This window comes from Lontra canadensis, unplaced genomic scaffold (genome assembly GCF_010015895.1).
Source record: "Lontra canadensis isolate GAN:19392208 unplaced genomic scaffold, GSC_riverotter_1.0 scaffold50, whole genome shotgun sequence".
NCBI classification, from domain to species: Eukaryota; Metazoa; Chordata; class Mammalia; order Carnivora; family Mustelidae; genus Lontra; species Lontra canadensis.
In genome coordinates this window covers 547,976-1,701,408 of record NW_022631044.1, presented here as the reverse complement: position 1 = coordinate 1,701,408, position 1,153,433 = coordinate 547,976, and the positions used below count along the sequence as shown (strand labels likewise).

General features: G+C 43.2%; 6 protein-coding genes and 1 pseudogene across 13 annotated transcripts; 3 read left to right on the top strand and 4 right to left on the bottom strand.

Moving 5' to 3' along the window:
* Positions 1–102,799: 102,799 nt before the first annotated feature.
* Positions 102,800–102,901, top strand: LOC116877257 (annotated as a pseudogene).
* A 152,097-nt stretch (positions 102,902–254,998) lies between these two features.
* Positions 254,999–273,767, bottom strand: LOC116877145 (cytochrome P450 26B1). Of its 3 annotated transcripts, XM_032873655.1 has the most exons (8): positions 273,499–273,767; positions 272,644–272,722; positions 271,146–271,824; positions 267,381–267,605; positions 258,708–258,983; positions 258,280–258,435; positions 256,531–256,815; positions 254,999–256,164 (listed from the first exon to the last, which is right to left on the bottom strand). In XM_032873655.1, the coding sequence occupies exons 3-8, from the start codon at positions 271,347–271,349 to the stop codon at positions 255,772–255,774; spliced, it is 1,539 nt and encodes a 512-aa protein (XP_032729546.1). In that variant the 5' UTR covers positions 271,350–271,824; positions 272,644–272,722; positions 273,499–273,767; the 3' UTR covers positions 254,999–255,771. The 3 variants fall into 3 exon arrangements, with proteins under 3 accessions (XP_032729546.1, XP_032729548.1, XP_032729547.1); XM_032873657.1 differs by lacking the exons at positions 271,146–271,824; positions 272,644–272,722; positions 273,499–273,767 and adding an exon at positions 270,336–270,356; XM_032873656.1 differs by lacking the exons at positions 271,146–271,824; positions 272,644–272,722; positions 273,499–273,767 and adding an exon at positions 268,516–268,625.
* A 27,639-nt stretch (positions 273,768–301,406) lies between these two features.
* EXOC6B (exocyst complex component 6B) lies at positions 301,407–908,993 on the bottom strand. 4 transcript variants are annotated; one of them, XM_032873651.1, is made up of 23 exons: positions 908,758–908,993; positions 829,827–829,992; positions 822,725–822,772; positions 820,290–820,380; positions 820,133–820,178; positions 801,410–801,614; positions 663,531–663,707; positions 648,344–648,412; positions 607,417–607,500; positions 607,015–607,061; positions 605,570–605,690; positions 593,514–593,585; positions 592,703–592,800; positions 591,107–591,212; positions 590,013–590,122; positions 580,879–580,990; positions 569,246–569,380; positions 555,008–555,187; positions 481,313–481,454; positions 453,328–453,401; positions 306,227–306,339; positions 305,101–305,112; positions 301,407–302,027 (listed from the first exon to the last, which is right to left on the bottom strand). In XM_032873651.1, the coding sequence occupies exons 1-23, from the start codon at positions 908,868–908,870 to the stop codon at positions 301,901–301,903; spliced, it is 2,448 nt and encodes an 815-aa protein (XP_032729542.1). In that variant the 5' UTR covers positions 908,871–908,993; the 3' UTR covers positions 301,407–301,900. The 4 variants fall into 4 exon arrangements, with proteins under 4 accessions (XP_032729542.1, XP_032729543.1, XP_032729544.1 ...); XM_032873652.1 differs by lacking the exon at positions 305,101–305,112; XM_032873653.1 differs by lacking the exon at positions 663,531–663,707.
* Positions 908,994–940,652: 31,659 nt separating this feature from the next.
* Positions 940,653–947,143, top strand: SPR (sepiapterin reductase). Its single transcript, XM_032873650.1, has 3 exons — positions 940,653–941,013; positions 941,628–941,918; positions 946,348–947,143. Exons 1-3 carry the CDS (start codon positions 940,692–940,694, stop codon positions 946,536–946,538), a joined length of 804 nt encoding a protein of 267 aa, XP_032729541.1. The 5' UTR covers positions 940,653–940,691; the 3' UTR covers positions 946,539–947,143.
* Positions 947,144–972,915: 25,772 nt separating this feature from the next.
* EMX1 (empty spiracles homeobox 1) lies at positions 972,916–990,559 on the top strand. The gene is made up of 3 exons (XM_032873649.1): positions 972,916–974,694; positions 980,436–980,620; positions 989,994–990,559. Exons 1-3 carry the CDS (start codon positions 974,163–974,165, stop codon positions 990,159–990,161), a joined length of 885 nt encoding a protein of 294 aa, XP_032729540.1. The 5' UTR covers positions 972,916–974,162; the 3' UTR covers positions 990,162–990,559.
* A 10,675-nt stretch (positions 990,560–1,001,234) lies between these two features.
* SFXN5 (sideroflexin 5) lies at positions 1,001,235–1,111,950 on the bottom strand. 3 transcript variants are annotated; one of them, XM_032873646.1, is made up of 14 exons: positions 1,111,737–1,111,929; positions 1,099,210–1,099,278; positions 1,087,946–1,088,023; positions 1,073,274–1,073,300; positions 1,072,745–1,072,799; positions 1,070,782–1,070,807; positions 1,051,519–1,051,572; positions 1,050,676–1,050,732; positions 1,049,208–1,049,273; positions 1,038,525–1,038,615; positions 1,024,244–1,024,359; positions 1,022,169–1,022,254; positions 1,016,500–1,016,617; positions 1,001,235–1,001,364 (listed from the first exon to the last, which is right to left on the bottom strand). In XM_032873646.1, the coding sequence occupies exons 1-14, from the start codon at positions 1,111,836–1,111,838 to the stop codon at positions 1,001,287–1,001,289; spliced, it is 1,023 nt and encodes a 340-aa protein (XP_032729537.1). In that variant the 5' UTR covers positions 1,111,839–1,111,929; the 3' UTR covers positions 1,001,235–1,001,286. The 3 variants fall into 3 exon arrangements, with proteins under 3 accessions (XP_032729537.1, XP_032729538.1, XP_032729539.1); XM_032873647.1 differs by lacking the exon at positions 1,111,737–1,111,929 and adding an exon at positions 1,110,598–1,110,783; XM_032873648.1 differs by lacking the exons at positions 1,016,500–1,016,617; positions 1,024,244–1,024,359 and having other exon boundaries at positions 1,111,737–1,111,950.
* Positions 1,111,951–1,115,123: 3,173 nt separating this feature from the next.
* On the bottom strand, positions 1,115,124–1,149,916 carry RAB11FIP5 (RAB11 family interacting protein 5). The gene is given in 7 exon segments (XM_032873644.1): positions 1,115,124–1,115,750; positions 1,116,010–1,116,199; positions 1,119,506–1,119,843; positions 1,119,845–1,121,480; positions 1,128,532–1,129,231; positions 1,129,344–1,129,780; positions 1,149,203–1,149,916. Coding segments are annotated over 7 exon segments (3,936 nt in total). The 5' UTR covers positions 1,149,634–1,149,916; the 3' UTR covers positions 1,115,124–1,115,546.
* Between the last annotated feature and the right edge of the window lie 3,517 nt (positions 1,149,917–1,153,433).

Genomic DNA, 1,153,433 nt, shown 5'->3' with positions numbered 1-1,153,433 from the left:
TGCCCTGAAAGCCGGAGCCAACCAATGAAGCATGGTGGCAAGGCTCCAAGTGTCACCATGAACTGGCACGTAGAAAGAAGCTTGAACTGTAGCCAGTAGGGTTTGGGTGAGTGCAAGGAGATGTCCTGAAAAAATGGATGGGCCACTGGTAGAAATGGGCAACCAATAGCATTTTCTCTGCTTCTCTTTTAGGCTCGGGTGTCTTTAAAGGTAGGAGGGCTACTTAGGAGACAGATGTGGAATTGATGCTCTCTTAAGCCAGATGCTAGAATTAAGTGACCTCCTTCCCCTCCTGCCCCTCTCCAGGCCTGGAGAGGGATGTCTGCCCTCAGTCTCAGTTCTGAAACACCAAGGATGAAGGGTTGTATGGCGTGACTCTTGTTTACTGGGATTTTCAGGAAACCCAAATGCAAAGCAATTGGAGTGGGGGCTTTTTATTGCTCCACATGAAAATAGTTTCCAATTTGGCAAATTCCTTTGTGGGCTCACTTGCTAGCATTTTTCTCTCTCTCAGTTGTGTTAGAAGTTTGGTCATCAAGTTTCATGAACACACACAGAAAGACAAAGGGAGCTACAGTTCTGTGTATGCGCCTCAATCTCTGGCAGGAAAAGTTGAGAGGAAGGCAATGGTGAACTCTACTGAGAGCTGGACTCTGGGAAGAAGGAGAGAAAAGCTGGGGGAAGGACCCTCATGGGTGTTTAGTCATTTAGGTGGGAGAGGAGCAGACAGTGCTCACCTTAGACCCATGGCTGGTCTGTGTTCTCATGACCCACCTAAATCGTCTCGGGCTGAATTTTATGGAGAGCAACATATTTCCTCCCCTTGGGAAACCCTAGCCTGACAAGGGAGTCATCAAGGAGCTTCCAGGTAATCCCTGGGCTCAGGGGGTTTCATGTGCATTGGCTCAGATATAAAGCAGAGAAAGGAGTACAAGACAATAGTTCTAATACTTGCACAACTAAGTCTTTGGACCTAGATTCTCAGGATCCCTTTTGAGTAAAAATTCCAGTGGGCACCTGCCTCTCCAGCGCTGCAGCCTTGCTGATGAAGCCACCACCCAGCAGCCTGTCACCTTTCTGCCCCAGGCCGCTTCCACTGGACAGCTGGGGAGATTTTTCAGAACACAGATCAGATCAACACCCTTCCGGATTTCAGTGCACTGGTCCCTGACTACCCTCTGACCTCAGAGACCGGGTATCCCCTCACTTACCACAGCTACACTGGACCTGACTCATGCCAACTTCCTTACACCTTCACACATGCTCTTCCCGTGCCCATCACACTTGTCCCCATCCCCCACCCCATCCTCACTCTCTTCTTTTTGCCAACTTGTACCCATTACTAGAATTTTGATAGAAGTGTCTCTTCCTTAGAAAGGGATCTCTTACTTCAGGTAAAGGCCTTCAGGTAAAGTAAATTCCCTACCATATGCTCTTAGCATTACCCTGAACATCATGATATTTCCATAATCATTTAGGTAATCATGGTATCTTTCCCTCGACTACAATAAGTACCTTGAAAGGAGGCCCCCGTCTGCTGGCTGAAGTTGCTGGGCTGACTTGGCTCACTCTAGGCCTTCACAGAAGAAAGTCCAAAAGACGCTGCCCGTTCCTTCTTCTCACTGACTGGCTGAGGCCTGTGTGCCCTGTTGGAGCAATGGAGATGGAAGCAATCTCAGCCGGAGCTGATCATCTAAGCACATTTCAACCAGAACTCCAGCTAGACTGCTCCGTGCCTCTGTGGGATTAGGAAAAGATGTTCCTTCTTCTGGGAGGGTGCAGCCCAATCGCAGGGCACGGGCCTCCATGAGCAGAGTCTGGCCTGGCTACATTTCAGCCCCAACTCATGCCCTGGGCGAGCACCTTTTAATAGGGTATGCTGTCCCTAAGACCCAGGTACAGAAAAGAGTGAATTTTCAAGCTAGCTAAAGACACTAACCCATGTTCCAAAACTGCAGCTTTCTCAAGACCCAGCTGGGCCTCAAGAAATTGGTGTCTTCTCCTCCCCACAGGGCCTTTGAAGCATCTCTTGGAGTTTTATTTCCTTATCTAGTTCTGCAGACATCTCAGGGTCTTCCACAAGTTCTGGGCGCTTCCCATCCCTTAGGCCCTCCAGGTCAATTACTCACCCTCCCCTACTTTCTCCCGACTTCCGCTGACACCTGTCTTGGGCCTGTTCGGGATCATGTTCAAGGAGGGGTTTCTGCCATGGGGACAAGGTATCCCCAACACAGCATACTCCCCTGGGTTCCCATCTATGCCTCTGTGTTTAGTGACAGCTGCAAGGTGGGTCCCCTTTGGTCAGAGGGAAACATGGGTGTGCATTCACAGAGGAGGATCTTGGGAACCAGCAGAGAAGCCAGAACTGCATTCAGCAGACCAGCAGGAGGGCCCACATTCAGTGATAAAACCACCACAGCCCTCAGTAAGGTCTGGATGACCGGTCAGGGAGCAGCTGCACTACAGCTGGGACAGCTCCGGCCCACCCTGTCCTCCCCATGTCTGACCTCCACATGGCCCCAAGGATCACACTGCCCACCAAGCCAGCAGTCTGTCGTCAGCATCCTATTTCACTCTCTCCCCATCCTCACGGTGCACTCCACGGCTACTCCAGTGTGTCTGGGGCAGAGCGAAGTCACAAGTGGGTTCCTCCCAACTCAGATGGCAGATGATAAGCACACCAAGCCCCATCAAGACTGAGCCTTTGGCCCCTTGAAGCCTTCGCCACACACAGCCATAGGCATCCACTCTGGCCATGTTCTCCTTGTCCATGCCTGTCTCTCGCTAGCTGCTGGGCTCTTTCCAGGGCAAAGGAGCATGCTCTTGGAGCTCTGGGAGACCCATATCTGTGGCTTCTGGCCTGAGGTGATAGATCCATCTTCTCCTCCCTCCACCAGCTGTCCAGCCTTTTGTGCGCCCTGCATGGTTTTTCTCTCATTCTGCCTCCGAAGAGATAGCCAGTGCTGATAGCTGAGATGCCCCAGTCCTTTTCCACTTTGATCCAGGCTCTAGTTCAACAGTTCTTATCAAATAAGGAAGTGAAGTCTAGGGTTCTAAATTTCCCAGCTCATAGGATGATTTTCTCAGAAACCCCCCTTCCCTTGGGAGCTAGGTTTTGGTGTTATAATGGGAAAGAGAAATCCAGGCCATGGGGCTTGCTCACCATAAAGGGCACATCTGTATCTTATTGCCATTCAAACTTCCATCTTCATCACCATCACAATGGTCATGACAATGATCACCATTGCCACCATTCAGTAAATATCAACTGCCATCATCATCCCCATCTTTGTCAACTTCTCCATTGTTTTCACCATGACTATCTTCACCATCACCACAGTCACAACCACCACCACTACACTCATCCTCAGTTATCATTACTGCATATTGCCACCATCATTACTGTACATTGCCACCATCATAATCACGTTCACAAACATCATCAGATTCCCTATCACTGTCCTCAGTGCTAATATTCTCATCTATACCACACCCATTACACGCTCACTATCACAAACATCACTGCACACTGCCAGCCTTACACCCACCACTGCTATCCCCAGAAATCCCACCACCACTAATACCATTACTAGCATCAACACCCGTGACCACCACCCAGCATCACATATCCTCTTCACCTGGGTGATTTCCTCTATAGTGAATTCTACAAAATTCAGCTCTGTTTGCAAAACCTTGACTGAACACATCTATGAGTTCAACACACAGTGAGTTGTTGAGGTTGAATGAGTTGGCTTTCACTGCATGATGATCGAGCCCCAACATGAGTGGCTTAAAACAATAATCATTTAGTTATTGAGCACATGATTCTTCGATCAGGTGGGAAGTTATTCTGGTGCAGGCAGCCTCAGCTGATCTTCACTAGGCTTCCCTGTGTGTCTGTAGTCGGCTGATAGGTCAGCTAGCAACTGGATGAACAAAGATGGCCTCGCTCGTGTCTGATGGGGTGCCTTGGTCCTCCTTCATGTGGCCCCTCATCTGCCAGGAGGCTAGCTCAGGCTCAGTCACACAGAGGTCTCAGGGTTCTAAGCTTAGCACTCCTGTGCATGGGGGGCTTGCCAAGCCTCTACTTGTATCAAGTTTACTAATGTCTCAAGGTCTAAAGTCAGTTACCGGGTCAGTACAGATTCAAGAGATGGGGAAACAGACTCCGCCCCCTGATGGGAAGATCAACAATGTCACATTGCAAGGGCCTTGGCGAGGAGAAGAATTTATGGCCTTTTTACAACTTACCACATGGATGAGCATAAGAAAAGAAAGAGAAGACTTTTCTTTAAAACTAACAGGAAACACTGGCCAAGAGAACTCTAAAATAATGTGCTTTTATATCCAGAGAAATGCCTTTGGAGTAACTTCCAGAACTGGAGTAAATTTACACCCAGAGTCACAGAGTCCTTCTACTTGGCCTATTTCAACTTCCATGAAATCTTCAACATACTACTTTGTCTTTTCTATCCCAGATTTCCTTCTGCTCTGACTTTCCCTGATCTCTAAGGCCCCTGGCTCTCTGCAGGAACCCCTTCCCATCCTCCTCTTTAAGGACTCTCCCTTGCCACTGGACACAGGTTGTGAATCTTCTCAGATGCTCTCAGACCTTCAGCCACTTTGTCCTCCTCGACTGCCTCCAGTGTCAGCTGACTGTTCACGTGCCTGCTCGGCCCTACCATCCGAGGCTGACCAGTTGCCCTGCTCCTATTGCAGCTTCAGACTTGGAAGAAGCATCAATATGCACAATGCAGGATCTGACTTTGTAAGTAGCTGCTAAGGAAGCCAAGTGATACAGTCAGGAAGTCAGTTACCTCCACATGAGACGGATTTTGAAAGACAGAATATGGAAGAGGGCTTCAGATAAAATTATCTCCCCTTTCCCTTTCAGATGGCACTGTTTGGAGGTACACTTTTTCTGTATAACCTGTCCAGAGATGTCTTACCTGGATGATGAGAACCATCTACGTCTTGATAAGCTGTGTTTTTTGCACCTTGTTAAGAAGCAATGGCCAGGGCAATAATTTATCATCTTACCTTGTTCCCTATCCTTTACTGCTTCCCTTTTACTTTGCTTTACCTTGCTGCCCTGGATTTGCATCTCCCAAATAAAGCATTAGCACATAAGCCTTGCCTCCAGCTCTATTTCCTAGGGAATCCAAACAAAGATATCACCCAAAAGGAGGTCACTGCTAGAGATGTCTTAGAAGGAAGCCAAGGACATCAGGGGGCTATGTCTTTTAGCAAAAGAAGGCTCTCAAATAAACAGAAATTTGTGGTGTTACAGAGAGTAGAGGTGGTGGGACATTCCTGCCCCCTCCAAAAAAACTCTGTAACCCATTTCTAGGATGCCAGGACTTGAAGATGAAGGTCCAGAAATTTCCTGTTGTTCTAGCTATCCAGGTAAAGGACCTCTTCTCCTGCCTTCACCCTGCCACAGTCTTCCATACCCCAGACCTGGGAGGGACCAGCTTTATCCCTGCTCAGACTTTGTCTTGGGCGGGGATCTCTGACTCTACTTTAGAAGCATATTTTTAAAATGGAGAAAAGGGACAGAAACAGGAAGAGCCTGACACTTTGTATATTGCAGGGTCTTGCTCCATATTTGACAAATGAAGGGATGGTAGAGACACACAAGGCAGTGTCAGGGAAAAACAGCAGCACAGATGCCCCATCTTCGTGCAGTTTAATGAAGCTCTGTACTGGCCAGGGTGGTAGAGATACAAGGTCATTATGGAGAAGGGAAAGAAGAGTCTTGACTTTGCAGAGGAGTGTGCATTTAAAAAGATGATTATTGGGGCACCTGGGGAGCTCAGTCAGTTAAGGGTCCAACTCTAGATTTTGGCTCAGGTCAGGATTTTGGGGAGCATCAGGCTCCATGCTTAGCCTGGAGATTGCTTGGGATTTTCTCTCTCCCTCTCTCTCTGCCCCCCCCTTACCTCCCACTAGCACATACACACTCTCTCTTTCTCAAAAAAAAAAAAAAGAATATTATTCAAACAAATCCATAATAGGTACATTTTGGGGCCATTGGGGCAAGGGGAAGGAGAGAGCAGGGGTAAAGACATGAGGTGGTTGGGACTCTGGCCACCTCTAGGCTCACCTTCCCCAGTGTTCCTGTCCCAGGAACCTCCGGTTCCCCCACTGTGCCCTCCACACCCCCAGGAGCTCCAGGGCTTTCTCTCTTCATATGCAGGGGAGGTGGGAGTGGAGGGCATCCAGGGTGGTACTGGCCATTCTGCAGCCAACATCTGCCTGGGACCCTTCTTTCAAGCTGTCGAGGCCACTCTTTGGACCTCTCCCACCAGAAACCCAGATACATCCAGAGAGACAGGCCATGACTTAGCACATTGAATTTCAGGAGCCACACAGGCCTCGGGGATGACATAAGTATGTAAGAAGTATCCTCTACACTCAGACGCAGAGTGCCGCTGGGGACCCAGGTGAGGGTCAGGGGAGAGACCCAGAGCATTTTTTGTTTTCCTCCAATGCAAAGCTTACTTTAATTGCAAAGCCTTCATTTATAGCACATTCCATAAGGAGCACACAGGAGAGTTGTGACTTTTGAACACAGGAATACATAAAAGTCTCATGAAATTCAGGTAATCAAGATGAGAGCATTCCACAAGGAACACACCCCTCATTTTTCTGAAGACTAACTCAGAATTTCAAAGTAATAGGATAGACCTTGAAGCCCAGAGAAGAAGAAAACCTTTTTTTTTTTTTTTTTCATATTATTAGACAAATACGTATCAGCAGCTCCGCTTGATGAAGCAAAATGGATGCCCTCCTTGGATCAGGTGAAGGCAGGACACTGAGTGAAAGTTGTGCTGGGTGTGGATGGGAAAGCAGGAGAAAGGGAACACCAGATACCAGATACTGGGCTGTGGGCCCTGACCAGGAGGAAGAGGGTGAGGAGGCCTTGCCAGAGGTTGGGGGAGGGGTTGTGGAGATCCAGGCCAAGATTCTTGCAGGTGATTTAGAGCCAGAAACCTTGAGAGGTGACTGGAGGGCAGAGTGGGGTGGGTGGGGAAGAAGGCATGCTGTTCCTGGGAGCCTACACCACCTTGGTGGCCTCCCTGTCACTCCCTCTGGAATGCAGTGGAAGAATATGGGGTCCTGGCCTATTCCTGAGGTCTGGAGTCTGGGGTTAAGAGATAGTGGCCACCCTGTGCTCTGGGTGCTGGCAGCAGGAAGTGACCTTGCATCTGACCACCTCAGGAAGGGGGTGCAGAGGACAGGAAGAAAGAGGCAAGGCAGTGGAGATGCAAAGGCACACATGAGAGAGGCCCAGGAAACTCAGTCCCTCTGCAATAGTCATTAGGTTTTCAGAGCTGGGTCCAGCTGGGACTCCTCGCCCCTGAGGGTCTCCAGGATAGGGCCAAGCTCTGAGTGCCCACAATCCAGTCTGGGAGGATGGAGCCACCTGATGGAGCCTGGCGAGCTCCATATAGCTGCGGAGACTGTAGTCTGAAGGGTCGGGGGACTGTCCCCAAGGCTCTGGTGACACTGGGCACCCAGGAGGAGAGGAAGGGCTGAGCAGCCAATCAGGAAATGGAGGGCTGCAGGACTTGGGCTGGTGGAGTAAGGTCGTCCTCCAAGTGATGGTCTGAGTCATTTCAGAGATGGGGCAGACTCTGATGAGGGACAAGGGAGATAAGCCATCAGGTGTCCATTGCACAGTGAGTGCCTTTCCTTGTGTTTTCCATCACGTTATGGGCTCTACTTTCTCACCAGTCCTTTTGTAGTGGGTTCAGGCCTCTGCACAGATGTTTGCTGTCTCCCTTGTGCCAGCACTGCTTGAAGGACTCAGGATACATCAGTGAACAAGAGACACCAAGGTCCCCACTCACACAGGCTTCACATTCTAGTGAGATCCCATGCAGTCTGGAGGAGCAGTACTGGGGAGGTGTGGGGAGCTTGGGAGTAGGGAGGGGGCTCTGGCCTCCAGAAGGAGACATTAGAGCAAGACCCAGGCCTGGGCTTCAAAACAGTGCTCAGAGGATCTCAAAGTGGAGATTCAGACTTGGTGGATGGGTTTGGGAGGACCCCGAGTCTCAGGTACAAGGTGTTTATGAGACTGCAGGTGCAAGGTCAAGGCTGCCAGAAGGTGAGCCTGCTCTCTGTGTGCTCCTCATTCCTCTGGCCCAGCCTGAGGGTGGGTGCTGAGCTGCTGGCTGTCCTTGGAGCACAATGTTCTCTCTTCTGTGTGGTCCTCAGTCTTCCTACCCACCCATGGAGAAGCTGGACCAGGTAGCTCCAATAGCCTGAGACCAGGCTGTGACAGAGTCAGCATTTTCCACAGAAGATCCTCAAAAAGAGGCCTTTCTCCTGGAATGCCTCAGATGCCTTAGTTGACTTCCTGAGTGCTCTGGCAACTACGGTTTCATGTCAACCCCTTACTGCCAGTGAAGTGAGGGGTTGGGATTTCTCTCTCTTTTGCATATGGTTATATTGAGTCCCTGACCACTGGTGGTAAGCTTCTGGGAGAATTGGCCTGGCTGCTTTCCTCACACAGGTGGGATCCAGAGCAGGATCCCAGAGTGGAACATACCTTAGATCCTCCAGATGTAGAGGGAAAAGGAGGGTTGGTGGGCCCCAAGCCCTGAAGTCTCAAGATGGTGCCTCTGGTGTGAGGGACCCTAAATGTACACTTTTGAGGAGGAAGTAGAATGTGTCAGGAAATCCCATGTCTTTCTCTCACTCTCCTTCCCCATGTTCCTAGGGGCTGGGGTGAGCTGAGAATGGAGACTGAGGGCCAGGGCTCCTTGGTAGCCTGCCCCATGGTAGAGGTAAGGGTGGGACATGCCATGGAAGTCCTGGTCAGGGCTCTTGAAAGAACAGCGGTGTGGTACACTTGTCCAACTTTGGCCCATCAGAGGCCTTCTGGTGTGTCAGAGCTCTTGGGCAAGCCCAGCATAACCTTGACCCTTGGCCACTTGTTTCTCTGCTCTGCTTCTCAGCCTGAAGCTGGTCACCCCCTCCCTGGCACTTTGTCTCCTCCCTGGGACCATCTTTGCTTGCTCTGTATTTGCTTCTGACCCTCTTTTTCTTTCTGATCATGATCTCTCTGGCCAATCAGTGGTCAATCTGTGTGATCATTGCTGCATCTATGCCACAAAACCAGTCTCTAGAGAACACTGGCTAGATTGCTCTAGAAGACCCTATGTGGCCCCACTGAGATGAACCATCTTTCTGTGTCAAGGAGGCCCCCCAGCCCGGGGGTGCAGCTCTCTCTGGTGGGTCTTTGCCCTTCTCTGGAGATGCAGTGGCATTGGATGCCCCCAGCTTTGGCCCCTTCTCCTTGCTCTTTGCCTCCGATCCTTAGCCCTGGCTGCCTGGATCCCTCCCTCTGCAGGCAGCCTCCTGGCTGACTTCACTCCATGTCACATTCCTGGCTGTGAAAGGGACCTCTTCCAGGACCCTGGGGAGATGACATGAGTTTGTTTGTTTTTCTCCTGTCTCCACTTCAAGGGCTCCACTGGCAAAAACAACACCCTGATGACTTCCAGCTCTTCTCCTCCTTTGCCCTGAAGATGGGAAAGACGGCCTCCACTCTCACGTGTCATCTGAGGAAAGAGGAGCACAGGGGCTGGCTTTAGGAAGGTCACTTGCTCCTGTTGCCTTTTTGAGGAGCAGTCATAGAATCACATGTCATCCACAAAGATTCCCCTGTGGGTCCAGCCCCAGGAGCCCCTCAGGGCAGACAGGAATACCATTGTTTAAGAAGAAAGGCTAGAGGAAGACAAACCTCAACCCAAAGGAATAAATCTTATGGGAAGATACAGATTTGAAGATCAGAACACTCCCCCAATACCTCACACAAAACTGCAGGAACAAACTTCCTTATAGCAATGGTGTGTGTTCCTGGAGTGTGCTAAACATCTAAAATCAGGAGTGTAAGAGCCTTCCCTCTAATGGGAGGGCTGTCACACAGAACCAGTGAGAAGGGATTGGGCATGGGGCACAGTGTATGTCTACCCTCTAGGTGTCAAAGATGAGCTTGCTGAGAACCAGACTCTCTTTTACAGGACAAAGAGTAGTCATAGTTCTCTTTAAGGGACAGCTTTTGGTTCCAAGAGGTTAATGTTGAGAGCACACTGGAAGGACAAGGTGAGTGAATACAGACATTCTAAATACTACATCACCCTCCACAACTTTGGCATTGACGGGGCTGCCATCTGGGGCCTCAGGCCTGTTGTTGAAAGTGGCCAAGGTTCTAGGGTGAGGAAGATATTGAGCTATCTCCAAGGATAGAGCAGAGCTTTACTACCACTTTGCTGGCGCACCAACTTCAGGCAAGCCCAGAGGCCACAGAGAAATGGGTCCAGGGCCAGAGAGCCCCTTCTGATGGCAAGTGTGTTTCTGTGAAGCAGTGAATACAGGGGTAACTCAATTAGGAACTCTTAAAGAGCCAAGCCAGAGCCATAGACTGGTCTGATTAATCCCCCATGGATTCTCAGAGAACAAAGAAAGACTATGGGACTCCAGGTGTTGAAGTAGCAGCTGAGAGAGAAAAACAGGGCAGTGGGGGAGGAGAAATTCAGCGTCTTCAAATCCTCGAAGTTCAGGCCTGTGTCCCCCACTTTGCCCAGGGCCCAGCCACTTGGCCCGCAGAGAAACTGTTGTATAAAATTCACTTGTGGTTGTGGAAGAGAAACAGTGTCATCTTGAGCTCCCTTAAGTACTTGCTTTTGTCTGCTCTGGTGGACAAGATTCTGGATTAATTGTTCCCATAAGACCAGATCTCATGGTCCTTCCCTATGAGTCCTTTGCCTGATGAGAAAACAAGCAAGAGCCTTTAGGGAGTCCCTATCTCTCCTGATCATTAAAATACAGTTCTTGTCCCTGGAAAGCCCAGGTCTGACACCCCTGGGATGTCACCCCTGGGATCTGTTGGTCAGCTTGAAAAAGAGAGCACTCATGGATATGAGGCATATACATGAAAATACAAAATGGACTGTTACCGCAACTGTCAAGTGGAGATCCTTGAAACTGTGCTGGGGGTGCTGGCAGACTGTGGAGAGTGGGACAAGAGAAGGTAAGTCAGGAGAGCCTTCTGGGAGGTGGGGGTTGCAAAGATAGTGGAGCTCATGGATTTGTAGAGAGGCAAAAGGAGGTATTGCAGAGGGGAGGCTGGAAGGAACAAGCAGTCCTATGCAGCTATGCACCAACATAATGGGGTACCGAAGGACAACAGCATTCTAGTGTCTTAGGACACAGAAATGTCCCCCTGCCCATGCTGAGTTGTCTTCTCTGTCTTTTCCCTACATATTTTCTCCTGGTGCCTGCTTTAAAACATACCGCATATAGGCCATCTGTATTCCTCTTGACATGTGGTGTCCAGAACTTCTCTCCTCCACTCACTCAATCCATACATACTTAGCATCTCCTATGTTCTAGATGCTATGCTGGGGTACAAAGGTTAGTAAGAGCCAGTTTGGTTCTCAGGGAGCCCTTAGCACTGCTCAATAGAATGCAGCACGGTTCAATAGAACTTTCTGTGATGATGAAAATGTTGTGATGTCTCATAGGAGTCACTGGTCACTTATGGCTATTGAACACCTAAAATGTGGCTAGGGTAGCTGAAGAACTGAATTTTTATTCTATTTAATTGTAACTTAAATTGAATAGCCACATGTGACCAAGGTGAACCATACTAGACAGCACATACATCACTGAAAAGAGAGACAAGTAATCAGAGTGTTATACTCTTAGGACAGTGCAGTTAGACCTGCCATTGTGGTCTGGTCAAGGAAGTAGAGGAGAGGGAGTGACTGGATTTGCCTGGGAATTAGGAAGTCTTCCCAGATGAGATGAACTTTGAGCTAAGTCAGGGATGATGAACAGGACATACGTGATGATGGGGGGGGGGCATGTGTGGGCAACAGGCTCAAACTAGTGATTGCTGCATTTTTGCTAGACTTCCCAGCTGGGCTCTTCCATAGATTAACCAACAAAGCTGGACTTTAACAAGGAGATACAGATGTGCTCTGCCTGCTGGCCTGGCTCTCTGCCCTCCTCAGTTCCCAGGGAGGTGGGTGATGACAGATGGACTCATGACTCTCCCTAGATTGAGGGATCCAAGGGGCTGAACTGACCCTAGGAATGATGATTGCACCCAGGGGAGAGGGTGCGGGGTATCTGGAGACCATATGGGAAGCTGGGAAGCATTTAGGGGAAGAGGACTGACGCAGGGGGAGGAGGTTGCTGGGAGCCAGTTTCCCAGTAGAGGCCAAGAGTTACTCCCAGGGTCAATTCTATCCTCCTGTCCAGATGGAGAAATGGAGGAGGGGTACTGGGACCCTATGAGGCTGCTGGAGAACTGTCATTGTGGGGCTGGGGCAAAGAGTGGGTAATGAGATCTTCCAGGTCCCTCCTGTGTTTGAGTCATTGGTGGTTGGCTGGTAGTGGCCCACACCACTCTCATCAGACTAGGGTCTGCCAGGGGTAAGGCCCAGTGTGTGGTCCAAGAGAAAAGAGAGTTTGGAACGTAGATATTTAACTTCTACATGACTGAATTAGGGCTTTTGATTTACCTTTACAAGACTTACCCCTTCCTAGGCTCTCCTATCTTAAGATGGTATCACCACCCAATAAAGTTGCTACATCTAGAAACCTGGGAGAATTTATGGATTCTCCATGCTCCTTTATTTCCTACCTTGTCTTCATCATCACTTTCTCTTGATTCTCCCTTCAACATACATCTCTAGTCCACTTACTTCTCTCCATTTCCACTGACACCATTCTGGCCCAAGTTTCTATAATTTCTCATCTGGAAATCTCCTTTAACTAGTTTCCCTATTTCCTTTGCTGCCCTTTCCTACTCATTTTACATAGAAGTTAGAGCAAATTAAAACAAAAAGGAAACTGGGTTACTTTATTTACCTGCCTAATGCATTTCACAACTTACTTAGAATAAAACCCATACTCCTTAACATGGTTAAAGAGGATCTGCATGATTTGGCCTTGATACTTGTTCAGTGTCATCTCACACGAATGTACCCCAGCACACAACGTTCCTATTGCACTGGTCTTCCAGATCCTTGAGCAAGTCAAGCCCTTTCTTACTGCCAAGACATCACCCATGTTGTGGCCCCCTTCCTCTTCATTAAGGTGGCTTCTTCTCACCCTTGACACCTCCATGTGTGTACCTGCTCTACTCCTCTTCATAGTACACTCTTCTTTTCCCTCATAGTAGAATTTGAAATTTATTTTCTTGTTGACTGTCTCTTTCATTAGACTCTAAACTCTGTCAAAGTGAGGCAATGTCTACCATGTTCACTGGCAGCTAGTTGGCTGCTTTGCACACAGAAGGAACTAGGTATGTATTTATCGAAAACACGAATGAATGGTATTTCTCCTTATGTGGGCCTATAAAATCACCACTCTTCTCTGTTAGGAAGAGCTGGCTAGCCCCAACGTTGTCTTCAGCTGTTATTGAAGTTTGCCCTACGTTTTTCCACTCTCCCTTTACCATATCTAAGGTAATAAATCAGATTTTTCAAGAATCACCAAAGCCCCCTGGGTTTCCAAGGATTCTATTCATTTTGATGTCCAGTCTAGTGTTTCTAAACATAAGCACTATTGGCTGCATGAACATTATGATGGGGTCAATCTTTTCTCAGCTTGAGTCTGGCTGGGATTTCCATAATTTTTTCCTTTTCTTAGAAACTCTCCCTGTCTAGAAGAATGTGGGTGGTGTGAGAATAGGAGGACTTGATCTTTGAGAACCATTTAGGCAGCAGTATTGGAGGCAACCAGGCAGCTAATCCTAGTGTAAAGGACTCTGCGACCCAGAAGAGGCCTCAGATGCAGCCAGGAACAAGGGGATTGGTGTCTTCCTTCCCTGAATTTTCAGTTCCAAGATATTTTTAGCCCAGTTATGAGCAGTTATGAGCAGACCAGCCTCCAGGGAAGTATAGTGGTGAGGCTGAGAGCTCAGGTTTGGGAGGTAGACTGCCTGAGCTCAAAACCTGTGTATCTATGGGCAAGTCACTGACTATGAGCACCGGTGTCTTCATTTATCTTCTGAGTACCTCTTCCTGTCCATCAGATCTTGATCCTGTTCTTCATCTTTCTAGAGCCCATGTGGAAGGAGCAATTGGTGAATTGGGCTGATCTGAGTATCTGACTCTTACATGGTTACTGTCAGTGCCTTAGGTCCAGGAAAGGCAAAAACCTAAAATCTGGGCCTGAAAACAGAGCGTGCTACCATATTCTTTTTCTATATCCTTGAATCTTGGCTCATATGTGCTATCCACATGGAGTCAGTAATTTTTTCTCCCTTAACCAGGAACTCCCCCTGAAATAGAAAAACATCACAACTTACTTCTTACTTTTTATAAGAAAGTTTGTTCTTCCCCCCACATTATAATAGCAATTTATAGAAATACAGAAACCATCTAATGTTAAGAAATTTATTCATGTAATTCATTACACAAATAAAAGAAAAAATGCATAATCATAGCCATAGACATTTAATAAAATTCAACACATATTCTTAATTTAAAAATTTCAATTAGTTGGGCCTATAGTGGTATTTTTCTTACTTGGTAAAGAGTGTCAAATGTTATCCAAATCACTTTGTTCAGAATGTTAAAATACTAGAGGCACTCCCATTAAAGTCAGGGAGTACTATTGCTACAAATTTTCAACATAGTTCTGGACAACCCAGATGATGCAATAAGAAAAGAAAAATTGAGTAGCATACATATTGGAAGTGAAGAGAAAAAAAATTTATTATTTTTAGATAATTAGATTGTCTCCATATTGAACATCTGTTGCTTCTCCAGCACCTGTTGCCTCTACTTCTGAAAAACCTTACAAACTTCACTTGAGGGTCTACTCCTTCACACACTTTCAACCTGTGTGTTCTCCATGGAGCTCCTTCCTCAGCAACAGCAGTCAAGCATGTGACCCTAGCCCAGCCAATCGAAACACTCCATTCTCCTGGGTTATTTGGCAATGGCCATGTACCAACCACAAAAAACCTGAGAGTGAATTTTATACATCCCAAGATCAAGGGTAAAGATGGAGAAAAACCATGTCGTCCTGATGTTTGTCTTTGTCCTGGAGTTTCCATTGTCAGAGCAAATAAATTTCTTGTTCACTTAAGGCAGATTAAAAAAAAATAACAGCATTATTGAGATATAATTCATGTATCATGCAATTTACCCATTTAAAGTGTACAGTTTAATGCCTTTTAGTATATTCCCAGAGTTGTACAACCATCACAACACCTCTCCACCCCAGGTAACTACTAATATACTTTCTGTCTCTATAGATATGCCTATTCTCAAAATGTTATAGAAATGAAATCATGTACTATGTAATCTTTTGGTAGTGACTTCTTTTACTTAACATGTTTTCCAGGTTCATCCATGTTGTAACATGTGTCAGTATTCCATTTCTTTTTATTGCTGAATAATATTCCACTCTACGGGTATATCATATTTCATTCATTCATTCACTCACTCACTCATTCATTCATTAGGTGATGGACATTTGACTGTTTCTACTTTTTGGTTATGAAGAATAACACTGTTATGAACATTCATGTATAAGTTTTTGAATGAACATCTGTTTTCACTTCTCTTGAGTATTTACTTATGAGTGGAATTGCTGGATCACATAGTCACTCTATGTTTAATATTTTGAGGAACTGCCAGACTATTTTCCAAAGTGGTTACACCATTTTGTATTCCCATGAGCAGTATATTAAGGTTCAAATATCTCTACTTGTTATTACTAGCATTTTTTTTATTATAACTATCCTAGTGGATAAGATGTGATATCTCATGGTGGTTTTGATTTGCATTTCTCTCCTGGTTAATGATATTAAGCATCTTCTCATGTATTTATTGTCCATCTGCATATCTACTCTGGAGAGATGTTTATTCAGATCCTTTGGAGTTTTTTTTTTTTTTTTTCATCTAATTTTGGGATGGGGAAGACCTCCCTAGGCAATACACAAAACTTAGAGGTCTTAAAGGAAAACATTGAAAGATCCAACTACATGAAAAATTTAAGTATCTGTGTTTTCAAAGACAAACACAGTTAAATGAAAATCACTTTTCCTCTGTTTTAGAGGAGAAAATAAAGTGAATGTAACAAGGGTCAGTGTTAATAATATAAAAAAGAAATTCTACAAATCAATAAGAACAAAAGCAACTGAAAAGCAGACAGGGCAAATGGTAAGAATGAGCATTTTATGGACGTGCCCACAGCTAATTAACATATGAAATGGTCCCCAACCATTCTGCAGACCAGGGACTACAAATTACATAAACAAGGAGTTACATTTTTTTTTCACCAATAGTTTGGCAAAATTTTTTAAGATCACTGTTATCCAGCATTAACAGTGGGTCTCAGGAAACAGGAATCTCAAACACCCAGTTGGCATGTACATCATTACAACTTTCTTGGAAGTCATGGCAAGATCTATCCACATTGAAGTTAACAGGACAAATCTCAGGATAGTTAAGTTTGAAGTTGGCTTTGGCTTTCTGTTTTTTAGTTTGATGTAGTCCCACTTGTCCATTTCAGTTTTGCGAGATGAATAAGTTCTAGAGATCTCCTCTACAACATCATTCTTTTTTTTTTTTTTTTATAATTTTATTTTTTATAAACATATATATATATATATATTTTTTCCCCCAGGGGTACAGGTCTGTGAATCTCCACGTTTACAAACTTCACAGCACTCACCATAGCACATACCCTACCCAATGTCCATAACCCCCCCCAACCCCCCTCTGCCCAGCAACCCTCAGTTTGTTTTGTGAGATTAAGAGTCACTTATGGTTTTACAACATCATTCTTATAGTTAACAATACAATAGTGCATACTTAAAAAATTATCAAGAAGATAGATCTCATGTTACATATTCTTACCATGATTATATATAACATATATGAAAAATAACAAATAAACCAGAGATAATCTGCTTTTCAGCGATGCTCAAATAGAAAATGATAACCTACACCAAAAATTGGTAAGAATTAGTGTTCCTGATTCCTACCAAGATGTAAATACTCATGATCATGATGGCTCCCTCCCTGAGCATCAGCCCCAGAAAATTTACAGAAAGAAATACAGAATCTAGTAAATAAAAGCACAACCATCACCACACACACACACACACACACACGCACACACAAACCAAAAACAATCCCCAAAGCTAGAATCATGTAGGGAGACCTAAGGCTGCTTTGAACTGCTATGTTGAGTGTGGCAAAGGCCAAGATGGAGAGTGTCTGATGATGACAATGAGAGGTTAAATTAGAGAAAAGTGGTTTAAAATCTGTTCTTGTTTTCCCCTAGATCACACTTGGACAAACACTGCGTACCTCTTATTACAAATTTTGGAGGCAGCGGTCCAGGAATGTGGGCAAGTGTCCATGGGGATAGTAGCAGGGAAGTGCACAGACCCCTCTGGAGGGGGTAATTGGGGAGAACAGGTTGGGACTGACTCAGGATTCTAGTCTCCCCTCTCTTACCCCAGACTGGTGGATGGCCTCTAAGAGACCATCTCCTGATCTGAGGAGTTGCTTTGTAGTATGATGATGAACAGAACAGGTGCATGGGGCTCTCTGCATATGACTAGGGGGTGTCCTTTACCTTTCATCCTTCCTCAGCTCTTCTCAGAGAGTAGCTGAGGCTCCTGGAAAATATGTGCCAAAATAACTCAACTCCTGGGGATATGCTACCATCTCAATAGGAAAACCACAATTGGATGACAAATTCCCTCTGAAGCAGAAATTTTAGAAAAATAGATAAAAACTTAAATACATTTAAGCAAAATAGAGCACAAAATATGTAATATGAAACAAGAACAAAAAAAATCTTAGAAAGTAGCAACTAGAAATATTAGCTAAGAAAAACTTAATAGTTGAGATGAATATAACAGATTAAATAGTGGGATGGATAGAGCTGAAGAACAAATCAGTGAACTGGAAGATCAGATTGAGGAAGTCTCCCAGAAGGTAGATGGGAAGGATAAAGAAATAGAAAATCTACAAGAAGAATTAGGAAATACAGAGGATGGTAGTACAAGTGTTAACATCCAGATGAGAGGGTCCCAGGTGAAGTTAAAGATATGTAGAAAGAATATATTTGATGAATAATAGAGATGTATTTCTCCGAATTAAAAACAATCTAAGATAAAAAGGATTGATAGAGTGCAAATACTGGAGAGAAGGAAAACCTCACCCCTAGATACACTGTGGCAAACTTTAATAATATCAAAGACAAAAACAACATTTTAGAAGTTTCTATAGAGAAAGAGGTGAACAATTACAAAGGAATGAGAGTCACAGCATCAGACTTCTGAACAGAAACACCAGATACAAAAACACAATAGAATAATATGCTTCAAATATTGAAAGGAAAACTTGGAACAAGGACTTTTGTATCTAATCAAGCTGACATGTGAATGACAATGCATAGTTAAAATATTCTTCATGATACAGGCCTCAAGTCACCAGCCACAAAAGACCCACATTGAAGACTTTTTGAAGTATTCTTTAAGAAAATGAATTCAAGCAATGCAGCAAGATATAGTAGAAGCAAAGATAATAAAACATCTTGGTAAGTTTATTTGTTTGCTTTTATGGACAGGATCAAAGGAAAAAAAGGAAAGAACCTATACAACATGGATGAATCATAGTAGCATAATTTTAACTGAAAAAGGGGTATTTCAGAAAGTGCTGGTGCTCAGCCATTATTACCCAAGTTTGAAAATGAATAAAACTAACATATATGTGCTTATATTTGTGTATATATGTAAATATATATGTAAATATGATGTATTTGTATTATATATATGTAAATATGTATATATGTAAATATGATATATTTGTATTTAATGTATATGTGCATACATATATATTTAAATATACATATACATCTGGTAAAACTACCTATTTTTAATAGGACTACCTATTTTTAGTAAAAACTACCTGTTTTTAAACTACCTATTTTTTTTTAAAGATTTTATTTATTTATTTGACAGACAGAGATCACAAGCAGGCAGAGAGGCAGGCAGAGAGAGGGAGGAGGAAGCAGGCTCCCTGCTGAGCAGAGAGCCCGATGTGGGGCTGGATCCCAGGACCCTGAGATCATGACCTGAGCCGAAGGCAGAGGCTTTAACCCACTGAGCCACCCAGGCGCCCCTAAACTACCTATTTTTAAAAGTAAACATGATATTCAGCATAGTTACTCTGAGAAAATGGGGTCAGGGGCAGGATGGGAGAGGAATATAGGTAGTTGTAAGTTATCTGTAATGTTGGGTGGTGGTCTGTGATGTTCAGTTTCTACAAATTAACAAATATGTACATAAAAAGTAATGGAGAGCCATGTATGAACCATGATCCTAATGGGCCAGGAACTAGGATCAGTATTACTGTAGCTTTTGCACCTGAAGTCCATAAGAACATGCAGTTAAGGGAATTCGTGATGGTGCTACTCATTTGTCTTCTAGAGGTTGCATACTGTTTCCCAGCCAGTGTGAGCTTGCCCACAAGCCCCCTGCATGAAGTCACCCTGGCCAGAGACAGGCCCCAAGGTTCCCATGTGGCCACAGGCTAGGGTCCCTCACCTTAGGTGCCTATAAGGATGTGTTTGTTGCAAGGAGGGGTTTGAACACGTGGCCAAAGAGAGGAGAGCTAGAGAGTGATCAGGGCACAAGTTTTGAGGTCAAACAGCCTGGGTTCAACTCCCATCCATGCCCCAGAGGAACAATTGTCATCTGATTACTGAACCCCCTCTAAGCTTGATGAAATGATACACCATCACATCTCAGAGCACTTAGCACATGGCACGTGCTCAAAAATATTAGCAGAATATACAAAGAGAATGAAGATTAGAACCATAAAATAAGAATAAGAAATAAGAAGCACTTCTCTAGAAACAAACAAACAAAAATCTTGGGGGGATTTGGGTCAGGTTCTTTGACCTAAAATTGTTGATGAATTCTGGAATTCTGTGATCGTTCCTCAACCTTTGTCATTTGCCTTTAGTTTTGCTTTGTTTGTTTCTTAGTTTCCTAGTAAACATTTTGAAAAAGTCCAACCTTATTTTGGCTGAGTGAAGGGGGAAAGGGACTTGGCTGGAAGAGCAAGGAGGAAGCTATTTGCATTCCTGCTGAAGGGGGCCACCCAGGCCTCTTGAGCTGCAGGGTTGGGACGGGGACAGTAAGTGGACCTCACGTTCTTTGAGCCCCTACTCAGAGCCAGGCACTGTGTTCCATTGTTTTCGTGAAGGTCAGAGCAAGGTTGGGTGGTGTTGCAGCCGCTCCTAAAATGCCAGAATTCTATACGTTAGGTTTCCTAGGTCTCAGTGAGTGAAGGTGAACTCAGAGAAGCAGTTAGCAGGTTTGTTCTTCATCACCTCGTTCAAGGTGAGGATGTGAATGGCAGAGCCCCTGCAGGCCATCCCTGCAGGAGTCCACCTGCCTATGGTAGCCCCATGAATGCTCTAAGGTGCTTCACCCCCTCCAGGCCCCCAGGGAGGCCTGAGCCCCACCCCTGCCCTCCTCCCTACACCGCCACTTCAGTTGCTAGTAAGGACCCAGAGGTGTAGAGGTGCATGCGATCTACTTGCCCCCCTTTTGGAAGCCAGTGGCCTCTGGGCCTTCCTGAGGTCATGTAGGCCTCTATGATCACCCAGACTCTCCCCGCAGCTTGTTCTGGGGTTTCTGGGAGTTTCCCGGATTGTCTCCAGTTTGCCTGAAATGTAGCCTCTTTTCTCCATCCCGCTGCCCCTCCAGCTCCCTTCCGGCAAACCCTTGGGAAGGTGCCAGCGTTCCCTCTCCCAGCGTGCGAACGCTTGGATCTCTGAGGGCCCTGGGTCCTCACTGGTAGCTGGCACTGCACACATAGACAGCCCACGGGTGGGGCTGGTCCCAGGGCGGAGAGCAGCCCTGAGAGGTGGCTGTCGATAGACCGCGGTCTCGGCCCCATGCTGACTTCTCCGTGACATCTGAGTCTTCGTTGCATTCGACGCTTCATCTTTTGTCTTCCTGCTTCCCTGAAATAAGGAATGACAAATCATCCCAGAACCGGAGCCACATGTCCCCAGATGCGTGTGGCTCAGCATCAGTCATGTTTTTCCAATTATCCCTTGTTCCGAATGCCATAGTTAATACGCGTGTGCTCACTCACACACATACCCAGGACAATTTTTAGCTAGACATCCAGGCTCCTCTTTTCCCAGAACCCCATGGCCCTTCAAGGCCGCGCCCCATCCAGTCCCTCCATCTCTGCTCCACACCCCCTGGAGCCCCCTGGCCTCTGGGTTCACCCCTGCTCTGGGAAGGCCAGTGTTTCAAGACAGGATGTACTTATTTTTGTGTTGTCTGGAACGCCCTCCCCGCACCCCGCACCCCGCCTCTGGATTTCTAAATCCTGCCCATCCTTAGGACCCAGGGCAAGGCGGTCTGTCATGACCGCTTCCCGAGGCCTGACACCCACGCCCACACCCCAGAAACCCCAGGTCCTTCTGCACTCAGGCGTCCAAATGAGCACCTCCCAGACTTTCAGAATTGAAGAGTACTTCCTGTGAAGTTTTTAAAAATGGTATTTGGGACTGATAACAAAAGGAGTATAGGTTGAACGGAAATATAAATAAAAAAATAAAAAATGGTATTTGGGACTGATAACAAAAGGAGAATAGATTCACCGGAAGTACAAATAAAAAAATAAAAAATAAGTAAAAATCACTCTGTTCCTTTTACCTAGAGGTAACCACCAATCACATCTCCGTGAGGGTCTGAAAGAGAGACACACACATGCACTCACACTATTTAAAGAAAAAGAATTGAAGTCATAATTACATATGGCTTTAGAGCTGCTTTTTCTACCTTAACAATGTAACAGCTTTCCACAAAGATTCCCTTTCTACGAAGAACCCCTGTCAAAAGATTCCATGCATGACCACAAAAAAGCATTTATACTTTTTAGAAAAAAATGATTTATTATGGAAAACTTTAAACATACACAAATAGAGGCAACAGCATCATAGCCCCCCATGTACTCATCATCCAACTTCAATAATTATTAACATTCTCTCCCAGTTTCGTCCACCCCCTGCCTTTTTCCCCCTGGAGTATTTTAAAGGAGAGTCCAGATATGATTTTATTTCACTGTAAGTAAAAGTTGTCTTTATAAGGTCCACTACTGGAAATGAGGCTTAGTAACCTACAGGCAGTTTGCCTGCAGGCCCACTTTCTAGCGAATCTGTTTCACTCATGACAGCAGCATCGATGATTTGAAAAATAGTCACACATACACGTGCAAGTTGTATTATTTATTCAGCCTTCGGTTGGTGCTTGTAGGGCATATGGATGTACAGCTCCTTTGCAAGAGTTCCAGCCCGCAAAGCAGGCCCTGCTGGTCTGATCCACTCACCCAGGCATTCCATCAAACTGCCTAGCATTTGTCTCTGGTTGGTTCCCACATGTGAGTTTTCTCTCTCAGCCTCAGCACTCTGCCATTACGGTCCTTTGGTGTCTGTGCTGTGCACAAGGCGGCAGGCGTCAAACTGAATTCTGACCATCAAGATGCTCGGGGGTCTTCCAGACCCATCTTCTTAGTCTGCATGTGGGCAGACCAAAGACCAAATGCAGGAGGAAGGATCCCCTTGGGGGCAGAGCCAGGACAAAATTTCAAGTCTCCTTTCTCCCTGCCTGTTTTTTGCACCTTATCACTCTGTCTGTAGGGCAGAACTTGGTGGAATGGCCAGGACATGGGGAAAGTGTGACCTTGAGAATGACATCTTTAGCATCTTAGCTGAGTTGCTGTGGCGTTGGTCCCTCGTGGGGGGTTCCAGGGACATTTGGAGCCTCGATCCTACTGCTTATCTCCCTTCCTTCTAGGTTTCCTGCCGAGGAAGGCTTGAGGAGGAAGATAAAATCCAAAAGGGAAACAAAGTAGTAGCTTCCTAATCTCCACCCGAGTGCCCAGCATCTCCTTACACCAGGGCTGCTCTGATATACTAGGCTGGAAAGGAGGCTCAGCCTGGAAACTGGACGGGAACGTCCTTTTCCCAAGTCCCTGTGTCTCCGTGTGCCAGCCCCGTGTGGCAGATTCTGCGTCTGTTCCCCTGACCCTCTGTAAGCTGGGCATACCTTGTGCACCCAGCCACAGGCAAGCCGTGAAGGACACAATTGTTTTTGCCCCTGGGAGCCACACTATAGCATCACAAGTGAGAGCTGGCAGGAGGCTGGCTGGGCCTACCCAGGAGAGCTGAGTCCCAGGAAGGAGGGAAGTAAGTGGCACTGGGGTGAAATCTGGCCAGGGGAGTGTTAGCTCTGACAAGACCAGCAACTCTTTGAGTAAGGAGCAGATAAGAGGGAGATGAGAACAAGGTCTTAGTTGCCCCCTGCTGACCTTTCCTGGATTGGAGAGAAGCTGGGGTGAACCCCTGCTCCGTGAACCAAGCTGAACTGTGGGGCTCTAAATCTTGCGCCTCCCCATGCCTGTGCAAAGGCTAAATGTTTACTGTTTTGCCTATAACCTATAGTCACTTGATTAAAACTGCAATCAGTTGTCTTTGTGAGCCACTGTGCCAGCCAGTTGTGCGCCTCAGTCATACCAAACTGTGCTACAGAAAGTCAAACTATTGTATTCCCTATTTTTTTTTTTTAATTTACTCTTCTTCTACCAGAAGTTTTAGATCTGAAAGCTGATTTTCTTCTCCCGTCCTCCTTCTTCCTCTCCCGTCCTTTCTTGCATCCATCTGCATCTTTGGGGTACTTACTGAGGGTCAGATTTTTCTGCAAGGCTCAGGGCTTCTGCCATTCAAAGACTTCCAGATGGGAAGGAGGCAGCTGGACAGCGGCAGTGGGAAGGAGAGGGGCCTGCGAGAAAAGTCGTTGTAAAAACTTGGCCAGCCATTAGGCACACCCTCAGCTCCATGCATCCTCACCCCTGGTACTGAGGAACAGATATCAGTCACCATAGCAGCAACTGAACCAAAGCCTCTGCTTTGGAGTCTGGCCAGCAGAGCTCCTGGGTCTTCAGACAAAGCGAGGAGGCTCAGGGTAAGACCTAGCCTGTGTAGCATAAAACCTAGGGGCACTGGCTCCTCAGAGCATCCAGGGCTGTTTTGAGAACCCCAGGACTTAGTCATCTCAAACAGTCTAGCTCTTTCCTTTAGGGTTAGTACAGAGTCTCTCATGCGCGGCATACAGGGAGCAGGTGCAAGCTTGCACACACGCGGACACACACCCACACGCACGCAGTGGGATAAAGCTCCCGTCCCTCACCTAGTCAACATACCCCTCAAGTTTCCTTCCCACCCTCTCATTCCTATCATTAAGAAGCTGGGCATGTTCCAGTGTACGAACTCTGGGGCATCTGGGTGGCTCAGTCGGTTAGACGACTGCCTTCGGCTCAGGTCATGATCCCAGGGTCCTGGGATGGAGTCCTGCATCGGGCTCCCTGCTCAGCGGGAAGCCTGCTTCTTCCTCTCTCTCTGCCTGCCGCTCTCCCTGCTTGTGTTCTCTCTCTCTGGCAAATAAGTAAATATAATCTTTTAAAAAATGGATGAACCCTTTCTATGTATTGGATTGATTACAAACATTTATTAAGCACCCACTATGTGCTTAATTTTAGACTGGGTCCCTTTGGAGACAGAAGGAAAAAATATAAAAGTCCTCCTCTCCTTGGCTCCATGAGAAGATTTTATTATGGCTTTATAAGGCGTCAGTCTAACCTTCAGAAACTGAGGGAAAGACCGGCCATCCAATTGTGTGGTTCAGGTTCTTGGACTGGGAGCTCCAAATGGGAAGCGGTCTTGGGGGTTTCCTGGAGGAGGTTTGAGGGGATCTGTGACATGAGTCCTGGACAAGTTGGGGGTAAACGCTCTTCCAAGGGTGGGAGGAGGAGAGTGGTGTCCAGGTGGAGAATAGAATGTAGGCGAAGGCCTGAGGCAGGAATGAGCCCAGCCTGCACCTGGGATGGAAAGGAGCCAGCCCAGGGTGGAGGGCAGGTGCGCAAGCCAGAGAAGAATGTGAGGAAAAGGCTGGTGTGGGAACAGCCGACAGCAGGGGCCTGCGTCACACATTTGTAGGACGCTCTGCCTGGAATTTTTCCGGAGAGGTAGAGAATTTGGGTCTGCATGTATTTTTAGCCTCGTCTTTTCCGCCCTCTTCTAAGCAACGATCCTGAGAGCTTTCAGCCTGAGGTCATCTGTTTTCCTAGTCCCTGTTCCAGGGAAGCAGATGCCAGCACCACCACCTCACAAGGAGGCTGCTGCCGCCCCGGCGCTGACCCCAGGAGAGCGACGTGTCCACTGGACCACAGGAGCAGCCTGTGGGAGGCCGCCCCCGTGGCCACGGGCTCTGCCAGGATGGCACCCCTCTGTTCTGGCATGACCCTCTGTGGTGCTGAGAAACCCTCCCTTGCCTATACCCACTTCCCTTCAGAGCTGACAGGGTGGGAGGCTGTGGAGGGACCTGGGGTATCAGATCTAGCTTTCGCTACTCTGCTGGTTATAGGGGACTCTGCCTTTCTTAGCTCCCTGCCTGCCTGCTCGCTCCCTCTCTGTAGCTGGCTCAGCAACTCCCTTCCCTGCCCCCCACTGTGGCTACTTCCCAAGGGCCACTGGCTCCATGGAAGCATCTGTAGCACACCCCCAGTCACCCTTGGAGGAAAGCTCATTTGCTTCTTTGCCTTCTAGACCCATATTTTCAAGTCCTGGGTAGACATGACTACGGGGGAAAAAAGAAAACAAAAACAAAACAAAAAACAGTACCCAAACCTACTCATAATCTTCCCTCTGGAGCGTTAACTCCTTTCAGCCATCTTGTTCCTGTCAGAGGTAACAATCTCTAATCTCCATACTGGAAGCCCCTTAGGCAGGCCCCTTGCCTCCTCTTTAATGCTTCTATCCAGTGAAAGGACAAGACAGATTCATTCTTTCTTGATCTGTCTTTTGCATTGATGCTATACCCACCCCTTCAATCTTGGCTCTCATCGATGCTTGGTTGGATGAGCCCCACAGCCTCAGTCTCTTCCCTGCCAGCCATGCTTACCCCACTGCTCTACACGGCCACTTCCGGCCCGATGGAGGGTCTTCTGGGTCACCTCTTTTCTCGTCTCATCAAATCTCAGGTCCTCTCCTTGGCTTCCCAGTCCCCACCTCGGCCCCTTCTCCTTCTCCTGTTCAGCTTTAGTTTCTCCCCTCCTCCACTCCACTCGCTGGGGACTGCTCCCCAGGCCAGGAACGTATCAAGCTCATCCCTCCTCAAGGTCTTTGTCCTGGGCTTCCCCCACCTTCCTCCCATCTCTCCACTCCATTTCAAGTTCCTAGCAAAGATTCAGTCCTGTAGAAGGGAACTTTACTTCCTGGCTCAAAGCACACAACCCATTCCAGCCTGGAAATGTCCTCAGAGAAGGTTTGCAAGTCAGAGAGGAAAACCCATCTCATTGTTAAAATGGTTTCTCTATTTCTGTTTCTATCCCAGTGGTACAAATCATTCACTTTTATGAGTTTGGGTCTTCTGCAAAGCTTGCAAGACATGAGTAGACACGAAAGAGATTTCTTGGGAGAAATGCCTGTGAATGATAAAGGAAAGGGAGCTTGAGAAGGTGAGATGAGCCTTCACATGGCAGTGCAGATCTGCCCCTGGTGAAGGACAGAGGAATGGAAGGATGACTGGGGAGGAGGAGCCTGAGACCTCGGTGCAGTTACAGCAAAGTCTCAGTCGGGATGAGGAGTCTGATGGGGCATCCCTTGGCTGCAGTCAGCTGGCCAAAATGTCCTCCATCTCCAGGAGTGAGCCAGCCTCAGTGCCCCTGCCGGATCTCATCATTGGCTGCCATTGCCCCCGGGAAGTACGGCCTCAGCACAGATCCTGTGACAGGTCTAGCAGGCAACGCCTGGAGCTGTCTTCCCATATGCTTATCAAATCAGGAGTTCCAAGCCATGCATTTGCTTGTCTGCCTCTCGAGGCTTGATTTCTGCTGCCGAAGAAATATTCGAGTAAGGCCTCAGATACGGAATTGTTCCAAAGTTGAAGAGTAGAGCCAAAGTTATTGGAATGAGCTGGGCATTCCTAAAGAGAATTCCTTGAGAGAAGGGAGATCTGTCTTCATGGTCACATGAAGCCATCATTGCCGTGATTACCGTCATCACCACCACCATCACGACCATCATCACCACCATTATCCCTACTGCCACCACCATTACCACCATCGCTACTCCTGTTGTCGTCGTCACTACCAACAAGTGTCATCACAAGGATGAAGTCAGAGAGTATGGCGTGGGGGAAAGGATTCTGCTTAAAGACTTAACACCTGGGCTTTAACCCTGTGTCTGCCACTGGTTTTCTGTACGACCTCAGGCAACACTCCCTGTGAATCTTTATATCATTTTTCCATGTAGCAGATAACTACAGTGCATCTTCTCTAAGTCAGGCAGGCCTGGGTGAAGCAAAGCGTAGGCTGAGATTGTCATAAGTCTGATTAACTGCCAATTCTGAAGCCAAAGAATCAATGGCATTGCCTGATGATTGACCACACCCAAGGTTTTGTGAAAACGGTGGTCATGGTAGCTGCCGGATGGGATGTGACCCTGCCCTGGTTAGAGTACCCAAGGGCAATAAAAGAGGTTTTATATTTTATCCAGTTCCTGTGGGGAGCCAAAAAATACATCAATAAACTCAAAGTCCTCAGAAATGAGGAGGAAATTCAGGAGAGGACTTGGGGCTTAAACTTCAGCACACATCTATTGAGGCCCAGGGAGGGTAAGGCCTCCCCCACGGGAAGCACAGCACGGTATGGCTGAGCTGGGCCTGTGATTCTCGGCCGCCAAGTCTTCTCTGGAGCTGCTGGAGGAGGTTGGTGGCTGGGGTGCGGCCTGTCTGGGATGGGGACAGGAATGTTGCTAGAATACAGCTCGAGGGTGAAATGAAGGCCATAGGCCCTGGGTGATGACAGAGGCAGCTGCCGCAAGCCAGAGTCCCAGCCACATCTGGGCTGCTGATTGCACAACCCAGCTGTCGGCTGGGCCTCCTGACTCCCCAGTGGGATGGGCTGGCTGGGGGACTGGAAGAGGGTGGGCTGGAGGCCTTGGGAAAATTCAGCACCTGCAGATGGGTCTGGTGAGTCCCTTCTCTTTTCAGAGGATTCCCTGGCTAAGGATGAAAGTTGGGGGTAGGGGCAGGAAGCCAAGGGGTCCTTCTCAGTTTTTAGTATTCCCTTTGTTTCCACCAGCCTCTGCTCTCTAGGTCACCCCCATGTTCCTGAAAAGGGAATTTCCATAGTTCCCTTCCCACCCATCCTAGGGACTGGCAGGGGTGGAGGGTGAACCGAGGGGCAAAGGGGAGGTGGAAATTCCCTTAGAGTTGGCAGTAGTGGGGATGCCATGTGTAGGACTGAAACTACTAATCTGTGACTTCAAGTTCATTCCAGGAAGGATGTGTTTTCTGCTCCACCCCCCTCACCCCCCGCCTGGAACCCCTGTGTTCCCTGGAATCTGAAACAGGTCCTGATCCTGCTCAAGCTGTCCACCTTTTCATCAATCTGTGCCCCTTGTCTGCTCCCTCTTCATGCAGATGTTAAGGCTGATACCTGGCAAGAGGAAGACAGAGTCCTGTATCCTCAGCAATCTGAATTTGGCTGTTTTCTTTGACCTTGATGTAAAATTGTGTATTAAATCTATATTTTTAAATATTTTACTTTGTTAAGCCATCCTACACTTTTTCAGCAAATTTATTAGTTTTCTCTTGCTGCTGTAGCAAATTATTACCATCTTGGTGGCTCAGAACAATATAAATTTATTATCTTATAATTCTGTGAATCAGAAATCTAAAATGAGTTTCATTGGACTAAAATCAAAGTGTAGGCAAGGCTGCATAATTCTGGAGACTCTAGGAGGAAATCAGGTTCCTTGCCTTTTCTAGCTTCTAAAGGTTTCCTACATTTCTTGGCTCATGATACTTTCCCCCAACTTTAAATCCAGAAGCATAGCATCTTCAAACCTCTCCTTGACTCTCCTTCTGTCATCACATCCCCTTCTTCTGCTCTTCAAAGGATTATTTGATTATGTTTGGCTTAACCAGATAATCCAGAATAATCTGTCCTTCTCAAGGTGTTTAATGTAATGACATCTACAAAGTTTCCTTTCCCATGTAAAGTTACATACATATTCATAGGTTCCAGGGAATAGAACTTGGACATTTTTTTGGTGGGAGGCATTGTTCTGCCTACCATAGTTAGTCAAGATTTTTGGTCCTGATTCTATCATCTAATGCACTAGTTAATTTTATTATATAGCATCTGTCATGTTAGCATTCAGTCATTATTCTGATCCTAATTATTGATTAAGAAAAACATTGAAGAAGACAGGATTTTGAACACTAAAATCCTTCAGCAGGCTGACACTGATTTATTAGCTAAATCTATATATAGCCTTCTTTTCCCCCTCCCTATCTTTCTTTTTTCTTCTACCTTCCCTCCCTTCTTTATGTGAATCCAAACTGCATAAACACTGCACCAAGTTTCATTGTATGGGAGGGAACAAAATAGAAATTGTTCCTTCCAAATTGGATCTTTATGGTAAACTGGCGAAGAAATATTACTGAACAATTCTATCAGTTAATATTAGATATGGCAGTGCTTACTAACAATCCAACTTAAATTCCTTAAACAAAATCTGTTAACTTTCCCGCATGAGAGAAGCCTAAAGGTAGGCAACCCAAAGTTGGTACATGTGCATTTATCTTATTTGAAAAATACATATTCATTTTTGTTTTATGAGACTTACATTTTCTTTACGTTAATCTGTGACAAAGTCTAAAGTTACTCAATCCATAAACTCTTTTTCTAAGCAGTACGAAGACCAAGCACTCCCAAAATTTTATTAACATTGTTTTCCAGTATTTCATTCCCACTTATGTAATTGCCAAATTTAACCATAACAATAATTATTGTTTTATAGATTTGATACTTGTTTAGATTCACCTACATGCTGATCAATTTCTTTGCTCATTATCATTTCTCCCATCCCATTGCTGAGCTCTGAGAAACTTTCTTTCCTTCTGAAAAACACCCTTCTGTAGTGTACTCTCTCTACCTTTGTGAAAATATTATTTCATTTTCATTTTTTACTTTTATGGTAACTGAGTGTGGAATTGTAGTTGACACTGAATGAGTTGCAGGGTTTATTACTTTGAAGATGCCCCACTTGTTAATTGACTTCTTTTGTTGCTGATGAAAGTCTGCTAATTGTTTAAATGTTGGTCCTTTGTGAGTAATTTCTTTCCTCTGGCTACTTTTAATATCTCCTCATTATTTTTTGGGTTCTGTGATGTGTCTAGATATGGATTTATTTTTATATCTCCCATTTGAAGTCGTTATTTCTTGAATGTGAGTTGTATCTTTCAACAAGAACTTGGAAGGTTCTTAGCAGTTATCTTCAAATATAACATCTCCTTCATTCTCTGTTCTCCCATTCATAAACTTTTATTAGAAACATGTATTTTCTCATTCTATCTTCCATATTTCTTGAACTCTCATTATATTGCCCATTTGTGTTTCTTTCTGTCCTGCAATTTTTGGGTACTGCAATTCAGAAATGACTTCCAGTTTACTGATCCTCTCTTCAGGTGTGTTTAATATACCCATTCACTGAGTTTTTAATTTTGATGATTGCATTTTTCATTTCCAGAAGTTCTACTTGGTTTTTTTCAAACTCATCTGATCTTTCTTAGGGAGCATTTTGTTCTTTTCTCATATATTTAATTTTTTGTCTTTGATAATTAAGATGTTTATTTCACACTATTTATTTGGTAGTTCTACTCTCTGAAATCTAAGGAGTATAATTCAGTTACTTGTTTTGCTTACCAGCTCTTACTCATGATAGGACTTTTTCCTTCCGAGTTTTATCTTCAGAAGGTCTTTATTTATAGGCATCATGTGCAATCTGGGTTGAGTATTTGCTCTTTAAGGATTTTGTCTGCTTCTGACAGACATCCTAGGGATATGCCTGGGATGGAACTTTTTTTCATGAAAATCCTGCAAAGTATGCAAACATGAAGCCCAAACTTGCATGAGGGCAGGTGAATGGTTAAATATTCTCAGAGGTTAATTTTTTCCACATCTAGATCATAGAGAGACAAAGTAGGTAGTTGAATAGAATACTATTCTATTCTTATACTAAGGATATATCCCAAGATCCTGGCATTATGAAGGTTGATAAATTCCAACTCCCTAACGTTCATGGGGCCATGTTTAGTCTCTTATTTCCAGTAGAGCATTAAAACTAAAGCATCTTAATTTCTGAGTTTTAGAAACCTTTATGTATATGAAACCATCCAAAACAGAATCTCTTCTCTTGGTGGGAACCCAACTAACCTCTTTCACATAATGGAAAAACAAACAAATAAAGAGAAACAATTGTTTTTGAAGATAATCCAGGCTTTCTGCTGAACACTGTATATCGACTGAACATTGCATCATCTCATTTAATTCCCAGAGCAATCCTAAAGACAAATATTATCTTCATTTTTACATATAAGAAAACAAATCCTTGGAGAAGTTAAGTAATTTTCTCAAAGTCACATAGCTGTAAATTTCATAGACAGGCCATAATCCTAAATTTAATAGATGTTACAGCCCAGGCTTTCTCTTCATTATATACACATATACATATGGTATATTAATATAATAATATTAATATAGTGTTGGTATTATAATAAACATTATAATATTATTATATTATTAATATTAAATATTATCCAGTATATATTAAAATGCTACTTCCTTCCATCTTTAAAAAAAAGTCTTCCATTATCTGTGCTTCCCTTCAGTTAATGCCCTAATTCTCAACTTAATCACAAAATGGAGGTTTTTGGAAGATTGGTGGAGCATGACCCTATTCAGGAGTCTTTGCCATCAGACTTCCCCTCCCTCTATATCCCAAGAACACTTCTGTTTTTGTCTCTAATGCTGCATCTGTACCCTTTGTCCACCTTGTCTTTGGTAGAATATTTTATTGTTTCTCAAGTCCTTGTTAAAAGCACCTTCCTCCTTTAGCTTATTAAATTCTGCTGATTCTTCATTTCTTTCTCTGCTTCATATCTCTTCCTTTTTTTCATTTCAAAGTGTATGCATTTTCCCACTTTTCCTCATATTCTCCTTGACCTTTCTATTAGTCCCCCCCTTTTTTTTTCCTGGTTGTCTCACCAATCCCATGGCTTTGACTTCTGCCTATAAGCAGGTGACCCTTGAGTCTCCCCTCCAGCTCAGGCTTCTCACTCCAGCTCAGGCCCACATGTGAAACTACCAACTAGACATCTCTGCCTGGATGATTCACAGAGAACACAGATTCAATGTACCCAAACCTCTACTCATCATCTTTCTCCTAAAACCTGCTTTGGTCCTATCACAGACAATACCACATCAGTTTCCATTCAAGCCTAGATCTCTGGTCTTCTCATAACTTCCTTGGGTTGTATATCACCTTGAAAATTTTCTCAACCCATGACTCTTCTAAGATTCTACTATTCTTGTGGCCTCACTTCCACAAACTTACTCTTGTTTTCCCCTATCCACGAATGCCTCTTCTCTGTTTCTGGCATTCAGACCTTTCCCAGCCTTCAGAATCTACCTACATTTAACTCTTATAGGAGACATTCATGATCTTTCCCTCCTTTAAACAAACTACATAGTACATTATAACAGATGCAGTTGGTATCTTCTTGTCCTTTCCATTTTAGTGCATCCTTGTTCAACTGCCAACCAACCACACTCACACTTACTTTCCTGCAGGGTTTATCTGGTTACCGGTAGCTTTGTTCTCTGTATAGTAGGCTAGAAGTACCTGGGAGTATTAACGCTCCCTGAAAACAGTTCTCAACCAATAAATATCTAGTTCCCTCACTCTTGGGTAAAATAGATGAGTGGGTGTCTTATGGTGGCCCCCAGAGAATCTCCAGTAGAATTAGATTCTGGTTGCTGGCTTGTTGGAGCACCCGTTGACCACACTCTATTCCCTGTCCCATGTTCCTGCTCCAGTATTGGTGTTTCTGGGAAACACCTTACATATAAACTACTCAGCTCAGATCCTTATTTCAGGGTCGGCTTCTGGGGGACCCTAATTAGGAAGCATGCCGTCTCTGTCTCTGCTAGCACACTCAGGTCTTGGAGGGCCAGGCTGGGCTTGATCTCTCTCCGCAGGTCTGGTTGAGCCTCTGCCCATTAAGAGCAAGGGAATGGTAGTTTAATGAAGAGGCTTTGGAGACTAGGGAGGAGTAAGCTATGGCCTGCTCATGATATGTCTGTCAGAAGGAGGATACTGGACTCTCATCAAAGGGTGGGGGGAAGAGGGGTTATTACTAAGCCATATGAAGAGAACACCCAGAAGAGAGAGGCAGGGGGAAGTAGAGTCCTTAGTGCTATGGAGGCCAGCCTGGGAAAGCACCAATGGATGTTCCAATAAGCCAAGCTGAGACAGGTGAAGCTGAGGGTCATGAGTGGAGAAAAGGGGAAAGATTTACTCTAAAAAAAAAAAAAAAAAAAAGCAAACAATGAAACTTGAAGGATATGCCACTACTCAGGCATGACAATTCTATCCTAGGTAGGTCACACTAGACTACTGTGGTAGTCTTCTGTCCCAGGTAGGTCGCATTAGACTACTGTGGCCTCACGGGGTTTCTCCAGGCCAGTAGCTCCCAGAGCCCCATGCCCTGGACACCTGCCTGGCCGTCAACAACTATTCTTAGTGAACCAGTGCCCCTTCTGGGAGCCTAGGGCTCCTCCAGGGCCTAGATAGCAGGACCCAGCCTCCTGAGTGCCCTCACCCTTATGTCAGACACTTCCCATGTATCTGCTCTGCTATTAATCCCAGCTTTACCTCTGAGTTGTTCCTGACTCACTCTGGTCCTTTCCTCTCTGTCCTTCCAAGACAGGCCTGGGAGCCCAGTGAGCCTGGGGACTGTTCTGAGAAGGGAATGTTTCAAGCCTTCATTGCCTCCCTCCCCCTTCTGCAGGCTAGGACTGTGCCAATAGGACACTTCTTCCAGTAAATGTCCCAAACTCATCTGCAGGCACCTCAGCTAGAACCACAGAGGTGTGGCCCTGGAGTAGGTTTGGAACGTGTCAGGATTCAAGGGGATAGGAACAAGACCAGAAGGCCCCACAAGGTCATGCCTTAAGGCCAACATTTGGCTGGGGTGCCTTCCTACCTGCCTCAGAGACAAGGACCTCAGGCAGCACTCACCCAGCCTGCCCAGGGAAACAAATGGAAGTTCTGCAGAAAGTTTCAAAGTCTGTAATGATAGGCAGCTGTTGGAGGGAGATGAAGAGGGATCAGCATGGAAAAAAGAAGGTTGTCAGGCTTTAAAGAATTGTCCCTGGCAACTCTGTTCCAGAGATTTAAACTACGTGGGAGCTGCATGGATTCAGGTTAAGCACCAAGAAAGGACATTATTGAAAATCAATTTAATAAAGAATGTTGGCCACCCCACCCTCACATCCCTGTGGTCAGAGGCAGAGAAAACTCTTCTGGTAAAGGTCCGTCTTTCCTTCCATGTTCCTTACCGGAGCCACTCTGGCTTTCTACCATCCCATAGGTCTCTGCTCTGGTTCTGTCTCTTCATAGGAGCCCCAAATCAGGTCCTCCCCAACACTGTGTCCTCTTATCACCCTCAGAAATGATATTACATATTTACTTGCTCATTCCATCCTCCCCTTCTTCCTCCTCTTTACTTTTAAACCAGAGGTCAAGCCTGATCTCCCTCTGGCCCTGTGACTAGACCACACCTAGGGAACTTGGGCCACAGGTCCAGCAGAGAAAGCCAGAGGGGACAAGGCACCCCAGATGAAGGGAGAATAGGCCTGGGAGTGAAGGGAGGGGAGGCAGAGGTCAGAAAGGGCTGCAAGGGAGGGTAGGGGGGTGCTGTGGTAGGTGACCCAACCAACCCAACTGACTGTCTCCTTCTAGTCCATCTTCTGGAGTATCCTCTCAGCATTAGCAAGGTTTGGAGGAGATGCCCCAGGGCAAGGAGCTGAGGCCCAAGGTCCCAGGCCCAAGTTCCACAGGCCTGGAGTGAAAACCACTTTCCTGACAGAAGTCTGACAAAGTCTCCCCTGGTGCTGACTGTGAGGCTGTGGTAACTCAGGGCTCCTGGTGAACCCTGGCAGATATCACAGGAAGTGACTGGTATGGTAATTAGAGTGACTGAGTTCAGATCTAGGGCAGGCTGTTTCTCATCTCTCCTCAGCCATAGACAGAACCTCTCACAGCCCCAGCAGGCTGGAGTTTGACCCCAACTCTGCTGTGGGCAAGATCACTACTGTTTCCCAATATCTGGTTTCCTGCCCTTGAGGTACTTGGGGGATTGTACTTCCCCATTCCCTAGACATTGAGTGGTCATGTGACTTGTGTTGGCCAATCCAATGTGGGTGGGGGGGTGCACCCCTTTCCAGTGGAAAGATTAAACTGGCTGTGCACCCGGGCACCTCTTCCTCTTCCAACACGGCAGCTGTGGAGGCATCTGTTGGTGTGGAGGTACAACATTAAGACATTACATGGAAGGAAGGCCCTGCCCTAGAGAGATACCCAGACTCAAGTACTGTTATTTGAGGATTATTTGTCCTTGTATCATCACCTGGCCTGTCCTGACTGACACCAAGCTGTACGCGGTATTCCTTCTGTGTGGGGAATGGGAAGTGGAGAGAGGACATATGAGCCACGCAGGTCAGGGAGAGGGTTGGATTATTCTTCTGGATTTAATTCTGATCAGCAAGTAGAAGTTAGGAAAGTAAAAGACAGAGGAACCCTGTTGAATGGGAACCATTCTATAGCCAGAGAGGTTTCCAAAAGTTCTGAGAAAAATATTTGTTCAGTCATTGAGTCAGTCAGTCAGTCCTTCTCCATCTAGTCACCCAGCAGTTACAGAAGGCCAGGCCTGCTGCTGTGACTGAGACGCCAACATCAAATGGAAGGCTGCTGCCCTCGAGAAGCTCCTGGAGAGCAGAGGCCTGGATGGCCTTGACCCCTAAGAGCTCTGCTGCCGGGAGAATCTTGAATGAGCATGATGACGAAAGGGAAGACAAGGAGCCCAAGCTTAGACATGAGCAACACGGCGGGAAGCAGAAGGTGGAAAAGAAGATGGCAGCTCAGGTTGAAAAAAAACCAGTTCCATTGCAATCACGAGTTCTGCTGATGGTAACTGAGTGTCTACATGTGCCAGGCTCTGTCCCCAACGTTAGGAGGGTGAGGCCACAAGCCAGGCCTGGAGGGAATAAATGTGCAACAATGTCATATGTGACAAGAGTTAGAAAGAAGGGGTAGATCTGGAGTGAGGGAATCTGCCTTAGTGTGTGGGGAAGGCCTTGGTGTGTGAGGACAGAAGAGGAGTTTGCGGTTCACCCTTCATGCATTTATTCTTTTGTTGATGCTCCCTTTTGGACCCCTGGAAACCTGGGTCTGGGCAGGCTAAAGAGGGGCAGGTGCCTCCCCAGGCCAAGGAGAGCATGAACGATGCTCCCCAGTTCCAGGAAGGAGTGAACAGCAGGTTGCGGGGTGAGGTGAGAGCTTTGGAAGGAGACAAACCACCATGTCCAAATCTGAAGACCAGAATCAGGTCAGATAGAGGAATAAGTGCTGCCTGTGGGCTTTTCAGGGAGAAGCCTGAGCATGACCAAAGCCTCAGTGGGCTGGTAGGATATGCGGGGTAGAGGGAGTTTCCCACCACAATGTGTTGAAAATTTGCCCAAATGGAAAAAATCATAGAAACAGACCTGGTTTTGCTAAAAAGAGAAAGACATGCTTGAAAGGAAGGTCAGCTACTTCTCCAGAATGAGCTTTGCTCAGTACCAGGGAACATCAGCCCTCATTGCCTTGAGATGGGCAGGGAGTGGCCATGTTCCAAGGTGTGAGCTCTGCCTTCTGAACACTGGGGCTGGCTAGCTTGGGGGAAGTATCTAAGATGTGGACTTTGCTGACTAGGGCCACCAGACTGCCTGGCTCATAGCCTAGGAAGGACTGAGGGCCCCCAGGGCCTTCTGAACCTGCTGCAGACAAGGTTGGCTCCCATAGGCTCCGTTTCTGGGGGCCCCAGAACTCTGTGCCCAGACTTCCCACCTCTCAGGCCAGGACTCCAGGGCCAGCATGCCACTTTTCACATGTGTGTGTGATTTTTTGGGTTTCTGTTGGTCTTTTTCTGTCTTTAATTAAATTCCTTTGGAAAAAATCCATCTCCACAGAATTAAGGGATTAAAAGTTTTCAGTTTTGTTTTTTGATGTTTGTTTTCACCCGATCTGTGCCATGGCTTAAGGCCCTGAGTGACTGATTTTCCTGATGGGGACAACAGGTACCTGGACTGAGCTCTGTTTGTGTGTGGGGGTGTGGGGAGGGAAGGGGCTCTTCAGTGAGGTGACAGCGTGAGACCAGACAAACAGAAAGCCAAGGGAAATGTCTTGCTCTTAAGCTTACATATACCTACTCTTAAATGCCCATCCTTGGGGAGCTTCCCAAAGGATTGGAGCCCCCAAAGCCCACGACTGTGCCTGACCACCCCCAGCTTGGCCCCCCTCTCTCCCAGGCTGTCCCCTCTCCTCCTGTGTGGCCAAGGCCCAGCCTGGACACTTCATCTTCAAAGGGAGAAGACAAAGCCTGCTTGTTGCCCTGTATTTGTCTTGGGCGCTCCTGTTCCTAGGAGAGCCTCCTGGCCTCCCAGGCCAGGAATAGTGCCGAGTCTACATGGCCAGCCTGCCCGCCCCACCAGACCTTCTGAATTGCTTGTTTTTATTAAAATTCTTCTGCACGCGCAATCCCGGACGGTGTGTGGATCTTGGATGAGGTGGTGTGGGGGACCCGGGGAGAGGAAGGCCTCGGGCTTATTCGGCTTGGTGTTTATTCGGCCTGCCTTTCCAGAGTAGTTAAGAATGGAAGTCCTAAAAGCAACCCAAGACTGGTGCCTCAGAGTGTGGCGGGGTGTGACCCAGAGGCCGTAGCAGGCCTCAGCCTGCCTCTGGGCTGCCAGCCCCCAGACGGTACAGGAAACGCTCTGGAGAGCTGTGGGGGCAGGAAGAGGACAGGGCCCCAAACGAACGGTGGGGCAGAGCTCATAAGAACCGCTCCGTCTCGCCTCGGCTCCTACCTGCAGGCTCCCTCAGGGGGACCGGTAGCTTGGCAGCTCTCCCCTGACCACAAGCTGCGCTCTGGAGCAGGCAAAGGCTGCCTGGGACAACGTCAGCAGTGTAAGCCTGCTGGGAGTGGGGCTGGGCTCCCGGCTTCCGGTTCTGCTCAGGTGTGGGCTGGTCGCAGTGCTCCTCTGGGCTTCATGGATCACCTTACCGGGCCTGGACACTCTTCAGCATTCCCCCTTCTGGTCCTGGGGCCAGTACTGGCCCCAGACTCCAGAGGAAGATTGCTCTGTATGGCTGGAGTTACACACAGAAACGATTCCCATCATTCTAGCCCATTTACCTGGAGATTGATTTCCTTCTTGCCCCACTGCTGTCCACTCTGCTGGACCTTGAAGCCTGTCATTCTCCCAGGAGGCCCTCGGTGAGCCAGGCAGATGATGGCAGACCAGGGCACGGGAGCTCCCAGCCCCGGACTGCACGTTCCAATGTCACGGTTGAAGACCCAGGCTTATGCTCCCAATAGTCTGGGCTCCGAGCTCCTGCTGGGGTGACCACCCCACAAGACCTGCGGGGATGCGGTGGAGGGCGTAGGAGTGGGGGAGCAGTTTTTGAGTCAGGAAATTGCAAAAGTTCCAGTGTCTGCAGCCAAAGGCTCAGTGTGGAAAATTTCAGGCTCCAAGCAAGGTTCCAGAGGAGGGGGAAAGGAGCCCAGGGGCCAAGATGCTTGTCCCAGGCTTCTCAGACCTGGGTCCTCCCCCGACAGGCAGGAGGGATGGTAACGGCACAGGGCAGGAGTCTCTGGCAGAAAGCAGGGAGGCTGGGGGTGCGGGCTCAAGACTTTTGCTGCCCATCAGGGGCTCACACTGGTCAGAGAGAGAAACAGATAAGAGGGTCCTAGTTCCCAGGATGGTGCTAGAGAGGAAAACCAGCCCCAGTGTTCAGAGGGAAACTGAGGCACAGGGAAATTAAATTTGCTCTAGACAAGACCTGAGTTTCAGCATGGAAACTGTCTCCCCCACATAAGGGGCAAACACCCTAGTAGGACATAGGGAGAGAGGTGCCTTCATGGGGGAAGTTTTAGAGTGGGAGGGATGATCCGGTGGGGAGTACCTTCCCCTCTCCCCGGATCTATTGCAGGGGTTTTCTCTAGGGTCGCCAGGACAATGAGGGGTGGAGATGAAATGGGAATGGGGGTGCCAGGCATAGAGGCCAAAAGAGGCTGCATTCCTAGCCAGGCTGCCCCTCCAGACTTCCTCTTGCCTGGGCCAGGCCTCTGTGCAGTGGGGCCCCCCACCCCTGCCCCGCAAGGGCCCCTGCTCTGCTCCGCTGAGGAGCTCCAAGTGGCAGGGCTCCCACCTGTCATCGGGAATCACTGGGGCCCCACAAGCACCCTGCTGACCCCGCATCCAGGCCAGGACCATTTGACTGGGCCTGGGGTAGCCGCAGGCCGCCACCAGCATCTCTGCTGCTTGCTCGGGCCTCCTCAGGGCTCCTGGAGCAGGGCCGAGAGTGTGCAGCCCGCCGGCTTGTGGCTGGGGATTTCACTTGGAGCCGCTACATTTGGAACCCATTATTTAATCATTAATTTCCTCCTCTCGTCGACCCCTTCCACCCCGCCTCAGCTCTGCGCCCCCGCCCCAGATTAGATCTCCACGTGGTGCTTTGCAGTGATCCCTGACAGGGCTTCTGTGCTGGGGATGGGGAGGCAGGGAGGGGAGCAAGGAGGCGGCCGCAGCTCTCCCAGGCTGCTCTATCTTGCAGGCTTGGGAGAGGAGATGCGGCAGCCCAGGGCCTGGATCAGCAGTAGTGGAGGGTGCAAAGTTTCCCAACGCTGACCCTGGGAACTGAGGGTACGAGCTGTGCCTCCCTGGAGGGCATCAGAGCAGGGAGGGCCTTCTCCCAGACTGGTTAGGGTTGTTGAGCCAACCAAGTGCTGGTGCTTTTGGAGGCCAGGGGCTCCCCAAACCCCTCTAAGCCTCTATGGAAGGTTGAGACACAGCTCCTGTCCTCTTCTGCCCTGGGGTTCACGGAGGAGAGGAACCATGTGGGGAAGTGAGACCATGCTTGGTAAACTGAGTCAGTGCTTGCCCCTGTTCTGAGGATCAATCTCCACCCTTGGCCCCAGGCCCAGCCAGGTAGCAGGCACGTCCCCCTTCCCTGGGGAGCTCCCAATCCATGAAGAAGAGACTGCCCAAGAGGGATTAGACCTCAGCCCCACATACGGAGCCCTGGCCCAGTTCAGGGGAGGCCAGTGGGTTGGGTGGGCCTCTGCTGGGCTTTGCAGGATATAAGTAAGGCAGGCGAGGCTAAGGGGACACAGCCTCCCTCTGCTCTCTCCACATGCTCAGAAAGTTGAGGGGTGGTCATGATCTGAACCTGGGGAGAGGCAGCCCCACATTCACTGGGCACCTGGGGAGGGAGAGGGGGCACTGACATCAGGGAAAGAGGGGAGGAACAGGTTTCTATGGTGCCAGCTCCGTACTTGGCCAACATGATAGGTTCTTCCCTGCACCGGCATCATCAGCAACACCAGCAGCATGACTAACCCTGACATCGAGCTTTTCTGTACCAACAACGTTCCCAGGACTGTACATGTGGTGCCTCACTGCAGTCCTCCTAGGAGGCCTAAGACAGAGGTTCTACTCTGACGCTGACCTTCGAGATGGTGACATGGAGGCTCAGGGATATGGAGTCACCTGATCTAAGGGAGAAGAGGCAGGACCAGATCTGAAGTCCATGCTCTTTCCCATAGCTGGATGGTGTCTAGCTATGGCCTCCTGGTCAGCTGGGCTCCGGTCTGAGTGTTGCCTACTTCTACCCTCCCCTGCCCCCTGCCCCTTGGCCCTGGAGGAGGTTGGCCAGCCCTGGGATGCCGCGGCTCATCTCATAGGAGATGGGGGAGGGGATGGGAAGCTTCTCTGGCTCACAGCAAAATACCCTCCCTCATGCCCCTATTCTGAAACACCTACCTTCTTCTGAGGCCTGGCTCGGTGCTAAGCCCTCCCTGACATTCCCACCTCTTCTCCAAAGTCTTAAGAACTCCTAAAGTCTGAGACCCACCCCTTGTCTTGTGCTGCTCTCCAGGTGTTTCCTGTGGGTGAGCATTTTCCCTCCCCGGCCCAGAAGCCCCTGAGGACAGAAAGGGCATCAGCCTCTTGTTGAATATCAGTGGACCCCAGCGGCAGGGGTGAGGCTCAGAGGCCAGGATGCTGCTAGGCTCTAGCTCTGTGCCCCACTGCCTTCCTACCAGAGTCCTTCCCTGAGAGAGCACAAACAGGGGTGGAAAGCTAGGGGTAGGTGGACAGGCTCCCCTCCCTCCTTTTCTTCCCCATGCACTGACCATATGAGTTGCTGGTTGCTGGCTAAGCCTGGTTGTTCTTTTTGGTTTAGTTGTTGTTTTGTTGTTTTATTTATTTATTTGACAGAGAGAGGTCACAAGTAGGCAGAGAGGCAGGCAGAGAGAGGGGAAGGGAAGCAGGCTCCCTGTAGAGCAGAGAGCCCAAATCGGGGCTCGATCCCAGGACCCTGGGATCATGACTTGAGCCGAAGGCAGAGGCTTTAACACACTGAGCCACACAGGTGCCTCTGGTTGTTTTGTTTTATTTTTGCTTTGTCCTTAGCCTCTGAACTTTTTTACTGTGCTAACTGAACGAGTCCTAAAGGCAGATCCCACCTCTCACTACAGACCTGGAAACCAGATACTTCCTCTGCAGATGGGACATGGGCATCTGACCTAGCCCAGGCCAATTGCAGGGTCTCTAGCTCAACTTTAAACCCGGGACAAGGAAGAATTATTCTGGTGCTGGCTGTGGCTGCAGCAGGGCCAAAAAGCGTTAGGACTCCGTGCTTGGGGCTGTGTTCTGGCTTTTCAGCCTTCCCTCTGTTCGCGTGTCTTCTGAGCCCATCTTCTTATCCTTGGTGTAATTCTGGGAAATACTGAATAGCTTTCTCTGCTTAAACCAGCCAGACTAAGTTTCTGTTTCTTTCAATTGACAATCTGGATTCTCAGAGCCTCTCTTCACTGCCCCTCCACCCATATCTTGAGGCCTACGTGGCCTGCAGTCAGATACGCTGTGACACAATACCAAGCTGACATTCCATCCAGTGCTGGTTTCCCAAGTAAGACACTTGTTCTTTCCCAGAAGACTCTAGGGAAAAAGTAAGGACACATGATGTAATGAGTGAAAAGAGGCTTCAGTCCAGCCAGAACCAGGGTTGAGATCCTGCCCTTCCCTTTCACGGGTGTTATATGACTGAAGCTCTTTGACCAATAGGTTTTGTAAATGTGAAAAGTAAGTTTAATAAGATCTGTTTCCTATCAGCTGTTGCAAAGGTGAAATGAGATTAATGAACACAACGCACCTGAGATGGTGTCTGACACATAAGAGGCACCAGGCATTCGTTCATTTAGAAAGTATTTTCTGATTATTGGTTCCAATTCTTCTCTCCTGTTTATACCCTTTGCCATGTGAATTTGCCGTTCCTCATCAGAGGTAGAGTGTACTTGGTCAGCCCTCGACTGTTTGGGCTCCTCTATGAGACTTGCTTGGGCTAATGGGATGTTTGCAGATGTGATGCAGAAACTTGACATGTGTTTGCCCATCTGAACTTGCCCCCTTGTCATCCTCCTTCCTGTTGGAAAGAGGAAGAACATGCTCTGGGCAGGTGCTAGACCTAGGAGGATGAAAGACACATGGAGCTGACCCAACCTACAGCATAAAGCCCAGAACAGCTGATTCTCAGATGCAAGAGTAAGAATAAATGGTTGTTGACTTTGAGGATGATTTGTTCTGCAATGCTGTTGAGGCTGTTGCTAACTGACACACTCACTACCAAGAAGTCCAAAGACAGATAATCCTGGGATAGCAGACTCTGTTTATTAGAGACCTATGCTTTTTCTACCATTCTGCTTTGCTATCCTAGTGTCAGCTGATTCCTCCTTGCTTCCTGTACCTCTGAATATCATGTCCATTTTCTAAGTCAGAAGAAAGATGGAAGGTAAGGGATGAAGGGTGAGGACAGAAGCTGAAAAGGAATGTGTCACTTGAGTCTGCCCCTTTAACAAGTTTTCCCAGAAGCCCTACCCACTATATATTTTATATATTCTATTCTATTCTCTTATATAATATTATCCCACTTTTATTTTATTAGCCAGAACACTGTTTTAATGCCACCCCAGCCTCAAGCATTTCCAGGAAGCTGAGTAGTTTTAATGAATTGCATTGTTTTCCTGAACAGATTTGAGCTTCTGTTAATAAGGGAGGAGGACAATATCTGCTTCAGATTTATTGAGAACCTGCAATGTGTCAGGGAGTGTGCAAGAGCTGGAGATGCCCCTGGCCTAGGGCTCCTGGCCTTGTGTGGAAGAGAGATGAGTATAATAGGGACGTGCATTCTTCTCTACTGCCCTGTATTCAGGAACATCTTGAGTGGGCTCTGTTCTTTCACATCTGAAATGGGTGTGGGGAGTTCTTCTTTTCCCAGCACCCCACATCCCTCTTCCTCTTCAGAGCTCCACATATCTGAGATATTGCAAAGTTGGTGGGGCTCCCCCCTGGATGAGTTGGATGGGGATTGAGTGGATGTGAAGCACAGAGAGAAGCATCCTTATCTCTGGATACTCAATAAGCAACATTCTGGCTGCTGCCCATCACAAATGCATTGAGCTACCAGGGAGGGCACCATAGGGGATCCATTTAAGTGGAGATCAGGGAGTTTAGGATTGTACCAACTTGGCTTCTGCATGGCTGCCTGCTATTGGTAATGAAAGATACCTACTAAAGAGAGACCAGGCATTTCCAGATGCTGATCCCATCCCTGGTTTCTCTGGATGCAGTGCCTTCCTTCTTGTCTGGGCCGACTCCTCTCTTCACATCTCCCTTTCTCTCCCTTTGTCCTAATCAGGGGCATCCTATCTACACTCATAATTTATTCCATCCTCTCAGGGTCTATGCTTGGAATATCCAAAGTCTATCTCTGCTTTTCTACTGAAACAGACTTTCCTGGAAGCATACATGCTTTACAGTCCAAGTTGAATGGGAGAACGCCATGGGATGAAAATAAATACTGAAATGAAAAAGCACAACAACAAAGATGCTAAAATCCCATCATATATGTAAATGGTCAAGCTAGTTCACTATAACTTGAAAAAAAAGCTTGGGAAGCCTAACCCAGCTAGAGGTGCCTCACCTGGCTTGAAGGAAGGGAGGGAGGGCAGAATATGAAACACTCATTTGTTCATCATTGTTTATTGGCACCTAGTTGGTGCCAGTCGCTGTCCTTGGTGCTGGGACAAGACATCTTAACCAGGTGCATGGCAGAGGGTATTGTCTTGGCAGAGGGGGCAGCCTGTGTGGGCACAGGAAGAGTGCAGAACACTCATGGAATTACAAATGGTATGAAGTGGGAACAAGAATTTGGGCAAGGCAGGGGTGTCAGGGTATGGTGTTACAGTAACAGGAGTGTGCCCGGTCAGGTAGGATCTTTGGGGACAGACTTGGGAACTTGACCTCTGTGATGAAATCTGAGGAAAAACATTGATGAATTTTAAGGCAAGACAGGGGTTCATATCTAGGAGAGGTAAACGACTTGGCTGTGATCTGGAGCATGGCTCTAGGGGGGCTTAGAGTGCATTCAGGGGGCTCACATCCCAGATGGAAGCAGCAGGCATGGAGAGAAGGGGACAGATGTGAGTTTTCTCCTCTCCAGGAAAAGTCAATAGGGCAGAGTCGCTGCTTCCTCCTGTTAGACTGCCCCCTGGTAGCCACTGTTACCACCATAGTTTCCTTCTCGAGACCAAGCCTGGTGTTCTTCAGGGGAAGACTCTGCCAGCATGGGGAGGTGGGAGTGAGGGGAGGTAGAAAGGAGCTGTGGGCCAAAGTGAGCTCGAGGCTGTAATGAGCAGGGACACAAGATGGGAGCAGGTGCAAGTACTGAATGACTGACCGACCACCTTTTCCCTCTTGCCCACCACCAAACCTGGAGACCTCCTGCTGCCTGCAGGCCCCTCAAGGAGCCTTGGACATCTCCAGCCAGGAAGGATCACCCATGCTCTAGCTGCTCGTGTTCTGGCTCTAACCTCCTCACGATGATCCCCCATCAGCCCACTGTGGGGAGACCCACCCCTGACTTTCCTTCATCCTCTGCTCAGAGGCTAGACAGACCACCCCCTTTCTTGGCCCCCTGGTCCAGGGCCTCCTGCAGATCCTGCCCACAGCCTCCATCTGGCCTTCAAGGCACCGCTTCATTTTCTTTGGCTGTTGCTTTTTCCTCTTTCCACATACCTGGTTGGCTTCCAGGATCAGCCGAAGCTCAGACTTGGCTATATGGAAATAGAGATAGACACAGTCCCTCCATTATTTAATTTAGTGAAAGAAAAAAAGAAAGAAAGAAAGAAAGAAAGAAAGAAAGAAAGAAAGAAAGAAGAATTCTTGGCTAGGGTGGTACCTCTCAAGCCAGGAGACCCCACAGAAGATCCTAGTAGCTTGGACAGGAAGTAGCCAGCAAGGATCTCCCTTCCAAGCTCAAATGGCCTTCTCACCCCACCTCAGGTCCTCTCTTCTGGCAGGCTTCAGGCCACCCGGCTGCCCTCTGCCTCCTACCTCCCTTGTTCCCAACCCCCCAGGGCAGTAGCCCCTGCCAAGCCCTGGCAGTGACACATTGCTCAGTCCCCGTCTGGGGCCCTCCCAGCTCCAGCGACCTCTGGATGCCTCCCCAGGCCCACCACACGCTATGGGCTGTTCCAGCTGAAATTCCCTTGCACTGTGGAAAGAGGAAATGAGAGCAGGGGTGGGGGCAAGGGATAGCAGAAAAAAAGAAAATGAGATGGAACCAAGTCCTGGAAGGAGAGAGAACTGAAGGAAGAAAGAGGCAAGAGTTGGCTTGCTTGGTTGGGGCTACTTTGGGGCCACGACAGTGGGTCTCATCAGGTCATCCTCAAAGGGAGCCTGGTCCACACTCTTGTATGACAATGTCTAGAGATGGATCTTGTCTTGGCCCGGCTGTGGTAAGCCTTTTGCCCTGCCTTTTCCTAAGTAGGCATTACTGTCCACCAGAGTGACCCAAAGTAGCAAGGGGGCATCTGAGAGCCCTCAGGAAGCAGGGGAAGTATCTGGGCTGGCTGGTCTCACAGCAGGAGCTCTGGGACAGCAGTCCCCACCCTGCAATGTTCAGTGGGCTCGGTGTATCCCTTCTTGGCCCCCCCTTTCTCACTTTCTGACTCCCGACTCCCAGCACCCTGTCCAGGGCCTTTCCCTACTCCACTACCTACCCCCTGCCCCGAAAAAAGCATCCCATTCAATAGATTTCACAGCACCCTATTGTTTCACACTTTTATCAACCCACTAACTGCTTTCCAAAATGCATCATGTTGATCGTGTAACTACTGTATTGCTTCTACAAAGCTCTTTGGGAATGAGTTCTTAATAACCTGCTTCTCTTCCCAAGTGTGGGGTTCCCTAGTATAGCTGCATCTGGGAACAAGCCAGGATGTTCTACCTCTTACCTGGGTCAAGGAAGAGCCCCTGGAGAGTGACTTGATTCTTGGCTGAGGTGCCTATATGACATCAGTCTCTCACCAGTTTTGCCAATGGTAGAGGCAGTACTAAGTACTTGATTAATGAATTAAATAAATTTATAAAGGCAGTACATTAAATTAATCCAGACTAAGGTATATTCTCCCCAAACAAGGTGTTCCCATGTATGATGAATCTGTTCATTAAACTAAGAACAGCTCTCTCAAGCTGGGACACTTAATAGAATGATGAAAATCTTCTAAAACTGGGCTGTGGTGATGATTGCCCAACTATGAATCTCCTGCAATCATTGACAACATTGCATTACCAGTGAGTACAGTGGCATGTAAATTATACCTCAAAAAAGCTGTAAAGAAACCAAAAAGATAATTCTCCTTTATCTGTGTCCTTTATGCCAGGGCTGTGGAGACATGGGGATCAGATGGGGGGCACTGTGATGAGAGCCTGGTGTTCCCTGAGCTCCTCAGCTAAGGTCCCTGCAGGCAAGAGGTAGGATCCTGCTCTGTTCCTAATCCAACTATACCAGGGGATGCTACACTTGGAAATCACTGGGATTCTGACCTTGTGTTTTGATCCCTATTTCATTCTGAATTATTGGAAACAGAGGGTGTGTGTGTGAGTATGTGAGTGCACATTTGCATGTGAGCACATGAGTGCATTAAGGGTATATGCCTGTGTATGCACACAAGGGTGTGTATGAATACCTAGGAGTGTGTGTTCCTGTCTGTGATCTGCACCCTGAGCCTCTAACAGTGGCTCTCCACCCTGGGGTGATAGTGGATGAAACAGCTCATGGACCGGCCAGCAGAGAGGGGTGCAGCCTGCAGCCTGCAGCCAGCTTGGGAGAAGAGAACCACCGGAGGTTTTCTCCATGTGCCACACACCTTGCCATTTGCGTGCGCACACACACACACACACGAGCGTGCACGCATGCATGCACGCACGCACACACACACACACGCACACACATACTGTTCTGGACTGAGACTACAGTCAACAAGATAGCCACCACCATTTCCGGGCCTGAGACACTAAGGAGTGGAGATGATCCTGAGTTCTCCTGTTGACCCTCTTGCTGTCATCACACCATCATGAGGAGGACAAAGTGGAGGGAATAACAAATATGTGGTCCTCAAATCTTTCAACTTTGTTTCAGGATCTACTTCTCATCTAGCACAGGGTGGAGAGAAAAGGGTGGACGCACCATCCTGAGTGGCTTTTAGCCAGAAACTCTTGCTCCCACCCCCCATTCCATTAAATCATAAATCATAAGGTCCAGACCCCTTTTCAACCATCGCTCTATCCACCCACTTGTTTTCTCAGTGAATGTTTACTGGGCACTTACTAGATGCCAGGCACCCAGCCAGGCCCCAAGAAGGCAGTGGCAAGAAGCCCAGCTTGCTGCCCTTAGGGGGTTCACAGTCCACTGGAGAAGACAGAAAAGCTACTAGGTCTGTACAATCACTGAGACAGAGTTTGCGTGGGTGTATGTGGGTGAATGTGTGCCATAAGAGGGGTGGGTAGCATATGAGGGTTCATGGAACAGGGTCACCCAATTGAGCTTCTGAGAAGGGAGGCTGGTTAAAAGAAGATTCCAACGGGAGATGATACAAGATGAATAGGAGTTGGCCCCACAGACAAGGGGAAAGCGTGTAGCAGGTAGAGGGAGAAGCTTCTGTAAACCCTGCCAGTGAAGCTGACCCTGACTAGCACTGGGACTGCAGGTGTGATAGGAGACAGTTGGCCTCCATATGTTCCTCGACATGCTGGAGGAAGAGGACAGGCTTTGGGCTCAGTACTGAGGCTACAATGCAACCAAGTATCCCAGCCCCACAGGATTCCCAGCCATAATCCTGCTATGTGTGTGGAGGCTGGAAGGTTTAGGATGGAATAAATGGAAGGGCGGGGATGGGGGAGGACTATGAAAGCTCGTAGAAAGCTTCCCTGAGCCTGGGCTGTCTGTGGACTGGAGGTTGAAAAATGCTGGGCTAGAGGGTCTCCAACACTCCATAAAGCTCATGTTCTAGCCTTCCTGGTCCACAAATGGCAATGCTAGACCCTTTTCTCCCAAATGTCCGAGATCTCTGGATGAAACCATGCCAAAGAGTGTAGGAGAATACAGGCCAAATACCTCCTCAGTGGAGCCCAGATGATGGCTTCATAGTCTGTCCTCAAGGCATTGCCACCTGATGGGGAAGGCAGGGGTCTCTCTTGCTCCCTCAAAAGAGCCAAGAAGATATAAAAGGCAAGGGAGACCCCCTCTGAGGTATGAGGTCCTGGCTGAATGGTGGCCCTGAGGAGCTGGGCTCAGGGCCAGAGGCACCCACACAGTCCCACTCTCAGCCACCAACATGGTCACCGATGTTCAGAATCTTCTAATCCCATTGAGTGTGTCACCAAAAATTTCATTTTTTGAGTGTTCCTTGAACACTCACAACATCTAAAGCACTATGTGAAGGCTGGTGAAGCTTCTTGGAAGAAGAGCAGACATGGGGATGTGAGACAACCTGCCCCGCACAGGTGTCTTTGAGCAGCGGAGCAGGAGGTGAGCAGAGACCCCATCATGGCAAATGCATGGCTATACCCTGAAACAAGAGAATCCAAATGTCTGACCTTCCCAGCAAGATGAAAGCAGGCAAACTCAGCCCTCCTTGGGGCTGTGAACGGTCAGCACTGCCCTCATCTCAGGTCCCAATCTTGGCCCATGTCCCTCATTCAGCTGGGACACCATCCCTGCTGCAGACCAACCTACCCTTCCAAGGTCAGGTTTTATTCTGTTGTCTGCAACTCTGTGAGGCTCCACATGGCTCTTACCACCTTATGTCTCTTACTAAGTTGCTTGGAAGCTGTGCCAGCTCCTCTCTAAGAGTTCTCGGAGAGCAGATGGTCTCTTGCTCTATGTATCCCTGATGTCCACCTGTAGCAGGTCCAGTGCCAGGACCTACCCGTGAGGCCCAATAAATGTATGGCTGGAATCTTTTGTTCTCCAGCCCATGCAATTCAAGTTCCCCTCCAGGTGGACCAGTTGTTTTGTTCTCTAGGTTGCAAGCCTTACCTTCCCAGGTAGAATGGAAGCAAACTAAGGTCGATGTGGCCCCCTCTTTTGCTTCTTAGAGTCCTGGAAAGTCTGAGCAGGCACATTCTCTCAGGCACCCCTGATGGCTCCCAGCTTTACTTGGAGAAAACTTGGGCCTGGGTGCAGGAGAGTGGTGTGGAGGGAGACGTACTTTTGTGTGTAGCATTATACCTGGTCTTGAAAGGGAGGTATATCGTGTTTGTAGGACGTGGGTCTCATAAACGTATCAATCCTGCTTTATTAACTGTATCATTCAGATGCTCTGTACGCTTTCTTTTGTAGTTATTTTAGTAATTAAATGGTGACATGAGCATGTTAAATCTCCCATAATGCCATGCTCCTTTCAATTTCTCCTTATGTATTTGAAGTTCAGCAGTGTGTTAATAGACACGTAAAGGTTTATGAGTACTGAGGCACACATATCCTCTAGCATTTGTCAAGTGACCTTTTGGCACATTGTTTTGTTTGGTATTCTCATGCCTCCCACTATCTTTTTCTTTTTCCTCATTTGTCAGGCCTCCTTTTACTTCTGAGTCTCTGTCCCACTTCGGTATAGGTATGTCTTTTGTGATTGGCATATAATAATACTTATTATCATATTTTTTTATCATAGGTCATCATATTTCATTCACGTTGTTTACAGATCTATGTAGGGCTCTGTTTCACGTCCTTTATAGGTTTCATTTGCTATATGCACTACATTGCCTTACACTTCACCCCAGTTGGTATCAAGTTCATGTGGAAAGAGAAGAGAAGCCATCTGGGGATGACAGCTCATATCTGCACACTCTGCAGGTTTTGTCTAGGATTTTTATCCTTCAGGAGAGTACCCAGACGTGGTGCAAATTACACTGTCATCTGAGAGTGTGTCCTCAATACCAAAGCCAAAATCTTGATGCCTGGATGAGGGACTAGCCCGTGTGAGCTGCCGGGAGCCCTAGAATCTATGTCAAAGTTGGAAGGAAGCTGGAAAGCTCTCTGAACTTGATTTACAACCTGTGGGGGCAGCTTGCTCGATAGTGGATGCCTCAGACAGAGAACTGAGGTCATGCAGGGTTATGTCAACTCACTAAAGTAAGTCTAACAGGGTCCCTGGTGAAAACAGTAGGCCTTGATAGATAAACAATTTCTTTAAAAATTAGAGTCTTTCCTGGAAGGGGAAGGGAGATTCCTGCCAGATTCCTTTTCACTTCCACGACCCTGATTCACCTGCTGACATGCTTCCCTGACCCTGGGGCTGTTTTGAAGGGTATGTGCTTCCAGAAATCTAGGGTCCCTCTGTGACTTTCATGGACCCTGGGTATCAATGCCTTTGTGGGCCTCCTCCTCCTCCATAAAACACACACACACACACATACACACACATGTAAAATTACATGTTATAACGTGCTAGTGTAAAGAGGTATTCTATTATTTTATGTCATTATTATTATGTTCCTTTTTTCTTATGATTGTAATAGATAAAATGAAAACATTCTCAAGTGCCCCTAAAATTACTGTGAGCCCTCATGCCTAATAAATGGGATAAATGGGCCCTGCAGAGAAACCAGGACCATGTGTGGGGAGCCGCTAACCCAGAGGGACAAGGGCAAGGATCTCAGGCGGTGCTCAGTACCTTGGGGAACCAGCCAGAGAGCTCAGACTGAAAGGAAGTTTTACAGGTAAGTCAGACAGTAGGAGCATATGTGGCCTCAAAGCCACCAAAGTCTCTGCATCTGCGATAGGCACAAGGCCTGCCAGCCCTTGAATGGGCATGTGGTGGTGTGGGAAGGTGCTGGAATGCTCCGGCCACAACCAACAAGCAGGAGGAAAGGCCTCCATGTCTATGCTGAGACAGGAAAGGTTTCGTTTGAAGCCACGGTCCAGGGCTAAGGGGGAAATACTCCATAATTCCATCCTTCTCCCAGAAGAAGCTGCTACCAGAGAGAGTCCCGGGAAGCTTGGACTGCATCAGGGGAGACCCCATTCCCTGAGTGAGGCTTAATGATGGTTCTCTTAAAACAGACTCTCAACCTCAGCATGGCTGGGTAATCCAGGGAGAGGGCACCATCTTATGTACTGTGGGCTGTTCAAGAAGCACCCCCCAGCCTCAGCCTCCCTAGAGACCAGTAGTGACCCCCTCCCCAGGGCATGACAATCAAAGATGTCTCCGGACTTTGCCAAATGTTCCTGCCAGCATACTCACCCCTGGTTGAAAAGCACTGTTTCTAGATCGACAATAAGGAGTACATTTTAGGACACCAAGGAGCCAAGATGGGTCGGGGGTTACCCTGAATGTTCCTTAACACGTAGATTTTACCCTAGCCACCTGCTGGCAAGTTTTCCTCCCTCCCTCCCTTCTTTTCCCACTTTCAAATAAGGTCTAAGCATATCTTTTAGATGCCCCAGGGTCTGTGGGACCGGATGGATACAGACGATTTTGCACACCGCTAACCATTTGCTTAGCTGAACCTTAGGGAGGTGCGCTGAACTTTTTTAACTTACTTCTCCTGGGGCTGAAATTACTGGCTATTGTGAGCATCAGTCATAACCCTACTATCTCGTTTGAGAATAATGGGGGAGTCTCTCTGTGCCCTGTAGTAGTAACCTCTAACAGACATGATTTGGGAGTCATTTCTCACAAGAATTTTGTCGGTCATTATCAACGTGTACTTGTTACAACTTGTGAAATTCACCCTTAGGGAAAGGCACACAAAATTTCTAGTGCCACTGATCTCTTTACAATAGAAAGCTATTACATATTTTTAATCTTATTTATTCTATGAAATTAATTAATTATACGAAAAGAATTATGGGGCTTAAGACGTGTCAAGAGACATGAACACTACAAGTTCATGAGAACAACGGTACCTTCAGATTCTTGTAGTCAGTATCATTAATTCAGAGAGAGAAAGAGGAGATGGGGGACAGACTCAACAGTAAGCCTGGGAAGGGGGCGGGTGGCATGGAGGCAGACCTGGAAAGCTTGGAAGAGTGAGTCTTCCCAAAGGAAGCCTGGGGCCTTCTGGAGATTGTGCTCGTTCGTTTATCTCCATTTAGGGTGTCCAGTTGCAAATGGGACAAAGTGACTAACTCTCAGTTCACCCCCGGCCAGTCGATGGGGCTAGGTTGATTTAAGAAAAGACAAGGGATTTTTGAGCAGTTCTAGGAGCTTCGGGTCATTTGTTCATTTCTAGCAAGGCATTTTACAGCGAGCTTATGACACATCCTAACACAAAATTCCTTGTGCAGAGAATCTAGCATTTTACCAGAGAAATGAAGTTTGGAAATAAGGAATGGGTCTGTGTTGATGAACTTGGCCAGTGAGGCAAGAAAACAGCCCAGGACCACACAGCATGTGGCCTGTTCTGATGGGCTCCCGCTCTAGGTTGATGGGGGCAGAGGCTGTGGTGGAAGGGGTAGAGGAAGGCAGCACTGCTGAGGTGAAACCAGAGTTTAGGCAGGTTGTGGACTGCACAAGCTCCCCATAGCCAAGGCTATTATCATTGAATCATAACCATGAAAGATGTGTGTATTTATTACCACAATTTTTAAGAAATGAAAGGAAAGGATTTTGGGAAAGTGGAAGACATTTTCCAATGTGCCCAAAGACGTCATGTGAACAGCGAAAGGGCACCCAGTTAATGGTATTTATTCTCAGGGGTGAGAATTTGAACGCTTTTGATATAGTGGATTTGGGAGGAGTCTTTCATTTTGTCTACCTATGTGAACATCACTCACATCAAAGTAGCACATTAACGGGCTAGGGAATTCCTCATGGTCAAAGAAGTATCATGTCCAGAAGAGAAGCTACACGTAGAAAGGCCGGTTAGGTGGTGGATATCTCCTCTCCAATTTTGGATGGGAGCAATCATTTTTCTTTAAACTCTATTAACCACAAAGTCTGTATTTAGCAGTGCTCACTGTCCTCCCATGTTCTGCTCTTGCCGTTCTTGGGTTCTGTATTGGCTGGATTATGTCTTCAAGTAGACTATGTTGTACAGGTATTTGAAATAAATGCATTGCTTACAAATGTTATAAATGTATCTATTTCTTCCAAGAAGAGTATGTAGGTGTGATACTCTGAGCCCTTTCCTATCTGACATAGCCTTCCCACATAGAGGGCAACGTGGCTGGTTTGTGCTTTTAATCCCAGACTTTCTTGAAGCTCCTCCATAAGACCTTATTCCTGTGCCTTCTATTGTAAGTGACCTGTGTTCTTTTTCATCATAATGCTTTTCATCTTTGAGTTTTAGATATTTCACTAGAGGTATATCCAATGGGTTGATTCCTTTTCAGGTCATTGCTCAACTCAGGAAACTTCCGTTTCTGTTGTTATGTCAATAGATGAACCTACACTGACTCCTTATTACCACCCAAGGTCCAAGGTTTACCTTGGGGTTCTCTCTTGGTGTTGTGCATTTTAGGGGTTTTGACAAATGTGTAATGACATGTATCTACCATTGTAGTAAGATTTTATTATATATCACAGAACAGTTTCACTGCCCTAAAAATCCTCTTTTGTTCTGCCTCTTCCTTCCTCCCACAAGCTTTGCCTTTTCTAGAATGTCATATGGTCAGAATCCTACAGTGGGTGGTGTATTCAGATTGGCTTCTTTTACTTAGTGATATGCCTTTGAGTTTCCTCCATGTCTCTTTTTGGCTTGATGGTTCATTTCTTTATAGCACTGAATAGTATTCCATGGTCTAGATGGACCACAGTTGTTTACCCATTCATCTACCGAAGGACATCTTGGTTGCTTCCAAGTTTTGGCAGTTATGAATAAAGCTGCTCAAACATTCACATGCAGATTTTGTGTGGACATATGTTTTCAACTCATTTGGGTAAGTACCAAGGAATATAATTTCTGGGTCACAGGATGAGAGTATGTTTAGTTTTGTAAGAAACTGTTAAGATGTTTTCCAGAGTGGCTGTACCATTTTACATTCCCACTGGCAATTAATGAGAGTTCCTGTTGCTCCACATCCCTATTAGCCGTTTTCAGTGTTCTGGAATTTGGCCTTTCTAATAGGTGTGTGTAGTTATTTTAATTTGCATTTTCCTGATGACATAGGATGTGGAGTGTCTTTTCATCTGCTTATTTTCCACCTGCATGTTTTCTTTTGTGGGGTGTCTGCTCAGGTCTTTTTTTTTTTTTTAAAGATTTTATTTATGCATTTGACACACACAGAGAGAGAGAGATCACAAGTAGGCAGAGAAGCAGGCAGAAAGAGAGGAAGAACCAGGCTCCCTGCTGTCTGCTCAGGTCTTTTGCCCATTTTTTTTTTATTAGTGTGGATATTTTAATAATATTCTTCCAACCTATGATCTTTTGACCATTTTTTAATCAAGTTGCTCATTTTTAAAAATTTTAAGATTTCTTTATATATTTTGGATAACACTGCTTTATCTAATGTCTTTTGCAAAAATTTTCTTCCAGTCTGTGGCTTGTCTTTTCATTCCTTTACAGTGTCTTTCATGGAGCAGAAATTTTATTTCAATGTAGTCCAGCTTGTCAATTATTTTTCTCATGGATTGCCTCTTGGTGTTTTTCTAAGAGGTCATTGCCAATCCGAAGTCATCTAAGTTCACTCCTGTGTTACCTTCCAGAAGCTTTCTAGTTCTGCATTTTACATTCAGGTCCATGAACTCCATTTTGAGCTCATATTTGTAAAGATTAAAAATTTGTATCTAGATTCATTTTCTTTGTTTGTGTGGATGTCTAGTTGTTCAGCCCCATTTGTTGAAAAGGCAATCTTTGTGCCATCAAATTGCCTCTGCTCCTTTATCAAAGATAAATTGTCTGTCTTGATGGAGGTCTGTTTCTGGGTTCTCTGTTCTGTTTTACTGATCTGTATGTCTATTTTTTCACCAATACCACACCATCTTGTTTACTGTAGCTTTATAGTAAGTCTTGACATAAAGTGGTGCCAGTCCTCCAACTTTGTTCTCCTCCTTTAATGTCATGTTCGCTCTCCAGGATCTTTTGCCTCTCTAAAGTTTGTAAACTTTAGAACCAGCTTGTCAGTATCCACAAAATGACTTACTTCAATTTTGATTGGAATTGCCTTGAAACTATAGATAAACTTGGAAAGAACTGACAACTTGACAATACTGACAATGGAGATCCATTACCTTTTAAAATCATTCTATATTTTTTTTGTTCTTTTCCTTGGCATTCTGAGAAAAATTATCAAATAACCTTTATGTCACTGACTTTGTTTTCTTTAGTGTCAAATCCCTCTTTTTGCTCTAATGAAGATTTTGACTCTTCAATGGTATTTTCAGTTTCCTTCCTCTCTTTTCCCCATCATCAAACTCCCTTTTCTCTTAAACCCTGAGTCTTATCCCTTTCCATCTCAGTCTGACATTTCATCATCTCATCTGTTACCTCTTTTTTTTGTAGAGTTCACATTTTCTTGAATTATTTGAGAACACAAAGCAGCTATTTCCCATTCTTCTATTTTCTGTACTAAGTAATGGAGAAAAGCATATTTATTATCTGCATTGTGGTTATGATACTTTATTTTGCAGAATCTTTTTGGTCCATGCTGGCTTCTTTGGCTTCCTCTCAAAGACAAATCAATAAGACCTAGAGTTTGCCCAGCCACTTCAGCCATGGAATGGCTTGTTCTTAGTTCCTCTCATGTCTTTTTTGGTTGCTGTATAAATCCTGCTGCCAGATCTTAGGCTACAATATAATAATTTACACAATCAATTCAGAGTACAAAGAAGGCAGATCTGTGAACAGTGCTACCAGGGGACTGTGTGTCTGGGAGTTTGACTCAGTGTTGGGAGAAGTTATTTTCTACTTCCACTTTCTTGTTAGGTCTGGCCTTCAGACCAGGTATAAATCATAGCTGGACCCAGCCTCCTTTTGTGATGACCGTTGCCCACTCCACTGGGGGCAGCTCTACTTCCCTGCTGACTTGCTATGAGAAGTTGCTGCTACCCAAGAGCTGTGTTCCTTATCTGTTCTTAGTCCTGTCTGTCTTCTAATCCTCAACCCTCAAACTAGGAAGTGGAGGTAGGGTCTGTAGTCTCTCTTCTCCTCATTTTCCTATCAGGGTGCTGCTCCTCAGGTAAGGCTACTGCAGATTGGCTCAGCTACTGTCCTTCAGTCTGTCCTTGCTTAGAGGCCCCTTGGTTTTTTGGATGTGAATCGTACTCTTCCATATTAACAGTGATTCTGCACATTCCTTATTTCCACATTTCTCATATTTTGGACGTTTTCATGAGAATCTTGGGTAACGTGAATGGGTGGGAAGAAGGATAGAACACCTGTGCTCATATCATTATCTTACTCAGAACTCAGTTGACCTGTCCATCTCTCCATCTATCTAGTTAACAGTCCAGCAGTTAAATTTGGATTAAGCCTCATCACCCTGCTATTTCCTTCTGACTCAGCTCTCTTAGTTTCATCCTCCCTTTCCCATATTGGGAACCTGAACTCTTTGCTCTAGACATGTTTTCATGTGTTGAGGGTTATCTGATATTATATTTCTTTGTCACTGGCCAGCCCAGAGGAACTAAGTAAAAGTTATTTGAAATCAGTAGGTATGGATGGACCAGAGACATTTCCTTAAAGAGGAAAAGGCACAGTCTTAATGGGCCTCGGGTACTGGTCAAGCTTCTAGTTTCATGATTAATAAACTGGGCTGTCTAGAGAGTATGGTTTCCTTTTATAGGGTCTCAACTTTCCTCCTTTGTTAAATGAGAGCACTGAATTTCCAAGGCCTCCCTCACTGTGATATTTTTGGATTTTTTAGTGAGCCAAATTCTGCTGAGGGAGAGACAAGAGAAAGTACAGCTCAGATTTCTGGTTAATGAGGCAAGACTTACACTTGCATCAGCTTGAGAAGCCCTAAAATTGCAGGTGAAACTAAACTTTGCAAATAAGTACAAGATGTTTAATATTTTGCTGAGAAAAGAAAGGGGAAAGAACCAGAAGATGGATATAGAGAAATTGGATGGAAAAGAGAGATGATGTGAAAAACAAGAGAAAGGCTGAAAATAAGAAAATATGAGTGAAGAGGCGCCTGTGTGGCTCAGTGGGTTAAGCCGCTGCCTTCGGCTCAGGTCATGATCTCAGGGTCCTGGGATAGTCCCGCATCCGGCTCTCTGGCTCAGCAGGGACCCTGCTTCCCTCTCTCTCTGCCTGCCTCTCTGTCTACTTGTGATCTCTCTCTGTCAAATAAATAAATAAAATCTTAAAAAAAAAAAAAAGAAAATATTAGTGAAAGAGAGAGAGAGAGAAGGGGGAACAAGAGGCAGAGGGATGGAGAGTGTGCAAGATGTTGCAGGATGGAAGGAGGTAGGAGGAAGTCCCAGCAGAGGGCAGGTGGTTGTGGAAATGAGGGCCTAGACTGGACAGGGTGTCCACTGAGGGGGGTTTCACTCCTTCTGGTCACTGTGGGAGGTGACAAACAAAGCTCCAGTGGTCTGACATGTCCTAGTGGCTGCTTCCCACTCACATTACCGCTCAGATTCCCAGCTCATCCCTGCTCCCCGGTGGAGGGAGAGACGACACTGATGCAGTGACATCCGGGCCCCACTAGGCGGCCGTGGGCCTCCTTTGAACTCCAGGCTTAGCAGAGAAGTCCTCCTCGTGGAATGGGAGATCCATTTCCTATTTCCTCTGTTCCCGGGAGAAGATGGGATGGAATTGTGATGAAAGGGATTCTAAATAGAATAAAGGAAACACACACACACACACACACGCTCATGTGCTCATACTTCTTCACAGAAGCAGCTATTGTATGTGAAAACCCTAACCTCTGCAGAGGGGCTGAGGCTGGCTGCCACCATTTCTTGCCTGATTTTCCTTAGCAGCCAGTAGCTTTTCTCTGAAGGTCGGCGGGTTAGAGTTGGGTGTTGAGTTTGAGCATAGGGTTTGGATCTACCTTTGGTTAGGGTTAGATTCAGTTCACAGTCAGTGTTAGGATTATTATGAGGTCAAGATCAAGGCTCTGATTGAGGTCAGAGTTGGGAGTTATAGTGGGAAACAGAATGACTATAAGCTTGCATAAGAAATGAAGTCATGCTGGGGCGCCTGGGTGGCTCAGTGGGTTGAGCCTCTGCCTTCGGCTCGGGTCATGGTCCCAGGGTCCTGGGATCGAGCCCCGCATCAGGCTCTCTGCTGGGCGGGGAGCCTGCTTCCCCCTCTCTCTCTGCCTGCCTCTCTGCCTACTTGTGATCTCTGTCTGTTAAATAAATAAATTCAAAAAAAAAAAGAAAGAAATGAAGTCATGCCATTTTGAGCTCTGCTCTCTAAGGGAAAAAAACCAGGGATGATTTCCTGGATGGACTAAACTTCAGGTGAGACTCTAAACAAGAAACCTGGCAAGACAAAGTGAAACCATAAGGGACTAGGAAGAATGGCCAGAAACAACTGAAAGTAATGTTTAAGTCCCCAAAGTGTGGTGGGTCTTATTAGGGCCCAGCTCATCTCCAGATACCTGAATTCTCAGATCATCTTCCCCTTCCCTGTGGGGGAAGAGAACTCTCCACCGGCTTTGGCCAAGGGCGCTTCTCCACACATTCTTGGCTCCTGTGCCACTGGGTCCTGTGTCTGCACTTGGGGCTGCTAGGGCAGGGGCTGGCGCCAGGCTGGGTAGACACAACCTGGAAACAGGGAGCGGCTGTGGAAACAATGTGAGTCTGGCACACACCACTGGCCACTCCCAGGCTGGAGATGGACTGGGTCATCCCTGGGGAAGCCAGAGCCTTGGGACAGCTGCTGCAAGGTACTTACTCAGTGTAGAGCCCCCTTCTTCAGGAGGCCTTACCGTCATGATCACTCTGGTTAACAGGTGTGAGATTCATTCCGCTGGGTTACCCAACAATTTTTAGTAAGGATTGTGATATGCATCTTAGCTCTTTTCTCAAATAATAGTCTCAGTAAGGCGTCTGATCTCTTCTCTCCCTGCTCCCTTCCTTAGGGGACCCTTGAGTCTGTCGGCAGTCTTTGACCTCCATGAGGGGACGGCCTTCTCCCGTTAGTCAAAGGCTTCCCTACAGAGGGTCCACCTCAGTTAGAACATGGCCCTCTGAAAGGGCTCTTTCATCATTATGAGGTGGGGACTTCCTCAGGAAATGCCTTCTTCAGCCATCTGGGAACCCCTGAGGAAATTCCTCCCCCATCAGTCTGGAGACTCTTCTCCCATCAGTCTAGGGGATTCGTCATTATGGTTAATTAATGAGGGACCCTCTCCAGTGTGGAAACCAGGAGAATATGTTTCCCGCAGTAGTTTGGGTCGCTGGGGTGGGGGGGGATGACATCACTCCCAGCAGGCTGGGCAGCCCCTGTGCGTCCACGTTCTGGAGCAGTCACAGCAAGGTGGAAGAACCAACTAAAAACCCAAGTCAGGCTCGAGGGAAAATCGAGATGAGATGGAAGCCCACGTCCACGTCCACGCAAATTCTGTAAAGGAAATGATGGCAGACATAATATGCTTGTGGTATTGGTGATTAAGGAGGCTGTGTTGGTGTGAAGGCAGCAGTGGTCCTATTGTTGGTGGTGTTGATGTCAGCACTTCTAGTGGTGGGGGAAGCCGCAGAGATGGTGGGGGCCATGAAAGCTAAGGACATGGCAGTGATGGTTGAGGATGCAGTGGGTGACAGCAGGGACAGGGGGCATTGGTGGTAGAGGGTGCGGAGGCTGCAAACCCACTACCGCCGTCCTAAGAAGGAAGGGTCCGGGGCAATGGGTGCATAGAATGGGGAGAAAAGACCTAAAAGAGCTGGAAGGAGAATCTCAACCATAATTAAAAAGGGCAACGGAAGCTGTTTTCAAAAGTGGTTCAAGTGAGATCTGAAACAGGGCTACCAATTACAGAGTACAAAGCTGTGGGTTTTCCAAGCACTGCGAGATGTGAGGGAGAAAGCCCATAGGACCAAGACCATGAACCTGAGATAGGAGAAAGCCCACGTGGATGGAGCCCCTAGCCAGGGGGGCTCTGGAAGGTGAAACCCAGAGGCTTCCATGCCTCCGGATGGTCCAGAGGAGGTCACAGTATCCAGGGCTGCCTGGATGGGGGAGAACTGAGACCAGATCCGTGGACTTCTCTGATCTCTCAGCCTCTTTGTTTTCAACTCACGGCGGGAGGGGGCTGGGGAAAGGATGCCAGAATCAACTGGCCCATGTGAAAAATATAAACATACCTCCTCACAACATGTCCCAGGGAATCTGACTCAGTTTCCGGGGTGGGTCCTAGACATGTGTATTTTTAATAAGCTCCCAAGGTGATGATACAAACACACACACACACACACACACACACACACACACTCTCAGGATACTTGACCAGATACTATATTCAGCACCTCCCCACCTCTGCCACTGGGCCTGGGAGGGTATTTATAGCTAAAGGCAATAACATTTCCCTATCATCATCACTTCATAGGCCCATCCACAGAGTCCTGAAGGCCACTGACTGGATGATAGAAGAGGCCGGGTTTGGCGGGGGAAAGAGGGTTGGAGGCAGGACAGCAGCAAGGACAGAGGACCAGCATTTCTCAGTAAAGAGAGCTGCTAGCCTCAAAGAGGGACAAGAAGTGTTGGTGACAACCATAACTCCATACCCGGGCCCCAGGTTTCTTAGAGATGTGGGGGTCATGCAGGAGTTTGGGGGAAGGACATGGGGAGCTCTCAGAGGATCAAAGCTGAAGGAAGAGAAGGAAGGCTGAGGCTGACGAGGTGCTGAGAGGGAGCAGGCCTAGGCTGCCATCCTTCTGAGGGAGGCTTTTGCTTGCCCTGCCCTCTGCACTGCTAGTCAGGTCAAGCCTGCCCCAATTCCAGGCCAGCTTACACCCACCTGGTCCAGAAAGCCCTCCCAGGCCCCAGAATCTGCAAGACCCTCTTCCTCTGCCAGGCTCTCAGAGTGTGTTCTTTGTCTTTGGGATTAGACACACTCAGGTCTTGTATTTTACCCTTTCTATGAGGTTTTGAGGGGGGTTCTGTGTTAATTTTTTTTTCCCTCACAGCTGTCTTCCTTTCCTTCCCCCACCTAACTGACTTGGTCATCGGCCACCAATGCCCCATGTTGAGCATGGGAGAGTATTTATTAAAATGTGTGGACTTGATTTGAGGGTGGGATGAGCCCCCGTAGGAAGTCAGGGACCTTGGGTTCTAGCCCCAGTCCTCTACTTTCTCAGCTTCTGGGATCCCACTCCAATGGCAAAGACATGGGAAATAGCTCCTTCCCATGTTTTCCCTCTCTTCATCAAGCCCTGGGGATCCCGTGTCCCTTGTTCTAACATGACAGCCTGAGCCTACCAGCAGCAGAAGGATGAATCCCTCCACCTGGGGCTTGGCACAGTTCAGATTGCAAGCAGAGAAGGGGAAACTGAGGCAGCTTTTGAGACGTGAACAATCCTGTCTCTCTCCTCAATGTTCTGCAAGGGGATTCACTTCAGGTCATAGGCCTTTGAAAAGGACTAAGGGTTGGCAAATCAGGTTGAGGGAGTGACTTGAGCTGATCAAAGGAATCTTCTTGAAGGGGAAAGTTAGAGAAGCCTTGGGAGCAAGGCCCAAGGATAGGAATGACTTGCTTTGAAGATGGGAGGCCCTGAGGTAAAAGAAGGGGATGTCCTATGGCAGAGAGGCTGGAGGGAGGGAGGGTTTTAAAGACTGCTTTGTCAAAGTGGTGACCCCAGCCAGGGTTTGTGGGGTGGAGGTGGGGTGTGGGGGCCGGATGTAGAGGGGGCGTGGGAGAATGCAAGGAGGACTGGAGTGGGAGGTTGAGGGCCCAAAGGATTGTCTGGCTGAGGTCCAGGAGGAATGGGAAATGAGCCGCAGGATTAAAGGCAGCTCACCTACTAAGGGGGCTTTTCAAACTCCCCAATACCTCAGCTGCCCCCTCAGTGACCCCACAGTCACCTGAGGCCAGGCCAGAGCAGCTGCTCCCATTAAGGAGATAACATGTGTGAGCTCCATTTCTCCGCCAGGAAGCCCACCTTTGGAGTCTAACGGAGCTCTTACTTTCCAGGCCCTCAGCCCCACAGCCCCTAGTTTCTCTACTTCCCCAGGAGCTGCAGAGGAGTGTGTGTGTGGGGGGGGGGGGCGCGCGTGCACGCGTGTGCACACACACGTACATGCTCTTGGGAGAGAGGCATCACTTGTGAGGAGGGAAGATTTCCTGCCCCGTCCCACTGGGAGTAGAATGTGCTGGTAGCACCTTCTCCACTCTAAACAGAGCATGTGTGAAGAAGTCTCTGATGCCTGGTCTATCATCGGCCGCCTGCAGAGACAGCTAACGGCGAGTCCAGAACCCCCAGTGAAGTCTGGCGCCTGCTGAGCAGGCAGACCCACCCTCTCACAGCCTCTGGGGACCTGTGGCAAGGGCTTAGCCCACCAGGCTTATGTTCACTCCTGCTTGCTTCTCGCCGGCCCCCCTCTTGGGATGTCTTCCTAACCAGGCCCCTGTCCTTGCAGTGGAGGAGGTCATGCATGGAGGTGGTGGGAGATGGAAGCTTACATCCATACGAAGGTTGTACAAAGCCTTAGACACAGATGCCAGGGGACTTTATCCGGAGTATCCCCAGACTGAATACAACCCAAACACCCACCAGCAGGTGCATGGCTAGACCAGTGGGATGAGGGTGTGGGGGGCAACCCTTGCGGAGGACTGTCAACCGGTCCTACCCAGGGGGCCCTGCCGGTCCCTGGGACGACAGGAATGAAGTAAGAAGGTTACAGCTTATACATCCTTCCAGGGGAACACCAGTCAGCTATAAAAAGGAACGAACTACTGCAACCCTTTGGATGAATCTCAAGGTAATTGTGCAGAGGGAAGGGAGCCTGGCCAACAGAGAGCGCACACTGTATGGTTCCATTGAGAGCAAACTCTGAGAAATGCAAACTAATCTGTACTGACAGAAAGCAGAGTCGTGGCTGCCTAGAGTCAGGGAGGGGTAGGAGGAGGGATTACAGGAGGCAGAAGGAAACTTCTGGAGTGACAGAAACGTTCATTCTCTGGCTGGCGGATGTGAATGTCAGAAGTAGATCTGCCCCCACGTGTTATATAGTCTGTTTATTCTACGTTACTTACACCTCCATAAAAGGCTTGAAGAAGTGGTGCGGGGGGGCGGGGTGAGCATGATGGTGGCAACAAAGCCACAGCCAAAGTTGCCGACAAGCCCACTGCAGGCGTGAGTGAGGCCACTGTGTTAAGTGTTTTAGGTCCTTGTCTCTCCCTGTAAGCTGTAGGGATGGATGGGACACCTATGTCGCTAGCACCCAGAGTAGGGCTCAAAATGCAGCGGGCATAAAATAAATAGTCTATTTGTTCATCTCAGCGATGACAGCCAGCACAATAAATGCTATAATATGAGAAACAGGGAGGGAGCACGGATTGTGGGAGCATGGAGGAACGTCACCATCAGACAGCCCATGAAGGCTTCCTGGAAGAAGTCAGATCTGAGTTGGGACTGGATGGGCAAGTAGGGGCTCTCCAGGTGAAGAGGGCTTCGGTGGGGAGGCATGCCCCAAGCGTAGGAAACAGCTGTGTCAAGGTCTGGAAGCTTCACATAACAGGGGATGTTAAGGATGTTCAACATGGCGTGGCGGGAGCCAGAGTAGGGAAAGGGAGAGACAGGATGTCAGATGGGTGGGTGGGTAGATGGATGGATGGGTGGGTGGATGGGTGGATGGCTGGATGGGTGGATGGATGCGTGGCTGGATGTGTGGCTGGATGGATGAGTTTGTTGTGTCTACAGAGCCACAGGGAGCTCCTGAAGTAAAGTGGGTGTAGAGAATGACACTGGAGCATGACGGTGGTGTCCTAGAGATTTTCTTCCAATGTGAGAGAGGCCTCTGCCATTTGTCTATCTGGTCCAATACCCATGTGCCTGTCCTGGTACTGGCCCATCGAAAGCAGGGACAAGAAGATACATGGGTTTGTAGAGACACCCCCAATCCCTACCAGCTGCCTCCTTCACTGAGGAAAGAGTCTGTGACTCGACGGAGGGTGGACGAGTGGGTTTCCATTCAGGTGGTGCTAAGTTCTGCCTCGGTCAGGTCTGGAGTGAGGCGGTGATGTAAACAAGGCCAGGCCAGGGGTTTGGGGCGGGGTGGGGGGGGCAACCCTTGCTGAGGGCTGTCAGCCGGTGTGACCCGGGCTGGCCCTGCTGGTCTCTGGGGGGCGACAGGAATGAAGTGAGAAGATTACAGCTTGTGCTGGGCTCTTCCAGGCAAGCCAGCTGTGCTCTCTACACTCAGGGTGGCCTTGGGCGGCACAGCCAGATCTGCCCTGCAGTACTGGGGTGAGCCAGAGAGGCGAACTCCTGCCCTGGCTCGCGCCCACCCTGTGTGTGTGTGGCCGCGGCTTCCCCGGCTCATGGCTCGCCTTGTGCCCCAGCTCAGCCTGGATTTGTAGGGTGCAGCCCCTTACCAGGGCTGAACCCTGCCCCCGATCCTGAGGATCTGTCATTGGAACTCAGTGACTGGGGGCCACAGAGACCACCCGTTCCGGGGGCGAGGAGATCCCAGGGGACTGGATTTGTCTTGACATTCTGCAGCACCAGCCTTTCCCTCCCGATGCAGGGTTCCAGAACCGTTGTTCCTTCTACATGACAGTCCCCCTCCCACCCCTGACACTATCAAATGCCCTTTTCTGCCCACCCTAGTCCCCGCCCCTACGGAGTAGCATAGCTCCTTGTCACCTCCCAGCTCACGCCCAAGCCAGGGCCACCGGCCCTGCCTTGTGACCGAGACCCTGACCGAGCTGGAGCATCAGTTTACAACTTCGGTGACTGTTAAAACCGCTATCGGCTGTGCCTGTGAGGGGTGCCACACGAGAAAGGGCTGCCTCCTTGCTTTCCTCGGGGCTGCTGGTTCTAACGGGCTCTGGGCTCCAGGGTGAGCAGTCCCAGGGATACTGCCACTACAGGGATGGCTCTCGGCTCTTCCTGGCCTACCTCCAGCTTCGACAAATGCCATGTGAGGGACAGGGGCAGGTACCCATCCTGCCTACCCCGGCCCATGCCCAGCTGAACCCCGCTCCCCTGCCTCACTGCAGGTACAGCTTTCAAAAGGCCTGCCCTCCCATGGCCTCAGTCACTCTCCAGTTCTGGGGAGGCGCCGTGTCCCTCTTTTTCCAAGGTGGCCCCACCAGGGTCCATAAAGTAGTATATTCCAGGCTCTGGTTCCTTCCAGCTATTCCATTCATGAGTCACAGTCCCGCAGGGGCCACATGTCCACCACGTTCTTAAAGAAGAAAAGGAGAGAGGAAAAGGGAATGTCATGGTGACTGCCACATCCCCTATTCCAGGGACCTTGAAGTCTTTGGGGAAAACACCAATGTGACTCCCAAGTCAGCAGTGGCAGGACTAGGATAAGGAAGGTCTCTACTCGTTGTGGCAGAAATCACGTGACTTCAACAGAAATCAGTCTCTCCCTCCTGTTGCTTCTTTCTCACCCTCTGCAGATGCCCAGAGAGGCCTGGTGGCCTTAGCTACCCCTTCCCATATGCCTCCAGAGTACAGATCGCAAAAGGAACTTAGGGATAGAATAAACATCCGTTTCAGACTCAAGCCAAAGCCATGCCTGAAAAGAGCAAGTGGTGGGGCACCTGGGTGGCTCAGTTTGTTACGTGTCTGCCTTCAGCTCAGGTCATGACCCTGGTGTCCTGGGATTGAGCCCTGTGTGGAGCTCCCTGCTCAGAGGGGATCCTGCTTCTCCCTCTGCCTGTTGCTCCTCCTGCTTGTGCTTTCTCTCTCCCTCTCTCAAATAAAATCTTAAAAAAAAAATGAAAAGAGGAAGTGGGGTTCGGGAGGCAATTCATTTAAGTAGCTGGTTCTGGAAAAGCTGGCAAGCAGGTTTGGACGCTAATAGGCCGAGTCCAAATGTTCACCTTACAGATGGGGAACTTGAGTTCTGCCCAGCCCGATCGGGAATTTCTGAAGGCAGGGCCCGAGGACCCCTAGGGGATACTCAGGCGGGCACACCCCGGAGCCCTTAGTGTCTACACACGGATAAGCACACACACGTGTGTACGCATACATACACACGCATGCGCGTACCAGCATGGTTAATTCACAGGTGGCTGACTCCTCTATGGCCTCGAGATTGTGAGAGTGCCTGGAAGCATGTGAATGGCATGTCCCTTAGGCTCGCACCTCACGAGGTTCAGTGAAATCTCTGGGCAGGCTGTGGGCAGAGCTGGCTGCACCAGGCTACCTCCTGACCTGGGGTTTTCCCTCTGAAGCAGTCTGTAGCCTTAAGCCCTCTGACTGGATGTTGGGGAGACCAGGGGTGGGGGATGGGTAAAATGAGAGATTTGGGGAGTAGGTCCAAAAAAAGGGACTCTCCAAACCCCATCCGGGTGCCTGATCAGCACTGGTAGGCCAGGCACAGGGACAGGGAAGCCGGAGGCCCTGTCCCACGCTGCAGAGCCCAGGCAGTCAGACGCAGAGAGAGCTGGCAGCCAGGGAAAGGTCTTGGACCAATTTTTTTCCACTGGTGAATCAGAGGAGAGTGGTAATGGGGGCCAGGCTGGCCTGACCCTGGTCACCCGTGTGAGTCAGAGCTGAGGTCCCTGTGCTAATCTTAGCCCCTCTGAGAGGACTTGTTGGGACTTGTCGCCGAGTCCTGACCACCAAGCTACTCTGGGAGCTGACGTCATCACCCTGGGAAGGCCTGGCCCATCAGGGCAGGCTCTGAGCATGGAGCCAGGGTAGAGAGGGGCTGGTCTGGCATGAGATCCACTCCCAGCTCACCTGGTCACAGCAAGCCACCCAGCAAGATGAGCTTCCAGTTCCTTCCAGCTCAGACATTCTGCCAGACCAGGGCTGAGCTGGGGCTGGCAGGGAACGGTGGCCAGGACCAGGCAAGCAGGAGGCCTTTGGGCCAGACCTGGCCCTGCCCCTGTCACAGCTATTGCTCACTAAGGACCTGACTACGAAGGATGAACAACAGAGGATATAGCCTGGGCCCTGGGGCCAAGGGCACTCTGATTTTTTTGTGTGCTTTTTAACAGATGGCTCCCCAAATCCCTTTTCTACCCTGGAGGCAATACAGTTAATGATTTAAGGCATTGGAGTTTGAAGTCAGACTAACTTGGGTTGGAATCTCTGTTCTAACACTTTGAACATTTTGTTCTAACACTTGAATGGGTCATTTGACTGTACCAAGTCTCAGTCTTCCTGTCTATAAAATGGAGAGAGTAACAGTACTTTTCTCAGGAGATTGTTGGGAGGATTAAATGAGGGAATGCTTATGAAATGCTGAGCCCGAGATCTCTCTGTCACAGAGAAAATGTTCAGTAAATCCTCATGACTGTCATTAGCCACTATGACCTCTGGACTTCACTTACACCCCATAAAGAGTGAGGACAATATTGAGGATGATGTCTGAACCCTTCTCCCCAGTCAGCAACTCCAGCCTGCTCGATCGGTCCAGCACTGGGACTTGCAGGGAATGAAAAGTGACAAGTTGTGGGAAGATCTCCAGGGCTGCAGAGACGGGGTTTGAGACGCTACAGAGGGACTGCGGTGAAACAGGGGTGGGCTCCGGAACACTGGGTGTGGGAGCCGAAGCCTCGCCCAGTTCCGAATCTTGGGGTCGGCAAGTCCAGGGGGGAGCCCCTGGTGTTGGAGAGGAAGTCTCCTTGTGCTCAGGCTGATAATCAGTTTCCCACTGAATTCCAGCAGAAGGATCTTTCTTTTCACGCTGTTTCCCTAGGCGGTCTTTTCATCATGATCTTAACCACAGTGGGTGTCAAATGTGTGTTGAAAATGCTACTTTTAGAAAAGGTTGGGGTCATACTCCCCCCACCTTTTCTCCTAGCATGCTGGTGTGTGTGTGTGTGTGTGTGTCAGAGAGAGAGAGAGACAGACAGACAGACAGACATTCTGAGATGCAGAAACACACAGAGAGAGAGAGAGTCAGAGAGAAGGGAGAGGGAGAGAGAAAGAAGAAGAGAGGTTGCATCTATGATCTGAACTCACAGATATGAGCTCCCTCGCTGTCTACCAAAGAAGCTGGGGAAGCCATGGGACTGTGACCTGATGCTAAGGCTGGACCCACATCTCAAGACTCCTACACAGGCCAGAAAGGGGTCCTGTCCCCTTCCTACCCAACACGAGGACCTACCCTCCAGCAGTCCTGGGGGCCAAGAAAAAACAGAAGCTCTCTTCTCTCTGGGGGAATGGTTGCCAGGTTGAGAGGGAGCCCAGGAGTGGCGAGGGCCAGGGCAGAAGGAACAGAGGTGACCCCTCTGGGGAAGACGAGGCCATGTGGAGACCCTAAAAGGATGGCGGTGCCTGGGAGGGGCGAGGCACTGCTTCTGGAGCACCTCATGTGTGCAGGACTTTCCGGACTATCTTCCCTCAGTCAGGAGGATTCGGGAGCATTTGGAGGACCTGAACACCTGGTGGTGGAGACCAGCCCTGCGAATCTGGGAGTCACGGTGCAGGGGGCATGAGAAAGGCATGATAAGGGTCCTTTGTCTTGTTGCAGAATGTTGGCGTCTCCAGGGGCTGCTAAGGAGCTGGGGCCCAGAGAGAAAACTGCAGTTAGAAAGGCAGCCCTGGGACCCTCTCAGTTCCTGCCCCGGTCAGATGGTCAGACGGTGGGGGGTGGGGGAGAGGGCTAATATAGAAGGAGCGGGGAGGGCCAGGGGCAATCCCTTGACCTAGAGTGCTTTGACTCAGGGGTCAAGGGAACAGCTGTGAAAGCCACGGCACATCTGGCTGGGGCTGGGCTGGAGGAGGGTGAGCCTGTGGCCGGCAGGGAGCCAGGGACGTGGTGGAGACAGATAGGGCCGTGTTTACTGTGGGACTGAGGTGTTGCAACAGGAAGAGGACTGGGGGAGGATGAGGCAGCTCAGGCGGAAACAATTTATCTGGAGCACGAGGAACAGCTGGGGAGGGAGGCCAGCTCTGCTGCTTTCCAAGGCCAAGTGGGACGTGAGGAAGGGATGCTGGGTGCCAAAGCAGCTAGTGGTCCCTGTCTCCTGCCCGCCACCTCCCTCCACCTTCCCTGCAACCTTGGAATCCCGCCCTCCTGTCCTCACCCAGAACAGAGCCCATTGTCAGCCATCCTCACTCCTAGTCCTCAGGCTGGGGCTGCCCTTCCCAGTGGGACACCACACCAGACCATAGGTTTTCCCTACTGCTGAATGTGTAGGGGCTTATGGGATGACTTCTCCTCCTTAGCCTAGCCTCGGGACCCCTCACCTCCACTCAACTCACAGCCCACCCCCAAGAGATTGGCAGGCCCCACAGATACCCCTCTCCCACCAGGGACAGGTCAGGAAGCCCTGGCTGTCACCTGCCTCTCCTAAGTCTTGGCGCCCACAGTTGGACACACAGAAACAGCAATAGCTTCCAAGCGATTTATGGAGCACATGTGGAAGGGAACCTGTCACTGGCAGACTTCTCCGGACTTCTCTCTCATCTCTTGGGGTGGATTTCCAGAATGATCTCGACAGCTGCAATAGCCATGTTCCACTGGCTTCCCTCCTAAAGGACACCTGGAGAGATGGGGGCAGGCACAAAAGAGCAAAGAGGGCACTGCTTAGAAAGATCCATTTATGAGATGGGGAAAAAGAGGCTTGGGGAGCCCTGCCAAAGCAGGAACAGCAGACCTCACCTCATCCCCCCTTTTAAAAAACCCACCAGCTGAAAAACGGGAATGGAGGTTCCAGCCCCACATTCAGCCAATTCTCAGGGAATGTCATTTCCCACGCAGAAAGATGTCACACAACCTGTCTCACATTGTGCCCTGAATGAGACTGGGACCTCCTTCAGGTCAGGGTCTTTGCCTCCTACTTCTTTGTGACGTGTTCGTGGCAGAGGAAGTGAAATGAACAAGATGTGTGTGTGTTCCATAAGGAGCCATGCACTGTCACATTCCATCCTTACAACAATCTTACAAAGCAAGTGTCACTGCCCCCATTTTTCAGATGAAGAAACTGAGGCCCAAAGAGGAAGGGACTGGCCCAAAGTCATAAAGGCAGCAGGTAGCTGTAACTCAAATGGATGGGTATTGAGTGCGTACCATGGAGTGGTAACAGTAAGTGTGGTTGTGCTGCCGTGCCTGAGAGCCCCTAAATCTTAATATGACGAAGACTTGTTTTCTACTCCCTAAAAGCCTGCGGTTAGAGTCTTCAGCACAACCATCTTCCGCTCTTGTTTCCGGCCGCTTGGCTCCTGGACTCTGTCATCTTTTTTCGGAAAACTTCTTACTCCTAGGGCAGGTAATGAAACGGTTGACTATGCAACAGTCTGAGCCAGCCACATGGTCCTGCTCCCCCACGAGGTGATAGGGGCCAGTTGCAGGGCAGGTGGGATGTTGGGGGGCACTGCTGTCTCTCCACATCCAGGCAAGACGCTAGCCCAGGCCCAGGAACCCATGTCCCTAGGGCAACGTGCTCACCCTGAACGCCCCCCAGGACCCCTGGGTTTTGCAATGGGCCTTTCAGGCTAAGCACCCTCAGCTGGTGTGAGAGTAAGGCTCAGACTCAGGCAAGCTCAGAAGAACTCTGTGATATTCTCCAGGTCCATTCTGAGGTCGTCCTGCCTCAGAGGCTACTTCTCTAGGTCATGTTCTGTGGCCCTATGCCCTGGGATGGCTTCGTAAGCTCTCTGCCTTCACTCTGTCCTCCAATCCCTTCCCTTCAACACCATGGGCAGCGGGTTCCCCATCACGTGCCACACAGATAGGGACCTGAGTTACAGGACAAATCCAGCCCATTGCCCTAACATAGCCTGTCCCCTGACAGATGCACCACTACTGTCCTGGGGCAGTCTGCTTTCTCCCTCTGCTCAACACCCTGGCTATTTCTCTGATCCCGGATTCCTGGGGAAGCACCCTTCTTTGCATCTGTGCTCCAGATCTCCCCTGTGTCTAGGGCTGAGCTGTGTCCCTAAGCGCCTCCCCCGGACTCTGAGGCTCCCCTTTTGCTGCCTCCAGAATTCCACGAAATCAGGCTCTGCTCTCCCCTACAGACACAGGCATAAGAGAGGAGTAGAAACCGCCTCTCTTATGAGGGTGTTTCTACTCCTCTCTTCCATGAAGATGTGGGAGAGGCCCCACAGGAGTGCTGGAAGCCTCAAAGACCTTTTCCATATGCTCCATACAGGAACAAAACCGAACATGTGGCTTCAAAGAGCCTCTGGTTGCCTGGGATTCAAGTTCCTCTAGGGTATTAGGAAGCTTAATGAGTAATTATGTAAAGTGCCTAGCACAGCATTCAAAAAATATTAGAAAAACATACGTCACGACATTACATTTAAAATCTCTGACATGGGGGCGCCTGGGTGGCTCAGTGGGTTAAGCCTCTGCCTTCAGCTCAGGTCATGATCTCAGGGTCCTGGGATCGAGGCCCACATTGGGCTCTCTGCTCAGCAGGGAGCCTGCTTCCCCCTTTCTCTCTGCCTCTCTGCTACTTGTGATCACTCTCTGTGTCAAATAAATAAAATCTTTAAAAAAAAAATCTCTGACATGGAATGTTCTCCTAACCTGCGTGTGTGACTGCTTGCCGTCCCCACCTGAGGGCCACCCCCACCTGAGGGCCATTTCTACAGGCAGCCTAGCTCGAACCTCCTCAACAGCTGCTCTTCCCTCTGCCCTTTCTCTCTGTCAGAGCCCACCTCCCACACAGGGGCTGAAAGCCCACATGGCTGTTTCCTCAACCTCCCTTGTTGTTGAGGACAAGGACCTATGACATTTTGATCAATGGACCCGAGGGCTTGGGGGAAAGTTTTCCTCTCTACTAAAATAGGCTCATAAATGGAAACTCTGCTCTTTGCAGGCTAGAAGTCAGCCTGTAGAGGTAGTGCCTAGAGCTCCAGCAGCCGCTTTGCGACCATAAGTCTAACCCAGTGCGCTGAGGTTGGTGGAATAAAAGTACTGATGACTTTTGCATCGTGGACTATATGATTGAACCAGCAAACTGACCCTGGGACCGCTGAACTCATTACTCCTTTAGTCAGGAATTCTGTTACCTGTAGCTGAAACTGTTCTAGCAAACACATGTCTCATGATCAACAAATCCACAGACAGACTCATCAACCCCTTCCAAATTACTCTTCCTCCAAAGTTCCTCACATCCACCAACGACAGTTTCCTTTGCTAGAAATTCCAGTCATCTGTTTCTTTCTCCCTCATCTCTCTCATCCAGACTGTCGCCAAACACCTTGCCTCTTTTTCTGAAGTCTCTTAGGTTGCTTGCCACTGCCAGGATGGTGTTATTCTCTCTGAGGACCTTTCATTAACTTGCCCCAAAAAGAGAGCTACTTGAACTTGCTGTTGTGTTCTACCCATAGCTCTGTTTTAGCAGTCAGCAGATTCTAATGACCTCATTGCCCATATATCTCCCCTACAAAACTGCAGACAGCTTGAGGTGACAGGCAGTGTCTTAGTGACCTCTGAACTGCCAGGACCCAACAAGGCGAGACAGCAGTGGCCTAGAAATTCTTAACCCAGTGAATGAACAGCTGTGTAGAAGAAATTGACTTCCTCTTGAACGTGGGTACCTGTCCTGGCTATCTATGGTCGTGACACAAAACTCTGTGGCTTAAAACAAAAGCAGCATTTATTTTGTTTACAAATCTGAAATTTTGGCAAGACTCAGGGGAAACCGGTCTCTCTGGCATTGGTCGGGCTGGGTCAGAGGCTGGAAGCTCGAATCATCCCAAGGTCCATTTGCTCATGTGTCTGACAGTTGGTGCTGGCTATTGGCTAAGACCTTAGCTGAGGCTGTCAGCTATGAACTTGTATGTTTCAAGTCTCTGATGGGCTGGGCTTCCCCACGACATGGCAGCTAGGTTCTCCAGGTGAGCCAGACAGAAGGTGTACTGACTCTTCTGGGTCGACCTCAGGAGTCACACAACACTGCTGTCGACACATTCCTTCCAGCGAGGCAGTCGCAGAGGCCTGCCCACGTTCAAGGGTGGGGAAATGGGCTCTGCTTCCTGATGGGGGAGGGATAAAGTTCAGGAAGAGCCTGTGGGAGCAGAAATATTGCTGTGGCTGTTTTTTAAGAAAATACAATCTGTTTCAGGACCCCTTTAAATATTTGAAGGCAACTCTATTGTCTACCATTCTCCCCAGACTGACTTTAGTCTTCCTTGTGAGACCTGGCATGCAGACTTCCTTGGTGTTCTCCTCTGGATGTGCTTTTCTGAAAGTAATGGGATGTGTTTCTCCAAACATGGTTTAGTGAGCAAATTACAAGCTGTTGGAAAGCTGGGTTTGTAACCCACCTCTGCCACAGTCTGATTCTGTGACCTTGGATAAGTCATTTGAATTCCATAGGCTTCACTTTTTTCCTTAATCAATGAGTTGCTGAGGATACCTGCCCCTCAGCCTCATAGGTCCCACATAGTGGGAAACTATACCGTTTCTTTGCCAGTCCCCAAATGGGAGAAGCAGGGATTAGGACCCCCAGCAGCGTGGTGTGGGGATTATTTGGTAGTAGGCACCATGTAGGCCAGCCTGATTGGTGCCACTGAAGGCTGGAACATTGCCAGCCCTGATCATGCTTGCTCAAAGCAAGAGCTGAAGTAATGGGAAGATGGCCCTTGTCACAATTCTGCCTTCCAAATTCCATTGCCTATTGGCCAAACCTAATTACATCCAGAATCATAGCTTTTGGAGAATCTAGGAAATGTCATTCTTAGCTATCCAGGCTCTACAACACAGGAAGGCATTATCAAAGGATGGCCTCTGAGACCCAGTGTTTACCCACCAGAGTAAACACACACTGGAGTTCTAAGGGCGCTTCAACTCCAAGCCGGGTGAAAAGAACCTACAGCCTGATAATGGGGCCAAACAAGGCAGGATGAAGGGAATGAGGGCATAAAATCACATGTGATGGGCTTGGGAGGGCAGGTGGAGGAGATGGAGTCCATATTGTCTTCTTTTTTTTCAACTTAATATTGTTTTTTCAGTGTTCCAAGATTCATTGTTTATGTACACCCAGTGTTCCATGCAATCCGTGCCCTCTTTAATACCCACCATCAGGCTCACCCATTCCCCCCACCTCCTCTCCCCTCCAAAATCCTCAGTTTGTTTCTCAGAGTCCATAGTCTCTCGTGGTTCATCTCTCCCTCCGATTTCCCCCAACTTACTTTTCCTTTCCTTCTCCTAATGTCCTCCATGTTATTCCTTATGCTCCACAAGTAAGTGAAACCATGTGATAATCAACTCTCTGCTTGACTTATTTCATTCAGCATAATCTCCTCCAGTCCCGCCCATGTTGATGCAAAAGTTGGGGATTCATCCTTTCTGATGGCTGTGTAATATTCCATTGTCTATATGGACCACATCTTCTTTATCCATTCATCTGTCGAAGGGCATTTTGGCTCTTTCCACAGTTTGGCAATTGTGGCCCTTGCTGCTATGACTTTCTTCCTCAAATGAAGACCACTCTGGTATCAGGATATAGCATGTATGTGAGTCCTGAAAATATTTCAAAGACCCCAAGCCCAGCTGACTGAATATATTTTTGCTTTATAAGGATTGCCTTATAAATCATGACATGCTATGCAAAATACCGCATAACACGGGATGGCGTGAGCCTGTGAGCTATGGATATACAGGGAATGTGTCTCCTTCGTCCATGTGCACTTTGCCCCCAGCACCGTGATGGACAATTAGTAGGCATTCAATAAATGCTTGATGAAGGAGTGAATTTGTCAGTGTTCCACCGAGAAACTGACTTAAAGGACTTGACTCGATGTTCCCGGTGTGGTCTGATGAATCAGCCTGGCGGGAACGCCCCCTCCCCTGGTCTTAATATTAGACTTCTCTTAACGTGGCCCAAGATTCTATTAGTCTCCTTGGCAGCCACACCACACAGATGATTCACATTGAGCTTGAGGTCAACTATAGTCTCTGGGTCTGTTTCACATGAGCGACTATTAAGTAAGGCAGGGCTTCCCCATCCTGTCCATATGCAGTTGATTTTTGGAGCGGAACGCCTTATGTAACATTTCATCCCACGGAGTTGTAACCCATCCTTCTAGCTTCTCAAGACCTATTCAAGTCTTAAGTCTTTTAACTCGGGGCATTATTCATCCCTCTTAGAGTTGCTTCATCGGTGATTGTGACAAAATACAAAAAGACAAAATAGGACCAGAGATGGTTCTGGGCTGAGACAATGGAGTATAGAGAATCCCCCCACCCCCCCACCCCAGCCCGCCCCAGTCTCTGGTACCGAAGCCGAATGGGAGAATGGACAGTCTGTTGTTACTCATTCTTCACAAAGTGACCCTGGCTCCTCGGCATCTTGGCTTTTTCCTATAGGCTGTTAAAGTATGTATTTTACTGGTATGTATCCAGGTGTTCAAATCTATAAGGGCACCTGGGTGGCTCAGTCAGTGAAGCGTCTACCTTCGACTCAGGTCATGATCCCCGGGTTCTGGGATCGAGTCCCGCATTGGGCTCCCTGCTCAGTGGAGAGTCTGCTTCTCCCTCTCCCTCTGCCTACTTTCTCTCTCTCTCTCTCTCTGTCAAATAAGTAAATAACTAATTTTTTTTTAAATGATGTTCAAATCTATAGACCTGATAACCTTACCAGGTTGCTAGCTGATGTGATCTGAAGGTCTAGATGTAGGGAAATGGCAAAGTTGATGTGGTACGAACTCTCCATGGAACAAAATGAGCACTATTAAAACAGGAATTATTTAAAAAAAAACAAAAACAAAAACAGGGGGTAGGGGGGACTTAGATATAATGTGAAGTCAAAAAACCAAGCTATAAAATAATGAGCACCCCTTGAGGGTAAATATGTTAAATCACATGCGTGCATGAGAGGCACCCAAATATTGTAGAAGTTGGGTAAAGGAGACAGGACTAAGGGTGATTTATTCTATTTTCCAAACTTTCAGTAACCCCATCAAAAACGGCTTCTGAGACAAAGGTCAAGTAAAGGCATTTTACTGAGGACCATATCCAGAGAGCAGGAAGGGGGGACAGTGAAGTGAGGGGAGGGAGAGAGTTGGCCTTTAGAGAGGGCCCCTGGGCTCCACAGGCCCGCCCACCAAGCCTCGCGAAGTGCACCCCAGGGCTGTTGGTCTGTGAGGGCAAGTGGGGAGCACTCATCAACTCCAGCTTCATGCCCTGGGATCTAACTCCCCCACACCCCCTGTTTGTACATGAAGGCACCTAGAAGGTTCCCGGGGAGTTCCTACTGGGCCGTGGGCCATGCAGCGGTGCCCACGGTGAGTTGGCCGATGGCACAGATCTAGAGCATGGAGGGCAAGGTTGTGGGGTCAGGGAAACAGGACTCACAGAATCTGGTGCGCCACTGGGTGGGTTATGCCTGCTCCTGGTTACGCCTGCAGAAGCCTGCTCTGTGTCCGCTAATGTTGGACACTGGCTTTGCTGTCTCTGGCAAATTCCATCCTGATGACCAGGAGAGCCTTTATCCACTTCTGGTTTTCATCTTGCCTCCTTTCATCCAGGGGTGACACTGTCAATTTCTTTCAAAACCTAGCCCCCAGAGCTGTCAGCCACATGTACCCTCCCGCACCTGGCATCTCCTCACACTTGTCTGGGTGTCAGGGTGCTGCTCCGACGTGTGCACGGGGCCCAGAGATGCTCACCTCCCCAGGACAGTGGGAGTGTTTTCAAGAGGGGACGGTTCAGACGTCTCTCTCATCAATGTCCCTTTTAAGCTCTGACATATTCTGTAGTGACCCTGACAAGTTTGCATCATCTGATCTGAGGAAATCTTTTGGGGGGGGCGCGTGGTAAATCGTTTTCCCACCATCTTATTCCTCGTTTGTTGTGGGTGATAGTTTTTGTTTTTCTTCCTGGTTTTGAGTTTTTCATGGGGCCACACTGATGTTTTGAGTCATCTTTTCCAGGCCACTGTGTTTCCTCCATTTGAAAACTATCTAGCGGTCCACCCTTCACAACGGCTCTGGCCCACCGCTCCCTTCCTGTGACACTGGGAATGCTAAGATGATAAAGTCCTTTCCTTCCTAGGTCCCCATCCTCTTGTTTTGCCACCGCATGCCTCTTGGTTGATCAGAATTTGCTGTATCCTGCCAGTTCTGTGTGTTGCTTTTTCAGAGATTAAATTATCAGGCCAGCAAGAATGTAGCAGGCATCCTGGCTTCGGCAGATGTCCTTGTAACTGGAGTCCCATCACCCAAGACCTGGCTTCTGCCAACTTGAGGACTCTGATCTTGGACGTGGAGAAATACTCCTCACTCTCCACAGAGGGACAGGAATCCTCTGAGCCCCCAAGGAGAGGCCTGGGAGACGGTTGTTGGTAAACATGGCAGGGTTCTCGGAGCAAGTCTTACGATTCACTGGAAGCAGAGGAGAGGGGAATGCCAGGCCTCAGGCCTCAACTCCATCACTCATTGGCTGTGTGACTTTGGGAAAGTGACTAAACCTCCCCAAAGGTTAGGTTTACTAAACCTCTCTGGGCATCAGTTTCCAAATCTCTAGATGCTGGAACTCTCTTGATCTTTCCAGAAAGTGTCAGAAGAAGGTCTTCCATGTGTAGCCACGATGATGGTTGCCTGACAGGGATCACAAGATGCCATTGACTATATTCTGATTTCAGACTACATTCTGATTTCTGATTTCAGAGAGGCTTGGTATAAAAAAAATTATGAGTCTTGGAACCTGTGAAATAGGGTGTTGCTGAGAATTACATGATTTAAAAGATGCAAAGCAGTGAGAGCGATGGCGCTGTGTGTGGGTATGGGTGCCTGTTGTGTGTTTGTGTGTGTTAGTGTGTGTTAGGTCTAGACAATGAGGAGACTGTTAAGGATGAACGCCTCTGAGGAGTAGACAGCGAGAAAGCTTACTCTCCATTGTCCCTTCCAGTAGAACAGAGATTTTTGTTTTTCTGAGAATCAACTGCCCAGTGAGGTACTGTCCCTGGTCCCCCCTTTCTTCCAGGTGTCCTCTGTGCTATGTGACTAATTCTCACCAATGGTGAATGGAAATGGTCACTTTCCTGCTATGGAGTTTCAAAAAGGAGCATGTCTTTTCCATACATGACCGATCACTGGACATACAGGAAGGCCTCGGGCCCTGTGGGATGTTGGAATCACAAGATGGAAGAAGCTGGTGATTTCTGAATCACTACCTGGAGAAAAGTCACAGGCTAACCGGGAACACCCACATGGACTCTGCCACACAAAGGAGCAACAAGCCACCGTTAATGCCACCACGGACATTTGGGGGTTAACTGAGGATGGCGCCTAGCCTGACCTTGGCTAAACAGACGGTCAGTAGCACCTGTGGAGAGAACTTCGAAAAATGGGAGAATGCTTCAGAGAATTGCGAGAGACTACAGAATCAGGGTCTCCCTCATCGTATGCTTGTGCCTCAGAGAACAGTTGACAGCATCCAGCCTTCCCCTGCCTCCACCACACAGTGCCGACTTTATACTGAAGTTTTCATCAACGGACCATTCATTCAACAGGCAGTGTGTCTTTCCCACACGTTAGCACGGTCCCTGCGTGACGGGGCTCTGCTGGGTGTGGTCTCGGCCCGGCCCCCCATCCTGTGGTCAAGCCCACTCCCGCAGCCCATTCATCATCCTGACGTCCAGAAGAGACCCCATCCATCACAACACCTCATTTACTAATGTGACTTCCCCCAGCGGCGCTCCGCCAGGGAGGGAAAGCCAGCCGGCCTGCGGTGGGTGGGGAAAGTCGGGGACAGCAGTCTGCACCCCCGCAGACCTGCAGCAGGGCTTCCAGACCTCAGTTCCAGGTCCTGGGGTTAAGACCCCAAGGGCTCCTGTCTGTGGTGGGGTCACCGCGGCTGAGCCCAGCAAGATTTCCTCCAGGAAGCTTGCAGGGGGGCGCTGGGGGGTGGGGGTTGGTGAGCAGAGACCACTCCAGCTCCGCCTGGAAGACTACACAAATTCCAGCGCCACTACCTGAAGTCGGCTCTGAGTTTTATTTCTTTTTTGTTTGGAAATGTAAATAAAAAAATCCAAATGTGAACGGTTCATCTGCATTTTCGTTCAGTGTGTTAGTATCAAGATTAAATAGTCTGTGGCTGCTCCCCAGCTCACCTCTCAGATCATAAAACCTCTATAGTGACTGAAAGCAGGAGTCCATCAAGTGGCTTTCTGTTCTCCTCCTCTGCGCCCCCAGGGCCAGTTACCAGGAATCCAGATTACAAAGTGCAGGCACCCCCTGGCCGGGCCCCAGGTGGCCTCCAAAGTCACCCTGCCTGGGATGAGTTTCTCATAACCCCCTGGCCCGCAATGGGGTGTGACAGGTTGACCCACAGGTTTTCCGAGGTACCTCTCCCAGACTCCTGGGCAGCCCCCCCCACCCAACCCTGGCTCTTGCCTGGTCCGGTGGGTGGACTCCGGCCTAGCAGGCAGGGCAGCTGGAGGAAGGACCATCCAGAAGAAAGTGGCCCAGCCTGGCAGGTGAGTGAGACGAGCCTCCTGCCTGCGAGCTCCATCTCCCTCACCCCTTCCAGCACTGCTTTACTATAACCCTTTCACAGGAAAGTCAACCCTATAAAGTATTTGCAACCCATGAGCTCTACTCCTCAAACATTGCAACCTGGGAAAAACGAAGTTGCTCCAAAACACAAAAGAGCAAAATTGGAAATAATAAAATTTTAATGAATACATTCAAACATCATTAATTGTTCAATTTGATACTCATGAAAATTTCCTTCCATTTGAAAACAATTTGTACCTTTTATTTTCTTGCCTTGTACAGATTCCTGCGTACACGCGATGATGGCTGGGAAGTTGGAGCCCACTGTAAACTAAATGAGTAAACTTCAGCCAAATAATTTCAAAAGCAAAATTATAAAAATTCTTTCCAAGTATTTTATAGCAAAATAATTCTATTTAATGTGGGATGTGGGTACATTTTAATTCTTTTATATACTCTGGGGTGAAACCTACAAAAATAAGACTGTCTGGTACCCCGGGAGTCCTGCCCCCCCTCCTCGGCCCCTCCTCTTCTCACCCTCCCTCCTCTCCTCCTTGTTTCTCTTTTCAAAAGCCTCCTTCTCTGGAGTTTCAAGGAAGCACCAACAGAGTCTCCTACAAAAAACATTAATTTTTATGAAGACACCATTTCTTAAAATTCGGAGGCCTCTTCTTGGGAGTGGTAAATGTTGCATGAAAGGATTGTTATTTCTGTCTCTCTCTCTCTCCGGCCCCTTAGCTACTCCTAAGGACAACACTCTCTAATGGAAGGGACATTTCCTCCCAGCAGAGAAACTGAGGACACACGGCCACTGGCTCCTCTGTGGATGGTCAGTCCCCTCTTTCCAGCTGGCTGGGCCCTGGGTTGCCATCATGGCGCCGGGATTCGGGAAGGAGCCGGAGGTTTAGCCCACAGCAAACAGATGCTTCCAGCTGTGGTTTAGCTCAAAGGGCCCTTTTCCACGAGACAGGCAGGCCACCCAGCAGCCTGGCACCTTCCTGCCCAAATGCTCCGACCCTCAGGATTCACTGGTAGCCTTCCTGTCTTCTGGGAAAATAGCCTTTGGCACCTGAGTGACCCATGGAGTCAGGGTGTGACCCCCAGGTCCCCCAGCAGGAGCAGCCGTTTGTGGACCCCAGCAGGCTGCTGACGGAGCTCCTCGGTCAGCAGAGAGGCTCCAGGGACGCCCTCTAAAAGCCCCCAGGGACCCTGAGTTGGGCCACTTGTCTCAGTCTGGGGAATCCTATTCCAGAAGGCCCTCTGAGGCCCTTGCAGAGGCTAGCCCCACTTAGTTCTGCAGCTTCCCTCCTTCCTCTTCCCTCAGGCCCTGCTCTCCAGATGGCAACCCCCAAGCGGCACCAGTCCTGCCTCCTCAGTGCGGCGTCCATCCATGCATGGCCCATGGCCCTGGGTCCGCACCTGATTAGCTCCCCATCTCCTTCAAGACAGAGCTAAGGTACCCCTTCTCCCGGGAAGCTTTCCTGGACTACTCCCCCTGCCCAGATGCTCTGCTCTGTTCACCGCGTCAGACAGATAGATGATAGCTTATAGATAATAGAGGGAAGACATGTTTCACTGTTGCTCCATCAGACTGAGCCCCCCCCCCCATTACAGTGCCGCCCCCACCCCTAGCACAGAGCTGGGCACACACAGTTGTACTGAACGCGTGCATGGACGGTTGGGCAAGGGCTAGTCTTGGGGAAGCAGGACGTCGAGACAGCTTTCCAGGATGTGTCTAGAATGAGCTGCCAGCAGCTGCTGTCCCGCATGCTCCAGGAGTAGCATGGGGTCCTGTGAGGCCCGGAGACCAGGGTGCTGCCCTCCCTCCCTCCGCAGCCACAGGGCGGGGCCCACCGTGGCAGGTGAGCCCCAGCTTCGGGGGGGCCAGACCACCTGAGCTCCCTCCCCACCTCTGCTGCTTGCTCCCTGTGAACTGCGGTAGAGAATCTTCCGTGCACTGGGCCTTGCCGAGCTGTTGGGTGCATTTAAATGCACAAGTCCCCCCACCCCCCACCTCCCTCAGCAGCCTGCACACAGGTCGGGGTCAGTCTGGATTCAGGGGTGGGGTACAGTTGCGGTTCCACTGCACGTGGTTGGGGGGCTCCTGAACACGCTCACCACAGCCCCCATGAATCAGGGGAAGGGGAGCTGCAGGAAGCCTGCTGCCGTGCTGCCCCAGGGATGCAGGGAAAGGGGGGTTTTGCTCTCAGGGTCCGGCCTCCCGCATGCGGCCCCATCACAGAAGAGCTTCCGCCCAGCGCTGTGCGGCGACGAACACTACGCCTTGTCCAGGGGAGGCGGGGCCCTGGCCCCCAGCGTGTGGGAAACACTATGCCTATTGTCACCCTCCCTGCCTCGGCTCCGAAGCCAAGGACAACAGGGCACCACTCCCAAGCCCTGTGCCCAGTGCCTGCCTGCCAGGAGGAAGCCTTCCCAGGGTGAATGGGAAGCAAGAAAGACACCTTCTATCCTGGAAATGTCAACTTGCCTCCCTGCCCCTTTCGCTCTGCGCTGTGTAGCGGCTTCCCCCAGAGACCCCGACAGCCCTGTCACAGACCTTGTCCCACTCACTTACCTCCAGGGCCCAAACCACGAGACTGGGGCCTAGTCAGAAGTGTAGCCTCCTCTGAGTTCGTCTTTCCACCCAAGACCGGCCAGAAATTTGGGAGATGCAGAAAGGCCCATGGAAGACAAGGACATGGTCACACAATGAGGGGTGGCTTTTCTAAGGTTTGCTTTATAGAAATCCAGGGGGGAAAAAGGTTCCATCCAGATGTCCAACCTGGCTATAGGTTCAAGGCCCAGTTTACCCCCTATTCCAGAGAACCTTCCCTGACTGTCCCAGTCCACAATCCCTCCCTTTTCTCAGTTTTTCTGCAGCTATTCTAAACTGCTCCATAAAAATGCGTCTGAGGAGGCTGGTGGCCAGCCCGAGGGGTCCTGGGGCCTGGGAGCATCAAGGCTGCCCCCGATGGCTCCCGTGTCTGTGTTGGGCCTCCCCACGATCTCTCATCTTACCCACAGCATGCTTCAGGGAAGAACAAAAGGCAGCTGCCTGCCTAGCTCTGCTGGGGTCACACATCCAGAACCACTTACTTGTCAGCACTGGAGGTTTCCAAATGCAGAACTCAGGGCTGGGGGAAGGTGCTTGGGAACCCAGGCTGTTCTGCAAGACACCAGGTCTGTGGCTGGTCTTCGCTCTGCCCCCCTAGGCAAGACCCCCTAGCTCCCATGCTTTGGGGAGAAGCAGGGCTCAGGGGAGCTCCCTCCTCTTTTCCCTGCCTCCTGACGGTCAAAATCCAATCTGTGTAGGACCAATGAGAGCTGCCCCGTCTCTTCTAGAAGACTGGGCAAGCTCTTCCACCTGTATCTGCTGAACATCCAGACAATGTTCTCCTTTATCTGACTCATGTCCTCAGGTCCCATTCTCCAGAGAGGCGGGGAACCACGTCTTCCTCCTCACGGGGCTGTCCCTGAGTCATCCCTTTTTAATTCACTTTCCCCTCCTGAGCCCTCCTGTTGCTGGCCACCTCCCCACTTGTCTGTGGCCAGTCCTGGTTGGCCAGGGCCACCAAAGGACACCATTGGCACTTGCAAGCCTTTCCCTCCTCCTAGGGGAGACGTGAAGGACAGCCACACCCGCTCCTCACTGGACTTCAGCGACCTCACAGGACATCCCTGTTCCTTCTGGAGACCCTGCAGGGACCTTGGAGTTTCCGAGGGGCCATGCCTACCTTCATCCCTTTCTCTCTTTGCTCTCTATCCCCTACCGGTGATACCAAGAAATAAAGGTTTCATCAAACTGTCAGTTTCATACAAACTGTCGGATGTATGTGCTTCATGAGGTGAGGAGTGAGATACACTGGGACCCCCTCACAGGCCCTAAAACCTAAATGGGCACCACCATTACCCAAGGGACTGTTGTCAAAGCATATTCCCTGATACCCTTGCCCAGTGATTCTGTTTCGTAGATCTAGAGTGGGGTCTGGGACTCTGAATTTTTAATGAGTGCCCAGGCCATGTGCCTCTTGTCTCTGACCCCTGCGTTAGCTACACTGTGAGGGAATGGAGGAGCATGGGGTCGGTAGCCCCAGGAAGCTGCCTGCCCACTGCCCTGGTGCCCCATGGAGCGGGAATGGAGAAGGAGGAAATAGAGAAGAATGGGCTCCAAGAAAGGTGGGAACTGAAGGTTTCAAGTATCTGGCTGAGCCCTTAATTCTGAGTCCTAATGTCATTTCTGTCTTTCAGCCCCTAGTCAGGGCAAGGGTACAGATGAAGCCAGACCCGGGATGGAGAGCACAGGCGGGTGAGGGTCTGGACCCAGGCAGGATGTTCCAAGGCCTCACGTCACCCTAGCTATGGCCCTGTACCCAAGCCTCAGCCTCTCCTAGCCAAGAAGCCTGTCCTCTGACCACGAAAGCATCTTGAAAGTTCGCTGTCCTGGTTTGAGGCCAGCTGCTGCCCACCTCCCTGCCGTGGCACCTGGCTCGGGGACTGGCCTTGACCTCCTCATGAATGACCCCACACTGGCTCCCCACAGCATTTCATGCTCACTGTGCTTATGCGTGCAGGCCGTGTTCAAGAACCCCCTCTCCCAGGCAAGATGAGGGAGCATTGAAAGCCAGCGCCAGCAAGGAGTAAAGCATGAAGGAGACGTGATGAGGAATGACCCCAAGACCCCCAGGAGAGGGAGCTCTGGTCTGGGAGACTGCACGCCTAGCTTCTGGTTGGGGTTCTGTTGGGCGGTCTTGGGCTGGCCATTTTCCTTTCTGGGCCTCAGATCTCCCGGCCCAGAAAAACGAAAGGCTTGAAAGAGTTTATCCTGCTCCCAGGTGCTATATCAGGAGGAAGACCTACAAGGAGAACATTAAAGAGATGTTAAACCAAGACCAGGCTTGTGAGGTCGGCAGCATCTGGGAGAAACCGTTTGGATGATCCAACGGAGGGAGTTTTGTCTCTGAGATGGAGGTCACAGCCCAGACGGTCGTGAAGAGAAGAGACACCAATGGTGTTCACCACAACCTGCTAGCAGGCGCTGTGAAGTGAGTTTTGACGGATAATGAGCCCTGTTTGGACATGCAAGGGTTACCTTCATCTCAGCTGTGAGGAGACCAGCTCCAAATGCTCACATACACCAGGTCGAACGGCTCTTCCAGGGACGCACCTCGCGCTGGTCCAGGCAGAACGTGGTCACCAGTCAGGACATTGGGAGGCCACTGGGAGAGCTGCTTTGTGCGAGACACCTTGCTCTGCTGGGGGAGGAAGCTGCCCCTGAGCACCCCCACGCCGCCCCTCCCCCCGGCTCCAAGAGCCCCTCCACCAGAGCTGCCTCTGGGCCTAACCTGTGCCCACCCTGGCTCCCACAGAGCCAGCCTCTTCACATTTTTGGCCACGAAGTGGGCTCTGTGGATGTGGAAGGGGAGCTGGACCTCCCAGAACAGAGGCTCCATGAACACTCCAGGCCAACCCAGTCAGTCACTGGCTAAAGCACAGCTGGGGTGTTTCAGATTAAACTGGCCTCTTCTCTGAGAAAAGGAAATGACAGAAGAGAGAGGCCCAGGAGGGCTAAACATGGTTCAGCTTCTTTACTGATAGCTGAGCTCTGGCAGAAGGACTGCTGGGGACAGGAGTGAAGCTTTGTGTCTTTTTTGAAACAGCTTTTAAATGAAAATAGAATTCAAATATTCGTTAATATTTTTGGATACTTTGTGCCAGTAACTGTTTTAAATGCTTCAAATGAACTAGCCCAGTGAATCCTCACAGTAGGTCTCTGAGATAGGTATTGTTGTTATCAGCTCACCTTACCAATGTGGAAACTGAGGCACAGAGAGGGAAGTGACTTGTCCAGGGTCACGAAGCAGATAGGTGGCAGGGCAAGGAGTTAAGTAGAGCACTGCTACTCTCCTGACCCGGATGGCACAGGCCAGGTACAGGTCTGACAGTCCCACCAGCCCTCAGGGCCCCATCCTCTATGGGTTTCTGCAAGGATGCGGCGTTCCATCTCCAAGGGCACCTGGGATCTTCCACAGCAATCAGGAAGGTCAGCCCTCACTTCAGGAACTACCCTTGTTCTGAATGGCTCCCAGTCTTCAACAGGCAGCACTCGGCTTACAACACAGAATGGCTGGAGTGCCTGGGTAGCTCAGTCATTAAGCCTCTGCCTTCAGCTCTGGTCATGATCTTGAGGTCCTGGGATTGAGCCCAGCATCAGGCTCCCAACTCAGTGGGGAGTCTGCTTTTCCCTCTCTCTGCTGCTCCCCCTGCTTGTGCTCTCTCTCTCTCTCTCAACTGAATAAATAAAATCTTCAAAAAACAACAACTGGAAAAAGAAAATAAAACAGAGAAGGACTGGCTCATTGACTGTTCCCTGCAAAGCCTTCCCTAATGCTTGAAACCTTCCCCTCAGCGTCTCCTGTCTGCCTGCTGCTTTATTCCCAAAGAACATGTGTGTCTTTGTATTTTTCCATTACAAATTGCCTGTTTATGTTTGTCGCTCATTTTTTTCTTTCAAGGATCTCATCTTTTTTTTACGGATGGGCAATAGTACTGTCATATCTGCACACTCTCTTTCACTGTCATGGCCTCTTTGTGCAAGGCTTCCATGTACTTGGGGGATTACACTGCCCCGTGGGTAAGGGAGTCAGCTCCGCAGCTACCCTGCATGGGTTCAGATCCTGCCCACTCTTCATTAACTGTAGAACCTTGCATGAGTTATTTAAGCTCTCCACATCACAGTGTTCCTGTACATAAAATGGGGATAACAGTAGTAATTCCTTCCAAGGGTCATTGAGAGGATGAAGTGACACACTCAATGTGAAACGTTTAGCATCATGTCTGGCACAACATACATATTCAAACGAGAAGTTCTCTCTAATGTGAATGGGTAGGAAAGACATGCTCAGTAACTGGCTTGAGAGCAGCACTGGCATTCAGGAAGGGCTCGGGTTATAGTGAATTTAATGATGTACTAAGTGTTTATTGTTGCATCTACGGTTTAGGTATACTCACACTAGATTTTAGGTGCTAGGTGAAACATCATATGTACAGATGTCTAAAGTCTAAAAAGAGAAAATATAATGTACAATAAGTTTTCTCCTCATTTCCTTACTTTCTGTCTCTGCCTTTCCATATCCTGCAGGTCTCAATGAATAATCTTAAAATAAAGAAATGAATAAAGATTCGAGGGGGAGCTATTATATTAGTAGGAAGGATATTGACCCTCTGGCTGCCATTTGTCAGACACGTAACCAAAATCGACTGCACCCTGAGATTGGAGGATCCTGTGAGGTTGGCAGACTCTCCGTTCTGCAGAGCTCCTAGAAGGACAGGGGTATGATTGCTCCTGAGATAAGACAGAGTGAGAAGAGCTGAAGTGCTCCGCATGACAGAGGGGGGAGAATTTGGAGCTGGAGGAATTCTGGGATGTAGAGAGGAAAGGGGAGATGGGAGTAGGAGAAGAGGGGTGTGGGTGTAGGCAAAGTGTGGGTGGGTTCTAGCATATGGCTCCCGACCTTCTGAGAAGCCCAGTGGGGTAATGTTTGGTCTGAATGGGGTCCCTTTGGTCTGAATCTGCATCCCTGTTGACATGAAATAACTGTCTTGGGCCAAGAAGTCAGAGCCCAGCGGAGCCAGTTACCCCCTTGCTCCCTGACCTGGCAAACCCGCACCATCGAGAGGGCTGGGAGCACTGGGAATGATATTCCGATTGCACACGTCTTTCTAAACCCAGTTTATCATTTGGCTGTGTGTTGGAATGGACACCATGATGAGCCAACCAGGTCTCTTTTAAGACTGTGGGGCTTGATCTCCCCCTTGCAGGGAAATGTTGAGCAGGGAGCCGCCATGCCTAGGATCACAGGTCTAACAGTCTGATGCTCAGAAATAGATCACTCTAAATCATGGGAGCTCAAAACAACATTTACAATCTTGCAGTTTCTGTGGCTGAGGAATTTGGGAGCTGCTGAGTGGGTGGTTCTGGCTCTGGGTGTCTAATGAGGTTGTAGTTCAAATGTTGACCAGGGCTGCTATCATTGGAAGACTTGAACGGGGGACTGGCTTAGAGAGGTGGCTCACTAGAATGGCGGTGAGCGGGAGGCCTTGGGTTCTCACCATGGGGCCCTCTTAATGGGCCTGCTTGAGTCTCCTCACAACATGGCAGCTTTCCTTCCTTCCAAGAGGGAAGCCCAAAGAGAAGCTGTGATGGTCATCATAACCTAATCTTGCCATCACTTCCGCCATGACCCGTTTGTTAGAAATGAATCCAGGCTTCATCCAGAAGGAGGGGAACTAGGCTCCACCTTTTGGAAGGATGAATGTTAAACAATGCATGGACATTTTTTTAAGCCACTAAAACGCTCCACTCCTGGAGGAGCCCATATCCAAGGATGCAAAACCCCCCGCCCCCACAATGTGGGACAGCTTTGAAAGACCATCTCAGCTTCAGAGTTCCTTGTGGGGTCAGCCCAGCCTTCACTGAGATGCAACAGGGCTCATCTTCTCCCTGCCCAACCCTGTCAGCACATGTGATATTCCCAAGAACACCAATAATAAATCTCCCACGCTCTTCACCTCAGAGCTGGCTTCCCAGGGAACCCACCTGTGAACATGGTGTGTTTTGTTACTGAGCTAAAGTTTTCCTATGTCTTCTGCCTATCTATCTCTTTCTTTGTGCATTCTGCTCTTGTGAGCGTTCTTACAAAGGCCTTCTAATCCCCAGATGAGCTAAATACCTAGATCTTGTTCTATGTTATCTATGATTTCAAACTTTACTCTTAATTAAGTAAGATAATGGGAATTTATTTCATTTATTTATTTATTTATTTGAAAGGGAGAGAGCGTGTGGGGGTGGAGGGAGAGAGAGGGAGAAACTGAATCTTAAGCACACTCCACACCCAGTGTGAGCTGGACCCGGGGCTTGATCTCATGACCCTGAGATCATGACCTGAGCTGAAATCAAAAGTCAGATGCTTACCCAACTGAGTCACCTAAGCGCCCCTAATTGGAGCTTATTTTACCCTATCTTGTGAGATATGGACTTTTCTCTGATGCTTCATCAATTGTCTTAATACCAGGTTTTTTTTTTTTTTTTTTATCATTTTTCCCCCTTGGCCGCTGGCAGAGAAGTTTCCGAGTCGCAGTCCCTGGGGACACAGGATCTGCTTGTACCCAAAACCATGGCAGTGGTGGCTGTCTGGGCAGCTCCAGACCGCCAGAGAGGTTCCAAGCAGCGATCGCACACTGAGATTTTCCCACTGGCTTGGGCTGGGAGTGCCTGGTCTTTCCGGGTCCGAGAGCACCGGGCTGGCGCCTGTGTGCACCTCTCTCAGGGGAGGGTGCAGGGCGTGACTCGGACTCTGATAGCATGGCACTCCCATGGGGACTGCAAAAAGGCTGTGCTTCTGCCGGCTGGCGAGGTTCCCAGCCCCTCACGGGAGCTGGACCCCACGCGCTGGTGGCTCAGGGACCTAGCAACAGCAATCAGACAACAAAGAGAAATAAAAGGTACCCAAATTGGCAATGAAGAAGTCAAACTCTCTCTCCTCGCAGATGACATGATTCTTTATATGGAAAACCCAAAAGACTCCACCCCCAAACTACTAGAACTCATACAACAATTCAGCAACATGGCAGGATACAAAGTCAATGTACAGAAATCAGTGGCTTTCTTATACACTAACAATGAAAATACAGAAAGGGAAATTAGAGAATCAATTCCATTTACTATAGCATCAAGAACCATAAGATACCTGGGAATAAACCTAACCAAAGAGGTAAAGGATCTGTACTCGAGGAACTACAGAACACTCATGAAAGAAATTGAAGAAGACACAAAAAGATGGAAGACCATTCCATGCTCTTGGATCGGAAGAATAAACATTGTTAAGATGTCTATACTGCCTAGAGCAATCTATACTTTTAATGCCATTCTGATCAAAATCCCACCGGTATTTTTCAAAGAGCTGGAGCAAATAATCCTAAAATTTGTATGGAATCAAAAAAGACCCCGAATCGCTAAGGAAGTATTGAAAAAAAAAAAAAAACTGGTGGCATCACATTACCTGATTTCAAGCTTTATTACAAACCTGTGATCACCAAGACAGCATGGTACTGGCATAAAAACAGACACACAGACCAGTGGAACAGAGTAGAGAGCCCAGATATGGACCCTCAACTCTATGGTCAAATAATCTTTGACAGAACAGGAAAAAAATATACAGTGGAAAAAAGACAGTCTCTTCAATAAATGGTGCTGGGAAAACTGGACAGCTATATGTAGAAGAATGAAACTCAACCATTCTCTTACACTGTACACAAAAATAAACTCAAAATGGATAAAAGACCTCAACATGAGACAGGAATCCATCAGAATACTAGAGGAGAATATAGGTAGTAACCTCTTCGATATCAGCAACAGCAACTTCTTTCAAGATATATCTCCAAAGGCAAAGGAAACAAAAGTGAAAATGAACTTTTGGGACTTCATCAAAATCAAAAGCTTCTGCACAGCAAAGGAAACAGTCAACAAAACAAAGAGGCAACCCATGGAATGGGAAAAGATATTTGCAAATGACAGTATAGACAAAAGGTTGATATCCAGGATCTATAAAGAACTCCTCAAACTCAACACACACAAAACAGACAATCATATTAAAAAAATGGGCAGAATATATGAACAGACACTTCTCCAATGAAGACATACAAATGGCTATCAGACACATGAAAAAATGTTCATCATCACTAGCCATCAGGGAGATTCAAATTAAAACCACATTGAGATACCACCTTACACCAGTTAGAATGGCCAAAATTAGCGAGACAGGAAACAACATGTTTTGGAGGGGATGTGGAGAAAGGGGAACCCTCTTACACTGTTGGTGGGAATGCAAGTTAGTGCCGCCACTTTGGAGAACAGTGTGGAGATTCCTCAAGAAATTAAAAATAGAGCTTCCCTATGACCCTGCAATTGCACTAGTGGGTATTTACCCCAAAGATACAGATGTAGTGAAAAGAAGAGCCATCTGTACCCCAATGTTTATAGCAGCAATGGTCACGGTCGCCAAACTGTGGAAAGAACCAAGATGCCCTTCAACGGACGAATGGATAAGGAAGATGTGGTCCATGTACACTATGGAGTATTATGCCTCCATCAGAAAGGATGAACACCCAACTTTTGTAGCAACATGTATGGGACTGGAAGAGATTATGCTGAGTGAAATAAGTCAAGCAGAGAGAGTCAATTATCATATGGTTTCACTTATTTGTGGAGCATAACAAATAACATGGAGGACAAGGGGAGATGGAGAGGAGAAGGGAGTTGAGGGAAATTGGAAGGGGAGGTGAACCATGAGAGACTATGGACTCTGAAAAACAATCTGAGGGTTTTTAAGGGGCGGGGGTGGGAGGTTGGGGGAACCAGGTGGTGGGTATTGGAGAGGGCACGGATTGCATGGAGCACTGGGTGTGGTGCAAAAACAATGAATACTGTTATGCTGAAAATAAATTTAAAAAATCTTTTTTCTATTAATTTGAAATAAATCTTGTACATAGGTACTAAATTCTAACATTTAATTAGGTTGGTTTCTGAGCTTTCTATTCTATTCTGAATCCCAGCCACATCATTTTATCATATTTCTGAAGTATGTTCTAACAGTACAGGCCACTCTTCCTTTTTCTCCTTTTTTTTGATATTGCCATGAATTTATTCTTTAGGGATACTTCTAGAGTAAATCTGACAGCTGTCCTACTTCCCAAAATTATCCTGAGATTTTGGTTGAGATGTGCTAGGTGTTTTGATGTTAGTTCTCCCAAAATATCTTTACAATATTAAACTTCCCATTTAAGAATATAATATGTCAGGGAACCTGGGTGACTCAGTTGGTTAAGCATCTGCCTTTGGCTCAGGTCATGATCCCAAGGTCCTGGAATTGAGCCCCACGTTGGGCTCCCTGCTCAGTGCGGAGCTTGCTTCTCCCTCTCCCCGAACTTATGCTAGCAGTCTCTCTCTTTTTCTCAAATAAATAAATTTAAAAAATCTTTTTTAAAAGAATATAATATGTCTATCTTTTTAGTAAAATCTCTTTTAAAGTTCTTTCTGGGTATGGCTATATGCATAGAGGATATATGTGGGGAAATGTGTATGTATGTGTGAATATGGGTGTGTGTGTGTGTGTGTGTGTGTGTTTCCATGTAGCTTCCACTGGGCTTAGAAAACCTATTCCTAAATATGTAATAGATTTTGTTGCTGTTGGTGATTTTTTTTTTATTATGTTTCCTAGTCGGTTATTTATGAAAGCCAATGAAATCTGTATACCTATTTTTTAATAAGTCACTGTTCACTCTTACTATTTCTAGTACTTTTCTAACTGATTTGCTTTGGTTTTCTTAGACAAGCAATTATATCTTCAAACAATAATTTTCTTTTCTCCTCCAATCTTGACCCTCAAGATTCAGAGGAAGAGCACATTCCTGTGTTGTGCTAGCTTTCTTTTTCATACATGAGTAATATATGAGCACAGTACAAGTGTTAGAAAAAAATTTTTAAAATCACACATCTGAAATAACACAATGGTTTGCTACTTGTCCATGTATTTTCTTTTTAGATTGTTTTCTGTGGAAATATATATGGGTGTGTGCACTTATATGTGCATATATGTAAAACAATATATGAATTTATAAATATTATAAAAAGGAACACTATTTGTATTGTGAATCTTAAACTTCCTATAGCATGAAAGTATTTTCAGGAAAATAAATGTGTGTGTCCTAATTTTATATCACTTTTTGTCATTTTGTCATAATCTACTCACTCAAGCTTCTAATTTATGACATTTAAGTTGTCTCCAGTTTTTAATATTCTCAATTGTCTTGCCATAAATCCTTTTTAGAATAATCTGATTTCTGCCCCAGCTGCACTTGGCATAAATTCCTGAAAATGGAACTGGTGAGTCAAATGATACATGTTCTTAAAACATCTTTGATTTATGCAGTATTGTCCTACCAATGGTCACAGGGGGATTTTAATCCTGTTCATTTCATTGGGTCATGCCTGTCTCCATTCTCTCCAATGCTGATTTTATCACTCCTTTCCTTCTTTACACTCTGAAAAGAAAAAGAAGAAAAGATGTGTTGCATTAGAGTATAAGTTTCTTTTATTAGTAAGGAGGTTGGATACAATTGGAAATTGTATCCTTCTTTCAAGACTGCCTACCTAGATAGTTTACCTAGATTTGGATTTTGAGAGGGGTGATTTTGTAATTTTGTTATGGAATGTCAAATATCCATATATAAAAACAATATTAACCCCCTTTGTCATACATATTTTGCAAACATTTTTCACAGTTTACATTGTGAACTATAATATCCATATATTTTTAACATGAAGTATTGATTTGTCAATCTGCCTTTGATTTTTTAAAAGAAATAAAACATTTTATTACAACTGATATACTTTGTGTTTCTCTCCATAATTGCATTCTACTTCCTCTCTCACTAAATCTGATCATTATCCCACTTCTGGAGGGATATTATTCCCATGCATGTTTTAATAGCAATGCTATGTGTGTGTCCATAAGTGATGTACATGCTTCTATTTTGCACATTAGATTTTGAAAATTTGCATGAATTGAATCATACTGTAGATATTCTCTAATTGGTTTCTGCTCGATATTTTGTTCAGAAATATATTCATACTGAAATATAGACCTAGAATACATTCATTTTAATGGAGGCATACTATTCTATTTTATAAATATGTGGCAATTTATCCATTTTCCTGCTGTTGGGCACTTAAGATTTTTATTTTTCTAAACTTTCATTATGAGAACATTTAAATGGCTATTACTGTACATGACTCTTTCTGGGCTTGTACAAGAATCTCCCCAGGCACACAACGAAGTGGGGAGTTGTTCAGGTCACTGGTGTGCACAATTTCAGATTCTTTAGATGGTACCAACAGCTCTCATAATCAGGTACCATTTTACTCTCTCTTGGATATTGTTTCTCTATGCCAACTCATTGTGGTATCAAACTTATAATTGTTGTCAGTGTTATGAGTAAAAAACTCACTGTTTTACTTTTATATTTTCCTGAACAGGTCAGTTTGTTGTCTTTTCACACATTCATTGGCCCCTGGGGTACCCTCTTCCGTAAATCTTTATATACTTTGCCCATTCTTCTATTTCTTTTTCTTAAGTAATTTTATAGTTATACATGTTACAGATTGCTTCGTAGCTTATGATTAGTTGAGGAATTTGTGTGCTATTTTTGTTGAGAAATATCTGAAACTTTAATGGAGGCTCACTTACCGATCTTTTCTCTTTTTTCCCCCCAGGTTTGGGCTGTGCGTGTGAGTGTGCATGTGCGTGTGCATGTGCGTGTGTGTGTGTGTGTGTGTTTTGAATCTTTCTTATACAAAAATCAGAAAGATGGTCTCCTATATTTTCTTCTAAAAGCCAAAAACTTTTGCTTTTTATATGAAGTTCTTTAATCAACCTGGAGTTCATTTTGTATATGGAGTGAGGTGAAGATCTAAATTCTTTCCCATATGGATAACTTGCTATCCCAGGACTGTTCATCAAACAGTTCATCCTTTTGCTGCTGGTCTGTTACTGCCTTTTCTGTCACATCAACTTTCATATATGAGTGAGTTGGTTTCTGTGTTCTCTGTTCTGTGCTACTGGTGTCATTGTTAGTCCCTCTACCAACAACACATTATAATAATTATATCTTTGAAATGTTGTGATACATGCCCCAAAAAGTCCCTGTACCAGGTTTTTCCCAAAAGTTGTTTTTTAATGTAGTTAAATATATCATTATCCCCGTCTTATTTCGTTTTATGTTATAGAGGTGCACCTACCCAACATTATATGTCAGAGTGAGAATGTATAAATATTTGATAGCTTCCCCACCCTCACCATGCCAAACAATATTTGTATCTATTTGCTTATATCCCTGATTTTCTGTTATATTTTAAAACACTTGGTACAGAAAGCTGTAGAACAAGAAAGATTTAAAAAGGGGGGGGGGTACATATATATTTTACATATACAAAATGCATAGCCACAGGAGAGGAGTGGGGAAGTTGAACCATACATTCTCATTTTCTGAATGAATTTTGCTTGGGAATTTAAGAGTGGAATAAATACCAAATTTTGTAGCCATCCGCTGTTGTACATGTGGAAGATATGGAGAATGACAGAGATGGGGAGAGAATTTTTTTAATGTTTTGTGGTTCATTAAAAATGTACTTCTCTCTCTCTCTCTCTCACACACACACACACACACACACACACAGTCACCCATTGGCGTTTACTCAAGAGAGTAAAGATTTAAACTCCTTTCAGTTCTGTTTTTCTGTGTGGTTTCTGTTTAATGGCAATTCCATGGTAAGAGTAGATGATGTACCTACTTAAATTTTATTTCAATAAATTAATAATAATTTGTTTTTTTGCTAGTACTTTCATAACTCAGCAATTTATTTTAGTAACAAATGCACATAGTAGAAAGTAGATGTCTCTTCCCTACCTGTTCTCCAGTCTCTCAATTGTCTTTTCAGAGGCAAATTATGTGACCAATTTCTTAGGAATCTAGAAATACTCAAGGATTATCCCCCTACAGAGTAGCATACTACCTAAAGTGAGCTATTCCTTACCTCTATCCCTACTGAACGCATTATCTGGAGATCATTCCTTATCTGTGTATAAAAATCTCCCTGGTTATTATTTTTTTAAGATTTTATTATTCATCTGACAGACAGAGATCACAAGTAGGCAGAGAGGCAGGCAGAGAGAGGGGAAGGGAAGCAGGCTCCCTGCTGAGCAAAGAGCCTGCTGCAGGGCTCGATCCCAGGATCCTGGGATCATGACCTGAGCCAAAGGCAGAGGCTTTAACCCAATGAGCCACCCAGATGCCCTGGGTCTGGTTATTTTAACACCAGCATGATATTTACTATACAAACACATCAGTGTGCTTATCTAGTCCTTTTTTTTTTAATGTTTTCCCAGTGTTTTACTGCTGTAATCGGTATGTTGAACAAGCAGACCTAATGATAAAATCGAAATAAAACTTTTTTTTCCATTATCATTTAAAAGTATTTGTTTAGGATACTACTTCTTAGCTTTGTTTGAAAACACTAGCAGTTCTCATGGATTTTCATTTTCAGTTAAAAACACAGCCTCAATTCAGAAATTATAATCTTTGTTCTCAGTGATAGACCAAACCCCTGAACTTGACTTAGTGTTGTATCTTCTTGCCCCAGCTCTGGCCAGCTACCAGTAGGAAGACTGTTGTGGGGAAACAGTCTGCCTCTTTTTCTTACACCAACCCGCTGCTAGTTGTGATTTCACTTCCCATGAGAGCCAGGATGGGAGAAGGGGTAAATGAGCAAGGAAAGATAAAGGGATGAAGTGGTGGTTATCATTGGTTGGGTGACTTTGGGTTCTCTGCCCCTGGCTGATGGTTCATGCGGCATCTTTCTCTTATGGAGCTTTGTGTGGTTGTGGGAGGTTCTCTAGAAAGCTGCTCTTCCCTGCAGTTCTCCTGACCTGTTCCTGATTGTTGTTTAGGACTCCTTTTGTGGCATGACCAGCCTTATTTTACCAAGCTCTCCTTGGCCCTTGGGGCAGCCCTACTGAACCACACCCAGGGACACACTATGCTGGTTCTTGGCACATATCTTTCTTCAGAAACACTCATATACCCCTTGTCCTAAAAAATCCCTGATCCCAACACAGGTGCAATTGCAGGGTTCTGACACCAAAGCCGCAAGGCAGGCCCTCTCTGACTTCTGGATTTCTGAGGACAGCCAGCCCCTGACCCCAGGCCAGTTTAGCACTCCCATAGCTGGGGCAAGCACTGGTCTTCCTTTTCTCTCATTGCTGGAAAAGTCTCTTGAAGCTCCCCAAGAGACTCCTTGAAATTCTCCTTCCTAATCTTAATAGCTGTCTTCTCTACTGGCCCCCCAAATTTGGGGTGAAGACCCAGAAAGGCAACAGCTCTCTAAAGAATCCCCTCCCCAAAGTCCCACTCTTATTTTCTTCCTTGATGTGGCTGAGCAGTTCAAGAATCATCAGACTGATTCTTGGCCAAATCCCTTGGTCAAGTTGCAGAAAGGAAGGAGTCTATGGCACATTCGCTTTGGTGTCCTGAGCCAAGAAGAGTTCTGTTCTAATGTTTTTTACACTATCATAAAACAATACTGCCATTAATATTCTTGTCCAAGGATATTTATTTGTGCACTTGGACCAGTGTATCTACATAAATTGCCCAGTGAATTAACAGAAAAAGAACTGTGGGGCCAAAGTATATGGGCATCTCTGTATTATTAAAATATTGATGTAAGATTTTTTTAAAAAGATTTTATTTATTTCTTTGACAGGCAGAGATCACAAATAAGCAGATAGGCAGGCAGAGAGAGGGGAGAAAGCAGGCTCCCTGCTGAGTAGAGAGCCCGATGCAGGGCTCCATCCCAGGACCCTGGGATCATGACCTGAGCTGAAAGCAGAGGCTTTAACCCAATGAGCCACCCAGGTGCCTCCTTGATGTAAGATATTGCCAAATTGTCCTCCAAAGGGTTATACAAATTACTGTGCACTAAGAATATATAAGTGTCTGTTTCCCACCTTTTGAATAAGCTTCATAGTTTACATTTAAGCTTTTAACCTACCTGAATTTATTCTGACACAAATTATGTTTTAAATCCTCATACATCCCCTGCCCCTAACTGTATTAGATAGTAAATGCAAATGTACTTATTGAAGAAATTCACCTATTCCCCACTGACTTAAAATGCCACTCTTATTCTGCAATACATTCTTGAATATTTTTGGACTTGTTCTGGGCTTTGTCTTTTTGCTCCACTGATCTGTTTTGTCTATTCCTGTTCTAGTTCCATACGATTGTGATTATCGTAACTTTATTATAAATTTTAATATCTGGTAGGGATACTCCCATTTCATTAGTCTCCTTTTTTCAAAATTCCCTGGGTCTTATCAAACTTTATTCTTTCAATGATTTTTAGAAACATTCTGCCTAGTTTTAAAAAATCCCATATGGATTTTGATGAGGATTACAAATTATGGTTAAGTATGCGGGAAATGGATGACTTTCTAGTATTTAATATTCCTGAATGAGAGCACAATATTCTTACTAGTTATTTAAAGAATTCAAGTGAGCTTTGTAATTTTCTTTATACAAATTTTTTCTGTATATTTCCATAAACCTAATTACATAAATATGTGGCATTGCATATATTTGTTGCTATTATAATAAAGCTCTTTTTTCCCATTATACTTTCTAATTACAGTTGATCCCTGAACAACATAGGTTTGAACTGCACTAGTCTGGACTTTTTGGATACAGTACTGTAAGTGTATTTTCTCTTCCTTGTGATTTTCTTAATAACATTTTCTTTTCTCTATCTTATTTTGTTTTAAGAATACAGTATATAAGCATAAATACAAAATATGTGTTAATTGATTATGTTACCATTAAGACTTCTGGACAATAGTAGGCTATTACTAGGTAAGTTTTGGGGAAGTCAAAAGTTATATGTTGATTTTCTACCGCATGGGAGTTGGTGCCCCTAAACTTCATGTTATTCAAGAATCAGTTAATATTGATGTATAAAATTAGTTAGTTAATATTATATTAGTTAATATTGTTAGTAGTGATGTATAAAAATTTTCATTTTGAAAACTACTACTATTTTAGGTCATTTTAGTTTATCTTCTTGGGTCTTCTAAATAGGTAATCATATTATCTGTAAACAATCATAAAATTACTAGCTCCATTCCAAGATTTATACTACTTATTTTTGTTTGTCCAGTTGCCAAGGCTTCACCATCCACTACAAAGTTAAAGTTATGAACCCATACCTACAAGCATCACCAGGTATAGACAAAAGTTGCAAAGACATATGACAAAATACTAACAGTGGTTATTTACTTTGTCATAACCTCTGTACTTTGGTAATATTTTCAATAAACATGAGGAAAATCAACAAAGCTAATTTCTGCAATTTATTTAAGTCTGTGTTATGGTAATTATCCAAGTCAAGAAGTAAAAGAGTACTTACACTTCTAATTCCAGTGATAATGGATTAATGGGGATGTGCTTACTTTTCCAATTTAAACAACTAGAAATTAGATAAATACGTGAAATAACTGCTTCCAGATAGTGGAATATCTGGAATAGGTAGCTCAGGAAATATAAACAAACAGACAAATGAAGGATTGCTTTGGCTTTCTGCCTGGAGGCACCTTCTGGACACAGAACAGAGAGAAAATCCCAAGCTCTGTATGGCAATCTCACCGAGTTGAGGAAATGGAGATGGGTGTTCAGGGATTCTAAGACAGTTAAAGTATTGACGGGAAGAATTCCCAGGTGGAGCAAACTATTTAGAAAAAGAAGTTGAGAAATATGCATAGGAATCCTTTTAGGAATCTTTGATTAATACCAAAATGGCTGTGTGTAGAATAAAGCTCCATGAGAGTAGAAAAGAATAATCAGTGAGTCAGAGGTGAATAACTCTAAGATCTCAAACGGGGCTGGAAGAGTCCTTATTGACCATGTAGTACATTCAATAGAGATCCAAAGAAGAATCACACGTTAACTAACAGTAGGACTAAATCACTGATTCAAAGCCCACCAGAAAAATGCTTTTAAAAAGGCCTTGAAAGGATCAAACTAAATCACTGGTACCTTTGCTGCCTACCACAACAAAGCCCAATGCTCTTGGAAAAAAGATAACAAAATCTTGAATTTCAAGAATGTATTACTTATAATTTCCAATCTCCAATCTAAAATTTCTAGAGATGACTAGAAGCAGAAATATGTGACCCATAATCAGGACAAAAAACATTCAACAGAAAGAGATATAGACGGTAGAGGTGAAGGAAATATCACCTTAATACTTAAATATTTACTACTTAAATAGCTATTATGAATATGTTCAATAATTTAAAGAAAACTTGAGACATATATACATACATGTATGTATGTATATGTATCATACATAATCCATAAAGCGGTACAAGGCCATTTGAAGGTAGACTGAGATTATTTAAAGATACATATAAAAAACACTAGAACAATCTTTAAAAATAAAACAAAGAAGCTAATAAAGCAATAGTGGAAGCAAAACAGAATGAAAAATAATTCAAAGGAGAAAAAAATGAATAAATGGGACAAATAGAAAATAATTAGAAAGATGGTATGTGAAAAGGTGCTCAATGGCACTAATCATCAGGGAAATGCAAATCAAAACCCCAATAAGATGTTACCTCATATGGGTTGGCATGACTGTTACAAAAAAGACAATAGATAACAAATATTAATGAATATGTGAAGAAAAGGGAATCCTTATACACTGTTGGCAAGAATGTAAATATGTACAGCCATAGTGGAAAATGGTATGATGATTCCTCAAAAAATTAAAAATAGAACTACCGTATAATCCAGCAATCCCATTTCTGGGTATTTATCTGGAAGAATTGGTATTGTTGTCTCAAAGAGATATTTGCATACCCATGTTCATTGCAGCATTATTCACAATAGCTAAGATATGGAAACAATCAAAGTGTCCTTTAATGGATGAATGGATAATGAAAATGTTATAAATATAGCACGTATATAACATATATAGTGTATGTGGTTCTACATAATGTGTGTGTGTGTATATATATATGTACGTATATATCTCACATGATGGCATATATATGGACTATATATGGCGATATATATGTATGTATATATCTCACATGATGGAATATTATCCAGCCACTAAAAAAAAAGAGAAATCCTGCTATTTGTGACAAGATGCATAAACCTAAAGCCATTATGTGAAGAAAAGTCAGACAGAAAAAGACAAATATTGTATGGTATCACTTATATTTAGAATGTAAAAAAAAAGACAATTTTATAGGAATAGAAGAGAATAGTAGTTTCTAGGGGCTGGGGGAGGGGAAAATAGGATGATGTTGGTCAAATGGTATGACTTTTCAGTTATAAGAAGGGAAGTTCTGAGGATTTAATGTGCAGCATGGTGACTATAATTAATAATATGGTATTGCACACTTGAAAGTTGCTGAGAGTAGATCTTACGCATTCTTACCACATACATAAATAGTTAAGTCTGTGAGTTGATGGCTGTGTAAATTACCTTGATCTGGGTAATCATTTCACAATGAATATGTATATCAAATCATCACATTATACATTTTAAGTACATACAATTATACTCCCCAATTATACCCAATTATTCTTCAATTAAAAAAACAGAATAACTAGACAGAAAATCAGTAAGCATATAGAAAAGTCAACACTATCAAGCAACATGACCTAATTGAAATTTATCCTAAGAACATAACATCAACAGCAGAACATTTATTCTTTTCAAGGTTACCAGATAGATCATATGGTGAGTCATTTTTTTCAAATCTCAAAAAATTAGAAAAACACTGAAATCTTACAGAATATGTTATCTGAAAATAGTTAAACTGAAAATCAATAAAAGAAAGATATTTGGGTAGTTCCCAAGTGTTCTGAAATTAAACAAGACATTTCTAAATAACAAATAGATCAAAGAAGAAATAACATAAAATTTGAAAGTATGTTGAGGAAAATGAAAAAGGCTTATCAATGGTTCATCAAAGTTGTGGGATATAATTACAGCAATGCTTAGAGGTAAATTCATATCACTATTTATGTTAGAAAAGAAGAAAGGCCCAAAATTAATAACATAACTAACCAATCTAAGAATTTACAGAAAGAAGAGAAAAATAAGCCTAAAGTCAGTAGAAAAAAAAAAAGAAAGAAAAAAAGGCAAAGCAAGAGCAGTAAAAAATGACATAGGAAATAAACAAATGAGAGAAAATTAACAAAAACGGAAGTTTGTTCTTTATTTTTTTAAATTTTTATTTATTTTTAAAATTTCTTTTCAATGTTCCAGAACTCATTGTTTATGCACCACATCCAGTGCTCCATGCAATATGTACCCTCCACAACACCTACCACCAGGTTCATCCAACCTCCCACCCCCCTTCCCTCCAAAACCCTCAGATTGTTTATCAGAGTCCACAGTCTCTCATGGTTTGTCTCCCCCTCCAATTTCCCCCAACTCCCTTCAAAAAGAATGATTTTAATTAGAAATCTTAGCTAAATTTATGAAGAAAAAAAGGAAGATGAAAATGGCCAATATTAGGAATAAAAGACAGGGAGTCAATTTAGATTCTATTTATGCCAAAAGGTAATAAAATAATATTAAGAATTAGTTTATGATAGTAAGTTTGATAAATTACAGAAAATGCCTAAATTTATTTACACAATGAATAAAATTTCAAAATTTGAATTTGTAATTAAAAATAGTACCACAAATAAAACTGCAGACTCAGATGACTTCACTCATAAATTCTATTTCTATTTCTATTATTTCATTTTCTACTTAAAAAGAAATAATACTAGTCTGATATAAACTCTTCCATAAAATAGAGGAGGAAGTCAATTTTATCATAATATTCAACCATATAAAAACATTGTAAGAAGAGAAAACAGCAGACCAATATCCTTCATGAATATTAAAAAATCCTTAACAAAATACTAGCAAATTGAAACCAGTAATGCATATATAAATCATGACCAAGTGAAGCATTTCCTAAGAATGCAGGATTGGTTTAACATTCAAAAATCCAATCAATACATCTCACCATGTTAAAAACAAAGGTGATTGCTTCTCAGTCTTTTGGCAGGGATCAAGTGCAGCATCTGTTCTTATCAGTTTAATATCTGATAAATTCTCTAATGATTTAAAGGCTTATTATACTATACTGGAGAAAAGAAGCCAGATACAAAAGAGTACATAGACAGTTGTATTATGTCAAGTGTTTTTCCTCATGTATCAAATGTTTTCTTTATTATTTTTTCACCTTTACATTTATTTTTATTTTATTTATTTATTTTTTTAATAAAGTGGGGGGTGCATCATTCCTAGAGGTACAGCAGTACCAGGTTGATGAACAGGGTAGACAGAGCAAGCTCCTATTGTATCTCCCTGCTCCAAAAACCCATTTATCCAAAAGAGTACATATTACATGACTCTGTTTATATTAAACTCTAGAAAAACTAATCTAGAGAAATAGCAAACAAGTTAAAGGTTTTCTGGGATCAGGGGCAGGGGTGGAGGACAGAGATTAACTGGGTAGGGGCAAGAGTGAAACTTCTAAGGCAATTAAAAGGTTCCATTTCTTGACTGTAGTGGTGGTTATGAGGTTGTATAAATTTGTCAAAACTCATTGGCCCATATGCTTAAAATATGTGCATTTTATTGTAAATGATATCTCAATAAAATGTATCTTTTAAAAGAGTATTAATAGGACATCCCTGTGAGTGATACAGAACCAGTATATGTTTACATCATACTTCTCCTAAATTCCTCCTCTCAATTTTTGCCATAATGATTTGACATTTTTACTTTAGTTTTATCATTATTATTTTTATATTTTTAAATGTTTCTAAGAAAGTAATCAGCTTCACAACAATAATTGTAATAATTTAGATTTAGTTCTGTATCCATATTACTTTAATGTTACCAGTTTCTTTCATAACATGACTCTCCCATTTGTGAACTTTCTTGTTTTATCTACTTGTTAATTGGATTGTATTCTTAAGGTTTTTTTTTTTCACAGAATATCAGTATGTGGTATTTTTCCTGGAGAGATATATAAATAAAAATGTTTTCTATTGTCTTAATAGACAACGGAAACTTACCTTACAAAGAGAATTCTTGAATCCTTTTTTTTTCCTTCAAAATTCCGGATAAATTTCTAGTTTCTTCAGTTACCTAATGTGACAAAGAAATATGGGCCCAGCTTGATTACTTTTAATCTTGAAAAATCTCTTTTCCTGTGGTTCCAGACTCTCACAAACTTCTAGTTTTCCACATTTCTCAGGATTCTCCTTCTCAATACTCTTATGTAATATTTCTTCCTCCTCTGTTCTTGAATATTGGTGCTCCCAGCGGCTCTACCTAAGGCCTTCTTTCTCATCCTATACCAAGGGTTACAAATCCAGTCAAGTCTAAACTTTAAGGAACTCAATAAAATAAATAATTTTCTTGGAAAATACAAATAACCATAAGGAATTCAAGAAACAGAATGCCTTCAAAGACCAATAATTAGGGAAGAAATTGAAAAGGTTGATATAGAACTACTTCAGAAAATGGTGCAATGACTGTTTTATCACTTAAATGTTCATGAAATTGAGGATTTCCATGATACATAAACATTTACAGAGAATAGAAAGATATAAAAGATCCAGTTGCTTTTATAAACCTAGATTAATCATGACACCAAAACATGAGAAAATAGTAATGAAACAAAATGGCCTATCAATGCTAGAAAACCAAAATAGCTCTACAATAAAAGAATAATACAACATGATGCAATGGGCATTATCAAAATAATATAAACACAGTTTAATAGAAAACCATTAAAATAATTCACTACATCTTTAGATCAAAGGAGAAAAACCTATGATCTTCTAGACAGGGGTGAAAAGGCAAGAATATTCTACTTTCTCTTAGGATGTAGTAAGTCACAAGGCAACATTGCTTCCCCACATAACCATGTTTTGTTTTGTTTTGTCTTGTTTTAAGCCAGATGATCTACAAAGTTATGAGTTTCTTAAACCTATCAAAGAGCTGTTGTCACAAAGGTACCAGATGAACTAGATTTCAGAGTGAATAGCCCATTTAAGGAGATGTGGATCACACAAACCATTTCACTTTAGCAGAGCACAGAAGAAAGAATAGTAAGTAGTGGGAGGATAGTAGTATCCCACTGCTGGAGGAATTTGCAAGACATGTGAAAATAACTATGACAACAACAATACTCAAACCCATTTTAAACATCAACAAGAGCAACTCAACAACCACACCCACACACCCACACAGATGAATGGTCTCACAGAAAAAGAATCATGCCCATCTCCAGGCAAAAGTACTATTTACCTCAGTCTCTGCTATTTTTCCAATAACATGTTCAACATTCCACATAAAGTTACAAGAAACACAAAAAAGAAAAAAAAAAAAAAGTCAAGAGATAAGGCAGTCAATAGAACTAGACCCAGAAATGACCCAGATATTGAAATGCTCAAATAAGAACCTTAAAATAATTGTGACTGATATTTTAAAGGATCTAATGGGAAAAGTGGACAACAGGCTTACACAGGTGGGGAACTTCAACATTGAAGTTAAAACTATTGGAAAGTCAAATAGAAATACGGGTGGGGGATGTGATATCAGAGATAAAGAAAAATTCTTTTGGCAGGTTTATCCATAGGTTAGATGCAGAAGAGAAAAGAATCACTGTATTTAAAGGTAGCTTAATAGAAATTTTTTAAACTAAAACACAAAAAGAAAAAAGATTAAAAATACAGAAGACCCAAAAGCTGTAGGACAATATAAAATTGGAGTCCCAGAAGAAGAGAGAAAAAACTTGGAAGATGAAATATTTGAAGAGATAAAAGCTGATAAGTTTTCCAAAATTACTGAAGGATAACAGACCACAGATCCAAGAAACTCAGAGAAGAAACAAATATTAAAAAGAAACAAGTAAAATCTAAACATTAGTCAAACTGCCAAAAACCCTAAAATATTCCCTGTATTAGTTTATGCTTTCAATGAAAGCCCAATAAAACCTGTGAGATTTTTTTTTAAAGATTTTTAAAATTTATGTATGTATTTATTTAACAGAGAGAAAGAGAGCACAAGTAAGCAGAGTGGCAGGCAGAGGGAGAGAGAAGCAGACTCTGCTGAGCAGGGAACCTGATGTGGAGCTCAATCCGAGGACCCTGGAATCATAACCTGAGCCAAAGGTGGCTGCTTAACCAACTAAGTCACCCACGTGCCCCCCCACAGTGATAACTTTGATAGAAATTGACCAACTACCCCTAAGCTGTATATGAAAAAGCAAAGGAACTGGAATAGTCAAAATAATTTTGGAAAAGAAAGTTGAAAGACTCATATTATCTGATTTCAAGGCAATATAAAACTATAATAATCAAGATGGTGGTATTGGTAAAAAGATGCATAGATTAATAGAACAGAATAAAGTCCAAAAATAGACCCTCATGTATATGGTTAATTGATTTTTGACAAAGGACCAAAAGAAATTCATTAGAAAAACAATAATTTTCAACAAAAACTTAGACACCTACATTAAAAAAAACAACAACACTAACTTTAATCCATCTCTCCCTCCATGTAACATTTAACTCAAATGTATCATAGATCTAAATGTAAATCCTAGAACTATAAAACTTCTAGAAAAAAATTCTGGGGAAATTCTTTGTGACTCTGAGTTGGACAAAATTGTGAAACTCTGAGTTAAAAAATACAATCTACAAGGGAAAAAATAATAAATATTGGACTTCATCAAATTAAAAAATTCCGCTCTTCAAAAGACATTTAAAAAAATTAAAAGACAAGACACAGGTTGGGAGAAAATATTTACAAAACATATGTATGATAAAGAATTTTTATCCAGAAAAATTGTAAAGAGTTCTTACAACTTAACAATAGGAAAACAAATAACCCAACTTTAAAATGTGCTTTAAAATTATTTAGACACTTAGCCAAAGAAAATATATAGGTGGCAAATAAGCCCATGAGAAGAGGCTCAATATCATTAGGCATTAGGAAAATGTAAATTAAAACCACATGTGATACCACTACACTCCTGTTGAATGGCTAAAATTTTTTAAATGGACATTACCAGGGTACCTGTGTGGTTTAGTCAGTTAAACGTCCAACTCTTGGTTGCAGCTCAGGCTGTGATCTCACAGTTGTGAGATCAAGATCTGTGTCAGGCTTCACACTCAGCACAGAGTGTGTTTCAGATTCTATCTCCCTCTCCCTCCTCCTCTGCCCCTCCCCCCATGCAGTCTCTCTCTCTCTCTCTCTCTCTCAAATCAATCAACCAATCTTTTAAAAAACAGACATTACCAAGTGCTATCGAAGAATGTTATTGATGAGAACTCTCAAATATTGTTTGTGGAGATGCAAAAACAGTTCAGCTTCTTGGGAAAATAGTGTGGTAGTTTCCTATAAAGTTAAACATACAGTTACTATCTAAACATAACTCGGTGATTCTATTCCTAGGAATTTGCCCCAGAAGAATGAAAACATGTGTCCACCAATGACTGGCCTGTGAACTCTTAAGAGCTTTAATCATAGCAGGCAAATTGGAAATAATCCAGAGGTTTGTCAACTAGTAAGTGGGTAAGAAAATTATTATATCCATATAATGGAATACAGCACAGCAATAAAAAAGATTGCAGAAACGACACATGCAACGATATGAATGAGTCTCAAAGCATTTTGCAAAGTGAAAGAAGCCAGACACAAGACACTACACAATATATTCCATTTTTTTGATATTGTGGAAAAGGCAAAACTCTCGGACTAGAAACCACCTATATCCCTGTAAACTCATAAACATAAATATTCTCCAGGTTAATTCTCTCCCATGCAAAATAAGTTATGCAAAAGGATACTTAGGTGAAAACAACTGACTCCAGCTTGAACCCCTTTAGAATGCAGAAAAATGTCCATCACATTGTTATTTGTAACATACACTTAAAGGAAGCATGGGATGAATTGCCTACGACAAGAATGTGGCCCTTCAATCGTGTGATGGAGAACGTTAGTAACATAGGAAGCCTGTGGCATAGATACACAAAGAAAGACAGGACACTAAATGGAAACACTACTAGCTAACAATGGCTGTGTGGCTGCTATACACTGGGCATTCTTCTAAGTGCTTTATGAATATTATTCCATTCAGTCCTGCCAAATACCATGTTGTTATTATTATTGCTATGTTGTTGTTGTTGTCAGTGGTGGGTTCTGAAGTCTGGGAAACTTGATGTAACATACAATCAATGATGGAGATGGAATTGAACCCCAGGTAGTCTATTCTAGACTCAGAATTCTGACTAATAACTTTACCATCTCTATTTTGCGTGGCCATAAGGCTGTATGTTGTAAAAAGCGCACAGAAGCCTGGAAGGGACTGATCCAAAATGTTAATAAGTCACCCCCGGGGTGGGGGTTACAGATAGCTTTTATTTTGTTATTTTGCCTCTCTGTGCTTTTACAATGTGTTCTCTAGAAAGAGCATGATGTTTATAATAAAGTAAAATAATATTTAAATAGATTTAAATAGGTGAAGACTTAGTCTTGTCTGAAAAGTTGCTTCCTCATGAGACGTGACATTCTAAGGCTGGGGTCTAGTCCCCGCCAGTCTGAGTGTGGCACCCTGCACTCTCTCTGGCTCACCCCTCCTCCGTGTCACCCCACTTCAGAAGTCTAGGATGAGCAGCGAAGCACTGACTCCAGAGAAAAACCTTCCAGCTGCTTCTGCCAGGCATCCTGGACAGCCGCCGGAGGGGGGCTGGGTGAGTCCAGCTCCCCCTGAGTCTGACGCCGGCGGGCCTGGCCCAGAGTCCTCAGCAGAGCTCAGGCAGCAAAGACCCAGGTCTCCCCCGCTGGGGGTGGGATTGGGCGAGACGGGAGAAGACAGGGAGCCTTGAGGAAGTGGTGGCAAACATTAACAGAAGAAAAGAACTGTTTGATTAAGCCACGTCTCTCCTCCCCAGAACCCCCCTTCCCTCCCTCAGCTGTATTCAAACCCCATTGCATTTGGAGGGAAATCCAACCCATGTGTTTCTGATTCATTTACACTTAACTCATCAAAATCCTGTTTTGAAAGAGGCCATTGGATGGTCTACAAAGTCTGAGCAAAGATCCCCGCCGCTGCGGGCTGGTTGTGGACTCACCAAATACCCCTTCTAATCCACCAGGCCTGTGGGCAGGTTCTGCACCACGGTACAGGCTGTCTGAATGTCTGCTCCCCAGCCTCGGCCCCCCTTGTAGCCCTTCCCCAATGCCTTCTGCCTCTTTACGAGTTCTCAGCCTGCCTGCAAGGGCCTGGGAAACTCACTCTGCCCCCAGGGAGAGCCACAGAACGTGCGCCCTTCCCGGGCAAGGCTGGGTTTGAGATGAACCCCTAGAGGAGAACACAAAGGAAGGGAACTAATAGGTCTCAGGCCCAGGGAGTGTATTTTAGGTCAAAAGGGTCTGCACGGGGCCCTCCATCACAGTGGGTGCAGCGCTCATCTCAGAGTTGGTGATGAGAGGACTAAGCAGCCCACCATGTTGCCAGGCCTGCCTCTCCCACCGGAGTTTGAACCTATAGCCTCGGACCTTGGATTGGATTGCAACAACGAGCTGATCTTCCAGCAAGAGCCGGCCATCGAGTCCCTTGTCAGTGCCCCGCAGGTGTTCTTGGGTCAGCGTGGGGGTGGTGCTCGGGCGTCAACCGCTGGTGCAAAAGCGAGCTCTCTCAAACAGACATTTGGAAGTCATTAAATCAAAAAATGGTTGACTCAGATGCAAAGCACGCCCAAGCTAGAAAAGACCTTAGAGAACTTTGTGGGCCAACCCCCACGTTTACAGATCGATCCTCACGAGATCCCCTCCAGAAGGGTTTGGAGTAAGCCAAGCTTCTCCAGATTGCTGCTTTGAGAGAACATGGGGTGTGGTCAGAAGAGACAAGGAAGGCTGGGCCCCCTCCAAGCAAGGCTTAGACGAAACACATGGGAAGCAAGAACAGAACAAAGAGAGTGGGGACGTGGGTCCTTTTGTGTCACCATCACAATGGGTTTTAACCTTGAGATAACCTTACCCTACCCTGTGTGCATGTTGCTCCCTTTTCCCTAGCAGGGATTAGTAGCAGGGAAAATTCTCCAGAACTTGCCATGAGGATATGGACAGTTGGGAACCAGAAGGCAAGCAGTGTCTTGTTGGGCACCAGGAGGAGGACAGCAGGAGCTGACTGAGACAAGGGGTCGGAAGATGAATAATGAGAGTAGTGACTGTTTACTGGGGGAATTCTTCAATCATGAAGCTCAGAGAGGTTCAATAATTTGATCCATGTCACACAGCTACTAAGTGTTGGCATCAGAGTTCAGATTTCAAATCCACATCTGCCTGGCTCTAAAATCCATGTAACCAAAGAAATAGGGAATGGGCGGACAGAAGGGAAAGCTAGATTTTGCTCTGGGCTCCCTGGCATGCATACTTGATAATTAAGGAAGCTCCCAGAAGGAGGTGCTGTTGCGCAGAGTCTGGAAGGATAGGAGGAGCAGGGTTGCCTGGGGTGGGGTGGGGGGTGGGGGGTGCTTGGAGAATGGTCCAAACAGAAATCAAGGTGAGTGCCCGTTGGGGCGCTCAGTGGCTTGGGGCGCTAACTGGTATATGGTGGTTGCACCTGGAACTTACCAGCAGGTGGCAGTATTTCAGAACAAGAAGGTGACCAAAGTAGGTTAGGCCCATAGGTTAGGAGTTACTGAACTCTTAATATGTGCCGGGCATTGTCATAAATGTTTTATGCGGAGCATCTCATTGAACCTTCACAACAACTCTATGAGGTTAGTGTTATTATCAGCCTTGTTTTACACACAAGAATGCTTTAGCGACTTGTTCAAGGCCACAGATCCAGGAGGTACTGGACCCAAGACTTATAGGAGCTTAACTCCAAATTCAGAGCACGGCGTTAGCAGTCAGATCTCAGTCCGCCAGCTCTGCTGAATCTTCCATCATGGGTGCCCCCTGTGCTGGGCGCTCCAGACCCAGGAATGGTCTAGACATCACCTCTGCTCCGGCTGTTCCACTGATGGTTCCAGTGCCCTGGGGTGATGGAGGAAGGTCCTCACAGGCAGCCGGTAAGAGGCTAGCCACCGACCAGGTCCTCAGACCTAACTCAGATCTGGCTGCCCCGCTCACAGTTGGGTGGACTTGGTTATACTGACGGATGTCTCAGGGCCCCGGTTTTGTTCAACTGTTGATAATTGGGTATAAGGTGAACCTCACAAGGAACAAATGGAATAAGAATCAGGCATGGTGTAGGTAGGGTGCTTTACGAAATGAACACAAATACCAAACACCAAAGGCACCGGCAGCCCAGAAGTGGGCCATCTAAGTGGGTTTCTTTTTTTTTTTTTTTTTATAATTTTATTTTTTATAAACATATATATATATATATTTTTCCCCCCAGGGGTACAGGTCTGTGAATCTCCACATTTACAAACTTCACAGCACTCACCATAGCACATACCCTACCCAATGTCCATAACCCCCCCCTCTAAGTGGGTTTCTGGGACCTGAACAGCAGGCTGCAAGAGGGTGAGCCTGAGAAAGCATAAGGACTTGGGGTGGGGGGAGCTCAGTGAGCATCTCCCCAACCATGGAACCAGGCCATGGGGAATGGTAGAAGATGGGGAAATGTGATCTTCAGAGGGCTTCAAAGTGAGCTAGATCTGAATAGGGAGGTAAAGGATTCAGAGCACCCTGGTCAGCACGCTGCCATCCATCAGGCATCTATCTCATGGATGTGCCAATGGCCAAGCACCTGTCCTGAATTGGCTCAGCCTGGGCCTTCCTTCCTGCACTGTGCCTGCGTCCTGGCACTGTCTTGCCAATGACTGAACTAAGCCCCACCTAGAGCCACCTCCTAGCTGCCCAGCAGGTCTGTACGCAACCTGGTGCCAGACGTCCCCTACATGCTCTGCATAACCCACTCTACCTGTGATCCTACCAGTCACACCCTCAGAGTACCCCCATCAGGGCAGGAGATGGCAACACAGTCTCCATGCTGGGAGTGGTTGAGTTGCTCCAAGAGGGTGCATGCTCCAGAATGTGGTGATAGAAGAGCAATTGGGGGCAGACATGTAGAGTTGGGCCCCATCGACGGGCAAACACAGTGCCCCTTGAGGTTGCTCAGGCAGCAGGGCCCATCTCTCCTCTCTGCTTGCCTTTCTGACTTTCAAGTCTTCAGAAGCAGCAGTGAGGACAGCCTCTCGCTCTGCTCCAACACCACCATGCCTTCCCCCACCACCCCTACCATGCTTCTAGCCTTCCTCCTCAAGATATTGCAGGAACAAAAGCTACAGGCTCTTCGGGGTGGGCAGGGGGTGATGGGAGCACAGGTCTGGCTCTGGTCTTATCTGCACAGAGGCGCATTCCTTCCCTGGATCACCCCCCACCCAGAAACCTCATCATTCATTCCATCACACACACAGCTGGGGCTGGGGGAGGCCATGACTGGTGGGCCAGCCCCGGAGGTGGGGATGGGGCGCTGCAGCCTTTTCCCCAACCCCCAAACAAGACAGATATGTCCCCTCTGAACATGCTGGGGGAGATTATTTTAACAAGCACTTTTGTACCAGGAAATCAGTGTGTTTAACCTAACAAGCAAAGAACAGCCCAGTGGGGCCCATAAATCTCGTTCCCACCTATTAATTTTACGGCCTACATAAAGCAGTGTTGAAGTCCAAAGTAGATGTGACCTAAAAAGGCATTGCTCATTCTGACACATATACGACGTGGCCAGGACTCGAACCCTGACCCTGACCCTCACTCCAGGAAGCCAGCTCCCAAGCCTCACAGGGTGCAGGGGCTCACACTGCAGAAACCCGCCTAGCTTCCTCTCAGAACAACAGGACAGCTGGAGGAGATGGCCAGGGAGGAGGCTGGAGGATGTAGCTATTCCTGAGGCTGGGTCAGTAGGAAGCCCCTGCCCCGAGGCCCCCGAACGCCCCCAGGGCTGCTATGTGGAGCTGTGCAGGTTGGTCACTGCCCAAAGACACCCAGACAAGAGGACAAGTGAGGGCTGAAATCCAGCCTGCACCCCCTTCCCCATGGCTCTCCCTGGGGCACGGATGAGTCTTCCAGAGCAGGGCATTTTTTGAAAACCCACTGGATTGGGAGCAGGGCTCACAGCCCCCTTGGATAAACCCTGATCTCCAGCCTGACTATTTCAAATATTGATCACCAACTCCAATGACTCCCTGTTCCCCCAAAGCAAGTACATAGTGCTCTTTCCAAGAAATCCTGGTAGGAATTGACTGTTAGTTGTTGACTCCCAACTTCAGTTACATGCCAACCCCTCCCAACCCTCAGCAGGCTTCAGTTGTCTCTCTCACCACATAATGACTGACCCTGGGTCACTCTGGCCACCCCACAGGGACTGTGTAGTGTCCCCCACAAACTCACCAGGACAGGGGCCACCCCAATGCAACTTAAGCCTAAGCCAAGCCACCTCAATCCCTCATGGGCCCCACAATAGGAGAGGAGCCTGAGGACCCCCAAACCCAGTGCACGCTTACTGCACCCCAGTCATATGCTAAACTCCCAAACTCAAGCGCACAGCTGTGTTCAGTACCTTCTGTTTGCTCCCCCCTCCCACCCTAGCTTCATGCTCCATCCTCTCTGTGCCTGGAAGGCTCACCCCTAGGGACTTGCCTTCCGGTTTCCAGCCCAGTTAACAAATTAGAGCCTCTATGACTGAGGTAAGGGAGGGGAATCCTGTGGGCCAGAGACATGCACTCTTCTTCACGGGTTTTGCTTCATCTTGAGAAGTCATGTGGAATTTCATGCTCTCATAATATATCTTTGTTGGCTTTATTATAAAAATGTTTCTCTTAGATCAGTTTCCCCAGAAGCAAACCCGAGACAAGGATCTGAAGGCAAGTCATTTGTTTGGGCCATGATCCCAGGAAGCACTCTAGGGGAGGGAGGATGTGAGCTGGGGAAGGGAAGGAAGCCCGCACAGGGTGTATTAATGAACAAGGTATGACTGTAGGGAAGGGACGCAGTCCTGCTGAGAACCCGCAGCCGGGGTATTTATCCAACTGTTCCGATAGTGTTGGGCTATCACTGAGGGGGTGGGGGGCAGTAACTCCAGGTCCTCCTGGGGTGCCCAGTGAAGATGGAACCTGGGCACAGTCAGACAACATCCCCAGGAAGAGTTGCAGGTGCTGTAGCAAAAATCTATGGGCATTTCAGGAATTTCAGCTACTGAGGGGATGTGGGCAGGGCAACGTTAACATTTGCTACAGAGTTTTCCTCAAATATTCAAGTCAATTTGACCCTGAAATCTCCCCTGGCCTTCACATTCTCTAAGAATCTCAGTTTGAGAAGCCTGCATTCAGAACTCTTCACCCTAAAGAGGACACCAAGTCCCATACATGCTCTTTCCACCAACTCCTATAACCTTTCTCACCCCCAGGGCCACACGCTGGCCTGCTGACCTCTAAACCCCACCACACGTGGAACCCAGGTCCCAAGCCTCCAGCAGATCCCAATTCAACCTTGGAGTCTTTGCTTATGGGGCTCCCTTCCTCTGGGCAGAAACCACTTGCTCACCCCCATCCCTTAATGCCATCTATGCTCTACCACCTCCATCTGAAGGTCCATATGTCCACCTGATCCCTAAACATACTTTGACCCTCAAAACCCCGGCTGCACCTTGACCCTCCAGTCCAATGACACAACCGACAAAGACCCACACACTAAACCATATCTTGAATCCTCAACCACAGGTGACCCCAAATCACACTGACCCTCCCCCCAGCCATGCCAACCGCACATTGATACCTCAGCTCCATCTCTAGCCACACGGTGACCCATGCTGACCCACAACCACACTGGAATACACAGTATGAGCACATACTTAACCCTGACGTCAGTCACACGTGGTGATACCCAGCCTTTAATACACACCAGGTCCCCAGGTCCAAACAGCACAGCTGCTAACTGTCTAAATGCAATGAGATACCAATCAACTGAAGAACAAAGAAGGCGGGGCCACCATCCAACCCCATCCCCAATCCCACCACCGTCTGTCCCTCCTATCTCAGGTCCTACATGAATGCCCACCACCCAATTTAGAACCGCTGGCATAGACCCCACAGCCTGAATGGCCATTGACTGTGTGAACTTCAGCCAAACAGTGACCTTGGCCCCAGCCATGGACCTCAACCAAATAATGGCCTTAATCCCAGCTACCCCATGATCAGGCGCTCTGACCCCCCAAACAAGGCCAGATCTTAATCCCAGATCTTCCCCTCACAATCAGTCCCAATGAAACTTAACCTCAGAGTGATCCTGTCTCGGGCGTGAACTGACCCTGACCCTGAAGCCCTATCCATGCTCTTACACTTAGCCCAAAGTCATATTGATCCCCAAAGACGCAAGCTGTATACCCTCTGCCAAACTCCCCCACTCCTTCCCCCAGAAAGAGGGTACTCTGATGGCAGCCCCAGTCCAGCCACTGTTCATTGATTCCCCTCAGCCGCGTTGAACCCCGGCTACACTGGGCCTTCACATCCTGTACACACACCAACTCACCACAAAACATTCCCAATCCAACCTCACTCTGACCCTCCAGCTTCCCTACACCCCACAGAGATCACACAAGTTCAACTGCACCTTTGTTCTCTAACACAACCTCACCCTCCAGACCCCGAGACCCACACAGCGAGCACCCACAGGGATGGTATTCACAGAGGGATCATCTCCAGACTCTAGCAGGCAGCAGCCCCTAGACCTGGCTACTGGACACTGACCCAGGGAAGGCACAGGAAGCTCTTGCCGAGCAGCAATGGGACGACCATCTACATTCCTTCCTCCTATTATTTGTATATCCAACTTGACGAAGCCTCAAATTCCTCTCCAACTTTGAGCATACTGACCTCTTCCATGGGGCACAATTCCCTGGTGCCAAGTTCAGGTTTCCAGGGAACCATCCTGGACCTCGGTCAGCTACACTGAGTTGGGTCACACAGGTGTATGCAGCCCACTGGGCAAAGGGGTCGGGAGCATGGGGGATGGGCCTGCTCACTCACCCACAGGGTGTGTGACCTCAGCTTGTCTCTTCACCTCTCCGGGACTCATTTGATCCCATATATGAGAGGTCTGCAAATTAGCACCGACAGATCAAATCTGGCCATGACTGATCTCATTTTCGTGTTGTGTGTGGCAGCCTTCTCAAAACAATGGCAGACACGAGTAGTTGTGACAGAAACTGTGTGGAGCTCAAAGGCAACAATATTTACCACCTGGCCCTTACAGGAAAAGTTTGCCAACTCTGCTGTGCATCCCCTACCTTCCTCCCAGAGGGTTTAATCACACTGGAAAATTCTGCGGGTGAAGGTGTGGACACAACATACCTCCCTTTCTTCTCTTCCCAGTGGGCTTCTCCAGGGAGTTGCTCCTTAACGATGTGGGGATTGTCCACTACAATGATACTAGAACCTGGGATCGCCTGCCCCGCAACCAGTGGAAGAGGGGCCAAGGAAGGATCACAGGGTCAGAGAATAAGCTGTAGGGCTTGGGGAGCAGAATTGGGATGTCCCAGTCTCTCTGTTTATTGTGGAGGTTCTTCCAACATTATTGCTTTTGTTTATTGAAACCAACCCCCATGGCGTTTACCACCCTTGGCAGGAGGCCCAGACCTGCCCAGGCCCCAGCCTGCCAGTCCTGGCCTAGAGGGCTGGGGGTGGAGGGAGCACTGGCCAGGCCCCATTCCAGGAGCTCTGCTTGCTTACAGCCTGAGGCACTAACCCCCACCCCCTTCTTAACGTCTTGCTTACAAGACAGCATTTGGAGACAATTTCTCATCAGACCTTCTTGTAAACATCCTCCTGGACGAAGCAAGCCTGAAGGAGCCCTTATTAGAAACACCTGCGCCAGACAACGGGCCTGGTGAACGACAGCTTGCAGAACCGCCACTGGCCCCCCTGCCAATCCTGGGGGTGGTGAAGTGGGAGGGGTGGGAAATGGGAGTGAGGGTTTGGGAGGGGGACAGTTTCTTCCCTCCCTCTCCCTTCCTCCCTAACCTCCCACCAGAGGGCTAGTGTTTGCTGAGACAGTGCCCTTCCCGCTGCAGTGTAAAGGCTCAGTGAGCAGGAACCTCTCAGCAGTGGGTTCTCGTGGTGCCCCCAAATGCCCCCCCCCCCATTACTCACTCCTTGGATCTCAGACTTAGTCATTGCCCTCTTCAGGTTCTCTAAGCAAGATGGCAGCCACACTTCTTTGTCCCCCCCCCACACACACACACCCAGAAGTGTTAAGACACTGAGTTGTGTACCACTTGAAATGAATGAGACTATTCAACACTGTCCAAGTTGGAGCAGAGGGAGAGGACAGGCAGATAGAAGTTGCCCTATGTGGAATTCCTAGGCTGGAAGTAACCTTGACATACCAGCAAAAAACAAAAACAAAAACAAAACAAACAAACAAAAAAACCCACCAAAAAAAACAAGAAAAGCAAAAAAGCAAAAATCAGAATCCAAAGGCCATGTCTTCGACTGTAAGATAGTTTCAAGTCATCTCCCTCGCTGCCACCAAACATTTTGGCGGGTGGACCCAAATCCCCATTTATCTCAGAGAAAGCAGCAAGAGAGGGAAGGAGGAGGAGGAATAGGGACTATATAAATTGGGCCCTGAACTCCAAAGAAATCAGAAATTCTAGTACCATGAGCGTCAGTCTGTGATGGCATCTTCCAACTCCCTGCGCCCCTCCCCCTTCCACCGCACCTGGGACTCCCGGCCAAACCCCTCTGCACCTCTTCCTGCAGTCCTGCTCACCCATTCTCTCTGCCACTTGTCTATAGACATATCCCAGGACCCACCAAGGCCAGACCCTGCTCTGGGCTGTCCCTCGGCCCTCATGGAGCCTGGAAAAGAATCTTCTAGTTCTGGGGCTGCAAAGACTACACTTTCAGGCATCATTTCTACAGTTTGTTACGACTTCTGGGGCTGGACACCCTGTGGAGGCGCCCTTGCTAAGGTGAAGCAGATAGTTGTAGAGGGAGCAGAGGCATGAGCATCTGTCTGTCTCTGCCCGAGAGCCGTGTTCCCACCACCCTTTACTCCGACCTCCCTGCTGGCAGGCCGCAGAGCTCCAAGTGGGACCGAGGCAAGGGAGACTCACCAAGGACCGGTCTTTAATGAGTTGGGCAGAAAGAGGAAGCACTAGGCTCCATGAAATAAATTAGTGAAATCTCAATTCCGATAAATCCAGTTTCTTAAAAAAAAAAAAGCCAGCAACTGGTAAGAAAAGAGAATGTAATTTATGCCTATTGAAAGGAGGCCAGGTTTAAATTGATGAAGTCTCCTGTTTATGTAATAAATCCATTTCCATTCATGTCACCAATATATTTATCCACACATCCTGGTCCAAGTCAAATCTTCATTATTTTATTATTCAACGGAGGGCAGAGGGGAGGGCAGGGGAACAGAGTTCTGTGTCGAATTAATAAAGTCTCACTCTCTCCCCCAGATCCCTCCTTGCACAGGGACAATTTATTCCTAAGAAGAAGGCAGAAGAACTGGATGCAATTTATGTGCTTTGAAAGAGACCCAAACGTAATTAGGCAAAGTCTCAAGTTCACCGAGAAATAAATCCCAGAGAAAGTAGCCGGGGGTAAAATTTACGTTCCCTGAAAGTCTGAAAGCCTCTCTCCCACCAGTCTCCCGCCCCTCCCCCAGGCCACCGTGCTTGGTTCCCAGTTCCCAAAGCCCGCCAGGCCCCAGGGGTTCTCTCCAGCACCCCACTTCCTGCAGGGCCCAACATGTCCACAGGCGCCCCCCTCATCCTGCAGGTCCCCAGGGATGCTCACCCTGCTTGTCCATCCCCCCCTTTGGCACATACACACCCGTCAGACCACTGTCAGGACAGTTATAGGACTGAGGGACTTCTTAGCTTGTCAGGGCATTTGCCCCAGAGAAATGAAGACCGTATGGAGGTGCCTGTGCCCCCACGCTGAGTCAGAGGCTCTTCCTGGAGTGAGGTGGTTTCCCTGACACAAACTCCACAGGGAGCCTCTCACCAGGTTTGGGGGCTCTCACTTCACTCCTGAGACCCCAGCTTCCTTCTTTCAGGAGGGAGGCACAGGGGATGGTATGCCCTTTCCCCAGAGGGTTGGGTATTTGGTATTTGGGCCAGGGTGGTTCAGGTTTTTAAAGTCATCAGTTTGGAGAATCCAGAGTGGCTGGGGGCGGGGGGGAGACAATGATCTGGTGGGAGGTGTTTTCCTGAGGGGGAAGGCTTTGAGTGGGGTGGGCAGAGCAGAGCACTATGCTCCATGGGGAAACACAGAGGTTGCCTGGAGCTCTGTGTGGGGAGGGCACCTCCATAGGAGGTTTACAGTTGGGAAACCTCCGTTCTCCTCCTCTACCCACCAGCTAAGTCCCTGGGAATGTAGCTTTGTGCCACCACAAGAATAAAGATGGCCCTAGGACTGATTTTGCCTGGCTGAGAGGCTTCTGGGCACACACAGCCAATGAGTGAAGGCTCCTGTTGCTCCAGAAAGATTGTGGGAACTTCACCTAGGTCCAGCCCTACTTAAGGTCCCCCCAGTGAGGAGCTAGGCTCATGGCACATTCCTAGCCCTGCCTGTTCCCTTAAGAAATGGGCCCGAGGGGAAGCAGTCTTTGAAGGCAGCCTTTGATCTTGCTCCTGGTGATCAGGCAAAAGCACTTGGGAAGGTGCTAGAAGGTGAGGTTGAGGGTTGCACAGAGCCCAGACGCAGGCCACAGAGAGAGAGAGGACAAACATAGCAAGTAATGGGTAGAAAAAATCAATAGGATGTCATGCAGGACCACAGAATTTCTGATAGGAGCACCTGGGTGACCAACCTCCCCACCAGAGGAGGGCTGGGGAGAAGGAGCCAGGTGGGTATAAAAAGATGATGAGTTCACCTGGAGAAGAGTGGGTTTGGGGGGAAAGCAGGGATTAGATGGGTTCAGTTTGGAGCAAGTGAGTTGGCCAAGACTTTGCCATCCCCAGAGAGATGTCTGGTGGAGACACAATCGAGCGTTCAGGAGACAGCATGGAAGCCTCTGGCACACAGGTAGCTCCTGACCAGGGAGGTGCACTTATCCAGGGAGAGTGGGGAGGAGTGAGAGAGGGGCTGAGGCCATGTGCACGGGAGGAAGGCCCTGCTGGGGACCCGGGAAGGCATGGCTAAAGGGAGGTGGGAGGAGACAGAGAAGGTGATGTTAAAAAGGGGGACACCCCAACAGCCGAGAGAGGACAATGCACTAAAGACTGAGAAGCCTCCATCACTGGTAGCAGAGAATACTGAAGACCTCGGTGAGAGCCCTTTGGGTAGAGGGAGGAGACAGAGCAGAGGTCAGACCTCAGGAGGTGGAGGCAGGGAGCCCCACCCCATGTGATGCTCTGAGATGGGATTAACCTTACAGGCTGACTGACAGGGCACCCACCACAAAACCAAGTCTTGGGAGAGGGTGTCCAAGAAGGCATTAGGAGGCAGGTTCTCAGAGCAAAAGGCCACTGCACCCCTGAAGACCACACGGGGCACTTTTCCCTCCAAGATGGAAGGGAAGGTGACTCGACACGAGATGGAGGGCTGTGCCCAGCTCGGGGAAGGGCAGGGAAGGGCCCAGTTAGAAGGGGAGGTGGGCCCTTCATTTGGAGCCCTAGACCCAACCCCTTCCTTCCAAGTCAATGTTCCTTCTAAGAGTCCTTTGTTCTAAGAGCCACTGGCTGACAAGGGGGCCAGCATGAGGCTGCCACCTTACCCCTGGAGAACATCAGGTACCTGACTGAACCTGACAGGACCTGACTGAACCTGACAGGACAAGTTCCAGAGCCTACTTCCTTTGTTTCTGATAAGGGGTTGCTCCTCGGGTGTAGGGTCCCAGCTGGAGAAACTTTTGAGCTTCCTTACCCAGCACGTCCCTGATTGCTGTGCTAATTGGAAGTGATCTCGATGCTGGGAATGCTGATGCCTTTCTCAAAAAGGCCCAGGCTGGGCTTCCTTCAAAGACTGCTTCCCCTCGGGCCACACCTCTGGGAAAGTCATCATGACTGAAGGGGGCCGTCTCATCTGACTGACACACTATTGCTCAACAGCAGCCCCTGGCATACATTGACGGGAAATGGGCTTGCAGTTCAGCCAAAGGGCTAGTGTCTTGGATGTTGCAACAATGGCTGTATCTGTGAAATGGGCATTCTAGAAGGTTCGGAAAGGGCGCCCTTGCACCCTCAAACTCCTTCTGCCCATAGGCAGCTTCAGGTCAACTCTGGGCAACCTGAGCAGGTCTGGCAGGTGGTTTTGAAGACACCAGAGGGGTTAAGACCATCCCATAGGCCAAAGGGTGGCCGGATCATCACTGCTGTGCCCCTCCAAGGGTGCTTTCCTTGCAGTGACACACCACTGATGGGGACTGCTTGATCATGGTCTAACTTCCCTGATTAGGGCAGAAGAGACTCTGCTTATAAAATTCTTGTTTTATAAGGTCCTCTGGGAAGCCAAAACTCCCCTGGCAAGCCTACCAGGCAGCCCCGGAGGAACGCAGCAAAGGAAGCCCTATTGCCAAGATGCACTGTGTCTCAGTCACTCCAGGAACTTCTTATGTCTCAAAAGCCCAAACATCCAGTCACTTACCATGGATCTCGAGGAGGTCTCTGGCTCCATCAGGAAGGGTGGACTCTAAACAAAGACCCTGGGGTCCTACTGTCCTTGACCCAAGTGTGGTGAAAGGAATAGGGAGTGGGGGAGGTGTCAGCGCAAGCCCAGGACTCCCCCTTCATGGTGCCTCGGGCCCTGGAAAGCCCCCTTAGCAGACCTGCCATCTCCGAGAAGCAGACCCTGAGAAGGGGATTCAAGCCCAAGTGATTCATCAACGAAGTGCTCCCAGGAGAAACCAGTCAGGGGAATGGGGGAAGTGGGACAGGGATGGGGAGAATCCAAGTCACGCTGTGATTTCAGGTGAAGTTCCAGTGTCTGTTTGATCCTGCAGGAAGCTTCTGGGGCATAAATTACACCCAGAACTTATCCCCCTGGAGGCAAGGACACTGGGCCGCATTCCTTCATCAATCAGGGGAGTCTGCCCCGGAGGGATAGAAACTCAGCCATTTCCAGAGCTCCAGGAGTCTAGATCAAGTGGCTGCAGTGACCGGAAGTAGCCTGGAAAGGTGCAAACTCTCAGGAGCAAAGCTCACGAGAGCCTCGGGACGGGCACCCACAACCTGCCAAGGAGGAGCACCTGGGAGGAGCCCAGGAGCATTGTTCCTCTTTGGTAATCTTCAACTTGGGGATGACAGCTATTGCCTGTGCTGATCCCTATCAAACCATTCCACCTAACAAAGGCAGCAACTGAAAACCATCCACCCTCTTCCCAGCATAGGTTCCACTGTCCTGGTGTCTGACTCCCAGCCAGGAACCATGGTGGGGCCAGCTGTGTGGTTTTATATGGCTCAGGTGTGTCCTAAAAATCTCAGTGACCCCGCTACCACCTTGGGAACTGTAGGAGTAACTATCTGACGGAGTCTCTTTTTGCAATGGGGTAAAGGAGGACTGGTTTCAAGATCCTTCCTTACTCTCTGGAACAGGGAGCACTTGGTTCAGGCACACAGCTTTTGTCACAACCACTAGAAAGACAGGGCTAAGGGACAAGGCAAGTATTCGCTCCTCTGGGGGCTGGAAGGTTTAGACTCAGGAGCCACCAAAGCTGTCTTCTTGGATCGTGACCAGGACATGTCAGAACTGAAGTCTGTAAACTTCTACAAAGAAGCAATATCGGAACTCCACATGGTCATTGTCCATTTTTCTTTTGGCTATAAGGAAGCTCTCAAAATTTTGTGATTAGAAATGAACCACAGCTTGCATTTTTGTGTATTTTTTTAAAAAGTATTTTCTCTTATTTACCTATACCTCTTTCTCTACATGCCCCTGGATTGGGGTAACTACCTATGTAGACACTGCTCCTGGTAAAGACACCTCAGTTTTCATGAGAAGATAGCAGTTTTCTTGCCTATGGCAATTTTCTTTGCCATCAGCAAAGCTCACGGTCATGTCTTAAATCAACAGCAGAGGATATTTTCACTCTGGTTGTTTGCCTGAAATTATCACCTGAACTCTCTGCTACTCAGCTGTATTTAAAAGCTTCGTTTGGAGAAATGGTCATCATGGAGTGGGGGTGGGGGATGGGTAGGGAGGGCTCCTTTTGATATTAAAAATCTGATTCTAGAATCAAGTCACCCGAGAGCTAATTCTTGGACTACACAGCTTTGAACTCTCCTGTAATTGCTGTTACTAAATTTCCTTCTTCTCTTCAACTTGCATTTCATCCCTAGAATCAAAAGTAAGTTTCAGGTAACAGTATATACATTTTGAAATTTAGTAAGTTGCATACAATTTACTATTAAGGGGATTTTGCCTAAGATTGTGTCTATTTTTTTTAAGATTTTATTTATTTATTTGACAGAGATCACAAGTAGGCAGAGAGAGAGAGGAGGAAGCATGCTCCACACTGAGCAGAGAGCCCGATGCGGGGCTCGATTCCAGGACCCTGGGATCATGACCTGAGCTGAAGGCAGAGGCTTTAACCCACTGAGCCACTCAGGCGCCCCAAGATTGTGTCTATTAAAGTACACATTGCTATCAGGAGAAATCCACAGTACAAAATTTTCTCTGACCTCATGGCCAGAAAGCCAGAGGCACAGATCTATTTTTTTATTATATGGGTATTGAGAATTTTGTATTAGATGGGCATTAATCATCTGCTCCTTTTGGCTTGGCTGCTAGGAAGCTCAGAGCCAAATTAACATGTCGTCTATATCCATTGTACATATGTGTGAGACTTCCTATAGAATAGCCGGGTGGAGGGAATGCTCATCTTTGACTTTACTAGCTATTATCAAATTATTGTCTGAGGAGGTTGTTGTCAAGTGACCCAGGGTTCCTGTTTCTCCCCCTCCTCAGCAACACTGGATATGATCACAATGTTCAACTTCTGCCAAGCCAAGGAGTTTGAAGTGGTCGTCTCTTTCCATTGCATTTCCCTAGTTCCTCAGGAGCATCTTTTCATGTATTTATTAGCCTCGAGCTTAATTTACTTGCAAGCTACCTATTGAGAGCCTTTATCTCTTTTTTTCCCATTAAAATATTATTCTTTATCTTACTGACTTCTGTAAGATTTGCAAGACCTGCAGACTTCTTTTACCCCTGACTTCATCCTATGTCCCTAATCTCTTTGCCCCCATCTTGATTTCCTTAGCTATCTCTATCTATATTCTTGAGAGAGAGAGAGAGAGAGATATAGATATATATCTATATATATATAAGATAGGAGATATTTATAATATATATCCTATATATATATATATATACACATATATATATATACACATATACATATATGTATATATATATATATATATAGGGTAGGAGATATTGTGTGTTTGGTAGGGGGAGTGGTTCTCAGGGCTAGGCGTGGAGTGCCCTCTGTCATTTCTGCACATATCCCATTGGCCAGAACTCAGTTCCTACAAAGAAGGTGGGAAATGCCAGGCCCAGGAGGCAGAGAAAGTGAGTTTTGGAGATTATAACCACCACCTCTGTCATTCTATGGACATGAACTCATATTGACTTTGTCTTTCACTTCATGTTGATGGCTCACTAAGATTGTGCCTGCTTTCAGGCCATCTAGACTGGTTTATTTGACAACAACAAAGCATAAGTATGTGCAGACAGGGAGTATGAAGGTCCTGTGAAAGAGCTCAGACTGGTGTTGGAGGGACCTTTCTCCGAACTTTCCTGAATTGGAATCGCCTTGAAGTATTATCTGTACTAAACTTTGCTATGAAGAATAGAGAAAGGGAGTGGCCAGAGCACAGACAAAACTTGAGAAAATAATGACACATGCAAAAGGTAAAAATCATTTCTAGAAAAAAAGAGTGGCCCACATAATTAGGCAGACAGAAGGAGAAAGCCAGCAAAATAAAGACTAACAATCGGGGTAAGGGGTGGCCACCTCGGCGATGAAGAAGCAGGTCTTAAGGACGGGGGGCTGAGGAGGCCTTGAGAAAGTGGAGCATTGAGATGGGAAGCCTCTCCTTCAAGAGGAAGGAGCCAGGGAGGACATGGCCGGAGGGCAGGTGTTTGGGGACTGCTGAGAGTTGTCCCAGCAGCTGTCCCCTCCTGAGCCAGGAAGGAGCAAACAGGTGAAGTGAGAGTGCACAGCCCCTGCCCTCAGGGGCTCACCGTCTGGAAGGACAGACGTCTCATCGACTAATTACAGCCAGATCGTGATAAACCACACAATAAAGCTGTTGCCAAGCTTCTAGCTGGATAGAAATCAGGGAAAATGGATTCTGCCAAGAGGCATGAGAAGGCATTCACACCAGGCTTTGAAAGATGAATGGAATGTGTAACAGGTGGACAAGGGGACACGGCAAGAACTCCATAGATAACGATCCTTGGAACTAAGGTACCCACTTCCAAATGCAAGTAGCACCTGTTTTCTCATTTAATGGCTCATAACCACACTCTGTTGTCATTAGCCCCCACTTTGCTGATGAGAAGACTGAGGTGTGAAGATATGTGAGGAGACTGGCCTGGACACGGGGGCCATTTCAGGCATGGAGGGGTGGGGCAGTGGCAAGGGGGATTCTGGAGTCAGACAGGTGACTGGGAGTCTTCCCAGCACGTGGCCTCCAGCTGTTGCTAGTTCAGCTCTGGGTCTCCTCATTCAGGAGATGAGACTGATAAGACGAACATTACAGGGCTGTGAGGGTTATGGAAGGAAACTAGATGCTGTGTTTCACACAGTCCCCTGAGCTTTGCAGGAAGCTGGAGAGGAGAGTTGAGGAATCTTAATTATCTAGGGTATTTCTGGGCAGAAGGTTCTCCCCAGAGCCCCTCTCACTGCCCCTAGTCAGCATTGTGGCTTTTAGAGGGATTTCCAGCTCTGGCCTTCTGCCTACCCTCCTCCCCTCAGCCTGTGGGGGCAGAACCACTGCTCTCCCAGGCCTCCCACATAAGGACCTTGCCAAATCCAGTGTATCTCACCTGAGTGGCCGCAGGTCAGCGCACGGGACAGCCATCACAGCCCACCCTTACTCACAGCCTGCAGTGGTTCCCTCTTACCCATCACCAGACTGAGCTCCTCTTTCTGGACCACAAGCATTCATACCCTGTCCCTCCAGCACATCTCCACACTGCCCCTTCTCCCCAGCAAGGACCTGGGTGCTCACCTTCCCACTGCCACAGTAATGCCCACGGGATTCCTCTGCCTGGAATGTTTTCTCCCACCTCAGCTGATAGTGGTTCCCTGGATGCCCCTTCCATCTGAGGCCCTTCCCCACTCAGAGCCAGGCCCAAACATCTGAGACCAGGAAGGATGAACTAAACCACCTGGGCCACCAGCCAGGAGGAGGCTGGGTCTGGCAGAAGCACCATCTTATTCTTACATTGCTCTAGGCTGAGGCGCTTCTCAGCCAAGAACCAGAGGAGTCCGACGTAGGAGGCACCTACCTTGAGGTTCATTTGACCCACTTGCTTATTCTGTTGAAGCAACTGTGGCCCAGGAAGGACCAGCCACTGGTGAGTCCCCCACAGCCAGCGGCTCTCTGCCAGGCCCTGGGGCTCCTCCGACTGCTGCCAAGGGAGCCCACATGATGGCGTTGGTCTGGCTCTTTGTCCCTAACTCTACTCCAAAGCTGAATGGAAATGAGCTGCTTGGGAGGAGGCAAGAGTGGGGGTGCGGCAGTCATGGCCTAGCCTGAACCAAATAAAATTTTATGTTCCTTAAATACATGAAGTCACCCTGAACAGCCATCAGCAGAGCGAGGTCCAGGAAAGTTACTGGCTGCTTCAGAGCTGAGGTCAGAGTTCACTCGTGATGGGCAGGCTAACTGCTCCCACGCAAGCGGGCATTGCCAAAGGGGCCAGCACTCTCTCTGCCATCTGGAGTGCACCCCCCTCCTTGCAGGCTGGGAGCTCCTGGTATTACTATCTTGTTCCCACTAGGAGTTCACTCGGTGCGCGTTCCCAGCAGCAGGGTCTGATTCCTCTCCAGCCTTGCAAAAGCATCACAAATTTCTACATTAGAGGTGTCTGAGCTGACAAGGGCCTCTCTCCACTCTCCTTCCATTTCTTCCATTGTGCGTTCCTCATCTGTGTCCCCAGCCCCTGGCTAGGTCTGTGATTCCCTGGAGACCGGGGGCGGGGTGGGGGGCGTGTGTTCTGTTTCATCCATTCAGCAAGCTTTGACTGACCACCTGTCGCGGGTTGTGCCAGGTACTTTGGGGAATATAAAACACGGGAAAGCACCATCCCCACCTTCAATGAAGACAAGATGACCCTGTTGTGACTGCACTGCCTGGCTTTGTGAAACCGTCAGGATCTTCAGATACTAGCTCCCTTGGCTTATGCACAGGCTCGTTAAGGGGGGCAGAGCTAGCATTGTTCCCATTTGTCAGACACGTAAACTGAGGCCCCCAGAGGCTCCCTGATTCCCTCGGAGCCACTGTCTATGGGTGGCAGAGCTTGGGCTAGGACTCCCAGTTCTCTGTTCCTGCTAGTGGGCAGCTAGGCCCGTGTGCTCACACGTAGAGCCCCCGGGGTCTGCTCTTCTGAGGGGGCTTGCATTGTGCCCCCCTTCTTCTGGCCCCGCCCAGTCTAGCACCAAACGCCCCACTCCCACCCAGTCTGCACAGTTGAAGCCGACATAGCTTTATAAGTCATTGGAGATGAAAACCAGAAAATGATAAAAGGCAATGAAAAAACTGCCATGAAAAGATTTGATGTTCGGCCAAGTGCTCATGAGACAGGAGGGGGCCTCACTGGGAGGAAGGAGCCCTGCACCCCACTCCGTCGCTCCCACAGGCGCTGCCAAGGGCCCCGTGTAGCAGGAACTCCTTGAAGGAGGATGTGTTCAGTGATGATTCTTGCCTGGAGTTTTAGAGAAAACGGGGGCCCCTAGTTAAATAGAACATTGTCCTTGGAGCTCCCTAGGGGCAGAAAAGTCGTGCCTTCCCCGGGGACGGCCAGCAGACAACTGATTCTGTCTGCCGGCCACACCAGCCTTTCGTCTCTCACCTCAGGGAGTCAATGGCAAGGCCACTGGCTTGGTGTTGCTTCTCTCCACTGCTAGGGACAGGGTTCTGGGGTGGAAAGGGGAGCCCAGTGGACTGAAGGGGCATCACCCTGCCCTAGTTCCAAGCCACCCCGTTCATTCTGTTGCCCATAATGTTCTCCATGGATGACACCGGTCCCTCTGAGGACACCGCACGAATGTGGCAGGCCAGGCTGGGCGTGGCAGGGGAGGGGGGGGCAGGCGGCAGATGGGGCCACCTGGCCTTCACTCCCAGAGCCCCCCGGGGATGATGGGAGCAGCAATAAGCTTGAAGAGCTAGAGTCCAGATGGATGAAAGGACTTGTGGGGGCGAGGCAGTGTTCTGCTCTGGAGGGGCCGCTGGGGCTTCCTCTCAGGGAGAGCTGCTGAAGAGAAACGTCTCCTTTTTCTGGGGAAGTTTGGTGCCAGGACAGCCGAGGCTCCACAACTTGAGTGTGCATCTGAGTCCCCTGGGCTGGGGGATGGGAGAGGGGGAGGGCATGCTCACAAAAACGTGGATTCTGATGGCCCAACCTCAGAGCTTCTGATTCAGTGAGTCTGGGATGGGGCCTAAGAATGTGCATTTCTTTCTTTTCTTTTCTTGCCTTTTTTTTTTTTTTTAAGATTTTATTTATTTATTTGACAGACAGGATCACAAGTAGGCAGAGAGGCAGGCAGAGGGCGAGGGGGAAGCAGGCTCCCTGCTGAGCAGAGAGCCCAATGCGGGGCTCGATCCCAGGATCCTGGGATCATGACCTGAGCTGAAGGCAGAGGCTTTAACCCACTGAGCCACCCAGGTGCCCCTTTTCTTCCTTTTTTTTTGAGAGAGAGAGAGGGCGAGCACACAAGGGGGGTGGGCAGAGGGTGAGGGAGAGAGAAAACTCTAAGCAGACTCCCCGCTAAGCGCGGAGTCAGACGCCAGGCTCCATCTCATGACCCTGAGATCATGACCTAAGGTGAAATCAAGAGTCAGACGCTCAATTGACGGAGGCCCCCGGCTCCCTAAGGGTGTGTGTTGCTATCAAGTTCCCAGCTGATGCTGATGCGGCCTGTCTGGGGTCCAGGCCTTGAGAGCCATGGCATTTTCTAGAGACCCAGACGAGCTGACTGTCTCTGAGAGGAAGATCAGAACAGAGGGTCAGCCCTGGCTGTCTTAGAAGGCTCTTTTCTGGAGGCAGTCGGGATGGTGAGGCAGGGAAGTGGATAAGTGACCACTCAGTCTTCTTTCCGCCTCATCAGGGGAGAGGGAGATATGAAGGCTGCGGGGGGAGATCAGGAGCAGGCCAGCGAGACCTCCAGGAAGTGTGCCTACTTGAGCACACACGTGTGTGCACGTGTGCTTGAGTGTGTTGGGGAGGTAGAGCTGGCCCTTCCCTGCCCCACGAGTTCATTGGAGCTGCTGACTCTGCCTCCGGTTCCCACGATTTGACCTCAAGTAAGTGCCCACAGCTTTCTAGGACTCTCTTTCCACCACGCTCCCTGGCTGTGTGGGCCCTTCCCGCTGCCCCAGCTCTCCTCATGTCGCCAAAACAGGACCACGTGGGCTCCTCCCGTTTCTCCCACGGTGGCCTTCACGTGGCTGGGCCACAGCAGGTGCTTGGTAAACAATATGGAGCTGGATTTGATTTGGAGTAGAGCTGAGACAACCAGGAGTGGGAGGCAAGGAATGGCAAGGCCATGGGCTCCCAACTGCTGAGCTAAAAGTGGAAAGTACAGTCACAGCCGCGGAGGCTTGGCCTTCTTCCTTCCCTCACCATCTGCTCTGCAAGGAAGGGAGCAGGGAGAGGCCACAGCACATGTTACTCACTTGCTGGAGTCACGGGTTGAGGCAGTCAGGGACGGAGGTTAGGGAAGGAAGCTGACATTCCTGTCCCGGCGAGCAGCCCCTCCAGCTCCCCTGCTTATCCAGACCCTGGGCTTAGGACGCTCCCAGCCCCTCACCCCCGTACCCCATCCTGCAGGAAATCAGGGCAGGTCTCTTTCCAACATGTATTCCAATCCATCCGCTTCTCTCCAGCTAACTGACGCCTCCCATGTCTTTCTTCGCTTACCTGGACCCCCAAAGAGTCTTCTCTGTGCTGCTGTGTCCTACTTTTGCTCCCTCAAATTCACTCCCGTCAGCGATGCTGCAGAAATGTCAATTAATCTCAGCATTTCCCTGCTTAAAGCCTTTCAAAAGCATCCCTACTGCTCTTTGAATAAAATCCTAACCCTTGGCCATGGTCTTCCAGAACCTTCCCAAGCTGATCCCTGCTCCAACATCATTTCTCTCAAATCTCCTGCTGCCTTCACTCCTCGCCCCTCACTGTGGTACCTCTCAGCCCCCCTTGCTGAACCTGCCATGCCATCTCCCAGCCTCTGGGGCACTTCTGCTTCTGACCTCTCTGTGCTGGCTCTTCCTGTCAGGACACCCGGTTTGGGCCTCTCACTTAGCACATGTTCACCTACAATTCAGGCTCCTGCTGCAAGGTGCTGGCCGCCCTTGGCTGAGTGAGTAAGTGACCAGTTGTTGGAGGCAATGCTACCCTAGTGAGACAACTCTAACCCCAGGAGGGATTAGCGAGGAGGGATCTTGAGCCCCATGACAACCCAGAAGAGGACAGAACTCAAAGTAGATGCCCAATTCCACCCTCCTCCAACTCCTAGTAGGAGATATGGATACCTCTGAGGCCCGGACAAGCAGGAATTCCTCACTGTGCCCCCAAGGAGGCCAGAAGTCCCATCTCCTGCTTGGGTGGGCCTCAGAAAATCTCTAGGGGCCAGCCAGGGCTGTCATTCACATCCTGGTCCCTGTGAACACTGCTCCCAGAGCTTTTCAGCTCATGGCCTGCAGGGCCCTATGTCACCCTCCTAAGAAGTGATTGCTGGAATCTATTTCTCAGGGGAGCAGGGAAAAAGACCGGTGAGTGATGCCTTTTTGAGGGGAGGAGAGGTCAGTGAGAAAAGGGAATCCTTGTCCCCCTGCATGTTTTTACACAATGGTCTCTGCTGGGAGGATGATGGGCACTGCTTGGATTTCAGTAGCTCAAGTGGGTCTGCCCCAATCTCCTGCATGTCCACTTTAGGTCCTGCTTTTGTGGTTACAGGATCTCTGGGTAAGATACGAAATCCTGAGTGGTCAGTAGAAGCAAAATGTCAATATCCGACCCCCATCTCCCCAGCCTCACCTCCAGCAGTCCTCCATCCCCTCCTAGGGGAGACCGAGCCTCCCTGCTGGGGTGTTGGGACAATTGTATAAGCAAGCAGACCTAAAGCGCCAGGCGCCGTGCCTGTCACAGGTGGGTCACGGGTTTTCTCTGTGGGGCCGGGGGCAGGGACATGGATGGGGATGGGGAGAGAGACTTGGAAAAAGGGCGTCCTTCCTGGCACCCACAAAATCATACTGCAGAGAGAAAGAATTAGAAGAACGGAAAAGGGGGATGACAGGACTGCTTCTCGATATGCTTCTAATTTGGAGATTCTGGCAAAGGGCTGGGAGACGGCGTGGCAGGCTCAGGGGAACATGGACCAGCAGCCAGAAGCCTGGGGTCTAGAAGCTGCTCTGTCGCAGCCCCAGGGCCTGCCACCGCCCTCCTCTGTCTCCATGTCCCCGTGCCCAGGAAGGGGCCAAGGGGAGAGCACTCCGGGCCGGCTCCCACCCAGCACTGCGAGTCTGGGATTCTATTTAAGAGCACGTAGCCCATCTGGTTCCCATTGAGAAGGCTGCGTTTTCTCAAGTGCCGCCAGCCCCCCCCCTGCAATCCAGATCCCCACCATGTGACCCCATCTTCTCCCAATGGTGTTCCGTTTTATGGCTTGTTGTTCTGTGTGCGTGATTTGAGTTTGGGGACTTTTTTTTTTATCCCCCACACACAGATTTCCCTCCCTCTTCCAGAAAACGTGGAGCCTGAACTTTTGACTGCCTGCAACCCTCAGGGGGATGGTGATGAGGACAGAGGGCAAGAGGAGATGGATGTCTCTGCCTGTCTCCTCCTGCCGATTTCTCGGCTTCTTCGTTTGTTTCTTCTCCTCCTCCGTTTGGAGCACGGCTCCTCACGGCCCCTCACATGAATCAGCCTGAGCGCTGAGGCCAGAGAGGAGGCTGGAGAGAGAGGAGCTGGTTCGGTTCAACAGTTCAAGCCCGTTGACAGAGCTGCCCGGGCCTGTGCGTACCGGAGCTGCAGAGGGGAGAGGCTGGGCTCGGGGCTGGAGGAAGCTGTGGGCTCGCGCACAGTGGGAGCACACAGGCCCCCAGATCACCTGATTGGGGGCCGAGGGTGCCCACCCGGCTGCTCACAGGGTCCCCACCAGAGAACATGGATGTGGGGGGACCTGGAGCTCGGCGGGGCAGGGAAGGGGCACCATGAAGGCCCCCTGGAAGCTTCCAGGTCCAGTCCTTGGTTCATTCCATCATTGTGCATTGCTTATCAGGCCTCCTTGCAGGTGGCAGGCCCCGCACTGCATGCACCGTCACTAGAGTGGCAGATACAACAAACGTAGTCCCTGTGCTCAGAGAAGGAGCTTCTAGTCTCTAGGAAGAGAAAGACATCAAACAGATAACAGCAAGCACGCACGCACACACACACACACACACACACACACGTATATGTACGTATATATAAAGTGTGAAAATGCTGACAGCAATTATAAAGCGGGCTCAGTGAAAAGCACTGATCTTTAAGGAAGTGACATTTAAGCAAGGTTGAAAGAAAGAGTAGGAGTTGGTAAAGAAAGAGTGTTCCTGGCAGGGGCAAGTGGGTGCCTGACCGGGAACCGAGAGCCAGGAGCCAGAGGTGCTGACACCGGGAAGATCTTTACTCCTTCAAGCAACTGAAAGACAAGCAACGTGGTGGGAACATGGGGGTGGGTTGTGGGGAGCAACAGATGATCCGGGGAGGGAGGCAGGGGCCAGGTCATGCAGGCCCTGGGGAGGCCAGGACTCCGCCGGAGGTCAGGGCCTGGGGTCATTCTGAGGTCAAGTTTAGGGGCCAGTTTGAAGCAGGGCTGAGTGCTCAGGCACTAGCAGAAGAGGCTGCACTCAGGCTGTGGCCAGGATGAGACCTCTGATGCCAGAATTTGGGATTGGTCTGTGGCCAGGTCGAGTCAGTCTGAATCCAGGGCCAGAGTCATTCTGAGGTCAAGTTTAGGGGTCAATCTGAGGACAGTATTAGGATCAGTCATTCATTAAATATTCACCAAACTCCTCTCTGGTTGACTCCCTAAGAATATAGTGATAGCCGGACTGTATTCCTTGCCTTCCTGGAACTTAGAGTTGAATGGGAAAGACCGTCATTAATGAAGGAATTTTCTGAATAGTTAGTTCATTAATTACCATTGCAATGAGTTCTATGGAGGAGAATGTTTAGGTGCCTGTGGTCTCAGGGCATCTGTTCTGGTTACTACGACCATGGAGCAAACAATCCCACGACGTCACCACATGAAACAGCCATTTGCTATGCTCACAGAATCTGTGGGTCAGGAATTGGAAAGGGCATGGTAGGGATGGCTTATCTCTGTTCTGGGTGGTCTGAGCTTCTGCTGGGAGGACCTGAAGGCTGGGAGTGGCTTGACAGCTGGGGACTGGAGTCATCTGAAGGCTTCTCATTCACACATTTGGCACGTGGACCAAGACGGATGGCGGGAAGAGCTACATGTGGCCTGTCCATGTGGCTGGGCTTCCTGACAACATGGCAGCCTCAAGGTATCTGGGCTTCTTACATAAGCACAACTGTTATGGGGGAAAGGCAGAAACTGCCTCACCTTCTAGGACCAGGCTCAAAAGTCATACCCCATCGCTTCCACTGCGCTCCATTGTTCAAGGAATCAGTGCCACCGTGAAACAAGGAAGGAGAAGTAGACTGTACCCGACAATGGGAGAGCAGAACGCACGATTGCAGATCTTCAGAAATCTCTGGAAAATACCATCTGCCACAGACACCAGCAGAGGGCAGGTCAGTTTGTACTGTGGTAAGGAGTCCATCTCTGAACAGCCTCAGAAGGAGGGGGAAAGGGTGTGCTTCTGGAAGGCACACGGGCTTCTGACAGAGTGGGAGCTCATCTGTTAGCTCAGCAGCCCGGAGCCTGGGGGTAGCTGGGAGGCTTCAAGGTTGAAGGCGCCCTGCAATAGACCGGGTTCCAGACACATCCTCCCCGGCACCGAAGAGAGGGCAGACAGTTTCCAAGTCTTGGCTCTCATTCCTTACTGTGGCATCAATTTTTCCTTTATAAAATGGGGTTAAATTCTCCTGGCCCAGGCAGATTGGAGGCTGGCATAGTCCAAACTGATTTTGGGTTCCCTGACGCTTGAGGAACCAACCGGGGAGCCCAACTTTGATTGTATGCCATATTTTAAAAACCTTTGGTGCCTTACAGATGGTAACTGTTAATAACATTTTGTTGAAATTAGAAGTTTTGTGAATCAAATTCCATATGAAATACACCAGGGAACGCCTTGTCTTAGTGGAATCCTATGGTAAAATTTTCTCTAAAATGAAGAATAGTTAGTAAAGTGAAGAATTTCTCCCACTCCAGTTTTTTTTTTTTTTTAATTTTAATTTTTTTTAAAAACCACAGATTCGTGTTGACCTGGTTGGAGGAAGCAGAGGCTCCCTTCCCAGGCTCCAGAACTCAAATAAAACCTTTCCTTTGTTCACACTGGTCTCTCTTTGCCATCTGGAGCTTTGTCGTCTGTCCTGGGGGTGAGAGGAAAAGAGACGGGTTCCAATAGCAGAAAGGATTTAAATCAGAAGTGGACAGAGCCTGAGTTATGTGGGTCTCTAGGAAAATAAAAACAGCTGGAGCGTGCACTAACCTGGAGACTGTGAGGCTGAATGGGGACAGCACTGCCTCCGGGACCCATTCAGGAGGGAGGCCAGAGGGCCTTATGCAGTAGCCCAAGCTCTGTTCAAGTTCAGGTTCAGTGGCTAACTCCGTGAGCAGACTTGGGGCCTTGCGCTGTGGGCCTCAGTTTCCCGCATCACTCCTGAGGTCCCTTCTGCAGCTCTTGGGCTCTGACCCTAATAGCACCCCATCCCACCCACCTCCATCCCCTTCACAATGGCTGCGCCCCTGCAGCAGTCGGGGCATGACCCCCTTTCTCACTGGCCTTGGGAAACTCCCTGAACTTGGCCCCGTGGCTGGGGTCAGGCGGGAAGTATGGCCCAGATGACCTCATGCTGGGTTCTTGCCCCAAAGTTCATCCCTTGCAGGCAGCTCAGTGACTCACCTCAGGACGGGTGAGCCAGAGCCATTTGAAAACTGAAAGCCCTTGTGGGGCCCTTCCCTTCTAAGGGCTCTGAGAACAGGCTTCTGGCAGCTCCTAAGCTCTTCCCTTCCCAGGGACCCAGCATGAAAGGCTAGATGTGTCCCAGCCAGGACTGTTGTTCCCCAAGCAGAGCTCGAGCATCCTGCCTTCCCCAGTCTCTCTTGTCTGAGCCAGGACCTCAGGATGCTAGGCCCAGCCTGTCTGGGTGGTGGTAATTACACTCTTCGCCCTCTCTGGGCCTGTCTTGGCATCTTGAAGCTATGATCTCCTTGCTCTGTCTAGACCTTCTGAATCTGTGTCCCCAAGCCCCATTCATCTCAGCCCCAGGAAGGCTTAAGGGGAGCTCTGTGGTGAAGCTATTTCTCGCTCTCTAGGTACTCATGGGGCCCCCACACTTTCCAGCTGCCTTGCAGTTAGGTGGGGCCTGCTGACCAGCTCTGACCAGCGGTGACTTCTTGACCGAGCCCAGAAAAGCAGGCGAGTTTCTCCACATGCTCTCTTTGGCCGGTACCCGGGACAGGGATGTGGAGACCTCATGTTACCCACCTGCATGGCGAGTAAAAGTTGTTACAGTTCAATGAAATTCAACATTCTGCTTCTCAGTCACTCTAGTCACAGAGGTCATATCCGACAGCACACGTGAGACATTCCATCACTGCCAAATGTTCTATGGGACAGCACCGTTCCACATGGTGAAGCTACAAGATGTCAGGTCACCATTGGCCTAGCTCCTCAAGCGAGAAAGGAGCAGGTCCTCCCGCCAACCCATGGTGGACACGTAGCATGAGCAAGAAATCAACTTGCACCATGTGAAGGGACTGAGTTTTCAGAGTAGAGCAATCGCTTCCACAGAGCTTGGCCTCCCCTGACTGGCACGGCCCACCTGTGAGAAATGAACAGGAAGCCATAAAATCATACAGGAGAGAACCAAGTTCTAGCTCGCTAGGCCAATGCCATATGCAATCCAGACCATCTGCAGGATGGAGTCAATGCTTCACTGGCATTCCAGGGGGAGCTGGCTGAGGTGTAGTCATGGGAGAGCTTCTGGAAGAGGTGAGACCGGGGATGGGCCTTAGAGAGTGGGCAGGCTTCACACAGGCCTGTAGTCTTCAACCTACAAGAACTCTTGGCTGTGCACCTGGGAAGGCAGAGATAAGCACAAAGAAGGGCAGGCACTCTAGTGGGCGCGCTAGGAGGGGCAAGACACAAGAGCGAAAATATTGTTGAGAATACAGAAGTCGTGGGCCGCACAATTTTTCCTTGGGGTTGCCAGGAAGCCTTTGGGGAGCTCAGGAGACAAGCCAGATGGGAATTGTGAGGTGAGTCTTCTTGGTGTTTCCACCCAGAGTTGGCCAAGAGTAGGGAGTAGAGTGTGTGGAGAATGGATGAACTCATGTTATCATTATTGATAGTCAAGGGTGGGGTTGACCTCAGGAATGACAGGCTGGAATTCCATAACAGGGGTTGCGGAGTTTGACTGGAAAGTATGGGAATTCACAGAGGCGGCATTTTGTTTATGGAATAATTGGTTAATTGGTGATTAATTCACACCAGAAACTAGTTAATTCCAGAGTTCCTCCTTCCCTCTGAGTTCCAGATTCAACTCTCCGACGCTCTGCTGGGCTTCCCCAGCTGAGAGTCCTCCCAGCACCTCAACCTCAGCCTGGCCAGAGAGACCCACACATACACCCCCCCACCTGGCACCAAGCGCCATGATAATCCAAGGGCATGGCCATGCTCTTGGAATTCTCTGGAATTCTCACCACCACCACCAATCCCACGGCCACCCACGCATACACACATGCATACACACACACGCATGCACACGCACACAGCTCATCTCTCAACAAGTTCTGCTGGGGCCTCTGCCAGCAATGCCCCAGCCTCTCCTCCTGCCCCAACTTTTCTGACTCCCCCATAGTCACACTAGACTATTCTAGACCCCAGCCACCTCGGGACGGTAGGTTCCACCTCCGGCCTCTCTGCTCCCTCCAACCCACCCTGCATTCCAGCACCAAACAAGATTTCCAATATTTCCCTGGGTCATGCCTCTGCTCAAAAGCCTTCAGGGATCTCCAAAGAAATCAAACCTCCTCCGCCTGCCGTTCAAAGTCTTCCGTTTATTGATCTCAACGCCCATTCAGTGTGATTCTTAATGTTCCTTTGGCACAACCCCCCACTGGGTGACACAGATCCCCTTATCACTGCCTCTGCCCTTTGCTCTGGGAGACCCCTCCAGCCCTGTGAAGACTTGCCCTGTCCTCAGCTGTTCCCGGGAAGGCATTTCTGGGTAGAGGGAGGTTAAGTGTGATGAGATGAGGTGGCATAGACTTGTGTTTCCACTTCCTGACTACAAGTGCCCCTATTGTTGCTGACAGGGGCCTCATACCCAAACCTGGGCCATGGCAGCCAGCAGCTTCCTGTCGACCCTACAGTCTGAACTCTGTGCTCTCACTAGCAAGGCTATATGTGACCTGACCCCTGGCAGCCTCCCTAGCCTCAGACTCCTCCACATCCCTCCCTCCCTCTCAGTTCTGCACCATAGAGGTCCCGGCGTCCCCAAAGGCCCTTCTACAAGAGGTTCCCTCGAATCCTACACCATCTTAGGCTGTAGGTCCCAGTTCAAAGATGGCTTCCCCAGAACCCTAACCACCACACTCCCCTGTTGTCTAGATTCATAGTCCTTTTCTCTCTGTAGCACCTTCACAGTGTGTAACTAGAGCATGGCTTATTTAAGCTGGAATGTAAGCTCCCTAGTGCCAGGACCAGGCCTATCAAACCCACCTTGGAATCCCCAGCAATCAACCTGGCATATAGTAGGTGCTCAATAAAGGCGTGGGGACTGAATGAGTGAATGAATGACTGGAGGAGAACCATGCAGAAGGCCCTTAGCACCATGGGAGCACCGCCCTCCAGGCCCAGCTCTCCATCATCACCTCTACACTCCTGCCTTTGCCCCACTCATTCTCACTGGACAGGGGAGGGGGCCGCGCCACATGACTTCAGCTGGCTTGGACCTCACACCGAGCCTGGCTGGGCCTGCACTTGCGGAGAATAAACAGTTCTAATCCAGAAGGGCCTTTCTTTTCTCAGGAACTGGGCTTAAGACACATAGAATTCTGTGAATCTGATTTCCCCAGACCCCAGGGCCCTCCAGGAGCAGCAGCCTCTGCTCCCCTAGCGGGCCTCTGGATAGAAGCCAGGACGCTGCACCCTCTAGGTCTCCTGCCTCCCACAGCTCTTGGGCCCCCCCAGATCATAATCTCTCCTCCAAGATGTAAAAATATGTTTCAAGGCACTAACTGGGGAGGTCATTACTTCAAAGACCCTCTTGGCAAATTCCTTTATTGGCCTCAGTTTAAAAAGCCAGAGTCTTCTTATAATGGGGCTCCGTAGAGCAGGACCCACCTGTGAAAATACTGCCCTCTTCAGGGATTGAGCGGAGCAGGGAAGGGCAGGCGCCAGGCTGCTCGGCTGCTCCCAGAGGAAGGGTGGGGAGGAGGTTCAGAAGAGCTTAAGAAATGGTCTTTTCCTGAAGAGAGGGAAACTCCTCCTGGCCAAAGACTCCAGATGGGAATTAACGCTTTCAGGGCCTAGTGGAGAGACCTGCGGTTCTGGCCTCAGGCGGCCCTCTTGTTTGTCCTAAAGGGACTGACATTGTGGAAGACGAAACAAAACCATTCTCCCTCCATTCCCAGCCCGCTGAGCAGGTGGCCTCACTGCCCAGCTGTCAGTGATGGGAGTCCCTGAATCACCAGTCCTCAGCCATAAAGGGTTCCCTGTACCCAGACTGTTATGATCTCGGTCCCCTCCCCTCAGTTAACACGGGGAAACTGTCGGCTCCAAGCCTCCCCTGCCCTGAGCTGTATCTGCAGTGAGAGTCACCCAGGCCTCTCCTCCTGCCTTCTCAGGACACCCTCCTGCTGTGAGTACCCCTGCCCCCTATGATTTGGTCTCTCCCTCCCTACTTGCCCCTCCCACCAGCATTTATGATGCCCAAGAGTCCACCATGTTTACATGGCAGGGCTCTCGCTGCAGCCCCAGCATCTCCTGCCATTTATGACCAACCATGTTGGAGGTGCCCACACTTGCTATCTTTCCTTCCTCACCCACAGTAGTGTGGCTTTGGTCCTCATCACTTTCCTGAAACTGCTCTCTGCGAGTACCCCGAAGGCGTCCTTCTTGCTAAGCAGCCTGTCTCTCCATCTCGAAGTGCTCCTTTACCTTGTCTTTCTCAGCACGGCGTACCTGTGTTGGCTCCTGCCCTCTGGCTGCAGCTTCTTCGTCTGCATTGTGGGCCCTCTTCAGAATTCTGACTGATGTTCCTTGTTTTATCTCCTCTCCACACTGCCCAGGTGATCTGATCTACTTCTATGGCGTCAGTGACCCTAGAATCTTTTATCTTCAGCCCAAAGCGCTCTCCTGAGCTTGGGACCGATATAGTAATTCATTCATTCATTCATTCATTTGTTTACTCACTCAACAGAAGGAACACCTGCCATCTGCCAGGCACTGTTCTCAGTAACAGAACAGAAGAAGCCCCTGCTCTCACTTGACAGCGTAGTGGAGACGAACACCAGACAAGGAGACGAGGTCACTCCATGTGGGATAAATGCTAGCAGAGAAACAGGCCAGTGTGGCTGGGGGGGAGGCACAGGGGTGGCATCATTCAGGGTTAGGTCAGGAAGCAGAGACTCGGTGAGGATGAAGAAACAGGGGACATATTACAGGAATAAGACATGCAAAGCTCTGGGGAAAACTAGGGGAAGCAGAAGTCCTAAAGGGGGAGTTGGAAGAGCCAAAGAAAGTCATGAACCAGTGCCCTGAGCCAGGTGTGCCCAACCCGAGTGGGCCCTGAGCAAAGTCAGTGGAAGACTATTTCCTCTATAGCTGGAGGTGGGCAGGGCTGGAAGCAGGTGATACCCATTCGGAGAGGCATCCGGTTGCAACTGGATTGTGGCCAGTTCTCCCAGTTGGGCTCCCTGATGCTCTTCTTTCCTTCCAATGTGTCCTTCACAGCACAACCGAAGCAACCTTCCCGACATGCTGTCCTAACCCGCCGCTCCCTTTCTTCAAACGCCTCCTGCTCCCCATTACCTTCCAGATCCCTTTCAGACTCTTTGGCAGGCTGATCCTGCCTACCACGCTCTCCCGCACCCCTCACCCGCATGCTTCTCTGCTTGGAGAGCCTGCCCCACTCCGGGCTCATCCTCACTCTCCAGACCCTCGCCAGATAAAACTTCCTGCACGTTCTCATGCCCTCACTCTCTTCGAGACTTCAGAACTCTCTTCCCTCACATTCTTTTCCTGCCAACTCTTACCCACCCCCATAGGACTCAGCTTACACACCTCCTCCTCCAGGAAGCTTCCGTGATACCCACCCCATAGACAGCTGGGCCCCTCCCATGGGATCCTCCAGATCCTGTATTTCTCTCTGCCCTTGTCTCATGCTCAGGTACCTGAAAAGCTTTTTTTTGTCCTTGTGCTTCACTCCGCCATGAAAACCAAGAGGAAAGAGGCCCCATTCTGACCAGCCCAGGCCTGGGCACTGCAGGTGTGTGATAAGGTGTCCATTGAATTAACAGAGGTTTACAAAACATAAATATGATTTATTGTGTAATGTTCTTGTAAAAAGCAGAGCACAAAATTTTGTGTATGTTAAGATTATAATTTGTCAAATAAATAGAAGGAAAATGTACGTACACTTAAAGGGCGGTGGAAGGAATGAGATACGATTGTTGATAAAGGCTTACCTCTGGCTGGCGGAACTGTGGATGACTTTTCTACATTTCAGTTTCAAACTGTTCTGTAAAGTAAAAAAAAAAAATTAACATTAAACATTTTTTAAAAGCAATAAATTGCTCTCTTACCACCTCCTTCTATTTTTATATTCACATTCCTTCCTAACCACATTTGTTCTCTACTTCTAAGAATGAAGATTTCTGTCTTGGGCAGAGAAAGCCAAATTTTCTCTTTCAGTAGGAGTTGACTGACCTGTCTTGTCCATGTCATCTGTTCCCAGATACCATCTGCCAGAAAACATGTTCCCATCCCTTTCTTACTCTTCTTGCTTTGTGAGACAAAAAGTAATTATGAGGATTTTGATTTCTATCAGAACACCATACGGATGGATATTTTTAGATACATAAATAACCCAGGTGTCGGGTCCCAAATCTGACTTTCAAGAACAAGCTTTCCCCTAGATTCCCCAAAGGGAATATAAGCTCAGAAGACAAAATATAAGGCCAAGGAGCCCTTGTTCCTGGTGGAGGCTTTGCCCCAAACCCCACTGCAGAGCCGAGGCAGATCTCCCTTGGCTTTGTTGGGTGACCTTCTCCTCTCCAGGTAAGCCCAGCCTCAAATCCTAGAGCTGCTGCCCTGTGAGGAAGGGTGACCCTGAACACTCCTACCCAGGGGAGTGGAAGGGAGCACATGAGGAGTATGTTGGCCCTAAAACTCAGAGCCCCAGTGGTCTGGGAAGCCCACCTAGAGTGGGACTACCCCTAGCCCAGTACAAGTAAGTAACTACTAAATGCAGGAGAGAAAGCAGATCACACCCCTAGCACTGTGGACCTATCTTTGACTCTAAGCATCCCCATTAAGGAGGGAAAGGGGAGGAGCAAATCAGATAGGAGGAGCCTGGTCCAACTTGAGACCAATACGTAAATTGCCATTTGCATTCTGAAATTTAGTTTTCCTATTTAGATGTACCACTCACTCCACCTTTGTGCATGTCTTGCATCTGTGTTCACAAGAGAATCCCCTTGGGAGCTTTATAAGCAACCATTTGGGGTAATTTCCCCTGAGGAGGAATCAATTTTGTCACTTTGGGCCATGTTAAAATGTTTGGATTCAATGTGGTAGGAAAAGGGTGAGCCTTAAAAATTGCCAAGCAGTGGATGGGCTTGGTGGGTTTAGTGCCCTGAAAAGAACTCTCTAACATCCATGTCGGAAATGGGTAGGTTGTACTCGTTCAGTAAGAGTAAAAGCCTTAACTATGGCAGTCTGAGGAGGCGGGTCTGAGGGAGGAGGAGAAGGTTTGAGAGCCATTCTAGGAAGAGCTAATGGGATTAGAAGAGGAATGAAGGTCATGTCCAAGGTTATAGCTTGGGAAACAAAGTGCGTAGTGACAGCTGTAATCCAGACATGTAACACAGATGGAGAAGTAGCCTTTGAGGAAGGGATAATGAGTTTGAGATGCCTGAGAGATATCTAGGCAGGAATTTTCAGTATATATTTGAAGATATGGGCCTGGAGCTTGTGATAGAGATCGGGGGTCTAAATATGGTATAGAAAATAGTTATAGATGTGCAGATATAGATATATGGTAGATATGTGTGAGAGACATAGGCAGAGATTGAGGTAGATCTAGATAGATCTTGGCACATGCCCATTAGAGTCCAAATATGGATGACTCCAAGAATTTTTTCAAGGAAGAAATAATGGTAGTTGGTAGTAGATAACCATTTAAGTATATGTGATAAAACCATTGTAAGCAGTGAAAAGTGACTCCAAACATCTGAGTCTGGGTGTCTGGAAGGACAGGGGTCCCATGGGCAGAGAAAACAAGGACAGGTTGTAGGAGGAGATGATGACCAGTATCGGAGTCACTGAGCTGGAGATAATGGCAGGACATACAGCTGGAAGGGCCAACCAGGCAGATGTAGGAGCAGAGCTCTGGTGGGGTCAGCCTGAAAGTGCAGAATTCAGAATCATAAAATCCTAAGATGTTAGTGCTGGAAGGGACTTTCGACTCCATCTCACCTGATGCCTTCCTTTTATACCTGAGGAAACTGAGATAAATTAAAAGCTCTACTCAAGCTTACACAGCTTTTGCTCGCAGAACCAGAAGCAGAAACCTAGTCTCTCCATTCCTAGTTCAGAACTTTTGAGAATATGAAGATGGAGAAGACAGCTTTCTGAGAGAGAACGGCAAAGGGCTGTTGCAGTGTTAAGTAAGTCATGGTGACTCTGAATACATTAGGCTGTTAAGTTAGAACATATGCATGGTTGGAAGGGATGGAAATTCATTGTACCAAGTCACAGTGAGGCTAGAAATGGTCTTCAAGGATAGCTGGATCAAGGGGCCAAATGCCATCTGGACTGTTTCTTTTAAGCATCTCTCTTCTCCGTATGAGGCTGATGCTCTCAGATTAGGTTTCACTCATAATAGCGGACGCGGCCACTGGTGTACTCCAGACTCTTCTTCTACCATTTGGCCAGAGAGGGAAAAAGGCTTGCCTTTTTTATTTTGATTGGGTTTTGATTGGCCAGTTTACATCATGCCAATATCTGACCAAAATGCTACGATCCACAAGACATCACAAGACTACGACTGGGAAATTGTTTCTAATTGAAAGAAAGGAGGTAGGGGAGGAATGCTGGGAAGAAGGAGTCAGCAGGTCTAGTGTACTTGACAAAAACTTGGAGCATAGACAGGAAAACCTGAGCATCAAGGGATCAGCCACATGAGAGAGATAAAAGAGGGAAGGCTTAGGGCACAAACCAAGTAATCTGAAGGTTGAGGATCCGGGAACCAGAAGAGGTCTCTGTCTGTAAGGGATGAGGTACAAGGGAGGGAAAATAGGAAAGGATTAGGTGAGTGGAGCAGGATAGAGAGGTAGAGAAAGTAGGCAGTTAGGGTGTCAAGCACCACTTGGATTTGAGGTCACACTAAATCCAGGAGCTGTGCCTAGCAAAGAGCCGAAAAGGGCTCTTTCCTCAAGGACAGGAGGGGACACAGAGGGAAACATGGCCCATTACATAAGCAGTCAGAAAGGGTAGATGAGCCAATGAGAGGAGCCAGAACACAGATCCCCTGGATTATGTCTTCTAGGAAATAAGGCTTAATTATGACGACCCATAAAAACATGGACCAGTTTTTGATAGGGTTACTAGACCAGTAGATTAGAAGCATGAAGAAAACATAGAGGCTCAAAAAGAAAAATAAGCTGTAATCACAATTCCCAGAAGTAACACTATTGAATTTCACATGTTACTTTATATAAATGCTTTTCTTTTTTACAAAAATTGAATCTTACTGCACATATTCTTTTAAAACTTGCCTTTTCACTTAACAATATAATGCAAACATCTTTTTGTGTCAACACATATATTTCTACAATATTTTTATTGGCCACATAGGATTCTAATGTTTACATATATCATCATTTATTTAACTCCTTACTGGGGCCACGTAGGCAATATCCAATTTCTTTTTTTTTTTAAGCTTTATTTATTTAAATCAACTCTATACCCAATGTGGGGCTCGAACTCGTGACCCCGAGATCAAGATCACATGCTCTTTTGACCAAGCCAGCCAGGTACCCCAGCAATATCCAGTTCCTTATAATTTTCTATAGCTAAACCTTTATGTACACGACCTTCAACTTAGAACAAATTCCTGGAAATATAATTTCTTCAAAGAGAGTGTGCATACTATAAAAAAATTACCCTTCAGAAGGATTGTACCACCTTCTCTCCTTCTCAACGATGGTAAGGAAAAAACTATTTTTTTCTTTTTTTGATGGTAGTTTTCTTTTCCAACTATTACTGGTAAGAACAACACATGTCTAGTATTGGGAATATATTATAAGGGTCCCTGTTCAAATATTGGGAAACCAGATGAGAGACAAAGGGAAAAGATGATATTTTGTAGGTTTTTATTTGGTTGTTTTTCTTCTAATCAACAGATTCTAAGTGTTCTTTATATATTGTCAACATAAAAGTACTTTGTCAGACAGTGTATTACAAATATTTTTCCAAGTCTGTGGCTTCTCTTCTTATTTTCTTAAATGGAATTTTTTAAATAGCAGTTTTTCATTTTGATGAAATTTAATTTTTCAAAATGTTTCTTTATGGTTCATGCTTTTTGTGTCCATACTAAGAAATACTCACTCACCCCAAAGTCATAAAGATTATCTATGATTTCTCCTAAAAGGTTTACAGTTTTAGCTTTTACATTTAGGTACCTGATCCATTTTAAGTAATGTTTAGTATGAGGTGAGGTAAGGGCTAGGGTTCTTGTTTTCCACATGAATCTCCTTTTGATTGAGCATCATTTGTTGAAAAACACTATCCTTTTCCTCACTGAATCAGTTTGCCCCCTTTGTTGGAAATCAATTGGTCATATTTGTTTGGGTCTATTGCTGAACTCCTTATTGTGTTTGATCGATCTACCCTGGTGCTAATTTGACATGGGCTTACTTACTGTGACTTCATAGTCAGATTTGAAATTACTGTTAATTTTTTAACTTCTTGATTTAATAACTTTTTAAATATTTATTTTTAATCTTAACTTGTTTAACGGTGAAAACATTTAGGAGCACAAATTTGCCTCTGAATAACACTTTGAGTAATCTTTGCTATATGGAATGACCTTGGACGACCACACATTAAGACATATTTTAAAGCTAAGATAGGAGTGCATGGGTGGCTCAGATGGTTGGGCGTCTGCCTTCAGCTCTGGTCATGATCTCCAGGTCCTGGTATCGAGCCCCACATCGGGCTCCCAGCTCAGTGGGGAGTCTGCTTCTCCTTCTCCCTCTGCCTGCCGCTCCCCCTGCATGTGCTTATTCTCTCTCTTAAAACAAACAAACAAACAAAGAAACCAAGATAATTAAAACTTATGTTAATGGCACATACACAAAAAAAGATATGAAGTACAAAAAAGAATTTAGGAAGTGACTGCTTAAAGAAAAGTAGTAAAAGAACAATAAATTTAGTATAAAAGTCCCAGACCTTTAGGTTAAAGGCACCAACCTGCCTCTTAGGCATTCCTAAGAGACAGCCCAGCCCCACCACAACAGTACCAAATATGTTCCCATGAATCTTTTCAGGCTGCTGGTCACTTCTGATCTTGCTTGCTCTAAAAGACACAGCTACAGTGGCCTCCACCACTGTGCACTACCCCTCACACCCCGCCACCATTGACACCGGGGGTTCCTGAGGGTTCTCCTCTCTTCTCTCCAGTCTTCCCTTCCCCCAAGGACTTTTCCCTGAGGATTCACACTGACAACTTAGGTGCTCAGGCAAACTATACTGAGGTAGTTCAAAATCTCTTCCAGGGTGAGAAGAATGAATGCTCCTTCCTGGGATAGTGTACTGGGTAGGTAGGTGGGTGAGGTCCTCATCAGGATCCCTTGGGCTCCTGAAAAACTACACGGTTTTGTGAAAATGGCTTACTTCCTAGCCAGCTTAAGGCTTTCACAATTTTGTTGTTCTTTTAAAACTACACAGTGTTATAAAAGTAATACATACTCAATGTAGAACATCTGGGACACAGAGAAAAGTAGAGAGACAAAAATCATCTGTAATTCACCACTGGTGTGAACACTGTTAATATCCTTCTATGTATATTTTTAACCTCATTAAGACTCAACTGTTTCTACAGTTTTATATCCTGCCATGATAACTTAATATTATTTGGGGATTATTGTCTTGTTTAATTTTTTTGAAAACCCTATTTTAATGTCTGTATATTTTTCTATAGATATATCATAATGTAACCATCAACCATTGTTGATTATGTAGACTATTCCCATTTTGCTCTTATAAATAACATGTGATATGCATCCTTAAACACATCTGCATTATTTATTATTTCTTTACAATAAATTCCTAGAAGTAGAATTACTGGTTGAAAGAACATATATCTTTATAAGGCTCTTGATACATAGAGGACAAATTTCTTTCTAGAAAATTTTTATCAGTTCATACTCCCACCAGCTGTGAATAACAGTGTTATATCACACGCTGGCAAGCACTATTTTTTTTTCAATCTTTGTTAATTTGATGGGCTAAAAAAAAGACATTTTGTTGCCTTAATTTGCATATTTTGATTACCAGCCATGTTAAAAATTTTTATATGTGTTTATTAACCTTTCATAATTTTGTTTCAAAGCTCTTTACATTTTAAGACCATTATCTCTCTGCCATATTTGCTGGAGATATTTGAGGTATTGTTCAATGTTCTTAATTATCAATGGTCATTTGAAATAGTACAAATTCTTTTTAGCTAGGATGCAAATTTTACATTACTGCTTAAACTATTTAGATGGATAGTGGTTGGTTAAAAATGTCTCAAGAAATCTTGCTTTTATAAATCTCTTTCTACCATTCTAATAGGTTTTGCTTTGTGCCTTTTGATGCTATAATGTTGGAGTATTAAGCATCAATCAGGTTCTGAAAGGAAACAGATGGCCCACTGTAAGTGGATAATTTGAGGAGAGCCTAATAAAGAAACTAAAGGCAAAGGTGTGATTCTGGTACAGTGAAACCACCATGGTAGTATAGTACCCTATGGCTAGAATAGCAAGGATCCATCATCTTCCTTAGGTTGGAAGGAGCAAAGGTGAGAGCAGATCTGGAAACCTGAAAACAAGGAGGGCCATGTGGAAAGGGCTCTCTCCAGTGAGAACTATGACCTCAGGGGAGGGACAGAGTCAACCTGTGATACTTTTGCAGGAAGGCTACTGGGGAACTAAGCATCCCAACTCTACCTTTCAACCTCCCTTTAATCTGCTGCTGGTGTTCTCCATTGGCCAAACCCAAGTAGAAGAAGAGAGCAAGGGAGCTGTTCATGTAGTCCCTACAGGTTCCCCTGTTGTGGCTCACAGGACCCAAGGGGATGAAGGAAGAGCAGATCTGGTAGGCTACATGAAAAGTGCCCAGCACAAAGACTTCTTACTGTTCAAATGTCCCTACGACTTTTAACTCTTATCCATAGAAACTGACCTTTTATGATACTTTTTGTCTTAATTCTGCTTTTTCTGATATCTTATTGACTTGTTTTTCTAATGTGATTTAGCCTGTGCACTTTCTGCTGGTACAAGATTAATTTGACTTGATTTATGTTCTACATAGTTTGCACTGAGCTAAGAGAAAGGGGAAAATGCACAGACACTGGGCAGAGGCTGCAGGCTGTCCTCTAATACCCATTTCCCTCTCCTCGGTAGTACGAACATTCTCAATTGTCATCTGGCCACATGGCTGCTCAGAGCAAAGCCTGCGTTTCCCAGCCTTCCTTATGGCTCAGGTGACATGGGACTAAGACCTGGCCAATGGGGTGTGCAGAGAATCTATGTAGGCAATACTGGTCATTTCCCTGAAGGATGAAGCATGAGCCTTTTCCCCCCTCCTCCACACTGCTGCTTGAAGCATAGATATGGCAGAGAGTCACCGGGATGATAAGGGATGCTGGAGCAGTGGGGTCCCTGGACTGCCTGATTGTTTATCTACAGACCCTAGATGAGAAAGACATAAACTTCTTGTTTAAGTTACTGTTGCTTTGTGTATGACACTAAAGCCAAGCCTAATTCCTAACTACCATAGATTCCAAGGAGCAGAATTTCAGCCATCTATTCAAAGGGGGAAAGAGAATGGAGATAAACACTTTCTGAGCACCCGCTGTGCGCTTTCACCTATATTACCGCACTTAATCCTCCCAGTAATCCTACTATTATCACCATTTTCACTCCTGAGGAGACTGAGGCTCGGTTTGCTTAGGAAACTTGTCCATAGTCACACAGTTAATACCCTGAATAGGTAGGAGTTCCAACAAAGGTGTGGCTACCTGACTCCAAAGCCCTAGTTCCCTTCACATCAATCTTCTATAGACGAGTGAACAAAAAAGAGATTCCCAACTGGGCCAAGAGCGAGCTCATGTACAGGCTTTAATTGCCTCATATCCTCTTGTGTGTTTCTGGGAACCAAACAGATAAACCATAACACCTTGTCATCATAGCAACCGTTGTTAACAACTGGAATTCATTCTTCAGCTCTGAGGAATGGCGAGGAGCTCTCAGCTCCGGGGATTTATGAGTAATAGGAAATGCTAGAACTCCAGCCTTCTGCTGTCAAACAGAGAGGCCTTGGAAGACGAAAGTACATACTACACAACGTCAAGCATTTGTGACTCACATGCCATCGCCAGCATCGTCCTAAAAACTCTCTTGGTTCAAAGAAAATCAGTTTCCCCAGCGAGATTCCCATTTCTCTTGTTTACATACTAAAGGTGGGCAACAGGAGGAGAAGAATTATGGAAGCTTGGATCATTTTTATACTTATCAAGTGTAGTAAGAAAAGGAATTGGGTTAGGGAATGTGCCTGGTGCCCGGGTCTTATCGAGCTGTTACCATAACTTAATGAAGTCTCCACATTTGTACTTTCCTGGGCTCTCTTTCAGAGAGCTGCTTTGGGCCAGAACTTTGGGGGGCGCGCCATGAAGTTAGTTCATCTCTAAAAATAGTCAAGTTCTCTCTGTTGCGATGTAGCAAGAGCTCCCCTTATCCATACTCAGGTATGTATTCCATGTGCTACTAAAGCTTCCAGTCCTTGAGGTGACAAAACTGGCCTGGGTCCAATGTAAGAAGGAAGAGAATGACCCCTGCTCTGTCTCTTGACCATTTGAACCCAAACAAACACTCTGGAAGCTGGCATTTTCTCCAAGTTTCTCTTTAAACTAACTTATGGACTTCTTTCTCTCTTCTAAGCCACAGACTGAGATTCATCTTTCTTGCATATGAATGTTACAAGACCATTTGTTGAAAAGACTATCCTTTCTTCATTGAAGGGCTTTTGCATCTTGGTAAAAAATCAACTTACCAACCTCACACCATATACAAAATTAACTTAAAATGGACAAAAGACCTAAATATAAATATGTAAGAACCAAAATTATAGAATTCTTAGAAGATGGGTATGAACCGCCATGATCTTTGTTTTATAGATATGACAATAAAAACATGAACAATGGGATGAAAAAAATAGATAAATTGGCCTTCAACAAAATTAAAAACTTCTGTGCATCGAAGGACACTGCCCAAAAATGACAAGACAATCCAAAGAATGGGAGAAAATATTTACAAATCATCTATCTGCTAAAAGTCTAATATCCAGAATATTTTAAAACCTTTACCACTTAACAACAAGAAGACCATAACTTAATTAAAAAGCAGGTAAAAGATGTGACATTTCTCCAAAAATGTACTAACAACCAACTGACAGCTCATGGAAAGGTATTCAACATCACAGTCCTTAGGGAAAGGCACAAAGCCACAGTGAGCTCTCACCTCACACTCACTAGGATGGTCACAATAAACCAAAACAAAACCAAGGAAGTAGGAAGTGTGGTGAGGATGTGAAGAAATGGAAATCCTCATACGTTGCTGGTGGGAAAGTGAAATGGCACAGCAGGTGTAGGAAACAGTTTGGTTGCTCCTTAGTAAGTGAAACAAAGAATTATCATATGACCCAGCAATTCCCTTTCTAGACGTATGCCCAAAAGACTTGAAAACAGGTGTTCAAAGAAAAATCTGTACACAAAGATTCATAGCGACACTACTCACAATAGTCAAAAGGTAGAAGCAACCAAAATATCCATTAGCTGATGAGAAGATAAACAAAATGTGGTATATCCATACAATGCTATATTATTCAGGCATAAAAAGGAATGAGGATTGAAACATGCTATAACACGGATAAATCTTGAAAACATTATGCTAAGTAAATGAAGCCAGACACAAAAAGCCATGTACGGTATGATTTCATTTATACGAAATATCCAGAATAGACAAATCCTTTGAGGCAGAAATCAGATTAGTGGTTGCCCAGAGCTGAGGACAGAGGGGAAAGTGATGTGATTGCTTGATGGGGACAGTGTTTCTTTCTGGGGTGAGTTTTGTTTTGTTTGTATGTAGAGTCTACATATAAGTAAAATCATATGGCATTTGTTGTTCTCTGTCTGACTTATTTTACTCAGCATAGTACTACCCTCGAGGTATTATTCATTCATGTTGTCACAGAAGACGAGATTCCTTCTTTTCTCTCTTTCTATCTTCCTTCCTTCCTTCCTTCCTTCCTCCTTTTCTTCCTTTCTTTCCTTCTTTCTTTCTTTCTGCTGAGTAGTAATCCCTTGTGTGTATATACCATATCTTCTTTATCTATTCATCCATCGATGGACACTGGGTCACTTTCATATCTTGACTATTGTAAATAACGCTGCAATGAACATAGGGGTGCATATATCTTTTTGACTTAGTGTTTTTATTTTCTTCAGATAAATGTCCATAAGTGGAATAGCTGGATCATAGGGTAGCTCTATTTCTAATTTTTTGAGGAGCCTCCAAAATGTTTTCCACAGTGGCTGCGCCAATTTACATTCCCACCAACAGTGCATGAGGGTTCCCTTTCTCCACATCCTCTTTAACACTTGCTTCTTGTCTTTTTGAAAACAGTCATTCTAACAGTTGTGAAGGGCTATCTCATCGTGGTTTTGATTTGCGTTTCCCTGATCATTAGTGACATTGAGCATCTTTTCATGTATCTGTTGGCTATCCATAGGTCTTCTTTGGAAAAATGTCTATTTAGATCCCCTGCTCATTTTTTTTTAAATCAGGTATTTTTTTGCTGTTGAATTGTTTGAGTAGCTCTGCCTCTCTACCTGGTCATGATGTCGCCCTTCTCTCCATCGCTGTTGAATAGCTGTTTCATTAGCTTGTCAGGTTTTTTTCAGAGGGCACTGATCCTTGCAGCTATAGATTCAGTTTGTCCGTGGAAAGAGGTGAGCTCAGGATCTTCTCATACCATCATCCCGCACTACGTATATTTTAAACACTGAATCTGTAATTGGAAACCTTTCCACAAAGAGAGTTCTGGCCCAGAAGTTTACATTAAACACTAAAGGAAGAAATAATGCCAGTGTTATACAAACTGTTCCAAAGAATGTAAAAAGAGTAAGCACTTCCCAATTTATTTTATGAAGATAGATGGAAAAAAATAAACAAATTGTGAGCAAAGCAAATCTAGTGATGTGTTTAAAAAACCAAGTTGGGTTTATTCCAAGAATGCATGGTGAAAGGTTAGTTTAACATTCAAAAACTCAAGCAATATAACTCACTATACGAATTATAATTGAGAAGAAAAATCAAATAATTATCTCAGTAGATGTAGAAAAATGTATAAAATTCTTGGGAGGTTGGGTGAGCCTGGTGGTGGGTATTATGGAGGGCACATATTGCATGGAGCACTGGGTGTGGTGCATAAACAATGAATTCTGGAACACTGAAAAGAAATTTTCAAAATAAATAAAAAATTTTTAAAAGACACTATTAGATTAAAAAATGTATGAAGTTCTCTCTCTATATATATAGAGAGAGAATATATTATATATATGTGTGTGTGTGCATGTGTGTGTCTGTGTGTGTGTGTGTGTGTATGTTCATGATAAAATAAATAAATAAAAACTGTTAGCAACTAGGAATAAAAGGAAACTTGCTGAATCTGGTAAATTATATATATAAAAAACTTAGAGCAAACATTGTACTTAATAATGAAGTATTGAAACCTTTCCCCCTGAGTTCAGGAATAAGACAAAGGTATCTACTATTACTTCTCTTCAATGTTTAATAAAGATTTCAGTCAATGTGTTAAGGCAAGAAAATAAAAATTACTAAGATACAGACATTAGAAATAAAAAAATAAAAGTCATTATTCACAGGTGATATAATAGTGTTCATAGAAAACTCAGAACAATTTCAGATAAATTATTACAACTAATAATGGATTTAACAAAGTCACTGGAAATAAACTTAATATAGGATAATCAATTGTACCTCTATATACTAGCAGCATACAATTAAAGAGCAGAGTACTGCTCTTTAGGATACTACTTATAGGATACTATTTATGATCTATCAAGAAAACCAAATACCTAGGACTTAATCTAATAAAATGTGTATAAGAACTCTACAAGAAAAATACAAATATCATTGGGAGAACGTTGAAATATTTAAAGAAACAGAAGTATATATCATGTCAAAAATTAGAAAGCTCAATATTACAAAGCTATCTGGAGTCCCCAGACTATGTCCACACGGAGAGACTCACACATACACATCGATTTAGACAAAGGTGACACTACAATGCAATGCGGAAAGGATGGCCTTTTCAGTAGATAATGCTGGGTAAGCTGGAATCCCACATGTAAGTAAAAAGTCTTGACTTTTACCTAACATCACAGGGAAAAATTAAATCCCAGGTGGATTGTGGATCTAAATGTGAAAGGTAAAACTACAAACTTCTAGAGAAGTGGTTAGCAAATATTTTTCGTAAAGGGCCAGATAGTAAGCACTTAATGCTTTGTGTGCTATATGGTCTCTGTTGCAACTACTCAACTCCATGACTATAGCACACAAAAGCAGCCATAAACAATATACTAACAAACAAGCATGGCTGTGTCCCAATAAAACTTTATTTACAAAAATAGGTGGTAGACTTTAATTTGCAAATGCCATTGTGTGAATTCTCAAAGGAACCAGTATCTCCCCAGGGAGTGAAAATTCATTCTTGGGGGGGAGGGGGCAGACATGTTTATTATTATTATTTTTATGCAGATAAGTACAGGTTTAATGATCCATTGTTCTTCACACAGGTGGCTACAGAGTCTTTATAATCCCAGAATACACAACCATACAACAAAGACCAATCAGCCAATACTAAAATAAACTTAGCTTCTTACAACTATCCTGTAAACACTGCAGCCCTTCTTCCATCCAAAATGACCCTCATCTCACATGTAAGGTTCTTATAGGGGAACCAGAAACCTAGTTTTGTGGCCAACAGTAAAAACCAAAGAAAAAATAGTAATTCAGTGGTTAGTTGGTGAAAGAAGACATCTGATGCCCTTCCCTGTGCTCTTTTGCTCTTCTTATTTTTCCTCTTTTTGTTCCTCTTCTTTAGCCTTCCCATGTTAGCTCTCAGTAGGATTGAGTAAGCCATCTGAAACTCATTCACCTCTTTGGAGTTCGCCACAGTGCTGATCTTCTTTTTCCCATCAGTAGCTCTTAACAAACACTTGTTGTCTGAGGGCTCAAAGCTCTCTACAAAGCCTTTCCTTGGAATGGGTTTAGTTCAACCATCACACATCTTCAGGGTGATGAACATGCTTCCCGACAACCTTCTGAAAGAGTCTGATCAGCTCCATCAGGAACTGCTCACTCTCCAGCAGCACCTTCCCGATGCCTCTATCTCCCCTGGGTCATCATAAGGCCTATGATATTTATGTAGAAAACATAGATATATATACAGCACATAAATGGATAGTATATGTCTAGTATTAAAGCTTTACAGTAGAGACAGCAGTGATTAGGAAAAAAATATTAAAGAAGTCTCCTTTGGGAGTAGGATTTTTAGTTATCCATTGCTGCAGAACAATATTACTACAAACTTAGTGACATAAAGCAACTCATCTCCTATGTCACAGTTTCTGTGCTCCACGAATCTGGCCACAACTTAGCTGAGTCCCCAAGAAGACTATTATCAAGGCATCGGCTAGGGCTAGGTCATCTGAAACTTTTCCCAAAGAAGGATCCACTTCTAAGCTCACATGGTTATTGGCAGCACTCTGTTTCTTGCAGGCTTTGGGCCTAAGGACTACAGTTTCTTCCTGCTGTCATCCAGAGGTCACCCTCAGATCCTTGCTACATGGCTGTCCTCATCAGGAAGCTCACCATATGGAATCTTTCTTCTTCAAAACTAGCAAAGGAGAGTGTCGCCAAGCAAGACAGCTGTTATAATTTCGGTTAACATAATGGTGGAAGTGACAACCCATCACCTTTACTGTGTTCTATTAGCAAGAAGTAAATTGCAGGTCTCTCCTGCACTCAAGGTGGGGGGGGGGTGTGTGTGTAGATGATGGGACCCACCTGTCAAACACAGGTGATAATAAGAAAGGTTAAGAAACCTTGTTCTAGAACTAGAGAATGTCTTCATAATCTGAAGGTAAGCAAGGATTTCCTAAGCAGTACACAAAAAGTACTAAGCACAATGGGACAAAATGATAAAGTAGACTGTGTTAACACAAATAACTTCTATTCCTCAAAAAACACCATTAGGAAAAAGAAAAGACAAGCAACAAAGTGGGAGGAGACATTTAAAATACACACGTCTGACAAAGATGAAAAAAACTTGTATCCAGCATGTAGCCAGAACTCTTGTAAGTCATGAAAGACAGATGTACCACTAGAGAAATGGGCGAAAGACTTGAATAGGTATATCTCAAGAGAGGATATCTAAATGCTCAATAAACAGATGAAAAAGTGTGTTGTCATTAATCATCAGGGAAATGCAAATTAAAAACATACCCAAAAGGGTAAAACTAAAAGACAAAAATACCCACAAGGATATAGAGCAACTAGAATTCCCCATCACTGCTAGACTAATGTAAATTGGTAAAAATAATTTTTGACAGTGGTCTTTGACAGTAGATCTTTGCCAGTATTTAGTGAAAATGAACACACAGATACCCTGTGGTCTGGCAATTCCACTGCTAGGCATGTACTCAACAGAAGTGACATGTACCAAAATGCTCTCAGCAGCACTATTCGTTAGTATCCAAAACTCGAAACAACCAAGATGCCATTAATGACTGAATAGATAGATGGTGCTGTACTTACCTAATGTAAATCTAGATAGCAAAGAGAGGAAAAAGGCTTACTGCTTCATGCAACAACATCGACGACTCTCACAAAATAATACTGGGCAAGGGGACAGAAGGTGTGACTTACTCATATAAATTTCAAAAATGGGAAAAGCTAATCAACGATGAAAGGAAGTCAGAATAGAGACTTCCCCTGTGGGCAGAGGAGCCAGTGACTGGTAGGGTTCACGAAGAAACTTGTGGGGAGTTGGTAATATTCTCTCTCCATCTGGATGCTGGTTATAATGATTTGTTCACTGGGCTGCACACTTATAATTTATGCACTTGACTGTGTGCACGTAAAGCTTCTAGAAAAGTTTACTTTAAAATTATATTCACTGAATTACTAACACCCAAATACAAAATCTAAATCACTAGTAGACAGAGAAATACAGATTAAAGTAATAATGAAATGTCGCTTCATCCAACAACATCTATTCCTAGAGGACATGTGGAGGGAAAGGAACTCTAACATATTGTTGATGCCGATATGAACTGTTTTAGCTGTTTTGAAAAGCAACCTGTAAACACCCATAAAATTAAACTATATAGATATATGTATCCACCTAGCCATAATATTAAAAGAACTAGGATATATATAAGACATATATTCAAGGACATTTATTGCTGCTTTGTTATTGTGGGGGAAAAACCTGGAAGCAAAATTAATGCCTATAAACAGGGGAATGGCTGAAAAATACGTTTTGGCCGTACCATGGAATATTAGGCAGCTGTTTTATAAAAATGGGAAATATACTTTTTTGCCCTAGAGGGATTTACATGAGGTTCGATGAAGCAAGATGTAGAGAAGGGTAAATAATATCTGGTCTTTATATTCTGATAAAAAGTGACAGAGAAACGAAGACTCTTATGTATATGAGTGTGTGTATGTGTGTGTGTGCCTGCATATGAAATGACCACATTAGCATAGAGAAAAATACAGAAGGTTCCATACTAGTTCACTAACATGGGTTGGCATGCGGCTTTATAGAGGGATGAGCCATGAGAAGGGGGAAAGACATTCCAAAAGAAAAAAAGGGGAAAGCAAAGCAAGGCATTTATGTGAATTACCTGCATGTGTGTAAAGAAACTCAGTAACTTAAAAAACAAAGACCGAATAACAACTTTGTAGTCATTTTATGAAAGAGGAAATAAACGAGTTCTTTTGCCTCTTCCATCTTTCAAGTCATTTCAGTCATACAAAAAAGTTAATCCACAGTTAACGAACCCCATTATTTGCTTCTAAAATATAACTGAGCTGTTTTTCTTCATTTTATATTTTTATTTTATAATTAAAAAATTTTTACTTAAGATCATTGTCTTAAAAATGCTCAGTGCGATAATTATGGCTTGCCCTACCTTTCCTTGCTTTTTCTTTTTTTTTTTTTTTAAATAACACACAGTGCCTACTGACGGCACACCATCTGTTCATTTACCTTCTGTCCTCCACACGGGAATGAGCATGCGCCGAGGCAGGGCCAGGCCCCAGGGTTTGCCACTGTGTCGCGAGTGTCTGGATGGGTATCTGGCAAACAATAGGTGCCCAAACAATGCTTGACTGGATTTCTGAATGAATACCTTTTCTATTTTGCCTCCCCTCCACGTGAGTCTGTTTCACTTACTCATGAATTTCTTTAGCACATGTTTAAAGCACACTTACCATACACAACATAGAAGCAAACAAAGGAGGGCGACATGACCCATTCCTCCCCAAACAGCATGCATTCCAGTGGGAGAAAAGGCCAGAAAGTCACTAACTACAGGACACAATGACAGAGATAAGCTTGATCTGCTAATGGGGTGCCAAGTACTGGGAGTTCAATCCTAACTCAGCCTCTGTGCAAGGGTAGGGAAGCTTCCAGAAAGCAGTCATCTCATGAGGGAAGGTACCAAGGCTGGGGAGGAAACCACTCTGAGGGCAGGGAACAGGCCATACTGCAGGAGCCAGAGTGTCCAAGAGAATACCCAGGAAGCTTGGTTGGAAGGGGCAGGAGGGGCCAGGCAAGGAAGGGCTGGGAAGGGTGTCTGGATAGTATGAAGGTCGGTATCAAGTCTTCCTGATCCAGGCATGACTGTCTACTGAGGGATCCAAATAGAATCGCAGTATAAATCTTGTCACCTTTGCCAGAGTTGAGCTTCAGGGGAATGGATCAAGGCAGGTTGGTACTAAATTCTCACTGCTCTTTTCTGGTGGAATTTGCTGGGTTAACATGCTCCTTTGGCTCATCTCTGGGCCTCTGCCAGTGGTTTTCTGCCACTGTGACTCTGCTTAGGGAAGGTGAGGTTCAAGGCTTCGAGATGCTGCTGTAGGACCAAGTTCTCCAGTTCAGTTGGTCTGCAGACCAAGAGGCAGCCTGAGGGCTTCCTGGGAGCCCCTTGGTTCACCGGATTCCCAGATCAGGATTATTGTGTCCTCCCTGACTCAGTGATGAGCTAAGACTTCCTCTTCTCTATGCAGCCGTTCTATCTACGCACTTGGTGTGAATTCCCTTGGCAATTAGTTGTACTGATGTTTGCTCAGTACACTCATTCCCTTTTCCTGGCACCCCTAGGGTTAGCGATGATAACATCAGAAGTTGCTATGAATTGGATTACTACCATGGCCCCTTTAATCTTCACAGGAATCCTATGAGGCCATCATTATTATTATCCCCATTGCCCAGATGGAGAAACAGACTTGCAAGGATAAGTCACTTGCACAGAGCCTAGCAGCCACAAGGCAACACAGTTGCACACCCTGACATTCCAGTCTTTACCAACTTAGGAAGCCATGCATCCCCATAACCCCTGATTCACAGAAGACTGAGCTTCTGTTCCTTCCCAGCTCTGTCTGGGCTTCCTGGGGAATGTTGGCATGTTCACCAAATGCCTCCTAGGTTCTTCCCACCTTGGGGCATCATCTGGCTCTGAAACATGGCTTACACTTCTGAATGTTGCCTTTGTAAGTTCAGAATCAGTTTCCCCTGATGTGTTCCTCCTCTCCTCAAGCCAACTCTTCCCCAAATGTGGGAATAGCCCCCTCCTGCCTTTCCTCTGCTGATTGGAACTTAACACAAGCTGGCCAAAGGGTTGGCTCTGAAGACAGGATTACCACACAAAGGGTTACACTGGTTGTTAGTGATGGTCACCCTGGGTCCACAGACTCACAGGGACCCGTTACTGCCCTCCTCTTTCCCTTGATGTTGCTCACCTCACTGGGGGATAGGCTGGCCTCCCTGCCTTACCCCAATCTCCTTGTCTCTACTCCAAGGTCTACTCCAAAAGAAGCCTCCTTGAGCATAACAGCCCAATCTAAAATCCAGCTGAATCATATCCCAACGCCCACAGACAGGAGCCAGTTTTCTCTACTTAATTCTTAGGCCCACCTTCCAAGTACTTATTTTCCAGTCCCATGATTAACCTCTTACAAGTATGAATGACAATGAGAAATCAACTTCCTTCAAGAAAACCCCAACCCTACCCACAGGAACACAGTCTTTCCCTTTGGTCCTTAAAATATATACAAACCCAAATTTACAAATCAAGACATTTCCCAAACTCTAGCTTTGTCTTGAAAAATACCATGTGTGAGCTATCAACAGTCCAAGCATGCTAAAACCATTCCTTTTTCCTCTTTCTTCCAGCAACAGTGTTGACCAGACTGGCCCAGGGTTTCTGTCACCCTCAGGATCTCCTCCAGAAACTTGTGACCAAATGTCTGAAGAGTAACATAGAAATACCTCCCAAGAGCAAGCATTATAATACCAAGAAAGACAGCCTAATCCAGTAGTTGTGAAAGAATATAGGAAGTATTTCTGAGGAGGTGCAACTCGGTCCACCCCTCCCCACCTCCAACACTATCATTCAAGGTGACCTGTTAGCATTCTTATGCATAGACACTTTTTTTTTGGAAATCCACTGCATTTGTTTTGCTTAATCAGATGGGGACATTGCCCAAGAATGAACCCAAGAACCCACTCACCCCCAGCAACAAAGAAAATCACTTGAACTTTTGAACTCACAGTCTGTTTCAGCTTTGACCTTCCTTGTCAGGACTACATAAACCCCAGGACCAATTTTTGGCTTGAGGACCAAACTTAGAATGTCTTGGCTTTATCTTCTCTCAACAGCCTCTGCACAGAGGAAGTTTCCAAAGCAGATGGTCTAAGAGTAATAGTCGCTGACATCCCTCTGCACTGTGTGTCCTGTACCACTGCACTGAGCACCCTTTCTCATTTTCCAGCAAGGGCAGTGAAATCCAGAAGGGATAAATGGTAGGCCCAAGGTCCCATAACTAATAACTGGGAGAGGCACCATTTGAACCCAATCAGTGTGGCTCCAGCCCTCTGAACTGTGACTTTCAGGTGGGGTATGAGAGCCCCAGCTAGGGAGGAGAGCACTGAAGATACTTCCCCTTCCATAGTAGAACGTGGGTATCATGACATTCTCTTGGTGCACACGGAGAAGTCAATGCCGCTCCATGGTACATACCTCCAGCTCTGTTGCAACTTCTGCTTTTCCACTATCAAGAACACTGAGTGTGGTCCCTTTGGTTCTCTTCTCAACATTGTTATTTGTTTTAGGGTTGGCTCATTCTCCAGGGCCAACACCTGCTGCAGATGCTCACTGGTTCCTGTGGGTCACTGTGGGTCCTTATCAACAAGCTCTCTCTGCTGGCATGCTGCAGGGATCAGTTGGGGGAAGGGATTGCTCAGGGGGAAGAGGAGACTGGAACTCAATCTAATTCAGGAGAAGTCACTAGCTTAATTCATTCCTCTTTGTTTTTCTTTCTCCGCAGAGTCCTTCTCATGCCCTGTGGGATCTCCAAGGGTTCTTTTCCCCCTTAGTTCACCAAACATCCCAGCTATTTGTTTTGGATGCAGAGGTGGAGCCTGACAACTCTTCATGGTGTTTCTTAATCAGTCCCCGTGTTTAATAGACACTCCTTTGCCTCTGTGGTATTTGGTTGTGTAAGTACATTGGCTCCTTTATTTAAATTCTTCTACACGAAGGGTGATTTATAAGTGAAGTTCATGTCTTGCATGAATGAAGCCTCAGAGCACCAAATATTGCAAATGTGATTACTGAACCATTGTTGATAATGTTTGAGAGCTTGTAGAGAACTAGAGAGAGGTCACAAAAGAGGAGACAGACAAGCGCTGAATATTTTTCGTGTCGACAAGAATGGAAGGCACGTGGGAATTGCAGACTGATGAGTGTGACACCTCATACCAGCAAAACACTAGAGTGGACTAATAATCAGATGGTTTCTGTACACTAAATCACCAGGCACAAACACGGGTTTTCAACAAATAGCTTACACCAAATAACCTGCTCTCTTCATACTTGGTTATTTGCCTAATGGATCAGGGACCACTGTGGGTCAGTCACTGTGAACCATTTGACAAGGTCTCTCTGGGAATCTTAATAGATAAGATGAAGAAATGTGAGTTGACTGCTGACAAATGAGGTGAATTTGTAACTAGCTGAAGAACTACACCCAAAGGATGTTGATAAAATATTTTAAATCAACTCAGACAAGAGTATTTATGCCATGCTTATCAGATTTGCAAACAATGACAAACTGGGAGAGGTAACTAATAATTGAACAATAAAATTTGGATTCCAAAGGCCCTTGATAGACCATTACCTGGACTAAAGCTAGCAATAACAAAGTGAATGGGGGTAGTGTAAAGTATTTCACTTAGGTACAAAAAAAATTCAATAACACAAGCCCCAGAAAGAGTAGATATGAGTTAGCAGTAATTCCTGTATTAGAGGTGGATGCTTTGGGCTGCAAGTAACAACAATACCTGATTCAAGATGGATACAGCAGTTCGTCATCTCCTATAACAAAGAAACTGAGGAAAAGTAGCTTCAGATGTGAAAGCTTTACTCCTCTGAGACACTCTAGGCTAGTGGTTCTCAACCATGGTGGAAGGACGAGGGAATGATTTGCTACTGGGAGGTGCTTGGCAATGTCCGAAGACAGTTTTGGTTATCACAACTGAGGAGAAGGGGGTGTTTCTGGCAACCAGTGAATAGAAAAAGGCCAGGGGTGCTGCTAAGCTTCCTACAAAGAACAGCAAGCCCTCCACAACAAAGAACTAGTTGGCTCATAATGTCAATAGCACTAAGAAGCCCTGGTTTGGAGTAAAATCTACCCCTGAGGGTAGGGGTGTGAATGGATTGCCTTCCTCAGAGTCTCATGGGAGAAGAGTAGATAGCTGAACAAAACTGGGGTTTGTTAGGAGGGAAGAAGGGAAGAAGTGCATTGGAGAGTCCACCATAAAGACAAGGCACCCATATTAAAAATATTGCTTTTAATGACCATGAGCCAGGGTCATTTTTAGCACGTGGAAGGTCTTTGTATGAATTTTAAAAGGCACCCCCTTCCTCAGACATTTTATTGCCATCTACTGGAAAATTATTATAAGAACTATATAAATCTACAATATGTTGTAAATAGAGCCCCCTAGAGTTGTGCAGTACATAAACTCACAATAGTTAAGAGCATCTCTTCTGTGAATCTAATACGATCCAGCTATGGGCAATGACAGTCAAAGAGGTAGCTTAGGAATTTATAAACAGAACTGTACATCCCACATAAAGAAAGAAAAAAATATAAAAATCTGACTATATTCTACATTTGTCAGACCACGGCTAGAATTCTTAATCAAATTTTTGGTTCCATAGTTCAAAAAGTGACCAAAGGAAATTGGACCAGAAGAGGAAGAGCCAAGAAGTCGTAATATATAAGAAGTGATTAAAAAAATAAAAAAGGATGTGGAGCTGTAAGCTGTAGAGAACACCAGTAGGGTCCTCTACAATTATCCGAAAGGTGTCAGGTGTCAGGGGAGGACTTTTCATAGAGTTGGATTTGCTTTAATAAGGAAGGTTCTGCAACCAGGATTTCCACTCAAGGTCTTCCAAAAAATGATGGACCGATATTTGTCAGCGATTAGGTTTCTCAGCTATAAAATGGGAGCATTAAATCTAGATCTCCAGGTTCTTTTCTGGTGTCCAAGTGGAGCATGGCCTTGGGGCTACAAAATTAGAGGTGTGATGTGCGAACATAGAGCTAACTATGTGGCTGCCAAGCTTTTCCTCCCAGTTCCTCACCCTCCTTGTACACACTTGCACAGCTGGGTGCTTGGATTTACCTTAATTAATTTAATCAGTCCCCAACTGATAAACCTTCAGGTTGTTTCCAATTTGTCATGATTATAAACCTTACTGCAATAAACAACCTTATATATAACTTTTGGGCACTGATGTAAATATTTTTGTAGGTTAAGTTCCCAGGAATGGAATTGCTGAATAAAAGGGACGGACACTGCAAAGTTCGTCCTCTTTAATGATTTCCTTCAATTTATACTCATACCCACACTAAAACAGGACAATTGCACTGAAACTTATCTGTCAAACTGAAAAATTTGAATTTGAATTTCTTTGACTTTTAGTAAGGTGGAGCATCTTTTCTTATGCTCCTTGATTTCCATGAATTATGTTTCATAATCTTTGCCTATCTTTCTGAGTTATAGACATTATATAGAATGTTTATGTATTGTGGATATTATGTCCAGTTTTGCCTATGTCTTTTTAAGTCTATTTAGGTCTTCCACTTGGCAGAAATCATTAACAAATCAGATTTAATGCAATCTGACATTGTTTTATAACTTTCACGTTTTAAGTTATGATTAGAAAGGTGTTTCATATGGAAAAATTATGTAGATTTTGCCAATATTTTATGGCAAGATGCTTTATACTTAATTACTTAATTAGTCTGAAATTTATTTCTGTACGTGGTTTAAAGGAGCTAAAAACAACATATTTTTTTTCAGACAGATATCCACATGTTCTGACTCCATTTATTTTAAAAAATCCTTCACACATTAATATGATTGTAACCTTTTTATATACTTTACATAGTTTTTTATGCGTGTGTACGTTTGTCCGTTATTATACTCCATTCTCTTCCATTAACCAAGTTTTCTTTTTTGTATCTCTTTCACATGATTTCCATCACTGTACCTTTATGGTCTTTTTTTTTTTTTTCCTGTATAGTTGGTATACAATGCTGTTAGTTTCAGGTGCATGAAAGAGGGATTTGACAATTCTATGCATTGTGCAATACTTCCCATAAGTGTAGTTATATCTGTCACCACACAACATTACGGTATTATCAGCTATATTCCCTATGTGATACTTTTCATCATTGTGATGTAGTCCTTTTTTTATAGTTCATAAAACAAATTCCCTTTTCTTATTTTGCAAAATTATACTTGATTTTCTATGTTCAAATGTTAAAATCCCATTGGGCTTTTTAACGGAATTATGTTCAATTAACAGCCATTTTGGGAAGAATTGATATTTTTACACAAGTACATCTACCCACACAAGAATTTTTTGTGTCTCTCCATTTATTAGTTCAAACATTGCTCTATATTTTACAAATACATTTTTTTCACATACATCTTATGCATTACTTGTTAAATTTGCTCCTGGTTATATTGCAGTTAAGCATCCTCACTGAATTACGTTTTTTTTTTTTACATTTTATTTTCTAACAGGTTGGTGGTGGTCTTTAGGAAGCCTATAGATATTTAGTTTTTTATATAGATTTAATCTGGCTGCCTCACAGAACTTACTTACTGTCTGCATACTTGATGGCTGATACTCTTGGGTATTTCAGTTACTCATATCACCCATAATAATGAGTAATAAAAAGTGTTCCCTTTCTATTTACTGTATGTAATTATTTATTTGGTTTTCTTATCTCACTGATTGGGTTAGAACTTTCAACATGATGATAAATTCTAGCAGTGATGGTTCCCATCTTTGTCTTGTTCTTGGCTTTAATGGTGTTACTAGTATTTCACCATTAGGGATAATGGTAGCAGTAGTTTTTTAATGACTAATTTTTATCCAGTTAATAAACTTGCCTTATTTTTCTGGCTTACTATTTTTTCTTGTTTGTTTTTTGTTTTTATCAAGGACAGAATTTAGATGTTGTCAAATGACATTCTGGCATCTATTGAGATGTCATAATTTTTTGTTTAATCTATTAGTAGAAACTAATGAGCAGTCTGATACCTAACTAGGTTTGAATTTCTGGAATGTTAATCATTATATATATATATATATATATATATTAAGATTTTATTTATTTATTTGACAGACAGAGAACACAAGTAGGCAAAGAGAGAGAGAGGAGGAAGCAGGATCCCCGCAGAGCAGAGAGCCCCATGTGGGGCTCGATCATGATCTGAGCCCCTGAGATCATGACCTGAGCCGAAGGCAGAGGCTTTAACCCACTGAGCCACCCAGGTGTCCAATATTTTTATATTTTAATACATTGCTTACATGGAAATTTCTAATGATTTACATAGGGCTGATTTTATTGCTATCTTTGTTAGAGTTTAGTATCAGCACTAAGTGAGTCTCCTAAAATTATTCCAGAAGGACTTTATTGCTAAGTATATATAAGAAACCTATGTCTTTTGGAGATCCAGTAGAACTCACTTGTAAAACCATCTACCCTATGATCTTTAGGGTGTTAAGTATTTTATTACATTTATAATTTCTTCTGTGGTTATTGATCTTTTTAGAGATCTGCCGTCTCTTGAGCCAATTTTGCTATTTATATTTGTCATGAAAAGAGCTCATTTCATTTAGAATTTCAAATTTATAGACACAAATCTGTACATGATTTTGAATGTTTAAAACATTCCTCCAAATATATGATTATGTCCACTTTCCTATTTATAAAATTATACATTTATATTCTTTTACACTCTTTTCTTTTTTCTTTTCCAGTCTTGAAAGAGGTTTGTCTCTTTTTAAAAATCTTTCCAAAGGAACCCACAAGAACACTAATCATACCTGCGGTACTCATCTGAGGATTACCACTGGTTATGTGTAGTACCTGGCCCACACCTGGCACACATTAACTGTTTACTGACAGGGTAGTTATAGAGTCTTGTTTTTTACTTCCTGCATCAATTCTTTTTTTTTCCCCTAATGCATCAGTTTCTTCCACCTACTTTCTGTTGGTGTTTTATTGTTTCTCCTCCAGTTTCTGGAACACACCTTGCAGTCAGTCCCTTTCAATCTTTTATTTTTAAGAAAATAATTAAAGCAATGAATTTTACTCTGAGTGCAGCTTTGGCTTCCCCATGTAAGTTTTGATATATTCTGTTTCCTTTGCTGTTCATTTTTTGCTAGAAAAGAATTTTAAAAAATTATTTTTAGTGATTCCATTTTTAGAAATTTTTTTGGTTTTATTATTGCTACCTTTATTCCACTATGGCCAGTTTTGGAAATTTATTGAGAATCTGTTTAGGTATTTGTACATGATCAATTTTTGTAAATGACTCACCAGTATTTGAAAAGAAGTTATTTTTCTATGTGTTAGGTATAAAGTTCTATTGTGATCATTAAATCAAACTTAATAATTGTGTTATCTTAATCCTTTATAATGCCTGCGCAGTTCTGACAAAAATGTAGTAGAACTTCCCACTATGATTGTTGTTTCATTAAGTTCTTGCATTTTTAGCAGTTTACACCTTTCTGTTACTAGCCTTCAATGAATAAAGCTTTATGAATATGCATAAAGCTTCATGAATTGCATATTTTCATTGATTATAATTTTAATAAATATAAATTATCCTATTTTTCCAATCTAATCTTTGCCTTGAATTCTAGTTATTCTGATATCAATATTGTCATCCCTGATTCTATTTTCCTAATTCTCATTCATCCTCTTCTTCCTATCTCTCTCTCTCTCTCTCTCTCTCTCTCTCACATGCATTTCCCAATATATCTTTGTTCATATCATTATTTTACACCTTTTGTATCAGTTTGTTTTATGTGTTTCCCTTTAGACAGCACAATACTGGATCTGGCTTTTATAGCCAATCTGAGGTGTGTTTGTTTGTTTGTTTGTTTTCAATAGACTTAGTCACACTTATTGTTGTTATTTTTATGTTTGATCTGATCCTTGACATTTTATCTTCTGGGTTCTATTTATTAATAGGAGACTTAGAACTTTTCTAAGTTTTACTGGAGAAGTTTCTCATTCCTTTCATTCTTTAATAGTTTCAAAGTCCCATGTCCTACTTCTAGCCTACCATTGGTTATCTCTAAATTTTATCAAATGAATCTGAATAAAATATGCACATGAATAACCAGTATCTTAAAAAAACAAAATGAAAATTTTAATATGCTTTTTTAATTGTCTTCTTCCCCTGTCTCCCTATTCCCTAGATTTTTACAGTTATGTTTTTCTTTTTATAATCCTTCAATGAAAACTTGCATTAAGTTTCCAAATCCTATTATTAACACATTTATTTGGGTTAAACTGTTTCTTATATCCTGGATCTTCCTGTTGCCTAAGTTTATTTTTCTCTGATTCATTTTCATTTTGTTTCTCTCTAAACCTTCCACCCTCCCCTTCCAGAAAAGGCATACAGGTATTTTGACTTTTGGGTTCAAGGAATGCCTTTCTCTGTCTCTCACATAAAAACATCAGTTGGGCTGGTATAGATTTTCAGGTACCCATCATTTTCCCTAGAAAATGTAGGTTTGCACTAGCTTCTAGGGGGTTGCCTAGGGTGGGAACTGAACCACCAAACTAATGGCAGCTTCTTTTCAGAGTATGTGGGCTAGGAGTAGAGCAGCAGGCCAGAGTTCTCAGTAAAAGATCCATGGCTATAAGGGCTCCCATCTCATGCTCAAGTGCTATGCATTCTGCTTCTAGTGGGAGTTTGGTGGCTTGGAGAGCATTGGCCAACAGCTGGGGTGAGGAGCTTTGGACAAACCCTAGAGACCATCAGGTTGCTCCCTGCTGATGGCTTCTTGGCCTCTAGCAAAGCCATTGATGTCAACAGTTCAGTGTCAACAGGAAGAAGGAAAGGAATTGCCTCTGTGGGTGCTAAGGCCTTAGGGGATTTCACCATCCTTCAGATTCCTTTCAATTCTCCATATTTGTGGTACTGCTCAGAGTTAACTGGGGCCCTGCTACACCCTCTTCATTCTTCAGGCCACACTGAGACTTGGTAAGGAACACACACAACATGAACTTGCCACTCTTGCCGGGGTGGAGGGGGTTACGGTGGGAGGGATGACCCAGTTTCCAGTTCATGTCTACTCAACTTGCCAAGTGAGACTGTCCCACCACATACCCATTAGCTGTCCCTATGGCTGCAAACTTTGGGTCCTTTGAAGTTCTATAGGGAAGACCCTTGCCCTTACTTCCAGGGAGTATCCTCTTTACCTGTAACACCTGCTCACCTGTATATAATCATCTGTCCCTTCAGTATGACCCTGTCTACTTAATTTCCTCCAGAAATGCCTATAAATGCCTTCCTGGTCTGGACTTTTTCTAACTCTTATTCTCACTAGTGTTTTTAGTATATCTTTGGGAGATGGAAGACTCAACCTGCCAACCTAGAGCTGTATCATGAAGGTCCAGAAGGAGTGGTCAGAGGGAGCTAGGGAGTGGGCACCAGGCTGGGAGAACAGGAGGTACAAAGGTAAGTGGTGTGAAGGGGCATGGCCTGACAGGGGGTGGATAGGAATAGCTGGGCCACTGACATTGTTTGCAGGCTGGAGGGGTGTGGCCAGGGTTAAGGTTGGAAGACGCCAGTGGCGGGCAGGGAACACATCATGAAGAGCCAGCAAGCAATGCTGGAGTTTGAACTGTGTTCTGCAGACTCTGGCACTTGTAGAAATGGGAGTGGAGCAATTGATTTTTGTGTTTTAGAAACCTCACTGTGGTGACAGGGTGGAGAGAGATGGATGGTGCTAGGAAATGAGAGGTGGGGAGAAGGAGACAACTGCACCAGAGGGGGCAGGAACTGTGAGCACCGGAACTAGGGCAGTGGCCTGGAGCACCAAGGAGCAGATAGATAGCAGAGATAATAGGGAACTCTAGTTACTCAGACCTAGCGACCTATTGGATAGGGGGGTAAGGCAGAGTCAGGGATGACTCAGAGGTTTCTGGTTTGGGCAACTCAGAGGATTATGTTGCTATTCATCAAGATAGAGAATACAGGAGGAGAAGCAGGTTTGGGGGGAAAGATAACGAGTGCAGTCTTAAACTTATCCTTTTAAGGTGCCTACAAAAGGACAGTGTTGATGTCAATAGATTGGGCCAGCAATTGGGTCTGCGGCTCAGGAAAGAAGATGCGTGTGAGAGTCATTGGTGTGTGTGGTAGTCAGTGGATGCATGTGTGAGATTGTCCCAAGAACATAGAACGGGCAAGGCCAACTTTGTGGCTGTGTGACCATGTGGAGCCCTGGGCTCAGAAGGGAGCTCTGCTGTCGCCATCTTGAATCTCTCAATTTTCACATTTTCATTTGCACTGGGCCCCACAAATTGTGTAGCAATTTTTGAGGGTAAGAAGGACAAAAAGCTGATGCTTTAAAGTGCCAAGCTGCCCAGGGTGGGTGATGCAAGAGAAGTCTGGTCAGGCTGCGAGAGAGCCCTAAGCCAAGTGAAAGGAGATACAGGAGAGGGAGGTTGTGGCGGTGAAAGGGTTGAGGGTCCCAGGAGTGCCATGCCATGCAGAGGGGAGTTGACAAGCTGTGAGGGAATGAGGGCCACAGCCAGGTTGCACTGTTGGAAGTAGAAAAGGTCGGGACTTGGGCAAGAAGAGTCAACAAAACAGACATCTATGTCGGTGAGAGGATATGGAGAAAGTTTCAGAATTGGACCATTTCTTACCTCTGGAGCTGCCACTATCGCAGTGTAAAGCCCCACCAGCTTTCGCCCGGACTGCCGCAATACCCTCCTCACTCATCTTCCTGCTTCGTTGTCCTTGCCTCCAATGGTCACGGCAATCATGCCGAAGCTTAAATCAGGTCATGTCATGTCTGTGCCCAGACCCACCAAGGCTTTTCATCTCAGCAGAATATCACGTCTTTATTGTGGCGGGCGAAGCCCAGCAGGATGGAGTCCCAGCCCCGGGTGGGCTACCACTCTACTCCACATTCAGTGAGCCCTAGCCAGGTCTGCTTCCTGAGCTCCTCCGACATTCTCAACTTTGCACTAGCCAGCCCCTCTGCCTGCCATCCTCTTTCACTGCGGATGTCTGGATACGTCCCCCTCTTCTTGGGCTCCTCTCAAATATCCGCTCTCAGTGAGATCGCCCCTGGCCAGGCTGTCTGTGCCCTCTTCCCCCTACCCTGCTTTATCTTCATCACAGCTCTTAATGTCTCCAAGTTTTAGTTAGTTACTTGCTTTTGCCTCCCCCCTACCTCAGAGAGTGGAGACTTGGCTTTGTTCAATACAGGCTGGTCCTGTAGAGGAATGATGGCTCTGGGGACAGTGGGAGCTAGACAGACCCGATTTCCCATGCCAAAAATTGTCGTTATGTTGTCTAGTGGTGAGAAAGAATATGCATTTATTTGTTTGTCTGTTTGTATACATACCTCTTTGTTGCACACAAGGATTTAAGGCAGCTTACAAAGATGTATCGAATTCAGCAAGATGACATAAATTAGAAGCAGGTGAGAGAGAAAAAAATGGAAAAGCATGGGTAAAGCCATAAAATGGAGCCAAGGATGGGACTAATACAAAATAAACATACCATAAACTTTGATCCACTTGCTGGGGGTGGGCCACAAATTTGGCTCTGAAACTTCTAACAGTCAGTGCCAAGATGAAACCCGATCAGCTTCATGGCTCCCAGGACCCTCAAGATTAAAGCAAACCACTTGCCTACGAGAAGCACCAGCATTCCTGATGTCCCAGAGAAAGCAAAGCAATGTCTCCTTAACCCCTCCCAAAGAGGACAGTGGATAAGATCGTGAGCCCCAGGCTCAGACGTTATGTGTCTTTGCAGCCGGCCTCAGGCTCTGTCCTGCCTGATGGGAAGTGCATTTAACGGAGTGTGGGGCACGTGAGGTTCGGGGCAGCTAGGGGAGTCCTGGGGGGCCTAACGTGGTCCCATGGTAGATGTTAGAATGCATGGTGGAGGGTGTTGCCCACCGATCTCTGAAGTCATGCTGTAGAAGGAGAGCATCTCAAGGCCAGGTTCAGGCAAATGCTGGGCGGCTGCAGATTCTCATGACGGGCACCTTGCATGAAGCCCTTTCTAAGTGATGAAGTTTCGCATGAGACCCAGTGACCTACCAAATGTCAAGCTGGTGAGAGGCTGGACATGTCCTTGTGAAAAATCAAAGGGGCCTGTCGAGGGCCATGAGTCTTCCCCAAAATAAGGATGGGCCCGAGTGAGATCTCTGGTTAGCCACTCGAGCCTGGGAACATTTCATAGCAGAGGCAGCCAAACATCAACCCACTTTTATTTAAGTGTCAATAAAGTCTCCAGGGGTGCCTGGCTCTGCGCAGTCTCCTTCCTGCTATCCCTTCCAAGATAAACCGTTTGTGAAATGCACTTAAGGTCGTTGTGAGAAGGCCTGTGTGGGAGGAATCACTACCACCAAAACCAATGACAGTCACCTCAAAAAATGACTCCACCGATGGCGTATTTGATCTGAAGTCTTTCTTTCTGGCAATAATTAGACTGCAGGCCCGCTGTCTCCTGGGCCTGAATGCGAAAATCCAGCTGCGGCAAGAACCCCAGCCACGGAGCGGAGATGGAGGCACCCCTCCCCAGCCCCGCGCCCTGCCCCTGATAAGGATCCCAGTTGCCTCCCCGCCTCCCTCGGTGTTGAAAGGCTCGGAGATAAGGAAGCGCCCGCCCCTCGTCTGAGTTCCTGGGAAGGAAGGTGCTAGGCAAATAAAAACCAAGGCCTGGGCACAGAGCACCAGGAAGACCTGAAGCGCAAGGCGAGCTCCAGGCTCGCCAGCCCCTCCACACCCCTCAGAGCCCCAGGTCATGAGAACTAGGTTCTCAGCACCATGCCCAGGTCAAAGAAATGGATTGGTGGTTCTTCTGGGGATCATCCCTGAACTTTTCTTGACAGGGAGTAAAACACCCTGTCAAATCCACAAATCTGGAGCATACCGCACAACCCAAGTCCGGTGTATCCAGAGCCCTAGGAAGTCCCCACCTCATTCAGGGCCGGCTTCTAGCTTCCTGGCTGTGTGACAGCAGCTTCTGGAAACTCCATCCACGTCCCCCACCAACCCCTTGTACGTCTCACTTCTCTCAGCGGCCCCGTGGCAGAATTGGCCCTGTCAAGGCTCAGCCCTGCCACCCTCAGCTACGCACCCCCCAGCCTCCTTCGTCCTCTGAACTTTGACCTGCTGGACTCTGTCATTCTGCTCACTGCCTTGCTGACTCTTTGGGGTTGGTCCTAGGGACTCATCATGTTAGCAGGGCAGGAGATCGCCCCTCAACCTCCCCCACAACCACAAGAAGGCAGGTGGTTGGAGGTTAACTGTTATTTCAATTTCACAAAAAAAGAAGCTCAAAATTGATGTAGTTTTTTGGAGTAGAGCTGTTGGGGTCCAGAGCCCAGAAAGAACCCTTCTTCTTCTTCTTCTTCTTCTTCTTCTTCTTCTTCTTCTTCTTCTTCTTCTTCTTCTTCTTCTTTTTCTTTTTTCTTTTTCATTATGTCCTGTTAGCCAACATATAGGACATCGTTAAGATTTTGTTGTAGCATTCCACAATTCGTGAATTGCACAGAACACCCAGTGCTCGGCCAAGAAAGCTGAAAACATCTTCGGTGCAAAAAGGTGGCTTCATGAAAGCACTGGGGCAGGACCTGTGAGCAGGAAGAGCTGCTGCCCTGGGACTATGAGGCCAGATGATAACAGACTTTGGGGCTGGAGGAAGTAAAGACAAAGGGAAGTTCCAGAAGGATTTTCAGACGCTGAAGAAGACTCACTGGATGCTGGAGGCCTGGCTCTTGTCAAGCTAAGGCAGTTTTTCCCTCCAGCAAGTCATTAAGGTTAAGACAGTTGGGAGTTTCCTGGAGGAATTATTACTCCGCTTGCCTCAAGGGTTTGTCAGTGGGCCGAAGGTTTTAAGGACATTTGATTTTATCTACATTTCCTTCTGCCTCTGTTTCCCACATCAGACTCATTCCCTGGTTTTCCCACAGACAGGTCACTAGTGAGTATCTACAAAGGGAGCCAAACTCAAAACTCAAGGCTCCCAGCCTGGAAGTCACCACGCAAAGCCAGGTGAGGAGAGGGAGGCGTGAAGCAAGGGGGTGGGGAGCTCCACATCTCTCGCTTCATTTCACGGTACCAGGGAATGGTAAACCCAAGAGTTTACCAGGAAACCCAAGAGTTTCCCCATTGTAGCCCTTCACTTCACAGACGGGGAAACTGAGGCTCAGAGAGAGGGATGGGGATACAAGCTTGAAGCTTCTACGAAGCATGCCCACTCCGTGATCAGAGCTGGACAAACTGCAGGGCTCAGTCAGGAGCCGGGGGGTGGGGGCGGGGGGAGACTGAGTGCCCCCTGCTGAGGGCTGGGGTGCCAGATTCTCAGTAACACTCTCACGACCACCCAAACACCTCCCCTCCACCTTCCACACGTCTAAGCTGCCCTGGACAAGTTCTGGCCGCTAGATCTTCTGGAAAGAATAAGAAGTTGGGCATCAGCAGCTCCAATTGGTAGCTGTGCCTCTGGGTGGCCTTGGTGTTGGTCTTGGAGCTGCTGAATACACAGCTCATGAAGAGAGGCTCGGAATCTAGGAAGGCTTCCAGTCAGGAAATCAGAAGGGTCCTGCCCCAGATATCAATATTTTGTGTTCAATACTAGACTCACCCTTCTGCTAATCTTTCGATTCCTTCCACTCCCCTTTCATGTGTCCAGGTTTTCGTGCTACACAGTAGTTTCACTGTCTGTTGAGGGCAGGGGCTTTAAAATGATCTTGCCTGTTAGTGTTATGGGGCCCTTGAGTGTTGCTGGAATGTCTGGGGGAAAGGGCCCACCCCCTCCCCAGACCCGGGGCCCTGAACCCCCAAGGCCCCGCGGAAAAGCCGTGTCCTCAGTTGCGTCTGTGGGGCGAGGAGTGGAGACTGTGGGAGCCGAGAGGAGGAGGGAAGAGAAAGAGCCTGAGAGAGCTGTAAAAGTGAGGAGGTAATCACGGGAGAAGTTCCTCTCCATCATTAAAGAGGCTCTTAATTAAGGTCCCCGAAATAGATACTGAAAACAAGCAGCAGCTGTGGGAACCAGATCTGGCAGGGATAGCCAGGCCGCCCAGAGGTGCTGGGTGTTAGCTGGCCGGCTCCTCACCTGTCATTAGGGAGTGGGAAATCGCCCCACATCAAAGCCAGCCAGGAAGGAATGTGACAAATGCCATTCACCTTTAAATGGTGATGAAAATAAGTGCCGAAGTCTGCCAACCATTGTGTGCGAAAACTCCTCAGGCAGAAGGACAATCCCCAGAGAGAGAGAGAAGGAGAGAGAGGCAAGGTGTGTCTAGCCAGGAAGCAAAGACAGGATGCCTGGATCTGGGAAAAGAGTCCTCCTCCCTCTGCTGTGGGTCTTGTCCTGGATACGCCTCTCCTGACCTTTGACCTTTGGGTGACTTGGGGCTGAGACCCTGGGTAACCCTAGGGGAAGAAAAAGCAGTTGAATTGCCCCTTTCTGCCTGTGGTCCCACCACCCTGCCCAATCGCCTGCCCACGCGTGTTCCTTCAGTTCCTGCCCTGTCTGCCAAGTCAGAGTCTTGGTGGGAGAGGCTGTCAGGGGACACCCCTGACTGAGACTGACGCTGGGTTGCAGCCACTCTGTCTTGGAGTCCCTGATTTCCATCTCTGGGGAGGCAATTATTTTGTCTTTGTTGTGATTGTAGATAATCCCAGACAAAAAAAATAAATAAATAAAGAGAAAATAACCTCTGGACTGAGGGTGCTTCATTTCGGCATAATCCAGAAAGTGAGGGAATGGCGGCAGGTTAGCATCTCCAGGTCAGTTGATGGCTGACGATGACAGGAATTTGCCAGTGTCAGCCTGGGAAATGGATCCCTGGGAGTCAGCCGATCAGTCTTTTGTCCTGATACAGTCTTAGATGGGGGTCTGGCCACAGGGGGTGGAAGAATGTTCTTTGTGCCAAGGCTGGGTCTACACAATCACCCAGTTGCGGGAGAATTGTCGATCCCAACATCGTTTGAGGCTGCCTTCAGTAGAAAGCAAAGCAACAGCAGCACAGAGACCCGGAGATAGAAGTAGGGACAAAGAAAGATTCAAAGAGAACGAGGAAGGCAGGGCGGGGCACACCGGCAGAACAGTCTTGACTGAAACCCTGGTTTTCCCAAAGAGCTTTCTCTTGGCACTTGACTTCCAAATCCAGTCCTTAGAGAGAGAGGCCAGCCTGTCCTCTCCTGTCCCAGCCTTTCACTTTGAATCCTTTAAGCATCCCATGGCAAGTTCAAAGCAAGGTCCGATGACTCTTCCTTTCCCTCCAGCGGCAGGTGTGGCCAGGGTTCCCTCACAGTCTTGTGCAGGGGAGAACACTTGAGCTCCCCAAGGGCAGGAACACAGGTCTGCTTCTTGGCTTCTGAAGAGACAGAAACGTACAGGAAAGCCAGAGGTGTGTGTTTTCCACCAGGTGCAGAGAGAAGGCCCGGCTGTTCAACAAGGCCAGAGAGAGCAAAGGAGGGGGCCTGGCCAGACCCAGGTACTAGGAAGATGCTAGATCTAGGGCTGGCAGCTCCAAACCCCAGTAGAGGCAGGGGTGGAAATGAACACTGCTATCTTCCAAAACAGGTGGCCTTGAAGGTGGCTTCCCCCTCTACAGGAGAATTCGTGGGGCTCAGACTGGCACACACTGGCCCATGCTCTTGGGATCTCACCATCTGGGATGGATGTAAAAGAAAGCAGCAGACAGGTAGCAGACCAAGAGCCTTAAATCACACTTCCTCAGGACGACATCCCCAAGGCCTGTCACTGGCACTCTGGCTGCGAGCCCACCCCTCCTGGTAGAACCCCAAAGAGAGGTCCTGAGCCCAGCAAAGAAATGGGTCAGCCGGTCTCTTGCATCCTCACAATCCAACTGTCAACTTTTCCAGTGTGAACAGAAGAGGAAAGGGACTCAGCCATGCATTTGCAGTCACTCATGCAGCAAGCCAAGTGTTAACTCCACCACACACCACAAGTGTGTGTGAGAGACTGAGGGGAGAGGGGGAAACTGGGCCAGTATAATGGAACAGGCTTCCTGGCAGAGGCCTCGAGAACCTACTTGACAAGTGGAATTTCCACTCCCATCCTGGGAGAATGGCACACACACGGGCATGATTAGCTCACCTTGTTTTAACGATCCCGAAGTTTCCCCAGCTCCGAAATAACAGCTGGGCAAATCCCCAGCTGGGTGAGTGCGGGTGAGAGGGTGTTTGTGGTGGGTGGAGGCCCTGTCCTTTCTCCGGTGGAGAAAGCCATTTATGACCTCACAGGATGAAAGGAACCAACCCAGGCCCGCTGAGCTGTTATTATAACAATTATCAAGACCTATCGCCTCCCTTTGGGAAATGTTCCCTTTCAAGTTGCAGTGCCCTCGTGTACCCTGGCTCACAGCCGCTCACGATCATTACTGGGTGCCCAGGGCAACTTATTAATAATGCTTTCTTTCCAACATGGATGGACGTGATCTGTTTAAAGGGCCATAACTTCGCAAGCGCTCATTAAAGCCACGGCAAGGTGGTGGGGAGGAAGCGGGAGCCTGCCTTCCTTGTGACATTCGTGACAGCCTCCCCCAAGCTCGCCCAGGTGACTAAACATGCTGATGTCTTGTCCCGGGACATGTGCATGGCTTTGATCCTGCTCAGCCTCCCTGTCTTGCTCAGGAGCACAAGATGGGGGAAAGGAGGAGGACAAGGGGAATACTTTCCTAATTTCGTCCCCCCAACTCCCACTCTGGGTAACTCACTGCTACCCTTCCGGCACCTGAGCCGCAGAAGTCTCCAAATATTTGGGTTTGGGGCCTGCACAGACCCTATTTCCTTCTAGAATTTGACTCAGAACCACAAGCTGACTCCCATCTGGGTCTTTTTCCTGGATTCAGGTTCTTCTCCCCATTCCCGTTACCCTGTTTCATGGTCCCCATTGCCATGGGCTAACAACAAAAAACAGGGACGTTGGATTCTTGAGGAAATAATGTCAAACCTGTAGGAACTTCAGAAATATCTATTATGGGCTCCTCGTCTTACAGATCGGCATGCAGCAGGCGAGCAAAAGAGACAAAGCGGGATCCAGCGTTTCCATTCTGGGAGGCCAAAGGACCGTTGGACCCCGTGTCATTGCTTAGGATGCTGTTCACGCTTCACTTACAAATATTTTGAAATGGGGCACTATTTAGAAATGTGCTTTCTTTAAAGCCAAAATGTATCAAGCCCTTTGAGACTTAGTCCGTAAACCTCACAAACACTATGGGATTGGTATGAAAATTATTACCATTTTAAAGATGAGAAAACCAAGCTTCAATGAGTCACATGTTCAGGGTCACACAGCTGGGAAGGATGGGGCTGGAACCCGGTGGGTCCTGGGCCTGCCCCTCCCAGACCTGCCCCCCACACCTTGGCACTAGGGCTCCCAATTCCTCATGTTCTAGAGGCAAAACAACCCTTTCAAGAAGACTTCCCACCTTTCAACCCCTCTTCTCCCTTCTCTCCCCCCCCACCCGCGGGAACTGAATTATTTTTCCTCAGCACCGGGAGCACACTTCATAGCCCTCAGGCATCTGGTCTACTGACAGGAGCTCTAGAGGATGGACAGGGATGGCTGTAGCTCCTTGACCCTCCCAGAGCCTGTCAACGCCTTTTATCCCTCGTAATGCTCACAGACCAGAATTGACAAGGCACACAAAAACCCGCTCTCCATTTCTTTCCACACCAAACTTCCTGTCCAAAACTGTCCTTTCTAACTCATCTTGTTCACCTTCTGGGTCATAATAGCTTTGAATTTTGTCATTGTTGTTGTTGTTGGAGGTCACTTCTGTCCTTAAGGAGGAGCAAAAGATCTACCTTAGGAACACATGCCAAAGAAAGTACCACAGGTCCCCTGGGCTTCTGAGCGACATTTGTGTCCTCTACTGGGCACCCCTGTACTCCTCTGAATGGCTGAGACCAGCAGCTGCTGCCTACTCAGTCCAGACCCTCAGCCTCCTCCCATGTGCAGTCTAGAAGCTTCTGTCCCCTGCAGGTGTAGGGGCTGTTCCTGCCTCAGGGACAGAGATGCACTGGTGAATGGTGGTGGGGGGGCGGTCTGGAACAGTTAAGGGTACAGAGCAAGGGTGGGAAGTATTTGCAATCAGAAAGACAGTTTATGGGAGTAGGCACACAGGAAGGGGAGGAAGAGAGAAAGAGCAAAAAGCAGGGAGGGGAGGGAAAGAACATGGATGGGGCAGGCCACGGGGTCCCAGGAAGGGATGGAGCTATGCAAGGGGCTGGGGTGGGATTGGTTTCCTGTACCCTGGGGCTGCCAAGGCTGTCCTTGGGAATAGTACCTGCAACTGGGCTGCCCCCGAGTGAGGCCTGGGAAAAGCAAGTCCCAGAGTGGGTGAAGAGAGGCAGAGGAGGGCAGAGAGCCCGCATAGGAAGCCCGCGCACAGGAGGAGAAGGAAGCTGGGGTATGGGGCGGCGGAGGCGGGGGAGGGAGGGGAAGAGAGAAGAAGGGACAAGGAGGCCATGCCACACCATGTCTCAGCTGGCTTCTGTGGCTCCTGTGGCCCCCTTGTGCCATCTTCACAAGTGGGCCTTTCCTTCTTCCAGGCTCAAGTTCCACCTAACCCCCTTGGCCAGCCCAGGAGACCCTGGCAGACACAGCCCCTCTTTCCATCACAGTCCAAGAGGAAGAGAGGGTGTGCTGAGAAATCCAAGTGCAATGCCCTCTTTGGCAGCACCTCCCTCTGGCCCCATAAAGCGCAATTCCCCATTAAGGATTCTTCTACCCATTCTATAGATGGGGAGACTGAGGCTCCAAGTGGTGCATCTCACTGCCTATTATTGACAAAGTGCTTAGGACAGGGCCTAGGCAAACAGTCAATGCTCAATCAATGTCAACTACAGTTGTTATCACAAAGCCAGGACACCTGTCTTGTTTGGAGCCATCCCAGAGCATGCCATCTGCACACTTTCCTGGTCCAACACCCAGCTCTTACTTTAAGGGAATGGGCATCCAGGAAAACCCACTGGAGCACCAGCCAGAGGGGTCGGAGGGCAGATGGAGGGCTCCTGCTACCCCAAGCATAGCCAACCTGTGGGGTCTCGGTTCAGGCTTCAGGGGGGTCTAGATATATAGGCTGCAAGAGAGAGGGAAGATGGGATGCTTCTCTGCCCAGGCCCCAAAATGCACATATCACAATACTCTTGAGGATTCAGGTGTCTCCTGGGGTACAAGGGAAAATCACAGGGTGGTTGAAGAAGTCCCGTGACCTGAAAACCTACCCTCATCGGGGTATAACGCATTCCAGTCCTGTTCCTGAGGGACCCAGGCAAAGCCAGCATGCAGACCCCAGGGAGCAGGGAACAGGGATCACCTGGCTTAGGACCATGTATACCTGTCTCTTGGGAAGGAAGGCATGGCATGTTGGAAGCAGCACAGGCTTGGGCTGCAAACCCAGTGCTGACCCTCTTCCTGACCAGGTGAACTTGGGGCAGTGACTTATCCGCCCCGGGTCTCAGTTTCATCATCTGTAAAATGGAGATGTTGAGATTCAAGAGGGAACCACAGGGCCAGCGCCTTGCAGCCGTGGGTGCTCCACAAATACGAGTTCCTTCCCCTTCCCTGAAAGGGGACCCTGGGAGCCTCCCTTTGCCCAGTTAATGGTGGAGGTCTCCATCTTGGAGAAGCTGTGAGGAGGGCTATACCATGTGCAAGACACTCGGAATTCAGGCTGCAAGTCTGGCCTGGGCCCTGCCACAGACGGCCAGTAGGGCTGCTCAGGCATCCCCATGGGGGCCCACCCGGAGAGCAGAGGCAGCAAAGCCAGGGCTGCAGGCAAAGGCGTGCCAGGCCTGTCTTCCCCACGGTCCCCTGGTACCTAGCACAACGCCCAGGCTGAGGAGAGGAAACCCCATGGCCTGGAAGTGGATGAGGCTGGGGCTGAGCACAGGCATCCCTTGAAATGCAAGTTGTGAAATGTCAACATAATTATGAAAATGCAAACACAGGAACATTTGCTTATGGGAACTAATGGTTTTTAATGAAGGTAATCAGCTGACTTAAATCAAATTATTAGCTTTGACAATAGATGTGTAAACAGGAACCTAATGAATTTGTTGATTGCTCTTGCCTGCCAAGAAGACATTACAGTAGTCTCCAGTCTAGCCTGGGTACATGTACCTGGGCTTCCCCTCCCCTGTGTGGTCAATGCCCCCCCCACCCCCACCACTGAGGCCTCCCCCACCCCACACATACCAGAAGCTCCCCAGGGAGAGAATGCATCTCTTTCATCAGCTCAGAAGTCCACAAAGGGTGGGGCTCTTCTCCTTTATTAAAAATCTTGTGTTTTTGTTTCTCTTCCGTATCCTCTGGACACAGCTGTTGCTCAGGAGACAGTCCCTGGAGAATACAGGATTGAGGGGACAGAGTCCGGAAGAGAAAGAATGTTAAGACACCGGGCACCTGCATCCCAGCACTTGCTCGCATGTGATCTCCTTTAGCCCCAGAGGGACTCTTCCTACTCTTATTCCCATTTCACAGCTTTGAAAACTGAGGTGCCGTGGGAGGGGTGGCTGGCGTGGTGGTTCACACGGCTTCTGGGGAGCTCAAGCCGGGCTGGACAATTAGTTCCTCGTCTTCTCTGACCTCGGGAGGGACTGGGGGCCAGGAAGGGGAGAGAGCAGAGAAGAAATCTCCCATGGGTGTGGAGGACAATATTTCGAGGCCATTTGGGAATGAGAGCCAGATGTCAAGGCTCAATGCTGGAATTCTTTGTGAACTAAGAAATGGCAATGGGGCCGCCCGTCTCTGGAGACACCCGGCAGCCAAGATGTCCCCATGGCTTCTACATAGGAACTCGTCCCAGGAGAAATGCTGGGGTCTATACCTCAAGAGGAGGTATAGAGAAGACCCTCCCTGAAACACACACACACACACACACACACACACAGAGCCAGTATCAGCCAGACAGGGGTCTCCTACCGCTGGGGGCAGGGCTGCTGGTCCTAGGGTTCCATGAATACGGTAATGAGCTGGGGCAGGGACTGAGGTGAGGGCCAGGTGGGGGCTGAGGCAAACAGCAGACAGACGCTCCCGAAAGACAGCTCACCAACCACCCTCCGAGATACCATCAGGCAGTTATACCGCAAAATGCTCGTTGAAGCAGCCGCAGGAGACGCTGCCCCAGCTGTCTCTCACCTGGGCCTTGCAGATGGGAGCATTAGTCAGACAGAGAGAGGGAGAATGTGCTGAAACCACCGCAGGGCCCTGGCCGGGGTTCTCCCCATAAATGGGCCAGCCTGCAAGGCTCCGTGAGCTCATTGCTGCTCTGGAGCTGGGGAGAGAGGAAGGGCGAGGCCCCAGCCCCTGCCCGCCCCAGGCTGCTGGAACAGACACAACCCTTGCCATCTGAGCCCTACAGGGCGAAGGCAGCAGCCACCATGTCACAGTTTGGGGGAATCTTGTCAGGGGAAGCACATTTCAAGAAATGCACCCTGACCCTTGGAGCCTGCAATTAGTTAAAGGCAAAATGGTCATTCCCCACAGGGACCCCCAAGATGGAGAGCCATTACTAAGAGACCTAAACCAAGAGCCAAAGGGCAGGTAGGGGTGGAGGGTAGCAGAGTAGAGGGGTACAAGAGGGACTTCTGGGCCACTGTCCACTGCCGTCAACAAGAAGGAGTGGAGATAGCTTCAAACTGGGTAGAACAATATGATATCCATGGTCTTGCTACTCCGGTGGTTGGAAGTGGATTGGACACTATGTCCGTATCTCCCTGAGAGAGTCTTTATTGAAGAAGAGAGCCTATCTCCAGAGAATGTGGCTATGACCTCAGGGTGCCTGACCCAGTGTGATGGACTAATTTGGTAACTTCAGAATTCCTTCCCGGAAGGAACAAGTCTCTTCTCAAGTTGAACCCAGTGATTTAGAATCAGGAACCTGAAAAAATAGCCTGCCGCTAGACCCATCTTTAAGACAGGGGTTGCCCTGGTGGCAAGGGCAGAAGAGTTAGCCCAAGGAGAGAAGGAAGAGGCCTCCTTTCCAGCCCCCGGCCCCAGCCATAAATGGTCCCACCCTCTCCAGAACTCTCTTTACATACTGTACATTCTTCTGCTAGCACAGTGTGTTGTAATTAAACACGTACCTCCTTCACTACACAACAAGGTCCTTGAGGGTAGAGATGGTGTGTCTGACTCAGAGCGTGGGTTCCCAGTATGTGCTACAGTGATGGATGGATGAATAGTTGAAGCAAGCAGATGGAGGGATGGCAGATGGATGGATGGGTAGATGGATGGGTGGCCTGTAGAAGCAGGAATGTATGGATGGATGGTTGGCATATGGATGAAGAGATGAATCTTAAACCCACATCTGCCGGCACCCCTAGTGGCCATGGTATGCTTCATCTTACTCTTGGGTTGGAGTCCTATCCAATGGAGCCCTTCTCCATTCTAGCTCCATGATCCCAATGTCCACACAGATGTCCTCACATGCAAAATTTCCTTTCATGTAGACACCAAGGCCTATTTCTTCCCACTCTTCTAAAACCCCACTCAGAATTGTGGTTGTATCAAAGAACTTCCACAGTCCTATTGGCATAAGGGCAGAGAACTGGTTGAGGAATGGAAAGGCTTCCAAGGGAAAAGTAAGACAGAGCCCCACATGCCCCATTCAATACTGACCTGGTCTCCAGAGATGGAGCGAGGGAAGGGCATCCCAAAGGAGGGGAAATTCTGGTAGCCCCCCCTCCCCAGACCCCCCTTGACCATGAGGTAGGATGTCCAGTAATGGGTGGAATCATGAACCAGAGTCACCCTTACCCCGAAACTAACCCATTTCCCACCCCAATAACATTAAATAACAAACACTTACCTAGCAACTACCATATGCCAGGCACCAGTCCAAGAGTTTTACATTTATTAACTCATTTAAACCCCATAACAACCCTGTGAGGCAAGGGTTCTTGTTCTCATTTTGCAAATGAGGTTACATAACCTGTTTAAGGTCAATAGCTAGTAAATGGTAGAGCCACAATTTGAACCCAGAAATCCTGGGTCTGAGTCTTTGCTCTTAACCACTAGACCATCCTGCAGCTCTGAATTCAGACCTGGACCCAATGTAACCCTAACATCACCCTCCCCAATATTACCCTAACCCCACCCCCAATGCTCACTGGCCCATTCACTCTTTATACCCTGACCTCACCAGATAGAATCTTCTAGAAATAAATTCCACAGCCAGAAAATGTAGGGAATAAAGGAACAAAGTAAATAATTCCAGAAGGAGGCAAACAGACAAAATACAGAACGTGGGACATTTCACAGAGTAATTGACCCAGTATCTGCAACAAGTCAATGGCATGAATTAAACGGGGAGGGAGAAATGCTCTAGATTCAGAAGCTTACGAATCATAACAACCCATTTCATATTGGGTTCATTACAAATCATAACAACCATTTCATATGTGACTCTTGCTTGTATCCTGCCCAGTTTGAATAAATCAACCATAAAAAGACATTTTTGAGACAGTTGAAATCATTTGATACCAAGGAATCTGTGTTAATTTTGTTAGGTGTGATAACAATGTTGTGGTGTTGTAAGGAAATAGTCATCATTCTGACGTACAGTTGATTTTCCCTGTTCTTGGAAGTTACGTTATATAAAAAGTCACCACAACACTGAGTTATCCAGTACTGACCCATTGCTCCCAGAGGAAATATAGGATAGGTCCCTGTGAATTTCGGGTCACGTTTTCATCAACTGATCAATACACAGCCTTATTTTATGTCTGTGTCTATTTAAAGATATCTTATCTTATTTGTAGTATGGTTTCATTAGCCTTGAATTTGGCCAATAGCACTATAATTTATGAAAGTGAATAATTCATACAAGCCTGAATGAAGTTTCTCTAACTCATGCATTTTTTGTTTTTTAGATTTTATTTATTTATTTGACAGAGAGAGACACAGCGAGAGAGGGAACACAAGCAGGGGGAGTGGGAGAGGGAGAAGCAGGCTTCCCACTGAGCAGGGAGCCCGATGTGGGGCTTGATCCCATGACCCTGGGATCATGACCTGAGCTGAAGGAAGACACTTCACAACTGAGCCACCCAGGCACTCCTAACACACGTATTTTTTTCCAGAAGTTCACTTCATAGCTTTCTTGAACCCAGGAGCCCTACACAGCATGGAGCACCACAGTTGGGGCCCATTGTAAACAGAAAAACCACCCAAGAAAAGCATAAAAAGGTAAAAAACTATGGCACTAGATAGATGGCGTGAAGGACGCTTATTATGGTATGAAAGCTGAAACAAAAAGGCAGAACGAAGTCCTTATGAGAGTAGATCTTAAATGTTCTCCCCACAAAAAAGAGGTAGTAATTATGTGACGTGATAAAGGTGTTAGCTCACGCCACGGGGGTAATCATTTTGCAATATATAAGTGTATCAAATCAACACCTCATACACCTTACACTTACACAATGTTATATGTCAATTATATCTCAATAAAGCTGAGGAAAGAAATAAAAAATGAAAAAAAAAAGGCAGAACACTGGCTTGTTTCACCTCCGCTAAGAAGAGCTGGAGACACGAATTTTTTATCACTCTGCATGTCCGTGAATGACTGCGGAAACACGGCCAGGAGTGATCTGGGAGTTCTAAATTTTAGCAGTAGATGAACTCACAAATACAGAATCCGTGAATAACGAATAACAACTGTTTTTAGACTGAAATGGCCTGGTGTCCAGGATTTGCTTTAAATCACTTCAGGAGGGGGGATGAGAACGGATGGGGCAAAGCTAGAGGACACAAAAGTGACAGAATATTGATAACGGCTGATTGCAGATGCTGGGTCTGTGAGCCCAGGAGGGACCTGGAGGGACCAGAGGGAACTTAGTGTCTGAGAGGCAGACACCAAGATGGGATTAAAGGTTTTATCTTATTAGAGGAAACGCCTGCAAGAAAGAAAGTAGAGAAAGAACCAGAAAGGATGGGAAAGCCATCATCCCAGATGCTAGTCTGACTGTGTGGGATGAGGGAAGAAGGAAAAGGTTGGGCTGGGACACCCCGAGACTACAGCGCTGTCGTGGGGTCTGAGGACACTTGGGCGAAGCTGTGGGGGTGTCCTCGAGGGGAAGTCACCGGCAGAGGAGCCCATGTCTCCCAGAACAAGGTTGCCTTTGTCTCCCTGCCACACTGGCAGGGTCCGGGCCTGGGGTGGGTGTGGGCTCTGCCCTCGTCAGTTAGGGCCCCTACAGCAGGCCGTCCTCTGAGCATGCGCTCTTGGCTACCACATGAATAGTTCATTAAAGTATTCTCTCTCTTTTTGAATATGTTTGAAACTTTTCTCAATGCATACTCCAAAAAGACCAAAGAATGGAGAAAGCAGGAAATCCTAGGCAAGAGGAAGCATAAGCAATTGAGCACAGGCTATAGACTGATTGATGGCGGGGAGTCCTTGCGAACAATCCTTCCCATTTTAGTTCTATGGGTTTGTGCCGCAGGACAACACGGTTTCCAAATCACCTCCACTCCTTTGCCTCGAACCCTCATATCTACCTCAAGAGACGACAAGGGAGGGCATGGAGTATTGTTATACCCATTGGACAGATGAGTAAATCTCTCCGAGCACCCAAAGCTCACTTTGGTCAAGACAGTTGCCCGTAGTCATCCTGCTGAGTGGGGGCCAAGGAGGAAGGCTGGTCCTGATTCCCAGTCCAGTGGCCTTCCACGGACTTTCCATGGTCCACCCTCCAAGCTTTAAGACTTAGGCTGTGAGCTGAGTCCTCTGAACCCACACGGTGCTGCCCCCACTGCTGTGCCCAATCTCTCTTGGAATGAAGAATGCTTGCTTTGTAATATGGATGGGGTTCAGAGATGAGCCTGGGGGAGAAGCTTCAAGCTGGGTCTGAGGCCAGGGTTGAGAATTCGTCTGAGGCTAGAACAGGGTCACTTTGAGGTCAGGGTGAAGGGATAGGTCTGTGAGTGGGGAGTGACACTCCTCAGCCCAGGGCTGACCTCTGTGGGTGGGGATCACCCCTGCCTGGCCTGGCCCTCAGCCTTCTAACCGTGCTCTTCTCAGCCCCCCTGGCCCTGTGGACAGGAGGGGTGACCACACCTATGGCGGATGTGCCCAGTGTTTGTCCCTCAGGCTCATTAGCATATGTCGCACCTTGGACTCACCCAGGACGATTTCTCAGGAGCATTTCGTAAGACACCTGCCTGCGTTTAAGCCCATTGACAGCAAGAACAGCTTTGGGACAAGATCTGTCCGATCCCCCGCCCATTGCTACAGACTTAATTACAGAGCCCGGCCGCAGTAAGTGGCCACCTTCCGCCCCCACACGGGGCAGGGGAGGGGACAGGTTTGGGCTCCACTAGGCGGTATCAGAGAGAGAAATCAAGGAACCTTTCCCAATAGTGTGATCAGCCTGGGCAGAATCTGAGCATGGTGGTGACATCTTCTCAGATTGCTTCTCATTCCCCAGGCCTGGGTTCCCTCCCCCATTTCAGCAATATTCTCCCCAACGTGTTTGGGGAGCCTCTGCCTTCTTTAGCCCTAAGAGGGAAAGCCTGGATGCCCTGCCACCTTGGAAAAGGAATCTGAAGAGGCAGAGCTTAGGACCAAAAGAGGACCACCTGCTGGTGGGACCGCTGTCCCTAGTGACCCGCCAATGTCAAGGCCCTTTCTGGCCCCGGCATCTTCCTGGCTGCCGGTGGCAGTAAGGCCCTGACAGACTGTGGTAGAAGCAATGTCCTTGACTTCTTTAGTGTCTAGACCCCTAGCCAAGGGTTCCCAGTGTGCTCCCCGCAAAAACATCTGCAAAAGGAGGGGGCTGGGGGTGCCACCGGCTTCAGGGAGGACACAGTGCTTCCCTGTGCCAGGTTGTGACTCCCCCTGACACTGTCTGCGGGGCCCTCTCCCTCTCCTCGCGCCTCATCACCGGCCCCCCCGAGCCCACCTCACAAGACCTAGCACACCTGCCCTGCCTCCCCACACACACTGCCCTCACCCTGAGGTGGGCCGCCTCATCTCCCCCAGGACCTCTCCCAGGACCTCTCCCAGGACCACAGGGCTAAAGCAGAGCTGGCGGGCGACATTCAGCCACAAGCCAAATCCCACCCACCATTTGTGTCCCTAAGGCCCCACAGAAGGAGAGTGGTCTTTACAGGTGAACCCTTGCCATCAGGGAGATGATAGCGACCACTAACGTTAAGCTCCAATTCAGCAAAATGTTATAGCCCTCAAAAAATTTCCACTTTTTACATGAGAGACCTGTATTCTTTTTTTTTAATTATACTCATTACATTTTAAGTTCCATCGATTAAAAAACTGGTGCAAATTTGTTTTTTTCTTTTGTGAATTTTAAGCACCTATGATTTCCTCAATTTGTCTCTTGGCCTGCGAAGTCTAAAATATTTACTATCGGATCCTCACAGGAAAACTTAGCTAACCACTGGTCTAAATCCTTCCTTTGGACGTTGGAGTTCCTTAACCATAAGCACCTCTGCTTCCTCCCAACCCAACCAGACTTCTTGAGTTCAAATCCTAGCCCTTCTGTGTTCCATCTTGGGTAGGTTATTTATAGTCGTTGGGCCTCAGTTTCCACATCTATAAAATAGGGATAATAATAGCATGATAATAATTCAGTAAGTTATTATGAGGATTGAATCAGTTAATATTTATGAAGCTTGAAAACAATGCCCGGCACATAATGAGCCTAGGTACAGGTTTGATAAATAAAGCCCCTCCCAGCTCAGTGTAACCTTGAGCACTCCAAGTTTCATCTCCTTCACGCAGCTCCCTTCTCCTTTCACTGAATCCCTATCTGCATATCTTATCTCTGGCACACAATGAGAGCAGGATAACATAGGCACTGTACTCCTTCTGTTCTTCCCTGCAAGCTCCTTGAGGGCAGGAATAGTGTCTTCTCTTCCTTGTTTCCTACATGATTACAGAGCTGAGTTATAAAATGAAGCCACACATACATACACACACACACACACACACACACACACACACACGATATTCAACCTCTAGAGCAGGCAGGCGCATCTTAAAAGTGAACGGAGCAGTTGTGAAGGAAAAAATTTTAATTTAAAATTAGTTAGAATTAGTTAGAATGCAAGTATGTCAAAAAAAATTGAACAGAATGTAAAGTCAAGTAGGAAATGTAGAAACAGTATTTGAAACAATTTTGGCCAGTAGAGAGAGAGTTAGTGTCCTTGCTATATAAAGAGTGTTTAGAAATCAATACAAAAAAAAAAGCTAGGAACAAAATAGATAAATGGTAAAAAGGACTTAAGTAGAAAAAAAGTGAAAACATAAATAGCTAACAAAACTGTAAAAATGTTTGTAACCATTATTATCCATAAATGCAAATCAAAAGAATGACAAAAAGTAATTTTGCACATTGAATTCATAAATAGTTTTTAAAATAAGAGTATCTAGGCTTGGGGCGCCTGGGTGCCTCAGTGGGTTAAAGCCTCTGCCTTTGGCTCAGGTCATGAGCCCCACGTGGAGCCCCACGTCAGGCTCTCTGCTCAGCAGGAAGCCTGCTTCCCTTCCTCTCTCTCTGCCTGTTTCTCTGCCGGCTTGTGATTTCTGTCTGTCAAATAAATAAATAAATAAAATCTTTAAAAAAAAAAAAGAGTATCTAGGCTTGGTAAAGAAACTGCTAGTGGGCCTGTAAATTGATCATTTCAGTAAATTTGGCAATATGAATCGAGATTTTAAAAAAATCTTACCTTTTTACATGTTAATTATATCTCAAAATGGGGACAGAGAAGGAGGGGAGATTTACCCTTTGACAGCATTGTGACTCCTGGGAACTCAGCCCAAGGAAATCATCTGTTAGGTGGATAAAGATTTATTAACAATCTTGTGAAAAACTGAAAGTAGCTTACATGTTCAATAATAGGGGGTTGGTTGAAGAGATTTTGGTCTGCCCATATGACAGTAGCTTATGTAATGATTCAAAATAATGTCTACAAAAAGCATTTCAGGACATGAGATACAAAATTATACAAACAGTTCAACTCCAAGTATGGTTTGTAGTGCATAGAAGAGATTGGAAGGAAATCTGCATGACTGCCCACCTTCCTGGATAGTCGCGAAGCTTCTTGGGGAACTGAGCCTGCCGGTGGAGACTGTTCCATGTCTGAGGACTGTCTGTCTACCTGGCACGGAGGGCTCTGTGCCTTGGTGCATGGGAGCCTAGTCATACCTGCCATCATATGAAAGAATGTCTTCATTTGTGAAGATGAGTGGGAAAGCCCTTGCCAGGGTAAGCTCTGGATTTGTACACATATGTCTTCTGCTTCGTGGTAAGCAAATTATTTAGCAAATGATATGGACATTTCTTACCCTGCATGACCTGAGCATAAGAGGACAGTAGCCACTGTCCCCATAAAAAAGCATCGGAAGCACTCAGTCCCCAAGCTGGCCCTAGCCAAGGGTACAATCACACCCAAGCTAGAGGTAGGACACCTCAGGGAACCATGACTGGAGCTGGTCCATGGCAGCTAGGTCTGATCTGAGGTGATCTTGAAGACGCCTGAAAGCCTACGAGGCTGCCGTTGCTCGCCAAGGCTCTGGAAGGCCAAGTTCTACACAGCCTGGGACTAACCTTCAGTTCACCTTCACCTGGTCTAAGCATTGTCCGTGTGAGGGTTCTGCAGGGAAGAGGCCCGCCACCTCCAGGCTGAGATGGGTCTAAGTGCCCTCCACAGACCCAGATACTTGGTGGCAGCCCTCTGGCCCAGTGTCTGCCAGGCCCTTTCTGTTTCTATTCCCAGGAAGGGGCAACACGCTGAGGTGATTTTCCACTGAGAATTTCCTACGTGATTGTCATCTCCCCAGAGCCAGGCCAGCTCCGCCCGTTGGCCTGGTTGGCGATAAGTGAGCCCCACCTGCTTCCCCGGCCCCAGGAGCAGGTGGGAACAGACGGCTGGGGCTGTGCCGGGATCGTATCTGGAGCACCCAGCCCAGATCACAGGGTGTGAAACTCCCCCAGAGTCCCCAGCATCTTCCCTCTGACCTTGGCCTGCCACCTAGCCCTGAATCAAACCCTGACCTCAGGCACCTGGTCCTCAGAAGGGCCCACCCTCCTCCAATCAGGTCACCCTGTCCATCCCTCCGCCTCTAAGCCTGGCTGACGCCCAACTCGGCACACGTCTGCTAGCACCTTCTTGGTCTTGCGGAGCTCCCTTGGAGTCAGGGCCAGTCACGCTGAGTCTGAGTCACCGGCCCTCGCCTGCAAAACCAGTCAGCGATGACTTAGCCAGCCAGGGCGGAAATAGCCTCTGAAGCCCAGCTGGGGGTGCCCAGACTCCGGAGAGGCCGGGAAGGACAAGGATCATGGGCACAGAGAACTTGCTCCTCCCATCACCCCCACTGAGTGGCAGGCGCACCAGAGATGCTGGGCACTGACGGATACCACTTGCCTTCTCAGGACTTACAGTCTAGATGGGAAGATCAAAGACAAGTAGAACTACAACAGCGTGAGGGGCTTTAGACCAAAGTTTCACGGTGCTGGGAGAGCCCAAACAAGCATGGTGTACGGCTCATGGAGGGGGTGGGGGCTGCCTCTGCCGTGTGCCGCAGGCCTATGGACGCAGTGCTCCCAGCTCTGTGTGAGTTCCTAAAATGAGGACCCATGAGCCCCAAGCCAGAGCTCTCCCAGGGCTGCAAGGTCCTCCCAGGTGGCAGGACGGCACCCCGTGGTTGGCATCGAAGGACCTCCACCTATCCCCAGGGTGAGAGGGAAAATGCACGCTCTAATAACCCATCACTGACTGGGGCAGCCAGCGTGGACGGGCAGCACTGAGGAGAGCAGGGCAGGTGCCCGGACAAAGTCACATCTTAAGGAGAGTTGAGGGCTTCATAAGGTGTGGAGCTGAGCTGGAGAACGACCCCCCCGCCCCGCCCACCCCAGCAGAAGGAACATCCAGGGGTCAGGCTGGGTGGACAGCATGAGGCTTGAACCAGGAAGTGAAAGGTGGCAAATGTGGGTAAGGAGGGGCCGGTGGGAAATGAATTTGGGGGCAGCCATCTGGGCCCTGGGGGCCAAGGTCTGCCTCCTGTTCCCATCCTAAGCACACTTGGAAGCCCCTGAAGGATTTTAAGCAGAGTGGAATGAGGACCTTTGCATCCTGCTGTCCCCTTGGCAGTCATATGGAAAACCAAGGAGTGGGCAGCTGACAGGAGCAGGGAGCCAGTCTGGAGGCTCCGGAAGCAGGCCAGCTGGAGGCCCCGGCTCAGAGTGGGCATGGAGGCAGGCAGACATAGGCAGAGCGGGGAGCCATGAGTAGCAGCTGTGAGGGGAGCCTGTGGGGAGGCGAGACACAGCCGCAGACCAGATGACCATGAGGTCTGTGGTGGGCGGTGTATAGTCAGCCCCAGAGTCTCACCCTCCAGCCATTTGCATTGTGGGCTTGGGTTGAAGCATAGCTTCCAAGGCCAAGATCCTTATCCTGGGGTCCCTGGACCCCTTGGGAGTCTGTGGATAGGATGCAAGCTTTGAGAATTGGATGACCAAAAAAAAAAAAATTACCTTTCTTTTCATTAATCCCTAACTGAATTCTCTTTCAGCTGTGCGTGTAGAGCGCAGACCACGGCAGCACACCAAGTGCCTGGGACTGTCACCCATAGAGATCGGATATTTTCATATCACATCGCAGTTAGGAAGACTCCTTGAAATAGCACAGATGCTCATCACTGCGTTGGAATTGCAATAATTATTGGACTTCCTGCTAGATCTGGTTGTTTAAAGCACTTAGAGGAAGCACACATATTATTATATGGCAACCTCGGACCTGGGTCGTTCCCAGCTGATGGCTTTCCCACAGGCAGCCTCTATGCCGCCAGCCATCCTTGCCAGCTGAGAAAAAAAGCACCCGCCAACCCAAGAAAGCTAATAACTAGTGTCCCAACGACCCATTAAAACTGTTTGGTGTTCAGCTTTTATTTAGTGGAAATGGAGAAACAGATTTTCAATTAATATAAATTATATACTTTTTTATGTCCGAAATAAATCAACTGCTTGCAGTAAATGTGATACATTTTTATTGACTTGGAGTTGTCTTTATTTCAAAATCTTCCCCTTATTTATAACTGGCCACGACTAGCCGCACCCTCTAACTCACACACATGCCATTATCGAGTCTTATTCACCAAGTATTTAAACATGACTTGTATTCAGGTTCACGGTCATCCTCTGGCCACATTCCTCAAGTTCTCAGTTCTCCTTTTTCAAAGCTGGACCTGTTCAGAGGGTCATGTCCGAGCCTTTGAACTTTATACAATAAAACAAATCCCTCCTTCCCAATAAAAGTGCTCCGTGCATCATGCATTCTTTGGTGGCAGGATTTCGGGTCGTTGACGTTTGAAATGGGTCCCAGGTCAGAGGCTTGTCATGTAACTTCATCATGCAACCTGTACTTGCTTATTGCAGACATACAGACAAGATAGGGTGGCATGAAATTGCCTTAATGTTACTCAGAGGCATTGCCTACTCCAGTGGGAGAGGAGCTAACTGGCATATATGGGGTCATAGTTATAGATGGGGTCACAGGCAGAAGTCTCAATTAGGTGGCACCATTCTCCTGCTTGAATCTTTTGTGTCCTCTACAGACTGGTTCCTGTGGGATACCCAGGTTCGCTTTCCCTGAATTAGGTTCTGCCTGCTAAGGGGAACTGGGCTCCAGGGCAACCCCTTATGGTCGCCCCAAATCAGCCCCTATACCTGCTATTCAAAGAGACCCACAAAAGTCTCACTGAAAGAGGACGAGTGTTGATCTAGCTTTGGGGCACTGGAGAATGTGGCATGGGTTACTGCGAAGCTTCCAAATGGACCTCATCCTCCCATGGCACAGATGTGAAGTGGCCCGAGGTGCCTCTAGTACCTGGCCAGCCCACGAGGTTCTCAGGCTGCTCTCCTTTTCTCTGCTCCCCCATCCTGCCCCCTTCACCCACCTGGGGAGGAAAGTGTTAGGTTATGGCATCCATGGTGCTGGGAACAGTGATACTCCTCTCCAGGAAATCAGTCTGTAATAAGGGGAGGTGCCTTAGTCCAAAAGGGTGAGTCTCTACCGCTCAAACTCTGGGCAGCGTAACATTTGGCTAGAGCTATCCAGAGGGAGGCTTCTGGACTTACTCTGGTAAAACACAGTGAGGTCGGCCTCTGAACTTGATCCTTCTTGGGAAAGTCTCTGGCTTCCTGCCATCTCACAGGTTCTATCGGATGTAGTATAGACATCCTGTGAGCTGCCCCATGACCTGCTCCCCGGGAAAGAGGGCACGACCCAGGAAGTCTCGTGCTTCTCTTCTGAAGTACAGTCTATACTAGGGAAGGAAGGAGAGCCGGCTGGGGCTGAGGAACCAGCGGAATTAGCACAGGAAGCCTTCCTGGGGGAAGAGGCACCTCAGCCCCTCACTAGTGCTGCCCAGAACATTCCACAGGGATTCACAAACTTCTGCAATCTGACCCTCCCCTTACTCCTCCCCTACCCACCACCCACACCCTCTGATTTGGTCCTTGAATACAAATTCATTCCATTCCTCTGGCTATTTCCTTGCTGGGAGTACCTTCTACCCCAGCTTGCATCTTCTCTGATGGTTTTCGTTCATGGCACTGCTGCTAAGCCCCCCACCCACCAAGACCCACTACCCACAGCCACTGCCCAACCCCTGCTGCAAAGCCATCCCTGAGGCTGTTACTCCCTGGCCTCTGTCTCCTTCTTCTCCCATTGCCTAAAGTATCAGTTAAATCAAATCATTTCCCCAAGGTCACATCTTGCGTCCCTAGGGCAGAGAATCAGGGCCAAGAGTTAGGAAATGGCAGCCAGGCTTAGGGCCAGTTAGTGAGAATAAATGGAAGAGCTCCCGGGGTCGGACAGGTTGTCCCTTATTAACTAGCTAGCTGGGCACTCTCGAGCCTTAGTCTTCTTATCTGTAAAACAGGGCTATTTGAAGGCTGTTTGTGACCCGCACAATGCTGAGCACCTGAACAGAGACGGTTACTCAGGAACTGCTGGCCGAATCGGTGACAAGTGAGTGAATTCCAGGCTGGGGCAGGGATCTGGGGCAGGAGTGGGTGGCTGACCGCCTCACCTAGACACAGGACCAACCCTGGGCCCGAGTTCCCATTCCTCCCCGCTGGATCCAGGGATTTGCCAAACAGGCAGCTCTCCCCTGGAAAGAAAGTGACTCAGGCCGCCAGGAGAGCTGGAATGAATCAGGGAGGCAGGGACCGAGTGTGGGGCCCCCACCCAGGGGCCTGGGCCTCTCCCAGCAGGAAGAGCATGAGCCAGTCCCCAGAGCTCACTGGGTGAGAGGGCGATCCTGCCGAAATGCACCCCTGGCCAGCCAATGGGGCATAATAATAATCACCGCCACACTCACTCCCACATTCCAGACCTGTCGGGGCGCTTCCACCAGTGCTATCTTGTCAGGCACAAATCTCCGAGCCTCGCGTCAGGGAGGCCTGGGTTCTAGCTCTGCCACTTGTCCTCGCCAGCCCAGGCAAGTCTCACAGGCCTCAGTTCCCTCTCTGTTAGAGGGTATGGTGGGCTCAGCCAGCCCTAGCCCCTTCCTGCCCTGGCTATTGCCAGGAGGCTGTGGATGCAGGACCCAGGAGCCCCTGTCCTGGGGAATAGCACAGGTATGCATCCCAGACCTGCCACCCACCTGCCACCTGGCCAGACCTGTTTCCTCTGCAATGACCATGCTCCTGTTCTGTCCTGACAGAGGGACCATCGGAGCCAAGTCCCCCGCCTGGACCCCTCCCTATACCCTAGACCCTGCAGGCCCCACGGCTCTGGGGATGCACCATCACCCGCCCGAGACTGTACTCTGATCATCCCCCAAACCACAGAAGAACCTTCTATGCCCTGTCGTCCCCTAAGTGGGAGCTCATCCTCCCCATTGTTCAGGCCACAGGACTTCAGGTCCTCTAGTTCTCAGCCACCCCACATCCAGTCCAGCAACAAATCATTTGGCGGGACCCTGAATCCCACTGTTCCTCAACTCACCTCTCCTCCCACCCTCGTCCCCTTCGAGTCTTAGCCGAGATGAGGTCTTCCCTGGCCATCCCACTGAAATTGCAGCCCCCTCCCCCAGCGTCTGCAGTCCACTTTACTCATCTTTTCCCATAATTCTTATTACCTTCTAACATGCTCTATAATTTACATGTCTACTGTGTGTCCTGTTTATTGTCTTTCTCCTCCTTCTGGAATGTTAGCTCCAGGTGGGCTGGGCTTCTTGTCTGCCTCACTAACTCATGGATCTGACACAAGGTACATACTCTATAAAAACTTCTGGAATGGATGGACGGGTGGATGGATGGATGAGTGGGTGGGTGGGTAGAAGAATGGATGGATGGGTGAATTAATGAATGAGTCTGTAGATTGTAATGTTTAAGAAAACTTTGGTAATCCACCATTTCCTGTGTGACACAACCTCTTTGTGCCTCAGTTTCCAAATTTATAAAAATTAAGCTAATAAAAAAGGTACCTGACTTATGGGGCTATTATGTGGATCAAATAAACTGTTCCCCTCAGCTAAGGGTACATGCCTTGGGCTCAGTAAATGTTGGTGTGTCCATGATGTCGTCTGCACAGCGTCGTTGGAAGCCAGGTGAGTCAAAGGTGCACTAAGCCCATTTCCAGACCAGGAGCTGTTCCTAGAAGCTCCTCTCAGCCCAGTCAGTAGGTTCCCCTTGTTCAGAGCCTAGGGAGGGTGCCCCCAGTGAGAAACAGACTCCTGGTCCAAGGGAGTCAGGCAGCTCTGAGGCAAGCACTGGGTCACCCTGAGATTCTGGAACTGTGACATACAGGGACCATAACCAGTGGAAGAAGCAGTGGCCAGAGACTGAGGGTACCAGGCCTCAGGTGGTGAGTGGGTCTCTCTGCGCCCAGGAGAAGATATTCCTATAACACATGGATTCTCCTTTTAGGCACTGGGTACAGGGGGCCTTTTGGGTCCAGGAGTCTAAGCAAACCCTCCTAGTTTCCTTTGAGCAGCAGGAGAAATGTACAAACCAGCCCTGATCAGGGAAATCATTAAAATCCACCCCCGGGCTCAGGGGAGACTTTGGGGAGCCCAGTGAAAGCCAAGGTCAGGCCCCTCGTCATCTGCATCCTACCCTTCACCATATCCAGAGGCCCACTGAGGCAAGAGGATCTGCCCCTGGCGCATGGGGTCATTGCTGACCTTGGCACCTGTCCTGGTGTCTTAATGAATCAGGCCTCACTAAGGAGAAAGCCCCGAGGGGCCAACTGGAGTCATTCAAAATGACTTAATTGATTTACTTAATTGAAAAGAGAGAAAAAGAAGCCAAACCCTCTGTTTGGGTCACGAGGGCCATGGAGAGGTCCCCAGCACAGTGACTTTGACTCTGGGGACTCACTCCACCACCTCCCACCCCAGCTCTGCCTTAGAATCCTTGGTGGGAGGGGCAGTTTGGAGCCTGGATCCTCACTGTCTCCAGAGAACCAGGCAGCTGAGTATGATTGGTAAGACCATCTACAGCGAAGGATCACCCCTGGCTTTTGTGACCTAGCCTTAGAGAGCCCGGCCCTAACAGATGTCAACCCAAGAGACTGCCTGGAGGGGGTGGACTGGGTCTGGCAACACACAAAGAATGGTGGATGTAGGGAAGTGAGGACAGGAAGGAGGGGCCTTCTCATGGGGAAGAGCAGAGAGGGACTATGGAGAGGCTAGACCAGGCCCTGCAGGCTCAGAGCCCCTGAGGAACCTTAAGAAGCAAGAGTGACAGGGGAGGCCAACTTAGGCACTGCCATCTGATCTCCATCCAATGAGAGAAACCTGGTATGCATGTGTTGGGGTAGGGGGAGGGGGGCTCTCAGCCTCACCACTTCTCCCTGACCCTTGCAGAAGGCTGGCATGGCAGAGCTACGGTCGCCATGATGGCTGACGTCCACAGTGCGGTCCCCAGTACAGGTACTACATCTGGGGCTCCCTGCAGCCCCTCTCATTGAATCCTCACGGCCCTACCAGCCAAGTGACATCACTGCCCCACCTCACAGCTGACGAAGCTGAGCCACAGGACACAGAGCTACAGCAGGATGGAGCCAAGATGTGAACGCAATTTGACAACTCTAGTACCCCAGCAATTCATTCCTGTCCCCTCCTTGGAGACGTTTCTCGGATGGCTGAGACACAACTCAGACTGTCAGGGAGACCATAATCTGATGGAAGAAGCACAGTTCTATCCTTAATAAGCCCGCTCCAAGTGGGGAGCCCTGTTGCTGCTCTTAGGGAGCCTCTGGGCTAATGGGGGGGTGTCAGTCACGTCTGTCTGGGAGCTGCAGTCAGAGGGGGTGGGAGGAAGGACACTTCTCAGTGGGCATCACTGATAAGTAGGCTAAGGAGACAAAGCTAGCCTCTTCTCCCAGGCTGAGGTCCCCTCTCCGCGTGACCACTCCCAGCAAGGGGGAGGAGGCAGGCATTGGCCTTCAGAAGCCCAGGGATCGGAAGGAAGGACAAGTGGTACAGTGAGAGGAACTTCATCCCAGAAACCCCGTGGGTGCCTTCCTGTCTGGGAGTTGGGTCAGGATACAACCAGGGCCAGAGCTTAGCCAGAGACCAGAACAGGGACTGTCTGAGTCCAGAATTCCATCAAACGTCAGGACCACACATCAGTCAGAAGGCAGCCTGGGGTCCCGGCCAGAGGTAGGGTCGATGATGCATCTGAGGCTGGGGATTTTCCTGTAAGCCGCTGGCAGCCTGACAGAAAAGAGGAACCAAAGGGTCCCATGCATTAGGTCTGGATCAAGAGGAACTGGGGTGACCCCTGGAGTCCTGCTGCCTTTTGGTCACCTGCTAGGGAACAGGTACAAGACAGGGCTGGGAGGGCCCCGGAGCAGGCAGGGATCTACACCCAGCCCTATAGTCTCCGCGCCCCTCATTCCTCCCGTCTGAGGTCATTTCACGGGCCCAGCCACCCCAGGCCTGGGAGGGGAAGCAGAGGTTCCGAGGCGGCTCCCCCAGAGTACTGTGAGTCATGATTCCTGGGACTACGGCTCCTGGGACAAGCAAAGGATGGGGGTACCCCATCGCCACTGCCTCTAGCCCCTGAACTTCATGTGTCAGCTACCAAGAGTCAACTAGTGGCCAGACCGTGCTGTGCCAGCCACAATTATAAAGCTTTACATAATTTGTTTCTTTTAATCCAATGCTGTGTAATCACCTCATTTATAAATGAGGAAACTGAGGCAGAGTGTTTGAACACGTGGCTCTGGCATTTCAATCCAGGCACTGTTCTAGACCCAGGCAGTCAGTCCCATTCTAGCTGGTGTTCATGGCCTTAATGCATCTGGGGTTAAAATACAGGGAGGACAAGGGCTTGTGAGGGCAGGAAGAGGAATCAGTAAAGATAGCGAAGGTATGTGGGGCCCCGGGGCATAGCAGTGCCCTTCACCCTTCTGGGGGGCATTCACAGCTCCCTGAGTTCCTCTCACAGGGGACGCGGTGACCACAGCTGAGATAACCAACCCATTTCACAGATGAGCACACCGAGGCCTCCCGTGGGTTAAGGGCTGCAGATACAGCGTTGCCTTTCCAGCTGACTCTCCGCTCTGCCTCCTTCTCTGTTGCTGGGAACCCCCATTTCTGTCCTGAAATTCATCATCCCAGCTGCTCAAGGAAGATGCCTGCTCTCTGCCCCAAGGATGAACTCTCTTAGCCTAAGCCAGCGGCTCACAACACTTTCCAATCCTATATCCTCTTTTGACAGCAAACTTTTTAATCTATTCTCTTTTCTATTCTGTACCATAGATGGTACAGTGTCAAAGAAAAAAAAATTTATACAATGCCACGCCTAGCATAAAGGAGGAACACAAGGAAAGCAATTTCTAAGAGGATAATAAAGATAATAAAGAGCAGGGGTTTTGCCCCTACGAATGGCGGGCATGACATTCAAAGGCCATGGAAAATGCCAGCCACCCCACATGTGGGAGGACACCTCCAGCTTCCCACCCCCGGACATCACAGCACACCGTGACCATGACAATCACAGCACACCCACGGTTTTCCTCTGAGAGCCAGTCGTGCAAGCTGACGACAGGGTCTCGCCCTTCTGGCCAGAACGTGCCCCACCACCCCAACCTTGGTCAAGGGACCTGAGGGCCATAAGAAAAATCTTTCTAACTAATGAGAGAAGAGGGGGTCTCCCTGCGTTCTTACCAGACGCCATTTTAGCATTCACCACCCTGAGGGCGACACTGCCAACTGCTGCATGAGGCAGGGGAGGCTGAGTGTTCCCCAGGCCCTCAAGGGTTGAGGGGATCCTTGGCCTGCCAGGTCAGTCAGCCCTGGATCACCCCTACATCGGACTCCCTACTGTGTGGGAAGACAAACCAGCCTCTCCTTTAAGCTGTTTTGAGGTGGGCCTTTGGGTACCTGTTGCTTATTTGCTTGTTCAGCTACAAGAAGCGATTTTTTTCAGACCTCACAGCCGTCTGGAAATCGGAGGCCTGATCTTCTGACCCTCCACTGGCTCCTCCCTCTCTCTCATCCTGAGGGACAGAAACAACCAGGACCAGGGCACAGGTCCGGCGTTGCTTCCTGGAAAGGGAGTCTCCTGGGGCCCAGCCCGTAGGTGCAGACCCTGAAGGGGCAGATCTCCCCGAGATGGGAAGGAGACGGTCCAGGAGCTTCTCGGGGCTGTTCCCTCCCCAGTTCCTCCTCTGACTCAAGAGACACTGGGATTAGCAGCTACATTCCTCCCTGGTGTCATCCTTTATGCTTCCAAGTACTTTACAGGAGACAATTAGCAGCAAAGCGCCCCACCCGAAGGTGCCTCCTGAGGAACCGTGAATGTGACGCAGGACAGACCATCCCTCATCTGGGCAGTGGGGAGGCCTACAAGTGGGAAAGAGCAAGTAGGCTGAGAGAAAGCACCTGAGGAGATGGTCGAAGCCGGCTCTAGGAGATGAGGGAGGATGCGGGCTCTGGGCCACACAGAGTGTGGCTTTAAGCTTATCCTAGCGACAGGGGAGGCCACGAAAATGTTGAGCGCAAGTGCTGTAGTCATTACAAGCCCTTTCCCTGACCTGCCAAGTTATATCTGTCCCACGACAGACAGATGCTATGGGCTGGAGTATGGTCCTCAGTGGGGACACAGTTGCCTTCGTGGACTGGGATCATGTCCCTGGTCCAAGCCCTTTGGTGCTTGGCATCACGGACAGAAACAGTATGCGCTGCAGACTGGGGTTGCTTCCTGACACATAGTTTGAGCCCCAATATCCCCGTGTTCAAGGAACTACTTCCACTCCCTTCTGCCCAACAGGTCAAGTCCAGGATCATTCTCTGGGCTCAAGCGGCCCCTCAGCTTTCTCCCATTTGTCCACAAGCTCCATCATTGAGAGCCCGGCAATCTCCCCTCCCAGGACCCTGGCTCTGAGCAGTTCCCACATCTGTACCACTGTGCCCGTGGCCCCAGGCTGGATGTACTGCCCCCAGCCTTCCGCATGCACGCCCCTCACCCACAAATCCCACCCAGCTCTCAGCAGCTGCTTCTCCCCCTCCAGACTCCATATGGATTTGCAAGCCCTCTCAGCCCACCAGAACGCCTGAGTCCTCAAAACAGGAGGGGCGATGCAGCTGCACATTCCACAAGAGCTCCCATCATGGCCTTGAATGGTTGCTGTCACCTTTCAGCATTTGTGTTCTCCCCGCACACATTCCCTCACCCCTCCCCCACCCCATCATAAACTCCTGGATGATGCCCAGCACAGCGCGGCCACCTACTAGGGAGCTCAGAGAGTGTTCCGTGGTTTTGAATGGCCTCCGCTCCAAGAAGGGACTCACCACTGAGGTTTCCTAAACAGGGATGGCTCGATGGGGGGAGGTTGAAGGGGAGTGACCCTCCCCCCAAATTATTCTCACCACCAACAGGTATTTGTTGTAGGACTCTCTTGCCAAGTAATTGGGGGATGAGACCTGCCTTTCCAATCTATGACTGATGGAGAAAGAAGCCCGCAAGTAGGATTCGCAGACAGAAAAGGGGAGAAGCAACAAGACAGATGGAGACCAGGCAGAGAAGCAGAGATAGAGCATGGGAGCAGGACAGTGACAGGGACAGGGACACACAGAAACAAGGGTCAGGGCAAGAGGAGGAGAGGCTCAAGCAGGGACAGGAAGAGACAGGGGCTGGGTGGGAGGACCCAGAGAGAACAAACCCAGAGAGAGCTAACAAGGAAGACAGAGAGGGAGAGAGAGGCAGAAGGGCAGCGGGAGCTTAGCCCCTCCCTCCCTGGCTGCCTCAGTGCCAGGCTGGCCTCTGCATCCCCAAAGCCTCTCCTGAAACTCCGGCGTGTTGGAGCATGAAGGTGGAAGGTAGCCAAACTGGGAGGCAGCTGAGGGCCAGCTGCTGGGGAGGCGTGCACCCAGGAGGGTGGTGGTGGGACAAGGAGACACCGTGGCCCCCATCATCACACCTCCGCCCCACCCACCCGAGCCTAGGGACAGCTCCCACACCCCGCAGGCTGTGGGCTGGATGGGGAGTCCTTCTCCAAAGTCCTGACTCAGGTGTCTGCTGGGGACAGTGAAAGGGAGTGGCTGAGACCATGGCAGTTACGGGGGTCAGGAATAAAAGAAAAGCCAGGATTAAAGTTTCAGTAACCTGTCTTGAAAGCACCCAGACATTGTGTGGGCCAGGATTCCTGGGCACTGAGTAAGGAAGGCCGTCATCCCGACATCAGACGCTGGTTGGAGAGAGGTGGGCAAGGGGATGGAGAGCCCCTCTACCCCCCACCGTGCAGGCCTTTCCTCACAATGCAGGCCAGGCACCCATGGCCTGGGGTTCGGACCCAAGCTAGTGAGAGCAGGGCATGGTGGCAGATTGGGACTCAGGGATGGCTGGGCCCAGGGAGGTCTGCAAGAGACTCCTGTATGCATGTGTGACGGGGAGACAGGAAGCCAAGGGAAGGGACCAAGAAAGGCAGAGGTTGAGGGGCTTTGAGAATAACCAAGTCAAATTTGCAGTTATCCGTGCACTTAAGCAACGTTGACTGACACAGGGGGAAATGGGATCCAATCAGAAACCAGCATCTGCTGACAAACCCTAACTCTGATCGCACCATGAACCCTAAAGTCGGCCTCAGACTGAACTTTACCCCTGGCCACAGACTCGCCGCTAAACCTGTCCTCAGACTTACTCTAATCCCAACTCCTCCAGCTTCACTGAGCCTAATTTTGGCTACTGGCCACCTCCAAACTGGGTGTTTCGATCTCAGAGGTACAGGAAAAGAGCATCGATGTTTCTGGAGAAACCCCACAAAGTGCACAGCTGCAGGGACTGGCAGGGGTGAAAATTGGCGGCATCTTGGGAACGACCACATCATTCCTTCAAAGCCCGGGGTCCTCAGCATCGCCTTAAGGACCCCAACTGGATCTCTCCTCCTCCCCATATCCCATCCCCGCCTGCCAGGCAAGGGTGCCCACTCCTCCCCTGACCTTGGCCTCCTGCCGTTCACCGTGGCGGCGGAGGGGGGGGCTTGATAAGCCCCCGCCCCTGAGGCCACTTACCAGCCCAGCTTTCATCTCCTTCCCCAGACCGATCCCAACCAGAAGGCTCTCTCTCCTCTGAACTCCTGCAGGGCTGTGACCCGAACATTCCATCTGGCCACTAATCACAGACACTTCTGCTATTGTCTTCTGTGGCAGTTACTCTCCTGGGCACATTGATTGCACATAAGACCTACGCTCAAACGATCTCCCCAAGCAGACAGTGATTTTTTTTTTTCACGATCCTAATCGATGCTGAGATGAACATCCTTGCAATACATCTTTATAGACTTGGATTCCTGAAAAACATCTCTTGCACCGGAGGAATAACCCTGAACCTATCTTAAAATTTTTTTTTCTTTCATGGTGAACACGAGCAGTGCCTGGTTCACTCCTACCCTCCCCTGAGATATTTGTGGTGTCTTTGACCATTTCTCTGGTCTTGAACTGCATACGTCTGAATTGTTTGTTTATATTCTGCTTTCTTAATTAACCAGGTTGGAACTGTTAGTAGATTAAAGAGGTGGTGACTTTGTGCTGTGGAAAGAGAGCACACTTCCAGTCACACACAAATACTGCCCCCAGTTTCTGTGTGCTATTGACGAACTGATGAACCCCGGGTTGGAGCCCTGTGGTGTACTATGATGACATTGCCTTTCCTGCATCCTTCCTGGAGTTCCGGGCCAGGGTGTCGTGTCGCAAAGGAAAGCACTTGATTTGCTAATGTTTTATTGTTGTTTTATTCCGGGAGCTTACTATTCAGTACCTTTCTGTTTGGTGCTGTTCTATAAAGCTTTTGCATTAGGATAGAATGGATTTCATTAAATAAATGTAAAACTTTTCCTTCTTTAGCTAGTCACCACAGCCATGCAAGTTGCACAGGAATTCTCGTAGGTTTGAAATAAATCACTGGCAAATAGATCTACCGTCACTCCCTACGGTACCACTCTTAACGGATGGAGAAATGGGGCAAGGTCCCTGACAAGCTTCTTGATTTAGTCCATGTTTTGTCTTGTTTTGTTTTGTTGTTTTGCTCTTGTCAGACTTTCTTTCTCTTCCTGACTCAGTTTTAGTTGTATTTTCCCTAAAACTCCACCAGTTTCTTTAGGTTTTCAAATTTTCCTTAACATAAGCTTTGCTGAAGTGGAATTTATATTAAAAAAATTTCACCCATCTTAAGTGTTCTGCTCAATGGGTTTTAACAAATGAATGCATTCTTGTAACCTCTACCAAAAATATAGAGCATTTCCATGGTGCCAGAAAGTTCCCTCATGCCCCCTTGTAGTCAACAACCACCCTGGCCCCAACTCTGCCCCAGGCAAGCACTGATCCGCTTTCTCTCAGTCCTAGAATTTTGTGTGAATAGAATCAGAAAGAATTTGTGTTTTCTGACTTCTTCATAATATGTTTTTGAGACTCATGCATGCATCAGGAATTCGTCCCTTTTTATTACTGATCAGTATTCTTCTGTATGGATATACTAAAATTTGTGTATCCATTGATCAATTGATGACAATTTGGAGTATTTTCCAGTTGGAGGCTATGGTGAGCTGAAAAAATGACCCCCCAAGAGATATTCACATACTGATCCCTGGAATCTGCAAATGTTGCTTTGGATGGAAGGAGCATCTTTGCAGATGTGATTAAGAATCTTGAGGGGCAGCTGCATGGCTCAGTGGATTAAAACCTCTGCCTTCGGCTCAGGTCATATCTCAGGGTCCTGGGATAGAGCCCCGCATCGGGCTCTCTGCTCAGCGGGGAGCCTGCTTCCTCCTCTCTCTTTCTCTGCCTGCCTCTCTGCCTACTTGCCATCTTTCTCTGTCAAATAAATAAATAAAATCTTAAAAAAAAAGAAGAATCTTGAAATGGGCTCATTATCCTGGAATATCAGGGTGGGCGCTAAATGCCATCATGTGTATTCTCGGAAGAAGGAGGCAGAGGAAGCGTTGGCACACACAGCGGAGAAGGTGGGTGGAGACTTAGCAGGGAGAAATTTGAAGGTGTTACAGTGATGAGGCCACAAGCAAAGGCAGGCAGCAGCCCCTAGAAGCTGTAGGAGGCAAGACATGGGTTCTCCCCCTAGAGCTTCCAGAAGAAGCAGGCCCATGTCCACATTTTTATCTCAACCCAGCGAAACTTTTGGAGATCTGGACTCTAGAACCCTGAGAGCCTGAGAGAGTCAAGTTGTGTTGTTTTAAGCCACCAAGTTTGTAGTGATTTGTTAGAGCAGTTTCCGGGAGCTAACACGGGTCTATTACAAATAACGCCGCGACGCAAACCTCTGTGCGGACGCGTCATTCATCTCTCTCGGATAAATGGGAAGAAGATTGCTGGAATATACATTTAAATTTATAAGAAGTTGACTGTTTCCAGAAGTGGCTGCACCATGTTGCGTTCCCACCAGCAGTCTAGGAGAGTAGTTTCACTGTTCCACATCCTTGCTGACACTTGATATCGTCAGTCTTTTAAAATTTTAATACGTGCATCGTGATAACTCATTGCGGTTTTAATTATTGGACCCCTGTCGTCTTGCGGTGCTAAGCATCTGCTCATGGGCCTCTTTGCTACTTGTGTATCTTCTTTGGTGACATATGTATTCAATGTATGTGTGACATATGTATTCATACATTCAATGACATATGTATTCAAATCCTTTATCCACCTTTTACCCAATGGTTTTCCTTCTCATTATTAACATATAAGAATTCTCTATATGACAAATATAGTTACACATATTTTCTCCCAATCTTATAACCACGTATTTTCAATTTCTTAAGGGTCTCTCAGGTAATAAGAGTTTTTTTATTTTGATGAAGTCCAATTTAATAATTTTTTCTTTTATACTTTGTGGGTTTTTTGTGTCCTAGGAAATTAGCCTAATGGAACATCACAAGGATTTTCTTCAGTTTTCTTTTAGAAGCTTTCTAGTTTAAACTCTAACATTTAGGTCTATGATCTATTTCATGTTAATTTATTTTATGGTGTATGGAGGTAAGGATTGAGGTCACTTCTTTACATATGGATAGCTAACTGTTCTATTACCATGTTTTATTTTTTTAATCCCTTTTTAATCCTTTGGCACCTTTGTAGAAAAACCAACCTGACTGTGTATGTCCCATTGATCTGTATCTCTGTCCTCACACCTCTATCATACTTGATGTTGGTAGCTTTTTTAAAAATTTTTTTAAACTGAATCTTTTTTTTTAAAGATTTTATTTATTTATTATTTTTAAATATTTTATTTACTTATTTGACAGACAGAGATCACAAGTAGGCAGAGAGGCAGGCAGAGAGAGAGAAGGAAGCAGGCTCCCCGCTGGGCAGAGAACCCGATGCGGGGCTCGATCCCAGGACCCTGGGATCATGACCTGAGCCGAAGGCAGAGGCTTTAACCCACTCAGCCACCCAGGCGCCCCTAAGATTTTATTTATTTATTTGACAGAGATCATAAGTAGGCAGAGAGGTAGGCAGAGAGAGAGAGAGGAGGAAGCAGGCTCCCCGCTGAGCAGAGATCCCGATGCGGGGCTCGATCCCAGGACCCTGGGATCATGACCTGAGCCGAAGGCAGAGGCTTAACCTACTGAGCCACCCAGGGCCCCTGACTGTAGCTTTATAGTCATGAAATCAAAGTTTAATTAGGTCCTCCAACTACGTCCTTTTTAACAAAATTGTTTTGTTTTTTCCAGATCTTTTGCATTTCTTTTTTTCTTTTTTATAATTTTTTAAAATTTTATTTTGTTTACATTGACATTCAATTAATTAACATAAGGTGTATTATTAGTTTCAGAGGTAGAATTTAGTGATTCATCAGTTGCATAGAATACCCAGGGCTCATTCCATCATGTACCCTCCTTCCCATCATCCAGTTACCCCATCCTCCCCACCGCCCCACCAGCAACTCTCAGTTTGTTTCCTATAGTTTAGAGTCTGTCGCAGTTTGTCTCGCTCTCTGATTTTTGTCTTATTTTTCCCTCTCTTCCCCTATGTTTTATTCCTAAATTCCATGATTGAAATCATATAATTGTCTTTCTCTGATTGACTTATTTCACTTAGCATAATATTCCATCCACGTCATTGCAAATGTATGATTTTATTTTTTGATGGCTGAGTAATATTCCAGTGTGTGTGTGTGTGTGTGTGTGTGTGTGTGTATCACATCTTCTTTTGCACTTCCGTATACACTTCAGAATCAGTTTAGCTATTGCTATCCTCTATCTTCTCTCTCCCCAACACACACACACAAGGCTTGCTGGGGTTTTAATTTGTTTTACATTCATAGACAATTTGGGGAACAATTGAAATTTTAATAATATTAAGTCCTCCAGTTCACAAACACAGTATATCTCTCTTTTAATTTCAGCTCTATTCAATTTCTCAGCAAGGATTTCCAATTTTCAGTGTATATGTCATGCACATAATTTGTTATATTTATCCTTGATTACTTTAAGGCTTTGATGCTCTTACAACTGGCATTTTGATTTTTTTAATTTAAATTCAATTAATTAACATATAATGTATTATTAGTTTCAGAAATAGAGTTCAGTGATTCATCAGTCTTATATAACACGCAGTGCTCATTTAATTTGAATCTCCAATTGTTTATTGCTATCGTTTTTTTAGAAATCACTTTTTCTAGGGTTTTGCTGTTCCTCACTCATAAGATTTTGTGTGTTCTTTCTTTCTTTGATTGGCACTGTTGAAGATTGTCTTATTTTATTACTTTCCACAAATGAACACTTGGGTTTGTTTAATAAGTATATTGAGTCTTTATTTCCTGATTTATTGTTTTGCTTTTGTCTGTATGAATTTTTTCCTTTTACTTTCATTAGGTTTGCATACTACTGTTCTCTAAATTATTCAGTTAACTGTGGAATGCTTTTGCTTTCTGTCTCTGATTTAATTCTTGTGATGGGTTTCCACTGAGACCACTTGGCTAAGCTGGAAGCCCTCCATTTTGCGGAATTCCTTCCCTTATGTGGCTGTGAGTTGAGCAGGCCCCCAGAGAAATTTATGTGGGATTTGGAAGACAGAAGTGGGGGAGCAGCTATTTTTTTTACACCAAAGGTCAATGCTGGGCCAAGGACTATTGTTGCTACCCAGTGCTGCATGTGAGCTGAGTGATCTTGGTGTGGACATTGGCCCTCAGCAACCCTGGATCACTCCTGCTTCTGAGAATGCTGGTCCTGTTTCATGTTCCATTGGTGGCAACTGTTTGGATGGTGAGAGACAAACATGGTTCTTGTGTGTCCTAGTGGGTTCCGGTTTGCTTTTACTCTCTCCTACTTCACCTGCAGCCTCTTTCCTGCCTTCACCAAATCTGAGGATTTTCGTTGGAATAACCAGAGGCTTTTTGGTGTAGATTATTCCTACAAACTTCCTTTCACTTTGGTTAGCTCTCTAAAGAGTTTTGTTCTCATTTTATTAAATTTCTAATTCCATTACCAGCCATAACTTCTATATTAACATAAGTTTTACAGTTTTATTGCTTGCCACCGTTTCTTTTATGGCATAGCTTCCATATTGAAGTTCTTATTTTGATTCATTGCTCAGTTATAGTTCTTCAAGCAATTTTTCAGAAGGAGTAATGGGTGGTTTACTTTCTGAATCCTAGCGTATCTGAAAATGCCTCTGTGTTGCCTTCCACATGTATAATTATTAAGTTGGGTAAGTGAACAGTTGTTTTTGCTGGCCCAGTACCCAACTCTTCCTCTTAGGAACCAACTCACCCTCATTCTCCATTCATGTAGGCTGGGTGGAGTTGATGCCTTCTCCAGAGTGCAGTGGTGAACAGACATATGACAATGAAAACATGGCAATCCCCTGGCCATATGATCAATAGAGCAATAGCAATGACCAAGGACTGGTCAATGAGACTGACCCCAGGGCTGCCAATGGCCCATTGAACCACCCTATAGACATCCCACCTAAGAAAGAAGCCAACCCAAAGGAACTGCAGAGCTAAGGGATGACAAGAGACAGAGTCTTAAGCACCTGGATCTTGCCAGAAAGGAAAATGTATCGATTAACAATTAAAAAACCCAAAGATAGATTCAATTACTGCTGGATCCTGATTTCAGATTCCTCCTTCATCTCATTGGTAATATGAATATAGAGTATTTCTGTCTTTAAAAAAAAAAAAAAGGATTTATTTATTTATTTATTTGAGAGAGTGAGAGCAAACAAAAAAAAAAAGAGGGAGAGAATCCCAAGCAGACTCCCCGCTGAGCATAGAGCTCAAAGTGGGGCTCAATCGCAAAACCCTGAGATCACAACCCCATATTCTGAGATCTTGAACTGAATTGAAATCAAGAGTCGGATGCTTAACCTGCTGAGCTCCTCAGGCATCCTGAGTGTTTCTTTTTTAATTTGAGTTTTAATTAATTAATTAAGAATTAATTTGTTTTATGTTTTCTTATGTATTTTCCTGTTTCTCTGAGTGATCCCTTGTTTACAGCTGCTTTATTTGTTTGCATGTCTGGTGATTTTGTTTGCCTAATCAGACTGTATATGTATTTCTCCAGGATTAGGATCTATAAAATAGTCTGGAAAAAAAAAATTGATTCCTATTTAAATTGTTTAGTCCTGGATAAAATATAACTTTTCTGTGCTTTTATTCTGCTAGATTTGGGTTGGAGGTGGCTTTCAGTTGCCCAGGAGGATGGAGTAGGAGAGGACCAAGTGATCCATACAGAGAGATTTCTGTTCCTATGATTTTTGTGGCATCCCAAGGTTAACCAAGTCATTGGCTCCCTTGTCTACTTGAAACAGTGATGTCGAAATGTTCCCACTGGGAAACCTGCCTGGCTCAGTCGGTTAACTGTCTGACTCCCGGTGTCAGCTCAGGTCATGATCTTGCAGTAGTGGGATCAAGCCCCGCATTGGGCTCTAAGCTCAGCATGGAGTCTGCTTCAAATTCTCTCTCCCTCTCTCAAATAAATGAATAAGTAAAATTAAAAAAAGAAAAAAAGATGTCCCCACCAAATGCAGGTTGTGGCCTCAGGCCTTGGCCAAATTCTCGCCTCACTGGTTCCTGCCACATCTTCCAAAACATTCATGGGGTTGAAATTCCTGCCCCTTCTCCATCTCCTGCCACCGTACTCCACAGTCACCCCAATTGTTCTATAACTAGTCTTCAATTCTGCTCCAGTCTGCTCAAATCTTGGGCTTTCCGTAGGTTTTCTGGGTAACCTGTACACTTACTTCTCATGCGAGATGTATACTGGCTACACTTCTCTCAATCCCAATGGTTCTCAAGCCCCGAGAGGCATACTTCCTATGGGGACCCAGCAAAACACAGGTAGGGAGAGGGGTGCTGCGGTGAGGGCCACGTGCAGTGGGAAAAAGAAGAGTCTGTATTCTTAAATTCATACCAAACTCAAAGCAAACTTCAAATCTTTTTTTGTTATTTATTTATTTATTTATTTATTTGACAGAGAGATCACAAGTAGGCAGAAAGGCAGGCAGAGAGAGAGGGGGAAGCAGGCTCCCCGCTGAGCAGAGAGCGCAATGTGGGGCTCAATCCCAAGACCCTGGGATCATGACCTGAGTTGAAGGCAGAGGCTTTAACCCACTGAGCCACCCAGAAGCCCCACAAACTTCAAATCTTCTTAATTGGAGACACACAGGCTGGGGCAAGAATAGTGTGTAGGAGCAGAGACATTGAGAAACACAGCATCCAGGAAGTTCCTAACTGACTAATGGCTTCTTTCCTTTGTTTTAAGAGCTAATGTCAGATATATAAAGGTGGGTGGCTGGATAGGTGGATCAATGGATAGAAATCCCACAAAGAAAACAAATGTTATTTCAAAAATTCAACTATGGTTTACGATCCCCTGCCTGTCAGAGGACAACATTCCATTTAGGAAGACAATTTCCATTTTTTCCATAATTTCCATTATTTTATGAAGATATGAAGATACTTTGATTGTTGTAGCAGAAACAATTAGCTGCCACCAAAATAGCATCTCCCTTTTATCTACAGTGATAGTTCCATCTGAGAAGCAGCTATGCAGGCTGACACCACACTTCCTAGTGTTCTTTGCCTCCCCAGGCAAGGCCACCTGACCAGTCCCACAAGAGAATGTGAGCAGCTAAAATATGTACCACTGCCAGGCCTGACCCATAGTCCCTGCTCACTTCTCCACATTCTTCCAGCTGACTAAGACAGCAAGGACTAGAACACACTGGGAAGCCATGTTCAAGCTGGCAGAGCTGCCATCAGTCTAGTTCCTTGAATGACTGGAGGGAGCATAGACTTCCACGTGCTCCCCTTAAATGAGAGAAATAAGTTGTTTTCAACCATACAACTGTGGAGTGTCTTCTTTCCAGAAATTTACCATTTTCCCTTAACACAATGAGATTCTTTGAGTCAAAATCAATCCCTTCCCACCCCCATCTTCCTTCCATTTCCATGGTATGAAAAACATAGGAAAGAAATAGCTCAATCATTCCATAGAAAATTGTGAGAGAAATTTTGAGTTTTCATGGGCAGCTTGAGAAAAGGAGAATGAGGTCACCCAAAATGTGGAGAGACTAGAAAGTAGAAAGAAGACCAGAGTGGGAGTATCATGGGAGCCAAAGAAAAAGAAGTAGTCAGTGATAAAATCCCAGTGGTGGGAATAACTGAGTATTAAAACATCTAGTACTCAGTGTTGAGTTATGCTATATGATGTAGCCCTCCCTCCATTACTTCCCTGGAACCTTCAGTAAATCCTACTGCACAAAACTGTCTGATGATAAATGATCATTGGAGAAATGACAAAAGGGTGGGTCAAGCAAGTGTGGCATGGTAGAAACAGCACAGGATTTAGAACCAGATCCCGGTTCAAGTCCCTTCACTACTTCTGTGTCCTGTGATTTTGAGTTTCCTCACTATGAAGTGATTGACTTCCAATTAAACATGGAAGACTGAACCCCTCTCTCAGAAGTCCCACTAAAACAAACATGAAATAAACTTTTAATGTACAAACCCACAAGGACAGATGGAATAGAAGAGGAATAAACAGTCACGAAGTATTGGAAGGCAGGGAGTGGATGACCAAATGGTAACTGACAATACACAAGGGAAAGCTGAGACCCCCAAAATTGCTGGGGAACACCAAAGATAAGTTAAATAGGCTTTAGTGCCCCCTGAAATCTGACAGTTAGAAGTACCAGTTACCCCTGAGAGGGTGCAGGTGAGGCTGAAAATAAGAGGTTTCTTTGAAAGCCTTTGGAAGGGTAATTAAACCCCCCAGTGCACTCTCCCATCCTGGCACAAAACTAGAGTTTTCCCTCTCTAGGGAGATTGAAACAAGAGAAGCTCTGAACGCAGAAGCACTAGGAGCAGCCACAGATGGCTCTCAATAGGGAACTAGGGGATGGGAGCATGCAATCCATTCCACCAGCCCCACTGACTCCCAGGTTCCTGCAACAGGATTTATGGAACACTCCCACCCTTGGGCAGGAGATTGTGGATCCCCCTCTGATTAAACCAACCAGTCCTGGAGAAAAAGCCTGTAGATACTGACAGTCAGTGGTATCCCCAACAAATCAACCCACAAAGATTCCTGTAGACTATCACATACACTCAAAAAGCTTCACCCATGCAGTTTCCAAGTAGGTTTTTAGTGTCCCACTCTTAAATATGAGCAGAGAGCCAAGGACTATCAACATATGATGAAGGATATTGACAAGAATAAAATGGAGTTGATCAACTATCAGTATTAATTACAATATGTCTGAACATATTGAGAGGATTTTTCACTTCCTTTGGAGAGTTACAGGATTAGTAAAGTGATAGGTATGAAATCTAAGCAACCGAAAATAGAGATTTATTAACATCAGGGAAAACAAAAAGTTACACAAGGAAATGCGATCATAGTACACTTCATGGTTCAGCCGTGAAGAGTGGATTATGTGGTTCTAATGTCAAGACTAAATAATAGTCCAATCAAAAAGCTATCTAAAAATAAGATATAATTCTATGGCAAGGCTGGAAAGAGAGCAAGTGTGTCTGTATGTTGGGGAAGGAGTGGTAGCTAAAATCTCACTTTTATAGTAGGAACCAACAGATAATATCAAAAACTCCCTAAAAAAACCTATATACGCATAATAGTTTTAAAAATGGAGACAATCAGAGAAAGACAATTCTATGATCTCTCTTATAATTTGAGAGGCAGGGCAGGGAGTTGTGAGGGGTAGGGAAGGAAAAATGAAACAAGGTGGGATCTGAAGGGAGACAAACCATAAGAGACGCTAAATTTAGAGTCTCATGAAACAAACTGAGTGTTGTTGGTGGGGTGGGGGGTTAGGGAGAGGTGTTTGGATTATGAACGTTGGGGAGGGAATGTGCTATGGTGAGTGCTGTGAAATGTATAAGCCTGATGATTCACAAACCTGTACCCCTGGGGCAAATAATACATTATATGTTAATAATAAATAAATAAATAAATAAATAATAAATAATAAAAAATGGAGACAGAGTTAAAACTGGCTATATCTAGGACATGGGACTCAGAACTGGGGAGGGGCAGTACTTCTAGACTTTTTTAACTATGTATATAGATAACTTTGTCAAAATAAAATTCATGTTTGAGTGAGGTGCTGAAGTTCACAAAGACATTTGTAAATTGATGTGTGCTGCAAGTCATAAATTATTTTCTCTTTATATGCTTTAATTAATGGCGTTTGTCTCTGCAATTAATAGTGTTCTTGAAGATTTTCTTTTTCCTCTTCTTTCCCTCTCCTCCTAGTTGGAGCCTAATGATTAAGGACAATATTGACAGTAATGACAGCTACTTACCTTCATTATCTTATTAAGTCCTTGCAACAGCATGCTCAGATAGGGGCTACTTCCTGTTCTGTCTTCCAGAAAAGGAACTGGAAGCTCGGGGCCGTGCAACAACTCTGTCCAGGTTGCCTAATAGCAAGTGCTGGGTCAGGGTTTTGAATGTAGGCATGCTGACCCCAGGGCCTGTGCACTGACCCCTCCTGATGTGAGATGCTTCAGTCTGACTTTCAGAGGTGTGCCAGCCTTGAACCATCAGCGGCCAAGAGCCCAGGAGTGAGAGTTGTCATTTTTGAGACAGCAAACGTCCTGCCCATTCTAGCCAGGTGGTGGTTTCATCACCTGCGTGGGGCCCCAGATCACCACTCCCTAAAATAAGTCCTCTGAGCTGCGATATCACAGTCCCACACTTGGACCTGGTGTTTGGAAGGCAGCTCCTGGATGGCATGTGTCATCGACACGATGGTTGACTTAGGTGACCCCATTCCAGGGAGTGGGGGCCTCTCCTGTTGTTTGTGTTAAACATCTGCTAGGTATAGCCTCTGCCTGCAACACGGGGCCAAGACTTCCCTCTCCTCCCTCCCCAGGAGAGTGCGCCCCTGGCTAGGAAAGCCAAGACCATCGGGGACCCAGAAGAGTTACAAAGGGTCAATATTATCTGTAAAAACGTGAGAGAGGCCTCACAACTTTGTGAGATGCTGTGGTAGATAAAAGAGGGCTTGAAAGTCTTTGTTAGTCCCTGCCACTGAGAATGGGAGCTAATTCCCACCACCCGGAATGTGGGGTCAGGGCTGTCACCCAGAATGCCTGCCTGTGAGGTACTACTGGAGAGGTTGCCAGCACACCTCAGCCCAGCAGCTTCTCTCCTGGCTTCCTGGACCTCTCATATCTGGGAGCACCAGAGGGATGAGGAAAAATCCTATACCTCCAGACCGGCCCTCTCACCAGCTATGGACTGTTGAGTGATTTGACTTAACATCATGAGCAGAAGCATTGCCCGGCTGAGCCTTGTCCAGATTCCTGATCCACCATAGGGTGAGCTGTAATGAAAATGTTGTAAACCTCTCAAGTCTGGGGGATGGTTGTTACACAGTAGTGGAGAGCTGCGGCGGCCCACTCAGGGCCGGGATAAGCATGAAAAGACTTGGTGGGTTGGAGCAAATCAAGACATGGCTTGTGTTGACATTAGGGGAGCACAGGGAATTTGCATGGGAGGGGACACAGTCAATGTCTCTGATGTTGAAGTGAAAAATGGGGTAAGGGCAAAAAGAGGCACTGAACTGGGAGATGAGGAGCCCCAAGGTTGGTGAAAAGGGATGAGGGCTCATGGTTGGTGGAGGAGTCTGAAGGGCAGGGGGGCCAAGAGAGCTCCCCTGAATGAAGGGGTTAGAGGGAAGGAGGCTCAGGGAAGACAGCTCCCTGGGAAGGAGATGGAAGGGGGCACTAGCCCCCCGAGCCCTCGTGGGGTTCTGGGCACACAGCCTGCTGTGCCCCTCTGCCTAAGTCAGCTGGGGAGGGAAGTGCCACCTCTGTCTACCACAGAAGCCTTCCCAGGGCCAAGAGCCATTGGCAGTGGGGCCCACAGCTCCCTGTCCTCGCAAGGATAGGTTCCGCTTCCAGGAAAACCAAGACCCAGAGAGAACAAGAAACTGCCCAGGGCCACACAACTAGTCCAAGGGTGGGGCTCGCTGCCTGGGCCCTTGGATTCCCAGTGGTTCTTTCCCCCAGATTGTACCTAGCAATCACCTCAGAGGAAGTGAGGGGAGGAGAGGTGAGCTGAGGTGAGGCCATTCACATCCCAGCCCAAAGCTGGTTTCCAGAAAGCACCCTGGTTATTCACTATTCAGGGAGGGAATTCAATGCTCTAGTGAGCACGTGCACTCGCACACACAATACACACACGCACACACATGTATCAGACTGCAAGGAGCTGTGAGTCACACAGCATGTTCCGCTCCGGGATAATGCAGGCTGTGAAGGGTGGAAGGAATGACACACAGGCAGCCAGACTCCAAACGCAGCTCTCTGCCCACCCTTCATAAGCAATGCTAATGCCCTGGGGCCCCAGGAAGGAAGTAGTACCTGGAGGGGTTTCAGGCAGGGATGGTCCACTCCCAGCATCTGCCCTCATGCTGGGACCCCTTGTGGAGCAGGGCAGCTGTGAATCCCTCTAGGATGGGGTGAGGGTAAGCCGGGGCCCAAGGAGCAGTTCCCCACCCCGCACTGTGGCCCCCGAGCCCACGAGCCACAGGTACGCGAGTGCTCACACACACTAGCCCATGAGCTCTCTGTGTCTCTGAGGTTTGTGGGACTTCTTAACTCTCCTGCAAACCCGAGTGACTCAGAGTTCTCGGGTTTCCAAACCCCCTTCCCTGGAGCTCAAATGGCATAGCTTAGTAACTAGAGGGTTGCAAGGGTCAGAAGCACTGGTTTCCCAACCCTTAGGCCATTCTGGAGGGCCTCAAAGACCCCCGTCAAAAGGGTCATCTTTGTTCAGAGCCCCAGGCCTGACCAAGCCACCACTCCCAGCCTGGACCCCCACGCAAGCGCCTCAGGCCCACCTCTTGCCCCTTCTTGGTCTCCATCTTGGCAGGCTGGCCTGCCCCCACCTATTAGAATTCTGGGAAAGGCAGAGAGAAATGGAACAATGGCCTAAAATTAGAACCCACAACAGAAGCTGGAACTCTGAGTCATGCATTGTTCTTTTTCGGCTGCTCTGAGTGCCGCTGGTAACCACGGCGTTTTGGCCCTCACGGATGCTGACAACAGGATTACGGCAAGCCAGGCCTCAGGGAAGAGGGGCTGAGGAGGGTGAGGTTGGCCCCACGGAGCTCTGGCTACTGGATGTCTGAAGCCAGTGGAGGACAGAAGGCCAGTGTTGCTCTCATGTTGGCCCCAAAGGACATGGAGACGGATGCCAGGCTACCCTCTACATGCCTGGGCCCGGGGCTGTTGGCCTTGCCTCCCCTCAGCACCTCCGTGCAGCATGCAACTTCGAGGGACAATCTCAGCTGTGCACACGAAACAATGGTTGGCTTAGAAGCTGTGTGGGCCGTGCTGGTGATACCCTGGGAATCACTGTGCAGCCGGTTCTTCTCCCCCACCAACACCCCCGGCCCTTGCTCCCCAGGCCACACATTTGTCACCTCAGAAAACATTGATTCATTGGTGTGTTCTCATTCCCAGGATAGGAACGGTGTCCTTCCCCCATTAGGTCAGGAACATGGTCAGTCTGGGGAACCCCAGCATGGAGTCTTGCCCCAAAGACTTCTTGTCTATCTTCCTGCCTCTTTTTAATGAAGGAAACCGGTGTTTTGAGGTTCCCTCTTGTGTGTGGCCCCTTTGCAGTTGCTAGTGACATGAGCGTGTCCAGCTGCACGCAGGCCACCCCGTGGTGGGTCAGGCCTCACATGGAACATGGATTCCTAGAGCTCCATCTGCACTGGGCTTTGTGTGAGGGATGAAGGCAAGAGAGTACCCCACCACTTTTCAGTTACCCCCTAAAAGTCCCACAGGGCTCCTCAAAAGTCAGCAAAAGCCAAAACCACCACCAGGGCAGCTGGCTAAAGAATCAGGTCCCCATTCCTCAAGGGTCTGAGTCTAAGGGACCTGGGAGGCCATCACCCTGCCTTCCTACCCAGGATCCCAAGAGAGTCCAACGCCGGTGGCGGGAGAAACAGTTGGAGAAACGTGAGCTGAGGCCTAGGTACCAACGGCCTGATTCCAGGGCAGAGAAGGCCGGGCTCACTGCCCCTTGAGGGGACGAGGGGAACCCAATAGTCAGAGGAGGGTGTGTGCTGAGCTTGGGAGGTGGCAGCCCAGGGGGAAGCAGGAAGTAGAAGTTAAAATTAGGAAGATGGTAAAGAGCCTTGAATGCCTGCTGGGAGCTTGATTTCCACCCCTTGAAATGGGACAGTGGGGACAGGCACACAGAGCTGGGTGGGGAGGGGGCTGTCAGGGTGTGGAGGTAGCCTGGCAAGGAGGCAGGGAGAAGGGAGCACAACTTTCCCGGGTGCTTCTGGGCATCTGATAGCAGCGGCCAATAGATGCTTGTGGGACCAGTGAATCCCTGCTGAGGAGGACAGGAAGTGCAGTGTGGCCCAGGTCACTGAGGTGTGAGGCCAGCCTTGAGGTTTTGGAGTTCAGAGGGTAGGGGCTGGAGCTGGGCCCAGGCGACCCTGTGCTGCCACAGGCAGGGAATGGGGTAGGGAGAGAGGATGGGGGAGCCCAGACCAGACAGGGAGGTCAGGATCCCAAGTCGAGTCCTGAAAAACATGGTAACACGGCTCTTCCAGGATGACCTCTGCCCCCGACATGATGTGGCCAAGGGAGGGCGGGGTGTGGGAACCTTCAGCCTCACTGTCAAGCTTCCCATGTGTTCCGGGTCTGGAAGGAGGGAACGTGCCTCTTAACCTCAGTTCCCCTGAGGGGCACGGGCCACATCGGCTCCCCCTGTCGCCGTTGGCGCTGTGAGGGAAGCCACCGGCCACTGGAAGCATTTCCCACAGCTGGAGAGTCCCCGGCACGTGGCTGGGCTGCGGGAGAGGGAGGTGCAGGCGGCCCCTGGCATCCAGGCCTGGAGGAAAGTCAGGTCTGGGGCCTGGGGAGTTTCTGTTTAGATAGAAAATGGTCAGCAACCCAGAGCTTCGGTTCCAGTTCAGACCGGCTCGTTGGTTTGTTCTCTACTGAAGACGCTGGCTTTGTTTATAAAGAGCGTTCGTATTTGTTTCCATTTGGGATTCGGTGGAGGAGGGCCGCGAATTCCAGGGTCTGCTTCACGGATCAGCTCCCCTTGAACACACGCACATTCCTCACTCAGACTGTGCCGTCTCCTGTCTGTCTGCTGCCAGTGGCCCCAGGATGGAGGGTGCACTGGCAGGCGGGAGCCAGAGGCTGTGGAGGCAGAAGGCAGGACGCAGAGGCCCCACAGGCCTGGAAGGACCCCTCACCCGCCTGCGGTCCCCTCTCGATAACTCTTCATGAGGTCTCTGCCCTGAAGTTCCAGCAAACAGACCCCTGGGGGGCTGTCCAGCCACAATCCCCCAAACTTCCCTCCTACCCAAAGTGGGCCTCCAAGAGGAGGGCTAGTCTTAGGGGCAGTAGCCATCTTCATGGACAAGGCACACCCCTGTTCCAGAAATGCCAAGTTCAGAGCAAGGATTAAAAAAAGGGATGATATGAAGCAGCCAGGCCAAGTACAGGGAAGCAAGGCTGCTGGGCAAAGCTCTAAGCTGTGTGGGAGCCCACCAGCTCCTCACCAACCTGGGAAGGCTGCCTGAAGGAAGCTACCTTCTGAGTGCTGCTGGGCATCCCCGAGAGCTCTGGGCTGCACTCCCAGAGGCCTTTAGCTCCCAAAAGCACCAGGGACTGGCTGGCTCCCTCAAGCTCCTCAGCCCACGCTGAGGGGACAAGAGGAAGAAGAGAGGGAGAAGGTGCTTAGCTAGGGAGGAGGTGGGAACGCAGAGCATCAGAGGACCTGTACCATCTCCAAACCTTCAATTCTGTGGTACCCTCCCTGCCCACAGCCTCACCCCTACCCAGCTCCTCACCCAGAAGCTGACTCTGCCTAATGCAAAGAGAATCAGGACATAGGACCAGGCCACACACACACATTTCCTGCCTCGCCTCGCTGGGTGGGCAGCGTGTGTGCATAGCCCCCACAGCTTCAACATGCTCAGGGATTCATCTGGTACCCCTTCTTCTCCCTCAGTGCTCCCAGAGAGCAGGGCAATGAGGCTGAGTACACCCCCCTCCCCCCAACCTCCTCTCTCCTGCTCAGGGCCTGAGCCTTTCCTAGACCACAGCAGTGGCTCCCCCACCAGCCAGGATGCCTCTGGCCGCCAGATCCAGGATGGCCAACCAATAGACAGAGACTTAATCAGGTAAGACATGGAATACTGGCTCTTATTTACCTGCTGTGTAGACTTGGGCATTCTCTGTGCCCAAGTCACTTGGATTCTCTGTGCGTCCCTTTCCTCCTCTGTAAGACAATAACCTACAGGGGTTATGTGTATAGTAATAATACACACACGAGTTCTTTAATTTCCTGACGAGGTTCTTAGGAGAAATTAGACTCCACACGTGTGACATTCTTGGGACAGCCCTCCATAAAGGTTAGCCACCACTGCTCCACGATGGGCATCCAGGAGGCAAGCAGCCCCAGCACCAGCTAAATCAGCCCCCAAGTGATGTCAGAGCTCAGGGTCAGCCTGCCTTGATCCCTGGGACTCTCCCCTGGAGTGTTGAAGAAGACGGCCATGGATTTCTGGCAGCACACTCTTACAAGGTAAAGTCTAAAGGCAAATAAGATCCTTACCTCAATTTTCTCTTTTTCTCAGGAAGTTTTCTTCCTGGAAACCCCTTCCCAAGGGGGATTCCCTCGAGTTCCATCATCTAATTAGGCTCACGTGGCTATATCTAGTCGCAGAGGAGGCTGGGAAGGCAGGTACCAATATTTTCAGCCCTTTACCCAGAGAATGGTTTCTGCCAGGAAAAGGAAGGCTACCATTCTGGTTACCTGCCCTTGATTCTCTGGACACAAGCTTCTCTGCAGAACTTCTTCCGCCTCCTTGTTCGCTTGTGAGGCCACATACCCACCACGGTGGCAGACCAGAGGCGTTCAATCAGTGCTTGATAAGGAGAGGAGGGAAGAAAGGAGGAAGGATGGGAGGACAAGGATGGCGCCCTGGGTCCCACTGGCCTCTTACCCCTCCCATGAGTACCCACAACTAGAGCAGCCCTAGGAAGCCGCCTGGGGCAGAGATCACACTCTCTTATTATAAGACTTGAACATTTTGGCTTTTCCCTGTGGGGCAACTCCCTCACCCTGTGAACTATTTTCCTGTAGTCAATGAGCTATGCGAAGTATTTTTTAAGAGCTGTAGTGCCGCAATCTGGTTGGAGGGGAGCATTTTCCATTTGTCTTTTGAGTGTCATGTTTTGAATTTGGCCCATCTCTCCAGCCTGATGCTAGGTCTCTTTGACCTTTGACCCTGACACCATTCTTTATTCCCCTCTGTCCTAGTTACACCCTCGTGTGATAAGCCTGTCAACTATGGCTTCATCTCCTTCGCTACTAAATCGTTAAACAGGACAGGACATTCTACTGAAACCTCCCTCCCTCTGACCTCAATCTTTTCCAAAATCAACGCCCTTTGGGCGTGGCCGTTCACCCCTAGAGAGGCGAAGTAGGGACATAGCCTGGCTCAAGGTAACCTAGGGAAGATGGGAAAGTGAGGAAAACCTGCCTCATTCAAGTCTGAGGGAAGGGGAAGGGGACCAGCCGGATACCCAGGAGGCTCAACATGGCTGCAGAGTTGTGTCTTCCCCATCTCTGAGGCAAGCATCCCTCCTGCCCCTTCTCTGCCTTTGCTTCTCCTTTTTACTGCCTGACTCCTATGAGTTTACCTCATTTTTGAAATTCCCAAGAGAAGATCTGATTGGGCCAGCTAGTCACTGTCCAATACGCCACACTCCTGTGGGCAAAATCTTACCCCCTGGGTAGCTCACAGGTGGCTCATCTCCCCTATGTCCAGGCGATACATGGCCTCTGTGGACTCCAGTCTCGATTCCTGGGCCAACTCTCCGTTGGCCAGAGAGGAGCATGGTCCCAGACCATAACACCTGGCACTCACTAGCAAGGAGCGGCCTGAGGCCACTTTCCCTAGAAGGGGGGAATGCAGATGGCAGGTTTCTGGAGCTCCAGCGACCAGCCCAACCTGTGAGAACAGGGGCTCCAGGCTTCTAGGCTGTGGGAGAGCTGGGTCTGGAAACGAGACATGACCCCAGAGCAGCCGTGACGGAGAAACTGGCCGTCATCAGGGGCAGGAGGAACAGCTGGGCGGGGGGGGGGGGGAGAAGCGACAGGCAACAGAGACTGCCTGGGCAGGCCAGCCTGACAGGCCCAGGGCAGCGGCCGGAGAGCACTGCCTCGGCCCTGGCAGGTGGGACTGACGGCATGGGCCTCCCTGGGAATTGGGACAGAGCTGGCTGGTAAGGACAAGACATAGACCCAGGACTTGGATGGTATGGAGTTCCTACAAGGACTCGGGGAAAAGAGAGAATGCATGTGAGATTGGGTTTAAGGCAGGCCCTAGTCTCTAGATCTGGGGCTTGAGGTCATGGCAAGCCCCCAGATAAGACAGAGCAGTGCTGCCTTATCCACTTCCAGACATACCAGATTCCTTCCATTTCCCAAAACCCCCGCTGGGACTTACTCCTGGATCAACCTTCCAGGTAGCTAGACATCCACCAGGTCTTAATTGTAAGGAGAGGGAAGCAGCAGGGTCAGAGAAGGGCAAGATCACCCCAGCCCCCAAGTCTCCAGCAGGCACCACTCAGATGGTATGAAACAGACACATCCCCCCTCCAAACCCTCTCTGTCAACACCTCCCACTTAACCCATCAAAAATGAACATGAAGGAAGGTGCCCAGGAGGCTGAGTGGGCTCAGCAACCGATTCTTAGTTTCAGCTCAGGTCATGATCGCAGGGTTCTGAAATTCAGCCCCTCATCAGGCTCACGCTGGGTGTGGAGCCTGCCCAAGATTCTCTCTCTCCCTCTCCATCTGTCCCTCCCCACCCTCTCCTCCAAAAAAAAAAAAAAAAAAAAAAAAAAAAAAAGGAAAGAATGTCACTGAGTCTTTCTATAATGAAGTCCGGGCACTTCCCAGCAGGGACCACTTGCCTTTCTACAGATTTGCAAACGCGTCATTACCCATCCAAGCAAAAAGCCTCCTTGGGCATGATACCTTCTGCCATGATCCATCTTCTCTCCAGTTTTTTAAATTCAGAGGAGTGACATTTGCCCCAGTTTCCTGATCCTCTCCCAGCTTCCACGCTGACCCAGAATTGTGCAACACACAGTTGTCTCCAGGCAGGCCGGTCCTAACCCCAACGTACCAACAGGCTATCAGCATGGCATTGATTACCCTGGGGCCATTGTCAGTATTGTCTGAGTAATCAAGTTCAAAAGGGCAGTGATGGCATTAAACATCTGTGTTGGTTCTGGATCATTCACCAGAGGGAAGGAAGATTCAGCCAGGGGCAACGGGAGGAGGCCCGCTTACACTAGGGGGTGGTTAGCACGGAAGTCAATTTCTCACTCATTTGTAAGATCAAGTCCAAACTCCTCACCCTCACATGAGGAAATGACTCCACTGTAGGCCAAGGATTTCCAATATATTGCCACTGCACATTTTGAAACATGAATATAAGAACAGTGATAAGATTCCCAAAAATGTTCTCACGTGAGAGATGAGAGGGAGGCCCTGGGCTCGGAAAAAGCTACTGGCTTCAGCTGAAAGAGCTTACTCATCGTTCTGCCTTACGCATCATTTCCTCCAAATGTGCAGGGGAAATCAGAGGGCTCCCTGGGCTTGAAGCACGGGGCTCCGAGGTCCCGGGGGGACGGTCAACTTGGACGGGGGTGTCTCATTCTCTCCTGGACCCTCAGCTTCTCCCCTGCCCTAACTCTCCCTCAGCATGAAGGTTCTGACCGTCTTAATAAACAAAGCAAAATAACTTCACCAACAGAGAAATAGTGAAATAAATTACAAAATGATTTAATATATATGAATTTTATATGCACATAATACATCCATCAACTCTGGGACACCTGAGTGGCTCAGTCAGTTAAGCGTCTGACTTTGGCTCAGGTCATGATCCCAGGGTCCTGGGTTTGGTGCCGCATCACGTGGGGCTCCCTGCTCCGTGGGGAGCCTGCTTCTCCCTCTCTCTCTGCCCCTTCCTCTCATTCCCCTCCCTGCTTGTGCTCTCTGGATCTACCTCTCTGTCAAATAAACAAAATCTGTTAAGAAAAAAATTAAGGCTGGAGTTTTAAGTAACACATACTGCTTTTACAGAAGAAAACGCCAGATTACTAAACAAAAGCTAAAATCATCGGTTTAAGAGCACTGCCTTTTTACAAGTCTACATTAACACTCAATTTCTTTTCCTTCAATAAAGTCCTGCATTCATGTAATTGTCTAACTCAATTATTTGGTTTTTAAATGTCATAGAAGTAGCTTTCACATTTGCCTGAACCCTCTGTCTGTCCCATCTTCCCTCCCGCCTGCCACCATCTGGTCCTTCTCCCCGGAGGGTTTGACTCGCTGCTTACCTCACCCGGCCTCCCCGATCTCCCGCGTTGGTAATCAGACCTCGGAGTCATCAGTGCAGGAAATGTTCCCAGTGTCACAGCAGCTTCCAGGTTCTTCCAGGCCTACCTTACTCGACTTCCCCGTACTGTCCAGTCTGATGCCGGGCAGCTCCCTGCTTCCCCCGATGAGGTGTGCAGCCCCCCACCCCGAGGTCTCCTTTTCGCCCTCCATCATCTCTCATCCTAGCCTGTCCTTGGATGTCAGCATTCTCCAACTTTCTCTCCTGAGTGCCCTTTCTTCTCCCTTTCAGTTCAGACCCCTCCACTGATACAATTCCATTGATTAGATGATGATGGCCCGAGGTCCAGATTGAAACCCCACCTACCATCTCCTGCCCACGTCCCTCCCCCACACCCCCATCCCAGCCTCCACCCCTGAGCTTCATCTCTTTTGGTGGTTCCACCATCCAGTCAGTAGTCTGGGTTAGAAATGTGAAAAATATTCCCACTCCTTCCTTTCCCTTGCCTTTCTTACTCAACCCATCCCCAAATCTTCTGAGCGCCTCCTTCTGAGGAGCTCTCAAACCCATGTCTTCCTCTCTACCCCCTTCTTAATCCCAGGGGTCATCTGGCCTCATCCAGGGCCCAGCTGTAGTCTCCTAACTGGTCTTCCTACCAGCCGTCCCACCCCTACCAGCCCATCTCCACCTTTATTCCAAACCATCCTCTACACATAAAATGCAAATCTGATGATATCAGTCCTCTTTTGGATCAAAGGACCCTCATTACCTGTGGGAGCAGATGGCCATCCCTGGCCCGGCCTGCAGCCCTTGTGTCTATGAAGCTAGCTGCCCACCTCTCCAGCTCCTGTCCTGCCTAGTCCATCCTCCCCAACTTGGGAAGGAAATGGTACCCAAGCCTCCAGGTCTTATTCCAAAATCCTACAACTCCAGCCAAGACCTCACTGACCCCTGGGAACAAAGGAGGTCACCCTTTTGATAGTAACCCTGACTTTTCTGGTCCGTGTTTTACAAGAATTTGGCCTCTTACCATCTGCACTCCAAACGTTTCTGGGAGTCCCCAGGAGTGTGTCACCAATGTTCCCATACAAGTCCAGTTGCCACCTAGTGGTCTGCCGGGCCCATGTGGAGGGTGGCGCTCTGCCTTCTCAGCCTGCATTTCACCCTTCCTGCATGTGTACTAGCCAAGCAGTTGGCATGGTCTTGCCTCATCTCAGTTGCTGGGGGTGGGGATCCCAACAGGTTCAATCCAGGATTTCTCAACTTCAGCACTGTGGAACATTTTGGGCTGGCCAGTTCTTGGTGGGGAATGGGGAATAGGGCTGCTCTGTGGCTTGTAGGATATTGCAGCATCTCTGGCCTTTATCCACTAGATGCCAGTCACGCACACTCACCCATTGGGACAGCGTGTCTTCAGCCATCGCCAAACGACTGCTAGCAGGCAAAATGGCCCCTGGTTGAGAACTGCTGTCTGAGCTAATTACATAAGGCCATTCCCTTCTGCAGTTACTGGTTTGGATATGTGACCTAAATTGGTCCAATGGGAATGAAGTTCAAGAACTGGGTTCAGTGTTTCTGTTTTCTCACCCACTTGATGTAGCCTCAGAGTGGAGGCAGCCATCTTGCAAAAGCAGGGGAGCCAACTGTAGGATGAAGCCGATCTCGCAGATAGAAAACAGAGGTGAAAAGAAATCAAGTCTTGAGTGACCTCCTTGGACCTCTAGATTAAATTGCCTGAAGGTCACCGCATTGCTGGACATTTCCAGGTACTAAGCCTATAAATTCCCTTGATTGTTTATATTGTTGATAATCCTGTTACTTGCAACTAAAACCACCATTGCTACATTGTCTGCTCAGGCCAGATCCACAACCTAATGCAGGACCCTGAACCATCATTTGCCGTTTCTACTCATGCCAGTTTCTACCGGGCTCTGTCTGATCTCTCCCCTGAGCACAGCCCCTGTGGGCTGTACTTCCCAATGGGCTCCAAACCCTCAAGATGCAAAGGCATCTGTAAGTCCAAGGCAAAGAGAGATAGAATCTCTCTCTCCCCTTAGTGTTACATTCTGGGAGAGGATCTCAGAGCTCGTTGTTCTATCCACAAAATTGTTCAGTCTTAATGAAATGGATATTTTGCTTTTATTAGCATTGCCGCTCTCTCCCAAGGGCAAGATATGAGTTCATGGGACATGGCCAAGGACATGTTTAAGTAGTAGATAGCACCCCGTATTAGACCTTCTTAGCCTCTCCAAGGCCAACGAGGAGCTTTCTAATCTTAGTACACATTCCTTCCCAGAAGGTCTCTGAGTCTCTCACTGAAGGACACTTTAATTTATTAGACCAGTATTGGTGTATCAATTAACCTGTGCCAGCTCAACCTGCAGTAACCAGCAACCCCCAAACCTCAGTGGCTTGCAGCAACAGGAATTTGTACATTTTCAATATTATATTTGAAAAATAAACATAATGGTTCTATAGGTAAATTCGTTCAAGATTCATAACCCACCCTTTCGTATATACTGGTTTCTCCATTCCACAGTTCTTTATTTAAATTCATCTCTAGATCAGTTGGATTCCATGATCAGGGAATACTCAGGGATGCCAGAGTCTCGGCATATTTCCATCTATGTGAATGACTATTGCCTTTCGACTTTGCCTGAACAAGAACCTGTCGTGGTACACGTCCCTCAGAACTTGTAGACAATACTCCACTAACTCACTACTGAATGTTACCGGGGATAAGCCTCAGGCCAATTGACAACTGTTTTCTCCCTTGTGAGTGACCTGCTTTTTCTGCCTGTATGCCTATATGATTTTTTTCTTTGGCTTTAATACTTAATTTCTTCACTGGGATGCGTTATTTCTAGAACGTGATGTGCCCTTTCAAACTGTATACACAGATGTCCCTTTATGGGACAGTTTTCTTTTCTTTCTCATTTTTTTTCGACTCCATTTATTCTGTCTACCTCCACTGAAACAGTAATGGCACATATGCTGGAGAGCTTCGGTATATCTTAAACACTCCCTATTTTTTTCTCTGTTCTCCTAACTCATTTTATGAGATTTTTCTCATACTTATCTACTATGCATCTTACTCTGGCTTTTAAAAACCTGCTCTGTTTTTCTGATCGCTAATAAGGTTTTTGTCTTTCTTGCACATTTATTGTTATCCTACATTTCTGGCTTTTGATCTTTATCCCTTTCAAGCTCTCTCCTGTCTTAATGTTGCTTTTTCAATCTCTTTGCTCTGAGCTCTTCCGTTTCCCCTTGAAGAGTTCATGTTCTCATTAATTTCTTTGTGATCATGGACAGAATATTTTTCCAAAGTGTTCCTCTGTTTCCTGAAGTAATTCTTTTTCTGGGATACATTCTTCACCAGCTCCTTACTTGTTTTATGTCTTTTCTCCTTTATCTGTTGTAATGGAGTTCTTTTTCTTTTTCTAAGATTTTATTTATTCATTTGAGACAGAGAGACACAGAGAAAAAGAGTGTACAAGCAGGGGAAGAGGCAGAGGGAGAGAGAGAAGCAGACTCCCCGCTGAGATGGGAGCCCAATGTGGGACTCGATCCCGGGACCCCAAGATCATGAGCTGAGCCAAAGGCAGATGTTTAACAGACTGAGTCACCCAGGCATCCCTGTAACAGAGTTCTTGATGAGTCCTTTCTGTTTATTACTCACCTTTGGGGGAAGTGTTATCTAGGCCAACATTTTTCTTGAGAATTATGTTGGGGAGGTATGGACAAGGGCATCAGGACAGCCAGCCGTCTGGATTTAGGCATGACTTCTTCACCAAGAGCAAGAGTTCTCTCTCCGGGGTCACAACATCCCTGTTTCCTGTGATCCTCAGATTCCTTCATCCTACCTTGAAATGCACAGGAAATCTTTTGGCATTTCCCTCTTCTTTGAACGTCCCTCCTCCTGTGTTTCTATTTTCTAAAATAATTCTCAAAATCAGCTGTACTTAAGTAATATGTGCTCAGAGTAGAAAATTTAAAAATTCATACAAAAAGAAAAGAAAAAAAAATCTGTAGTCTCACTGCCCAGAATTTAATGCACTACCCAGAGGTCTCCAAGGCTCTATTTCAGACAGTCCCCCTCAAAAACAGTTCTCAACAGTTCTCTTTGCCGACCTATAAGTGAACCTTACCATTTTTTCTATTTTGGATTTATTTGATTGGTATTAAAGTTTTCGTATGTTCATTGGTCATTGTATTTCTACTTTGTGAATCTTCTTGTCTTTCCCTGATTTTCTCTTAATATGTTCATATTTTCTTAATAACGTGTGCAGGCTCTTTTATTTTTTTTTAAAGATTTTATTTATTTATTTGACAGAGATCACAAGTAGGCAGAGGCAGGCAGAGAGAAAGGAAGGGAAGCAGGCTCCCTCCTGAGCAGAGAGCCCGACGTGGGGCTCGATCCCAGGACGCTGGGATCATGACCTGAGCCGAAGGCAGAGGCTTTAACCCACTGAGCCACCCAGGCACCCCAGGCTCTTTGTATTGTAAGGATTTTGTCTTGCAAGATACAAATATTTATCTAGTTTATCTGGCTTGTCATTTGTTTTGTCTTCATCTACTAAATCATGTCACACACTTACTATGCACCAGACACCTTGTTAGATACAGAAAAATCATCAGTGAACAAGATAAGATTAAAAAAATATGCCCTCATGAGCTTATACTCTTAAGCAGGAGCCCATAAACCTTTTCCAGAGAAGAAACAGAATAAATCATTTCAGCCAGCCGGCAAATTCCACATAGATTCTCACGTAAAAGAGAGAAAGTTCTCACCCTTCTCCCCCCGACTGCTGGGGCATTGGGCACAATTTGTGCTGCTGGTTGTCCACTGCACACACTCTTGGGAGGAGGACTAACTATCCCAAGGGTTGGGGGGGGGGGTGCGTAGCCACAATGGTCGCAGGAAAATATATCTGTAAAGCAGGAAAGAGGGACAAAGAGTGTGGGTAGGGAGATAGGGATTGTAAGTCTGAACAAGGAAAACCTCACTGAGAAACACCTGTCTGAGGAAGACTTGAAGGAAGTGAAGGAGCCAAGCTATTCAAATGTCTTAGGAAAGAGGTTCTGGGCAGGAGGGAACAGTATGTGCAAAGGCCCTGAGGCAAAAGCATGCAAGGTATGCTTGAGAGCAGCAAAAAGGCTTGCTCTGTTGGAATGGAGTAAGCAAGGAAGGAAGGAGAAGCTTGTAGGAGATGAGGACAGAGAGGTAACAGAGCAGATCATGTAGGCCAGGAGTTATCCATCTGTCCACACTTTTGGACCCTGAGGAGCCTACCTACACTCCCAGAGATTGACGTTTACTTGGCCCAGTTCCAGGCATCTCCACTTCTTTTAAAGCTTCCAAATGATTCTGACACGAAGCCCAAGTGAAGAACCAATGTTGTTGGGCCATGAAAGCTGTTGTGAGGACATGGGCTTCTTTTCCAAGACGTGTGAGAGCAGGGAATGGGGTTAGGGTGATTCTGATGGACCGATGGTGTGAACTGAAAAAGCTGGGGAGGGAGAGAGATGTTTGGGAGTCACAGTGGCTATCTAAGTGAAGATCTTGAATGGGCAGCTGAACATACTAGTCTGGGGTCCAGAAGAGAAGCCCAGGCTGAGGATGTAACTTTGCTACTCATCAGAACACACAGTCCTCAAAGCCATAAGATTGAATAAGATAACCAAGGGAAGAATTGTGGGCAAAGAAGAGAAAAAAATCTGAGAAATGAGTCCTGAGGCCTCCCAGCATTTTATTTATGATGAATTCCTAGAGATGGCCCAAAATTTGTGCATGGTTAAATCTGTGGGTTTTGACTTTGATGTCATATTTTAAAGTTCTTTCTTACCCAAAGATTATATAGCTGTTCATCTATGGTTCTTCCATGATTTAACTTTTTTACATTTAAAGATGCCCAAATCTTTATTCCTCCACACCATCTCCCAATCAAAGGAGTCAGAATTCCTTCGAGAAATGGCTGATTCCACATCTGGGGCGGAGAAAGTACAAAACAATCCTGGGACGTGTTGTTGTGCCAGAATGCAAAGAAAGGCTCAAAAACTGATTGGAACAAGTCAAAGGGCATGGGACCCACTGGCTAAATCAGAAACAATTTGAGCATCAAAATGAATAATGACAGTAATGGGTGATGGCCCAGTGAGTGATAGAGTCCATGAGTCCACACTGATAGGAAAGAAGGAGAGAGGGGGAAGAGGGCAGAGAGAAGAGAGAGGGAGAAAGCTCTTGCTTACAAAAAAATGCTAACTAACAAACAAAGAAAGGTAGAGTTAGAAAATCACCATCTTACAGCAGCCTTACTAACAATTAACTAAGGTAAAAAGTGTCACAGATATTTACAGAGCCTCAAAGTATCCAACCCCCTATAGATTTGGTATTAATCACACACACAGACACACACAAATAAAGTAACTTCACAGTGGAGAAATCTGTTGAACACTACCTAACCAAGCGATGGAGCAAAGTTGACACCATCAACAATGGAAAAAACCTACATTGTATATTTCCCAAAGAGATACACTGAGAGGCCCACAATGTGTCCCACAAAATGCAGAACCTGACTCCAATCATGAAGAATATACACAAACAGAGATATGAAGATATACACAAATGGAGGAAGTTTCTTTGAAACTACTGGCCTGTATATTAAAAAATATATATATACCAGTAACATGAAAAACAAAGAAACGCTAAGGAATTATGCCAGGTTAAAGGGAACTAAAAACATGAAAAGTAAATGCAGTGGATGAACTTAGCTTGGATACTGCATGGATCAGAGGGAATGCTTGTAAAGGTTATTACCGGCAAACCTGGCACAATTTGAATATGGATTCAGTATTAGGTTAAGAATACTGTATCCATGTTAAATCTTTTTTTTTTTTACGATTTATTTATTTATTTATGAGAGAGAGAGCATGAGAAGGGGTAGGGGCTAGAGAGGGAGAGGGGGAGAATCCTCAAGCAGGCTCCCTGCTGAGCATAGAGCCCCACACGGGGCTCCATCTAAGGACCTTGAGATCACAACCTGAGCCAAAATCAAGAGTTGGACACTTAACCAATTGAGCCACGCTGGTGCCCCTCAATCTTAAATAATTTTAATTTGATCCTTGCGTTGTGGTTACAGAAAAGAATGGCCTTGTTCTTTGGAGAATCTCACTGAAGTATTTAAGGATAAAGAATACATGTTACTTGAATCTTACTCTCAATGGTTATAGGAGAAACAAAACAAAACAATAGTTTCCACCGTTAGGAAACAAAAAGCCAGGGTTTGAATGCATATGCTATACAAATATGGAGAATAAAGCCATTGTACAGCGTTAACTGTTGTGAATCATTATGATGGATATGATGGAATTTATTAAACTACTTGTACACCTTCTCTGAAAGTTTGATATCTTTTCATAACAAAAAGTCAAAAACAGAAATATGCAAATTAGGAGCTGAGATTTGTTTTCCTGTGCATTTTGAGACAAGAATCTAAATTAGCCATTATTTATTGACTGGTCTTTGAAATACCTCCATAATCAATAATAAATTCTCACGTACACTGGGATCTGTTACTGCCTTCCTAGTCCATCTGATGAATCCACCTGTTTTTATGTACCAGGGAATGTATTTTAATTGTCAGAGTCTTTAATTATATTTAGTATCTGGTAGGGCAAGTCCATCCACCTTGCTGTTTTCCTCAAGATTTTCCTTTCCACACTTCTAGTCTTCCAGAGAAATGTGCAATCATTTCGTCAAGATTTCCTTAAGAAAACAAATCTCATTGAAATTTGGTTTGGAATGTGTTCATTTGTAGATGATTTGGAACAACAGAAAACTTGAATGTTGATTCTTCTTAGAAGAGTGTTTGTCTCTCTCCTTTTGTTGGTCTCATTTTTAGTTTTTCCATAAAGACTTTCTGTTTTCTATATATAAACCTTTCCCACCTCTTGTTAAGTTCACTCCCATGAATTTTGTTGCTGTTGTCAATGTAATATACTTCCATGATGTGTACTAACGGCTTGCTCATTATTGGAGGAAAAGTCTTGGTTTTTAAGTGCCTCCCTACTGAACTCATTTGCTAGCTCTATGGTTTTTCCATAGATTTTTTTTTGAGATGTCCAAATTACTATATATATATATATATGTATATATATATATATATCCCCCAAAACGATGATGATAATATTTCCTCCTTGGGAATATTTATGACCCTTATTTTATCTTCTTGTTTAATTCCATTGCTAGACCTTCTGCAACATTATAAGTAATAGTGGATAGATTCTGAACTTAATTGGGATGTCACTAATGTTTTCACAGTTAATTATGATGTTGCTTTGGTTTGAGAGAGATTATCTTAGTAATATGAAAGGAGTGTTCCTCAGTTCTTGCTTTATTTACAAAAACATCACCTGGAATGAATGGCAACATCTTGGAATTTTTCTAAAACTCTCATTTACTCAGTTCTTGATTACATGCCAAGCTCTGTGCCAAGAGTCTTGTCGTCCTTATGTAATCCACACATGACCCTGACTTTAGACATTATTTTCCAAACTTGAAGATAGGGGAAATGTCCAAAAGTCCACAGTTAAGAAGTGAAAAGGATGATTTGTACTGGGGCTTTCTGTCTTTAAAAACCTAAGCTCTTCAAACAGTGATAATGTGGTTTTTCACTTTACTCTATTAACATAATTAATCGCATTAAGCCATTTCCTCCTATTGAACATTTGCATTGCTGGCATTGGCCCTGTTTGTAAACAGGGAGCCCTTATTTTGCCCATACGGCTGCATTCAATTTTCTAATATTTTGTGTATTTGTGAAATTGGGCTGCCATTCCTCTCTTGGCCATCTGTCTGGTTGGCTTTTGTGTCGTGGGGGTGACACTCCCTCAGGAAAGTGACTTGGGATGCTGCCCTTGTAGTTGCCATTACTAACCCTGCCTAAACACCACTGAGGTGATCCGCTACCGGCAGGTCTGAGAGAATTTGGCTCAACAACTCGGAACCGGTCTGGACTTAATACTTTCGTCAACAGTTTTGTTCAGCGTCTTCTGGGGTGATTGATCTAATTCAGGTTTTCTACCGCTTCTTTGATCAAATTTGGTAATGTGTCTCTTCATGGAAAACTCTCCACTTCACTGAGATTTGCAAGTTTATTAGCATAAAGTTATAAAACCCATTTCTTTCTGTTTTTCGTTTACTCCTTATCATTTCTCACGACGGCATCTCCCATTTTCTTCTTCTTGACTGAGCTCGCCGATGGCTTCTCGAAGTCATTGGTCTTTGTAAGGAGCCAGACTCTGAATGTGTTTATCACTTTACATTTCCTATTTTCTAACCCATTAATTTCTGGGGGGTTTCATGATTCACTCCTCCTTGTTTCCTTGGGTTGTGTTGGTGGTGATGGTGGTGGTTTGCTTTTCTCTTTTTCTGGGTCTGGAGAGAAACGCCTGGCTCATTTATTTTCCTGTATTGTTATCATTAGCATTCTGTTCTATACTTCCTGTTATGGATGTTTGTATTCCCTCTCAGACCCAAGAGTGACTTAGAGAAGTGATTTTTAATTTCCCAAGTGGTTCAGTGTTTTGTTCTTTGCTTCTCCTTTGGTTTTTAATTTCTAGTTTTCTTGAATTCCAGTCAGAGAATGTGACCTGTACAATTTGTACATTTTAGAGGCTATTGATAATGTCTTTATGACCTGGCATAAGAATACGCTTTTAAAATATTTTCAACGGCGATTGAAGGGAATTTCTATCCTCTGTAGAATTCTCTGAGATGACCCCTGAGAAAGCTGGAAGGATGGAATGCCATATGACTCTAAACTGTCCCCACGGGCCAGTCAAACCCAGTTTTCTCAACACCAGAGAGAAAGAAAAGAGGATGAGGGTGGGGTCCTGGGGATGGCAAAGGCACAGAATGGAAAAGCGAGACCACCCTACCCTGTCATACTGTCCATCTTGAGGCAGGACCTAAGGGTGGCCTGGAAGCTCTCCCTTGGGACACTCGTGGCAGGCAGTGTGAGGGGGCATGGGGACCCCTCTAGGGGTACTGCTTAGCAGCTTGGGATCCCAATTTTATCTGCTTTTTATTTTTTCTTAAGATTTTATTTATTTGAGAGAGAATGAGAGAGAGAGAGAGAGCAAGAGAGGGGGAGTGTTGGAAGGAGAAGCAGACCCCCCACCAAGCAAGGAGCCCAATGTGGGACTCGATCCTGGGACTCCAGCATCATGACCTGAGTCAAAGGCATTTGCTTAATCAACTGAGCCACCCAGGTGTCCTTTTATCTGCTTCTTCAATAGGAAAAGGCAAAGGGATCCAGTAACACCTCAAGGTGTCATCTGAACCAGCCAGACTTGCCAAGAACAGGCCTGCTTCTCACTGGCCTTCTCTCTCACGTGTGACATTAGAGCTGGGGGAGGAGGGAGAGTCATTTAGTCCTGACACAAACTCAGAGAGAAGAGAACCGAATTATTGTTGGCTCCATTCATGTTGAAAAAGACAAAATGCGATAACAAGTTTCCAGAAATCAAAAGGTGCGTGAGCGTGGCCAGCACAGAACCCTCATTCATCTTAGAGGAGCACATCCCAGCCTGTTCCAAACCATGGCCCACACACCATCCCCTGGCTCCTCACCTGCCTCCGGGCCTCTCTGAGACCAACCACCTGCCCTTTCCTTGCACTCCGAATCCCTCTCCCCACCTCTCTCTTTTTCTGCCCCTCATCCCTGGCCCCTCCTCTGTCTTCTCCATACTAGATTACCCAGAAAGGTCTAGTTCCTTTGGTGATGCCCCCTTTCCAGACTGCGCCCTGGGCCTTACTTCTGTGGCTGGTTCACAGGATGGCCTCAGAGGCTCCTTTACCTCTGTCCCTCACTGTTGTCCCCTCACACTTCGTTCAGAGAGAGACCTCATTCTGTCCCTCCACCCTTAGGTTGAAAATTGGAACAATGCTTTTTTCTCTTTCTCACTTTTGGATCCTAACAATTGCTTGACATCCCAAAACTGACTCAGTTCGGTAACTGAAAGTGTTCAAACCTGTGAGGTAATAAAATCATCAGACCTGAATTCGATTTTCTCTCCTACCTCAGCAAGGGCAGCCCGCACCCTTGTGGGGGCGTCTATAGAGAAGGGTCGGAGGGGCATTGGGCATAAGTCACTGCCTGGCATTTCTCTACCTCCCCCAGTTAACAGCTGTGGCATCTGCCTTTGCAGGGCTGGGGGAGAGTGAGAAGAGATGGAAGAGAAGGAAGCAGGGAGGCGAGTTCTCTCCTGACAGGCACCGCTAGTGCTCTTTTTTAAAGATGATTTTCTTACGGGGGCATTTTCACGGAACCTTCAGAGGCCACACAGGGAACATCTGACTGCACTTGCTGTGAAGGGGCCGACACATTCTCTCCCATGGCCCCTTCGTATTTTCCCTGTCCCTAGAGGGGTTCCCTTGAGCAAGATTTTTTTAACAGCTCTGGGCCAGGTGATGAATTCTCTGTCTCTGGCCCATAAGAAACAGGTGCTCCCAGGCCAGGCCTGCGTGGAACAGAGAAAGCCAGGCCCCCTCTACCCTGCCATTTCACCTGACAACCACAGCCTCTCCAGCAGGGGTTGGACCCCAGGCCACTGAGTTCCCCAATGCAGGCCTTGCAGACCAAGCTCTCCCAGGGGCCCACTCAGTGGCCGTGAGGTAAAGGGAGACCAAGTCTCACTCACACCCACACTCTCCAAGGGGACCCTCCCTCTTGAATCCTCTCTACCCCCACAGCCTGGCCATCTCACACTGGTTTATGCCCCTGATCTGAGAAAAGGGCCCAAAAATCCCAGCACCAGATTTTTTTTTTTTTAACTAAGTCCTTTGTAATTTCCACGTATGCCCTCAAACCGCTGTTCACAACTTGGGTGCACATTGAAATCACTTGAGGTGTTTTGTTTTATTTTATTTTATTTTATTTATTTTTTTAGGATTTTATTTATTTATTTGACAGAGATACAGTGAGAGAGGGAACACAAGCAGGGGGAGTGGGAGAAGGAGAAGCAGGCTTCCTGCTAGGCAGGGAGCCCAATATGGGGTTCGATCCCAGGACCCTCATGACCTGAACCGAAGGCAGATACTTAATGACTGAGCCACCCAGGCACTCCACTTGAGGTGTTTTAAAAAGAGGAATCCCTTGGGCCTCAGCCCCCAGATTCTCATGTCATTGGCCTGTGCTGCGGCCTGGGCATTGGAATTTTTAAAAACTCCGCAGACGATTCCAGGAAGCAGCCAAGAATGAGAACCCATGTGTCAGCCCAGGGCTCCTCAAACTTAAATGTGCTTGTTAAGTGACCACAGTGTCCTAAGACAGCAGGCTCCTGCTCAGCGTGCCTGGCGTGGGGTAGAGATCCGGCATTTCTAACAAGCTCCCAGGTAATGCTGATACATCAGAGCCTAGGACCACTGAGCCTCAAAGAGCTAGAACATCTATGTGGCTTGGTGAAACTCAGCTTGCTTTCTTTCCTCTTTCTTTCTTTCTTTCTTTCTTTCTTTCTCTTTTTCTTTCTTTCTTTCTCTTTAACTATTTTATTTATTTATTTGACAGAGAGAGAGAGCACAAGCAGCCGAGCTGCAGGCAAAGGGAGAGGCAGGCTCCCTGCTGAGCAGAGACACCCCCTGCCGCCCCCCGCCGCCCTCTCCCAGCCCCATGTGAGGCTCGATCCTAGGATCCCGTGATCATGACCTGAGCTGAAGGCGGACACTTAACCAACTGAGCCACCCGGGTGTCGCTACTTTTTTTTTTTTTAAATAGATTCTATTTCTTAGAGAATTTGGGGTTCACAGCAAGACTGAGCAGAAGGTACAGAGTTTCCCCCTCTATCACCTACCCCCACACAGGCCCGTGCTCCCTCACTATCAACATCCCCCACCGTCTGTGCAAGTGCCCCTTGGGGTTCACTCTTGGTCTTGTTCGCTGCATGGGCTCTGACAAATCTGTCATGTAAATGCGGCTGTGTGTCCCCTACTCTAGTATCCTACAGAGTAGTTCCACCGCCCTGTAAATCCGTGTTCAACCTACTCTTCATTCCCTCCCTGAGGGTTTACCTCCAACCACTGAAAACTGCTTTCTAACATCTTCTCCCATATGGATGATTTTTACAACCCTAGCAAGTCCTCTTCCTAAACTAAGAAGGCGGTACTGACTCTAGAGCAGAGTTTCCCAAACTCAGCGGTATTATTTGGGGGCAGATGGTCTCTGTGCTGGGAGCTGTCCCGTTCAGGGTGTAGGACGCTTACCAGCACCCTGGTTTTTACTCACTGGTTGCCGGGACCAATCCCCCCACCAAGCTGCGACAAGCAAAAATATCTCCAGACAGTACCAAACATTTCCAGGGGGCCAAAATCACCTCCCCCTCCAAGTCCAGAACCACTGATTTATAGCAACACAAAGAACTTGTTTTTTTTTTTTAATTTAAATTTAAATTTAAATTTAACATTTAAATTAAAATTTAAAATTTTTAAAATTTTTGTGTTTAAAATTTCATTCAGACGTGTGTTATATTCTTGAGCCAATACTATTGTGTGCCAAATGGAGTTTCAGTGGTGAGGACAAGAAGGTGAACAAGCCAAATGCTTATATAATCATATAACATCAAGTGGTGAGGATGGTGTACAGAGAAATAAATGAAATATAAATAAAGCAGGACGAGAGAATATTGATGGCCCGGAGCGGAGGCCAGCCAGCAGGGAAAATCCCATCATAAGGAGGCAAGGAAAGCCTCCTTGAGGAGGTGACTTTTGAGCTCAGTTGTTAGGAAAATGAAGCGAAGATGAGTCAGAGAAATATGGGTGAGAACAGAGACCAGGTTGTTCCAACCTAAGAGAAAAGCTGATGCAAAGGCCCGGAGGTGAGAGTGTGATTTAATCCCAGAAAAAAAATCTTAGGCTGGGCTGAAGATGAAGTGTTTGTGCTCCTTTCTTCCCCAGCAGACTGTGAGAGGAGCAGGGTGGTAGAAGGTGATTCTGCCCTGTTCAGGTGAAACCTCAGGAGTTGGCACTTTTCCCCTTTACTGTTAAACTTATGTTATTCAACTTCCCCATAGCTTTTCTTAGTGGCCTTGATCTGTCAAATACAAGGATTTATATGTTTAAAATCCTCCCTAATACCATGGATGTGTGCATTTCTTCTTTTGTTTATAATATTTTTGTTTTCTGTTTTTTAATGAGCTGCTATTTGGTTCACAAAATTTTATGATGGGGCACCCGGGTGGCTCAGTTGTTAAGTGTCTGCCTCAGGCTTAGGTCATGATCCCAGGGTCCTAAGATCGAGACCTGCATCAGGCTCCCTGCTCAGCAGGAAGCCTTCTTCTCCCTCTCCCACTCCCCTCTGCTAGTGTTCCCTCTCTCGCCATCTCTCTGTCAAATAAATAAATAAAAATCTTTTTTAAAAAAAGTTTATGATGTATCTTTATTGTGAAGTAACATTTCGATCAATATAAAATAGCACTCTTATTTGTATTTTCCCTTAAATTCTGCTTCATATACTTCTAATATTGTTACTTCTGCTTCTTTTTTGTTTGCATTTCTTGTGTGTAATAATTTCCCATTCAATTATTTTTCACCCTTCTCTAACACTGTATGTTTCTGGTAAACAGAATGTACTTTGATTTTTTTTACACAATGCAAAAGTTTTCATCTATTAACAGTAGAATATCATACATTCATATTTGAATGAAACTTGTATGTTTGACATTATTTTTGCAATATTCTTTTGTGGTTTGTTTTTTCTTGCTGTTTTTTTCTTCCGAATTTTGTTTAGGTGATCAATTTTTCTTGGCTCCCTTTTCTATAATAATTTGAAAGTTATGTACCTATAGAATAAAACAAAATATTTAAAACAAAAAATGTCTACCAATATCAAGAATTAAATTATATATATATATATATATAATGACACTGAAGTTACATGAGACATTTAGGGCCCTTTCATTTCCTTCTTGGCCTTCCCCTCATCTTAAATTTTTGTTGGAATAATTTTATATTTGGGATTTACACTTCTTTTCCTTAAAGAATTAACCATGTTCCAAAACATAACCATGGAACATAACCATGTTCCAAACAATGATTTAGACATTATCCTTTACTGGCTTCATTACTCATGGTTGTTTCTTTTGTGCCGCTCCTTTCATTTTTGGGTTCTTTATTTTGACTCATTTCTCTGTTGATTGGTGAACCTTTGGGGGCATTGTTTTTCAGACAGATTACGTGAGTCCTTACATGTCTAAGAATATCTTTCTTTTGACCAGTACATGAATGACATCTTAGCTATGTACAGAATTTTTCACAACTATTGCTTCTGAAAATTCTATAGAAATTGTTTTGTTCTCTTCTAGAATTTAGAATTACAGAAACATAAGTAAAGTATGGGACGAGTCCATTTTTTTTCTGCCTTTGTGTTTCTACCCTACTTAAACACTGAAAGTGTTATTCTTTTAACCTTGGAACTAGAGATTTTATGAAGCTGTACATATACAATATCATATAAAGTACGCATAGGTCCCTTTATTTTAATTTTGTCCCTTAAATCTGATGGCTCACGTTTCCCTTCACATCAGAGAAATTTTCTTCTATTATTTCTTTGATTATAGAAATAGTAGATTACAGAAAATCATTAACAAAATCTTTAACTGGAACCTTTCCTTTTGGAATTTTTTTGTTCAGTTTGATTGAAATACAACTGACATGCTACTCTGTGTAAGGTTAGAGTGTATGGCATAAGGACTTGGTTTGCAAGTAATGTGAGATGGTTACCAGTATGTTCAGTTAACATCCATCACCTCGTACAGTTACAAGAAAATAGAGAGAGAGAGAAAATGTTTTTTTCTTGTGATGAGAACTTTTGAGATGTACTCTCTTTGCAACTTTTAAATATACCACACAGCAGAGCAAGCTATAATCGTCGTTTTGTACATTACGCCCCCAGTACTTACTTATACCTGGATGTTTACTTTTTTGGACCACCTTCCTCCAATTCCCCCCTCCCCACCTCTGGTGACCACAAATCTGATCTTTTTTTCCTATGAGTTTGTTTTTAAGATTCCACATATAAATGAGATCATACAGCATTTCTCTTTCTCCGTCTTCGTAAGAAACTTTAAATGAGTACACAAAATCTCCATTACTGGTTGGCTCATAATAGGATCAATAAATATATGTTGAATGAATAATAAGTGAATGGATAAATGCATCTTTTTTCTCCTTCTTTGTTGCCTTCCTCATATACAAAGTTTGAGTCACCTGAATTTTCTGTTTCTTATGTTTTCCCTCTTCTCTTTAGTCCTTTTCTAGTAGGTACTTGGTCGAAATTTGCAAGCTGGTTTTCTAATATTGTTTGGTTTCATGCTTTTCATGGTTTATACATTTTAAATTTTCTAGTAGTGATTTTTCATGAAAAAGCATTTTTGTAATTGAGATTATTCTTTTCCTATAGGTACAATTAAGCTTGCAGAAACTATAAAGAAAGATATAATATTTCTTTGCATTTCATTTTGTTTTCTCTTATTTCGTGCAGTAACTGTGCCACAGAGGAACATCTGTTCAGTTTCCTTGGTGTAGCTGTCCCCAGGTAGCTAGCCTCCAAAATGTGCCCCCCACAAAAGCCCCACCTCCTACTATCCCTGCCCTTGTGGGTTCTCCTGCAGTGAGCCAGGGATGACCTGTGAGACCAATAGAGTCTTGCAACTATGCAGATGTGATGGTGTATGACTTTAAAGGCTAGACCATAAAAGGCACCTTGGCTTTCTCCTTGTGCTCTGCGATCTCTCACTCTTTGGGAAGCCCACCATTGTCATGAGGATGCTCAAGAAGCCCAGTGGAAGGGCCCACCTGGGAGAGAAATAAGGGGTCCTTCCAATAGCCAGTGCCAACTTTCTGCCTGTGTGAGGGAACCATCTTGTACCCAGGTTGTCCTAACCTGTCTAGCTTTCAGATGACAGCAGCCCAACCGAAATATTGGAGGACTACCCTCATGGGAGACCCCAGGTCAGAGCCATCCCACCATCCCTCTCCCAAGTTCCTGATGGACACAGATCGTGAGAGATCATAAGTGTTGGTTATTGTGTTAGGTCACTAAGTTTTGGGGTAATTTGTTAGGCAACAAGAGATAACCAGTAGAGTCCCCTTCTTTTGAACTACTTGCTCATTTCAATAAACATCACTTTCCCTCCCTTTACCTAGTATTGAGATTTGAGATCCATTCTGCCAGAGAGCATGTGGGTCTCTCTATTCAACTCTTCCACTCCTTGGGGAGGGAGAAGAGAATGTCTGAGCTGTGCTATAGATTTATTTCTCCTGTGTAAAGGTCTAGCTGTTCATGATGAGCATAGAGGTTTCGGCCCCTTGGTAAGTCCAATGGAAGAGTTCTCTGTATGGGTATATTTGAAAGCTGGTGGTAGTAGGGGCTTCGCCCTGCTCCCAACTGTTACAGCCAGCAAGCTCCCCAGTCCTCTCTCCATCTCTGCCAGCCGTGAAGCCACAGTGTTGGTCTTCTTGCTCACTTGCCTAGGTCTCTCTGACCCCTACATCGAGTCTCCCAGGGACAGTTCCAGGTCCCGGTGAGTTCACACTGCAGGACATTCAAGAACCAAATGCCCCCTTTCCCACCATGAAACCCATCTGTCCCCATCCAGTTAGCTCTGCAGACCACAGAGTTGAAACTATATTCTCAGTGGAAGCATGAGGGCCAGAACAGAAATGAGGAGCTACACAGAAAGAACAAGCTTTGGGAGATAGTCAGGCATCATCTTGTAATGTTGAACACTCACACTCACGTATCTTACGACCGACCTCTAAAGAAACTCTGGAATTTGTTCATCGGGACCCAAAAACATTCATAGCAGTCCTGCTTCTGGCAGGAGGAAAAAAAAAAAAAACCTTGGAAACAATCCAATGTTCACCTACAGTAGAACGGATAGATAAATCAAGGTAGGTTTACCACGTATAATGAGATATTATATCGTCGTGAAAGAATGCGCTCCAACTCCACACATCAACGTCATCTTGCGGAATCTCGGAATTCATAATGTAGAGCGGAAGAAGCAAGTGGATGAGGAATGACGCCATTTACAAGATGGCGGGCGACACGAAATACTGTTCTGCAAGTGGATGAGGAATGACGCCATTTACAAGATGGCGGGTGACAAGAAATACTGTTCTGCTTAGGGCTATATTTCAAGGCGGGAAATAGAATAATAAACTCAAAATTGAGAAGAATGGGATGAAAGGAGGACGCAGCTGAGGCGAGTGTCACTGGGTGGGGGACAGGCCTGGCAGACTTCATTGGCTCATCCTCAGGGCTGGTTGCAAGGCACTTGCTTTACTGTTACTCTTTAAACCTCTACACATGTTTACATGCTCTTCACTATGTAAGAAATACTTCACAAGGTGACAAATCAAAAAGAAAAGATTCAGTTCTAAGAGCTCCATGGCTCAGGTCTTTCCAGGGGCTGTCCTTCTGGTCTAGACATTCGCTCCCCTCCTCCACCCTCCCTTAGAGTCCTGAAAGCAGCTGCACCTCCCCCTCCAGGGAACCTCACCTCTTCCTCAGGGTCCTCAGTCTCAAAAAGCCCCTCAGTTGGTCAGATTGGCACCGGGTCAGCATCTCTTGGGCCCGTGCTCAGCTTGTCCCTGGACTGTCTTAAATACAAGGCAATAAATTCCTTCATGTGTGTGAGCTAGTATGAGTGGGATTTCTGTCACTTGCAACTAAAAGCATCTGAATAATACATAAGGTTTGTTCATTGAGCTTTTCTCCGAAGGTACAGGATCTGTTCTGACATATATAGGAAGAAGGTCTGAGAATTTTTTTCTAGATCCTTCGAGGGTCTGGTTTCTGAGTAGGGGACTCATTCACTAATTCAGTTGTCCGGGCAGCAAAGGCCACTGGGCAGCTAGCTGGCCTGAGAGCCAACACAGCCAGGTCTGTCCAATAGCTGGGGTCTGAACCAGCTGGCTCGTTATGCACCCCTCAGCTTTCCTTCCCGGGCCTCAGATGTTTCACCTGTTTGGACCAAACGAAGCTCACATTTCTTTTTAACATCACAGTCCCTAGATTTCTACTTGTAAATATTTACAGAGTGTGAGGCTCCCTGATGAGTGACAAGGTACTTCAGTGCTGAGGGTAATCTCCTTGAAGAAACAGGGCCACACAACACACAGTCAGAGAGCAGCGCCAGGGAGGCTGAGTCACGCACCCAGATCCCCGGCACCGAGGGCACCATACACAGAGAAATCACCTGCGGAGGGGGTGGGAGCCAGGGATGTCCCCTGGATCCAAATGTTTTGTGGATTCAGAGAAGGCTAGAAGGTTCTCCCTGCCTGTTTCTGGAACAGGCCTGAAGTCTCACCTAGAACCAAGGGTAGGCTTGGGAGAGGCAAGCCTCAGGGCTTCGGATCTGGAGGAACATGGGCAGGTTGAGCGCCGCCTCCAGCAGGGATGGGAAGTTGTGTGGAGCTGCGGAGTAGGGGAGCCAGTGAAGCAAGCACTCTCTGGAGGGTGACCGGCACCCCCTCCTTGCACATGAAACTCTCTTGCTGGATGCAGGGGTGAGGGTCCCCCTCAGACCTTCTCCGGTGACAAATGTTCAGTCTGTAGAAAGCTTAGAGTTGTACAAAAGGCCTCCAGCAGCTGTGCTGAGTGTGACCCTGATGGGCATTGGCAAAATGCAGGGCAGGCCCTGCTAGTGGTCTCGTGCCCCCTGCCCCATGCCACCTTGCACCTGGTGTTTAGAAAATTTGGGAGCTGGTGATTTGTGGCTGGGCCAAGGGAGGGAGGTGGGAGTTAAGAATGAACTTGTTCTGTGGCTGATATCAAAGAGGTTACTGCCTATGTTCTCCTCTAGGATTCTGATGGATTCCTGTCTCACGTTGAGGTCTTTTATCCATTTCGAGTTTATCTTTGTGTACGGTGTAAGAGAATGGTCGTTTCATTCTTCTACATATAGCTATCCAGTTTTCCCAGCACCATTTATTGAAGAGACTGTCTTTTTTCCACTGTATATTTTTTCCTGTTTTGTCGAAGATTATGTGACCATAGAGTTGAGGGTCCATATCTGGGCTCTCTACTCTGTTCCACTGGTCTATGTGTCTGTTTTTATGCCAGTACCATGCTGTCTTGGTGATCACAGCTTTGTAGTAAAGCTTGAAATCAGGTAACGTGATGCCACCAGTTTTATTTTCCTTAGCAATTTCATTAGCAATTCGGGATCTCTTCTGATTCCATACAAATTTTAGGATTATTTGCTCCAGCTTTTTGAAAAATACCAGTGGAATTTTGATCGGGATGGCATTAAAAGTATAGATTGCTCTAGGCAGTATAGACATTTTAACAATGTTTATTCTTCTGATCCAAGAGCATGGAATGGTCTTCTATCTTTTTGTGTCTTCTTCAATTTCTCTCATGAGTGTTCTGTAGTTCCTCGAGTACAGATCCTTTACCTCTTTGGTTAGGTTTATTCCCAGGTATCTTATGGTTCTTGGTGCTATAGTAAATGGAATCGATTCTCTAATTTCCCTTTCTGTATTTTCATTGTTAGTGTATAAGAAAGCCACTGATTTCTGTACATAGACTTTGTATCCTGCCACGTTACTGAATTGCTGTATGAGTTCTAATAGTTTGGGGGTGGAGTCTTTTGGGTTTTCCATATAAAGAATCATGTCATCTGCGAAGAGAGAGAGTTTGACTTCTTCATTGCCAATTTGGATACCTTTGTCTCCAAAGGCAAAGGAAACAAAAGTGAAAATGAACTTTTAGGACTTCATCCAGATCAAAAGCTTCTGCACAGCAAAGGAAACAGTCAACAAAACAAAGAGGCAACCCACAAAATGGGAGAAGATATTTGCAAATGACAGTACAGACAAAAGGTTGATATCCAGGATCTATAAAGAACTCCTCAAACTCAACACACACAAAACAGATAAGCATATCAAAAAATGGGTGAAGATATGAACAGACACTTCTCCAGTGAAGACACAAATGGCTATCAGACACATGAAAAAATGTTCATCATCACTAGCCATCAGGGAGATTCAAATTAAAACCACTTTGAGTTACCACCTTACACCACTTAGAATGGCCAAAATTAGCAAGACAGGAAACAACATGTGTTGGAGGAGATGTGGAGAAAGGGAACCCTCTTACACTGTTGGTGGGAATGCAAGTTGGTGCAGCCACTTTGGAGAACAGTGTGGAGATTCCTCAAGAAATTAAAAATAGAGCTTCCCTAAACCATAAGTGACTCTTAATCTCACAAAACAAACTGAGGGTTGCTGGGGGGAGGGGGGTTGGGAGGGGGGCTGGGGCTATGGACATTGGGGAGGGTATGCGCTATGGTGAGTGCTGTGAAGTGTGTAAACCTGGCGAGTCACAGACCTGTAACCCTGGGGAAAAAAATATATTATATGTTTATAAAAAATAAAATAAAAAAAAAAAATAGAGCTTCCCTATGACCCTGCCACTGCACTACTGGGTATTTACCCCAAAGATACAGATGTAGTGAAATAAGGGCCATCTGTACCCCAATGTTTATAGCAGCAATGGTCACGGTCGCCAAACTGTGGAAAGAACCAAGATGCCCTTCAACGGGTGAATGGATAAGGAAGATGTGGTCCATGTACACTATGGAGTATTATGCCTCTATCAGAAAGGATGAATACCCAATTTTTGTAGCAACATGGACGGGACTGGAAGAGATTATGCTGAGTGAAATAAGTCAAGCAGAGAGAGTCAATTATCATATGGTTTCACTTATTTGTGGAGCAGAACAAATAACATGGAGGACAAGGGGAGATGGAGAGGAGAAGGGAGTTGAGGGAAATTGGAAAGGGAGGTGAACCATGAGAGACTATGGACTCTGAAAAACAACCTGAGGGTTTTGAAGGGGCGGGGGGGGGTGGGAGGTTGGGGGAACAAGTTGGTGGGTATTAGGGAGGGCACGTATTGCATGGAGCACTGGGTGTGGTGCAAAAACAATGAATACTGTTATGCTGAAAAGAACTAGAAAAAAAAAAAAAAGAATGAACTTGTTCTTAACAGATTCTCCTCTGCTTGGCATCCTAAGGAGGGAGCTGACCTCCAGCAGAGCCCCCTCAAACTAGCCCCACAGCCTTTGGTCCTTCTGCCACACGCCATGGCTGACCTGACCAGATCTGTGAGAGCTGCCTCCAGATAAATGGGCTACAAGGACCCAAATGTCCCTGCCTGCCCCATATTCAGCTGCCCTGGAGGACACAGCAAGCGGGTACAACCTGGCCCTTGTCTTCTTTTTCTGGACTCCAGAGGAAAAGAAGTTTCCCTGTGGGATGTTGCCACCTCAGATTGGCTTGAAATCCCATTATTGAGACGAGGGTTCTGCCACAGTCTCCCACCTGAGTCCCCGAGGGTCCATTATCCCCCTGAGCCATTAGCCTCGCCACAGTCATACAGGTCAGAGCTGCAAAGGCCCACGAGCAAGCCCACCCCATGTCACCCCCACAGCTCTGCAGCCCCCACTCCAGCAGCCAGAGAACCTCCAGACCCAGGAGCAGAGGCCCAGATGCAGGCTGGGGTGGGTTGCCTCAGAGCACAGCTGCTGGCCTCCAGTGGGAGCCAAAGTCCCCTCCTCAGGAACGCAGATTTCTCCAGAACTGGTCCATAGTGTGTCCACTCAGAGGCTTACTCTTTAGCTTGAAAGTGTGTGTTGTGTCTCATTCAGACAAAACGTGAACTCCGGGCTTGTGATGGGACTGTTTTTGAACCACAGCACAAAAATTAGTGCAGCCCTCCCAACCTTGGGGCGTTGAGGAAGCCAGGGTCTGGCAGGGGCTGGGGAGGGCTCGAGTGTCATTTTGAGCCAGCGGTGAGGATGGCTGTCCTGAGCACAGGCAGGGTTTGCGTCAGGCTCCAGAGCTCAAGGAGGCCCACGTCAGAGCCCTGCAGGCAAGCTGCGGCCCCAGGCACAGGGAGCAGCCTGTCCGAGACAGACACCCCGGTGCCCCTTGCTAGGAGGAGCGGCCTGGGAGACAGAGGCCCGTGTGCTTCCCCGGCCCTCACCCCCTCAGCGTGTTGTGACAGGGAGGGGCAGAGACTGGGGAAACCAGTCAGCCATTCTTCGTGAGTCAGGTCTTTGGCAGGCAGCCCCCAACCCCAGGGCATCTCTGACTCAGCCTGCTGACTGACAGACAGGGGACTGACAGACAGGAGGCAGTGAAAGTGCCGGGAAAGGGCGTCACTGAGGGCAGACTCTGCTCCCAGCTTCCCCAGAAAGCCTGTATGAGGCGCCTCCCCCAAACAAGGCCCAGCCCTGTGGGGCCCTCCATGTCTAGCCTCCCTTTGCTTCTACTCCTCATATCCACCCCCTCAACCTGAGAGGCTAACCAGAGGCGTGAATCCTGAGGGACAGACCAAGGCACCCCCTTCACGGTGGTCACCTAACTCCAAGGAAGACATCAGTCTGCCCTTCAAAGGACAGGACACTCCAGTGAGGGTGGGGTTGATGCTGAGAACTGAGGAAGATCACTTCCTGGCCCTCAACCCTTCCACACCCTGCCACGAGCCCCACCCCACAACCAGTTCTCTAGGTGCTGCTCACCACCGGTGTGGGGCCAGCCCTGACCCCGAGGTCATTTTCTTAAGCATGAGTGCCTCATCGGCTTCCCCCACCCTGTATTCATGCCGCTGGTTTGGCCCCTCAGGACACACCTTATGCTCACTTCTCCACTGTGAGCCCACACATGCCCCAACTCTTCTTTACGCTCAACTGTCACTCCACCCAGCCTCCCAGGTACACATCCCAGCCTGCCACTGCCGAGGAGCCCCCCAGGCTCGCCCTGAGCCCCAGGGCCACCTAAAAGCCAGAGAAGGGGCTGCTGCAGGGAACTGTTCTTCCTCAGGCTACCTCAGAGCCTGAGGAAGGGACTGTTAGTCCTTTTATTCAGCTCTTTCCCTGCCACCTCACAGGAGGAAACAGAGGAGGCCATGCCTGGCCTGACAGCTTCTACACCAGCATCCCAGGCTCACAAGGCAGCCATCCCTTCCAAACCAGGAGAGGCCCAGGCCTCCTGCAAGCTGCACATGGGGGCCCTTCCTGTGCCTGCTCTCACCAGGAGAAAACCCCAAGAGATAGCAGCTGTTTGAGTATTCCAGCTGTCTAGCTGTGGGAACCTGGACAAGTTACTTAGCACTCTGGACGTCAGTCTCCTCATCTGTGAAAAGGGAGAAATGAGGCCCAAGATAGAGATGAAGATGAATAAAGACTATCTCTTCTTGTTTGACTATTATTGACCCAATGCAGAGCCCTGATTCGCAAGCTCCCTACACATCCCTGGGTCCCTTTGGAAAGTTCTGGGATGCTACGAACTCTCACCCCCCATGAAGGCACATCACACAAACTTTATAAATACAGCATTAGGGGCGTCAAGACTCCCAGAGCCTTCCATGGAACTCAGGTCAGAAACTTGCTCTATTCATGCAGTCTGGGATGGAGCTCAGGGCTCAGGGCTCAATCTGAGGCTCGCGATCGTGGTCACTCGGCCTGCAACACAGGGCTTTTTCTGTACCTCTGATCATCCACCCCGAGAGCAGCAGCCTCTGTCCGTGCAAGCCAGAAAGGAGATCCCAGGTGGCTTTGGTCCCTAATCTAGCCTGGGCCTGGAGACAGCCGAGCCAGGGGAGGTCAGTGGGGTGTGCATCTCCCCCTCCCGCATATCCTCCCCCCAGCAAGCATCTTGGCACAGGCAGCTCCAGGCGGTGTGGATGTCCTCAGAGGGACATGGTCCCATGCGAGTCTCCTCACCTCTTTGTCTCTCTTGCTGAAGCCAAATCTCCTGTCCGTTTTTACATCAGAAGTTCTGTATGCCTAAAATGCAACAGTGCATACGAAGATACCGATGTCTAGTACAGAAAACATTTTATAAGCAGACACTATTGTAACTGCCTGTATCACTGGGGTCAAGAAAGAATATTCTTGCTTCGTGGCTGTCCAGGCAGAGCTCTCGGGTGACTCGAAGCTTCCTGCCCTGGGTGGACCACACACGTGTGTGAGTGGGACGGTGACCACCTATTTCACCCTGGCCATTAGGCTATATTACATAGCAAAGGTAAAAGGGGCTGGCAAATGCGATTAAAGCTCCAGATCCACTAAATTTACATTAATCCGAAGATGACCCTGATGTAATCAGAGGTCAGAGGTCAGGGACAGGAGAAATGGCTGAGACGCCATTCTGTGGCCTCAGACAAGCCAGCCGCTGTGTGGTCAGGGGGCCACGTGGCAGGAGTAGCAGGTGGCCTTCAGGAACTGAGGGCCTCCGCTATTCCAGGGCTTCGAGGATCAGAATTCTGCCAACAACCCTTGGGTTCTTGCCCAAGCTCCAGGTGAAAATATAGCCTCGTGAGACCCTGGGTGCAGAATCAGCTGCACGGGGCCTGGGCTCCTGACCCATGGAAACTGTCAGACTCTGACGTCTGTCTCCAAGACCCACATGCAAAGCGACTCCAGGTAATCCCCGGATGAAGTGGCCAGTTGGCTCAAGGAGCTTCTGCCAACCCATTTTCCGGAGTGCTTCACCATCTCACGTTACCCTCACTGTGTGTAGGAATTCCCATTGTTCCACTTTCTCACCAGCACCCCTGCCCCTCTTGTGCATCCCTTCACCAGGCACCAGAGGTCCCCCAGGAGGGAAAGGTAAGGACTCTGCCAGCCCCGAGACTCCTCCGGCTGGAGTTAGCCCCTCTCCAAGGAAACTCTGCTTTGTATTTCCTTTAAGCCTGCTCAGTCTCATGCAATGCCTGCTGTTTTGTGGATGAAAAATGGAGGCAGAGATACACTAAGTTCTTTGCTCAGTAGAATTGGGCTTAAGGTCACATCAGACACCAAAGTTATTTGTGAGACAAGAGAATTCGGGGCCTCCTGAGTAGACATCAGGCCCTGACCTAGTACTTGAGGGTGGCAAGGATTGGGGTGACTTGAAGAAGAAGCCAGGGCTGGTGCTCTTCCAGACAGGCCATCTACATAGGACCATGTGAAAAAAAAATGGAACTTCTTCCTTCAGGAAGCCTTCCCTGATTTACTCTATCTGAGAAACTGAAACATCAGACTGGAAGACCCACTGCCAAGGAGCCCCTGGGGCTGTCACCATAGAGAGAAGGCAATTCCACAATGCTCCCTTCCCCCCACTGCTGATATCTCCAGGACAACCTTGCTTTGCTCTTCCAATGGTTTGGGGTTCAGGTCTTCCTCGGAGTCTGTGACACAAACTGGCCTCCTCCCTATGAATTCCCCTTTGTGCCAAAGCTACTTCTGTTTAGTCTCTTGATGCAGTAGAAAGAATCTGAACTGAGCTAACAGTGGGGCAGGGAGGAAGCCTAGAATCCAGCACTTCGTTTTCGGGTGGGAGAACAGAAGCCCAGAGAGGGAAGGCTGGTGGTCATGCATCTCTCACAGGTGGAGAGCGATCGAGCTTGGGCCAGACCTTAGCCCCAGGCTTCCCGTACATGGTCCGACACATACAGTGTTGACTCTGAGAATCGCAGCGGGGCTCCCTACCCCTGCCCCCGCCCCCAGCAGCAGGCGGCTCGAGCTGGGAGTCAGGTCAGGCAGAGGAGAGGAACGCGGTGTCGGGGGAGATCTGGGGAGGAGGCGGGTGAGAGTCAACTGCAACAGGGAGTACAGATTTGTACTTGGAAGTCAGCATTGCTTTTTCAAACCAACTCCTGCCCGAACTGGCATATGGAGTTATTCACAAGTTAGGGAACTTCATCGAGACTTGAACGATGAACTTAAAAAAGAAGAGGCATCTGGCTTACGATGGACACAGGTGTGTAGGTTGGGACTCGGGTCTGCACAGCACGCTCAGCCTCTGTGGGTGTGAACACCTTGGCAGGTGTCACTAGGTGACAGCCTCACAAAACGGGTTGATGCATCTTCCCACCGCCAAGCAGGGGGGACACAGCAGAAGGGCAGGTTAGAACTTGAGGATGATTTCTATGTTTGCTAACTCCAGAAGATATCCCAGTTTTTTGTTTCTTGGGTTTTTGTGGGGGTTTTTGTTGTTGTTGTTGTAACTGGAACGTGGCTTCATGGACTTTGCTCAGGTAGGGCCTGGTGGTCTTGAAGTTTGGTTGGAATGGGCGGTGGTGATGGACTGGGTTAGGTGCCTCCTCTCTGCCCCCTCTCCAGGGCCACCCATCACAGGTCCTTCCCCAAGAATGAACCCAGGACACAGGTCGGGCCAGAATCCTAGCGGAGGGTTGCCATGTGAGTACCGCAGTACCAGGTTAGGGTGAGACCTTCTCGCCACACACCCTCAGGGGGTTCCAGTCACAGTGTGTTCTATGGCACACTCGGGTCAGAGGGCTGGAATAAGTCTCTTCCTGGACACCAGGGTCCCCAGGGTGGGGGTGGGGGTGGGCAGAGCAATCTCTTCTGGGACAAGAGAGGTCATGTAAGAGTTGAGGCGCCGAGCCCACGTTCCTGCCCGCTGTTTGGTCCCCCGGGCTGCTATGCCATGCTCAGCCCTCCAGAGCCTTGACCAGGCTGGCCAGGCCCAAAGACTCTGAGGCAAGCCTGGTTTGTTTTTCCTTTAGCCCCCAGCACAGACACACAGTCATTCTCCCACTCTCCCACTTCCCCACTAAGGCACGTCGAAGCCGCGCGGGCTGGCTCTGAACCAATGCTGTCTCCGGCCTCACCTGCTTACCTCACACTGCTGGCCCGGCCCCGAGGCCCCGCTTTCCCCTGCCCTGTTCCCGGCTCCTGGGCCCTGGCCACCCCGGTCAGCCGGGCCCAGCCAAGACCAGGCTGTTTTGGAAAAGTGCTGGGAGGCGGCAGAATGTGCGGTCTATGAGTTCCCTCCAAACCGGCGCCCCGATCCCTGGACAAACAGCGGTCATGTTGGCCTGTCCACAACAGCCTGCCTTCAGCTTCCAAGCCAGGAGATCCCAGGGGGGCAGGAGGCTGTGTGGGGGACCTCAGTGACCCGCTGGGCCCACGGGGGAGAGGCACAGACTGACCGGGCGATGACAGGCCAGCCACCCGCCTGGCGGGGCCCTCCCACCCCGTGGCTGGGCGGTCAGACAGAGGGCAGCCCGAGGCCCACGCTTCCTTCACCTCTGCTGCTACACGGGACCCTCCCCCAGGAGACGTGGAATGGCCACTTTGAAAAACCATGACCTTCTGCTGGTGTGGCTCCTAGTGGAAGCTGGGGGTGTTCGCTGAGGGAGCCCTGAGAGGCCACAGGCCGGGTGATTCCCGGTCGGGGACTACCCTGCCCTCTGCTTCTGTGTGGCCATGGGAGAGTCGCTGCCACTTGAAAACTCTGCTTTAGCTCATGGGAAACAGAAGACTCTCCCTTGCTCTCTCCCTCCCCAGGTGGAGGTTAAGACTGGGGAGGGCAGACTTCAGCCCTGCAGGGAAAGGTGAGGGAAGCAGCAGGACAGACTGACGGACTGACAAGTGTGGGGGACAGGGCTTGCTGGGAGCCCTGTCTTGGCGGCGTGGTTCAGGAGATGTTGGTGACCCTCTCCGGGGGTGGCCAGGCTCTGTGCCCAGGTGGCCAGGTGGGGAGGGGCCCTGCACCCAGGTCTGGGCCTGAGGACTCTGAATTGAAGCTGAGTCTGACTAACTAATGGGAACCAAAAAACCCCAAACAAACAAATAAACAACACCCAGAGCCACACAACACACACAAAAAAGCCTTTCTCAGGCCAACTGGGAGGCAGTGGGTCCCTCCCCAGACAGTGGGGAGGGGACTGGGCACTGCCAAGGACAGGACCAGCCTGGGCACTGTGAGGCCCTCTCTCCCCACCCCTGGCGCCTTGGTCCTGGAGACCACGCCAGATGTTCCTTGTCCCTGCCCTGGACGTCCTGCCCTTCCCTGGCCTCACCTCTGGCCTCTGTGAATCAGGTTGCAGATCACCTTTTCACAGAGTGTGATAAACAGGAATGAGGACATGATTTCAGTCATCAAATGGGATTGAGGAGCCCCACGACCTGTGTCAACGCCATGAAGCCCCTGAGTACACACATCCTTGGGCTCAAGGTCCTGGCAAGTCCTGCAGTAAAGGAAGCTGCCCAGCTCTACTTAACCCTTTCCCTAAACTTATTTGATCAGGGAACCCATTTGCTCCTGTAACACCCATGTAATAGGCTTTGAGAAGTGCCTTGTGGGGCACAAGGCCAGAAGTCAGGAGAACTGAACTCTGCTCCCTTATTTGACCCTCACCATAGACATCAGTGTCCTCGTTCAAGAAAACAGGATGGACTCTGAGGACAGGCCCTCAGCACTGGGTTGCCTCATCCAGCACTAAGCTGCCTGGCCTGGCTGGTTATGGCCACACTCGGCCAGCGGAGCTGGTTCCCAGCTGCCCCAACACCCAACGGCCCTTGGGGATCAGTGGTCAGACAGTTACACCCCCCACCCCAACCCAGGGGAACCGACTACTCGCAGGCCATTGCCGTGGACTTCTCTGTGCCTACACACAAGGAATGGTGGGCATGTCTCCCAGACAAACCTTGTGAGGAAAAATTTCCCGCCTGACAGATGGGCATCTTGGAAGGGAATGTGTGGGTGGCCAGGAGATGATGATGGTGATATGGAGAAGACAGACCAGACAGCCAAACAAGGGTGAGTCCCCACGGTTTATTATGGAAGCCTATAAAAGAGCCAGGTTGAGTATTTCCAAAATCACAAAATGCACAACATTCATTTTTTTAATATGCAACATGGAATATTATATACAGATTAAAACCACATGACGGCAAAAACACTCACACGGCACCAGTTTCATATCAAAACAAAACACACAAGTGCTTCTTCAATATTAAAACAACTGTGATAAAAACATATTAATATTTTGAGCCATGTTTACAATAGAGAAAAAATTCATATTTTACTAAATAACAAATATTTAACAGCAAAAACTTTATACTAAATATCTATTTTGAATTATAACAAAAATAGTACTTATAATAGTTTATAAAGACAGACACAAAATTATAACATTAATGAAAAAAAAAGTTTTGTGTATAAAATAATATTATAGTGACCTGGGCAGGGTCAGGATGGTGCCCAGGTCACAAACACCAGCGCCCAACATCGAAAGTGCTTCAATCTGCAAGCCCGTGGCAGGAAGAGTGTTGTGGGGTTTTATCTTTTTAAGGTCAAGTTACAAGAGTTAGGAATGGTACGTGAGGAAACGTCATCCATCTAGCACTACCTGTACAGACCTGCACACAGACACACAGGCACGGGTGGACAGAGACGGCCACATTTCAACACTGGAACCCTCCTGCCAGCCAGTCAAGAGTCAAGAGCGTCTTTCAGTTCTCTTCTTGTTGCCTTTGAGACCCAGCGGGGCAAATAATCCTTCCTTCCTCCTCACAGGGACCCCCTCAGCCTTTCCCTCGGCCCCTCCCAGGCTGGTCACCCCAACGTAAGGTGCCTCCCAGAACCCACCATCTCCCACCCCACCCCAACCCCCTCACCAGGGCCAGGCCTGGTGGGCTTCCTGTCTGGAATAGCACTTACTGCCTTCTTAGAAAGTCAGTCAAAAAAAAAAAAAAAAAAAACGACTGATTCAGCTGGGGGCAGCTTGGAGCGTGAACCTTCCAGACACTGGGCTTTTCTTCTGGGTAACCAATTCCAGGGCACCGGGCAGCTCTTTTGCAAGCTTTGATGAGTCTTTACATGTGTTTGCCTGTTTTTTTCAGAAAATTGTGTGTGTGTGTGTGTGTGTGTGTGTATGTGTGTGTGTGTTGTGTTGGGGTGGACTGAGGGATTTTGCTGATTTTTTAAAAAAATGTCTTTTTGCCAGTGATGTATGTTCTGCATGGATTCTTTAGTGGTGGAAAAGTAGGGACCAAACGAAACCCTTGAGAACAGGGGTTACAGAGCCGTTGCCGGGCACGAGCCCATTCACCTAACACCAACCACCAGAGTGTGTGAGTGGGGGTGGGGGGTGCCTGCAGTCCTCCCACGGAGCACCATGGAGGGGGCCGCACAGCTGCCCACAGTGGTCACTGCTATGGAGAAGGACTGGAGAGACTGGTCTCCTGCACTCTTTGTGTGTTTTTGATTTTCTTACAAAGAGGATTCGTTGCTTTTATAACATCAAAAGCCAAAAGAGAAACACAGAAAGCAAAGAAAAATCCAAAAACAGACAAAATCACTTAGAGACTCACCAAAGACCCCAGATCATCCCGGGAGGCATCCCAAATTGCCAACACTCAAAATGCCAGTGGCAGGAGCTACTCCTCTTTCCCCCAGTCATCCCCTGACCAGCCAGTTTTCCACCAAATCACTTCTGACAAATCGCACATTCCCTCCTCCTCGGCTCTGCAGCACGCGGCGCAGCTGCCTCAAGACCACAGCAAAGGACCTGAGTCAGCACATCCAAAGGGCTGCCTCCTATGCTCACCTCCCTTTGCTCTCATCTTGTCCCCACACCCCTGAGCTGGGCGAAGCAGACAGTGGCATAGAGGTGAGAACGACTTCAAGGACATCTTTCCAAGGGCAAAGGGCCAAGGGTGAAGGTCAAGGGAGGGACGACAGAAGCCCTTGCTCCCTGTCAGAAGAAAGAACCCGTATACTTCCCCATGCTCACTAGCAGGAGTGGGGGGCACCGGGGTGAACCGTGGCCAAGCAGGAGCTTATGGCAGTCTCCAAATCCTCATATGTTCAGGGCTTTTGACCAAGCAGGGAGGGAGGCAGTGGGCCATTTCCCCATCTCCGGTGAAAGGCAGAGGCACTGGACTTCACCCAGGGAGTGAGGCTCTGAGGTTGAACCCACAGAAGGTCTGGAGCCTAGGGGCAGGGAGACAGCATCATTCGCAGAAGTCCCGCCCTGGAGAGCTGGGATGGAGGCTAGGGGACAGATGAGAGGCTCGTTCCAGTCTCCAGGAACGCCAAGATTCGGTTATGTCAGTGAATAAATATGGGAGGGGGCGGGCAGGGGTGCGGTCCATGAGTCAAAGGCCTTGAGTATGTGTGTAACTCAGGAGCTCCTTGAGTAAAGGAGCTCAAGATTGCCTGGCAGGAAGGTGGGGACATCAGTGCGCATGCCCAGGGCCACCAGGGAACATGCTGAGAGGACAGGGCCTGGAGCTCCTTTGCCCCAAGGTCAGAAGAGAGAAAAAGTAGCAGCAATAGGTAATTTCAAATGTCCAAACTGGCAAAGGGGTGGGGCCCCTCCAGGCTGCTTGCAGTCCACCCCCCCACCAAGCAAGGGTGACTTGTGTTCTATTACCCAGGATGCTGTTCTTCGGCAGCCACACCAGGAGGGACATTCCACCAGTCTGGGTCAAAGCCGGAAGGGGGGTGGTGCTGAAGAGAGAGCCAAAGGGGGCCCCTCCTTGCGTCCCTCCCCCACATCAACCACCCGCCCTCAGACTAAAAGGGTCCAAAAGAAATGGAGAGCTGGGACCAGTTGGGAACATCACAAGCAAATGCTGCAGCTGAGCCACTGACATTTAACACTGTAATGGGCATGCGGAGTGCCCGGCCCTGTCACTTCCCCCAGGGGGCTAAGCCTGTGGGAACTGGAGGGACTGGGTAGAAATAAGAGCCAGGGGAAGGGCCCTTCCCCCGGAAGGATGGGGCCCTTCTGGCTTTGGGTAGGGTTTGCCGGGGTCGGGGTGGGGGGGGAACAGGGGAGGGCAAGGTATGGGGGCGCCTCTCCCCCTTCCCCAGGTTCTCGCCCCCTCCCCCACACAGGTTTCGACCCTTCTGGTGCCTCCCACCACCCCCGGACGCCCCAGGCCTGGCTGGGCTGAGGTGGGGGTACGGGCTAGGCGCCTTTAGACTGTGGCACTCAGCATGGCCTCCGTCTCTGGCAGGATCTTGTTCTGGTTAGAGTCCAGGCCAAAGAACTTGACGCTGAGGCCATCCACAGGGTGCAGGACAGGGACCAGGGTGATGCGGGGAAAGGTCCGGGTAGCCAGCTCAAAGCGGCTCGTGCTGGCCAGCTCCACCGCCAGCACCTTCAGGAACAGCTTGGCCAGGTGTTTGCCCAGGCAGGTGCGGACTCCACCGCCGAACGGGAGGTAATGGAAGCGGCCATCCTTATCTTCACTCCGGGCCTGACCGAAGCGATCCGGGTCAAACACGTTCACGTCTTTGAACACGGGCGCCGTGTCATGGGTGTCTCGGATGCTATACATGACGCTCCAGCCTTTGGGGATCTGGAAACCCTGGAGACAAGAAGGGGGGGCAGGAGTAGAGGAAGGTGGTGAGAGCCAGAGGAGGTCTAAGAGGGCCAAGGACTTCCTACCCGCTGGCCCCCCAGCCCCCTGTCCCCGGCTATGGTCCCTCAGTCCTGGCCAGCATCCCCTCCCCTGCCGCAGCCTGTGAGTCCTCCCTCCTGTTCACAGATGTCCACATGCAGCTTCCCATATGACAGCCCGGTCGGTTTCATCTGACCCAGCATCTGGGGCCGGCTCTCCACCATCGCCACTGTGGCACCCCGACAGGAAGGCCGGCCTTTCCCACGGGCCAGCGCCCACCCTCCCCAGGCAGCGTTCCCACCAGAGGCCCAGCCCTGCAGGGCCCAGCCTCACATCGAGCTCAAAGGTCTGCAGCACGGTCCGGTAGCCTCCGGAAATGGGTGTGAACAGGCGCATGACCTCCTTGATGACGCAGTCCAGGTAATGGAGCCCACTGAGAGTGTCGAGGCGCAGCGTGCCCTCGCAAGGGCAGCCACCGCTGTGCAGGATGCCCTGGGCCCGCAGCTCCTCACGCAGCTTCTCCAGCACAGCGGGGTGCTTCAGCAGCTGCATGATGAGGGACGTGCTGGCACTGGCCGTGGTGGCATAGGCTGCGAAGATCAGCTCCAGGGTCCCGTCCTGCAGCGGCAAGTGGGGATCCAGGCTCAGCCCCCCTCTGCCAGTACAGGGCCCCCTGTCATGCCCCAAGGTCATCTAGCTGGGCCCTGCCTCGGAGAGCCTCACGTTGCTGTGGCCACAATGGATACAGGTCACAGGGCCAGTCCCCCTGCTGGGCAGACAACATAGTGCCACAGCCCAGGGCAGAAGCACTAGCCTGGAAGTCCCTTGGGATAGATAGGGCCGCTTCTCACTCACTGCTGGATTCCAGAGCCTGCCTGAGCAGGCCTCATCAGGGCAGTGCGCTCCCAGAAGGAAAAGAAAAAATCCCGGGGAGCCAGGACCCGTGCAGGCAAGGAGGGTGGGTCTGCCCCTGGGCTCTCTACCTGGCAGTCCCAGCCCCTTCCTCCGTCCCCAGGACATTTGGTGGGAGGGCAGCAGCGTGGATGGGGTTGGAGGGGCAACCTGGGACCATAGCCGTGGGGACCTCTGCTGGGACAGCAGTGAGAAGGCTGAGGGGAGGGGGCCCCCAGAAGACTCAGACCCCACCAGGTTTCTCAGGAGAGCAAGACTTCTGGGAATTGGGAGCCTAAGGGCAAGGTCCCAGCAGGTCATCTCATTCTGAAGCCTGTATTTTACAAATGAAGGCCCAGAGAAGAGAGGGAAGGCACCTGAGTCCCTGACTTGCCATGGCACCACCTAGAAGCCATAATACTTCTTGTGAAATGGGAAGGCCATTGGAGCTCCTCCTTGCTCAGCAAGGGGAAAGCCAGAGTCAGACCAGGGGTAAGCACAGACAGGGAATGGAGAAGTCTGTGGTTAGACCCCCTCGGGAACGACAGAGTCTAGACAAGGATGAGTTAACAAATCCCCCTCAGGTGGTGCACCCAACCCACAAGAGGGTGGGCAGAAAGTTCTTCTTGGAGCCTAGTGTGGGTCATCCTGGTGCTGACAGCCCAGCTGGGCTTAACCAGGGACCTGCAGGCCGGGAGAGAGTGTCAAGTGTTACCAGCTAAAAGAGGCTGGCGGGAGGGGAGGAGACCAGAGTTAGGTCAGAACCCTCTGCTCTTCCCCCAAGGGCTTAGGCTGCCTTTCTGAGGACCATGAAATGCGCTGAACTGGTGACTATTGAGGGTCGAAGGGGGTGAGGGGGTCCACAAAGCAACTGACACAGAGTCTGTCCTGAGGTTCCTAGAGGCCAATATTCAGCGTCTTCACTGTGGGGACCCACTCACTCCCAGGACTGGATGCATAGAAGCTGTGGTGGGGGGAAGCCCCACCCATCATGGCTGTTTCTCAGCCTCCCCATCAGACCACCCACAAGAAGCGGGCCGGGACACAGCCTCTTTACTGGCTGCGTCCCCCCAGCCCCCAGTGGGGTTGGCCACCACTGCCAAACAGAGACAGCCGCTGTGGGAGGGGAGCAGGATGGGCAGAAACAGAACCTGGGACACTCGTGCCACCCAATGGGGAGGCCGCCCCCACCTTCAGCTCCTGCATGGTCATCTCCTTGCCGTGCTCCTTGCTGCTCTCGATGAGGATGTCCAGGGCATCCGAGTAATCCTTGCCCTGGGTGCACTGAAGCTTCTCCCGGATCGCCTTTTCCAGGCCCTTCTGCAGGATCTGCCGTGCCTGAATGCCCTGGGGTGGGGGGAAGGGGGCGATGTGGCCACCAAAGACAAAGGGTAGGGTCACCAGAGGCCCCCTCCCAAGGCCAGGAAGGGCAGGGAAGGGACTCCTCTGAGATCTTCCCATCCAAGCTGCTGAGACCAGCGGGTGAAGGCTCCCCTCCCCCGCCCATGGCCCTTCTGCTGACACCTCCTCTCTGTCTGTGTGACCGGTGAGTGACTGAGTGGCCAGCCACCCTCTCCCACAGATGCCCACCTCCCTCCTCCCAGGCCCTGGGGGCTCACCCGCCGGTAACCGGTGAAGGGCAAGTCGACGGGCAGGGAGAAGACATTCTCCACAAACTGCTGGTAGACTTCGAAGAGATGGCCCAGGTCCTCTTCTGGGATGCTGAAGCCCAGGAGCACCCGGATGGCCATGCGGAAGGTGAGCTTCTGTGTCTCCTGGTACACGTTGATGGCCTCTGGGTGGCTGCTCCAGGCACGAAGCGTGTCCTGGATCACCAGCTGGATCTTGGGCAGGTAGCTCTGCAGGGCCTCGTGACTGAAGACCTTGGATAAGACCTGGAGGGCAAGGGGGGAGTTGGGAGGAGCTTGCCCCTGCCCACGCAGCCCCCACGGGGCCCCACTGAAGCACGCGCCCAGGACTGCGGCTACAGAGACACCGGGTCCTCACCACAACCGGGCTCCACTTTTCACCTCCGGTCACAAACCCCCGCTGGTGCTCCAGCTCCGAACCCCCTCCTACTGCCTGCGCCTTGGGGCAGAGGCAGGGGAAGGACAGGAGTAAAGCACAGTGTACAGGCACTTCTATTCTAAGTCGGGACCTTCCGTGTCGCTCACAGAGAGATCGGAGCTGCCCTCTCCTTTCCTGCCCCTCAGAAAAGCATGAGCTGCACACAGTGGCAAAGCCCTGGGGACTATGCAGCCCAGCTGCCAGTAGGTCTACCGAGGAGCTGGTCCCTCCACTGTAGGGACCCCTTCCCAAATTCCCAGGCAAAAGTGCCCAGAAGGAGTGGGACACAGGTGCATAGACTGGACAAGGAGGTGGAAAGCAGTAGGTGGCTCGTATCCTCTAATGGAAGAACAAGAGAGTCTGAAGCTAGACTACAAGCAGGACTTCCCGAGAGGCCCCTGCCCCCATCACCAAACTGCTCTCAGTCCCCAGGAAACACCTAATGGGTGGAGACCCTAGGCAATCTATTAATAGATGTGCCATCAAAATGTCTTCAGTGTGGCAGAGTCTAGAGGCAGGGGGACGGGGGCAAGATTTTCCACCCTGAAAGATCACAATGCCAAAGAGAAGCCCTTTTAATTCCTTGCATCTCCCTGGTCCATTTTAAGTAAACGGCAAGTCCCTATTTCCACCTTCTCTGCTTTCCGTCCTCCTGCTTCCTCAGTAACCCCCTCCTGCCTCCTCCTTACCCAAATGCCCCAGCACAGTTTCATGCTGCTACCCAGGGCAGACAGGAGAGGGGAGAACATGAGTTTATTTACTGATACCTCTGCATGTCCCTCATAACCAACATCCTCTATCCACCCCCCCCAACCAGAGGGGCCACCAAAGCGAAGGGGGCCACCCCCACCAACACCAAGGGGAAGGTCACTGGGGAGGGCAGAATTGGGAGGGACAGCTCAGAGGAAGGAGATGCATATTCCCCCTGCTCCACTGCCCTGCCCCATGCAAACCACACACACGCGCCCGCCCTCCCCTCCCGTCCCCCCAAACACAACCACCGCACAAACTGTAAATGTGAGAATTTCCCCTGCAGTCAGCTTGAGGAGGAAAAGGTAACATTTTCCTGGCCTCAGCCCTGCATGGCTAATGGGAGGGCTGGTTTGCAGAAATAACAGAGCTGGCCCTTCAGTGGCCCAGCCAGGCGTTCACAATAGCACTTTCATTCCCAAATTCCCAGTGGGCAGATGGAGGGAGGGAAGGAGGCCGGTGAGGGGCAGAGAAGCCAGTGCTGTTTGGGGCTGCTCCTGCGATTAAGGGACAGCTGAAATGTAGAAGGATGGGAAGTGGCTAAGGGCAGCCCAGGTCTGGATGGGTCACTCACACCTTGCTCAGCAGCAGGGGTCCCAGGAACTTCCAAGGGAGACTTCAGCCACCACCCCCCTTCAGAGGAGGCTATATGGATATATGGATATAGGTGGGGCTCTCTGCTTCAGCACCCCCTCCCTGGTGTCCTTAGGATGCCAAGGTCAGCTTCTGATCGGAGTCTATTGGGGTGGGAATGGGGCCTCATCCCCAGAGCCCAATGCTGGCTAACCAAGGGCCCTTACAAAATAGTAAGATGCTCGTGGGGGAGGAAGAAAGATACTCTGTGGCTCCCAGGCCTCGATGGGGAGACTGGGAGTAGGGGCTGGCAAAGATAGGGAGGTCACACCTGACCTAGAGGAGGACTGCCAGGGAGGGGATGGGGCAAGGGCTGGCCAGGGCCCCCAGCGAACAGGAAACCCAAGCTCAGAGGTGGGCATGTGGAGGCGGCAATGGGGCGGAGGCCACGCAGACCTAGATTGGTCAAAGCCAAAGCCAGCTAGGCTCTACAGGGCAGCGGGGTGGTGGGACAAGGCAGGCTGGGGACCCAGAGACCTAGGTTTTAGCCCCGGATCATACACCAGTTTACTGCAACACTCTGGCCAAGTCATGCCCCCCTGCCTCAGCTTCCTCACGTATGAAATGGTGAGGAGGTGATCTCTGTGGCTCCTTTCTGTACCTTTCAAGGTACAGAGCCCATAAACTAGGTGTCCCAAAGTAGATGCTGTCCCCTCAAGTCACCCAATGTTTACTAGACCCCCAAATATACACCCCACGCAGGCTACAGTGACCCAGGAAGGGTTCCCAGGGTCACCAAAGGAGGCTCCCTGAGGACCCCCCAGCACTCTCAGAAGGGGCCAGACATGACCCACCCACAGGCCCTGCCCAGCCCTGCCCTGCCCTGAAGGTTACATTCCCTGCGCCCTCTAGTGATGACCAGCTGAATCACTCCTTCTCAAGCTTGGGGTCCAAGGAGGGCAGGAGGACAGAGGGAGACTTGGGATTGAGTAGATGGACTCCAAAGGTGGGGGATCCACATGTTACCTCCAGGTAGTCAGGGGTCCTGAGCAGGAGCTGGAATGACCCCAGGAAGCCCTCTGTCATCCTGCACCTGAAGGCCTCTGGGCTGGGGTATCTGGAAAGGTCCAAGGCTCTTATCTTGACCCAGCCCCTGACTCACCAGGGGCAGCCAGCAGGTCACTGTCCTCTCTGGGGCTCAGCTTCCCCACTGGTTTCATGAAGGGTCTAACTGGACTTTCTTGGGTCCCTTTCCACCTAGCTGTCCTGCCCATGATTCCTCTCAGAGCCCCCCTGAGGCAGAGAAAATGACCACAGGAGAAGCAAAGCAAAGCAAAACAGCAGGCACTCTGAGTCAAGGGAGTCCGCTCAGAGGTCACCCCGTCCGTGCCCCTGCTTCCAGCCCTGCTATTCCCAGGCATCGGGGCCTCCCAGGCACCAGGAAAACTCCAGGTCCTCATCCCTGGGTTGGTGCCCAGGATTAACAACGAGGGCACTTCCCACAGCCGAGGCAGCCCAGAAACCACCACCCACCACAAAGGCCAGGAGGAAGCAGAGGTGCTGGCCCAGAGCAGAGGGAGGCCTGGGCCATGTCGGGCAGGCGGGGTCAGGAGTCGGGCACATGGGCAAGTGCCCAGCTGAGCCGCTCAGTGTGAAGAGAGGAAGGGTTCCCAGCCCCCAGAGCCGTCTGCCCTGACCACAGCTGTAACAGGAGCCAAAGCTGCTTTGTTTCCCTCTGGGGCTTCCCTAGGAATTCCCAAAAGTGAGCCAAGAATGTTGGACAAAGGTCATTGGGAACCAGCTTGGGCCCAGGCAAAGCCCTGCAGAGGGAGCAGCAGGTACGGACTTCCCTAGGGTTGGTGCCCAGGGAGAGAAGGCAGAGTATCCCAGGAGGACCAGGACCTCCCAGGCACAGGCTGGGCTCCCGGCTTGAAGGCTGTGCTTGGAAACCCTCCACTACCCCACATCAGCTTCTCCAGCAAAGCGACTGGCCCAAGGGCCCACTTCCCTGGTTCTCACCCTGAGTGGGAGGCGGTGGGACACCAGGGGGCTTGCCAAGGCTCTGATTCTCCATATCTGTCTCTACAGACACTTGCCCCTCCTGCCTCTTGCACCACCGCACCCCTGGGAAGAGAGCGGCTCACTGGAGCCCCAGGACCCTGGACTCTGACTGCGCAGCCAGGTGCCCTCCCCCTTCTCAGCTGGTGCCTGTGGATAGACAGATGGACAGACAGCCTCTGAACAGACAGTCTCGGGAGTCGGAAGAGCCAGAGCAGGAACCTACTCTTTGGGCCAGTGAGTCAGACTGGGAGGAATGGAAGCGGGTGCCCAGGAGGGCGGGGGCCCAGGCAGGCTACCCGCTGAGCCAAGCCACCAGAGGAGAGCCGCAGCTTCGGAGTGGGAAGAGCAACAGAGGGCGGGCAGCGCCGCGGCAGCTGTCTTCAGGGCACACGGGGGATGCCGAGGTGTGTATTTTATACTCAAGTAAGGGGGAGGACGAGAGATAGCGTCATCTTCCCAGGGGCCTGGCATTTCCACTGGGTCTCGACTTCACCCTGGCTGCCTCCCGAGCCAATCCCACTCAGCCACTCTGGCCCAGACCCCCCAGCCTGTGCAGAAAGTCGAGGCCCAATGGGGAAGGGCCCTCCCAGGGTCACAGTCCTGGCCGTGACTGGCCACACCCACCAATGGCCCTGAACCCCATCTCCCACCACTCCCCAAGCCCCACTGAGCCACCATGTACCTGTCCTGGGGCTCTGAATTTATCTGAGAGCCCCAAGGGACCCTTATTTATGGCCAAACTTCTCAGGAGAAGGCCAGCTGTGTGGCTCCTCTGTTCCTGCTTCGGCATTTCCCACCCCTGGAGGGACACCCCCAGCTCCGGCCCTTCAGCCTGGGCAGACTGAATGGATACATTGGTCGGCACAGGGGGCTCAGGGCCAGAGTAGACCCCCGCCAAACCTGCCCCCACTCTCTGTCAAGGCCAGAATTGTCTCCCAAGGCTGGAAGAGTGAGCAGGTGCATCAGCATCACAGCCTTGGACCCCTCCCTGCCCTGGGAGGACAGAGAAAGGAGGGAAAAGGGAGAAGACAGACCCTAGGCCTGGCCAGAACCCCCACCACTACCCCCACCCACTGCCTGGCACCAGGCGCATGGAGGGAGGCACCCACTCTCAGGCGCTCTGGTGGCTGCCTGGCCATGGGCTCCCTCCCACATTGACCTTCAGAGAGATCCGCTCCCGCCACCCTCCCCCTCAGCAGTCCCTGCACCCACTGGCTGGTGCTACAGTAACTTTTGAGTGAAGGACTTCTTGGGCTGGCAGAACAAAGGCTCTGTGCCTATGCCAGGGGGGGCTGGGCAGAGCTCTCAGGGGCAGGGCTGCCTGGCTGGGCCACCCACCTTCCTAATGCAGGTGGGAGGGGCTGCCCTGGGCTGAACCAGAGGCTGTGCATAGGTCCCAAGACCATAAAGAGCCAGGCTGGGCTGGGCTCCCTAAAGACCACCCCAGACCTCCTGGCTCTGCTCTCCTGCTGATGCACTTCTCGGACTCTGCACCCCAACACACACTGCAGGATGGGCAGGGTTTCTGAGAGAAGTGTAGTGATCCTGAGCCTGCCTTCCACCTCCGCCCCAGACAGAGCCCCAGGGCCAGGCCCGTGAGAGCTAGGATGTGTGCAGACAAGGCTTCTTCATCCTACCTCCAAAGCCTGGGGAGCTGTTCCCCCACCTTCGTCTTGGGTTCAGAAGTCCCTGTAGCCATGAGTCTGGGTTGGAGGGGCAAGAGAGCCATGCCTGGAGTCTCTAGGACACTTTTGAGTGAAGGACTTCTTGGGCTGGCAGAACAAAGGCTCTGTGCCTATGCCAGGGGGGGCTGGAGGCACAGGAATCCAAGACTAAGTGCATCCTCTGGGATGTTCTCCAGGTTTGGGGAGGGCTACTGTCTGAGGCCCCCTGAAGCTGTTGGCCTCCCCATTTCCAAAGGAAAAGAGGAAATGCCTTATTCTGGGGTGTGGGGCTGTGCAACAGGGATTCTAGAACCATCTCCCCTCCCACTCCTCCTCTGTGTCTCTGACAACCTCCTCCTACCCTTCCCTACCACCCTCCTTCCAGGGCAATTCCCTAGCCTCCACCCACACAAAGAAGGATGACATCCCTCTCCCATTCATCAGAGACACCCCAGGCCGCTGGGGGAAGGAAGGTTACAAAAACGAGGGGACAGAGTCTGGGGTGGTGGCTATAGGGACACAGACAGGCCTGGCTCCTCGAGAAAATTTTGTTAGACTAGGCAAGACTTTATGGATTATCTCCCTGGCAACCCCAGCCATCTTGGCCCTAGACCACCAGGACAGGCGGAGCAAACACCTGGAGTGCAGCGATGGCTGTAAGGAGCCCCTTCCCAGCACATCTGGTCAGACCTCCCAGAGAAGGGGCGGGCTACCAGCCCCAGTGGAAACAGTGACGCTCGCTCCTCACGCTCCTCGTTCTCCCAGCACACCTGGGCCTTACTTCCTGTGAGTACATCCCAACCAGGCCTGGGCCTAGCCACGAGGTCCCTGACTATAGTGCAAACTGGATCAGGCAGTGTGCATGGCACAGCCCCGACCCTGGCCAGACTAGGTCCGCTGGGCACTGGGGTCTAGCAGCCTGGCCATTTTTTCCAGGACATAAACAAGCCCCTGAATGTTCTCTTCTCATCCCTCCAGCTAGACTCTACTTCTTGAGGCAAGGACCAAGTGTCCCACTTCTGGGTCTACCTCACTCAAAACCTTCAATTCCCAAGCCTCTGTCAGGATGAACTGCTTTCTGTCTGCTTCCTATCCCCCAAGAGCTAGAGGATAGGGTGTCCCAAAGAGGGAGATCATCGAGGACTGTTCTGTGGCTCTCAGCTTTGGCCCCCGCCCCTGCCCTACCCCCAGCTCTCCCTGGCATTCCTCTGGCAGTGTGCTCTGGGGCATCTCCTTCCCTCCTTCCAAATGGACCATGTGGGCCCAAACCATGGGGCTTTCCAGGTGGGCCCTCCCCACCTGGAGACCCACAGCCAAGTCAGGAACAGGGTGGGTGGAACCACAAGGCAGCCCTGCCCCAAAGCCCTCTCCACCCCCAGGGTCTCACAGTCTGGTCCTGATCCAGCCTTCCTTTTCCTCCCAGCGCCTCCTCCCTACTCTCACCACCAGCTCTGGCAATCCTAGGTCGGCAGGACTAAGTAAGGCTCCCCTTCTGCTTTATGGGTAGAAACAACTCTTCCCCACGGATGCCTGTGTTGCATGCCCTGTCCTACCCTTTCTTTGCTTCCTGACCTGATTCAAGTCTCTCAAACTCCCAAGCCTCAGTGTCCCCTTCTGTGAGAAGGGGACAATGACTATTTTCTTGTCAAAGTCTCTATAAAGATAAAATGAGGAAGCAGATAGTCCTCGTAGCTGGGTTTCTGAGTCTCGGGCTGTCTCCTCACTCTTTGGAAAGGGGTTTTTGGGTGGAGCCCTAAAGACTAAGAAAAAATAGTGCCGAACACGTTTTAGAAGCCCCCCGTGCTGAGCCCATAGCCCCCTTCCAGGCACTTCCCATCTCTCCTCTGGACCTGTTAGCTGCTTCCTGCTCTAGTGAGGCACATGGGGGAAGACTACTCTAGAAGCCCCTTTCCAGTCCCTGAAACCCGTGCTTTACGAGAGCGGGGGGGGGGGGGGGGTGTGCCTCCTCCATCGGATTTTGCCTCCTTTTGTCTGCTATGGAAAACTACTCTTCGCAGGCCGTTCAAAGACATCAGATACTACAAGATGAATACCTACGTTCACAAAGACCTCTTCACATAGACTCCTGGAGGGGGGAGCCGCTCACCGTTGCCCGCGCCGCTCCCCCCCCCCCCCCCCCCATACACACTCTGCCACTGTTCTGGGCAGATCTGAGGCTGCCTCTCTCTTTCCTTAAGGTTTCAAACCTGGATGAGTCCTCTGACCCAGTGGAAAACGGGGAGGGAGGGGAGGTCGTGCAGCGCCCCCTCACTGGCCGCCTGAAGCTGGAGGCCCGCCGCCCCGCCCGCCGGCGGCCCAGCTTTGGGGTTACTGCAGTTCAAACAGCACGTGCCGCCCGCGCTCAGAGCCGCGGCGGCGGCTCGGCCCTGGGAGGGGGCGGGGAGGCTCTGCTCGCTCCGTGCGCTTTGGCTCGCCTCCTCCGCGCCTCTTCCAGGCGCTCGGGAAATCCACAGGATAAACACCCACTTTCTCTTCCTCTGTACCGGAGGGGGTAGGTGCGCTCTGATCCCCCGCAGCGCCTCCGCTGCTCTCCCACCCTTCGCCCTTCCTCCGCCGTCCAGCGCTGAGCGTCAGTGCCCCAAACTTCATCTCCCCGCCACCTCCACCTCCTCCTCCGCCCCGCCAAGGCAAGGCCCTGCTACCGTAGTGCACGGGGTGCTCAGCTCCCCGAGCCTGCCCGCGTCGCCCTTAAGGAACCAGTGGCAGAAAGGCTAGGTTTGGTTTTCCAAAGATCGGTTTTCTGTCCTCAGAATTCCCGAGGGAAACAGGGCGAAAAGGAGAGCGGGGACCACCATCTGCCTTTATCTTTTCTCGGTTTTGTGGAGTGCGCGAGGACAGGAGTTGTATGCCCTACTCCCTGCATGTTTGAGCTCTGTCCAAACAACCTCCCCACAACAGCCACCGATGGGTCTGGCCTGGTAATGGGAATGGCACAGAGGACCGATAGTGGGGCAGACCCGGAGGAGGCCTGCGGGCTCTGGATCCCGGACCGCAGTCGTCTAGGCACGGGACTGTGGGATCCTCTAGCATGGTGTGCAAATGGGGGGCGCAGATTCGTGTGGAACTGTCCCGCTCCTTACACCCGGAAGAAGAGGTGCACGGAAGAAGAGATTCAGAGCAGGGCTGCGGGGCTCTTAGACGAAAGAGAGCTCTTACCTTGCGCTTATTGCGGTGGATGTCCCCGATGGAGTTAGCCACCGTGTTCGGGCCCAGCAGCATGCGCGTGCTGCGTGGCCACTCGGTGCTCACCAGGTGGTGCTCGCCCATGAGGATCTTGCGCACGTTTTCTGCGCCTGTCACGCGGATCAGCGGCCGCCCCAGCAAGTGCGTTTTGAACACGTTGCCATACTTTTCCCTCCGCGACGACTGGAAGCCGGAACCCTGCGGGAACCAGGGAAGAGACCTCTCTCAGGGCGTACATCTCCGGATGGGATGTCCCAGAGGCCCAGCCTGGAGGGCCCGCGGCGTGGGGGACGGGGGGGGGGGGGGCAGAAGATTCAGCCCAGGCCACCAGTCCTCTGTCACCCCACCACCACCACCACCACCAACACACACACACACACACACACGAACGAAGGTTTTATTTTTCATAGCATGCACGAGAACTGGGAAGTAGGGCCTAGAGGATAATAAATAATGCAAGAAGGCGGGAGGCCAGGGACACCCCTCTGGAGGGTGTTTTTTGGTAATGACTTGCGGGAGGAAAAAGGTATCCCGGACGGCGGGACCCGAAGCTACAGCCTCCACCCCCCTCCTCCTCGCTCCCCCGCCTCACGCTCCGGAGACTCTCGGAATAAATATTTCCAGGCTCCCGGCCACGGGCTGGCGAGACCCCGCGGGGTGGCCGCAGGCCAAAGATTATTTATAGCGGCGAGCGGTCCGTGCCCGGAGGCAGTCACTACAGAAGGGGGTTGGGGTTTCCTCCGTTCTCAGGGGTGGGCCGCGAAGGGACCCGGCGGCCCTCTAAGGGATCTGCAAGGTAGGGTCACGGGGCCGCGAGCCGCGATTTTCCTAATGCAATCCGCCCTGGGAATAACTGAGAAGGAGTTTCGTCGCCGCCCTGGAGTTTGGAACAGGAGCTCGGAGGAAGGCGCTTCCCGCGGGGCGGGGCAGGGCGGGGCGGCCGTCACAGGTAACCGGATCCCCGGCGGCGGCAGCGACGGCGCGAGCCCGGGACGGCTAGGCCCCGACCCCGGCCCCGCGCGCGGTGGAGCTGGCTGAGCCGGCCCACGAGCGGGTGCCGGAAACCGAGGGGACCTCCGAGGGGCGGGGGCAGGGGCGTCCGGCTCACCTTTGACGTAGGCGCTCGCCACCCCACCCCGCGTTAACCCTTCTCCCGCCGGGGCAGCGCCCGGTGCCAAGGGGAGAGGCGCCACCTGTCCCGCACTCTTGCTTGGCCGGCAACGACTTGCGGATGCGGACTCCAGACCTACGGAGTCCTGTACCCCCGAAGGGACACCTGGACATCCCCTTTTCCCGGGTTGATCCCTCTGCTCACTTCCCTTTCTTCTACATAAAAGTATTCTCCAGCTAAATGTGAACACACCCAGCACCGCCGAAAAGTGACTCTGCAGAACCCGGAGCCCTAATCACTTTTCCACATGCGCCTCCGGCCCCGGCGCGCGACAGGGAGCGAGCCCAGAGCGGCCGCGCCTCCTAGAGGGGGGCTGGGCCGCGGGGGACGCCACCCCACTCCCAGGTTGGCGGGTCGGAGAGAGCTTCCCCACCCCACCGCAGTTCTAGACGGGGTCTTCCCCTTTAAGAGAAGTCTAGGCGAGGGTGGAGGTGCGACCAAGGGGGGGTTGAGGAGCGGGATTCCCTCCCTCCGTCTGCTATACCCGTCTCCCTCGCTCCGTCTGACTCTCCGTCGCTCCTCTCCTTCTTTTCCTCTGTTTTTCTTTTCTTTCGACACAAAAGTTGGGTTGTGAATTTTCCGAGGTCGCCGCCGCCTCTCTCCCGCCGCCCCCCTCCCGTCTCTGATCTGCCTAACTATAATTAAAGTGCGTTTTTTTGTGGCATTAATAAAGAGTTATTTGTCCGCCGTTTCCACGGTCTTCACAAAGAGGACTTTCATAGGGGCGGCCGCTCGGGCCGCGAGTCCAATTTATACAAAAATGTTGTATTTTTAGCCCTAGGCTCTGTTTAGATGGCGCACGGTGGAAACGGAGAGCCCTTGGAGGTCTCCCCGTAAAATCTGATAAATGACTCCAAAAAAATAAAGCTGGGATTCAGAGGGCTCACATTAACCCCTTCAGCGCTCTTCTACAGGCATCCCCCTATTTCCCTCCCACGGGGGAGTCTAGGGCCCCGCGGGCTAATGGAAGGGGAGGCGTAGGCCTGGTTCCCTTTCCCCAACTTCAGTGCGGGTTGGGCACGGAGCCCCAGGGGCCCTTGTGGGATTCGGAGAAAAGGTCAGGGGGATGTTCGGGGGTAGCAGAGCCAGGTCAAGAAAGGGGGGGGGGCGATACACCACGGATTCCGCAGATTGGCTCTAAGGAGACGGGAGCTGATGCCCGCGTGAGTTATTTTATTTCCTAAATTCTCGGCCAAAAGCCTAGACCACCTCCGCAGTTAACTCTTTAAGTGTGGTGGTGGCACGGGAGAGGCTCTGGGGACTTCTTTACGGAGGGTAGCCCTATTGGTTAAAGCGAATCCCACCCCACTGCATGAGCATCCCCAAAAGAGATGGGCCGATTCTGGAACTTGGGAAGACCACAACCTAGAGGAACCGCGCGCCCCCCTCCCCGCCCCCCGCTCCTCTGTCACTCCGCGCGGGGCGGGGCCGGGCAGGGTGTCCGTGTGCGAGCTCGCGAATTGCACGCGTCTGTTAATTTCAAGCCATGCTCTCGCACTTCTAAACCCACAGGTCTCTGCCGTCGCCTCCCGCCTCACCTCACCCTTGCCGGGGTTGTCTTCAGGACATTCACCCTTCTCTTAACTCCCACCAGCATCCTCCCGACAAACACGGGTGTTCACCGGAACACAACACACCTCCCGCGGTTAACCAGAGGCGCCCCCCACCCCCCAAAAAACCTGGTGTATATCAAGTTGCAAAAGCGTTTGTCTAGCACTTGACGAGGTTAATTCCAGGTTAATCTCCCCATTACTTACCTGAGTCTGGTCCCCAACGCACCCACCCCCATTATCACCAGCAGTATGCGGTTGTGTGGCGTCTAGCAACACACACACACACACACGCACACACACATACACACGCACTCTTTGGATCTCATACACCAATCCCAAGTTTCTCTCCCCTGCTCAAGTGTCCCCACCCAATAAGTAAATAGACCCCTTTCCTTAAAAGCCAAGAACTCTCTGGTCTCGGGCTTCTCATCTTCCTTGGGTTACCTCCTTCCTTCCCCACCACTAAATACACACACTTTCTTGGACTGTAGACCAGGGCGGTTGTACCTAGCGCAGCAGACGACGCGGCGGGAACACACAGCCGGGGTCTTAAGGGGGCAATTCTGGCTGCCATTGGCTCCTTCCCCTCAATTTTCGGGTACCAATATACCTCCCAAGCCCTGGCAGCCGACGGTGACAGGGGCCTGGAGCGAGAAGGTGAGGCGAAAGCTGCTCACCACCCGACTCCCCCTCCGGCTGGCATCGCGCGGGGAAAACCCCGGACGGCCCACGCACCCCTGCTGGGTCGCCCGCGATTGGGGAAAGTCAATCTTGGGAGTCCAGGGACCTCTCCTACCAGCCCCCCAGAATTTGCGCACCCGGCGCCAATGGGCTCCGAACCACGCGGCGGGCTGGCAAAGGAAGCCCCGGCTACACCCGCAAAGAGGAGGGAAGGGGCGGGGCGGGGACCTGTGCGTTCAGGCTCCCGGCGCCCCCTGGCCGGCCCGCTGCTCCAACTGCCCTGCGCTCGCCGCTAGCGGACCCCGGGGAGCAGCGGAGCGAGCGCGCCCTTACCTGTAGCAACCAGTGGCCGGTCTCTCCGATGAGCGGGAAGCCCATGGAGCCTTTGGGGATGGGCAGCTTGCAGCTCTTGTCGCGGGTGGCAGCCCAGCGCAGCTGCCACAGCTGCTGCGACACGGCCAGCAGCAGCGTCACCGACACCAGGCACGCGGCGAGGGTGGCCAGCGCCGACACCAGCTCCAAGCCCTCAAAGAGCATGTTGGCGGCCGCTCGGGGGATTGGCTGTGCAGTCCGCAGCGGGGGAGGGGAGGGCCGGATGAGAAGGGACGCGAGCGGCGGGGGAGGGGAGGCTGCGGCCGGGGGTCCTGGCACCTCCAGCCGAAACAGAGAAGGAGGAAGGGGCCGAGGGAAGGGGCTGAGGGAAGGGGAGTGGAGGCTGCGAGGGGAGCGGAGAGAGGGAGGAAAAAAATTGCCTACAAGAAGAGAGAGGAGACAGGAGACGACTCGGAGTGTAACTTTGTTTGTTTGTTTGTTTGTTTGTTCCCTTATAGCGGGCTTAGGGGCTGCTCGAGGGGTGGTGAGATGAAGCCGTGAATCAAGCTGATGGATTAGCTCTCCCCGAAACCATCACACTCGGAAAACTTTGGAAAACTTTGTCCAGCGGGAGCCTCTCTCGTAAGAGCTATCGGAGAGAAAGTGCGATCGATTTGTCAAAAGTTCTCCCCTCAAATTCCTAGGTGGAAAAAAAAGGGAAAAAAAGATTTCTGAATCCAAAAATTCCAAAGAACCCAGAAACTTTAGGGGTGAGGGGGAAGGCTCCCCAGCCGATGCGAGTGGAGAGGCCCGAGCCCAGCGTCCCTGGGCTGCCCCGGGAGGCGCGCCGGAGCCGCAGAGCTGCCGCTGCACCCCCGAGGCGGGCGCGGCGGACGAGGCGGCGCGGCGGGCGCTGCGCGGGTGCGGAGCCGGCGGACCGCAGCCGGGACGGGACGCGGCCGGCGACAGAGCCCCGGGCGGGCGCTGGGGCGGCGGCGGCGGCGGCGGCCGGCGGGCGGGCGGGGTGAGGCGGGGTGGGGTTGGGGGAGGAGGTGAAAACCCGAGCTGGGCTATTGTATCAATTAAGAAAAGGCAATCCGTCCCGGGACGCGGTCTCTCGGTTCTGGAGTTGCTGCTGGGGGAAGAAAGAGGGAAAAAAAGAAAGGAAGGCAAAAGGAATGAAAGAGGGGGAAAAGCAGGAGGCAGGATTTCAGGGCTGGTGGTTTTAAAAGCTTCTCTCAATGTGAATTTGAGTCCAAAGCGACGCGATGCGTGTGTTTATATAGAGGCGGGAGGCTGCGCCGTGGGCGCTCCGCCAGCCCGCCCCCCCACCCCACCCCCACCCCACCCCCACCCCACTCCACCCCCACCCCCACCCCCCCCCGCACCCCCCCCCCCCCCCCCGCGCGCTCACAAAGCCGGAGGCGTGGTGAGAGGCCGGCGGCCGGAGCGTGTGAGCGCCCGCCGGCCTCCCGCCCCGCCCCGGCCGCCCGCCGCCGGTCGCCCGCCCGGGACCCACTTGTAGCCGCCGCAGGATCAAACTCAGTTCACCTCTCGCCTCCTCTTCCTTCTCGCCGGCGTCTCGCTGAGCCAGGCACCTACAGACGGACGAGAGGAGACACACACACACACACACACACACACACACACACACACACACACCGTGCGCGCTCGCACAGTGCCCGCTTGGCTGCTAGGCTACTTCCCTCCCTCTTTTCCTCCCTCCTGGTCCCCGGCCCCCTCCTCCCGCCCCGGGCAGTCCCGTTTGGGCCGTAGCCCCAGAGGCTGAGGTCTCCGCCAGACTGCCCCTCCATTGAGGGCCACCGAAAATCCCTGGACCTGTGCTTGGGGTCCCAAGCTCCAATCCCGCGGAACCCCGCGGGCTCTTATCTCCCGGGACCCCATCAATCTTCCCAATTTGCCCCCTCCCAATTACTCCTAGCCGGGGTCCCCTATCCCGGATCCGGGCAACCCCAAACCTCGGATGCCAAGGTCTTTCCACCACCGCTGCCCGCCCCCTTCCGCGCAGATGTCTCTCATCCTCCAAGACTCCTATGTTCCCCTCTCCCCCATCCGCATCCAGGGAGGCTCACGCTACAGCCCTTCCTCTCGGACGCCCTAACTTTGTAGTCCCCTTCGCCCCCCGCAGCGTCGGAGGAACCCCAGTGGCGGTCCTGGTGAGTGTCCCGCGCCGGGGACAAATGCGGCAGCCGGCAGCCCCGGCACCCGGAGGCGGGAGGAGTCGGGCACAAACGTTCATTGATACAAATGAGTAAATAAACACGCTGGGAGAGCGCGGCCACCTTCTCTGAACGGCCGCAGAGGCCCCGGCGCGCGTGCCTGTGCGAGGTGTGCGTGTGGCCCGGGGCCGCACCTGTGTGTGCGCGCGCGTGTCCTCGGGTCGCCCCGACATCTGTGGAGCTGGGTGGTGTGTCTGCGGGTCTGTGTGTTCTCTCTGGAGCTATACGTGTGTCTGTGCATCCGTGCATCCGTCTGTCATCTGGCCTCTCCTCCTGCGTGTCTGTGATACATGGAGCTCCGCGTGCCAAGCCCGGCATCATCTAGCTAGTGCCTGGCTCGCCCTCTCCCGTAGGTCCTCTTTTCCCCCAGCCCCCTGGTGTCTGTCGTTCACTCTCCCGCACTCCCAGAGCAGAAGATTGGATATCCCACCTACAGTTTAGGGTGGTGTGTGTGTAAACGAAACTCGACTCCCCTTTTAACACCTCCCCTGCACCCAGTACGTGTTCTATTTTAGAGTTCACTAGAAGAGAATGTGTGTGAGCGTCTAAGGTGCGAGCATATGTGCTGTCCCTCCCTGTATGAGCGCTTGGGAGGTTGAAGTGACGGCGGAGATTTGAAAGCTGGTCTCTCGCTGCTAGAGCTCTGTCATCGCGACTCTCACTCTCTGCCTTGGAACCCCACCTGGTGGACAGTTAGAGTACTACAGATTCACGGGGAAGCCATTCCTGGGCCTCCCGCCCTCAATGTCCCTTCAAAGTGGGAGATCAGCCCTAAAAGGGCCGGCCTGCCAGCTCCCAGAGGGCTCCTCTCCACCCCACCCCACCCCCAGCCAGTGCCCTCATATTTCCATTCCAGGCAGCTTGGGGCCCAGGTATTCACAAAGTTCCTGTCAGCACTACTGTGGCCCCAGAAATACAAAGCTGGGGCACACCCTCACAACGGGGAGGTCTCACAGAACAGTCCACTGGACTGGGCACCGGCAAGTGGCGAGACCAGTGCCGCCTCCCTCTCAGCGTGGGGTTGAAGCTGGGTGAGAATGGGGCGGGGGTGCAATTGTTGAGGCCCCACTATTTTGAAGAGCCCTAAGACTCTAGCCCAACCCCCAGACACAGCACTGGTCTCAAGGTGGGGAAATGGCCAAGATGACCTTGGGGAACCCACCTATGGAGACCTCCATCTCTGAAAGGATAGATACACACACACACACAGACACACACACAGACACACACACACACACATCTGTGAAATGATGGACATGCAGCCTTACTGAGCTAGACAGATCCACAAATAGTGAGCACACACACATATGTAGGAATGCATGTGCACTCAGAGAATCATCATTAACAAATTCACACAACACCCACCTCCCAGCCACCAGCCTCAAAAGTCCACAAGGGCATCTGCTCTGTGGGGATCACAGCCCCGGAAGGCATTGCTTTCCCCTTCCCTGCCCATACTCCGGGAGGTGACTTTTGTGCATTTTCCTCCTCTCCTCCTGTTCCACCACAGAGTGGGAGTTGGGAGGGGGCATGGGGAAGTCATTCTGAGTCCTTTTTGCTCAGCCACCAAGTGGGGTCCTGGAGAATGTCCACAGGGACAGCCCGGCCCCACAACAATAGTTGCTGGATTTCCTAATTGGAACCATCTCTTTGCTCAAATCCCCAAAAGCACTTAGGACAAAAGAGAAGAAAGTCGTGGTGGTATAATTTTCTAAGACATGCCAGAGATGCTGGGAAAAGTAGGAACGCTGGGTCTGTAGGGCAGGCTGGCCAGGCAGGGCCAGGACAGAGAAGGGTCAGCAACCATCTTCACCAGTCGGATTCCATCCCGAGACATTCCTTCATCCACCTCACATGGACTTCTGACCCTGGCCCTGGACCTCAGTCTGACCCATCACCCCAACCTAAAACAAACCCCGGCGCCTAATTTCCAGATCGACCCTTAATCCTGGTCACAGATCGACCCTGCTCCTGGCCCCAGACTGAACCCCAGTCCTTTCGAACGTCACCCAACCCCTCCTTTGACCAAAGGAATGTGGCTGGCCCCTGGCAGACTGCCCCAAAGGTGGGTCACAGCACAACCCGTGAGGCTCAGGGAGCGGGAATGGACTATGGGACAGAATATTTTTCTCATTCTGGCCTGAGAATGATCTACCCCCTTCCATCCCCGTCAGCATCAATCTCCCTACAGACTGGCAGCAGCTGGTATCTCAAGGAATCCTGTGGACTCTCCCCTGACACCCCTCCCCACCACCACAAGCCCTTCTACAATCCTTTCCCCTGGGTCCCAGGCCACACCCAGCCTCCAGCTACTGCTTATAGTGCTCTGAGGCCTTGGCTCACAACTTGTGTTTCATACCCCTGTGGGCCTTCAGGTACCTCGAAATCAGTCAGAACAGACAGGGGATCTGTCCTGAGGATGCTGGTTCAAATGGAGCTCTGGATGGATGCACTTGGCAATGCTTGGCAGAAGGGGCGGGGAGAATATGGAGGTCAGACTGCAGACACTCAGAATATGCACACGAAGGGCAGGGCACAGCCTCTGGACCCTCTCTCTGGGCTGAGAAAACACCCATCCACAGGGGCAAATCGGCCTTCATGCCTGTTCCTCATCAAAGCACAGAGCTCCCAGGAGTGTCCCAGAATTTCTATGCCCAAAGGAAAGGAGGCATTGCACCTTTCAAATACCTTCTATGCTCATGGTCTGTAAAGCCCGCAGTTCTCTTTGGCTGCGCTGTTTTGGTTTCATCTCCATACAGCCCCATGAGATAATACTCTTTTTAGGTATTAGTTATACATATTACTTTTTGTACTAATGAGAAAACTGAGGCCCAGAGGATCCCCCACCCATGCCTACTGTACTGTCCTACTCTCTCTTCTCCCAAGCAAGCACGCAGCCCCATGAGACCTGAGATCCTATCCCACATGGAAGCTGTCCCTTTGTTTAACGTCCGTTCTGACCGTGAAAACTGACAACAGAGTCGTCAATTTTATATTCGAGTTTGCATAGTTTTGGCCTGGATTTTTAAATACTTAAACTTATTTACTTTCTTTTCCCTAAAACTGCCTCTGCTTCTTCCAACCAGAGCCAAAGGGGAATGGTGACCAGAAAACAGAGACCAGGAGGCGTTGGGCAGGACACAGAGCTGGTTTTTAGGGGTCTATACTGTATGTAAGGTTTTCCAGGTCTCTCCCCTGGACCTGGGTAGTCTAGCTGGAGGGATAGAGCTCAGAATTTGACCTCAGGAAGTCCTGTCTGCTCTTTGCCCCATTCTGTCTTGCTGGCAGGCAGAAGTTCTGAGAAATCAGCTCTCCACTCCCTCTCGACCCTCTCCAGGCCTCAGGCTGGTCCTCATTTCATTCTAAGACCTCTCAGTGGCAAGGCCCCTTTCCTGAAAAACCCCAAGTCCAGCAGGGAAGCAACCTTCTGTTTCCTTCCTAGGAGCTGTGTAGGAGAGGTCCCACCCCGGGACTCCGGCTCCTGCACAGATTTGTCCCTCCACCGCTTCTCTGCAATCACAGGAGGAACTGCTACTCCCATGTGTGCCCCTTTGGCCCTGGATCTAAACTGACAACCCCAGATATTCATCCCAAAGGCCTGCTTGTCTACCTTCTCCAGCTCTACGCCCTCCTTCCAGAACAGGCATGCCAAGGCCGGCAGTGCCCCTCCAGAGGAGCCCCATCCTCAAGGGCAGTTTAGAGGACGCTCCCCGACTGTGCCCTGGATATCCTGGGGGTGGGGGGAACCCTCCTTGTCCCTGGCTGCTTAGGGCTGGGGAGTCACACTGGCTCTGCTTGAAAATCACCACGGTGATATGATTGCTGCCTTTCTAGAACCCCAGGAGCTAGATCTTCCTCCATCCCCCTCCCTTGCCTTTTCAGATGCCCCGAGGCTGTTGTTCAGAACATTTACGGACCGCTTTGAAACCGTCACCTACCAGACTCCCACCCAGCCCACCCACCTCTTGGAGGGTGCCGTCCTGCCATTTGTGATGCTGTGGACCCGAGCTGATTTCCCGATTCCGGTTATTTATTTCTCTTCTTCTTCTTTGTCCCTTAGCGTTACTGCTCCTGCCCCACCCCCCAGGTATCCTGTCATCATTGGCTGTCTAGATTTTTTATTTTTTATTTTCGTTCTGGTTTATAGACAAAGACCCTTCTCCAAGTGTCAGAGGCCGGCACAGCCCGGCTCCTTACTCCCGACCTCCCTGAGACCCCCAGCGAGGAGAGAGCCCCTCACCCACTCTTGCCGCCCTGGAAAGGTGGCGGGGGGCAGGGGGAGGCCCTTGGGAAAGAATTTTGCTGCTCTCTCCTTTGCCCAGATAAGGAATGAACCTTACCCCAAACCTCATCTTAGAAATCTCAGCTTCAGAGACTTGCCCCGGAAGGAATCTTACAAAGAAATAGACATCCCCCCATCCTCCCCTGTCGAAGCCCCCATACCCCGTCCTTCCCCTTCCACCCCACACCCAACCCAGACGAAAGCAACCCAAAAAGGGACTTGCCGATGGTCTAGGTAGGAGGAACGCAGCTGAGAGCTGTGTCCAAATCTGGAAGAGTAGCCTGCCTCGTGGCGATGGGGCACCGGCAGTGCCCCAAGCTGGCTGTGGCTGCCAGGGACACTGCCGCAGCGATGGCGTTCCCTCTGGCCCGGGCAGCCAAGAGCCCTTTATAGCCTGAAACCTGCCCTGGCACCGCCCACTGGGCGGCTGCAACCAGGCCTGCAACTGGGGGAGTCGCTGGTTGCTGGGAGGGCATCCGCCCCGGGGACCCCAGGCCCAGGCCCCCATGCGCCAGACTCTGGGATTCCACCTCCTCCCATCCCGGGCAACTCTATGTCCTGGTATGTGCATGAGACTCTGTGTGTGTGTGTGTGTGTGTGTGTGTGTGTGTGTGTGTGTGTGCGTGTGTGCGTGCGCGTGCGCTCGTGCTTAAACGTCCATTCAAAGACCTCAGATCTCTTTTCCTCAGCCTCTTTCTCTGGCGGTAACAGTTTTTGAAAGGATGGGGAGAGAGCAGTGTGTTTCTGCTCAGTTTATCAAATTACACTCAGTGACAAAGGACTGAAGTGCATTTTCTTGAAGGCTTGACAATTGGGACCCAGGAAGAAAAAAGAAAGCATGACAGAGAACCCAGAGCTTTTGTAGAAGGTAGAACACCGCTATGAAAGGCAGGGGATGTGGTTCGGTGGCTCTGAGTGAATTTGCCTTCATGTGGTTTGGGGTGAAAAACTGCTGCCCCCACCCTCAACCCAAGCGGCAAAAATCCCACGGATCCCAGAAATTGCAAGATGGTTGATTTTTAAAAGGAACACTGTTCATTGGCACATGGGCTGAGTTAGACAAGCTGGAGCACGGCTTCCTCCCTCCCAGGCTCTCTTCCCAGCCCTTGGGCCAGGGAAACCCTCTCACGGGGTGGGGGGGGGCACTCAGAGAGGTGCAGTGCCCTCTGAGACCCCCACCCACACCCCCCTGACTCAGCCTGTGCAGCCGGCTTCTCTTTAGGGGTCTGATGAGGAGAGAGTGGATGGACAGGGAGGCTTTTCCTTGCAAACTGTTGTCTGGCCCCTGAGCTCTGAGGACTGTTAGACAGGGAGGCACTGTGGGGCCATCTGGGGCCTGAGGCAGAGCACGCAGGGGCATCAGACTGCTCGGTTCCCATTCTTGGGAGGCAGAGGGAAGGGTAGCAACTCAAGTCACCAGCTTTAGGGCCAGAAGAACTGAGAGGGAAATATGTCCTCATCCAGAGATTGGAGCCGGGGTCTGAAACCAGCCCACCCCCTACACTGCCTTCCCACTCCCAGCTGGCTTTTGTTCAGAGGTCAGCCTGCAGGCAGGCCGGCAGACTGACCAGCAGCCTTTTCTGCAGAACTCAGAGAGAGAGCTAACCTGAGCAGCCTGCTGACGGAGCTCCCCGCCGCCCCCAGAGCGCACCCCCCAACATGAGCCATGGCTCCTGCTGATGCTCTCCCAGGAGAAGAAGGAGAGGCAGAGCGGGACGCTATGTGGTTGACCTCTAAAACACCCCCTACCTCTCTTCTCACACTTAAACCAGCTCCGCTCTAACATGGGCGGGGGCGGTCCTGGATGCTGCCGCTTCCCTTAGTTTCCTCCCCAGCTACTGATATGGTGAGCAAAAATAAGAGATGCCCCTTGTCTGACTGTTCTGATGGCCGAGGCTATCTAGCCCACACCTGTAGTCCCTCCAGTCTCTCATCTGGTTCCCATGCTTGGGCCTGATCCCTCTGGGGGTACCAGGAGGTTCTTGGGAGGATTTTGGCCCTCTAACCCACTCTGTCCATCAGCGTCCCCACTAAAACTCGATGCTTCCTCTTCCAATCAAGCTTCGGTACCAGGCCCCATTCTTACCTCCTGCAGCTAGATGGCTGCCCAGAAATGCCTAATGCAGGGAAACTCTGGACTGCCTCTGCCTTTCTTAGTTTTCCCTCCACTGGTTTCATTGCTTGCTCATTGTCCTGCTTTCCAAATCCCCGCATTCTTGGTACTGGCAAATAGGCAGAGGGGCTTGGTAGCTACAAACAAGGGTTCTGGAGTCATTAGACCTCAGCCCCAAATCTGTCCTGCCTCTTAGTAGCCCATCACCATACTTAACCTATGTGAGCCTCAGGGCTTCTCCAGGGTGGTGGGTGAGTTAGAAGGGAAGAGAGCTGGGGCAGGGAGACCTATCAGGAGACTGGGGACAACTCAGGTAGTAGTAACAGTTATAACAATAGTGATAACAATAGCACACCAATCATAGCCAACGGCCTTTCCTACCTGTCCGGCCCTTCTTTAAGTGGGTCACATGTATTATTTCATTTAATCCCCCCAGTGACCCCAGAAAGTGGAGACTATTACCCCTATTTACAGAGGAAGAATCTGAGTTGCCAAGTAGTTCAACAACTTGCCCAAGGGAACCCTGCTGTATTTGAGGGGTTAGGTATAATCGCCTCTGAACTTCAAACCCAGGAAATCTGGATTAGTCTGAGCTGTTAGCCAGGATACTAAGGACTAAGCCAACTGGTAGTAGGAAAGATAGAGAAATGTGGAGGACAGATTTTAGAAATATTTAGAGGTCCAATCACAAAGGGGATGGGATGAGGAAGCGGGGGTAGGATTTCAGGTACACAGTGGTCTTATCTACTAAGCCAAGGAACTCAGAAGACGGGTGAGGCATGAAGGACAAGATGAGTTTGATTTTGCCCCAGAATGTTCCAGGTGATTAAGGGATATTCAAATGGAGCCGTCTGGTGGGCTGTGGGCTCTGGAAGTCTGGAGCAAAAAAGAGAGATCTGGACTGGAGAGAGATGTGTACATGCTAGTGGACGATGTGGAAATAGAGAAGCCTGCAGAGAGAAGCAGGGCTAGGAGAGAGTCCCAAGAAGCTCCAGGTCCAAGAAGAGGAAAAGGAGTCAGGAGAGAGGAGCCTCTTTCCTTTGCTCATCACACACGTCCTAGTTAATTTCACTTGACACTGATTACTCTATTTGTTTGTTTCCCTTCAGCACTTAAAATCTGTGTTTTCAAGAACTCTGCTTAGCCGTTTCAGACCACACAACATGGGGGGGCGCACACACACACACACACACACACACACCCATGCACAAATGCTCACAGGCCTGTGGACGCATATAGAGCTTCCAGACCTACTGACTCCCATCAGTAGGATTCTTTCTCCAGCTGCCTTTTTAGGAGTTTGTTTCGTTATCTTGAAATTGTGTATAAAGCCATCTACTTCACTGAGGTACTTCACCCCATTACCTAGTGACCTGAACATTTTAGGGGTCCCTCCTAAGCGGGTAGGGTCTCATCTGCCTCCAGGTGGGGAAACTCTGTCCAGGTCACCCATCTTGCCCCAGGGAGAGGTGCCCATGGTGCCATGTTCTCTCCCAGTCCCTGGCTTCCTGGAGAACACAAGCAGACTCTACGCCTTCTGCCACGTGCTGGGGAAGGAGACAGGAAAGGGACCTCTGAACAATCAGGGATGAGGAGGACCCAGTGAGCTCAGAAGAAGGATGTCACCTACAGGTCCCGTTCACACAAAAGCCCCCTGTGGGAGTGGGGGATGGGAAAGTATGGGAAGAGAAGCCGACACATAATGGGGGGAGGTGCAGTCACTCCCCATGCTCTCTTCCCAACCCCCGCAGGTCAGCCCATGTGACAGAGGAGAAAGCAGGGGTGCACACTTGGGGAAGGCCGGGGGAAGGCAGGAGAGAAAGGCGAGCAGCCGGTGACGGAAGAGGAAGAGGACGGGGAGCTAATTATTAAAGCACCAGCTCAGGCAGCGCTGGGCAAGGCCTGCCTTCCAAGAGGGGACAAGGCATTGTCGGGGGCAAGCGGTGACCGTGGGGAGGAGACCAGACGCCACGGCTGTCACACACGGCCCACACAGGCAGAGCATGGTGCCTGACGCTTCCTCTCCTGGGTGGGCACGCACATTCTGTTCCCACAGAGGCTCCTACTGTGCTAGCGCTGCTCAAGGACAGTCATGCGCTGTTCCCTCACACGACACACGCCCACCCTGCTCTCCATTCTCCACAAGCTGGGTGCGACGCTGAACTCCACGACCTTGCTGCCTCAGCCTGGCAGGAGGGAAACCGGGCCCGCCATCCTCTGTACCTTAGTACCCGGCTGAGCCATGAGGGCCACACTCCCATGAAAAGGATCCCTCATGGCCTTCTGCCTAAGCCCAGGATATAGGCTTCTGGCTTGGCTCAGCAGATGAACTCCCTCCCCCGGGGACCCAGCTCAGCTGGGGCCATGGTCGGTTTTGTGGGGGAAGCGAGATTCACTGCTGTAGGGATGGGGCAGCCCTGAGCTCACAGTCCCCATGGCTGATTCCTTAGGGCCCACTGTTACAAGAATGCCCTAGTCCTGGGACCCACAGGTCCCTCTCAGGCCCCCCAAGACAGGTGCATCCTGGGGGACGGAGCAACAGTGGAGAGAGGGAACACCCTGTCCACAGTGAGAGAGCAGTCTGGAAAGGAGACATTTGAGCTAGGGACCCCTCTCCGTCCACCACATGATCAGACAGCTCGACTCAGGCCAAGTGGGGGTGGAATGAGCACAAGCGGGGCTCAGTCCTGCCATCCACAGTTGTAGGGTCTTGGCCCAAGTCACTTCTCTCTGAGGCTCAATTTTCTCATAAAAATGGAGAGAGTAAGTTCTTGCCTTTTTGAGCGGTTGCGAGGCTTAAAGAAAAAAAAAGGTGCTTGTGTAAACTGTTGATGTCATGGCCGACTCACAGCAGGGGCAGATTCGAGGAGAAGCTGAGGAAACTGAAGCTCTGGGGTCTCGGAGAGACAAGGTCTCTCCCTTGTCCAGGCTTCTTCTGAAAACCCAGGAGTGGCCCTAGCAATTCATATTTTGCATAATTTTCTCACAGATCATACAGACTTCGGTTTTCCTAAGCCCTGGGGCCTAAATGGCAGTTTTTTCCCTTCTCATTCCCTCTCGTTCTCCACCCTTTCCAGGTATATTCCAGGTGCAGAAGGAGAATGGCCCAGGCTGGCTGCCAGAGCTGACAAGAGCCCTGGGCCAGGTCTCATGAAGATGAAAGGTCTAGGTGAAACCACCGCTCCTGAGGAGCTTGCCCCAGGACCCGTCCCCTTGCTGAGTGGGGCTTGGACCTGCTCCTCCCCATCCTCCACTCCCAACAGCCGGCCCAACCCAGGGATCCAGTTAAATGGATTCCCTTGGTTCTCAGAAGTCATGGCTGACTCTGGGCATCGTGTCCCAGTCTGGCTGGAGCTTTGCTCCAAAAATTATGAACTCCTGGAGAAGCTAGTTGTAGGGCCGTGTGTGCTAGACAACCCAGGGGCTCAGGAATGGGCCTTCAGGAGAACAAAAGCAACTTGGCTGGCTTCTCCATTAGCACCCGTTTCCCTAAGGAGCCTTGTAGGGAGTGGGGACACAGGGCTTCCTCCTCAGTGTCTGGGAGATGGATGGGGCTGATTTTTTTCCACGATTCCTCCCCATAAATCTGATTTGGCCCCTCATCCATCTAGGCCAGTCTCCATGGAGGTGTGCGGTGGTGATGAATGGGCTGCTTGACTAATGTGACTGGGGTGGCAGGGACTTGGGGAGGGGCCCTGCTCTGATGGATGGTCCTCATGAGGACATATTACATTAGACACCCATAATGCAATCAGCAGGGACATTACAATCCCAATTTGTTGCTCCTCCTCACCAGGGTGGGGCAGTGGAGCCAGAAGATTGAGGAGGATGTCAGGACTTGGGAGACACCTGGGGGGATGTCAGGAGGGGGCAAGATTTCCCTGTGGGGGGCTATTGCTAGGGGAATAATATGAAGCCCAAGAAAGTACTTGCTGGAAAGGGAAGAGAGAGGGAGTGAGGCCCAGAGAGAAGGTGTGACCTGTTCAAGGTCATTTCTGGATCCAGAGGGAAGAGCTGGAATTAGCACTTGAGTCTCCCGTTTTCCGTGCCAGAGTGAGCAGGGATAGAGGAGGGGGGGGGACTAGGAGAGAGAAATGCACCACTGGCCTCTATGTGTCTGGAAGCATATACACTCCTCCGAAGAGGTCCCCAAATGAGCGACACCCAGGATGCCTCCGTTAAGAAAAGGGGTGGTCCACTGCGGGCTCCCACACGGGCCTTAGATGGCCCCCACTGGAGACCAGCGTCTGCCCACATTACTTGTGATCCGTGTCTTTCTCTGTGATTAGAAGTAGTCGCCTGAACACTATACTGTCTCTGGTCTTGTCTTGTCCTCCAGGTCACCGGAAGAAAACCTTTAAAACAAAACATTCCTCCTGGCTTGAAAGCTGTCAGCAGCTCCTAGTCATCCTCAGGATGGTGCCCAGGCTCGCTCTCTGACCCCAGCCTTTCTCTCAGCCTCAGACCTAGGGCTCCCCTCCACTCCGCCAGCCTCTTCTGTGGTGAGAGCAGACCCCCAACTTTCCTGCTCCTGGATCCTTTTTTGGGTCTCTGGGACAGAAAGCAGGGCCATGTGCCCTTTAGTTCTGGGGATGTTCGGTGAGTCCTGGCTTCATTCCTACTGCCTGTGTCCCAGCCCTCCCCTGGGTCCCCCTCTTCACCCCCAGACTCACACTCCACTGCGTTGCTCCCCGCCCTTGGTGAAGTACACACGTATCTTGGAAAACCATGCTATCTTATGTACACAGGTGTTCTTAGCTATGAATGATCTTGTGCTACAGATCTCGTTTTGGATTTCTAAAGATTTTAAAGCTATCTTTGAGATCCATTTATGTGGCTTTATGTGTGTCTATTTTGTTACTTCTGACTGTGACAAAGTACGTATAAAACGCAGTAAACACGCATTTTACCCTAGTGACAGACACCTAGATTGCTTCCAGCTCCTTATTCCTACAAACGCTGCTCACTGGATGCCATTTTCTCAGGGTGGCTGACCAAGAATGAGGCTATGAGGTCCTCAAAGATGTGGCTACTTGGTCTGAGCTCTGCTGCGGGGCTGGGACTCTGGAAAGGCTGCATGAGGCCACACTCACATAGAGGCCCCCAGCTGCCCTCGTTCATGGTCAACAGCACTTCCCTCCTCCACTCTGCGGTCCTGTCAGTCGGAGAGATGTGAGGCCACCAGAGCCTTAACATATTCCAGGAGCCACTACTCTGAAGAGCCTTCCTTTTTTATATTCCCTTTAATGGCCTCCCGCTTTAAATATTCTTTCATTGACCGGTAACTACTTATCTTTTAAAACCCAATTCCAATGCCATATTCTTCGTGGTGTCTCCCTTTCGTCAGAGCTCCAGAGCATTCTGTACATTCCATCCTAGCACCAATTGTATCCTTGTGATTTTTCCTCTCTTTCTTATTAAGGCAGATGCCGTCCCCGCCTCTTGGAGCTGTGGGGGAGGAAGAGGAAGGAGAAGAGCGAGGAAATGCAGTGGGTGGTATTGGTGTGAACTGGGAAAGCGGGAATTTTATCTTATGCATCTTTCTCTTGATGGATTGAGATGACATCGAGGCAAGAAGCTGCATTTTCTTCCTCTTCAGAGCCCCTGTGTCTATATTCTCAGTCAGTAGTTTTCTGAATGAATCCTCTCACATATTCCAGGACCTAGCTCAGTTCCATCTCAAACAACTTTATTCTGGCCATTTCGAAATGTTTCTTCCCTTCTGCCCAGAACCAAGCCAATATCTCTCTTAGCCTGAAAAAACTTTCCCTCGATGCCAATGAACTCTAGGCTGACAGCTCCTAAAGGATGTGATTAAAGGGCATGACTCTTAGGATCAAAAGAACTCAAGCCTTCCTGGGCCTCTGCTTCCGGATCTGTAGATTGGAGATAGGGTAGTTGTGAGGTTGTATATACCATTTGATGGCACTCTGTGCCCAATCTCTTTCCTTCATCAAACTTCTAAAAGATAATCTTCTCCAAGTGTCTAAAAACAGAATTCCTCACCTTCTCACAAACCAACACTCCCCTAGTACCTGGCAACCCCATTTCTGGTGACTCATTTTCCCCAGCAAGCCAAGTGAACGTTAGCTTACATCTCCCACCTCCAAAGCTGCCTAGTTAACCAAAGGTCAACTGGTTTACCATTTTGATTCTTGAGTCCACCCCTCATCTCCATCCCCATTTCCATTGTCCTCAGAGGAGAGGAATCTTCAGGTTGGGTAAGAGTTTGTTTAGAGACAATCTGTACAGTTAAGTGTGCTGCTATAACCCTATTTGTCCAGGTTACTTCCCACCCTGTTTCTCACTCATCTACACTCACCTGACGGCTTATAGGAGTCACAGACAACAATGACCAGCACTCCAGGTGCCTCCCCCTGCCCCAGACGAAGATAATTTTACAAGTTATGTTAAGGAACAGATAACCCTTGATATATCACTGCAGAGAATAAAGATAAAATTTCTCCAAAAACTACTTTCTGCATACCAAAACAACACAAGAACAGTGTTAGTCCAGACAAGTCTTAGTTAGAAATACTTATACAAAAATCTTGATCAAATGCTACCAAATAAAATTCAGAAGTTCATCAAAATAATAAGACATCATAATCAAATGGGGTTGAACTCACAAGGGAGACAAAAGATGTTCAACATTAGGAGTTGCTCTATTAATAGGTGAAGGAAGAAGACTGACCACTTCAGTCTGTGCTGGAAAAAATACATTTAATAGAATTTAAGATGAAATCCTTATAGAAAGCTTGCAGTAAAAGCTAGGAATAGTACAAAACTTTAACCTTAGAATTCACAACTTTAAATTAAAACAAGGGACGAATTCTAACCATGACCTCTATTTTTCAACAATGTGTGGTTGTCTTAATTTTTTTAAAAAGTCAGAAATGCAAGGAAAAATCAAAAGTATGAATATAAACAAAACAGATGAACAAAGAAAGGAAAAAGAGACAAAAGAGCAGACAAATACAGAGAATAAACTGGTAGTTGACAGAGGGGATGTGGGAAGGGGGAGGGGGTGGGCAACATAGATAAAGGGGGTTGAGGGTACACTTACAGTGATGAGCACTGATAATGTATAGAATCATTGATTCACTGTATTGCACACCTGAAGCTAATATAACACTGCATGTTAATTATATTTGAATAAAAAAAATAAGCCAACAATAGTAACGCAAAAAAAAGTATGAATATAAATAAAAGAGACAGCCCTTGAACAACTTTCTGATTTCTTTCATGATTATTGAACTTTTGGGGTTTTCTCTCCCTTTCTGGCTCAGTTTTGGCAATATGTATTTTTCTGGAAGCATCAGCCATCCTTAGGTTTTTGGATTTATTTCACAAAACTTACTTATATTTCAGTTATTTTTGGAAACTAAACGTTTCCTCAAGTCCGTGGTTATTTCCATTTTCTGATTCCCAATTTTGTCTAGGAATTAGGAAAGAATTTGTACTTTTTTACATTGCTTTTCCTTGATGAGGTTTGCTTAGTAATATGTCTGTTTCATTCCCCAACCAATATATAGCTCTTTGATTGAGAAAGGAATAGAGCATTGTCATTATTACAGCTATTAGGAATGTCTACAATACAATCTCCCAGGGAATCAACTAAAAAACCTATTAGGTCTAATAAAAGCATGTAGTAACTTGTTCAGATACATGACAAACCTATAATCAACAGCTTTCTTATATGTTAGCATGAATAAATTTAAAAATATAATTTAAAATGCATAATGAATAATATGAATACTCATGTGAATTTATGTGAATAATGTGAATTCATGAATAATGCAAGACTTATGGGAAGAAACCATAAAACTTTATGAAAGACATAAAAGAAAGCCTAAATAGAGACTTACCATGTTGGGATGTCAGTTTCTCCAAAATTGGATAAATTTAATGTAATCACAATCAAAATCCCTATGGGATTTTATAAATGAAATTTCACAAATTAGTTCTAAAGCTCATCTGTGAGAATTGACATACAAGAATAGCCAAGAAATTTCTGAAAAATATCAATGATGGGAGACTCCATACTAGATATCAGAATATATTTTATGGTATCAAAAACTAAAGTAGTGTCCTATTGGCTCTGAAATAGACAAACAGACAAGTAGGATGAGTCTAGAAATAGACTCATGTATTGCAAATCAGTAAGGAGAGGATTGGCTAATAATAGGCATTTAGGACCTTCAGATAGCCATTTGAGAGGGAAAAAAAGTTTAGAGCTTCAACTTATATAACCCCAAAATAAAATCCAGATAGATTGAATATCAAAATGTAAAGCAAAAATATTTTTATAATCTGGAGGTTTATGATGGCTGGGAAAGCTTTTCTAACCGAGATACAGAACTTAGATGCTTATAGGAAAAGACCGACAAACTACATTAAATTTCAAAATTCTGTAGGATCAAAGCTAGTACAAACAACTAAAGATAGGTGAATGTGAAGTGAAAGGTTAGCAATTCTGAAACTGAGCAGTGGGCTTGGATACATAAGTAAATGCCTGGTTTGATACATTGTGGGAACCAGGTTCTCGTTACTGGAGAGAAGGAAAGGTTAGAATTATCCCTGTGGTACTAGACTGGAGTTTGAAACATCTGTATCAATTCACTTATATATATACCCCTCTCCCCCACACAGATGTACAGATACAGAAACAAATATAGATATGCATGTATACATGCATTAGTCTATATAATAAAATATCTAGTCCTACCTGTTGAGAGCCCCTAAACAACACCCCAGTAGCAATGAGCACACCAAGCACTCAGATCTTGGTTTCTAAATATCATTCTACCATAAAAGGAGCTAAGACTCTGTGGAGAATTGGTTAATTCTATGACTGGAACAGGAATAGTACAAGATAAGCCTGGAGCATCTTATAGTTCACACATCTAGGCAACGTCAGAATAAATGAAAGGATGGAGGTTTTTCAAAGTAGACAGGAGCCAACCTGAAAGAGCTTCCCAATGGCCAAACCTGAGCAAAGAAATAAATAACATGGTGTTGGGTTTAACCTGAAGTATAAAATAAATACACAAGTCCAAAGATAGACATATAGACTCAAGAGTGGAATAAAACCAAGAGCTCAGAAATTGTCACTTGATTTCAACAAGGATGCCAAGACCACTCAATGGGGCAAAAATAATAAGTCTTTTCAATGAACTATTCTGGAACAATTAGACCTCCACACATAAGAGAATGAGTTAGGACCCCTAACTTATACCACATGCAAAAATCAAACTCAAGATGGATGAAAGACCTAAATGTAAGAACTTAAAGTATAAAACTCTTAGAAGGAAATAAAGGTATAAAGCTTCACACCTTTGTATTCAGCAATAGTTTCTTAGATCACAACAAAAGCACAAGCAACAACAACAAAAGGTAAATGGAGACTTAATCAAAATTTAGGAACTTGGGCCATGAAAAGGCCCCGTCAAAAAGTGAAAAGATTCGCAGAATGGGAGAAAATATTTGAAAATCATGTATCTGATAGGGGTCTAGTATCCAGACTATAAAGAATTCTTTCAACTTAACAATTAAAAAAACCCAATTTTTAAAAAGAGCAAAGGATCTGAATAGACATTTCTCCAAATATGATATGCAAAAGGCAGTAAGCACACAGAAAGAGTCTCAACATTTTTAGTCATTATGGACAGGCACATCAAGGGCTCCTGGGTGGCTCAGTCAGTTGAGCATCCAACTCTTGGTTTCAGCTCAGGTCACAATCTCAGGGTTGTGAGATCGAGCCCCTGTCAGGCTCCATGCTTAGTGCCTCATCTGCTTGAGATTCTCTCCCTCTCACTTCTCCTCTGCCCCTCTCCCCACTCATGTGTGCTCTCTCTAAAATAAATAAATAAAATCTTTTTAAAAAAAGAATGCACATCAAAACTATGAGATACCACTTCACAGCCACTAGGATGGCAATTTTAGAAAAACAAGCCAAAAGCCAGAAACTAGCAAGTGTTGGCAAGCCTTGGTGAGTGTTCACACACTGTTGGCAGGAATGTCAAATGACGCAGCCACTTTGGAGAACAGTCTGGAAGTTTCTCCAAAAGTTAAACACAGAGTCACCATATGACCCAACAATCCTACTTCTAGGTATGTATCTAAGAGAATTGAAAATACATTTTCCAAAAATCTTACCCACCAAAGTTCATGGCAGCATTATTCATATAATGCTGGACAAAGTTCCATCAAACCTGATTGGATAAATGAAGTGTAGTATAGCCATACAATGGAATATTATTCAGCCCAAAAAGGAACAAAGGACCAATACATGCTATACACAAGGAGAAACTTTGAAAACATTATGCTAAGTGGATGAAGCCAGATGCTGAAAGTCACATATTAGAGATTCCATTTATATGAAATGTCCAGGATAGGCAAATTAATAGGGACAGAAAGTAGATTGGGGGGACAGGGGAAGAAGAGGATTGGGAGTAACTGCTCATAAGTACAGGATTTCTTTTGGGATGATGGAAATGTGCTGAGATTAAGGATGGTTGCATGATATTGTGAGTATAGAAAAATCCCTTGAATTGAATGCTCTGAATTTTATGTTGTGTGAGTTATGTTGCAATACAAAATTACAGAAAGAAGAAAATAGCCCCAAATTTGTGCAAAAATATGTGCATGAGTCCCTACTGAGATAAAGAAATGATTTAAATAAATTTAAATAAATAAATTTAAATTTAAATTTTTACATAATTTTAAATAAGTTTACTTAAGTTAGAGCCAAATTTTGGCAGAGCCAAAACTTTCCTATTGAAGAATTCCAAATCGTTCTTTAGAGACCCTTTCTAAAAGGTAAAGCTTAACCCCCACCCCTCTCTGTCATCTTCTTAGCGGTGCACTGCAGTTAGTGACTTGCTTCTAAGAATTGAAATATGGAAAGGGATAGTCACTTTACAGTGGAGAAGCATGGCAGACATTGTCATACCCCAGTGTTCGACGTTTACATCACTAGTGATGTCAGATGACTTCCGACATAGAATGAGGACACTTCACCTCTGCAGTGTTCTTTCAAAAAACCCATAACCCCTGTCTACTCAAGAGAAAACTAACAGATAAAAGCCAACTGAGGACCTTCTACAAAAATGCCTAACCAGAATACCTCAAAATTGTTACAGTGATGAAAAAAATAAGGGAAGAAGGAGAAACTGTCACAGACCAAAGGAGACTAAGGAGATATAGCAACTAAACGCCCTGTGGTATCCTAGATTGAATCCCGGAATTGCAAAGTGGGTGAAATCCCACAGAAGTCTGGGTTTACTTCGTACAAATGTACCAATGTTGGTTTTTAAAATTGCCACAAACGTCCATGGTAATACGTTAACAGGAGATGTAGCTAGGTGAAGGGTAGATGAGAACTCTGAATTTCTTTGCAACTTCTCAATAAACTTAAAATTATTTCAAAATAAAAGGCTTATTTAAAAAAGAAGTGCAAGACTAGAAGAAAATATTTGTCCATGTATAACAACCGAACAAATACATAGTTTGCCTCGCTTGGCTCAGTGGGTCAAGGATATTGTGACAGACCTGATCTCCTGATGACATTCACTTCCCCCTGGTTCCTGACTGACGGGACTCAGATCGGCTCACATAGTGGGCAGATCTCTGGATCTCCTGTCCCTCTCCCAGCTCCACTTATCTTTCCATTGATACATGCAGTCAGTTCACTCAATAAAATGCAATGAGCATATTTTAGGTGGCAGAACCTCTTCTAGACACTGAGGATAAAGCTGTGCCCAAAATATTCTGTTCTCATGGAACTTACATGGACTGAATGAATCATAGTTGGTCTAAACCAGACATAACTTCCTTCCCTTTGGCTGTGATTGGTGTTGGCGGTGGCCATGTGGTTCCATTCCCGCCAGTAAGATGTAAGAGGAGGTAATATAAAGAGAGAATTTTTAATAGGAATTTAAATTTAATAATTTTGAGAATACTTTACATAATTTTAAGGAAGCAAATCTGTAAACCTGAAGAAAGATAGAAATCACGGTCTCCTAAGGAAGGACCAGATTTGGCCCGCACAGGCCTTTAGCTCTTTGACTTTCCTTCTTCCTCCTTCTCCTTTCCTCCTGCCTGGAAGGTGATGTCATGTGATGCCTAGAGGTGAGGCAGCCGTCCTGTGCCTATGAAACGCTAAGTATGCTAAGCGTGACAGAACAGAAAGACAAGAAAATGCCTGGGTCTCTGCTGCTCAGCTGCTCTAGTCCTGTATTGCTTATGCTTAACCCTCCAGAATTCTTACGATCGAGAGCATTATGTAGAATACAAATCTATGTATTTGTAAAAACATTTCAACATTTGGCCGTATTCATTTCAGATTTTTGAAAAAAAAAGTAATTAGACTTATGGATAAAGCAAAAAAGCCTGCTGTGTACCCTGGGGGACCTCATTTTCCCCCTCATCCTGCAGAGACTGGCTACTATACTGAGTTCGGGGTTTATCATTCTCATGCCTGTTTTCAAGCTTAAATTGTATTGCGCTGTTACTGTTCTTCCAGTTGCTTTTTTATTCAACAAATTTTAAAAGATTTGTTCATGTTGACATATGTCGTTCATTTCAACCACTCTTCAGTCTCTCTTAGATGAATAGATCACAATTGATCTATTCTCCCACTGGTGGACATTTAGGTGATTTCTAATCTTTCTTTCTTTTTTTTTTTTTAAAGATTTTATTTATTCATTTGACAGACAGAGATCACAAGTAGGCAGAGAGGCAGGCAGAGAGAGAGGAAGGGAAGCAGGCTCCCCGCTGAGCAGAGAGCCCAATGCGGGGCTCGATCCCAGGACCCTGGGATCATGACCTGAGCAGAAGGCAGAGGCTTAACCCACTGAGCCACCCAGGCGCCCCAATTTCTAATCTTTCATCATTATAAACGATACTAGAACGAACGATCTTAAACAAGTCTCCCTGTGGAGAGATTTCTCTCAGGAATTGTGGAGTCTTAGCATATTCACATTCAACTTCACCGCACACAGGCCCACTAATCCTTATCCACACTTGCGGGACCAAACGTGTTTCAGAAGAAGAGCTATTCGGACTTGAGAGAGGCAGAAATGTGTGTGTGTCACAGGTCATATTCTAGCAGGGTGTGGGGAAAGTGTTCCATAATCAAATATATAACTTGTTCTGTGGTGACAAGTAAAAATATCCACATCGAGTGGGATAAATAAAAGCCATAAATAATCTCACATCATGTCCGGTTTGCCACCAAACGTGTGAGGAAAGAATTTCCAGTTTCCAGGTTTGTTTGGTTTTGCCTTTTTTTTTTTTTTCTTTTTGGATTTTTGAATTGCAGATAAGGGGTTTGAATCTGCAGCACAAAACTGCTCTTAAAAGTTCTTTCATCCGTCTTTCCACCACTGTTTCTCCATAGCCTCCTCAGCATCTGTTAATATGGGCCCATAGGACTTGGCCAATCTGACAGATGTTCACATATTCCATCAGTAAAACAGAACGGAAAATGCAGAACACGGAAGGAGAGATCTTGCTTCCAATAGTAATGAAAATGTTAGAGATCCGTGGTCGTACTAGACAAGAAATGTGAAGAATCCAAATGCAGAGCATGTTAAAACCGCTAGAGAAATATGGCTGTGAGGAATAAGGGGACAGATCATTTTCATCCATGCAGGTAGACTGTGTCATAAAGATGCTATCTGTCTGCAAGTTATTCTGTACCATCAATGGGGTTCCCATCAAAATCACAACAGAACTTTTGAAACTTGAAAAAAAATTATAAAATTACCATGGAAGAATATCCAAATATTCCAGAACAATCTGAAAGAGAAAAGCACGATGTAGGAAGGGATTAGTAGATAGTAAAACAGGTCCAAAAGGTATGGCAGTTAGAGCAATTCGGTAGTGATTCAGGAACAGAATGATCATGGAGCCACAAATAAGTCCAGAAGTAGGCCCAAGGATAAATGGGAGTTTAATATATGATAAATATGATATTTACAAATTAGCCAGTGATGCTGTGGGACAACTGGTCAGCCACTTGGAGAAAAGAACCATCTGGACCCCTGCCGCATTCTTTACCTCCAAGTAAACTTCAAATTGATAAGTGATTAACAAGTTAAACATGAACTATCAGAAGAAAACATGGGTCAATAGTTTTATTATAATTTTGAAGAGAGGACAGTCTGACATGAAGTCTAAACATCATAAAGGAGAAGACTGATAAACTGATGTTTCAAAAATGAAAAACCTTTTCTATGGCAAAAAAAAAAAATGCCAGGGGGTGAATATTGTGGCTCATCTCTTCAATATTCCTTTCATCAGTTCCCCGGTGTGTAGCTGCCCTGCGGTTTGTTTGGGGGTGAGTAGTAATACCTCTCTACCCCAGAGTCCCAGGGTGAGAACTGATCGTTTTAAACCACAGGAGTAATTCCACTGCCCTTGCCACAGTGTTGGTTCAAGTGACCCACGTCTCAGCAGTAAACCCACGACATGGTCCTTGTCAAAAAGAAGGACACGTCATCCCATTCAGGGCTCTGAATATCGGAGGCCATGGGTCAGCAGGTGCCTTACTCTTCTCAGAGGGCCTTTGGAAGAAGTTTCTGTACAGCGTAGTGTGGAGGTTTGAAAGCTGGAAGAATGACAGCCATGTAGCTACCAGCAGGGACCTGAACTTTAGGACAGCCTTGCTCCTAGAAAAGGCAGAGCAGACAGAAGGAAAAAAGCAGGACCTTGACATTTTTTAGTCATTGAGTCAAATCAACCCTGAACTACCTTTGGAATTTCAGTCAGCAAATCTCCTCTGAGTTAGGTTGTTTGTTACTCGCAGAATCAGGAGTTCTAAATGATATGGACCGTGAACAAACCCAGAAGACAAACTGGGGAAAAAAATCTGCAAATGCAGATGGCAAATAATTAAAATCCCTAAAATACAAACAGCTACAAGTCAACATGAAAAGGAAAACAACCGATTTTTTTTAAAGAATGGCAGAATATATGGATCGCTGTTTTATATAAGAGGAAATAAAAATGACTAATTCAAATGGATGCTTAAGCCCACTCTCAATTCATGTACAGAAAACAAATATTGATATTAAATGGGGCTGAGGATAGATAGAGAAACAGACTATCATATCCTGTAGGAGACAGTGTAAATGGGTGATTTTTCAGAAGAGTAAGATACAATTTCTATTAACGTTTATAATACTTTCGATCTTTAACCAATCAATTCTACTCCTGAAACTTTATACTACAGAAATACCTACGCGAGAAGGCAGAGGTGTACACAAGTGTCTTCTAACACTGTTCACAGCGAAATACCAGGAACATCCCAAATATTGACTAGTTCAGAATCAAATAGACCCCAGGGACACCCATGCCAGAGAAGTATTCATGGGCGTCATAGAGGAAGAAATCCTATCATATTGCCATGAAAGACGTCCCAGATACATTAAGTGGGAGAGAAACCTGTAATGTAGTATATTATAATCATATCTTTTGGTGAAAAAAGTATATACACATTCAAAGGAGCAGGAAGAACATCACCCTACTGTTAACAATGGTTCCATGTGGGATCAGGGCTCCATGGGGGGAGGCCCGAATTCTTTTAGATACCCACATATGCGTACACACGCCCACGTACACATGCCTTCACCAGCACCACCACCGGGACTCGCACCCTGCGTGTCCGGAATTAAACTGCTATTTTGGTTTCTCACCTGACTCAATCTGATTTCAACCTGTTCCTTACTCCATAGCATGCCAAGAGGCAGGGGATACATGGTTGTAGAGAATTTTAAAACCGTAGTAAAACTGACCATAAGTTAGTTTGCTTTTTATCCTCAATACCTCTCCTAAACAGTGTCAGCTGCAGGACATTCCTCTGGGCAGGGAGTGCTGCTCTCCCGGCCCCTTCCCTTGGTAGCGACTGTCCCCACTCCAAGTGGGACTCAATGGGTCCCGAGGCCCCAGGTGCCATGCGTGGGGCAGGATTCGGCAAAAGATTCAGACAGGCATATAAGGTCATTCCTGACTAAGAAGAGCGTCAGACAAGGTCACAGTTACTAGAAATCCTCAGTGTCTCCGGCATGACCTGTCTCCCCATAGTAGCATCTCTTCCCCCTGCCCCGATGGGGTCTACCCTCACTCCTTCCCACCTGATGCCCTCATGTGCCTGCACCTGAGGGCTTCCTGTTTCTCCCCAGCCCCAGCCCATGGGAAAAAAAGGAAACTCTCTGATCCTTGGCTCTTACTTCTCCTGAGCCCATCTTTGCCTCTCCTTGTCTCCAGGGTCCAGATCATCCCTTAACCCCTCACTTTGCTCCTGAGGGGGACACCCTGAAAACTCCTTTCCTAAAGCCTTGGAAACATACCTGGGAAGAAAAAGTGAAATGGTTGCTCAGAACTTGTTATCTGAAAAGCCTTTAGCCCGGCAGAGGCCGCTTTCCCCGGGCCCTCGGAAGTGGTGTTTCCCCAGCGGGCTTCTCTGGAGAAGAGGTTCACTGGAGAGGGCAAGGCCTTACTCCATCAGCTTTAAAAATGAGCACTCCATGGAATAGAAAGAAAGAAAAGCCATCCACCCGGCTTAACCTGAGCCTTGTAACAGAGAGGGGAGTGTGTAGGGAGAACAAGAGGGAGATCCAATTAATTACCCTTAGAAGCAAAGGTAAAAGTTGAAGATTACGAGACCCATTTACAGGAGGAAATAGACCCATCATTGAGCCTAGAGAATGGGAGGATTGTTTCGGGCCAGAAAAGCGTCTCAATGTTCAGATTCCATTCCTTTTCTGGAGCTTTGGAGAGAGGAAGGTCATGGCTTGGGCCTGTTGTCTTGGGCCGGTCCTGGGCCCACATCCTGCCCCCACCCGGAGGGAACAGGAGCTTCAATCTTCTCTGGGAGTTGATGTGGGCTGGCTGGCAAAGGGGAGCCAGCACACCCCTCCCTCCCTGTGAGAGAGGCCCCTCCATTACCATCACAACGGCTGATATCACAGACCCCACAAAGCAGCTGAGGCCCCAAGTGCATGGTAACCCTAACCCCAGCAGTGACTGAAACAGATAGAGGGGTGGCTCTCCCACACAAAGCCCAGGCCCCCACTTCTCTCCTCCTCCTCCTTGCACTTCCTCAAGAGCTTTTGTCTTCTGGTCCCTTGGGCCCTGAGGCTCTCTCATTCCCCGGCAACCACTGCCCATTAAATTCAACGCTGAGGCCTCTGGGGGAAAGGAAAGGGTCTGGCACTTTCTCTCCCTCCCCTTATCTCCCGCCTGCTAGTCCCGGTCTTCATCTACCTGGTGAGCAGATACGCCTCGCCCATGAGCAAAAGGGCAAGCTGGTGATGGCCTCACATCCGTCCCAGGTCCCCCCCTCCCTCTCTGCCACCTCAACCCCACCAGGGCTGCTATTCCCTCTCTGGATAAGGCCTTGGGTTAGCCCCTTCGCCGGTCAGTGCTCAGAAGCTACAGAGAATGTTCTGGGGTGAGTCAGGTTCAGTTTGGCTTTGCAGGCTCCCATGTCCGCAAAGCCCTCTGGTTTGCAATCTCCCCAACCGGCCGTAAGTCTCTGCGATCTCAGAGATGCAAGGTCCTCATGCCCACCTCAGCACGCTGACCTGGCTGGGTAGAGAAAGCTAGGAATGGTGGCTGTACTGGTTTTTAAGTGTGACCTGGGGATCATGTGGGGAGCTCCGGGAAAAGGCTGGTGGCAGAGCCATAGGTGTTGAAAAGTCTGCCAGAGTCGTAGGAGGCAGAGAGGGGAGGTAACGGCTCAGAGCTTCTGGCTTTCCCTCAGGAGAGCTGTATTTCCAAAGAGGTTTGGTTACCATTCAGTGTTTTAGTCCTGAATCTTTCCTAGACACTGATGAAAGCCATGGACTTTCATGGCTTTCATCAGTGTCTAGGAAAGATTCACTGGGTGAATGCGTGCTGGGGCATCCACGTGACCATGGACACTCCCACACACACGGTCCAAGGGGTCACCAACCCCGGGTTAAGAACTCCTGAATGCTAGTAGAAGTTTTGGCACCAAAGAGACGGCAGAGAATGTTCTAGGTGGTGGTGACGAGGAGATGCCCTCTGGAGGACTGGCTCTACTCTGAGCCAGGCAGTTGGTTGATTTGAAGGGCTTGTACCTGGTTCATGAACATGTGCTTGTCCCAAGGGGGCAAGCGCAGCGGGTGCTGTTACCCCATTTCTGGCCTTATGCCCCATGGTTCTGTGTGTGCCCCCCACCCCCCGACCCCCGGGCTCTGTACTCATCCTCCAGACCCCGGCCAACTTTTCACTCTAGCGTGGTCTGCCCCTGCGACCCTCCCACAGCTTAACACAATCTGAACTGAACTCCAAGGCCCAGGTAGTGAACACCCAGTTGCCTCCACACCTTCTTGCCTAACCAGACCCCCTCCAGCATTAGGCCCTGAGGCCCGTCCCCTTCCTGCAAGGGGCTCTAAAACAGGCTTGTTCCTCCCCTTCCCCCACTCAGCTTTATTCTGGAGAATGCTACATCCTCCTTCTGTTTGGACTAGGAGCCCTTTCGCAGCAAGGGCTGCTCTTCAAGCCACAGGAGGGCTCAGGCTGCCCAGACCAGCGCTCCCCTCGACAGCGAAGATACCCGTGTTAACTGGATCAGCGGGAAACCCAACCCGGCGGTTCAGGACGTTTCCAAGGGCTCCTTGCCTTGCGCAGCAGGTAGGCTTCCTCCCCCCAGTGGGTCTTTGCCTGCTCTAGTCCTCAGTCCGCTCCGGGGGGTGCTATGGCTGCTGTCCGGCTTGCCCACAGCAGCTGCAATGTGCGAGAGGGGCGGAAGAACCAAAAAACCATGAGACAACACCGTGGCTTTTGAAACAGGTACATAGGCTCCCTTGTTTAATAGCAGTTAAGACAGGAAAATGTACAGGAGGGATCAACATGCTCTTTCCACAGGGGAGGCTCCCAAGAACCGCGAGGCCCATCTGAACTGGTAGCTTTAGGAGTGAGTCTTCAAGAAAAAAAAAGTTTCCTTTAGAGTTAAAAATGGACTCTCCTAAATTTCCTCCGTAAATGTGCAACTATTTGTGCAAAATAAAAACGCTATTTCCAACACATTAGTGAAAAGTAATTATGAACGCAGGCAAAGGAAAAGAAAAAGGAAAAAAAAAAAAGAGGCAGTTGAAGCAGCCAGGAGCAGAGTCCTGGGAGAAGGGAGGCGACGGGAGGGGAGCTCCGTAGCAGGTCCCAGGGAGTGTGGAGAGGCTTTATGAGGGAGGTCATGGCCATTGCCGATTTTGGGGATAGGAGAGCCCTGGGTCTGGGGCTTGCTGAGCAGACCCTTGTCAGGTATGCGATGGAGCTAGGCTGGCTTTGAGGCCAAGAGACCACTAGGCCTGGTATGCGATGAAAACACTGGCAGCACTCCTTGGAAGCTGGACACTCCTTTTGTCAACAGGGACTCCACTGGTTCCAATCTCTACCCCCAACAGCTTCAATCACAGTCCCAAGAGATTTCCTATGAACGTCCGAACTATAGGAGCTGTCTACACTACTACTGAAACCTATGAGGGTCCCAACCCAGAAGGTCCCTTTAGAAACATGGACCTGGTTTCCCCCAGAACTTGGCTAAGAGTCACACTAACCCCAGGCCGTAGGCTTCTAGCCACCGCTGCTCTTGCTCTGCTACTGGGGCCTGCTGGGGCACTTCCGTATCTCTGGGCGCCTGAGGCCGGGTCTTAGGAGTCTAAGGGGCATGGCCCCATGTGCACAAGTCCTCTCAAGGCCTGGCCCAGCTAGAGGCCTGGAGAGAAGACTCAAAAATCCGACTTCGCCAATTCAAACAACTTGGACATTGCCGGTCCCTGTTTTTTGACCTTCCCTTGCCCAACGAGAGTGTGTCTCTAGACACAACTCAGTAGCAGCATGTTGATTTCGTCAGAGAAGACTGAAGACAGACTGAGAGGGAAGAGAGCCACCGAAGGGTCCTCCCCTAAGAGTCTTGAGCTGGGTAAGTGTTTTCTTTAGAGGGAGGTCGTGAATGAGGTGCAGAGGAAGCCCCATTCTGCCACTCTGTCTGCTTTTCCTCTACAGTAGTCTTTCCAGGGTACAGGCTTGAGACCAGCCCAGCAATGATGACTCGGAGAAGACAAAAACTGTGACATGCTTAAGGTTCTCTCTGTCCCATGTCCCATGTCCCAAGATCCATCTGAAAGGATCTTGCTGCAAATGGGAGACTAGTGAAGGAGTGTGCTGGGCCCTTCTTAAGCAACAGGACTTTAGATTAGTGTAATCATTTCTTGCTCTCTTTCAATCAAACCCAGGACTTGGGTGATGGCATCCGGGATCTCATTCCCATGGCCCCCCACTTTCCCTTGCCTTTTGCAATTCTGGGTGGCAGGATTCATCCCTGACCCTCCTCCTGAGACCCTGGGCCAAGCACTGAGGCCTCAAGGTAAGCCTTAGAAAGCTTCTCTAGAGCGTCCACACAGCCTGGCCTCTCCAGCTTTGAGGAAGGCTCACGTCTGTTGTGTGTAATCTCTTCCCCTTGGTTTGCAAGTTGGGATGGGATTCTGGGGGGATTGGGGTGGGGAATGAAAAAGGAAGCATTGATCTCCCCAGAAGCAGCTAAGTAGCTGACAAAGGTAGTGAAGAATTCTGTTTGATGAGTCTCTCCTCCCACTAATCCAAGCTGGAAATGCCTGTGTGGCTTATTTGTCATTGTTTGGTGATGCACAATTACACGTTTGCCGGTAGCCACAGGAGCACCTTCCCAAAGAGTCTTAAGAGTGCAGGTTCCTCTGGCTGACCTCACAGCAAAGCCCTTGCGCCAGGTGTCAGGAGCCCATCTGCGACAGCGGATACAGCCTCCCAGCTAGCTAGTCCAGGCTTCCTTGGCACGTTCCAGAATGTGCAGGATGAGATTATAGACAACCTTTCTCAGATGAGGCCAAAAGATGGCTATGGGGGTCTCAGGAGAGGACAAAAGGCTTGGGCTTGAGTAAGAAGAGCTTCACATCAAGGATATAACTTAGTAACGGACTGCTGGCCAAAGGCGACAAACTACTAGCCACGACTGGCCCTGTCTGCTTCGTGGGGACAATGGTTCCATCCCAACAGGCATGTTGTCCAGCTGCGGCTGTTGCCACAGTACAGAGCTGATAATGTTTCTTGTAAAGATGGTGGCCAGAGAGCTGGTTTTCAATCACAAGGGGCAGTCCCCAGTAACCTTCAGGTTTTACTGAAGGGTTAAGGAAGGGCCATTTTCAGGCTTCTAGAATCTGACTGAACCCAATGACACTACTGAAGAAGATCAAGTCTGAGACTCTCTGTGAAGATCTATGGAAATAACTGTTGATCTCTGCTCTGAATCCAGTGCCTTGACCCTGAAAGAAGATGATGAGATGAACAGGGAAGGGACCAAGGCTCTGATTCCATTCACACTGGCTTTCAAGAGCTAATAAAACTCTTCCTGGTGTGGAGCAACCTGCGGTTAGTCATGGGGTCCAATTATCACCACTGTATACTCAGCTCTATCTTGCCCCAGAAAAGTCAGCAATAAAAGCACTGGGTCAGATCTGGGCTGAAGAAACGGCCACCCTCAGGGGACTGGAGTGAAGCTGTCCTCTGGCCACACGCCATGCTTGTCCCCCTGCTGATGAACATTGGTGGACTGGGGAGATACGAACTTCCAGAACCGTGTGTGCTGGTCTTTCATACACTAAACAGTAACGTTTTCCAGGTCCTCTTCTTGCATCAGGAAGGACCAACCTCCCCTGTGTGGTGAATGGGGCGCTGGGAACGAACAGGATATACTTTGTTATCTTTTCGCCTACTCACCTTACCTCCCAGCACCAAGGACCCATTACGTCTGTGTCATTCCTGAGCCCCAGACCGAGGTTCTAGGGCAGCAATGAAAGGTGGTTCATCGTCCCGGGACTAGTGACACCACCATCTCTAGGCCACTACAGAATACAGTATGAATTCCCCGGAATCCCAGCCTAGCAACACCTCATGTACTTGCTTTTTCTTGTGCCTCTTTTACTATAGGGAAAGGTTACGTGAATACTGTACACAGGTTATTAGAAAAATACATTTGCTCTCTTTGAAGAAGAATGCACAAAGGCAGGGCCAGCCGGGCCTGGGTCCCGGCCTCCGGGGCTGGCGTGAGCAGCCTCTGCAGGCCTGAGGCTAGCTTTCATGAGTGGTGGCTGCTGATGAGTCCCCGGAGCTGCTTGGCCACAGTATCAATCAATTTCTGCTTGTCTCGCTCATTTTTCCGGAACTGTGCAAACATGTTGTTCTTGCGGCTGGTGTCCCTCATCCTAAACAGAGGAAGAAAGAAGGAGAGCAAAGTGTTTGAGGAGACAATGGTGGAAGGAGACCGGGCGGGAGGTGGGATGGCTCCGCACCATCTCCACCTCCTCCCAGACCTGAGAGTCCAGAATATTTCAATATGTCAATATGTCAAGCCCCTACTTACCTACTGTTCAGGAAGCTGTCTTGTGGCACCCACTGCCCTCCCAACCTCCGTCACCTCTGGAAGAGAGTCCAAAGCCAGTGATGGAGGGGCCAACCTCCTGATCACCCACACCCCCCTCCCCCCACTGCACCTCTTTCCTTCCCTTCTAGCTCCAGGTGTGCAGCTCCCATAGGAATCTTGGGCGTGCTGAAGCCCTGAGGGTCAACAGGCTCTTACAGATTATCTAGATCTAGGATCCACTTATCATCTCCTGAGATCGTGAAATCCTGCTGCGACCTCAGAGCTGGTACTTGAAAGAGAAAGCAGGAACAAACTCTCAGCTAGTAATTCCAAGAGGAGATGAGTAACTGAAAGCCACTGTGTATTTCTAAACTTCACCGGCCAGTTGCTCTGTCCCATCCCTAACAAAACTAAGGGCCTGACCGATCTCTTTTGTCTCAGAGTAAGGACCAAGAGACGGTGAGGCAGTTGAGTGCACCGTGAGAAGGAGAGCAGACAGACCATCCTTTCGCTTGTGGAGCCAGAACTTCAGCCAGGAGAAGCCCCTGAGAACCCGAGGGTTGTCCATACCCTCACACCTTTGACCTTCACAGAGCTTTCTATTACCGGGTTCCTCCAAAGCTCCAGAGATGGCATATTCCTAGAGGGCAAACCATGGGCAGTTCTGGCCAATGGTTGTGGCCAGATGGAAAGACCTAACCAGGAAGCATAGGTAAAGTCCTGACCAGGCTATGGTGTCACAGAAAGGCCCAAGTCTGGGTAAGCCATTGTGATAGAACGTGGGAATGTGCTAATCCCCGCAGAGTCCACACCTCTGACATCTGACTGTGACCTCTGGCCTCAGTCTCTGTGCACTAGACCTCCAGCCCACTGCTAGTTCCGGTGTCAGAGAATTAAGAACACTGCCCAGACCAATTTCACCCTGGTGTAGGCATAGGCAGTCTTCACCACCATCCCCCAGGATCTGGGCTGGCTTTCTGGCTTCACAGCTCCCTGGGCTGTACGTAGACAGATCTGAAGGAGGGGATGGAACCTGATAAGCCTGGTAATCTATGGCCAGGCATACTTCCCAGGGGCCTTTGGACAATCCTAGCCTTTTTTTTTTTTTTCCCCCCTGTGTGGTGGTCTTTGTTCAGAGGGGCAGATGTGAGGCCAATGGGTTAAAGCTAGAGATGCCACAAGGGCAGTTATATTCATGAGGCTGGGAGATTCTGATGAGCACCAAAGCTGTGTGGTTGAGGCCGACACTGACAGCCACAGATGAGTTGTGACTTCTTTCACAGATCTAAGTTTAAGGGTCTTCAGACTGGAATTACTCAAGTAAACTCAGAACACTGAGTATAAGGTACAACCACCCACCTGTATAGGACTGAGCTTGGAGGGGAGGAAGAAGAGGTGACAGAGGCTGTTGAAAAGAAAGCACATGGTCCTCAGGCTCTGATGATTACTGTATTTGGTCCCTTATGCATGGACTGGACAATTATGTCTGTGGAACTGGCCTGGCTTTAGATTATTTATCCCAGAGAAGGATTCCTTTTCCTTTGCTGAATATACTATGAATCTAAAGAAAAACAATGCAAAACAAGGAAGGAAGAAAGGAAGAAAGGAAGGAAGGAAGCAGAAACACACTCCCTACATGTATGGGGCATTCATTTTAATGTCCTTTGTGATCATGAATTTCATGACTCCTTGAAGCTGCCCAGAGATGGGGAGCCAGAGTTGGCTTTCAGCTCTCATAAAAGAAACTCTCCAATAAGGTAGGAGAAAGGGAAGAAGAAGGTAGTCCCTGAGCCTCAGAGGCTAGGAGTTCTTGGCAATTAAGGCCCAGAGTTGGGATTACTCCAAAGATAAACTCAAGTGCCTTGACGGCTGATGACAGCATGCCGGTTTGTGCCCTGGGAAGCACCCAAACCAAAGCAGGGGGTCCTCCTCCCCTCCCCTCCCATTCTGTAAGCCTGGGATCCTGATCTACTTTGGCTAGGGCCACATCTCAGTGACACAGGCGCCTCTTCTGTTTCCTGAATGTCCTTGGCATGTTGAAAAGGAGAGATAGTCAAGCTCTGGTGGTAGATCTGGCTGGGGCGAAAGCAGGAAAGGGTCAGGTAAAGGGGCTGATTCCTATGAGGCTGGGAAGTAGGGATTTTGGTGATCCGGGTGGCCTTTGGCCCTCCTGGGTTTGGGAGGAAGCCTTTAAACCCTGCTGATGGCTGGGGATAAGCACATGGCTTTGTTACTGTCAGGCCTCCAGAATGCCACGGAGAGGCTGACTGTTTCAGCCCATTGCTGATCCACAGAAAGTGGAAGAGACAATGCCTCTTAGATCTAGAGATTCTTAGGAACAGACAAGCAAAGGACTGTTGAGAGAAGGAAATGGAAGGGAATCCCACAGCCCATTTGGACACAGAGTGAATACAACATTAAACACCACCTGGAGGGCCCAAATGTCCCTCATTTCAGCTGGGATTAGGCCTTGCCTCTAATAAAAAGGTTTCTCCGGGAGACGTAGGTTCCAGAGCTTATTGCCATGGGCTTCACCACCAGGAGGTGGCGGAGAAGGGGAGACTGCTGAGCAGCTCCCTTCTGTCAGGGCCGAGTTTCAAGCTTTGCACTAGCAAGAGTATGGAGCGTGCCAGGAAGCTGAGTGGGAACAAGCTTTTCCCTGGCACCAATGGGGGAAAGAAAATCCCTGCCACCACCTCCAGCCCCATAGGGATTGGTATGCCAAGGGTCACTCTAAGGACCGAGGACAGAGGAAACAGCCAGCCAGTTGGCACCAGACTAGTTTAGTAGATTAGTACGTCAGGGGGGAGAAAACTCAGAGAGTAAGGATTTAGTGTAGTCGTTAGTGTCAGTGAGGAAACGAGAAGGACTTGCCTCAAAGTGATGGAAAAGGCCCAAGTGAATAATATACTTACTCTCTAGATATCCTAGGGAGGAAGGTCATCAGGAGAGAGAATCATGGGAAACAAAGTTAAAATGGAAACATCAGTCTGTCTTGGTCTGGCGAAAGCTGCACCCTGGGCTCTTGGTTTCTTGGCTCCAAACACTTTCCTCTGCGTCCCGTTCTTGCTTACTTTCCACTCCTCCCCTTCCCACTCTTCTAACTGCATAGTAGGGAGGATGTACCTTAGCCTTTCCTCTGCTTACGGCTGCACTCTGACCTCCTAGCTGCTGGTCCATGTACCCAAGCTCACACAGGGTCACATATGTACTTGCTGTACTGCTTAGATGCGGGGTACTGTTCTAAGAAGCTTCAAAGAAGCTGGCCCTTAACTAGTGTGATGACAGTAAAAACCCTCCCTTTTACGTGGATCCTGGTCTCTGGCCTGCCAGCTCTCAACTAGGTTAGGAAAAGCCAGAGCTAGGCTGCATAACAGATTCCAGCATCTGGGTGATGTACTGGTTAACCATGAGACGTTCTGGAGCTGTCTAACCCGATCTCAGTAGGAGCACCTCTGCTGGCCAGTGACTGCCCAGAGCAAGAATGAGATACCATGTCCAACAGCTTTCTTGGGACAGTCGGCACAACAAGGCTCAATCTGGCAGGGAGTTTGGGGGTGGGGGTGGGGGAGCTGAATGGGGATGGCGCTGCTGAAGGTTTCAGGCATTCCAGGAGCTTCTCTGCTAGAAACCACAGAAGCCATCTTTCATGGGGCTCTTCTGCCCATTGTCCCCAGATGACTGGGGCCAGTCTCACTCTGTTCACCAGGTGGCCTGAACCCAACCTTAAGGCATCTTCCTTTCTTCTCTTGTCATCTTTAGCTAAAGAGATGTTGCCCCATTCAGCTCCAAGGGCTTGCCAGAGTCCACCTGACCCATACTTGGCCTCAGCTTCTTGGGGCTCAGGAGCTAAGAGGCTACAAGAGGAAGGCCAGCCTGCCCAATCCAATAGCGGAGACTACGGGTAGCACTTACGGCAACTCCAAGAACAGGCCTCTCTGCTGTGTCTGGAAGGTATTGGCCAAGAGAAAATTATCCCTGACACTGATCCCCATGCCCTTTCCCCACCTCCCAACAGAGACCACCGGACTGTGTACTCACTTTTCAAGCAGGGTCAGAGCTGTCACTGGGTTCACGCGCAAGTACTTGCAGTTGGGCTGACCATAGTCAGCAAGGTAGGTCGACCAGTCCCACTGGATGAAGAGATCCAAAAGCTGTAAAATATTGAAACCCCACCCCAGGGATTAATCAGGCAAGACAAACCAGGACTTTAGAAAACCCCTAACATCCTCCACTACCAGCTAACGGTAAATCTGAAAAACAAAAATAAAAATGTAGTAAGAGAAAGAATGGCTGAAGATTGTTCATGCAACTACAGAAATCAGTGAGTCATCAGTAGAAGGCCGAGACGTCTTGGCCATAAGCATTGTGATGCTGCTAAGACTACGGGCCCAGCATTTAGCTCTCAGGGGTGGGCCCGAGAATGTCATAATTACTGGTCACTTATTCATTTAATAAATACTTGTCAAATGCCTCCCCTGTGCCAGGCACCACTCTAGGAGCTCAGAATTCAATAATGAACAAATGAGGAGGAATACAGTCCGTGGCACATACACACTGTACAAGCTTTGAGGTTAAAAGATGTGGGTTCAAGAACCAGGGGACGCCTGGGTGGCTCAGTGGGTTAAAAGCCTCTGCTTTCGGCTCAGGTCATGATCCCAGGGTCCTGGGATCGAGCCCCACATCAGGCTCTCTGCTTGGCAGGGAGCCTGCTTCCCTTCCTTTCTCTTTGCCTGCCTCTCTGTCACCTTGTGATCTCTGTCTGTCAAATAAACAAATAAAAATAAATAAAATCTTGGGAAAAAAAAAAAAAAGAACCAGTTTCCTGAATTGCTGCATTGACTTTGCCCAAGTTGCTCAACGGATACCCTGAGATACACTGAGAAAATATATATCTTGGTCTCTGGCCCTCATTACCAACAAACAAAATTACAAACCCTTGTAATTTCCCAAGTGATAAGAATACTAGGAACATCTCTTGTCCTAATATTGGCCTGTGACCCCTGTTCTTGATACCTATCTCTTCAAAAGCATGTGATTTCCTGGGTGGCACGAGTGTCTTTTGTTCTAATGAGGTGATCCTGGGTGGGATCCCGGATAAGGGTTGGAAAGATCAAGCCATGATTAGAAGCTTGGAATTTTCGGTCCCACCACCCATTCTCTTGAGAAGGGAGAAAAGCTGAAAATAGGGTTCACAATTCATCGTGCCCATGTGGTGACATTTCCATAAAATCCCTGAAGTACAGGGTTTGGAGAGCTTCCGGGTTGGCGAACGCGTGGAAATTTGGAGAGTGGTGTGCCTAGAGAGAGCACGGGAGCTCCTTCACGCCCTTTTCCCCAGACCTTGCTCCACGCATCTCTCCCACCTGGTTCCTGAGTTATAGCCTTTTCCAATAAACCTGTGATCTAGTAAGTAAGATGTTTTCTGACTTCTGGGAGCTGTTCCAGCAATTCAGCGAACCTGAGGAGGGGATCAGGGAACCTCCATCTGCAACAGGTGGTCAGAAGCCCAGGTGGATAGCCAGGTGGCTGGTGTCTCAACTGGGGGGAGGGTCTTGTGGAACCGAGCCCTTAACCTGTGTGAGTGGATGCTGTCTGCATGTAAACAGTGTCAGAATTGAGTCAAATTGTAGGACATCCAGCTGGTGTCGCAGGGAACTGCTTGATGTGGGGAAAAATGTCCACGCATTTGGTGACCAGAAGTGTCAGAAATGAAATGTTTCATGTGGGTAATAAAGGAGACTTGGGGGAGAAACACAGTAGGGAAGAACGGAGTTTTTCCCTACGTAGAAAGCGAAGAACTGAGTTTTTCCTTTATACATCGACATATACACATGCCTCTAGTATGTAAACAGGACACAGAAACAACACAGAAACACGGAACTAAGGCATGAACGGATAGCGTCGCATTACATGAGGCCATCTGTGTTGCATCTGTGTGAACACTGGCTGAGTAGATGAAAACAAGGGCCACAGTAGGTCAGGACTCAAAAATGGGCTTAAGTCCATGCTTGAGGGCACAGAGCCTGGCACTGTCGGGAGTGTCTGAGAAGAATGCCACGGAGTTAGGAGTGCCAAGAACTAGATGGGTCTAAGAAGATAATGAGAGCACTCTGAGGGTAGACTGAGTTCTGAGTCTGGGGGTGATCCTGACTTAGAGAAACTTAAAAGAATTTTGTCAAAGGCTTTGGTTTCCAGCTGGATTTAGCCTAAGGTTATCACTCTAACAAAATACTTGAAAACTGTACCTGAGTAAAACTAATAAAGAAATCGGTGCATTTCAAAGGCAGTTGTGACGAAAGGGAAACTGTTGGCTGCCCTCTGTAAGCTTCCAGAGGGGGTGAAGTCCTGTTCTCACATTGCTGCATAGGCAGAGGGCCCCTAAGCAATCTTTTTGGTAATGAGATACATGTAAAGGCTTTTGGGACTCAAGACATGTCCCTGCTTCTCCCTTTCCAAGCAGTAACTGCTGACAGAGATGAGTGGGTGGCCATCTCTCTGTGCAGAACAAAGACCAGAGAGGCCTAGAGTCAAATCCAATGCCAGAGCCTGGGCTCCAGGCACACCTTCTTCCCCTGTCTGTCTTCACTGTGCAGCTGGGCAAACAGGCACTGTGGGCCTTGCCCTGCTTGGCCAAGCCTCCTCTTCCAACCATTCTTTTAGAATAGTTGTTATAAACCTCCTCAGGCAGGACAGGAATTGGCTGACATCCTAAGCCTAAAACTGAGAAAAGCCCCTATCCCCTCAGCCAAGAAAGGGGCGTTACAGATGAGAGGAGACAGGGAGAGAGCAGACATGTCGGTTGGTCTAGGCTGGCCTGGCCCCAGAGGGCCGTCTCAGGCCTCTTTCAGGTCAGGCCTATTTTAGTTGGCAAGTAAAAGGCCTTCTACCACTTCCTTTCACTGCCCCCAAGGCCTCACAGAGCTCTGCTTGAGGAGAGAATTTTCCCTGACTTCCCATTCTCACTGTGGTGGTTCTGTGCTGTAGTGTCCGAAGACCACGTGAGACAATTCTCTTTCCCTGTTCCTAGGAGTGCGAGAGACACTCGGGGTGTCCTTGGTTCTGCGCAGTCCTCCCACTACTGTGCTTTACAAACACAATTATGCCTTTCCCTCAAATCCCAGGAGAAAATTATGAAAAAAGATAGCATTCTTTTAATTAAAATTTCTTCTCGGAAAAAGGTGAAAAACCTGGGGGTACCCCCAGCAGGGAGTGAATACCAAAAAAAATAGATGAATAACAAGTTGAATTGGAAGATTCGGAAAACCCAATTTCCTAAAAGTTATTCTAGGTATTTTCAGGTGTGCACACGCACGCGCACATTTGATGAAACTACCTTCTCTATTAACGAATTCCTAATTTCTGTGATGGAATTAGTGGTATGCGTATTTTCTGATTTATCGCAAAGAATGCCATGTCCTTCTGGCTGCTGACACCTGGGAAAATCACCAGTGGGGTGTGGAGGGAGGTTCATGATTTAGCTCCTTGGTTTTCTTTTTTTTTCTTCCTGCCCAAGTCTCTCAATGCCAGTATCGAGCCTAAAAGCTCTGGGACGATGAACTTAAAAACTTAATCCCACTCTGGGCACGAAAACTACACAGCTCTATTAAGCTCAACAAGTCTGAGCCTGTTGATCACAGTCTGGATCTGTGTTGCTTTCCGTGGTCCCTACAGAGGCTGGTGCCCAGATCTTCTGGCTGCCCTTGAGAGAGATGGACATAGACTACTAGAGTCTGGGGAGCACTCAACCAAGTCAGCGGCATGGGGCATGGTTCCGCTGGATTCCACGGAACAGTGTTAGGAGGCCAGGAGACCCGCAGGCCAGCACTGATCAACAGCACCGATTCCACACCAACTCGCAATGGTGAGTTCGCCCCTCCGAGCCTGGACTTCCACATACAATGGCCCTCTTGGGGCTCAGTGAAGACTCTCTCAGGGATGCAAAACATTTGGTCACCACTAGTGAGCTCATTCTTCTTAATTTCTAAGATTTTTCGTTTGGAACTAATTTCAAACTTATCCCAAGGTTGCAAGAATAAGCAGAGAATAAAGAACATCATATGCCTTCCTCCCACACCCATCATCAACATTTCACACCATATGCTCCAGCCTTCGTGTGCTCCTTCTCTCTTTACACACATGGGCACACAAGAGCTTCCTTTTCTGAGTCGCTTGAGAGGAACTTGAGTGTACCATGGCCCTCTATTCCCAAGTACTTCAGCATTCCCAAGTATCAGGGATATTCTCTTGCATAACCATAGTAGTTTCCAACTGCAGAGAATTTAATACTGACATGGTCCGTATTCTAATTTTAGAAATTGAGCCAATAATGTCCTGTATATAGACTTCGGCTTGGGTTTTGTTCCAATATATCATATCGCTTAGGATGCGGTATTACATTTAATTGTCTTCTGTTAAGTCTCCTTTAATCTGGACTATTTCCACAGCCTTTCTTATATTGACATTTTTGAAGAACAGAGTCCCCTGCCACCTTTTTCCCCACTCAGTTTTGTTTTTTTCTAGTGCTTTTTCATACTTAGATTTAAGACCTGCCCTTCTGGCCGGAATTCTACCTCAGTGCTGCTGTGTACTCCTCAGAGGAACCCTGTCTGGAGGTGTACACTGTTTATTTGTCTCTCCTTGGTGGTATTAATTTTGAGCACTCCGTCAAGATGTCATCTGATCTCTCCCTGACAAGGTATTGTGTTTTCCTTTGCAACTAGTAAGCAACTGAAGACACAGTTTAAGACCATGTGAATATACAGCTCCCGATTAAAATTTCCCCTCAGCTTTAGCGTCCATCGAAGATTCTCGTCGGCTTCAGCTTCACTGTCGTGGTTGCAAACAGATGGCATTCCAACTCCACTCTTCCTTGCACATTTATCACTTGTTACTCAGCATTTCTCCCCCATTAACTTACGTATTTATTTATGGCATGGACTCATTGGCTCCCATTTTCTCAATGGCTTATAGTCATTACTCTACCTAATTCATTATTTTGGTGCTCAAATTGTCCCTGATTTGACAAGTGGGAACCCTTCTGAGCTGGAGCCTGTGTCCTTATGCCCCATATACTTTCTGAGGACATGCTTCCTTTCCGACATAATTAGGTGTTTCAGGCTTGTCTTGCATCGACCATGCCCCAGCCATTTCTCTGAGGAGCTCTGGTTTCTTTTAGTGGTAATGTTATAGAGACCAGGATTTGGGGGCTAGGTGTGGCCATTGCTCCTGGAGCGTCTTTGTTCATTGCTACTGGGGGGGCAAACCGTGGGAAGTTAAGCCCGTTCAGTGCACGGTGCTAGGAAACACATGCATGTAAACATACACATACATATGTGAGCACACGCACATACACTTGTTGTACATGGGTGTAAGCATGTACACATTCATGCTTTAGAAATGACGAGTTTATACCAACACCTCCAATTCTAATCATTCTCCCAGAGTTCTTTCTTGCCTTCCTCCATTCTGTATTTGTGCGTGCTTTCTTCCACAGCAGGTAACCTGGCTCTCAAGAGCGTCATCTCAGTTACTAATTTGCTCAGGCCTGGAAGATATCTAAATAGGTTCGGAACTGTTTGTAGAGGCCACGATAGAAAAAAATGCACAGTTTTTCCCTCCCAACTTAAGACTTGAGTGTACAATCCAACACCATGTTTCTAAGTCACTTGGGCTCATTCTTAATTCTCCCTTCAGTGTAGTTATGGTATTCAGCTAAATAAATGGGTTCATTTGTGTCCACTCGCTTTTAGTTTTAGGCTCCTCCCTCCCATCCTTGTTAATTTCTTAAATATGCAGGACATTAACATGCTTCCAAAAGTCAACTCAGAGAAGCATTGTTCCCTCCCTTGCAGTATCTCTTTTACCCCAATCCCTTCCATGGCTCACGGGTAACCAGCTCCCTTGGTTTTGGATTTGTCCTCCTTACACTTCTATTTGTGAAGAAAGGCAGAGGCACCCATGCTCTCTTATTTCTCTTTCTTTCTTTCACAGAAAGTAGCCCATTATATATGCACTTTAAGAACTCTTACCTCTTGATGTTCAGAAGTAGGTGGTAGATGGAGGAGAAGAAAGGGGGGTCGGGTTGGAAGACTGAAGTTAAGATCACTTCCACAATCTTTATGATCTGAACATCACCTTGCAACTTTTACCATATCCTCATGCTTTGTGTTCTTATTTACTTAACATTTTTTTCTTTGTTATCAATTCATGTTTGGATCTTAAGAAACATGTAAAAAGAACACCTGACGTCACTATCACAGATGGGAAACCACTCCTATTTCCATAAATGGAAGATATTCCAAATACTAGCACCACCAGGAGGTGTTGCCCCTGCCACAAAGACTAAAATGGAATGGCTTAGGTCGTGCTTTCACCTTTCATGGTACCTCTAGGTGTTATCTAAACCTGCATCGTGACTACCGGAATGCCTTCTGTACCTCCAGTCTTTCGTCCACCCTATGTTTCGGGTTTAGGCTGTGACTTTTAGCCAAGAGTTCAGGGAAGCCTGTGTGACTGGAACAGAGTTAAGTGACCTGTGTGTACCAAGGAGCACGCAGGACAGAAATTTTAGCCAAGCGTCAGTCTTATTATGAGAGACGATCAGTGTATGCATGACTTCTGTGTGCTGGGCTGGTCAAGAAGGGCCAGAGCCAAGGGTCTGCTTTGGCTGGTGAGGCCTACCTAGCAAGCCTGGCTGGGCTGGGAAACTTGTTAACACAACCACAAGGGTAGTTCACTTTGCTCACAATCAGGTATCCTCATTAGAGTGTTTCTCTATAGTTGGCTTTTGGGGAGTTCTTACTTCTGCATTAGAACACTGTTACAATTTCCGATTCTGCATGGGATGTCTTCTGATAGGATTTACAGAACCACACTTTTGGGCTGCACTATGCTCATTCTATTTATATTTAAGAGGGGTTTTTTTCCCCTTTTTAAAAAAAATTATTTTTAAGCAATCTCTACACACAGCATGGGGCTCAAATTTACAATCCCAAGATCAAGAGTTGTATGCTCTACTGACTGAGCCATCCAGGTGCCCCTATAGTTCTTAAAATTATAAAAATTATAACCTACTAACATTTAAAAAGCTCACATGAAGTAACCTCTTCTAACATTTACTCAAAGGATTTGAAATAGTAATAATAAAACACATTTGCTTGTCTCAGACGTTCTCAATGAAGATGCAAGCCCATGGAATGCGGCAAATATTTTTAAAGCATCCACCATGTGCAAAGAACAGGACTGGGCCTTCCAAGTGCCATTAAAGGAAACGGTTTACCTTCATAGAGGAGAATAAAAGAAAAGCAAGAATAACTGTAATCCAAGCCAAATCAGTGAAATGCTATATTACATGACATACTGACAATTACTCCTTTTGAACTATCAACTGAACATTTTGCAAAATTTTTACTTATCACAAAATTTAAAATTTAAATTTAGGACAAAATTTAAACAAATTGTGGTGCAAACCACAACTCACCCACTCTCTTTCTCCACGTGCTTCAAGTTTAATGCCTTAAAGGTGGTGGGAATCATCTCAGTGATATTAAATGCCAGTTAGACTTATATCACGGTCATAGAGTTCAATATGGAAATGTGCTTGCATTTTATTAACACCAGTGTCAGATTTTTAAAAACTTTTTCTTTTGAAATAATTTTAGGCTTATGTAAAAGTTGCAAAAATAGTTTAGATAGATAGTCCCTCTGTACCATTCACCCACCCTCTCAAATGTTCACCATTGCTATGGTATAATGATCAGAACCAAGAAATTAACATTGGCACAATACTAGTATCTAAACTACGACTTTATTCTGCTTTCACTAGATTTTCCACTAATGTCCTTTTTCTTTTTTTTAAATTTTTTATTTATTTTCAGCTTAACAGTATTCATTGTTCTTGCACCACACCCAGTGCTCCATGCAATCTGTGCCCTCCCTAATACCCACCACCTGGTTCCCCCAACCTCCCACCCCCTGTCCCTTCAAAACCCTCAGGTTGTTTTTCAGAGTCCATAGTCTCTCATGGTTCACCTCCCCTTCCAACTTCTCTCAACTCCCTTCTCCTCTTCATCTCCCCTTGTCCTCCATGTTATTTGTTATGCTCCACAAATAAGTGAAACCATATGATAATTGACTCTCTCTGCTTGACTTATTTCACTCAGCATAATCTCTTCCAGTCCCGTCCATGTTGCTACAAAAGCTGGGTATTCATCCTTTCTGATAGAGGCATAATACTCCATAGTGTATATGGACCACATCTTTGTTATCCATTCGTCCGTTGAAGGGCATCTTGGTTCTTTCCACAGTTTGGCAACCGTGTCCATTGCTGCTATAAACATTGGGGTACAGATGGCCCTTCTTTTCACTACATCTGTATCTTTGGGGTAAATACCCAGTAGTGCAATGGCAGGGTGATAGGGAAGCTCTATTTTTAATTTCTTGAGGAATCTCCACACTGTTCTCCAAAGTGGCTGCACCAACTTGCATTCCCACCAACACTGTAAGAGGGTTCCCCTTTCTCCGCAACCTCTCCCAACACATGTTGTTTCCTGTCTTGCTAATTTTGGCCATTCTAACTGGTGTAAGGTGGTATCTCAATGTGGTTTTAATTTGAATCTCCCTGATGGCTAGTGACAATGAACATTTTTTCATGTGTCTGATAGCCTAGAACTCATACAGCAATTCAGTAACGTGGCAGGATACAAAGTCAATGTACAGAAATCAGTGGCTTTCTTATACACTTACAATGAAAATACAGAAAGGGAAATTAGAGAATCGATTCCATTTACTATAGCACCAAGAACCATAAGATACCTGGGAATAAACCTAACCAAAGAGGTAAAGGATCTGTACTCAAGGAACTAGAGAACACTCATGAAAGAAACTGAAGAAGACACAAAAAGATGGAAGACCATTCCATGCTCTTGGATCGGAAGAATAAACATTGTTAAAATGTCTATACTGCCTAGAGCAATCTATACTTTTAATGCCATTCCGATCAAAATTCCACCGGTATTTTTCAAAGAGCTGGAGCAAATAATCCTAAAATTTGTATGGAATCAGAAGAGACACCGAATCCCTAAGGAAATGTTGAAAAACAAAAATAAAACTGGCGGCATCACGTTACCAGATTTCAAGCTTTACTACAAAGCTGTGATCACCAAGACAGTATGGTACTGGCATAAAAATAGACACATAGACCAGTGGAACAGAGTAGAGAGCCCAGATATGGACCCTCAACTCTATGGTCAAATAATCTTCGACAAAATAGGAAAATTTACAGTGGAAAAAAAAAAAAGACAGTCTCTTCAATAATGTCCTTTTTCTGATCCATTCTTGGATCCCGCCTTGAACTTATTCGTCATGTCTCCTTTGTCTCTTCCAATATGTCACAGTTCCTTTTCTAATCGTTCAAGACCTTGATACTTATGAACAGTGTACCTTTGGTCTTTTATTTTATTGACTGTCCCTCAATTTGGGTCTGCCCAATATTTTCTATGGTTAGACTGAATCAGTAGTTCTTAGCCAAGGGGGAGCTTACTTCCAAAGGGACATCTGGCGATGCTTGGAGACATTTTTGGTTGTAAAGAGTCTGGGGGTAGAGGGGGTGTTGGTGGTGATGCTGCTCTAGTGGGCAGAAGCCAGGGATGCTGTTAAACATCCTACAATGCTCAGGACAGCCCTCATGACAAAGAATTACACAACCCAAAATGTCGTTAGTGTTGAGGTTATGCATTTTCTTGCAAGAATACTACAGAAGTGATACCATGCCCTGTTCAGTGCGTCAACATCAGATCCACAGCAAAGTTACTATTTTCACCTTTGGAATTCATATACTCCTGGAGGGAGCTCTACTTTGAGGCTATGCAAATATCCTGTTTCCCCTCCAACTTTTGTCCACCAACTTTAATATCCATTGCCAGATCCTGCCTGCAACAATATTGACGGTGGTGGCTGACTAGTTCTCTCATTCCTTTGGTAGTTATTAACTGGAATTCTTCTGTGAGGAAAAGTACTGTCCTTTCACCTCCATTTTTTATTGATCCAATTATTTATATCAGTATTACCTCATGAATATTTATTTTATTTCCCAGGTTATAATCTACTACGATCATTATTCGTATTTTTTTTTCAAATTGTTCCAGTTTTGATCAGTAGGAATTCCTGCAGATTTATTCCCCAGTGTATTTTCGGCCGGTCCTACCTTTTTCTGAACACTTGCTTACTTTCTGGCACGAAGACATTGCCAGCTCATCTTGTACCTTCCCTGCCCCTGCTCTGCAGTCAGTCACTTTTCCAAGAAGCTCTGGTTTCTTTTACCGAAGAATGGTTTTTAGAAGCCAAGATCTGGCAATTAGCACACTCATTTCTACTAGGGTGTTACTGCTTTGAGGGTATCTCAGTGGATAGAGCTAAGAGATCTCTGTGTGTTTACTAATTTGCGTGTCATCTATATTTATTTCTGTAACTATTTATGTATCTGTATTAAAATCATGAGTTCCTCTCTGATGTCTCCAATTGCAGTCCCAGCACCACAGGGTTCATGCTAGCCTTTCCCTCTTTCCTCCTTTATTACTTCTTTCTCCGACAGTGAGGAACCTGGCTCTCATTATCTAGAATATATTTTACTTATTTGTTCAATCCTAGCAGAAATTTTGGAATTGCTAATCCATGCTCCTGTGAGAAGCAAATTTACTAACTAGAGCGTACTATTTTTTTGTTCTTTTTGTCCTTAGGCTTATAATTTCCTCTCAAAATACTGGTTTTTAAATTACTTGGGTTAGTTCTTTTCTTCCTTATTCCTTTCAGTGTGGTTATATTATTCTTTCATAATTCAGTTAGACTTATTTTTCACTGCTTATGTTCCATTTTGGATTCCTCCCACATTCCGGTTGACTTTTATTATTTATTTATTTGGGGGAATGAGTCAGAGCCATATAAAATTGTATGCAGAAGAATGGCTCCCTCCTCATCCCAACTAACCTGTTCTAGTTTCTCCACTTCTTTCTACATCTTTCTAGCCACCTATTGCATGTACCCAGTTTCGCTTCTGGTTTATCCTTCTTTTATTACTTTTGTATAAATGAGAATATACATGGGCATTTTCTTATATCCTTTTCTTTCTCACTTGAAGGATAACATACCACAGATACTCTTCTGTGCTTTGCTTTTTTCACATAATGATGTGTCCTAGAACTCTCTCCCTAAATGCTAATTTCTTACTAATGATCATATTCTTGACGTATTCATATAAATGCTATTTTTGTAAACCCAGGTAAGTCATTTTTTAAGGAACAGGCCAGACATTATGTTTGGGGGCATTTCATTATTAAACTGGTGGCATAGGAGAGTTTTCAGTACTCACCGAGTAGGACATACTGATAAATAATGTGGCTACTTCGATCAAAAGCACTCAACCGATCACTAATGAGGCTTCGACTGCAAACAGTTATCTGTCCGTGTTATTTATCAGAAGAGGACAACTCAAGTAGTGTAGTAGTTGATGTGACACTTTACAAGCCACACAGGTTAACAAAAACTGTAAATTATATCATTACTGGTTATTATACAAAAATATGTCCAAGTGGGAAAGGACAGGACAAGGAAAGACATTTGAATCATGTTATACCAAGCAGCTACTATAATGGACTCTCTCTCTTTCTCTCTCTCTTTGCCTCCTGTATGACTTTTAATCTATATAACTTTTATTTATTTATTTTTTAAAAGATTTTATTTATGTATTTGTCAGAGAGAGAGAGTGAGAGTGAGCACAAGCAGGGAGAGCAGCAGGCAGACGGAGAAGCACACTCCCGGCAGAGTAGGGAGCCTGATGCAGGACTCGATCCTGGAACCCTGGAATCATGACCCAAGCTGAAGGCAGACGCCTAACTGACTGAGTTACCCAGGCGTCCCTCAATATGACTTTTAATTAGAGCTTTGGCAGTTCTAAAGTTGTCTCTACTATATTTCTTAGTTATTTCAGAACACGCCCATGGTTTAATAGGATTCAAATTAAAATTCTGATATCTTGGGGGATGTGGTGGGGAGGACCAAGACCCGGAAAGGAGAGGCAAGTTGCTGAAAATCATGGGATAAACATGTGGTAGAGATGGCTTAATAGCTTACATTCCCCAAGATGCCACAGGTGTTTATTTTTAAAAATCCTCATTGGTCCAGGGATGCCTAGGTGGCTCAGTCGGTTGAGCGTTCAACTGTGGATTTCGGCTCAGATCACGATTTCAGGGTCGTGAGCTCAGTCTCCATGTTGGGTGTGGAGCCTGCTTAAGATTCTCTCTTTTCCCTTCCCCTGTCCCCATGCACGTGTGAGCACACATGCAGGCTCTCTCTCTAAAAAAAAAAAAAAAAAAGAAAAGAAAAAAATGTCCTCCCTGATCCAGGCTCTGGGTTGGGTTCTTGGCTGAAGCTAGGTCAAACTTCTAAACAAACTTTCTTTTTTGCAGGGTAACTGAGAAATACTAGAAAAATCCAAATGACTCAAAGTGAAAACTAGTCCAAGGCCACAGGGTGAGTTAACTAGACAGAGCACAGATAGCATCGTTATAGCAGAACAAATGCCAACTTCCAGAAAAGGTTTTTGGAATGAGATTTTAGGATAAAGGAGGGCCCTGTTAATCTTTGTTAGTTCGTACCAACATATATGCTTCTCTAGCAGAAAGTGTACAAGTATTTCAAATGGATGAGTTATGCATGGGTAAAGGAATAGAAGGAAATCTTCAAGTAAGAATTATAGATTAATATTTAAGCAAACAACTCTGAGGGTGTCCCTGTGAGCGCACAGGCAGAAAGGGCTGCCCGAAGAACTCAGAAAATAGAGATGAAGAGACTGGAGAAGAGTGCCCTGCCTGTTCCCGCTACTGGACTAGTGCTTGTCACCCACACCAATTCATATCATGCCTACTCTTGGGGAAGAAAGCTTACATACTTTTTGCCTTCCTTTCTAATTTTGTGATCTGAGCCTCATCTCCCATGTAGATAGGGAGCTCGCCAAGGATGGGGATCATGTTTTCTCCTTCTGACTGCTCCACGGTGTGGATGAGCATAGGGCTAGATTCCTAGCAGTCACCAGAGATATGTTACGTGGAATTCAAATAGGGGAACTAACATTTTATAGGTACGATATTGGCTAGATGGTGCAACAGGCCTGTAATGTGTTTTGCACAGGAAACTTTCCAATGGACCAAACCCAAGGCCCTCTTGACCAGCACTAGAAGGGTGGCTGAATGAGGAAGAAGGAAACATCAAACAGGAGAGATAATTCCTGTCAAACGTGAGTGGGGACCCAGCCCTGGATATGTGGCTCCGAGGTTCCAGAGGAGAACCCCCATGACTACCGAATGGGAACTCGCAGCTGTTTGGCTCCAAAGTGACATGTGGGCTGGCTCCTAGTGGGCAGTGTGGGGCCTACCCCGCATTAAGGAGAGCCTCCTCTTTCTAGAATGTCTGCAAAGATTCCACGGGAGTAAAGGATCGTAGGAGCTAAGGTACACACAGACAGACACAGTTACAAAGACACAATGACGACAGCCATACCTCTTTCCCCCGGGGGTGCTTTTCTTTACATGTTTTCTCTTGAACAGGCACACTGAGTCTTGTAGAGAATTGTGCTCCCAAAGCAGGTGTGTCTGTGAAGTAAACTTGCGGTACAAAACCCTGAATTTGTACTTTATATATATCCCAGAAGAATTTCTTGGGTTAAAGAGGAGAGACTACAAAACGAGTCCATATAAGTTACTCTTCTGAGACATTTAACATATAATCTCACTGACAAAATTCTCAATACGCCACCTCTTCAGAACATGGACGCTATATCAGAGTAAATTTACTCAAAAGAATAGGAACATACAGAACACTAAGCCAGGCAGTTTCTTTTGTCTGTTCCCTGACTTGGACAGGATGAAACCAACTGCAATATTATACAGTATTTTTCATAATCACTGATTCACAGGTGCCTTTTAGGAGGCAGGTTAACACAGCAAAAAAGAGCCTCAGGCTGGGGGTTCCCTGACTGACCATGTGACCTCAGATAGGCCACTCAATCTGGTTTCTCCTTCTGGTGATGGAATCAGAACAGCTCCTATCAACAGCCGAGGCCAGATCAAGAGAGAGGAGCATGGAATTGACTACTGGTCCCTTCGTGTTCACTGCCCAAGATCTCCCTCAATTCCCTGGCCCTGACTGAAATCTGGGCAAACGGAGGAAAGAGAAAGCGGGAATGATTTTAACAAACATAAACTGAGTACCAACAATGTATCAGGCACTCTTTTGAAAGGGTAATCAGATATCTCCAGGCTGACAAGTCATAGATACAGAATGATGGGAGCCTCTAAGGGGTACGCTAACAGAGAGGACAGAAAGTTCAGGAGAAGGGCATCTAAGCCAGAGCCAGGTAGGTGGGGACTGCCTTAGAAGTAAGCAGGACAAATGAGCAAGTGATAAATGGCGTCATATGCTTAGCTAAGGAGACTGAATTTTAGCCTCGAGCCTTCTCTCCTTGTTTTCATCAAAGCTGCTATCTGCTCTCTTCTAGATCATGGGATGGAAAACTACAGTCACCACTTGTTTATGTAAATAAAGTTTTATTGGAACACAGCCATGCTCATTGGTTAATGATCTAGGACTGTGTAGGCCTTAATAGCTCAGTTAAGTAGTTGTGACAGACCAAAGGCTTGAAAACCCTAAAATATTCTCTATCCAGTCTTTTATAGACAAAGTTCGCCTTCAGATCCAGGCCAGGGAGGGCAGTGTGCTCTGAAATTTTCTCAGACGTGAGATGATATTAAACACCTAAATTAAAGAAAAGACAGAAAGAAACTGGCTTCGTGGAAATCCTTTCGATTGTAATGAGGGGGCAAAAAACTTTATTATCTTAACATCTGGCATCAGAATTCTTTTAAGGCAGAAAAATGGGTTTGTGTCTCACTTTGTAAGGAGAGGGAAGGAATTTGTTCCACTGGCTCTCGAGAGGCAGGGAGCTGATCTGAAGAGGGGGATTTCACCAACCCGTGTAAGAAGGGCCAAGAGGGAAGTTCCTACTGGTATTACGACCCCAAATGACTTTGAAGAGCTGGGATGTCTGATAAGTGACTGTTCTAAAGCTGTTTGCTGTGTAGTATGGGATATAAATCTCTCTTAACAAGCCATGTCCTCAATCCTAATCTTTGGTCAAATCAACTCTGTTCTCAATTGCTTGAGTGGATGGGTTATTTATTTCTTGGCGGAACTCAAAGAGGCTGAGTTTCACACCACAATCTGCACAACTGCGCCATGGAAATGGGAGCCCAGGAAAGAAGACTGGAGGTTTCTAGCGATTCACAGAAATCTGAAGAAGACTGCAGGATTTTCCACAGGCCAAGGAACTGGAGTGGGGAGAGGCACCGAGTTTTTCTGGATCTCTACAGGCTAAAGGGACCTGGCTTATACCTGAGTTTTACCACAGTGGCCACTCAAGAGGCTTCTTGGGCCTTCCAGAAAGATCTGACCTCCTGCTCTTTTTTTTTTTTTTTTTTTTTTTGCCCCCTGGTTGAGTGAGGGGAGGAGAAGGGGCCAGTAGTGACCGTGAGGTCCCCCACTCTCCCGCCAGCCCAGCTGCCAGGCACGGGGCAGGGGGAGGGGGAGGCATCATTAAGCTCTTTATCAGAGACCCACTGCACATCAGCAGCTTCTCCTGAAAGGGAACGTCACTCTGAGAAATATTTATATGCCTCATAAATGTGGGTTTATAGGTTTGCTATCTAAACTCTTCACCTCTGAGACTACCTTGGTGAAGAGAAAAAGAAAGCCAGGGAGGCTTAAGCCTTTCCCATTGTCATCAGCTCGTGCCTGGGGGGAGACTCCCAAATAAAAAGTGCCAACACCAAGCAACCTTTGTCAGAGACCGTCCTGTAAGGCCATTTCTCATGGATGACAGCATCTGTCCTGCTGCAGGGGCAGAAGGAAAACCTACTATCAGGCTCGATCACAACCATACTGTACATCCATGTTCCAGGAGAGGACAGGAAGCCTTTGCCACGGGCTGACAGACTTGCCCCTGGTCGGGGTGGGGAAGGCAGGCGGGTGTGGGCTTTGGATGGAGCTGCTGCCCCAGATATGGTGGGAGAAGGAGCCACGAGCCATGGGCCGGTGGTCTCTCTCCTTCAGCATACTGTGATTTGTTCGAGGTTCTTAGGTAAGTGGATTAGGACCCATACAGTTGAGTTTTTATGTAAACACCCTCCCTCTCTGGCCCAAATGAGTAAGTGGTTTAAAGCTGCACCCCCTGCAAGGGTACTCTGGACTGAAGGTTTAACATTAACAGGGTGAATATAAGCAAACACCAAGGAAATGGCAGGGCTCACCAGTCTCTGTCCTGTGCAAGCTCTTCGCATCCACATTCTAAAGTAAACACGGTGATGAGCTAATCAGGTTTGATAAAGCAGCCCTCCAAATTTGACATTATTAAAGAGGCTATTTAACATAGGATCTGCATCCCCTATTGTAAATAATGAACTTGACTCAGCCTAAGTACATATTGTGCCTTGAAATATTAATGACAGGAATGAGAGTGTACACTCACATGGGCTTACGCACAAGCCGACTTCCGAAGGTAATGATGGGGAGGGGTGCGGTAGGTGTGGGATTCTCCTTTTGTAGATATTCAGCATCTAATTGTAATAAATTGTTCACAAATTGTTATATACACAAATATAAGGGGTGAGTCCTTAAGACTTTTTGCCAGGAGTGGCAGCCAATCAAAAAAGTTTGGAGACACTGGTTAGGTCACCTGCAGGAAACACTCTCTACCCAACATCCATAATGACAATGGTCTGGGCTTTCTTATAAACAGATAAATTAAGAAATTTTAGTTGTAAAAAATTACTTCTTGCCTTATATGAGTCATTACAAATTACAGCCCGGGAACTTTATGGTAGGCATAAAAAATAGAATTAACACTATAGGGCAGTAAAGCTGGGAATGTCCTGATACCCTGGGCAAGTTTAGAATACACTAGAATCTCAATGGTCTGGGAAACATGCTTGGGTCTGGACAAAAGGCTTGGCCTAGAGAGCCAACTTCTGAAGACCCTTAGTGCAATCAGATACGCATTTGGTTAATACCTATTTCATCCTGGGGTTGAGGGGCAGGAGATGGAATAAAATTACCACTCAGAGTCCACTGCCAAATTGTAGAAGTAACCAACAGACCAAGCAAAGAAGCACGAGAAAAGTGATTCTCAACCACCAAGGGGTCCTTTCTGTTTGTTTTCCCTCTAGAAACTCCAAATTTCAGAGAGTTCTTCTGCCTTCCAAAGACTGTGTTAAGTAAACATTAGTTCCTACGAAGGACACAGTCCTGGTCCTCTTGGGGTTGGTATTTGTTATTTCCCTTGTCTTTAAATTTCTTTCTTTCCATTCAATTCTATTTTCCTAGTTATAGTAATGTATCATTTTAATGAGCCACCTCAAGACCATTTTGGAAATAGATGGGATTAAATAAATTTGATAAAAATTGCTAGTGAGCATGGTACGGGCCCTTGAGAGCCAAATGAAGGGCCCAGAGAGTGAGTACAATATGTGCTCAGAGCAAGGGAAGATGGGCACAGTTTAGACAGAGAAGAGAGAATTTCAAACAAGAGATTAATGGATACCACGGTGCAGAAATGGGAGTAGATGAGACTTGTTTAAAGGCAGAAGAAACTGGACATTTCTTGAATACTTACTATGTGACAGATACTGGGCTGGGCATCTTACCTATTTCATTGAATCCCCAGGAAAACAGCCTGGACGGGTAGGTATCTCATTTTACAGAGGAAGAAATGAAGGCCCCCAAAGGTTAAAAGAAGGGGTCAAAAGGAACATTATTCAGAAAGTGATAGAGTCAGGACTCGGAGGCAGGGCAGTGTGATTCCCGAGACGGGGCGCTTCTCTTCATTCTCTTTTGGGCCTCTCTGCATGGCCCACTGGTGTACAACCTGGCTGAGCAGAGGTGTCCCATAAAGGAGTAGCAGTGGGAAGACTGAAGAGGTAGTAGACTATTGACAGTGTAAGGATTTAAGAAAATTTTTTTCTATTCCAAGGAGAGTGGTAATATTTCATTAGCAATCTATTCTCTGGATCAGTAGCCTCAAGGAGAATGTTTTCAGGCAGGAAGATGTGAGGTGAAGAGGACCTGGGCTAGGACAGCAGCAGCAGGACAGCAGAGAAAAGGTTGGCCTCGTATCAGATCCGACGGGAGGATGGGAGGCTGATGGATTGTTGCAAGGAGGCAGGGAAGACTCAACCATGAGCAAGAGGCAGTTTTCAAAATCCATTTCCCCGGGGACCAGGCAAGCAATACAAGCGGACAAATCAGGCAGGTGGCCCCATGACTGTTCTCATTCCCAACAAAAGCAGCTGAATAAATATGGCTCCAGGTTCTCGCACCTATCTTTTGCTTCAACTCTGCAGGAGGTAGAGAGATATGTCTTGCCTTTTGCATTGTCTTGGCTCCCATGAATTTTGTAGACAGGGAGGAAGGGTGGCCGGAGGCCCACAGCAGGTCCAATGTGACCAGAATCAGTTACGGCTCACGAAACAGTGAAACCTTAGAATTACTGAACTCCACCGCAAATATCCTCCCTCTTCTATCAGAATCTCCTTCTAAAATTGTCCTCATGTCAGAAACTATCACGATATTACTTCTCAGAATTCTCATTCGAGGGAGGAACAATTTTTGCTGGAATTCGGCCTGGCATTTCATAAAAACAGTCTGGACACCCAACTTTTTCAGTTTGTTCTGTGTTATCTCTTGGCTGGTAACACACCTTTCTTGATCCTGCTTTCCTTTGCTAGCTTTAAATGTATTCCTTTGCCTTGTGAGGGGTTTTCAGATTCCAAAGTAGAAGATAGAAGGACAGCATTAGAGCCTGGCTGTGTCACCAGCAGTCAGTCCTACTGCCAAGCGCGACTCCTCTCGAGATAACTTTTACCGACTACCAATGGCCATCAGTGTCCCTTCCCGCTCTAAATTCGTAATCTGGAGAATTCGTTATTAGGACGTACATAGCTATGGGACACAGAGAGTCGTTCTCATCACTTAGCAGGGATGAGGCTGCTAAAGTGGAAGACTGGGAGGAATTGCGGAGAACAGCACCGCTCCTTCACCTCACAGAGGAGGAAATTGAGGTCCAGAAAGATTCATGATAATGTGCAGAAGCCACCATGAATGGGGCTGGGGTTAGAACAGAAGTATGTGACTTGTAGCCCACTCTTCTTTCTACTACGAGCAGCAATTCAATCAGCTGGTGGAGAACCAGAGTCCCTGAGACCAGAATACAAGTCAGACGCACAGAGAGGTGGAGAAGGAAAGGGAGGGTTTTTTTTTTATTTAAAAAAAGTAAAACAAGAATATAAAATCTATTATACCCCTAGTGAACAGATTTGTCTACTTTACTTTCAATCCTCCTTTGTTTTAAAGGACTGAAACATTGTAAGCGAAGGTGAAATCCCCCTTCCCTTCCTCCGTCCCTTTTGCCTGTCTGATTTTGTTATGCATCCCCTACAGGATTTTTATGCTTTTGATAGAAAAACAATATTTGGTAAGGTTTTGTGCTCTAGTTTACATACACGATATTGTAGGCAATGTTCACAATTTGCCTTTTTTCACTCAATATTATGTTTTCAAGATCTCTCCATGTTGATCCGTGGAAACCTAGTTCATTGGTTCTACCTGCCAAATGGCATCCTCCACGCTGGAAATAGACTTAAATATACTACGATGTACTTTATCGACTCAGTGATGGGAATTTGTATGATTGTGTGTCCAGCTGACCGGGGAGTCTCCCAAGGGGAGCATTTGCCTGTACCCAGGAAGTGGCAGCATGCTAGGCAAGCATGCTGAGATCTTTAAACGACCGGCCGTATCTGCAATGGCGTACAAAAGGCCACGTAGTGGGCCCACTTCAGAAATACCCCGGCATTCGATACCACAGCAAGCAGCACAGAGAGAACTCGTATGACCGGTCTAGGCCAAGATTCTCAATGAAATAATTCTTCTTGGGAAAGAGCATGCAGAAGAATAAAGAAAGAGGAACAGTAAAGCTGAGGTCATTAAGCCCACTCTGACCAGAATTAAGATAAACACAAAATATTTCCTGTCTGAATAGTGAGCACAGAAAGTTACATCTCCATTTCGGAGTCTCCGGGAATGGAGCACGAAGTCCCTGTAGGATTTTCAAGGGGATCTGAGGTGGACCGGGGGCGGCAGAGAAGGACCAGCTCTGCTTCTATAGCTCCTGTCCTCTAGTTCCCAGAACGGGAAGAGACGCTCCGAAATCTTCCAAAAAGCACCCAAGTGCCCATTAGTTAGTGTGCGAATTGGGTGGAAGGAGACATGAGGAGAAGAAAGAAGCCTCCTTGGGGGGAGTTAGGTATCATTCCTGGGGGTCCCAGGATGGAGAGATTACTTCTCCCACTCTGCACAGACAAGCTTGGTCTTCCAATTCCTTGTCTGACCACAGCAACAAGGCCTTTCGTCTGCAATGGCCTGGGAGCCTTTAGCCAACACGAGGTCCTTGTTTTCATCTCCCCTGGGTCAGAGTCAGGCTTGTCACGGCGCTCTTGAATCTGTATAGGTTTCTGATTCATTTTCTCAATCAGTTACGTGCCTTTGTTAAGAACCTGCTCCAATTTATTACATAAGGGTAGGAAGAAAGATAGAGTCAGTGAAAGCACTTGGAAATTTCGCAGTGTTATTATACTTACTAGCACTATTATCACAGGGAGTATTATCATTCAAAGAGATTTTTAAAAAAGCAACTAAACATTACCCTTTGTGAACTTTAAAGCAATCAAACTTATCGGCCTTTTTGCTTCAATGTTGTCAACTAGAGCCCCTGGTGCTCTTCCAAGCTACAACTCCCCTGTCCTGACCCCAGAGCCACCGTATCCATACTCTCTGCGAGCCGGGGCAGGGGACAGTCTCCAGTTTAGCATTTGTCCCTGTGGCTTGCTCCTGGGAGCAGAGTTCCTGTGGGGGGACCTTAAACAAGGGCCAGATTATAAGCTGTGGTTTTTTTTTTAGAGGGGACCACCCACAGTTTACATGCCACGATCGAGCTGGGGGAAAAACAATTTATCCTTTCACCTGAGATCTCTCCCACGTCTACCAAAAAATCCCCCCAAAGGAGGTACCATGGGGTACTGGCAAATCACCACCATCTGGTCACCCAGCCCCATTCCTCACCTGAGGGCATGCTCTGTAGCAGCGAAAGAGTCCCACACTTGCCCCTGTCCCCTCTACGGATCTAAAGGTTAGAAACTCTACAATGCTGGGCTTGGGGCAGGGGGCGAGCTGGGGAATCTCCAGACACAAAGTCAAGTGTAGGGCAGGGCCGAGTCCGCCCCCAGTCGTTCTGCGTTCTGCCTGGGAGCTTTGTACAGCTCAGGGTTTCCGCAGGCCTGTCTTCCTCCTGGGCCACCAGGCAAGACACCGACCTCTCTCCAAGGTGGACAGAATAACAGCTACCCTGGGAAAGTGCTCAGCACAGTGCCTGGCATGTAGTAAGTGCTCAGTAACTGCTAGTGATGAGGCAGAGAAGGTGGGGGATGACGGAGACGAAGGAGGATGAGGAGGACTAGGGGGAAGAGAAAAGGACAGGCCCAGCAACCTATTTCGGCCTTCACAACTCCACCCGCGCTGCTCTCTGATTTGGAATACCTGCCCCTTTCTCTTTGTCCAATCCAGATCCTTCCCTTTCTAAAGAGATCCTTAAGAAGAAGCCCTTTTTTTTTTTTTAAGTGTTCAATGATTCATTAGTTGCGTATAACACCCAGTGCTCATCCCTCCTGTGTCCTCCTTAAAAAAAAAAAAAAAAAAAAAAGTAGAAGTGGCAGCCTTCTTCAATCGAACCAGGCATGGCTTCTCACTGGGTAGTATCACAGCCCCTCTTAAACTCCTAATCATTCTACTGGTCTTGCCTCCTCGGGGAGATCCTAAGTTTAAGGGCAGGATCTAGCTTTTCTCTGCCTTCACCTGGCACAGGTCTTGTCCTACATTAACTATGAAAAGCTCAGGGCTGAGGAGAGTCATGGAAGCTCCTATTTCCTGGGCTCAGAGTGGTACAGAGCAAAGCACAAAGGGAATTCCATAGCTCAAGGCTGTCTTCCTGGCTGCTCCGTACGCCTGGACTGTCTCTACCGCCCCACACGGTTAACATGGCCCTGTGTGGGGTGAAGGGGGGAAAAGTCCACCTTCTCTAAATATTCCTCGAATGAGTAAGGGATTCTAGAAGCTGGTTTGAGAGGTCACACTTGCCACAGCTAGTTCCCTAAGCAATCATTCCTGCTCTGGCTGCTGGAGTACTAATTACATCCCACATTTCCAAGAGGGCTGCCGAGGTACAGTGGAGGCATGTTCCCAGAGCATGCCTGCACCGGTCCAGAGGCTCTGGACTGCCAAGAAATTGGGTTATAGCAAATCAGAGTTGCTCGAAATCATCAAGTGGCCACTGCTCTGTAACCTGTGGAAGCCCAGGCTGTGGGCCCCCCTCCTGTTCATACTAAGTGACTCTGGAAGCTTCTGGAATTCTCTGGCCCAGAAGCATCTCTGCAAATGGGATGTCCCACTAAAGCACAGCTGGACAATTGAGGGCAACTTGGGACAGGCTTCCGTCCCCGAACGGTCTTCAGCTTTGTCTGGATACCAGCAAAGTCCCTCTCCTTCACCCCCTTACCTCGTAGGCCAGATCAAAGGGGCTCGCACGTCTCAGCCTGGAAGCACCTTACAGGCTTGTCCAGGTTTACTTTCTCGAGTGTTTAGACTGTTTGGTGGAGCAGAAAACATAAATGTGTGCTGACTGACGGCTGTGAGACAGTGTCTCGGGAGGCCTGGGTCCCGGGGCCCTGAATGCATCAGAGCAAGCACGTTTGCCTGAGGTCTTCCTTCGGGCCTCCCCTGGGGTCCCTGCAGCTCTTGGGGGCACCCGGGCTGCCTCCACAAGGCGCTGATCTCTGCCTTTCTGTGGGTGTTTCTTCATGCTCTCCAAAAGGCAGAGAATGGGTGGAAAGGCTCAGCCACAGGATATTGGACTGTTTACAGTTGGCCAGGCCAAGATTAGCGTGAGCACAACATATGCCAAGTTCATTGGAAGTTACATTTTCCCTTTGTTTACACATTAAAAGGGAGAAGACCAGAAGGAAAAAAAAAAAAAAAAAGCAGGTGACCTCCTGTTAACCTCACTCGTCTGCGAGAGGCTGCTGCCCTCACCTCTGAATGAACTTTCAGATTATCTCAGACAAGATTCACCTTGCGCTGAACTTGTACGCCTGCTCTGAAGCCCCCAGTCACGTAGCTGTGATTAAACATTACAGAGTGGCCATAAATTTACAGAAGTATTATTGTGGCTTGCTTTCCTCTTTCTTCTTTGGGAGAGGAAGAGAGCAATGGGTTTAGGGTGGGGGGAGCTCAAAAAGGGGAAACTCGTCGTCAAACAAACAGTTCCTTTTCACAGCTCGGAACAAAAGAGAACACATTGCATAGGTGTCCCAGAAAGAAGGGCAAAGAAATTTGGCCCTGGGAGAGAAATTAAAGCTCCAGAAGACTTCTAAAGCCCCAAACTCAACAAAATGGCCGAGGTGTCCCCAGTCCCATTGCCAGGCAATCTCAACGTCTGCAGGTGAAGCAACGAACATGTTCTGCCCTCGCTCCTGCCTCTTCTTGAAGGGTATCCCTGCCTGGGAGAGAGAGGCGCCCTCCCCGGGGTTGGCCGCAGGGTGTGGGGCAGGCTGACGGGGTGGCTGGTGGGGGAAAGATGGCTGCGGGAAAGCCTGGTTCATTTTGTTCTTTGAGCAGCTATGAGAGATGAGGACGGCCTAACATCTGGGATATTTAAATGGAGACTGGACAAAGACTAGACCGTATTCGAAGGAAACACCCTGTAGCTATGCCCAGGAGACTGACCAGATGACTTCAGAACATTTCTTTCTATGATGCACTGTTTTATGCTGAAAGTAGGGGGGGAAATGGATGTTCCACTGAAGTAACGTTTGCTGAAACCTTCTAGGATCCCAAAGCCAAGATACGCCTGCACAAGGCCTGTGCCGCCCCTTAAACAATGAGACCTCTATAACCAGAAAAGGCCACGGAGTGCTCTATTTGATCCAAAAGAATTGTAAAAAGTGGTCAGGAAGCCCAGACTGAGGTGATAGGCTCTGGCCAGCAGAGTCACCTTTGGAAAGGAACCGTTCGGTCTCTGGTTACCCTATGGCAGGGACAGGGGCGCTAAAGAGGCTCATTGTTTCTCCAGTTGGCAAGGCCTCGTCCAGAAAAGCAGCAAAGCACGGGGTCCCTCCAATGAGGAAAGCAGCCGAGGGCTTAGCTCGGCTTCTGCTCTCACGAATCGGAATCAGCCAGGAGTCAGACAACAGCCTTTAGGACTGCTCAGGCGTTCCCTCTGACACGCAGAACCGAGCTGGGAAGAGAAGAGGCCACAGAGCCGGGACGGTACTGGGGACAGTTAAGTCTGGCAAAGGAATTCTGAAGGCGACCTCTGGTCCCGGGGCCCACCAGCATTCAAAGCTCTGCTCAGGACTTAGCGAAGGGAGAGAACAGGTGCTTGTTCTCCCTGCGAGTTCCGTGTGTGGCGGCAAGGCCAGGAGCTGGGATAGGGTGGTTAGGGGAAAGCTGAGAGCAAACAGGAGCTGTACTGAAGCCAGCAGTCCGCAAGCAGGCAAACAACCGTGTCGTCACCCAGGTAGCACCGAGGGCAATGACACAGAGACTCCACCGGGCAGCTAGGAACCAGGAAGGCAGGCGCAATAGGAAGAAAGGCAAATCTGTGCCAAGAGTTAGAAAATACGAGATTAGACTATTGGGTGGAAATTTAGGGTGGGTGGTGGAGGGAGGAGCACAATAAGTTAGATCTGTTGAGAGCTGAAAGCCAGCCAGATACAAGATTCAACGCTTTACTGGCACCCTTTCATTTAATGCTCTTCTGGGGGAAGAGACTACTATGCCCATTTAAAAGATAAGGAAATTGAGGCACAGGGCAGGCGAACCACTGCTTAAACTGCTCATGAGCAAGGAAGTCAGAATTTGAATCCAGGCCTACCTGACTCAGTGATCTTGAAACGTGAGAGCAGAATTGAAGAACCACAGAATTAAGGAAATCTACAAAAGTTCATGTGGGCAAGATTGAATGGAACGTCCTCCTCCTTTTCCCACTATCCTTCAAGGTTTGCGTAAGCCCTCACCCCCTCTAGGAAACCGTGAATACTGCTATCAGCCTCTGAGATTTTCCCCTTCCCCTGTCTCCGAACTCTGTTTGTGCTCACTGTTTACGGGGCACAGGAAGCTCTATGTCACATGTTTTTCTATTCTTCCAACTGTTTGTCCCTCACAACTGAATAGCTGATTATGTCAGTAAGCCAGATGTTGATATAGAGAGAAACCCAAGTGTTTTATGTTTGTACATCCCAGAATAGAAAGTCAATTCTCTGAGGTCTGAGATTCGCAATGCTTAATATATTGAACGGCACACAGTGGGACCTCAGTACCTTCATGACCAAGCCCCCCAGAAGCCAATGAAAGCTCTCCATGTACAGAGCAAGGAAACATTTTCTAAGGAGGAAAGCTGTTCCTTAGTGGAATGTGCAGGAGTAAAGGGTGTAAGGAATATGTATGTAAGTTAGAGTACATGAACTTGACTTCTTTTGTGCATATTTTTTCCCCTCAAAATGATGGAGCTTTATTGTGTATTTTCTGTATGAAAACTAAATATGCTTTTTCAAAAAAAAAATCAGGAAAAACTTCCTTAACTCAAAAAAGCATAATGGGCCAATTATCACCCATAATCTCATCTCCTAGTAATACTAATTGGCAAGGATTTGGAATCGAACCTTCAAAGACTTTTTTTCTCACCAAAAATAGAGCACATTAGACATACTTTCAAAAACTGATTTTTCTCCACTAACAGCACAGACATCTTCTACATGTAAACATCTATATAGATAAATGTCATCATCTAAAAAGACTCGACAGCGTCTATTGCCATACGAAATGAACAAACCCCTCACTGGTAGGTATTTTGGTTCCCTCCATCCCCAATACTTCCCCATATCACCCAATGCCTTGATGAAATATTTGAACATGCATATGCATCTCTGTGCATTTCTTCACTGTCTCCTTAGGAAGTAACACAAGTTACAATATAGTACCATGGTTCAAAGTGTTGACCCTGGATCCGGACAGCTACATTCTTAGCTCTTCCACTTACTAACTTTGTGACCTCGGGCAAAGTATCTAACGTCTCTATCATCCAGTTTCATCATCGACTTAATGGGGACGATAACAGCACATAGGGTTGCTGTGTGGATTGAAAGACTTGATTCATGCACAGCCCTTAGAACAGTGCCTTTCACACGGTGAATGTACGACAAATGTTAACCACAATGATGCTGATGATGATGGAGGAGAAAATCCTGGAGGCAGAATTCCAGGTGACAGCTTTTGCCACTCACTGATAAACCGCACTCCAGAATGGAGTATCAATTTATTCTCCCCTTAGCAGGTATCAGAATGTTTTTGAATGGAAATGCCTAAACACAGCGGAGATGAGCATTTTCCAGAAACACGAGTGGGGCTATCTCACGGAATAAAAATCTTTACATTTATTATCTTGATGGTTTCTATTCTACCATGAAATTCCATCCTTCTCTGCCCTCCTTCTAATCTCATAAACGTAATGCAAATCAGGAGAACATGTTGAAAATACCTGGAACCCTTTGGAAGGAGAGTGATAACTTATGTTTAGATGGTGCTTTGTAATTTACAAAATGTTTTCAGCTATATTCTCATTTTGTGGAACAAATATCACCTAACTTATTGGCTGTGAGTTCTCCTACTTTTCAACTGGAACAATCTGAATGAGGGATGATTGGGTTACAAAGTAACCAAAGGGATGCCCGTTCCCATCTTAATCTTTTTCTAGATCCTAAGACCCACCCCTGCACCTCAGAATGAAATGGGCCCAGGGTGCCTGTACCCTTCACCCCACCACCCCCAGATGGAAAGCTCTGTACACGTCTCTTATCTTCCACTGTCACTCTCCAAGCATTCAGATGCTTTTCTCTTGGATTTTAACCTTGCAACCATAGCTCTTTCTTTTTCCTCTGTGGTAACTTTTGTGTTGAATGAACACACAGGCAAAGAGTTAAAGATACAATCTTGTTACCTGAAGTAGCTTGAACAATTTTAGTCTGCTCAGTTGTTTCTCCCTTCATCAATGGGGAGCAATGACTAGAAATTGACAAGTAAATGCCCCTGAACTCTTTCTATCCTACTGTTCCCCTCTCCCCACAAAACCTTCATTCTTAATTTTTCAGGCTTCTAAAGAAGCAAAGTTCAGCCTGGTATCTTCAGAACCTCCCTAGATTCTCCATTTCAGCGCCCTGCCCTGCCCAGAAGAAGAGTACTGTACTTTGTTGGAAGTTCTATGTGTTTTAGCCAAAGACCCTCAGCAGAGACATGTTCGTGGCAGAAAAGAACAAGTGACTTGTTTAAAAACTGGGCTCTAGTTCCATGTCTGATCCCTGCAGTGTTGGCTGATGTAAAGGCTTATGTCTACATTAGAGAAGGAACACCGTAACTTGTACCTTTAATGTTAAAATCAAGAATGTGCTTAAAAGGGGCGCCTGGGTGGCTCAGTGGGTTAAGCCTCTGCCTTCGGCTCAGGTCATGATCTCAGGGTCCTGGAATTGAGCCCCACATCAGGCTTTCTGCTCAGCGGGGAGCCTGATCCCCCACCCCCACCCCGCCTGCCTCTCTGCCTACTTGTGATCTCTCTCTCCCTCTGTCAAATAAATAAATAAAATCTTAAAAAAAAAAAAAAAAGAACGTGCTTAAAATACAATGGTGGGGGTGCCTGGGCAGCTCAGTCGGTTAAGCATCTGCCTTCGGCTCAGTTCATGATCCCAGAGTCCTGGGATCAAGCCCCGCAATGGCTCCCTGCTCAGCAGGAAGCCTGCTTCTCCCTCTCCTTCTCCCTCTGCTTCCCATTCCCTTTGGTTGCGCTCTCTCTCTCACTCTCCCTCTCTCACTCTCTGTCAAATAAATAAATAAAATCTAATAAAAAATAAAGAGAGAAAATACAACTGTGGGCATTAAAATATGCTCTTACATAATTACCCATGGCCATAATCAGGGCAGTCCCTCTATCTTAAAATATATGGTATTTAATTTTGGTCTTCAGTGATGACATTTTTATATTGTTGCTCTTTACATTCAATTGTGATATGACTAATGAAGATGCTAGGCACAGATTACCCAGGCACACATTAAAAAAGAAAAAAAGTAGAAAAAAAAAAAAACTACTGCAAATTGTAAGGTATCTGCAGCTGCCATCTCCAGGGTGTGCTGTTCTTTTGGGTCCTAAGTCTTTGCTTGTTATCAGCCTCTTCCTTATTCTCTTTGGTTGGTCTGCAGATATTATCAACCACCCTTTGCTGAGTATTTTCTCTCATTTGCCATCGTGCAAAATGCTATAAGGACTACAAAGAAAAGAGCAGATACTACCTCTCCCCTCAAGGAGTCTATAAGTTAGTTGGGGGTCCAGGCCAACATATTTAAGTTAATAAATATGCCATCATTTTTTTTTTTGGATGGCATATTACCTTTCCATTAATGCTAAATAAAGTGAGCATATCGAAGTGCAGTAAGGTATGGGTGACCACAGGAGGTTTAAAAGAAAGAGCGGTAGAGAATGATAATATTTTGTACATACTGTATTCCCATTTCCTAGGAGAGCGGCTGACATGTAGAAGATACCCAATAAATATTTATAGAACAAAGTCTCTCCTCTCATGACCTGCCGTCTATTTTAAAGCTAAGGGACCAGGTGTTTTCCAGGACACGTCCCGTCCCCAAAGGGCCCCTGAGTCATTACAATTTCCATCAAGTTGTGCAGTTTTCTGGCAGTCATCCCAGAGGGCGCGATGCCTCGTCTCCCAAGTTCACGTGTGCTCCTTCTCTGGAGACAGTGCCCCCGGAGCTTGGTCTACACTTCTAATGAGACTGGGGGGTTTTGGTGGGTGGTGGGGAGCAGCAAGGTGGTGATACAGGTCTGCAGTGGTGAGGCTGCTTCCTCAGCAAAGCACTTACCCCCACCCCCAGCGGCCGCCCCATGGCCTGGAAAGGGCATTCCGCCATGCCATCTTGGATCTTAGGGCTGGGTGACAGGAGAGCCACACTTGTTTACAAAGGCATCTCCACAGTGTGCTCTCACTTAGCACTTCTTTGAGGGTGCTGATGAGGAAAGAGAACCTGAGGCTGAGTCAAATGGTAGAAGGCAAAAACACCACCTTGCCCTCTCCAGGCGGTGAAGCTTCCTCCTGGGAGAGCCGTCCAGGAAGGTTAGCGTTGCTCTGTTCCTCCCTCCACCTGAAACACCTTTGGTCCTTGCCGCTGCCTGGGCACCTGCAACCTCGAAGACTTAGGCCCCCGTGGCCCAGTTTGCTTGCCCCACTGGCGGAGATTCAGTTAACAGATGTGCTGACAGGGGACGCTGGAAAAAGTCCTATTTCTGAACTCCATTTCCCCACCTATAAAATGAAGTTTGGGAGCTAATTGATTTCTCAGGGCCCTTTTCCAGCTCAAAACTTCATCTTTAAATGGGCCATGTTCTCCAGGGAGAGGCTGAGGTAGACAAAGGGGCGCGCCTCTTCTCCTGGAGCCTGGACGATCAGGGAAAGGCCAGCCTTCAGAGGGGTCTGGTGCAAGGTCAGGACTAAGGCTGGCACCATTCCTTCCACGCAAGTGTTCACGTTCTCACCTCCTCATTAATGAAAGTCTACAATGAATGCTTAACATGTGCCTCAAAGAGTGCAAAGCCATAAGAGAAACACAAGCTTTGTCCCTGAGTGGAGTGAAACAGCCTACCTCACCCACCATAGGCCAGGTAATGGAGATTTTAAGGAGGCACCATGAATGGTGAGGTTACGAGAAGGTGATGGGCAGACTTATGAATGATTTCTCATCACACAACTCCTCACTTCTCACTGTAAATTTAGTACATAGTCAGGTAGCATAATCTGGGATTACTGCAAAACCAATGTGATTTTGGATAAATGTATGTTTTGTTTTGTTAACCCCAGAGGCTGTGTGAGGAATTGAGAAGATATCTATAGGCTGGGTTTTACCCATTCCTTTGATTTGGCTTTCTCTACCACCCAGTGTTACCTCATGCTACTTAAAGTTTTATCCCAGTGATTCTCAATAGTGGACTTTTCCCAAACCACAGAGCCCTTCACTGCCCTAATGAGCCTCTACACTGATAGGAGTGTGTGAAATCCCTTAGGTGTGTTGAGGTGGGGAAAAAAAAAAAAAAAAAAGAGGCTCCATTGCTTTGGGATATGCTGAGGGCATTTCTCCCTTTGGCTCAAGAATGCTCTGTCAAAAGGAGTGCTGTCTCAAAGGTGACTGTCTGGCCCAGGCTGGTGCCTCTCTTTGTAGAAAGGTGACGTCTTTGCCCTCGGGGGACCTCAAGCATGTCTAGAGGTAAGGAGCAAAAACAGTGTTTCCAAGGGTGTCATGGTGCTTATCAGTCACCAACCCAGCTTTTTGTCTCTGTCTGATTCAGCTCCCAGTCCTCTCTGTAGTTCCAGTTTCTTGGGGCAGGGCAAGCTGTTTTATGGCTTGCTATAGAGATTTGCTTTAATTACTAACATATCACAGAGATAAACCCAAGTTTCCAACACACACAGGAATAGAACAGCCCTAGAAAATAATAGCCCTATAAAAGAGGACTTGGAGTGGCTGGAACTGAGAAGGAATAAAAAAAGAGTAATAAAAAAAATTAAATGTCAGTATCAAGCATATTAGTGGAACTGAAAATCCCTGTGAGAATAATAAAACATCTTCAACTTAATAAAGATGCATTTGACTTAATAATGGGGGAGATGAACCAAGAATTTGCATCTTGTTTCCTTCTAGGTTTTTCTTCACAAATTCTATTTTACTTAAGAGAAGAGAAGTTCAAGCCTACTGGATAATCAGCCTTTCAGGGATGTATGGAGGGTAGGGACTCCCATAGCCTCTATATCCACTATGAAGTGAGCAAAAAAGCATGAATGCTAATTGCAGTGCATAGAGCTCAAGTTAACTATAAAACAGCTCCTACCAGAGCAGAATTTGAGCACTGGAAGGGTAGTCTGAGGTGGTGTAGTAGATTGTGTTTCAAAAGATGGCTGCGACAATCTCTTCCATCAAGAGGTTGAGTCTGTTTCCCCTCCTTTTAAATCTGGGTTAGCCCCAGGCCTTGTTTTTACCAAAAGAAGATGATGAGTGGTGGTATGCACCTTCTCACGCTGGGCCCTAAGAGATCATAGCTTCTGCTTCACCACCGGGAATACTCATTCTTGGAATGCAGCTGCCATGTAAAGAAGCCCCAAGTCAGCCAAGTCAAGAGGCAGAGATGGGCCCCAGCCTCCTCGCCAACCCTGCTAAAGGACCACACGTGTGAGCGAAGCCATCCTGGTCCTCCAACCCCAGCTGTCATCCGAGAGCAGCCTCATGAAAGATGCCAGCTGATACCGTGTAAAGCAGATGGACGATGTGTCCAACTGGGCCCTGGCCAATGCCTGACCCCTAGAGTTGTGAACAAATGAAATGGTTCTTGATTAAAGGCACTAAATTTGGGAGTAGCTCGTTAATGTAGCAAAAGATAATAAAAAAAGTTGAAAACCTCCATTTTAGGAACAGGTTAGTCACTTATTTTGAGAACTCGGGCAAAGACAGTTTAAGAACTCAAACCCACCTTTCTGGTTTTTAACAATCCACTGAACATGGGGAAAGAGGAGGAATTAATTCCCTTAGAGTCTCCATAGTGAGTCTTATTAGCACTTCCAGATGGGACTTCCTAATAGGAAGCTTTCAGGAGGGAATTGGTGCTTCTCTGTAAAATCTTGAAACAGAAACTCTTCATTCTCTTTCAAGAAGGGGCTTCACTGATGCTCTTTTGCCCACTACCCTTACAGCCTTTCCTGCTGTGGAAAACTAAAGTCATTTTTGTTCATATAATCACTTGATATTACAGGGAATTATCGCTGGTGTCTGGGGTACAAGATGTGTTCTAGAGTCTCCTCCCTGGTGAGTGTTACCACACACCACACTCCTCCCTGGTGAGTTACCAAAAGGGTAAACCCAAGCCCCTTTTCAGTGTCTGATTCTGGCTATGATTCCCCAGCCATTCAACACTGCCTCTATGAAATCATCTCTTCTATTTCCTTCTGGCTAGCCATACTTTGTGCTCTTGGGTGATCTGCAGTTAGAATGCATCAGGTATGTGGCGAGGAGGCTGCTTGCTGGCTTCTTCCTTTTAGACCACATCATTGCCACTGATGGGAGGTTCCCACCTACCATAAAAGGATTAATTTGATTTAATGAACAGAAGCACAGGCTGAGGGCTTAGGAGAAGCTTTCCCAAAGGTTTAGTTGATGCTATGTTTTTGTATGTGAAAATTTTGCTTTGGGGTTGTGAACTCTTTAAAACAAACAGTTGAGGTCATTGTTAATGGGAGACAGGATGACTCGCATAGCTTCTGTCAAGACTGCTTTTAGGGAGGAAATGCAGCAAACAGGGTTGGGCCTTTTCACAATGATCCATCTTTCAAAAGCATGAGTGAATGCCCCATCTCATTAATCATAAGACTCTGGCTAACACTGCAAATAGGGAGCAAGAGCTACTCATGAGGCCATCATATCTTTCCTCTTGCTGAGTAGTGACAGAGGGCCAAATAATCTCATCTTCTTCCTACTTGCTATTAAAGAACACCTCTCTGGGCAGGCTGCGCACAGAAAAAAGGGGTGGACATTCAAATTATTATGTCCTATTGTTCTATGTCTCTCTTCTGAGGTAAGACGTTAGGGAGGAAAAAATCTTATTTCATTCCAGGATTGCCCTGGGCTAGGCACAAGTTCTATCACGTCTCTTCAATTTACCATCCGACTGTCACCTGGTAACCAAGAAGGCCAAAGCAGATGCATCTTCTGCCTCACATGATCTCCCCAACATGTCTCACTCTCCTACCTAACACAATGTTTATTTTACCTAACCTTAACTTTCAAGAAAGAAACCATTACCCTTCACAAAAATGACCAAGGAAATCAAAGCAAAATAAAAACTCTGCAGGAAGGAACAGCTCTTGAACTTACCAGACAGCTGAGGTTGCAAAACCAACTAGCCTAAAACTCAAAGGAAGACAAGTACTTTCAAGCAGACATGAAACAGGAGTGCTTGCTTACCTGGGGCGGATGCTGGGTACCAGGCAAGCAGTCAGCTAGAACTGTTAACAAGTTGCTAGTGTGGACTAGCATGAGTGTGGACTAGCATGAGAGTATAGAATTTTGGGGAGCAATACACAAGAGGAATCTGCACACAAAAGGAGACTTTCTCACAAACCTCATTGTTCAAGAGATTGGGAGCAGAACAAGAGACAAGAGAAGGCTTCCTTCATGGTGGAGGCCTGGGGAGATGTACAGTTGCCACTTTAGGAAAGGAACAAAACCCTGTCCCAGATGTTTCTACTCGTTCTCCACTACAAAACAAAGGCTTAAGCTGCTTAGGAAAACAAAACGAAACAAAAACAACCCACAACCGTGTATCTACAGAGGAGAAACAGAAAAAGGACATAATCATCCAGATCATTAAAGATCCCTTACTGCTGAGGGAGAGACAGGATCACTGAGAATAGAAAATGTGAATACCTCCACTCATCACCAAGCTAGCAAGCAACAAATAACCAATGTCAGCAGTAAACTGCTGGCGGAGAGATACTCTGAGATGAAGCACAAAGTGAAGACCTAAAACAAGGAAGATCACTCTTATTATGCTCTTCAACATTGTAGTGAAGGTTCAGGTAATGCAGTAAGGCCAGAAAAAAGGGCTCACAGAATAAAAAGGGAGAAATAGCACTATTCACATATGATAAAATTGTCTAGATAGAAAGTCCCTCCAAAATCTACAAAAAAGCCATTAGTACTAATAAGTAAGTTTAGTTTAGTAAGATCACAGGATACAAGACCACTATATGAAAATAAAAAAAAAAAAACCCACTCTATTCTAATGCTATATACTAGCAACACACAATTAGAAATTGAAGAAGGTTAAAAAAAAAAAAGCGTCATCTAGAACAATACCAAAAACCATGAAATACTTAGGTGCCAGATTTGTACGCTGAAAACTACAAAATGATGAAAGAAATCAAAGACAACCTAAACAAATGGAAAGATATACTATATTCATGGATTGGGGAACTCAAAGTCGGTAAGATGTCAAATTTTCCCAAACGGATCTACAGATTAAACACAATCCCAATTAAAGTACCAGCAGACTATTTTCAGTAGAAATTGACAATCTGATTCTAGAATTTATATAGAAAGGCAAGGAAATTAGAAAAGCCAAAAAATTTTGAAAAAGAAGAGCAAAGCTGGAGGATTCACACTACTTATTTTCAAAACTTACTTCAAAAGTAGTCATGACAAAGTAGTATTAGTGAAATTACAGACCTATAGATCAATGGACCAGAAAGAGAGTCCAGAAATAGATGTAACACACATGTATGATCATGTTTTTGACAAAGGTGAGAAGGAAATTCAATGAAGAAAGGAGAGCTTTACCAACAAATGGTGCTGGAAGAATTGGATAGCCTTTATATTAGTATCCTGTGACTACTGTAAAAACTAACAAACTCCCTGGCTTAAAATGATAGAAATTGATTCCTTCTCAATCCTACAGATGAGAAGTACAAAATCAAGGTGTTAGCAGGGCTGCATTCCCTCTGAAGGCTCTAGGGGAAGCGCTTCCTTGCCTCTTCCCACTTCTCACGGCTGCAAGTATTCACTGGCTGTGGGCACATCATTCTAGTCTCTGCTGCTGTGGTCACGTTGTCTCCTCCTCTTCTGCATGTTTCAAAAATCCCTCTGCTTCTCTCTTATAAGCAAACATGGGATTGCACTTAGGGCCCATCTGAATAATACAGGATAAGTGCCTCCTTTCAAGATTCATAATCATGGGGCACCTGGGTGGCTCAGTGGGTTAAGGCCTCTGCCTTTGGCTTGGGTCATGATCTCAGGGTCCTGGGATTGAGCCCCGCATTGGACTCTCTGCTCAGCAGGGAGCCTGCTTCCCTTCCCCTCTCTCTGCCTGCCTCTCTCCCTACCTGTGATCTCTGTCCATCAAACAAATAAATAAAATCTTAAAAAAAAAAGATTTGTAATCAAGTTTTTCACCTCATAAGGTAATATGTATAGGTTCTATAGATTCGGGCATGGACATACCTTTTTGGGGGCCACAACTCAGCCCACTAGAGCCACATAAAAAAAATATACATTATCTCATATATAAAAGTTAACTCAAAATGTATCATACACCTAAATGTAAAATCTAAAACTTGAAGAAAACATGGAAGAAAACTTTTGTGATCCTCTCTTAGGGAAAGATTTTTTAGCTATATCACAGAGTGCGCAATACACAAAATTTTAAAAAATTGATAAAATCAGACCTCATTGAAATTAAGAACCTCTTGTGCTCGCTTCGGCAGCACATATACTGAAATTAAGAACCTCTGCTCTTTTAAAAGAGGATGACAAAACAGCACGGACTAGGAGGAAATATTTTCAAACCACATACATGATAAAGAACTTGTATCCAGGATATAAAATGAACTTTCAAAACTCAGCAATAAGAAAAAGAGCCCCACTTGAAAAGTGGGAAGAAGATTTAGATAGATGCTTCACCTTAGAAGAGACAAAGATGACAAACAGGCACAGGAAAAGATGATTAGCGTCATCAGTCATTCGGGAAACACAGATTAAAGCTGCAATAAGATCACTATGCACCTATTGGAATTGCTCAAATTTAAAACAAAGTTATACGCCCAGTTTAGAAAACACTTTGGGAATTTTTCATTAAGGCTCAGCACACAACTCAGCAAGTTCACTTGTAGGTATTTATAAAGGTTAAATGAAAACTTATGTTCACAGCAAAACCTGTATATGAATGCTTACAGGGGCAGGACTCATAACTGCAAAAAAACTGGGAACAAACCAAGTGTCCTTTAATTGGTGATGAGTGGATAAACAAACAGTGGTCTGCCCATACAAGTGAATACTACCCACCAATAAAAAGGCACGAGTTACAGATCATGCTACAATGTGCGTGACTCTCAAATGCAAAGAGAAAGAAAGCAAACTGCAAAAGCTCCATATTGATTGGGGAGGGTATGTGATACGGTGAGTGCTGTGAAGCGTGTAAACCTGGTGATTCACAGACCTGTACCCCAAGGGCTAATAATACATTATATGTTTATAAAAAAAGTTAAAAAAAAAAAAGCTCCATATTGTATTGTAGTATTCCATTTATATCACCTTCTGGGAAAGGCACTATATGGGAACAAAACTCAGATGAGTGACTTTCTGAGGCTGAGCATGAAGAGAGGGTTTGACTGCAAAAAGGATGAAGGATTTCTTTAGCATGATGGAACTTTCTACATCTTGGTGATGATGATGGTTGCATGACTGCATGTACCTATTAGAGCTGTACAACACAAAGTAAATTCTGATGTATGTAAATATGGAAATATATCTCGATAATAAACCACCACCAACAATAAACCAACAATGACAATAAAAGCGGTGCTAATTTATGTCCCAAGTAGCAGTAGATGTCAAAGCCAGTCTATACCTGTTCCGGTAATGCATATATATATATATATATATATATATATATATATATATCTTTTAAAAAATGTACTACCTTGATAGAAATATTATCTTATTATTGCTTTTATTTTCACATTCTTGGTTATGGAAGAACCACATATTTATTGTCTTTTTGTGGTATTTTGTGGGTTTCCTCTTCACACCTGTTGTCTACTTTTCTATGGGCTTTATCTTATTGATTATTGACTAATGGGAGGTCTATATATATCCTGGATATTAATCTTCAGTCAATTATAGATATTGAACATATTTTCTGCAACTCTGCCACTTCTATTTTAACTCTGTTTAATAAATTCTTATCAAATATCAACAAACTTTCTATTTATTCTTTTACATTTTCCTAGCAATTATTTATAATCACTAACAATTTTTTCTTTTCCTTATCTCTTATATCTGCTTGTCTTATTCAATAGTCAGAATATACAGTACCATAATACTGATGACAGTGAGCATTCTCTCACCTTTTTAAAGATTTATTTGAGAGAGGAACAGAGCCTGTGCGTGCACACCGCATGGCAGCAGCGGGGCGAGGGGAGGATGGGCAGAGGGAGAGAGAATCCTCCACTCCTTGCTGAGTGTGGAGCCCAATGTGGGGCCCACCTTGGGGCTTGATCCCAGGACCCTGAGATCATAACCTGAGCTGAAATCAAGATTGGGACGCTTAACTGACTGAACTACTCAGGCACACTGGCAGTGAACATTCTTGTTTAATTTTCTTACTTTAGTGATTTTTTTTTTTCTATTTTCATCTGCTGGTAATGTTAGATAGCCTGGTGTTTCTCAGATAAACCTTATTTGGTCAAAACAGATTATTCTTTTAATATGCTGTTGAATTCATTCACTAGTATTTTGTTTGAGATTTCAAAATCTATGTCCTAATTCAAAATGATGTATAGTTTGCTTTTTTGTACTTTTGGAAATGCAACTTCCAGAATTAGGCTAATTTTATTAAGTGAACTAAGAAAATGTTCTGTTTTTTTCTTAAGTTCTGATAGAATGTGAAGAGATTGTACAGGAATAAATTAAATAGAATTATTCACTACAAATGTGGGGGAAAAACCCTCATCAGAGCATTGTTCAGTCCTCAGTCCTCTTCACTTATTTTAAATTAGTCCTTCTCTTTCAGTAAAAATTTTTGTTCCTAATTACAGTAATATGTTTAGCTGCTTACCTATAAAATACATAAGATGGGTTCAAAGTGTAACACCAATATTATCAGACTATAATGAACTTGAGTAAAATTAAAACTTTTTTTGCAATTCTTTTGTGTTAAGAAAACTTAACTGTTTTTAAAAATAACTTGAAATTATTATTTGTTCTTCGTGTCATGTTATCAATTTAATATATAATTAGGTTAATTTATTTCTGTTTTCATGCAATTATTGTCTGCTTTACTTCTTCCCTTTTGATTTAATTAAAAATTTTAGACTTTGAAATAATCACAAACTTACAGAAAAATTGAAAAGTGTGGTACAAAGAACTTTAACAACATTTTTTTCCTAAGCCCTTTGAGAGCAAATTGCCAGTCTGATGCCCTACTATAAGCACAATACAATAATCTAAGTCAGGAAATTAACACTGATATATTACTATCATCTTGTCCTCAAATCCTATCCAAGTTTCTCCAATTGTCTCAGTGTCTTTTAGAACCAAAGGATCCAGGTGAGAATTACAAATTGCATTTAGTTATCATTTCTTTAGTTGTCTGAAAACTACAACCGCTCCTTGGCTTTCCTGATCTTGAGACTGGAAGATTACAGATCAGTAATTTTAAAGAATGTCTCTCAATTTGGATTATTTGTCTCATGTTCTCCTATGATTAAATTCAGATGATTCATTTTTGGTAAGAACATTACACAAATGATGCCTTTTTTTTCCTTCACTGCATCTTATCAAGTGGCACATTATCTCAAATTGCCCTGTCCCTGATGATGTTCACTTTGATCACTTGAGTAAGGTGGTATCTGCCAGGTTTTTCCACTATAAATATATATTTTTCTTTCTCTTAGTAAGTATTTTATGGGGAAGTCCTTTGAATGTATGTAAATATCCTTTCCTCATCAAACTTTCAGTGTATTCAGTTATTTATTCATATCTGCGTGGACTTGTGATTTTGATATAAATTGTTACTATAATAATTTACTTTGGTGTTCAAATTATCCCTAATGGAGCCAGCAGGAGCCCCTTCAAGCCGGCTTCTATATCCTTTTACAGACCCCCATCATTCTTTCACCACTCAATTTTTGGTACAAAAAGATGTTCCAGGATCATCTGTACTTTCCCTCGAAACAGCATTTGTCCAAAATGTCCTAGTTCATTTTAGTGGAAAATTATACTAAAAAGCCAGGATATAGCATCAGACAAGCTTGTTCATTGTCATTGTAGTGTTACTGCTCCCAGACAACTTAAGGGAATACATACGCATTACATATGTTGCTATGTATGTATATTTAACACATAGATATCACTATACACATATTTACCTCTATATTTAGTTATTTTTTAAAATATTTTATTTATTTATTTGACAGAGAGATATCACAAGTAGGTAGAGAGGCAGGCAGAGAGAGAGAGGAGGAAGCAGACTCCCTGCTGAGCAGAGAGCCCGATGCGGGGCTCGATCCTAGGACCCTGAGATCATGACCTGAGCCGAAGGCAGAGGCTTACCCCACTGAGCCACCCAGGTGCCCCTACCTCTATATTTATTTCTGAATTTATTTCCAATAAAAATTATGAGTTTACACCATAGGGTTCATTTGAGTTCTTCCCCCTTTCCATATGTAAACCCCTTTTCTTTTCTTTTTTTTTTCTTAAGATTTTATTTATTTATTTGTCAGAGAGACAGAAAGAGCACAGGTAGGCGAAGTGGCAGGCAGAGGAACAGGGAGAAGCAGGCTCCCTGTGGAACACGGAGCTTGATGTGGGACTCGATCCTGGGACGCTGGGATCATGACCAGAGCTGAAGGCAGCCACTTAACTGACTGAGCCTTCCAGGCATCCCTGTAAACCTCTTTTCTGACAGAAAGTGGCTTCCATTATCCTTCATATACTCACTGATTCAATCAATCTCCCTTTAGATAATGAGTCTCCTATCTCAGCTGCTACCTTCTCCCCCCAGTACAAGCCCTCCTTACGCTACCTCTGAGCTCCGAGTCCCCATGCCGGACTGTCCCCCTGAGTGTGTGTTCTTCTTGGCCCTCACTGGCTTTGACACTTGGAGCTAGACTGGCCCCACACATGCCAGCCTGCCTCACCATTTTTGGGACCTGACGCCCTAGGCCACGTCACTTCTCTGTGGGGATGCGCTCCTCACCAATGTGGGCACCAGGCCACCCTTCACACACAGACACCTTCATCCTGCTCAGACTCTGACAGCCCATGCCACACCATTCCTCTGAAGATATTCCTCACCCTTACTTTAATTGTTTTCAGTATATAAATGTTCAAGGGCTCCTGGAGGAGAAGTAGAATGATGGAAGCTTAGAGTTGACCAATGTCTCAATTTCCAAAAAAGGGGAAGAAAGTGGGTTCTGAAGACTAAAGCAAACATCTCATATAACTACCACTGATATTCTTTGACATAGTAATTTTACTGCTGTACTGAATTTTATTCAGTTTATATTGAATCATCTGATATGCTTTTAAAGAAGCCTTATATACTGAAATGATCACAACAGATTTACTTGTAAGAACTTAAAACTGGTAATACCCAGCAATAGGGGAATGATAGTGTAACTTACAGTACATCCATGACAATTTTAATTATGTTTGCAAAATACAGGAGAAAAGTTTTTTATAGAGTTATTTATTTATTTGAGAGAGGGAGGGAGAGGGAAGGAGGGAGGGCAGGAGTGGGGGGAGGGATAGAGGGAGAGGGAGAGAATCTCAAGCAGACTCCCCACTGATCACGGATCCCGATGCCGGGCTTATTCTCACAACCCTGAGACCATGACCTGAGCTGAAATCAATAGCTGGAGGTTTAACCAACTGAGCCACCCAGGCACCTCCAGGAGAAATTTTTAAATAGTATATAAAAATCATATAAAACTGAATATACAGTATAAGCTCAATTGGGCAAAAATATACCAAAAATTTACAGTGATGACTCTGGGTTATATGACATTGGGTATTTTTTCCCTTCTGAATTGTATCTTTTATATTTTTCTAAATTTATTTAATAAGCATGTATTGGTTTTTATAATGGGGAAAATAAACTTTAAGGTATTAGCCAGTATGTCTCTTCATGACACTCTAAGGCAGACAAAGGAAGGCTACATACTGCTTTTAATGAACTAATATGGTAACAGCTATTCATACCCATGACCAAAGAATGACTCTTCTGGATAGGAAGGTCATCTCCTTACAAGCAAGTATGGAACATCAGAAGCCAAGAGGAAGGGCGCTGTCATCTGACTATAGTAGTAGCAGCAGCGATAGCCACTAACATTTGTTGAGTACTAACCCTATGCCAAGTATTGTCTGTGTCTCTCCTTCTAACCCTGGGTAGTTCCAAGGGATTCTGTTATTATTTTCTTTTTACAAATGGGGAGACCAAGGCACTGAAAGGTTAACTCCCTCACGGTCAGACAGCTAGCATGTGGCAGAGCCAGGATTTCATAGACTAGTCCAGACCAGGCAGGTTGTAGAGGCATGAAGTTTACTAATCAGGGAAAGGCACTGCAGCTCAGAGACCTTGCATTGTTCTCATCTGGTACACAATTCCAGACGTCAGGGAGAGAGCACTTACTGCCATGAGAGAGCAATGGTTATGGATTCTTGGAGAGGGGAGAGAGGACTTCCATCTCACAACAACATGGGAAGTCAGCAGACCTTGAGACAGGCGGCAGGGAGACCAAGTAAGGAAAGCTTTAGTAATTGAGGTAGGAGAAGAAGGTAGCCCCAACCACGATGTCTTTCTTCTGGAGGCCAGCTCAGTGGATTAAAGGTTGACTCTCTGTACTTCCCACGGACTCCCACTATTATGCCCTATTTTCCCATTCCAGACCCGCCCTGGATAATACAAATATTTGCAGGTCAGGAGAAGGTGAGGGTTAAAAACCATTATGCATTTCTGGTACCTGAACTTCACCATCCCTCCCTCTGAACTACTTTTCTTCCTCTTTACTCAAATTAGGATAAGGAAAGAACAGAGAGAGGGGGATCAAGCAGCAGGATTTCCTGAGTTGATACAGCTTGGATACCCAAGTGGGCTTCTAGACTCAGTGGTATGGAATGAGGGCGCTGACCACCTCTGCTACATACAGTCCCTCAGCTCCAAAAAGGAGATGTACATTCCAAGCTCTCACTGTCCATAAGACTCACTCTGCACCCAGCACCTGCCAGCCAGGAAGTAAAAGTCCCCTCAACAGGGGAGCTCCTGGTCGAGCAGTCAAGACACAGTCTTCTAATAGGGACATTCCTTGTTCAAGGTAGGACAGAGGGAAGTTGGCTTCAAGGGGTCAGACAGAAGAGTGCAGGTTAGGGGAAAAGACATGAGACAGTCACGTGTGAATATGGATGCCCGAGGGTCACAATCAGAGTCTACTTCAAGGGACTGGTCCAGCATTTTTAGTCGGAAATTGCCAGGAATTGAAGAGAGGATGAATATCTTGGGAGTCTTCTTGATCATGCTTTATTTTCTTTGTGCCTCCACTGCCTTGAACAGGACTTGGCACACAACAGACATTCTGTAAGTAGTAAATGCTAATCTAGTGACTGAATGTGCCACGTGTGGAGATAATACTTTTTCTATCATTTTAATCACCTCAAAACAACCCTATGAGGCAGGGTTTAGTAATGAGCCCACTTTACAGATGACGAGAATGAGGCTAGAAAGGTTAAGTAATTGGTTCTAAATCACTCATGGACTCTGGAGAAAAGAGAACGTGTGGTATTAGGAACCATGAAGAAGTACAATTTTGTGAGTTTGTAGGTCCTTGTGTCAGACGAAAAATATCACCTGCCTTCTGCCGACCAAGAGGATCCCTCATAAATGTGTTATGCATGGATGTGGACAGCAAGGCCTGTGCAGTGGCTATCTACCGTTCACGACACTGGCAAGGCAAATTCTTCAAGCCTGGGTTCTTTGATTCTGCCTTAATTTCTAGGGACTCGAGCTAGAACAAGGAGGCCACCCAGCAAAGGTCTCAGAACACTGTATGTGTGTATAAGTTTGTGCGCATGCGTGTATCTACGTGTGTTTATTTGTGGATGTGCTCATACCTAGAACAACTACTAATCACGTTAACTCACCAAATTCAGGTGATTAGTAATGATTTATCTGTCCACTGTCCTCCAATGCTATTCCTCACTTTGCTGTTTTCATTTGTTCTCAGGACCTCTTCTTTTGCCTTTATCCCTCACTACCTATTCCAGCTTTTATATTTCCTTAAAAATTCCATTAAAAAAAAAGGAATGAAGAAAAACTCTGGAGAGTATGGGAGAAAGAACCAATGTTTTAGCAACCTGATTGCACCTGCAGTTGCTTGTATCTGGGGGGCTTGCTTTCTGCAGGCAACAGGAGGCCCGGATGTTCCCCGAGGATATAACTGCTGAAGCCAGAGAAAGAAGTGAGAAGGGGATGCCAGTTGCAAACATCAGGTGGTCCGCTGGCGTGTGGATCCTGACAAGCAGCTTACTGGTCTCATTTCCTAAAGCAGGTGGGAGCAGGTGGTGGTGTGGACGGAAAGAGTACAGGACTAATGTGACCTTGAAAGGTCATTACCAGAGCTGGGACACAGACCAATGGTTTGGAACACAGAATCCAGCTACGGAAGCATCATCCACCCTCGTATTTTCAGCTCCTTGGTCCAGGCCGCCATACTGCTGGAGTGCAGACAGTGCTTCCGCTGTCAAGATCAGCAGTTTATAGCATGGCTATACACAATTTTACCTCTTTCATTTTTCTCCTCCTAGCATTACTCATTCTTTTAATTGTTAGTTTACTACTCTTGTGTTCCTTCTCTTCCCTCCTCTAATCTAAGCTGAGTCAAATGAGGGAGAGGACTTGGTTTTGCTAGAGGGTCAGCCACAGGCTGTCTTCTCCTCCTGTTTTCTGCTCGGGCCCCAAACCGGTAGTACTCCCTAAATATTAAATAATGAGGCTGCTGATTCCTTCAGCCTCAATCCACTCCCTAGTTGTAACTGGTATTATCACACTTCCGGTGTGCCTCACTGTATTTTCGTAATCATTCTTTGGGATCGGTAGGACAAAGATCACTAGGATCTCATACATCTGTGAAGAAACTCAGGCTCAGAGAGGTTAAGGGATTTATACTGGTGGAGCCACGGCTGAATACTGGTTCATGTACTGTGAAGTTACCGGGGACCTGACTCATGCCACAGCCTCAGGTAAAGCCACTTACCCCATTTGTGTCTAATCTCTAATATGGGGATAAAAGTACCAACTTGCTTCCCAGGGAAGCTGCAGGGATTAATTAGCCAATTAAACAATTATCAAGGGATTTGGAGATTCCAAATGTTACATAAATGTTTTAATAAGCTTTTAATGTTAAGGTTACATTAGGGACCCATGGGTGGAAATGAAGTGAATTTATCTGTGAGTGCTTCTATTTTATAGGGTCTACAAAGTGCATAAACTAAACTGAGCTGGTGTAGGGAATATGCCCAGCTCTTTCTAAATGGCTCCTAGGTGTTGGCCCAGCTACTTGCAAGTCCTATCTCTGCTCTCCCTCCTCTACTTGAACCCAAGCAGATGGCGACTCTCTAGCCGGCCAAGGTAAAACACGGAGAAGGGCTGGCTCCCCATGCCCCCTGGGGCAGCTGAGATAATCACAAGCAGACTCCTTATAGTCCTTCCAGATGGGCACTCTGACCTCCAAGAAAACATCCCAAATAATTTCCAGGGCATTCCAAGCATGTATGGTGTGGCAATGGCCATTAAGAAATGACCCAGACGTGTCTAGGGTCTTTATGCTCTGGTTTCCCTCTCTTCACTGAAATTCGTTTAACTTGGATTATGACAAGTCTGTACTATTGTGTAGGGAAACTAGCGACTAACTTAACTCATAGCAAAGAAAATATCTGAAGTCAATTTTACTTTACAAGGCGAGAAAACGCTAAAACCCAAGGAAGACAGGGTGTGTGATGACACATGAGTCCAGTGCTCATCTAAAAGACGGTGGCCTGCTCCCCATTGCTCAGGTCATGACTTTACCCAATTAGCCCCCCCTCCCTTTCTGTGTCATAGTTCTGCCAATCTGTAAACAAAGACAATGGCCTCTGTCTAAAAGCTGCCTCAACTGGAAGTCACTTTTAGCTAGAACAGATATTCAACTGGTATATTCAATTTCTTCTTGAAAAGGAAGGATAAAAGAAGCTACCCACAAATTTTAAATGATAAATCATGCCCCCCATCCCCTGGAATGCTACTCTTCTCTCAGATATCTGCTTGAATAACTATGTCATTTCCTTCAAGGCACAGTTCAAATCTCATCTCAATGAGGCCTGCCCGGTCTCATTTAATTCTGTAACTTGTCCCCCAGCCCCCACACTTTTACCCCTTTCCCCTGTTACCCTCATTTTACTTTCTTATTCTTTCCACAGTATTTCCCCCCTACCTAAGACTATATTGCTTATTAAGTATTCTTATTACTTAACTATCTCCTCTCTCCTCCATCCTCAATCAGAAGCTCCCTTAGTCAGGAATTTTTGTCCGTTTTGTTCAATGATGTATCTCTATTGCTTGGTACACAGCAGAGGCTCAGCAAATATTTATTAAATGAATGAATGACCCTCAAAGAATAATTTATTTTTAAATTACTCGAGGGTGAGAGGTTAACTTTTTTTGAATAGTCACCATACACAACTCAGGGCTTGGGCCCAGAAGATATTTAAAAACACATTCTAGTTGACTGACATACATATCTGAAAACCAGAAATACTTTGTCACTGTCTTCTTTTATCTGTTTTCTCTTTGGTTTTGGGAAACCCTGAGGATTAACCAGCCAGGTAAGAGGGCCAAGCAAGGGAGGTGAAGCTGGGTAGAGTCAAGGGATATGAAGGAAAGACTAAGCAGACATCCAGAGTACTCTCAGTGCTAAGTCATTAAGAGCTTCACAGAACCTGGGAGATTCACTTATGGTACAGTTGGAGAGAATGGGGGACTTTAAAAAACATTTACAACTTCTGTCCTTTTGCTGGCTGGACCCCACTACCTTCTAGGCACTGGAATAGTGATCCTGTAAGATATAGGGAATACTAAGATTGCCACTGAAAAACAGAGAGCCAAATGACACACCACACAGATGAACACTTAACACGTTGTAGCGGGGAAAGGCTCCATATGAGAAAAGTTCATGAGGCCATGTGTGTGTCCAGAATTTATCATAGAAAACTTTCTATAGGAAAGGCAGACCTGAGAGAATGAAAGGAAATGTTTTTGTGTAGACACAAGAACAAGTACGGAAAAATTTTATTTTTTACAGGCAGAGGTGAAGGTACTGAACAATTCATTCAAGAAACTTCTTAATCATTTTTTATAATAAATATAATTCTGTTTCACCATAATCCAATTTAACTTTTATTATTTCCAGAATCATTTTTAAAGACATCTTTACCGTGTATTTGAGTGTCACTGAACCTAGTTATGGAATCTCAAAAACAAACAAACAGCCCTGGGCTAGAAGCTACTAAGCGGGTTGTCAGCTGGGGAGAGCACACAGCCTTTCTTCTTGTGATTAAGTGCTTTGTAATTGGGTCCTTTTGGGGGCACTGGTACAATTCTCAGCAAATATCTAATACTCATCCTGGCCTATCCTGAAGACAGGTCATGTGGCCAGCTGGGCTACATGAGTAATTTTCCTGGAAAATACTATTATCACACCATGAGCTAGGTATTTCACTTAACATATCCCCAACACTTCAAATACCTCATCACAGGCTATGCCAAGCCCTAACTGGGCAGGGGAAACTTTCATGCTGGGGGTCCCCTCATATATTTATTATTCTTCCTTAGTAACTGAACCAATCAGGGAAGGCTGACAGCGAAGACACCAAGAGGAGAGGAGACACTTGCTTTCATGTGAGGGCCTGAAGTACATTTTCTCTTCAGAGACTAAAGCTTTCTATGTGAGTCACCAGCACTGAAAATGTGTGGTGGTGACAGCATCTGTGTTCAGTACGTCTGAGACCATCCACTCTGTCCCGAACCTCCCAAAGAATACTGCTGTGTTTTTCTTGGTCACCAGCCCCCACTTTATCTGGCAAGAAGGTAGAAAGGCAGAAGAAGTTATAAGGGTTCACTGATTTCAATAACTAATAGCCACTGGGAGACCACTATTCAGAAAATGTGGGGAAACACACACACACACACACACACACACAAACACAAACACACACACACACACACTCCAACTTGTTTTAAATCATTGGCCCAAACACATTTCAATTTTGGGAAAGTGAGTAAGGCACCAAGTTATGAGTGCAGTTTATAAAAGATAAAGATCTGAGTCATCCCTTTGTGGTTACAGATTATGAAACCACTTTGGGCTCTCTCTAGACCATGTTCCCCGTGAATGTTAGGCTGCAAACAGAGAGAGCAGAAGGGAAGTGTCTCTGACTACGACCCCTGCTGAGGTTTTGTCATAAGCATCCTTGTGTACTTTATGATTTGATTTTTTGCCTTTGTGATCCTTAGCCCTTGTGTGTATATATCATCTAATGAAAAGGCCTTTTTTGAATTAACATGGAATTTAGAAAAAGAACATGTGCTTCTGGGGCGCCTGGGTGGCTCAGTGGGTTAAGCCTCTGCCTTCAGCTCAGGTCATGATCTCAGGGTCCTGGGATTGAGCTCCATATGGGGCTCAGTGGGGAGCCTGCTTCCCCCTCTCTCTCTGCCTGCCTCTCTGCCTACTTGTGATCTCTGTCAAATACATAAATAAAATCTGAAAAAAAAAGAACATGTGTTCCTGTTCTATTATTAAATACATTTATAAAGAGAGAAAATGTCCTCAGACTCTAGTAGATGCCTGGTTTGTTTGTTTGTTTGTTTTTGTTTGTTTGTTTGTTTTAAAGCAAGAATCCTGTAACACTTCAGGAAAATAGAGTCCTTAACATAAACGCTCAAATGGTGTGGGCCATGATAGGTTTTTGGGCAGAGAGTGACTGTGGAGCTTAGGAATTCAGATTTGCCTCATCTGACCACCTTAGGGGTAAACACACTGCTCTGCCTTTTCCCAGCTAGTTGGTGATCTTGGCATCTCTTAAGCAGAACATTCTGGGATACAGACCATTCCAATTACCACAATGGTCTTGTGTTTCAAGACTGCTTGTTTATAAACACAGCCACTTTCTAGTTTAATTTCTTTCCTTTTTCAGTTTGTTGAAGCTCCAAAATCTTTTCAGAGTGCAAAAGCTTAAATAAGGATTTTTTTTTTAGATTGCCTGGCCATATGCATTAAAATAATAAGACACCTGAAACGTGCACTGCATAAACTAACTTCCATTCACTAGTCATCAAGAATATGGACATTAACGCAATGAGGTGGCCATTTTGCACCTAAGAATCAACAAGTGTATTAACCACATTAACTCTTGATATCTGCAAGGTTTTGGTCAAATCAGTATACTCATGCACTGCAAACAGCATGATAACACAGACGATGGCACTAGAAGATACATTACCTTCTGTTTTGTTAATGACAACAAGATTTCTATCCTCTGGCACAAAGATTCCACCCTTAGAAATTTACCTGAGGGGAATAATTGACTAAACTAAAAATGTTACATAAAGATGTGTATTACAGAATTCTCAGGGGAAAAAAAAAAAAAGAGAGAGAGAGAGACAACATATATAAAATTAAAAGCAAGCTGACCAAAAGGCTCTCAATAAGGGTGCGAGTGCCCTTTTATGGGGGAGGGAAGTGTCTCAGAATCTTCCTAGGGAAAAAAGGAAAGAAACAAATATACGTTTAGTTTAAAAGCATACTGAGAATTACCCATTGCTTTAATTTTCTTTTAGACACAAGGTTGCTTTATTTTATAATTTTAAATAATATTATATTATTCATGTTCATATATATATGAGCAATATATTAGAATATTCATGTTCATTAAAAAGAGGTATGGGTAAATAAAGTTTGATACATTTCAATAGCCAGTCTAACAAGCAGAAAACTAGAAAAAGCAACTTAACCCATGACAGTTTGTATTTGTTGAGTATTTTATGTGTCAGCTCCTGAGCTAGGTTCTTGCATTATACTTTCTGTAATTTTTGTATCCCTAGGTGGGAGAGGATTTGCAACATGTGAAAAATCACTATCAGAACCAGGTAGTAAAGGGAAGAATTCATGTGGTTGTCCCAGAGGGCAGGGAGGTGTCTGAAGTTTGGGTTTTTAAGCCCACGTGGGGCCTGGAGACAACTCAGATGTGTCTATGAAGTGGGGTTAGAATTGGAAGTTGCTGTGTAAAGATAAGACCCTTCATGGGCTGAACTTCAGTGAAACCACAAACCAGAAAACAAATCTATCCTCCGGTATAAGAGGATATAAGGAAATCTATTTATTTATAACAAATGAAATACACTGTTCTGAATTTTCCTTTCCTGGAATATTTTCCCAATATTTCCCAATATATTCCAAACAATATATTGGGCATTAGTTCATAGCAGTCTATAAAATTTCTTCATTAGTATCCTTTAAACAGTTATAAATCGCAATGCACTGAATGACTTCATATGTATGTACAAGTACATAAATCTGTAGGACCGAGTCCTTGGAGGGGAACTCTGGATCAAAAGATAGGCACCTTATTTTCCCTCCTTAGCAGGTGTACCCATCTATATGACTACAACAATGCATGTGCCAATCTCTTTATATCCTAGCAAACACATTGTGTTGGTAACTTCTAAAAGAATAGAAATAGAACATAAAACCATCAGACGAAAGAGAAAAAGGGCAAAGGAGATTTAAAAAAATCAATCAAATAGAAGGAAGGCAAAGAGACCAGAGGTACAATGCCCAAATGCAAGGGAGTACCCTGGATGGGATCCTGAAATAGAAAAAGACTTTGGTAGAAAAACTGGTGCAATCTGACTTAAATCTATGGTTAGTTAATAATAATATACCAATTTCTTATTGTGATAAACGTACCATGTAATAAAAGAGATACAGGGCAACTGGATAAGGGCATATAGAAACTCTCTGCATTATCTTTGCAACTTTTCTATAAATTTAAAATTATTCCCCTCCAAATTTTATTTTAAAAAACAACAGGGATCCCCTTTCTCCACATCCTCTCCAACAAATGTTGTTTCCTGTCTTGCTAATTTTGGCCATTCTGTGTGGAGAAAGGGGAACCCTCTTACACTGTTGGTGGGAATGCTGTTGCAGCCACTTTGGAGAACAGTGTGGAGATTCCTCAAGAAATTAAAAATAGAGCTTCCCTATCACCCTGCCATTGCACTACTGGGTATTTACCCCAAAGATACAGATGTAGTGAAAAGAAGGGCCATCTGTAACCCAATGTTTATAGCAGAATGGCCATGGTCACCAAACTGTGGAAAGAACCAAGATGCCCTTCAACGGACAAATGGATAATGAAGATGTGGTCCATATACACTATGGAGTATTTTGCCTCCATCAGAAAGGATGAATACCCAACTTTTGTAGCAACATGGACGGGACTGGAAGAGATTATGCTGAGTGAAATAAGTCAAGCAGAGAAAGTCAATTATCATATGGTTTCACTTATTTGTGGAGCATAACAAATAACATGGAGGACAAGGGGAGATGGAGAGGAGAAGGGAGTGGAGGGAAATTGGAAGGGGAGGTGAACCATGAGAGACTATGGACTCTGAAAAACAATCTGAGGGTTTTGAAGGGGCGGGGGGTGGGAAGTTGGGGGATCCAGGTGGTGGGTATTGGAGAGGGCACGGATTGCATGGAGCACTGGGTGTGGTGCAAAAAAAATGAATACTGTTACGCTGAAAAAATAAAAAATTAAAAAAAAAAAAACAACAGGGAAAAGAAGAAGGCCATCCCAGCAGGGGAGGAGGGTATTATAAGCAAAGATATGGAAGGGAGATATAGCACCAATCATGCAAGGAACTAACTACACGGTTTGGTGTTCTGAAGAGTAAAGTTGTATCTTTGAATGCATGAGTTCATTATTATTTCTCTTCTCCAACATCCCTTTAACAATCTTGATCTATGTATATGTGGGTTTTCATGTTTTAAAGAAAATGTGTGAATTTAGGTTTTGCATTCCCTTTGATTAGATCATAGCACCATCACCAAAGCATTGCCATTCTGGTAGTAATGAGGGAGGAACTAACTTCATTCATGAAGTCAGTAGACTTGGGACATCAATGAATTGGTGTTCAAGTTATGTAGACAGCCAAGTGGTGATGGAAATATTAAATTGGACATCCCCGTCAACTAAATAATGGCAAAAGCAGAATAAATGCTTTGAAATTAGGGACAGCATGTTTCCTGCCCTCTTAATCAGAAGCAAATAGTCTGTATATTGGTCAGGTAGATAGGAAACAGGGGGATGGTAAATAGTGTAGAGATTACTTCAAAATAAAATCTTTAAAACGAAAAAGAAGCCATAAAACAAACCTCAAGAAACACCATATTCTTTGAATTAGGGCAATAAAATTACAAATACACTCATCTGTGTGTCTTTATCATCTTCCTCATTTTTCTTTTTAACAAGACAGTCTTTCACCAGGTAGCTTATAATTTTACTCAACTTACAAAAAACCAACTTGGTGGGGCAAAAAAAGCTAAGTGGGTGATACCTTCGTTTCAGCTTTATATAACTAATATTGTTCACTCATGGTATTCATCAGGCCAAGAAGACCACTGTTGGTGGAGGAATAGTATTTGCAAAGGCAAAAAGATATGAAGGAGCAAGGTCTTCCAGAGGAAAGTATGACTGAGGCATTGGGTGAGAGGGAAAAGCACAAAACAAACTATTAATGGGGGAAAACTGAGAACTTTTCCCCTGAGGTCAGGAACAAGACAACGATGTCCACTCTCACCATTTTTATTCAACAGAGTGCTGGAAGTCCTGTCGTAATGATTAGACAACAGAAAGAAATAAAAGGCAGCCAAATTGGTAAGGAAGAAGTAAAACTTTCACTCTTTGCAAATGACGTGATACTATATTATATAACATGCTAGAGATTCCACCAAAAAACTACTAGGACTGATAATTCGGTAAAGTCACAGGATAGAGAATCCATGTATAGAAATCTGTTGCATTCCTATACACTAATAATGAAGCAGCAGAAAGTGAAATTAAAAAAACAATCCCATTTATAATTGTACCAAAAATCAGAAAATATCTAGGAATAAATTTAACCAAAGAGTTAAAAGACATGTATTCTGAAAACTATAAAACACTGATGAGGGGTGCCTGGGTGGCTGAGATAGTTAAGCATCTGCCTTCAGCTCAGGTCATGATCTCCAGGTCCTGAGATTGAGCTCCATGACAAGCTCCCAGCTTAGCAGGGAGTCTGCTTCTCCCTCTCCCTCACCCTCTGCTTATGTTCTCTGTCTCTCTCTCAAATGAATAAAATCTTTTAAAAAAACTGAGGAAAGAAATTGAAGATGGCATGAACAAATGGAAAGATATCCCAATACTCATGGATTAAAAGAGCAAGTAATGATAAATGCCTGTACTACCAAGCAGCTTACACATTTAATGCAATCTCTATCAAAATACCAATAGTATTTTTCACAGAACTAGAACAAACAATCCTAAAATATGTAGGAAACACAAAAGACCCCAAATAGCCAAAGCAATCTTGAACAAGAAAAACAAAGCTGGGGTATCACAATCTCTGGATTCAAGTTACATTACAAAGATACAGTAGTCAAAACAGTATGGTACTGGAATAAAAATAGACCCATAGATTGATGGAGTGAAACAGAAAACCCAGAAATAAAGTCACAGATGTATGGTCAATTAATCTTTCACAAAGGAGGAAAAAGGGTACGTGGGTGCCTCAGTTGGTTAAGCGACTGCCTTTGGCTCAGGTCATGAACCTGGGGTCCTGGGATTGAGTCCCACATCGGGCTCCCTACTCAGCGGGGAGTCTGCTTCTCCCTCTGACCCTCCCCTATTTCATGCTCTCTCTCATTCTCTCTCAAGTAAATAAATAAAATCTTTTTTTAAAAAAAGGAGGAAAGAATATTCAATGGGAAAAGAAAAAAGACAGTCCCCTCAACAAATGGTTTTGGGAAAACTGGACTATGTTCCTACACCATAGACAAAAATAAACTCAAAATGGATTAAAGACCTAAATGTGAGACCTGAAACCATAAAAATCCTAGAAGAGAGTGCAGGCAGTAATTTTTCTGACATTGGCCATAACAACATTTTTCTAGATATGTATCCTGAGGCAAGGGGAACAAAAGCAAAACTAAAGTACTGGGACTACACCAAAATAAAAAACCTCTGCACAGCAAAGGAAACAATGAATAAGATTAAAAAACAGCCTACTGAATGTGAGAGGATATATGGAGATGACATATTCGATAAAGGGTTAGTTTCCAAAATACAGAAAGTACTGACACAACTCAATACCCCCCAAAAAAACAAATAATCCCAACAAAAATGGGCAGAAGGCATGAACAGACATTTCTCCCAAGAAGATACAGAAATGATCAACACATACATGAAAGGATGCTCAACATCACTCAGCATCAGGGAAATGCAAATCAAAACCACAGTAAGATACCACCTCACACCTGTCAGAACCTAAATTCAAAATACTTTGGAATATTACTCAGCCATCAAAAGAAGAAATCTTACCATTTGCAACAACATGGATGGAGCTAGAGGATGTTATACTAAGTGAAGTCAGTCAGAGAAAGACAAATACCATATGATTTCACTCATATGTGGAATTTAAGAAACAAATGAGCAAAGAGAGAGAGAAACCAAGAAACAGAATCTTCACTATAGAGAACAAACTGATGGTTACCAGAGGGGAGGCGGGGGGAGAATGGGTGAAAGAGGTGATGGAGGGAAGGAGTGCACTTGTGATGAGCACTGGGTGACGTGTGGGAGTGCTGAATCACTTTATTGTACGCCTGAAACTAATTTAACAGTGTATGTTAACTATACTGGAATTAGAAGAAAAAACTTAATAAAGAAAAGAAAAAAGAGTCTGTTATGGTAGACTGGAGTCAGCAAGTTTACGTTCCATCCAGGAGCAGAATATTTGGACTTTGTCATTTAGGCAAAGGGAAGTGATCACAGGTGTCTAAGTGCGAGGTTGATAAATCTGATCATTCTACTCCACTGTGGAGGATGGACTCACTCAAGAAACCAGAGATCACTTGAAGGAGCTTCAACTGGGGCAGAAGCAATGGAGATACAGAGGGACAGACTGGTTTGAGGTTCTATGAGGTTATGGAGTTGACATCACTTGATAATTTACCTGAAAACCAGGGGACTGAGCAAGGGGGAGGAAAAGAGGAATCAAGGATAAACCAAAGATTTCTTAGTTGGAGGGCCTGACTGGGTAGTGATTCCGCTAATGGGGAGAAGGAATGGAGAAGAAAGAAAAGCAGGTAGAAGCAGAGGAAAATACAACACAGGATTCAGGACATGCTGCACTTAAAGGATTGGTGGGACAGCAGCGGGACAGTTTAGAGGAAGCAATAGGGAGCCGAGGGGAAATAGGTAGCGATTAGTGACTGAAAAGATTCAAATCAGCAGAAAATCATCAACCAGAATCCACCTGCCATTTGCTATAAAATCACAATCTTTATGACAAGTTTGGTCCTGATAATTTATGGTCTGTAACAATAAATCAGACATCTATTCCAGACCTGGAAGAAAGCACATAATCATCAGAGGGACATTAGGCAAGGAATTCCCCAAATGGATGCCAAAGAAGGAAGGATGCCACGAAAGGAAGGCAGAGACAATTCACTGATTCAAGTATCTGTTCCATTTTCATTCTTCTATAGTTACCACTTATGAAAATGTGTTATGAAGTCCCTTGATAGCAAACTTGAGAAGCCATGTAAATTCCCAACGAGTCAAATCACTAAATTATAGCACATTAACTCAAAATATTTCTTTGAGAAAAGCTGCCTGTGTTCAGAGAAATAGATACCACATGCCACCCAGTAACATTCCTTGAAATGGTAAAGCTTTGGCTGTTTGTGTGGGTCCTGGATGTAATTATATCAAGGTAGGAATTCTCTCCGACAGGCTGTCCCTCTCAGAGCATCTTACAAAAGGCAAGATCAACTTCCAGTACAATGTATACTAGATAGAAAACCAAAATCAGAATATAAGAAGCAGGAAAGAAAGGGATGAGTGCAGAGGGAAAGGAGTAGAACAGCAGGATTTCCCAGAGTATGTTCACAGATTTTCTGCAGGGGGCGGTGGGGAAAGAGCTCTGTAGGCAGCAAGTTTGAATCCCTGCGGTAAGTACCATAGGATGGGTTCTTGAGAAGTTCTGCTGTAAAGAAACCCACTGGAATTCATTTAACTCAGCATATCCAAAATTTATTTATTATGGAACTCTTTCACTGCTAGATACTTATTAGCATGGCATGGGACTACATCTGTTCTGTTGAACACACTTTGAGAAATAGCAGCTAAATTAAAAAAAACTATTTGTGAACAGAGTAGCTTTGGAAAGGGAAGAACTAGTAGAAAGACAGAAAGATTGAATTTGGGAGGTCTTCCTTCTGAGTGATGTCTTTTTGTGTTATAATTCCTTCTTGGGTGAAATGGGGATCATTACTTTCAGCTCTGTCTTACAGAGACCCTGATACTTGGGTCTCTGTAAAGTGGTAAATATATAACACTGGGTCCTCTCCAGTCTCCTATTTTAGCTAATGACCCAATCCACATATTTAAATGAGATTTTAAAAAATTCATAGTGTTGGGTGCTAAGGAAGAGAAGAAACAATCTCTGCAAGAAGCTTATTTGGTAAAACAAGATTTAGTATGGGGTAAAATGAATTTCAGTGCTCAATTGGTATGTGCAGATTATTAGTCCTACTAGAATTCAGAGGATCCAACAAGGCTAGCTAGAAGAATTAGTATTTGAAGTCCTGCTGAAAGATGGCTAGAAAGAGGGCATTTTAGGCAAAACAACAACAACAACAAAATAGTGTGAGTAAAAGCAGGAATAAAAGTGACATATTCCTAAGCATGAAGAAACCATTATGTGTCAGAGAACAGTGGTTTAAAAAAAAAAAAAAGAAAGAAAAAGGAGTCAATAAAGAAACATTTAAAGTGCTTTTCCCATCCATGAGAATAGCTGGCGATAAAGATAAAACAGTTAACATTGATTTGATCAAATCAAATTCATTGAGAATGTTTGATTCCAAAGTTCCCACTGAAAACAGAATCTAGTTCTGGTTGAACATGGTGGAAGATTTTCCCAACTTTCCCAACTTCCCATTTCCCATGAAATGACAACACACACACACACACACACACACACACACATACATACACTCTCTCTCTCTCTCTGTCTCTCTCTCTCTCTCTCTTAAAATAGTAAAGGCACTGTAAATTTAAAAGATCTGGTTGCCAAATCTGGGGAAATGGATTAATTGACAACAGTGCTGGGAAAATGAATTACATCAGACAAAAATAAACTAAACCCTCATTTCAGACCTTTGTCCCAGATAAATTCTACATGCATTTTAACCTAATTTTAAAAATGGACCAATAAAGAAGAAGGTATTAATATTCTTTCCGACTGTGGAAGGACTTGCAGTAAGAGAAATTACAACACAAAGTTACAGATATGACTACATACAAATTTAAAGCTTCAGTAGATAATAAGACAATAATAAAAGGCAAATAAACCAGGAAAAATATCTTCAGTAAACATGATAAGGGAGTAATAACTCTACCATGAAGAGCTACAATTGATAAGAACGTTATACTCTTAATGAGACATGGGCAAAAGACTGTGAATGTTATTACAGAGTTCACAGATAAAGAACTATAAATGGCTAATAAACTTCAAAGAATATATAGCCTTAGGAGCTATCAAAGAAATAAAAATAAAAATAATGAGATACCTTTTGCTTATCAAATGACCAAAGATTTTTAAAAACTGGGAATATTTAATACTGGTCATAGCAAGATTAAAATGGGCCCTCTCATGTAACATACAGGCAAGACTACTCTAGAAAGCAACTTGTTAATATACATCAGGACCCTTAAATGTTTACAATGTTTAACACAGTAGTTCTACTTCTGAGAATTGATCCTAAGGAAGCAATCAGAAAATCTAGACAAAGATATATGTAGAGGATGTTCATCATAGTGTTACTTACACTAAATGCCTAACCACAGGGAAAAATTTTTTAGATTATATTCCTGAAGGTGGGATATAAAAAAACAACATTTGTATAGTTCTGATCAACATGAGAAGATGCCTTTAAGGTACTATTAAATGAAAACTATAAGACACAAATCTATGCAAATAATATATCACTATTATTTCAAATGTCTAATTTTCCATATTTTAAAAATGTTCTATAATATGTAGGTATTACAATTTTATAATCAGGGAAACAAACCCACTACATATGGTAACCTTTAAAAAGTGACAATGGAACTAAGAATCTCAAAACATCACCTGCCTGTGGAACCATATTTTCTTGATTAAGCAAAAGGAACTAGGACATTCAGGCAGAATTGATAAATATGGCTTCTGAACGGTACTGTCTAGAAGCTGAGTGAAACAGAATAATTCCACTTCACAGGCGTAAAGGGCTTTTGGTTTATAACTGCCTTTACTCTAGCCCTCTTTCCCAGCCATGCTTTATGGCTGTGCTGTGCTTCTTCTGGGGTACAGTCCTGCCTGCCCCCTTGCTGCACGGTGAAGGCCCTTGGTCTCTCCAGTCACCTTCCCATACCACTGCAGCCTCTGCCACCACTTCTTGCCACTGCTTACACCACTTATTTGGCCCCCATCAGACACCATTTTGTATTGTGGCTTACATTTTTGTAGGTGTAGTTTGCCCCCTTATTAAGGCTAAAGCAGCCATACAAAAGTGCTTAACAGATGTTACTTGGGGCGCCTGGGTGGTTCAGTGGATTAAGCCTCTGCCTTCGGCTCAGGTCATGATCTTAAGGTTCTAGGATTGAGCCCCACATTGGGCTCTCTGCTCAGCAGGGAGCCTGTTTCCCCCCACCCCTTCACTCTGTCTCCCTCTCTGCCTACTTGTGATCTCTGTCTGTCAAATAAATAAATAAAATCTTCAAAAAAAAAAAAAACAGAAGTCAGTTGATGACAGAGCTTAAAACATCTAGTAGATGCTGTATTAATCATTCTGACAATGCCTTAGAAGAAAGGATTCCTACCCACATTTTATGGAAACTGACATCTAAAAGAGTCAAGTTTCTTTCCTTAGATTCTTGAACTGAACCAAAATGGACAGAGAACGTTCCTGTCCTAACCAGATCAGGCAGCCTCTTGGCAAATCAAAGGACATAATCCCCTCAGTAACACAGCTAGCTTACCAGCATAGCTGGTATTGATTTATGCTTCCAGGCACACGGCCGTTGGAGAACAGGGCTGTAATATCAGGCCAATGCATATACAAGGGGAGATTAAATGGTTTGAAATATTTAGAATCTTGGTTTTCTTTGAGCTTGGAAAATAACCTTCTGGGTACACACACTATTCTGGGGGCAAAAGGAAGTAAATCACATCCTGGCACTGACTTGTCAAGACTCTCTTGAATTCAGACTTTCAGAATCAGTAAATATTTGATTACCAAATATAATAAACTTTCCTTTTTTTTTAAGATTTATTTATTTTAAAGAGAGAGACAGAGCGTACAAGCAGGGGGAGGGATGCGGAGAGGGAGAGAGGGAATCCTCAAGGGGACTCCCCACGACACGGGGCTCGATCCCAGGACCCCGAGATCATGACTTGAGCAGAAACCGAGAGTTGGCTGCTCAACAAACTGAGCCACCCAGATGCCCCATAATATAACTTTTAACATGCTTTCCTGCAACACAACTACCAATAAATTAAAATATTCTTAGGTTCTGCCGAATTCCCTGGAAACTTCATGCCAGCACTGTCCTGGTCTCTGAATTGTTTTGACATGTTTGACCCATAATGACTCAATCAATTAGTGATGCTAATCCACAGGCAAAGTGGCTGGGATTTCTGTGACTCAGCAGAAGAGTCTTGAAAGACATGGTTCTTTTCCTGGCAACTTTTGACTTGTCATTTACCCAGATCTAGGGCAAACAGATAAATAGTAGAATTGCAAACAAAGAAGGACATCAAAATCCAGGGGACTATGGGTAGTCTCCATTTCCCCTACAGAGTTTCAAGGGATTCCACTGGTCTTCGGCCAAGTCGATGTCACCTCTGGTCACTATCAACACATTACAAGCCCCGTATTCAAACACAGAGAAGTAGTAGTCATGTTTTTCTCTTCTTCTACTTGTTGGATAGAAAGGTGACATGGCTATAAACTCTAAAGAGAGTCAATACTTCCAGAGACTTCAAGACAGAAAGGTAGGTTTGGAGAAGAAAAAGGCAGTGGCCCATGGAGAATCAAAGAATTTCTACCAGTGCTAGGTAGAGACTATCCAGATAGTCCATTTGTAGATTCATTCATTCATTCATAAATACTTATGGAACACATATGAGAGGTCAGGCAGTATGTTAGTGGGAACGTAAACTGTTAAACTCTCCAAGTTTAATGAGTTAGGTATTTGGTTAAGCTAGGAAAGTTATGTGTGCTGTGTGACAGGTTATCTGGTAATTGGGATGCTATCTCCTTTACTTCTGATCAATGATTTTCATCATGGGCCAAAAAGGCTTTTCTTTCTTGGAATATAATCAGGAAGTTGAAAATGTACACATGTAAATTTCAAATCAGATATATGTGATAGAAGAAAGGCAAGCACTAGAGAAGAACAAAGCATCAGTAGAGTGCCTAATAAAACCATGAAAAGAACCCAACACAAAGATTATGAACAAAACACAGCAAATTGGAAAACTGACTATACTGAAGGAAAACCTCTAGCTGACAATATACAGCAAGCTACATGGCAAAGAGAATTTAAACATGTTCCAGAGTCAACTCTGTCCTTCTTCTTACCCTCGCCCTCTGCCTGACCTCTCAATCTCTGTGTAATTGCCAGTTTGTGTGGAACTTCACATACTATGACTTTTTGATTTCTGCTCTGTAGAACATATTTCTACAGAGTTTGACATTGTGGCAGCAGGGACTGTAAACTGAGTGCTCCTTGGAGGCTACTGACTTGAAGTGTGGGTGGAGAAGAGGCAGGAGAGAGCCAAGGCCAGAGAAAGAAGGAAACAAAAAAAATTTCTCGCACTTTTGGACTTGGGGGAGCATTTGCTATTTTTTTTCTCTTAACAGTTTAGTTAAGACACAATTCACATACCATATAATTCACCCACTTAGAGTGTACAACTTAATGGTCTTTAGGATGTTCACAGAATTGTGCAATGAGCACCACAATCACTTTTATAACATTTTCATCACTCTATAAAGAAACCCTGTACCTATTTTCAGCATTCAACTTGAAATACACCCAGAGCATTCTGTTCTTAGCAAGCCTTGCTCTAAACAAAACCTATTTTACAAGAGCCTAACTGGGGTTTTAACAGAGCCTAACTAACCTGGGAAAGGGAAATACTCAGGTCCAGACTTCCATGTAGGGGAAGGAGACTTCAGCCCTCTTTTGCCTTCCTATCTCATCAAAGTGGGTGGGGGGAGCTGAGATGCACTTGTGAAGGTAATATCCTGGGGCAAAGGCTCACTAAAAGACAGACCAAACAATAAAACTATAGAATACTAGCCCTCTCCCCTCATAACATATCAACAGAGCCCCGGCATGATATGAGGGGAATATAGCCGAAAGAACAGCATATCTCAGACATTATTTTTCTTTTAACTGTTTAGATAAATCTGAAGATAACAAGGGAGACAAAAACAAAGACATCAGAGGAAATTTTAGCCTCAGAAACACCTAAAGCAAATGGTAAACACAACATAACTCCTATCAAGATAATCATAAAACCTCACATTAAAGGAATATTTGTCGCAGTTTCTTTTACCCAATATACATCACATCTGGCTTTCAACAAAAACATACAAGACATACTGAAAGGCAAAACACAAAGTCAAAAGTGATAGAACAAGTACCAGAACAAGACTCATATATGACAGGGTTGTTGGAATGATCAGACTAGGAATAAAACTACTATGGCTAGTATGCTAAGGGCTCTAATGGAAAAAGTAGACAACATGTAAGACCAGATGGGTAAATTAAGAAGATCTATGAAAACTCAAAGAAAGAATTAAAAAGGAGATGCTAGAAATGAAAAACACACTGTAATAAAAATCACAAATGCCTTTAATGGGCTCACTGTTAGACTGGACATGGCTGAGGAAAGAATCAGAGAATTTGAAGAGATGTCAACAGAAACTTACAAAATAGAAAAAAAAAATGAAAAAGACATAACAGAGTATCCGAGAACTGTGAGACAATTACAAAAGATGTAACAGATCTGTAATTGGGAATACCAGAAGGAGGAGAGAGAAAGGAAATAATAATGGCTGAGCATTTTCCAAAATTAAAGACAGATATCAAATCACAGATCCAGGAAGTGCATAGAACACCAGCTGGATAATTGCTAAAAAATCAACAGCTAATAAAAAAAATGATTAAAAAAAAATCAACAGCTAAGCGTATCATATTCAAACTTCAGGAAATCAAAGACAAGAGAAAATCTTTAAAAAGACAGAGGAGAAAACATAATTTACCTATAAAGGAATATGGAGAAGAATTATTTCAGACTTCTCTTTAAGTATGCAAGCAAGAAGAGAGTGGAAGGAAATATTAAAGTGCTGAAAGAAAAAAGCCCACCAAGGTAAAATTTTACACCCAGCTAAATTAACCTTCAAAAGTGAAGAAGAAAAAAAGCCTTTTCCAGAAAGATAAAAAATGAGGATATTTATGGCCAAAAGATTTGCTTTGCAAGAAATTTTAAAAGAAGTTCTTTAGAAAGGAAGAAAACATATACGTAAAAAATCAGATCTAAATAAATAATGAGCATTAGAAAAGGAATAAATGAAGGTAATGTAAAATATATTTCTTATTCTTAAAATTGAATTAATGAGTAAGTCTGTTCAAAGCAAAAATGAATTTGGCAAGTATATACAGATTATGATAAATGGAATGATTGACAGCTATGTTTTAAAGGATAGGAGGAAAGAATTGAGAATAGCATATTATCATATACTTGCATTACGTATGAAATAATTTATTTCATTTGAATATGGACTCCCAAGTCACTATTATGGTTGGGTGACCTCAACACACCACTATCAGTAATTGACAAATCCAGCAGCCAGAAAATCAGCACAGAAACAGTTGAACTGAACAGCACCACTAAATTAATCTAATTGACATTTATGAAAATTTACCCAATGAGAGGAGGATACACATCTTCTTGAGGTCATACGTATAGAACATTCACTAGTATTGATTACTTTCTGAGCCATATAACATATCTTAACAAATTTAAAAGAATAGAAATCATACAATAGTGTTCTAAGACCATATTATATATGAAAAACTAGATACTAAAAAGAGAAAGATGGCTTAAATACCCCCCAAATACTTGAAAATTAAACACACTTCTAAACAACACACGAGTCATGTAAGTCTCAATAGAGAAAAAGTATTCTGAACTAAAAATAAAACTTCTGAAAATTTATAGGATGCAGCAAAAGCAGTTCTTAGAGGGAAATTTATAGATAGAATGCATATATTGTGGGGGGGGAGATCTAAAATCAATAATCAAAGCAACCAGCAAGAAAAACTGGAAAAGCAAGAGCTAATTAAATCTAAAGCAAGCAGAAAAAAATAAAAAATAAAAATTAGAAAAGAAACCAATAAAATTGAAAACAGGAAATCGATAAAGAAAATCAATGAAAATTTGGTTCTTTATAAAAATGAGTAAAATTGATAAACCTCTAACCAGGCTAGAAAAAAAGACTGAAGACATCAGAAAGGAAAGCAGGACCGTCACTCCTGATACCATTGGCACTAAAAGGTCAGAAAAATGGAAGAGTAGATGGTCCCTGACTTTATTCACCAATATATAAAGGCCAACTGGCAACCATCCATAGACATTTATTCACAACCTTTGTGAAAATCCCGGAATCTGAGGTAAGGCTGAAGTACCCCCTTGGATACAGAGACCAAGAAAGACTGTATTAGAAGAGTAAGAGGAACAGTTTCACTTTGATTATAGTGCTCCTCCCCCAGGCTGGCACAGTTTCACACTGAGAGGGCCCACCTGGGCCTTTGGTTTCCACTTCTTCAGTGGGAAAAAGAGCCCAAGGTGGACATCTACCTTCCCAAACATTGATGGATGATTCCCAGAAGGCCCACCTGCATCCAGCTTCAAAGGAATCACTTGGGGAGTAAGTGGGGGCTGGATAATGGGGGATTAGACAGACAGTAGAGGACAGAGTTTAAGCAGCTGGTGGATGGATCTTGGAAAACTGTACTCCTGCTGGCAGTGGTAGCACTCAACAGACTCTAGCTAGTGGCACTGTCCATTTGCATAGCTGTTCTGGTGTGCCCGTGTGGCCGCGGAGATTGTTCAGCAATTCTCCCTGGTTTGGCTCCCTGGTAAATGGATAATACCAGCTGTGGAGTCCTTTTGGCAGCACTGCCGAAACAGGGAAGCAAGTCAATAGCCCTACCCAACCTCTGAACTTAGCCTTAGCCCTGTCTAACAAGGAAGGCTGGCCAGATACCCCAGGAAGTCACAGAACAAATGCTACAGCCCTTCCTATGAGAAGAAAGGGCCAAGCCAGCAGCCCTGCCCAACTTATGAGCAAACCTTCCAGCCCTGCTTGAGTAGGTAGCCTGAATAGTGACCCTGGGAAGTCTTGGAGCCCAGCTTATAGCCAGACCCAATTGCTGAGCAAAGCCTGCAGCCTTACCCAGGCAGAGAGACTAGCCAGTGATCCTGCCCAATTGTGACTACCCTGTGATAGGTCCCACCAGATAGCAATACCACCTGATTGTAGAGAACATTGTCCATCCCCACGCAACTGCCACAGTATTGCTGGAGGCCCTGCCTGACCAGAGGCCTGCAACCTCATCCAACAGCAGAGCACAGCCAGTGGCCTATCCTATCCAATGGTGGAACCCAGCCTGTGGCACCTCCTGATCATGGGTCACAGCCTGAAGCACTCTATTGTGAAGCCCTGTCTCTGGTCCTGATTGAATAGAATCTAGCCTGTGGCACCATCTGGATGTGGAGCACAGACCGAGGCCCATGACCAGGAGTGATTAAAGAGCCCAGCCTGCAGCCCTGTCCAGTCACGGAGTTCAGCTAGTGGTGCCACGCTGCTAGGAGGCACAGTCTGCTTCCCTGTCCAAACACAGGTGATTGCAGACTCTAGCTAGTGGCCTTACCTGACCACAGAGCACAGTTTCACGTGACCAGAGAGCAAGAATAGTGGCTCTAACTGAATGTGGAACACAGCCAGCATGTCCCTTCAGTCAGAGCCCATCCAGTGACTCCCTGGGTAGCAGCCTCACCCAACTCAACCCAAACATCAATCCTAGCCTTCTTGTGGATGTTATCAGATGACCTGTCCAGAATATCATGCTGAGTTGAGTTGTGAAGGTCTTTCCATGCAAAAGCAAACCCATAAAGTCTGGAAGAAGAAACTGCTTCCTCAAATGTGCAGATATCAACACAGGGTACAAGGATCACCAAGAATTAGGTACCTGTGACACCATCAAAGAAAAATAATAAAGCTCCAATAATTGACCCTAAAACAAATTATTAACTGTCTAACAAAGAATTCAGAATAAACTTAAAGAAATTCAGTTAACTGGATATAGGAACATATAGATAACTACATAGGAACATATAGATAGACAAAATTAGAAAAACAAAGCAATAACGAAATAGAAAGTTCAACAAAGAAATAGAAACCATAAAAAAGAAAGAAAACAGAAATCCTAGAACTGAAGAATTTAACACAGAGTTTCATTAGAATACTTGAGCAAGCAAAAAAAAAAAATCAGTGAACTTGAAGCAAGATCACTTGAAATGAAACAGCTGGAGGAACAAAAAGAAAAAGGAGAAGAAAAAGTGAAGAAGCCCTACTAGACTTATAGAATAACATTAACAGAAACAATACATGCATTATGGGAATCCTAGGAGAAGAAAGAGAGAGAGAGAGAAAGTCTCTCCAAAGAAATAATATAGGGAAACATAGGGAAAAGAAATGGACATCTAGATTCATGAGATCCAAAAGTCACCAAGTAGGTTAAACCAAAAAAGGCTTCAATGAGACACATAATTAAACTGTCAAAACTAAAGGCAAAGAACTTTTTTAAGTTGAAATATAGTTGATACACAATGTTATTTTAGTTTCAAGTGTAAATCATAGTGATCCAACAACTTTATCTGTTATGCTATGTTCAAGACAAGATGAAGAGTTTTGAAAGAAGCTAGAGAAGAGTGACTTGTCACATACAAGGGATCTTCCATAAGATTATGAGTAGATTTATCAGCGGAAACACTGACAGACCAAGAGAGAGTGAGAGGTTATATTCAAAACAATAGGCTATATCCAAAATAAGATAGAAAAAACTAGCAAGCAATAGTACTGTTCCCAACAAAGTTGTTCTTCAGAAATGAAGGAGAGATGAAGACTTTTCCAAACAACAAAGGCTGGGGGAGTTCATTACCATTAGACCAGGCTAACAAGAAATCCTAAGGGAATTTTTCAAGCTGAAATGAAAGAACTCTAATTAAAAATGTTAAAAATGGGCGCCTGGGTGGCTCAGTGGGTTGAAGCCTCTGCCTTCGGCTCAGGTCATGATCCCAGGCTCCTGGGATTGAGCCCCGCATCGGGTTCTCTGCTGACCAGGGAACCTGCTTCCTCCTCTCTCTCTCTCTGCCTGCCTCTCTGTCTACTTGTAAATCTGTCTGTCAAATAAATAAATAAAATCTTTAAAAAAATGTCAAAATATAGGAATGTTTAAAACTCAACGGTAATGGTAAATATATAGTCAAAGTCAGACTCTAATATTGTAATGGTGGTGAATAAATAGCTTTCAACTCTAGTTTAAAAGTTAAAAAAAGTACAAAAAGAATTATTATAATAATAATTTGTTATTGGATAAATATATAAAAGATGTAAATTGTCACATCAATAACCTAAAATGTAAAGGGTGGAGAAATGAAAGTATAGTTTCTGTATGCTACCAAAGAGAAGTTGTTACCAGCTTAAAATGGGACATTGTTACTATAAAATATTTTATATAAAGCCTAATTGTAACTGCAAAGGAAAAACCTGCAGCAGATACACAAAAATTAAGATAAATAACTCAAAGCACACCACCACAAAAATCATCAAATCACAAAGGAAGAAAGCAAGGGAAGAAAAAAGGAACGAAGGAACTACAGAACAGTTGGAAAACAATTGACAAAATAGCAATAGTAAGCCTTTATCAATAATTACTTTATTTTTGAAAAAGATTTATTTATTTGAGAGAGAGAGAAGGAAAACACAAGTCAGGGGAGGGGCAAAGGGAGAGAGAGATCCTGGAGCAGACTACCTGCTGAGTGCAGAGCCCGAGGCTGGGCTTGATGCCAGGATCCCCAGATCATGACCTGAGCTGAAATCAAGTTGGATACTTAATTGACTGGGTCACCCAGGTGTCCCATATCAATAATTATTTAAATGTAAATGGATTAAATTATCCAATCAAGAGACACAGAATGGATAATAAAACAAGATGCAATAGTATAATGCCTATAAGAGACTCACTTTAGCTTTAGGTTCACACATAGGCTGTTAGTAAAAAGATGACAAAAGATATTCTAAGCAAATGGCAACCAGAAGAGAGGAGAGATAGTTAGACTTTTATCAGATAAAATAGGCTTTAAGCTAAAAATGGTCAGAAGTAACAAAGAAGATCCTTATGTAATACTGGAGTCAATTCATCAATAAGACAGAACAATTATAAATATTTATGCACTCAACACTGGAACAGCTAAGTATGTAAAGCAAATGCTGAACTCCCATGTACTCCAGCAATTCTACTTTTGGGTATTTAAGCAGAGAAAATAAAAATACTAACCCCAAAAGATATATGTACCTCTTTGTTCACTGCAGCATTATTTACAATAGCCAGGATATAGAAACAACCTAAGTGTCCACAGATAGATGCATTGGCAAGAAAAACTTGCAGAGTGTGTCTATCCATCTATCTATCTATCTAGGCATTATGCTAAGTAAAATTAGTCAAAGAAAAACTCCATATGATCTCACTTATGTGTGGAATCCAAAATAAACAAATAAACAAAAAGCCCAGCTCATAGATATAAGGAAGAGATTGGTGGTTGCCAGTGGCAGGGGTTGGGAGCTGGACAAAAATGAGTGAAGGGAGTCAAAAGGAACAAATTTCCATTATAAAATAAATAAGTCATGGGGATATAATGTACGGCAATAACACTTAATAATACTATATTTGTATATTTGAAAGTTACTAAGATAGCACATCTTAAAAGCTCTCATCACGCACATAAATTTCTGTAATTATGTATGCGGATGGAGGTTAACTAGATTTACTGTGGTGATGACTTCACAATATATAAAAACATTGAATCACTATGTTGTATACCTGAAACTAATATAATGCATGTTAATTATACCTCAATAAAAAAGTAAATACTAACAGTACTAAATAGTAATATTAATACTATCAATACTGAAAGGAGAAATAAACAGTAGCACAGTAAGAGCAGAGACTTTATCACCTTACTCTCAGCAATGGATAAATCATTAAGACAGAAAATTCATAAATCAGAGTAAATTTTAACAACACCATAGACCAGATATATATAGAACATTCTATTTCACAGGAACAGAATGCACATTCTTCTCCAGTGCAGACAGGACATTTTCCAGGACAGATCATATGTTAGGCCATAAACTAAGTCTCAACAAATTTAAGAGATCAGAAATTACATCAAGTATCTTTTCTAATCACAATGGTATGAAACTAGAAATAAAATGCCTGAACAGACAAAACAATCTAAAGAAAGAAGAAAAAAGCTGGAGGCATATCACACGTCCTGATTTCAGACTATATTGCAAAGCTGTCATAATCAAAACAGGATGGTATTCACATTAAAACAGACACATAGACTAATGCAACAAAATTAAGAGCTCAGAAATAATCCCATGCACATATGGTCAATTAATATTTGACAAGAGAGCAAAGAATACTCAATTGGGAAAAGAAAGTCTCTTCAGTAAATGGTGCTGGGTAAACTAGATATTTACATGCAGAAGAATGAAACGGGACTCCTATCTCACACCACTTACAAAAAATAACTTGCAATTGATTAAAGACTAAAATGTAAGACCTTTTAAAGTTTCAACTTTAAAACTCCTAGAAAGGACCGAGGAAAAATCTCCTTGAAATGCCTCTTGGCAATGATTTTTTTGGATATGACACAAAAACCATAAGCAGCAAGTAAAATAAACAAGTGAGACGATATCAAACCACAGCACAAGAAACAATCAAAATGAAAAGGCAACTTATGGAACAAGAAAAAAAATCTGCATACCATCTATCTTATGGGGGTTAATATCTGAAATACATAACATACTCATACAACTCAACATCTAAAAAACAAACAGTATCATTAAAAAATAGGCAAGAGATCTGAATAGACTTTTTTTTTCCTAAGGGCGACATACAAATGGCTAACAGGTATATAAGAAGGTGCTCAACATCGCTAATCATCAAAGAAATGTAAATCAGGACCACAAAAAAAGTATCATCTCACATCTATTAGAATGGCTATTATCAAAAAGGGATAACAAGTGTTGGCAAGGAAGTGGAGAAAAGAGAACCCTGTATACTGTTGGTGAAAAGAGAAATTGATACAGCCTTTAAGGAAAACAGCATGGAGGTTTCTCAGAAAATTAAAAATAGAACTACTGGGGCGTGTGGGTGGTTCAGTTGTTAAGTGTCTGCTTTCACTCAGGTCATGATCCCAGGGTCCTGGGATCAAGCCCCATATCAGGCTTCCTGCTCAGTGGGGAGCATACTTCCCCCTCTCCCACTCACCCTGCTTGTAATCCCTCTCTTGCTGTCTCTCTCTCTCTCTGTCAAATAAATAAATAAAATCTTTTTTAAAAAAAATAGAACTATCATACAATGTGGCCGTTGCATTTTGGGTATACATCTGAAGGAAATGAAATCACTGTCTTGAAGAGATATGTGTACTCCACTGTTCACTGCAGCATTATTTACTATAGTCAAGACATGGAAATAATCTAAGTGTCTGTTGGTGGATGAAAGGACAAAGAAAAAATATGTGTTTAATATATAATATTGTATAATATTATTTAGCCATAAAAAAGAAGAAAATATTACCATTTGTGACAACATGGGTAAACTCTGAGGACATTAGGCTAAGTGAAATGAGTCAGACAGAGAAAGGTAAGTAATGTATAATCTTACTTAGATATAGAATCTAAAAAAGCCTAACTCACAGAGAGTAATTTTGTTGTTTTTCAGAGGCAGGGGAGTGAGGGAAATGGGGAGATGTTGGTCATGGATACAAACTTACATATGTAACATGAATGACTTCTGGGGTTCTAATGTACAGCTCAGTGCCTAATACTATATTTTACACTTAAAGAGTAGATCTTAAATGCTCTCACTGGAAAAAAAAAGTATGTGAGGTTATGAATGCATTAATTAACTTTATATGTATATTAACATACAAATGTAATATCTACAGACTATATATCTTAAAGATACAGTGTTATAGAAATATTACGGAAACTAGTAAGTACTTACTGAAATGTTGCAGGCACAGGGTTAAGATACAAAAGTAAATTTCTTTCCTATATGCCAGAATTGAAGATTAAAAATTTGAATTTAAAAATATATTAAGGAGTGTCTGGGTGGCTCAGGTGGCTAAGTGACTGCCCTCGGCTCACGTCATGACCCCAGGGTCCTGGGATTGAGGCCCGTATTGGGCTCCCTGCTCAGTGGGGAGTCTGCTTCTCCCTCTCCCTCTACCTGCTACTCTGCCTGCTTGTGCTCTCTCTCTCACCATGTCAAATAAATAAATAAAATTTAAAAAATACATTATACTTGCAATTATATTAGCATTCCAAAAATGAAATGCTTACATACAAATATAACAAACCACGTACAAGATTTATATAAGAAAATCTATAAAACTCTGATAAAAGAAAGCAAAGATGTTAAGAAATGGAGAGATATTCCATGTTCATGGATAGTAAAACTCAATTATTACCAAGATGTTCTTCCTAACTTGATCTATATATTCAATGCAATCCCAATCAAATTCCTAGCAAGTTATTTTGTGGATATCAACAACCTGGTTCTAAAGTTTATTTGGAGAGGCAAAAGACCCAGAACAGCCAACATAAAAGTAAAGAAGAGCAAAGCTGGAAGACTGGAACTATCTTACTTCAAAACTTTTTTATAATGCTACAGTAAACAAGATAGTATAGTATTGATTAAAGAATATGCAAGTAGATTAATGGAACAAAGTAGAAAGCCCAGAAATAAACCCGCTCATCTGATCTTTGAGAACAGCAAAGGGAATTTAACAAAGAAAGGATAGTCTTTTTAACAAATATTGCTAGAACAAGTGAATGTCCACATCCAAAAAAAAAAAAAAAAATCCAGACCCTCCATAAACTTAAATACCCTATAAAAATTAATTCAAACAGAACACAGATCTAAATAGAAAAAATTATATATATAAAACTCCTATAAGATAACATGGGAGAAAATCTAGATGACCTTGGGTTTGGAACCTTGATATTTTTAGATATCAAAAGCAAAATTGATAGGTTGTACCTCATTAAAACAAAAAGCTTCAGCTCTGTGGGGTGCATGGGTGGCTCAGTTAAACCTGCCTTTGACTCAGGTCATAATCCTAGGGCCCCTGGGCTCCCCCTGCTTGTGCTCTCTCTCTCAAATAAGTGAATAAAATCTTTTTTTTAAAAAAGCTTCAGCTCTGCAAAAGACATTGTTAAGAGAATTAAAAGATAAACCAGAGACTGGGAGAACACATTTGCAAAACACATTTCTGATAAAGGACTTGTATCGAAAATACAAGAAGAACTCTTAAAATACATCAATAAGAAAATAATCTAATTTAAAAATGGACAAAGGGTATGAACAGACACCTGACCAAAGAAGATAAATAGCAAATTAACATATGAAAACCACCACAGATCACATTTGCATACAAAGGTGCTATTATCAGATTATCAGAAATTAAAACAATAATGAGATACCAACATACACCCATTAAAATGACAAAATCCAAAACTGACAACATCAGATGCTGGTGAGGAAGAGGAGCAACAAAAACTCTCACTCAGGGTCAGCGGGAATGCAAAATTGTACAGTCCCTTTAGAAGATTCTGCCAGTTTCTCACAAAACTAAACCTACTCTTAGCATATGGTTGAGAAAATGTGCTCCTTGGGGTTTACTCAAATAGGATGAAAACATATAGCCACACAAAAACCTCCACAGGAATGTTTACAGCAGCTTTAGTCATAACTGCCAAAACTTAAAAGCGCTTTGAGGTCCTTCAGGAGGTGAATGGAAAACAAAAGGAGGTACATCCATACAGTGGAATATTATGCAGTGATAAAAACAAAGGAGCCATCAATCTACAAAAAGACGTGAAGCACCCATGAAAGCATATTGGTTAGCAAAGAAAGCCAATCTGAAAAGTCTAAATGCTGTATGAATCCACGTGTCTGACCTTCTAGAAAAGGCGAAACTAGGAAGATGGTTAATAGATCAGTGGTTACCAGTGGTTTGGGTGGAAAGAGGAAAGGAAAGATGAGTGGAACGTGGGATTTTGAAGGAAGTGAAACTCTTCTGTATGATGGATAATGACACATATATGTCATTAGGTTTTTGTCAGAACCCATATAATATATAATATAGAGAGAACCCTAAATTGTGGACTTTAGTTAATAATTTACCATTATTTAATTTAACAAATGTAACATACGGCAGGGAGGGGACGGAAGGAGGCATCTCTGTATTTTCAGATGAACCTTTCTGTGAACCTAAGTCTCTTAAAAAAAAATCTTAATTTTTTAAAAGGCGAAATATGTCTTAGATCTACCATAGCTCTTTTAATAAATCAGACATGAATAATCAAGGAACTGAACTCATATTCCTGTTAAATATTTCCCCTTTTATGTTCCATATTTAAATAAATAGCACACTCTTAATCCAAATGTTCAAGCTAGAAATCTTGATGTATGATTGTGTATTCATTTATTTAATTCAAAAAACATTTAAATACCTCCTATATGTTACATACTAAGGATACAACAAAAACTTAACACCTTAACAAAACCGAGCCTTCTCAGAACTCCTGGTTTATGCACTCTGTATCCTTGATTCTTTCTTCTTTGCATCTCAAACTTCTGTCAAATATTGGCAATTCTACTTCTTTCTAACCTACCCACTTTTCTTTATTACAAGTGGTTCAAGGTATCCTCCTCCCTTCCTTTTTTATTTTTAAACATCTGAACTACTGCTAAAACCTCCAGATTGGTCTCTTCCATTGATTACTTTTTTTTTTTTTTAGGATTTATTTATTTACTTGAGAGAGAGAGAGAACACAAGCAGGGAAGAGGAAGCAGAGGGAAAGTGAGAAGCAGACCCTCACACTGAACAGGAGCCCGGTTTGGGATGCGGGACTTGATTCCAGGACCCTGGGATCATAACTTGAGCCTAAGGCAGAGGCTTAACTGACTGAGCCACGCCCCCCCTCTTGCATTGATTCTTAGATTTCCCTACTGTGTAGTTAGGGTGATTGAAACAAACAAACAAACAAACAAACCCCCGGTTACATCAACGCTTTGCTTGAAACTGATCAATGGCTTATTGCTCTTTGGATAACATTTTTTAAATATTAAAAATGTACTTTCTCCTTCAAAGCCATGATCCAGCCTGTCTACAATCTCATCATTTATCCACCTCAGGAAGCTCCAAAGATATTGCATTTTCGGAGTTCCTCGAAAGCACCAGTCTTTGTCAGCCTTCATCTTCAAGGCTCAGTTTAGGTGTTGCTTTTTCACAAAGGCCATCTCTAACTCCTCCAGTTTAGGCTTCGTCCCTATAAATTAGGCTTCCATAATTTATACTCTCCCTTTCATAACATCTGTCACACTTTGTCACATACTGCTTGTTAACTCTGTGAAGGGAGGGCCATTAGTCTTCACTGTTGCACCTGCGGCACCTAGCATATGGTGGGTATTCAGAATTAGTTGACTGACTGACTGACTGACTGACATTCCAGAATAGGTTTATTTAGGAAGCAGTTGTTACCCTATTCCTGGAGACAGAGCTAAACAGATCTGGAATGCTCATTAAGAGGTTCGATGACGTTTCTCTGAGATCATTTTCTGTTGTAAATCTATAAAAGCTGGGAGTTGAAAGAGATGACCTTTGAAGACCCTGTTCTGTTGAGGTTTTTGAGTTTCCACAATGAAGTTCCCTGTGGTGTGGTCCAAATTTAACAACAGTTATCTGCCTACAGAGGAAAGTGGCCCACGTGGTACCAAATACACATTTCTAAAAGAGGGTAATAAAACTTGCTACTTAGAAATAAAGGCAAACGTCAAGAAGATATCATGGAGAAGGTGAAGAGAATTTTTCAAAAATTGTATTTATTTATTTATGGGAGAGAGAGAGAGAGCACGCAGGAGTGAGCAGGGGGAGGGGAAGAGGGTGAGGGAGAGAGAATTTCAAGCCAACTCCATGCTGAGCGCAGAGCCCGATGTGGGGCTCCATCCCAGGACCCTGAGATCATGCCCTGAGCTGAAGTCAAGAGTCGGATGCTTAACCGAATTGAGCCACTCAGACATCCTGGGAATTTTTCTGATCGATGTTCTGTATTTAAAGAAATGCCGGTTTTCTTCTGTGGCATAGTTGTTTGGTCAAATCTTATGCCTGCCTCAGGAATGAAGACACAGAAAGGCAAAGACATGGACAGACATCAGGAATTCTATGATACCACTATGTGTATAAGACAGGGAATTACAACCCCTCCCTTGAGAAGCCAGAAGTCTCTGAAGGTATAGCCGTAGGATACTGAAGGTAGTAGGGGGAAAATTCCAGCAGAGACTACTGCCTGAGAGAAAAAGGACACTTGGGGATGCTGTCATTACCACGCAGATGCTGTTGTTTGCTTAGTGCCTTTTACAAGTTTCAGATCTTCCTCTAGCTCTTCTTTCCAGGGTTTCCCAAGGATAATACACTACGCTGACCTGATGGTGTACCTCTGGCCTTTCCAGCTCCAGCCAGATGTCAGAAGTCCTCCCTCGTAGATCTGCTATGAAATTAAGACACTTTTTGGCAGCCTGAAGTCTGTGACTGTAACTACTCATGTAAACTCCCAGCAACTTCTCTACAGCTGCCTTGGAAGGCAAACATGGGAAATTTGCAGATTTATCAGAACATGATGACTGGCTCATGGATGAGATTCTTTTTGTGGGGAGAGGGGAAGGACAGTTGATTTTTTTTCAGAGTTGAATACTGTTGGTCGTTTAATGATTTGTTTTGATTCATCTTATGAGGAAGTTTGGAAGGCATATTAAGATGCTCTGAATCTGAACTTGGATCTCTTTCTTGAGAATCCTGGGGAGCTGGAAAAGCTGTCATCTAACTTCTTATGGTGTAGTAGATGTCTGGAGAGGGGCGGATGGACTAGCTGTCCCTGAAGAGCCTCTCTCTGAGATTCTCTAGTAATATACAACCAAATCTCAGAGTGATTCTGTTGATGGCTGTGCTTGCCAGTAGCCCTCTAGTCCCTCTCTGAAGCATTTCTCCACATTGCCCAATTCCCTCTTCCAGAACCTGAATGACTCAGAGAACACAAAAACAATGGTAACAACCAAAAATAGCTTAGAGATCTTTTGTTATTTTAATTCCATTTCCCATGGCAGGTATGGGCACCATACCTAGACTGGCAGTCTAGTTTGATAAATCATCATTTTAGCATAAATAGCACTTAGAGACACGTAAGAAGTAATAGTTATAGGTAGATTTGTTGAGCTTTAAGCTCTTTGTAGGCAGAGGCATTTTAGCTTAAATTTGGCTAAGCTTTCACCATTTCACCATGTGCCATATGCAGTGTAGGTTCATTCGAAGATTATTACCTGACCCTGTCTCGGGTTCCCAAATGTCCATAGAATTCCACCATAACATCCAGCTCTAACTGTTCATTTCTTTGGGCACACCAAAAATCCACTTTCACCTGTAATTTCCTTCTATGGACCTTGTCTATCCTGTTCATTGCTATCTCTCTTATGCCCAGCATAGTAAATGTTCAATAAATATTTATAGAACAAATGAAACATGTTATTAAATTACTGATTAAATTATTATTTGTTATTGTTTATACCCTACTACCAAAAAGAACATAAAGTTGCTTGTGATATTAAAACATATAAAATAAATAGAAAAAAGTTTAAAAATAGAAAATAAGAAAAAATAGAAGAAACTAAAATACATAAGAACAGAAATACTAAAAAACATATTATAAATATATGTTAATATAATAATGTAGTATAATAATAATATAATAATGTATTATAATACAATAGAAACATATAGAAAAATATAATAAAATTTTAAATGGACAGAAGTAGAAAAAAGTTAGATTAAACCCCTTCTCCCCCACCCCACCTGGGGTGCCTGGGTGACTCAGTCAGTTAAATGTCTGACTTTTGATCTCAGGGTTATGAGTTTGAGTCCTGGGTTGAGTTCCACAATGGGCATGGAGCCTACTTAAAAAGAAATAAACAAACAAAACCCCCAAAAAATAGGAAAGAAAGAAAGAAAGATGAACTGAGAATCTGGGCAAATTTATCACTATAATGGAGGACTAAAGATTTTTGGCTTCCTGGCCACCAATCAAAAAGAGAAATACACTGAATTTCTAGTTTCAATAGAGTTCATTTGAAGAGGCAAACATTTTCCTGGCACTGAATTCTAGGAGAAAAAATATTTTTTTTGCATGATCCTTCTATGACGGATGGTAGACAAAAAATATAGAGGGCCTTTATCTTTAATTTTATAAAAGATTTGTAAAAATTTCTCCCAAATGGATATTTCTTATATCAACAGCCAAATAGTCAAATGTATATGGTTTATTTTCATTTAAACTGATCACTACCTGATAATTTATTATTTATTTGTATGGTCACTTGTTTACTGTCTGTCTCCATCAGCTTGCTTCAATAATTGAATAATTTCATACCGGGCACCTGGGTGGCTCAGTGGGTTAAGCCTCTGCCTTCAGCTCAGGTCATGATCTCAGGGTCCTGAGATCGAGTCCCGCATCGGGCTCTCTGCTCAGCAGGGAGCCTGCTTCCCCCCCACCCCCTCTGCTGGCCTCTCTGCCTCCTTGTGATCTCTTTCTGTCAAATAAATAAATAAAATCTTTAAAAAAAAATCTCTTCCTTGGTTTGCCTTTCTCTCTCTCTTGCTTTAAAAAAGAAAAAAAAATTTCATACCTGATCAACATTGACATTTGATAACTATTTTTTACACTATCTTATTACCACCAAATCTATTTGCACCTTTGTATCTACACCTGTATCTTCTACTTCTTCCTCTATTACAGTGAATGAACTATCCTTCACTTGTACTCTAATCCCACTCCTTTTTGTCTACTCCGGGCTCTGTTCCTGAAATTATCTCCTCTTTCTCCAGAATCAACTTTTCTCTCTTTATCGATACCATCAACCCATAAAAATGTTGTATTATCTACCAAGCTGATAACTTCTGAGTATTCGAGCACAGGAAAAGGAAGAAGGGCATCGGAGCCATGGAAGGGGCTATAGCTGTTTTTGGGAAAGTATACAATTTTATTTAACTGAGTTTATATAAACAAAGGTAAAATGTCTGCCATTATTCCTGTATATAGACATTCTTTCTTCTTGGGGTGTGTGTGTGTGTGTGTGTATGTGTGTGTGTGTGTGTGTGTGTGTGTGTGTTGGTTGGAGGGCTGATGGAATATATATCCTTACTGCCTTCAAATATCATAGGAGAGATATATTGCTCCTTATAAGCTATAGTCTGATAAAGATATTGGGAGGCAATATAAAAAGTAAAAACATTCAGCTTTGTCATCCGACAGACTTAGATTCAAATCTCAGTTCTGTCATATACTTTGTGATCCTGATGAAGTCAGTGCTCACTTCTGAGCCTCGGTTCCTCAACTGTACAATGGCAATACTAATACCTGCTCTTTAAGTTGTGAGAGTTGAATAATACACAGAAAGCATGCTGACACAATTGCAAACACTATTAGTAGTTTCAGTAATGAAAATACTTGAAAATCACAGATCGTAGTTCTAGAAGGGAGCTTTAGAAATAATGAGCTCTCCTTAACTTTTGTCAAGTGTAGTGGGTTGAATGGTGACCCTTAAAAGGAGGGTCCCATCCCCCAGTGCCTATGAATATGACCTTATTTGGAGCAACAGTCTTTGTAGATGTTATGAAGTTAAGGATGAGCTGTAACTTAGTTAAGGATCCTAAGACAAGATCATTCCTGGATTAAACAGGTGAGCCTTCAATCCAGCGGCATGGAGAGAAGTGAAGGCCATGTTAATAGAGGGGCAAACAACGGAGCTGTGCAAACCACAAGCCAAGAAACCTCTGGAGATTGCAGAAGCTGGGAGAGGGCAGGAAGGATTCTCTCCTTTAGGCTTTGGACGGAGCACAGCCCTGCTGACATTTTGATTTTGTAATTCTGGACCCCCAAACTGTTAGGAAATAAAATTTTTGGTTTAAGTCACCAAGTTAGTGGTAGTTAGTTGTGGTAGTCCTAGGAAAATAACACAGCTACCAGAGACCTCATCAAACCATTTCGCAGAGATGGTACCTAAACGTTACAGAACTTCTGTGATTTCTGTTCAAAGAAAAAGTATTACACAGATGGTCTTTGCAACTGCTGCTACAAGGGAGAGTGAAAAGACACTGGACTGAAAATTAGGAGCCTGGAGTTCCAGCTCTGGCTTTAGCTGTGTGACTCTGGGCAAGTCCCCAACTTCCCTGGGCATTAGTTGCCTCACTTGTGAAACGAAGAGTGGGGTACTGGTGAGTATAGCTCAGAACTGGCTGACCAACCAAACCACACGAGAAGCTTACTTAACACTACGGACTCGCAGCTCTCACTACATCACTCCTGTCCAACCTGCTAACTTGGAATCACTGAGCTCTCCCAGCTAATTCAGGACCCACCGAGTCTGGGTATCACAGGGCTAGATGATTACTAAGTAAATCCCTTCTCGTGCCAGATTTTATATTATATTAGAGGTCTATCCACCTAGTTTTCAGCACTGATATATCTGCCTAACTTAGACTGTACGTATTTGTGAACACGAAGAGGCTGAACATAAAATCAAGGATCTGGAACCTATTTATTCAAGCTTCCAGGGGCACGGAATTTGGGCCTACAGTCACCCTTAATATTCTTTGTTCTATGTAACCAGTCACTGTCCCTAGGCCGACTCCCTCCTGTCCCATCTCATCATGTCCTGGGAACAAAATGACTGCACAACGTGTTTTCTCTCCACAAAGGGAAAGCACACATGTGATGTGACACAGGCCGACTTAAACAGGTATTGTTCAAAGTGTCTGCATATAAGCCAGTCTTGCCAGCATGGATCTGTCACATCTGAGAATAATATTCACAAAATCTTTTCCATCTTTCAGAAGTCACACGGTTTTAAAGAAATAAAATAAAACACATCTTCTTTCTTAGAAAAGGCCCAGTTTGACTAAATACGGTTTTTGTTTGTTTGTTTTCAAACCTAACTTGGGTTGTCTTCTTGGCTCTCCAGATTAACTTTCTTTCCCCCCACCCCCCTCCTGAATTTAATCTCTAACTGCAATATCAGGGTTGAGAAAATCACATTTGTATTACAGTCTAAATTTAATCATTAAAATTGGTTGATCCTGAGTAAACCAAATGTTAGCAGAATGAAAACTCACTATCAATCTTTGATCATTAAGTCAATACTGAAGGAAATGTATTATTCTGATGTTTACTAGCAGAACACAGGGTGTTAACAAGGCCTGTTAACACACAGAGCCTGAATTACATGTCTGTCATCTGCTAGAAGAGCCTTATGAAGACAGGATTTGTGAATTTTGCAGAATTAGGAAGACCTAAAAAGATCAGTGAAACACTGATGCCTCCTTATCTCCAAGAAGATCAAAGCAGGAGTTATTTCTTCTGTTCCATCCAAAGCACCCCATATCTCAGGGCTGCATTAGGCCCCCACAACCTCCACAGTCACGGAACGATAGGAGGTTGATGGGAGGGATCACATGGTCCCAGACAGTACTCGGATGCCTACAACTCCAGGCTCTTTGAAGACTCTTTGATGAGCTGAAGTTAAATGGGCACAGAAATAATCTCAATCAGGCAGCTGGGGCTCTTCCCACGGTTCTGCGTTAGGTCCTGGAAAAAGGACACCCTCTGGGAACTTCCTTCCTGAGATTATCAGGAGGTGGTTGGCTCACTCACTAAATTTCACATTTGGAGTCTTTAAGTAGTTTAAAGCGAAGAGCCTATCTGTGGTTAGATTTTCATATATTCTTTAAACCTAAATGGCCTAGCACTCTTTCAGTTGTTTCTTTTTTTTTAAATTTTATTTTATTATTATTTTTTAATCATTTTTTTCATTTATTTTAAACATAACAGTATTCATTGTTTTTGTACCACACCCAGTGCTCCATGCAATCCGTGCCCTCTCTAATACCCACCACCTGGTTCCCCCAACCTCCCACCCCCGCCCCTTCAAACCCTTCAGCTTGTTTTTCAGAGTCCATAGTCTCTCATTGTTCACCTCCCAGTTGTTTCTTTTTAAATCCTCAGACTCCTAAGACATAGACAGAAAGGAAACAGAGCTGTCCGTCATGGAATGTGAAGCGTGAATACTGGGGACATATCTCTGATGTTGCGCGTTAGACTGTGAGCTCCTCAAGGGCAGGATTTAGGTTTCTTTCGTCCTGGCATTCCCAGCACCTAGACTAGGGCTTGAGGCAGAATAGCTCTAGAAATGGTTGTTGAATGAATGAAAGAATGAATGAATGAATGATAATAGTATTAGAAGGCCCTGATAGATACAGACTAAGATAATAATTGTTCCACTGAAACTTTTAAGCTCTGCTTCTCTTGTCACTGCAGCTGTTACTGCTCCCGACCAGCCCCCCAACTCTGCCACCAACATTTTAGGAAAAATTTTAGACACACAGAAAAACTGAAACAATTTCACAGTGAACACCCATATATCTACCCCCTAAGTTTTACTATTTACATTTTACTATGTTTGCCACACATATTCATCAATCATTCTTTTTCTGATGCTTTTCAAAGTGAGTTAGAGAGCATTTCGTCCTGTGGATCATTAACTAGCATTTGATATTTGTTTACCAATCACCTTTTCCTTTTGAGGTAAAATTTACTCATGATGAAGTGCACAAATCTTAAGTGTACATTTCAGATGAGCTCTGACAAATGCACAAATGTGTAACCCAACCCCTCTTGAGAGAAAATATTTCCATCATTCAGTCCCTACCCTTCAGAGGCAAACACTGTTTTGATCTTTTTCTACCTTAGATTAATTTTGCTTGGTCCAAGAGTATTATACAGTAGAGAGTTACCTACTCTAAAATTTCACATAAACAACAGCATAAAATTTGTCCTCTTTTGCATAAGATTTCTTTCAGTCAGTATGATGTTTTGGATGGAGCTGCCATCCATGCTATTTTATGTGTTAACAGTTTTCATTTTCATTCTATACACATACAACACTTTATCCATTCTCTTATTGATGGACACTATGGATATTTTAGTTTTTTATAATTATGAATATGGTCACCATGAACATTCTTTTAAAAGTCTTTTTGTAGACATGTTTTCATCTCAGATAAATACTTAGGATTGGAATTGGTGGGTTATAAGGTAAATACTTATGTACTTTCACAAGAAACCACCAAACCATTTTCCAAAGTGGTTGTACCATTTTATACGCCCATCAACAATGTATGAGAGTTCTGCTTGCTCTACTCAGCCCATATTTTTTTAAAGATTTTATTTATTTATTTGAGAGAGAATGAGAGAAAGAGAGAGCATGAGAGAGGGGAAGGTCAGAGAGAGAAGCAGACTCTCCAAGGAGCTGGGAGCCCAATGCGGGACTTGATCCTCGAAGTCCAGGATCACGACCTGAGCCCAATGCAGTCGCTCAACCAACTGAGCCACCCAGGCGCCCAACTCAGCCCATTTTTGACTGAACAATTCAGCTCCAGCTAGTGTAGCCCCCCGCAGCATGTCATTCTGGGTTCTTTTGACTTGGAAGAGTAGCAATGGTTGAACTCTCCCTTCAAGTTTATATATAATAAAGTTTATATATACAGAGAGAGCAGTATTATAGATTACACATTATAGAAATGTAGATATATGAAGGAAATTGCACTCTGTGTACATATCTAAGGGGAATGGTGTGGCCCATGGAGACTGGTGGTCTCTCATCTGTATCACAGGGTGAGAGGAGCCTGATTCCGGCATTAAGAAAGAATGGCAATTTACTTCTGAAAATTCAGGCTTGGGAACTAGCTTGTAGGATAACAGAAGTCATATCCAGTTCTGAGTACGTGAGGCAACAATTATGAACAGGGAGTCACCAGCACAACTTCTGTGAAGTTGGAAGAGATTTAAAAAAAAAAAAATATGTTGCCACACAGATCAAGTTCAAAGATTCCCTTTCTCTGCCCCATGGCCAGTGATCTAGACAGGATTTCAAACACCCTGAAAGTGTCATAGAAAAAAATCTTATATAAAACACGGGTTCCAGCAGATTTCAGAAAGGGGAATGGGGCAAGTAAAAGAGAAAAAAAAACCAAGCACCCAAAACCAACCCCTCCCCACCAGCCATCCAGATAATTTGATAAGAGAACAGAGAAGATCTTGGCAATTTCCTCATAATAGCTGCAATTCTTGGTAACTTAATCCTTGGGGGGATGGTAAGGTGAAGATAGTCCCACATGCAAGAGCCTATTTCAACAGATTTCCAATCAGAGACACCATCCACCATAACTGGTCTTATTTTCTATCTGGTGATAATCTACGGCATTTCTTTTCCTTAGACCATGGGCTTCGAAGCAGAAAAGTTATTAAGTTTATCCAGTTTAGAGCCTACTATAATTCTGCTTGAGTCTGTACGTGTCTGCGTGACATCTGTGACATCCTGAACCACCTCTGTCTGTTCTTCAGAGCGATGGGGAGATGAATAAGGAGTCTATGTTGACAAGGACTATGCACTAAGCAGCTCCAAATACACTCCCCCAGGCTCCCAGAACACAAAGAAAAAAGTAATCACTCCAAATGACCCCCAACTATTTAGAATTTCATACCATCAAGTCAGATGAACCAAAATTGCTACCACCTGTAAAGATTCAAAGAAATACAAAAATCACTAGGAAGGGGAAAAGTGGCAGATGTGCGTGGAGGGGGGCAGAAAACAAGCAGAGAAAGAACATGCTTGCAGCACCCCCTCCAGGGAAGTGGGGATCGTATCCGAGACGGAGAAGTTCTGCCAGACTGGAAAGGAATAAAACAACATGCCTTATCTATTCTTCTCATACTTGGGCTTTTAAGAAAGGTTTGTTAAAACTTATACATCTTTTTTAGGGTCGTAGAACTGAAGGCTGGGAGGAGTTCGGGTTTGTCTATGCACAAAATCATAGACCTTTAGCTTTGGAAGGGACCTTGGGAATCATTTAGTATAATTTGCTACCCAATATGAAACATCCTTTATAAATGCGAATCTGTTTTCTGCCTGCATGGCTCTAGTTATAGGAAATGTAGTCTGCTCCAATTTTTGAGAGCTTTAGCCGTTGACAAGGTTTTCTCTGATATTGAGGCAATCTGCTTCCCTTTAACTTCTAATCATGGGTCCTAGTTAGCAAAACAGCAATAAGGCTCTATTCACAGTTCTCTACAAGTTAGGTCTTTCTAAGTTTGAAGCTGGATATCATGAATCCTGAGTCTCCTCTTTTCCAGCTCTTTAAACAGGGTTTTCAGATCTCCTGATAGCCTGCTTAATTTTTTCTTCTAAATGCACCTTATCAGTGTCTTGCTTAAAACACGGTGCTCCAGGTCAAAAACAATGTTTCAGGTATGGGCTTAGTATCATCGCATACAGCCTCCAGTTACAGTTGACAGGGAAGGTGAGATTACTTTCTCATATTTACTCAAGCAGATTGTAGCCGAGTGAGAAATAGGAAGTCGATCTCCTGATTCTCAGGTGAGTATTTCTATCTCAGCATCACGCTGAACATAGCCTATTAGACAGAAAAAAAAAATACATTTCTTCACCATGGATAACAGAGTTCTGTGATAATAAAGGGAATGAATGGAAAATGATGAGTCTTGGGATTAAGAACTTCCTTCTCCCAGGCCAGGTTAATTCCCCCACTGGGATCTCCACTCCTGTCCACAAAGGAAAATGAGATTCATTTATAGGCAGCCTCTCTGGGTAAAGGTCTTTTAGGATCTAGTAACAGAGGATGGAAGCAGAGCAGTACCCTCTGGTCTTTGTTGAAGAGGTCCAGCAAGGTCCAGACATGTTCCCTGCAGTTCCCCACTAAAATCCCAACACTTCCTTGTCTAGGCAGTAGTATCCCCTGATGTCACAGGCAGCTTACAAACAAATCACAAAGAAATCTGATCCAATGAAATAGTGGCCTGGGCGGTGATGGCCGCGGTGGTGGGATGGGGGAAAGCCCTGGCATATAAGCTGTACTCACCTTTTAATCGGAATTTTGAACATCAAACTGCAGATAGCAAAGGCGTGAAATGAAGTGATGTAGTGCTTCTGGAGTGGAAGTAAAAATTTAGGGGGAGCACTGGGCAAAACAGGCATTCTGGTTGGGATTTGGCTTTCTTTGCATCTTCAAGTTCCGAATTCAGCCCTCAAAATACATATGGAATTAATTCAATATATACTTACTGCAAATCAACAAGACAAAAGGCACTGAAAAGTGAAATTCACACACGAAAAGAACAAGGCCTGCCCTGAAGTTGCTCGGCAACTAATGTCAAAAAGACAAACACGCAGACAGTAAACAAGCTATGCTGATATGAGAGAAAATGGAAGCCCACAATATAAACATACCTCAACCCAAGCCTCTCCTCTGAAAGTGAATTCCAGAGTTGGGGGCTAATTTAGAATGGGGACTCATTTACTCTTGACAATCAGATCGAATATTCCATGAAATCTGGGTATCGCAGAAATCGCAGAATAAAAATCCCACATGAAAGACCCAGGAGCTCTTCTTCTGCTGATGAAATAACCTTGCCCTCTGAAATTACGTGGCCCCTCCAGTGGGCAGTTCTGTATAACGAGGTTGCAGGAGCAGGTTAATGGGAGGATGGCAGCCGGTGCCACACTTGGCACGGCCCTGTGCAATACTTGGACTCCGATATACTGGAACTTTCCAGGACTGAAGATGGGCTGCTGGGAAGAGGCTGCTCCATGGTTAAAAGTGACCCTCAATCCTTGTTTGTTTGCGAGTGGGGCGCTGCTATATTTGGAGCAGAATATGCAAAGAACAACTGAGATCAGGCCAGGGTAAGCCACGTTGTCCTTCCCCGCCTGTCACTGGGTAGACTAGTAAGCAAGAAACTATTATGCTGGATGCGAGCCATTCTTATCCCCAAAGCGATGGATTTTATAAGCCAAAGAACAAATAGAAACCAAATCTAGGAATGCTGAATTCACTGAGAAATCCAGAAGAGAAATATCAATTGTCAATGCTTTCCCAAAGGGGTTGGAAGGAAAGGCCGAATAAAGCAATTCTATAAAATGCAATCCAAAGGCCCTCATTGTTTACTGCACGGTAAATCATAATGGCAGGAGTGGTCTTATCCTGTTACGCTGGAAAATGAGCTAGAAGAAGATAAAGTCACAGCCTTAGCCACTAAATAAAGTAAATAAATACTTTACACGTACAGGAGGATGCCCAGACAATGCCGAGTCTCACTGTTCTCAGCCACTCCTGCGAAGGGAAATTCTCTCCCCGTACGGGCTGCGCTGCAGGCACCACAATAAAGCATTCTGACAGGCAGTCTCAATGTTAGGAAGATCGCGAAGGCTGTCTGCTTAGGACACCATGGAGCTGGCTGATGTCTGATTTCTGGGCAGAAGATATTTTATTTCCTTTTTCGGAATTAAGAACTGGGTCTATCCATCAATGTGAAAAAGAAGGATAATGTACCGATAAAGAGGAGATGCTGCATGTAATCAACTAAACCACGTTGATCTCTCCTGACTATAGAGCTGAAGACTGCCATTCTGTCTGCTGAACGGGAACAATGGCAGAGACAGCCAGGCGGCCCGGCGTCTCTCATTTCTCTATTCTGCATTGGCATTATCCCCACTCTTCTCTCTTCGTAAACATAAACCTATGGTTTCACTTAGGGTCATCTCAACAAATAAAAATCTCATGTGCATTAAGGATACAATGAGCCAGTAATTTTACTTCTAGGTAAAAAGTCTCAAGAAACAGGCATATGCATGCACAATGAAACAAGCATAAGAATGTTCCATGAAATGCTACTTGTAACAACACCAACAAAAAGATGGAAACTATTTAAATGTTCTTCAATAGGTGAAAGGATGATAAGATGTGGCATATGAATATAATGGAATACTATACAACAGATAAAGGGAACAAATCGGACCTCCTTATTGGCAGAGAGAAATCTTAAAAATACTATTGGATGAAAAAGAAATTTGCAGAATGATACAGAGTGTGATCTACATACATAAATTTAGAAAACATGCAAGGTAATGTTGTGTATTATTCATAGGTACTCAGATATGGCTTAAAAGTATAAAAAAAATAGGGGGCGCCTGGGTGCTCAGCGGGTTGAACCTCTGCCTTCAGCTCAGGTCATGGTCTCAGGGTCCTGAGATCAAGCCCTGCATGAGGCTCTCTGCTCAGCAGGGAGGCTGCTTTCCCCCACCCTCTGCCTGCCTCTCTGCCTACTTGTGATCTCTCTCTCTCTCTGTCAAATAAATAAATAAAATCTTTTTAAAAAAGTATAAAAAAATAAACTGAAAGGATAAATGGCCAAATTCATGTCAAGAATAGGCCTGCCTAGAGCCACTGTGGAAAACACTTTGAAGGTTCCTCAAAAAGTTAAAGATAGAACTATCCTCTGATCCAGCAATCATACTACTGGGTATTTACCCCCAAAATACAAAACCACTAATTCAAAGGGATACATGCACCCATATGTTTATTACAGCATTACTTATTCAAATTATGGAAGCAGTTCAAGCACCCATGGATAGATGAATGGATATATATACAATGAAATATTATTCACCCACAAAAAAGAATAAAATCTTGCCATTTGCAGCAATACAGATGGCTAGAAAGAATGATGCTGAGCAAAATAAGCCAGAGAAAGACAAATATGATATGATTTCACTCATATGTGGAATTTAAGGAACAAGCAAAGTAAAAGAGAGCAAGAGAGAGAAACCAAGAAACAGAATCATAAGAGAACAAGCTGATGGTTACCGGTGGGGAGGTGAGTGGGGGATGGGTGAAACAGGTGAGCACTTAGCACGATGAGCACTGAGTAATGCAAATTGTGGAATCATTATACTGTACACTTGAAACCAATGTAACACTGTGTAACTATACTGGATTTAAAATAAAAAACAATAAAAGTTTTTGTTTTTGTTAAGAGAAAAAAAAAAGTGGGCCTACCTAGGCCTGGGATAAAATATACTCCAGTATTTTGCTTCTTTTGTTTCCATGTAATTCTTTCTTCTTTCTTTTAAAATTTCTTCTTGCCTATTGTGTAGATTTTAAAATAAAAAATGAAACAAACTCCAAAAATGTTGAATTTTTAGGTCTGGTTAGCAGAAATCTAATATTCGTTGTATTTAAATTTCTCAGAAAACATGAGGTCTCAAAGGGGTCAATCACTTGACGATATTTACTCTGAGGTATGAAAAATTCTATCTATTGGAATGTCAAGGCCTTCTGAAATAAGTAAAGACTTAGCACTGCCTCATGTTTCCTCTCAAAGGCGGAGAACCAACGGCCGTCTGAGTGAATGTTTGCTACCTCAGACACGAGCCTGCTGCTCAGCTAGTCTGGTTCCCGGCGAGGCCGAGACAGAAGAGCATGACCACAACTGAGTAGCTCTGGCATCAGACAGATCTAAGCCACTTCGTGGGAGTTTGGCTAAGCTGCTTAACCCCTTTGAGCACCAATTTCCTCAGCTATAAAATGGAAATAATTCTTACCCCACAGAGTCTTTGGAAAAGTACTTGAGAGGAGATATGGATATGGCTACACTGCTTAGTTTTTGCCCAGCACATAGGAAATACTCGAATGCACAAGGAAAATGAAAGGGAGGAGTTCGAAGATTGATTGAGGGCTTTTAAAAGTTAACCATTCTTTTATTAATTCTGTATACACGATGAAGATGGGACATGGCCCTCATGATATGGGGGGTATACGAAGAGGTGAACAGTACAGGATGTGAGGTGGTGCCCAGGGACAGGAGGCCATGTGAGATGTGCCCCAAACCGCCATGCCTTCCCATCATCACTGAGAATCACTGTTCTAGTTTAGGAGAACGAAGACCTGGGTATTTTAGGCCCCGTAGAATTGCTGAGGTGTAGCTGGTAGGTGTAGCAATTCTGGATCATGGCTCCCTCTGGGAACCTGGCTTCCAGAGATCACAGAAATAGGAGGCTTCCTGCTGGGAGCAGCTGCAACCCCTGGGTGGACAAAATTCTGGGGCACCAGAAGGGAAGGATGGCTGCTACTCAGTGTAAGCAGCCTGCAAGCCATGTCAGTGGTCTCAGGGGACCCTGTCCTGAATAAGAGCCTCTGGGGGTCCCAAATGAAGGCCAGCAGGTGGTTCTAAGATACATGCCTGCTCCAAGTCTCGCTTCCTTAGGAAAGAGAGACAACACTACACGTATCTTTCTTCACAATAGCGATAAGGCCGCAGAACACAAGATGATGAAAGATGAACTCTTCAGACACATTCGGTCACAAATTCTGAAGAAGGAACCCCACGCGGAGTCCACATGCACACCCCGTCCTCCCTTCCCCACCTCCTCCCCCACACTACCCGGAACATGTCCTATGTTGCTGGTGCAAACACAGAACTGCTTTTCTTAGCTATTTATGTTCCTCAAAAACATTTCCTGTCCAAAAGTGTATCAGCAGCAGATACCTTCTTTTCCTACGGTTATTAATTTTCAAAATTCACAACGATCGGAAAATGAGCGAAACTAACTTCCCTTCGTATTGAGCCTCACCCAAATGGCTCCTTCCCTAGACAGATAGGTGGCAGGGCACTCCTAGGCTCCTTGGAATGTTTCTCACTGAAACTGAAATCTCTGCTCTCTTAATCTTCTTGATGGGCACGGAACAGTTTGGAAGGAAGAACTCAGCGACCCGAACAGTGTTCTCCAGCAGTTCCCGAGTACGCAACTGCTCCAGGTGTCCCCCTCAGTCCAGAGACAGTGCCCATCACTTCAGCAGCCAGGTGCTTTGACATGTTTCCTATTATGCTCAGAAAAATGGTGAAACAGATGGTGGGAGGGATTAAGTGACATGACTGAGGCCAAGAAAAGGGTTTTAAAACACTCCCCCTTTCATTTATTGGGAGATATTCTCTCTGTACTCTGGTCTGCATTCTCTCAAGAGTTTAAATTAAGTAGGCGAAGATCACAGGGAATGCTCTGTCTACTTAGAAGTAAGAGTTAAAAATCCCAGCCTCTTGGGTATCTTGCCTGTCGCTGAATCCTTGAGTGAGTCTGCCTACGTTAATCAGTATCTCCTAAGGGGATGCCTGGAGAGTCAGGGTTAGTCAAATGAGGTTTTTCAGGACAGAGAGATGTACTGAAGGAGGGGGTGAAGGCGGTAGGCGGTGGGGGGGGGGAGCAGGAGAGAGAGAGAAAGAGGGAGAGGAGAGATTAAAGGAGGAAGGGAGGTAAGGAGAGAAGAAGGTAGAATAGAAAGAGGAAGGGGACAGCAGGGAAGGGGAGTTAAGAACTCCACTCTACCCTTCCATTTTGGGGGGCGGGGGACCTCATGATGTTGGTGCTAATATGAGGTAAAGTGGTCTGTGTACCTATGAGGAAAAGTTTCAATTTTCATCTTGATAAAGCGTTCTGGATTTGCATATATACCTCAACAGATTATAGTTCAAGATCAAAACGGCACCTGCAGTTCACAATGACCTATTTTTTGCCCCAGTCCCCCAAAGTTGCTCTGTAGCAAAGCCAAGTCAAAACAATGCTCAAAAAAAGGCTGCTAGTTCCTGGCAATTTCCCTTCCACTCCACATGCTGCCAAGGTCACCTAGAGGTGAGGCTGAACTCTCCATTTGGCCTTTTTTTTTTTTTTCTTTTTCCTCCCCCTTTCCCCTCCCTCTACTTACGTACATACTGATATGGTTTATAGCCTGTACCTCAATAGCATTATCACCCTGGATTTTTATCAGACCTGGGGTCAGGGAAGCAGGAAAGGAGATTGGCCGTGGGTCTGGGTGTGGCAAAGTCCCATTGCCTTATCAGGGAGGCGAGAAAGTGAATCCACCTGGTGTGCTTCTGGCTGTGAAGTGCAGAGAGGTGAGCCAAGGTGCCAAGGGGTCATTAGGAGTTCACTTTGGATCAGTGCCCCACGTTTGTAGAACTTAGCTCATCAACTTTTCTAATTTGCAAAGATGTATTTCCTGTTGGGTTTCTTCCTCCCTGTCATCTAGGCAAAAGAATCCAGTATGCAGCTCGTTTGGGGTGTACAGGAAATCTCTCTTTCCTGAATTAAGTCCAATTATGGTAATTCATTCAGAAAATCCTTGGGATCACTGGTGCAGGTTAAACTGCCCAGGGTGGAGGAGATGGGTGTTTAGCCAGAGCATTCTGTGTCAAGGATCCCTGGGTGCTTTCCTTACCATTGCACTGACCTGCACCTGAACCTACCCAACGTCATCTCGCAAACTACGTAACCTTGGCGTGCCTGCTTTTACTCTCCAATAAAATGGCGGTCCTCGCTTACTTATTTCTAAGCTGCTTCTATTACCTGCTTAAAGAGCCCTGGAGAGTAGAACAACTAGGTCTCAGTGACAGAGAAAGAAACACAAGATCAGATTTCGAGAGTTTGTGCTTCAGGACTTTGGGACTGGGGGTTGGTTGACAGGGGGGGCCCTGAGGCTGGCCCTGAGTAGAACCTCAGTGGCACTGTTTTTTTATGCTAATTTCGGATAGAACTAGCCATTGCTTGGGTCCTACTAGAGGATAATTACAAAACAGGTGGGAATACTGACTAATTCCCTCTGGTTAAGATCCTGGCTAAAAATATTGCAAAATGCTAAGGAAAGTGTTCATTTTCTGAAACTGATAGTGATTTAAAAAGAACGTAAAAAGATGAGACCAAAGACTCCCCTTTTCTAGTCAGTCAGACTGTCTTTGCACCCATCTGACCTACTTTGAAATCCAGGTGTGATCAAGAGTAGCAATAACAACTTCCGCCCAAACCAGAAGACTTTCTCAAATCAAGTACCCACGGTCAAGACACATGGCAGGGGACTGGATCTCTCCTGAAATATGCAGACAGTGTCCACCCAAGTCCCCTTAGCAAGAAGCTCATTTATGAACACAAAACCGGGAATCTATAGACAGAAAATAATTTATAAGCATCTCTTTCACTGGAAACCATTTGGCCTTCTTTTCATTGCATTAAAAAAAAAAGTTTCTTTGTTCATTCATTCATTCATTCAACACACATTTTTGAACAGGGGCTGTGTGCCAGGAACTGAGATAAGGATATAACAATGAGTTAGACAGCAATCTATCTTAACTAGTTCACAGCTAGTAGAGGAGACATTTAGGAAAATAAATACAGTAGGGTATGATACACTATAACAGAGTTTTGTGTAAGGTGTCAAGGAGGTGGAGGGGGCAGGCCAGTTCCTGCCTGAGAAAGTCAGACAAAGTTTCCCAGAAGAGGAAACATCTGACCTGAGCCTTAAAAGTTGAGTAAATGTTTGCCAGGGGAGTAAGTGCCTAGCTAAAAGGAAGAAACTTTGTATGCCATGTTCACTGAATAGCAACAAATTCTGTGTGGGTATACCAAGGGAATGATAGAAGAGGCAGCTGGAGAGGCAGGTAGGGGCTGGCCTGAGAAGGCACTTAAAAACAAGGGCTTTTTCATTTTTTTCTTCTTCTTCTCTGGAGGTGGACAGATCCTGAAGAGTTATATGCAGAAGAACGATCAGATTTTTAGTATGGAAAGTTTGGCAGCAACTGCAGAGGGAAGAAGGGTTTACCACGAGAAACAGAAGGGCTATTGAGACAAGTGTGCGAAATACCCACGATAAAGTTTCTGATAAGGGCTGACACTGACGCGGGTACCGGTGTAAGTTTGGTCAAAAACCTGCCACCGTTATGAGCGTTACAGAAAATCAATGCAAGAGTTCAGAGATTGCAGTGAAGGTGAGGGAGGCTTCATGGAGAAGGGAGGGAATGAAGAAACTATGGAAGCTCAGAGCAGCCCAGAATGCAGAAATAGCACAGATAAAGTGTGAGGCCTCTAACTACAGGCTATAAACATGATGTATCCGGGAAATGGACAATACCTCTCAGACCGATGGGGAAACAAGAGAAATAAAATTATGTGAGGCCTTAGGCATTAGGGCAGATAGATCAAGTTACACAGAAGTCCACCAAAATCTACATGGCATCCCAAAGTGGGATGATGCAGCTAATCTCTCTGGACACCGAGCCTCCATAATCATGCGCTTAATAAGGGTTTCGTCGATTTCTAAGCTTGTGCGTTTGACTGAGAGGAAGTACGCTGAACAGATACAAAGCATCTTCTTTCAAAAAGACATGGATTCCTCTAGTCTGTTAGCAATGGTGAACTTGAATCACCAGCCAAGTGAAATGACATTAACATGAGATAAACGTGCCTCATGGGTTAGCACCTTGTGAGTTTCCTCTTTAAGAGATGTGCAAGAATTACAAGAGTAGACAACTGGCGGCCACTAAGAGAGGAGTGGGGAAGGCCAAGAGTGCTTGGATTCGTGTCCTAGCTGAAAACTCTTCTGAGCTAGGAAAACTTTGGTGTGAAGCATACGTTTAATGCAAATACTAAGCAGAGATGTGAACAATTAGATCATTCCAATCCTATGAATGGGCTATTTCCACCCAGTAATGAAACACATTGTGGATTATTATTCTTTGTTTATTAAGCCAACAAGAGCACTCATTCTAGCCAGGCTGTCACAAGCACAAAGTGAACTAAATGGTTTGTTTAGTCTAACGATAGATGCTCTCTGCCAAACAAGGAGGATCCCAGAATAAAACGTGACTTTACCCTGGAATGATGTTACATAATTAGAGGGAAGAGATGTAAAGATGGGGCAACGGAATGACGCACTTCTTTCTTATTCAGCATGACCAGAGATGGGATGGCTTTCTTGCCAGTTTCAAGCACAAAGGTGTAGCGCTCATGACTGACTCTGCCAAGAAATCAATTGTTGATGGTCTCCCCCTCACCTAGTACACCCTTGAGAACTACAGCACTATTTTGTAGCTCTGTTGATGATAAAAGGCAGTATGTCACACACTGACTTTCAAATAACATTTCGCGGACGACAAAGAGTTAAAGTTTATCTCGGACCCATTCACTCTACGTCACAAATGACCCCCCTACCCCTCCTGGTTGTTAACAGTGCCAAGTTACCACTGTAGGATTGTGCCTACCTCATTTTGAATAGCTCCAGAAAGTCGTTCAGCCCACATGTGTCAAAAGGCCACCTGGAGTTCCAGCAACATTCCATGGCTCTCAGCTGGTAATTAGAATGTTTTCCTAAATATGTAGCTGATACGTGATTTCCAAATTGTAAGACTCTTCCTGGGCCACTCTCAGGTCTGGTAACCTCTCAGTACTTCAGGAATCAATTCACAAAGTGGGCAAGTAGAGTCATTTCTCTCAGCAGTTTTAACAAATTTTATGCTTCACAAAGACATGGATGGTCAAAACCCATTTTTATTTTCCGATTAGTGCTGCTCAATTAATCCTCAACTCTCTTACAATCGGCACTAAAAGAGACATAATCTTCCTTCTAAAAGTACACTTGGCCCCGGACATATCCTGATTTCACCTGTTCAGGTCTCTGGGTATTCAATAAAGCAAGTTCAGCCACTGTGCCAAGAGGCCACACAGAGTTCAAGGTAACACCTCACAGCCATCAGCAGGTTAATTATAATTTCATTTTCAAACACACCGACTGCATGCTTGTTTCAACTCCAAGTGACCTTAACCTGCTTAATTTTTGGGGGGGGAGGGGGTCTGCGTGGAGTAAATTTCTGTCAGCAAAGCTGAAAGGCCACTCAGAGTTCATGGTAACAATTCATATTTTTAACAGGTTGCCCAGACCTAAATCCTCACCTTCCAACATTCCAGAGAGAACACTCAGTAGCTATGAAGAAAGTAGGGCATGGGGGACGGGGAAGGGAGAAGGGTAAGAAAGGAAAGGAGAGCCATGGCTCCCAACTTCTGGACTTTGGGGAGGTTCAGTGCCAAAGGCTATCTCTGTAAGCTGACTGGCTTATGGGGGAAGGCCCTGTGCTTTGGGGTGGAGCCTTCCAAGAGTTTCTATATGCTTACTTGATGACTACATTGTTGCCAAAAAGCAGTCTTGTGTTACATTCTGAGGTGATGGCAATAGTGGAAGCTTGATGCTGCACAGAAGGCGGCTGGGACTGATGCTGATTTCCTTCTGCTCTCTCAAGGAATAGGAACAGAACGGAAGTTCTCCGATGGGTCAATGCTTTCTGCAGACAAGGGCTCTTTCTCTTATCAATTAGCCTGAAAGAGCCCAGGTAACATCAATGAGAGAAGTCATTTCATATGTAGTTTTTCTCATCCCCTGCTGCCTATACTGAATCACATGCCAGAATGACAAGTTTAGTGGGAATGTTCTATAGGACCAACTGACTCATTTTCCCACTTAAAAACCAAACCAAAACAAGTGGCCCCCAAGCTTTTGTTCAGAAATGCTTTCTGTGTAACACATCACTCATCCTGGATGGAAATCTCATTTTCCATTTCGCAGAGCTTAGCTATTTTTTTGTTTGTTATCATTCTTTCATCTTTTCCAAACTATGTACACGACTCAACTGCTTATGGTATTATTTATGTGAGCAACTTGAAGGGACCAAAAATAAGTACAGACCCCACTAACACATTTCATTCTTCGCAATTTATTCCCCTTGAGACAATCATTAGTTGCGTGGGACTTTGCCTCCAGTTGCTTAAGAACACTCTTCCCTGGCCCTTGGATCACTACTTGGCTTGGGCTGCATTTCCTATCTTACAGCCAGATCTGCCTGGTCAGACTCTTCGAATGACAAAATGAAAGGACAATTTCTATAATGTTCACTCATTCCCTCTACAGAGGTTCCTTGTCTTGGCAAACAAGTGGGTGGCCTAACAACCATTTCACTCTCAATATATGACCACAGTCTATCTCAATACTGCTTTTCAAATGAGGGAGGTAATTTCTGGTTGCTGCGGGACCACAAAGCATTTAGTTGAGTGCCCCGCCATCAAGCCTAAATGTTTCATTATTGTTGCATAATCCAGTGATTTAAATTTTTTAGTTGCAGAGCCAGTTATCTTCCCCCAAATGAACCTTATGAAGAAACCCAATATAGAAAACATGTAACATCAAAGCCATTAGGCAAATTTAGGATAAATCACCTGGGGACCTATCAGCTCAGGCTTCTACTAACTTCTACCATCACGGCATAGCATTGCACCCAAGGGAGCTCAATGGAACCACTAGCTGCCATGCAACACGGCTTAAAAGCTACTAAAATATGGATGTTGGTGGTAACTAGAGAGCAGATATTTGTAAGTGGCAAATCAATTCCCCAAACTTAATTAACTCAGAACTATAGGAACATGTTAGAACCCTGTTTTCCCTCCATTACATTATCATCTCTTGAAGACAGAAGCTTTGGCTTTTTTATATACACTCCCCACAATACCCAGCTCCTACTAAATGTTCGATACATGTTACACTATACTACCTTGCCTCAGACTGGAAAAAAATTACACTCTGTGTAAAATATGGAATTTTAAGGGTGCCAGGAAGGACATCTTCCTCCCTTACTCCTCATTCACCCAGAAATCTCTAGTTATCACAGTGATTGCAAGAGACGGGGCATCACATCAGACTCTCTTCATCACAGAAACATTCCATCTGACCTTCAAACAAGGCGATGACCTGTAGGCATCTCAACTTTCCTTAGTGAGAAATGCAGAATGCCAATCGAAAGTTGAAGCGTTGAAGAAAGCTTATTGGTCTCAACTTAACCCACCTATAAATGGCAACAACTGAACTGATCATTTCCCTTGGCTGGAATTCCCAAGGAGGTGGTGACTGTTCAACCGGGGCAAGGAAGTCATTTGAAGTCTGCTTTTCATTTTAGGGGGATTGTTCCTTCTCGGTCAACAAGCAACCAAGTATTTATTGATCTCCTTTGGGGTCCAAGAAAGAGCCCTGAACTTGAAGTTGGAACACTGGAGCCCCAGTTTCAGGTTGCTCCTTCATAGCAGCATGACATTGCTCAGGAACACCGTGAGTATCGTTTCCTTGTTACTGTCAGTGGAATAATAATTGGTACCTCACAAGATGATTTGTAAGAGAAAATGATAATATTTATGAAAATATCTAGTGTTCCTGGTGAATATAGGATTCAGGATCCTTTCTGGGATCCCAGGAATGGAAAGAGTTACAGGAGAGATACTAAAGAAATGTACTGCAACTTTATACATCAACTGCCATAAGGGTGAAACACCCAGGAAATTCACATTTTAATGTCCCGACTGCTCAGGGATACCAGCTTAGCTTTAGGAATTAAAGTTGTGGGATGGTAAGAGAGGAACCTAGGGCTCTGGGTCTGTTTCTAAGTGAGCTTCAGGATATATCAAATTGACCGAGATTCAGAACCCTACTGAGATTAAAGGCAGAACCGGAGCCACATTCCATCTGTGGAACAATCATACTCATGGTTTCTCAATGACACGGAAAGGATTTTCATTTCAATTGTTGTATCTTTTCCAATACTCTATTTCCCTTTCCCTCTTTTATGCTGGAATCAGAGCTGAACTGGAGCTAGAACAGGACTGGATATTCTCAGAAGTGTAGAGAACACTATGGTCATAGACCTGTTTACCAGTGCTAAGATCTGTTCCTTTAGGCAATTCTTTCTCTGCCAAACTTTCTGGAGCTACGCAGTTATATTTTAGATTTCCCCTGCGGATAACCTGACCAGTTCTTAAGATTAGAATCAAAATAGCTGGGGTAAAGGATCAGATGACTTAGAAAATTTGGACCTTGGTCCACCCAAAAATTGTATAAAGGGTCTAAATGCTAAAGAATTGCTTTTTGTAGGTGGTCAAATAGGATTTTGAGCTGGAGGCCATTTTTTACTCCTCTCAAAGTTATGATGACCAAGGAACTCCAGATTTACTTCTCCTTTTTGGATCAGCATTGATGAATGGCAAAGTAAGGACAGACATTTTTTCTAAAGCTACTGAGTCATTTAGAAACAGATGACTGACATTGTCATCAACAATAACCTGGTTAACTGAACCAAGGAATGCTTCCTAAAAATACATTTTTCATTTGGCTTGCAGCAAGCATGTACTGAGTACTTAATCTGTGTAGAATCGTAGTCATTACAACCTCTGGTCTTCATTAATCTCTTCCTATCACTCTGGTTCTATTTTGCCCTTTTCTCCTTTTTGTACTTAAAAAAAAAAAAGATTTTATTTATTTATTTGACAGAGAGAGAGAGAGCACAAGCTGGGAGAGTGGAAAAGAGAAAAGCAGGCTCCCCACAAAGCAGGGAGCCCTGTGGGGGACTCGATCCCAGGACCCTGAGACCATGACCTGAGCTGAACAGACGCTTAACCAACTGAGCTACCCAGGCACCCCTTTTCTGTACTTTTTTTTAATGGCATTATAACAAAGCATTTTATCTATGAGATCAATTCAAACAACACATTCTGACATTTCTTTCTGTACTTTTATTTCCCTGTTTCACCCTCATATTCTTTCCAGGGATTCTCTCCATTGTCTGTATCATCTCTGACTCCTTCACAAATTAATTCAGGTGTGTTTCAACTACGGTAACTCACTTTTTCCTCCTTCTTTTCACATTCCTTGTGCTTATAAGCCTTTTTTGAGTAAAGTGTTCTGAGATAAAACAGATGTTAGAATTAAGCAAAAATAAATGACCATTTCCCATGCACCAAATAGGGATATAAAAGTCCATGATATTAACCTGAAAGAACCACTGGAAGTTAAAACTAAACATATATTCAGACATTTCATCCAGACATGGTTGGGAACCCATGAGGCTTCAAGGTATTAAAGGTGGTAATGGCATCAATACGAATCTCTACCGTAAATCAATAAGCAGGTTTTGGGGTATGATGAGTAATTTGCAGCAGACCAACACTTCCGCCAAAAACAATTTGAAAAGCCAGAAACAAAATTAAAAAAAAAAAAAAAAAAGCTGCTTGAAGGCATCAGATTGCTGCTGAGACATCCAGGATTTGAGAAGACAAGATCTGGGAGAAAAGAGACGTTCTTGGGGATAAGCCCAAAATTCTGCACACCGGATTCCTGGTGTTGGGAGAGAGGCAAGGAAGCCAGGAGAACTTCTGGCAAACTCACAAGGCTGGAGAGAAAAAACTGGAGTTTGGTGTTACCAGGGGAGAAAGAATTTAAGTAATCAAGATGACAGAGAGAAGACAGGGACAAAAAAGCAAGCCTATTGGCATGTGCTGATGCGAAACCAGAGCAGGCGGGGCGCTGAGAAGCCAAGCAGAAAATGGCTGAAAAGTAGAGCAGAGTTTTCTGCAGGCTCGTGGTGCTGAATAAACAAAAATTAAGAGTCTACCTTCCAGCTAGGAGGGGCCTTACTAAAATGTCCTGGCCTCTTACTTGGGACACACTGAGGGATACCTAGAATCGTGGATATGAACAAAGTTACATAAACCGCACCCCGATCACAAAGCTCCATAATTCCTGAGTGGACGGCACTGACCTCTCCCTCACTCTGAGTACCTGCTAAAGGACAGGATCAGTCTCTGGAGGTGAATATCATTGTCAAAGGCAACTAAAAATTTTCATGCACAATGGCTGGGATTCAATAGTAATACAGATTTTTGAAGAACAGGAGCAAGAAAAACAGATAACAGAAACAGTCCTATGGGTGAACGAAATCAGAAACAAACTTTAAAATAACTGTGACGAACATATGTACTAAAATAGAGGACAAAATGCAGAATTTCACCTTACAATTGAAAAATGAAAAAAGAGGAAAGTCCAGCACTAAAAAACACAATACTTAAATAATAGTGGGTAGGTTTCAGAACAGACTGCGCACTGCTGAAGAGAGTATTAGTAAACTGGAATATTGCTAAGTACAAGATATCCAGACTGAAGCAAATACCTAGAGTGAACCAAAAAGATAAAACATTCGAGACACAGTAAAAGGAGCCAAAATATTTATGGTTAGAGTTTCAAAACAAGGAGTAGACAATGAAGGAAATGAAAATTTAAAGATATAGTAGTTGCAAATTTTTTAAACAGATGAATGATATCAAGTCACAGATTCAAGAAGAATTTTAAATTCTGTGGAGGAAAAACACAAAGACAACCACACCAATTCCTCTGTAAAAGTGGAAGCAACAAGGTGAAAAGTGGTTTTGTAAAGACTAGGAAAGATGATAAGCTCTATCAACAATGATCAGTGGAAAAAAAGGAATAAATTACTGATATTAGGAATGAAAAAGAGCACATAACTATAGATCCTACAGATAATTAATATAATAATATAATGAGATAATATTATGAATGACTTTATGCCAATGGATTAGGAAATGTGGATAAAACAAATTCCTAGAACACAATTTACCAAAACAGACACAAGAATAGAGGATCTGACCAATCACTCGTGTATTTAAAGAAACTGAGTCTATAATAAGTTTCCCAGAAAGAAATTGCCTCATCCATATAATTTCACTAGTGAAGTCTTCAAAACATTGAAGGGAGCAATAATTACTTCACAAATGGTTTTTTTTTTTAATTTAAATTCAATTAGCCAACATAAAGTACATCTTAGTTTCAGATGTAGTGTTCGATAAATTATCGTATAACACCGTATAACACCCAAGGCTCATCACATCATGTCACAAGTGATATTGTTTTTTTAACATATGAAGAGGCTGTTCAACCCCATTAGCATTAGGGAAATAATACTAATTATTATATTATTTTGCTTTACAACATATGATTACTACATAAAATAAACTCACAATGAGATACAGGTACACACCCACTAGAATGGTTAAAATTAAAAAACAATACAATGCCACGTGTTGTTGAGGATGTGGAGCAAGTTGAATAGTCATCATTCTTGGTGTAAACTGATTATAATCACTTTGAAAAACTGGTCGTGTCTACTAAAGCTGATATACACACATCCTATGACCAGCAATTTCTTTTTTTTTTTTTAAAGGTTTTTATTTATTTATTTGACAAACAGAGATCACAAGCAGGCAGAGAGGCAGGCAGAGAGAGGAAGGGAAGCAGACTCCCCGCTGAGCAGAGAGTCCGACGTGGGGCTCGATCCCAAAACCCTGAGATCATGACCTGAGCCGAAGGCAGAGGCTTAACCCACTGAGCCACCCAGGCGCCCCAACCAGCAATTTCAATTGTAGGTATATGTCCCACAGAAATGGGTGCATCGAAAGGCATATACAAGACTGTTTAAGGCAGCACTATTTGTAAAAACCACAATCAAGAAACCCCAAATGCCCCTCAACCATCAGAGATTAATAAATTGCGGTATAACCATATAACAGAAACCTCACAGCAGTAAGAAAGAATAAACACTGCTTCATGCAACAGTTTGGGCGAATTTCATAAATATAATGTTTAATAAAAGAAGTTAGATGTAGAGAAGTCCATCCTGTATGATCCCACTCATATAAAGTTCAAAGCAGGCCAAACTAATCAATGCTGATAGAAATCAGCATAGTAACTTTACTGGGTGGGAGGCAGGAGAGACTGGGCGCAGGTATAAAGGGGAACCTTTATACCAACCTCAGGGGGTGGTTAGTAATATTTAAGCTTTTAATCTGGCTTTTATGGGTGCATTCACTTTATGAAAATATTATCTAAGTGCAAAATTATGAGGTATCATTATTTAGTTCTACAATAGTATGTTCATTTAAAGTGTCAGTAAATGGAATACTTACTTTCCCCCTTAAATTTGAACCACTCGAGATCTTCTAAGTGGGTGTAAAGTAAGACATGAGTGGTAGCCAAAGGAATTCAGAAGACTTTGGTCATGATCTAGTCGGTTGGTCTCCCACTCAAATGAACACAGCTAGGTACTGTGATGTGAGTAAGTGGTGTGTGTGTGTGTGTGTGTATTTTTGCCACTATAAAATTTGAAAATGTTTATATTTTTATTCTTTCTGATGGTTAATTTTAAGTGTCAATTTAACTGGGCTACAGGGTCCCCAGACATTTTGTCAAGCATTATTTTGGGTGTGTGTGGGAGTATTTCTGGATGATATTAATATTTGAATCAGTAGACTGGAGATGAAAGCAGATGGTTCGTCCCAGTGTGGGTAGATCTCATCCAATCAGCTGAAGGACTGAATAGAACAAAAAAGTTGACCTCCTTCTGCCTCCATGCCTTGACCTAGGACGTCAGTCTTTTCTGGCCTTTGGACTGGAACTGAAACATCAGCTCTTTTTGTGTCTCAAGCCTGCTAGCAGTCAGACAGGAACTGTACCATTGGCTCTCCTAGGTTTCAGGCTTGCCCACTGTAGATCCTGGGAAACGTGTCAAGCCTTCATAATCACATGAGCCAATTCCTTACAACAAATCTCTTGGAGAAAGCAAATAGATATATAAATATATACATATGCATATACACACATGTCTTATTGGTTCTGTTTCTCTGGAGAACTCATACTCATATACTGCTTCATTTTTGCCCATAATCAATTGTTTGCTAAAGGCAGAAAACATAAAGAACACCGAAATAATAAAAATAAATGAAGACCATAAAAATGATAATTTTGCAAATATGTTCAAAGATGATCTTAAATAAACTTGTATTTACATTTACTGATCAGACTCTTCATAAAAACATATTTGAAGAGAGGAAATAGTTTGTATTCAATTGGACTTTGTATTCATTAGGGTTTAAGAGTATAATCATATTGACACTGATTTTTTGAGAAATACTTGCACTTCCTATCTTTCCTTATTTTATTTAGATATACAACTTGAAAATCATATAAACAAATTAGTTTTTAATTTTCAAAGTTAAAAATGTCAAATAATAGATCTTATAAATAGATTTGACTCTTTGGAGTCATATTTTAATAACTGGAACTTGTTACATTTGATCTCCAAACAATTCAATAAAATATTACAACTTTCACAGACCTGTACCTCTGGGGTTAAAAATACATTATATGTTAATAAGAAAATTAAAAAATTAATAAAAAAAGATTTAAAAATACTACAACTGGATTATTCCATAAATTCTGCTTTCTCTTACATAATTTGTTTAAAATAAACACTATGCATGATTTTTATACAAGAAAAGGTGGCATATATTTAATATTTCTGGATATTATTTTGAAATTAATCTTAGAGTCTTTGATAATATGCAAAATCTGAACTTTTTAAAAAAATATATTTTACTTATTTATTTGAGAGACAGAGAGTGAATAAGAGAGAGAGAGCACAAGCTGGAGGAAAGGTAGAGGAAGACGGATAAACAGGTACCCTGTTCAGCAGAGAGGCCGATGTGGTGCTCGATCCCAGGACCCTGGGACCATGACCTGAGCCAGAGGTAGCCGCCTAACCGACCGAGCCACCCAGGCACCCCGCAAAATCTGAACTTTTAATTTGCTTCTTTATCACATGTCATGAAAAGTATGACAATATCATTTTTAAATTCCAAAAGGGAGGGTGATTATGAGATTACGTTTACTCATAAATGTTTGAAAAATGCTAATTTACTCTAATGTCTACCTCCAGCTTTTAAAGATAAGGAAAATGAGACCCTGAGCAGTTAAGCAATGTGGCAAGGATACATTTTCAGTTAGCAGTAGAGTGAGACTAAACACTCAAGTGTCCTGATTATTGGTCCAGGGTTTTTTGTACCACAGCATAAAAAACTCTCTCCCTTCTAGCATTATGCATCATATTAGCTCCTCAACTGGTTTTTTATAAACGCAAAAAGGAACCTGGTCAACTCTAGCTATTAAAACGTTGCCATGTCTGACTGAGAAATTCGCAAATATAATGGCTCTTTACATTCTCCTCCACCTTCAATAAATTTGGCTTTCACCAACTAATGTCTGAAAACATCTTTGGATAATTTTCAGCAGAGAAACAATAAATCAGGGATGTCAGTGGGCTGAGAGGGGAGAACTTTTCCAATTTTCATAAACAAAAACTTCAGTGACAGCTGCTTTCAGGTTTTGAATGTAATTTTCCTAACTGATATCTTCACTGTGGTGTGCCTTGGCTGTCTTCCACTCACTAGCCAATCCTGGGGGAAATGTGATTTATGTTGATGCCACATCAATGTGAAAATCTGATCAAGTAAAGTAGAACTCTGCAGCCTCACTGGGGAAAGCTGGAGGCAAGTCACCATTCACACATGGATAAGGCACAGACAAGGTTCATCTATGAAAGGACTACTGCCTTGCTTCTGGTTTAAATTGCCAACTGATTAGTAGCTAAGGACACAGCCTCAAAACACTTCCCACTGAACTAGCTATAAAAACTCTGAAAAAAGTAAAAACTCTTAACGATGCTAAAATCCAAAATGAACAGTTAATCTATTGCCAGAATTCAGAAGGATCTAGAATCACAATCCAGAGCTCATACAGAACATACTCCTCCGTCTTTCCCACTCCTTCCCCTGGCTCAAAAACCAGCTCTATAACAAGGTTTCCTAATCTTGGAAAATTTTCTGCAAGTACAGATTCTTTGGCTTCATTTCCAGAGATACTTGTTCAAAGGGAAAGGGTGGAGATGGGGGGCTGCTATCCAGAGTGAATTTTTTTTTAATAAAACTTATTAATTTAATCCGATGATTCCCAAATTTGAAAACTACTAGTCTCTAATATTCAGAAAAATTGAGTGGTCATTCCTCTGCTGCATAGTTGCTTCTTTTTTTTAAACATTGTTTTTTATTTTGAAATGGACTCATGAGAAGTTGCAAAAATGGTACGAGTTTCCATAAACCATTCAGCCAGCTTCCCCCAATCAAAGCTTTTATAACCAGAGTACATTGTCAAAACCAGGAAACTGACATTGGTACATACTATGAATTTTGGTGGAAAAGACCTTATTTGGATTTTTACCAGTTTTTACATGGATTCTTGGTTATGTGTACTTTATATGCACCTGTATGTATACAACGTACAAAATTTTATCATATGTAGATTTGTGTAACCATCTTTACAATGAGAATGCAGAACTGTCCCATCACCATAAAGGAACTCCTTTGTTTTACTTGGCACTAGTCACACCTTTCCCTAACCCCCAACCCTAACCTCCAGCAACCACTGATTTGTTCTTTATCACTATAATTTTGTCACTTAGAGAATGTTATATAAATGGAATCATGCACTATGTCACTGTCTTGAGATTGGCTTTTATCTTTGATTCAGCATAACGGCCTTTGAGAACCATTCATGTTTTTGCATGTATCAATAGCTCAATCCCTTTTATTGCCAAGTAGTTAGAATTCTATTGTATAAATCTATTGCAGACTGCATGTATCTTCAGAGCACAGAGCCATTCATTCCTCGAAGTACCTTTGGACTGTACATTGCAAGTACATTTCCAATTTCCGGTTATTACAAATAAAGCTGCTATGAACGTTCGTGGACAGTGTTTTGTGTAAATGTAAGTTTTCATTTCTCTAGGATTAATACCCAGGAGTGTGACTGCTAGTTTACAGAGTAAGTATATATTTAATTTTATAAGAAACTGCGAAGGCATTTTCCAGTAATAGTAGCATTTTATATTCCCACCAGTAATGCATGCATGAGAAATCCCATTGTTCTGCGTTCTTATCAGCAGCTCCTTTCTGAGGTGCACAAAGCTGGACAGCCTTTTCTCTCAGCCTCTACATATTACCTACACTTTTATAATACAGCAGAAGGCAAGAGGGCTTGAGTGATACAAAGCATTATGGAGTCACAATGCAGCACAGGCTAGAAGATTGCAGGAAAAGAACAGAATGGGGCAACAGAATATCCATTCATCCTACTGGTTAATGTCAGAGAAAGAGGCAATGGGGATAGGTGTAAGATAAACAATAAATCAGTAGTGTTGCCTTAGATGAATAATTGCTGAAAGTGGGATGCTTGGGCAGGAATTGTGCATATCAATATGCTCCCCAGCTGTAGATCTGAGGACAGGGCTAACAGGTATCTGGTTTTTACAACTAAAAATGTGGTATTTAAGCTTTTGGCCTAGAAATAAATACATACTGTGATGTGGCTTATGAGCCAACATTCTTGCTCTAGGCTTATAAAACGTGCTACTGTGCTGACTCTTAACATGGATACAACAGCATGAACTTTCTTTTTTGATGTTTCTGGGATGCTATACGGCAAACCCAAGTAAACAGGACCTCAGTGAACCACAGATCCTGTCTGTTGAAACACATAATGCACCTAAATATTCTTTCTAGATTAAGTATTGGTGGGGGGGGGATTTATGGAAAAACACTAGGATCATTGCAAGGGACTACCATTCTTAAGGCTCAAGAGGAAAACACATTTTTGGAAAAGATTTAATATAGAAACCAGAAGGAAATTAAAAATGAAAAATTCATTTGCACTCCCAATATGATCCAAGGAAGCAGAAATACCCAGCGAAAGAATAGTTGATAAGGGAGACAGTGTAGACAATGCAAAAAAGCCATAATGCAATAGTAGAATCTTAATAAATGTTAAAGGTAGTAATGACCATGACTTCAGCAACTTAAATATAGATTAAAGGACAAGTCAGACTTTGATAAGAGTGCAGAAGTGAAAACAAAACGGAGATAAATAGAAAAAGATGACTTGCAATGGGTAGATAAGCCCTAAGAATTGAATCAATATGATTCTTCATTCTCCTAAGTTAACATTTATTACAGTCATTCTATCTTCCTTTCCCCAGTTCGGCTCTTCACAACAGAAGCAAACCATTGATGATCTGATACGACTGCTCAGCTCTAGAATTCTGGCCACGTGGCTCTAACTGCACATGTAGAAGGGAGGCAAACATTACCTCCGTCTTTCTTTCCTCAGAAACTTGGGCTTATTCAGCTGCTCATCTCCAGACTGTCTTCTTTCACACACAAATGCACAAATTTAAAGCCTAGGACCTCCAGGCTAAGACAGTAACTACAGCATGCATGTGTTTTCTGTAATGATGGGCCCGAGTGAGCCTACTTCATCGTTCACTCAGTAACGAGGCATTCAGTGAAGTTAAATGCCGTCGCACTTGAACTTCTTCAACTAAAATTCAACATATCAATGTTACTACTACAGCCTCTACTTCACCTTAAATTATATGTGCTTGCATTTTTGTCTTTTATTTGTCTTTTAACATCTCAGAGTCACTTTTTGATGTCTGGATTTTTTTAAAAAAGCCAATCTGAGTCTTTAGTAGGAACACAATCTATTTACATTCATTATCATAATGAACCTGGTCTTGTGTCATCTGATTTCACGTCTTCTGCTTTGTGTTCTTCTTTGTTGTTTCTTTCACTGCACGGAGATTTTCTCCTATTTTGCTTTTTCTAATAATTTACAAAATATACAATCTTGATTCAATTTTTAAGATATGGACTACTAATAATTATCAGTGTCAAGAAAAAAAGAACATCTAAATCTATGTACTGAACACTTTTTCTCATCCCCCAATGTGATTGACATTATTAGGGATTTCAGACCCAGCTCGTCATTTTTAAGTATTTTTAAGTATTTATGTATCTTACTATATTACCTTAATAAAATATTTTAAATATTTAGAAATGTCTCTCAAAAACTATTCAGACTTCAAAATGTTTTCAAAGGTTTTAATATCACCAACCAGGTCTTTCCATATAATCACATCCTTTTATTTAAAACAAAACACGATTCTATTAACGAAAAATACACACATCTTGATTTCATTAAGGAGACTTTTTATTCTTCCAAGTTTGTAAATGTTTTCACTCTCTTGCATTTAATACTCCAGAGAAGGGGGTGGCACACTTAGGACAGGTAGTAAATGTTTTCGTTTTTGTGGGTCGTATATTTCTTCTCTGTATTAAATACTCAAGTTGGCCCCTGCAGCGCCAAAGCAGCCACAGACAACAGGCAAGTGAGTAGGCGTGGTTATGTCCCCATCAAACTTTATTCATAAAAATATGCAGTAGGCCTTAGTGTGCTGGCTTTTGCTGTGGAGAAAAGGCCTTGGCCAGCCATATTGTGTTAAATTCTTCTCTGCTCTTAGATGATACCATATGAAATAAGAGGCACAGCTCTAAACTCTCTGTTCCCCTTGTAAGAGACTGGGACATCAATCTGATAGATAGTCAGTATTTATTATACCTTTTCAAAAAAAAAGTATAACTAGAGCTTTAATGAGTATTTTAAAACCAGAATGACCTAAATATGTTCTCATTAAAGAGCATAATCGCTGAGAGCCTGCTAAATTTCTTTTCACATGCTCATTCTATCAAGTAAAAAATGGATTTTTCTGTCATACAAAAGCAAGCTCCAGGGGCACCTGGGTGGCTCAGTCAGTGGAGCATCTGACTCTTGGTTTCAGCAAGGGTCATGATCTCAGGGTCATGGGATCAAGCCCTGCATCGTGCTTCACGCTCAGCATGGAGTCTGCTCAAGATTCTCTCTCCCATTCCCTCTTCATCCCCCTCTCCCCACTGCCCCACTCGCTTGTGCTTTGTCTCTAAAATAAATAAAATTTTTAGGAAAAAAAAGTAAGCTTTGCATCACATGCAGCTCTGATAAATGCAGCAACAACAGAACTTTACTCTAGGGTAAATCCTAAAGGTTCTGTGCCTCTTTGTAAGTATGACAAATCCAGACTAAAGAGTAATAACAGAATGAAGAGTAATAACATCAATAATAAAATAAAATAAAGTAAAACAACAGAAAGAAAGGAAAAAATAAAAAATAAAAAATAAATCTGCTTCTTGAACTTGGCTGGAGAAGGAAGAGTGAAAGATGTGTAATGTAAGTAACTTAGAGTATCATGAGATGGATGGCGCCCTCAATGATTTTAATGGGCAGGGCTCTCATTTTCACCAAATTGGAATTGTAAGATCAGTAAAGGCGGATGTGTGTATTCCAGGTGGTAGGAGGAGAAAGGGGGAGAGATAAAGTCAATTACCAGGAAAGCAGAGCTATGGGACTCCTGATAAATCCAGACAAAGATGTGGTGCAATCTAGTCGGACCAGTGTTCACTGCAACTATAGGCACAGACGAAACAAATCCACAAACTTCTGAGCTTCAATTATCGTTTAAAATAGGAATAAGGAAATCTTCTTGATTTTCAGAGCAGATATCCTTCATTTGGCTCTTTTTAAATCTCTCCTAAATTTACTGCAGATTTCCCAGAATAAACATCCTTGTTAAGTATTATGGTCTCTTTCTTTCTATTTTAATCACAAGAATGTAAAAAAAAAATATTTGCTAGAAAGGGGTAGTTAGGTATCTTGGGGAAATAAATACTCTCAAATATATTTATAAATTATTTTCTTTTTCTCCCCATATATATATTTCTCTCATCATATCTTTATATATTTGAGGGAATCTCAAACATAAAAATATAATCCTATAATCCCTACTCTATTTGTCAAAAAAAAAAAAAAGAAAGAAAGATTAGAGTGAGGAAAGGGATGAAAGGCTTATAAGCAAATACCCAAAGTCACGGCTATATATTCTCTTATTCACTTGACAGTGAAGCTCTCAGAACTATGGAGATAGAAAAAAGTCCATTAAAATTGCAAAGAATGCCTTAAGCCACAAGGGTTAAAAGATGGAACACAGTTTCTAGAAGAGCCTAATAAAACTGAGGAGAGCTGAACTTTGAGAAGGATGAGAAGGAGAGTCCCTTAAAGTATGTACCTGTTTGCATAAATTCAGTTCAACACATGTCCATCTCCTACTGTGATTCAAAATTAATGCAGTAATGGTTTTGAATAAGCTCAACCAAGGCCAGGATTATTTTATTTTATTTTTTCCTTTTTTTCTGTTGTTTTATTTTATTTTATTGTTATATTAGTCATCATACAGTACACCATTAGTTTTTTATCTAGTGTACCATGATTCATTGTTTGTGTATAACACCTAGGGCTCCATGCAATTCGTGCCCTCCTTAATACCCATCACCACGCTCCAGGCCAGGATGATTTTAAACAACAGGTTTTAAGGGTTGAAAACACTGGAATGAGGTTCCCAGGAGATGACAAAGACCATTTGCCCACCTAACAAACTACGCCCTGATTTCCTAAGCTGGGTAAACTTCAGTATGTATGACCTAGAGACAAAGAGATCCCCATACTTTGTTAGTTCAAGAAGCCCCTTCCCCTACTGTAACCCTCCGCAGCTTGTTTCAGAAGTACATCTTCCACTGGTAATAGGGTTCTGATGGTCACTGCCTGATCCATCATTACGGGCCATAACTTCTGCAGGACAGAAATAAGCCTAGCTTTACATGTGTGTTCAAGTTTACAGTGAAAATGTTTCATCATCAGTACAAGCCAGAACTTGAGACACATGTGCCTCAAGCTAGCTTTTATTTCACTCTTTGAGGCAACCCGAGAAAAGAGGAAGACAAGGAAAATATTTGGTTTCAAGATTCTGCCCAGTGATTTGCTGAATCAAGCCTTTGTTTGAATCCTGGTCCTAGTGTATATTCTGTCGACTACAAACTGGTGCAGATCTTAACTTTCTACAGCTACCTGTGGGAGAAATTTTTCATATTCATAGGAAACATCTAGCTCTTTGCTCTCATGTGTCTGGACACGTCAGCAGGAAGAGTATGAGCATTTCCTCAAACCCAGACTAGAAGTAAAGAACAGGATATGGCAAAAGTTATGGGATGTCACTTTTGGGACTGATGAAATCCCCAAAGATGGTGACTCCCATCTTTCTATCATACTCTCTGTTTCCCCCTCTGTTGCTCTGATGAGGCAGGTATCATGTTGTGAGATGCTCTATGGAGAGGTGCGCGTCGCAAGGAATGGAAGGTCTGTCTGTGGCCAGCAGCTCTTGCACAACTGAGGCCCGGGGGTAATAACCTGTGAGGAACCGGATCCCCCACCAATCACTGAGTGAAATGGATCTTTCTGAAAGAGCTTGGAAGAGCTTGGAAGTGACCGCAGCTTTGTGGGAGACCCTGGGCCAGAACACCCTCCTAAGCCAAACTCGTTCTTGATGCACAGAAACTTTAAGATCATAAATATGTGTCATTTTATGCCAAGTTTTGGGTAATTCGTTATGCAACAGTAGAAAACCAACATAAATGATTAAGAGGTAAATTAAAATTGGCCAGTAAGTCTAGGGAGTGGTTCATACGAGTAGATACTATTCTCTGTGGTCAAGGAATATCAGTTAGTGCTTAATAATAAAACACTAAGAGCTGGAACATTATTTCCTGAACATCAGGGGTCCCATGCTGAAAGAGTGAAAAAGGAAGATGTGAAGTTTGTATTTTCCTAGATTTTTCAAGAAGAGATAAGATGACTCTCTCTTAAGTTCTTGAAGCATCTGCTTGCCTAAAGCTGATTATTAGACCAGATGACATTTTGAAGTCTCTCCTGATATATTTACTTTAAACAGATTAGATAATTGTACATAGAATAAATTAAGACAATATAAAGCAAACTTGTGCATTTGTTTTTTTCAGAATACAATGAAAGAGAATGTATAAAAGAGGAGGGAGAAATTAAATATTTATAAGGAGCCTGTCCAATAAGAATCATACTTTATAATTGTCTGTAAAATACCTATGAAGACATCCCCTTCAAGACAAAGAACTGAAGGCCAAGAGTGGTTATGGATTTGTCTGGGGGTACACACAGAAAGAGAATCTGAACAGAATCCTGAACACATATGTCTCAATTTTACATGATATTAAATGACAGTATCTTAAAAACAATAGATTTGCTTCCAAATACATTAATATGCAATCCTGAAGTGCTGAATATAAGCTTATATTCCTTCCAGCAGTTTCTAATAGAAAACAGGAAGTGTCCAGTGCAATACAGTTTGAGCTAGCTGAAACGATACTGTGACATGCTTGGGAGAGAAGAAAACACAAGTCTTCCAGACTCATCTAGTGGAAAAGCTTTCTGGGTTGCCAGAACTCAGAGGGTCAAATTTCCATGGCTTTTCTAGTGACAATGCCACTGTTCTTTTCATAGGGAAGAAGGGGAGTTCTAAAGAAGCCCCTCAATATTTAGATGAAGATAGTTCATGCAGAATTTCCTGAGGGCCTCTTATATGTCCAGCATGCATTTCAATGGTGTAGATAAGAGTAGCAGATAGACAAAGATATCATGATTTATTAGGACTATTTTGCTCTCTATTTTGCCTGCTCCCAATAAGTGTTTTGGGGGTTTCATGATAAAGGATATATGTAGAACAATGTTTTTAAAATGGAAATAGAAAAGACGCGATACAATCATATGACTATTCTCTAGGTATTTAAAGAACGTGACTATTGAGGAGGAGGGAAAAGAAAGCATCTCAAGAGACTTAAACTAACTAGGTGTAATGGGATGAAATTAGGTAAAGGAAAACTCAGGATAAACAGAATGTTTTTCTGATTTTTCCCAAGTTTCTACTTGTGAACTAAATTCCCTGAGGAAGACCGTTTGCAAGTCGTGTGAAAAGACTATTCTTTTTGTAGTACTCTACAGAGGAGAAACCTGCAGAAAGAAAGATAAGAGATGAACAAAATAATCTAACAGGAATTTTCTGCCTCTAAATGTACCCTCTAAAATTAAATGTAGTTTGAGGGACACCTGGGTGGCTCAGTTGGTTAAGCATCTGCCTTTGGCTCAGGTCATGATCCCAGGGTTCTGGAATCGAGTACCACATCAGGCTCCTTGCTCGGCGGGGAGCCTGCTTCTCCCTCTGCCTCTGCCTGCTTGTGCTGTCTCTCTCTCTCTCTCTCTCTCTGAGAAATAAATAAATAAATAAAATCTTCAAAAAAATAAAATTAAATGTACTTTGAAAAAATATGCAAGTAATACAGAAACAGATTTTCAAAAGTTAAAAGAAGACAATCAAATAAAAGTTGAAATTCTCCCTTTCCTCCCTTCTGAAAACTCCCTTTCTTCTTCAAGATGAAAGGATGATTTCACTGTTAACATGCATGATATAGACAGATATTTGCATACAGATGAGATTTTTACTTTAAGTATTATCTGGTGACTGAGCTTTTTATACTTAGTACATCTTGGAGATCTTTTCACACTGGTGTATGTACTGCCTCCACCTTTTGAAGGGATGTATAATATCCCAAGTATGAATGGGCCATAATTTAGTTGTTCTTCTACCAAAGGCTATTTAGGTTTGTTCTAATTTCTCCCTGTTACATATAGTACTATCATGAATATTTCATATTCATATTCTTATTCACATGTGAGAGATATCACTGCTAGAAATGAAACGGAAGGTGCAATTTACAATATTGATAGCTACTGCCAAACTGTCCTCAAAGACACTACCAATTTGTACTCCAATTTATAGCTTCAAATAGTGCAGTTTCTTCTCTCCTTTTTTCAACAGCAGATAGTATAACTTAAATTTTTTTTCGTTAATCTGATAGCTGAAAAATGATGCCCCATTATTATTTTAATTTTTCTTCTTTTCATTTTGGGTGGAGAAACACTTTTAGTTCTAATTTTCCAACCATCTGTTGATATGATAGCCTTTGCTCCTTTTCCCACTGGTTGTTAGCTTTTTTTCTTACTGACTCCTTAGAGTTTTTTAAAATATATTCTGGATATTAATCATTATTCCATTACAGATACTGCCATTATTCTCTCAGACAGTGATTTAACTTTTGTTATGCTGTCTTCTATCACATTAAAGTCTTAAATCTTGCCAATCTTATTTTATGGCTTTAGATTTTGTATTTTAGAAAGTCTTTCCCACTCTGAGAGTATGAAAATGCTTTCTTATTTTTCTTTTAATACTTTTGATGTTTAGGTTTTTAATACATTTGGAATTTATTTATGGGCATGGGATAGAGCAGGAGTCTAATTTAAGTGCTGCCCCAAAAGAGATAGCAAATTGTCTCAGCACAGTTTACTTAAACATTTTCTAACGGGTTTGAAATTGCCCCTATATCATAAAGAAACTAAATTCCCATGGGTCTATTTTTTTATACTTTATTCTTGCACCAAAATAATAATTTTCTATTTAATACAGCTTTATATGATGTTTTGATATCGAGTAGTGAAAATACCCCTTGGTATACAAGCAGGACTATAGTGGTTAAGAACGGGGGCTGGAATCAGACCTTAGTAAAATCCCAGCTGTGTTATTTACTATTTACTAGTTGGGTATATTACTGATCTTGTTACCTACCGACCTTGGGCAGGTTACTCAAATTCTCTGTACTATTCTAGTAGACATGATATGAAAAACGGTAATACTAACAGTTCCTACATTTTATTTATTTTATTTATTTATTCATTTTTATTTCTTTTCAGCGTAACAGTATTCATTGTTTTTGAACCACACCCAGTGCTCCATGCAATCCGTGCCCTCTCTAATACCCACCACCTAGTTCCCCCAACCTCCCACCCCCCGCCCCTTCAAAACCCTCAGATTGTTTTTCAGTTCCTACATTTTATTATTAGGAGGATTCAATGAGTAAAGACAGGTAATATACTTAAAACAATACCGGACACATAATAAGAATTAGAATATGATAGCTACTGTTCAAAATCTTCTTCTTTATTCTCACACATTTTATCTTCAACAGAAGTTTGAGAATCAGCCTCTTAGGTTTCATAAAAACACTTCCATAGGGTCTTTGATTAGTATCCCACTGAACGCACTGAGGAGTTTCAAGATATTGACAGAATTCCTAGATCTTTGCAATTCAGGAACATGGTGTATCTCTCCATTTATTCTTCTTTTAGTTCCTTCTGCAAAGTTTCATATTTTTTTTCCCTACAGATGCTGTACAGTTCTAATTAGGCTTATTCTCCAGGAATGTTACTGATTTTGTTCTTACTTTAAATGAGATTTTTTTTTGCCTCTATTGACACTTGCTGTTACATAGGAAAGCCATTTGCTTTATAGTACATTACTTTTTTGCCCGACCATCTTTTATTAGTACATAAGCATATCTTGTTTTACTGCACTTCACAGACACTGTGTTTTGTACAAACCGAAGGTTTTTGTAACCCTAGTGTCAAACAAGTCTATAGGTGCCACTTTTCCAACAGTCTTTGCTCACGTCATGTCTTGGTGTCACATTCTGGTAGTTCTCACATGATTTCAAACTTTTTCCTTATTATTATACCTGTTATGGTGATCTGTGATCAGTGATTAAGACCAGTTGAAAGCTCAAATGATGGCTGCATTTTTTTCAGCAACAAAGTATTTTTTAATTAAGGTATGTACATTTTTTAGACATAATACAATTACATAGTACAGTAGCATGTAAAAATAACTTTTGTATGTACTGAGAAACCAAATTATTCATTTGACTCATTTTATTAAGTGATCTGGAACAGATCTTGCAGTATCTCCAAGGTATACCTGTATTGTTTCTCAGTCAATTTACTTGAAATATTTAGGTTGATGATGGTATCATCTGTTAATAAGGACAGGTGTGTTTGTTCCTTTCCAATATTTTTTGATATTTAGTAAAAAACACTGAGGAAAAAAATTATCCTTTCTCTCTGTCTTTTGTTTGAGTGGCAAGAGTCACATGGTAATAACTCACTAGAAGTTTTATTCCGTTTAATACCGCATGGCTCAAATAAAAACTCAAAAATAACAACAAGAAACATATATAGTGCTTCCTACATGCTAGGTACTCTTCTAATGAAATATATTAACTCATTTAATCCTCACAAACTCACAAGGGATAAAAGGAATTAATTTCCCCAAATATGACTCTCATTGGAAAGAGATTCTGACAGTAACTGCATCCTCCCTGCCCCCTGGCCCTGCCAAGGCAAGTTGAGCTACTTGCCTCTTGGACCAATCAGTGTGAACTCTAAAATATCACTCTTAACTTAATCAGAATAAACACAAGGCCCATAAGAACTCACTTTGACTTTTCATGGCCACATGGACCAGGAGTGGCTATGAGCAAATCCTTGAAAATCCTTGGCATTAAATGGCTCTCTCAGGGTCATACACAACCCAATTCTGACTTACTGTCAGGGAAGTCAGGTGTTAGAAAAATTAATCTGTATTTCTGGTTCCGTATTCTTAAAAAAATTTAATTAAAAAAAGATTTTTAATATATCCTCCCTGACCTTTCTTTTAGTAACATCATAGATAATGTGTTATTACCTATTTTTCTGTCAATGATATAGTGTGAGCAACTAAACTGTTAATAAATATAGATTTGTATTGTCATCTTTTAACAAGTTCGTTATATGTTGTGGCTTGAATATGGCATTTCTAAAAATAGTATTAGGCACTATTCTGAGTGCTTTATAAATATCAACTCATTTAATCCTCATTACATCTGACATATGTACCATAGCATACCATATGGCATGTACGTGCCAGGATTTCATCAGATTAAGTACATCAAATTTTGACTTGATTTAATTAAATTTTTAATCAAATTGCTCCAAACTTGTGTCATCACAAACAATAGCATAACAAGTTCTTGGCATATCCGCCTTTGGGCCTTCATGCACTTACTTCCTTAGTCCCAGTTAAACAGGTGACTTTTCAACAGCTGTACACTAGCTGATTCAAGCTATCCCAAGAAGCCAATGAAATAAAAGGATTATAACCCTAGAGCTCTGAATATCTGCTCTAGTTTAGATAGCACACGATTGGGGCCTCCTTCCTGTCTTGGTCTCCTATTCCGAAAGGGGGAGCAAGCAGCATGGTCTCAGAGTCTTAAAAGTCCTGAATACATTTCCCTTCTTGGGGCGAGCAGGCCCCATTGAAAGAAAGGAGAAATACTTCTTAAAATCCTGAATTGGCGGAATCAGATTAAGGCATCTCTCAAGCTATATTCATATATAGTGCCCATTTAAACTAATACATACATCGTGAAAAAGTTTATCTTTATAATCCAATATTCTCATTTCACAGGTGATAAAACTGAGTCCAAGAGGCATAACTGACTTCATCTTAAAAAACTCCCCAAACTCCAAACTCTACAAGTGTTCGTAACATCTTCATTGTTATCTTCACCATTACAAAAATATATCTCTATACAATTGTATCCTTGTGGACTTGCTGTTTTTCTGATCTTCTATTTTTTAACATTACATTGCTGTACTTGTACTCCTTACGTGTGCTAACCTGGTCCACACACCTGTGGTTTTTATGACAATATTCCACTATGATTAACGTACAACACTTTAACTCTTCTCAACTGTTAGATATCTATATTGTTTTTCATTTTTTAAATAAAAAATAGTAATGATGCAGATACAAGTGCCTTCGGTTTTATCCCCTCCCTCTCATCCCCTTTGGTAGTTTTATAAAGATAAAGAGTATTTTTAGGTAAAAAAATATATATATATGATCTTGATTACATACTGCATATGATCTTGATTGCATACTGTGAAACTCTTCTCCAGAAAGACTCTGGCAATTTATTCAGTTGCATCTAAGTCTACATCTTCAAAAATCCTTGTCTGTTGTAATTGGTAGTGACTTTTCATTTGCCCTCAATCTCAACAATTCTGGGAAAACATGGTAGTAGTTCCTAATTACTCATCGTGAATTTCAAGGTAATTCTATTAAAGTTGAAATCTATTTTATTTCAGATATTTGCATCCATGTTTATAAATGAAATTACTGTCATGTCACATGTTAGGTGCTCACTTTAGTGCACATTTTAGGATCAGGACCATGTTTATTTACCTCTTATAATAAGCTAAGGAACCTACAAGCTTGTTTTCCCAAGTCTATGGGTGCCCTCCTTCAATCCTTCCACACTATAATCAGAATAGCCTTTTAAAAACTCAAGTCTCATCATATCCCATTCTTAAAATTTTTAATGGCTTTCCATTACTTTTATCATATAGTCTAAAATCCTAACTTGGTCTATATGGTTCTGGAACATCTGGCCATATAGGCCTCACCTTTTCCTGCTTGGGGTCTTCAGTGTACTCCCCATGGAACTTCCACTCCCTCTTGAGCTACTCTTTTTTTTTTTTTTTAAGATTTTATTTATTTATTTGACAGACAGAGATCACAAGTAGGCATAGAGGCAGGCAGAAAGAGAGAGGAGGAAGCAGGCTCCCTGCTGAGCAGAAAGCCAGATGCAGGGCTGGATCCCAGGACCCCGAGATCATGACCTGAGCTAAAGGCAGAGGCTTTAACCCACTGAGCCACCCAGGTGCCCCTCGAGCTACTCTTAAATATCACTAACATCTGGGTTAAAGCTCTCTCATTATCCAGCTCATTTTATTCAAAATTACTCTTTCAATGTCTGGTCTTTCTGGTAAACTGAAGAAAACTCTGTAGGAGCAAAGAACCTTTGGGTTTGGTGGTGGTGGTGGTGGTGGTTGTTTTAGGCCAGCAGTAAGTAGGCATTCTGTACCTCAGGAATTTAAGAACTTGACACTGTATATACTGTCTTCCTACTAGAGTACAAACCAAGGATAAGGACCAGTTCTTCTGTATGTTTTCTGCCCAAAGTTCAGCACAGTGCCTTGGGCTTAATTACAAGTTCAACGGATTTGTATCAGCACATACTCTAGAGGAGTAACACAAAGTTAACGAAACTTAAATATGGCAAATACTCGTTAACGTTTGAATGTAAACCATCATATAAAGCATAACAAATGTTTACAAAATAGAATATAAACTAGAGGAGACGATCATCCACCACAAAGACACAGCCATACTGACTTCCATAGTCCATTGCCGAAACTCATCAGAATTGCTGAGTTGAAACAGTTGACTCATTTGAAAGCCTTATACAACCAAATGGTTAAAGTCCTTTAAATACTCTGAAGTGAGGAAATCTCCATGCAGAGATGGCAAAGAAGGAAAATTCAACAAAGACCACAACACCTAAATATTTTCTGCTTTTACCAGTTACTTCACTAAGTCCAAATGACCCTAAAGTCTCTAGGAAATGCCCATGTGTCTACTGTATATGTCCAACCAGACCTAGCAACCCTTTCCACAATGGTGGATCATCTCTCGAAAGATTTCAGCCTTAGAGTCTCATGTCCTATGGCATTACTAATTTTCAAAATCAACCTTCATTTACTGTAAATATACTAAAAGCCTAAACCAAGAGTCTAAACAAAGGGGTAAGAGGGACAGGTACACAATAAATAAGCAATGGTATGGCTGTGGAATGGGCAAGTGTAAAGGAACACATTCAAGTAAAACAACGCTGCTAACTGACAGAGTCTGTGACTAAGAGGACATCTGTAAAATGGGAATAACAGGAATATCCACCTCACAGAGCTGTTGTAAAATGAGAATGACAGGAGTTTCTACCTCACAGAGCTGCTGTAAGGATCAAATGAGCCAATGCACATAAAGTTCTTAGCACATATCACTATTATTGGGTTTTTTTTCCTATTTCTCATTAGGTAGCTGGAGCTTATAGCTTTAAGTAAATAAAAATAACTGGCTAAGAAGAGACATTCTAGTTTATTCACGGCTGATGACAGTCTCCACATATGTACATTTCAAGGGAAGCTCTGATACCCCAATTATCACTTTCCCCCATTATAACAGGCAATTTTTCAAAACATTTAAAACTATTTCAGAAAAAATTTTTATCTACTCCTTTGTTTAATCAGTAGGACAAGAAAGGTGTTTGCTATAATTTAAATCAAGATGATGACTCTAAATGTATAAGGGAATTACTCAAACAAAATGGTTTTTATTTTCATAAGAAAAAGTAATTCCTACTAACATAAAAAACATGGTAAATCTGACAGAAAGGAGAGTGATTAGAAACTTTAAGAAATAAGTCATCTCAGGCAGAATTATAAGAAATCAAAGGATAGCCTTTATGAACTGAGTATCTGTGTCCCTCCCCAAATTCACACATTGAAAAAAGTTCAAAAGGTTATTTTCTCAAAGTCATTCAGTAGGATATGAGAGAGACATGAATCAAATTGAGCTTTGTCTAAAAGAAGTGTGTACAGATCACACACCTTCTGTTTTTTTTTTTCTCATTTAAATTCAAGTTAGTTGACACACAGTGTAGTATTGGTTTCAGCAGCAGAATTTAGTAATTCATCACTTACATATAACACCCAGTGCTCATCCCAATTAAGTGCCCTCCTTGATGTCCATCACCCATTTAGCCCATCCCCCCTTCCGCCTCCTCTCCAGCAATCCTCAAGTTTGTTCTCTATATTTAAGACTCTTATGGTTTGCCTCTCTCTGTTTTTATCTTATTTTATTTTTCCTTCCCTTCCTCTATGTTCATTTGTTTTCTTAAATTCCAGTATGAATGAAAACATAGGATAATTGTCTATTTCTAATTTATTTTGCTTAGCATAATACACTCTAGTTCCACCCATGCCATTATAAATGGCAAGATTTCATTCTTTTTGATTGCCAAGTAATATTCCTGTGTGTGTGTGTGTGTGTGTGTGTGTCTTCTTTATCCACTCATCAGTCAATGGACATTTGAGATCTTTCCATAATTTGGCTATTGTTGATAATGCTGCTATAAACAGTGGGGTGCAAGTGCTCCTTCAAATCAGCATTTTTGTACCCTTTGGATAAATACCTAGTAGTGCAGTTGCAGGTTGTACTTTTAACTTCTTGGGGAACGTCCATACTGTTGTCCAGAGTGGCTGTGCCAGTTTGCATTCCCACCAACAGTGTAGAAAGGGTGCCCCTTTCTCTACATCTTCACCAACATCCGTTGTTTCCAGTGTTATTAATTTTAACCATTCTGACAGGTATGAGGTGGTATCTCATTGTGGTTTTGATTCACATTCCCTGAAGATGAGTGATGGTGAGTATCTTTTCATGTGTCTGTTGGCCATCTATATGCTTCCTTGGAAAAATTTTTCTTCTGCCCATTTCTTAACTGGATTATTTGGATTTTGGGTGTTGAGTTTGATAAGTTCCTTATAGATTTTGGATACTAACCTTTCTCCGAGATGTTATTTGAGAATGTCTTCTCCCATTCTGCTGGCTGCCTTTTAGTTTTGTTCATTGTTTCCTTTGCTGTGCAGAAGCTTCTTATCTCGATGAAGTCCCAATTGTTCATTTTTGCTTTCATTTCCCTTGCCTCCAGAGACGTGTCTAGTAAGAAGTTGCCATGGCCGAGGTCAAAGAGGTTGCTGCCTGCTCTCTTCTCTAGGATTTTGATGGCTTCCTATCTCACATTTAGGTCTTTTGTCCATTTTGAATTTACTTTTGTGTATGGTGTGAGACGGTGGTTCAGTTTCACTCTTCTTCATGTCACTGTCCCATTTTCCCAACGTTATTCAGATAACACTCTTTTCTCCTGCACTACATTATTGAATACCATATGCAGTTTTTAACTTTGGCACCAGAAGAGGTAATGTATGTTGTATTAGTTTTCCATTGCTTCCATTATAAATTACCACAAATTCCGTGGCTTAAGCAACACAAATGTATTCTCTCACTGTTCTATAAATCCAAAGTCCAACATGGGCCTCCCCCCAGCTAAAATCAAGGTGTTGGTGGGCTGTATCCTTTCTGGAGGTTCTAGGGGAGGATTTGTTTCTGTGTTCATGTAGGTTGTTGACAATTCAATGCCTCGTAGCATAAGACTGAGATCCCCATTTGCTTGCTGGCTGTCATCTGAGGGCCATTCCTAGCCTCTAGATGCCACCCAAACTCTTTGGCTCACGGCCTCGTTCCAATGTCAAAACCAGCAAGGTAGGTCAAACCTCTCTCACACCTTGTATCTCTCTTTTTCTTCCATCTCATCTCTCTGACCCATTCTTTTGTCTCCTTCTTCTGCATTTTAAGGACTCACGGGATTAGACTGGACTTGCCCAGGTAATCCAGGATAATCTCACCATCTCAGGGTTCTCACTCTGAAATTTGTGAAGTCTCTTTGGTCCTAAAGGTAGCATAGTCCTAGAGGTCTCAGGGATTAAAATGTGGACATCTCTGGGGGAGCAGGGCATTATTCTCTTTCTCTTATACACATTTTCTTTCTAGAATATGGAAAGTATGAAGAACAGAGGACTAATAAGACTGAGAGAAATCTGACGTATGATATTAAGAAATGCGTAGAAAAAAAGACATCCCCCCGCCAAAAAAGGAGCCTGAGAGGGAGCAATCAGAGAGGTAGATCTTGAAGCACACACTGATCTTGAAGATTGTTATGTGAAGTTTTGCCTGTACATGACTTACTGATTTCCTCTTTTAACTTGGAAATAATTTTCTCAAAACTCTTTTGCCTAGTCTTTTACATCCTAATCCAGTCATCTTTCATGTGCTGCTACTTGGGCAGTGACCACACAAATGTCAATTTTGCACATAATATCCTGAAATATCTCAGAACACTCAGCCAATGCATTGCTAACTTGGCTGAACATTCAGAGACCTCTTTTCCAGGAACATCTTGCTCTCGGCAATAGAATAATAAGAGATCATTGCTAGAACTCCCTAAAGCAAGGTAGCTGTAGAAAGCTGAAATAGCTAGATGGCAGGTTTGACTGCTGGTAAGCAAGACGATTACCCAGGTTTTCAAAAAAAGAAAGCAAGCAGGGAGACTCCTGGTGTCAATATTCTTTTTTTTCCAACTGAGTCAAGTAAATTCTATGAGATACAGATACGTGGACTGGTAAATATTATTTGAACTAAAGGCATTGGGTAGATCCTGTGTTATAAACAGAGGATTATCAGCTCTAAGAAAGCTAAAAATCGTCCAATTAAATAAATGCTATCTTCTAAAATTGAAATAAAGGAATTCTAAACAAGTGTGGATAAGAAATTAGGAAGGAACCATCTTGAAAGAGGGCAAGTCTAAAGCCAGTAAAGATGATTCAGAATCACAGAACATAGGACATCCTAGGGAACATGAAGATTACCTAACCTAATTTTTTCATACATCAGGGAAATTAAAATACAAAGAAGAGTCTTTCCCAAGATAACCCAGTGTCTGGCATCATCACAGATATCCTGACTGCCCCTTCAATGTTCTATACCCTGCAGTAGTGAAGACGAGATGGCTCTACCATTAGTTGCAATATTGGATTCTAAACTCAGCCACCTTATTCTGGGACCTCAATAAGGAGGAAAAAAATGTGGGCGAAATAATGCCAATCTTTGCCAACATAAGCAATTCTAGCCTCAGCTCTACTGGAAACTCTGTTCTATCGTCTTGGAGCCTAAAGAACATCTCTTCAAAAGTAGTAAGGGTTGGCTTATGAAAAGCAACGATCTCCAGTCTCTCCCAGGGGTCCACGTACCTAAAAGATGGTAAGATAGTGCACAACTCAGGACTCAATACGTGCTTGAGAGATTTTAGAATTGTGTGTGCATTTAAAATTACCACTGGATTCTGGGGGGGGAAATGGGAAAACAAAGTAGGAAGAAAGGTTAACGGCTTCACCTCTGCCACAGCCAGCCTTTTGCCAAGACTTTTTTAGTTCTATTACCATAAACTCATAAAAAGCAGGAGCCACAATAGAAAAATCTCTGAAACCTATGTTGCTCAGCACATTACAAGATCCAACTAATATAAAACCACAACTATTTTGTTCTGTTACAGACTGGGAAATTAAAAAAAACAAAATCCACATTTCGAGGAGTCAAGTTGGCCTGTCTAGGCCTTCTAACCTTAGCATCTATGCAATTAGCCAATCGCAGATTTAGAGATTCAATCTCACGATCCTTGTCCAGGCCATCTGCTACATAAGGACAGTGAACTGTTGCCTGCTGTCCTCTGCGAAAGCAGGCTGTGTAGTCCACAGATCAGTCTCCATTCTCTGGGTTTCTGTGGGCCTAATGCCCAACAGGACACTGACAACCACCCTGAGAAAGGGGATGAAGAAAAAGGACATAAGGAAAGTAACAGAAGGTGTCTAATTAGCCCGGGATATCTCATTTCAGATTTCTCCGCCATGTCTCAGGATGGGCTACTGAATTTGTAGACTCTAATTTTAGGTTATGCAGTTTTAATATCTATTTTTTATTTCTTTGGATCCAAGAAACTGTACTTAAATGATCACAGTTGCAGGGAGGACTTCTGCCTCTCTCTCCTTGTTTACTGAACTCATTATCCCAGGTTATCACATTACCACAATCACCCACTATCCCCTGATTTTCCAAACTTCCCACATATCATCATACTTTACTGTACTCTGCTAGAAAAAAAGAGGTGATTCCATCCCTATATAACATTAAAATCACAACACACCTTTCTAATCAGGAGCACATTTTCAGTTTACCAAAACATTTCTCCCCAACTGTTCTTTCAAGTTACTTTGAGTATTTCTTGATCAGCTGGGTTGCCTTAAGTTTTACTGTAACTTGTGATCAGACTTTCCCATCTGGCTCACAGTTTTCTTCTCTATATACTCTATATACTTAATTCCATTAAAAATCTTGCCATCAACATCACCGTCCTGGACCACATTTTATTAGAGAGGGATATTTATCAGCAGGTCTCTATGAATCTATATTGTAAAGCAAAGAAATCTACAGCCAAGAATACTTTTAGGAAACATCCTTTCTCTACTTCATTGAAAGGTATAGAGTTTATATCTAACAAGTAGAACACATTTTTAAGCCACTGATCAAAAACTCTCTGAAATCCTTACTTTTGAAGTACATTGGTTGCTCTGTAGAATTCATACCTAAAAGGCTGTTAACCTCTTAGTACTTAAAACCAAGGCCACCATATAGAGATCACACTTTTCTCTTTTAATGAAAGGCCACTATGTGCTAGGAATTAATCTAGACATGAAGAATAAAGCTGTTCACAAAACAGGCAAAATCCATATCCTCATGAAATAACTTTCTAGTGGGCGGAAAACAAATTAAGCAAGATACGTAAGGCATAACATATACAAGATGATCAATTCTTTACAGAAAAATAAAGCAGGGAAGACGATAGAGAACTTTACTCTGGTTTTTGGTTTGGTGGTGGAGATAGTTGGAGAGAAAAGCAATGACCTTAAACAGGAAAGGCCTCAATGAGAAGGTGAACTTGAAATGAACTGAATAAAGACCAAGGAAAAAAAGGAGCAAGCAATATAATTATCTGGAAAAGAGCCTTCTAGGAAGAGATGATATCAAGTACACGGGCCTTGAGATGGGAATGCACCATGTTTCAGAAATGATACAGAAGCTAAGAGAGTGAGGAGAAAAGCAGCAGGGGAGCTTAGAGAGTTAAGGGGTATGTGTGTGTACAAAGATTCTGTGGGATCTTGCAGGTCATTAAAAGCACTGGGCTTTTACTCAGAATGAAATGAGAAGCCATTGTGAGGTTCGTGACAGAGGAGTGACACAATCTGAGTTTTGTTTTAACTGTTTCACTTTGGCTCCACATTAAGAATGGTCTGTAGTGGAGCAAAGGCACAATGGTAGAGACCAATTAAGAAGCTATTCCAAGAGTGAGAAATACTCATTACTGGAATCCAGAAAAGAGAAATGATAGCTATAAATGGTTGGTTTCTGGATATATTTTGAAGAGAGGGAAAACACAACTTGCTAACAGACTGAATGAGAGAAAGAACGGAGAAAAGGATGACTCCAAGGTTTCTATTACTAGAAGATCAGGGTTGCTATTAATTGAGATATGGAAGACTGTAGAAGGAACAGGTATTCATGGAGGGAATGAGGAAATCAAAGACTTCGTGTTAGAAGGCTCAAATTAAGGTATAATTGATGTCCAACATTTATTAGTTTTATGTAGAGCATAATGATGCAATATTCATATATACAGCCAAAATGATCACCACAGTAAGTCTAGTTATCATCACCAACACAGAAATAGAATTTCTTTTCTTATTATGTACATTATATCCCCATGACTTATTTATTTGACAACTGGAATTTTGTTCCTTTTGACTCCCTTCATCCATTTCACCCCCCTCCTCCCACCCCCAATGCCTGGCAATCACCAATCTGCCCTGTTTCTATGAGCTTGGGATTTACTGTTGTTGTTTGTTTGTTTTAGATTGCACATATAAGTGAGATCATACAGTATTTGTCTTTGTCTGTTTGACTTATTTTACTTAGCATAATGCTCTCAAGGTCCATCCATGTTGTTACATATAGTAAGATTCCATTCTCTTTAATGGCTGAATAATACTCCACTGTGTGTGTGTATGTGTGTGTGTAGGTGGGTGTGTGTATCACATCTTCTTTATCCATTCATCTATCAGTAGACATTTAGGTTGTTTCTATATCTTGGCTGTTGTAAATAATGATGCAGTGAACATGGGGGTGCAGATATCTTTCTCAGTTAGTGCTTCTGTTTTCTTTGGGCAAACACCCAGAAGTAGAGTTGCTGGATCATATGGTAGTTGTTTTTAATGTTTTTGAGGAACTTCCAAACTGTTTTCCATAGTGGCTGCACCAATTTACATTCCCAAAGACAGTGCATGAGGGTTTCCTTTTTTCTATCTGCTTGACAACGCTCGGTATTTTTTGTCTTTTTGATAACAGACATTCTAACAGATACAAGGTGATACCTCACTGTGGTTTTGATTTGCATTTCCCTGATTAGTATTAATGAGCATATATCCATGTACTGTTAGCCACTTGTATATCTTCTTTGGAAAAAGGTCTATTCAGATCCTCTGCCCATTTTAAATCAGATTGCTTGGGGATTTTATTGCTATAGAGTTATATAAATTCTTTATAACTTTGGATATTAACCCCTTACTTGCTATACAATTTGCAAATACTTTCTCCCATTCCATAGGTTGCCTTTTCATTTTGTTGATGGTTTCCTCTGCTGTGCAGAAGCTTTTTAGTTTGACATATTCTTACTTGTTGATTTTTGCTTTTGTTGCTTTGGCTTTTGTTGACAAATTCAAAAAAATCATTGCAAAGACTGATGTCAAAGAGTATACTCTCCTCTGTTTTCGTCTAGGAGTTTCATGGTTTCAGGTCTTATATTCAAGTCTTTAATCCATTTTGAATTAATTTTTGTGTACGGCCTAAGACAGTGGTCCAATTCTATTCTTATGCATGTGGCCGCCCAGCTTTCCCAACACCATTAATTAAAGATACTTTCCCCCTTGTATACTCTTGGAGTTTCTGTGGTAAATTAATTGGCCATATATGCAGGGGTTTATTTCTGGGCTCTCTATTCTGTTCTAGTAATCTACATGTCTGTTTTTATGCCAATACAATATTGTTTTTATTTAGTACAGCATTGTAATAAAGTTTGAAATTAGAACATTTTAAGCTATAACAATGTAACACATTAAGAGTTTTTTATTATCATACATGATGACAATTTGCATATTTCTGATGGAGAGAATAAGACCATGTTATATGTTCAACACATTAATTGCTTTCATTCAAAATTCCTCACTGCCTCACCAGGAATTATTTGTAAACTACTTTGGAAGTCAATCCTAGAAAGATTGCAATATCTTCAATTGGTTTCAGAGTTTGAATTGACATTCTGGCCTAATTTTGGAGCTCAGTTAGTAGGCCATGTGTGTCCCAGAGGGATATAACAAGGATGAGATTCTGGATGAACTCCAAGGGTGGATTTTCATTGAGAAAACGGCCCCCATTTGGGAATAGAAATAGAAAGGCAACACCTGACACTTGACACAGGTGCTCACCAGGGTTGGAAGAATACGATCAAGTGTTTCATCTGAGAAGTCATCTGTTGAAGCAGTAAGAATAATTTATCAGGTGAGGAGCTGTTTTCCTTTCTAGCACGAAGCATTTAGCTGCATAGGCAGCCTTTCCTCATGGCTCTGGCTAGAGAAGTCCTCATCTATATGCTAGGTCTGGGAGACAACTGACTGGGTTCCCTTTCCCCATATTTAGTCCTGCCTTCCCCAGGGCTGGACCTCCACACTTCATTTAACAAGACTAAAGTAAAGTGAAAATTAAGAGCACATTCTGGGAGAAAAATTATGAATACTATTTATCTAAGGGAGTTTGAGGGCCAATATTATTCAGAAACTCCATCTAATTCCACTTACTTCTGAAATGCCACAAAACGATATTAGGTCAATGCATTCGGCAAGCAGTTACGAAAGCATAATACCTAACAGGAACTATGCTACCCACTGAGGGGAGGGGGAGTTCAAGGACAAATAAAACAGGGTTCCTGCCCCTGGTGAACACAGAATCTAATGGAGAAGGCGGATGACTGAACAAGTAATTATAAGAGAATTAGTAATGAAGGGACACACAAAATGTCAGGGTCCCAAAGGGGGAACAATTAAATCTGCCTGAGGAGGTTGGATAGAATTTATAAAGGAGATGACATTTGAGCCATGCTGTGAAGGCAGGGACGGAGTTTGTCACTCTACCAAGAGAGCACATTCTGTGATAGGCAGACGGGGCCTAAAGCTTACTGGGTTTTGGGATCGTGGAGGTGTGAAGAGTGGTCTTGGTAGAGGTTACCTGGAGAAGAGTGACAGGAAAAGGAGACCAGAACAATAAGCTAGGACCAAACTTGCTTTGCTAGGAGTTGGTCCTCTGTTCTTTGGACAACAGAGAGCTCTCAGGCTTTGTAAGCAGGCAAATGACATGATCATGACTGTGCTTTAAGAAAATAGTAGGTGGCAGAATGGAAGAAAATAAATAAAAGATCCTCAATGGCAGGGACATAAAACAGGAGAAGAGAAGGAATAAGAATAGAGTTTCATACTTAACAGAAAGAACCATGAACATATCCACTCCTATGCCATTTCTCCAAACCAACATTACCTCCCACCAATGAAATTCACTGCATCCTTTCACGGTCACTTCATCAAGCAGGTGGTGCTTCTCCACAAAGATAGAAAGATAGATACAGGAAGTGGTATCCAGAGAAATCACATGGAAAACCACCTTCTCACTTTAAATGATTTCTATCAGGGGTTTAAGGAAAAGTAAGATTAACAGCATGATATGGAACTCCAACCACATGTGGATTTAGAATAGGAAAAACATGCATGGAAAAATACACACACACACACACACACACACACACACACCCCATCATCACCATCACCACATTACACCACATTCACAAATGCCGTAGTGACCAATGATACTCAGTATATACTCTAAAAAGAATAATTATATATCCCCTTACCTCATAACACATACTTGCTTTTAATGACATTGTCAGTTTACTACGGTGTGAGATAGTTCTTTTTAGTATAGTCTCAGTGTTACCAGTAGCTTCCAAGAACCACCTTCCCTCACAGTCTCCTCTGGTCTGACATCACTGAACAGTACAGACTGTACAAGTAGTAGCAGCTCATAAGGAGGCCATACCATTGTCATCGAGAACCTGCTGTTTGCCTTGACCAGGCCCAAAGCACAGAGGACTGGGGAGAATATGGGAGGCCTTTCTACGATTGATGTTTGACTTAGACGGACATCTAATCTTCAGATGAAGTCCCTAGAGCACATTTTTTAGCACAGTCTGGAAAATAGAGAAGTTATACCTTCACTCTGCCCACCAACAGCAGGCTAATTTGTTCTTTATTGCAGTAGCACTGAAGCAAAGTAACAGTCTGGACATTGTTTTATCACGAGCATGGGATGAAATTTCCCCAGATGACCACAATTTTCACAGACACCATGAATAGTGAATCATGAATGTTTCGTCATAGAATGCTTTTAGAAAAATTAAATAACCTGAGTCAAAGCAAGAAAGAAAATCCGCTCCCACTGACTTGTTATAAAAACAATAACCAAAATGGCAAAAATCATCACTTCTAATGGCACAGCCATACCTCCCCTTTAAACCCACACAATGCTTACATGGTACTTAATTTGCTGCTTAAATCATATGCTGCTTCTTACTAATAGTTAGCTTTTTAGAAGTATCAGTCTCACCTTTCTTATTAGATTGTAATAAGCTAAAGTGAAAATACCAGTGCATCATCAAATTGGATTGCAAAATCTTACTCCAGAACATGGTAGTGAGAACTGAAAATTGGGACACTCGTGAAGTCATACCCTTATTGATGTTCATGGGCCACTCAATTTTTTTTCATGTGTACAGAAAAAGAAAAAAAATGTGGAACGAAAGAGTGAGGTACCTTCTTATACCTATTAAATTTACCAAAACACTTAAAATTTATATATTATAGACTCAGTGTTAGTGAGGTGCTGTATTCAGTGCATGAAAACACCACTGGTGTTCTTTAAGTTGGTATGACCCTTTGTTGTAGGAACTAGCCATACATAAAAAAGTCATAAAAATGTTTTTATAACTCTTATACAAGTTACTTTAAGAAGTAATTCAGATCAAAAGGCCTTTAAGTATGAGTACATATCTTATAACTTCAGTGTAAAAACAAAACATTAGACTTAACTTTAAAGTACAAAGAATAATGGCTAATTAAACGATAGACTATAAAACTGATATACCCTTCATAATAAGAACCCTTAGCAAATTAAGAATTAAAAGAAACTTGCTCAACTGATGAAGGATGTAAAAAACTTATACCTGTTATATTTAATGGTGAAAACTGACCACTTCCCCATTAAGATCAGGAATAAGTTCTCAGTACTCCTACTTGACATTGTAGTGGAGGTCCTATTGCAAAAAGGCAAGAAACAAAAGGCATCTAGATTGGACAGGAGAAGTAAAATGGTCTTCATTCACAGATGTCATCAATGTCTACCTAGAAAATCCCCCTAAATGTATAAAATATTATTAGATCTAATAAATGAGTTTAACAAGTTTGAAATTCAAGTTCAACATACAAATACCAATTGGGTCTCTATACACTAGTGATGAACAATTAAAAATTGACATTAGGAACGCCTGGGTGGCTCAGTGGGTTAAGCCTCTGCCTTTAGCTCAGGTCATGATCTCAGGGTCCTGGGATCGAGTGCCACATCGGCCTCTCTGCTCGGTGGGAAGCCGCTTCTCCCTCTCTATCTGCCTGCCTCTCTGCCTACTTGTGATCTCTGTCTGTCAAATAAATAAATAAAATCTTTTTAAAAAATTGACATTAAAAGAATAATACCATTTACAACAAACATGAAATGCTACGAAATTAATCTTACAAAATACATGCAAGATTAGCTAAAAAATAAAAAGCACTAATGAGAGAAATCAAAGATGTAAATAAATGGAGATAGACTATATGTATATATACATGTATACATACAGTCTGTAAATATATATGTGGATTAGAAGATTCATTAGTGTCAGAATGTCCATTCTTCTCAGACTGATCTAAAAATACTAGCCAAAATTCCAACAAGCTTTTTTGTAGGAATTGACTAGCTGATTCTAGAATATATATGTAAAGGACCTAGAATAAACAAAAAGATTTTGGGAAAAAAAAAGTTGGGAGAACTCATACCATACTATCTGATTTCAAGATTAACATAAAAGTAAGATCAAATGGCACCTGGGTGGCTCAGTGAGTTAAGGGTTTGCCTTTGGCTCAAGTCATGATCCCGGAGTCCCAGGATCGAGCCCTGCATCAGGCTCCCTACTCGGTGGGGAGTCTGCTTCTCCCCTTGAAACTCCCCCATCTCATGCCTCTCTCTCTCTTTCACTCTGTTTCAAATAAATACATAAAATATTTTTTTTAAAAAAGTAAGATCAAAACACAGTAAAAGTACAGACATATGGATCAATGGCACAGAATCTAGAGTCTAGAAACAGAACAATATATACATGGTCAACTGATTTTTTTTTTATTAAATGTGTCAAGGCAAATCAGCAATGAAAGCATAGTATTTTTAATCAATGGTGCTGGAACAATTAACTATACATTCTACATAAAAATTCAAAACATGACCACATCTTACGTTGCACTGAAAAATTAATTCAAAATATATCATCAGGGGCCTAAATGTAAAACTTAACACTATAAAACTCCCTGAAGAAAACATAGGAGATAATCTTTGTGACTTTGGATTAGGTAAACATTTCTTAAGATAGGACATATAGATCATAAGCCATGAAAGGAAAAAATAATGTCATTATAAACTATGTATTATTAAAACAAAAAACTAAGCTTTTCAAAAGATACTGATAAGAAGGAAAAGAGAAAGCCACAGACTGGGAAAAAAGGGTTGCCAAAAACCTAACTGATAATCGACTGGTAACCAGAATATTTTAAGAATTATTTTTAAAAACTGGGCAAAAGATTTAAACAAACACCTCACAAAAGAAGAGCTATGGATGCTAAATGAGTATAAAAAATGATGTTGAGCATCAAGAGTCATTACGGGAATGCACATTAAAACTACCACAAAATACTACTACATACCTGTCAGAACAGAGCAGGTAACAAAAATCAACAATACCAAACACCAGTCAGAGTGCAGAGCAGTTGCAACTCTCCTATGTTGCTAATGGAAATGCAAAATGGTAAAGGCACTTTGGAAAAGAGCTTGACAATTTCTTATAACTTAAGCATATACTTTATGACCCAGTTGCCTCATTCCTAAGTATATACTCTAGAAAAATAAAAACATAAACCTTTACATAAATACATGCCTTTATTCATGAGATCTTCAAACTGGGAACAATCCAAATATTCATCAGCTGGTGAATGAATAAATAATCCCTATAATGGAATACTATTCTGCAATAAAAATGAAGGACTACCAATATATGCAGTAACAGGATGAATCTTGAAAGCATTCTGCTAAGTGAAAGAGGCCAAAATTAAAAGTATGATTCCATTTATATGACAAAACTAGAGTGTCAGAGAGCAGAGAAGTCGTAGCCTGGGGTTGGAAATGGGAAGAGTAGACTCACTGCAGAGGCATAAAGAATTGTTTGAGTGATGGAAATTTTCTTGACTTTCGTAGCAGTTACACAATTGCTATAAGTTTGTAAAAATTTATAAAGCTGTCATTGAAGAAGGATGAATTTTGCTCTCCATAAATTAAGCCTCAATAAATCAAAAGACGAATAAAAACTGTCGAAGAAAGTGTTGAAGAGAATGTGAAACACCCAAACTCTCGTTCACCGCTGGTAGGTGTGGAATATGGCACGACCACTTTGGAAGAGTTTGACATTTTTTAAAATAAAGTTAAACATACTCTTAGCTCACTCAACAATCCCACTCCTTGTGCTACCCAAGAGACATGAAGACACATATCCACACAAGCACTTCCACATGAATGTCCAGTGCAGCCTTATTCATATTCCAAGACTAGAAACAACAAAGTGTTAGTAAATACAACAGGTGAGTGACTAAATTATAATATATCCATAAAGACAAATATCAGTCATCACTAAAAAAATAAACTACTGATATAGCCAATACCATGGATGAATTTCAAAACATTATACCAAATGAAAATAAGAATACAAACTCTAGAATTTTATATATAGAATGTTATATATACTTTTCAGACTCAACATAATTTTATTAAGATATAATTTAATATACAAGAAAATAAATCTATTTTACATAGACAAATCCATAATGTGACAAATACACACACTGATGCAACTACCAACACCACCAAGAACATGTCTACCATCCCGAGAAGCTCCCTTGTATTTTCTTTGACATCGGTCCTGTCCCGTTATTCCTAAGCAACCACTGACCTACTCTCTTGTCACTACAGATAAGTTTGCATTTTCTAGAACCTCATATAAATTTTAGAATTAGATTATCAAATAGCTCCTTTTTATTGATGGGTGATATTTAGGCATAACATAATTTACTCAGTTATTCATTATATTTATGAACTGAACAACTGAAAACAGATCCAAGGCTATTAAAAAAGAAGATTTTACAATAATTTCTAAGGCTTAAAATGCTGGAGTAAGCATTATCATGTTACTTAATATTTGCTAAGCATATAATCGAAGATTGTTGGAAACTACATCTTAGGGAGGTCAAATAATTTGCCAAATGTCACAGCTAGTAACCCAGGTCTGCCCAATTCCAAGCTTCTTAACCACTATGCTGTCCTAACACCCGGTACAGGGTTCCTGGAATTTGTGGATATAGAAGAGACCCGTTTTTCCTAATATTTAAGGGGTTGAGACATACAAGGAAGACACTAGAAGTTTAAGAGGCTAACAAAGAGTTTCTTTCTCCACACTTGGGGGATTCAGAAAACTGTTACGTGATCAGCATTTAGGAGAGACTCTATGAGCATGGAATGCTCTTCCATCTTTTTGTGTCTTCTTCAATTTCTTTCATGAGGGTTCTGTAGTTCCTCGAGTACAGATCCTTTACCTCTTTGGTTAGGTTTATTCCCAGGTATCTTATGGTCTTGGTGCTATAGTAAATGGAACCGATTCTCTTATTTCCCTTTCTATATTTTCATTGTTAGTATATAAGAAAGCAACTGATTTCTGTACATTGAGTTTGTATCCTGCCACGTTACTGAATTGCTGTATGAGTTCTAGTAGTTTAGGGGTGGAGTCCTTTGGGTTTTCCATATAAAGTATCATGTCATCTGCGAAGAAAGAGAGTTTGACTTCTTCACTGCCAATTTGAATACCTTTTATTTCTTTTTGTTTTCTGATTGATGTTGCTAGGACTTCTAGTACTTTGTGAACAACAGTGGCAAGAGTGGACATCCTTGTCATGCTCCTGATCTCAAAGGGAAGGCTCTCAGCTTCTCCCCACTGAGGATGATATTCGCTGTGGGTTTTTCATACATAGATTTTATGAAGTTCAGGAATGTTCCTTCTATCCCTATAGTTTGAAGCATTTTAATCAGGGATGGATGCTATGTCTTGTCAAATGCTTTCTCTGCATCAATTGAGAAGACCATGTGGTTCTTCTCTCTTCTCTTATTGATTTGTTCTATCACTTTGATTGATTTGTGAATGTTGAACCACCACCGCACCCCATGGATAAATCCCACCTGGCCATGGTAGATAAGCATTTTAATGTACTGTTGGACCCTACTAGCTAGGATCTTGTTGAGAATCTTGGCATCCATATTCAACAGGGATATTGGTCTGAAATTCTCCTTTTTGATGGGGTCTTTGTCTGGTTTGGGGATCAGGGTAATGCTGGCTTTAAAGAAAGAGTTTGGAAGTTTTCCTTCTGTTTCTATTTTTTGAAACAGCTTCAGGAGAATAGGTATTATTTCTTCTTTGAATGTTTGGTAGAATTCTCCAGGGAATCCGTCAGGTCCCGGGCTCTTGTTTATTGGGAGGTTTTTGATCACTGCTTCAATCTCGTTACTAGCTATTGATCTATTCAGGTTGTCAATTTCTTCCTGATTCAGTTTTGGAAGTTCATAGGTTTCCAGGAATGCATCCATTTCATCTAGGTTGCTTAAGTTATATGCTCATTGGCATATAACTGTTGATAATATTTCTGATGACTGTTTCTATTTCCCTGGTGTTAGTTGTGATCTCTCCTTTTTCATTCATAATTTTATTTATTTGGGTCCTCTCTTTTTTCTTTTGGATTAGTTTGGCCAGTGGTTTATCGATCTTACTGATTCTTTCAAAAAACCAGCTTCTAGTTTCGTTGATGTGTTCTACTGTATCTCTAGTTTCTATCTCATTGATCTCTGCTCAAATCTTGATTATTTTCCTTCTTGTGCATGGGGTTGGCTAAATTTGTTATTGATTTTCCAGTTCTTTAAGGTGTAAAGAGAGCTGATATATTCTGGATTTTTCAGTTTTTTTGGGTGACGCTTGGATGGCTATGTATTTCCCCCTTTGGACCGCCTTTGCTGTATCCCATAGGTTTTGGACCAATGTGTCTTCATTCTCATTGGTTTCCATGAATTGTTTAAGTTCTTCTTTGATTTCCTGGTTGATCTAAACATTCTTAAGCAGGGTGGTCTTTAGCTTCCAAGTGTTTGAATTCCTTCCAAACTTTTTCTTGTGGTTGAGTTCCAGTTTCAAAGCATTGTGGTCTGAGAATATGCAGGGAATAATCTCAGTCTTTTGGCATCAGCTGAGCCCTGATTTGTGACCAGTATGTGGTGTATTCTGAAGAAAGTTCCATGTGCGCTTGAGAAGAATGAGTATCCTGTTGTTTTAGGGTGGAATGTTCTGTATGTATCTATGAGGTCCATTTGGTCCAACATGTCATTCAATGCTCTTGTTTCTTTATTGATTTTCTGCTTGGATGATCTGTCTATTACTGAGAGTGGCATGTTAAGATCCCCTACTATTAATGTATTCACAATAATATGATTCTTTATCTTGATTAACAGTTGTCTTATGTAGTTGGGGGCATAATATTTACAATTATTAGATCTTCTTGGTGGACAGACCCTTTAAGAATGATGTAGTGTCCTTCTTTATCTCTGACTACAGTATTTAGTTTTATCTCTGACTACAGTATCTAAATTAGATTTAGGTAAATCTAATTTATCTCATATGAGAATTGCTACCCCAGCTTTCTTTTGAGGCCCACTGGCATGAAAGATGCTTCTCCATCCCTTCACTTTCAGGCTGGGTGTATCTTTAGGTTCCAAATGGGTCTCTTGTAGACAGCATATGGAAGGGTCCTGTCATTTTATCCAATCTGCAACCCTGTGCCATTTTATGGGAGCATTTAGGCCGCTCCCATTGAGAGTGATTATTGAAAGATACGTTTTTATTGGTATCACGTTGTCTGCGAAGTCCTTGTTGCTATAGATTGTCTCTGTAAATTTCTATGTCACTCTTGGGTTCTTCTTTTATAGAACTCCCCCTTAATATCTCATGCTCACGGATCAGAAGAATAAACATTGTTAAAATGTCTATGCTGCCTAGAGCCATCTATACTTTCAATGCCATCCCGACCAAAATTCCACCTGCATTTTTCAAAGAGCTGGAACAAACAATTCTAAAATTTGTATGGAACCAGAAGAGACCCCGCATGGCTAAGGAAATGTTGAAAAAGAAAAACAAAACTGGGGGCACCACATTGCCTTATATCAAGCTTTACTACAAAGCTGTGATCACGAAGATAGCATGGAACTGGCACAAAAACAGACACATAGCCTAGTGGAACAGAATAGAGAGCCCAGATATGGACCCACAACTCTATGGTCAAATAATCTTTGACAAAGCAGGAAAAAAATATACAGTGGAAAAAAGACAGTCTCTTCAATAAATGGTGCTGGGAAGATTGGACAGCTAAGTGTAGAAGAATGAAACTCAACCATTCTCTTACACCATATACAAAGATAAACTTGAAATGGATAAAAGACCTCAATGTGAGGCAGGAATCTATCAAAATCCTAGAGGAGAACATAGGCAGTAACCTCTTCAATGCAGCAACTTCTTTCAAGACATGTCTCCAAAGGCAAAGGAAGTAAAAGCGAAAATGAACTTTTGGAACTTCATCAAGATCAAAAGCTTCTGCACAGTATAGGAAACAGCCAAAAATACAACACACGGAATGGGAGAAGATATTTGCCAATGACACTACAGACAAAGGGCTGATATCCAAGATCTATAAAGAACTCCTCAAACTCAACACACACAAAACAGACAATCACATCAAAAAATGGGCAGAAGACATGAACAGACACTTCTCCAAAGTAGACATACAAATGGCTAACAGACACATGAAAAAATGTTCATCATCATTAGCCATCAGGGAGGTTCAAATCAAAACCACATTGAGATGCCACTGTACTCCAGTTAGAATGGCCAAAATCAACAAGACAGTAAATAAGTATTGGAGAGGATGTGGAGAAAGGGTAACCCTCTTACACTGTTGGTGGGAATGCAAGTTGGTGCAGCCACTTTGGAAAACACTGTGGAGATTCCTTAAGAAATTAAAAACAGGGCTTCCCTATGACCCTGCGATTGCACTACTGGGTATTTATCCCAAAGATATAGATGTAGTGAAAAGAAGGGCCATCTGTACCCCAGTGTTCATAGCAGCAATGGCCACAATTGCCAAACTATGGAAAGAGCCAAGATGACCTTCAACAGACGAATGGATAAAAAAGATATGGTCCATATATACAATGGAGTATTATGCCTCCATCCAAAAAGATGAATACCCAACTTTTATATCAACATGGATGGGACTGGAGGAGATTATGCTGAGTGAAATAAGTCAAGCAGAGAGAGTCAAGTATCACATGGTTTCACTTACTTGTGGAGCATAAGGAATAACACGGAGGATACTGGGAGATGGAGAGGAGAAGTGAGTTGGGGGAAATGGGAGAGGGAGACAAACCATGAGAGACTATGGACTCTGAGAAACAAACTGAGGGTTTTGGAGGGGCAGGGGAAGGCGTTGGGTGAACCTGGTGGTGGGTATTATGGAGGGCACATACTGTGTGGAGCACTGGGTGTGGTGCATAAACAATGAATCTTGGAATACTGAAAAGAAATAAAAAGAAAGGGTGAAGAAGAACTTGAAAAAAAAAAAAAAGAAGAGACTCTACCCAGCTTTCTGCTAACCTATTGGGAACAGCTCCTAAGTCTCTGGATTTACTAGGATCTTGCCTGTATAACTTGTTTGCCAGAGCCAGTTTTTCTTTTTCATGGGATAATATTAAATGTTACAGAATAAAAAGTGAAAAGGGAACACCAGAAACTTATCTAGAAAAGTGAACTGTCCTTTCACACCAATAGCTATCCAGAAGAGCTTCATGCCCAAGTTCAACTTCATTTCATGTTAAGAATCCCTTATTAATATTTTAGAATGTTATACTATCTTTCTCTTTGGCCACAATCTCAATGAGTTATTTTGCTCTTGAAATCAAGAAAGACTAAGAAAGAAATGCTCTAGATTAATCAAGAAGGAGCTACTTTTAAGAGATGAGAAGCTCACAGATCTGAGCATGTGGTCATGCCTGAAATTGGTCCTTTTGTAGCTCTCTGTCTGATGATATGAGCCCTATAAATGGCTCCTTCCTGCATACAGCTGTCTCAGGGGATCCAATCTTTCCGGACTGTACCTTTGCCTCTGCAACTCGCTCAGTCTAGTTTATCTCCCACCAAAGTTCTTTCTTTCCTTTGGTTCCTGTTCCATTTTTGCTTCTCCCTTGATACTTAACACTTTGTCTTATTGGTTCCCTACCTTTATCGAAGCTGTCTGGTTCCCCTTTTCTAATCAGTCCTATCTCATTTCTTTACACATTTCTAAGAACTTGCCTAGAAGGAGGGTTTTAATCTTCATATCAGGGTTCTAGATGTTCTTTTGGTCCTTGTTCCCCAGGAGCCCATGCTCGCAACTGTGGCTCCCAGGTAGCGAATTCTCTTAAAGCTAAGGGGCTTCTTTCTTGGCAAATTGAAATATGCCCCAATTCCCTCAATCTAGCCCTTTGTTGTCACTCTCTGCTGCCCTCCAGCGGTTGCTGAGAGGATGCAGTGGTTAGTAGTTAGATCCAAGGCCTGGCTCTTTTGCCCTTTCCATGGCCTGTAAGTGTTCACTAGTAGCGCACTAAAGGCATTGCAGTTTCAGAGATAAGATTTGTGTTCAGAACCTATCAGGCTTTAAATTCCACCAGCACTACTTCAACAGCCTTTGATACCACTGTTACCCCCAGAGAAATTCATGGGCAATGACTCGTCCTTTCTCCTGAAGATGTGACTATCTCAGAAATTTACCAATTCCAGGTTTGTGAGTATGCAGATTCATGCTAGCTCATCCCACAAGAGCCGAAATGGAATGAAACGCTAGCCTCTGAGTGGATGACTTTGCTATGAGGCTAACCAGTGTGATGTTGGCACCAACCCATTTTATTTATTTATTTATTTATTTATTAAAAAAAAAATTTTTTTTTAAAGATTTTATTTATTTGACACAGAGAGATCACAAGTAGAGAGAGAGAGAGAGAGAGGAGGAAGCAGGCTTCCTGCCTAGCAGAGAGCCTGATGTGGGACTTGATCCTAGGACCCTGAGATCATGACCTGAGCGAAGGCAGAGGCTTAACCCACTGAGCCACCCAGGCAGCCTGCACCAACCCATTTTAAAAGTGATAGTCATTCTATTGGAGCAAAGGGGTAGAAGGTTGTTGCAGACTAGACTCACACTTCCAGAAAAAGTCCTTCTAGCATCTGCTGGAAGGACTGTTCAATGTTCTGCTGGAACTCCCAAGTGGCGGAGCACTGCCTCTGGGTTAAAGCAGGAAGTACTAGATAACTCTGTTGACCAAGCTTTAGATTACACTTCCCACCTAACCCAAGACTGTGCCAGTATGGGTTGACAGCAACAATGGATAATGTTATCCGGGGGGGTGGGGGGGAGCCAAGAATCAAAGGCCAAACCCAATTCATGGGGAAATATATCCAAAATCCTGTGTTTTGTTTCCTGCTCTCCAAAAGATTATCCACAACTACTCCTAACTAAAGGTCCTTCACCCACTCCTTGTCTCCACATAACTGCCATTATGTGGCTTAAGGGTCCTGACAGGGCCCATAGTGCCTGCCATTCATGAGTCAGCAGTTCCAGACACACAAACTCTCAAAGAGAGGTTCCTCAAAGAGGCTCAGAAGCTACCTCTTTAGCAAGCACAAATGTGCAAAGAATCAAATGTTTGCCACCCACATTCCTGCTCAGTGGCTATGCTTTGTCTCTGAGGAAAAGCAAAGCCCCTGGAAAATACACAGTGGGTATTCATCAGACCTTCCACCTTCCTTCCAAAGACCCCAACTACTCTCCGTTGTGAAAAATCAATGAGGAATCTACCTCTTATAAACTATCATGGTCTCATTGTGGTTGGCATCCACTACTAATATTTGGTCCTTCTCTGATTTTCAACTTCTTGAAACAATTCCATGAGACTTTAAGAAATCAGACTTCCAAATTGCTAAAGCGATTTCCATAGTGAGAGGATAATGAATAGAAAATGGCCTTCCCAACATGCTGTGATGTCATTTAGCCCATTAAAATGTCTGGGATTTTCCTAGCATTTAAATGACATCTTACGTGATTTTTTAATACCAAAGACTCGTACTCTGCTTGGATATTATTTTATGATATCCAGATCTGGAAAAAAAAATGGATTCTGTGTTTAAAAAAAAACAAAACCCAGAGACAGAGTTTCTGAGCTCTCCTCCTCTCTAGTTAAGAGTTTGGTACGAGGTGAGACAAACTTTCGGCAGTTTTAGAATAGACTCTCTTCCAATCAACCAAAGTTGCTCAGTAAATCCCAGGACATATTACATATTATTGGCAATTCCTTCTATGAATGTGCCATGATGACTCAGTTATAATACCCCAGGCAAGGTAAGGAAAGAGACCTTATTTGCAGCGGCTGCAGCAGCATCCCAGTGGCTGAAGACCTCATTTACCTGGGCCCCATCCTGTGTGTGCAGATCCAGCCTTGACTTATATGAGGTCAAAAGTCCAGCTCAGTGGGGTCTGTTCTCAGTAATGTTCCTACTTATATTTTTTACAGAACCAGACCCAAAGGTGTTAGCTTTCCCCTGCTCAGGAACAGGAATTATTTGGTGTCAGAGCTTCCTCTGAGGTTAAAGGTATCATTCTGAAGGTTACTTCTGTCTGTCAAAACAACCTGGACAAAAGAATTTTGTCACAACAACCACAAAACCCTGCTTTCAAAAACCAAAGGACAGCCTTTTGAAGCATTTCAGGCTGACCATCTTATTTATGCCAGGCTGCCAAATCATAGCTACAAGTTCTTTGCTGAAAGTCTGTGTATCAATATACAACAGATTTGGCCTTGCCCTGGGGATCTTGCCAGAGCTCTGCAGCTATCTCTAAAAGTGACCAATATCGCATCAATACAAAAAAAAAAAAAAATTAGATCAAGTGGCATCCCCTTGGGGGACACCTGAAGGGAGATTCTGGCAAGAGCAGGATGTTGAAGAGGCCTGCTTCATAAGCACAGGCAACTACACAAGAATGGGAGCTCCACAAGGGCAGGAACTATGTTTGATTCACTGCCCTGTGCCAAGTGTACCACTAAACCCACTGTAGCAGTGCTAGACATTGTGCTCAGTGAATGAATGAAAGCTTCCTGATTGGGGAGGTCTAGAGCTATATCCAAGTGTTACCTATGCCTACATTAAAACATGGACTATGGTCTGCAGGAAACTTCAGTAACTCTGTATCAGTAAGAGATCTGTGCAGGTAGCCTGATATTATTTCTTTACCTTCCTCTAACCACCCAATGCCTTTGGGATATGATGACTCTGGATTTCATTTCCGAAACGACATCTAACCACATAGATAGACATGCTACCGTACGAGTAGTGCCAACGATCTTTTTGAAGATAATGTGCTTATTAATGGCTTAACCCATTCCTTCTAACTCCACCATCCGCATCAGTCGTAGCAATGACATCTTTCAATTCTGTGAGTCATTAAGCTGTTTGATTTCTGACCCTGGTGCAGATGATTCACAATTTTGTAGGCCATTATTTATTCAAGATCATACACAATCTGGAGGTCAACAGAACACTTCAAGTGAGCACTTGGAGAGTCCTTTTACTGACAACATTACTGGTACAGACACGTTACTACCAGTGGATTTGGGGATTTGCATGCCACCCTGTCTTCCTCCACTAAGAATATTCTTTCACAAAAACATTCCCTTATCAACTCTCCGCACACCTCTAATTTTCTCTACCATTACTTCTTGGCTACAGCTGAGAAAACATTTGGGAAAACTACAGGCCACCCTCCCCCCAAAAAAAAACCCCAGGTTACATTCCAGCAGGTTAAAAACCAGTATGAAGAAGTACATGTGGGATATGGCTTTCTTTGTGTTAAATACAGCCTAACCATTGCCATGAAAAAAAGAAGCCTGCCACCTGAGGCCCTGTAAGACGTGGGCCTGCCCTACCCTGACCCAGGCCTCCTATGTAGTCTTCTAGTGTGGGCTTGTTTAGATTGGTTAGGGAGAAACATTTACAAAAGAAAATCTATTTACTATATATAATTTTGTTATGTGCTATATCACACAAACTCAGTTTTTGCATCAATGGGTATCCCACAGAGGTTAAAACATAAGTGGTTATTAAGAAAGATTGTTCCACAAGAGCCAGGGTTAGTCAAGCAAAGGGGGAATGTTCCTCTTTGTGAGAATGTTGCTCATTAGACTTGCAGGCAGGGCAAAAGAAAAGAGTAAGCAATTTGATTCCAAAAGCAAAATTTCGGGACGCCTGGGTGGCTCAGTGGGTTAAGCCGCTGCCTTCAGCTCAGGTCATGATCCCAGGGTCCTGGGATCGAGTTCCGCATCGGGCTCCTTGCTCAGCAGGGAGCCTGCCTCTCTCTCTTTCTGACAAATAAATAAATAAAATCTTTAAAAAAAAAAAAGCAAAATTTCTTTGACTAGGATCAAGTTAGGATGGGGAGTGGAAGGGAGAGCTGTACATTGTTGGGCTCTTGAGCTCTTCTCAGGTCTGCACACCCAACAGTAGCCAAGAGGACTGATTTCGCCCATATACCCCTAACAGGACTAACATCAGAATTCGTTCAACATCTCTAAAGAAATATACGATTATTTCTCTCAGGTCCTAAAGTTGTTTTCAAGGCAAGTTAAGTGCCTGCAATGGAAATGCACCGTGTTTACTTTAGACTGAAGGTTTAGAAATTGGGGAATAACTGGCCTAGGGGGAATGTCACCAGCTCCATCTAAAAAAAGCCGTAGATATCTTGGGATGGCTTTGCTGTTTAAGAGTCGTTGCCAACACGCTCTATTCAGGAGATCTGATGCAATGTCACAACCTAGTTCATTCAGCTCTATAAACACTTAGGATATCGGAAGTAAATAAGAGTCAGGGCCAAGGAACAGAAAATGTTACTGAAGAAAGAACCCATTCAACTTTTCCTGTTGGCCAAATATGTAAGATGAACGGCCAGAGATTAAATGAGTAATATAAATAATTAATCTGGGGAAGTTAAGATGCCCTCACGATGAATGTGAGTAACAGAAAAGTGAAATGTTCCAGGATGGCCTACAATAAGCAGGGTTTGATGAGAAGTATAGGACATTTAAAAAAAAAAAAAAAGAGGTCCATGAGGAAGCTGGACAGTGAAAGGAAAGAAGAAGAGAAGTTAAGAAATGGGGGGTTTAAAGAGATTAGTCTATTCTTTTAAGATTTTATTTGACAGAGAGAGATCACAAGTAGGCAGAGAGGCAGGCGGGGTGGGTGGGGAAGCAGGCTCCTCACTGAGCAGAGAGCCCAATGTGGGGCTCAATCCTAGGACCCTGAGATCATGACCTGAGCCGAAGGCAGAGGCTTAACCCACTGAGCCATCTAGGTGCCCTGAGATTAGTCTAATTCTTAAAAGAAGGAAAGATAGTTGAGATCCTAGTTAAATAGACCCCCATCTGTTTTTAAACAAAACTTAAAACTGGCTATTTTCTATGCTTAAAACACTTTCCTCCCTCACCAATGCCTGGATTTCTTTCAGTTTAACTTTCTATTTTAAAATGATTTTATATATTTGATGTATATGAAATATATAATTTTATGTATTTAAATGATTTTAAATATTTTATAACTACTTAGGCTCACAAAGACCTCTCCACTCTAAGGCTTCTTTCTGCATTTATAGATACATCGTTCGAATAAAGGTCTTCTATCCCAACCAGAGGATAAGCTGAAGTTGATTTTCCCACATCTTTGACTCTGGGCTGACCCTGTAACCAGCTCTGGCCAACAGAATGTGTTGGGAATGAGGGCTTGCCAGTTCCAAGGGTAGACCTCAACTCAAGCAATTTCCCCTTGTTCTCTTGGAACCTGCCAATATGTCAAGTGATCCAACCTGGGTCAGGCAGCTGGTGGATGAGAGATCACAGGGAGCAGAGAAGAGTCCGCCTAGCTAAGGCATCCTAGACCAGGCAGCCCCTAGCCAATCTAGCCCCTAGCCAATCTGACCTCAATGTATGACGACTGAGCCCACTGAAGCTCAGATTGCCAATCTGTAGAATCTCGAGTTAAATAAATGCTCCTTCTATTAAGGCAACACATTTTGGGGCACTCTGCTATGCAGCAAAGCATACTGAAATAATTGAAACATACACAATGCTCCATCCTTCCAATGTAATACTTAGGACAGTGTGACTTATATTAAAATTAAGTATTTGCTGGTCACCTCTTTGCTCCTGGGGGACAGAGACTGTATTATATTCATTTGTGGATTCCCACCGCACCTGGGTTGTGCTTTTGTTCACAGGAGGCACTCAGTGTGATAAAAGAAGTTGAAATGAAAATCAACTGAAGTTCAAATTCTATTGTTCATCAGCACTATGCACTTACTGCTTATCAACAAAAGAAAAACTCCAACCAGAGCATCGTTAAAGAATCAGATCACTACTGAGAATCTAGTATTGGCCTTGTGTTGCAATTCCAATTATGAAGCATTATGGGCTGGCAATTACTAGGACTTGTGGTGCACACACCACTTCAAAATCGTTAATAAGTGAGCCCTTTAAGGTGTCCTTGTCAAGATTTCACACTGACCCGAGTCTGGATTTTGATAGAAATCTGCACATACATTTGACATATGAATGTGAAGTCGTACTGCAAACCCACTTTTATGAACTTGGAAGTTTAGAAAGCTTAAAGTGGCAAAGGAGAATTTGATTTGTACTAATTCACATTATGATTAACAGCAGGTTTTCTACGCCTGGAATTCTGACAAACGAGAGAAGGACATTCATGTGCGTTAACCATGAGGCGCTTCGCACATGTGAAATATCATGAAAGCTTGTGTATTCAAAATGTCATTTCACTCTTCACCCTATGAATTAGGAAGCTGAGACTAGACGGGACAGGTGGGAAAGGATGAATAGTTTTGCCATCCATATCTGATTTGCTTCCTAATTGAATTTCTGTAGCTTTTAAATGACACTCTGCTATTATGAGATGATCTCTCATAGAGATGATCTCATCAAATATTCCATGTTTTGATTATTTTAACAGTTACCGTTCACTTGACAGTGTCTGAGACAGTCTCAAGTGAGAGGACAGGAGAGTACGCTCAGATTGAGGAAGCTCATAAGCCAGTGAGGCAGATACAGATGATGACAGTGAAAGAATATCCTTGCTGTCTTGAGACTGTGCGGTCCTCCATGGGCCTATACGCTGTAACCTGCCCTAACTTCCACTTCTTCCTCTAAATCCTGCCCTGCCTGTTTAATATTGTTACCACAGACTAATAAAGAACATGAAGATGAATCAGTTAATAAGTTGGAACACTGAATCAGGACCTAAAGAGGTTGGGCCCAGCTGGAATGATACAAATCTATGTTGTCAATAATATGAAAGAAAAATTAAATCAGCTATATAAGGACTGCATGAGGCCTGGGTAAGCATGCTACACAAAGGCCCAGTTACTAGCAGAGGACGCTTAGTGAATCAGGAGAGGAAGCCTGTCCCCCAAACTGGGATGCATGAATAAAAACATAAAGAATCAGAGGGTCAGAGTTAAGTGAAATTTCAGCCAACTTAAGAAATAGCTTCCTAATAATCAGATTGTCCTAAGGCGGCCTATGCTGCTTTGGGGAGGTGAGTTCTCTTCAAGGGGGATATGCGAGCATAGTCTGGGGTGCTGTACAGGGTTTCAGGTATCAAGCCAAAGGTTATACTGAATGATTTTCGAAACTGGCCCCCAACCCCAAAATTCCGTAACCCTATTACAGGATTCCAAAGGGAACATGCAAAAGGACAATATACTCAAGGACACTTAATCGTGCTTCACTCAAGGTCAACCTATCTCTTCTGGAGACACACTCCAAGGTCCTCTCCTTATGGTCTGAGTATCTCCACAGTTCAGAAGAGGTCTCCTTCTAAAAGGACGCTTGTATAAAATAAGTTATGGGAATGACTAAGAGGGACTGCAAAGAGATTAATATTTGCAGCCTGGGCTGTGGAGGGATCATTTTCTTCACAACGATTCAACCTATTGGGGCCCGCTGCTCCTGAGCCTCAGCCTGAGACCTGGGGAAGTTCTTCCAGATGACCTAGATTAGAAAAGTTTAAGCTGTTTTAACAGAGACGGCCGTAACTAGGAATCAGGTGATAGATTCAATAAGAAGAGGCATACTCTTCTTAGGAGTAAAATTTTGGAGCTCTGGTTTCTCCTGCTAAAATTTCATAAAAGGAACTCCGAGAACAGAAATGCAATGGCAAACAGGAACTTAAGGGTAAACAACAGCGCTCGCTGAGAGCTCACAAGAATTTGAGCATTCTTCCCCCGCTCAGATACATCCTATTTTGGCTGTGCTGTCGAACACACTCCCTTAGTTAACATTTTCTGCAAACGCTAGTCGCTTTCCATAGGGACCGAAACCACAAACTAGAGAGAGCGACCACGCTTCCCTCTCATGAATAGCGAGAAAGGAAAAATCTTTCCTTGGGTATGTCTCTCCAGTGAAATTCAGCGTCTGCTTTCCAAGAAAAGCCAATGGGCTCAGAAATTTCTGAGAAGAAACGGGAGAAAAGTGCAACAGACAACACTCCCCAAAACCCTAAAGCAAAAATCCCAATCTTTCAGCCTCACATCTGCCAAGGGCTTAAAACCTGTCTCTGTTGAGTGTCTGAATCCACAGGTGGAAGGTCTTAAGTGTGGAGAGAGATACTCAGCCTCATTTGTGACCATGCTGGGAAAGCCTTTATGTGTAGGAGAACCCCCACCTCAGGCCCCAAATATTAAGTTGACACACGTTTCTGGGACGCGGCCTGAATCCTCAAACTTTGGCGGGTCTATAGAGACACAATTTTCTGTTTTCTGCTTAACAGGGCTTTCCAGAATTGTCATCAGATGACAGATTACACCACCCATCCACAAGGATGCAGGGGTAGCTCCAGCCATCCATTATGGGTTAAAAGCTGTTCCAGCATGAATCGAGTCACAGTGGTAAGGAGACTACCAATACAAGGGGTCCTATAGCTTTAAGAAATACTCTGGGCATCTAAAAGTTTTCAGAATGCAAACTATGTCAGCTCTGAAAACAAGAGGCACTGCATCATTATGGCAGGAGAAACAAAGCCAGCCCCCTTTTTAAAACAGACAAAAAAAAAAAAAGATTGTTTTAATAGGAGAGAAGCATCAGTCATTGATTCTTACTTCATTCACACTTTCTATCCAACCCCATCCATCTTCAGAGTGAAGAGATGACAGAGCCCAGTTAACTCTCTCCCTCTTTCGGCCCCCGCCCATCCTGTTCCTCTCCACCCAAACCACCAAGGCCTACCAACCCACCCATTTCAATCTGCAAGCCACAGCCCTCCAGAACGACTCTTTCTATCTGCTGGGCTTGTGAAACTCGGGTATGGCCGAGTACCGGCTTTCATCCACGTTACTTTAACAGGGTTGCCCACCAGGTTAGCACGACCAGGTCGGGGCCTTTGCTAATCTAATCACCTTCTAAAACCACCACTTAGTCACTCATGGCTGAGCACATTCTACAAAGGAGGGGATGGGAAGACGGAAGGCAACAGGAAAGAGTCAACAAGCCAAACCAACAATCCACAACGTAAAATATTTCATTTTTCTTTAAATGCTGCCGCCGTCATTCTCTCTGCAGACAAAAGTGTCCTCCGGGCAGGCAGTCTCTGCATCGGTGCACCTGCTCAGCATTGGTTCGCCGAGTTATCTTTCTGCTGTGTCTGCAGAAGCCAACTAGAGCACAATGGGTCACATCACTTGAGGGTCACTTGAGTCCCTCTAGTCTCTGGGTCCCTCCTCCCACCTCCTGCCTTTCCTTCTACCCACAAAACCTTTAACTCCACCATAGCTAAGGATCCCAGATAGCTAAGTAAAGGAGGTGGCCTCAAACACAGGGAAAAACCCTTAGGTCTCCAGTGTGAATCGACAACGCCAATCCCCCTCCCCTCCCCTTTTCCTTAAGACCTGATGGTCTTCAGTCACACATCTTAAAAGAAAAACAAAAAACAAAAACACAAAGACTTACTTGTCTCAAGTCGATGAAGGCCAACTGCAGCGTGTCCTCCTGGAACCCAGGCACCGGGCCGGATCTGGCAAACTCTGTGGGAAAGAAAAGAGGATAAAAAGCGCCTTTAACTAACCATGGACAGGGAGATTGGCAGACGGATGACAGGGAAGACAAGAGAGGCTGGGGGAGAGGAGGACCAAGCTTCTAAGGAGTCATGTCTCTCTCCCTTCAGCTTCTTTGTTTGCCCTTCAAAATTCGTGTCATCAAAACACCATTAATTCCAGCATCCTGACAGCAAGGAAACTGTACTAATTCGACCTGAAATTTATTCCCATGAGCCGCGCTGGGCTTCAGAGTGTTTGTTTTGTGAATGGACAAACAACTTGCAAAGGAGGAGGGAGTGGGGGAGAGAAAAAAGTTTTTCCTCTCAACACAATAAAATCTTCAGCTGTGAAACTCTTTTCAGTTCCGAAAGCTATTTATATTTTAGATCGCTGAAGGAATTTTCTAATTTCACGCCTGTCACCTCATTCCCCAAGCATTTATCAAAAAATATTCCCTGCCACATCATTAATTATTCCCTCACTGATTATTTGTATTATCTCATGACTACATTATTGCCAACACACACACACACACACACTGCAGAAGCTGTCCCGATCTACTGCTTGGCTCTTGAGCAAAGGAGTATTTGTAGATATGAAAAGGCCCATCTAAATAAATTTCGCTGCAAAAGCTTAGGGAACATTTGCACATGTCCATCCTATAGTGTATTCTTTGTCCTTGACTTCTGCTTCTTTTCCACTCTCGAAAATTCTTTGTTCTTTTCCTGCTACCCCAGTTTAGTCTTAGGTCAAAGAGACCACATGAATGTTATTTGCAATTAACACTAGCGCCTTGGGTACAAGCTCAGTTTATGGCTCTGTCTTGTACATCGTTAACAAGAAGACAACTGCACAGGGCTATAGGGACAGACACTAGTAACAGTTAAGAATGTCAAGTTTTATCGTCCCTAAGCCCAGCTTATTATGAAATCAAAAGGTCTCGTTTAAGCTCCCTACACATACGCGTGCATGCACACACACACACACCATGCAGAGAGAGAGAGAGATAATTCAAGAGTCGGATAGTTACTATGTCTTGAATTCTGTCTGTAAAGCCAAAGTGCGATAGACATTTACTATCAATCTACTATTTACCTCAAAAACAACTCGAGTATTGGCTCAAAGCAAATATGAAAAGGAACATTTTCCTTTCAATTATGTTCTTTCTCCGGGAATATAAGAAATTATACAGACTCGTATCATACTTTTCTTCTGAAATTAAATAAACTCCATCAAGATATTTGCATAAATGCCTGGAAAACTACTTGCAACATCCAGTAGTTGGATAGATTTAAATGATGATTTGTGAACAATTATAGGAATTCCTGTTTGGTTTTTTTTTTAAGTATTTTCCATCTGGGGCTTCTTAGACATAATAGGTTTTCATAACATCCTTGTCCCACTTAAAAAGAATAATGCTAGCAAGTTAAGTTGCAGGGATTATGGAAACATCATGTGAAATACAATTTAATGCAATTTATTAAGCTAACATATAGCACAGATGTATTCCACCACTGCACACAAAATATTCTTATTTTAGACATTTCAACAAAAATGACTCTTGTAAGTGGAAGGAGAGAAATTGTATTTAGCATGATTAGCAGCACTAGGTTTCTATTCGCATTGAAAAGAAAATTCAAGTACCATTTGTAAGTTAATTCTATCATATTACAGCCCAAATGACTCAAGTTTTAAAAGCATAAAATCCTACAACCGTACAAATACTTGATGAGGGCCATGTTAATAGAATGCCTGGCCTCCTCTGTCCTTCCTATCTTACAGTAGCCATTATGTGTGCTAACCTTGTAGATAGTGGCTGCTCAAGTCAGACATACAATTTTCCCATATTCTGCTCTTACAGAAAGCAGTTCTTTGAATTATAGCCACAGTCACTCTCTTTGACAGCCCTGATCATCAGTGGTCAGCTTAAATAAGCTTCCCAGGCCTGCTGGTTTCATCCAAGGTCGGTAGCTCTCCCCCACTGCTCCTGCAAGAGTTGAGGCTTTGTTGAATCATTTGAGGTACTGAAGTCCTCTCTGTCGGTGGGAACCTTTCTTCAGTCAAAGGCAGCCACGATCAGGGTGTTCTGCTTACCTACACATGTCCGACTCAGCAGAACTACCCTGGGATACGAGGTTCGAATGCTTGAGAGCTGGCTACCCATTCTCACATCTGCATCTTGAGCATGAGCCCTGGGGCCCTGGGATGGCGCTGCCGAAGCCACACAGGAATCCAGATGTGACACGTTAGTTCTCACAGTCTGACTTTATAGGCCGCATTTTTATGACACACTGAATCTTCCAGTTTCCCAGAGGACAGGGTGGCCTTTTAGATTTGATTCTCCTTTTATAAACCAAAAGGAATCCAAGAGTGACAACTGCATCAAGGTATGGCAAAGTAGAGATTGATTTCACATACAGTTTACGGAAATGTCTAATTACTGTATATTTGACTTTATGTTTGTATTTTTACCTCATTGTTTTGTGCATCTAATTCTTGTCTTCTCATTAGATAAGGAAACTCCTTAAGGATAAGGACTAAACTGCTGAACCTAACAAATATTTAAAATAGTAGATGCTCAACAGATATTCATTTATTCATTAGATAAGTTACAAAAACAGCAAGATTTGTTAATCACACATATTCTTCACTACCAACGAAAGTCTGAGGATTGCAACAGGTAATGTGTCCTTAACATGAGTATCAAAAAGCAGGATTTAGGAATTTATGAGTTCCTTAAAACCAGATGCACGATGATTGAGGGGCTGGGTTTTGAAGTCATACTAGCAGAGTTTGAGCCCAAGATACGGGGTCTATGGGAATGGGCAAATTACTTAATCTCCTTAAAGCTTCAATGGCTTTTTCTCAAAAATGAAGAAAAGAGTACATTCCTTATGGTGCTACTATGAGGATTAAATGAAATAACACATACAAAGCAGTTGGCAAAGTGCCTGGCATATCATAATTGATTATCATTACAATTAGTTTTTTGTGTGAATATACAGTTCTCTGGGAAGAAGTTTCAGAGCCTTTACTGAATTCTCAGAGGGCTGGTGAGCCAACAAAAGTTAAAGAAATGCTGTTCTTGGGGCGCCTGGGTGGCTCAGTGGGTTAAGCCTCTGCCTTGGGCTCAGGTCATGATCCCACGGTCCTGGGATCGAGCCCCACATCAGGCTCTCTGCTCAGCAGGGAGCCTGCTTCCTCCTCTCTCTGCTTGCCTCTCTGCCTACTTGTGATCTGTCAAATAAGCAAATAAAATCTTAAAAAAAAATTTTAAAGGATTGTAAAAGTTATAGAAAAGAAGGTATATTGTTAAGTGAAGGCACAAGTGGGGAAAGAAAACCCCACAAAAAAAAAGTATTTTGCTTAACAAATAGTCAACATTCCTTCACATTCTTACATACACTTAAGTCTATGAGATCTGGCAATCATTTTTTAAAACAATATTAATTTCTCAAAAATATCCAGTAGGTTTACATTCCTAATAATCTTCATATTATAGTGATATAAAATTACCAAAAGAGAAAAAGAAGGTATTCCATTAATTTCAAAATGCTTTCTAGACTTCTTGAAAGCTGATCTTAAAATTAAATAACACTATCACTTAGAGGGGAAAGGAAAAAAAATTAAATAAACTTTAAAATTATCTGGTACATTCACATTTGGCTGAAGAAAAAAAACATAAACACCATAAAACCTTAATTAGAATAAAATGGTAGAGTCAGATTAGAAGGGGTTTTGAGAAGTCAAAATAACTGTCTTAGTCTATAATCTGTGTATCTAGATAGGACATCTGGGAGTTTATCAAGAGTAAGTTGTGAGAAACAGAAAATAAAACCAGTTCTTCAGAACTGACCAAAGGGGAACAATCATGTTCTTAAGGGTATACGGAGTCACAAAATGACAAACCTGCTTTATGCAAATTGTCCATGGGGCAAGAACAATTTTCAAAAGAAGAAGAGCAACAAGATAAAATTTCTTTCTTTTTTTTTTTTAAAGATTTTATTTATTTATTTGACAGAGATCACAAGTAGGCAGAGAGGCAGGCAGAGAGAGAGAGAGAGGGAAGCAGGCTCCCTGCTGAGCAGAGAGCCTGATGTAGGGCTCGATCCCAGGACCCTGAAATCATGACCTGAGCCGAAGGCAGAGGCTTTAACCCACTGAGCCACCCAGGCACTCCAATAAAATTTATTTCTGAAAAGCAAACTAGCACAATATCTGACAAATAGGTAAAACAGCAATTGTTGGAGGAAACCACAGTTGGTTTAAATAAGAGGAAGCTGTGAAGACAGTGGGCAAAACGGTAACCAGAGGGTTCCTGGATATGTCATTTACTTTGGCTCCCAGCGACTGTCCAGGTCAGACACACAGTGAAGATTGCCATCACCAGCCCCCATGAGAGGGATTCAAGGTTTGGTTCTGGCCAAAATGCCAGGTGAGAAAGAAAACTCCGTACCTAGGAGCCCAAAGTACGTTGGCTACTTGTTTATACCTTAGGATCATGTCAGGTTTTTGTGGGATCGAAAAAGTAAGAGCCGCTGTTGCTGTATTCACATAATGGTTTCCTGGTATCTGGCTCCCTGGGGCCGCAGGTGAGGGGTGTGCCAGACTTGGAAGCGTGGCTCTGGGGAAGCTAACCCCTCTTGCATCACTTCTCCACGGCTCCACTAAGCTAATTACAGAGAGATGCTGAAAGACTCCCCAGGGAATCCACTCAGGGCCCTGCTGGTCAGAGGAAGGTCGGCCAGAACCTAAGGAAGTACGACGGAAGGAGCTAGACAGCCAGGACACAGGAAAAGGGGTTTGGGGTGGGGGACACTTTGCAGATGCCACTGACTCTATGGGTCTAAGTGTGTTTGCATGGACACATGATCATAACAACCACACAGCTTTATTTAGCCAGGGGAGGACTCTGGCTGCACATTATTCCCTGCTTTTACACACCTTAAGTATAAAACTCACCACATCTCCAACCCCAAGAAGGGCAGAGGAGAGCACAGTCTCACTCGAATGGATTCTCCAAGTTCTGGGAGAGAAACCTGATGCAAAGTGATGATGCTAAAATCTGATCGCAAATGCCAAACCGGTACCCCAAACAGACTTACAATTACTATTTGTGTTTATTGTTCTAAGTTCAATTCTCCAAGCTCCTTTTGCTCTGAAAGACTACGGAAAGCTAGGATGGAGAGATGTGGCTTTTTAATTAAGAAAGAATTAATCTCCCATTAGCAAAGAAACGGCCCCCAGCAAGAAGGAACTTCCCGGCTCCTGCTATGTAAACGGGCCCATCCGGCTCCACCTGGCTGTCCCCCAACAGTACCGCTGAGAAGAAAGGATGGTCCTGGCACTTTCATGACTGGTGTCAGTGACAGCACACTTTCACCTGGAGAGAAAAACTGTTTTATGCAGAATAAACCTAGAAAAGCAGAGAAGCTGATTTCTACTTATTACTTAACATATAAGAAGACTCAGTAAACAGTCTAATTAAACTGGTTAGCTGAATCTAGTAAAGCAAAGTAAAAAATAATTCCATTCAAGTTCAAAAAGACAGCGATGATAGAAGTTCCTACCATGTCATGGAGCCCAGGGAACACTGGGTGCATTTACGGAAATAAAGTGCTGTTCTTTGAAGAAATAATACTTTAAATGATGGATAAGAATCCGTAGCTGCCGTCACTAAATTAAACAGAGTGACTTTTGCCTTGTGTGGTTCTTTGCAGAGGAAGAAGGGTTGAGGAAAGTGCAGACCATACCGAGTGGCAGAACAATGTCACGCCAATGGCAGTGGGCTTTACCTTAATATTCCACAGAAAAATAAACAGCCAAAAGCACAGCAGAAGACAACCTAGGTCTCGAGTCTACAACTTATAATCCTAAAGCTGAAGGACGCATTTCTAACTACTGAGGACTCCTGCGGATGAGAAAATGAAGGCCCAAAAGTTTAAGTCAGTGACCTAGTTAGAATCTGATCCTTCTGGGTCTATCCTTCTATTATTTCAATATGCATCCCCCACCTGGAATGTCTAAAAGCAAATATTCCCTTTATATGCATATTAAATATTCCTCCCCACTTAGTGAGGAATAATAAAATCATAAAAATATGCAGATTGGTATAAAGCCATAATTTTCCTCTAAAGTTCCTGAATGCTTTACAACTTTACAAAACAAGGGCCAACTGTATAATGAATATTTCAAAATTAGGGTGAAAAGAAGCTTCTCCCAATTAGCAATCAGCAGGGCTCCTGTGTATAATGTCTGGAAAGCTGAGGCTCTGCCATAAGAGAGGTGGGCTTCCTGAGAGATGAGAAAGACTCGTGCTCTGAAGTAGTAACTCTATATCCTTGGCATTTTTACTATGCTTTTAAGGACTTAATTTTATCCATGTGTTTGTTCAGCACTGATGATTGTGCTGCATGAACATATACACAAAGCTGTGGCTATCTGAAATTTTACAGAAGAAGTTGGAGAAGGATCCTACAGGTCATTTAACATAACAGGGAAAATCAAATTTCTAGAAAAGAACTGTCCAAAAAGAAACACAAGCCCCATATGTAATTGCAGGATTTCTAGTAGACACATTAAAAACAGAAACAAAATAATGAATTTAAAATTAGTAATATATCTTGTTTGCTCCAATATATACATGTATTTCAATTTTAACACGAAACTAATATTTTAGAGGTGCCTGGGTGGCTGAGAGAGTTAAGCGTCGGCCTTCGGCTCAGGTCATGATCTCAGGGTCCTGGGATCCGTCCCACATCGGGCTTTCTCCTCAGCAGGGAGTCTGCTTTTCCTTCTTGCTCTCCCTTTGTGTTCTCCCTCTCTCTCTCTCAAATAATAAAGTAAAATCTTAAAAAAAAAAACATGAAACTAATATTTTAAAAATTATTCATGTTTGGGGCACTTGGCTGCCTCAGTCGGTGGAGCATGTGACTCGTGATCTCAGAGCTGTGAGTTCAAGTCTCACGTTGGGCATGGTGATTCAGTATGTATTTTACATTTACAGCACATTTTCTTTTTTGACTAGCTACATTTCAAATGTTCAAATGGCCACTTAAGGCTGGTAGCTATAGCATTGGACAACACAGCTTTAGATGACGTCAACTGTAATGCATGTAAATTAAAATTAATTGTGCCAAGAGGCGCCTGGGTGGCTCAGTTGGTTAACTGTCCAACTTTTAGTTTTGGCTCAGGTCATGATCTCAGGGTGGTGAGATCCAGTCCTGTGTTGGGCTCAGGCTCAGTGAGGAGTGTGCTTTGGGTTCTCTCTCGCCCTCTGCCCATCCCCCAACTCATGTTTTCTCTCTCTTTCTCAAAATAAAAAAAAAAAAAAATCTTTAAAAAAATTAATTCTGCCCAAGAATGACTTCAGATTTTGAAATGACAAAGAATGACCCTTCCTAAAATTCACAGGAGGATGAATTCTATTTTTCACATTGGCTGTGAAATTAAGATTGAAGCAAATGTCCATGATGCTATACAATGGGTTCTACTCAGCTCATATTAAAATATTATATATAATTATATATATTATAATTCCTATGCCCTCAGAGAGCTACATACTTTGTATAATACATTCTTCACCTTTCCTGTCAACACATTTTTCTATTACCTCTCTATTAATCCTGATACTTGTATTCTCATCTTTCTTCTCTTCAACCCATTTTTTCTTTCTTAAACATCTGCCCCCCCTTATCTGTGGGGGGATATGTACCAACTCACCCAGTGGATGAGTACCGAACCCCATATATACATACTATGTTTTTTCCTATACATACATACCTATGTTAATTTATAAAATAGGCACAGTAAGAGATCAACAATAGAACAATTATAATAATATAGTGTACTAAAAGTTATGTGAATGTGGTCTCTCTCTCAAAATATCTTATTGTACAATTCTCATCCTTCTTGTGATGACGTGAGAAGATAAAATGCTTGCGTGATGAGATAAAAGAGATGAGAGATGTGGGCTTTGTGATGCAGTGTTAGTCTACTACTGACTTTCTGATGATACCTTAGGAGGATCAACTGCTTCCAGATGACAGCTGATCTTGGGTAATGGAAACCGCAGGAAGGAAAACTATGGATAATTGGAAGCTCTGGTACCTAATTTACTTATTTTTTCAATTTACCTTGTTGAAAGTGATCTCAAATCATTTTTGGAAAAAGCAGTAGGGTGTCCATTTTTTCAAATGATGAGAGCTGATGAGTATGGAAGTTTCCGGGCAAAGCTTACTGCCTCTGTTTCTCCAACCAGTGATGACAGTGACAATCCTGATCTATAACTGTAAAATATTTTATAATGTGCAACAGAAAATAAATGCTGATTCCTTAAAAGGAAAAGGATCAAGACTCACTATCAGAACTCCAAACATGGTGGACGAGTATCATACCACACTATGAAAAATACTGAAAGTCAGAGAAATGACTAAGGTAGGTTCCACATGGGAAGTTTCCAAAGTTAAAAAAGCTAGATTATTTTTTCAATTATATTAATATAATTCTTTCCAAACAGAGTAGTTAGTATTTCTTTGATATATATTTCATGGATGTTCCCACAATTTGCTAGGAAAACTAAGTCTCATAATGTAAGCTGATGTCCACAAAAGATAGATGTATCATTAGATGAAATTCTAGTCCTTTCTAAAATCTGCTTATGTGACCTTGGGCCAATCCTGTAAGGTTTTAGTACCAGATGTCTGCTGTAAAATGAAGGTAATAATATTTCGCTTACTTAAAGCTATAGGACTAAATCAAATATACTCTTGAGGTCTGTGATATGGTAAAGAACATATCTGGTCTTTTCCCCCAGGAATCGAGTTTCAAATACCCTGGAAAGCTCCTGAACAACTGGAGTTGTTATTCACAATGAGCTTCTTTGGACCATACCTATGTTGATACTAACAAGGTTGCTCAAGTATGCCCTCAGTTTTAAAGACAAAGCTCAGCCTCAACCCCAGTCTCCAGTAAGGGTAAAGGGGTTAGAGATTGATTTCATTTATGTAGCCAATTACTTACTCAATCATGCCCAGGTAATGCAAGCCCATATAAAAACACTGGACACTGAAGCTCCGTAAATCTTCTTGATTAGTGAACACATTGATGTGCTGGAAGGGTGACATGCCCAAACTCTAATGAGGAAAGGTTGTGAAAATTCTGTGCTGTCTTCCTCCTCCCCAGGACCCTGATCTGTACATATCTTCCATTTGGGTGTTCCCAAGGTACAGCCTTTATAATGAACCTATAATCCGTAGTACAGAACTTTCAATGATTTCTGAGAGTTTTCTAGTGAATTATTGAAAACAAGGGAGCGTGCGGAACCCTGAGTCTGCAGTCACCTCGGAAGAAGTATGAGTGGCTTGGACATCTGAGACTTGTGGTTGATGTCTGAAGAGAGGCAGTCTTATGGGACTGACTCCTTAACTTGTGGGGTCTGTAATAACTCCAGGTTGTTAGTGCTAGAATTGGGTTGAAATGTAGGACACCCAACTGGTGTCAGAGAATTGCTGTTGGAACACAAAGTCCCATCCAGATCAAGCGCGATAGAACTTGGTATGGGGTCCATTTTAACTTCCAGGCTATAGCCACAAACATGCCCCAGCATAATTAACGTGAAAATTACTGGAATTGGATACAATAAAATAATAGGCTTTCGCCCTCTACATGGTCATTTCTTCATTGAATTAAAAATTTAAAGATATTAAATTAAAACAAGCCTTCATTATTAGACACCATTTCTCACATGGCCAAGTAAAAAGTTCTGTATATCTTGCCCAGAGAAAGTTAACATTTTCTATATTTATTAGATTTGATTCTTTGCTTCATGAAATTGTTTGACTATCTGCTGTGAAGTTTTCCCCCTACAATGGAAATCTAATGTAAAGTATTAAAACAATGATCTAACATCCATGCTAAATGTTTGCATTAGATCAATATCAACATAAATACTATTCTGGTTACATGGGCTAATGGATTTACCTACAGAGGTCAAGACCTAAATGTGGGACCCTCAGGATCCATCTTACTTAGAGAACATAAACTGTGCCACTGAGAACTCAGTTTAGAGTATGTTTTCCCTTTTCTCCTTGCCCCCTAAAACAAACAAAGAAATAAACAAAAACAAAAGAAGAGAATCTCTGTTTGCGCAACCTGAGCCCTTGGGCTGATCATTACTAGGTAAAGGTCAAGAAATGGACTTCTAACACAACTCTGGAGCTCTAGAAGAAGGATTAAGGATTTTAACTCCTAGGTACAGCTGAGAGGGAGATGAGTGTTTAAAGAGAATTTACATTAGCTGCAAGAAAAGGAAATGAAAATAATTGTTTCTTTTTTTTTTTTAATTTTTTTTTTAATGATTTTATTTATTTATTTGAGAGAGAGCGAGCGAGCATGAGAGGAGAGAGATCAGCGGGAGAAGCAGACTCCCTGCCGAGCAGGGAGTCTGATGTGGGACTCGATCCCAGGACTCCAGGATCATGACCTGAGCCGAAGGCAGTCGCTCAACCAACTGAGCCACCCAGGCGCCCGAAAATAATTGTTTCTTAAGGCACATAAGCAACTTCTTTCCATGATACACTGGTGCTCTTAAAGGACTATCTTAAGGGCTAGAAGGTATAGGAGATAAATGAACATTTCAAGTATTAAAAGCACTCTGGTCGCTCAAATGATCCTTGCTGAAAAGCTCTCTAAAATGCTTTTCTAGCCAAGAGTAGAGAACCTCACCCTTTCCCCTGGTTAATTGTCCAGGCAGGGGCTTAGGCTAAACCTTGTTTCCATCCGCTGACAGAAGAACAGTTGACAAAGAGATTCCAGTGACTCGGAGGGAAAGGGCAGGTCTCAAGCAGGCTGACTGCTGGGATTTGGTGGAAAATGGTTATTTGAATTTCTCCAGAAAGGTACCTCATTCAGAAGAAAGGGAAGAGGATGACAGAAAGAAGAGGAAAATGACTAGGCAAATTTTACTGATGTCCACAAAGAAAATAAAGGAAGAATTATTTTTCTTTTCTTCTCAGTTACATTATATAAAATGTTTGGTGTTATTTGCTATTAAACAGTCCCAAATCATTAGGCTGAACTATGGCAACATAAAGAAAAATAACCACTGAAATTCTCAGAGGCAATGAAATAACCTATTCTTTCTTCTCTTTCAAACTCAATTTCTGAAAGAGCTGTTTACAAGCATTGATTCAACTTCTTTATCTTCCACTCATTCCTGACCTCTCTGTAATCTAGTTTCTACTACCCTAACTTCCACCAAAAGTACTGTCTCTAGAATTTACTTTGGCTTCCTTCTTACTAAAGCAACACTTTTCCAGTCCTTATCTTACCTGACATTTGCACGACCATGCAGTATTACATAAAATTATTCAGTTTTTTTAAGATTTTATTTATTTGACACAGAGAGAGAGAGAGAGAGAGAGAGAGAGAGACTGCGCAGAGGTGAGTGTACATGCATGGGGAGTAGAAAAGAGAGAGGGAGAAGGCTCCCCACTGAGCAGAGAGCCTAATGCAGGGCCCACTCTCTGGACCCTCATATCATGACCTGAGCCAAACACAGCTATGCAACCAACAGGCACCCAAAATTATTCACTGTTTATCTGAAATTCAATTTTCCCCCTGAAATTCACATTTCACTTGGTGTCCTGTTTTTTATCTGACGACCCTACTAGTTCCTATATTAGGCTGGTCCCTCTTCTATGCATTTTTTACAATTTTACCACAGTGGTTTTCCTAAAGCAGAAAATGACCATGTTGAGTTCATGCAATAAAACATGACCAGCTCCCTATGTACCTAGAATGAAGTATATACTTCTCAATAAGTCTTCCACGAGCTAGCAGGGATTATATTTTCATCATTTCCTCTTGGCTATCCTACTTCATTTCATCCTATTTCTGGTCATAATGAACTAGTTTTAGTTCTCTGATACGCCACGCTTTTAATTTCCTCCCAGAATTTATACGAACACCTGCCTTAGACAGAACATCCTTCCTAACCTACATCCTCCTTGAGAGGCTAACTCCTACCCATGTATTTCAATCGGATAGCCTAGTGCAAACCATTCATATTTAACAAATGAGTAAGGAGATTTTAAAAGAAATTAAGTGTATTATTCACAGCTACTTAGTGATCAAACAAAGAGAAGACAGGTCTCAATTCTACAGTGACCTACCATACCACTTTCTCCTCCCAGGAAAGGAGTGGAAAATAGAAGTAAAATATAGATCAACCACAATCACCGAACCTTATAGCCAAAACTTACAAAATTCTATACATCGAAACATAGGAAACTTAGCTTTTCTAAATGGAAGTGTTGGCAATGATATTTCCCTCATGTTTTCCAAATTCCAATCTTAGAAATATAAAAATTGGAAATGCTAAGGTGATCTTCTGGAGAAATTCAGGTCTCCTCAACTTCTCTCTCTCTCCTCTCAATCATTCACACACACATATACATAGACTGATAAAATAGACGAAGAGAGAAAAAAAAGACAAATTTTTATAATTTGTAATGCTAAAAGTAGACTAGATGGTTTAACTCAAATCAGAATCTGTTAAATGCTGAAATGCCAGAGCAAGTAATGATTGAGAGACATGAATTTTTTTTCTTTTAAAATGTCTTATAAAAACTAGGACTTTCATCAATTTTTTGAGATGTATAAGGTATGTTCCACCTAAAGGTAGCAGATGGATTAGAATGTTATGGGAACTTCTTGCAGACCTGGGTAGAAGTCTGTCAACAGTCAACAATTAAAATAATTTTTGTTTTTATTTATTTTTTTTAATTAAAATAATTTTTAAATAAATGTGCTATTTAATATGGCTTCCTGATTTACACCCTATAAAATGGCCCAATTAAAATTAATAGTTTACTGGCCTCAGCCCTAAAGACATGAAGTGAGGGCCAAAGAAAATACAAAATGTACAAAATGCCCCAGTGTAAACACTTGGACACAAGCGAGAGCAGTGAACACATCAGATATTCTTGGGAGACTCTGGCTTATTACAAAGCCTTAAGATTTGGGCCTATATGAGTAAAATGGATGTACAAATGGCTTGATGGAAGGAAGCAGCAATGCTGAAGAAATAAAATAACTTTCAGCTGAGGGGCTGTTTGGAGCTAGTCGATAGAGCAGAAAGACATGGCCATATGCTGCTCTGAGGCTAGTGGTGAGGTCTCAAGTTTGCAACGATTAAGATGAGCAATGATTTCTACTGGCTCATTTCTCCCTAAAAATGCTTTTGGGTGTTTTAAAGCAAATCATGGGGATCAATGAAACATTTTAAATAACTGTTTTTTTTAAGTTTCTAATGAAGAAACAATAAAAAGATTTTGTAGAATAATAAATTGCTATGATAAACTCCTTCTACTGTAAGAAAACCTCTTTTTCTAAGTCTGGGACGAAGGTGAAGTGACAGGAAAGTAGCAATAACCACCATATAGTTTTAATTTTTTCCTTCCTTGAAATGGCATTTCTTAATTGTTCTGGTCCCTGAACTTTCAAAGTGTATAAGGTCTCAAAGTTGTGGAAAAATAAGAAATAAAATCGGAAACAGCTAAAATGGGAAATGTAGAGAAAGAGGGAAGGAGCACCAACTTTGGAGTATCACTTAAACAAAAAAAAAATACAAACAAATCTGGTATTCTTCTTTCCAAAACCAAGCAGCAGGAAAATAGCCTTTTGGAAACTACTAGTTGTTTAAGGTAAATCTCTTCCCTCCCCCCACCCCTCCCCAAGCACCCATTGAAATAAAATCAGGAAGAAAAATCTAAACAATTTCAAAGAGGAATCAGTCATTGTCCTTATTTAGAGATGGGACAAGTACCACATTTTCCAAACAGATAGACAAAATTTAGGGTATTAGGAGAGTTTGTCACAGAAAGGGAAACTTGATTCAAAATTATGATCCTTCATATAGCAGGTCCTTTGTATTATGCCCCACAAACAATCCAAGGCAACATTCATTACTAGAAAAAGTACTTTGTCTGTGTTGGCCAATCTCTGGAAGCCAACGGCAGACTTGACAATGATGTATAAGAAGGTTAGAGAAGCACGATCCATCTCCATTTGCTTGACAAGGATGGCATCTTGGGCCATGGTGAGGAAGAGCAGGTTGCCTGCCCTCACTGCTCAGGTTGGCAGCACCTACTATCAAATGACCAGGTGTCTGGCAGTGGGCTCAGAGACACAATGACTTCCTTATCTTCTGGAATTCAAGGAACTTCAGCCCATGAGCCAAAGTAAGTGCTGAGTGGGCACTACTCACTGACCCATGTCTGAGAAGAGTCCTCTTAGAGGGTACAGGTCCATCAACCATAGTCAAAGAGAAGTGACATTGCCATTTTAATGGCAGGGAAAACTTTTATTTGGGTTCTCCAAAGCAGAGAGACACATCATAATAGCTCAGCACATAGCATGACAAACCTTACAGTCATGGGAAGACTACAGCAAACAAAGCAAGGCTTTTGTACCACCTATTTTGGATAGAAGGAAGATGTTTGTACTTTGTGCTCTTCCCACATCATTTTAGATCTGAAAATGCAAGCTCAACCCTGCATTTAAAAAGAACTGGTAAGGATCTGGGAAGTGGGAGAGGGACGAAGCCCTACAATCAAATCGGTAAGTTTCAAAGAAGATTTTTGCATAATACGTTGATTGCGAGCTGTGTACCTAAGAGGCTATCGCCTCTGTTTTCATCCTACAAATTCCCACTGTACTTGAGTTTAAAATCTGACTTCTATAGGATATCTACAGTGTTCCAGGTCTTGCAGAAAAAGCAAAGAATGCAGAGAATGAACTCCTGATTTCTGCATATATACATATACAATTGCCAACTTCATGATTCTCCCTTACATCTGTAAGTTTCAGATCCTGAAACAAAATGAGAGTTAGAAACAGGAATAAAAAATGAAATGGAGAAAAGGGAAAAACAAATGATAAAATAGATAAACAAAATATGCTCTGTTAAGACTGGCTACCCAAATTCCTGTAGACTTCCAGTAGAGAATGAAAGAAGAGATATAAAATATTTTTCTGATTCCATTAACCAGTCAATCAACCAAAAGACAAAACTCATTAGCCATGGAAGTTGCCTCATGGAACAAGTTATTGTCTCCATCATATTAAAAGTAATAATGACTAATTATCCTTAGATTTGCCCATGCGCAGAGCACTGCAAATTGTAAAAAACAAGTTTATTTGTCTGCACACGAACTCAAAGTCTATCATCAATCTTCTTATTTTATTGTTTCTCAGATGGAAGACAGCAGAAAGAGAAAACTTGTTTTAAAATTATAATTAGAAAGATGAAGTTGAAGATAGAAGCTAGGGGATCTGAAATTAATGACACTGAAACACACAAAATGTCCTTCAATACTCTACCCATAGGTCATTTGCATCTTCAAGCCAGACCCTATGAAAAGAGGCATCTGTTATTTTCATATAACCCAAAGAGATCAGATTTAAAATTTTACTCAGCTGAAATTTCTTCCTTTTGTCTCTCTTCGAACCTTAGATTCTTCAGATGGCTCCCTTTTAAGACTTGAAGACGTACCAAATGCTTAAGATATAATCTGAAAAGTGTCCTTTAGATAAAGTATAAAAAATATACTTTAATTGGAAAGGAAGTTAATTCTAAACTTTTCACAAGAATCCCTTAGGAAATGGTGCCATTTGCTACAATGATTTAACATTTCCAAGATTTTTTTTAATTTCATAGAGATCCAACTTCTCTCCTTTAAATCTATTTCTACCAGTACTCATGTCCCAATAACTGAATTCCCAAGACATGGATTCATATTCTTTAGCATCCTCTGAAATTCAGGACTGCTTAACCAACACGTTTCATCGTGGCAACTCCAAGTTTGCCCACGACCACGCTGACCTCTCCACAGGCTACTGCAGTACTTCTGGTCTTCGCTATACAGCTTGACTTTCTTCCTAAGTCCATGTTATCCAAAAGGCAATAGTATGAAGCAGACTCTAAGACAATCCTGCCTTAAAGAATCATATAGAAAGTGTCTTTGAGAAAAAAATTATTGACATATTCCAACGCTCATGGAATGTTTAAGAGCCCCTGAGAAGCCATCACTCAAAGCCTGTTCTCTGCTTCTGCATACTCTAAGTCTAAGTCCCCTGGGGAACATGTCATTGTATATAACTACAATGAAAACTAATAAACACTTGATAGTTACTGATACTGACAAATATTTATGTATGAAGGATCTGTAAAGCATTTCACATGCATTATCTTATTTAATCCTTATAACAACTCTCTACCGACATAAAAATATCCACAGGATCTCTCCTCCCACACTAAATAATGCTATCTTTAAACTAGACAGAAATTTAGAAATCATCTATCCCAACATTCTCACTTTGTAAATAAGGAGCCACAGGCCCAAACAGGCTTAAAGAGTTCCCAAGACCATACAGCTGGTCGGTGGCAACAATGAGGTTGTAGAATACAAGTTATAAATGATAAAATGATAAAATACAAATTAAATAAAATTTATAAATTATAAAATACAAGTTTCCTGACTTTCAGCCTACTTACCCTTTCTACCGATAATGACAGTGACAGTGACAAGGATGGTGGCTAACAGTTATTGAGAATTTTCTATGAGTGATTACTTAATCATCCCAACAAGTCTACGAGTTACACCAACCATAACTTCATTCTACAAAAAGAAACCGAGGTGTAATGGAGGAGTTAAGTATGCCCAAACTGCTAAATGAAGATATAGGGTTTCAAAGGCCACTCCGTCTACCACCTACAATTTTAATTACTATGCATTACCTGGCTTATATATTGTGAATTAACTGTCGGTGGCAAAGATGGCTTTATATTCCACAGAGGCTGGTGGAAGGATATGTGTATACTGAAGTTGCCGATCATTGCCCTGAGAGGTGCACATCCTCCTAAAGAATATTCCTTAGGATTCCAACTATATCGCAGGTTTTCTTGCTATGCATATCACAGGATATCCATCCAAGCTACTTCCTACTTGGACTCCCTCCCATTCTCAGAGTTGACAGAAGAGATCCAGAAATGGAGGCAGTTGCTAATCAAATCATTCTTACTCACTCAATAAGTATTTATTAAGCAAGCACCATATGTCAGGTGCTGTGCTAAGTGCTAAGGAGATAGGAACAATCAGGGCAGGCATGATCCCTAACCTAACCGACTTACTGTTTATGTTTTTCTTGGAGTCCATGAAATGCATATATTTAAAATAAGCTTTCCTTTATTCTTAAACTGGTTTGAGGAGATTTCTGTTCCTTGAAAATAAACATAGTCTAATTAAGACAGATTGTTAGGGATTGAGCTGGCAAACAAAAAGACTTTGGAGAAAAAGTAGAATGTTTGAAACTGGTTAGCAGGTGATGGTAGGGAAAAGGGCATTAAGACCTCCCATCATGTCCCAGGAAGTCAACAGTCTGAGGAATGTGGCAGCCAAGCTCATAATTAAGGTATTATCTTAAGTCACTGGGGAACTAAGTTTCCACTGAGGGTGAAGTTTCGGAGGACTAGACTGTGCTGCCACTGATCAGTGGAAAGAAACTGAAGAACATGAGTTCCGTGAAAGCTTTGAATGACATCGGGCAAACATGAAAACGGGGCAAACTCTGGTCCTTGCTAGAAGGTGGACCTCAACAATCCAAGCAAACAAAGGACAGTCGTGAGGCTCTATTGCAAGAATTCCCCTCTCTGCAGCTGGAGAGCTGAGTGGGTTGAAAAAGCAGCCGAAACATTGATCTTTTAAGTTACGAACTAATACACAAGCTGTCTTCATAATCTCACCATATTTCCTTGGTAAATGCAAGAGTACTGCAAGGAATCATGGAACCTTGCTCCCTCGGCTTTCTCCCGAATGGTTTCCACCATGTCCTCCCCCTCCACCTGTCCTCCCCGCAGTCTGCTCTGCTATAGTCCATCCCTCCCTGAATCTCACCCTGTGACTCGAATCTAAACACAACCTGGGCTCAAAGGGTGCTATGCAAAATAAAAGTAAAGAAGAAAGAAATTATATCAGGAAGGAAACGTAAATAAGAGTTTCCTCGGGACTCTCAGCAGAAATAGGGAAAACGGTAGGGATATGCATTTTGCAGTACTTATTCAAGGACGACTAAACATCATCTTGATTGACAAATTAATTACTATAGGGCATCTCCCTGGAGAGGCGTGATTGAATGTACGAGCTAGCAGTTATTTTAACAGTTTGTTTGGTGGGCTGATGCAGACTGAGGTTTAGCACTGGCTTAGATGTTATAAGGGCCAGAACTCCCTTCGCATAATATAAACTTCAAAGGCTACAAAAGAAGAATGATACAATGTGGGTGTGTCCCATATGCTTCCCTTATGTTTCTCACTAGGTCCTGAAGACTCTGTTCTCTCTCCCTCGCCTCAAGAAGACATAGGTAAAGAAATGCCTGGAGCCCTCTCTAAGACAGACTCCCGTGTGAGTGACCAAAGGTAGGTAATTAACTACATGGAAAGGGAGTCAAGGGTGGGTGGGGTCAAGCAGTGCAGAAAATCAAAAGAAGTGAGTGCATTTATCCCAACTGGCAGTTGTTCGGGCCGGGCATTTAAGGTTCACAGAGATCACTTTATGAAGATTCTTTAGTTCTGAAACCCCAGTGGCAAAATCATAAGCAAGTCTATTAAGGGTAGCCTGATTAACCTTAGCTAGAACACACCCAAGTCTGTAACACGAGGGGACTCAAAGCCATTTATTTTAGTGAATATATACAGAGATATCGAAATGTTAAAACTTCTTAGGAACTGTTGGATCTTTTGAGCTATAACTAATTCTTTAGGGATTCAGAAAGCTATCTGATCTTTCAGTGAGAGTGGAGACTTAGGGAGGGTAAGTGACCAATGGTGTTCTGCCATTATGTTCTATCATAGTAGGCTTAGTGAGATTATAGATCTACTTTGAAGTTGTTTGCCAGAATCCTGAGTTTCAGCAGATTCTCCACATTGGTTTCCTGACCTGTAAAGTGAGGGTTATTATAAGAATGGTGAAATGGAAGACTTTGGAGCCCTTCCCAAAACAGTAAACCAAGGCCAGATTAACTTGATTATTAAAGAACTGAATTTTAGGCAAGGTGCACTCTCTCTTACTTTCTTGTTCAAGGGCCCAGTTTATTCTGTGAAAAAGACTGATGGGTCCTGAGAAATGGATTCCTCTAAATTTTAAAAGAAATGCAACCAAACGTGCCCTGGATTTGGCTTAATTATATTATACTTTCAATATACTGATCTTTTGAATAATTTAGGGACCTGAGTAGGTAACTAAAAACTGAAAACATTTAACATTATGAACCATATCACAGTGGAAGTAAGAAAGAAAATAAGAAAAACACATTAAAGGATATGGATAAAGAAATGATTAATGTAATAAAATTCCCATGGCTGTTTGCAAATGATTTTATACACAATATCTCATTTCACTTCCTAACAATACTGTGAGACAGAGCAGAGATTAGTACTTCTAGTTCATTAATGGACTTAGGGAGGTTAAATGAGTTGATTCATTCATTTTCATGAAGCTCCCAACTTAACTCTATCATATATCTCTATACTGTAGCAGCCTTGTTACTGGTCTTGATGGCTCCTGATAAATGCAGAGTCCCTTTTAAAAATACGAATGTAGGGGTGCCTGGGTGGCCCCGTTGGTTAAGTGTCTGCCTTCAGTTCAGGTCATGATCTCAGCGTCCTGGGATTTGGCCCCACACTGTGCTCCAGGCTCAACTGAAAGTCTGCTTTTCCCTCTCTTCCCCAATTGTGTACTCTCTTGCATCTCTCCATCTCTCTCTCCCAAATAAATACATAAAATCTTAAAAAAAAAATTTGACAAAGTATTCTAAAATTATGAAAGAAAAAGAACATAAGAATGGATAGAACAGGAGAGAGTAGAGTCTAACTCTATAAAGGGGGGGGGGAAAGGAAGGCTAAAAAAAAAAAAAAAAAAAAAAGCCCAAAACATTCTTGAAAAACAGAACTGTAATGAAAAGGACTTGTACCCTAGATATTTAATTGTTTTAATGAAATTGTGATTACTATATAAGCATAAAGAAGGCAGCTCACAAAATGAAGTCTAAAATAGGATCTACCTATACATTTATAAAGACTCAGAATATGATTAAAATAGTAATTCAAGGAATGCCTGAGTGGCTCAGTCAGTTGAGTGTCTGCCTTCTGCTCTGGTCATGATCCCAGAGTCTTGGGATCGAGTCCACATTGGGCTCCTTGCTCGTGGGGAGTCTGCTTCTCCCTCTGCCTCCTACTCCCCCTGCTTGTGTGTGCTCTCTCTCTTTCTGAGAACTAAATAAATAAAATTAAAAATAAATAAATAAGCAAATTGAACCAAATCACTCTCCTATTTAAAATCCATTGTTTCCCGTTGTATTTCCACATATATCACATATATCTTTCGAATAAGCGAACAGATTATTGAACTGATGTTCTAAGCAAGTAGTTCAGCTTGACTATGAAGCTAGACCTCTTTATTCAGAACGCACAAAGAGAAAACCCAGGAAATTCCCAATCCAGGCACAGACTGATTAGGAAGTACATGAATGACAAACAGCCCACATTTGGCGAAGGAGGTAAAGTACGAGGCTATCAAGACTTGCTGGTATTTAAAATCCAGTCTCTTTGCCAGATTCCAAGGCTCCCACATCCAAAAGCAAATCTAAGATGTGCAGACGTACAGAGGTGTAAGATGAAATCTATACAAAGCAGAAATACTTAGAGGTTACTGTCAACTCTGAAAGGGGGAGGAATATTTTCTTCATACCTCCTGAATTCCCAAGAGCCTCCACGTTAAAGGTATTTGGTTTAGCATCTCATCAGGAAAAAGTACATAACAACATTCCTGTTAGATAATGATGCCCTAAGCATTCGTGTTGCCTGTAAACAGCTGAGCCCACTGACTGGTATCTTACAAGGGCATCAAGCTGAGAATCGGAAAATCATTGGTTCTGGACCAGACATTTCAGGACAACCACAGCAGTTTCACAGACAGTTACTGGAAACGAAAATGAATTTCTTACACCAAATAAAAGGGCATCTCCAAACCTCCCTGATTTATAAACCGCAGACAAACATCCGAGTGGCCCACACAAGACCTTGGGGATATTAATCAGTGGCCACACCGCTTCCCCTGCTCATGAGAACAGGGGAAGCTGCTACTTCATGCGTACTTAGTGCTTTATCGGCCACAAAATAAACCCTTCCATGCATTCTCTTATTTAATCCTGACCCCATCTCTGTAGTATTAGTTACTATTATTATTCCTATTTCATAAATGGCACTGGGAGAGGTTAAATAATGGACCCACGGCCACACTAAATCTTAAATGGGGACTTGAATCCGTTTGGTTGAGCTGACCCTGAACTCAATGTTCTTCATGACTGCACTGTACTAGCTGAATTTCTCAGGCTCATGGTAATGCCTACAATTTCTCTGTGTACTTGGATCTAAGAAAATGACAGCCCAGGCCTCAGAATCAAACACTTAAGGTACATTCGTATTCTACCTTGTCCAGAGTTTGATTTTTTTTGGGACATCTACAGTTCTTGCAAGGACTCACAGACAATAGAGAAAATACTGCAGGCACACACCACTGGGTAGAAAGATGTAAGTGTTAATTATCTTGTCATTTGGGGCTGCTTTTATACGCCTCTGTATAGTTACTTGAATCTTATGTATCATTTCTTTAAGATTTTTTATAGACCGCTGAGCATCTAAAGAAAAAAAAGAATTAGGGGGATGGTATAGCAAAAGACGTAGAATAGAATTCTTTCTTTTAAAATAACATAAATGTCCATGGAAAGTTTCTTGACAGACAAATTACTGACAATCAGAAGTGAAACATTAAAACTCTACATCAATGAATCTTAGTGGTTCCACAATATATGGAGAAAAAATATTCAGTGGTAATATGGTTACTGGAGGCATTGTCTCAGGCCCTACAAATGTTGGCTTCGAGCTGATCCTAAGTCTGAACAAGGCTATTACCAATATCAAACGGCTTTTTAGATATAGTACTGGCTCTCTGGAACCACTTAGGCATGGTTAACAAACTCTAGTAGGATTCCACCCTTTCATTAAGGGAATTTCTCCACCTCTCAGCCTTAACTGAAAGCTAGCTCTGTGCTAAGGATACCAATTCCCCTACCGTTCTCTCAAGTAGAAGCTGCTCATTCTCCTATGTAAAATGTCCTTCAGAATCAGGCACCAGCATGGGCATCTCCCTTACTCCCCAGTGTTTCTCCTAGACCATCACTCTTCCTCAAGGCTCATATATTTTAGCCTCATCACCTCCATTCCTCTTTATCTTTTAGCTGTGACTAAATACAGTCATGTAGTCATTCCCAATCATTCATCAGACTTTGTTAAGCCAATGACATTGGTTGGTTCACCCACTCCAAAGCCCTGTCCTTCCTTTTGTTTATATCACAATGAGGTTCTACTCTTTCTTCAAAACTTGGAAAGGGATGACTTTATACCCAATACTAAAAATCAATTTTGACTGGCCTAGCCAATCATTATGTTTTTATCCCCCTGGTAAATAACTGGTTAAGATAGAGGCATGTAAAACAATTTGGACTAATTAAATGCAAGGAATTGGATGATTTCTAGAAAAAGTTCTGTGGCTGATAGATATTATCATTTCTGAATACAATCCCTGGAATTGTACTTCTGAAAGATGAGAATATGGTAATTTTTATTTTCTCTTTGTACTCAACTTTTTTTTCCCTAAAAATTCTACAAAGAACAGTTTCTGTTTCTGCAAAATATAAACTTTTTTAAAAGCACGAGAGGATGTTTGATTCTGGTACTGGTCATGATGTTGTAATAGGAAGAGGACTCACCTTCCCACTGGATAAAAAACAGAAAACAAGAAAAAGCCCTCAAGAATAGACAGAGCACGTGAAGGAATGGTTTTAGAAACCAAATGACAGTGCAGGACTGTGATCTCAGAAAGAAGGAAAATCAATCAGGTAAGCATACCTAGAGGCAGTTTCCAGGCTGTGATGCAAAGCGGGCATAGGGAGGGAATCCAAGCAAAACATGGCCATCTGAGTTGAAGTCACAGACTATGGTCCAGAATGCCAAGGCAACTAGTATTTTCTGGCCAAATCCCAGAATGGTGGAAGTTACAAATGAGAGGACTCAGGAAAATTGCAGAAGGGTCCCACTGAATACTTGGCTGAGTACTAGTCTGGGCATGTATGAGAAGATACTACCCAAGACTGGGGAAAGAATCACCAGAAATAAACATGTTGAATAATTTACAGAGCTTTTACAGAGATGGGCATATTTTGTATTCCCACCAGCCAGAACTGAAAGGTCTCCAGATACCTGGGACATCAGGTAGAATCCTTTGAAAAGCGTTGCTTTAGATTTGGGGTTGTTAAGACCTACAGAAAAAGTAGCTCTGGACCTGATGTAAACATAAACACAAGCTTTGAAAGATTCCAACCAAACCCACGAAATGTAAATACAGGTCACAACACAATCTAACACTATTTAAACGAATATAACAAAATACAGCACCAAGAACATCAAATTTAAAATGTCAGGCCATCAGAGCTTCCCCGGGTGGTCTCCCCATAGAAACCAATTTGGGGCTCCTTACATCGTTGAGGCCTTAAGGCAGTTGGACTTCTTAGGCAGTTGGACAGTTGGACTTAGTTGGACTTCTTAGGCAGCAGTTAACTAAGGGAATGGTGGCAGCAATGCCTTTTATGACTGAGCCACCTAAGTCACCAAGGCCACTTTTGCCACATTCTGTTGGTTATAATCAAGTCACAAACTTGCCCAGATTCAAGAAGGGGAGTTAAATGTCCTGTCCTAATAAGGTCATGTGAAGGTTTTAGATAGAGATGTGTCTATTGCTTTAGACCTCTTTAAACAATGTCATCTGCCTCATAGATCTGAGTTAGCCTCTAGTATTGCCCTTCAACTGGAAAAACTACCTTTTAAATGACTTGTAGTACAAACCTGGGAAGCAAATTTTCTTAACTTCTCTTCATTTGAAATGTCCTTATCTTGATTTGTGAAGGGTATGTTTTACAAAACAGAGTTTTAGGTTCACAGGCCTTTTCTGTTTTTCTTTCCTTTCCTTTCTTTCCTTTGAAGATACTCTATTGCCTTCTGGTTATACTGATTCTTATTAGCAGCAGTCATTTTTATCATTGCCTTTCATTATGTCTTTTCTTCTTGGGGTGCTTTTAAGACTTTCTCTTTCATTTATTTATTTTTATTTATTTATTTATTTTTTAGCAATCTGACTGTAATGTACTTCAGTGTGGCTCTGTGTTTATCCTGCTTAAGATTCGTTGAGCTTTTTGAATCAATGGGTTAATGCTTTTTATGAAAGGTGGAAAAAAATTCAGCTATAGTTTATATTGAATATATCCATAGGCAGATTTTTAAAGGCCCTGTCTGCTGTTTTCAACATTTCTGTCATCAGTGGGTCTATTTCTATTGCCTGTCCTTTCTTCTTATGGGTCACATTTTCCTTTCTCTTTGCATGCCAAATCTTAACTTCTTGCTGTAAAATTGTTGAGGTTATGTGGTTAAGAGTCTGAAATTTTGTGTATGTTCTTCTTCCTTCAAAGACAGTTGAGTTTGGTTTTGGCAGGCAGTTATTTTATTGGCAGATGACCTTTATCTTGTTAAGTATCATTATTAGGCTTTGTTAGGGTGGATCAAGATTGGCTCTTACTCAAGAGCTTCAGTACTCTTAAGGCCTAACTTTCTAGGGTCTTACTGAATGTACAAGATGATTAGCTGGTCTTCAACTTTGGTTGGTCAGAATTCCAATGTCTGGCATTCCTACTCAGGTCACAGATCCTCAGTGGCTATACTCTGCCGGCCCTCACAGGATTTTACCCTCTGCAAATGGCAACTCAGTTTTGACCAAAGATTCATGGGCTCTCTGATGCAGACTTTTTTTTTTTTAATTTTATTTTATTTATTTGACAGAGAGAGATCACAAGTAGGCAGAGAGGCAGGCAGAGAGAGAGGGAAGCAGGCTCCCCGCTGAGAAGAGAGCCCGATGCGGGGCTCAATCCCAGGACCCTGGGATCATGACCTGAGCCGAAGGCAGAGGATGAACCCACCGAGCCACCCAGGTGCCCCTCTGATGCAGACTTTTAAACAATTCTTTTCTCTCTCGTATCTTGCCCCACAAATCCCAGCTGCCTCACCAGAGCTTGGGCCAATCTCTGTTTTTTTTTGTTGTTGTTGTTCTGTTTTGTCCTTTCTGTGTAAAACTCCAGTTTTGATTTGGGCTCTACTTTTCTGGGCACCTGTTTGGATAGTGCCCCCAGACAGAAAACGAGATTGAATGTCAAGTTTACCTTATGCATTTCCCCTTTCTAAAAGATCACAGCCTTGTGCTATCTACTGCCCAATACATGAAAAGAATTGCTCTATCCAGTTTTACAGTTGTTTATGGCAAAAAGGTAACGTTGATATTCTGTGGTGACTGAAACTGGAAGTCTCCAGTAAGTAATTAATTAAAACCAGCATTGCCAATAAACCTTAATTTCTAGCCATCAAAAATCCATTGGGGAGGGTATGTGCTATGCTGAGTGCTGTGAAGTGTGTAAACCTGGTGATTCATAGACTTGTAGCCCGGGGCGAATAATACATTATATGTTTATAAAAAAATTTAAAAATTTTTTTTAAAAATCAATCAAGGGAAACCAATAGGCAGTAAAAATCTTAAAAATGGGGAAGAAGTTTAGCACACTTTTAAGAATTTTCCACTGATTTTCTTAGAATCAGAAAAAAAAATTTCAAGTTGTCATAGAATTTCTGTTCATTTTCATTTCTCATTGATAGCACAATGAACACCAGAACACTCTCTATTTCTTCCTTCTCTTTCCTAACCAGAACTAATTTTGTGTTCAACTCCAAGGGGATGATTCACGATGAATCAACTATCCCAATAATGATGGTCCTCTGTCACTTTGCCAGATAATCTTGTGGCCTCCCTTAAAGCTGGAGGTGACTATGTATCTATGCCATTACCAATGAGACAGGGAAGTTTGTTAGGGATCTCCTGAAAAGGTCTTAATTTTCTTAATAAAAGGAATAAGTGACATTGGCCTCTTTTTTCCTGTCTTGAATGTAAGTCTCCTCCTCTTTTTTTTTTTTTCCTAACTGAAGTACAGCCGACATACAATATTATATTATAGTTTCAGGTGTACAACATAGTGATTTGACAATTATATGCATTACAAAATGATGACCACAAGTGAGCCACGATACAAAGTTCTTACAGTATTGATTATATTCCCTAAGCTCTAATTTTCACCTCTGTCATGTTCTTATTTTTTAAGTAGAATTTTGTACCTCTTAATCCCCATCACATATTTTACCCATTCCCCACCCTCCCTCTGGCATTCACCAGTTGGTTTTCTGTATTTATGAGTCTATTTCTGGGGTTTTATGTTTTACTTTTTAGATTCCACATTTAAGTGAACATGTGTTATTATCTTTTTCTTTCTGACTTATTTCACTTAGCACAATACTCTCTAGGTCCATCCATGTTGTTGTGAATGGCAAGACTGTATTCTTTTTTATGGCTGAATAATATTCCATTGTAGATACATGTCACATCTTCTTTCTCCATTCATCTATCTGTGGACACTTAGGTTGTTTCCATATTTTGGCTACTGTAAGTAATGCTGCAATCAACACAAGAGGGTATATATCTTTTCAAATTAGTGTTTCTGTTTTCTTTGGGTAAATTCTTAGAAGTGGAATTACTGGGTCAGAGGGCATTTCTGTTTTTACTTTCATTTTTTTGAAGGAATGTGAGTCTCTCCTGACTATTATATAATATATGTATGAGAAGGAATAATGTGTATGAAGAGGAAAAGTCCACACCACTCTAAGTATGGCATAAGAGAGGGAACAAAAGAGCCTGGGTCCTCTAAATGCCATATAATTTCACTCATCTTTGGAATCTAAAAAACAAAACAAATGAATAAACAAACCAAAAGCAGAATCAGACCAATAAATACGGAGAACAAACTGATGGTTGCCAGAGAAGAGCAGGTGGAAGGATGGGCAAAGAGGTGAAGGGGTGTGGAAGATACAGGCTTCCCGTTAAGGAATGAAGAAGTCATGCGAATAAAAGGCACAGCCCAGGAATAGTCAGTAATACTGTAACAGCACTGTATGGTGACAGGTGGTAGCTACACTTGTGGTGAGCAAAGCATAAGGTACAGAGAAGCTGAATCACTATGTTGTATACCTGAAACTAATGTAACACTGTGTGTCAACTCTACTATAGAAAAAAAAAAAAAGAGCCCAAGTCCTTGATGACATCACTGAGCAACTAAATCAATATAGCAACTCATTGTCTCTAAGAAAAATAAAACCCATTTTTTTAAACCACTCTGTCTAACATTTTGTTTCTACCTACAATAGAAAAGCATCTCCAACTGATAGATGCACACACATTCGTTTTTCAGATGAAGAAGAGTTTGCATATAAGATGTAAAAATAGGTTTAAAATTTAAAAAAAAAAAAGTGGCTGGGCACTGCATTCTTCTGAAGTCTTCAGACAAATCAGGTTTTCTTTGGTGTGTATTAAATGCATGTCTGCCTTGTATCCCCCCCTAGATGGCAAACTTGTTTGTGGCCAGAGATCTATGGCCTGTGTAGGGGCCTAGGCACCTCTGGGTGCTCAAATCAGCTTACTGATGGACCATTTCTATGCCCCCTTCAAGTTGTCTCCGCCATCCAGGTATTCAACTCCATCAGGAACGAAGACCCCACAGACCTTTTTTTTTTTTTTTTCATAGAAGTGAGTACACACACAAGTGAAACAAACAAGCAAAGGGATGGTTCTCTGTCTTACGTTCACATTCTCTGACATCCAAGTTGAACTGCTGTAGTGCTCCCAGAGTAAGCTGTCTTACTTCAGCTTCCAGCAAGAGCTGCATCAAGGATGTGGCTAAATGCTTGCAAGCTGACATACACGCCGTCTGGGCCACCTTTCCCTGGAATAACAAGAGCGTAAACCATATTGTTAATGGACTGAAATGAAATCCCAACAAAAATTATCAGAATTTATTTTTCCATTAGGGATTCCTTTAAGGTTTTCTCCATCATGATATCCTCGGCATTGAAAAATCTTGGATTAATTGGAGTGCCTGGTGGCAATCATCTTAAATATTACCTTCATCACCATGAGTAATATAGCTATAACATTAAACTAAGATTTACAAAGCCCAGCTATTTATTCAAGAAGCACTTTTTCCCCCAAATCAACAATAGATAAGCAATATTCAAAATCTTAATTAGATGAAAAAGGAATTTTTCTGTAGAGAATAAATTTCAGAAAGTCCTTCCAAAATTACTATGATTCTAAAGATTTATTTATTTATTTGAGAGAGAAAGAGAGAGAGAGAACAAGATGGGAGAGGTGCAGAGGGAGAGGGAGAAGCTGACTCCCCGCTGAGCAGGGAGCCAGATGTGGGGCTCGATCCCAGGACTACGGGATCATGATCTGAGCCGAAGGCACACATTTAACCGACTGAGCCACCTAAGCAATCCTGAAATTACTATAATTCTTAAGAAACAAATGTAAACATCATCCCCTAAGTTATCTAGAAACCAGAGTGCTTACGGCTTTATGATTTAACACACAAAAAATTAAAGAACAATTAAAATTTCCAGAAAATAAAAAATTAAAAGGATGAATTTTGTTTCTTTAAAAAATGAACACTGAGGGGTGCCTGGCTGGCTCAGTTGGTGGAGCATGTGACTCTTGACCTCAGGGTTGTGAGTTCAAGCCCCATGTTGGGTATAGAGATTACTTAAAAAAAATAAAATAAAATCTTAACAACAAAAAAAGTGTTCTTCAATTCTATGGTTCTGTTTGTATGTTCTGAAGATCCCCACTCTGGATGATTTAAGACAACAAATAGAAATACTTAAGTTAGGGAGTACTACACAGGCCAACTAAGAAAGAAGTTACATTATAAACAAAATCCACATTAAATGGTTTGCATTCAGTTAAACCCACTGGAGACTGGGAACCAAGAGCACATGAAGGAGAGCCAGAAATTTCACCAGTTACAGGCTCTGGGCCAACAATCAAGAGAGGGCACATCAAAGATGTGAGAAGCCTTGTCTGTGGCTTTTGAACAGTGAGAGTGGGAGTGGAGTGAAGCAATGAGGATAAGACTAAAGCAGATGCCCAGAGACAGCAGTGCAGATCAGAAGCCAGAAAAAGGGGTAAGAAACTACCTCTTGGGCATTACCATACACCCAAGATATGCTACAGTTAAGCAGCTGACATCTTATGCTATTTCATTTCATTCTCAGAATCACCGCAAGAAGTTGGTATTCTTTCTTCTTGTAGATGAATACACTAAGACTTTCTGGGAAGTTCAGAAATTTAGACAAACTCACACAGCTCTTTGGTATTTTGACCCAGTCCTAAATCTGTATCTTTCCACTACACCATCACCTATAAGGCAGTAGTAATTCTTACACTGTCTTACAATGAACCATGGAGCAAAACCTGGTCCAGATGATAACAGGGTTTATGGGTTATCCAAGGCATAGACTAGGCCCACACAGGTACGAGAGTGGCAGTTCAGGGGCCAACTCCTCAAATTCTGAGTATTGGCTGTGGCTTTCTTTTTAATGTGTAACCCAACATAATTATCTAGGCCAAGACAGATACTTAAAGAACCTGACAAGCTGAACATAGAGATGCTGTGAAAATCAAAGAGCTAAAAGCCCAGTGAAACTAGAGGCTGAAGAAGATAGCATTTGAAAGGCTTGTTTCAGTGGCCAAAACAGATTGCCAAGGAGAAGCAAAACTGGACTGGTAAAATAAAAAGATAGCTTAAGAGTCAGAAAGTTCCAATTTTTATTCACCACCATTTACTGGCTGTGCAATTTGGGATAAGTTAGTTGATCCTCCTGAATCATTATTCATCTCAAAATAGTAAAGGGCTTATTAACCTTAACATATTAACATGAAACACAGACTTGGCTTTCAAGTCCCAATCAATATATATCAATCAATAAGGCCAAATGCACTTATACATGACCACATGTTATACTACTCTTAATATACTGTTATTTAACTGCCCTCCAATTACGTTTCACCTTACTTCCCCTCAAGCTAATTATTTATTTCCAAACAAAATGATAATTGCAGAAATAAATGTCTTCATTGTTGAATATTTTGCTAAATCAAGAAAGCATTTTGGAACTTTGCTAATTCACAGTTCGCTATCCATTCCCCCTTTCACTTCCGGTTTCCATTACCACCGCGGTGTCCATAGGTTTTCTAAGAACGGATAAACACAGACTCAGGCAATAACAACCAACACACTATGCAATAAAGATTGGTGGTTTCACCCTATTCTTTAAGTAATCTTATTATGAAGTGGATGCTAAGAACATACAGCCAAAATCTCTAGAACAGGATAAGAATTTAGGACTTAAGAAAACCTAAACTTATGAAAAGTCCCATAAAACTCCCTTTTGGATACCTCTAAGAAGAGTTTCAAATCAGTCTCATCACATCTAGGCTGTATCTTATGAAGCTGTAAGAGTGCCAATGTACAATGCACAAAACTAAAGATGGAATATAAGACAAGATGAAAAATGAGCTAAGAATTATCACCATATTTTGAACATACGAGGAACGTGGGATGCTGGGAGATTTTGAGTCACAAGGTCTTATAGGTAGCTCAATAGGCAACATCATGTTGCCTCTCAATGCATCTATACTATTAATATACTCCAAGACAATCAGTAAATAACACCTAAATGAACTGAAAGTCCACTACCAAAGCACTTAAATAGTTCACACTAGTTTTCAATCCAGTTACAATTACTTTTTTTTAAGTTTGGGAAAGGGAGAGGAGTCAACCAAAGAGAAAACTCATGATGTTAATTCAATGTCAGGCTTATGACCATAGTGAGAACCATCGCTGGGCATGAATCAAGACCCATGAAAATACTTTTTTGATTTTTACCATGTAGCTCTTTGGTAACCAAATCAACTCACTTACTTCAAAAACATATCCAGATTCATATTCTCTAATTCAAATGATCTTTTCTATCTCCTATTCTATTTACTGTCTTCCTTGTATCATAATACTTCACACAGGGTGATATACTGCGTTATCATATCACGTATGTACATTTGCTCAAAAAGCATAGGGTTTGCAAGGAAAGAAACTATGGCACCCAAACTGTGCAAAGTAGGTATGTACTAATACCTAACTTTGTATCTCATAAGTATCTGATTTTCTTTACAAAAAGGGAGGAGATATCCACTGTTTCTGACACAAAGACACAACTAAACTCAATTAAAACAAATGTATAAGAGGGGCACCTGCATGGCTCAGTAGGTTAAGAATCTGCCGTAGGCTCAGGTCATGATCCTAGCGTCCAGCTCCCTGATCAGTGGGGAGTCTGCTTCTCCCTCTCCCTCTGCTGCTTTCCGCATTTCTGCTTTCTCTCCCTCTCATTCAAATAAATAAACAAAATCTTTTAAAAAACCACAAATGTACAGAAATCTTCCAGATTCCGTCAAAGTCCTACAGAAAGCTTAGTACTCATCACTTTCAATTACGATGTACTTTGATGACACACTAAGTGCAATTCACTGTACACAAGTGAACAGAGGTGAAAAGCTTAGAGAAAGCATCACCATCATCAACCAAATATCTCTATCACTATCACCAGAGCAGCTGCCTCGATTTATTGAGCACCATGTTCCAAAGTTTTGAAAGTACTCTCATATAATTCTCATAAGAACCCCATGAGGTATTTAATCCTCGATTTATAGATATGAGGAGGGAGGAGTTAAGCTACTGACTGTATCTTGTAACTGGTGGATCTAGGATATGAATCCTGTCAGACTTCAAAAACTTAACAATCATTTGATCCTGCTTCCCAGGAAAGGGACTTTGGTAGTTGCTACATGTTTCTCTTGCTCTGTGACATGGGATAAGGGAATGAAGAAGACAAGAAGATACAAAGCATACAAAGGCCAGGATACTGAGTGAAAAGTTTTTTCTCCTTTCCCCATCAAAAGAAAGCTGAATTCACAGTAGGAACTGAGAATGGACTCCAACCACAGCTCTCTGTCAACCTACTGGGATCAAACCCTGAGTCCAAGATCACCAAGGATCTTGTCTTACTCACTGCAAATGGCCAAAGCCAAATTCCTCCTTCTCTGGATAATTTTAGCAAGTTTCAAAGTAAGACAAAAGCCGAGTGCCAGGAACTATGCTGTGAAAGAGAGCTGTCCTTTCACACCAACTTTTGCTTCTGCTTCCTGAATAACACTCCCTTGCTCACATTTTGGTTTGTCAAATTTTTCTTTCTCAAGTTATTTAATGAATTATTTCACTGTGAAACACAGAAAAGTTCAGACACAGAAACTGATGTCTAGCAAGGAGAGTACGAACTACTCAGAGAGAATGTAAAGCGCCCTATAAATTGTCCTCTCTCTCTCTCTGTATACCTAGGTACCTCTGCTTCCTTAACCTTCAACCCTCACCTCTATGGTAGGCATTGCCTTTAATATGGATCTTTGTCTTACTTCTGCCTGCCTCATGGAACTTGATTTTTAAGTTCCTTTCCTTCACTGAACAAGGAAGCTACCTTGTTCCTTCTTCCTCAATAGCCTGTAGGTCTGGATGAGGCCCCTTCATTTCTGAGCACTAAACCTACTTATCTACTAAATCTACTTAGGATGGACATTCCGTAAGTTACATTTGGAGAAGCTCTGGATCTTTCCATATGTTTCTGCCATTTGGAACCCATGCCCGGGGCTTTGGTTCCCATGTGCCCCAGAAATCCCACAATAAATTTTTATTTCACTATGATACTTAAGCTACCTTAAAAATCACACATTCTCCCCAAGTAGATTTTCCCCACAACTGAATTCATGTCTTAGAATCCTGTCCAAAGAACAGTCTTAAAATCAATGAGAGAATCTGTATAAATATTCACTCATTAAAATCATGCATAAATCCCCATTCTAGAAAAATGAAAGTTCCCCAACAGCTTAAAAAAAAATGAGGCCCAAGGATGATGGTCAAAATATCCCGGACAACATATGAGGTGTTCTTTGAGCCATCAGTAGAGCCTACAATGAGATGGTGAACCCCTAGTAATAAAAAATAAGTAAGTAAAAAATAAAAAATAAGAAGAGCATAGCAAAAAAATAAAACAATCCTTACCTAACTCGGTCGTCAAAAAATTAAAAAGTCCAGGGGCGCCTGGGTGGCTCAGGTTACGATCCCAGAGTCCTGGGATTGAGCCCTACATCGGGCTCTCTGCTCAACAGAGAGCCTGCTTTCCCCTCTCTCTCTCTGCCTGCCTCTCGGACTACTTGTGATCTCTCCCTCTGTCAAATAAATAAATAAAATCTTAAAAAAAAGTTAAGAAGTCCTGAGATAAAAGCCTAGTCCAAAGAAAACTGGGAGTTTCTACTCAAGATGAGGATGGAAGGAGAAGTCAGAGGAAGGATTTATCGGATGCTATAAACTCAGTTCAGAGACATATCCACTTGCTTTACTTATTCTCAATCATGTTTTAAGAAACACAAAAAATCTTTAAGAAACACTTTTTGCAATGCATGCTTTTGTTGAGGTATAATTACAAACAGTACATATGCAAATCTTAGGAATACTGCTTAATGACCTTTTCATATGTAAAAACCTGTAAAACTGCCATCCAGCTCAAGATACAGAACATTTCCATAAACTCAGAAGTTTCTCATGCCCTTTTCAAATCAGTAGATCCACCCAGAGATAACTCTAGATTAGAATTATCTCTAACTCTACTCAGTAGATCCACCAGAGATAACTCTTCGGACTTACAGCCCCATAGTTCTGCCTGTTCTTGAACTTCATATAAAAAGAACCCTAAAAACAGTCCTCTTCTGTGTCTAGTTTTTTGCACTCAGCAGTTTTTGAGATTCATCCATGGCATCATAGGTATCTACAGTTTGCTCCTTTTTATCGTGTAGGACTATGACTAAATCACCATTTGTTCATTCATTTTGTTCTCCTGGTATGTATTTGGGTTACTTCTATTTGGGGGCTATTGTGAATAAAGTCTTTTAAGTGGAAATATTCATTTTCCTTGGAAAAAATACCTAGGAATAAGTTGCTAGATCACGGAGTGCCTGGGTGGCTCAGTGGCTTAAAGCCTCTGCCTTCAGCTCAGGTCATGGTCCCAGGACCTGGGATTGAGCCTCGCATCCAGCTCTCTGCTCAGCAGGGAGCCTGCTTCCTCCTCTCTCTGTCTCTGCCTGCCTCTCTGCCTACTTGTGATCTCTATCTGTCAAATAAACAAATTTAAAAAAAGATATTTTTAAAAAAATTGCTAGATCACATAGTTACATATTTAATTTTATTAGAAACTGCCAAAGTTCTTCAGAGTGATTGTGCCATTTCATATTCCCATGAGCAATGTACGAGAGTTATTCCCTATCCACTCCAACACTTGGTATTGTAAGACTTTTTAATTCATGCTATTTTGCCGGTGTATAGTGGTATCTTATTGTAGTCTCAATTTGAATTCCTTCATGAGTCATTCTGTTAAAGCATCTTTTCATATGCCTACTGGCCAAAAGGTACTTTTTCTTTTAAAAAGTACCTGTTCAAGTTTATTGTCCAAGTAGGTAGTGAGTGGAGGTAGAGACAGTCAAACATATTTTTATTTATTTTTTAAAAGTTTTTATGTAAATTCCACGTATATAACATATGGTGTAATAATAGCTTCAATACAGTGTACACTATAGTATTCAATATTAGTATACAACATGGTGATGTGGCATAAGCACCTTTGTTGAAAATCAGACTCCCTATTCTGTTCCACTGATCATTTTGTCAATCTTTACGTCAATACTTCACTCTCTTGCTTACTAAAGCTTTACAGTAAATACAGAAATCAGGCAGCATAAAGTTCTCTAACATTATTCCCCCTTTTCAAAATAGTCTTGGCTATTTTATTTTAAATTTTTGAATTTCCATATTAATCTTAAAATCAGCTTATAAGCATCTATACTCATTTCCTTCAAGATTGGTATAGCTGGTACAATTCGACATACTTAGAAGAAATGTTACTTCATTATATATCATGGATGCCCTCGGGCATTGGGGTTTAATTCTCACCCACAGCCTAGTGGAGAAGAGCTTTACATTAATTTTGGAAGAACTGACATTTTAATAATATTGCATCCATAAATGCAGTATACTTTTCTATTTAGTTAGATCTTCTTTAATTTTGGGGGGGGGTAATGTTTCACAGTTTTGAGCGCACAAGCTTAGCACATATTACTTTGTTACAGAGTATTTCCTGGGTTTTGATGTTGTAAATGACACTGATTTTTAATTTCATATTCTAATTCCTCTATATTAGTACACAGAAATAGATCTGCTTTGGGGCACCTGTGTGGCTCAGTTGATTAAGCATCCGACTCTTGGGTTTTGGCTCAGGTCATGATCTCAGGGTTGTGAGATGAATGCAGGGCTCCACTTGAGTCTCTCTTCCTCCCCTTCTGCCCCTTTGCACCCTCCCATCACCACTTGTACTTGTGCTGATGTGCTCTCTCCCTCTAAAATGAATAAATAAATAAAATCTTTTAAAAAAGAAACAGACCAGTTTTTTGCATAGTGACCTTGTACCTTGTGGTCTTACTAAACTTAGTTTCACTACCTTCTTTAAAAAATCCCTTAGAATTCTCTACTTAGACAATGGTGTTATCTTTTTTAAAAAGAAAACATTTCTCATTCTCCCCCCTTTCAATTAGCTCACTTTGTATTTCTTTTACTTGCATTTTGCACCAGGTAGCTTCGAACACTATGCGGAGTTAGCATGCTGAGAGCATACATACTTGCCTTGTTCCTGGTCTTAAAGGTCCAACATTCAGTCTTTTACCATTAAATAAAATGTAGGAGTAAAAAGGTACTCTTCTATTAGATTAAATAAGACTAGATTTGTCTGCTGTGAAGTTGGTTGTTGTTGTTTTTTTTAAGGGTGTCCATTTTTGCTAAATGCTTTATCTGCATCTCCTGAGACTCTCTCTCTCGCTCTCTCTCACACACACACACACACACACACACACATGCATACACACATTAAATAAGCTTATGTCTAACAAAGAAACTGAATTATATTTTATAACCTTCCAACGAAGAAACTACAGACTCTGACTATTTCACTAGTGAATTCTATCAAGTATTAATGGAAGAAATGAAACCAAGTCTAGACAAAACCTTTCCCAAAATACAGATGGGGAGAAAACATTTCTAAAATGCATTTTATGAGATCAACATTACCCTAATGGCAAAATCCAAGGCAAAGATGATAGAAGAACAGAAAATTTTAAAGAAACATCCTACATAAACAGACACACAATTTCAACACAATAGCAAATCAAATCCAGCATTACATAAAAAAGATGATATGTTATGTCAAAGTGGGGTATATTACATAAATGTGTCTGCTATTGATTTCTAATTTATTTCTGTTGCAGATGGCAAACATGGTAAGAATTTATATCTTTTATATTTATTGAGACTTGTTTTATGGTCTAGAATGTGCTCTAGCTTAGTGAATGTTGCATGTGCACTAGGGGAAAAAAATGGTGCTGTTGGTGGAATGTCAAGTTATTTGATATTATAGTTCAAGTCTTCTGTAGTCTTATTGGTATTCTGGCCACTTGTTTTATCAGTTACTGAAGGAATGTTAAAATAACCAACTATAATTGTGAATCTATCTATTTGTCCTTTCAGTTCTATCAGTTTTTTTTTTTAATACAATTGAAGATCTATTACTGAGTGCAGACACATTAAAGCCTCTGAACAATTCTCACTCTCTCCTCTACTTCTGGGTCTCCAAGGACATACATATTATACCTTTCAACTGTGCTCCACCTCTCTTTTATGCCCTATTCCATTTTTTAAAAATTAAAAATAAAATTTGTATTCTTTTTGTGTTTTGGTGTTTTCTATAGATCTTTGAGTTGGCTTATCTTGATTTCTGCTTTATTGAGTCTGTTGTTAAACACATTTAATCCATTTTTTTAAATAAACATATATTTTTATCCCCAGGGGTACAGGTCTGTGAATCGCCAGGTTTACATACTTCACAGCACTCACCTTAGCCCATACCCTCCCCAATGTCCATAACCCCACCCCCCCTCCCAACCTCCCTCCCCCCAGCAACCTTCAGTTTGTTTTACGAGATTACGAGTCACTTATGGTTTATCTCCCTCCCAATCCCATCTTGTTTCATTTATTCTTCTCCTACCCCCTTAACCCCCCATGTTGCATCTCCACTTCCTCATAACAGGGAGATCATATGATAGTTGTCTTTCTCCAATTGACTTATTTCGCTAAGCATGATACCCTCTAGTTCCATCCACGTCGTCGCAAATGGCAAGATTTCATTTCTTTTGATGGCTGCATAGTATTCCATTGTGTATATATACCACTTCTTCTTTATCCATTCATCTGTGGGTGGACATCTAGGTTCTTTCCATAGTTTGGCTATTGTAGACATTGCTGCTATAAACATTCGGGTGCACGTGCCCCTTTGGATCACTACGTTTGTATCTTTAGGGTAAATACCCAGTAGTGCAATTGCTGGGTCATAGGGTAGTTCTATTTTCAACATTTTGAGGAATCTCCATGCTATTTTCCAGAATGGTTGCACCAGCTTGCATTCCTACCAACAGTGTAGGAGGGTTCGCTTTCTCCGCATCCTCGCCAGCATCTGTCATTTCCTGACTTGTTAATTTTAGCCATTCTGACTGGTGTGAGGTGATATCTCATTGTGGTTTTGATTTATACTTCCCTGATGCCGAGTGATATGGAGCACTTTTTCATGTGTCTGTTGGCCATCTGGATGTCTTCTTTGTAGAAATGTCTGTTCATGTCTTCTGCCGATTTCTTGATTGGTTTATTTGTTTTTTGGGTGTTGAGTTTGCTAAGTTCTTTATAGATTTTGGACACTAGCCCTTTATCTGATATGTCGTTTGCAAATATCTTCTCCCATTCTGTCAGTTGTCTTTTGGTTTTGTTAACTGTTTCCTTTGCTGTGCAAAAGCTTTTGATCTTGATGAAATTGCAATAGTTCATTTTTGCCCTTGCTTCCCTTGCCTTTGGCGATGTTCCTAGGAAGATGTTGCTGCGGCTGAGGTCGAAGAGGTTGCTGCCTGTGTTCTCCTCAAGGATTTTGATGGATTCTTTTCTCACATTGAGGTCCTTCACCCATTTTGAGTCTATTTTCGTGTGTGGTGTAAGGAAATGGTCCAATTTCATTTTTCTGCATGTGGCTGTCCAATTTTCCCAACAACATTTGTTGAAGAGGCTGTCTTTTTCCATTGGACATTCTTTCCTGCTTTGTCGAAGATTAGTTGACCATAGAGTTGAGGGTCTATTTCTGGGCTTTCTATTCTGTTCCATTGATCTATGTCTCTGTTTTTGTGCCAGTACCATGCTGTCTTGATGATGACAGCTTTGTAATAGAGCTTGAAGTCCGGAATTGTGATGCCACCAACTTCGGCTTTCTTTTTCAATATTCCTTTGGCTATTCGAGGTCTTTTCTGGTTCCATATAAATTTTAGGATTATTTGTTCCATTTCTTTGAAAAAAATGGATGGTATTTTGATAGGAATTGCATTAAATGTGTAGATTGCTTTAGGTAGCACAGACATTTTCACAATATTTATTCTTCCAATCCAGGAGCATGGAATATTTTTCCATTTCTTTGTGTCTTCCTCCATTTCTTTCATGAGTACTTTATAGTTTTCTGAGTATAGATTCTTAGCCTCTGTGGTTAGGTTTATTCCTAGGTATCTTACAGTTTTGGGTGTAATTGTAAATGGGATTGACTCCTTAATTTCTCTTTCTTCTGTCTTGTTGTTGGTGTAGAGAAATGCAACTGATTTCTGTGCATTGATTTTATATCCTGACACTTTACTGAATTCCTGTACAAGTTCTAGCAGTTTTGGAGTCGAGTCCTTTGGGTTTTCCACGTATAGTATCATATCATCTGCGAAGAGTGATAGTTTGACTTCTTCTTTGCCAATTTGGATGCCTTTAATTTCTTTTTGTTGTCTGATTGCTGAGGCTAGGACTTCTAGTACTATGTTGAATAGCAGTGGTGATAACGGACATCCCTGCCGTGTTTCTGACCTTAGCGGAAAAGCTTTCAGTTTTTCTCCATTGAGAATGATATTTGTAGTGGGTTTTTCATAGATGGCTTTGATAATATTGAGGTATGTGCCCTCTATCCCTGCACTTTGAAGAATTTTGATCAGGAAGGGATGCTGTACTTTGTCAAATGCTTTTTCAGCATCTATTGAGAGTATCCTATGGTTCTTGTTCTTTTTTTTATTAATGTGTTGTATCACATTGATTGATTTGCGGATGTTGAACCAACCTTGCAGCCCTGGAATAAATCCCACTTGGTCGTGGTGAATAATCCTTTTAATGTACTGTTGAATCCTATTGGCTAGTATTTTGGTGAGAATTTTTGCATCTGTGTTCATCAAGGATATTGGTCTGTAGTTCTCTTTTTTGATGGGATCCTTGTCTGGTTTGGGATCAAGGTGATGCTGGCCTCATAAAATGAGTTTGGAAGTTATCCTTCCATTTCATTTTTTGGAACAGTTTCAGGAGAATAGGAATTAGTTCTTCTTTAAATGTTTGGTAGAATTCCCCCGGGAAGCCATCTGGCCCTGGGCTTTTGTTTGTTTGGAGATTTTTGATGACTGTTTCAATCTCCTTACTGGTTATGGGTCTGTTCAGGTTTTCTATTTCTTCCTGGTTCAGTTGTGGTAGTTTATATGTCTCTAGGAATACATCCATTTCTTCCAGAATGTCAAATTTGTTGGCGTAAAGTTGCTCATAGTATTTTCTTATAATTGTCTGTATTTCTTTGGTGTTAGTTGTGATCTCTCCTCTTACATTCATGATTTTATTTATTTGGGTCCTTTCTCTTTTCTTTTTGATAAGTCTGGCCAGGGGTTTATCAATCTTATTAATTCTTTCAAAGAACCAGCTCCTAGTTTCGTTGGTTTGTTCTATTGTTTTTTTGGTTTCTATTTCGTTGATTTCTGCTCTGATCTTTATGATTTCTCTTCTCCTGCTGGGTTTAGGGTTTCTTTCTTGTTCTTTTTCCAGCTCCTTTAGGTGTAGGGTTAGGTTGTGTACTTGAGGCTTTTCTTGTTTCTTGAGAAAGGCTTGTACCACTATGTATTTTCCTCTCAGGACTGCCTTTGTTGTGTCGCACAGATTTTGAACTGTTGTGTTTTCCTTATCATTTGTTTCCATGAATATTTTCAATTCTTCTTTAATTTCCTGGTTCACCCATTCATTCTTTAGAAGGATGCTGTTTAGTCTCCGTGTATTTGGGTTCTTTCCAAACTTCCTCTTGTGATTGAGTTCTAGCTTCAGAGCATTGTGGTCTGAAAATATACAGGGAATGATCCCAATCTTTTGATACTGGTTGAGACCTGATTTAGGACCCAGGATGTGATCTATTCTGGAGAATGTTCCATGTGCATCAGAGAAGAATGTGTATTCTGTTGCTTTGGGATGAAATGTTTTGAATATATCTTTGATGTCCATCTGGTCCAGTGTGTCATTTAAGGCCTTTATTTCCTTGTTGATCTTTTGCTTGGATGATCTGTCCATTTCAGTGAGGGGGAGTGTTAAAGTCCCCTACTATTATTGTATTATTGTTGATGTGTTTCTTTGATTTTGTTATTAATTGGTTTATATAGTTGGCTGCTCCCACATTAGGGACATAGATACTTAAAATTGTTAGATCTTCTTGTTGGACAGATCCTTTGAGTATGATATAGTGTCCTTCCTCATCTATTATAGTCTTTGGCTTAAAATCTAATTGATCTGATATAAGGATTGCCACCCCTGCTTTCTTCTGATGTCCATTAGCATGGTAAATTGTTTTCCACCCCCTCACTTTAAATCTGGAGATGTCTTCGAGTCTAAAATGAGTTTCTTGTAGGCAACATATAGATGGGTTTCTGATACCCTGTGTCTTTTGATTGGGTCATTTAGCCCATTAACATTCAGGGTAACTATTGAGAGATATGAATTTAGTGCCACTGTATTGCCTGTAAGGTGACTGTTACTGTATATTGTCTCTGTTCCTTTCTGGTCTACTACTTTTAGGCTCTCTCTTTGCTTAGAGGACCCCTTTCAGTATTTCCTGTAGAGCTGGTTTGGTGTTTGCAAATTCTTTTAGTTTTTGTTTGTCCTGGAAGCTTTTTATCTCTCCTTCTATTTTCAATGATAACCTAGCTGGATATAGTATTCTTGGCTGCATGTTTTTCTCGTTTAGTGCTCTGAATATATCATGCCAGCTCTTTCTGGCCTGCCAGGTCTCTGTGGATAAGTCTGCTGCCAATCTAATATTTTTAGCATTGTATGTTACAGACTTCTTTTCCTGGGCTGCTTTCAGGATTTTCTCTTTGTCACTAAGACTTGTAAACTTTACTATTAGGTGATGGGATGTGGACCTATTCTTGTTGATTTTGAGGGGGTTTCTCTGCACCTCCTGGATTTTGATGCTTGTTCCCTTTGCCATATTGGGGAAATTCTCTCCAATAATTCTCTCCAATATACCTTCTGCTCCCCTCTCTCTTTCTTCTTCTTCTGGAATCCCAATTATTCTAATGTTGTTTCATCTTATGGTGTCACTTATCTCTCGAATTCTCCCCTCGTAGTCCAGTAGCTGTTTGTCCCTCTTTTGCTTATCTTCTTTATTTTCTGTCATTTGGTCTTCTATATTGCTAATTCTTTCTTCTGCCTCATTTATCCTAGCAGTGAGAGCCTCCATTTTTTATTGCACCTCATTAATAGCTTTTTTTATTTCAACTTGGTTAGATTTTATTTCTTTTATTTCTCCAGAAAGGGCTTTTATATTTCCTGAGAGGGTTTCTCTAATATCTTCCATGCCTTTTTTGAGCCCAGCTAGAACCTTGAGAATCATCATTCTGAACTCTATATCTGACATATTACCAATGTCTGTATTGATTAGGTCCCTAGCCTTCAGTACTGCCTCTTGTTCCTTTTTTTGTGGTGAATTTTTCTGTCTTGTCATTTTGTCCAGATAAGAATATATGAAGGAGCAAGTAAAATACTAAAAGGGTGGCAAAGACCCCAGGAAAACGCTTTAACCAAATCAGAAGAGATCCTAAATCATTGCGGGGGGAGAAAGGCGATAAAAAGAGGTTCAGAAAAAGGAAAAAAAAAAGAAACAATTAAAAAAGAAAACGAATAAAGAAAAAATATAAAAAAGAAAAAAATATATATATATATTAGATAAACTAGTTAAAAAACGTTAAAAAAGAAAAGGGAAAAAGTTAAAAAAAATTTAGCAGCAGAAGAAAAAAAATTGAAAAAGGAAAAGAAAAAAAAATTAAATTAACTGCAAGACTAAAGAATCATGGGGAGAAAGCCATGAGTTCCATGCTTTGCTTTCTCCTCCTCTGGAATTCTGCCACTCTCCTTGGTATTGAACCTGCACTCCTTGGTAGGTGAACTTGGTCCTGGCTGGATTTCTTGTTGATCTTCTTGGGGAGGGGTCTGTTGTAGTGTCTTTGCCCCAGGCAGAATTGCACCACCCTTACCAGGGGCCGGGCTGAGTAATCAGCTCGCGTTTGCTTTCAGGAGCTTTTGTTCCCTGAGCGCTTTCTGTAGAGTTCCGGAGGACGGGAATGAAGATGGCGGCCTCCCAGTCTCCAGCCCGGAGGAGCCAAGAGCTCGGGGCCCCACTCCTCAGAGAATAGCACCCAATTACTCCCGTCTGCCTGGCCTCTGGCGGCGCTCTAAGCTCACCGAGCCTGCAACTGGTTCAAGGTAATCTCGAGCTGAGAGCTCACTCCTCGTCTCGGTCTCTGTAGCCGGCTTCCCCGTTCTAATACCTGCAAGCTCTGCGACATTCAGACACCCCCGATCCTTCTGTGACCCTGCGGGACCTGAGGCCACGCTGACCCTGCGTGGACTTCACCCCGGTTTAGCCTCTGGAGCAAAGTCCTTCAGTGGAACAGACTTTTAAAAGTCCTGATTTTGTGCTCCGTTTCTCTGCTGCTTGCCGGGAGCCAGACCCTCCCCCTGCAGTCTATCTTCCCGTCGTTTTGGATTCACTTCTCCGCCAGTCCTACCTTTCAGAAAGTGGTTGATTTTCTGTTTCTAAAATAGCTGTTCTTCTTCTCTTCGATCTCCCATTTGATTTGTGGGTGTTTGCAATCTTTAGATAAGCTATCTAGCTGATCTCCTGCTACCTGAAGTAGTCTCAGCCTGCTACTTCTCTGCCATCTTGCCATTTAATCCATTTTTAAGAGCTCACATTAATGGGCTCTTCACTACAAATCTGTATTTTGCTATTCTAAAACACACATTTGATTTTTTATATATGTTCAGATTTTGTTTTTGTATTGCTATTCTTTCTCTGTTTTCTTTAACATTTTAATCAGTTACTTTGAAATCTCTGTCTCCTAGCATATCTGGATTATCTAACGATCTGTTTCTACTGACTGTTTTAACTTTTGATTACAGATCAGTTTTTCTGCTTATTATCACTTTAAAAACCTCTATTTCATATGCCATATATTGTAGATAAGATGCTACAGAGGCACTAGATTATTTTATCTTCCTCATCAGAGTTTTGAGTTTGGTTTAGGCAGGCAGTTAAATTATTAGTAGATCACTTTCATTTTGTCAGGCTTGTTTTTAAAGTTATAGTGGGTCTATTTTAATTTCATCCTTCATCTTAGGAACTTGTCCTTAATCCCTACCAATGGCTTTACCGATGTTTAAACAGAAAGGCCACATGCTTATCAGGTCTCTCTGTGGGTCCAGTCCTCAATGTCTCTGCTGTGCAACTCCAGAATATTTGTTCACTTATTAATATTCCAGCAGCTGATGTCTTCTACAGCTCCAGAGTACACCCTATTCATGTGAAGCTTAGAAATCAGCCAGTAACTGAAGGGGAATTTTATAAAGACATTTTGGGGGGTTCTTTCTTGGTGTTTCTTCCTTCTTTGGCTTCCTATTCCTCTGAAACCAATTGTTATTTACATCCCAAGCATGGATTCCCTTCATTTTTTTTTTTTTGACAATTCTCTGGTTTTGTATTTTGTATATAAATATACAAATATAAATAAAAAATATTTATAACTAGAAAATAAGTCTGATTGAGCTTTGAGAGCACAACTAGAACCTAGAAAGAAACTTTTTAATTTGCCAATATATATTAACCAGAAAAAACTTTATTTTATATGCCCTAGTCTTGATTTCCATTATCAGCTTGGCAAACATTTTTTCCTTATAAAGAAAATGCATTCACATATGGGTCTTATGAACTCACGATAAAGGATAAAAGGTATAGCCAGTTAATCATAATCAGTACATGCACATTACAAAATAACAAAAACACCACCAAATACCCTGACTTTTATGTTCTACTGCCATAGACCAAAACAGTGTTAAGAGCAAAAATAAACAAACAGGAAAATATATAAAGGTAAATAAACAAATTACAGACATATGGTTTAAGGAAAATAAACACTAAATATGATGCCCTAGAACACTGATGTTAATCTTTGCCTCAATTTTGTCATCGGAAAAATAGAACTGTTATAATGGTTAAATAAAAAGAATTCCTAAGAAGTATTTACCACAGTATCTGGCTTATATGAAGCACTCAGTAAATGTCTTATGATTATTTTCATAATTTTTATTCCTCTGAGCCTGAGTATAAAAAACAGTTGACAAGACATTGGGTATATTTGCTTAAAATATAAGTATTTTATGAGTTCGTAATATTTTACTAACCGTTTATGCCTTTTATAGAGTTGTATGATTTTCTTTTTAACCAAAAAATTCTGTCACACAAAAAAGTGGAAAGTGTACTTCCCCTTCTGAAGCAAATCAAGGAGAACATGCAATTAAGTGCTAAATTGAGCAGAATAAGCTCTAAGTGCTATATGATTTTAGAAGAAACGGTTATGAGGCCAAAATAGTCAGAGAAGGCTTCACAAAAGTGGTAGGATTTTCTGGGTGACCTTCATTACATCCCAAAAACAACAACACGGAAATGTTTTCGAGTGGCTTCCAATTTGAAATGAGGTCATATAAAGTACTCTACAAATAACAATTATTACTACACAAACCTCCATAGAATAAGAAGTCCTCATAATGAGAAATAAAAACTCTTCCTTTCTCTTCCCTCAATTCCTGTTCAGGTTAAAGGTCAACTTCATCAAGTCATCTCATTAACACAGAAATGTCTTTGAAGGTATTCAGTCTTTGCCATGCTTGACATTTCACCAGACTGCAACCAAGACGCCAAAGAATCAGATTCAAATATTAATGAGCAAAAGGTCACAATGAGGTAATCTCCAAAGTTCTATTAGTTCCTGTTTTCTGACCCTATCCAATTCCCCCTCTCCTTCTCCAGTCCTCTCTTACCACCTACATTTACAATCACTGGCTTCATTTCAAGATATACCCTCTAAACTGTAATTTCACTTTAAGTGAATTTTAAGTGGAGGCCTCCCAGATGGTGATTCCCAATCCAAGGGTAATCTGTAGAGCCATCAAGTTAAAATAAAAAGAAGAGAGAGAATCAGCTAAAAACTGTATCGAATTTTGATATTTAACTGCTAGAACAAAAAAAAAATGAAAAAAAAGAAACACTCTCTTTCAAACTTTCCAATAAGCTATTTAATAATGTGACAAAGCAGAGCGTATTAAAATATTAACAAAAGCTTCCAGGAAAACCTCTATAATCTCAATTGTTTATTCAAGACCTTTACAAACCTCATAAAAAATTAAGTGGGCTTGGAAAAAACACACCACAGCCATAGGAGAAAGTTTACAAAACACAATGGTACAGACGCCTGACTGTCTGCCAGCCAGTCGCTTTTAACTTCCACATACAACTTATTACTCAGTTCCTAACTGGTCGATGCCCTAAATAAGAGCATTCCTCCTCCCAAACACCTCATTAGCCTGAGTTTCTTTTTCACTTTTTTGAGCTAACGTATCCTGTAGGTGCTTTGGTTCATTATTTTCTGCCAATACAAATACTTTATTTCAGAATATTTAAAACCTTAGGCTTCTCTGAGGGAAACCATTTAAGATCTTCTTTACAACAATTTCATTAGCTCTCTAATTAATCTTACTATGGGAGAACAGTGCCTGAGCCATCACGTCCATTTTACGGTAAGTGGTAGTGAAAACGAGACAGGACTAGACTGGGAGAGAAACGCAGAGAAAGAGCAAGGACTTTGGTTCATATTAATTTAGGTTCAAATCTCAGCCCTAACACTTACATGACCTTTAGGAAAGTTATTCAGTCTTGATTAGACTTAGCCTGTTCATCAGTAAAGTGGAGATGATGACGCCAACCTTGCAGAAATTTATGCAATAAATGGGATAATAGAATACAGAGACCAGTACAGTATCTGGCACATATGAGGGTCTCAATGAGTGATAGGTAGTTTTTATAAAGTGTTCTTATCTTTAGGAGAAGTACTGCAGATAGCTCAAGGAAATCTTTAAATGAAAACTGACTTGGGTCCCAGGCAGAATTAAATATTCCACAATTCCAGAGAGGCAGTTGCAGAGAGTCAACATACAAATTCTAATGTGAGCTGGATTTGATCAACTTTCATACATGTAGAAATCCACTCTGAGTTACTCCTGTCCTAGGAAATTGAGCATGAAATATGAGTATTTCGTTCAGTCTCAGTAAGTAAATGCTTTTAAACCATTTATATTCTAAGGAAACACACTGCATACTCTCCCCATCCCCATCTTTTCCCCTTCTGAAAGGCCCTACAGGAGCTGTAAAGAGGAAACTTTTCATCACAGTGTATCTGTGTGAAAGCACCAAAATATGTTAACAATTAGAAAAGAGGAAACCTGAAAGACTGCCTTGTTAATTAAGGAACTCGCTATCAAAGAACTCATTAAAAGGTAATGAAACCAAATGGCTATTAAAATAAATACCCACTGAATAAAGATTGCTTGGCTAACAGCCCTTCAGTGTAGCTTTTTACAAACACTCCTAATAGAAAGGAGCCAGAAAAAGATGAAAAACCATGAAAATGCTAAAACTGAATGCTAAGACTGAAAAAACCAGCATTCAAGTTATCCTGAGTAGGGAGTAGAAGCTGAATTAAGAAAAATGTTGCTAGAATTCAGAATATGGGGCATCAAACATTCTTGAAAAGTCTTCTACCATTCACCCCTTGATCTCAGAGACCCTGAACATTACATAATCCAGAACCAGGCAGCTGTTCCTCTCTATACTTGCTACTCCTGGCCAGTAAGAATATGGTTCTCCCTATTCCTCGTGTGTCCCTCAACTACCCCCAGCCACTTAGCGTCTTTCTTAAATCTGAGCAGAAGCTGTATAACTTGAAGAGATGGCATAAACCTACAGTTAAAGGAAAACTGTTGAAATATAATGTAATCTCAGAGGCACAGTCCCATCAGCAAAGGAACAACAAGAACGAAAGAGTCTCTATGACAGGACATGCTAGAAATTGACCATTTACATCGTACTCCACAAATTTAGAAAATTTTTAGAGAAGCAGGCAATGGTCATAGGAAGACAGTGCCTCCACTCAAAAAATACATGCAGACTATGTTAGCCTACTCATTATCCCTGCTCCCTTCTACATTAACGAAATAATCCTTGGCAACAGAAGTGGAATAATTACGTTTCTCAGCCTCTTGTCAGATATGGAAGGCAAATGACTTGAAAGCAAAAATGTCTTCAGAAACCCTCTTGCCTGCTCCCTCCTTCTTTCTGCTGTCTAAATAGGGACATAATGGCTAAATTTCTACAGTTACCTTGAAACCTTCAGAAAGGGGTCAAGAGGTTATAAATGCCTTAGCCGTGACATTCCTGAGCTTCTATGTGATTATAATTATGGGACTTGTTATTATGTGAGAAAAGACAGTCTTAGGTATGAAAGCCACTGAAGTTAATTAGCTGTAATAACTGATAACTTAAAAGCCAGTAGAATCAAAATCGGAGATGAGATGTGCATGCACATCATTACTAAGTACACAAATAGTTTGGGAAAGGGATGTGACTACCATTAAATGGAGAAGAGGAAAGGATGAAAAGGTGTCTACTCTCTTTGTTTTTTGACAAAGATATAATATGTAAAGAACTATATCTGAGGTCAAGTGGGAGAATAAAATACTAGCACATGGCCCAAGTAAAAATGCCATAAAATGAAAAGGGGGGGGGTGGTTATAGCAATCTGCAAAGGTTAACTTTATGTATCAACTTGACTGGGTCACAAGGTACTCAAATATGTGGTCCAACATTAAACTGGATATGTTTAGGAGAGTATTTTTAAATGATCTTAATATATTTTTTTAAAGATTTTATTTATTTATTTGACAGAGAGATTACAAGCAGGCAGAGAGGCAGGCAGAGAGAGAGGAGGAAGCAGGCTCCCCGCTGAGCAGAGAGCCCGACGTGGGGCTCGATCCCAGGACTCCGAGATCATGACCTGAGCCGAAGGCAGCAGCTTAACCCACTGAGCCACCCAGGCGCCCCAAATGATCTTAATATTTAAATAAAGATACTGAATAAAGCAGTTTCCCCTCCCTAAAGTGGGTGGGCTTCATCCAATCAGTGGAAGGCATGAACAGAACAAAAAGCATATCCTCCTGTGAGTAAGAGGGACTCCTGTCTAACTGCCTTGAGCTGGAACATCAGTCTTAATCCAGCCTTCAGACTTGAACTAAAAAATGGCTCATAATAGATCTTGAGCCTGCAGGCTTTAATTCCAGAACTTACAGAAACTTCCTGGGTCTCTAGCTTAACAACTGCAGATCTTAGGGCTGCTCAGAAGCCATAATCACATGGGCCAATTCCTATAATAAACCTTTTACATACACAATAAACCTTTCACACACACACACACACACACACACCCCTTATTGGTTCTATTTCTCTGGAGAATTCTGACTAATACAGCATCTAAAAGACACAATTCCCAAGCCTCAGAAAATTATATATTAGAGGATAAAAAGGAAACTTTAAAGAAAGTTGTTGGTACCATTATCTAAAAGATAAAATAATCATTTCTAATAAAAGAGGAGCATAAAGCAATAAGGAGAAAATAGTGTGAGGGGAAATAACATGATAAATCCAAAAGTCGAAAGGAAATATAAAGAGAGATGGGTAAGATAAAAGGGTTCTAAGAATACCAAAAGCACAGTAGCCACACTGGTTCCATATGAGAGGAAATAAATGCAGAACTCATGCTATGGAAAATTAACCAAGTTATGTGGAAAACAAACATGAGACATTCTCCCGGAACTTGGTATGAAGCTAAAAATGATAATAGAAAAAATGATCAGTTTGAACACAGAAGATAAAGTTAGCATCAGGTCAAATGATGTTTGTAAAGGGAAGCCAAGAAAAAAATGAAACGTTAAGAATAATCAACACAGGGGTGCTAAGTGACACAGTTAAGTTCTGACTCTTGGTTTCAGTGCACATCATGATCCCGGGGTCATGAGATCAAGCCCCACATCAAGCTCTACACTCAGTGCAGAGTCTGCTTAAGACTCTCTCCCTCTCCCTGTGCCCCTCTACCCTAAAATAAGTAAATAAAATCTTTAAAAAAAAAAGAGAAAAATCAATGTATCAGGAAAAAATATTTACAGAAAAGTACAAGCATTCAGGTAGAAAATTATGTTGTTAAACAAAATCAGATTTCTCTACCGCAACACTAAGAGGTAGATGACAGTGCAACAACAAAGACAGAGTATCATAGGAAAAAGGTGATATAAAAAATTATTTCGATCAAGCTAAAAGGTGAGAAAAAAACATCATGAAATATATGCAAGGCCTCATAAAATACGCAACAAATATCTTTACTTAAAGATATGCATTGTGAAAGCCATGGTCTAAAGCAAGCAAACTAACTGAAAGTGAGATAAATTTAATACTGGTCTTGAAAATGAATGTAAATTTCAGTATTTACTGCTGGAAAAGACATAATATAGAATATAATATGGTAATAATAATAATAGTAATACTCTTGATCTAAAACACTGAGACATGCTAAAAATATAGAAGAGGAAGAGGGGGATAATGAAAATGTATTAGTAAACCACTTATATTAAGTATGTCACAAATAAAACTTTTCATACTAATTCTAACACTTAGAGGATTATAAGTTGAAGAATATTTTGAAAAAAAAAAAAAAAGAAAGAAAGAAAGGACTTACGTTCTTTAAAGCCCTGGAGATGCGCAAAGCTAAAAAAATATGGCATATGCACCAAATGAAGGAGAAACAAAAGAAACTTTAAACAGAACAGGGGCGCCTGGGTGGCTCAGTTGGTTAAGTGACTGCCTTTGGCTCAGGTCATGATCCCAGAGTCCCAGGATTGAGTCCTGCATCAGGCTCCCAGCTCCACAGGGAGTCTGCTTTTCTCTCTGACCTTCTCCTCTCTCATGCTCTTTCTCACTCCCTCTCTCAAATGGATAAATAAAATCTTTAAAAAAAAGAGAACAAAACTAAACAACTTATAGCAAAATAAACAGCACAATAATTGTATATCATTTAAATTATCTTATTAGAAGACAAAGGTGAGATAAAAAATTAATGAAACTGACAGATAAAATAATGGGTAAAGGCATATAAAGAAAAAACAAATGTAATAGAAGACGTAGTAATATATTAATAAGATGTAAGTTCAAATTCAAGGCAAACGTTATTAAACAAAAGTCATTTCCTATCAGCATTCTAAAATGAAGGTCTCACTGCCACAAGCCCTAACATGATGCATAATATTGCATGAGAATGCATTTAAAAAAACCGTAGAACCAAAGTACCAAAACCACAGATAGTACCTGTGGGAAAGTACCAAAAACCACAGATAGCACAATGATAGTAAGAGATCTTGAGAGAATACATTGAGACTTGGACAGATCAACCAGAAAAAAATTACCATGGTAAGTGAGGCCTGAATAATAATGTAATAACATGGATTTAAAAGACACATATATTGAACTTTGTGTTTTGTGGTCAGGAAATGTCTTCTAGTCAGTAAATGGGATAATGTCCAATGAAATCTTAAAAGAGCTTTTTAGCATTGGTGCTTGAACAAATGGATAGCCACATGCCTAAACATAAACCTCTACTGTTTCGTCATTCGATATATAGAAGAAAATACCTAAATGGATCAGATACCCAAACAAAAAGTTACAGTTTAACAAATCTTCTAGAAAAAACACAAGAGAAAAGTTTTTAGAACTCAGAGTACAGGATTTCTTAGGACACAATGAAAAGCTAAGAACCTCGGATATATATAAAACTGAATATAGAAACTGCAATAGAACTGGAATCCAGAATATATAAAATACTTTTCCAACTTAATAGGAAGAAAAATAGCCCAATGTAATATAGGGAAAAGATATGAATAGGCACTTGATAAAAGAAGATCTATGAACAGCCAATGAGCATATGAAAGGTGCTCACTTAGCAGGAGGTACTGGGGAAATGATAAAACCACAAAAAAAAAAAAAAAAAAACCAACACCAGTACCTACTCATTACAGTGACTATAATTAACAAAAAGGATGACAATACCAAATGTTGACAAGAATTTTGAGCAACTGGAACTTTTATACATTGTCTTTAGAAACATAAAATGGTATAGCTACCATTAAAGACCATTTGGCACTTCCTTACAAAGTTAAAGACATACATTTATTTATCGTTTGACACAAATGCAAATTAAAATTAAAATCAACATATGGGTTAATTCTTAACATTCAAAAATAGAGAAAACTAGACATTATGAGATCCCAACTCAATGCAATTAGAAATGTACATAAGAATTTATAAAGTTTTTGTCAAAATTACATCTATATTTAACCACCAACTTAAGAGCACAGAATATATTTAGTGACACCACAGGGATGTATCAGGGAAAATCTTATAAAATAAGTAGCTGATTTTCTTTAACAAATAACTAACAAAGTATTAAAAAAAAATGAAGAGTATCCACAGATAAAAAGAGAGTTAGGAGCCTTGCAAGGACAATGCAGCTGATATAAAACAAACCTTCCTACCAAGACCCATTGTAAAACTTGATGAAATAATGCAAACAAAACAAAATAAAAACAGCTGTTTGAAGGCATCAGAGAGCAAAGGAGGATACAAAGACTTAGGGAAACAAGAGAAAAGTTAAACACTGAGGTGACCTGGAATTTCTCCAGTGTTTCTTCCCTTTGGGGAATTTGCTTATTCCCAACACGGGGGAATGGAAGTTGAGAAGAAAACTGGAACTGCTCAATCATGTGGAGTCAAATAATAATGAATTCAGCACTCTTACTCCAGGCTCCCCAAAACAAAGACAGTCAAAATTAGGGAATAAGATGATGTTAGAGGAAAGTATACTGCAGAGAAAAGAGATTGACATTCTTTACACTGTTTGCTTTTACTTAATCCTAAACTGTAAAGGGGGCATGAAACAGAATGACAATCAAGAAGAACTGCCAAGAATTGAGAAAGCCAAGCAGAATGTAAAAGCAGTCTCAAGGGGCTAGGCAGAAGTTTGGAGATCAAGGTCCACCAAGGAGGAAAAGCTCTGGCAAACAGCCCAAGATTCAAGCTGAAATTCCAGCAGGACTGTACCTTTTGATTACACATAAACCAGAAACAGACTGATCTTTACAAAGCCTTAAGGATAGCCTACTTTGCAGCGAGAATACATGGTCCAGAACTTAAAAACCTATCAGAAGTATTAAATGACAGAAATAGATCATGAGAGGGGGTGGGGCAAAACAAGATAAAAAAATAGAAACCAAAAACCCTTGGATAATTCAGATATTGTAATTATTGTATGAAATAATGTTTACAAAACTGGTAATGAGATAGATAATTTTAGACCAGAGATCCATCAATGGAAAACCGATAAAAATTCTAAACTGAAAAACATAAGTCCTGAAATTAAGAGCTCAATAGATGTTTTTAATGCCATATTAGATATAGCAGAAGGATTAATTTACTAGAAGATATGTCCAACCAGATATTCAGACTCCAAGAAAGAAAATCAGATGTATAAAACAAATTATTATATGAAAAGTATGAAACACAGTAAAAAAAAATCTAATATATTTTTAATACAGCTAATGTAACTAAAATTCCTAGGAATAAAGTGAAAAAAGAAAGAACTGAAAAGAAAAAATAGTTGATGAGATCCTGGCTGGGAATTTTTCAAAACTAATGAAGGACATTAAGCCCCAGATCCAAGAAGCTCCATGAATGTCAGATAATATAAATAAGAAGAATCCCACATCTAGAAACATTTCAGTACAAATACAAACAATTACAGGAAAAAAGAAAATATTCCTTCCTATTCCTAGTTGCCTGAGTGTTTTTCACCACAAAAGGTATTGGATTTTTTTAAGATTACTTTTCTGTGAGAATTGAAATGATAATGTAGTATTCTTCCTTCACTCATTAATGTAGTGTATTAATGTAGTATATTGATTCCCTTATGGTGGACCAGTACCGCATTCACAGGTAAGATCCCAGTTGGCCTGGGTGTACAACACTTGCAATATTACTGGATTCACTTTGCTAGTATTTTTTTGAGGGTTTGTCCTTCTACATTTATGCAGAATATTGGTCTGTAATTTTTCTTGTGGTGTCTTTATTTGGCTTTGGTAGCAGGGTTAATGCTGATCTCATGGAATGAGTTAGGAAGTCTTCCTTGCTCTTATATTTCCAGCAGAGTTTATGGAGTATTGGTATTAATTCCTTTTAAATCTTCGGTAGAATTCACTAGAGAAGCCATCTAGTCCTAGACTTTTTTTGGGAGGTTTTTGATTACTGATTGAATCTCTTTACTTATTACATAGTCTATTACAATATTCTCTTTCTTCTGAAGCCAGTTTAGATAATAAAGTGTGTTTCTAGAATTTTCTCCTATTCATGTAGGTTACCTGTAGTTGCCACAAATTATAACATTCCTATACATTTATATATACTGTGTACCCAATAAGATACATTTGTAATTCTTTTTAGGGATTTGTCTTTTAAATCAAGTAGAAATGCAAAGCAGAAATACCCCCCTCCCCAAAATACTGATTCTTATATGTATTTACCTTTACTGGAATTCTTTATTTCCTTACACAGCTTCAAGTTACCATCTAGGGCCCTTTCATTTAAAGCTAAGTGAATCCGTTTAGCATTTCTTGTAGGGATGAACTCCTTCAGTTTTTGTTTATCTAGACATGTTTTAATTTCTAATTCATTTTTGAAGGACAGTTTTGTCAAATAAAAATTCTTAGTTGATAGGCTGCTTCTTCTTTTTTTTTTTCAGCACTTTGAACATACAAACCTACTGCCTTCTGTTCTCCAAAGCTTCTCATGAAGCATCCCATGAGATGAAGCATCTCATGATGCATCCCAGCTGAGAAAACTGGGATAATTTTTTTTTAATTGTGTTATGTTAGTCACCATATGGTACATCATTAGTTTTTGATGCAGTGTTCCATGATACACTGTTTGCATATAATACCCTGTGTTCCATACAATCCCTGCCCTCCTTAATACCCTTCACCAGGCTCACCTAACCCCCTAACCCCCTCTCTTCTAAAATGCTCCATTTGTTTCCTGGAGTCTCTCATGGTTCGTCTCCCACTATGATTTCTCCCCCTTCAGTTTTCCCTTCTCCTAATGTCCTCCATGCTATTTCTTATGTTCCACAAATAAATGAAACCATGTGATAATTGACTATCTCCGTTTGACTTATTTCACTCAGCATAATCTCCTCCAGTCCCAACCACATTGATGTGAAAGTTGGGTATTCATCCTTTTGGATGGCTAAGTAATACTCCTTTGTGTATACGGACCACATCTTCTTTACCCATTCGTCTGTTGAAGGGCATCTTGGCTCCTTCCACAGTTTGACTATTGTGGACATTGCTGTTATGAACATTGGGGAGCATATGGCCCTTCTTTTCACTACATCTGTATCTTTGAGGTAAATACCCAGTAGTGCAATTGCTGGCTCATAGGGTAGCTCTATTTTTAATTTTTTGAGGAAACTCCATACTGTTTTTAAAAGTGGCTACATCAATTTGCATCCCCACCAACAGTGTAAGAGGGTTCCCCTTTCTCCATACCCTCTCCAACACTTGTTTCTTGCCTTGTCAATTTTTGCCATTCTAACTGCTGTAAGGTGGTATCTCAATGTGGTTTTGATTTGAATTTCTCTGATGGCTAATGATGATGAACACTTTCATGTCTGTTAGCCATTTGTATGTTTTCTTTGGAGAAGTGTCTGCTCATGTCTTCTGCCCATTTTTTGCCTGATTATCTGTTTTTTGGGTATTGAGTTTGAGAAGTTCTTTATAGATCTTGAATATCAGTGCTTTGTCTGTAGTGTCATTTGCAAATATCTTCTCTCATTCCATGGGTTTCCTCTTTGTTTTGCTGACTGTTTCCTTCACTGTGCAGAAGCTTTTGATCTTGATAAAGTTCCAAAAGTTCATTTTTGCTTTGTTTCCCTCACCTTTGGAGATGAAACTTGAAAGAAGTTGCTGTGACCAATGTCAAAGAGGTTACTGCCTATGTTCTTCTCCAGGATTTTGATGGATTCCTGTCTCACACTGAGGTCTTTCATCCATTTAGAGTTTATTTTTGTGTATGGTATAAGAGAATGGTCCAGTTTCATTCTTCTGTATATAGCTGACCAATTTTCCCAGCACCATTTATTGAAGAGACTATCTTTCTTCCACTGGATATTTTATCCTACTTTGTTGAAGATTAGTTGACCATAGAGTTGAGAGCCCATTCTGTTCCACTGGTCTATATGTCTGTTTTTGTGCCAGTACCATGTTGTCTTGGTGATCACAGCTTTGCAATACAGCTTGAAATCAGGCAATGTGAAGCCCCCAGCTTTGTTTTTCTTTTTCAACATTTCCTTGGTGATTTGGGGTCTTTTCTGGTTCCATACAAATTTTAGGATTGTTTGTTCCAGCATTTTGAAAAATGCTGTTGGTGTTTTGATTGGGATGGCATTGAAAGTATAGATTGTTCTGGGCAGCACAGTCATTTTAATGATGAAAAACTGAGATAATTTGAGCATGAGGTAGCCCTGAAACAGACTGGAAGAAATAGGCACAATAATTTGCATTAAAGATATGCTCTGATATGTCTGCAGTCGGTAAACAGGGGCCCACATTCATGAACATGGGCCATTACTGCTTCAAAACTACCGATGTGCTGGTGGGAAAGTGGGTAAAAGGCAAGTAAAGACACCACACAGATTTCCTACTATTATCAGACTGCCTGTTTCTTGACTCAGCATTCATTTGGTCAATGTTTTTGTGGAGGGATGAGAATTTGGAGCTGCCTACTCCACCAATTTCCTGGCATCATTTCCAGAGATGACTCTTCTTAATTCAAGCAGCTAGTTCACAAGGGTATGTCACAGATCAGAGTTCCCCAAATTGGTTTAAAGAGACAGGTTCTATGGTCCTGGATGGGACATTTTCCACATTTTTGTGATTGTCTAAAAACATAAGTTAATTGTGGTGTGTTTTATGTGAATGCTTGTTTTTATAATTGAAAATCATTATGCTATTTTAGTGTTTGCCCTTGCATTTGTGTTTACAATTAGAATGTTACCAAGTAATGGGATATTTTTGCCATGAGTAGAAGGGCAGACATGGGCCTTTATGCAACTGCATCAAGTGAAAGTCAAAACAGTTTACCACACAGTACAAAAAAGTTTCACAATAGGTTAACTAGGCAAAGTTGGTAGAAAATTGAAAAATCACACATCACATATGTCTGAAAATTCTGCATTGATATTCAATATGATTCATGTTGGATATAGCAATTTTGCTTTAGCAAAAACACAAATTGATCTTATTAAGTTAATGTTGTTAATTTTAATTTTATTCATTGTAAATTTTTAGATTTAAGTTATAAATCTATTTAGGTTTATAGTTTGGATATATATATCTACTTTCTATATACACAAATATATGTAACACTATAAAAAAAGTGGGAGATTTGAGACCAAGAAATTTTTACACTGACAATATGGCAGATGAGCTGACACAAAACATAGAAATTATGAATTCAATATCATAGTATTTTTTAGTTAAAGAACTGAGTTTGAAAGAATAGGAAATTATCTAGGTACTGGGGCAAAACCAAACCAAAACAAAAACGAACTAAAAACCAGAGCAATGTGCTCCTGAGCTGATCCTCTCAGATCTCAGAAGGACATGAGGCCAGAACTACCTAACAGCTACATACTGGATTTTAGGGTCAATATAGGGATAGACCTCGGGTTCCACAGAAGGATGGAGAAACAAACTAGACTCCTGCTTCTTAGCAGCTAAGACAACAAAGTACTTGCTGCTACAACAAAGTACCATAGACTGGGTAGCTTATAGACATCAGAAACTTATTTCTCATAGTTCTGGAGACTAGAAGTCCAAGATCAGGATGCCAACATGACTGGGTTCTGTTGACAGCCCTCGTCTGAGTTGCATACTGCCAACCTCTTACTGCATCCTCACATGGTGAGAAGAAAACAAGCTGGCTCTCTGGCCTCTTCTTATAAGGCACTAAGATTTATGGGGCACCTGGGTGGCTCAGCCCAGACTGAACATCAGTTGGTTGAGCATCTGCCTTTGACTCAGGTCATCGTCCCAGTGTCCTGGGATTAATCCCTGTGTCGGGCTCCCTGCTCAACAGAGAGCCTGATTTTCCCTCTCCTTCTGCCCCTCCTCCCCACTCTCAAGCTCTCTCTCAAATAAATACATAAAAGCTTAAAAAAAAAAGCATTAAGATTTAGATTTCAATATATATTAATTTTAGGGAGATACAAATATTAAGTCCCTAATACTCCATACTTCTGAGACTCTGAAAGGCTATACTTTCAAGGAGAAGAGACCAATCCATGGAAGCTTTGCTTTAACTATGCACTTGCTGTTGGGGAAAAAAAATAGTAATCTCCCATGAGAAATCAAAATTCAAATGTTGGTGTGTTGCCAGAATATACAATACTCATGTAGTATAGGAATCTCTAAGCTGAAATATGAACAAAAAAACACTTCTGGATCACTGAAACTCCGAGACAACCAGGAGAAACAAATATAAAGGGGGCTCAATAGGGACATTTTCATTAATCTAGGAAATACACATTCCCACAGAAAAACAATTCTTGCCAAAGATAAGCTCATTATCAAAAATTTAAAACTGTATAAAGAACTGATTTTTCAGGGCATTTGCGGGGCTCAGTCGGTTAAGTGTCTGCCTTCAGCTCGGGTCATGATCCTGGAGTTCGAGGATACAGCCCCACATCCATCTTCCTGCTCAGTGGGGAATCTGCTTCTCCCTCTGTTCCTCACCCCACTCATACTCTCACTTCCTCGCTCTCTCCCTAAAAAAATAAAATCTTTAAAAAAAAATAAGAACTGAAAAAAAAGAACTGATTTTTCATGAGGTAGAGTCCAAAGATCCGCAAAAAGAATAAAAAGCATAGAGACCTGAGATAAAAAGAACTTTTGAAAGGTAAAATAAAAGAGATATTTAAGATGACAAACAAGATAAAAAGGATTTAAATAATTACAGAATAACAGAACATTATGAACAGACAGATAGGAAAAAGAACCAAATAGGACTTCTAGAAAAATACACACTAAAATGTAAAATTCAATAGATTATCTACACAATAGATTGGACTGCAAGACAGATATGATGAATTACATAGAATAGGAAACAGAGACTTAAAAAGATAAAAATCTTGGGGTGCTTGAGTGGCTCAGTCGGTTGAGTGTTGGACTCTTGATTTTGACTCAGGTCATGATCTCAGAGTCCTGGGATCGAGCCCCACCTGGGACTACGTGCAGAAGGTGGAGCTTGCTTAGAAGTCTCTCTTTCCCTTTCCATCTGCCCCTCCTCCCACTCATGCTCTAAATTAATTAATCAGTTAATTAATTAATAACAAATAAAATCTTTTTTAAAAAAGTGATAAGAAAGAAAAGACAAGTTTCCTACAAAGGAACAATGAATCAGGCTGACAGCAACAAGAAGAAGCTAGAGGATAGGGAAATAATAACTTCCCAAGGCAGAAGGAAAATAAGGCTTAATTCAGAATTCTAACACTAGTTAGAGATGAACTGAGGTAAAATAAGAACATCTTCAGATAAAAGGGTTTCATCCATCACTTAAATATGAGAAAACTGCTTAGGTAAGAACCAGAAGTGCACCCAGAGTAAGGTGATTTGGGGCAAATCATGGATACATACTTCCTAAGTCTAGAGAAGACAGTGGTCACCTGACTAGACCCACAACAAGAATGACTACTACAGCAGTACCACTGAGGATGTCTAGAACTTAACACAAATACTTCCAAAGAAGTGAAGCTCACTAAATCAGACACAGCATATAACACTTTTGCCAGAAGGTTTTTCCGCCTTTTGTCCTATCTTCATGGAGCTAAGATAGCACTTTAGCTAAATGAAGGAAATTGGCTCCAGTCTATAAGTTATCTTTTCTTTAGGCCAGATAAACCAATTTTTTTTTTCCAAATATCTCCATAAGATTCAGCTTCTAGTCCTTTCTTTCTTTTTTTCTTTGGAGAGAGAGAGAGCTTGTGCATACACTCGGGGAGGGGGGTGAAGTAAGGGAGGGTAGATGGTGAGGGAGAGAGAGAATGCTAAGCAGGCCTCACTCCCAGCATGGAGCCGGACACAGGGCTTGATCTCATGACCCTGAGAGCACAATTTGAGCTGAATTCAAGAGTTAGCTGCTTGACCAACTGAGCCACGCAGGCACCCCAAGTTCCTAGTCCTTTTTATACAATAGCATTTTCTTTTAGAAGCACTCCAAGTTGTCAGCATCTTTTATAGAATATAAAATAAAAGCAGAATATGTGATCCAGGAATGTTCTGACCAACATCAAGTAGAAGAGGGTATTGTTCTAGATCAGTAGTTCTTAAACTTTAGCATGCATCAGAATTCCCTGGAGGACTTATTGAAACAGATTCCTAGAACAAAACGTTGAATTTCTGATTCAGCTTGCACTTTTTTAACAGGTTCTTTGGTGATGCTAATACTGTTGTTCCAGGGACCACACTCTGAAAACTGTTAAATAATATTCTATAACACAATCTTAGATCAATTTAGCTTTTTGTTAGACTATAGTGTTGCTTATTTAACCTGAACTTTCAATCTACTCAAATTCTCAAGTTGTTACAGGCACATTGATTTGAATAACCTATTAAACATTCCCATTCCTTGTTTTCTAACTTTATTGAGAAAATCAACAAAAAGCATGTTATGGATGGTAAGTCATTAATGACATATTCACCTAGGAAAGACAGTATATTATGCTTTATATTTTAGCTTTAGTTCATCAAGCTAAAAGACTTCCAGACCTCTGTCATCTCTAATTCGTAAGTGAGTCAGGTTTTTTTTTAGTTCTCTTGGTATCCTTTCCATGACATTAACAGAACTCAAAGGCTCTGTCTGCACTGAGTATTCTTCAAATTATTTTTTAATTCCATAATGACAGAATTGCTAAGGATGTCAAAAAACAATGAATCAACTACATAACGCTTTCCAAAGACCACTGAAAAATAGCTATTGGCTCCTCAACTATATGAACAGTTTATCTAACTGTCCTTTTGCTAGTTGTCTAAAAAACCAGTTTTACAAACACTTAGCCAAAGCTGAAAAAAAATTACATTCAACTTTGAGTGCTTGACTCCAGTTAGCTAATGAGACAAGAAGACAACACTGCCATTTCCATACCACGGACAGAGGCTCTCTGTGCAGGGATATATTAATATGCTGAGAGAACAGCCTATCAAGGAAGAGATGTACTCACTGTCAATCAGTTACACTTGAGAAATTAACGACCTTCACTGGTTTTGCTGGGTTATTTTTTGTGCCAACTTCTTGGGTACCAAAGTTCAATTCAAGTCAGTTAGACCTAAGATAAATCCCAGAGTACAATCTCCAAGTGTATAAAAATTTACCAGTTTGCTGAAATTGCCCAGCTCTGCTCCAACTTACTTCAATTCAAGATGCTTTGGTTAGCAGAGGATCAACAGTCAGAAAATTACTAGATTACAATATAACTTTAATAATTCTTTTTATCGCTACCTGATGTTAAGACTCTATGCCCACTGCCTTAGCTGAATTAACCAGGTAAGAGGCATTCTCCTATCACTGAATTGGTGAAAACATTTTTGGAAGGAATATGAACATGCTGTGTTTCTACATTTCTATCTTTTATGAACCATAATGAAATGCTATAGCTACCCTGAGCGATTGTGAAGATTCAGGTACTCATTGGCAATATCAAGTCAGGAAAGATAATGAGCCATAAGGTTCTCCATTAGCTAAATTAAAGAAGACAAATCTTCTGACTACAGTTTCTGCCCCAATCTCCTAAATTTAGCTACAGAGTTCTGAAAATTTGCAAATCAAAGAACAAACAAAGGAAAAGCCACTGAACCTGGGGTCCTGCAAAGAATAAAGTGATCAAAGGCCAAATCATTGAGGCTCTGGGAAAGAGCAAAGTCTTCTCAAGTTAAAACAAAACAAAACAAAAAGCCTCAAAAAACTAGGTCTGAATTATCTTGAAAACTCTGAAAAATGTCCTGACACTGTAGTTTGAAATGTAAGGAAGACTTTCCACAGACAGATGCTACAACTCACTGTCTCTGTGTCCAAAGTATGATCGACAAACTTAGATCACAGCTTCTAGAATGAACCATGCCAATGTAAAAGCCAAGTGAACAAAACTATTGCAGAACACTGGTTCACTACACTGATGAGGAGGAAGAGATAAAGTGAAATTCTGACTACTGGCACTGAGCTTACAATAAAATGGGACCTTGGAACTATGAAAAATAACAATAGTATATATAGCATATACAGAAGAGTGCCAAATAGCAATACTAGTTATATTCTATATCTTTCATTAGCCAAGTGTAGAGAAAAAGTGATTTCTTTTTTTTTAAAGGAGATTTTGGAGGCCAAGCATCTTGAGGATTCTAGAGATGAAAACAAAAACTTTGACCAAATATTGATTAATCAGAAACTTACACTAGGTTATACGGCAATAACAAATAATTCCCAGATCTTCGTGGTTTACAACTATAAAGATTTATTTCTTGCTCATGTTACAGGTCAGCTGGGGGTCAGGCTGAAGAAGTAGCCCCTTCCTGGCAAAGAGGGAAGACAGCCATGGCAGAACGATGTAATGATTCTCAAGGATTCTGCTCGAAGGTGACATCCATCCATTCTGTTCACATTTCACTGGACACAGGACATCACATGGTCGCACTTGAGGTCATTGGGTAGAGAATTTTAATTCTCTCACAAGGAGAGGCAATAAATAATTAGGTAAAATAATAACAGCACCATCTGCCAACTGGTCACAAATATTTGCTTTTTCCTTCCATATACAAAATACACACACCCTGCCCCCCCATACACACTCCTATCCAATCATGCCAATAGAATCACAAAAAAGTCCATAATCTTGTAATAGACTCTTTTTAAAGTCTAGATCTGGCACCTTTTACTCTGGAGACCAATAAACTAAAAAGACAAGTTAGCTGCCCATCAAACATCCAACCTATAATTACAGAACAGGAATACCACCATCGGAATAATCTTTAATTTGGAAAGGGGAAGACAGGAAACACACGGCAGTCTCTTATCCATGTGAATTCTGAAACTTTGCTGGACAGAAGTTGTAAGAGCCACTTGCCCTGGGAGTAAAGAACATTCCTTCATTGGGGCCTGCAGTGGCTTCCTTGTTCACTGCTCTCTGAGGCTGCTGGCTGTGGCCTTGGGGAGGACATTCACTTTTCTTGATTCTTGCCGGGTACTCAACTTTAATTGAATCTGAGGTTTTAACAAAACTGTGCTGGCTTTAGCTTTGATGTGGTCTTTGATAGGTTGCTGAAATATAATGGGTTTCTGTCCATTTGAATAATTTTCAATTATATATTTAATCAGTTGGAAAAGAGAAACATAAATATGGTGACTCTTCAATTGCTGGAATTTCTAGATTCTCCCTATTCCCTTTATATCCTGTTAATAAACAGGCCAATTCTTTCCTGAGTTTATCTCTACATGGTAAGCAAATGAAGGCAATGGAAACCAAAGAACATTGGTCACATTTTGTTTCTCAAACTCTCTTACTGCCTAATACCACATACTCAATCTGGTATATTATTTGATTTCGTTACCTTAGGTGACATTTTTGCCAAAAGTTTTATCATAGAAACGACTATATTATGTTAAGAATATATACAGGGGTGCCTGGGTGGCTCAGTGGGTTAAAGCCTCTGCCTTCGGCTCAGGTCATCGTCCTAGGGTCCTGGGATCAAGTCCCACATTGGGCTCTCTGCTCAGCAGGGAGCCTGCTTCCTCCTCTCTCTCTGCCTGCCTCTCGGCCTACTCGTGATCTCTATCTGCCAAATAAGTAAATTAAATCTTTACATATTAAAAAAAAGAATATATACATATTCTTTCCCAATTTTTCTATTGAGCTTGTTCCTAATAATAAGATTTATACCTTAATCTTTCTTATATATACATATTTTCTTGGTTTGTCTTTAATTACCTAGAGTTGTCTTTAATTTTTTTATTATAGTAGCTTGCATCATATATGAATTTCAACTTTTATGTGGTTAAGCACTTTAAAAATATAATTTTGGTCTATTCTACATCCTTGTTATCTTTTCTATTACCAAACCTCACAGTTTTAGATGCTGCTGCTTTATACTGATTATTTCATATCCTGAATTTTTCTATCCAGAACGCTGCTTTGTCTACCTGCTAACAATCTGGTTTTCTTCAGGCCCCTCATTTCAAAATTGCCTCTTATATGTTGTACATACTTCTTGTCACATATATTTCTACCTATTTCATCATTTTCTTGCAATGGTAAATGCAATACATTTTCATCACATTTTATAATACGGTATAAGGTATAGACAGGCAGAAGAACATGATACATAATATTGTATCTGGCACTATTACTAATTCTAATATTTTGCAATTGGTTGTCTTGGATTGTGTCGAATGGATAATCACATTGTCTATAAATTAGACCTTTCTCACTTCCTTTCCAAGAGTCCCACTGTTTATTATTTTTCTTGTCTTACTGCAGTGGCTTGGATCTCCAGAAAAATGCTGAATGGCAGTGATGACAATGGGCTTGTTTGTTCTGGCTCTTGCATAATGTTTTCACCATTAAACATGATTTTATTCCACATCCCTGGTAAACAGCAATGATTAAATTAATGGAGTTTCTGTTCACTATTAGCTTGTTCGGCTTCTATCAGGAATAGTCATTAAATTATATCAAATGTTACACTGTTAATTTCATGTTAAAGTATCAAACTATTTTCAATACTTGAGAGGTGACCATACAGTTTTTCCCTTTTAATCTTCCTGTATTGTGTATTTTTTTTACAATGTGACATAAACCTCTCTTACCTAATTTTGAGGTTGTTTGCCTTCATTCTATTTTCTATAATGTTAATATTGCTTTCTTTTTCTTACATATGCCTGGAATATTTTCTCACACATGTGTTTGAGTAGGGGGAGTAACAGGGTAATGGGTATTGAGGAGGGCACGTGCTGAGATGAACACTGGGTGTTATACTTAACTAATGAAATCACTGAACACTACATCAAAAACTAATTGTGTACTATAGAGTGCATAACTGAACATAATAAAAAGAAAGTTAATTTATTTTATTTGAGTATTATTTCTTACAAAAACACAAAGTCAAATTTTTATTTAAGGAAATCCTACAGTCTCTATGTTTAAAGGGAAATTTTACAATTTTCACATTAGGTGTCATTTTTGATACATTTGGACTAATTACCACCATCTTATTTCACATTTTCTCTTTTATCACATTTCCTTTTTATGTTCTCCTGATCTGGATTGGTTAAATTCTCCTATTTCTGTTTTTCCCTCTTCTGTTATACATTTTCATTTTGCTATTTTTAATTGCAATTCTGAAATTTTTAAAACATTTGAAAGACGTATTTCAGTTAGTATCTAGAGATAATCAATATTGAGAGTCTCCAGTGGAATAGGACAAAAAATCTTGGATGCTTTCTCTTCCTTTTCTCCCACCTTGTATCCACTACATGTTGAAATTTTCTGAGATCTGCCATTTACAATACACATGAATATCATTAATTTTAAGTATAAATTTACTGGTTTCTTTGCTCATTGTTCTTGCCTGGATTTATGTTAAACTTTAGTAACATATATTCCTGAATGATTTCAGAGAAAGATGGGAAGCTTTTGAGTTCTGCCACATCCAACAATGTCTTTTTTCTGTTTTGTTTTGTTTTGTTTTGTTTGTTTGTTTTTTGCAGTTCTGCTATAAATACAAGTTTAGGCATAACAGAAGTCTAATTTCGAAATGATTTACCTTCAGAAATATAACAATATTGATTCACTTTCTTCTAGTATCCAATATTGCTAATACTCATTTAACCAATCTTACTAGATGATTCCTCAGCTGTGTCTATTCTATTTAGCTAATATACTGTGTTCTTAAAATTTCATTTAGTGTATTAATTTTGAAATTTTCATTCTTCTTAATTTCTCTGAGGATTTAAACTTACTTTTGGAAATTCTTTGAAGTCAGATTTAGTTCTTCTCTTTGTCATTTAGTGCCTACCTTTCATGTTGTTGGTTTCTTCAGTTATTGGCTTGATTTGTCTGTTCATCATTGTATCTAAGAATCTACTTATCTTTCTGTTAATGGCTGGTTATATCTACAGTAAGATGTCCCCAATGACTATGGTACAGGATGGGACACACTTCCGAGGAGAACAAATTGGCAGTTTATATTTAGGCTGTGAGTGATGCCCATGTCTCCTTAAGGGGCAGTATCTTCATAAGGACTACCTTACCAAGTCAGCTATGGTACCCACACATACTCTGTTAGACAGATGAGCCACTTCTCAACTATCCGTTGAAAAGAAACTGGAAAGGTTTAGAGGGCCACTGGGCCAACTTCTCTCCAAGAAAAATCACACTGATAATTGTCCCCAAGTCCATTCTCTATTAGTGTCAACAGTGTTGAGTAAGAACCATCAAAAGGATACTTATAGGAAAAGGGAAAGATGTCAAGAAGACATCACTAAATTTGGAAGAATTCTGTAGAGGTAAGACAAACCTTGTAGGAAAAAGGTCAGACCTGCTAGAGAAAGAGAAATGTATAACTACTAGAAAAGGCGGTCAGAACCTTAGAATGATTTGAACCCTTTTAACCATGCATGAGGGCAGCTAGGGAAACAGAAATAATCACACAAAGAGGAATTAAAAGAGTTACTGAAAGATGCATGGCACTAATTCATTCCTAGTTGCCTTGATAATAGGACTCCACACCATGACAATGAGAAAAAAAGCATGAAATAATAAGTAAAAATTGGGCCCAATATGCTCTGGTTAACTACACCTTGGGTATTGGTGAAGTGTGAGAGAGGGAGCTATGACATTGAAAAAAGAAATAAGGCATGAAGAATGTGATTTATCTGTAGAAGAGTTAAGCTTATGCTGATAACTCAAGATAGCTTCTGGGAAGTGTTACCATAGGTATCATGAAGTTACGTACTCATGTTGTCTTGCTAGTTCTATTCACTGACATTACTGCAGAGAAGGAATCTTGGGCTTTCTCTCCTGGAGTACTATATCAATAGGCTAGAGTCTGGAGAAATCTGGGAGCCATCTGCTTACTTTGTGTTCAGTACCCTTATCCTGATCACCCTAGAACTGAGCTAGTCAGCAGGGAAATAAAAGAATAAGGAGTCAAGATGCTGGCTCTATGCTTGGTATACGTGGTACACAATTTCATACTTGACCTTTAGAGAATGGTTTACTCCAGTATTCCTTCAGTATTCTTTCCCCAAATAATTTCATATATATAATCCCTTACCTTGTGTGCCAATGGAATTTATTTTTTTCCTTATTAATACAGTATTAAATTCTCAAACAGTATTTATTTGTCTTCCCTTTGTCAAAAACCCTAGGCCAACCATTTCCCCCAACCTGTCCGGGGATGTATCAGAAAAGGAATATACAGGGCAGACAAGATAAAGGGGAAAGACCCAAGGGAAGTGAAGATGGTTAAGAGGATGAGAAGGGCCACCATCAGGCAAAACAGCCCCATGATCTCCATGAGGGAATAGCCTAAAATGGCACAGGAGAAGAGCTATTGCTTCAGAGAGGGGGTTCCTGGCATAATCAATGATAAGTCTTCCAAACACAGTCCTAATTCCAGCCCCAGAGCCAGCCACCCCAACCGCAGCTGCCCCGCCCTCAGAACTTGGCTGCTGTGCGGATGTCGCTTTAAAATGATGCCAGTTTGGAAGCTGCACGAGGAGTAAGTGAGGTCAGGGTACACGGGGCTGCTAAGCTACTGTTTTGGTACCACTGTAGACAGTGACCGGCTCAACAGCTGACAGGTGATCCTGACCCAGCAGAGGGTGGACAGAACTTTGCACAGGTGTGTATTTTCAAAGGATGCGGCCAAGAGCAGCTCCCAGTGCCCAGAAGATAGGGACAACACCAGATATACTTTCTTCTTTCCTCACACTGCTACTATTTCCACTCAAAAAATATATCTGCTCAGGGTGCCTGGGTGGCTCAGTGGGTTAAAGCCTCTGCCTTCAGCTCAGGTCATGATCCCAGGGTCCTGGGATCGAGCCCCACATCAGGCTCTCTGCTCAGCAGGGAGCCTGCTTCCTCCTCTCTCTCTGCCTGCTGCTCTGCCTGCTTGTGATCTCTGTCTGTCAAATAAATAAATAAAATCTTTAAATATATATATATATCTGCTCTATTATTTTATGGAGTTGGAGAGTTAAAGACTATTTGAACATGTGTACCTAGTCTATCTTGATCATATACATACATTTTTTATTACTAGTCTTTTAACTCAATTATCTAAGAGCATCTTAAATGCTTTTAATATTATATGCTCTTAATATATGAGCATGCCATTTATTATGAAATTAGACCTGTCTGTTCCTACTAGGCTTTTGACTGTTTATAGTGATTTTGACAGAGAAGCATTAAGAGTTTTCATAATTAAATATAACATTTCTCCTTTATGGCCCCTGAGTTTTATACCACAATAAGAAAATCTCCACTACATTTTCTTCCAATACTGTTGCAACTTTTTAGAAACATATATTTAAATCTTTGGGGTAGGCAGCAAAAGGAATTTTTCTCCATCTTAAGCCTATTGTTACACCATTTATTCAATAATCCATCCTTGTTCCCAGTGATCTCAAATATATTTATCAGCTATTAAATTCTCAAACATTCTTGGCTCTTTTTCTGTATTAACTACTATATTCCATGGAACTATATATTCATATTCCTGCAAGTGCAGCCTTCGAAAATAGGTAAGAAAAGTGTGTTCTCTCTAATTTTCTTTCTTAGAACCTAACTGATTATTCCTTCCCTCATATTTTTTCTTCCAGATAAATTTTACATAACTGTAATAAATCTAATGCAAATCCCACTGGGATTTTTATTGTGTTGCTTTTGATTAATGGATAACTGACATTTTGACAAACTTTTAAATTGTGTGAAGAGATTACTTTATGATACTGAGTAGAGTTTTATAAATTATATATTATATAAAATTTTATATATTCACATATTTCATGTTTATAATATAAAATATATATTTATATTATATTTATGATGTATTATATATAAATTATATATAACATTATAGACTACATATTCACATATTTTATGTTTAATCCTAAATGTTCTAATCTTTTTGTTACTATTATGAATGTGATTTTTATATCCAGTACATTTTGCATTGGGTTTACGCATGGATTTATATCCATGGGTTTATGCATAGATAACCACAAATTAATGTATTTATAAAATTATATATTTTTTCTTTCTAACCAATTGTTCCTTAGTTAAGGTTCATGGTATTCCAGACTTTAGACCATATACTCAGCAAGTAGTAATAATTTTACCACTTCTTTTCACAGTATTTAAATTTTGTTGCTCTTACATAATTATCTTAGCTACTAGCACTTTCCAGAAGAAAATCATTAAATAATAATGCTAGGAAATAACCTTTGTCTTGTTTTACACACACATACACACACATTTATTTTAAGAAATTGTTTATCCATTGATGTTTACCTAAGGATTTTGTATAGGACTCAATTATATCAAATGTTTTAGGTATTTAAAAATTTAATCTTTTTTATTTCAATATAATCTCAGAATTATATTGAACTAACTCTGCATTCCTAGATAAATTTCATTTGGCCATGGTTTATGATCTTTTTAATATACTGGCTTATTGCATTTGCTGAATCTTTTTTTCTTTGCGTTTGCTGAATTTTTAAAGATGGTTTTTACCAATGTCGTACAAGATAGACTTGCAGGGGTTTTTGTTGTTGTTTTACTTTTTAAGGTCAGGTTTTTATATTAATATTATGCTGTCTCAGGAATGTAATCATTAATTATGCCTTCTATCTCCAAGATCCAGGATAGTTTTAATGGCATTAAGATTAACAATTCCTTATTAGTTAAGCAGAGTCCATCCATTAAGCCATCTAGAAGGCATTTTAGTTAAGACACAGGGAGGGATATGCTCTTTGTAACAGTTTTATTCTTTTTGTTTGTTTGTTTCAGTTTTTCTATCCCCTATTAAATTTGCTTAAAATTTCCTAGAAAATCATAAATTTCATCTAAAATTTCAAATTTGTAGGAGCGCCTGGGGAGCACAGTCTGGTAAGCATCCGACTCTTGGTTTTGGCTCAGGTCATGATCTCTGGGTTGTGAGATCGAGCCCCATGTCAGGCTCTGTGCTCAGCTCAGAGTCATTAGGATCTCTCTCTCCCTTTCCCACTCCCCCCCAATAAATAAATAAATAAATTCTTTAAAAATAAGTAAAATTTCAAATTTGTAGTACAGATTTGTGCAAAGTAGTAGCATTCAATTTTGTCTCTATCTTTAGTCATCTCCCAATTCTTATCTTTAATTTCGGATATTTCTGGCTTTCTTCCTTTCCCTAACTTTAGACTAATGACTTTTACATTAACAAAGAAAAAACTTTTTAATCTATCAGTTCGATTGATATAGATTTCATTGATTAATGGTTTTATCATTATTATTTAGTTCCTGTTGCTATACTTTTTTTTTGTTGCTGACTTTTTAAAAAAATGTATACAAGTGTTGCTTCATTCTTTATAGATTAAAACTGGAAACATTCAAGTTATGAACTTCCCTTGAAGTATGCTTCCTTGACGTTTTGCTTTTATGAACCATTATTTTAAAAATTTCCAGAAGTTACACTTTCGACTTCTATGATCAATGTATAGTAAGAAATGTATAGTAAGTGTATAGTAAGTGTACAGTATACAGTATATAGAAGTATATAGTAAGAAATTTTCTTATTGTCAGTGTCACTATTACACAGATAATTTGACTGTTTCTCCACATTTGCTGACATTGCCATCTAAGCCCACGTCAGTCTGATGCCATGGTTTGAGCTCGCAACTACTATAGTTCTTTCTATCACCTCCTCCCTCATCATTTCTATTGTTTTCATCTTTTCCTTTATAGCTTATATTTTATATATTTTTTCACTCCCCTTCTTCCTTTCAATCATTAATTTAAAAAATACATAAAATTGTCAAGTTTTAGTTTTATTAGTGATGACTTTGTATGTTTAACATCAGTATTTAATGCACTTTAAAAAGTCAATAATTAGGGGTACCTGGGTGGCTCAGTCAGTTGACTTCAGCTCAGGTCACGGTCTCAGGGTTGTGAGATGAGCCTTGTGTCAGGCTCCATGCTGGGCGTAGAGCTTCCTTAAGATTCTCACCTTCTCCTTCTATCCCTCTCCCACTTCCCAAATAAGTAAGTAAATAAACAAATAAACAAATAAATAAAATATCAATAATTATAAGATGCATTGTTATTTTTAAGTGACCAAGAAAGAAAATATGGTGCCAGTTATAGCTGTAGGTCACAATTGATTAGAAGACAAATTCTAAGTCCAGAGACATTAAAATGTGAAAAGAAATGTTTTTTACAACTGATAAAATTCACCAGTATGCTGAAGCCATATTTTTCCATTTATATACTTCAAAAATAAACTCCCTTATGAACTATGAAGCAATTCACATGTTAATATGAGGCTCCCTCCCAACCCCACCCCCACTAAAATACTACATTTTGCTGGTTCTTCTTTAACTTTTTATTCCAGCTGATTATCATCGAATTACTACTTCCAAATGATATATATTCTATTTAAACATTTGAATATTCCATTCTTTTCCCTAGACTGCTTAATTCTGTGTTTAGCATGCTCATCTTCAATCTTCTATATGGTAATTTTACCATTTATATATATCTTCTTTTTTCTATATGGTAATTTTACCATTTATATATATCTTCTTTTGACTCATCTTCTAAGTAAACTTCTACATGGGGTTCATAGAGGCTATAATTGCTTACTTTTTAAAATACTTTTTATTTTTTAATTTTTATTTTATTACATAATTTCTTACTTTTTAAATTAAGTCACCTATTTTTTTCCCTTCAACGTTACATAGGCATTATTACAGTGTCATTTGGGGTCTGAGGAAAAAAATATGGGGCCAACTCAATTTTTTTTTTAACTTTGTAGGTGACTTTTTTCTTACTCTAGTAATACTTGGAGAAAGTTTTAAATAGTAAAGTCACCAGGATGCTAAGTCTTTATTACTTTTCCTGGTATTTAGTAAACTCTTTTCAATCTGTAGATTAAAGTCTTTTATTTCCGGGATGAGTTTTTTTCCCTCTGTATCAATAAATTTCCACTAATAGTTTTTAATCTCTCTTACAGCCTTTTATGTGATTTTTCTCAAGAATGCCCTAAGTCATTGAGTCCATCTGCTGCAGCATTCGCTCTATATCTTCCTGTATCTAATGTGGTTTTAATTATTTGCATAGTTTTATTCATCCCCCCTCTGCCAACTGTCTTTTAATCTTACTTTAGTGTCCTTTTATCTGTATCTTAATCTCTTAAACTCTTCTTTGATCTCTTATCATACAGTCTATGCTCACTTTTATCTCCTTGAGAGTGTTGAGAATTATTATTTCTTAAAGAGTTCTTTAGTTTCCTAAAGCAATTCTTCTTTCAAAATATATTCCTCCATTGCCTTTTATGTTCCCACTTATTTTACTTATTTTTAGTAGCCCTCCTATACAGGTTCCAAGTTGTGCTCATCATTTAGCTAAAAGAAGAACAATTTGGTTATCTCTGCTATTTACTATGATTAATGTGGTTGGACTCTCCTGCTTCTCAGGAGCTTTTTAAAAACATACTTTATAATCTGAGCTGGAAGTCTGGATATTGGTTGAATATAATGTCTGTTCATTCCTCCAGATCCTTTGGGAAGTGGGGAGAGGTTGGTAGAGAAGAATGAATCTAGTAGAGATAACCTACACTCAAATACATCGTCTCCAAACACTCTTACTAAATTGGATGACTCCCTTGACCCAAGTTAATGTTAAGATCCATGAGGTAATTCTTTTTGATTTTAGAAATTATCCACTTCAGAGCCAACAGCAGAACTGGATGGACTTTTCCACAACAGGAAGTCAAATTGAGAAAAATAAAGACAGAACAACCCAACCCTCTATCAACTTCACCTCTCCTGTCATTCTCTACTCTGAAGTATGAAAATTAGCCTGAATTTGGTATTGGCCATTTGTATCCTTAGTGCTTCTAACTCTAAGGCAAGCATTATTGATAAGGTCTTTCTGAACCTTCTCACTTATTTTGCAGAACCTAGAACCTGTTTGAAACTGGGGGTATATGTATCAGCCTTTGACACTCAACTTTGATTTAGTTCAAATTTTATTAAAATCAAGAAAATATTCTTTGCAATAATTGGAATGGGGCTAGGGTCAATCCTACTGTTTCATTTCTGGCGGAAGCTTACAACTCTATTTTTGCTTCTTTATGCCCATTTTGGAGAATGTTTCAGGTAGGGCAATCAGCCAAATTAGCCATCTTTCCTAGAACTCACCAATTTCACTTTTCACATAAATTTCAGATAATTTCACGAAAGACTTGACGAAATCAAATTTAGGGATATCAAATAATAGGCCTTTGTAATTAGTGATAATTATGTTTGAATTTTACCTTGAACTTTAAGTACTCTAAGATAATTTCATTAACTTTGTCCCATTAAGAGACAAGTAGACAAAACAAAAAGTCACCTTTAGCTTTTGATTCCAGTGACACTGTCAGTACTCCAGTAACTTTTCTGAAAGTCATTATGGGAGTCACATATCCTGATATTTGCATTTGATCTCTACAAGTATTCTGGCACTTTCTGTCAAATGAGCTCCCAGTTGTCTCCAATAGACTATTCTTGCCCTTTCTGAGAATGGAAAAGGCAGATAAAAAGATGAAGATGTTGGAAGATAACGAAAACATTTTTTAAATTGAAGATTATTTAGGATGGTAAAACATGTCTGATTAAAAGCCAACAGGCCACATTAGGAGAAATGAATAAAGTGCCAAGGGCAAGTAATGATATAAAATATAAGCATAGAGTGGTATAATTTTTTAAATAAACATTTTGTAACTTAGATAACCACAGGAGGCTATACAGTCATGCTAATCACTCTCTGAATATTCTTTTTTTAATTTAAATTCCATTAGCCAATATGCAGTACATTAGTTTTTGATATAATGTTCAATGACTCATTAGTTGTATATAACACCCAGTGCTCATCACATCACATGCCCTCCTTAATGCCCATCACTGAGCGGCCCATCCCCACACCCCCTCGCTTTCTGCCACCCTCAGTTTGTTTCCCAGAGTCAAGAGCCTCATATGGTTTGTCTCCCTCTCTGATTTCTTTGCCTTCAGTTTTCCCTCCCTTCCCCTATTGTCCTCTGCACTATTCCTTATATTCCACATATGAGTGAAACCATAAGATAATTGTCTTTCTCTGCTTGACTTATTTCACTTAGCATAATCCCCTCCAGTTCCATCCATGTCTATGTAAATGGTAGATATTCATCTTTTCTGACGGCTGAGTAATAGTCTTGAAACTCCTCTTTTACAACAGCTTTCATGGCCATTACTACATTATTTTCAGTGGAAGCAATTATTCACCATTTGAGTGATTTTTTTTTTTAATTTTTAATTCAGACATTAGAGCAGTGATGATTTTGTTTTCCAGTTACAAAGTCTGAAAACATTTCGATTGTCACAATTTAGGCAAAAGGTGGGGTGGGACCACTGGCATCTGATGGATACAGGGCAGGGATGTTGCTAAACATCCTAGAGTGCACAGCCCCCACAACAAAGAGGTATCCAGCACCAAATGTCAATAGTGCCATGACTGAGGACCCCTGCTTTAGAGTCAAGACTGAGGAATAAAAGGGTAGATTGCTTAAGGATGGTTTCTTGCATTCAGTAGGTAACAAAATTTCTTGGATGAAGAAATAATTAAATTGAATGGCACTCTTTGGGATAATAAATAATAATTATGAAACAACAAGATCCATAAAATGGCTCTAAATATATTGCTTTGGGGAAAACTATATACCTTCCAAGAAGACTGTATCAAAGGACAAAGTTTATTTACAAGTGTGTTTTAATTGCCTTAAAAACCACAAACACACACACACACACACACACACACACACAGCTAAAGACACATAACATAACTGAGAAGGTTACATTTCTTCATCTTATTAGCTGCAGAGTTTTATAAGAAAGCAAAAACAAACTGTGCATACAGCCAGCATCTTCTGCTCATCTATAAAGTTGGTCTTTGCTTCCAAGTATATGCATGAAACATATGGTTCTCCCTGTAAGTCTTGAAGACTCTTTATGCTAAAGTTTGAGGGGAAAAAAAGATGTAAAGGAAAGCAGAACCTATAAAAACTCTAGTACCTTGAAAAGTCATAACAGAGGGAAAACTTAACTTTATAACTCACTTAAGGTATCATTTCACCACCAAGTTCCACTGAAAGAAATGGATAACCTCGATTAAAGGCAAATAAAAAGGCAGAAAAAGTCCTGAAGTTCTCTATTTTGGTTAAACTATTCAAAGAAACTGAGGGGCCGATCCTGCCAGTGAGAACTGTTAACACATTGTACATTAAAAGGAACAAATTTTGGAGCTGGAGACTTGACATCGACTTGGGGGTCAACAAATTCATGACTATGGGAACACAGACAAGGTCTTAAACGTAAGGATCCCAAGTCCCTCCACTGTAAATCGGGGATACTAAAATCTACCTTCTCAAATGCTGTTTGCTGTTATGCTCTTAAATCATAGTAGAGACCAAAAGATCAGACAGTTCAGCCTACCTGATTTAACTTCCTGGAGCACTGAAAAGACCACAGAATCATTTTGAAGTTACTGTAGGACTCTTACGTAGCATAGAAATTCTCACTCTACACATGCTTTTCCAGAATTGGTATCATAGCTTCAAATAAGATTCACCAACGACTTCATAATGAATTGGAACAGTTACTTGATGAGTAGATTATTTATTCAGATGTTGCTGCGCATTACCCCTACTAATACTAGACCCCGAATGAAGGATCTGCTATAAGAACAGAAGGATCAGTTTATGCTCTTGCCTAGATCTTTAGTGAGGGTGAAGAATTAAATCTGGAGTAAATAGCTATCTACTGACCACAGCTTCTTTCAGTGATGGATTATTCTTAAAAAGCATCTTTAGGACACCTAGATTAGAAATGCATCCCACGTAGTTAAATCAGCAATACTCCAGGGGCACCTGGGCGGCTCAGGCAGTTAAGCACCTGACTTTGGCTAAGGTCCTGACTTTAGGGTCCTGGGATTCAGCCCCACGTCCAGCTCCGTGCTCAAGGAAGAACCTGCTTCTCCCTCTCCCTCTGCCCCCCCGCCTGCTCATTCTCTCTCTCTCTCTCTGTCTCAAAGAACTAAGTAAAATCTGGGGGCAGGGGGAGAAACAGCAACACTCCAAATCACTACAGTATATTTTTCCTTAGAGATTTTATCCTTATAACTTTCCCAAGCAGCACAGTGCCTCATTGAGCACATGGTAGGTGCTCAATAAATATCGGTCAAACTAAATTGAAACCAGTGAACCTCAAATTCTAGGAGCTTGAGTTATTCTAAAGTTACACACCTAATAGCAAAATAAATTAAGCAATGAGAAGGAAGTGTCATAGAATCAGAATGGCATTACTACCAATCTATCTAAGACATTAGGCTACAAAGATACATTAAAACTTGATCAGGAACACACCACAAAGAAAATATAGTCATTCTGAAACTTGGACCTATAATTCTCAATCTTTGTAAGTAACCATTCATACAGACCAGTGTATACACTTTCCCCTAATCTAATTATCTCTAAGATGATTTCAGAAATCTTCTTCCACTCACATTTAATGCATTCTCTTTTCATTAACACTTCAGAACCCAGTTTAGAGTCCTCTATGTGGATATCTAAAGCAAGATATACAAATGCCAAGGCAATGGACTAGGATTTCCTTTTGAAATTTTTCCTAAAGCCCAATTTTATTTTCCTTCTGTCATATTACCCAGAAAAACAACAGGCATCAAAAAAGCACTACAACGATTCTATATAAGGTTGATGTTTTTACTCAGGAACTCAAGGCAACAAAATTCCACCTCTGCCACTTTCGAGCTGTGTGACCCTGGGCAACTTAATTAAGTTCCCTGTGCTTGAGTTTCTTCATCTGTTAAATGAGTAAAATACTACCAGTCTCACAGGATTCTGAAACAATATTTGTAAAATAACTCAGAAAAGTCTGTGTATACTATTGGTGGTTAGTTTTTGTTAAGTAAGTAAGATCTATTTTGGGAGGAACAGCCTCAAAAGACTTATTTTACAGATACACAAATATAAAAATTATTGTAAAATCCATAAATTAAAATATTTTAACTTAACCTTTTATGCTTTTACATCTGGCTGCATTTAAGACATTTCTTTGTCTAAAATAAAAATGGAATCTTGAGTGTTATTGTGATCTAGGATCCTATTCTGGCTCTTGTAATGAAAAAAGTCCCCAGAATCATAATATCATAGCTAAGTGTTTCTTGCTATATAACTTATCACCAACAATATATACAATATAGAAGCTACATGCATCCCACTGAGTTAACACATTTAAGAAATGTCATTATCAGTAATATGCTTTCATTAAATACAGGACAGTAACTTCTCCATTAAACTTTCTATTACAGGACAAATTTGAAAGACAAAGAAGCATATAAATAAAAGGAATGATTTAGGTCTATTTATTCCAAATATTTTACACAATGTCATATGTGTAACACTCTAATCTGAAGAATAAGTACATATTCAATGACCTCAAAGTCATGTCCAAATCTAAATTCATCCCCTTTTCCTACAACTGCTCTTTAGAGGTTATTTACCTTCTTTTTTTTTAATCTTTTTTTTTAATTTATTTTCAGCATAACAGTATACATTGTTTTTGTACCACACCCAGTGCTCCATGAAATCCATGCCCTCTCTAATACCCACCACCTGGTTCCCCCAACCTCCCATCCCCCCACCTCTTCAAACCCTTCAGATTGTTTTTCAGAGTCCATAGTCTCTCATTGTTCACCTCCCCTTCCAATTTCCCCCAATTCCCTTCTCCTAACTCCCCATGTCCTCCATGCTATTTGTTATGCTCCACAAATAAGTGAAACTATATGATAATTGACTCTCTCTGCTTGACTTATTTCACTCAGCATAATCTCTTCCAGTCCTGTCCATGTTGCTACAAAAGTTGGGTATTCATCCTTTCTGATGGAGGCATAATACTCCATAGTAGAGAGCCCAGATATGGACCCTCCACTCTATGGTCAGTTAATCTTCGACAAAACAGGAAAAAATATACAGTGGAAAAAAGATAGTCTCTTCAATAAATGGTGCTGGGAAAACTGGGCAGCTATATGTAGAAGAATGAAACTCGACCATTCTCTTACACCGTACACAAAGATAAACTCAAAATGGATAAAAGACCTCAACGTGAGACAGGAATCCATCAGAATCCTAGAGGAGAACATAGACAGTAATCTCTTCGATATCAGCCACAGCAACTTCTTTCAAGATATGTCTCCAAAGGCAAAGGAAACAAAGCCAAAATAAACTTTTGGGACTTCATCAAAATCAAAAGCTTCTGCACAGCAAAGGAAACAGTCAAGAAAACAAAGAGGCAACCCACGGAATGGGAGAAGATATTTGCAAATGACAGTACAGACAAAAGATTGATATCCAGGATCTATAAAGAACTCCTCAAACACAACACACACAAAACAGATCATCATATCAAAAATGGGCAGAAGATATGAACAGACACTTCTCCAATGAAGACATACAAATGGCTATCAGACACATGAAAAAATGTTCATCATCACTAGCCATCAGGGAGATTCAAATTAAAACCACATTGAGATATCACCTTACACCAGTTAGAATGGCCAAAATTAGCAAGACAGGAAACAACATGTGTTGGAGGGGATGTGGAGAAAGGGGAACCCTCTTACACTGTTGGTGGGAATGCAAGTTGGTGCAGCCTCTTTGGAGAACAGTGTGGAGATTCCTCAAGAAATTAGAAATAGAACTTCCCTATGACCCTGCAATTGCACTACTGGGTATTTACCCCAAAGATACAGATGTAGTGAAAAGAAGGGCCATCTGTACCCCAATGTTTATAGCAGCAATGGCCACGGTTGCCAAACTGTGGAAAGAACCAAGATGCCCTTCAACGGGCGAATGGATAAGGAAGATGTGGTCCATATACACTATGGAGTATTTACCTTCTTGATACTATCACCCTCAACCCCCGGCTCAGTTATCTATAAACCCCCTAGCTTTCAGTTATCTATAACTCACCCCTTGCTCTAAACACCCACTCATTAACCATTTATTCCCTCCTACCTCCATATTATCTCTCTTCAACTCTATTCTGTCAATTCAAACATTCTTTATTTTCTTATACTTTTTTTTTAAAGATTTTATTTATTTGTTTGACAGAGAGAGAGACAGTGAGAGAGGGAACATAAGCAGGAGGAATAGGAGAGGGAAAAGCAGACTCCCCGCTAAGCAGGAAGCCCGATGTGGGGCTTGATCCCAGGACTCTGGGATCATGACCTAAGCCAAAGGAAAACGCTTAACGACTGAACCAACTAACGACTGAGCCCCAGTTCAAACATTCTTTAATCTGAACTCGATGTACTAGGAGAAATTTTTGCAACTACTAGTTTTCCTATCTATAATTGGTCTATTTCCAATCCAATTTCCTGCAATCAAATTAATTTTCCAGAAACAAAGTATGACTTTAATACTTCCTTGTTCAAAATCCATCAGTGATTCTCCATTTTCCTCTACTTGCTGTAGGGATCTCGCATAGTCTGGCTCCAAATCACCTTTTCTAATTCACTTTTCCCTGCTAATTTTTTCTTTATATATCTTTTTTTTAAAAGATTTTATTTATTTATTTGACAGATAGAGATGACAAGTAGGCAGAGAGGCAGGCAGAGAGAGGAGGAAGCAGGTTCCCTGTTGAGCAGAGAGCCCCATGATGCTGGGATCATGACCTGAGCCAAAGGCAGAGGCTAAACCACTGAGCCACCCAGGCGCCCCTCTTTATATATCTTACACTTAGCAAGTATCACATTACTCATTATTTCCCATACACCACCCCCCTACACTTTCAGGTTTTATTGCCTTTTTTTTTTTTTTTTAAATAGGGTTACTTCTTTCTTAGAAGATCTTGACTAAAAATTCTTGGAAAGAATTGTGTTATTTTCTTCATAAAATCATTCCTAAACTTCCTCTCTCTCAGAACTCCTGCCTGGATGTCCAAGGTGTTTTACCTATAGCACTCTCAGGGCATGGATCGTATTTTACATTGACCTGTCATCCTTAAAATACCTGTAGGCGTTTGATGAATTCATTTGAATGACTGCTGAATGTAACGTCTATCTTCATATGAATGGAGGTATTAACTTTTGAAGCTAACACTCCAAGATCATACTGAGTGTTGACTAGAAGGGGGATTACCATATACCACACTGTACTTTCCTTTCACCTGGACTATTTAAGTGTCAATCATTAAATCAATCTGTCATGTCTATACATATGTACATATATACACTACTACATATATAGTATCTGCATGTATATATGTACATACACAAACAAATACACACATATGTATAGTGTGTATAGTGTAAAAGAACTTATATATATAGTGTAAAAGAACTTATATAGTGTAAAAGAATCTTGAAAGCACTATGGTATCTAAAAAGAATGCTGGACTAGAAATCAGGGGATCTGGGTTTTATTTTATTTAATAATTTTGTTTTCCATTAAATAATTGTAATAAGCTAAGTCAAGTCACTAAAGGCCTCTGAAATTCATTTCGCTAATCTATGTGGAATGAAGTATATTAGACATCAGGGAAGAAACTATAGTAATATAAAAAGACACAGGTTGCTCCATTAGCAAAGAGTGTTACTGATTTGCTGTGTTCTCTATGCTCAGCACAAAGCTAAGGTTGTCTTTTCTCTTCTATTAGATTATATAGTATGCCAAACTGTTATATAATTATTTGTTTTTGAAAAACATGGTTATGTTTATTTAACTCTATGTACAGAAGGATACTCTCCATCCTCTATTAATTTAAAAAACTGATGCTCAAGTAAGTTTCACTTACTTGTGCAGCATAAGGAATAACATGGAGGACATTAGGAGAAGGAAAGGAAAAGTGAATTGGGGGAAATCGGAGGGGGAGACGAAGCATGAGAGACTGTGGACTCTGAGAAACAAACTGAGGGTTTTGGAGGGGAGAGGGGTGAGGGTGGGGGATAGGTGATCCTGGTGGTGGGTGTTAAGGAGGGAATGTATTTATTGCATGAGCACTGGGTGTGGTACATAACCAATGAATCTTGGAATACTGGAAAAATAAAATTAAATTAAAACAAAGAAAGAAAAAGAAACTGATGTTCAATTTATGCAATTAGACTACTGTTCACAAAATCAACTTATGATGAATAGGTAACAGCTTGCACAGATAGAGGAAAATAATGTATTTTCAATATATTTTTTCATGCATTCTCACTTGAGGTGTACTTGAAACAATCTCCTGTGGGAGGAAAGTTTAGATAGTTTATCATAGTCTCTCAATTAACAAAAGGACTTTATTGTGGGAACACAGAATAAATGTGTTAACATTGATTAATTAATAATTGATCAAAATTGATTAATAATTAATCAATATTAGCTTTTAAATTAATCAATCTGGTTTAATAAATTAGATTTAATAATTTATCAAATTTAATAAATTATATGTGAAAAATAAATAATAAATTTTATTGATTTATTTGATGATTGTTAATATAATAAATAAATAAACTAAATGTTAAACCAAATATATCACCTAGACAACTAAGATAGTGCCTATACACAACATTAAAGTAGAATATGAAAATTAGCAAAAATGACTATATGTTGGTTTAGAACATATATTTAAATTAATTATAATATTCAAATCTAAATGGCTCAAATCAGAGTTCTTTATAAAGACTGAGTGCAGTCCTATCTTCAGACATCTGAATAGGAGCTTCACCATGGATCAGGCCACTTCAGTAGCAGCTCTGCCCACTTACGGACAGGACACTGTAGTTGTCACAGTTGCATCCGGGAAGATAGCTAAGGACTCTGAGGAAAAATGCAGTGTCATCGGCATTCTTTATACATTCACAAATTTAAAAAAGAGTCCTATGAGATTCCAGAGTGCCAGACAGGAAAATAAAAGAAAAGCACATAATTGCCAATCTATTGTTTCACTTGTATTCAAGCCTATAAGGAAAATAATCCTTAGCTCATATTATGCAGACTCTGGAAGTCTTATACCAGAGCAGTAAACTATAATTTACATTCTAATTCTTTATCTATACAAGGTGAAAGACCTGTACTCTGAAAACTTTAGTACTGATGAAAGAAACTGAAGACAACACAAACAAATGAAAAGATATCCCATCTCATGGATTGGAAGAAGAAATACTGCTAATTGTCCATACTACCCAAAGCAATCTATAGATTTATATAATCCCTGTCAAAATACCAACAGCATCTTTCACAGAACTAGAACAAATAATCCTAAAATTTGTATGGAACCACAAAAGACCAGAAATACCCAAAGCAATCCTAAAACGGAAGAACAAAACTGGAGGTATCAGAATCCCTGATTTCAAAATACACTACAAAGCTGCAGAAATCAAAACAGTATGGTAAGGCACAAAAACAGACATACAGATCAATGGATCAGAACAGACAGCCCAGAAATAAACCCATGACTATATGGTCAATTAATCTTTGACAAAGCAGGAAAAGAATATAACAGGAAAAAGACAGTCTCTTCAACAAATTATATTGGGAAAACTGGACACCTACATGCGAAAGAATGAAACTGGAACAGTTCCTCAGACCACACACAAAAATAAACTCAAAATGGATTAAAGACCTAAATGTGAGACCTGAAACCATAAAAATCCAAGAAGAGAGGACATAATTTCTCTGTCAACAGCCATAGCAACATTTTCCTAGATATGTTTCCTGAGGCAAGGGAAACAACAGCAAAAATAAATGATTGGGTACACATCAAAATAAAAAGCTTCTGCACAGCAAAGGAAATAAACAAAAAAACTAAAAGGCAACCACTGAATCAAGGAAGATATTTGCAAATGACATATTTGATAAAGGGTAGTTTCCAAAATACATAAAGAACTGATACAACTCAACACCCAAAAACCAAATAACCCAATTAAAACATGGACAGAAGATACAAACAGACATTTCTCCAAAGTCGTGGGGATGGCCAACAGATACAGGAAACAGTGTTCAACATCACTCATCCTCAGGGAAATGCAAATCAAAACCACAATGAGGTATTACCTCACACCTCTCAGAATGGCTAGAATCAAAAACACAAGAAACAATACATGTTGGCAAAAATATAGAGAATGTACCGTTGGTAGAAATGCAAACTGGTGCAGCCACTGTGGAAAACAGAATGGAGTTTCCTCAAAAAATTAAAAATAGAATTACCATATGATCCAGTAATTGCACTATTGGGTATTTATCCAAAGAATACAAAAAGACTAATTCAAAAAGATATACGCACCCTATGTATATTGAAGCATTATTTACAATAGCCAAATTATGGAAGCAGCCCAAGTGTCCATCAATAGATGAATGGATAAAGAAGATGTGGTGTATATACACAATGTAATATTACTCAACCATAAAAAAGAATAAAACCTTGCCATTTGCAACAACATGGATGGAGCTAGAGAATGTAATGTTTAATGAAGTAAGTCAGAGAAAGACAAATACCATAGGATTCCACTTATATGTGGAATTTAAGAAACAAATGAACAAAAAAAAAAAAAGGAGACATACCAAAAACCAGACGCTTGATTACAGAGAACAAACTGATGGTTACCAGAGGAGAGGTGGGTGGGGGGATGGGTGAAAGAGGTGATGAGGATTAAAGAGTGCATTTATCATGATGAGCACTGAGAAAGGCATAGAATTGTTGAACCACTACATTATACATCTGAAACTAATATAACACTGTATGTTAACTACAATGGAATTAAAATTTTAAAAAATAAAATAAATCTTTTATCTTTGCTATTTATATTCTTAATTCCATTTTCCAATTTGTCTTACAGCAATATCTTTTTCTCCCCCCAGTGCAGTAATTGGAAGACAGAGTTATAACAAACTTTTAGAATAGATCCCTCCCATAAGATCTACAACTATGTTGGATTGAACATAAGTATTTGATAACTAAATAAGAGCAATACAAGAAATACAAGGTCAAAATTACTCCCAATCCAGGCCTTGATTTAAAATTATCTTCACTATTAATATAATTTTTAATATGCTTTTATAGTTACTATGCTAGATGACCTCTAAACGTTATACACACACCGTGTCATATTATTCACCAAGTTATTCCTCAACGTGATGCTAGCACACAGAAGAGGAAGCACAGGAATCTCAGGGTTGGAGACTCAGAGTCCTAGTCTAACCTTTTTTCCTACGCGTGTATTACCTTTACAACATTACACTAAAAATCATCTGTTCTCTCTTCTAATGTCGACCGTGAATTAACTAGTTCATGCTTTACTTAATTTTCCTCTCTCTGACTTCTACTTGTTAGATCCATTCAAAACAGGTCTAATCCATGTTTGTTTGTTTTTTGTTTTTGTTTTGTTTTGTTTTGTTTTGTTTTTGTCACACAAAGGAAACTTTATTTGCCCCAAATTACGGGGAATAATTTCCAGAGCCTTGACTCCCTAAGTCCGGGTGAGTGGGTTGCTTTTATTTAGGGTTAGGATGAATATTCAGAACAGGGAGTTTTTTGTTTTTGTTTTTGTTTTTAATTTTTTATTTCTTTCAGCGTAACAGTATTCATTGTTTTTTGCACCACACCCAGTGCTCCATGCAATCCGTGCCCTCTCCAATACCCACCACCTGGTTCCCCCAACCTCCCACCCCCCGCCCCTTCAAAACCCTCTATGCAACCACTTTTTCCAGCATTTGGCTTTCCCATTTCTAGAAGAAGAAACAGAGGGCTACTGGGTATCCAAATTTTACTCTAAATAAAAGGTTGCAAATTAATAGTAAGAATCAGTAACAAACTCACTCTACCCTTTGGAAAATTAATAAATAGACAAAATGAGCTCTCCAGAAAATTGTGCCAAGTTCCCCAGTATTCACACACCCTGCTAACAGGGTAAAATAGACTCCAAGGAGACCCGAAGAAGAAAGGGAAAAGAAGCTAAACTCTGGTATTTAGACAAGATCACTTTCTCAGAGGGCCTCCCAGGTTTTCGGACCAGAACCACTTAAGCCAAGTATTTGCTCAGTCTCCGCAGAGGCATCAGAGACAGCCTGGCAGGTCTATCAGAGGGCCCCGAAAGGCACAGGTCATATATTGTGAAGTGTACAGAGCCATTAAAAGTCAATCACATGACTTTCACATGATTAAAAAAAGTAGAGGAATTAAACAGTTGGAGAAATTACTTGTTAACTCGTGGCAAAACAGTATCAAGGAGAGTCATAGACAAGTTATCCATAAAGACATTAGCATTTGGTAGTCTTCGGTTAGTGCTAGTTTTTCACAAAAAGTGGATCAAATGTTATATAACGTAATTAGAGGAATTCATTGAATCAGATGAAAGGTCAGTGGACATTCCTCATGACTTTCTGCAGTTCTCATCAGTAATACAATTGTGCCAGTTCTGGCAAACTTGCCTCAAGGGCATAAAATAGGTATGATTAGGTCTAATCATAGCTGTATTAGTTGCAGTAGCCTGGGGCCATGAACTCGCATCTGGGGCTGAGCTAGGACTGGAGTGTGGAGCATTACGACTGAAACTCAACATGCTATAAAACTCATGCTCATTAGACTCAGACCCTGCCCTACACCTGGGAGCCAGGTTCCACCAGGAAGGTAAAGAGATAAACAAAAAACACTGGAAGGATCCCCATGGGCCACTGTTAAAGGAAAGGGAAACCCTAAAGAAAGAGCGCAATTAAATGTCCCCTCAGGAACTGACATTTCTTATTTCCTTTACCACCTATGAGGTAGCAAATCAACACTATTCCTTTTAACAATGAAATAACTAATGTTTCTTGTACATATTATAGAAGAATTTTTAAGTTTTAATAAAAAAAAATCTACACGTAAGATTTAACATTACCTGTTATAAATAGTGCTTACTACATGTAGACTATGTTGTTATTTACTACCTATAGAGGTTGATGATTTTAAGATAATCTGGAATAATTCAATTCCTGAAATAAAAAACTCTTCTAGGCTTATAACAGTTAATGAAAAAATATCTATGATCTAGAGGAATCTAACATATAAACATTTGAGATTTACTTTCATAATCTTTCCCTTTCTCTCTCCAACATACCAGTTAATATCATGAAAGCATCAAGTTACCTGCAATGTTTCAATCATAAATAAAAGTATACTGAAGGCATTTAATTAAAAAATGGAGACTTATAAGGAGTAGAGATCACAAACACCAACACTACAGAATGGACAACTCCATCCTGCTAAGGAAGAATACAAAAGGACGAGAAATCAGAGGTGTGGCACAGAGAATAGGAAAATGGTAATGTGCTCAATTTGCCATGACCAATATTTCAATTCCTTAGGGAGGAAAAAAGTTTAATTTAAAAAATTATAGTAGAAAACAAATCTATACTTCCTAAAAGGTAATATATATCATCAAAAGACACCAGTAAAAGAGTGAAAAGGCAAGCTAAAACCTCGGAGAAAATGTTTGTGAAACATAGATCCTGTAAAGGACTCATAATCACAAGAGTAGTTCTCAAAATGTCACCTGCAGAGGCCTGAGGGTCCTTTGGACCCCTCTCAAGGTCATAAACATATGTCAGTTTCATTTAAGAATGAACTTAATAATGCAGTAAAAGTTATTAATTTTATTAAATCTCAACTCTTCAGTAGATCTTTCTGATACTCTGTGAGACAAACTGGGAAGTATGCCTAAAACATTTATGTTGCATAGCAAAGTATGATAACCGTCTCAAGGAAACGCATTTGTGTCATTGTTTGGGTTGCAAGCTGAACTAGCCCAGTCTTCATGGAACGCCCTTTTTACTTGAAAGATAGCTGACAGACAAATTACGGTTATTCATGCTTGGGTTTTGGTAGGCATTTTCTTCGAGATGATTGAAATGAGCCCTGCCACTTTAAAGAGAACAACTGACAGTTGCCAGTGACACAAGTCAAGCTTAGAAGCAAAATTTCCAATTTTGGAAAACTAGTATCTGCCACCATGATACTGCTTCCCAATACTTCCCAATACTAAAAGACTTTTTAAATGAGACTGGTGAGAATATTACTGAATGCGGGATGTGCTTTTTGATACTAAAAAGTGTCAACATTGGGAAGAGCTGCATAACTAGGTGGAATGATATATCCGTGATACTACAAAATCACACACAGGTAAAAGATCTATTTAAAAGACAAAACCGATTAATGAACTTCAAGGTAACAGACTATGAAAAATTCATTGATAAGGCTTCAGATTCTACATTACAACTAACTTTGACAAAACTATCAGGTGTCAAGTATAGCTGTAATATCTAAGAATATTAACAATAATCCAAAAAGGCTCCTTTATCCAACATATCTGCAAGGCCAGATTTCCTCATATACTTTAAACAAAACAACTTATCACGACAGACTGATACAGAAGAAGATTTGAAATATCTGACATTCTTCTATGAAGCCAGACATTAAAGTTGTATAAACTATAAAATAATGCCATTTCTCTCACTAAATTTCTTTTGTTTTGGAACCCAGAGCTAGTTTTCTTGAAACATATTATTCAGGTAAAAGATAATGAGTATATTATTGTTATTTTAAAATTACTCAGTCTCAATTTCAAATATGATAAATATTGATCGCTTTGAATTCCTCAGTAACTTTTACTTTTTTTTTTCTTTTTTTCTTTTTCTTTTTCTTTTTTTTTTTTTTTTAAGAGAAAGGTGGGGGATGAGGAGGGAAAGAGGGAAAATGAGAGGGAGAATCCACACTGGGCATGAAGCCTGATGTAGGGCTCGATCTCATGACCCTGAGGTCATTACCTGAGCCAAAATCAAGAGGCTGATGCTTAACCGACTAAGCCACCCAGGCACTCCCTTCAAAAACTTTTAATAATGTAAAGAGTCTGAAGACTGAAAAGTTTGAGTTTAGCTATATTAGCTTCCTATTTGCTCCTATAGCAAATAACCAAAAATTTAGTGGCTTAAAACAATTCAGATTTATTATCTTACAGTTCTGGGGGTTAGATGTCCAAAATAGGTCTTATTAAAACTAAAGCAACATTCCTTCTGAAGGCTCTAAGAAGGGGAAAACATGTTCCTTGCTTTTTTCAACTTCTAGAGGCTTCTCACATTCCTTGGCTCCTGGCTACATCACTCTGATTTTTATTTGTCATTACAGAAATGATTGTTGAGATTATATTTCTATATTACTTTTATATGCAATGGATATACCTCACCATTGTAATACTGAACCTAAGAAATGACACAAAAGGGTATATCATTCCACCAACTGGCAAACCAAGCTATGGTATTAAAAGTACAGATAGGGGCACCTGGGTTGCTCAGTCAGGTAAGCATCTGCTCAACAGGGAGTCTGCCTCTCACTCTCCCTCTGTGCTCACTCTCTCTCTCGAATAAAAAAAAATCTTTAAAAAAGATAGAAAAAAAATTAAAACAAACAGCAAGTGAAGTGATTCCCTTTTCTAAAAGATAAACTATTTTAAAAAAGAATACATTTTTCCAGGGGCCTCTTAACTTAAAAAATGAGCCATAGGGGTCACCATATCTGTTTTACAACAGAGAAATATAGATATGACCAACATGACACCAAAAATATAATTCTAAAGAAAATCCTCAAATTGTATACAGCTCTAGTCAGACACTAGGTTCACATGTAGGAGAAAAGAGGCACAGGAGAAAATTATCTTTAAAAGGGGTTTAGTTCGACTGCTTAAAACTGTAGAATTAGGATCTGTCTATTGAAAGACAGCTTCCTTATGATTTCAGCTCAGGTCATGATCTCAAAGGTCTTCGGATTGAGCCCTGACCTGGGAGCCTGCTTGAAATTCTTCCTCTCACTCTCCCTCTGCCCCTCCCCCTAATTGCACTCACTCTCTCTCAAGACAGCTTTCCATCTTCAGGTCCTTGTCACCTCTTGATCCTAGCACTATCTTCCAAAGGAGTTCTCAACATACACATCGATTAAAGGAAACTTAAAATAAAAATAATAAACAGCACCTACCAAAACAGAACAAACACACATATACAAACACAGAACTTAAAACTTCCTTGCTTTGTTACTTTGACAATCACTCTAAGTATTGACAAAAGTCTCCATCCTGGAACAGTTAAAGATAGTAAATCATATATTTTCAGAAATACTGTAAAGGCAATCAGATTATCCTAAATGAAATACAATTAACAAGTGTATATTCTAAACAGAAACTCTTTTTAAAAATAGAATGCATTCGGGGCGCCTGGGTGGCTAGCACCGGGATGGCTCAGTGGGTTAAAGCCTCTGCCCTCGGCTCAGGTCGAGATCCCAGGGTCCTGGGATGGAGCCCCGCATCAGGCTCTCTGCTCAGGAGGGAGCCTGCTTCCCTTCCTCTCTCTGCCTGCCTCTCTGCCTACCTGTAATCTCTGTCAAATAAATAAATAAAATCTTTAAAATAAAAAAAAAATAGAATGCATTCAAGGAAGCATTTCAAGGTAGAAAATTCATTTTTTGGCTGTATGTGTGTCTATGTGTGTTTGCAAGAGAGAGAGAGACTCTAATCACATTTTAAGAAAGTAGTTTTTTCCTTGGGGCGCCTGGCTGGCTCAGTGGGTTAAAGCCTCTGCCTTTAGCTCAGGTCATGATCCCAGGGTCCTGGGATCGAGCCCCATATTGGGCTCTCTGCTCGGTCGGAAGCCTGCTTCCCTTCCTCTCTCTGCCTGCCTCTCTGCCTACTTGTGATCTCTGTCAAATAAATAAAGTAAACTCTTAAAAAAAAAGTCATTTTTTTCCTTGAATGGGGTCTGGACCTCATCTACAGTCAGGGAGCTAAAGCAACAAGCCTGCAGTTGCTAATTCAAAGTAGGAGGAGTCCCCAGGGGCAAGTATGCACTGTGTCTGATTTCCAATAATGTGTGTTATTTGTTTGGAGAAGTTCAAGCACTTACTAAACCATATTAAAACTGTGGCTATAAACCACTATAAAAGTATTACAGAACAGTGGCATGTACCAGATTCCTGTTCAGTGAACTGTGAACTCCTCACCCCACAACATGTGCACTGAATGTGCTCAAGTATCTTGGCACCAATCTGCAGGCTCAAATTTGCCATCTTGTCAAAGAAGTAAAAATGTAATTTAGAATGACTTAACTGCCATATTCCCAAGTAGCAGTATTTTCTTCCTTGTGAACTTGAATACCTTTGCAGTGTTTTCCCAACTTTACTCTCAATGAAACGGAATTACAAAGCCAAGTAAATTTATACGAAAGAGTTGTAATAGAAAAGATGTCCTGTGATGGCGAGCAGTTATCTGAGTTGGAAGTTGCTGTTCCATGTTCCATGTTCCTGCTAGGCACATCCAATCTCATCATGACATTCACTGGATACTCAGGGCTGGGAGATATATTAAAAAGTCTAAGACATTTTCCTGCAAAGAACTTGTAACCTGAGAGATGATAAAGGGAACGTATTTTTTAAAAATCCCAAAACCAATCATTTCAGATAATGTGTCTTAAGTTTTAAGTGAAGAATGGAGCCAATAAGATCTATAGGAGTTTACAAGAAAGTCAAACCCTTGGGATATGACTTGTGGGGAAGAGTCTGGAGACTAGTCCACAAAGACTTCATTGGGAAAAGAGGCCTTGAATTGCATTTTCAAGGAAGGAAAGACTTAAAAGTGAGATGAGAAGCCCTTCCAAGGAGAAAGAAACCCATGAACAAAAGTCTACAGCTATACTTTGGGGAGGGTATGGGCTATGGTGAGTGCTGTGAAGTGTGTAAGCCTGACAATTCACACACCTGCCCCCCTGGGGCAAATAATACATTATATGTTAATAAAAATAATTAATTAAAAAAATAGTAAAATGCCCAGTTTAAAAAAAAAAAAAGTCGGGGCGCCTGGGTGGCTCAGTTGGTTAAGCAACTGCCTTCAGCTCAGGTCATGATCCTGGAGTCCTGGGATCGAGTCCCACATTGGGCTCCCTGCTCAGCAGGGAGTCTGCTTCTCCCTCTGACCTCTCTCCTCTCATGCTCTCTCTCTCTCTCTCTCTCAAATAAATAAATAAAATCTTTAAAAAAAAAAAAAAGTCTACAGCCAGAAAGAAGCATAGTATGTTTGGGAACAATGAACAGATATACTTGGCTAAAGTCAAGGGTTTATGTGGAGGAATTACAGGAAATACATGTAATATGAATAAGAACTACCCTAGAAAAAGCAAAAATCATTGAAAATTCCTGAGCAAAGGGCATGACAGACACACCAGTTTATGAAATACAGATCCGAAAATAAACTGGCATAAAGAGAAACTCTATTATGTTCTTCCTCTAATGACCACACACCCTCAGTTGTCCTCAGTAGTGACTTACACTTCTGATCTAATCTTCATCATGCTTTGCCAGTGCCCTTGCCTAGAACTTCGCTAGGATATCTCAGTTCAACAGAACCCCTACAAATTCCAAATCTCCACCTTTTTAGTCTTTGAAATTTTAGGGAAAAAGCAACTAGTTACTGTAGCAAAAAGACCCTTGGCTTCAGCAGGAGAGGCCTCAACCTAAATCTCTATTCTACCCTATATTGACTTGGGTGATCTTGGCCAATAATTTACCTATTTATGCCTAAATTCAATCTGTAAAAGGGGATTGCTCTAAAGAATGAAATGAGCTAAATGAAGAAGACTGAAATCTTTCACTATTGCAATTTCTGAGCAAAGGGAAGTCTGACCTGGAAGAAGTCCCCCAAAGATCTAAGCATTTCTTTCTTTCTTACTTTTTTTTTTAAAGATTTTATTTATTTGTCAGAGAGAGAGTGCACAAGTAGGCAGAGGTGGAAAGAGAAGCAGGCTCCTTGCCAAGTAAGGAGCCCCATGAGGGACTCGATCCCAGGACCCTGCGATCATGACCTGAGCCCAAGGCAGTGGCTAAACCCACTGAGCCACCCAGGCATCGCTAAACATTTCTTAATAAAGCAAATAATTAAATATGTTTGAAATGCCAATTAACAAAAAAATGATAAAATGGCCATTTTGTAAAGATTAGGAAGCTACACCACAATTATTTACATTTCATATATTTCTTATTGAACATTTTTCCCACTAACATGTTTTTAGAATTTTTACATACTTGTAATCCTTTTCGTTAAATTTTCATACTGCTTTTATCATTTAACATTATGTTATAAATACTCTGCAGTGCAGCTTATTAATATTCATAAAATTAGCTTTAACAAATGCATAATAGTTCCTTGATCAATAGTATATATTTTATATAGCCATTTACCTGTATTACAGTTAAGGTTGTTTTTAATTATTTGATCCTATAAGCAATGTTGAAATAATTGTTTTGTCCTCAGAGGATACCCAGGTTCCCACTACCCCAGAACCAAAGCAAAAGACTCAGAGAAGTCTCCTTCTCATTTGAAAAAGGTATCTGAGATATTAATATCTGAGACAGTAAAGTGAGAGATTAAAGACAGAGCGATATCCAACATGTTCCCACCGGTACCTCTGATTCTAACTAGTGTATTAGATATGGAGAGCTGGAGCACTTAGTGGTCCTTGAAGCACGAGATTCTCCTCCTTTTCTACCTTATCTCAGCACCAAAAACAAGATCAGAAGCAGATGCCTCTTGGTATTTGGAATCAAACATTGTTAATCCTTTATTGAGTAATTATGAGAGCAAGAAACCAATATTGAAGAGTTAAAGGACTACTGGCGGGGTACTACCAGATAGATTGGCTGGGGCTGCGGGTAATGGTTTTCTGGAGGACAAGTGCTACCTAACAGCTCAACACACAAAGAAGTCTCTAGAGAAATATAAATTCCTAAAGGATGTAAGTCACTAACTAAACTCACAACCCCAATACCACAGCAGAGAGCAAATCTGTTGATTTCAAAATACTCTTTGTAGCGCCAATGACCAAAATCTTAACAGCACAGAAACAGGGAACATTGATTTCTCAGTGGGCCAAGAAATCATCCACAAATCTATAATTTGCTGCATCAGAGGGGAGAAAACATCAAAAAAGAAAAAAATTCTTCAGACACTAGCTCTACCTATGTAGTTATTCTGAAGAAAAACTTGGCTGATATCCCAAAGGCTCTGATGCCTTGGGTTCCTTGAGAACACCGGAAACTTCCTGAAGGGCCTGTCTCATTTTATTGCACTTCACTTTCCTTTATGCAGAGATACTGGTTTTTTGGTAAATTGAAGGTTCAAGGCCGTGGAGGAAGTAACTGAAGATGTGGTAGAAATAGCAAAAGAACTAGAATGAAAAGTGAAGCCTAAAGATGGGATTGAATTATTGGGATCTCATGATAAAACTTGAACAAATAAGGAGTCATTTCTTACAGGTGCATGAAGAAAGTGATTTCTTGAGATGGAACCTACTCTTGGTGAAGATGCTGTGAAGACTGTTGAAATGACAACAAATGACTCAGTAGAACATTACATAAACTTAGTGGATAAAGTAGTGACAGGGTTGGAGAGGATTGATTCCAATCTTGATAGAGGTTCTGCTGTGGGTAAAATGTTATCAAAGAGCATCATATGCTGCAGAGAAATTATTCCTGAAAAAGAAAGATAATCAATGCAGCAAACTTCATTGTCTTACTTGTAAAACCTTGCCACAGCTACCCTGACCTTCAGTAACCGTCACCCTGATCTGTCGTCATCATCAAGACAAGACCCTCACCAGCAAAAAAATAACTCATTAAAAGCTCAGAGATGATGGTAAGCACTTTTTGGCAATAAAACATTTTTCAAATAAGTTATGTATATTGGTATCTTAAATATAATGTTACTGTACACTTAATAGACTACAGTATAGTGTAAACATAACCTACACACACTGGGGAAACAAAAAAAAATTATTTGACTTGCTTAATTGCGATATTTGATTTATTGCTGTGGTCTGGAACCAAACCCACAAAACTCCAAGGCACCCCTATATTTTGTTCAAGAGAAAACTATAGGGATTAGGATGATTTAGAGAAGTGTTATTACCATTAGATGAGAGAATTTCCACATGAGATGTCAGCTAAGGGAACTAGGTGAGGTTAGAAACAGGCAACCTATTTTTAAGATTAAAATTCTGTCACTTGGAAAACAGTGATTTTTTTTAACTGGGTAAGTTTAAGGGAATATGGAAGGAGAAGGACCCAACTGGAATTTTAACCCAAACTAACTTTAGGTCCTTATATCAGAATAATACTTTGTGACTTTGCTTTTTAATAATTAACTGATTACTTTTAATGATATACATGATCCAAAAATGGCTCCCAATCCCTAGGTAAGAATTCACTTTATTTTATCATACAGAAGAAGTAAACTTATCTTGCCCTATTTCATGGAAGGTTCAATACCACACGCACACAGACAGAGATGATTCAAGCAAGGTCTCTATCTATCTATCAATCAGTAGGCACAATGGTATAATGGAAAATTTTTAAAATCAAGGAAATCTGTTTAAATCCTGACCCAGCCACCTATTTGTTGTATTTCTTACAAGGTATATATAACTTCCCTGAGTTCATGTTCTCATTATTAAAATATACTACTCATCTGACTGAGGTATCCCGAGTCATCTTAGTTGGGATGACATGTAACACAAGTAAAACATCTAGAACACAGGAGGTACTTCTAAATTACCATGTTTCCCTTTCTGGACATAACTACACATATCAGTAACACATCCCACCCAAGGCAATAAGTACCACAAAAAAGAAAGATGTCACCTCTGGTTAGGAGAACTGGAGAAGACTTAAGGAAGGTGCGGGATTTGAAATGAGCCTTGAAGGATGGGTGAGAGTTCAACACACATAGTTAAAGTAGACAAAAGGGTTTAACACCACCAAAGGCAGAAAGCAGTTAAGACTCTTGTTTGTCTAACATGAAGTATATGATTTTCCCACCAGTAGAGTTTTGACATTTCTTGCAGATCTATACTGTAAGTAATTTTGAGGGGATTTTTCCTTTTTTTTTTTTTTTGGTCTACTTTGAGCTGCCTTTGCTACCTAAACACTATAACCTCTCAGTGTTGAGCAGGTTGATTGTAGTATCCAGAATCAAAGTTAGAGGTAACACCCAGCCCTAAATCCTCAGTATTGCTTCCACAAATGCCATACTTCTGTGTAGCCTTGTGTAGAGAGTTTCTTTCTGAAGCTGACAAAGAACACTACTTCAGTTTGAAAGGAATATGTTGGGCAAAGAGAAAACTGAGACACAGATGAAATGGAGGTCATATGAATGGAAAGTCTTGATGGTCACAGAGAAGATTTTATACTTAATGGGAGGTACTGACACTTTATAAGTACCAGAATCATTTGGTTAGTCCTGAGATGACAGCAGTTCACAGATTTAAATGCAATGCTAAGAGAAATGTGTTTAAAAGGGTTTTTAGTGAGGAAGAATTTCAGGAACTTAAATATAGAAAATGACTTTCCCTTAAAGATGGCCCATCACGTAACTACCCGAAAGGAAGGCTGAGGACAGGTATCACTGTACTTTTAGACCAAGAAGCTAAGGCAAACCAAAATGGGTTAAAAGAGATCTTGACCCAGGTCATATAAATTAATATTAATAGCAGACAGAGAAAACAAAGTCAGGATTCCCTCCTCTGGGTCCGTTACTTGAGACAGCATTTCCTCTCTCTCATGCATTTCTGAAAGATAATTACCAAGATAACAAGGATAAATTCTCAAAAGTATACTCTGATGCTGAGCAGGCAAAATGGGTAGCTGTGCATGCAATCCTGTCAGACAACTGGGGCTGTGAACAAGCTTGTGGACTTACCTCACCTTTTTTTTTTTAATTTGTACCATCTATTTTTTTAAAATAAACTTGTCATTTTGGTATAATTTTAAATTTATAGGAAAATTGTGAAGATGGTACAGAAGGTATATCCCACCTCTTAAAGGACAAGGCAACACTTCAGAATTCGAACTCTGGAAAACGTTATTATTACAATCATTTCTGGGTGCCTCGTAAACACAGGGAGGCCTCCTTTCCTTGGTCATCAAAACTTCACGAGGAAATTAGTTGCAAATTTCAATAATTTTCCCCCCTGACCATTCAGTCAGTGTTCAGTGAAATATAATCTAGGACATCCACCATTCACACACACTTTCTCTCTCTCTCTCTCACATACACACACCAACACACTGCCCTGTCCCTTTCGTTATGTTGCTAGTGTGGTGACAAAACCTCCTAAGAACTGAGAAAACCTGGGGATTTCAAAATATAATGTAACAAGGGTTTTTCTTTACAGTTCTTGCCATATATGTATTTCCTATTATTCAATCTCCCTTTGACAAGAAAGCCCCTCTTGTTAGGGAATTAAAATATGGAAAGAAATATTCATATTAATTCATTTAATCAAAAAACAAAAGATTTGTTTTTGTTTTTTCTCAGAATTAGCTCCTTCCTCTCTCATCTTTCACTATTAGTGCAGAAGAGCAAATCTCAGACACATATCTGTTTGCATAATCCATTTTACTACTATGAGCTTCCATGAAGACACTATCTCGCAGGCCAGGGAACACAAACACAAAGGCTGGGCAGTCTCTTTTGCTATCTGTAAAAACCAGAAGGAGGTACAGTTTTCAGAAGCCATACCAATTTGTTCTAGAGTACCAGCTGGTGAATATAAATGCTTTTTGAAACAGTGGCTTCAGCAAGAAACTCTCTGTACTAGGCGATGCAGAAACATGGCATTTGTGGAAGCAATACTGAGGATTTAGGGCTGTGAGTTACCTCTGAGTTTGATTCTGGATACTACGATCAACCTGTTCAACACCAAGAGGTTATAGTGTTTAGGTAGCAAAGGCAGCTCAAAGTAGACCAAAAAAAAAAAAAAAAAAAAGGAAAAATCCCCAACAAATTACTTACAGTATAGACCTACAAGAAAGGTCAAAACTCTACTGGTGGGAAAATCATATATTTCATGTTAGACAAACAAGAGTCTCATTAAAAGTACTGCTTCTAAATAGCCAGGACATTAAAGTAATTATGGCGGGGGGGACATATGATAGCTATTGTATATATAGGAACCAATGTATTATTTGACATGTATAAACAGCCACGCTTACTATGGTGTCACTTTTTATATTTTACGAACAGAAAAAAAACAAGGAAGATGAATATAGGGAACACCTGTCCAGGATAACTTCAAATTTGAACTACTGTATTTTATTTCCCATGAATTCCAAAATCTGACTCATTCAAGGAACTGTACAATGGTCAGAGAAACATTACAACCAAAACATGATGAGCCATTTTCCTTCCACAAAATGAAACACATTTGTAGAAATCTTTCTTCAATAAGTGTTTTTTTTAAAAATATACATTAGTTATCAAGGACAGAATACTCTTAGAACAGAGAATAGTAATTCTAAATATCACCTTCCACTACCCCCAGAACTATAAAAGCAGCAAATGTTTCATGACAGAAAACATTTTTTTAAACAAAGATAAACAAAAAGAAAAAAAAAATAAAAGTTATACTGAGACTAGTATAGTTAAATTAGGGAGTATATAATTCTAGAGTTTTAGTGTATGTTATATTGATGATTAGTGTGTGTGTGTCTCTATTAACAAAAGTGACATCACAGAGTATAAAATTATTTTACAATCTGCTTTTCCAATCAAGAAATAATTAACATATTTTAAGTTGATAAATATCCATCTCCACTAATTTAATGAATGGCTGAGATCATATTATGTGAATATATAATAAGTTATTGAGCTAACACATCTGTTACTGGCTTTTAACTATTCCCCACTCCACTACACAAAAGACAATACTATGTTGAACACACTTATATGTGAATTATATGATACACCCATGATTATTTCATTAAGTAAGATTTCTGAAAGTGGGACTAGATTGCAGGGTCAAAGGTAAACAAATTTTAAGAGATTTTTGAGGCATTCTGAAAAACTGACCACAAGAAGAATATGCCAATTTACACACCTTCCAGCAATGTAACAGAATACCTATTTGGGGAAATGTTTCTCATAAATATTGAATGTTATTTTCTTATTTACTTTTGGCAAGTTTATAGTCAAGAATATCCCACAATATTAATATGCATGTCTTATTACCAGAGTTATACATTTTGCTCATGTTATCATTAGTCTTTTATTTTTCTTCTTTTCTGACTGCCTAAAATACCACATCTGCAATTTTTCCCAATAAGTTGTGCAGTTTTCATATTGAGTTTGAAACAATGGGTTATATTGTTATATATTAGAGATAATAGCCTTTTGGCATAGTTGTCAATTTTGCAGTAAGCTTACATTTTATTTCCTTTATCAACTATTGTTAGGTATCCTACAAAACATTTTAAGTGGCCAAATTATTAACCTTTTCCTTAATGATTTCACTCTTTGGTGTCATCCTTATAACGGTGACTTATTTTCAGATTACAGAAATATTTGCTAATATTTTTATTGGCTCTCCCATAACTTCTTTCTTTTTAAAAATGCAAACATGTGGGTGGGAGGACGGGGTAACTGGGTGATGGGCATTAAGGAAGGCACGTGATGTAATGAGCACCAATTGTTATACGTAACTGACAAATCACTAAATTCTACCCCTGAAACTAATAATACACTACATGTTAAGTAACTTGAGTTTAGATAAAATCTAAAAAAATTTTTTTAATAAAATGTAAACATGTATTTGATCTAGAATTTATTTTGATATATGAAAACATCTTTTTATCCAAATTAGCAGATAGTAGTGGCCACAGCAATTGCTAATGCCACCTTTATCATATACGAAATTCTTACAGGTACTTTGAACTATTGCTAGATTTTATGTTCTCTTTCTCTAATCTATCAATCTATTCCAGTGTGAAAAGGGAGGAAAAAAAGATTATTTTTGGTTTATAGTAATATTTCTATACTTGATAGGAAAAGACCACACTCAATTTACTTTTTCTTATTTTTTGGCAAATACTGTCCATTTTTGTCTGCAAATAAATCTTAGAATTATTCTGTTAAAATAATCCACCACCATCAAATTCACTTGTTATTCATGGCAATTAGATTAATTTTGGAAAAATTATTTGCAGTATTAAATATTCTCACCTAAAATGCTACATAATAAAGTGTCTTCTAAATTATTCTGTGACATGTTCTGCACATTAGTCCTACATATAACTTGTTAAGTATATTTACAGAGATTTTATAATCCAAAATGAATAGGGTATTTTTTTTTGGCAATATATTTTCTATGAGGTTATTGCTAACATAAGAGAAGCTGATTTGTTTTCTAAGTGGACAATCTAACCAACTAAAGTCTTACTGGTCTTAATTACTTTTTAGTTGATTTGGGAGGGGTTACCCATCCACATAGCAATAATCTATGAATAATGATAACATTTATTATTTTTTAACTGTATTTCATAGAACTTCTAAAGCTCTAGTAAGTATCTTCACCACACTTTTGATGTAAATGCAGAAAGTGTTCCCAGTGTTTCACTGTTGCTGAATTTCACATAGATGCTCCTTATCACGTTACTGAAATATTATATTGCTTGAATATTAGCAATTTTTTTAAAAATCTGGAGTGCAGGCTGGATATCGTGCCATGCCTTTTTAGAATAAAAAAAGCTGATCCTTATCTCTTCTACCTGGTAATGTGATAAATTAGATCAAAAGATTTTTAAATATCAAACCATCCTTGCATCTCTAGAATGAATCCTACATGGTAATGGTAAATTATTTTCTTAAAACACTTAGGAAATGACTTGCTAAAATTTATTTATTGGTTCTTTGTTTGCTCTTTTGTGCTACTTTTGTCTTGCTTTGGTGTCAAGGTAAAACTAGATGAAATAACCTAGTTTTCTGCAGGCCAGTGCTCCCTCCAAGCAGTGTAAGAGGCAGTGAAAAACGGAGAGACACCAGACAGTTAGGAAGCAATGAGGAAGAAAGGGAATAAAGCTGCAAAGAAGGCAGACCTTTTCAAGGTGAGTTGAGCCTCTGCAGCCATCCCTGGAAGGATCTGCCCCATGTACACATAGGAAGAGACTAAGAATCTGTGTTAGGTGCAAGTAGAGAGTGACTCCTGGGCTGAAAAAAAAAAATCACTGAATTATTGTTGCTTCCATGGGGCTGGAGTGCCAAAATTGGAGCTCTGAAGGCCAGTTACCTTCTCAAGACATTTTCTGAATTCTAAAGCTACAAACCTGAGAAAAATAAGGGTCTAAGTCATAATCTCTGAAAAGCAAAGTAAGATTTCCCACAGTCTTAGTGTTTCATAGAAAAAGACTGCCTAATGGGAGGATTCATGAGGCTCTCTGGTGGGAGCTAAAGATCTTGAGGGAGTGGTGAATTGACACTGACAATCTCCAGCCACTTCTTTCCTATAGGCAATGGCTGATCTGGGTAAGCCTCCTTCTCAAGACATTTGCCAAACTGTAAAATTTAAAAAGGAGGCTGAAGAGATAAGGTTTTTATGAAAAGTGGAAAGTTCCATAGTTCTCTTGGTCCCAAAGAGATGACAATGTGCCAGGCTCTCATTAACAGCTCTAAAGAACCACATCCTAGCAACAGGGGCAAATCAAAGGTACACTGCATCTGCAACCCAGGCCTGCCCCAGGTTAGCCCACGATGGGATTAAGACGATGAGGCTCAAACCACAACCTACCTGCCCATACTACCTACTTCTTAATGGAAGGGATAAACCAATTCTGCTGGGAGATGTTACCACCTGGAACCCCGACGTGTTTTAAATGCAATGTTTAACACCAGCCAAAAAATAATAGGAAAAGATAGGATCATATGACTGATAACTAAGAAAAAAAAAATCAGAAACAATCCCACCTACATGTAGGGGAATGACGCTTCACCATTAGTGAAAAAACAACTTTAAAATGACTAATTAATATGCTCAAGAAAATAGAGAAAAGATGGACAAATTAGATAAAAAGATAGAGAACTTCACCAGAGAATTTGAGGTTAAAAAAAAAAAAATTAAATGGAGGGTTGCCTGAGTGGCTTAGTCTGTTAAGCGTCTGCCTTTGGCTTAGGTCATGATCCTAGGGTCCTGAGATTGAGGCCCACGTCAGGCTCCTTGCTCAGGGGGGAGCCTGCTTCTCCCTCTGCCTGCCACTCCCCCTCCTTGTACTCACTCTCTCTCTCTCTCTCTCTCTCTGACAAATAAATAAAATCTTTTAAAAAAATTAAATGGATATTCTAGGACTAGAAGATATATACCTGGAATTCTAACTCTTAAGTTTTTCTTCTACCGTGGCATTCACTATGCGTTTGCATGAATTACTTTAGGTGAAGTTAAGAGGAACAGAAACAGACATAATATTACAGACCATTTTCAAAATAAACAAAATGCAAAAGTCAATGAGAAAATGATGGGCGAGGTCTCTAGATCTCAACAAGACATGATAATTATAGCGTCAGCTTTTATATCCTAAAGAGCTTCCCAGTTAGTTAAAGCCCAAAAAGCATCTTTCACCAAACTAGATTTTTAAGAAAACTTTTTTCTACATGATGGGCAATGTAAGAGCAATTGTCACTTACAGGAAGGTGTGTGAATACCGCAAAAGTGCTTCGTAGAAAGGCAATGAGGTCTACTAGGTAATCACTAGCTTTGTTGCCCAAATCTCCAGTCATCCAGTCATAGTCGGCCAGCTGTAGAAACTGATCGATCTTCTGGTTTAAGTTGGTATAAATTTCTTCTTCAGCTGCATGTCTGGCATCCTGTGAAATACAGAATTTTAAAAATCATTCATACTTCCAATATAATTGAAAATTTCCACTTGGAGACATTAACAGTTACATCCACTAAGGAACAGAATTGGGAATATTAAGTAATACCACAGTCTCCGTCAATTTTTCTTTTTCAAAAGCACAGTAAAGACTTTTCTATTCTGTATCTGCAAGAAAAGCTAATGCTTTGCTTCACCAAATAGAGAATCTACCTTTACTGCCCTCAACTATCTGCATCCTTTTTTATTTTCCTACATTTGTTCAAAACCATATTCACTCTCGGGGTCTTATTCCTGCTCATCCCTTCCAAGACTCCAAGAACCTCCCTTCCTATAATAACCTCTCTACAGCCCCCACTCTCCTCACTTTGCTTAAAGTAAGTATGCTGAAGTTTCAGCTTCATGCTATAAATATTCCCACTAGCTACTATCCTACCTCTCTCATGTCTCTGCCATCAAGGACATTCAGATTGGTATATGCCGATGTTTCCTGAAATTTGTTCCAAGGAACACCAGACCTGGAAAATGCTAACACAACAGCACAAGAGTTCCAAGATCAAGTAAGTTTGAGAAATCCTATTTAAGAGAATCATGATGTACACTAGCATATAAAAGGCTGTAGGAGAAGTATCATGGGACTACGTTCCAAGAAAAATATTTTCAGGACAAACAGATCTACCTGAACCAGGGCAATTGAGATTCCAATGCTAACCATCTGTCAACATGGTTTGGTCCACAGTAACCCGTAACTTCATGCTACAACGTACAATATTTATTTTTCAGTCTGATCTTACTTGGACTCTGTTAAATCCTCTCCTAGAACTCTATTTTCCTTTGACTTTCACAACATAGTTTTCTCCTGGTTTTACTTTTACTTTTCTGGCCTGTAATGCTCTCAATTTCACTGGGTGATTACATCAACTTCTAGAGCTTATACTATCTCTATCCAAACCTACCCTTGTTAAAGACCCATATATCTTTTTTATGTATATATTTATTCTTTTTCTTAGAGAGTGAGAGCTCGAGTGGAGGGAGGTGAGGTGGGCAGAGGGAGTGAGAGAGAGAATCTTAAGCTGGCTCCCAACTCAGCACGGAGTCCTACATGGGGCTCAGTTTCAGGAGTTGAACCAAAATCAAGAGTCGGATGCTTAACTAACTGAGCCATCCAGGTGGCCCAAAGACCCTTTAAGTCTGATTATTCCTGGGCATCATGACCCATAGAAAATTTAAACACAGTGACTCCAACACTAGATGAATCACAATCCCCACTCGTCACCTGCCTAGTTCAGTCCAAGGCAGAGATCTACACAGATATTGGATTCATTCTTTCCTTTATACTCAGTCACTGTGTCCTGTACATTCTAATTCCTAAATTTCTGACTCCAATCTTCCTCTCCATTTTCATCATTTTAGTGGCTGCATAATTTGTCAATGTACTTACATACTATAATTATAGGCACTGACTATATTTATAAGAACCATGTTTCAACAAGCATTTTTGTGGTTAGATAGTTACCTACTTGTATGATAATCTAATACTGTCCTTGAATTCCCATTTTACTGAGTTTTCTTTTCATTAATAGACATTATTCTTACAAATTAAGACTTAAAGAAAAACTGAGCAGAAAATACAGAGTATTCACGTATTCTGCCGCACATATTCCCCTCCCACTGTTTACCCTATATTAAAACTTCATTAGTCGGGTACATCTGTTACAACTCATGAACAAGCATTGATATTTTATTATTAACTAAAATCTATAGTTTGCATTGGGGTTTGGTCTTAGCGTGAAACAGTTCTATGGGTACTGACAAATGTATAATGTCATATATTCACCATTATAGTATCCTAGAAATAGCTTCCCTGTCCTACAAATCCACTTAGTTCTATCTACTCGTTCCTCCTTTGCTCATCCCCCAAATCCTGGCAATGTCCGACCTTTTTACTTTCTCCATAACTTTGCCTTTTCCAAAATGTCATATACCTGGAATCTTGCAGCATGTAGATTTCCAGATTGACTTCTTTTCCTTAGCAATGTACATTTAAACTTCCTCCATGTCTTTTCATAGCTTGATAGTCCTTTCCTTTTCATCACTGAATAATACTCCATTGTCTGAATGTATCATAGTTTGTTTATCCGTTCACTTATAGGAGGACATGTTGGTAGTTTCCAAGTTTGGCCAATTATAACACATCTGCTCTAAACATTTATGTGTAAGGTTTTGTATGGCTTAAGTTTTCAACTCACTTGGATAATATGAAAGAGCATGACTGGTGGATTGTGTGATAAGACTATCTATGTTCAGACTTGAAAGAAACTGATAAACTGTCTTCCAAAATAGCATTATCATTTTGCATTAGCACCAACAATGAATGAGAGTTGTTGCTGATCCAGCATTTGGTGTTGTCAGTGTTTTGGATTTTAGCCATTGTAACAGTGTGCAGTGGCATCTCACTGTAGTTTTAATTTACAATTCTCTCTCCATTCCTTAATGAGGTGTCTGTTCAGATCTTTTGCCTGTTTTTAAATTGGGTTGTTTTCTTATTGTTGAGTTTTACCAATTCTTTGTATATTTTGGATAAGTCTTTATTACTCTGTTTTGCAAATACTTTTTCCCTACCTATGGCACATCTTTGCATTCTCTTCATGATTGTCTTTCTAAGAGAACAAGTTTTTCATATTAATAAAGTCCAACTTAGCAATATTTCCCTTGATGGATCATGGTTTTGGTGATGCATCCAAAAAGTCAGAGCCATACCCAATGTAACGAGATTTTTCCTTTTTCCCATATTCTATAAGTTTTATAGTTTTGTGTTCTACATGTAAGTCTATGATCCATTTTGAATTAATTCTGGGGAACAGTAATATCTGTAATAAGATCTGTAAGATCTGTAATAAAAGTAAAAGTCTAATAAGTGTAATAATCTGTCTAGACTATTTTCACATTTTGCATGTGGATGTCCAGTTGTTCCAACACCATTTACTAAAAAGACTTTCCTTTCTCCATTAAATTTACTTTACTTGCTATTAACATTCAGTTGACTATATTAGTGTGGGTCTATTTCTGGGCCCCTTATTCTGTTCCTTTGATCTATTATCTATTCTTTTGCCAATAGCACATAGTCTTGATCACTGTTGCTTTATAGTTAAGTCTTGAAGTCAGGCACTGTTAGTCCTGTCAGTCCTCTAACTGACAAGTTACTAGTCTAACTGACAAGTAGCTAGTTAGAGGACTAGTTGAAGAAAGTTGAAGAATAACAGGACTAACAGTCCTCTAACACTGTTCTTCTTCAATATAGTGTTGGCTATTCTGGGTGTTTTGCCTCCTCATACATACTTCAGAATCAATTTGTCAATATTCACAAAATGACCAGCGGGGATTTGGATTGAAGTTGCATTGAATTTATAAATGCATTTGAGAAAAACTGGTATCTTGATAAATTTTAAGTCTTCCTATACATGAATATGGAACGTATTTCCATTTATTTAGATCTTTTTCTTTGACTTCTTTTCATCAGAATTTTACAAATTTACTCACATAGATCTTGTTTATTTGCTAATTTTATACCCATTTCTCTTTTTTGATGTTAATGTAAATGGTCCTGATGGTTTCCTTTGCTGTGCTGTTACAATAAGAAAGTATATGACTTCTGTATATTAATCTTGTATCCTGAGCCTTGCTATATGCACTTATTACTTCCAGTAGTCTTTTTGTTAAATTTTTCATATTTTCTCCCTTTTTCCCTCACCTCTCAGCCTCTGGAAACAACTCTTCTACTCTCTTGTTTCTATGAGTTCAACTATTTTCTTAGATTCCACATATAAGGGATACCATGCAGTTTTGCCATTCTCTGTCTGGTATATTTCATTTAGCAGAATGCCTTATAGGTTTATCCATGTTGTTGCAAATGACAGAATTTCCTTCTAAGATTGGATGATATTCCATTGTGTATATGATGTGTGTGTGTGTGTGTGCATATATAATTTCTTTATTCATCCACTGATGAACACTTAGGTTGTTTACATATTGTAAATAATGCTGGAATGAACACAGAAGTATAGATAAGTCTTCAAGATGATGATTTCAATTTCTCTGGACACACACCCAGAAATTATATATGGATTGCTGGATGATAAGATGCCTCTATTTTTACTTTCTTGAGGAATCTCCAAATTGTCTTCCACAGAAGTTGTAACCAGTTTATATGCCCACCAACAGTATAAGAGTTCCCTTTTCTCCACACTTTTATCAGCATTTATCTTTTGTCTTATTAAAAAGTATGAGATATTTCACTGTGGTTTTGATTTGCATTTCCTTGATGGTTAGTGATGCTGAACACCTTTGCATGTATCTGTTCGCCATTTGTATGTCTTCTTTGGAAAAATGTCTATTCACATCCTTTGCTCAGTTTTTACTTGGGTTATTTGGGGTTTTTGCTATTGATATGTATGAGTTCCTTGTATAATCTGGATATTAAACCGTTATGGGGATATGTGGTTTGCACATATTTTCTTACATTCCATCAGTTGCCTTTTCATTTTGTTGATGGTTTCCTTTGCTGTGCAGAAAAGCGGTAGCTTGATATAGTCCCATTTGTTCATACTTGCCTTTGTTACCTTTGCTTTGGTGTCAAATACAAAAAAAATCAAGGTCAAGATTAATGTCAAACAGCTTACCCACTATGTTTTCTTCTATGTTTTATGGTTCAGTCTTAGGTTCAAGTCTTTGAGTTGATTTTGGTGGATGATGTAAGATAGAGGTCTGATTTCATTCTTTTGTATATGGCTGTCCAGTTTTCCCAATACCATTTATTGAAGAGACTATCCTATCCCCATTTTGTGCATTCTTAGCTCCTTTGCTGTAAATGAACTGAGCATGTGTGCATTTACTTCTGGGCTCTCTGTTCTGTTCCATTGATCCATGTGTTTGTTTTTATGTCAATACCCATACTGTTTTGATTATTGTAGGTTTGTAATAAAATTTGACATCAGCAAGCATGATGCCTCTGGTTTTGTTCTTTCTCAAGATTACTTCAGCTTTTCACAGTCCCATAGAGTCCCATTCAATCTTTAATATTGTTTTTTTTCTATTTCTGCAAAAAATACTAATGGTATTTTAATAGAGATTGCATTGAATCTGTAAATTACTTTGAGTAGAATGGACATTTTAATAACATTAATTCTTTCAAAACCACGAACATGGACTACCTTTCTATTTACTTGTGTCTTCTTCAATTACTTTCAACAGGCCTAGTGTTTTCTGTTTTAGAAGGCTACTAATTATTGATTCAATTTCTTCAATAGATATAAAGCTATTCAGATTATCTATTTCTCCTTGTGTGACTTTTCGTAAACTATGTCTTTCAGTGAATTGATTCAATTCATGTCAGTTACCAAACTGTGGGTATAGAGTTGTTCACAATAGCCCTATTAATTATTCTTTTAATGTTCATGGAATCAGTAGTGATAGTTCCTCTTTCATTTATGATATTAATAATTTGAGTCTTCTCTCTTTTATTTTTGGTCAGCTTGGCTCAAGGTTTATCAATTTTATTGATCTATGAACCAGCCTTTGGTTTCATTATCTCTTTTGATTTTCTATATCAAAACTATTCATTTCTGTTCTAATTTTTATTCTTTTCTTTTGATTACTTTGGATTTGATTTGCTCTTCTTTTTCTACCTTCTTAAAATAGCTGAGATTATTGATTTTAGAAATTTCTTCCTTTCTGGGGTGGCTGGGTGGCTCAGTCAGTTAAGCATCTGCCATTCCCGCTCAGGGAATGATCCCAGGATCCTGGGACCGAGTCCCAGGTCAGGCTCCCTGCTCAGGGGGGAGTCTGCTTCTCCCTCTTTCTCTGCCTCTGCAGCCTACTTGTGTGCTCTCTCCCCCTCAGGTAAAAAAATAAATCTTTAAAAAAAAAGATATTTCTTCTTTATATAAAATTAATGCTATAAATTCCTTTCCAAGCACTGCTTTACGTGATGCCACAAATTCTGATAAGTTGAATTTATTTTCAATTAGTTCAAAATACTTTTTAAAAATCACTTATTTATTTATTTATTTATTTATTTACTTGAGAGAGAGAGAGAGAGAATGAAAGCAAGCACAAGCAGGGGAGAGCAGGCAGAGGGAGAAGCAGGCTCCCCACTGAGCAAGGAATCTGATATGGGACTCCATCCCAGGACCTGGAGATCATGACTTGAGCTGAAGGCAGACACTTAACCAACAGAGCCATCCAGACACCCCTCATTTGAAATACTTTTTTTAAAAAAAATATTTTATTTATTTATTTGACAGAGAGAGAGAGATCACAAGTAGGCAGAAAGGCAGGCAGAGAGAGAGGAGGAAGCAGGCTACCTGCTGAGCAGAGAGCCTGATGTGGGGCTCAATTCCAGGACCCTGGGATCATAACCTGAGCCGAAGACAGAGGCTTTAACCCAATGAGCCACGCAGGCACCCCTTGAAATACTTTTTAATTTCTCTTTAAGACCTTTTATTTGATCGACATGTTATTTTGAAGTGTGTTGGTTAATCTCCAAATATTCTGGGATTTTAAAGCTATCTGTTATTTATTGGCACAGTTTAATTCCATGTGGAGAGAGCAAGTTTTATATAATTTCTATTCTTTAAATTAAAAATAGAGCTTCCCTATGACCCTGCAATTGCACTACTGGGTATTTACCCCAAAGATACAGATGTAGTGAAAAGAAGGGCCATCTGTACCCCAATGTTTATAGCAGCAATGGCCACGGTTGCCAAACTGTGGAAAGAACCAAGATGCCCTTCAACGGACGAATGGATAACGAAGATGTGGTCCATATACACTATGGAGTATTATGCCTCCATCAGAAAGGATGAATACCCAACTTTTGTAACAACATGGACGGGACTGGAAGAGATTATGCTGAGTGAAATAAGTCAAGCAGAGAGAGTCAATTATCATATGGTTTCACTTATTTGTGGAACATGACAAATAGCATAGAGGACATGGGGAGTTAGGAGAAGGGAGTTGGGGGAAATTGGAAGGGGAGGTGAACCATGAGAGACTATGGACTCTGAAAAACAATCTGAAGGGTTTGAAGAGGTGGGGGGGTGGTGGGAGGTTGGGGGAACCAGGTGGTGGGTATTAGAGAGGGCACAGATTGCATGGAGCACTGGGTGTGGTACAAAAACAATGAATACTGTTATGTTGAAAATAAATTTTTAAAAAAATGATAAAAAAAGAGATAGCAAAATTTTAAAAGAAATTACACATAAAAAAAATTTCTATTCTTTAAAATTTGTAAAGATGTGTTTATTAGCCAGAATACGGCCTGTTTAGGTGAATCCTCTTATGAGCTTGAGAGGAATGTGTATTCCACTGTTGCTGGATGAACTATTCTACAAATGTCAATTTGATCTAGTTGATTAATACTACAATTCAGTTCAACTACATCCTTTCTGATATTCTGCCTGCTGGATCTGTCAATTACTGACAGATGGGTTTACCAAGATATCTTAGCAGGAAGAGTATTTATATAAAATACCATTTTAGTATCTTTTAAATACTCATGTATTTTTTTCTCATTTGATCTACTAAAGAAGTTGACAATTGTAAACAATTTTCTACTACTAATCATCCTTGTATTCTTAATGTTACTTTTATTTCTACTTTTTATGTCCTTCTAGATTATGTTTAATAGTCTATTATTTGAGATTTTTAACTTCAGTATTTAAATTTAATTGTTCAAATTATTCCTTGTGGCTTCTCTGTTTTTTAAATCATTATATTGACTTTGTACAAATGAACTGAGACAGTTCCCCTTTTTTTAACTCTACAATCTGGAATAGTTTAAGTTATAGAGAAATTATCTGCTTCATAAAGACCGAAATAAATTCACTGATAAAATCATATGGATCTTGCCCAAATTTTAGAAGTCTTTAATAACTTTTTAATTTCTTTCATAGTTATTAGTTAATTTTCTATGTCATCATGAATCATTTATCACAATTTTCTTATCGATTCTCAAATTTATTAGCACAGTTACACAAAGTATTCTAGGAATTTAATTTCCTCTGATTATGAATCTCAAGTGATTGTGATTTATTTATTCCTTCCTTTCTTCTTTCTCTTCTTTCTTCTCTTCCTTCTACCTTTCTTTCAATTCTTCCTTCTTTTTCATTAGGCAAGATAAAAATTATTTTTTAAAATGCAATATATCCAGAGAAAGACAAATACCGTATGATTTCCTCACATGTGGAATTTAAAAGACAGAACAGATGAACATAGGGGAAGAAAAAGAAAAGTAAAATAAGACAAAAACAGACAGGGAGGCAAACCATAAGAGACTCCTAACTACAGGAAACAAACTGAAGGTTGCTGGAGAGGAGGTGGGTGGGGGGCTGGCATAACTGTGTGATGGGCATTAAGGAGGGCACTTGATGGAATGAGCACTGGGTGTTGTATGCAACTGATGAATCATTAAATTCTACCTCTGAGACTAATAATATAGTATATATTAATTAAATTGAATTTAAATTAAAAATCTAATTTTCAAAATGCAACATATCCTTGCTTGAAGTCTCTCAAACATTTTAGAAGGATAAAATCTAAATTACCTATTAATACAAAACAAAGTGCTCTACAAGTTGGCATGTAACTACTTCTCTATCTCATTGCTACCCTTATTCTCCACTGAATATGTCTGGTTTTATTATATTCTTTCATCTTTTTTTAATGATTTTATTTATCTATTTGAGAGAGAGAGAAAGAGAGTACGAGCAGGAGGCAGGGAGAGAGAGAGAAGCAGACTCCACGATGAGCAGGGAGCCCGATGTGGCACTTGATCCCAAGACCCCAGGACCTGAGCCCCAGGACCTAAACGACTGAGCCATCCCAGCACCCCTTATTCTTTCATATTTATAAATGAAACTGTCTCTCTTAAAAATGTCCCTTACCCTGTCCTCAGCTTTTCTCTATCTGGACACCTTCTGCTGGTCCCAAGACCCACCATGTTGTGCTCTTTCTGAGAAGTCCTCCCTGAAGGTCTCAAAGCTGAGATAAATATCCTCATCTTCTGTGGAGTTCTCCTCTTCTTCTAGACCTAGAAATGTTGATTTCCCTTGGAGCCTAATCCTCTCACCTTTTCTCTATCTTCAATTCCCAGAAGAAAGCCAGCCTCACAGCATTAAATACCATCTTTATAGAGATGAATTCTATATTTTTTTATTTCCAGCTATGACTTTGCCCTGTCCATTTAATATCTCTATGCAGACAACTACTCAATACCTGAAGCACAATGTGTCCAAAATGGAAGGCTTGACCCCACTGCCTCTCCCCAAGTCTGTTATTCTCTCCCCGCTCCCCATATTACAGAACAACGACACTACTCATCCAGTTTGTTTAGTTCAAAATCTTGGAGTTATCCTTGCCTCCACTCTTTCTCTTATTACCCCATCCCCAGTCTAGCAGTAAAACTTGACCTCTCTACCTTCAACAATATTTCTTACCACTTTCATCCTACCACAGTTGTCCAACAAAGCATTATCTCCTACCTAGATTATGCCAATAACATTCCAATTAATGACTCCTCTTCTTCCACACTTACTGACCTATAGCATATTTATTCTCCACACAGCAACCATTGTTACCCATTAATATGTAAGCCAGATTATTACCACCACTCCCAATTTTCTAATGGCCTCATGTTTCAATTCAGAATAAAATCCCAAGTATTAACTGTGGCCTACAAGGCCAGAAAATATCTGACTCCTGACTATCTCATTTCGTGCCACTTCTACCTCCAATGATAGATACATCACTGCCACACTAAATCCCTTGTTATTCCTTGAACACACCAATGCCTACTCTTGTAATATTCCCTCAAATTGGAAAGCTTATCTCTTGGAAATCCAAATGATTCTATTTCTCATTTCATTCAGGTCATTTATTTTTCTTCTAAGTTCTTGTCATTACCTGAGATTAAATGAGATTCATCCCTAGAACAATATAAACTCTGTAAAGTCAGGAGACTTGTTTATGACATACATACCTACAGTAGGTGCTTCATAAAAACTTGTAGAATCGATGAGGGATTGAATGTATTTATGGTGTTATCCTAGTACTTTTCACATGGTTCTTTATAGAAGTTACAGTGTCTGTCCTCCCTGCAGATTATAAACTCTAAATCCAATGACTAAATCTACCCAAGAACCTACCAGATTGTTACATAGTAGGTACACAAACAACATTTGTGATGGAGTAAATTAACAAATAACCTCATTCTATTTTGTAAGAGAGTAAGGAAATTCTTATGAACAAGGAAAGCTAAGAATGCCAGCTTAATTATGTCACATATGGCAGAAACAAGAGGCAATTCTGCAGGAAAATACCTTGAAGACCTTCTGATTATTTTTGCCCCTTCTTTTAGCATAAAGGTTTCCATCTGCGAGGGAAAGTTTTCTGGAAACAGTAGCTTAGGAAAATACACAACATGTAGCTGTTATAATTGCCATGTTTATACTGAGTTCTGGGGTAGTTGGTCTGAAACAGTCCTGGTAAAAATAAACTTTCAGTGTGTTTCAAGCAATCAGCGTTTCCAATAAGCACTTGTCAACATGACCTTTAGTGGTCTCCAGAACCTCTCCTTTACTAAGTATTTAACTGGCTACTCAACTCCTATGGCTTCCTGTCTGCCTTTAATTTTCCCTCAGCAATTTTACTGCTGGAGCAACAGCAAACTGCACAAGCCATCCTTTGGGAGGAATTCCAACCATAATTTGAAAAGCTCTTGAAATAAGAAAATTGCAGTGGGTTAAGGGAAGAGTAGCATAGTCCCCATATGAGAGACCAGTATAAATGAACTTCACGTTTTAACTCCCTAAATTCCTCTTTTCTGGTGAACATTAAACTACGGTCCCTCCCACATTTTCTTTCCTGGAGAAGTTTTGGCTTTCACAGTAAATCAAGTGCAAATATTTTTTGATGAAACTATTGCCCATGCTCCACAATAATAATAATATTTAGTAGTAATTGTAATTCTTATTAAACTGTCTAAGGTAATCCTAAAGTTCTTAAAGCTCTTATCATGCTCATTCCTGGGTTGTCTTTATTAGACAAATCTCTTCTTCACTAGAAGTGTTTCAATATTAATATAACAAGACATTGTTGAAAAGATTACAAGTAATGATACCAATATAATACAACATATAATAAAATTTTTTTTAGGTAATTTGAAACGAACCAACCATGGTGACATCATGAAGGTATATCTCACCTAGCAGCTGACCTAATCACATATGAACATAAAGAATATTTTGTGAACCTCTCATTTTTTTTTCAGCTTTATTGAGGTATAATTGAAAACACAATTATATTTAAAATGTCCACAGGGACACCTGGGTGGCTCAGTCAGTTAAGTACCTGCCTCTGGCTCAGGTCATCCTCCCAGGGTCCTGGGATCAAGTCACACATTGGGCTCCTTGCTCAGCAGGGAGCCTGCTTCTTTCTCCCTGCTTATGCTCAGTCTCTCTAACAAATAAATAAAACTTTTAAAAAAATAAAAATTTTAAAATGTGCATTATGGTTATTTGAGATATATATATGTATATATGTATATATATAATGAAAGGATTCTCATCATCTAGTTATTAATATTAATTACCTTGCATACTTTTTTTGGTGAGAACACTTAAGTTATATTCTCTTAGAAAATCTCAATTATACACCATGGTATTATCAACTATAATTATCACGTTTTACATCAGATCATCAAATCTTACTCATCTTATAGTTGAAGTTTGTACCCCTTTACCAATTTCTATTTCCCCTATCCTCCAGGCCCTGGCAACTATTTTTCTCTGTTTCTGTGAGCTTGACTTTTTTCCCCCCCTTAAAGATTCCACATATATGTGATACCATGCAGTATTTGTCCCTCTCTGGTTTATTTCACTTAGTGTAATACCCTCAAAGTCCATCCATATTGTCACAAATGGCAGAATTTCCTTATTTTTCTTGCTTGAATAATATTCCACTGTGTATATATACCACATTTCCTTGACCCATTCATCTGCTGATATACACTTTATTTGTTTGCGTATCTTGGCTATTGTGAATAATGATGCAATAAATATGGAAGGATAGATATCTCTTCAAGATGATGATTTTTATTTCTTTGGGTATATGGTAGTTCTGTTTGTAATTTCGTGGCTAATCTCCATACTGTTTTCCATAGAGACTGTACCAGTTAACAGACCCAGGTACAGCACACAAGGGTTTCCTTTTTCCTAACAGCTTTGCAAGCATTTTTTCTCTCTTGTCTTTTTGATGATAGCTACTCTAACACGTATGAGGTGATATCTCATTATAGTTTTCATTTGTACCTCCTCTATGATTAGTGTGGTAAACATCTTTTCATGTACCTGTTGGCCATTTGTATGTCTTCTTCAGAAAATGTCTATTCAGTACCTCTGCCCTCTTTGGATTATCTGGGTTTTTGCTGTTGAGTTGTCTGAGTCATTTATACATTTTGGATAGTAACGCCTCATCAGATATATGACTTGGAAATATGTTCTCTCATTAACATCAGTTGCTTTTGTGTTTTGTTGATGGGTTTCCTTTGTTTCAAAGAAGCTTTTTATATTAATGTAGTCATACTTATTTTTTCTTTTGTTGCCTTTACTTTGGTATTAAATCAAAAACTCAATGCCAACACCAGTGCCAAGGAGTTTACCCACTGTTTTTTCTTCTAGAAGTTTTATAATTTCAGATCTTACATTCAAATCTTTAGGCTATTTTGAGATGATTTTTTTGTACAGTGTAAAAATGGGGGTACAGTTTCATTCTTTTGCATGTGGTTGTCCATTTATTGAAGAAACTATTCTTTTCTCATTGTGAATTCTTGTGTATATACTCTGTTGTAAATTATGTGACCATATATACAACATGGGTTCTGGACTCTCTGCTCTGTTCCACTGATCTATGCATATGTGTTTATGCTAATACCATACTACTTTGATTACTATAGCTTTATAATACAATTTGAAATCAGGAAGTATGATGCTTTCAGTTTTTTCTTCTTTCTGAAGATTGCTTTGGCTACATGTAGGTTCCTTTTCATTTCATTTCTTATAACAGAAAAAGAGAAGATCTTACTAATAGTTTTTATCTCATAAAATATGATAAGCAGTTATGAATCAAATTTGATTTCTTGTCTTAAAATCTCCTTTCAAGGGAAGGTGCCAATAAATAGGGAAAGAGGATAAAAGGATGGTAAAAAGTAGACACCAGTGGACGTAAATCATGATTTCAACTCACAACTTTATACCTCATTAATATCAACCTCCAGATTTCAAAAGGATGAAAAAGATTTGATCAAAACTAAAATAACCAAATAGTAACAATAATAACAAAACCCCAAAACATACAGGTTGGCCTTTATGTCAGAATCTACCACTGTAGTGTTGTAGATGTTACCTTATTACTTTTTCTGCTTAATATTAATTCAAAACTAAGATGGCAATATAAGGGAGTTTCGTAAGGCTCTTTTAAATTAAGTCATTTACTCTCCAGAGACTCTCTATCAATCCATCTTTTGTCCACAATAGTGTCATTTTTCCCAATTTAATCAAAATCTAGATCAAAACTATGTTGGCACCTTGCAAAAGGATTATAAAATTGCTGACTACAATAGTAAGGGGAAGAAATTCCTCATTAAAAAGTAAGTTGAAAAAAATTGGACACAGAGAACAGCTAATTTTTTAAATTTAATTGATGTTGATTTCAGCTATAACCACTATTCTCTAGACCACACTTAAGATGGGAGCCATTTGAGGAAATAGCCCTTTTCAAGTACAAAATACAAGAAGATTTAGCAGACAGAGTTATAGACATTTTTAAGTTTAAACATATAGAAATTAGCACTGGTATTTGTTCTTCTAAGGAAATCATAAGCACTTATCCTCAAAACCATGTTAGGAATCACACTACTGTGAATCTTGGGAGAAACAAAGACTCCTAGGTTGAATGCCCCAGACTATGCGCAGCAGAAGCCCTAGGGCCTTCTCACCTTAAAGGTTGTGGTGCCGTAGAGCTTGGTGGTGTGGACGGTCTCTGGAAGCACATTAGTGATGTTGGTGATGAATTCTTCCAAGTACTTACAGGATTTCTCCAAGTGCGTTGTATTGATGATAATCTGGACAAGCTAGAAAATAACAAGCACATGTAAGAGTCATTTGACTAATCACCCCACGACAAATGGCTCAGTATGAATCAGCTGGTAGAAGAAAAAAGAGGCAGAGAGACAGGGCCCATCTGTATTCTACAGAGGGCTTGTCAGAGCATGGGCTTAGGTTATACTTCCTCTACATAGCTTTCCCTGGCTCCCAAAGCATCCTGTATTCCCCCTACTATATAGGAGCACTTGTCACTCTCTTTTAAAACATATGTCTTCTTCTGTTTAAGAGACTAGACTAAGAACAAAAACTGCTAGTGTTTGCACAGTGCCTGGCAATAAATAATTGCCAAATGAGTTAAATAACACAAACTCCTGCAGAAAGAACAAAAATAACTGAAATCACAAGAAGTTTCAAAACTAGGCATAATGAACAGTGAGATGTTGGAATAGGCTGCAGGATATTAACAAACTGCATTAGCTTATGGAAGAAATAACATGGGCATTACGGTCAGAGAAACCAGCGAATTAACTGCTTACAAATTATTAATCTTAACTTCTCTTAAGTATTTCTTTATCTGTAAACTGTTAATAGTAATTTCTAACTCACACGGTTATTTTGAGGATTCAATATCCTTTTGTTACTACTACTTTCCTTTTCTAACAAGAGAGAGCCTTAAAAACAACAGTGCTGATAAGATTAAAAAGTCATCTATGAATAACTTTGAGAGGAGGATGAAAAAGAATGACTCTTATTGTCAGGATATCATTAAAGTCTATAAAGTAGTTCACAATTCATTTTCTTACATTGTCTTCCCAGCAACCTGGAAAACTAAGTTAAGTGGGCATAATTATTGCTTCCGTTTTACTAAACAGAAACCAAAATGAAATGATTTTCTCTAGATCACAGAACCAAAATGGAATTAGGACTCAATCCAAGTCTTCTACCTCAAATTATGGACTCATCAAAACAACCTGTGGTAAAGTCTTTTGGCATAAACACAAAATGGCAGCTCTGGAGTGTTGCACACTTAGGTACATGAGGCTGAACTATCACATTCTGGGTCTGCCATCAACTAGACCTCTCCATACTTTGATTCTACTCCATGTAGAAAACAAATTTAAATTTTAAAAAAGGAGGGGTACCAAACCACTTATTTCAACTATGAAAACTATTTCCCAGATTCTAAAAGAAATACAAAGTGAAAATGAAATAGAACCTTCTTTTTTATTTCCCTTTCCTACATCTTTAGCTTCTTATTTCCACAAGAACATGTCTGGTGGTGGGGTTGTGGCAGACAGGGGGAGTTTGGGAGTATAAGGCTATGGATGAACTTAGGTCCTCCTCTAGTCCAGTCAGAGAGGGAGCCAGGAGAAAGTGGATAGATGACAAAAAGGGAAACTGGAAGTGAACATGTAGGTTGGGGGTAAAGATTTTATTTATTTATATGACAGACAGAGATCACAAGCAGGCAGAGAAGCAGGCAGAGAGAGAGAAGGAAGCAGGCTCCCTGCTGAGCAGAGAGCCCGATGCGGGGCTCTATCCCAGGACCCTGAGATCATGACCTGAGCTGAAGGCAGAGGCTTTAACCCACTGAGCCACCCAGGCGCCCCATAGGTGGGGGGTAATACACATTTTACAATCAAATGGTGCTTCAAAATAATGCTTAAAACTTGAAATTATACCTCAGTAGAAGTCACTGTATTACACTGTAGAATATTAAACAAAAATATTAATAGGATTATGATAATAAAGTATACCCTTCTCTCCCCAGCAGCAAACCAGCACAGGACTAAAGCACACTGTTCATTCTCCAAAAAATACATGTCAAATCGTAATGACAATGCTCTAGTAATAGACTGGACTAAGGGAAAAGGTACCTTCTATTCCCCAAGGACTGGCCAGAAAATGTCTACTTTTGAAACATGAGGACAAAGGGCAGAAACCCAGAGACACAGTTCCCCCACCACAAAAAACGTTAGGGCAACAATAGGACTAAATCTTTGTATTATTTCCCACAATTCATATTCAAGTTTATATTCCTTACTAAGCCCCTTCCCTTCATTCTATGGTTTGAATTGGAAGACTCTTGAGTTTTGGACACAGATACTCTCTCTTTCTACAAAATTACCCAAAACATCAGACTTTTAACTGTAGAGTGCTCTAGGAAAAACACCTAACCAAAATAAGCAACTCATCACCCTCTTCCTTTCAACATGTTTCTCCCTCAAAGAAAGAGTAAAATCATTTGAAAAATTTAAATCGTCTAAATTAAATCACTCCTCTTCCTGAGTGGGAAGGTGGCTACTGGCAAGGTTGTCTTGATGTATAAGTCAGAAAAGTAAGAGGATTAATTTGGAGAACTGAAGAATTTCTATTTTAAAGTCAGCATTACCTATAGGGAACACATTCCATCTATCAAAAGAAATCCTAATAATAAGGAGGAATCGTGTCATGTTATCGAAATAAAAAACAGTGGCAGTCAAAGAGAAAATTGTCCTGTTTTGCAGGATATTGGCAGTTAAAAAAAAAAAATAAAAAGGAGGCGGCTTCACTGGGTACAGTAGTAATTTCCCTTGACTTTTTAAAGATCTGTCAACACAAAAGATCACCATGAATTACATCAATTGGCTGTCAGTCACTTTTGAAATGTTTCATTGCTAAGCATAGAATAGACTATTAAAACACTCTAGGATTACATTAGATACCATGTCATTTTCAAAGGGAATAATGTCTGTTAATGGGGTCTAAATGATCTCTACTCCTGAATGACAGCTAACCAAAATCCTTACAAGGGCATTTACAAATGTAAAGCCAGATACTGTGGGGATAATTCTGAACTTAAGGACGCAGTGAAGCAATTTCAGATATCAACTTCCATCAGATTCTTGAGCTCCTTTGATATTTTTAATCCTCAACTTCCCACTCTCTTACAAAAATATATCACTGCAGCAATCCAAACTGTCCTTAACATTGTTTCAAGGACATGGTATTAGCAACAGATTAGGTATTGGTTATGCTTATATAAAGTAGAGTTCTGTGAGGACTGTCTGAAAAAAAAAAAAAAAGAAAGAAGAAAGAGAGAGAACACTATAAAGCAAGCAATCACCTCTCACAACTAAATGGCAGGAGTCACTTAGGTTAAAAAATCCATTAAGAATCGAAAATTTTTCTGTCTCTCATTTCCAGAAGCAGAGAGAATCTAATGAGGATAGCACAGAGGAGATGGTGGAAGTCACCTGTTACCTTCTCTTGTTTCCCAAAGCAGAGAATGCAGGACATTCAGGCTCCAAAAGGACTAACCCAAAGCAAGAAAATGAGAAGTCACACTCCCTTCTCCACACCTCTAAGACTTCTCCACTGTTAGATTTGCAAGGTAAGGAACTAAATAGCAGTGCTGGTTCCCATTCACAAAAATATGATCTCCCAAAGATTTCCAGGAATTTTGTCTCCATTTCACCCCAGCAAAAATACAAAAAGCTGGGTAAACGACTCATTTTTTACCAACTCCAAAGCCAATACCTAAAATACTGAAGAACTTGGAACTACTGGTTCCAAATTCACAGGTCTAGTACAAGGATTATATCTGATAGGACTTAATTATAAAATATTAGCAATATTATTAGCAATATCATTGTTGTTAACAGCAGATGCTGAACACTGTTATGTGGAGATAACACAGGATAGAACCATGTGGTCATCAGTCAAAATAATATTCAAAAGAAAGGCTGAATGAAAAGCATTGGTTATTTATTCAGGTCTCCTGGGGCACTATTACAAACATAATAAAATATATATATAAATATTTAATATGGTATCACTAATAGAACTCTTAATTTCCTTAACTTTATCCTAATAACCTACCTACTTTCCTTTTTTCTTTCTTCTCTCTTCCATCAATAAAGAACAACTATGTGCCAAGGAATGAGAGACAGCTGTACAATCATACCAAGACAAAGTCCTTGGTCTTGTGGAAATTAGAGTAACCACACACACATAGAAACATATAGCATAATGTCAAGTAGTAATAAGCACGGGGAACAGCAGTGAAATAAGGAATTACATGGTGATGGTAGGTCTCAGAGTGGTCAAGGAAGGCCTCCTTAAGGAACTGACATTTGAGTGGAGACTTAAATAAAGTGCAGGTTTATTATGTCTATCATCTATAGTAAATACATTTTAAAATCCAATTTATATCTTTTTTTTTCAAATTGTGTAATATGCTATCTTAAATCTTAGTTGTTGTTGTTGTTGTTGTTTTTTAATCATTTTTTTTAATTTATTTTCAGCATAACAGTATCCACTGTTTTTGTACCACACCCAGTGCTCCATGCAGTCCGTGCCCTAATACCTACCACCTGGTTCCCCCAACCTCCCACCGCCCCCCCGACCTCTTCAAACCCTTCAGATTGTTTTTCAGAGTCCATAGTCTCTCATTGTTCACATCCCCTTCTAATTTCCCCCAACTCCCTTCTCCTAACTCCCCATGTCCTCCATGCTATTTGTTATGCTCCACAAATAAGTGAATTTATATCTTAAGTTTATCAATTCATTCTTCATAAAGAGATAGGCTGTTTTTTGATTCATCTTAAAATTTTCTTTCAAACTTAAGTAATAAACTGGTGGTTTATTTCCTTTTGCTCTATGATACTGATGTTTTTAAATTAATGTAGTGAAAGAGCGAAGGTTTAGAACAAAAGAAATTGGATTTCAAACCTTACTTCAAATCTTATGTTTTTTAAAAGAAAATTTTGTCTTTCAAAACATCTCAAATTTTATTTCCAAACTACCTACTGGTTATGTGGCCTTAAGCAAAGTTAGTATCTTTCGTCATCTTAAAATTGAGATAACATCAATGTCATATCAAAGAAATAATCAATATAGTACAAATTATTAAATATAAATACTAATATAAATAATAAAACACTGAGTCTAATATATACCAACTTCCTGTAAGCTATTATTGATATGGACTTACTTATTGTATCTCCAGCTAAATATGGCTTAAGAAAATATACAACCATTCTGACTAGTCTCACTTTAACTCCTATCCACTAGCCAAAATGGACACTTAAGGCTACAAAATCAACACATTATCGAGTACCAACCAAATCTCTTTTCCATACCCCCAGATATACTTTCTCTCTGCTTCAACCCCAACACTTGTTCTGGATCTCTACTTTTAGCTAAAAATCTTTCACTGAGAAAACAGAGTGTTTGGAGTCTGCCACCATAAAATATGCCCAGCCACCACCATCTGCATCCACATACTCTGAGTCTCAGCTGTTCCCAGAGATGAACTTGACACCACCTAAAGCCAATCCCTCTGCTTGTGCATCAGATTCTAAAGTCACTCTCCTCCTCCAGGACATTACTCCAAAGATTTCCCTCCTTCTCCTCTATCATCAACTTTTTGCTTTCTATTGCATCATTCTCATCAGAAATAACATGCTGTTACTTCTCCTATTAAAAAACAAAACAGGGCACCAGGGTGGCTCAGTAGGTTAAGCTACTGCCTTCAGCTCAGATCATGATCCTGGAGTCCTGGGATCGAGTCCCACATCAGGTTCCCTGCTCAGCAGGGTGTCTGCTTCTCCCTCCGACCTTTCCCCTTTCATGCTCTCTCTCTCTCACTCTCTCAAATAAATAAATAAAATCTTTTAAAAAATAAAAATAAAAAAGACAAAACAAACAAAATAAAAAACTTGTGCTTAACCCACTTCCCTTGCCAACTACCTCCTCATTTCCTTGCTTACGTTTGTAACAAAACTCCCTAAAACAGTTGTCCTCTGCTTGTTGGCTCCAATTCCACTCTTCCCATTCTTCAAATTGTTTAAGTCAACACTTTATTTTAAAATGGTTTTATATTACAAAATAGTTGCTTAGAGATCCCAAATATGCCACACCCAGTTCCCCCTATTCTTACCATCTCATATTACTATGGTACCTTTCCCACAACTAAGGGACCAACATTAGTATATCACTACTAACAGAGCAATACACTTTATTTAGTATTACTAGTTTCTCCCTAATGTTCTTTACCATTTTCCGAATCCAGTCTAAGATCCCACATTACATTTGGTTGTCACGTCTCCTTAGCCTCCTCTGGTCTGGGACGGTTTCTTAGATTTTTCCTTGTTTTTGATGATCCTAACAGTTTTAAGGAGTACTGATGAGATATTTTGTAGAATGTCCTTCAGTTTGGGTTTTTTAAAATTTTTTATCATGGTTAGGGTGTATTTTGGGAGATCACAACTGCCTTCTCATCACATCACATCAAAGGTGCATGCGATCAGTATCACTTACCAATGATTATGTTAACCTTGATCACCTGGCCAAGGTAGTGTCTGGCAGGTTTCTTCACTGTAGAGTAACTTGTTCCCTCTTTCCATACCCTACTTTGTAGATGCAAGTCATAAGCACAAGCTACATACAAGGGGTGGGAGCTAAGCTCCAGCTCCTTGAGAGGGTACAATCTACATCAATTATTTGAAATTCTTCTGTACGGGACCACTCTCTTTTAAACCTACTCCATCAGGAGCCTCCCAGCATCATTCTATTAAAAATGGTCTTACTAAAGTCACCAACATACTCCAAGTTGCTAAGTCCCATAGTAATTCTTCACCTTCCTCTTCAATCATCAGTATTTGTCAAGCTGACCACTCCCTCCTTCTTGACATACTTTTTTCACTTGACTTCCAAGACACCATACTCCTGTTATTGTTCTTGGTTTGTTGTTGTTTTTTTTTTTTTTTCCTTCTTTAGTGGGTCGTTCCCAATCTCCTTTGTGAGTTCCTCTTTTCTCCTGACTCCTTAAATGGAGTGCCCAAGAGTTCGGTCCTTCATATTCCCTTCTCCGTCTTTACAAATTCCCTTAGTAATATTATCTGATCAGGTGGTTATAAATATTATTTGTATTCCCCCAATTTTTATCTCCAGGACAAACCTCTCTTTCAAACTCCAAACTCATATATAACTGCTTACTCAATATTGCAAGATATATGTGAGTAAACATTACAAATTAAATATGTCCAAAATCAAATTTCCAATCTTCCACCCTAAACCTAGCCCTACCCAAAGATTTTGCCATCACGGTGCATGGTATGTACATCCTAGCTGCTCGAATCAAAAACATCTTGGAGTTACCTTCCACTCCTTGCTTTCTCTCTCCCTTCACATCCAGCCATCAGGAAAGCATGCTGACTCTACACTCCAAATCCGATCACCTGTCACCACCTCCATGGCTACCACCCACGCTGCCGTCAAATCATTAGTGTCATAGCTTCCGAACTGGTCTCCCTGTTTATACCCTACAGTTTATTCTCAAAACCGCAGTCAGTGTTATTCCTTTGAAATATGTCATATTGCATCACTCATCAAATTCCTGCAATAGCTTTCCACTCCACTCAAAATAAAAGCCTAACACTTCACACGGGCCCACCACAGACCCCTAGCACCTCTGTGATCTAATTTCCTGCTTGTCTTCCCCCTTCTCACTCCACTCTAGCTTTACCCTAGCTTCCTTATTATTCCCCGAGCTGACCAATAACTTCATACCTTCATACCTTTGCTCTAACCTCTGCCAAGAATGCTTTTTGCCCTTCAATGATAACTCACCATCTTTTTATTAAGACCAACCTTGGACCTCCACCAGACCCCTGATTCCCTTAACCCAGGTTCCTTCTTTCTCTTCAATGAAGCATTCACCTCCCTCTATCATACTAGATGATTTACTATTTATTTTGCTTATTATCTGTTGTGTTTTCTGCCACTAGAATGTAAGCGAGGACCCCTTTTGTTGCTGTCCTTGTTTTGTTGTTCACTTACTTATCTATAAGGTTTAGATTGGTGCCTGTTACACAGTAGGTACTCAATACTATAAAGTTAATAAGCAAGTTATTTATCTTAACAGGTTGTCTTGCTCTAATCTTGTAACTTCTCTTAGTTGAAAAACCATCTCTGCACTAAACCTGACAATCACTGTTTACCTGCCCAGACCTCTTTTTTAACAATACCAGGTAATATGCCTTGAGTATAGGTACTGTTCTAAGCACTTCGTATGTTCATTCAATCCTCACAACAACCCTCTGAAACACATGCTCTTATTGTCCCCATTCTACACATAAAGCCAAGCCATTTCCCCCAGGGCACATTTGTAAAGGGACGAGAACCCAGGCAGAATTGGAACCCAGGCACTCTGCTTTAGAACACGTTCTTTTTTTTTTTAAGATTTTATTATTTATTTGACAGAGAGAGACACACAGAGAGAGAGAGCACAAGCAGGGGGAGTGGGAGAGGGAGCAGCAGACTTCCCACCCAGTAGAGAGCCCAATGTGGGGCTCGATCCCAGGACCCTGGAATCATGACCTGAGCCAAAGGCAGACACTTAACCACTGAGCCACCCAGGCGGCCCTAGAACACATGTTCTTAACCACAGCTCAGCTGCCCTTCTTCCCACAGAGCTAGAAGCAGCAGCCTAAGAAAAACAACTAACCCTGCGCTGATGAATAGGGATAGGCAAATAAGGTCTGTGAGTGCAAGGCATTTAAACTACAGCAAGCAAGAACTCAAAGGAAATGTTGTTGTCTTGGCTCAATGTGAGGAAGCAAAGAAGCAATGAGGAAAGCAAGAAAGCTAGAGGGCAGAGAGAAAAAGCTGAAAGGATAGAGTGTATGGACTGGAAGAAAAGAGGTCATGAGATACCATGTAAATTCAAACAAGACAGGTCGACAGAGAGACATGAGCTTATGGGAACTTTCAAGTCCTAAAAGATTGTCCAACAACCTGAAGTAGGACTCGGTGAGTTTTGTCTGCTTGTAACACATCTGTTGTTTGAATGGCGATGTGCTCGCTGACACAAAATCATCTCTAACTAGAACAATTTCCGTATTACTATGGACTTCTTGTAAGACTCCCTTTGTTACGATGAAATAATTAAATCGATATGAAAGGCAGTACATTACAGTAGAAGTGAATTAAGTCTGGGAAAAAACAACCCAGACATAGATCTCATTTTTTCGTTTTGTTAATGACATAACCGTGGGCAATCTCCCTAAACTTTAATTATGCTTTCCATAAAATGGGAATAATAACACATGCCCAGCTAATTCCAAATGTGACTGTTCCAAATGAGATGGTATCTGTGATGGGCTTTGCAGAGTACAAACTGTTCCACAAATGTTACCTAGCATGATGATGATTTTAGATGGGAACTCACTTGAGTTTCCTATAAATGAGGATATAATGTCTTCTTTTCCCAAAGGGGAGTAACAGTTATTCAAAGATACAATGGGTGGTAATAAAAATCACTGGGTCTGTATTTATCTATACATGTATACACCATGGTAATAGCCAAAATAAATAAATGTGTGCAGATGTTCCTTTAGCCATATGCAAAGATGTTGTTAACAAAAGTGCATTATTGCCTAGAAAGAGCCAATGACTTAGGAAGAATACCTTTGCTGAAATGGTGCCAAGAACTATGATACAGGGGTGCCTGGGTGGCTCACTGGATTAAGCCTTTGCCTTCAGCTCAGGTCATGATCTCAGGGATGGAGCCCCGCATCAGGCTCTCTACTCAGTGGGAAGCCTGCTTCCCCTTCTCTCTCCGCCTGCCTCTCTGCCTACTTGTGGTCTCTCTCTGTCAGATAGATATATAAAATCTTAAAAAAAAAAAAAAAAAGAAAAAAAGAACTACTGAATCTTCCTATCCTAACCTGATCTGTGCATTACTCTAAAGGTCAATGGAGTCAGGAAAACTGAAGAATTGAGAAGTTGGGTCTTTCTCTTAAGATGACACGGTAAGGGGCACCTGGGTGGCTCAGTCAGTTAGATGTCTGACTTCAGCTCAGATCATGATCCCAGGATCCTGAGATCAAGCCCCATGTCGGGCTCCCTGCTCAGCAGGGAGTCTGCTTCTCCTTCTCCCTCTGCCCCTCTCCCTGCTTGTGCTCTCTTTCTCTCTCAAATAAATAAATAAAAATCTTAAAAAAAAAAAAAGATGTCACAGTAAATCAATGGCACAGCCACAGCTAAACTCAAGACCCTTCTAAGGCCTTCTAAGGTTTCTATCACACCATGTTCCTGCTATGCTACTTGTTTAAAATGTTTGAGGACGCTGTTAAATCAAATGGCATCAGGAAAGTTATATCGAGAGTTGTAATATAGAGACAGCTGACAAAAAAATAACAAGTTTCCTGTCCTACTTGGGACTCATAAATGGAGAACAGTATGATATAACAAATGTAGGAGGGCCTCCGACTTTTCACTCCACTTCACTCCACTCTCCTTTTTTCTTAGCCTTCGTGATAATGAAAAGAAGTTAACCTATTCTCAGACACATAAAAATAATACCTAATATTTCTATACCAAACAACAGAAAGGAAGCTCTGCAAAATGAGGGAGCTGTCCTTCGAATGTAACTTTCAATTGTAAAAAAGTTTGTTCTAAATGGAACTCAAACAGTGCCCAAGTCCTACATTATAATATTTTAAAATCTTAACACAGGGAAAGGAACAAGCAGTCCAAAATCAGAAGGAGATGTTCACCTGGCTTCCAGCTGTCTTTACCCAGGACTCAGCATCATTAACCATTTGCCTACTTCCACCATTATCTTTGACAGTGTATATCTGAAAATGTCAATTTTTTCTAGAGCAACGGACTTTCAAACTACACCACCTCTACAAGTAAAACAGATGGCCAACAGCCTTTCCCTTTCCCTGTGAAAAAAATTCCTCCAAGCTCTCACTTTTGGCACTATAATTTCCATAAAATGGCAGGTTGACGCTCCCATGCAATCCTGGGTTTCCAAGAGAAAGGAAACTTCACGTCTTTCTAAATTTTAGGACTATACGCCAAAGTGCCAAATCTTCAGTTTGCCAAGATACTGTTCTCAACGTGTATGTAATATCCCTCCTCGTTTTGTGAGATTCTGTAAGCTTCCACAGAAATGTGACGATTGCCTTTCTCTCACATTTCCGCAATCCCAAATCCCCAGACTTAGATGCTGATAAAGAGTAATTTACCATCCATATACATGAGGTATCTCAAAAACAAAAGCTGAGTCTAACACTAACCACGGACTAGAAGCGCCAACATCCTTGGCATCGGTGACTTATGCAGACAGAATGCGATTTCATGTTGTATGTTGTTGCAGAACTGCCACTCATTTAGATAGGAACTTGACGGTGACTACATTCTCCCACCAACAATTCTGTTTTTATGTAATTGATGACAAATAATACCAATTTAACACAACAACACTGGAAAGGAAAACCAGTTAAGCTGGTGAAAATCATGAGAGAGAGAGACAGAGAGAGAGAAAGTGACTTTTCAAATATGTAATAGATTTCTCCGAAGTGACCAAAGAGAGAAACAAATGATCTGTTTTGCACTTTCACCATTAGGAATCCATTAGGAAAAACGTGATGGACCATATAGAAAGTTATAATTAACTCACAAACGGGCCCCAGAGCTTAGACATCTGTTCACACATTGCCTTGGCTGCCTCCATTAAGAGCAGCTTTACCTCAGTAAGTCCGATATTCTTCCTTTTAATGACATTCTGCAGGGAGTTGCTCAGAGTCCTGGTTAGCAACAGGTTTGTAGATTTGCGAATCATGTCATCGACTTCAGTGGAGCTGAAAAAGAATTCTCAAGAGTTAGTCATCCCAGGTAGCAGGATTACTTTGCAAACAAACAAGGTGCCAGTGTTACTTCTGATAATAATAACAACAACAACAACAACAACAATAACCACGATGATAATAATGGCAGCAGCAAATAACATTTACCTTGTGCCAGAAATTAGATTTTAAGTATTTTAATATATGAAAATTCACTTAAACTTCAGACCAATGATGCTAAATAGTTTTATTATTATTTCTAATTTACATAGGAGGAAATGAAGGCACAGAGAAGTTAAGCAGCTTATTCAGGGTCACACGATAAGCACACAGCACAAATAGGATTTTAACACAGACCATCTAGCTCTAAAGCCCACAGCATTTAAACACTATGCTATAGTGTCTCCAGGGTAGATGAAGAATTCCCCTGCATGATTCCTTTCTCCTATGCTTCCAAGTTCCTTCATATATTGTTAATATTTAGAATTTTCCAACATGGACTCCCTATTGGCTTCCTGTACAATTAGCTGGTAAAGGCCCATAAGGAAAGATCTCTCTGCTCCGCTACTGTCATCTTTCCGATAAGGTCTATTTAGCTCTGATTCCAATATAAGTGTTTCAGACCAGTAGTTTAATTCAGTATAAATGTCTTATAATCCTAAATATCCCCAAAATGATCAATCTTTTTTAACTTAGTCACTAATTTTTAATCCAATGGACATTATTAAGCCCTTATCATAAGGTGTTGTTGTTGTTTTAAGCAAACTCTATCCCCAGTATGGGGGTAGAACTTACAACCCCAAGATTGAGAGTTGAAAAGTCTACCAACTGAGCCAGCCAGGTGCCCCAATAATGACATTTTCTATGCAACAAAGGAAACTAAACATAAAGAAAATGATTCAATAGCCATCTTTATATACAAAGTTTTAAAAAAGACAATAGTCTTGTAACCAATAGGGTAAATTTGGGACCTATACAGCCTTCATGAGCCCCTGAAAGCATCACCAAAGATGGCTTTCTATAAAAGATATCCTTTTAAGACAAGTATTCCCTCAATGATAAGGTTACTATTGTACAAATACTAGATTATAAACATTAAGAGATAACTGTAAATAGAGATTTGTGAGTTCTTTGTAAATTTATTACTTGTGGACAGTGGTCACAAAATTTATCTCATCGATTTATCTTTCTAGAGAAAAAAGAGGCTTAGTAGAATCAGATTTAAAGTCTTACAATTCTAAATATATAGGCAAGCCACATTATCATGCTATATGAAAAACAGAAAAATACTAAAAAGAAACAAGACTACAGAATGCAAGGACATAATCAGAAAAAAAATGATACATCAAAATATTTTTACAGGGTCCATGCAAAGATACATTTAACTGACCAATACCCTCTAGCCCACTGCTGACCTTTCCAAAATTATTACTGAACTGAAATGCTTCATTACACAAATATACAAGGTGCTGTGCATTGTGTTATGGAATAATGAGATCAAAATGGCGAATGAACAAAATAGCTATGGTTCCTGCCTTCATATATTAAACTCATAATTATATCAGGTCAATTGTAATATGAGCTACAAATAAGTATAGGTTGCTATAAAAGTGATCAACACAGGTGTCTAAAGTAATCTGGTACTCCTGATATTAATTGTTCTCATCACATCCTATACTGATTATGTATCTCTACTATGATTTAAGATCCAGCAGAAGTTCCACATTTGGATATGATGTAGAAGATCAAGAAAAACCACCATGACCTCCATAACAACAAAAAAGTTAGGTCTAATCTTAAAAGCTGTATTTTCCTTCAATGTCAACACAGTGTAATTAACATAAACACACACACACACACACACACACACACACACACACACACGTACAACAGACCAAAACTGCATACCACACCAGGACACATTTTTGAATGGTGAGCGAAGGATAGCAGTCACTTTCATACGTGAGGCCATTTGCTTAATCTGGGCACAGATGGATAAAGGATAAAGGACTGAAACAGTCAGAGGCTGAAAGGCTTTGCTGAGATGAGGAGAAATCAGCCAAACCTTTCACAGTGTGGGCTACTATTACAGTTTGGAATCCGGGAAAGCCACAAAACAAAAATAAAGTAACTGACCCAACAATTCTTCCCTACAAGAGTTCTCCTCCATAAGAAATGGTGAGGGCAGTGTGAGAAATCAGAGAGATCTTGGAAATTTTGCAAGGGGTTTTGGATTCAGGGCTACAGAAATGCAATCCAAAAGAGAAAAAAAACGAAAGCTGAAACCCATCCCAGTTCAAATCTCGTTAAGATCAGAGATAAGCTCCTGGATGAAAGCTCTGGAATTTCAGAGCTGGTCTTATGCACAAAGAGACTTCTGCAACAGCATTTGAAATCAGAAGTAATTTGAAGCTAATTAAAACTGAGATATTCAGTTCACTCAAGTAATGATGAAATCTGAATGATCCATCAAGCAGCTAGGACTTGCAAAAGAAGAAAAAAAGAATGAGAAAGAAGACGACGACATGTTTAAAGAAATACAGGCAAAATCATCTCCAAACATGATACAATACTTCAACCCACAGATCCATGAGGTTTAGTACATCCCACACAAAATGAATATAAATAAAACAATAAGATCATCACAGTCAAATTATAAAGTCCAAAGACAAAAAGAAATCTTAAAAACAAAAGATTTTAGGAAAAAAGGAAAAAAGACAATACATTCAGAGGAACAATAGGAATAATGGCTTATTTCTCTTCAGAAAATAATTGAAGCAGACAGTGGAATGCAATCTTTAAAGTGTGGGGAAAGGGAGAACTAGCAACTTAGAATTCTATGCCTTAGAAAATATATTTTTGAAAACAGAGATGATAAAAATACTTTCAGAATAATTTTTTAGTTATTTTAAAGTATTTTAGAAGGGTCTCTGGGTGGCTCAGTCAGTTAAGGGTCCAGCTCTTGATTTTGCCTTAGATTGTGATCCCAGGGTCCTAGGATCGAGCCCTGTGTCAGGCTCCATGCTAAGCATGGAGCCTGCTTAAGATTGTCTCTCTCCCTCTCCCTCTATTCCTCCCTGCTCCCCCTCTCTCTCTAAAAAAATTCAAAAATTTTTAAAAATTAGGTATTTTAGAATTTTTTTTTTTTTTTGAGAGAGATCACAAGCAGGCAGAGAGGCAGGCAGAGAGAGAGGGGGAAGCAGGTTCCCCACTGAGCAGAGAGCCCGATGCGAGACTGGATCCTAGGACCCTGAGATCATGACCTGAGCCGAAGGCAGAGGCTTAACCCACTGAGCCACCCAGGTGCCCCGAGAAATATTTTTTAAGGCTAAGAAAATCCAACACCAGCAGATACTAAAGGAAATGCTAAAAGAAATTTTTCATGCTGAAGGAAGATGATACCAAAGGATAACGTAGATATGGAGGAAAGAATAAGAACGCTTCAAAATGGTATATGTGTGGTGGGCAAAAATAAAAACAATTTTTTTTCTTGAACTTTAAAATACTATTAAATGTTCAAAGCAAACACAGTAACATATTTTAGAATTAAAAAGAGGTATATATGTATAAGATATACCAACAACATTTAAAAAAAAAGGACAGAAAAGTGGTGCCAGGGTAGCTCAGTAGGTTAAGTGTCTGCCTTTGGCTCAGGTCATGATCCCAGGGGCATCAAATTCAGGGAACCTGCTTCTCCCTCTTCCTCGGCCATTCCCCCCACTTGTGCTCTCTGGCTCTATCTCTCTGTCAAATAAATAAATAAAATCTTTTTTTAAAGTGTTAAGAAAAAAAGGAGTAAGAAGATAAATTACTCTATACTGTTGAAGAGCCTTAAATTACATGCAAAATGATATAATATTATTCAGGGTAAACTATGATAAATTAACAATGTACACTGTAATCCCCAGAGCCACTACAAGAACAAGAAACTTAAAAAACCGAAAGGTCATACTCAAGTAAAGCCAATAGGGAAAATAAATCATAATACTAACATAACCTAATCAAGAAGGACAAGAAACAGGAAAAAGTGAGCAAAGAATGAATGAGACGAATAGAAAAACAAAAATAAGACGGCACACTTAAGTCCAACCATATCACTAAATTCATTAAGGTAATGGAATAAACACTCCAACTAGGCAGACTGCATAAAAAACCAATACGTAGGGGCACCTGGGTGACTCAGTCCATTAAGCACCTGCCTTCGGTTCAGGTCATGATTTCACGGTCCTGGGATCGAGCCCCATGGAGCCTGCTTCCCTCTCCCTTGGCCCCTTCTCCTGTGCTTGTGCCCTCTTGATCTCTCTCTCTCAAATATATAAATGAAAAATCTTAAAAAAAAAAAACAGTATACAACTATTTGTTGATTCAAAATGACACATTTTAAAATAAAGGCATATGCTCAAATCTTATGTTCAAGATAGCACTCAATACTCAACACTCAAAAGAAAGTGGGCTCCTTGCATATATCAATGATACCATGGTTAAGTAATGTCCCAAAATGTGACAAGAATACATCAACAAGGCACAGGAGCTAGTATCAAATGGCTTGTGTGCCCTAAGTCTGGGACAGTCTGGGCATCAAAACAAATACAGTAAAGGAATGAACCAAGTGAATTAAATAAGAATCCATGAGTCTCACCTGATGGTAGGTAGATAATAAACAGAGAGATAGAGAGAAAATAAGTAGCAATGAAGCAGATGGAGGACTCCTTAAAAGAGAATGCCAAGTAATACACAAGGAATTAAGAAACCATAAATTAATTAAAAACCATAAGCCAGTAATTTTCTGAGTGACAAACTGATTCAGGCAAGAATCATTACGGATACTGTAAGGGGGTTGGGAGGTGAAGAACATTTGATAACCAACAGAACACAAAGTATTTCAACATAAACACAAACATTATTTATTATAAAAACAAAATGATAATTATACAGGGAGAAAAGACAATATCTCCACTAACTAATCAAAATTAATATAAATAGGGCTTCTGATACTATACACACACACACACACACACACACACGGATACATACATAGCAAGAAGTACTGGGAAGGGAAGGAAAGAAGGAAGATCACATATATTCCTTCATATAAAGAATTTCCTTTTGTATCATGTGTGTGTAAGACTACAGGTCCATTGGAAATGAATTATCAGTTGCCATTCAGCTAAAAAAATTTACTTTGTTTCTGAAAGTTATTTCAGTATCTATAGAATTCTCACTTGATTTGTTCTTCTGAGTCCTTGAAGCCTGGCACTCCATCGTCTCAGGCTTGCATAGTTTTTGAGAAGTCTGACGTAACACTTCTCACTATACCTGCATGTAGCATCTTCTCCTTTCTAAATTCTTTCAGCTCTCTCATGGGTTCCAGAAAATTTTTCATTTTGTAGTTTATCTGTTTTGTTTTGTGCTTTTTTTCATTGTTAGGGAGGAAACAATACTCTTTCCAGCTTTCTATATTATAAACAGAAGCAGAAATATCTCATAGTAATTTGCTTTTAAAAAAAGAAGTCTTATGCATGTACATGTATTCACATGGAAGAAAAACTAAAAAAAAAAAAGATTTCCCAGATGTAAAGAGTGGTTATTACTATCTGTTAAAATTTGGAGTCTTTTAAATTTTTCTTCTTTGAACTGTTCTCTGTCTCCTAAATTCTTTACAGAAATCCAATTTAATAACTTAAAAACTATGTATGTATATATGTGTGTGTATATTCTTATTTTTTAAGTCAGGTGAAAGTGCTAGAACATTATTTTACCAAAGCCATTCCATTTATTTTCTATCTTTAAAAGAATTTTCTTTCAAACAGAAAGAGTTTTGTGTCCTCAGAATTCATACATATTTTTTTCAACATTTCTAATGCTATTCAGCATCTTCCAACCAATGTAAAAGGGGAAACTTTTACAGAAAAAAAAAAATAGGAGTTTCATTTATGAGAATAATTACCTTCCAAGCTTCATAAAAATCTCAATACCGTAGGTTTTCCCATTTTAAGAGTCTTATGTTTAAGAGAACTAATTGTTTCTCATATCCCAAATTATAATCTCCCCCATGATTGTCAAAGAGGTCTCCATCACTGCAGGTTCTAAGGCAAAGGTAGCCTAGAAAATAAGGTAAGTAAACCAAAGACTAAAGGCAGCTGTAAAATCTTCCCAAATTAACTATTTTTGTTAATGTTAAAAACAACAAAGGGGGTTTTCAGACTAAAGCTCAAGATATTCAAGCAAGAAAAAGACTTCTGAACAATTTACTCACACTATCCCTTTACCGTATTACCTTTCCTCCAACACAGGATAGAAAGGGTCACTATGCAATGAACTTGTAATATTTTCTATACAGTAACATACGTGACAGTACCCTAGAGACAATTCTCGGTTGTTAAGTCATTTCGTAGTGGTGGTGAAGGTGGGCCTCAAGGGGTTAAAAAAAAGCTTTCGTTTATAACTTCCAAAGATAATCTCATTGCCATGCAACCATTTCTATGAAAACAATCTCATTTTCAAAGAACAGAACAAATTAACTATACAAACCCTATGCTTCATTTTTTACTCAGTAAGAATGATTATCAAACAAGTGACTCAAACTATTTTCCAATTACGTTTACTTTCGGAGTTGCCTGGCATGCCATACATTCCATTCACTCATTCTTTTTTTTTTTTTCTTTCCTTTTTTCTTTCTTTCTTTTTTTTTTTTTTTTCTTTAATTTACTGAGCTGGTGCAGGGGACGTTGTGCTGAACAAAACATTAAATGCTTCTGCCTTTCAAGTGGCCTTTTCTAACATCCTTAATCCGTCTCAATTTTTGGCTCCTTTGTTGCTGTTATGTCTCTCCATCATAGCACAACTATCCAACCGTTCAGTCCCTCAGCAATTTTACACACTCCTTGAAGAAGGGACCATATTTTCATTATCTTAATGTCCTCACTACCAAACACAGCCTGATAAATAACAGTTTACTTACAATGTAAGGTGAATAAACCAGCAGTGAAATAAACAAAGGAGCCTATAGTCTAGTACATACAGAAACCCAAAGACACAAGTAGAGTAATAAAATCTAAGAGGAGTTTTGATAACAGCATTCACAAGGTACAGAAGGAGCACAAAGGAGTCAGTAGATCAAGTCCATTAGGGATGGAAGTGGTCAGAAAGGTTTCATTCAGTAAAGGCATAAAGTGAACCTGGAAGGATGGGTGGAAGCTCGTTAGGAGCACTAACGAGGAAAAGGTAGTTTCATGAGGAAAGCCAAGTATAAAATAGCACATTAGGATCAGAAAACAGCAAATAGGTTAGTAGGACTGAAGCACGGGGTGACACGGAAATTGCCTAGGATATGAACCTGGAAAGGTATAAGAAGGACTAGGTCAAGGAGCAGAGGAGGAGGCAGGCAGATAGGAAACTGCGTCAGGCTCAAGTTCGAACTTTATGCAGTAGACCACCAGGAATCCTTGGAAAGGTGAGCAGAGTAAAGCTAAATCATAAGGTTTGATTTTAGAAGAATTACTCTAGGGAACATACAGAACAGAATGAGAAGAAAGGGCAGATGGTTGGGAAAGCAAGACATTTCAGAACAATTAGGAGATTATTTAAGTGGCCCAAGTCAATTATAACTACAATGTGAATAAAAGCAGCAACACTGGGAAGAGAGAACTTTAAAGAAAAAAGAGCTGCAAATAAAAAAAAAAACACGCAACAATCAATTTTGTCACCAATTAGGGTTAGAGAGACTAATTTACAAATGAGCACTGCCTTCATTTATTAAATGGGGACAATTAACACTTAACACTGTGACAGCTGAGACAATGCATGTAAAATACTAATATAGTAAAGCCAAGGGGTAAGAACTGTAAACACGGCAGTATTCTTTTTGTTGAAGGTGGTGCTGACCAGATTTGAATCCTGGCTTAAACACTTATTCCTGTGTGACCTCGATAAAGTTACTAAACCTCTCTCTGCTCACTTTCTTCCTCTGAAAAATGGAGTATACTTTCTAGCACCTCAGGGATTAGTACTATTTTCAGTTTTACAGATGTTCTTAATATATATATGTAACACATATTAATATATATTAATTGTGTACATATATAATATATAATATATATGCAAAAATGTATATATTATACATTATATAATATACAATATATATTAATATATATATAAAGTGTTTAAAAAAATGTAGACCAATACTTGAAACTTTGTTTTTAATAAAAATAGTTAATAGAAAATAAGGAGTTGAAATGATTCTTAGATTTCTGGCTTGGGTGAATGGTGGTATCATTCACTGAGAGGAGGGGGTTCTTCTAGAAAAGACAATAATCTTTAAAAAAAGACAATCTAAAAGATTATTTTTCAGAAAGATGATCATAATGACTATTCCTCTTCAAATTCTTTAAGATGAGCTAAGTAGTCTTCTAGGTGTTTTGCAAGTCATTTCTCCATATTTCAACACTCACCATGGTATATTTTCATGCTTAAAACCCTCAGTTCATACTGACAATATCTGAGGCTAAAGAACTGTGTCTTTTACTTCTGCATTCCCAGTAAGAAGGATGTATCTGGTACAGAAATAGGTTCGGTACACATTAGTCAGATAATTTAACTTAAAGGAGATGAGGATACCTTCAACAAGCCCAGAGAATATTTGGAAAGAAGGATATTTCCAAGAGATTATACTTTCTACTCCCCTAGTGGCCTTAAAATTTCATTAAACAGAAAGCAAAAATCAATACACTGTTTTCTAGTCAATTCTTACTAATAAAAAAGTATTACAATGCAAATCTACAACAAAAATAGAGAATAAGCTAAGTAATACAAACAAAAACAATTTATTTGCAAGTTTCCAACTTGCAAACTTGTTGGAACTTTCCAACTTCCCCTTTTACCATGATTTTATAATATAGCAGGTGCCATGCTGTGAATGGCTAATATTAATACTTTCAAAATCAGAGCGGAAGGGGTTATGCAAAGGTTTTCAGAATATTCATGTGCCTAGGAGTCACAATTTCAACATCTGTTACATTTCCATTGTTTCAAAGCATACCTTAGGTGAAGATCTTCCGAAAACTTCAGGCAGGCATAAATAAATTCTTTAATTTGGTTGTAAACTTTTGGCACAAATTCAGAGAAAGGAAACTTTTTTGGAAATGGTTGCTGTAAATGCAAGAATTAATGAAAGCAAGTCACAAACTAACATATGCTGACGATACTTATAAGTCAATTAAAATACAAAAGGAATTTTCCTCCACGTTGCAAACTGTCTATTTAACAACCTCAAATTAGGGAGGAGTCAAGATGGCGGAGAAGTAGCAAGCTTAGACTACTTCAGGTAGCAGGAGATCAACTAGATAGCTTATCTAAAGATTGCAAACAACCTCAAATTAAAGAAAGTGTTTCCAAAAGTTTCCTGATGCTGAAAAGAATAAGATCTAAATTTAAATAAATAAGAATTCAAATGTCTTTCAACATATGAAGGGCTTAAAAAAAAAAGCTGTGGTAAGTACTCAGCAATAAAAAGAAATGAATTATTGCTACATACACCAACTTAGACGAATCTCAAAAGCATCATACTGAAAGAAGCCAGCCTCAAAACATTATCTACTGGATGATTCTGTTTATATGGCATTCTTGAAAAGGCAAAAGTAGATGGATAGCTACCAGATCAGTTACCAAAAACTGGGAGTTAGGGTTGGGAGGAACTGATGAAAAAGGAGCAGCAGGAGGGAACTTTTGGGGATGATGGAACTGTTTCGATATCATTATTGTGGTAGTACATACATGACTTAATACACTCAAAACCAATTTTTCGGTTTTACATAGCATGGAATTACGTAGCACGGGACAATTTTTACTGCATGTTTGGGGAGAAAATGTCCTAAAACTATAATGAAAGCAAGTATTTCAAAGTATAAACAACACTAGAACATGCCCAGCAATACTCCTAACACTTCAGAGGTGAAAGGACCCTCAGGTCATCAGGTCATCTACTGATTCCCAAAACAGGAACTTCTGTTCTTTTAAGCCCCAAAATCTCTGAAGGTGTTCTAGAGGTCTAATGCATTGAGTTGGAGGTAATGTCTTCAATGAAACTGATAAAATGAAAACTTCCGGAGGATGGCAAAGCAAAAGTACTCTTACCTTTTCCAGCTCTGTATCTTGGAATGGGAACTGTCCTACCACCTTTTTATACATGTCTTCACTTGTTATTGGTATAGGACTGTAGTTGTCAGAATCAAGTATGTTTCTAGGAAGAAAAAGAAGGAAGGAAGGAAGGAAGGGTGGGCTGGTTAATCACTGTAGTGATCACAAGTAATTTTCAGGTAAACTCAAATGGTTGCGTGTTTCTAACCACCCAAACCAATGTTTTCCAGACCCTATTCTATTCCTTCCACAATGACGCTACCTGTTTCAGGTAAAAACATCTTTAACAGAAGACCAAAAGAAAACTACGCTCTGAAACAAAGGGAACACAGTTACAAACATGAGCTCATAGTATTTGAGATTTAAAGAAGAGACAAACTTTCATAGCAACATGTAGAAGCCGTGAGGCAAATGAGTAGTAAACAACAAAAGGATGGATGCTTGCAAGAAAAGCAGAAAGGTTTTATTTGGGGTTTTTCTGTTTGCTTGTTTTTAAAGAAAACATATTTGATTATGTTCTTTATTCTTGTACTAGATCATCTATTCTAACTTTCAAAACTGGCAGATGAGGAAAAGTAAATCCAAATTACATTCATTTACTTTCACCTACTGTTCTGTACTAAGGATGAACTTCCCTCATAGGAACTGGCCCCTTAATGAGACTGGAGGCTCTCTAAAAGCAGAGACCATACTACCAAAATCAAAGTCAAATTTACTGAAGGCGTCAGATCAGGCACTTTCGAGACCATGGGTAGATGATGTTACTAATTTTCAAGGTTCCTACAGACAGAATCCTCCCTTAAATACAACTGTACCATTAGTAAGATTAAAGGAAAAATGTAAGATCTTAAAGTTAGAAGAATCTGAAAACAGGGTAAGCTGATCTGGAGACAGGGTCTTGCGCTAAAGCAGGAGACCACTTTAAATAAAAGCATGAAGACTCAAAAGGAGAAGAAACTCAAGTGATCTGACATGGGTTGTGTGCCAGGAAAACAGTCCAAGGAGGTATCTGTCAGTGCGAGGTATAACAGAGTAGCTCTCATATTACTGTATACATGATGCATGATGTAATAACTAAATAATACACTTCAAACACAGCATTGTAATAGATCTCTTCTCTAAATGTAGAGAAGAATGCATTTGAGGAATCACATGAGTAAGTCTTCAAAAAAAGGTTCTCAAAAAAGCCTAAATTATTCAAAGGGGCTCAAAGCTACTACTCTATGAGTGAGCTATAGACTAGCCATAATCACCAAAAAATATATTAAGAAGACACAAGATGATTTGAATGGTATGAACTAAGGTATCGGACATTTATTCAAGGGGTGGGGGGAGAGAGGAGCCAAAATGAGGTCTGGAACTCTCCACAGAGTAGACCTGATACACTGAGATCACATATCTTGTGAGCTTTGAAACATTTCTACAATGTGCTTGAATTCTGAACCATAACTTGGATCAAAGCTGGAACAGATAAGCCACACATACTTGTTGCTTATTATATCTGAGAAGACTTATGTATAAACATGTGTATACACACCAGCACATATGTGCACATGCATATACAATGACACACGACCACAGATCATTTCTCACCTGAAGATACCTGCCCACTTCTTTAGCAGAGTTTCACTGTACTGATCTCTGATTTCCAACAGCATGTCAAAAAGCTGATTTACAGGAAAACCATACACCTGAACCAAAATAAGAAAATGTCTTCATTTTACAGGGCAATTTTTTTTAGGAGAAACATGAGAGAAATCAGGCACTGAAATACATTATCATTCAATTTAAATGAAAGCATGACAGCATCATGTTTCATTCCCACCTAACGTCTAGCATTTATCTCTCAAGAATTAAAAGATACCTATAAAAATATTTAAGCCAGTCAGAAAAAAAATAGAAAGATAGAAATTAAAATCAATATATACCATGTACCATGTCCACAAAGTTCTCCCGGGAACTCCTCATGTCCCGTTAGCAAACTTCATGAGTAGGGAGAGAAATTTGAAATGCTACCCACTTCTAATGCTATCCTTATGGGATATGATTGGTGGTTCAAATCAAAAATTGTTATTCAAGATAGTAGTTAAAAAACTCCAAAATCATTCAAGCACTGTATCTGAGTTAAGGACATTTAAAAAAAAAACTAATGTAGTGAGTGGTTCAATTAATTGACTAGCTCTGAGCAAAAACAAAAAAGAGGGAGACTGGAACTATTTATGAGAATATAAATTGGTCAAGGTAATGATCAGGAAATGCTATATAAAGATAAGATCTAGCTCTAGGAAAAGAAGAAACACAACTAAGAACTAAAAGGCATTTACTCAAGCTGGGTAGGAGAGGGAAAGATCTGGAGCTGATGGATACTACCCTAGATCACTCTATGTAAACAGAAGTCACAAACCTGAAGTGTGTCAGCAAATAGCACAATGAGGTTCTTCAAATCCAACACGAGGTTTGGATCAGAGCAGTAAGACTAAAGGAAATAAAAGACAATGAGGAAAAAACATCTTAATTATTCAAAATAAACCTAAATTTTGAATTCTTTCAGTGCTTAATGTTTTACCTGGTGAAGGGTCTCTAGAATGGGTCTAACCCTAACCTTTTCCTGGCTCAAGGTAACACCAGATTTAGCCAGGGAAGAGATGGGTAGAGCCTCCCACAAGCCATGATCTACATTTTTAACAGCTAGAAATTTAAAAACATATTTCTAAATAATTCTTCAGTCAAAAAAGAATTCAAAACTGATACTGCAGATTATTTTAGAATAAACAACAGTATAATACTTGATACCAAAGCCTATGCAGTGTGCCTAAAGCCATTTCAAAATACATTTATACTTTTAGAGACAAACAGAAAACACAGAAGATTGAAAATAAATTAAGCACTCAACCCATGAAGCTCTAAAAGCCAAAATTAACCATAAGTATATGACAGATCAATTTTGATCAAATGAGAAGGGGAAATAACATAGAGAAGATATGAAAGACTTCATCAATGAAACCAAAAGCTCACTAAAAATATCAATGAAACAGACATGAATCATGAGAGACTATGGACTCTGAAAAACAATCTAAGGGTTTTGAAGGGGTGGGGGGTGGGAGGTTGGGGGAACCAGGTAGTGGGTATTAGAGAGGGCACGGATTGCATGGAGCACTGGGTGTGATGCAAAAACAATGAATACTGTTACTCTGAAAAGAAAAAAAAAATTTTTTTAATTAAAAAAAAAGGAGAAACAGACAAATCTTGGGCAAACCTGATTAAACAAGAGAAAACAAAGGTAAAGAGCACAAGGAATACAAAGAGAAAATAAACATAAATACAGAGGAAAAGTTACAAACGGAGTCCATGTATAATCTCTTATCAATAAAACTGAAAATTGAAACGACATGGAAGATAGGTTCTGTGCACAGGAGTCAAAGATGCATGTCACTATGTGAAAAATGTGAAATTTTGATATTCAAATTCTCTTGATTACAGTCTGGTTCCTTCCTCTCTACTGGATCTCCCAATTCCTGAAAGAGGTGTGTTGAATTCTCCCACAATGGTAGGGTTCATCAATTTTTTTAAAGATTTTATTTATTTGACAGAGTGAGAGAGAGCAAGAAAGCACAAGCAAGAGCAGAGGGAGAGGGAGAGGGAGAAGCAGACTCCGTGCTGAGTAGGGAGCCCAACATGGGGCTCGATCCCAGGACCTGAAGATCATGACCTGAGCTGAAGTCAAGACACTTAACCATCTGAGCCACCCAGGCGCTCCGTCTAATTGAATTTAAATTTTTTAAAAAGGCTATTGTCTTTTTGGTGGGTTAAAACTAGAATAATATAAAATACTCCTTTCTTCTCCCACTTAATGGTTTTCAAATTCAATTCTATTTGCCTTGGAGAATATTGTGATTTCTGCTCCTCTGACTTTATTTTCACTCTTTTAAGGTCACCATAATGTATGAGTAGATCTCAGTAAGCAAACTATAAGACAGCCCCTTTGACATTTCCTGTGATTGCTGACATGCTGAACCTACTCCACCTTATTTTCAGTTTTTTATTTACAATGATTTCTTCTTTCTTTTTTATTTCATGGTTCTCACTGGATCATAGGTTTTTTGGGGGGGGGTTCTTTTCTTTTTTTTTCTTTCTTTTTTTTTTTAATTGCTTTTCAGTGTACTAGAATTCATTGTTTATGCACCACACCCAGTGCTCCATGCAATACGTGCCCTCCACAAAACCCACCACCAGGCTGGCCCAACTTCCCACCCCCCGCCCCTTCAAAACCCTCAGATTGTTTTTCAGAGTCCATAGTCTCTCATGGATCATAGAGAGAGATAAAATTTAAAAAAAAAAAAATTTTTATTTTATTTTAAAAAAAATAATTTTTAATTATTTTACAGTGGTCACTAAATAAGTCATACACTTTCTTCCCACTGTTTATATGAAATAATCCGGACTTCCCATTAAAAAAAAGTTTTTTAAGATTTTATTTATTTGACAGAGAAAGACACAGTGAGAGAGAGAACACAGGACAGGGAGTGGGAAAGGGAGAGTCAGGCTTCTCTTGCCTGCCTAGGCAGAGAGCCCGATGTGGGGCTCAATCCCAAGACCCTGAGATTTGACCTGAGCCAAAGGCAGACGCTTAACAACTGAGCCACTCAGATGCCCCTAAGAAAAACTTTTTAAACATTAAGTCTCTCTCCTTCTGTACAGTTTCTTAATAGAGTTAAACTTTACAAATAATCAAATACCAGCTAATTAGATTTATCTATAACTGTTGTCCATTTTTTGCACACATTTTATTTAATCCTATCCCATCTTATATTCTGGATTTCTCATTTTTTGTAAAATGCCAATAAAATAGGATAAAGATTAAACTTCGAATCTTCATATGTTTGAAAAAGGCTTTCTTCTGCCCTTAAACTAAAATGCAAAATTTCTGACGTGAAAGAATTATGTCCCGTCTTTTACCCTGCTTGACATTCAGTGCAGACTTTTGACTACAGGAATTCAGTCCTTCTTCATTGCAGGGAAATTTCCTTCTTTCAATTCTTTAATTTTTAAAGTCACCTCCTTTGTGACTATCCTTTCTTTTGAAATCTCTATTAGATATAATCAAAAATTAGTATCAGGTATCCATCCATGTTTCTTAAACTTTCCTTTCACATTTTCCATCGCTTTGTTTGGTCCGTATTTGGGGATATCTGTTATGTTTGATTTTTTATTCTTGATCACAGAATGATAGGTAGTTTTATCTGTTTGATCTTTGAATTAAATTTCTCTCTTCGGGTAATCAGAGATTTCCAAGAAAGCAACGTTTATCTTGGGTTCATGTGCTTCTTTCTCCCTCCTTACTACATTTTTTAAAAATTGTGAGTACAGTATACCTCAAGGAAAAAAAATGAACAAAACCTATATATACAATTGTACCAGACAAACAAAAAGGAACAGAGCCAGCATGTGGGACATTCCCACATGCTCTCCTCACAGCTCCTTTCCTCCCCACTCACGGAAATAGTATCATGACTTTTATGATAATTACCTCCATGTCTTTCCTTAGTTTTTTGTTTCTTTGCATTTTTAACTTAACAGACTTTTTTTTGGAACAGTTTCACATTTACAGAGAGTACAGAGAGTTCTCATACACTCTGCACACATACACACAGTTTCCCCTATTATAACACCTTGCGTTCGTGTAGTACATTTGTCACAAGGGATGAACGAATATTCACAATTATTAACTAAAGACCATAATTTATATTAGGGTTGACTCTTGTTTTTGTGCATTTTATAGGTTTTAATATATGTATAATGACATATTCCTCCATTAAAGTGGCATGTTTCAAAGCCCTAAAAATCTCCTGTGCCCCAAGTAGTCCTCCCTCCCCGAATCCTAGCAACCCCTCATCTTTTTACTGGCTTCATATTTTTGCGTTATCCAGAATGTCATATAGACGATCTTTGAACTGGCTTAAAAATATTAACAGTCAGGTTGTAAGGTATTTATCCTCCCCAAAATAAAACTATTCAGATTTTGACTGTCACTGAATTAAATTTACAGGTCAATTTTGAGAGAACTGATACCCACAATAAGATTTCCAATCAATGAACATGATACAACCCTCAATTTTAATTACGTCTTCTTTAATTCATTTTAGTCTCTCAGTAACATTTTAGAATTTTTCTCCATGAAGGGCTTAAACATCTTTTGTTAGGTATAGCGCTATTACTTTTTATTTAGGCTAACTGTACAAATTTTATCTTTTAAAAATTTTAACCTTTCAACTTTTGCTCCAGTTTTATAAAAACAACTGATTTTGTACAATGGTTTTGCATCCAGGAAACGTGCTAACCTCTCCTATCAACTGTAATAATTTTTCTGGAAGTTCCTTTAGATTTTCAACGTACAAAAATATATCTGCCCAAATAGCAATTTTGTTTCCTCCTTTCAAAGGTTAACATGTTTTATTTATTTATTTTTCTGTCAGGACAGCACTGGATATGACTTCAAGTACAAAACAAAATAGGAGCAATGGCAATTAAATATGGTATTTGTTATAGGTTTCTCAGGATGTCTTTTTTTTTTTTAAGATTTTATTTATTTATTTATTTGACAGAGAGAGATCACAAGCAGGCAGAGAGGCAGGCAGAGAGAGAGGGAGAAGCAGGCTCCCTGCCGAGCAGAGAGCCCAACGCGGGACTCGATCCCAGGACCCTGAGATCATGACCCGAGCCGAAGGCAGAGGCTTAACCCACTGAGCCACCCAGGCGCCCCTCTCAGGATGTCTTTTATCAGTTTAAAGAAATTCTCTTACGCTTCGAATTTCCCAAGAGATTTTAGCATAGGCTTATGGTGTGCTTCATTAAATGTTTTTCTGTATCTATTGAAGTTATTTAAATTATATAAATTTTTGTCTTTTAATCTACTAATGCATTAAATTACATTAATAGACTTTGTAACACTGCACCAAGTTTGCATTTGCCACTATAAACTCTACATATTAATGCTATTTGTAAGTTGTTGGATTCTGTTTTCTAATACTGATTTAGGACTTCTAATCTCTATTTATGAATGAGCCTAATCTATATTTATGAGTTTATGCAATTATACTACCCTCTTCCGGCTTCATTATCAAGATTACATATACTTCATAAAATGAGTTGCTGTTTCCTCTTTTCTGTTCTCTGAGAGTTTGTGTAGAATAGGAATTCAAGACAAAATTCCCTACACCAGGGGATATCTTTTCTTTTTTTTTTTTTTTAAGAGAAATTTGGGGTATATTTTTTTTAATTATTTTTTTTTTTTAAGTAATCTGTACATACAACATGGGGCTTGAACTCACAACCTGGAGATCAAGAGTTGCATGCTCCTAAGGACTGAGCCAGCCAGATGCGCTAGAGATTTCGTTAAGGGAAAAATTTTGACTACTTTTTCTTTTACTTCTGAAAGGAATAGTCCCTTCCAGCTTCATATGGGGAGGATACCATATTATACGCTTTCTATCTTGGGTAGTCCCAAAATGCTGTCAAAATCAAAGTTCAAATTGTCTGGACTAACAAGCAACCACAGGGCAAAGGCAGCTCAAGCATTTAGGCCATCTCTTGGGCCTCTCAACTTCCCTGGATCTGGCTTGCTAATTCCTTAATATCCTTACCAAGCATTTGAGAACTATAGAACATTTTATATGGTATATACACAAAAACACAGCATTGTTAGTAGTTTCCAGCTGAAAGGTTGATATGTATAACCTAGTCTCCTATATTCCTAAAACCAGGAATGATTATTACTTTGTAAATTTTTCTCCAAGTCCATGAATTATTTGTATTTGCTAAAGAGCAGCACTGGTCCATTAGTTTCCATTATCTTCTATTTGATGTAATTGGTTTTCCTCAAATATTTTATGACTCTTGACTATCCACATTTTCGAATGAAGGACTAGGATGATTAATATGGATAATTTGCAGAAGTTGTTGACTCTGTAAATTTAAGTCTGTTTCCCAAGAAAGTGACTACAGGCTCTTTGTAAGGGGACAGGGCCGATGAATCACTTTGTTCAAAAAGTAGCACAAGAGAACTTCACTGATCATACTATTAGCTCTTTACATAGATGATAAGCTTAGGCAAAGGAACTGGGTAAGCAGCTGGCTGGCTAAGATTTTTGGAAAGCAGACCTCTAAATAATTTCTTTTATGATTTCTCCCAGGCCCATTCCTGCTCATTGTATGTGTTAACTCTAAATTTAGAGCATTCCTAGATTCCATTTGGAAAAATATCTCCTACTTTGACAATACCTCTTTCTACCATATTTAACATAATATTTTCTTGTCTCAGGTTCAGTTAATTTTCTGATTTCCTTTGTTTTCTAAGTTCAAGGAAATTTTTCAAAACTTCTGGCCTACAGATGGTACTTTGTAGAATTTCTCTTTTTATTTTGTCTTTCCGCATGTTATCTGATTAGAAGAATTTGGTTAGAAGATCTAAAAGACAAGTATACTCAGTATACCCTTTTGACTCAAAAAAAACCCAAAATACACAAGCAGGATGGGTATGGACATGGCATGGGTGTGTATAAAACCACTACCACGGTACACACTGCTGTCTACCTATGACATCAAACTAAAATGTCCAATATTTAATATCTGTAAAACATGAGGTTTTTGCCACACAGTATTACATTGTTCCATAATTCTGAGTACCCTTTCAGTATTATTCCTTTCAGTATTATCAGATGATGTTTATCATATTATTAAAAACTATATTAGCAGATCTTCTAATACTGAACCATTCCTGATACAAACTCTCCTTTGCAGAAGCAAATTATACTTTAATATACTGCTACATTTGAATTCCAAGCGAGATGGACCATGTAACATCTATAGTGTTTTGAAATTAGCATTGCAAATACTGTACATATTAATACCTGAAACACTATAGCTTTCAAAATGTTTCCAATTTATGCAATGACTAATAATTCAATCAGAAAAAGAGTAGTTTTAAATGTAACATGGAATGTTAGAAAGATATATAGATTTTTTATAAACAAGTAACAATCATTCAGATACACTGTTTCTTTTTGAGATTTGTTTTGATGTTTGGGTTTGCTCTTATTTTGGTTTGCTTTGCTGGGTAATATAATACATTAAATAAATAGTGTCATGAAATAGAATTAACATTTGCGGCATCAATTACTCTTGTCTCATAATAAATAAAATGACTGTAAATGTATGTGGTGCTGAGTTATGTTTTAATAGCCTTGTTGAGATATAATTCTCATACCACACAACTCACCCATCTGAAGAATATAATTTAATGGCTTTAGTTATTGTATATTCACAGACACGTGCAAACATAACCACAGTCCATTTTAGAATTTTGTTTTTGCCTCAAAAAGAAAATGCATGTCATTTAAATTATCCTCCCAGCTATTCCAAGCCCAAAGCAACCACTAGTCTACTTTATGCCTCTACAGAATGATGCTGAAATATTGGGAAGAAAAAAGTGTTTTGTTATGTATTCTTCAATTCAGAAAAATACGCAATAGATCTACAAAGAAAAGCTCCATGAAGATTAATTTTCTCGGGGCGCCTGGGTGGCTCAGTGGGTTAAAGCCTCTGCCTTCAGCTCGGTCATGGTCTCAGGGTCCTGGGATCGAGCCACGCATCAAGCTCTCTGCTCAGCAAGGAGTCTGCTTCCTCCTCTCTCTCTCTCTCTGCCTGCCTCTCTGCCTACTTGTGATCTCTATCTGTCAAATAAATAAATAAAATCTTTAAAAAAATATTAATTTTCTCTAGAGATATACACTTTAATCATTAGCATACTTGGAAAGTATCTTGCTCTTCCTGATATCAAATACAACTGCATGCTGGAGAAGAGAGGACAGTTTCCTGCTGATCAGATCTGTCGTATGCTCAAATGTGTAAGTCACAGAGAAAAAGGTACGAACCATTGCTTTACAAAACAGAAATTGCTTGCAAGAAATCAAAGTTTTCCAAAAGAAAAACGGCTTTTCCCAGGGAAATAATAAAATTGATGAAATCATTGATATGGACAGATATAAACAAAATCAAGGACTCCTCTCCAGAGAATACAGTAATATTTGTTAATAAATATGATTGGGGGGAAAAAACTTTCCTCAAAATATTACCTAAAAAAACCATAAAACATCAAAAATAGGATTTAGATGAAAAGCACACAAAATACTTTACCAAAAACATGTAAGCAAATAATTGAGAAAAATGCATATATTCCTGGTGACAAATAACAGGTACTAAAATATGTCAATTAACTCCATTTTAATGTATAGATTCACTGCATGATAACACTATAGTTCAACTGGGGGGAGGTGTATTGTAAGCGGTGAAAGGGATGTGACCAAGTGATTCTCAAATTAATCTAGGAGAATAAGAAGAATGTAAATGGTTAGCATAGATTAAAAAGAGGATTTTAGAGAACATACACGTTCAGTGGAAACTATGCCATACTACTATATCAATTATAGTAATCAGGTCAATGTCGTATTGGTTCAAGACAGAGAAAAAGAAGAAAAGGAGGGGTGAGAATCTAGACCCCAGCGACAGAGCTTAGTATTTACAAAATATATTATTACATGATAAAGGTAGCCTCCAAAATATGCTAGGAAAAAATAGATGTTATGGACTAAATATTATGCCCCCCAAATTAGTATGTTAGACCGCTAACCCCCAGTGTAGCTATATCTGGAGAGGAACTCCCATAGATATTTAAGGTCAAATGAGGAAGGGCCCTGATCTGACGGGCTCGGTATCCTTATAAAAGGAGTAGGAGACACTGGAATGCACACTGAGAAAAGGCCATGCGAGGACATGGTGAGAATATAAATCAAGAAGAGAGTTCTCACCAGAAACCAACCACGCTGGCACCCTGATCTCAGAATTTCAGCCTCTAGAATTGTGAGAAAATTAATTTCTGTTGTTTAAGCACCAGTCTATGACACTTCATTATGGCAATCTAAACTGAATAAAATAAGAGATTAATACAATAATGTTATTGGAAGTGATGAGTCATTTTAAAAAATAATTAAAGACAGACTCCAAGGAGTGCCTGGGGGGCTCAGTTAAGCACTACCTCTTGGTTCTGGCTCAGGTCATGATCTCAGGGTCACAAGATCAAGCCCATGGCAGGCTCCACGCTCAGTGTAGAGTCTGGTGGGGATTCTCTCCCTCTCCCTCTGCCCCTCCTCCCACTCACGTGTATGTATGCCCACTCTCTTTATCAAATAGATAAATAAAATATTTTTTTTTAAAAGATAGAATCCTGGGGCACCTGGGTGGCTCAGTGGTTTAAACCTCTGCCTTCAGCTTGGGTCATGATCTCGGGGTCCTGGGATTGAGCCCCGCATCGGGCTCTCTGCTCAGTGGGAAGCCTGCTTCCCCCCCTTCTCTCTCTCCCTGCTGCTCTGCCTGCTTGTGATGTCTCTCTCTCTGTCAAATTAATAAATAAAATCTTAAAAAAAAAAAGACCTCACACCCTATACTAAACTTTTTATGTCTCTGATATATATGTAAAAAAGTAACTGTACAGAAATACTAAAATAGGGACAAATAACTACATATTCTTTGGAACAAGGAAGACATAAATTGTCAAGCTAAAAATCAATATATTTACAAAAAATTTTAAACTTCTGTAAAGCCATGGAAAAGAAAAGTTAGAGACACATAAAATTAAGAAAAAATATTCGCAGCCTATATACCACAATAGAGATTAACATTCAAATTAAAAGCTAGCATCCATTTTTTTAATTAATAAATAATAAAATATTTTTAAACTATAAAATATAAAGGCAGTGCATATGAACAGGAAATTTTAAGAAGATATACAAACAACTAAAAAAGAGACTTCTAATTTCAGTATTAATCAAAGAAAAACATGTTAAGATACAATTTCTGACACATTAGGAATGATTTTTTGTTGTTTTTTTTTAAGATTTTATTTATTTATTTGACAGAGAGAAAGAGATCACAAGTAGGCAGAGCAGCAGGCAGAGAGAGAGAGAGAGAAGGAAGCAGGCTCCCTGCTGAGAGGGAACTCTATGCAGGGTTGGATCCCAGGACCCTGGGATCATGACCTGAGCCGAAGCAGATGCTTAACTGACTGAGACACCCAGGCACCCCTCATTTTTTAAATAAAAATAAGTAACAAGTGGTAGTATGTACATAAAAGTGTAAAAAAAATTTTCAAGTCATAACATAGTTACAGGACTTTTTTTTAAGTCTCAGAACAGGCAGGAACTTTTATATTTTTAAATATGCCAGACTTTATTATGACAAAAGAATAAAATGGTAAAAATGTCAGATGAAGTCCTAGGTCACATACAAGCAATGACAGAAATTTTTAAATTAGATAGATATACAGGGCACCTGGGTGGCCGAGCTGGTTAAATGTCTGCCTTCGGCTCACGTCATGATCTCAGGGTCCCGGGATCCAGCCCCACGTCAGGCTCCCTACTCAGTGGGGAGTCTGCTTCTTCCTCTGACCCTCCCCTCTGCTCATGCACTCGTTCTCATTCTCTCTCTCTCTCTCTCTCTCCCTCAAATAAATAAAATCCTTTTTAAAAAGATCAATATATAAATAGGCAAATATTTAAAATTTCTAAATACTAAAAAAGAAACCATAAATAAAAATAAAAGGAGAAAAACACTGGAAATGTATTCAATGACATATCCTCTTTGGTTTCAAATTCATATATTAACCAAAGTCCTACACCATGCAACTTGGATAACACAAAGGCAGAGTAATCATATCCAAAGGAAACTGATGACCTCACCACTCCAAACCATCAAAGGGAAAGAAACCATAAACCTAGGTATTACCTTGATATGCTTTTAATGTTACATTTTACATTTAATCCAACACAAAATAAAATAAATCTTACTGCCTAAAAATCTCTCCAATTCATCCACATCTTTCCACATCTACTATCGCCCTTGGTCCAGCTGTCATTATCTCTTGCCTGAATATTAGACTATCCTACTAATTGTTCTACCCACATTCTTTCTCATCACTCATCCATAATTTAGCCAGAATGGAAATCTGATTTTCTCACTCCAATTTACCCTACCCCCCACAGTGAACACATACACACTCCATTCAACCCAGTGCTTAAAGCATCAAATAAGTCTTGAGTAATACGATATCTATCTACTTTTTTATTTTTACTTCATACCATGCCTAACTTTCTACGTTCCGTGTTCTGCCCACTCTGAATATTTTTCAAGTCCCTAAAACGGCTACAATCCCATCAATTACAGATTTTACACATGGTATTTACTCTGGAACACTTGCTGATGGAGAGATAAGAAAGCTGAGGTGTCACGGATTACTTAAGTTTCTAGCTGGCACAACTAGATGGATACTAGAGCCATTTACAGAAATATTCTAGACACTAAATTATCTCCTATTATTAACTCCTCACTATCATTCCTCAAACAGTTCAGATAGAAAAGTACCCTCAAAGCTTGTGTACTACCATCTCTTATACCTAGAATTCCCTTTTAATTGATCTTTCCTTAAATAGTGTCTCCTTGATCTTCTGATCTCAGAATGCCACTTCTGATCAACTAATCAAAACTAAGCACCCTGTTGTCCTAACCTATCACTGTTTTAATTGCATTATATTATCACTATCTGATATTATTTATTTGTTTATTGGGAACCTCCCCAATGAAAATAACTTTCTGAGAGCAAAGACTTCATCTATCTAGTTCACAGTTGTATTCCCACTGCCAACACATAATCAATGTTTAAGAAGTATTGGATAAATGATTAATTCAGAGCCAACATTATCTATCTGAAATAAAGCGGATTATCATCAAAAATTCATGCTTTGATAAAATATATCAAAATCATGGGAACTCACAATTAGGTAACTTATTGATATGTTGTATGCATTTTTTTTTCAAAAAATAAGAATAAAACTGCGAACTCCAAACCAGTATTGATTGGCATTATAGAAGGCAATAGAGAGTAGTGGCTGAGTATATGGGCTCTGGAGTCCTGTCTCTGGATTCGAATCCAAGCTCTACCACTTACTGTGTAACAATTAGTCTGGTTACTTAACCTCTCTGAGATTCAGTTTCCCAGACCATAAGGTAAATATAATTAATAATACCTATACCTTATGAAATATATATGAAGTGCATATACCAACCCCTGACACAGAAGATTTCAATAAATGTCAGCTGTTGTCTTTTTTTGGTTTGTTTTTTGGGTTTTTTTGTTGTTTGTTTGTTTTATTACAGAGAGCATCCAAAAAAAACGGGCTCAGTATTAAAAAGGATGGCAATTTGAAGTGACTACTTCCATATGTCTTTGAGAGAGATAGCTCCAAGCAGGTGATTCCACACAATACATCCTTGCTGATTTTAAAGCAGTACAACACTGACCAGTACACAGATACTCAGCAGTAAGTGAGAATATCTCGCGGGCGTCTTACGTACCGAGTGGGTGCGGAGTGCCGCGATGGTTTTTGAAAGTGCCATTTCCCAAAGTTCATCAATGTAGGCTCTATTCACTAAGCCTTGGGTTGTATGTAAAATGTGATCTTCAACCACAAAAAAACTAAGATGAAGGAAAAAAAAGAAAGTACAGAAATTACAGAAAAGTACAGAAAGTTCAGAAATTACGGGTTGACTACCATCTCTGGGGTCTCACAAACATTAAGACCGGCCACCAAATTCGAAGTTAATAGTCACTTTTCCTTAAAGAAAGCTACTAGGTGTTGTAAACAAAAATCACATTTCTTGGACTTAGAATTTTGTCCAACCACTTTATAGAAATCAGAGTCCCATTTCTATTAAATGTTAACTGGGTCAGCAATTTAAAGGGGAAGAAAATATTTATAGGTAAGGGAAGCTAATTCAACTATATTAAAAACGCCAGGCCATTAAGACATTTTAAAAAATTAATCGATTTTTTAAATTAATTGATTTTTAAAGAGACAATGAAAGCTGAAACACACATTTTTATAAGAGCCACACATACAAAATATCAAAATGATTCCCTTTATGTGGACTTACTCATTATAGGGTTGAAAAGGTTTTTTAATAAAGGTCAAAAAAATGCACACTTATTTTTTAACACTCTGTTGTAGCTTTATTGTTGTGCATTTACAACATATCATTAGCTCCCTTGGCTAAATGTTCATACTAAATTATTTCTTTAAATAAGGAACTCTTATGATATATTTTAATCAAAACTATCAAAAAAAAAATCTAAAGTCTGAAATAAAAAAGCAATTTCATGGAACAATCCAACTCCTTTTCCTTTCTTTTAACTTCGAGGTCATTATTTTGCAAGTAGAATAAGCTGCCTATATTTGGGGTGTTTATTTGGGAAATGCAATTCCATATTAGTATATATACTCTAGATGATGGTGACAAACTCTATAGCCCATGGGATGAATCTGGCCCACTGCCTGTTTTTATAAATATTGTTTTACTGGAACACAGCCACGTTCACTCATTGATGTATTGTCTATAGCTGCTTTCACATTGCAACAACAGAGCTGAATGGTTGTGACAGAAACCGTATGGCCTGGGAAGCCTAAAATACTTTACTAGCTGGCCCTTTTAGAAAAAGCTTGCCAACTTTTGCTGATTATTTGGTTCCCTCTTACCAAGAATGGAGAAACCAAACATCAAGGGTAATAAAATTACAATTCAAAGTTTTTTCTCCCTTTCTCCACCAAAACTACTCTCCAACAATATAATGCTGAAACCAATAAGACATTCTTTTAAAATTATCAGAAAGTCAAAAATAAATCTCAAGAATTTAAAATAAAAAAAGAAAAAGAATTTCCCAAGGAAAACTTATTTTTCCAAGTCTCCCGAATCTAGGTGTTCAAAGTGTACAAATTTAAATACATACACACATATATACCTACCCTACAATTTGATTAAAATACTTCCTGTAGCCATCTAAAGTTTCATGCTGCAACAAAGCAAAGAAGAAAAAAGTTATTCTTTCTATTTTGATACATTAAGACAAAGTTAAAATCAGTTACTTGATTTCTTAAGGCTCAGTTCCCAAGACGTAGGTGAATATAACGATAGTACCCTACCTTATAGGGTTACAATGAGGATGAAATGATATCATTCATCCCAGTCCTTAAAACAATGCCTGACACACAGCAATCAATAGATGTTAGCTACTATTTTCCTACCAACACATCCACCAAAAATGATCTCAGAGCGAGTTTAAAAAAAAAAAGTACCTATGCAAAATAATGAACAGCCGCCAGAGAAGACAAGTGAAAAACTGAGGAAAGTTAAGCTGGTGATCCTACCATGTTAGATGGAGGCTGGAGCACCAAGCGGGCCTGTTTTCGCCTCTGTTTTCGGTAGTAGTTCTCAAATGTTTCCCGGGCACCCTGTAAAATAAACAAAAGGAAATGGGTTGACACAATTTGACCAATTATTCTAGTATTTCGTGGGAAAAGAAAAGCTCCCAAGACCCCACAGTTCTCAAAATCTGCTATTTTGACAATGATAAAATGATAAAATGACATTTTATCATAAAAAAAGATAAAATGACATTACCATTTATTGAGACTTACCTACAAATCCCGTAAGAATGGATACAAAAGATTCTTAAGAGGACACTACAGAACTCAACCACCAAACACACCAAAGCTGGTTGCTCAGTCAACTATCACAAATTCACAAGAATGAAGACAAACCAACATTCTCCTAAGAGCAGTTGAGAAAATGTTCCTTAAAAACCTCACAGAACATTCCAGAAGAAAAATGTTCAGAATGAAAACCAGTCTCAAATGAATCATGAGCAAAGGGCCAGAGGGAGGCAGGAAAAAGGCAGAGAACAGTGAATCAGTCTTCCAGCTAGCATATAATCAAGCACAGGATTAACACCAAAAAGGAAATTCTCGGTGCACAGTTTCTTAAACTGAAAGGTGCTTCGGAGAACCAGAGCTGGGTCATGAGCTCTGTAACTAGGCTGAACAGCAGCCTCTCAAAATTCATGTCCTTCCTGGGATGTCATAAAGGGACCTTATTTAGAAATAGGGTCACAGCAGATGTATTTAAATTAAGAGGCAGTCACATTAAATAGAGTAGGCCGCCCCTTAATCCGATATAACTTGGGGTCCTTAAAAGAATAGGAGAAAAGACATAGAGATAGATACACAGGGAGAACATCCTGTGAAAACACCGGCAGAGACTGGAGCCCCGGTCTGCAAGCCAAGGACACCAACGATTGCTGGCCACCACCAGAAGCTGGGGAGAGGCCAGGAAGGATGCCCCCAAAGTCTCAGAGGGAGGATGGCCTTTTGACACCTGCTTTTGGATTTCTAGTCTCCAAACCTGGGACGGAATAAATTTCTGCTATGCAAGCCACCCAACCCGCGATACTTTGTTCCAGCAGTCCTAGGAAACCAAGATAACTCAAAGCTTTTAAAACATGATGCCCCTAGGGGGCGCCCGGGTGGTTCAGTCCATTAAGCTTCTGCCTTGGGCTCAGGTCATGATCCCAGCGTCCAGGGATCCAGCCCCCCATCTGGCTACTTCTCCTTCTGTCTCTGTCGGCTGCTCGTGCTGGAACTCTGTCTCAGTCAAACAAAGAAGTAAAATCTTTAAAAAAAAAAAAAAAAAAAGAAAGAAGGAAAGAAAGGAAGGAAGGAAGGAAGGAAGGAAGGAAGGAAGGAAGGAAAAGAAAGAAAGAAAGAAAGAAAGAGAAAGAAAGGAAAGAGAGAGAGAAAGAAAGAAAGAAAGAAAGAAAGAAAGAAAGAAAGAGAGAGAGAAAAGGAAAGGAGAGATGCCGCCTAGGACTAAATTCTACTCTGAATCCAAGACCTTTCTCAATGAATAAGAGTAGAAATGGGGAGATAGCATTCATGGTGGTTAAGAGCACCAATTTTGGAACCGGTGATGATTTCATTCAAATCGTGAGTCTGCGCCTTTCTAGCTGTATAACTCGTATGACCAGCTGTGTAACTTTCACTAATTTACCTTCCACCATTTAAGTCTTTGGCCTTCACTAACAGATGTGCTATGGTGTCCTCATCCGTGGAAATGTCATGCTCATCATTGTCATGAGGATTCAGATGAGCTAGAAAGCTTTGAGAATGGTGTCTGATAAATAATCACCACTACGCATGTGCTTATTTTTTCAAAAATGAGATGAAATAGATCAATGATGACAATGACTGCCTCGCCCATGCGAAAAAGTATAAACTCTACACAATCCCTAAGTTCAGTTCCCTCACCTTCTCAGAAGTCTGAAGAATCCTATTCAATGTGACTTCTCTGTTAGATCCCTAAACCGGAGAAGCTGATTTAAGTACTAAATCACACTAACTCAATAGCCTAAGCTCAGCGGTTGGCAAACGTTGCCTCTAAAAGGCAGGATGGTAAATATCTCAGTCGTGGAGAGCTCTACGGTCTCACCTCTGCTGTTGAAATTCAAAGGCAGCCACAGCCAATACATACGTGAGTGTGGCTGTGTTCCAACAAAACGTTATTTGGGGAAACTGAAATCAGAATGTCATATAATTTTCATCTGCCATGAAATATTCTTTTATTTATTTATTTATTTATTACCAACCATTTAAAAATGTAAAAGCCATTTGGAGTTCACAGGGGTCACATCGAAATAAGCAGCAGGGTGGCCATGGCCCATGGTTTGCTGACCCCTGGTGTAGCTTAAAAACAACGGTTTTAAAACGCTAACGAGATTATAACTGTAGACACCTGAGTTTTTCCTGCTATAAAATGAAATCAAACATTAAGACAGCTATTTCAGGGCTTACTTATTTCTTAGTCCACAAGTTAACGAGGTAGCAAATGGTTCTATTTAAGAAATAAGAAGTGGAAACTGCCTGTTGGTTTGTTAAAGTTATTCCCCACTCGTCACCATTTCTCAGCTTAGTGGTACTATTGAATGTCAATTACATTCTGTACACACTGAAGGGCTTTTCATTGTACAGTTAACAGCCCTAAAGGCCCTTTATTATTCTTGTGTGACATTACACATTCAACATGCTTTGGAGCCAAGATACACTCAGCTGAGAATTTAGGGAAAGTCTTCCCTCAAATTAGACCATTGTATAATAATTTAATTATTTGCTGTAAAAGATAGAAAATATACAAGATGAAATTCTATATAAAAACCTATCATAGACCTCTACATAGTTCTAACTAGATACAATTTGCCTTTCAAATATTCATTTGCTAAAATAAAAACACAAGAAAAGACCAATTTATCTAATAATTCTGGTTTCTCCATTTACAAAATTCGATTTTCCCTAATGGCTGCTAAATAAATTCACCTCTGAGTATTCTATTTCCTCTGCCAATTTTGTCAACTCAATGCTTACAGGTGGAATTTACAGTAGATGTCTGACCAGTCCAGCTGGATGTCTGTCTTTTCCCAAATAGATCAACAGATGAACTATAAAAGTTTGCCACTTCAGTTTCAAGCTCCTCTAATCATTAATATTAATTAAAACAAAACTTAAAAGCTAGTGAAAGTATAAGCAAACAGATACAAAATAACAGGCAAGTGAAAAGTTGTTTTAGTGTGTTTTCAATTTATGTTATTAGTATTACGGTGGTCCAAAAGCTTTGTAATAATTAATAAACACAAATTATCACAGAAAAACAAGTCACTTTACGTACATAAAGTGCTTACCATACAATAAAGAATAGTTCTTGTCATCATTGAATTTATAGTCTGTAGTGGAAAACATAGCAATTAAATGAACAAAAAGTACAACAGAATCCTATAGACTGGAGAGAGAGAGAGAGAGAGAGAGTGTGTGTGTGTGTGTCTGTGTGTGTGCATGTGTGCATGTGTGTCTACATAGTGGGCGGGAGGAATGTCAGAGAAAGTTTCTTCAGCAAAAAAAAGCCATTTATATTCATAATTGAAGAATGAGTCAGAATAATGCACATAAAAAGAAAGGGAAAACGATTTCTCATAGAGACACAGGGGTTCAAAGAAAAAAAGGCATCATGTATCCCATGAACTGAAAGAAGTTCTTCACGGAAGAACCTTTGGAGTGTAAGAGAGAAGAATGACAAGAAATGAAGGCTAGAGGGCTTTGTAAATTCTGTTAAGATATCTGGACTTCAACTCTAGAGACAATCAGAGTTTTAGACATTTGCAAGTTGCAATGTACTGAGTAGAATGAAGAAAGGGAACCTTAGATACAAAAAGATCAGTCTCCGGGCGCCTGGGTGGCGCGGTGGGTTAAAGCCTCTGCCTTTGGCTCAGGTCATGATATCAGGGTCCTGGGATGGAGCCCCGCATTGGGCTCTCTGCTCAGCAGGGAGCCTGCTTCCTCCTCTCTCTCTGCCTACCTCTTTGCCTACTTGTGATCTCTCTCTGTCAAATAAATAAATAAAATATTAAAAAAAAAAATCAGTCTGATCCTGACATATATTTAGGAGGTACAAGTTGATGACTGATTGGATACTGGTGGTAAAGGACAGAAAAGACAGAAAGCTAACGTCAGATTTCTAACCTGGGTAATTGGTTTGATGGTGGTGTCATTTAATGAGAGAGAAAACATAACAGCTGGGATATGTAGTCAATTACTATTCATGGATTCCATATTTGCAAATGTGCCTACCTGCCAAAATTTATTTGTAACCTCAAAATCAATACTCATGCTGTTTCATTATCATTCACACATGAGTACAGAGTGTTGAAAAATTTGAGCAGTGCCTACTGCACGTGTTCCTAGCTGAGGTCAAACAAGGCCAACACTCTGTCTCCTTTCTTCAGTTCTCATACTATAAACAATTATTTTTTTTCACAGTCATCCAGTGCCTCATTCTTTGTATTTTTGTGCTTTTTAAAAACTGAGATATAACTGACATATAACATCATATTATTTTCAGGTATACAACATAAAGTTTCAATATTTATATATATGGCAAAATGACCATCACCATAAGTCTAGTTAACGCCTATCATCACATACAATTTTTTTCCCCCTTGGGTTGAGAACTTTTAAGATCTACTCTCTTAGAAATTTCAATTATCCAATATTATCCAATAATAATAATAAATAAGTATTATTAGCTACAGTTACCATACTATACATTATATCCCTCAGACTTACTTATTTTGTAACTGAAAGACTATTCCTTTTCATTGCCTTCACCCAAATCTGCCATCCTCCACTTCTGGCAACCACCCATCTCTCTATTTATGAGCTCAGTTGGGTTTTCTATTTATTTATTTAGTTCCATATATAAATGAGATCACACAGTATTTGTCTGTGTCTGACGTATTTCACTTAGCAGAATGCCCTGAAGGTCCAGAAATATTGGCAAGATTTCATTCTTCTTCACAGCTGAATAATACTCCTTTGTATAGATAGATCCCACATGTTCTTTATCCATTCATCCATCAACAAACACTTAGACTGTTTCTATGTCTTGGCTATTGTAAATAATGCCACAATGAACATAGGAGTGCACACACTTTTTTAGTTAGTGTTTTCATTTCCTTCAGATAAATACCGAGAAATGAAGATGCTAGAGCATATGGCAGTTCTATTTGTAATTTTTTGAGAAACCTCCACACTGTTTTCCATAGTGGTTACACCAGTTTACATTCCCACCGACATGCAGCAAGGGTTCCACTTTCACAACATCCTCACCAACACTTGTTATTTCTTGTCTTTTTGATAATATTCTAACAGCAGTAAGGTGATTATCTCATTGCGGGCCTGATTTGCATGTTCTTGATGATTAGTGATGTTGAGCACCCTTTCGTGTACTGCTGGCCACCTGTATGTCTTGCATCTTTGTGCTTGTGGTTGACTTTGCTATTTAAAATGGCCCCCACATGCTGTACTATAGTGCTGTCTAGTGTTCCTAAGACTTGACACTTGTCAAGAAGACAAGATGTGCCTTACAGAGAAAACACATTTAGATAAGCTTTGTTTGGCCATGTGTTGTAGTGCCGTTGGCCATGAATTCAATGTTAATGAGTCAACAGTATACATTCAATAATATCTTTTAAAGAGAAACACGCAGAAAACAGGGTTATGCATTGATTGACTGATGAAACATTGTAAGCAGAAGCTCACAGGAACCTAACCCCAGCAGAAATGGTTCGGTATTCACTAACTCAGTGTTTACAGTGACCTTATAAAGTATAACCAACATGAATAACAAGAACTGATTGTACATGAGGACACTGGTAATAATGACCTCTGTCATGAACTTGTTTAGTTTGTGACTTCTAAGTGCTAAGTGTTCAGGAGAGGGCATATTTGGGTCTACAGCTCAGGTGAAAGGGCTAAGCTAAAGAGAATAGTTTTCAGAATCAAGAATCAGAAAGCAGAAAGATGGTAACCAAATCCTAGGAAAACGTGAGATCATCTAAGGAATATCTGTAGAATTTACAGATACAAAAGGACCTACCACAAAAACCCTCAGGGACACCAACAATTAGGAAATATCTGTCTCTTTCCTATAATTAAAATATAACTTTAAATGTCACTTACTGAGAAAACACTTTTCCACTACTCACTCTAACATGTAAAGTTTTGCCAGGGCACCTGGGTGGCTCAGTCAGTTAAAGGGCCAAATCTTGGTTTCAGCTAGGGTCATGATCTCAGGCTTAGGAGATCCGCCCCTACTCCCCAACCCATCTCAGGCCCTGTGTCTATCTGCACTCAGTTTGCTTGGGATTCTTTCCCTTTTCCTCTCCCTCTCCCCACTCCCATGGGTGCATGCTCTCTCTCTTTCAAATAAAGAAAACAAAACAAAACAAAACTTTATTTTATCTAAGACATAGCCCTCTATTAATTCTTTGCATAGCACAATGTCCATCTGACTTTATGTCATTTGCTTACTGTCTGTCTCCTCTCATTAGGATGCAAGCTCCCCAATAACAAGTTTATTTGTCTTATTTATTGTTGCGTTCCCAGCTCCTAGAGCAATGCCTGGAATAAATGGCCTCAATATATATTTGTTTGAATAAATGACCAAAGAGATTAAGAAATATTAATCAGTATTTTCTTTCAAGGCTCCATTTTTATATTTACTCTCTACCAGCGAAATTGCAATAATCATTTCTTTGTAATTTTTCCTATTCCTCTCATCCTGCTGCTGTTCTACCTCCATTTATTCTCTTAAAGATTTTTGTTCCTGTTCCATAGAAGTTATACCTTCTTCGTGCCAAACGATTTTCTAAAATTTCCTTTTGGCTCCTGTAGAAAATCATTCTTAGAATCACATTTCCCCTGAATTTGTAGGATGATGTCCCCCATCCCATTTTATTCAGGATGTTTTTGCAGACCTCATATTTTATTACGTATTGTTTCATTTTCTCAACTGCTCTGCTTTGAACAATAGGATCTCTTTCTGGACCAGTACTTCCTTCCAGGCTTGTTTTGTGGTTTGCCCGTTCACCAACCATCTGGCTATAGATCTAATATCTTCATGGAAGCAGCAATCGATAGCAGGTTGATAGGCCCAGGTCCAAAGCTGTTTCAAAGTAAAACCACAAACTCGTTCCAGTGTCTAGCAAGCAATGGGCCTAAGTGTGCATAAAATATAGCTGAACGTTCTCCTACCACACAGTTTCCAAGTGTTCAACTCTCTGAACTTAATTGAATGAAAACCACAAAATTATGGCGTCTTCCTATCTTGTGCAGCGCTACTGAGTATTCTCCAGCCCAGGATAAACTGTGGTGCCACCAAAGGTCCCATTTTCTCCCTCACCCCACTCTCTGGCAGACTTATGAAGAAGACTCTATACAGTACAGGGGTAGACAACTAATCTATTCATCAATTTGGGATTGTATTTCTAAGCCAGATGACCCAGAGAGGAAAAGGAATGAAGTATCTTCGGATTTTTAAAGTTTCCTCTGTGTATAGCAGCAAAACACACATCACTCAACATTGGATTGAGAATGGATTGAGAATAGTTTCTCAATCCATTCAATTGGCTTTAATGTTGGAGAAAATTTTATTCAAATTCAGACAATGTAATATTAATTTTAAGTCTTCTTTAACAATGGTGGTGTAATTTTTTAGACTTTTATGCAACTAAAGAATTTTAGTGGAAGTTAAGAAAGGCTTAGAAATTAAATAAGACTTTGCTTTTAATTTTTTTTTTTGGTTAAGTGTATATATTCTATTGGAAATTTAACTGAAATATAGGAGTTTATATTATTATAAAAAATTCTTCACCACAAATTTCTTCTCATTACTTACAGAGCAACTACATAAAAAGAGCTAAATGATCACAGAACACACTCTATTTTTACTTAATCCTAAAACAAGATAAAGAAATATATCCTAGGTTCTATTGACCTTCTCTTCAATTCACTGGGTGCTTTCTTTTCTAAATTCATATTTAACTTAAATATTGTATCACACCCTATGATAAACTTAGAGGAGGGTGCTAATGGTCAAATACCCCAAAAGCCATTGCCAATTTCTTAATTAACCCTAGCACTAGAATTAACCAGGAAGTAACCCACTTTCTCTCCAGGCTATGCTGAAAATAGTTGTTTGGTTGTTTTTTGTTTATTTAATCTTTAACTTTTTTAATATTGTCTCTTTGTAAATTATTAATTACAAAAGTAAAATATGTGACTTTTAGAAAAACCGGACAATAAAGATAAGGCGAAGAAAGAAAATAAAAGTCATTCATAATCCCATTGTCTGGAGATAACTACTCTTGACTTCTTCAAGTCCTCCCTCACAGACATTTTTCTATCCTAAACCGATTACTTCACACACTTACATATGTACATACACACACCTAAATCATATTGTGCATACTTTCTTCACTCTTTTCATTTTGCATGCAAAAATCTTTTCTCAAACATCATAATTTAGTATGATCCACTCTTATTGCACAACACTGTGCCAACTTTCTTTCTTCAAATGTGTGCTATAAATTGTCATCATACAAATGCTGGGACTAACATGGGCTTTCAATAAATGTTGAAAAATAAAAAGAGAAATGCAAGTGATAACTTTGAATTCCCCATGTGTCTAGGTACTTGTCTGGATATAAACACAGTAAACACACACAGTATTGCCACTCAGTGTGGGCAAATGAGTGAGACGTTTTGGTTTTGTCTGTAAAAGTAGTATAATTTCTTGCTAACAAAGCTCAAAGTCAGATTTTAATAAGTCAGGATCATGTGATCCTTACTCTGGAGCAGGGATGGGAAAGGGAAGACCAGATGAAAGACCTTTCCATGGGTTTCTTTTTCTTCACAAAAGGTGACAATGTACCACGCACACAGACACCCTGAACTTCTCATACAATTGCTGAGCCCCATGCGCCCAAATATCAGTGGCATCTACATGTCTAGTTTTGTGGAAGAAAAAGTAAAACTTATGGTGGGACAATACAATTTCATATGGGCAATATGTCTAAATGATAGACAAAAGAGGACAGACCCATCTTCATTAAATATTTACTGTGCTGTTATTTGGAGAAACAGCTCTTCATGTAGTGGATCTTTCCTGGTAGAGATTGATATGTGGGCAACTGGAGAATGAGCTGAGTCCTTCTCATCCATCACAATAACAGAAAATTAACCCTGGGATTAAGAAACAGCAAAGGACACGTAGACAAAGAACAAGGGAGGGAAATGGAAGGAGGGAAGCACACACCATTGTTCTTCCGGCTTTGCCTACAGGAAGCAATATTTCCATTTGGTCTTGGGCAAAGCCTGTAATTTCACCACCCTGACTGCAGCTGGAGAACTCCCTTTCAACTGTCCCGGCATCCAAGTGAAGACAGGTTTATTCAGAGTTTTAAAAAAAACCAAAAACCTGAAAGGGCCATTTTAATTTGCTTCCATGTGAAAAGGGGAGCACTTTTCATAGGGCCCCATAATGACGTTCAGCGGGATATTACACTTCGCCATATGGCTAATTTGCACAGCAGGCCCAAAGCAGGATTTTCTTTCATTAGAACTGCCCTAAAGATCAGACTACAGAAACATGTGTAAAGAACAAACCCAAGATGCCCCCTATTGCTTAAATCTAGAAACATTCGATTCCCAGATGTAAAAGCCCATTCAGAGAGTTCCCATGGCAAGGTCATTCAAGAGTCTTGGAGGTGGTATGTGTCACAGCTCCATTTACGTATATTAGGGCTTGGAAAATGTCTAAAATTCAAAAGCCACAAAATTGTCAAAACACCTCAAAAAAACCCCACTATATACGGAGGTAGGATAATAGCTCTGGTAGGTAATTTATTATTACAAAAACAAAACAAAACAAAAACATTACTTTCTGAATGCCCGAATTCTTGATACCATTCATTAGCTTACAAAATAAATCTACATAAACTTTTGACCCTTTTTGAAGAAAGCAAAGGCAGTCTGACGTTCTAACAGAGTCCTGTTTATTTTTAAGATGGCCCTTATAACTTATGTTTGTCTTGGCATTTCCTCCTTCTGCCATATCCCAAGCCTCAGCCATAGAAAAGAACATCCCCTCCGGGAATGACAGAGTCTGCAGGATTTAAAAAAAGAAAAAGAAAGAAATCTGATGTCTAATGATTATGGAATAGTTGAGTCTGTGCTTTTGAAGAAAGTAAACATTATGATTAACAATCTTGGGCTTTGTAATTAGCTTCCCCCTTCCAAGAGAGAGTGTTAATTTATTAAATATTTTAACAAAGAGTCTTTTATTATCAGATTTAGTTTGGCTGGCTCCTTTCATAGCATTACCAATTACAACCAATAAAGCTTTAATTGATGACTACTTTTTATAACCTTTGACCCCAGATGATAAACAGTTGTACCTTAGAAGCGAAAGGGTAAACCTCAAAGGGAACGGTGTCTTAATCATGCTTAGCAAACCAAACTGCTTAAAATTACAACCTACCTACCTGGTTAGAACAAAAACCCAGACTTCCTCCATGATTAGGATAATTGATCAGGAAAAGATTTGGATTTCACTTTTAAGATAAGTGTCCTTTTGGTTAGGGAAACCCTAACTAAAATTACCTGTATATAACTGTGTACCATAATGTGCTAATTGTAGATTATAATATGAATCAATTTGTAGACAATTAGCAAGTAAATTTTAATATGTGACACAGCTTCAAATGTAAAATAATTGAAATGCAAGTTATTTTACTATTTTTTAAACAGACGCTATAATTTTAATTCTACCCACCCCCCCAAGTCCCATCATTTATAGAGCAGTACCTTTATAACACCAGGGGCTGTTAAGAATATGCGAGCAAAGAAGTAAACCAAATTAACTGCCCAACAATGAGACACCAAAACTTCTTAAGAGAATTGGGTGTCTACACATGACAAGCAAGGAGAGTCATTCCTTTAATTAGAGTGAGATAATGAGGTTGTCTGCATTTTCTCCAAAGAACAATTCCCAAAGTTGGTAGTGTTCCAAAGATACTATTCAGCTGCCCAATTTCACACTTGCCGATTTTTAAGGAAAATCTTTTCTAACTCACACCTGTCAATCTTTTAAACTAAGATTGCTAAGGTACTGCATAATTTGGAAGTTTAAAATTTCCCAGACAAATCTCTTAATCTGTGTCATGTTCCCGAAATAAATAGGGCCTCTGAGCAATTACTAAAGAGCTCAGAGGAAAATGTCGCATCTAAAACTGTAAATGAAAATAATACCATCGTGTCACAGTGGCTGCCCACCATCGCTTCACAGAGATGAAGACAAGGAAGACACCGTTACTTGTCCTCACAATGGAAGTACTGACCTAACGGAAGGTGTGGTGTAAGATTTTATATAAAAAGAATGAGGCGTGCAGCTTTTAAGTGACTTCTCATGTACATAAAGGAAGTCAATGCCAGGAAAAGCAAAAAAAAAAAAAAAAATCTGAGGTTCAGTCGAAGTACTTTATAAATTGAAAGAGCTATACACGTTATTTTTATGATATATAAATGTATATAATGGCTGTTTTATTAAAGACACATGGCTGCTCTCTGCATTTCAAAATCAAGTTTGCCACACACCCAGAAAAAAACAGCTCTTTATATAGTTAAGTGAGGATTGGGGAAATTTTGTATAAATAAATCTACGCTTTCCTCCCCATTAACAGATGCTGTAAAGAAACAGACAAATATAAAATCTAAGAACACAGGAATATATCACATTGAACTTCAGATGTTCAGGGAAAAACAGGCAGACTATCTAAAAACAAAGTGGACAAATATCAAGCTCATATTTGGTTAAAATACAAAAAAGTAAGAATACAGATTAAAAGCAAAAAGGAAACTAAAGTTAAATAAAATTTGCCTCAATGCCAATTTTATAAATTAAACTTTTTATTATGGGAGAATTATAGATTGGTACAGAGTTAGAAGAAATAATAGAGACAGACCCCTTGTGTTTTTACCCAGTTCCTCCAATGGCAAACATTTCAGGAAAGTATAGCATTGTAGCACAACCAGAATACTGACACACTGACACAGTCGAGGTCCACGTTTCCAAAACTACATGGATACCTCAAAGTCTCCTCTGTATAGCCAGACCTACTTTCCTCCATCCCTACCCTCTACTCAGCTTTTGGTAAACACTAATCTAGTCTCCATTTCTAAAATTTTGTCACTTTCAGAATATGGAATTTTACAGTATGTAACCTGTTGAGATCAGCTCATTTGACTCCGCATGAGTCTCTGGACATTCACCCGGGTTGTTGTCTCTATCAATACTTCTTTCCTTTACATTGCTGTGTAATATTCCATGGGATGGTATAAATGTACCAAAGCTGGTTTCACCATTCACCTACTGAAGGACATCAGAGCTGTTTGAGGCTGTTATGAATAAAGCTACTATCGACTTTCAGGTACAGCAAATACCTGAACTAAATTTTCATTTCTCTGAGATAAACCTGCAGGAGGGCAATTGAAGGTCATATGGCAATTACATGTTTTGCTTTTTAAGAAAATGCCAAACCGTTTTCCAGAATGACTGCACCACTTTACATTCCCACCAGTGTCCTCGCTGCTATTTGGTGTCATCACTATTCTGACAGGAGTGCCGCGATGGCTCACTCTGGCTTTAACTTGAATTCCTCTAATAACTAATAATGTTGAGCATCTTTTCATGTGTCTATTTGCCAACCGTATATCTGCCTTGGTGAATTGTTTCTTCAAGTCTTTTGCCCATATTCTAACTGTCTTGTTGGGTTTTAAACTATCGAGTTTTAAAAAGCCTTTGTATATTCGAGATACTACTCTTTTGTTGGATATGGTTTGCAGATATTTTCTCCCACTCTGTCCCTTGTCCCTTCGTCTTCCTAAAGGGTATTTTGCAGGTGCAAAGTGTTTTATTTTCAGGAGGTCAAATTTTATCATTTTTTTTCCTTTTATGGAGGGCACTTATGGAGTAAAGTTTAAGTACTCTTTGCCTCCTCCTAGATTCTGAGGATTTTCTCCTATTTTTTCCAAAAAGTTTTTGTTTTGCATTTCACATGTATGTCATGATCCATTTTGAGTTAGTTTTTGTATAAAATATAGGAAATAGCTCAAGGTTCACTTTTTTTTTTTTAAACTGTGGATGTCCTATTGTTCCAGCACCATTTGTTGAATTGTTTTCATGATTTTGTAAAATACTCTTATGAGTCTGTCTTATCTCTGGATTCTCTACTCCATTCCATTGATCTAACTGTCTATACATCTGTCAATACCACACAGTCTTGATTACTGTTACCACATAATAAGTCTTAAAACTAAGTATATTGATTCCTCCCACTTCATTAATCTTCTCAAAATTGTTTTAGTTATTCTAGCTCCTTTGCCTTTCCATACAAATTTTAGAATAATCTCATCCATATCAACAAAAATCTTATTGGGATTTTTTTAGGGAGGCAGAGGGACAGAGGGAGAGGGAGAGAAAGAATCTTAAGCAGACTCCACACCCAGCACACAGCCCAATGTGGAGCTCCATCTCACAACCCAGACATCATGACCTGCGCTAAAATCAAAAGTCAGACGCTTAAGCAACTATGCACCTCTTATTGGGATTTTGATAGGAATTTCACTAAATCTGTGTGTCAACTTGGGAAAATTTAATATCCTCACTGTGCTGAGTCTTCCAATCCATAAACATATTATGGCTTTCCACTTTTTACATCTTTGTTGATTTTATCCACCAGCATTTTGTAGCTTTCAGCACATGAGTCCTGTACATTTTTTTAAAAAAATTTATACTTAAGCTTATCTTTTTTATATTTTAAATTATATTGTATTTTTCATTCTGGTATCTATATGTTCATTTCTTGTGTATAGGAAAAAAAATTTTTTTAAGATTTTATTTATTTATTTGACAGAGAGAGAGATCACAAGTAGGCAGAGAGGCAGGCGGGAGGGAAGGGGAGGTGGGAGGGGAAGCAGACTCCCTGCTGGGCAGAGAGCCCAATGCAGGGCTGGATCCCAGGACCCTGAGGTCATGACCTGAGCCAAAGGCAAAGGATTAACCCACTGAGCCACCAAGGCGCCCCTACAATTGATTTTTATATATCTTATATCTGCCTTGTTATATTCACTTATTAGTATTCGGTAGTGTTATCTTGATTCTTTGGGGTTTTCATCAGAAACAATTATGTTATTTACAAATAGGTATCATTACATTTCTTCCTTTCTAATCTGTATGCCCTTAATTGCCTTTCCCAGTCTTACTGCGCTGACCAGAATGTCTATTCAACATAGAAGGCTATGTTGAATAAGTGCTGACAGCAGACGTCCTTGCTTTGTTCCCAATCTTAAGGGGAAAACAGTCAGTCCTTCACCATTATTATAAAATTAGCTTTAGTTTTTTGCATAGGTTCTTTATCATCTGAGAAAGGTTTAATTAGTTGTTGTTTTTTTTTTTTTTTAAACCATGAATGGGCTTGAATTTTCTCAAATGTTTTTTCTGCATCAGTTGGTAGGATTGTGATTTTCTTCTTCAGCCTGTTAATGTGGTAAATTACATTGATTTAGTTTTAAATATTAAAACAGCCTTACAAACCCTACTTAGCCACCTTTCTCCTTTTATATTACTAAATTCTGCTTACTAATATTTTGTTAAGAAATTTTACAACTATATTCATGAGGGATATCGGTCTGTATTTTCACTTTTTGTATTATCTTTGTCTAGTCTGGGCTTCAGAGTACTACTAAGCTCCATAAAATGAATTGGAAAGTGCTCCTTTTATTCCTATATTATGGAAGACTATGTTGAACTGGTGTTAATTCTTCTGTAACTGCTTTGTAGAAGTCTCCAATGAAACTGCCTGGACCTGGAGATTGAAGCCATATGGTTTTAAATTATGAACTCAGTTTCCTTCATAGTCACAGGGCTACTCAAATTATCTATCTCATATTAGGCGAACTCTGAAAATTTGCATTTTTCAAAGAATTGGTCAGTTTTGTAAGTTCTCCAATGTATATGTGTAGAGCTATTCACTGTATTCCCTTATTATCCTTTTGATATCTGTAATGTTTATATCAATATATCTTGATATCCCCTATTTTATTCCTGATAACAGTAAATCTATTTCTTCTTTCCTTTTTTCTTTATCAGTCTTACTAGAGATCCATCCATTTTATCAACCCTTTAAAAAGCCAGCACTTTCACTGATTTTCTCCTTTTCAAAATTGCACTAATTTCAGCTTTTATTATTTCCTTTATTTGGCTTTCTTTGGGTTGATCTTTTGCCTTTCTTCTTCCAGGTTTTCAAGGTGAGAACTTACACTATCAGTTTGAGACTTTTCCTCTTTTCTAATGTATCTAAGTTGGCGCTATAAATTTTCCTCTCAACACTGCTTTAGCTGCATCCCACAAATTTTCATTTTCATTCAGCTCAATATATATTTTTATTTCCTTTGAGACATCCTCTTTGACCCTTCTATTACATAGAAGTGTGTTATTTAGTTTCAAAGTGTTTGGAGACTTTCCTATTATATTTCTGTTACTGATTTCTGGCCTGATTTCATTGATGTCTGTATATGATTTCAAATTTTGTAGAGGCTTATTTTATGGCACAGGATATAGTTTAACTTAATACATGTTTTGTGTACACTTGAAAAGAATATGTATCCTGCCACCTTGTGTACAGTGTTCTATAAATGTCTATCATTTTGTTAGTTGATGGTGCTGCTGAGTTCTATACCCCTTGATCATTCTCAGTCTACCTGTCCCATCAATTGCTGAGAAAGGGGTTTGAGTTCCCCAACTTTAATTGTAAGTCTGTTTTTCCTTTCAGTTCTAATAGTTTCTGCTTCACAGTTTAGCAGCTCTGTTGTTTGGGTCATGCTCATCTAGGATTATAGGCCTTCTTGATATAATGGACCTTTCTCTGTGGTAATTTCTTTTGTTCTAACATCTACTTCATTAATATTAATATTGCCAACTCTACTTTTCTTTGATCAATGTTTGCATGATGTCCTTTATTGATCATCCTTTTTATACTCAGCCTGCCTATATACTTGAAGTGATTTTCTTTTCTTTTCTTTTTAAATATTTTATTTATTTATTTGATAGAGATCACAAGTAGGCAGACAGGCAGGCAGAGAGAGGGGAGGGGGAGAAGCAGGCTCCCTGCTGAGCAGAGAGCCCGATGCAATGTGGGGCTCGAGCCCAGGACCCTGGGATCATGACCTGAGCAAAAGGCAGAGGCTTTAACCCACTGAGCCACCTAGGCGCCCCTTGAAGTGATTTTCTTATAGACAGCAGGTAGTCAGGTCATGTTTCTTAATCCACTCTACTAATATCTGCCTTTTCATTGGTGTAGTCAGATAATTTACATTCAGTGCAATTATTTATATGTTAGGGATTATGTCTGTCTTTTTAGTTTTGTTTTTTTTTTAATATTGGTTCTCCTTGTTTCCAGTTTTTTCTTTTTCCTGCCTTCCTGTGAGTTACTTGAATATGATATCCAACTTAACACATAGGGAAAAGTGACAGATTGATTTACAAAAAATTTTTTAAATATCTAAAAATCAAAATGAAGGAAACAAAATTAAAAAGCAAATAATATACTAAGAAAATACAACAGATACACATCAGACCAAAAAAGTACTGAACTGAATGAATAAAATATAAACATTCCATGAACACACAAAAAGGAATAAGGGGCCTCTAAACATTAGAAAAATGTCCACAGTCAATCGTGATTTTTAAAATGCAAATGAAATTCACAATGTACCTTTTTTTTAACCTATTAAATTAGCAAAAGAAAAAAGACAACACCCAATATTACTGAAAATATGGGAAGACTGCAATTCTCCGTTCTTTTGTTAAGGAATCCAATGTTACGTTATGACTTTTCTGAGAGTTCAGGTATCAGGAAGTTGAAAATGTGTGTGCCCTTTAATTCACTTTAATACATTCACCTAAAGTGATAATCAAATAAGTGATGAAAAAATGTCTAAACTATGCACAGCTGAAAGAATTTGGGTTCAGATTCTAATAGTATGGGCTAGAACCCTGGGTTACCCCTAACTTTGTGATTTAAGCAACTTATTCTCTGTAAGTCTGAACTGCCCTGCCTATAAAATAAGGATATTTAACAAATATACTTGCCAGGGTTGCTATGAGAATTAAATGAAACAATGTATGCAAATCATATAATATGATGCCTAGTATATAGTAAGTATTCAATAAATGATAACCATCATCATTAATTCTAACTACACTGGAATAAGTAAACGTATATGGACTTACACAGAGGAAATAAAGACAATAATGTTGGGTCTACATTTCATGTGAACAGATATTTGTGATATGGTATATCTTAATGGGGGGAGAAGCAAATCAAAATCATAAAGAAATACCCATAGTACAATTAAATTTTTATAAAAAATATATCAAAAATGTTCACAGAATAACATCTGCAAAGAAGCAGACCAATACTATGGTAGAACTGTAATTTGGTTTCTTCAAATTTTTGTATTTTTTCAAAAGAGGGAATAATGACATGGGGGGGGGAGAAATTCAGTTATTTCCTTAGTTCCCTTTTATCAAGGGCATTAGAGTGTCTATTAACTGATCCTACCAGCTCAGTTGTAGAAAGAGCCTAGAGCAGACAATGGTGGAACGATTAGTACAGAAACTACCAGAAGCCAGGATAAAGAACACTGGAAGAGCGGGGGGAAAAGTACTCTCTCTGAAGTGGATAGGTGAGAATAAAAGTGGTTAGAAGTAACACTGCTGGCACCTGGAAAGGAACTCATCATCCTGGTAGCAGTAAGATGACCATAAAATTAATACTGTGTTGACCTTGTCACCTACCACTCCTGACTACAGACAAGGTGGCTGGCTATCTGATGACTCCTCCCTGTGAAGGCCAAGTATGCAACTCTACAGTAATTGTGTGGGATGAATTCAGGCAACAGAAGGCACCCTGTACAGTAGAAACTTTCAACAAAAGACCTTTGAAATAGACAAGTATCTGAAAGCTTCCCTTAAAAGGGTAATAAAGCGATGCCTGGAAAGAGGGGAAATTTTTGCTCTTTGCTGAATGGGAGGACCCAAATGAAGTCTGATCCTGGAACAAACTGCACAACAACCTGGCATTATGAAGGGCTATTTGGCAAGTCGAGGAAGGATGATCTACCCAAAGACTAGGCCAGAGTAAGTTTGGCTGTGCCTAACTTAGCGCTGGCAGGGATCCTTTTAAAACAGCAGTATTAGCACCTGCCCCTCCTCTCCCGATTTTCCCAAGCCACGTCTAGAGTGAAGAGCAGGGAGGGGGCACAGGGTAATTTCTAATTAAAAATAAGCCTTTAGGATGAAAACTGCAGAGAGCGATCCCAGCAAGGCTGAACTTTTATACAGTAACTACAGAACAATGACAGGCCTAATGAGACCTGGTCTGAGGACACTACCACATTATTAGAGCTCCTCATAAGGCAACACTCCCAATCTAAAGGGCAAACTATGGAATAGATTTTGCCCATCTACTCTCTCCACTGCAGTCATTTTTCTAAGCCAAACCAATGTGGTTTAGGTGACTGTCTTTTTCTCCAGGTCCTTATATCTGATTTCCAAGTCTTTGCCAGTATTAGAAGGTAAGGCATGACTCTTAATTTTAAATACTTTAATTTTTTTCCAGAAACCACCAAGAGCTTGCTTTCTTAATTAAAAATTTCATAAACAGTTCTTTCTCTTCAAACTTCAAAGACCAGATATTAATGCAAAACAATGCCAACGTGTTTCCTTTTTTGTAATACTGTCAGAATGTGCTGTTATGTAAAAAGTCCTTTCCCTTACTTTAGAGGAGTTGTCCCTGCAACTGAAACATGAATGATACAGGAAGGTTAAAAAGAGGTTTTCATCACAACTCGTAAGATCAGACTTGGCTCCTACTCTGGCCAATCAGTAGCTCTGTGATCCATCAGGCCAATCAGTTAATCTCAGAACCTCAATTCCCTCCACCACCCCTCCATGTAAGAAGCTCACTACAAAACCTACCTATGTCAGACTAGTATCTTGAGGCTCAAGTAAGACGAAGCGTGTGTATGAAAATGCTGTGGAAGAAAACACAAAACCCCAAACCTGAAAGGAGTCAGCAATTTGATTTGTTGACTACAGAAGAGCTTCGGGCTATGCCTAACACTGTCCGACAAAAAAGACGAAACTACAGTTCCTTCTAATGAGGATTATATGATCCTTTTCTGTTTTCGTGCTTCCAAAACCTATTTGAAGAGGAGATAGAGTACTAAAAATTAAGCAGGATTGTCTGTGCTTGCCATTTTCATTAAGGATATTTTGCTGAAGCCACAAGGAAACCAATATTTTTAATTTTAGAAAAGAGAGAATGGAAACTGGAATAATCTACACTTCGGGCTTTAAAAACATAGTAAAATTTTCTCTTCGAGATTGTGTTTTAACTACATACTCCATAAAAATAAGCCTCACCTAAGAGGCTTGATGAGGTAGGGGTTGGATTTAAGATTTGAGGAAGTAAGGGCATTAAAGTGACTCAGTCCACTAAAGGTCTGCCTTCGGCTTAGGTCAAGATCCCAGGCTCCTGGGATTGAACCCTGAATCCTGAGGTTCCCCTCTCTCCCTCTTCCTTTGCCCCTCCCCCTGTTCATGAGCACTCGTGCGTGTTTTCCCTCAAATAAATAAATAAAATCTTAAAAAAAAAGATTTGAGGAAGTAGACGAGGCAAGTTTATACATGCTTAAGAAAAAACGTTTATTACAAAGAATTAATATAGAGAGAGCAATCACTACATCTACTATGTGCTTTATAAAAAAGTCTTATTATATCATTTATTCTTCTCAAACGGGTAGATTTTCCTATTCCTGTAAGCAAACTGAAAGCCAGAGTTAGAAAGTTCATTGAGAGCAAGAAAACTTCATCTGATACCAGATCTGGTTATCCTTATTACACCTCCCTTTCCCTATCCAGGTTTTTTCAGTCTAGCTCCATAACCTGACAGAGGTAGCTTTTTTTTCCCCTTCTCCAAGAACGGGTGAAGCTTTCCTTCTGAAACTGCCCCCTCAAATCAAACTTCTAAGACTAAGTCATACTAAACTTCAGGGGAGGTAGACAGCCTAATGTGGTTTCAGGAAACTTCATCAAGATTGTTTTAATGAAGAAATGTGTTTCACTCATTGACCACAAATGAAAAGCTTAAAATGAAACAGAGCACTTGCTAATCATATCACTGACATCTCTTTCCCTCTTCAAGAACAAGAACCATCTCAATGTCTTTCATGCTTACAAAGGTGCTGAGACTTTCAGTGAGGAACTTTTTTTTTTTTCAACCAAGGAACCCTTGGTGTACCTCTTCAGTCTAGAATGCTAACTGTTTTGAAACCTACTCATATAGAATAAAATATATCTGCAATAAATATTTGTTGAATGAATATAGTATTACTTTGTTTTTTGATATAGTTGTTTTTCCTTGAAAGAGAGGCCTTTAAAGAATGTATGGTGACTAAAATTCACTTTAGATGATACTAGATGTGTACATACTCCTTGCTATAAAGCATCAAATTCTTTCCTATTCTGTGTGGCCTGACCATGCACATCAATGACCTTAAAAAGAAATACAGGTTTTCAAGTAGCACAAAAGAAAAAGAAATACATAAAACCTTCCACCTGCGTTCCATGAAAATTCTGCCTAGATTTTAAGGGTAGAGGTGGTGTTAGAGGAAATTCCCAGAGTCCTTTCACAAATCCTAATGGGATTTCTCTGATACCATCACATTCAAGTAGAAACAGTTTAGAGTATTTTGTTAGGGCCTCACTTGCAAAGACTTCATTTTAGAACATTACCCTTGTTCAAGACATACTCTTCAAGAATGTAGTATTACACATTCTTATTTTCTTTTATGCCCCATTCCTATTCCAATTCCCCTTATCAACACAGGTACACACTCTAATATGTAGAAGACATGTTGTTTAAATGAAACTTTTATAGTTTTATTTATTATATATTTATTTTATACTTATCTATATAAAGATGTGCCTTTGAAGTAAGTATATATAGTGGTATTTTATGGGTTTAATTTATATAAATGACATTGAGCTATCAATTGTATTGTTTCTTTTTCTTTTTTAAAGATTTTATTTATTTATTTGACAGACAGAGATCACAAGTAGGCAGAGAGGCAGAGAGAGAGAGAGGAGGAAGCGGGCTCCCTGCTGAGCAGAGAGGCCGACGTGGGGCTCAATCCCAGGACTCTGGGATCCTGACCCAAGCTGAAGACAGAGGATTTAGCCCACTGAGCCACCCAGGTGCCCCTCAATTGTATTGTTTCTAACTTTGATCCTCCAGCACTATATTTCTGAAACCTTTACATACCGTTATGTGTAACTATTGTTCATCATCTAAAATAGTTTGGTATATGTTGCATATTACATTCAATCATATGTAAGTACCGAATTTACCCATCAGTCCCCCAGTGATGAATACCTAGATTGCTTCTACTATTTTCTACCAGAAACAATACCAAAATCAACACCCTCATAAATGTATTCTTGTGGAAATAGAGTTGAGCTTCTTGTGGGGTATGGGGCCATCACAATGTGGCCTCAAGTCTTCCAAGCAAGCCACTAGCCTCTACACCACAGCAACTTTGAATGAATTAGGAAAAGACTTGCCAAGTTACCACAAACTTCCTATTGGATTTGCTTTAATTTCATTGATTTTACAAATTAAATCAGGGAGAAATTGACAATTTTACAATGTGTAGACAGCCTATTCAAAGAGTATCTCCCTCTTCATTTACCCAGTACTTCCTAAATGTCTTCTAATAGAATTCTGAAATTTTTGCAATAAAGGCCTTATTGTACAACTTTTAAAATCTATCTGTCTTCTTTCCATTTTACTTTATTCCTTGGCCTAGGACCTTAAGAATAATGAACACAATGGGTGGCAGTAGGCCACTTTGAGTATTTGTTTTTGTGTTCTTCTTGATTTGTTAGGAATCTTTCTAAAATTTGCTCAATAAGCATGATCTTTGCTGGGGATTTTTTTAAAGCTGCCCTTTGCCAAATTAAAACCCTCCATATATATTGGTAGTCACCTCACATCTCTATCAACTTTTCCTGAATGTAATAATATGCCTCATGTTTCTCTGTCTCTCCTCAATGTATAAGACATTGTGGAAACAATAGTCTCAAACTGACTGGGCTTTTCCAGAGCAAGCCCATTGCAAAAATGTGTCCACACCAGGTAACAGCAACAGCAGCTGAAAAAGAAGGAGGAAGAGGAAGAGGAGGAGGAGGAGGAGGGGGAGGAAGAGGAGGAGGAGGAGGAGGAGGAGGAGGGGAAGGAAGAGGAGGAGGAGGAGGAGGAGGAGGAGGAGGGGGAGGAAGAAGAGGAGGAGGAGGAGGAGGAGGAGGAGGAGGAGGAGGAGGAGAAGAAGAAGAAGGAGAAGAAGAAGAAGAAGAAGAAGGAGAAGGAGAAGGAGAAGGAGAAGAAAAGCGAAAAGAGAAAGAAAACAGACGATATTTCCCATCATGGAGCTGGGCTTGTCTGCATGTATAGGATGCTTCTTGGCTCAAAACCATTCTTCTACCTCCTGCTTAAGCAGCTCCACTACAGCAGAAAGTCCCTTTGTTGTTCCCCTCCCTCAAAGTCGCCTACAGCTTTGTTCCTCATCAGTACTGCTCCCTGCTGGGGCCTCAAGTCACAGAAGCCCCTACAGCCCTGAAAATTATACCATGGTTGAGACTTAGATTAAAAACTGTCCCAAAGTCATCCATGCCACTATACCCAATATCTACCTAATGAAAGACAAACTAAATCTAAACCATGCAACTGTGATGACAAAAGATGTTAAGACTGCCACAATCATTTGCAGAGGTCCAACACTGGTATATATACATCGTAATGTATACAATGAAGATTGAGCTTCAAGCTTCTAAAAAATAAAGCCATCTGTAGGGCACTGCAATACTTATGTCTTGGCAGCCTTCCCAGGGCATGAAAGAACCAACATTTCCAAGACACAGCCAGGCAGCCATCAAAAAAATTTTTTCCCAGTCCGATCTCCTCAGAGCAGAGTGCACTGTAGATTTCAACAACAAAAGGTAATCTTCACAAATAAGTACTGAACATTTTTTACATCATTTTGTGCTGATTTATAATTTGATAAATGACTAAATGTTCAAGATTAAGGTGAATTTTTTCTTTATATTTTATAACCCATTATATTATGCAATTACCATGATCTTACCACCCTGTAGCTAGAACAGTTATAAAAAAAAAAAAAAAAAAAAAAAAAAAGGAAGAAGAAAAGAAGGAAAAAAACAATAGAGACTTTCCTTAACATTTTGGTAGCAAATATAAAAGTTTTACCAGAATTCAGGAAAATACTACCATCAAGATTTATGGGTCGTATTAATCACTTTCACAAACATCAGCTTGTTATTAATGAATCTGGTTGCCCAGAGATATTCACCAAAGTTCCAAATTTAGTCAGAAATGGTATACCAAGAATTTAAAAATTGGGTAAGAATTGATATTTTTGAGATGTACTGACCATTATCAAAATTGGAATAAAAAAGGTATAATAATCATGGCTTATTCTTTCACTGAAAACGTTGAACATACTAATACTAGGGGCACCGGGGTGGCTCAGTTGATTAAGTGTCTGAATCTTGAGCTCAGCTTGGGTCCTAATCTCAGGGTCATGAATTCAAGACCCACACTGGGCTCCGTGCTGGATATGAAGCCTACTTAAAACATAAAAATACAAATAAAAACATAAAAACATAGTAATAATAGAAATGACCAGAATCTCTTCACGATGAGAAAGAGGGAAAAAATACTCAGGGTTTATATATATATTACTTCATATTTGATGAGCAGCAATGTTCTACAGAAATGTAACGCAAGCCATAAAGGTGAGCCACGCTACGATTTTAAAATTTTCTAGAAGCCACAGTAGAAAAGTAAAAAATAGGTGATGCAAAATATCTTACATTCCTTTTTTTGTACCATGCCTTTGAAATCCGGTGTGTATGTTACACTTACAGCACATCTCATTTAGGACTCTCCGTGTTTCAAGTGCCCAAAAGCCACATGCGGCTCGTGGCTATCCCACTGAACAGCACAAGTCTCCATCATCCGGAACAGAGATTCGAGCCAAAGGCAGAAGGACGGACCGCATGCTCTGCATACAATGAGCAGGCAGTATTTGTTGAATGAATGAATGAACAAAGTGAAGAAAGTGAGACAAAATCCTGAAGCAGCAACAACAAAAAAATGACAACACGAGAACATACATGGAAAAATAAGCCATTGAAGAGGACATGACTCTCTGCGGAGTCCCCAGCATCAAGTATCTCTATCTGCTGTGCTGTTACTACAGTTCTGAAGTTATAGGGACAGAACTCTATGGGGGAGCCTCTGGAGGTGGGAGTAGGCGTCAGATGAAATAATGACCCTCAAGTCATGGCCAGAGGAGTCTGTGAAGTATAACAATGTCTCACTAAACCTCAAGTACCATTTTTCTATTAATGGGATCAACTCAGATTATCTCATTCACTAGAACACACCACTATCCACAAAACTGAAAAACACAAAAGCTGTCCCTAAAGCCCAGAGTAGTGCAAGACCTCCAGCTGACAAAACAGCCTGCCTCAGAACTGCTGGATTTGCCCGTAGAGCAAAGGCGTGGGGTGGGGGGGGAGAAGAAGAAGGGGGAGGGGAAGATCTAACATACTTCTTCTGCCCTGTTATTTCTACTCCCCACGACGACAAGACCTTTGTAAGCAGGCAAGGGAGTTGAGAAGAGAGAAGTCAATCTCTGCAGCCCAGGCTGCTTCACATTTTTCAGAAATTACTGCATGTTCAAACAATGGAATATTTGTCAAAGTACAACTTGATCACCAGAATTCATCTGTTTTTCATAACCACATTTGACCTAAACTGTGCTGACTAAACAAGGTACCCTGTGTTTCACAGTCTGGAAAATGTGGCTCCCACCATCATTTTCAGACCGCACTAAAACCACTGGCCCCCTAGACTACAGCCGCTTGGTAACTAAGTGCATTCAGATTAGGCCAAGGATGATGTTTGCTGGCTTCTACATCAATCACAGATTTTCATTTTCAATTCATATTTTGGTTAATCTCTCTCTTTTTTTTTTCTGGGTATCTATCAAGAAACTGTAAAGGAGCTAAAATTTTTTTATATTTTTCCCTCTCTCTGGGCTATGTATATACATATAAATTCACATATACCAACACACATACTCTTTAAATCTCCTATTTGGAAATCATTACAATTTACAGAAAAATTGTAAGACTAGTATGAAAAAATACCCACATACTACTATTTACTCAGATTCACCCCCTGTCAATATTTTACCCCATCTCCTTTATCATTTGCTCTCTAAATATTTTTTTTTCTTAGCCATTTGAAAGTATGTTCTATACATCAGATACCTTTACTCCTAAGTACCTCAATACGCATTTCCTGAGAATAAGAATAATTTCTCTAACAACAGAATAGTTACAAATTTCAGAAAATTTAAGATTTTCCTAATCCATTGTCCATATTCCAGTTTTATCAATGGATCCAGAAAATGTCCTTTATAGCACATTTTCCCTCAAGTACAAGATTCGGTCTAGGGCGGGATCAGCAAACCACGCCCCATGGGTCAAATCCATCGCATTACTTGTTATGTAAATAAAGTTTTATTGGAATACAACCATACTCATCCATTTATATATGGTGTCTGGCTCCTTTTGAGGTATAACTTGAGTGGTTGTGACAGAGAGCCTATGGCCCACAAAGCCTCAAATGTAACTATCAGGCCCTTCAGAGAAAATGGTTGCCAATCCTGGTCTAGGAAAATGCAGTGCATTTAGCTGTCATGGTGCTTTAGCTTTTTTTAATTTGAAACAGTTCCTCAGCTTTTCCTTATTTCTTCTGACTGACATTTTTATAAAATATTCTCTCTTTCTCTTTCTTTCTTTCATAACAGAATGCTTCTCATCTGGAGTCTCTGTGATTTTTCCTCATAAATTAGATTCAGGCTGTGTACTCCAGATAGGAATAAAATACACAAAGTAATGCAGCCTCACTCGCGGGGCAGCTTACTCAGAGGCACACGGTGTTTATCTGATCCCCAGTTATGAAGTAAATTTTAATCACGTAATAAAAAGGATGCCCAATTCTAGTTCTTGTCTCACTATTAATAAGCAGTCCTGGGGAGACACTTTAAGACCACACAAATATACTACTACTTACCAAAATTTCCCCCCTAGATTTGGTATCAATGACTGATTCCTGCCCGAATACATCTTTATTGGAATGACTGTAAAATGAAGAACCACTAAGAGTCTCGGATTTTACCCACCTGCAAGCCAACAAACTGGTGGGCCACAATTCCGTGGATGCTAGAAGGCAACAAACCCAGTCGGAAACAAAGGACTTAATTACTAGTATCAGCAGCAGCAGCTGGAGTATCAGCATTTACACCTGCATCAATCCCCAGAATGCCAATCTCCACAGGGCGATGTGAAGCAGTCCCGGAGACACCCGCGCTTAGAGTGGTTTGCTTTAAAGGAGAGGAACCCTGAGCACAGGGAACCCAAATATCTTTGCTGCAGAGAAAAACACTATCTTGATCTTCCAGAGCTGAAAAACATACCTGCTTCTTGCTCTGGCAGGAGACATCCTCCCCACCTTACAAAGCTTTTGGCTACACAAAGATGTCTGAAAAGATGATCTGGAAAAGACACAGACAGTGCCTTTCCTCGCTAGATGTACAGAGATGCAAGAGAACCATTAACTGTCTGCCGACAGTCAACACTCAACATTCTACTATAAGAAGTAAGAACATAGGCTTCTCCCCTGTTCACATATGCGTGTATTTAGATAAATACAGATCCGTTCATTCATTTACGTATCTGTTTATTATTAGTAATGACTCATGGTTTTCTATTTTTCCCCCCAATGAAAATACCCTTACTCACAAACTCTCCTACTTTTTTATTTTCCATTAAGATTTTAAAGGCCAGCTGCTTTTTATTGCATTACTTGGTGGAAGGAATTACACAGCTGAATTTCTGAATAGTGTAGGAAAATCTAGAAAGACAATAGGTCAAATGCAACTAAAACTTAGGGAAAGTGTCCTCGAGGCACTCCCAAAAACTTTAACAGCTTAAACAAACTTCACAAGTAGCCACTGTTGATTGCTTACACCCACAACTAGTTGCAGCCAAGTGCGGTTTGGACTGGACTATTGACTGTCTCAGAGATACTAGTTTCAATGGCATCTTTTTATGTTACAAGGGAAGGAAAAAAAAAAAAAAAAAACCAAGTAGGCAGACAGACCATTTTCATAGAAAGAAACTCATCTTACTGTTTAAGAAAGGAACACTCCATTCTTTTCCCTATGATGACTATGGCAAATCAGGCCGCCCCATAAGGTGGTTCTAGAAAACCAGAGCACAAAGTTTTTGACAAACAAGGTCACATAAAATTGTTATAGTCACATAGTCACAGCATTGTAGAAGTATGGACCGAAGGCAAATCTGAAGGAGAAAAGAAGTTTTGAAAAAGTAGACTAAAAAAATGTAGAAGGTCTTCCCACCTCCATCCCTACTTTTGATCATTATTGACAAGACACTAGGTCCAGTCCCTTACTGGTGGTAGCAAAAGAAAAACCATGTGATGAGTATGTTTATAAAGTTAATGTGTCTATTATATATCATATTAGGGTACAACATGATATAATAACTTAATACTTGTAAATACTTTGAATAGTTTTCCACACTTAGTTTGATAAATCGAGCCACTTTAATGATAATGACCAGTGATTGTCAAAGAAGAGAACACAGGATAGAGAATTTATATTTACCTTTGAGTTCTAACTCAGCTACCTCCCACTTATTACTATAGGTGAGTGAACTGCCCCAGGCCAAGGCTTCCCCTTCTGGGAAAAGAGATGGATAAAAGAAAGGGTAGGCAAAAGTCCTTCTTGCCCTGAGAGTTCATGATTCTTAATTTCTAGATTAGTATTTTATAAAAGTAACATTAAATGAGGATGGAATGTAGGAGGAGGAGCACATTTGTTCTTGTATTATTTTTATTCTGCATATTTATGTCTACACACACATTAGTCTCATTCCTTATTCTTTGCTGCGTTCTTAAAGAGTTCTTTTTATAATATAAAAATTTAATGAAAGGGTAGGAGTGAGCAGGACATGTATAAGTTGGAAAGAGAAATCTTTTTATAAGATTTAAAGGTAGCAGGCCAGGTGTTTTTACATACCTTCTTTCACTGCATTCTCCCAGAAACAGTGTGATGAACACCATTATTTGAATTTTTTAAATGCAGAAAATTGAGGCTATGAGATGTTCAGTAACATGCCTAAGTCAAGATTTAGAGTCAAGCTTTCCCAATGTCTCTAATTTTAAACAACACCGTGCTGACCAGAAATCACTCGGTCTCTAATTTTGTTTTTTTTTTTTTTTAAGTTACAACAGGCTTCAGCATTTTTACGAAACCTTTATTCCTTGAAGCTACTGCTCTCCTGATGAACAGAAACGGACTCAGATGGGAGCACAGTTTCCGCACCGTGGCCTTCCCACCCTCTTTCCTTCTGCGACACCAGAGAGCTGCCTGAAGCTGAAGCATCCATGTTGAAAGGACAAAAACAGGAACTACATGCTCCAGATGGAGGACAGGAACAGCTATAAGAACCTCCCTGAGTCTCTGGGAGTGTGGGGCCAACGAGACACTGAAGTGCCTGGGACTTCTTGTCACATTATTTTTAAAAAATCGTATTTGTTTAAACCACTAAAAGTGGTTGGGTTTTTTTTTTTTTAATTTACTGAAACATAACCCATACTGCTACAAACACCACCATTAAACATCATAAATGACCTCACTGTCATACCTAAAAAAATACGTTAGCGTATCTTATACTTTGTTTCAGGGTAAGAGATCCCAAACCTAAGCTAGCAACACCCATGTAATAGATGGATGAACTATATTAACCTCTGCCAAAATGACTGAATCTTCTTTGATGACAGCGTCTTTAATAGTCCTTTTTTAGGTTTCCATGAATTTTTCACATTGTACTTTCTTGAGGCATTTTGAAGATTCATTCACTCATTCGTTTCACAACAATTGGTTAAGTTCCTTCTGTGTGGTGAGCATAACACAGCAGGCTGGGAGTTCCAGAAGTTCTAGTTAAAGACCTTCAGAGAAGGAAATAAAATGAATTCTGCCTCCATTCCCTAAGCAAATCTAGAGTGTTACGGGCAGAGTCTGAGTTTCTACCCAAGCGCTGAGGTCCTAAACTATTTCACCTCTAGACTGTGGTGTGAGTTATAAAACTCTGAAAAAGTAGAGAATCCAGTGTAGGTCCGAACTCAGCTTTTCCAAATCCCTCACTATTTAAAAGAAACCCGCTCTATTCACAGGTTAAAAACAAACTCTTCATTACACCTGCCACAGCCAGCTATATTTAAGTATGAGCTCCAGTTACGGCATTTGCTTCTGGTTAGATCATTCTGGTATATGCAACTTACATAACTGAATGACCAAATTTCCTCTATAAAACAAAAGGAAACCCCTCCCCTACATGTGCTCTTGTTCAAATCACGAGGCTCTGGCCACAGTTATTTGTGTCACCCCCTCATAATATCCAAAACGACTGGGACAATGTATTAAATAAACTAAGCAGCCAGTAAAGATGGCATTTTAGGAAAGCAAAAGAACCCAAAATTTTTTAATTTAAAGACTGAAAATAAACAAAAACCTGGCAGTCACAATCAAAATAGGAAGAGGAAGAAAAAGACGTGAGAGATCTGGTTGGATATATGAGAGGAGGGAGAGAAGATGGTTAAATGCCAAAACCAGATATCTCAGTAATGGGAGAAATTTGGCATAACTAATAGGAAGAAATATCAAAAGGAAGACAGAAAATATGCAATATGTTTCAGGAAAGAGAACTGCCTAGGGGCACCTGGGTGGCTCAGTTGGTTAAGCATCTGCCTTTGGCTCAGATCATGATCTCAGGGTCCTGGGAAAGAGTCCCATGTTGGGCTCCCTGCTCAGCAGGAGCCTGCTTCTCGTGCTCTCTCTGTCTCAAATAAATAAAATCTTAAAAAAAAAAAAAAAAAAAAAACACTGCCTGTACAAAGGCATCATCATGAGAGAACACGGGGTTAATATATCTGGAGCATAGTCTGCGAGCAGCCAGGAGGAAAAAAGCGACCAGAAATGAGGTAAGAGAGTCAAGCCAAGGATAAAACAGGGGAGACTATACAGACCAAGTTAAGAAGTTTACTGTATTCTGAGAAGAATGAGAAACTAAAGTATCTGAAGCAGAGTTTTTATATGATTTAAACTGTGTTTCAAAGGGGCGTTACTGGGTGTGATATGGAAAATGATTTATTTATTGTTCATTTTGTCAGAGCTTAAAAAATAATTATGCTATTGTGGTATCTAAATCTGTTTAGGTGAGACATTATTGTTAGGGAAAAAAAACCACACACACACAAGTAAGTACCCTTGAGGAGTTCAATCTTCTCAGTGTAAGCATTTTGAAAAACAAATGTGAGTACATGTAGAAAAAAATTTTTTTGATCACATTTTTTTGCCTCTTGTTTTTATTCACAGCCAAATGATATGTATGCTCATGGGTAATAAGGTCACCAGGTTAAAAGAGCAATATGACAATTATAAACAGTTAGATTACGGCGGCTACAAACCAGGGCCCATTAGCCCATACTACAGGACAGTTATCGCTATAAATGGCTTTTCCTGTGTCCTTATCAATGCAGCACACAAAGTATCTCACCCTTAGCTTTTCTCTAGGATCTATGTCGTGTTTATGCCTATCTAACCTCACCAGGCACCAGTGGGTCAGCGCAGCTGGGAGGCAGGGAGATAGGGCAGCAGAGTGATGGGACAATCTGCTAAGTGTCAGAGATGGACTAGGAGTCACCAAATATTTCAGGGCAAAACTTTCCACATTAAAAAATATATATATCTCTAAAGAAAATACTCAAACTATGCTCTTATTGCTCAGAAGTACTCAAGATCACCATGAAAGCAAACCAGAAAGCTCCCAGCTCTGTTCCGTGGAAGCTGGCTCCCCAAACAGTGCAACTTGCATTTGTCTTAGATAGTGGGGGAAAGGCAGATGAATATTCCTGAGACGGGAAAGAGAGTCCATTTCAAATGAAAATAAAACAACACTTATGAAAAGAGTTGAGAGGAATAGTGTCTACATCTCAGAGCCTAAAATATAAGCCACTTGAAGTTCTTAAAAAAATAAATGTCAAGAATATAAACATCAGCATTCCTTCCTGATGTCATTGCCATCCCAAAGATTTGAAAATGGTACCTACTCATTTCATATTACTGTTCTCAAGAAGGCTTTTCCATTAAAAGTTCAATGTTCTTTTCTTATTTCCCAAAAAAAAAAAAAGCATATATTTCAAATAAACATGACAGATTTAAAACAAAACAAAAACCAGGTCTCTTCAGAGTCTTCTACAAGTAGCTTTTCTCTAGACCCATTAAGTTAGGAACTTTTGAGAACACAAAGTACCCTGGTCATCCTTAACCTCTTTCACTATATTAAGAAGTAGCAGCTGAAATAAAATTTAACACATTTGTTCTTTGCAGTTCTTCTTAGAACACACTCAAATATACTAATGTGATCTGTACAAAACAAACAAACAAAACAAAAAAAACCCAAGACAGAGATACAGTACACAGAGTTCTGATCTATCTGAAACAGAAGCCGCCCTCTCTCCTTTTTTTTTTTTTTTTTAAACAGAACATCTGATGAGCCTGGTGTTCCCTAGAAATTTAGCTCCAGAAACAACTTTAAGAAGATCTAGATGATTAAGCTATGTGCCTCTGGCAATGCTGGAATTCTATATCCACAATTTCCAATTTCTTGTGACTAGAGAAATAAAGTGATATTTTCCTCTCCCTGTAACACCATCTTTGGAAATGTCAAATGAGAATAAAAACTTACAAACTCTAAGCCCCTAGAATTTTGCATATAGGCCTTTCTTGTTTGTCTTAATTTCTACCCCAGTAGTCGTAAATGACCCTGTTTGTGTTTTCACTCAAACCAAATATTCAAATATTCGTTAAAGTGTCTTTGTAAAAAACTGAAAGAGTTTAAGTAATGGATTCCTACTATAGCTACATAAAATGAATACAAGCCAATAGTGTCGATGTTTAAAACAGAATCAGGATTAGTCTAAAAAAATGGGCAATAGTAAAGTACAATCAATTTTAATGAAAACTCAAAAGCCAGTCAGAGCTCTATTTATCATCATTCACTGCCAGATCAATGGTCTGTGAGAAACACGAGGACAATTGTATGAAGCTGATGTATGAATATCTTTTTTTCACTAGCCAATCAACTGTCTTAATAACTAGATGTAGCAGAAATGTCTTATTATTTTTTTAAAAGGAAGTCTTATCTTTTTAAACCAATTAATGATTTAAAAAATCTGAGCATCAAAAATACACCCAATCCTTCAGACCTGCTTTAAGTGTATGTTCCAATTCTCATTGTTCAATTTACTTGATTTTTAAACAGCGATAGTGCCTTCTGATAAAAGTACAGGAGTAAGAACCCTAAAATCTTACCTCTGGTGCCAACAAAAGAACTATCTCATGGCTTGATCCAGAGTGCGGCCAGTCTCTACCAAGTGAGATTTTTTTTTTTTTTTCATACTAACCATATGAATATGGGTCACTTATTTAATAGAGTCAAATTTGCAAAGCATTATGAGATTGTTACACAGTGTTATATAAAGTCCAAGATAACACTATTACAAATACATATATAAATACTAACCCTTCAATGGTTGCTATTTGAAAGTATCTGGAAGTCTAACGTTAGAATGCCAAAACTAATAATTTTTCTTTAATTGAAAATTTCAGCAGTGTCTTAGGCCCTTCAAGTATCTGTTTCCCAAATGTCTTAATGTAACAGCCAACTACTGCCAAAGTTCTTTATGTAATTTCATTAAGTAATTCCCTTAACACCTCAGAAAATATGTCACTTAAAACTGCTTATATCCACTCCTTTTTCCACTCTCCAAATACTTTCCTTGCTATTATCAGCAGTCGCAGGACCACTGATTTGGCATTTTCCTCCAGCTGCCACTGTAGACCATTCAAGTAGAAATCCTCAGATTACAAAGGGAGAAGTAAGTTCCAGGAAGATTCCAGCCTATCCCACCCCACCCATAGCCCCAGCAATGATCATGAAGGATAGTAAAGACATTATGCATAAATTCTAGCTCTGCTACTCACTCATCTCTCCAAATTAGAGCCAAGTACTTTAAAAGGGATATTTTTAAAAGCAAGTAAGAGGTAAAATATCCTGAAACTTTACAAAATTATATCCAGAGAGATAAATTACTAACTATAATTCTCATATATATTTTTAAATCTCTGTCTGAATCCTGTTAGTAAAAGAATTCAGGGAACAAATCTATTAGTTTAGGTGCTGGGGTGAACTTATTCTTAATAGAAAAGCAGGTCACCAGCTTGCCATGCATAATGACTGCCCAGGGAAGGAAGATTTATGACACAGAAATAAGTTCACTTTGAAATATGCTTTTAAATTTAGATTTTGGCAAGGCTTCCAAACCTAAGAGAAAGACAAGTGGTAGGGTGTCCTTAGGAGGCTTATAAAAGGGGATACTCAACTGGAATTGGGGTAAGGCAGTTCTAGGGCAGAGGTCTGTGGTCAGTAGGCACCTGAAACCTAATTCAGCCTCTAGCTCCCTTTACATGAGGGATTCTTTCTAGGTCTAACAAAATTCAGGAGTTGAGGAAGCCTCTGAAATTCTAAGCAAAATATCACATGCCTGTACATATGTGCATTTTGTCTGGGGAAAGGGTTCACAGCTTTCATGAAATTCTCAGAGGCCCCTTGCCCAAGAAAATTTAAAAGAAATACTGCACTTGCTAGAGCCTTTGTAATATGAATTCACTGCATGACAACATTCTGCATTCCCTTACATCTCAGGCTGTTTTATAGTCTCCATTAGTAATTGAAAGTGAATTAAATAAAAATGAGGTTCTCGTGATTCATGTAATACTAAGAGGTTGCTGCTTACTTAAAAAAAAAAAAAAATCCACATTTTGCTTATAATAGGCTATTCCTGGATCCAAGATGTCAGAAATCTTTAAAAAGTACACTTTAAACACAAATGCAGAAAGTACATAAATCAAAGGTATACGATGGTCAGCACTTGTTAATCCAGGATTTTTTTAAATTATTAATAAGCAGATTATGTAAAGCACTAGAGAACAAGAAAGCACAAGAAGATAAGATTATAAATGAGACCCACAAACTAGGAACATGGTTGTATTTACAGGTTTGCTCCTCCAGGTTCTTAATGACACCCATGCTCCTTGACATGGGACACTCTTCCAGTGAATGAACAGCAAATTTGGAGAAGAGTCAGAAAGATGTTGCAGTGTGCAGAAGAGCTTGAAGCATATACAAATCCTTGTCCAAACTGAACTGGTTCAAAGCCTGGAGCTCATAAACATGGCAGACATCCCTGGGTTGATAGAGTTTTCAGAAAATCTGTAAGACAGGCTGCTTTCTGTCTTCATTCGACAGACAGGCCATCCATCTTCATAACTACCACCATCCTATGTACAAAAATCTCCAATTATTGTTCTTCAACACTTCTCTTCCAGTAAAATTTTTAGTTTGTTATTTTCTCCCTCCTAAAAAAATGATCCTTAATGACTGTAAAATGATGTTTTATATCCTGCCTCTTACCTGCCCATCTTTAAACTGTATATTAAGATTTAGACAGTATAAGTTGTTTAAAATAATTCTATAAAATACACCTACATTTGCCCTGCACACTTCCACTGCATTACTATACCAAGAACCAAGTCTCAATTAACCACTATCTGACCCTTGTTCACTTTCTTCCCTCCCCTCCTCCTGCCAAAGTTTGCCCTTCCTGCCAAAGTTCAGCACTTCCTAGAAAAGTCTCACTGCCTGTTTGATATTGTACTTCACTTTAGTCACCAAAGGAAGAATTTACAGGTGCTTGGCCCCATCTACAAGACCATGACCGAAATGTGACCTCCTGTTACAATACGTGAACTCCTGCCCTACTGATAAGGCTGGCAGATATAAGTAGGATTTTTCAAATAATCCTTTGGGAATTTATAAGCAGCAGAGCCATAAAAGGGGGGTGAATGGAAGGTCGGTTTCACTAAAAATAATAAATATTGCCATGTTTATTCAAAGTGTGCCTTGTTATCCTCCAGGCCAAAAGTTCAGATAAACACTATTGTAAATGACAAAATATTAGAACTTTTTGTTACTTCTGTTATGATCCTTCCGTTGGACACCAATAGAACTGTTTTCCCTCATAGAAGTCCCAGCCCTGATATTGTATAACACTGCCTGAGGCCAGAATCCTGGATTCATTTTCAGGTCAAAAGGAGGGCAGTTATCTTTCAAAATCAAAAACAAACATTTATCGAGTATCATATACCACTAATACTGAGTGCTAAGTGCTAGGGCTAAAAAAGATGAATACAACATGGTACCTGCCCTAAACGAGCTTACAGTCTATTGAGGAAAAAGAATACATATTTAGGATAAGATGATATAATATAGTTAGCACCGATACAATTATGTACTGGGTCCTACAATAGTGGAAAGAGGAATGAGGTCCACTGAATACCACCTGAAACATCAGGAAAATGTGCTGGAGGACACAAGTATGAAATAAGTATGAATCCATAAAACAAAAAGAGAATACTCATTCAGGCAGAAGGATTAGAATGAGGAAAGGACAGCAGGCCAGAAGCAGAATGGTGCATTCAAAGAATGGGAAGCATTTCAGTATCATTAAAGCAAGGTAGTAAACAGCAGAGAACATGGCAGACAGGACACGGAAAACCTTCCATATTTCTGTATTTTACTCCATTTACTCCATTAACATTTATATGTTACCTGCTTTACATTTAAGCAGGTAACATATATGTCAGATACATATGATTCACAGATCGCTATTACTACAGTGAGAAGTTGAGTTGACTTACGAAATAAGTTAGGAAGAACAGTTAAGAATGTTTTCAATAGTCCTGATGATCTAGGGCAATCATTTTAGGATGGGGAGGATGAGAGGAAGTAAAACTGTACTTAGGAGGTCACATCTGCAAGATACAGAGATCTGGATATGGTACTGAGAAAAAAGAAAAGGTTTGGATTTCAGCCTGGGGACTTGATAAAATGCTGTTATTACCTGAGATCATGGTACACTCCAAAAGAGTAGATTTTAGGGAACAGGGACATAATGAGTTCATTTTGAAACATACTGAGCTTGCACTGCCTATGGAATTTGTAAAAATGTTAATATTAACTACATCAAGAAATGAAAAAAAAAATCTATGTTACCAATTTTTATATTAAGTAATCCATTTTTAAATATGTTTGTCATTAATATTATGAAGACATGCCCTCCACTACACAGTCATACAAATCAGTGATTTGAGAGTGGGGAAACAAATACAGAGAAGTAAAAAATTATACCCCCGAAAAAGCTATGAAAAGAATCCACTCTAGAAGTCATACATGGTCTGGCTCTTCCTTTAGCAAAAGAGATATCTGAGTGCTTCTCTAAAGTCCATCTAGGTCTGGAACAGCAGTGTCTAAAAAATAAACAGGTATTCCAGAAATGGAGCTGAGCTCTTACCACTATGTATTTTTTCAAAACTAGGAAATATTATGAATGTGTGAATGAGGGAAGAGGCCTGTCTCTGCCACATAAACAACGCCTTATCAAATTATTACAGAACATTTATGACTAACAAATATTTCAACACTACAGAGGATCAGGGTGTGGAATTTATTTTTAAATCGGCAGTTTAAGGTCTTCTTTAAACTCACAGTTTAGGATGGCACAGACTTTGTGTATTTAAGAATGTGTATGTTTTAAATAATTGATAAACTTTGTATGTTGATGGCAGAGACTAGAACCTCTGCCAACATGCCTATACTTTACATCATACACTTTAAAAAGTATCAATGATGTGTCGAATAATCAGCATCAGAGATACATAACTCTTGCCAGATTAACTGCCACTGATTAAATTCCAATTATGTGCCAGAGACGGAGTGAGGCACCACCATTCATGTATTATCTGTAACTGCGCTGAGCGGATCATTATTATCAGAGCTCACATAGGAGAAAGCTAAGGTTTAGGTAACTTGCCTCACACCGCACAGCTAGTAGGTATGCAAACTAATTACTTCAGTACCCTTATGAATCACTGTTAGAGTTCTCATTTGAGGAAAATTTGTTACATTTTCTAAATCATCAAATCTTAATAAAGTTTATAAAAACTAGCCAATACACTGCAATGAAATAAAGTGCTGTCATATTATAGTCATTCAAAGACCATAACTCCTCTCCTGGTAGACTGTAATTTTTTAAAAGCAGAAGTCCTTGACTTATTTATACATCCTAGCTCACCAAACTATTTCATGCAGAACAGAAATTCAGTAAGTGTTTAGTGAATAAGTAAATGAGTGATAAAGTTTGAATTAGCGTATGCTCAAACAAACATACTGCATATTTAGCTACCACTTACCTATTCATTCAGTTAGTATTTATTGAGTACCTACTGTATGCCAAGTACAGTTGTTGGCACTGAAGATATAACACTAAACTAAACAAACTACTGATTTTCATACTTTTACAGTATTTGAGAGGAAAAGTACATGTGATTTTGCAACTATGAGACTTAATAATAAATTACCAAAAAAAAAAAACTACAAACAAAAATAAAAGGAGTTGATTCCAGATTCTTAAGGGGGAAAAAAAGGTAGTAATGCATCCTCATCAGGTAGGATTTATCTAAAGAATACAAGGATCATTTAATATCACAAAAATCTATCAGTGAAACTCACCACATTCATGAACTAAAGGATAAAAACCACAGGACTGTATCAATCTATGTGGAAAACAAATCCAATAAAATTCAATACTCACTTATGTTTTTACAAAAAATATCAGGAGTCTAGGAATAACTAGATAAAGAGTATTTACCAAAAATTTATTGCAAACGTCATTAATGGAGAAATTTTAGATACCTTCTGTTAGAGATCAAAAATCAGACAAGGATGCCTACCATTATCTTCCTGAACAAAAAAGTAATGATGATCCTAGTCAATACAATAAGACAATATAAAAAACAATGAGCTATATGAATAGAAGAAAATAAACAAGTCAATATCTGCAGATCAACTACACAGAAAATCAAAATTATGATCAACTATACAGAAAATCTATCATAAACCAAAAAACAAACCATAATAAAAGAGTTGAGCAAGGTTGCCAGATTTAAGTTGACTTACAAAAGTCAAGAGCATTCCTTAACATCAGCAATTATTAATTAAAAAGGAAAGCAGAAAACAGCAGCAAAAACTGTATTTTGCTATTAACCTTATAAGAATCCCCAAGACTATTAACTTAAACAAAGCTTAGTAATTTAAAAATAGACTTTTCTCTTCCACAAGTAGCATGACTCAGCATGATCAGGTTGTTAATTCTTCCCAAAATTTACCTATAAATTCAATCAATTCAAATCAAAATTCTACAAGAAATTTTTTAGTGAACTCAAAGATTCTAATATATATAGAGAGAACCACTAAAATCTACTCCTAGAACTAAGATTACACTAAATCACTCTATGTTAACTAACTGGAATTTAACTAAAAACTTGAAAAAAAATAGAAAATGAAGAAGAAGAAGAAGAAGAAGAAGAAGAAGAAGAAGGGGAGGAAGAAGAAGAAGAAACAGGAATAAGAGGAGGAGAAAGAAGAGGAAGAAAAGAAGAAAAAGAAAAGAAAATGATTGTAGAAAATTATTCTTTCAGAAGATAAGCCTCAAGGAAGTCATAACCTTAAGGTAGCCCCAATTTATTTTAGCTTCTTTGGGGAAAAAGGTACGGAATCCTTTCCATTAAAAAAACAAAACCTACTTATACAGACAGCTATTTTCATATGAAGATTCATTCTATACTTGAATAAAATAATTTGGTTTTGAAAGGAAGGAAGAAATGAAGGAAGGAAGGAAGGAAGGAAGGAAGGAAGGAAGGAAGGAAGGAAGAAAGAGAAAATAAAGGTTCATAAATAGTGGAGGCAATTTAAAGGAGAAGAAATGAGAAGGGACCTGTTTTACCATATATGTGGATATATCACAAAATCATATATACAAGATGACCAATATCAAGATGTGATGGGAAAAATATTAAAGGTAGCATAAAGGGAATACCCTATAACCTTCAATAAAAGAGAGTTGTTGTTGTTTTTTAAACAAGGCTTAAGAAATACAAACTATAAGGTTAAAATTGATGGACCTGGTTACATCAAAATCAAGAATTTCTGCTTGTGAAAGATAATTACACATAGTTTAAAGTCTGGGGGGCAAACTGGAAAGAAGACACTGGCAACATCCTAAACTGTCAATAGCTATAACATATAAGGAACTTCTGAGACTTCTCTTTCCAGCAAAAAAAAAAAAAAAAATCAAAATAAGAAAGCCAATACAAAATTGAACAAAGGTTAAAAATAGGTGTTTCAGAGACGAAAAATCTTAAATGATTAGTGAGTCTATAAAGAGAAGCACAATGTTATCAGTAATAAAAGAAATGCAAATTAAAAGAAAGAGATATCCTTCAATATCTATCAGGTTAGTAAAAATTAAAAATTATTTAAAATAAGGATTATATATATACCTCGGACTTATATAAATAATGATAATAGTGTGTCACGAACTAAGATGTATATGATTTATTTAATTCTCTGTACATGAGATTGAAAAAAAATTATCTACTTATTTTAGCTGTCTTGAGACAACTCAATCTGTATCTTGCTCCATCTTTATATGATAAGGAATGTTAGAAGGAGAGAAGGAGTGGAGAAAGGAAAAAGAAAGGAAGAGGGAAGAGGAAATCAGAGAGCAAGGAGAAGTAGGAGGAGGAAGGAGAGGAGGGGAGAAAAAATTAGCAAGTCTTTTCTCAGACTAATGGAAATCTCCTCAAAGTACTCTGGTCGTGAAGCCCATAGACCAGTGTCTCAACCTGTCTGGAGTAATGACTAAGTGATACTATATTAAACATATGAAGAAGAAAATAAATAGAAGACTGGCAAAAAGACTCACTCGATCATATTATAAAATAAGCTGATAGAGTCGTCATAGAACTTTGTTATTTAAAAAGATCAATAATGGACTTCTCTCATCAATCTTTGGTGATACTTATTAATTTTTTGATTGTCTTTATCTATGTGTCTGCATATAGGTGTACTACCAAGATGGAGAAAGAGTTATTTCTTATAATACCATTAACACCCATAATAACTTCCCCCAGAGAGTTTCCTCTTTGCCTAGGTTTTATAGGACAGAAGGAATAAGTGTCATCAGGAATAAAAAAATAAAGTTTTCACAAATATTATTTTGATATAGAAAGACAGGCTATTTTTTTTTAAATAACACCATTAAATTAAGAACAGAAATCTGTGTATATGTGACTATTTCTAGGTATAATTTTATCATTTTGTGATAGAAATTGATGTTATTCACTTATATCATTACATGGCAAACAAAAGATTCAAGAAGAAAAGAAAGGATAATTTTTTTATAATTAATACTCCTTAAATAATAGTTTCTTTTTTCTTACTCTTAATAATAAACAGAAAAACTATCAAAAATAAGAAAGAAGATTTTTGAACTCAATGTACATCTTTATTAGTCAGAGCCAGAGAAAGACTCACCAGGACAGAATATATGTGTAGACATCGATAAACAGGAGAGAAATCCACCAAATCCTGGGCTCCAGGTACCTGCAAAACAAGCAAGACCGTCAAAACTATGAAAGCAAAGCTATGAAGAACTTTGAGCTGCATTCATTTTTACTATTCAAGTATAAAAAATAAAAGCCAGTTCTAGTTTCTAGGAGAAAAACACAGAACAAACAAACAAACAAACAAACCATGCTCCCAGAAACCTAGTTTTGGTATTTTCGACATGGGATGCATAAACCGTGAAGATGTCAGCAAGGCTGGGACACACAACAGAAGGATGAATAACAGCAAAGAGTAACAGGTGCCACAGGCCCTGCATCTGCTTTGAGATACATTTTAGGCTTCAAAAAGGAAGCCTCCAAAGAGGAAGAGAAGGATGTGGGAATGTGACTTTGACAACGTGACTGCGTCTTCTTAGATCCATGGCGGTCTATCTAAAAGACTAAGTTTCAATGGTCAAAACCAAAACTTGCCACACAGGAGGAATTAAATGACCTTCCAGCCAGCTTCTGAAAGGTGTAAGAATTAGTGAGTATTTACATCAACATGCAATCAAAATACAGAAATATGCTAGAAAGAGAGGGGAATCATGTAAAAAGTAAGATAGTAAGTGGAAAAAGCCAAACCTAGAATACCAGAAAATTACAATTTGAACAATGTAGACAGATTAAACTGAGACATCAAAAGACAAAGTGAAACAAACAACATGAGGTAAGAACTGGAGATAGTCACAGTGCTAAAACTGTTTGGTTATGTGACCTGACAATGAGTAACTCACCATTTACTTTGGCCTCAATTTCCTCAACTGAAAAAGGAAACTATTCCCTATATTGCTGACCTACAGGAATTAAACAAGAATAAAAGGACAAGAGTAAATACTGAACAAAACAAAATAAAGCAAAAAAGAAAAGACAAAATTGCAGAAAGAAATAATGAGAATAAAAGACCTAGCTGTAGTTTCTACAGCAACACTGGTAACTGTAGGATTCATCAGAATATAAGCAGCAGGCGTGTCTACACTGGGTTGACCTGACTCAATTATAAGGTCATTTTCCCTCAGTCCATCAAGCAGGCCTCATTTCTTCCTTGGGAGGCATAGCGTCCTTCACCAAGATGTTTTTCCTAGTGAAATCTCACTCTACAACTGGGCAGCACAATAGCTACTTTCCTGTCCCTCCAAAACCATCCCCCTCTACATTTATTGGTTCCACTTCTTTGATTATTCCGTTCATTTGCTATATACCCATGATAGCATGCGCGAAATCTCTGTTTAAGAACCTCCCGGTGCTAGATACTCTGTAAGAGCTCAAAAACAAAACAAAACAAAACAAAAAACTCTTGATCCTATACCATGGCCCAAACATAGATTTATTAAAAAAAAAAAAAAAAAGCCATTAGAAAAGCTAGTGAGCATTACAAAACCACTGAGAAAAACATTTTATGGACAGATAAACACCATGCAGTTAAAAAGAAAAAAGATTAAAACGCATGTAAAAATTGTAACTTGAAGAGTACAAAAGGACAATAGTTTTCATCTTAACACAAAAAGATAAGAGGCTTTTATATTAGGCACTCTTATTTGAAATGATCACAACATTAGAGCATCTTTACAGTCTCCCCTGTTGAGTTGCAAAGTAAAGAGGTGAAGGAAATTTATTTTAGCTTGCCAGAAAAACAGAGCCTACTAGTGAAAACTTCAACTAAGCAAAATACAAGTACAAAAAGTGAAAAATACAAAAATTCATAAAATTATATTGATAGTATTTTAACTACATAAAAATTACACATACATATGAAAAAAGAAACATAAAAAGGTTTTGATCTTTGTTTCTTTTACTTAGAATTAATGACGATAAATAAAGTTATTTACTGAAAGTTTAAGAAAATTTAAGTAAACTCAATCACAGCTTCATTCCCATGTTCTTCTTTATGCAGTTTATTTACTTTGTTTTGCTTTGACTCAGAACCATGAGTTTCACTCAAAGGAAACTGCTCGTAAGCCATTCCTCAGACAGAGCCGTGGCCCCTTCCCACGTCAGACCCATCCTTACAGAATGAACATCCACATTAGGAAAGAGTTTCCCTAAAAATCTGTGATGAATAAGGTAGTAGTACCCCTTGCTAATGGGCTAAAAAGAGAGGTTTATCTGGGCTGACTTAAAAAATACAGATATATTTAGAGAGGACAAAAAGGTTTCCCTGTCGTCTCCAACAAATATTTACAACCAAACCTAGTCTCTGTGAGGCTGTCTTGACAGCCTCATCCTCAGCTTCAAACCATTTAAAATGCCCTGACCTGGAAGTATTGGCTTTGCTATTTCTTAGCCTCTGCCACCATAATCCAGTTAAGTCTCCTTAAGCAAAGGACTGCCTGCTTTGCAGGCAGCCCACAGAAATCTAGATGAGAAAAGAAGCAGTCAAACGGGGCTTCAGTTCACAAATTTTACCTCGACCCCCAAAGTAGTCTACTATTTAGAAATCCTTTTTCCTCCATGCTCCCTTCTGCGAGGAACGCTAGGAGCCCTGCGAGGAACCAAGAAGAGTGCTGTGAGGAGAAAGGTATGTAAAGCATGCACTGACTCATGTTGCTTTGAGCTAGATGTGTTTTCTCTGCTTCTACTAATGAAAAAGAATCACATCAACAGAAAGGCAAAAGAAGGAGAGCAACATACGCTATACGTGAAGGAATGCCACACGTTTGGAAGGATAAGAAATGAACTTTCAAAAACCTAAAGAGACGGGAGTGGGAAAGAGAGCCAAAGGCCGTTTCTCCTGACTCACATAAATAGGTTTGTTTTAAGGGCCACATTTTGCTCCCCATTTAAAAGGCACAATCTCTGTCAAGGTTGTCTTCATTCTTCTTCCCCCTCCTGTTTGCCCTTCTTTCCCCTCAAGTGCAAAGAATGATTCAAGCAGGGTTAGGTTTCAGCTGGGGCAGAGGGAAGGGTCCAAGGACACTCTCCTAAGCTAACAATGACTGTCCCTAATGGCTTCTGTCTCCTAACAAAAGCCAGGACTCCGTCTTTATCAGCTTCATCTAATTTTTCCTTTCCAAAGTAAATAACACAGCCCTTGCATTTTACACATGTCCAAGTTTGACAAATCATTATCGACTGGGACTATAACTGATAAGAGATAACTTTGTGGTAGGACGTTGTCATTTCCTCTCATAAGGGCTTTCTTTCTGAGATACAGAAACATGATTAAAATAGTTAAACATTTCCTCTGCCTGGCAGTCAGGAACTCAAGACATTAAGATACTGGAGTCTGTATTTTTCTAGTTCAAATAGATCTATAGAGATACCAACAGCAGCCACAAATAGTATACTCAAGATTATCCTGCTTTTTTAACTAGTTGTTTTCCTTATGAACTCACAGGAAATAATTTCATCACCAAGGACAGCAGCTGCCTAATTCCCCATATAGTTTCTGAATGGAGAGCCTTAGTGCTTTCTGTCAACTCAAAACTCTTTATTATCAGGGAGGAGCAAATTGTAGGCAAGATTTTAGGTTCTGTAACTACCAAATCTGTGCCACAGAGCATGTTATAATATTATATGTTATGATATTAAAATAACAGATAAATAAAAAGCCATTAAAAGATTTTAGGAGTGGCTGGACTCCAATAATCAGAGGTAGATATCATGAAGGCAAGGCTTAACATTCTACAATTACACATTCACACACCAGTTAGAGATCATGCACCACTAGATGCCAATATCCATGGCTAGTCCGTCCATTTCAATGTGCTTCTTACATTTGTAGGGTACATATTGAGAGCTTCCATCAAAGCTGTAGTTTTTGTCACTTATTATCTGTAGATTTTGTTAAATAGCATTATATCCTATCAATAGACATCAGCTATCACATCATGCCACTATGTAGGTGACAAAAAAAGGCTGGGGACAAAGGAAGCTATAAAATAAGAAAAGTAAATCTATAAGCAGGATCCATGAAAGGCACCCTGAAAAAATGACCGTATGAGCCTGTGCAGGCAATATATATTGGAGATGTCAAGATTCAGCATAGAAATGGGAATATTAGATGGTCAGAAAGAAAAGAAGCATAAACATTTTTTTTTAAGGATTTTATTTATTTGAGAGAACAAGCAGAGGGGAGAGGCAGAGAGAAAGGGAGAAGCAGAAGCAGGCTCCTCGCTGAGTGGGGAGCTGGACCAGGACTCGATCCCAGGGATCAGGAATCATGACCTGAGCTGAAGGCAGACGCTCAACCGACTGAGCCACGCAGGCACCACCAACATTTTTGATCATAAAAATTCTTGTGAAACATTAGGATCTTTTTGATATGTTCTTCTTCTTCTCTAATATATCTTAGATCAAGACAAAGAAAGTCTCTGAAAATGGAAAGGTTAATGGGTAAGATCCTTTTAAAAGGAATAAGGAAAATCATTTTACTTACTAAAGAAAAAGGGAGATTTTGGTTTTAAAATAAATGACATTCAACCTTTAACAGATATATCTGCTCAACATTTTTATAATACTTTCCTCACCCCCCAACAAAGGATATGAAAGTTAGTAGCTATTTCTACTATCTTAATTAAGACTCACTAATGAAGGGAGGCAAGGGAAAAAAAAGTATCTGCAGGTAACAATCTGATAGATCTACCTGCTTTATAGTGGGCAAGCATGTCATTAGGAAAATGGAATAGAGTACAAGAAAAGACTGCTTGTCTCCTTCCACTCAACAATATTTACCTATGCTGCTGATAAAGATAGTACATGAAAGAAAGAAATGCATTAGTGTGCTCTAGTCTTGTTGTTCACAGCTGTCCCAGGAGATACACATATACACAATACAGGCCACTTATTTTTCTCTTATGAAACCTTTCAAAGTAGGTGGATCATCCAAAAAAAGTATGATAAAAATTTGCAAGGAATTTAGATGTGTTTCTCACTAATCATTTGAGTCATTCTCCTTCTTGAAAATACTTTTGATTACCACTTTACACAAAACAGTTCCTTGGTATTAGTAAATGAATGTAGGGACTTGGTGCCCATTTCTGAGCATTAGTTGGATCTCAAGTCATTAAAATGTACCAGGCATCTTTCTGAAGGAAGAGAACAACAAATGGTTAGCTGAAAGAGCATTACCTTTGCACTCAAAGGATCAATTTTGACTGCTCTATTATGTCTGGAAGCCAGGAAATACCTGGCAAACATTTTTCATCAGTGTATTTTTCTCTACAACTTTGTTTCCAAAATTTCAGAGAAAGGAAAGGTAGAATTCATGTGGACATAATCTTCCACAGAGCTGAACTAAATATCATGGATGTACCAACATACTAGAAGGCCCAGGATTCTAAGCAACAAAAATTAGCAAAAGTATAAGAGAATTTTCTAGACTCTGAACATGTAAGAATACCACGAACAGAGCCCCATTCTAAAAACTGCAGGATCTGACTGTAGAGCTTCTCAAAAGTTACTAGGATTCTCCCTGAGAAATCCCTAAACAAATTACCACTTAATTTACTCAAGTGTTTGCACTAAACAGAAGAAAATCAAGAAAAATCACCATTTTTTCTTTACCAAGACACTGCAAAAAACCTTGTGGCCAAAATCAAGGTACTGCCTCAAGAATTCTCTGCTTGAAGCTGAACACTGGGGCAGTAAAAATTCAAATTCTAGTAATTTTTACAGTTGCTAGGCACCCTGCCAGTATGTGGTATCATCAGTATTTTTTTTAAGCTAATTCTAATAGCTGTATAGCCAAAACACTATCTTTTAATAAGAAAACATTGGAAATCATTAAATGTAGTTTTATGTAGGAGATTGGCTCAATAAACTACTGTATATTCAAACAGTGGAGTACTAGTTAGCAGTAAAAATAGAATGAAAAAGATTTCTATGAACTAATATGGAATAATTTTCAGGATATATTTTCAAGTGGAAAAACAAGGTACAAAAATACATATGTATTATATTACTAATAGTCATGTTGTATAAGGTATGAGGAAGGGTACTTGTATAAACACACACACACACAAACACATACACATTCATTATACTGATTACTTTGGAAGAAGTGGGTAGGATCAGGGTGGAAGGGATATCACTGAATATATCTTCTTATAATTTTGCATTTTGAGACATATTTACATTTTACATACTCAAAAAATTAAGTTAATAAGGATGAGGAACTCTAAAAAATATACAAAAGAAACAAACCCAATTATATATCAACTTGGTAACAACAGGAGAAAAAGTAGCAAAAATTTTTTAACAAAATACTCTGAACTCTAGCCCCAGTGGGATATATTGTAGGATAAAAAGAATTGCAAAGAAATCTTGAGCCTAGTAAGTTTACTGCTTTTAGTGACATTTGCATAGCAATTCTGAAACTATTTTGTGTTATATGAGTAAGCAAATGACTAAATATATTAATTCTCTGGGATCCAGAATTCTCAGAAGTACAAATATGGAACAGGAGAAGAAGACCTAGGATATTCGGGTGAAATTTAGAAGCATCAGTTCTAACTCAAGATTTATAAAACTCCTTATGTGTTAGTGCAATGTGTGTATTTCTTAGCTCTGTCCACAGAAGGAATGTACCTAATGCCCACATCTCAGTTTCTATATACAATGCTCCAATAAAAGAGACAAGAGCTCTTTGATGAAAGAACTGACTCCAGAGCTAGCACAGAACTTGGAGTGAACCAAGAACATCCTGTGCTAGAAAAAAAGGAAGTGCTCAAAAATTGATGGAAACATGTCAAAGGATAATGAGTAAGACTCCCACTGGCCAAATCTGGAACAATTAGAGAATCAAAATGAAAGACAAGAACAGAATATAACCCATTTTACGTAAGATAAGGACTCATGTGGCAATACTGACACTAAAAAAAGGGGAAAGGACAAAAGGAAAGTTCTTCTTTATAGAAGAATGCCAGCTAATAAAAGTGAAAGAAATGAAAAAAAAAAAAAAAAAGAAAATCACTGTTTTAAAATCAACAGAGTAATACTGATTCAGGAACAAATCATCAATGAATACTAAATCACCAAATCAGAAAAACTGCTGGGAATAGGACAGCCCCAGGATCTGGAAGTACACAGATCCCTTATTAATTACAAAAAGAGAAGGGTACCTTTACAGTGCCGAAATCTGGTAGACACCACCTTAACCGACTATATGCCTCCTGATATGATGCACTAAAAAGGACATAATATGACTTTTGTAATATTTCTGTCAAAAATGATTAGCTAAACCTAATCATGAGGATTACCAGATGTACCAAAATAGAGGGATATTAAAGGAGAATAAACAAACATAGAAATTAAATATAATGCATGATACTTGTCTAGATGTGGTTGCAGGAAAAAGTGAAAAAATAATCTGCCATCAAGGACATTATTGGGACAACTGGGGAAATTTGTACATGGGCTATATAAGTGGTAATACTCTATCAGTGTTGCAGTCCCTGAGTGTCATCACTGCACTATAGTTATGCAGAAGAATGTCCTTCTTGGCAAACTACAGATTGCTGTATTGAGATTTCAAATGTGATGAAGCATGCTACTTTCTTTCAAATGGCTCGACTTTGGTGGGGAGAAGAAGACTGATGAAATCGATCCTCCCAAAATCAAATTTTTAATAACAAAAGTGCCAAATTTTAAATAAGTGGCCTATTTAAGTGAAGGTACATGGATGTTCACTTTACCACTCTTGTAACTTTTCTGATGATCTAAAATGCTTAAAAAAAATAAATTCTCATAAAGAAGGTACTACTCTAGAGGCGGGGTTGGGAGGTGAGCAAGATAGGTGAAAGGGGTCAAAAGGTATAAATTTTCTATCATAAAATTAAGAAGTCATAGAGGTGTAATGTACAGCATGGTGACTATAGTTAGTAATACTGCATTGCATATTTGAAGGTTTCTAAGACGAATCTAAAAGTTCTCATCACAAGAAAATAAAATCCTATAACTATGTATTCTGATGGATGGGAACCAGACTCTTATGGTGATCATTTTCCAATACATGCAAATACTGAATCATTATGCTGTACCCCTGAAATTAATATAATGTTATATATCAATTATACCCCAACTTAAAATAAAGAATGAAGGGATGGATGGATGGATGGATGGATAGATGGATGGATGGAAAAACAGAGAGATGGATGGGTGATGGGTGTTCAGAAGAGGTCACACTGAGCTAGTCCTCAGGGGGGAAGTAGAATTCAGTATTTTAGACAAGAATAAGAGAAAAAGGAGTATATTCCCTAATTAGGGTTATTGGCAACTTAGTACAGAGTGAAGGAGATGATTGAATAAGAAATGTGTATATAAAGGAGAAATTGTAGAAGACCTGAAAAGTCAGTAGATGTTCATAATTGAAGTAAATAATTTCAAAATGAAAAGAACTTTATACTGTCAGTACAATGAAAAAATTTTAAAGATATTAAATCAACGTGAGCCATAATACATCCTTGCCAATAGACCTAAAAGATAAAATAAGAAAACCAAAACAGAATGTCTAGAAAGTATGCCATAGTTACTCAACTTTCTAAATTGCTTTTATTGCTTTTGACTTTAAGCATGGATATTTACTCTTCATTTGACTATATATAATCTTAGTAGACCAGTTTTGATTAAGAATTAAAGAAAAGGGTGCCTGGGTAGCTCAGTCAGTTAAGCACCTGACTCTTGATCTCAGCTCAGATCTGGATCTCAGGGTCCTGACTTAAGCCCTACATTGGGCTCCACATACATACATATATACATACATACATACATACATACATACATACATACATAAACTAACTAACCAAAATGTCCTCTGTTGGGGTGCCTGGGTGGCACAGTTAGTTGAGTGTCTGACTCTTGGTTTCGGCTCAGGTTGAGATCTCAGGGTTGTGAAACTAAGCACCATATTGGGCTTCACATTCAGCACGGAGTCTGCCTCGGTTTCTCACTCCCTCTCCCTCTGCCTCTCCCCTCCTACCACCAAACAAATAAAGGAACCTCAAAAAAAAAAAAAAAAAGAAAGAAAGAGAAAAAGAACTGAGGGTGAGTGGGTATTAGGCATAAGTGAATCAGGGCAGCTTTTCAAATTATATTCTCTTTTTTTTTTTCCCCAAAGATTTTATTTATTTGAGTGAGAGAGAGAAAGAGGGGGAACAGAGAAAGAAAGGGTGAGTCAGAGGGAGAAGCAGATTCCCTGCTGAGCAAAGAGTCTGACACAGGGCTCAATCCCAGGACCCTGGGATCATGACCTGAGCCAAAGGCAGATGCTTAACCAACCCAGCCGCCCAGGAGCCCCAAATTGTATTCTCTTAATAGACATGCTCTGTATGTGAAATATCTAGAACTGTTACTCATTTTTACAAAGAACTCTGTTCTTATCATTTTTCTTCCAAAGATATGGCCCTGTCAGTCTATCTTCCAATTCGCCATTTTTAATACAGATCCAGTATAAGTAATAATATATTTCTCTAATAGTACAAATGTGAAAATAAATGGCAATCTCCGATGTGCAGACACAACAGAGATTGTAGCTTACAGAAAAAAACATATCCCTGGTGGCAACCTTGCTGATCAAGGCGATTATTTCTACCACACTTAGAAAGAGGCTAAGTTGGAAATACAGATTTTTATATAAATTCAACTAAAAGTTGACAAATAATTAAAAAAAACTTTTAAGCACTATGCAAGCCAACAGCCATTTTGTAAGCTCTTTCCAGTCCGCGGGCTGCCATATGCAGCCTCTGACTTTAACTCTAATGTACTAATGGCATCCTTTAGTTCACTTAAACTTACTGAGAAATAACCTTCATTTAGTCACCTTGCTGTCATTTGAAAGTGTTGCGATAAATTTGAAATTTGGGTCAAACATCATCATAACTGCAATTTTTCACAAGCAATTTAGCATTAATTAATTACTGTCACTACTTTATCAGTGAAGAAAGAGATGCTCAGAGAAATTACATGACTTGCTCCAATAACAGAAAGCTGACAGAACCTGTACTTTCTAAGTACAAATCTTGTGTTCCTTCCAACTAACCTGTGTTATGGTCTGAATTGTGTCTCCCCCCAAACTTCCTATGTTGAAGCCCTAACCCCCAGTGTGATTGCATGGAAATAGAGCCTTTCAGGAGATAATTAGGGTTAAATGAAGTCAGAATACATTTTGGTTAGTTAGTTTATGTACGTATGTATGTATGTATGTGGAGCCCAGTGCAGGGCTTGAACTCACCACCCTGAGATCAATCCTGCTAAAACAGGATTGGTGTCCTTATTTAAAAAAAAAAAAAAAAAAAAAAGGAAGACATACCAGGGCATATGATCACAGAGAAAAAGCTGTGTGGGGACACAGCAAGAAGGCAGTCACCTATAAGCCAAGAAAAAAGGCCTAAGGAGGAAATCAATCCTGATGGCACCTTGATCTTGGGACTTCTACCCTCCACAACTGTGAGAAAATAAATTTCTGTTGCTTAAGCTGGGCAACCTATGGTATTTTGTTATAGTGTCTGGCAAACAAATAATCTTATTATCTCAAAATTAGTACCATACCACGATCATAAAGACAGTTCAGAAGGCATTATATATTGTATGATATTTGTATTTAATTCAGCAATTCCATCCTCTTAACTCTGTATTTGAAAAAGGACACCAAAATCTTGAGAGCTACACCTGACATGGATCATTTGGTCCACAAACATTTATTTACCTCACACTGTATAAAGAGTTGAGGGAGAAAACAGTGACAACTGCTCTTTCACAGTATAAACAATTTAAAAAGATACAAACTAGAATAAGAGATGTGCCAGAAGTATGGTACCAAGGAAGTGTTCTAAGAATGCAGAAGCTCTGAAGTAATCTAGAAACACAAAAAAGAAATCATAGGCCCTGCATCTTCAAACTATTTCTTAACCCAATACTGCTTTTTTTTTAAAGCAGACTGTTTACTTACAGTAGACAATGTTCCATGAGTCCATGCAAATATGTTAGCAAAAACTGTATCAACTTGTATTTCACTTCGATTCCCCAAAGAAGGACACAGTCATAATACCTTAATAGTACCTACTGATAGTACTGTGCATGCCAAGCACTGTGATGCGAATACTATACACGTTACTTCAGTCAATCCTTACAACTCTGCCCTCACAAGGCATTATTGTCCCCCTTCTCACAAATAATATAACACCTAGAGCGTCTTTTGTATTTTATCGTCAAATATCTCAAAAATGATACACCTGGGGCGGCCAGGTGGCTCAGATGGTTAAGTGACCAACTCATGATTTCGGTTCAGGTCCTGATCTCAGGGTGGTAAGATCAAGTCCCAAGCCCATGTTGGGCTCCACTCTCAGTGGGGAATCAGCTTGAGATCCTCTCTCTCTCCCTCTGCCCCTTCCTTGCTCAAACGCTCACACATGCATGCACTCTCTCTAAATAAATAAATCTTTAAGATAAGAAGAAATTCCTGATGAAGCTAACATCACAAGTACATTCTCAATCGAAAATGTTCACCACTTCTAAAACAAAATTGTGAAGTCCTATCTAGATATTTAGGGAAGACCAATAACATCTGCATACTCCTCAGGATAATATAGAGATTAAGAATAAATTCCCCATTATATGTTAATAAAAAATTTTTTTTAAAAAAGAAGATTAGAGATAACAGCAGACATTGGTCCATGTCTTCCTGAAATCTTGCTGAATTAACATTACAAAAGACCTCTAACCAGGAAGTGAATAATAAAAAAAAAAGAATAAATTCCCCAAATCATATATATTTCCACTGAAAACCAACTGAATTAAGTTGTCAGTCAAAAATCATCAAATGTCAGCCATTTATATAGTTCAACTTTAATATATGACCAGTAAAAACAAAACAACTTACTTTAATTGAGGTGGCTCTTCCATTAACTTAGACAAAAATAAAGTACAAATAGAGAATTGTACAGAGGACTACTTTTCCTACGACACTTCTCAGTGATCAAGAGACTGACTCTGTCAGTTGGCTCTCCATGTGAGCTGGTCTTTTCATCCAAGATGACTTCATCTTCAGTTCCCAGCCTATTTAGTTTAGCTGTGTCTGACACAAACTTTATTTCAGTTCAACAATATATGAAATACCTGCTTATTATGTTCTAAGCCATTTTCTAGGTGTTTGTGTTTTCGTACCCTCCTCATTCTGTGCTCTCCCATTAAGTACCATCACACTGAAGACATAGTTAATAGCCTACAAATGTCACTTGACTCAGAATGTACTAAATATCCCTTTCATTAAAAGCACAGGAAAAAGAAAAAGTCCTCCCTTCAGTGAATAAGAAAATATCTAACTTAAGTATATTAAATCAGAATCATTAAATTTCATAAAAAATATAAAATTTCATTAAAGTATTTAAAAAATCTATTATAAGCAACAGATTTTAGAAAACAAAAATGTAACTTTATCTTCCAAGTACTGCATTCATTGCTGGAAAAATTTTAAGACATAGTAATGAAAAATCAGTAAGAGTCCCAAACATTCAAGGTTTTGTCTTCTTTATCTACTAAAAATGCTTCCTTGTGGTCCTCTATAGCCTTGTGACTCCAAGTGTGCTCTGCAAACAGAAGCACCATTCCCACCTGGAAGCCTGTTAAAAATGCAAATTCTCAGATTTCATGTCCAACTGGCAGAATTTCCAAATCTGCCTTTTATTATGAGTATGAAGGTGATTCTTATGCACATTAAAATTTCAGCACTTAACCTACAACTTAGGCTCTTAACATGGCTCCTAAGAGCAACGTGAGTTTCAGGAATCCCCTGAAATTTCATGCAGAACTTTTTGTGAGTGAATATATGCATATTTCACTGGGAAAAGATTCCATTTTTTTTTTTCAAACTCTCAAAGGAACATATGACCCGAACTAGATTAAGAATCACTGCCCTACAGGATTCTGTGCCACAGTTTAGAAGTCAAAATATTTTAGAAACTATTTACGCTGCTCTCAATGAGGTCTGTTGAAGAATGACAAGAATGAAGGTCAGAACGTCACAGTGGGTCACGAAAGACCTTATCTGAAGAATTTATTCACACCATGCAAGAACTATGCCAAGAAACCAGTTTGGAGACATCTAAATAAATAATTCTCTACATGAGGTTTGAGATTAAGAATGTGCACTTGAAGAAGATTCAAACTGAGAAGTAAATAAATAGAAGGTAGGATTTTTTTTTAAGATAGGATGCCATTAGATGACAGTGAAGTGCTGAATTCTTGTTGTAAGAGCTCAATCAGCAAATCTCAAACAGGATTCTGTTTGATTTGGGATATATGACCATTTTAAAATGCTCACATCCAAGTACATTCTTACAATACTTCGTTTATGAGGAGGCCTCAACACATTGTACTAGTCCCATTTTCTTTATCTTCTCTAGGCCTCAGAAGACAAAACAAAGAAGAAATATAGCACAAAAATTAAAATGGATTTGCCCAGGATCTTCGGTGAGCTTATGATAAAGAAGGGCGTGTATCCATACGGTTCCACTATATATGATAACAATGGATGTGCTTCTTTCTTTCATCTTATCATCTAGCCATCTCTTTGGGATATATATTACCCAGGGCATAGACTATGTCTAACTTCTATTTCCTCAGGTCATAGTGGTGAATAGAATTTAATTTTCTTAACAGACACCCAAAATGTAAATAAAAGGCATTAACTGGACTTTGCTGATTCTGATACTTGACTGTTGTCATCAGTGATGGGCCCAATACTCGACAGTCTGGTCTCCAAGGTGGATCCCTACCTACCACACCAGTCATCCCAGGCAAGAAGAGAGAATGCTAGAAAATATTCAGGAGGATGAAGTCTTCTCTGCCCCTTTCTATTTCTATAGATATCAGGCAAATGCCTGGCTCTTGTCTTAGCTCCATTTCTTATCCAGGTACAATAGGGATTTTGATGAAACTTTCCATACACTTTTAAATATTAATGTACTTCATTTATGTAATAAACACATCCTGATAAAGAATATGATGGTGGTGATACCTAACAGAAGTGGGCAAAAAAGAGTAACAAGAGAACAGACACTAACATTTGCTGACCACCTTCTATGGCTTAGGCACTTGTGCAGTCCTGTGGGGTAGAGACTACTGTCTTTACTTGACAGATGAAGACTAAGGTCCCAACAGATTAAATCGTCACTTAAGATTCCTGAGTTAGACGGTGACAAGTGTGAGGGTATAGTTCTTGGGTGGGAGGGAAATAGGACAGAACAAGGATGGGGAAGACAGTGAACCCAATTTTATCTGGAGAAACAAAACAATGAAAAAGAGCCAAACATTTAAAGGCAAACAGGTGACAGAGCACAGGCATAAATGGTTCCTCACACAGGTCACTGGACATTTAAAGAGTAAATGATATGAGCATGAATGATAATTTTTAAAAAAGAAAACAGAAACAAAATGGCAAAGCCAGGATCTGAATGCAAATCTGTATGCCTCCCAAGTTCATGCTTCTAATCACTACATTCCCAAAGAAACTGATCCAGGTTATCCAAAAGATAAGTATTTAGAAAAAACAATTTAACAAGCGATCTCAAGTGTCATCACAGTTTTGTTTTTAAAAACACATTAAATATACTTTCAACAACAAACCAGGATAAAAATATATGCCCTACTTAAGCAACTTAATCTTATTCTTTACCTGAAAGTGACAGAACTAATGTAAGAGATTATGGATATCCCCAGATTCCCAGATTCTCTATAATCACTCATATATTTATTCCCTCCAGAAATGTATTCTCAACTTTCTGGAGCCTTTCTGTATTTTCAGTCTACGACCCCTTTATTTGCACCTCACTGTTTAAATAACATCTTCTGTCTCAAGTAATGATGTTCAGAGGAGTTTACCTAGATCTTTCTCTAGGTCAGATACAGTCTACTCTTTCCTTAATGTAGTATCTGTGTGGTATATAATCAAAAACCTTGAAACTTAAAAAAAAAATGGATGAGCATATTCAAAATCTAAGTAATTAGAATCTAAGATATCATGGTGTATCTTCAGTTTCCCTATATTGAGGCCCATTTGTATTTAAAATGATATCTAATACCCAGAAGATCACACAAGCTATGTTACATGGATAAACTCTTCTTCACATCTCAAAAATTAACCCTAACATTAGTCTTATTTCCCCAGTTGAAATGTTGGTTACCTCTTCATCATCTTCCTCATCTTCAACATCCAGAATTCCTGAATCCTGTTCAGACTTGGGGCTAGTGCTTTCTATCTCTGTATCAAAAATTGTGTATACATCTTTTTTAGATTTTCTCCTGCTACCTATTCTGGGTTGTTGCAAGACGATGTTATCCAGGTTTCTTTGTTGTTGAGCCTAGGATAGAAACACATACACACACATTGAAAAAGAAGAAGAAAGAAAGAAAGAAAGAAAGAAAGAAAGAAAGAAAGAAAGAAAGAAGAAACAACTTAATTCAGCATTCAAAGAACTTCTCATTTTGAACAAGTTGGTACCTTAAAGAAAATACAATAAAATGCCTTAGGATATAGTTATAGCCCCCAGAAATAAAACCAAACACATTAATACATACATTTTTAACCCTGAAGTTATCCATCTTGATTCATTTTCCCAGAAAAAAAAAAAAAGATAATCAGCCAATATTATTAGAAGACTTTCCAAATATACCCACTACATCACCACAGAAATGAAGCCTGCCCCCCTTCATCTAAGTAGCCAAGAGATTAGCACCTAACGACTAAATACGCATCTCCTACAAGACATAGGCCATGCTGGGATCATTGTGGCTGGGGGGAAGAGGGACAAGACCTTTTCAGCTTAGCGGACTCCAAGAACAGTTCTGTGGTTACAAGAGACCAATAGAATGTCACCAGGGGAATGAAACATCTTAATAGAGTAATTTGAACTAACTAATCCTTGAGGATTGCATGACCTTAATCTGTGGAAAACAGAGTTTTAAAGGGTTTCTTCTTCTGAACCTTAAAAAAGGAAATGTAATCCCCTCAGCTTTACAAAACAGATTCAGATAACGTGGTTTCGATCCATACAAAGAGTGGAAAGTGTGACTATGTGGAGTCAACAACGTAAGTATTAAACCACATGGTTTTAGAGCTGGAAGTGACTTTAGTCAAGACTCAGGAAACTGAGGCTAGAAGACAAGGCATTTGTTTGAGGTCAGAAGGCTAGTTAGTGGTAAATCAGAAGCTCAACGTGTGATCTCCTCAGTTCCAGAGGAGAGATCTTCCCACTACACCAACAATTCCTCAAAGCATGACAAAATATTTCCCCCACAAAAGGTTCTGTTGTCAAATACATGGGAAGCACTGTTGTCATGGAGCCCTCTTGTAGGTACACAATGCACATTAACAGAATAAAAACTGAGAGAAATCCTGCCTAAGGAAACTTCCTTAATTTGGTTTAATCCAGCATGTTCCAAAATATTTCACAATGGAACTTCCAGTTGTTGTTGTTTTTTTTAAATAATACTCAGTGTCATCCTAAGACACAAAGTTTAAAAAGGATGGCCTCTCAAAATACATATTTCTTAATCAATATATGACATTTCTCCTTGGTGACAGGCAGAAATTAGTTCTGGAGAAAATCAGAGTCTCCAAATATTCTGAATGAGATTAAGAAATTCAAGATAAATATTAAGTATGTTAGTCCAGGCACTGGTTAAATGAGACAATTATAATAGGACAGAGAAAAACTTGAACTATGGGAGCTAGTTTCTGCCAAGAAAATGAAAAGAATCTACATTCCAGAGATCTGAATCAATGGACAAGCTTGTTTCCATGCATAATACTCACTGATACTTTGGTTTGACTTACATAAAATGTACCTGACTTCAGTAAGAAACTGAGAAAGAGAAGGTACCTAAGAACATTTATGTTTGTACATAAAACATACTTATCCTCCAAGCATTTGAGAACCTAAATTAGATAGAACAGTCTTTCTCTTCCTCTCAAAAGTAGTAAGTTCTTTTCCACTTCCAAGTAAACTACACAAAAAGCGATTGAGGACTCTGGGGAGGCACAAAGGAAGGGAGAACTTCCTAGAGCTTTCATATTTAAAAAAAGCAGGCCCTGGACTGGAGTGATCACTTGTCTCTTAAGCCCATTCTTCAGTACAACAAAACCAAAAGCTTTTCATAAGGTGGTCGTATTCTATTCAATCCCAAGTCATTTATTTTTCTTCACAATTGGTAAAATACTACCAGTATATCAAAAGCAAACAAGAGGAGACACATTTAAGTATTGTCATTTAAACTTGAAATGATACAAATCTGAAAGTATCCTATGGAAGTAATTTTAGATCTTCTGTGATTTGTTCTTTTTAGGTGGCATCTGGTTTTCCCATCCATGTAGGGGAACGCAGTTTGGGCCAAACAGGCAAATAAAGATCGCAAACCCTATAGCTAGAAATCAAAACACTGAATGCTGTATTCCAAGGCTCTATCAGTACTTGGGGGTCTCTCAAGATGATCAAGGCTTCAGTCTGTAGAAGTCTGCAGTGAGGGCAGATCTGCTTAAACAGAAGCGGCCAAGGTGGAAACACTGAATCTCAGGTAGAACAAGGAAATACTAAGATATTACCCATTATGGATGCAAATGAAAATTACCATCTATCCAAACTGTATGTTATGGCATTGGCAGGAAGTGGGAGAGAATAAACGCAAATATATACATGCAGGTAATAGATGCTAAAATTAAAATGTCACACTAAAGTCCATGAAAAATAACAACAGTAAAAGCCCTTCAGAGCTCTGTTCTAACATGCTAAACTATCTCAACAAGACCATCTCTTCTGTCCCTCCAGAGACCACCTTTATAGCCTTGAACTAAAGCGGAGATCAGCGGACTGATTCCTCCAACCTGTGTTGGAGATGGGGCAGGAGGCTACCAAACAGACAGACCTTAGAAAACATTTAGGTGTTTTCTTTTTCTTTCTTTTTTTTTCTTTAAGATTTCATTTATTTATTTGACAGAGAGAAATCATAAGTAGGCAGAGAGGCAGGCGGCGGGGGGGGGCGGGGGAGCGGGGGAGCAGGCTCCCTGCTGAGCAGAGAGCCTGATGCAGGGCTTGATCCCAGGACCCTGAGATCATGACCTGAGACAAAGGCAGAGGCTTAACCCACTGAGCCACCCAGGGACCCCAGTGTTTTCTTTTTCTTGTTCTCTTTGTGATTAATTTTTACACATTTAATGACCTCTTCCTCAAGATCCCCTCATACATATTCTTCTCTGATTTCCTAATATAAAGAAGTGAAGCCAGATCTCTTCCTCAAGCTCCCTTCTCTTCCCACTCTGTCCACTCTCCCAAAACCTAGTACCCCATTGCCTCTAGTTGTGACCTCTACCACCGCTTCACTTCCAATAAACCTAAAATGGAACTCATCACCTTCTCACTAGAATTCCCCTGCATATTACAGCCAGACTCTTCTTTTTTTTTAAAGATTTTATTTATTTTATTTTTTTTGACAGAGAGAAATCACAAGTAGGCAGAGAGGCAAGCAGAGAGAGAGAGAGGAGGAAGCAGGCTCCCTGCCGAGCAGAGAACCCAATGCGGGACTCGATCCCAGGACCCTGAGATCATGACCTGAGCCGAAGGCAGAGGCTTAACCCACTGAGCAACCCAGGCGCCCCCAGCCAGGCTCTTCTTAAACCACATTATTCATCACACAGATTGAACATGAGGGAAACTGGGAGAAAAAAAAATGTACACAAGTCCACACCCCAACTCCATCCCAACTTCCCTTGGACTCCACCATAATGGAAGCTGAGCCTAATTTTCCAGTATACTTATTCGGTACTCTCCAACATGAATCTTCCACTTGGATCAAGTTCTACCACATACTATACTAGAAATAGCATGCCATTTCTGTACTGGATGACCCCTCCCTGCCTGCATCCAGCCTACCCTCTGAATCCCAACTAGAACTCTTCTTCCTTTAGGAAGCCTCCTCTCGCTATGCTAACTCATGGTGCACCCTCTCCGCAGCCCTGCTTTCAGTCAAATGTGTACTGAATGTCTGCGAGCACCAGGCATTGTGCTGCATCCCCGGCCTACAGAGAATAAGATGGAGTTCATGACCCATGAACCTCAGGTCATACTGTTACAGGAAGCATAGGTAGGCAAATAAGTGGCTCAAATTCAGTGCAATTAGCATAATAACAAAAATACAGGTGTAACAATTGGACATAGGAGAAAGTACTGTATCTGCTTGGAGGGGACCCCAAACAGCTATCACAGAGGAAGAAGCAGCAAACTGTGCTTGTAAAAGATAAATATGATTTTTCCAAAGGGAGAGAGGTAAAAGAAGGAAACAGCTTGAAAAAAGATCGCCATGTGTGAAATAACATTGCCCACCCAAGGAATAAGTAATCTTGTATAAAAGCACAGGTGATAAAGAACTACCTAGAGATAAAGAAGCCATACAAAGCAGCCTCAAGCTCGCTAGCCAGCAAGGGAGAAACAGTGAAAGAACGTAAGCAGGGAGAGAACAGCATCGGCTTTACAATTCAGGCAAGTTCTTCAGGAGCAGAGGAGCGGGGTCAACCAGGAGAAGGTAAAGACGAGAAAAAGAAAAACCAATACAGATCGGTATTGGTTACAATACGGTAACAGTCCAAACAACAATAAGGAGGACTTGAATTAAGGTAGCAGCAGATAAGTAACTGGCAGAAGAAACAGAATTTATTGATTGCAGTGTAGTACCTAGAAGAGAGGAAGGGACTAAGAAGAACCCCAAGTGTTCTGGTCCTGATGACTAGATGGTGGGGTCATTCCGAAGAGAAGAACCACGGAAATAATAAGTTGAAGGAAGAGAGAAAAGGAGTTCAGTAAACCTGTCAGGTAGCCAGGTAAAAAAATCACAGTACAGTACTTCAGTATGTAACTCTTCTCTGAGGATAGGAAACACGTTTTACCAGTCTTAGAATCCCCCAAACACAGATCCAGTGACACATACATAGTAAGTTTAGACAAATGTTTACTATATAAAGGCAGTGGACAACAAAAGGAATGTATGTAAGAATGAGGTCTGGCGTAATAAAAGAGATGATTGGGATGTTCTACCTACTAAAAGATGGGGAACAAAACAGGAGGGGAAAAAAAGGAGAGGGGGTATACCCATAAGAATGATCTACTCTGAACTATTAACCTAATATGTCTACATATGCTAATAAATAAAGTTTTATTGTGAAAATACAACTTCCAACTTACCTAACAGTAAGACTCAGTTAAAATTCTGTGAATCAGACGGCAAAGGCTCCTGTCTTGATCAACCCAATACTGACCTCTAGTGGATTAAAGAAATAAATACACATGACCTTCAGAATCAGAAACCAGTTGAAGAGAGGTCTAAGCCTATAGGTTTGGGGGTCTGATAGGATTACAGGAACTTCAATTACAGGGTGCGATATATATGGGGGGAACCTTCTTGGAGTCAGACAAGTCTTTAAATCTAAGCTCTTCAACTTAGTAATCCTATAGCTTTGGGTAAATTCTTTCCTTCTCTGTGTAACATCCCCATCTATTAAAAAAAAAAAAAAAAAGGTTAAAAAAATGTACCTCAGAGCTGTCACAAAGGTTAACAATATTTGAAAAGTACCTTGAATTAAAAGATAACTCAAACAAAAAAACACTAAGAATTTTTAAGCTCTGTCTTCTCTCTGAAAATGAAATAGGAACCTTGTTTTTCTATCTACCATAGAAGCATGTGAGCTAGCCATATTTAAGATGCATGATCATTAATGGCATCTAATACTGCTACACACTGCTGCTCAGTCTTGCCTTTGTACTACAGTTCAAGTCTGACAGATCTGTCCTGGACACCTCCTGTGCTCCACAGCAGATCCTCTCTGTCTCAGCTTACTCCAGCTAGAGCATCAGCAACCTGCTGTGAGCAGCCCTGGGAAGAAGGGTCACATAGCAGAACCTAAGACCAGCTCTCACACTTACACCACACCTCTAGCTCCCTGCCCTGGGGCTTTGGACACCACAAGAACTACGCAGCGTTCATGACTCTCAGCACACAAGTGAGACTGCCCTTGACCCAAGAGCAGACAGATGAATGCTTCCCTGTTCTCTTCCTCCCACTGTCATCAGTTCCATCTGGCTTCTCAGAAGGTCCCTAGGATTAAGACACCAGCCTGCCCTACACCTGTACCACTGTACGAACTCTACCAACTTGTCTTCCCTCCCCTCCTGACCCCTTATACAACAGGTCATGGGCTGGAAGAAACCACCCAAATACAACCTCCCGGGTTCCCTCAGGGAAACCAAGCTAAAATAACAACCCATACAACAATAAAAAGGGAAATAGGACGGTGACCCCATGTTTCATGTTTGAAGCCCAAATGATAACCAATGAAAATACATAAAGATGAAGATACAAAAACTCCAAAGTTGCCTCTCTGAGGCTCACCCAACAAGGGCAGTACAGAAGAGCCGCAACATCAAAAAAGAGTTTCTTCCCATTCACCAGCACTTGCTCTGGCAACGAGCATGCGTTAGGCTCCAGCCAGGATCAGATTCAAGCAAATAGACAGTGATTCAAAATTAAGGGAAAATAACATATCAAGATCATATAAAAAGGTTATTATTGCATAGTAGTGTCCATAGGGATATGTGAATGCATATATGTACGTGGACTTTGTGTGATACTTTCAAGGAGGGACAAACAACTAGTTTTTCATGTAATCAGATCCCAAAGAATTTCCATCAGTAGGAAGAGTCATCTAGGATTATGAAAGCCTTGGAATTTTTTTTTTTCATTGAGGAAGGCGGTCACTCTATTACCTTTAAAATTATTACTGAGATCCTCAGCCCTTTGAAAGTGTCCAGTCCATATTTAAACTTATATTTCCTTGAGTGGGGGGAATTTTTGCACTAACAAAATTCACACAATAAGATGTAGGGTATTACACTTTGTATGACACAATAACAAAATTAGGGAATTCTCTTGTGAGCTAGGATAATTCTCAGCTCTTTTTAAACACCCTCTTTTTCCTTTGTCAACACACAAATGCACAGACCACATACACACAAACATATGTTAACTACAGTTAATTGCAAAATAAATTAGGGGGAAAAAAGGAAAAAAATGTATCAAAATCTCCATTCAGTAATATCAGTTATTTTGATGAATGACAACCCAGCATATAAAGATTTCTATACATGTGAAAGACTGCTCTTTTTGCTTTTCTGTATTTTCTGTTTATCAGCATTTAATATTTATATTGGTAGGCTGAAAAAAGAACCATACAAAATAAAGTTCCTTTACTCTGTCTTCCCTCAATAATGTATCACAAATATCTTCCTCTACAAATAAAAACATTTATAACAGTATTTGCATTGTAATGCATTTAAAAGAACATGTTTATTTAAAGATAGCCTACTATAAGATATTTATATGGCTTCCAATATTTTGCTGTTTAATAATGCGATGCAGACTATCTCCAGAGCTAAAATTTTGTATGTATCCTTAATTATTTTATTAGGGGAATTCCTAGAAGTAGAGAATCTAGATGCAAGGATAAATGATACACATAAATAAATACTGGGAAACTGCCCTCCAGAAAAACAATGCCACTTCATAGCAGCACATGTAAGTACATGAATGCTTATCTCCCAGCCCCTACAACATCACCAGGCATAATTTCCCTCTGCCCATTGAATGTAAAGGTTTCTAAACATGACAACAAAGGAAGAAGCTGTAATATAAAATTCAATTAGATTTGGCCATGTAAAAAATATTTCAATTCCACTCTACAATTTTATTAGTATTTATTTTCCTCTAATACTTCTAAGATTTACTTTAAAATAATATGTTTAATCCTTCTACAACCTTAACTTGAGTGTTACACAGAGGCATAACCACTCACTCAAATGGTTATTTACCCCACCTCAATTTTTTTAGAAAACTTCTTTTCCCGACTAATTTATTTCACTTTATTTTTTTTCTATTCTTTTTTTTTAAGATTTTATTTATTTATTTGAGAGAAAGATAGAGCACAAGTGAGGTGAGGGGCAGAGGGAGAAGCCAGCTCTCGGCTGAACAAGAAGCCCGATGCAGGACTTGATCCTAGGACTCTGGGATCATGATCTAAACCTAAGGCAGACACTTAACTGACTGAGCAACCCAAGCACCCCAATTTATTTCAGTTTAAATGTCTGCCAAATGCATATAAGTTCATGGTTTTAAAAATCGATAATACTAAAATTATTTTATGAGAAACAATAGTACCTTCTTATGCTTTTTCCAACCCCCAACTCTGTTTTGTAGAGTTAACATTTTTACATCCACATTTATAAATAATACCCTTAAACTTTATGGTAAAAACTTAGCTCACTTAAAAATCTAGACCCCCTACCTTACTGCTTCTTCAATTATCTTCCCAGCAAAGTATTTTAAGTTAAAGCAATAATCAGTGTTAATCATTATGTCATGTAAGCCTTCTGTCTCACCAAAGAGCCAAGTATATATGCAATGATTACATACAGTTAATGACAGATTTTTGTTTTGATTATAGCTTTTGTTTTTGAGTTTCAAATTCTCCAATTTTCTTAATTCTCTAATATTCTAACTACAATAATCTTTATTTCTTCAAAAAGCTTACCATACTAGGTATAATATGCACCCTACCTAGACCCTATTATTCCTGAAGGCATATGTAACCTGAGTTGACTGTCCTATAGAACTGCTTCATAAATGTGATTTCTAGAGGGGACTTACTTTCATCTCTCACTGGGGTTAGAGCCATAGTTTTCTAAATTCTGTATTTACCTTTTAATTATCTTAATCCCACATTTTGTTGGATCACATCTTCAAGTGGCTTTTTTTTTTTAAGATTAATTTATTTATTAGGAGGGGGCGCAGAGGGAGAAGGAGAGAGAGAGAATCTCAAACAGACTCCAGGGTGAGCATGGAGCCCAACATGGAGCTCAATATCATGACCCCAAGATCACAACCTGAGCCAAAACCAAGAATCGGACACATAACCAACTGTACCACCCAAGAGCCCCTCTTCAAGTAATTCTTAAGAAATGAAACATGAGAGTTAAATTTCCTGAGTTCTTGTGATCCAAAAATGACTAATCATTCTTCACATAAACTTGTAAAAAATTTAACTGAGTATAGAGTTCAAGGTTTCTCAGATTATTGAAGACATTGTTCCATTGTCTTCTAGCATCCAGTATTGCTAATGAGAAAACCAATGTCATTTTGATCGTCATTCTTTTGCATATGGCATTACTTTTTTCCTCTGGAAGATTTTTAAACCTCTTTACCCTATGTGTTCTAAATTTCACAATGACACACCTTGATGTAAATCTTTCTTTCATTCATTATGCTGGGTAAGTAATATATGCATGAACCTGAAAATCCGAGTCCTTCAGAAAAAGGGAATTTTCTTGTATTACTGCTCTGATCAGTTTCTTCCTTTGTCTGGAACTCCTAACGGATACTGAATTCTCCTATAAAACCTCCTGATGATCTCTGCAACATTTTTACATAAAGAACCAATTTTTTAATTTTTAAGAATACCAACTAATTTTTTGACGTATTATTCTGTTTCTGCATTATCTGTTGCCTCCTGATAATTTTTATTGTTGTTACTTGTTTTCACGTATTGGAAGATTTGGGTCCCTCTCTTTCCAGTTGGGTATTTTCCCCTCAAACATCTGCTAAACCTTGGGCAGTCATTCATATTGAACAGGAAGTCACTTAAGAGCTTACAAAAAGGTCTGTGAGCATGGAAAGACTAGTCAACCAGGCTTCACTTTAGGGAATTCTAGGAGGGAAATAACCTCTTCGCTGGTGAATATGGCACTTCATGGCAGTCTTTTATGAACTTCCCTAGAAAAGAATCTTCTACTCTTCCACCTGGAGATTGAAGTACAAATATTCCATGCATGGGGCAGGAGAAGAAAGAAGAAAGAAGAAAAGAAAGAAGAAAGTTCATGTTTTGTACGTGAACTTTCAACAAATCACACTATTTTAAACCTCTCATCTTATCCCACCACCTGTTACTTCTTTTTTCAGATTTTTTATTTGAGAGAGAGGGTGAGAGTGCACACACACTAGTACATGAGTGGGGGGAGGGGAAGAGGGAGAGAGAGATTCTCAAGAAGACTCCCAGCTGAGTGGGGAGCCCTATCTCAGGGCTCCATCCCATGACCCCGAGATCATGATCTGAGCCAAAATCAAGAGTCTGATGCTCAACCGTGCCATTCAGGCACCACCCCCCCCACACACACACCCATTATTAACTCACATCTCCAAAGTCTCAGTTTCTCTGGAGTAATCAATAGGTACTGGAATGTCTTCTCCATTCCATGTGTACCTCTGTTTCTGCTTCCCCTTGTGGCTGCATACACTCTGCTGTGTTAGTTACCACTCTTCCCAGCACTTTTTTTTCCTTCCACCTTTACTATTACGGATACATAAATAAGTTCAAGTTGGACAATGTGCTGTTTTGATATGCATATACACTGCAACATGATTACCACAATATGTTACTTAACATCTCCATCCACTCACATAATTATCATTTTTGTGTGTTGTGGTAACATATAGGACCTACTTGCTTAACAGCTTTCAAGTATATAACAAACTATTGTTAATTATAATGATCATGCTGTCTGCTACATCACCCGAAAATTCTCATCCTACAGCTAGAAAATTTGTGCCCTTTGACCAATAGCTACCCATTTCCCCCACTTCTTGGGCCCTAAAAATCACTATGTTACCTTCTATTTCTAAAAAATTGGCTTTTTACATTTCACATGTGATACCATACAGTTTTGGTTTTTCTCTATCTGACTTATTTATCTTACAATAACGCCTTCCAGGCCATTCCATGTTGTCACAATAGTCAGGACTTCCTTCTTTTTACGGCTGAACAATATTCTATAGTATATATACACTATATTTTCTTTATCTGTTCATCCATCGATGGACATTCAGTTGTTCCCATGTTTTGGGTTATTTAAATAATGTCTCCAGCTTTGTTCTTTCTCAGGACAGCTTTGTCTATTCAAGTTCCTCTGTAGTTCTAGACAGATTTTAGGACAGTTTTTTTTGTTGTTGTTGTTGTTTTATTATTTCTTTGAAAAATGCCATTGGACTTCTGACTAGAACTGCATTGAATCTATGAGTTACTTTGGGTACTAAGGCCATTTTAACAGTATTAATTCTTCCAATCAATAAACACAGGATATGTTTTTAATTATTTGTGTCTTCTTCACTTTCTTTCATTAGTGTCTTGTAGTTTTCAGGATATAGATATTTCACCTCCATGGTTACATTTATTCTTAATTATTTTATTATGCTTGATGTTACTGTAAATAAAACTGTTTTCTTTATTTCTTTTATGGATAGTATATGGTTAGTATATAGAAATGAAACTGATTTGGGGGTATTGATATTGCAGCCTGAAACTGTACTGAATTTGTTAATTAGTTGTAACGGGTTTTTTTGTGAAGTCTATAAAGATTTTCTACGTAGAAGATCATATCATCCATAAACAGAAACAATTTTACTGCTTTTTAATTTGGATAACTTTTATTTATTTTTCTTGACTAATGTCTCTGGCTAGGATTTCTAGTACTATATTGAATAGGAGCACCAAGAGTGAGCACCTTGTCTTCTTCCTGATTTTAGCACATTTTCGACCCATCTGTTAAGTACGATGTTAGCTGTGGGTTTGTCATATATAGCCTTTATTGGAACACCTAGGTGGTATAGTCAGTTAGGCATCTAACCCTTGGTTTCGGCTCGGGTTGTGACCTCAAGATTTTGAGATCAAGCCCCACAGTGGGTTCCACGCTCAACATGGAGTCTTCTTGAGATCCTCTCTCCCTCTCCCTCTGCCCTTCCCACTCATGCTCAATCATGTACTCTCTCTCAAATAAATAAATATTAAAATGTGTGTGTGGCTTTATTATACTGAGGTACATTTCTTCCATAACCAATTTATTGAGTTTAATGATGAAATGATGTTCTATTTTGACAAAAGCTTTTTCTGCATCTATTGAGATGACTGTATGATCTTTACCTTTCATTCTACTAATGTGACATATCACATTTTTTACTTGAATATCTTCAACCATCCACATATCCTAGGGATGAATCACACTTGATCATGGTGTATAACACTTTAAATGTGCTGATGAATTTGTTTGCTAGTACTTTGTGGACAGTTTTGCACCTATATTTATCAGGAATATTTGCCTATAGTGCTCTTTTCTTCTACTGTCCTTATTTGGGTAATGCTGGCCTCATAAAATGAGTTTGGGAGTGTTCCTTCCTCTTCAAATTTTTGGGAAATTTTAAGAAGGATTGATGTTAATTCTTCTTTAGATGTTTGGTAAAATTCACCAGTGAAGCCATCTGGCCCTGGACTTCTTTTTGTTGTGAAATTTTTGATTACTGCTTCAATCTCCTTACTTGTTACTGGCCAATTTAATTTTTTTTATTTCTTTCTGACTCAGTCATGGTAAATTGTATGTTTCTATAAATTTATCCATTTCTTCTAAGTTATCAAATTTGTTTGCAATTACTCATTTCTTATTATCATATTTCTGTGGTGTCAATTATAATGTCTCTTCTTGCATTTCTGGTTTTATTACACTCTTCTGTATTTTTTTCTTGGTCTAGGTAAAGGTGTGTCAATTTTTTCATCTTTTCAAAAACACAGCTCTTAGTTTCAGTGATATTTTCTATTGCTTTTCTGGTGTCTGTTTCATTTACTTCTGCTTTGATCTTTGTTATTTATTTCCTTCTCTTAACTCTGGGCTTAGTTTGTTGGTTTGTTTTTTGTTTTGTTTTTTTTCCTACTTCCTTAAGGTGTACAGTTAGGTTGCTTGTTTGTCATCTTTGTATTTTCTTAATGTACATGTTAACTGCCATAGACTTAGCTCTTAGAACTGCTTTTGGTACGTCCCATACATTTTGGTACAATCTGTATCGATTTTTGTTTCTTTAAAGGTATTTTTAGATTTCACTTTTGATTTCTTTTTTAACCCACTTGTTCAGGAGTCTATTGTTTAATTTCCACACATGTATTAATTTTCTAGTTTTCCTCCTATTATTGATCTCTATGGATAGTATGGATATGACTGGAAAACATATGTGATATGATTTCAATCCTGTTATATTTGCTAAGGCTTGCTTTGTGACCTAACACATAATCATCCTGGAGAATATCCCATGTGAGCTTGAGAAGAATGTGTATTCTGCTACTGTTGGTTAGAATAATCTGTATATGTTTGTTAAATTTATTTGGTCTCAAGTATGGTGCAAGTTCAATGTTTCCTTATTGACTTTCTCTCTCAATGACCTATTCATTGTTGAAGATGGGGCACAAAAGTCCCCTTACTATTATTGTACTGTTGTCTGTTTCTACCTTCAGATCTGTTAGTATTTGCTTAATATATTTTGGAGCTCCAATGTTGGGTGCACATGCACCTCCTGCTTCCATTCTTCCAAAGATTTATTATGCTCTCTTCATTCTCTTTATCATTCTAATTCAATTCATACACTAGATGAATTTTTAAAGCAGTTATCATAACTATACTTAAGGAGGTAAAGAAAAATATGCTCACAATGAATGAAAATACAGTAAATTTCAGCCAAGAAATAGAAATTACATTAAAAAGCCAAAGGGAAATTCTAGAACCTTTTGAAAAGTATAATATTTGAAATAAAAGAGTTCATCATTTAATTGGCTTAAAAGTCAAATAGAGATAATGAAAGAAAAAAGTCAGTGAACTTGAAGACAGATCAACAAAAATTATTCAATCAGAAAATAAAAAAGAAAAATGAAAAATTAAACAAACAAACACCAAAACCAGAGCCAGAGGAACGGGGGAAATAATACTGAAAGGTTTAATGTAAGTAGACTAGAGTCCTGAAAAAGGAGAAATAAAATAGTGGAGAAAAAATATTTGAAAAAATAATAGATGAAAATGTTCCACATTTGATAAAAGACATAAAGGAAGAATTTAAAAACTTACTGAATCCTAACATATATAAATGCAAAGAAACCAGGCCTAGATACATCAGAGTCAAAACACTGAAAATCAAGATCAAGAGAAAAATCTGAAAGCCTTTAGAAAAAACCCACATTATATATATTATATAAATGACCCCAGAGAAATAATACAAATGACTATTGATCTCTCATCAGAAACTACAGGGGCCAGCAAGCAATAAAAAAGAAAAGAAAATGAAAATGAAAAAAAAAAAAATCACCCCAAAATCTATGTGATGAATTGTATCTTCTAGAAAGATATACTGAAATCCTAAGCCCTGGAATCTCATAATGTAACCTTATTTGAAAACAGTATCAATGCATTTAAGACAAAGTCATACGGCATCAAGATGGGCCTTTAAGCCAGTATGACTGATGTCCTCATAAGAAGAGGACAAGATAGAGACAGAAGACACAGCTAACAGTATCAGGTGATAAAGGAGACTTGAAAAGGCAAAGAAGGATTCTCCCTTACTGGTATCAGAGGCCCAGATGGCCCAGATGACACTTGGATTTTGAACTTCTAGCCTCCAGAAGTATGACATGGTAAAAAAAAATTTTAAGCCACCCAATCTTTGGTACCTTATTATGGCGGTCCTAGGACACTAACACAGAAATGAAAGCAAAAGGAAAATATTTCACATAAAAGAAAACTATAAGGAAATTTAAGACCAGCACATCTGCACTATAAAAAAGTGCTGAAGGAAGTTCTTCAGCTGAAGGGAAATGATTCCAGATGGAAACTCGGATCTTCAGGAATGAATGAATGAATGAATAAATGAATGGTATCAGAAATGGCAAATAGTTGAGCAAATATAAAAGAAGGAAAAGGTTGCTTTTTTAATACAGAGTGATCAAGGAGAGTTCTCATAAGTGGTGTTGTGTTTCAGACCATATTGTTTACTTATTTAATGTTGATAGGGGCTAAGAAAAGAAAGACAAATACATATTGGTCAATCCTTTAATCCTGAGCTCTCACAGATTTTAAACTATTATAAACATCACATTCCAATATCTGGAAGGACATTGCCAACCCTATTGATCACGTTTCAAGAATTTCTTAAGTCATTTTAAAACGTGATATGAATGAGAGCTACCTGAAGACAAGAGCATTATGGTAGCTTTTGCTTAATGTCTAGCACAGTAACAGATCATTCAATTTCATTTATGTGTGATTCTAAGATAGGCTGGTTTATCAGTGAACTAAATTTCACGATAATTATTATTTCTGACAACCGCATTAACTCTTCTTCACAATTTTTTAACCACATATTAGTTTGAGTTTTACACCCTAACTATCATTATCAATCTTTAGGTGGTGATGAAAATGACCCCAAAATACTCAAAGTAGAAGTAAAGTTGGGAGGAAAAGTAGTACTCTCAGAGTTAGTACTCCTCTAAGTGCTTAATATTTTATATTTTAACCTAGTCTCCCAGAAAAGATAAGGTCTATAAAAGTAAGGCTTTGTCCAAGGACCAAAGAGCCAAAAAAGTTATAATTAAAACTCTTAATCCAGTCAACATTTCAACCAAACCAATAGTTTCACCTACAACTATAGTACCAACAAAGATGCCAATTAAACATCCTACTTCTAAGTTTTCATTGCAACAAATAATAAAATTATACAAACAACATAGGAATATGTTACTATACTATTATCCAATCCATTTTTTCCCCAGAAGACAACTGCTAAAATTAGGGAAGGTAGGGAGAGAGCGGGCATATATCCACTAACTACTCACACTCTGTGATCAAGCTAAATACCTCACAAAGCTTTTAAATCACTTCTCTCAGTCAACAGAACCTAAATGGAACCTAAAAAGTAAACCCATAATAAATATATCGCCAGACAGCATAATCCTAGTACATCAATCACCAAACTAGATAATAAGCCATTTTCTCCATGTCCCTTCCATCTACCTTATAAAGCAAACTTAGAGAAAAATGCCTTCTTTTTACTATTCCATTTATAAGACTTAAAATCAAAAGCTGCATGAGAAAATCAAAAATGGAAGAATACAATGAAGAACTGGAGTGATAGAAAGTAAAATCAATGGCATATTGGGCAGCAGGAATTATTCTATAGTTATATATACTATTGAGTCACATTTTCAGCAAAATAAACATTCCAATAAATCAATCTTTATTTACCCACTATCTTCCTTCTAGGAAACTAGGTGAGGCTTGTCTTTTGACCACACCTTTAAATTCTGGAATAACATTCCTAATAAAGCCAGAGTCTCAAGAGTCTCAGATGCGGAGGAGATTCCCATCTTTCCAAAATTTCAGAAACAAGTCACCTTACCCAATGCAAATATTATTACATTATTAACACATTTTTCTCATCCCTTCCAAACTCTGATGATTATACTTGAGAGGAGAAGGAGGAGGAGGGAAAGGGGAGAAGGAGACCAGATACCCTACTAATAGATCCCAAAGGGCAAATGCTTGCAATTTTAAGAACATTATATCGAAGACATCAATCCAGTATAATATTCTCTTCAAATGTACTGTTGGGCTTTCTCTCTGTAACACCTACCGTAAGAAAAGGAATGCTATTAGGCCCAGTTTGGAACTGTCAAACTTCTCCTGACAGATTCCTTCCCAAGGAAGTTAAAATTAAAGTAATAGCTATGACAAAACAACAAACAGTGTGACTAAGAAGAAAAATCTTACTGAACAAAGAATCATGAGATGTAACTTGTAGTTCTAACTGCTACTAATAAGTTGCACGACCTTGTGTAATTTTAGTTTGTTTGCTGAAAAAAATAAAGATTCTGAATTGCTAAAGACAATTCTAGCATTAATATTTATACATTTATTATTTCAACACCTGAAACAACATAAACTCAGTTTAAAAATGTAGGATAAATCTTTATCAGATGTTGAAAATTTAAAAATTGATTTTTTTAAAATACCATAACTCTTTCTGACAGGACTGATGGTACAGTCAAGAATTCCTGTAATAATTAAAATCCACACAACCTGACTGGAAATAGTAACTTTAGTTCTATATAAGCAACAAATTGCTTTTCCCTCTTTCATTTTCATCAATAAAGTGTTACAAAGTCCTCTGAGTTTCTTAAATCTTATCAAGATGGAAAATATTCAGCAGTATATATTGAATATTCAAAAAACACTAAGCACATAGTCCAGAAAAAAAAAAAAAAACTATTCTTTTGTTAATAGAATCAGTTTTAAATTTTGGAAAGGAGCAGGATATTACATGTATACCTTTAATTTCTTTGTACCCAAATGATCTGTTGAGACATATGATCTGCCTAAAAATTAGTTTTCCCCTAGCAAAATTAAGAAGTCTAAAAACAAGTTACTGTATGTGCTCTGAGTCACTAGAATTACTCTCCCATGTCTACCTACTTACTATCTTCTCCTTATGTTTCTGCACCAAAAAAATCATATAGCAGATCCAACATAACTTACTTGACATGGTAGTGAATGAAAGAAAAAATGATGTGTTAGAAAGCCACAGTTGAATTTAAACATTCTGTTTCAAATAAAGCCTTCTGTAAGAAGTCCAATGAAGAGAAGAAACTTAAAGACCACATCAAAGTGAAGGGCAATACTCCAAACTGCCCTCTAAAGAGGGGAGAATGATGAAGGAAGCCAATTTTTAGCAGAAGAAACCAGTACCTTTAGTGTGGTTTACTAGGAAAGCCAAGGTATGCTTTTCCTACCCTGTAAATTACCTTGACTTTGGGGCACGATCTTAGGGCTGCAGTAAAGTTACTGGATATAAGTCATTGGCTATGTAAAGTGCTATTGAGACCAAGGATGGGGAATCCAAATGTATAGAAGACAATTTCCACACAGTAAAAAACTTCACACAAGGAAACACTTGGTTATGCTTCTAGAAAATTAATACGTTATATAAATTATTGGCAACAAAGAAAATCTGGAAAAATAACATGGATAATACTGTTTATAAATATAAGTTGAAATGTTATGAAAACACTAAGCTTATGTCCACATTCTTACACAGAATGTCTAAAGAAAAACTATCAGAAGACCCAATCTATTAAGAATAGAAATATTTACAAGAAAATCATGTTACTATTTTGTGCTTGATTCATATCTTCTGGAAATAGCAAAAAAAAAAAAAAAAGGAAGAAGAAGAGGAAGAGGAGGAGGAGGAGGGATGAGGGAAGAGGAGGAGGAGGAGGAGGAGGGGGAGGAGGAGGAGGAGGAGGAAGAAGAAGAAGAAGAAGAAGAAGAAGAAGAAGAAGAAGAAGAAGAAGGAGGAGAAGGAGAAATAATTGAAAACATTAAGATTTCCAAAGCTTTAATTACAACCACCTTGAGAAGTTTTCACCTTGAGAAGTTTTAAAAGTTCTAAACAAATCATTCTCCCCATTTTATGTAAGAGGGCCTAGCCCTATAACTGGCACAGAATAAACATTTGAAAATAACAGTTTCTTTTTTTCCTTCCATAATCTAATGTTCCCTTGCTTTATCAATAGCTTCCTATCAACGCAGAAGACAAGCTTTTCATGAACCACACTAGAAGGGTAAGAAGAGGATCAAACAGGGAAAGCATATCTCTGTCACCCACTCCTTTAAGAAGTGCCATAGGAAAAGGAACAGCATAATTGCAGTTTAATCAACCTATAAAAAAACTAAGCATAACAACCATGACCCAGTTCATAATAAAAAACTGAACCAAATTTCCCAAAAAACTGAGTTCTGATGAACCATAATAGAGAGAAAGAGTGTTATGGAATAGAGAGAACATGTCTTTACTGCCTAAAAAAAAGTGCCACAGAATAAACAACAGCAATAATTACAATTTAACCAATCTATGAAAGACCACCATTACAAATATGAACTAGTATACAAAAGCAAATAAAAAGGCTATAGCAAATATTGCACAAAAACTGAATACTAAGTTATAAGATTTAATCTCAATGATGTTATTAAAATTTCCAATTTGAATATCTACTTATAAAAGGGATTTTAAATGCCTCATTCCCTACTCACAGAAGAAGTTAGTGACGTTGGTTTCAAAAAGAAAAATTAATTTGCTGTTTTGTGATGACCATTACAAGCTGATTTATTATGACACAGAACTAAAAGTGAGTTAAGGTTAACTCTGTGGTTCTGATTAGTTACTGCATTTTTTGTGATATGATGTTTTATGAGTCTATTTAATGGACTGAGACACATGATTTTAAGACACCATTTTACAATATCGTTTTGAATAGAATCATATTTTTTAAAAAACAATATTATAAAAAGCAGGCTTTCTATAAGAAGAAAAAGAGAACAAAGTTAATAAAAAATGACAGCAAAAATGGCTCAGGGCCAAAGACCCATTTGAAACTTATAAAATCCTCCTAAGATCAGATGGACATGTGTTCTCTTATTGCTAGGTGTAAAACTATACACCAACTCAAGCTTCTGTTTCTAGACTTAACTTAAAAGCCAGGTGTTTCTCAAGATATTAAAGGTTCCTATGCATCTTCATAACAAAATTCAATTTTGTTATCACAGCAGGGATCTAGTTCAGTAAGGATGACCAAGTTTGCATTCATAAAATGTGTAAAGTAGAGGGTCTATAAATAATTTTGAATCTAGAAATATCTATAAATAATTTTGAATCTAGAAATATCATTATGTAGGAAATACATAGAAGAAATGTAAATGTCTGGTGATAGGACATTAGACCAGAAAAAAAAGAATGGGAAATTATACAGCATAATGTGAAGAAATAATTCGATAAATTAAAAACTATCTCCTTGGGATGCCTGGGTGGCTCAGTTAGTTAAGTGGTTGCCTTTGGCTCAGGTCACGATCCCAGGGTCCTGGGATCAAGTCCCACATTGGGCTCCTTGCTCAGCGAGGAGCCTGCTTCTCCCTCTCCCTGCTCTGCCTGCCGTTTCCCCCTTGCTTGTGCTCTCTCTCTCTCTCTGACAAATAAAATAAAGTAAAATCTTTTTTTAAAAAATTTCCTTAAAGAATATTTATTTACATGGAGAAATAATACTTAATATTATGATAAGTTTAAAAAATCAAGATATAATTTACATATATAATTTAATCAAAATTTTAAAAAACAAATGCATACATAAAGAACTATAAAGGAATAGTCACTTCAGGCAATGTTGAACTAAATAATTCAGACAAGAAAAGCAGAACAAAATATAAAAGCCATCTGCATAAAGGCTTCAGAGAGCTAACAAGATGGTGAAAACTTAATAGGCCAGGATGCAGGAAAAGGAAATGACACAGGAAAGAAATGCCAACATTTGAAGCCATTCTTCCTTTGACGACATTTACCAATACTAAAAGGGTAACAGACTGGCTAAATAGCACTACTTATAATGCCAAAAGATTACAACACAAGAATAAAAGTCAAGTTCCATCAGAAAGGAATGACCTTGGTGAACCATTCATTATGGGTTGGAACCTTGAATAGTTGCACTCTATGACAAGGTTAAACCAGGAATCAGACAGGCCCTTTCAGGGATTCACAGTTAAGGATTAAATTGGATAAAAGTGATCCCAAAGTACTATCGTGACCCAGCAACCTAGAATAACCCTGTCTACTGGTATCTGGTAAAGGCAAGCACAATTCCTTTCCAAGGAAGAACACCATCATTCTAGACTTAAATTGTTTCTACAAACAATTTCGAAACCACAGTGCCCAGCTTGCAATCAAAAATAATCAAACACAAAAGGAGATAAGACAACATGCACAGAAACCAACTGGGAGAGAGGAGACAAAGAAAATATATCTGAACCTTAAAATTCATAACTTATTAGATATAGACTTTAAAGATCCAAAATCAGGTAATCAGTACATATCCAACAGACATTCAACAGATTAGGGAATACTGTGAGCAACTGTATATCTACATATTCAACAACTTAGATGAAAGAGACAAATTCCTTGAAATACATAAACTACTGAAGTTCACTTAAGAAAAGATAACATGAATAGCCCTGTATGCATTAAAGAAATGAAATTTGTAGATAAAAACCTTCCAACAAATAAAACTACAACCATAGATGATTCACTAGTAAATTCAAACACAATGAATAAATACATACATACATTTTAATATATATAAAACTTATTCCACACAATGCTTCCAGAAAATAAAAGAGAACATATCCAAACTCATTTTGAGAGGTAAGTACCATATTGATATAAATAAAAACTGTTCAAGAAACTATAAATATAGAGGTACCTGGGTGGCTCAATCGGTTAAGCTTCTGCCTTCAGCTCAGGTCATAATCCCGGGGTCCTGGGATCGAGCCCCACATTGGTCTCCCTGCTCAGCAGGAAGCCTGCTTCTCCCTCTCCCATGCCCCCTGCTTGTGTTCCCTCTCTCACTTGTCTCTCTGTCAAATACATAAATAAAATCTTTAAAAAGAAAAAAAGAAACTAAAAATATCCCTTGTGAAAATAGATATAAATGTATTTAACACTTTAGCAGACTAAATCAAACTCCAAAATTGTGTGTGTGGGGTGTGTGTGTGTGTGTGTGTGTGTGTGTGTGTGTGTTGCTTATACTTAATGACCAGATAGGTTCATCTTAGGAATGTAATTTTGGGCTAAGATCACTTTGTTACATACAACATGTCTGACACCAAAAGTGTGGATTTTTTCCATAAACCAATCTCACTCCACACACCAACTGGATGTTCTTTTTTTTTTTTTAAGATTTTATTTATTTATTTGACAGAGAGAGATCACAAGTAGGCAGAGAGGCAGGCAGAGAGAGAGGGGGAAGCAGCCTCCCTGCTGAGCAGAGAGCCCCATGCGGGGCTCGATCCCAAGACCCTGAGATCATGACCTGAGCCGAAGGCAGAGGCTTAACCCACTGAGCCACCCAGGTGCCCCCAACTGGATGTTCTAAAATTCAATTCAGTTCTGACATTACCCTGAGTTAGTGTAAGATTCCACAAGTGTAAGGTCTCAATCTCACAATTTTGGAATCATTTCAAACAACAGCCATTAAGTACTGGGTTCCCATGGTACCCACCCTTCTGTCCAACTTGGCTATAAAATGGAAGCTCCTATACCCTTTTCAGGTTCAAGAATTTGCTGGAATGGCTCACAGAACTCAAGAAAGTGCTTTATTTACTAATCCAGGTTTATTATATAGGGTACAAATCAGGAACAGCCAAGTGAAAGAGATGTATAAAGTAAAGTAAGGGAGTGGGCTCAGAAAGAGGGATGGTATCCAGAAATTCCATGCCCTCTCCTGGTACACCACCCTCCCAAGCACCTTGATATGTTCACCAACTTGGAAGCTTTCCAACTCCCGTGGCTTACAGATTTTTATGAAGGCTATTATATAGGCACAATGGATTAAATCATTGGCTAATGATAATTAATGCAATTTCTAGTCACTCCCTCATCTCCTCTTCCCGGAGGTAAAGGAATAGGGTTGAAAGTTGCAACTCTCGGGGCTCCTGGGTGGCTCAGTCAGTTAAGCAATTACCTTTGGCTCAGGTCATGATCCCAGGATCCTGGGATCAAGCCCCACATCTGACTCCCTGCTCAACAGGGAGTCTGCTTCTCCCTCTGCCCCTTCCCCCCACTTGTGCCCTCTTTCTCTCTCTCTGCTCTCAAATAAATAAAATCTGTTAAAAAGAAGAATAAGAAGATGAAGGAGAAGGAGAAGAAGAAGACAAAGATGAAGAAGAGGAGGAGGAGAAGCAGAAGGAGGAGGAGGGGAAGATGAAGAGGAGGAGAAAGTTGCAACCCTCTAATCATATGGTCGGTTCCCCCTGCTGACCAGTATCCATCCAGGAGCTATTCAAGGACCCACATAGAGTCACCTCATTAGCATAAATTCAGTTATGACTGAAAGAAGTTTGTTACAAATAACAAAAGATGCTCCTCTCACTCCTATAACTCAAAAAATTCCCAGGGTTTTAGCATTTCTGTGCAAGGAACTAGGGATGAAGATCAAATATGTATGTTTTATTATACCACAATATCACATAGATTCACATTAAAAAATTAACCAGGTAATTCACTATATTAAGAGATTAAAAATGAAAAACCAATGATCACCTCAATAGAAGCACAAAAGAGCAACTGAAAAATTTAACACTCTTTTGGGGTAAAAACTTTGAGCAAACCACAAATAGAAGGGAACTTCCTCAAATCAAAGAAGGCCTTTACTTGAATTAAGTGTATAACATTAGACTTACTGGTAAATAATTAAATACTTGTCTTCTTAGAAGGGGAACAAGGCAAAGATAGTTGTTTCCACCACTTTTATTCAGCACAGAACTGGAAGTCTCAGCCAGAATAAAAAGGCAAAACCAAGAAATAAAAGGCATAGAGATTAGCAGGTCAGGATTGTGAACCTATCTCTGCAGATGATCATCTCCAGAAAATCAGAATCTCAAGAAACAAACAAACAAACAAACAAAAAAAAAAAAACAAAACCCAACCTACTAGAACTGATAAGAAAATTTAACAAGTTCATAGGATACAAGGTCAATACACAAAAATCAATTGTATTTCCACATTCTAACAATAAACAGTCTGAAAGAAGCAAGACTATTTAAAATAATATCAAAAATACGAAATACTTAGGAGATAGTTTTAACCAATGGTGTTTCATACCTGTAGAGTAAAAAATGCCAAGTATTGCTGAGAGATATCAACAAACCAAAATAAATGGAGAAGTACATCATTACCATGGACAAGAGTTATTATTGTTGTTAAGATGTTTATTCTCCACAAACTGATTATAGATACAATAAATGCCCAATCAAAACCCCAGCATGTTTTGGCAGAAACTGACAGGCTGATTTAAAATTTTATGGAAATGTAAGGATACAGAATAGCCAAAATAATTTTTCAGAAGAAAAATAAGTATACACAACCTGATTTCAAGATTTCAATATTATAAAACTGCAGTGATAAGACAGCATCAGTATATATTAGTATAAAGATAGACATATATACAAATGCAACAAAACAGACATTTATGGCCAACTCATACTTCTTATTTTTTTTTATTTTTTTTTAAGATTTTATTTATTTATTTGAGAGAGAATGAGTGAGAGAGAGCATGAGAGAGGAGAAGGTCAGAGGGAGAAGCAGACTCCCCAGGGAGCCGGGAGCCCGATGCGGGACTCAATCCTGGGATCATGACCTGAGCCGAAGGCAGTCACTCAACGAACTGAGCCACCCAGGTGCCCGCAACTCATACTTCTAATTACAAAGGGAAAATAAGTAACTTTATATTGGAGTACCCTGGCAGACATCACCTTAACTAACCAATCAAGGTTAGTAATAAATACTGATATCATGCAACTCCAGCATGATACACTGAGAACATAACACCTCTTCAGTAGTCATTCTAATGACGCACAACTTCAATCTAATCTTGAGAAAACATCAGACAAACCCAAACTCAGGGGCATTCTACAAAATAACCAAACAGTGTGAAGGTCATAAAAGAGAGAAGACTGAGGAACAGCCACAGATTAAAAAAGAATGAGACAGAGGCACTAAATACAACAACGGATCCTAGATTTGATTCTGGAACAAGAAAAGGATATCAGTGGCAACTGGTGAAATCTAAGTAAGTTCTGTACAATAGTTAATAGATCTGTATCAAGGTTGATTCTTTAATGTTAGTAAATGTTAATGTTCTATGGTTATGATGTTATCAAAGAGGAAGATGGGTGAAGATATATGGGAAATCTACATTATTTTTTACAACTCTTAATGTAATTCTATAATTATCTCCAAAAAAATTTTTTAAATACAAAACAATAAAAATGTACTAAATGTCATTAAATTGTTCACTTTATTTTTTTTAAGATTTTATTTATTTATTTGACAGACAGAGACCACAGGTAGGCAGAGATGCAGGCAGAGAGAGAGGAGAAAGCAGGCTCCCTGCTGAACAGAGAGCCTGATGCAAGGCTCAATCCCAGGACCCTGGGATCATGACCTGAACCGAAGTCAGAGGCTTTAACCCACTGAGCCACCCAGGCGCCCTAAATTGTTCACTTTAAAATGGTTAATTTTATTTCACTGAATTTCATCTAAATAAAAAAAATTACAATTTTTAATAATAATAAGCTAAGTGTATTGGGTTATAACACTTCATGGATAAGGGAAATGTACAAGAGAAATGATGTAAGTGGTAGGAACTGGAAATTCTGTTATATCTACTCTACTTATAAAGTGTTGTAGCATTATTTGAAATGGACTTAGATTAATTATAAAAGTATGCTGCAAATCCTAGAGCAGCCAGTAAAAAATAAATAAATAAAATATAATTGGTTGCTGAGAGAAGAAAGAAAATGAAATCATAAAACACTCAGTTAAAACCAGAGAAGGCAGAAAAGGAGAAGATTTAAAAAAAGAACAAACGTGGCCGCCTGGGTGGCTCAGTGGGTTGGGCCTCTGCCTTCGGCTGGGATCATGATCTCAGGGTCCTGGGATCGAGCCCCACATCGGGTTCTCTACTTGTCAGGGAGCCTGCTCCCCCCCTCTCTCTGCCTGCCTCTCTGCCTACTTGTGACCTCTGTCTGTGAAATAAATAAATAAAATCTTTAAAAAAAAAATGAAGTGAATTAAAAAATTACAAACATGGTATATATTAATCCAACTACATCAATAATCACTTTGTGTGAATGGTCAAAGCACAGCAGTTAAAAGCAACTGAAAGAGTAGATAAAAAATAAGACCCAACAATATGTTCCCTGTAAGAAACGCTCTTTGAAAATAAAATCGCAGGGGCACCTGGGTGGCTCAGTAGGGTAAGTGTCTGACTCTTGGTTTTGGCTCAGATCACAATATCAGGGTCATGAGATCGAGCCCCAAGTTGGGGACTGTGCTCCATGTGGAGTCTGCTTAGAATTTTCTGCCTTTCCCTCTCCCTCTACCTCTCCCCCTACTCACACTTTCTCTCTCTAAAATAAATAAAATCTTTAAGATAATTAAATAAGTAAGTACAAAGTCACAGTTAGATTGGAAAAGTAAAGGGATGGAGAAAGCTCTACCAGGCTAACACTAATCCAAAGAAAGATGGACTAACCACATCCTTTGCAGACAAATTTCAGACAAATCAGAACAAAGAAAATTACCACGAATATAAGGTATATTACATAATTATATTATTTCCTAAACCTGATAAAGAATATCTATGAAAGAAATCTACAGCACATACTTAATGTTGAGAAACTAAATGCTTTCCTCCTAAGATCAGGAAGAGGGCAATGATGTCCCCTCCATCACTCCAATTCAACATCATACTGGAAGTCCTAGCGAAAGCAATATGGCAAAAAAAAAAAAAAAAAAAAAAAAAAGTAAATTAGATGTCTACGAATTGGGAATGAAGAAATAAAACTGTCTTTGTTTGAAGATGACATGATTGTCTATGTAGAAATTTCAAAAAAAATGAACTTTAAAAAGCTCCTAGAACTATTAAGTGATTAGAGAAAGATTGTAGGATGAAGAGGAATATATAAAAGTCAATGCTTCGCTAAATTCTTCCAATAAACAATTGAAATTAGAAAATTAAAATATAATGCTACTTACACTAGCACCCAAAAGAAATACTTAGGTAAAAATCTATCAAAATATGCATAAAACCTATAGGAAGATTAACTACAAAATTAAAGAAATCAAAGAAGATCTAAATAAATGGAGAAAAATCTCATATCCATTGATAACAAAACTATATATTGTTAAGGTATCAGTTCTTCCCAATTTGATCTAGAGATTCAACCCAATAGCAATAAAATTCCAGCAAGTTACTTTTGTAGCTATCAATAGCTAATTTTATATGAAAAACAAAAGACACAGAATTGTCAACATAACACTGACGGCAAAAAAACCAGAGAACTAACCGCTTCCAACTTAATGACTTAGTATAAAGCTGTAGTCATCAAGACAGTGTGATACTGGCAAAAAAACAAAAACAAATAAATAAATAAACAAACAAAACAAAACCACCAGAACAAAGAACAAATAGATCAATGGGAACAGAATTGAGAGTACATAAATAGACTCAAACAAATACAGTCATCTGATCTTTGACAATAAAACAAAGACAATTCAGTGGAAAAGGAATAGTCATCTCAACTAATGGTGTTAGAACTGGACATTTACATGCAATAAAATGATAATAAATAATAAATAAAAAGATCTGTAGACACAGATCTTAATACCACTCACAAAAATAATTAAATCAAATGATTCTTAGACCTAAATATAAATGCAAAAATGTAAAACTACCAAAAAAGACTATTAGAGAAAAACCTTGGGTTTGGTGAAGACATTTTAGTTAACCATTTGAAATGCATGCCCCATGAAAGAAAAACTGATAAATTAGAGTTTTCATTAAAGCTAAGAAAACATCTTTTCTGTGAAAGATGCTATTAGAAGAATAAAAAGAACACACAAACTGTGATAAAAATCTTTACAGAATGCCTATCTGATCAAAGAATTGGCATCCAAAATATGTAAAGGACTCTCAAAACACAAAAAAAAATCAAAAAATGAGCAAAAATTCTGAATAGACACCTCACCCAAGGAGATGTACAGGTAGCAAATAAGCGTATGAAAAGATGCTGAACATCATCTGTTATTAGAAAATTGCTAATTAAAACAACAAGATACCACTATTATGGCTAAAATTTAAAAAAAAAAAAATTGACAGTACCAAGTGCTGGTGAGAATGTGGAGCAACAGGAACTCTCATTTACTGCTGGAGACAATGCAAAATGATACAGCCACTTTGGAAGGCACTTCGGTGGTTTCTTAAAAAAGCTAAAGTCTTATCGCATGAGCCATCAACCGCACTCTTAGGTATTTACCCAAAAACATTTAGAATTTATGTGCATACAAATGTTTATAGCAACTACATTCATAATTGCCAAAAGTTGGAAGCTACCAAGATGTCCCTCAATAGGAGTATGGAAAACTATGGTACATCCATATAGTGGAATATTCTTCTAAAAATCAAGAGAAATATGCTACCATGCCATAAAAAGACACAGAGGAACCTTAAATGCATACCACTAAGTGAAAAAAAAAACCCATTCTGGAAAGCTATACACTATACAAATCTAACCGTATGACATTTTGGAAAAAGCAAGGCTACTGAGCAATGAAAAGACCACTGGTTGTCAGAGGTTTGGGGGTGGGGGAAGGAGTAAATAAAGAGTTGTGAAGAACAGAGGATTTTTAACATGGTGAAACTATTCTGTATGACATTTCAACGATGAATATATGAAATTATGTATTTCAACATAAAGAATAAATCCTAGTGTAGGGGCGCCTGGGTGGCTCAGTGGGTTAAAGCCTCTGCCTTCGGCTCAGGTCATGGTCCCAGTGTCCTGGGATCGAGCCCCATATCGGGCTCTCTGCTCAGCAGGGAACCTGCCTCCTCCTCTCTCTCTCTCTGCCTGCCTCTCTGCCTACTTGTGATCTCTATCTGTCAAATAAATAAATAAAATCTTAAAAAAAAAAAAGAATAAATCCTAGTGTAAATTATGAACTTGGGTTAATAATATATTATGTTGTCACAATATAAAAATAATAATATATTGTCACAAGCAGCAGCATTTCCTTTTTTCTCATAGCTAAATATTTCATTATATATAGTTATAAAGCTACCAATACACACACACACACACACACACACACACACACACACCCCTCCCACTTCATCTTTATCCATTCATTCATTGACAGACACTTAGCTTGTTTTCTACCTTGGTTATTGTAAATAATGCTGCAATAAACACAGGAGAAAATATCCGAGAAATCTTGCCATTTTCGACAGCATGGATGGACCGAAGGCATTGTGCTAAACAAGTTAAGTTAGGCAGAGAAAGACAAATACAATACAATTCCAGTTATAAGTGGAATCTATAAAAGCCAAATTCATAACAACAGAGGGTAGACTGGTGGTTACTAGGGGCTAGGGAGTGGAATAACTTGGGTGATGTTAAGAGCTCAAGTCTGCAACTAGTCACGAAATAAACTCTAGAGGACAGTACAGTGATTAGCCACAAAAATATTGTATTATAAACATCACAGCCAAGACTAAATGTTTTAACCACAAAAAAGAAATGATAATTATGTGACATGATAGCGGTGTTAGCTAATCACATAGTGGTAATCATGCTGCTGTATAACAATATATCAAGTCAATACAGCTTAAATACACAGCTTAAACTTATACAATGTTATATGTCAATTATATCTCAATTTTTAAAAATAATATCAATATTGGTTTATCAACTGTAACAACTATACCCCAATATGCAAGATAATAATAAGGAAAACTGCTAGAAAGAAAAAAGCATATGGGAACTCTCTGCTCTATTTTTCTTTTTTTTTTTTAATTATGTCACCATACAGTAGATCACTAGTTTTTGATGTCGTGTTGCATGATTCATTGTTTGTATATAACACCCAGTCCTCCCTGCAATAATGTGCTTTCTTTGACCTAAAACTTTCCTAAAAATACGGTCTGTTAATTTACAGGGGGGGGGGGGAAGGCTAAGAAGACATTTTAAAATAATAAATATTAGGGAGACAGATTCATATATTAAAAAAAAAAAAAAAAAAAGTTCCCTAAGTAAAAATTGCATTTTAGGAACCATCTTGAAAACTCTACTTGAAGTTAGAAATGCAACTAATCTTGATACAAAATAAATTACTCATGGCTACAGAAGTTAGCTATGAAGGGATCAGAACATTGATTATTTTAAAATGTAATTAGTTTGAAATAACTTACCACACACTGATAAGACAACAGGAAACCTCTATACTTAGAAGCTTTATACTGAATAAAAATTATCACATATAAAAAATTTCACTTTATAGAAAAAAAGAGCAGGATTTATCCAAAGGAAATGAAAGCAGGATATCAAAAAGATATCTATACTCCTATGTTTATTGCAACATTATTTTAATTATAATTATAACCAGATCTCACCCCTTGCCCCCACACAACAAAAGATAAGAATAAAAGAGATGAAAAGAAAAGGGATGTAAGAGCATTAATTTTTTATCCTTCATTAGGAGAATCACCAGACGTTCAATAAAAGGTAAGAATCCAAAGACAGGTTGAGGGCATACTGTAAATGTCAGGGTAAGTTCCCACAGCACTTGAGTACACAGCTCTATTAAAGCATCTATCACCTAATATCATAACTAGGCCTAATCTCTTTACTAGACTGAAATATACCTAAACTCTTAGGACAGAGAGGCTGGAGCTGGCTGATCTTTGTAATAAGCACATACTAAGTCTCAGTAAATACCGAATTGAACTAAAAAACTTCAATTATATCCCCACAAAAGCATTAAAAAGAACTATAAAGCTAACATTCCATTCAAGAGGGCAGTATGGCTAAAAGAATAGTTACTTTCTTTTTTATTCTTTAAATATCATTATAAAGTACAAGACCAAGTTTGTAAGCAGAAGAAAAAGAGCCAAACAAGGCACTGAAAATACAAGTAAGAGAGGAAATCACTTAAAGCAGCATTTTAGAAACATTAGGAAGAATCAGGATCAAAAAAGGCTTGTATTAAGGAAGCCAAATACTTCTTTCTCTGAAACAGAAAAGGGAGGGTGAATGGCCCAGGAGAAATTTGAAATAGAAAAAAAAGGAATTTGAGAGAATTATCCTAATGGCCTAGATCTCTATCTAATGATCATCCTTTTCTAGGTAAAAGGTCATTCGCTCAAATATAGAACAGAAGTAAAGTTGTGGAATTGAGTGACATGAGAAAAGTTCAAAACAATCACCCTTAAAAAAAAAAAAACAGAACTTATGAGATAATTATAATTATTTGTAAGTAGCCATGAATGTCTAGGTGAGTTCAGGTAGCATGATTATAAAGGAGAAAATCTGGATAATTATATTACTTTTCCCGGAAATGCATTCTCAGTAGCACAATTTTTTTCTAGTTCTGGATTTTCCTGCCTAAGTCTCTTGCTGGTTCAGCAAAACCAGGACACTTTATGTGAGAAAGAGAACAACAATGAACATCGTGGTTAACGGTTAATAGAACATTCACCAACCTGAGAAACAGACCAACCATGTTGACAGCTCACATGCCTAACTATTAATTAAAATCTTATCAAATACCTTGTTACATCAGAACCCATTTGCCGTAACAGACTGCTTATATAGTACAGCAATATGATATGAACTTTAATTCCCACTAACACTTAGTAACTTCATGCCAAATGTGTCTTTGATTATGAATACCATACACAATTCCTACACAGACCATTGACTTCTGCTAACAGATCCAAGACATACAAACAGAAATGAGGCCCAGATTCAAAAGAAGCAGTCTGAGACTGAACAGCAGCCTTAGATCAAAATTAAGCATTCTTCTTCCTCATTCAATATCCTTGGATCTGGATTAAATTAATCAGAGCCATCAATGTATGAAAATGACAGCTTGTGGGAGATGGTGACACACAAATTTTGTGAGACCAAAGATCTGGCTTTAACCTGAGTCTTTGACCAAAAAAAAAAAAAAAAAGAGGAGGAAGAGAAGGAGGAAGAAAGAAAATAGTCAGGGTTAACTTGTGTATGGACAGATGGATTTTTTTAAAGCACTTTCTTTTCCACCAGGGAATATCAATAGCCTTTTAAGCAGTCTCGCATTTAAATGTGTGTTCTGACAGTCATGTCAGAGCCTGGGTAAAAAGCCTTTTCATGGAAATCATTAAAACGAAAAGATCCAGACAAGAGGCCTGTTTTTTTCCAGGGAGAGAGGGTAAAACAGAATAATGCCTTTTTTTTTTTTTTTTTTTAATGGTAGTACCTTAAGCACTGATGGGATAGATGAAACACCTTCCTTCCCCTCCCATCCTTACCCTGTCCCCCGACCCAGCACCTGAAAATTTTTACCTGTTGTTTTCTAAAACACTCTATTATAAATAGTCAAGGAAACTTGGGGGTAGGGTTAGCAGTGGGGAGGAAAAAGAAGAAAAAGCCTACAAGCACACCTCAGCCTGAGATTCAAAGCAGAAGGGAATAGAGCCATCCCAGAAGTATTCCAAGGGAGCTGACCCTCCTGGGTCCTATGTTCCCCATGTGTAACTCACAAAGTCTCACAGCTCTCAACTTTAAAGTGCTGAATCATTTCAGCAAGTAATGTGTACCTATCTGCTGGTGAGAAATAACAGTCATTCCTCGCTTCAACCATCATTTCCTTGCTTCCCACTGGTAAGTGTTCTGCTGCCCACTGTCAAGCACTCTAGCAATGCTGACCAACTCTCCCCAGGAAAACCTGAGGTTGAGCCAGCCAGCCATGAAGGTCACTTCATATCTTGGCTCAAACACTAGCCCTCTGCAAAAGATGTTTTTTGTTCCTGAAAGACCACAGTGATACTGGTATTTCCCTGACCCAAGTGAACAACTTTTTAAGGACTTCCCCCACCCACCACATTTTTTCCCTTACGGTCCTGGAGTTTGGTGTGTGTGGCGGGGGGGGGCACCTTACTCCTTAATATCAAGACTAGATCTTGATTTTTTAGAATGTTTTTTCATTTATATGTTCCATCAAAGTAGTTTCTGAGCAATTATGAACTGTGCCAGAAAAAAAAAAATCATCTTAGATTTATTAGTCCCTGGTCACTTGATGCTGACAGAAGTTTCTGTCACACCAATCTTCTTGAGTCCCCAAATGATTTAGTGGCTCTAACCACCTTAGGAAGGAGAATAACACAAAACCCAAAGTCAGTATTATTGAAGTAAATCTCACAGATGCATGGAGATTTCCCCCTGAGACTTGGTGTTATTCACAGTCTTAAACCAAATAGAAAAAAAATCTGTGAACAAAATCTGGTTTCATGTCCTTCAAAAATACTTTTAAATTTTCACTTTACCCTTGAAATGAGGAAAGCTTTCTAATTTTTTGAGTTAAAAAAAATAATTATACAAAGGAATTCTATAATAACAATAAAAATGTTTGTGTGTGTTCTTTATGCACCCAGTACTACCCTAGGCACATAATCTGAATTATTTTATTCGAATCACAAACAACTCTATAATGTTAACTTTTATTATTCCCACTCTAAAGAAGGGGAACCTAAAGTTTAGAGGGGCGCTGTAAGGGATCACGGTTGGTCATAAACCCCAGAGAGTGGTAGAACCAAGATGTGAAGGCAAAACTAACCATAACGGTGGTCCCTTCATCATTTCAAGTATATTCTTATGTGCCTAATAATGACATTTCTCTTACTGATCATATCACACTACCTATTATATTTAAATTATTTAGTCTGGCCTATATTATACCAAAGAGTAAGAGACATTATTAAAACATTCCTGGCTAAAAAAAAAAAAAAAAAAAAAAAAAAAGTCTTTCTCATCAATAAAGTTTTCTATAGTTTTCAGACTTTCTACAAATTATTTCTTCAGAATCACTCATGCATTTACTCAGTTTCCCAACTACTGACAACAAACAATATAAGAAAATAGTGGTAGCCCTGTGTATTTGATTATTCCATGGTATGTGTACAAAAATACCAGCAACTCTTACACACTTGAGAAGCTCATAAATCTGAAAATCTGAACATAAAATACTACAAGGTTACAGTTAAGACTCTCCAGGGGCGCCTGGGTGGCTCAGTCCCTTAAGCGTCTGACTTCACCTCAGGTCATGATCGAGCCCCAGATCCTGGGACGAAGCCCCACATTGGGCCTTGGGCTCTGTGCTCAGTGAGAAGCTTTCCCTCTACCCCACCCCTGAGCTCACTCTCTCTTGCTCTTGTTTTCTCTCAAATAAATAAACGAAATCTTAAAAAAAAAAAAGGGGGGGGGGATTGTACAACGCACAGAAGAGGAACACTAAAACCCTGGCAGGAGAAGGCATGTTGATCTGTTGACTGGGTGAGGGGAAATCTGGGGGAGAGCTTCACAACTCCCAGTCCCAGCTTTCCCCATTCTTGCCTTGATTTTATAACTCTCCTCCTCTCAGCCCAGAGGAAGAGCATTTTGTAAGTTTTTACTACAGTCCTCACCATATCACATTAACTTGTAAAGAAAATGCTTTCTTTGCATTTAAGTTCATGAAATGCCTGCAATTAAGAAGAAATCTTTATTCTTTTAGTTGTTGTTGTTCAATGGCAAAGGACCACTCCCGTGGCATTTCACAAAAAATCAGACTAGCACACATACATTAAAGCCTAATTCATAAACTAATCTGTTCCAGCCAAACAACTCTTAGGAAGCTTTATTTATATGTCCTCAAAATCCCTTTAAGCCTAGTTCCTTCATTTAGTCCTCAGAATAGATGAAACCACAGTTAAAGAAAATATTATTGTAACAAAAAATGCACTGTAATTGAATTAGTTTTATAGTTGTGTAACTGTCTTTTACCTCAACCCAATAAAGACCCAGTAAAGATAATAATCCTGATATTTACGACATATCACAGAATATGTAAATAATAACTCAGAACCTATTCCCCTTATACAAGGACTTGAGATGAAAATGAAAAATACAAAGCTGTATTTACCAGACATGGAATGCCCTCTACAGGCCATCAGTGGAATGAATCAGAAAGGGAAATAAATAAAGATTTCTGCAACAGGTTCAGTTATTAGGCATTAATAAGACTTTATTTTCTAGATAGGCCAATAATAACTGCTCTCATTTTCAACCTAAATAAATTTCAAACAAATATTCCACATGCTTTCAACTCTTTAAATGAAATATTACACAAGTCCAATTATATGATTTACCAAGCTTACTTAAATTCAATCTTATAAAGATAAAATGATTTATATATCTACCACTATATATATATATGTGTGCCATAAATAAAACACACACACACTACTGGACAGGCTTATGGAGTAAACATTAAAAATCTGTTCCATATTAGTGAAAACTTCTATCGATCCCCTTTCTATAAGAAACCAGATAATAATGAGGATTATTTAATCGTAAAGAAATATAAAAACACTCCACTCACATTCTTTCTAACCTAATGTTATCAAGATTCACTCTAACAAATATTCTAAACGTCAAACTTAACAAAACCACCCTCATGGCTAAAGCATATAGCACAACAAACAAATTTATTTAAGTGAAATCATTTTCTCATGGCATTTAAAAAATATTGCCATTCTTAGAACAGCAATAAGGAAAAAGAGTGAGCGCACACTGTAATACAAAAAAAAAAAAATCTATTTCCCAAAGAGGGTTAGATTTTCATAAAACCTATCTCTAAATCTCAAGTTCTTTCCCCAAATCTTGTATCTCATAGCTTACTGAAGATAAAACTATACCTACTTAATTTTTTAAATCATCTAAGTTTTAAAAATTATCTTTCTCTCTCAAGAAATAATATTTTTAAAAATACCACATAATGCTCAATCCAAGTCTTTAGGTAAATGTTTGGAAAAATGTATGTTCCATTCTAGAGTCCAGATAATCAGACACTCCCTGATCTATAAATAGGGAAAATCGGTCCTCCATTTTAAAGAGCTTTACATGATAAGTGGACAATTAAAAGCTGATTAAAAAACATGATAAATTAAAAACATGATAAATTCTTCTAAGTTTAGAAAAAAATGTATATAAATATCTTTTCAAAGATTCTGGGAAACAGAGTCAATCAAATGTCCATGTGTTAGTAACACTTATGTGTGTATATACATAATCTAAAAACAAAGAAAGTCAAATTCACAGAAATGGAGAGTAGAAAAGTAGTTGTCAGGGGTTGGAGGGTGGGGGATGAGGGAAACTGGGAGAGGTTGTTAAAAAGGAACAAACTTGGGGCACCTGGGTGGCTTAGTCAGTTATGGGTCTGCCTTCAGTTCAGGTGATGGTCCCAAGGTCCTGGGATTGAGCCCCAGGTCCGGCTCCCTGCTCAGTGGGGAGCCTACTTCTCCCTCTTTCTCTGCCCTCCCGCCAGCTCGCATGAATGTGCATGCTCTCTATCTCAAATAAATACATAAAATCTTAAAAAAAAAAAAAAAGGTACAAACTTTCATTTGTAAGAAGAATAAAGTTTGAGGATCTAATGTATAACATGATGATTACATTTGATAACACTGTATTGTGTAACTGAAATTTGCTTAAAAATAGAATTTTAAATGTTCTCAACAACAAAAGGGTAAATATGTGAGGTGATGGATATGGTCATTAACTCAACAGGGGATATCCTTTCACAAAGTATACATACATCAAATCATCACATTGTATACTTTAAATAGCTTTTAATTTTATTTATCAATATAAGGTTGAAAAATGCCCATTGTAAAGAAAGGATGGATATATGTGTTTAAAACACAAAGAGCTAACACATGAGAACCTGAATATTTTATAGTATTCAGTGTGACAACCTAAGAAAATATGGGTACACGGCTAACCTACTAGCTAACAGGTCACACCTAACATTGGTAATAATTTCAAAGACACCAGATAGAACTTCAGCAAGTAGTGGGTGGCCAGAAGCCTAGGACTAAAATTTTGAAGAGTTAGTATAAAAGTGTGGCAAAATTGCAAGAAAAAGATCCCAATTCAAAGTAAACAAAAGACATTAGGGAAATTATCAGACATGAGTCAAAACATGTGGAATATATTGTCTGAAGGAATGAGAGTGCCATATAAATTCCGTAAATATGAAAGGTCATCTTCAAAAATAAGTTTAAATGAACTAAACAGTGCTATATAGATCATAAAGCACAGAGCTAAATAAATGAAAACAGAATACAATATACAAGATTCTAACAATTCCATCCCTGAACTCTTAGCTTTATGGATCTCAGAACGGAACATGAATATTAGTATATAAAGACCTGAAGCTTTAAGGAACTTTAAAAACTCTTAAGAACTAAATAAGGTACTCAGTACTACCACAAAGAAGATATTAAAGGATGCAGGTATAAAAAGCAGAGAATAGGAACAAAAGATAAAGCTTAGCAAGATTTCCAGAAACTAAAGATAATTAAATTCTAAAAAGCTTTCTTGTAAGGAGTCAAAAATCACTGATCTTGGAAATCACTGAGTAATTTATTAACTGAAAGACCTTGTATGCCTTAGTTTTAATGGTCATCACTAACCTAATGTTCCTATATCGAACCTTTTCCCTCCTCCTCCCCAAAATAATCACATAGGCACACAAGCATTACTGAACCAAAGATTCTTTATAATTTCTTTTATTGCATGCACACATACACATACACACACATACAGTAGCCATGAGATATCAATGTACTTTCCCTTCATGCTAATGTTTCAGCAATGAATGTCAAAGCTGAAAGAAACTTTTAAAAACTAAATGCAAAGAATAAAAAGAGATTCAATTTTAATTATGCTGTAGAAAACCAAAATAGGTCATTGCTTTCACCATACCAATGAAAATACATACCAAAAAGTAAATATATTTCTCTTCTTTAAAAACACACAATAGATATGGACGGAACAAAAGTCTAAATGAACAGGGGCATCTGGGTGGCTCAGTCGGTTAAGCATCTGCCTTTGGCTCAGGTCATGATCCCAAGGTCCTGGGATTGAGTCCTACATGAGGCTCCCTGCTCAGTGGGGAATCTGTTTTTCCTTCCTCCTGCTTGTGCACTCACACTTGCTCACTCGCTCTCTCTTTCTCCCCCTCTCAAACTCTCCCTCTCAAGTAAATAAATAAAATCTTCATTTTATTTATTTGTTTGATGCAGAGAGAGAAGAAATAAGACCTTCTTAAGGTTAGCAGATAATGACATCCACTATTCTCATGGGGGACAGCTGTCAAGTCTGGGTCACAGGTGAGTAAAGGAATAATCCTACCATAGATTTTTTTTTTTAAACTGTTGGAACATATTAAATCCATCAAATTTTTAATACAGACACTTGGGCTGGTTTGGGGGATTGAAATCTAGAGATGTCCATACACACAATTAGTTATTCCTACTTTCCAATTACCACTTCATTGTCTACCTCCACTCACAGGTCTATAACCAAGTAAGCAATATGTGGGAAGACAGAAATGGTATTGGAAAACAAGGAAATCTGCAGCCTTAAGTGCTCTGATGTCAAAGCCCTGCTGGAAGAGCAAAGGAATCAAAAATTGAGACATGAAAAGAAGTAAAAAAATGTAACTCGTAATCAGGAGAAGTTAACAGCAATAGAAGTAGACCCACAGATGACCTACTTGTCCAAATTACCAGACAAAAAATTTTAAATAACTATTATAAATATGTAAAGAATTTATAAAACTGGAAGAAAGGTGAGAGAATGTGTATACCATATCAGCAGAGAAACAAAAACTCAAAAAATAATCAAATAGACATTCCAGTACTGAAAACTACAATATCTGAAATGAGGGATTTATTGGATGTTCTTAGAAGCAGACTGAATAAACCAGAGGAAAGCATTAATAAAATCAAATAAACTATGAAAGAAAAAAAAAAGGGACCAGAGATCAATGAGTCAATATTTAACAATATGATAGATGTAAAACTGAATTCTCAGAAGGAAAAGAGACACAATATGGGGAGGAGAGTATTTAAAGAGATACTGAATAAGAATTTCCCCAAGATTAATGAAAGATTTTAAACCAGAGACCAAGAAGCTCAGTATACCCCCAAGAAGGCTAAAAACTGATACAGACGCATCCCCAAAACCCTCACCTCTACACTGCACAACTCAGCAATAAAAAAAATATATTAAGAGCAGCTAGAAAAATGACATGTATTACATTCAGGTAAAGAACAATTAGAATACAATGGATCTCTCTTATCAGAAAAATGAAAGCAGAAGACAATGGAATAACATGCTTAAAGTGCTGAAGAAAAAAATAAACTAAACTAGAATTACAAGAATGAAACAAAGATTACTATATTTACTAAATAATAAATACAAAGATTATGGATACGCATAAAAGTCCAAAAAATGTTAAATGAGAACACAGAACAAAACAGTGTGCATAAACTCTTACAGTTATGTAAAAACATGGAATATAAAATATGGATCAGAAAGGATAGTAAAATCTGAAATAGGAAGTGTTTTGTCATTTTTTTTCATGTTTTGTGATATATTACTTAATATGAAATGATAAAATAAATGATAAAATAAATGTGAATCTGGAGATATATATATTCATATCTCGATTCATATCTCTGAATATATATTCATATATACATGAATATATATATGAATATATATGTGTGTCTCATATATATATGAATATATATATAATATCTTGAATCCTAACATTGCAAAACACCAAAAATTGCTAGATAAAACAAAAAAATTCTTTTGATTTTATATTAAAATTAGTATTAAGCCTTCTTAAGCTTGCATGGAAGTGAGAAAAATTCTAAAAGGGCCAAGAATGACAACAGCAAGGAGGAAAGATATCTTAATAACCTAAAACATGGATCAGAAAAACTATAGTCAATAAGCCAAATCCAGCTTACAGTCCTAAGCTAAGAACATTTTTTTAAATTTTTAAATAGTTGAAAAGAAAAAAGAAAAATTTTAACAAGTGGAAATTACATGAAATTCAAACGGCAGTGCCAGTAAAGTTTTTCAGTCATGCTCATTCATTTAAGAATTGTCTACAACTGCTTTCATATCACAACAGCAGAACTAAGTAGTTACAATAGAGATTGTATGACCAGCAAAGTCTAAAATATTTTTTATCTGGCCCTTTACAGAAAAAGTTTGCCAACCCCTGGCCTACAACTTCATTTTTAATGAATACACAAGGGGGATAAGAAATAAAGTCTCTGGCTCATACAGGACAAGGAATTTAAGTGGAGATGCAGTAAAAAGGCAGTAACAACAAAGAGCTAGACACTTAATAAAAACTGAACTAGAGAAATACATATCCACAAAAATCACATGGCATAGATAAAAGCCTGCTTCCACAAATACTCTTCATGGAGAGGGGAGCAGGGCCGGGGGCAGGGAATCAGAAGGTAAGCTTTCCTAAGCATTTGTGGCCACTGAACACCTTGCATATGGGTCTGCGGCTCAAAAAATACCAAGTTGAAAATTTAATTTAAATTAGATTCATGGGGGCACCTGGGTAGCTGAGTGGGCTAAAGCCTCCACCTTTGGCTCAGGTCATGATCCCAGGGGTCCTGGGATTGAGCCCTGCATTGGGCTCTCTGCTCAGCAGGGAGCCTGCTTCCTCCTCTCTCTGCCTGCCTCTCTGCCTACTTGTGATCTCTGCCTGTCAAATAAATAAATAAAATCTTTAAATAAATAAATAAACAAATAAATAAATTAGATTCATGTAATCAGTGTTCCCCACCTCATAAGCACCTGACTAAAAACTACTACAAATTTTCTCAGGACTTACACAACCCATAAATAAATATTGTTCCGAAGAAACTGAGTTAGCACTAACAACAAATCATAACAGCAATTTTATGTCTAATAATAGAAAGCTAGCTAACTCAAACCAACATTTCTGCTTAAAGCAAGCAAAAATGTTAGCTAAAATACTAAAAATTAAAAAACATCAAATCAAAAAAGCACTGAAGTGCTAAATAAGCTACTTAGGAAACCACCGCAACAAATTCCAGGAGAAAACTTACACCCAAAGAAGTAAGAACACTAGAGCACCAAAGCTAATTGTGAACTGAGGGCATTTGCCAGTTACAATTCCAGAAACTTCAAACTCTGGTTTCATTTTGGAAACCTGAAAGAGTGAGGAGGGCAGAAGTTAAGGCTCAAGGGATGCCTGGGTGGCTCAGTTGGTTGAGCAGCTGCCTTCGGCTCAGGTCATGATCCGAGGGTCCTGGGATTGAGTCCTACATTGGGCTCCCTGCTCTGCTGGAAGCCTGCTTCTCCCTCTCCCTCTGCCTGCAGCTCTGCCTACTTGTGCTCTCTATCTCTCTGTCAAATAAATAAATTAAATATTAAAAAAAAAAAAGTTAAGGCTCAAGTCCATCCAAGATGAGGAATGTTATAAAGATTTTCTCCAATCTGAAGTTTCAAAGGACTATATCCTAGAGGTAAAGATACATCCTAACTAAATCCTTCCTGGCTCCAACCAGAACAAAGTCCAAGGAAGGTGGCCACAGAAAAGAGCAGGACACAATATTTGTTTTTGAAGGGAAGGGAGAGGAAGGAAAATAAAAAACAAGATGCTGAATAAACTGTGGTCATAGACAAGGCCTTACAAGGTCTTGGAGCCCAAGCCTGGATGGACTACATGAGTCTGGTTTAAGAAAGTTCCTTATTGGCAGTGCTCCAAGGTACCTGACAGAAATAAACAACATTCATCTTGGGAGAAAGGAACTTTCATCCTAGGCCCCAAAAACACACACGTGTGCATGGGCACAAACTCACACACAAATTTTCTCAAAGGCAATAGCCAGGTCAAAGTCAAAGAAAACCAGGCACAAAAGAAAATCAAGATCCATGAATGTCAACTAGCAGAAAAGCACTCCTAAAGACTTCTGGTCTTAGAATTAATAGGCACAGATATTGCAACTCTTCTTACTCTGTTTGAAGAAATAAAACTGTTGAAAATACCTCCCAGAAACAGGAAACTAGTAAGAAAGAAACAGAGACACAGAGAGAGAGAGAGAGAGAGAGAGAGAGGGAGGAGATTTCAGATTTGGGAAAACAATGGAAACTAGAAAAGAGAAAAACCTGAAATTCAAAATTTCATGAATATTATTGATAGATGGAACAGAGCAGAAAAAAGAATTAATTAAGTGGAAAAAGGTCAAAAGAAATTGTACAGAATGAAGCCAGAGAGAAATGATGAAAAACACAGAGCAGGAAATAACAAGTGGTTTAGAGTAAAATTAACCTAAAATGCATTTAATTAAAGTTTCAGAAAGAAAATGCAGAGACTGAGGCAAGGACAATATTTAAAGGCAGAATGGCTGGGAATTTTCCTCCATTGATTAAAGACACCAATCCACAGATTTAAGATGTACAACAAATCCCAGATAGTATAATTTTTTTAAGAAAATCTACATACAAACATAATCACAATGAAGCTGCTGAAAACCAAAGACAGAATATTTAAAACCACAAAGGGAAAAAGGGGGGCATAAATTAAGTTAAAAATGGCAGCCAGGCTGACAGCTGACTTAAAACCATCAAAAAGAGAAGCTAGAAGACAGTGAAATAACATGTAATGCAGTAAAGAAAAATAACTGCAAGCCCAGAATGACCTACCTACTTTTAAGAATAAGGCTGAGGGGCGCCTGGGTGGCTCAGTGGGTTAAGCCGCTGCCTTCGGCTCAGGTCATGATCTCAGGGTCCTGGGATCGAGTCCCGCATCGGGCCCTCTGCTCAGCAGGGAGCCTGCTTCCCCCCACCCTTCCTCTCTCTCTGCCTGCCTCTCTGCCTACCTGTGATCTCTCTCTGTCAAATAAATAAATAAAAATCTTTAAAAAAAAAAAAAGAATAAGGCTGAAATTAAAAAATTTCAAGCCAAACAGCAGGGGGGAAGGCAGAGACTGAACATGTTTGCTGCAGACAACTTCTATCAATGGAAAATGTAAAGGACATACTTCAGGCAGAAGGGAAGTCATCTCAAATGGAAAGTCCAAGATTGAGGGAAAGAAGGAATAAAGAGTTAAATGTGGGCAAATATAAACTAACAGTGATTGTATGAAACAACAATAAAGTCTAGTAGAATTAAAGAGAAAACTAAGCATAAAACAACAATATCACAAATCGGATGGGAGGTGAATGGAATTTAGGTGTTCTAAGATCCCTGTCCAACTGGAGAAAAAAGTCTTGATTAACTTCAGATTTTAGCAGGTTAAGGTATTTCCAGGCTACCCACAAAGAACAGAAAGTGTATATAACTTTCAAAAGAGGAAAGGGGGTTTGAAAAATAGGGGATGGCATGATTTTTAAAAATCAATCCAAAAACAGGCAAGAAAATGTAAAAAAGAAACAAAAAAGAGCCAAGAGAGAGAAAACTCAAATTCAGATGATAGATAAAAATTCAAACACCATCAGTAGTAGATTAAATGCAGACTGAATGCCCCTACTAATAAACACTGTTAAGGGATCACACTAGATTGGCTTAAAGGTCTAGCCATATGCTATTTACAAGAGAGACACCTAAAAACTTATTTTCAAAAAAAGTGAAAATTAATATTATACCATGAAAATCGTACTAACAACAATAAAAAGTTAGTATAATTTTTTAATATAACATAAAGCATCAAGCAAAAGCATTACTAAAGATAAAAATAATCTCGTAAGAGTCAAACACCTAATATAACACAGCTTCAGCATAAGTAAAACAAAAAGTAATAGTATGTACAATATAACATGCATATATATAACCATTATATATATATAATTTTACATGCCAAATCATACTATACTACTTTCAGGTCATCAAACTTGCCATTTTTCAATGTTCACCTTCAACTGAACAGTGCAATACATCTTACTGTTTTTCTAGAACAATGAAAATAAACAAGCTGCAAAGAAATGAAGCAACATAAGTGTTGGGTGTAAAATGCGAGCCCAAGATATGTTACCTTTTTTTTATTTTTTTTAAGATTTTATTTATTTGCCAGACAGAGAGAGAGTGTACAAGCAGGCAGAGAGAGAGGGAGAAGCAGCATCTCTGCTGAGCAGGGAGCCGGATGGGGGGCTTGGTCCCAGGACCCTGGGATTGTGACTTGGGCCCAAGGCAGACGCTTAACGACTCAGACACCCAGGTGCCCCGATATGTTACCTTTTTTATCAAGATCAAAAACAAGGAAAACTAAATAATATGTTACCTTTGGTTACCCACATATCTAAAAAAAAAAAAAAAAAAAAAAGTAAATGATGTATTATACAAAATGTAGTATTATTGATTATCTCTTGTGGAGGAGGAAGTAGGGGTATGATGAAGCAGAGCAACTCAGAGGGCTTCAAAGTTGTTGATACTATCTACTTTAAACTGAAGAGCAGTACAAAGATTTTTATCTTATTTTTATGCTTAGTAATTTGCACATATTATATATTTCACTGCATTAAGTATTTCATAACAAATGAAAAACATAAATACTAAACTACATCCAATAATCCATTTATAAATGATGCCAATGTTATTATTAAATGAATATATGGGCTGGTATATACTTAAAAAATAAAATCTATCCAGATGGTAATACCTCTTCCTAGATGACATATCACTGATGATGTATATCTCTTCACTGTACCTCTTAGCATTTTCTAAGTTCTTTAGAAAGAACAGGTATTACTTTTACAATCAGAAAAAAGTTAGTTTCTATAAAATTAAAAATAGAAACAACAGCTCAGGCAAATGTTTGGAAAAATTTTCTGCCTTAGTGTTCACTGGAATTGCAACTGATTTTAATTAAAAAAATATGGTTGCAATTTTAAAAACAACAACAATAACACTTTCATGTTTTACATAAGGAAAGTCCCCAGTAATGTACCCTTTGGGGAACTTTAAAAAATAGTAGAATACTGCAATGGTCACGGTGTTCTCAGGCCAAGAGCACCATCAAAAGCAAAAGATGTGGGTAACAAACTATTTCAAATATCCACAACTGAAACTCGATGTAGAAAAATACGTTCTCAACTTTTATTTCTATTTATGATAAACCAAAAATGTATGACCCAAAAAAACCATATTGTGTGAATTGATAATTAGCTGTCTATAGACTGATCATTTCCATGCAAGACCAAGGTCAACAAAGAGATAGGAAACTTAAGCCAGCTAAAGTATTCTCAAAATATAAAAGGCGAAACAGAGGTTGATACCATGTCTTCCCTCTCTCTATCCCCTGGAATATTTTATACTTTCACAATTGTGGAAGGGGATATAATCATAGAAGCAATCATTTCGGTGCCTGTCATCATGACAAGATGAAGAGTGGGGCTAAGAAAAAGGTAAAGGAAAAGCAGGTTAAGGGTAAAGAATAAGAAGATTAAAATACAAACAAAGTCAAATGTGGGAGAAGACTGAGCCTAAAGATTTATAACTAGAATCTACCATTAAAAGATCTAGAAGGTCAGCTAATTCCTTACAAAGTATTTAGCAAGTATTCCCAGAATCGCTAATTCTGCTAGCAGTTCATATAATTTCATTTTATTCTAGGTGGTAACCATCTCAGGTGATGGTTGGGAAAATACATTCAAGAAGTTTAAATGACTTCAACTGAAGTCATAAGACAAATCTAGAGTAAAACTAGAACCGAGTATACCCACGACATCCTTCTTCACATGCTAGTGCTAGAACAAGCTGCTTAAAATCTACCCATAATCACCATTATATACTGATTCACATGTACTGTAGTATAAATAAAAATGGAAATGACAGTCGACAAAAAGTTAAAACTTACAGGGCAAAAAATTCGTTTTTAGATAATATCACTCTCAAGGAATCCAGAGTAAGCACAGAATGGAAAGTTAAGCATATTTTTTTTTCTTCTTACTGAGAAATTTGGAGAGCACAAAACTCATCCTCTCATTTTTTCATCTTATCCAACAGAAATCCTAAAGATGGGACAGGGATTAAACAGTCAATGCAAAGCACTTAGAATGCTACTAGATTACAGCTGTGTAACAAATGTAAAAGAATTTTTTTTCAGGGTTTTACATGCCAAATATTCAAAAATACAGGGGGTACAACAACAAAGGACACATTTTTTAATCAGATTTAAAGAATGAGAAAGCACAATCTGGCAGGACATAGAAAGGGTGCTGTTAAGACTATACGAATAAGAAGTTGTGACATCACCAACACGAGAGGGAGAACACACACTTGTGCATACACACACACATGCACACACAGGCACACACACCCAACTGAAAACTGAAAACCAAAAATTGATACAAGGATAGAGGCAAGAATTAGCTTATTTAGAAAATAGAATCATTATTTAGAAAATGAAAAGAATCACCCAAAATGTCTAGGCTAAATGATTCCCAAGAGACCTAGACAAACCCAGTGACAAGAGCCAGTCACCACAGGAAAAAACAGAGTTTGGGAGAATATACCAAGAGTGGATCAGGACAAAAGGCAAACATTTATGAAAGTACTGAGGATGGTCTAGTAATTTCCAATCACATTTATGTACTTTGGCCTATGAAGACGATCAGCATTAACCGCCAGCATTTCCAGGTGAGGAAACCTAAGTTCAAAGTTATATATATCTTACTGGTCCAGTATCACTCAGCAAAGCAGAAGTGAGACATGAAATACCACATCCAACATACCATGCTTCTAATGAAATACTTTATAAAAAGCATTTTAATTACCTTGTAATTACTGATTCCAGATATTTAGATGAATAAATGAAACATTTCAAACATGGGCCATTTTAGCAATAAACTTTGCCACACCCTTCTGTCAGTATTATTTCATTATGCAATGAAAAACACTGCACAGCTTCATACGAACAAATGAATTCATTTAACACATATTTAGATAGCAAAAAGTATATGACACATACATTGGTTAATATGAGAAATATAAAGATGAATGTAACAATTAGCTCAACCCTATAAACATCTATTAAATAGCTACCATGTGTCAGGCACTTTACTGATGATTTACACAAATATCAATGTAACACGGTTTCTACCCCCAGAGAACCCAGCTGGGTAGGCAAGACCACCAACAACAGATCACTGCAGAAAAGTGCAATGATATAGGTATGGACAGGGCACCATGTGAGCCCACTAAGGGAGGAGAGGGAAAGAAAAATTTCAGGGAAAGCTTCTCAGATGAGGTGACCCAGAATTTAATCTTTCAGTTTGTTCAGCCAAAAAAAGAAGACCAAAACAAGCACAGGAGAAAAGATGAGCAAAGGCAGAGTGGCAAGAAAACGGAAAGAGAAGATTCTTGGGCTACGGTGGGACACCAAAAGTGGAAGACAGAGAAGGAGCCCATGAAGGAATTAGAAAACTAATGCTCACACAAACCAGTTTCTGGTATAAATGACTTCAGAAGCCATCCAAGTTAGAGTTGCTAGAATGAAAAGGGTAATACAAGAGAGGACAGAAGAAGAGCAGAGAGGAACCAGACAATGGACATCTCTTAGATGCGGGGATAAGAAGCCTGGACACTACTTTCAGGTAGTGAGGGAGCTACTGCTCTTTGTGAAGAGGAGTTGCCCTCGGCTGCTGTCATCCCAGTGACAATGTAGAGAATGGATTTAAAGGAGAAAACAATGGAAAGCTGAAAGGTTGGTTAACTGATGAAGAAAGTCTGACCTGGGGCATTAGTAGTAGAGATGACTATGAGGTGGAAGACTCAAAAAATATCAAGATACAATTACTTAAATTTGGTAAGAGCAGAGGCTCTAGAGCCAGACTGCCAAAACCTGCCAAGCTCTTCCACTTTCTAGCTGTATAATCTTGGGCAATTTAACCTCTTAGTGTCTCAGATCCTTCATTTGTAAAAAAGAGGGGTAATTAGAGTACGTCCCTTAATGGTGTGCCATGAGAACTCAGTGAGGATGAATACTGGCAAATGGGTTGGTAGCTACAGGAGTAAAAATGGTGACGACGGCTATAGTAATGAAATGAATGTCAAAAGGGGAGGGGGATGAATGCCTAGATCCCTAATTTGTAACCCTAGTTAGTACAACTACCAAGAAAGAAAGAAAAGAGATGTTTTTGCTCAGGCTTACAGTATGAATGAACATGCATTTAATTTTGGATATTTTGAGTGTCAGGTGTCATCCTGAGTTTCATCAGGGTGAAGTGGAAGCCAAGGGAGAGTTCAGAGCAGATGAAGGTATTTGGGAGTCAACGAGAAATGGATAGCAGATGGAGTACTGAGTGTTTTCATATTTCCTTACACAGAAAACTTAAGAGTAGAAACAGAAAAAATGGTCAAGGACAAAACTTGGACATTATTACATGTTGTCAAAGCAGGCTATAAAGTCCTTTGGGAGAGGAAGGACATGTGCTATATTAAAAAAAAAAAAAAGTTCTTAAAACAGCTTGAACCACTAGCAAATCATGAAGATGATAATGGAAAGATGAGAAAGGTACTAAAAAGAAGGAATAAAAAACATGGCAACCAGAGAGAAAGGGAGAAAGAGAGAGGAAAGAAGAGACAAAGATAAGGACATGGAGACAGAGAAAAGAAAGAAGGCAGGCTACTCCTGCCCAGAACTCTTGTTTCCATCCAACTGCCCAACCACTTACCAAAAACATCATTTTAGTCCTTTCATCTTTCCTGCCAGTGTTTCCCATATAACAGTTGAAATGTACCACACTCACTGAGACAGATATAGCCAGTCTATAGCGGTAACATAAAAAGGAGACACAAGTAATTCACCAAATGCAAAGTTTTTAGATACTGATTATGATCAAGACAGTGTGTTAGAAGCCAAAGATGAAATGAGGTACAGGAAGCTAATCACTCATTTAAGTAATTTAAAACCTCATTACAGATTAGTCAAGGCAAACAGAAAAAGAAATAAGGCTCAATTTAAAATCATATAAAGATCACCAAATTAAAGATCAGAAAGTAAATGCTATACTCATTCAAATGAAGGAGAAATGCTCTAAAGGCTGAAGTGAATGGGAAGCAAAAATAATAGAGTGGGGGAAAATGTAGACTCAGAAATGCTTAATTTCTGATCCTGGCTATGTCCTTGAATTTCTTTTTAATCTTCCAATCCCAATTCTAAATCTATTAAATGTACAAAATAGTAACAACAGCTAAACCACATTATGCTTCTTAGGAGAATCAAGGGAGATGATGCATATAAATGTATTTTGCCAACAGTAAGTAATGTAAAAGAGTTAACCAAGGAAACATGAAGTAGACCAAACTTCTCCCTACTCCTCCAACTAAGTAGAACTAAAAATCCTGGAAATTATACATAAAGCAGACATAAGAAGATTCAGAGAGGTGGAGAGAAGTAGAAAGACTGGTTAGGGACCTCAGAAATTGAGGAACATTAGGTGATGAGTTCCCTGGTGTTTGTTTGTTTGTTTGTTTGTTTGTTTTGGTCTTTTTGGCTTCTTATATCCCAGAGTACATAGAAGACTAACAACCAGGTAAAGCTAAAGCAGACAAGGTCAAAGAAAAGCTCCTTCTCTCTAGCCAAAGGACTAGAGAGGGGCAACCTACCAGGACTGCAAACTTTTAGATAGTAACAATCCCACTCCAGCCAAACACCACAGGCAAAAAATAGAAACCCCACCACTACCCCATCAGAAAAGGCTGAGTGGGAAGCCCAGATCTCCACCCTCATCAGGCAGTTAACAAGGCCCCCCACTATGGGTGTCAGTGGAAGTCACATGGGGATCCTGGATTTCAACCCCCATAAAGTAGTAAGGAGAACATGGTAGTATCAGAGAAGGCCCAATGAGAAGTCAGATTCAAGAAGGTGAGTCAACCCCAAGCAAGATAAACTCAAAGAAATATATACCAAGACACATCATAATTAAATTCCTGAAAACTAAAGGTAATGAAAAAAGTCTTCAAAGCAGCCAGAGAAAAATGGTATCTCACCTACAGAAAAAGAACAATTCAAACAATAACAGATATTTCATCAAAAACTATGGAAAACCAAAGGAAATTATACAATATCTTTCAAGTGCTGAAAGAAAAGAATAGTCAGCCCCAAATTTTATATCCAGCAAAATTATCCTTCGGAACTAAAGCAGAAATCAAGACATGTCTTAGAAATCTTCATTAGAATGTCTCGAGACATTCAAGATGAAGGAACACTAAGAGAATTTGACAGCAACAGACCTACCCTAGAGAATAGCTAAAAGATGCTTTCTAAATAGAAAGGAAATGATAAATGAATGAATCTTGGAACATCAGAAAGGACAAATAATAAAAAGAGGGAAAAAATGAGTAAGTACAGTAGGCTTTCTTACTCCTCCTGAGGCTTCTAAATTATATTTGATGATCAGAGCAAAAGTATAATATTGTGTGACACAGAATTCAATATACACAGAGAAAATTTTTAAGACAATTATATTATCAACAGAAGAGGGTAAAGAGACTTAACAAAGGTAAGATTTCTACACTTCATTTGGTAAACTGTTGACAGCAGTAGATCTTTGCAGTGATGAAATAATTCTACATATTGACTGTGATAATGGTTATAGGAATCTAACCTAGGGGTGTTATACACAGTGAATCATGGAACACTACATCAAAAACTAATGATGTACTATATGATGAATAACATAACATAATAATTAAAATAAATAGCAACACACAAATACATTGTACCAATGTTGGTTTCCTGATTTTGATATTGTACTATATTTATGTAAGATGTGGTGTCTGTGGGAAACTGGGTGAATTGTGCACAGGATTCTTTAAACTATCTTTGCAATTTTCTGTTAATTCTATAATTTCAAAATAAAGCTTTTAAAGAAAGCTAACTGAGGATACATACCAAAAACCTATACAAAGAAGGTGGCAACCGGCCGGGGATTTAGATGTATTGCTGGGTTTTAAGTACAAGCAAAATATATATGTCAGCTGAGGTCCTGATGTGTTCACAGTACAATCCTGGTAGGAAGACAATATTCGAGTGAAGGAGCAGAGGACAATGAGATTACAGTGACAGGCTGGGATAGGCTGTGGAGAACCTTGATGGCTGATCTCTGTAACTTGTAACTATTCTGTAGTCAATAGAAATCCTAGAAATAAGGCCAAAAAAAAAAAGAAAAAAGTCCAACATGAACAATTTTCACTAACAGTATGGAAAGACTTAAATTTAATAAATAACACTAAAATAACAAAATAACACTAAACATAGGAACATAACTAACATGGCTAGAAAACAAAACACCACATATTTTGGGCATGCTCCAGTAAGCACTGAGATTAAGGAAAGCACAGAATCCAGACTGAGAAAATAAAAGGAACACTCATGATGGGATAAAGCAGTGCACCATTCAACCACAGAGCAGTAATATCCCTGGAAAGCAGGTAGCATCAGTGTTTTCTTTTCCCTATGTCTCTTCTCTATATGTGTCCAAATAACAAGACTCTCAGAGAGGAAATACCAGCAAAAAACATCAGTTTTTAAATAATAACAATAATAATAAATACTAGCTATTTGGAGAACATATGACACGGTAAAAGAAGTACAGGAAATCAGTTAAATGTGGGCCTGAATTCTAGCTATACTGTTTACTAGGTATGTGACTCAGATTAAATAATTTAACTTTTAATGCCTCAGTTTTTACCTTTATAAAAATGAGATGATATCAACCTCACAAGGTTACTGTAAAAGTTAAATGAGATGATGTAGAAAACAATTAAAGGAACATAATAAGTAGTGGCCTATATTATTTTTCATCTGTGTATATTATATCTCAGCTTTTTAAAAAATCTAAAGTCCACCTAAATGTAAACCACATAAATTTTTTAAGGGATGAAAGAAAGCAAGTGTGAAATTTCTTTGTAAATTAGAGTGATTTTTAAATTTTTCACAAAGCCAAAAGTCAGAAGAAGTCTAAGTTAGAGATTATTAAAGCCTGCCACATCTGTCAGTCTTTATAAATGATCATCAATATAAAAAGCAAGCATTATTCAGAGTAACCAAAGTTATTTGGGCTGAGTTTTGTGTGCTAAATTACCTTTCATTTGCCCCTAGACTCATAAATGGAAAACAAAAATTTTAGAAAAATCTCTAACCTTATTATCTCATATTGTAGGAATGGGGACAATCACAGTAATTTTTACCTGCTTAAATATTTGGATACAGTCCAGAAAGGAGGCACAATACTACATTTTCATATATTATCTTCTTTGTGTTTGAATTTTAAAAACAGATAAATAAAATTTCAATAGGAGGTAACTACAATTTTTTCTAAGTCTGCAGTTCATTGACTCTCTCGAAACCCATGATTTATTTCTGCGAAATAAATGTCAAAAGGATACAATGAAGTAAAATCAGACATTCTTAAGGTTTAAAAAGTGGTTTAATTAGTCCATCTCAATTAGAGCCATCAGAGATATTTTTAAATTAAAAGCATATTTTTATGGATATTAGATTGATTCTATTTTTTACAACCGGGCAATATACACAAGATCTTTGAAAGAGCTGCCATTTGGCCCTAATATTTGGGTTGGACATAATTTAAATATCCAGTAGTAGAAGAATGGCTCACTAGACTGTGGCACAACAGTATGATGATACAATCACTTAAAAATGGTTTCAAATAAATGTTTAGTTATGTGAAGAAATACTCATAGTATTATTTTAAAGATAAAAACCTACATGCAAAACAGTATACACACTGTATGATCCCAAATTTACTTAAAAATTTTTGTTTAAAAAAAAAATGTGAGAGCTATCTTTGGGTTATAAAATTCCATGTGATGAAATTACATGTTACATTCTGAATTTTCTATAATGAGCATGTATCATCTTTACAATAAAAAAAAATGTAAGCAATCCATATTAGTACTCAAAAGATTTGGAAACCATTGACTTAAGTCCTGTCCTAGAACTCACTGGCTAGAACTCCTTCTGGGTAGGGTAGAAAGAATGGTGACAAACCATCATAGGACTCCAACTCCAGTTCAAATGCAGTCATCACAAAGTTCTAGGCTTGCTAACAAACTATTCAAAACCTCTGAATGTAAGCTGTTCTGGTGTATCATCAAACCCCAGTCTCCTCTCTCTAAGTGTCTGTGTACATTTCTATAATTCAGAAACACATTTACTTCTTATTGTGTTACTGTCTATTTGCCTATCTCTAGATGGGATAACCAAATTAGATGATAAAATCTCTTAAAGTAGCTCTATTCTGATAGACTTGGAGATAAACAAGCACTTCTAGAAGCAGAATAGTCCTTGAATTCCTAGAAATTAAAGAAATTAAAATTCTAATACTTTCAATGTGGAAAAAAAAGGTACTCTTATGGGAACTAGAAAATATTTCATGAATTCAGGTTCACATAATGTAGATAAATCTGTAGCAAATAAGAGTATTTTGGTTCATTAAAAACAGCTATATGTTCTGTAATACCATTATTAAGTAAAACAAATGCATAGATTTTTTTAATCATTTTTTAAATTTATTTTCAGCATAACAGTATTCATTGTTTTTGTACCACACCCAGTGCTCCATGCAATCCGTGCCCTCTCTAATACCCACCACATGGTTCCCGCAACCTCCCACCCACCCCCACCTCTTCAAACCCTTCAGATTGTTTTTCAGAGTCCATAGTCTCTCATTGTTCACCTCCCCTTCCAATTTCCCCAAACTCCCTTCTCCTAACTCCCCATGTCCTCCGTGCTATTTGTTATGCTCAACAAATAAGTGAAACCATATGATAATTGACTATCTCTGCTTGACTTATTTCACTCAGCATAATCTCTTCCAGTCCCGTCCATGTTGCTACAAAAGTTGGGTATTCATCCTTTCTGATAGAGGCATAATACTCCATAGTGTATATGGACCACATCGTCCTTATCCATTTGTCTGTTGAAGGGCATCTTGGTTCTTTCCACAGTTTGGCAACCGTGGTCATTGCTGCTATGAACATTGGGGTACAGATGGCTCTTCTTTTCACTACATCTGTATCTTTGGGGTAAATACCCAGTAGTGCAATTGCAGGGTCATAGGGAAGTTCTATTTTTAATTTCTTGAGGAATCTCCACACTGTTCTCCAAAGAGGTTGCACCAACTTGCATTCCCACCAACAGTGTAAGATGGTTCCCCTTTCTCCACATCCCCTCCAACACATGTTGTTTCCTGTCTTGCTAATTTTGGCTGTTCTAACTGGTGTAAGGTGATTATATCAACGTGGTTTTAATTTGAATCTCCCTGATGGCTAGTGATGATGAACATTTTTTCACGTGTCTGATAGCCATTCGTATGTCTTCATTGGAGAAGTATCTGTTCATATCTTCTGCCCATTTTTTGATATGATTATCTGTTTTGTGTGTGTTGAGTTTGAGGAGTTCTTTATAGATCCTGGATATCAATCTTTTGTCTGTACTGTCATTTGCAAATATCTTCTCCCATTCCGTGGGTTGCCTCTTTGTTTTCTTGACTGTTTCCTTTGCTGTGCAGAAGCTTTTGATTTTGATGAAGTCCCAAAAGTTTATTTTGGCTTTTGTTTCCTTTGCCTTTGGAGACATATCTTGAAAGAAGTTGCTGTGGCTGGATTTTTTTTTTATTTTTTTTTATTTTTTATAAACATATATTTTTTCCCCAGGGGTACAGGTCTGTGAATCGCCAGGTTTACACACTTCACAGCACTCACCATAGCACATACCCTCCCCAATGTCCATAATAACCCCACCCCCCTCTCCCAACCCCCCTCCCCCCAGCAACCCTCACTTTGTTTTGTGAGATTAAGAGTCACTTATGGTTTATCTCCCTCCCAATCCCATCTTGCTTCATTTACTCTTCTCCTACCCCCTTAACCCCCGTGTTGCATCTCCTCTCCCTCATATCAGGGAGATCATATGATAGTTGTCTTTCTCTGATTGACTTATTTCGCTAAGCATGATACCCTCTAGTTCCATCCACGTCGTCGCAAATGGCAAGATTTCATTTCTTTTGATGGGCTGCATAGTATTCCATTGTGTATATATACCACGTCTTCTTTATCCATTCGTCTGTTGATGGACATCTAGGTTCTTTCCATAGTTTGGCTATTGTAGACATTGCTGCTATAAACATTCGGGTGCATGTGCCCCTTCGGATCACTACGTTTGTATCTTTAGGGTAAATACCCAGCAGTGCAATTGCTGGGTCCTAGGGTAGCTCTATTTTCAACATTTTGAGGAACCTCCATGCTGTTTTCCAGAGTGGTTGCACCAGCTTGCATTCCCACCAACAGTGTAGGAGGGTTCCCCTTTCTCCGCATCCTCGCCAGCATCTGTCATTTCCTGACTTGTTAATTTTAGCCATTCTGACTGGTGTGAGGTGGTATCTCATTGTGGTTTTGATTTGTATTTCCCTGATGCCAAGTGATGTGGAGCACTTTTTCATGTGTCTGTTGGCCACCTGGATGTCTTCTTTGCAGAAATGTCTGTTCATGTCTTCTGCCCATTTCTTGATTGGATTATTTGTTCTTTGGGTGTTGAGTTTGCTAAGTTCTTTATAGATCCTGGACACTAGCCCTTTATCTGATATGTCGTTTGCAAATATCTTCTCCCATTCTGTCAGTTGTCTTTTGGTTTTGTTAACTGTTTCCTTTGCTGTGCACAAGCTTTTGATCTTGATAAAATCCCAATAGTTCATTTTTGCCCTTGCTTCCCTTGCCTTTGGCGATGTTCCTAGGAAGATGTTGCTGCGGCTGAGGTCGAAGAGGTTGCTGCCTGTGTTCTCCTCAAGGATTTTGATGGATTCCTTTCTCACATTTAATTCTACTATGTTCTTCCTATACATTACTGATCAAATAAGCTAGTGCTACATCTACTTAATGTCTGAAATCATGAAAAATGTAAATCTGTGTTTATCCAAATTGGAAAATTATTCTGACAAATTATATCTCAATAGTAACTATGTCAGTTTCAAGACAATTTCCGTTATCTTTAGGTAACTTAAAGCCTTGGACTAACACTGAATTTAGTTAATTAATGGGCAGTCATTAGCTACTGGATTATTTCTAAGTAAGATGGAATATTAAAACACTTTATTAAACATAACTTAAGTTTGTACGCTTTTGCTGCTTATTTTAGTTTGCTACAGAGAGGCTAATATACTTCAATCTGTTAATGAATGAATTCAGTTTGCCACTTTGAAATATGTATGGATAAGGAAAACTACAAAATTTTGGGAAAAAATTTTATTTGTCATGGTCAAAACTGACTAAGATTTGGTGGACCTATTTAGGATTTTCATATAGAACTTTAGTAACAGGTATTGCATTAATACAGAACTACAATTTGGTCTTCCCTGTTAAAAATGGCAATTTTTTCTGGGATTCTTGGTCTACTCTCAATAAGAGGTTGTAAAAGATTATTGTTTACCCTCTTGAAGTCTGCCCAGATAGCAAAGATTCTGTACCTTAATCAAAAAGCTTTCTACTGTTTATGTTGACTTTATTATGTCCTTGATTATTTAAGAAAACAAACATCTCTCCTTAGAAAAGAGTTTTCTTTAGAACCATGTTGCCTCCAATTTTTGCTTTTAAAATCTTTATTTTTGTTTTGATTAAATAGATAACCAAGTATTACTTCATGGTTATGAACCTTTAAGTATGCAAATCTCTTAACAACCTTTGATATTTTACATTCTTAAAACTGAATCCTAAATGATATCTTTTGCACATAGATCTTTCTTTGAGATTTCCAAGAGGGACCCTGGAAAATCACAAAGGACTTGTTCTTTGACCTTGTAAAAAGAGAAGTGCTAGAAATATTTAGGTTTAGTTGATAGATGACTATTGATGAGTTAGCCAATCAGAAGAGATGCTTAGCCTTCCCTAGATTAAATCTGGAAAATGTGGTGTTTCAGAAATTTTATGCTATATGAGAAGATCCAAGAAAACTGTAATGTCCTCACTGTCCATGATAGGTTTCCATTTATCAGGGTTTGGGTGCTGCTCTGCCTGATATTACCAAGAATACAGTGTCATCCATCATAATTTCAGTTATTATTTAAAGTGTTAACTTGGCCACGACTCTACTTCTTTAAGTTAAATCTTCCAAAATGTGGTTTTCACCTAGGGATTCACATCCCTTATCCATTCAATTTTATTAATATAAAGATGTTTAGGACTAACTCCAGACCTGTAGAATCTCTTTACTTGATATATTATGTGATATGTTGTCAGGATTATTGTGTGATATCTGAAGATATTTTTATCTGTAAAGACTGTGTTTGTCCATTTTTATAAATTAGAGGTAATATGCATTCTTCTTAGGAAATATAATTAACATTTTTGGACTAAATATTTATAAAAAATTTTTAATTGACTTTTATGTTTTCCATGCCACAGAAACAACCAAATTACAGTTACCTTATTATCATAATAAACCCTCACTAGATATCCCACTTTTAAAAGTAAGTCAAACACAGCCAATTTAAATCTTTTGTTGCCTACACATAATTTTCTGATGTTTCCCTAAAAATACCTGCAACCAGCTACAGGCTAGAATACTTCATCTTTAACAAAGAAATCTCAGAACCCTTTGAAAAAGGCCTCTGGCAGGTCCTTTTGGGTAGAGGACTCTGATGCATCACTTAACAACTTTGAGGCAATACTACTAGAATAAGTAAGGATTTCTAGAACAAATACTGAAAGCAGATGAGTTCATGAGACTGATAACCCAAGATAAAGCCAGAACAAGAATTAATTAGAGAGGACTAAATGAACTGGTGAATGACTGTAATTTTTTACTAGAATACTGCTCATGTTTAGTTCTATTTCTGAATATATAAGGAAATGCTTTCCAGTCACACTTCCGTAGTCAATAACCAAAACTGAATGCTATTAGAGAAGTTAACCCTCTATAGTGTGTTCAGTCCCCAGTAGAAATGAAGAGTAAGATACAAAGAGAGTAACCTTCTATATTTTCTCCCATTAGATCAAGATCAGAGGATCTTATTTCATTGTATTTTACTGTGAAGAGCATTTATATAGTACCTACCATTGGCCATTCTAAGTACTTTACACATAGTACCTTATTTAATTTTCCTATCCACCCTATGAAAGAAGAAACAGACTCCAAGAAGTTAGGTAGCTTCTCAAAGCCACACATACTATAGATGACAGAGTTGGGATTTGAAACAGACTATCTGGCCTCAGAGTCCACACAGTATTCACCACTACACTCTTCTACCTACTAGTCAACAATAACAGCCTGGTGGTCTGTCTTTCCGTATCTTTTTCCATGCTCAAGAATATAATAGTTTTTATTTCATATAAAAAGAGATATAAAAAGACTTTTGATACTATGTAACGTTTGTTCACTTATAAAATTCCAACTGAGACTAAAACAGTCTTTTCATATTTTTCTATAATTACATAGTCAAACACATGTCCAGAGTCCCAAAGACAGCTCTGCTAGGATCACTGCTCTCAGTTATCCATCACACAAAATTTATTGCCAGTCTCTGGAGAAGGACTGGCCCTCTTTCCTGTCCATACGGATGGCAAGGAAACATCAGTTTCTTGTTTCCTCTATTGTCCTCATTCCAGCAACTCATGAGAAACTCTTCCATGTAACACATCTGGAAAAGAACTTTTTTTTCCAAAAGTTGCTAGCATGTGCCAAGAAAGGCTCCAGGCCATACCAATTACCACCAAATTCCTGCACTGTTCTTCAAGATCCCAAATGTCATGCATTCTCCCAGGACTGTTGGTCTTTTACTGATTGGTATAAATATCCAAGGATATTCCAATTCTCCTTCCATTACTACAAGACCACCACAACAGATCCATTACAAATCTAACTTCAGGAAATTCACCTTCAATTCACGTTTGGTCATCATTTACACTGAACAATGGTTTTCAATTGAGCTTACTGTGGTTTTCACAAAACTGTATCTTTTCCATGGTTTCAAAGAGACTAAACTTATATGTTCTGAGTATCCTTCAAAGTTTCTACTAATCTATCCATCCCTTCTGAATTCGCCCTTATTCAGAATTTAACAGTAGCTTTTCCTTTCCTTTTTCAGGACTACTGCACAAATCAAGGAATTTAAAGCAATATTTTCCCCATCTCCCAGAATGCCTCACCAAATCTAGAAAAAAATGAAAATTCCAAAACACATTTTCACTTAAAGAATAAGAAACAATGAAATAGAACACTACCCTAAATTCATTCTTGTAGATGAACTCACATTCAACAGTAGAAATGAATGGCTCTTGCAACATTCGTCTGGCTGGATCTATCAAGAAGAAAACAAACACTAAATGCTTATCAAAAGGAGAATAACAAGGACTCCAAAGAGTATTTAAAGTTCCTCATAAGGCAAGAAATAGCTAGCATTAAAGCTTTCAAATCTAAATCAAGAAAAATTTTAGACTTAGCTTCATCCAAACAATGTGAAATTTCCCATTTTTAGGTGTCTGACTGTAGACGAGCCCATCCCTACATGGGTTACTTAACAAGATGATTTGGGGTCCCTTCAAACTGTGAGAGTCTGTCAATCTCTTATTTAGCTCTCTTTGACTATCCTACCAACAGTGATCTCTCCCTGTACTGAAAACCTTTACTATGCAATGCCCGTACTATTTGCTGTTTATAGGCCATCACTGAAGTTTCTGCGTGGAATAGTTTTGTCTTCCTGTTTAGACTAAAATAATATTAAAGACAACATCATGACTTTTTAATAATTTTTTGGCATCTAACTGGCACAACAGTTTACACATACTACTAAACATCGTTAAGTATGAGAGAGGGAGCATTTTCCCTCCCCAATACCCTATAAACTACATAAATGAGAGAGAAACCCTTTTGGTTTTGATAGGATTTTTAAATATGCTTATTAGCAATCTAAGGTGTAGTAATCTTGTGCTGTGGGCTGAAGTTTGATCCCCACTGGGCAAGGATGTTAATTTAGGTTATTCTGACCTATGTCATGTTGGATAGATACTGGTATTCAGAAGCAACTTTAATCTCTGTTTGATGAGGCTGACCGAGTATTCTGTTACAGAGAGGGGACCAGTTGAAGACTTAAGGAGGAGAGCAGGTTCGGATGAATACCTGAGTAACTTGGGTGAGGAAAGGCTGCCCTCTGAGCTATTACGAAGGCAGGGAATGGAAGCACAAATCATGCACAGGCTTTTAGTAAGCAAAATGGAAAAGCAGTGTCTTGTTTTGCTTCAGTGGTTCTGAATGCTGCTCTGCATGCAAAATTGTTCCGTTCTTCATCCCTGCTTCTCAGGTTACTGAAAGTCAGGGCAAACTGCAAACCAAATTCCTTCCCTAATTGAGTCTAAGCCCCTACAAATGTACATATTAAAAACACTCTCGATGTCAGCAGTGCTCCCCTTACTGGTGCCACATCACAGATCCTTGCCCAACTGTATCATGACTTGCTGCTCATAGAGCAGAACCTCTGTAATTTAACAAACTGTGCTGTACACTCTTACGCCACCAGTGTTCCATCCACAGAAACCATTCCTGAGGTTGAAAAGCTTTTTGAAGGAGTTAGCTTCCGGTAGAAAATATATGTTTATATCCAAAGGAAACAATAAAATTACTCATAAAAGCTCTTACGTGAATTCAGGAAAAGTGATGGCTGCTTGTACTCATGTTAATCAACTGTCATACATAATGTGGTCACCTTAGAAGCAAGTGTTCTACAGAAACCTGGCATAAGCCTGTCATTTTCCCGCAATCTCTCTCTCTCCCTCCCTCTCTCTCTTTTTGTTTTTTCTGCAGAGAAAATGAGACAGTGTAACCTTGATGCTTTAGGTCCTTGTATTCAGAAAATTACAAGGTTGGCAAATCCACTCATAAGAAACACAAAGATGGGGGCACCTGGGTGGCTCAGTGGGTTAAGCCTCTGCCTTCAGCTCCGGTCATGATCCCAGCGTCCTGAGATCGAGCCCCACATAGGACTCTCTGCTCAGCAGGGAGCCTGCTTCCCCCCGTCTCTTTGCCTGCCTCTCTGCCTACTTGTGATCTCTGTCTGTTAAATAAATAAATAAAATCTTTAAAACACATACACACACACAAAGATGTAGTATATAGAAGGCTGACATTCCTTTGTATCTCCTTTCTCGTTGTGATATTTTTATAACACATGAATTCTTGCAGATGCATTTGTTATTCTTTGCTAGTTTTGTACATGCAGGATATAGAAGCCATTTAAAGAAGATCAGCCTTCAAAGGCAGTTTTAAGTAAACATGGAATTAGCAAATTTTTATAAATATTTACTATTTTTAAAATAATATTTTTACAGAAAATTCAATTTTTTTAAAATAATATTTACTATACTGAATGTTATAAGATTATATAATACATATGAAGTCACATGTAGAGTATGCAATTTTGTTCCCATCCCTTTGCTTTCTTCTTCCTGTACCCTAATCTTTCCCCAACTCCAAAGCTTCTACCCATTTGATATAATGCTACTCTGGGTGCTGAAACATTACAATTCTAACCAACTTTCCATGTTTAAAATATAAAGCCATATCAATGGCCCCAAAAGTTCTCCATTTTCCAGATTAAAAACATATTTTAGTCCTTCAATTCTCATATGCAACAGTGTTTTGTTGGAAGCTACTCTAGTTTCTAGTTCCTTTCCCCTGAAGATGTTCTGCTTCACTTAGAGCCTATTAAAGTGTGGCTCTAAAAGCTGAAAATAACATTCCAGGTGTGTTTCAAACAAAACAGAATGGAGTCATCATCTCCTTCATCCTGTACGAAACTATTCATGCAGCCTTGGATTTTTCCAAAAGACCACCTTGCGGTGCCTTCACACACACACACACACACACACACACACACACAGAGCTCATAAACTTTTCCCATCTTGTACTTAAAAGTCATTGTAGATTTAAGAATAGTGCAATATACCCAAGATAAAATTTTCTTGGATAAAGCCAATTCATCACCCCGTAGACAGCCATCAGAATCTTGATTCACTGATTCTATTCATTAGCTAGTAATCAGAAATATAATATATACAATAAACATAAAATAAAATCTTTATTCAATGAACACAAAGAGCAACAAGGGCAGCAATTGTCTCTCCTCACTGATTCACTTTTCACTGTACTTCATATTCAGTCAGTTATCTATTTATTCATCTTTTTACTCAGTTCATTGTCCTTCACTATGTATAAACAGTGACTAAGATGTCAATGATATAAAAAAATGTTAAAAAAAAAAAGAAATAGTTACAAGAAATGAATTATTTTCCAATTCCCAAATGCACCATCCTCTCTAGCCTTCAGGCTTTTGCAAACTTTGTTCTCTACCCACAACATGACCCACCTTCCAAGCCACCTGCTTCAGACTCTTTTGTCTCAGCTGATACACCACTTTTTATGGGAGACTTTCCTTGATCACCCAAATCTGGGTGACTATCCCTTTCCGAGTATTCAAAAATACCCTGTACTTCCCCTATTGTAACAGTCACTGTACTTTTTATAATTTCTTCTTTACTTGTCTTTAATACTCACCAGATTGCAAGCCTTTGGAAACACCATTAGTCATGGGTATCATTACATCATGCTAAGCCTCAAACAGCTAATAAATGCAGAAAGAAATATTAAGGACCAGAGCAAGAGATCTGGTTACCCACCATCCTTTTACAAGCTCCAGGGACTGATTCTATCATGCCTCACATCAGTGATTGAGCCCTAACCCTCTTTAATCATCCCTCATCCTCCAGACTTGTTCCCACATGCTCTCTAGATCTCCTAAGTGAGCAATCACAAATGCGTGACCTGCCAATATATAGAAATTAGGAAGGGGAGGTGAACAATGAGAGACTATGGACTCTGAAAAACAAGCTGAAGGGTTTGAAGAGGTGGGGGGTGGGAAGTTGGGGGAACCAGGTGGTGGGTATTAGAGAGGGCACGGATTGCATGGAGCACTGGGTGTGGTACAAAAACAATGAATACTGTTATGCTGAAAATAAAAATTTAAAAAAATAATTAAAAAAAAAAGTAATTAGGAGAATTCATACCAAAATCCAGATTTCCAACTTCTCTTGGGGAAAAAAATTAAGGCCTGCTAAAAGGGAAATAATGAAAAAATACAAAAATAATCAGTAGAAAAAAAAATAATAATAATTAGTAGAGCTCAACAGTAGCTAATCCCTTAGACCCGCACAGTCCTTACTATGCTTACTTACATACCTGCTTAATTCTTAGAGTTAACTGAAAAGGCAACATCTGTCCAAACATGACCTAGTCCTATCCATGTTCATGATCTCTTCCCCAACCCTTCCACTGTGACCTCTGGGATCTCATACTGAGATCAAACTCCTATATACCTTCCTATATTGTACAATAAATGTGTATATATTTTTCTAAACAGAAAACAAAATAAAACCTTTAATATTTTTGAAAGCAATAATGCTACCAGAAGTTAGGAAATACAGGATTACTTTTCAAGTTAAGAGAAAAGAACTCCCAAGCTAGCTAATTAAACAATTACAGTAGGAGAAATGGCAATCCTAGAGCATATTAACTGTATTTTTAACCTGGAAAAAAATTCTAATGCTCAAGTGTAAATCTCAGGAGAAGGTAGCAATAGGAGTAATAATGTTACAGTAGTCAACCCTAACAGAGAAACACTGGCACCATATCAAATCACCAAACTAAACTAAATAATCCCAAAGTGATGTCCTAACATAGCAAACTACATAACAGCACATTAATCATGACTTTGCATTACCACCACTAATCAGAACATCCCACAAAAATTAACTTTTACTTAAGAAGGAAAACAGATCGCAGCATGAACAGGCAATATGGCATAGTTAACATTCCTTCACAGTTCTAGAGCAAAGAATTGTATGTGCGTGTATTCACAGCTGTTTGTACATATATGTATACCTTGGTCTATGTGTAAAACAATGTAACTTAAAGGAGTCAAAGCTAAATTACCTATAATCCCACATCTCTACTATATAGGACTCCTACTACTCCCTTCCATTACTACAACCAATCATAATATTTAACTCTGATATCAAACCTGTGAAAGATAATGTACAAGCAATGGGCATGTGCAGGAGTCAAATTCATAAGAGAATACATGGATTAGCCAATCCACGGTGATGCCAACTTGGGAGGTAGTTTAGATTTTTGTAACACACCACATACCAAAATAAATTCCAGATGTATTAAAGAGTTAAATTAAGAGGAAAAAAACAAAAGCTCAAGCCATTAAAAACAAAAACGAAAACAAGATCAAATATAAATATCCAAACAAAAAACAACAATAAATCACAAAGAAGGAATAGATGATACTACATGGGAGTGGATACAAATAGATCATTTAACAAAAAAAAAAAAAAAAAAAAAAAAAAAAAAGGAGGGGGAGTGGAGAAAGAAAGAAACCTAGGCATCACCTCCCAATAGAATAGAAGAATGAACAAGGGAAATGAGCACACAATTCACAGAAGAGAAATATATCTAGTGGATAAACACATGCTAAAATGTTTTTGGTCTTAACAGTGGTTAGAGAAATGTAAAATAATACAATGTCTGCTAAATTTTAAGAGACTGAAGAAAATAATAATACATTCTCCTGGCCAGAGTACAACAAAACTCTGAAAGTATCAGTAAAATGTGAAAAATCAATTTGGAAAATATTTTTTTAATATGTAGCAAGAGCCTTAAAAATACTTATATTCTTCAACTCAATAACTTCATTTCTCAGAGACTCTATCTTAAATTATCTTAATATGGAAAAGTCTATGGGCACATAAATGGTGTTTTAATATTTTTTAAAGCCTGGAAATAATCTAAATATCCATTATTTAGTAAAAATAACTGAATAACATATAGCATAATGACTCTCTAGATAAACATATTCTTTAAAAAAGACATCTACACAGAATATATAACATGAAAATACTTATAAGTAAATGTACAAAATAAGATCTACAATTGTACATACATAATTGTACATAGAATTAAGAATGTGTTTTTCAAAGTATCACCATGAAGACAAGAATTCTAGAGAAAAATAAGCAAAAATTAAATAATGATAATCTCTTACATTCTGTTTAGTTTGCCCTCCGCATACCCAATATTACATCTCATAAGAAATTACAATAACTGGCCCCCAGGAATGAAGTCCTAGACAACAACTTCTTGATTCACACACTGGTTTCCCAATGATGGGAATAAGATACGAACTAACTCCAAAACTGTACTGCTGGAATAAACTGTTCCCTCCTGAGTATATCCACTGATATATCTTTTTTAAATGTTATATTACAGCATTTATTTAATTCTGACTTATTAGCTTATTAGCTCAACAGCAAATTACCAAACACAAAATTTTTCTCTCACACCGAATATTAATGCCCTTAACAAAAAGTACTCTATCTGCCAGCAGGTGGAGGTGCAGGGATTCTAAATATAGGAGCATATTCTTGGCCACCTGTCTTCATGCCCCTGAACTGGGGAAGGAACTAGGTAGGGTTATATAGTGTTTGTGTTGTTGTTATTTTAATATCACTTCCCCATCTCCTCTCACCATCAAGATTCTGAGGCCTTGGTGAGAACCACGGTATAATTAAAAGAAAATGAGTTTGGATTCAGACTGCTACCTGAGTCTGTATCCCTCCAACCTTAAACAAATTACTTTAGCTCTTAGAGCTCCAGCATCCTTCCCTATAAAAAAGACATGTCTTACAGATTTATATTTTTTAAAGATTTTATTTATTTGACAGAGACAGTACAAACAGGGGGAGCAACAGAGGGAGAGGGAGAAGCAGGCTCCCTGCTGAGCAGGGAGTCCAATGTGGGGCTCTAACCCAGGCCCCTGGGATCATGACCTGAGCCAAAGGCAGATGCTTAACTAACTGAGCCACCCAGATACCCCTTACAGATTTATATTAATATTTAATTAGCAAACATCGGTAAAACACCTAGAACAATTATCTCGGAACTCATTCAAATTGAAGTTTTAACTTCCCCTTAATAAAACTACTGAAGTGTCAACTACCATGTTAAGCAATGAAATATTGTTCTAGGGCATTATAAGCTAGTAAATACAACAGATTTGTTCCATTAAAGGACTTATAACTTTATGAGAATAAAAATGAAATAGTCACACTTATAAATAGTAACACTTTAAATAGTCACACTTATAAATTTAGAATAACACTTATAATACAATAAAAGTTAACAGTGTTATTAAGTGGCGTAAGGGATTGCTAAGGGCCAAGAAAGTTCCTTTTGAAAAGATGATATGTAAGCTGAAATCTAAAGGATAAACAGGAGATATCTAGGGTGACAATGGAGAAAAGAATGATACAGATGAAAGACAAATGCATGTGTGAAGATTCAAAGACAAAAAAAAAAGAGTTGGAAAGTTTACCCAAAAAAATAAAATTTAAAAAAAAATAAATAAATAAGGGGCGCCTGGGTGGCTCAGTGGGTTGAAACCTCTGCCTTCAGCTCAGGTCATGATCCCAGGGTCTTGGGATCGAGCCCCACATCGGGCTCTCTGCTCAGCGGGGAGCCTGCATCTCTCTCTCCACCTGCTTCTCAACCTACTTGTGATCTCTGTCTGTCAAATAAATGAATAAAGTCTTTAAAATAAATAAATAAATAAATAAATAAATAGCCAGTGACTGCAATTTTCTTTAAACAAAGAAAGTTGTACTTTGATTAAAAAGATAAGGCTATCACACTGGCAAATATAGCCCGTATTAGCCCATAGCCCAATCCACTCCATAGCCTGTTTTTTTTTTACAGTCCTTGAGCTAAGAATTTTTTTTAACATTTTTAAGGATTGTACCCAATAAATAAATATAAATAAATAAATAACACTACAAAACAAGATACCACTACACACCTATTAGGATGTCCCTAATACCAACTACTTATGAGGATATGGAGCAACAGGAACTTTCATTCATTATCAGTGGAAATGCAAGATTGTACAGCTACTTTGGAAGACTGTTTGGTGCTTTCTTATGAAACTAAACATACTCTTACCATGTGCTCCTTGCTATCTACTCAATAGAGTTGAAAACTTATATCCACACAAAAACCTGCACATAAGTGTTTACCGCAGCTTTATTCATCATTGCCAAGGTTTGAACCAAGATATCCTTCAGTCAGTAAATACACTATAATACTTTCAGAAAATGGAGTATTATCCAACAGTAAAAGGAAATGAACTATCAAGCCAGGAAAAACATGGAGGAACCCAGATGCATACGACGGAGTTAAAACAACCAATCTGAAAGGACTACATACTTTATGACTACAGTTACAGGACATTCCAGAAAAGGCAGAACTATGGAGACAAGAAAACAACCAGCAGTTGCAGGGGTTGGGTGGGTAGGAGGGAGTAAATAAGCAGAGGACTTCTAGGGCAGTGAAAATACTCTGTACAATATACTATAATGATAGATATATGCCATTATATATTTGTCCAAACCCATAGACTATACACCAAGAGTGAACCACACTGTAAACTATGGACTTTGGGTGATTATGGATTAATATACATTCATCAGTTTTACCAAAGGTACCAATCTTGTGTGGGATTCTGATAATGGGGGTGGCTATGCATGTGTGGGGGTAGGGAGTATATGAGAAATCTCTGTACTTTTCTATTTTGCTATGAACCTAAAACTGCTCTAAAAAAAAAAAAAAAGTCTTAGAAAAATAAACTAATAAAAAACAAAACAAAAAGCAAACTTCAACTTCCAGAAAAATAGGTGTATTTTTTCCTCTCTACCTAAGTATAGCTAAAAACTCTAGACATTACATAAACAATCAGCTAGCAGGAGGAAAGGCAGCAGACCATCTGGGGACCCAACAAACAACATGGCAGTGAGTTCCCTGGGTTTTATTTTGACTCATATATACCACAATGAATACTAGGGAAGCCAGCAACATGGAAAAGCCAACAAAAGCAGACAAAAAAAAAAAAAAAGTCCAAAAAGTTCCCTGTCTATAGCCAAAAGACCAGCAAAGGGGCAGTTTACCAAGACAGAAAACTTTCACACAGTAACCATCCTATTCTCACCAAACACCATTAAAAAAAATTTTTAGGGACGCCTGGGTGGCTCAGTTGGTTAAGCGGCTGCCTTCGGCTCAGGTCATGATCCCAGCACCCTGGGATCGAGTCCCACATCCGGCTCCTTGCTTGGCAGGGAACCTGCTTCTCCCTCTGCCTCTGCCTGCCTCTCAGCCTACTTGTGGTCTCTCTCTCTCTCTGACAAATAAAAATTTAAAAAAAAAAAAAAATTTAAAAAAAAAAAAAAAAATTTTTAAATGTAGCCCATCCACCACCACCTCATCAAAGGCCTAATGAGCAGTCGATATTTACACTCCCTCCAGACTATAATGAGGTGCCCTAATTCTTCTCCCCCTCCTTTAGAGATGCCGTCAGAAAAGGGGGTAGGGAGCCAGAGCTTTAATGTCCACCAGGCGGTAACTAGGAACTTCTACACGATGTCAATGGAGACCATGTGACAGAATGGAAAGGAGACATAGACAAATTCACAGTAATAGCTGGAGATTCAACACCCCTATCTCAAAACTGATGAAGAAGTAAACAGGAAATCAGCAAGGATAAAGAAGAACTCAACAATGCCATCAATCACCAAGATCACATTCATAGAACATTCCTCACAATAACAGCAAAATACCCATTCCTTTTTAAGTATCCACAGAACATACCAAAGATAGTTGATATGTTCTGTGGATATATATTCTGGACCATAAAATACATGTCAACCAATTTAAAAGAACTAAAATCAGGGGCACCTGGGTGGCTCAGTCATTAAGTGTCTGCCTTTGACTCAGATCATGGTCCTGGGACCCTGGGATGGAGTCCTGCATCGGGTTTCCTGCTTAGCAGGAAGCCTGCTTCTCCCACTCCCACTCCCCCTGCCTGTGTTCCCTCTCTTGCTGTCTCTCTCTCTCTCTCTGTCAAATAAATAAATAAAATATTAAAAGATAAAAAATTAAAGAACTGAAGTCATACAGTGCGAGCTTTACAAACTTGGAAACTAAGCAAAATACTTCCAAACAACACATAGGTCAAGAGAAATTCTCAAAGGAAATTTAAAAATATACTGAACTGAATGAAAATGTAAAGAACATAAAAATTTGTGGGACAGGGGTGCCTGGGTGGCTCAGTTGGTTAAGCGACTGCCTTCGGCTCAGGTCATGATCCTGGAGTCCCGGGATCGAGCCCCGCATCAGGCTCCCAGCTCCATGGGGAGTCTGCTTCTCCCTCTGACCTTCTCCTCGCTCATGCTCTCTCTCACTGTCTCTCTCTCTCTCTCTCTCAAATAAATAAATAAATAAATGTTAAAAAAAAAATTTGTGGGACAAAACTAAAACAGTGGGAAAATTCATAGTAGTAAATGAACACATTAGAAAAGAAGAAAAAAATCTCAGATGAATAATCTAAGCTCCTACCCTCAAGAAACAAAAAGAGCAAAATAAACCCAAAGAAGCAAAAGGAAATAATAAGGATAAAAGCACAAATCAATTAACTTGAGAACAGGAAAATAATAGAGAAAAGTCAATGAAACAAAAAGTTCCTTTGAAAATATCAATAAGATTGATAAATTTCTAGCAAGACAAGGAAAAAAAGAATAGGAAAGACATAAATCAGTAGTGAACCAGGGGATACCACCACAAACTGTGCAAATATGAAAAGACTAATAAGGTAATGATATAATTCAACACACATAAACCTGACAACATAGATGAAAGGGACTGAGTCCCTGAAAACTACACACAATAATCAAACTGTGGTACATCCATAACCTGAAGAAAGCATCTCAAGAACAAGTGAAAAAAAAAAAAATCCCAAAAAAGTCACATACTGGATGATTGCATTCACATAACATTCTCGAATAACAAAAACAGAAACAGATTAATGGTTTCCAGGGGTTGGGGATGGGTGAGATGGGTGAGATGAGGAGGTGGGTGTGACTATGAATGGGGAGCATGAAGGAATTCTTTATGCTTAATGAAGTAGCTCTGTATCTTGATTGTACACAGAGGTGGAAGTTACAGGAATCTACACACATGATGAAAAAACCACAGAACTAAACACATACACACACACACACACACACACACACACACACACACACACAGATGTACATCAATTTCCTGGTCTTAATACTGTACTATAACTATGTAACACATAACAACTGAGAAAAGTGTGTGAAGGGTCTATCAGAACTCTCTATTACCTTTGCAACTTTCTGTGAATCTATAATTATTCAAAATAAAAAGTTTTTAAGGGGGGCGCCTGGGTGGCTCAGTGGGTTGAGCCTCTGCCTTTGGCTCAGGTCGTGGTCTCGGGGTCCTGGGATGGAGTCCTGCATGGGGCTCTCTGCTCAGTGGGGAGTCTGCTTCCCTCCCTCTCTCTGCCTGCCTCTCTGCCTACTTGTGATCTCTGTCAAATAAATAAATAAAATCTTAAAAAAAAAAAAAAAGTTTTTAAGGGGCACCTGGGTGGTTCAGTCAGTTAAGCATCCAACTCTTGGTTTTGGCTCAGGTGGTGATCCCAGGGTAATGAGACCAAGCCCCGCATGGAGCTCCACACTCAGTGCAGAGTCTGCTCAAGATTCTTATTCCCTCTCCCTCTGCCTTTCCCACAAGTGCATGCTCTCTCTCTCTCTCTAAAATAAATAAACAAATCTTTTTTTTTTTAGTTTAAAAAAGAACATATGACAGACCCTGTATGTGGCTCCCAATGCCTAAAATGCTTACTATCTGTATTTACTCTCTTACCCTTTATACAAAATATTTGCCAGCACCCGATGTAGAATATTTGGAGAACAGAGAGAAGAATGACAAAAATGGAAACAAGAAAATAATTTAGGAGACTATTTCATCTCTCCTGAAAATGTTATACATATGCCAAGTAGTAAAATCCTGAATCTTTAAGAATTCAGGGTTATCTAAATATTAGTATTAACCAAGCAGTTACTGAAAAGTGAATTGAATAAAATCAATGACTAAGCAAATGAATAACAACAAAAACAACAGCCAATTTTTACTGAATGTTACTGCGTACCAGGAATTATACTAAGCATTATCTATACTTTATCTGCTTTGACCCTTCAACTACCATTTGAGTTAGGTTTATAACCTTAAACTGTAAATTCTAGAAGTTATATTCCTCATCCAAAGCCTCACTATTAGAAAATGTAGAGCCAGGACTCAAAATTCAAATAATCCCACCCACAGAGACTACAGTTCTAATCTACAATTCAATACTGCCTCTACTACACCATCCTCCCCCCTTATCTATGAATGAACAACCAAGATCCAGAAAATTACATTTAACACCAAAATGAAATCCCTAGACCTAAATTGACGTAAATTTAATTGACCTTTGAAAAGGCACTTGAAAGGAAAACTTCTGAAGATACTATTGTTCCAAGAATAACTAACTGATTAGTAGAAAATGTTACAATAATTTATTTAGTGAGCATTAAGGTTTGTAATTGGAGTATCTACACTTACTACAACTAAAAAATTCAATGCTTTCATTCTACTTGAAGACAAAATATAAGTATGATACAATGATATATATAGATCCAGGTGTAATTTGGGCTGCCTCTGGCAAGGGTATGAATTAAATACCTTCTAAAAGTCTTTTCTAAATGATCCACAATCTCTACTTTGTAATGTATCCATTTTACAAATGAGTCAGTGTATGTGACTCTTCCAAATTTCTATAAAACAAAACCATACATTGCCAGGTGAAAGAATTCTGATATATCCCACAATAAATTTCAAATTTCTTCCCCAAACTAAGAAAACAAAACTGAGTGATTATACCTAATAAACATAGTAGTTGGAAAGTCAATCTTAAAAAAAAAAAAAAAAAAAAAAAAGGGGGGGGGGGGGGGGGGGACAGTGGGGTTAAAAAAAAAAAAAGTGTAACCATCTGGCAACCATACAATATTTGAGAAAATGTTAGTGTTCTAATTGAGATCTAATTGAGTTTGATTTACTTGTCAAGATAATTGCTTCAGTATTAATTAAATATGTCTCCTGCAGCTGCAGAGAAAGCTAAACCTTACATTCTGCTGATTATATAGGATACACATCACTCCTTCATGTCAACATTGCTAGGCTCATGTTACCCCCAAAATAGCTCTCTGTGTATTGATTATTAACATCTCAGATTTTGACAGCATTTTCTCCATAAATTAAGGCTACAGTTTCTTAAACCTTGAAAGGAAACTGCTGAGTTTCCTAAAGATTAGTCAGAAAATGATTCACTTATCAACCAACAATATTCAATTCTGAAAAGCTCTTTCAGAAGAGAAAATTTAGTTTTAAATCCCTTTAGTATCTAAGGTACTACAACTATCTCTATTTTATTGACTGACAAAATTAATATCAGAAATGACTTTTTTTATTTTCTTTACAATACTTCTTACAAGGTTTTTTGTTTTGTTTTGTTTTGTTTTGCAAATTAAAATTAAAAAAAAAGCACTTCCCATTGTCTCATACAGTAGGTAATTCCAGGATTCACTGGCAGTCATTAAATTTTCCTCCATATATTGAATTTAAATTCTGCTATAGAATCAAACTATTTTTCTTGAAATGGTGGAGGACAGCTAATCAATATTCTTAGAAAAATAATGGTACATGCATATATTTAAAGATAGTTATTAGATCATCCTACCAACTTTCAGGCTACTTATACTCCTCTCAATTCCTTTAATTTTGCCTCATTGGTTCTACTTTCTAGCTCTTTAATCATCAGGGTAATTCTCCTCCAAATCCTTTCCAAGGGTTTTATCTTCTGGTAGAACAGAACATAAAGAGATTTCCAGTCTAATCAGAGCACATTCCATGAGTTATACTTAGGGCCCATTACATCAGTGCATCTCTACATCTCCTCTTCATGCTTCATTTTTCATCCATTCATTTCCTCAGTCATCAACAATTATTTCTGAAGCTCCCAGTCTGTACTAGGCACTGGTCCCTACTGTCCCATAGTCCAATGGGTTAACTCAGACAAAGAAAGAGGCAACTAAAAAACAATATAGGAAGGTCCTATGTTAAGAAAGGTAAAGTCCTGGGATCATGACCTATATCAGGCTCCCTGCTCAGTGGGGAGACTGCTCCTCCCTCTGCCTGCCACTGCCCCTGCTTGTGCGCATGCGCTCGCTCTCTCTCTCTCTCTCTCTCTCTCTCTCTGAGACAAATAAATAAAATCTTTAAAAAAAAAAAAAAGTGAAGAGGGCTCCTGGGTGGTGTCGCTGGTTAAGCATCTGACTCTTAGTTTCCGCTCAGGTCAGTCTCACACAGGCTCCGCACTCAGCAGGGAGTCTGCTTGACATTCTCCCTCTCCCTCTGCCACTCCCACTTGTGCTCGCACATGCGTTCTCTTTTTCTCTCCCAAATAAATAAGTCTTTAAAAAAAAAAAAAAAAGTAAAGAATGCCATGGAAGTACACAGAAAGAGTACTTGACCTAGAATTAGGAAGTAGTACAGGGAAGAAGTACCTTGGAAAAACCTCCCCAGGGAAACATTTATGTTGTAGTCATCAGGAGTTAGCCAGGTCGGAAGTGAAACAGCAGGAAAAGCCCCACAAACAGTGGGGGGGCGGGGGGGGGGGATGTTCAGACCTGAATGGGGGGAACTAAAAAAACACTCTACATAAATGAAAGATAAAAGGAGCTTAGAATGTCTGGAAAGTAGAAGTGGAGAATTACAAAAGACAAAAAAGGAAAGAGTCTGCATTTTATCCTGGCAGTGAAGGACACATTAAGTGCTTAATGTTTCAAATTTGATTACAAAGATTACTCTGGCTGCTGTGTAAATGGATTAGAAAGGAATAAGACTGGAGGTAAGGGAACAAGACAGTCTATTCCAGAAACCCAATGATGACATAAAAGACTAAATTGAAGTAATGCAAAAGAATGGCAAGCTGAAGAAAGATTAAAGAAATATTTAGAAAGTAAAATTGATACATCTTTATAACTGATTGCATGTGAAAGATAATAGGGGAGAAAGAAATCATGCATACTTGAGATTTTTAGTTCTCACATTGAATCTGTAAAGAATTAAGTCTTCTTCTACCTTATCTTTTCGGTTTTTAAATTGTATCAGTTTGTCCCTTTATTTAAAAATCTCTCCATTATGGAAAATTTTTAAAACACAGATTAACAAAAAACATTAAAATCACCCACACTTCCATTATACAAAACAACCACTGTAAAGATGTAAAAAAATAATTGAAATTGTATACATGAACAAGTGTACATTATTTATCTCACTTAGAAGAGTAGAATCACATTATCAGCACTGTTTTATAATCTGTATTCTTTCCTTAAATATTTAGCTTAAAAAGTGCTTCTCAAATACAGTCCCCAGGCCAGCAATACCACCAGATGCTGGTCAAGTGCAATTTCATGGCCCCCAGACCTGGAAAATCAGAATTTCTGAAGATGGGGAACTAGTAATCCTGAAGCAATGCTTAAGCTTGAAAACCTCAGTTCTAGAACACCATTTCAGCACACTTCCCCCACAATATACAAAATTTATTTAACGGTGGACATTTAGGTAGTTTCCAATTTTTACTGACATAGTACAGTATATATCCTTATAAGTGGATCACTGAACACATCTTTGATGATTTTAAGTGGGCTAATCCCTCAATCTTGAAATTCTAGGTAAAAGCTTTTAATGTGTGTTCTCAAATTTTCTATCAGTGACTAATACTTCCTCCAATCAGATGTATGTCAGAATGGGTGTTTCTCTACATTCTTAGTCACGGATTTTATTATCACTTTTTGAGAATCTCTGCCAATTTCAAAGGTGACAAATGACATCAGAGTTTTAAAGTACATTTCTATTACTTTCACTGAACTCACCTTCTTTCGTAAACAATCTATTTGTTTTCTTTGCCCATTTTTTTGAGGCTCTTGTCTTAAGAGTTCTCTGAAACTAAACATATTAACTATTTCTTTATGTCCCAGAATATAAATGTTTTCCAGTTGTTTTGTCTGTTTTTTTCTTTAAAGACGTGATTTTTTTTTTAAACTAACATTTTGCACTGGTGTGGTACATTTGTTACAACTGATGAACCAATCATGATAAATATTATTAACTAAAAGTCCATAGGTCAAGGTACACTCTTTGTGTTGTCCAGTACTGTGAATTTTGACAAATGTGTGATATCATATATCTACCATTACGGTATCATATAGAATAGCTCATTATCCTAAAAAATTCTCTATGTTCTACCTATTCACTGCCCCCCAGACTTGCATCCCTAACCGCTAATCTTTTTACTGCCTCCTATAGTTTTGCCTTTTCCAGAATGTCCTATACTTGGAATCATACCATATGTACGTAAGCCTTTTCAGATTGGCTTCATACCCTTAGCAATATGTATTGAAGGTTCTTCTATGTCTTTTCATGGCTTACCAGTTCATTTCTTCTTAATGCTGAATATATCCCACTGTCGGGATATACCATGGTCACCTACTAAAGGACACCTTGGTTGCTTCCAAATTTTGGCAATGATGAATAAAGCTGCTATAAACATTCATGTGCAGGTTTTTGTGTGCAAACACAAGTTTTGGGTAGGATTCTAGGGGCAGGACCACTGGATTTTATGGTAAGAATATATTTAGCTTTTTGAGAAACTGCCAAACTGGCTTCCAAAGTGGCTGTACCATTTTGTATTGTCACCAGCAATGAATGAAAGTCCTTGCTGCTTCATTATCAGCACCAGCATTTGGTGTTGTCAGTGTTTTAAATTTTACAGGTTCTATTAGGTATGTGTAGCGGTCACTCGTTATCTTTTGCAATTCCCTACAGACATATGATGTACAGTATCTTTTCATATGCTAATTTTCAAGTGTTAATTTCTTCTTTGGTAAAGTGTCTGCTTGGCACTTTTACCAACTTTTTAATTGGGCTGTTTATATCTTATTGTTGAGTTATAAAAATTCTTTGTATATTTTGGATACAGGTCCTTTATCACATATGAAATATTCTTAGGCGGGGTTCCATCGTGTAATGGTTAGCACTCTGGACTCTGAAATATTCTTTCCCAGTCTGAAATTGGCCTTTCACTTTTGATTTTGATAATAAGACACAAGTTTTTAATTTTATAATGAAATCCGCCAAATATTTCCCAGACACTGCTATACTTCTTCTGATATCACGTTTAGAAATCCCCCTTGAATTCAAGCATTATTTAATGAATAGTCAATCATATTGTCCAATACTTTGGTGGATTCTCACATTTAATTCTTTAATCCATCTGTAGTATTTGTATACTACAGTGAACCTTTTAAGTGAACCCTAAAGCGTTCACTTACTATCTTACTATTATCTTACTAATAATTTAAAATGTTGCCTTTATCATGCATCAACTTCTTATATGTACTAGGGCTTGTTTATGTACTTTCTATACCAGTCTATTGTTCTGTCATTACTGTATGTTCTAACTTTACATATTTTCATATGTTGGCGCCAAATCAGCAGTATGACCACAGAAGCCACACACCATTATTCATGGTAGTAAGATTATAGCTACTCCACCAAGTGAATTCTGGAATCACTTTTTCATTTTATCCAAAAGAATTCCATTTCATTGTGACCTTCATTATAACTATGTTAAAATTGTGATTTTCCATTCAACATGGTCTTTTCACTTGTCAAAGTCTTATTTTGTGTCTCTTAATAATGTTTTGTTCACTTCTTCACACAGATCCTGTATCTTCCTTGTTAGTTTAATCTCCTTATCTTATTTTTTCCCAGAAAGTATACATATACTTGAGTGTGTGTAGTTGTTGTCAATGCTCTTGTATACAGTATCTTTTTTCCCATTCTTTCTACTTCTAATTTCTTGCATATGGTAAAGCATCGAGTTTCATGTATTTGTGGCTAGTCACTAGTCTCTCATTAGTTCAAATCATTTTCCAAATGGTTTTCTTGGGCTTATCTACAACTGCATTGTATTGCAAGCTTAAATAAACTCTGCCCTGCTTTACTTTTTACATAATTCATTTCATATTCTTCTTTATGGCACTGATTAAATTTCTATTAAATGCTGAAAACTGATCATGATAAAGAGTACACTGGGGTGCCTGGATGGCTCAGTCAGTCAAGTGTCCAGCTCTTGGTTTTGGTTCAGGTCATGATCTCAGGGTCGTGGGAATGAGCCCTGTCTTGGGTTCCATGCTCAACAGGGAGTCTCTCTCTCTCTCAGCTCCCTCAAAAATAAATAAATCTTTATTTTTTTTTAATATTTTATTTATTTAATTGAGAGAGAGAGAGAGAGTGAGAGGGCAAACAGGGAGGGCCAGAAGGAGAGAGACAAGCAGACCCCCGACTGAGCAGAGACCCCCCCTCAATGTAGGGCTCGATCCCAGGACCCTGTGTTCATGACCTGAGCCAAAGTCAGATGCTTAACCGACTGAGCTACCAAGACACCTCTAGTAAATAAATCTTTTTTTAAAAGATCAGTCTTATTTCATAATATTAAAAATCTGCATTCTAAAAATTAAACCCTAGTTATAATGAAATCATATTTTAACAAACCTTTGAATCTGTATCTCCCTAATAGCTTATATGTAGCCTATATATTTCTTACTCTACTCTCACTAAGTTTGCATCTACATGTCTTAGTTTGCTCTGACTTTACATTAAATCCAAATCCTATTATCCAGTGATGGGTCTCCCAGCCTCTTCAATCTGATAGCATATTTACACTTATTCAGGTTAGTTACAAAACTACCCAACAATCACAGAACCATTATCAATTTCTTGGTACTGCTTGTTCTGCAAAATATTAAAGTAGTCAGACAACTAAGGGAAATGAAATGTGATAACCACTTTATGAATAGGGAAAGCTGATTAATTTTTGTGCTGAGAAGACAGAGAAATCCTACTTTTCAATAGATTTTATTGCCATAGTGAAAATCACATCAAAAATCTGTCATAGTGGGGTGCCTGGGTGGCTCAGTGGGTTAAAGCCTCTGCCTTCGGCTCAGGTCATGATCCCAGGGTCCTGGGATTGAGCCCCACATCGGGCTCTCTGCTCCGTGGAGAGCCTGCTTCCTCCTCTCTCTCTGCCTGCCTCTCTGCCTACTTGTGATCTCTCTCTGTCAAATAAATAAATAAAATGTTTTAAAAAAAAAATCTGTCATAGTGACTTCAATAATGTCATATCACCCACCAGAATAATGTTGATTTTTAGGCCAATAACACAGAATAAGAGTTTCTAAAGAAAACATACTCTTCCTAACATTTTTCCTGATTAATCAAGTGAAACTTTGCAATTATCAGCAATGACCAGATGATAGAAATTTTCCTATCTATTGCTAGAAACAATCTAATTATAGTCTCTATCGCTTACCTGAGTGAAAATAATTCCATGAAAATAAGCTATACACACATACACACATACACACTCACACAGCTTATTGATATAATAGATTAAAATTTTTTATATATACACATGTGTATATACACATATTTTATATATATCTCATATATAGTTTTAAAATATTTCATATATATGTATTTATACATATATATGAAATTTCATTTGTATATATGTACTTATACATATATATGAAATATATACACATATATATGAAATTTCACAGAGAAAAGGAAAATTACTACATCAAGTTAAAAGAGACTTTTAAAAATCATCTAGTTTTGTCATGATGACCACCAGGTAATGTATGGAAGTGTTGAATCACTATATTGTACACCTGAAATTAATATAACACTGTATGTTAACTAACTAGAATTAAAAACTTAAAAAAATAAATTGACCAAAAACATAAAAAAAATTTAAAAATCATCCAGTTTTACTTCTAGTCCTAAAAACATAAATGCACTCTGAAGAAAGAATAATATCAATTGGCTGAGCAAAATTATTGATTTGACACCTAACATTTGAGCCTAACATTTAGCAGAGGCTTTATCAAATATAAATTTCCCTTATATATGCTTCAATGGGCTATACCAAGCCTCCATAAGTAATGATTGTAGCATTGCTAAAAACCAATCAAAGTGGATACTAAGTATTAATAACACAGAAGGACTCTAGGGCTAGTGAAAGTATACTGATTTATAATAAATCTTTGAATACATATCGTTGCATAACATCCACCATTTAATTTTTTAAAAAACACAATTTTAGACATCAGATTTTCTTCCAGCTTTCAATCTACATAGACGTCTTTAAAAACTATCTTCTAGGAAGTCTTATCTTATTCCCAAAAGGTATGCATGTCAAATCCTGAGGTAAGGTTCCTATTTCTTTCACATTTATGATGACTTTGATTAACCAAGAAAAACTCAAAGGAAATTAACAACAATCACTTGGATTAAAGGGGAGACTAGATTTTAAAACTGACATATAGAGTTTAAGTCTGGTTTTCTTGTTATTTTAAACAATATAGTGCCTTTTCTTACTTCATGAATATATGAAATGTTTACATACTGGACATTGAAGATAAGTAATTTCTTTTTCTCTTTCTCTCCTCCCCCTTCTTTTTGCCTTTCTTGACCACACAACTTTATGCCACAATTGTTTTCAATTCAAAGCCCCCAAATAGAACACCCAACAGCTGTTATCACCCATACATGAAGACTGCCACAAATGCTCCAGCCACAAAAATACCTCAACAAGTTAGGAGTCTGTATGATTTTATAGATTGATAAAGCAGAAAATAGGCTGAACATGTTTTCTTGGGTTATACTCTACATGAACTACCTTAAATACTTTCCAAGAAAGACACAGGGATATTCATTGAAAACAAGTAACACCATATATAAACAGTAATACAGAATTAATACATTCTTTTAATTTTCCAATTTATCTTTTGAAAATTGTTAGTCCATATAGAACCAAGTCTCAATCTAAATCCTACTCTACAAGTTATTCACAAATTAACCATACTTCTGCCAACAATTTTCCTTAGGAAAACAAATATGATTTTCTTACAGACATGGGACATATATTCAGTGTCCAGAATTACTGAATGATTCAAACAATTAAGTAAAAAGATTTTAGGAACCACTCTACAGAAATCTCTGTGAGGATCATGAAGTTTATGCAAAAATAATTGTAACTATGATCACTTACCTCAATACCTAGGTAATATGAAGGTCAATTTAAAAAATACAAGCACAGGGACGCCTGGGTGGCTCAGCTGGTTAAGCAGCTGCCTTCGGCTCAGGTCATGATCCCAGCATCCTGGGATCGAGTCCCACATCAGGCTCCTTGCTCGGCAGGGAGCCTGCTTCTCCCTCTGCCTCTGCCTACCACTCTTTCTGCTTGTGCTCACTCTCGCTCCTCTCTCTCTCTCTGACAAATAAATAAATAAAATATTTTAAAAAAAATACAAGCACATATTATAAATAACTGTATACCAACTTATGCAAAACTATCAAGGATTTTTTTTAAATCCTCAAATTTACAGATTGTTTTTAAAGATAAGCTAAAAAGAAAAATTAAGCAGGTATCAGATTGCTACCATAAATGCAAGAAAGCAATGGAGGACAATAATTCTGAGAGGGAATGCAACGTGACACAAGAATTCCACATTCAAAAAAATTGTTATCTGTGAGAGAAGTATAAGGCAGGGTAGAATTCTTCAAATATATAAGAGGTTCACATGATTTTCACCCACATAATTGCACAAAAACTTACTGAAAAAGTATTCAGGGGTACCTGGGTGGCTCAGTGAGTTAAAGCTCGTCTCTCAGCTCAGGTCATGATCTCAGGGTCCTGGGATCGAGCCCTGCATCGGGTTTTCTGCTCAGCAGGGAGCCTGCCTCCCCCTTCTCTCTCTGCCTGCCTCTCTGCCTACTTATGATCTCTCTCTCTCTGTCAAATAAATAAAATCTTAAAAAAAAATTATTCAAAGATGCACTTCAAACACAAAATGAATCAAAGTAAAAACCCAAACATGGAGAAATTCCGGTGTCCAATGCCTGGAAATGAGCACTGAAATATTTAACAAAAAAAAAACAGATTCAAATAATTGCTGAAAGCATCATGACCAAAATTTAAAATTCCATTTTTACATAGAAAATGTCTTCCTACTTTAGCAATATTGAACTAGTTAACTAACCCTGAGATGAGATATTTTGGAAAGGCTCCCAGTTTAAATGTAATATTTTCTGAACATATCTCGGTTTATGAAACTTAACAGACATAAAGAAGACCAGAATAAATGAAGATATACACCATGTTCCTGGATGTGATGCCTCTATTGTAAATATGTCTATTCAACCACAAATTAGAAATATAATGTAATTATTTTCAAAACTGAACAAATTTCTTATGAAACATAATGACATTTTCAAAGGAAATGTTAGAAATGACAATAAATAGATGAAAATGCTTCAAATCATCTTGAACTAAGAATAATGAAAGGGAGCTAAAATTCAGAGTATAGCATAAAGTGATGATAGTTGAAATAGTGTGCAATAGAAGATAAATGAATAGTATTGGTCCAAAAACAGCCTAAGTTTGTAAAGGTAGCATTTCAAATAAGTGAGGAAAAGATAAATTAATTGTTTTGTAATCTGAAAAATTATATAGATAACTGAAATAAGGCAACAAATGTTGGAAAATAAAGTCCAAAGAACTAGTTAACTATCTGGTCCAGCTCTTTAGTTCTAACTTTCTCTGTAACTATACTGAAGGTCACATCACACAAAAATATCCTCAAGGAAACAGTGTAAATATATTCTTGACATTTAAAGGATTAATGTATCAGACAGTCAAAGAGAAAAAGCAGGAGATGGAAGAAATCAAAAGTAATTTATATATAATAGTAAAAGAAAAACTGGTCTTTTAAAAAGTACAAAATCAACTTAAAAGTTTAAAACTTTTAATAATTTAGGAGAACAAAAAAACATTTAATGGCCAAGTGTTCCATACATTTCTGTTAAAATAATTTGTTAACTATTGCTAGTTTCATGGCCAAGCCCCTTTTATTTTCCAAATATTATAATGGATCTGAGGAGGAGCAAATACTCAGTTTCAGCTGCAATGTTCCCTCCCTCCACTGCTTTGTTCCCATCACAGAATTCCAACAATTTCATAGTCCTGACACTGTGGTACTGGAACCAACAAAGGGCTTTTGCTTGCCTTTCCTAAATGACTGGTCATTTCATTGTTACAAGTCTGGGTGGCAAGAAAGAGAAAAAGAGAGAGACAGAGAAATACACTTTCTAATAAGTGTATATATTTTTATAGAAAGTTAGTAATTTTTTTCACAAATATACTTTGTTTTTTGCCATAGTTACTGTTGTACCACCCCATCCCAAATTATCAAGAGTTATCTTTAATTTGAAAAGCAAAACAAAACTCTGCATTCTCTTAGAAACTGCTGGAGGCAGGAGGTAGGGGTAGTCACACTTCTTTTTATCAGACATTGATGAAAATTACCATGAGTAAGGTAACATACAGAAATGTAGTAACTTTCTATAGATCAGTTGCCTAGTATAACTATTTCCTCTTTTTTTTTTAAGATTTATTTATTTATTTGAGCTGGGATGAGAGGGAGAGGGAGAGAGAATCACAAGCAGACTCCCTGCTAAGCGTGGAGCCCCACACTGGACTTGATTCCACAACCCTGAGATCATGACCTGAGCCAAAACCAAGAATCCAACACTTAACCAACTGAACCACACAGGCACCCCTAATTATTTCCTCTTCCTTTTAGTTATGCCTCCTATTCACCATCATTTTCATTGCTATATTACTGTTCATTTAACCCAGTATTTGTAGGTCTCTGTCTCTTCCCAGGGATACCCCAAATTATTTTAGGAAGTAGGCAAAAACATATAATAAATTAATAAGCAAATTGGAGGGGCGCCTGGGTGGCTCAGTGGGTTAAAGCCTCTGCCTTTGGCTCAGGTCATAATCTCGGGGTCCTGAAATCGAGCCCCGCATCGGGCTCTCTGCTCAGCGGGGAGCCTGTTTCCCCCTTCTCTCTGCCTGCCTCTCCGCCTGCTTGTGGTCTCTGTCAAATAATTTTTTTTTTAAAAATCTAAAAAAAAAAAAAAAAAGCAAATTGGAATATATACAATTTGAAAAGAATGCAGTCTTCTGACCACAGCTCAAATTTAAAGAAAAAAAAAATCACACAACCTAAAACAAGTGCTATTACCTTCCCATCTGAAAAAGATAAAGTCACACAAAAAGCAAATATCTCTCCATGGGATCTCTATCCTTCAAATGACTGCTAATCTTTTACCAACTGTATAACAAGCAAAATCCTTTCCACCTACCCATGATTCATGTTACACTTAATTCCTACAATTCTTATTCCAATTCCTAATTATTTAGCCCTAAGAAAGAAAGTGAAAGAATTATGTGCACAACTATATTTTATTTCCGAAGCCAATCTTAGGGGTTCTTTATCTTGTTAGTCAAATGCAAACAGACTTCTGTGAGGGTTTTGTGCTTTTTTTTTTCATCCAAAATTTCCCTAGTGCAGTGACCACAATGCTGGCAAATGTCTCCTGAGCTGGAAACAGAACAAGATTTCAAATAATTTATAAATAATCATTTCAAGAACACATCTTTTTCTTCTTTTATCCCACAAAAGACAGTATTTTGTTCAGGACCCACAAGCTGTCAACTTCTCAGCATACCCCAAATCCCACTTAGTTCTCTATTGTAAACAGTGTAGTATTTCGCTACCACATCAATAAATAAAATTCTTGAAAGAATCATTTTGTGTTTGATTCACATTTGTTCTGCATATGCCAATGAACCTAAGGTATTTGTAATGTTAAACTCTTAAAGGCCTTAGCTTACAAAAGGGTCAGGCAATCTGAAAACAGCAAAAGGTCTATCCCATATAGATCAACCTAGACAAAACCCAAAATAAGGAATCACTGCATCAAGTGGTACAATTATCTCCTTTACTACTCTATCTCACTCTCTCCTTTCAGTAAACTTTTTTTAGAGTAATAGTGAAGAGTTGACTTCACTGGTTAAAAATTAGTCTGCAGGGGCGCCTGGGTGGCTCAGTGGGTTAAAGCCTTTGCCTTCAGCTCAGGCCATGGTCCCAGGGTCCTGGGATCGAGCCCCGCATCAGGCTCTCTGCTCAGCAGGGAGCCTGCTTCCCTTCCTCTCTCTCTTCCTGCCTCTCTGCCTACTTGTAATCTCTGTCTGTCAAATAAATAAAATCTTAAAAAAAAAAAAAAATTGGTCTGCAGATTGGTGGTACTATCCTAATTCTTAAAACTCAGATTTACCTAACCAAAAAGATGAAAGAAACAAAGCCTATAGTAAGTAACAATTGATCCTTGAAATATGCAAGGATGAGGGGGGCCAACCTCTGTACAGTCAAAAATCCACATATAACTTAATTCCTCCAAAATTTAACTACTAATCACCTACTGTTGACCAGAAGCCTTACCAATAACAAAACAGCTGATTAACACGTTTTGTGTGTTATATGCATATACATACACTATATTCTTCCATGAAACTAAACTAGAGAAAATAAAATGTTATTAAGAAAATCATTAAAAAAGGGCAGCCCTGGGTGGCTCAGTCAGTTAAGCTCCCATCCCTGATTTCAGCTCAGGTCATGCTCCCAGGGTCCTGGGATGGAGCCCTGAATTGGGCTCCACGTTCAGCAGGGAGTCTGCTTAAGGATTTCTCTTCCCATCTGTCTGTTCCTCCACCCACCCTGTCCATCTCTTTCTATCAAACAAATAAATCTTTTTTTAAAAAAGTGAAAATTATAAGGAAGAGGAAATACATTTACTGTAACTATCAAAAAACAAAAAATCCGTGTATATAAGTGGATTCACAGAATTCAACCCATGTTTTCGAGGGTCAATTGTAATGACCTTATATTACAGATAGGGAGCTCTTTCTAATGGCCCAAATAAAGAAGAATTACCCATGATACCCTTGGAATTTCCTTGAGGAGTATGCTCAAAGATACAAATGTTAGAGACGCCTGGGTGGCTCAGTTGGTTGAGAGACTGCCTTCAGCTCAGGTCATGATCCTAGAGTACTGGGATCGGTCCTGCATCGGGTCCCGCATTGGGCTCCCTGCTCGGAGGGGACGTCTGACCTCGGCAGGTCCCTCTGACCCTCCCCCTTCTCATGCTCTCTCTCTCAAATAAATAAATAAAATCTTAAAAAAAAAAAAAAGATACAAATGCTATACTTATCTAATGCCCCCTAAACCACAACTTTGTCGGGGCACCTGAGTGGCTCAGCCAGTCAAGCAGCTGCCTTTGGCTCAGGTCATGATCTCAGGGTCCTAGGATCAAGCCCCGCATCCAGCTCCCTGCTCAGGAGGGCGTCTGCTTCTCCCTCGCCCTCTGACTGCTGTTCTGCCTATTTCTGCTCTCTCTCTGTCTCCCTGTCAAATAAACAAATAAAATCCTTTTAAAAAAAAAAAAAAAAAAAGCTTGGTCTTCATTAATGTACTTGCCTATTAATAGCTGTATCACAAAACATTGTCAATCAAACTGTGGCAACATCATGACCTCATTCAGTCTTGATTACTTGAGATTACTTGATTACAAGAGAGATGGTTTAGCTCAACCTCTGTAAAATCCCATTAATGGAGTCCAGTTCCAGGTAAAATGGAGTAAGTATACTCAAACCTGTGACTCCCACTGAATACAGCTACAAAATCTGGACAAAAGGCAGAGAACAGCTCTTTTAGGACTCTGAAAAGGAAATAGTAGCAGGCTGACCACAACTTGAGTTACTACTAAGCTGACAGTAAATGTAACCTTTTTTTTTTTTTTTTTTTAAAGTTCTGCTATCTCCTGGCTTGGTCTCAATGTAACAGAAATATGGAAGCAGGCAAAGAAGCTTCAGGACCAGCCCTCCAGTTTTAGTCCAAGGAGCAGAAAAAATACTACCTAATGCCCAGAGAGTATGGGAATATCTCATCTTTTCCCTCTTTTTCTTCTCCATCCCACCATAGCCTATAAGTAATCTCGAACAACAGTGGCACTGGTCACTAATGGAAGCCCACAGGAGCTAAAACTCTAAGGGAAAGGAAATGTTCCCTCCATATGGTAGAAATGTGGTCCTAAAAAAGTAGAGCCAAACCCTAGTGCTTTTTCTTCCTGTTCTCTCACTGGCTCAGGATAAGGGGGCAGTTGGGAAAGTCTACAGGAAAGCAAAAGTAATGAAAGCCCCAGCTTTCTAGCCAGAAGAAACAAGAAGCTGGGAAACTAAAAAGTACCTGGTCAATGCAGGGTAAGACCAGAATGAAAAATTAAAGGCATATGGATTAGAAAGAAAAAAGTAAAACTGTCACTATTCGCAGATGACATGATTATCTACCTAAAAAAGTACTAAAGAGTCTTTAAAAAAAAAAAACAAAAAAACCCAAAAAACAAAAAAACCTCCAACAATAAAAAACTGAGTTTGGCAAGCTTACAGGATAGAAAATCAGCACACAAATGCCAACTGTACTTCTATAAACTATCAGTAACAAGTGAAAATGAAAAAAACGTAGTATCATTTACAACAGCTTAAAAGAAATATGAAATAATTGGTAGAAATCTAACATACATATACAGGACCTATAGGATGAAAATTACAAAATGCTAACGAAAAAAAATCAAAGGAGACCTAAATATATGAAGAGATATACCATACTGTGGATTACAAGACCAAACCTAATTGATTACCCCCCAAATGGAATCATAGGTTCAGTGAAATTACAAATAAAATCTCAGCACAATTTTTGTAGATATAGACAAGCTGGGTCTAAAATGCATATGGAAAAGCAAAGGAACTAGAATATTTTTTTAATTTGGAAAAAGAAAAATAAAGCAGGAAGAAATATGCTACCTGCTTGTAAGACTTACTTTAACACTATAGTAACCAAGACAGTATATTATTGGTGAAAGGATAGACACAAACCCCAATAAAACAGAAATAACAGGAACAGACTCACACAAATATAGCCACTAGATTTTTTACAAAGATGCAAAAATGTTATGGTATTGGAACAATTAGATATCCACATATCCAAAAAACAAAGAATTCTTAGACATGACACCAAAACCATGATCGATTTTTTAATCTGATAAATCGAATGCCATCAATATTAAAAACTTGAGCTTTGCAACAGGTACTGGTAAAAAAAAAAATGTTTAGCATGCTACAGACTAGGAAAAGATATCTGTAAATCACAGTATCTCACAAACAACTTGTATCCAGATTATACAAAGAACTCCCAAAATTCAAAATAAGAAAACAAAAAAAAAAATTTAAAAATAGGCAAAATGTGAGACACCTGGGTAGCTCAGTAGGTTAAGTGTCTGCCTTCAACTCAGGTCATGATCTCAGGGTCCCAGGATGGAGCCCCACATCGGGCTCCTTGCTCAGTGAAGAGCCTGGTTCTCGCTCTCCCTCAGCCTGCCATTCCCCCTACATGTGCACATACGCACGAGCACATTTTCTCTCTCTCTCTCTGTCAAATAAATAATTATAAAATCTTAAAAAAAAATAGGCAAAATATTTCAGCAGACACTTCACCAATAAGAACACCTGGATGGCATGAAAAAATGCTCATGATCATAGCCAAGGCAGACAGACCAATTAAAACCATGATAACATCACTACACATCTAAAACTCACAGAGAAAAAACTACCAAGTGCTAGAGAGGATGTTGAGCAACTGGAACTCACAAACACTGCTGGTGGGGCATTCTGGAAACAGTTTGGTCACTTTCTTAAAGGTTAAACATATACCAACCCTATAATCCAGCAATCTCACTCCATGGTATTTATCCTATATTAAAAAAAAAAAGTTATGTTCACACAAAATCCTATACACAACTGTTTATAGTAGCTCTGTTAAAAGCTGAAAACAACCCAAATCCCTCTAACAGCTGACTGGATAAACAACTTGTGGTACATCCACACAACGGAATAATGCTCAACAGTAAATAGGAGTGAATTATTGATACACACAATAATTTGGATGACTGTCAAAGACCGTATGCTGAATGAAATATGCCAGTCTCAAAAGTGTACCTATGTATACCATTTATACCATTTATGTGACATTCTCAAAGAGACAGAAATATAGTGATGGAGAACATATCAGTGGTTGTCAAGGGTTAGGGATGAGGAGTGGACCATAAAGGAAAAGCACAAGGGAATTTTAAAAATTAATGACATAAAAGATAGCTAGAAAATCCCAAAATAGTTGGAGGATAAAATAAAACACACATAAACACACCTAAATAGGGACACCTGGGTGGCTCAGTGGGTTAAGCCTCTGCCTTTAGCTCAGGTCATGATCTCAGGGTCCTGAGATCGAGCCCCATATCGGACACTCTGCTCAGCAGGGAGCCTGCTTCTCCCTCTCTCTCTGCCTGCCTCTCTGACTACCTGTGGTTTCTGTCAAATAAGTAAATAAAATCTTAAAAAAAAACCACAAACACACATCTAAATAACACATAGACCAAAGCAGAAGTCTCAAGAGAAATTTAAAAATATTTTGTACTAAATGAAACTACAACTTACCATATTTTTGTGTTGAAGAAAAAGCAGTGGATACAGGGAAATGTATAGCTACAGGACTCCAGCTATATGATGTGATGGGAAAAGCAAAATTTCGGACAGTGAAAAGATCAGTGGTTGCCAGGGGGTGGACAAGGGAGTGGAGGAGATATGTGTAGGTGGAGCACAAGAGACTGTTAGGGCAGTGAAACCATTCTGTATAATACTAAATATGGTGGACACATGTCATTACATACGTATTATTATTTATACTTACTATTTATATTATAAAATCTATAGGATATACAACACAAAGAGAGACCCTATACAAATTATGAACTTTTTTAAAGATTTATTTACTTATTTGAGAGAGAGAGAGAGAGCACGAATGGGAGGGGCAGAGGAAGAGGGAGAGAAAATCTCAAGCAGACTCCTCACTGAACACAGAGCCCAATGAGGGGCTTGATCTCAAGACACTGAGATCATAACCTGAGCTGAAACCAAGAGTCAGATACTTAACTGACCGTGCCACCCAGGTGCCCCAAACTATGGACATTAGTTAATAACAAGGTGTCAATTTGGGCTCATCAATTGTAAAAAATAAACCACACTAGTGCAAGATAAAGCAAAGGGGTCTATGGGAATTTTCTGTAGTTTCCTCTCAAATTCTGAGTAAACCTAAAACTGCTTTAAAAAAAAAAACTATTAATTTTCTTAAAAAGACAAAACAGCCACTCATTATTCAAATATGGAAAAATACTTAGAAATCTTGGATACAACAGTCACCAGGAATAATACAGCAGCCAAGAGTTCTGGCTACTGCAACTGGCCAAGAAATTCTCACAATGTCCGAGAAACGAGTAAGAGGCTCACTACAAGCTTCCCTTACCCAAAACATAACTGTAACCTAAGCTAATAAAGGCCACTGGAGTTTTTGTAAAATACAAGGGGAAAACAAGTCAAGAAATGAGTCTGATTTTTAAGAAAGTGGATACTATTTTCATCAAATTGTATTTATCTGCTTCAGAGCTCAAAAAAATAACTATCATTAAGATTAATATACCATACGGCTGGGATCACAAACTATTTAAATGTACATCTATACAGTTACAGATATACCAGACAGTATCATTTCCTGAAGATCCATAAAAAGTTCTGAAATGACACTATAATCCACCACAGGTTTCTCCTCAAAATTCTTTAAAAGGAGGAACACCAAAAACAAAGAGATCGATGCACTATTATGCCTTAAACTAGGGATCTATACCCTGCATGTGTTAGAAAGGAGATATTTAAGAAACCATGGAGGTTTGGTTATCACAATAACTGGTACATAGCCAGTCACTAATGGCGGTTAATGGGCAATGCCAGGGATATTAGCCTGACGCATGTGGGATAGTCCTACAAAAGGAAGAAATGTCCCACATCACTCTCAACCATCTGATGCTCTAGTTCACATCCATGTAAGCCAAAAACTCGTGAACCCATAACTTAAAGCCTCCTTCTGCACAACGTTAATATATACTGAACTTTCAAAAATACAATGACTGTGTAAATTCGAGGGAAAACTGCATTCTTCGGTTTGTTCAGAACATAACAAACAGTTGTTTGCTAATTGAGAAAATTAAGCATCAATGGTGATGCTGCTTATGATATTTAAACTGCAAACACAACACACTGGTATGCACCTGTATTACATCTCTAATATGCAAAGTAAACAAGTACCTGACTCTTTCATTATGTTGCCGATATTTTCCATTATGTCTTTAAGTGTTTTTAAATAGAATACGTAATTATTTGGCTATTGTTAATAATGCTGCTATAAACATCAGTGTGCATGTAACCCTTCAAATCACTATTTTTGTATCCTTCGAGTAAATACATAGTAGTGCCATTGGCAGATTATAGGGTAGCTCTATTTTTAACTTTTTGAGGAAACTCCATATTGTTTTCCAAAGTGGCTGCACCAGCTTACATTCCCACCAACAGTGTGAGAGGGTTCCCCTCTCTCCACAAACTCTGCCAACTCCTGTTGCTTCCTGTGCTGTTAATTTTACCCATTCTGACTGGTATGAGGTGATTACTTCATTGTACTTTTGATTTGCATTTCATCTATCGACTGATGAATGGATCAAGATGTGGTACATACATACAGTGGAATATTACTCAGCCATAAAAAAGAATGAAATCTTGACATTTGCAACGACATGGATGGAGCTAGAGAGTAAGCAAAATAGGTCAGTCACAGAAAGACAAACACCACGCTCGCTTCAGCAGCACATGTACTAAAAAAAAGAGAAAGACAAATACTATATGCTTTCATTCATATGTGGAAGTTAAGAAACAAAACAAATAAATATAGTGGAGGAAAAAAAAGAGACAAACCAAGAAACACTCTTAACTATAGAGAACCAATTGAGGGTTGCTGGAGGGGAAGAGGGATAGGGATGGGTGAAATAAGTAATGGGGATGAAGGAGGGCACTTGTGACGAGCACCAGCTGTTGTATTTAAGTGGTGAATCACTAAATTCTACACCTGAAACTAGTATTATACTGTATGTTAACTAATTGGAACTTTTTTTTAAAGTTGAAAAAATAAACATATATATATAGAAGCATTAAAAAAGAATACATAATTTATCTATGGAATTTTTGTGTTTATTCATGAAGAGATCTATAAACAACATGTTATACAAATCTTGAGCAATTCTTTTACAAACATGTCCGGAATTCATAATATTTTACAAAAACAAAATACAACAGACCTAAGAAAAAGACGCAGCTTCAGACTGCAGGGATAAAAATAAGACCCCCACCCCTGAAGCAAAGAGTTCCTCACAGAGAGATGGCCAGGATCCACCAGAGAAACACCTCCTTCCCTCCATTATATAAATACTCAGTTCCCAATTACTCATTGGTTCCTCAAGGCTGGAGTAAGAGAAGAGACCTCTGGTAGAGGCCCCACTGGTGAAAGCTGCTTAATAAACCATTTTAAAAGACATAGGCTCAGGGGCGCCTGGGTGGCTCAGAGGGTTAAAGCCTCTGCCTTCAGCTCAAGTCATGATCCCAGGGTCCTGGGATCGAGCCCCACATCGGGCTCTCTCCTTGGTGGGGAGCCTGCTTCCTCCTCTTTCTCTCTGCCTGCCTCTCTGCCTACTTGTGATCTCTCTCTGTCGAATGAATAAATAAAATCTTTAAAAAAAATAAAAATAAAAAAATAAAATAAAAGACATAGGCTCAGTTCTATTTTCTGGGCCCACAGCTCTCAGAATTACATTGTATAGCACTGGTCTTAAATGGTGTATGCTTGAGATTCACTCATGCAGACCTAAATAGGTTGTAATAACAATACTATATAAGTCAACATATTACTATCATAATATAATTTTTATAACATGATTATATTTTATTACAAATTTCTTTTACTTCTTATTACTACAATTAGGGTATTACATTAGTTTCTGAATTTTACATATAAGTAGATTATATTACCCACGAATTTTATTTCAGGACTGTAAGGGGGGGCATAACAAAACATTTCTCATAAGAAGACAGTGTTAGAGCAGACAGGGTTGTACCAGTACATTAAACTATTTCATCTCTCCCCTGAAATTCTGCAATAGTCTCTCAAATAGATCTCTTTTTGTTTAATCTGGTCATCACACTACTTACCTGTAAGCCTTCCTAAAACATAAAACCTGGTCATGCCCTTCTGCTGTCCATAAGCATTTATTTCGGCTAACAGAAAAATGGCACTTGTGATATGATACTATTACTTGCCCAACAATCTTTCAGGAACTTCCTCTCCTCGTCATAGTAAAAACTTTCCTCACTATTGAAGAACCTAGAACACCTCTCTCTTTTGTTCTCCTACTTCATTATTGAAGGCTATTCTTCATATATTTTGCTGGGCCACACCTCCAATCCTCACCTTCTCAATGTGGGAGAGGTTCTTGTGCTTAGTCTCTGGACTTCTTAACTGCACTCACTCTCTGGGTGATTCCATCCAGTTCAACCATGAGTCTCAAAATTATATTTTATGGCTTAGATCTCTCCCCTGAACCAGAGACTCATAAATCTCATCACCCTACTCATCGTCACTCTACTTGGATGTCTTATAGGCATCTCACACTCAACATATCCATATTCCCCCTTTTTTTGATGAAGGTAATTAGACTTGGGTTTCTGTCATTAGAAAGAAAAGAATTCTTACCACTATTACAAGCATGTATTTAGTTTACAAATCCCTTAAGATTATGCTTTCTCTAACATCAACCCCCAACTAGATACTCAAACCCAAGAACAGAAAGACTAGATATACTCCCTTCACACCTGTATCTACAGGATTAACAGTACACTGTCTGATGCACAGTAAATATTTACTGTCTGAGACCAAAAGGGTTTTTTAATATTTAAAACTTCCCTTCAGTTAGAAGTACTACTGAAGAAGGACTTTTGCATTGACAGAAGGGTTAGAGTGTATGACTTTAAAGATTTCCTTTACCATCTTAATTTTATGAATCTATGATTTCTTTATTTCCTGACTTGTGCTAAGAAATCCTAGATATGCCACTTCCCTATCTCCCCAGTTCAGCCCTTTCCACCTCTGCCAACTGCACATATTCAATGACACCACCCTTCCGAGATTTCTCGAAGGTCGTGCTCTAGATTTAACAAAGTCCTGTCTTTTACAGATGATCAAGCTCCCTACCTTCCAATATTCTTTCAAGTCCAGAGTTTCCTCTCTTTCACAAAGTATTTTGTTCATTAATGGCTTTAGAACCAGTGCTATCTGAATTTTCAATGCTCTTCACTTACTTTTCACAATTTTGTACACACGATACAAGATGATTTATTTCCACTACTTATATCTATCCAATAAAATGATTCATATACCTTTTATGCACAACATAAATGTGTTTAATAATAATGATGATGATAATGATGCTTGAATGCTTCTTAAATACATTGCTTTCCTATCTTTAGGTTAATATGGACCTCAACTGTATATCCTTTCTACAAAATCAAATGACATGTTTTACATACCACTCAAAACAAGCACAACTAAAGTATCTTGCCCCACCATGATAAAGGTATGCACCCGAAGCAGTACAATCTAGAAGAGAGGAGAGTTATTGATAAATACTATGTGCTCAGGGCATATCACTAACTGGTTCTTTGAACTTTGTACTTTCATATCTGGAATTCCATAATGCAAATTTTCCATAGCTTATTTTCAAAAAAGACATAAAAAGCTGAACCAGATCTCTCCCAGTTTAAAGATAGCATTAAAATATTCTATTAGTCTGATGTCATTGAACAGAATCTCCTAAAAAAAAAAAATCTACCATTAAAAACTGGGCTTCTCTGTAAGCAACTGACCCTGCAAACTGGGCCAATTATTTGAATACTCATGTTTTGGAATCTCACAAGATCCCCTTAGGCGGTTTCAAGCAGCTAAATGCCTTAAGCTAGCATGTCAAACACCAGGATTAGAAAAACAATACACAAAACACATTCTTTTACAAATACTCTATCTTTGACTCAGTAAGACATTTACATGATGCTTTCCTCTGTGTTCTATTAATATGTCCACTGTACAAAATCAAGCTTTATCTTCCTCCCCTAGAATTTAAAAAAACAAAAAAATTTTAAAAACCACAAACAAAATGCATATACACACCCCCCTCAAAGATTTTTTTCAAAAAAAAGAAACAAAATTCACTGAATAGAAGGTAGACTCTGAAGAACAGCCCTTATGAAACAGATGAAGTTCTGAACCAATATTGTGCATCATATTTTAGTTAGGAATGTAGTTTTTCAATTTTCGACGGGGAAAAAATCAGCTTTGCTTATGATAAGTCATTCTTAGTCTTTAGAGAATGCCCTGGCCATTTTCTGTCTCTCAACTCAACCTTTCAAATGATTTTTTTTTAAAGGTTCAAACACTACAGAGCATCTGATTTAGTGAAAAGCACTTTAAGTACCTCTCCAAGCACTCCCCACTGGATCAAAATGTCATAGAAATGTTGTAAACACTATCAGTCATGTTCCAGAGAACAATTTAAACAAACACTGTTTTGCTCTTTTGTCTGGAAAAGTCATTTCTGAAGTGAAGAGTTCAAAACTTTTAGCCCCACATACTATGCAGTAAGAAAAAAAAACATCTTTTAAGCATCAGAAGCAGAGTACACAATAGGCTTTGTCTTGTTAAACAAAAGAACATGCTTTTCCTTTCAATCATTTCCAGCTGTATGATCTGGCCTTCATGGAATCAGAAATTAACAGCATATGGCATCTGGCTACCTGCACAGACTGCATATAAAATCTGAAGTCTTCAATAAGATTAACGGGTCTAGCAGCTGAGAGTGGAGGGGGAACCACCAAACGCTACTTCCAAAACTGAGGCAATAGCCCTAGCTCAAAGAAGGCAAGAAAAAATTGTGCCTATCTAATCAGATGTCAATTGTATTTTTCCTGCCCCCTAGGCAGATGAAGAAGATTCCACCACTGACTCACAACTGTTTCGGTTCTCAAACAAGGAAGGAATTGATTTAAAAAAAAAAAATTTTTTTTTAATTAAAAAACAAAAAAACAAGAAGTTCTGTGTTAACCTACCTCATGACACAGCACACTGATACTCTGGACCCAAATGAGCCACAGACAAAAAAACTCAAATGACTTATTATTCCTGTAATAAGTTCTACCAAGTCTTGGTACCAGAATGTGGAAATATACAGAAGCTTGGACTAAAAGGTCTTTAAGGGCCTTCCAAAATAAAAACATTCCAGACAAAACATTAATTTACCTTTCTCATTAAGATCACCAGGCCAAAAGGCTACTAACTCCTGGAATATTTTTCAGTTTTTCAGAATCTATGCAAACCCTAATCTCTAACCTGATTCTCAGCTGTCAGAGCATAAATCCTAGACCTGCCTTCCTGCAACTCGATAGGATGGGGGGAATGAGCGCACAATAAAGAGTAACTAAGTACCTTCAAACTTAAAAGAAATAGTTGCTCAAAATGCCAGCAGACTGATCCTTTCCGGTCCCTCCCCCAAGCTTTCTTCCACCTTTAGGCACTCAACACCTTCAAATCTACTCTTCACACTTTTAATCCTATTTAATACTTTTATCTGGACCTTCTCCAAAGCATTCTAGCTGAGCTTCGGTGGGCCCAAAAGTCAAACAGTGGTATATGCCTTGACAGTTTACTTCTTAACTCCTAAAGGAGAGAGAAATATATAATTTATTAATAAATATTATGAGAAGTGGGCTTAAAACAATTTCATCAATAAAGTTTAATTCGGCCCTCAAGCATTTGGATCCCATAAAAGAGTTCAACAGTGCTTTAAGTGAAGACAGGAGGAAACCTAAACACATTCAAAGGCAGAATTAAAATCTTATAAAGGCATACAATTCGGAATAGACAAAATAAAAAGATGGGCCACCCATGACAGAGATAACCACTTTAATATTTTTTAAGGCATCCATGGTCTAAGCACAACCAACCACTGGAATTTCTATATCAAAAGCTCTTTTACTGACTACGGGATTTACTAGATTCCAGTAGAACTATCTGGATTAAACAACAAAAAAAGCAAAAACCTAAAAGAATAACAAACCCATTTTCATCTCAGATTCTCCCTCTCCTCACAGTTCTCACCAGGACCCTGACAGCCTGAAGACATCAATGTATGGCATACCCTGAGGCACCAGGTCAAATGCAGGAATCTATCACAGCTGCAAATGTTTTATCTTCACTTGAAATTTCAGAAATGCAAATGCAATACACCAACAGCTGTTCACACTTTCAACTTTTTCTTGCAAAGCTGGTCATGAAATGTGGCTTGCTGAACATTTGTAACATGATTACCAATTTCTGTTTCAATGGCTACATATGTGGCTGCCACTAGCCTGTGATCTGATTTCACTGCCCAGTGGTGAAACAGCTTGGCTGAACTGGCAGTGGTTCCCTGAAGGAGATGGCAGTGGGAAGGAGATAGGCTTCCTTATGAAGGAACTGAAGCCAACTAATGGATAAAACATACACGAGAGCAGTCTATTTAAATTAGGAACACAGATATATTTAACATGTGCATACATCAGATTGGTGTGCAATGGAAATTTTTAATAAGTGCATTTGATTAAAATTTGCTTGGACCTACCGTTTTATTGCCTACTAGGATTTCATAAGACACCCACACAAATATTTCAAGATGCAATCCCTTTCCTCTAGAAGTTAACAAACTAACAGAATAATTCTTTAAGTTTTTCTGGGCTATGGACCCTCTCCCCAGAAATATATGCAAATACAGACAATATTGCATTTAATTTCGGAGGGTTAGAGGACATCTTAGACCTATAGATCACGGACCACACTTAAGAACACCAATTCTTTAAAATATATATATATATATCCTTTAAGGTAAACAAAGGAAATGTGGGTCTCTTAGTTGCAATCTGTCAAGATTATGTTTTTGAAAGTGTATTTTCAGTGAGAGAAGAAAGGACATTTGGAAGAAAGAATAACACTTTTCTAATCCTAAAAAGTTGGTAATTTCATGGGACGTCACTAATAGTACTGTAAAATGAATTAGAAGGAAGTGACAGAAAATATGTACATTTATGACTGGAGAAAAATTCCTGAAAAAGAGAGAAAAAAAAGGAACCTTTAAATTACTAAATCACTGAAGCTGATAGACATGGCAACAGAAGATTTCGTAAAAAAAATAAAGTATAATCAATGTTTAGCTAAAGACGACGACTCTGGTAGTAGCAGCCATAGTACCAGCCCAGGTGAAGCCTTCACAAAATGAAGATGAAGAGCACAAAGTCAGAAGGGCTCCGGGGTGGCTCAGTCGGTTAGGAGCACAAACTCAGAACACGTGGTCCAGGAGTGGATCCTGGACCAGAACAATTTGTTTTTTTCTTTCATAAAATTTGAATAAGGTTTACAAATGGGATAATATGAATATTAATTTCCTAATTTTGATAATGTGATTATAAAGGGAATGCATTTTTTTTTTACAGGGGACATTATATCTGCGGCTAACTCTAAAACCAACTGAAAAAATAATGTGTATATGTAACTATATGTAGAGAGAGAAGGATGAAGCAAATATATTACAATGTTAACATTTATGGATTGGTTTTTACCACAACTTTTCTTTAAATCTGAAATTACTTCAAAAAAAATTTTTAATCATGTGCTCTGAAATGTAGCTGCCTAGGTTCAAATCCTGGTTCTGCTGCTAATTAGCTACGTGGCCTTGGGCAATAAATTCTATGACCTCTCTTTGCCTCTGTTTCCTCATTTGTAAAATGGGGATAATACAGAGTACAATCTCAAGTTGTTGTGAAGAAAAATGATAATCATGTAAAGTGTTTATTAGAACAGGATCTGACATATAAGAAGCACTCAAATCTTAGTCATTCCTGTTGTACTTTTCCAAATATCAGCCTTATTCCCTGCCCCTTTTATCCCAAGAGTCTGTCTAGACAAAGTCATTATCGAAAAAAGGACAGAAACGAACTAACAATGGAAAAAGCATGGTTTTTCTTCTTTAGCCTCTGGGCAGGCACCCTGCTTCCAGACTGGCCATCCTTTAGCCTACTCTGTTTGCTGGGTGGGGGTTTTTTTTATCTTCTTTTTTTTTTTAGGAGGCTCTACACCCATCATGGGGCCTGAACTCACAACCCCTAAATCAAGTTACACGCTCTACTGATTGAGCCAGTCAGGTGCCCCAGTCAGGGGAGTTTCTATACACACAACTCTGAAAAGTCAATGCCTTCCTTAAAACCCTAATATTAGCTTCAAGAATAAAATTCCAATTCCTTTACTTTATTATATAAAGTCCATTATTATTTGGTTACAGCATACCCCTCTGTTGTCATCTGTCAACACATTTACACAAATACTCCTTTACTCGGGCCTCTAAGACCTACTGTAGTTCTCTGGATACAAACCTTCAGTCCCCAAAACAGAATGTTCATTCTCTCTGCCTAGAATAGGAGTTCACCCTCATTCATTGAGCCAACTCATATTCACCCTCAAAACTAACCTTAGTTTGATGTAGATGCCCCTTTGAGCACACAAAACCCAACACAGTATCATACTATAATCACGGACCACTCACTAGTGCTCATGATGTTCTAAGTTTCTTAAAGGCAAGAACTCTAAGTCTTTGAATTTCAAGCACAAAACCTGACATAAGACAGACTTTCAGTTAGTTTTGAGTGAATGAATCTTGACAAGAATCTCTTGACGAGGAACCCCAATATGTGTGTACAGATAGGATAACCCATTCAGTAGCAAATGAAAGCATTTGTCAAAGGCAGGGGGCTTATACATAAGTCACATCTCTACTTTTACCTAAGTATGTAAAATGTCAGCCATGCAAGTTTCTATCATAAAAAAACTAGCTTCATGCCTCAAGAACTTAGAGAAAGTAGATGGCACTGCAGTTTGGCAAGAAAGGGGATTCCCCTGAACACATGTTCATGGATTTCCTCACAGACACCAGTCACAACAATATTGTGGCATTAAATTGTTAAAAACAATATTAATAACTGAAAATGTTTTTGCTGCCAGAGAAGCCATACACACCATATAAAACAAGAATTCTTCTAGTCCTTCTCTCCACTATCCATGAAATAAATGGCCTAATTTCAGCTTATAAAGTTATTTCTAACCAGAGTATCTGAAAGAACTAATGCAATCTGTCTGAGACGGCTTTTAAACTTGCTAGTCACAGTGCCTGGTTAATTCCTGTAGCTAAAGTCTTGACCAGAGTTCCCTTTCACACCATAAGTTGGGCAAAACACATGGCCAAATAAAAAAGGTGCTGGAAACAGGCCCTTGAGCCATATTAAACACAATGGAAATAACACTTGAAAATAGTATCCTTCCCAGCTGGGTAAGAAACACAATGGCTCCAACCATCTGCTCTTTCGGCTTAAGATTCCTTTTCCACAAATGGAAATGACTGACTTATTATTTATTCCGCTCAAGAAACAAGATCCCCAGAGTTGAAGATCACAATCTAAACCAGATAAAATTCAGACAGTGGTAAGATAAGAAGTGTACCAAGTCCTAGACACGTTTCAGTTTTTCTTTTTATATTAAATTCTCCAACTCCTTTACTCTCCCGTCTGTAAGAAAGCTCAGTAAGAAGCTTCTGGGAAGAAAACATGTTCTAGAGTAATTCTGAAAGGAGAAATGATGGGCTAGAATGCAAACAAAACACTGGGTGACCATAAGAGATGAGGAGAAAGCACAGGAGAAAACCAACTATTCACTCATTCGATAATTTAAAAAGATTTAAGTCATTGGTGACAAAGTACCCATCTACTGATATGTGAAATGATTTGTCTCTGATTTTATAAATGCGCCGAGGAAGAAACCTCTAAGGAAGAAATCCCTCTTGATACCACACAGAGTTAAAGTAGAAAGGTTATGAAGCTCTTCTATGGTATTGTTTTATAATGTAGATCTTCAAATCCTACTGTAAACACCAGGAGAGATTATTCCTCCAATGACCCCCATAAAGTTCTCATGCAATTCTAGGGTTCTGTGGAACAACATTTGAAAACCGCAGGAACAGGTTTCTTATTCCCAACAGCAACTCGTCAACCACAGTTCTTAGAATACCAAACTCTATCGAAATTTGGCAAATTTTGCAAGAACTTGGCAAATCTTGCTGCCCAGGTATACTGAAAAAAGACTGACCAGCAACAGATTCCTGTAAGTGTGATAGCTTTGTACAAACCACAACACACTGTCTACATTCTACAAAGAAAAATACTTATTACTTTAAAAGCTTTCAGCATCTGATTGAGTTTCACTAGATTATGAGTTCCTAGAAGGCAAAACTACATTTTTGTCATTTTTGAATCTCTACCTTCCTCAACTTTTCCCACCCAGTGCCTAGCACAGAGCTTTACACATAAAAAGGGGCTCTTTTAAAAATATTAGAAACAATCAAATATCCAGAAATAGAGGAAGAGCTAAATTATGTTATATAAATGCTGTTAAAAATTATTCGGTAGATTATACTCATAGACATTAACTATGTCTACGATGTGAATGAAAAGGCTATAGTTTGTATGTACAGTTCAAGCCCATTTTTGTAAGTGTGTAATGTTGACATGCATATGTACATAAATGACTCTCATTTATCCATAGATAAAAATCTAGACTCTTTTTATCAAAAGGTTATCTGTGAGGGTGCCTGGGTGGCTTAGTCCATTTAAGTGCCAGAATCCTAATTTCGGCTCAGGTCATGATCTGAGGACTATGAGATCAAGTTGGGCTCCATGCTCAGCGGGGAGTATGCTTGAAATTCTCTCTCCTCTGCCCCTCCCCCCAAACACATATGAGAGAGAGCCCACACGCTCTCTTTCTCTCTCCTCTAAATAAATAAAATCTTTTTTTTTTTCAAATGTTATCTGTGAGCTTTGGGATTTTTAAATGTTTCCACATTTCTGTTTATATACACCCTTATATAGTACATGAAATGTTTATATAATGAATCCCTCCCATAGATATCAAAATAATAAAAACATTTTCAGTTGGAAAAGGTCAACTAAATTTAACTCTCTAAGCCAACTACTACTCTTCTCCTTCCCAAATCCCCGAAGTAACTTCAGCCCTGATATCTCTCTCTGGGTATTGCTCCTTCCTCCCTTGTCTAATCACTCTACTTTCCTGTCTTATTTTTCTTTGTGTTTTGTTAACTCACTTCATCTGTGTCCAACAAGACCCCAAACTCACTCTCTGGGCTATTACAATTTGTTTTTATGTCCTTTTCATCTCTTATTCCTCACTCCCCACACTAAGCCAAAAATAAATGTTGACCATAATGAGACAGCACTACACATCTACCAGAATGACTAAAATTAAAAAGACTGACCACAACAGATGTCAAGAACATCGGGCAATTGAAACCCTTCATATATTAATAGCAGGAATACAAAATGGTACAACCACTTTGGAAAAAAGCTTGGTGATAATTCATAAAATTCTCACCCTGAATTCCACTCCAGGTATATTTACCCAAGAGAAATGAAATAGATGTCTGCAGGAAGACTTATACAAAGACATTCTCCGTGGCTCTAGTCATAATAGCTGAAAACTGAAATGTTTTTAGGGTCCCTCAATAGAAGAATGAATAAACAAATTTTCTTAAATTCATAGAACAGAACAAAATTCAGCAATGAAAAATGAGCTCCTGAAACACGTAACACTATAGATGCACCTCAAAATCACGGTGCTGAGTGACAGTAGCCTTACTGCCTGATTCCATTTTTTTTTTTTGCCTGATTCCCTTTATATGAAGTTCTACAACAGCAAAGCTCATCTGTGATTAAAAAAAAAAAAAAAAAAAAAAAAAAAAAAACTGGCTTACTAAGGGGAGGGAAGGGTACATGAGTAGAAAGGAGCATGACAGAACGTTCTGGGGTGATGGTGATGTTCTCCATCTTGACATGGGTTTAGCTGAAACAGGTATATACATTTGTCAAAAACTCACTTCGGATTTGTACCTATCACGGTATTTGAAATTGACCTCAAGAGAAAAAATAATCCAGTATTAAAATCTAACTAACAGGGACGCCTGGGTGGCTCAGTGGGTTGGAGCCTCTGCCTTCGGCCCAGGTCATGATCTCAGGGTCCTGGGATCGAGCCCCGCATCAGGCTCTCTGGTACCTGCTTCCTCCAATCTCTCTGCCTGCCTCTCTGTCTACTTGTGATCTCTGTCTGTCAAATAAATAAATAAAATCTTTAAAAAAAAAAATCTAACTAACATTATGCATGCTGAAGTATTTAGAGATGAAGTATACTGATGTTTCAAACTTACTTTGAAAAGCATAAAGATGATGTGGATGAGTTGATGGATGACAGATGGAGAGAAATAAGGTAAAGCAAGAATTATGGGACATTAATTGTAGAATCTAGGTGGTGGGGAAACACAGGTGATAACTTTTCTGTAGGTGTGAAAGCTTTAAAAATAAAATGTTAAGACAAAGCGTAAACTCTGATCTCCAACTCAAATTACTTTTTGCTCAGTCTTCAGAGATAGCCAGTGCATTTTGTAGCAAGCAAAGTCCAATTTCGCTCTACTGAGACCATGAGGCAGGCACACCATGCTACTTAGCAGAGTAGTCAGAAGTGGTAAATCAGCAAGCTTGCCTGGAGGGAAAATTGGCCCCCAAGGATGAGCCAAACAGGAAACCCATTGGTGCAAAGCAATCAAAGAGCAACTACACTACCACGAACTCCAACAATCACCTTTGGTGACTACTTTCTTGAGCTAAAACACCAACAGCACTTTCAGCCAGGACAAATCCCCTTTAGGGGGAGGCTGCCACCACCACCCAAATATTCACTAACATTCTTAGGCAGCTTTTCTTCCCTAAGTACAACCAGAAGTACCTTCTAACAAAAACACACACAGCTTTGAATTGTAGCATGGGACAGATTTATGGAATATGGAAGACATTAAAGTATTCGCTTTCTCTCTGAAAATAAAGAGCGCAGACTCATAAACAATGCCTGAAAGGCATTTCAGCAGCTTAATCCACACAGGACATGTTTTGCTTTTTCAGAAAATCAGGAACTGTTGGGTACAGGAAGCCATAAACAACAAGAATTTGGCTTAAAAAGGAGAACAAAATAAATGTTTTTTATGGAAATCACTTAATGTTTTTTTGAAGGGGTTTATTTATATGTGACAAGGTCTACAAGACACAACTAGTACATAGGCAGCAGCTCTTACAATATATCTAATATTGATTGACTTCTCACAACAGTGGCATCAAGCAGAACCAGTATGTCAGCGTTTCCATCAACAACTACCTTTGTTGGGCTTAATAATTCCCTTTTTCCAATTTTCTCCAGACAGAGAAAACCACTTAGCTAGTTCTCAGCATTCAAACTCAGCCAAGAGGCTTCATTTTAAGTTCCATCACACATGAAGTCTGGAGTTTTGGAAAGTGCATTTCCTTAGGTAGGCACAGTCTTTCAAATTTAAGAGTCAAAGGAGTCATGATAGAAAAACCACCCACAGAATTCTGTAATTTAACAAAGATTCCACACACAAAATTCACTGAGTTAATAAGGTTAAAGAAGGAATAAAATAGACAACACCATGGGTGGTAGGAGAAAGATATTCTCTTAGAGAAAAATTACTATTTGCAATAGGTATCTTAGAATTACAATTAGGATCTGATATTCCTACTGAAGCAAAACAAGTTATGAAGAAACATAGATTTTTTTTGGTCAAGGAGTAGTATCTGGAAAAGTCCAGGTTTCAGAAATGAAAGGTTAGTGTTCTGCTTTGAAACTTCTGTGTAGGGGCGCCAGGGTGGCTCAGTGTGTTAAGCCTCTGCCTTCACTTCAGGTCATGATCTCAGGGTCCTGGGATTGAGCCCTGCATTGGGCTCTCTGCTCAGCAGGGGGCCTGCTTCCCCACTGCCTGCCCCTCTGCCTACTTGTGCTCTCTTTCTCTGTCACATAAATTAATAAAATCTTTAAAAAAAAAAAAAAGAAAGAAAAGAAACTTCTGTGTAACCATAAGCAAGACTGAATTTTTTATTTACCCATCAATGAAATTAACTGAACTTTCTTACTCATTTATGTTCAAAGAGTCTGAACTTCTCATAGACAACAGTGAATATATACTGAAGCTATCTTCTTATTTCTTCCCACTATAAAAGAGGCCCTGTACAACATCTATAAATAGTACTTCTGCCCCCAAATGATGCTACTCAGCACAAATTATCCTGAGAATACCTACCCAATGCACACCAAAATCATAAGATCTTAGTTTCTTACCCAACTTTCACTTCCGTGTTTTTCTTAACTCAATAATACTTTATGAATAACCTGGAGAGAAACAATTGTTTGAAATGGTTTCCCTCTAATGCTCAAAAATATATAAATTATCAACTATTGGGACAGTACGTACAATGCACCATTTTATGCAATACCACTGGCTGCACAGCCTTTTTTTTTTTTCTAAAGGTGGAAAAAAAAAAAAAAAAGACTGCCCGTGGTGGATCTGGATGACTGAGCAGACCAGTCTGACAAGGGTCTTGGAGAAGAACGCTTTGGAGATGACACTGGAAAAGTAGGTTGGGGCCATATTGGTAAGATTCAATGACCAACTGTGGGGTTTAGATTTTGTTCTGATGAAAATGCAGAGCCATAAAACATTGTTAGCAGGCAAGTGACAGGTGGAAAAGGGGATGCAGGAAAATTAAACATGCAAGCTAAAAGGAGTGCCTGGCTGGTTTAGTCGATAGAGCATGCAACTTGATCTTGGGGTTGTGAATTCGAGCCCCACAGTGGGTATAGAGATTACTTAAAAATAAAAGAAAATAGAAATCTTTAAACAGGCACATTAGATTAAATGCCAGTTAGACAAGGGAAGAGAAATAAGAAGGAAGTCAGAACACAATGTCCAAGCTTCTTTTATTATTTTTCTTTGGTGAAAACTAACTCACATGATTTCAAGTTAAAGACGGTAGATTGAGTACATGCACTGAGCTGAACTCCCTCCTCAAAACTCCCTAAGACAAACCTAACCAGTCTTTTTCAAAAAGGCATAATCTATAACATCAAAGAGTACAAAAGAACTAAGCACAACAAAATGTTAGAAACTGGAAAGCAGAGGGCCCGGTTGGTAATCAGACAAAGCAAGGAAGAGGAAAAGCCAGTGGCAGCCTGACCTCATCATGCTGGCAGCTCAAGGTATCTGGAAGGGAAGGCAGAAAACGCAGCCTAAATGGGCTAAGCTGAAAATCTGCTTATGAAGCAATTAGACACCTCTTGCCCCTGATTCCCCTTTCTAACTTCATCTGGCCAGCACCGATCCTTCCCTCACCATAGCAAAAAGCTAGGGATTTGTTTCACAGAAAAGGTAAAACAGAAGGTCTCAACTTGGAGAGAAATGTCCCTAGTGAGAAGATAAGTATCATCCCAAAAATGAGGAATTAAGCATGAGAGTTTACTTACTGACTGTTGAGATCACCAATCTCTTTTTCCCTACTTAGACTACTTAAAATGAGGATGGGCAAGAAGGATTCTAGAAGTTCCTACTTGGGGTAATTTGATCAGCCCTGGGACGGGGCGGGGGGGAGAAGATCACCAAAGACATTGACAATGAAGTTTCTCCCCAAGGAAATCATCCATCCAGTTCACCCTACAGGTGACGGGAGGGGATGTGGAAGTAAGTTCAGTGGAAGTTGAAGTGGCTATGTAAGCATGCTTCGTCTTGGATCCCCAAGAAACTCACATTTATTGCTGAGTATGTATAGACATAGGGTCCAGACTTTTTATTGCTATTGACTACTGTCTTAATTTAAACTCCCCTAGAAGGAGAACCTGAGAAAAGGATTTGAGTCTAAGGAATTTATGTGGGAGAGGACCCCAGGAAGGACTTACAGAGTCATAAAGAAGTGAGACCATACAAAGAATGAAGTGAATAAAGGGTATCAAGCAAGTTAGACCAACTAAAACTTAATTCCATGGGGAACTCAGAAATAGTATCAAATACTTACCTCAGAGGTAATTCTGATTCTCTACCAACCTCCCACCTGATGCGCAAAGGAGCGGAGGTATTTACAAGCCAGGTTCCATCAGTTATTGATTGAGAGCCACTAGGACAGGAGGACGGGCAGAAAACTGGCATTAATTCCCCATCTCTGGCATCCAAAGAAAGTCTTGAGCCAAGAAGATACAGGTGCTGACAACTGGAGGTTTGGTCAGCATGCATTGAAAGGATGAGCACTGAAGGGATGTAAACAGGGTGCCAACAGCATCTGCTAATGTCCATCATGATAACTGAGCTCTTTAATCACTATCTCATCCAATGTAAGAAATTGTTTCTTGTAGGTTCACTCTTGAATCCTTTGCTTTCCTGTCTTTTAGAAAGCTAATAATCTAGTAGTAAGTGGAAAGGGTCCCCACATTACCAAGCACTTTACAAAATTATCTAGCTAAAGCCATATACCATTTTGGTTAATGGCACTAACTTTATCACTCTGTATTAGGAGATAAACATTGACCACCCCAATTTCACCAATGAGGAAATGACTCCAAAGCAATGAAATGATGCATTAGGTCCAAAAGTAAATGGAGATAAAATTAAAAGCTAAACTCATGGCTCCCATTTTCAACTTTCAAAATGTACTGACTGCTAACTTTTACATTCACATTAATTGTGCCCATGCCCATCTCTAAGAATTTTAGCCCAAAGCAACTGGCCAGAAGGTGCACTGCTTTATTTCACCATTAAGTTACCAAAACTAGAAGTTATACCTGGCTGCAACATTAAATATCTGAAAAGTAAACACAACCTCAACGTTCCCTAGGCCCATGAACTTGAATACCCAATCAGGCTACTCCAATATGTCTCTAAACTCATTGGCTCAAAAACTTCATTTATCGAAGTGACTGGACCTCAGTTTCCATTCATGATATTCCCACAGCCCACCTCCTATGAGTTTTTCTCTTCTTTACAGAAATGCCTTCCTTTTTAAAATCTACTTTTTTTTTTTTTTTTTTTTTTTTTAGCGAGGGGCGGGAGGCAGCAGAGGGAGACGGGGAAAGAGAGAATCTTAAGCAGGCTCCAAACCCAGCACAGAGCCTGACATGGGGTTTGATCTCACAACCCTGAGCTCATGACCCAAACCAGAACCAAGAGTCAGATATTTAACCAACTGAACCATCCAGGTGCCCCGATATCTACTTTGTTTAAAGGTGGGCACCCCACAGTAGAAGAATTGGAATTCCCTATGATACCATCTTGAAGTCTCATATCGTAAGGTATTCAATTGTTTGGCACTATAGTGAGGTTAGAGGAAAAGACTAGGTCAGAATGGATGGATCAATGTTCTTTTCTAATACTCAGGTCCTAGAGCAAAGTCTGGCCCACCATACGAGCATCCTCACTCACACGTTTATTTCTCCTAGGGTCTCCACTGTCTGTCCTTGCAGTGTGATCAACTCAGCTCAGTTTATGTATTTACAATTGTGCACAGTGTCTATCTTCTTTCCCCTGTGCTCCATGATACAGCAGACAAATGAAAGATAGAACTAGGTACTGCTTAAGTGTCTCTGGGATTTCTGTGCCAGTTAAGGAGACTGCCCTAAACATCTGTAAGACACAATCAGTGCAGTATTACCTAATTTCTCATTCCAGCCTTGACTCCCCAACACATCCTATTCTATGAGTTTGAAGTCTTCCCAACAGGAGGGCAATGATAGTTTATTGAAGTACAGGAATTAAACCTTCACCTCAAACAAGTTTATCATCAAGTTTCCACAGCCAGTCTGCCCAAAGAAGTTGCCTTTTCTCACAGCACTTACTTTTCTAGCCTCTAAGGCAGAGAGGAAGAAACACTAACCTAGTCACAAAAGTGTCAACAATAGCTACAAAACTTCTATTAAACAGACCATTCATATAATAGGTGATCGTTTCAACATTTAAGTACCATCTGAGTACATGATAGCCAAGGACAGCAATATTATAATTAACAAATGACTAATGGCGTTCTTCATATCCCCATGGGTATGCATATTCCAATCATTTCACATCCACGGAACAAGAAATAAAGAGGAGTATCTTATTTTCCAAATTAAACTAAACCTATTATTCCTCTATCGGACCTCCAAGTTGCTTCAATAGTTATAATATCAGATGACAATACACCAATTTACCTTTCCTGAAAAGGTCCTCATGGAAATATTCTTTTAAATCCTTTGTCAGTATCTAATATAAGACCTTGTATTTAATGGTCACCCACCAAAAAAGTCACTGATTACTACTGACTTGTTGATTGCAGTTAGGCCCAACTTGCTGACAGACACTAATAACCAATCACAGATCAGTCATTCTAATCAGTTTCACAACCCTGTGTATATGGTATTAGTCTGAGTTTCTGAATATAGAGACTATTTTACTACTTAGTTTTTTACAAAGTATAGACTCTTTTATGCTAAAGATTTCTGGGGCATTTAGGGCTCATTTCTCATTTTCCTTGTGGTTTGACAATACAGAGAAAGCTGGTAAGAAGGGCACGTCAACACTCAGTAAACTTATATTCTACTGTTGTGAATTAAGTCATGTCCCCCATAATCATAAAAAGATACCTTAAAGTCCTGACTTCCAGAACCTGTAAACGTGACCTTATTTGGAAATTATGTCTTTGTAGATATAATCAACTTAAGAGGAGGTCATCAGTGTCAGCCTTAATCCAATATGACTCGTGTCCTTATGAGAAAAGGAGAGGGGACACAGATACACAGGGAGAATATCATGTGATGATAAAAAAAAGAAGAAACTGGAGTTATGCTGCCACCAGTCAGGGAATACCAAGGATTGCTGACAACTCCCAGAAGCTAGGAGTGAGGCCAGAAAATAGCAACCCTGCCTACCCTTGAATTTCAGACTTCTAGCCTCCAGAACTATGAAAGAATAAACTTCTATTGTTTCTTTTTTTATAAGCCACCTTATTTGTAGTGCTATGTACAGCAGCCCTAGGAAACTAATACTTTAACAATAAACTGAGGGATCAAATTAAAGAAAAAAAAAATCAGCACACAATATAGTTAGCAATAAAGCCTCTAGAAAAAAACAGGGTGAATATGCGATTGAATTTATAGAGCTCTAAAAAGGTCAATCAATAATATTTTTAAGTCACGTTAATTCAATTTGCAGTTAATATTTCAGAAAACAAAAATATATAGGTGAAGAAAAATAAAATAGTAACAGGAATGCTTGCAAAAAAGAAAACAGAAAGTAACAAGTCTTCGTAAAGATAAATAAAATGTTCTAGAGCTTCTGAGAAGTGTTTCTAGATGGGAGTCGTTGGGGATCCAGACTAATAAGACTCTTAGTTCCTGCAGAGTAAGGGTCAGTAAACTTGCGCTACAAGGGGCAGACAGTAAATAGTTCAAGCTCTGGAGGCCATACAGGGCCTATTACAAGTGAACTTCGCCTTGGCGGCACGAAAAGAGACAATATGAAAACCAACTAGTATGGCTGTGTTCCAATTAAACATTACTTACAAAAACAGGTGGTCTACCCACAGGCTACAGTTCCAACCCTGCTATGGAGTAATGGTTCTTAATTGTCCTGGAATGGTAGACAACGTAGTTGTAACGTGTCAGCTTAGCTAGGCGGAACTCCATTTCCAACCATTCCCCCCAGTTGCAGGGGAGGCACAAGAGAGAGTCCCAGGCAAGATTTAGAGAGGAGCAAGGAGCAGCAGCCCTTTTGTAGCTCACATGTGTTTCGTTTATCTGCTAGTTAAGCTCGTTGGCCTGTTGGCCTGGGGCAGCAGCCATGCCTGCAACTGCTCCACTTCCCCCACCCATCCTCCTTCAGCTTCTCCTGGACCAAGTGTGTATTCAGCTCCACAATGCAGGGCACCAGTTTCTCCTGCAGCTTACCCACATCGGTATCAGCAGCAGCAAGAACGACCATGAGCTGCAGGCTACCTCCTAGCTTCCAACTTGTCCTTGTTCTCCCTTATTTTATTTTATTTTAAAGATTATATTTATTTATTTGACACAGAGAGATATCAGAAGTAGGTAGAGACGCAGGCAAGGGGGGGGGGGGCTCCCTGCTGAGCAGAGAGCTTGATATGGGGCTTGATCCCAGCACCCTGGGATCATGTCCCAAGCCGAAGGCAGACGCTTTAACCCACTGAGCCACCCAGGCGCCCCCTCCCTTATTTTAGATCTACCTTCCTTTCTGACTACCTTCCCTGTGGACTTCAAACTCCAGCATTGGAAGCCAAGTTAACAGCCCCACTCAAGGATTGGCCCTATGCAACGGTGGGAACTGGGTAAGCACTCTCCTAGGGGTTCTGCTCTGGACTGAACCTGGACCGATGTAGAAACCACCGTGACAATCCATGAGAGTTATGAGCCACAATAATGCACATACACATACAGGGACAAAATCTGAAAACACTTCAGGGGGTTTAAGAAATCCATCCCAAAAACCCTAACACAAGGTAAAATAAGTAAAAATTACAAATGTCAACCAAAAGACTGAAAAGTTTGAAACTTACCAGCCCGGAAATAAAATAGTAAAACACCAATGTGCCTGGGGGGCTCAGTGGGTTAAAGCCTCTGCCTTGGGCTCAGGTCATGATCCCAGGGTCCTGGGATCGAGCCCTGCATTGGGCTCTCTGCTCAGCGGGGAGCCTGCTTCCTCCTCTCTCTCTGCCTACTTGTGATCTCTCTCTCTCTGTCAAATAAATAAATAAAAATCTTTAATTTAAAAAAAAAAAAGAACACCAATGTGCCTAACCAACCTGATGACAATCTGGCTAAAAATGGGTTAGCTTATCAAAGCTGTCAATTGCACAAAAACAGAGAAAGCATCCAAATCTGCTTTTGATTTAATATATAAATTTATAACACATAAAAACCTCTTTAATCTTGAAGTTTCAAGTACTTCTTTAAAAGAAAAAAATCGGATACGATTATTTGGGGATCTGCTGTTGTATTTGGCTTTGCACTAGCCAAAACTAGTATGAAAGCAAGGATGCCCATTTCCTTAATAAATAGTTGTTTATAGTCTGAATCTGGGCTATTGAAGAAGCAGAAGCATTAAGTGCTGCCACCCAAAGATACCCTAAACTCTAACAAAATGTTGAGTTTCAGCTGATGTTAAAAGACAGTCAATCTTGAAAATATAAAAATTAATCCGTAAGTATCTAACCTTAAAACACCGAAAGACTGAAGACCTTACGCAGCTCCCAAAAAACAGCCAAACTCCCTGCTCCCTGCTTGATTTCTCTCCATAGCAAATAGCACCATCTGATGTACACTATATTGACTGTTTTTAATACACTCAATAGGTACTTGTTGATTGAAATAATATGATATGTAAAACATCGAGATATTCATCTTGACATTTTTAAAAAACTGTATTCAAATTCTGAGATATTACTACACAAGGATAATCTTTCACACATAAAAAAAATTAGTAAGGTGAAGTGTTATGTAAGGAGAATACATGATTACTGCCCAGTTCCAAATTCCTTTTTTTATTATTCTTCCTTCTCTTTTACAACTTTTGCTACACAAAGAAGGGGGGAAGGATCCTCCTCTTCTTTTTTAATAGTACCCTTTACCAACTAAGATTGCTTTACAGAAGGTGCAACTTCCATTCAGAAACTGACCCATCTGAAACCCTAAGATGGTCCTTGGAAATAAGTGGCATTCATTAAGATCAGTGGCTGACAACATTCCAGTTGCGTTTTCCGCTCTGTGCAAAATATTCTACAAAAGCCCAGGAGAGGAAACTAAGTAGAATGCTAGGTTTCAAATATTTTTTACAGGAAGTCCATCCTAATATCCTCAGGGTAAATCCTATTTTTATATATCGACCTGCCAAGCCCCAACCACTCTTAACAAAAATTTAGTCAAAAATCCTCTTTAGAAGTTAAGTATCTTCATGACTGGAATACTTTTTCTAGGGGAAAAAGAAGAAACTCTATGAAATTCAACAAAAACCCCAAAATGGCAGGCTAACAGGCAGCATTTTCTCTCTGTTCCCTGCAAATTCTCCACCCTCATTTCAAAAGAGTGAAGACAGAGGAGGAGAAGAAATCTGATTTAACAAAGAAATATGATACACATCACAGAAAACACTTAAAAACAGATCTGATGGCCTCACCTGGAAAACTGGAATTTATCCATAGGTATAAGGTTTGCATTACTTTTTTAACATTCCATTTCTAAAAGCAAGTTCTGAACAATAAAATATATTTGGTATCCCAATCCAGGACGTGCTGTACATAGCGCTATTCTTTGCCTATGAAGTTGTTATGGCTTCCCCGCCTCAAGTATAATCTAAATAAAAACAAAGTCCTGCGGTGAGTCCCCAAAGCTACCTTTGGGCCATTTAGTAAAACAAAAGAATACTGCAAAGGATCACACAATTCTTCATTCTCTGGAGCAGGGAATGATTGTGATGAAATACATCAGTGTTGGGCAGGGTTATTTAAATCCATAAATCAGTATAATAGTGGTCAATTTTACTGCTATTTCATACCCCCTCCATACTCTGTGATCACTAATCTTCTACCTGTTCCCTCTGGTTCACCCATGAATTAAAAGCCTAATTCATCTTTCTCTATTCACTCCCCTCTTCCTAGCAATTTTTTCAACCGTTCTTTCTGTCTCCCCCTGCCCTAACAAGTGTACCACTCGTCCTTCTTACTCCTCTATCCTCTACGTTCCTTACATTTCCTTAAAAAATGCCTAACTTTCCTTTAAAGAACTGACAGACAGATCTCTCTAACCTAACCCAAGGCAAGATGTCTAAGGAGCTGTGACTTGAGATACTAATGTTGTGTATGTTGCCTTTGAGAAGAGTGGATCTATGCTTATGATAAAATCTTTTAAGATAAAATCTTCTCAGAGAGAAATTCTAGGAAAACTTGAACCTAAAAAGCTCTAGATACAAATGTATCTGCTGTGTCAAAGTGTATTTCCTTCAAGAATGAACTTCATAGATCTCACCCCAATTACCCATAAATCTAGATTCAGAAGGTAGGTAAGTCTTCTAGCTCTGTGTTTGTGTTCCACGTTAGGTTTTTAATAAGTGTTCAGTGGGAATGGCACACTAAAGGACAGTGTGATGCAAACTATCATTTCCGTATGGGTTTTGCTGTTGTTGTTGTTGTTGTTTAAAGAAAGAAAACGAAAAGGCTTTCTTTCCTGTTACAATGCCAGAGGAACAAAGGAGCTGCTAAAGAATCCTGGATTCTCCACAGGCTGTGCGTGCACACATGCCCAGAGTCACCTTTCCATCTGCAGGCTTGCATACCGCTAAGATAGACAGAATTCCGCCCTTCCGTTTGTAGCAAGACATTTCTCTGTATGTCATTTGGCAGATGCAGTTGTGGGGCTCTGCCAATTCACCCTGGAGCCCTCCATTTTAATCAGTATCACATAAAGTTTAACACATGCTTTGAAATGTGCACCAGATCCAAAGCTTTGCCTGGGGATGGGGGGTGGGGGTGCTTTCTACAAAAACACATACAGTCCCAGCTGTGACCCCACAAGCAATTATCTTTCACCTTTGGCTGAACCAGGAGAACTGTCAACACCAGCACACTGCCAACCAAAGGAGAGGTTATGGGGTCAAAGTGGGGGAAAAAGGCTGAATGTTTTGGGGTTCGGCTTGGCTCTTTGCGAATCCTGCCGCCTGCATGGAAGAAGCATTCTTTGTAGCTAGCTGGACACTGAAAAGCACAGCTACCAGAATAGAAGCTGTGAGTACAGTGGATTTTACCAAGGCTGTTCAAAAAGTAAACTCCTTAGTACAAGCTCAATGTTCCAATAGTAAAACGGGATAAGCATGTACCAAAAGCTAAAGAACTCATATAGGTAAACTCACATACATCAGGAAACTGCATCTGTGAACAGACTTTTGCAAGGAAGAGGATTAAAACAAACCTCATACATTGGAAAGAAATCGTTGTTTTCACCTCCCGTCTCAACACAAGTTAAAAATATATGAAAATGGTCTTAGAAGTTTTCTTTTGAATATGGAAACCAAAAGAGGTTGCCATTGATGGTATAAAAAATTAATGACTAAAGTACAGATGGAAGGCCATAATCTCCCCAATGTCCCCATATAAACCCCAAATACATATATATACGTACACACACACTGCTGATGAGATCTTTCTAAAAATGCCAACTATGAAATATATGAATGCTCTACCTCTTCCACAAGTGAAATTAATCTCTCACAACCAGAAGAAGAACACATTTTATGTCCTGTACCATCTATGATCCGTTTGTGAAGCCTGGTCTCGGTCACTGTATCAAGAAGGACTCTAAGGCTTAGGCTATTACGGGGGTAAGAATGCCAGCTGAATCACTGACTTCTGTCAGCACTGACACTAACGGGCATACTGGTGCCACAAAGTGGCACATAACTGTTCCACATCAGTTAGACCAATGGTCTCCAAAGTGGGGTGGGTCTATCCCCCAATGCTATGCACAACAATCCATCAGTACTTACACTTCTTTTCATCTTGTAAAAAAAAAAAAAAAATGGGAGAACCTGGGTGGCTCAGTCATTAAGCATCTGCCTTCAGCTCAAGTCATGATCCCAGAGTCCTGGGATCTAGCAGCACATGAGGCTCCCTGCTTAGCTGGGCACCTGCTCCTCCCTTTCCCTCTGCCTATCATTCCCCCTGCTTGTGCTCACGCTCTCTCTCCTTCTCTCTCTCTCTCTCTGTCAAATAAGTAATAAATACTTAAAAAAAAAAAAAACCCTAAACTTTACTAACATTTGGTTTAAGAGATGATACTGACACTCTCACTCTCTGCATGTCAGAAAGTCATGTACCACACATGGAATTTCAGAAAATTTTGGGGTGCCTGGGTGGCTCCACCAGCTGAGCGCCTGACTCTTGATCTCAGGGTTGGGAGTTTGAGCCCCACATCGGGCTCCACACTGGTTGTGAAGCCTACTTTAAAAAAAAAATAATACTACAGTGGAAAGATAGTGCAGTGTGATTGATACTAATACTCTCCCTTGTTGATTCTCTTTCCTTTTTTTGTGATATATTGTGGACTGCATGTGCTTAAATAAAATTAGATTATGTTACCTAGTTTTAGTTAAACTTATAGAAAATGGACAAATAGTTTTAACATATTCCAAGAAAGAAACTGTAGTTTGAAAATAATATTAATAATGCTAGTACATGCAAATGACAGGAAAATAGCAGGGTTAATACTTGTCTTCATCCTAGTGAGGTAAGACCATTACAATACTGGTCCCCAGGGAATCTAGCCTCCCGTGAGCACGCCCCTCAGCAAAGCGACACTGCTACTTCTCCTATCAAGAGGCAGAAACCACTTCTCCACCTTCCTGAATCTGGACTGGCTCTGCGACTTCCTTCGGCTAAGAGAATGGGACAGACGTGGTCCAACTCTGGAGTTTAGAGGCCTAGCAGCATCAGCTCTTTCTGTGTAAACCAGAAGACCACTGGGCCATGAGGAAGCCAGTTCAGCCTACTGGTGGTTAAGAGTCCATGCAGAGATCCAGGATAACAGCTGGCACCAACTGCCAGCCAGCCACGGGCTGGATTCCTGGTGAGGCCAACAAACTCTCTAGCTGTGCTTAGCCTCAAGTGCTAATCCACAGAAACATAAGAAATAATAACTGTATTATTTTAATCCATTAAATTTTCGGTGGTTTGTTAACCTTCAATGGATAATGAATACTCCTGGTATGAGCCCTGCGTCAAAAGCATTGTATAGTAAATATAAAGATGATTGAAGCATGTCCGAGAGAGTAACCCCTCCAAAATTAGAATTATCTAGAAGACTATTCAAAAAGAAGATACAAATGCATGATTAACAATGGATCTCTCTCTAAATATATCTCCTGCTCTAGGATAGTAACTAATGACAGTAGTACTGTATATATGACTTTAAATAAGTTATATATATATATGGTGGATATATACTCGAAAACGTTTACCAAAGGAAGTCCACAATCCAAAAAGTTTAGAACCACCAAGTTAATGAAAGTAGTACATATATATAATTTATAAATATAAATATACAGGTATAGGTACAAAAGTTCAACTTCTTTTGAAGTAAGAGTGTCAAAATCTTTGACAAGTTCTAGTGATCTGCCTGTACTAGTTCATGCAGTAAAGCTGATCAAAGACTCTCCAAAGAGATCTCGTCCACCTCTATTTCTAGGCATTACAAGTTCCAAACCATCCCAAAAGTAGGAATCTCCATAGTTCTAACATTTTGCTTTTACTAATACAATGCATTTTTACTCTGCAGTATTACATATACTCCTCCCCACCCCACAACCTTTTATTTGTTACATTACTTACTACATTTAGATCACTACACAACTACCAATTTTCTTATCATGGCAGATTTCTATCCCAGATGAACAGTGATATCATTCAATGATGCAGGAAATGTGGAAGAGAGGGTCGTGTGGTGATGGGAAGAGGGCCTGAGGTGATATGGCCAATGAAAGGGAGACCTGAGCATGTCAAGTACAAAGTGGTAAGAGTCACTGAAAGGGAAAGGTTGAAGAAAGAGAAGTAAGAGGGAATGACCGACAGAGTAAAGAAATGAGACTGAGCAGGAGGGGAATGAAGCCTTGAGCAGGAGGAACAGCCTCTTTTCTGAGAGGTGGAGCAGAAGCAATAAAGAATAGTAGACATACAGATAGCTGAGGAACAAGAGTGCTGAAAGCCAAGAGAGCGTCTGCCTAAGAGTCTTCAGTTTCTCGGCGACATTGGTTAAAAGGCAAGGTCATCCATAAAGAAAAAGGGGCATTAACTCTGTGAAGAAAAAGATGAAGTCTTCACCTTTTTGTGTCTTGTGGAGTATTTAAATGAACACCAAATTTAAGCCTACTCATACTATGCTATCTCTAGGTATTTCAAGTCAATATTAGAAAATTTTTTTTTCTTTGTCATTTAGCACTTCTCTCTTTCTTTCTTTTTTTTTTTTTTTTAAGATTTTATTTATTTATTTGACAGAGAGAGAGAGAGCCAGAGAGCACAAGCGGGGGGAATGGCAGATGGAGAAAGAGAATAAGGCTCCCTGCAGCCCAGTGCGGGGCTCAATCCTAGGCCCTTGGAATCATGATCTGAACCAAAGGCAGATGCTTAACCGACTGAGCCACCCTCTTAACCAACTGAGCCACCCAGGCATCCCACACCCTTCTCTATTTCTTCTGTACTACCTCACAACAGGAATAAGGGGGGGGGGGACATAAATACATGAGCAGTCATAGCCAAACCCAAGTCTGTCAACATAATCTTATCCAACGTACACAGTCAAATAAAATATAGGTCTACTCATTCCCTGACAGCTATCCACCATCTAAACTGGGCCACTCAGAAAAGTTTACCAACACCTTGAACCTATCTGTCAATGTGTTAGAGAAGATGGCATCCGTTTTCACTAATGATATAAAATTAAACTCTGAGATGGCTACAAAACTCTTCTAGTCAACCCTTTCTATTATGTAATTTTCACAAATCATAATTAAACTAGAAAGGGAGCATCCTGGAATATATTACTGAATCTGACACTGATATAGCACCTTAATAATTCAGATGGCTCCCACAAGGGATATATATACATTTCAGAGACTGCCTAAGTCCCTTGATATTTCACAAAGAATTTGCATTCACACAATAATTTTTCTAAGGAAAGCATACATGACTTTCATTAGATTCTCAAAGGGTTTATGTCCCAAAAATGTCTATGAACTATCATTATAGATCTTCTCTTCTCCAATGTTAAAAGAGCAACTCCACTTGAAGACCTACCAGAAAAGGCAAACAGAACACATGCCCAGGGAGGCCATAGCCTCTTCATCAGGGCGGCAGGGAGAGCCATATGTTTAGCTGACTAAGACGAGCAAAAGTCATGCTGCTGGGAAGTAGGCTGTACTATTTTTTGGCATTAGCTTGTTTTCTCATATAGTTTATTTAGAAATAAAGGAAAGGTACAAATTAATAACAGATTTCAGCCTAAATCAAAAAATAAGATTATAGGACTGGTTAAAAAAAAAAAAAAAAAAGGTATTCCTTTCCTTATCCTTAAATTCTCTGACACCAGGATAAAATTACCATATTCAAGGCAGTGTAGCTCTTAAAAGTAGATTAAGACCACTATGGTTCAAGCAGGCCAGTAGCGGCACTAAACACAAACCTAAGGTAGATATATTTCTATATACCTTATTAGATACAAAGACCACAGAAATACACACACATACAGACTGCAAAGACTCTAATGGTATAAGGGCAACTCCCAGTTGCTGCTTTTGAACAAAATTTTTAAGGAAACTGAAGAACAGAAAAACCTATCTATAAAATTTGGGAATTACAACCTATTTAAAAGGCTACTGTGTGGGGCACCTGGGTGGCTCAGTGGGTTAAAGTCTCTGCCTTCAGCTCAGGTCATGATCTTCAGAGTCCTGGGATCAAGCCCCGCATCAGGCTCTCTGCTCAAGCAGGGAGCCTGCTTCCTCCTCTCTCTCTCTCTGCCTGCCTTTCTGCCTACTTGTGATCTCTGTCTGTCAAATAAATAAATAAAAATCTTTTTAATAAATAAATAAATAAATAAATAAATAAAAGGCTACTATGTGAATTCCAGTTTTGTTCTTTTGCCTCATTTTCTTCCCTATAAAGTGATCATGAGTTCCTCAAGGTACATACAAAATACTATATTTGTTCATTCAGTACTGGAGCACAGAATGCAAGCTTAAAATTTTACTGGTTACAGGATTTCATTTCTGGAAGATGAAAAAGTTCTGGAGACAGATGCTGGTGATGGCTACACAACGAAGTGAATGTTCTTATGAATGTCCTTATTAATGCTGCAAAGCTGCACATTGAAAAATTATGGAAAAGTCAAATTTTATGTTATATACTTTACCACAATAAAAAAAAAAATGCACCATTGCATCGAAGGGAGAAAAACTCACTGGAAGAGAATCCAGATAAAATTTTACCTAAGCAAAAACAAAAACAACAACAACAAAAAAAACCTAGGATTTCAAAGATAAACTGCGTCTTGAGAGATCAACATTGAATATAATAGTCATAGGTTTTGACACAAAATTACTAGCCTAAAAAGGGGGAAATATTAAAACTTTTATAATATCCATGTAGATTCCCTGTCCTTAATTGCAAAAGTGCTCTGCCAAGGGAAAAGGAAGTTTATGTAAGTATAATACAACAAGAATTTGCCAAATGCCTAGTGTGTACAATGTAGTGAGTTAGATTCTTTGGAACAAAAAAAAAAAAAAGAAAGAAAGAAAGAAAAAGAAACCAATTCAGACACATGTCCTTGAAAAATGCTAGTAAATGACTATCATCTTAATCTTAGTTCTACTTCCTGAACTCTATCCTGGCTACAGGTTCCCCTCCTCCAAACACCTGCCCCAGATCCCTTTTATTACCTAGGATTCTGCAAGCGGGTCCTGTGTGATTTACAGTCCACTTTCTTCATCGTGGTGTGCTACAGGACAGAACACCCCTCCTAAGCCCTGGCATTGCATGACTGTTCTCAAAAATAAAGACCCTCTTAAATTTTCTGCTTCCTTCCCAATCTCATTAACATCTCATTGATATAGGGTATAAATCATCTTCCCTGAAAGGACACTCTGATTTCTAAAACAATATTTTTTCAATTTTTAGAAATTTCCAAATAGTTAAAAATTTATATAAACACCCATTATCACTGTTCTGTTTTAACAGCTAACCACACTCAGAGGCCTCAATGGTTGGCTGACTTTCGAGTTTAAGCAAACACACACACGTGCGAGGAGGCACCACAACCTGACAAAGCCTTTTCCTTCCCCCCAGACAAATGCTCTAATCTGCAGAGAATTTTCTCCTCCACATACACACACACAAGTAATAACTGAAAGCTGTTCTAAATTTGCTATAGATTGCACAATTAGAAAAGTATGTCAGGAAAGTAAAGTAGCCTGAATTTGTCAACAAAACCACCTTTTTTTGCAAGCTTTCAAAACAAATAAAATGTAGCCAACTGAAAACTTTCAGCTCACAGTGTAAATTCTTGTTCATTGTTTTGGTCTGTAGTCTCTCACAAAGAACAAAGAGTCTATGAGTAAAAAATCCAATTCTAATGATCTAACCCTTCTCATACTTACTTCCTTGTCCAAGGTGTTACACTCCCTAGCCATCTTGGAGCAGTTACGTATCAAATCACCTTCTCATGAAGACAGAAAGAATCCATCCAGTAGTCAGGTTCGAAGGTCACAAAGTCTCTAAAGCTTAGAACTGCATAGGCCTAGAAAAGGCAACAACTTGCGTGATCATCTGTCCCTATTTAACTGGGAAAATTTAATTTTTCTGTGTTTTGGTTTGAGGTTTATTTCTCTACTGAGATCCTAAACAAAAGGGAGTAAGTGAAATGCCACATTTCCAATCAGTGAGGACCTGAGCAATAATTCAAGTTTCTAGTAGTCCTCATTACCCGGTTTGGTATGCTTCTTATCCTATATTTTTGATACATGTCATGATCAATGGTCAGGGGTTATGGGTAGAGAGAAGGTTTCACTACAAAGGGGCAGCCCAAGGGAATTTGGAGAGGTGACAGAAGTGTTCTGTATCCTGTTTGGAATGGTGGTCACGTGAATCTAACTAAGCATGCTTTTAAGAAACCTCATGTATACCAGAGAAAAAAATTATTGTATGTAAATTTAAAGAAAACTTTTAACTACTTTGGCATCACCTGCTGAAACTTTTTAGCGTTATAGGGAAATCTAGAAGGATGAAAGAGTATACAACTAAGCTAGATTTCTCATGTTCTAGAACACCCTTAGGTCGGTTTCTCTAGCCCTCCTGAATATGTTTGAATACTTCTCTTTCTTCCTTTCTTTTTTTTCTCCCTCACATGTCAGTTCCCTGAGCATTATTTTGATGGGAGTTTTTGTGCTCAGTAACGAAAACATCTGGCAGAGGACAAGAATAAAGCACTTGCTGAGAATACAACAACCCCAGGAATTCTCAACTGGATTTCTCCAGGGCCAGTAAGAGCTATCACCCAGGTCAAAGGACACACCACAGGGATTTACGGAATGCTCTAGATCCAAACCTCAGACTTGGCTCCACTACGCTCTGTAACACGTGGCTGGGGTCTACGGATGTTGAAAAGAGAATCAAGTACAAATACCAAAAAGTATCAGCACAGAAGGAGATAAGAAAATGCTTTGAGCTCAGCGTATAGGTCAATCTAGTAACTAAAATAAAAATAAAATCACCAGATACAGAGTGAAATTATTTGAGGAGACTGTAGAAAGGCTGAGGGCCCCAAATCAGATTTCCAACAACGAAATAAAGATCCATGTAAGTCTTACTAATTTCTATGACCTGAATTACTTATTTAAACAGATAAAGGGTTTAGTTTCTCACTGACATGAAAGCAATCATTGCAAATAAAGTTAAAAAAAAAAAAAGAAACAAACAAACAAACAAATAAAACCCTGCATTTATTAACACTGAAGCCTAAAAATAATAAGGAAAACCTCTTTAGGTTAAACAATTTCTCCCCTCCCCTCATGCTTTCTCAGATTAGTTTGTTTAAAAACACTCGTGGTGGGGTGCCTGGGTGGCTCAGTGGGTTAAAGCCTCTGCCTTCAGCTCCGGTCATGATCCCAGAGTCCTGGGATCGAGCCCCACATCGTGCTCTCTGCTCGGTGGAGCACCTGTTTCCCCCTCTCTCTGTCTCTGCCTGCCTTTCTGCCCACTTGTGATCTCTGTTAAATAAATAAAATCTTAAAACACTCATGGAAAAATGCAGTTGCAAACATTTACTAAGAAGATGGAGAGATGGAGACCCGGCTGGTATCAGGCTTTCAGTACCTGGGGCACCCCAATGAAGACTTCAGTTACCTGATAAAATTATATAGTTCTCGAAACACAAACATCTCAACATGCCATGTTTATTAAGTACCTGTTGTGTGGGACACAGTGCTAAGTACTTTATATATATCATCATACATGACCCTTACTAATAAAAGAGCATGCTAAGGCTCAGGTTAAGTGTTTTATTCAGTCATGTTATAAGTGATAGATCCCAGCTTTTCTGTGATATAACCCAGCTTTTCTGGCTCCAAACCTATGCTTTTAACATTGAAAATACTACAAGCTTTTCTACAAAAAAGACTTTATTTCTAAGATTTTATTTATCTATTTGAGAGAGAGAGAAAGAGAGCACAGCAGAGGGAGAGGGAGAAGCAGGCTCCCTGCAGGGAGCCTGATGCGGGGCTCAATCCCAGGACCCTGAGATCATGACCTGAGCCAAAGCCAGACACTTAACCGACTGAGCCACCCAGGCACCTCTGCTCTACAAGAAAGACTTGATCAGGAATAGACATGAGTTTACTTTCTCTAAAAATTATCACAAAGAGGGTTGACGGCTTCTCTGTAGGCTGTATTATCAGCAAAACTGCATGATGAAAATAAAAGAAGGTATCACCTCTCCTAGTCTTCAATTAGTGCAAGTCAAGTTAATAAAAATAAATGCCTGTTGTCCTTGAGAGTGTTGGCAATGGAACCTTTCTTCCAATCCTAAATCTATTAAAGGGTCTAACATTCTCAGACCACTATCTCAATTTGTTTTTAACCATTGTAATGAAATAGAATCTCTTTAAAATAAAAGTAGCTTTGCCTGGTGTTAATTCCTCTTTGATTATAATATTTTATAACTCATAATTCTACTTATATAATGTTACAGTAACTTCTATAGTCACTTATATAAGAAATCTATTTTTTTAGGTATAATAATCCCTGCTAGTCCAATGAAAGTATTAATAAAATAAAAGACATTTGAAATGACCAAATACATCCATCATGCTCTATGAGATCTGTTTTACAGAATTATATTAATTAGATCTAAACATAGGGTAGAGAAAAACTCAATGTGAGAAAGCACTCACCAAATTTAAGATGGAATTCAAGCAATAAATTACTATCTGCCCGCAGGGTCCAAGGATTTAATCACATTGAGTAAAAAATGGGAAAGATTTACAACCACTTTTTTAAAAGATCGTATTTATTTATTTGTCAGAGAAAGAGAGACTGCACAAGCAGGGGAAGCAGCAGGCAAAGGGAGAAGCAGGCTCCCCACGGAGCAAGGAACCCCATGCGGGACTCCATCTTTGGACCCTGTAATCATGACCTGAGCCAAAGGCAGACACTTAACCAACTGAGCCACCCAAGTATCCCAGATTTACAACCATTTTAAAACAAATCCTTGCCATCCTTGTTTGCTTGTATACTTTTCACTGTATTGATATCAGATTAGACATTAAAATTTGTCTAATCTAATGAGAATCAGTAGTGAAGATGTATCAGAGTATCAGGAAAATCTGGGATCTGGGACTAACAGAACTGATTAGTCTTTATCCTTGAATTTAAACACTCTAAAAACATCATACTTTGAATTGTTCTTTAGACCAAGGAACATTATCCTTACAGCTAAACATGACCTGAGATGACGGCAGACACTTAACCGATTGAGCCACCCAGGCATCCCTCTATTATGGTTTTAAATCTTATACCATAGTTGATTTTTGAAAAATAAAAGATTCTCAGGTGGGGTGGTCAGCATGTAAGCCCACTTGAAGCCGAATCCTGAGGTCTTGGAAGCCGGATTTCCAGAACTCAGAGAGAGGAAAAAGAAAGGGAGATGGGGAAAAAACGAAGCACACCTAACTATGTAAAGAGGTAGAAAGTAAAAGGGATGTAAGTGTTTGGTTTTAAATATTTATTCTGTATTTCAATCATGCAGTTATATCTGAGAAAAAACAACATCTATACACAAGTGAAGTAGGATAGTAACTTTATAAACAGATATAACACAAGAATACTAGCTTATTCAGATGTGTAGAGAGATCACTACCTTTAAACATAAGCTTTACACTCCAATGATGAGATGAAAAATATATTCTGCTTCCATTTATCTTTTAGAAAGGTAGATAGATGCTGTCCCTGACCACATATAAACTTTATCTGATGGTAAGGCAGTTATTCTTAGGCCCCAAGATAGTAATGTTTAACAGCACTTAGGCTGTGTATTTATATACTCTATTTAAAGCATCATTTTAAATAACCTCTTTCATACACTTGCATATTTCAGAGGTTAAATTACATAATAAAAAAATAACCAGATAGCATCTTATTTGTTAGTAAGATCAATTTATTTCTACCTCATAACTCAGATCTAAAGTACTGGTCTCAAGTTCAAGTCAAAAAGTAGAGTTCAGTGAACCGAACCTCATTTCCACATTAGTGTGGCACATTTATTCATGATACTTGGGGGAGTAGGAAATCCCAGGAGTGTTGTAATGGAATGAGGTTCAGTTATTGTACAAACCACCCAAGAAAAACTTCATAGTGTGGGTCATGTTCCTTTATTTTAAATTCAACAGAAAGTTCAGATTCCTAATGAAGTAATAATGAGGCCACTGGCTCTTTCCCACAAAATTCTGAGGCCAAGCCAATTATAGGAAGCTTGGCCTATCAGCACTAATTTCCTTCACAGTTCTAATTCCCTCTTTTCTCCTCTTCTTCTGAAACTATGCAGGGCCACTCACTCACTCATCAGAACACATGCCCATGCATGATTGAAATGAGCATGTAGGTCTGCAGTAGTGGCAGGGGCGGGTAGTATGACAATTATTTTGCAACAAAAAGAGGGTGCTGAAGCACTCATATTCTCTGCTGAACAGAAGCAAATATTTAAGATTTCAAGGCAAGGGAAAGACATCGTTCGGATTATCACAAATTTTCAACCTTTATCATCACCCTCAAGATTTTTATATTTATAGGGGTGCCTCAGTCGATTAAGCATCTGCCTTCAGCTCAGGTCATGATCCCACCGTCTTGGGTTCGAGCCCTGAACCAGGCTCTCTACTCAGAGACAGTTTGCTTTGCCTGCTGCTGCCCCTGCTTGTGCTCTCTCTGTCCTTCTTTCTCTCTGTCAAATAAATAAATAAAATCATTTTAAAAAATAGATTTTTATATTTAGAAACATATATACATATAATGTTGCTCATTATATTATATTCTGTTCTCTTCTTTAATAAGGCACACAATACAACAGAGAACCAAATGGACCTTAATTTAAGTTACATCTAACACACAATTAATTTAAGTTACATCTAACACATAATTACAATTACATCTTATTACAGCTATGAATCTGAAAAACAGACTCCTCCACTACCCCACATAGAGCAGAAAAAAGACAATAATAATAAAGCTAAGTGCAAGTGTTCCCTTAAATAAGGGGCACTCTTCCTTTGGACCCTGAGAGTTGGAATTTTTCCTACCCTGAGAGTTGGAATTTTTCCTATTTCAGTCCACCAATATCTACTACACATGTACTCCAAATCTGATGACTTGTATTTCTTTTCTATTTCATTCAATATATTTTATCTAAGTTATATATTCAAAGTCATGCATGATTAAGTTGTACACAGTCAAATCATTCTATACGGTTTATTATGAAAAGACACCATCTCCTCCTCTCCTTCTTCCCCCTACACCCTGCTTCCCAGAGGCAACCACTCTTTTTAAAGTTTACCCTCTATCTCTATCTAGCATCTGTATTTATGCTATTGCCTAATTTTCCAGGCTTTTTAAATTATGGTAAATATACGTAACATGAAATTTTCCATGTTTACCAGTTTTAAGTGTACAGTCCTACGATATTAGGGACATTCACACTGTATAACCATCACTACCATCCATCTTCAGAACTTCTCCATCTTCCCCAGCTGAGACTCTGTACCCAATAAACATTCATTCATCAACCCTCTAGCCCAGGCCCTGGAAACCATCATTCCACTTTCTGTCTTTATAAATCTGACTAGTTCAGGAACCTCATGCATGTGGAATCATACACTATTTGTCCTCTTGTGCCTGGCTTAGTTCACTTAGCATCATGTCTTCAAGGTTCATCTATGTCGTAGCAGGTGTCAGTTTCTTTCCTTTTAAAGGCTGGACAATATTCCACTGTATGTATGTGTCACATTTTGTTTATCCATTCATCTGTCAACAGACCCTTGCGTTGCTTCTGCCTTTTCCTGCGTGTGTTAGATTTTTTTTAAAAAAGATTTTATTTATTTAATAGAGAGAGAGAGATCACAAGTAGGGCAGAGAGGTAGGCGGCGGGGGAAGCAGGCTCCTCACTGAGCAGAGAGCCTGATGCGGGGTTCAATCCCAGGACCCTGAGACCATGACCTGAGCGGAAGGCAGAGGCTTAACCCACTGAGCCACCCAGGCACCCTCCATTGTGTTAGACTTAAGCATGATCTACTGATGTCCCACAGGAGGGATGAGGATTTAGTTTGGTCTCTTTCACATGCATACCACACCAGCATCACACATCTGCACACAGTGTCCATTCACCTATTCCTCAAAACAGAGAAAAATCAATGGATCCATTAGATAAGTTAGCTTTCAGCCATTATTATAACTATATAACTGCAAGTCACAGCCAATCCCTATAAGATACTATCATCACTTTCCCTGTTTTACATAACTTGTTTTCTGGGGTTAAGTTTTCTTATTTTTAAGTTTACCTAAGTTTTTATGTATTTAGCATTACTCTGTTTCCAAACTCTCCCCAACTATCTGAATTTCCTCTCAATATGTTCAAATATATCCAGTATTTTACTACTTTCACCTTCTCAGGATACCTCTCTCAAACTTTCTAAAATGCTCCAGACTGTGCTGGTTGTACTTTCTGCCTGCTACCCCACTGTCAACCAACTATCTTCCTTTTAATCATCATCTTAGAAATTCTATTTGCTCCTCTTCTCTCTTAGATTATCTCTGTCCTTAATACCTCCTATCTTGGGGGGGGCGGGGTATGGGAAGCAAATTTTTGAAGACTTTCATTACTGAAAACATATTTATCCCACCCTTATACTTGCTTGGTATTGTGCAGCTAGATAGGGAAATGTGGATGAGTAATCATTTTCCCTTAGAACTTTAAAGATGCTGCTCCATTTCAGTCTACCTCCCAGTACTGCTATATTCCCAAATCATTTTGACACTGAATCCTGTTTTATATCTCTAGAGGCATTTTTATCCATCTCTAGAGGATTTTCTATTTGTCCTCTGGCTTCTGAAATCTCACAACATAGCTGATGTAAGACTATTTCCATCCCTTATATTAGGCATCTTTTAATCTGGAATTTCATGTCTTAAAATTTTGGGAAATTTTCCCACGTTATTTCTATGAATTCCTTTCCTTCATTTTCTCTTTCTTTTTCCAGAACACCTAGTATTCAAACACTAGATCTCCTGAACTGACCCTCGAATATTTTTCTATCTTTTCTATTTCCTATGTTCTATCTCTTTTTCTCTTTACTCTCTCTCTTTCTCTCTGAAGGATCCTCTCCACTTTATTTTCCAAACCCTCCTTTAAGGTTTCTGCTATCATATTTTTAATTCTTTTTTTTTAAGATTTTATTTATTTATTTGTCAGAGAGAGAGAGCACAAGCAGGGCGAGGAGCAGGCAGAGCAGGCAGAGAGAGAAGCAGGCTCCCCATTGAGCAAGGAGCCAGATGCCAGACTCTATCCCAGGACCCTGGGATCATGACCCGAGCCAAAGGCTGACATTTAACCAACTGAGCCACCCAGGCGTCCCATATATTTTTAATTTTTTTTTAATATTTTATTTATTTATTTGACAGACAGAGATCACAAGTAGGCTGAGGCAGGCAGAGAGAGAGGTTGAAGCAGGCTCCCTGCTGAGCAGAGAGCCTGATGCGGGGCTCGATCCCAGGACCCTGAGATCAAGACCTGAGCCGAAGGCAGAGGCTTTAACCCACTGAGCCACCCAGGTGCCCCTATATTTTTAATTCTTAAACATTCTTTTTTGCTCTCTGAATTTCTCCTTTTGTGTAGCTTTCTGATCCTCTTGTATGTACAATTTTTCTTCTCTTATCTTTCTAACACTATTGATTGTTTTGTTATGCCTTTTAGTTTTCCTCTTCTTGTACAGTCTCTATCCTTTCCAAGTTGCTTCTTCATATGTGTTTGTTCTGACCTCTAACTGTAACGTTAGAGGATTTTCTCAAATATCTGCTGATCCTTGGTGATCTGCCCATATCTCAAACTGGGAAAGTAAAAAGCTGACTGAAAGTTCTGCGCATGTACAACAATCTAGTCAACTGCAGACTTCAGAGTGATCTGACCTGTCCATTTGACTGGGGACTACCGAGTGGACCTACCTCTAAGACCGTTCTCTTGGACTGACTAACCCTATTATTCACAGTACCTTCCAATCTCATACCTGAAGGATATAAACCTGGCTATTTGAATCCTGGGAACCAAATCAGAGAGGAGGGCTGTGAAATGCAAGATGAATCTCAACAAACTTCCACTGCTTTTGGTTTGGTAACCTTACCATCAACTTACGTCTACTGTCCTGTGGTCTTCTGCTAGACCTGGGATAGGGCAGTTAACTGGTGGGAAAAGCTGGGGAAGGAATCAGGTTGTCTAACTGCATTTTTTTTAAGATTTCCATTTATTTATTTGAGAGAGAGAGAGTGAGGGGGTGAGAGAGAGAGAGAGAGAGAACAGGAGTGGGGAGGAGGAGCAAAGGGAGAAGCAGACTCCCCACTGACCAGGGAGCCCAATGCAGGACTCTTGATCCTAGGACCCTGAGATCATGACCTGAACCAAAGGCAAACACTTAACCAACTGAGCCACCAAGATGCCCCTAGCTATTGTTTTTACAAATCTAGAGAGGCAGAAAATATAAATGTATATGTTGAATTCAACGTTTTTAACAAGCCTATTTGATAACCTCTTAGTACCTCCACAGTACTTCCAGAAAGGGTCAAAATCTATTCAAGAAGCGATTTTAGACATTTTCATATACTTAAGAATGTAACTGGAAACTAAGAGCATATACCTTGAATGTTTTTTAAAAGATGTCTCTTCCTGAAAAATGTTAAGGTGTAGGTACATTGAATTTTATTAAATAATATGACAATCATTAATTGATTTACTAACTATTTATTAACTATCTACTGTCCCCAAGTACTACGTTAGTAGTGCACTGGAGCTATAAAAATAAAACCATACTTCTGTCCTTACACAAACCACAGTCTAGTTGGGAAGACAGATACGGAAAGCAGCAATCATGTTAATGGAGTTCCCCACTGCTATGAGATGTTGCCTTGGAGGGCCCTAGTGGCTCTGTACCCTCACCATTCTCATAGCTCAGCAATATGCTGGTTCAGGAAAATTGAGTTGGCTCATCTGAAAAAAACTAGGTCTGCTTAGCTGATATCAGTGGCACTGACATGACAATTACTTTTACTAAGACATTTCTTGGACCAGGAAGGATCCACCTAATATATACTGACCGTCTTCAGCTTCTTCCCAGCTTCCCTATAAATGATCTGAGAGCAGGGCCCCTCTCCTGAGACACATCCTGCTGTTTGTACAGCAAAGCTGAACCCATCACATCCCTCCAGAGAAAGGTAGTAGAATGATTTTCCCATGCACTCCACTGACATTTCTACCTATAAGACTGACTGAAGGAAAACTTACACCTATATGGTGTGATGCTAATTTGTGTGTATTTATGCTTCTTGTATGACACCACCTTTGTCACTTATTAAATTCATATATATATACATGTTTGGTCAATTTCTATACTTGTGTTCTGTTCTACTTGATGGTTTATTCTTATGATACTATATTGTATTATTGCTCACAAGCCAAGACTCAGTAAAAGGAATATTCCCAAAAGAATTTAATCTTAAAATAACTGAAAATACACACACACACACACACACACACACACACACACCACACACACGCATGTATATGTATATATATTTGTAAGAGATGGAGTAAGTATTATAATAACTGCTCTTCCTCTAGATTTTCTAAGCAATGTTCTATTTTAGGATGAGCACACCACAAAACCATAAACTGTATTGAGAATCCATATGATAATTTTCTCTTAAGTTTAATTAAGGGAAAATATCTCCTAATAAGCTGGTATGCCTGGCTTAGTCAAAGCAAATAAATATTATGTTTATTATCTATGCACACATATACATACACTAGTGTTCTTTTTTCCCTGAGAAGAGAAAGCTCAAAACTGAACTGCAATACTCCTTTCAAATGAGATTTAAGAAATAAATTATCTTTCTTCTCTCATCCCAACTCGATACTGGTAAAAAGATACTGTTGTTTTATACTTAACAGTCTTCTAATATATACATGATTTTTAATTGAAATCAGGTTCAAAATATTTTAGAAGTACATATAACAAATAATTTTTTTAAGGCAAGGAGAAAAAACGGTTTAAAATCATTTATTATATGCCTGGGACCAAACTAAGTACTTGATTTCCCTACATGTTTTCAGACCTTTGAAAAGAAGATTAAAAATCCCTACTATAGAGTTCTGAAGACTGAATGGGATGCTTGGTAACTTGCTCATTGTCATGTAACTAACAAATGCCAAATCTAGGAGTCTGAGCCAGACTTCAAAATCTGTTCTGTTAACTATCATATGACTTAATAGTAAACTGAACCCCTACTACCTGACCATCTACCATATTCTGATTGCAAGCTACTCTGAGTGCTGCTTATTTCAAGAATCTCTATAAAACAGCTTCACACTCCCCCCACCCCACCCCCATGCCATCCCCATAATCAGAGACCAAGGAGTAAAGAGTAGTACAAATATATAAATACAGAAATCAAGAAGAAAAGAGATTATCAAGTAAATCCAAGAACACCAGACCAACTGAACACCAGCTTCCCTGACCCCAAAACCATATTCCACTGGAGTATCGCATAGCACACAGCACAAAAGAAGTTTCAACAGCAAGACTGCTTTTACTTGGCAGTCATCACATGGCCTGTGTTAACTCAGTTGGTAGTACTGTGCCAGGTCTAAGTCAAAAGACATTCAACACAATAAATAAAAGAGCACATTTTGTTAGTCAAGACTTAACCAAAGAAATTCAAGGGTTGAAAGAACCCTGGAGACAACTAATCTCACCCAAGGGTCAGTTTCTTTAAAACCAGTTACTAAAGGAAGACTGCCTAGGAGCCTTCCATCTCCTTCATGGGCAACGGGTTCCTTTTCTAACCAACAGTTATATAACCCGTATAATTTAGCAAAGCCAAGTTAAAATTTTAAAAGTAAATAAATCCTTTCCTTTGTTAAACAGCCTCACATAGAAATCAACCTAGCCAAGAATGTTTATATTACAAACGTTATTTAGCCTCACAAGGCCTAAGGCAAACTAATCAAAATAAGAAATACAGAACTTCCCTCCTACACAAATCAATTCCATAACAAGTGAATTACAGAAATCAATGTCAACAGGAAAACTAGAAAATAGCAGACAATTAATGAAGAATTTCTTTAGACATTTTTTATAAAATCACTTCAAGCTAAAATGATAATTCTAAAATAAGATATGCACAGTATTTTGGAAGCATACAGGAAGAAGACCAACCTAAAAAGGTAGGGGTATTTTCTGCCTACTTTGCAGATGGTTCTATTTCCCATGGCAGAACCCACAGTTGGGTTCACTAAATGCTGTCAATCCAATACCATGTTAAAACATGTATATATATATATGTGTGTGTGTGTGTATGTGTGTGTATTGGATTTATGCATATATATTTTTAACATGGTATTGTTAAATATATTAAAACATGGTATTTGTTAATACCATGTTAATAACCATGTTAATATATATTTATATTTTATATTTATATTTTAACATGGTATTGGATATATGCATATATATATGAGAATATGAAAGATTTTTTTGAAAATAAAAACAAGACTGCTTAACTTAAAATTCAACAGGTAATAAACAGCAGAATGAACAATTTTATAATTCCTCCTCAAATTCTATTAAATGGTTAAATTTCTCTCCTAGTTTTCATACTTACCTATTTTCTTACTTTTTTGCAGCCTCATAGGTATACTGGAAAATAGATGAAAAACTCAGAGACTTCTTGCTAGATATCACTTTAAACTAGACTATACCATTGTACAGTTTAGTAAAATAAAAAATAAAAATGTACAGTTTAGTAAAAAGTAATTCTATTCAACACCAAAATATGCTCACTTGCATTCTCTCTCTCAAATAAATAAATAAATCTTTTTAAATGGTAGAGGTTGCCTGGGTGGTGGAGTCAATTGAGCTCCCACTCTTGGTTTCGGCTTGGGTCTTGGTCTCTGGATTGGAGGATCAAGCCCCACATTGGGCTCTGCACCCAATGTGGAGTCTGCTTGGGATTCTCTCTCCCTCTCCCACTGCCCCTGTTCCTGATGCCCTCTCTTTCTCTCAAATAAATAAATCTTAAAACAACAACAACAAAAAAGGCCAAAATAAAAGAGCATATTAATTTTCTATTGCTGTAAGAAATTCCTATAAACTTAGTGGGTTAAAGCCACACAGTTACTATCTCAGTTTCCATGGTTCAGGAATTCAGCATTTTTTGCCAGGTCTTCTGCTCAGGGTCTCACCAGGCTGAAATCATGGTGTCAGTCAAAGTTGTGGTCTTATCTGGAACTCAGGGTCCTCTTCCAAATTCATTCATATTATAGGCAGAATTCAGTTCCCTGTGGTTGTAGGATTCTGGTTCCCAATTCCTTGCTGGCTGTCCGTCAGCGATAGCTCTCAGCACCTCTAGTGGCCTACCGTTCCATGCCATGGGTCCTTCTCCAAAACTCAGCACTTTATTTCTTCTGTTGCAGAGCATCTGCTGCAGCTTTAAATCTAACTTCTATACCTGAACTCCATTCACTCTTTTAAAAGACTCTACCTGATTATATACCAGGCCCACACACTCAAGGAGGGAGATTTTACAGGATGCATGCACCAGGGGACAGGAACCCTGGCGTCATCCTAGAATTCTGCCTACCACAGGTGATTAAAACTAAGAGCTTCCTACTGATAAAGCTTTATCCAGAGATCATATACCACTTTGAATACAGAGGAATTGAGAAACTACATATCCTTCAGATCATCCCTATTTTTTGCAACATATCTTCTGATAAAATGAGACAGCAAGCAGTTTGAGATTATAATAACAGATAAAAGTATTGAGCCTAATTTGTACATTAAAGTTTAATCAGGGTGGAGCTCTTTCTGGTAGTTTGTTTTGACTGCTTTAACCTCAAAAGAAACCAATCTACCCTTTTCCATCATTTCACAGTACCAAGGACAAAGTCCCCCCAGAGATGTAGTAGCCCAGGATACATTGTTACAATGTAGTAACCCAGGATACACTGGGGAGATGACAAAGGGAAATGTCCGCCATGAAAAAGCACAATCACCTACCTAATTTCTAGAAGAGCCCAGACCAATTATCAGTATTAAGACTTCCAAACCTATTTTCTCACATGGTTCTCAAGAAAACAGCTTAAAATATTTTTTTAAGAGGACTAGAACAAATTTCTAAAGCTAAACTTGTGGTTGCTAAACTAAAAATAATAATGATAAAGTTCTGAATAGCAGCATGACAATGCTAAAAACTGAGTTAGTAAATCAGAAGGCAAACATATGGGGGACGCAGAACGTCAAAGAAATGAAATTGTTGGGGGGAAAAAAGGCAAGAGACATGGAAGATATGTGGTTTCTGAGGCTGTGTAATAGCAGGTTGTAGCAGAGGCTAGCCAGCTAGTCACCAAACCTATTTCTTGTCCCTCCTGGTCAGACTGACAGACTATCTATCCAAGCCTCACTTACAGTGTGTAAGGTACGGCCAGTGTAATGTTGACAGCAGTGGTATGTATCACTTACAAGCCTGGTCCATAAAAATCCCCAGGGTCTTCTTTACTCTTTTTCCTACTACTGGAATGTTGAAAGCCACGTGTTGAAGTGACAGAGCCACAGGTCAGAAGAGTCCTGGATTCCTTGATGGTCACTTGAAGAAAAGCGACCCTGCCAGGAAGATCACTGTGGACTTCCAATGAGCAAACAATGAAACTTCTATGGTGAGATTTTAGAGCTTAGCTCTTATAATAAGCAGCATTATTTAAGGAAAACAGAAACTGGTATTGGAAGAATGGTTTTGCCTTAACAACAACAACAACAACAACAAAAACTAAAATAAATGGCATTGGTTGAGAGGTCAGGCAATAGGCAGCAAGAATATACATGTAACACGTTGAAAGCCTGGAGAGCCCTGTAATACTGTGACAAAACGACTAGTAAAGCTGGAACCTGTAATAAGTGAAAAGGCACACCACATGCCTATGGGGCGTGTAGCTCTGTGACTGAATGGACAGTCAGAGTTAGAGTATATACTGGCATTTCCTTTCTGTCTCTAGCAAGCTACTACAGGAAAGAGACAGCCACAAAAAAGAAGTTGCTGGTTTGCTAAATGAAATATAGGAGACAAAAGAAGTCCAGACACATGGGCCTCAGAGGGTTAGAAAGCTGAATGCATATAGAATCCCAATGGTAAAAGAATGGTAAAGGTTTGAGCAATAAATTCCAAAGACTATTTCTAGATGAACAAAGTGACTCAATCCTGAAGCAAAGATTAGATTCACGTGTGGTCCTCTTACCCATTATTTCACACCACTTCAAAGCAGGGCCATTAAAGTAAGAAAGGCATGAAGCAAGGTCTACCTTTGCAAAGTGGGAAGAAAGGGAAAAAAAAAAAAACTATTCCTCAAAATTATAGCTAGAAAAGAGCACTGGATCTGGTGTCCAAATAGAACCTATGGGAAAGAAACAGAGGCCTCCTAAGTTTTGAGGTAAGTATAATGCCCCAAATCACAAATCTGGACTAAATAAACCTTTGGCTGTTCAGAGACTTAAAACCACCCTTAGGTCCCTAAATTTGCAGAAGCAGAAAGCAGGCAGTCTAAGATAGATAGATAGATATCGATATATGGATATGTATCTATATATATTCACATATCCATATATATGTGCATATATATTCATATATCCATATATATGCATATATATATATGGAGGGAGTCTATGTGTATAGATATAGATGTAAGTATAGATATCTAGAAACATTACGAGAGAAAGAAAATGAGAGACAGAGAGAGTAGAGAGAGAGGGAGAGAGATCACCTAAGGAAGACATATTCCCCAGTACCCACTTCTTTCTGAAAAAGAAAAAAACAGAGAAAGAAAAAACAGGGTGCTACCAAGAGCCTGGGAGAACTATGGGCAAAGGAGTTCCTCTCAGAGAATTAATGTCTAAGCAAGAAAGACCCACTATTACCAAGGCAGAAGGATTCCCCAATGATGGCCCAAAAGGATTACATGATTTGCTTATGAAGCAGGAAATACTGTGCATCTCCCACTATCGCCTTTTCTAAATGCAAGTTTTTGTTGTGGTTATTCCATTCTAGTTTCCTCATTGGAGGTGGGAGGGAACACAGTGTGGATAACTTGTCATCCTCTTCCCTGGTCTCTTTCCTGGTTGGCAGCCCATCTGGATCTGGAGGCTCATCTGAATCTGATGGTGAGTTCTGAGTGTAAGGTTTTATAGGCGAGATAAACACGACACCAGGCAAAGTGGGTGCAAGGCAAGATTTATTAAAGGCACTCTCCCGCAAAGTTCAGGGCTCAGGAGAAGGAAAGCCAGGAATGTTGCCGCCCAGGAGGAGGTGGGCACCCTCGGGCGAGGTTCCGCGACTCCGGGAAGGGGAGTGGGGGAAGTCGCACTGGGAGGGAGTTGGCAGGGGTCTTTTATCTGTTTCCTGCATAGGTATAGGCTTACCTGTGGAGACGGTGACCCGGGCATACATCCTTTTGGTAGGAGAGTCAAGGGTGAAGGAAAGGGGGGAGGAGGGGAGTGGAGGCTGGCAGGAGGCGGGACCCTGAGGTCATTTCTATTTTTCCTCCTGCACCTGGAGCCCGCCGACCTAACACTGAGCATCCCAGAAGATACTAGACTCTCAAATGGATGTCATAACTAGATGGGATACTGGGTTGCCTTTCTTGAGAAGAAGCATGTGTGTTCTATGGACAAGAGGAAAGGTGAAGAGATATTTGATGACCAAAGAGCAGCCTGTACCAGAGACTAGTTACTATTCACCAAACCTGAGTCCTTCTCCTCTTTGTGACGGAGTGAGATTTTATTTTCTCAGCCTCCCTTGCAGGTCAGTAAAAGCCAAGTAATTAGGTTCTGGCCAATGAAATGTGAGTATAAGGGATAATATGTTGCATCCATGAGTAGCCCTTAAAAGCTCTCCCACAGGCAATACTCCCTGGCCTTTTTCCTTCTGCAGCAACCTTCAAAGCCACATTAAAAATGGCAGAGCCACACAATGGAAAGATTCCCTAAATGACCAATGCAAAGAAAACCATCACAAGTCAGAAACACCATTTTGAGTTTGACATAAGTGAAAAATAAATCATATCCTTTCCCTCTTTTCCAACATCCACAAATTCAAATAAATATTTACTGAACAACTACTATGTACAAAGTATATGGTAATTTCTCTTCCTCCCACTCTCCTTACTTTTTAGGTACTACAGATCTTAAAGTGTGTTAAGATATTTTTATTCAACAATCTCAACTAACATAGCATAGGATAACAATACATGAAATAAAAGCTATACCTATTTAAATTTTACAGGGTTATCAGTTAATTAAAAGTTCTGAATCAATGACGGTTTTCTTCAGTTCTTTATATAACACAAATATACCAAATAGCTAATAGTTTACACAGATTGAGTGCCATGGTAGGCAAATTCACCTCAAACTACCCTGAATTCTACTACAGGACCTGACCTTTACAAGCTGTGTGAACTTGAGCAAGTCACTTCCCTGCCCTGGGCCTGAATTTCTTTAGATAATTAAGAGGTAAAACCAGATAATCCACAGTAAGTGAAATAATAGTATTTTCATGGAATCATCTCTTTCACCAAAAAAGAAATGAAGTTAATTTCTCAAGCAGAGGCCTAAAAAAAAGTAACGTTAAAAAAACAACACTTCCTGGGACGCCTGGGTGGCTCAGTTGGTTGAACGACTGCTTTCAGCTCAGGTCATGATCTCGGAGTCCCGGGATCGAGTCCTACATCGGGCTCCCAGCTCCACGGGGAGTCTGCTTCTCCCTCTGACCTTCTCCTAGCTCATGCTCTCTCTCACTGCCTCTCTTTCAAATAAATAAATAAAATCTTAAAAAAAAAAAAATAAAATAAAAATAAAAATAAAAAAAACAACACTTCCACAGAGACTCTGTACTATACTCTCCTATTTTTGAAAGTTTAGAAAAAACTTGTCAAACACAATAGAGACTACCTTCATTCCTGTACTCAAAATATATATCCCCCAAAAAATATATATATATATACCCCCAGTAATACGGAGATACACTTTCAATTATTAATTTTCTTTCTTCACCACTAAAAAATGACTTGATATGATTATTTCCATCAGGTTTATCATCAAATAGTTTTAAACGTTCCCCATTATACAGTATAAAACTGACAAAACTTTAAAAAAAAAACTTTAAAAAAAAAGACAAATCTGTAATGCTTTAGGAAAGGAATTTCTAAGACGCAAATCTCTTCTGCAGAATCAGACATCTGAAAGATTACCAAGACTGGCTGAGATCAAAAATGTGATGTGCTCCCTCCTTCTTGCCAGAATGATAAGAACTACAAATGACTTCTTAAAGAACACAGTTGTTGGCAAAACCAAACAACACTTTCCATAAGCAACCAAGTCTTCTATTTGTTGTTATAGGCTACATCTTAAGATATACCCAGATATTTTAATAAAATCAATGTGATTTAAATTTTAAGAGCAAGCAGCACTGCAAATCATTAGTGCTCTTTTATTCAAAATGACGAGAAAGAAATCAAGACATTCCTTGGTAGCTTTCATTACTTAGAGATGAAATTAAAAGGAAAAAAAAAGAAAACCTAAAAATTTCTAACACATTTGTTCACTTATAAGCTGTAAATAAATCCTTTTCTATGATCATAATTCACATTATTTCCCAAAAGGACTTTCTTCATTGATACTAGAAATAACAGTTACAGAAATATTTATAAATAACATGACATCTTGCTTACATGATAAGTAATCAACCAAAGGTACCTACAGCATAAGTTAGCGCATTACCTAGAAAGAGACCTTTTAAAAATCTTGGGCTTCAAATCATATCCAAAGTGAAGGAAAATATTTAAAAAATAGAAAAACCTCTTTAAGGTCCCTATAAAACCATCACAATTGATCCATATTTACTGAACTTCTCAGAACAAAACAATATTTGAGTAAATAATTCATTGCTGTTAAAACAATAAAACTCATCTTTTAACCATGTGTTCCCATAAAGAGGAAGGACTTCCCTAAAATGACATGAAACAATTAAGATACTTAGCAGAGAGAAACCCATGTTTAACAGAATACTAGCAAAGTCACTGGCCAACCTATCATAAACCCAAGACCTACTTGCTTCATGGCAGTCTCTCCAATTTTGTCTGAATGTTTGCGGATACTCTCCAGAAAGTCTTTGAGATCAGACATAGAAACATCCTTAATTTCTTCTCGAAGCTTGGGGATGTTGTCCACCATCACCTTGCAAAATCGATAGTGGCTTACTTGAGGCAGATAGGTATGCTCTAGATGTTCCAGAGTTTTCAGTGCAGGATAATGCCTGTAAAAGGAATTGTATCATCTTTAGCTCAACTCAATCTACTTTAGGGCCACAGGTGTATTCCTCAGGTAAAATTTCTAGACTGAATTAGTTTTCACTGTACATTAAGACAAATCCAGTATTAAGTTTTAATAAAAACATCAATGGAAAAATGACAACTTATTCAAAATTAATATATGTATTAAAGGACTTAACAAATTACAATCAAAAAAGATTTTAGTCCGAGAACAGAGAAAACTTACAAAATCTACCAATGAAATTCCTTATGCAAAAAATAAAATACAAAATGATCATATAAATGCCAAAACAATCATCCCATAAAATAAAATACCCAAGTCTAAACTTCCAACTATAGCACAAGGAAGAGCTTAGCAAATTTTCTACCCAAAAAACAAATATAAACTAAACAAAACTGTCCCAGACAACCATTTCAGGGCTCTGGAAATAGACCAAAGGAGAACAAATTGAAAAGTGTTTATTCATGAAAACTGCTGAACAATGACTCTGTGGTGTTCTTGCCTAGGGCTACCTCCCATCAAACCTCCAACTCCACCCACGCTCCACTCCCCCCTCCCTCCCACTGGTTATATTGGCTTGTCCTAAAAATCAGCAGCTTCCCCACTATTAGAAGCCAATGGGAGTGGCGTTCTTAGGAAAAGTAGAAAACTCCAGATTAAGGAAGGAAGGAAAGAAGAAAAGAAGAAAGGAAGGAAGGACAAACAGACAGACAAACAAATAAACAAACAGGAAACTACTCCAACTCTCCTGGCCTGAATATAGTCTGGGTTGGGTCAAAGGGTAGATTAGAGGACTAACCAGAAATTTAAGAGGAAAGTACAGAAATAAGAGACCCACAGAAGGGCCCAATAGCTCTTTGCCCATCCATGGGCTGAGGCTGTGTACTCGCACAACAGGACACCAAAAGGGCCTGAGCACTCCACACATCCCTGGTTGACTAGGAGGCAGCAGACACACACGTAGTAAAAGCCCTGGCAGAAAATTAAAAGCTCAGGCTGTTTCAAAAACTGCACGAATCTTTAAGGTATTCCATAGCTCACACACAAATCCACTGACAACAGATAGAAACCTTACTGGCTCAAGTCTGAGCACAAACCTTGGACCAATCTTTAGCTGATGACTATCCTTTAGAAATGAAAATGAAATAAATACATTTCCTGAAACACAAAGACCAAGGATTCCCTGATACCAGATCTGCCTTGAAAAAAATCCTAAAGAAGCCAGAAAGGAACTGACAACAGAAACTAACTTGAATTCACAGAAAGAAATGAAGAGCATAAGAAATAGTAAATATATGTAAAATATAAAAGACTAAATAAATATTTCTTTCTCTTTTTTCTTTTAATTTCACTAAAAGAAAAATTTTAAAAGAAATTATTATAATTCTGTATTGCTGGCTTTATAAAATGTACAGATATATGACAAAAATAGCACAAAAAAGGAAAAAAGAAATGGAGCTAAGTTGAAGCAAAACCACTACTATATATTCTGCCAAAACTACATCAGCATTGACCTAAAGTAGACTGATACATTAAGATATAGATTATAATCCATAGAGCAACCTCTAAGAAAAAATAACTCAAATTATACCATTAAAAAAAATCAATAGAGGAATTAAAATAATACACTACAAAATATTTAAGACAAAAAAGAGAGTAAAGGATAAGGACAAAAGGACAGGAAAAACAGAAAAATAAAAGAGTAAAATTCATCCATATTAATAATTACATTAAATGTAAATGGACTAATAAACACTCCAATCAAAAGGCACAATGTCAGACAGGATTTTAAAAAGTTTGAGCATAACAAATAACACGGAGGACACGGGGAGATGGAGAGGAGAAGGGAGTTGAGGAAAATTGGAGGGGGAGATGAACCATGAGAGACTGTGGACTCTGAAAAACAAATCTGAGGGTTGGGGCGCCTGGGTGGCTCAGTGGGTTAAGCCGCTGCCTTCAGCTCGGGTCATGATCTCAGGGTCCTGGGATCGAGTCCCATATCGGGCTCTCAGCTCAGCAGGGAGCCTGCTTCCCTCTCCCTCTCTCTCTGCCTACCTCTCTGCCTACTTGTGATCTCTGCCTGTCAAATAAATAAATAAAATCTTTAAAAAAAAAAACAAAACACAATCTGAGGGTTTTGAAGGGGTGGGGGTGGGAGGTTGGGGGAGCCAGGTGGTGGGTACTATGGAGGGCACGCATTGCATGGAGCACTGGGTGTGGTGCAAAAACAATGAATTCTGTTATGCTGAAAAGAAATTAAAAAAAAAAAAAAAAAGCATCTGCCTTCAGCTCAGGTCATGATCCCTGATGGAGCTCTGCATGGGGCTCCCTGATCAGTGGGAAGCCTCCTTCTCCCTCTCCCACTCCCTCTGCTTGTGTTCCCTCTCTCCCTGCGTCTCTCTCTCTGTCAAATAAATAAATAAAATCTTTTAAAAAATAAATAAAATAAATAAAAAATAAAAGGTATGATCCGATTAAATGTTCTCTACAAGCAACACACGTTAGATTCAAAGATACAAATGGATAAAAGTAAAATATAGAATAAGGTATACCATGTACAAAGTAACCATAAAAATGCTGGAGTGCCTATATTAATATCAGATAGAACAGATTTTAAGAAAAGAAACATTGCTGGTTATGTAAAAGTAAATACTGCTGGTAATGGAATAGTAAAGGAGACAATACTTATCTGATAGGTAGGAAAGCTTCTGTAAGCATAAGAGAACAAATAAAACTAAAACTGATAAAGTTGACAAAGTAAAAACAAAGTAAGTTATATATTAAAAAGACATAAGAATAAAGAAGAAACAAAAACTTGGTAAAGATTATTTACAACATATAAACTTAAGTTTTTTTTTTAAGTAATGAATAAAGAAAAATCACATAAGAACATAAAAAAGGCCAATATATGGGGCATGGGGGACTGGGGGGTAGGGGGGAGTTGGACAGATATGTGAAAAAATGCAAATCAAAATGTGATTTTGTCACTCAAACTCCCAAACATTTCTTAGAAGATAATGAGTATTATTTTTTTTTAATTTTTTATTTACTTCTTTTCAGCGTAACAGAATTCATTGTTTATGCACCACACCCAGTGCTCCATCCAATACATGCCCTCCATAATACCCACCACCTGGCTCCCCCAACCTCCCAATCCCCCGCCCCTTCAAAACCCTCAGATTGTTTTTCAGAGTCCATAGTCTCTCATGGTTCATCTCCCCTTCCAATTTCCCTCAACTCCCTTCTCTCAATCTCCCTATGTCCTCCATGTTATTTGTTATGCTCCACATATAAGTGAAACCATATGATAATTGACTCTCTCTGCTTGACTTAGTTCACTCAGCATAATCTCTTCCAGTCCCATCCATGTTGATACAAAAGTTGCATATTCATCCTTTCTGGTGGAGGCATAATACTCCATAGTGTATATGGACCACATCTTCCTTACCCATTCATCTGTTGAAGGGCATCTTGGTTCTTTGATAATGGGTATTACTATCAGGGGTTTCAATAAAGGAGAATTCACTGCCTTCTGGTAAACAAATTTGTACTAATGATAGTTTTCACTGAAGAATTTTACCAAAACAAGCATTCTAACCAGTTGCATTTCCAAAAAGAAGTATTAGATTTACAAAAGCATGTAAGCCTCTTGAATTGTAGGTATTTACATTAGTCAATAAAAAACTAATCTAGATGTCTAATAACAAGGAATTGGTTAAATACATGACGATACATCCATGTAGTAAAAGACAGCAAAATGTTTACAATATTGTTGCATAAAAGCTATTGCAAAAAATAAAACTTATAAGTATAATTGTAACATTTTTCAAAGCCATAAATATGCATACATGTATAAATTATGAATATAGGTGCATGTATGAGCTATATATCACTAAACACATACATAAACAAATACATAAATACACAGAAAATGACTAGAAAAATAGATACAAAAATGTTAACCATGATTTTTTTTTCCCTTTGGATATACACATTATGGGTGATAATTTTTCTTATGTTTTTAGTTTTTAGTTTCCTAATTTCCTAACTTCCCATGTTATATTTAGTATAGGAAAAAATTCAGTTCCAATCTTATAAATAAAAAACTGATGGCTCTATTTTGATTTTAAGAATGAATTTCACAGTAGACACTTAAGCTCTTCTTGCTCCAATGTACTTTAGTACCACAAACACCAAAGACTCGAGATTGGTTTTACTTTTTTTTTTAATGTCTTGACCTCATACGTTCTAAAAATCAAAATCTTAGTCCAAATAAATGGAAGGGAGAAAGATTTATTTCCCCTACATTTAGAAATAAAAGTATAAATATAGTTAATGTGAATTGGTAGCCTTTATTACAATTTTACAGACTCAAAAACAGTACAATTCACATGGTTCAGTATAAAGAGAATAGTGTTTATACTGCAATTAGGTATGAAGAGCTACGTGCAATAAAATGCAGTTTCTCTAGAGAGAAACCTTAGAATGGATAGAAAGCCAGAAATTAAGCCAAAAAGATAAACATACTTTGGGGTTTAGTTATATTTTGGAACATTGTTTATAGAATGAGAAAAATCTAACAATGTTGCCTGCGGACACAGACACATGCACTGATGAGACACATGGCTGCATGCTGAAAACATCTGGTCTGTCAAATAACTCCACATTTTTCAAGGCTAATTAGTACAAAACCCAGGGATTCCTGGCAACAAAGAATGTCACCTTATTTCCCCATTGTCCTTTCCCTAACATATTCATATTCCAACTATGACAGACCAATAATATTATTCAAATTTCTGGTGTATTTTTTTTTCTGGTGTATTTTAATATCAGTGACAGGTTAAAGAATGATAGCCAACTAGACACCTGTATGGCAGACACCAAAAGAAAAAGTTCTATTTCAGGCAACCAAGGAAATCTAAAACCAGATTTTGACATTATTTCTGACAACCTCTAAACATTATTAAAACTGAATCAAAAGCCAAATAAATTCTTAAGTTTCACTTCCATGCATGTCCCCCTCATTACACTCCATAATAGAAACATGAGCAGAAAAAAAAGTAAATGAAACAAAAGCAGGGAATATAAAAGAAGAAGGAAGGAAAAGACATTTAAGTAATCCTATAAATTGGGTAACTAAGGTCAGAATAATTTAGACATAGTTGAATGGCGAATTATATTATGGTCCTTTCTTGCCATGGTATGGCAAGAATAATAATTTTTAAAATTCTAATAAATGATCTTTTAAAGCAGATCACAACTACCCATGAGAAATTTTTATAAATTCAAAGTATGATAAGAATATGAATAAAAGCTTTTACCACAGGCACCATTAACAAATACTTATCCTTTCTTTGTGTTAAGGTAGAAAGATGGTCAGATATCTTTCCTTAGGGAGTACAGAACCTCGTAGTATTAACACTCTTTATAGCTAAAAAAACAAAACAAAACAAAACTAGGCATCCAGCCATGAAGGAGTAACAAACAAGGAACAGACACAAACTACCAATCTTAAAAAGCAGAAAAACTGATTTGGATAGTGGACATTGTGGTCTCTGAAAAAAGGGAAACAAAAAAGATGAGTTTCAGTTTTAATAAATTACCCAGGTTATCTACCTGAGTGTGATTTCTAGATGATGGGCATAGTCAGAGAAAACCCAAACACAGCCCAGCAGCTTAGCGGAGTTAGAATCAGAGATAGAAGTCCAGGAAAACTTGACACAACTTGAGGTTGTACAGACACAAGGAAGATATATGATAAAAACTTCAAGGAGCTCAGACAATACAGAAAAACCTTGACGAAAAATCTCTGGGGATTCCTGAGTTACTCAGAGTAGATGAATACTACTCTGAACTACTCCTGGAATGAAGCTGCAGCTAGCAAAGATATAAAATGGGATTTGGGGTGCTTGGGTGGCCCAGTCAGTTAAGTGTCTGACTCTTGATTTCAGCTCAATTCATGGTCTCAGGGTTGTGAGATTGAGCCCTATGTCAGACTACACACTGGGCATGGAGCCTGCTTAAGATTCTCTCTCTCTTTCTCCCTCTGCACCCCTCCCTGTCTAAATAAATAAACAAATAAATAAATAAAAATGGGGTTTGATAAGATCAAACAGATCTGCAAACAACTATTTGCCAAAACAAAGACCAATACTCTTTAAGAAAAAAAACCTTCCAAAATCCACACTCAGCAACATAAGATAATGTTCATTATCTAATCAAAATTACTAAACATGATAAGAACCAACAAAATTGACCTATAACTAGGAAAAATCAAGTCAGTGTGCAAACAGAAATTCAAAAATGTCAGAAGTGACAGAACTATCAAAGGAGCACTGGGTGTGGTACAAAAACAATGAATACTGTTATGCTGAAAATAAATTTAAAAAAGATTTAAAAAAAAGAAGTACATGAAAAGAAATATCAGAGCCATATACATGTATTTTTAAAAAGACACAAAAATAACAAGAAATTAAACATTTTTAAAAATCCAATGGAACTCTAAAAGATAAAAAATATATTACCTGAAATGAAAATTCACTGGATAAGATTAAAAGAAGATTAGACAATACAAAAAAGAGAGATCAGTGCACTTTATATTTATATCAAATATAAAGCATGGACAGAAAAAAGACTGGGGGTAAAAAAAAGAACAGATCCTCAAGTCACCTGAGGAATTACATGTTGTTGTTCAACATAACATGTAATTGAAGTCCTAGAATGAGGATGGGAAAAGGACAGGAAAAAATGTTTGGAAACCCTGGAAATGAACTTTCCAGGGTTTACAAAACTATAAAACTACAAATCCAAGAAAAGCTAAATAAACCACAAGCAGGATAAATTCACACATACACACATGTACACACACATACATACAGCAACAAGCATCAAAATCAAATTGCTAAGAACAAATGATAGGGACAAAAGCTTTAGAACAGCTGAAGAAGACACATTAAATACAAAGTGACAAAAAACACATACCCCTCCCTCAGAATCTACATAAATGAGAAGACAAAGAAATAATGTCTTTTTTTTTATTTTATTTTATTTATTTGATAGAGAGACAGAGTGAGAGAGCATGAGAGGGGAGGTCAGAGGGAGAAGCAGACTCCCCATGGAGCTGGGAGCCTGATGTGGGACTCGATCCCAAGATCATGACCTGAGTTGGAGGCAGTCGCTTAACCAACTGAGCCACGCATGTGCCCTGAAATAATGTCTTAACTAATAAATCTGTAAACCTAGAATTGTATACCCTTCAAAACTATTTTTCTTTTATTTTTTTCTTTAAATTTTATTTTATTTTTCTTTCAGTGTTCCAAAATTTATTGTTTATGCACCACACTCAGTGCTCCATGCAATACATGCCCTCCTTAATACCCACTACCTCAGGCTCACTCTACCCCTCATCCCCCTCCCCTCCAAAACCCTCAGTTTGTTTCTTAAAGTCCACAGTCTCTCATCATTTGTCTCCCCTTCTGATTTCCCCCAACTCACTTCTCTCCATCTCCCAGTGTCCTCTGTGTTATTCCTTATGCTCCATAAGTAAGTGAAACCATATGATAATTGACTCTCTCTGCTTGATCTATTTCACTCAGCATAATGTCCTCCAGTCCCGTCCATGTTGATACAAAAGTTGGGTATTCATCCTTTCTGACGGAGGCATAATACTCCATTGTATATATGGACCATATCTTCTTTATCCATTCATCTGTTGAAGGGCATCTTGGTTCATTCCATAGTTTGGCGACTGTGGCTACTGCTGCTATGAACATTGGGGCACAGATCGCCCTTCTTTTCACTACATCTGTATCTTTGGGGTAAATACCCAGTAGTGTAATTGTAGAGTCATAGGGTAGCTCTATTTTTACTTTCTTAAGCAATCATCACACTGCTTTCCAAAGTGGCTATACCAACTTGCATTCCTACCAACAGTGTAAGAGTGTTCCCCTTTCTCCACATCCTCTCCAACACTTGTTGTTTACTGTCTTGTTAATTTTGGCCATTCTAACTGGGGTAAGATGGTATCTCAATGTGGTTTTGATTTGAATCTCCCTGATGGCTAATAATGATGAACATTTTCTCATGTGTCTGTTAACCATTTGTATGTCCTCTTTGGAGAAGTGTCTGCTCAAGTCTTCTGCCCATTTTTTGACGTTTTATCTGTTTTGTGTGTGTTGAGTTTGAGTTCTTTATAGATCTTGGATATCAGCCCTTTGTCTGTAGTGTCATCTGTGAATATATTCTCCCATTCCATGGGTTGCCTTTTTGTTTTGTTGACTGTCTCCTTTTCTGTGCAGAAGCTTTTGATCTTGATGAAGTCCCAAAAGTTCTTTTTGCTTTTGTTTCCTTTGCCTTTGGAGACGTATCTTGAAAGAAGTTGCTGTGCCCGAAGTCGAAGAGGTTACTGCCTATGTTCTCCTCCAGGATTCTGATGGATTCCTGCCTCACATTGAGGTCTTTTATCCATTTCTAGTTTATCTTTGTGTATGGTGTAAGAGAAAGGTCACATTTCATTCTTCTATACATAGCTGTCCAATTTTCCCAGCACTATTTATTGAAGAGACTGTCATTTTTCCACTGTATATTTGTTCCTGCTTTGTCGAAGATTATTTGGCCATAGAGTTCAGAGTCCATATCTGGGCTCTCTACTCTGTTCCACTGGTCTATGTGTCTGTTTTTGCGCCAGTACCATGCTGTCTTGGTGACCACAGCTTTGTAGTAAAGCTTGAAATCAGTCAACATGATGCTCCCAGTTTTGTTTTTCTTTTTCAACATTTCCTTAGCAATTCGGGAGCTCTTCTGGTTCCATACAAATTTTAGGATTATTTGTTCCAGCTCTTTGAAAAATGCCGGTGGAATTTTGATCGGGATGGCACTGAAAGTATAGATTACTCTAGGCAGTATAGACATTTTAACAATGTTTATTCTTCCGATCCATGAGCATGGAATGTTCTCCCATCTTTTCGTGTCTTCTTCGATTTCTTTCATGAGTGTTCCATAGTTCCTCAAGTACAGATCCTTTACCTCTTTGGTTAGGTTTATTCCCAGTTGTCTTGTCGTTCTTGGTGCTATAGTAAATTGAATCAATTCTCTAATTTCCCTTTCTATATTTTCATTGTTAGTGTATAAAAGAGCAACTATTTTCAGTACATTGACTTTGTATCCTGCCACATTACTGAATTGCTGTATGAGTTCTAGTAGTTTAGGAGTGGAGTCTTTTGGGTTTTCCATATAAAGTATCATGTCATCTGCAAAGAGAGAGAGTTTGACTTCTACTTTGCTAATATGAATACTTTTTATTGCTTTTTTGTTGTCTGATTGCTGTTGCTAGGACTTCTAGTACTAGTCAAAAATATTTTTCAAAAACAGAGGTGAACAATAAGATACTATGTCACACTCACCAAGATGGTCATAATCAAAAAAACCCAAACAACAAACAAACAAACCCGACAATAATAAGTACTGACTAGAATTTGCAGAAATTGGGAGTCTTCATATGCTGAGAGTAGAAGGTAAAATGGCATAGCTGCTTTGGAAAATAGTCTGACAGTTCCTGAAATGATTAAACATAGAGTTACCATGTGATCCAGTAATTCCACTCCTAGGTATGCAGCCAAGAGAACTGAAAACATATGTCCATACAAAAAACTTAAAAACAAAAATTCATAGTAACATTATTCATAAAAGCTAAAAAGTAGAAACAACTCAAATGTTCATCAACTAATAAATAGATAAATAAAATGTGGTATATCCATATGATGGAATATTATTCAGCAATTTAAAAAAATGAAGTACTGAAATATGGTATAACAGGATGAACCCTAACAACATTATGTCACATGAAAGAAGAACCACAAATTGTAGGATTTATATGAAATGTCCAGGATAGGCAAATCTATAGAGACAAAGTAAATTAGCAGTTCCCAGTAGCTGGAAATGTGTAGGGAGCAGGGGGATAGACAGAAAGAATTGGGTAGTGACAGCTAAGGGGCTCAGAGTTTCTTTTGAAAAGAACATAATAAGTATTCTAAAGTCAATTGTGATGGTTGTACACTCTGTGAATACACTAAAAGCCACTGGATTACACATTTTAAATGGATGAACTGAATACTGTATAAATTACATCTCAAAAAGCTGGTAAAAATATTTTCAACAAAAAAGGATATTTTAAAATAGACAATGTGGGATGCCTGGGTGGCTCAGTTGGTTAAGCCTCTGCCTTCAGCTCAGGTCATGATCCCAGGGTCCTGGGATCGAGTCCTGCATCAGGCTCCCAAGGAGCCTGCTTCTCCCTCTGCCTATCTCTGTCTCTCTCTCTCTCAAAAATAAATAAATAAAATCTTTTCTAAAAATAGACAATGTAAAAACTAAACAAAAAGAAAGCAGCAGTGGGTATATTAATACCAAACAACATATGCCTTTTTGAAAAAGAGTATTACTAGAGATAAAAAGGAAACTTTCATAATGATAAATAGGTCATCTCATCAAGAAGATAAAACAATGCTAAATGTGCACAAACCCAGTAAGAAAGCTTCATAATACAACAGTGAGAACTGAAAGAACAGAAAAAAAAACATTTGCAAATCCACAATCGCAACAATCTCAACACTCCTGTCAGCAACTGCCAAATAAAAATCACTAGGACGCAGAAAACCTGAACAACACTATCAAGTATGTCTGAATGACAGTTAAAGAATGTCCTACTCAAACAGAATGTACATAATTTTGAAGCGTACATAAAATTTTTACCAAAACAGACCATATGCTGGACCATTAAAACAAGCCTCAGCACAACTGAACCATGTACTTGTGATGCAACTTTGTGATAATACTAATAGGAATTTCATGTCATACTGAAAAAATAATAATAATAAAACAGAATAAGACAAGTCTCAACAAATGTAAAAAAGGTTGAAATCATACATTTACATTTATAAGCATAATGAACTGTAATTATAAATCAATTTTTAAAAATCTAGAAATCGGGGCGCCTGGGTGGCTCAGTGGGTTAAAGCCTCTGCCTTCGGCTCAGGTCATGATCTCAGGGTCCTGGGATCGAGCCCCGCATCTGGCTCTCTGCTCAGCGGGGAGCCTGCTTCCTCCTCTCTCTCTCTCTGCCTGCCTCTCTGCCTACTTGTGATCTCTGTCTGTCAAATAAATAAATAAAATCTTTACAAAATAAAATAAAATAAAAATAAAAATCTAGAAATCTTCTACTATTTGGAAATTATCCAACCCATTTCTAAATTATAAGCAGATTAAATTTTTAAAATAAAAAGGAAATTAGAAAATATTTCAGATAAATGAAAAAACACATCATAAAACACGTAAGATGCAATTAATACACTGCTGAGAAAAATATACAGATAGCTACATTAGAAAAGAACCAAAATCCACCTTATAAAGCTAGAAAAGAAGAAATTAAACCCCAAGTAAGTAAGAGAAAGAAAACACTAAATAACAGAAATCAGTAAAATAGACAACACAAAAATATTAGGAAAAACTCAATATAACCTAAAGATGCTTTTTTGGAAAAAATTACTGATAAACCTCTAACTAGAACAATCAGAGAGACAGAAAGAGAAAAGAAAAGACTTATCAACATAAGTAATGAAAAAAAAAAGCATTACTATAGATCTTACACATGTTGAAATAATAAGGAAGTACCTAGAACAATTTTTGTTAATGAATTCAACAACTTGGATGACATGACAAATTACTTGAAAGACACAAATAAGCAAAATTTACTCAAGAAACATAAAATGCAAACAGCACTGTATTTATTTTTTTAAATTAAATTTGTAGCTTAAAAACCTTCTCACCAAAACCAAACAAACAGATCTCCTGGTCCAAGTGGCTTCACTGTTGGATTCAACCAAATATTTAAGGAGGATAATGCCAATGCTACACAAATACTTCCAGAAAATTAAAGAGGGAATATTTTCCTCATATTTCCTTATATTCTACAAGGCCAACATTAATCTGAAGTCAGTGATATTACCAAAACAAACAAAAATAACACTATGATAAATATTCCTCAAGAACACAGATACAAAAATCCTCAACAAAATTTTAACAAAGCAGGGACACCTGGGTGGCTCAGTCGGTTACAATCTAACTTCAGCTCAGGTCATGAGCCTAAGGATCCTGGGATCGACCCCTAAGTTGGGCTCCCTGCTCAGTGTAGCACCCGAACTCCCACTCTGGATCTTTCTCTCTCTCTCTCAAATAAATAAAATCTTTAAAAAAAATTTTTTTAACAAAATAAATACTGCATCATATAAAAAGGATAATATAGCATGACCCAGGGGGATATATAAGACAAACCCAAGTTCAGTTTAACATTCAATAAATTAATCATATAATTCATATTAATAAGCGAAAAACAATTTTCAACATACGATCAACTCAACTGATACAGAAAAAGCATTTGACAAAAACAATGTTCATTCCTGGTTCAAATTTTCAACAACCAGAAATAGAAGGAAATTTCCTCAATTTTATAAATGGCATATACAAAAAAACTACACCTAACATTGTACTTAATGGTGACATGCTTTCCCCCTAAGATCGGGAACAGGGCAAGGATAGTCACTACTTCTTTTCAACATTGTACAGGAGATTCTAGCCAGTTCAGTAAGACAAGAAAGACAAAAAGAAAGCTTTCCAACCGTAAAGAAAGAAATATAACTTTTAATTTGCAGACAAGATGATCATCTACACAGAAAATTCAACAGATTAAACCACCAAAACTGCCATAATTAATGACTTTAGAAGGTCGCAAAAGATAAGAAAAACATACAAAAAATAAAATAGTATATTAGTAATAAATAACTGGAAATTGAAATTTAAAAATCGAAGATGCCGGGTGGCTCAGATGATTAAGCATCTGCCTTGGGCTCAGGTCCTGATCCCAGGGTCCTAGGATCAAGTCCCACATCAGGCTCCCTAGGTCAGCAGGGAGTCAGCTTCTCACTCCCCCTCTGTTCTCCCTGCTTGTGCTCTCTCAGTCACTCTGCCAAATAAATAAATAAAAATAAAATCTTTCGGGGCACCTAGGTGGCTCAGTGGGTTAGGCCTCTGCCTTTAGCTCAAGTCATGATCTCAGGGTCCTGGGATCAAGCCCTGAATCAGGCTCTCTGCTCAGCGGGGAGCCTGCTTCTCCCTCTTTCTCTCTGCCTGCCTCTCTGCCTACTTGTGATCTCTCTCTCTCTCTCTCTGTCAAATAAATAAATAAAATCTTTTAAAAAAAGAAAAGAAATTTAAAAATTGATACCATTTAAAACAAGTATCAAAAAACATTAAATATTTAAAGATAAATATGACAAAAGATACGTAAGACTTATTCACTGAAAACTACAAACATTGCTGAAAAAACTGAAGGAAGAACTAAATAAATGACAACATCCATATCAGTTGGGGGTGGAAGGAGAAGACAGACCAGCATGGTATGCAAGGGACCCAGTGAAGTAAGGAGGATGTCCATATTGAAAGGTAGCCTGGTATGGAATGTCAAAGCCAGTTAGGGATGAGGAGGGCATTCAGGCAGAAGCACGCCAGAGTATTACAGCCCAAGTGGAATAAGGAGGATATAATACAGGGGGGATCTTAGTGTATAGTGTTAGCAAGGTAAAGAGTTGCAATGATAGCAATAATAGGTAATCAGTTTCATAAAAGGAACTAACCCAGTAAGTAAATATTTTACAAGTAATGAGGGGTACCTGAGGGGCTCAGTCCACTAAGTATCTGCCTTTGGCTCAGGTCATGTTCCCAGGGTCCGGGGATCAAGCCCCTCACTGGGCTCCCTGCTCAACGGGGAGTCTGTTTTTCCCTCTTCCTCTGCCTTTCCCACCGTTCATACTCTCTCTCTCTCTCTCTCAAATAAATAAATAAGATCTTTAAAAAAAAAAAAAAAAGAGTAATGAAAGCCAGGATACTCAGTAGTAATGATACTGGTTTCTAAATAACATTCTCTACTTAGAGAAATCACTGATTCCAGGGCTGCAGCAAGCAAAGTACAAGATAAATCTGAAAAATCTCTCCTTTTGTTAGTAAAAAAGTACTCAAAAAATTATGAGGACATATGAAAAAAAAAAACCACACACAGAAGCCAGATTGAAGGGGCCACTCTGGTGCCATTCAGAATAATCTGAACAACAAAATAAATAATATTTACAAATTATGGCTCATCAAATAAAATAAGAATAACTATGAGTCCATACTGACATAAAAAAATTAAAGTGAAAATTTGATGAAAAATGATTAATTTACATAACTATAAAATACCTCCCCAAAGAATTTTTCCTTACAAATATAAAAAAGAGCAACTTCACAATGGAAAAGAATCAAAGGGAACATCATCACTGACAGGACAGATCAAATTTATGTGTGACCTGGTAAGACACAATGAGAACCCAACAACACTTTTGTGATATTCCAGCCAAAGACATACAACATTAATATAAACATGAGGCAATATCAGACATAGCCAAATTGAGGGGCATTCTACATAACTGGCCTGTAATCTTCAAAAGTGACAAGGTCATAAGAGTCAAGGAAAGACTGAGGACAGCTCCGGGCTGAAGAAGAATAAAGAGACAGGACCACTAAATGCAACACATGTTTTTAACTGGATTCTTTTGCTGTAAAGAACATGACTGAGACAATTAGCAAAATCTGAACTGGGTATGAGGGTTAGAGGGTTAGAGTCTACTAATATATCGATGTTAATTTTTATTCTCTATTGCATTGTGGCCGCAAAGAAGAATGTCTTTATTGCAGAAAATGACACCAAAGTATTTGGGGATGACAGGACATCACATCAGCAACTTACTTTCTAAGGGTTCAGAAAAACACATAACTAAGTTTTATTTATGAGAATGTTTAAAAATAAAACTTTTTAAAGACCACAAGATAAGTGATGACAAAATTTACAACTACTATATAACAAAAAGTACTAACTTTACAAAGTTAATAGATAAGCCATGCATTGAAAGCAAATATTTGCACGATATTCCTAGTAAGAGGAAAAGGTATTCAGAGTATCTAATGAATCCTTATAAATGAACAATAACAACAAACAACCTAAGAAAAAAATGGACAAAATATATGAAAGAAAATCCAAATGTCCAAAAACCAGTATTACTAGTAATTGAAGAAGTGAAATCATAGAACAATTATCTATCATTTCACAATCGTCAGACCGAGACCAAAAAGTCTCACAATACAGATGTTACCTAGAGATGGAGTAACAGACCTCCACAAAATGCCAGTGGGAGTCTAAATTGATAGGCTGAATTCACTTTGGAGAATAATGCCAAGTTGAATACATGAATGAATGCATGGACATCCTTTCTTTGATCCAGCTGATCTCCTTCTAGGTATAAACCCTAGGCCAGCAGAACTGGCACTACCTGGGAGCTTGGTAGAAAATGAAGAATCCCAGGAATGAGCCCAGACCTCCCAATCAGAATCTACATTTTTTTTTATTTTTTTTAATCTTTTTTTTTTCAGCCTAACAGTATTCATTGTTTTTGCACCACACCCAGTGCTCCATGCAGTCCGTGCCCTCTCTAATACCCACCACCTGGTTCCCCCAACCTCCCATCCCCCCACCTCTTCAAACCCTTCAGATTGTTTTTCAGCCATAGTCTCTCATTGTTCACCTCCCCTTCCAATTTCCCCCAACTCCCTTCTCCTAACTCCCCATGTCCTCCACAAATAAGTGAAACCATATGATAATTGACTCTCTCTGCTTGACTTATTTCACTCAGCATAATCTCTTCCAGTCCCGTCCATGTTGCTACAAAAGTTGGGTATTCATCCTTTCTGATGGAGGCATAATACTCCATAGTGTATATGGACCACATCTTCCTTATCCATTTATTTTTTTTTAAAGATTTATTTTTATTTGACACAGAGAGGCAGCAAGTGAAAGAACACAAGCAGGGGGTGGGGAGAGGGAAAAGCAGGCTTCCCGCTGAGCAGGGAGCCTGATGCGATGTGGGATTGGATCCCAGGATCCTGGGATCACAACCTGAGCGGAAGGCAGACGCCTAATGACTGAGCCACCTAGCCTCCCCAGAATCTACATTTAACAAATCCCCATGTAATTTGTATATATAGCAACATTTGAAAAGCACTGTTGTTAAGAAACTTTGAATGTGTGAACAGAGACATGAACAAGAATATTTACTGAACCTCTGTCTGCACAGGAAACAACTGGAAACACATCAAATGTCTTTCACGGTATCAGTGAGAACAGTTATCCTACAGTAACAACAATCCCAAAAGTCTCAGTGTCTTAAAGATTTATAACTTACTCATATTATATACATCCATAACAGGTTGGCAGGAAAGTTCTGTTCATTAGAATTACTCAGGGATTCAACCAACATCTTGAAAGTTACCATTTCTCATAACCAAGGGAAAAGAGAACTCTGGAGGGACTTGGGCTAGAAATTAACTTCTAGGCCCAAAAGTAATATTTATCACTTCTGTTCACATCTTATCAGCCATCTTATCAATTCACATTTTATCAGTCACACAGCCCAAGGAAGCCCAGGAAATATAATCCTACTATGAGACAGAAGAAGGTTGAGCTAGAAATAACTGGTGGACAGCACTTATGATAACCACTGGAAATGAGAGCAGAAATGTGAATTATTCACATAATGGACTATTATAAAGGACTAAGGTAAGTGAACTAGCTCTACACACATAAGGAAAATAAACTCTTCACTAGTATGTAAGCCCCATCAGAGTAGATATTTTTGTCTGTTCTCTTCAGAGCGGTATCCCCAAGAACAATGCCCAGCATATAGTAAGTACTCCATTCATCTTTGTTGAATGAGTGAATCTCAAAAAAACAAGGACTGAGAACCATTCATGTAAATGTCTTTAAAAACACAATACAATATATGATTTGTAGACATTAAAAACATGGACTAGAAAGACACCATATTTATGATACTGGTTTCCTTACAGGAGTAGGGAAAGAAATATAGCTGAGGAAAGGGACGTAAGTTTTATCTGTAATTTTTTTTTTAAATGTCTATCTTTACCTCTCTCTGTCCATACATGTTTATCTATTTTCATATATATTTACATATATATGAATCAAAAATGGAGAACTATTAATATCTTAATTCAGAGAACTTGGTACACAGTTTTGTTGTTTTTTTTTTCACTGTAAACTTCTGTAATTCTAGAACTTCACTAAAAGGTTATCAGGGAAAAAATACTATTCATATCTCACTGAGCAGAACTTTTCATACTGTTCTACCTATGTTCTCGTATGTGAACATATCCTCTTGGGGAAAAGAAGGGAGTCTAAGAAATTCAAAAAATTTTGATGCTTCATGCTTTAGGCTTTAAAATTCTTGAAAATTTAATGCTTTTATTCACAATATTTCTATTGTTATTTCAATATCACATTTCAATTCTATACTTTTTCCCTCAAAACCTAGGTAAAAATCAACATTCCAGAAAGGTATGTCCTGTTTATCACAGCTTCACGCACCCCTTCATACTGCAGTACACTCCACGGTAGAGAGGGTGGGATGCTTAGAGCGAAAGAGTCACTACATTCTTTCCTGCGGAGTAAATCCAGAGGAAAACAACACACAGGAGAGTAATCCTCTAAACTTAATCTTGACTTTGTCCCCTGTGATGATTAACTTTATGTGTTAACTTAGCTAGGTCATGGTACTCAAATATTTGATCAATTATTATTATGGATATTTCTATGAAGGTATTTTTTTAGATGAAACTATTGACACTTAATCAGTAGACTAGAGTGAGTAAGATTACTCCCCATACCTGAGGGGGCTTCACTTAATCAGCTGAAGACCTTAACAGAAAAAAGACTGACTCCTCCCGGAAGAAGGAATTCTCCCAGCACACCACCTTCAAACTCAGGCTACAATATTTACTCTTCCCCGACACCTCGCCTACCACCTTATTCTGCAGATTTTGGACTTGCCAGCCACTGTAATCATGTGAACCGATTCCCCAAGATCAATAAACCAGTCAATCCCTCTCTCTCTCTCTCTCTCTCTCTCTCTCTATACACACACACACACACACACACACACACACACAAACTCTACTGATTCTGTTTCAGTGAGGAACCCAGACTAATTCATCCCTATACCAGAACCAGTAACTATTTTTTTTACTACAATACTAAACCAAAGCATGTTACTCAAATCAACTATCACTAAAAGTTATGTTTTACCCCTGAAAGACCAGGTCTTCTAAAAACCAAACTGAGTAGTGGGTTTGTTTTTTTTTAATTAAACATAATACATGACAAAATACATTAGCATACCATACTAGCATGTAAATAAGTCTCAGGATGAATCAGCAGATATATAAAAGGGTAGAGAAGATATTATATGGACTTAATTATTTCATGATAGGTTATGCTAAATATGGACCTTAAAACTAGCCTAATTAACAGAAATTCAAGATAAGATGTTCAATAAAAAAAAATCTTACCTTTTAGTTTTCATCTGGTCCCTCAGTTTGCTATACATCTCCAGGACTTGAAAGAAAAGGGAAAAAAGAGCACACAAGCATTATTTAGAGAAAGTGAGAAACTTATTAAAGCTAAAAGAACTGCATCAAGAACCCTAATCCATTTCCAGTTCCTCACCTGGAAGACACAGCATTAACTTATCAACAGTGGCTGAAATATTTCTCTGTTGTAGTCGACACTGCTTCAGCTCTTCCATTGCTATTACCAGCTTGGCAAGAGGAAAAAAAAACGAATTATGCCAGTAGCTGTAAATAAAAAGCTTTCAGTCACATTTTTCCACCCTGTGTTCAATTCATCAGAAAATCCCAGACAGTTTCATAGAAAGACCTGCCAACTGAACTAAGAAACTGCCCTTCTCAACTAGTAAAACATTCCTGCGTGGTTGCCCATTTTCTCCCCAAGATACATACTATACTGGAAAAGGCTAGCTGAAATGAAATCCTCAAATCCAGGAGCTACTCAGAAGAAAAGAAAAAATTTGCAGATTTTCTCCAAACTTTACTCAGACTGTTCAACATTTATGGTTTCATCAAATCTTCTGAGAAGACCCTATGTTTCTTTCATTAATGCTAGACTCAAGGGAAACAATCCTCCCTATATAGCATCAGTTGAGTCTTAAAAATTATCTTCAACTAAATCTCTATTTTAACAAATAAACCACATGCTTAGAAGTTATGGCTTTTCCAAGAGTTCCAGGTTAGTGAAAAGTAATTCATTTTCCTTCCCATAGCTGTTTTAAAGGCTTCCATCTGAAGTCGTACCACAGTATAACTGGAAGAAAATGCACTCCGCATAATTTCAAATATGTGAGACAAAATTTCAAAAAGCAATAATCTACATAAGCCTCTGGTAGTATTCATCCCAAACCTATACCTAAACACATTATCTATCGGGATTCCATGAAAAAAGAGCAAAAGAGAACTGCTCTAAGTCACTGATAAAACAATCAAAAGCTAATCTTAAAAATTATTAAAATTAAACATTAAATAATTACTAGTTGGTAAAAAAAGGTACATGATACAGAGAACAGTAACAGACTGCAAGTCAGAAAACGAGTTTTAGTCCCAGCCTTGCCAATTACTATGTAACTGTTAGCAAATCATCTGTTTCAGCTTCCTCACCAATAAACAGTGATAATACCTGCCCTGACTCTGTGATAGGCCTGCCATGAGGATCAAGTGAGAAAAAGAGTATAAAAAATCTTGTAAACTGTGATGGTTTAAATGGTGATTGTATCAATTAACAGAATCACTGATTCACTTTTTTAACAGATATTTATGGAGCACCCACTTTGGGCCAGTCATTGTTTAGGCAGGTAGAGAGAATATGACAATGAATAAAACAAAACTTCCTGACTTCGTGGAGCTTAATTTCTAATGGCAGGAGACAGACAAAAAACAAACATACAACTAAAAATATACAGTAGTAGAGCATGATAGGTGCAGTGGAGAAAAATAAAGGAAGAAAAGTAAAAAGAACACATGGGTGAAAGTAAGTCTGCAATTCCAAATAAAAGAACTCATTAAGGAGGGAACATCTGAGCAAAGTCTGAAGTGAGAGAATATTGGTGAAAGATCATTCCAGACGGAGGGAAGAGCACTGGTTGTATTATGACTACTTGTGATTTAATAACATAGTGAAGAGTTGGTGGGAATGCAAATTGGTGCAGCCACTATGGAAAACAGTGTGGAGGGTCCCCAAAAAATTAAAAATAGAGCTACCTTATGACCCAGCAGTTGCACTACTGGGCATTTACCCCAAAGAAACAGATGTAGTGAAAAGAAGGGCCATCTGTACCCCTACATTCATAGCAGCAATGTCCACAATCGCCAAACTGTGCAAAGAGCCAAAATGCCCTTCAACAGACGAATGGATAGAGAAGATGTGGTCCATATACACAATGGGATATTACTCAGCCATCAGAAAGGATGAACACCCAACTTTTATATCAACATGGATGGGACTAGAGGAGATTATGCTAAGTGAAATAAGTCAAGCAGAGAAAGTCAATTATCATAAAAAATGGTTTCACTTATTTGTGGAACATAAGGAATAGCATGGAGGACATTAGGAGAAGAAAGGGAAAAATGAACGGGGGGCAATTGGAGTGGGAGATGAACCATGAGAGACTATGGACTCTGGGAAACAAACTGAGGGTTTCAGAGGGGAGTGGGATGGGCAAATGGGTCCACCTGGTGGATAGGTATTAAGGAGGGCACAGATTGCATGGAGCACTGGGTATTTTTACACAAAAATGAATCATGGAACACTACATCAAAAACAAATGATACTGTATGGTGACTAACATAACACAATTTAAAAGAAAAAAGAAAAAAAAAAAACTCAGTGAAGAAATATACAACTTCCCTCACCAAGTTTTCTAGTGGCTATATTCATATAATTCAGAGAAATATTAGGGGAAGCAACAATTAATGTCCAAGATCCTCCAACAAACTCCTGATGGTCTTACAAGCCACTATATCAAGAATGCAGTCATCAAAAGAGAATGACAGGAAACAGAGAAGATTTTTTCAAAAGGTAAATGGCCTTACTTCCTTTCCCTCATGTTGCAGTTTTCTATTAGTATCCGTCACTTGATTCTGTGGAGAAAAGACAATTTAAGTTTCACAAAAAACAAACATTTAGACAACTGTTAGGTAAGATCACATTTTAAGTGAAAAGACTAAACTCAGTTACTCAGATAGTTTTGGTTTTCCAACACATCTTGGTTTAATGGCATTCTCTCGGGTCTAAATTATATCAACTTTTCTACTAATGTTTCCTACCGCATGATTTTTTGAACAACAAAAAGAAAAATTTAGTGAATGATGTGTTCAGCTTAGAATATTCCAAACTAAGATACAACAGCAACTAAAGATCACACTTAAATTTTGGAAAGAAAAGAGAAAAAACGGAAAAAATAACCCAAAGAATCTCACCATCTCCATTATGTGTACAAAGAACAAATTTTGTCATAGATATTATTCTCAACTCACCACTGTATTACTGGAAACCTTGGATATAAATTGAAGTTTTTAACTCAGGCCAAATCTTTCCTATTTATTATCCTAATTTTGGAAAATACTTTATCTTGGGGCACCTGGGTGGCTCAGTTGGTCAAGGATCTGACTTTGGCTCAGGTCATGATCACAGGGTCCTGGGATGGAACCCCAACTCAGGCTCCCCCAGCAGGGATCCTGCTTCTCCCTCTCCCACCCCACCCCCCTGCTTATTCTCTCTCTCTCTGTCAAATAAATACTAAATTAAATCTTTAAAAATTTTTATTTTAATTTTTTTGGATCATTAATTCTTAACAGTTCCTAACATTTCCACTTTCCCATTTTTCTAAATTAATCTCTCCATCAGATACTCAAAACTATGTAAACAAGCCTTAAAATTTATCTAGAGTTTGTAATATAAAGGAACTAGTACCAAGTTTTTTGATATCCACTTTCAGATACTTGACTGATATAAAAAAATTAAGTACACAGAACAGTAATTTCCTGAGCAGCTCAGATATTATCAAAACATGAGCAATATTAACTTCTAAAGCTTACTTTAATAGAGGCTTTCTACCCTTCCACCAATAATTGCCATTCCTTACACTTTGAAGGCATTCCCTTAGCCCAGGGTTTCCTATTATGTCCCTTAGCACACAAAGAAATGCTGGTTAATAGGTACTCTGCACATGCACACAGAGGTGCACACCTGCACGCACACACACACACACACACCAAATATGTATGGAATAGTCCACTCAACAGGTTAGTTTATTCAGGACTTCTTTTTTTTTTTTTTCTTAAAGATTTTATTTATTTGACAGACAGAGATCACAGGTAGGCATAGAGGCAGGCAGAGAGAGAGGAGGAAGCAGGCTCCCTGCTGAGCAGAGAGATACCGGGCTCAGTCCCAGGACCCTGGGATCATGACCTGAGCCGAAGGCAGAGGCTTTAACCCACTGAGCCATCCAAGCACCCCTATTCAGGACTTCTTGAAGCCTTTAAAATTCTACGTGCTCAATGCCCAATAAGGGGATATCATGACAGAATGTTTCCAGACTTTTTTAACATAATACCCTCTTATTAAGGATCATCTTAAGAAACTAGTTTTTCAGGAACACATGTCTGAAAACTTTGCCCTAAACTACATACTACACCTGGACTACCGTTTTCAGAGCCAATTATCATGTGCACCAGACAAAACAAAACCCAACCTTCTCCAGAAAGTCTTTATAAAGTAACAGAAAGAGAAGAAACCCTCAAATTCCCTCTTTACTATTTATTTAATAGCACAACATGTGAAACACATGGTATTAGACTGCTAACTCAGTAGAAAGTAAGAGTACGAGTGGTAGCTCAAATGCTGACCTAAGACAACATCAACAGAAGCACTGTCTAAAGCAGAGGTCAGGAAACTTTTTGCAAAGGGCTAAGTAGATAATCTCCGTTGTGATCATTCCACTCTGCCACGGTAGCAAAAATGCAGCTAGAAACAAACTGCAGGTGAATGGGCATTGCTGCATTCCAATAAAACTTTATTGATAAAAAACAGGAGACAAGTTGAATTTGGCCTGCAAGATATAGGTTGCTGATCCTTGGTCTAGAATAAGTGCAATGGTAAGGCTATTAGGCCACAATGTGAGAACTGCATTCAGATGTCATGTTTCAGGAAGGCCACTGACACAGTGAAACACAATTAGATGGGAGTATGTTTGGAAAAGGACCCAAAGCCACACAAATGGAAAATAAAGGATATCTTAGCCCAAAGAAGGAGGAAATATTCATTTGGAGACACTATACTCACTATACCCGGACACTACACACTATACACCATACCTAAGTAACAGCTGTCCATCAAATATCTGAAGAGCTATTAGAAGAAAGGTGCTGTCTTAAAAATAGTGCTTATTACTTAAACTAATAAATGGATGTTACTAGAACACAGGATTAATATCAGCTTACTATAAGAAAAAGCTTTTAAGTAATGTGAATAAAAATGGGGTGGCATGCCTTGAAATATGTACTGCTATCTCCCCCTTCAGAGTGTTTATTCAAGAATAATTAGTTGTTTAGGGGTGCCTGGGTGGCTCAGTGGGTTAAGCCTCTGCCTTCAGCTCGGGTCATGATCCCAGAGTCCTGGGATCGAGCCCCGCATCGGGCTCCTCTGCTCAGCAGAGAGCCTGCTTACCGCTCTCTCTCTCTGCCTGCCTCTCTTCCTACTTGTGATCTATGTCAAATAAATTTTTAAAATCTTAAAAAAATAATAATAATCAGTTGTTTAATACTAAACTAGAGAGCTCATAAAATTCAACCTTCCATAAATACTACTAAATTCAAAATCATTGTCTACTTTATTTACCTTACAAAAGACACCACATCTAAATTTTTTTTTCACTCAAACTCATTGTGAGAAATACATTTTACATTGCAACCAGTACAAAAGTATAGGGCACGCATGCATGCGTACACACACACACACACACACACACCTGAAACAAACTTCTCAAGAAAGTGTTCATCCTCACTACCTGTAATACACTTTATTGCTTTCCATTCTGTTCTGTTCTATCTCTTCCAATTTTTATTAAAAATACTGATTATGGCCCACCAGTTTGACCTTGTGCAAACAATGGTTCTAAAACACTCCATAGGAGCCTAACCAATGCCTCTAATAAGAAGATAATTACCACTTCATTAGAATTTTAACATAAAAATGAAAAGAAAGTATATTGCCTATCTAGCTTGCTACTTCTCTTGATGCAGAAAACCTAAATATGGACAGAGATAATATACATACTATGAATCAAAAGAAATAGTGGGCATCCTAGAGAGTGTAGTTTCTTTTCCTTGTTATGTTAAAATAATACTGACAGTAGTTAATACTTAACCTTTTGCATTTTCTAAACTCGTTAATACAGCTCAAGAATCCCTAATTTTCATAGCTTCCTAACCCAGGCTGAATGCCCCCCTCCCCACCCCCTACTCCCACTCTAGAGTGTGCTGCTAGACTTTAATACCCTCACGTTTCAGAGGAGATGAGCGGAAGCCTGCAGCAAACCCCCGGAACCAGTAGCCTCCCTGTCATGCTTTCTCTCGGGGGCAACCTGAGTAATTTGAAGGAATCTGCAACTTGAAACAGATTGGAGGAAGGAAGAGGAGATGAGCACCAACCAGCAAGGGATACCAGCAACTGGTGAGCATTATGGGCAATGTTCAGTGAAAGTACACCAAGAAGGAACTCTACCACGTGACTACTTCAGTAACCAGAGACAGGGTTTTGGGTCACCTGTCACGGACAGGGGGCCCAGGGAGCAGAGGGAGAAGTCTGGAATATACACGTCCAAATAACACAGAAAAGAACAGCTTGAGGGAAGAATGGAAAGCTGGGATGGCTGAGTGAGGACAAACAGCATACACGGCTCCTGGAAGGAGCCCCCTACTTTGGCTTTCAAACATTTCAGATACTTTTGTCCATCTGAAGCCTCAATTGTCCATTTCAGCCCCCCCAAATTCAGCACTTTTTATTTAAAATATAATCAAATTGTTCATACTTTTTAACAGTTTTATACATTAAGCAAATATTTCTAATACTTTCTCATGTAAGATATCCTTCTAAAATAAACCATAGTTTATTATTCTTTTCAATGAATGTATCATGACCTATTTTACTCACCTTCTACTAAATGACTTTAGGGACATTTTAAAGTTTTACCCATTAGAGGGGCGCCTGGGTGGCTCAGTGGGTTAAGCCGCTGCCTTCGGCTCAGGTCATGATCTCGGGGTCCTGGGATCGAGTCCCGCATCGGGCTCTCTGCTCAGCAGGGAGCCTGCTTCCCTCTCTCTCTCTCTGCCTGCCTCTCTGTCTACTGTGATCTCTCTCTGTCAAATAAATAAATAAAATCTTTTAAAAAAAAAAAAAAAGTTTTACCCATTAGAGGGCAGAGGGAGGGGAAAATGAATAAAATAAAATAAAGCTTTATACATTAAAAAAATCATATGAATATCCTTATACATGCATCTATAGCTTCAGAATAAGTCTTAGGGCGCTGTGGGTGGCTTGGCCAGCCACCTCTTAGTTTCAGCTTGGGTCATGATCTCAGTGTTGAGAAATCAAGCCCCACACCGGGCTCTGGGCTCATTGCAGAGTCTGCTTCAGATTCTCTCTCCCTCCACTGTTTGCCCCTCCCCGACCCTTGTGGGCATAAAACAAAATAAATAAAATCTTTAAAAAAAAAAAAAAAAAGTAAGTCTTCAAAACAGTGTGGAGTTTTAAGTATTCCTAAATAAAATTGCTCTCTTCAAAGGTTGTAACAATCTACACTCCAACCAGGCATACCCTGGTTGACTAGTATCATATCTCTAATCTTAAATATCATTTTTCTCATCTCTATCATTTTATTAGGCAGCATTTTACTATGCTTCCATTCCTTTAATTTTCTAAATTGTAGAGTTCCCTTGTATTTCTTCTTACGTACACTGTATATTAATGTATATTTCTGTTTCCTATTAGAATGTTTATATTCTTCCTTTCAATTTATATAGATTTTTTTCTATATTACAGATATTAGTCATTTCGGCAAATGTATCTTTAGTTTTTATTTATTATTTATATTTAATTTTTACCTTATATGTAGAAAAGATTCTTTCATTTCAATGTCATATCTATCAACTTTTTTCTTTCTGGCTTTAGGAATTTTGTTTAGAAATGTATTCCTCACTCCAAAATCACACAAACATTCATCTGTACTTCCTATTAGTTCCTGGATGATTTTGTATTCTACACTTAACTATTTCGTTCATCTGAGATTAATGCTGGTATACTGAATGAAAACCAGGTCAAATTTAATTTCAACTGAAGTACTTAAGCATTAAGCACAGTAATAACAAATCAGAACAATCATTACTTTGGGAGGAAAGGGTAAAGGCAGCAACTAAGGATATAACTAAGAAGCAATAATATACTTCTTAAGAAGGTTGGACAATTGTACAGCTCCATAAACTCTTATTTGGAACCGTGGGACCCACTGTGTTTTATTTAGACTTCAGAAATTTGGACATTTTGTAAAGATAATATGGTACATACTGTATATTACATAACACCCCTACCCAATGGATAGTAGGATAGGATCCCGCAATCAAACACATTAATATTTGTGCAGCAAAAGACAAAATTTTACATTAAATAAAACATATTAAGAAGCTTGATAGCTTCATGCAGGTTAGGTTTTACAGTCAAATTAGCTCTTTTTTTTAAGAGTTTATTTATGTATAAATCTTTCAAGATTTTATTTATTTATTAGACAGAGAGAGAGACAGCAAAAGAGGGAACACAAGCAGGGGGAGTGGGAGAGGGAGAAGCAGGCTTCCCACCAGGTAGGGAGCCCGATGCAGGGCTTGATCCCAGGACCTTGTGATCATGACCTGAGCTGAAGGCAGACTCTTAATGACTGAGCCACCCAGGTGCCCCAAGAGTTTATTTATTTAATTTAGAGACTGGGGAGGGGGAGGGGCAGAGGGAGAGGGAGAGAGAATCCCAAGCAGACCCTGCTCAGAGCACAGAGCCCGACACAAAGCTCAATCTCACAACTCCAAGATGATGACCTGAGCTGAAATCGAGAGTCAGACCAACTGAGCCACCTCAAATTAGCTTTTAAATTACTGTAGCTTTAAATAACCCACATTCCCTCTCAATAAAATCAGTTCTTTACTTTTCTTACCAATGTATTCTTTTTAATGGATTTTATACTCACTATCAAGTTCACCCCATGCCCAAGGAAAATTATTTTGGGATTTTAATCCAAATTCCAATAGGAGAAGGAGGAGGAAGAGGAGAAGAAGAAAAAGATGAAGAAAAAGAAGGAGAGAGAGAGGGAGAAAGAAAGAAAGAGGAAGAGAAAAAAAAAAAGGAGGGGAGGGAAAGGAGTAAGGAAGGTAAAACATGGGACAGAAGGAGGGAGGAAGGAAAGAAGGAGGGAAGGAAGGAAGGAATGAATTAGAGCCATAAGGACCAGAAAGAAAGAAAAAAGTTGTTATTACTTATAGAGCATATGAGTGTTTACATAGAAAACTCAAAAGAAGTCTGCACAAAACTTATTAGAAATAACAGAAGAGTTTAGTGAAGCTATCAAATTTAAGATCAATAAGAAAAGTCAATTATCTAAGGTAAGGGACCAGACCAATATGGCTGGTCTCCTTCCTGAATTTGAATCTGTCATATCAAGAAAGAATTTCCATGCTTTGGTAGAAGATATCCCACAACTACCACTGATTTGTTTTCCTGCAGCCTTGGTTGCTCGGCTGCGAAGACTTCTATAACCGTGTCATGCCCTACAACCCTGTCATCTTACAATGATGCTTTTATCTGGCAAGGAAGTACATGGATGACATGAAGAATCAACTGTGTTTCTATTTGAAATGAACAGTTACTGATTCTGTTGCTGGTTCTCATCCACATGCAGTCATCCAAAATAAAATTTAACTTAGAAGAGTATTCTTTTTAGGTAAAATAATCCCAATTATCTATGTTTCAGTACAAATTCCTTCCTTAGTTTCTTTACTACAAACATACAACCTGCAATGTATTCCCTACTCCTTTAATGCTAATCAAAACCCCGGCACAGAACAGAGAAACAAGTCCCTCTTGGAGCCTTCTTACTTTGAGTTTCTGAGCTTCCCCTCTCACTTTCAGGAGTTCAGTTATAGAGTCCACAAAGCCTTGGTAATGAAAGTTGCACATTTTCTCAATTTCCCGGTCATGATTGCGGATGCGAGTTTCAAGCTTCTCCATGAATCGTCCATGCTCCTCACCATCATAGACAGACCTTTAAAAAAAAAAAAATCGCATGAAGATTACACCAGATTTACTTCTAAGAAAGAGAAATAGAATTACAAACCCAGAAGTGAATTTATTTGGAGATTTCATATTGAAGGTACGTTAACCACAGAGTAATCCAATTATATTAACATTGCCCCAATTCTAGATGAGTATTTTTTTTTAGGAAAACAGAAATTTTGCTTCCTATCCATTCAAAAATACTTAAATATTTAACAGTACTCATCACAGAATTATTGTCATAAAACGAAAGGACTGAATTACAACTCCTTTGCAACTTTCCTTCTGAAACTTCCCTAGAAAAACTCACTTTTGGATAAAGCCACTACCCAATCACTCCATAACTATACCCAAGAAGCTGATGCTGCTGGAGAAAAACACAGCTGTGCTGGGTAGACTCTGTTTAGCTATATAAGCACAAATCTACATTGGGCATTCAATAAATATTGCTAGATAATACTATTAAAACTATCCCCCACCACCACCACAACCACAAAATCACTTTGTAACCTCAATAACTGTGTGAGAACGTTACTTTGTCCTTTCCTCAAATGTCCATCCCCTCCCTCACTCTCAGCTGCTGATGTGACGACACATTTCAAACTGAAAGATATTTCTTCTCCCACTAAAATCAACCAAACTTCTTACCTCAGTAACTCCTGTAACAATGGAAAAAGCGTGAATTCAAGCTCTTATCTGTCATTCTTTCTTGTTGTCTCATGAACTTTATGCCTTCAATTATTCCCTTTTATCCATCCTCTACAGCATACATTCCACCAGTCTGCTAAGTCATTCTCATAGGCATATAAACATGACTTAAAGAAACTGTCCTTACCTACACATTTCCCTCCAGCTAACAATCCTATTTCCCTGCTCCCCTTCCAGCAAACCTTTTTGTGGCTTCCTCACCTCCCAATAGTTAGCATTCATCGTGCTCCACCTAATAGCAGCATTTGCTGTAATATGATACACCTTCCTTCTTGAAACAATCTTTTCTCTAGAATTCAGTGATACCACAATAGTGTGGTTTTTATCCTTTCACAGACAAGCCTTCTCAATCTCCTTTCTGGGCTCCTCCTCCTCTAGTCCCTTTCTAAATATTCCTAAAACAACATATCTTTTCTAACTATGCTCTCTTACCAAGCAATGTCATTTGATGCCATGGCTTTAAAATACCACGTACATAATAATGACTTCCTAATCTACACCTTTAATTCAGAGCACTTTGATGAGCACTAGACTCTCAAATATCCAGCTACTATTTAACAATTACAACTGGATTTTTAAAAGCTATCTCAAATTTAAAAATCATCTATCACCAAAATATCTCCACTCCCAAACGTGTTCTTCCCCAAATCTCTCTACCACTCACCAACCTCATCACAACTAAGGGCACTCTCCAGTTTGCCAAGTCAAAATCCAAATGCAAGAATTACTCCTAATCCACCACTTTCCATCACATACCCCCATCCAAACCATTAATAAATCCTAACAACTCAACCACCAAAACATATCTTAATAGCGGACTGCATCTCACCATTTCTACTAAAAACCTAGTCCAAATCTGTATCATTGGCACAAGGTAATAGTTTCTCAAAAGTTTCCACCTCCCCATCTCCCCACCTCCATGCAGACGCCCTCCACACAGCAGTTAAAATGATCTTTATAAGGTAATAATTCAGATGTTATCCCTCTGCTTAAATCTTTCTAATGGTTTCTCTTCACCAAAAGAATAAAAATCTCATACCATTACCATAGCTTGTAAGATCCTATACAATCTAGTCTCTGATATCTCCCCAACCTCATTTATCTCTAGTTCCCACCCCCCGCCACCCTCTGTCCTCTAATGTTCTAGCTACAATGACTTTTTTTTTCAAGCCTCTTCTTCCCTCAAGAATTTTATTTTTGCAGTTCTTATGCTAGTAATATTCATCCTCTATATCTTCAAACAACTTTTTCATTCTCATCATCCAGGTTTGTTGCCTATCTCTCCCCCCAACCCATCCCAATTAGATTATAAGCTCCAGGGCAAGAATTCTGTCTGCCATATTCTCCACTGTACCTCTACAACAGTGCCAGACAGGTGGAAGGCAATGAGTAAATATTTGTTGACTAAATGAATGACTAATATTATCTCTAAAACCTCTCTGACATCTGACATTTGTTTAACAAATACACATTTGTTCATTACCAACATCTTGGGGTGCTAGAATCATTTGCAGGTACTAGAGATCATGACCCTGATCTTGTATAGTCTCCTCAGCAGATCAGTTCCATTGCCCAAAACTCAGCAGTAATTACAGATAATACATACACAAATTTGGCTTCCAGTAAAAATTCTGATCACTTACTTCAGAAAACCCGCAGCAATCTAGATTCATTCTCCTTCTTTTGAAATAATAAGATCTCCAAAACATTATAAACAATACCCACTTTGACAATTAAGACACACTATAGAATAACCAACTGCCTAAAGGAGCTATCTGAAATACAGACGGAGGGCAGAATCTAGCACTGGCATTTCAATAATCTCAAATAAGCATAAATTTCCCCTTCCAAAGAAAAGGAAAAGGTTTCCCTGTGAAGATACTAATATTCTTTGCCACTTTTAGAAAAGCAATAACCAATGAAAATGTATCAATCTAAATGACATGAGCAGATAGTATTCAATATTAGACAACTCTCTGGTTCCAAATTGTTATATCTTGACCATACTTCTAAGTAGCATACCTACTTCCTTCTACTATGTAGAACTTCTCTTCATTTCTCCTTTCCAAAGACCTATATTAATATCACAAAAGATAACTCAAAGAGAAGAAAATCTCCAAATTAAGAAATTTGTAACATGTTAATAATACCTCCCTAGCAACCTAGTTCCTTGAACTTCCTACTTAAAAAAAATATAAATTAAAGAAAGGAAAGGTGGATTTTAGCTGCCTAACTATATAGCCTTGGTTTTAGCAATGCAACTAACCAGCTATGAATCTTAAAGCAACTCAGTTAATCTCTATGACCCTCAGCGTTCCCATTTAGAAAATAGGAAGCAATCAGTTACAAACTCTCTAAGTATCAACCCACCTCTAAGTGTCTACAATTAACTCCCACTTTCAACTTAAGTCAATAAACTGTAAAATCATACATTTTTCAGAGAGGTGTTAACAGGTAGTAGTTCAAAACATCTTAGTGAATTCTCTACACCCTTATCACTAGCCCTTAACTATTTCTCCTATCTTAGGGCCTTTAGGATTCTACTATTCTCTTTAATTATAATAATGTTGGATAACATCAAAGGGTTTTAGCAAATCCTTTGAGGATCTTGAGTGTTTAAAAAGTTAGAATAAATGTAAAACCCACATATTTAAAACAAGGGTATTGGGACTATATGTAACAAACTTGTTTTTCAGGGTTACATATCAAGAAATCCACAATTTCCAGATTTAATGTATATATAGGGAGAAGTACATATATGTAATTGTAAGGGAAACTGATCCATAGTTTTCATCTGGTTATCGAAGAAGTTAAAAAAAGTCACTGATTTAAAAGTTTTTTGTTTTTTTTTTTTTTCAAATTGCCCAGCATAGGTAAAGGCAGCTATAGATCACTACTTAACAGCCCAATTTCTACCAGCATTTCAAGTGTATCTCACACTTAGTGCTAACCAACATATCTATTAGATAGAGAATATTAAAAATAAAATTCTTTATTTTAAATTCCGGAAAGGTTATAGACCTATAGAAGTTAACCTAAGATTCGTTGTCGACTTTGCACTTGAACAAAGACTAGCTTCCCCACCCCGCCCCCAAACCTGGAATAAACGACTTAAACTAGAGAAAGACTGCCATCTAGTGATGACCATTTCTAACATCCCTTGAAACTCCAACTTGATGTGGCCAAGAGGAACTGCTTAAAGATCTAAAACTTATAGTCTGTAATATCTCCTGACCAAAAACTTATAAGTAGTTATTAAATGATACTTTATATAAAGCACCCTAATAATCTTCCATATGTGATATAAGGCAGGATTTTTTTTTATTTTATTTATTTGAGAGAGAGGGTACACACACCAGTAGGGGAGTGGGGACAGAGGGAGAAGGACAAGTAGACTCCATGCTGGACAAGGAACCTGATACAGGGCTGGATCCCACAACCCTGAGATCATAACCTGAACCAATATCAAGAGTCAGACACCTAACTGACTAAGCCACCCAGGCACCCCTCTAACATAGAGCAGGATTTAGAGGAAAACTCTACGCTTTCAACATAATCTTTGCCACAGGTAAATAAGGCTGTCTATGAAATAAACAAATTGTACCACTGGTTTCATTATTTGTCATAATCCAAAGAATATTCTAGTACCTGGTAAAAGGTAAACAAGAAGAAATGCTTGAGAATGAACAAGTTTTTATAGCCTAAATTTTGAGTCAATCACATAAATGCTTCCTTGTAGAGTCTAATTTCACACACACACAAAACACAAAACACAAAAAACAACCAAACAAAAACATGCACCCATGCACACACACACAGAGGGTTCTACAAAAAGCAACATGTTTTACTCTAGTGGCTCTCTGATGCATACTTTCACACATCCCACCTAGATTTCATGGGCATTTTAAAAGAGAGATTTCAGCTTCTAAAATGGTACTTCAGGAATTCTATTCAACAACTATTTATCACTCCCCGGTAATGAATCATTACAGGACTATATCATTTGCTACAGCCTACATCAGCTCAAATCTGTTTGTCCAAAGAGAAAAATAATGTTATAAGCATATGTTATCTCATTTAAATCCTATGAACCTTATAAATTAGACAATATTCCCATTTTATAAATGAGGAACCTGAAACCCAAGAAGATGAAGCAACTTGACAAATTCATACAGCTAGAAAGTGTCCTCTGTGGTACATCGGTCAGTCTCCTTTTCTAGCAAAGAAAGCAAAAAGGTCCCATGAACCCCTCAGATGTTAGAGTTGGAAGAGGTCTTGGAGATGGAAAACAAAGCTCTCGTTGTAAAATGGAGGAAACTGAGGCCACGGAAAGCTAAAATGCCATAGTCAAAATTACATTGCTTGTTACTAATACATCTGGACCTCACTCCCAAAGAAAACACAATTAGGAAAAGCTATTATCAGATACAAAGCTTAAGTGGTTTTAAAAAAAAAAAAGACACACACACACACACACACACACACACACACACACACACACACACACTTCTACTTCAGGATGAGTCAGTTGCCCAGCCAGTCATGGTTATTCCACCCCCCATGCCAGTGACCAGCTAACAGGTGACGCAACTTTCACCAATGCAAAGTAAGAAGAAGCCTTGAAGTGAAGATCCAAGAAGAGGTTTTCTTTCCTGAAGGACGAAGAAAAAGAAACTGTTTTCCTACTTCACACTTTCCTATACAATGCTTGGGGAGGCAGCAACCATTCCAAGGTGAGAGGAGATACTGCCCACAATCTGAGGGTGACAAGGGGGAAAGATGGAAAACACGTGGGTCCTTGATGATGAACCAATGCTCAAGCAGTCCCATAGTATGTGAGTTAATAAATTTCCTATTTTGAGGGAAATTTCCAATTTTTAGGAAGTTTCCTATTTCCACTTTCCGTCAATATTCTGCTACTTGGAAAGGAAAGTATCCTAAAAGCATAGTGTTGTTCAGTCTTCAAAGGCAGCAGACAAATCAGAGAAAAGCCAACAGCAAATCAAAGTCTACACAGTGCTAAGGAATCCTGTTCCCAGGACTGCTAGACTGCTAGAGTGCTCCTCCCCATTTTCTTCCAAGAGTTAACTCCCATTCTTCAAATCTCAGTTTGCACTTTACTTTTTCTAGGAAAACTACACTAGCTACATAGACTCTGTTATGTGTTCCTCTTTTGCTTTTAACACCATCACAGAATTCACAAAGAAACTATTCTGTTGTTGCCTTTGTTGTTGTTTTCTAGATTATTTATTTGTCACAATGAGAGAGAGAGAGAGAGAGCACAAGCAGGTAGGTGAGTGGCAGGCAGAAAGAGAAGCAGACTCGCCACTGACCAAGAAGCCCAATGTGGGACTCGATCCCAGGACCCTGGGATCATGACCTGAGCCAAAGGCAGACGCTCAACCGAATGACCCACCCAGGCATCCCAAAAACCTGTATTTTGATTGCCCACTCACTTGTCAATTTCTCCTCACTAGAACATTAATATCCTTATGGGCAGAGACTGTGTCTTGCCCATTTTGTCTTCAGCTCCTAGCACAGAGCCTGGCACAGAGGAGACCCTTCAAGTATGATGAAGATGGGGAAAGAGAAGGAAAGGTAGATGTGGATTTCTGATTGTCTCAAAGACAGATGCAAAGCATATCATCTCCAACAACGTTTAGCTGTTGAGATGTTTTTAGAACTAAGGAGAACTTCATGACACAAAGACTGAACATTTTTTCTTTTTGTTTTTGATTAATCCAAGAAAAAAAATCCAGAGTTTATTCTGGTCTTTTCTTTCTCATATATATTTTTCTTAACTTCTGTCATGGTTTTAGTCCTGAAACATTTTCTTCTCCTCATTAAGTTCCATAAAAGCATCATTAGTATTTCTGTTTATTCCAAAAGTTAAAAATAAAGTGGAAAAACAGATTTGAGCATGATGTTGAAAGAGAAACTGCAGAAGGTCAAGCGGAGTTTAAGATCCCTTCGTCGTCTTACTTCAGTTTATCTATCACTTTAATTCAGGCCTTACTATGGGAGTTTGGACGCTCAGAGTCGGTAAAGGTGAAAGTAGATCGCTGTACATCATCATCATCAAGGACAGCGGAAGCATATGCTAGTTAAGGAGGTCTAAGCTGAAGACCATACCCAAGTGTTCCTGTGCTGCCACGGGAGCTCAAATACATTCAAATCCTTCTTTCATCCTGCCGATACCAAGGCTTACAACTGGCTTCACCAAAATAACCTGTGCAACCAAAAGTAAGTTGTGATGGAGATCTCCCTCAAGGCAGAAAGGGAACCCCACACTTCTATGATGGCTATTTTCAGAGGGATTAAAAACAGGGTGGAGAAGTTTCAACTGGCAGCTAGCCAAAGAGCCTACTAAAAACCAGGTATTGTCTAAACAGCACAGGAAAGTGGAGAAGGGGAACTTGTCCCAAAACATCAGTCAAATCAACAACAGTCTTAGAAAATAAACTAGTGAGGGCACCTGGGTGGCTCAGAGGGTAAGCCTCTGCCTTCGGCTCAGGTCATGATCCCAGGGCCCTGGGATCGAGCCCCACATCAGGCTCTCTGCTCAGCAGAGAGCCTGCTTCCTCCCTCTCTCTCTGCCAGCCTCTCTGCCTACTTGTGATCTTTAAAAAAAAAAAAAGAAAGAAAGAAAGAAAGAAAATAAACTAATGAAAGCAAGGAAACTCCAAATTAAAGATACAGAGACCATAATGGCTACCTCATGATAATGTCACACTATTAGAACAATTAATCACCCTAAGTAACTGAAGGCATGTATTAATTGAAGAAATTCCACATTTAATATTATGAGTCCAATGACAGAGATCATGAAGCTATTAATACAGAGGAACAAACCAAATAGAAGCAGGCTGTTGGGAACACCGAAATAGTCCCAGGCTCTTTAGGCATATAGATTTAAAGTAGGCCTAACAAAAGCAGACCAACCAACTTTCCCAAAATCACTAAATCAAACTATAAATAATGTTACAGACGTCATTTGTAGATGTGTATGTTGTGTATAATATACATTTACATGTGTATGCACATTACAGAGTGTGTATGCGATATATATGTGTGTGATGTACACCCATATGCACAAAACACACACACACATACACAACACCTTTCTGATTTTCTGAGAAAGAAGCAGACTTTCCAACATCACATTCAATTCCTGGTCCAATTTCACGTGCCGGGGCTTGTTTACTGACACCCCACAGCCAAAGTGACCACAGTTTAAAGCTCTATAAATCTATAAGCAATTTAAGACCCTGAAGAAGGGTGGATAAACAGTATCAGAATAGTTTCCATCCTAAAAAGGAATAGAGAACAAAGTAGGGAAAATAAGATCAAGTTCCACGAACAATATGGAAGATTGGAAGAAAAAACTTTCTACTCCTAAACTCCCAAAACTGCTGGGATTAAGTTTCTAAATCTTTTTTAGTGAATGGCTAAGGAAAAGGTAAAACGAGAAAAATTTCCAGAGGCTAAAGCAAAACTGGAACAGGAATCCAGATTCTACCAATCCCCTATAACCTAATGCTTCTATTTGATAGCCATATACAGAAAAAGAAACCCACAAAAGGTGAAAAACCCAATCAGAGGCCTCCAAATGAAAAAAGCCAAGATACCCACAGGCTATACCCTTACTGAAAGAAAGGTAGTAAAACTCTTACCCATAAAAATTAAAGGAATCAGTAGTTTCATAAAGGGAGGCCAAAAGGAAACCTACCTGTCTGGGACTCGACCTTGGGTAGGGAAAGGGGGAAATCTCTCATGATAATATGAAACCACAAGATGGCCTTTTCAAAGAAGGGAAGCCCAAACTCGTACTATTAATACTACCATTGTGGCCTGAGAGATCTGAAATTAAGAATTTATTTTAGGAGTGCCTGGGTGGCACAGTCAGTTAAGCATCTGCCTTTGGCTCAGGTCATGATCTTGGGGTCCTAGGATCAAGGCCCACATCATACTCCCTGCTCAACAGGGAATCTGCTTCTCCCTCTCCCACTGCCCCTCCCTCCTGCTTGTGCGCTCATGCTATCTCTCTCTCAAATACATAACTAAAATCTTTAAAAAATAAAAGCCTAACAGTCAAATCAAATATTCACTCGTCAGCTCATCATTTACTTGACTCCTCTTTTATATGTGCCACCACTGACCATGTCCTCTCCTGAAGTATCTATTCCCAGGGCTTCCAAGACATTCCCCTTCTCGGTCTCCACCAATTCTCCTTCCTTCTGGCTCTCAACGCTTGTTTGGCCTTCATCTCCTCTCACTCTCATGTATACATGCTCAGAAGTGTCACAAATACTTCCATTTTTACTATTAATTAACCATCTTTGGCTCCCAAATCAGTAATGCTAGGGCATATCCTGTCAAATCCTATAAGCCCAAATATCCAACCACCATTCATTCTCAAAAACATCTCAAAACTGTGCATGTCAAAAGCTGAAATCATTAGCCTACCACCCAAGCCTCCAAATCTCTCCTATATTCACCACCTCAGTTGAAAGTACCAACACCCATCCAGTCACCCAAGTTAGAAATATGTAAGTTAACCTTGACTCCTCACTCCACCTCACACCTCTCTCCAGCTCATCAATCACCAAGACCAACTAATTCTGATTCACAACCTCTCTTCCATGTTGTTCTTCCTCCCTATCCTCCCCTGCCACTGCCCTGGCTCATGTCTTATCTCTCTTAATATCTGTTTCATCCCCCTCCATATTTCCCTAACAATCCTTGTTTGATACTTCTTTCACAGTAATCTTCTTTAATGAAGTATGATCGCGGGGTGGCTCAGTTGGTTAAGCATCAGACACTTGATTTCTACTCAGGTCATAACCTCGGGCTTGCGAGATCGAGCCCCATGTCAGGCTCCGTGCTGGGCGTGAAGCATGATTAAGATTCTCTCTCCCTCTGCCCCTCCCCACATCTAAAAGAGTAAAATAAAATAAAAAAGAAATAAAATGAAATATGATCATGAAACACACACACACTCCCCCTTTTAGAATTAAGTCCTGCCTCAGGATCAAGTCAAAGTCCCCAACATAATACATAGGCCCTCTCCATGTGCAGACTTCTCTGAACACCCTCCGCATTCTCTCTACAACTCCACTTGAAGTTCCCTGAGTGTACTCAGTACTCTCTCTGCCCACAATCTTCTTACTATCATTTTAGCTGGCAAGCATCCTTCAAGACTCGCTCAAAATTCACTTCTGTAAAACCTCCCTCCTAACTACAACTCCCATGACCTGGTATAGAAGCTTCCTTCCTTACCAAGTAAGTAGAACCTAAGAAACTTTTGGTAAAACCTGAGAGAATTTAAGCTTTGGGGTCAATGCCTCCTGACAGTGAGCACTGGGAGTTCATTCTTTGAAGATGCATCCTGTAGATTTTACTTTTCTCCTACTTACTGATAGGCTGGCATTAGGCATCTTTTCCCGCAAGAAGCCAATTTCAACTATTCTAAAAATCCACTGCAGCCTGTAACAGTCCAGTTTATCAAGGAAAACACTTAAAAATCTATTTTTAAAAATGAAGAAGCAAAATCTGTTGAAGCACCCAGCACTGTCCCTGGTCAACAATCGATACAGGATAAGCAGTAAACCTTAACAGCCACAGCACCCACACTGACCATCTTGCCCTCATTTTGACACCGTGTCGATGTAAACTGGTCCTGAATCTATGAAACTATGTGTGGTGTGAGGTAAATTTCACCAGAGGTACTATCATCCTGCTTTGCCTTCAAGTTCTTCAACAAATGCCTCATATTGTTCTAGAAATGAATGGGCACCACCACTAAGGGCATTCGCAGATGGAAAGCTGAGTCAATACTCTTCGGTTTTGAGATGTCTATTTGTTCATATTTTTGAGAGGGTACCCCAATGCCAAACACTCTACATCATAATGACTTATTTACATGTTTATCTTCCCTACAGGACCTTGTGTTCCTTGAGGATTTACCCCTGGAACAACACCTGCACCCCCAGGGAGAACCCACTATGAAGTGACAAAGGGTCTAAAGCAGTGCCTGAAAAATGTTTCAACATTTAAGCTTTCTCCAAAGACAAGCACTAGAATAAAAAGTAAACATTCTTACTCGAAAAGTAAATTCAAGTTCTAGCAGCGCAATAACTTGGACCTTCAGTTAAAATGCAAAAGAGGAGGGGCGCCTGGGTGGCTCAGTGGGTTAAAGCCTCTGCCTTCGGCTCAGGTCATGATCCCAGAGTCCTGGGATCGAGCCCCATACCGGGCTCTCTGCTCGGCGGGGAGCCTGCTTCCTCCTCTCTCTCTCTCTGCCTGCCTCTCTGCCTACTTGTTATCTCTATCTGTCAAATAAATAAATAAAATCTTTTAAAAAAAATAAAATAAAATAAAATAAAATGCAAAAGAGGAAAAGAAGGAACTGGAGGAAGAAAAGAGAGAACTTAGCTCAAGGAAATCTACTGTAGAAGTGTCTGGGAATAATTTGTTATTTCCCCAGCTCTCCTCTAACCTTCTCTGGAAGCTAGGAGAAAGATGATTAAACAGCAACAAGACTCTGAAGGGAACTGGTGTTTCTGGCCCTTGTTGCCAGCAGAAGGGGGAGGGTGACAGCATCCCTAAGGGCTTTTAGAAAAAATTGCTTCCAGGTGAAAATTTTTTATGGTACTGTGCAGCCTGGAGCCATTTTTTGCTTTTCTTCTTAACTGCTGATGATTAAACCATGGACAATCAGGCTACAACAATGGAAACAGTTAGATAACTCCCAAACATCATGGCTATATGCTCCAAATTACCAACTGAACTCTCAAAGGAGAGAAAAAATTTGTTGGCAAAGTCTTTTTTTTTTTTAAAGGGAGAGAGTGGGGTACAGTCTGTTAAAGATTTGTACTTTGGAAAACATAAAAGTAGTCACGAACTCTGTATCATAATAATAAACCTCGATCTCATACCAAGATTAGACACTGTAATGTACAGTCATAGGGACCCGAACAAAGGACAATGCTAAATGTCCTGTTATTTAGCCATTTTTCATCATTTCAACCTGGATTAAGTGTTCTATTAAACGATTATCATAGGGGTATACAGAGAAATCCCACCACATATCATGTAGGGCGGCTAAGACAATTTATACCTGATCATGGTTCTGAAATACGTCTGAGGTGTATGTCTGAGTTTGTAATGATGGCTCAAGAACATCAGGGGAAAGTTACTTATAGTACCAACTCAGAAGAAAAGCAAGGAAATTTGGGGCCAATCATTCAACCACCCAGCAATGGAATCTAGAAAATCTTACTATACTAATATCACCCATACATTAAAAGGATAAATCCAGCTCAAAACTATAATAGTAAAAATAAGCATTTTAAAGATCTATCCAAGCTCTCTGTTGAACATTCTGCATAACTAATTCACTTACTCTCAAAGATAACCCTACCGGAGTAAGCCTTACTGTTATTTCACACAAGAAGCAAACTTTCTGACACTGCCCATACACAGAAACACTCACCTTCCCCAGGCAGCCACATTTACATCAAGGATAAGATTAAAGGAAAAGGATGAGAGGGAAAAAGAGGAAGATGAGACAGAGGATGAGAGCAGGGGGGAGGTGAAACATAAACACACTAAAATAATACAAATGGCAAAGTGTGGATAATGCAATTGTGACTTTTTTCTTTCTACTTTTCTATAACTTCAAATTTTCTTTAAATAAACATGTATTGCTTTTATCATTGAAAGAAAGGAAATGTATCTTTAAAAGTCTACAATAGCACCTAGTTCATTATAGATAGACGTTCAATAAAATGTTAACTGAAATAAAAACCAAATAAAAACAATCACTTCAGGGTAAGCTGGGGTTTAATGTTTAATAATTATCCAAAAATCAAATACATGTAAAAAAAAAAAATAGAATGAGAATTTCTTCTCACAGTCTATCCCCTACAAACCTAAGAAGGAATCACCGCTGGTCAGAATTTTTAAAATTCAGTAGCTTTTCTATATTCTGACCTTCTCTCCTTATGATCAGAATCTCCAAATGTATTTTAAACATAAATATATATGATCCCTATATATGATCCCCTGAAATTCTCAATTTGAAAATTGATGCATGGAGCTCCTTTGTGGCTCAGTCAGTTAAGTGTCTGCCTTCGGCTCAGATCATGATCCCGGGGTCCTAGGATCAAGCCCAGCATCAAGCTCCTTGCTCAGAGGGGAATCTGCCTCTCCCTCTGCTATCCTCTCCCTCCCACTAACCCCACTCTATTAAATAAATAAATAAAATCTTTTTTAAAAAGAAAGAAAGAAAATTGATGTAGCAGTTTCCTAGAGCCCTTCTATTTCAACCGTGAGGCCAGCCAATTAATGTTCTTTCATGGCCTTCAAATGGGAGGGGAATAGGGGAGCCTCAATGGTTATTATGGAACCTCTGATCTATTACTAAGTTTCTGTTAGAGATCAATGCTGTGTGCTTTTTTCATAAAAGAATTTGTTTAAGGACATTACAGTCTACCCCATTTTAAAGATCTTTAAAATAAAAATGTTCAGAAAAAGGGAATTTCAGAGATGATCCAATATAAATTCACAGACACGAGTTCAATTTTTTTCTAGATATCTTAATCACATACTTCTCCAGCTTTTGCTGAAACATCTGTGGTAAAAGAAAGTTCATTATGAGGCAACGTTCCCATTTCAATGGCTGTTGCAAAGTTCTTATTCAAAAATAAAATCTGCCTTCCTATAATTTTCACCATCTATCTTATTTTTGCCCTCAAAGGACCACTGAGAAGAAGGCCTTGATCCCTCCCTTCCCTTCTCCAGACTAAGCAATCTCAAATTATTCAACTATTCCACATATAAACAGCCTTTCAATTCAGGTTTTTACCGTCTGGACACATTCCAATAGTCAACATTCTTCTTAAAGTGTAATAAAACAGGCAGTGTGGGACAATGGTCAAGAGCATAGGCTTCAAAGCCAAGACTTCCTGGATTCAAGTTTGGTTCTGCTACCTATTTAATTGTGTGACCCTGGGCAGTTATTAAACTTTTCTATATTTAAGCTTTCACATCTGTAAAATGCAAATAATAATAGCAATCCACTTCACACAGTTGTGTGAAGATTAAATGGCATAATAGAAGTAAAGCATCCAAAACAAAGACTGGCACACAGAAAGCATGCTATAAATATGAGCAATTTTAAAATCAAGCATGGTCAAGCTAAGAAAAAAAAAAGACACCTCTTCTTTAACTTTTTTACTCACCTTCTATTAAAATAGTCTAACAATAATGCTTTAACAGTTTGGGCAGTTATACCATGCCACATATTGAGCTCAAAGTCACATAAAATCTTTCAATTTACTTATATATATTGCTATCCTCACTCAGCTGATATCCTAAACCTACAATTTACTGCCTATTACAATTATAGTCTACTTTTCCAGTCTTCTGAGATCTTTCGAGATAATGATTTTGTCATTCCACCTTCCATTTCCATGTTTCCCTTTGTTATATGGGTACATAAATATTTTCACAAAAGAAAACTGCTATGGAGAAGGGCAGAAACCGAAGCAACTCTAAGAGCTAAGACAGGAGATCCCTAGAAAACACCAACATATAAAACTGTGAGATTATCTGGTTCCATGTTAAGGGGGAACAAGAGACCATTAATCACAGAGAGTCAGGTAGAAAGCTTGAAAAAGTTAATGTCCGGTCTTAAAAAAAAAAAAGTCCAGGTTATAGAAGAAGTACCCAACACCACTTCCTTTAGCCCACATTCAGCCCCCCAACTGCGTCCAACTTGGAGAACACTTGTCATGAGCCAAAGCTTTTAATGTCCCTCCCTTTTGAAGGCACAGTGGAAACAATTCCCCAGAACAAAGGAGTTGCGTCAGAGAGCTCTCTGCTCTTTCAAGTTGGAAGGACAGTTGATTCACACCATGTGTCAGAGAGAAACACCAATTAGAACACCAAGTGAGATAAATTTTAGGCCCTCTGAGCTGTTTAATATTAAACTGTAATAAATCATCTTTACAGCAAATTATAAACAAAATATTTTGTTTACCCTCCCTCTCATGCATCTTCCCTTGAAAAGAAATTCTAAGAGAATTCATAATTCCAAGGTCACATATTCTCTATCAAGAAATCATTTTCAAATGTTAGCATCCAGAATCAATGATCTGGTTCAGACTTCCAAAACAATGCCCTGGCATATCACAATTAGCCTTGCCACATGGCCTTCTGTGTTCCAAAACAGGGTTAGTTTGGTGATGGTCATGGTCTTTGATTAAGATCTCACTTGTCATTAACTGTCTCTACATTAAGTAATCTTAGTGTCTATTCCAGTTAATAATTATACTTTATACCTAAACCATGCAATCAAATATATGCCCAACTACATAAATGATATTACAATGATTTTTAATACCCTAAAAGATAAAAATAAAATCTGAAAGAACCTTGATCTACGTAGATTCATTTGGAAAAATGGCCCTAAAACAGTCAAATTAAAATTTAACAGAATGAGTGATAGCAAAACTCAAAGCATAAAATAAAGGTTGGGGAAAGACTAGCTTAACGTGTTAAGAAATATGTTTCTGAAAAGAGAGGTTACTAAAACTACAAGATTGGTTCAATAAAAGGAATTAACGAATTATAATGAGTAACTGTGGGGAAAGTAAATTGCCTAACAAATTAAAATTTGTTAGCCATTTCCCTGAGGTCTAGTGCATATTTTCACCATTCATCTATTATCAATTATCTGTTACCAATCAATCTGGTCTGGATCTTATAATTTCTTAAAGAATCTGCTATCCTATACAGGTTAACTCTGAAGTCAACAAAATAAGGATCCAATATGGCCCCAACATCACTAAGAAAAACAAAAACTGCTCACCAATACAGAGTTACGTTTGGCTTACTCCCCCAAAGTTATGAATATTACTATTACATTCTACGTCTCCAATCTACAGAGTAACTTCATTATTTATTTCATAAGGAAAAATGTGGACAATTTTTTTCAATGTTCAAGAAACACTAAACTGAAAGAAATAAACTTCTAAAGGACAGAAGAAACTTGACTATTAAATAATAGAATAAAATTACCATAGCAAGTTAAATAGAAACCAATGCTACATTATGTAGGTTAGACATTTTTCCATCATAGGTTCGTTTAATAAATATTTACTGAGAATTTACTAAAAAGAAAAAGATAAGAATGTTTACCCTTGAGGGAACTCATACTGTAATTAGTAAGGAAAGACAGAAGGAAACACAAAGGCAATTATAAACCTGTACAGAAATTAATGTAATCATTAAATCTGCACATTTAAATCTGTAGACTTTGCATTTTAATAATGTAAAATAATGTTCAGTGTCAAAATAAACTAGTCAGAAAAAGATTCTTGGAGTTGCTGAAAATCAGTAATAAAGGAGGGAAAAGAAGCCTTAAAAGCAAACAGAGGAGGAAAACAGGGCACATTACACACAAAGAAACAAAATAAAATTACTGCAGACTTGTCATCCAAATTATGTAAGCAAGCAGACAGTGGAGAGATATTCTTAAAGCGCCAAAGGAGAAACTGTAGACCTTGACTTCTCATGCAGCAAACATATTCTTCAAAATCTAAGGACAAATAAAGATTTTTTTTTTTAGACAAAATCTGAGAGAATATATTGCCAGCAGACTGGCACTATAAGAAATATTAAAGGAAGCTCTTGAAGCAAAAAGAAAATGAAATCAGATCAAAATATGGATCCACACAAAGGAACAAAGAGCACAAGAATAAAAATTTTTATCATTTTTAACTTTCTTTAACTATAACAATATTTAAACCAAAAATAATTAGCAATGAATTGTAGAATTTGTAACATATATAGAAGTAAAATATATGTTAGCAGTAACTCAAGGTCATTGGGGTAAATGAAAATATACTGTTGAAAGGATCTTATGTTACACATGAATAGGCAAGATATCATTTGAAGGTAGGCTGTTGGCTAATCAAATTAGGCTGCTATAACAAATTATCATGAACTGGATGGCTATTTTTTTTAAGATTTTATTTATTTATTTGAGAGAGAGAGAGAGAATGAGAGGGAGGGAGAGAGCACAAGACGGGAGAGAGTCAGAGGGAGAAGCAGACTCCCTGATCAGCAGGGAGCCAGATGCGGAACTTGATCCTGGGACTCCAGAATCATGACCGGAGCCAAAGTCAGCCACTAAACCAACTGAGCCACCCAGGCACCCATGGACTGAATGGTTTAAACATTTCTTTTTCACGGTTCAGGAAACTAAGAAGCCCAAGATCAAGACACTGGCAAATCCAGGGCTGGGTAAGGGTTCGCTTCCTGGTTTGCCAGACAGCCATCTTCTCATTGTATCCTCACACTGCAGAGAGCAGAGAGAAAGACTAAGCTCTCATGTCTCTTCTTACAGGGGCACAAATCCCATTCATGAGGGCTCCATCTTCCTGATCTAACCACCTCCCAAAGGCTCTACCTCCTAACACCATCACACTGAGGGTTAGGAATATTAACATATGAATATTAAAGGGACACAAAATATTCAAGCCATGGCAACTGTGATGATGTTAAAGATGCATATTGTAACCCCTATAGCAAACACTTAAATAAATAAATAAAAAGGTATACCTAATAAGCCAATAATGCAGTACACCAGAATCCTAAAATACATTTGGTTAATCTCATTCAGTTGAAGAAAGTAAGGAAAGAGAAAAGGGGGACCAAAAAATGAGGTAAATGAAAAATAAATAGCAAGATAATAGATATAAGTCAAATAGGTAATTATATTAATATATTGGTTTCCTCTTTTCCTGCTTTCTTTTTAACTGAGTATACCTCAACTTTCCCCCTTCCCATCTTTTCAGCTATTGTTGTCATTCCTTTGTGAAGTGCTTTGGTGTAGTTTTGTTGCTTATGTTTATCCTGCTTAAAGATCTTTAAGCTTCTTGGATTTCTACTCTAATTTTCCAGGGGAAAAAAAAAAACAACACTTTAAACGGTCCTAAATGTTTCTGGTTTTAATTTTCTGGAGTAAGCCCATATCTGTAAAAACTATGATAATACTGCTGCTTTCTTTTTTTTCAGTTTTATGTATCATCTACTTTCTGCTATAATCAGAACAAACTCACCTCATTCCATATGACTTCTCTCCCTCTCTTCTCAATATACTTAGACACTAAGGTAATCAGAAATTAAAGGAACAAAATGCTGGGAAACCAGGGGAAAATTAAGAAGAGCTGAGCCAACATTCTCTAGTCACTTTTTCCCCCTCAAGGCATTTGCTAAATCTGTGCACAAGTAAAGAAGCTAAGTTTCCAGTGAAAAAACTGAGCAGAAGGCCATGACTAAGAGGTACAGAAATCAGTTTTCAACAGTTTTTGTAGAGCTGAAGTGACATAAATTAGAGACTTAAGAGATAAAGATCCTGGAGAGGAAAAATGGGAAGAAAACAACAGTGCTTCCCTGAGCATACTTGCTGAATTCTTAAGCTACACGGGGCAAAAGGCTAAGACAACAAAAAAACACAGGACAGGGCGTTAGGTAGTTTTGAGGTATGGAGGAAATAAAGATTAGATCTTTATCCACCTGAAAGAGGGGGCCCTAATCACCACCCCAAGGCTCTCTGTGATGTGATATCCCAAGGCAGTACTGAACGAGAGATAGCCACAGCCTTACCAAAGCCCAACCCTGGATTTAACAAGCTCTGACTGGACTAGGAAGATCACTGCCACTCTATCTGCCTTACAAACAAAGAGGGAGGAGGAGTAAACCTCTTCTTAGAGAAGAAAAGGTTATCCAGAACCTCCAAAATTTTTTTATCCCCATTCCATCCAAAATCACCAGGCATGCCAAAAGAGAGGATCACATAACTGAAAGTCAAGATCCATTGATGACCCAGATATTGACATTATCATGAAAGGATTTTAAAATGGTTATGATTAATAATAAGAAAAAAAGAGAAAAGATTAACAAAATTGATTAAGATAGAAAATTTCACCAGAGCCTTAAAATCTATATTATTTAAAAATTGAGGGAAAATTTTCAGAAGGAAAAACTATGATTTTTAAAATTAAGAACTGCATAGGAGGTTTATCAGCAAGAGAGGATAAATGAAGACAAATCAATAGAAAATCTCCAGATTGGGGGCACCTGGGTAGCTCAGTCATTAAGTGTCTGCCTTAGGCTCAGGTCATGATCCCAGGGTCCTGGGATGGAGCCATGCCTCAGGCTCCCTGCTCGGCAGGAGGCCTGCTTCTCCCTCTCCCACTCCCACAGCTTGCGTTCCCTCTCTCGCTATGTCTTGGTCAAATATATAAAATCCTTAAAAAATAAAAAATTTAAAACTCAGAAAAAAGGAAAGAAAATTTCCAGATTGAAGCAGGAAAAGGAAAATAAAAGGATGCAAAACACAGAACACTGTAAGAAACACGCATATGGCACTCAGTCAAAAGGCCCACCCCAGAAGTTCTCAAACTTTTTCACCTAAGGATATTTTCATACTTTAAAAAATACTGAGGGCCCCAAAACTTTTGTATATATGGTTATATTCATCAACATTAGTCACATTAAAAATTAAAACTGGGCCACCTGGGTGGCTCAGTTGGTTAGGCAGCTGCCTTCGTCTCAGGTCATGATTCCAGGGTCCTGGGATTGAGCCCCGTATCAGGCTCCCTGCTCAGCAGAGGGCATGCTTCTCTCTCTCCCTGTGCCTGCTGCTCTGCTTACTCGTGCTTTCTCTGTCAAATAAATAAATAAAATCTTTTTTTAAAAAATTGGGGGAGGCAAACCATGAGAGACTGTGGACTCTGAGAAACAAGCTAAAATAAGGGTTTTGGCGGGGGGTGGGGGGGGAGCCTGGTGGTGGGTATTGTGGAAGGCAAGTATTGCATGGAGCACTCGGTGTGGTGCATAAACAATGAATTTTGGAACACTAAAAAGAAATAAAATGGAAAAAAATTACAACTAAAAAAGACTTTTTTTACACATTTTATTTGTGAGAGAGAGAGAGACATAGACAGCATGAGTGGGGGAAGGGAGAGAAGACAAGCAGATTCCTGCTGAGCATGGAGTCCGACTGGGAGCTCTATCCAAGGACCCTGAGATCATGACCTGAGCCAAAGTCTGATGCTTAACCAACTGAGCCACACAGGCACCCTAAAATGAAAAAAGAATTTAACCATAAGAATATATAAACAGTATCACAATATCAGCCATTAAAACAATGTTATCTTCATATATCATGTAGCCTCTGGGATACTATATTTTCTGCAGAAATGTGAGTAAAAGAAGCAAATAACATCTTAGTGATATTACTTCTGAATTTGTGACTCCCATGAAAGGAGTTTCACCTTTCTGTAACAGGGCAGAAACAATATCTAAAGATACCCTAGTCCACTATTTCACAAAACTAATGAAAGACGTCACTCCATTGTTTCAAGCCCTACACACCCCAAGCATGATGAATACAAAGAAAACTATACCTAAACACATCATAGTAAGACTGCAGAAAACCAAAAACAAAGGAGAAAATATTAAACAACAATAATATTAAGAGCTGACTTTTAAACAGAAAAAAAAAATTTGTCAAACAACAATCGAATGATACCTTGGCAGTTCCTCAAAAAACCAAAAATGAAATTACCATGTGATCCAACAACTCCATTTGTGGGTATGTATACAACTGAAAGCTGGGACTCAAAGAATTATTTCTACAGCTATGTTCATAGTGGCATTATTCACAGGAGCCAAAAGGAAGACGCAACCCAAGACTTCACCCACAGATGACTGGATAAACAAAATGAGGTACACATATGATAAAATGTTATTCAGCCTTAAAAAGGAAAGAAATTCTGGCATATATTACAACATGGATGAACCCTAAAGACATTACGCTATATGAAATAAACCAGCCACAAAAGAACAAATACTGTATGATTCCACTTGTAGGAAGTACCCAGAATAGTCAGATTCATAGAGACAGAAAGGAGACTGGTGGCTGCCAGGGGCAGGGGTGAGGGAGGACTGGGGAGTCATTGTTTAATGTGTACAGTTTGGGAACATTAGGAAAGTTGGGGAGAGGGATGATGGTGATGGGTGTACAACAATGAATGCCATTGAACTGTACATTTGAAAATGGTTAAAATGAGAAATTTTATGTTACATATGTTTTACCACAATTTCAAAAGAATTAAGGTAATTTTTAACTTTTTCATACAAACTTTTCATACAAACAAGCAAAAACAGGAAAAATGTCACTAGGAAGCTTGAGCTAAAAGAAATGTTAAAGAGAGTTCTCCATGCAAAAACAAAGTAATCTCAGAATGAAGCACAAAATGGTGGAAGAAATGAAAATCAACCAAAAAGGGTAAACAGTAATGAATGCTGACTCTACACAATAATAAGGATAATGTCTTATGGGCACTAAATGACACGTAAAATCAAATCCATGACAGCAATAGCTTAAGAGGTAGGAGAGAATAATGAAAACAAAGTGTTCTAAGTGTCAAGGAAGTGTCAAGTGTCAAGGAAGTAACACTGGAGTGTCAAGGAAGTAATCAAAGTAATAATTTATATTACACTCTATGAGTCAAAGATGCATGCTGTGATCCTTAGAGTAATTCCTAATGATTAAAAAGGAACCAATGGGGGTGCCTGGGTGGCTCAGTGGGTTAATCCTCTGCACCTTTGGCTCAGGTCATGATCTCGGGGTCCTGGATCGAGCCCTGCATAGGGCTCTCTGCTCAGCGGGGAGCCTTCTTCCCCCTCTCTCTGCCTGCCTCTGCCTACTTGTGATCTCTCGCTCTCTGTCAAATACATAAATAAAAATCTTTAAAAAAATAAATAAATAAAGGGGCCCCTGGGTGGCTCAGTGGGTTAAAGCCTCTGCCTTTGGCTCAGGTCATGATCCCAGGGTCCTGGGATCGAGCCCCGCATCAGGCTTTCTGCTCAGTGGAAAGCCTGCTTCTCCCTCTCCCTCTGCCTGCCGCTCTGCCTAATTGTGCTCTATCTCTCTGTCAAATAAATAAATCTTTTAAAATAAATAAGTAAATAAAATAAAAAGGAACCAATGAAGGGGGGAATTCTATTATCAAGAAAAGAAAATCCAAGATTTTTCAGCTCAACCAAGCTCTCTTTTGAGTATAAAGTCTATATACAGAGCAGCCATTCTGAATATATAATTAATTGAAAAATTTGTTCACACAAATCCTAATTAAGACAACTACTAGAGAAGGAACTCCAAACAAACTAAATGACAGGAGAAACTTGAACCAGAAAGGCTGGCAATACTGAATGAACATATTTAACTGCAACTTGAAGACAAAAACAATATCAGATTAACAGTGATGGAACACAGCATGTAAAAATTATACAACTAATGGGGCATCTGGGTGGTACAGTCGGTTAAGCATCAAACTCTACATTTCAGCTCAGGTCATGATCTCAGGGTCTTGAGTTTGAGCCTCCCATCTGGCTCTGCCCTCAGCATAGAGTCTGATTTAAGACTCTTCTTCCCTCTCCCTCTGCCCATCCTCCCCACACTTGCTGTCTCTCTCTCTCTCTCAAATAGATAAATAGAATCTTAAAAAAAAAAAACTTATACAGCTAATAAAAACAAAAAAGTAAAGACAAAGTAGCATAAGCTGGTAGACTGCTTCATACCTAATAACTAGGAGTCAAAACCAAGGAAATCAGGTACAGGTCTACAATTCCTAACCTAAAAATCATTGCAACAGAAATGTTTCATAATTCAGAATTTTTCACATTTTAAAAAGTAAATACTGGGCATTTTAAAACATCCCAGTGAGGTCTTAAGAAGCATTCTCTAACCTATCACATTAATATTGCTGCAGTAAAACAAAGGAATAGTTACACAAAGGTAAGTACAAAGACTATCACTATCTCAGATCAACACCTGTCAGGTTTTGTTGCCAACTATATTTAGACAAGTTTGACAACAAATGGTTTTCTGGGCCTTTGGATTTTTAACTGCAAATGAGAGATTATAGACTAGCAGAATTCTAAGCATACCAGACTATAAAGTAAAACACTACAGTGACATTATTGACTAATATTTAGTGGTAAAAGAAAAGAGAAAGAAGAATAAAATACAGTGAATAAATACTATCTTAAAAATAGAGATGGCAGAAAGAGGGCACTAAGGATACAATACAAAGGAACCACAAGAACAAAAATACAATTTCTTTTTTTTTTTTAAGATTTTATTTATTTATCTGACAAAGCATGAGCGGGGTGAGGGGCTGAGGGAGAAGCAGACCCTCTGCTGAGCAGGGAGTCAGGGCTCAATCCCAGAATGGCAGGATCATGACCTGAGCCAAAAGCAGCCACTCAAACAACTGAGCCTCCCAGGGACCCTCAAAAATACAATTCCTTTTTTAATTCAAAGAAAAAAACACCATGAGATATGGCTTCACAGTAGTATCTTCCTCCCTGCCCCCTGTACAAAAACAAAATAAAAATAAAATTAAGAAAAGAAAAAAAGGCATTTCTTTTACTTAATACTAAGTTATTGTTAAGTGACTACAGTACTCTAAATTCCCAAGTTGTTTTACTTGCGGAGTAAATTGCTGGTGAGCATAAAAATCACTAGGGGGCAGCAGAGTACAAAGAGTGTCCCTGAAAAAGTGGTAAAAATTTCAAAGTACTTAACAGAGTACCAATTGCTCAAAATATTTTAGTCATTCTCTAGCACAATAAAATACTCACCGATTAACCTATAAAATCTGCTTCTAAGAGATTCATTATATTACTGCATAATTTTAATTTTTATCTTTAAAGAATTTTACATTGCATGAGTATACAGAGAACTCCTGTATATATACAGCCTTTACTCAGAATTCACCAATCTGTAAGTTTGCTACATTTGTTTTATCATATTTCCTGTATATATGTACATGTATTTTTTGTTTTTCTGAATTACATCGCATACATTGTGCCCTTAAAATCGCAATGTGTATTTCTTCTCTTACCTAGAACTATAGCAGTTATCAAATTCAAGAAATTTACATTGATATAATTATAAGCTATGCCACAGTCCATATTCCAATTTTTTCAACTGTCCCAATAATGTTCTTTAGAGCAATTTCAATTTCTTTCTGGATGGTGTCCAATCCAGGATCCTATATGAGATTCAGTTGTCGTATCTCTTCAGCTTCCATTTCATCTAAACCAGCAGTTCTCAACCTTTTTAGACACAGAACCCCTTTACATTATTAACAACTGGTACCCTACAATAGGTACCCTAAAAAACTTTTGTTTACATGGGAAAAAAAAAATATATATATATATATGCTGTATTAGAAATTCAAACCGAAAGTACAAAATATTAATTTATTTAAAATTAACAATCCATTACACATGTTAAAGAACATTTTTTATGCCTCCATCAGAAAGGATGAATACCCAACTTTTGTATCAACATGGACGGGATTGCAGGAGATTATGCTGAATGAAATAAGTCAAAGAGAAAGTCGATTATCATACGGCTTCACTTACTTGTGGAGCATAAAGAATAACATGGAGGACATTGGGAGATGGAGAGGAGAAGTGCGTTGGGGGAATTGGAGGGGGAGACGAACCATGAGAGACTGTGGACTCTGAGAAACACACTGAGGGTTCTGAAGTGGAAGGGGGGGCTTAGGTGAGCTTGGTGGTGGGTGTTAAGGAGGGCACGGACTGCATGGAGCACTAGGTGTGGTGCATAAACAATGAATCTTAGAACACTGAAAAAATAAAATAAAATGTTTTTTAAAAGAATATATTTTATGAGAGATAGTTATATATTCCAAAACAAATAAAAAATAGAAAAGTTTATTTTACATTCATGCAAATCTCTTTAATGTCTAGCTTAACAGGTGAGATCTGGATTCTATGATTCTGCATTTAATCCATTGCAATGTAGGGCTTTGGTTGCAGGATATGAAGAAAACCCTTGCCATGTATACAGTTGGAAAAACTACAATGTATTTTAAAGGTTATACACACACACACTTATGATTTCTGTGTCTATACATATACACATATATACACAAATTTATGATACAACCTCAAAACCTTGTGAGTTTCAGAACAGAATCCACTGGTCTTACACTCTGAATGAATCTTTTACCCATATATGATTTCGTAACATCAGACATTGGTCATCTGAAAAATACTGATTCACTGGGTTTTGTAAGTCTTCCAAATGTTGATATATTTCACTGTATAATATCAAAAACTTACATTCATTAATATCACCACCCAGTCTCATAAGCAAAGTTTTCTAAGTACTGGCAATCTTTAGGAGGGCCACAGGCCACATCTATGAAAATATAAAGGGAGTAATAGTAAATCCCACACAAATGTGCAAATAATAAATCAGCCGTGCTACAGAACACAATAATAAAGATGCACTTAAAATCTAATCATGGTAAACAATATTACAGTATCAGTGTACTTCAGAATGGCTCAAAAAAAATTAGTGACAACTCCAAATCTCCAAATCTCCAAATACTGGTTAAACTGTATCTCTTATGCGTTACTGGTGGGAATGTATAAAACACTACAGCCACTCAGGAAAACAATCTGGCAGTTTCCTAAAAAAGTAAACATACACTTACCATAAAATCCAACAACTGCACTCCTGGGTATTTATTCCAGAAAAATGACCACTTACGTTGAAAAAACAAACAAACAAACAAAACCAGAAACAAAAAACAGAAAAATCTGTATGCAAATGTTCACAGAAGCTTTATCCAAAATACTCAGGAAAGGTTCTTTCTCCTCTTGACACCAAATATGTGTTGTCCTTACCAACACCAATTCTGATTCTCTGACACCAAGGGGATGTCTGACAATTCAATTCTGACACTAATTTCTGGGGTAAATGTCAGACCCCACAAGTTGAGGAAGAATGCCCCCACTTCAGACACCAGCCACACACAGGATACCCAAGTTACTCACATTTCTGCCTGAACAACTAGTAAATTCAGGGGTTCCTATACCCCTCTCTGCCAGGTCAGGTTTAATAAATCACTACAACAACTCACAGAACTCAGGAAAGCACTTACCACTACTGGATTATTAAAAAGGATATACCTCAGGAAGAGCCAAATAAAAGAGATCTGTAAAGCAAACATGGGGAAAGGGGTATAGGGAGCTTCCATGCCCTCTCCAGGCACATCGCTTTCCCAAGCATTCTGAGGTGTTCATTGACTCAAAAGCTCAACAATCCTTTCTTTAGGGAATTTTATGATTGATTGAATCACTATTGGTGATTGGACTCCATCTCCAGCCTCTTTCCCCTCCCCAGGGGCTGGGGGATGGGGCTAAAAGCTCTAACCCTCTAACAAAGGATATGTCTCTCTGGTGACCAACCACCATCCTAAAGCTATCTAAGGGCCCACCAAGGTTCACTTAGTTAACATAAATTGAGGTATGGTTGAAAGAGGTTAGGCATAACAAAAGATGCTCCTATCACTCAAGAAATTCCAAGAGTTGGGGCGCCTGGGTGAAGCCTCTGCCTTGGGCTCAGGTCATGATCTCAGGGTCCTGGGATGGAGCCCCATGTCGTAGCATCGGGCTCTCTGCTCAGCAGGGAGCCTGCTTCCCCCTCTCTCTCTGCCTGCCTCTCAGCCTACTTGTGATCTCTGTCTGTCAAAGAAATAAAATCTTAGAAAAGAAAAAAGAAAACGAAATTCCAAGAGTCTTAGGAGCTCTGAGCCAGGAACTAGAGACAAAGAACTTTAATATATATTTCGTATTGAACCACATATATTTCATATTGTAGCGCAGCTAAGAAACTGGAAACAGCCTAGATGTCCTGCCAACAAGTGAGTGGCTAACCTGTGACCCTGTATCATGGAATATTGCTCAGCAACAAAAAGGAATAAATTATTAATACACGGAACTACACGGACGAATCTCCAGGGCATTACACTGAGTGAAAAGAGAGTCTGATCCCAAAAGGTAATGAACACATACTGTATGACTACATTTATGTAACAATTTTGAAACAACAAACCTTCAGAAATGGACAGAGATTAATGGTTACTAGGAGTAGGCTGGGGCAGCAGGGAGGTGCCTGTAATAATAAAATGGTAATTCAAGGGATCCTTACGGTGATGAAACTGTTCAATATACTGACTGTGGTGCTAAATATACCAACTTACATGAGATAAAACTGTATAAAACTTAATACATATACACAGATGACCTCATGGAAGACATAGAAGCCTGACTAATAATGGTGAATTGTATCGTGTCGACATCTTGGTTGTAATATTGTACTACTGTTTTACAGAATGTTACTACTGGCAGGAAACTGGGTAAAGAGTACATAGGATCTTTCTGTTATTTCTTACAATAATGTGAACCTACAGTGATTTTAACAGAAATATCAATTTTTAAAAATCAATACTATATACCTAAAGAAAATTCTGAATACTGTTTTTGTCATTTTGGTGTAAGAAAGGCCCTTTTAAGCAAGACATAACACTCAGAAGCCACAAAGGGAAAAGACTGTTAGATTTTACTACAAGAGTATGTTAAAGTTCTGTATAAAAGTAAAAAACAAAATGAAGAAATGTTTTTATAAAACATATAATAAAAGGTTAATATACATCATATATAAAGATTCCTACAAATCGGTAAATAAAAGCAAACAACCCAGTAGAAAAACCTGGAAAAGGTTTATGAGGTTTCAACTGATAGTAGAAGAAATAAAACTAGTCAATATACATAAGAAAGATGCCCAACTTCTTTGATCATTAAAATTGTGAAGAAGAACAAAAATTGGATACCGTATAATAGTGCTGACCAGCACCAATAAATGTTAGTTAGCTTCCTATCCCTCTTCCCCTCAGGCTTTGCCAGGAAGGAAGCTCAGTATTTTGGATGCTGCATATGAGCATGAGCAAGTCCCAGCAGTCTGGAACACAGCAGGGACTCAATTAAGTATTTAGTTTCACTCCTCAAAAGGAGTGGCTCCTCAAAAGTCAGGGGCAAAAATTGCAGGGTAAGAAACTCCGAAAGTCCATCCCTCCACAAGAGTAATGAATAAGCTGATAAGAATGGTCAGAATAAGGGACCTGGGTGGCTCAGTCGGTTAAGCATCTGCCTTCAGCTCAGGTCATGAGCCCAGGGTCCTGGGATGAGCCCTATATCAGGCTCTCTGCTCAGCGGGGGACCTGCTTCTCCTTCTCCTTCTGCCTGCTGCTCCCCCTGTTTGTATGCACACTCTCTCTCTGTTAAACAAATAACTACATAAAATCTTAGGGGGGAAAAAAAGGGAAGAAAGAAAGAAAGTAAAACAAAAGAATGGTCAGAATCAACTCTTTCAGAATTCCTGATACTAATCAAAGGCTTGCTGGGACCAAGAATGATTAATCAATAAAAAACAGCTAAAAATATCTCCATCAAATGATAAGTTGACCACTAAATAAAGCAACAGATGCTTCAGTGGCCACACTCAACAAATAATACAGACTTAGACTTAACAAAGTTCTGAAAATTCAAACAAACAAGTACAACAAGCAGCAAAAATAAACCCTGGAAAGGGTTATCACATGATGATATTCAAACTGTCTGGTTTTCAACAAAAAATTATGAGGCATGCAAAGAAACAATAAAGTAGGGACCATGTGAAGGAAAAAAGTAAATAATAAAAACTGTCCCTAAAGAAACTAAGACTGTGGATTTACTAGCCAAAGACTTCAATCAACTATTTTAAATATGCTCAAAGAGCTAAAAGAAACCACAAAGACCTAAAGGAACCATGCAAATAATGTCTCACCAAACAGAGGATCTCAATAAAGAGATTAAAAACTACCAAAAAAAAAGGATTTCTGGAGTTGAAAAGTGCAATAATTGAAATAAAAAATTTACTAGATGGGTTTAATAGCAAATTTAATTAGACAAATAATCAACTACTTGATGACAGATCAACTGAAATTATCCAGTCTGAGGCACAGAAAGAAAAAACATTTTGAGGAGCAGAAAGAAAAAAGAAAAATGAAACAGCTAAGACATTTATACCAACATACACACTATGAAAGTCCCAGAAAGAAAGGAGAGACAAAAAGGAACAGAAAGACTGTTTGAAGAAATAATGTACAAAAATTCCCAAAACTTGATGAAAGACATGAAAATATGCATTCAAAAAAAATCAACAAATTCCAAATAGGGTACACTTAAAAGAGATCCAGATTAAAGCACATTATAATAAAACTATCAAAAGCATCTTGAAAGTAGCAAGAAACATGATTTGTCATGTACTGGAAGTAAGATTAACAGCCAATTTCTCATCAGAAACCATGGAGGCCAGAAGGTAGTGAGATGACATATTCAAAGTATTAAAAGAGAAAAATGTTAACCAAGAATTAGTTATCTGGCAAAATTATCCTTCAAAACTGAGCAGAAATTAAGACATTCTTGGCAAAATAAAAACTGAAAGAGTCCATCACTTGTAAAACTGCCCTACAAAAAAAGAATTCAAAAGAATACTTCAGACTCAAATGAAAAAAAAAAAAAGATAGTAACTCAAATGCACACGAGAAAATAAAGAAAATCAGTAAAGGTTAACTACATGGGTAAATATAAAAGTCAGTATTAATGTACTTTGGGTTTGTAAGTTGTCTTTTTTCCTATCTGATTTAAAAAACAACTGTAAAAAAAATTAATCTGTTTTGGTGGGCACATAATATATTAAGACATAATTATGACAATATAAAGGCAGGAGGAAATTATGTAGGATAAAGTTTTTACACACTATTGAATTCAAGTTGGTAGAACACCATAATTTAAGATACTAACTGTAATCCTCAAGAGCGACCACTAAGAAAATAAGTGTAAAATAATAGTAAAAGAAAAGAGAACAGAATCAAGGTATTAAAACTAGAAAACACCTATCTAACACAGAAGAATAATACAGATTGAGGAACAGAAAAAAATGTAAGACATATGAAACAAATAGCAAAATGGCAAAAGTGAATCCTTCCTTATCAATAATGACAATAATTAAAAATGGACTTCTCTTTCAAACTAAAAGGCAGAGACTGATGAAAAGGATTTAAAATGAAACAGGGGCGGGGGCACCTGGGTGGCTAAGTGGGTTAAAGCCTCTGCCTTCGGCTCGGGTCATGATCCCAGGGTCCTGGGATCGAGCCCCACATCGGGCTCTCTGCTCAGCGGAGATCCTGCTTCCTCCAATCTCTGCCTGCCTCTCTGCCTACTTGTGATCTCTGTCTGTCAAATGAATAAAATCTTTAAAAAAAAAATAAAAAATAAATAAAATAAAATAAAATGAAACAGGGGCACCTGGGTCACTCAGTCAGCGGGCAACCAGCTCAAGGTTTCAGCTAAGGTCATAATCTCAGATTTATGGAGCCCTAGGTCAGGCTCCATGCTCCGTGGGGAGTCTGCTTCTCTCTCTCTGTCTTTCCCTCTGACCCTACCCCGCTCACACTCACTCTCTCTCTCCCAAAGAAATAAATAAATCTTTAAAAAATAATAAAATAAAATAAAACAAAACAGAAAAAAAACATGATCCAACAGAGACTCATTATAGATCCAGAGAAACAAATAAGTTGAAATCTAAAGGATAGAAAAAGATATTCCATGCACACAGTAACCAAAGGATTAACAGGACAAATGAGAAGAAGCTAAATTTGGACAAAATAAACCTGAAGATAAAAATAGTTGCAAAAGAAAGAAAAAGACATTAATGATAAAACAGCCAATCCATCAAGATGATACGATAATTATGAGATAAACAGTATAACAGTAGTAGTATTGTCATCTCTACTTCAGAGGTTTAAAAACTAGTACTCAAACACTAGTCTGCAGACTGCTTTCTCTACAATAATGTACTATCTACAACAGAAAAAGAATCAACTCTTCAGTGTGTTAATAGGAATTAACATATTAATAATGAAAAACACTGTCATTTTGATATTAATAAAGAATCTCTCATTGATCTTTAGCCTGTTCATGCCAGTCATCTTTTCAACTCAGGAAAGGGATATACTAATTGCACTAATCAACACATTTAAGCCAAAAACTGTAAATCATGACTAAGATTCACCTTTAGTCATCTCACCTCCCTTCTGAACACATCACACCTTTGAGTTAACAGCTAGCATACTCAAGCAATGTTTTTCCCAAAATGCCAATTTTCAGAGGAAAATTAAGATCACCAGCAAACTCAAAGTTAATTTTCTTTAGGTTTGTGAGGTTTCTAAAAAGTTGAAGTTCAAAACGTAATATAAAAAACAGATTAGTGAGAAAATCAGAATACAAAATCCATGACACCTATTCAAATACTAACACAATAAATATATACAGTGTCTATGTCCATAGTATAATATAAACATTACAGTATTTATAGTAATAATATTCAGGGGTGTCTGGCAGGCTCAGTCAGTAGAGCATAGAACTCTTGATCTCAGGACTGTAAATTCAAGCCCCACGCTGGGTGTAGAGATTACTAAAACAGTAAAATCTTTAAAAAATAGTAACAATAATAATACTTATTAAGTGTTTACTACTTATAAGGGACTGTTCTAAACATTATTTATGTATTACCTTACTTAACCTGAAACCATCCCACGATATAGGGTAATAGTATTACTTTCATTTTACATAAAAAGAAACTGAGCCACAGATGTTTGCCAAGTCACAGAGCTGTGATTAAGGTGTAAGTACACTGACACAGAATCCCACATTCATCTATTTCTCTATCTGCCCATAAAAATGTCTGTGTATGTATGTATGTGTGTATATACATATATACATATAATGTACATATTATAGCTTGCTGCCCCTACACACAATAAACATATTATATAACATTATAAATACACGTTATATATATATACACACAAAACTTTATTGCATATTTACATATATGTATTTTTCAACTACACAGAAAAAAATTTGTTAAAAATATAAAGCAGGGGCACCTGGGTGGCTCAGTGGGTTGAAACCTCTACCTTCGGCTCAGGTCATGATCCCAGGGTCCTCGAATCGAGCCCCGCATCGGGCTCTCTGCTCAGCGGGGAGCCTGCTTCCCACCCCCACCCCCGCCTGCCTCTCTGCCTACCTGTGATCTCTGTCTATCAAATAAATAAATAAAAATCTTTAAAAATAAATAAATTAATTAATTAATTAAATAAAATAAAAATGTAAAGCACATTGGGGTGCTTGGGTGGCTCAGCTCTTGATTTTGGCAAGGTAATGGGATCAAGCCCCTCATCAGGATCCACGCTCAGTAAGGAGTCTGCTTAAAATTCTCTTTCCATCTGCCTCTGCCCCTCCCCCTCAAATAAATATATAAATCTTTTAAAAAAATGAAAACACACACTGCCAACAGGTCAATACAAGAGTCCCATATTGCATTCTTAAGCCTAACACCAGCTTCACCCTATGTTCAGATGCTTGCTCATGGTTTTGCTGAAGTTAATTCATGTTGAGTTTCTGTCACTCACAACCAGAGTCTCAACCAATATAAACATGTACTATTTTCATAATCAGAAAAAAGGTTAAAAATATTTCTATACGATTTTTTTAAATAGTCTATATGTAATATGTTGTATTATTAAAATATAAACTCCAAGAGAAACATAATGAGCAGCTTAAAAAGCAACAAAAACATGCCCACAATATGCTGAATTTTCAAGATTCCCAAACGCCTCTACCACAATATAATCAAAACAAGGTGAAAAATCATTTCTTTCACTAGAGTTAAACAAGATTAAAAGAACAAGCTCTTCACCACTTTACAAAATAACCTGATTATACAAGGGTTTTCTACAGCATTTACTGTTGTTATTCTATATTTTTTTTTCTGTGTATCTTCAGAACAGCATATGCAAGATGACGCTGCTTTTAGGAAACCTGAAGAATTCAGTACGGTAAAATATTATATTTTAACCTTAAGGAGCAGCTATATACTCTTAGTTGGCAAACTGACAAAAAGTTTCTGTCAGCACATCCATAGCAGATTAAGTAACAGGAGATGGAGTAAAACCTAAGTCTGTTTTTCACTTTAAACTACTTTAGGCTATCTGACACCAAATTTCATTGAGTTGATGGAAGCATTTGATGTATGTGTTTTATTTAAAAAAGAGAAACTCAAAGAAAGAAAGAAGGAAGGAAGGAAGAAACTGGCCCTCAGCTCTCAGAACTCCTTTGACAATGACATTTCCTCCCCTATGTAACTGCTGAAATCACCAAAATTCGGAGGTTGCTACTAAGCATTAAACAGGGCAAGAATCTGAGGCATTACCACTTTTTCAATTAAAAAAAAAAAAAAAAAAGGCCTCCAGTCAAATTACTGTCAGTCAGGTCTTCAAGGACTTTAGCTTTTTTTTTTTACAGAAATCAAATTCCTGACTCAATTAGCGCTCCTAGCCCTTCTATAATTACTGGCAGATTAATCTTTTTATCAGGAAGTTCTTACCCACTATTCTTCTGTCCCTTGAAATAAGTCCCAAATCTTGATTCTATACTGAGGATTCTAAATAAAATCTAAACACCTGAGCCTAACAGTCTAGTACTTTTACAACATTACCTGAACATTCCCATCCACAGTTTCTTCAGAAGACTCCTCTCCATCAGGTTTCCTCCTCTCCAAGGAAGCTGAACTTCTTTTCCTATAAGCAGCCTGATTGCCAGGATGGGCTGCATTCAGCTACCGTAACAAATAACCCCAAAATATCAGTGACTTAAAACAACAAAAATTCACTTCTTGCTGATGGCATATGTCCACTGGGGATCAACAGGAGGCTGAACTCCACAACATCCTCACTCTAAAAGCAGCCAACATCTAGAGCAGTTGTCAGCAAAATTCTTCTGTAAGTGGCCACAGAAAATATTTTCAGCTTTGTGAGACATATGATCTCTGTCACAACTATTCAATTTAGGTGTTATAGTGCAAAAGCAGCAACAGACAATACATAAAGAAATAACACAGTTACACAGGTGAGGAAACTGGCTCAGCTGGTAGAACATGCAACTCCTGAACTCTGGGTTGTGAATTTGAGCGCCACATTAGGTGTAGCGATTACTTTAAAAAACCCTTCAGGGTGCCTGGCTAGTTCAGTTGGGAGAGCATAGGACTCTTAATCTCAGGGTTGTGAGTTCGAGCCCCACACTGGTTATAGAGATTATGTAAAAAAAAAAAAAATTTTTTTAATTTAAAACAAATTAAAAAACAAAAATCTTTAAACGAAAATAATAATAAAGACAGAAATGACTATGCCTATTTTCCAATAAAAGTTTATTTACAAATACAGGCAAAAGACATCTTTGGCCCACATGCCAATCAGACCATTGCAGGTCACTATGAGAGAAGAAGAAAGGATAGTGAATGCATGAACTCTTTAAAACCTCTAGTTTTTTAAATGACTTGTGCCAATGCAGTTCAAATGTCATTGGTCAAAGCAATTCACATGGCCACAGCTAAGTCCCAAGGGGCAAGGACATGTCATCATAACAAATGCCTGGGAGGAGAAAGAAATATTGGGTAAATAATCCTAATCACAAAGTATATTTTCTTAGACATTTGTAGTTTCTGCCCACTAGAATGCCCAATCCTTCTTTTCTCTACAAATCCAAATCCTAGCCATCTCTCAAGATTCAGTTCAAATGTCACCTTCTCCAGAAGCATTCCCTGAGTCTCCCAAGTCTATGTGTCTTATCAGCTCCTGAAGCCCTCCTGTCTAACCTTCTTGAGTGTTTTCTACATTAGCAAATTCAATTGCCTTAGTACAGCTATTCTGTGTTATTTATCTCTATGTATTCCATAGAACTTAGCACTGTGCCTTAAGAAGGGGTTCAATGGAAGTGCTGCTGGTTTCTCCATCTGTCATTTGCTAATTTTAGGATTTTTTTTTCAGATTTATTTATTTATTCAAGAGAGAAAACAAGTGGGAGGGGCAGAGGGAGAGAGAGAGAGAGAGAGCGAGAATCTTAAGCCGACTCCATGCTGAGCATGGAGCCAGATGTGGGGTTCATCGTTTGGAACAAATGATGTAACCCTTAATTAAATATAGGAGAGCTATCAATACAAAGGACAGCAACCTAAGACCATAAGTGAAGAGGTCACATAAGATGCATGTATCAAGAAATCATATCTTCTTTGAAAGAGAGCCATAAATTCAGCTGTAAGTATTCTAGTAGGCCAACAGAAGCAAGATCCATATTACCAATCCCCGTATCAATAAGATAAATAGTTGTTTAGAATAGGCATGAAATTAAATAAGGCCCTTTAAATATTTGAATTTTTTTCTTTAAATAAAGTAAGACATTCTGCAAAGCAACAGACCAAGAAATATTTTTTTCTAAATAACAGAGCTAGCATCCAGAAGATACTGAAAGAATAATAATAATGAGTAAATATTCATCTAAGGATATATTATGTCCTCTGCACCAACCTAGATGTCAGAAGATTCTATGACAGCTTATAACCTAGCAGGTGGGGAAACAAAACATAACATACACAATATGACAGCATGTACTAAGATCATACCATACTCCAATCATTTATGGAGCACTTGTAATCCAGACTCTGTGTAAGACTGAAGATAAAATAATAATCAAGGAACTATTATCCCTAATTTTAAGGAACTTGCAAACTATCGGATACAAACAGCTACACAAACAACTATAATACAGCATAATGAATACTCTGATGAAGATTTTTATAAAGTATTAGGGAAACCAGGATAAAAAAAATAATTATTTATGTTTCTAAGGAGAAATCAGAGACGGCTTAATTGGAAAAGTCCTTTGAATGCCACAACTTGACTATGAAGAGCCTAGAGTAGGCAAAGATGTGATGTGGATTTTAGAAAAAGCTTATGGCAATGGTATGGAAAATGAACAGACCAGTAGACTATACACTCTGCTAGGGCAAGACCATGCCTGTCTTGTTTACTGCCAACACCCTTAGTGCTCAACACAGCAACTCACACACAATAGACCTTGCTGAGTGTACAGTTGTTGAAAAAATTGAAAGGAATGAAACAGAGACACCATTAAGGAAATTACTGTCCAAGTAAAACACAGGGCCTGAATTAGGCCAATGACAGGTGGAAGTGGGGATGGCATCAACACTGAGTTAAGTCTTCATTAAAATGCTACATTTTATGGCTTATGAACTATAGAAACTTAAAGAACACAGCCATAGAGACTAGAGAAGTTATCTGGTCCACTAAGAAACCTCATAAAGAACTCTAAGTCAGAACAACTATCTGAAAACCAGAAGTGTATGACATATTATTGGAAAGTAAGCTTTTCAACTAGTTCTGACTGTGAATTCACCTCGGAAGATCTTTAAAAATTCTATATGCCTCAGAGTGCTGGGTAGCTCAGTCTGGTGTCTGATTCTTGATTTCAGCTCAGATCACAATCTCATGGCTGTGGGATCAAGCCTTGCATCAGGCTCCACGGTCAGCACAGAGAACCTGCTCGTCCCTCTCCCTCTGCTCCTTTCGCTCTCTTTCTTACTCTCCCTTTCTCTCTCTCTTTCTTTCAAATAAATCTTTTTTTTTAAGCCTATATGCCTCAATCTTCAGGTTTCTCTTTTTTCGTAATTTCTGTAAGAGACAGTTTTAAGGAAAGTTAAAAATTATAATTTACTTTTAATTATAACACAAACTCCAAGAAGGTTTCAGTTAGGATACAGAAAGAGAGTACTAGTTTAATTTCTGTGACATAGCACTACAAATTCAAAAGACTAAATGGAAGACCTATCAAGCCATCTGAGCTGGATAAAAGAGACATGATTTAAGAGAGTTTTCTAATACTTGATATTCACTTGTTTCCTATTCAAGAATGACGTTAAAAAAATAATTCATAAAAGGGATGAGATCATTCTTACCTTACAGTATTTTCCTAATATAGCATAATGGTTTTGATAGAACGGAGCAGTCGAGAATGGAGACACTAGATTCAGACTCCGTAGGTTCAAATTCCAGTTCCCTTGACTAGTTAAGATCCCAGCATTAATCAACCTCTTGTGCTTGTTTCCTCGTTTACCTCATAAAATGGTTGTATTATATAAATTAATCTATATAAAACTGCTAGAGCTTACTACAAAGTACTCAATAAATGTTAACACTTATCAAAAATAATATCTAGGGGGGCACCTGGGTGGCTCAGTGGGTTAAAGCCTCTGCTTTCGGCTCGGGTCCTGATCCCAGCGTCCTGGGATCGAGCCCCACATCGGGCTCTCTGCTCTGCAGGGAGCCTGCTTCCTCCTCTCTCTCTGCCTGCCTCTCTGATTACTTGTGATCTCTGTCTGTCAAATAAATAAAAATCTTTAAAAAATAATAATAATAATATCTAGTACAAATACAGGGGTTTTTTTTTCCTCCCAAATACAAGTATTAAGTTGAATGTGAATTCTAGTCATTTAGCTCCTGTGTGAGCATAGCAAACTACCATACATCAACATTTCAACTGGCAATATTGTAGAAATGGAGACTTTTAACAGTATATACCCTTCAAGAGCATAAAAACTTCCCCAGATTTCTACTGTTACTACTGGCAGAATCCTGAGGAAATTATGATCCCATTTTTTGCTTCAGTTTCCTTCTTAGATCTTCATATGAGCTTTTTCTCCAGGATCCTGAGATGAGTCACAACCTCTCCACTGAATTCCTGATTTAGGCTCTTTTATGAGCTGTGCCTGGCCGATTCTGGGTGTGGTGCCACAGCTGGCACATCCCTTCTGAGAATGCTGATGTGGTGAAATGCGGCTGTATTTAGGCTGGTTTACCTTGTAATTTTCCACTGTTTCTTTACCAGGATGAGCAAAAACAAAAAAACCTAACTATCACTTAGCATTATCAACCCCTGAAATCCCAAAGGAACAAAGTTCTTTGTCAACTATCCTCTAAGAAGCAGTACTAACAAGTCCCACCCAGACTGCCAGTCATGTGAGACTTAAATAATTTATCCAACGATTAAAGAACCAATTTTCACCTGAGATCCCTAAGTCAAATGTACCTGATGGGAGTACCTGGGTGGCTCAGTCAGTTAAGCATCTGCTTTTGGCTCAGGTCATTATCCCGAGATCTGTATCAGCCTCCCTGCTCAGCAGGTGGGTCTGCTTCTCCCTCTCCCTTGCCCCTCCCCACCCCCCGTGCACTCTCTCTTTCTCTCTTTCACTCACTCTCTCAAATACATATATAAGTATCTTTTTAAAAAAAAGTACCTGATGTACTGTCATCACAATGACCTGAAAATAACAGAGGTTTTGGTTTTTTTTTTAATTAAAAAATACTTCTTCTCTACTAACTACTACTGTGTGACTTTGGGCAAGACCCTTACTTATCTGAATTTCAATTTTCTTGGCTATAAAATGGGGATACTAGTATCTATAATGACATTATTACTACGCGAGCTAACGTACATAATACATCTAGCTCCAATCAATAAGTGTAGTTTCTTTCCAACCTTTCTCGCCCTACATCATCCCCACTGCCAGGTATTATATCATGGGAATGTTTGGGAGAGAGACTAGGATAGGTATCTGTCATTAGCTTGCTGGGGCACAACTTGGAGCCACTGGGGTTCCTGACCACAATTCAACATCTTCTAAGCTAGCTATGAATTAATATCAGCATCCTACTTCTTTATTTTAGCTATGCCTCCCAAGTTCCTAAAAGGTATGAGTCATTTTATGTTTAATGTTTGAATGATCATTAACATTAGTATCAGCAAGAAAACAGCTTCACTTTATGACTCAGAAATCAAAATGTTTTACTTGTTGGCAGAATGCGAAAATCAGAACTACTAACTGATAACACCAAACCTAATTTTCTTTCAACCATATAAAAGCCAATTTGACACTCAAATGGGAAAATGTATATAAAGTAAATATGGCAAATGTTAATAATTGATTACTGAATCTAAAGGATTGATCTTTCCCTTTTGCTGTAAATCGGAAATTTTGCTTAAGAAAAAGTTGGGGCAGCAGAGAGTTGGGCAACAGAATTTGACATAATCATATACTAACACTCCTAGAGTCCAGGAAAAAATAATTACTGTTTATACCACCTAATTAACAGAAAGCAAAGTCTGATTGTGTCCTCTCTTTATAAATTTTACTAGGTCTAAAACCAATCTACCTAGATGTTCACAGACTCCCTAGGGCTGCCACACTTGGAGGAATGGCACAGGGCTACTCTAGAAATGGTGTTAGCTGTAAATAATAGCCATAATCCCCTTGCTCTCTAACACAGTCACTTGAAATGGATTGGTCTGGGGGCACCTGGGTGGTGCAGTGGGTTAAGCATCTGATTCTTGGTTTCAGGTCAGGTCACGGTCTCAGGGTCATGAGATCAAGCCCTGTGTTGGGCTCTGCACTCAACGCAGAATCTGCTTGAGACTCTCCCTCTCCCTCTGCCCCTACCCCCTGTGCTCTCTCTCTAAAATAAGTAAAATAAATCTTAAAAAAGAAAAGAAAAAAGAAAGAAATGGATTGGTCTGTTGAGTATATTCCCAAGCCTTCACAATGCATAATACCTCTACTCGAAGGGAGCATTAGAAACCATTACTGAGATAAATTTTTAAAATTTTAAACCCAAGGGGCGCCTGGGTGGCTCAGTGGGTTAAAGCCTCTACCTTCAGCTCAGGTCATGATCCCAGGGTCCTGGGATCGAGCCCTGAATTGGGCTCTCTGCTCAGCGAGGAGCCTGCTTTCCCCCCACCCCTGCCTGCCTCTCTACCTACTTGTGAGCTCTCTCTGTAAAATAAATAAATAAAATCTTTTAAAAAAAATTTTTTTAACCCAATAAGGAAAATATTGGGTACAATCAAATAAATCTAAGAAAAACAGAACGGTGTGGTAAATAAAAGCAGTAAGTAGCAAGTTTCTACAACCTAAGTAGCGAAAAAGAGGGTTTTTTTGTTTTTAAGATTTTATTCATTCATTTGTTTGAGAGAGAGAGAGCATGAGAGGAGAGTGGTCAGCGGGAGAAGGAGACTCCCTGCTGAGCAGGGAGCCCGATGTGGGACTCGATCCCGGGACTCCAGGATCATGACCTGAGCCCAAGGCAAGCCGCTTAACCAGCTGAGCCACCCAGGCACCCCAAAGAGAGGGTTTGGGTTTTTTTTTTCACCTAAATAGAAATAAGGAAAAAACTGTATATTTAGTATCCCATCAATATTTCAACTGCAGGGAGACCTAATCTACAACATGTTCTCTAATATGTAATAATGTAATAACAATATAAAGTATAATTACACAAAATATGTATAACTTATAAATATAATAATATAAACTATAAACAATTACATACTATATAAAATAACAAGATAAATAAAAAATGATAATATAAAAATAGGAACTTTTGGGGCGCCTGGGTGGCTCAGTCCTTAAGGGTCTGCCTTCCTGGGATCAAGCCCCGAGTCGGGATGCCTACTCAGCGGGAAGCCTGCTTCTCCCTCTCCCCCTCCCCCTGCTTGTGTTTTCTCTCTCTCTCTCTGTCAAATAAATAAATAAAATCTTCCAAAAAAAAAAAATTGGACCTTTTTTAAAGCTCAGTAATTAACTTATTAAAAGGTCACTCAAATACTTTGTGGAACCTAAAGCCATCCCACAAAAAGCTATGCTTTCGGCTTACTCTGGCTTCCTTAAATTTTAAAGCTAAATATAGTGAACAAACTGTTCGTATCTCCTTTCTTAAGCAACGTAGGAGGCAAGACAAAAGCAGTTCATTTTAATCCAAAATGGCTCAGTAGAAAAACAGGAGTCTAGCAAATCAGACTGGAGGATTACTATTGGCACTAACAAGCAATCTGGAGCTGAGAATACACAACTTGATATCACTACAGCCTCTCTGAGTGGTATTTAAAAACCATTTAATTTTATCTTACGCTTAAACTGAAACCAATACTAACCATACTTTCTGAACTGAAAATAAGCCTAATGAAAGTAAACTTAAAACCAAAGGCTATAAAAATGTTTATTAACAAACAATAATAATGAGAAAACAAATACAGCTGGGAAGGAGTCAATACCCAAAGGATAGACTTGGATAAGCAATCCTTCATGAAGTCATCTTTTTAAGCCTTAGAGCATACTGTAAATCTAACTGCAAACTATCAAATCTGGCTTCACCACAGTAAACATCAAAGGCAGCGAACACATCATAAATCAACATGCAATGTACCATAGCAATCAACCCTGTAAATTTTTGCCTGTCATGTTGCATTCATTGACATTTAGATTCCAAATAATTTCCCCAAATCCCAGCTTCAGCCTTTCAGATTAGATCCTGTTAAATTAGAATTAATCCTAGAGGCCTGGAATAAACTAAATTAGTTTAAGAATTAGTTTTCATTGCACAGCCATGGAAAAGGGAGTCCCTCCCTGGAAACGGATATAATCTAATGGTCTTCACTAGAACTTTCTCAGGTATAACTCAGTTAAATACTTCTAAAAGAATTTAAATGTAGACTGTATTTACATGCATTTCCTGCATTTACTGCATTTACATGTACAATGAAATATAGATGAACAGCTATTTTCTGATAACTTTCATGTCATTGGCAACAGCACAATGAAAACAAATGTTGATTCAAAGCCCAGCTCTACCACTTATTAGCCATAAAATGCTGAGAAACTTACCTAACTGACCTGTTGTAAGGTGGTGATAATGACACTTGGGTTAACTCTGCCTATTATAGTTGAGTCTGGGTCTCAGGGTTATTTTGAAGATTAAATACAATAGCATGCACAACTAGCAAGGCATATAACACAAAGTAGCAGTAACATCCAAATAGTTTCCTTGTCTTTATCATTATTTCTAGATTTTCTTATTTCTACTTTATCCAATTCTTTTGAACTTTATTCTCACTACCAAAAGCCAACAACATCTGTCAAGCTGCAGTGAGAGACACAATACAGTAAGAAGACATTACCGTTTTGTTTTTAGTGTTTACTATTAGCCAAACTCCAAGCTAACTCCTTTATATAGTTTATCACTTAATTGCTACAATTTTCACAAGGTGGTTATTTCATTTCAGTTTACAGTCAAAGACAATGAGGCTAAGAGGTTAGATAATTGGCCTAGGATCACTCTGCTATCAGAATCAGTGCTGCTTTTGCCCTACCAAGCCAGAATCTGTCCCCAATCACTACCTCATTCCTCTCCCCAGAGATCACCATTAACCCAGTTTATGAGGAACATTTCCTTACTCTTCTTTAAGTTTTACCATACATGTATGCATCTACAAACAGTATGGTTGGTTTTGACTCTTCTTGAATATTATAAAAAGAAAATACAGAACCATATTCTGTTGTGCCCTGTTTCTTTCAGTATCATATGAATAATGAGATGAATCCATATTGCTCTATCTTACCTATGGCTCACCTATTTTCTTTTTTTTATTAACTTTTTATTTTAATGCCAGTGTATTTAACATCCATTTTCATTATTGTATAATATTCACCATATGAACAAACAGTGATTTATTTATCAACCCTATTGTTTTTGGACATCTGAATTGTTTCCATGTTTTAGCTCTTAGGTACATTGGTGCTGTTCCCATTTTCTTTACAGATAACCTGACGTGAATGCACCAGACTTTCTTTAGGGCAGTGATCTTCAGACAGACATATACCTACACAAAGGGTACACCAAAACTTTCCAAATGGTAAGTAGGCATATAGTATCTCAAAAATCCAATTTCAGGCTGCCTGGGTGGCTCAGTCGGTTAAGCTTCTGCCTTCGGCTCAGGTCATGATCTCAGGGTCCTGGGATTGAGGCCCACATTGGACTCTCTGCTCAGCAGGGAGCCTGCTTCCCCCTTTCTCTCTGCCTGCCTCTCTGCCTACCTGTGATCTCTCTCTGTAAAATAAATAAATAAAATCTTTTTTTAAAAAAATCCAATTTCAGCCCCATAACTTCCACATATATACTCTTTCCTAAAATTGATCTGCCTAAAAATGGGTTGCATTTATAATATAGTAACTTTTCCAAATAAAGGCCTACTCTCCACTCATCCCAAATTATTATTACAACGCACTGGTTCTAAATATAAAACCCACAGGAAAAAAAAAAAACTCACAGGAAGGTAAAATGTTTAGTCTTGAGAGGAAGGCAAATTGACAAGAATAATGTGATAAATTCTATAATAGAGATACGACCAACATTCTTTCAAAGCAAAGAAAATGAACTACTTCACCACCTGGAGGAGATAGGAAAAAAGAGATGACAGACGACTGAAGTGGGCCTTGTAAAGTGGGTATGGTTTTCAGGTGGAAAATGGCTGGAAAGATAACCCTTGCAAACAGGACAATGAGATGTCACAAGAAGTGATTAGGAAGAGCTTCAAAAAAAATACCATTAAAGAAAGATAACTCAGCACTGGGAAGCTTAAGATTTGAACCAGAAAGCATAAATTATATAAGAAAGAAAAATGCCGGGGAGCCTGGGTTGCTCAGTGGGTTAAGCCTCTGCCTTCGGCTCAGGTCATGGTCTCAGGGTCCTGGAATCGAGCCCCCAATCGGGCTCTCTGCTCAGCAGGGAGCCTGCTTCCCTTCCCCTCTCTCTCTGCCTGCCTCTCTGCCTACTTGTGATCTCTGTCAAATAAATAAATAAAATCTTTAAAAAAAAAATAAAAAAGGAAAATGCCAGAATAATTTGTACCTATGATAACAAATATTACATGGGCATATTGGTAGATAGTACATAAAACGTATTAATAAAAGGGACATGAAGGGTATACTCAGGGAAACTAAAACTCAGACTCAATCCCCTCACTGGAGCCATGGCCAGCAGGTACTGCCTGAAATCCCATTCCAAAAGAGAGGTGTCCACTGGTAAAGACTGTTCTTTGACATTACAGATCACAGATAAATACAAATTATGAGCAACAAATTGCCCTCCCACTAACCACTGCCATGCTGCTCAATAAACTCATTAACCATCATGTCAATTAAGAAACCGTGTCACATGCTATACAGAGATGTCCTTGTTAGAAGTAGATCAATTTTGATCAAACACAGATAACCTGCCCTTTGACTTTTCATTTGGAGTCCATATTTGAAGACACTGTTCCTCTATCTACGGCATTTTATATATATATGACACAACTCTCCAAACCTGCAGGCACATGAACCACTTAACCAAACTCAGCATCAGCTGCTCCAGAATGATAACTAACTAGCTTTGAGGTGAACCTCCCTCTGGAGGTGAAGTGAATGTCAAACAATCCTAAATATAATCTTGAAATTTGGTGAATATCACCCAGACATTTTAGTGAGATGCGGAGCAACAAACTGGAAAAGAAAGTTTATGCACATAAAATCCACTAATAAAAACACTTTAATCCGTTCCTACCACTTTATAAATTTCTACTTCCTTTGTTCACTCCCTAGAGAAGGTGCTAACGGTTTATGACCTAATCCTAAGTACAGGAATCATAAGTAACTGCTATTTGATAAGCGATCAAAATAAACACTGACTACCTACCATGACTCATTTACTGTAGTAGGCACTAGAAATAAGGAATTCATAACCTGTTAGAGAAACGAATGTGAACATCTAAACATTATGAGCTAATCATTATAAAAGAAATGTAAGAAGTGTGAAATGTAAAGAGAAAAGAAAGAAGAGGGAAGTTCTAATAGGAACTGAGTCAGGAAAACAACACAGAAGAGATGCCATCTCACCTGGACCTTGAAAAATACCAGGAATTTACATAGTGGAGGGGAAGGGCGGGGAGGAGAGAGATGAAATTCTCCAGAAATGACAGCCCAGTGTGGCTACATCAGTGGTTCTCAACCCTGGCTGGAAAGGGGCAGAGTCTTAGACATGTAATTTTATATACCATTTCAGAGAGGTTTCTGTGGTACAGCCACGTTTGAGAAGCAGTGGGCTAGAAAACCAGATTACTAGGGTCAGGAGACGGAGCCAGAGAAAGAAGAGAGCTAGAGGCTAGGCTAGAGATAGACTGAAAAAGTTTTACAAGCTAGCTTTAAGAAGCCCTCCCAAGGGGCATCTGGCTGGCTCAGTCAGGGAGCGAGCAACTCTTAATCTCAGGGTTGTGAGTTCAAGCCCCACAATGGGTGTTGAGATTACTTAAATAAATAAAATTTTATTAAAGAAAAAAAAAAGAAGAAGAAGCCCTCCCAAAACTATTACAGAATTTCTTTGTGACCATTATTTTGATAAAACCGATCCTACATTTCATCACATTTGAATTCTCGTCCTGGGCCCCCACTGCCAAAAAGTGAGAATCTCTCTTTGTAAGCAGTAACTTAACCAAGTTTTTAAGCAGCAGAATGGCATAAAAACCATTCTTTCCTGCGGCAGGTAGAATAATGCCTGCACTGCCGCCACCCCCTTCCCCCAGGCAAAATGCCCGTGTGCTAATCCCTAGAACTTGTCAATGTATTTATTAGGTTATATGGCAAAGTGGAATTAAAGTTGCTAATCAGCTGTGAGACAGGGTGACTAACCAGGATTACCAAGACGGATCTAGTGTAATCATAAAGGGTTTTGAAAGTGGGAGAAGGTGAAAAGAGAAAAAGATACGAGGATGGAAACAAGGTCAGAGAGATGTTCGGCTGATGGCTTTCAGTATGGAGGAAGGAAGCCACAAGCCAAGGAGTGGAGAAGGCCTCCAAAAGCAGGGAAAGGCAAGGAAACAGACTACTCCCCCAGAGTGTACAGAAAGGAACGCAGTCCTACTGAAACCTCAATTTTAGCTCAGTAAGACTCATGTCAGACTTTTGAATTATAAAACTACGTAACAATAAATCTGTGTTGTTGTAAGCCAGTAAACTTCTGATAATTCGTCACAGCAGCCGTAGACAACTGATATACTTCCTTACTTAAAAATAGATTTAAGGGGCGCCTGGGTGGCTCAGTGGGTTAAAGCCTCTGCCTTTGGCTCAGGTCATGATCTCAGGGTCCTGGGATCGAGCCCTCTGCCTACTTGTGATCTCTGTCTGTCAAATAAATAAATAAAATCTTTAAAATAAATAAATAAATAAATAAAGTATGTTTCTTGCTATACTTCTGCCCGGTCCTGACAGAAATGTCCCTTTTTCACTGACTTCTCAGAAAAAGAAGATACTCTAGCTAGACATAAAGAACTTTGCACTATCTTTTAGTCCAATGTGGGGGGCGGGGTGGTTAACAAAAAGATAAGAGGTCTCTACATAGAAGAAAACAAAAGCAGGGTAAGGATGAAATGGCCTAGAACTTGGATCTTTTAGAAGAGGAGGAGTGACTAAGCTGAAAGTGGATTAAAAGGAAAAGACTAAGTAAAAAACCACAAATTTAAGGACTCCAGTCAGTCCAATATAGCACCACGATATAGGAAAAATTACTGTAAACTCAAAGCCATACAAAATACAAGCAACAAAGTTAAGGAGAAAAGTCATGAGATGTGGGTTAGAGAATCTAGCTTAAATGTAAACTCTCCAACTAAATTTTGTGATCTCAAGCAATTCATCTCACCTCTCTGGACCTCAGTTTATTCTCTTACATGAAATGCAGAGTCTGAAATAAGCTTCAAGGATACTACAATCCACACCGGCCTTTATTAAGTTTTAAATGTCTCTGAACAGTTCTTTTACCACTTATTATGTATTAACTAATAAGGCCTCAAGTTGATGGCCCGAATTACCTCCCTTAACACTTGTATAGTCTAACAAAATGAAGTCAGATCTCCTTCACCCTTCCTTTATTAGCTAAATAGATGGTAGGTAGACGGTGGAGAGTTATTACACTAGTCTCTCTACTTTTAAAATTTTCCACAATGGAAAATGTATTACCTAGAAAACACTAGAAGAAATCTTAATATATTCTGTGTCTTAGAAAGAAAAAGGAAAACATATTTAATTATAAGTAATATATTATTTCTATGTTGGCTTTTAGTAATGTATTTTCCCATTTTGGTATTTAATTAACCTAGAACTGAATATTAATTTTTCTGAAACACAAACTGAATCAAATGTTAAATCAAAAAGAAAAGATTTGCCTATATATTAAAAATTTAAAAATTAAATTAAAAAAAATAAAAATTAGACCTATATATTTTCTAGAAATACTAAACTGGAACAAAATACCTGCCAAAACAATATTTCATTTAATTTCAGTGCTAGATTAACTGACCCTCCCACCATATACCTATCATACAGCTTCAATAATTATCAGTCTATGGAGAATTTTGTTTCATCCAATCCCCACCCCCAAGAGAAAAAAAACTAACCACTCACTAAAAAGAATGATAGAACTAATTTCACTTCCCACTTCTAATATTTTGTGAATAGTTGTTTTCTGTGAAAAGAAAAGCATCTGGGGGCGCCTGGGTGGCTCAGTGGGTTAAAGCCTCTGCCTTGGGCTCAGGTCATGATCCTAGGGTCCTGGGATCAAGCCCCACATCGGGCTCTCTGCTCGGCAGATAGCCCGCTTCCCTCTCTCTCTCTGCCTGCCTTTCTGCCTATTTGTGATCTCTGTCTGTCAAATAAATTAAAAAAAAAAAAAAAAGAAAAAAGAAAAGAAAAGCATCTGACATTATGGGGAAATTACTCAAACACGATTTTTCAATTTAAGAATCCGAGTATATTGCCAAGAAACTCCCAATAAATCATGTTCTCCTAATTTTACCTTTATATATAATTGAGAGCATGGATATTTAAGAAATGTCTATAAACCAAACAGTTAAATGGACAAGAACATCTCTAGAAACAGTAAAGTAAGTTCAGCCATTTTCTATCCCAAACATTTACTTGCTTTAAGAGACAGACATAAAAGGTGAAAATCCATTTTTTGTAACTCTAGAGAGGAAAGAAAAATAATTATATCTGATTTTTATAATTCTTAAGCTCTCATAAATTCATATTAACTTTGCCCAAATTTGAATTGAAAAGTATATGAAAATTAAACACATTTTTTTAAGAAACTAAACTTAGATCTATAACATGTTGACTTAAAATAGCAATATGCTAAATACTATAATCACCAATCAAAATACACTACTTGGAGCTCCAAACTGCTGAATATCTAAATACCACACATTTATGATATACCAAAGCAGGTTTTAACATTTAAGGAGAAAAACAGCATGTATACAGTGATCAATGAGTTCAGATTTTTTCACTTTGCCATTTTCACATATTTGATCTCAGGGGGTCCATTAAGCCAAAACAAATCCCAGTATTTCAGCAAATATTAAATAGTTCTCATCACACATACTTTTACTTTTAAATATTGAAAACACAAAAGACAGAGAACATTGGCCAAAGCAACACCATGATACTCATGAAAATATGTAGATTAAGGGACCTGTATCGCATACATAGATTTACAAAGTTCACTAACAGCCCAGTAACACAAAAGCAACTGGGTAAACAGGAAAAAGCTGACAGTAATATGAGATAATAATAGCAATGGATTTATTGCCAGGTATTACTTTATGTGGTCATTTGGATTAAAGTTCAGTATCATTTGAAATGTGTTCTAAATTAAAGTTAAAAATTGTATTTTAATTTCAAAATGTATGCAAAAGACTGCATTTTTGGAAATGTGTATGGAAAGAATAAACTTTTCTTTCTGAAGAAATGGATCAGGCAGAAAAAAAACCCACTTTATTTCTAACACAGAAGCAAGATAACTATTGTTTGGGGTTCACAGTATCTCAAAATAACAGAATATTACACAGACATTAAAAATTATGAATACGGCTAGAACCTGGGTGGTGCAATCGACTGAACATCCAACTCTTGGTTTCGGTTTATCAAAATTTTAAATGTGGGGGCGCCTGGGTGGCTCAGTGGGTTAAGCCTCTGCCTTCGGCTCAGGTCATGATCCCAGGGTCCTGGCATCGAGCCCCGCATCGGGCTCTCTGCTCATCGGGGAGCCTGCTTCCTCCTCTCTCTCTGCCTGCCTCTCTGCCTACTTCTGATTTCTGTCTGCCAAATAAATAAATAAAATCTTAAAAAAAAAATTTTAAATGTATATCTCCTTGATCTAACACTACCATTTTCTGGAATTCACACACACACAAAAAAAATGATTAGACATCTATACAAAGAATTAGTATAAGAGCTGTGACTGCTAGAAAACTGGAGACAATCTATGTATTTATCACTATCAGTGGTTTAATAAATTGTGCAATCTATGTAACAAAATACTAATTTGATATATATCTGTGTCTATTGCATATTGTTGAATTTTAGAAGTAGGTTACAAAACATCAGGTATAAACGAAACTATCTTTTAATGAAATTATAAATTTTTTTAAAGATTTTATTTATTTATTTGACAGATAGAGATCACAAATAGGCAGAGAGGCAGGCAGAGAGAGAGGAAGAGAAGCAGGCTCCCCGCTGAGCAGAGAGCCCGATGCGGGGCTTGATCCCAAGACCCTGGGATCATGACCTGAGCTGAAGGCAGAGGCTTTAACCCACCGAGCCACCCAGGCACCGCCATAAATTTTTATAACTGCATACAAAAACATCTAGAATGTAGTTTACCAAAATTGGTTTACTGTATTGATAATGGGATTTTAAGCAATGTTTACTTTCATCTTTAAGCTTTATGTTTCAAATTTTTTACCCTACAAATATATTATTTTCAAAATCAGGAAAAATAATATCTTCTCATCTTAGAAAAAAAAAAAGAATTCTAAGACTCTTAGTTTTCTCAAAGACACGAACCTATACATTTAAAGAATAAGATGATCTTATCTTAGGGCAGTAGTCCTCAAAGTGTGGTACCTGAACCAGCAACATCAATTGTCACCTGAAATTAGCTGGAAAAGCAAATTCTCAGGCCCCACTCCAGACCTACAGAATTAGAAACTCTGGGAATGGAGCCCACATTCTGTATTAGAGTCCTCCAGGTGACTCTGATCAATGCTCCAGTCTGAGAACCATTAACATGAACTCAAAACCTAGTGACCTGAAAGGTCAATTTAAACTCCTCTTGGGGGTGCCTGGGTGGCTCAGTCAGTTAAGTGTCTGCCTTTGGCTTGGGTCATGATCACAGGGTCCTGGAATCAGTGGGGAGTCTCCCTCCACATCTGTCCCCCACTTGTGCTCCCTCTCACTCTCTCTCTAAAATAAATAAATCAAATCTTTTTAAAAAATTTTTAAAATAAAATAAACACCTTTTGGTACTATATGTCACATAAACCCAAACAAGTTTGGTCATGTCCCTACCAGGAGAGCCTACTTGCTGGTAAACTTTGGGGATAGAGACGTCAAAAAACATTTGAAATACCAGAAGTAAAACTGTGACTAATCCTGATGCAAAAGAAACAAATAACAAGACTCCCAAACCCAACCTTAGAAACAAAAGCACCAGATGGTGAATACTATCAAAAGCCTGGTGCTACTCAGGGCAACCTTCTGGAAACTCTGAGAAATAACAAATGAACTTGGAATCCCAGCTGACCACATACTGACAGAATCACAACTGAGTAATACCCAAACCTCTGGCAAAGATGTGAGGTTTATTCAACATACAATGGAGCTATTAACTGGATCCAAACATTAGGTCATCTCGACATGGTAGGAACATCCATATTGAGGCCTCAGAGTCACTAAACTGTGAACAAACACATCAAAAATAAAAATCCAAAACACTTTCATACAAATCCCCTTAAGAGTTCATTTCCCCAAGAGCGAGGAGTGGGGGATCGGGGAACACTGTCAGTATTAAGGAAAATGTAGTAGAAATAATAAACACAGGAAACAGGGGATAAATATACGGATTATGCACTTAAAATTATTGCATCTATAAATACAACTTAAAAAAGAGTTCTCAATTTTTGTAGGGTCTACACTTGCTCATATAGTATCTTTCCCCTCTTAAAGATACCTGCTTACCATCTGCTAGAAAATTGACCCTAACGAATATATAAATCTACCTTACCTATGCTATCTCTAAATGGTACCACCTTAAATACAGCCCAGCTATGCACTGTACAACCTGTACAACTGTGCAAAGCAACCATACTTAAGAATTAACCTAATTTGGAACATACCTGAACCTCCATAGTGAATTATAAGTCTTTTTTAAGCATTCTTAAAAAAAAAAAAAAAAAGATTTTATTTATTTATTTGACCAAGAGAGAGAGCACACAAGCAGGGGGATCAGGAGAAGGAGAAGTAGGCTCGCTGCTGAACACGCAGCGTGGCACGGGGCTCTATCCCAGGACCCTGGGATCATGACCAGAGCTGAAGGCAGTCGCCTAACCAACTGAGCCACCCATGGGCCCTAGAAATCTTTAAGATGTCAGACTATATAAAGTTCATAGAGATTAGGCTGACAGGAGCCTCCCAGCTATGTACATAACTTATAATCTACTCTTTCCAAGTAATTAATGATAAAACTTTATCTCGCTCTGGGGCTCCAACTTCAAGTAGATAAAGAATAACAGGTTGTTCTCTGACCCTTAGCTTTCCATTAAACAGGATGAAGCTGCTTTGACTCTGAATTCTAACGTATAGGAAAACAAACCTAGTTTGAGAATTTTGTTGGACTCATTCTCTTCATTTGCTTGGGTCAGTTTTTTACTTGTTTTCAAAAGTCTTGGCTGCCTATTCTGTCTATTATAACTCTGAGAACAAGAACACTACAACACACAGCAGTCTGATGCAGCCCATCCTAGAGCCATGGAGAAATGAGTAGTGTGATGACTAGCAAAAATTATTTTAGTGACAACATATTGATGTGAATGAAAGATTCCATAAAGGGGCACCTGGGTGGCTCAGTGGGTTAAAGCCTCTGCCTTCAGCTCAGATCATGATTCCAGGGTCCTGGGATCGAGCCCCACATCGGGGTCTCCGCTCAGTGGGAAGCCTGCTTCTCTTCCTCTCTCTCTGCCTACCTCTCTACCTACTTGTGATCTCTGGCTGTCAAATAAATAAATAAAATTAAAAAAAAAAAGAAAGAAAGATTCCGTAAAATTTGTATTTGATGAACAGAATGTAATAATGCAGAATGGCAACACCAGAAAGAAATCTGCTCAGATACACAGCAACCTGGATTTGCAGCCCTTCTTTACTTCTGGACCAGACGGATGATCGTTTCTCCATCATTTAACTCTTAAAAAGAGCTGTTCTTAAAATTTCAAAAGCTAAAGAAAAAAAAGCACTATTCTGGAGGCAATCTCCATGCATGACCACCTCTAGTAGACAAGCAAACTTAAGGAAACGAGGAGGATTGAGGAATTTCCAAGTCTTTCTAGTAACTTCTTATAATAAAATGAAACATTTATAACTCTGCTTCAAGTAACTTGAGAAATTTCTCTCTGCTTCTCCCATCAGCAAGCTGTTGTAATTTAGAACTGATTCTGAGTTACATGGGATTCGTCCTCCTAGTCTATAAAAGACTGCCAGGAGCCAAAAATAAAACTCCTGACCAACCTTGTGTAGTGACATAGGAAATAAAACCACAAAAAGGACACCTGAATTTCTGGCTTCATGGAGGGGTTTTGGGTTTTTGGTTTGGGTTTTGGTTTTTGTTTTTTTTAGAATTAAATAATTATAAGCTTCTGACTTTTTAAAGTCAGTCTGGTTAATAAGGGCAAATTCTGGGTCGTGCTGTCCAAAACTGGTAAGTAAGACGAGGACAGTTTAAAGCTGGTATACCTCTGGGAGATTGTTTTCCCAGCTTTTTATAATGCCAGAACTTGGTATATGAAAAGAGGCCACTTTCTGAAAGTTCCAGTCACAGACTCCCATACTACATAATTGATTTAAAAGTTCAAGCTAGTAAAGCCCTTGGAATGATTTTCCTCCTCCAGAACTATTCAAGAACCACTTTGCCAAATTATCTACTTCACATGAATGGTCTTTTCTGATCGGAGAGAAGAGCCTGAGTCATTATTCTAAAGGACAACATTTTGCTCGTCCTCAAAAGAAAAAGAGTAGTACCTTATTGAATCATCCATTACAATTACATGCTAGCATCCTCAATAAATGCAATCTTGGGCTTCTCTAGTCAACATCATTCACAGAGCTGTCAAACTTGAGGCATAGTTATTCTAACACTGACCATAAGAAATAATTAGAAAGAATATCAATTGCATGAGGCTTTTATTGACGCTTATTCAGCTTACATTTTTACTCCGGGTAAAAATTGTGTAAGCTTAGGGATGACTGAGTTAGTTAAGCATCCAACTTTTGGTTTCAGCTCAGGTCATTTTCTCAGGGTCCTAAGATTGAACCCCATTTGGGGCTCTGCACGGAATTCACTTAAAACTCTTTCCCTCTCTCCCTCTGCCCCTCCACCACGCTCTTTAAATAAATAAATCTTTTTTAAAAAACACTGTATAGGGGCGCCTGGGTGGCTCAGTGGGTTAAAGCCTCTGCCTTCAGCTCAGGTCATGATCCCAGGGTCCTGGGATCGAGGCCTGCATCGGGCTCTCTGCTCAGCGGGGAGCCCGCTTCCTCCTCTCTCTGACTGCCTCTCTGCCTACTTGTGATCTCTGTCTGTCAAATAAATAAATAAAATCTTTAAAAAAAACAAACAACAAAAAAACTCTGTATATGCTTTAAAAAAAAAAAGGCTTTTTCCTAATACTTAGAGCCTATTCCTTAAATTTGGCACAGAAGTCGGGAACTGTAAGCAGTTTTCTGGAAGATCAGGTGATCATTTTCAGTGAGACAAACAAGGATTTTTGTTGTTGTTCTTTGGTCTTATACTCTATAGATTTGATAACTATTCAGTTGAGATGAGTGTATGCCCTTCTTCCCCTCCTTTTTGCCTCCCTCCCACCATCCCCACACAGAATGGAAAGAAAAGCTATATATCCTATAGGCTGATTGCATGTTTTTAGGTATAATCTTCAAAAACTGGTCTTGCTGCCTAATTATTGCCAAAATGAATAATTTCAAACTAACTACAGATAGTCCTTGACTCACTCATTGAACAGGTTCCAGAGACCCTAGTAATGAAGCAAAAATCTGTAAATCAAAGCAAAATCTCCCAGAAGTAATATGGGTAATATTGAAGTGTTCACGGATGAAATGATATGTTTAGAACATACTTCAAAATTAGCAAAGGTAGGCATGGCGGGAAATGGGAAGGCAGTGAGAGGATTAGAGAAACAAGATTTGCTATGTGTTTGTAACTACTAAGACTCTAAGAAGGGTGCGCATGGGTGGCTCAGTGGGTTAAGCCGCTGCCTTCAGCTCAGGTCATGATCTCAGGGTCCTGGGATCGAGTCCCGCATCGGGCTCTCTGCTCAGCAGGGAGCCTGCTTCCCTCTCTCTCTCTCTGCCTGCCTCTCTACTTGTGATCTCTCTCTGTCAAATCAATAAATAAAATCTTTAAAAAAAGAAAAAAAAAGACTCTAAGAAGGGTACATGGGGATTTATTGTACTATTTTCTCAACTTCTGTGTTTTAAATTTTCCACAGGAACTAACTTGGAAAGGAAAAAGAATGGGCTGTGAATTAGTTTTACTTATCGAAGCTTTAAATTTACAAAACTTATTCTCAGCAATCCCACATTTAAGTATCTATCCTACAGAAATACCACTATCAATATGTAAAGAAACATTTATCAGAATACAGAATTGTTAGTAAGAACAACATGGGGAGGGATAAGACCACTGAAATGTCCATCAACAGAGAAGCATGTAATTCCACATAACAGAATACTCGAAGTTTCAACTTAGAAAGATATGACATACTTATATATTGTTAAGTAGAAAAAAAACAGATGTCTATCAAAATGTATACGATAACACCCATTTAAAAAGAAAACTTGGGGGATGCCTGGGAGCCTCAGTTGGTTAAGCATCTGCCTTCTGCTCAGGTCATGATCCCAACCCTAGGATCAAGCACAGCAATGGGCTCCTTTCTTTCTCAGCAGCAGCCTGCTACTCCCTCTGCCTGCTGCTCCCCCTGCTTGTGTTCTCTCTCTCTGACAAATAAATAAATTAATCTTTAAAAAAAATAATAAATAAAAGAAAACTTGGAGTGCCCGGATGGCTGTTGGTTATGTGTCTAACTCTTGATTTCATCTCAGGTCATGATCTCAGGGTCATGAGATCGAGCCCCACATAGGGCTTTGTGCTGGGCATGGAGCTTGCTTAAGATTCCTTCTCTCCCTCTCCCTCTGTCCCTCCCCCCTTTTCCTCTGTGTATGTGTGTGTGTGTCTCTCTCTCTCAAAAATAAATAAGTAAATAAAGAATAAAAGAAAAAGAAAACTATAGACTGTATATGTATATAAAAATGTGAGGGGTGCCTGGATGGCTCAGTTGGTTAAGTGTCTGCCTTTGACTCAGGTCATGATCCCAGGGTCCTGGGATGGAGCCCCACATTGGGCTCCCTGCTCAGCAGGGAGCCTGCTTCTCCCTCTCACTCTGCCTGCTACTCCCCCTGCTTGTGCCTCTCTCTCTCTCTGTGAAATTAATTAATTAAAAAAAAAAAGAATGTGAGTATGTATATATGTGAGTATATAAAAGAATGTGAGTATGTATATAAATATGTATGTATATTCTAAGCATAGGAAAAAAGTCTAGAAAATTACACATCAAACACCAATAATGCTTTGAAGAGGTGAGTTTAGGACAGGGAAGAGAAGGAATGTTACTCATAAATGCTTAAATTGTTTTTTTTTTTAAATAAAGTTATATAAAACTTTGAAGTATTTAAGAGCCATTATGGTTTAAAAATAAAGTACCTGGGGGAGCCTGGGTGGCTCAGTGGATTAAAGCCTCTGCCTTTGGCTCAGGTCATGATCTCAGGGTCCTGGGATCGAGCCCTGCATCGGGCTCTCTGCTCAGCAGGGAGCCTGTTTCCCCTTCTCTCTCTGCCTGCCTCTCTGCCTACTTGTGATCTCTGTCTGTCAAATAAATAAATAAAATCTTTTAAAAATTAATTAATTAAGTACCTGGTACATAAAGGTTACTCAATGAACAAAAAGAAATGTTAGATGAATGGGCTAGGAACTGTCACAGGCACAAAGGTATGACAAAGTAATTTCACATAAAATAGAAAATAATAAAGTTTACAGGAAAATCATGTAAACCAATATACTTCTTACAAAATATGAAAGAAAAAAAAGACACACAAACAGGGACAAGTGTATAAATGAGTCTGCAAGACGGCTGTTCCAGGAGGCTCACGCACAAAGTAGTGCAGTAGACTGTGAAAAATGACTGGCTGGGTACAAGTGAGGGGAGAGAGAGACTGAGAAAAAAACATGTGGGAGGAAAATGAGGAGAAAGTGAGAGAGCCACGTAAATGGGAAAAGTCCTCACAATGTACAAAAGTAGTAAAAAATGGGGGATGGGACAGGACAGTTAGTGGCTATGGAAAATCCTGTTTTCCTTCATATTAAAAAAAAAAAAAACCTAGTGACTATCTACTATTTACTGTACTTTGGCTTCAACTTAGAGCATAACCGGCTTCCAGGCTTCCATGTCAATGCGATGAAAAAGCCATGTGCATTTATCTTCCGCCCTCCTGAGACCCCATTAAAGGAAGAGGCACAAACCAATTACTCCAAGAACAAAAAAAGAGCCCGCAGCTAACAAGAAATAGCAACAAATTTCTGGAACGCAAAAGCTGATAAACAGCAGTAAGGACGAAGTAGAGTAGTACCAAAAAGAGCCTAGAGTATTTGCCAAAGGAATGAAATCCAAAAGGGAGTACAAGCACCAGCCATAAACCATAGAGAAGGTCAGGATTCAGAATGCCAAGAATAGCAGAAGCACTGAAAACAAACAGATTAACTGAAAGAAGGAATACAGAACAGTCAAACCCTTACACATTCATCCCATAAATGGATATTTTAGCAGCCAAATACTTAACCCTAGGCAAGGTATCAAGAGATTTTTCTTTGGCAAAATTATGTAGCCTGAGAATATTCTAAAAACCATGGAATTGTACACTTTGAGTGGGTGAATTTTACGGTATGTGAATTATACCTCAATAAAGCTGTTTTGAAGAAGAAAAAGCACTAATTTTCCTTTTCTTCCACAGTGGGAAATCAATTAATATTGCCTAAAATTGAGTGTGAGGTGTTTTTTGTTTTTGGAAGATTTTATTTATTTATTTGAGAGAGAGAGTGAACAAGAAAGAGGAGAAACAGCAGGTGGAAGGGCAGAAACAGACTCCCCACTGAGCAAGGAGCCCGACATGGGACTCACTCCCAAGACTTTAGGATCATAATCTGAGCTGAAGGAAAACACGTGACCCAGTGAGCTACCCAGGTGCCCCTGAAAGTGAGGTTTTTTTTTTTTTTAATTACAAAGACAGAAACTGACTTTTTACCTTCTTAAGAGATCTTAAAGAATGAACATCATTTGTGATAAAAAAATTTACCTGAAATTCAGTAATTTCGTAAGTTGCAATTTAGTATCCACTTCAAATAAAATAACATTTAATACTTTTTATTGGAAGCAGCATTATAGTATATCCAATTTTTTATGAAAATTATTTTCTTCTCTTCGCCCTCCTGTTTGTATATTTGTGTGAAGTGATACTGATCTGGGAGGATAATTACTTGAAGTTAATGACAGTTCTCAGAATCAGATTTTTGCTTATTGTATTTGTGTCATCTTTGTACTCTGCTATACCGTCTGATTTTATTTTTACTAATAAATATATACCATATTTATAAAAAAGAAAAATAATTTGAAATTTTAAAAACATAACAGAACTTTCCCATCCTGGAAAACGGAACAAACACAGTTTTTCCTATTCCTCCCACCAAGCATAACTAAAAACTCCAGACATTATACACAAAACAAACATTAAAGAATCTGAAAGATGGGAAGGAAAAGACAGACTGGCTTGGAACCTCAGGACCAAAGGAACAACAGTGGTAAGTTTCCTGGGTTTTCTTTTTGGCCTCATTTCCCAGACTTCAAACTAAATAGACTGGCAATCCAGAAACACAAACAAGTGCAAACAAAACAAAACCCCACCAAAAGCCCGCTCTCCCTGGCCCAAAGAGGTAGCCCACCAAGACAGAACACGTTCACACAGTCACTATTCTAGACAAACACCGCAGAAAAGAACTGTGACCACACGCACACCAGCATAAACAGAGAGGGCATCTAGACTTGCACCTTCACGAGGTGATAACAAAGCACCCTACATCCCAGTCAGGGTGTCAGAGAAGGCCAAGAAGGGAGCTGGGACTTTCTTCACCACCAGATACTATATACCTCTCTCCCACACCATGGTGTCAGCACAGACCATGTATGGAGCCAGAACTCCCATCTCCAGCAATAATTAGGAGTCCCTCTCAGGAGTCAACAGAGGCCAAGTGGGAAACATCTGCCGCCACCTCTACCTAGCCATCAATCGTGAAGCAGTAATCTGCACCTTGTCCCACCAAAGTAGTTTCAAAGGAAGCCAGATAAAAAAATAGGTTTAAATGAGAACCAGAGTCTCATAACATAATATGAAAATGTACAAGTTTCACTTAAAAATCATTCTTCAGGGCTGCCTGGGTGACTCAGTTGTTAAGTGGCTGCCTTCGGCTCAGGTCATGATACTAGGGTCCTGGGATCAAGCCCCACGTCAGGCTCCCTGCCCGGCAGGAAGCCTGCTTCTCCCTCTCCCACTCCCTCTGCTTGTGTTCCCTCTCTCACTGTGTCTCTCTGTCAAATCAATAAATAAAGTCTTAAAAAAAAAAAAAATCATTCTTCATACCAAGAACCAGGAAGCAGGAAGTTGTCAAACTAATGAAAAAGGACAATCATTAATGCCCAGAGTTGACATGTTAGAATTCTCTGATGAAGATTTTAAAGCACTCGTGATAAAAATGTTTTAACAAATAATTATGAAAATGCTTGAAACAAAAGGATTGAAAGCTTCGGGGGAAAAAAGAGGAAAATATAATCAAATGTAGAGGTTAGAACTGAAAAATACAAAAAAAAAATTATAAAAACTCCATGAATGGGCTCAATAGCAGAATGGAAGGAATGGAGAAAAGAATTAGTAAACCAAAACACAGAAAAATAGAAATTATATTATCTGAACATGTGGGGTAAAAAAAAAAAAAAAAAAAAAAAAACCTGAAAGAAATAAGCAGAGCCTCAGGGGCTGTTGGAATGTAACAAAAAATCTGGTGACACATTTGTGTCATGAGAGTCCCAGAAGGAGAATAGAAAGAAAGTGGGGTGAGAAAGTACTTAAAGAAATAATGGAGAAAAAACCCACGCTGGCAAGGGACATAAACCAGCAGACGAAGCGTAGCGAAGCCCAAACAGAATAAACCCAAAGAAATCCATACCCAAAACACATCGTAATTAAACTCCTGAAAACTAAAGAAAGAAAAAATACTCTGAGTAGCCACAGAAAAATGACACCTTTGCTATAGAGAACAAACAACTTGAATGATAGCAAATTCTCATCAGAAACCATGGAAGCCAGAAAAAAGTCACACAATTTTTGCTGTATTAAAGAATTGTCAAACCAGAATCCCACACCCAGCAAAAATATCCTCAAGACATTTTCATGTGATGGAAAACTAAGCCATTCTCATGTAAAGGCAATTTGTTGCCAGCAGGCCTACTCCAAAGGACTGTTTATAGGAAGTGCTCTAAACAGAAAGGAAATGATTTTTTTTTTAAATCTCAGAACATCAGAAGGAAAAAATAACACAGTAAAGCAAAAGTATGGGTAAATACAATAGGCTTTACTACTGTTAAGTTTTCTAAATTGGGTTTGCTGCTTGATGCAAAAATTAAAACACTGATGTGGTTCTACACGTTTGTAGAGGAAATATTTAAGAGATTATAAATAAAGAAGAATAAAGGGACATAAAGGAAGGTAGGATTTCTACACTTAAACCGGTAACACGATGTCATTAGTAAGCTATGATAAGTTATATATAAATAATGTTAACACCTGGAGAAGCCACCAAAAAAACTATACAAAAACGTACACACTGAAAAACACTATTTATAAATAAAAATGGAATTCTATAAAAATATTCAAGGGGCACTTGGGTGGCTCACTGGGTTAAGCCTCTGCCTTCAGCTCAGGTCACAATCTCAGGGTCCTGGGATCGAGCCCCACATCGGGCTCTCTGCTCAGCAGGGAGCCTGCTTCCTCCTCTCTCTCTGCCTGCCTCTCTGCCTATTTGTGATCTCTGTCTGTCAAATAAATAAATAAAATCTTAGAAAAAAAAAAAAGGAAAAAAATACTCAAGTAACTCAAAGAAAGTCATGAAAAACAGGAGAGACTAAACAGAAAACAAATAAAATAGTAGTTAAGCCTTACCATATCAATAATAGACAAAATGTAAATGTTCTAAATATACCAGGTAGAAACTGATAGAGTACATTAAGAAACACAATACAACTGTATGCTATTAACATGAAAATCACTTCAAATATGATAGAGGTCAGTTAAAAATAAAAGGATGAAAAATATATCATTCAAACATTAATTGTAACTATAGTATCATAAGATAAAGTAGATTTCATAGCAAAGAAGGTCATTATATAATGAAATGCTCAATCCAGTAAAAATGGGGGGCCTGCATGGCTCAGTCAGTTAAGTGTCTGACTCTTGAGTTCAGCTCAGGTCATGGTCTTGGGGTCATGAGATTGAGCCTCATGTTGGGCTTCAAGCTCAGCATGGAGTCTGCTTGTCCCTCTCCCTCTGCTCCTCCCCTACCGCTCACTTGCAGACACACGCTCAATCTCTCAAATAAATAAAAAAATAAAATCTTTAAAGAAAAAAATGCTCAATCTATTAAGATACAGCACTCCTAAATGTGTAAGTATCAAACAACAGAGCTGCTAAACATGTGAGGGAAAAAATGACAGATTTCAAAGAAAAAACAGACAATTTCACAATTATACTTAGAGACCTCAACATCCCTCTTAACAACTGACAGAAACAGACAAAAAAATCAGCAAGGATATAGAACATAACACCACCAACAACCAATAGGATCTAATGAACGTTTGTAGAACACTCTATCCAAAAGCAGTGGAATGCATATTCTCTTAAAGTGGGCACAGAATAGATACCAAGAAAGACCATCCTGTGGGCCATAAAACAAACCCAACAAATTCAAAAGAACTGAAATCAAACACAATATGTTCTCCAACCAAAATGGAATCAATCTAGAAATCAATAACAGGGTAACAGGATAATAGGAAATGTTCAAACCCTTGGAAAGTAAACAACACACTTCAAAATAATTCATGGGTCAAAGAGAAGTCTAAACAGAAATTGAAAAATACACTAAACTGAATGAAAATGAAAATACAACACCCCAAAATTTACAAGACGCGGGTAAGACAATGCCAAGAGAGATATTTACAGCTTTACATTAGAGATTACTCACATCAGTACTCTAAGCTCCTATACCTCAAGAACCTAAAGAGTCAAAATAAATTTAAAAGATAAGCAGCAGGAAGGAAATAATAAAGGGCAGAAATTAGTAAAATTAAAAACAGAAAAATAGAAAAAAATCAATGAAAAAATTTGGTTCTTTGAAAAGATAAATAAAATTGGCAAACGTGTAACAAAGGAAAAAAAGAGAAGATACAAATTACCAATACAAGGAATGAAAGCAGAGATATCACCACACACCCTGCAGCATCAAAAAGATAGTAAGAGAGGACTCTTTTAACATAAATTTGACAACTTGGATAAAATAAAACAATTCCTAGAAAATCACAAACTATCACAATTCACTCAAATACAAAATAGCAAAAGCAATTAATATAGCCCTAGAACTACAAAAAAAATGAATTTGTAATTAAAACTATCCCAAAAAAGGAATCTTCAGACCTACTATGGTTTCATTGGAGAATTCTACAAAATGTTTAAAGCAGAATTAACATCAATTCTAAAATCTCTTCCAGAAAATAACTTTAGGAAGCCAGTATTGCCCTACCATCAAAACCAGAAGACAGGACGCCTGGGTGGCTCAGTTGGTTAAGCTGCTGCTTCCGGCTCGGGTCACGATCCCAGCGTCCTGGGATCAAGTCCCACATCGGGCTCCTTGCTCAGCAGGGAGCCTGCTTCTCCCTCTGCCTCTGCCTGCCATTCTGTCTGCCTGTGTTCACTCTCTCTGACAAATAAATAAATAAAATCTTTAAAAAAGAGAATTCAGTAAATACATACATAAATACATGAACCTACAGACCAATAGCCCTCATAAACACTAAAATCCTTAAGAAATACAGACAGTCCCCAACTTACAGTGGTTTGACTTAAAATTTTTCAGTTTTTACTCAATAGTCCAAAACAATATGCATTCGGTAGAAACCATAATTTAAATTTTGAATTGTGATCTTTTCACAGGCTAGTGATATGCAGTACAATACTCTCTCGTGGATGTTGGGCAGAAACAGTGAGCTGCAGCTCCCGGTCAGATGCGAAATCATGAGTATAAACAACCAATACATTTACGACCACTCTGAACCCACAGTTGGGTTCAACTGAAATACTGTATTAAATACAGTATTCAATAAATTATATGAGAAATTAAGTAATTTATTATAAAATAGACTGTGAATTAGATGGTATTACCCAACTGCAAGCTAATGTTAAATTTCCTGAGCATGTTTAAGGTAGGCTAACCTAAGCTATGATGTTAGGTAGGTTAGGTGTATTAAATGGATTTTCAACTTAGGGTATTTTCAATTTAAGACGGGTTCATCAGGACATAGCCCCAGCATAAGTCAAGGAAGATCTGTACTGGCAAATAGAATTCAGCAGTACAAAAGAAATATACATAGGGCGCCTGGGTGGCTCAATCTGTTAAGTGTCTGCCTTCAGCTCCAGTCATGATCCCAGGGTCCTGGAATTGAGCCCCGCATCGGGCTCTCTGCTCAGCAGGGGGCCTGCTTACTCCTCTCTCTCTGCCTGCCTCTCTGCCTACTTGTTGTGATCTCTGTCTGTCAGATAAATAAATAAAATCTAAAAAAAAAAAAAAAAACTAAACTGTAGTGTAGTTGTAGTGTATTTGTAGACGACACTATTATCTACATAGAAAACTCCAAGGAATCTACAAAAAAACTCCTATAGTAAGTTCAGCAGTCACAAAGCTACAGGATAAAAAATAATTATATATCAATATATTAGCAATGAACACGATGACACCAAAATTTTAAATATAATAAATATAACACCATTTACAATCACTTTTCTAACAAAACACATACTCACTTTGTATGTTAACCACTACACAGTGCCTAAGAGATGAAGCCTAAAGAGAACTAAATACATTGAGAGACATTCCGTGCTTATGGACTGAAAGAGTCATGAAATAAAGATGCCAATTCTCTATAAAGGGATGTCGAGGCTTAATCTAATTCCTATCAAAATCACAGTAAGGTATTTTTGTAGATATAGACAAGACTATTCTAAATTTTACATGAAAAAACAAAGGAACGAAATTAGCTAAAACTTTTGAAAAAGAAGATTAAAGTGGGAGGAATTAGTCTACCCAGTATCAAGAGAGTAATCAAGACTGATATTAGCAGAGGGACAGACACATAAATCAACACAAAAGAGAGAACCTAGAAATAGACCCACACCAATAATGCCCAAGAAATTTGTTGTTGTTGTTGTTATTGTTATTGTTGTTTTAGAGAGAGAGAAAGAGCAAGCACAAATTGGGGTGTGGATGGGCTGAGGGAGAGAAGAGAATCTTAAGCAGGCTCCATGCCCAAAGCAGAACCCCATGCAGGGCTGATATCACAATCTTGAGATCATGACCACAGCCGAAATCAATAGTGGAACACTTAGGGGCACCTGGGTGGTGCAGCCAGTTAAGCCGCAGACTCTGGACTTCAGCTCAGGTCCCAATCTCATGGGTCATGATATCAAACTCCACACTGGGCTCTGAGCTCAGCACAGAGTCCACTTGGGATTCACTCTCCCTCTCCCTCTTCCTCTGCCCTTCCTGCTCATGCTCTCTCCCTAAAAATAGACAAATCTTCAAAAAAAAAAAAAAAAGTCAGATGTTTAACCCACTGAGCCTCCCAGGTGCCCCCCCAAGAAATTCTGACAAAGGTACAAAAGCTGCTCGGTAGGGCAAAAAAAAACCTTTTCAATAAATGGTAATACTAGAGCAACTGGCCGTCCACAGGCAGAAACAAAATCTTTGAAATTAAGACTCACTCCTTACACAAAAGTTACAAAATTATAAAAATTAACTCAAAACGGATCACAGATGTTACATTTTAGTACAATCATAAAACTTTTAAGAAAAAAAAATGGGAGAAAATCTTCAAGATCTAGGGGTAGGCAAAGTTGTTAGAATTGACACCAAAAGCATGATTCATAAAGAAAAAATTGATCACTTAGACCTCATCAAAATTAAAAACTTCAGATCTGCAAGAGATCCTGTTAAGAGAGTGAAAAGACAGGCTATAGAGTGGAATAAACTGCCTGCATACCACATATCAACAAAAGACTAGTATCTACAATACATCCAGAATTTTCAAAAACTCAACATTAAAAAAAAAAACTAATTAGAAAATAGACAAAAGACATGAAGAGGCAATTCAATAAAGTGGATATACATATGGCAAATAAGCATATGAAAATATGTTCAACATAATGAGCAATTGGAGAAATGCAAATTAAAACCACAATGAGATATTACTATACACATTATCAGAATAACTAAAATACAACAGTGACAATACCAAATGCTAGCAAGGATCCGAAGAAACTGGAACCCTCACACACTGCTGCTGGGAATGTAAAATGGCAAAGGCAGTTTGGAAAATAAGTCTGGCAGTTCCTCGAAAAGTTAAACATAGAGTTAGCATATGCCCCAGCAATTCCACGCCTAGGTATACACCCAAAAGAAATGAAAACATATGTGCACACAAAAACCTTTCCACAAATGTTTATAACGGCTTTACTTTTAATAGTCAAAAACAGGAAACAACGCGGATCTGCTTCAATGGGTGAGTAACTCAACGAACTGTCGCACAGCTGCCCCACGGAATACTACGCAGCAATAAAGAGGAACAAACTATAGATACACCAGCTGGGATGAGTCTCCAGGGAATTAAAGCTGAGTGAGAAGCGCCAATTCCATAAACTTACATACTGTATGATTCCATTCGTATAACATTCTTGAAATGACAAAATTACAGAAATAGAGGACAGATTAGTGGTTGTCAGGGGCTAAGCAGGAATGGAGGAAAAAAGAAAGTGGTTGTGTCTGTAAAAAGGCAATGTAAGGGATCCCCGTAGTGATGGCAGTACTCTAAATCTTGACCTTGAAGACATGTCAATATCTTGGTCATAATATAGTGTACTACAGTTTTGCCAAATGTTACCACTGTAGGGGTAAAAGTACAAGGGATCTGTGTATTATTTCTTAAAACTGCACATGAATCTATATCTCAAAATGAAATTTTTTATTTTTAAAAGAGCAAATAATGTATATAGTCACAGCCACATTTACCATTTAAAATGCTTTAATGGCCTATTTTTCTTTGGATTTCAAAAGCTCTTCTCATTTCACTTTCCTCTTATTTCTTCTACTTCAATGCCAAAAGATCATCATTGTACACTTCTTCCTCACAAATGTCAAGAAATTCTTCTACCTCATCAAAAACAAATCACTTGGCTAGTTCCTTTATTTCTTTCCTTTTTTTAAAATATGTTACACAGGGGCGCCTGGGTGGCTCAGTGGGTTAAAGCCTCTGCCTTCGGCTCAGGTCATGATCCCAGGGTCCTGGGATCGAGCCCCGAGTCGGGCTCTCTGCTCGGTGGGGAGCCTGCTTCCCCCTCCCTCTCTCTCTGCCTGCTTCTCTGCCTACTTGTGATCTCTGTCTGTCAAATAAATAAATAAAATCTTAAAAAGAATAAAATAAGTTACACAAAATGTCTTCCCAAAATCAAACTTCATACCAAAAATGTTTCATAACACAGATTCAGTCAACCTTGATGTCTGCTGTTTTTACTCATTCCTATTGCTTGATAAGGTCACATTTTATATCAATACCTTTAGAATTTTATTTTGTATTGGCAGTAGAGCTATCCCAGCAAGTAAAAGTTAGCTGCACTGTGGTAATTCTTGTCTGCTTAGATGTTTCACTGAACAATGTGTTTTAAAGTTCTAAATTACAGGAAATAGAAGGGGGGGGGGTACAAAAACAAAAAGCAAGCACAAATATGAAGAAAGAAACAAAGGTACAATTTTGAAAGAGAAAAACAAAGAAGCAAGTTGCAAAAATAGAGCTATTAAGAACAATAGGAATAAAGACACCTGGCTTACAACATATTACGAGATGTCAATGCTCCATTAGATAATATAGTGCCAAAAGATGTACTTTTGTCAGAGTTTGTCATGTTCCAAGTATATAAAAGCACAATCGAAATTAGAAGCCCAGGGGCGCCTGGGTGGCTCAGTGGGTTAAAGCCTCTGCCTTCGGCTCAGGTCGTGATCCCAGGGTCCTGGGATGGAGCCCCGCATCAGGCTCTCTGCTTAGCGGGAAGCCTGCTTCCCCATCTCTCTGCCTCTCTGCCTACTTGTGATCTCTGTCTGTCAAATAAATAAAATCTTAAAAAAAAAGAAAGAAAGAAACAAAATTAGAAGCCTGTGTTACTCCACAACTTCTTAATCAAAAACAAATACAGCAAAAGAGCTGTATTTTTAAGCCAAATCATCATTTTTGGCAAATGGCCTTCATCATTTATCTAAATACAAGAGAACATTTATCTAGCATTCTCAACACGGGAAGCATCTAAAAATTCAAAATATGATAAAAAATTGTTAAAAAAAAAAAGTTTGTTATTGTTGTCATTGTTTTTACTTTTGCTTTAATCCATTGATCAATCTGGATTACCAAACCACAGTATGTGACTCAAGGTAAATTCACTCCAGTGCAAGGTACATATTAATGTGATCATCTTCAAGACTGAAAGGCAGGCAGGTATTTGTAACAGAGTTCCAATCCACACGGACCATCACAAATCACATTAAGGTAATCTAGTTGGTTGCACTGTGAGAGATCTTGTTTACTTGGATGTTGCACCAGATAACGTGTATTTCAAAGTTCTAAATTTTAGTTATACAAATATATATCACATGCTTAAATTTCTTTTATCAATCAGGCACCTGGGTGGCTCAGTCGGTTAAGCATCAGCCTTGGGCTCAGGTCATAATCCCAGGGTCCTGGGATCAAGACCCTCATTGGGCTCCCTGCCCAGCGGGGAGTCTGCTTCTCCCTCTCCCTCTGCCCCTCCCCCCCAGCTTCTGCTCTCTCTCTAGCTCACTCTCTCTCAAATAAATAAATAAAATCTTCTAAAAAAATTTATTTTACTATTCATTATGCTCTTGGAGTTACATATTTCAATTTTTTCTTAATTTATAAACCTAGAACAGGGTAGGTTCCAGGTAAATAACCTCCTTAGTGAGGCATACATTTTCTAGACAGTATATTCCAAATTCTACAGCTTAAGGCAAACTGGTTATTTTATTCATTGGCAATTTTTTTAAATGGCCAAGGTGTGTTGGTTGTTTTTTAATAACAAATTTAAGATTATTCCGAATAAAATCATTGTGGATTTAACAGCATTTATTTCAGTGCTAGAACACATCCCAAATTACCTCCAAGGAAGAATCTTGGCCCTATCATTGGATACTCCCACTCTACTAATTCTGGAGGAATAAGGTGGCTTTTATCAGCCTCTTCAACTTTCATAAAAAGGTATTAATCTAACCCACAGCTAGTTTATTTACTTTTAAAGCATATATAGCTCTGTGCTTAATTAAAAATATAGGCAAGTGACGCATTCAGAAAAATGGCAAAAAAATACATAACCTTGAACTTACTGATACTCTTTATCAAAAACCTTGACTATTAAAAGCAGTACTTCTGAAGAATTAAACAGCATATATGCAATGTATATAATCTTCCACATCAGAAATCAGGGAGACTGGACACATATGCATTTTACTAAGGAAAGGGAGATAAGAGTTTATAGGTTTCTCAAAGTGATCAATGATCAAAAAATAAAAGGGCAGGGGGATAATGCACTCTCAACTTCCACTACAGGTATTATAAAATCTATGCCTTTATTAAGCCAAGACTAGAAGAGAACTGAATTCCTTTGGCTCCCTAAAGATCTGCCTTTACTAAACTGTATTTTGGTTATGCCATATGCTTTCACTAAAGGACAATGTAAGAAACAGCCTGTTACATATCGCTGCATTTACTATGTGGATATTAAAGTTACATTATACAGGGCCTTCTTTGTAAGGACATATGGGAGAAACAGTTCTCCGGTCTTACTCCGAACCAAGAATAGCTATGCTTCTCCTTAAGTAACTACTTTTTAATTTTACAACACCATAACTCAAATAACAGAGCATGTCTCTTTTTTGCACTAGCTGCTGGAAAGCCTAGAGCCAAACTGATGGTCTACCTTTAGAAAATGTACAGGCCTTCAAATATGAATCTTTTAATTGCTCTCTCTTGACTTCATAGTCTTCCTACCTTTGTTTTCTCATACCCAAATGTCCTCACCATTTTTGATGTATCTATTACGTGTGCTTTTTAAATCATGTAGATTTTTTTAATTTTTTTTAATATTTTATATATTTATTTGACAGAGAGAGATCACAAGTAGGCAGAGAGGCAGGCAGAGAGAAATGGGGAAGAAGCAGGCTCCCTGCTGAACAGACAGCCAGATGCGGGACTCGATCCCAGGACCCTGAGATCATGACCCGACCTGAAGGCAGAGGCTCAACCCACTGAGCCACCCACGTGCCCAAATCATGTAGATTTTTGAAAATTGTCTAATTCCCTTCTAGAACAAGGCAAGGAGAAAATCAGAGAAAAAGAGACAAAGAATAGTCAACTGTCAATTAACCAGAATAAGAGAAGGCTGGTCAGATGTGGCAGAAATATTAAGTTACCTGAAGTTTAGGGGAAAACATTTACCATTTTGCAGACATCTAGAAATGGAAAATATAATATAAATATAATTTATAGATACACATCACAAAGTGCTTTTTAAAAATAGCCAAAGTATTAAAATATTTCATTACTGTTATTCCTGATTTCTCCTCCATTTGAATATTGGAACAAAGTTCATGCAATACTGGTAAGTCTTTGAACAAACTGTTGTCTTTGTTTACTACTTTAAAATGGCTTTATTCTTTTTCCACCAGCCACAACACAAATCTCTAAGAAATAGACTATTAATAATCACCTTGGGGGGACGCCTGGGTGGCTCAGTGGGTTAAAGCCTCTGCCTTCGGCTCGGGTCATGATCCCAGGGTCCTAGGATCGAGTCCCACATCTGGCTCTCTGCTTGGTGGGGAGCCCGCTTCTCCGTCTCTCTGCCTGCCTCTCTGCCTACTTGTGATCTCTGTCTGTCAAATAAACAAATAAAATCTTTAAAAAGTAATAATAATAATCACCTTGGCTCTCGTGTGTTTAAGCTCAGCTCTGTGTGCAACTCAGCATTGATTTTTACTGTCTTCCCTTTGCCTCCACCAACTATCTCTGCTGCTTCCCCCAATCAAATTTACAATGTCATCATTGCTCAGCATCTCAACCCCAAATCACAAATTTCACAGGTAAGCCACTCACTAATTTTATTTATTCAAGTTGTCTTCAGCTGAAAGCTTTGTTATAGTATATGATTAAGTCAATTATTATTTCATTAGCAAATACTACACATTATCAACTTCGATGATGTAAAGAATCAGAAAATCTTTGCTTTCCTCAACAACCTAATTGATATTCACATATATCATATCCCAAACTAAAATTATGTCACAAACATCATCTAAAATTCTAAACTGCTTCCAAAACCATACTAAATAATTGTCCTTATCAATAATTTTTTGCAACAAATTTCATATACTAGTTGTACTGATGCTAGAAATTATGTAAACATGTGAAGAAATGCCATAATACCTTAAGGTCAAGAATTTACTAAAATATTGACAACCTCTGATTCATTAACAATTTTATTTATATATAAAACAGCCTTACCTAATGTTACTGCATTTCCCCAGAAGTCTTCTGATTTCAAATTATCAATCTCCTGATACAAGTTACTTTTTAAAGATTTTATTTATTATTTGTGTGAGAGAGAGAGACAGAGCACAAGTTGGGGAGGAGGGAGAAGCAGACTCCCCACCGAGCAAGGAGCCTGATGCAGGGCCGGATCCCAGGAAATTTAAATTCTTAAATTTTTAAGATTTTTTTTATTTATCTAAGAGAGAGAGAAAGCAAGCATGAGCCGGGAGAGGGGCAGAGAGGGCAGGAGAGGACCTGAGATCATGATCTGAGCCAAAGTCAGATGCTTAACCAGCAGAGCCACCCAGACACACACCCCCGCCCCAGCAATCATTCTTCTGGGAATCCACCCTAAAGTATAAAGTATGAAAAGTACAATAAGAAATAACAAATGGGGGGGGTCCTCACCCTCTGCCACTCCCCTCCCTTCATACACCCACACATTCTCTCTCTTAAAAAAAAAGAAAATAAATGACAAATGTTCAAGGTTAATCACTGCTGCCTTATTTTGTCCAACAAAAGACTAGAATTAACCCCACTATACATAAATAGGGGACTGGCTGAATTGTTGGTGGTAGATTCACATTATGGAATACTACGTAGCTGTAAAAAGTAAAGAAAACCTCTGCATACAGGTATGGACAGCTCTCCAAAAGACATTGATGAGCTGCAGAAGTGGCTATAGAGCATACTACTTATTGTGTGAAAAGGGGAGAAAATAAAATTATAAATGCTTATATCTGCATTAAGAACATAATGGAAGAATAAATAACAAACTAATAAAATGGGGAAATGGAATGGGAGAAAAATTTAAATAAATATTTCAAATCCAGACAAATAAATATAATTCATCTATTCTTTTTTTATTTTCAACATTATATTTCCAGGAGATCAGTCTCACCAGCATTATATATTGGATCTGATAACTAATAAACTCTTGGTATTCACCAAAGGAATGACTGCCAAATACTGTCCTCCCACTTAACTTCTCTTTGTGACTATTAATGTTTGTGTGGTTTGAATCTAATTAATCAGATGACACATCAGAATAACCTTCCACTGGAAGAACTTCAATAAAAATTTCTGTTTATTTAGCTCAAATAAAATCAGACACAGAGTCCACTGCTAACTGAACCACATCAGTACTGTCTTATCAGCTACAAGAGGGATTTTTCAGTTATTCATTTTTCCAACTTGCTTAACAATTCAATGATGTTATTAAAATAAAATATAACTTCTCTTTATCAAACCACAAAAAAGTCATTCTCCTACTCCCTATGGTAATGAAACCTATTTAATGCTACCCACCCCCTTTTCCCCAAATGTACAGTTCTAATTTTCTGAATGCTAAGCTTTATTTACACAATGTGCCCTTAGGTTATAATATTTTAATCACTAGATTTATCATACTAAAATTTGCAAACTTTATACAACACAACACAAAATACTAAACAGGTTTTAGGGGACAATTATTTTAGATTACACTTCTGATTGATAGTTAATCTACAAATCAGTTAATCAACCCCCACATAATTAACAGTTTGTGGTAAAATTCTTGTATTCTATTCATTCAATAAATACTTATTGAACACCAACTGTATACCAGGCACTCCTTCAGGTTCCCAGGATACAGTAGCAAAGAAAGAAAGAAAATCTCTCCCCTCCTGGAAAATCAATTTTAATGGAAGAGCCTTTATGTCAAGCAGGAGTTTAAGTGCTATGAAGAAAAATAAAGTTCCTCATCCTTTACTCCCTATCCCAATAAATGGCAAGGACATTCACCCAGTTACTTAAGCAAAAGTCTTGGAATCATCCTTGATTCTTTTTTCTTTAACTTTCATAATTAATCCAACATTTTGGTTCTACTTTCTTTTTTTTTTTTAATTTTTATTTAAATTCAATTAACATACAACGTATTATTGGTTTCAGAAGTAGTGGTCAGTGATTCATCAGTCTTATATAACACCCAGCACTCATTACATCCTGTGCCCTCCTTAATGTCCATCACCCAGTTACCCCATTCCCCCACCCCTCTTGGCTCCACTTTCAAAATATATTTCAGATCCGGCTACTCTTACCACCTCCTCCCAACACTTTATTACATGCCACAGCTACCTCTTGCCTCTCCTTACTGCAAATAACCCTTGACCGACTTCCCTCTTTCCTCTCTTACTCTGTCTCCGCATAGCACCCAATATTCCTCGTTTTACCTAAGTTAGAGCATGTGACTCTGCTGCTCAAAACATTCCTGTACCTCTTTCTTAGCCTACATGATCTAGACTCAGACTGATCTACCATTGCCTCCCACCACTATGCTTCTCCTGAGGGCTTTCACACTGAACGGTGCCCTCGGTCCAAAAAAGACTTCTGGAGAGCCACATGGCTTACTCCTTCACTGTAGTCAAGCCTTTGCCAGAGCAACTTTTCTAAACACCTAGTGGAAAACAATACCCAACTGTGTGTAACACTAGTCACTAAACACCATTACTCTATGTATTTGTTTGCTTGTTTATTCTGTGAGTATTCCATAAGAATGTAATGTCCATAAGGGCAGGAACTCATCTGTTTTGTTCCCTGCTATACCCCAGAGCTGAGAAGAGTATCTGGTGCATAAAAGTTGCTCAATAAATATTTGTTGAATAAATAAAGCCACTAAAATGATAGAGCCGTATAATATGTAACCATGGATGAAACTGTGTAAACATATTAACTGAAAAACCAAGATAAAACATGATAGTACTCTTGTAATATCTAATGAAATAAAATGCATACAGAAAAAGTTAAAAAGAAGTATGCAAATACAAGAGTTTTGACAGGGTGGTAGGATTAAGTTTTTGTTGTCTGTTTCTTCTATCTTTCCTAAGAGTCATCTAACATTTTGAACTAAAATATAAAACTGTTACTTTTAAAAGGGAGCTATTATTAAAAATAAGCAATCACCAATGAGAGATCGTATCTTTCCCCTCACTGATTATCAAGGAAGATTAAATTAGAATCACTGGAGGGGCTTTTATACTGTTTCCTAATCTCCTCCATTCTCCACTCCATCCCAAAATAATTATTTGATGGGTCTGATTACTGATCATTATTATGTCCCTCAGAGAGGTGAGTACAGGGGCGCCTGGGTGGCTCAGTGGGTTAAAGCCTCAGCCTTCGGCTCAGGTCATGATCCAAGGGTCCTGGATACAAATAAATAAATAAATAACTTTTTTTAAAAAGGCAATAAGACTGAATGTTAATTGCTAGTACCCAAAGAGCAAAATGAGGAAATGCTTTCTACTGAATAGTGTTATGAAAGAAGACTAGAAATAAGAGATGGGATTTGAAAAATGAAAATACGGAGCCATTGTTCATCGGGCTCTCTGCTCGGCGGGGAGCCTGCTTCCTCCTCTCTCTTTCTGCCTGCCTCGCTGCCTACTTGTGATCTCTGTCTGTCAAATAAATAAATAAAAATCTTAAAAAAAAAAAAAAAAGAGGTGAGTACAAATAAACAAACAAACAAAAAGGTGTAAGAACCATTAAACTAACATAACTCCCAAAACAGAAATACTTAAGTCCACAGAGCAAACTCAAAGGTAACAGGGCAGAAGACGACTCATGCTATCTGAGTAACTACCACACAGCAGGTACCCATGAGGAATACTTTATCTTTTTTTTTTTTTAATTCTGTTTCTGCAACGTACATGGTATCATCCCCATTTTAGCGGAAGAGAAAAATGTGCCCACTCAGGTGGTAAGTTGCTTAATAAAATAATTAATTGCTTAAAGAGGTCCTTGCATGTGCCAATAATGATAACCTGTCATGAACCAAGGATTCTGCTTAACTGGTTTCTGCACAACTTAGGTAATAGGGGATGGCAGAGGATGGAAAACAAAGCCATGTAGCCAAAGGCACAAAAGCAGTCAATGAAGAAAACAGGGCCCCCATTTTTAATTACCAAATGATATTGAACAAAACAGCAACTGAAAACATCCCAATTTGTTTTCTCTAAGAGACAGCTTTACAAACAACTTAGCTAAATAAGCACGATAAAAAATTGTCCCTACACCAATAGTACAGGTTTGTAACAACAAAATATATAAAGCAACAGTCTAGAAGGAAAGCACAAGCAAAAAGAAATTTTAAAAGACAGACTGGACTACATAAAAATTAAACTTCTGTGCAGAAAATGATACCACCAAGAAAATGTAAGAACAACTCACAGAATGGAAGAAAGTATTTGCAAATCATATATCTGGTAAGAAACTTCTATCCAGAATATATAAAGAACTCCTACAACTTCAACAATAGAAAGACAACCCAATTAAAAACTGAGCAAAGGATCTGAATAGACCTTTTCTCCAAAGAAGATAAACAAATGACTAATAAGCACATGAAAAGATTAGCCATTGGGGAAATGCAAATCAAAACTACAGTGAATTGCAGCTTCAAACCCACTAAGATACCTAATATAAAACAAACAAACAAACAAACAAAAAAAAACCATAACAAGTGGTGACAAGAATGTGGAGAAACTGGAACCCTCATGCATTGCTGGTGGGAATGTAAAATGGTGCTGAGATTTTAGAGAACAGTTTGGCAGAGGCGCCTGGGTGGCTCAGTTGATTAAGCATCCTGCTCTTGGTTTTGGCTCAGGTCATGATCTCAGGGTCATGAGATCAAGCCTGCAGTGGGCCCCATGCTGGATGGAGGCTGGCTGCTTACCTAGAAATTCTACTCCTAGGTATCTACCCAAGAGAAGAGAATACATATGTCCACACAAAAATTAGTACAATCATGTTCACAGAAGCAGTGTTCTAAAACCCCAAATGGAAATAACCCAAATATCAATCAACTCACGAATAAATAAAATGTGGTATACCCACACCATGGAATACTACTCAACCATGAAAAGAAATTAAGTACTGACACAAGCTACCACATGGATGAGCCCTGAAAATATTATGCTAAGTCACTCTCACACACACACACACACACACACACACACAGTACAGTTCCATCTATATGAAATGTCCAGAAGAGACAAATACATAAAGACAGAAAGTTGTGATTGCCTGGGGAGTGGGTAAAGAATGGAGAACGACTACTAATGGATGCTAAAGTGATAAAAATGTTCTAAAATTAAATTATGGTAGTGGTTACACAATTCTGTGAATATACTAAAAACCAGTGAATTGTATACTTTAAAGGGGTGAACTATTTGCTGTATTAATTATATCTCAATAAAGCTATATTTTTAAAGGTTATATATTTCACGTTACATTTAAAAGCTCAAAACAAAATCTTAAATAGCAATTAAGGGATGACTGTGGCTCAGTCAGTTAAGTGTATGCCTTCAGCTCAGGTCATAATCTCGGGGTCCTGGGACTGAGTACCACACTGGGCTCCTTGCTCAGCGGGGAGGCTGCCTCTCCCTCTGCCTGCTGCTCCCCCTGCTTGTGCACTCTCTCCCTCGCTCTCTGACAAATAAATAAATAAATAACTTTTTTAAAAAAGGCAATAAGACTGAATGTTAATTGCTAGTACCCAAAGAGCAAAATGAGGAAATGCTTTCTACTGAATAGTGTTATGAAAGAAGACTAGAAATAAGAGATGGGATTTGAAAAATGAAAATACGGAGCCATTGTTCATGAGTGATTTCTGATCAATATTTTAGTATTAGCACTACAGAGGAGGAATCAATATTATTTTAAAAATAAGACAGGCCCTGGGGCGCATGGGTGGCTCAGTTGGTTAAGCATCCAACTCTTGATTTCAGCTCAGGTCACGATCTTACAAAGATCAAGCCCCGTGATGGGCTCAGCACTCAGCACAGATTCTGCTTGAGTCTCTCTCCCTCTGCCCCTCTTCCTGCTCACGCAAGCACTCTCTCTCAAAGAAATTAAATCTTTTTTAAAAAACTAATTAAAAATAAAAAAAATTTTAAAAGACAGGCCCCAATATCTTATGGGCTGCTTTCCTCATCTGCAAAATTAGGACTTGCAGCTAACAAAATAATTTTTAAGAGGAAGACAGAGAAGAAAGAGATGGCTGCTTTCCCAAAAGAACGTGTTAGGCAACAGCCTCTGTGTGCGTGGATATGCTTGGGCCTTTCAGAATACAGTGAAAAAGGAGAGGCACTCCCTTATGATGTATGGTAACTGACTACCTTTGCATGCACTGTTCAAGATTAAAATAAGGAGAGTTATACAATGAAAAAGTCAAGCCACTGTGGCTCCTCAAACAAAAAGGGGTAAGATTGGAAGAAAAATTGGATATCGCAGAAGGGAAAGAAAGCACGTAATGGTTCACAAGCAATAGCCAGCAAAGGAAAGACTGGTTAGGCAGTGCATCTTCGTGGATTTTTGTGAGGAGCAGGAATTGTGGGGATGGGGATGGGGATACTAATCTTGTAGTTACCACAATTCACTGTTTTCTTCTTTAGCTCCTCTTCCATTACAAAACCTAGCTCAGGAACAGCTAAGAACCTGGTGCTTTAGAAATGCCACTCCAAAAGATAGAAGAAATAGAAAGGACTATGAAAAGGGGTGGAGGAACTTGAGATTTAGAGTTGAGGAGAAAGTTTAGGAAGAGAGCCTACCACCTTAATCAAACCTACGTAATAACTGTGATGGAAAAACAGAGGGGCTAGTCATGATGGAGGGGCATCCAGGGTAAGGCATGGGCTCTGAAACATCAAGTCTGTGCCTGCTGCTGTCTCTGAAGGGGACAGGGGGTGAGATCATCCCCTATGAATATGGAGAGAAACTACCCAGACTAAAGAAAAAAACCGTAGGTACTAGTCTTGCATTACAGGATGTTCAAGTGACTGAATCTTGGGGATGATAGTAAGATTTAGGGTTACCTGCAAAATACAGGATAAGATCAAAAATGAAGAGTCCCTAACAATGATCCAGGGAGTCAGGAAAAGTAATTAAAACTTGTAGGACAGGGCAGTAGATCTCAAACCTTTTTTTTTAAAAAACCATGTCCCCTTAGGGCAAAAGATCCCATAATCCACCTACCCCCACAAAACCCTACCTTCTAGGGAAAAAAGAACTTGGTGATAATAATGAAGCAAATTTGGGGGAGAATGGGTAACATATTTTAACCATAACGCATATAGCCTAAGTCAAGACACTAGAAAATTACAGGCCAAACAGATATGCCCTATGAATCAGTGGAGAGTTAACATAATAAATCACAACAAACTACACTGATAACACTAAATTAAAGTCACTTATCATAGAAACCAAGAACCACAGGAATTGAAAACCACAACCAACTCAAGACAATACTGATGGTGTTCTGATAAAGAATCCTTCCTAAAAACTCTGGTAATCCCAACTGCTCCAGTAGGAACTTTGCTTGGCTCCAAACTGCAGCTCAGTGGCCAAATTTCTTAGTAAAATACTGAGACAGCATCCTCAGTAACTCCAGTAACATTCTGTGCCATAAAAACCCAATGTTAATAACCATTAATAATGCACTTAGAATATGTGCATTATTATAGTATATTATATAGTATATACTGTATGTGCTATATAATATAGTATATATATTTATATTATCATATATTTTATATATTATATATCATACATATATGTATTATATTAGAATATAGAATAATGCACTTCTGTAGTTTTTATAAAAGATAATGAAATAAGGATCATTCACCCTTAAGAGCTCAAGAAAATGGAAAAAGAAAGGTATATGAAGGTCATGATCCCAGTGCAAAAAGGGACAAAGGCAAACTACTCAGTGCCCCTGAGAAGAAAGATGTGCAGGTGGAGATGGGGGGGAAAGCCTCCAGCCTGCTCCCCCTCCAAACACTCTTTCATTAGGCAACTCTCCCTATGGGAGAAAAGTAAAAAAGCATTGAGTAATAACTCCTTTTTTGAAGGTAGGAACGGTATCCCAAGACTGTACAAGGTGGGTAGGAGAATTAACCATCTACTGATTGCATGGAGATCGGGAGGTACAACAGGAAAGATAAAGATGAGTTAGTTCCAGGGCACTAGCGAACAGAGGGGAAAGGGAAAGGTGATTTGAAATTGAATTTGGTGAGTAATTAACAGGAAGTACAGAGAGATGATAATCACCAACTGAGACATAACAACAGAGATTAAGAATGCAGACCCTGGGTCCAGGCAGCCTGAGGAGGAATCACTACTCCGCCACTTTTCTGTGTGACCTTGGGAAAGTCACTTAACATCTCTGTGCCTCATCTGTAAAATGAGGGTAATAATAGGACCCACCTAATAAGATTGTTCCGCGACTGAATTAAGTTCCATTTGTAAATTGCTTAATACAGTGTCTTGCACTGTACATAGTAAGTGGTGCCTAAGTTTTGATAAATACATGAAGTTGAGGTAAGCAGAGGTTTGTTTTGACATCTACGAATAAAATGGGGGTGAGGGGGCAAAGTGAGAGTATAAGGGGGTAGGCAGAAGGGGTAATAACTTTTTCTCAACGATGAGACTACAATGAGGCTTCACCTTTGGAAAAGGTCTTCCTACTAACAGGGTTCAGCAAGTACCCGATCCCAGGAGAGGGGCGCGGGTTGAAGGAAACTTCCTTCCTTCCAGGCCTAAGATTTTCAGAAACTCGTTTCTGAGAAGTGACTGTGATTTTAAGGAGGCACGAGTTTAACTTCCCATCATCAGACCGTGGGTGAATTTATGTTTTGTCTCTAAAGCAGGACTTGTGTCTAGGACAGGATGGAGTTTGAGTCCGAGGGGAAGGGTGATGTCCCCAGGGGAAAAATCTGCTAAGAGCCACCATCTGCCGGGCGCACTTTAGTCTCCCAGCTCCGTACTAGCCTCGGAGGGAGAACCAAGACTGCCCCAGCCTGGAGGAAGGCAAGAGGAGTCTCCAGAGAAACTGGGCTGTGGGCGCCTGCGATCGAGGAGGGACCCCATGTCCGGACTGCGGAGGGAGACCCGCCTCGCCGAGGGTGGAGGTCGCTCGCAGTGCTCCCCGAAGGGAGGGGCTGGCGCTGGCCCTGCGGGCAGCCGGCCGGGCGCACAGCCCTGAAAGAGCCTGGCTCCAGTCCCGCCCGTGCCCGCCCATCGATGGCCCGGGTCCCCAGGGTACCTGAGGGTGGGCCCGATGCAGGCCGTGTCGGTGCTCTCGATCTCTCGCAGGATCCGCTCGTGCTCCGCGGCTGTCTCCAGGCTCTCCGCCTCCGCCATCTTACCCCGCTCCATAGACTTGGGGAGCCCCGCAGCGCGTCCCCTCCTTCGACTCTGCTCACCTTTCGCTCCCTCTCTCACCCTAGGCTCTAGAGCCTCCCCGGCCTCCGACTACCCGCAGGGCGACCCCTCCCTCGGACTCGGCACGCCCCCTTGCATCACCGCGTCCGCCGACTTCTCGCGCGACGCCTGCTGGGACTTGTAGTTCTCTGGGCAATAACCGACTGGGTCCTGCTCATTTATTCTTAGAATCCACAAATACGTGTAGAAAACCCCACTATAAGCCAGGAACAGTTAACGACACCGCATGTGCAACGGTGACCAACCCAGGCAATGGCACTGATTCTACAAATTCTTGTTTAAGACCCTTGCCACAAAGTGCACAAGGTTCTATACACGCGAATAAGAAGAAAGAGCAGTCTGGGTTTCTGCAGATAGCGATCTTATAAGCTCTCAGGGGGAGAAAGGTGGAGAATCCCCAAACTAAGAAATAAGACAGAATGTGGCTGTGAGCCAGTTCTGAGAATCGAGTTCAGGGATCACTTCTGGCTGTGAAGGATTCATAGAAAGACTGGGCCTGGTAGTTTAAAAGGTGTGATTGGAAGGTGTTAGGAGCATCCAAAAACCCAACAAAAAAATAACTTTATATGCCCTGGTGTGTAGAGAAGTAGTAGTAAAAGATGGAACCGCAAAGGTACCCTGAAGAGAAATACTGGGCTGATTTGTACTTTATTCTAATGGTTCCACCAGGCCAACAACTGACTGCATCAGAAGCACTTGGAAACATTTTTTCTTTAATACAGACTAAAGGTCCTAAACTATCTGGACATTCTGATCCAGGCATTTCCATTTCATAAATTCCCCAGATTAGAATTTCACAATCATATTTATTGATCACTACTTGAGCTTTTACGTAATACAGTGAATGGAAATCCAATGCAGGTTTTTAAGAGTGACACAATCAGAACCTTGGCATGAAATTTGATCAAGAACAAGTGTGTGATGTCTGCAGAGATAGAAAATTTAGAGATGGCTGGACACTATAAGAATTTTAAGGCTTAAACCCAGAAAGTAGCCATGAGAATGAAAGAGAGTGGAGAAATGGAAAAAAGCAGAATTGGCAAGACTTACTAGATATGGGGATGGAGGACCTTGGGTATCACTCAAGGTTTGGAGCAGAGTGACTGGGAGAATGGTTTGCCATCAACAAAAAGGCGTGTAAGAACCACACTGGAAGTAGAGGGTAAATCATTTCTACTCCAGCTATATACCATGGAGTATTTATTATGTAATCATTAAAGAGAAAAAGAAAACACTCTATATTCAGATATGAAACTGTCTCCAAATTGTAGGATTGAGCTGGGAAAAAGCAAGGCATGAAACAGTATACAGAACATGTTTTCATTTTTTTTGAAAAGAATATTTATATATACATATATATGCTTATATATACTTGAAATATGACATAGAACATTTCTGAAAAGATTCCCAAGGAGCACCTGCATGGCATGTGGTTAAGCATCTGACTCTTGCTTTTGGCTGAGGTTATGATCTCAGGGTCCTGGGATCAAGCCCCACATTGGGCTTTTCAATCAGCATGGAGTATGCTTGAGATTCTCTCTCCCTCTCCCTCTGCCCCTCCCATTCATGCTCTCCCTCTCTCAAATAAATAAATAAATCTTTTTTAAAAAGATTGCCAAGAAACTGTTAACAGTAGTGGCAGCCAGAAGCAGGATTGGAAAGAAGGGGCCTGAAGTAAGAGAAAGGTCATTTTTAATTATGTATGCACTTTTGAAATTCTTTCCCTTGTGCATATATTGCTTTTTTCAATAAAGTAGTAGTTATTAACTGAAAACACATTTTTAAAAATAAACAAACCAACAGAGAGGAGAATGAGTTACAAGTCCTAGTGTTTGCCAAGAACTGAGTAAGTTGCTAAACCTGTATGTTTCTCGATAATCTCTGGCTGTCCTCATTTTATTTAATTACTCATGCTTAAACAATCTCAGACAGATGTAGGAGAGGCAGGGAAAGTATGGAGCCTTTCATATTTCTAAAGATCTCTTGAAATACATGACAGAGGGTCCCTTCAGACATGCATTTTAACATCTCACTCAGCAAAAAACGTTTTGTCCATTACAGGAAGCAGACTGGTACGTAGACCAGATATGTATAGTAGTGATTAAAGTAGCTTCCGCTGCTGTCAGCAGCTTTTTTGAGCCCTCGCGGAATCCAGAAATCTCACACATGACCAACAAGGGTGTCTGGAGTGACGGGTGTACAAAGCTCCAGTGAAGACGGCCTGCCTGATGGGAGTGGCTCTGAATAGAGAGGATGTCAGGTCAGCGTGGAATGACCAGACAAGCACTCAACTGAGAGTCAGAGGGCCTTTAATCCAGTCCCAGCACTGGCAGTTAAACTATACAGAGAATTTTCTGAGCGCCAGGCATAATACACAAAGTAAGCACTTCACCTACATCACTGAATTCTTACATTAATCTTTCACAGTAGACATTGTGTGTTCCATTTTACAGATGAGAAAGCTGGGAGATTATAAAGCTGAGGTAATACTTCAAGTCTCATGGCTAGTAAATGCTGAAACGGATATTTGAACTGAGGTCCCATTGCCCATTTCCTGACCATCCATCCGGCCAGACCGTCCCACCCACACCCCCACTGCCATGAGTGGCTTGTAAAAGCTGACACAAATCACTCTGTCTGCATCCACGTTACTGGCATGGATTGCATAATTTCTCAGCCCCCTTCCAAATCGCCCTGAAGGCCTCTTCACAGAACTACCTTCAGGGAAAGGCAACTCAACCATTACACAGCTTGGCTGAGACTTTTCTCAAATTGTCACACAGCAGCAAACCTTCTCTAACAAACGTACTGAAAAACATCCTCACAGAAGTGGGCCTGCACAGTTCAAAGCCATGTTCAAGGGTCGACCGTATTGATACGTGCCTCTACCTTGTTTCCATCACACTGGGTGGTCTTGGGCAGTAGCAGCAATGACGCTACCAATCATGAAATGGCTGTGGGGCTCCAGGAACATGATAGGATTTCCCTCCCTCAGGCTTCACCACCATTGTGTTGTGAGACAAAAATGGTTTTCTCCACTTTAATGATGAAAAACTAAGACCCGGTGTGGTTCAGTAACTTGCCCAAGGTCAGATGGCAAATAACTTGACAGACTGAGGTTAGTGGCCAGGCCCAACCTCAAAGCTCATACAATTTCTTTGATTGTTTTGACTGTTCAAGTCTGTCTCTCCAGCTGTGCCACAAGCTCCCTGGGGGCGGGAAGCTTGCCCCGTTAGACCCGACATGTCTTGAATATGGAGCATCATGCTCCTTCCTTCAGTCTCTCTCCACAGTCCTGAGGTAGGATTCTATGTCGGCAGGAGGGTGAAGGAGAACAATCACCGAACAGCACATGACAGCAGCTCAGCCCCCAGGGCTCTCTTTGTCATGTTTGCTGCTCCAACCTCTTTAGGGGCTGTGAGGAGGCCTCCCTGGAGCCTGAGCTCACTGGGTCCCCTGGGCGGTGATGTCAACCTCTTGCTCTGCCAGACCCTTGAGGCCACAGTCACACTGACATCACCCATGTTTCCATGGCACTTAGTAAGGAACTGAGACCTTGTCCACAGGCCTCTGCCTGAGGCAACTTCTGTAATCATGATTTTGGGGGTCCTTTCCTTTGCCCAGAGATCTACCTCAATTTCACGTGTGAGCAGCTTTTCTTGCCATCTCTCATCCTTACTTTGCCTGTCCCTGAAAACGGTAAGCTGCACTCATTCCTTCACTCTACACATAACACTGCCTGAGATCTCTGATATGCCCATAAGTAAATCAGGAAACACAAGAATTTAAAAAAAAAAAAAAAATCTTCCCCAAAGATCTTGTCAGTCTGGAGAAGGGAGAAGTGAAGCAAGAGGAAAATAGGACAACTTGTCAACTTTTCCAGGACCTGACTGTCGCAGGGTGGCTCCACTTTAAAGAGGTCGGGGAGTTGTAAGGACTTCAACCCTGAACTTCTGGGTTTTTAACTCGTCAGTCTTTGTTAGCAATAAAGAAGCCATTTCCCTAGAGGGTTTCTCCTCTCCATTCACCAACTCCTAGTTTCATTCATTTTGGCAAGTAGTCCTCAAACAACCAAAGAGTCACTTACCCAAATACCTGGCACCACAGGATGTGGTTGAAAACACAAACTAGACAGATATTCCTCAAGTTAAATTCCTCACATCGTTCCCATCGCACTTAGAACAAAATCCAAACTTAAACCATCGTCCTGTGCACCTTCCCCCGGACCATCCCAGCCTCATCTCGCGCTGCTCTCTCTGACTTTCAGCCATCTTAAAGACCTGCAAACACACCAAAATCTTGACCACTTCAGGCTTCACAATGTACGCTTCTGTGGAGGGCGGCAGGATGAGTGGGAGTTAGTAGGTCTTAGGTCAGTTATCTCCTGGAGAGACCATGACAAACAGAACATGACTGAAGTGACTAATGACTTAAGCATGGTGTTTAGAAACTGGGAATGCAGGAAATGGTGCATTACGTTAATTCTCGTCAATCAAATTGAATCTGCCTCCTGGTGAGCACAGATTTAGTCTCAGTCCTGGCTTGGGCAAAGGTCCGGGAGCTTTCCTGAAGCAGAACATTCAAGGGGTGCTCCTCAGCTGTCATGTTCATTGTCCCAGCCCTGGGTGGGGGGGGGTCCTGGGAAGTAGCTCCACTGCCTCCAAACCACCCTTCCCCTTAGGAAACATTCTGGGGTCGGTAACCCTGGTGTCTGGGGTGCATTGGTTGGCCATCCCCTTCTCCCCTCTCACCACCTCCACAGGGCACCCCAAGGGGACAGGCCAGGGTTCCCAGATGTTTGAGAACCCCTAAGTCACCCCCCAAATCTTGGAGAATTCTTCCCTCCATTCTACCCTCTCCACTTCAGCCTTATTCCTCCAAACACTGGCATGCTCCCTCTCCCAATACCCTAGGGTCACCCCACTGAGGAACTCAGACTTCCCTCTGACTACTTTCATTTCTGCCTCACCATTAAAATGGCTCTGAGACAATGGTATCCGAAGATAGACTGTCTCTTTGGAATGGGAGAAAGAAATCAGGAAAGTGAAGGACAAAGTAGAAGCTCAAGACATTATTCTGCTCTACACCAAATAGGAAACTTCACAAAGACAATGCAATCAAATACTCCATTGAAAACAGCCAAGTCCCAAAGGGTATGGTGTGATCAGCGGTGTTTGGGGTTAGTTTTTCCTCCATCTCCCCAAGTCTGTCTTAAGCTGCCTTTCACAACCTGTGTGCCCATCCTAGACAATCTCATTCTCTTGTACACTAGAGAGACATTCCTGAATACGCATTTACGCCACGAAGTCTTGTCAATGATTCTCCTTCCACAGTGGCTTGGTCCCACCCTTGGTCTGGAACCACTGCTATCCTCAGTAGTAACAAGAGAGGCAAAAATCCCTGTCCTGGAGCATCTGGGTGGCACAGTCAGTAAAGTGTCCCACTCGATTTCGGCTCAGGTCACGATCTCAGGGCTGTGAGATTAAGCCCTTTCTCTCTCCCTCGCCTTCTCCCTGTCATTCCCCCACCTCCCTCTCTTAAAAAAAAAAAAAAATCCCTGTTCTTACAGAGTTTACAGCATTAGGTGGAGGACAATAAAAGTGTGTGTGTGTGTGTGTGTGTGTGTGTGTGTGTAAAAATCTCAGATAATTACAGGGGTTATTTACAGAATTAAAATGGAGTGATATACCACTTTACACCCATTATGATGATTATTATTAAAAAAAGGGGGGGGTGCCTGGGTGGCTCAGTGGGTTAAAGCCTCTGCTTTTGGCTCAGGTCATGATCCCAAGCTCCTGGGATCGAGCCCCACATGGGGCTCTCTGCTCCGAGAAGAACCTGCTTCCTCCTCTCTCTCCCTGCCTGCCTCTCTTGCCTACTTGTAACCTCTGTCAAATAAATAAATAAAATCTTTAAAAAAACAAAAAACAAAAAACACAGAAAATAGCAAGGGGGTGGTGTGGATATGGAGAAATTGGAACACTTCTATTACTGAGAATATAAAATGGTGCAGTCACTGTGGAAACCAGTATGGCAGTTCTTAAAAAAAAATTAAGCATTGAATTATCATATGATCCAGCAATTCCGCTCCTGGGTATATATCCAAAAGAATTGAAACCAGGGACTCGAATGGATACTTGTACCCCAGTATTCATAATAGCACTTCTCACAATGGCAAAAAGATGGAAACTACCCAAAGGTCCATTCACCTGTATGCATGTGTGTGTGTGCATATAACATGTTATATATAATATAAATTACATATATGTGGATATTATTCAGCCTTAAAAAGGAATAGAATTCTGACACTACAACATGGCTGAAACTTGGAGACCTAATGCTAAAATAAGCTAGATACAAAAGGACAAATATTGTGTGATTCCACTTCTGTCAGGTACCTAGAAGAGGCAAATTCATACAGCCAGAAACTAAATAATGGTTGGCAGGGGCTGGAGGTGCAGAGAGAGATGAGAGCTGTTGTTCAATGGGTAGATACAGTCTCGGTTTGGAAAGATGAAGAAATTCTGGAGATGTGTGGTGGTGAAAGTTACACAACAATGTGAATGTACTTAATGCCACTCTACTTAATTACACAGTTGAAATTATTAAGATGGTAAATCTTGTGTTATGTATATTTTGCCACCATAAAAATGCATAAACACTTTTTAAAAAAGCAGAGTGACATAATCGTACCTGTGTATTTAATTTCTAGATCAATGGTCAGAGAAGGTGTTTCTCTGAATGACAAGAAGCAGCCAGCCATGTGAAAATGGTAGGCGAGGGGGAAGCAGTCAAGACAAAGGGTACAGACAGGACAAAGCCGTGAGGCAGAAACATGTTTGAAGTGTTCTGGAAACCTGAGGAAGGCTCATATATAGGAGCATATGGAGCAAAGGAGGGAGAGTGGCTGGAATGGAAGGGTGAACCCAATAACCACAGATAACTGTCTCAAGAAATTTTTCTATAAAGGGAAACAGAAATGGGGCAAATGTCAAAATGGCGTGTGGGGAGATTTTTAGTTTAGTTTTATTTTCAAGATGGAATGATCCAACAGAGAGAGAGAACAGACAAGGCTAACAGAGAGGAAAAGTTGTAGGACAACATCTGAGAGTAAAGAGAAAGAATCAGATCCACACTAGTGGAGTTTCTGGTGAGTGGTGATCCCAGCCTAAGTCCCTGTTCCTGTATTTCTCAATACTGGGACTGGGCATACTTTCCCGTCCTTGTGTTAAACAATTCTGGTGGGTCCAGGAAGACCTCCTCCAGGAAGAGAAGACTGTGACCAACTAAAATGACTTATTCATCAAGACTTTAACTTTCACCTCACTGAAGACTTCACCTCATGCCTACCATCCCAAAACTGTTACCCAGCCCTCCTCCTGGCAGGACACACCTTAAAATCACCCAGGCCTAGCCCTGAAACTCAATAAACATCCTTGTCCCCACGTCCCTGTTTGGAGAGACTGCTAAGATTCCTGCAAGTGCTATTCTCCCCTAGTGCAGTGAGTCTAACAAACTAAGTTTACCTTGATGAACAAATTTTACTGATGGTCTTCTGGGGAGTTAACCCTGGCTTTTGATGGGGGCTGGGAAGTTCATCCATTGGAACAGGAAGTCGGGTACAGATGCAAGTGTTTGGAGGGTTAGGTGGTGGAGCCATCTTTCTGAAACACAGAAATCGGGTGCCTGGGTGGCTCAGTGGGTTAAAGCCTCTGCCTTCGGCTCAGATGGAGCCCCATATTGGGCTCTCTGCTCAGCAGGGAGCCTGCTTCCTCCCCGCTCTCTGCCTGCTTCTCTGCCTACTTGTGATCTCCATCTGTCAAATAAATAAATAAAATCTTTTAAAAAAATAAAAATAAAAATAAAAAAATAAAACACAGAAATGATGCCACCACTACCACGTATTAGTTCCCTACTGCTGCGGTCACAAATTCCCACAAACTCGGTGGCCTGAAACAGTACAAATGTGTCATCTTACAGTTCTGTAAGTCAGAAGTCTGAAGTGGGTCTCACTGGTCTAAAATCAAGGTGTCACCTGGGCTGCGTTCCTTTTAAAGGATACAGGGGAGAATCCATCTCCTTGCCTTGCACAGCTTCTCCCTGCTAATTACATTCCTTTTAAAGCCACCACTCCTGCCACTCTGAGCTCTGCTTCTTTCATTACAACCCCTTCTCTGACCCAGACATTCCTGGGTCTCTCTTTCAGTCAGAAAGGCCCTCATAAGTCCTCTCACATTAGGCCTGCCTAGAACATCCTGGACAAAGACCCAAGTCAAGATCCTTAATCACATCTGTGAAGTTCCTTTTGTCATGTTAAGGTAACATATTCATCATTTCTAGAGATTGAAACACAGAATTCTTTGGGGGCCACTATTCTGCCTACCACATACTATTATAAATCTATGATGTTGTAATTTATAAGAAATATATGTGTTTTGTCTTCACCCATAGTTCCTAGCTCACAGCTCCCCAAGCCCTTGGAATTTCCCAAAGGATGGCAGCGATGGGATCATCTTTTGTTATAACATATGGTTTTTTTGTCCTCAGTTCCTGAGTGGAAAGGTAAAACTGGTGTCTTGTTATTCATAATAAGCCCTCCCAACCACACAAGAGTTTATGTTAATAAGGTTACTTTTGGAAAGCCCCTAGGCAACCTAAGGATGGAAGCTGGGTTGCCAGGGAAACTAGCCCAGTGATTAAAGGTTTGGAACTTTCAGTTCCACCCTCCAACCTCCAGGGAGGGTCCAGGGAGGGAAGAGGGGCTAGAGATTGAGTTCTTTTTTTTTTTCTTTAAGATTTTATTTTTTTATGTGAGAAAGAGAGCATGCGCGCACACATGCACACAAGTGGGGGAGGGAGGAGAAGAGGCAGAAGGAGAAGTAGACTCCCCACCAAGCATGGATCCCAATGCAGGGCTTGACCCTGGGACTCTGGGATCATGACCCAAGCCTAAGGCAGACACTTAACTGACTTAAGTGTCAGTTAAGGAGATTGAGTTCAGTTACTAGTGGTCAATGGTTTAACCAGTCATACCTACTTAACAAGGTTCCATAAAAAAAAAACCTGAAATCTGGGGTTTGGAGAGCTCCCAGGTTGGGAACCCAGAATGCACCCCATGCCAGAAGGATGGTGCCCCCCCACCCCCCACTGCACTGGGAGAGAAGCTCCTTCGCTCAGATCCCTTCCAGACAAACCCTGTTAGATCTCTTTATCTGGCTGTTCATTTTCACCCTTTAATATCCTTTGCATACACTGGTAACCTAATAAGTAAACTGGTTTCCTTAGCTCTGTGAGCTCCCTGGCAAATGAACCAAACACAAGGAGGGGTGCGTTGGGTCTATAGCTGCTTTGATTATAACTGATGCTGGAAGGGTATGGGGAGACAGCAGTTTCCTACATTTCCGGTGGAAGTCTTAATTGGTTCAACCTCTAGGGAAGGCAGTTGGGCAGTTCTGGCCAAAATGAGGGCCAATATTTTTTAATCCAACAACTGTACTTCTGGAAACTTATTCTACAGATACTTTCGCACATGTAAAAATGACATATCATCCATGCACCACTGTCTTATAATAGCAAAAAGATTGGAAACAACCTAAATATCCATCAATAGAAAAATGTTTCAGTAAATTACGGGCGTACCTTGGAGATATTGCAGGTTCAGTTCCAGACCACTTCAATAAAGCAAAGAGTACAATAAAGTGAATCAGACGAGGTTTTTTGTTTCCGAGTATGTAGCGAAGTTGTTTAAACCACACTGTAGTCTAATAAGTATACAACAGCATTATGTCCCAAAAAAACCCTATAAGGCTTATATCTTTTTAAGATTATTTATTTATTTATTTATTTGACAGAGAGGGATCACAAGTAGGCAGAGAGGCAGGCAGAGAGAGGGAGGAAGCAGGCTCCCTGCTGAGCAGAGAGCCCCATGTGGGGTTGGATCCCGTGCTCTGAGATCATGACCACAGCCAAAGGCAGAGGCTTTAACCCAGAGCTACCTAGGCACCCCCAATGTTTATGTCTTAATTAAAAAATATTTTATTGCTGGGGCACCTGGGTGGCTCAGTGGGTTAAAGCCTCTGCCTTCAGCTCAGGTCATGATCTCAGGGTCCTGGGATCAAGCCCTGCATCGGGCTCTCTGCTCCGCAGGGAACCTGCTTCCTCCTCTCTCTCTGCCTGCCTCTCTGCCTAGTTGTGATTTCTCTCTGTCAAATAAATAAAATATTAAAAAAGAAAAAAGAACTCCACGCTCTGTTTTAAAAAAAAAAAAATCTATCGCTAAAAAAATGCTAACCATCATCTGAGCTTTCAGTGAGTTGTAATCACTGACCACAGATCATGTAACAAATATGACAACGAAAAAGTTCGAAACAGTATGAGAATTACCAAAATGTGACCTAGAGACATGAGGTGAACAAATGTTGGGAAAAATGGTGCCGATATACTCACTTGATAGACGCCACAACCTTTCAATTGGTCAAAAACCAACCAACCAAACAAGCAAACAAACAAACCAAAAAACGAAACAGTATCTGTGAAGCACAAGAGAGGGAAGGGCAGTAAAATGAGGTTATGTCTGAACAGTGAATCCATACACTGAAGTATGACGCTCTGGGAAGAATAAATGGGAGAGCTCCCTGTGTACTGAATCAGTTATCTCTTAGATAAGTTATTTTTAATCAGCCTGTTATTTGGAATAATTGAAGAGTTAGAGAAAAATTGTGAAAATAGTAGAGACTTCCTCTACTCCCCTCAGCCAGTTCCGTCTCCCCTGGCATTATCCGCTTATGTTACATGTGTCAAATGGTCCCGATCCAAAATGGAACTGGAGGGTATGAACTTGGGAATCTCATGCGTGCACCCTCCAAGGGATGGAACTTAAGAACTGAAAGACTGGGGCACCTGGGTGGCTCAGTTGGTTAAGCGTCTGCCTTCAGCTCAGAGGGTGATCCTGGAGTCCTGGCATCGAGCCTCCAGTTGGGTTCTCCCTCTCCTCCCAGCTCATGCCCTCTCCTCCCAGCTCATGTTCTCTCTTGCTATCTATCTCTGTTGCTATCTCTCTCTCTCTCAAATAAATAAAATCTTAAAAAGAAGAAAAAAGAACTGAAGACTGTTTGCCCATAAATGCCGAATTTACAGAAGACAGACTTCTCTCTGACCAATGAACACCTACCAAGAAGATCTCCCCTTTCCCAAGCCAGTGACCTTACTGCTTGGAGTCTGGCTGGACTTCCCCCATCTCTTTGCACTCCTCACCCATAAATCGGCCGCCCCAAACCCTCAGAGGACCTGCCTGTAGCTTGCTATAACACGCATTTCCCAAAATGCAAGTCCTCCGCTATTTCCGACTAAATCCAGTGTCTGGCAGTTTGAACTTTCCTCAGTTTACCTCTTTATTAAGGTCGACGTAAGATACATTGCCAAAACGAAGAACCAAATATGGGGACACTTCTGCTAAAGAAACTCTAGACATCATTCAGATTTCACTGGACTTTTCCATTAATGTCCTCTTTTTCCTTCAGGATCCAATCCAGGATCTCCAGCCTGTGGCAGCGTTTCAGGCTTTCCTTGTTTTCTTTGTTTTTCATGACCTGGGTGAACTCCTTGAATAGCTACCTACATTAAGTGAAATTTGGGGAAAAGGAAGATTCCCCACCCCCCACACACACCATTTACTCACTTACATCGATCTTTATTTTATGTTTTGGGTAACAATGCGATAACATTATTTATTTTACTGCTCAAATTCTTCCAGCTTTGGGAGCGCCTTCAGGTTGGTTCCTGCATCCTTCCCGTGGACCCCGATCCTGTCATATCTTTGAGCATTTCCTTACTTTTGATTGTTGCCTGGAGGCCAGCAGTTACCCCTCTCTCTCAGCACCTGCTCCTTCTTTTGTGGCTTCTGGTATTTCCTCCCCTTAGGCCTGGAGAGCCCCCACCCCCCCACATGCTTTTGCTCAGCCTGGGCTACACTAGCCCTCTGTGGAGGGCTGAAGTCAGAAACACCACACTTCAGCTGTGTCTGTCCTCAAGACAATTAAGAGGCCCTGCCTGAAAACCCAGGGGTTCCTGCTCCCAAACCTCCTTCCACCTGTGGTGCATTGAGTCCTTGGGGGATGGAGGTGGGGGCCCCCGACTCTCATGTGACCACCGTCACTATGGCACTCTGGTGCGACCTCTCCAGGGGCCAGGACCCAGGGAGCCAGGTCTGCAGGGGAGTAGCTGGCAAGCCTTTCTCTAGAGTTCTCAGGGAGGGCCTGGTGAGATGAAGTCACAGCTTTGTTGAGCTCCAGTGACCCACGCCTTGGGAGCTCACGCTTCTCAGCTCTCCTGTCCGAAGTTCATCTCCTCCTCCAAAGGTACCAAGTGCCAGTTTTCCTTCTGAGATGAGTGACAGAGAAAACTCTCCCTCTGAGAATACTGACAGAAAAAAAAGCAGGGACGTGGGCTTCTGTTGGTATCCTTGCATTCAACCAAGTACCAAGTGGCAGGCGGAGGTGGAGTGCAAGTATGAATGGAGGTGTGAGTGGGCACGGAAGGGTGAGTGTGACCTCACCCTTGAGCTGTAGGTGCATCTTTCGCTCCTTGCTCACAGATTCTAAATAGGTCTGCTCCCCGAGCCCATTGCCAACACCCTCGTCCTGCCATCCCCTCACACTTAGACCCTAGCTATAGCTTATTAAGACCACGCTTATCCTGCTCCAATCCTAGCACAGATCGGTTTGTTTTAGAATACAGATCACGTTCTATCGCTAATCTGTTTCAAAGCCTTGAACGGCTCTTCATTGCTATCATGATAAAGACCCTCAACTCCTCACCTTACGTGGTACCACTCCCCCCTCACTGTCCAAACTGCAGCCACCTTGGCTGTCTTTGACACTAGCTCCTTATCCTGGGTCCTCCTCCCTCCACTGCGAGCCCCACCCCTTCACCCCCATTCCCCTTCATCCTTCAGACATAAGGGGTCTGTTAAGTGAATGTAACTCTTTGGGGTCATTTCCCTCAACTGCCAAATACAGAGGGGGAAAAACACTACAAACTTGTCAGGGACTGGAACACTTGGCTATGGGGAGATGATGGTCGTGGGGGAGAGGCCGTCACAGTGGTGACCCCCAATCTTCAGAGTGGGGTCTCCGGGTGCCAAGACAGGTCACACCCTCTCTCTAGCTCATACTGCAAGAGCAGAAGTTCCCAAACGTCTGAGACTTCATGAGAGAGCAGCTGTGGAGACAAGACCTTTGTGAGGTGGGGCTATCACCCGGCTGTGGTCTCATAGCACAGTCTCAGGAGCACCGTGGTCTCAGGAGCACAGACTCAAGGGAGCCCTGGTCAGTAAGACCACCATGGAAGAGAAGGAGCCACAAGGAGACTCCCCCTCCCCTTTCCCCTCAGCCTTGACTGAACATAAGAGGGCAGAATTTTCTGAAGCAGTCAAGATCACCTTTCTGGCTTTTTTCCTCCAGGGCAACACTCCTGTGAGTCTTTTCCAGAGCCACAGACACTTGTATCTAGACAGACCCCCCCTTGCGTTCCTAAAGAGGGTGAGAAGCGAGCACAGTGGCAAGGGATGGACGGAGAGGGAAGGTTTCCACTGCCCCCGGTGCCAACTCCGGGAACCTCCAGGTTCAGTATCTGGCTGTTCCACAGGACTTTGACGGATTCAGCCCAACTGTGTTTTGAGAGGATGTTCTGGCTAACAGTCCTCAATGCAACTCCTTTCAACTTTCCAGCAAAACGCCTACACAACACTGAACAAAAAGGAAAGACAAAAACCACTGCGAACCTACTCCAGAGCTCAGAAAAACTGCTGATAATAATTGTAGCCAGAAAGAGCCAGGTCTAGCAAACCTTAGGGATACCGAGACAGTTTTAGGAATTTTAGTCTTCTCACCCTTGGGATGCTCTCCCAATGCTCGAATTTAGCAAGGTGTAGGGAGACCACAGATTTTGCTTAAGATTGGACAGCAAAATGGGGGGAAAACGGATGATGTGGCAAATCAGGAAAACCTTACAGTATTAATAAATCAAAACAAACACTGTGAAAAAATAAATTTCAATAACAGTATAAGGTAGGCATTTTACACGTTATATTTTTTTTAATGTTTTCTTTATTTATTTGACACACAGAAATCACAAGTAGGCAGAGAGGTAGGTGGAGGGGAAAGCAGGCTCCCTGCTGAGCAGAGAGCCGGATGCGGGGCTCGATCCCAGGACCCCGAGACCATGACCTGAGCTGAAGGCAGAGGCTTAACCCACTGAGCCACCCAGGTACCCCTACATGTTATATCTTGAAGATGACTCAAGTACAGAAGAAGCACTTTGTACTAGCAGCTGCAGTGTTATAATGCCGGCCGGGGCCATGTTTGCTCATTTGTGAGAAGCAGCAGACCAGAATGACGAAAAGCAGATTCTGAGGTCAGACTAGAGACCAAAGGATTATGAGAACAAGGAGGTCTTCCCACTGGGGCAGATTATGGCAGGGCAAGAAGGGGTCTGGACTTGATGCAAGTGAAAAACCTCCAGATAATGCGGCCACCTTACAGAGGTCATATCGCAACACAACGTCGGGTCACACCTAGGGCTAAAAAAGACCAAGGCAGACAGACATAGTATTTTTTATATGCACACAACAAGAATGGAGAAAAAATACTTTTCAAAGCATTGGAGAAAAAGTAATTTAAAAATAACTTAAACATACTTTTATTATAAAAGAAACCTTATTATGCTTTTTATAGCAAAATGGTAAGACCAGTATCTTGGGAGCCATACGAACCTCACTGCAGGTCAGCACTGGGATAAGTGTGTGATGCAGGGCACACACCTTTAACCCTTCTGAGCCCTAGCTATCTCTTGATCGGAATAATAGCACGTCCTCCATAATGAAAGGTTAACTGAGATAATGACTGTTTTGCACTGAGTCGCTGGTATATGATGCTGATATTACAGATGATTGATACAGGTGGATAAGAAAATCAAAGTAGTTCCCTTCTGGTTTTTCCTTTGGGGTGCACACTTTGAGTTCATTGAAATTCTCGGTTTATAATAATGTCTATCAGTAGTTGCAGAGAACGTAAAAAATGTACTTGGGGATGCCTAGGTGGCTCAGTTGGTTAAGCATCTGCATTCAGCTCGGGTCATGATCCTGGGGTCCTGGGATCAAGTCCCACACTGGGCTTCTTGCTCAGCGGGGAGCCTGTTTCTCCCTCTCCCACTCCCCCTGCTTGTGTTCCCTGTCTTGCTGTGTCTGTCTCTCTGTCAAATAAATAAATAAAATATTTTTTTAAATGTACTTCTGGGTTGAGAATGGATGCTTCGAGACCATCTGGATTTAACAATTCAGAATAATTCAAAGATTGAAAGAAGACAACATATCCCTGCACTTGCACACCCACCCACACTTATACAGACCCACACTTGTATACCCACACTATACTTGTACACACATCCCTACACTTGTACACACACCCCACCCTTGTACACCCATATCTGAACACACATACCTATGCACAGCCTTACCCTTGTACACACACTACACACACAGGTGTAAGCACTTCACAGCTGGTCAGTGACTCCTATCAACCAGCTATCATCCTCAAAAGGGATGTTCCCAATCTCATCCTGGCTATGTAGGGGTGGGAACTTCAGGATTTTGAAGATTATGTCAGATCTTATGGCAGTGGGCTCTAACTTACAAGGAAGTGTGTATAGTGACTCTCCTTAGAGGGGCACAATAGACAAATTGGAAGGAAAGTAGGGCCGACTGCTCAGACAGTGGGACAGCTAAGGACTTTCTGAAGGACAAGTTAAGTAAGAGATGTATATTTTGCATTTTCTCTTAGTGTAAATTGTCTATTCATTTTTTTAAATAACTAGCTGTACTCTTTTTTCTAATTAACTCATCTCTGCACTTATTTACTCCTATCTTAAGGATTTATTGTTTTGGGGGACGTCTGGGTGGCTCAGTCAGTTAAGTGTCCGCTTTCAGCTCAGGTCATGAACCTGGAGTCCTGGGATTGAGCTCCGCGTTGGGCTCCCTACCCAAGGAGTCTGCTGCTCCCTTTCCCTCTGCTCCTCCCCCCAGGCTCATGCTCAATCTCTGTGTCTCCCTCTCAGATAAATAAATAAAAATCTTTTTTTAAAAAAGGCTTTTGTTTCTCTAAAATTCTAAGTGGAGTAGTCAGTAAATTAAATTCTCTTTGTGCCAGCTAACAAAAGCATTTAAAGCTACGAGTTTATAGCTGAAAACACAGCTTTGTCCATATACCTGAGCATTGATATGCTGTTTTCTTATTTATTCTTTTTCTAAAGATTCTGGTATTCTAATCTCAATTTTGCTATGACTCTAGGGCTGTTTAAAATAATTTCCCCTCCTTTTGTGATGTCCAAGTGGCTGGGTTTTCTTGTTTCCCTTTGACATATTTATTGGTTACAATGTAGCTACAGAATATAGTCCGTACAATTTCTGCTTTGGGGGATTTTTTAAGGTTTCTTATATGCAATCAATTTTTAGGAATATTTGTAGCTGATCTGCATTTCACAGGCTAAGATCTAGATTTGACAAAACAAAATATAACTTTATTTTTCTGTGACAAAACTTGTCCTCTTTTTTGAGTACCTATTACTCCCAATGGCCATTAAAACAATAAAACCCATCAGCCACCCACAAATACTAGTTACTTCCAGGCAAACTCAGCTATTTGTTTTTTCAGAAATTTACCAGTCATTTGGTGTTTCCCCCTTCCCACCTTCCCACAGCAGGATGCATCTAAGACGTGGGTGGAGGTGGGGGGATGGGGAGAGGGTACTTTGTAGCATTAAGGGAAGGTCTTCTGAATGCTCTGTGGTCCTTTCCTGCCCACTACGGCATCCCTAGAGATCATCTTCTCCCCCAGGCCTGTCACCTGCCAGGGCATACCTATGCAGACATGAGCTTCGCAGCCTGTCTCCCTCACTTCCTGGCTTGGGACCCCAAGTCCACTTGTACTCTTCCACGCTCTCCTGCCCACCTCCGTGAAAACTTCCCATCCTCAGGTCCTCCAGTCCTGATACAGTCTTGACACCTCTCCGGGCGGCCTGTCCGTCCACCCCAGAGAATCTGCACTTTTGGGCCTCACATCCCTAACTGGGGTTACGGAGGGGACAAAGGGCAGGGCCCCTTCTCGAGAGAGCGCGCAGAGTCTGATCCTCAGGCTTCCCCAGCTTCTCCAGAGTGGGGCTGCGCGATGCCAATCCCCCGGGTCTCGGCTGCGCTTTGGCGCCACCTGGTGGCGGCTGTACAGCTCGGGCGTAAACCCCGCCTGGAGTCCTGGTGCTGTTGCCGCGGATCTCCGCATTGCCGCGACTCCCAAGAGAGCCCCCCTTTCCAGAATCCGCCCGGATGGATGGCGCCCGCTTTGTTGGGTGATCTGGGGATACTGGGGAGCGAGAATACCGAGGACAAGACCTTTTGCGGCCCGATTTCCAAAAATAAGGTGGCCTGTGTTTTCAGGGTCTGGTCTTCCCCCCGACCCCCAACTCCTACCCCACCAACAAAAACGAATGACTTTAACTCTCACCTCAGCCCTTGGAGAATAGAAAACAGTCACCACGAGCGGCAGCAGAATTCGCAGGGTAGCGCGGGACTTTCTGTCGTTTTTTACTCATGAGTCCTCCACGTGTTACGAGAACTTGAAAGGCGGTGACAACCCCACTCTGTAAATATCTGATTTCCCCTTCCCTGCCAAGTGGGGGATTGCGGATGCTGAGTGCTGGGGTCAGTCAGACGGGACGGAAACCAAGGCGGCAGCAGAGGAGGGAGACCCAGCCCCAAACCAGTCCACCCAGCCAGGACACCAAAGCAAAGGAAGGAGGTGGGAGAGGGGAGTAGATTCCCTACTTTCCGAAAGTATAGTCCGTGCATTCCCAGAACCCCTTTCCTAAACCGAAATGGCATAAAGAAGCAATGACTAGGTCCTAAAAGCAAAAATCCTCTTCAGATTTCCTTCCGTTAGGAAAACAGGTACTGATGTGGGTCATTTGTAAAAGTGAAATGGGGTAAAGCCAAACTCCCAGACTGGAGGGAAAGGGGACACCAGTGGCTCAGGGAGGTGGGAAGAACCTTCAAGAGCTGGGGCATTCAAAGCAAGCCAGCCAACAGGAGACACCGCTGGACAGGCTTCCTGAGTCACAGCGGTTAGCATTCTCGCCCAGAATTAACTGTGAGAATATGCGCACATTTAATTCTTTTTGCTTAAGTTTTATTTTGTCTGACATTAAATTTACTAGCCTTTTTTAGAGCCACATTTTTAAACAATAAGTTTTGTTGCGGGAAAATATGGCAATTTGGGGAAAATAAACTTCATATATTGGCTCTATCTATCCATCTATCTACAGCGAGATTGCTGTTTTTTGTGTGTGTATGTGTGTGTGAAATAGATAGATTTCTGTTGTTTTAAGCCACCCAGTTTGTGGTAACAAATTACCACAAACTGGGTGGTAATTTGTTACCACAAACTGGATGTCTTAAAACAACAAATTTAGTCTCTCACAGTTATGGTGAGCGAAAGTCTAAAATCAAGGTGTCAGGAAGGCTACATTCTTGTTGAAGGCTCTAGAAGAGATTCACATCTTGTCTCTTCCAGCTTCTGGTGGCTTTAGACATTCCTTGGCTTGTGGCTACTTTTATCTCTGTCTTCCTATGGCTGTGGCCTTCTCTGCAGTTTGTCTTCTCTTCTGCCTCCTACAAGGACGCTGGGTCATTGGATTTAGGACCCATGGGGATAATCAAGGATGATCTCCTCTCAAGATCATTAATTTAATTACTTCTACAGCTTCAAAAATCTCTTTTCCAAATAAGGTCATTTTACAAGTTCAGGTGTTAGGATGTAGACACACACCCATCACATTTTTGTGCATTCTCTTCAGGTGTTGGTTATGCGCATAAATAAAACTTTTAGAACTAAATTTAATCCATAAACTCTATACAGTTTATATTTAATTTTTCCATAGCGAGTTTCTCAGGCTTTAAATATTGATCCAAAACACGATTAGTAATGGTTGCATCATAGCCCATCTTAAATGTGCTGTATTTTTTTAAAGATTTTTATTTATTATTCATTTGACAGACAGAGATCACAAGTAGGCAGAGAGGCAGGCAGAGAGAGGAGGAAGCAGGCTCCCCGCTGAGCAGAGAGCCCGATGCAGGGCTTGATCCCAGAACTCTGGGATCATGACCCGAGCCGAAGGCAGAGGTTCAACCCACTGAGCCACCCAGGCGCCCCAAATGTGCTGTATTTTATTTAACTGTTTAGCTAATATTGAGCGCTCATGATTTTTGGTACTATAGATAAATGCTATAGTGAAGACTCACAGAAATCTAGCTTCTAAAACTGTGGAATGGATGATTTGTTTTTGCCACTCTGAATCTATAGCCCCTTGTTCTGATAAACTACCTCAGTTTTTGCTGTGGAACTAACCCTTCCCTGTCAGCCACCTGAAAACATCAGTGAAGATGCACGGAACTTTTCTAGATTAAAAAAAAAAAAAAAGATATGAAACCTGACTTAGGTTAATTTGATGCTCTCTCCATGGCAACTAAATCTTAAGCAAAATGGCAAGACCTAAAACAGCTGTAGCTGAATCATCCCGTAACTGATTCATTGGTTTCTGTTACCTGGTTCAGAAAGCAACCCCAGAGCCACCTGGGGTTTCTGCCCTTTTTGGACCTGTTTTTCAGCTTGATCTTTCAGGGCTATAAATCAAACCAAAAATATATTTTTTGTTTGTTTTTTGTTTGTTTGTTTAGATTTTATTTCTTTACTTGACAGAGAAAGAGATCACAAGTCGGCAGAGAGGCAGGCAGAGAGAGAGAGAGAAGGAAGCAGGCTGCCTGCTGAGCAGACAGCCCAATGCAGGGCTCTATCCCAGCACCCTGCAATCATGACCTGAGCCAAAGGCAGAAGCTTAACCCACTGAGCCACCCAGGCGCCCTATTTTTTTCTGTTTTATCTTTTCTGAATTGATTTCTGGTTTTTGCAGACACTTGATTCTTTTCTTTTTTGCTTTCTAATAAAATATTTAGTGATTATAAATTTTCCTCAGAGCACAGTTCCATTGGTGTATAAAGTAGTGTTCTCACTATTATTATTTCATGAATGGACTAATATTTATTCTTTGAACTGAGTTATTTGGAAATGTGGTTTAGGAATTTAAAGTGATTTTTTTTTTAAGAAAATCATTGTATTACATTGTGTTAAGATAATTTTGGAGATTTATGAGATCATTATGTACATGATGATTTTTGTAAATGTTCTTTAGATCATTAAAAAATAGGTATTGTCTATTTGTGGATACAAAATACCCCCCTTTCTCTCTCTTTTCACACACACACACACACGTGCGCACGCATATACACAAATGGTATAGCTAATAACTGTATTCAGCAAAGTTGCAGGGTACAAAATTAACACATAAAATCAGTTGTATTTCTATATACTACTAGCAAAAAGAAATGAGAATTTCCAAAAGGAAAATTAAGAAAATAATTCCATTTAAAATAGCACCAAAAGAAAATGCTCAGGAGTAAAGTTAACTAAGAAAACACAAGACTTATGTACTAAAAGCTACAAAACATCACTGAAAGAAATTCAAGGAGACCTAAGTAAATGGAAAAATATCCCATGTTCATAGATTGGAAATATACAGATTCAAGGCAATCCCTATCAAAATCCCAATGGTATTTATTTGGTCTTTTTTCTTTCCCAAAAAGTTAAGGCTCATCCTAAAATTTCTACGAAATTTCAAAGGACTCTGAATAGCCAAAACAATCTTTAAAAAAAAAGAACAAATTTGAAGAACTCACAATTCCCAATTTCAAAAACTTACTACAAAGCTATAGTCACAAAAACAGTATAGTACTGGCATTAGGATAGACATATAGATCAACAGAATAAAATAAAAAATGCAGAAATAAATCCTCACATCTCTGGTCAATTAATTTTTGACAGGTCAATGAGGAAAAGGTCGACCGGCTCAAGAAAGTATTTTAAGAAACAGGATATCCACAGGTAAAAAACGATGGACCTTTACTTCATAACATAAACAAACTAATTCAGGATGGATCAAAAATTCAAATTTAAGAGCAAAAAGTATAAAATACAGTTGTGCAATGATTCATCACAATCATTTTAGAACACTTCTATCACCCCCAAATAGTTCCTTCATGCCTATTTGCAGCTAATTCTTGCTTCCATTCTTGGTCTTAATTAACCATTGACTTGCATTCTGTCTCTATTGTTTCAGTCTTTCTAAAAATTTTACACAAATAGAATAATACAAGATCTAGTTATTTGTGTCTGGCTGCTTTCATGAGGTTCAACTATGTTGTATCATGTATCAACACTTTGTTCCTTTTCTTTGCTGAGTAGTATTCCATTGTGTGGATCTGCCATATTTAGTTTATCCATTCACCAGTTGCGGGACATTGAAATTGCTTCTAGCTTGGGCTATTGTGAATAATGCTGCTATGAATGTTTGCAAACAAGTCATTGTACAGACACAGGTTTCCATTTCTCTTAGGTAGATACCTACGAGTGGAATTGCTGAGTAGACCCCCTAGATTTTACTATCGACAACTACTATAGTTGCTTTAATATATGTCTATCCACCTAGTCAGCCCTCTATCCTTCCATTAATCCATCTAAATTTTTGGATGCATTTTTTTAAAAAATTGTATGGTATGTAAAGTGGTAAAAAATAACATTATAGTGGACAGACCTGACCAAAAAAAAAAAATCTTTAAAAAAAGATTTATTTATTTGAGAGAAAGAGAGAGAGAGAAAGCATAAACAGGGGGAAGGGCAAAGGGAGAGGGAGAGAACCTTCTACTCCCCTGCTGAGCATGTAGCCTGTCTCTGGGCTCAATCCCATGACCCTGATATCATGACCTGACCCAGCAGCTCAACTGACTGAGCCACCAGGTGTCCTTTTTTGGATACATTGGATCAGACATAAGAACATATCTACCTAAATTCAGGTAACTGTTGAAAAGAAACTATGGGTTAATAAGTGGATCATTATTTTTTTAGAATAGTTTTAGATTTACAAAAAAACTATGGGCTGTGATGTTCACATCCAGCTTCCCCTATTTTCAATATTTTGCATTAATGTGGAACATTTGCTCACAACTAGTGAGCAACTAGTGCCCACAACCAGTAAGCAAATTATTACTATTTCCTAAAGTCAACACTTTATTCAGATTTCTTTAGTTTTCACTTAATATTCTTTTTCTGTTCCAGGATCCCATATTACATTTAGTTACTACATCTCCTTAGTGTCCTTTTGACAATGACAGTTACTCAGGCTTTCCATGTTTTTTATAACCTTGCCATTTTTGAGGAGTATTGTCCAAGTATTTGGTAGAATGTCCTCAATTTGGGTTTGTCTAATGTCTTTCTCCTGATTATATGGGATTATGGGTTTTGAAGAGAAAGACCACAGAGTAAAGCGACATTCCTATCACATCATATCCACGGTACGTGGCATAAAGCGACATTCCTACCACATCATATCCAAGGTACATGGTATCAACATGATTCATCAGTGTTGATGTTGACCTTGATCTCCAGGCTGAGGTAATTTTTGTCAGGTCTGTCCACTATAATGTTACTTTTTTACCACTTTACATACCATACAATTTGGAAAGAATTCAGTACACCTGGCCCACACATAAGAAGTGGGGAGTTATGCCCCTCCATCTTGAGGTAAAGCATAAAGATGGAGCATAACTACTCCCTTGAAGTATCTACGTAAGTTGCTTGGAGTTCTTCTGTATGGGAGATTTGTCTATTCTCCTCCATGTATACTTTTATTTATTTAACCATTTATTTATGGCATGTGGACTCACGGATAATTATTTTATACTTTGGGTTATAATCCAATACTACTTGGTATTATTGCTCAATTTGCCCTGCTTTGGCCACTGGGAGCACTTTCAGTTGTGTCTTGTGTCTCTTTGACATATTCTTCTCATTTTAAGTGTTTTTATTTTTTAAGCATTTTTTTCCTTTCAGGCACTACAAGTTGCTCCAGGCTATTTCCTACCCCAGTTTTAGAATCAGCCATTTTCCAAGGAGCCCTGGTTCTTTTTCTAGGAGAATGGAATGAGAAATGAAGATGTGGGCACTGGATATACTCATCTCTACTGAATACCTAAGAAGCAGATGCTTCTTGACCGTCTCAGAGGACAGAGCTTGGAAATATATGTAGACAGTATCTGTAATTATTTGTCTATTTATCTCTCTGGATCTATATTAAGCTAAATGAGAACATGTTGATGTCGGCAATGTGATCTATCATCCCATGGTTTATTCTAGCCTCCTCCCGGCTCTTGTTTATCTGTAAATTTCCACTCCAACAGCAAATTTCATGTATGAAGACTGAGTTGATTACTTCTTCAGCAGTTTCCAGAAAATAAGCTCCTTTTTTTCCCTGAAAGTCTTTATTTATTTATTTGACAGAGAGAGAGAATGAGAGTACAAGCGAAGGAATGGGAGGGATGAGCAAAGTGAGAGGGAGAAGGGACAGACTGTCTTTTTCACATTGGATATCCTTTCCTGCTTTGTCAAAGATTAATTGACTATGTAGTTGGGTGTAGTCTTACCTGGTTTTTGCTTTTGAAAGAGGGGGCTGGTTAAATACACTGTGGTACTTCATTATACTTCAGTGTATAATATGAAGCTGTAAAAGTGAATGAAAATTTCTCTATATACTGATGTGAAAATTGAATGAAAAGGCAAAGTGAAGAACTGGAAAAAAAGTGTATACTGTTACATTTTGCACAATAAAAAGGGGAAATAATATATATATATGTATATATACATACACACACTTAGATTTTCTTACACTCATATATTAAATACTAGAAAAATCCCCAATAAATTATAAAACTAGTTAACTATAGAGGACAAAGAGGGGGGTTGGTGTGGAAGTGAATATACACAGAGTGTACCTTTTTTGACTTTTCAAAGCCACATCAGTGTATTCTTTATTCAAAAGTAAATCGATTCTTAAATGATACATAAATGTACTAAGAAAAAAAAGAGATTATATTAGAATTTTAATCATTGTAGACTTGCTTGACATTTTAGCATTCATAACATTAAACAAACTAATGTTTAGGACTCTATTTAACTTTTGCTATTTAATTTTATTTAGCTTTGAGTCTTTCAAGAAAAAGTCCCCTTTGGGAATTCTTCACATCTTGCAAGGATAACTTACAAGAAGAACATCAACTTTGCCACCCCAAAAGTTCACGAGGTGGAAAACTCTAAAATTATGTAAAGAACATCCATGCTGAAACAACTTTGACCCAGATATAACTAAGAATATAGACTATGAATAAAAGGAGAAAGTTTCAGAGAAAAATCAGACATCCTAAACCCTTTCAGTTCTTACGAATCAAGTTACAAAACAACAGACTTCGTAAAAATACTTTAAGAGTATAGTCTCTTCTACATTTGAGACAAAAAAATTGAAACATAAAGCTTGACAAAATTATTGCCATGGACTGCTGACTATTTTTAGTGGTAGAAGATGGAGGATTTTTGACATTTGATGAAGATACAAATTTCCTTCTATAAAATATGTTACTAAAAACAGGTTTTACAGTTAAAGTCTGCTGTGTATATGAAGGTTAATAATATTCTTAAATATGCTACTTCTGTATTCTGTACCTCAGACACTTGAATATGCAGAAGCAAGCAGAAGTCTTTTAAAAAAAATATCATCATGGATTGTTGGCAATAAACAAAGCAGACATTCAACAAAGCAGGAAAGAATATCCAATTGGAGAAAGATAGCCTCTTCAATAAACGGTCGTAGGAAAACTGGACAGCAACATGCAAAAGAAACCAGACCGCTTTCTTACAGCATACACAAAAATAAGTTCAAAATGGATGAAAGACCTAAATGTGAGACCTGAAACCATAAAAATCCTAGAAGAGAACACAGGCAGTAAACTCTTCAACACTGGCCATAGCAACTTTCTTCTAGATGTTTCCTGAGGCAAGGGAAACAAAAGCAAAAATAAACTATTGGGATCACATCAAAATGAAAAGCTTCTGCACAGCAAAGTAAACAATCAACAAAACTAAAAGACAACCTATGGAACAGGAGAAGATATTTGCAAATGACATATCTGATAAAGGGTTAATATCCAAAATACATAATGAACTTATAAAACTCAATACCCAAAACCAAATAATCCGTTTTAAAAATGGGCAGAAGACATGCACAGACATTCCTCCAAAGAGGATATGCAGATGGCCAACAGACACATGAACAGATGCTCAACATCACTCATGATCAGGGAAATGCCCATCAAAATCACAATGAGTTTTCACCTCACACCTATCGGAATGTCTAAAGTCAACAACACAGGAAACAAAAGGTATTGGCAACGATGTGGAGAAAAAGGGACTCTTGTATACTGCTGGTTAGGAATGCAAATGGGCACAGTCACTGCGGAAAAAGGTATGGACAGTCCCCAAAAAGCTAAAGATAGAACTACCCTATGATCCAGCAATTGCATAATAGGGTATTTACCCAAAGAACATAAAAGCACTAATTCAAAGGGATAGACACACCTTTATGTTTATAGCAACATTATTAAAATAGCCAAAATATGAAGCCAGCCGATTGTCCATTGATTGGTGAATGGATAAAAAGATGCAGTATATATACACAATGGAATGAAATCTCACCATTTGCAATAAACTGGGAGAAGCTAGAGAGTATAATTCTAAGTGAAATAAGTCAGAGAAAGACAAATACCATCCGATTTCACTCACATGTGGAATTTAAGAAACAAAACAAATGAACAAAGGGAAAAGAGAAAGAGAGACAGATCAAGAAAGAGATTCAAATTATAGAGAACAAACGGATGGTTACCAGAGGGGAGGTGGGACGGGAATGGGTTACATAGGCAATGGGGATCAAGGAGGAATCTTGTCATTATGAGCAGTGGGTGATGTATGAAAGTATTGAATCACTATATTGTATACCTGAAACTAATATAACACAGTATGTTAACTAACTGGAATTAAAATAAAAACTTGAAAAGCCAAAGACAAAAAACACAACAGCTAGGACTACATCAAACAAAGAAGCTTCTACACAGCAAAGGAAACCACCAACAAAATGTAAAGGCAACCTAGTGAGTGGGAGAAAATAGTTGCCCTTCATATATTTGATAAGGGGTTAATATCCAAAATACATGAAGAACTCATACAACTCAATAGCAAAACAAATAAAACAAAAAAAAACAAAAAGCAAAAAACAAAGCAAAACAAAAACCCCAAAAAACAAAACAATCTAATTTAAAAATGGGCAGGAGAGCTGAAGAGGCATTTTTCTAAAGAAAATGTATAGATGGCCCACAGGTATAAGGAAAGATGCTCTGTATCATTAATCATCAGGGAAATGCAAATCAAAACCACAATGAGCTATCATCTCACACCTGTTAGAATGGCTATCATCAAAAGACAAGAAACAGCAGGTATTAATAACAAGAGTGAGGATGTGGAGAAAAGAGAACCCTGTGCACTGCTGGTAGGAATGCAAATTGGTGCAACCTCTATGGAAAGGAATATGGGGGTTCCTCAAAAAATTAAAAATAGAACTACCATATGATCCAGTAATTCCCTTCTGGGTATTTATGCAAAGAAAACAAAAATACCGACTTGAAAAGATATCTGCAGCACCATGTTCACTGCAACATTATTTATAATTGCTAAGATATGGTAACAACCTAAATATCCATAGATAAACGATGGATAAATATTATTCAACCACAAAATAAAAGAATGAAATCTTTCCATTTGCAACATCATGAACGGACCTCAAGGACATTATGCTATGTGAAATAAAGTCAGACAGAGAAGATAAACATGGTATAATCTCTCTTATATGTGAAATCTAAAACAAAAACAAACCAGAAACAAAACAAACACATAGATACAGAGAACAGACTAGTGGTGAGATGGAGGTGGGGAAAAATGGGTGAATTCTTTTCTTCTCTCTCTCTCTCTCTTTTTTTTTTTTTTTTTCAGTTTAAGTACCTTGAACAAAAATTTTATCCAAAAATTCTTAAGTCCAGGCCTGTGGGACACAGGCATCAGTGTTTTTGTCATTCCCCAGTGACTCCAATGTGCAGACAAATTTGGGAATCACTGTCCAGTTATAAAGGGATTCTATGGGTTGTATTGTCCCTGAAATATTACTGCTTGAAATAAGACTGTCAGGGGTGCCTGGGTGGCTCAGTCAGTTAAAAGCGACTGCCTTCAGCTCAGGTCATGGTCTCAGGGTCCTGGGATGGAGCCCCACAGCAGGCACCCTGCTCAGTGGGGAAGCTGTTCCTTCCTCTGCCTCTGCCTTTCCCCCTGCTTGTGCTCTCCTTCTCTCTCAAATAAATAAATAAAATCTTAAAAAAAAAAAAAAAAAGACTGTGTGGGGATGTGTGTGGTGGGAGGTGGCTTGGCAGATAATCATCTTTGTTAGAAAAGGAAGATTTTCCAGACTTTCTCCTAGTCCAGGTAAACCATGCTGTCCTTGGAGGCTGTTTCCAAACAGGTCCTTTTAGAACAGCTAGGTTTAGGAACGGCTAAATCTGAAAATATCTGGAAGCCTTAAGGTACTGCTACCTGTTGGAGAGTCTGTGTTATATGAATGGAGGTCTCAGAGTTTGGATTCCCCACAGAAGGTACGTGAGGATCCACACTCAAAGAAGGTAGCAGGCACAAAGCTGTTTATGAAGGACAGTACGCTGTCAAGAAGGGAGTGTGGGCAGGCCCAGAGGAGGCAACTGCACAGGGATTCAGGGCGTCTTTTTCTTTTTATGTTTGTGTAGGTTATTGGTCACAGCTAGGGCAGTCTCTGACTGAAGTTGTTTCACCTCATCTTAAGGGATGCCTTCAATTGGTTGGGAGGGATAGTGTTTGGCCCTACGAGGTTCCTGCTGGAACTGTCATGGCCGTCTTCCCCTACAGCGATGATGTAAATATAGGACAATGAAGCTACAGGTTACCCAAGGGCAGAGGTGGAAGAGGAGAGGGCTTGCTCTGCACCCGTGGCTCTTGGCCTGTTGGTCTTGGAAGGCACAAAGCCGGGTTGTGGTGTCCCCAGCCTTCTAGTGTGTGATGTTGTGCCCCTAGGCTTCTAATGTGTAACCTCTTTATCACCATCCTTGCTTCCAGCTCACTTCTAATTAACTGCCTACTCTAACGATAACATTTAAAATAGGCATCCCATTCTTTTTCTTTTCTTAAGGAGCATTCTAATTTAATTTTGAGTAAACTAGGTTTAGAGAGATCAGAAGTTCCCCCATTATGGCCATTGTTGTTCTTAATTACTTTTGGTTAATTCAGTCCATTTAGTTATAAAAGCACAGGCAGAGGGACCATAGTTTTGTTTTGTTTTTAAAGATTTTATTTATTTATTTGTCAGAGTGAGCACAGGCAGACAGAGTGGCAGGCAGAGGCAGATGGAGAAGCAGGCTCCTGCCGAGCAAGGAGCCCGATGTGGGATTCGATCCCAGGACGCTGGAATCATGACCTGAGCCGAAGGCAGCGGCTCAACTGACTGAGCCACCCAGGTGCCCCAGGACCATAGTTTTTAAACATAAAACCAGCCAGAGACCCAGTAAGGGCATGCCAGATGTGGGGGGAGGGGCAGTGGGGGTGGCAAACCCTCAGAGTATTTTGATGACTGTGATCCCATTTTGTAGAGGTTTTTCTCTAGGGCAAAGAGAAAAAATCCTGAATAGCACAGTTGCATCAGAAACAGCCCGATTCCAGAAGGAATCAGACTAAAGGCCAACCCAGTTCCAGTAGAAACAGTCTGGTTCCAAACAGGAGTCTGATGGAAGGCTAGTGCTGCTCCAAGAGGCACAGCTCCAACAGGAACAGGAACAGTCCCCAAAAGAAGTCTGACAAAAAGCCAAATGAGCACTCTCAGAGAACAAAAAAACAAACAGTGAGGCCTTTCAAAACATCCTAATAAAGTCTGGAGAGTGCCACACAAAGTACAGAGCTCAAAATCCAAGAGAAAACTTACCTCAAACTCCAGGGTCAGCCAGAAAGCAGTAGGTGCCCAGCTGACTCTGTGGCCGTGCTGGCATGTCTGTTCACCAGCCTTGGAGTTGGTGGGGGTCTTCTTAGCATTCCACTTCTAATCACCAAGTAACATTAACATTAAAAAACAAAACTGTCATTTTGCTAGCAAAAATGGGTTGATTTGGGAATAGCAGAGAATCACCACCCAGAGGATGCACTCTTCTACAGAACATCAGGTAAGTCACCCCCACAGAAGAGAGGAATGCTCTTTTCTAAAGGAAAAGGGGAAGTTGGGAAGATATACACAGAAAGCCCACTTGAGTAGACTGGGAGTTCAAACTAGAGCAGCCATGACAGTTCCAGCAAGAACCTTGTAGGGCCAATGGCTTTTCATTGGCTGAGTTCTTGCCGTCTCTCATTGGCTGGGCTGTTACCAGGGCGGGAGAAAAGCCTTTCTTCCTCCTGCTGGAATAATAAAGCAGTATCCCTGTACAAGGTCATTCTCTCCCCTTGCGTCTGTAACTGATAAGTAATAGGGCATGAGAGCTCACCCCGAGGGCCTCCCAACTCCGTTCCAAAGGAGATTTCTTTTATCTTTTTTTTTTTTCCTTAAAGATTTTATTTACTTATTTGACAGAGAGATAGAAAGCAGAAGTAGGCAGAGTGGCAGGTAGAGGGAGAGGAAGCAGCAGGCTCTCTGCAGAGAAGGGAGCCGGATGCAGACTCGATCCCGGGATCCTGGGATCCTGGTAGCCACTGAACTGACTGAGCCACCCAGGCGCCCCTATTTTTTTTTTTTAAGCAGATTTCCTTTTTTAAATTTTCACAGGGCATACTCTAATCTCTGCCATTGTTGTAAGAAGAACTCTTTAAAAAGGTTAGGTATAGGTACTGGAGAACCAGCCAACACACCCAGAAGAGAAAAACATGGTTTTAGAGTCATTGTGTAATAGTAAAAGTAGTTGCAATAAACATTACAATTTTCTGGCTTCCAATTCAAATTCAGTTTTACAGACTTTCCCATTACCTTCCTTCGATTTATACCTGGTCTCTTTAACACTGAAAACTGGGGCTCCTCACAACATTAACATAAGTACTTTTTTTTTCGCTCCTACTTTTCATCAAATAATTTCAAAATAATACTGTGCATATTGACAATAAATCTACTAAATGATGTTTAAGATTTCTTTGCAGTTTTATTTGTCGTTAGAGTATGTTCCACGGTGCAATCTGAACTGCACATATTACAAAAAGTTTGCAATAAGGGCACCCATGCTGACCAGTAAAAAACTTTCCCTGCAAGCTGTTTTGGTGTTGATATGATAGCCCACACAGCACCAGCAAGCAAAACGCATTTTTTTTTTTTTTTTTCTGGAGCCTTGAAAGGCAACTTTGCTGTCTATCCTCGGAGACAGAAGAGCCTTGTGAGGACTCCGACCGAATTGTCGGAGGTTACTCCCACCCTCACTAGACTCCGAAGGGTCTCCTCCTTAAGATTCTCATCTTCCCTCTCTCCTTGAAAAAACCGGGAAATGTGGGTTTTCTGAAGTACAGGTCTGGATCAGATTCAGCTCATTACGTGAACCTGAAGCGTGGCCGGGGCACAAGGGAGCAAGGACACTTGGCTCAGAGGGTCCCAAACAGACCAGGGTTAGCCATTCACCGCTCACAAAATCCAAAGGCAGAGAGAGGAGCGGTGGTGAAACCGGAGAGGAATTGATTTCAGGGAGGCCAACACCGGGAAGACAGCCGACTAATGTGTCAAAGACTGTCTTCAAAGTGCCAAAAATACTTCCAGATTTGTATAAGGGAAGTGCAGGACAAAGGTCGGTGGGTATTAAAGATGGGTAGTGAAGGTCAAACCAACCATTGTCTTGAGGTCGGGGTCTTTCCGTGGCCTGAGTTCACAGATAAGCTAGAATGAACTTAAGCAGAAAGTTGAAAGACAACTTTCGCAGTCCTCTTTCAGAAGTTGAGAGTAAGTGCAATTGACCCTGGGAAAAGTGTAGCGTGAGTGGGTGCAGAAATCCGGGTAACACAGACCTGTAAAAGCAGGTGGACCCCGAAAGCTCAGAGGAAGGGGAACCGGCTGGAGTCGGCCTGAGTCTAGAAAAGGAGAAAAGGTATTTATATCACTTGGAGGAGTCACTGAGGTGCTCCCAGAGGGTAGTTCCCGTAAAGCTGAGAGCGATGAGTTCCCAGAGCCCTAAAGGGACATACGCCGCATTCGGGACTCTTGCTGGCCACGTACAGGGGTGCCCAGCACCGAGCCGGAGGGCCTGGCCTGGAGGAGGATCCTCGTGCAATTAGGTGGGCTGTGAACTTGAGAGGCTGAGGCGGCCCTGCGGGGGATGAACGTGCGGCAGTGCGGGGAGAAGAGGGGGTGGCGGTGGTAGAACGACCGCAGGCCCAGAACTGGGCTAGGATTCCGGATGGAGGCCGCGCCCCCGGACCCCCTAGGTGCAGCCCCTTCCCGCAGACTGAGACCGCGCAGGCGCCTCCGTGTCCGCCCCCTGGAGGCCAGGGAAAGTGGCGCCCCGCAGTCGCCGCCGAAGCTTTCGGTTCCCGCCCCTCCGGTCGCGCCTCCGCCTACTCCAACCGCGGCCGCCTCCCCCCCCACCCACCCCGTGCCTTTCTCGGGTCCCAGCGCGAGCGGTCGCGGGTCGCCGGCATGCAGGGTGGCAGCGGCAAGGACAGCGGCCTGGGCCGCGCGGTGTGCGTGCTGACCGGCGCCTCCCGTGGCTTCGGCCGGGCCTTGGCACCGCTCCTGGCCCGGCTGCTGTCGCCCGGCTCCGTGCTGGTCCTAAGCGCCCGCAACGACGAGGCGCTCCGGCAGCTGGAGGCGGAGCTGGACGCCGCGCGGCCCGGGCTGCGCGTGGTGCGGGTGCCCGCCGACCTGGGCGTCCAGGCGGATTTGCAGCGACTGCTCGGCGCCGTGCGCGAGCTGCCCAGGCCCGAGGGGTTGCAGCAGGTGCTGCTTATCAACAACGCGGGTAAGGCCCTAGCCGCTGGCGGCGGGGGAGAACTCCCCGTGGGGCCCCGGGAATACTGCTTAGCGCCCCGTCTCTTCTTCCTCCTTCTCACTTTGCCCACCGCTAGGAACTTTGAAGGTGATGACTCTTTTAGGAGTCAGAAAAGATGCCTTAATTTCCGAGTTGTTTCGGTGAGTTATGGACGGAGACTCGCTACCTTCGGTGCGGCTCCTTCTTCCGCTACACCCCCTCCCCCACCCTTTTCCTATTCCTGGGCAAATTTTCCAAAATGCCTGTAGAACTTTCCCCATCGCCTTGCTCCGCGCCCTCTGGCGGAGGCCTGAGCCAGAGCATGAGGTCTTCCTGCAGAAGTAAATTACCCTCTTTTCCAAATGGCGCCCTGAGTTCTCCCTCCAGGCCCAGAGCAGGGCATTCGAACTTTAAGTTTCCAACTTGGGATGAGTTAGCAAGCCCAGGTGTGTCTGTTAGCAGAGCTGGGAAGAGGAAGGCGTCTTCAGAAGCACTAGAGAGACCCTTCTAGGTTTGGATGGGAAGGAAGTGTCTAGAATTTAGAGAGGGCTGGGGGAAAAGAAAATCCATCAGCAAAGAGTTATTCTTAAGGTCTGGTTTTTCAGGCACTCTTGGGGATGTGTCCAAAGGCCTCGTCGACTTGGCTGACCCAGCTGAAGTGAACAACTACTGGGCTCTCAACTTGACCTCCATGCTCTGCCTGACTTCCAGCATCCTGAAGGCTTTTCCGGACAGCCCTGGCCTCAGCAGGACAGTGGTTAACATCTCGTCCCTCTGTGCTCTGCAGCCCTTCAAGGGCTGGGGATTGTACTGTTCGGGGAAGGCTGCCCGTGACATGATGTTCCAGGTTCTAGCCGCAGAGGAACCTGGTGTGAGGGTGCTGAGCTATGCCCCAGGTAGGTGGGACATTACTGCCATCACTGTCACCCAGAACCGGCTGCTTCCTCTCTGGCGGGTGGGGAAAGGGGTTTCCTAGTCTGTTCCCGCCAAGAAAGAACCCACAGAGTATATTGTCCCTGAATCATTAACCATCACACCTTTAGGGAAATACAGGCTCCAGGAGTTAGAGCTGGCTGCTATAGGGAGTGTAGTTTAGAGATAAAGGGACAGACTGGGGAGTTGCCCGGGCTGGAGGACGGGGCCAGAAAGTCTGAGATACTAGAGTGGAGAGACAATGAGACTTTGAACTTCAGCCCTGTATCCTCTTTCCTTATGTGAAACCCAGAAGATGCTACCTGCCTACAAGGCAGTTTGGAGGACTGGTTGAGGTAATATATATGAAAATGGTCCCTAGCTGTGAAGTGCTATCTGACTTTAGCCCTTCTAAATGTTAGAACTTATCATACCATATTCTCTTCATGTCTATACTTTCTCCTAATAGGAAAGCCTTGAAGGCAGGAACTTTGCACTGCGCACTTCTGTGTCCCCAGCACCTAGCAAAGCGCCTCACTTTGTCAGTCTTCAGTAAATGTTAGTTGAAGGAAGAGCAGTAAGGGGTCTTGTGACATGTGGTCTGGTTTCTCACCACCCTGCCATGATGCCACTGTGCCCCCAGTCTGGAAAGAGGCTTCGATACTGGCTTGAGGCTGGTGGAAATAGAAGGTGGTCACAAAGCTGTTGTACAATGTCTGAGTGATTTAGACAGAGATCCAATAGTCTATTCCCCTTGGAACCTGGGGACAAAGAGGAAGAAAGATGTGACCAAAGCCCAGTGTGGCAGAGCCATTTACTTCCCCATACTCTCTCGTACCCAATCCTTCCTTCCTCCCTAACACAGACACTATTATTCTTGTAGTCATCATTGAACGCAGCACCCCTCTGAGCTCAGCCTCAGACTCACTCAGTCAGGTGGGCCAGTAAAAACCACAGCCAGGTGTGGAGCTAATTCAGAATGTCATTTGTTTGGGTTGGATCTTAGGGAGCCCTGAGATGACTCAACATCTGCAAATCAATCAGTATAATATACCAATTAATAAAATGAAGTATAAAAATCATATCATCTCAATAGATGTAGAAAAAGTATTTGACAAAATTTAACGTCGATTTATGAAAAAAAAAAACAACTCAAAAAAGTGGGTATAGAGGGAATGTGTTCAACATAATAAAAACCACAGATGACAAGCCCACAGCTAACAGCATATGCAGTGATCAGAAGCTGAAAAAAAAAAAACCTTTCCCTCTAAGATCAGGAACACGACAAGGGAACCACTCTCACCGCTTTTATTTAACATAGTACTGGAAGTCCTAGCCAGAGCAATTAGGCAAGAAAAAGAAATAAAAGACATCCAGATTGGAAGGGAAGGGGTAAAACTGTCTATTTGCAGATGACATATTATATATAGGAAACTCAAAAGATTCCACCAAAAAAAAAAAATTAGGACTAATAAATTTAGTAAAGTTGTAGCATACAAAATAATATACAAAAATCAGCTGCATTTCTATACACTAATAATGATCTATCAGAGAAATTAAGAAAACAGTCCCATTTACAATTGCATAAAAAAAATAAAATAGGAATAACTTTAACCAAGGAGATGAAAAACTTGTACACTGGCAACTATAAAACATTGATGAAAGAAATTCAGGGAGATACAAATAAATGGAAAGACATTCTGTGCTCATGGATTGGAAGAATTAATATTACTGAACTGTCCATACTACCCAAATCAATCTGCAGATTCAGTGCAATCCCTTTCAAAACTCCAATGGCATTTTTCATAGAAATAGAACAAACAATGCTAAAATTTGTTTGGAACCACAAAAGACCCCAAATAACCAAAGCAATCTTGAGAAAGGAAAACAAACCTGGAAGCATCACACTCCCTGATTTCAACCTATTATTACCAAGGAATAGTAATGAAAACACTGTGGTATTGGCATAAAAACACAACTTACCGGCCTGGTGTCTTTTTTTTTTTTTTTTTTTGAAGGTCAAGCAAAGCTTTATTTCCACTGGCCTGGTGTCTTAAAGAAGATAACTTTGGGTAGAAATTTTGTAGTGACCTATTAGCTCCATGAACTTGGATGTACAAATCTTTCCCCAGATTTGGGAAGTTCTCAGCCATTATTTCTCTGGGATTCCAATAATGTATAAATTGCCTCTTCTGATGGTAACCCCCAAGTCATCTTTACTCTTTTGTTCTTTTTTCTTTTTGCTCTTCTGACTGGATAATCTCTAATGAGCTGTCTTTTGATTCACTAATTTCTTTCTTCTGCTTGGTTGAGTCTGCTATTGACTTCTCTTGAATTCTTTAGTCATTTTATTCTTCAACTCTGGGATTTTGGTTTCTTTAGTTCTTTTTTTTTAAGTTGTTTCTGTTTCTTCGTTGAACTCATTTTGTACATGATTGTTTCATAATTTCATTTAGTTGTCTATCTTTATTTTCTTTTTTTGTTTTTTGAAGATTTTACGTATTTATTTTAGAGAGAACACCTGAGCAGGAAGAGGGGGAAAGAACAAAGGGGGAGAGAGAAGGAAAGGGAGAGAATCTCCAGCAGACTCCACACCAAGCACAGAGCCCAACATGGGGCTCAGTCCCATGACCCTGAGAACGCGACCTGAGCTGAAACCCAGAGTCAGATACTTAACCAACTGAGCCAGCCATCTATCTTCATTTTCTTGTAGTTCACTGAATTTCTTTAAGATTATTTTGAAGTCATTTGTTCACAGATTTATTTCTTTAGGGTCAGTCATTGAAGTTTTATAGGTTTTCTTTGGTGGTGTCACATGTCCTTGATTTTTCATGATCCTTGTGACCCCATGCTGGTATCTGTGCATTTGAGAAACGAGGCACCTCTCCCCGTCTTTACAGGCTGACTTCAGTAGGCAAGGCCCTTTACCAGTCAATCCAACCAGTGATTCTGGATGAACAATCTGGTGATGTCTACAGCAGGCTTGCTGCTGGCGTCTTTAGGCAGTCTATTGCTGAGGTGGGTTGAATGCCTGGGTCTATGGTAGTTAGTCTGGCACTGGGCCTGGAGGGACCCTGGGTTTACAGACACTGATTGCAAGCTTGGAGGCATCTAGGGCTACAGGAGCTGGCTGGAATGTTCATGCGGGCTTGTCAGGAGTCTGATACCATGGGAGCAACCCCAGGCCACAAGAGCCAGCTGATACTGGAATGGATTGGGGGCCTGGGTGTCTCGAGGCTTTCTGGGAGCCTGGAGCTACCTGGGGCCATTGGAGCTGGCTGGAACCAGCAGGCACCAGAGTGAGCCTGGGGCCTAGGTTTGTGGGAACCTGTGTTAGAGGAGCTGCCTGAAGCTGTGGGAGCCACTTGGGGATGCTGAGGCCATGTGTTAGTTGGAGGCCTGGGTTCATGGGAGCCCAGAGGGAGCCACCTTAGGGCCGTGGGAGTTGGCCTGGTGCTAGGGTGGGATGGCTCTGGAATCCCCTGTGAAGTTGGGTGCTTACTTCACTCTGCTTCCACAGGGAGGGTGTCTTTACACTGGGATGCCGGGACTTGGGGGCAGATGATAAGGGTAGTACAAACCTGTATTTCCTACCTTCCTCAATGCATCCGTTCTTATTTCTGTGATTCACCCAGGTAGTGTAATCCCTTATCTGGAATCCTTGGCTTTTGTGAAGGTAATTTCATGGGCAGATACTAGTTTATAATTGCTCTTTCTGTAGAAAAGTGCTAGAAATTCCTATGCCACCCCTTGTCTGACTCCAGTGATATTTTAGCAAGATGCATTTACCAGAGGGCTACAGAAGGAGCTAAAGCAGAGAGAACTGCGACCGTATAAAGGGCCCTGTAGAAGCAGAAGTATGTCCTACTTGGTGACTGTTCAGCTGTGGGAACAGAGTGGAGAGGGAGGGAGCGGGGATGGAAGTTTTGAGCTTCCATTAATGGAAACAGAAAAGTCAGGAGGAGGAGGTGCTGGCTGGACAGGAGGTGATAAGCTTGGTTATAGACACAGTGGTCTGGAGATGCCATCGGGATTTGGGTCTGGAGCTCAACAGTGACAGAATGATGGGGTGCCTGGGTGGCTCAGTGGGTTAAAGGCTCTGCCTTCAGCTAAGGTCATGATCCCAGGATCCTGGGGTCAAGCCCCACATCGGGCTTTCTGCTCAGCAGAGAGCCTGCTTCCTCCTCTCTCTCTGCCTGCCTCTCTTCCTGCTTGTGATCTCTGTCTGTCAAGTAAATAAATAAAATCTAAAAACAAAACAAAACAAACAAACAAAAAAACAGTGACAGAATGACCCTGACCACACTTGTCAGCCAGGCTGATATCTTGCCGGTGACCAGACCTGACTCCACACGCACAGCAGGGGCCCCTGCCTCGGCCATGTCCCCTCAACTTCTGCTTTTCATGCCCCAGGTCCCCTGGATACAGACATGCAGCAGTTGGCCCGGGAGACCTCGATGGACCAGGACTTACGCAATAGGCTGCAGGACCTGAAGACAAAAGGGGAGCTCGTGGACTGTAAGATGTCAGCCCAGAAACTGCTAAACTTGCTGCAAAAGGACACGTTCAAGTCTGGAGCCCATGTTGACTTCTATGATAAATAAGCCAATGTCCTTGGCTTCCTGGGGCTTTCTTTCCCCCTCTCTCAGGCATACCCAGGAGCTCTTTGTGACCCACCCCCTGCAACCTGCCACAGGGGCACTGCCAACCCTGCCTTAACCACTTATACCTACTGTCCTGCCCTCAGATCCAGCTGGCAGTGAGGGCCTCGGGTCCCTGGAATCCCAGTTCTCAGGAGTCTGTTGGCTGCCGTGAGTTAGTGGGAGCTTGGGAGAGAGAAGTCATGGTGGTTGGTATTCTGTCTCCCCAGAAATTGAATTTTAGGGATGGGAAAAGCAGAACAAGATGCTGCAACCCTGAAGAGAAGAGTTTGGGGATCTCATGGCCAGTGTCTGGTTGGGCTGGTGTCAAATGGGAGGGCCCACATAGAGTCACGGCCCTCGGGGGAGGGAGGACGGTGCAAGTTCATCGCACAAGGATGCCCCATACTCACGGTAGCAGGACCTTGTGTTGAACTCCGTGTCCTCATTCTGATGCCTCCTCCCTCCAGAACGTACTGTCTGTCCCCCACGTGGGAGGAAGGGGCCCCTGAGAGTTTATGTACAAGTAAAAAGCATATACAAATAAAATGTGGATTATCCTTTATTCACGCCTGCCTTCTCCTGTGATACAGGGCCCATGACTGACTCCCAGCTTGCTGGGTCCAGAGATATTCCTTAAATGCAATTAACCCAAACTCGGGAAGTTACCTTTGTCTTGGGAAGGAACTTCTCTTGGGGTTGTCTACCTCTTCTCATAGAGCCCTACCCAGGGGCAAGCTCAGGTTCAGAGTTGGCCAAGATAGACCTGCCCAGATCTCTATGCTGACCCCAATCTTTATTACCCTTTCTTCATCCTTGACCTATTCAAAGAGTATTTAGGCTATAGGGCCGGACTCCCAGGCCTTCTTGGATTCCCAATTCTACCCTTTGCCCACATGGCAGTGTTCTGAATAGATCTCCTCAGGAGGCTGTCTGTCATGGGTCCTTCTGGTAAAGTCCATGTGGCACATGTTCCTGTCCTCAGTGGGGTGGCCTTAGGACCAACCTACCTTTGAGGGAGGCAGGCAATATTCCAAGAGAGGGAATCCCTAAGAAACTAGGTGTCTAACAAACCCATCCTTCCTCCCGTCAGCAGATTCAGCATAGCTGGGAGCTCCACAGTGGTGGGGGTCTACAGCCAGTCCACCAGCCCCTTGCCCCTGGGCCTTATTTAGGAGGAGGGAATATGGTCCCTGCTAGCTAACTTCCAGGAGTCAGCCCTGCCACTGAGCCTGTAGGAGGGAACTCTTTGTTCCTTTTCTTGGCCAGCAGAGGGCGCACTGAGGCCGTTCCTCCAGGAGAACCCAGGGCTGCTCAGCTCCAGACGCAGGCTCTGGGCGGGAACTGCCAATGTCCTGATAGGTTCCCTAGGAGGGAGCCAGCAATTCATGCTCTTTTGTTGCCCAGCAGAGCATTTGCTCTCACTGGAGTCAAAAGCCCTGCACGCTTATCCCTGCCCTGCCATTTGCCAGCTCGTCACCCAGCGTAAACTGTGTAAATTGCTTTTCTGCAGTATTTCGCTTTCCTTATCTAAGAAACGGTACCTCCCTCAGAGGGTCATTGGGAGCCGTAAGGACCTCATGTTTGCAAATGTTTAGCACAGTGCTGGCATTGCGGTAGGTGCCCAAGCTTTGGATAGTGTTGCTTTTTAATATCAAGGTCCAGCTCAACCTGGAGCCCCACACGCAGACTGGAGGCCCTCCCCCTTGCTGACCTACAGCAAGAACTCTCACTCAGCTCCCCTTGCCTGGGGCCTCAGGGGGGCTGGAGTTCACGCTGGTCAGCTTGTTCTGGACTCGCCAGACCCATGGGGAAATGCGTGCACCTCGAAGTCAGGAACCCTTGGTCTCACTTCCCTCTGTAATGTCTTTGCCCAGGGCCCTCTTCCCTCTGGGCTCCGTTTCCTCAGAGCAAAGAGCTCAGAGACTCCGTCCCGCAGGTGGGGCTGGGCCAGCCGGGGCTGCCCCCTCTGTCTGGTGAGTGTTGGATGGGCCCCTGCTCCATAGGGAGTGTGAGACCCCTCCGCGCCTGGCCGGTCAGGATTGTTTCCCTGTCCCCGCCAGGCTGGTTGGAGTACCACACGTGCCCACCAGGGGGCGAGGCCTTCCCACGCTTGACACTTGTCCTCTTGGAGCCCAAGGATTTAAGAACCTTAGAAACAACCCCCTTCTTTCTTTCTCCCTGTACTCTAGGATTGAGAACTCTCAGGCAGTCCCCCAGGGGACTTGGAAAGGACCTAAGCTCTGGGATCAGGGGTCGCTCTTCCTAGCAGGCCCAAGGCCTCCTTGGTGGCCCCGGGGCTCCGGCGCAAGGATTTCCCAGACCTTGGTCCTCCGTCTCACACCACTGCGGCCCGGAGATTTCCTGGGCAGCCTCTGGGGGCTGACCATCTGTGTTCCCAGGCGTTGGCCACCACACACGTGAGCACACGCAGGCCCGTACGCAGTACATGCCTGCACATCCCCCGCGTCCAGCAGCAGGGTCGAGCAGGGCCTCGGATTAGCCAAAAGACAAACAAGCTTTCTCTTTGTCTTGGACGCAAACAAGCCGGGCAGTTTTGGGGTTTTGTGTTTAATACCCTGAGCTGGAGGCCAGCAGCTGGCCTGTGAGGAGCAGGGGAGGGAATTCCAGGCCCACCCCCAGGGACATCCAGCACCTCTGTCCATGAACATGACCAGCTGGGACTAGACTGTCCAGGAGGGTCCTCCCCACCCCACCCGCAATTCTTGTCCTTCATCCCCTGAATACAAGGCAGGCTGGAGCCTGTGTCCACTGTTAGCCAGGCCTGGAGGTGCCCAGGGTCTCCTACCTCCTCACTCAGAACAGCAACCGGGGACACGCTCCATCCCAGCATCTCCCCCTGTCTCTCATCGGGGGTTGGGCTCCGGGATACTTCCTTAGGCCTCCTTCACCCACGGTCTTTCCCCCATGGAATATGGCCTTTTAGGCCAACATGTGTTTGCATAATTCACGCTCACGGACTCGGGTACACACTCCTGCTTATCAGGGTGCCCAGCTGTGTTCCATCACCATCTGGGTCCTGTGTGGAGACGGAGAAGGGAGTGGAGAGCACTTCCAGTCCCCGGAGCGGAGATCCCACAGCAGTGATCCCTGATCCCCGTGTTTCCGGTGTTTCCCCAAGGAGCCACTAGGCAGCAGGCCGGGAAGAGTGCTGAGAACGCCCTCTGAGCTCTTCTGCCTGCAGGGTTGGGAGACAGGGTAGAGGGATGGCTGGATGTTCCCTCAGACTTTTAAATGGAGCCCACCTCCTTATTCTCACCCTAGAATGGTTGTTCCCTCCCAGCCAGACTCCCTTTCCTCACCCTTTCTCTCCCATTTCATCCATCATGTACTCCCCCTTGGCCCTGATGGCCCTACCTGGGAACTGAGAGAGCCCTGGATTTCTATTTTCAGGGAGAGTTTGGGGGAAAGGAGAAGGAAGTTCTTCTTTTTCTCTGGAGGACCCTCATCTCAGGCCCACCAGCTGACCCCAGTGGCTCAGCATGTTTCCAACCCAAAAGCTATCTGGTGGTCTCTTAGTCCTTGGGCACGTGTTCCCTGTCCCCAACCCAAGGGCAAGGGAAGAGAAGGGCCTGCCCCCCACTCCCCAGACTTGGTGTCTCCTCTTAGAGCTGCAGGAATCTCTCTGGCCCACACTCTGGCTCAGGTCTTAGTCCTACTCTTGCAGAGGCCTCTCCTGCCCCCTCCCTGTTCTTCTAAAGCCCAGCTTGACCCCAGGTATCAGGCCCAAAAAGCTGTGTATTCCGCAGACCTTACCCAGACCTAACCCAGTGAGGACCCGTAGAGTGGGGAAAGGAATTAATGAATGAGTGAATGAATGTAGAGAGTGAGCAAGTAAGCCAGCCTGTGAATGCTGGAGTAGCTCACTGCCAGGTGTATAGTGAAGCCTTTGAAATGGCTCAGGTGTGATGACCTTGCCTGTGGGTCAGGTCGGCAGACAAACCCCCACCACCCCAGGCAGCCCTGTGTGGGGGGTTCAAACCCACCTTGGAGTCCTCCTTGGAATCCCTAAAGGAAAGCTCAAACGTGTGTATTATGGAAGTGGATGGGTCTGTCCTGTGTCAGAATCACCTGGGCAGTTTAAAAAAAAAAAAAGACTTTCCCATTGCTCCTTCTTCACCCCACATTCCAATTCACTGGATCTGGGTGTGTCCCCACGAGCACTAGAACATTAAAAAGTGAGCTGTGAGAAATGATTAATTCATTAATTTAGAAAGCGAGCTGTGAACCTTGCAAACCCAGGTGGTATTAGCAGAGATCAAAGAAGGCAGCTGCTCAGGGAAAGGAAGTTCAGCGAACAGAGTTTCAGGGTTAGGGGTTGGGGCTAGTCTGAGGTCAGAATTAAGGATCAGTATACGGCCAGGGTCAGGGTCCAGATTTGGGGTCAGGACAGAGCTAGGGCTAGGTTCAGTCTCTGTTGGGGGCTGGGAATATAGAGAGGGAAACAATTTTGGAATATTTGGGGAGGCAAAAGAGGCCTGAGCTCCTGGCTTTGAAAATACTGATTTGCATATAAATGATGAGTGTCAGGGTGAGCTAGTTCATTAGGAAAAGAGAGACAGGGCCTGAAGACCAAGGTTGGGGGGCTGTTCTCTCCAGCCCAGGATAGCCCCAGATCTGCCCACCCTGTCCCGCTGGGCAGGAGCCCTGTGCACAGGGCAGGGACATTATCTGGAACAAAACAGGCTTTCTTTACTGGTCCCTCCTTGTGGCCAGCCTGGGTGGCACGTGAAAAGGAGCCGGGGCAAACCGAAGAAGCTGAGCAGTGGGGAGTCTCCTCTCCTCTCTGGAGAAGACACAACAGGACACAGCGAGACTGAGGTAGTGTGAGCAGGACCGCGACGGGAAGCCAAGCAACACAGGGAGAAACACAGAGACAGAAAGACTTGAAAATGTAGTAAGACAGATTTAGATGGAGGGAGAGAGATTGAGAGAAGCCACACACTCACACACACTCATCTGCTCGCGCTCATACACACACTCACACACGCTGGGGCGTGCGCTCACGTAGCCACCCTGAGTCTTACTGGAAATAATCCCACTCGCGACGCCAGGGCCTCAGCTGCACAGGCGGTGCCGAGCTGTTACCTTGCACATCTGTCAGCTCCAAATGTAGAAGCTGTCATAGGGGTGTGTGTGTGTGAGAGAGAGAGTGTGTGTGTGTGTGAGAGTGCATGTGTGCGTGCCTGTTTCTCCCAGAGAGTTCTGAGGGCTGACTTACCCTCACAGAGGGAGATCCCCAAGGACCCAGAGGCTCTCCAGCAGGGCTGCGTTCCTTCCCATCCCGCCCAGGGAGAGGCCGGCGCGCCACCCAGCTTTAGGACATAGCCCCCTGGACTTGGCTTCTGTGGCCTAGTTTGGCCACCTACACCCATGAGGTCCCGGGCAATCAAAGCAGCTGGGTCTCCTCCTCTGTCAGGTGGGCCGGTAAAGTAGCCAAGCCCTCTGGATCCTGGAGGGGCCGAGACGAGCGCCTGACCTCATGGATATGTCAGTCCTGGGACATCAGGGATGATTTCAGCCTGTTTGTTATGACTAGGAATTCCCTCTGTGGCTGATTTCCGACTTCCAGGATTGAACCTAGCATGCAGGTTCCTCGGCATTGCCCTTCTCGGGCCTGCTTTTCTCCCAGCTGTTTTCCATGATCAGACCAGAGGTTGTACCTAGAGCACCAACTCTTGACTGCAGAGGACTGAGAACCTCTGACCCGGAGCCTCCAGGAGCAGAGAGGGTTGGCACAAAACCCAGGGACACGGGGATACTTAACCCTTTCTTACAATGATCCTTGGGCAGAACCATGTGCTCTTTCTCTCTGGAGAAAGAGACCCCCTGTGACGTCAGTTACGTCATGATGTAATGGCCCCCCACCGTCCTCATGTGTCAGGAAGTTCTTTTTTGTGTCTGCACTCTGTCCTGCTTTAAGCTAAGCTTAGCATAAAGGGATTTTACAGCAATGTGGAAGAGGCCCCAGACACCATCCAGAAGGGAGGGCAGACTTTTCATTCTTTTTTTTTTTTAAGATTTTATTTATTTTGTTGACAGAAAGAGGGAGAGAGAGAGAACATAAGCAGGGGGAAGCCGCAGAGATAGAGGGAGAAGCAGGGTCCCCACTGAGCAGGGAGCCGGAAGCAGGGCTCAGCGATCCCAGGACCCTGGAATTATGACCTGAGCCGAAAGCAGACGTTTAACCGACTGAGCCACCCCGGTGCCCTAGCCTTTTTATTCTTTGTACAAGAAAACAGGGCCCTTGGCCGAAGGGCCCAGTCCCTGTGTCAGAGCTCTTCCGCAGTGCGATGCCCACTCATTGTAGGCCTTCCCAGTCCCACAGAATTGACTCTTTGAATGTGGGGAGAGAGAATATACGGCCCAGCCCCTCATCCCACAGGCCGGCAGCCTTTCTGCTGATGTGCCCTGTCAAAGCCCACTCTGACCCTCAGGGCCGTATCTCCCTCATTCCTCAGATCCACCATCCGTCCTGCCCAAAGGTTGGGTGGAACATTCTAGATAGGCTTTGGGAACTCACGTTGCTCAAGCTGGGGTTTCTGAGAGAGAAGATGAGGACTAAGGCCTTGAATCGGTAGCTCTGGCCTTGTTTTTTCAGGAAGGCAAGAGGCCATAATCTGGGCTGTGTTCTCTCCTGGGGCCAGGGTCTCTGCGTGTGTCTTGAAGTATATGAACCACATGTGGCCCTGCTCTGGGCCCCGGCTACGTGTGTGTGTAACTGTTTGCCACCTTAGTGTTTAATATTAGTCGTACAGGTGGTTGAACATTTGGCTTTGCTTATGCATGCTGGGGGGTTTGTGTAATTGTGTGTGTACCTGTCTATAAGCGCTTTGATATAAAACTTGCCAGAGAACAGCATGTGCACTCAAACTTGGGTTCGGGTGTGGGACCGTGTGCACACCCCTGTAAGGTGAGTGTGAGTGTCCGTGTAAACTACTGGCAGTTCACATCCGTGTTCATATCTGAAGGACAGTGGGTTTGTAGGTTCAAAGCAGGCATGCGTACTGTTGTGTGCAAGCACACCTCAGCACATGAACGTGCACACGCGGTTACATAGGATCGTGGGAGAGCGCATGTTGTGTCCCTGGGGCGCTCTCGGTGGGTCAGCGGGCACGCATGCATACACAGAGGGCAGGGTGTGACCTTGCTGGTATGGACCTGGGCAAAGCCAAGGGTGAGATCTAACCAGCACGTGCGTGTGTGTGCGCGTGACTGGGTGTGAATCTGACACGGTGCAGGCGGTCCCAGAGACACGGGTCGCTGGCGGGCCTGCGACCAAGGGGCAACAATTGTGTGTTGACAAACTCCAGCCACGCCTTTAGCCATGTCCAGTGAGAAGGAAACGTGTAAACGTGTCTGTTAAACACAAAACAGATCGGCCACAAAAGGCCAGGTCCTGGCGTGGTTGGAGTGAATCGGAAGGCTCTCCCACTCCCTCCCTCGCCGGCTTCTCGCCCCTCACTGGTGCTGGCACTGGCGTCGTTCCCTCACACCTAAGCCCAGTGGTGTTTTGCAGTCTTTCAGCTGTTACCTCGGTCCCTCCTCGCCTCATTCCCGATTCACTCGGTTGCTATAGGTATGTTTGAAACCCCAGCGTGGTAGATTTTAATTAGTCTTCCTACAGATGGCCAATTAACATTCATTACTTTTGCCTTGAGCGATTAATTATGAGTTTGGATAGAAAGGGAGAGAAGAGGAGAGAAGATGGGCAGGTGAATGAAAGGAGAAAAGAGAAGGGGTTTGATTGGAGTCTGGGATTTTTACACAGAGCAAGCTGCTGGGGGAGAGGGTGGGAAAGAGCTGTTTGAATCCCCTCACTCCCAGCGGCCTCCCTCGGCCCACAGCTGCTCCGGGCCCCTAATCGGCTTGGCTGGCCCAGCCCTCCAGGAAAATAGAGCTCACACCCTTGTTGGGGGCTTCCCGAAGCCTTTGGTGTTCCCTGACCCCAGCCCCTTTCATAATCCTGGCCCTCTTGTCTTTCCTGCCAGAGCTGGGTGGGAACTATGTCAGGAATCGTCTTAAATGCAGCAGAGGACCCAGAAGTGAGGCTCCGCGGGCAATCACCCATTTCTAGAATGGTAGCAGCTCATTGTACAGATGAGGAAACTGAGGCAGGACAGGAAATGACCCCCAACTCACGCATCTCGGGAGGAGAGTCCAGCTCTGTTGACTCCTGGCCCCGTTCTCATTCTGCAGCAACCAGGGTGTTCATGAAGACTCTGTGCAACATCTAGCGCTGCCTTCTGGAATATTCACCCTGCATCGGACAGAAGCGCTCTTCAAGGCTGCAAATGTAACTCACGTCCTCCAGTGTGCACCCAGCTGCCGAATGCTCACGTGGTTTCCCAGCTCATTAAAACACCTCTTGGGTGATGGGGCCCAGGTTAAGAGCCGTGGCTTGGTTCCTAATCCTAAATTCATTCCAGGAATGGAAGAGAAACTCCTACATATAAACACTGGCCTTTTGGGTTGTGGGATTACAAATGGTAGGATTACAAATTTTTTTTTAACCTCTGTAAAATCATCTGTACTTTTCACTTGCCCTAGCCCAAATATATCACTTAAATGATATTAAGTATATAAAGTACAACTACATATTACTTGAAATTTTCCAAAAATATATTTGTAGGAAGAAGCAAAAAAATAGTCCGTGTTCCTTTACGATCTTCTTTAAAAGACCATAAATAGGGTGCCTGGGTGGCTCAGTGGGTTTAAGCCTCTGCTTTTGGCTCAGGTCATGATCCCAGGGTCCTGGGATCAAGCCCCACATCGGGCTCTCTGCTCAGCAGGGAGCCTGCTTCCCTCCTCTCTCTCTCTGTCTACTTGTGAGCTCTGTCAAATAAATAAATAAAATCTAAAAAAAAAAAAAGACCATAAATATTATACCCAAAATTTTAACACTGGTTGAACTTGAGTTAGTCACCACCTGCCTGGATTCGATTTGAAGTTCTGTTTAAACTGTGTCTCAGTTTCCTCATCTGTCAGTAAAAAGAACACCCATCTCAAAGTGTTGAGAGGATTAAACAAAATCATGCATGGAACATCTTAGAACAGTGTGTTGTGACTAGAAAGAGCTCAGTAAATATTAGCTATTATTAATATTAATAACAACATAATTTTTAAACATGATACCTGAGGGCTAGGATTTTGAAAAAAATTTTTTGCCCTTTTGCTTTTCTGTATTTTGAAATTTCTCCATAGTGAAGGCACATTACCTTGGCAATAAGAAGAAAGTAATAAGAAAAAGAGAGACAGGGGACGCCTGGGTGGCTCAGTGGGTTAAAGCCTCTGCCTTCGGCTTAGGTCATGATCCCAGGGTCCTGGGATACAGCTCCAGTCGGGCTCTCTGCTCAGCAGGGATCCTGCTTCCTCCTCTCTCTCTGCCTGCCTCTCTGCCTACTTGTGATCTCTGTCTGTCAAATAAATAAATAAAACCTTTAAAAAAAAAAAAGAAAGAAAAAGAGAGACAGAAGGAAGGAAGGGGGGAAGGAAGGAAGAAGAAGGGCCAGAGGGCAGATGTATGTAATGGGCTCAAAGCAAATATAGTTCTGCTATTTTTTTAAGATTTTATTTATTTGACAGAGAGAGAGAGAGAGATCACAAGCAGGCAGAGAGGCAGGCAGAGAGAGAGGGGAAAGCAGGCTCCTCTTGATCAGAGAGCCCAATGCTGGGCTTGATCCCAGGACCCTGAGATCATGACCTGAACAGAAGGCAGAGGCTTAACCCACTGAGCCACCCAGGTGCCCCTAGTTCTGCTATTTTAAATTTCTATTAAATTTCTCCTGTCTGGCTCAAGCTGGGCGAATACAGCTGTATGGCCTATGTCCCCTGGAGATCTCACTTACACTGTGACAAACCCTTTCCTCCAGGAAATGCCCTCCTTCTCCTCTCCTGGGTAGCTGTCTTCCTCATCCCCACATCCCCGGGAACCCTCTTGGCCTATCGCTTTCCTTGCTCAAGTCTGACCCAGGGGCCTCTCTGATTTGGTTTCCTTTTTTGGGGGATTGTGTGGGTCACTGTCCAGGTGCCTGGGGAGCAGGAATGGGAGCCCCTGGCCTTCCCCTTAGGGAAGAGGTCTGTGGGTCACCTCCCTTCTCTCTGTCTCCCTGCACGCTTCCTCTTTGTTCTCTTGGGACTTGAGCAGCGTGCACACCATCAATTCCCTCTGCATCTCTTAATCACTTTTCTGAGAGTGAGCCCCCCCTTTTTTTTTAAAGATTTTATTTATTTATTCGACAGAGCGAGAGAGATCACAAGTAGGGAGAGAAGCAGAGGGGGAGGGGGCAAGCAGGCCTCCCACTGAGCAGAGAGCCCAATGGGGGATCATGACCCGAGCAAAGGCAAAGGCTTCACCCACTGAGCCACCCAAGTGCCCCGAGAGTGAGCCCCTTTATAGGTCACCGGCCAGGACATGGATCGAGCCCTGTGGATTGCATGTCCATCCTTGATGCGACAAACTGTGGAGTGGCAGGGCCCTGGGCAGCAGGTTCTTCCAGAATATGTCTGTTTGGGCTAGAGGTTCCTAAGATGGGGGTCTGGGTGGAACAAGAGAAGGTTGACATATTTGATACTGTGCTTCTGCTGTGGGCTCCCAAAACACCTCCAGCCACCCACACGACACCATTCACACGATACCATCAATGTCTGGTGTCTTGTTCTACTCCACCACACCCCATGCTAAGCTCCATGAGAGGAACAACCATATTTGTCTTGCTCACTGCTTTGTCCTCAGCACTGAGTGCAATGCTCGGCACAAAGTGAGTGTTCAATAATCACCTGTTGAATGTTGGCAAAGCACATCGTATAATCACACCATTCTACATATCCATAAAGATCTTACAGAAATGTAGGAGGTGAACACATGTTAGAGAACCACTTCTGAGCTTCAGATTTCTCTGGAGAGACTTGGTAAGGCCAGGGGATTTTGATTTAGAGTAGTCAGGGAAGGTTTTCTGGTGGAAAAGCAAATTGCACGGAAGGAAGCAAGACGGAGCAGCAAGACTGAGGCCTGAGCTCCAGTCGACGGCAGGGTGGGAAGGGCGAAGCAAATCCATTGGTGCAAAGGAGGGGACGAAGTCTGATCTCCAGAGAAAGAAGAGGATCTCCAGAAGAGCTACCAGGCTGCTCATTAGTGTAACGAGAGGCCCGCCCCAGCTTATGGAAATCCTGGGCTCACCACGCCTGAGCACTAACTTGCTCATTGAAGTATAGCTGGCTACGGGGGCTGGGCTGGGGGCCCCTGCTGATGCTGCAGCGTGGGGCAGACAGGGGCTCCCTCGGCTGCATAGGGATGCAGCCTGGGAGAAGCATCTCTGTGCCTTTGTGGAGGCTGGAGAGAGAACAGCAGAAACCAGAGCCCTCCTGGGCACGAGAAGAGGAGTTCTGGAAAGCTGGACAGGGTGTGGGAGAAAAGAACCTCTTCTTGCTCTCCTTTCTCTTTGGGGCCATGGAAGGAAACAAAACGGGGTTGGGAGGGAGCCTGAATTTCCGGTGTGGGAACCAAGGGCAGAGAGTGCCTTGTTCTTATCATGCCACAGTCCCAGAGAGTCCTAGGCTCCAGCTGCCTGCCTTCCCTGAGCTATGCAAATGCAAGTGTAAGTGGTGGTCTGAAGATGCCAAAGGGCAATCTTTAGGGGAGGGAATGCCAGGAGGGCTGCCCGGAAGAAGTGAGACCAGAAAAGGCCTTGAATTTTGCACAGGATTGGCATTGGTGTTGAAGAAGTCATGCTACGTGACAGAAGTATCATTAGCAAAGGCACAGGGAGGTGGGGGAGAATGAGCATGACATGTGGGACGAGGACACAAACTAGCTGGGTGGCCCATGGTCTGTTAGAGGGGAGTGGATGTGGCCAGGTGACAGATGTCTTCAAGGCACCCGGGCTAAGGATTTGGGGCGTACATGAGCTGCCCTCCTGGGGTTGAGTGTCCACGTTATCAGTCCCCAATCTCAACATCAAGATCCTGAGACTTCCCAGAGCTCTCCCTCGCTCTTCCTCCAGGCCTCTCCCCAGCAACTGACACCACCTCTATACTCTGGCCACCTTCCAGGGGGTCCAGTAAAAGACTGGCAGTCCCCTCTTGTACTTCCTTTCATACTCATTATATCCTTCATCTGGCTGGATTTCCTACCTGTGCTTTTATCCTAATGAATCCATTTCTTGAGGAACCTGATGAACAGGCACTGTGAGGAGAAGTGACATAACAAACATAAGAACAGTTCTCAAGCACTTAAGAGGTGCTCAAGGGGGACAGAAATAGGTCACCCAATTCCATGACAAAGGCTGTGCTCCAGACTTTCAGCATAACAGGACTTTGGCTTGACACCAGGGTGGCCTCTCCACTGAGGCTGAGCCCTGGGCTCCCACTGAGGTCCAGCCCTCAGGGGGTTCCTGGCCTTGTTCCCACCTCCCTGGTTTGCCGTACTTTCTGCCTCTCTGCCTACCACCAAGTGTCATGGCCCTCTGGGTCACTTAATTCAAAGGCCTGAGGGAGAAGCTCATTGTTTGAGCCCACCCCAAATCAAGCTCCCCAGCAAGCTCATGGTGACCACCTCAGTCCAATCAGCTGTGGTCAGCAGGATGACTGTGCAGTTCTCCGGGGACAGTCCGGTGAGAGTGGAGGCATGGACGAGCAGACAGGCACACCAAAAATTCTGGAATGCATTCTACTATTTCTTCAAGGAATATACTTTTCCACAAAACGGTGTTTCTGAAACTTCTCTCACATTGTTGTGACTGGCTTTTGAAAACACAAATTTAGTAATATGGCTACTATTTATTAGAAACAAACATGTATTAGAAATTGTTTTTCTGGGACACCTGGGTGGCTCAGTCAGTTGAGCCGCTGCCTTCGGCTCAGGTCATGATCCCAGGGTCCTGCGATCGAGTCCTACATTGGGCTCCTTGCTCGGTGGGGAGCCTGCTTCTCTCTCTGCCTCTGCCTGCCACTCTGCCTACTTGTACATGCTCTCTCTCTCTGACAGATAAATAAATAAATAAATAAAATCTTAAAGAAATCTTAAAGAAAAAAAAGAAATTGTTTTTCTGATGTAGTAGGGGAAAGATACTACCTGAATTACCATGAACTTTTTCCTTCAAACAATTTTTTCTTTTTTATTTATTTTTATTTATTATTTATTTATTTATTATTTTATTTATTTATTCAAGAGAGAGACAGAGAGAGTGAGAGAGAGAGAACACAAGCAGGAGCGAAGGGCAGAGGGAGAAGCAGATGCCCTGCTGAGCAGAGAGTCTGATGTGTGGCTTGATCCTGGGACCCCAGGATCATGATCTGAGCCAAAGGCAGCCGCTCAACTAACTGAGCCATCCAGGCACCCAAGCAATTTTTTTTCTACTTTAGAACCTTTGGGGATTAATTTTTGGCATAATTTCTCTGTTCTGTCCCAAACATCTTTGGGATTTAAAATATCTATCACTTCTCTCGAATGATAAACCATGAAATTTTTCTCCTAATTTTGATGGCAAAGAGAAAAGTGTCCGTAGCTTCAGTTAAAAGATCTTTAAGGGGAAAAAAAAAACACGCCCACAATGGTTGGCCCATTGTTTACAATTTGTGAAAATCTGTAAACAAAAGGTGAATTCTAGCTTGGAAACCAGAGTCCGCCAAGACCTCGCTGCACCAGCCACCCTCCCCTTTCAGGAATAGCTTGACACAACTTCCCATGTTTGAAGAATTTGCAGAAGTTCCCCAATAGCAACCAACAATCCAACATATTTCCAACAACCTTGGAGCTTCCTGTGTGTTATGCCTTCACTCCGCTTACAAATGTTTTGAAAATTTGCCAGCTTTTCAGAGATGCATGAATAGTGTCATAAAAAGAATTGACAGGACTGAGATCACTGTGGAGCTCTTTCATATCCCGACAAATCCCAACACCATTAAACCCCCAAGACATGCGTGACAACGTGTGTATAAAGCTCTTGGCTCGTCCTCTGTAAACGTTGTAGCAACAACATTAAAATCTTTCACTTGTGTCAAGCTCCTGTGTAGACACTGCTCTGCATTTTATTCAAATCAGCTTTCGTCATAATTCGGCACGAGAGCCTTCTGGTGATCTTAACCATACCCATGGCACCCATGAGTGTCTGCTTCATCAAGACAGCTTGGGACACTTTCTGTAGGAACCTTACTCAGGGTGAGAACGCCATCATCGCATTGTATCTCATGAGTCATTTATGGAAACATCGTCCGTCTTTATGATTTTATTAATAATTCTGAGCGATGACTCTGTGCCAAGTGCTATTTGAAGTGCTTTACGTTCATATACTCATTCAGTCCTCTCAACTAACTAGACAGCAGGTTCTATGAATTATTCCTATTTTTCAGAAAAGGAAATTGGCACTGAAAGGTTAAGTAACTGGCCCAAGTTTCACAGAACACTCGCATTAGTTGTAGAAACCAATTTAAAATTAGTTGTAAGTTCTCTTTCTGGTTCTCTTTGAGTTCCAACACAAAATACATACCCTTGTTCACAAACTGGATTCCCTATGTCCTTGGTAGCCACAGTTTTTCCAGAAATAAAATATTTTTCAACTTTGGACACATGCTACTTTTCTCATGAGGATTCAAGTAATCAGATAATAGTTTATAAAAGACAATGACACCAAAACATAGATATTCATGATGAAACAACACCAATACAAATGCAGGCATTTCCCATTTTTCTGGTTTCCTGAAATTTTCCAATAATTTTTTCAAATTTTAATTGTTCTTTCATTCCTGAATTTTTTGTAGCAGAGCAGCTGGGATGGGCACCAGAATAAAAACAACTTTTGTAATGCTCTGTTCCATTCATCGACAATCCGATGGCAAAGGTTTTAAAAGAATATTTTAATTCCTTCGAAGTTTTCATACTTTGAGGGTAGTTTGAGGGTGGTTTTGGATCCATAAGGCCTCTTGCTTTCTTTCATAAATTTCAAACCATGTACAGAATCTTGGCTTGAAGATTGTTACTGTCTGTATCAACCCATCAACCCTGATTAACTCTTGAGGCTGAAATACTCGATTACCCCCTCACAATACTATTGGCATCATAATCTGATGGTAAACTCTTAGAAATTTTTGTGAAAAACAGAAACTCAAACTTTTGTTTTGACATCACTTTTTGAATTCCTGTGATTTCAGTATTTATTTAGAATTGCTCAGTGATTGTGCTCCATCTCCAAGAAGAGAATGCCAGTGACAGATTCTCTAACACTTCTTGTTATGACACTTTCCATGTTCTCTCAGTTATTTTCCAACAGGATTAATGTCCCAAAGCTGGGCTCTTTCAGCCTCGTGGCGTACCACCGTTAGAGCCTAGAAACCCTGGATTTCAGACGTTTCCACTGACTACAGTTCCTACTAAGAAATTGTTTTATTGTTTTTAATTATCTTTCATCCTGGATTTTTAAAAATTCGATTTTTTCCCTCTTTTGCTAATTTGGAAGTAATGCTCTGTTTCTCTTCTATTGGTGATTACCCTAGACATTTTATCAGGCATATTTAATTTCCAAAACCTCAAGTTAATCACTATCTTTACCTTCCTTCAGGAAAATACATCATCCAAATATGCTTTAACTTGGTCACCACTCAGCCCCGTCTATGTGCTACTGTTGTTCAATATCTAATTCTATGTTTTTAATCCTACAAAGTATGTGGGAAGCTTAAGGTGTTATACAGTCAATATTTATATTTGAGAGAAGGGGTGTTGCCGTTTATATTTTGCCAAAAAGATATATTTTAAGAGACACACGCTATTGCTACTGTTGGTTTTTTGTTTACTTATTCATGTGTGTGTTTCTATTTTAACTTACTTTTTATTGTGGTAAAATACACATAACATAAAATCTATCATCTTAATGATTTTTTTAAAAATTTAAGATTTTATTTATTTATTAGAGAGAGCCTGAGCCACGGGAGGGGCAGAGGAAGAAGGAGAAGCAGTTTCCCCACAGAGCAGGGAGCCTGATATGGGGCTTGATCCTAGGACCCTGGGATCATGCCCTGAGCCGGCAGATGTTGAGTGACTGAGTCACCCAGGCGCCCCTATCTTAATGATTTTTTAATGTCTAGTTCAGCAGTATTAAGTACATCCATATTGTTAAGCAACCATCACTTATGTAGCTCTAGAATTCTTTTCATCTTACAAAGCTAAAACTCCATATCCACTAAACAATAAGTCCCCATTTTCCCCTTCCCTCACAGCCCCTGATGACCACCGTTCTATTTTCTATCTTCATGATTTTCACTATTCTAAGTCCATCATGTAAGTGGAATCAGACAGTATTTGTCTTTTTGTGATTGGTTTGTTTAGCACAATGTCCTCAAGTTTCATCCATGTTGCAGCAAAGGGCAAAATTCCCTTCCTTTTTAAGGCTGAGTAAAATTCCACTGTATGCACGTACCACATTCTGCCTATCCAGTCATCTGTCGATGGATCCTTGGATTGCTTCCACGTTTTAGCTGTTGTGGAAAATGCTGCAATGACAATAACACAGGTGTACAAAAATCTCCTCAAAACTCTGCTTTCAGTTCTTTTGAGTGTATATCCAGAAGGGGAATTGCTAGATTATGTGATTTTTCTAGTGTGAAGTTTTTGAGGCACTCCCATGCTATTTTCCACAGGGGCAGCGCCATTTTACATTCTCGCCAACAGCGCACAAGGGCTCCGCTTCTTCACATCCTTGCCAACACTTGTTATTTTCTGTTTTGGTGACAGTAGTAATGGTTGTGAGGGGTGTCTCATCGTAGTTTTGACGTGCCTTTTCCCAGTGATTAGTGACATTAAGCATCTGCTTAATGAGCTCATGGGCCGTTTCTGTATCTTCTCTGAAGAAGGGTCCATTTGAGTCTCTGCCCATTTTGAATCAGTCAGTACTTATCAACTTTACCCACCATTCATCTTTCCATCTCAGACTTTCCTTCCTCAATCATACTTCTGTCTGAAATGCCTTCAGTGAGGATTGGTTGGTAGAAATGTTCATTTTTTGCTTGCCTGATTCTATCGTTTTCTCACTCATACTCTTGAAAGACCATTTTTGGTAAGGTATCAGATACCATTAAGGTATCTGATATCTACCCATGGTGTTAACATACATCCATTATTCATTTTTATTGCTCTCTATTGTATGAATCTAATAATTTACTTATTCATCCCATGGTTGACGGGCATGCATATTGTTTCAAGGTTTTGGTGATTATGAATAAAGTCTTCGTGTGGACATATGCACTCATTTCTCTTGATATATACTCAGGAGTAGGATGACTGAATGGGTATATTTTAACTTTATTTAAAACTGCCAAATAATTTTCCAAAGTTGCACCAATTTCCCCATGCATTCTAGGTTCTTTTAAATACTATTTCTTTGGTTTTAAAATACAGTAAATATAAGTATTTTATATTCTACTTGTGATAATTCTAATACATGCTGTCTCTGCAGGTCTGATTCTGCAATTTATAGTTTCTACTATAGTTTCTACTTCTCAGGGTCGTTTATATCCCTGTGTATTTTATGATTTTTGATTGTGAGTTCATCTTCCTTGGAACTTTGTCTGGGGAAGTTATTTGAAGTTTGGCTTTCAAGTATAGTCTTCTAAAAAGGAGGATAAATATACTTATTTGCTTCTGCCAGTGGATACTAAATTCTCAGCTTGGAATCTTTTAGGGCCTCCTGAAATTTCTGGCCCTAAATCCAAGTAAAGTGAGGCTGTGGTTAGGAACTCTCAAGAAAATATGTTTTCTTTTTTTCCCTTCCACACAGAGCCAAAGCTAAGCCAGACACATATGTCCACCACCTCCCTTTGTAGGGCTGGTATTTTTTTCTCATTCACTCAGTAAAGATGTCACTTTGCAAGGGTCTCTGATGGGACTTCCTGCCTCAAACTTTGTCCCCTGTCCCTCTCATCTGTGGCCCTTTAAAACCCAAGCTCTGTGCCACCACTGAACTGGGGTTTGTTCCAACACAAACTCCAGCTTCACAATCCACTTCCTTGTCTCAGTTCAAGCTTTCTGTAATTTCTGGGCATTTGAGGATTTTTCCTTATTTTTGTGCCAGCTCAGCCATCGTTCAAAAAGATGTTTTTAAGACTGGCAAAAGATTGATAATTGAAGTTGAGTGATAAACATGTGGAGATTCATTATACCATTCTCTCTGCAAAGCATGTTTGGAATTTCACATAATAAAAAGTCCTGTTATTTTTTTAAAGATTTTATTTATTTATTTGTGTGTGTGTGTGTGTGAGAGAGAGAGAGAGAGAGAGAGAGAGAGAGGGAGAGAGAGGAGCTGGGGGAGAGGCAGAAGGAGAGGGACAAGCTGACTCCCCACTGAGTGCAGAGCCCATCACAGGTAGATCCCAGGACCCTGAGATCATAACCTGAGCTGAGGTCAACCCCTTAACCTACTGAGCCACCCAGGTGCCCCCAAAAGTCCTATTAAAAAAAAAAAAAGAGTTCTCCATAGAGATTCAAAATGAGATATTCATGGATAAAATATCACAATGGCTGTAGTTTACATTAAAATACTTCAGAAAGGGGTGCCTGGGTGGCTCAGTCCTTAAGCGTCTGCCTTTGGCTCAGGTCATGGTCCCAGGGTCCTGGGATCAAGCCCCATCTCTGGCTCCCTGCTCAGCAGGAAGTCTGCTTTCCCTCTCCCTCTCCCACTCCCCCTGCTTGTGTTCCTGCTTGCTCTCTCTCTTTGTCAAATAAATAAATAAAATCTTTCAAAAAAAATCTAAAATACTTCAGGAGGAAATGGATAAGGTAAAATGGAAAAATGTTAATACTTACAAAGGTTTTGGTGATATGGTGACAGGTGTGACAGGGTATATGGGTGTTCATTATACTATTTTGTCTACTTCTCATTATGCTTGGAAATTTTTATAGTACAAAGTCAAAATATGATAAAAAAAATTCTTAGGTGTTCTGTGCTAGGAGGGGTCTCTGGACATCTAGGATACCACATTATTAGAAACAAATATAACATCATATTCAATGATTGTACTTACAAAGAAAGAATCCAGAAATGGCCCCAGCCAAATTGTTGAACAACTGAAGGAAAGGAAGAAATGTATGTGTTGTGTTGCAAAACTGTTCAGATCCAGGTTTGAACAAACAACCTTGTGTGAGAGGACAACTGGGGAAGCAGGAAGGTGAATAGGTTGGCAGAACACCAGTCGAGTAGGGACGGGCCTGCCAACATGTCTTCACATCAAGCTGTATCCCACTGGACTTAGTTTCCATTAGTTATCTGCTAGTTGGTAGCCCTATCCAAGTAATAGCAGGATGTAGCTTACCCTTCCCATGGGTCTAGCCTTCCTGGTTTGTGGGAAGGAGGGACTCTCACCCAGCTCCAGCCCAAATCTCACCTGCTCTCTAAGTGCCCCCATTCTAGCCCATTCTTCTGCCTTACAGGATGCCTATGAACCATCATGCCCATTCCAAAACACCCAGGGCCTGGTCTTGTCTGGAGCCCCTCTGGGACAATCCACTACTACATAATTATCTGACATGAGTACATTTCCCAAAGCCCAGGGAACTCCTTTTTGGACTGAAACACCCTGTGAGCATTCAGCAGAATAAACATCTCAGGGTGGCTTCGGCCACTCTGGTCAAGACCCCGTTGACCAGTGGGAAGTGAAGATAGAGGCACCCATCCCTTCATTTTCCACTTCTTTGGAGAATTATTTGAATAAGGACACATCTGCACTGTCAAGAAAGAGCCTCAATTCTCAGGGACAGAGCAGCCTAGACCCATATGTTGAAAAGAAAGATTTTCTTTAAGTAATAGTCATCTGCAAAGATAACATCTCGTTACAGAGAAGACATTTATATTGTTATGCAAAACACAGAGACACTGAGCCTGGGGTTCTTTAATTGCTCCATTTAGGAATTAAGTCTGTGGTTTATCTTTGTAAAAATAAGGCATCCGTTGACCCAGAGGAAAGAGATACGTGCTCCAGTTCACACATCTTCCCGTGTAGAGAGACAGTGAAAAGTTTTAATTTAGAGTTCTCCCCACCCAAGAGTTTAGCCAATTACTGGACAGGGTTCAACTTCAAAGTGTGTGGGTTTCCTTTCCCATCAATCAGAGGCTCTGCTGGAGAAATCTTTCAAGGTGAGTCCTAGATCCAATTCTCCTTCTGTGACAAAGCTCCCAGGGTATGGACAGCCTCTTTTTTGTGTCCTAATGTAATGTAATTTTACATTATTATATGGTCTCGAAACAAACATAATCTTTAAAAAATATATTTTATTTATTAATTTATTTTGAAAAAGAGAGAGCGAGAGAGTGGGCATACTGCGGGGGGGGGGGGGGTCGTGAGCATGAGAAGAGAAAGAAAATCTTCAGCAGACTCCGCCCTGAGCACTGAGCCCAACGTGGGGCTCAAACCCAAGAACCCCAGATCATGACCTGAGCCAAAATCAAGAGTTGGTTGCTCAACCGACTGAACGACACAGGCACCCCAGAACAAACGTAATTTTAAATCATGTCTCTCAAATTCATATGTCAGTTGACAAATCTTTAATGAGCAGCTATTACATGCCAGGCAGTTGTGCCAGTGTTGGGAACATCGCAGCAAAAAATATGAAGGAAGTTCCCATGATGTTAGCATTCTATGTAGTTGACTTCATGTACTTTTGCCAAGTAATTTTGCCAATTTCCTTCCTCTCAGAAGTTGGACTGACACATGCTGTAATGTTTTTGAGCAAGGTTTGGAGGGGAAGTATGTAGGGCATGCACAGAAGGACACAGAGTGCTGGGACTCCCTTGACAAACACCCTGGATGGTGCCAGTGCTGCTACAGTGAGGGCTACCCACAGGTGAGTAGAGGACATGAGGCTGGAAAGGTAGGCACTTGCTCATGGAAGGCCTTGAATGTCAAGATAAGAGTTTGAACTTCATTGGAAATGGTGACTCTACCAGTTAGAGCTTACTGAGTTCTCTACGTACTAATAGGGGTACATGAATTGCCTCATTTCAGTTCTCTCGACAACTCTCCAGGTACTATTATTATCTCCAGATTACAGGTGACAAACTGAGTCACAGAGAGGTGAAGAAACTGCTCTTGGGTCCCACAGTTGTGTGAAAACATTTTTACATGGAGTTGTGTCATAGAAATCTGGCCGCCACAAGTCAGATGAATTGCAGAAGAGGAGAGACAACAAATGGTTATCATTAAGAGAGTCACCAGAGAAAAGTAACAAGAACCTGAAGTCGAACAGTAGAGGAGGGAATGGCAGAAAGGAAGGGATCTGAGGACTGAGTGGACGTGCTGGGCAGTGACAGAGAGGAAGATATCACAGATGCCTCTTAGGGGCTGAGACTAGATGTCCCACGTCTGTGGGTCTGTCATCAGGAGAGGCTGAGACAGGGAGAGGCACAGATTTGGTGGGGAAGAGGTGAGGCTCAGTTTTGGGGTATATTGAGTGCCTAAGGAGCCTGTGGGACACCCCAGGAAGATTATCTCACAAGCACTGAAAACTAGCGACTTGATCAGGGGAAAAATAGAGTTGGGTTTACAGACCTCTAAGAGTTTGCATGTAGACATTGCTTGAAATTGTGGAAGTAAAGACAGATAATGGATGATTAGATAGATAGGTAGACAGACAGACAGATAAGAAGGATAGAGTAGACAAAGGTGCCTAGTAGACACCCACAGTCAGGGGAAGAAAGGGGAGCCCATGGAGGAAGAATTCTCAGAGGTGCAGGACCAGGTAGATACCGTGTTAGGAAAATAAAGGGAAGAGAGAGTTTCCAAAAGAAAGGGGAGTTGAAGTCAAATGCTGAAAAGCCCACAGAAAATTATGACTAAAAAAGACAGGAATTTGGAAATAGAGTCCGGATGAGCATTTCAGAGAATGAAGGGAACCCCTTAAACTCTGCTCACGGGGGAATACATGGGTATATTTTCGAGATCAAATCGACAATAAGGGTCAGAAGAGTTAAATACTACACATCTGGAAATTATACTTCCTGAAATTATACCTCTAGAAATGTATATAGAAGAGCAATACTCTTGAAGACGTGGTAAGATGGAGCTATGGGTCAAAATTTTGTTTAAAATAGTCAAGGGGTGGGGCACCCGAGTGGCTCAGTCAGTTAGGCCTCTGCCTTCCACTCAGGTCATGATCTCGGGGTCCTGGGATCGAGTCCCGCATTGGGCTCTCTGCTCAGTGGGAAGTCTGCTTCCCCCTCTCTCTCTGCCTACTTGTGATCTCTGTGAAATAAATATATAAAATATATATGTGTGTGTGTGTGTATATATATATATATATATATCTTTAAAAAGAAAGAAAGAAAGTCAAGGGGCACCTGGGTATCTCAGTTGGTTAAGCATCTGCCTTGGGCTCAAGGCAGGTTGTGATCCTGGGGTCCTGGGATCCATTGTGTCAGGCTCCCTGATGAGCAGAGTCTACTTCTCCCTCTGCCCCTTCCCCTTGCCCTGCTCATGCTCTCTCCCTCAAATAAATAAATAAAAATCTTTATAAATAAAATAGCGCAAATTTGTCAACAGCACAAATGTTCAATCATAGAGAATATTTAATGCATACAAAGAGGATTGTGGTTAGTAATAAAGATAAAGAAGCAGGTTACAAAAACTGTATGTTTCTCCCACCCCACCCCACCCCTTTTAAAGAAAAGCAATAGAGAGAGAAAGAACTGGAAGAATATCATAAGGTAAGAACCTTATGATAGTTGTTTCTTGGTGGTAGGATATGATAATTATGAGTTCTGTTTTTCCTTTTGCACATTTACCCTCCCTCCCTCCTTTGGATTACCTGTGTCTTCTATAACAACCCTGTCCAATAGAAAAATAATGTGAGCCACATATATAATTTTAAACATTCTTGCAACCACATTTTAAAAATAAAAAGAAACAGATAAAAATAACCTTAATAATATGTGTTTAACCCCAATATATCAATGTTATCATTATAACATGTAACCAACACAAGAAAGTATTAATGATATCTTAGATTTTTCAAAACACTCAGCCTTCCAAATCTGGTATGTATTTTACATTTACAGAATATTTCAATTTGGGCCATCCACATTTTAAGCACTCAGTGGCCAAATGGCTTCCGTGTTGGACAGCAAAGCTGTATAAAATTAATAGCTAACATTTATCGAGTGCTTACTAGGTGCTAGGCACTGCTGTAAGCCCGTTAGATGGGGAGTATAACTCATTCAATCTCACAATAATTTCTTAAGGTTGTTATGATTATTATTGCCTCCATAAGCATGTGTTGCTATTGTAATAACACCACGGTCAAAGTTTTGGAGTTTTTTCTGTGAACATCTCCCCAGTGGGATGGCGGTGGAAGCCAGGTTGCAAAGCCTTATTGAGTCAAGGAGAACTGAGGGAGTCAGAGAGATTAAAACTTACAAAGTTAGATGGTGAAAAGCAGTTAGCAGAAACAGGAGGACAGAAGGCTTTTTGTGGGGCAGAGAGACCTGTAGGTGAAGTAGGCTAAAGAGGAGGGAGGGGGATGAGAGGTAAAAGAAATGGCCAGGGATGTCTTTAGATCCAGGACTCTGAGGAGGAGAACCAGGGCTCTGTTGGATAAACTTTGCCGGCCGAGCTGGTGGTTGTGATGGATGCCAGCGCTCCCCAGCTGGGGGTGGAGGTGGAGGGGTCATAGCCTGGGAGTCAGGGGGCAGACACTGGTGACTCCATTCTGCAGGTGGATGCTGGGTCAGAGTGGGGGCGGGTCTTCCCTGGGGGACGGGGAGGTGAACTGAGTGGTGAAGAATGAAGTTAGCCAGCAAAGGGGCATAAAGGTAGGCGAGTTAGGCTTGAGAAGTACTTGACTCAGAGACCCAGAACGGGAGTCAAGGATGGATAAGGGAGATGAGAGAGTGAGGATCTGAGGACGGTTCCCAAGTTTCCAGCATGGGCAAAGGCAGAGACAGTAACGTTTACTGAGCGCCTCCCTGGAGTCACACATTGGTCCTGTGCAGGGCATACTAATCTCACTCATCCTCACAGAGGACGAGGATCATGCTCCCCCTTCCGCAGATGTGCAAGCTGAGGCAAGACTATTGGCCCCATGTCTCATATTGGTAAGTGGAGGAGTCATGACTTGAGCCCAGGTTATTCCAGAGATGGAGGGAAGGAGGAGAAAAATGACGAGGGTCCAGAGCTGGGATGGGTGGTCCAGGGGGGCGGGGGGGGGTGAGGTGCAGGCAAGCTTGGAATGAAAGGGAATCAGCTGTGTGGGGTGGGAGGGCCCTCCAGCCTGGAGAAGCCAGGCACAATCAGTCTTTGGGCAGCAACTTGGGAGGGAGGACCCATAGGTGGAAAGGCAGGGTTGGGGAACAGATGTGGGAGAAGGGGCAGCAGGTTTGGTTTAAGGTGGGCTGTGGTCCTCTGGTGAGAAGAGGAGGCATTTATGTACCGGGTCAGCTGGGGGGCATCAGAGGCAGAGACTGGGCAAGTGAGAAGGCACAGGAAGAGATGGGGGCCAGGGGGCCAAGGGGGCAAGAACACAGCAGCAGGCTTAGAGACCCCCTGAAGGTGACAAGTTCTTCTCTTAACCTACTGCAGAAAAAGCGACAATAGAGGAAGAGGCCCTAAGAGGAGCGGAAATAGAGGAATCCTGGTAAGGGGTAAATGTCTGCAGAGGGAGGAAAAGGATGGAGGGAGGTTAGGGGGTTAAGGGAGAGGAATGCCCGAGAAAAGTGGCTGGGGAAAGAGAAAGGGGAGGGAGGATGAAGGTAGAACTGCACCCAGTGCACCCAGCACCCTAACCCTGTGGCCACCTGCCTAGGGAGTCAGAGGCAGCTGCAGGGGTGCGGATGGAATGAGGGTGGAACCCGAGCCAGACCAGGATCACTGAGCTGTCCCCACTCAATCCAGACTGCGACCAGACTCAAGTCACCGGTCCCCCGGACTCTCTTTCTCCACGTGTAAAATGGGGTTAGTAACTAGACGGGTAGATGTCAAAGTATTTCACAAGCACCACCACAAGGGAAGGTGCTATTATAAAGATCTATCAAGTTAACAGGAATATGTATCCCCAGAACCATAGAGATGAAAACAGATGTGGCCGGTGTAGATGCAAGTCTAGGAAAGGCCCGGTAGATTGCAAGCTCTTCTACCTGCCCAGTTTAGCGAGTTCGCGGCCACCATCCAGCCTCTCAGTGGGGTAGGAGGTGAGGGCCTGCGGCTGGACCGATGGGGTTTATCTCCGGCTGGGGCGCAAGGCTCCGAGGAGGCTTAAACTTGCTCGGGCTCCTGTCTTCTCCGTGGCAGCCCCCTTTCGCCGCAGAGCACAGGCCCAGGCAATGCTTATCCAACTGAACTCGCGTCCCCGCGGGGATCTTGCTCCAACAAAATACCCAGTTATCTCTCTCTATATAAAGCGGAAAAACTCGAGCTGTGCCTTTGCCCAGCTCCGCACCCTCGCCCCCTTCGTGCTGTGGCCTGCTTAGGTCTCCACTCGGAGCTTCCCCTTTCCAGGACTGAGGCTGGAGCAAAGGAGAAGGAGGAAGAAATAAATGAAAAGTCGGGGTGGAGGGTGGAGCAGAGAGACAGGGAGGAGGATAGACAGGCTGAGACGGAAACTGGAGAGAGAGACCGGTGGAGAGAGACCGGTAAAGAGAGCCAAAAAGAGCCGGAGAGGTCGCAAAGAGGGCACAGGCGCTCGCCGCGGATTCGGTACCGATTCCTTCCGCAGGCGTTTCTGCCGCGGCTCCGCAGCGCCCGACTCCGGGCTGCCCCGGACGCGAAGGGCTGCAGGGTGCGGTCGCCTCGCCGCCCCCCCTCTTAGCCCCCTCCCCACCTCGCCCAAGGGGTCCGGAACGGCGTCGGCGCGCGGGGGCTTTTCGGAGCAGTCGAGTGGAAAATAGACTTTAACCCGCTTTGTGGCTACAAGGGCGCCTGAAGCACTCTCGCGGACCAAGGCTCCCGGCGCTCAGGCGGGCCACTCCCAAGACCCGGCCTGGAGTCCCTGCAGAGTCACGCGGCACGCGGAACCCCTGGCCTGGGACACCGGCAGGCCCTACCCAGGTCTGCGCACCCGGCCGCGGCCGCGCCGCCCTCACTGACCCCGGCGGCGGCGAGGAAGCTGAGCGTGCTGCTGTCCCCTCCTCGCAGTGCGTTGGCAGGGTCCGGGTCGCAGCCTCCCCACCACTGCCCGGCGCCCTCCTAGGCCTCGGGGAGGTGTTTCCTGCGGCCTGGAAGGCCCGGGTGAAAAAGTTTGCAGAGTACTGGTTCTCCTCTCCCACTCACCCCCAGGAAATTATTTCAAGAAATGGAAACCTGACGGAGCAGAGTCGTCCGCGGCTCCGCGGTCGCAGGTGGAAGATGAGGGTCAGGGGAGGCCAGGAAGCCGCTGCGTTCCGGGGATGGCTGATGTGTATTCTTGGAGACAGGGTCGACTTACTCGGCCAGCTCCAGGTTAAGGCCCGAGGCTCGGGCCTGACCCGGCCCGCCTGCACCTGAGCCCCACGACCAGAGAAAGCGAGGAAAGCAGCAGATCGCCCTGTGCTGAGGCCCGCCGTCCCGGTGCGAGCAGAGCGCGGCCGCCGTGGTTGGGCGAAGGAGGTGCTTCCGAACCCGGATTTGCGGCTTGGGGTCTGCAAAGTGACCACTCCGGCAGCTCCTCTCGCGCTGTCCCCAGCCTGGCCTCTTGTGAAAAGAATTGGGCGTCCCCCTTTCTGGAGCTGTCCCTCGCAACCCTCAGAAAACGCGAAACCTCACGAGCAAGGCCTCGGCTTTCAGAACGCGGCCCAGGAGAGAGACGGTGGGTGAACGGGAGGGTCCCCGAGACCCGGGGAACAGTGACCTGGTTATCAGAGAATGTATTTATCGGGCAAAAAAACACCCTCCCTCCCTCCGCTCGGATCCAAGTTGCCTGAGAACTGAAACGACATCCCAGGATGAATTGGAGAGGGTTCAACTGAGTTACACATCGGGAAGTGGGGTTGGAGTTTCTCCGAAGCCCCAGGCCCCTCGGACGTCTTCTTGGGCTCCCGCGTGGGCTGAGACAGTTGGGACGATCGCCAGACTCAGCTAAAAGGGCAGAGACGCGAAGAGAAGCCCGTGGCGAGGGGCGGATGGGGGCTGGGGGGAGGCCTAGACAGCCCGGCAGAGGCTCCAGTCCGCTTTTTGCCTCCGACTGCTGGCTCCTTCCCCACCCGCCGTCCCTCGCCCCGCCCCGCCCCGCCCCCCACCTTGGGGCAGGTGAGCGGCGGCCAATGGGCGAGCGCGGGGCAGGTGCCGGCTAACTCGCGCCTCGCAGTACAGCGGCCGAAGCTGAGCTGGGCAGTGCTGGGAGGACCAGGGACGGGGGTCTGTCCTGGCTGGACTCGGGAGGGAGGGGGCCGGGCTCAGCCCCCAGGCCGTAGAGGCAGCTCGCAACATCGCACGGAACGCGCGCCAGTGCCCGCGCCGGGAGCTGCCCGCTCGGCCCCAGAGGCCGGCGCGCCTAGGTGCGCGCCGTGGCCCGACTCAGCGTTCGCTCGCTCTCACGCCCCTCGCCTCTCCGCGCCTGGCTCGCCGGCAGGGTCTGAGCGAGGGCGGGCGGGCGGGGGAGGTGAGGGGTGCTGGTGTGTGTGCATGTGCCTGGCTGGGTGCACACCCCGCACGGCGGCGGCGCCAGGACGCGGAGCGCTCCCCAGAGCCCGGCTGCCTCGCTCGGCTCTGGCGACCGCGACCATGTTCCAGCCCACAGCCAAGCGCGGCTTTACCATCGAGTCCTTGGTAGCCAAGGACGGCGGCACCGGCGGGGGCACTGGCGGCGGGGGCGCCGGATCCCATCCCCTGGCGGCGGCCGCCTCGGAGGAGCCACTCCGGCCCACGGCGCTCAATTACCCTCACCCCGGCGCGGCCGAGGCGGCCTTCGTGAGCGGCTTCCCCGCTGCCGCCGCCGCCGCCGCCGCCGCGGGCGCCGGTCGCTCGCTTTATGGTGGGCCCGAGCTCGTGTTCCCCGAGGCCATGAACCACCCCGCGCTGACGGTGCACCCGGCGCACCAGCTGGGCGCCTCCCCGCTGCAGCCCCCGCACTCCTTCTTCGGCGCCCAGCACCGGGACCCTCTGCACTTCTACCCCTGGGTCCTGCGGAACCGCTTCTTCGGCCACCGCTTCCAGGGTGAGTGCCCATGCTGTGCCCGCTTAGGAGGCCGGCCAGCGCCGGCCCTGCGGTGGCGCGGGGGAGGCTCGGGGGCGTGCGGGGCTGTTCAGAAGTTGTTGAAACAAGGCTGTGGGGTCCGCAGAGGCCGATTCCCAAACCGGGAAGAGCCGCGCCGGATCCGTTCGCGCTTCGGCGGCGTTGGGTTCCCTCCCAGAGAGCCAGGTTGGGACCTCCAGGCTTGCCCAGAAAACGGTGCGGGTTCGGACGCCAAACCCGGGCGCATCCCTGGAGCTTCTCCTGATCCTCCCCGCGGCCTGCCAGAATCTGTCGTTGCTGAGCCAGTCCCAGTCCAGAGAGCGCAGCGACCGCAGCGACCGCAGCTCCCGCCGCCCCCTCCCTCCGCGCGGGCTGGACCTGGGACCCTACTTCCCTCTCACATCCACCACCAATTCCCAGATATCCGCCCTCGCTGGCGCGTCCCAGCGGGGCAAAGTCCACGCGCGTGTCCCGGGTCTGCGGAGAGAAGGGGCAGCGGGGAGGGGACACTGGAGAGTTAATGTTCCGTGAGGAGTTCTCCACCGTCTCGGGGTGTTTCTCAACAACCTCGACCCGACTTTGTCGAGTCACAAGTGCCTCTCGGACCCAGGGTCGGGAAGGGTTGCAATAGCAACCGGCTTCCTTCGCCATGCGCCGACTCTGGGAGTCCACCCGGCGGCTGCGGGACCCACGGCAGTCCTCCCAAGTAGGGGGGCGGGGGCTTTTAAGGTCGCAGGCTAGCCGAGCTCCCACGTCTTCACTGGGCAACGGGTTTGCTAATGAAGATCCCCCACTAGCCTTACAAACGCGCGCGCACACGCGCGCGCACACACACACACGTTTCCATTATCTGACTTTCCCGAAGGAAAGAGTTGCATTTGTTGGAGTTCGTTTTCTTCCTGGAATTTGTTAAAGTTTGTTTCTCTTTTCTTGCCTTTTTTTTTTCTTTTTAAAAAGAATGACCTAATTTGTACAGTAATTGCTTAGTTTCCAGTTTTATTTTGTTAGTGTAGACGGGACTGGACCTCAGCCTTTTGAGGTTCCATAACTCAGAGCTAGGTAACCCGGCTTTTAGTGAAACCAATGAAAAGGATATGGCTAGAGCTTCAGCTGCCAACCTAATCTGAGGATAAACCGCGGTCTACAAAGTCAAAGTAAACCAGATGCTTGGTACCATTATCTAGATAACAGAAGAAAAATGATCTTTTTTGAAGCTTTGGCTATAGCTGCTGAACTGTTTCATGGGAAGCTGCTTTCCTGGTCCAATTTGTCAATTTGCTTAGTCCCATCTGACAAGTAGATACTGACCCAGCAGATCCCAACAATATAAAAGGCTGTAATTACTTGAACAAGAATTTTTGTGGGCAGACTTGTTTCCCCTCAGATTTCAAAGATTTGCCTAAATCATGCGGTGGGGGAGGGAGCCTATGGTGTCAGCCGTTTTGGGCATGAAACCTGTCAATTACAATGATTGTTTATTGCTATAAAATGATTGAAGTTTTATTCAGAACTGAGTAAACCATCTCGGTGCTCCTTGGGCCCAGACCAGCCTGGGTCTCAAAACCTGGCACCCGTGGGCCGATCTGAGAGTCGCGGCTATTTTTGAACCGTCGGGCCGGGGCAGTAGAAGGACCCGTGGTTAGGAGGCTGGTGCAAGGACAGGGGCTCTAAGGAGAGGGCAGAGCCGGTCCTAAGCCCTGGGGTCTCTGATCATCCGGGGAAGGCCTCCCCCGCCGAGCCCTTGGCTTCGGACCTGGCGCCCCACGCCCTCCTAGATGCTTTTCCCGCCTCTGGCCTCGTCCCCGTGGGCACGGGGCGCCGAGGGCCGGGGACAGCTCGCGACAGATCCAGCTCCGGCTCTGAGCATTCCCAGCCAATCGAGCCCACATGAATTCTCCGAAAAACCTTCTCAGAAATTATCGCGGCTCCCTGAGCCATCAGTGCCGGCGGGCACGTTGTCGAGTTGCAAAAACGGTTGAAATTTTCTCTTAAGAACCGTTTCTGGACGCGGAGATGGAGCCATGTGCAGCCGCATTTTTGAACTCGGAAATCCGTTGGACACGGAAGGACTTTGCCGACCCTGAGACGTTTCGGCTTTGGGTCGGGTCTTCGTCGCCGCGGCCCGATGCGCAGCCCGGCAGCTGTGAGCCTGGCGGTCCCAGCTGGGCCTCGGGGCTGCGGGCCGAGCCGTCCCAGGCCCTCCGGCGCCGCGTTTTCTAGAGAACCGGGTCTCTGCGATGCTCATTTCAGCCCCGTTTTAATGCAAGAAACGAAACCCTACACGAACGAAAAGGAACATGTCTGCGCTCCGTGCGCAGCGCGGGTCAGCGCTCGGGGAAGCGGCTTCTCGGCGGAGCGAGGCGGTGGAAGAGGAAGAACCCACGGGGTATGGTCTGGATCAGGCGGCGGGATCCTGAAACCCGTAGCCTTCGAGGCCTGAAGGGGAGGAGCCGGCGGAAACCCGGAATTGGCCGCACTTCGGTGCCATTTCCCGGACGCAGGAACTTTCCAGGCCGGGAACGGCGTCTGGAGGGGGCCTGGGAAGCCCCAACCCTCAGGGATCCGCGTCTGTAATGGGCCGGTGCTTCAAAGGGCGCCTTTGTTCCGGCAGGAGGTGGGGGAATGAGGTTATCTCCGCAGCTTGGCCGGCCTCTCCCACTCGTCGCCCCAGGCTCCTCCGCCCAGCCGGCCAGCTCAGAGCTCCTGGCCGGCCGCGGCCTCTCCAGAAGAGAGTTCAGCGGCCAGCACCAGCACTTCGGATCCTTTAGTTCCCACGACCGGCCACCTCAGTCCTGGGAGTCTCTCCTGCCAGTCCCTGCCTTCCCTGCATTGAGAGGCTGGAGAAAAATGGGGTGGGGTTCAGTTCCTCCTGGCTCCAGGGAAGCTGAAGTCGTCATCCTTCCACTTTTCCACCTCTCCTTGTCTGAAACTGACAGCCCACTGCCAGAGGTGAGAACTACTGCAGGGAAACGGGCCACACTGGCCCCAGCCCCAAGCTTGTTCTGCTCTTGTGGTCCAGTTAAGGGAAACTGAAGCTGTGGTAGGGACTGTTGAGGCCCCCTACCCCTAACGAGAGGGGCCCAGGAACTTAGGCGCCTAAAGCATCACTCTATTCTTACAGAAACATGGAGCTATTCGATCAGTTTGTCCGGATAGTTAGTTTTGCACTAAACCCCCTCTCTCTTACAGGAAAAAAACCTTGCTTCTTTTGAAATCCAGTCTGTCATCACCTTTCAGTATACGGAGTCATTTTCCTGCCCCTTGCTTCTTCGTGGCTGGGTCAGATGGACCCCTATGTTTCTGCGGGTACATGTGGACATAGCCTGAAGGACACAGTCTATCTGCCCCAACAGGGCATGACAGTAAACCAAGCCTAGCTTTTCTTAAAATAGCCAGACTTGAGGCAAAGGGATGTGTGTATGTCACAAGGACAGAGTAAGCTTGTTGCTTCCATCCTCCACTTTGGGTTTATGAAGACAAACACAGAGAAGTCCACCATGCAAGGGACTAACACATACCCCAGAATTACAAAATAGCCATCAAACCATACACACCGAGGCAGACGGCAGTCCTGCTCTCCCAGCCACAGATTGTCCCTGACACCCCTGCACCCCATTCACTCCCATCTACAGGCTCTCTCCAGGCTGCCACCTCACTTTTGACAAGCCTGGGCCAATTGAGCTGCTGAGGTCAACACTGGAACTCTGGGATGAGCGAGGCCTTCTCCCTGCCCAGCTTATTTGTCCAGAGGCAAAACTACTGTTGGGACTCCACCCAGGCTCAGAACCACACCGTGTGCTGAAGCAGTTTAACATCAGCAAGAAGGGTTTGCTTCCCACCCACCTCTTCCACCTTTCTCTGGCCTATCACACTGGTACCCACTTAAGACTTTAATTCTTATTCCTACTTGGATCAGGCTCCTCCTTTCATTCCTTCTTACTCCTCTCTGCTAGACCACTTCCCTTGATCATCTGTCCCCTCCATCACCACCAGTCAAACTTCCTTCATTCAGGCCTAACAGCCCTGGACCTGCCTCCACCTTGAAGGGCCCACTGGGCAGAGCATCCCCTTCCATCTCCCCAAGGTGTGATGCCACTCCCTCTTGTAGCTGCACAGATCCAGCCACTTGAAACGGGAATGTGATTGTCAGGGGACTTCATTTCCCCTTTGGCAACCTTGTTCTAGAATGGGAGGCGGGGGGACAATACCCAGCAATAAAAGTCACCTGTGTAAGCCTCCAAAGCCCAAGGAGTTGGAGAAAGTAACGCCAGTCAGTTTCCACCAGCAGAGGGACATGAACAGTTACCTGGAGAGTTTTAGCAATAGTATGTCCATGATGTGCCCTTACTTCCCTTACATAGGTATTTCCAGAAATGGAAAATCTCAGCTGAGATCCAAACAATTGCCTTAAACAAAACAACAGGTCAAACTGGGTAAAACCAGTGGGCCATTGCTGGAGAAATTCACTGGCTCGGTCAATCTCAATGGCTAACCGTGTGAAAACATTCCATCTCGGTCTCTTCATTGTCAGTGGCTCAACGGTACTGATATTTGACCCTGCATGAGAACCCATGGGTGATGTTAGGGCCTGTTTCAAGTCTGAGAGCATGTGCAACCAAGCCAGAGATTGCACGAAGACATGGTGGGGGGGTTTACTGAACGTGGGGCGGTAGCTGGAGGCTCATTTTGGCTTTTGTACTTCCTGACCTCACCACCCCCACCCCGGGGGCCTTATCCCACCCAGGTTCAGCCCCTCCTCCTGCTTGTAGGAGCTGAGTTCCCATGATGGCCAACACTTGCCAAGGGACAATTACACTCTTTGAAAATCCTGTATGGTAGATGGGAGAAAAAGACAGTAGGGAGGCTGGAGCATATATTTACACACGCCCATGCAGAAACCAATATATCTATATCTATATATATTAGAGAGAAAGATGACATCTAGATATTTATACACGTGTTTCTTCAGCATGGGACTATTCAGGGACGAAGCAAGGCCTTTTCCCACTGGAGAGCATTAGGAGTCTCCCCGGGGCAGTGAGCTTTACCTGAAGGCCTGGGGTGTTGCCTGGACATTGACCTACCCACTGGCCTATTTTTACCACTTGCAAGGTAGAGCCTGGGCCTGTTGGCAGGAATTTTCAGAGGGCTAGTGGCCTGAGCATTTAGCTGCAAGTGTGGTTTAAACAGGTGTGAAAAGAGAGTGCCTTGGGTCCCTTCTAGTTCCTGAAAATGTGTTTGGCATGAGGATGGTGAGCGGCCTCACTGTTCCCCATATCACCTTCGTGACTCTCAGCCCTGTCCCTCCTCGTGTAGCAGGGCCAGGGGACAAAGAGAACTAAGGGATTTTTCCAACCCTGGCCTCTTCCGCTGCTCCAGGCGCCTCGCTAGGCCTGGGCCCTCCTCCTGGCCCATCTAGTGATCCGCTGCTCTGCTCCTCCAGGCCTCGGTCGACCGACGGGGTAGCTTCTCGAACCCTCAGGAAGTATGGGGGAGGAGCGAGGAGTGGACTTAAGGAATGGGGCGGCACAAGGGAAAGGGGAAAAGTGGGGGCGGGAGCCAAGGATTGGAGAGGGCAACGGAGCGCCAAGGGCGTTTGCGAGCGGGGCCAGAGGGCCGGGCTCGGCCGGCTTCCGAGGGCGGCCCGGCGGCCGGGCTGCGGCTCACGGCGCCCCTTCTCTCTGTCTGTACCTGCTGTGTTGCCGTCGGCGGCGCGGCCGCAGCGAGCGACGTGCCCCAGGACGGGCTGCTTCTGCACGGCCCCTTCGCGCGCAAGCCCAAGCGGATCCGCACGGCCTTTTCGCCCTCGCAGCTCCTGCGGCTGGAGCGCGCCTTCGAGAAGAACCACTACGTGGTGGGCGCCGAGCGGAAGCAGCTGGCCGGCAGCCTCAGCCTCTCGGAGACGCAGGTAATCACCACCCCGCCGGCCCGCGCTCGGTCCGCGGGCCCAGGTGCAGGTGGGGGCGGGCAGGTGCAGGAGGGGCCCGGGGCTCACGCCCCCGCCTTCCCCGGAGCTCGGTCCCACTCAGTTCCAAAAGCTACCCCTACCCCCCGCGGCCCTCCGGCAAAACCTATCTCTAGAGCCCATTCCCTCCCGCTGCGGTTAGCTTCGCCGAGGCCGCAGGACCTCTGTCAAGCTCTAAGGACCCACTAGGACTCTGGACTCAAACCACAGCCCAGCCTGCTCTCAAAGCCCACAGGAGGCGCCGGGTTCTCAGGAGGAGGCAGGGCCACGCCGCAGTCACTCCCGAGCTGTCCCAGTGTTCCCTGGAGCCGTTTCAGCCCTGTGGTTACTGCGGCTCTTCTCCCGCCTCTCCTCTGGGGTGCTCACGGTTTTGTGGGAGGCCCGGCCCTTCCCCACCCCCCGCACCGGCTTTGCTGCTGTTCGTGGGCCGAGTTGGCGGAGGCCTGGGCTGCCCACCAGCGGCTGTGGTGTGGGGAGAAAGCCCACGTGTCCTCAGGCTATAAACATCAGAAGCCGAGGAAACAGCCAGGAAGGGGCCAGCCCTGCTTGGGGTCGGAGGGGGGCGCTGATCTCTGCGGAGGCAGGCTGCTAGGGCTCTGGAAACTGGTGTTTGGGGCGCGCAGACATGGGAGGAAAGTGGGAATGGTGGAAAAGTAGATTCGGGGACTCAGGGACTGCGTTCAAACACTTGGAGGGCTGTTGAGTTGGGGAGGGAACAAACTCCAGTGGCGTTGGAGAGGTTTTGAACTGGGTGAAATTAGGGTAACCACGGAGGTTTTTTGTAACTGATAATTAAGAAAAGAAAAAATTAAAGAACTAGATTAGAGTTCTATTGAGGCAGGTTTGGGTTTATTGTAGGTGAAGACTTTGCCTTAAATAAATGCTGTGTGGAAGGACCGCCTGAGCTCTTGGTCCCTGGGAGTCCGATATAGCTGTAGGGGCTGGCTCCTTCCCTGGATGCTGATTTCAGTGTCTGGATGGGCCTTGGGAGATGGTACTCCCCTCCATCCCTCAAAGCTCCCAGATGTGCAAATGAGAGAAGGCCGCTTGCTTGCCCAGGGGCCCCTCAGGCTTTTTATCATCCTCTCCCCATTTTTGATGGTCTGGCCCCTACTATCTTCCATCCTAGTGCCCTGAGGAGGTGTCTTGGGGGGAGGGAGACAGCCTGGAGTCTCCCACGGAGTAGTGAAAATAGGAAGGGGGCCCAGTGGGGAATCCAGATCCTAAGTGCCTCCCCAGTCCCCCAGCAGACATCACTGGCTGGTCCTCACATTCTATTTTAGTTTCTATTGTCAAGACGTCTTATCTGTCTGATGCTCCATTTAATCACACATTACTTTCTCCTCTAGCGCAGGACCCATGCTTTTTCAGATTTGCTGGTTGGGCTGTTCTAACTGCAGAGCTAAAGCTTACAAAACAGCCAAGTTAATTTTTAAAATGTTTAGAAGAAATATACGCTAAAAAAAGAAGTTAATAAAATAATACCCCCGTTCCCTCCTGGCAAACAGTGTTTTAAAGTTGTCTAAAACAAGGTGTCAATTTAAGAATGGTGTTTATAGTTAACATCATTTAAAAAGTATTAGTTATTAAATTTTAATTGCAGAAGTGTAAGAAAACAAAACGGTTTATAATCCTCCCACCCACAGATTAACACTTGTTGAAATAATGTCATTGTTTTTAAACTTTTAATTTTTTAGCTCAGTGAGGGCATTTTTAATTCACTTTCTTTCAAACCGAATCTAGCTGCCTGTTTTCTCCCCACAATGCCAGTTAGTAAATGTAATGATTGTTTCCTTCATTTTTGTTATGTTTCAAACACATTTAAAACAAATCTGGGTAGAATAATATAGTATATCCAGCTTAACTATCAAAACTCATGTCTAATCTCGTTCTATCTATAGATGAGCTGGTTTTAGCATATGGGACAAAAAAAAAACAAAACAAAAAAACACAATAGAACTACGGGAAGCTTGAGCCTGAGAAACCATCCTGTAAAGGCTCCTGTTTTCAGGTGAGGATTGAGATAGATTGATGAGGTGGGCAGAGCTCCCTAGGAGGACAGATTGGATTTTATTATCTGTCTCCTTGCTAATTGACTGTGTGACCTTGTGCAAGTTACTCAACCTCTCTGAGCTCTAATTTTCTCATCTGGAAAATAGATTGTTTGAGGATTAAAATAGGAATTCAAATAATATGAATTCTTATCCCCAGTCCTTCCCTTCCCTCTGCGTAAAGTAGTATATATATCAAGGTGGTTAGTGTTACAGTAAGCCCCTAGACTGGGCTTCCTGAATTAGTCTGGTGTTTCTTCTGCCATATCTGGTCTCCTTCACCATCATAGCTGTCTTTCTGTCCCTCTTGTAACTTATCATTTGGACTTAGGCTACCTAATTAATTATCCATCTTTCAGTATTTACTGGGCAAGCCTACCTGTCATTTCCAACTATTGGCTATTTGTCAAACATCCCTCTCTGCCGTCAGTCCCCTGCCATCTATTTCTACTGTCAGTAACTACATTAACTACATTTGTCTCTAGGAGCTCTCCAATCCGTCCTGTACAGATAGCTGTTTTATATCTAGCCACATACTTCTCTGTCTGAGCTCCTTAAAATGCCTCTCCAAAGCTGGTTAATTTATATTTCCTATTTTCTATTAATTACATTCTTCTTCCTCTTAACTAACACTAGCTCTCACCCAATTGTTGATTATTTCCTTATCATCTATTCTGTTTTATCTTCTGTGTACCTACCATCCTTCTCAAGCTTCCCTCTATACAGATCTAGTTAGCTACTGACAGGGTATTTGCTTACCTATCGTGTCATCAGCTCTGTCTTTGTCGTCTTTCTGGCCCTCAGTTGCTGTATCTGTAACATTTAATGAAATGAACTCCATGGTTCTTTCCAGACCTGAGTTTCTGTCTCATCTATATTCTCCTCTGTATTTCTGTATAGTGCTCCCTCCAAGTTCTCAGAGCTCACAGTACATCTCCGGTATATCAGAATACGCATAGGACTTTGCTGCTGTGAAATTATCTACCACGTCCAAATGTCACTCTGTAGACTGGCTAGTTCCATCTCGCAAGGAAGTCTCAACATACAGATTCCCAGGCCCCATTCAGGAGATTCTCTTAGAAGTTCCAGGATAGGATCCAGGAAATGTTTTTAAAACAGCTCTCTGGGTGATTCTGATGAACAACAGGCCAGCTTTGGGAGCCAGGGGGTCAAGCCTTCCTGCTTCTCTCTATATACTCTATAGGGTCCTGCTCAGTGATGAGCAAGGAGTCGATGCTCCATAAACATGTATGGAATAACGAGGCAAATTTCTGTGGATTGTACACATCTCCATGTGTTAACTTTATCAGTCATTGCCCTTGCTTTCTGTAGTCACTGACACCTCCCTGTGTCTCTGTTTTCTATTCTTCCCTTGCACTTTATTTTAGATGTTCTAGTTTTATCCACCAGTTCGTGGGTAAAACTCCTGGTAGGATTTAGGAAATCAGTGTGTGGGTCTTAATTTAGGGCTCAGGGGTCTCTGTATGCTCAAAGCTTTAGTATGAAGTGTTGGGAGGTGGGCAAGCTGAACTTCTTTGTTGGGGCAGGTTTGTATGTTTGGTGGAGTGTTGGGTATTTATGCGGGGAAGGCCACGGGTCAATCCAGAGAGTGGAGGGAGTGGTCCTGGGAAAGGGCTGGTTCTCCTTTCTGGCTCTGATCACTTGCTCCTCACTGCTGTGGCGCTGCTTTGGAGTCTGATCCGGATGACTGGGTGATGTCCTAAGCTTCAGTCCTGGTGGGGCAGACCAGGATTGGGGTCAGATCAGAGCTGTGAGTGGAAGTGAATGTATGTGTTGTAATGGGTGTGTGTAACTTGTATGTGCTACAGTGTGGGGCACATGCAGGCAGTGTGATTGATGCCCAAAGTCACGTGATATCACATACACGTGGCATGGAAGGCAGCTCGGATGCTTATGTGCACGCGTAGGGGTGGCATGTTAGGTGTATGGGGAAGGAGTCCAGGCTGATCAGCCGGTCAGTGTTTCCAGCTGCCCCTCCTGCTCTGAGGTGTTCAGCAGGTGTTTCTTCACCTTCTCTGGCTTTGAGTTCAGTTGAGCTGTGACAAAGGGGTGCAGAAATGGAGTCCTCAGCCTTGGAGATTTGTGATGGGGGGAATTGTAAAGTGTGCACGCTGGCAGAATATGCACAAGGAATGACTAGAGTCTCCTTGAAGATACAGCTGTGGGCTGAGGGAAGTGAGGGGAGACCTGCAGGGGTGGAAGGTGCCCAGAAAGCTTGGAGGGATGCACAGGGTTCTACATTGGTGGGAAGGAAGGGGAGGGTTTGACGTGGGTGGATTAAGATGCAGCAGGAGGTGTCAAGTCTGGCCACCATCCTGGGGCCCAAGAACAGGTGGGAAGGTCTCAGAAGGAAAGAGTGTCTGATTACCTGCCTGTAGGCTTTTCCCTCTGGGGCATTGGTAAGACTTCTTGGGGTCCATTCCTGCTCTGAAAAACTCTGCTTTTAAATGTTTGTTTGTTTGTTTGTTTGTTTTGATTTTATTTGACAGACAGAGATCACAAGTAGGCAGAGAGGCAGGTAGAGAGAGAGGGAAGTAGGCTCCCTGCCGAGCAGAGAGCCCGATTCGGGGCTCGATCCCAGGACCCTGGGATCATGACCTGAGCCGAAGGCAGAGGATTTAACCCACTGAGCCACCCAGATATCCCTGAAAAACTCTGCTTTTGAGATGATGGTTGAGAAGGAGATATCCAAATGACTTGAATTTTAGGGAAGGTCAAGATACATTTGTTACTAGCTCACTGTCGGTCTTGAGACGGACTCATCTCTTCTCCAGGTCTTGGTTCTTTTCCAAGAACTTCTGCGTCACTCAAGTTCCAGAGTCCAGCGGGAGGCAGGATAGGGCAGGGGAGGTGAGGGAGACTGGAGTAGGTCCCTAGGGCCTAGTCCTAAGGAGGCAGATGACTCTGTGATGTCTTTCTGAGAGTGAGGGCAAGCATCCAGATGATCTGGCAGAGGAGGAGGCAGGAAGGCTTAGGACAAGTTGGGCTGTGGTTGACAGGGAGTCAGAGGTGACCTCCCTCAGTTTGGTGGGCCTAGCATGGCATCGGGCTTGACCCTGAGAGTGGGAGTAGCTCATATGATCAAATACTAGGAAGTGGATCCCCAGCAGAGAGGGCTATTACCTCGATAGAGTGTTTGAACACCTTGCGGACAAGTATTCTCCTGAATATAGGCAGGCAGGAATATAGGCAGACTCTTCCATTTGGGATGGGCTAAAGTTGGGGACCAGTGGAAATGAAGGGATCCAAATCTGGGTCATTCAAATAGCAGGTTACTCAAAAGTAAAGTGAAATAATTGGCTGGAGCTGTAGTTTGCTTGTATGTTAGTTCCTTCGTCAATTCATTTGCTCATCAATACATGCACACCTTCATTCATTAACGTTACACACATCAGTCGGTCCTCTTATACATTAACGCACGCATGCGTTCATTCATTCCTCCACAGCACCTTCCTCATCCTGTTTGACTCGTGCTGACCCCTGTGCCTCCCAACAGTAAGTCTCCCTCCCTTCCTCAGATTCTCCCTAGAAGTGGTTAACCCAGTCCACAACATGGAGAATTAAGAACTGACCCTGTTGTAGAAGTGTCCACTGAACTGTGCCTAAAAAGAATCCCATCTCTCCAGCCATCGCACTTCCCAAACTGCTTTTCTGATTAGACCTCAATCCCTCCACCACTGATTTTCTCGGGCTCTCCATGTCTGGCCGAGGCACCTCTTGCCCAGAGCACAGGGCCAGGTACTTCACCTGTGGCCAGCTTGCTGAACAGACCGGCACGTGCCCACGGGGACGCCAGCCCACACTACTACGCTGCTTTGGTTCTCCAGGTTCTCACCGCCTGATAAGGAGACAGAGGTTTTAGAAGTAAATGAACGCACTGCTGGGGTCCCTGTTGCTGACACAGGGAAAGTTACTCGGGAAGCATAGACAGGCAGCAGGGCAGGTCCAGCCCAGGAACATCTGAGCAGGCTTTTGAAGGCTTTTTGAAGAGTACTCCAGGCAGGGAAACTCAGGTAAACGTGGAGAAGCTTGGAAGGCTCTGGCTTCTCTGAAACACTGAGACAGTCGGTGAGATGGGGACTTGGGAGGCCACAAGGAACCTCTCTCCACACCCATAAGAGTCACCAGTTGGAGAGGGGTTTCTTCAGCCAACATCCCGATGGTGCCCGGGGCCAGTGTGCGGGTATGGTGGGGAAGCGGGTACAGAATAAATACAGCTTCGTAAAGCTAGCACTCAGAGCGGGACACACATTGCATGACCTGGTTCCTTTCTAGGGCCTCTGTCCTCCAGGGAAAAGGCTCTGGGGTGACCCCAGATCGCCCCGCTAGATTCCAGGGTAATGTCACTCTGGCCTCCTACTACACTCAGAGCCCAGTTCTTTCTCTTTTTTCTAAGAAAAAATAACTCTTAATTGTTATTAATGCATCAAGGAAAAGACAAAAAGTGGAAAGAAGAAAGAAATGTCACCCACACTTTAAGTACATTTCCTTCTAGTCTTTTTTCCCCATGCATAGATTTTGTTTTCCCATGGTTGTGATCACACTGTGCCCAAACCGTATCCTGCCCTTTTCACTGACATTATTAAGTCATAAGCAGCCCCCTGTTATTACAGTCTTTGTAAACAGCATCTGGTCACTCAGCCTAAGGCTGTTCACAAGATAGCCAGTCTGCCTTAGGAGACAGTTTACCTCCCTGTTTCTAGAAAGCTGCCTCCTTGACCCTGGTCGTTTTCATGGAGAAAATATTCAGGATGCCCTTTCATTTGGGTGCCCAGGAAAGGTGGCTCTTGCCAGAAAATGTACCGTGTGCCTGGAGCTCCACCATTGAGGACTTTCTTCCTTCAGGCCGGTGTTGTGGGGTGAGGGTAGCAGGCTGGGTCCACCCCACTCCAGACAAGTCTCCTTCCCGAAAGGAGCCTTGGAGTGTGTGTGGGAGGGAGAAGATGCAGAAAGGGGCCAGCTGTCCTGGTGTAGCCCAGAGCTTCCCCAATTGCCCCATCCCTTGGCTGGGCTCCCTTAGCCCTTGGCCAGCCTCGAGGGCCCTCGATAATGCCATTCCGGCCCGCATCCAGGCCTCCCAGGCACTCACCCACCTACTGGCTGGCGTAGTGTCAGTGGGCTCTCAGATGGGGGGCGAGGACAGTCAGGGGCCAGATGCAGCTGTGCTGAGAACCACCCAGAGCCCAGCCTGCCCTTTACCCCAGAAAGGTGGTTATGGGATCTAGAAGTCTTGCCCCCAGAGCATCTACCATTTTCCTTTGTCTGTCTGAGGTGAGACAGGCAGGCGGTGAGTTTGCCCCCTGCCTTAGAGACGAGGGAAGAAGCTCCTCCCTCCCTTACTGTATCCACTGAGGCCAGGGGCCTCATTTCTTCCTATCCCTAGCTCCATGCCCCCCCTCTCCCGCCCAGTGCTCTAAAATTAAAGGGCAGGGTCTCCCTGGGGAGAGGGAGCTGTTAGGGGAAGCCTGGGACTGGGTGGGCTCCATGAAGCGGACAGGGGGCCGTGCCTGGGAAGCATGAAGGCAGAGCGTCTTGGGCAGGAAAACTGCTCCCTGTGCCCTGACACATGAGGCCTGCTTTTGGCCCAACACTGCCTTGTTTTATAGCTACAGCCTGTGCTTTTCCACCATTCTTGGAGTGGGTCGTCTTCTGAGGATGGCCCCTGTCCCCACCCAGGGTTCCAGGATCTTCCCTCAGCATTCACTGCTGCTGCCAAAACCAAGTATGCTCACCATCATTCCACATACACGACCTCCCACTCACTGCCGGCAGGGACACCAGGGGTCACCCAGCGGCAGCTAACAGCACCTGCTGGCTTTGTAAATGAGCTCTCGATTTCAGGAAACCATCCATGTCTCTGCCATCTCTGTGTCACCTCCCCCAGGGACCCTCGGGTGCAAAAGCCCAGGAGGTGCCCTGGAGCTGCAAAGCCGCCGGAAAAACATCTCTCCTACAGATGAGGGGCGTAAGCCCAGAACAGGGAAGGAACTTAGCAAAGGATCTGCGCTCAGGCCCACTTTCGCCAACTCTAAGGATGGAGGCGGGCGGGCGATGGCCTGGCTCTGCAAGGCCAGCAGGAGCGGACAGACTGAGTGAGGCTTCCTCCACCGTCTCGAGCACTAGGTCTAGTTAGGGAGCCCTCCTTGATCATGCATAAGAGGATGTTAAAGGCTGTATCTTGGACACTGAGCAAATGCTGGGGGAGGTGGGAGAAGTGAGGGGTGAGGAGAGATACGGCTAAAGCTTAGCATTGTTTACCTGCCCCTCCAAGCCCTCCGCCCCCCACCGATCACAGAGGACAGTTATTGGCTTTTGAACCCTCCCCTTGTCAGGACTCTCACTGTCTGACACAGAAGCAGGGGGCCCTCTCTGTTTAAGAGGAGCTCACTTCTGTACCCTTTGGTTTCTCCTGTGTAACCTGTTCCCATATTTGGATGGGCTGTAGAGGCCAGTGCTTCAGGGGCAAGAAGTTTAGAGCACTGGCCCCGATTGGGCTGCAGACACCCCTGTGTCTAAGGAGGAGGCCTCATTAGTGGGTTTCAGACCACCGTGAGTAGCTGCCCACCGAGGGAGCAGCCATCCACCTGCCCAGCTCAATGTCTGATGTGGGGTGGGGGGAATTCCGCCTGACGTTTTTCACAGGGTCCTCTGGAGAAGCTGATTGACCTAGACAGTGTGTTAGTTGGAACCTTGAGTGGCGGGGTATGTGACCCTAGGAGTGCTCTGGCTGTCCTAGGCACCGCTCTTGGAGTGGACATCACCTCCTGGTTATTAGCCATGTCCACTCTGCCTCATTATGCTACAAAGAGCATGGGGTGGCTGGGGGTGGGGGTACATCAGGGCCACAGGCGCTCATCAGGACTCATGCAATGGCTTTTTATACGTCCGCCTACTCACTCTTTACCTCCACCTCGTGAAGGAGTGATTATTATCTCTTCCTAGAAACGGGTAGGGACCCAGGCCTGCCGGGCTCCAGAGCCTGGCTTCCTCCCCTCTGCCGTGCTGATTGCTCCTTGCCCTCTGTGAGAGGGATTGGAAGATGGCCCCATCTTGGCCCCCTGTGTCCTCTCCCCCCGCCCCACCTCATTCACACCTGGAAGTGTAGTCTTTCAGATCCAGCAGGTGGCACCTGGCCTTGGTTTCCCCACATGGCTCCCAGCTCAGCCTGGGCACTGAGACCCCAGGAGCTGCTCTGGGGGGCCTCCTGGGTGTTTCTTACTTCTGCCCCTCCCTCCCTGGCCCAGGTGAAGGTGTGGTTCCAGAACCGGAGGACAAAGTACAAGCGGCAGAAGCTGGAGGAAGAGGGGCCTGAGTCTGAGCAGAAGAAGAAGGGCTCCCACCACATCAACCGGTGGCGTATCGCCACGAAGCAGGCCAACGGGGAGGACATCGACGTCACCTCCAATGACTAGGGTGGGCAGCCTTGGATCCACGAGAGCAGAGCACCTGCTCGCTGCTGGCCAGGGCCCCCGGGTGGGCCCAGCTGGACTCTGGCCGCTCTCCCGCCAGGCTTCGGGGAGGCCTCGAGCCACGGCCGCACAGGGCTTGGAGCCTGGGGCCACTGCTGACGGAGGGACAAGAAATGGGCTGGCTGAGGCCTGGGACTCCTCCACCTTCTCCTCAGAGAGCCCGCCTGCCTGGGCAGGCCGCCGGCCACAGCAGCCTCCCAGCCACTCTCCACTTCTCTGATCTCCTGTTTGTTTTGATGCGTTTCTGTTTTAATTTATTTTCCAGGCACCCACTGTAGTTCTTAGTGATTCCCTTGTATCTCCCTTCCCTATGGGAATAATAAAAGTCTCTCTCTTAATGACATGGCATCCAGCTCCACCCCCCGGAGCCTGTGAGCCTGGGGGGTGGATTCGGGCTCTGGGGACCAGTGGGGACAGGCAGAGCAAGCTTGTACAGCACCTGGGAGCCTGGGGCGGGGCCCGGGAGACTCAACCCATTACCTTTACTCCTCTGACGGTGGTCCACCCTGATCTTGAGCTCCAGCTCTAGAGAAAGGGAAACTGAGGCTAGACGTGGGGAAAGACCAACCTGTGTCTTAAGGGAGGCTAACTACACTCAGGCCTTTCCAAGGTTATGGAGCAGTGGGAAGCAGGCGCATGTGGCTTAGGGGAGAGACAGAATATGCCCACTTCTGCGTGATGAGAGATGCACCCATTGAGAGATGCTGGGGGCTCCTTCAAGTGAGGAGACACTGGGAGTGAAAGGGAGTACTGGGGGCTGGGGGGCAGAGCACCATTCACAGAAGCTGACCATCCCACGCCCAGGTTCTGGCCCCGCTGGGACACTCATCCATCCCCAGAGCACCCCCCACCCCACCCCACACACACACACCGTGCAGAGGAAAGCTTTCAAGATGGGGCATAAGGCTGAGCCCACCACCTGTCCCCAAGGACGCAGGGCCTCTAGCCGGGAAAGAGCAATAGGGCAGGGCCCGACTGAGCTCTTTAATCCACCTGCCCTTCTGGTCGTCCGCTAGCCTTTCCTCCTCTCACAATTCCTTCATCTTTAAAACGCAAGACCTGTATTCCTAACAACCTTTCCCTTACTACATCCAGACCTGTCTCCACTTCTTCACCTCCCGTGTGCTCCCCAACCCTCTGCCTGTGCTGATGACATCATCAATCACCGATTACCAGCACCCCTGGGGCCAAACTCAGCTGCCACCTGTTCGGCTTTACTTACACCGTTCTCTTCTGGCCGTTCCCTCCTTGACTCCCACACCCCTGCCTTCATTTCAGTGCCTCTGACACTGTCATCTGCCCCTCTGTCCTCCTGTCTTGTCCTTGCCTCGTCGGCCCTGTTCCTCATCAGGGCCAGTCCCTGTGCCTCCTGCCTCTTCACTGTGCCCTGCCCCTGGGGCTTCACGTCTGTGTCCGGAACTTCTCCTGGCTCCCCGGACTCCCTCCATCTGACCCCTGCCGAGCTGCAGACCCACCAAGCCTGCTGCCCACATCTGCTGCCTCCAGGCCCCCTGGCACCTCGAATCCAACACATTCACCACTGACTCATCTCCCCACCAGTTCTCCTTCAGGACTGCCCACCTTGGCAAACAGCCAAGGTTTCTTCTACCTTGGGAAGCAGTGCCCATGGCTCCCAGGGCGTGGGGAGGGGAGGGAAGGGAAAGAGTGGTAGGCATAATGAGGTTTGTGTGGATGTCAAAGAGGAGGTCCCTCCACACTGTGGCTAGTGCACAGGACTGTGTCACACCCATCCTAAGCCCCTCACTCTACCCCTACTTCTTTCCCAGACTTGGCCTCTCCTACCTCACTCCTGGTGCCCTCTACTTCAGTCTTGCCCCTGTCATCCCTGTCCCCCAGTAAGCCATGGGTTTCGCCTGTGCTGTGCCTTTACTTGTGTTTCTCTGGGCTCCTGGAATGTTCTGGGGGCTTGATCAAGGTTGACGTCCATGTTGAAGACCTGCTGTCTGGGGCACATGCAGGGATCCAAGCACAGAAGGTTCTTTTGCCCGGACTGTCAGCATCTCGCTTGGGTCCGGTCAGTGCTAGAAACCAAAGGGCTTTCTCCCATCCCAATGCCCCTTCCCACTCCCTCCACCAGGAAACACACTCCTTACATCTCAAACGTCCTAACCTCAAGGTGCGTTCTCTCGCTGCCAAGCAGGCGGATAACCTCTGGGGAGCATGTACACTCCAGTGGGGTGAGGTGGAGAAGGGGAGGCGTCCTTTTGGCACCGGTGGGGGCAGAGGAATGGGAGAACTGTTCCTCTCCAGATTCTCTCACTTGGTGGGGGAGGGGGTGCGTGAGGATCACAGCAGAGCCGCCCCTGTCATCCAGATAAAGGGCTGGAAAGGACCCAAGGAAACCTGCCAATCTTCCTAGGCCAGGCCCGCAAGGGGCGGGGCGGGAGTCCCCACCGCACTCCCATCCATCCCCCGTGTTGTGCCTCTCCCTGCAGACGGTAAATATTGGTGTTGTGACTTCATTAATAAAGGCTTCTGTGAGCCTGAAAAACATGGAATCAGGATGAACTATTTTCTGAGCTGCCGGCTTGCCAGGTTTGCTAATTTGGGAGTTTTTGGGCCCTCTCCAGGGAACAAACCAAAGTTTCTCTCTAAGAGACACAGATGCAGCCGGGAAGGGGAGAAGAAGCCGAGGAATGACGCTCCCATCCCTCCCTCGACTGCTCCTTGCTCTTGGAGATCGGGGCCCTGCGGGTGGACAGGTGGAGAGGGGCTACTTGGCCTGGCTTTCCCCGAAGGAGCCTGGCATTGTCCTGTCCCCTCAGCTGGGCTGGCCTCCCAGGCCCTGCAGGGTCAGATGGCTGAGACACTGACAAGAGGCAACCCCACGCTGCGTGGGGCTTAAGTGGAGGGAACGTGGGGTAGCCGTTCTTAATTCTCATGGCCCGAGCCATATGCCTCTGCTTTAGGGAACGATCTTTATGCTCTTGGCGTCCATGGAACTTTCCGAGATTAGCCCCCACAGCTCTGTAGCCGCAGGGCTTGTGCTCTTGGTGTCTCTGCACTCGGTTTTCACCAGCTCCTCCTCGGGGGCACCGTGATTGCCTCCTGTGGGGCTTCCCAGAACCCCGGGCCCAGTGAGCTGGGTTCTGCCCAGGAGGGAGCCAGGCAGGGGGTGGGGGCCCAGGCCTCTGCGGGAGCCCCTGCTCCCGGGCAGCCCTGCAGGGGGAGGGGCAGGGAGGCCAGCAGGCTGAGTGGTGCAGGCCCAGCCAGCTTTCCTGTCAGACAGGCGCTGCCAATGCGGAGCCAGACATCGGGAACAGGTTTAACCAATTACCCGAGCGCCCCATCTGCTGTCTGGGGTGTGTGTGAGGGTGAGTGCATGTGAGGGTGTCTGGGAGTGTCTGGGAGGGCTGTGGGCGTGTGTGCGCGAGTGTGACTGTGTGGGTGTGTGTGGGCGTGCGGCGGTGCACGTGGGCGGGGTGTGCCACCTGTCCCAGTCGTACCCCCTCATTTGTCAGGCTGTGGCCACCGGCTTATGGTCTTCCTGTCTCCCCAAGACCTGGGGAGACATTCACTCCATGAATGACCCACCCAGCGCCCCAGGACCTCCATCCCTACTCCCCTCATTACCACTCTCGCTCCCAGGACTTACGAGAGACCCCGGAATCACGCCTTCTCTCAAATCGCACATTCGGATGTTCTTTTCCTACCAGACCCCATGTTCTTCCTGCTCACTCTCTCAGTTTTCTTCTACATTGACACTTTGACCTCCTCACAGGCTGCTCCTGGCCGTGCACCCATCTGCTCTCTCTCCCACATCCCTTGGTCCCATGGTTCCTTGGTTGCACCTGCTTGGCAAAAATCACAAACTTTCTTGAACCTGTTTCCCCGTCTGCCCTTGCAGCTGAGTCTGTGAGGACATCAGGCAAGAGTGCTGGATGGCACCCCTTGAAGTCCAAGGTCCCAGCCTCCGTTTAGACCTCACCCCTGTTAATAAACCCACTCCTCTTCTCCACAGGGGATGTCTCAAACAGTCACCCTTCTCCCCAAACCTCTTTTCCTGCTTACCCTCAACAGGAGACCTTATTTCCATCTCTAGAGGGAAATGAGAAGCTCTGGAAGTGAACACCTTCATATCAACTGGGGGCCAGGAAGAAAGAGGTGGTCTCTTCAAACGGTGCAGTCTGAGGAGAGTTGGATAAAGGAACAATTCACAAATGTTGGGAACCCAACAATGGATGTTGTAGTGCCCCAAGGCTAACGACAGTGGCCCACAGCCCTGGGACCAGAAAAGGCAGGAGAAGTTATCAGAACCTGAGAGGACAGATGGAGGGAGATGGCCCCAGACAGGAGCTGTGGTCTTCAGTAGCAGGGGCCGAAGGAGGCAGGAGAGGCCATGGGAATGAATCCCCCAGGGTCGCTCTCCTCAAATCCTTCACTGGGGACTCCCAATCAGAGGAGCCAGATGGCAAGTCCATACGAGTCAGCCTCCCAGGACAGAGAGTGGGTGGAGAGTGGTGCAGTGTGGATCTGGAAGGGCCAGGCAAGCTAGCCTCTCACCCCCCAGCCTTCACCACCACCACCCAGCCCATCCTCTCCACCTCCTTCCTGTTACCCGAGACCCTTCTCTCCTACTGGCTCACCCTTCTCCTCTCTGGGGACCTCACTTCTCTTTCCCCCCTCCCCAGGTTCCTCTTCTCTCACCCCGTTACTGTCCACATGCCCCAGTCTTCCTTCTAATGCCTTCGCTTAGCCCCACATGGTGTTGCAGCCATTGTCATGTCTCAACGCCCAGCTCACAGCCCACTTTCACTTCTTGGAAATTCTTTGTTTTACAAGTTACGGTACATTGGCAGCCAGTCCGAGTCCTACTAACTTCTCAGCCCATGGAGATCTGGCTTTTGCCTGACCACACTCCACTGAGACTATTCTTTCCAGGTCCTTCCAGGGGACGCGCTGTGTGTGCATCTTCTGTCATCCCCAGCACTTGTTCAGTATGTGGACAATCCCCCCGCCCTCCACTGGAAGCATCCTCCTCTCTTGTCCTCTGGGATCCCACGTTCTCCTCACACTTCCTTTTACCCTGGCATTATTAGTGGGCGGGGGCTGTCAGGACAAACACCACGGGCGGGCGGCTTAAATGACAGGAATTTATTTTCTCACAGTTCCAGAGGCTAGACGTCTGAGCTCAAAGTGCCAGCAAGGTTGATTTTTCCTGCAGCTTCTTTTCTTGGCTTGAAGATGGCTGTCTTCATGTTCACGTGGAGTTTCCCTCTATGGGTGTCTGTGTCTGAATTTCCACTTCTTACACGGTCACCAGTCACATCGGATTAGGAGCCGCCCTCATGATCTTGTTGTACCTTAACTATCTCTCTAAAGATCCTACCTCTGAATCCAGTCACATTCTGAGGTACTGGGGGCTGAGGCGTCAACATTTGAATTTAGGGGGACACAATCTAGCCCATAACACCCTTCTTGTGGCTGAGCTGCTTAGCAGCCTTCTGTCTCTGGCTGGGCCTCAGAGGTGAGGGGCTCCTCAAGGTTCCATCCCAAGTCTCCCTCTTCTCACCCCACGTATACCCCCTGAGTGGCTGCTGCTGTTCGTTTAGCTCTAGGTGCTCTCAATAAATGGCTAACACACCAAGCTACATATCTAGTTCCCACCTGGCTCCTGAGCTCCCAACAAGCACACCCAACTGTATCCTGACATCTGGACTTGGGTGTCTCACAGGAACTTCTAATAACCTGTAAAACAAATGCATAGATTTGTTCTTCCTTTTCTGTCCCTTAGCTCTGAGAAATGGCACCCTGGTCTATGTCCTCAGCTGTCTGAGCCAGGAAGCTGGGGCCATCTCTGACTTCTCTCTGCCATCAGTCACCAAGATCTGAACTGAGCTCTTCATTCTCTACATCCCCATTCCACCACCTGGTCTAGGCTCCATCTCCCCCCACCTTGACTCTCTGCTGGTTTCCCTGTAGTCTTGCCTGTGTCCATGACCCACTCTACTCTGTTGCCAGATGAATCCACTTTTCTACTTAAAGCCTCCAGTGACTGCCAGCTGGCCCACTTCTACCTCCAGAGTCTTGTCTTACCCCCGATTCCCCAACACTGAGCTTGCAGTTCACCCCTGGACTGAGCGAAGGCCCTGATGTACTGTCCCTCCATCCGCCATGCTTACCTGTGAAGAGGAGAACCAGCTCGGTGGGCCAGAGACTGAGAGCAACCTTCTTTCCTCTCCTCCTCACTGGATTTGTATGGCGTCCTCAAGGGGGGGGCACCTGGTGCCTCTGTCTGCCAGCCATTTATCTACCTTCCCTTTCTCCTTCCTTCTCTTTACCCTCCCACAAGGCCCAGGGAACTGGGGTGAAGTGGGGCCCCCGTCCTTGTCAGGAAGGAACCAGGCTCTGAGCTTAGACAACATTGCCAACAGCTACGTTGGAGTGGGGCATGAGAAGTGAACGGACATTTTTCAGCCACTGCCCTGAGAGACACCTGGCATTGCAGGGAAGCAAGGGCATGTGGGAGTTAGGCCTATTGGGAGTGGCTGTGATTTTCCTGTTTAAGGGGCTAATCAGTGGCAGGGGTGTGGGTGAGATGGCAGGAGCAGCAGCAGCTGTGGGGGGCTGAGGGCACTCCATTCTGAAAATGACCCTGGGCCTTGAGAAAGCCTCACTCATCACTGGCTTCATCCCATAGCACTCTGACCCTCCTAACCATGGCTTGAGTGGGAGGAGGGAGGCCTTAGGGGCCAGTAGGTGGGGATGGGGCCGGGGAAGCCACATTCCTGGAGTGTTAATGATCTCCGGGCTGGGCAGGAGCTGAGCCCCCAAACCAGCTAAAAACAACAAACAGCTCCTAGGAGGGATTTGTGTCTGTCCTGAGAGTCAAGGATTTCCGCTGCTCCGCGCCCCCCCCCCAATGGGGGCTGTGGCCAGTGGGGCTCTTCCACAAAGAAATTCCCCAGAGACCAGAAGCCCTGTGACCTAGAAGTATCGCTTTGAGAACAGGCCCCACCCCCACCCCTTTCTCTCCTCCCACTCACCTAGGGAGGCCCAGTTCCCAGGTGAGGGGAGGCAGCAGCCCTCCTGACACTTGGGAGGCATAAGAGAAGTGTCTAGGTGCCTTCCTCATCTGGTCTCTCCAGTCCTTACACCAGCCCAGCAAGTGATGCTGTTCTTGACATTTTATGGCTAAGGACACCATGGCTCTGCTAGAGAACATGTTCCGTAAACATGTGATGGATTTGGGGAAAGAAAGATGGAATTGGGGAAAGAAAGGAAGAGACTGGCTGGAAGTCAGAGAGTCCAGCTGCGGCCAAGCTGGGGCTGGAACCTGGGTCAGCCTGACCCCGACCATGGACCTCACCTCTACTACATGGTCCCCCTGGCATGGGAGGCCATCAGCTGCTCCCCGCAGAGGTAGAAGGTGTTTGGAGGTCCCGGAGAAGAGTTCAGGTCTCAGTCCCCTAGGAATTCTGGGGGCTGCTTAAAGGAGGAGCAGCCAGCACTGTCAGGAGGCAGCTGGGGCCTGGCCCTGAGCGACTGTGGAGCGGCTAGGAAGGGGCAGAGTTCCCGAGGCCGGTGCCATGCCCGCTGCAAATATTGCAACCTTGCCACTTGGCTCAAACCCTGCCTCCCTATGAAGCCTCTCTGGGCCCCCAGGCGACAGGGAACTACCCTCCCCACTGTACTCCCTCTCCCTGTCCCCTGGAGATCAACAGTAGGAGAAGCTACCCAAATCTCTGTCCGCTCAAATTCCTTGCAGTGGGGCCCTTAGTGTATGCTCAGCATCTGCTCTGTAAAAAGGGGTCCTTCTGCAGAGCTCAGCCCACCCGCTCTGTCCTGCCTGCTGCCCTCACATGCTCTTCCATCCTTTCCTCTCCCTTTTCCTAAGGGCCTCCCAGTGGGCCTGACCCCTCCCAGGGCTTGGGTCTGCCCCTCCCTCAGGGGCCTTCCCGCAAAACCCTCAGGCAGCACTGGCTTGTCCTCACTGTGCTTCAGTAACCCCCTCGCTCCCACCCACAAGCCACAAAGCCAACCCCTGAGGCTTTAAATCCATCATTTATTGCCCACAGTTCATTAGTATTACATAAATCAGAGACTGAGAAATTTTCTGAGAAGGTTAAAAAGACACTGCAGAGTCTCCTCGGTGTGGCTAAGGCACGAGTGCCGGTGCCTCACTCACACCCGGGCCCGGGGGCTGGAGAACCACTTTGCCTCTGGCCTTTGGCTTTTCTTCCCTCAGGACCCCACCCTGCTCCGGGGCCAGCAGTGGCTCAGGACCGAAACCAAGCAGACTCAAAGTCAGAAAGTAGAAAAGGGGGCTGTCGTCGGCCACCTGGCCCCAGCTGCCATCCAGACATCTTGGGCTCCTGGTACCATCGGATTATTCTCTGGAAATGGGAGAAGGGCGTCCCAAAGTCTGAGGGAATGTCAGAATTGACCAGGAGAAGGTGGGCCAGTACACTGGGCCTAGAGAACTGGGGTGGCAGGGGTGCCCTGTATTCTGACACAGCAGGGCCGGCTACCCCCTAGCTGTGGGACCCGGCCCAGTCTCCTCCCCAGTCATGAGCCAGTCTGCCCACGACGCCTCCCTTCCTCTGACCTCTGCCAAGTGGGGGATGGATGTTGGGCAAAAGTTCTCCCTCGTGGTGTTTTCCACAGTTAAGCCAAGGCTCATCTTAGCAGCACGGCCCACTGGACCTCCGCCATCACACTGAGCTATACAGATCCTTTGCCAATCCCCTCCCCAAAGAGAAGTCCCCTTAGCTCACCTGAAATTGCATTTGGGAGCATGGCCAGAAATGATCCGGGAGACAAAGTAAGTTGGTTATGAGATGCCAAGGCCACAGGGTCAGGACTGGGATGGGGCCAGGCCAGGGCAGCCAGTATTGGGGGGAGTCAGAGAGACCCCCATTTCTTCCAGACCTCCAGAGGGGGTGGGAGTGGGGCTGGGGTGAGCATTTTTGGTCTCAAGGTGAAGTGCACAAGAATAGAACACTGAGAGGTGAGGCAGAGAGAGCTAGAAGAGAGCTTTTCAAAAGGGGACCCAGACATGCCCAGTCTCTCACTGGCCCAGTCATATCATGGCAGGATTAGCTCAAAAATACTTGCCCCTCTGACATGGTGGCAACCTTTCCCTCTACTGTTTTGTTCTCCCTACTGGTTCTGCTTTTACCCTTTCCTGATTGGCTGGGGGTGTGGGGGGGTGTGGGGAGGGGATGCTGCTCGTCAAGACAGTGGAGGGGGGGTTCCTTCAGGGCAGCATCCTGCAGAAAGAGCATGCTGGCTAGGAGTGAGAGCAGCAAGGGCTTCTGAGGGGACACCTGGTGTCACCCCTGCACTGAGGATGGTAAAAGCAGCCCATCCACAAGCCCCACACTAGATTTTCCTGCCGGTGTTCACTGCCAGCCACGTCTTTCCTCAGGTGGAGTCACCCGGGGCTGCCATGTTGAGGGCTCCGTTCCAGTTGGGGTCAGGTGAGGGGTCTGATGAGGCCCACACTTCCTCTTTGTTTGCCCCATCCACCCCCACCTCGGCCCCGCTTCCTTCTGCAGAGCCCCAACAGACCTCTCCTCTTCTTGGCCCACCAGTGGGAGGAGACAGCAGCAAGGGGGCCCGTGCAGGGGGTGAGGCGGCACATGGGTTTGGAGCCACACGTAGGGGCAGCCACCCACGCTAGCTCCCCATTCAGAACCGAAAAGGGTTTGGCAGAGGTCAAGTGTGCCCGGGATGTGGGCTCACATACAGAAAGTGAAGGTCCAGGTTCTGAGGCCAACTGCTGGCCATTCCCAAAGGGGCCTTCCCCTTTCCCAGTCCAGTGTCCACATTGGGGATGTGCCTGGGATGACCAGCATCTGAGCGGAACAGGCAAAGATGAAGTCCAGCTGGAAGAACCGGTGGGAACCCCTTGATCCAGTCCTCTGGTTCTGGCCAGGGAGTAGAGGCTGAGAGAGGGGAGTAGACTTCTCCAAGGTCACGCAGCCCATTCGTGTCACAACCACGGGCATGTGATCACTGGCTTGAGGCTGACTCTCAGGCGCCTAGAAACCTGGCCTCCATCCTCAGGCAGAAGACCCTCCCATTCAGGAAGCGGGGGAAGGGGGTAGGCAGCCTGGGGGTGGGGGCTGGAGAGACCTCCCCACCCCCCAGATGGCAGCCAGGCTCCAGCTCCAGCCTCCCACCCCCGCTCAGTCCAGCTTCCAGCTTGGTGACTATAAGGAGGATCTTTCCACAGAGATGGAAGGGCAGGCCCACAATTCCGGCCAAACATCCTTCCTTCTTGGGGCTTCTTGCCTGGAGCTGGGGTCATTTCAGAGGCCTCAAATGGATCAGCAGGGTTCTATGAAGAATGACCCAGCCCCTGGCACTGGGCTTCATGCAGAGGTATTAGTTCTGCAGGTTGTGGCGTGGATGAGGGCCACCCACACTCACAGCCAACTGCCCACAAAATCTTTCGGAGGCCTCCAGTGCCCCTGACTCCCTGGGCCACCTCCTGAGGACCTCGGTCATACTGGTTCATCCTGTGAGGTGCAGACTGCCTCCCCTCCCCAGCCTAGCCCAGCCCAGCCCAGCCCAGGGAGCCTTGGGCATGGCCACCAGAGTATCTTGCATCTATCTACCAGCCCCACTGCCAAACCAACAAGCCCCCAGGCCTACTCCTATGCCACCACTGGCCAGCTGCTGTATCCAGGCAGTGGCCACCAAGGCTCAGACTTGATTCTGATAAAAAAGATAAAGAAAAAAGAAAACCAAAGTATAAAAGGATCCTAAATCTACCCCGTGGACACTACAAATTTTCAGCTTCACACATAATTGTGCTGAGTAGAGTTTTGTCAACCCCACATAAGGCCCAGAAATGCACTTGATTATTTTTTTTTATAGGAAATGTGTCAGAATTCCTCTCCAGTGTGTTAACATGTAAATAGATTAGTCTCCCTACCTCTGTGGGGATCCAGTGCTCCCCCAGGTGGCTCAGGACTGGTGGGGTGAGCTTGCCCCCTTCCCTGCAGGTGCAGTCCCAGAGTCTCCGACCCCACCCCCGATCTCCCCCCAACCCCCCCGGCCTGGATGGCACTCCGGCCCCAGGCCGGCTGGCCACCACTCACAGCCCCTTGTTGTACACCACTGTCCGACTACTCGTGGCCCGGGCAATCTCAGGCTCTAGCTGGGATGTCTCGATCTGAGGAGAGAGGGAGAACAGAGAAGAAAGGTGAGGGAGGCAGGCAGGAGGGAAGGGGTGAGCTTGGAAGCTGGGAGTAGCATTAGGAGCAAGCTGGTGCCCATAGTTCTCCCCCTATGCCACCTACTGACACATCCTCTTTACCACCCTCCTACCAAGGGGCTCACGGTATCCCTTCCCGTCTAGGTCTTGTCTCTTCCTCTGGCGGCCTGTGTGTGTGAGCGTCCTACAGTCTGATCTCCGAGTTGCGTCTTCCTCATCTCCAAGGGCCTGTACTGCACCACAGTCTGGGCCTGGACCCCCACAGTGACCAGCAAACCTCTCCCTGCCAACCCCCTCACCCAGTCAGCTCTTTCTTCCATTCTCCACAGAGAAATGCCTGAAACCATCGCCACCCTCCTCAGCTCCCCACTCATTCTGAGCACCACAGCCTTCTTTCTACTTCAGAGAAAAAGCAAAAGACAACGGAAGGAACCCCTCAGCATCCCACCACCAAACCCATGAACTACCCATCCACACTGTCCTACGCCTGCCCTCCTGTCACCCCTCCTCTCAGAAGGCAGAACCTCCTGGGGTCCACCTTCCCCATCCCCACTCTGGAAGCCCACTCCCAGACTGTCCTCCCCGTCTCCCACCTTCGCAGACCACTAACTCCTGACCACCAGCATTTCAACACTGACAAAACCTCCCATCTGATAAAACATCCCGTTAACCCCGTGTCACGCTCCATCTACTGCCTGATCTCTCTCCTCCCCAGCAACCACATTTCTTTAAGCCACTGTCTCCACTGGCCTTTTCCACCTCCTCATCTCCCACTGACTTCTCAACGCACAGCAAATCTGGCTTCTCTTCCCACCATAATCCACAAAAATCCTTCTCTCCAAGTTCACTGCCGCCCCCATGCTTTGTGACATCCACTGGACCCTTGTCAGGGTCGCTGGTGCTCAGCCTGGTGGGCCCTCTTCCCTGCACAATCCCTGGGGGTGACTCCCAGATCGGAGGGGTCTCCCGCCATTATTTCTGCCCTGAATCCTGGGCCTATGGGGACTGCCTATCAGACCTCACAGATATCTCACAGGCACTTGAACTCAACCCTAAAATCTAAATCACAACTGAGGTTGCCATCTCCCCCTGCCCCACCCCGGCTCCCCATACCACCACCTAATGGTGCCCTGGGACTGCCTCGCCTCCTCTATGCACCCTTCCGCTTGAGTCCCTGCCACCCCAGTCCACCCACCTGGGACAGCCTGAGCCTTCTCAACTGCGTTGGGCCACCCGTCTGTTCCTTACAAAATGGCTGCCCTCAGGCACCCAGTCTAGACTCCTGTGCTGTCCAGTCCCTGCCCAACTCTACCCTGCCCCTTGGACCGGAAACACCACACACACCTACTTATTTCAGGGCCTCGGGTCCACTGGGCTTTTCCCAGCCTGACTCTTTGCCTGAGCTGGTTCCTCTGTCCCCACTTCTCTTCCTCCCCCTCCCCACGTTCCCCCCCAACAGGCAGCTTTAGATATCTTCCCTCCCCTAGCCTGGGTATGGCCACTTCCCCAGCCCCCGGCAGCTCCTGGAGTTTCTCATATCCCAGTTGTATCACTTGCTGCTGAGGCTGACTGTCCACTCGTCTCCCCCGCCCCCTTCACTCTAGATCGCAAGCTCCATGAGGCAACAAACCTGAGGTGTGATCGTGTTCATCCCAGCATCCTCAAGGCCTAGTGCCAATACACAGGAGGTATTCAGTAAGTGTTGAATAAATGAATGGGAAGAAGGGAGGCAGAAGGCCCTGGGAGGAGAAGGTTCCCCTGGGGTTGGTCTGCAGCTCCAGGGACTAAGCCAGTAGGGATGCCTGAGGCTCCAGCTTGAGGGAGCCAGAAAGAGAGGTGCTACCTCAGTGAGGGGGGCCCCCCAGGGCCTGATCTCCTGCCTGGGCAGTCAAGGAAGCGCAGAGTCAACTAAGCCTTCGTGGCTTAGTTCAGCCAAACCTGATCCCAGGTATCTGCTCTATGTCGAGGCCGACAGCCCTGAAGAGTAGGCAGAAGGTTCCATAGACCAGCCCTGCCCTCAAAGAACACAGTCATGCCCAGGGCCGGGCCCTTCAGAGGCCAGGCAAGAGGGAGCTCAGGGCGGACCGGAGCTGCTGGGCATGGTGGAGTTCCTGGAGAAGGGGGACCTTTCCCCTGTCACCCACGGTACCCCGATACCCAGACTCTGGCCATTGGAGAGGGCCAAAGAGACAAGAGCGAGGCTGGAGGCCCAGGCCTCTTCCCCACCCCCTCTCCTCAAGCCACCTCTTCCCTCCCTACCCCTGCCGGCCTCCGAGTCCCCTCCACCCCACCAGTTCCCCTCGTCCCCATGCTGCCACTGACACAATGCACAGCGCCCACGCTTAAAAATCTAAATGCTTTTGAAAATGTTTAACCTAGTTAGACAAATTAGCAAAAATTTGTGCAAAACAATTTAGGTATTTAAAATATTCAATGTTTTTAAAAAACTGGAAAACTGTTCTTAGCTTTCAGCTGCAAAAACCAACAAAATATAACATCCCAGCAATCTTACCATGAGGTGTAACATAACCCTTCGGGAAAGCTGTTAAACAGCTACTGAGGCATCCTGGGAAATAGCACTTCATTTATTCAAATGCACATATGTCAGGCTTTTGCACCATATGTCATTCCAAGCTATTTACAGTAATAATTAAATCTTAATCAACGTTTAACCTCTGTAAAATGTTTGAAGAATCCTAATCACCCTTCAGACTGCACTAATGAAGGAGAAATATATAAACATAAAAGGAAAATGATGCACAGATATCACACTGGAAAGAACAGTAATTGCAAAATTGTATTTCTTTTAAATATAATCAGTAAATGATGTAAAGTAAGCCAAGGAGTATTTTAAGTTAAGACATCTTGGATGTCAGAGGTGTGAGCAGCTAATTTTGTTCTGCTACCCATAACAGATGTAGCATATTTTATTTTAGTGCCATTATTAGCAACTTCCCATGCCGGCTTTCACCGAAGCACTGAGGCCCGCATTAAAATCGGAGAGGCTGCTCACCACCGCGGTGGAGGACCACGGGCCGGGGCCACGGCCCACTTGACCCACTCGACCCATTCCCTGGAGAGCGCTGGCCCGGGTGCAGACTGGGGCCTCATCCCCTCAGCGGGACGCTGCCGTCACAGACCCCGGGGACCCCCCCCCCCCCCGGCTCCCTACCGTGCCCGGGGCAGCCGGTAGGAGGGATGCAGGCGGGAGGTTCGGGCAGAGGAAAGGCCCTGGGGAGGGGAAGGTGGCTGAGGTACTCAGGAGCAGAGGCTTGGGGACAGAGTGCCATTCAAGGCTTTTTTTCTCGTTTCAATGTAATCAGCCCTCACATCAGATGTCTCTGGAGGCCAACGCCATCCTCCAGGGCTGGGCACACAGAGATGGACGAGGCATCTCCTCCACGCCCTTGAGGAGCTCAAAGTCTAGGGGAGGAGTCACATAGGAAAGCACATGGATCCCAGAGAGACGAGGTGCCATGGAAACTGGGGAGGGGGTGGGGGTTACCATGTATTGATGAAGGAACAAGGAAGAAAGGCTTCTCAGAGGAGGTAGGCCAGGAAGAAAATGGAGGATTTTGATACGAGAGGGTAGGAAATGCTTGGTGGATGAAGGGAGGAGCATCGGCTGGCCAGCATGACCTGTTTGGTACGGGTGACATTGCGCATATAGGGAATGTGGCAGGAAATGGAGGTGGCTGTCAGGACAGGCCCTTGTAGGCCTCATGAGTGTGTCAGTGGGGGGTCATGGGGAGCCAAGGGAGGATTCTGAGCAAGGGCGGGCTGCGATCCAGACTCTGTTTTAGAAATGCTGGTGGCTGTAGATGTGGAGGATGGACGGGAGGGTAAGCCAGGGGGCAGCTGTGGGAATGAGAGGCGCCAGGTCCTGCCCTGTGATGCTGCCAGAGGGGCTGTGAGGCGGGTGGCACTGGGATCGTCTCTGAAGAGAAACCCATAGGAGTTGATGACCAATCCCATGTGGGGGTGAGAGGGAGGTGTCGAGGATGACTGTGCGTTGGATGACTCCTAATTCTAGCTCAGGAGCTGGGGTGGCTGGTGACGCCGTTCTGAGGCAGGGAATACAGGAGGGGGACGGGTCACGGGGGAGGGGGACGGGCTCAGGCTGGACCATGTTGAGACCCCCGGGTGCAGAGGCCTAGGAGGCAGACGGGGTATGGGTTCTGGAGCTCTGGGCAGGGGTCTGATCGGGAGAGCGAGCAGGGATGTGTAAGCACAGCCGGAGCCCCCAGAGTGGGGGAGCTTGCCCAGGAGAGCAGATGGAAGGGGAGGGCTCCAGGCCTGGAGAACAAGCACATTTGAGGGGTGGGTGAAAGGAACAAGCCCATGATGGTGGCCTTGAGGGACCAGCCCAGGGAGCAGAAACAGTGACAGAGGGTGCCACACAGCACCAGGCAACATGGGTACCAGGCAAACAGTTTCCTGAGTGGTCCCAGTGAAGGCTGAAAGACTTCAGCCTTTGTGACAAGATGTAGTGACCTCTGGAGTCCAGATTTCCTGCCCCCAGCCCAGTGCTGGCCCCAGGCCCAGACTCTTGCCCCGATTCTGGGCCAACTCGAGTGGCTGTTCGTTTAGACTCCTCTAGCCTTGGCTGGGGCTTGGGCAATGGCAGCTTTCACGGGTGTCAGGACCACTGGGGGAGGACCCTGGGCCACTTGAAGGTCACCTTTCTGAGGTGTGGGGGTGCTGGGTCTCCCCAACAGAAATCACAGCCAGGGCTCCTCTGACAAATGGTTATGGTTCAGCTCCTGGGTGAGGGCACCAGAGCTCCCTGCTGCTGCCTCAACCAAGGACAGAGACCAACGGCTGTGCTGTGGTCTTGGGGAGTCCCTCCTGCTGGGGGGCTAATGGACAAGCAGCAGAGGCTGGCTTTATGTACCATATAGGCAACAGAATCAATAGTGTGGTGGTCACAGAGGCTCATGGGTGGCTTGGGGAATCAGGGAGGTTCCAAGGCCCGGTAAGGGGAGTGGGTGCAGTGGGGTTGGGGGACACCAGAAGCAGCCCAGTAAAGGCTTAAAGCCCCAGGGTTATAGGCTGAGGGCAGGGGCTTGGTTCTGACCGCAGACCAGCTCTGAGGGTCCTCCTCCAGGGGGAAAGTGATGAGGAGAGAAGGGGTTGGGCAAGGAGTGGCCACAGGGGGAAGGGGTGACCCAGCTCCAGGCAGGTAACCGTGGGCAGGCAGGAACCCATAGGTCCCTCCATTAATCTGGCAGACACCTCCCCAGGGAACTGACCGACATTCAGCAGGGGATGGGGAGCTAGAGCCCCGGAGAGTGGGGGCCGCAGAGCCCAGGGAGGAAGCAGAAGTTCTCGGCCCTGTGTGATCGGCCCCCCAGCCCCAGGACTGGCAGTGCCAGGAAGCTGTGGGCCTGCTGGGGACATGTCCCCCTCGCCATGAGAAAAATAGTGTCACCCAGCTAAAGTTTCCTGCCCATCACATCTGAGCCCTCACCCCATCCTCCACACTCAGCCAGACACTCACAGCAGAGAGCCCCCAACTTCTGGTTGCATCTAAAGTCAGTGACAGAAAACACGAAACACCGTGTCCAGGAAACCCAGCCTCCCCTGAGCACCCCAACGCTCCACTGGCCCCAGAGTCCCTGAGAGAAGCCTCATAGGGTCTTCCTTGGTGGTGCAGGAAGGGTTAACCCTGAGCTAGCTGCCTGTCTCCTGGCTGGGCTGGCTGGGCTGGGCTCACTAGGGTGGGGGGCCAGAGTCAGGAATGTGTGTGGGGCCACCTCTGCCTCCCAGCCTGGGAGCACACACACCTGCAGCCCCCGGCCAGCGGATAGTTTACATATTTGAACCTGGAGCTAAGGTGCCGAGACATAAACAGGAAACTGGATCCCTGGCCTGTGCCCCATTCTCAGGGGCTTTTACCTACTACAAAGAACTTCCTCCTCCTTGCCTTTCTTCTGGTGGCTATTCTGCCTCCTTTTCAAAGGCACAGGGCTGGGGGGTGGGCTGTTCAGTGTGACCCTGTGACATGGCTCAAACCTGCCTCCTGCTCCTGGCCAGGGTTCTGGGCTTCTGAGCATCCACAGGTGGTGGTGACATTGACATGGGGTCCAATGCCCAGGCCGGCACCTGACGGACTCTGTGTGCCCAAGGCCCCTTCAGGCCTGGAACCTACTGGACAACACAGCCCACGCTCTCTCTCTCTGGGGCTGAGCCGGCCTTAGGTCCCACTCACACACAAAAGTCCAGACCCCATCTTTGGTGAAGCTGACCCAAGTGTCCTGGAGGGCAGAGGTGTTAGGACAGGGCTGGGGGAACAGCTGAGGCCTGAGCCCAGACCCCTGGGTCAGGCCTCTGATGCTGGCTCTGGGCTCCCACTGCCTTCCCAACGAATGTCAGGTTCCTTGGCTGGACACTAAAGGCCTTCTGGGGCCTTCTCCAGGTTCCTCACCTACTGGCTGCTCTCCATTTCCAGCACTTTGTATGTCTAGCCTTTGAGGCCCAAGTCTCTAGGCCCAAGAACCCTAATCCTCTAAGATTGCCTCCTCCAGGAAGTCTCCCCTGACTTTCTCAGACCAAATCCACTGCTGCTGCCCCTGGTGCCCCTGGCACTGATTTCCATCTCCTTCACATCCCCAGTCCCTGGCAATTTGTTCACTCACCATCTGCGAATACAGCAGGGGATCCCCCACCTCACCCCAGTTCAAGTGAGTAGGTCCTTGATAAAAGTCTAATCCAACTGAACCGAAGCTCCCCAAATGCAGGAATCCCATCTTATACTCTTCCATCTCCCCTGCGCAATGTGCACCCAGGAAAGGCTCAGACCCTCTCCCCATTTTGGAGCTTTGTGCTGCTCCTGGGTGCCCCCTGGTGGACCAATCTGGGAATCATTCTCAGTCTTCCATCTTTTGGACTTTGAGGCCTCAGTTTACCTGTATGTGCGGTGGGAAGATTTTCTGCTTCCGGGGACTGAGATGAGGATAATATCAAGAAACAGGTGAGAGAGCCCTGTGGAATCTTGGAAAACCTGTGTGTTGCTGCATAAGGAAGCTCGGAACCCCATGGCTCTCCTAGACTCCAAGCCCAGGCTTGCTCACGGGAGTCCCCTCACAGTTCACAAGGCTGAGCCCTTGCTTGTGGGCCAGGCATGTCCTATGCTGCTTCACACATACTGATGCTTTTAATCCTTTCAGCAGCAGCTTTACAAAACCAAGCCTCCTCCCTCCCTGTCCTGAATTCAGCGAGGCTTTTAGAAGGTCCTAGAAAGAACCAGGAGGGCTAGGCTGAGAGGTGGCCCTGCTGAGGCCTGTCACTAGGGCATGTGTGTGCACGTTCGTGTGTGGGCCTGCGTGCACGCACAGGTTTGGTCCGGGGGTGTGGGGAACAGGCGACATGACAGGTGGCGTTGGCGTTCCTGGGCTCTGAGTGGCTCTGCCATTCCCATCCGTCCCTCCTGGGGGGTCCTGTGGGCAAACTCCAAGAAAGCAGCGGGCGGGGAGGCGGCAGATTTCTGACGGCAAAAATAGCCCACTTTGGAGTTCAGTAAAGACTGATTAAACCAGTAAATGAGAAAAACCCCAAACAAACATCTCCAAGTAAAGTGGGAGATGGATTTGAGATTAGAGGGGAAGAGGCCCTGCTCTGGGAAAAGGTGAAAATCTGTGGACTTGGGAAGAACACAATGCCCTCTAGACTTTGCCTCTGGCCTCACATCAGGACTGGAAGAGCAGGAGAAGCAGGAACCAAAAAATACAACCAACATGCTCTGTGTCAGGTTTTCATAGAGCGCTCATTCTCAGCCTTAGTGCCACCTACATGATGAGGGAGGGAGAAAGGACTATTGACCCGAGGAGCTAGATGGGACACAGGAAACACATGTCACCAGAGTCTACCTGTTCGAGGTGAGACAGAGCCTAGTGGGGCTCATCAGAGAGGACTTCCTGGAGGAGGAGTCATTTCTAGAACCACCCGAATGTAGAACTGAGCTCATTCCCAGCTCTTCCCCATTCTTGGTGGGGAGTTCAAATGCCTTCTCAGAGAAAGCAAGACAAGCTGGGGGAGATATTTGCTTCTGGTGAGTCACAGCTTCCAGCCAAGCTCATTCACCAAAGTTATCATTTTCCTCAGAGCTGGTGATGGGGAGAGAGATGGAAGAGGTTCTGGTGCCCACTGGGGTCACCCATATTCTTCTCCCACTAGGGAGGACATGTCTCTTTGTTTCTTAACTTTTAAAGCTGGAAGGGGGACCAAGGATGGGTAGAGGGTGGGAATGAGAAGAGGGGGCTGAACTTGACCCTCAGATACCTTACCTACAGCGGGGAGGTGGCCTTTAAGAGCCACCCTCTGGGGCCAGGGCGAGCTGCGGCTTGTGAGTGGTATGAGGACGTGATGAGGGACTTTGCCTTCTTCAGATCCTGCTTTCTTGTGCCCTGGACCCGGTAAGGCTGAGGAGAGGAGAGGCTAGGCTGGGGGAGGGAGTGGGGCTGACAGGGTTGACATGGAAGGCTCTGAGCAGGAACCCCGGGGACCTCTGATGATGTCTTTTCTTCCAGACAAGGTGTCTGGCAGAAGCTGGAGGGGCAGAGGGAGGGTGAGTGAGGGGGTCCCCTGCTGAGTTGTCAGGGAAGGCCAAAGAGCAAAGGCTGAAAAACTACTGGCAGGGCAGCTGGGAGGGCCAACAGAGGAAACAGGCCTGACAGGATACAACCCTAGCTACTAGTGAACCTGACTCCTTGCCTCTCACTTGGTGCCTGAAAAGCTGGTGCGGGGAGGAGGGACACACACTCAGAGAGCCCCTAGCCCTCAGAAGCAGCCCAGAGCTCTGTCCTCCACCTGCCGCCAGCGAGAGCGCAGAGGCCCTCTTTCCTGTGCTGCCATTCCAGTCCCTCTTGCTGCTGGGAGGCCAGAAGAGCTGAGGGAGGGTCCAGGGGCTACCAGGCATGTCCCCAGGAAGGCGAAGCTCTGCCCACCAGAGGCATACTCCAGTTTGGCGGCATTCTCCAGTCACGCCAGGCCCCAGGAGGCGGCTCCCAGAGGGCATACCCATGCTGTAGACAAGACATCCGAAGGTCAGCCTCTGACTTAAGATCACACAGCCTGCTTTCAGCCCTTCCAACTCTAGACCTCAGCCCTGGCCTTGTGGCTTCACTTCTAGAATCCTAACGTGCAGAGCCAGGAAGAAACATAGCTCTGCCACCCTATGGCCAGGGAAATTGAGGTCTCTGAGGTTCAGAAAGGTTATATGGATAGTTGAGGCTGAGGGAATGCCAGCCAGAGGGGAGGAGGGTGGGCCTGGGGGATGTGGGGTGACCCTAGCCCCAATTCCACCTACGGACCGGGCAGAGCCCCCCGTGGCCCCCTCTCTCTCCCCCACACCGCACTCATCCCCAGAAAAGCCCCACCTTTTCCTGTGGACACATTTCAGCCTCACCAAATCAGCTAATTATTGACAGTTGGTGAAGAGGAGATTTCACTTTTTCCTCCTGTTAAACTGCTCCTAATTAGTTCCCTGTTACCGTGGCTGGCTCGCCCGCCCGCCGCCCGCCCGTCCGCGCAGTAAGCCCGCTGCACAGTGCCTCATTAACCTTTTGCTCCTCTCCTGCCGCCTGCCAACAAGATGAAGACAAAAACAGATTGTCAAACAATGGCTCCGGCTTGTATGTGCAGCCCCGTCCCCCAGCCCCTGAGCTCCCAGGGGAGTAGTGGGGAAAAGAGAGGGGAATGAGGTTGGGGAAGGGGGGAAGCCTGAGAAGAACTAAGGAAGGAAGAAAGAGGCACAAAGACAGAGAGACAGAGACAGGCAGGGCCACGGGGAGAGGACTTGGCCAAGGTACTGCTTCTTGCTCCAAGGAGACATGAGGTTCATTAAATGGGATTGGAAGCTCTCCCAGGTGGGGAACACTGCTGTCAGAGTCAGAGGGACATTCGCCATCCCCTGGTCCAGTCTCCTGTGGCAGCCAAGACTGGGAGCATGAAGACAGGACCCTGGACATCTCCCTCTAGGGACCTGGGCGCTCTGTGTGTGTGTGTGCACGCATGTATCTGGGGGAAGACAGAGATGACCACATTTGCTGATACCCAGGGCCCCAATCTCCACAGAGGACGTGGCCAGAAAGGCCACCATGAATTGGGCCCCACGTGCCACGGAGGCCTCCACAATCCACAAATCACCCATGGGCAAACCCCCACACAGCCCTCTACTTTATTTTCATGTTACTACATCAGTATCTGACATTCTTTGTTCATTGCATTTCTGTCCATCCCCTCAGAATGGAGGCTCTCGGAGACCAGGGGCTATGGCACGGCCCTCCCAGGTACAAGAAGAAGGGGGAGGCAACCCAACATCTCTGGGGTGGGGAACAGAATCTAGGTGTGGATGAGTCCATGCCTGGGTGCAGCCTGAACTAAGCCGGCCTTGGCCAATGCTCCCACAGCCTTAATCTACAGGTCCCAGGGTCTGCTAGGACACACCCGACACTCCCTGCATGGTGCCAGGCCTGCGGCCTGGAAGGAAGGCCAGCCCTTACACCCCTGTTCTCACATTCAACTTCCTAAGGAGGTTCCCTGCACCACCTACTGGCCCATTAGACAACCCCCCGCTTCCACCTCCAGCTCTGGGTGGCACAAATACCTCCTCCAGAAGGTCCCTGTGAACATGGTCTCCCTGAAGGGTAGGAGGGCTGGCTGAGGTGCCGGAATGTTCCTAAGGATACATTAGCAGGGAGTCATCTCGGGCTCTGACTCGGGCCTTCTCACTTTATAGTGAGGTGGAGGAGGGCTGGGGAGGGGTTCTAAAATCCTTCTATGAGTATAGAGCTGACATCATCATTACCAACCTTGGACCTTGGGCAAAGCATGCCTCATTTGTTTCCTAATTTGTAAATAGGGAATAATATTGGTGCCTACTTCATAGGACAGTTGTGTTCTGGACCCTTGTTTCCCTTCTGCAGCCAAGCAGGATGCTCTGCTGACCAGATCCAGGGCCATGCCTCTCTGTCCTGGGCTATGTGCATTCCTTCCTACGCGTTCCTCCCCATACTGCCCCTCTCCGGGCTCCCATCCCCATCTCCTGGAACACCCAGGGAGTGGAATTTTCTTTGCTGTTCTCCAGTGCTTTCCCATCCATGAGCTCACTTCTCTGAACACAGAGAAACTTGACTACCATACGCCTCCTGGACCGCGTTGTCTCCTACACCCACCCCCAGCTGCTGAGCTCTTCAGCTGGTCCCTCTCACTCTGCGGAGAGCCCCTCGTCCTTGAAACGCCCTTGTCCTCAGGGTCCATGAAGGCACTCCCTCAGTGTCCTCCCCTATGCCCCTGTCTGCTCCTGCCTTTTCCTGATGCCTTTCCTTCCTCCCACAATGACCTCATCCCTTCCTTGGCTTCAGCTCCCCCCATGCACCAAAGGTTCCACATCTCCAGCCAAAACCTCTCCCCCGAGTCTGAGACTCGGACATCTAACGGTTTAGGTAACATCCCTTAAGAGTCACTAATGCCTCGGACATGAAGGGCACAGGGAGGGCTTAATACAACAAGGCAAGCAGTCACCAGCATGATGACTGGCCTAGGAGACGGTTGGCAAGTGGTCACTAGTATTATTCTTGGCAATTTTCATTTCAAAATTAGCACCGTTTTAATAGGCAGAAACATGAGTTTAGAAAGAGCAGGCAAAACTCTCTCCCAGGGATTGAAGGGAGGATTGAAGTTCTTTCTTCAACCTCTGGGGTTAGCAGGTGGAAACTCCACACCAATCACTGCGGGCCAGCCATTCTAGAAACAAGTTCCTGAACTCTACCTCTAAGTCCCCTAATTAATTAATTAGCGTTCCAGCTATTACTCCTGTTGACAACCTTGGTGGCTCTTGGCAAGGCTGGGTCAGCCCAAGCAAGTCCAGACGTATTGTGGCAAATCCCACTGGCTTCTGGGATGTGAGACATGATCCCCATAAGGCAGGAGCGCTACCTTGTTAGAGAGAATTAATTGGGAGGATGAATGGGGGTAACGAGGTCCTCCCAGCCAATGGGCTGATGGCCTCTGTGCCACAGGTCACAGGCCTCAAAATACCCAATAAGGCCCAGACAGGCCTGCATCCTGGTAGAGCTGATGTAGGTGAGGAAGGGGCGCTGGAGCCCACGACCCTGCCCTCCTTTCTCAGAGAATGCACTTCTCAGGCAATGATGACGTTCTTCGCAGCCTAGAGAAAAGGCTTGGGTTTCAATGAGAGGGACTCTGGTTAGACACTCAGAAGAACTAATTTCTGTGCCTAGTTGAGGCAGGCATGAGCAAAGAGAGGAGCCCGGACCTTGACAGGGAGCCTCTTGTGAGGCCAGGCCTGCTCCCAGAGACCCCTTCTTACAGCCACAGCCAGCGGCTCAGGTGTGCGGACTGGGGCCATCTCTCCACTGTTAACCTCAGAGGAACACCTGCTGAAAGCCCACAGCACTCAGAGACTCTCCCCCACCCCCAGGCCCCCCAAGGGTGCCCCCCTAGCTCCCTCCTCTCTCCACTAGCCCAGGACAGACAAAGCGGTTGAGGGAGAAGAGAAAATCCTGTAGAACAAACAAGATGCCACATTTCCCACAGAGCTCTGGCTTGAGATTGGGTCTCTGGGGTTTCCTGTCATATCGGCCCCTGGCTTCTGTGACTTTGGGCTGGTGCCTGGGCTGCTCTGGGCCTCCATTTCCCCAGCAGACCCAGGAGGATGGTAAGCTGGATGACCCTGAGCCATCCTTCCACCGTGTGAGTCCCCGATTTGGTACCATGAGGCTCCTCTGCCTGGGGTCTCTCCCCATGCAGTCAGGTAGAGCTCTGAGGCCCACCTGAAGCTTCTGAGCATGGTGGGGCCTCCAGGCCCCTCTGACCCTCACCTAGGCCAGCACACTCTGCCTGGCTGTACAGAGAGATGCCACCACCTGGGGGAGTGCTGGGCACAGTCCTTCCAAGATCAGGATGCCAAGACCACCAGGAAGTGCCTCCCCTCCCATCTTCCCAACTTCCAGGCAGTCTGGAGCCCTTGGCTCCCTTCAGAGTCCCCTGACATCAGGTAACAGCTCTTCAGCTGTCAAGGGGGGAGAGGTACCCCTGGTTTCCCGGGAAGACTGGGCTCTGTGGGCCTGAAGGCTCTCCCGGCACATATCACACCCCAGGCTCCCCACCCGAGGGTGCCTTGGCCGGGTGTCAGTTTCCTGCTAAATCTCAGGGGCTCAGTAGAGGGAAGTGACTCCTGTCCTCACCTTCCCAGGACCTTGGGGCCTGGAGGCTGGCTCGCCACTTCCTCCTCAGGACCCTGGGTCTTTAGTCCCCACAATCCAGGCCCCTCGTTTTCACGTTTCTGACTTCCCTCCAGGAACCTGCCCCCCATCAAACCTGGCTTTCCTCGCTCAGCTTACTCGCCCATTATCACCCTCACCCAGCTAAGATTCTGGGGCTCACCGCTCCGCCCAACGGCTTACTCCCCGAATGCCCCATCCAGCCGGATGAAACCTGCTGGGTGAACCCTATGACTCTTGTAGCCCCCAGCATCTCTAGAGAGACAGGCCCTGGCCACGCCCACAGCCCTGTGTCCTCCCTCAGCCATCCCCTCCACAGACCCCTTGCACAGCCTACCAGGGTCCTCTGACTTCCTTGGTCAGCTCTCTCTCCCATTCTCCCCTCTGAAAGTCTCCATGTCCCAAACCGCACCCCCTCCTCCACCCTCGTCCTTCTCTGCTTGGTCCTGAGCACAAAGAAGCCATCAGAACAGCTTCCTTAACCTCCCCACCCCCAAACACTGCCTCCAACATGTACACAAGCTCCAGTCTCTCTGTTTAAAAAAGGCAAAAATAAGCAAATAAAAACCTCTCTTGATCCCACCTCTTGTTGCTGCTGCAGGTCTGTTTCTCTGTTTTCTCTTGGGGCGCCAAGCCTCTGGCCAGAGGGGTCAGTCCTGCACCCCATTTCCTCACCCCTCAGCTGGGTCCACCCCTGGAGAGAGGGTTTGCCTTCATCGCCCCAGACTCCAACGGACACTCCTCAGCTTGGTGGAGTTCAGCCTAGCATGAGTGTCTGCCCTGCACACGGCCCACCTCCTACTGGCCCATCTTAGCTCTCGCCTCACCACCCTGGCCTCCGGTCCTTGGACACCACCCCTCCCCAAGACCTCTTCTCTCTACGCGCTCCCCGCTGCTGTGACTGTTTTCAGGCTGGTGGCCTTACTCTCCTCCCTCTAGCCCGGGTCTCTCTCCTGGATTCCAGACCCAGAGCCAACTTCCCATAGGACAGCCCCATTCGCACATTCCACGGGCTCCTTGGAGCCCCCGCATCCGTCCAACTGGCCATGCCATCCTCCCTCAAACCGCCCCTCCTCATGTCTCCATCTCGCTCAGTAGTGCCTACGTCTGCCCCCTCGCTCAAAAGCAGCGAGCTGGACGCATGCCCTGCCGCCCCCCCCTCCCCCATCTGAGATCCTCACAATCCTTCCTCTCCCTTCAAGGACCCACTTCTCGATGCCCACTGCCAGCAGCCTGGTCCAAGCTGCCACCATCTCTTGCTGGACACCTGCCAGCGCCTCCTGATGGCTCCTTCTCCTCCAGAGCTCCAGCCAGGCTCATAGTCAGGAATCTGCAGTCCTCCATTGCCCAGCCTTTCGGAGGACACCTGCCTTCTCGGCTTCGGCCTCCCAGTGCCCAGTTCCAACTGCCGTGGCCCAACTGCTCACTCTCTGCTTGTGAGGCGGGTTTTCCTCGGCTCTATGCTGTGTCCTGCCCTTGCTGAGAACTTTTACCCTAGTTGATGCAGTCCAACGTGTCCCCTCTGGCCAACTCCAGCTTATCCTCCAGGCCCCATGAAACGCCATTTCCCTCCAGGCTGGGTCTGGGGCCCTCTACTCTGTCCTCCCACATCCAGCTGGACTCATCCCTTCCTCGTCCTTGCCCTTCGTTTGCTAGTCCCTGTTTAGTTGTCATGTTTACCACTTGGCCCTGGGCTCAGGAGAGGTCAGAGCCTGGACTTGCCTCATTTGTGGTTCTAACCCTGGTGCCTAGCTCTGGGCTAAGGAGCTGGACTTGAATAAGTTCCTGTTAATAAACACTGCACCCCTCCCTGCCTTGCCCTCCCCACACCCACCCTCCCTGCACTGACCTCTGACATCTGCGGGAAGAGGCTGATGGCCAGCGGCAGGGCCAGGCCGAAGGCCGCCAGGCACACAAGGCTTTGCACGGGGAGGAGGAGCCGGGGCCGTGCCTGCAGGAGAGCTGTCCTGTGGGGAAGAGAGGAGGGAGCGCCATGAGACCAGAAGACAGGCTGAGCTGGCTGCCAGCCACCATGCAGTGTCCCACTCAGGGTCCCAGGGCCCGGGCAGCATGGTCCTGGGCCAGTGCCAGTCCGTATGTAGCTAAATAGTTGTGGAATTCTGTCTTTGGGGCCTTCTCCAGTTGGCACCCTTTTCCCCAGGCCCTCTCCTGAAGGACATTGCTGCTTGAACTCTCAATCACACATCATAAGTGAGTACTTGGGGGGCACCCATTGCACCCTGTGTCCACCCCTGTGCAAAGAAGGCCACATGTGGGGGAGACACAAGAGGAGGCTGTCAGTCCCCACCCCTGGGGAGATTTACAACAGAGAAAGATGGTCCTCAAGGGCAGGGCAAAAGAAAATACTGAACAAGCCAGAGTAGAAGCCAGGTCCAGGGTAGGAGACATATGGCACCCACATGCCTGCACACACATATATACACACACGGGGACACATGCACGAGCACGCACACACGTACACACACAGCCAAGTACGGGAACAGAACACACCCCACTGACCACCTGGTCTGGTTTTATCCAAGAGCCACAGAGAAGGGCAGTGACTGGCCCAGGGTCATAGCCACATCTGCAGCAGGCAGGTTGGGCTGCCCAAGGTCACGGCCATGTCTGCAGGAGGCAGGCTGGGCTGCTGCCCAAGGTCATGGCCATGTCTGCAGGAGGCAGGCCGGGCTGCTGCCTGGGCTTTTGACTCCCTGCGAGTGCTATCACTCTGCGCCGCCCCCAGCTCTTGCCCTCAGAACCCTTCACCAAGGTCATGGCCAGCGTGTCACAGCAGGCCCCCACCCCCCACAACAGGATTCCTGGGAGGGAGGAGTATATGGAAAGCCTCCCTCTAGGCCCTGGAGTAGCTGTGCCAGCAGGATGGGTGACGGGACTCTTTGCTAGGGGATGTTGTGTGGGCACTACATCTGACCTCAATAACTGTTGGCCTCCGCATGCCTGGGACCGGCTTCCTGGGATGGAGAGGATGTAATCAGGCTCTGTCTGGCCCTCTCCTGTTGCAACAGGGCTGGCTGTGGCTACAGGCAGGTGAGAGACCCTCTGGGGGGCAAGGCCTCAGTGGGTGGGGGCAGGCAAACCCCACCCCGCCTTCACCTCCTGGGACAAGAATCCCAAGAGCAGCTGGCCCTGAGCAGACAGCAAAATTGAGAGCCACCATTCTCAAACTTTGGTGTCTAGGCACCTGCTTCACGAGGCCGACCCCCAAGGGCCCCCTACCCCGAAGAGATCTCCATTTTGTTGGTGCTGTGACTGGGAATCTGCACTTCAAACAGCCTTCCATGAGTCTAAAACAGGTGATCCCCAGACCACACTTTGGAGAAACCTTGGTCCGGGGTGTTCTGCTAAGGTACTAATAAAGCTCCAATCACTTGTAAATTCTATGCAGATAAGAGGCCTGGACACAGTAAGTGCACAGTAACTGTGGCTTATTGTTGCTGTTTTTGCTCTTGTTAGTGCAAGAAGGAGGAAGGATCCTAACGATGCTGTCCTCTAGCCCTTCCCACTGGCCCAGATCCCAAGACCTGCCAGCTGTTGAATTCAGTCTGAAATGGGCTATCAGAGAGGGCAGTTTCACAGGATTAAGAGCAGCAGGTCAAGGCCCAGATCGACTTTCCCCTCAGCCTAGTCCAGTGCCCCCATCATCTCTCCCTTCTCCAGGGGAGCCTCATACCCCCCCACTGACTCGGTCCCGGGTCCTCCTGGTTTCCCTGGGAGTCACAGTCAGTTGGCTGATAGGGGCTCTGAGACCTTTTCAACTGAGATCAACTCCTCTGGTAGGACAAGGAGGTGGGGACCCAGGCTCACTGTCCAGATTTACATAGGAGCGCCCCCCACCAAGAGGCTGTGGAGGGCTGGGCTACCCTCCTGATCAGCTGTGACAGTGACCCGAACCTCAGTCCCTGGTGGGGAATCAGAGCAGGGGGAATGGGAGAGGAGGGTGTGGAAGTCCCTGGCAGCATAGACTGGAGGGGCACCAAGGGCAAAGAGGGTGATGGGGAGAAAGAGTGAAGCTTCTTCCCCAGCAGATGAGGGACGGGCCATGGGTTCCATCCTCAGGAGCTCCCAGCAGGGACCCCAGGCAGCCTCCTTCCACACAGGGCTGTGACCCTGGCTCCTCTCTCAGGGGTGGCTGGCTGAAATCTGCCCTGGAAAAGGGGTCCAGGATGCCCCAGACCTGTGCTCCTAACTCAGGAAGCAGGCAGTCCTGAGACTTCAGCCAAACAGGAACCCCTGAAATCCCAGCCCTGAGCAGGGAGAGTGAACACAGCAGGACGGGGGAGGGGAGGAGGAGAGGGAAATGGCAGGGAGGGATGGGAAAGGCAGCTGGGGGAGTTGAAATATGCAGATGGAGAGATGTGCGTGTGTGCGAAAGCCTGGAGAAAGGAAAGACCCGGAGCCCAGGGAATGAGGGAGGCTGGGGAGCGGCCTCAGGAACCACAGTGGAGGACGCCCCGGAACCCTTGCCCCACTGAGACCCCATCTGACTGGAAGGTGAACTCCAGGGCGAGGGATGCAGGGCTGGGGGGAGAGAGCAGAGGCACCTGCCTGAGACTGTGGCATTATGGGGAAGGATGGATCTCCCAGGCCCAGGAGAACACCAGCTTCCTTCTCAGGAGGGTAAAGCTGGAGTGGGTGCCCTCAGCCCGAGGGAAGGTACAGTGTGTGTGCTGGAGGGGGGTACACCCTCGGTGCTCCCCCAGGGCTCTGGGCTGGGGATGGAGGCTCCTCTGTCTCTGACTTGAGACTCTTGCCCTCTGGGTCTTAGATTAGAGACAGGGACACCTGGACACGCTGGGCTCCCTCCCACCTCTCTTCTGTTAGCAGGAACCCCAGGGACCTTGTCTCGGGGTGCTCCTCCCAGCGAGGAGGAGCTGAGGCCAGAGGCAGAGCAAGGCGGCCACTGTACCACACGACAGCTTGTCTCCCCACGGCCGTGAGTTCCCTCAGCACTTGGAGCAATCTTAGTTTGCACTCCATTAATTTGCAAGAAGCCTGCTTTGTAAGTGTTCTTTTGTCTTCTTCCCCTGGCTGTCCCGACTCTCTCACCGACCAGGGCTCCCAGAGGGGAGGAGCCCCTGCATTGCCCTTCCCCAGGGGAGAAACTGAGGCCAGGGGAGTCTCCTTGACTAGCCTAGCCTAAACGTGCTGGAGCAGGAACCCCAGTTTCATGTTCCCTCCAGGAGACTCAGCTGGCATCGTTACACAGCCCTGCCTGTCCTGTCAACCAGTTGTGCTACGCTGGATGGATGTGAGGTTACTAAGTCCTTGAGGGCACAGCCTAGGTCTTGATACTGGTCAGGGTCCCTGAGCTCCACTGCTTCTCTTCCTCAGAGACCCTCTCAGGCACATCAGAGAAGGACTAACCCAGTACAGGGCTTCCAGAACCAAATAGCCAACCTGTTTCCACCTACCTGAGGGCCTTCTTCAGACTCCAAGCTGAGCCAGACCCATGGCTGCCTGGACCCTGGGAAGATCCCAGGCCAGGAGGTTTAGAACTAGAAAATCCCAGCCAACTTCCCCAGGCTATTTAAGTTCCCAAACTCACCATCCCTCCACTCCACTTCCAGCAAACCCAACTCAGATGCCAAATGGAAAGGCATCACAGATAAAACCCCAGGCCCAGGGTTCGGCAGCCTTGAAGACAGAAGCCCGGCCTTCCTTATTTGCCTGGTGGTCTCCTCTTGTGCACTGGCAGTCATTCACAGTCACTCGGGCTGGGGGAAAGCCTGGGTTCACAAGGCAGCTACGGACTCAAGGGCCGTGGGCACCAGAGCAATTCCTCTCCCAGATCTCCCACATGAGACTGGTTTTCTTGAATCCTGATACTCAACATGTCACATGCTCAGGTCCCTCCCACAACTCCCCCTCTTCCATGAGGAAGAAGGGATCATCTCCCTGGCTGGACTCAGGGCTCCCCGTCAGCAGGTCCCAGCGAGCACACTTTGCTTCCGTCTGGCTAGATAGACTCCTCAATTCCCCACACAATGGACCCACACCCTGCCCAGAAAGCCAGCCTTCCACAGAAATCCTGCCCTGCTCTCAGAGTCAGCGGCAGCCCTTCTCCAGTCTAGTGCTCCCTCCCCTCAAGGTCACCTTGGGTCCATTTACATACTGCCCAGTCCCACCTCCAGCTGATCTGTGTGTGGGTCATGCCCATCTCTCCTATCAAAATAGAGGCTTCCTGAGACCAGGACCCCAAATCTGCTTCTGTCCTGTCTCCATGCGGGACAAGATGCAAAGACATGCTGATCAGGTGATGTGATTCGAAGCCCTGAAGCCGCCCGCGTGGCAGAAGAGCCCAGCTTTGCACCTGCACTCCCAGCTCCCTCCTGGCTCTGTCATTTCCTATTGGATTCCTACAGGCAGATGACATAACCTCTTTTTGCTTTGCTTTCCTCGTCTGTGAAATGGGACTATTCTACTTACCTCTGTACACGATAGCCATACTGTCGTGATGGGTAAATGAGATCACTCACTCATCCGACAAACACTACGCCTCTACTACATGCCAGGAATTGTGCCAGATGCTGCGCAGGGCCATAGATAAAAAGAAGGAACTTGCCTCCATGGAGATGGCATTCTAGTGGACCAGACAGATAACGGACAGCTAGGTAAAGAGTCTCCGATGTTGCTAAGAGCTATGAATACAAATAAGGCAATGGAGGGAAGAGGGAGTCCTAGTGCTATGATCTCGATGGGGTGGTCAGGGAGGGACTGTCTGAGGAGCTGGCATTTGGGCAGAGACCTGGCTGAGAGGGCACTGGAGTAAACACTTGATAAATATTAGCTATTATTATAAACCGTACTGTGGGAATAGGGAAGTCCCGCTTTCAAGCCTCAGCTAGAGCACCCCTGAACTTGTCCTTATGCCTTGAGGTGCTCCCCGCCTCCCTCCTACCTGCGTGAGCCTGGACTCTGCACCTCCGGGCCTGTATTCATCTTGCTGTCTCCACCTAGAACCCTCCTCAGCCCCTTGCCATCCCCCAAGACTCACCCTGACCCTCAGAGCTTGCCCAAACCTACGTGAAGGTCAGCTCTGGTTCCTCCCTTTGGCCCCTCACCTGCCCCTCAAGCTTCATTTCTTCTTCATGATTCAACCTCACACTCATTAAAAGGATCACGGCATCGTTCCTACGATCGTGTCCCCTTCTAGCTTTATAGTCATGACGACTACGCGTTCTCAGAACATGCTTTGGGGGAAGGCAGGGAGGTTAGTACTACTCGGATGTTATAAAGGAGAAACTGAGGCTCAGTGAGGTGGTGAGTTGCCTCGTGGTGGGATGTCTGAACAGCGTGGTCCTAACCCAAATCTGGTCTTCCTGCCATAATCCTCCTACTTCCCAGTTCCAGCGGCACTGCCGGGGAGTGTCTGAACGAACTCGGGCAGGGCAGGCTGCCAGCTGCTCCCGTCCCCTGCCCTGGGCCAGCTGGTTCCCGTTCCCTCTCACCCTCCTCCCCAGGGATGGCCCCTCTCTCCTGGCTGCCCCAACTCACTTCTCCAGCATGGACATGACGATCGGGGGGAGCACCAGGATGGGCATGGGGAGGACCACTCGTGTCAGCGCCGTCTCCAGCAGGGCCTGAGGGGCAAGCAGAAGCTGTGGTGAGCAGAGCTCCCCGGAGTGGGGGACGGCCACCTGGCAGTGAAGCCCTGTCTGGAGCCCCCTAGGTATGTGTGCCGCTGCTAAGCACATCTGGCGGGATGGGATGATTCAGGGAGCTGCTCACGAAGCCTGATTCCGAATACCAGAGGAGAGCCACCCCCATCTTCCCACCGCGCAGATTTGAAAAGAGCAGATCTGTGTCACCTGCCACGTGTTGGGGAGGGGTGGCAACACAGAAGCGGTCCCAGGAAGGGGGCCTGTGCCCAGGGGGAGTGCCTGGGTGGCAGGCTCAGGGGCTGGGGAGGAAGCATATGGAGGACTCGAGATGCTCTAAGAACAAAGCAGGTGCTGGGAGGACCGGAATAAACAGCTGGGACCGGCTGAGCTGCGTGAGTCTCTTGGTGCTGAAGGAGGACAGAGATTCTGGGATTGACTTTTTTTTTTTCCCCCTTCTTGACACCCCTTAAACACAACGATTTGGAGGATCTTGCATCTCCTGGCTCCTTTCTCAGTGACAAGAGGTCAGCTTTGTAAGCAGGAAATGCTTGTGCTGAATGTTTGCTGTGTCTCCATATGGGGTTGCTGGGGTCCTTGCTCTGGGAGTTCCCTCGGGATTCCTGGGAAGTGGGGGCAGGGTCAAGGCACAGCTTAGAGGCCGGTCTGCACCCTGATGGTCACTGTGGGGAGTTCCTTCAAGGCCATGGGCTCCTGGTCCTCAGAGCAGACTCAAGGAATAGCTCATAGCTCCCAGACCACAAGGGGCTCACCTGGCCAAGCTGAGGGAAGCCCAGGGCTGAAGAAGAGCCTGGGGTTCCCTGTTGTTTGCACCATGAAGAGAGTTACCATGGCTGGCCTCCTTCTTAGCACATCAGGGGCAGCACCAGGCTTGGATGGGGGGTTGGGGTTGGGTAGGAAACTGAGGCCAAATCCCCTTCAAGGATGGAGTGGTTTAGGGCTGAAAATTTCTCTCAGGAACCTGAGTCCTTCATGATCAGCCTCTGGAAGGCCTGGGAGAAGGTCCCTCCAATCTCCTAGACAGCTATGGGAATGATGGGGGTGCCCAGAGCCAGCACAAGGAAGCAGAGGGTGCAGCACAGGCCCTGGGGCCACCGAGCCCTTTGCCCCTCCCAAGCCTTGGATGGGCACTCACTTTCTCTGAGACCAGTGGGGAGGGGAGCACTGGGACAAGAGAAGGGTCTTCCCCGAGTAGGGGATTAGAGAGAAGGTCTCGCTGACAGGTGAGGCTTGGGGGCCATCGCTGGAGCCGATGAGGGGTAATGGCTGGGCCAGCGGTGAATGCTCAGCTACTCATGGCTGACCCCCATGCCCTCTCTCAGAGGCCAGAGGAAGACAAGCCAGTCACCACCACTGGGGCAAAGGCCAGGAAAGCATGGGGAAAAAGACAAAAGTGCTAGAATTTTCTAAAAAAATTACAGTTGGCAGAGTGGGTGAGGCCGGTGAAATGAGAGGTGGGAGAGGGCCTTCCTGCAGTGAGCTGTTCTTCCCCAAACCCCCACCTCAGCCACACGGGGTCCCTTGTGAGGCAGCACCTGCAGAATCCCCTGGTAGCCCAGAACGGCGAGCCACCTGCATCTATGCCTTCTCTTCTGGCCCGGGAGGACATGAAGGCCCAGGGAGCAGCACCCTGGGTCCTGGGGTTGGGGGAAAGAAAGCTCTAGGGCATCTCCTCTGCCCTTTCCAATTAACAGATCTGAGAAGCCAGGTCCTGAGGGGCTGGGACAAGAGATGGGGTGTCTTGCGGTGGTAATGATGGATGGGGAGGAAGGACCATGTGGGGACAGGTGTGGCTTCAGCCAGACCTGGAGGCCCAGGGCTGATGCAGATGAGAGGCAGGGTGGGTCAAGGAGAGCAGATCCAGAGGACACAGAGAAGCCCCAGAGGAACGAACCCCTCTCCCAGTCTCTGGCCTCCCCGCAGGTGCCCCAAGCCCCCCAGATGACCCACGTGTCTGGCTGCAATCTTGGAGGAGCCCACGAGGTTGCCATCGCCATCCAGGACATCAATGCCTTCCTCCAGCTCCCCATACCGCATCAGGACCACGTTGCAGATGTTGGCACTGGCTGGAGAGAGAGAGGGGAGCAGGGGGCAGGAGTGAGAGGGGAGAATGCTGCTCTAGCTGGTGGAGAAAGTCACTAGGCTGCACCCAAGCCTCTTGGCCCCTAGCAGCAACAGTCCCAAGGAAGTGTAGCGTCTGCGTTCGGACACAATGGGTGAAAGTATGTTTCTGCAGCTCATCGCCCTCCCTTAGCCTGCTGAGGGACTCAGGGACCCTTGAGAACCTGGTGAGCTAAGGCAGAAAATAACCAGTGGGAGGGAGGAAGGGGACAAGGTTCAGGAGCTAGAGAGCGACCAGTTTTCAAGGGAGCTGCCTGCCTTTCCCCAGGGGTGGGCCTGGCAGGCAGGCAAAGTGAACGTCCATCAGCAAGGGCTCCCTGGCTTGAAGACGCTCTGCCAGTGCCACATGTTCTGTCATCAGCAATTCCGTCCCTGGGGCTGCCTTTCTGGGTCTTTTCCTGAGGAGCGCCTTCCACCCCCCACGCCCCCACCATTCAGCCCTTTGCTCCTCAGAGAGAACCAAGTCCCCAGAGATTTGCTTCTCTGACAGCAGGTGTCGGAGCAGGCAGGAACCTTAGTGCTCTCCCAGCACCGCCCCCTCATCATATGGAAGGAAAAGTGAGGCTCAGGGGAGGCGGGTGACTTATCTGAGGTCACACAGCAAAGTGGGACAGAACTAAACTTCTGTGGACCCAGGAGACAGGAGGGTCCGGGGAGGGAGGTCAGGCAGAGATAAAGGCCAGCCTTCTACAGTGTCACTTCAGATGGCTGGGTTCCGTCCCTGGGCAACGAGATCATGACAGACCTGGGCTGAGGCAGGGGGTGGGGAGAGGGGGGCTCTTGGCTCCTCAGTTAAATGTTGGATGCCAGAGCTTGGGGGCCGCATGTCAGCTGGTGGCCAGCCCCCAGGAGTCTCCCTCTGCTCCTCTCAACTGGAACTCGCAGGGCCGGGCTGGGGTTGACCTAGCTTGACTTCCCCCAACCCAGCTCCAGGCTAAAAGTGGGGGGACTTGAGGGTGGTGGGCACATGGGGAGTGGGGGGGTGACAAATGTGGAGGCCGCCTGCTTCACTCCTCCCCCCAAAGCGCCTTGCTGTGTTTAAAGTTTTAATTTTTGCTAATTAATGTCAATTAATTTTGTATAATGAGTGTTTAATTTTGGGGAGTGTGTGAGCCTGGGAGCGACTGCAGTTCTGGGCTGTGAACGCTGATTAGCATCAACACCTGCTGCTTCCCCACTCCCTCCAGTGGGGGGGCACGAGGGTTTGGGGAGCTGTGGGGCTGCCGGGCCTAGTGGGCAGGTGGAGTAGGAGGAGGACCGCAGATGCTCCTGGTGCCCGAGCCAAGGCTGGGGAGCAGGCAGCAAGGGTGCCTGCAGCTGGGGCACGGGGTGCCGCAGGTGAGGGGCGGCTTGCGGCCCTGAGGGTCTCTGAGCCTCAGTCTCCTGTTTCAGTACGGTGGGGAGGTGGAATAAACAGAGAGGAGGGCCAAGATGTTCTGCAGTCTTTGGAGAAGCAAAGCAGGAAACCGAATACAGCTCTAAAATGTATTTACAGCACATATGCCGTCCTTGAGTAGCTCCTGTGTTTCCACACGACACTCAGCCGCAGTGGTAACCATGGGCAGACCTCTCCTGCAGCCGGTCCCTCCTGTCCTCCCAGCAGCATCGCTCACCTGCCTCACACAGCCAGGGGCGAGCTCAGGAGACATATGGCAAGGTTTGGAGACGTTTTTGATGATCTCGACCTGGGGTGGGGGTGGCTAGTCATCTATGGCGGAGAGACCAGAGGTGCTGCTCACCATCCTACAGGGCACAGTCCCCACCACAAAGAGTTATCTGGTCCGAAATGCAAGTAGTGCTGACATTGAGAAACCCTCGTCTTCCATAGAGACAGACATAAGAGGGAAGGTGAATTGGAAGTAAGGAAGGAGAGGTTGGGAGCCTGGATTTGGGGCCAGTGGGGCTTGAGTGACAGTCCTGGCTCTGAATCTTGCCCTTCTTGTTCTCAGGGGTAAGCCCCTGTGGGCCCTGGGTGCTGCCAGCCCAGGTGTTAGGGCCCAGAATGGCCCCCAGAGTGGCCTTGGGAAGTGGACACCTGGCCTAGTGTTAGCGCCTCGCCCTCTAGTGGCGGCAGGACCACTCTGCATACCTCACGCCTCTGGGGCGGCCAGGCCCGTGGTTCCCAGGAGATCCAACAAAACTACCGGAGAAGATATTGGGCTTTTCTGCCCTCTGAGAACTGCTTACATCACTACCACACCAGCACTGCCGCTGTGGGAGAGGCAAAGCTAAAGGAATGTGGTCCAGGTGGTGAGAATCCGCCTGAAGTCAGGAGCCACCAGCTCATTCTGTGACCCTATGCCACCACCCTTACCAGGCTTCCCTGGTTATAAAAGGACCTGCTGCATTTAGCATCACTATGGAATCTCTGGGCACTGGCTGAGCTCACACGGAACGTCAGCTTCTGCACCCAAGCCCCCACCAGGATAGGAAAGCCAGGGACAGCTGAAACATCTCTAGCCCCAAGGCGTGCCCATGTGGGCACAGGTGCAGGGGACAAAGAAGAGATTATTTAGAAGTGGTGGTTCACCAGTCCCAGACTCATGGTGGCATCTTGCTCGCTCTCTGCCATTTCCAGTGTAGAATGTAGCCAGAGCAGATGGAGTAGGACTTTGGTTCAAACACAAAACCACTTGGGATGAAACACACAGCAGGAAAAGAAGTGAAAACCCAGTGTCCTTCCCCTCAGCCCCTCAAAGACAGTTCAGGCACGAGTAAGCCCTCTCTTCTAAGCTACCTGGATGGAAAAAAGACAGAGAAAATCCTAAAAAACCACCCTAAAATGATGGCACCCCCAGCTCCCTCCCTCAGAGGAGCCCACAGTTCTTGCTGACTACTCAAATGGCACATGCCCTGCAGTATATTCTGTTGGACCTACACTGGTGGACCATTTTATTGAGCACCTGCTGTATGCATAGGCGACCAGCTATCCCCGTCTTTGAGCAATGAGAACACGAGACGGTCTCAGTGATTTCATTTCTGTGATCTCATCCAGAGCATTCATTTCTGCCGTATTCCATTTGAGGCTCCCTGATCCCTCCTATCCCACTCCTGGCAAGTCCAGCTCCCGAGTCACGAGCACTGAGAGCCGAAGCAAACAAAAAAGAGAGAGAAATAGAGACCAGCCATGGGCCATGGGTCTCCTTTCTAGCACACCAGCAAGATCTATTATTGACAGTATCAGCAGGTTAATTAAGCAGTCTGTTAGTGATCATGTTAAGAAAGCTGGCACATTTTCAACTCGGATTGACGCCATTCAAGACTCAGGCATAACTGATGTTGGAGAAGCTCTGCTGAGAGATGTCACAAGATGAGAGAGGGAGAGAGAGGGAGATCGCTTCACACTGATGGCAAGCTCAGTGTCAAGTCCTGAGGAAAATATGCTCTTGACTGCTGCAGATGTTCTCACATCAGACCCATCGTGATGCAAAATCATGCAGATTGCGAACAGCTAATGAAGCACCCTGTGTAAAAGGGACAGTGCAGGGAAGAAGAGAGAGCAGTAGACAGAAAGACAAATGTGCAAAAAAAAAGTCCTGCAAAAGGAGACAACGGGGGAGCCTACCCCCTGATCTACCACAGGAACGGAGGCACGGACTGGCGGGGTTAGGAGTCAAGAAACATGCCCACCCGTGGGAGAAATGAGTTTTCAGTAAAGCAGTTACTGCAACTCCCAGGACAGGACCATTCAAACACAAAGGGGAAGCCGTGGGCTATTGGGCTTTTCCTTTGGGGACAACAAAATATCTTCACTCTTTGGTTCTAAGAGGCATTTCCCCACATTATAATGGTTTAGAAGTCATGAGGTGCCTTACAACGGACGTCGGGGTGGAGGGAGCGGAAGCCCTTACCCGCGGCCGGTGCATGTGTAAACTTGGCCACGTGTAGAGGTTCATTCAAGTGTCACCTCAGCTACCCATAGCAGTCTGCACAGAATCTGAACTTAAACTTAGATTCCTAATTGTTGCCTAAAACATCTTTTTAGAACTTACACTATAATGGAGCACGGACATGAAAAGTTATTGTACATGCAGAAGATCGTCTGCCAGATACCAGGCAATGCAATTAAAGACAGCAGAAATTGCCAAACCATAGATAGCTACCCTAAAGAAATGCTTGCCCATATGCACAAAGAGACATTTACAAGGATGTTAATTATAGCACTGTTTGTAAGAGCAAATAATTAGAAACAACCTAAATGTCCACCATTAGGGAACTCACATGGGAAGATCTCCAAAACAAACTTATGTGAAGAAAGCTACCGAGTACGTACAGGGTGATTAACTCTATGTAAAACCTCATAACTGGGATGCGTGCGCCTACTGTGTGCCCGGAAATCCACAGGTAACATTCCGGAAGGTTCACACCTCACACGGTGATTCCCTTGGGAAGGGAACTAAATTTAGGAATTAGGGGTTGTTGAAAGACTTCCACCTTCTTTTTTTTTTTTTAACCTTGTTTTTCTAAATACCATTTGAATTTTTGTAATGAGAATATAACTGTGCTTTCCTTGTCTAAGAAGTGAAAAGAAACGGCCAAACTTCCTAAGTAGATCATAGACATTTGAAAGCCATCAGGGATTGGTGTGACCTACTCATGGTTCCCACACTTCGGGGGCTATAGGTGAGAAACTTCCTAAAGAAGCTGATTAACTTCAGGAATAGTTTTTCCTTCAAGTAAAGAAAAAAAATATGAAACCACAAATATAACCAAGTAGGAAATGCAGACCAAAAAAGAAAATTCCCCCATATTTTTCTATGCTTTGAAATTATACTGTTGGTTTTAAAGGGGCCCAAAGGGCCAAGACTAGGAGCAGGGTTACAGAAAGCAGTGGTGGCCGTGATGCTGGGTTTAACAACCCAAGTCCAAAAGAGAAGTGGAGAATGTGAGCGAGTCTCAGATTCAAACTCTGATCTTGAAGAAAGTGACTCAGATTGATTGTGTGGTGAAGGCTTGTTTATTCCTTCACATGAGCAGGGAATACAGTTCTCTCCTCTTCCGAAAGGCTATTGTATTAATGCCCCTTGTAACTGAGGCATCTAAGCATTGAGAAATATGGCCCCTGATATCTGTGACTTTTAAGAAATAGGAAGCTGGGAAAATATATTTTATGTGACAAAGAGCCGCTACTCCTCATTAGCAGAGGGTCATGGTGACTGACTCCCAACAGCTATGCTACTCCCAGGGGATGAGTCTTAACTAATTATAGTAAATCCCTCCCTTGCCAGTGATGGATGGAGGAAGGGACATGTGACCAGCCCCAGCCAATGAGGGATGTCTGCAGGGGACTTCCAGGAAGAGTCTTCTCTCATTGAGGAAGAGGCAGCAGGCAGAGCCTCTTGACTGACGTCTGGGCTGTGGTGGGTCTGTGTGTGGTGCTTGGATTTCCTGCTGCCATTTTAGGACACAAAAGGGGCTGAAGAGCACAGAGGTGGAAGGAAGGGCCCAGGGTGTCTCACTCGGCGCTCGACCTTTGTGAGGTAATACCTTCATTTATTAGTTTAAGCTAGCTTGGGTCTGGTACTTTTGGCCAAAAATATTCATAAAATGTATAAAGAGATTTAACACTTGTTAAGAAAAAGGTAGTCATCAAAATCACCCCAAAAATATTTCAGTAGGAATTCGTGAAAGAAATAGTAAAAACTCAATGAACATGAACTCAAAGATAGATTTTTTAATCTAGAGAAAAATCTATCTGCGGGTGTTCTTTGGATGTGTTGGAGACTAATCCTCATCAGTTAAATGGTTTACGAATAGTGTGCGGCTCTTTTTCCTCACTTTGTTGACTTCTGGCATATAGTATAACATGTCATCAAATAAGCAATCCTTTCCCCCTCTGCTATACGCTTTTCATGTCATCAAAAAACTCTGCTCCTCCCCAGCGTTCATCTATATTTTCTTCTAGGAGCTTTAAACATTGTACTTTTCACATTTAGGTGTCTCTGGAATTTATCTTTGTGTATGGTATGAAATATGGGTTTTCTTTTCTCTCTCTTTTTTAAGGTTTTATTTTTTAAAAATATTTTATTTTTTGGGGGGCGCCTGGGTGGCTCAGTGGGTTAAGCCTCTGCCTTCGGCTCAGGTCATGGTCTCAGGGTCCTGGGATCGAGCCCCACATCGGGCTCTCTGTTCAGCGGGGAGCCTGCTTCCTCCTCTCTGCCTGCCTCTCTGCCTACTTGTGATCTCTGTCAAATAAATAAAATCTTAAAAAATATATATATTTTATTTATTTTTTTGACACAGAGCAAGCAAGAGGGAGAGAGACAGAGAGTAAGCACAAGCTGGGGGAATGGCAGGCAGGGGAGAAGCAGGCTCCCCGCTGAGCAAGGAGCCCAATGAGGGGCTCAATCCCAGGACCCCAGGATCATGACCTGAGCCAAAGGTAGATGCTTAACCAATTGAGCCACCCAGGTGCCCCTTTTCTCTCTTCTCTATTTGAAAACCCAAACACCCAATAAAGTTAAGAAAAAAATTCTCAACCATTCTGGGAATTGGAAAAATGCAAATTAAAATGAGAAAAGAACCATTTCAGATGGACAAAAAATTTTCAAGATTGATAACACCAAATGTAGGGAAACCAAAATGTAATCCTCGCAGGTGGAATAAAAAGCCAGTATGCTCATTTGGCAATATGCAGCAAAGCTAGGTGTGCATGTGCCCTCTGACATGGCCATTCCATTTCTAGGTACCGTGATTCTCGACACTGGATGCACACCTGAAACTAAATCTGAGATAGGGTCCAGGTCTCTGCATGTTTTAAAGCCCCCCCTCCCCGCTCAGGTGGCTGTTTGAAAACCTCTGTCCTGGGGAAGCTCCTACTTGTGTACACAGGGGCACACGTACAAGGCTGTGTAGTGTGGTACTATTGTGGTTCTTAGGATACATTGAGATTTTAGGACAGCCCTATAAAGACATCTAAAACTTATTGAGATTAAGATGCAGTTTACAGAACAGTACACATGTATGATCTCACTTATATTAAATGTATATTTATACAGGCACATTTATGTTATATAGAGATACAATAAATAGAGATTGCTACATTTTTAGATGTTTACTCAGATTTGGAGGGATATACACAGACTTACTATGGAGAGCAAAGTAGGATTGTTTACTTTAGAAAACAATCATATATTATCAAGGGGAAAAAAAACAGAACCATTTTAATGAGAAAAACGAAAACAAAAACATTCCAGTGGCAACCAGGAGACAAGCTCCCATCTTGGGTCCAGACTGACCCTGGTCAAAGTTCTCCCCACTCTGCTTCCTCTCTCACTCTCTCTCCTACCTTGTGGGTCATATGCACACACAGTAAATAATTCAAATTGTGTAGAAGTGTAAATAATAAAGCCAGTCTCCTTCCAACCTTTGGCCCTTAGCTTCCCCGTACCCTCCCCAGAGGCAACAACCACTCCAGCCAGGCTCTCATGGCCCTTGCCAGACACACTCGGTGTAGCTACAAGTGGAAATGGATGGACGTCACCACCCAAAACACACACACACACGCTCATGCCAGTCCCACTGGAACACAGCCCCAGCCCTGCCTCTGGAGGAGGGATGATTATCCAACAGGGACGTGCACCCTAGTATTTGCCTGATTTCATGATATTCTCCAATACTCCACCCGAAAGGCAGTGGTATAAGACACAGATTTTCTTTTAAATAGCTTGAGAATTTGGAGAGGGTTTCACAACCCATCCTAACGTGTCACACACTCAGGACTGGGAATTTCGGGACTGAAAAATCAGCCTGTAAATTTAGGTGTAGGCCGACTCTGAAGTTCAGGATCACTTCAACAAAGATTCCTGCTAACACATTCATCTTCTGGAAAACTCCCTTTTATCACAGTTGCTCCCTAGCTGAAAATTCTTCAGTAGTTCCCTATTAATCATAGGATAAAGCTCCAACTCCAAGCTAACACCCAGGGCCCGGATAGCCCTTGGCCCTGGCCCTTCCCGTACAGGCCCCACTCACCCACCCCCCCGCAAGCCTCCCACATTCATAACCCCCTCCCCTGCCTTGGGTTTCCCAGCCAAGCAGATTTCTCTGCTATCCGCGTTTCACTCATTATAAAATCTCTGACCCGGAAGGCCATTCATGCAATAAGCATTCACTGAGCACCTACTGTATGCCAGGTCTGGGGCCAGCTGCCCAGGAACAGATGACTTGATCACACAGGAGTGCCCCTTCTAGCTTTTTGGGCCAGGCTGCTACTTGGACGCTTCCCTAACCGGGGGTGGGGGGGGTGGGGGGTCAGGCAGCTCACTGCAATACAAGACTGTCAGTTTTTCAGAAGATCCTGCTGTCGTACTCCCACTTATGTGTGAGCATCTCTTGAGAGGTGGGGTCCAGAACCAAACAGACTCCTTTGTTCAGGGCTCTCTGTCTCTAGTAATGCAGCTGAAGTCTGAGTGAGCCTCCTCAGAGCCATATACCACACTGCAGACCTATTCTGAGCACACAGCCCACAAAATCCCCAGATCTTTATCCTTAGCACTCTGGCCAACTCAGGTCTTGGGCAAGCCTACACTTGTGTAGCTACATTTTTTGGAACAGCAAGCCTTACATCAAAACTTGCAATCTGAGATCCCGCACCTCTTGCCCACGAATTCATACTCCCTGCCAAGTTGCTGTGCCTGTTCCTTGAATGCGACCCACAGTTGTATGTGACCAAGGCCGTTCTAACGGAAGGGGACGAGATTGAAGACAGAGCCCACTAGAGACTTCCCTCTGGCTAACGTGGCCTCCCTACCCATGTCTCCTTGGGCCCTGACACACGCTGGGGGCCCATGTCAGCTCCAGGGCTGCTCATGCTTATGGCACCCAGCCCAGTCCACCCATCCTTCCAGATCCAACCCAGAAAGGTTGGAGAATGTAACCCGGATGACCTGGTAAGGTGGCTCATTGGTCACCCACCCTAGATTTGCCAACCAAAAGCATGACTGACGGTGTTAGAGAAAACTTACATAAGAAAACAGAACATTCAAAAAAATTTTTTTAATGAAAAACAACAACAAACCCAGAATGAATGTCCAAGGAGACATAGAATGTGACCACCAGTGTCATCGTGGTGGGCTCCCACGATGGGTACCCAATTTCAAAGCCTTTCTGCCCAGCTCTCATTTGATCACGGAACAAACCCACACTGAACAGTGTGTCCCAGGCATACAGTGAGCCTGGGGGTTGGGGATGAATGAGAGCCAGTCCCTGTCTTGGGGAGCTCACAGTTTGATGAAGGAGGCAAACTCGGGAACAAAATGGGCAGGTCCAGGTGACACACAGACACATACACGGTGCTGTGGTCTTGCCCTGACTGGGGCTACCAGGGAGGGCTTCTTGGAGGAGGAGGTGTCTGAGCTGAGAAACAAAGGCCTGGCAGTCAAGAGAAGGCAGAAGGTGGGGCTGAGTTAATGGGAAGAGCTGAGATTCCAGGCAAAGAGGGCCATGTGCAAAGGCCTGGGGCCCCTGAGAGAGGCAAATGGGAGGTCAAAGATTTACCACAGCTCCAGAGGCCAGGTCAAGGAAAGGACCAGAGGAGCCTAAAGGCTGTGGATGCCACATTGTCATTGACCGAATGGAAGGAGTGCACATTCCAGGCTTGGCTAATACAGGTGCACCCTGCTGTCTTCTAACCACGGGGATGAGGCATGGTGGGGTGGCCAGGACTAACCCTTGGGGCTTGGACATACTGCCGTGGCCATCTCCCAGACAAGGCAAGCAAGATGGCTTGAACACCAAGCAAGGAGCCACAAAGGGGGAATCCATGACACCAAGACCCCAGTGGCCTGGGGGGGTGGAAGGAGTGAGGAGATGGGGTGGGCCAGATGTGTGGACAGAAGACCTTCTCCCAAGCACTGCCCAGATATCCCGAGGAACAGACTCCCCGGTGAATGGAATATGCTGTGACATTTAACATAAGGGACTACTGCGGACAGTGCAGGAAGAAGTCATGTTCTGGCAAAGGGGTGAGGAGGCTGAGGCTCAGGCCTTGCCTCAGGGAGCTCAGAGCCCACAGGCCCCTGCTGGGAGTGGATGTGACCAGGCAGCTGGGTAGGGCAGGGTGTGTGTGTGACCTTCAGGGCTTCCTCCCCTCACCCCTGCATACACATATGCAGAGACTGGTACGGAGATGTGTTGGCCTGGGGACACCTGGGGATCCCCCCTCTTGGCCCCTGGCTAGCTGCCCTGCACCATGCATGCCTCTTCCTCTTGCCAGTGTCCCCTCGTGGCACCTGCGACCCCTCATTCCTCCCGCTGGTCTCTCCTGCCAGCTCCCAGCCCAAGGCCTCATGAGAAGGCTGTTTGCAGGGCCTGCTTCTCCTGGAATGGACTCTGCTCATGGAGACTGGCAGTTGGACCTGGGGGGAGGGGCTGTTTTTCCAATGCCTCCTCGACTGACCTTTAATTACACTGTTTGCCCAGCTCCCCAAACCATTAACTCCCACCTCACAGCAACCATCAATTAATGGAGGGCCTGCTCTGAGCTCGAGCTCCTGAACACAATTAAGCGTGACAGTCCACAAATAAGAAAGAACTGGAGAATTAATTAAGGTCTAAACAAATTAATTACCAGTCCCCAATCGATTCCGATGCCAGCACACATGCTCCTGGGCTCACCGGCTCTCCTAGCATCTCCATGTATAAATAGAAACCAAGATTTCCAACATGATGGCTGCTCTGGACCAGGGCAAAGCAAGGCTCTGGAACCATCGTGAGGGAGAGAAGGGCTCAGTGGGCGTCCTCAGGGCTCCTCACGTGCTCGGCACACGTGTGTGCATGCACACACGTACAACCCCCACTGAAAAACTCGGGTCAGCCTGGAAGTGGGGTGCTCCTGGTGGGGTGCCTCTGGCCAGATCCCTCAGTTTCTCAGTGGTGGTGAGGGGCTGTCCAAGGGGACTGAAAGTAGCCTGGGCTGGGCCTTTGCAGTCTGGGCTGTAGCCAACTTAGGATAACTTTCAGAGTCGGGATGTGTTTCTTCTTCTTTAAAATGGGGATGGCTCACCCTGCCTTGGGTCCTCCCAGAGAGACAATGTGGGGAACGAGGGGGAACAGAGGCCTGCTGGGGAACACATGGAGAATGGTAGGGCCCCTGCAGGCCCAGGGGAGGCCTACAGTCTGTCACAGACATCCCAGTGGGGAGTGGCTGAAGTGGAGGCTGGTCCAAGGCCAGAGAGGGGTAAGGGCAGTAGGGTCAAGTTGGGAAACGAGGTGTCCTGTGACTAGAGTCTCAGGCTCACTCTTGGGCAGCAGGGGCCCAGCGAAGGGAGGTGTCCTCCTGTCTCCCAAACTGCAGGCTGGAGCAGGGCAGAACTCACTTGGCAGGGCAATGGGAAGAATCAATGGAGCCCGGGAGCCTCCTCCTTCCCTGAGCCTGAGTTCCCAGCTTGGCCAGGAAGGAGGGGGTGGGGATGTCATCTCTGAGCACAGGGCACATAGGCAGGCCCTTTCAGGACCCTTCCCCGTCAAGAGCCCTTCTGCTCTACACTCACCACCCCCCCTCCCCTCAGACGCTCACACTCATTCCACCAACCAGGGCTTAATCCTGTCACTTCAAACTCCTCCTTCCTGTGGGCACGAAAGGCTCCCTGAGTCCTACCTCCCCAAAGGTCTGAAGGACAATGGACCCTCTACCAGGCAAAGCAAGTCCTGGGCAAGCTTCTTGGTGGCCTTGCTGTTGGTGTGGCCTGGCCTAGCCAGCCGTGGAAAGCAGGGTGATTGCCCGTAGGGACCGAGGCCCTGCCAGCATGCAGTGAGGCCTAGAGAAGCCATCTAAGCCTGAGAATAAGGTGAAGGGTAGCCACGTGCATGGGCTATAGGACAGCCTGAGACAACAAGGGGCCCCAAAACCGGTGAGGGGCCATGCTTGTTTATCCTGCACACCACCGTGTGGGCATGTACCAGGGGGGACTCAGCAGGCACCATTTGTAGACGGGCCTGGGAGGACATCAGGGGCCTGGGAGGGGGAAGCCTCTGTGTAGGTGAGGAGAAACTGGGGCTAGGGGTGGAAGGAAGGTAGGCACACAGCCAGGACTCGGGAAGCAGCCTTGAGGAAGCAGCCAGAGAGGATCTGCTGCTCTCAAGATCCTGGCAAACTAGGACTATCAGGACGGCAAACCACATTGTGTGCAACCTGTGCAACTGGCTAGGGAGATCTCAAGAGCCCTCAACAGTGGCTGGACCTGCCAGGTTCCTCTCAGATCAGCCAGGAGGAGCCCAAAGAGGAATGCATCAGAAAGTCTCCGAGGGTGGGGATGGCAGACAGGGTTAAACCGGAAAGTGGGGTCTTTCTTCCTGAAGGAGCTCCAGAGGTTAGGACCACCCCCAAGGTCATCCAGCAAGATGGCCAGCAGAGCCAGGCTGGAACAGACCTGTGGCAAAGTCCTTGTCTGCAGCTTGGCTCAAGGACAGATTACATCTCGGCCGAGTCCCAGATCCAGTCCAGTGCAGCTCAGAGCCGCCCACCTTCTGAGGCTGCCTCTGACCCTCCAGCCCGGGAGAGTGGGGAACGCAAGATCGGCAGCCTTGTTCGCTCAATTAGGCCCCTTAACAAAGTCAGATCTAAAGAGTTATTCCATTAGTGGCCCATGCCAGAAATAGCTGAGAGTTCATTAAAAGTGTGGAGTTGCTATAGCAATTATCTGGGTCAGCTGAGGCTCACCGGGGCAGCTGGGCCTGGGAGTTCATTAGCCTCTGGCCAACAAGGAACAAGGCTGTCAGGTAATGATCTCCCACCTCCTCGCAGGGGCTTTGCAGGTGCTCCCAAGCACTTTCCTATGAATGGAATCTGGTCGGTGGTAGTCTGATCCTCCCACAGCTCTGGGCTACAGGAAGGTAGGTACCAGCACTCCCATTTTACGGGTGGGGAAGTTAAGCCCTAGAGGTGAAGCATGAGATCGGGACAATGAACCTGGATCTGACTCTGGCTCTTCAGCCTTAGCCTTGGCACCCGGGAGGTCACAGGACCTCGTGCCACTCCTGGGCTGCTCCCCGGCCTTGTCCTCTGGCATCACACTTGAACTTGGTATCATGGTTCAAGTGTATACTTCTCTTTTGATGATGAATCACACACTGCCTCATGCTTCTGTCAATGCTGTTTCTTTTCAGTTTTTAAAAAACTTTCTACTGCAGCGCCCACTTCCAAGCAAGGCGTGGGATTCTCAAGAGCCAGGCTGGGCCTGATGGGATGGCCCAAGGCATCTCCTGGGAGCTCAGAGCCTCCAAAACCATCAAAGTCTTGGCCAAAGGCAGTGAAATCCCCTACACACACACACACACACACACACACACACACACACACAGAGGTACCACAATTACCTGACTACAAATGGAGGCCTCCAGAACCTCAATGGTCCACAATACCCATGAGCTCAGAACACTAGACTAGAAAGCGCTCTGAGCCTTCTTTTGTGCCAGGAATCCCTGTGACGGTCACGGACCAGGAGAAGCTGATGCACCCCCTCCAAATAATGTCCCCAAATGCGTGACACAAAACACACAGGATTATAAAGGGATTATATTGGAATACATTATCAAACTATTTTTTTCATTGTGGTATAGTAACAGGTATGCTCTTTAATTAATGAGTTAAAAGACAAGACCTACCAGCGGATTGAATAAATATCATAATTTTGACTTAGTGTTGCACATAAACAGTATTTTGGAATCCCCGTAACAACTGTAATGGGACATGAAAATATCTGTGATTTCTATGGGTAAAAAAGCCACTTTCTCATTATTGTGGCTTGCTGCCTACAGTCACAATGAAAGGAAATGTTAAATTTCAGTTCGAGGCTAGTGTAGACATTTCTCCCAGCCAAGTTCATGGGATCCACCACATTCTATCTACTAGCTCTTTGGCGGGCCTGTGGGCTACTCTGGTGTTCAAAGCAGGATCTCGGTCACAGGGCTTGCCAGCGGGGCCCCGCTCACCCTGACTTCTGTCCACCCATGTTCTGCATAGTCACCCACGCCAGGAGACCCCTGACGTCAGAAACGGTCTGCAAAGGCGGTCCAACTCCCCAAGACCCCTGCAGCCCCTCCCACCCAGGTGTGACTCTCAGGTGCCCGCCCACCCGCGCATGCGCCTCGGCACAGGTGCAGGTCTTACCTACGGCGGGGAACGGCACAAATCTCTGGACAAGAAGGCGGGTGGCCGGGGTGAACTTGTTGGCTTTCTGAACCAGGACATTAAGGCCCACCTTCGGAAGAAAGAGAGAACGTGCGTGCGTGGTGCTGCAGGGGCCTGGCAGGCTGGGGCAGGAGCAGAGAGTGAGCGGCACTGTCTGTCCGGACCCCAAGTCTTCAGCGTTCCCTGCTGCCACCTGGCCCCAGTGCCGCCATGCAAAGCGTCACACGGCCCAGTCATCCCAGTTAAGCAGCCTGTGAGGGAGGCTGAGGGGAAAGCCTCAGACCTCTCAGAGAAGAGAGGAAGAAATGCTGCTGTTATCAGAGCACAGAATCGGCAAGTAAATTAAGTGTGGGAACCCTCATTCTCACCTCAGCCTCTGAGCACCCCCTTTCTCAGGCCCCACTGTGGGCTCAGTCATGGTCCTAAGCACTAGGGCTCAGGAGGAGATCCACACACGTGCCCACAGGTGACTGCTGAGCTAAGCTGAGCAGAGGCCGGAGCAGGACAGGGCGCAATGCACATCCCCGGCTCATGCCCTCTTCACTTCGACCCCAGCCCCCCTACCTCAGCCTGAGACACTGGAGTCCCTCTTGCCTTCACCTTGTGCACTCCCTACTCCGATACGTTGCCCATGCTGTCCTTTGTCCTTCTAGAACACAGGTCCAACCACATCTACCACAACCAGCTCCTCCCCATGACCTGTGTGAAAACATGCGATCTCCTTCAAGTGGCTCCCCTACCTTCTCCTTCCAGGAATCCAGCTTACTGCTCGCCAGATGCTATGGGAGCTTTTCGGCCTTGGGGGCCTTTGCCCATGCTGGTCCCGATGACCCGAATGCCTTCCTTCTCTACCCAGTCCACATCTGTTCCATAAGGCCCACCTCTGAGCAGTCCTTCCAGTGACTTTCTAACAGTGGGAGTCACTGAACCGTTTCCTGCCTCAGTTCCCTTGTCTGTAGAAAGGGATGGTAATACCTACAGCATCCCAGGGCTGCTATAAGAATGTATGTCTAGAGTTTAGCATGAGCTTGGGGCATAAGAAACCTCAATGAATGAAGCTGTGTAAGAAGGTCGCCTCTCCCGGGCAGGAAGTTGCTACCTCTTGCTTCCTGAGTCCCTCCTCCCCAGCACACACTGCTCCTGCTGGACTGGGAGGGGGGGGACCATGCCTTTCTCATCTTTGTACGACCAGCACTCAGGACAATGGCAGGCGTGTAGTATTTGCTCAGTAAACGGAACTGAGGAATACATGCACGAGCCAACAAACAGATGAATGGATGGAGATCAACAAAGGCTGGAAGGGGAGTTGCTTGGAGGAGGGAAAGGTGGGTTAGGCAGAGCAGAAGAAAGAGAATTGTGGTGGGGAAAAGAGCAAAAGCACATGTGGCATAGAGACAGAAAAGGCGAGATGCACGTGGCCAGACCAGAAACGGGTGTAGAGAGGCCGCTGCTCCCCCAAACGGAGGCCAGAGCTAGCCCCCACCCTGTAGATCTTTCCTGGGAGGAGGGGCAGCAGGGGCTGCTGTAGGACTGCTGGACTAAGGAGGCCTGGGGCAGCCAGCTCTCAGCTCAGGCTCACCTGGTAGCTAGCAGGCCACCATGCACCTACAGCCCTGCCTCTGGCCTTGACCTTCCAGGTCACTGGAGAAGATGCAGAGCCTGGGGAAGGCCTCCAGGGCGGCAGGGTGACTGCAGCAGTCAAAGCAAGAATGGTGCAGTGACCTGGGCAGACAGGAAGCCCAGGGCCCCATGGAGCTAGAATCCAGCCAGGCAAATCCAGCTTGGGCTCTTGGGGGTCTGGTCTAGATTGGAAGCCTCGAGCTACTATCTTCAGAGTCCAATTCTTGTGCTTTCTGCTTACTCAAGGAAAGGCTGGGAGGCAGGGAGATGTGTGGCAGCTTGGACATGCTTCCCTGGGACCACAGGGCAGGCTGGGGGGCTGCCGGCCCACACTGCTGCCCTGCTTCCAGGCTGCCCTGCCTCGCAGATGGAGCTCAGTGAGTCCAAAGCTCCCCAGCTCTCTGCAGCCAGTGACTGTCTATTTCTGTGACCCCCCCCCAACCCCCAGATGCCAGGGCCCATGTTCCTATAGAGTGCAGAGAGGGCAAGTGCAGAGGGAGGCAGGAGGACACACAGGCAGGTGTTGGTGGTGGGAGAAGAGGAGGAAGGGGGCAAGGGGAGGTGCCGGGCCATGAGCTGAGCACATTCCCATTAAACGTCTGAATTATACCCCCACCTCAAGACTTCTAGATAGGGCATGTTGCTTCTTTTCACAGGCTCAAAGAAGTTCAGACGAGTTCAGAGAGGTTAAGGAACTTTTCCTAAGGACTTACAGCTATTGTGAGGCATGCAAAAGTTCGATTTGAACTCAGGGGTCTGCTAATTTCAAAGGTTTGCTCTTAACTGTTGTTCTTTACTTTAAAAGTGTCTTCCATCTCAGGATGGATCTAAGGATCTAGATCTAAGGATCAAAGATGCCTAAATGTCTGCTGTGTTTGCATAGCAAAATTGGCTCTGAAAAGACCAGCCTGAGGGTGCGGCCCAGAAGAGAGGAGGGCAGCCCCAGTCAGGGAAGATGGGGCCCTTGATCCAGCCCTGCCTGCACCCCCATCCCAGCTATAAAACAAAAGGTCCAAGTTCAAACCTCAGCCCAACCCCTATATTCTTTTAGAAAAAGCAGGAGCCCTCCAGGAGGCCACCAGGCAGCTGGGACATTCACCCTCTTGGGGACAAGCAGGGCTGGAGTGTAATGGAAGGATGAGGAATAGTGGCCACTGGTTGTAGCAAATACTCAGACTTGTCCTCAAGCCTTCCTACTAGGACTGGCACAGTCCAGAGTGAGTGTCCCAGCCTGTCTCCCAACTCTGTGTGGGAGGCATGGTAGAAGGGGAGGAAAGAAGAGAAAAGAAATGCCCAGATCCCAGATCTCTTCTGGCCTGCCCTTCCCCGAAGCCCACTGAGGTCTTCCCAACATGCTCATCCCTGAGCATGGCCAGCATGCCTGAACCGGGGAAGGGGCAGGGGACTAGCCAAGTGAGGAGACCAGGAGCTGGTGAGGTCACCCTGCTCACCCAACTGATGAGAGCCAGAGAGCAGGAAGGTGCAAATACAGGGAAGGCAAAGGGCCACTTCCCCCCAACTCCTGCCATAGCCCCCAACTCAGGCCTTCCTGTCCCAGCAGCTAGGATGGCCGCAGCCTGGGAAGGAACCAGGCTGGGCTGCACAGTGGGGTTGGGAGCCCGTCTGTGCTGATTCCTCAGGGGCCCTTTGGCCTGGAACATTTGGTGGAGCCCATTAAAATTAAAAAGCCAAGTGGCTGGTGGCTCTGAATGCCAGCTCATTTTCCCTGGCATGGTGGGTCCTGTTTAAGAGAACCAGCTGGCATTAATGGCACACAACTCATCACGAACAGCAGCTAGCGATCAGAAAAATCTGAGCTAATAATCGGGTTCGGGAAAGATAATGAGATATGGAACAATCACTGCTGAGGGTCCCCCAGGGTCTGTTTTAACAGCCTCCAAATAAGCCACAAAATAGAAATTAACCAAACAGGGGCTCCATTTTGGTGGAGAGGAAAACAAACAGGGTGTGGGTTTTACACACGACAGTCCCCTTGTGGTCAGCAGACAGGGGTCCCGGGAGAAGCAAGAGCCCAGGACCCATGGGACATCAGCAGTGGCCTGAGGAAGCCGCGGACACTCTCTGGATACTTCTCTCCAAGTCCTGGCTCCCAGGCCAGTGAATTTGCCATGGGCAGCAGACAGGAGCAGAAGAGGGAAGATTGCTTCCTGAGAATCCCCAAGGTGGGTTAAGTGCCAACTAGCACCAAGAAGCAGACTGGGGTGGTGGCTTAGTGACACAAGATCTCCAGTGTTGTGAGCTCGCTGATACATGTCCCCTTAGGCACCAAGGTCCTCCCCAGGCCAACAGCAGCCTCCTTTCTGTGAGGCCAGCGAGGAGATGTGGGATGGGGCTTGAGCAATGCATCCCAGCTCTGTCCTCAACTTCAGCCCGTGCCTGCAAACCCCTGCAGGACAGGACGCCTTTATCTAGAGGGGCTTCGGCCATTCCACCTTCACATGCCCCAGATCAAGGTTGCTTGCTCTCCCTCACCCACCCTCTGTCCTCTTCCACTCCCAGCAGCAACTCACACCCGAAACCCAGGAATCTTCCTGGACAGGAGCCTCCCCCTCCCTACATGCAGCCCAGTGTGCGAAGCTGATCTGAACGTGACGCCTTCTCTCTGCTCCAGCCACTTACCATTAAGCACCCATCTCTTTTCCCTGGACAACTGTCCACTTCCTAACTTGCCCCCCCCCCCGCCCCGCATTCCACTCTTGCTCCCTCCAGTCCACTCTCTACACAGTAGCCAGTACGGTCTTCTAAAGATGGGTATCCATCTGCTTTAGCCTTTCAGGGGCTGCTCACTGCTCTCAGAGACCCACAGGGCCCTGCCTGCAAGGCCACAGCCACCTTGCCTTGCCGTACTCCTCCCATGAGCCAATTCTCTTTCTCCTTCTCTCCCTCCCACCCTCCCTCCCTCCTTCCCCGCCATCACCTCTCCTCCCAGCACCTTCAAGCGCTGCTGGCCTCAGCCTCCTCACCTTTCAGCTTAAATGTCAGAGAGGTCTCCTCTTCACTCGGGGCACCCCTCTCGCAGCTTTTCACAGAAACCAGACCTCTTCCTACCCTGTCCCGATCACAGTCTCGTGATTTATATTTGTTCACCTCCTCAAAATGTTGGGACTCAAAGTAATACATGTATCTTGTTAAAAAAAAAACAAATAGCACAGAAATGCTTTTACCTGTGGCCTTTTTACTCTCCCAGTAGGTCCTAAGCGCTGGGCGCAGGGCCTGTGTCTCTCTTACTCCTTACTGAATTTCTAGTGCCTGGGGACATGGGTCGGTGCTTAATACATCTTCTAGAATAAGTCAAGGGAATGGTTTCTGAGGCAGGAGGAAAAAAGCCACAAAGGAGATCTATCCTGTGCACTCTCTGCTGTCCACCTTAGCAAGCACAGCTCTGTGGGGCTAGATGCCACACACATGGGGCTGAGTTCTCCCGAGTGGACAGTGCATTACTTCCTTGGCAGGTGGCCCCAAGGCTGCGAAGCGTTCTGAGAAAGGGGGAGCTTGACTGAGTCCTGAAGGGTAAGTGGGAGGTAGAGCCAGATAAGAAGGGAGGAGGCTCAGTAGAACTTCCGAAGTAGGAAATACCAGGGGGTCTTGTAGCCAGCTGTGGACTCCACTAGCACCTGTCATAAGGGGGCTGTGGAGAACAATGGGGAAGAGAACATGCCTGAAAGGAGAGATGGTATGAGGTTCCAAAACTAGATCGACTCTTGGGTGCTGGATAATAAGTAAGCAGATGGTTAGGGGTTTTTGTGAGCCTTAGTGGGGCCAGGGCTGGGGTGGGTGGAAGAATCTTGGAGGTGCCAAAAACGCCCAGCAGAGGGCGCCTGTTGTAGCATAAACTCTTGGTAATCACCGGGACCCTATGACCCTCTATGGAGGTCATTTGGCGTCCACAGGCAAAGGGCCAAGGTGGCTGGGACAAAGTCATACATGGGCTAAAATGCCAGTCAACTTCAGCAGCAGCTGCGCGTCTTGTTTGCTAGCAACAGTGACCAATCCTGACCCCTCAACCATGTCCTGCAGGGACCTGCTGGCCACCTGCTGGAAAACAAGTTACATCAGACTCCTTACATGTGGGAGGGGACAACAACTTGTCCTCCCCAGAATAGAATAGATGTAGAACTGATATTCATGTCGGACTCACCACTGCCAATATCACCATCTGCAGGCTTCTGGAAAACTTCATATTCTGCTACAGGGTCCATGCAATGGGCCCTCCAACCCGAAAGCAAATCACAGTGAGGGCAGTGAGACAATAGTCTGACCTGGGATTTGCAGGCTAATGGCCCCTACCTCCATTAGGCACAGAGAAGGACAGCAGGGCCGGAAGTATACTCAGGATCCCAGAGAGCACCCTGAAATACATCCTTGACCACAGAGAACATCCTAAGGTACACCTTGGATCACAGAGAACACTCTGAGGTACAGCTTAACTACAGAGAACACTCTGAGGTGCACCCTGGATCACAGGGAACACTCTGAGGTACACTTCAACCACAGAGAACACCCTGAGGTATACCCTGGATCATAGAGAACACTCTGAGGTACACCTCAACTACAGAGAACACCCTGAGGTATACTCTCAACCACAGAAAACAGACTGAGGTACACCTTGAGAAAGTAGACCCTGAGTACAGACAGCTGGATCCCAGGGAAGATTGTGAGGTACATGTTGGATCACAGGGAACACTCTGAGGTACCACAGAACCACCCTTGAGCACAGTACCAGCCAGACATGGTCTTGCAGGAGGTGGGACACGCTCTGGACCAGGGGCAAATACATGCTGCTGACGCAACCTTGGCCAGAAAGCACAGGTGCAGAAACCAAGTATGAAGTTGGAGAGAGGGTCTAACCCCATTACACCTGAAGAGTCTCTCAAAATTTTTCTTCCAGTCCCTGCTGTTCCCAGGGTACCCGGGGGGCAGACTTAACTGCCAGGAGGCATGGTAACAGTTCCTCTAAACTGGAAGCCAAGAACATGGTTTGGCTTTTCCCTCCTCCTCAGGCCACAGTGGGAGCAGGAAGAAAAAGGGGTCTTTGTATTAGCCAAATAGTATTTGACTAAATCTGTGTTCGAATCCTAGTTCTGTCACTGGTCTCACCTCTATGCTTCAGTTTCCTCGTCTGTGAAATCAGGAGAGAACTTAAGTGGTGCCTGGCACATGAAGGCCCTCCAAAAATGTTAGCCATTAGGATTCTTGTGATTATTTGCTACTTTAATACCGGGACTTGGAGCTGCCGGTGGCCGATGGGAACTGGGAGGGGTAGGGGTTCAGCCCAGGGAGCTGCCCTCGAACACCTCCTTGGACTCCAGTATCTAATAAAGGTTAACAGAAAATTACCGTATCCTATACAGAAAGGATCCCTCAGGGCCCAGACCCTTGGGGAATGGAGACCAGGAATGCCCCAACAGGGAAAGACCTCAGCCACCCACCGACCTGGCTGCAGGTGAGGGGTCTGAGGACTAGGCATGAAGTGTCCCTCACACTTTGGCTCCACCAACCCCTCCTGACTTTAGCAAGTAGGACTTCAGCCCCGAGCTTTCCTCTCCAGCCACAGGTCCATTCTCATCCAGGACCTGGTTGTCCATGAAGGAGGTTATCTGCTGGGCCTACCACCCCACCACAACTTTTTCTCTAGCCCACTCTGCCTACACCCTCTGCGACACCCCAGCTCCCTGAGTCAAGGCAGGGCAGCTGACGTGGCCCCCTAACTCCTGGGTGGGCCCTGCTCCTCCCTAGTTCCCCATCACCTCATCCCCATCCCTTGTCCCATGGTGGCTACACTCATCTCCCCAGCACTCTGGAATCTGTCATGTTCTCTTGTGTGCCTCTCTGCGTGCTGTGCCCTCCACCTGGAACCCCCTCCCAACCCTGCCTTCGGCTCTCTCTGCTCTATCCTGGAAGAGTTGGCCCCATGTAACTGAGGGGCCCCTTCCCTAGTTCCCACCACACCCAAGGGTCGCCTTCATCATAATTCTGGTTCTACCACAGAGAATCCTCAGCTTTTCCTCTCCACATCTTGAAGGACACACCAATCTGTGGACCCACCCCCCCCCAGGACCTCCCAAATGCCTGAAGGGACAAACACACCCCTGAAGGGACAAACACACCCCTGAAGGGAGGGAGTAGGTCTCAGGCTCATGTAGCCAGCGCCCGGGGAAGCTGACCACAGAAGGGCTCAACATGAATCCCCAAACTCAAATACACTGAGGACTGACAGAGGCTTCCTTTGTTAAAAGACAGCAAACTGTTAGATTTCAAAAATAACTTAAGACAAAATTTCTTTTTTATTCTCGAGCAAGAAGCCAGACATTGCCAAATCTATTTAGAGAGTTCACCAAAAGGCTGCTACCCCTGCACTGGGGTCCCGCAGCCACCGTGAGACTTTATTCAGGAGGCCATGCATACTGGGGGTCCTTGATTCTGGGGATGGCTGGCCAAGGTCAGGGCGCTGGCTCTTCTGAGGGAGACGAAAGGTCCGGGGAGGAGGCTGGCCTCTCGGGCCTGGCCTTCACTCTGGCTTGTCCCCAGTCCCTGGGATTTGCCCTCGGCCTGTCAGCACCCCCATCCACACCGCCTGCTTGTAGGGACTCGTTTTAATTAATGCCAGAGCTGGGCCAACCACTGGGGCCGTGACACTTGTTTGCAGGTCATCGCCTTCTAACGGGTTCTCCCTGGGAGGGGATTTGTCACTAATTGAAGCAGAGATCGGTTAATGAGGCCGCGGGCCCAGGGTTCCAGAGAACAAGGGAAAGGAAAATAAAATAAAGCCTCTTTCTTTGGAGGTTTTGTGATTTACACACACAAAAGAAAAGCAAGCAAGCTGCAGATTTTCCAAGTCAGAAACTCCCGCTCCATCTGCCGGAGTTAGACCCTCACTGTGTGAAGACGTCAGGCAGAGGGACGCCACCACCGCTGAGACCGGGGATCTAGGCGGAGAGGGGCCTCCTGAGCCCGGCAATCAATCAGCAACCTAATTAACAAGTATTTATGGAGCAGTGCTGGCGCCCCCTCTGTGGGGGAGAAGAGACAGGGCCTGTCCCTGCTTAACTTGTAATCCAGTGGCAAGATGACAGGACGGGACACACGGAGTGTGTGGGAAGGACGGAAGTTTCTAGGACTTGGGGGTGGGGGGACAGTTTGGGCTGGCATGGTCAGGAAAAGCCTCTGAGCACTCTGCAGCTAGGCAGGGAGTTGGAAGGAGGGTGTCCCTGGCACAGGCACAGTCCCTGAGGGCACAATCCCCTGTGTGAGGTTCCTAGTCCTTGACGGTAAGACCTTGGCTCTGAGAGCCTGGAGGGTTTCCAGTCCCCAGTAACTGCAGCTTCCACATCAGAGCCCCCACCCCACAATCTGGGCTGGGTCTGATCCTAGGAAGTGATAGGGATGGAATGACCACAGGCCCCTTGCATGGGACAGTGAGGAGTGGGGATGCAAACAGCCTGGAGCGCCATGCCTGCAGGAGGAGGCCGTCCCACCAGGACAGTGGTCCCCTTCACTCAAGCTTTTCCCAGGCTGCTCAGTATTATCCCTGACGGGGTTTCCTGCCCTCAGCTCCATCCCACCTCACCCTTCACCTCAAAGAAGGAAATGGGATTTTCAAGCTACTGAACTAGGTAGGGCCATCAGCTCCTCTTGTCATAAAAAGCAAGGAGAAGGAAACAGAGCCCCTTTCCTTCTTCTCACAAGAGCCCTGACCTTTGCCAATCACCCACCAGAATCGGGGACTGCCAATTTGTATAACCCTAAATGATGCCTCCGTTGGTTTGAGGACCAGCAGGGTAGTGTTTGTGGTCTCTGGGCAAGCCATGTGAATAGATTCGGCAATGTCTGCCCTCTTGTTGGGTCTAAGACAAGGATTCGGGGAGGGAGCTCAAATCTTGGGCATGAAACAGGGATCACTCCCCCACTGGGCATTTGGAGAGGAGGTGGTCTGCATGGGAGCAGAGTAAATGAAGCCACCCCAAGACAATCCCAAATCCCCACTTTCCCAGAACAGTGAAATCAATGATGGCGTATGGTACAACGGGTTAGTACATAGTTGTGAACAATTATTATATTTAATAACAAGGCAAAGATGAGGAAAGTGGGATTTACAAAAAAGTGGATTATATGTGAGTTCTTTCAATACATGTGAATTTTTATATTTGCATTTTCTGTTTTCTTACTAACTGTATTTATTGTATGATGAATGGAATGACAAAGTTGTGAAGTGAATTTTACCCTCTAGAGTCCACTCTGGAGAGCCCCCAGTCAGGATCCAGAGAGTACAGATGGAGGTGTGAGGGTGGGTTCAAGAGTGGGATGAGTGTAGCCAAGGTCCTGAGAACTTGAGCTTCCACTGTGGCTCTGGCCCAGGCCCCTCACCATGTCACCTGCGCTCAGCCCTCCTCTGGGATCCAGCCTTACGCTCACATAGTCAGTTTATAAACCTAGCTTACTTCGGAGCTGCTCCCGTCCTGTGGGATTCAAACGAACCTATCGGTCCTGTCTTGAAGAGCTCATAGGCCTCCAAGGGGAAGTGGACATGTGGCCACTTGACCCAGGCCACCGAGAGGGGACAGCAGTGCCCTGGGAACTCAGGCAGAAAGCAAAGGGGAGCCAGCCTATGGCCCAGCCCTGCAACTGTTCCTGAGCAACTCGCTTCCTGCATCAGCCACGTCACCGAGAGAGAAGAGCAGCTCCCCTGAGGAGGGTGCTGGGTAAACACGGACCCCTCTAGCAACAGACCCCCTGCCCTCAGCTTGGAGCATGCGGCTCTTTGCGTCACTCGTGGGCACCGCCTCACCTCCCCACCTGCTCTCCAAAATCTGCAGCACTCTCTATTCAAGTTCATGTCTCTCTGTTAAAGTGTCACCAGAATCTTCTCTGCCTAGAAAGCCTACCCTGGTGGCCCACCCACAGAACCCTCTGTCTCCCACACCCTCGCCTGGTCCTGACCTCAGAGAGGTGTGGCCAGAGCTGCTGGGGACAGGGGGCACCCACAGTACAGCAGGACAGAGAAGTGGGGACAGAGTTACTCACAGCGATGGAGACGGCACTAATGACAGCTCCCAGGTAGCCCTGGATGAACTTGGACGCAGGAGAAGGCTAGAAGGCAGAGAGAGATTTCCAGGCTCACTGGGTGCCCAAAGCAGCCATACCCAACCCTTGCCAAGAGCCCCAGCCAGTAAGAAACATTGCTGCCCACCAGCAGGTGAGTAGGCAAAGGTCCCTCTGGAAGCCAAAGGGACCCAGGCCTCCCTCTGCATAGCTCCAGACAGGAAATGCAGGGGGGCAATGTCCCGGGAAAGTCCGAAGGGCCCATGGCACTTTCACCCTGTTCTCAAGAGCTCACTGGCAGGCTCTGCTGGCTGGAGGGAGATAATGGCGAGGGCCAAAATGGGACATCCACAACTGAGCCAAGCAGGGCCAGTGGAGGAACGAATGCTGGACGTGGGCTGCTGGCACCCGGAAGTCCGCCGAGGCGGAAATGGCTGGCTACACCTGGCTGGCTCTTCCGAGCATGGTCAACCCAGGTGGCAGACCAGGTGACCGTGCCAACAGATGACGGTTGCTCAACATTTCCACAGAAAAACGCAACCCAAGTTGCAGCGGATCACGTTAAGAAGGAGCTACGGAACCTGCCTTTAGCAGCGCTCTGACTGCAATTTGGGGGATGTTTGGTTTAAGGTAGACAGGAGCCATCCAAGCAGAGCTCCACATATGGGGATCACACAGGCCAGACGCGGATTGAAGGTTTAGATAAGGGACGGGGGGGTCCTCAGAGTTTCAGGCCCAAAAGTTCCTACCACCCAGGCCAGGCCCTAGCTCTCCCCTGCTCTGCCCCAGGGTTAGAGAATGCCCACACCTTCCCCTCCCCAAACTGAGCACCCCCAGTAGGACCTGGACTCCTCTTCTCCTCTCCCTGCCTTGGGACAGAAGTGCAGGACAGACAGCCTTGCTGGGGAAGAATGGACCCAGCTCCTTCCTAGACAAGGGAAGGGTGACAGGGCCTCTAGCAAGAGCTTGTCCCAGGAGCACAGAGGACTTGGGGGGAGGAGGGCCTGGTCCACTCAGACCCCTCACCCCTCCAGAGCAGCCCTTCCACTCTACAGCCAACCGTCTGGGGGCACCAAGGCAGCTTCCAGGCGAGCTTGGAGGAAGCTTCAGGGGAATTCAGTCCCCATGTGGCTGATGCCATCCTAATCCAAGATCTGGGGGATAAGAGCTGCCCAAGGAGGATGCTGAAGCCAACAGAGCTCCTCCCTCTCACCGCCTCCACTCGATTCCCATTTTATGGACCTTCCTCACTTCATGTGAAGAGCCCCTCCCCGGTGGGGCCCTTCCAGAAGGGTTGGCAGTTTAAATTAGGTGCTTAGAAGAGCACAAGGCTTAACACAGAGGAACAACCCTCCCCCCACCCCGCCGATGGTGGCAGGCCACACTGTAGGGAGGAGGGTCTCCCCACACTGCTCCCTGCCACTGCATGCGGGTGGTCAGCGACACTCACCTTGGTGGCATTGCGGTTTGCATAGTTGACACAAGCATTATGGCTCTGGTTCAGCCACTGAAAGGGAACGGGGGAGAGGAGACGTCAGGGAAGCGGGTGGAAGCTGGGCCTGGACCCCGGGTGGCCACAGCCTCCAGAAAGACACAGGATGCTGTCTCCAGCTCACGGCTGCTTCTGTCTACAGTCCGACCATCCCATCCGCCCGGCAGCATGGAAACCCCGGGAAACTCCTCAGTTCCTGGCAAACCAGGATAGGGGTCCTGCCCTTGCAGGCATTTCTTCTCAACCCAGAGACCGTCCCCTCTCCCAGAATCACCACGTTCACTGCCCCAGATGGCCTCACTGCCTTTGACACATCACCCTTGTTGTATTACTTCTTGAGCAGAAGGTGGACATTTAGCCCCGGGAATTACCGACAGCCTCGAACCTCTTTCAAAAATACGCCAGCCCAGTGTCTTGTACCAAATACTCTCCACCTTGGGGTTGGTGGTGGATTTACCCTCCCCTGAAGATTTAGGGAGGCTTATATCAAAATGAGGCTGAGGGCCTTGAGGTCACAGGCCTTGGGACAAACAGCCAAGGAGCAGGGGGGCAGCCACAAAGAAGACCTCATCCCCTTGTGCAAAAATTAGAGTCACATAAGATGGCCTAGGCATGGGCTACTGGGACCTGCTCAGCCGAATCTGAATTCCGGGCTTCCCCCAGGGGCCACTGAGTCAGGGAGGGGTGGGAGGTGGGGTGACTTTCCCCGAGGGGCCTGGAGGGGAGACACTGGGACCAGGGAGTTCTAAAGAGCACTTGGTGGGTCCTTCCTTCAGAAGCCCTCTTGGCCAGGACCGTTACCTGCCAGAAGACAGTGGATGCCAGCGTCTGGTTGGGCAAGAGAAGACCCACTACCTGCGAGAGAGAAAGAGAGGAGAGCCTGGATAAAGTCAAAGAAACACCCTATACGTTTGCCAAGAAAAATGACACAGCCACAAAGCAAAGTAAATCGGATCTGTACAAACTGAGATGGATGAGGGGTACGCATAGACCGCTGATGGCGGCAGGAGGGTGTGCAAAGCACGGAACTGGGTTGAGGAACTATATTACAGCACAATCCCACTTTGGTAAAGAAAAGAAGCCACATCGTCTGTATAACCATATACACAAACATAGGCATATCCATATCTCCATGTGAAAATCTATAGCCCAGCATGTAGATGTCTCTGGCGGTTGGGTGACAGTAGTTTCTCACAGTCTTCTAGAATATTCCTATATTCTTTTAAACACTGGACATGTATTATTTCCATAACTGGGGGCAGAGGGGTAATAAAAACAAAGAAGCAAACCAAAGGAACATCTTTACTTCCACTCAGCTAACCCTGCTCTTTCATACCCTCACCACCCCCATAGGATTTCTGTGAGGATTAAAATATGATGATAGGAGTGTCTGGGGGGAGCTCAGTCAGTGAAGTGTCTGCCTGTGGTGCAGGTCATGACCCCGGGGGTCCTGGGATGGAGCTCCTGCAGTGGGCTCCCTGCTTGAGGGGAGTCTGTTTCTCCCTCTGCCTCTCACCCAGCTCATGCTCTCTCTCAAGTAAATAAATAAAACTTCCAAAAAATGATAAAAATCATTTTTGTAAAAGAGTTTATTTATGTATTTGTCAGAGAGACAGAGTGAGAGAAAGAGAGCACAAGCAGGGGCAAGCAGCAGGCAGAGGGAGAAGCAGGCTCCCCACTGAGCAGGGACCCCCCCGACGTGGGGCTCGATCCCAGGACCCTGAGATCATGACGTGAGCTGAAGGCAGATGCTTACCCGGCAGAGCCACCCAGGCACCCCAGATAAAAATCATTTTGAGTACCTGTAGCTAGGTGTGGATTCATTATTCCCAGAGCCCAAATGTCACCTAAGAGCTAGACTTGCTGATTCCATTTTTTTGGTTTACATCAAGATGAATTGTCTCATCTTGACAACTGGCCAAACTTTGGCCTTCAGGGATTCACATGTCTCTCTCGAGTTTACCTTTTGAGTGCTTGTGTGCAAAATAACGTCTACCAAGTACCACTGCATATGGGGAAAATGTGCACAACCATCACATATTGACTTATTTATTATTCCTGTAGATAAAATGGCTCTTTGGCAAGGATTTCTGTAAGGAGCAAGTATAAACATTCAATACTATGCAGTAAATCAAATTCTAGACATCCTCAGCAGCATTTGTAAATCATGTTTTAAACATTAAAATGTTTTAAGACAGCAAACACACACACACACACACACACACACACACACACTTATATTTATTGGCCCATATCAGTTTGAATAAAATTATATAATGTAAAGCCACTCCATAGCTCCAATGAGGAATTACGAGATTTCTCTCCCCAAAAGGAGATCCCAGTTTGATTTTTCTCTGCAGCAACAGCTTAGGGCACTGGAGTGAGAATCAGGAGAGCTTGGAGCCCAGCCTCGGCCCCGTCCCGGTGTGATCTCCAGCTAACAGTGTCTCTAGCCGAAGACAGTCCCCTTTCGGGCTCTAGCTTTCTTACCTATACAGTGAAGGGGTTGGGCTTGGAGGTCCTACCTACCAAGTAAAATTCTATTCTCGGGTTCCAAGCAGCAGGTATGAAGTCAATTGAGATCGCCCCACTGCCTGTAAAGGAAATCCCTCCTCACCCAGCCCGGCAGAGAAATATCGCTGGGGACCCAGGACCTCCTCCCAGTCAGGCTCCAGCCACCAGGAGCCAGACCACAGAGAGGAAGCTGAGCCTAGAGAAGCCTGAAATTGGGAGCCGACCATGGGACCCAGCGAGTGTGTGCATGCGTGCGTGCACGTATGGATGTCTGTGTACACTTGTGCCTGTCTGACCGCCTCTCAAAGCCTGAAGAGATGAAAGCTGTTCTTCCCTGCTGGGAACTCATTCCCCTGACTTGGTCTAGGGGACCAGGTCACGTGTGTATTATGGACCACACTGTCTTCTCCTTCTCGATCCCCCCTTACATTCCCTGCCCTGAGCTTGGGCCATCGGGAGTGTCATAAGATACAGCCTCTTGGGACAGCCATAGTCCAGGACACTCACTGCTCCTTACATCGCAGAGAGTCCCTTTTATGAATCCTCCCTGGGGGACATTTTTCTAGTCTTGGGGTCAGAAATGTATACTTCTGAGCATCTGGTTTGCATCTATCTTGCAGACATTGAGCATTTAACCGTGTCTCTCTTTGCAATGACTGTCAAGGACCTCAGGTCAGATCTCCATGGCTCACATCTGTCCAGGGCACAGGCCCTCACTACATGCATTTTATGCCCAAACGTCACTCTTAGCTTCTTCCCTTTCCTAAACTCTTTCATTTTTGTCTTCACTTGTATTTTCTGTGGCAGGCATTATTTTTTTTAATGTGACATCAAGTCTTTTCCAGAACAAACCACAGCCCTAAACTAAATTGAAATAATAGGCTATGTCACACACACACACACACACACCCCCCAACACACACACCCCTTGTAACCTGTGAGCTCTTCTTGTTGGCCAAACCTGGCCAGCCTCCTGTCCCAAACCCTGCTCTAACCATGCTGGACACCTCTGACCCCTTATGTGTTCTTAAAGAGATTGATTGACTGACTGATTGATTTTGCTAAGCATTTCCCCTATGTCACTTACCATGATCCTTATCAGAACTCTGGGGCTCAGACAAAAGAGAGATTAGGTTCTATATTTTACAAATGGGGAAACTGAGGCTTACAGAAATTCAGTGATTTGCCTAAAGCTTCACAGCAAGCTAGAGAAAGTAAGAAAGATCTCCTGATTCCTGGCTTGAGGGCTCCAACTCTCTGATCTGAGGGCTCCCTTTTCTAGCTCATTCACTGGAGCACAAAGGAAGAGTCACACTCCATGCCCATTTCCAGGCATCTTCTAGGCACCAGGTTCCATGGTGCTCTCAATGGAGAATACAGAAAGAGAGGAATATATGGCACTTAACCAAAAACACCAAACGGGAGAATGGATGAGAATATCCTTTTTAACACCTGGCCGTGAAAATGACCAGACGGTTGAATCAGGTATTTGGGTATGTCAAGTGGATAAATGCAAACATCCCAACCAGAGCTCAGGAAGGAGAGATCAGTGTGCTCGGGCTGCCGAAGGAGGTGGTGGGACAGAGCGGAGGTGTGCACGTGTGTGTGTGTGCGCGTGTGCGTGGGGGGGTGGCGAGAGTGCACGCTCACGGGAGCAGGAACAGCCAAGAGACTGGTCTCCTTAAAGGAGGAGGTTTGAAGAATCAGCAGACCTAGGGGGGTGAGGTTAGAGGCAGCGGAAAGTCTTGCTGCATTGGGCCCCCAAACAGGGCCCAAGGGAACCATCCGAGGCTGAGGCAAGGGGAACAGGGATCCCACTTTGCAGGTCCTACAGTCAGGCTGCCGGGGCCAGGAGCACATGGGTGCCAGCCCCGTTCCCTATTAGGCAACACGCAGCACCATCTGCACAGTCCCAGGAGCAAGAGCAGATATTTTATAACTTCCTTTTTTCTTTTTAAGTCGAAATTAAAAATAAATGTTCCTTCAGTTCTCAGATGTATATCTCTGGTGCAACCTGCCCACATTCCCGCACGCTGCCCTTTCCAGAACATGGCAGGGGAAAGGAGGAAAGAGATGGATAGAGAGAGGGAGCCAGTCCACCCGGCTTCAATGCCAGTGGGTTGCACCTCTTCCAAGAGGGAAACGCTTCAGGCGTGGCCGCGCAGACGGGTGGAGAGCGCCCAGAAAGCGGCTGGTACCAGGGAGAGTGGAAGGAGAGCCAACAGCCAGAATTTCCAGCCCAGCCTCCACCCGATCTTGCTGCAGGACCTTGGCCAAATCGCACATCCTATCTGTACTCCCATTTATAGTTCGTAACACGGCTGGGGTCCCCTCCGCGGCTCCCGCCCCCTGGCAGCTGTCCTCTTCACACATCTGTCCACTTTTGCTGCCTCCCTTCCCTCAGGTGGCCGGCCATGGGCCTGGGGATTAATGTACAGGCTCTGGTCACAGGAAGAGCTAGACTCAGATCCTGGTTCTAGTATTTACCAGCCACGTGACTGCACACAAGTTACTTGAGCTCTTTGTGCCTCCATTTCTTTTTCCCCCCATCTGTTAAATGGCAACCGCCCTGGTACTTATCTGGATGACCATGGGGGGAGGCAGGCATGGGAGGAATTTGGTCCAGTGTCTGCGTGCAGTAAGTACTCGTTAAGTATAAAGTGTAAGGCATCGTTCTTCTCCTCCTCTCTCACTCTTTTCTAGTTTTTGCTGGTCTCTCTTTTGTCTGAACTCCACGATCCGCATTACATAATTGAGCATCATCTTGCCCCCATCTTGTCTCCAACACAAGCCTCATCCCTCCAAGGATGGGGATCTCCTGAAGGTAGAATCAGGGCTTTTCTCTCCGATGTCCCCCAAAGTGCTCAGCACCAAGCTGGGCCCATACTGTGTTGTACGTCCTAGAAGAATATTGCTAATTCATTATTAAGAACATTAAATCTTGGGGGCACCTGGGTGGCTCAGTCAGTTAAGCGTCTGACCCCTGATTTCAGCTCGGGTCATGATCTCAGGATGGTGGGATCGAGCCCCACATTGGGCTCCATGCTTGTGCAGAATTTGCTTCTCCCTCTCCTTCTGCTCCTCCTCCCCCCACCTCTAAAATAAATAAATACAGGGCTTGTGGGTGGCTCAGTGGGTTAAAGCCTCTGCCTTTGGCTCAGGTCATGATCCCAGGGACCTGGGATCAAGCCCCACATCAGGCTCTCTGCTCAGCAGGGAGCCTGCTTTCCCCTCTCTCTCTGCCTGCCTCTCTGCTGCCCTGTGATCTCTGTCTGTCAAATAAATAAATAAAATCTTAAAAAAAAAATACAATCTTAAAAAATAAATAATATGAATTACTGGTCAGGAAAAACATCTGGGATGGGCTGTGACCATGACCACCACCACCCATTTCTTCCTTACTCCTTTTATTAAAGTCCGAATTGCACAGCGGTGTGGGCATTTGGAGAGAGGGGCAGATTGAGTTTTGTTTTTTTTTTTTAAAGATTTTATTTATTTATTTGTCATAGAGAGAGAAGCGAGAGCGAGCACAGGCAGACAGAGTGGCAGGCAGAGGCAGAGGGAGAATCAGGCTCCCTGCCAAGCAAGGAGCCTGATGTGGGACTCGATCCCAGGACGCTGGGATCATGACCTGAGCCGAAGGCAGCTGCTTAACCAGCTGAGCCACCCAGGCGTCCCGCAGATTGAGTTTTTGGTCCCGAATCTTCACTCCTCCCTGCATTCATACCCATGCCATGAGAAGAACATATTTCCATGCTCTGGACCAGGGGCAAGTGGGAGGAGGTGGCGGCGCACCAGCCTGGAGCTCAGGCCTCAGAGGCCACATGTGTTCCTGGTGGTCATCTTGGGCGTCTAACATGGCCACGAGGAGACACACCCTGACTACTGTCCTGGGCCGAGGAGGGTAAAAGGCATGGGAAGCAAGGCACAGCCCATGGCGGATGAGTCCCAGTTGACCCCAGGCCTGTAATGAGAAGCAGGACTGCCTCCGTCAAGCATGGTGTAGACAAGCTGAACCCCAGTAATTGCAGACCCCTTAAGAATAAATGCTTATGGTCGCCACGAAAATTCTGTGGGTATTTGCTACCCAGCACAGTCGTAGCAAAAGCCGTTTAATACAGGAGTTGCTATATATGAAGAGTGAATGTGCGTGCTTTGTGGTCCAAAATTCTGTAATGTATCTAGTGCACTTGAACTACGTCTTCACTAGTGATGTTGGTTCCTGAGCAGCCTAGCTTATCATTCCACCTGGTGACCAACCGCCCAACACTGGGGCTGCCCCGGCCAGTCCAGGAAGAAGGGTGCTTTGGGCCTGAGCCTCATCTCAGGACAGAATCCAGAATGAGGCCAATGGCACCCATACAGCAAATGGCCCACAAGAAAAATCACATCTTCACTTCCGGACCCCTCCTTTGGAGGATTCTAACCTCTGCAGAGAGCTAAGGTCTCGCTCGGAGAGACGGGCACCACCAGATACCCTGAGCCACTTGGCCAGAGGTGGGCCGTGAATAGCAGAAGACGAAGACAGGGGAGCAGGGCCTCTGATCACAATTCTGTGTCCTGTGATCCTGGGGCTCAGAGAGAGAGAACTGAGCAGCTCCCACTTCCTTGGCAGCCGCCCATGTAAAACTGACTCAAGGAATAGCAGAACGATGTTTTAAAAGTACAGAAAATCCAGAGAGGAAACCGTGTGTGTCAAAACAATCAGGTGGTGAAACCCATGTCAGGGGATGAGTACAGCACCAGGTCCAGCAACTGTCCCTGTCCTCTCCACCCCATCTCTACCTGCGTAATCCCTCCTCATTCTCCAGGTTTCAGCTTAGCTGTCGCTTCCTCCAGGAAGCCCTCCCTGGCCCTCGAGGTGAGTTAGTTCCCCTGTCATACACTTCCCCAGCACCCTGCCTGCCTTCTTTGCAGTATTCATTTCAATAGTAAGAATCTGTTTAAAGTCTTTCTCAAGAGCTTCCAGAACCTTCAGAGGGGTGAGAACATCAGCGTTCACTTATCATGTACCTGGGAGTCCTCACTGGTAAAGCGACGGGCCCCTGGCATCAGACCCGTTTCCTCCATCCTGACTCACTCAATTCGAAAAGGCTCCTCTTCGTTTTTCAAAGACCTGCCACGGGCCCCAGTACTCAACAATGTGCCTGTTTTTTCCTTCTACTTTGTCTCCATCTTCTGATTTATGTGGCTAACGATCTGAAAAGTAACACTTCAGTGCATGAGGGGTGATATTTAAAGGATCCCAATCAGTTAAAGAGAATATCTTTGGTCAAAGGAATGTTTGTCCCTGACTGGTCGATTCTAGCTTAACCGAGCAACACCTCTTGTGGGGTATAAACCAGGCCCAACTGACTGGTGGCAGGTTACAATGGAGGTAGGCCAGGAAGAAAATTGTGATTGGCATTTAAATGTGTGAAAAAGCAGAGTCTGGGATGAGGAGGGTTGGGAGACACCAGGAAGACTCTGGGACCCAGCCAAATCCTCACGCAAAGTGAACCCTCTGGGATCTACCCTTCCCCCCTCTGGTGACGAAGTGACCTACACCAGCTCCTTCTGAGGTTTCTAAGTCCACGCACACGGCGGCAGTGTTAAAACCCACGGGGTTCAGCGCATAGAATCCCAGCTCTGAAGGTCCCAAGATAGGGATCTGGTTTGGAAGCAACACAAGGGCCCTTGACTCACTGACTGGGTGCTCCGGTCTGCCCTCTTCGGTCTCCCAGCTGGAGAGGAGGAATTGGGGCCTTGAGTTCTGAGAGTTCAAAAATGACAGGGGGAAGGGAGAGGAGGACAACAGTGTCATGGGAGTTTCGGAGCAGAGGAGGGAGGCACGGAGAGTCCCCAGGAGGAGCTCAGGCCCACAAGAGAAACCTAGCTCCTCGCATGTGAGACATTCTGGAAGCCAATGGTGCAGGGTACACTGGTGGGGAAGTGCAGGGAGGATAGGACGGGGACCGCCACAGCAGCCCTGCCTCCCCCCAGCCACGCGTGCATGGAAGGGACGGTGCTGCGCACCGCTTAGTGGAAACCTGGGAACAGAACTGCCTGACATAAGCAACAACAGTTGGTGGGGTTCTTTGGGGAAGGTACCCGAAGAAGAGGTGCCATGAATCGACCACACTAGCCTCAGGAACAGCCTTGGTGCACTGGCTTAGCCACCATGCTTGTGTATAAATTGGGATCTCTTTGCCACACACCGAAGGGGGAAAAGTTCCCATCTTCAAATGTTAAGCTTAAAATAAGACACTACATGGGTGCCAGTGGATCTGTGAAATCTGCTGACTAAACTGGCACCAGCCTCTGGGAGAAAACCAGCTCGCTTCTCCTGAGCTCCAGAGAGAGAGCAGGGTGGGGGTGGGGGGACTCTCAGGCAAGGCGGGAACCACACGGGGGTCGAGCCCGGGATGCTCACCTAGGCAGGAAGCGCGGATGTTGTTTCCAGAAGCATGTCAGCTGAGGCATCTGCCAGCCTTAACCACCCCTCCCCTTCATCTCTCAGGGACCCAGTTCCTAGCACATTCGCCAGCACCCCATTTCTATTTTGGTAAGTACTTGAGTGGCTTCTGCGTGTATATGTTTCTTACGTACTCTGTCACACCAGGGGCTTCCCTAAGGTGTGGACTGGAACCTTCACTCCCCTTCAGACCAGGCATTTGCTAAGATGTTCAATGCTGCCAGGCGCTGGGGCAGGGGGTGGTGCTCAGGGGAGCTGAAGTGGCCAGTGGGAGCCGGGCTCTGGTAGAAGGGCTGGAACAGCCACAGTGTACCTTCCATACAAGGTCAGGCGGTGGCCCGGGAAGGAAAGGGACCAGGAGCTCTAGGATTGCTGATCTGCATCGAAGGGCCAAGATAGAAGGCTGTGGGTTCTCCTCGTCCAATGACCCCTCTCAGGACCTGGCCTCTAGGCCAGCTATTCTGAATCCTGGAATATGAATATTTGGGACTAGGAAGTGGGGGTAGGTGACTGTCGTTTTGGCTCTGGCAGCCACTGAGGCCTGCTGGGAGACGTCCCAGCTCATGCCCTCCATCAAGTGTTGACACAGGAGCTCAGGGCCGGGGCACCCTATTCTCATACCCTATACATTCACTCACAGAAGGGACGTTTGCTCCGGGCTGGAAGAGGACTGGTCCTTGGAGGACATTCACAGCATCTGCTTCAGCAGTAAACCCCTGACGCACAAATGAGTGGACAGCACCCAAGTTCCCAGGATGCCTGCAAGGCTCTAGTGACCCGGAAATAACTGACTCGTCTTGGGCAGGAAGACGAGAATAGAAAATGATGGGGTGCCATCAATCACACCTGGTGAGCCAGAGACAATGCTGGTGTCCCTTGGGTTAGCTGTTTCATCCCAGTTAATGACAGCCATTGATTGTATAAGTAAGAGTCCATCTGGCCTCTTATGGGGAAATGAGCCCCAAATTCAACTTCTCTGGTTTGGTAAAGAGACAATACTGCTAAGTGATGTATCTTTCTTTTTCAAGTGCTGATAGAATACTTATTAAAATTATTATGGCAGATTTTTTTGCCTACGTATCAACCATTCTTCCCCTTTTTCTTAGTAATAGAGTCCCTATAGTTGGGACTAATCTTACTATATATATAGTATAGTATAGTATAGTATAGTATAGTATAGTATAGTATATATATAGTTAGTATATATATAGTATAGTATAGTATAGTCCCTATAGTTGGGGGATTCTACATGAAAGGTAAACAGAACTTCTGTGTGAGACTTCGAAGAAGTCTCCTTAAAGGGAACTGACTCAGTTGGGAAGGACATCCTTTTACTCCTCCCATCTTTCTCCTCCCTGTATGTAGATTGATGGCTGGAACTCTGACAACCGTATTGGGTTATGAGGTGATTCTGATGACGGTAGCCAGCACTGAGAATGGTGTAGAAAAATGGAAGTCTGGGTTCCTGGTAGCATTATGCAGATCCACCTGCCTCTAAACTTCTTTGATGTGAGAGAGTAATAAATTATTTTATTTAAGCCACTGTTATTTTAAACTTTTTAATATGTAGATGGTCCTAATCCCAGCAGGTCTAATCGTATAATATGTTACAAAGAAAACCACAAAACAACTCAAATGGCAGAATTGTAGAGGTCATAACAAAATACAATAAAGTAGAAAACAATGAGAAAAGAATACATGTTAAAAAGGCCAATCATTCGTGATTTAAAAAGTGTTCTTCTGGTGGGGGGGGGTCTGGGTGGCTCCGTCAGTTAAGCATCTGACTCTTGATTTTGGCTCAGGTCATGACCTCAGAGTCATGAGATCAAGCCCCATGTCAGGCTCTGTGCTCAGCAGGGAGTCTACTTGAGATTCCCTCCCCACCCACTCCGCCCGCACCCACCACTCTCGCTCACTCTCTAAATAAATAAAATATTTTTTAAAAATAAAATAAAATGTGTTCTTCTGACTAATTGATTAAAGATGATTCAAAACTTTAATTTCAAACTCATTTAGAAAATAAAAACACAGATCACCATATATGACCACATATTAAATAAAGCCAGGTATTAGATACAATCAGAAGCAAATTCACAGCCCTAAGCACTTTTATTAGATAGAAAGACTGAGAATAAATAAAGCATTCAAGGTAAAAAGTAAAAAACAATAACAAACAAACCAAAACAACAACAACAAAAATCCCACAAACATACCAAAGAAAAGAGAAAAGGATATTATAAAAACAAAAGCAGAAATGAATAAATTAGGAAATGGAAACAGAAGAACTGATAAATACATCCAAGAGCTGGTTCCAGGATGCGACTCTCACAAACCTGCTTATTCTAATAAAGGAGATGGAGGTGAAAAGGGGGACAGGACTCAAAACCAATTCAAGGAAAGGTCATTATATATCTTTTACAGATTTTCTTTATTTATTTTACTTAATTTTAAAAAGACTTTATTTATTTATCAGAGAGAGAGAGAGAGCACAAGCAGTGGGATTGGCAGGCAGAGGAAGAAGCAGGCTCTCTGCTGCTCAAGGAGCCCAATGTGGGACTTGATCCCAGGACCCTGGGATCATGACCTGAGCAGAAAGCAGATGATTACCCCACTGAGCCACCCAGGCGCCCCTTATTTATTTATTTATTTATTTATTTCAGAAAGAGAGAGAGCATGGAAATGGAGGGGGAGAGAGAGAATCCCAAGCAGATTCTGAACTGAGCTTGGAGCCCGATGTGGGGCTCAATCTCGGGACCCTCAAATAATGACCTGAGCTGAAATCAAGGGTCAGACGCTCAACTGACCGAGCCACCCAGACGCCCCCGGGAAGAACATTATATTTAAAAACATCAACATTAGAACTTTCTACAACAAAGACACCAAAGAGTGAAGAGGAAATAGCTGGGAGAAGAGATTTACAATGTGTATAATTCAAAGGATTATTATCCAAATATATAAAGAACTCCTACAAATCAATTAGGAAAATACAACTAATGGAAGAATGGACAAAGGATGTGAACAGGTAATTCACAGAAGAGGAAGTATAAATGGTAAATAAATAGATGAAAAGCAGCACAATCTTTTTGGGTATTCAGGGAAATAAAAATTAAAACCATAGTGAGATGCTACCTTTCTCCCATTGGGTTGGCATACTGAAAAGTCTAAAAATATGAATACCAATGTTACTAAGGTATAGTGAAATAGAGCCTTCCCGAAAGATAATTATGCAATAGCTATCAAAAATGTAAACGGCACAGCCATTTACACAGCAAATTCACTTTCTAGAATGGGCCGCTGAGCAGTCTTCATACTTGTGCAAAAAGAAATTCGCAAGGATTTTTCACAGCACTGTTATTTCTAACAGCAAATAGTCAGAAACAACCAAAATCCGTCACTGGGGAGAGAATACTACTCAGCAGGAAGAAATGAATGAATGAAGCAGATCTTTATGTAGGCAAACTGCTAAGTGTAATAAGGTAATTCTAGATAAATAGGCATACTATTGTATTTTTAATGGAAAAAAAATACAAAACAAAATAGAATGTTTAAATGGATGCGAATGCCTAGAAAAAAGCCTGAAAGTTCACACCAAAGTTCTAACAGAGGTTACTTCTGGGAGCAGATTTGGGGTTGAGCCTTGCCGGGGGAATTTCTACGTTTTTTTGGTATTGTTTGAATTCTAGAGCTGAGAGAACATATTCATGTATTACTTGTATAACTTTTAAAATATTCTTTAAAAAAGTCTTGGTGGTATTTTTGAATTCTAAAGAACATATTCATGTATTACTTGTATAATTTTATAAAATATACAGAGAAGATTTTTTTAAATCCTGAGGATATTTCTGAATTCCAAAGATAAAGAGGAAAAATACCAAAGGATCCCAAGGGGAGTGGGGGAGGTTTACCTACAAAGGAAAAGAGAATCAGGCCAACTATTGTTCATGTATGAGAGAGAGAAAAAAGACATTTCCAGATATGCAAGGACTCAAAAAGTATATTGCCCACACACTCTGAATATTATTCAAAGAAGTGATCTAGCCAAACATAGAATACACACACACGCACGCACGCACACACACACTCACACACACACACACTGAGCCCAAATAATTGTGAAGTTTCATACAGGTGTTAATTAAGCAAGGATTCAAAAATCTGATGAAATTTCAAATTATTTCCAAAATCCTGGCAGGTGTGTATGGGTAAAATGGTAGAGCGTGCAGTAAAACAGTATGTTAAAAGTCTCTTCCTGGGGCACCTGGGTGGTTCAGTCGTTTTAAGCATTCTCATGGGCTATGGGATTGCACCCCGAGATGCACTCTGCACCCAGAGGGAAGTCTGCTTGAAGATTCTCTCCCTCTATGCCTCCCCCATCTCACATGCACACACTCTGTCCTCAAATAAGTAAACGAATCTTTTAGAAGTCTCTTCGTATGTGGGGAGGGTTGAGAAGGTCATATTTATTGTTCAATTATTGATATTGATAGGGTAAATGTAATGGAACCAGTATGTAAAATACTACAGATCAATAGTAATTAGAGAAAAGTCAGATGTTTCCCCTTCCAAACCACTTAAGAAACCAAAGGACCACTGAAAAGATCACTCGAGCACAAATCGGGAAAAGAAGTGAAAACGATAGCAAAGCTTAGTAAACCAACCAACCAAACACTCGAAGGCTGGGATAAGTGGTCACGATAACCAGGGGCAGAACAAATATGACTGTGTTCCATTTATTATTAAAATTAAAGACCAGGGGTGCCTGGGTGGCTCAGTCATGAAGCATCTGCCTTCAGCTCAGGTCATGATCCCAGGATCCTGGGATGGAGCCCTGCATCAGGCTCCCTGCTCAGCGGGAAGCCTTCTTCCCCCTCTCCCACTCCCCTTGCTTGTGTTCCCTCTCTCGCTGTGTCTCTCTCTGTCAAATAAATACATAAAATCTTTTTTTAAAAAATGAAAGACCATATTTCTCACACTAGGGCGAAGAAGTAAAATTCAGCTATAGTTTGTCAGAAGATATATAATACAAAACAACACAGAAATCAAACGTCACTCATATAAAGGTGTAGGCAATGATTTACAAGGCAAATAAACAAAACAGGAATAGAAACATTGATATCAGATGAAGTAGAATTCAAGACAATATTCACTGAAACTGGGATCTTTGTGCATGCGTGAGTGAGGCAGACTGAGAGATGCTACCATTCGTCACCACTCAACACTATCACAACACCACTGACTACATTCCCTGCGCTGTGACTTTTACTCCCAGGACTTATTCATTCGGTAACTGGAAGCCTGTATCTCCCATTCCCCTTCACCCATTTGCCCATTCCCCCACCCCCTTCCTCTGGCTAATAATCAGTTTGTTCTCTGTATTTATAGGTCTGCTTCTGTTGTTTGGTTATTCATTTGTTTTGTTTTTTTAGATTCCACAATATAAGTGAAATCATATGGTATTTGTCGTTCTCTGTCTGACTTACTTCACTTTGCATAATACTTTCTTTTTTTTTTTTTAAAGATTTTATTTATTTATTTGAGAGAGAGACAGAGAGCATGAGAGGGGAGGTTAGAGGGAGCAGACTCCCCATGGAGCAGGGACCCTGATGCGGGACTCGATCCCAGGACTCCAGGACCATGACCTGAGCTGAAGGCAGTCACTTAACCAACTGAGCCACCCAGGCGCCCTGCATAATACTTTCTAAAGTTCCATTTATGTTGTCACAAATGGCAAGATCTCATCCTTTTTATGGCTGAGTAATGTTCCATGGTGTGTTCCATGGCATATTTTCCATATACACACACACACACACACATATATATATATATTCCATGGTATGTACGTATATGTGTGTGTGTGTGTATATATATATATATACACACACACACCACATCTTCCTTACCCATTCATCTATGGACGGACACTTGAATTGCTTCCGTATCTTGGCTATTATAAATAATGCTGCAATAAACATAGGACTACATGTATCTTTTTGAATTAGTGTTTTCATTTTCTTTAGGTTAACAGAATTACTGGATTATACGGTACTTCTATTTTTAATTTTTTGAGGAACCTCCACACCGTTTTCTGCAGTGGCTGTACCAGTCTACATTCCCACCAACAGTGCATGAGGGGTCCTCTTTCTCCACATCCTCGCCAACACTTGCTATTTCATCTTTTTGATTCTAGCTATTCTGACAGGTGTGAGGTGATATCTTACTGTGGTTTTGATTTGCATTTCCCTGAGGATGAGTGATGTCTCGCATCCTTTCATGTGTCTGTTGGCCATCTGCATGTCTTCTTTAGAAAAATGTCTATTCAGGTCCTCTGGCCATGTTCTAATTAGATTATTTGGTTTCTGGTGTTGAGTCATGTAAGTATTTTATATATTTTGGATATTAATACCTTATCAGAGGTATCATTTGCAAATATCTTCTCCCATTTGGTAGGCTGCCTTTTAGTTTTGTTGATTTCCTTTGTTGTGCAGAAACTTTTTATTTTGATGTAGTCCCAATAGTTTATTTTTGCTTTTGTTTCCCTTGTCTCAGGAGACAAACCTTGAGAAATGTTGCTCCGATACGTTATAGTTTTAAGTGCAATTGTAAATGCTTTTTTAAAAAAATATATCATATTTTAAATGTTTTTTATAGGTTCATGGGCCTCCAACAATTTTTTTATACTGGTCTAACATCCAGATATCTTTTAAAAATAGTAGATCTTTTTTTTTCAAGATTTTATTTATTTATTTGACAGAGAGAGAGTGAGATCACAAGTAGGCAGAGAGGCAGGCAGAGAGAGAGGGGGAAGCAGACTCCCTGCCGAGCAGAAGGCCTGATGCAATGCTGGGCTCCATCTCAGGACCCTGGGATCATGACCTGATCCGAAGTCAGAGGCTTAACTCACTGAGCCACCTAGGTGCCCCTAAAAATAGTAGTTCTAATAGTTTGTCTATCCTCATGAATGATTTTGTTTCCTCCTTTCCTATCCTATTACTACTTATTTATTTTTTCATGTCTTACTGTACTGTTAGTCTCCCAGGAAAATGTTGGAAATAGGTATGCTTACGCTGTTCCAGACATTAAGAATTTACCTTTATCTGTTTTATCTTTAAGGACGGTGCTTCCTTTGGGATTGGGATTTTATTTTTTTGATAGATCTCTATGAGTTAACAAAGTTCCCTTCTGAATCTAATCCACTCTTTAAAAAAAAGAAAGTCATAAATGGAGTTATGTTTTATCTTATCAAATGATTTTTCTAAATCTACCAGGATTATCACATTTCTTCTTCCATTTCCATTAATGTGACAAACTATATTAACACATTCTCTAATATTACCATTGTTGGTAAAAATTATTTGGTGGTGATGAGGTGCCTGGGTGGCTCAGTGGGTTAAAAATTATTTGGTGATGAACATGTTTTAATGCATTGCTGGATTCAACTTATTTCACTTAGACTCCTAGATGCAATTTCATAAGTGATATTAACCTATAATTTTTCTTTCTTCAATTTACTTCTTTGGTATTTGTCTCAAAGTGCCTCATAGATGAATTGGGAGACATTTCCTCTTTTTCTTTCTTTCTTTTTTTTTTTTTAAGATTTTATTTCTTTATTTGAGAGAGAGAGAGAAACAGGGGGAACACAAGCAGGGCAGAGGGAGAGGGAGAAGCAGGCTCCCTGCTGAGCAGGGAGCCCATGCAGGGCTTGATCCCAGGTTCCTGGGATCATGACCTAAGCGGAAGGCAGAAGCTTAACGACTGAGCCACCCAGGCGCCCCACATTTCCTCTTTTTAATTCTCTTTTAGGAGTTAAATGAAAATTGAGTTTGGCTATTCTTCCAAGAGTGGTCACCGGGAAGACTGTGGACGTCTATTAGTGATGTTTGTTTGTTTGTTCTTTGGTGCATATATTTTAAACAACTGATTTAATTTCTCTCTATACATAGTCTATTCAAATTCGATATTTCCTCTTGGCGATCTCCAGAAAGCTATACTTCCTCAGAAAGGTGTCCTGTTCTTACATGTCTTCAAATTTATTACCCCAGATCGTTCAATGTGTTCTGGTTTTAAACTCCTATTGTATCTATAGTTATTGTACTTTTTTATTCCTAATATGTTTATTTGCATCTTCTTTTTTCTTGCTCAGTGGTTCCAGAAATGTCTATTTAATTAGTCATTTCACAGAAGTTAGAAATTTACCCTCAAGATATATCTCTAACAGCATCAAAACAATATGCCCAGGATTACCCATTCTGGCATTCTTCATAATAGCAAAACGGTGGAAATAGTCTCAACCTCCATATGCAAGAAATTAGCTGAATCAATTATGGTACTTGCACATAGTAGACTACCATATAGCTATTAAAAAAAAAAAAGAATGAAGACCTGTATAAACTGATGGGTCATGATTTCCAGAATATGTCATTAAGTGGGAAAAAAAACACTGTGCAGGGGCGCCTGGGTGGCTCAGTGGGTTAAAGCCTCTGCCTTCGGCTCAGGTCATGATCCCAGGGTCCTGGGATCGAGTCCCGCATCGGGCTCTCTGCTCAGCAAGGGAGACTGCTTCACTTCCTCTCTCTGCCTGCCTCTCTGCCTACCTGTGATCTCTGTCTGTCAAATAAATAAATAAAATCTTTAAAAAAAAAAAAAAACACTGTGCACAGAGTATTGTAGAATGCGACCTTTTGTATAAGAAAAAAGGGGAAATATGTTTGCATCTGCTCATTTTTACAAAAAGAAATGAGGATAAAATTGTTTACCCACAGAGGATGGGGAGGAGATAAAAAGGATAAGGAGGGGAATGGAATTTGTATCATGCCTTTTTTATGTGGCTTTGACTTTTGAATGATGTTAATATTTTACAAGTTTCAAAAAAAACACAAAACACAAACCAGGGGCACCTGGGTGGCTCAGTTGGTTAAGCGACTGCCTTCGGCTCAGGTCATGATCCTAGAGTCCTGGGATCGATCCCCACATTGGGCTCTCTGCTCAGAGGGAAACCTGCTTCTCCCTCTGACCCCCCCCTTCTCATGCACTCTCTCTCTCTCTCTCATTCTCTCTCTCTCAAATAAATAAATTAAATCTTTAAAAAAATCAATAAGAAGGAGGAAGCAACTAAAACCGAAAGCCAACAACAACAAATAAACCCAACTGTATATCAAACAAGTAACAACCACACAGAAGAAACACACAATTCAAATAACTTTTGAACACAATTCTCTGTATACCCTCAGTAGGATATATTCTAAGAACATCAAAGAAATCTCAAGTTAATGCACTTGGGGGGTAGGACTGATGTAGCAATTCTGAAATGCTCTCATCTGTGTATAAGACTTGGTAAGCGAGTACATATATGGTTGTTGGATTCTCATTCAGGGAGAAGAGAGACAGAAATACGGGATGGGAGGAGTGAGAGACGGCTAAGATGATGGACTGGAATTACTGGCACGAACTCATCATTCTGAAGTCGTATCTCCTAACTCTGAATACTAAGAGGGTCTAGAAACGATGACTCTCCAGTAACCGTGAGCACACCTCACATCCAGATCTTGGTGTCCAAACACCATTCTCCTCTGAATGGAACTAGAGCGCTTTGGAGAAACACACTATTCCAGGACTGGAGCTCAGCAAGTACAAGATGGGTCTGGAACACCCACACATCGTGCCAGGAAGTTTTGAAGTTCTCAGAGGATATGGAAGACACGTCATATGGACAGAGAAATCGCTCTAAAGGGTTCCTAATCGTCACATTTGGCACAATGTGTGTATCAACATGAATAATAAGAGAAGTAAATTGTTACTGAATCAAAAAAATTGCCCTGAACATACTGATCATTGTAAAAATATTAAAGGGGGAGGCAGAAGGGGAAAAACCCTTATTCACAGGAGAGGGCCTGCCCATAAATATAGAAAGAACGATATCTGTGAAATACATAGGAAATATTGCAACAAGGTGACGACTCTCTTCCCAGTCAGGTTTTCACTCATGGTTTTAGTATCTTTTGGTCATTCTTTTTTGTTTTTCAACTTTAAGCTAATAGGAAGAAAGCAATAATTAACATTTGTGTAGTCCTTTCTCTTGAAGTAAATGCCCAAAATCACAGTTACTGGCTCACACTGGATGTCAGTATGTTTCACTTCACAAGAGACCACACAACACTTCACACACACCCCCATCCCGATCGCAAATCTAGAATCGAGAGCTGCCTTCAGTGGTTCTCTAATCCTGTGGTATCATCTGGGAGAAATGAGGGGAAACAGCCTCTAAAAGACTTGTACAATCACATTCAAAGCCGCACTGTTTGTTGTGAACTCCAAACCGGAACCAGCCCCAGGGTTCACCCAAAGTAGGATGGATAAATTTTGATATAGTTGTAACGATGGGGCTACGAACCCATCAGCCATGAGAAATGACTACGACATGCAACAACACAGATGAGTTCTCACCATGTTGAGTGAAGGGAGCCAGACCCAGACAGGGACATCCTGACAATTTCACTTACATAACGGTCAGTAACAGGCTGGACGGGAACACAGTGAGGGAAGTCAGAAAAGTGATTCCCTGGGGGACTGGGGGCTGTGGGAGAGGGTTCTGAGAGGCTGCTAATGTAACCCTACCTCAGTGAGCCTTACTTGGATGAGTTTGCTTTGTGAAACCCTACCACGCTGTATATTAGTTTTGCTCTAATACATATATATATTTTAAACAGAACAAACCTAACCCTGATTCCAGAACTAAGCAAAAAGAATACTGACTCCTTTCTGAGTTCTTTTTAAAGTTTAGGTTTCAGAAGGCATTTTTATTTATTTTCTGACTTCCTAAGTTTTTTGGAAAACTCGCCTGTGACCAGCATGTTCTGGTGACAATACTCGGGATGGGAGCAGGCAGGGAGAATGCACTTTGAGGCTCTGTGTTGGCTGCATGTGGGCACACATGCCTTTATGGGAAGAAACTGGACAATATCCATCAAGAGAATGAAAAAGACTTAAATGCCACTTTATCTCATAATTCCCCTCCAATGTCAAATATTTATGACCAATGCTGTAAAGTTATACATTAAAAAATGTTTTAGCAAAGAAAACCCTTTGCAGGTGATACTTACAATTGGCGTTCCAAAAGGAATGTAACCTGAAGGGGGGAGAGAAGAGGGTCAGGTCTTCCGGTCCCACCCGTCGCCATCCTACCCACCACTCAACAGAAACACTGGAAGAGGCTTCTGGGTTTGCTCTGGTCAGTGGCCCTGATGAGGCTCCTCCAGACCCCAGACTTTTTCCTGGCTCAGCCCTCCCCAGGATAGAGGGCTCCCCTGTGTCCCTCTGCCACCCTCTCTGTCCCCCTTTAGCCAGACACTTTTCACTCCCCTCCAAAACTCAGGGGCCCATTGCCGAGGGCAGGCTGCCCACTGCTGGCGGGCCATCACGCTATACTCAGTGTTCCTCCCATGATTTCCCCCATGGGTATGACGTTCCTGGCCCACACCTACTCCACACACTCCACAGCTTTCAAAGTCTCTGGAATATTCTCCTTCTCTGACCTTGCCTTTCTAGCACACATCTTTACTTCCCCAGCATCATGACCAATTCTGGAAAGGTAACTCCCCACACACTAACCCTAACTCTAACCCCTTAACCCTAACCCAAACCTTCTACATGCCAGAGGTCCTCTGTAACTTTCTCGTACCCTGGCCAGACACCCTGAAGAGGGCAGGATAGAGCACCGTTTCCTCACTGCTCACTGCCCCCACGCTGCGGGAGGCTCCCTCCATGGCCCCCACTCTGCTGTCACTGGGCAGCCTCGTGTCCCTGACCTCTGACTTACGGCAGTCAGTCAGCTGGGGGAGGGACCACAGACAACCACACTTATCTGAGTCGTCTAAAGCAAGGGTTCGTGAGCTGTCACTCTCCTGCCCACATTCCTCTGGAGACAGATCCAAGGTTTGATGAGAGAGTGACAAAAGAGAATCCAGGCCCCAGGTGAGAGGTTGCTATGGCCACGTGCAGGGACTGTGCGCACCAACAGCCATACCTACAAGACACTTGAGGCTTTGGTGCCTGGGACCCCCTCACGGCCAAGCACGGAGGCTCAGGGGGCACTCACTGCCTCAGTGGGCACAATGGTGTCATGTGCTTGTGTGTTCTGTCACCCACATGAGGTCAGGCTCCCTGGGGGTGGGGATCCTGACTGAGCCAGCTGAGAACAGCCCCCGAGGGAGACCCTTTCTCCAGTCCCCTGAGGACTTTCTGAGGCAGCAGCCAGCAGTCCTCCCCGCAACCCTGCCAGAGTGCCCCGGTGCACTGAGAAATGTCACTGAGTAGGCCTCAGCACTCTGGTGTGACGCTGACCTCCGCTGTGTGACTCTGGACAAGGCCTGGAGCCTCTCGAAACCACAGGCAGGATGGACATGCTGGCCCCGGGCTCAGGGCGTGCAAGCGCTCTCTAGACTACGAAGCTGGGCATACAGAGCTCTCCCTCTCGTGACCCCAGGGCAGGGACTTCCTGGTGGCAGGGATCTTCTGCCCACTCCCCCACACCACCCCCTCCGCCACCGGTCTCCACAGAACAGGGATCCACCTCCCGTGGGTCGGCACTTGTGCCAATGCAGCATTCTGGAGTAGAGGGGAGCCTGGGAATTAAGCGCTTCTAAGGGAGCGTGGTTTGGAGGGGAAGAGCACTATATGCACAGGGAAGGTTAGGGAAGAATGATTCACAGAAAGCAGGGCCTGCCCGACTCCAACTCCGGTGTCACCCCTGAGGCTGTCGCTAAGTAAGTAGTATCTAACTGGGCTGGAAGCACCCGATTTCCCCCATGGAAGCCTCCGCTCCACCCCCACCACTCAGGCAGAAGAGGAAGATGGGCACATTTTTTTTTTTTAAAGCCCCATAGGTGATTCTGAGGCCTGGCCAGAGGTCTGTAAAGTTGAGCCAAGGTGAACATGCAGGGGAAAACGTGGCTCGAGTGTCACAGGTTCCGTCCCTCCATGGACTGCGGCCCCTGGGTGCTCCCAGAGCTGGACCATGGTCAGCGCCCGAGGCTGGGCAGAATCAGAAGGGTTCCATGGGCTTACCTGACATTCTGAAGGGCATGAAGATCTTCTCATTGGTATCTGGGTGTAGAATAGCCTGGCAAGAGCAGGGAACAAGGCATAGGGTGACTGTGGGGAGGGGAGGGGAGTGGACAGGGGGACAAGAGAGGGAGGAAAGAGGGAAAGGAGAGCTCCCCAAGTACTGGCCAGTCAGTCCTTTCCCACCACTCAAGGCAAGAGAACACCAGAACATGGGCTCCCAACAGGACTTTTCCTGACACCCACTCAAAGCTGAATGCAGGGAAGTGGGACTGCGCCTACCTGGCAGATCCTCTGTCCCTGGGGCCTGGTATTTGGTAGGCATGTAAGGATTTTGTGGAAGGCCCCCACAGGGAAGGAGCTCAGGGGCCCAGGGAAAGGCAAGGGGCCCGAGTTCTGGCAGTCAGAAACTCAGGCCTGGTTATGGGGGAAGGAGAAAGGGCAAGGCAGCTGGGCTGGCTAATGGGGCACAACCGTGAATCCCCAGGGCAGAGCAGGCCAAGGGAAGGAAACAAATCCAAAATAGAATTACCTGCTTGATTTTCTGTGCACTCCAGAGCTGCACGGAAGGAAGGATGGGATGGGGGCGGGGGGAGAAGGAAAAGAAAATAAAGGACAAAAATTAAAAGCACATATCAATTGACAGTCTCATAAGCTACATTTTTTAACCAAGAGATCTAGCCCCAAAGGGTACAAGAGGCTCAGGCTGCCCTGGCACCCCCAAGCCTGGCGGCTTCCCTGGAGCTGTGGCATCGGGCATCCCAGGACAGCAGAACCAGGGGATCTCACACAGACCAGGCAAACCAAGGGTTCTCTCCTCTGGCTGTGCTGTAAAGCTACTTGAAAAATTCTTCCACCAGTGTTCTAGTTGATTCTAAGGTACAGCCAGGTATGAAGCCCTGATTTGAATCAAGACACTTCCACTGTCTCCCGGAATCACTAGAAGCAGCATGGCATGGGTTCTTCAAAGCTGGACGGACTGCCCAGATTCCTGGCTTTGCCCCTTCTTCCTCTGAGCCTCCATTTACTCACCTGCAAAATGGGGTAAAAGCAGTGCCTCCACCATCACGGAAGAGGTCTGGGAAAGGTGCCTGGAGCAGTGCTGGGCACAGAGTAGGTGCTTTATGGCTGCTGACCACTGTGGGTATTATTATCCCCATTGTTGTGGTTCTTATAAGAAGGTTGCAAAAGGAAGAAAGTTGCTTTCAAACGAGCAGTGAGGTTGTCTCTCCCACAGGGGCGTGGGAGACAGGCTGGACCGACAGAACCATTCCCAATTCCTTCAAATGATATCAATACTGAACCTCACTGAGTCTAAGATATCACTGATCCTAAGATGTATTGTCATGTGCCAGTGAGAAGGAAAACTATAAACCATCCCAAGACCTCCATCCATTAAAAGACTCATCCATTTGAGAGACGTTAAAATGTGGTAAGATGAACTGTTTAGAATCAAGAAAACGTAGTAAATAAAAATGTGCATGTGGGCAATGCAAAGGCAATGCATTTTTTTTTTAAAGATTTTATTTATCTATTTGACAGACAGAGATCACAAGCAGGCAGAGAGGCAGGCAGAGAGAGAGGGGGGAAGCAGACATCCCGCTGAGCAGAGAGCCCGATGCAGAGCTCGATCCCAGGACCCTGAGATCAAGACCTGGGCAGAAGGCAGAGGCTTAACCCACTGAACCACCCACGCACCCCAAAGGCAGTGCATTTTTAAAGGAGCAAGAAGGTATGAGGCGAGAGGGAAGAGGTGGCCAGCAGTTGAGGTTGGTTTTAACAACAGCACAGTTCAGTTATGCTTCAGTTACGTGGCAATGTCATCTGGAATATAAATGAAGCTGCAGAAGGCCACTGGGTAGCAGAAACAGAAGCATAAGATTGAGGAGCTCACATTTATGCATTTTACTTCCATCAGAGTCCCTAAACCCTTCATTCGCAGCCTAATTACCCTGACATGTTACAAACACATTTCATTTTTTACAATTCCAGACCAATGAAGATTAGAAGTGGTCGATTTAAAAAATTCTAAGTATGGAAAAAGGGGATGGAAGGGAGAAAAACCAAATGCAGAATCCTGTTGGCCAAAGACACCAAGTCAGAGTGTAACAGCAAAGAGGTAAAACAAAGTGATAAAAGGCTGATACCCTTTGCCCAGGAAGTGCCTTTATGCAGTGCATCTCCAATCCCATCACCACCTTCAGTGCGAACCCAGACCCTGTGCACAGACTCCTGACACCCTATATTTCCCACCTAGGATCCAAAGCTCCCATTTCTGGGTCCAGTTCCTTGGAGGCAGGGGCTTGTCCTCCAAGGCTGTCCCCCCAGCATCTCCCACAGGGCTGAGCACACCGAAAATCTAAAGCTATTCTAAAATTAAAATTTTATTTAAAAAAAAAATGTAAGATCTCCCCATACAATACTGAAAGAAAGAAAGAGAGAAAGAAAGAAAGAGAGAGGGAGGGAGGAAGGAGAAATGAAGGAAGGGAAGGAGGGAGGGAGGGAGGACAGATAACAGAGAGAAAGGGAGAAAGAAAAATTCCCCATGATTCTGAAGGAGGGAAAGAAGGAAGGGAAGAAGGAAGGAAGGAAGGAAGGGAGGGAGAGAGAGAAAGAGAAAAAGAGAAAGAAGGAAAAATTCCCCATTATTCCGAGGAACAGCCTGAGCGGCAAACATGGGTCTAAGACAACAAAGAACAGTGTAAAGAACAGGTTTAAGTCAGGCAGGCCTGTGTTCAAATCACTTACTGGATGTGTGGCACTGGGCCAATTACTTCTCCTGTGTGCCTAAGTTTCTCCATCAGTACAATGGAGGGTTGTAACAGGAGGGTAGAACCACACTGGGTGCTCCCCGACAGGGTGCATTTCCCTCTGGGCACACGCGAAGCCCGCATCCTCAGCCTCCCTCACCGTCAGGAAGGCTCACATAAGGGGTGCTGGCGTGTGGACTGGGGTAGAGGTGACATTGGCCAGCCTCCCCCGGAGGATCCACGGGAGGCTGGCGGGGCAGCACAGCCATGAGGGGAAAGGAGCCCAGTGTCCGAGCAGCACTGAAGGAGAGAAACAGACCTTAGTGTGTAAGTTCCTGAAATCTGGGGCTGTTGGTCACAGCCCCTGGCTCACCCTAACACTGAGGTTTAGATGAGATGTGTGTATCTAGAATACTAGGGCTGCAGAACATGCTTCGTGAATGCCTCAAACAGAGAAGTCATTCAAATGAGCAATATATTTTTTAATGGACTTATTTTTCAAAGCAGTTTCATTTCTAGTGTCTTATTCCTACAACACGCCAGGGAGGTGGACAGATGATTTTCAGACAAGCCAACTCATCTGCAAGAGACTGAGTAACTCAGCAGGGTCCTAGGGGCTGGTGGCAGGATGGAGATGGGCCCCCTCAGGCCTCCTGGCCTCCAGGCTCATGTGCTCCCTACTCTCCAGAGGCCTCTGGGGCAGACTGATGTCTGGTCAGGCCAGAGCGGCTGCCAGGTCTAAGGCATAAGAAGAGGAGGAAGGTTAACCGACATCCTCCTGGGGTCCCAAAAACCCCTCTTTGCAACCAGGGGTGGGGGGGCTAGTGTCCCTCGCCAGTCCCTCCTGCTCCCTTCCTGCCCAAGTTCGACTGAGCAGCACAGAGCTGGCAACCCATGACCACGACCAAGCCCCTCAATTTCAAGGACTGCCTCCTCCACCCCCAAGGCCAGAGGCCCAGCACTACAGATGCATTCCCCACCCTGCAGTGACCGCCCCCCCCCGACACCCACAAGCCCAGGGCAGGCCGGTGCCACAGAGACAGGCAATGACACGGCCTCACACGCTAATTCCATGCTTCTCCCTTTGGCTGAGCACCTTCCCTCCCGTTACTTATTCGATTCTCACACTTGGAAACCTGTTCTATAGGCCAGGTGAGGAAACCACAGCTCGGAGCCACCTCCAAGGTGTCGGGCAGAGCCAGAAGGACAGCTCGTGACCTCGGACTCAGATGTATTCATCCTCACTCATTCATTCACATTTAGTGCACAAGCGGGATGTGTCGGACCCCCTCCTGAGGGCTTTGTACCTCCTGACTTATCTAATCTCCTCAATACCCCCAGGAGGCGGGGAGGGGGGCTCGTCTATCCCCCACTTCACAGATACGGAAACTGAGGCCCCAACAACGTACCTGACTTGCCCAAAGTCCCACACAGCAGTGGGCTCGGAAGCCAAGCAGTCTGGTTCCCGAATCCCCATTCTTGACCGCCACCTTCACCCGTCTCTGTCAGCACACCAGTGCACACCGTCCCACCCCCTTAGGCATCTATATATTGTAGAGTTCTTTCCACGACAGTGCGCAGGGAGTAGCCCTCTGCTTCCTAACAGAAACCTTGAATGAATGTATTGTAAACTGTATCCTACGAGTGGACTTTGAGGCTATTTTCCGTCTTTATTTTTCTTCTGAAAAAATATACATAACTGCACATTTACCATTTTAATCATTTTTAAGTGGCAGTTCAAGGCACTAAGTACATTCACTTTCTTGTACCACCAGCCATCATTCACCTCCAGAACCTTTCCAGAACCCCCACCTGAAACTCTGTACCCAGGAAGTCCTACACCTTATTCCTCCCTCCTCCAGCTCCTGGAACCCACCTCGCTGCTCTCTGTCTCTGTGAATCTGACCGCTCTAGCTATTTCATGAAAGTGGAATCATACAGCATCTGTCCCTTTTGTGGCTGGCCCATCTTTTACTTTTATGTGTCCCATCTTTTTATTTTTGCTTGTGACCATGCTCCAGTGAATTTCCCAGAACTTATCATTATCCTGGCATCAGCATGTAAAGGAAAAGGATAAATGGATGCAGATATCCCTGGCAGGATACAGAAGAAACGAAAGGTTACTCTAAGGAGAGGAAGGGAGCAATCGGGGAAACTTGTCTTTTATCCTCTACTCGCTTTACAGCTTTAGAAGTCTGTAGATTGTTCACACATTCCCCATTCAAAATAACTGTTGGAAAGTTAAGAGTCATCACTAGAAAACTAGAAATGGGGCCTGCAACTTCTAAGCTCTTTATTCACCTCTATGGCACAGATTGTCAAGTGTCCAACAAAATCTGTGTCTCCTCCTCCCTAAATAATAGAATGGTGGTGGGCAGTGGCCTCCCCCGCAGTTAGGCTCAGCCACGTGACTGAGGCCCCAGTGGCATCTGAGGACACATGAGATGGGCCTCTCCCTGCCCAGCACCCGCCACCCCTATAACCATGCTTTTTGTCCCCTTCCCATGAACTGGAGCAAGTACGTGGCCGCAGCCCAGGCTGGGCCACGCGGAGAAGACAGCCCAAGGAGATGAGGGAGAAACAGGTTGGAAGTAGGCTGGGTCCCTGAGTGATCCTGTGGAGCTGGGCCCTCTGCCTACCTGGAACTTGAACTGTTTGAAGGAAGAGGAAGAAACTTCTACCTCACTTGAGCTGGGACACTTTGAGATCTTTTCATGACAGCGTTTAGTCTAACCCCAACTAAGGCAACCCCATTTGGGATTATAGGAAACCGCCTCCCAGGTTTCTCAGGGAGGCCTTTCCAGAGACAGAAGGAAGAATGAAAGCTAACACAGCATTTGAGGCTCTTCTCCTGACATCCAGCAATACTCCTACCTCAGGAGGCCAATGAGATGGGAGGGACACCTTCATTTTAAACTAAAATTCCCAGTCATGACCTGATCTTGGCGGCAACAGTCCGAGTCATGGATTTGGGGTTTGGTTCAGCCACTAATGTGCACAGTCTCCTGTGTGAGCCACTGCACACCTTAGGCTTAGATTTTTTTTTTTTTTTTTTTTTAATTAAGCAGGCAGGAGAGAGGGCAGAAAAGGGCCCCTTCCTGTGTGACGAGGCCAGACCCAGCCTGAAGAGTGAGCAGGACAAGGAACTTGGGTCTGACGCCTTGGGTCCAGGCTTTTCCCGGGGACTCATTGGACCCATGAGTTGGATGCTGGAGGCGGGAATGGCAGCCGAATCACAAGCCGAGAGCTGGTTGCTAGCTTGATGTTTCATAAGCGAGGCCTGCATACAGGTTACAGGCAAGGATCAGCCTGGGAGGTCAAGCATTTGATGGGAGCACAAACAGGGGCAGCGGACAGTCTAGCCACACTGAGAAGCTAGGACAGGGAGTCCTTCTCTCCAGCCCGGGAAACAGCTGCACTTTAACTTGCAAATTCCTCCACATGGCCCATCTCCTCCAGGCTCAGCTCATGGCCCTCTGCGCCTCTGGTGGAACGTAAAAATGGATGGCCCCAATCCTTTGGACCTTACTTGCTGCAGCAACAAACCGCTGTGGCTGGGAGACCTTGGATCTTGCTTGGTTTCTCAGCTTGGGCAATGAGGACAGAGTGGGGGCAGGGGAAGCAGTCTGGGTGAGGGGTTGCTGGAACAGTGCAGAAGTTGGCTGCTTTCAGAAGCAGCCAGTGTCTCAGCAGAGCTACCCTCTGAATCTATTCGAACCCCAAACCCCGGCACAGGGGTCAGGGGAGGGCCAGAGGGTGGGCCCCAAACATGCCACAGAAGGAAAAACCCTGCTTCCTCGGGGCAGAGCAGGGCATACCCCCAGCACCCAGACCCCAGATGGAGGAGAAACCGCCCCCAGTCTGGCTCACTCCCCTTCCCCTCTGCCTCCTTCCAAGCTGCTTCTCCAAACCTCTAAAGGCAGCAGAGACAGAGCCTATTTAAAACAACCTCCAGAAGGTAATTAAACAGAGCCTGAAGGGGATCCTTCTGTAAAGCAAAGGATGCCTCCCTAAAACAAACAAAAAAAAAAAACTTCCTAATTTATCATTTGGGCCAATCCCATTACTCCTTACCATTACTTTTGTTGCCATGGTGACTCCCAGGTAATTTGTACATATGCAAGTCTATGTGGGGTGAAGGTACCACTTCCCAATCCTACAGATTCCTGAAAGGAGAAAGAACATTTCCCCCTAGATTGGCAGCGGTCACTTCTGTACACATGCAGCTTCTCTAAGAGGACAGACCTTGGAGTCAAAGCCTGGTTTGAATTCCAGATCCCCCACTTGCTGGCCGTGTGATCTGGGGCAATTTACTTAATCCTTTTGTACCTTCACTTCCTCATTGGTAATGTGGGGATATGAATACTTACAAGGTTCTCCTGAAGATTAAAGAAAATGCATTTGTTCAACAGAAATATTTACTAAGCACCTATCATGTGCTGGGCTCTACTCTAGGCACTAAGAACACATCAACAGACAAAAAAGACCAAAAATCTCTGCTTTCCTGGAGCTTATATTCTAGTGGCAACAGACAATAAACTAAAAATAATAATAATATGCAAATTGTATAGGAAGGGTGGGTGCTTCAGAAAACATGGGAAAGTGCATCAGGGCAAGGATAGAGGGGGTGTGTGTGGTGGCAGGAGGGAGGAGGGTACAGCAGCAGGGAAGGTGGTCTGGGGAGTTTTCATTCAGGTAACACTGGAGGAAATACTTGAAGGAGGGAGTGAGTCATCCAGATATCTAGTGGGAGACTGTTCTGGCAGACAGAACAGCCTGTGCAAAGGTCCTGAGGCAAAAGTGGGTATGCCCAGCATGTTTGAGGGATAGCAAAGAAGGCCAGCATGACTGGCGTGGACTGAATAAGAGAAGAGTGGTGGGAAAGAAGATCACAGCGGGATGGGGGCTTTGCTGGCCCTTCTAAGGATTGTGGCTTTTACTTTGAGTGGAAAGCAGGAAAGCTACGCAGTTTCTGGAGCAGTGGTTCTTACAGAAGGGTGATTTTGCACTCAGGGGACCCTTGGCGATGTGTGGTTGTCATGACGTGGGAGGGGGTGGATCCTGGCATCTAGTTGGTAAAAACCACAGCTGCTGCTAACCATCCTACAACCAAGGATTTTCTGGCCCCAGATGCCAATAGCACCAAGGCTGAGAAACCCTAGAACCAAGAAGCAAATACAATAATGTACGTATTCACAGATGACTCTGGGTACTGTACTGGAAAGGCACAAAGGGCCCCAGGTAGAACAGGTAGAACAGGCCCCAGGTAGAGACCCTTCAGGAGGCCACTGCAGTGCCGCAGCCCAGTGATGCAGCCACAGGTGTTGCCACCCATGCAACACCCAGCACATCTTACAAATGCTTCAGCTACGACTGCTCCCTGGCCTGGCCTACACTAATGCTAAGGGCCAGGCTGTGGCTAGCCCAGCGGGGTGGGCTTCTGATTGGAATCCCAGAGGCTGGAAGCAAGAGGTCAGGGTAAGGAAGGGGAGGTGTTAGCCAAGCCTTCCTTTCGGCCAGTTTCCGGCAAACCTGCTGACACCCAGAGAAGATTCGGGGTGCAAGTATTTTTTACTCCCTGGGATTTTCTCTGCTATTTTCAGCAGAGCCCAAATACAACTGACCCCATTTCTGCTCTGCCGGAAACAGAGACTTGCAGGATCTCTGACACCAGCTGGCCTTTCTCTTTGGCAGGTTGCTGGCAGAATCCTCCCTTCGTGGGGCCCCTAGGGTGACCAAAAGGTTACGCTGGGTACAGAGCAGACACTTAATAAGGCAAGCTGGTCCCCGGCTCCTGGGGAATGTGGAACAATGGGCAAGAGCCGCACTCAGAAGTCTACAGGGGCTCCCAGAGACCTGCTCAGCTTACTCCTGCCCACTCCAGTAGCTTCCAAGCTGGTTTCCCTAATGGCTCTTACCTCCCCCAACCACCTGGCCCTTGGAACGACATTACCCCAGGACACATTCAGGCTACTCCCTTGCCCAAGAGCTTCCTGAAGCTTCCTCTTGCCCCACACAGCACATTGATTCTCAACACTTTTGCAGTCTGTAACTTCCCAACCACCTCTCCATCTTCCTCTCTCTGGTCTCATCTTGCCTCCCTGCTCCTCTCCCTCCCCCGACCCCATCTCTCTCTCTGCTCCACTCCGCTTCTCCCTCTGGTCCCATTCACTGCAGAGGGTCTCTGTCTACATGCTACCCCAACCACTGTGTCCCCTCCCTGAGGCCTTCCTCACACTCCTGCATTCTCCAGATTCCCTCCCTGCCGGACTCCTACCTGCCTTGACATGAATGTCCCACAGCCTAGCCTCCGGCCCAGCCCCTTGTGCCCACCTCTATGTGGCCACCTCGCCTGTGCTGGGAGCCGGCTGTGGGAGGGCAGCCACGGGCTGTGCTCATCTCCCCCCTCGGGCCCACCACCTGGAGCCCCTATTACATATAGAGTGCTAGGCAGGTGCCCACACTACTGTGTGTGAACTGCACAGATATAACTGGGCTCCAGACCTTCCAAATGCCAAGCTCGTCTGCACCCCCGCCACGTTTGCACGTACCGGGCCACTCCACAGAGGATTCCTTCCCTTCCAAATCCACCTTCAAGTACCAGGTGAAAGATGGGCATTGGATCTACCTGGCTATGGGACCTAAGGTAAGAAAGGTAAGCTCCCGGAGACTCAGTGTTCTTGCCTGTAAATTGGGGTTAATACAGGCACCTACCAAATAGGGTTCCTGTGAATATTAACTGAAATACGTGTGAAGTACTCATATTTAGTGCAATGCCTAGCACTCGGTCTGCACCAAGGGAGTGGCAGCTTGTCACCGTAAGGGAGTCTTTGACCTCTCACCCCGCATACCTCCACGCACACCAAACCATCGCAGCAACACCCCGGCATGGAAAGTGCCTGTAGCAGAGTCAACATCCAGAACTCGAGTCCAGCTGCCTGGGCTCTCATCTATGGTTGAGTTGGGCAGCTGATAGCTACGGTCTTTCCTGGGGCTCCTAGCACATAGAATTTCTACTTGTCAAGCCCAAAGGGTAAATTATACCTATTTTTATTTTATCCTAAGGGTGAATTTTTCACTGGTATAGCAATCTTCTAACACGTTAACAGTCTCTGGAGGAGATATCAGCCATCCACTCACGGAAGACCAAACAAAGGCCATCGGGTGTGAACAGAGTAGCGATCCACTTGTGGAGGCCTGCCGGTGAGATGGCCTAACCAGAGGCTGGGCTGGGTAACAAACCAGTAGGCAGGTGACCCAGTGTGGCCTGTGACCTGGGCACAGGCCCACTGGCACCGGGAGGCAGCCACAGGCTTCTGACCCACATGCCTACAAAAGGACTTCAGAGCAGCCACGGAGCGCGGGGTAGATGAGGCAGCTGTCCAGGCTAAGATCAAGAGCCACCCTGGGCCTGGATGTGACTCATGACCTGGGCCTGCCTGGACCAGGAACAGGGGACCGTCCTTAACTCCAGACTGCTGGGGCTTCCCCAAACCCTGGGCTTCTGTGTCGTCACCCAGCTACTCGGTTCCTGTCTGTGGAGGCCAGAGGGGATGCGGCTTTGTAGAGGAGGCCCAGGGAGGGAAGACTTGTGACCCCTGAGTCCACAGAGTCCGATCCCTGGTGCTCTGGAGAGCCAGGGGTACCAGCAAGGGGGGAGAGGGAGGATCTGATTAGTCAGGGGGCCGAGCAGCTGCTCACACCTAGAGCACTAGGCTACCCAGCCACCAGATGGACACTGCAGGCATTACCCACAGGAGCCAGAACTGGGAAGAACGACTAGTGACAAGATCCCCACTCCCCACCCCACCTCCCCTCCTCCAGGCTCTCTGGAGGCACATGGGGGCTTTCAGGACAGAAAACAAAAGAGGCCCAGGAAACAGGACAGGCAACTTTAAGCTACTGAAGGCAGCAAAGAGGAGAAACATGGCCTCATTCCCCAAACTCTGGAGGCTGGAGGGAGTCCCAAAAGGCCAACCTCAGTCAGATGGAGGTTGGTGAGGAAGGGCCAGGGGGCTGAACTCACCACGACAGGTCCAAGAGGAACTGCAGAGGTCTGAGCACTACTTTGGCCTAGAGAGGGGCACCTCAGGTCATGCCACCCAGGCTTCTCAGTGCCCACGCCACAGCCCACAGGGAAGTACTGTGTTTAGGGATGATCTGGTCGCGGCCCGTCCTTCCTAATGGCAGCACAGATGCCTGAAGACAGACGCTGACTAGACAGCACTGCCCCGTCTCCCATCACCCCCCAGGGGCCTGCACAAGGATGTCTGGCCAAGTGCTCCATCAGCTCACACCTTTGCCCTCCTTTCAAGTGGTCAGGCCGCAATCCAGCATATTCTCCTCGACCTCCCCTGGAAGGGCTTGCTGTCTCTGCTGGTGATGTATCTCCTCACCCAGACAGCTCCTACCCCAGCGCTTCTCCTGGCCAGCCCCTTCTCATCCCTCAAGTCTCAGACAAGAATCTCCTCCAGAGATCCTTGTTTGGGCAGGTTACGCCTTCCTCTGCTCTCCCGCAGTATCATGGCTTTTCACAATCACTGCCTAGATTCTGGGGATCCATGAAGCGAGAACCTCATCTACTTTCTTCCTTGTTCTCTTCTCAGGCTCCAGCACAAAAACTGGCCTGCAGGTGCTCCATAAATACATAAATACATAATGAATTGGGAAATACATAAATAAATACATAAATGAATTGGGTTGGGGAGAGCTGATGGCTAAGCCACCTACCCCAGAAACATCGAGCCAGGCAATGGTGTGTGTCATGTTGGCAGCCCAGAGCCCCGGCATGGGCTTTGCACCTAAAGGTACTAGAAGACAAAGGTAGTGCCTCATAGAGTTACCAAAAGAATGGAAGAGGAGACAACAGCAGAGGACGGACAGCAACGTGTTTCTGAATGGAGAATCAGTAGAGTGTTAGTAACTGATCCAGTAGAGAGGAAGAAGCCATCCCCTAAACGCCCACAGACTTCATCCTGAAGGAGCCAGTCCATTGGCCTCAAAACACCAGCAAAGCTCAGGACTTGGAGGGACCAGGCACCTTCATTAGGAAAGAAAGGCTAATCGTAAGGCTAAACACAGGGGATTGGTTAAAAGTCTGTTCTCAAAGCAATAGATCCCAAGGCCTTCGCCATAGGTGAAGGTGACTCTTACCACCCTCACCTGTGTTCCCCAGATGCTAGAGGCTTATCAGCCTCCTGGAGAAACTTGACCCAAATGATCCCAGACTTGGGAACACCAGCACAGTGGAGGACAGGAGTGAGATTCAAAGCAGGGAAATTACTGAAAGTCTGCAAAGCGAATATTGGGACTCCAGCCTCCCCCACTCCTTGGCTTCCGGAATGCAGAGAGATGAGATGGCTACTGTATTCACAAAACAGGAAAAGAATTCTATCAAGAAGAATTTTAAAAATAAACAATCTAAGAGCTCTTGGAAATTAAAATTATACTAGCTGAAGTTAAAATTTCAACCAATATGTTGAAAATAAACTCAAGGAAATTTCCCGCAAAGCCACACAGAAGGACAAAGTGATGGAAGAGAAGAGAAAAAGATATAAGATAATTTAAGTGTCAATCTAAAATGTTGACTATTTGACTAATAGGATTTCCAGAATAAGAAGAAATTATCAAAGAAACAGTATAAGAAAATTTGCTAGAACTGAGAGAGTAGGAGTCTTCAGACTAAAAAGGGTCACCAGGAGCCCAAAATAGTGAATTTTAAAAGAGATGTTATTGGGGCGCCTGGGTGGCTCAGTGGGTTAAAGCCTCTGCCTTCAGCTCCGGTCATGATCCCAGGGTCCTGGGATCGAGCCCCGCATCCGGCTCTCTGCTCAGCGGGGAGCCTGCTTCCCCCTCTCTGCCTGCCTCTCTGCCTACTTGTGATCTCCGTCTGTCAGATAAATAAATAAAATCTTAAAAAAAAAAAAAAAAAGAGATGTCATTGTGGAATTTCAGAAATAAATTTAATAGAAAGCATACTAAACATTTCCAAAGAGGGAAAATGGGTTACTTGAAAAGAATCAGAAATGAAATGCATCAGGTTTCCAAAAGCTATTCTAACAGTGAGAAAATAATAGAGCAATATCTTCAAAATTCTGAGAGAAAATATCTGTCAACCTAGAATTTTCTTCTCAGCCAAACTGTCAATTAAGACTGAGTGTAGAGGTGCCTGGATAGCTCAGTCAGTTGGGGTCTGGTTCTTGATTTCTGGTCAAGTCATGGGATCAATCCCTGCATTGGGCTCTGTGCTGGGCGTGGAACCTGCTTAAGATTCTTTCTCCCTCCCCAACTCTCTCTCTCTCAAAAAAAAAAAAAAAAAAGAAAGAAAGAAAAAAAAAAAGTCTGAGAGCAGAAGTACAACTTTTGGGGTGCCTGGGTGGCTCAGTGGGTTAAAGCCTCTGCCTTCGGCTCAGGTCATGATCTCAGGGTCCTGGGATCGAGCCCCACATCAGGCTCTCTGCTCAGTGGAGAGCCTGCTCCCCGCCCCCTGCCTGCTGCTCTGCCTACTTGTGATTTCTCTCTCTGTCAAATAAGTAAGTAAAATCTTTAAAGAAAAAAAAAAAAAGAAAGAAATACAACTTTCAGACATAAAAGGGCTCACAATTTTCTTCCCATTTATTCTTTTTATAGGAAGCCACTGAAAGAGCTCTCCACCACCCATTTTCCACCAAAATGAAAGTGTACACCAACAGAAAGCCTTGGAGCTGGAGGAGATGGACACCAGAAAGGAAAATTTCAGGAGGGAAAATAGAACTGAAGGACAGGAGTCTTCAGATTGAAAGGAGGTACTAAAAATATCAAAAGGCTGCTAAAGGATGTAGTAAGAGGTAGAGACAGTATAAAGAAAACCATGCCAATGTGAAAAACTAAGGCAATCATTACCTCCAGGTAAAACATAAAGTTGAACAAGAGAGAAAACAAAAAAAACAAAACAAAACAAAAAAAAAAAACAGTAAATGCTATTTCTATCTTGGTAATAATGTGAATAGTGAATATCCATAAACCCCCAAATCCATAGTAACTATTTTAGGAGAGTGATGAGGATGAGGGAGAGACGTGCTTTTGTGTTTTTTGTTGTTTTCTTTTGTTTCATTTAGATTTTACTTATTTATTTGACAGAGAGAAACACAGTGAGAAAGTGAAGAGAAGCTGGGGGAGTGGGAGAGGGAGAAGCAGGCTTCCTGCCAAGCAGGGAGCCCGATGAGGGGCTCAATCCCAGGATGTTGGGATCATGAGCCGAGCCGAAGGCAGACACTTAATGACTGAGCCACCCAGGCACCCCAAGATGTGTGTTTTTTAATGGGGGTAAATAACAAGATAGCTGAATCAAGGTGAACACAAAATGACTAATTGAAAAATAGGATTATAGATAAGCATATTAGTTTGACACAGATTTCTATCTGAAGAAATAACTAAAAGTATTTGTCTCTGGAGAAAAGGAATGGGAATTAAGGAAACTTTTGTGTAGTAGTACACTAGGAAAGATGGGGGCAGCATACTATTTCTCCAGGTATTCTAGTACTATTGGACTTTTTGAACTATGCATACATATTATTTTGGTTTTGAGGGGTTTTTTTTAAGATTTTGTTTATTTATTTGAGAGAGAGAGAGAGAGCAAGCAAGAGAGCACAAGCAAGGGGAGCATCAAAGGGAGAGGGAGAAGCAGGCTCCTGGTTGAGCCAGAGCCAACTAGGTGCTCAATCCTAGGTCCCTGGGATCATGACCTAAGCCAAAGGCAGACACTTAATCAACTGGGCCACCCAGGCACCCCTTGTACATATTACTTTGGGGAAAAGAAGTCTGAAATTAATTTTTTTGAAAGATCTTGAAGTAAAGGCTACAAACAGAAAGAAAAACTTTGGCATATTAATCATCAGTCTCTATAATCATTGAAGAAGCCCTACAATGCATCCCTCTACCTTTCCTCCAAACTGAACACAACCTGTAACCGTTCACTTAGCTCTAGTTCAAGTTCCTACACGATATACATTTTAAAAAAATTAATTTAGTGTTCTAGCCTAATCTTCACTATTCTCCCGTGTCTTTCCTATTCTCAACCTGAACTTTTGTGTAGTAGTACACTAGTAAATGTTTTAAGTCAGTTCTTTGGGGAAGAAAGTCCTGATTTGTAGCATTTGCCCATTTCCATAGTATAAATACTCCCACATGGCTGATTTCAAGCTACCACTGTGACATCACTAAATGTAGAACTGGGAAGAGATATACTCAGCTCCAGGAAACTACAGCCTTTGGGCCTGTCTTGCCTTATCAGCCTCCATGTGTCCCACGAGACCCAGGGTATGGGAAAGACCTGAGTGTCTCCTCCAAAAAGCCAGAAATCTACAAGGCTATGTAGTAGTAGTAGAAGTGGATAATGAAGGAAAGAGAGTGGTTCTGGTTGCAGGGAAGGGAATGTGACTTTGCGGCCTTCCTTCTCCACTTCCAGCAGAATCACCTGTTCATTGGTGACGCCTGGGCGCAGGGTCCCATGCTTGTAGTCCTCCAGCAGCTGCACAGCCTCTCTGAGACGTCTCTGCAGGGGAAAGAAAAAAGACATTGAGGTGCACAGATCCAAGGCTCCTACAACTCTTGCCCTTGCAAACAATAAAGAAGAATACAACTTAAGTGTCCTTCCATAGGAAAATGACTAAATGACAGTGGCCTGAAAATACTATGGAACATTACGGGGCAGTTTAAAAAGTGAAGATCTGTATGTGATTCCATCTCTAACATTTTTTTTTTTTTTTAGAAAGAAAGTAAATTGCAGAGCCGTATGATGCCATTCATTATACCAAACAAACAAAGCCCACACACACAGAGAAACCAGTATTTTCTATGAGAATATTTATGTGTGCAAATGCATCAAAAAAGCTCTGGAAGGAGACCCACCAAATTAGTGACAGGAGTTACCTTAGGGTAGGAGGAAAGGGTCCAGATTTGGCAAGGGGCATCAGGAGGAAATTTAATCTTAATTATAATATTGAAAGTTTTTATAAAGATAACATATTTATGTAATACTCATACAATTTCTTTGCAACATTTTAAAAACACTAGCAGAGATTTACATACTAAAGTGCATATGGGCTACAGTAACTGATGGAGAGAGGGAAAAAAAGAAGAGAGAATTGTATCATCTGTAAAACATTAAAAGCTAAAGAGACAGCAACAGTGATAGAAGGCAGCCTTTGTCCACCAAAATATTTGTATAAGAATATTCATAGCAGCACTATTCAGGGGCGCCTGGGGGGCTCAGTCATTAAGCGTCTGCCTTCGGCTCAGGTCATGATCCCAGGGTCCTGGAATCGAGTCCCACATCGGGCTCCCTGTTCTGCAGAGAACCTGCTTCTCTCCCTCTCCCTCTGATACTCCCCCTGCTTGTGCTCCCTCTTTCTCTGTCTCAAACAAATAAATAAAATCTTAAAAAAAAAAAAAGACTATTCATAGAAGCACTATTCAAATAGTCCCAAAGTGCAAACAACCCAAATGTCAGTACTAGACTAGACAGGAAAATTATAGTACATGTACACAATGAAATATTACACAACAATTTAAAAAGCAAACTACAAACACATGTTACAACATGGATGAATCTCACAGACATACTGTGGCAAAATGTATTTTCCAAAAAGGGACACTCTAATATTTGCCATGGCCCATTCTCTTCTAGAACCTTCCCACATCCCCCTCAAGAGGTAGAGTCCACGTGTCCATGTGTCCTCCTGCTGATCTTGGGCAGGACTTCATGACTGCCTCAACAAATAGAGTATGGCTGAAGTGAGATTATGTGACCTCTGAGGCTATGTTACAAAAATGCCTTGCATTTCCACCTTGTTCTCTTGGGATGGTCGCTCTTTGGGAACTCAGCCATCATACTGTAAGGAAGCCTGAGCAGCATATGGAGAGACCCACCCGGATGGGAACCGAGGTGCTGCCCATGGCTACAGCCGAGCTATCAGCTGACAGTCCAAGCTATCAGCTGACAGTCCGTACCAACCCGCCTGCCATGCAAGGGAGCCATCTTGAAATGGACTTTCCAGCTCCCCATCAAACCGCCCTAGTGGACGCCGCATGGAACAGCGATGAACCATCCCCTGTGAGCCCTGCCCAAACTGAAGACTGTGAGCAAAACAACTGAGTCGTATTTTAAGCCACTACATTTTGGGGTGATTTGTTATATCGCAATGAAAGGCTGATATACTTAACGAAGTCAGATGCCAAAGAGTATATATAAAGTTCAAGAACAGGCAAAGCTGATCTAACTAACCATGTGGAGGTCATGATAGTGTTACTTTTGTTGGGGGGTGGGTGGGAGGGGGAGGCAGGGCCCTGACTTGGAAAGGGCATAAGGGAACCCTTTGAGGTCATGGAAATGTTCGATGTCTTCATCTGAGTGGTGGTTACATGGGTATAAACATAAGTCAAAATGGAGTAAGCCATAAACTTAGGATTTGTGCATTTTACCATATGTATGCTCTACCTCAAAAAATTAACAAGAAACAGACAACAGCCATAGAAGGCAGCCTATGTCAAGGTTGGCTGAGGCATCCAGACATCAGGGTTGCCCAGTGTGGGCAAAGAAACCCAGTGAAGTTGCCCTCTTGTTCCCCCCTCTTTTTTTTTTTTTTTTTTTTTTTTTTTTTTGTTCCCCTTTGGCTAGAAGGGCAAGGTTAGCTGAGGATGGAATTGCAAAGAGACCTCCGCAGAAGCCCCCGGGTCTGAAGGCAGGATGCCACCCCAGGAAGGGCAACCATGGGGCAGGCAGGGTGTTTGCAGGGCAGTCCCATAGGACAGGAAAGGAAGAGCCACCTGCTATAATGGAACAGACAGACTGACTGCAGGCCCAGATGTGCCGGCCGGACCACCTGACCCATCAGGCCTGCCTCAGAAGCATCTGTGACCAACACAGGTGAATCCGGGACATCAGGGAAACTTCTTGCTTAGGAGCAGCCTGACTGGGTGGGGTTGGGGCAGGGGGATGTACTGCCTTGCCCTCTCAAAGGTATGCATATCAATTCCAAAATTCCGTAGTCTCTTCACAGAATCTATTTCCAACATGGAGACAGCTTGGTGGGATTTTTTTGGCAGGGGTAGGGAGGGGAGGGGCAATTAACCCATGCTATTTAGAGAGAATGTCAGAAAACAATAGAAAGGCACAAAAGATCATTTTAAATCCCTCATCAATACACCACTGAGATAACCACCACAGAAATGAGAGCTGAGATAACCACCACAGAAATGAGAACGGTTGAAAAAGAGTGAAGGGGATTTTTCTTCTGCATTTAATGTGTTTGTTTTTCAACAATATGGGATTATGTTGATGGTTTTACCTTGCTTCAGGTCACAGGGCTACAACATGAGAAGTTTAGTCTTCCTACCCAGAGTTTAGCCAGATCCTTGCTGTGTGCATCCCCCTCCCGCCGGCCCCCCCAGAAAGCCCTGCAGTGATGCGGCAAGCTCCCCACCCCAAGCCTGCTTCCTCCCACACTGCGGCCTCTGCCACGGGACAATGACTGCTCTACTTTCCAGCGCTGAATGGTGAATGGCCCCGTGTTCTCATTATTTTCCCACTCCAGGGATTCTCCCGAGTTCCTATAACAACCTGGCCAGGCTCCATTTCATTTGACACAGTCATCAAAGGGAGGCCTCCTGCCACAGGAATAAGTTCCAGAGAGCCCCGATCTTGGCATGAGTTGAGGGAGACCTAAATCCAAAGTTCCTGAAGAATGAGTCTGGGAAATTAGGACTGGAGGAAGCTAGAACATGCTTTTCTCTTGCCTGGGCCTTACTTAAGTCTCAGCCAGGCCCCTCTGTCAGAGGCTGAGGGGCTAGGGCTCCAGGCCGCTCTGTGGAACAGCCAAACCCCAGGACACTTGCTTTAAGAGGTCCCTGAGGCCTGACTCTTCTGGGGACTGGGCCCTTCACTACAGAGAACGAGGTCATTACCCGGGAGTCCTGAGGGATGGGAGGAGGGTCTCCCTGCTTTAAACCCTCCCCCACCCCCTGCATTGTGAGGCTTGACAGAGGAGCCCTGGGCACTTGAGAGGTGGGGATAGCTGGAGGTCCCTGGCAGGTGAACTTTGCAGGAAGTCTTTCCAACCAGAAACAAACAGGCAGCCAGGCCCCGGATGCAAAGGCAGCAAGGAGCGGATGAAAGGCTGCAGGCCCTTCTCTAGAGCCATGGGCCAGAGGGAGGGTCAGCCCCAGTTGCTTCCCAGACTCCCTCATTGGCTTGCCTGCCTCTAGCTCACCTGCCAAAAAGTGTCACCTTGAGGTTATCTCCTGTATTTTATTGGGGCATGGTTTCCAGAAGGTCCTTCTGGAAACGCTGGCACCTGGGAGGTCTGCTCCAGGGCAGAGAATTCAAAGAGAGGAGGAACCTGGCCTTGAGGGTCCTGCCCCAAGCCTTGAGGGACAGAAGAAGGAAATAAAGGGGCAGGCATGGAGTGTTAGAGTGGTGGCCAAAGAGGGCAAGAGATCGTGCCTGGGACAGTGGGACCCAGGAAGGAAAGGACACAAAAAGGAAAGTTGGGAAGAGAGTCAGCAAAAAGTCCCTCAATGGTGATGCTCATTTGACCATCCCAGAATTATAAGAGACCATTCCGTATTCACAAAGGATGTGGATAAGAATACCCCTTTGCATGTTTCTATCATAGAACCATCTAGGCTACCCCCTCGCTGAAATAACTGGGGCCAGAAGAGGAAGGGCTTTTCCACGCCCAGGGTCACAGGGTAGGTGGGAGGCAACTTAGAAATACCCTCCATCCCAGTTCTGGGCCATTTCCACAAAACATCAGCATGGAAGACCATCCAGTCCTCATAAGAGTAACTGAAAGGGTTGTCTCCCAACAATTTCAAAGCAATGCCTACATCCCCCAAAGCTGAGGCCTATGGGGGCAGGGCACCTCAGGTAAGAAAAGGAAGGGTCTTCTTTACTCTCATTTAAAGACAGGCCTAATCTGACACAGAAACTGGAGCATTGAAACTTTAGGCAAAGTGGGGAATTTGGGAGTCCCCAGAGCTTGCAGAACTTAAAAAAGAGAGAGGGAAAGAAAAGCAGCATCAGGGGTGGGGAGAATGAATTGGCAATGGAGTGTGAGTGTGACAAAGCAGGGATGGCTGATAGGAGGCAGGGGGAGGGGAGGGCAGCAGCTTAGGTCACTTCAGGCCTTGATTGATCAGTATCTGATTGTTCTCACCTGCGTCAGTCTTGCACCTGCCCAAGGCAGGGCCGTGCACTCTCACCTTGTGCGCAATGACTGCTTGAGCTATTTTTATTGTGGCCCCAAGTCCTGGGACTTGGGGCTAGAAGATAATGATTTAAATGCAGACAGAGTCCCAGGCCCTTCTCTTGTCTTCCCTCAGCCTTCTTAGGCCCCCTTCTTGTTCCCTCTTTGCAGTCCTGGGACCCCCAGGGTTAAATGTCTATGCTGAGATTGGTCCTTGGATCCCTGAAGCCCCAGGACACTGGAGGCCCCAAGGGAAGAGGGAACCAGGGATACATGAGGAGAGGCTCTGTCTTCTCTATGAAACTTCTGGTCACCTTCAGGGGGCCCATGCGAGGCAGATAGAATTCTGTCCAGCTAGCCCAAGAACTTTAGAAACATTCAGCCCTCCAGCCTGGATAGCCTACTCTTGAGAATTTATTCTAGAAAATAAATGTATCAGAAGTGAAAAATGATAGGTTCAACACTGTTTCTTGGAAAAGCCAAAGGTAGGGAACCACCCATGGGTTAGATCTAAGCATTGAACAGGGATGGTTATTTAGACTTTAAAACTTGATTTTTAGAAAGTATAAAGGGGGCGCATGGGTGGCACAGTCGCTTAAGCATCCAACTCTTGGTTTCGGCTCAGGTCATGATCTCAAGGTCCTGGGATAGAGCTCCACATTGGGCTCCTCGCTCACAGGGAGTCTGCTTGGGGACTCTCTCTCCCTCTCCCTCTGTCCCTCCCACTCATGCTCTCTCTCTGTAAAATAAATAAATAAATCTTTTTTAAAAAACAAAAAAGAATACATTAAAATAAATTAAAAATTATAAAGACTTGGAAATGATTGAGAAAAGCCAATAAAAAGTGTTCAGTGTAATAGTATGCCAAAAATGCATGCAGATAGGCAAGAACTTGAAGTGTATAAAGGTATTGACATTTGAGTATTTTTTATTAAAAAGTCCATGAAAGATTTTAAAATTAGAATATCAGGTGCTATCTAGAAGGTATTCAAACAGACCTCCTCAAAGGGATTAAGAGTACACTTATCATGATGAGCACTGAATAATGTATAACATTATTAAATTGCTATATTGTATACTGAGTATATTGAAATTTTTTGAAAGTGTAGAGAAACATTGTAATTAAAAAAGTATTTAGTTGAGTGGCACCTGGATGTCCAGTTGCTTAAGCATGACTCTTGATCTCAGCTCAGGTCTTGATCTCAGGGTCGTGAGTTCAAGCCCCATGTTGAGCTCCATGCCCAGCATGGAGTCTACTTAAAAAAAATTTCAATGAAAAATTAAAAGACAAAAATAAATACAACATCATCACTCACTTCTACTGAGACTATACACTGATATAATCTTGATACAGGTTGGTATAATCTATAGGGCAATTTGGCATTATATATCAAATGTCTTAAAATGTCTTTCATTCAGAAATTCCACTTCTAGGAATTTATCCAAAGAGAATAAAGAGAAATATGGGGAGATTTATGTCCATGAATATTTACTGCAGTACTATTTATAACGGCAAAAGATGTAAAACACCCAAGTGGGTCACAATAGAGAAAATTATTAAGTACATTATAGAATAATCATATGATGGATTACTATGTAGTTATTAAATATATTTTGAAATAACATTTAATAACGACAAAAAATGCTCATGATATGCTACATGGAAAAAAGCGTATATATCATGTATACATATATGTTATGTAAATGTAAACATATATATGATTCTCTCTGTATATATCCTACATAAGGAGATACAGATATATATAGATATATCTATATATAGATATATACATACACACACACACACACACACACACACACACATTATATAAATCATCCCAATTTTGTACGTATGCATACACCAAAAGGTCAATGGCAACTATTTCTGGCAGGTGGGATTATGGGTTATTTTTATTTCCTTCTTCAGGCTTTCATTTATTCCAGTATTTAGGGATCACTACCAGAATCATATCACATCAGAAGGCACACAATGTCAGTTTTTTCATGGCTAGTGATGCTAAGTTTGGCCACCTGGTTAAAGTGGGGTCCTGCAAGCTCTTCACTATAAAGGTAAATTTTCCCCTTTGCTAACTAATCTTCAGGGTGAAACTTACTTGAGAGCATACGCTTATCCCTATCCCATTGCCCTATAACTCCTTACCCTGTGCAGGCATCCACTAACGGTCCTGGCCAGGGGCAGTTAGTTCCCTGAGGGTTACACAAGGCAATTTTCTTCTACATTTATCAGTTGACATTCTTCAGTGAAGGTGAGCTTCCATCTATCATACCGGTACTAGTATTACTATGGATTCATGGATTTCTCCTCCTTCCTGTTACTCTTACTATTGACTCGCAGATGTGTTAGTATTATATTATGATTATTTAGTGTGTTATAACCATTGCTTGTATTCTTCTTAATGTTCAGATTCTCCCAAATGTGACTGCTGGGTTTCCCTTCAAGCCAGCTGCTGTGTCTCCATCACTCTTTGAGCTCCCTCCAACTTTCTGTAGCTGTTCTCCTTGTCCCAGATGTGGATCTGGCTACCTCTCCAAGAAGTTCCAGTTTCTTTTAGTAGGTTGTGGCATTTAGAAACCAAGATCTGAGAGGTAAGTGTGTTCACTGTCACCAGAGGTCATTGCTTCCTGGCCCTTTCAATGAAGAGAGTCAGGAAAACAGGAAATATAAATACCAGTGAGTGTGTGTGTGTGTGTGTGTGTGTGTGTGAGAGAGAGAGTCATGAGTTCATATCCATACCTATGATTCAATAAAACATCACATAGTTCTTTGTCCTTTCCCCTACTCCAGATCTGTAGCCCCCTACCTCCATGGTGGGAAACGTGGTTCCCAACATCAATATAATTACTTATCTATTCTATCCTGTAATATAACCCAGACAGTTTCCGATTATGACAGCAATACTCCTACGGAGTCTATGTTATTAACACCAATATTTCAGTCAGTTTTCTCTGCCCTTCAGGATGATATGATCTGTCAACCATTCATTCCCTTAAATAATTATTGAATTCAGAATAGCAAATTCCTTTCATCTTCAGTCCATAATTAAAAGTAACTTCAATGTCAGCTGGTACACCTTTGCCCTCAGAGATCTAGATCGAATTCCATGACGTGGGTGCAAAGCCAACGCTGGGCTTCTGCCAACTCCTGGTGGTTTGCTTCCTCAGGTCTGAGCCTGCACACACCCCACCCCGACAGGAGACTCACAGCCCCTCAAGATCTGCCCCTCAAATAGTCTACTCTTGCAGAGATTTCAAGAACCAGGCAGACTTTACTGGCAACTTCCCAGGAATGATGGTGGAGGGAGCAACAGTACAACATGTCAACTTTCACAACTCAGTAGGCATGACCAATCTCAAGACAGCCCCAGCCACTGGCCTCTCAGCTCATCCCAGATGCTTGCTCTTCTTCCCACAGTTTCTCCCTCTTCCTTCTCTCTCCTCTTGGCAGGATCAGAAAAGCACCATTCTTCCTCTCTGTCAAGCAGACCAACTTTCTCCCCTGAAGCCTTGCTCAAGATGTCCTTATGACAAAGGCAGCCTTCTTCCTGAGAGAAATTACAGTGAATGAAATTGCCTCCGCCTCATTACACATGAGGGTTGGAATCTTTTTAAAGCTTGGTCAGTTATAAATGACAAACAAATTGCTGCAAAATTCTCTCAAGATGAGCCTATCCATCAACTCAGCGAATGTCTCTCAGAACCAGGTCACCAGATGGCTCAAGCTGCCCAGGATGTTTCTACCTCAAGAACTACCAGCTTCCAGAACCACCTCCTCATGTCCCCACAAACCTATCCCCATCGCAGGCAGACAGGCCTGTCCAGATCTCTTTCAGTGGGGTGCCCACCACCTCACTCTCCCTCCCAGAAACCTAGCCAAGGACCCTGAGAGAAACAGTTCTGTGTAGATATGAATCATGTCCTGTGGATGGAGCCGGGAAGAAGGGAAGCCTGGCCCTCCCGGCAGCATCACAGTCGTGGGGGAGAGCCTGGGGTAATGGGCTCTCTGCTCTGCTTCCAATTTCTCATCCCTTCCCTGCCAATGGCCTTGCTAAGTAACCTGCCTGGACTAGACCCAGTGAGTCGTGGCCCTTCCAGAGATTTCAGGGCTTAGATGACGATCTTCTATGGGCAAAATCTTTCCAAAAGGCAGGCATGTGGTGCTGGAAACAGTCCCCAACCAGGGGAGGGCACATGTGAAATGTGAAAAATATTCCAAAGTTTCTGTTGTATCGGTGATTTTCTAGGCAGTAAATCGTTAAGTTGTTTTGCCATGTCAATTGCTGATAGGGGACTCAGGCCAAAAGTGGTTTAGAGATGTATAAGAATATTGGGGCCATTCAAAATGCAAGAAAGATGTGGTACAAGGAGAATAGGAAATGAAATGGTCTGGGAGTGAGAAGAGGGTGGACAGGGGAGTGGGGATGGAGGCCCACCGGGACCGCTAGGTCGCCCCCTTGTAGTTACCCATCCATCCTCAAAGCCCCTGCCTGCTCATGGTAATCTGGGGAGCCCTGAAGGGCCTCCGACCTTCTGTCTCCCTCCACCATTTCTCAACATGCCTCAAAACCACCTCTGCACCTATCCTTTGAGTTAAACACTATCCCCTGTCGTCTTCTCCAACAAGCAGGTGGCATTTTTGTTGGGACAGATGTTACAATTGTATCTAGTTTTGCACCATTCTGGAGCTTTCTAAAAAAGACTAGGCTAGGAAGTAGTTTCTCTAGTGTGCTACTTTTCCAAATTCTCATACAGTCACATTGATTACTCCTGAGGAGAAACCTAACAGAGCCCAGGGTACAGCAGCCTTGCCTTTCAGAGCTGGTAGGCCCAGAGGGGCAGGTAAAGTCAGCCAGTGAAACACCTGAGTCCATTGTCCTCCCTGAGGAAGGAAAGGTATGTAGGAAACCACACACCAGGGTAATTCCCACATTTTGCATTACTGGGAGACTCTCCCAGGGCCCCTGGGGATTGTTCTCAGCCCAGGTGCCCAGAAGGCCTTGTGCTTCTTTCCATCATGGCTTTGACCTTGAAGACGGATCCAGTCTGGGACTGGGGCAAGCCAACCACAGAGAAGATGTGCAGAGAAGCACCACCCCTCCCCCGACCCCCTTCCCACACCCGGCAAGCCAACTCAAAGGCTCGGGATGGGAGTGGGGGGGACCCAGCACCGGAGCTCAGGCCCTCTGCTCACTGGGTAATCTTGGGAGTGTTACCCAAACAGGATGCAAACTGGCTAAGAATAAGGGGTCTGGAGACAAGCTTACCTATGTCAAACCCTGGCTCCACCACTGGCCAGCACCATGGGCCTGAGACCTAACTTCTGTCTGTTTGCACATCTGTAAAACAGAACTTAGAACCATCTCTACCTTGTAGCGTTGCTTTGTGTCAAGCTGATGAGCCGATGCGTGTAAGATGCTTGCAACACGGCCTTGCTCACAGAACGGCCCTCGTAACGACTGTGGCTTCATATGCGTGTGCATTGCTCCGCACACTTGAAGGGTATAAAGACATACTTCTTACGATGGAGGAGGTAAATTTGGCATTAATTTTAAATTGGATGATACCACACGTTGGTGAGGATGTGGAGACCTGGAACACTGTGGATGGGAACGTTAAATGGAGAGCCGCTCAGAACAACGGTCTGACAACTTCCTGTGAAGTTAAACAGACGTTCGCCACAGTTACCACATGAGCTAATGAGCCATTCCTCATTATTTCCTCATGAGAAATGAAAACCTACATCCGCACGAAGAATGTTCATGGTGCTTTATTTCTCATAGCCTCAGACCAGAAGCAGCCCAGATGTCCCATTGGCAAGTGGACGAAAAAACAAATTCTAGAGCATCCTTTAAATGGAATATGACCCAGCAGTAAGAAGTTACCAAGCCCCGACACACGCCACAATGTGGATGAATCTCAAAATGATTATGCCAAGGAAAGAAGCCAGATGCTCAAGGCCACGTACCGTAGGACGACAACTCTAGGACATTTAAACCAGGACAACAGCAGGGGGAGAGAACAGGTGAGAGGTAGCCAGAGGCTGGCAGCAGCAGGGGAGCAAGTGTCTGAGCAAACACTGTAGGGTGACGCATGGAAGCATTCTAGGGGTTCGTGGTGGGGTGGGAGGGGGACGTGACTGCATATGTTTGTCAGAAGGCAGAACGGCACATGTACCGAAAGTAAACTCTACCTCAGGAAATCCAACCCTACCTATGAGAGGAGGGGATTGGGCGGGAGAGGATACTTTCTCGTTCCACTTAAACATACCCGTACCATTTGAACTTTGGTCGCGAGTGTGTCCTTCAGGTCCTGGGTAATAACTTCACTAGAGTTTGAGGTCGGAATGATGCTATATATCCACTTTGCTGTGAGGTGCAAATGGGATTAGATCGTGTGTATAAGGCACACACAGAGGTGACCCACAGATATTCGAAAGGGACGGGGGCCTCCGTGGAGAGTGATGCCCCTGACTTACCTCAGTGACAAAGAGTGTACGAGGATCGATGATGTCCAAGAAGTGCCTGAAGCGACCGTAGAAGGATGTCTGGAGAAGGGGGGATGGGGAGAGGAGAGGAAATCAGCTGCTGTTGACCATCCTCCAGCCCCCATGGACCACACCTCACAGCATACCCTCATCCATGGAATCCCACTGCCCCCAGGACTCCCCATGTGATAAATGCCAATGAGGACTCACTTCTCGGTCACCCGAGGCCAGCTTTCTAAGATCTGATGTCTTTTTAAAGTCAACTCATAAAGACCATTAAGGTACTCGGTGACTATGCTGGGGCCTCTCCAGAGTACCTCCTGTTTTCCTCCCTCTTCCCCCAGTTCCCTGAGGTCCTCTCCAAGCCTCCCACAGTTCCCCAGCACCAGTGAACACACAGGTTGGAGAGGCCTCTCCCACGCTTCCCTGTGCACCACAGGCCTCCCTGCCTTGCTTTGGACCTCTCAAGCAGAGGGAGGGTCCCTCCCCAAGGTCCGGCTCAGGCTCCACCCCCAGAAAACTCCTCACAGGCAAAGCTCAAGGATGACCGCACCCAGCTCACAGACTTCAAGCCCTCCTTTACCCCTAGCCCTGGAGCAGCTGTGAGGCTCAGGATGGGGGCCTGCTTGCCCTGGCCTCGCCCCAGAGCAGGGGCCCCAGAAAAGGAGGGCTTTGTGCAAAGCAGGCCACGGGCATTAGCCCACAATGAAAGGAAACCGAGCAACGAAAAACATTGCTACTGGGCCCTCTGCCCTAGGGAAAAAGCTGAGCTCAAGGGGGTGAGTAGATGCCAAGCTGGAGGACAAAGGGGAAGCTGCAAACACTGGAGGTTCATGCCTCACTTCACTCCGGGCTCTGCCCCAAATCCTCCCTAGAGCCCCACAGTTCTCCCAGTACCCTCCTCTGCATGGGGAAGGAAGCAGAAGCCTCCACACTCCCTCCCTCCCCTTGCTCATTAGGACACCAGACCCTACAGCCACCTTCTGCTTTCTCTTCCCAGTAACTACCCATTCCCTGAAAGTCCCCTGTGCATACCAAGCCCCATGCTGCCTCCACTTTCTGCTCGCTCTGACACCCCCCTGCACCCTCTCCACCCCCTTCTGCCACCCTCTTGAGGTACTGCCATTCACAAACCAGATCTTCAGTACTATTCCTTAACTCAAACTGTTGCTTCTCTAACCTCTCATAATTCAAAGGGCCTAAACCATTACCCCACTTATAAACAATGCTCACACCACCATCCTGGCAAAATTTCCCCTCTAAGTATTTAGCCTAAGGAAACAACCAGAGATGTTCAGAGGTGTGGTTAGAAGTACAGGCCAATGATGCGCAACGCTGCGTTGTTTGCAAAGGTGAATTATTCCGTAAACAATGGTCCGCTCATATGACTGAACACCATGTAGCCATCTAAATTATATTTTCAGACATTTATGATAGGAAAAAATGCTCGTGATTTCGTGAAATGCATACAAACAGCATAACTCCAACTTTAAAAAAAAAAACAAGGAGATAAATAGAGCTAGATGGACAGTGAGTGGAGAGCAAAGACACACAATGACATCCAGGCCCTGGTCTACCAGATCCAGCCTGGGGGCCTTACAGAAGTGGCTGATTCCAGGGCTGGGGAAAGGAAGCGACAAGCTGGAACCAGCTCATCTTGTTGGGCCAGAATGTGATGAAGCTGCCAGCCCACAAAATGGTGGGGACATGCTGAAAGGACCAAACGGGGGGCAGATGGACATCATGTGCCTCTGGATATGACACACTGAGAAATTCACAGTGTCACTCAAAGGGTATTCTGGAGGGACTGAAGCTAATCAGGAGTAGACATGGGGCAAACCCAAGTTGAGGAGCATTCCATAAAATGACCAGCCTGTTCATCGAGTATGTCACTGTCATCAAGACAAAAACGGGAATGGGTCCGCATGAACGGAAGCCAAAGAAACAAGACAACTACAAGTAATCTGCGATTCTGGACTGTGTCAAAGAAAGATGCTCTCAAGGACATTGAGAGAACTGACAAACTTGGAATAGGGATCACAGATTAATAAAAGTAGTCGAGGGCACCTGGGTGGCTCAGTGGGTTAAGCCTCTGCCTTCAGCTCAGGTCATGATCTCAGGGTCCTGGGATCGAGTCCTGCATCAGGCTCTCTGCTCAGCAGAGAGCCTATTTCCCCCTCTCTCTCTGCCTGCCTCTCTGCCTACTTGTGATTTCTCTCTCTGTGTGTCAAATAAATAAAATCTTTAAAAAAAAAATAGTCGAACCATGTTAGATTCATGAATGTCATAACTCTACTTCCTAGACACTGAATGTTTGTGCCTCTCCACCAATTCACATGTTAACCTAACACCCAAAGTGGTGGTATTTCAAGGTGGGGCCCTTTGGAAGGAGTTAGATGAGGGCAGAGCCCTTACGAATGACATCGGTGCCATTGTGAGAGCCCCCGGAGGGCCCCTTGACCCTTCTACCATGTGAGATCTCAGAAAACAGCTGTCTATTAACAGTGAATCTGCCAGGCCCTTGAGCTTAGACAGCCTAGCCTCCTGAACTGGGAGAAGTTCATTTCTGTCATTTATAAGCCGCCTAGTCTATGGTATTTTTGTTATACCCGCTCCAGTGGATGAAGACAGCAAAGTCAGAATGCCCTCGTTCTTATGATACACGAAAGTAGTCAGGGATCAATGGATATAACCCACTCTCAAAGGGCTGAGAAAAATTACATGTGTAAACACAGCAGGCAACAGTGCAATCTGGAAAGTGAATACTTTCATGTGAGTTCTTTTCTTTACAGACTGAAGATGTCCTTGATGATATCATGGATATTTGCTCTGTTTCTGGACTTTCTGATCACCTGTAGACAAAAAGAATAATAAAGGAAGTGCAACAAGAATGTTAAAAACTGGTGGACCAAGGGTGGGCCAAGGGTATACGAAAGTTCTCTTTATTCTTACTGCAACTTTTCTGTAAGAACAAAACTGTTTCAAAATAGGAAGTACAGGGGCACCTGGGTGGCTCAGGCAGTTGGGTCTCTGCCTTTGGCTTGGGTCATGGTTTCAGGGTCCTGGGATCGAGCCCGCATAGGGTTCGCTGCTCATTGGGAAGCCTGCCTCTCCCTCTGCCCCCTCCCCACCTTGTACTCTTTCTCTCCCCTTCTCTCTCAAGTAAATAAATAAAATCTTTAAAAAAAAATAGTACAAAATTTTTTTTAAGTTAGATGAAAATATATTAAAATGTTAATAGGGATTGACTCTGGGTAACAGGAATATGGATGATTCTTTCTTTTTAAAATGAAATGAAGAGGGACGCCTGGGTGGCTCAGTCGGGTAAGCCGCTGCCTCCGGCTCGGGTCATGATCCCAGGGTCTTTGGATCGAGTCCCGCCTCAGGCTCCTTGCTCGGTGGGGAGCCTGCTCCTCTCTCTGCCTCTGCCTGCCTCTCTGCCTGCTTGTGCGCTCTCTCTCTCTGACAAATAAATACATACATAAATAAATAAAATCTTAAGAAGAAAAAAAGAACCAGCATTCTGTATAACATATAGAAGTAATAGTCTATTTTAAAAATACGTACTTAATTTAAAATACTATCTACTCTATTACTTGATTACAAGCTCCTGAAGGAGGTAGGTTGTTGGGTGTTCCTTCCACAGCTTCATCCTCCCTGGATCCCAGTCTCCTGTCTCACACCTAGAAGGGGCTCCGGCCACATCCCTGCCACGAAAATGAATGAGTGGGCAGGTAAGACGCTGCCTGGAGGGGATGTAGCCCAGGCCGGGCTTCCAAGGGAGTCTTCCAAGGGAGGCTAGGACTTGAAAGGGACAACACGGTGGCAGTTAGTGGCCCAAGCAGGGAAGAGAAGCAGCAGGGACAGAGGGGAGGGCCTGGAAGGAGAACAGCCAAAGTGAAACAACCTCCTAAAGATGGTCCAGTGGAGACTTCTAGTCTCTGACTGCCCTGTGGTCTGGCACTGTCTAGCCCTGCTGGCCCCCTGTGTCTAGCCCTGCTGGCCCCCTGTGTCACTCTCCACCACGGCCACTGAGAGAGTGTTCTAGGTAAAACACTTTGCTCCACAGATATCCTCACTGTCCTCTGAGCTGGGCTCAGGAAACACCACAGTGGACAAGCATTCGAGAAGCTGAGTCCATCAAGCAAGACAAGTAAACAAGTCACTACAAAATGCTGTGGTCAGACCTTAAATGAAGCATCATAAAGCACAGTGAGGACACAGATGACTTCTTCCTGGTGAGTCAAGGAGGCTTCCCGGAGGGGCTGGGATGGGTGGATGGACGAATTTACCAAGCAGAGAGGGGTATCCACAAGGGCTCTCATGTGTGAAGGCTGGACTTGGAAATTGCATCCATGTCAGCCAAGAGGAGGGACTGAAGTATGACAGATGACATTTTAGAAAAAGAGGGCAAGGCCAAGAACAGATAGGGTCTGCCTGGAATGCTCTGATGTTTTTAAAAAAAATAATAATTCCTATAGTGCCTGGGGAACAAACTGTATTACTGTATTCATTCAGTCTATATGCATTAAATACCTATTGTGTGCCAATAGCTCAGCTGGGAAGTGTAAGGCGAACAAGGTAAAGATCCACCCCCAACCCGAAACAATCTTGTCACCTAGAAGAAAATTTCAAAAAATTGGGGTGCCTGGGTGGCTCACTGAGTTAAGCCTCTGTCTTCGGCTCAGGTCATGATCCCAGGGTCCTGGGATAGGGCCCCACATCAGGCTCTCTGCTCAGCAGGGAGCCTGCTCCCCCCCCCTCTCTCTGCCTGCCTCTCTGTCTACTTGTGATCTCTCTCTGTCAAATAAATAAATAAAATCTTTTTTTTTTTAAAAAAGGAAAATTTCAAAAAAATTAAAGGAAAAGCAACTTCACCAGACTTCTGTGGTTTTATTCATTCATTCACCAACGAGCTCCTGAGGACCTACTGTGTGCTTAGCACTGCGCTGAGTCCTGGAGTATAGCAAAGGGCTTCCTGACCGGGAGAAGGAGGAAGAACAGAATGTGGATAATGTCTTGATTTCTAGTTAAATACTAAGGCCTATTAATTAGGACAGGAAAAACAAGAAGCATATGACTTAGTGGAGGGAAGACCAAAGTTCTTTGCTGGTCATGTGAGTTTGAAATACTTAAAGGACCCTCTGGATTTAACATTGCAGTAAATATGGGAAGCAGGGACCTGAGATTCAAGAAAGGGGCTCTGAGTCGTAAATGCTAAGCACAGATGATAGTGTACTTATCCAGTCAGCCTCAGACCCCCCGACCCAGGGACAAAGTTACATCTACTGACTCAATGGAGTGAGGGAGGCCATATAGCAGAGGAAGCTTGGGGCACATCACCAAACGGGGGAAAATTGAGTTGGGATTTTCTGGGCAAAGATGGAGGAAAATTTAAATGACATGGTGCTTTAATAGGCTCAAAGCAAAGAGATGAGGAAAGGGGTCCATGTAGGTCTAGACTGAGAAATGGCCACACGGTCTTGTTTCCCTAGAAACTATAAAATTAAGATAAATGTGGAAGGTTGTGTCCAGAAATGGCTTATTTAAAGCACTGCACTTGGGTTAAACTTTGACTCAAAGTGCCTTAGCCCCACCTCTCAAGAGGGGAATGTTTCATTCCTCAGATATATTATTATTTTTTAAAGATTTTATTTATTGGGGCACCTGGGTGGCTCAGTGGGTTAAAGCCTCTGCCTTCGGCTCAGGTCATGATCCCAGGGCCCTGGAATCGAGCCCCACATCGGGATCTCTGCTCGGCGGGGAGCCTGCTTCCCTCTCTCTCTGCCTGCCTCTCTGCCTACTTGTGATCTCTGTCAAATAAATAAATAAAATCTTTAAAAAAAAAAAGATTTTATTTATTTAGAGAAACAGCGAGAGAGGGAACACAAGCATTGGGTATGGGAGAGGGAGAAGCAGTCTCCCCACTGAGCAGGGTGCCCAATGCGGGGCTCGGTCCCAAGACCCTGGGATCATGACCTGGGCTGAAGGCAGACACTTAATGACTGAGCCACCAGGCGCCCCGCCCCCCCGCCACTAGTATTATTTTAAAAAGCAAAGTTTCTGGCAGCTTATGGTCTCAGAGAATGCTACTTCTCAGTGAGTATGGAGGAGAGGTCACTCAAAGAAGTAAGTCACTGGGATAATTTACAGCTGCAGGGGGTCCTGGGGAGAACCATTAATTCTTTGTAGGAAGGGGGTTTCTCTGTCTGTCATTCCAGACTGAAAAATGGCAAAGAAGCGTTTCACTTTCTCAGTCTGGGTTATTTTTATTTTCTCAAAAGTTTAAATTGTATGGCCTTTTTTTTTCCCCTCCAAAATTCAGCCCCCATCTCTACCCAATTAGCCAGTGGATGTTTTTCCTTCCCTTTTATATCACCAGAAGAATGAGTCAGCCAAGTGATTCCTTCTCCTCCCCTTCACAAGAAAGGTGAGTCAGCTCATTCTCAGCACGACCTGCGGCACAGACATTCCCACCTCCGTAGCCACTGGGGAGAGCGGGCCTTGGGAGCAGCAGCCAAGGGCCAAGGCCTATAAGAAACTGGCAGCCCTCCAATAAATACACACCTAACCAGACCTCTAAGTCACGACTCTTCCGGATCAAGAATAAAATAGGCACTGAACCTATAGCCCAAAGGCAGAAAGGCTGGGCGGGCTCAGTATCCCTCAGCCAGGCTGCACGAGGAGACAGCCAGGCATCCCCAGATGAGGTCTTCTACCCATTCTATTGGCTGGGGTGGGCTCCAGGCATCAGTGTCCATGGAAAACCCTGCCCCAGTGATTCTAACATGCAGCAGGGACTGAGAGCCACTGGACTAGAAGGTGTTGACCTTGTCCACCGCACAAACTAGCTCCAGGACCAGCCTCGGAAACAGTAACTGTCCAGCCTATAGGATGCAAATGATTAAAACACATAACTACCTGCTGGGTTCATTCTGGAACTGGAGTTCAGGCAAACTATTTAAGAAACCTCCCTACCATCTCCCAACTTTCAGCCCACACACAGCTCTCACCCTGGGAGTGAAGAGTGCACTTTCCTGCTCCAGCCAGGAGCCTCATGCACCCCACCTGCTCTCCTGCCTCGGTTCATTTCCAAATTTCCCATGCACACACAAAGCACGCTCACACCCGCAGTTAGCTTCGCAGCTAAGTGACTCTCCCGAAGAAGCCAGGAAGTTTAAAAACAAAACAAAATGAAAAACAACTCATTTCTGGGTAGACTGAAACACAGATGGGAAGAAGCACTTGTGTTTGCTCCCTGTCCTCAGACCTGACTTGCCAAAAATGGTGTCTGGGCCCAAAGCAAGTTCAGGAGAGCAAATGAGCAGACAAGTAGGAAAGGGAGCACAGTCAGGTCACAGAGCTTCGCCGGGAGCTGTCCTATTGTCTTCCACCCCTTTGCTAGACAATATGGGGCAGTGGTCAAAAGCATGGACTTGGGGGCACTTGGCTGGTACAGTTGGTTAATCATTGGACGCTTGGTTTCAGCTCAGGTTGTGATCTCAGAGTTGTGAGCGCAGAGCCTGCTTAAGATTCTCTCTTTCCCTCTACCCTTCCCCATTCCTCCCTCCTCTCTCTCTCTCTCAAATAAATAAAATTTAAAAAACAAAACAAAACTAAGTATAGACTTAAAGTTTATAGGAAGCACAGGGGACAAAAGAACATGTTAAATAATACCACAGGACTGCCATCAGTCACATTCAGAATGAGGGAAACCCTACAAGACAAATAAGACAAGACAGTTTTTCCAACAAATAGAGGAAGAAAAGAGAGAAGGAGGACCAATAGATTAGAAGAGACTTATCAGTCAAATATAATGTGTGGGGCTTCCGGGTTCCTGATTCAAACAAACCAATTATTTAAAAAATGATGAAACAGGCGTGCCTGGGTGGCTCAGATGGTTAAGTGTCTGCCTTCAATCAGATCATGATTTCCAGGTCCTGGGATTGAACCCCATGTCAGGCTCCCAGCTCAGCAGGGAGTCTGCTTCCCCTTCTCCCTCTGCCTCTCCCCCTGCTTGTGCTTTCTCTGTCTCTGTCTCTCTCTCAACTGAATAAATAAAATGTTAAAAAAAAAAAATGATGTGACAATCATGGAAATGTGAATAGCTCGACAGACTGGATGTTGGTATTCCCCCCCCCAAAGTCACATGTTGACTCTTAACCTCCCCAGTGTGAGGTGAAGTGATGGTATTAGGTCGTGGGGCCTTTGGTAGGTGCCCTCATGAATGGGATTAGTGCCCTTATAAAAGAGACTCCAGAAAGATCCTTCTACTCTTCTGCCATGTGAGGCTATAGCTAGAAGGTACAGTCTGTGAAACAGAAAGCTGGCTTTCATCAGTTGCCAGCACCTTGATCTTGAACTTCCAGCTTCCAGAACTGTGAAAAGTAAATTTCTATTGTTCGTCTATTACCCCATCTATGGAGTTTGTTAGAGCAGCCCAAACAGACTAAGACAAACTGTGACTGATTTGATGATATTAAGGAATAATTATTTTAGGTGTATTAATGGTATTGTGGTTGTTAAAACAAATTTTAAAAACCCTCTGATACCATGTGAGAAAGAAGGTACATCACCTCTGTGATATTCTTCCCCCAAAATGCAAACCCCAGTCTAACCCAGTCTAACCATAACTGGACCGACCCAAACTGGGAGATACCCTACTGGTCAGAAATACCTGACCAGTACTCCTCAAAACCATCAAGGTCATCAAGAACAAGGAAAGTCTGAGACGCTGTCATAGACCAGAAGAGGCTAAGGAGACATGACCACTAAATGTAATGTGGGATCACGGATGGGATCCTGAAACAGAAAAAGAACATTAGTATAAAAAGTCAGGAAATCCAGTAAAGTCTGGAAGTATAGTTAATAGTAATGTTCTAATACCAGTTTCTTAGTTTTGACAACTGTACCAGGGTCATATGAAATGATACTATTAGGGGAAATAGGGTGAGGGTTATACAGAAATTCTGTTCTCTTTTTGTCTTCTGTAAGTCTAAAATTATTCTGAAGTAAAAAAATTTATTTAAAAAAAATCCTGATTTTCTAGAGATATCTACTAGCCGTTGAAATGAAATGATGGGCGGTCTGGGCCTTGCTTTAAAATAGTTCTTTGGTTGGAGGGCACCTGGGTGGCTCAGTCAGTTGGGCATCTGCTTTAGGCTCAGGTCATGATCTCAGGTTCCTGGGATGGAGCCCTACATCAGGCAACCTGCTCAGGGCTCCCTGCTCAGTGGGGAGTCTGCTTCTCCCTCTCCCTCTGCCCCTCCCCCTGCCTATGCTCTCTCAAATAAATAAAACTCTTAGGAAAAAATAAAAGAATTCATTGGTTGGGATTGGGGGCATATATATGAAATGAGGCTGGTCTCACAGTGGCCATTGTTGATGCTCAGTGACGGCTGGATCTTTCTTTGACAGCTGTCTCCACTTCTGCATTTCTGTAAACCTTAATAAAACAAACAAGCAAGGATCCTGGAGAGAGACTGCCTCAGAAGTGTTAATCTGGCCGTGTGCTGCAGGTTTGTTACCTATCATATATGGGATGATTGTACCTGCCTCACAGAGTTGTGAAAATTCAGTGAGTCAACATGCCAAAAGGCTGGAGAAATGCTTAGCTATTCTCAGCATCTTATGGGAGGAAAGGTGGTCACAGATCAAAGCCCAGCAAGGCAAGTCATCTTTCTCCACCCTCTGACACTGCTCAACGTCCTTTCTCCCCCAGTCCTCCTGCACAGAGATCGTTGAAGGATGGAAGGAAGAAGGACTCCAGGGCAACACTAGCGAGTAAGACCTCCGCACCCAGTCTTGCAACATGATGAGACTAGCTGGGGACGGAGGGTGGCGTCCCTGGTGTGGGCTCTGGGAGTTAGACCCTGGATTATGAGCCACTCAGGGTTCAAGTGGCTGAAAGCAGCTAAGGTGGTGGAAAGGAGGGCTAGCAGGGGAGGGGTTCTGATTTCAGAAAGTAGAGGTCAGCAGGAGTGGGCCATGCCGGACTTTGGGGCCCTTCCAAAAGTGAGCTCCTTATCTCAGAAGCAGGGGAAGCCACTGGAAAAAGTTCAAGTGTGCGGTGGAGGTGGGGGTGGGGAGGGGAGGGAGTCACCCGATCAGACCTGCATTGTTGAGACTGCCAAGGGGAAGAAGGAAGCATTGGAAGAGGGCCAGAGGAAAGCAGGGAGAGCTGTTAGTCTTCCATAGTGTCTCAGGATGTAGATAATGGGAGCTTGATCTAGGATTCCAGCAGGGGAGGCCAGTGGATTTGAGAGCTGTTTTAGAGAACACTGGGCCTCTGGCTGTGTTTGGAGGGTGAGGGTGAGAAAGGGAAGTACGCAGGGGATTTGCAGGTTTCTTGGGAGTCAACTGGGTGGCAGTTGGGCTGCCTGCACACTGGGGAGCGGTGTGGGAGGAGCAGGAGGTGTGTGGGGGGGCAGGGTGCAGAGAGAAGTTCCTTAACAGAGACAATCACCACCACTGTGCTTTATGCAAGTCACTATGCTGGAGGAGGGGAGCTTCCAAAGCAAATACAGCAAACGCTTTCAGTGCCCTCAACATCCGTGCCAAAAAAAGATCCACCAGCAATGGCTAAGTGGAGGAATCTCAAATGTGCGTTTATAGCTCCGGCGGTGATCACAGCAAAGGCCTCAGTCGTTAAAGCCACTGGGAAGTCTTCAATAACTGTGTGTTGTGTGACTGAATGTCCCAAAACAGGTATCAGAAAAAAGACAACCCACAAACCTTTATTCAGCCATTATCATGAGTCTAGCCCCACCTTGGCATAAGACGGAGACAAGAAAGGGCAGGATTAGCCCCCTCCCTCAAAAGACGCACACAAGGGTTGAGAACAAGTAACCACACATGAGTGTTAGAGGAACACAGGGCAGACAGTCACTAAAGGCTGACCTAAAAGGATCCCACTTGGGGTGGCCAAAGAGGGGTCAGGATTGAGTCGGTGACCTGGTCCCACCAGGGGAAATATCACACAGGAAGAAGGCAGTAAAGTGCTTCCAGAGAAGGAGGGGGCCTGCCTGATCCTGGAGGAGTGAGTAGAAAGTGGAGGGCGGGCTGGGAAAGGGGGACAGCCAATGAAGGGTCACCAGAGTCCTGGGAGAGGTGCCCCTAACCCTCTCGCAGTAGGGGGGCATCCTACACGGGCAGGAAGATGCCAGTCTTGCCTCGGACAACTACATGCTGAGATGGTTTATTTCTTTAAAGTCCTGTCTTAAAAGTGGGGACATTTTCTCACTCTGAAGGCTCAGGGGGACAGTTCCTTCATTACCAGCAAAGCTCGGTGCACCACTTTCCTAGCCCCAGTTCCTCTCCCACACAATCACCACCACCAAGAAAACAAAAACACAAAACACAAAACACCACCGCACCGACCTTTGCACAATTTCCTTTCATCCTGCAAACTTCTGTCTGCCTCCGCTGCCCCCCACCCAAGGCAGGCCCGGTTCGCTTCAGCCGAGCCTCTTTGCCCTTTTCCTAATAAAGTCCACTTCCTCGGCGCTGGAGGCAGTGGAGGACCGAGGGTACGAGGCGGCCCAAGACGTGGGAACGGCCCCTCCAAGCCTTCAGCCCCGGCCACACGTCCGGGCTGTAGGGTTGATCCCCGTCTGCGTGGCCGTGTCGGGGGTCCCCGAGTAAAAGGGCCACTGTCACCGTGCTCCGAAGAGACCGACAGGGTCGGACAGAGGCAAGCTCTCGGCCGCGCCAGGGCCCGGGCGCCAGAGACCCGCCTCGGAGGTAGCACGGGAGGAGGGGGCTGAGGCGGGCTGCCGGGGACGGGGACTCTCGCTATAGCCCGCGGCCCCAGGGGATGACACAGCGTTTCCTCCGCACCCCGGCTCTCCCCGCATGTCCTCGTTCCATCCCCGGCAGGGCACCAGCCGGCCGACTCGCTGCGTCAGCGGATCCCCCGCTGGAAAGGACAGGGGTGGCCGGGGCCGCGGGGACCGCTCGGCTAGTGGCCCTAAACCATCGCGCCCTGCGGACCTGGCTTGGGGGTCGAGGGCTGGGAGCATGACCGCGAGGTGCGGACGCTGCCCGGGAGCTCCGCCAGCAGCTCGCAAAAAATGCCAGTCCCCACCCACGGAAAGTTAGACGGCATCTCGGCCACGCCAACTTATCATCCAGAGCCGGAGTCGAACTTTCCGCCGGGAGTGGCTGGCTGCACAGCCCAAAGCGACCCTGCAGAAGCCGCTCGGACCCGGACGCCCCAGATCCCGGGCCGCGACCGGCAGCGACCAATCACAGAGCGCCTCCGGCGGGAAAGGCTGGAGGGCGCGGGCAGCTGAGGAGTGACGGCACCGGCGGCCAATAGGGAGCTAAGGTGGGAGTCCTCGCCCATCCTGCTCACCAATGGGATAGGGATGGCTGGGGCCGAGGTCCCCGAGGCAATAGCTGCAGGCTCCCCGGTGGCCGCGGGTCGAAGACCCTAGGACTAAGGGGAATTGGGGAGAGGAGTTGGCTCACCCTCCCTGAGCCACCCGCCGACCCTTAGACCATAGCCCGGTCCTCACCTGCTGAAAGCGGGGTTTGCCCAGCTGGAACGGAGGTGCATCGGTCGAGGTGTTAGCGGCACTAGCCGCCGCCGCCGATGCTGTGGTCGCTGTATCCGCCATGGCCACTGACGCCTGCAATCTCCGGCCCTTTTAAAATGTCCCTCCTCGGCCCCCGCCACAGCTGCTTCTCCCGATTGGCCATAAGCAACCGCAGCGAGCCGGAGGCGCAAGGGGTTGTGGGGAGCGTAGTTTTTCCCGTCACGGTGGTTGACAACCCTAGACTGCGGAGAGTTGCACCGACTCAGACCCAGTCTCGGTTCGGGCCGCCAGATCTGCAGGGCTCGGCCGCGTGGGAAGAGTGTGCGGGTACGACTCTAAGGTTCCGACAGAGGGTCACGGGGCTACCCCTCGCCGGCTACCTGCCCCTAGAAGTTTAGTTACTGCGGAGGGCATCGCTCCTGGGGCGCCAGCCCAGAAGAGCCCTACTCAAGCGGGTCCAACCGCGGACGAGATGGGCAAGGACTCCAGAATGTGTAGGGTTAATCCCGGAAAGCTTTCGGCAAGTACTTGCACTGCGGAATCTTCACGCAGTTCCTTCTGTGACTACCTTGCCTCCTCCCCTTGTGCTCTCCAGCCATCCTGACACCCAGAGCATGCTGGGCGCTCCCCGCCCCTGACCCTTGAACATTCTGAACCCAGAGAACTCCGTAACTTATCTTTGCCTGACTCTGGCTCTCCTGACCTCAGCCTACACATTGCATTTCCTGATCCATCACCCTACTTCCCCATAATCCACTTCCGCTCCTATAGTACCCAGCACTTTTTTGCAGCCCGCGTACTTACAGTTACTTATGGTTCTGCGTATATGTTTCCTACTGTAAGGTCCACAGGGCAGGAAGTGTTCTACCGCTGAGTCCTCAGTGCCAGGCTTGGCAGGGTTTGCAGCAAGGACTCAAATATTTGCTGACTGTGTGAGTTAAACAGTGGGAGCTTCAGAGCCTGGGCAGGTTCCACTTTCTTTGTTCAACTAAGGAAGATCCCTCCCCAGTCTAATTCCCAAGCAGGAGAGAATTGGGAGTAGGGAGTGGGGTTCAGTAGTGTTTACTAAGCACTACAAGGACTTTAGGTAAGAGAGAGCAGCGCATACACAGGGCAAGACACCAGCAAGGATGATAATAAACCCACTTATGTTGTACAGAGTAGAAGATCCCTAGCTGAATTAGCTGGTCAGTGAGCCAGGCTAGGGGGAGGGGAGGAAAGCTCTCTGTTTCACCCAAGAGGACAGTAGAAATAATTTTGACCTTAGGGAATCCCACTTTAGGTCTCCTTCATCTCATGGTGAGGTGGTGAGGTGGTGAGGTGCAGCATTGGCTGGTGCCTGCCCATGTCTTTCTGGACAATGCACGCACGATCTAGAGCAGTCAGTTCCTCATCTGTCAACAAGAACCATGAGAAACAGACTATTTCTAAAGCCAGAGAGAGGTGCTAACTAGCCATGAAGAATCATTTGTATCTTGGATTTGTATCTTTCCCAGCCAGACTAAGCGGTCTCAGAATAAGAATCAGGTCTTTTACCCTCTGTATTCTCCCACAGTACTCAAGGAATGTAGGTCTCTTGGCAAAGACAAGACTGAGTCCAGGCCACTGGGCAATGCTGTGCTGCCCCTAGTGTTAGTACAGAGGCAACGACACACCTAAACCCCATCACTTGCCTTCTCCCCCAGAAAGCTCCTTTTCATACATTTATCAAAACAGGAACACCATTGAGCCACCTGCAGTATGGGAACTTTTTATTCTTCATAAAGTGCTCAAAACATGAAGAACAAGCTCTTTATAAACAGGAGTTACAACTAGGAAGACAAACAGCAAAGCAGAACTGTGCCTGCTCTCTGCCCACCCTGCCTGCAACTCTCCACGTTGTGGCCAGGAGCAGAAACATTCGACAAGAACCTTGGGCTTCAACTCACAACTCTCCTGAAGACATCCTTGCTCTGGGCATTTTGGAGGGCCATGGTCAAGGATGAGCAGAAGATCAGGGTCAGGGCTGATAATAAGTAGAGCCCAGAAGAATATGTAGTAGAAGAGGTCTCCCCTTCCCCCAGAAGAGATACCTACCCAACTCCCAATGACCCCCCAAAAACATGACCCAAGACCTGCACACCTGCGGACACTTTCTCAGCTTTGATGAGTGATCCTTAGGGTAGGTAACATTACAGGGACTTTCCCCTCATGTGTGTGGGTGGGGTCCTCTGCTTCATCCTGGCAGAAGACATCACCCATAGTGCACATTTCCTTCCAAGGCTTTCAGAGAGATCCCATAGGCCCTCTCAGGAAGAAAAGGAGGTCCCAGAGAAGCTCTTGCCTCCTTGCTGGGTCAACAGTATCCTCCTTCAGCACCTCCTCACCCCAAAACCTTTGCTCAAGCAGGGTACCCCAAGTCACTAAATGTTCCCTGCAGATGCCATGGGAAGCCTGCCATATTTTCTGCAAGCAAACCAGGGGCTGGGCCAAAGGACAGACACTTCATTTCAAAGTGCACTGCAGCCAAGCCAGGCAAGGCCACGGGCAGAAGGGACAGGCTGGGAGAGCAGCTAGCAGATGACGGGAGGGCAACAAAGGCTATTTCCTAAGTATAGGCAGAATGGGACCTCCTACTTCCAGAATGTAGTTGTTATCCCAGGAACCTTCTCAGTTGGGGTTCAGGGACGAAGAGAAGGTAGAGGAACATTAAAGGAGCAGTGGCAGCTTCGCCAGACCCTTAACTGAAATTAACTCTAGGGGAGGGGCACAGGGCACAGCAAGGCTGACCCATCCTCCTTTCCCATACCCAGGGCCTGACAGATCCAGCCCCATGTGCTCAAGAGGGAGGGAGGGGGACACCAAACAGAGAGAGAGAGAGGTCTACATCCAGAGGCTTTTGACCCCACCCACAAAAGGCACATTTTAATTGGTTTCCAAAAGTTCAAACCCCGCAGCAGCAGAGAGTTTTGGCATCTGGACAGGCAACAAAAACAAACATGGAGGGTTGATCCCCGAACATAAGCAGCCCAAAGCCCCGAGGCCTGCGGAGGGGCCCACAGCCCAGAGGTGTGCGAGGAGTGTTCTCCCCACCCTTTCCCCAGCTTTCCATGCATTCACATGAGAGATGCTCAATGGGAAGACCAGAGTAAGAGAGCGGCAGGGGCCCGGGGAATCCACATCTCCATCTCCCTTCGTCCACATGGCCCTCGCTCTGCCAACTGCTGGAAACACACAGAATCGGGTCACAGCAGAGACAAGACCAAATCATGCTCCTTGCTCTCAAGGGAACAGACATGAGGCTCCAGTTACCTAGAACTGCAAACTGGGCAGCCTGGTTCCTGCCACAGCCCCAGTAATGCTAGGAGCCCTCTAGGAGACAGACGATGACGGGGACAAGGGTTTAGCCTTGGATGAAATGACTGTTGTCGTGGGGTAATAAAGCGTGTCCCAGATGCCACATCAAATTGTTGCTCACCCCAGCTCTGTCTTGAGGGCTGAATTCTTTGTTCCAATTCCCTGGAGCCCCCAAAACTAAGGGACATGAAAATAGGCAGGTGGGAAAGACCCACGGAGGGTTCCCAAAGACACACGAATTGTACATGGAACCTGATGCCTGCAATGGGAGTCCCGAGGGCCCCTCTTTCAGCAACCCCCACAGAGGCAGGAGGCAGGGGGAGCAAGGAGTGACAATGGAGGACAGACAGCAGCCTGCCCAGGTGAGAGTGAGTTCAGTGGGAGGGAGGGCAGCGCAGGCCCGGTTTGGGCGGTGGGCCCACGTGACCCTCCCAGGGGCAGGGGTGGGGAGGGCTACTTGGGGAGGTCAGGGGGGATCTGCAGCAGTGTGGGTGAGGTCTCCATGATCCGCACCAGCAGCCGGTCAATGTAGCTCTCCAGCTCCTGCACGTGCTCGTCCCGCTGGCTCAGCTCCCGCTCCCGCTGCAGGAGCAGGCTGATGAGCTCATCGTGGGTCAGGTGGTAGTACTTGGCCGACTGGTCCAGCACACCTGAGTCCTGAGGCCGGGGAGGACAGTGAGCAGGGAGGCCTCAGGCCTACCTGCCCCACCCACCCACCAACACCCAGGTTTCACCTCTATAGGCCCCGGAGCGGCCTCTGTCTCCAATGCAAGAGACCACGTAACTGGCTTCAGGGCCCCGGCGTAGGGGACTGGGCCTGTTCTTCCCTCCACCCTGCCCGGCACGCAGCTCCTGACCTTGGGCCGCCTGGCCGCTCTCCACCGCACCACATGCCTGGCATCCTGTCGGACCTCACCTTCAGCCTCTTGGCGTCCACAGTCTGGCCCACGTTGGGGGCTGGAGCCACAGGCTGAATGCCGCCGGATGTGACCGTCTTGAGCTTCTCCAGCCCACTGCTCAGAGCTGTACTCAGACTGGAGCGGGGCTGCTTCCTGTCTGGGCTGCCCTCCACGGGAGCAGCACTGAGCGGCTTCACGGGGTGGGGACTGCGGAGACAGAAAGGAGAGGCATTATGGGGAGCGGGGAGCAGCATAACGGAAACAGGGGTTGGGGGGCGCACCAGCACTTGGCTGCAGCTGCCCCGCACCACAAGGCCTCAGGGCAGCTGCCACCAGTGCTCCTCAGCAGGCCTTCCTCCCTCCTCCCTCACTGCTCTCCTCACTCCTCTCCATTTTACTCCCTCAGAAGGCCTGCCCCCCTCACAGGAGCAGCACAGCCTGGCCCACGACCTTCCTAGCACCTCCAGCCAGTCTCTACCAGGACCACCCCCTCTGCTTCCCTCCCTCTACCACACTGTAACCTTTCTCTAGGGGACTGACCGACCCTTCCAGGGTCCCCATTTTCCCATGACTCGGGACTCACAGGCTGTGGGGCTTTCAGTGCTAAAACCTGGAAAGACTTGGGGAACCTGGGACACTTTGCTGTTGTCTCTAAACCTGGTTTTTTCCCATCAGCGTTGACAATGGCCCAAGAAAGACACCTGGCTATCTGCCCTCAGTCATGCCCCAGCTCCCCTTCCTCTTTTACCCTGCCCCACCAGAGCACACAGACTGCACTATCTCTAGAAGTTCTTACCTTTTGTTGATTCCTCAACCCATCAGAATGGGGACCTTGGCCCCGCCAGCCCAGCACAAGTGCTCCTGCAGAGCCCACCAACCCCTCAGCTCTCCATTCACTGACCTCTCTGTGGACTTGACTCCTGGACCACTCCTTGCTTTGGCCTGCTCTCCCTCATTTCCCACCAAGACCTCCATCTGGTTTTCTGACTTCTCGCAGTCTCTTCTCAGTCTTAACCACTAGCCTGTCCTTGGATCCCTTCCTTTCCCACCTTGGCCCCCACCGCCCGTAATGTCATCCCCAGCCTACAGCTCTAGGCCCACACAGAATTGGAGGCTGGCTGGCTCCACTCTGGGTCCAGCTTGGGTGCACGGCACTGGCCTCTACACCTATCCTCTCCTGCGTCCCCCCTCCCAGCAGCGTATGGCTCTAGCCAGACCCCCGGGAATCCCTGATTCCCGGGCCTCAGCTCCAGGGCTAACAAACATTGAACCTACTGCCTCTCAGCTTCTCTCGAACTGGCCCCTTTGCTCCCCGTCAGTGCTGGCTACACCACCTTTGGCTACACCTGCTGCCACTCATCTCCTCAGAGGGAGTCTTGGCCACCTCCAACCACTGCTCTATTCTAATGGGAGGGTGATCTCAGCTTTTTCGATGTTCAAACAGCCTCCACTGGCTCCCTATCAGATAAGAAAACACAGTCTCTAATAGAATCAGGCCCTGCCCTTTCTTCCGGGGCCTCCACTCCACACACTGCCGCAAACCAGGAAAAGCGCTCTTTCTCACCTTCAGGCGGTCCCGCTGCACAACACCTGCCCTTCGCCTGCCGGCCTTTCGCCTGCTGGCCGGCTAACTCCTCCTCGTGTTTCAAGGCAATGCAAGGCCACTTCCTCTAGGAAACTTTCCTGATTCCCCTAAGCTGACTACAGGGACCCCGCTCTGGGATCCCTCAGCACCCCAGACCTGTGACAGGTATGCAAACTGCTAGCACCGGACCCCAAATCAATTAACCTTTCCCCAAGGGACCTCTTAAAATCTATGGTCAATTTACAGAGCTTTTGGACTATTTAGAAATAGGAAGCAAAATGATTTAGGCCAAGGCCCTGGACTCTGTCAGAAGAGGGACAGCCTGGACCCAGAGAAGCCAGTTATGTTACTCAGGATAGGGCCATGGATTCCGGGGACGAGTGGCAGAGAGGCCAGGCGGGGGGCCGACAACAGGGAAACCAACGTCTCTCCTCCCACCTAGGAGTCTGCATTAGGGACAGGAGCTTAAAAGCTGCTCTCCTGCGACCCGCAGACTGTGCCCGGGGAGGGAAGGAATAGCCGGATGGCGTATGGAAACCCTGAATGGGTCCTGAACTCTCAATCAGATTGGCCCCACACATCGGAGGGACCCTGGACCCCAGAGCTCTTAAGACCATTTCCTCCTCTGAGAAATGGGGACAGCTCTATTTGGCCCATCTACTTGAGGATGAAGGGACATGCTGAATTCAGACATGAAGCCCACTATAAAGGGAATGAAGCTTCCCAAAGGTAGTTAGTATAATCAGAAGTGAGACTAGAATACAGCAGGGCCAGCTAAGGATGCTCTCATCACTACAAGGACACCGTGACCACCTCCTCTTCCCAACCTCTGGGGACGGCTTCACTACGTGCCACTGGCACAGCAGCCCAGGGTAGCCCAGACTCTTTCCCTCACACTTCTCATGTATCAGCAGGGGCCCCCTCGGCCAGCTCCTCATGGGTGCCTGTCTGTCTCCCTCACTGGATTGGGAACTGTCCGGGCACACCGTGGGGACAGCGTCCCTCATCTCTATGCAGTGTCTGACACAGCGTGGAGGTGCAGTGAACTGGGGTGACTACATGTATGAGCTGGCAGGCAGGGGCTCCGGTCCAGGACCCCCACCCTGCCCTGCTCAGCAGAAAAAGCAGCCGCCTCTGCTCCCCACACTTCTTCAGTCAGGGCTTCTCGGGTACTAGCCTCCTACTGGACTTCGCAGCCCCCATCAACTCCAAGCGACCTGTGTCTCCTGACCTCAGCTCTGTTCATCCCTCACCAATCAACCTATTGGGGAGGTCACAGCCTCATCATTCTTCTTAAACAAACCAATGCCACAGTGACCACAATCACAGAGGCATCCAGAGGCCACGCAGGCCCATCTTAAGCACCTAGAGACCACTCCCTGAAAAGGCACAGACGCAAGCCAGTGAGGCACCTGATGGGGCTACAGACCGCTTCTTCTGGGGGCAGGGGCGTGGTCGTTTCATTTTTCTTTTTGTCCTCTAAACAGCTCTTGGGCTTTCTCTCCAACAGAGCTCGGTACCAGTCCCTCCTCTGGCTCTCTGCCTCCCACAGCCCACTTCCCTGTGGCCCCCATCTGACAAGCGTCACTGCCCCAGCACCCAGCACGCCTCGCAGCCAAGGGCCTAAGCTCTTCTCCCCCTTCCCCTGCCAGCCCACACTGGCTCTGCCCACTCCATTCCTCACTCCTTGCACCTCAAACTTTGCGGGGCACTCTGCTTGGCCAAGGACCCTGAGAGAAGACAGCTTCCAAGCCAGTCTCACTGAAGGGCTCCATTCTTCAAAGCTTCCCCTCTCCTGCCTTTCGGGAAGAAATGCTCCATCTGCCCCTGGAAGGGCTGAAGCGGGAATGTGAACACCTCGGCCCCTGGGCTGATTTGCCCCCTTTTCCCATCTTCTCCTGCAGAGTCTTCTCAGGGTGACAGCTCACCTGGCGCTGGACTGTGGCTCCTCAGCTGGTCGTGTCTCCAAGGGCAGAAGCACAAGCGGGGAGGCTGGGGTGGTTGCAGCGTGGTCTTCCCTGGGTGGGGCAGGGGAGCCCCCGGGGGACGAGGCTGGCTCCTCAAGGGTTGGGGAGGAAGAAGTCAGGGGCTGAGCTCCAGGCAGAGGGGAACATGGAGGGCTGGGCCCCCCATGATGGTGACCGGCCCAGGGCGGGAGAGGGGGTGGTGGAAAAGCGGGCTCTGGGGGAGTGGGCAGCTCTTCTGGACCAGAGAGGATGGAAGGTTCCCTGGACCCTGGAGGGGATATGGACGGGAGACTGGGGGGGGTCTTGGCTCTCCTGAGACAAGAAGGGGTTCAAGGCGTCCTCCTCTGATGCCCAGAGGTCAGTGTGTTGGGAGCTATCTGGCAGGGGTCCAAGCCCCTCTTCTACTGGTCCCTGCCTCCGGGCCTCAGGACCCTCAGGGCTTTCTCCTTTCTCTGGAGCCCCCCAGATCTGCGGACTCTGAGGAGCCACGCTCTCTAAGTAACAGGGTACGGGGGTGGGACCCTCAGGGCAGCTGGTGGGCGGAGATAAGGGCGGCTGAGGCACGGGAGGGCCGGCACCCTCCGCTATATCTTGCAGGCCTGGCCCACCCGGCAGGGTTCCGGAAGAATGGCTGTCAGACTCTGCCCCCGGTGTCTGGCCCTCCTCCTTGGCCTCCCGTGGACCAACAACCAGTGGACTTGGAAGGCTGTCTTCTCCTCCTGTCTCTGCCCCCCTGCTTCTCAGCCCCACTGCAGCAGCCGCCACCACTGCCACCTCCTCCTCCTTCTCCTGGGAATCTGAAGGCGTGAAGAGGCGTGGTGGCTTGGGAGGTGGCCTGCCGGGCTGCGGCTCCCTGTCCGACACCTGCTCAGGTTTGCGCTCCGGCTCCTGGGGGACAGGCCCCTTGCTCTCCCCAGGGCTCACAGGTTCTGGTGACTCTGGCTGCATCTGCTCATCCGACTCTCCCCGCAGGACTGGTGAGGACGTCTCGGCTACAGGAGAGATGGTGACCACATCCCAGGGCCACGAATCGTCAACTGTATTGAGCTCGAGCGAAAGCTGGCCTTCGCCTCGGGAGGCTGCCTCTTGGACCTCAGGGGCGTCATTGGGACCAGGCAGCCTTTCCCACACACTGATCACTTCAGGGGAGCTAAACAGAGACGTCGCACTGTCTGCCGGACTCTGCCCTGCATCCGCTCCAGGGGCTGGCGGCTCCCTGTCTGCTTCCGAGTCTGCAGCTCTTGGCTGTAGCTGGGCGGACGAAGAGGGCAGGCTGGCCCCAGCTGGCCCCAGGGGCCCCAGCTCAGCCACACTGCTGCTCCGGCGGTCCAGTCCCAAGTCCAGAGGAAGCCTGGGCTCCAGCCACATGCTGCTTCCACCTCTTCCTCCTCCCCCAGGGGCCCCCCGGGGCTCAACCGCCTTCACTGTCACTGCCCCGCGGCCTTGCTCCTGCGGCCCAGTCACCTCCAGCCCCACTCCTCCTGCAGGGGCCAGGATCTTGCTCCTGGCCTCTGGACGCAGCCTGCTGGCGGCAAAGACGTTGAAGGTGTCGTCCCACTCAGGCGGGGCTTTCCCAGGGGAGGCCAGGGGGGTGGGGCTGGGCCTCGAGGCACTGGGGAGAGAGGGAGCAGGTGAAGGACAGTTTAGTGCTATGTCGGCTAGGAGCTCCTCGAAGAAAGGGTTGCTCTGCATGGAGGTGAGGAACGGGTTGGTGAGACCCGAGAATCCAGATGGGGTGGCTTCGGGGGCGGCGGAGGCAGCAGCGGCGGTGGCAGCAGCAGCAGCAGCAGCAGGGGAGGCAGCTGCAAAAAGGTTAGTGCTTAGCATGGGAGCAGCGGTGGGAGGAGGAGTGGGGAGGGCCGGAGCACAGGGGGAGCAGGGGAGGTGGTGAGGAAGAGCAGCTGGGTCAGGTTCTACCTGAGGAGACACGTCCAGGCTGTGGAGGGAGACAAAACCGTGAGCCTCCTGGTTAATGCCAAGACCGGAACCGGCCTTGCTGAATACCCCTCGCCTGCCCACCCCCCCCACACCTGCCTCGGGCCGGGTACCGCACACCACACCCACAAGGGCTGGGTTCAGGCCGGTATGCCAGGGGACAAAGGGAAGACCCCAACACATAATATGATTCAGGACTGCCCAAGGAGGGAGACGCTGGGCAGAGCTCATGTAATCCATGTCCAGGCAGGATCCCAGCCTCCGCCAAAGGTTCTTCAGGGGCTCAGAGGCTGAAGAGTCTTGTCAACACCAGACTTAACACCCACAGAACCAATCAGGTGTCTTACGGCCCCTCAAAGACAGAGAGGAAAGAAATACTAGCTGCGTGAAGAGGATAAAGAGGCCAGAGAAAGGCCAGGCCTAGAGATCCGGCTGGGCAAAGCCAGCGCGAATGGAAGCCCACAGGGTCCCTGGGATTCTGGCGGCTGGAACAGATGGGTTCTACTGACCTCTTGCAGAAACAGGAGGTAAGGATGGGGCAGGCATCGGACAGGACAGAGTGTCCATCAAAAGAACTCACCTCTCCTGTTTCTTGGAGGGGTACCATCACCTGCCCAAATGGATGGCAAGACCCTGCTAAGGCTAGCTCCTGTCAGGTGCCCACCTGAGGGTGCCCCTCCCCAAGGGCACCCACGAGCCAGTCTTGAAAGTAGCCCCACTCTGGAGATGAGGGCTGGAATGTAGCAGCAGCAGCGACTCCGGAGGTCACCTGGGGCCTCTTGGGGTCTTCCCCACACAGACCACTGGCTCCCCTGGGAAAACCATTCCATGGTAGTGGCCCTACACTCCCACAGATGCTGGAGAACACTGGCTGGCCTCTAGGGGAGGGAGCACGGCCCTGCACTTGCACCTCGCCCATGGTGCACGTCTGACTCATGCACAGGAACAGACTCAGAAACCAGAGCTCTCGGCTTCCTGGGGACAACCCCAGCAGACAGAAAACCAGGAAGATAGTGCACGCCCCAGTTTTAGCACGGACAGTGGTTGGCAGCTGCCTCGTGGCTGAGCCCACCTGTCAGGCCCAGACCTGGGTGGCCTCTCCTACTGCCTGCTTCCCATCTTCCAGCTCCCACTCTAATCCCCAAGACCCCCATTCCTTGATCCCTGCCCAAGTGAACATCCCGGGGGATTCCTACACCTCCATCTTCTCCACTCAAGCTGCTGCTTCTCATGGGGAAACACTGGGGGGCAAGTCCGGGGGTGGCAGAAGCCAGGCTTTACCAGCCAGCTGGTGAGGTATGCAGGCTGGGGTTGGGGGGGCACCTATGGAACGAGGCCAGGAATTCTGGAGCTCCCCAGGATTCTTCTGGGAACCGGGGCCCAGACAGAGTGGGCCGCACACAGAGCTGAGCAGAGTCTGGGCCAGCTTGTCTACAAATACTGGGGGGCAGACAATGGGAAGGACTCAAGCAAAGGTGGGCTTCCCAAGACAATCTGGGAGTCTGGGATTCTCACCTCATGGGTCCCAAACCCTGGCTTTCTCTGAAGAATCCAGCTTCCAGAGACTCTCCTGACTCTTTTGCCCTATAACTCCCCATTCAAGGGTGACTTCTCAGCCTTATACTACCACTTAAAGATCGGGCCATGGGGCTGGGGAGGAAGGTAAGAGTCCCATTGACTCCCACCCCGCCAGGCTTCCCAGCACTTCTCTGCCTCTGTGGTCCTGACATAGTGAAGATACTGAAAGAGGTCAAATCCTAGGCCCTGAGTCCCAACCCCCACAAACATCCCTTCCCCCTTTACTCCAAGCTGGCCACAGGCAGACCCAGGCATTATGTGCCTACCTCAGGGACGAAGGAGAGCAACAGACCATCACCATGTGGGTCAAAGCCCTGCCCCCAGCCTGCCCCCCGACTAGAGCACCCATACCGGACACAGCCCAACTCTACCAGCAGGACTCAGCCCACAGGAACAGGGCTACCGGAGCCACCTCTCTCTCCAGAACCCGTTCTGACAAGTGACCAAAGGCTCTGGAGGAAGAGAGCTCCATCAACATTAAATAGCACCAGGCTTAGCTCTGCACACTCCCCGCCCCTTTACCCTTGGCCTGGCCCCACTCACCCTTGTGGTCTGACAATAATCTGGCTGGCTGTCAAGACTGCAGGGCAGGAGAGCAGCAGGGAAGTAGGCTGGGAGCCCCAGGCAAGGCTAGCACCCTCCCCACCACTGGCTCCCCAGAGGTACACACAAACCCGTTGGTATGGAACCAGCGAAGGGCTCTCCCTAGAGGAAAAGACTCCAGGTGCCAGGCCCAGCAGGCTCCCAAAAGCCAGTGGCACCTGAGAGCGCCCCGTCCATCCCTCTACCCAGTGACACACACACCCCCCACCCGCTTCCCCACATACCTCCCTTGCCCTGGATCCACACCAGGGGCACACCTGTCCCCTCCCTACCACTCCAGCTGGCACAGATCAGAGACCCATTCCCATATGGGGTTATCTCTGCAGATTATGCTCTGAGAACAGAGACTGCCGAGCCAGCTAGCACAGTGCCATCCCCCCAGCACACAGAGAGGACTTCAACATATGAGGACTTGTCTTCTCTTTAAGAAACAAGGTTGGGGGAAGAAATGAAAAGTCCAAATGTCTCTGCCCCCACAACCTGAGAGAATAAAACTTTAGGGCCTGCAGGAACCTTAGGACAGCTGGTAAAACCTTAACACAGGAATGCCCCCTTCTCTCTGCAGCCTCCCCTGCTTAAATATTGCCGTGGCTGGGTGACAGACTGCATCACCAGGCCAGCCCTGCATCTGATGGACAGCTCCTCCCAAGGCTGAGAGGAGCTGCATGTCCTTGTCATTTCCACGCACTGGTCCCCAAGGTGTCATGTGTATGTGCCAAGGCTCTCCACCGGGCAGTCCCCTAAGAGGCCAAAGCCAGCCAGCCTTCGAGGCATGTGTCCCCCCAGCCAACATGCCCTTCAGCCCTCCCTCCGGAGGCAGGAGCCCCTGGGCCCTCCTGAGAGGAGCCTGATGTCCAGGAGACTCGACATACCCTCCCCCATCCACTGGGCACAAGGAGGTGACAGAGAAGGGCCCAAGAAACTCTAAGTAGGGACACCACATAATTTACCTTCCAAACCAGGACATTTTTACCACGGTAAAAGGGCAGTATTTACAACAGCAGGAAAACAGGCCCAAACAGGATGGATGGCCACACTAGCTCATGGTCACTGGACACATGTCATGTCCCTCATTTACCCCATGGGGAATGCCACTGAGACTCTGAGCTTTCAGCAGCCAGCACACACTCAGGGCTCATCAGGACCTCAATGTACTACTTCCAGTGAGGGGCCAGGACAGATGCACAGATGCCCAGAGGCCACCACGATATACTTGCCCCCATGCTGTACCACACTTACCCCAGTTAAAAAATACTTGTATCCCACACTTGATCCCCTACTGTACACAGGGTTCTGTGGTTAACGTGAGGAGGATGGGGGAGGCAAGCTCCGGTGGCCTGCCCACAGGGAGCTTATACTCCAAAAGGGTCAGAGAAGAATAGACACAAAGACAAGCCTGCATGGCCTTGACAGTCCTCAGACACACGGTACGTGGCTCATGCTGCCGCTCAGGACTCATGGCTCACAGCCCGGTGAGTAAGCGGCCGGTCCCACGGCTCAGACCTTAGTGTCAACAATCGCCATCCCCTCCCCAACCCAGGCACACATCCAGCCATGGGACCCAGCAGACTAGAGCCAGGTCAAGACGAAAATGAGGACCATCTTTTCAACCCCGCACACCCTCATTAATTTTCTCCCAGCCACTGGCTTCTCCGAAAACAGCCACTTTTTTCCTGGTTGCTGTGTGCCCAAAAGATTGCTTCAGGCCTCTCCGTGGGGCACCAGTGCCGCGTGGGAGCACTAGAGGGCGCCGCTGCCCTTTCCAGTGAGGAGCACCCAGCAATCCGCACTGGTAGCCCCGGGGGGCACAGGCACCCAGAACCTTTGGCCTGCGGACACACCTCAGAGTCCCGACAGGGACCTGCAGCTACCTTCAGTCACTCCGGTTCTGGGTGTCTGACTACAGCTTCCCGCCATGGATTAGCTCACTTCTCATTCTCTCCTCAAAAGCCCAGAGCAAGCCTTCTGGGCGAGGGCCAAGTGTTGTTTGTTTCTGGCCACCTTCCTGGCTCTGTCAAGGCCCAGGGCCAGGGCGATGCTGACAGGCTCAATGACCAGGTCTCGAGCCTATCCAGGCCAGCCCACTTTACCCAAAGAACCCCTCGCCCCTGCAGCTACGCCCTCAAATGAGCCCCTGGGAGGGCAGGGATCCCTGGATGCCCTCCATCCTGCTGAGGACAAGCTCAGAATTCAAAGAGAAGGGCAAAAACCTCAGCTGCCTTATGGCCAGCAGGGACCCAATTTGACTCTGAAGGGCAGTTGGGAGACATGGAGACACAGGAGAAGGAAAGCAGGGACTGTAAGCAAGAGTGAGGACAACCCCAACATCACTCAAAGTCTGGCCTGCAGGGGTCTGAGCCCAAAGCCTGGGCACATGCACAGAAATGAGCTCATGGGAGATGTCCGCCAGCGTCGATCTGTCCTGGAGAAGGCCCTGAGATGATCCACAGACACGATGAGCCCATGGTCTATGTTCCATCTGACCCAGGCCCCCCAGCTCCTCCCAGCAAATGCTCTGTCTGGGCCTCCTGCCACCTCCCTCCACAGGACCACCCACAAACCTAAGCCATCACAGGGCAGCAGGCCCATCCCCTTCTTGCCCATCTTCCCTCGGCTACAGGTGGCCAGCAGATCCCCTGGGATCTGATGAGCAGGGGCTGGGTCGCAGGGACAGAAGCTGACGTACCCAGCAGGGGAGGCAGAGAGCGGCATCAGCCAGAGACTGAGCCACTACACTGGCCCAGCTGCAAGGTGTACGAGAGGCACCAGGAGGCCAGGCCTGAACCCAGAAAGGCCTGGCATTTCTTTCCCCACCCCTCTCAGTGGACCCGAATTGCACAGGGAAAGAGAAGAACCAGGACCACAGGAGTCCCCTCCCCACTGCTGGGGAGTGGCTATAGGAGCCTCTCTCTGGACCCTTCCTCACATGCCCAGCCTTGGTGCCTCACCTCCTACCCACAGACCTGTCAACAGGAGCAGGGCAGGCTGACTGAGAGCAGAAACAGCTGCCCGGCCACACCAGCTGTCCAGCCACAGACGCTCCCTGTCCAGGGCCAGCTCCAGGCCCTTGAAAAGTGGGGACGTCTGCTCCCTGGACCCATGTCTGGCGGCCCTCCCTGCTCCCTGCTGGACAGTGCAGCAGCCTCGGATGGTCAGAGCTAGGAGGAGACAAAGGGCCGGGGTGGTGGCCGGGGCTGGGATACTGCGATTCGGTCATCTGAATGACCAAATGTATACTTCTCATGTGTATGGGTCTTCGTCCACAGTTTCTGGCTCAAGGCTTCCAAAACCCTTGGAATTTCCTGAGTAAGAGCATCTTTTAATGTCTGGTCTCTTGTCCTCCCTTCCTGAAATGCTGCAGAGCAGGAAGAGTGAAATGGGTGTCTCATGATTCTTAACAAGCCCCTTTCCACCACAACTGGGGTTTGTGTTGATGAGGGGACTTTTTAGAAAGCCCCTGAGGACCCTAAGGCTGGTTGCCAGGGAAATCAAGTATGAACAGAAGGGTGGAGCTTTCAGTCCCACCCTCATTTCTGCGGAGGAGAGGAGCTGGAAGGTGAATTGACCACCAATGGCCAATTACTTAACCACTCACACCTGTGTGAGGAAGGCTCCGCAAGAACTCCAAAGGATGGGGTTCGGGAGCTGAACACGTGGAGATGCAGGGGGAGTGGGGTGTCTGGAGAGAGCACGGAAGTCCTGTGCCCCTTCCCCAGACCTTGTCCTGTGTGTCTCTTCTACCAGGCTGCTCCTGAGTTACAGCCTTTTATAATAAACCACTGAAAGCAAAATGTTCCTGAGTTCTATGAACCAAGCGAGCAAATGAATCAAACCCAAGGAAGGAGGCAGTCACTAGGACCTCCGATCTATAGCTGGCTGGTCAGGAGCACAGGTGACAACCTGGACTTTCGACAGGCATCTGAAATAGCCAGTTGGGGGTGCGGGTGGGGTGTCAATCCTGTAGCTCTGAGCCTATGTGGGTCCGAGGCGTCTCCGGGTCAACAGTGTCAGCACTGAGCTGAACTGCAGGGCACCCAGCTGGTGTCAGAGATCGGCTTGGGCATGTGGGAAACCAGTCCCCACAGTGGAACTGGGTGCAGAATCCTAGTTAGTATTAGGACCCTCTTGAGAGCTCTGCCAGGGCCTGAGCTCAAGGACTCCTGCATCCCTTCCGAGGGTGAGACTCAGCACATTCAGAACACAGCAGCCGTCCTCAGCTTGCTATACCCCAAGAGCAAGAGATAACAGAGGGCCAGAGCCCCAACAGTGTCCAAGGACAGAAGGTTGGTAGCAGATTTTAAGGGAGTTGTCTATAGCCCCTCGCCAGGCCAGGGGCACAACTGAGTGTATGAAGAGAGGGGTGGGGGCATCAGTGACTTGATGGCATCTCTCAGAGGGATGGGGTCACAGAGCCAGCTGGGGCAGCTGGGGTGGGGGTGGGGGGTTGGAGGTATAGGCCCTGTCCAACCTCTCCACCTGCCAAGGCTTCCTGACCTTGAGGCCAGAGGGCAAGGGGTGGAGGCTGGGAAGCAAAGAATTGACACAAGTGGGCTTCCCTGCTTTTCTCCCCTTCCTCCCCCTCCCTTGGGGGCAGGTGTGCCAACTGGAGAAGGGAGACCATGAGGAGACGGGACTCCTCATTCCATATGGCCCCCAGAGCGCTGTGCCCTTGCGACTTACCTGTGTCCATGTTCCAACAACAAGCCTCAGCCTGGGGAAGTGGTACCCCCCACCACTCAACCATGCAAAGCCAGAGCCACAGCAGCCTGCCCAAGGGCCCCATCAGCTCCAAACTCCCTGCCCCAGGATCCAGGCTGCAAACACCCCAGCATGCTCCCCGAACAGCAAAGCTGCTTTTGCCAAGGACATACCTGGGTTTCTGAGTTGGTTCCTTGGCTTCTCTCAAGCCAAACCAGCTACTCTTGGCCTTTTCCTCCCCGCTGGATGGGTGGTGTGGGGAGGCCCCCAGGGTGGGACCCCCCTTCTCCCCCAGTGAGCCGCGGCGCCCCAGCTCGCTCCGACTCAGCCCCTGGTGGTGATGGTGGAAGAGACCCATCCGGGGCTTCCGCTCCTCCTTCCGGGCTCCCTCCTTCTCGGCCACAGCCTCAGAGGAGGCCACCATGGGCGTGGCAACCTGTACGGGCTTTCCCTCAGGGAGCCGGGCCCCCTCTTCCTCTCCGGAGCGGCTGGTGCCGGGGACCAACACTTTGGCCCGAGAGCTCAGCTCCTCCTGTCCTGGCAGCACCTCTGAGATGCTGGTGCGGCGGCTGCCTCTGCCCCCGGAGTCATCTGCAGGCCGAGCCCCCTCCTCAGCAGGCCGGGGAGACACGCTATGCAGCGGGCCGGAGGGTGGAAACGGGCCCGAGATGGAGCTGCGGTGCCGTGGGAGTGCCGGGGGCTCCTCATTGTAAATGTGGCTCCCGTTGACGCAGAGCGAGGAGCGGGAGGCAGTCTCCAGGTGGCCCTGCAGGTCCAGGAGGGATCGGGGCGGCGTCGCTCGCATCTGGCTGGCCTCATCGCTGTAGGTCCTTTTGTGGGTGAGCAACTTGGGGGACTGGGTGGCGTCCCTGCCTGAAAAGGAAGCACCCACGAGTAAGCAACAGGGAGAGCAGCCTGGTTCCTGGCCCGGACCCCCCCAACCCTCATCTGCCCCCCAGCGGGGCAAGGGCCCTTGCTCATGCACCTCCTTCGCTGGACAGCCAGCTGCTGCGGCTGGGCGAGCGGGTCAGGAGCTCGGCACCCGGGCCCTGGTAGGCCAGGCTCCCACTGGCAGAGGACAGGGTGCTGTCTGAACCCAGAGAGGTGCTGGACTGCGTCAGGGAGGACTTGCGCAGCTTGTTGCGGAGGAAGAAGCCTTTGGCTTTGCCCATCTTGCCCAGGCTGCCCAGCTCGGGGTCCTCCAGGGCACTGCTTGGGAGGATGGCCGAGGCAGACTCCAGCTCAAACTTCTTCTTGCCCTTCATCTTGTCCTTGATCTTGCTGAAAGGGGACCGCGGCTTGTCCTTCATGGACAGGTCAAACATGCTGGCGCTCAGGTTGTTTCGAGTGAACTGGATTGTGACTTGGATCTCTCCGCGCTCCTTCTCCTTCTTGCCCGCCTTGGAGTGCAGCTTGTACCACCTGGAAGAAGGGGGGCAGGGTGGAGCTCCGGTCAGGTCATGGTCAGGGCCCAGGCAGCCCGCCCTCCCCTGCAGGCATCCCTCACGGCCTTCTCCCCCACAACCCAGGCCTGGCCTTCTGAGCCACAGGCAGAGCCGAGAAAGTGTTTACATCTTGTCCGTGTTGGGGAAAACCACATCCTGAGCAGGGGAATCTCTGTGGTGCTACTGGGAAGGACCACAGTCACCATTCCATGCCGCCCTCCCATCCCCCTTCCTGGCGGCTCAGAGATCTCCCCGCTGCCCCTCCCCACTCCATCTGAAATTCTGAGGCCCAAAGGGGTGAGGCTGTGTGTGGGAAGAACTCTCTTAACCATCCAGGCCCCTGGGCTAGACAGACCCACCCACATTTCTCCCTGTTTACATCATCTCCTCGGGCTCATCCCAGCCGAAGCTCTGCTCTGAGACACCGGTGAGCTCAGGAAAGAACAGCGCATCAGAGGCACAGGGCTGGAACACGAGCCCACACGAACACACACCTCACTCACTCACGGACTGGTCCACACCCCACCAGGAACACCTTTGCACACAACGGCATACAGGGGCCTCAAGTAAGAGAACCTGGGGGGTGGGGGCAAGGGTGAGCATCTCGTGTGTATCATGATGGACTACAAGTGTCTTCACTCCCACGTACACACAACAAGCCTGGGGGTCAGAACCGTGACCCTGATTTATACAGCAGGAAGTTAGGGCTCAGAGGTGAAGTAACTCCTCTAAGAGCAAGCAGCCAGAAAGGAGAGAGGAGATGGAGAGCCAGTTTCCATCCCTCCAAAGCCATGTTCTTCCCACTACACACTCCCAGAGAGACCCCTGACACGTGACCACTGCACAGGGTAGGTGGAGGCCACCCTACAGGGGAGGGGTGTGCACGGAGCTCTTCCTTCCTCTGCTGCCCAAATCCTCCTGCCTGACCAGACTCCTGGCCAGCAGCAGCACACTTTGCTCCACATAGCATCTTGTGTGGAGCCACTAGACACCCCCACCCGGGTCCCCTCCCATTCTACTCAGCAGGCCATGCCCCACCCCCTCTCCCACAGATACAAGCACAGACGCTGCACAGAGAAACTGAACCAGAACCCTTCTAGACGTAGGGACACCAAGCCCAAATGATGGGCTCCGGTGCAGGGCTGAAAACAGGACTGACTGAAAATCGGTCCCCCTTTCTCACACCAGCACCCAGAATGCGTAACCTCCCTTGCACATTAGAGCTTAATACAACACTCAAAGACTGTGTTCCAGATAAGTTGGAGGAAATCTCCCAGAAAGTAGAAGGGCAACAATGAGGTGATGCTAGGTCAGTCCAAGGAGGTTCATGACCAAGTTACCTGTCGAGTCAAGAAAGAAAAGGGAGGCTGCTCCCACGTGTGAAGGACCTGGGAGTCCTCCCTCCCATCCACAAAACAAGAGAAAAGCTGAGCAAAAGCTGAAAATCAATAACTCCCTGGGGATTTTTAGGGCAGTAGAACTATTTTGTAGGCTACTGTAATGGTAAACACATGTTGTTATATATTTGGCTGTACCCACAAAATAGAAAAGACAAAGTTTTATATATAATATAAACTGCAGGCTCAAATTAATAATGATGCATTGGGATTGGTTCATCAGTTATAACAGGGTGCCACACTAATGTGAGATGCTAATAAAAGAAGAAACAATGGAGGGGGGAGGAGAAAGGCCAGAGCTAGGGAGTGTATGTGAACACTCTGTACCTTCCAGGCTTTTCTGTAAGCCTAAAGCTGCTCATCAACCAACCAATCAATCAACCAATCAATCAACCAATCAATCAACCAATCCTCTAGTAATTTAAGGAGATGGGAGGAGGACTGGGAGGGACCAGAGCGCACAAGGAGGAAGAAACCGGGCAAGAAATAACACAAGAAAGTCTTGAGGACCTGAAGGACGTGAGCAGCGGCACAGAAGGGCCACACGCATGCAGCACAAGGAACAGAGACCAGGCTGGGAGGTGTCCCGGTGAGGTTTCAGAACACCGGGCAGAGGAGAAGGAGACCCTGCAAGCTTCCAGACACTGGACACACAGGTTCGTATGTTCAGGAATTAGAATAACCCTGGGTCCTCACTCCCAACACTGGGTACCCTATGGAGTCGTGCCTTCAAAATTCGGAGGGAAAGAGTTTTCTACCTGGAATTCTAGACGCAGCGGGTGAAGCATGAAGGTGGAATGAGGCCCGGTGATGTCAGTGGGTCACTGAAGGCCTCAAGGTCATACACACTCAGTACACACACACCACACCCACACACCCCACACTCCCCACCCTCCCACACACCACCCCTCCCACTGCACACTACACCACACACACACACACACACACACAGAAACCACATGCTATACCACCCCCGCACCTGCCTCAGTCAGAGCTCTGGCGGTCTCTGCCCAACCCTAAGATCTGTCCCCACCCCCCAGGACCAGCTCCCTGAACTTCTCAGGCATAAACAGGTTGGGAGTGGGGGGATCTTCGGTATGAAAAGAGCTCTTCCCAGGGACATATACAGTTGCACCCATTTGGGACCGTCCATTAAGACTGCACCCTCGTGTGCCCATCATGGGTTATGCGCCAGGCCTCTAACGGGTGACCCACATCATGCCCCAAGCAGTGGGAACCAGGGTTGCTGGGTTTTCCCTCCTACACCTGAGAGACCCATCTCCTGGGCGGGCTGCTGCAGGACAGACGGCACAACCAGGGAGGGTAGATGGCCACACTCCAAGTATGGGTGCACATCTTCATGCTCTCATGGTAAGCAGGGGCAGGGAGAGGGTGGGAAGAGTGCAGGGAGAAGAGAGAGACTAAGAGACACAGATTGAAGACACAGGTCAGAGCATGTGTCACATGGGGGTGGAAGGGGAAGGAGGGGAGCTTTACTAGAAAAAATGAACCAGCTTGCATCGACATCCTCACACCCCTACTTTCTCAAGCTAACGCCTGACACTCAACTCTTGAAAGGTCAAGCCCTAGTCACTTTCCCCAAACCTAGACTAGGCCCTATGCAGCACAGGAAGATCCTGGGATGTGGGGCAAAAGAGTAGTGTCTGGACCTACCCCAGCCCACTAGACTCTGGGTAACTGGAATGGGCAGGCACACACATCCTTGCTAGGGCATAAAGGTCAGGGGCCCTCACAGTCCCAGCTGCTCCCTCCCCAAGTCACAGCATTAACAGTCACTATCTGGGTGGGGGGCAGCTACAGGGAACAATGACTGTCTACATCATAGAATATTTATATTTTTGTCCAGTTTGAATTTTTTATAAGGAGCATACATTCTGTCCTAATAGGGAAAAGAGACAGGTAAACGCCCACTCCTATCTTATCTCCTCAGTTGCTTGGGTCACAGAATAGGCTGCTGGCCTCTCTGTCCCACCCCCTCAGCTGAAGGGAGGAAGCATCATTAGCCCATGGTGACACCTGGTGTCCTCTGCTCAAAGGATCCTTGCCTCCTCCCCTTCTCCACCCCCCCATAAGGTCACCTCTGTTTCTCTGCCTCTCCTGCTCTTCCCCAGGGAATCTGGTCTGCTGGTCTGCCTGTCTCTCTCTCTCTCTCTGACCTACTTTTCAGGAAGGCCAGAGTGAGGAGAAAAGACTTTCCTTACCATTCTCTGAGACTTCCCTATCCAGAGCAGAGTTAGGCTTTGAATGGCAACTGGGCCCCAGCCGTTGTCACCCACCTACCTCCCTACCAGTCCAGGGCAGCACTGCACTGGACCCTGCTAGGCACCTTGGGTGCCCTGGGACTCAAGAGCAGGCCTTCTCCCAGGAGTATGACCCACACAGGCAAGGACGGCAAGGCCACACAAACACCAGCTCCCTGACAAAGGCGATATCCCTCCCCTCATCCCCTTGCTCCTGCTTCCTCCTGCCTGTCCAGATGGCCCCTAAGAGATGCCGGACCTGCCAGGCCCTGTGGCACACAGTCCCCTGCAGGCTAGAAGGCCACAGACATTGCTGGCGTGGGTTGATGATTCCTCCACGAAGTGACGGAGACTTTCTCTGTACAGAGCCCCACACGCAGCAGATCCCAGAGCAAACAGGCACTGGGTATCCCATCCACACAGACTGGGGCTCCCACAGAGAACGTGACTGCAGGGTCCTACGGCCCAGCCCAAGTCCCACTTCCTCTAGGAAGACCTCATAGCCGCAGCATCCTGGCCTGGCCAGATCCCTCCTCTTTCTGACCAGGCACACGCACTCTGAACCAAATTCACTCCACAACCAGACCAGACCACAACTCTGCTCTACGGCTAGCAGGTACTGTCATTTCCTGGGTGCCTGGGGTCTCCCTAGTGGGACTGGGTTCCCTGCAGATGCTTACTGAGTACCCCCCAGGTACGGAGTTACAAAGGAAATGAACGGTGCACAGCAGTAAATCTCGAGATGCTACAAGGCCTCCGTGGGTCCCTGCCTGCGCTCCCTCTCGCTTCCCTCTCGCTCTGCCCACTCCCTGCTTGGATGCCTATGGCAGCAAAGCCTGGTGACTAAGAGCTGGGCTCTGCATCCTCAGTGCACACCTGGGCCCCCTCACTTACCAGGTTACTTCCCTAACCCTCTGCTTCCTCAGCCTTCCAGTGGGAGACCCTCCTCTTGCGGCCGCCAGTCAGCATGGAGCCAAGGCTTCCCATCTACTCTCAGATGGTGTGACAGTCATGGCAGTGGGGCACCTGAACGTGCCAAGGCCCAGGCAGCATGCAATCGGGAGACAAGGGTTTGGCAGAGAGGATCACTGTCTGGGACCTGCCCCAGGCATGCTGGCAGCCACGCCATGGAGGCCGAGGGCATCGGAGAGGTTCCATTTCCACACAGCTTCCAGGGGAGGCCTGCCCTGCCACAGGCCACATGGGAGAGACAGGAAGACATGTGATGGGGTCAGAGAGCCGGCAGAGTCAGCCTTCTGGCACCCCCCCATCCACACCGATAGTTCCCCCTTTACTATCCACACTGTCCAGGAGGCCAGGCCCATTATCCCCGTTCTGGGCTTGGGGAAACTAACCTACAGAGAAGCTCTGTCACTTGCCCAAATCACCCAGAGAGTAAGCCACAGAGCTGGAACCTGAACATCAAGATGCCCAACTCTCAGCCCATGCCCTTTGCCTTTAAGATGTAGCACTTCTCGGGGCGCCTGGGGGGCTCAGTGGGTTAAAGCCTCTGCCTTTGGCTCAGGTCATGATCCCAGGGTCCTGGAATCGAGCCCCCAATCAGGCTCTCTGCTCAGCAGGGAGCCTGCTTCCCTTCCCCTCTCTCTGCCTGCCTTTCTGCCTACTTGTGATCTCTGTCAAATAAATAAACAAAATCTTTAAAAGAAGAAGAAGAAGAAGAAGATCATTTATCTTAAAAAAAAAAAAAAAAAGAGCATTTCTCATGACACCCAGGTGGCTCAGTTGGTTAAGCGTCTGCCTTCAGCTCAGGTTACAAAACAAGTTACATCGAGTCCTGCATGGCGCTCCGTGTGCTGAGTAGGGAACCTGCTTCTCCCTCAGCCTGCTGTTCCCCCTGCTTGTGCTCTCTCTCTCTCTGACAAATAAATAAATAAAATCTTTTTTTTAAATTCTTTTTAAAGATTTTATTTATTTATTTGATAGAGATCACAAGTATGCAGAGAGGCAGACAGAGAGAGAGAAGAGGAAGCAGGCTCCCTGCTGAGCAGAGAGTCCGATGCGGGGCTCGATCCCAGGACCCTGGGATCATGACCTGAGCCGAAGGCAGAGGTTTAACCCACTGAGCCACCCAGGCGCCCCAATAAATAAAATCTTTAAAAAAAATTTTTTTAAAAGAGGTAGCACTTCTCATACAGCTGAATGCAAACACTCAGTCCTCTGACACCCTGAGGGGATGGAGGCCAGAAAAGGCCTGGATGTACACCACAGATGCAGGCACGATCCCAGGGGCATACAGCCCTGGAAGGTCATTGAGGGAACCTTGGGGTTTTGTCCTGTGTCCAAACAGGCCATGAAAACCGTGTCTAAGGGCAGCCCAGCCTCCCCAGTAGCCATCAGAGTCCAGAATTCCTGGGGGGCACAGAACCATGAAGAAGCCTTCATGGCCACCTGCTCCTCAGCCAAACCTCCCCCAAATTCCCAAGGCACCTGACTGAAGTTCAGCAGGCCCAGCTTGGACTGAGGACTCGGCCCTTAGCCTCTTCCCCAGCGAGACACCCCCCACACAGACACATACCCAGGGGGCAGAGGACAAACGTGGGATGGAAGGGGTGGGGGGCTAGTGGACCCACCTGTTACCAGCATTATGGCCTTAGTTACTCCTCTGCCCACACCTCCACCTGTCTCTCAGGGAACAACGCAGCTGGGCTAATGGCTGCCACACACCATAAATGACCTAGGGCGGATGTCAAACTTACATGTGCCAGAGCCAGGGGCAGCAGGGGCTGTGACACACAGGTCCGGGCACACCTGACTCATCCCCAGTTCTTATCAGTCCCAAATTCAGCTTATGATCCAAATCATGGCACCCTCCCTGAGTCCCCACACATCACTTGTTTCAGTCCCCAAACCCAGGAACCATCTTGGTCTCTTTTTTCCCCCTCACAGCCCATATCCCAACTTTGAACTCTGCTGGCTCTATGGGCAAATTATAGCCAGAATGCTCCCCCTTCACCCCATCGCCCTGCTGGATGTGACGGTCCCCCCACTTCCCTGCTCCTCCTGCAAATACGCCCATCACAGCCTCCTCCTCAGAATGGTGGAAAGGTCCCATCTTTTGAGTCCTGGCTCCACTCTCTGAGTCACTCATTCCACATTGGCCTTCTTGATGTCCCTGAACCTGTCAGGCTTGTTCCCACCACAAGGCCACTGCACTTGCTTCTCCCTCTGCCTGAGACACAGGGCAGGCCTTCAGGCCACGGTTCCCTCCCTCCCTCCCTCCTTCCCTCCCATCAGGCGTCAGCTCATCTGAACCTCCTCAGTCTTCCCTGAGTCCCTCCGCTGCCAGCGTTCCTTGCCTTATTCTGTTTCTTCAGTGTACATGTGTGTGTGTGCGTGTGTGTGTGTCCCACACAGGACACCGATGTACGTATACATGGCTGTGTGACGTCTGTCTTCCCCTGCTCTGTAGGCAGCAACTGTATTCTGCTCATCTCTGCGTCCCCAACACTTAAAATAGCAGCCACTCAAACACCTGTTCAATGAACTAACAAATTAATCTATGAATTGACTTAGGTACTTGTCCGTCCCTGTTCACAACTGAACAACTGTGTAATGCTTCTCTCGTTACAAACCCATGGGTCTCACCCAGGAGACTAGACGCTCCCAAAAAGCAAAGAGGGTGTTCCCTGCTTACCACCTTCAACAGGAGGCCTCTGAGGGGAGGAGCCCCAAATGCCAAGCTTAGAGGGGACAGTTCCAGAAGGAGGCCTTTTTTAATCCTGACAGCCTCATTTCCCAGCTCTAAATGAAGAGTCTCATTCACTTCCCGGAGAGAGAAGGCACCCGCCAGGTCTGGGAGTCGCACAGCCTGGTGAACGGCGGTCTATGGAGGGAGGTTGTGTGTTGACCCCACTCGAGCCCACCACTAGGACACGAATCTTCTCACCCATAGACGCCTACACCTCTCCTTTATCGATTGTTGTGGGCTGGACACTATACTCGGCACTCACCACACTGACCGTATCTTGCTAATCCCTCTAACAACCCTATGAGGTGGGTGTGGGAGGCAGATCTTGAGAGAGCCAGGCAGCCTGCTTTAAGCCCCAGCCCCACCACCTGTATGACCTGGGGGAGGTCACTTAACCTCTCTGTGTTTCATACCTATGTATCATGCGGGGAAAACGCATGTCTGCTCTCCTCACAAGACCATTGTGAGGATGAGGCAGGCTATCTGTGGAGCACTCAGAGAATGGGACCCAGCACACAAGACCTGCCACTCAAGTGTCAGCTCACGTATTTTTGCCCACGCAGACACAGGGGCACAGAGAAGTCAGCTGGGGTAAGTCGTACTTCTTGTCAGTAAGCCACAGAGCCAGGATATGAACTCAAGCTCCGTCTCCAGAGTCTCTGACCTTGATCACTGCACTAGACTGCCCCTCTCTGCAAGCGCAACTCTTGGGTCACCAAGAGAAACCAGACATCCTCATATCCCATTACAGCTGTGGCAGATGTCACAGAATGTGGTTCCTACTCACCAATACTCTGAACTTAAACGTTATTAGACAACCCCTGCACTCTATCACTTAGCACAGGGATAAAGGACATGTTACTGCAGCAAATGCTTTCATATAGTGATAAATGAATGTCAGTATCACTGATGTACTTTGTAATCCTACACATTTGAAGACCTTCTTTGGAGAAGGGGTCTAGAGGCTTCGACCAGAGACCAAAGCGGTCCATGGCACAGAAAGGGCTAAGAGTATCTGCTCTAGAGTAGGGAGGGCACAAAGGCAGCAGAAAGGCAGGTCTCCTCCTGCTCCACTACATGGCACCCAGGCTGAGATTTCAAAGCACAGGAAAGGCGCTGCTCCCCATGTCCTACCCAGGGGCACGAGAGGGCCTGGCCAGGGGCCAGAGGCTGGCTCAAGGCCCTGAGTCTTGCCAGCGTCACACTACAGTGCTCCATCTAGCCCTCAGATACCCTGTACGCTGCTAAAGGTGACCCCAAAAAATGAAAACAGCCAAGCACACCTGCTAGCTAGGGAGCCAGCAAATATGTTTTGCTCGTAACCCCCCCAGACCACAACCTCTCACACCCGGGGTGGGGGAGCTCCTCACCTGCCCCAGCTCTAACCCCTCAGGGGTGCAGTTTCTCTCTGATGCCCGAGATGCCACCCCAGCCTCCCCAGAGACAGGGCTCACCTCCAGCTACCGAACGGCCACCACTAGGCTGCGGCTGAGGGGTCCTGCAAAGCTGGCAGATGCCGGCATCAGACCCCACCCACCCCGAGGTAAACGAAGCTAAGAGGCCTTAAGTACTGGCTGGAGAATCTTCCAGAAGGGAAAGTGAGGAGCTGGCACAAAAGAGAGAGGGATACACGGACCAAGTTCTCCCTCCCTGGCTTTATTCTCCCCATCTGGAGAGTTAGTACAAACGGGGGACTGCAGGGCTCTGGAGTAGAGAGGATATGCAACCCAAAAAGTCGATGTTGGGGAAAATTGCAGCAGAAAACAGCAAAATATCTGTCCTTCACATTATCTGGCCCCATATCCCTACTCCAGGCCAGCCATCAGCCATTCAAGTGATGCTGTACAGAGTAAAACATTTGTCCTCAAGCCACCTGCTGCCCCAAAGACGAGTCACTTCTTGCCCCCATCCCTAGGCTCACAAGGCCCTCAATCTCCGCTCTGGCAGGAAACTCCTGCACGGTAGATGACTAGTATATGCACACTGTCCTGGGGCGAGGGGGGGCAGTTCACCTGAAAGTCACCACTAACTGAAAAATGCTGGCAAACACCTGCCGTTCCTGGTGTTCCTTAGCAAATGGCACCATCCTGCCCATTCCTACGCAGAGGGACCAAAGAGTTAAGAGGGAGAGCTCTTCCTGCTGTCCGGTTCCTGACAGACATGGAAGAAAAGGCAGAAGCGGGGACCATGGGGACACTCCTCCGTGAACGCTAGAACCACGGTGATGGGCACCTTCATGATGACTGGGTCAGGCTAATGGGACCCGCTGCCCCACTCGAGGCCTTGCTGATGGAGGGACATGGAAAGCAGGGCCATGGCGGGGCTGATGGAAGGACTCCTGCCTGCAGGCAGGGCGTGGGGACCGGGCCTAGCAGACCCAGCAACTAGCGCTCAGGGGGCCGAGAACTGGGGCCACAGTGTCAGACAGCCTCACGGACAGCTCCTCCATCTGGCAGGGGTCCGAGATAAAGACTGTCATCCCGGGAGGCCTGACCAGGCCCAGGATGGGAGCCCTGTCTGGATCCTGACTTGACAAACCACCCATGAAGAAGCAGTTCTGATATCAGGGGAAACTGGGAATGGTCTGGACACTGGGTGATTGTTACGGAACTGTAGATTTTGTGTGTGATAAGGGCATTGTGGCTATGTTAGGGAGCACGGACTCACTGACACTCTCCTTCTGGTCCCACTTGGAACTAACAGTGCAGTTTCCATTAGACCCCAGAGGTCAGGGGTAGCCTTGGGCCAGGACACAGGCTTTTTCTCCATGTCCTGTGACTGAACCCTGGTCTCTGAGCCTTGTGCTGCCCCGTGAGTTCAGTCCTGCCCATTCATGGCCACACTCGAGCACAGGGTCTGGCACTTGATGCCAAAATCATCCCTCTTTGAGGCACAGGGCTCCCGCCCATGAAATCCGCCCAACCATGGGAGGCCGAGGCTAGGCCTTCACTCAAAATATTTCGCAAGTGTCTGCCAGGAATAAGAAAGGGAGAGAGTCCTTGAGAAGCTCACATCTTGGTGGGGAAATAAGATAGCCACACAAATCAGGAAAGTGATCCATGCTGCAAAAATGCACAAAGTAGTAAAATGATTTTGGGAGGGGTGGTGAAGGACATGACATTGATCCTGGGCCTTGAGGGAAGAGGAGCAAAGAGGCAATGAGCCAGAGAGACATTCCAGGTGGAAGAAACAAAATATGCAGATGCCAGGGCTGACAGGGAAAGTGAGGCAGAAAGGTGCCCTGGGGTAGGTAGGAGACTGCCTCGAACACCACAGGAAAGGACCGAGCTCTGTTCTGGACCCCAAAGAGCGCTACAGGGTATAAACAAGGACAGGGCCTGCTGGAGGCTGTACTGTAGGAATAGTATAGGACAGGTGGGAGAGGGACAGCACCAAGGTGAGGCAGGAGTGACAGGCAGTTCCCCTGGCTGGGCTGACCTGAACAACTCCTTATGCCTCCACAGGTGTAATGATTTCTCATCCTAAATTAATAAACTGGCATTCTGGTTTATAAAAAGGCAGCAGCAGCTATAATAACAGTCCAGAACAGAAATTAAAAAAAAAAAAGAAAGAAAGAAAAAAGAATCCAAAACTAGGACAGGAGCAATGGGGAAGGCAGGAGGGGCCCCTTTCCTCTGGCAGCAGGCCTTGGCCCTGAGCTCTCTGTCCTTAGTGACAGCAGGGACTGCCACTCACCTTGTATCCCCCAAGCCCAGGGGCGGGGCCTGACATATGGAACACATTCCAGTACCTGCTGGATAAATGAGATGGAATTGGCAAGGGCTCAGCTAGTCCCAAAAATCAGTTGAAAAAAATTATCTTACGGGCATAGCAGGAAGGCAGGAGACCCAGGTTCTAGTCCATGGATCTGAATTACTAAGAGGGTTTAAAGCCACCATTTCACCCTTGTAACAGTGGGGCGATAAGAGGAGCCAGTGAAGGGCAGGGGGGACAGCTGGAAAACATTGTCCCCAGAGTCTCCTCCATCGGAGGCCTTCAAATCCCCCGCACGAGCACTCCTCCTCACATGCTATCAGACAGGAGGTGAGCAGGGCCTCAGGCCCAACTTCTTCTGGCTCCCCACACCCACCATCAAACCCACCCTTTGACTTGGTCTCTACAGCAAAACTGCCAGCCAGACACAGTCCTCCCGCAGGATATTGCCTCTTATCAGGCCCGGAGATGATTCTATCACCTACTCTAGCACCGAAGGTCCTCAGAGCCCAGACCCATCACTTCCTGAGCCACGCCAGCCTCTGTGAGCATGGCTTGCCTAACTCACCTCAGAACCCAGCCAGGTCCTCCTCCCCACCCTCCCAGATGCAAACATCTCAGCAGATCCTCATGCCCCCTACTCCTGTGGGTTCCAGAGGCCTGCTGCTGTCGGCTGGCCTCAGACTCGCCAGCGACCATACTCACTTGGCAGAGAAAAAGCTATTAAAATGCCTAGAAACAAGTTTAACCACCCTGATAGCAACAGAAAATATGTAACAGCCAAAAGAATGAAGTAGGGAAAAAAGCACCGCGCCTAGAAGTCAGAAATCCGGCTGCATAATCTGGTCACACAAGTCACATGATGTTGGACAAGTCATTTCACCTCCTGAGACCCCAGTCTCCACATCTGTAAAAAATGGGGGTCACCTTGTCTGCCCTTAGGAAAGAATGAAATGAGGTGATGCCAGGAAAGCACTCTGAAAAATAGGCCAAACCACACATAAAGATTTGGGTTCACGGTCTATCAAGGGCCTTTTATAAGCTGTCATCAGCCCCACGGGAGCAAGGTGGCCCAGGACCAGCCAGTGATGACCCTGCCCAGGGAGAAGGAGGGAACCAGCAAGATGACCTCTCCCAGGTGGTCTCGGTCAGATGGGGGGTGGGGAATAAGAAGAGATTCTGCTTACTCCCACCCCCTCCCCAGTTTGCTCCTAAGCCCATATTCACCCAAAACAAGAGTCTTAGGTCATGGAGGACAAAGCTAAGTAGCACCTGGCCCCTCAGCCAGGGTCTTGGTTTAGATTCACAACAGGTGGAGACAATAAAAAAACATCCTATGTGGGAAAGTCAAGCTGATCATAAGTATAACCTATTTGCAGAGAACACTGCGTTTGTGCAAACAAATGTTAAATGCAGAGAATAACTTTGGATGGATACCCAAGAACTGGCAATATTGGTTCCCTCTGAAGAAAGGAGCTGGATGACTCAAGGTCAGGGCAAGGGAGACTTTTCATTGCATACATTCTGTACCTTCAGAATTTGAACCAGGTGAACTAAAAAAAAAAAAAAAGAAAGTCAAGTCAGGCTGCTTTGCTGAGAGAGACACAGGGGAAAGGAAAATCGGCTCTCCTCCACTCCCTCTCCTCGCCCAGCCCCAAAACACTCACTTTCCCTTTCCAAGGCAGTCTCCGTCTCCATGAAACTCTCCCAGTCTCCATCACAGCCTCAATGGTCATTCCAGGACCTGCTTCCCCCAGGATGCCCACCCTGATCACTCCAACCCTGCTGAGTTCACCCTTCTCCTGACCCTTTCTTTCTCTCACAATTGTACATGATGTTTTATAGGGTAATTATCCTTCCTGGATAAATCTAGTCTCAAACACATTTTTGCCCTTCTAGGGAAAGGGCTATACATTTCCTTCTCTTGCTTTTTCCAAAGCCCTGACCTAGGCACAGTGGTTGCCTCCTAATAGCTCCCTAGATACTTAACAAAAGAAAAGAAAAAAAATGCAAATGACAGCATTGCTGTAAGGCCCTAGATGGCTCAGAGCATTCTGTCATAGTAAAACAAGCATGTGATTCTTGAGAAAGGTCAGAAAGTCTCATATCTGCTGATGCTCCCAAGCTCCGCTTTACTGCACAAGCCAATGGGAGCAAATCTGCCCAGGGTGGGGGTGCCCAGGGCCAAGGCAGAGCTTCCCAGGCCTCCCCCAAGCTCTTGAGAGACACTCTGCTGGTGCTGATACCCTCCTTCCCGAAGTACTCCGCAACACCCCCAGCCCCGGGAGGCAGACGCGACCAGATTCAGAGCCACAGCTCAAACACGCTTACCCCAGTCAGCCGAGGCCTCGCATAGGAGAAGCAGGCCATGCTTACAGAGCCATGGGGCGAACCACAGAGATGGGCTCTGGGAAGGTCAGCGGAACCCTCAGGAAGGCAGCGGCCAAGCCCTGGTCCTATGCAGAGCTAGCTCACAGAAGATATGGAGGGAAACTGAGGGTGGGCAGTACAGAGGGGTGGTGAAGTGCCTGGGTCCAAATCCTGACTCTGCCTTGTACTGTGTGTCTTTAGAAAAGTCATTTCACCTCTCTGTGCCTTTGTTTCTCCATCCGTTAAACAGTAAGAGTACCTCCACCTCCAGCGTTTCCCGTGAGCTAAGTTGAGTCCTTAGGACAACGGCAGCACAGAGAAAGGGCTTCATTGATGGTACGCCTCGCTAAGGAGCCCATAACAGGACCCCAAGACAGTGCTACATGCTGCCAGCGAGGACCTCACAGGTCTTCAGAGTATGTCTCTTCCTCAAGGAGGCGTCCCTGACCACCGCTAAGACCGGCGGCCCTGTCTGCTCTGAATATCTCCAGTGCTCCCTGGCAAGGCCTGAAAATACAGCTCTTGCCTACGGCTCTTCCTCCAAATGTGGGATTCATCCTCCTAACCAAGCCGCACCTTCCGGGCATGCAGGCTGGGATAGCCACGTCCTCCCCTCCTCAGAACTTCACCCCACCGCACCCAGTGGCCCCTGCAGGCCTCTGCCCAGGCTCTCCAGAAGAGCTTCTGCATGAGACCACCCCTCCCAGTCCACAGATAAACCCCAAGGCCCCCTCCCCTATCCCAGCAGAAATGTCCCCCTTTCTCTCTAAAATCCCACAGGCACTTCCCCAGAAACCTGGGAGGCACACAGGGCCCCAAATGCCATCTCTCCCTTACCATAAATCCTACAGCTCTGCCAGGCCTAACAGAGCCCCACCCTCCCCAGCCTCAGTCCCCACAGGGCTAAGCCCTCTGCTAGCTCTGACATTAGAATTCCATAAGCAAGGGCTGTGCTCCCCCCCAACCCCTGGGTCAGCTGAAGGCCGAGGTGGCCTGGGACAAAGCCCCTCCTCTGGGCAGCTCCTCTGGAACTTGCAGGGTCCCTGCTTGCTTCCCCTTCGCTAAGGAGAGGCCTGGGCCCAGCCCCACACAGGGGCCTCAGCCCGACCGGCCAAGCTCAGCTCTCCTCACTGGCTGCCATCCTTCCTGAGGCAAGAAGTAACCTAAGGGGTTTAGTAAGAGCAAAACCATAAGACTCTTCCCTGGCAGGACCGCCAGGTATAGAAAGGACCCACATGTAGACTCATTTTTTTTTAAAACTTGGCTGTGGAAAAGGGCAACGCTTTTTGATGATGATACCATTTTGCAGAGGATTGGCCCTGCACAAGGAAAAAACAGAGTACTGATTCCCAGAGAGCTCCTGCCATTGTGTTAATTATCTGTTCCAGCGCAGGGTGGGAAGGGCAGGGGAAACATCTGGACAAGGCCTGACTAGTCATTTCGCGTAGGCAAGAGCGTCACAGCACCACGGAAGCAGCAATAACAGGCAGAGCGGGCAGCCCCCTTTGGAGGAAAGGACAGCCCTTGTGGCCGCCCGGGGCCAAGGATCTGCTGAGCTATGCCTATCCCTGGCTGGCTACAGGGAGAGCAGTACAGGGCAGAGCCAGGGCTCCCACCCAGGGCCAGAGCCTGAGGGAAGAGGAAGTTGCTGTGCCAACCAGGAGCCTCCCAGTCTGATGGAGGAGTCACTTCCTCTCCTCCCCTCTCCCCCAGCCACTGCTGCTCAAGCAATCCTCAATAAAAACCACCCCAGAACTAAGGGAGTTGGAGTCTCCTGCACCCTAATGACTGGCTTTTAAATATGGCCACACCCTTCCCCACAGGAACACTCCGGGCCAAAGCAGACTCCCCCAGCAGCCCCACAGGTCTGGGGCTGGAGCTGGAGCTGAACTTTAGGGTTGGGCCCAGGACCCTTGCGGCCTCAGCTGCTTCCTGGGGAGCGGTCACATCTGGAAACCAGTGGCGAGAGGGTCACGTGCATAGGAAGGTGCAGGCCGTGTGGAGGCTGAGAGATGAATGGAAGCCCTCAAAAACCATTCCAACCTTGGGCCAGCAGGCTGCATTTTCCTTCAGGTGCCTCCCCCAGTGACCCCAAACCCACCACCTTTGAGGGGATCTCAGGCCGCCGTGATCAGTCAGGCGGAAGACAACTATCTCAAACTGCAGTGGTCCTGGGCAGCTACAGGCCTCCCGGAAGCCCTCCATAAAATCAATGGCCCCTGACAGGGCCGACAAAATCTCAGGGTGCTGCAGTTAGCAGCCTGCCCAGCGGTTTTACTCTTTAGGAGGAAAAAAAGACGAACTGGTCCCAAACCAAATTAAGCCCAGACTCAGGCTCCACAAGGGGCCAGGCTCTACCCATCAATCTGATGGGCCCAGGATGGGGGTTCTTTAGGGCAGGGACTCTTTTACTTCATACATAACACCCCCTCCACACACAGTACCCACCAAGGGTACTAGAGCTAAAAACCAGAAAGGAAATAGTGAAGAAGCATCTTAGGATTTTCAGATCCATGATGATCCATGAATGGCTTCACTGAGGGGAAAAGGTCATAATCAGTTTCCTCCTGTATCATGTTAAATTATGTTTTGAGAACTTCCTCTTCAGTTCTTTGAAAGCCTCTGGTGAAATCCTGACCTCAAAGAGCACCCCTTGACAAAGGAGCATCATGGAACACTGAGGTGTCCCATACCATCCACCCCACCAAGGTCCTCAGAGAAACGACAACCTCCGCTCTTTGAAGGCTTACTCTAGGTCTAGAACTATACTAAGGCCTTTTCAGACATGGTCTTATTTAATCTTATCATTCCATAATTATAACTGTGACCTTTGTAGAAATGAGGAAACAGGTTAAGTAACTTGCCTGCTAATAAGTCACAGAACTGGGAATGAAAGCCATCTTCATGTTCTGAAACACGGACGGTCTTGCCTTCTGGAGAGGGCAGGGGCAGCTGCAGTCCAGGCTGCTGGGGAGGCCTGCAAGCTGACCCAAGTCTGGATTGAGCACTGCCGAGCCCAAGTCCAGCCCTAATTTCTCAAACCTCTAGCAGCAAAAAGAATGGAGGCCTGCAAAGGGCCAGCCTATTTTGTCAGGAGCTCTCCTACTCCTATACGTACTTTGCCACCCATGTTCCTGGGGCTTTCCCAAACCCAGGCTCTAAGCTCTGTATTGTCTCCCCCATCACATGAGAGGCTGTTCAAGGGCAGGGACATCTTCCAGACCAGAGCTACCAGACACTGTTATCAAAACCTCCCTCCACTATCACTGCTGTTCACTCACCAGCAGCCATGCCTAGGTGCTTTAACTGCATTCTCATTTCAGGCCTTACTTCAGTCTTGTAACACTAGCCCCACTGGACAGATGAGAAAACTGAGGCACCAAGCGTTTACTTGACTCACCACAAGGTGGGAAGTTTGAAACCGGAATCTATTTCTTGTAGCTCCACAGCCCCCTCCCCATAACCATGAGGCTGCCTTTGCCAGTCAGGTTCTATCTTGGCAACACAGGGCTGCCATTTGTCTTCCCTGAAACCACCACAGCTGGCTCCTGGCATTAGAGTGGATACTGTTCTTTTCCATCATTACCCAAAGCTGAGGAGGGTACACCCTGGTCCTCTCCATCTTGCTCTCTCTCCACTGGGGAATGTGCGACTCACTATCTCAGTAGCTCATGCCGGGATGCTCCCAGGAAATGTCACCAGAAATGGCCATTAAAATCAGAGGCTGGATGGGGCGCCTGGGTGGCTCAGTGGGTTAAGCCTCTGCCTTCTGTTCAGGTCATGATCTCAAGGTCCTGGGATAGCCTGCTTCCACCACCCCCCCCCCCACCTTCCTCCCCACTGCCTGCCTCTCTGCCTACTTGTGATCTCTCTCTCTATCAAATAAACAAATAAAATTAAAAAAAAAAAATCAGAGGCTGGAGGTGGGGACCCGAGTGGGAGCAGCAGCCCTCACCATCCGTCAGTTGGTACGCTGTTAGGTCCAGTGTACTGGAAGATCAGGCATATTTCACAGACTTTGCCTCTGCCCACCAGGAGTGCCCCTCTCTTCTCCTGCCCCCTCCACGTTCTATAAATAACCCAGGTCAACAAACCAGAGGAAAGCAGGGGGTAGGTTTGGAAAGATCCTGGTGGGAATGATGACTTCTATAAAGTAAATTAATCTTGATCTGAATGGGGTGGCAAGTCAAATTCTCAAAGAGGGACAGTCCTTGCCTGAAAACAGGCCCACCTGGGCTTACAAACAGTTCAGCTAAGGAAGATTCAAAGGCCAGAAGAAAGCAAGGGCAGAACCTGAAAAAAATCAAAGCTCCCCTGATCCTAAGGCACTGACTTCACAGAGGCCTTTCCCCACAAGCCCAGAGACTTTCTGTCTTTCCCCTCCCCCAGCCACCAGCAGTGTCATCCACCAGTCTGGTCGTGAGCCTAGTGGTGGAGACTGAAGGACTATGAAAGAAAGGGATGGAATGGATTTGGGGACAGGAGCCGCTTGGGGAAAAGAAAGGGCTAAGAGACCCAGAGGAGAGCTTTCTGCCCCACCCCCACCCCTTGGCCTCCCTCAGGCAGAAAGGGGCAGAAAGGAAGGAGAGGACAGAAAAGGGGAGGAAAAAAAACAAAACAAGGGCCAAACTATACCACATGATTCCACAACCAAACAGCAAGTCAGGAGGGAAGGAGAGGAGAAGGCCAGGGGTGGGGGAGATGGAGCCAGGTCACAGCCCTGCCTGGAACCTGCCCCATGCTAGCCAGCTTCCCACTCCAGCCCGCAGAGCCACCAAGGCCCTTTCCTACATACACAGGTTTTGAAAAATGTTCAAGGTCAGATCCTTTCTAACCAAATCCTGCTCTCACATGGGTCTGCACCAGGCTCATCCCTCTCTAATAAGCCTTTCTAGATTTACTCAGATGCCATTCCACATGGGCAAACCTTTTCAGCACCTGTCCCCACCCATGGCACACCCAGGGCACACCTGCCCATCCCCTTATCATCCCCTTCCAGGGCCCACGGGGTCCAGGGGAGGTATCACCCCAGTTAACCCCTCAAAAGGACCCACAGCAGGTGGTCAGTCCTGGGGACTGGCTTTCAGATCCTGCCCAAGTCCAAACAGGAAATGGGGCTCCAAGTCTGAAGCCTTGATCTTAACACTGGGGAAGGTTAAACAAGGCCAAGACAAATGATTAAAAACCCGCACAGGCCCTTCCAGGTGGAAGAGGCCGGGAGATTATCCCCCGCTGTGCGTTAACCATGCCGCTGCCTTCACCTCAAGCAGGACAGATAAGACACTTGAAAGCCCCCTGAAGGGTTTCCTTCCTTTAATTAGGAGGCTCTCGGGCTTTCTGAACAGGGGACACAGAGGGCCAGGGGTCCAGAGGCGTATGTCTCTAGGTGGCAGAGGGCATCCAAAGAAGCAAAGAAGGCAAGAAGCAGATGCCCTCTGCAATCTCCAGATTTAGTGGGGCATCTCTGGTCAGTGTCGCCCTCAAGTAGAACACTGCACCTTCCTTCCCCCACAAGGCGAGGCAGCGCCTCTCCACTCCCCTGCGGGCCTGGCTTGGGGCAGGCGGCTGCAGTGCCCCTCCCCTTCCAGGAAAGGGAGACAGGCCCGGAGGCCCTAAGAAAGGCCCCCAAATTTTCCTTCTTGAGGTTCCCACAGTCCAAGGGCCTCTGGATCCCACTCCTAACTTTACTTGGCAATCTACTCGTAAGTCTAGCCCACCAGTTATACCTCCCCCTAGGCTTCGCAAGGACACACCAGCAGTCAAGCACAGACCGTCGTCGCAAGGAACGGTACCCAAAATGCAAAAGAGCAACTGGTCGGTTTACGCCCTTGAGCTCGCGGCAAAGGGCGCACCGCCCCGGCCGAGGTTCGGGGGTCCCGCTCCCCCGCCAGCCCCGCCCAGCGAGCTCTCCTTTAACCGTTTCCGCCCTCTCGGCGCCCCTTACTCACTGCGTATGCTGGGCGCGGCCTGCGCCAAAGACCTCGTCCAGCGCCACCGTGGCCTGGCCCAGGAACTTGTCGACGCCGATAAGCGAGCGGTGCATGGTGGTGAGCACCAGCTCGCAGGCGGCGGCGGAGCCCGCCGCCCAGGGAGCCGGGCCCGCATCGGCCTCCTGCGCCCGAAGCAGGCCGTCCAGGGCACCGGGTGGCAGCTCGAAAGAGCACTCCTCGCGCCACTCTGGGCAGCCCGGCGTCTTCTCCACCACCGACGTGCTGTACTTCTCGCGGCCCACCTGGATCACCGTGTACGCGTCGCTGGTGCTGCCCGCTCCTGAGCTCTTGCCCCGCAGCCCGCGGGCCCGCAGCACAGTCACCTGGACGTGCGTGGGTAGCCAGCGGGAGGGCCCCGCGGCGGGCTCGGCGCCCCGCACCAGGGCCATGGCGGAGGCGGCGGACGAGGCCGGCAGAAGCGGCCACAGAGACGGAGACCGCGAGAGGAGCCGGGCAGCGGCGGAGGGCGGTCAGGAGCCGGCTCCGAGCGCCGCCACCGCCGCCGCCGCCGCCACCGGGCCGCCGCAGCTGCTGGCTGGGCTGGGCCGAGCTGGCAGCCGCCTCCCCGCCTCCCCGGCCGCCGGCCGCGCCGCGACGTCAGCGCCCCGCCTCCCGCCCCGCCCCGCCCCGCGACCCAGACCCGCGAGGCGGTGCGGCAGTGCGGTGGGGGCCTGGCTCTCGCGCCCCCGCACTGCCTCCGCACGCCCGCCTGCAGCTGGAGAGGACAACTGGGACCAAGGGGTGCGGCCTCCGCAGAGGAGTGGGCGGGGCTCCCGCATTGGCCCCGCCCCGGGCTGGGGGCGCCCGCGGAACCCCGCCTAGCTTGCGGGAGCTCGGCATCCTCTGTCGGGTATGAAAATCCCGCTCCGCGTCTCCTGGCCAATCCCAAATCTTTCTCTGAGCTGTCCCCGCTCCGAAAGTCCTGCCCTAAAACTGCCCCGGCCCGCCCCTCCAGGGATGGCCATCCCGTTGGCGCGGGCAAGTGGGTGTGGGGCGGGACCCCGCGGCCCCCCTCATCCCAAGCCGCGCTCCCCATCCTCCAGCCCGCCCCTGCCCGGGAAGATGCTGCGTGAAACCAGAACTGAGTCCCGCTCCGGCACGTGACAGTCCCGCATCAGCGAGCTGGAAGCCGGTGAGCTGCTGCCGCTTCCAACCTCCTTCAGGGTCCCACTGCTGCTGCGAGACCGCGCCGCGGGGGGCGGGAGGGCTGGGCTTGCCCTCAGCGGACACTGCAGTGGAGAGCCGACTGATGAATAAATCAGTAACCACATCAATATTTAAGCTGGGCTCCTGCGTCACCGGTTGGGAAAATTACAGGCTCAGGAGAGGGTTTGAAACAATTACTTCCACGCATTAAGTGCCTACTATGTGCCTGTGTGCAAAGCACAGGGTCTTATTCGAACGCTTGGCTTATTATTAATAATGATAGCAATGGTTAGTAATTACAGATGCTGAATTTCGGCCAGTGCTGGTCCATGTACTTTATATACATTACCTCATTTTATCCTCAGAGCAACCCTCTGGGTGAGTGTGGTTTTTATTCCTGTTTTCCAAAAGATTAAATTGCAGTTTAGAGAAGCTAAACTGCCCGAGATCCGTAATTGGCCAAGGTGGAATGTGAATCCACACGGATGACCACTGTACTTTTAAAATTATAATTTTTTAAATAAGATATAACACATATAGCTAAAAAAAAATATCAAATAGGACAGAAGCTCTTATGATGAAAAACAAAAGTCTCCCTCTCACCCCTGGATCCAAAGAAAATCCACATTGGGCCAGTGGTGTTTTCAAGACTGGTGGTACCTCCATCTCTCTCCCTAAAATGCTTACATAGATGGATTTAGCCAGAGGACCATTATCTATTGCCTTTTGGCTATGATAGATGGTATGTCTCACACCCACTTCCCTCCCCCAGTCTTGTGTGGTTATCCGATTATTTTTAGTCCCTCTGTTGGATACCTTTATGGTGGAAACTGCGTTTCTTCTTGGGAAGACTCTCTGGGATCCTCCCTTGACTTCCCTTGCAGTGAGAGGAGGAAAAATCCCAACTCTGCCGGCCACATTCTCCAGCAGAATATGGATGGGGGGAACCAGTACAGCAGTCACTGGGGATCCATGGAAATGCACCCACCACAGGTCCAATCCTAACAGCCTGCCTCCTTGCCCCTGCTTCCTGAAAACTGGGGCAGATGGAGGGGTCCTGGGCACTGAGCCCCACCGTCCAGCAGGCCTGTGCCCAGCACCTATCTTTGAGACAGCCAGGTCTGCCTATGGACCTTGGCTGTCCGCCACTTAGCAGCAATAAGATCTGAAAATTAAACCAGCTCTCTAACGTCTACCAGCCTCATTTCCTCATCTAGAAAATGGAGATAATGATGCCTACTTGAAGCAGTTGCTGAAAAGATTGTGAGAGAATATTGCCAAAGATTTTAATGCAGTGGAGACCACTGCAATGATCTCAAGGCATCTGAACATACACAGCTTTTCTTTTGATTATAAAAGTGGCTTGGAAAATGCCAAAAAATATAAAGGAAAAACAAATAGATCATAACCTCGCCATCCAGAAATAAACACGGTTAGCAATTTGTTGTGTTTCTATCGAATCTTTTCCCTACACTCTGCTGTTGATTTGTATGCATTAGGGTTGTGAGGCAACTGTAATGTATCTTTGGAGTGGGTTTGGGGGTCCTGGTTCTACCGTTTACATGTATTATCTGATTTACCCCTAAAGACAACCATTTAAGGCAAGTGCTTTTGCTACCCTCATTTTCACTGATGAAGAAACTAAAGCAGAGAGAGCTTGGGTACTTTTTTCTAAGTTTCTAACCGGAAAATTGCAGAGAATGGACTTGAACTCAAGTCTGAGTGACTACTGCCTGTGGCACTCAGCTGTCACACCAGCTTGTTGATAGGCAGTACATCATCTGGGGTTGATAAAACAGGAAATGTCATACCCACTTCACAGATAAAGAAATTGAGGTATGAAAAGTGTTAATAGACTTAACCAGGATAGCACTCAGGATGAAACCCCAGCTTTAAAAAGAATGGATTCCCCAAGGGCTTTACAAATGAAAACATCTTTTCCATACTGCAACTAACATATATTAGTCACCCTTCTTTAATGGTTCCATTTCTCCTGTTTCCGTGTTTTTCTCTAACACGCCTACGCGGCTATCACCTCCCCCCTCCCTCCTCCGCCCCCATGGAGTAGCAAAGTTGCAGGAAAGGGCGAAAGAGAACTCAGATGGGCTACTCCCGCTCTGCTTCCTCCTGCCCTGGCTCACCCAGTTTGGCAAGCTCAGGCTTCCTGCTGGCCTGGGATTGGAGCCATAGGAGGCCAGTGAAGACGGGCAGGGCTCCCCTGCAGGTCGCTTGGCCCTAAGAGGAAGGGGTGGGGTCTTTTAACTCTCTGTGACTGAGAAAAGAGAAGAAACTGTGAAGACTACTGAAATCTTGACCACCCAGAGGTGTTTGTTTCCTCCTCAAAAAAATGAGACTGCCAACACACCCTCTGGCTTCCCCTGCCTCCCTAGGGTGGGGTGTGCTCATGCTCTCTAGTCCATTAGGGATAGTTCTTCCTATAAAAAAGTGCTCCTTTGTGTAATTTCCACTTGTTGCTTCTCTCCACAATAATATAAAAACTGATTTGCCCTTCCACATAGGTTCTTCAAGTATCTTTGCCTGGCTCTTCAGGCTACATTTTCTCCTGTTCTTTATCTCCCCTTTCCAGCATCTGTTTTCTAGGCCCCTCACCATAACAGAGTCACACAACCCAAGTTCAGATTCTAATGCCACCACTCCCCAGCATTATAACCTTAGGAAAATCACTAAACCCTGCTGAGTCTCAGTTTCCACAACTATAAAATAAGAGACGTCGGGGCGCCTAGGTGGCTCAGTGGGTTAAAGCCTCTGCCTTCGGCTCAGGTCATGATCCCAGGGTCCTGGGATCGAGCCCCGCATCGGCTCTCTGCTCCGTGGAGAGCCTGCTTCCTCCTCTCTCTCTGCCTGCCTCTCTGCCTACTTGTGATCTCTGTCAAATAAATAAATAAAATCTTTATTAAAAAAATAAGAGAAGTCGGCTCATAGGGTTAATATGAGAGGTATCTCAACACACACTAAGCAGTAAGGAGTATTATCAACTTAGAAATCTTGGCTGAAAGCAAAAGCTTGTATATCCTTCTTTCTT

Excerpts from the sequence above, each read along its gene's own strand:
- LOC116877145 (XM_032873655.1), bottom strand. The coding sequence starts at position 271,349 with ATGCTCTTTGAGGGCTTGGAGCTGGTGTCGGCGCTGGCCACCCTCGCC. Across the intron at positions 258,436-258,707 it reads CCTTCACCGGTTACCGGCGG|GGCATTCAGGCACGGCAGAT; the intron begins GTGAGCCCCCAG and ends CCCCCACCCCAG. Across the intron at positions 256,816-258,279 it reads TGACCATGCAGGAGCTGAAG|GACGGGACCCTGGAGCTGAT; the intron begins GTGGGGGCGGCC and ends TTGCCGCTGCAG.
- EXOC6B (XM_032873651.1), bottom strand. The coding sequence starts at position 908,870 with ATGGAGCGGGGTAAGATGGCGGAGGCGGAGAGCCTGGAGACAGCCGCG. Across the intron at positions 607,062-607,416 it reads TCCAGCCTCCATCTAACATG|CATGAAACTTTAGATGGCTA; the intron begins GTAGGATCACCA and ends GCTTTGTTGCAG. Across the intron at positions 591,213-592,702 it reads AAGTGGGCAGGTATCTTCAG|AAACATACTTGATTCTGACA; the intron begins GTGAGAAATGAT and ends TTTTCTTCCTAG.
- SPR (XM_032873650.1), top strand. The coding sequence starts at position 940,692 with ATGCAGGGTGGCAGCGGCAAGGACAGCGGCCTGGGCCGCGCGGTGTGC. Across the intron at positions 941,014-941,627 it reads GCTGCTTATCAACAACGCGG|GCACTCTTGGGGATGTGTCC; the intron begins GTAAGGCCCTAG and ends CTGGTTTTTCAG. Across the intron at positions 941,919-946,347 it reads GGTGCTGAGCTATGCCCCAG|GTCCCCTGGATACAGACATG; the intron begins GTAGGTGGGACA and ends TTCATGCCCCAG.
- EMX1 (XM_032873649.1), top strand. The coding sequence starts at position 974,163 with ATGTGCCTGGCTGGGTGCACACCCCGCACGGCGGCGGCGCCAGGACGC. Across the intron at positions 974,695-980,435 it reads CTTCGGCCACCGCTTCCAGG|CGAGCGACGTGCCCCAGGAC; the intron begins GTGAGTGCCCAT and ends GCGCGGCCGCAG. Across the intron at positions 980,621-989,993 it reads TCAGCCTCTCGGAGACGCAG|GTGAAGGTGTGGTTCCAGAA; the intron begins GTAATCACCACC and ends TCCCTGGCCCAG.
- SFXN5 (XM_032873646.1), bottom strand. The coding sequence starts at position 1,111,838 with ATGGCGGATACAGCGACCACAGCATCGGCGGCGGCGGCTAGTGCCGCT. Across the intron at positions 1,073,301-1,087,945 it reads CAGGCGTCACCAATGAACAG|CTCTGGAGTGCACAGAAAAT; the intron begins GTGATTCTGCTG and ends CCTTCCGTGCAG. Across the intron at positions 1,072,800-1,073,273 it reads GTGCACAGAAAATCAAGCAG|GCTATTCTACACCCAGATAC; the intron begins GTAATTCTATTT and ends TGCTCTTGCCAG.